We start from the raw sequence: 919357 nt of genomic DNA on the forward strand, positions 1-919357 counted from the left end.
TCTTGCCCTTATCCATCAGAGGAATCACTATTTGGCAGGTATAGTCCTACAAAATGTATTTCTTAATAAGAGATGAAAATAAAAATTATTATTTGATCTATAAACTGCAGAATGGATGATGTGTTATCAGGCATGAAAACATTAACCTCCTTCTAGATCTCCATCAGAGCCTTAGATGTCTAGAGGTCTAGGTGCATTGTCAATGACCAGTAATATTTTGAAAGGACTCTCTCTCTTTTTTTTTTTTTTTTTTTTCTGAGCAACTGATTTAAACAGTGGGCTTAAAAATATTCAGTAAAGGCTGGGTGCGGTGGTTCATGCCTGTAATCCCAGTACTTTGGGAGGCTGAAGCAAGAGGATTGCTTGACCCCGTGAGTTCAAGACCAGCCCAGGCAACATAGCAAGATCTTGTTTCCGCTAAAAATAAAAATAAATCAACCAGGCATGGTGGCATGAGCCCATAGTCCCAGCTACTCAGAAGGCTTGTGTGGGAGGATTGCTTGAGAGTGGGACGTCAAGGCTGCAATGAGATGTGATAGGGCCACTGCATGCCAGCCTGGGTAACAGAGCGAGACCTTGTCTCAAAAATAATTCAGTAAAGCATGCTGTAAACAGATGTACTGTCATCCAGGCTTTGTTGTTCCATTTAAAGAACACAGGCAGAGTTGATTTAGCATCATTCTTAGGGGCTGTAGGATTTTCGGCATAGTAAATATCCATTAGCTTCAACTTAAAGTCACCAACTGCATTATTCCCTAACAAGACAATCAGCCTGTCCTCAGCAGCTTTGAAGCCAGGCACTGACTTCTTCTCTCAAACAGACAAGGATTTTGGGTGCTACATCCTAGACGGCATCTTTTCCCAACAGAAGGCTGTTTTGTCTACACTGAAAAATCTGTTCAGTGTAGCCACTAAATGGGACAGCTTTGAAGCCAGACATTGACTTCTTCTCTCAGACAGACAAGGATTTTGGGTGCTATGTCCTAGACGGCATCTTTTTCCAATAGAAGGCTGTTTTGTCTACATTGAAAAATCTGTTGTTTAGTGTAGCCACTAAATATTAGCTAATCATTGATCATCATCAATGATATTAGCTACATTTTCTGGATAACTTGCTGCAGCTTCTCTATCAGCACTTGCTGCTTCACCTTGCACTTTTATGTTATATGTTACGGAGATGGATTCTTTCTTAAACCTCCTGAACCACCCTCTACTAGCTTCCCACTTCTGAAGCTTACTAACCTTCCTCAGCCTTCATAGAATTGAAGGGAGTTAGGGCCTTGCTCGGATTAGGCTTCAGGTTAAAGGAATGTTGTGGCTGGTTGGATCTTCTGTCCAAACACCTAAAACTTTCTCCATATCAGCAATAAGGTTTTGCTTTCTGATCATTTGTGTGTTTATTGAAGTAATTTCCTTTTAATTCCTTCAATAATTTTGTCTTTGTATTTACAACTTGGCTGTTAGGTGCCAAGAGGCCTAGCTTTCAGCCTATCTTGGCTTACACATGCCTTCCTCACTAAGCTTAATCGTTTCCATCTTTTGACTGACAGTGAGACATGTGACTCTTCCTTTCACTTTAACACTTAGAGGCCATTGTAGGGTTATTAATTGGCCTAATTTCAACATTGTTGTGTCTCAGGGAATAGGGACTGCAGGAGAGGGAGAGAGATGGGAAATGGCCAGTTGGTCGAAATAAAACAAAGACAACGTTCATCCATTAAGTTCCCCCATCTTATCTGGGCATGGTTCATGGTGCCCCAAAACTTATTATTATTATTTTTTGAGACAGAGTCCTGCACTGTCGCCAGGCTGGAGTGCAGTGGCGCGATCTTGGCTTACCGCAACCTCCACCTCCAGGGTTCAAGCGATTCCCCTGCCTCCCAAGTAGCTGGGACTACAGGCCTGTGCCACCATGCCCGGCTTATTTTTTGTATTTTAGTAGAGATGGGGTTTCACCATGTTAGCCAAGAAGGTGTCTATCTCCTGACTTCGTGATCACCTGCCTTAGCCTCCCAAAATGCTGGGATTACAGGCGTGAGCTACCGCACCCGGCCTTAAAACTATTATAATAGTAACAGCAAACACCACTGATTACCGATCACCGTAACAGAAATAATGAAAAGGTTTGAAATATTCCAAGAATTACCATATGTGACACAAAGCGTATGCTGCTGGAAAAAATGGCACCAAGAGACTTCCTCGGGCAGATTTGCCAAAAACCTTCCATTTGTAAAAAGGCAGTATCTACTCGTGGCAGCAGAGCGAAGTGCAATAATGAAGTATGCCTGTAGTGATGGCACATAGTATCCTTCAGAAGTTTTAAAAGGTGAACAGTTTTGTTTTGTTTTTCCGAGACGGAGTCTTGCTCTGTTACCCAGGCTGGAGTGCAGTGGTGTGATCTCAGCTCACTGTAACCTCCAACTCCCGGGTTCAAGTGATTCTCCCGACTCAGCCTCCCTAGTAGCTGGGATTACAGGTGTGCCACCACACTCCGCTAATTTTTGTATTTTTAGTAGAGACGGGGTTTCACCACGTTGGCCAGGCTGCTCTCGAACTCCTGACCTTATGATCCGCCTGCCTCAGTCTCCCAAAGTGCTGGGATTACAGGCGTGAGCCACCGCACCCGGCCTAACACACAGCTCACTTAAGTTTCTAACACACAGCACACTGAAACACAAAGTCTATAACTTTGCTAGTTCTACCACTATAAAAATCCATTTTGCCAAATTGAAAGCAAGCTCTAGGGCCCAGGAACGGATAAAAATTAAACATAACGAGTATTTCCTCGCCTGCTCTAACATCCTGAACCACACAGATTCCCCTCGTTGCACAGTCTTCGCCCCTTAACAGAGGGTAGCTAGTATCACCCATACTCGCTGAAAAACTGGAAAGGAGGGAGGGTCGAAGTTAAACCCATTTCAGTGGCCGTGCATGCGCCCCACCTCGTCTTCCCAGCGAGATTTGGGAAAGGAATGAGAAGCTTTTATGATCCTCTCGCGAGAGGGGAAGTCTTCGCGCTACGTCAGAGACTAGAGATCTTGGCGCCGAGCGACAGGTGCCGGAACAAACAGGCGGTGAGAAATCGCGGACGTGGAACGATTTGGTGGGCAGGACTTCCGGCGGAAAAGCGGGCTGTCTCGGAAACTCGGAGGTGGGTTCTTCCCGGGTTTCTAACTACGGCTGCTGGGCTGTTGTTTAGACTCTTGTGAAGATGGCTTGCGCTGCGGCGCGGTCCCCGGCGGACCAGGACAGGTGGGTTCTGGGGAGGTGGGTCCTCAGAAAGGAAGGGGCTTGCTGTGGTGCCGCGAGTGCTACACCGCCTTCTCCCCTCCGCGGCCTCTAGAATGGCCTAGCTGATCCAGCTCGCCCTGGACGGGCTCCGCGCCTCTCCTTGGCGGCTGGTTTTTCTGAGAATCCTGCAGCAGCCACCAGGCTCTTCGCAGGGCTCCTGAAATTCCGACCGTAGGTAGCCTAGTGTTTACCTGTACGCGAGACAAGGATTTTGGGTGCTACGTGGACATAATATTAAGTAACATAATCACAGTGTGAGAGATGTGTTCTTTTTAATTATTGTTGCGTTCAGAAAGGCTCATTTGTGAAATTTTGGAAGTTTTTAATACCTCGGACACTTTTTATATAAGAAGGCGGACCCATTCTCAGGAACTTTTAACAGGCTGCCGTGTCTAATGTAACATTTATCCAGGTGGTTTTGTTTCTTTTCGTGTTTTTTTTTTCCTTCCAAGGTAGTGGATAAAGTTTATTTTTAATTAAGTAAAAGGGAGGTAATTTAAAGAAAAAACATTAAGCAAATAATAGCATAGGTGTACCAGCAGTGATGATGACCACGCCTACCACGGACGGAAAGAATGTATTTTTGAAAATACTTGTTATCCTTTGAATGTAGTTGTCCAGGTTCTTGACGTTTTGAATAAGGAATTGAACAAAACACACAAAGCAAGGCAGCGAAAGCAGATTTATTTTAAACAAAAGTACACTCCACAGGGTGGAAGCAGGCTCTAGCAAGCCGCCCAAGAGCTGTTGGTTACGGAATTTTCTGGGGTTTAAATACTCTGTAGAGGTTTCCTGTTGACCAGTGCCAGTCTGATTGGTTGAGGGAGGGGGATCACTCAGAATGAGGAGTAGGCCTACGGCCAGTCTGATTGGTTGCTGGAGGGGACCTTTCCAAGGTAGTTTGATTTTTCAGCTGCCACGCAGAAAAAGGAGGGGTTGAAAAGGGAGTAGCCGTCTGGTATCTACTCAGCATGAATTGGCCTTCGGTTCCCTGCCACCCGACCCTCTTCTCCTGACTCTTACTGCTCTAGTGATACCACTTATGCTATTGTCTGTGGCAGGTTTATTTGTATCTATCCTGCTTATTTAAATAATAAGAAGACCATCGCAGAGGGAAGGCGAATCCCCATAAGTAAGGTAAGCAGATGGCTGGCTCTTTGGTCCACGAGGGATTGGGGTGTCATCCTGGTCGGGCCACGTCATCTTGTTAGAGCCACAGGGGGTTCTCTTCACTGCATTTATTTCGGGCTTGAGGAGAACGACAGCCAAGAATTGGGGTGCGTTCCTTAGTGTTGGTGAAACCAGAAAGGCATTAATTCATAGCTGAAGGGAATTTTTTTTTAATGGCTCTTAATGAGCCTGTGTTTGTAAAGAAGTGGGGGCAGAGTCTGTAGAGTTTACATGTTTTTTTAAAACGAAGTTATGACATTGTTCCCCTTGATACAGGAAATCACAATTATGACATTGTACGATATATTAACAATGTTCAGAATGTAGTTGAGATTTTTTTAAGTATGTGAAGACTTGCAAAATGTTCAGCCCTGTTGAGTTTTATTAAAGTGTAATTTGTATTTTGTAATATGACAGATTTAAGGCACCTAGGTTTGATGCAGTGAATTCTCACGTGATGAGTACATCTGGGTGGTAACAAGCACTCAAAAAAGAAAACTTTTTTTTTTTTTTTTTTTTTTTTTGAGACGGAGTCTCGCTCTGTCGCCCTGGCTGGAGTGCAGTGAACGGATCTCAGCTCACTGCAAGCTCCGCCTGCCAGGTTCGCGCCATTCTCCTGCCTCAGCCTCCCGAGTAGCTGGGACTACAGGTGCCCGCCACCTCGCCCGGCTAGGTTTTTGTATTTTTTAGTAGAGACGGAGTTTCACCGTGTTAGCCAGGATGGTCTCGATCTCCTGACCTCGTGATCCGCCCGTCTCGGCCTCCCAAAGTGCTGGGATTACAGGCTTGAGCCACCGTGCCCGGCCAAAAGAAAACATTATAAGCATCCAAGAAGATTGCGTTATGTTCCCTTCCAGTCACTGTCTCCTCCGCATATGCTCAAAAATACCAGGATGACCACTGTCATGACTTTGACACCATAGATTACTTCTGCTTATTTTTCACTTTTCTGTAAACGGAATTTCACAGTATGTACTTTTGTATCTTTTTTTTCACTGAACTTTAAGTTTACAAGATTTATCTACATATTAGAATGTAGTTGAATTTTCATTGCTCTGTAACAGGATTTGTCAATAGCAGCACCATTGCCAATTTGATTAGGTAATTGTTGTTGGGGGTTGTTATGTGCATTTTAAGATGTTCAGCAGTATCCCTGGCCTCTACCCACTATCCCCCTCCAACCCCCATTCCCTAATTGTGACAATCAAAAATGTCTCCAAGCATTGCTAGATGTCTTTTGCGTGTGGGTAGGGGTAGGGGGCCTGAGGACAGAATTTCCCTGCTCAAAACTACTGCCCTGTCTCCTCTATAGTATTGCATTGTGTGAATATACTAGAGTCTTTTCTACCTTCTTTTTTGTTTGTTTTTTTAAGAGACAGGGTCTGGCTCTGTCACCCAGGCTGGATTGCGGCGGTGTAGTCTCAGCACACTGCAGGCTCCACCTCCCGGACTCAAGCCATCCGCCAACCTCAGCCTTCTGAGTAGCTGGGACTACAGGCACATGCCACCATGTCCAGCTATTTTTGGATTTTTTTGCAGCAATGGGATTTCTCCATGTTGCCCAGGCTGGTCTCAAACTCCTGAACTGAAGTGATCTGCCTACCTTGGCCTCCCAAAGTGCTGGGATTACAGTTGTGAGCCACCACACCTGGCCCTCTCTACTCTGGATGGAAAATTGGATTATTTCTATTAATAGTTTGAGGCTATTATAAATAGTTGTCTTTTAGTGAACATATTTTGTAGAACACATCTGGGAATGGAATTGCAGGGCCATAAAGAATGCATATATTCAGCTTTAATAGATACTAGCAGTTTTCTAAAGTGTTTGTATGTGTAATTGTTTAAAAGGTCAGTAATCATTGAGCACCTACTATGTTCAGAGTACCATGCTAGGTGCTGGGGAATACACTGGTTAACAAAACAAAGCCCCTGGCCTCAGAAGTTTATATTCTGTTGGAGGGGAGATGGGCACACAGGTATGCGTTAGTGTTATTCCTAGGAATTTAAAAATTACAGTGGAAGCATCTGTACTTAATGAAAAAGGAAACCTAGGGTTTTGGTACTTGTTTGATTATAGTATTTGAAATTATTTACCCAGCATTATGGCAATGTCCACTTAAAGCAAATATATTTAGTGTTTATGTTTTTAACTGTTCAGGCTGTTGAAAATCCTACAGCTACAGAGATTCAAGATGTATGTTCAGCAGTTGGACTTAACGTATTTCTTGAGGTATGACATGGTTCTTCACTGTTTTCCATACTCATCTAATTGATGTAATAACTTTCTTAAGCCCTGTTTTCCTTTTGTTTCGTTTATGTTAGAAAAATAAAATGTACTCTAGAGAATGGAATCGTGATGTCCAATACAGAGGCAGAGTCCGGGTCCAGCTCAAACAGGAAGATGGCAGCCTCTGCCTTGTGCAGTTCCCATCACGTAAGCTTTTTAAATGAATCAGTGGGGCTCAGGGATAGGTTTCTCCTACGCAACACAGAAAAGGTTCTAAAACTGAAAGGTGAAAGTCACAGTTTGCATTCTGAAGATTAATTTAAAGACAGGACTACTCATGAAGGGAAGCAGTAGTTATAATTTCTTTGAGGTGAACGACCTCTTTGAAAATGTAATGAGACCCGCTAAACATTTTTCCAAAAAATTATTGTGTGAACATTTTATAAACCTCTGGAAGTCTGTCATTGCTCCCAGGTTAAGAATATAAAATTATGAAATTGTTGGATGTTAATTGCCATTTCAGATCCTAGAGGTCCTTGAGGTCTGTTAATATCTAATTATTATATCATTAATAAATCTAAAAAGCAACATTGACTGAAAAAAGCAAGAGATATGCATGATATGGTACCACTTAGGTAAATTTAAATACAAAATACTACTATTTATTGATAGATGCATATGTAATGTTGTTTATTGGTATTTTTTTGAAAGACTGTGTAAGGAAACACTCACTCTTAAGACAGTAGTCACCTAATGGTGAGCAGGGTAGAGAGTAGAAACACAGGAATTGATGGTCATAGAAGACTGTTGCATCATCTCTAGTGTTTTATTTCATGAAAAACAGTAACCAAACTGACATCAATATAACAGAATGTTAGTTCTGAGTATTAGGAAGATAAGTTTTTGTTTACATGTTGTTTATTTTTCTGAATTTTCATCTCTGAGAATTTTAATTTTTTAAAACAGAGCTATTACTTTTTTCTTTCAGTTTAATAATCCCCTCAGTTTAGTTGAACTCTCCCATTAAATTTACTTAAAAACAGTGAAATTGTCAGACAAACTGACATGTTTGATTTTTTTTGTTTTGTTTTTGTTTTTGAGACAGAGTCTTGCTCTGGCTGGAGTGCAGTGGTATGATCTTGGCTCACTGCAACCCCCGACTCCCTGGTTCAAGTGATTCTCCTGCCTCAGCCTCCCGAGTAGCTGGGACTACAGGCATGTGCCACCACACCCAGCTAACTTTTGTATTTTGGGTAGAGATGGGGTTTCACCATGTTGGCCAGGGTGATCTCGATATCTTGACCTCGTGATCTGCCCACCTTGGACCTCCTGGAGTCCTGGGATTACAGGCATGAGCCACTGCACCCGGCCTGATTTTATAAAAATAGAGAGACAAGGGTCTCACTGTGTTGCCCAGTCTAATTTCAAACTCCTGGCCTCAAGCAATCTTCCCATCTTGAGGAGATCCCAAAATGCTGAGATTACAGGCATTAGCCATCATACCCAGCCAGCATGTTTGAACTTTTATTTTTAAAGACAAGGACTCACTCTGTCATCCAGGTTGAGTGCAGTGGCACGATTATGGCACACTGCAGTCTTTTTCTTTTTTTTTTTGAGACAGAGTTTCGCTCTTGTTGCCCAGGCTACAGTGCAATGGTGTGATCTTGGCTCACTGCAACCTCTGCCTCCCAGGTTCAAGTGATTCTTCTGCCTCAGCCTCCCGAGTAGCTGGGATTGATTACAGGCATGAGCCACCATACCTGGCTAATTTTGTATTTTTAGTAGAGATGGAGTGTCTCTATCTTGGTCAAGCTGGTCTCGAACTCCCGACCTCAGGTGATCTGTCCGCCTCGGCCTCCCAAAGTGTTGGCGTGAGCCAGCACGCCCGGCTAACACACTGCAGTCTTGACCTCTTGGGCTCAAGCAACCCTCGCACCTCAGCCTCCCAAGTAGCTGAGAATACAGACGCATGATTTTTTGTTTTTTCTAGAGATGGGGTTTTGCTATGTTTCCTAAGCCAGTCTCAAACTCGTGGACACAAGTGATCCTCCTGCCTCAGCCTCCCAAAGAGCTGAGATGACAGACATGATACACTGGGCTCAGCCTAAAATAGATTTTTTTTATACACTAAAACTCATCAGGATTGGTAGGAATTGCTAGATGCTTCAGGTTGTGACTAAGGGGTGATAGTATATTCTGATATGTTTTTTCTCCTCCTTTTCTCTCCTGCTTTTTGAGATATATTATACAAAAAACCAAAAACAAACAAAAACTTGTAATTAACTAGTAGATAAAATAGGGGTAGAAATTGTGGTGAGAACATGTCACTTCCTATTTCCAGTAAGACCCAAGTAAAATAGAAAAGCAGAGCTGAGGAGCTTGGTCTGTTTTGGGTGAAGGTAGCTGGTTGTTGGTGTGCAGAGCAGGAACGCATGTAAGTGTAGATCATCTGATCTTACCCATCGGACCTCTTGTGGCTTGATGATACTGTTTTTTTGTTGTAAGTCTGAGAAAACCCTGTGTTTCAGTGTCTTAAGATACAATGATATTCTGACTCTGTTTCTTACCTGAGGTGTATTTGGATACTCCTTAGATCTTCAAGCTAATTGCTAGGACCAAGACCAAAATTTTTTTTTCATACTTAGTGTTTGTCTTTTGATTTGATTCATTTAAATATTTTCAGCATTATTCTCACTCTCAGTACATTTCCCCACACTTGAGCTAGTCAGTGTCTTCAGTCATTTGATTTTTGATTTTTTTAAAAAAATTATTTTCCATTTTCTTGATGTGATAGTTTCTTACGCTTTGTGATATTCAAGTTGATGACTTTTTATGTCTTATTTCTCAGATTATACACTAAGCCTAACTTCTGGTTCCTAGGTAAGTCAGTAATGTTGTATGCAGCAGAAATGATACCTAAACTAAAAACAAGGACACAAAAAGCAGGAGGTGCTGACCAAAGTCTTCAACAAGGAGAGGGAAGTAAAAAAGGGAAAGGAAAGAAAAAGAAGTAACCTAGTATCAGCATCAAGTATGTGGTACTACTGTAAGAGACATGAATGGAGACTTCTGATTTGTATCAGAGGGAAACAGAAGCTTTTTGTTTGCATCATTTAACTGAACTGTGAACGCTTGTGCCTCTCATCTTTATCATTGGAGTTGACAGTGAAACAAATTTACATCAGAAGTTTGCATCTCGCTTTTATGCCGTATAAAAGAATTTTTTTGTCTTTCAATGCAGTTTTTTTTGAAGAAAGAATATTTTTAAATGGACAATGGACTGTACAATAAGTTACTTGAAATGAGTTACTTGTTTCAGATAAATTTCAATTTGATTTAAAATAAACATTTTGTCCACCTTTTAAGTTAATAAAATAAAATTTGAAACTGACTTTTGCAACTTTTGCTTATGAAGGAATGCTAGGAGAGGAGAGGTAATTAAGAATAAAATATGAAGTGAAAGTTTCCATAGTGTGAGTCTAAAACTGGAAGAAAGTGGTAGGTCCTCTTATGGGTGGGGGGACAGGGGAGTCTGTAAAAAGCCAGTCTGTAGATCATATTTTAATCTGTTACTCTAATCAAATCATTCAATTCTTATTTTGACATGGAAAGTCCTGGATTTTGAGCTTTAAATTTGCTTATTTTGTAGGTTTAAGAACATGATTTTCATGGGAGTTCTGAAATTAACTGTACTTCAGCACCTTGAGGTACACTTTCCTTCAAGAAACTAAATTGGATTGGTGCTCCTGAATTTATTTCAGAGCAGTTTCTGAAAGTAGTGATTTTGAGCTATCCTGATTGCTGTTCTTTCTGAGGCCTGGTTTGGCTCTTCCTTGAATTCTGCAAGCTACCTCTTATTTTCAGTAAATTCCATTTTCTTTAAGTGTGGTGTTTTTTTTTTTTTTTTTTTTTTTGAGACAGAGTTTCACTCGCCCAGGCTGGAGTGCAGTGGCTCAATCTCAGCTCACCACAACCTCCGCATCCCAGGTTCAGGTTCAAGTGATTCTTCTGCCTCAGCCTCCCTAGTAGCTGGGATTACAGGCATGTGCCACCACGCCCAGCTACTTTTGTATTTTTAGTAGAGAAGGGGTTTCTCCGTGTTGGTCAGGCTGGTCTTGAACTCCTGACCTCAGTTGATCCGCCTGCCTCGGCCTCCCAAAGTGCTGGGATTACAGGCATGAGCCAGCTGGCCTGTTGACTTTTTTTTTTTTAACTCTTAACAATTTCTGTTTTATAGTGAACATAATAGTATAAGAGTTTACATATTTGACTTACAGATAAATCCTGGGGAGAGGGGAGTATGTGTAAAACATAATTCAGAGCAGCCTTCTTTGAGAAAGTGGGTGTGTTTGGCTGTGTAACACAATAAGGGAATGTGTTTGCTGTGTGACAAAACAATGAGGGACTTAAGCAGGAGATTTTTGTCTCATATGTTAAATCCAAGTAAGGTTGCTGTGGTTGTTGGTTTAGCTCTCAGTGATGCCTTTTTTGTATTTTTCCACCCCACTGTTCATGACATATTTCTAACACCTTTATGATGGTTGTTCCTGCTTGTAAAAGGGCTGGTATTTACGTGAGTGCAAGGCAGGAAGTAAAGGTAACTGTGCCAGCCACTTCTGGCAAGTAGTTCTCCCACCTCAGCCTCCCAAGTTGCTGAGACCATAGGCATGAGATTTCTCAAAATTCCTCCCAGCAGGCTTTCACTTAGTTTCGTTGTTGAGAACTGTGACATGTCCATCTCTAGCTGCAAAGGAGGCTGAGAAAGTGAACACAGCCGTCCTCCTTATCCTTGGGGGATGCATTCCAAAACTCTGAGTGGATCCCTGAAACAGCAGATAGTACTGAACCATATATATACTATGTTTTTGCCTATTCATATATACCTGATACGGTTATCTGCGGCTCCACCCAAAATCTCATCTTGAATTATAATCCCCAAATCCCTATGTGTTAAGGGTGGGACTAGGTGGAGATACTTGGATCATGGGGGCAATTTCCCCTGTGCTGTTCTTGAGATAATGAGTCTTATAAGATCTGTTGGTTTTATAAGTGCCTGGCATTTCCCCTGCTTGCAGTCACTCCATCTTGCTGCCCTGTGAAGGTACCTGCTTCTCCTTTGCCTTCTGCCACGTTTGTAAGTTTCCTGAGGCCTCCCCAGCAATGCGGAACCGTGAGTCAATTAAACCTGTTTCCTTTAAAAATTGCCCAGTTTTGGATATTTCTTCATAGCAGCGTGAGAATGGGTTAATACATACCTATGATAAAGTTTATAAATTGGACACAGTAACAGATTAACAATAAAATAGAACAATTATAACAATATACTGTAATAAAAGGTATGTGGAAATTGTCAGTCTCTCTCAAAATATTGTGCTATATTCACCTGTTTTGGGACCAAGGTAACTGAAACAACAGAAGTGAAACCACAGATGAGGGGTGACTACATAGCTTTTTCAGTCCTGACAGCCAAGGCAGCTAAGGAAGAAAGTAGTTGAGAATGCATACTGGGCCAGGTACAGTGGCTTACACCTGTAATCCTGGCACCTTGGGAGGCTGAGGCAGGAGGATCACTGGAGTCCAGGAATTTGAGACCAACCTGGGCACCATAGTGAGACTCCGTCTCTACAAAAAATAAAAGAATTAGCTGGGCATGGTGGTACTTGCCTGTAGTCTTAGCTACTTGGGAGGCTGAGGTGGGAGGATTGTTTGAGCTCTGGAGGTGAGGCTGCAGTGAGCCGTGATCATGCTGTTCCACTCAGCAGAGCTGAACCCTGTCTCAAAAAAAAAAAGTGTACTGTGGTAGCCAACTTAAAAGATTTGTCACAGAAAGATGGTTGAAATCTGGAAGTGGTTTAGTTTTGGGACAATAAGGATTGTCAGTGCTATATTTTGAATGTCCCCTCCAAAATGCATGTTGAAATTTAATTGCCATTGTGATGTTATTGAGAGGTGGAACCTTTGGGAGGTGATTGGGCCATGGGGGCTCTGCCCTCAGGAATGGATTAATGTTACAATCTCAGGAGTGGGTTTGTTATAAAATGGAGTTCAGCCAAATTTTTCTTTTGCTCTCCTGAGCACACCCTCTTTGTCCTCTCACCTTCTACCATGGGATCACGCAGCATCAAAGACCCTTGCCATATACTAGTGCCATGCTCTTGGATTTCCCAGCTCCTAATCATGAGCCAAATACACATTGCCCAGGCTGGTGTGCAGTGGCGTGGTCTCAGCTCACTGCAATCTCTGCCGCCCAGTTTCAAGCACCACCACCATGCCTGGCTAATTTTGTATTTTTGGTAGAGACAGGGTTTCACTATGTTTGCCAGGCTGTTGTGGAACTCCTGACTGCGTGTGATATGCTCGCCTCGGCCTCCCAAAGTGCTGAGATTACAGGCATGAGTCACACCACATCTGGCCTCTAAAAAAATTTTTTTAAATTACAAACTTTTATACTTAGGAGGCTGAGGTGGGAGGATCACTTGAGGCTGGGAGGTTGAGGCTGCACTGAGCCGTGATTGTGCCACTGCACTTTAGCCTGGGTGAAAAAGAGAGACCTGATTCAAAAAAAAATTTTTTTGTCTGTTTTAAAAAGATTACAGTTTTCACTTAACAACTGGCAAAAAAAAAAAAAAAAAGTTCACTGATTGCACCAATTGCAGTAATGTGAAGAAATGGCAATATATTGTTACAGCAGTAATTCTGAAATCTTAGTGTTCTATGTTGCTGTAACAGAACACCACAGACTGGGTAACTTAAAAAATGAATAGAAATTCGCCAGGCGTGGTGTATCACGAGGTCAGTAGGTCAAGACCAGCCTGGCCAACATGGTGAAACCCCATTTTTACTAAAAACTACATAAATTAGCCGGGTGCAGTGGCAGGCACCTGTAATCCCAGCTACTCTGGAGGCTGAGGCAGGAGAATCACATGAACCCTGGGAAATGGAGGTTGCAGTGAGCCGAAATCGTGCCACTGCACGATTTCACCCAGGCTGTTCTCATACTCCTGGGCTCAAGCAAGCCTCTCAAGTGGCTGGGACTAGAGGTGCATGCCACCACAGCTAGCTGAAAAAGGGAACCTTAATGTAGATGTTGAAGTGCTTTTTGTATTTATGAACTGTGTTCACATCCTGTATTCACTCCTTAAGAAATCTGTTATCAAAATTATATATAATTTTAAAAGCCAGGTAGTTTTAATAGTGTGTTTCTGTTTTAGGCATTAACTTCCATCTGTAGAAGAAGAGGATTTAGTTTTCCTTATCTACCATGTGCTTGCATAGTTCCTGTCTTCCTGTCCTACCAGTCTACCAATATATTTCATAATTTAACCACTATTCAGAGTTTTCATTATTATACATTCTGTTCACAGCTCAGCCACGTCGTACACTTGCTACTAAAAGTGTGGTTTAAGGACCAGCAGCACTGGCCTCTGGTGAAAGATTGTGATAAATGCAGTATCTCTGGCCCCAGCCCAGAATTCAAATGTGTTTAATGAGATCCCCAAATGATTCTTTTTTTTTTTTTTTTTTTTTTTTTTGAGGTGGAGTTTCACACTGTCACCCAGGTTGGAGTGCAGTGGCCCAATCTCAGTTCACCGCAACCTCTGCCTCCTGGGTTCAAGCAATTCTCCTGCCTCAGCCTCCCGAGTAGCTGGGATAACAGGCATGCACCACCATGCCTGGCTAATTTTTGTATTTTTAGTAGAGACAGGGTTTCTCCATGTTGGTCAGGCAGGTCTCGAGCTCCCAACCTCAGGTGATCTGCCTGCCTTGGCCTCCCAAAGTGCTGAGATTACAGGTGTGAGCCACCGCACCCGCCCTTCTTTTTAACTTCTTTAAGCTCTTGTAATTTGCATGTTTCCTTTTTCTAGCATTCTGTTCTCAGTTCATGGATATAATTTATTTCTCAGAAGGTGAGATTTATAGTCTTCTTGTTTCCAAGTTCCTTTTCTTTCCTTCTGTTTTTATTTTGATCCCTATCATGTTAAGTAGCTTTGTTTTGGTTGCTGGTGTTTAAGATAGAAGGACCATAAGGCTGATTATAAGTTGAGATCTGGCCTGGGTGCTGTGGCTCACACCTGTAATCTCAGCACTTTGGGAGACTGAGGCAAGAAGACCACTTGAGCCCAGGACTTCAAGACCAGCCTGGGCAACATAGGAAGGCTCCCTCTCTACAAAAAAAATAAAAAATTAGATGGGCCTGGTGGCACATACCTGTAGTTCTAGCTACTCTGGAAGCTGAGGCGGGAGAATCACTTGAGCCCAGGAGATTGAGGCTGCAGAGAGTTGTGATCATGCCACTGCACTCCAGCCTGGGTGACAGAGTGAGTCCCTGTCTCAAAAAACAAAAAAACCACAAAAGTTCAGAGTGGCTGGATGTGGTGGCTGAGCCCAGGAGTTTGAGACCAGCCTGGCCAACAAAGGAAGAGTCTTGCCCTCATTACTAGTCTCTACCAGTGGTTCTTAACCCTGGCTCCATACCAGGATCACCTACAGAGTTGTTAAAGCATACTGGCACCTGGATACTATGGTAGACTAATTAAATCAGCACTTTGTTAGAGGAGGCAGAGATCATTTTTGAAAAGGTCCTCAGATGATTCCAATGTTCAGCCAGGTCTGGAAACCTCTGTGTATTAAGATACAAAGATAGCATTTACCTAACCCAGTGGTTTTATCTTAAAGTGCAGTTCCTGGAGCCACATTGCCTGGGTTGTTTAAAAATGCAAACTTTCAGCCCCACCCCCGACTTCCTGAATGAGAATCTTAGAGGACAGTAACCTATTTTAACAACACTCCTCTCCATCCCCATCCTTCATCAGTTCTGATGCACACCAATTTTTTTTTTTTGAAATGGAGTTTCGCTCGTTTCCCAGGCTAGAGTGCAAATGGTGTGATCTTGGCTCACTGCAACCTCTGTCTTCCGGGTTCAAGCCATTCTCCTGCCTCAGCCTCCCAAGTAGCTGGGATTACAGGAATGTACCACCACACCCAGCTAATTTTTTGTGTTTAGTAGAGACAGGGTTTCACCATTTTGGCCAGGCTGGTCTCGAACTCCTGATCTCAGTTGAGCCACCCACCTTGGCCTCCCAAAGTGCTGGGATTACAGGCATGAGCCACCGCGCCTGGCCCACACCAAAGTTTTTAGGAAGCATCAATCTAACCAAGGAAACTCCTAAGTGTGTATGTTGTAAGATTTTGAGAGTTAGTTTTGTAGCAGTGAGCCAGGAAAACTTTTAATGTCATTCTCAAATATGTTTACTTTCCAGCCATGCTATATAGAACTGTAATATTTGATGGGTAAAGATCTGAATTGTACCTGTGTTATTCTAAACACCATAATTCTAGACATGTAGACATCAAAAAGCAGATGTTGGAAACCCTGTGGACCAATGCACACCTTCAGAAGTAGGTTTTGTTTTTTTGTTTTTTGTTTTTTGAGACAGGGTCTGGCCCTGTCACCCAGGCTGGAGTGCACTGGCACCATCTTGGCTCACTGCAGCCTTGACCTCCGGGCTCAAGTCCTCCGACCTCAGCCTCCTGAGTAGCTGGGACTACGGGCATGCTCCACCACCCCCAGCTAATTTTTTCGTATTTTTTGTAGAGATAGGGTCTCACTTTGTGGCCCAGGCTAGTCTTGAACTCATGCACTCAAGGAGTCCGCCCACCTCGGCCTCCCAAAGTGCTGGGATTGCAGGTCCAATCGGCCAGAAGTGGGTATTTTTATCAAAATTCTCAAGTACTCCTTTTCTTGTTCTCTTCTGAAAACAAGTACAGCATAATTTGGAGGCACATGTGAAAAGTTTACTACATCAAGGCCAGGCATGGTGGCTCACGCCTGTGATCCCAGCACTTTGGGAGGCTGAGGCAGGCGGATCACGAGGTCAGGAGATAAAGACCATCCTGGCTAACATGGTGAAACCCCGTCTCTACTAAAAAATACAAAACTAGCCGGGCGTGGCGGCGGCACCTGTAGTCCCAGCTACTTGGGAGGCTGAGGCAGGAGAATGGCGTGAACCTGGGAGGCAGAGCTTGCAGTGAGCTGAGATCGCGCCACTGCACTCCAGCCTGGGTGAAAGAGCGAGACTCCGTCTCAAAGTTGACTACATTAAGATGCCTGCAATACACTATCTTAAGTCAGAGGAGACTTCTTTGTGTGTAATGCAATACACAGGTGGAAAAAAAAAACACACACACAACAGTGGATTCAGTTTCCTTTAAATGTAGTGCTAATTATTGGTAGAAACTTTTTGAGTTGGTATATTTTCTTTAGGGCAGGTCTTTTCCTCTGGTAGGCAAGAACCATCAGGAGAAAACTACAAGCCATGTGAGGAATAGAGTTAATAAAGAACAGTGTTTATGGCTCATTTATCTGTATTTTAAAACTTTGCTTAAATAATTCTGGGTTAGGAAGAAAGCCCCACAAAATAAAATGAAATATAACAGTTAAATGAGAAGTGAATTTTATTTGTATCTATTTCCATTCAGTGTATCACATCTTAAGGGTAGGTGATAACAGGGTGAAGTGTGTGCTCATTTTCTTCAGCTGTGGGTAGAAGACTCTTCTCCAGATTAGCAGTTGTTAATCCAAAGATTGAAGCCTTCCGGTAAGGGAATAACTGCTGCAGGAATTCTTTCTTGAAGAATTTAAGCTGTTTGGTAGGAATTCTGTAACTACATACCTTTGAAACACTATTCACATTCAAATAAACTCTTGTTTTCTAGCCAGACACAGGCTCAATTAGTTTTTGCAAACTCTAGCCAAGGCAATGTTTCATTTGGGAAATCATGTGACAGAACTGCTCAATTCATAACTTCTCCTGCTGTTAACATTTACACTTAGACTGCCAAGAACAGTTAAATTCTGGTCTCAAGGGAACAAAAAAATTGCATTCAGAATATAGTATTTTTAAACTAATTTTAGCCTGTAAGTCATTGTGAGCAATAGTAACTTTTATACTCCCTCATCTTGTCTGATAATATATTCTATATGCTGTCAATCTGATTATATAGTCTATATGCTAGAAGTTGCTAATTTTCATTCTGCCACCAAGAAAAGTGCACTTTTATTTATGGGAAAGGGATTTAAATACTCCTAGGTACGTAAAAAAAATGTTTTTTAATCTAAAAGTGATTTTTCTCCCAAGAACAATTTTGTTTGCTTTCTACAAAGTTTTAAGTTTAATAAAATGCCAGTAATCACCAGTTTGCCTCCCCAAAATAAATGCTCTGATCCATATTATATTAGAGTGATACTGTCCCTTAGTATTGGTATCTTTAATGTTTTTTACATCATGAGATATCGTTATGATCTTACCTGACTGTTATCTCAAGGTGAGCTAATCATCTTTATTTGCCTTAAAAAATACTGTACTGGCTGGATATTTAATCTTGTTAAGTTTAGTTATACACTTGTTTTAGTCTAGTTTAATTTAAAAGGACTAACAGTATGGTTTAAAACTCAGATTTTCTAGTCCAGACAAATTGCTCTAACGATTTGGCAGATCAGTGGAGACATCCATTTCAACTTCATTGTTCTGTACTTACTATGTAGTCATGTGCAGTTTATCAACACAAAGAATACAGATGAAGGCATTTAAATGGACTACAAGTGACTCTGACTTGTAAACTAGGGAAGCCTCTTGTGTTTGACCTTAAAGGCCAGAGAAAAACTGAATATAGATTGCCTTAACTATTGCCAAGCAGATTATGGGTTATATATACTTCCTTCCATTCTCCCAGAATTACTCTAAGAGCTAGATGTCGTCATTAGCATGTTGTTGCTAATGATATAAACAAGAACATACATGTAATCAGAGGTGGACAAATCTTCAGAAGTTCCTTAAACTTGTTTCAAAAAGAAGATTGGGAAAGAAGACTAAATAACGTTTCTCCGCTTTGAAGATAAAACCAGAAATGGTTTCCATTGTAGCATCTTGACAATAGACAAATACGTAAAGTTTATAAGTAGATAAGACAGTATTACTAGTTCTTCAGGGAATTGAGAGTTATAGGTTACTGATGTGTGTGTGTAAATTTCCCGATTTATCACTAGAGTGACTTTAACTGCTTTACAAAGCTATCCTCGTATTCATATGCCATATACTAAGGAAACAACCAGGCCAATCTCCATTCGATTTCATTTCTCACTTTGTTCATTTGCATATTAATCACATATTTCCTAAAGTATTATTTAGTAGACCACACCAGCACAATGGTTCCTCCAGCTTTTGGCAGGTGGTCTTACCGTACAGAAGTTACAAATGGCACATACAACCTTCCCCTCCTCCCTCCCCATGAGCATGATGCATGTTGTAGTCAGACAGTAACATTTCCATATGTACATGTGCACAAATACATTAAAAACATTTCAGGATTATATAAAATTGTACATTACATGAAGTAGAACCATAAAGATTATCCTAAGTGTAACTACAGAGAAAATGCATGCAGGGAGAGCCCAGTAAAGTACACAGCCTGTGGGGTATATAATTTTATTTTAAGTTTATATTTCCTGCAGGATAGTAACATACATCTTTTCCTACCCAGAGGCAAAATACATTTTCCAAAAACTTGGATACTGCCCACTGCATTAAGTTTAAAATGCTCCCTATGTATATAGACAGTAAAAGTAAGCAAAGAAACTTACAACACATTCCAATCTTTATCAAAAATGTTTTCAAGGCAACATTATTAAAATAATTATACCACAGTCCCTAATATAACATCAAGCTCTAGTAGGAAGGTACAGAGAGGACAGGAAGTTTCCATCCAGTCTGGTTTAGGTGCTCTTCTTTTCTTCACCCAGTAAATTCACGGTGGCTTTCTTGGCTGTTAGGAGGGAAAGAAATACATATCAAAGCTCTTTGAAATGCAAGCTTTGTGCCTAATGTAGCTGCTAGATAACAAAATTTGGATGACTCATGTTCAGGTGCGATCATGTTGGGGTCTGTGGTCTGGGCTAAGAGGGTTTCCAGGAAATGGAGAGGGTACCTCTTAGAGCACAAATCCTAAATACTTGAGCAAAATACTTGAAGGTCATCTAGCCTAGCCCCTTGTTTGACAGTGTCACCTAAACTGTCTGCCCTCTGTTCTCCTTTAAGCATTAAAAGAAGCAGAAATTCCTTAAGAGTAGTATTCAGATTCTAGTTTGTATCTGTGTGCTTGCCTGTAAGATTTCACTTATCAATAAAATATTACCAATCTGATGACAACTAGGTCATCATATTTATCCCATGGTGACAAATCACAGAAGTCCTCATTCCTAGCACTAGAAATATAGTCATCCCTTGATACATGTGTTTGGGAGGGGAGGGACGGGGGGAGAGGAGATTAGTTCTAGGAACCCTCCAGATACCAAAATCTGTGAGTGCTCAAGCCCTGAAATAGAATGGCATACATAGTATTTCCATATAACCTATGTGTTTCCGTATACTTTAAATCTCAGCCAGGCATAATGACTCATGCCTGTAATCCCAGCACTTTGGAAGGCTGAAGTGCGAAGATCACTTGAGGCCAGGAATTTGAGACCAGCCTGGCCAATATGAATGGTGAGACCCCCACCCCTCACCTCTATTTTAAAAAAAATTTAAAAGCCCATCTCTAGTTAAAATACCTAATGCAACACGAATGCTATATAAATTGTTATACTAAATTGTTTTTAAAATCTGTATTTATACTCTTACTGTGCCACCATTCTCTCCTATGAAAAGAGTTTGCTCTAAGTCTTTGAGTTGGTGACAAGACACTACATTCATCAAGAAAATATTCTGTCCAGATGTGGTGGCTCACATCTATAATCCTAGAACTTTGAGAGGCTGAGGTAGGAGTATTCCTTGAAGCCAGGAGTTTGAGATCACCCTGGCCAAAACACAGTGAGAGCCCGTCTCTAGAGAAAAAAAAGAAAAATATATTTTCTTACGTCTGCAGGAGACCAAGCCTTCCGCTTTCTAATTACCAAGTGGCTGGAAATGTGCTATAAGAACCAGTGCAGTGTGTGAGATGGAGGGGAAAGGGGTTGTCTGGAAGCCTCCAGGGCCCCCTGTGAGACAATCTGCAGCTGTTCTTGATGGAGCCCAGAGTCTTAGTGATGAGAGCCAAGGAGTCGCTTCTTGTCCACCAGCTGCCTGACAGCTGCTCTCCCTTTGCTCAATTAAAATTACCGAACCAAGTTCACAGCAAAGGAGAAACTAGTCCTTCCCTTAACTAACCCTTTGTAAAAAAATTCCTAGTTAATCCAAAAGCTTTGAGAAAAGTCTAAAATGTATCAGCATATAAATTCCTCCTAACTTATTTTAATTCTCATGCTCCTATTTAGGAATGTATCATACCAAAGTAAGATTGGATTTTAAGTATTGATATCTAAGAGAACCAAGAGGCTAAGAAATGTGGGTGAAGTAGACAGAAATGACATCACCACAGGTTGCTGATTAGGCTAAGGGAAGGGAGAAGAAAAGAAAGCTCTTAAAAAGAAGCTGGCAATCCTGGCCGGGCTTGGTGGCTTACGCCTGTAATCCCAGCACCCCAGCACTTTGAGAGGCTGAGGTGGGTGGATCACTTGAGGCCAGGAGTTTGAAACCAGCCTGGCCAACATGGCATAACCGTGTCTCTACTGAAAATACAAATATCAGCTGGGTGTGGTGGCCCACGCCTGTAATTGCTGCTACTCGGGAGGCTGAGGCAGGAGACCCCTTGAACCTGGAAGGTGGAGGCTGCAGTGAGCCGAGATCATGCCACTGCACTCCAGCCTGGGCAACTGAGTGAGACTGTTCAAAAAAAAAGAAAGCTGGCAATCCTAAAGTGGGAGGTTGTTAAGGCTACAAGTTAGAAAATATCTAAAACATACTGAAGTAGACTAGATTTGTATACCCAAAAATAGGAGTTCAGAGAAGAGAGGTATGTGAGGGAGAAATGGGGAACATATCACCTCTGGGGCATCAGTGCTGCTAGAGAACTCTCTTGGGATTTTACTTCCCCATGGTCAGTCTACCTCTCAACTCCCATGTCTAACTACCACAGAGCTCTAAAAAAAAAAAAAAAACCTTTCTCCAATTTCTAAAACCCTTGAGTCCCTCTGGAACTCAAAACCCATCATCGGCAAAATCTATATCCTCACTCATTCCTCCGAATGTTTCCTTTACCTTCTTGCTCTTAGAGAAAGCTGGCTGTGCCCTGAGGACATTGCTTTCTCAAGTGGTGGTTGTCTGTTTCCTCCCATGACCCTAATACAAATGGATCTGGTAGGTATTGTTTTTGTTCTTCATTGCCACTTTCAGAATCTCATCATCAGATTATATTATCAAGTAGCCTTCCTTTTCCCTGTCATCCCTGACTCTTGGGCTACTCTTATTTCTTGAAGATTGTAGCTCCTAACTTAATGTTCCTTTCTAACACTACTCCTATTATTTATTTATTTATTTAGAGACAGGGTCTCACTCTGTCACCCAGGCTGGAGTGCGGTGATGCCATCTCAGCTCACTGCAGCCTCGACCTCCCAGGCTCAGGTGATCCTCCCACCTCAGCCTCCTGAGTAGCTGGGACACTGGTAACCATCACCACATCTGGCTAATTTTTGTGGGTTTTTTTTTTGTTTTTTGTTTTTTTTTTGTAGAGATTGGGTTTCACCATGTTGCTCAGGCTGGTCTCAAACTCCTGAGCTCAAGCAATCCACCCACCTTGGCCTCTCAAAGTGCTGGGATTACAGGTGTGACCACTGCACCTGACCTACTACTCCTATGTTAATTATTGATGATTTTAATATCCATGTAGACATACGTGATCTTCTAATATCCTGACCTCTTAGTTCCTCCCCTCCAATAACCCTTATATTCCACCCTACATGTGGCACTGACTCCCAGGATACCTGTTAGTACCAATACTGCAGTCCCTCCATAATCTTGTATTAAGCATCCCACTCACCCACCATCATCTTTGTAGTGCACTTTTATCTTTGTAGTGCGCTCCCACCCCCCTTTTTTTGCTCATTGTAAATGATGATGGAGTATTCCTGCTATTACCCTGATTCAGAGTTCTTCCACCACCACTTCCCACCTTACTCAGGTTAAATTCCATTGTCAAGCATTAACCACTCCACAGTCCCACTCTCACTTCATAGTTGCTGGAAATCACAACCTTGACACAACTCTCCACCTACTCTGCAGCTGTACCCATGTAGCTGAGTATGGCTGGAGAACAACATAAACAAGAACTGGTTTCACTATAAATTCATGAACACAAATCTCAAGCATGCCTTTAACACTGCCTGGCAGTCACAGGACATTGTTCCAGTCCATTTACTCTCCGACTGTCCTAGAGGGGCCGGCACACTGCAGCCACACTCACTTATGTAGTGTCCATGGCTGCTTTCACACTACAATGGCAGAGGAGAGTAGCTGCAACAGAGACCTGATAGCCATGAAAACATTTGTTATCCCGTGAAACCCCCTCTCTACTAAAAAATACAAAGAACTAGCTGGGTGAGGTGGCCGGCGTCTGTAGTCCCAGCTACTTGGGAGGCTGAGGCAGGAGAATGGCATAAACCCAGGAGGCGGAGCTTGCAGTGAGCTGAGATCCGGCCACTGCACACCAGCCTGGGCGACAGAGCGAGACTCCGTCTCAAAAAAAAAAAAAAAATTTGTTATCTGGCCCTTTACAGAAAAAGTTGAGCAGTCCCTCTCCTTCCCAACTATTTCATACATTCTCTTTCCATTGTCTTTTTCCCTATCCTCTCTCAATTGGCCTTCTTTCTTCCTACCTTACTGAGATATTTGAAACAATTAGAAAGTCACTTCTGTAGGCTCCCATAGTCCCATGTGCTCACAGCATACCATAAACCCTGATTTCCCTGCTGTTATCATAAACTTCCAGCTCTTCTGACCAGTCCCTCTACTGTATACTGGATCCTTCTCTGGTCAAGGACAGAGCTCCAGCAATTCACCCTCTCACTCCTGTCATCATTTTTTGTTCTGTTGAATTATTCCCATTAATTTTCAAACAGGCTTTGTTTCTCCTACCTTAAGAAAAAAACTTTTAAATAAATTTCAGGACCCTAATTCCTTCTTCCAGTTATAGTCCCATTCTTCTGCTCCCCTTTCCAGGAAATTTCTCAAAAGAAAGATCTATATTCTCTCATTCCTTTTCTCTCATTCTCTCAAATCCATTCCAATCAGGAGTTTGATACCACTCCACAAAATCTGTTATCAAAATCACTAGTACCTTCCTCATTGCTAAATCTGCTCATTTCTCAGTCCTTATCTTACTTGACCTGTCGACAGCATGTAACATGATAGATCACTTCTCTTTGAAACACTTTCTGTTCTTGGACCCAAAGATACCACACGCTTGTGGTTTTCTTGCTACCTCAACTGGCCACTCCTTATCAGTCTGCTTTGCTGGTTGCTTCTCATCTCTCCAGTCTCTAAACCTTAGACTCCCCAGCGTTAAGTCTTTGGACCTCCTCTTTCCTAACTACACTACCTTCGTGATCTCATCCAGTCTCATGTTTAATATGTATAAGCTTGTGGCCCCCAAATTTATATCTCCAGTCCAGACCTGTTTCTTGAACTCTTGACACCTGTATCCAACTAGCTATTTGATCCTTGTAGGTATCGAACAGACACCTCAAACAAATGTCCAGGACTGAATTCCATATCCCCCCAACCCGCCACAACCTCCCACCCCAACAAAACCTACCCAGTCATCTCCAGCTCAGTGGCAATTTTATCCTTCCATTTGTTCAGGCTAAAAAGCTTGTCCTTGTCCTTAACCCTTCTGACCCATGCCCAATCCATAAGCAAATCCCATTACTTCTACCTTTGAAATATATCAAGAATCTGATACTTCTTACCCCCTACTGCTACACAAAGAACCAAGCCACCATCGTCATCTTCAGTCTGCAAAAACCTTTTAACTATTCTCCCAGTTTCCTCCCTTACCCCCCTTCAGTCTGTTCCTAATACAGTGGCCACAGGCATCTTGTTAAAACACAGGACAGATCATTTTGCTCCTCTGGTTAAAATTCCCCAATACCTCCACATCTTACACAGAGTAGAAGCCAAAACCTTTCCAATGGCCTATCACCCGCAACCTCTCCCACCTCATCTCCTGCACCTCTCTAGATCACTTCTTCCGTTGCTCCCACCTCAGGACTTCTGCATATGCAGCTCATTCTGGAGTATGATTCCCCATGGTTCTTTCCTTTACCATTTTTTTTCTCTCTTTTTATTTTTTTTTAGGGGGACAGGGTTTTGCTTTGTTACGCAGGCTAGAGTGGCACAGCTCACTTGCAGCCTTGACGTTGGCCCAAGTGATCCTCCTACTTCAGCCTCCTGAGTAGCTGGGACTACAGGCTTGCGTCACAATGTCCGGCTAATTTTTTAACTTTTGTAGAGAGCGGGTCTCCATAGGAGACCCCGTCACAAACAAGCTGGTCTCAAACTCCTGGCCTCAAGTGATCCTCCTACCTTGGCCTCCCAAAGTGTTGGGATTACAGGCTGAGTCACTGTTCCTGATTCCTTTACTGCTATCGAGTCTGATTCAGTAGAGCCTTCTCGTATAGGTTTCCTAAATGTCTCTATTTAAAATCATAAGCATCCCTCCAGTCCTTGGCCCCCCCATCTTTCTACTTATTTTTTCCCCATATTATCTGCTAAATATACCATCTAATTTTCAATTTTACTGCCTATCTCTCAGCTAGACTATAAACTTCATTAATTCAAGGAGTATGGTCTCTGGTTTGCTGGTTCACTGCCAGTGTTATAAACATGCTTGGCACATATTAAACACCTCAATAAATAAATATTTATTGAGTGAATTAATCAGAGCTGCGAGTGGACATTCTTTTGTACCCATAACAAAAATTGAACAGCATACTGAACCGATCAACCTGAACTGAATTAGGCTGGCCGTCAGGGCCTCCAAAGTACTGCTTCTGTCTGGTCACCCTGCTGCTACAGCCCTGGCCAGCTAGGCCCTGCTGCTCATTGTGCCAGCCCAGAGAGGAGCCAGCCAGGAGATGCTGAGTGCTGTGTGGGGGTGGGGAACCCCAAGGAGAAGGTGCTGAGGAGGACACTGATAAACAGGGTTAGCAGCTCAAACTGCCAGAGACAGAAGGCAAGCTCAAATGAGTGACCTGAAACAGCAAGTGGTAGATTTAGAACAGAACCAAAAACTTTTGCTAGACAATCAGCTTTTACACGAGAAAATGCATGGACTCATAGTTGAGAACCGTGAGTGAAGGCAGCACTTGGGGATGGAGGCCCTGGTTACTGAAGAGGAGGCGAAAGCCAAGTTAATTCCATCTATTTGATGCTTGACATCCCTAACTAGGCAGATGAGGGTAGAAGTTAGTTGTGGTGGGGTTGGAAGTAAACATCAACTACCTTCCCAGTATGATATCCTGTTGGGCATTCTGGACAACTTACACCCAGTAGTGTTCTTCAAATGTCCTTCCCCAGAGTCTGCCAGCCTGCAGCAGCTCCCAGGGGTCTACTCAGAAGGACCCAATTCCTAACCAGCCTCCCTTTCTCTGTCAGTGGGGACATTATCACCCAAGCTTGAAGCTATTAATGAACTAATTAATTTTGACTACATATATGCCAAGCCTGTAGTCTGAGACAGAGAGTCAAGCTAATGTGGTAGTGAAAATCAAGGAAGCACCTCTCAGCCTCTCAGAAAGATCACCCGGAATTCGTGGTATCAGTGAAGGAAGACCCTGTGGAAGATGACTTCATTCCACAGGGTATTCGACCAGGGTATCTCCAGTCTACTTTCATCCAGCCACTGCCCAAAGCCATCTTCCTGTCTACTGGATGTTTACAGTGACTGTGGGTATGAGGGCTCCCCTTTCCCCTTCAGAAACATGGCCTCTCCACTTGGTGCAAACCATTCTAAGGAGGAGACTGGCCAATGAACTCTTTCCTCAGCTGGTTAGTGTCTAAGGGGTGATCTAATACTGTTGCCCTTTTCCTGACTATTACACTGCTTGAAGGATAGCAGAGAAGCCTGCATGTGCTTCATTCCAAAGGCTAGAGAATCTACAATCCTGGAGAATTCCCTTAACATATTTATCTGTTCAAATGTCATAGAGAACCCCAAGTATTGTCTTTTGGCATGCAGCAGTCCAAGGTATTCGATATGTTACTATAATTCAGAACTACAGCTTTTGAGGTTGTACTTTTTCTAAAGAGTGGTAGTTTGCCCTAAATATTTATTATGTGAGGGTGATTAGAGAAGTGTTTTAGAGTAGACATAGAATTCATGAATGGCTGTTTATCATTTCTCCTCCCCCTTTTTGGCATCCCAGGCTTGCCTCTAGTTTTAGGTCCTTTAGTTTGCTTCTGCAAGTGGAGAGAACACCTACCTGAGAGGGATCTTTTCCCCTCATGTACAGTTCAAGTAAAGATCAAGAATTTTTTGTAAAATTATAGAAATTGACTGTGTAAATGCTTGATGGAATTGTTTCCTGCTAGTATAGCTTTTGAAAGGTGCTTTCTCCATTTATTTAAAACTACCTATGTAATTAAAAAGTACAATGCAAAAAAATTAAATAAACAATTAGAAGAGATGTACTTACATATCAATATAGGTGATTCTCTAAAATCACTGCCTACCATGGAAAGTCATTTTCCCTAATGTTCTGACTCAATGCTACATTAAATGTGGCATGGAGGAAGAGTCTTGGGAAACGTTGAGAACTGTAAGTGTTCTCAATAGGCAGACTTTGTAAAGAAATCCCAGAGTAATGGTGGCATTTGGCTGAGGGGTGCTGATAAGACAAGAAGGCCAGGAAGCCTGTTATTTGAGCCCAGTGTGTCACATCTCCTCTCACATGTGGGACCATGTTGTTCCTGAGTCTTACCTTCTTTAGTGATGGCATCTGCAGTCTCTTTGGCCTTGTCTTTAAGGTCCTTGACCACACTGTCCATCTGGGACTCGTGCTTCAGGAAGAAAGGACGGATGATGCGCTTGTAGAGCAGTTCAGCCCCATTAGAAGGGCTCGGGGCCATGCACCACAACAGGAAGCCACACTGCAGAATAAGAGCCAGCATGGGTAACAGGAGGGTGGAGGGGCACATTCTGAGAATACACAGTCTTTTACTATGGGGATGGGAAATGCCTCTGGTATTTTCTCCAAAGGCATTACCAGTGTTTTCTGCAGGTTAAAGGTGGGCTTTCTTTAGATGAAAAAAACATGATGAGTAATGAGCTGGTAAGGAAAAGCTGAGACTAAAAAACAAAGGGTAAAACACACCACGTCCAGGAGCTTAACTATCTTCCTAACTTGGACCACTTTTTAGTATATAGTTGTAAGAGGCTTTTATTAATCATAACTCTTAGAAATCAATTTAAGAAAATATAGTGCTTATCTGCATGCATAAAGCGCTATCCAGATAAGCCTAATATCTAGGAGGCTTGTGCTTGGTAGGCTTACCTTGGTAAATTTATCAAATTTGTTCATCCTATTATAGAAAAAATACCTTGTCCATTCTTGAATTCTTCCTTTGGTGGAACCTCAGTTTTTGGGTAGATCTTTAGCCTTCAAGAAATCTTTATAGCTGTTCTTCATCTTTCATCTTAAATGTAGTTATTATTCCTAACTCCTTCTTTACAGCTCTACTTTGCCATTGAGATTTTTTTTTTAAATTGACAAATTTCTGCCCTAATTACTTAAATAAGGATTTTTACACTATTTGTGTCCAAAAATTTTCTACTGTTTATTCAAATAATACCAGCTTGCCACTTCAAGTCATCCATGCAATTTACTCCTTTTTAAGATAAAAAGGAAAAAAAAAAAAAGAAGGAAAGGAAATATTCAGAGTAATCTGCCCATTTCCCTAGAAAGTTTAATAAACAACATGCTGAGTTATTTTAGTTTAAAAGATTTTAACCACATTTTATTCCGCACAGCCTAGGTGACTCTACAAAAAAAACCAGAAGTCACTTACAGAGAGATTCCAAATCAGTATTTTTTACATCTTCTCCTTAAACTAAAAACATCTTAATTTATCATGCTTTAAATTTAAAAGGCTTAGTCCTTATGATTCCAAACCAAGGGATGTAATCTGATAATCAACAAGCTATGATGCCTTTCTAAGACAGTCTTTCAAGTGTTTTAGAGATACAAAGCTGATAAAAGGCTAACAGTAACGACAGAGTTTTAGTTTAAAATGCACAAATAGCTCACTCCAACAGCACCATGTTGGCTCTGAGAAATTTATACTACACTTTGAACTTGTACTGCACTCTGAACTTGTACTACACTCAAAATAAAAAACAAAGCCCAAGTTCTCAACAAATTAATATCTCCAGATTATTATTTTTGAGAGTCTTGCTCTGTCACCCAGGCTGGAGTGCCGTGGCATGAACATGGCTTACTGCAGCCTTGAACTCCTGGGTTCAAACAGTTTTCCCACCTCAGCCTCCCAAGTAGCTAGGACTAACTGCAGGCATGAACCACCAGGCCTGGCTAAATTTTTATAACTTTTTCTTTTGTAGAGACCAAGTCTCACAATGTTGCCCAGGCTCCCCTTATCTCAACTACAGTAAAAAGTAACTCTTGAAATATAACCTTTGTGAATTAAAATTTGTCACAGATGCACAAGTGTTTTTAGGACAGAGACTTGCTGGGCATGTTGGCATGCACCTGTAGTTCCAGTGACTTGGGAGACCAAGGTGCAAGGATTGTTTGAGCCTAGGAGTTGGAGACTGACATGGTTTGGTTGTGTCTCCACCCAAATCTCATCTTGTACTGTAGCTCCCATAATTCCCATGTGTCGTGGAAAGGATGAGGTGAGAGATAACTGAATCACGGGGGTGGTTTCCTGCCATGCTGTTCTCGTGGTAGTGAATAAGTCTCACGAGATCTGATAGTTTTACAAGGAGTTTCCCCTTTCACTTGGCTCTCATTCTCTCTTGCCTGCCACTGCCATGTAAGACATCCCTTTGCTTTTCCATCATCTTCCACCATGATTGTGAGGCCTCCACAGCCAAGTGGAACTGTGAGTCAATTAAACCTCTTTCCTTCATAAATTGCCCATTCTCGGGTATGTCTTTATTAGCAGTATGAAAGCAGACTAATGCAGAGATCATCCTGGGCAACACAGCAAGAGCTCATCTCAAAAACAAAACAAAACCCAGAGACTATAGGACTAAATTTTTTATAAAACCCCAAAACTATAGCTGTATGCTTAAGAAACATACCTACAACAAAACCAAACAGGAACACTGAAAATAAAGTTATGGGAAAGATATATCAGACAAACACCAACTCCCAGAATAGCTCATTAGTAATATTAATACATAAAAATTGCTTAAGGTAAAATAAGTAAATAGAATGATAATGAAGGAAAGCAATTCAGCAAGAATATTAAAATTCCTGAACTTGTATATACCTTTGAAATATGTAAATTATATATAGCTTTGTATGTTTGTAATATAATATTTTTTATAATTATGTATTTTATATATAGCTATAGATAGCTTTCAAATATGGCTTTAAAATATGTAAATGTAAGTCAGAATTATATAGACAAATGGACACAATCTGCAATCATAGATTTTAACATTTCCATCAGAAATTGATATACTAGCCAGGCTCACAGCTGTAATCCCAGCATTTTGGGAGACTGAGGTTGGAGGATCACTTGAGCCCAGGAGTTTTGAGACTAGCCTGTGTAACATAGGGAGACCCCATCTCTATGGGAAAAAAAAAAATTTTTTTTTTTTTTTTTTTTTTGAGACAGAGTCTTGCTCTCTCTCACCCAGGCTGAAGTTCCGTGGCACAATCTCAGCTCACTGCAATCTCCGCCTCCCAGATTCAAGTGATTCTCCTGTCTCAGCCTCCCAAGTAGCTGGGACTACAGACATACACCCACCATGCCTGGCTAATTTTTCTATTTTTAGTAGAGACAAGGTTTCACTATGTTGGTCAGGCTGGTCTTGAACTCCTGACCTCAAATGATCCACCCCCATTGGCCTCCCAAAGTCCTGGGATTACAGGTGTAAGGCACTGCTCCTGGCCACAAAAAAAAAATAATAATTTTAAATTAGCCAGGCTTGGTAGCGTGTGCCTGTGGTCCTCCTGGGAGGCTGAGGCGGGAGGGTGGATTGAGCTTGGGAGGTCGAGACTGCTGTGAGCTGTGATACCACCACTGCAATCCAGACTTGGTGAGAGAGCAAGACCCTGTCTCAAAAAAAAAAAAAAAAAAAAAATATATATATATATATATATATAAAACAACCTAGAAATCAGTAAGAATACAGAATAAAGAACACAAAATTTAACTTTTTTTTTTTTTTTTTTAAAAGACAGGATCTCATTTTGTCACCCAGGCAGGAGTGCAGAGGCACAAATACAGAACACTATAGCCTCATCTTCCTGGGCTCAAGTGATTCTCCCGCCTCAGCCCCCCAAGTAGCTGACACCACAGGCATGCAGGCATGCACCATCACGTCTGGCTAACTGTTGTACTTTTTGTAGAGACGGGGTTTCGCCATGTTGGCCAGGCTGGTCTCAAACTCCTGACCTCAAGTGATCCACCTGCCTTGGCCTCCTAAAGTGCTGGGATTACAGGTGTGAGCCACTGCACCCGGCCTAAAATCTCACTCTAAAGATATATACAGATCTCTCAGCCCAACAAACGGATTCAAAGAGTTAGTATAGTATATAGAGAGTAACAGCATGGGCTCAAAGAAACTAACTTCCAATCCCGGTTCTGCCATTTACTAGCTAAGCAAACCTTGTGCAAATTACTTAATCACTTAAGTCTGTTTTTTCCTCTATAAAATAGGTATTAATTGAGAATTTAAAAATCTACCCCTATAATTTTGTAAGAAAAGAAAATTACTGAGCAAGGACTTTCTCTGACCCAAGAATACTGTGTTTTCTAACAGCATCTATGAAACATTACTAACAGGAGAGCATATTAGCTTTCAGTGGGGGAAAGCAAATCCTAGAACCAAAAACGTTTTGTTTCAGCAAATCTTTATTTTTATTTTTTATTTTTGAGACAAAGTCTCTCTGTCACCCAGGCTGGACTCCAGTGGCGTAATCTTGGCTCACTGCAACCTCCGCCTCCTGGGTTCAAGCAATTCTCCTGCCTCAGCCTCCCAAGTAGCTGGGATTACAGGCACGTGCCACCATGCCTGGCTAATTTTTTTAATTTTTAGTAGAGATGAGTTTTTGCCATGTTGGTCAGGCTGGTCTCGAACTCCTGGCCTCAGGAGATCCGCCTGCTTCAGCCTCCCAAAGTGCTGGGATTACAGGAGTGAGCCACCGCACCTGGCCATAAGTAAATATTTTAGAAACTCTCCTTTTAGTACATGAAATGAAATTCAAATTTATGATATACTTAATTACAAAAAATATATAGTCTAACTGCAACATAAAGGAGAAACAAAATGAAAGCAATTTGTAATATATATAAGTATGCAAACAAAACAATGCTAGAAAACATCATAAAATACTTGTAAGTAGAATCACTGACAGTGGCAGCTATGAACAGAATCTTCCATATATTCCCATAGGTTAAGAATGTCTGAGGGGCCAGGCGGTGCCGGCAAGATGGCTGCGCTTGAGAATATGACGTTTCCAGAGAAACCAAGCCACAGAAAGTACAAGGCTGCCCTGAAGAAGGAGAAACGAAAGAAATGTCGGCAAGAACTTGCTCGACTGAGAGACTCAGGACTCTCACAGAAGGAGGAGGAGGAGGAGGACACTTTATTGAAGAACAACAACTAGAAGAAGAGAAGCTATTGGAAAGAGAGAGGCAAAGATTACATGAGGAGTGGTTGCTGAGAGAGCAGAAGGCACAAGAAGAATTCAGAATAAAGAAGGAAAAGGAAGAGGCAGCTAAAAAATGGCAAGAAGAACAAGAGAGAAAGTTAAAGGAACAATGGAAAGAACAGCAGAGGAAAGATAGAGAAGAGGAGGACCAGAAACGACAGAAGAAAGAAAAAGAAGAAGCTATGCAGAAGATGCTGGATCAGGCTGAAAATGAGTTAGAAAATGGTACCATATGGCAAAACCCTGAACCACCTGTGGATTTCAGAGTAATGGAGAAGGATCGAGCTAATTGTCCCTTCTACAGTAAAACAGGAGCTTGCAGATTTGGAGACAGATGTTCACGTACACATAATTTCCCAACATCCAGTCCTACCCTTCTTATTAGGAGTATGTTTACAACGTTTGGAATGGAGCAGTGCAGGAGGGATGACTATGACCCTGATGCAAGCCTGGAGTATAGCAAGGAAGAAATCTACCAACAGTTCCTAGATTTCTATGAGGATGTGTTGCCCAAGTTCAAGAACGTGGGGAAGGTGATTCAGTTCAAGGTCAGCTGCAATTTAGAACCTCACCTGAGGGGCAATGTATATGTTCAGTACCAGTCAGAAGAAGAATGCCAAGCAGCCCTTTCTTTGTTTAATGGACGATGGTATGCAGGACGACAGCTGCAATGTGAATTCTGCCCAGTGACCCGGTGGAAAATGGCGATTTGTGGTTTATTTGAAATACAACAGTGTCCAAGAGGAAAACACTGCAACTTTCTTCATGTGTTCAGAAATCCCAACAATGAATTCTGGGAAGCTAACAGAGACATCCACTTGTCTCCAGATCAGACTGGCTCCTCCTTTGGCAAGAACTCCGAGAGAAGGGAGAGGATGGGCCACCACAACCACTACTCCAGCAGGCTGCGGGGAAGTAGAAACCCTAGTCCAGACCACTCCTACAAAAGAAATGGGGAATCTGAGAGGAAAAGGAATAGTCACAGGGGGAAGAAATCTCACAAACGCACATCAAAGAGTCGGGAGAAGCACAATTCACCAAGCAGCGGAAGAAACAGGCACCGCAGCCAGGGCCAGGGCAGCCGGAGCCAGAGCCGCAGGAGCCACCACAGCTGGAGCCAAAGTTCCTCTAGGTCCTGAAGTGGTGGCAGGAGGAGGTCGGGTAATAGAGGCAGAACTGTTCAGAGCCCCAAATCCAAATAAACTAGTTTTGTTCTAAAAAAAAAAAAAAAGAAAGAAAGAAGAAGAAGAAGAAAAAGACTAGGCAAGGCACGGTGATCCTGTAATCCTGTAATCACCTGTAATCCTGGCACTTTAGGAGGCTGAAGTGGGTGGATCACTTGAGGTCAGGAGTTTGAGACCAGCCTGGCCAACATGGCGAAACCCTGTTTCTACTAAAAATATAAAAATTCGCCAGGTATGGTGGCAGGCGTCTGTAATGCAAGCTACTTGGGAGGCTGAGGCAGGAGAATCACTTGAATCTGGAAGGTGGAGGTTGCAGTGAGTCAACATTATGCCACTTCACTGCAGCCTGGGTGACAGAGTGAGACTGTCTCAAAAAATAGAATTTCTGAACTAGAGGAACTACACAGCCTGCTTTCCATATCAGAGCATTCAACCCAATGTGATTCACTGCCATAATCTCCATGTTATGATTTTAAGCCAGGCCTCTCCTCACCTTTCCTATTCCTTTCATTTAAAGACTCCAAAGCTTGTTTGCTGAGCACAGATCTTGGAAAACAGGATCTTCAGACTTGGGAAAGCATGACAGTAGGTGATGGAAGGGTAAAGACTCAGACTAGCATCTAGTAGTCTCACTACACATGGATAGTAATGCTATGTGCATGAATGTGCAATCATGCAAAAACTCAAATCAGCCTCCTGCACACACACAATGGTAGACTGAGACCTTCTGTTAAAGGTCCAAGCACTCCAAGGAAGTCAGTGCCTTGAGGTACCCTCAGTATGTGCAAGTAGTTACATGTTACTCTTAGTTTTCCCAGCAACTCGGCTCTAGCATGCCCTAGGCTTAGCCAGCAGCAGATCTTACTGAATTGTAAGATGTTGCCAGAGGTTCAGAACCTTGGTTTTTTGAGATACGCATTTGCATTGACCCAAAATGGAGAATTAAATAACTGTTTTTCACTGGCATTAGCTTTGTTTCCTTGGCTTAGTGCCAGTTAATTACAGCAGACCCTGCAAAACCACCTCTCTAGTTATTTCCCTGTGGAAGCCTTTTGGTTGTTTTGTTTTTTGTTTTGTTATTGTTTTTTTTTTTTTGAGACGGAGTCTTGCTCCGTTGCCAGGCGGGAGTACAGTGGCGCAATCAGCTCACTGCAACCTCCGCCTCCTGGGTTCCAGCAATTCCCCTGCCTCAATCTCTCGAGTAGCTGGGACTACAGGTGCGTGCCACCACGCCCAGCTAATTTTTTGTATTTTAGTAGAGATAGCGTTTCACCATGTTGGCCAGGATGGTCTTGATCTCCTGACCTTGTGATCCACCCGCCTTGGCCTCCCAAAGTGCTTAGGATTACAGGCGTGAACCACTGCACCCAGCTGCCTTTTGGTTTTTAATATCCAAAATTCATATAATGTTTTACTGTAGTTGCTTATATAGGAAAAGCTATACATCCCCAAAATGCAATACAAGATGATGTACACGGAATGTCTTAAGTAACATTTTTGACAATATCAGAATCCCTGGTGGACATTTTGAAGAATATGCAGAGCATCACAGAGGATGTGCTATGTATTCCTCCACACAAAGCAATTGTTTCTTACTATATTAACTATTTGGAGAGCAGCAAGTGTTTTTAGCATCTAACATCCTAACATGATATTTGTTATTTATATATAGGTATTTTGCTGTATTTTATTAATGCTTAGGGAATTCGTTGGGGAGTTTTACATTGACATGTAATATATTAAAATTTTTCCCACTTAAAATAGTGGAAAATAAGCTCCTGCATAGAATGTACTCCTACATAGAATATCTGATTTTCAGAAATGGGATTATCAAGAGAGAGACAGATGTCCATCTTAAAACCAGAAGCATTAAGGTGAAGTGAAAATGACTCACTGGATTAAGACTCAGGAGAGGTGGGGCTGGGTGCAGTGGCTTATGCCTGTAATCCCAGCACTTTGGGAGGCCAACGTAGGTGGATCACGAGGTCAAGAGATCGAGACCATCCTGGCCAACATGGTGAAACCCTGTCTCTACTAAAATTAGAAAAAAATTAGCCGAGCGTGGTGGTGGGCATCTGTAGTCCCAGCCACTCGGGAGGCTGAGGCAGGAGAATCACTGGAACCTGGGAGGCGGAGGTTGCAGTGAGCCGAGATTGCACCACTGCGCTCCAACCTGGTGACACAGCGAGACTCTGTCTCAAAAAAGAAAAAGAAAAAAAGAAAAAGGAGAGGTGGGGTGTGTTTTATGACTTTAGGCAAATCAACCTAAGAGACAGTTTTCTCTTCTGCAGGGTTTTAGGAAAGTCACAAATTAATGTACTTGAAGAAAGTATACAATAGAATAGTAGTATTACCAAATCCTAAAGTTCTTATTGTGGGAAATCTCTGAAATATCACCTGCCTACATAGATACTAACTCTTCAGCAATCCAAACAAGCTGATTATCTTTTCTGGATGAATTAAGTCAAGTGTCCACAGTTTTGTACCTCTTCAATGTGATTATTTTGTAGGCTAGACTGCAGACTGTTAATTTACTACTTTCTGGTACTGGTACCTTCTAGCTATTATCTTGAGACAGTAAAATAATTACTGCTGTCTAGGTACATCTTTAGCATATTCCAGTTCTGAAATGAAATCATTTTCTTATATTAAAAATAAAGTTAATTACTGTTCAACTCCCAAGGTGATATTCAGCTGCCACCTCTTAAACAACCCTCTCTTCTTAATCTATGTAACTATTCTACAGCCCAGGAATAGCCTAAGTTTATTAAAAATCACCCACAGAGATCTGGCTGTCTTTTCAGTCAAGCTGCCCTCAAAATGCCAGCTGATGATACTCCCAAGGAGACCCACAAGCCTACTGCTGCCTCCAGTTCAGACAGAGTCCATGCTATTTTAACTGGACTCTTGGCACTATTAGCACTGACACAGTGACTCCTTAAATTACAAATTACAACAGGCCATTCTATTCCGTCTGTGCTTCTCATGCTGTCACCATCTGATTTTCCCCCAGAAAAGATATTTCCCAGGTAGGGGCATGCTTAACATGCAGTTAGGGAATGGAAAGTTAATGTCAGAAGAAAATGTACTTCAACACTGACTTCCTGATAGGCTACAATGACTTGATCAGAAACATAAGTCTAAGAAGCCTTTGCAGTGTAGCCACAGAACAGTTACGGGCTACATTTAAAACGCTGCTCAGCATGCACAAATAAAAGCTTAAAAAGGACGTGTTAAAGGAAAAGATTTCCCTGTCTTTTTGGCCTCCTATGAAGATTAAGAAGAAAAATTTTGCTGAGCATGGTGGCTCACACCTGAAATCCTAGCACTTTGGGAGGCCGAGGTGGGTGGATCACCTGAGGTCAGGAGTTCGAGACCAGCCTGGCCAACGTGGTGAAACCCCGACTCTATTAAAAATACAAAAATTAGCTGGGTGCGGTGGTGGGTGCCTGTAATCCCAGCTACTTGGGAGGCTGAAGCAGGAGAATGGCTTGAACCCAGGAGGCAGAGGTTGCAGTGAGCTGAGATCACGCCATTTCACTCCAGCCTAGGCAATATAGCAAAACTCCATCTCAAAAAAAAAGAAAAGAAAAAATGTCGTATTCTCTGTCAATGGGTGAAATAGCACAGGTGACAATTCAGGTCAGGACCTAATCCTGCCAGAGTTTACTCAACCTTGTTCTAAAAATAAATCTCGTCGGGCCTGGTGGCTCACACCTATAATCTCAACACTTTAGGAGGCTGAGGCAGGGAGATCACGAGGTCACGAGTTTGAGAGCAGCCTGGCCAATACGGTGAACCCCGTCTCTACTAAAAATACAAAAATTAGCCGGGTGTGGTTGTGCACACCTGTAGTCCTAGCTACTCGGGAGGCAGAGACAGGAGAATTGCCTGAACCTGGGAAACAGAGGTTGCAGTGAGCCGAGATCACGCCACTGCACTCTGGCCTGGTCGACAAAGCAAGACTGCATCTCAAAAAATATATATAAAAAAATACATGTAGAAAATGATTTAAATGAAGGTAAACATAGAATACAAAGGTATTAATTGCAGCATTATGTATAATCACATGACAAATGTCCTAAATGTCTTTCAATTGGGAATGGGGAAATTATCAATAATAGATTAAACAGCTTGTCAAAGAATACTGAGTAACATGAGAAAATACTCATAATACTGTGTTAATTGAAAAAAGCAAGACAATTATATATCAAATGTGATCTCAACCACACATATGTTTAAGACAGCAATACATATATACACACACACATATATACACACAGAGTTCTGTTTGTATTTATACACATAGACCGATATATTTGCACATTTTAAAAAATGGGAAGACTAAGATGTAGGATTACAAATGTTATTTTCATCCCTACATAAAACACATCCCAACACACACACACACACACACTCTCTCTCTCACACAAAAATGTAAACAGTAGGACAACAAGGACTTTGTTTTATTCACCAAAGTATCTCCCAGATGTAGAACAGAATCTGACACATGGAGGTTCTAAATAAATATCTGCTGAATAAAGGAATGAGCATATATAAATTTCATAATCAAGAAAAAACAGCTTTTAAATTTATTTTTAAATCCTCTTGCTCAAGGCCAGATGTCAAAGCAAAGCTCAGAACATGCATGATCCAATTTCTACCTAAGTACATCATTATCTTCTCAACTAAGCTTTGCTGCCTAGCCATTGGCTTTTTTTTTTTTTTCCTCCAATCTTATAAGCTGCTTTAGAAAAATAAAAATAAAGCCAACAATATTAACTCTGCAAAAAATAAAATACTAAATATGTCCTTGGGCCGGGAGCAGTGGATCATGCCTGTAATCCCAGCATTTTGGGATTACAAAGTCGGGCAGATCACTTGAAGTCAGGAGTTTGAGACCAGCCTGGCAAACATGGTGAAACCCCACCTCTACTAAAAATACAAACATTAGCTGTGTGTGGTGGTGTGCACCTGTAATCCCAGCTACTTGGGAGGCTGTGGCAGGAGTATCGCTAGAACTGAAGAGGCAGTGGTTGCAGTGAGCCAAGATGGCGCCACTGCACTCCAGCCTGGGTGACAGAGTGAGACTCCATCTCAGAAAACAAAAACAAATCCCATGTCCTTACTTCTAAGTCTCTTTTCCACATTTCCAGTCAGCATGCGATTGCAACAGCATAGGTAAGATGGATTCTAGTCCTTAAAATTCAATACTCTCCCGAACCTTCTCCTACAGACTCTGCAATTCAGAGGCCTCTTCTCAGTCTGTTTACTAAGTCATTCAGAATATGCCACTAATGTAGGAAGAAAGCATTTTGATTGACAGCATCATGAATTTTTAATCCTTTCAAGTATATTATCTATTTGGAATGTATGTAATAAATTCACTTTCATGAACACTATGATGCCATGCAGCTGGAGACTACTAATGGATACACATTCATTTTACCATTAGGGAAGAAAATTTGCTGCAAAGCAGTATTTTAAATGAACTTCAAAACCAAATATAAATGATTCAGTGACTACCATTTATTTTGGATCTTCTCTCTACCTCTCTGTGGACTCCATTAGCAGAGGTGATTAGGAGTAGGCTAGAAGTCAAGCTTACTCACATTTTGGAAATTTGAAGTCAGGTAATACTGCAAGTAGTTCTGCTGACAAGATATTGTTCACTTCTACAAACAAGTGGGCCCAAAGCAAAAGCCAATTTATTTCCACTAGACTGAACTGTGAAGTCCCTACCATTAGATGGATCTTATTAAGGGCTTTAAAATTATCTGAAGTTTAAATTATGTCATGTCCAAATTAAAGATTACAAGAATATTTTTATGAATGTTAAATGACTTCGAATAATAAAAAAACCCAAAACAATCCAATCTTTGAAATCAGCTCTTTCCACAGACCAATTTCTATTTTCTTCCATCAGTTTTGAAAGGAAAATTCTTAATTGCCTTACAAGGCATTCTGTGGTGAAGTCATTCAAAAATATAACAGAATCTATACTGAGCATGTTTTTATTTAATTTTTTAAACTTTAAAAGACATGACACTCTATATAGTGTCTTGTCTTCTTTCTTTTTTAAGCATAAATGGTGTGTACTACTGTATTTAACGTTCTATTACTTTTTTCTTTTTCGGGACAGGGTCTCTGTCACCCAGGCTAGAGTGCAGTGGTGTCATCATAGCTTACTGTGGCCTTGAACTCCTGGGCTCAAACCATCCTCTCACCTCAGCCTCCTGAGTAGATGGGACCACAGGCATGCACCACCATGCCTGGCTTTTTTTTTTTTTTTTTTGTCAACATGCTGTGATCTGGGAGCCTGACTAGTTTTTAAATTTGTTGTGTGGAGACAGGGTCTCACCATGTTGCCCAGGCTGGTGTCAAACTCCTGGCCTCAAGCAGTCCTTCTGCCTTGGCCTCTGAGTATGCTGGGATTACAGGCAAAAGCTAGCACACCTGTCCTCTATAACTTTTCATAATTGCTAAATTAGCAAAAATTTCTGGGTCTATACATACGGATCTATTTCATTCCATTTAACTATATTGATATACCATTAATTCAATTAACCATTTACCTGCTGATGAACATTTCAGTTTATAATGTTTACATTATGCAGTTCATATTATATACAGTTTACAACAAAAAATGCTGCCATGAATATCTTTGTGCAGCTCTTTAATGCACAGTGACTATTTCCTTAGAATTGTTAAGAATATCATTTTTCAATTCAACAAGAAATTGTTAAAAGATCCCTTAAAAAGATTATTCCAATTTATACCACTACCCTATTAGGTATCCCTTATCTGAAATGCTTGGGACTAAAAGTGTTTCGGGTTTCACATTTATTCAGATTTTGGAATATGTATATTATACCAACTGAGCATACCAAATCAGAAACTCTAAAATCTAAATGCTCCCATGAGTATTTTCTTTATCATCATGTGAGCACTCAAAAAGTTTGGGGTTTTAAAGCATTTAGAATTTCAGATTTCAGATGTTCAGCCTGTACCACTACCTGTCTGTTTCCCTATACATTCACCAATCCTAGATATCTTCAATCTTTAAAATATCTGCCAGTTTAATGAACAAAATATGAGATTTTACTATTTTAATTCATACTTCCCAGATCACTGCTGAGCTGTTTACTGGCCATTCATATTTTTTCTCTTCCATGAAATACTTTCTTTTCCCATTTTTCTTTTTTTTTCTTTTTACTTATAGAAATTGTTATGTATTCTGGATATTCCTTATTTGGTGTAAATGTTGTAAATCTATCTTCCTAGTCCGTCATTATTTTAACTTTGTTTATGCTGCCCACTGTCATAGAAATTTAATTTTTAGAAATTTTATTTAGTTGAATTTATCAAATCTTTTTCTTTGAAACGTTTGTATTTTGTCTTGCTTCTATATCTCAAAGTTAAAAAATATTGTCCTCTACTTTTTTCTAAAACAGACGTTTCAACATAAAAGTCCTGTCTTTGCAAGTCACTCAGGAAAACAGGTGGACACTAATTAAGGGCAGTTACTTCCCTACCCCTCCTGCTCCAACCCCTAAAGCTGTGAACTATAACCCAGGATCACTTCCTTTTGATGCTGCTTTGCTGGGGTAGAGGAGGGCGGTATGGTGAAGCTTTGACCTCAGGGGCTTTTCTGTGGGTGAGGAGTGGTTAACTATGGTTCCTGTGTGCCTGAAGCCCCCCACTGCTGGGACTCATCCACCCCCTACCCAGAACTTACTAGTACTAGCACAGACTGGGGCCCCCTCCATTCCAGTGCCTGATGGGATAGCTGATACTCAGATGAAAAGGAGTTTGTAGGCCAAAATAAAAAGATATTTTAAGAGTATATTTCTTTTTTTTTTTTTTTCAGAGATGGAGTCTGGCTCTGTCGCCCAGGCTGGAGTGCAGTAGCGTGATCTCATCTCACTGCAACCTCTGCATCGCAGATTCAAGCAGTTCTCCTGCCTCAGCCTCCTGAGTAGCTGGGACTACAGGTGCACTCTACCACACCCAGCTAATTTCGTTCGTATTTTAGTAGAGACAGGGTTTCACTGTGTTGCCCAGGCTGGTCTTGAACTCCTGAGCTCTGGCAATCTGCCTGCCTCAGTCTCCCAAAGTGCTAGGATTGCAGGCATGAGCTGCTACACTCTGCTAAGAGTATGTTTCAAAAGAAAAACAACACAATCAACTACAGGTTTTGATCAGGAGCAAAAATATTAGAACTGCTGACCAAGAGTTTTAAACTGGGGAGCGTTAACCATACTAAAAGAAATGAGAAAATATTAGCAATATGAAACAAGAACAAGAAAACAGAAAAGAGCCAAGCAAAAACATTAGGTGTGAACAATACAACAGATGAAATGAAGAACACAATATATGGCAGGAATAACAGAATGGTTATGATATAATCATGGAATACAGTTGAAAACTAGATGGTCAGATTGAATCCGGGCACAATGGCTCACACCTATAATCCCAGCACATTGGGAGGCCGAGGTGGGTGGATTGCTTAAGGTCAGGAGTTCGAGAGCACCCTGGCCAACATGGTGAAACTCTATCTTTACCAAAAAAAATACAAAAATTGGCCAGGCATGGTGGCACATGCCTGTAATCCCAGCTACTCGGGAGGCTGAGGCAGGACAATCACTTGAACCCAGGAGGCAGAGGTTGCAGTGAGCAGAGATTGCACCAATGCACTCCAGCCTGGGCAACAGAGCAAGACTCCATCTCAGGAAAAAAAAAAAAAAAAAAGGAGGTCAGATTGAGAAATTTCCCAGGAAGAAGTACAAATAAATAGATTTAAAAAAAAAAAAAAAAACTCTACTAAAAATACAAAAATTAGCTAAGCATGGTGGTGGGCACCTGTAATCCCTGCTACTCAGGAGACTGAGGCAGGAGAATTGCTTGAACCCAGGAGGTGGAGGTTGCAGTAAGCCAAGATCGTGCCACTGCACTCTAGCCTGGGCAACTGAGCAAGACTCCATCTCAAAAAAAGAAAAAAGAAAAAAAAAAAAGCTAAGACCAAAGAAAAAGAAATATATATCCATAATTACCCAGAACTAAAACTCAAGATACTACCATTTGTGATGGTGGTTGGGGTGATGGAGCTTCCTAAACTTAATTTCCTATATCTAAATTTCTTTAGATAAAATTGTTTAAAAGAGTAGCCAGGTGCAGTGGCACGTGCCTATAGTCCCAGCTACTCGGGAGGCTGAGACAAGTGGCTTGCTTGAGCATTTTTTTTTTTTTTTGGAGACAGGGTCTCGCTCTGTTGCCCAGGCCTGTCTTCTTGTTTATAATCTAAGACAGAGCCACAGATGTACAACATTCAAGCATTTATTCCTACTTCTTCTATACAGGTCCTGAGATGGAATTTTAGTGGTAGGGAGAACCAACATACCTTCAGCATGTAGTAGAAGGGGAACCATGACAGGAAGATATCAGAGAAGAATTCAGCAATGCTGAACACACCATATACTACCCAGTAGGTCAGCCACTGGGTATCATCTTCTTTGTTGGGACTCTCTATAGCTTTAATTCTGAAAGGCAGTACAAAAGAAAGTATATCATCATTTGTTAAGATAGCAATGAAACATTTTCAAACACACTTTGATAACCTCTCCTCCGATACCACTGAGGAACTTAGGCACATGTAGGCACTGTGTCACTAGATGCAAGAGTATAGCTTAAAGACTGGAAGCAATGTAGATATCAGGACAAGCCATTATAACCATTTGTTTCTAGTCTCCTGGTCACCAGAGAAACCAGCACCAGCTGTCACTGCCCTGGATCTCCACCCTGCTAAAGACTCCCCGCAAATCCTAGAATATACCACTAGTGACTGGGAGCTAGAGCAATTTCCACTCCCAAGCTGGGTCCTGCCACCAGGGATACATCAGGAAGAATTCCCTCATGATAACCATGTTCTTATGTACTTTTAATAATTGAAATATATCATGGGTGAACAGGAATTTCCCATAAAGCAACATTTGGAGCATAGGTTAGGCATGCCCAAAATCCACAGCATATTTTATAGTAAATGGGTGAAAACAAACATCATAGTGTCTGTTTAGTTCAGAATGTCTTTATCTGATCCACAGGCTATGGACTTTCCTCCTCTCCTCAGTTAATAACAGGACTTTCCCAACCCTAACTATTGCTTAAAATTCATTCTGCAAATGGATGGAAATAAATTTAAAATAATTTTCTCTTCTAAATCACAGAAATTTCCTTCAGTCCTAGGAATCTCATTATTCTAAACCTGAAGCTCCACAATTTCTTATCCTAACAGATCTGTATTTATCATAACTGAGCTGGACTGAAACAGTAAAATAAAAGAACTCTGAATCTTGTTTAGCCTATGAAACAGGTTAACTACTGAAAATACATTGGCAGGGAGCTAAGCTATGAGGATGCAAAGGCATAAGAATGATACAACGGACTTTGGGGACTCATGGGAAAGGGTGGGGGCAGTGAGGGAGAAAAGACTACACATTGGGTACAGTATACCCTGCTCGGTTGATGGGTGCACCGAAATCTCAGAAATTGACACTAAAAGACTTATCCATGTAACCAAATGCCACCTGTTACCCAAAAACCTATTGAAATAAGAAAATTTCAAAAAACAAATACATTGGCTACTCCATAAAATCAGCTCCGCAAAGAGACAGGCTGCTAAACCATGCTCAGCCACTCACTAAGAAAGCCCTTATACAGTTAATTAGAAGCAGCTATGTGTGTGAGTTTTAGAAAATAACCAAAAGGGGAAAAAATATAGCTCAATGAGATTATTACTAATGAGGAAGACATAGAGAGGCACAAGTAATAAGGTGAATGTTGCTTTGAACTTCAAGACTAGGCAAAATTTTTATTTTTTTGAGACAGGGTCTCTTTGCACAGGCTGGAGTGCAGTTACACAATCATAGCTCACTGCAACCTCAAACTTCTGGGCTTATGTAATTCCCCTCACTTCAACCTCCCAAGCAGCTTGGACTACAGGTGCACACCACCACACATGGCTGCTTTCTAAATTTTTAGTAGAGACAAGGTCTCACTGTGTTGCCCAGGCTGGTCTTGAACTTCTGGACTCAAGCAGTCCTCCTGCCTCGGCCTCCCAAAGTGCAGTTTGGTGGCTCCCACACCCAGCCTCAAATTTTTCAAAGAATCATATAAAATGAATTTAAGAGATCTGATTATTAAAAAATGGCTTGTAATGTATGCACAAAGTCTACATTTTTTTAGCTTCCTTCAGATAGAAGCTGGCTAATGTAATAGAAGGCCAAAGGAAAAGTGTAGGCAAGCATGTTAACCAAAGAACACAGTATATCCTTTATATGTAAGATTTCTTCCCCCACTGTGTTTCATTTGGTATAGTATGGCTTATCCAAATTTAATTGGATTTATTTAGTTATTAGTATAAATAAAAATTTGTTTCCCATAACTTCATTCTGGGCAGAGGAGATACACAGTTACATTTCACTTAAGATCTTAGTTTTGTGAACCAAAGCATTCTACAACTAAAATACCTAACTCTGAACTTCCAAAAGAAGCAACTCTCGGGATATACATGGGAATTAAACAGTCTTTTCTAGAATATGACGTGAAAACCTCAAAATGTGATTGGACTGTCGTTATTAATCCAGTGGCTTTTAAATTCTTTTGGCCACAACCCTCGGTAAGCATACATTTTACATCATGATCCAGTAAACACACATCTTCACATAAAAATATAAACTGAAATAGATGTTTCCTGAAACCATTCTGATATTTTAAATTCCATTCTATTTCATTAGTTTTCAAATGTTAGTCAAGTTGCACAGACTGAAAAACAGGAAGCCTAACGGTTCAGCTCTTTTAGGAAAAAAATTTTTTTTAAATTCATATCTACAATATGAATTCTAAAGTCCCCATATTAATATAGTAGAATACTATATAGTAACATTGAAAAGTAGAAATAAAAGAACTCCAAATTGAATACATACATTGATCCCAACTTTGCAGAAAACCAAGTCATATGAAAGAAGCCAGGAAAAGACCACCGAGTCTATTAAGACCACTGAGTCTATTAAGCTAAAGAGATTTTAAAAATAGATCTTCTCATATTATTGAAGCATTTAATTATTGTTTTAATTTAAAATAGCACAGTGTTCAATTTTAAAAATGTCTTTATGTGTCGCAACAATCACAAACTACTCAAAACAAGAAAAAAGGGAAGAGATGGTCAAGCTCACTCAAGAACCTGAGGTTCAAAAAAGTGAAGTGCCCCATGCAATCATGGTGAGAGAAGAAAAAAGCTTAAAACTGAGGTTTTTGGATGGGCATGATGGCTCAAGCCTGTAGTACCAGCACTTTGGGAGGCCGAGGTAGGTGGATCACCTGAGGTCAGGAGTTCAAGACCAGCCTGGCCAACATGGTGAAACCCCATCTCTACTAAAAATACAAAAATTAGCCGGGCGTGGTTGCACACGCCTATAATCCCAGCTGCTTGGGAGTCAGAGGCAAGAGACTCGCTTGAATCTGGGAGGTGGAGGTTGCAGTGAGCTGAGATTCTACCACTGCACTCCAGCCTGGGCGACAGAGCAAGACTCGGTCTCAAAAAAAAAAAAAACAAAAACAAAAACAAAAAAAACTGAGGTTTTCTGAATGCTAGTTATATATCTTCTTCTTTAAAATATTGATTGATTGAAGACAGGGTCTTGCTCTGTCATGCAGGCTGGAGTGTAGTGGCATGATCACAGCTCACTGTGGCCTCAACCTCCTGGACTCAAGTGATCCTCCCACCTCAGCCTCTCCAGTAGCTGGGACTACAGGTGCACACCATCATGCCTGGCTAACTTTTGTACTTTTTTATAGAGACAGGGTTTTGCCTTGTTGCCCAGGCTGGTCTCAAACTCATGGGCTCAAGTGATCCTCCTGCCTCAGCCTCCCAAAGTACTAGGATTACAGGCATGAGCCACCATGCCCAGGCTACTTATATACCTTCTGAATAGACTTCCTTGTCCAAGTTCAGTAGACAAAAGTGATTCTCCAACAAAACACTCTACTGCCTTGTACAAATATGAATCATATTCCAACTTGGTATAGTAGAATCAAGAGGTAGCAATTTAGGCAACATAGAGGATTCATGAAACCATAAGATATGGTCTATGCTATTAAATCCCTTGCAGTCTAGCCAAAATGGCCAAGCCATAGAATGGAGGGGTAGAAACCTAATAATTATTGAATTTAACCTTCATAATAGCCATGTAGGATAGGTATTGTTCCTGTATTTGAGCGGAAGAAACCGAGGCTTAGTGAAGAGAAATAATACGTGCAGGGCACCCAGATACAAATAGCAAGGATTGGTCTTACACCTAAAACTAACTCCAAAGCCTGTGCTTTGTTCACTATCCTATGCTGTCTTACTAATTAAGAGAACAATTCAGTGGCAAGCTGGATAGCGCTTAGCAAAATGTCTGGTACAAAGTAGGCATTTAGTATTTATTGAATTAATATACATACAATAGGAGTTCATAATCTTACTTTTGGAGGGGACCCCAGAGAAAGGTTAAATTGGTCACAGAGCAGAAAAAAAGGAGGAATGGTCATAGTCTCAATATCCAGATCCCTGGAGGTCCATTCTACCCTCCACCCTACTCACCTAGGTTTGCGATGGGGAACTATCAAAAGTGAACAGGATAGTGTTCTGAGTTGGAGTCCTAGTCCACTGGTCCCCAAACTTAGATGATCATCCACATCTATCTACAGAACTTATTAAAAATATACATGCCTGGGTCCTTCTTCAGACCTAGTGATTCAGCTGCTCTTACAAGGCTGTGCAGGTGATCGTAATGCAGAACTGTGTTTGGAAACCAGCTCAAAGTTCCAGTCTTCTCAGCACCTGCCCTACTTGTTCTAAGAAAGGAAATCCAAATGGCCAGTTTGGGTATAATCAGTTGTAGCTAGAGGGCAGGTTGTCTCTTTCCAGTAATGAGTGAGAGGCCAAAAGAGAAGAAAAGTTGGACATAGAAGGCAAACTGAATAATGTCTCTACTAAAATTAGAGTAAGTCAACTCTAATATGATCTAGAACCCTCATCTGAATATTCTGAAATCTGTAAAAGGATTCAAGATAACAACACTGAAATAAAACTGTTCACTAAGATTTCAAGAACTGCATCTAAAAGCCCTGTATCTGTCTAGCTGGAACTTCAGCCTGCACAGTTCCTTTCACCTCTAGCTAACCCCTAGAGGAGTTCTGGAATGACCCCATGGCAACAGGCAACAATTCCTACCACTCTCTCCACAGGCCTGGTCCACTCTTTTACAGGCTCCTCCTCTCTCTCTAGTACTGCCTCATCCTCTGGCAGTCACACTGATCCTGGGCTCAGAACTAACTCCCAGAAGATACACCCACATACAGCTTCTGTGGACAGACACCACAGTCTTACTGCTCTCTGCACACCTTACTGTCATATCCTCACCACTGTTCTAAAGCCTGGCCACCTAGGCCCGGTGTTGTGGCTTCCTTATTCTCTCTCCTGAGCCATGTTCTGGGGCAGCATTTTGCTTCCCCAAAGCAGATATCAAGAGAAGCCAGGGCTGGGTGAGCAGCAGAGGCACGACTACAGTGCAGAGGATGGTTGGCAAAACTGTGAGAGCAGCTGGCAGCTCTAAAATTAATTGAGCAGAATTAGGAATCACCATGTGTGGAGCTGGAAGACATCTCAGAGATGAACTAGTTCAGATTCTACATTTTATATAGATAAAATGAAATTTAAAGAGAAAGGAGGTATATTCAAATGAATTTTAACTTATTAAACTAAAAGGTTACAGAGCATGTGTATGTAAAGGGCAATAGACGGTTTACATTCTGGCATATCCATACAGTGAAATATTCTGAAGCCTTTAGAAAGGGTATTGACAGGGAAAGATGTCCAAGATACAGTGTTGAGTGTAAAAAGTGAATTCTAATTTTTTGGTTAATAAAAGATATGTTTTTGTATGTTTACAGACCAAGAATGATATCCAGAAAGATATGCAATACATTTCAAATTGTGTAAAGTTAGTCCTGATTAACAGATTTTTACTTAAAGTCTTTGCAATGAGTATGTACTAATAATATTGATGAAAAAAAGAAGGGGACGGGGGAGATTTCCATTTGGAAAAGAATGAGCATTGACTTTTGTTTTGTTTTGTTGTGTTTTGATGGAGTCTCGCTCTTGTGGCCCAGGCTGGAGTGCAGTGGCACGATCTCAGCTCACTGCAACCTTGGCCTCCCCGGTTCAAGCAACTGTCCTGCCTCAGCCTCCTGAGTAGCTGGGATTACAGGCACCTGCCACCACGCCCAGTTAATTTTTTTGTATTTTCAGTAGAGACCGGGTTTCACCATATTGGCCAGGTTGGTCTCGAACTCCTGACCTCAGGTGATCCACCCACCTTGGCCTCCCAAAATGCTAAGATTGCAAGCGTGAGCCTCTGCACCCGGCTGAGCATCAGACTTTCTATAATGATTTTCTCCTATGAGACTAGTTCTCTCTGTAAGGCTTTGTTAAAAATAAACACTAAAGTGAACACCAGATATAGTCATTTAATTTATCTTTGAGAAAACAGCTAATATTTTTTTTTTTTTAGACAGAGTCTCACTCTGTTGCCCAGGCTGGAGTGCAGTGGTGCAATCTCGACTCACTGCAAGCTCTGCCTCCTGGGTTCATGCTATTCTCCTGCCTCAGCCTCCCAAGTAGCTGGGACTACAGGTGCCTGCCACCAGTCCCAGCTAATTTTTTGTATTTTTTAGTAGAGACGGGGTTTCACCGTGTTAGCCAGGATGGTCTCGATCTCCTGACCTCGTGATCCGCCCACCTCAGCCTCCCAAAGTGCTGGGATTACAGGGAGATGAGATTAAAAAGAAAAGAGAGAGATAAGAAGACTCTAGTTTCTTTGGCTAAGTAGCTGTTAGAGGGTTTATATTGTTAATAAGGCTAAAAGGAGATTAGAGTTACCCATCAATTTTAATTATACCCTACTGCAAATCCCATATGCTACAGGTAGTAAGAAGTTAGCTGAAATCCCCAAATTCATGTTTGCAGGTAGTGGGAAGAAATTTGAATATGGCTGAAAACATTTTTCAGGCCCACTCTGCAATGGTAGAATGGCAGAAATTCTTTACATTGGCATTGGACTGGTACATATATGAACACAACTCACTGGCCATCCCTCATCCAGTCCACTGGGCCCCAGTAACTGGTACCAGTTCACTCTACCCTTGCTGGCCCATCTACTTGTTCACACCTTGGCTGCTATTTTCTGAAAGCAAAGGCAAGAACCAAGGATGGCCAAAGAATAGCATTAAGATGTGAAGAAAACAGGGTTGAGCAGAGATGATTCTGGGCTGGTTACCAATATTCTCTCCTTCCCAAATTAAGTGTCATCATTCAGAAAACCTTAGATATTCCCTGACCCATGACACAAGTAAACTGTACATCCTCTAAGGACTTTAGTGACAATGATGTGTCAATGGATGTTCACCAATTATAAAAACCACCACTCTAACCAGGCATGATGGCTCACACCTGTAATCCCAGCCAAGGCATAATGGCTCATGCCTATAATCCCAACCCAATCCCACTTTGGTAGGCCAAGGTGGGTGGATCACTTGAGGTCAGGAGTTCAAGACCAGACTGGCCAATATGGTGAAACCCCCCTCTACTAAAAATACAAAAATTAGCCAGGCATAGTGGTGCACGCCTGTAGTCCCAGCTACTCAGGAGGCTGAGGCAGGAGAATTGCTTGAACTCGGGAGGTGGAGGTTGCAGTAAGCGGAGATCGCATCACTGCACTCCAGCCTAGGTGACAGAACAAGACTCCATCTCAAATAAACAAAGACAAAAACATAGCCCTCTGGTAGAGGATGCTGATGATAGAGGAGGCTGTGTATGTGTAGGTGTAGTGGGTACATGGGAAATCTTTGTATCTTCTGCTCAATTTCAATGTAAACCTAAAACTGCTCTAAAAAATAAAATTCATTTAAAAAGAAAGAGAAAAAAAAAAAAACCTCCACTTACCACCTAGGCATTCTATAACACCAGATTTTTAAAGCTATTTTATTACCATCATGCCATTTTGGTTGTTTTGATCTGGAGAGAGTATCTGTCCCCATAAATCTAGATACCATATATATGCTAATAACTTCCAAATTTGTATCTGCTGCTCAATCTCTCCATTGTACACTGCCTGGCAGTTAAGTATTCACTGCTGAATGATGGTCACCAGCATCATCAGATTGTCACAGTAACACTGCTGCTTCAAAAATCCTATTATAGCAACTGGTCACTACCATTGCTCAAGGAAATAGCAGACACTGTTCCCTGCCTATCAATTAGCCAGTCCTTCCTCTTCCTACTCACCCACAGAGCCCTGATTTTATGTACATGTACCTGGCAGATCTGCCTTGACTTAGGGAAGCTAGGCTCCTCCCCCAGGTCTAGGGGATAAATCAAAGTTAGTACAAATCCACCATGGTAATCCTATTGCTTTTTGCTAGATACTAACTTTCATAGTCCCCTTGGAGTTAAGGGTATCCATGTGACACAGTTCTGACCAATGAAACAGAAAAAGAAATACAGGAGAAGGCTTTGGGACAAAATTTTCCTCTGCTGATAAAATAAGAGGCTCACAAATAAAAGGTCTTCCAGCTTTCTGCTCTTGAAAGCCTTAGCATTATATAGCAACAACCTTGCTATATATTGAGGAAACAGGCATGGGCAAGGAAGATTATACACCAAGGTCGCTGGAAAAAGAGCATGGATTTCTGCTGTAGCGCATTGAAATTTCAACCTCCAGACTTCTTACATGAGGTAATTCAAGGTCATTATGTTTAGGCCACTGTAAATGGCTGCGGCTCACTGAACTGACATAAAAGGTATACAGAATCACTGAAAGCTTTCTAAGCCAAGCTTAAGTTAGTTATCTCGGCATTGGTCAAAATGTGCTCTTCTTCTTTTGCTGAGGTTTCATCTATCAATTAATATTTCAAAATACTTACAGCTAATGCTTACTTGGAGGGAGACAGAAAAGAGACAACTTTCCATCCTATTTTTCAAATTATTTCAGACACAATGAATTCATCTGGAAAAATATCCACTTTCACATGTTCTTAATTCAGATCTATTTTGTTCTTACTATGCAAAATAGATAAAATGCTTTTTTATATGTGAACTGTACAACTTTTTTATATTTCTGTTTTGAGTTCTTGCTTTTAGGACCAAGTTCATATTTCTTATGCATAAGATTTAATATTAAAAAATTGTTAGTCCAAATTATACTCAATGCTTAGGAACATATATACCATTGTACCAATACAGAAGAAAACCACTAACCATATCAATATTTTTAATTTGGAAGGACAAAACTTTATTGTGTTTTATTCTTTGAATAATGATGCCTTAAGCTGATTTAAGTACAGGAAAAAAATAATAAGTCAAGGAACAAAAAATGAAAGTGAAAAAATAAATGAAAGAAAATACTCTTTGGAAGGTTTTTCCTTAAATCAATTAAAAGCTTAATAACACAAAGTTAAAGAACTATGACTTTGATTAAGTCAGTTTTCCTCTTTATATGTTAATGAAACTAACTGCCCTTAATTGAGCACTTACAGAATGCCTGATTTGTCCTAAACATTTGACATATATTATCCCAACTCCCCCCAACCCTATCCCCACCTTTTACATATGAGAAAACTGAATTTTATAAAAGTTAAGCTGTTTGCTCAAGAGGTAATAATCAGCTCCATATATACATGCTTCTGGCTACTCACAACTAAGACACATAGGTACATACTATGTGTACTTGCATGGTTCATAAGTAACTCAGTTGCTACAATTCAAACTAGCCAAATGACATAAAATTAAGTAATAGTATGTCTTCACAGCATTGGCTTTATTATTCAAACCAGTTGTGCCAATATCAACTATTTACCAGAGACTGACAGTGTGAAAAAACAGCAGTTCATGAAAATATATCTATATATCCATTTATATCATATATATTTTAATTTTATCCACATATATGGATAAAAAGCTTTAAGATGTCCTATTGGTAAAGAACAAAAAGGAATCATCTTCTGATCCATCTGCTTTATATTTTATTTCTAATGTGGTAACTTATGTTTAATAGTAAATATTCCAGAGGTTAAGATAGGTTCTTTGAAAACTGAATATGAAGAACATGGACCATAATGTTTACAATCCTTTTTGTTATAGCAGACACATAACTTGACCATCCTCCATGCCCACCATGCATGGGATTGCTTTTGGCTGTATTTATCAGAGAGTATGATGTAGGAATTCCTAATAATTCAAAATGGTTTTCCTATTATCAGTACCTCAAATAAGAAAGAAAAAAGAATCAGACATTTTAAGACATAAACACTAGTTTGTTTCCATGCCAATAAGGAAAAGATTTTTCTCCTTCATAGAAAAAAAGAAGGTAGGAAACTATGTGTGATCAGAAAGTTACATATCTTTTTCACTGCAGAGTATATGTGCTTTTAAAGCAAGAAAGACAACCAACAAACAGAACGAGAAAGACTAATGAAAGACTGACTGGGCGCAGTGGCTCACGCCGGTAATCCCAATACTTTGGGAGGTCAAGGCGGGTGGATCATCTGAGGTCAGGAGTTCAAGACCAGCCTGGCCAACATGGTGAAATCCCATCTCTACTAAAAAATACAAAAATTGGTGGCAGAGGCCTGAAATCCCAACTACTTGGGAAGCTGAGGCAGAAGAATTGCTTGAACCCAGGAGGCGGAAGTTGCAATAAGTCGAGATTGCGCCAGTGCACTCCAGCCTGGGCAAGAAGGAAACCCCCCCCAAAAAAAAGAAAGAAAGAAAAAAAAAAAAAAGACTACAGAGGCTGTGGAGTGAGGAAAGCTAGAGCCTGGGAGGTCAAGGCTGCAGTGAGTCATGATTACACCACTGCACTGCAGCCCGGGTGACAGAGTATGACCCTGGCTCAAAAAAAAACATTAAGATGAGTCAATAGAATACCTATAATGAAGTCTAAAGAAAAAAATGCAGTCATTCAGTGGTCAAATCTTTTGGTGTTTAATTACAGTGATCTCATTTACCACTGTCCACCATTTTGTTTTTAAATGCATAATGGAAGAGTTGGTCACAGTCAAATATAACAACATGGAATGTTGACAGGACACAGGCCGGGGAGTCAGACATCCTTATGCTTAAGACTGAATTGGTCCCAACACACCTGTGACTTATGTCAATTAACTTTAGTTTGTGGCCTTGATTTCCACATCTGTTAAAGGTGGCTATCACCCTCGCAGCTTAGTCTCTAAGACCCCTTTTAGCTAACATTTTATAACTCAAAACTGAATGCAAACAACTCTTTGATTTTTTAAAAAAACCGTGTGTGTGTGTGTGCGCGCGCACACGCACGTGCACACCCAGGAGTTTGAGAGCAGCCTGGGCAACATGGCAAAACCCCATCTCTAGAAAAAATACAAAAAACTAGTACACGTCTGTAGTGCCAGCTACTTGAGAAGCTGAAGTGGGAAAACCACCTACGCTTGAGAAAGTCAAGGCTGCAGTGAGCTGTGTTCATGCCACTGCACTCTGCCTGGGTGACAGACTGAGACCTGTCTCAAAAAAACACACTCAAAAAAAACCAGGCTGGAGTGCAGTGTCACAATCTTAGCTCACTGCAACCTCCACCTCCCAGGTTCAAGCGATTCTCCTGCCTCAACCTCCCAAGTGTGTGTGTGTTTTTGAGACAGGGTCTCACTCTGTCACCCAGGCTGAGTGCAGTGGCATGAACACAGCTCACTGCAGCCTTGACTTTCTCAAGCTGAGGTGATTCCCCCACTTCAGCTTCTCGAGTAGCTGGGACTACAGGCGTGTACTAATTTCTTGTATTTTTTGTAGAGATGGGGTTTTGCCATGTTGCCCAGGCTGGTCTCAAACTCAAGCAATCCACCCATCTCAGCCTCCCCGCCTGGCCCCCCAAAAATACTGTTTGAATGATTGATGGTAAAAAAGATTAATGCCAGGAGCAATGAAAGAGCAGATGCAAATCCTACTGGGACAACCCTCTGTCAATAAAACTAGTGGTTTTTTTTTTTTTTTTTTTTTTTTTTTTTTTTTTTTGAGACGGAGTCTGGCTCTGTCTCCCAGGCTGGAGTGCAGTGGCCGGATCTCAGCTCACTGCAAGCTCCGCCTCCCGGGTTTACACCATTCTCCTGCCTCAGCCTCCGGAGTAGCTGGGACTACAGGCACCCGCCACCTCGCCTGGCTAAAAACTAGTGGTTTTTGAAGTATCTGTGTCAGATCAGTATCATAAAGTTTAACTTAATCTCAAGTACCCTCACAACGTAGATGGGGAACAACCTAAGCTGCCTTTTCCTAGGTAAAGGAGGGCCACCTTAGATGTGGACAGCAGTCTAGACATGTAAGTGATCCCTTAACTAGACCACCTGGTCTATCAGAGGCTGCAGGATATATATAGCAGCCACATGACTCAGAGTGACTGATAAGCTCTACTCCCTGGAATCAGGAAAGTGTGCAAGTGACAGAATGAAGTCAGGGTACGTTTCTACAGCCCCCACTTATATTTCAGCTGCTACAAAAAGTAATTTCATTCACAATTTTGAAATTGTTTTAAAGCTTCTGCCATATTAATTCATATTTCCCCAAAATTAATTTTTAATGTTATGAATCACCACTAAATACCTTAACATGTTACATTTGTATTTATACTTGTTTTAAATGCCATGTGAAAAAATTAAGCTGAAAACTGAGTCCTCATTCAAAGTCAGTCCTGAAAAAGAGAAGTCCAGGTCAGAAGGAGATGAGGGAGGCTATGACAGAAAGAAGGACAAATAGACTAAATCTCCAGGGCCTTCATAAAGAGAAAAAAAAAGTTCATAAGGAACGTTCCAGAACAGAGTATTAGAAGTGACAGCCTCCTCCACAACTGCTTTAGAGCCCAGAAACTCTGATCATGCATAAATAATTTAAATCATTCATCTTATTTGCTTTTCAAAACTTTATTTTCTTTATGACACAGGCAAGGGGGGAACCTTAACTGAAACGCTGGCTGTCATTATTCTACAAAACAGTCACAAGTTGTTATAAGGATATTTTTATTACTTTTTCATTTATCCACAACACTTTCATCTTAAAAGAGTTCAGCACACTTAGCAGTAACGTTAAGTGAAACAAGGACAGTAAAAAAGTTGATGAAGGTTAAATGTTTAAATGCTTAAGATTCCAGATTTAAATTAAGTAAATCAAAGATTTAAATGTTTAAGTAAATTGCTTAAGGCACAATTTGCAGAATGCCAGTTATATTTTTTATCCAAGTGCACATTGGCCAGAAGGCCACATTAGCTTGGGCTTCATACTATCCCAGAAGGCAAAGCGCAGGCATGCATTGCTCTGCTCTTCAATGCTTTAACTAAGCATATATAGATCCAGAGAGAAAAGCTAGTGTAATGGGAACATAGGCAGCTTAATAGGAAATACATCTGCTCTGAAGTTCTCATGAGTAAAGAAGAACAAAACATAATTACGAAATTAAAAAAAAAAAAAAAAGAAACCCACCAGAAAACAAATACACCCCCTACTAATGAGTCTAAGAAGAGAACTACAAATACACATCCTCCAGTACTGTTAAGGAAACAGCTCAGCTTTCAATGACTGGCTGCAAAACAGTGTCTATTCACAACTGTCATTCACACCACGGTAACTTTCTCAAAGTCTCCTCTGGGTAATAAACCTCTTTAGGAGTCTGTCACTGCACATCTCAAGCAAGTAGACTGCAACTCTTTTTAACCTCTGTTCCCCAGAATGTGTCCTCCCTTTGTGTGCTGAGCATCATTTAGCTAAGAGGATGCTGTTGCTTTTACTTGTGGTTAACTGTGTTACAACTCTTGTAGATATTTTCATTGTTTTTTTTTCCTTCAAATTTACTTTCTCGCCATCCCTTTCTGATCTGACCTCAATAGGGGTCATCCCCAAACATCTCCCCTTGAGATACATTATCTCTTGAAACAGAACTAAAGGCAACGCTGCATTCCAGTGGGGATGGGATGGGAAATCCAGTTCAGTGTGCCATTTTCAGGTGGCCTTGCGCTAGTAAAACAGAGCAAGCCTCTGCTGTCATAAGTCAAAGCTACATAACAGATAATAAGAAAAAGAAATTGTTAGTAACATATTCTAACTAATGTCTACAAAACACAGTCAATGCCTATGTGTGCAGATAGATGATTTGGGATGGCAGTACCTTATTTGAGAGAGGAAAAATACACTGCAGAAAGGTAATGTACTGACTGGGTCAACTGATTTTTTTAAAAAGCCTACATTTTTCAATTTTCGTCTCTACACAAGGTTATGTTGTGTTTGTGGGACATTCAAAGAGCCACAAGGGAGGTAGTATAACATAATCATTAAAAGCATGAACTTTGGAGCCAGATTCTTTGGATTTAAATACCAGTTTCATCACCTGCTAGTTGTGAGACCTTGATCAAGTTATTCAAATTCTCTTTCTGTGTTTCCTCATCTGTAAAAATGGGAATAATCATAGCACTTACATAATAGGGTTGTTCTGAGGATTAAATGAGCTATATTTGCAAAGCACTTAGACAGAGATATGTACGTATCTGTTAAATAAAATACTACACAGACTTCAGGAGCCATGCAAAGAGCTAAATGCAATATAACTCTTTACACCAGCAGCAAGTTTAAAATGGGCTGGTGAGGACACACAGAAACTAAAATGACACATCGCTGAATTGGGTATGAGATTTTGAAAGTGTTGTTAAAGATTAAATATATAGTGCTGGACTCTCGTCTTGAACTCCTGGCCTCAAGCAATCCCTCTGCCTCAGTACCCCAAAGTGCTGAGATTACAGATGTGGGCCATCATGCCCAGCCCCCTAAACATATTTAATCTTTATAACATTGGCACTAAAATATGCCTAAATGTGCTTTACATTCCTGTGTAGTAACAGGATTCCAGAACAAGCCTGGCCTCTGTGTGACCTTGGGAAACACACTCCACCTTTCTCTGTCCCTGAATTGTCATTTTAAAACTAAAGGAACTGGACTACCTGTTTGATCTTTAAGGCCCAACTCTGATAGTCCCGGGAAGGTGGCAGCCTGAATCTTAAGGAAAATATGAAATAAAAAGAGGAAAAGTAATAGACATTTTTATAGAATTTTAAACAAAAAGGTTGCTGGGGAGGACAGAAAGCAAACCTTCCCCTTTCCTTAAATAGAAGATAAAGTCATTAGAGTTTGCCTCACAATTCCATTTGTACAAAGAAGCAAGTACAGGACTAGGGCCCTGGCTCACTAGCGCCCACAGTGGAGGGACTATACCAGGAGGACTTACTCACATATGAGGGTAAAGCACAGCATACCCCCTCCAGAGGGCTCTTATTTGTGCAATCCCATTAAAAGCAGGGCTGCACCAGACATTAAAGGCCATAGATTGTATGATTCCATCTACATGAAATGCTCAGAATAGGCAAACTCATAGAAACAGAATGCAGAGTAGTGGTTTCCAGGAGCTGGGTAGGAGGAATAGGGAGTAATTGGTAATGGTTTCCCTTTGGGGTGATAAAAATGTTTTGGAATTAGACAGTGGTGATGGTTACACAACTCTGTGAACATACTAGCCACTGAACTGCATACTTTAAAAGTGTTTTTACGATTTATAAGTATCTAAATTATATCTTAGCAGTGGTGGGAGGTCTATATAATACAGACTTCCAGTAGTCTGCCTCCTGTTATCAGTAAAAGAGGGAAGTAAGGAGATTAAGGTAATTATGTCAACAGTTCTTGATGAAAGGAAGGCTGGAATTAGATTCTGAATTGCCTATATAGGATGGCCAAAAATTCTGGAAACTAGAAGTCAGAGATGAAAGGCCCTGTTCTCAAAGAGCTCAAAGGGAAATTATGCACATGGAAAGAACAACCAGTAGGAAGAGGGGTATACAATAAGGTACTGGTTGCTCCCCAGTGAGCACTCGCCAAGTCTTCAACCATCTACATGCTCCAACGTGCAGCAGACCCTGACCAGGAGCCAGGTGCACCTGAGCTCCACTCACAGACTTCCAAAGGGAGTGAGCCATAAGAAAAGCTAGGAAGTCAAGTGAGCTTCTCCCAATTTCATCTTTGCATCCTGCAGTCTCTTGACCCAATACTGACACTACTCCCCTTCCTGTGATGGCCCAAGGAGAGAAAACAGCAAGAGAAAAGCTGAAAGGTGAGAAAGGAAGGAAATAAATTTCTGGCAATAGTTTGGCAAGATCGTGAACTCCTTACAGAGGTCACAGTAACCAAAGTGACCTTAAAACATAAATCGTATCGTGTCACCCCCTATTTAAAGCCCATCCAAGGCAATCAAAAAATGCAAACTCCCCACAACCATCTGTAATGAAATGCACATTTCCACCACTGACCCTGCCTGCTGGCACCTGCACCTCTCTGGTGCCTCCCCCACCACTCTTTGCTCACACAGATCTAAGCTGTGTGCTGCCTCAGCCTGACACACTCTTCTCCCTCTGCCTGGCTCTGCTCTTAGCTGGCCCTTTCTCATTCCTCAGGTCTTAACTCAGATAGTATCTCAGATAAATAGCTAAAGAGGGTCTTTCCTGTTATTCTCTACCAGAGCTGTTTATTTACTTTAGAGGGCTTACCACACAGTCACTAATTTGCCTATTTCTTGCCTGGGTAGACTGCTTATTCAACAAGGACAGAGAGCATGACTACCTTATTTCTTGCCATATCTAAAGTGCTACCACAGTGCCACACATGTGATTGGCATTTGATTTTTGCTAAACTTGTATTTTAAAAAATAACTCTGGCTAGGGAGCATAAGAGTTACAAGAGGTATGGAGAACAGTTAAAACGAAAGTGACTGCTATGGTCTGAATGTTGTGTTCCCCCAACATCCATATGGTGGGACCTAATACCCAATGTATTAGTATTAAATAGTGGGGCCTTTAAGAGGCAATTAAGACATAGGGGCTTGGCTGGGTGCGGTGGCTCACGCCTGTAATCCCAGTACTTTGGGAGGCTGAGCTGGGCGGATCACTTGAGGTCAGGAGTTCAAGATCAGCCTGGCCAACATGGCAAAACCCCATCTCTACTAAAAATACAAAAATTACCTGGGTGTGGTAGTACACCCCCGTAATCCCAGCTACTAAGGAGGCTGAAGCAGGAGAATTGCTTGAACTCGGAGCAGGGAGGGGCGGTGGTGGGGGCTGTGGGGGATGGGGGTTGCAGTGAACTGAGATTGCGACACTGTACTCCAGCCTGGGCAATATAGAGCGAAACTCTGTCTCAAAAGAAAAAAAAAAATAGGAAAAGGACATGAGAGTTCTGACCTGATGAATAGGATTAGTGACCTTATAAAAGAGGCTTGAAGGAGCCAGGTGGCCCCTTCCACCATGTGAGGAAGCAGTAAGATGATGCCATCTTTGAAGCAGGGAGCAAGCCCTCACCCGACATCAAATCTGCTGGTAACTTGGTCTTAAGATTTCCCAGCCTCCAGAACTGGGAGCAATAAATTTCTATTGTTTATAAATGACCCAGTCTAAGGTATTTTGTTATAGCAGCCCAAGCAGACTAAGAAAATAATCATAGGTCACACTATAAGCAACATGGATTTTGATGCTACTAAAGACCACCATTTTCAAAGACTTTTTTTCTTTCTTTTGGACAATTATACAATCATATTGGTTAAGCAATGAACAGACTTGATTAGACTAATGTAACACTGACCACTTGAATATTTGCTAACGGGGGTGTGTATGCTTCATTCTGTGCACACGATCCCGTTTTTCCTTGAGTCTCCTCCATAAAGCAGAGCCTGGGGTAGGCCTCAGGGCTATATGTAGCTAGACTTTCTGGAGTATGACTAAGTGTCTGAATCAGACTAACACAGTAACAACTACTAAGTAACTGCAATTTAATTGTTCAAATTAGAACTAACTTCTAAAACATGTTTCTTCCCTTATAGGCTAAATTCTAGCATAACTAGTGACAGACACAAGCTGTAATAATGTGTTATCTGTGTCTTAGCCTCCTAGTTGAAAATTTTTTCTTCCTTTGTTTTTATCCCTTGGTTGAAGAAAGCAGCAGAGACCAATTTAATGAAGGTAAAAACCACTGGCTTTCTTGGGAAGAACTGTAGAGCAAAACAAAATTCATTTCTGGAGAGGAATAGTTCCTACCTGAACGAATGGAAAAAATAAAATTGTAGAATTAAAAAAAACACACACACACTGTAGAATAAAAACAACTTTGGTAATAAATTCAGATCCTAATCATAAAAATTCATTTTTAATTAGCTCAATTATATAAATGAATCACTTATATAACCAAGGAGCTATATTATGGAGCATTTTTAAAGGTTTTTGTTTTTATACGAGGGTATTTCCCAAGTTTGCCTGTAATATGTGGCTTTTTCAAAATGAAAAATAAAAAAAGACAAAATTCTCCCCACTATCTGAATTAACATAATTATGAATTAAGGAAGACCTAATTGTTGGGGTTTTACTCTCTAGGTGCATAAATATATGGGTGAAATACCCATTAAAATAATTACTAGACAGAAAGCCCTGTACTTTCTGAGACCCTCCCAAAGTAAAGGCAGAACGACACAGTGGTAGCGCTTTCCTGTTAGTGTGCCAAAGAGAGGAGACACTGGTCACCAGGATAATCTAATGAAAATACCTTTACGCTAATCCTCAAGAGACAGGGATTAAGTTAAGGTTCCAAAATGGTGAATACTATCCCCAACGTTATGTCCAACTCCATCCCTCCCCGCCGAGCTTTCACTTTTCTCCGGGGAAATGCGGATGTGCAGGCCACTGCAGCAGCCCTGGCGGGGGAGGGGAAGGGAGGAAGGGAAGGGGACGGCTGCAGGGTGTGTCACTTACGAGATGTAGGCTGGGTAGCCAAATCCTATCAGGTTGCAGAGGAGAGAGGCTCCATAACCGAACACCAGGTACAAGGCCACCAGTCCGATGACACCTGGGGACCACAAGGAGAGAAGTGAGTCGGGCAGCATGAGAAGCGTTCACGCGGGACAGCCGCCGCCCACACCGTGAGGCTGGGCCTGTTCTAGGCGTTTTCCTCCCGACTCGAATAAAGGAGAGAGAAAAACAAACCACACGAAAGCTGGACCTACGCGTCCGCGGGGCCCTGCCTTGAAGCCTGGGGATACCAGGCAGCCACCACCGTTGTGCCTCTCCTACCTCTCGCAGGGGGCCCCAAAGCAACCCCCGGCGGCCGGGACGGTTCGGAGCACCCACGTCCGCTCTCTTGCAGGGCCCGCCGGGCAGCGCTCCAGCCAGGGAAGCTGCGCTCGGCGGGGAGCTTCCCGAGAGGCCCGGACTCCCGCACCCGCTGCAGCAGCAGCCCCCGCCCACCCGAGGGGGCGCCCCTCCCCGGGCGGAGCTCCACGGAGGGTCGGGTAGGACCGGGTACCTCCGTCACCGCGCCTGTCCGCAGGGACCCCGCCGTCCGCGCCCACCGCGTAGGACCGCAGGAATAGGGCCCCGGGCCGCGGGGCGGACACGTCAGCGCCGGCCCTTCCAGCTGCCAGCGCCTGGCGCCGCCGCTGCCCTCCAGCCCCGCGACCCTCAGCCCGGCAGCCCCAGCGGGGTCCTCCGATGTCCGCGCTTCCTGGGAGGCCAGCCTGACCCCCGAGGATGCTGCTTGTCCCATCTGTCTCCAACTCCACCTTTCCCGAGTCCTCTCCCTGCTTCCTTCCCCAGCAGCAGGGGCAGCGGCGGCTCCCGTGGCCCTGCCAGCGGCGGCGACCCCCGGCCACCCACCAAGCGCAATGAAGCTCCGGTTCACGCCGGTCTTGGCCTCGAGCTTGGCCAGAAGGTCAGTCATGCAGTTCTTCTCATGCAGGAACCGGTCGAACCTCTCCCTCATGGCCGCAGACATGGCGGGGACCGTCGCGCCGCCCGGGGCTGTTCCTAGTGCCTGGTAGACTGGAGTGGGGACAGCGGCGAGTCTACGCGTCCTCCACTCGCCTCCGCTCGCCCCGCCCGGCCGCCGCGCGCCCCTCCTCCCCTGCCCCGCTCCCGGGGAACAGCGCCACACCCTGGCGGGGGCGGGCCTGCACCTCCGCGGGCGCTGCGAGGTGGCCTGGCTGTTGACAACCCATTGCGGGATAAAAAGGATGTGGCGTGGAGGCGTGCATTTTGTGTCTCTTGTGGGTCCCCTTCTCAATTCGGACTGTTGCAGAAAGCAGGTGGAAAGGAGGCAGGAGTCCTTGTTGCTCCCGCCTGCAATTTAGTGAGACGAGTTTGGCACCTACATTGCTGTGCTAAACCTGCTAAGGCATTTTTGACCTACAAAATTGAAATGTTTGAGCATCCTGAAAGAATTCTTTGGATGCAGGCCTGCTTTCTCCCTCTTTGCCTTAGCTTGTCAGTTTTTCTCACCTACAGACAATCGTTGCCTTGTAAAGACCCTTGAAGAAATCCAACACATCCTCCCTGGGGTACACCTTTTCCAAGAAAGCACTGCATTAAATCTTTTCATGGTGGGCTCGCGTTGGCTTGTTGTCTGTTATCGTGGCATGTGTCCAGATTCTCTCTGTGGAGCCAATATAGTCTGCACTTCCTACACTCAAAATACTCTGAAGAAGACGGAGATTCTAAGGTCCAAGCCGTAGGTCAGGACCGCATTTTTGCTTCCTCCAGAATGAGTTGCCCATGCTCTTCCTCCACCTAAACCTAAGCTCCTGTTATCCCACCCATATGACTGCCAGATACTCCTACAATTACTCTTGCTTACTCCTATTCTGCACACTACTGCAAAATTTTTGTCAGAAGCTCCGTATTATTATACTAACAGACTAGAGCTCCCATTCCTTAGCAGAGCATTCAATGCCCTGCCCACAACCGGCCCCCAGCATTCTGTCTTGGTCCTACACAACCCCTCTGTGCTTTCAAATCTACTTAATTACCCTACTGCCTTCCACTTCTGCAAAAAGTTATCTTGCCCACTCCTAGCTTTTTCCTTTAATGCTAATTCTGCTTCCTCTTTTCTTCCTCAGAGCTTCTTAGCTCAGCTTTCTCAGCTGCTCCTACCACCACCCAGCCAAATCAGTGAACAAATGAAACAACCTGACTGTCTATTTCTGTCTTTTCACCTACAGTTAATTCTCAATGTGGCAGCCAGTAGAATCTGTTTTAAAATGTGTGTCAAGTTGTACTTTTTGTTCTCAACCCTCCAGCAGCTTCCTATCTGCGTGAAGAATGGCATCAAGGTCACAGGTGACATGGCTCATCTCTCCCCTTTCTGATGTCTTCCCTTACTGATTGCCTCTTTGCTGTGCCTCAGACAAGGTAAGCCCATTCCTGCCTCTGGGCGTTCGTTCAATTTTCTTCTGTTTCAGTGGTTCTCAAGCAGGAGCACTTCCTCTCCCCTTCCTCCTCCTGGGAGAAGGAGTAGCAATGTCTAGAGATACTTTGGTTGTGAAACACATTGTCACACAAGGAGGGCAGGAGGTGGCAAGTGCAACTAGCATCTAGTGGGTAAAGACTAGGGGTGCTGCTAAACATACTGCAACACACAGGACAGCCCCCACAACAAAGAATTATCCAGCCCCAAATGTCAATAATGTGACAGTCCAGAAACCCTCCTCTATCTGAAAGTATCTTTCCCCAGTTAGCCATTTAACTGTCCCCTTCCATTATTCAGGTATTTGCTCAAATGGTACCCCTAATCTCAAATTGCAACCCCCAGTGATCTCTAGCCCCTGTCTTGCTTGATTTTTCTCCATAGAATTTATTACTGTCTGACATTATGTTCTACATTTTTTTTTTTTTTTTTTTTGAGACTGTCTCACTCTGTCACCCAGGCTGGAGGTCAGAGGTGTGGTCACAGCTCACCGCAGCCTCGACCTCCTGCTGTGCTCAAGCCATCCTCTCACCTCAGCCTCCCAAGTAGCTGGGACCATAGCCATGTGCCACCATGTCCGGCTAATTTTTTGTACTTTTAGTATAGATGGTGTTTCACTATGTTACCCAGGCCAGTCTTGAACTTCTGACCTCAAGTGATCTGCCCACCTTAGCCTCCCAAAGTTCTGGGATTACAGGCATGAGCCACCACCATGCCAGGCCATGTTCTAATTTTAAATTATCTTTCTTTCCTCACTAGATTATGAGCTCCATGAGGGTAGACATTTTTGCTTATTTTATTTGCTTCAATATTTCAAGCACATTGAACAGTGCCTGGCACTTAGTAGGTGTTCAATAACTATTTGTTGAATTAATGAATGAATCAATGAACCTAACATGTGTTGTATTGCCTGGTATTCCAAGCGTTACGTGGACTAGTTCATTTAATCCTCACAACTGCATGAGGAAGATGCTACCTGTTTCATCCTCATTTAAGGAAAAAAAAAAGAGATCTAGTGAGGTCTCATATCACAATAAGTGGCAGAGCTAGGATTCAGAATCAGGCTCTTACCCCTATATTATATTGCTATTATGAGTTGAATTGTATTCCACCTCCCTAAAGAAGACATGTTGGAATCCTAACCTACAGTACCTCAGAGTGTGATCTTATTTGAAGATAGGGTCTTCAAAGAGGTAGTCAAATTCAAATGAACTCATTACGGTGGACCTCAATCCAGTGTGACTGTTGTCCTTATAAAACAGGAAATTTGGCCTGGCGTAGTGGCTCATGCCTGTAATCCCAGCACTTTGGGAGGCCAAGGTGGACGGATTACGAGGTCAGGAGATCAAGACCATCCTGGCTAACACAGTGAAACCCTGTCTCTACTAAAAATACGAAAATTTAGCCGGGTGTGGTGGCAGGCACCTGTAGTCCCAGCTACTTGGGAGGCTGAGACAGGGGAATGGTGTGAACCCGGGACGCAGAGCTTGCAGTGAGCTGAGATCGTGCCAATGTACTCCGGCCTGGGCAACAGAGCGAGACTCCGTCTCGAATTAAAAAAAAAAAAAAGGGAAATTTGGACGGAGACAGATACATATAAAGGGAAGACTGTGAAGAGACATAAGGAGAAGATGGCCATCTACAAGCCAAGAAGAAAGTCCTGGAACAGATCCTTCCCTCACAGCCCTCACAAGGAACCAATCCTGCTGAGACCTTGATCTTGGACTTCCAGCCTCCAAAGCTGTGAGATAATATATTTCTGTTTTGTTTATTTGTTTAGAGACAGGGTCTCACTGGGTCACCCAGGCTGGACTGCAGTGGCACAATCTCCACTCACTGCAACCTCCACCTCCCAGGTTCAGGTGATTCTCCCACCTCAGCCTCCCAAGTAACTGAGACTACAGGTGTGTGCCACTACGCCCAGCTAATTTTTTTTTTTTTTTTTTTTTGTAGAGATGGGGTTTCACCACATTGGCCAGGCTGGTCTCAAACTCCTGACCTCAAGTGATCCCCTACCTTGGCCTTCCAAAGTGCTGGGATTACAGGCATGAGCTCCCACGCCCAGCCTCAATTTCTGTTATTTAAGCCACCCAGCTTGTGAGACTGTTACAGCAGCCCTAGGAAACTAGTACAACTGCTTAGCAGAATAACTGAACTGTAAACTTCAAACCAGTTGTAAGTTTGTATAATTTCCTACTGAGTACAGTATGTATATTAAGTTGGGGTTGTTTTTGAGTACTTAAAGTGATTCACAATTTGAATTTTTTTTTTTTTTAAATTGAGATGGAGTCTGCCTCTGTCACCCAGACTGGAGTCCAGTGGCATGATCTTGGCTCACTGCGACCTGAGTCTCCCAGGTTCAAATGATTCTCGTGCATCAGCCTCCAGTGTAACTGGAACTACAGGTGCACACCACCACACATGGCTAGTTTTTGTGTTTTTTGTAAAGATGGGGTTTCACCATGTTAGCCAGGCTGGTCTTGAACTCCTGATCTCAAGTGATCTGCCTGCCTCAGCCTCCCAAAGTGCTGGGATTACAGGTGTGAGCCACGGTGCCAGTCCTGATTTTTTTTTTTTTGAGACAAGGTTTGACTGTATCACCCAGGCTGAAGTACAGTGCACAGTGTGGGCTCACTGCAACCTCCACCTCCTGGGCTTACACCATCCTCCCACCTCAGCCTTCCAAGTAGCTAGGACTACAGGTGTGCAACACCACATGCAACTAATTCTTGTATTTTTTGTATTTTTTTGTAGACGTGGGGTTTTGCCATGTTGCCCCAGCTGGTCTCGAACTTGTGAGCTCAAGTGATCCGCTTGTCTTAGCTTCCCAAAGTGCTGGGATTACAGGCATGAGCCATTGTGCCCAGCCTCACAATTTTGATTGTTTTATTTATTTATTATTTATTTATTTTAGCAAAGGAGCAAAATCCTTTTAAGTTAGGTATCCAAATCAACCTAGGTTTTTGTCACTACATTTCATGCAGTGGCAACATTTGTACTACATTAACTATGCATGGAGTATCTAGAAATATACTATTCATTTGGATTTCTTCCTTTATTTATTTATTTATTTATTTATTTATTTATTTTTGTTTTTCACGACAGGGTCTTATTCTGTTGTCCAAGCTGGAGTGCGGTGGCACCATCATGGCTCACTGGAGCCCTGACCTCTTGGGCTCAAGCAGTGCTCCCACCTTGACCCCGCCAAGTGCTAGGATTACAGATGTGAGCCACTGTGCCCAGCCCTTGGCTTTCTTTCTGTAAATATTGCTCTCTTTTCAGTTTTCTGTTGACATAGATTCCACATTTCTTCTTTCCTCAAGCATTCAACCAATGGTGAGGCAAAGCAGTATAGTAAGACATAGTGCGTGGAGTTCCATCTCTGGATTCAGTCTGTATGAGCTAAATCCCAGCTCTACCATTTAGCTGTGCGACTTTGGGCAAGTTACATAAGCTCTCTGTGCTTCTGGTCTCTCATCTGTAAAACAGGGATAAAAATAGTACCTATTTCACAGAGTTCTCATCATGATTAGGTGAGTTACTATCTGTAATGTTTTTGGAAGAGTACTTGATGCAAAATAATTGTCTAAGTAATTTAAGAAAGAAAAAAACACACAGCTAGGTGTAATTCTTTTTTTTTTTTTTTTTTTTTGAGATGAAGTCTGGCTCTGTCACCTAAACTGGAGTGCAGTGGTGCAATCTCAGCTCACTGCAACCTTTGCCTCCTAGGCTCAAGCCGTCCTCTCACCTCAGCCCCCCACGTACCTGGGACTACACGCACATGCCTCCAAGCCTGGCTAATTTTTGTATTTTTTGTAGAGATGGCGTTTCACCTTGTTGCCCAGGCTGATCTTGAACTCCTGAGCTCAAGCAATCCTCTCCGCTCAGCCTCCCAAGGTGCTGGGATTACAGACGTGAGCCACCATGCCCAGCCTCTAAAATCGAGATAGAGAAATATTACATTATTCTTGCCTTTAGTAAATTACAATCAGATTCGGGGAGTATGGGATCCTAATTTATCCCATCAACACTATAAACCTTAGATTCTTTCATAGAAGAGGAAAGAGATGAAGAAGATAAGAACCCAGAACCCTGCCTAAGGTCTCAGACGATTCACTTACTCATATTTACTAAATATATCCTGTGTGCCAGATGCTGTTAGATCTGGGAACCAGATAGATGAGATCTGTTTTGGAGGCTGTGAAGAAGGTTGGCCTGGAACCGGTTGACTTGGGCAATTTCTTTTTCTTTTTCTTTTTTTTTTTTTTATCCCCCTGGCTGGAGTGCAGTGGTAGGATCTTGGCTCACTGAAAGCTCCGCCTCCCAAGTTCACACTATTCTCCTGCCTCAGCCTCCCAAGTAGGCGGGACTACAGATACCCACCACCATGCCCGGCTAATTTTCTTTTTTTTTGTATTTTTAGTAGAGACGGGGTTTCACCGTGTTAGCCAGGATGGTCTGTATCTCCTGACCTCGTGACCCATCCGCCTCGGTCTCCCAAAGTGCTGGGATTACAGGCGTGAGCCACCACGCCCGGCCAACGTTGGCCATTTCTAAGGAGGAAATTGAACTGACTTGGGATGAGGCAAATACTATTATTATACCCTCTATGAGCTAGAGAAGAAATTTCTGCTGGATAACTCAGATCAGGCCACTTTTGTTCTACACAAACTGTTTCTTCAGGGTAAGAAAACAAGTTGATGTCATCAAACACTTTCGTTCTCACTCATTTATGTTAGAAAGAAGAGGTACAGCATAATTTGCCAGGTCATCTCTTCCTTCCTTTCCCCCACCCCTGCATTTGTAGGGTACCTTGGCATGGCACCAATGAGACAGGCAGGAGACCCTCAGCCCCTGCAGACATAGTCCTGTTGGCACATACACCCTACCTCTGCTGTAGGAGGCTTATGATGACATGTCATCAGAATAAAAAGGGAAAAACACAGAGTAAACAAAACCTGAGACATGGACTTGCCAGACGATGGGAGGAAAATGTAGAGGCTGAATGTAATTTAAGAAAGAGCACTGAAGGAAATAAAATGTGAAAATCACCATGTTTCATTAAATATATTTGAATTACATTTTGTTTACCTCATTTGTCCTATTCTTAAACATTTTCTGCTGAAAATATGGACAAAGCATTTTATTGTATTTCTCCCCTTATCAAACAGGAAGTTGATTTTTAGAAAATTAGTGCTCACAGTTGAGAATAAACCAATGTGGAAATATCCTTTAGTTTAGCAAAGTATTTTTAATAGAGAAATTAACTACTAATATGTCATTGCTCTTGCACACAAATCTAGAGATTTTTCGTCAGGTTTAAAAGTGTCCTTTATTTCCCCTTGACGTTTCTCTAATGGTACCTGCACAGTGGACTAACAGGAGAAAACAAGTCACTAACAGGTTGTTTCTCTATGTTCAAGACCAGTTAGTCCAGTTCCAGATAAAGCCTGGGGTTTGGATTGCATACCAGGATGGTACGGTGTTCACTCACTCTGGGGTATGTGTCCAACCACAGAGAACAATCCACCTTTGCCTCATAGCCTACAAGGTGGCATGAAGTTTTGCTTTTCTTTTCATGTAAGAGAAGGACCAGAAGGAATCAGACGATTTTGCCCACTTCCTTTCATGATGAAACATCAGGTAAATATAATTAACATGAATAAAGAAACTGACCAGGCCAGGTGCTGTGGCTCATGCCTATAATCCCAGTACTTTGGGAAACCAAGGCAGGAGGATCTCTTAAGCCCAGGAGTTTGTGATCTCGTCTCTATAAGAAAAATTTTAAACATTAGCCAGGCATGATGGCTTGCTCCTGTAGTTTCAGCTACTGAGGAGACTAAGGCAGGAGAATGGCTTAAGCCAGCAAGGTCCAGAGTGCGGTGAGCTATGATCACACCAGAGTGAGACCCTGTTTCAAAAATAAATAAATAAAAATAAGAAAAGAAAAAGAAACTAAGCAGTTGTATTAAGTTTACATTGCTACTGTAACAAATTATCCCAAACTTAATGGCTTTAAAACAACACAATTTTTTTATGTTACAGTACTCTGTGTCAATCTTACTAGGTTAAAATCAAGGTACTGTCAGCAGCACTTTGTTCCTTTTTGGAGGCTTATAGAAAGATTCATGTTTTTTTGCTTTGGGTTGTTGCAGAATTCAGTTCGTGGTTGTAGGACTCAAGTCCCCATTTCCTTCCTCATTTTCAAAGCCACTGCCAGCAGCAGTCAAATCCCTCTCATACTTCAAATCTCTCTTCCTTTTCTTTCATCTCATCTCTCTCACCCATCTGCCTTCTACTTCCACTTTTAAGAACTCATGTGATCTGTAATCCCAGCGCTTTGGGAGGCCGAGGCAGGTGGATCACGAGGTCAGGAGATCGAGACCATCCTGGCTCACACGGTGAAACCCCGTTTCTACTTAAAATACAAAAAATTAGCCGGGTGTGGTGGCGGGCTCCTGTAGTCCCAGCTACTCAGGAGGCTGAGGTAGGAGAACAGCGTGAATACAGGAAGTAGAGCTTATAATGAGCAGAGATCGCACCACAACACTCCATCCTGGGTGACAGAGCAAGACTCCGTCTCAAAAAAAGAACTCGTGTGATTAGATTGGGCTCACCCAGGTAATCCAGGATAATCTCCCAGATGTTTTTTTTTGTTTGTGTTTTTTTTTTTTTTTTTTTTTTTGAGACAGAGTCTCACTCTGTTGCCCAGGCTGGAGTGGAGTGGCGCAATCTCGGCTTACTGCAACCTCCACCTCTCGGGTTCAAGCAATTCTCCTGCCTCAGCCTCCTGAGTAGCTGGAATTACAGGCCTGCGCCACCCCACCCTGCTACATTGGGTTTTTTTGTATTTTTAGTAGAGACGGGGTTTCACCATGTTGGTCAGGCTGGTCTTGAACTCCTGACCTCATGATCTGCCCACCTCAGCCTCCCAAAGTGCTGGGATTTCAGGTGTGAGTCACTGCGCCCAGCCAATCTTGCTGATCTTAAAGTCTACATAACCTTAATCCCATCTGCAAAGTCCCTTTTGCCATGCAAAGTAACATCTTTTCAGGCATGGATATCAGGCCATGGACATCTTTGGGTGGGGGTGGAAGTCATTATTCTGCCTACTACACTAGCCTTACATGGGGGACACATAACCAGCATCAAGTTCCCCGGAAAGAAGGAACATGTTGAGATCAGACAGCTGGTGTAAGTCCTTTCGCTCACATCAAGCGCTATCCCAGGACATGGCACAGGGTCAAAGCACAGGCCCTGGAGCAGATACCTCGGCTCCCTTACTTACTAGCTGTGCACTCTTGGGAAAGTTCTCAACCTCCAAAAGCCCCACTGTTCTCAGCCTATAAAACAAAGATAATGCCAGGATCTACCTCATATGATTGTTGGAATAAATGAGATACTCCACGTAAAGCACTTCACAGAGTGCCAATCTGAAGGACACATACATCAATGAAGTAGACACTAAGAAGAGTTTATACCCAACATTATACTATCTTATCTTGTTCCTTTGATTCAAGGATTTGGTATCTATGAAAATCAAAATACTCTGGCAAAAATAAGAGCACATTTTCATCAATAATTTGACTGTGGGAAAGAAGGAGGAAAAGAAAATATATACTGAGCACTTATTTTGTGTTAGACAATTTGTGTGTATGAAGATGCTGACAGCATATTTTGATGGAGTCAGGGTTCACTAAGTACCTGAGGATTAAAGGAGTAGTCTTTTCCAAGGTACAAAGTAGTGAAACAAAATTGCTTATTTTTCAGTTTTGTCTAGGATCCTTGGACTAACCCTTGGCCAAGTGAAAGGGACCCTCCAGGCCTACACAGATGTGGGCAAGGAATTGACCTACAAACACACGTCAGGTCAAAGTCAAGCTGTTCTCTGACAGGCAGCAAGCTGATTTATGCAGCTCTTTATCACTTCGCAGTCTCTTCATGCTTCCTGTCTCTCCTCAGTCTCTGACTTTCAGCCTTTTTCGGATGAGTTTTGGCTCACGTTCCTCTAGCTCTTGGACATCAATCATGCTGTGACCACACTGGTTGACTCAAGGACGTGTGTCTTCCTTTCACGACATAAATAACTTTTGCTTTATGATGAGTTCTGCCATGCAGTTAGGAGAGAATTACTTGACCACATAGCCTTTTGCATTTTGCCCAGGATAGTCTCCCTAAAGTCCATGCTGAGGGAGATTTATAAATAGTGTTGGGGGATTTGGAATAAGGTTTTGGGAGGACAGGCTTGTTTTTGTTTTTTTCACACCATTGTTCCTAACATCTTTATCTGTTCACAGCCATAACAAAAACACCCTACTAAAAGTGAGAATTCATTAGTCTAAAAAATTACAATGTATACTCTCTCCAAACAGCACCAACTATTATATGCATCATCTTAACCACCTTTATAGAATTTACTGAAAGTCATTACTTCTCCACCTTTTGACTAAGATCAAGGGTAGAATTTACTGAAAGTCACAAGTAAGACTCTAATTTTATACTTTTTTTTTTTTTTTTTTTCACATAGAGTCTTACTCTGTTGCCCAGGCTGGAGTGCAATGGCACAATCGCAGTTCACTGCAACCTCTAATCTCCCGGGTTCAAGCAGTTCTTCTACCTCAGCCTCCTGAGTAGCTGGGATTACAGGCACATGCCACCACGCCCAGCTAAATTTTGTGATTTTAGTAGAGATGGAGTTTCACCTTGTTAGCTAGACTGGTCTCGAACTCCTGACCTCATGTGATCCAGTTGCCTCGGCCTCCCAAAGTGGTGGGATTATAGACGTGAGCCACTGCATCTGGCCTGATAGTCATTCTTATGCAAATAGTTTGGAATTGGAGACATCAATAGTGATAACTGTAACTTCTAATTTTGTACAATAGTAACTGAGTTAGTATTTAATGCAGTATACCCAGTCTATATCAAATGCGTATTTGCTATGTTTATAACCCAACACACTGGCATATGAAATGGTTTAAAGGAAAAGTCTCCATTTCTGGATTCTTTGTGATTACTTACAACCTGTAACATGTAACATGTAACATTTAGGAAAACCATTTTACTTCGATTATTTCATCTCAAGTTCACAACTTGCAAAATTAAGTGGAGGATAGGCAGTTATCTTAATAAACTAATACAGAAAACAACATTGGCTTACTTTCAGAGTAATCTTTTTAAATAAATTATTTTTGTTGTTAACTGAAACCACTTTTCCAATTTGTATTTATTCAGAGGAAAAATTTTTACAAGTCACCTCGTAATGAAGACCAGCATCAGTTTATATGGTGTGAGTTATTTTCATTTCTCTTAGATTGCATCTACACTGACAGAAGAAAGTAGAAAGGTAAGCAATTATCTTAGGATTGTACTAGTAAAAATTACATCAATTATATCTACTTGGTATAGACAGCCCAGGCTGTCTTTCAGCATAGGAAAATTGGTCGTGGGTAGATTTTTCAGGGTGACTTAGTTTGAGACCAAGAAATAGTCGTTGCTGTTTTTGTCAAGTATAAAATAGATTCCAGAATGCATTCCTTCATCAACTATTCACTGAGCACCTACTCTCTGCTAGGCGCTGAAGATACACCAGGAACCAATATAGATTAGTTCCAAGCTTTATGGATCTCACAGATAACAACATTTGCTATCTGTCATTAAGAGTTTGAAACTTTAATATCTTAACCTAATATTTATATTTTTCTTATCACTAAAGAAAAACTACTATCAATATATTTGACAACTGATAAACTCAGTGTGACTATGTTTTATCATATATCCTTTGTTCTCTCTTTACCAGTGACTTTGCTAGCGGTAAATTCTTTTTAACTTCATTAGGCTTTCTTTTCCCTTTCCCCATAGATCCAGTAGTTGAGGGAGCACTGGCTTCATGGTTGAGTCATCATTTTGCTAAATTACATAATAAATTCATAAATACTAACAGTGGAAAAACTAAGCAGTGGAGGGAAAATCCACTGTTTATCTTCATCTCCCAGTCTCCCAGTATTTTCCCAGTGGTGTCAATTGTGAAATGTTGGACTCGTAGGAAATGGGAGATAGAGCTAGTCAATGACCTGACCAAGCATCTGATGATGATAATGTTTTTATTCTATAAGGAGACACTTAAAACTGTATAAATAGATATTTTATTGTTTTCCTCTAAATGTGTTTAACTCTAAAAATGTTTTAGTGCAAAATGTGTTAGCAGTTAGCAATTGTTTGTTATACTAGTGATCCAACATCTGTTAACAATAAGGTTCTGGCATACCATCTGTATTAGTCCATTCTCATGCTGCTATAAAGAACTGCCCAAGACTGGGTAATTTATAAAGAAAGGAGGTTTAATTGACTCACAGTTCTGTGGGGCTGGGGACACCTCAGAAAACTTACAAGTATGGCGGAAGGGGAAGCAAACACATCCTTCTTCACATGGTGGCAGGAGAGAGAATGAGAACCAGGTGAAGTGGGGAGCCCCTTATGAAACCATCAGATCTTGTGAAAACTTACTCATTATCATGAGAATAGCATGAGGGTAACCACCCCCATGATTCAATTATCTCCCACTGGGTCCCACCCATGACACGTGGGGATTATGGAAACTACAATTCAAGATGAGATTTGGGTGGGGACACAGCCAGAGCATATCACTATCCCATATGAGTAATTCTGAAGAAAAGGAAGCCAGAGTAGCAGGGTAGCAGTCACCCCAAAATAACCCTGGGACTACAGCTTTGGGCAGAGCAACCCCTAGGCGAAAGCTATGAAGCGAACAGAGCTGTTTGTCCATTAACTCATCTGTTCTATACCCGTCTATACTGACTATGATGTTCCAACATTATGCACAAGGATGAATAATATTTACTTCCTGCCCAAAAAAATTTACACATTTTAGCTTCCTTCCTAAAGTCAGCTTCCTGAATTTTCTACACTTACATACACATACGGCCAGTATCCTACTGTTCTTTGGCCTCTTGATTTCCTCCTGTTATCAGAAACTCTTCTTAATTAGCTACAAGTTGGGAAGAAACTGATAGTTAATTCATACTAAGGTGTAAAAGACTATATGACTGAACACATTGTATTCTACTATCTTTCTCAGAGGTGTTTGCATTTTTAGAGAAGGGAAGCCTTTGATTTGAAGCAATGAAACTAATGGTAGGACTCCAGGTATTAGTGAAGCAATAGCAGAGGCTTCTTTTTTTTTTTTTTTTGAGACACAGTCTCACTCTGTCATCCAGGCTGGAGCACAGTGGCGTGATCTTGGCTCACTGCAACCTCCACCTCCTAGGTTCAAGTGATTCTCCTGCCTCAGCCTCCCAAGTAGCTAGGATTACAGGTGCATGCCACCACACCTGGCTAATTTTTGTATTTTTAGTAGAGGCAGGGTGTCACCATGTTGGTCAGGCTAGTCTCGAACTCCTGACCTAGTGGTCTGCCCACCTTGGCCTCCCAAAGTTCTGGTATTACAGATGTGAGCCACTGCACCCAGCCAATAGCAGAGACTTTTTCCCCCTGAGTGTATATAATTTCCCAAGATCCACCATTCATGGATAAGGCCAGGCTTGATTTTGAGTCTTGAATGCTCAGTTGACTTTTAGATATGAACCCTAGATAGGAAACCAAGCTGACTACCTTTTTTTTTTTTTTTTTTTTTTTCCGGTCTTAGCATAATTAGACTAAAATCTTTTAGGCATAAGGGCACATTTCCTTTTTAGTCTCCAACTAAAGAAAAGTTTTCATGGCTTTTTAAAGTTTATTATCCACTTATTTGTCCAACAAATACTTGTTGAGTGCCTATAAAATGCCAGTCATATTGTTAAGCAAAAATAAACTTTTTTTTTTTTCCATTCACTCTGTTGCCCAGGCTGGAGTACAGTGGCTCAATCTTAGCTCACTACAACTTCTGCCTCCTGGGTTCATGCGATTCTCGTATCTCAGCCTCCTGAGTAGCTGGGAATACAGGTGTGAGCCACCATGCCTGGCTAATTTTTGTGCTTTTAGTAGAGTCTGGTTTTCACCATATTGGCCAGGCTGGTCTTGACCTCAAGTGATCTGCCTGCCTTGGCCTTCCAAGGTGCTGGGATTACAGACATGAGTCACCACACCCAGCCAAAAAACTAAACATTTCTAATTGGCATTAGTAACACAAAACATAAAATGAATAAGTATAAATTTGACATGAATATGTGATTTATTTATTTATTTATTTATTTATTTATTTATTTTGAGACAGAGTCTCACTCTGTCTGTCACCTGGGCTGCAGTGCAGTGGCATGATCTTGGCTCACTGCAACCTCTGCCTCCTGGGTTCAAGTTATTCTCCTGCCTCAGTCTCCCAAGTAGCTGGGATTATAGGCACGTGCCACCACACTGGGCTAATTTTTTGTATTTTTAGTAGAGATGGGGTTTCACTATGTTAGCCAGGCTGGTCTTAAACTCCTGGCCTCAAGTGATCCTCCCATCTCAGCCTCCCAAAGTGCAGGGATTACAGGCATCAGCCACCACACCCGGCCTGTGATGTACATATTTAAAGAAAACTATATAACCTGACTGGGGAACATAATAGTCTAAGGACATATTCATATTATAAGTAATTTTCCTCAAATGTATATGTAAGTTTAACATAATCTCAGCATTTGGGGTTTGACAGAATGATTCTAATTACCAGTAAGAATAAACAAACATGTGAAAGGAACTAGTAACATTTCAAAATAGAAAAGTTTGAGCAAAGAGTATCTTACCACATATATAGCTACAGTAATTAAAACTATGGGTCCTGGTGCAGGGATGGACAAACCACAGAAATAAAATATCATATGGAAAGTCCAATATATACATGAAATTAGCATGTGATATGGTTTGAATTTTCCCCTCCACAATTCAGGTGTTGCCAATGTGACAGTATTAAAAGGTGGGGTCAGCCGGGCATGGTGGCTCATGCCTGTAATCCCAGCACTTTTGGAAGGCCGAGGCAGGCAAATCACCTGAGGTCGCGAGTTTGAGACCAGCCTGACCAACATGGAGAAACCCCATCTGTACTAAAAGTACAAAATTAGCTGGGCGTGGTGGCACATACCTGTAATTCCAGCTGCTCAGGAGGCTGAGGCAGAAGAATTGCTTGAACCTGGGGGGCGGAGGTTGTGGTGAACCAAGATCACACCACTGCACTCTAGCCTGGACGACAAGAGTGAAACTCCATCACCAAAAAAAAAAGTGGGGCCTTTAAGAGGTGATGAGGCCATGATGAAGGCTCTTCCCTTGTGAATAGGATTAAGTACCCTTATAAAGCGGCTTGATGAGGGAGTCAGACCTGTTTTTTGCCTTCCCACCTTCTGCCATGTGGGGACACAGCATTCCTCCCCTCTGGAGCATGCAGTTTTCAAGGAATCATCTTGGAAGCAGAGACTGGACCCTCAGGAGACAACAAAACTGTCAGCACCTTGATCTTGAACTTCCCAGCCATCAGGACTGTGAGAAAATAAATTTCTGTGTTTTATAAATTACCCAGTATCCAGTATTTTGTTATAGCAGCACAAATAGACTAGGACAGCATGTGAAAAAAGTGGAGGAGAATGGCAAAAAAAAAAAAAAAAAAAAAAAAAAAGCAAAAGAAACATGAATCTAAAAATCAAAAAGCAAACCTGAAAAAATACTTTATATATGTGTACTGCGGATGGGATTAATAACTTTATATATAAGCAGTTATCTAAGAAAAACATAAAAATTCCAAGAACAGTGGACAAAATGTATGAATAGGAAAATCCACAAAATAAACAAAAATAAGAAGAAATAAATAGATAACATGCATGGGAAATATGTTCAATCTCACTTGTTATCAAAAACTGGATTAAAATAAGAACTTATTTTTGGCTGATAGGTGAAAACATAGGAAAATTGGTAATACTCAGGGCTGATGAGAGAGTACAGAAAACATATGGAAAGCTATCCTATCAACATTGTTTATAATATCAAAAGATTGGAAACATCCTAAAAGCCATTAAGTAGACAATTCATTAAACACTATACTATAGCCAAACAAGATAGTAGAGAACCATTAAAAATGATAAAAAATAATGTTGATATAAAGAGCTGTTTTTTTGTGTGTACTGTAATTACTTTCTGAAATAGTATGTGTAGTTTTTTAGAATAGATAACACAGATATATATAAAGTAAAAATTTGAAGTGTCCTCTACTTACCTGTCCTTCCCTTCCATCTCATTCCCTGTTGTTAAAAATCTGAGCCTGGGCAACATGGCAAAACCCTGTGTCTACAAAAAGATTCAAACATTAGCCAGGCATGGTAGCATGCACCTGTAGTCCCACCTACTCAGGAGGCTGAGGTGGCCAGGTCACTTGAGCCTGGGAGGTCTAGGCTGCAGTGAGCAGTGTTTGCACCATTGCACTCCAGCGTGGAAGGCAGACCGAGACCCTGTCTCAAAAAAAAAAAAAAAAAAAAAAATTGGTTTGTATCCTGTCAGATAATTTTTTTTTTTAGATGGAGTTTCACTCGTTGCCCAGACTGGAGTGCAATGGCGCAATCTCTGGCGCAATCTCGGATTACCGCAACCTCTGCCTCCCAGATTCAAGTGATTCTCCTGTTCAGCCTCCCAACTAGCTGGGATTACAGGCATGTTCCACCATGCTTGGCTAATTTTGTATTTTTAGTAGAGACGGGGTTTCTCCATGTTGGTCAGGCTGGTCTTGAACTCCTGACCTCAGGGGATCCACCCACCTTAGCCTCCCAAAGTGCCGGGATTACAGGTGTGAGCCACTGTGCACGGCCCCTTTTAGATAATTTTCTGTACAAATAAAATCATATATCCATGTGTCTACATAGGGATTTGTATTTGTATCTACATATCAACATACAGGATTTTGTTGTTGTTGTTGTTGAGACAGAGTCTTGCTCTGTCACCCAGGCTGGAGTGCAGTGGCGCGATTTCGGCTCACTGCAACCTCTGTCCTCTGGGTTCAAGCAATTCTCTGCCTCAGCCTCCCAAGTAGCTGGAATTACAGACACCCACAACCATGCCCAGCTAATTTTTGTAATTTTAGTTAGCCTCCCAAAGTGCTGGGATTACAGGCATGAGCCACTACGCCCGGCCAACATACAGGAATTTTAAATGAAATACGGGTCATACCGTGTGTGTGTGTGTGTGTGTGTGTGTGTGTGTGTGTGTGTGTGTGTGTATAAATAACTTGCTTTTTATCTACAATATATCAGGAATATCTGTGATATATTAAATTAAAATAATAAGTGAGGCTGAGGCAGGTGGATCACGAGGTCAGGAGATCAAGACCATCCTGGCTAACACAGTGAAACCCTGTCTCTACTAAAAATACAAAAACTTAGCCAGGCATGGTGGCAGGCACCTGTATTCCCAGCTACTCAGGAGGCTGAGGCAGGAGAATGGCGTGAACCTGGGAGGCGGAGCTTGCGGTGAGCTGAGATCGTGCCACTGCACTCCAGCCTGGGCAATGGAACAAGACTCCAACTCAAAAAACAAACGAACAAACAAAAAAACACACATAAGTGGGGGAAGAGGGAGGGGCGTGTGTGTGTATATATGTATGTGTGTGTATGTGTGTGTGTGTGCGCGCGCACCTGCCGACAAAAAAGTCTGGGCAAATAGATTCCTTAGTCGAGAGAGTACTGATGTTTTTTTTTGTTTTTTTGTTTTTTTGAGTCAGAGTCTCACTCTGTCGCCCAGGCTGGAGTACAGTGACATGATTGAGGCTCACTACAGCCTCAACCTCCCAGGCTCAGGTGAGTTTCCTACGTCAGCCTCCCCAGTAGCTGGGACTACAGGCACATAATACCACGCCTGGCTAATTTTTGTATTTTTTGTAGGGATGGAGTTTCACCATGTTGCCCAGGCTGGTATTGAACTCCTGAGCTCAAGTGATCTTCCTGCCTCAGCCTCCCAAAGTGTTGGGATTACAGGCATGAACCACTGCACCTGGCCAACTTTTATTTTTTTGATATATATTAATATATTCCTGTTGTTTAACTTTTGCAAATAATGAATATGTATTACTTTTTAATATTACTTTTACAACCAGAATGAAATCTGTTTTCATTACAAAGGGAAAACAACCCCACAGTTCTACTGGGAAACTTGTAAGCCAGCATTTGGTTGAGGTCTCACTGATAAATGGTGAGTTATTACCCTTATGACCTCCTGCCTCCTCATAGTCTGCAAGTTAATATTAATATTCTATATTGTAAATAAAAATGTGAACTACATAAACTATATATATTTAAAGTGAATTGTGACTACATTTAGGATTTCTAGATGAGATGGAGCTTGCATTTGTCTGGTTTATCGACTTGGATAGTTATTTCTATAATTACTATAATCCAGCAATAACAGGACAAATGAAAGCTACCACAACAGGAAGGAATTAAAAACCGCAATCATTTTGTTGCCATTTTTGTTATTGCCATAGGTGGTAAGATTGATTTCCTTTTTGAATCCAAGGAACTGAGCTATAAATGACCCTTCCAAGGTGAACAGAGGGAGAACGCCTTCTATGCAGTCAGCATTCTCTACCATCCATTCTGTTAGACTGCAGGTCTGCAAGGAAAAGGGCCTACCTGGTATGTAGATTGAGTCGTGGCTAAACTGGGGCATCTACTTGGGCACCTCTACAGCCCCTTCAGTATCCTTTTTCCTCTGAGGATGAATACTCTTCTATTCCCACCCTCATTTTCTTTATAATATCTGCTTTCAGAAAAAGTCTGAAATGTGCTTATAATGTGCCACCACCTAAATAGGGAACAAACCTAGGGCAGTGTTGGGGCTGGAATGATCAAATCTGGCACAGTCTCTAGACCTTGACTAAATATCTGAAGATGAGAGCTCCAAGACAACCTGCCCCTAGCCCCTATATCTATATAGAGTCATGAATTTGTAGCTATAATAAAATATTTTACCCATAAAGTTCTGGCCGTATGGATGTGGGTGTTTTTATGACTTTGTGGGTGTCTTCTCTTCCATGTTTGGCCTTGCTTTTTATGCCCCTATTTCTTTTTCTCTCTTCATTTCTTTTCTATTCTCTTTACTTTTTCCTCTTAACTGGCCATAATATATTGCAAAAGCTGATTTCTTATTGACCTTATCAAGTAATTATTTTTTCTATATACTTTAAGAATGAAACTTGGCTGGCACTTATTTGGAGGCTAGGGGTCAACTATGTTTTGTATTCCATTATCACGAATTGATATTGCATTATTCATTTATAGGATTATTTCTCCCAATAGGGTGTAAACACCCTGAGAGCTGGGCCTTGGTCTCATTCTCTGCTGTATTCCAATGGGGTCCACTCTGCAGCAACAGCAGAGGTCCTTCATTTACCCTTTCCCAATCCCAATCCTTTCCTTTTCCCCTGAAAGTAACTACATCTTGAGTTTTATGTTCATTGCTTTCTTGCTTTCTTTATAGTTCTGTTACCCATGATGCACCTCTAAACTCTTGACGCTTAATTTACCTTCTAACTATATACATCTTTTAGGTCTCTTCTACTCTACCCCTTCCATCCCCTTTGCTCCATCTTTTTCTACTTACTTCTGAAAGAAACTGGGTTGTTTTATTTGACTTGTAGAGTTTCCCACATCTGTATTTTGCTGATTGCATTCCCATGTAATTTACACTTGTCTGTCTTCTGTATTTTCTATAAATTGGTAGTGAGACTATGGGCTTGATCAGATTCAGGTACAATTTTCAGGCTAGACTCCTTTGTAGGTGACTTGTAGAAAATATGCAATAACTGTCTCTCTGTGTGTGATGTTGGCAACCATTGATCCGTTAATTCATCAGGAATTGAAAACTTCTCTACTTCTACTTGCTTACTTTGTATAGAAAAGATAATAAATGCTTAATGAAAGTGCATCTTTAGGTATACAAAATATATAAAACAAATATATACAAATAAGAGCACTTACTAACCATAGACCTACAGCGAAAGATCTACTAAAAGACACACTTCAGTTAGAAGAACAGTAAACCCAGGGAGAAAAAATTAAATGTGAGCAAAGAAATCGATAAATTAAGTTGGTAAGTACAATTAACTATCAATATAAAAAATAATTTGAGGGTTAAAAATAATGTGGGGGCCAGGCACGGTGGCTTACGCCTGTAATTGCAGCACTTAGGGAGGCTAAGATGGGCAGATCACCTGAGGACAGGAGTTTGAGACTAGCCTGGCCAACATGGCAAAAACCCATCTCTACTAAAAATACAAAAATTAGCTGGGCATGATGACATATACTTGTAATTCCAGATACTCGGGAGGCTGAGGCAGGAGAATTGCTTGAACCGGGAGGTGGAGGTTGCAGTGAGCTGAGATTGCACCATCGCACTCCAGCCTGAGCGACAAGAGTAAAACTCCATCTAAAAAAATAAATAAATAAATAGAAACAATAATGTAAGAGTACTTACTAGGTAATTAAAGCTTATTTAGCTTTGTGTCTTGTTCAGGAGAATCAAAAAATACTGTGTATGTAACTGGAGACTTTATAGGAAAAATGTAGAGATAAATATTCATGGTAAAAAAAAATAGAAATGCTATGATAGCTTTAAAACCAACAAAGAAGGAAAGAAGAATATAGAAAACTTAATCAGTCCCAAAGAAGTGAGAGGAATAAAAAGAGAAAAAGAGAAAAAGAAAAAGGATAGTAAAGCAAAGACCTAAATAAGATGGTAAAAATAAATTTAAATATACCAGGATGACTAACTATATAAGTTAATTAAGTAGAATTCATTTACTAATAGATAAAAATCATCTCATTTGATTAACAAGCAAGCAAACAATAGTGTAAGTAGTTCAAGGAGCCCATTTAAAACCATCCAGAAATTTCAAAATAAAAGTAAAGAAAAAATAACAATCAAATACAAATTTAAAAAAAAAGAGAATGCAGAAATGCTAATAACATATAGTGGAATTAACAGCAAACACATAGAATTATTTTTCTTTTCTTTTCTTTTTTTTTTGAGACAGAGTCTCACTCTGTCACCCAGGCTGGGGTGCAGTGGCACGATCTCGGCTCACTGCAACGTCCGCCTCCCAGGCTCAAGCGATTCTCATGCCTCAGCCTCCCAAGTAGCTAGGATTACAGGCACCTGCCACCACGTCTGGCTAATTTTTGTATTTTTAGTAGAGATGGGTTTTTGCCATGTTGGCCAGGATGGTCTCAAACTCATGACCTCAAGTGATCCCCCCCAATTCAGCCTCCCAAAGCGCTGGGATTATAGGCATGAGTCACAAATAAAATTTAAGATGAAAAGCATCATTTGAGGTAAAAATGAAAACTTTTTAAATGATAGAATAATTTAAGTCAGGCGTGGTGGCTCATGCCTGTAATCCCAGCACTTTGGGAGGCTGAGGTGTTCGGATTTCTAGAGTTCAGCAGTTCGAGACCAGCCTGGGCAATGTGACAAAACCCCATCTCTACAAAAAGTACAAAAATTAGCCAGGCTTGGTGGCGGGTGCCTGTAATCCCAGCTACTTTAGAGGCTGAGGTGGGAGGATTGTTTGAGCCCAGGATGCAGAGGTTGCAGTGAGCTGTGATCAAGCCACTTCACTCCAGCCTGGAGGACAAAGTGAGACTTTGTCTCAAAAAAAAAAAAAAAAAAGAAAGAAAGAAAGAAAGAAAGAAGGAAAGGAAAGGAAAGGGGAAAGGAAAAGGGAAAGGAAAGGTGAAAGGAAAGGCAAAAGGAAAGGCGAAAGGAAAGGCAGGGCAGGGCAGGGCAGGGAAGGGAAGGGAAGGGAAACTTAGTATGAACCAGCACATCCCTAGCTGTGGTGGCTACAGGAAGAAACTCCTGTTTGAGAAAAGCAGAGGGAAAAGTAAAGGGGACTTTGTCTTGCACCTTAGGTAACATCTTGGCCACAGTGGGTGTATAGCAAATAAGAAGGCTCTTAGAGTCCCTGAGTCCAGACCTAGGCTCTTGGACAGCATTTCTGGACCCACCCTGGGCCAGAGGGGAGCCTACTGCCCTGAAGGCTGTTTTTGTTTGTCTGTTTGTTTTGTTTGTTTGTTTGTTTTGAGATGGAGTCTCACTCTGTCGCCCAGGCTAGAGTGCAGTGGCGCAATCCCTGTTCACCGCAACCTCCACCTCCTGGGTTTAAGCCATTCCCCTGCCTCAGCCTCCTGAGTAGCTTGGATTACAGGTGCCCAACACCACAGCCAGCTAATTTTTGTATTTTTAGCAGAGATGGGGTTTCATCATGTTGGCCAGACTGGTCTCGAACTCCTGACCTCAAGTGATTCTCCCACATTGGCCTCCTAAAGTGCTGGGATTATAGGCATCAGCCACCACGCCCAGCCTGAAGTCTGTGTTTTTTAGTAGAGTCAGGGTTTCACCATGTTGGCCAGGCTGGTTTTGAGCTCCTGGCCTCAAATGATCCACCTGCCTCAGCCTCCCAAAGTGCTGCGATTATAGGCATGAGCCACCATGCCTGGCCTAATCATTTCAATTGATTCTGAGAAAGTATTTGATAAAATTCAACATCCCTTCCTGATAAAACCCTCAAAAAACTCTGTATAGAAAGAGCATACTTCAACACAATAAAAGCCATGTATGATGGACCCACAGCTAGTATCATACTGAACAGGGAAAAATGAAAAGCCTTTCCTCTAATATCTGGAAAAAGACAAGGATCCCCGCTTTCACAATTGTTATTCAGCATAATACTAGAAGTTCTAGCTAGAGCAGAACTTCTAGTAGTTCTAGCTAGAGCAGAACTTCTAGTAGTTCTGCTCCTACAAGAGTTCTGCTCAAAACAAGAGAAAGAAAGGTCATCCAAACTGGAAAGGAAGAAGTCAAATTATACTTATTTCCAGATAATCTGATCTTATATTTGTAAAAAACCTTTAAAAATGCACCAAAAAAGTATTAACAATTGACAGACCAGTAAAGTTGCAGAACAAAAAATCAATATACAACAATCAGTAGCATTTCTATATGCCAACAATGAACAGTCTGAAAAATAAATAAAAAAGTAATCCCATGTACAATGGCCATAAACAAAATTAAATACCAAAGAATTAACCAAAGAAGTGAAAGATCTCCATAATGAAAACTATAAAATACTCAAGAAAGAAATTGAAGAGGATACCAAAAAATGAAAAGATATTTCATGTTCATGGATTGGGAGAGTGAGTAGTGTTAAAATGTTCACACTACTCAAAGCAATCTAGTTTCAATGCGATCCCCATCAAAATACCAGTGACATTTTTCACAGAAACAGAAAAAGGAATCCTAAAATGTGTATGAAACCACAAAAGACCCAGAATAGCCAAAGCAATCCTGAGCAAAAAGAATAAAACTGGAGGAATCACATTATTTGGCTTCAAATTATACTGGATAGTAACCAAAACAGCATGGTATCGGCATAAAAACAGACCACTCAAACAAAGTAAAAAACCCCGAAGCAAATCCACACACCTACAGTGAACTCATTTTTGACAAAGGTGCCAAGAACATACACTGGAGTAAAGGCAGTCTCTTCAATAAATGGTGCTGGGGAAACTGGATGTCTATGCATGGAAGAATGAAACTAAACCCCCATCTTTTGCCATATATAAAAATCAAATAAAAATGGATTAAAGACAAATCTGAGACCTCAAACTATGAAACTACTACAAGAAAACGTTGGGGAAACTCTCCAGGACATTGGTATGGGCAAAAATTTCTCGAGTAAATATCCTACAACCACAGGCAACCAAAGCAAAAATGGACAAATGGGATCACATCAAGTTAAAACGCTTCTGCACAGCAAAGGAAACAATCAGCAAAGTGAAGAGCCAACCTGCAAAATGGGAGAAAATATTTGCCAACTACACATGTGACATGGGATTAATAACCAGAATATGGAAGGAGCTCAAACAACTCTGTAGGGAAAAATCTAATAATTCCATTTAAAAATGGGTTAAATATTTGAATAGATATTTCTCCTAAGAAGACATACAAATGACAAGTATGTGAAAAGGTGCTCAACATCATTGATCATCAGAGAAATACCAATCAAAACTACAATGAGATATCATCTCACCTATGTTAAAATGGCTTTTATTCAAAAGAGAGGCAATAACCAAATGCGGGAGAGGATGTAAACAAAAGGAAACCTTTGTACACTGTTAGTGGGAATGTAAATTAGCACACCCGCTATAGAGGTCCCTCAAAAAACCAAAAGTAGAGCTACCATATGATCTAGCAATCCCACTGCTGGGTATATAACCGAAGGAAAGGAAATCAGTATATCAAAGAAATATTTGCATTCCCATGTTTGTTGCAGCTCTGTTCACAATAGCCAAGATTTGGAAGCGATCTAAGTGTCCATCAACAGATGAATGGATAAAGAAAATGTGGTACTTATACACAATAGAGTACTATTCAGCCATAAAAAGGAATGAGATCCTGTATTTGCAACAACGTAGATGGAACTGGAGGACGTTATGTTAAGAGAAATAAGCCAGGCACAGAAAGACAAATGTCACGGATTCTCACTTATTTGTGGGATCTAAAAATTACAACAATTGGACCAAGCGCAGTAGTTCACACCTGTAATCCCAGCACCTTGGGAGGCTGAGGTGGATGGGTCACTTGAGGTCAGGAGTTCAAGACCAGCCTGGCCAACATGGTGAAGCCCCATCTCTATTAAAAATACAAAAATTAGCCAATCATGGTGGCAGGTGCCTGTAGTCCCAGTTGTTCAGGAGGCTGAGGCAGGAGAATCACTTGAACCTGGGAGGCAGAAGTTGCAGTGAGCCGAGATTGTGCCACTGCACTCCAGCCTGGGTGACAATGAGACTCCGTCACACACACACACACACACACAAAATACGTACATAAAAATAAAAATAAAAACAATTGAACTCATGGAGAAAGATAGTAGAAGGATGGTTACCATAGGCTGGGAAGGGTAGTTGGTTGGGAGGAGGTGGAGATAGTTAATGGGTCAAAAAAATAGAAAGAATGAATAAGACTTAGTATTTGAAAGCACAACAGGGTGACTATAGTCAATAATAAATTAATTGTACATTTTAAAAATTAATAACTAAAAGTATAACTGGATTGTTTATAACACAAAGGATAAATACTTGAGGGGATGGATACCCCGTTCTCTATGATGTGATGATTACACATTGCATGCTTGTATTGAAATATCTCATGTACACCATAAATATATACATCTACTATATAACCACAAAAATTAAATATAAAAAATTTTAAAAGAATTTATCAGAAGAGATAGGAATAAAGAACTATAGTTTTAAAATAAATAGAAGGGAAAATGATAGAATTAGAAGGATGATGAACCAAATCTCAATCAAGGAAGAAGATGTTAACCCTCCTCTAACGAATAGATCAAGCTGGCTGAAAGAAATAAAATTAATAAGCTTGATTGAATTGATATAAAAGAAATAGAACAGAGCCTGCCACCTGATGGGCCACAAGATATCGATTCCCATAAGCCATATAGTGGGCAGGGCAGAATCTGGGTTGCTGAAGCCTCTGAACTGTGACAGACTGTATTAACATTAATCAAGCAAGGACATGGGGAGATGGAACTCTCATGTATTACTTGTGGAAGTCTAAATTGTTATAACCATTTTGGAGAGCTCTTTGGCATTATCAAAGTTGGAGATATGCATTCTCAGCTATTCTACTTGTAAGTCTATACCCTAGAGAAACTCCCATGTGTGTGCGTAAGTAGATAGGAACGAGAACATTCCTTGCAGCATTATTTTCAAACCTGGGAAAAAACTGGAACTAACTAAAATGTCCATAAACAGGAAAATGGATTTACTAAAATGAAATTCTAAATAGCAGTTAATTGATATAATGTATAAATATGAGCTAAACTACAAATATATACTGTGATGAGAAAAGAGAGACTGCAGAATGTAGAGTAATGATAACACTAAAAATGTTTTAAATGTACTGTATTATATTACATAAAATTAGTCAGTAAAATAATATACTAATTTAATTTAACTAAAATTAAAAATGGTTTTCTTTTATGATAATGCGGAAAATTACTCTGAACACCTAACTCATGCGTCACTCAATGTTATAAGTTAAACACTTATAAACATTATGCATCTTACATTTTAACGTCCTTACTCTTCTAAAGGTCAAAATAATGCTGACCTAATAAAATATTTCGTATCTCTGATGTAGCAACAATTGATTACATGTGAATACAATAGAAATGAAAAAAACAGCATGAAGTAATTTGTGAGTTCAATTACATTATTTGCTTTTCAAAAAAATCTGTTATTTTTTTCAAGAAAAAAAGTATACTTTGAATGTCATTCTAACTCTCCAAACAACCTTCTACTCCTTTCAAAGTTATATACAAATAGGCCAGGCATGGTGGCTCCTGCCTGTAAACCCAGCAGTTTGGGAGGCTGAGGCAGGCGGACCACCTGAGGTTGGGAGTTCGAGACCAGCCTGGTCAATATGGCAAAACCCTGTCTCTACTAAAAATACAAAAATTAGCTGGGCATGGTGGCATGTGCCTATAATCCCAGCTATTTGAGAGGCTGAGACAAGAGAATTGCTTGAACCCAGGAGGCTGAGGTTGCATTGAGCTGAGATTGTGCCACCGCACTACAGCCTGGGTGACAGAGCAAGACTCTGTCTCAAAATAAATACATAAATAAATAAATATATAAATAAATAAATAAAGTTATATACAAATAATTGATGTAACAACTTTAGATTTGGATTATTTTCTATACTGAACACTCTCATTTAGTGTAATAGCTGAAGTGTCAGGACCACATGTTGATTTTAGCTGAATTGTCCTTCACTTTATTTTCATTTATAAATACACTCAAGTAAAGTCAGGTTTGCATGACTTAGGCAGAATTAATTAGTCAACAATTGCACCTTTATTGAATGTTATCTCTGCAAGGTACTGTAGGAAATTCAAAATAAATGTAAGATATTTTCCTTATTCTCAAAGAATTTAAAATCTAATCCTAGGCTGGGCATGGTGGCTCATGCCTACAATTCCAGCACTTTGGGAGGCTGAGGCAGGAGAATTGCTTGAGCTTAGGAGTTTGAGATCAGCCTGGGCAACATGGTGAAACCTCATCTCTATAAAAAATACAAAAATTAGCTGGACATGGTGACACATACCTGCAATCCCAGCTACTCAGGAGGCTAGGGTGGGAGGATTGCTTGAGGCTGCAGTGAGCCGTGATTGTGCCACAGAACTGCAATCATAGAGGTAAAACCAACAGAGAACAATAAAACCACATGTGGTCTACCTTGTATGTTATGTGTTATGAGAATTTAGAGAAGTGAGAGATCAGGGTGGGCTCTGGTAGCAGTTGATAAAGGATCATGAAATGAGTGAAATCCAAGCTGGGTTTTTAAAAATAAGAATTTACTCCAGTGCAGAGATGGAATTTAAAAGTAAGACTTTCCTTACGTTATGTTCTTGTTCCATATCTGAGGAATATGAACTTCCATCAACCATTGTACTGGATTTAAAAGCAACTCAACCCATTAAATATTGGACCAGCGGGGAACCTTGGGGTTGGATAACTCGGTGCTTGGTTCTTTCTCTGCCCCAACTCTTTACTAGGCTGGAAACCTAAATTGGAGTAAAGATCATGCCATCCTTCTTTCTCTCCCCTCAGAATCTGATATAACCTATGGCAAGGAGATATACCCATTCAGATGTGCAAAAGTGAAAACAAGAATTTACTAAACACGTATTGAGGTTTAGTAGACATGGACAGTCAGGATTCAGAGGGTCTGTGAAATGGAATGTCAGGCTTGAAATCTGTTCTCTCTGGCTCTGCCATGCCTTTCCTCCCTTTCTTTTTCTGTCTCAGTTCCTTGTCTTTGTTGTGTGGCTTCCTCTGCTCACTTGAAGATAACCCAAAATGTCAGCCTTGATCTATCTAAACTTTGTTGATTGGTTGTTTTTTTTTTTTTTTTTTATAGAGACAGGGTCTCCTTATGTTGCCCAGGCTGGTCTCAAACTCCTGGGCTCAAGGGAGCCTTCAGTCTTGGCCTCCCAAAGTGCTAGGATTACAGGTATGAGCCACCACACCCAGCCAGATCTATTTAAAGTTTAAATGCACATTTCCTTTGCTTTTGTGAGTTCATTCCTTGGAATTTGTACTGTAGATACTCATACAAATGTGCAAAAATTAATTGTATCAATATCTTTGGGAAAAAAACCGAAAGCAACCTAAATGTCCATTACCAAAGGACTATGTAAATAAATTATGGTATACACATTCCATTTTTTGGTGGGGGGTGGGGGGAAGGAATCTCGTTCTGTCACCCAGGCTGGAGTGCAGTGACACGATTTCAGCTCACTGCAACCTCCATCTCCTGGGTTCAAACGATCCTCAAGCTACAGCCTCCCAAGTAGCTGTAGCCGAGATTATAAGCATGTGCCACCACGCCAGCTGATTTTTTTTTTTTTTTTTTTTTTTTTTTAAGTAGAGATGGGGTTTCACCATGTTGGCCAGGCTGGTCTCAAACTCCTGACCTCAAGTGATCCGCCCACCTCAGCCTCCCAAAGTGCTGGGATTACAGGCGTGAGCCACTGCGCCCAGTCAAATTATGGTATAGTCATTCAATACATTTCTAGTGGTCACCAATATTTCTTTTCTTTTTCTTTCTTCTTTCTTTTCTTTGTATTTTGAGACAGGATCTTGCTCCTTCACCCAGACTGGAGTACAGTGGTGCGATCACGGCTCATTGTAGCCTCCGCCTCCCAGGCTCAAATGATCCTCCCACCTCAGCCTTCTGAGTAGCCGGGACTACAGGCATGAGCCACCACACCCGGCTAATTTTTTTTGTATTTTTTGTAGAGATGGGGTTTTGCCATGTCGCCCAGGAGGTTCTTGAACTTCCAGATTGAAGCAATCCGCCTGTCTTGGCCTCCCAAGGTGCTGGGATTATAGGCGACAGCCACTGCACCAGGGCACTGGTCACCAATATTTCTCTATTACTTCTTCTGAGTACATGGAATATACATGTCTTCCCCTTTGAGGTTTAGCTTACCAATGTGATTTGCTTTGGCCCCTGAAATTTGAGGAACATTTTAGCAGCCCATTGAGACTCTCCATGCTTTCTTCTGCTGCAGCAATTGTAGAAACACATATTGGGATGGAGGCCCATGAAATGCTAAGCATTCCAGACCACTGATAGAGGACAGCAGATTTCATATGCACAAGAGGTAAACTTGTGTTCTGTTAAGCCACTGAGGTTTTGGTGGTGTTTATCACGGCATAACCTACATCATTTTGATTGACACTGTATACTGTGCAGTCAGTAAAATAAGTGTATGATATATATATATATGTAATGAAATGGAAAATGTCTAAGGTATATTAATAATAAGGGGCATGGCTATATAGAATTATTCTATTTGAAATTTTTTTTCAAAAAAGTTATCTATAGAAAAATAAAGACTGAGGAACTCTTCCAAATTAAAGGGACTTAAAGAGGCTGACAAATAAATGGAGTATAAATCTTGGATTGGATCTCGGACTAAAAAAAGTTTTTTCTCTTTTGCTGTAAAATATGCGAGTAGAGGCTAGGTGAGGTGGCTCACGCCTGTAATCCCAGCACTTTGGGAGGCCGAGGTGGGTGGATCACAAGGTCAAGAGATGGAGACCATCTTGGCCAACATGGTGAAACCCCATCTCTACTAAAACTACAAAAATTAGCTGGCTGTAGTGGCATGCACCTGTAATCCCAGCTACTTGGAAGGCTGAGACAGGGGAATTGCTTGAACCCGGAAGGTGGAGGTTGCAGTGAGCTGAGATTGCACCGCTGCACTCCAGTCTGGTGACAGAGTGAGACTCCATCTCAAAAAAATAAATAAATAAAATAAATTTAAAAATGCTAGTAGAGTAACTAGTGAAATTTTAATAAGGTCTGTAGATTAGGTAATATTACATTGATGTTAATTTCTTGATTTTTATACTTGTGCTTTGCTTATATAGGAAAATGTCTTTGTTTTTAGGAAACACACTGATGTATTTAGTGGTCAAGTGGCATCATATTTGCAATTCAATCTCAAATTGTTCAGAAAAAAATATATAGAGAGAGGATAGTAAAACTAAAATAGTAAAATGCTAATTTGAGGAGTCTGGGTGAAGGGTATGTTTTTTGTGCTATTTTTGTCATTTTTCTGTAAGTCTGAAATTATTTAAAAAAAAACCCAAAAAATCTTTCTACATACATATATGTGCTTATGTATGCTTAGAATTTTTTTTAAACTATAGGATATGGTTATCTTTGGGTAGGTAAATGGGTAGATGAAACTGAAGTCATGGGGCTGAAAGTAGACTTTTACTTTTCTTTGGGTACTCTTGTATTCCACTTGAATTCCCTAGAGATAATAAACGTTTGTTGTGTTCAGGCACAAAGTTTTGAGGTGATTTGTTTTGTAGTAGTAGATAATAGATATAGTAGTAGATATAGATAATATACCAGATGACTCCCCGCAAAATAGAAACTGTTGTCGGAGAAAGACAACAACCTAAACCACAGCCAAAAGAGTAAGAAAATTTATCAAGATTCAATTTATAGCAAGAAATAGAATTCCTGGAAACATTAAGCATACGTTTCTAATTTTATAATTTAGTAGATAAATTTTAAATAAAGGGTGGCAATGGTGAAAACTGAATTGGTGGTCTAGAAAATTAAGTGGAAGTAAGATTTCAAAACACAGGGAAAAATAGTAGAAGAAAGATTTAAAAATACAGAGAGGAAATAAGCAATAGAAGTGGTGAAAAAATACAAAAGACTTGGAAGATAGGTAGTGAAGATGCAACATGTAAATATGGTTATCAGAGGCAGAAAAGAAACAAATGGAGGAGAGCAATAATTATACAAAAAAGAAGAAGAAAATGTGTCTGAGTTAAATAACAATTTGAATTAAAAGATTAAAGGTTTAACTGAGTTTCAGTTAGTTGTTTTTGTTTGTTTGTTTGTTTGTTTGTAGACAAGCTCTCACTCTATCATCCAGGCTGGAGTGCAGTGGCTCGAATATGGATCACTGCAGCCTCAACCTTCTGGTCTCAAGGGATCCTCCTGCCTCAGCCTCCTCTACAGCTGGGACCATAGGTGCATGCTACCACCCTGGCTAATCTTTTTTATTTTCTGCAGAGATGGAGTCTCATTATGTTACCCAGGCTGGTCTCAAACCCCTGGGCTCAAGTGATCCTCCCACCTCAGCCTCACAAAGTGCTGGGATTACAGGCATGAGCCACTGTGCCCAGCTTTCAGTCAGAGTGATAAAAAATAATGGCAACAATGATAACAATGTATACCTCCATAGAGGCATATTCTGGTAAAAATCTAGAACTCCAAGAATCAAAAGTAATAATCTTAGAATCTGTTGGATATAGAGATAACATTAGTCTAAAAGGAAAAATATCACCCCGGCTTCACTTTTCTCATCAAAAACCTGAAGCTAGAGAAACTGAAGTAAAATTCACGGACTACGGAAAGAACAAACAACGCTACCCAAGTATCTTTACCCAGTTGATCTATTGTTTGTCTATCAGGGTAAAAGAAGGGTCTATTTGGGAGGCCGAGGCAGGTGGATCATGAGGTCAGGAGATCGAGACCATCCTGGCTACCATGTGAAACCCCATCTCTACTAAACATACAAAAAAAAAAAAATCAGCCAGGCATGGTGGCGGGTGCCTGTAGTTCCAGCTACTCGGGAGGCTGAGGCAGGAGAATGGCGTGAACCCAGGAGGCGGAGCTTGCAGTGAGCCAAGATCGTGCCACTGCACTCCAGCCTGGGTGACGGAGCGAGATTCTGTCTCAAAAAAAAAAGAAAAGAAAGAAAGAAAAGAAAGGTCTATGAGGATCTACAAAGATTCAGAGATCACAGAAGTGCCCCCTTTATGATACAGACAACTGAATCAGAACTACAGTAAGGAGGGACAGTACACTTATTTACTGTCAGGTAAAAATGAATCTGACTGTGATCCAGAACCCTTTGTGTGTGCATTCAAGATAAAATTAATAAAGATGAATACATAAAAATGAATTAATAAAGATTAATACCATGAATAGAAATAAAACCCAACAATCACTTTTACCAAGATGTAATAATTGAAAAGTAACTCCTATGACTAGGGGCAATAGAGGTAGCTACAAGAATGGACATGCTCATCTGTTAAGTTTGGATCTAGAAGTTCAATACAGTCCCTTGGGAACACAATCTGGCAGTACCTATTAAAATGTATTTATTTGTTTCCATTTTCTTTTATTTTTGAGGTAGGGTCTTGCTCTGTCACCCAGACTGGAGTGCAGTGGCATGTTCTCAGCTCACTGAAACCTCCACCTCCCAGGTTCAAGAAATTCTCATGCTTCAGCCTCCCACGTAGCTGGGGTTACAGGTACGCACCACCATGCCCAGCTAATTTTTGTATTTTTATTAGAGTTGGGGTTTTGCCGTGTTGACCAGGCTGGTCTTGAACTCCTGGCCAGAAGTGATCCACCCACCTCAGCCTCCCAAAGTGCTGAGATTACAGGCCTGAGCCGTGGCATCCAGCCTAAAATTTTAAATCTGCATTCCTTTGCTCCTCTAATCTCACTGCTGCTAGTTCTTAGAAATAAAAGCACCAGTACATAAGAACTTGCATACAAGTTTTTACTGCAGCACTTTTGGTAGAGACCAAAAACTAAAAGTATATACCCTTCAAGAAGAAACTATTGACTAAGTTGTGATATATCCACCTCATTGAATATTAAGCAACACAGAATATTAGCTACTTAAACGAATGAATGAACTCTCTATCAATTGACTTGGAGAGATGTCCACTATGTGTTTTTACTAAGAAAGGGAAATGCAGATAAATTTATAGTATTTTATTGTGTAAAACAGTGAGGAGAAAATCCCCAAGTATATATGTTTGTTTAGAGAGTAGGGAGAAGGTATGTGAAGATACACACTGGGTTGTTAACATTTCTAGGAGTAGGGGAATGGGGTTAGAAGGAAGAGGAGAGGAGAGGTAAGTAAGATTGGGGACATAAGTAGGGCAGGGGAAATGAGCAATAATCCAGTATTCATCATAAGCATAGCACCTGCTAGAGTGGGCTGATGCTTTGCAAATAAAACTTTAAATTTGTGAAAACTAGCATTTTTTAATAGATTTTATGGTTGTTTTCTAATTATAGAGCTCTGGCAGAATGGATGTTTTACCTAAATTAGGGTTGCATGCTGTATTATTCAAGTTTAGCAATGCAAATTTTCTTCTGTAGGAAATTTAATGAACAGAAAATTTTAATGTAGTACTGAAACAATGCCAAACCAGCAGTTCGTTTGAAACCTGGCAGTCTGCCTGTTGGTCGTTATTTGCCATTCTTTCCCAAACAAATATCTCCGAAGAAATGACATTCCAAAGCCAGAAGTAGATAATCTTTAAGATTTATATACTTTTGGTTCACATAAGCTCACTGTCATGAAAATAATGGTATATATGGGCAAATGCATGGAAATTCACAGTCCACTTTTACATATTAATAATATAATGGCTTGGACTTTTTAAGCATAAAAATTGCCTACATTTCAGAGCTTGCAGTGAGTTGAGATCGTGCCACTGCACTCCAGCCTGGGAGACAGAGCGAGACTCCACCTCAAAAAAAAATATATATATATATATGTGTGTGTGTGTGTTTGTGTGTGTGTGTGTGTATTCTTTATTCCCGGAGTGAGTTCTTTCATTGATTTGTATTAATTTTTCATATTCAAATTAGGAAAAATAACTTTTAGAAAGTCATTTACTACTAAAAATAATGAAACTCTTTTAAGTAGTAAAATAGAGTATACTGGTTTTTGCTTAAAAAAGAAATTTCTTGACTGAGTGCAGTGGCTTACGCCTATAATCACAGCACTTTGGGAGGCTGACGTGGGCAGATCACGAGGTCAAGAGATCGAGACCATCCTAGCCAACACGGTGAAACTCTGTCTTTACTAAAAATACAAAAATTAGCCAGGCATAGTGGTGCGCATCTGTAGTCCCAGCTACCTGGGAGGCTGAGGCAGGAGAATCGCTTGAACTCGGGAGGTGGAGGTTTCAGTGAGCCAAGATTGCGCCACTGCACTCCAGCCTATCGATAGAGTGAGGCTCCATCTCAAAAAATATAAAAGAAAGAAATTTCGTGATAAGAATGTCTCTGTGATGAAGATTAATGTATTAACCCCCTTCATGGACATTTGCATTTATAAAGGAAAAAAAGTTTTAGGACAAAGGGATAAAATGCTATTTTCAACATTAATGAAAACAAGGATATGGCCCCTAAAAGTCAGGGAGCCGTCTACCATGCAAATAACTAGAAGCAAGAGAAGGGGGCCCTGTTGCTGGCCACCTGGCTCCCTGTCCTTAAACCAAATCCATCCCTCAGAGGCCACTAGCCAGCAAAGGCCAGAAGCAGACTCTCCCAGTTTAATCAGAGCAGTTACCAAAATCTTATTCATTTCCAACCTGATCTTTTATTACTCTGTCTCTGACTTGGACAGTGTGGTCTCCTTACCCAACACTTCCATTCCAATTCCGCATCCCTTCCCAAAATTCTGATTCTGCTTAAGACCATCTGCATGTGCTATTTGTACTTGGCTTCCAGGGTGCAGTTTGACTTTCCAGTCTCTCAGATGGTTTTGATCTGGACTGTCTCCATCTCTTTTGCAGGGCCCTTAGTCGTGCTGACAGAAAGTCACATGGGATGTGAAAATGTAATCTCAGGGTTGCTTGAAGAGTGTTGAATCGAAATGAAGCCTAAGTTGAGTGATTTTCAAGGTTAAAGGTCCTATTAGAGCCATTATATGGAAGTACTGCCAAACAGATGGTTAAATTCATTACTCAGTGTTTCTTTAGTCTGTGGGGCTTGAGGTGCAGTGCCAAACCCTGCAGCTCAGATATCTTTCAGGCTTTCCCCTCTGTACCCTGTTGACTCATTGTTTTTTTAAAGATGCAAATAATGTTAGCAAACAATTCAGCTCTCCCACTTGGACCCATGAGACAGTTTTCTGCAGATTGCATATTTCACTCATGATGTATCGATTTTATTATTGTAAATCAGAGTGTTCTCAACTTCTCCAAGTGTTGGTGGTCATTCTTGTTTGTGCCAAATTAGCAGGGTCTAAGTTTCTGTCTCTATTTCCAAGGTTACCCTCTTGCTTTGGACAGCTGATCTACTCCTGCTAATCATCTTTTGCTCTCTTATCACTTTTTTTTAATGCTTCTTTGCTTTCCTAATAACCATGTATTCCAAATGTAGGTACAGACCTCTCCCTTGATTCCCCAAAGCATAGTGAGAGCAGACTTAGTGTGTTAGTCGGGACTCTTGGTTACAAGAGACAAAAATTCTATTCAAATTGGTTTTAAAGAACAACAACAATTATGAAAAAGAAAATATGTTGGCTAAGGTATGAAAGATCCAGGGAATATATGTAGTTTGAGGCTCAGTTGGATTCTAGGGCTCAAACAATAAGATAAGAAATTGGTTACTCGGAGTAATGGAGTTTGAAAAAGAAAATAGAAAAGAAACAGGAATTGGATTCTCTTCATCTCTTTCTCCTGCTTTCTTCTGTTTTGGCTTCATTCTCATGCAGGCTTTCCTGAGTGGTAGCAGAGAAAGCACTAGAATCCCCAGGCTTATGTTCCTAGCACTTTAGCAAGCCCAGCAGAAAGAAGAAGCATTTCTTTTCCAATAATTTCAGAAAACATCCCCATGTTGGATCTTTGGCAGCTTGGCTTGGGTTCCTTGCTTTTTTTTTTTCTTTTGAGATGGAGTCTCACTCTGTCACCCAGGCTAGAGTGCAGTGGTACGATCTCTGTAGAATGAATAAGACTTAGTAATTGTTTTTTGTTTTTATTTTGTTTTGTTTTGTTTTTTTGAGACGGAGTCTCACTCTAGTTGCCCAGGCTGGAGTGCAACAGCACGATCTCAGCTTACTGCAACCTCCGCCTCCTGGGTTCAAGTGATTCTCCAGCCTCAGCCTCCTGAGTAGCTGGGATTAGAGGCGTGTGCCACCACACCCAGCTAATTTTTCTATTTTTTTAATAGAGACGGGGTTTCTCCACGTTGGCCAGGCTGGTCTCAAACTCCTGACCTCAGGTGATTCACCTGCCCTGGCCTCCCAAAGTGCTAGGTTTACAGGTGTGAGCCACCGCACCTGGCCTCCTGGCTTATTTCTTAAATAGTCATGGTGACAAGTGCTCTTGGAGGTTAGAGTGAGGGTGGAGGGGTTGGAGATGAGGAATCAAACCCACTCAGAATACATGAATGAGAGTAGGGGAGGAGTTGCTCCTGAAGGAAAATCAGCTTTATGTTTCCAGAGAGAAAACGAATGCTGAGAAGTTTGTTTGTTTGTTTTTCTTAAAAAGGCAGATGCTCACTACACTTGGACATTAGCAAAGAAAATTACCTTGCAGAAAAGGACAAAGAATCCCCCTTAAAATGAAAGCATATTGATATTCTGGCTTCTAGATCCATCTGTGCAGCGCGCTGCTCTTCCGGCTGTCACCCTTCTTAGGCCTCTGGTGCCAGGAGCATCTTTGAAATTGTAGGTGATAGATAGGGATTCTATGACCTGGAGCCCTACCCTGGATGCAGGCCCTCAACTATAGCCTTTTTTTTTTTTTTTTTTTTTTCCTAAAAAGAGGAAATCCTTTCTGCCTGCTTCTTCTCTCTTCTTCCAACCTCATAATCCTCTTTCTGCAGAGCCTCGACTCTGCTCAGAGGAAGATAAAGTTTCGCATCATTCCTCAGAGCTGTTTTTTACCTTCAATTGTCTCAAACTCTTCTGTCTGTAATAGTTTTGGGGCTTTAATTTTGTATGATCAAAGGGCCTATTAAAATGTTTTTGTCTCAAGCAAAAGTGTACTCTCAAAGCTTAACTGAGAACTGCCTTTGCCTCTCCATAAGGAGAGGATGCTTATGTCAGTTTGGACTACTGTCTACATATAACAGAAAAAAGCCAGTATCATGGCTTAAACAAGGTAGAAATTTCTTTCTCTCTCTCGCTCACTCAGTAAAAGAATTCTAGAAATAGGCACTCCAGAGCTGGTTTAGTGGCTCCAAGGTCATTGGGGACCAGAGAGTCTTCTATTTTGCTACTCTGACAGGTTACCGATTGCTGGCCATAGGAAGGGACAAAGAGGAAGGGGTAGCAAAGAGACTTCTGCTTTCTTTTAAAAACTTCTAAAGGGTTCTAGACTACCATTATGCTTGTATCTCCTTGGCCAAATGCAGTTCCACATCTAGCAACATATAGCTGTGAGACAGACAAGGACATATAGGCTTTTAAATGAGGCCTTTAACTGAGAGGAGGGAGGAGAATGGACATTGGAGAGGGCAGCTCCCAGTGATGGTGTCTGTCACATTGTTGACTTCCTGGTCAAGGACTCTGTAATACTGACTGCCCTGGAACCCACTGTGCTGCTTTGATCTCTGGAGGACCAGGATGCCTCTTCACTACCCTCTTTGCTGCTCTCAAGCCCTTATTTCAGCCGATATTTGGTAGTCTATCTATGGCTCCTAAGATTTAGTCAATATAATTTTAGGATCATACCAGAAAATAGATTCAGGCAGTATGTTTGAGAGCTCTGAAAAAATAGGTTTCAGTAATTTTAAGCAGTTGCTTACAGTTCCTATGTAAAGCTAAGAGGAAGACATGTAAAAGTCATAGAAAAGTTTTCATTTGGAATATACTATAAACATTCAACACCCAGACGGAAAATGGTTATAAAAGGGCAACGTGAGGGAACCTTTGGTAATGAAATGTTCTGTGTCTTGACTGCATTGATTTCAATATCCTGGTTGTGATACGGTTTTGCAAGATGTTACCATTGTGGAAAACTGGATAAAATATATACCAAGTTTCCATTTTGAGAAAATTGTAGATTCACATCCAGTTGTAGAAAGATCTCTCTTCTACAAGTTTCTCAAAATAGAAAGTTTAATTTTGCAAAAAGTCAACAGCATATATATTTTAAATAGATGAGGTCTTGCTGTGTTGCCAGGCTGGAACGCAGTGGCTATTCATAGGCTAGACCATAGCTCACTGAAGCCTTGGACTCCTGGGCTCAAGTGATTCCCCTGAGTAGCTGGGACAGGAGTGTGCCACTCCATCAGCTAACAGCATTTTATTGTATTTAAATTATATCTCGATGAAGTTTTTTTTATTTTAATTTTTTTAAAGATGAAATCTTGGCCAGGTACGGTAGCCCACATCTGTAATCCCAGCACTTTGGGAGGCCAAGGCGGGCGGATCACCTGAGGTCAGGAGTTTGAGACCAGCCTGGCCAACATGGTGAAACCCTGTTTCTACTAAAACTACAAAAATTAGCTGGGCATGGTGGTGGGCGCCTATAAGCCTGTAATCCCAGCCACTCGGGAGGCGGAAGCATGAGAAATGCTTGAACCCAAGAGGTGGAGGTTTCAGTGAGCTGAGATCATGCCCACTGCATTCTAGCCTGGGCGACAGAGTGAGACTGTCTCAAAAAAAAAAAAAAAAAAAAGATGAAATTTTGCTGTCCCCCAGGCTAAAGTGCAGGGGTACAGTCATAGCGTGAGTGCTTGGTCTCAGACTACAATCATGTGCCATCACTCCCAGCTCATCAAGTTTTTTAAAAAGTCAATTGCATTTTGAATTGGGGCATTTAATAGTGGCGTTTTGGTATGCAGTTTCAACTGTTGTCATCAATCGTTTTTCTCTCAACTACTCAAGAAACAAGAAGAGGAAAAGTCCATTGACTTCTCAGTAAGGTCTACATTTTTTTAAAAAACTTTTTATTATAACCACTTGAAACTTCACCCAACTTCAACAATTACCATCCTTTTGCCTTAATTTATCTATTTGCCCTGTCATTCCCCCTGACTAACAAATCATTTTAAAGCAAATCCCAGATATCCTATTATTTTACCAACAAACAAGGATAATTTTAAAACTGGGTAATCCCATGCAAGAGGAACAAAGGAGAAACAATTCCATAAATTCAACCTAATGAAACTAGCAATTACCAAATGATAAAAATTGATGTCAGTGATTCCTGGAGACAGGGAAGTCAGGAGATGGGCAGACATTTAGGGGCTGCTAAACAAGGACACAGAGAGTATGGCAGGCAGAATAATGTCCTCCAAAGACTTCCATGTCCTAATCCCTGGCATCTCTGAATGTGTCAATAGCAAAGGAGAGTTAAGATCGTAGATGGAATTAAAGTTGCTAATCAGCTGATTTTAAGATAGGGAGAGGATCATGGGAGCATGGATTATCCAGGTGGGCCCAATGTAATCATAGAGGTTCTTAAAAGTGAAAGAAGACCAGAAGGAGTGAGTCAGAGGGAGGTGGAACAATGGAAAAGCTCAGAGATGCAACATAAGAAAGAATCACTTGTCATTGCTGCTGGGAAGGTGGGGGAAGGGGAGCATGAGCTGAGGAAGTAGGTGGCGTCTGAAAGCTAGAATAAACAAGGACACTGATTGTTCCTTACACCCTTCACTAGGGAGCACAGCCTTGCCAACACCTTGATTTTAGCCCAGTGAGATCTGTGTTGGGCTACTAACCTACAGAACTGTGAGAACTTGTTTGTTTTTTTTTGAGACAGAGTCTCACTCTGTTGCCCAGGGTGGAGTACAGTGGCACAATCTTGGCTCACTGCAACCTCTGCCTCCCAGGTTCAAGTGATTCTCCTACCTCAGCCTCCCAAGTAGTAGGGATTAAAGGCATATGCCACCATGCCCAGCTAATTTTTTATGTTTTTAGTAGAGATGGGATTTTGCCATGTTGGCCAGGCTGGTCTCGAACTCCTGACCTCAAGTGATCTGCCCGCCTCGGCCTCCCAAAGTGCTGGGATTACAGGCATGAGCCACTGCACTTGGACATACATTTGTACTGTTTGAGCCACCACCTATGGTAACTTGTTATAACAGCAATAGAAAACTAATTACAGAGTGAGATTGTATCACTATTTGTCAGTGCTGTGATGACTAAAAAAAGGGTAACCTAAGGGGGAGGTTTCATTGTGTAAAAAAGGGTTTCTTCAGAGATCTGAGTCATTTAACCAGAAAATACTGCCATTTCCCTAACTCCTAAGAAGTGGAGTCCTATGTATGTCAAAAGCTGCAGTTTTATAGTCGTGTTCTTGTACTAAAAATGTTACTCAGCAGTATGATGCAAAATTTAAAAATGGAAAAAGGAATGAACACCCTCTGCTGGTAGCAGATAAAACAGACTTGGCTTCCTTGTGTATTCTGGAAATAGTTAGGTCTACCCAAGTGGGGCCTCTGGAGAGTGCCACACGACTGGGGACTTAGGAGGTACATGAAGACCATGCAGCGTACAGTTATGGGGCCAAATTTAGCCAGTGAGTTTAGCAGTGAGTGATTGGAGAAGTGCTTCTTTGTATTTTTTGGGGTTGGTTTGTTCATCATGGTTTTTAACAGAACTTCTTCTTTTAAAGAATTCAATGTAAGAGACACTATAAGACAAACTCCTTTTTCCAGTTAAGATGCTTACAAGGTCGTTAAGAAAAGAAGCACCAGCCTTGGCCGGCTGTAGTAGCTCATGTCTGTAATCCCAGTACTTTGAGAGGCTGAGGTGGGTGGATCACCCGAGGTCAGGAGTTTGAGGCCAGCCTGACCAATATGGTGAAACCCCGTCTCTACTAAAAATACAAAAATTAGCCGGGCATGGCGACGTGCATCTGTAGTCCTAGCTATTCAGGAGGCTGAGACAGGAGAATCACTTGAACCCGGGAGGAGGAGGTTGCAGTGAGCCGAGATCGCACCACCACACTCCAGCCTAGGTGACAATGAGACACTATCTGAAAGAAGGAGAGAGAGAGAGAGAGAGAAAGAGAGAAATAAAGAAAGGCCAGCCTTTAGGATACTTAGCAACAAAATTTATTCAAAGATTCAGCATAATAATTAGTGTGTATTAATAACTTAGTTTTTGAAATTTTAGTCAGTGACAGGAAATTAATAAGCAGATTCTTAAGAATTATTATAGAAATTGTATTTCTGATTTTTAAAGTCAAGATATTATTTTTTTTAAAGTTCAAAAATAATTTTACTTTTTCTGATTTGTTCCTCAAGGCAAAGAAAGTTGTTAATCGCTAGCTTAGAGGTTTTTTTTTTTTTTTGAGACAGTCTTGCTCTGTCACCCAGGCTGGAGTGCAGTGGCGCAATCTCAGCTCACTGCAACCTCCGCCTCCCAGGTTCAGGCTATTCTCCAGCCTCAGCCTCCTGAGTAGCTGGGATTACAGGCACGTGCCACCACACCTGGCCAATTTTTATATTTTTAGTAGTGTTGGGGTTTCACCATGTTGGTAAGGCTGGTCTCAAACTCCTGACCTCGTGACCCGCCTACCTCAGCCTCCTGAAGTGCTGGGATTACAGCTGTGAGCCACCACGCCCAGCTTCTTGGAGCTTTTTTACTTGGGTCTGACAATTCCATTTGTCCCCTTTCAACTGCCTCCTTCCATTCTGGGCAAATACATCAGTGCATGGAAGTTAGACGTGACAGGGAACAGGAAGGAGAGGGCAAAAGAAGGGAAGCATAGTCTAGAGTTCAAGAGTTGTTTTATGTGCAGTGTACAATACATTTATACTTATTATGTTTATATTTCACATACATTTATATATTATTATACACTTATATTACTTATATTTATATTTGTTATAATATTATATATCACATATATTTATTTAATATATACACACAGAGCAAGTGAGCTCTGTATTAGGACTCTGGTGAAAGTAACAAAAACCTAACTGAGCTAGAATGAGTTCATCTTTTCTGACACGTTAGAAAGATGAGATTCACTCAGAAAGCAGAGATTCACTCTGCTTTCATTTTGTTTTGAGCCAGGGTCTTGCTTTGTTGCCCAGGCTGGAGTACAGTGGCACTATCATGGCCCCCTGCATCCTTGATCTCCCAGGTTCAAGCAATCCTCTCTCCTCAGCCTTTCAAGTACCTGGGACTACAGGCGCCACTACGCCCAGCTAACCTTTTTGGTCTTTTGTAGAGATGGGGTCTCCCTATGTTGCTCACACTGGTCTTGAATTCATAGGTACAAGCAGTCTTCCTGCCTCGTCCTCCCAAAGAGCAGGGATTACAGGCGTGAGCCACCATGTCTGGCCTCTTTCTGTTTTTTAAAAAGAGATTCTCTCTTACTCATTTTGAGATTTTGCATCTCGTCACCTCCTTCCTAGTAACCTCAGCACATATTTGGTGATAACTCATTCATTTTCCTGTTCTTTGGTTAACAAATGTTTATAGAGGTCATAGATATGACTGGGGTATTCTAAGCACTGGGGAATCAGTGGATAAATTATAGAAAAGATCCCTGCTTTCTTTTCACATATAGTATAATGGGGGAGAGGCACTGAAAATGTTTCAAATTGAAGAAGCATAGTATGAAGGAAACAAAGACATGTGATAGGTAATGACAGTAGAGACTATTTATTTATTTAGAGACCAAATCTCATTCTGTCACTCAGGCTGGAGTGCAGTGATGCAATCTCAGCTCACTGCAACCTCTACCTCCTGGGTTCAAGTGATTGTCCTGCCTCAGCCTCCTGAGTATCTGGGACTATACACATGTGCCACCACACCTGGCTAATTTTTGGGGGTTTTTTTGTTGTTGTTGTTGTTTGTTTTGTTTTGTTTTGTTTTTTTAGTAGACACAGGGTGTCACCATGTTGGCCATGAACTCCTGACCTCAGGTGATCCACCTGCCTCAGTCTCCTAAAGTGCTGGGATTACAGGTGTGAGCCACCACACCCAGTCGAGACTATTTAAATAGAGTGGCCAGGGAAGGTTTTTTGAAGAGGTGACATTTAACCTATACATAAAGATGAAAACGAGGGAATCACTGAAGGTGGGTGCAGCATTCCAGGCAGAGGGAATGGTATTTGGAAAGAGCTTGGGGTATTTGTTGAATTTCAAAAAGACTCATATGGCTAGAGTGTAGCAGAGACAGATGAAGATGGGACATAGGATGAAACTACAGTGACATTTAGTGCTCCATTGTGTAAGGTCTCTTAGGTAGCAAACTGGAGTTTACTCTGAGGGTCATGAAAATTTTTAGGCAGGAGAGTGATGTGATTAAATTTATGTCATTTTTTCCCTTGTTTTTATAGAGACAGGGTCTTATAGAGATGAGGTCTTGCTATGTTGCTCAGGCTGGACTGGGCTCAAGGGACTTCCTGAGTAGCTGGGACTAGAGGCACATGCCACCATGCCCAACATTCAAATTTGTGTTTTAAGATGATCACAGGTCAGCTGCAGTGGCTCATGTCTGTAATCCCAGCACTTTGGGAGGCTGAGGCAGGAGGATTGCTTGAGCGCAGGAGTTTGAGACAAGCCTAGGCAACATAGTAAGACCGTCTCTACAAAAAATACAAAAATTGGGATGGGCATGGTGGCTCATGTCTATAATCCCAGCACTTTGGGAGGCCAAGGCAGGCAGATCACCTGAGTTCAGGAGTTCAAGACCAGCCTGGCTAACATGGTGAAAACCCATTTCTACTAAAATATAAATTATTGATTTTAATACAGATTAAAATTAGCTGGGCATGGTGATGCATGCCTGTAATCCCAGCTACTTGGGAGGCTGAAATAGGACAACTGCTTGAACCTGGGAGGCGGGGGTTGCAGTGAGCGGAGATCAGGCCATTGCACTCCAGCTTGGGCAACAAGAACGAAATTCCATCTCAAAACAAAACAAACAAACAAAAACAAAAATTAGCAAGGCATGGTGGCACATGCCTGTAGTCCAAACTACGTGGGAGGCTGAGGCAGGAGGATCACTTGAGCTCAAAGGTGTGAGGCTGCTGTGAGCTATGATCAAGCCACTGCACTTTAACCTGGGCAAGAGAGTGGGACCTTGACTCTAAAAAAGTTAAAATAAATAAATAAAAGATTATTACTCTTTTTTGCTCAGGCTGGAGTGCAGTAGTGCAATCATAGCTCACTGTAACCTTGAACTCCTGGGCTCAAGGGATCCTCCTGCCTCAGCCTCTAGAGTAGCTGGGAGTATGAGTGTACACCACCACACATGGCTTTTTTTTTTTTTTTTTTAACTTTTGTAGATATGGGATCTTACTATATTGCTCAGGCTGGTCTCTAACTCTTTCCTGGACAGGAGCGATCCCCAACCTCAGCTTCCTTAAATGTGGGATTATAGGAGTAAGCCACCATGCCCAGCCTGATCACTCTTGCTGCTATGTGGAGGACAGATTAAAATGAAGCATGGGTGCAAGACAGGAAACCAGTTAGAAGCCAATTGAAGTAGTCTAAGTGAGAAGTGCTGTGGCCTGGACTAAGGTGGGGAAAGTTGAGGTGGAGGAAACGGGGATGGATCTTAGATATGTTCTGGTGGTAGACTAGATAGGAATTGCTCATGTATTGGGCATAGTGACGTATAAGAAAAACAGGAATCAAGATTCACTCTTAGGTTTTCTGATTTGAGTTACTGGATGGATACAGGAACATATAAATTAAAATGATTTAGGGTCAAATAACAGATAGCTTCGGAAGAAATATTTGGTTCATGTAAGTTCAGAGGTAGGATAGGCTTTGGGTTTCACTTAGTTCTTGAGGAGTCCAGCTCCTGGTTAGAAAGCTGTGTGTGATTTTTCAGGTCTGTCAGCTCCTGGTTAAAAACCTATGTGTGGTTTTTCAGGTCTGTCTGACTGCAGGTGATTACAAAGCCTCTACCTGGCAGCCCTCATGGAGGAAAGCTGCCCTCCCTTCCACAGACTTGGTGCACAGCTAGTGTGCTGCAGGCTCTGATACAGTCACAGGCCACATAACAGCATTTCAGCCAACAACATATTCGAAGGTGTTGGTTCCATAAGATTATTATACCATATTTTGACTGTGCCTTTTTTGTGTTTAGGTATTTTTAGATATATAAAGCCTTACCACTGTGTTATAATTGCCTACAGTATTCAGTATGGTAACATATTGTACAAGTTGGTAGCCTGGGAGCAATAAGCCGTACTATATAGCCTAGGTAGGTTATGCCATCTATGTTTGTGCCAGTATACTCTATAATGTTCACACAATGAACCCAAAATCACCCAACAATGCATTTCTCAGAACTTATCCTGTTCTGAAGCAACTTATGACTGTAAATATTTGCATTCCTATCCCTGGTGCCTCCTTCATTCCTAGGTTTCTTTATGTGAGGCCTTGTGCAGAGGCTTTTTTTTTTTTTCTCTCTCTCTCTTTTGAGAGAGAGTCTGGCTCTGTCACCCAGGCTGGAATGCAGTGTTACAATCTCAGCTCACTGCAGCCTTGACTTCCTGGACTCAAGCACTCCTCCCACCTCAGCCTCCTGAATAGCTGGGACTAAGGTGGATGCCACCATGCCAGGCTAATTTTTTGAAGTTTTTGTAGAGACAGAGTTTTGCCATGTTGCCTAGGCTGCTCTTGAACTCAGTAGCTCAAGCAGTCTGCCAGCCTTGGCCTCCCAAAGTGTTGGGATTACAGGCGTGAGCCACTGTGCCTGGCTGGGTAGAGGGTTCTTTAGGCTTCTCTGCTGAGGCCTCCTTATGGGAAGGGGAGGGGAAACCTTGACATTCTTTTCCAGGTTGCCTAGGTACTCAGTACTTTTCCACTCCCAGCCATTCCCCCTTGCCTTCCCCTACTCCACCTCAGAGTCCATAAAACTTCTGGAGCTTTTTCTTCAGGGATCCCTTAACAGCGACATGACTCCATGACCCCCTGCATGCGTGCTGACCCATGTGACCCGAGGCTAGTGCGCAGTTCCATGGGGGAAATGGAACAGAAACAGTAGGCACTTTCTCTGGTTTTAGACTCTTGTTTATATCCTTGCAGTAAATGCTACTCTTTCATTTTTGGTTTGTTGGTCTAATTGACTACTCTGATACCTGTTAGCTCAGCTAGTGCTCTCTCTCTCCCCCAGCCCATTTCCTGACAGTTCTAGGTCCATTTTCCCACAGATCTTTCAGCTTTGCCCCATTCCACACGTTAGCTTCAACCTCAAGGTAATAGTGGGTAGTAGTATATCAGTCACTGAGTACTGGCTGTAGAAGTTCCAGACATCATATCCTGACCTGATGACATCCAATGAAAGAAGAGAGACTTTTTCATCTTGAGGTTTTAAGCAAGAGTTGTATGATATACACTGACTGGACTATGGAGGTATGTACCTGTCCAGAGAATGGGTACATTTCCAGGGAATGGAGTGTGGTGTTTGACTTACCAACCAGATCTTGGCCTTTGAGCCAAAAGTGTTTCTGGCTTCCCCAGAGTCACATGTGCTGTGTGAGGGAAGCTAAGGGATACATGTCTTAATCAGGGTTCTGTTAGGAAAGAGTAAGGGGTGAATTCAGGGTCTGCTATTAACACATAATTTGCAGAGCCTGTTCCCCTCATCAAAGTATGGAGCTCCTTATTCAAAAGGCAGGAAAAAAGTGTCACTAAAGGTACTAGAAAGCCAGGTGAGGTGGCATACATCTATAGTCGCAGTTACACAGGAGGATTGTTGAGCCCAGGAATTTAAGTCTGGCCTGGGCAACAAACCAAGACCCCATCTCTTAACCACAACAACAACAAAAATACTGGAATATAAAGGCTTTTCCTTTCTTTCACAGTTTCTCTCTTGACTTATGGTGTGTTTGATATTTAATGTCATTCTAAGTAAAGATTAAAGTTAAAATTAAGTATAAGTAAAATTAAAATCATTACAAAGACTTTTCACCATCTTTACATTATGCAATGCTGGTTTTTTTTGTTTTGTTTTGTTTTTAAATGGAGTCTCGCTGTGTTGCCAGGCTGGAGTGCAGTGGCACGATCTCGGCTTACTGCAACCTCCTCCTCCCAGGTTCAAGTGATTCTCCTGCCTCAGCCTTCTGAGTAGCTGGGATTAAAGGTATGCGCCACCACACCCAGCTAATTTTTGTATTTTTAGTAGAGACGGAGTTTCACCATGTTGGCCAGGATGGTCTCGATCTCCTGACCTCATGATCTGCCCACCTCAGCCTCCCAAAGTGCTGGGATTACAGGCATGAGCCCCTGTGCCCGGCTGCAATGCTGGTTTTAAATGCAAATATAAGAACATTTAACTTGTATGTGAAATCACTGAAATTACACAATTCTTATTTCATACTTTGTACATGTATGATGTATTTGTTACCACAACAGTCAAAATGCTGTACAAAAGTCAACTGTTTTTATATCACTTCTTGGTATACACATACATATTCTACCACACTACCTTCTTATTGATGAGGAAAAAACTGAAAAGGAAAAGATGGGTTGCTCTTTCTTCCTCTTTCCTTCTGTGTCATCATTTTCAGCATAAGGGGTTAGCTAAATCAGGAAAGCGATAGGAAAGGATAAGATAGAGTTTCTTGGTGCTTTGTGTTTTTTAGACTGCCATTGTCTTCTTCCTGCATTAGAACAAGTTCTGATACACAGGAAGCTTGACCTTTTAGGGCTGACAGTGACCCCACCTACTGAGTTGTAATGTGCCTATGTTGTTCTTACTCTGAATCTTGCTGAACTTTCATGCATTGTGACTTCAGTGAAATTCTATTTAAATAGGACAATGCAAATGCTATATGCAAATGGCATGGCAAGGAGTGAGTGGACATGCATATTGCATGTCTCAGCTCTGCTCATGCTCTATCGTCCCTCCAATTTCACTTACAAAATACAAGTTCAAAAACAAAACTGAGAATTTCAAGATGGTAACATCAGACCATTAACAAACATGGGGCCTTTCTGAGTGCAGGGTTCTGTGCAACTATATGGTTTATACATACACGCATGCAGCTGGCCCTGGGTAAATGAGAGTTGGGTATGCAAACAAGAATGACCACTACAACCTGCATTTACTGATTATGGAAAAGAGTTTGTGTGAAAAAAGAAAAAACACAACAACAAAAAAAACAAGATATTTTATGCACCAAAAGTTTATTTTTTGCTCAAGCAGAATCTGCAGCAAATGCTCCAGGGTAGCTCTCCTCCAAGCAGTACACTCAAGGGTCTGTGCTTTTTCCAGTGAGACTCCACTATCTAAAGAGTTCTTTGCTTTCAGCTGGGAAGAGAAAAGAGAGAACATAAAAATTACGTGAAAATTACATAGAGCATTTCGGGAGCTGTGCTTTGAAGTTGGGTATATCACGTTTATCTTCATTCCACTGGCCAGAACTCAATTGCCTTTTTCCATCTAAATGCAAGGAGGCCTGTGAATCCAGGAAAAGGAAACGGGATTGGTGAGTGACATGGTTTGTCTGTGTCCCCACCTAAATCTCATCTTGAATTGTAGCTTCCATAATTCCCAGGTGTCATGGGAGGCACCTGGTGGGAAGTAATTGAATCATTGGGATGGGTCTTTCCTGTGCTGTTCTTGTGACAGTGAATAAATCTCACAAGATCTGATGGTTTTATATAGAGAAGTTCCCCTGCACATGCTCTTTTTGCCTGCTGCCATGTAAAATGTGACTTTCCTCCTCCTTTGCCTTCTGCCATGATTGTGAGGCCTCCCCAGCCGTGTGGAACTGTGAGTCAATTAAACCTCTTTACTTTATAGGCTGGGTGTGGTGGCTCACGCCTGTAATCCCAGCACTTTGGGTGTGGTGGCTCACGCCTATAATCCCAGCACTTTGGGAGGCCGAAGCAGGCAGATCACAAGGTCAGGAGATCAAGACCATCCTGGCGAATACGGTGAAACCCCGTCTCTACTAAAAATACAAAAAAATTAGCTGGCCATGGTGGTGGGTGCCTGTAGTCCCAGCTACTCGGGAGACTGAGGCAGGAGAATGGCATGAACCCCAGGGGTGGAGCTTGCAGTGAGCGGAGATCATGCCACTGCACTCCAGCCTGGGCGACAGAGCGAGACTCCATCTCAAAAAAACAGAAACAAAAAAACAAAACCCTCTTTCCTTTATAAATTACCCAGTCTTGGGTATGTCTTTATTAGGAGTGTGAGAACAGACTAATACAGTCAGCATCTAGTAAGACTCTGCCATAGAGATGAAGGCAGGTTTTGTTTCTTGGTAAATGTTACTAAAACATTTTATATGCTGTAGGAGATGGTGTACTAGAAAGAGAGTGGGGCTAACAGAAGGGGCAATTATGTGTAACTCCATAACATTGAGTTGAACCATAAGAACTCTGTAGGGATGTGAAGAAGCTTTGACAGACTTAATTTAACCTTACTCTATTATTTATTTATTTTTTGAGTCGGAGTCTCTCTCTGTCACCCAGGCTGGAGTGCAGTGGCACAATCTCTGCTCACTGCAAGCTCCGCCTCCTGGGTTTACGCCATTCTCCTGCCTCAGCCTCCCAAGTAGCTGGGACCACAGGTACCCGCCACCATGCCCGGCTAATTTTTTCTATTTTTAGTAGAGACGGGGTTTCACCATGTTAGCCAAGATGGTCTCAATCTCCTGACCTCGTGATCCACCTGCCTCGGCCTCCCAAAATGCTGGGATTACAGGCTACCTCACTCAATTTAAAAGGCCAGTAAGTAAGTTAATACTTTTACGATTCAATGATAGCTTGTTTTGTTGTGAGATTATATTTGAATTTTATACTATAATATGCTGTATAGACATAAATAATTTTTTGTGTCATTCTCCCTAAGGCAGAATTCCTGCTGAGTTTAAAACTGAATTCTAGTCCTGACTCTATTACATACTGTCGCTTAATCATTAAACTTTGAGTCATTTAATCTTTATAAGCCTCATTAATCTTTGTCTATTTCATGTAGTAATAAAGACTAAATGAGACCAGGCACGGTGGCTCATGCCTGTAATCCCAGAGCTTCGGGAAGCTAAGGCAGGAGGATTGCTTGAGGCCAGGAGTTTAGGACTAGCATAGGCAACCTAGTGAGACCCCTGTCTCTACAAAGTTTTTAAAAAAATAATTAGCCAGGCCTGGTGGTGTGCACTTGTATTCCTAGCTACTTGCGAGGGTGAGGTGGGAGATTGAGCCTAGGAGTTGGTGGTTACAGTGAGCTATGATAGTGCCACTGCACTCCAGCCTGGGCAACAGAGTAGGATCTTGTTCCAAAAAAAAAAAAAAAGACTAAATGAAATAGCATTATTTTAAAACTATAAAGGTTTTAATCAACCCAATTTAAAAGTCAAATCAGTATTATAATTTAAGAACCCTAGCATCTCCTGTTCTCCTGTTCCCTTAACTCTAAGCTCCACGTTGTCATTCTCAGCTGGGTCTTGTGAACAATTGGATGGAATTGAGGCCTTAGTGTCCCTATCCACTTTAACAGGGATGGCATTAAGTTTAAGAAGCTGAAGAAGAGACCCAGAGCCAGCAAATGAGGCATATGGCTTCTTGAGGGGGAACTTACATACACAGTGGTCCACTGGAGGTGAGCTGGACACAAGAACACCACCTGCAAAAAGCATGCAGTTTATATAGCATTTTCATTTAGCACTCTCTCCCTAACAGCTTCCACCCAGCAACCTTCATTTAGCGCAAAACAAAGGGCCTAGCCCTCCTGTATGGCCTGCATTCCACAGGGCTCAGGAATGAATCTTGGTTGGCTCCGCTTGGAACTGCAAACTCATTCAGGTTGTCTGCCATACAGGGTCATTCCCCTGGGTATGCTTACGTTACTGCTGTCAGGTGCGTCTACCATAAACTTGGGTTCTTTGGAAGTCATGGCTTGGGGGGCTGCTATAAGGGTTGCACTAGTCCAGCTCCTGGAAATCTGTGTGTGAGGAGGCAGTGGAGGGATGGGGCTTGGGCAAGATAATATCTTGGACCACAGACATCTCAGAAACTCTTAATAAGGCAGATTGGTTTAACACTGTGTGAGAGTTTGGGGACTTCCCAGCTTCTAAGATCCCAAAGGGAGTTGTATAGCTGCCCCTAAACTGGGAGACTAGAAAGGTAGTAAGAATTCCTCCAGGTGCTTCAGCAAGTGCCCGGTAACCTGCTTGTTTCTATTAATATACTATTGGCCCATGTGGGTAAGCACCACTTTGCCTTGAACTATTGTTTCACTGCCATCATTTAGAGTACTCTAAAAACTCGACTTGAGCTCTAAGTGAGACAACTTAAGAAAACCATTTCGGTGCCCCCCAGTCAGAGAAAAGACATTCAGTCAGAACAAGTAGAATGCACAGTCGGCAAAATAGAACTGAAGGGGCTCACTCTTACCCTTACCAATCCATCCACTACATTGGCTGGAGGTCCAACTGCTAGTATCTGCATTTCTTTGCCCTTCTTGCCACCAGAGCCCATCTTGCTGCCCATGTAGCAGGCTAGAGTGCAGACCCCAGGAGCTACCCTCAACCAATGAAGGAAGTTGGTATATAAATCCCCATCTCCCTCACCCCTTGAGTGGTATAACTCTGAGGTATATGTTTCATACTGGCCTCCAGAGTTCTCCAGTGACAGTAAACTCCAGTTAGCCACAGTGCTAATTTCCTTGATAATAAACTCTTTGGCTTTCTTCCCTTCCTTGACTCACTTTCCTGCTCTGCTACCAGTGTTTCCCTGGATCACCTCCCTCACAGGCTTTCTGCACTCAAAACCTTGTCTCAGTGCCTGCTTCTTAGGAAATCTAAAATAAGACTTGGACTGTGCCAGGAGTACTGAATAAAGCAAATGGAATACTGCAGCCTGTGCTTCTGTACTGGACTCCCAGAATACATGAAGCTGTGCCTGGAAGCATTTTCTCTTTAGGGAATTTGATCAGCAGAAAGAATTACGTACAGATACTGATGCCATGTGTTTCCAACCAACAGCTCAGCCAGGTCATCCTACAGCGAAGCTCTCAGGAAACAAGTCCCATCTACAAGGTTAGAGCTTCCAATTAGCTTTCAAGGCACTTGACTCCAGGTGAAGGCTTTACTCTTAAGTGTAAGTGAATAGTCAAGGACTACAGATGCTTCTAATAGGATAGATGAGACCAATATAATAGCAAAAAGCAGCTGAGAGGAATAAGACTACTCAGGGAGAAGAAAACGTCAAAATCTATTAAAATCCTCAGAAGGATAAAATAAAATATATAAAGCAAGAATATGACACCACAATAAGGGGGCATTTGAAGAACAAAATAGAACTCCAAAGAAGTAAAACCTCTGTAGTTGTTGGGAAGATAAATTTGAGGAATTCTCCAAGACAGGGGAAAAAAAAAGATGGAAAACAGGGGAGCAAAATAGATGGTGACGGGCCTCTTATGCCAAGGGACCTTGGTCTTGATCATACAGCAGAAGCTGAAAAGATAACTTGTTCATAGGCAGTTGCACAGGCCACGAATGGAGGCAGGGGTCACTGGTTAGGCAACTCTCACTGTAGTATGGAGAAATGATGCAAAACTGAAGTACACAATGGCATTTGACAAATTTAGACAAAAGATGGGAGATTAAATGGTAGAACAGACTAAACTTGTGACGGAGCAGGTGTGTGTGGGCCTGTGGGTCTGATGTAAGAGGAAGAAGAACAGATGGATCTAGTTTCTCCAAAGATCCCAAATGGATTGGACTCCATTAAGGAAGATGAGGAATGAATAAGGACGAGCAGGTTGGGGTTGCTTTGTGCAGAGGGTGGAATACAGATCAGAGTTCAGCTTAAATCAGTATTTTCTAAGATTTTGCTAGGTGCCAGATACTGAGATAAAGTCCTTGTCTTCATACTTGGAACGAGGTGCCTAAGGCAGGACAGAGGTGAGCCACCTCCAAAATGGATACCGTCTCCAAGGGTTTGTAGTGAAAGAGGCACAGCTCTTGGCCTGGAGTTGCTGGGGGCAGCGATAAGTGCATGATACTTGGTGACAGGAATCGCAAGTATACTCTTGTGTTGAACTGAACCTCAGGGTCGGCCCTGCAGAGGAAAGAGCTCAGTCACCGCGATGTCCTGCACAACAGGCCGAAGTCCCGGACGTGGGTCTCGGCGTCTACACGGTAAGCCCCGACCCCTCTAAACTTCCTAGAAGCGCGCAGGAGGCATGCTGCGCCTGCGTGTAGCCACCCCAAAGGCGGCGGGAAGTTGGTTTTCTGAGTAGCAACTGAGCAGCTTGAAGACGGATTGGAAGTAGCGGACCAATAAACAAACGTCTCATTGGCTTAGCGTGTTTAGGTTCCCAATTCTTCAGCTTCCCATTGGGCCTTTTAAGCGAGCAGGGGCGTGACTCCAGGGGCTCCGCCCCGAGCCTTGGCCCAGTCTCGGGGTCCAAGGCTGAGGGAGTGGGACGGAAGTGAGCGGGTCCCGCCCCTTCCCCTTCTCGTCTCTGTTGGAGTCGTCTCTGTCGCGGCTGCCTCGGCTGTCCGCTCTCCGGCGAGCCGGAGTCCTCGTGCAGTACCGTCAGTTCCCGGCCGCGCGGAGCCGGGATGCACTGTTCCTGCTGTGGGTCCTCATCATGGAGACCAAACGGGTGGAGATTCCCGGCAGCGTCCTGGACGATCTCTGCAGGTACTGCGCTGCCCGACCCCTTTTTGCCCCCGTCGGGTTTTCTCAGTTTCGCCGACCCCCAGAGGCCTCCGGGTCTTCTCCCCCGCCCACGTCCAGGTCCTCGCTTTCCGCTCCCGCCGCTGCTCGTTTTCCATCGTCGACCCTGCTCTCCGACGACACCGCCCCTCTTTCCGCCGCAGCCTCCCTGTTTCTCACGGCCCTCCGTCCTTCCCCTCAGAGAACCCGGAATTTCCTTATTTTTTAAGTTACTCAACTATTTTGATTTCCCGCAGGCGCAGCCGCTTCGCCGGAGCCTGGTCTTAGTGTTTTGCCGCCGCCGCCTCCCTCTCCCATTGTTTTTTCTGCCTCTGTGACTTTTCCACGCCGTGCACCCCCTCCTCCCTCTGTCTCATTCCCCGATTCTGAAGGAAGACCCCAGGGTAGTGATTTAATTTAGGATCCCAGGTACGCGGACCTGCGCAAGGAGGAATTTTTCGGACTTACTCTGACGCCTGCGTGTTATTTGTCCGTGGCGTTCTCTGTAAATTCCTGTAAGGAATTACTTTTTTTCCATCCCTAGACTTGTGTTTTGGGGAGAGAGGGAAAAATGTAGAGCTGCTTTTCTTTTCATCCTTAATTACCCTGTTTTAAAGGAAATTCTCAGCCGCGGGGTTTTAACTCAGGGTGTATACTTCACATGAGAAATTTTTTGCATTTTTCCGCATTGTCAACTCTGATTTCAGATAGCCAAACACGTGTAGGATACTTAAAAATACTTCCTTTCCGAAGGTAAAATTTGAGGTGCAGTGATACCCGGAGTTGTCGCCAAGTGTGTGTGGATTGTGATTACAAGTGATAACACCTTTTCGCTTACAGTTACTGTATTTATGTTTTAAAAGGCAGGCTTTTAGTAGTTGTATCTCCTTCACGCTGTTTTTTTAGTGGAAAGTAAAGAACTGGTATTTGTGGAGGTTTTTTTTTTTTTTTTCTTTCGCCCAGCCTGGAATGCAGTGGCGCGATCTCGGCTCACTGCAACCTCTGCCTCCCGGGTTCAAGCGAGTTTCTGCCTCAGCCTCCCGAGCAGCTGGGATTTCAGGCTCCCGCCACCACAACTCGGCTAATTTTTGTATTTTTGGTAGAGACGGGGTTTCACCATCTTGGCCGTGCTGATCTCGAACTTCTGACCTTGTGATTCACCTGCCTCGGCCTCCCAAAGTGCTGACCTCGTGATCCACCCGCCTCGGCCTCCCAAAGTGCTGGAATTACAGGCGTGAGTCACCACGTCCGTCCTGGAGTTTCTACTGTGGGCCAGGCACTACCTTTACATGTATTGTTTTATTTAATCCTCAATTAGCCCTGTTTGGTAGGTGCAGTTAGTATATTTTCATTTTCATCTGCGCAAACAGGTTCAGGAACTTTGTAATTTACATAAGGTCACATTCATCCTAATTGACAAAATCAAGATTTGAAATCTATTCCTTTTTCTTTACAGTGCCTGTGCTTTTTCTCTCACACCAGGAAGAAGTAATAAGCCTAACGTTTTAAACCTCACGAAAATACATACAGAAAAGTAGTCTAATTTTGCAACTAATAAAAATGGCGTTGTACTTCTTTGGTGATGGTAGATGTTTAATTTTTGAAGTGTGGTAGATTCAAATGAACCACTGAAAAGGCACTTAGTTTCTTGTCCCAAATAACAAAAAAAAAGGAAAAAACTGAATTTGATATGTGTATTTGGATAAATGACTAGAAGCACGTGAACCAATAGTGGGATTATGAGATTGTGATCTTTGTTTCCAAGATTTTTTAACGGGTATACATTTTATAGTTAGAAAAAAATTGAAGATAGGTATTTAGAAAGGTGATCAGTAATTGGCTCTGGGTTAATGGGGTAAGAGTTGATTTACAAAAATATGTGGTAATCTTACACATTTTACAGACATCAGAGCTAGTCTTCCTACTAGTATTGGGGTTAATTTGCATATTTAGGATTACATCGTTTAAAGTAGTGATGTCAGCTATTACGATTTTATGTATGGAACCTATTCACAAAATAATTACGTTGTGTTGTAAACAATATATTAAGCACCTGTCAAGTGTTAAAGATACTTGGTTTTCCAGTGAGTGTATTTAAGCTGTTATACAAATATTTTTGAATGGAGTAACTTTTTTCCTTTCGAGAAATTTCTTTTTGCAGTTACTTTTTTTGGCTGTATAAACAAGGATATGATATATTTAAAAATTAGGGCTAGCTATAATAATGAAACCAAGTAAACATTGCTCAAAACTTCAGGTTTTAAAATAAATGCCATTTTCAAGTTAATATTTATAGCTTTGATTAATTGAAAGATTTTTAATGTTACTGATTCAAGCTTTTCATTGTGGATTAAAACTTTTTTTTTACACTTAGAATTTGGTAAACTTCTGTAAAAATAAAGCTTAATTTGAGTTGATTTTTCTGAACTTCTTTGTTCTCTTTTACATACCTCTTGATTTATGAATTGGATCTAGATGCTTGTTTTTACTCCCTTCATTTTTTTGCCCCAGTTCTGTTGCTTATTATTAGTGTATTTAGGAAGTTTTTTTGAGTGTTACTTTGTTTTTTGATAAGTTACATGTTTCTGTTAAATCTTGCCTTTTGATGTGAGAAATGAGAGCAGGAGACTTAAATTTTCAAAATGTGACTTTGTAACCGTTAGACTGCTCATAACCTAAGACAGATGCTTTAGTATGGAATATTCCATTTGTTGGAATATTGTGCAGCCATTGTAAGTTCCTCAGGCAATTAGCATGCAGTAAACTGAGGGAAAATATTTGTGTGTTGAAAAGATGTACACAGTATACTGAGTGAAATACTTATTTAGTCACTTGGTGCCTTTTGTGAAAACAAATTTTTAAGTGTGTGTGTGTGTGTGAGAGGGGGAGGTGTATGTATTTGTGTGCCGAAAGAATATGCACCGAACTAATAATACTGTTTACTTTCTGAGTGGAATAGAATTAGAGGAGAGGAAGGGAAGAGTTTTGTCTTAAAATATTCTAGTGAACAAAAACTGCTTTATAATTTAAAAAGTATGTGTAAAGGTAAATCTGTAGCATTTTATGATACTTGTTTTTAATACACCATGATTTTTGGCATTAAAACTCAAATACAGATTTTTTCAATACTGTTTAAACTAGCTTATTAAAGAATTGAAAAGCATGTTTTTAAAGCAGAAACTGAAAAGTTGGTTGGTTCAAATAAATGCTTGGAATTTTTTTAAAGCCCTTTTAAGAGTTGGGTATAGTAAGGCCACACTAGTGTTAAAAGGAGAAAGGTATTTTCTGGCAACTAGTGTCACTGCTATTTTGGTGATAGCATAGATTAATTAAATAATTTGTGCTCATCTTCAGCTAGCCATTTTAGTGTTGAATTCAACTGGAACATTTTTCTAATTGCAATCCTTGTGCTAATGTCCTGTTTGTAGGAACATTGAGAAAATAATATTTTGTGTGATACAGTTTTTCCCGTAACAAATTGTAGTGGAAGGCATTTTATTTCAGCTATTACTATATACACATATATACACATACTTTTAAACTTTTTTTTTTTTTTTTTTTTTTGAGATGGAGTCTCGCTCTGTCGCCCAGGCTGGAGTGCAGTGGCCGGATCTCAGCTCACTGCAAGCTCCGCCTCCCGGGTTTACGCCATTCTCCTGCCTCAGCCTCCCGAGTAGCTGGGACTACAGGCGCCACCACCTCGCCTGGCTAGTTTTTGTATTTTTTAGTAGAGACGAGGTTTCACCGTGTTTGCCAGGATGGTCTCGAACTCCTGACCTCATGATCCGCCCGTCTCGGCCTCCCAAAGTGCTGGGATTACAGGCTTGAGCCACCGCGCCCGGCCCTTTTAAACTTTTAAAACAGATCAAAAGCATTCACAGAATGAAAGCATTAAATGTTTAATTTTCATACATCAGCTCTTATAAACTTAAGAACTTTTTCCTATTAAAAATATGTAATTATGTACATGGTTTTGAAAATTAGAGTACAGACAGATTTCTAAATGACAGGCAACAGTCTTAGTTTCTTACCCTACCCTTTTCTATTCCTGTTGAGGCATTGACTTTTACTTGTTTTAAGTTCTGGTGGATACCTCAGTATTTTAAAATATACTTGTGCCACTTTCTCGTTTTGTCAACTTTCTATATTGAATTGGGGATTTGGTTCAACTTGGTAGATACTAGGTGAGAGTTCAGTTTACCACACCCACTATTGCCCCATCCTACTTCCAATATGTCTCTGTCAGTATTTTAAATTGTTCCATTGTTTGCCTTTGTGACTTTGACTTTTTTTTAGAGACAGGGTTCTTGCTCCATTGCCCAGGCATGATCATAGCTCACTGTAACTTCCAACTCCTGGACTCAAGCTATCCACTTGGCTCAGCCTCCTGAGTAGCCAGGACTATAGGCATGTACCACCATGCCCAGGTATTAAATACATTTTTTTTTTTTTTGGTAGAGATGGGATCTTTTCCCAGCCTGGTCTCGAACTTACTTGTAGCCTCAAGCAATCCTCCTGCCTCCACCTCCCAAAGTGTTGAGATTACAGGTGTGAACTACCATGCTGGCCCCTTTGTGACTTTAATATACTTAAAATTATATTTGTTTTACGAACTTACAGTATTTCTTGAGTCTCCGATCTGGTGAGATGTTGAGTGCCTCATTTTTTCTTGCCCATTCCCTCGGCTTCCATCCAGATTAACTTTTTAAAAATTAGGATTGATAATATTTGTATTCCATTTTGTAAAGTTAAGTCTGTTATATTTTGTACTATTTGTTGATTGTAAAAGCTGAACAATAAAAATACAGTGTAAATAGCTATATAGTTTTTACAGTAGAGGCAAGTCTTCGGTGGCTAGTTTCTTTTCCATCAGGGCATAGTCAGGATCCCTTTGTAAGTGTCTTGCAGAATATCTAAATGAATTCTCCTTTCTTATATCCTACAAATTGGTCAAAATGATGGTACAATTAAGTTTTTTCTTCAGGGAAATAAATATATGCTTTCGTTATTATTGCCTGATTCCTTCTAGCCTTTTTTTTTTTTTTTTTTGAGACAGAGTCTGTCTCAGTTGCCCAGGCCGGAGGCAATGACGTGGTCTCAGCTCACTGCAACCCCTGTCTCCCGGGTTCTAGCGATTCTCCTGCCTCATCCTCCCGAGTAGCTGGGATTACAGGTGCCTGCCACCACATCATTTTTTATATTGTTAGTGGAGACAGGGTTTCACCATGTGTTAGCCAGGCTGGTCTTGAACTCCTGACCTCAGGTGATCTGCCTGCCTTGGCCTCCCAAGGTGCTGGGATTACAGGTGGGAGCCACCATGCCAGGCCCCTTCTGGCTATTCTTGAAATCCATTTTTTTGAGGGGAGGGGACAGTTGGCTTTCTGTTCTAACTTTGGTGTTTTTGCTTCACATTTGGACTGTAATTCTGTTGTACATGTACTCCTCTCTTAATATGTCCAAAGTTTCTAGCTGCTTTTTTCACCCCTTCTCATCTGCTTCCGTATTTTATCCTCAGTCACACTTTCTACAGAATCCTTTTTTCCCTTTTGATTCTGCTCTTGGGGACCTCCATCCTCCTAATCCAGTCTGGGCTAGTTGCTCCCCAGACTTGCTTAGCAACTAGAATACTAGAATTCACTTTCACAGCTCTCTAAGGTGGTACTTATTCTTTCTTGGATATCATGTTTTATCCTTTCTTGATTTTCATTCTTGTTTTGCTTGTGAGCATTTTAAGTTAATTTCTTTGAGGGGGGTCATTAGGAAGTAGACTGAGACCTTTAATGTCTAAAATACCTGTTTCTCTTTTCACACTTAGTTCCCACGTGGTCTAGGGTCCACATTTTGAGTATCAGTGTCTAGGTGATATCCTTAATACTACCTTCCACTGCTTCTGTTGGTTATAGTAATCATAGTTTTTTGTTTTTTGTTTTTTTACCCCCCCAGGGGTCTTACTTAGTTATTGTACATTTTAAAAAAGAAAAATACAGTTGCTCTGAAAAAGGAATACCCATTTAAATTTCTTTTAGGATAATAATTCCATCTTTCAACCCCCCTGTTTTCTTCTGGTTCCTCAATTATGTTTTCTTCAGGGTCAGTTAAACTTTTTCTTGTCATGCTTCACATTTTCCTTGATGGTAGGTGATTTTGGGATGCCTTTTTATATTAATGATGAGACATTTGAGGGGGTTTATTCATTAATAGGCTTCTCCTTTATGTGAGTAGACAGGGAGCTGGCTCTTACACTTGAGGGTTTTTCATTTTTTAAAATAAAGATAAAACAGACTTTAAAAGATAAAGGTGGTGGTTATCAGTTTTGGTTAATCAAGTTGGGCTCAAGAATTTCACAGGTTTTAAATGCCATCACACAGACTGCCATGCCAAGGGCATTCTGAATGCCAATTACAGATTGAAGTTCTTTCAAAAACCAAGATGTTAACAAAACTGATGATGTTTGGGTTTCTCTTAAAGTAAGATGAACACGTTTCTTAAATAGAGAAAATAGATCACTTGGTTCTGAAAAACATTACACTGAGTAATTCCCCTCCCCTTCCCCACAGGTCCCTAAGGCAATGTTACATTTGCCTCTGACAGTTAAAATTTCAGCATTTCAACAGAGGGGAGCTGAGGAGAACTAGGAAAAATGAAAAGCAAAATTAATGTAATTGATATAGGGAGCTAGTTTAAAAAAAAAAAAAAAAAATTGAGACGGGGTCTGGTATTGTTGACCAGACTGGATTTGAACTCCTTGGCTTGAGTAGCTGGAATTTGAGGCATGTACTGCCATGCCTGGTAAGGCAATATAGAAACATAAAGACTCATAGTAGGATTGACTTACGAGACCTTTCGGCACTGAAGGATATGAGTTTCCAAGTACATATGCTCTATGGAATGACAGTGCAGTGGATTAAAAATAGACACTGCAAAATTTCACAACACTGGGGGCAGAAGGAAGATGTCAGAAGCATCCAGACTAGAAAAAAAAAAGTCATATACAAAACATTAAGAATCTGAATGGCTTTTGTCCTTGGCACAAGTTAGAAGTAAAAAGAAAAAGAATGGCTTCAATTTTCTCAATATCAAAATTGGAAGTTGGAATGAGAGAGCACTGTTGAAAATTCTGAAAGAAAATCGTTTCCAACTTAGAATTCTTTACCCAAATTATCAAGTATGAGGATAAAGACATTTTCAGATGTATAGTATCTCAATATTTACCTCCCCTTTGCATCCTTCCTCCATAAGATATGTGAAGATGTACTTCGTGGAAACAAGGAAGTGAATTAAGGAGGATGAAGACAAAAATACAAGAAACATGACCTCTGTGGGATAAAGGCACAGGGAACTATAAGATGCTAGTGAAACGGCAGTGTAGAGGTGACAGATGTGTACCAGGTGTAGAGGACAGCTGATTCAGACTGGAACAGATCAGAAGACTAAAAGTCTTAAAGATGAAACTGATGAATCTGAATTGTGGGGGAAAAAATTCCAGAATGAAACTGATGGATCTGAATTGTGAAAAGAAAATCCACAATGGAGATGATTATATCAGAATATCCAAAAAGGAACCAGGAGGGCATAAGGAGTTGGATCCCAATCACATACACATTTAGATGGAGTTTCACCTGCTGAACTGGGCCAAAGTGTAAAACTAGCTGCATTTGGCTTGAGGTGTATATACTGGGCCTGATCAACCTCCTGGGGAGAGAACCATGCTCAACTATATTGATCACTGACTAGAGACATCCTGAGCTGACAACCAGCCATCATTAATCATGGACTGTGCTAAAACCTTCCAGATACGTAAATTTACAGTAGCCCTTACAAGCTCCGCCTAACCTTACCTGAATGGAACATGATTTAGCTGCTTACTAGACTTGTGTCTCCCAAATTGCAATTCCTAAAAACCTGATTAAAATGCCTTTTGCCACTCCAGCATTGTTTTTATTTCTTTATATATATATATGTTTTTGAGACAGTGTCTCATCACCCAGGCTGGAGTGTAGTGACATGATCATTAGCCCACTGCAGCCTTGAACACCTGGGCTCAAGTGATCCTCCTGCCTTAGCCTCCCGAGTAGCTAGGACTACAGATGCATGCCACCATGCCTGGCTAATTTTTAATTCCTTTGTTGAGAAGGTCCTCTTATAATTGGAGAAGAGTATTCTTATTTGAAGTTTGGAAACAGCCAAGAATTATTTACTATGATAGTGATTAAACAAGTAATCAAACTGGGTGGTACTATTTTAAATTTAAAAAATGACTTTAAAAACCAATGGACTTGAATCTGTCTCTAATGGTTACTGGGAAAAAGGATTACCAAAAATGCTTAACATTGGAAAAAGTAATTGATAGCTGCTTAATGACTGCTGTAAGTTACAACATTCACTTAGATTGATGAATTTTAACTTGTATGTTTCATAATAAAGAGGTTCATTATCCTAATTACATATGTGTGCAAGCAATATACTTTATATTATATGTAAAAGAAATATGTCTTTCCCTCCTTTCCTCAATGTACATGGAAAAGATAATTTAGGGTTTTGAAAAGTGAGTATATTTGAAAGTTTGAACCGAGACTGCAGGTGAGGCTCTTTGAGAAGTCTAGTGTATTAATGAGCCACAGAATATTGGTTTATTTTCCAGTATTTCTTGGTAATATTTTATATGTGAAGATAATGTAATAGCATACATTTTAAAATGTAATTGTATGAATATATTTACCTGTATTCTTGGAAATGTTGCCAGACGTGGGAGGAAGTGGAGGTTTTCTTGCTCACTTTTGTTGTTAGTGAGCTCTTAAGCTGATCTCTGTACTTGTGAACAGAGGGTGCACAGGCTCGGAACAAATTGTATTAAAAGTGAGATACGTGTGGTGTCTTCTCCCTCTCTCTTTAAGACTCATCTTCCCTATAGTAATTTCCTTCAAATATTAATTGCTTCCTTGGACAGCAGTACTGCTCTTCGTCCCTTTTCTAAGTTGGTGGGTCAGGTATGAAGCACTTAAATAGCCTAAGATAAATCGTTATCGTTTGTAAATTTAATTTTTATATGCGTTTTGTTTTTGACAGCCGATTTATTTTGCATATTCCCAGCGAGGAAAGAGACAATGCAATCCGAGTGTGTTTTCAGATTGAACTTGCCCATTGGTTTTACTTGGATTTCTACATGCAGAACACACCAGGATTACCTCAGTGTGGGATAAGAGACTTTGCTAAAGCTGATATCCTTTTTATTACTATAATGACTATCTTTCTTGTTAGCAATATATTTTAGCACAAATTTCTTTTTGCTTGTCTTTTCAGATTTTAAAACTATTAGAGAAAAACATACTTGATTACTAAAAATTGTCAAACATAAATAGTAGACAATTTAATAATAATCATTTTTTTCCCATGAATAGCTAGCCTGTTTGTAGAACTTTACTCTTGCTGCTCCATGTAACCAGATGATCTTTAATCTCACAGAGCGAGACCCTGTCTCAAACAAACAAACAAAAACGGTATCCAAGATTTATTGGTTGGTATGTTACATCACTTGAGATTCAGGGCAATAAGTCCCTGAGCCATAGTTGTGGGACTACAAAGAAAACACTGATGGGAGACAGATTTCAAAGAAAGAAATGATCAAACCATTTGATTAAATGTGTAGAAGTTAATGAGAAATCAAAGGGGAATAGAAATATATTGAGCACTATCTTTGTTAAAGGCCTTGGTGATAGGTTCTCTGGAGAAATCTTAGTAGACTGGTTTTCAGGAGTTACAATCTAGTTATGGAAACATTGAAATAACCAAGTCCCCTTTTGCTTTGGTTATTTTGTATGGACTTACAACTCTACTAGAGCAACTTTATGGTTTTGGGTAACACTTTGTGTGTGATTGCACCTGAGTTGTATACTTTCCCTGCTTTTAAAAAACACCAAGAACCTTTGTTTTAGGTATGTTTCTTTTAGTTAGAATAGTTACATGGAGAAGGAATGTTTAATGTGGTACACTTCATTAAGTAACTGCATGGTTACTCTGTGCCAGGCCTTATGCAGTGAACAGAGTGGACTCAGTATCTTCAAGAAGATGAGAAAAGAAAGGAAATGATTACAGTGCAGTGTGGTAGGATGTGATATGGAAGCACAGTGTTCAGTGGGAACGGAAGAGGGATACCTACTTACGATTTGGAGGCTGTGAGTTTGATTCCCATCTTGGCCACTTGAAAATATTGGGTAGGTTATTTAATTTCTCTTAGATGACGATCCCAGTTTCTTCCTGAAAAATAAGGTTATTAATAGTGCCTAATTCAAAGGATAAGTTTGAGACACATATATTTGTACATGTAAATCGTTTACCTGGCACAGAGATCAATAAATGTTAATAAGTAATAAATGTTAACTATTACTCCAAAAAAAAATTTTGGAAGCTAAATAGAAGCCTTCTTTGAGATAGTGATTTATGTGAGGAAAATTGGAGGAAGTGAAAAAAATTACTGTATTTTAGACTAAATGGGAAAGATAAGAGATGATGCTACAGAGTAATTCAGGGGCTAAAACGTGTAGGGGTCTTGTAGGCCATATTTAAAAAACATTTTAAAAAACCTTTTATTTTGGAAAAAAATGTAACTTTTGGAGATGACTAAAGAACATGACAACTGCCATCATACCCTTCATCTGTATTCATTTATTATTAACATTTTCACACATTTGCTTATTTCTTCCCATGGGGGTGTTTCTCAAGACTACTGTGGAATAGTGTGAATAGTGAATTGAAGGAAGGCAAGATTGGATTCTGAGAATCTAGTTAACATGCTATTTTATTAATTTACTAGAGAGAGAAAGCCTGTGGTAGTAGAAATGAATAGAAGAGATCAAATTTGAAAGTTATTTAGGAGGTAAGATTGGTGATGACTTGGATATCTGAGGAGAAGTAGAAGAAAGGATGGTACCCAGGTTTGTAATATGAGCAGTTGAGTATATGAGACTGCCATCCCATTGACAGGAAAATGAGAAATGTTGTAGGGGATTGACGGGTTCAGTTATGGGCAAGTTGAGTTGATGGTACATGTGGGATATTGCAGTAGAGAAGACTGCCTACTTTGTTAAGAGCATAAGTTCTGGAGCCACATCCTTTGAGTTAGCATCCTTTCCCTACCACTTACTAGCTATGTATCTTCGGGTAAATTGTGGAACTTGTCTATGCTTCTGTTTTCTCTTTTGTAAATTATGCATAGTCTTGTGACTTTTTTTTTTTTCTTCAGTAAGCACTCAGCAATGTGGATACAGACAAAAGTATCCCAGATTTGCACCTTGGCTGAAGTTCTGCTAGGGATTTTACTAAATGTGTAAAGCCAGACTTGTAATACCTTTTAGAATCTTAACAGGCCCTTATAGAACCGTAGAGCTTCGTGGAATGGTTAATGTTGTATCCAAGCTTGTATCTTTTTTCCCCCTCCCAAAATGAAGGCATGGACTAATTATATTGAGATTAACTTTGTACTTGTCTTAAAAAAAAATTGTAGGTACAAGGTCTTATTATGTTGCCCAGGCTGGTTTTGAACTCCTGGGCTCAAACATTCCTCCTGCTTTGACCTCCCAAAGTGCTAGAATTACAGGTATCAGCCACCACACCCGGCCAGTTTACAGTGTTGTCATAGATGACTGACTGACTTGGGCTCTGAGGACCTATTTCATTTGTACTACAACTATGAAACAAATTTTAAATTACAGAATTGTAGAACACGTAAAATTGAAATTAATAAAATGAATTTGATGCAATGTTTTTTTTTTTAAACCAGACTTTTCATCACAATGTGAATGAATATAATGCCGACTTCTTTGAGGGTGTTTTGAGTTTGGTGTACCTGTACTAACACCACCTTTCCCTGCCGTTACGAATCATTACTTTCTATATTATGTCATATGTCATTTGATCGTAATGCATCACTTGTAGATTAGCTTTATTTCTGTTTTTAGTAGCCGGTAGCAATTAAAGTAGTACTAGTACCAGTATGGTCTGTGAAATCAAGTGGTAGTATTTGATACATATGGTCATTTAGATAATTGAAAATATGCTCAGATTGCATGTTAGAGTAATATCAAAATGAAAACACAGAGTATACAAGTTTTTATTGAGGAATTGAGAACCCTTAAAAGACCTCATTTTGAGAGAGAATATCATAGATTATCATTTTCTCCACTTTTTTTTTTTTATAATTAACGGTATTATAGTGAAGAGGCATTTGATAGCATGGAGTGTTGGAAGTCTGAGCATATAATTTCAGGGTTTGGATTTTACTTACTTTACTATTAATATTTTACACTGCCCAGTTTCTTTGAAACTGGCTATGTTTTCCTTAATACCTGGATTTGCCTTTCTCTGTAATCCTTAAAGTAAAACTTCATAAAAGTGTTCTTCATTATGGAAACAATATATATGTGGTAAACAGTATAGAATGGCATACCTCATTCATACTTCTTCTTCCCAGATTTAGCCACTTTGTTTTTCTGATGTGATAGTTTCTTTCTCTTAGCAATATATTTTTTTCTGTTTCTTGCTATCATTTTATATATGTAATTCTATTTCTTGTTATTACGCTAATATCTGTAATTACCTGGTATTATGAATTTGACTCACTTAACGAGAAGTGTTCTAGGTGTTTACATGGTCTAGAATTAGTTTGTGTTAACTCAGGGATCCAGGACTATGAGTACTCAAGACTTACTTGATTTGTGTGTAGGCTATAAATGCAAAAGTTAACAATGACATTTTAAGAGAAAACAAATGTGGAAAAAACAAAAACACCACCTGCGTCGGCCTTCCATAGTGCTGGGATTACAGATGTGAGCCATCATGCCCGGCCAAAATGCTACACTTAAATGAGGGAAGATTTGAATAATTTCACATAAAATACACTGTTGATTTAAATGGGTCTCTTTCTGCATATAATTTCTCAAGCCACATTAAAGAAGAAAGTAACTTCCTTGACACTATTTATACTCTTCAGTCATTGTCCGTTTTTGCTGCCTCAAGGTGAAGATGTGGAAAAAGTTTTGGACGAATGGAAGGAATATAAAATGGGAGTACCAACATATGGTGCAATTATTCTTGATGAGACACTTGAAAATGTGAGTGTAATAAAGATTTTTAGTTAAATGGCGATCGTTAGTCTATTAACAAAATTTGTTATTGATGTAGTGTTTCTAAATTGAGGTTTTAAAATATACTTAGATTTTTAGTGCTAAAAGGCCAAGTTTTGTATATTTTATCTGCATGCTAGGTCTGCAGATTTTTTACTTGTTGCAGTTATGGCGTGGTACAAAAAAGTGTCGCTTAATTGTTGAAGACTTTTTTTTTTTTAATGGGCAGAATGCTTTCACATTGGTGGCGGTGTATTCAGGCTCATGGAAGATAAACAGTTACCTCAAGCGTGGAGAAAAATGCCTTTGATTTTTAGAAAGGAGCATGGAAAAGGAGGGCAAGTTTGATTTTTACCTCTGCTTGTTTTATAGGTACTACTGGTTCAGGGGTACCTAGCAAAATCAGGCTGGGGATTTCCAAAAGGAAAAGTAAATAAAGAAGAAGCTCCTCATGATTGTGCTGCTAGAGAGGTAAGTTATTCCAGTTTGATACACAGTAAATTTGGCTGTTAGGGTCTGAATGTATTTTTTTTTTAGCCATATAGACTTCTTTGGACTGTCTTAACCCTTTCCAGAACTTGAGTGCTGGAAAGTGCTTGAAGTAACTTAAATTTTTCTAACATCACTGTTGATTCTTTTATCTACATCTCTTTTCATTTATTCTCTTATCTGTTCCCATTTTTTTTAATGGTCCATTTTGTTTTATCTCTTGTTCCTTTCTTTATGATGACGTTTTTCCCTCCTTTCCCTTTAGAATTAGATTTGCTATAGGTTAAACATTTTGGCTGTTGTAATCCTTATTTTATGTTTATAGTCTTGGCTTCCTGACAAGTGCACAATTTGGAATTTTCTTTTTTTTTTTTTTTTTTGAAACGGAGTCTCACTCTGTCACCCAGGCTGGAGTGCAGTGGTGTGATCTCAGCTCACTGCAAGCTCTGCCTCCCGGGTTCATGCCATTCTCCTGCCTCAGCCTCCCGAGTACCTGGGACTACAGGAGCCCACCACTGCGCCCGGCTCATTTTTTGTATTTTTAGTAGAGATGGGGTTTCACTGTGGTCTTGATCTCCTGACCTCGTGATCCACCTGCCTCAGCCTCCCAAAGTGCTGGGATTACAGGCATGAGCCACCGCACCCGGCCGCAATTTGGACTTTTCTGAGAAGTTGACGTTTGTTGCTGAAAACCCACTCAGGCTTTCCACTGCCTATAGGATAAAGTTTAATTCTTTAAGTTTTTAAACTCTGTCCCCTCTCCCCAACACAAATCTTAACCTTTTCTGAATTTATTGTATTTTCAGTCAAAACAGTTTATTCTCTCTCTCTTGAACTTGATTGATTTGTTTCAGCCTTTAAATTTTTGCTGTTATGGCTGGGCATGGTGGTTCACTCCTGTAATCCCAGCACTTTGGGAGGCTGAGTCGGGCGGATCACCTGAGGTCGGGAGTTTGAGACCAGCCTGACCAACATGGAGAAACCCCGTCTCTACTAAAAATACAAAAAATTAGCTGGACATGGTGGCACATTCCTGTAATCCCAGCTACTTGGGAGGCTGAGGCAGGAGAATCTCTTGAACCCAGGAGGCAGAGGTTGCAGTGAGCTGAGGTCACCATTGCACTCCAGCCTGGGCTACAAAAGTGAAACTCTGTCTCAAAAAAAAAAAAAATTTTTTTGCTGTTATTTCCCTACCTGGAATGTCCTCTCGTTCCTTCTGTTCAGCTCCTATCTAGATACGTTTCTGAACCCAACTCAAATCCCTTTTCCCTGAAGGACTGCCACTACCACCCACTAACTGTGTATAGGGCTTAAGTTTCTTTTCTCTCATATATGTGTGTGTGTATCTATATGTGTGTGTGTGTATAAATATACACATATAGATACACACATACACATATAATTATTTTTGGTGTAGGATCTCCCTTTGTCGTCCAGTGGTACCATCATAGTTCACCGCAGCCTCAACTTCCTGGGCTCAAGCCATCCTCCTGCCTCAGCCTCCAGAGTAGCTGGGACTACAGGTGTGCACTACCATGCCTAGCTAATTTTTTTGATTTTTTTTTTTTTTTTTTTTGTAGAGGCAAAGTCTGTGTTGTCCAGGCTGGTTTTGAACTTCTGAGGTCAAATTATCTGTCCTCCTCGGCCTCCCAAAGTGCTCGGATTACAGACATGAGCCACCATGCTTGACTGGGCCTTAGTTTCTTAAAATGAAGTTTATAATGGATGTTCTTTGAAGTTCATTCCTTTTTTTTTTTTCTCTTTTTTTTTTTTTTTTTTGAGACAAGGTCTTGCTGTGTTACTGAGGTTGGAGTGCAATGACATGATCATAGTGCACTGCAGCCTTGACTGCCTGGGCTCAAGCAATCATCCTGCCTCTTAGCCTCCCAAGTAGTTGGGACCACAGTTGCATGCCACCATGCCTGGCTAATTTTTTTTTTTTTTTTTTAAATGATGTGGGTCTTACCATGTTGCCCAGGCTGGTCTTGAACTTCTGGGCTTAAGTGATCTTCCTGCCTCAGCCTCCCAAAGTGCTGGGATTACAGGCGTGAGCCACCATGCCCAGCCTTCATTCTTACTTAAAATTCTATTTTAAAATCTTACCAGTTAACTCTAGCAAATAGTAGTCTCTGAACTTCAATAGCAATTATTGTCTTTACAATTCACTATTATATAATACCTTGTGATGGATTGTTGGCCATATTCTTAGTTCTTACCATTTATCACACAATTTATTATGTATCACACAATTATTCTTGAGATTTGAGAAGTTGAACTAACAGGAAGTATGATATAAGGGAAAGCAGATTGGCCTAGGACTTGAAAGATTTCTGTTCTAGCATAGATTTTGTTACCCAGTACCCTAGAGACTTGAGGCTAGTCACTTAACCTCTGTAAGCCATAAAGACTTTTAAGGAGATTTACTCAAGTCCTTTAGAAGTAATATCTTTAAGGAAAAAATTCTAAGGTGATAGTGATTTGATTAATTTAAGACTTTTTGAAATGGTAATATGGATTTTGTGGCATATTTCATTAGAATTCATTGCCTTGTATATGTTTGACTTGATTTCCTGCAACAGTGTTTACTGCCTACTTTAAGTTTGGGTGTAACTATTAATGAGGGATAATAGTGAAAATTTTTACAAACTACTGGTGGTTGTTTATTATAGAAAAACCATTAGTGGTTATTCACTTTGTAATAGGATTAAAAAATGATTGAAAATGCTGTATTTTAAATTTGATATGAAGCAGCTTGCCCAAGCTATTATTTACAACAGCGTATAGACAAAGCTGTTGTGTATGAGTAAATGAAGGTTAATGCACAACTCTTAAAATTGAAAGCAGTTTGGTAAGAATGTGAGGAATTGCCACATCCCCTAAGAGCTTAGCTTTTCTTTCTGTAGAGGGTAGGAAATGAGACGGAGTATCTGTAAAAGTGCTCCCTTTTATTTCCTCAAACTTTGTAGTTCTCTTGCTCATAAGGAAGGACAAAATAGAAATCAATAGTATCCTACTTAGAGGAATTGATTGTAGCTCTGTACATGGAATTAGACTGGTCTTACGGCAGTAAGGTGGTTGTCCAGGTCAGGAAGAGGATATTACATTAGTTGGAATAACAAAACTAGTTCCATAGGGAAGCACAGACATTCTGAGGAGCCATAGTCTCTTAATTTCAGGGATAATTTTTTCATTTTCATGATAAAAATTCTAACCTCTAAACATTCTTTTTGATCTCCATGACATCCTTTTATAGCTGACTAAGGAAATAAATTTTTGGAATAGGAGTTTTAAAGGCAAGGTTGACTTTTGATTTTTAAATGACCGACTTTGTCATAAAGTTTGGGATTAGAGTGAAGTGTTGCTGTTTTAGTCTGTTGGGGCTACTATAACAAAATACCACAGATGGAGTGGCTTAAACAACAGAAATTTATTTTGCAACGGTTTTGGATGCTGGGAAGTCCAAGAGCAAGGTGACTTATAGATTAACACCTTGCTGAGCAAACTCGTGGCCTTCTTGGTTATATGCAGGGAGAGCTCTGGTGTCTCTTCCTCTTGTAAAAATGGCACCAGCCCTGTCAGATTAGGGCCCTGCCCTTATGGATCTCATTTGACCTTTATTACTTCCTCAAAGCCCTGTCTCCAAATACAGTTACATTGGGGGTTAGGGCTTCAACATACGAATTTTTCGGTGGAGGGACATAATTTAGTCCGTAGCAGTGGCCTGTTTTGAAAGATGAAAATATTCAGCTAGAATTGCAGTTTGTCCTTCTGCCACTTGGTGGTGCTGCGGCATAAAAGAAGCTGCAGGGCTTGACTGAGTGACATTACCAGTTGTAAACCAGTTGGTTATTCCATTCTTGTAGTTTATTAATGCCTCGTTTTTCTTTTTCATTTCAACTTGTATTAACAGATGAGGAAAGATTTTGTTCTAATTTTCTAACTACTTATTAGACTTAGGCTGATATTTTAAGCACTTTTTTCTTGCGTTTAAGTTACGCACTTCTACCATGGGTGCTTACAATTTTAAGTTGCTAATAGCATTTTTATTTAGCTTATTATAGCATTCATACAGTATATTAATGTTGTTATTTTATTATATATGGCAGTCCAGAGGTGTTTTGTTACACTGTAACAGAATTTGACACATCCCCAAACAGGGAAGAGTCTGTGGGCTAAGCCTAAAGCAGCAGTGGCAGACAAGCTACTTAGGGAGAAGATGTGTAAGTAATTATCAATAGAAAGCTAAGGGCAGACCTGTCTTTTTTTTTTTTTTTTTTTAGGGCAGTCTTAATTAGTAATTTCCAATCTTCTGTTTGACCTTTTGGCTCACCTTTGTTAATTTGACTATTTCTGAATAGTTGATTTGTTGAAATAGATTTAGGACTGTCAAAAGACAAAGTCACAACAAATTTAAAGATTGTGATGGGTTTATTTGCAATTTTAGAAATAAGCAATATTTTATTCCATAAAATAGAATGAGCATTCCAATGGCTGAGCAAAGGAGGTTGGCTTTAAAGACAGAAAAGAGCTGAGGAAAGCAGAACCAAAACCCAAATGTAGTTTGGCGTTTCAAAATTAGTTTTCTTCTAAAGGTTAAAGCAGAGGGGACTTCCTTATGCTGACTGAAACTAGTCTGTTTTGGGATTTGGCTATTACCTGTTTCTCTCCAGATTTCTTGAAGGATAGGAGAACAACTTAGTTTTGGTTGGTGACATGGAATGTTAGCATGAGTAATTCCATTTTGTTTAGGTCTTTTGGGGCCTAGTGTGGGAATGCAGTCCATACCATGGCCTCCTATAAGTCTTATTTAACAGGGCAAAGATGTTTTCTAAATACTGTAGAAGGCATAATAATCTCAATTGTGTTTTTGTTGTGATTTGTGGTGAAACATCAACTTTCTTGAGAAGAAGCAAATAATACTTAGCTGTTCACTTGTGGTTTCAAGATTTAATATATCATTCCTTATTATTTGGCAAAACAATGTTTTATTGTAATGAAACTGACTTTCATATGCACTTATATAATTTAGTAGAATTAATACAAAGCAACTATTAGTCAATTTATTCTGCCTCTTCCTGTAGGCTTATAGGATGAAGATTATAGACAGGATTTCATTGTCTCGTACACTGCTGCTCTTTGGGTTACACTTTTTTTTTTTTTTTTTTTTTTTGAGACAAGAGTCTTGTTCTGTCACCCAGGCTGGAGTGCAGTGGTACGATCTCAGTTCACTGCAACCCAACATCTGCCTCCTGGGTTCAAGCGATTCTCCTGTCAGCCTCCCGAATAGCTGGGAGTACAGGTGCATGCAACCACGTTCAGCTAAATTTTGTATTTTTAGAGACGGGGTTTCACCATGTTGGCCAGGCTGCCCTTGAACTCGTGACCTCGTGATCCACCAGCCTTGGCCTCCCAAAGTGCTGGGATTACAAGTGTGAGCCACTGTGCCCGGCCCTTTGGGTAACACTTTTAAAAAAATTTTACATGTGGATTTTTATCGTTTAACATTAGAGAAGTTGATGATACTCCTTTTATCAGGAGAATTAAATGCTATATTATAATACAGTAATAGATTTGATTCACAGGAGGTGTGGTATAAAAATTTTTGTCTTTGGTGTCTGTTTATATATTTCAACTATTAAAACTTTTTCCTGGCAAATATTTAATGAGAATACTTGCCTAATTTTACAGGCAAATCTATTTTATCACTTGCAGAATTGATTGGACAGTTTGAATCTACCTCTTTTAGTGCTGATGACCCTTGCTGTTTTGTCTCATATTGTACTACTTCCTCCCATGTAATTCTTAAGCTGTAGCCATTCCTGGCTCTCTAAACAGGAGGCCTTTTTTCTCCTTGTTGGTTTGGCAAACTCCTATTTATCTTTTAGGTCCTAGCTTCCGTTTACCCAGCAGAATAGACTCCTGTCCATAACCAAAGGTGACCATCCCCCAGCTCTCAAAGATGTCTACTAAAGACTGAGTTAGGCACCCTCCTCCTACCTCATAATACTTACATTAAAATTTTTTCTGTTGTAGACTGAACTGCTTAAAGGGTGCTGCTTGCGTCATTCATTACTAAATTCACTGCCTAGAGCAGTGCCTGTCACTTATTAAGCACAAAGTACATAGTTGAGTGAAAGCAATAAGAAGAACTAAACATTCTAGCTGCGTGACCCCATGAAAATTACATTCAGGATGAGATAGTGTCATATGTAGAGAAGAATAGATTAATTCAAAGAATAGACTTTAATGTTATACCATATTTGCTGTATTACTTTTGATAAATGTGTGTGCAGAGTTTTTTTTTTATTATTGCTGAATTATTTGTGAGTAAATTACAGACATAATGCCCCTTTGTCCTTAATTGCTTCTGCATGTATGTTTTAAGAACGAGGAATTCTTTTAGGGTAATCACAGTGAAATTCTCAAATTCAGGAATGTAACATTGATATGGTGCTGTTTGTTATCTAATGGGCAGTTCATATTCACATTCACTAATTGCCCATTATGATTCAGCAGTTCCCACTGGTTTGCCCATCCAGGATCCAATCCATGCTCATTTGTTGCATTTGCATTTAATTGACACATCTCTTCAGTCTCCTTTAATCTGAAACTGTCACTTTTTCTTCAGTACCTTTTTTTATTAAGCATATAGTTAGATAGTATTTGTAACACAAAGATAACAGCCTCAGCCCATAAGGATTTTAGATTATACAATTTCCTTTCAGCATAATATCCAATTATGCAGATTCACATGACTAGCTATGTGTACTTATTTCTGATTTTTGAGGCATTATTCAAAGAACAGAGCTAAGGAGCTAAGGAGAAGAACTCTAAAACTAGAATTTAAGAAACATATAAAATTTTTAAACCTTTTTCTGTTTTTTTGTTTGTTTGTTTTTTAAGATGGAGTTTTGCTCTTGTTGCCCAGGCTGGAGTGCAATAGCATGATCTCAGGGGGTTCAAGCGATTCTTCTGCCTCAGCCTCCCGAGTAGCTGGGATTACAGGCATGCGCCACCCCACCCAGCTAATTTTGTATTTTTAGTAGAGATGGAATTTCTTCATGTTGGTCAGGCTGGTCTCGAACTCCCGACCTCTGGTGATTCACCCGCCTTGGCCTCCCCTTAGTGCTAGGACTACAGGCGTGAGCCACCGCACCCAGTCTATGTTTTTTTTTTTTCTTTTTTTTTTTTTGGACAGGGTCTTGCTCTGTTACCTAGACTGGAGTGCAGTGGGGCGGTGATCACGGCTCACTGTAGCCTGGAACTCCTCGGATCAAGTGATCCTCTCACCCCAGCCTACGGAGTAACTAGAAAAACAGGCATGCGGTTGGGTGTGGTGGCTCATACCTATAATCCAGCACTTTGGGAGGCTGAGGCGGGTGGATCACCTGAGGTCAGGAGTTTGACACCAGCCTGGCCAACATGGTGAAACCCTGTCTCTACTAAAAATACAAAACTTAACTGGGCGTGGTGGCAGGCACGTGTAATCCCAGCTGCTCAGGAGGCTGAGGCAGAATTGCAAGCAAGACCTGGGAGGCAGAGGTTGCACTGAGCCAAGAGCCCACCATTGCACTCCAGCCCGGGCAACAAGAGCGAAACTCTATCTCAAAAAAAAAAAAAAAAGAAGAAGAAGAAAAACAGGTGTGCACCACCATGCCAGGCTAATTTTTACTTATATTTTTTTGTATAGATGGAGTCTCACTATGTTGCCTAGGCTGGTCTTGAACAACTGAGCTCAAGTGATCCTCCCTCTTTGGCTTCCCAAAGTGCTGAGATTGCAAGTGTGAGTCACTGTGCCCAGTCCCATTTTTCTGAAGTGCAGTTACTTGTCTAATACACACACACACACACACACCCCTGAGTTTTTAATATATTCTTGATATGAATGTATTGTCTCTTCTGGTTTATCTTTAGACTCTCTTAATGGTGTCTTTGAAGACAGTTGCACATATTGATAGGTAAACTTTTAAGTCAACCAGCCTTAATTGTTAAAATTATAAATCTAAGCCAATAAGATTGATTTATTAATCGAAAACATTATTAAGCTCTGTCTCAAGCAGTAGATTAGACCTTAGTTTCAAAGAAAAGGAAAACCAAAGCATCTGGACTTTTCCTCTGATGGGAATGCTCAGACAGCTTGCATGGGTCAGTTCCACATGATTGATGATTTAATTACCTTACCTTCTGTATGTAAGTGTTAAGATTTGAGGAGTGGGAAATCTTGAAACCTCTATCACGAGCCTTCAGGATTTTATTTTGCATAAGGTGTATAGTTTTGGTGTGTTTGAATGTCAGCTATCAGGTCTACAGAGGACTGGTTCTCTATATACCTGCTATACCACCTGTGGATACAGTATTAGAAACAATAGGGCACAAGAACTTTTTTTACATCTCATATGCACTTCTGTACCAGCCTGTCATTTCTAGAAGCAGTGAATACAACTAATGTCCCCTTTTTCTGAGTTTTGTCTTTAGAATAAATTTTAATGAACTAGAGGCCTAACAACTAAAATGAAAGTTTCATCCAAATTTTTTGTTTCCAGGTCTTTGAAGAAACTGGTTTTGATATCAAAGACTATATTTGTAAGGATGATTACATTGAACTTCGAATCAATGACCAGCTTGCTCGTTTGTACATCATTCCAGGAATTCCAAAAGACACAAAATTTAACCCAAAAACTAGAAGAGAAATTCGGGTATGTAACAAGCATATTTTCAGGTTACTGGTATCCCAAATGAATAGGTAGGGAATTCTTTTTATAAACTCCTTGATAAAAATTAACTAAATGAATTATTTTCTTCTGTATTTCAGAACATTGAGTGGTTCTCTATTGAGAAGTTGCCTTGTCATAGAAATGATATGACCCCCAAATCCAAACTTGGTTTGGCACCTAACAAATTTTTTATGGCCATTCCCTTTATCAGGTGTGTTCATATTTCTTGAAATGAAACTTTCATGATTGTGATAGTCATCTTCTGTCTTTAGCCATATTTTGAAAGTGAATTCTTAATGTTTCTGCAGACCATTAAGGGACTGGCTTTCTCGAAGATTTGGCGATTCCTCAGACAGTGACAATGGATTTTCCTCAACTGGTAGCACGCCGGCTAAACCCACTGTGGAAAAATTGAGGTAAAGAAATATATTCATGGAATCCTGATTTTCTGATAGTTTTTAAAAGTAGAATAATAGTATTTTGCTTCTAAAATTTGCAGAGGGTGTAAGATTTCTTTTTATAGATACTCTTTGTTACTGGTCTCACAGATAATAGAATATTTTTTTAAAGGGTTTCTGATGAGATGAAAAAGGTTAATTGGAGTTGGAAAGGAGCTTCAGGCACCTTTTCAAATAGTATACTCAAGAGGATACCAACTTTTTAGATAGAACACTAGGAAAAGAAAATCTTGTGTGTTCTTAGTGTTACTTCTCTGTTCTCTTATCCTACTTTTAAGATAATTGAGTTTCTAAAGACATTTGGATGGAGGATATATTAAGTTTTGTTTTCTTGTAGGGGAGAGGAAGGATGCTAATACAACTTGTTAAATTGGAGATAGAACAGTGAAGACTTGGGCTTTTAAAAAACATTTCCCAGCTGGGCGCAGTGGCTCACGCCTGTAATCCCAGCACTTTGGGAGGCCGAGGCAGGTGGATCACCTGAGGTCAGGAGTTCGAGATGAGCCTGGCCAGCATGGTGAAACCCCATCTGTACTATAAAAATACAAAAATTAGCTGGGTGTGGTGGCAGGCACCTGTAATCCCAGCTACTCAGGAGGCTGAGGCAGGAGAATCTCTTGAACCTGGGAGGCGGAGGTTACAGTGAGCCAAGATAGTGGCGCTGTACTCCAGCCTGGGTGACAGAGCGAGACTCGTCTCAAAAAATAAAAAATAAAAAATTTGTATCAGAGACTGTGTATTATCAGAAGTGACTACTACCTGGACATGAACCATGAAGAACATTTTCTTGCTTGGAACTTTTTGTTTTCGTTGCCCAGGCTGGAGTACAGTGGCATGATCACAGTTCACTGCAGCCTTGACCTCCTGGACTCAAGTAATTGTCCCACTTAGTCCCCTGAGTCGCTGGGAACACGGGCAGATGCCACTAAGCCTGGCAAATTTTTAAAAATTTTTTGTAAAGATGGGACTCTCCCTATGTTGCCCAGGTTGCTGTTAAACTCTTGGGCTCCAGTGATCCTCCTGCCTCAGCTTCCCAAAGTTTTGAGATTATAGGCATGAGCCACGCTGCCTGGCCTCTGGCTTACAACTTAATTGCATCCAAGTCAGTTACAGAGTAGGCTGGGGAAGTAACTTTGTTAAGTAAGCCTGTGTTTTTAAACATATATATATATATATATATATATATATTAAGCATAATCACCTTGTTAGAAAGTTGCCTATGTTAGATTCGGAAAGAGGTGATTTTTACATTTTCTGTAATTTGGATTTGCTTTTATGACAGAGCTTCAGAAATAGGAGTAAACCACTTCTATAGTAAGTGTTTCTTAAATAGGTAGCATTCCATTTTAGATGAATATTCTGAGGACAGGAGCTTGGACTAAATGGCCTGATGTCTTTCAGAATCTATGGTTATTGTAATATTAGTTGAAAGATGGTCTCGAACTCCTGACCTCGAGTGATCTACCCTTCTCAGCCTTCTAAAGTGCTGGGAGTATAGGTGTGAGCTACCGCGCTCAGCATGCATGAGTACAACATTTTAAAATTAGATTCTTTTGCAGAAGAATTCGAGACTGGGTCTTTACTTAATTTGCTCATTCATTATATTGTGCCCTTTAGTTTTATATTTTAGAGGGTAACTTACTTTCTCAGATCCTCTTCCAGCTAGGATGTGGTCTGTAACTGACTTGTACAGTTTCAAAAAATTAGCAGGGCAAGGTGGCATGTGCCTGTAGTCTCAGCAACTTCGGAGACTGAGGTGAGAGAATGGCTTGAGCCTGAGAGGTTGAGGCCACGGTGAGCTGTGATCATGTCCTGCACTCCAGCCTGGATGACAGAGGGAAACCCAGTCTCAAAAAAAAGGAAAATACATTCATTTGTTTCATCTAAATTTAGATTTATATTCTCCATATTTTTTAATGTACACTATAATCACTTATAGGGAGGAGATGGCCTGGATAATTTTTTAAAGTCTAGGATGAAAAATAGTAATAGCTTATTAATTCATTCAGGAAATACTTATTGAATACCAGGCACTTACCTGGGTGATGGGGATAAAGCAGTACAGATTAAAATCTCTGCCCTCATAGAACTTATATTCCAGTGGGGGAGATAGACAGTAAATAAGAAAATAAAACATGTAGTCTATAAATTTAACTATTAAGGTGTTAAAAGAACTATAAGTGAACATTTTCTGATTTGATTATTTTTTAAATCTTGGTATAGTCGAACCAAATTCCGCCACAGTCAGCAGTTATTTCCTGACGGTTCTCCTGGTGACCAGTGGGTAAAGCACAGGCAATCACTGCAGCAAAAGCCATATAATAATCATTCTGAAATGTCTGACCTTTTAAAAGGAAAGGTGAGTGATACACAAGTACAGTCTTTTCAGAAATTTAGATCTTTGGCTTTGAAATCATTCTCAATTGAGGAATTACATCTTAATAGTTACAGAGAGCTCTGAGTTACTGATCAAAGCCTTGTATGTTCCTTACTTGTGATTTGAAGTAGGGCTGAGGCTTCTTAACGTTTACAGTTCTGGTGTAAATCCAGTACAGTGAATAATAAGAATTAACATCTGACTTTTGTGTATATGCTGCCAATGAAAAGTTCATTTAAAAATAAGTCATAAGGAAAATATTTTCCAAATTAACGTAAGTGGGATCTATTGGCTTTTGTTCAGGAAGAAAAAGTAACAGCGTATTGTAAACTTTGATTTTCATTGTTGTATTTGAGTGTATAATTACACTGCTATTAATACTTGTTTTCCTTTTTCCACATGTTCTAAGCACCACAATTTATTTATTCATAACACTGTTAATGCACATTTTGCTTGTTTCCAGTTTGGGGCTTTAACAGTGCTACTATGAACATTCCTATACCTGTCTTTTGATGAATATACACAGTTCTGTGTAACTAAAAGGAAAGAAAAGTAGAATTGTTGGATCACTGGATATGCCTGTGTTACGGAGTTCTAATTGTTCCACATCTTTACTAATACTTGATATTATCTGTCTTTTCAATTTCAGGTTTCAATGTTACTTTTTTTTTTTTTTTAATTTAAAAAATATACTAGGCTTGGTTGGGCATGGTGGCTCATGGCTATAATCCCAGCACTTTGGGAGTCCGAGGCGATGGATCACCTGAGGTCAGGAGTTCGAGACCAGCCTGACCACATGGTGAAACCCTGTCTTTACTAAAAATACAAAAAATTAGCCGGGCGTAGTGGCAGACTCTTGTAATCCCAGTTACTTTGGAGCCCGAGGCAGGAGAATTGCTTGAATCCGGGAAGCAGAGGCTGCAGTGAGCCGAGATTGTGCCATTGCACTCCAGCCTGGGCAATAAGAGCGAAACTCTGTCTCAAAGAAACAAAACAAAACAAAAAATTGTGTGTGTGTGTGTGTATATACAGGGCTTGTCAAAATTAAACTTTTATGCTTCAGAAGACATTTTCAAAATAGTGAAAAGATAGCCCACAAAATAGGAGAAAATATTTGCAAATTATATATGATAAGAGGTTAATATCCAGAATATGTAAAGAATTCTTAGAACTCAACAACAACAAAACAACCTAATTTAAAACTGGTCAGAAGACTTGAATAGACAGTTCTCCAAAGAAGATGTGCAAATGGCCAATAAGTACACAAAATAAGTGGTATCTCCACAGTGAGATACCACTTCTTACCCATTAGGATGGCTATAATAAAAACAAAAATAACAAAACAGAAAGCAAGTATTGGTGAGGATGTGGAGAAATTGGAGACCTTGTGCATTGCTGATGGGAGTGTAAAATGGTGCAGATGCTGTGGAAAACAGTTTGGCAATTTCTCAAACAGTTAAACATAGAGTTACCATATGATTCAGCAATTCCATTCCTAGGTAATACCCAAAAGAATTGAAAGCAGGAACTTAAACAGCAAACTTGTATACCAATGTTCATATCAGCATTATTCACAATAGCCAAAAGGTGGAAACAACTCATATGCCTGTCAACAGATGAATGGATACAGAATGTGGTGTGTACCCATAATGGAATATCATTCAGCCTTAAAGAAATTAAGAAATGAAATTCCGCCCAGGCATGGTGGCTCATGCCTGTAATCCCAACTCTTTGGTACTTGAGCCCAGTAGTTGGAGACCCACATGGGCAGCATGTCTCTACTACTAAAAATAGAAAAAATTAGTCAGGCATGGTAGTGCATGCGTGTAGTTCCAGCTGTTCAGGAGGCTGAGGTGGGACAATCAACTGAGCCTGGGAAGTCAAGGCTGTAGTGGTGCCACTGCACTCCAGCCTGGGCAATGGGAGTGAGACCCAGTCTCCCAAAAAAAAAAATAAATAAAATTCTGAAGCATGCTACAATATGGGTGAACCTCGAGGACATTATGCTAAGTGAAATAAGCCAGACACAAAAGGATAAATATTGTATTAATGTTATTCCATTCCTAAATAGGCAAATTCATAGAGACACAAAGTCAATTAGAGATTACCAAGGCTAGAGGGAGGGGAGAATAGGGAGTTACTGTTTATTGGTTGCAAGGTTTTTGTTTGGGATGATAAAAGTTGGGGAAGTAGGTAGTGCTGACTATACTTAATGCCACTGAATTATACAATCACAAGTGGTTGATGTGGTAAATTGTATGTATATTGTACCACAATTAAAAAACATGCTGGAAGAAGTGGAATGAAACTAAATTAAAAGTGTGCAGTAACATGAGTCATTCAATGCCGTATTTTCTTCACATCACTTAGGTTATTATTTTCCAGCAATCTTAGCAACTGGTTTTTTCCTATAGGTTGGAATGTAAATAAACATTCTTATTTTATATATGTATATTTTAGAAGTTCCTCCTATACTATTTAGCCAGTCCTGAAATTGCTATCATTTCAATATCTCAAATGACAAAGTAATGTTTAAAATGTTCGTTTTAATTTAAACTTAAGAATTTTTTGGTAGGAAAATTATCTTAAAGCAATTTAATAGTAAGATTTAAACTGTTGCATGTCTAAGTTTAGGAATAATGGCCCACATTTTAAAAACATCAATCTTAGACAGGCACAGTGGCTCACGCCTGTAATTCTAGCACTTTGGGAGGCCAACGTGGGTGGATCACTTGAGGTCAGGAGTTTGAGACCAGCCTGGCCAACATGGTGAAAACCTTCACCGTCTCTATTAAAAATACAAAAATTAGCCAGGTGTGGTGGCATGTGCTTGTAATCCCAGCTACACCAGGCTGAGGCAGGAGAATCGCTTGAACCTGGGAGGCGAGGTTGCAGTGAGCCAAGTACTGCGCTCCAGCCTGGGCAACACATTGAGACTATTTAAAAAATAGTAATCTTTGTTGTTTTGTAAAAATATAGTAAACATTTCATAAAAATTAAGTGCTTATTAATAATTTAAAGCAGATTTCTAGGGTAATGATTACTACATCTACCCATTTTCTGCTTTAAGAACTGTAGCCAATGTCCCTCAGCATTCCTTTACAGAGAGGTTCCATTTATGCATTAGAAACGAGATCTATAAGCAGACATGGGATAAGGCAAGAGGTGTGGAAAGATGTCTGTTTTTTTCTTTATTCTTTTTTTTTTTTTTTTTTTTTTTTTAAGAGACGGAGTCTCCCTCTGTCACCTACACTGTAGTGCAGTGGTGCCATCTCGGCTCACTGCAACCTCCACCTCCTGGGTTCGGGCGATTCTCCTGCCTCAAGCCTCCTGAGTAGCTGGGACTATAGGCGTGTGCCATCACGCCCAGATAATTTTTTGTATTTTTAGTAGAGATGGGGTTTTCCTGTGTTAGCCAGGATGGTCTCATCTCCTGATCTCATAATCCATGCGCCTCGGCCTCCCAAGGTGCTGGGATTACAGGCATAAGCCACTGTGCCCAGCCGAGGTCTGGAAAGATTTCTAGGGGCAAGTGTATTTGCTATTTCATACCTTTAGAGAACTCTTGCTTTGGTTGGGAAGCACTGACTAATATAAGAAAATACATTGATAGAATTCATGAAAATTTGGGTAGGAGAAGCTTTGCTAAAAATTTGATTCAACCAGCTAAACATATTCATGGGGTGCTTTTTTTGTGCTATTACATTATACTATAGATTCATATTTTATTTTTTATTGGAAAAACAGAATCAAAGTGTGAGGGGAAATGGCAGAAAACAGTATCAAGATTCACCTAATCAAAAGAAAAGAACAAATGGGCTTCAGCCAGCAAAGCAGCAGAATTCTTTGATGGTAAGAGTTATAGCTCTCACACTAAGTAGGTAATTCATCCTCTGAAGAGTGAAACAAGGGCATTGCCAAAGAACAGGAATGTTACTTGCTTTGTTCTTATTTTAATTGATATGCTAGTAGGATTTTTATGTAGCTGAATTGTGCATATTCACACTAAAATTCTCTGGCTGCTCTTAATTACAAATTTATCATGTTGATTCAACTGTACATCTAATTTTTTATGTGGCTGTATACATTTATTATAATATCGTTGTGTACTCAAACCTGTTCTCAAGAGCAATTATTTGGCTGTTGCTCCTTGTTTTTCTAAATACTCTGTATTATTTCAGTGAAGGTAAAAGTTTAGGGGAATTTATGTATTTTTTTCTCGAGGTTGATAGAGTTTAGAAAATTAAGAAAACAAAAACACACAACACTCACAGCCAGTGCTATTGTCATTAGGCCTAATGACAAATAACTGAATAATTTAAAGCATTTTCTTTCATTCTTTTGTTTAGTCCTCCAAAAGTTAATTCATAACTAACAGTCTCCTGCGTTATCTTTTCTGTAAGTCCTGATATTTGTATATTGGGTTTTCTTATTGTAGCTTCACTTGTTTTTCATTTATTGGTGAGTAATAATAGCAATTTCAAATTTTTAGCAAAAATATTTTACCTGAATTCCCTGGGTGTTTACTTAATTTGGGTTCTAATGACTCATTTCACTACTTTACCTTTATTATTATTTCTCTTCTGTCTGATAAAAGTGGTGACAAGGTGACAAAAACAGAGAAGACAATCTTAGTAGATGATTAACAGGTTTTTAATAAAATTCAACAGCTGTTTTTAACAAAAACTAGACAGATACTTTTTTTTATTTGAGACGGACTCTCGCTCTGTTGCCAAGCTGGAGTACAGTGGCGTGATCTCGGCTCACTGCAACCTCCACCTCCCGGGTTCAGGTGATTCCCTTGTCTCAGCCTCCTGAGTAGCTGGGACTACGGGCATGCGCCACCACCCCGGCTAGGTTTTTTGTATTTTAGTATGAGACAGTGTTTGACCATGTTGGCCAGGATGGTCTCGATCTCCTGACCTCGTGATCCACCTGCCTTGGCCTCCCAAAGTGCTGAGATTACAGGTGTGAGCCACCACTCCCGGCTGACAATAACTTATTGATAATATTGTACAAGTGTTAATTGTCCTCAAATTAATGTATAAGTTTAATATGATACCAGTAAAATTCCTTGTAGATTTTTTGGGAGAACTTCACAAATTACTCTCAAATTTGTCTAGAAGAACTTGAATAGATTTTTAAAAGTTGTTTAAGAAGAAAGTTAATGATGGAGAGCAAGTTATAAGCAGTTTTTAAGAGAAGAAATAAAAGGGACTGATAAACATATAAAAGTATTAAACTGTATGTGTGGTCAAAGAATGTAAATTGAAATGGGATACATTTCTCCCATCAGATTGGCAAAGATGAAATAACCCAGTTGTGTATTGAATGTGTTGGTAACACATAAAAATTACTAATTGGTACAACCTTCTAGAGAGGAGTTTTGCTATATCAAAACCCTAAAAAAGTGTTCACCTTTTCCCTAGAAGAGGAATCTAAAGAATGTTTACCCCCTTTATGATGAAAACCTGGAAAACAACCTAAATATCCAAGAAAATGATGTTAAATACAGTATAGTAGGTCTGTGCACTAGATTACCATGAAGTTGCTAAAAATGACGATGTACATTTATTGAAAAAGGAATTTGTTCACAATATATTTTTAAAATTATCGTACTAGTGTGTATCATATAATTCCATTTAAAGTTTGCACTTTTATGAAAAGATGTTAACACACATCTTCATAGGAAAAAGCTAGAAAGATATAATACTAATTAGCTCTCGGTTGAGAAATATAATGAGTAATCTTTTTGTTTTTTTATATTTTTTGAGACAGGGACTTGCTCTGTCGTCTAGAGTGCAGTGGCATATACATTGCTTACTCTAGCCTTGAACTTCTGGGCTCAAGCCATTTTCCTGCCTCAGCTCTTTTGTCTTTTTGAGACAGGGTTTTGCTCTGTCACCCAGGCTGAAATGCAGTGGTGCGATCTTGGCTCATTGCAACCTCCACTTCCTTGGTTCAAGCAATCCTCCCACCTCAGCCTCCAGAGCAGCTGGGACTATAGGTGTGTGGCACCGCACCCTACTACTTCTTGTGTGTGTGTGTGTGTGTGTATATATATATATATATATATTTTATTTTTTTGGTAGAAATAGGTCTCACCATGTTGCCCAGACTGGTCTTGAACTCCTGGGCTCAAGCGGTCCTCATGCTTTGACTTCCCAAAGTGCTGGGATTACAGGTGTGAGCCACTGTGCCTGGCCACCTCAGCTAAATTAGTTAGCTCTGGCTGATTTTTATGTTTTAGAAATAAAGTATGTTGGGAGGTGACCTTGCTGGTCTCAAACTCCTGGCCTCAAGTGATCCTTTTGCTTCAGCCTCTCAAAGTGCTGGGATTACAGGCATGAGCCACCACACCTAGCCAATACTTGTCTGTTTTTTTGATGTCTTTATAATGTATGTATATATGTAATCAAGAACTAAAAAAAATTTTAGGTGTGAGAAGTAAATACAAAAATAATGGTGAGAGAATGGGATGATTATATTCCTGGTTCAGTTTTCTCCCTGAGAAATTTGATAATACATCTTTTGATTTTTAGTAAGTGAAGTAACTGGTGACTGTGTTGTATGTGTGTTTGTGTGTTTTTTTTTTTTTTTAAATAGAAGTGCGAAAAGAAACTTCATCCACGGAAACTTCAGGATAATTTTGAAACAGGCAAGTCATTTCCTATCTTTTTATAATCTCTGCCTTGTGGGATTTGGTTTCGTTTACCTAACTTTTATTTTAGTGGGAGTATGCGATCTGTGATAGTTAGGCAAGAAGAGTTGCATATGTTCTGTAGAAAGAGTTCATATATGTAGAGTTCTCTAAGAAACTGGCTGAAACAAATTCATTTAGATGAATTACTTCAGACTGTGCTGTTTCTTTTATGAATGTTAAGCCTTAGTGCTATGCATGAATATTTTAAATACGTAAATAATTGTGTAAGGATTTGGGGAGAGTAGAAAGAATCCAGTATTGTAAAGGCTAGAAAACCTCATTCTCAGATCTATATAAGGGGTGCACTGACTAGAAGGGGAACATTTTGGGGGGGTAATCACTGTGGTTCTTCCCATATACACATTAGTAAATTTGTATGCCTTTTTTCCAATTAAAAGGAACATTTTTCCCTCTTTTGGAGGCAATGTTCAACTTTTTAAGGTGATACTAAGTATAGGTTTTATTAAAGATACTTGGAATTTCTCCTTCCTTGGTTATGAAAAGTAGGTGTGTTGTCTGATTTGGAAAGTAATCCTAGTGAATGTAGAAAGCTCTTTGTTAAATACTAATTTAGTAGATGCTACTTGGAAGTGCTGTAGACTTTTTTCTTAGGTGCTATTTTTGAATTGTATGAAATTTCCTGTGCAGTAGATACTCATTTATTCACCATCTAAATTTAAGGCTTTCATATAGAAAAGTCTAAGAAATGAAAAGCATTATTGTATTCTTTTTCTGTAATACTGTCTGTGATTTAAGCAAGATAATGCTATTTTAAAAGACATGCCTTAACTATATTATGGAAAGTTACTGTTAACTGTGAAGAAAGGAATTATCATTACAATTTAGTTTGATACAGTCCCACTTGTTTATTTTTGTTTTTGTTACCTATGCTTTTGGGGTCATATACAAAAAAAATCATTGCGAAGATCAGCGTCAGAGGGGTTTTTTTCCCTATTTTCTTCTAGGAATGCTACAGTTTCGGGTCTTGCATTTAAGTCTTTTATCCATTTCAAGTTCATTTTTATGTGTGTTGTATGATAAGGATCTAGTTCTTTTGCATGTGGATATCCAGTTTTCCCAGCATCATTTATTGAAGAGTCTATTATTTCACCTCATCGTATAGAGAAGTTATGGGAGTATGTCTTCTTAATAGGATTTTTTTCTGGCCACCTTGGGTGGTGGGGACATGTTAGTCATATAGTGAAATATAATTAACATATATTCAGAAATCAGTTATTTTACAGAATCTTTTAAAAGTCGTATATTCAGGGACATTAAAAAGAGTACACCATGCCGGCCTGGGCAACATAGCAAGACTTTTGTCTCTACAAAAGTTAAAAATGAGCCAGTTGTGGTGGCACATACCTGTAGTCCCAGCTACTTAAGAGGCTGAGGCAAAAGATCACTTGAGCCCAGGAAGTTGAGGCTGAGTGAGCTGTGATTATCACTGTGCTCCAGCCTGGGCAACAGAATGAGACTCTGTCTCAAAAGAAAAAAAAAGGGTGCAGCACACTGCAACTCGGTATATTGATCTTAGTTGGGCATTATATGGATATATAAAATTCTGAGTTGTGTTGAGAAGTATAAAAGGATTCATGTCCTAGGAAGCCTCATCCTCATTTCAGACTTTCTTTCTGCCAGAGTTTCTTGATGTCCATTCCAAACCTATTTTCTGGTTAAGTGCCTGGTCTATTTAAAAGGTGGGGAAAAAAAGCCCAGATAAATTGGAATTTTGTTCTACTATGATTTTGAAAATTTGGATTTTTTTTTTTTCTTATTTTTTTCTTTTGCTTTTTGAGATGGAGTCGCTGTGTCACCCAGGCTGGAATGTAATGGCGCCATCTCAGCTCACTTCAACCTCCGCCTCCCAGGTTCAAGCCATTCTCCTGCCTCAGCCTCCTGAGTAGCTGGGATTACAGTCATGTGCCACCATGCCTGGCTAATTTTTGCATTTTTAGTACAGACGGGGTTTCACCATCTTGTGCAGGCTGGTCTTGAACTCCTGACCTTGTGATCTGCCCTCGTTGACCTCCCAAAGTGCTGGGATTACAGGCGTGAGCTACTATGCCTAGCTGGATTTTTCTTTATGGTGATAAGTTCCTGGAAATCTTGGTAAACCCCAGCTTTATTTTTCTGTAACAAAATGCACATATAGGAGGTGAAGCACATGTAGGAGGTAAAGTTATGCTCATTTTGAAAGCAAAGGAATGTCAAGGGTCTTAATGACTGAGATTAAGATTTTGAATATGTGGAAATAATAATAGATTGAAAATGCAGTTGACCACCAGTTTAGGGAAAGGAAAATACATATTTTAGTGGTTCTATTTAGGGTTAGAGTCTGGGAAGATAAACATATACTCAAAACTAATTCTTTTGTAACAAAAGGCAAAGGGCAGTATTTGATTTCTTACTAAGGTTACTGAGCTTATTTATTTTGTTTTTGTTTTTTTTTTTAAACAGATGCTGTATATGACTTACCTAGCTCCAATGAAGACCAGTTGCTAGAGCATGCCGAGGGACAGCCCGTGGCGTGTAATGGACATTGCAAGTTCCCCTTTTCATCCAGAGCCTTTTTGAGTTTCAAGTTTGACCATAATGCTATAATGAAAATCTTGGACCTTTGATAGGAGCAAATGTATTGTAAATATCCCAGGATCAGAGACCTGTTGGGTTTGAGTGGGTGTCTCCTCAAGCCTTACCTTTCTCAGGTGTTTTAAAGAAATGCAGGGAGGCAATGTTTCTGAAGACATTTTCTGTTTATAAGAGAGAGTAGAAAGAAACACGAGTTTGCACTGTAAATGCAGTTATAACCTTTTATACAGATTTACCTTTTCAGTGTTTAGTACAAGATTAAGTTGCTTTCTTTGAGGGCATTTATTCTGTGTGACTGTGGGTTTTATTTTGTATTCTGGTTGAGAACATAATGTATTGAGTTACTGTCAAGTAGCCAAGTTAATGGGAATGCTCCATCTACCTGTTACAGTGATTGCAATAATAGTATATTGGAGTTTTTCAAAGAAACTTAAAATAATGCCCAATTATTAAATGAACACAAGAGCTGAAATGTCGCATTTGTCGGGATTACAGGTGATCTACTTTGGTGGCATTTTGTACTTCTCTCTGCTTCTAACCACTGAGGCTTTCTAATCTTCCTCTGGAATTTTAGTGAAAGGATTTATTGAGAGCAGCTTCTGGAATATAATGTGCATGTCCAAAATGAACTCTTAGCACTTCATAAGGACAAAGTCTGTAGCCTGGAGGGGCTTGAGTGGATGGGAGTTGATGTTGTGATTTTGAGCTGTGGTTACATGCAGTCAGTAAACCTGTGAGACTGCTGGAGGAAGTGTAGCAGAGAGCATGGAGGCTGAGACCCAGCAGCTACTTTGGGTCATGTCTTTACCATCCTGCCTCCAACCCTTTAGTCTTGTAGACTTTTGTTCTTGTGAAAATTTCTTCTGTATTTCTAGTTGTATAAATATGTATGAAAAACTGACATTACTGGGTTTTACATTGCATCTCCAGTATTGATCTTTGGATCAATACTGTTATATTTGTTTTATTAGATTCCAATTTGCAATAGTAGCAGTGACTGACATGCTTTTATTGGCCTGCTAAGCCCCTGGATGATGGAGTGAGAAGAAGGGAAGGGGTATGCAGTTTACCCAAGTCCAAATAAAGCATTTCACTAGGTTACACGTTATGTATATGTGTTACACAATAGTAACATACGTAACTCACTCCTAGGAATGTATTTTGCTTCAGAATTTTTAAATTCACATAAGGATGGCAGTGCCCATTTTAAGGAGGATTTCAGCTATAATTGAGGACAATCACCAGGGTGTTAAGGGAGCTTTAGTGTTTTGGCTGCATCTGACCTCATTGAAGGAATTTCTTGGGAATGGGGGGTGTTCGAGTATATGTGTGTGTGTGTGTATCATGTGGGTTTTAAAAATCCTTTTTTACAGTGGTATCCACAAAATACTTCTCTGCTTATAAATGTTATTGTAGAAATCTTTATTCTTTGTAGGTAGCCTATTTAATCGGGTTCCACTGAACCTCATGGGACTTTTAAAAGAAGGGCTATTTAAGGAATTCGCTTAGTAGTACTTTGCTTTAGCTTTTAAATGGCTTGATTTTAAAGGATAAATTCTATTTATTAAGGAAGGTGTCACCCTTTTGGTGCTAAGCAGGAGAATTCACAATTAAAGCAGTGTGTATAGAATTATGATATTCAGAATCCTGCATCTTGTAATGTGACAAATGTTTGAACCCTGTGACCTTTGCCTTTTAATGCATTATATGATTGTGTTTGGAAGCTTTTACTGTCCTTTTCAGAAATACGGCTGCTTTGCTTGGGTCTCTTTGAGCCATATTTATAGTTGGTCCCAGCATTCCAGACTTCTGTTGTTAAAGGAGTGAAAATGTAGTTTGCCTGGCAGATGAATAATTTTCACTCATTTACTGTCTTCTGGAAACCATTTAACTTTTACTGTGTTTTTTTTTGTATGTGTGTTTTTTTTTTTCTTTTCAAGTGCATACTTTGGCCAGTCTTCCTGGTGCCTGTGGAGTTGGATTTGTCAGCTCTCAATACTGAAGCAAAAGAGATTAGAGTTAGTTACCGGACGTATGGCCTCTAATGGTGTTGAGCCTTTTCAAGAACCAACAAATTATCTTTGTGATTACAGTAGTTTAACTATGGTTAAATGTTATTGCTGTTGCGCTGCTTTATTTAATGCACTGTGGAACAAAATATAAGGGTATTGTTGGGATGTGATTATGGTAACTTCAGGCTTTTAGCTCTCCTCAAAGTTTGAGGTTAAAAAAATGTTAAAAGATGTGAGTTAAAGTTTATGTGTGTGATGTGACTTAACTATGCAGAAAATATTTAAGTTGGATGTACCTGTTTTAGGTACATCTACTATACTTATTCCCTCAAACCTGGGTAGTAGTTTCTCAGTGTTCAGGTTACCTTGAGAAAGGCCATGCTTAGTGAACTGGATTTCTCCTTTGAGAAATTTTAGTATGGTTTGAGGAAATCAAGTGATAAAGGAGTATGCTGAATATGCAATAATTTACTTCTACTGAGTGCTGCATTTTAAGAAGCTAGATGAGAAGAGTAGTTGGTTTGCTTCATTATGTTTTGTCTTTGAGAGAGATACCGGTCTTGGAATTCACTTTTTAAATGTTATGTTCCAACCTTATATGTTCCAAGGTGCAGTGCACTGTGAATCTTTTATTTTAAAACAATTTGTGGGTGCTTTTATGTATAACTTTAATGATTTATAAGATGCTAAATGAATTGTTTTTGTACCTAACCATTGTAATCCAAAAGATAAGGATGTGGTTTACATGCTTTTCAAAAATTTGTGTTAAGAAGTAGCAAATGAATGGTTTAGGATTTCAAATAGTGATACCCTCCTGAGACATGAGCATTTGGAGAGGCCTAATAGAACTCATATAGTGTGGGTGAAATTTGATTAAAGATGTTGGAAAATTAAGTTGGATTTTTGTATTCATATATAAAGGGAAGTCTCCCAATGCTGTCAGAGGAATTTTGGTCACTACTTGCTATTCTGAGCTTTGAATATCCTTATTTTTCTATTAAATATCAGTTAGTAAGTATAGCTAATGAAGACATATAATGAAAGTAATTTTATGCTGTAAGATTGAGTTGGTACTTTTCCTTTTGAAGGCTTTAGTAATTTGTATGTAATGTCAAATAAAGGAATTCAAATCTGAGTAAATAACAGCCTTCTACTATAGGAATTAGATTCTTCTATAAAATTCACCATATTGTGTCCTATAGAGAAGTTAAGGTCTGAGTGCATGTGTGCGTTAAAAACGCTACCTATTCTCTCACAGACCTGTTTCTCATCCTTTCTCTTTTCATCTCCAACAGTTAAACGGTAAGGAAAGCAAAGTTAATTATAAAAATTAGACATTTTGCCGAGTTACTTTTCTTACCACAGTACCCTCTCTTGGCTTTTTTTTTTTAGACGGAGTTTCACTCTTGTTGCCTAGGCTGGAGTGCAATGGTGCAATCTCAGCTCACCGCAACCTCCGCCTCCCGGGTTCAAGCGATTCTGTAGCTGGGATTACAGGCATGCGCCACCGCGCCTAGCTAATTTTGTATTTTTAGTAGAGATGGGGTTTTTCCATGTTGGTCGAGCTGGTCTCTTTTGGCTTTTTATCTGTATTTTTGTACCAGTGGACCTCCCTGCCTCCTGAGACTGTTTTGATTGACATCTTTTGTGTTTCTATGTTTTCTGAGGCAGTACTTTCTTTGTATGTTAATCATAGTAATAAAGTCAGATTCATTAACTTTTCTTCCTAGTAATTTTGACTTGGATTATTTTCTAGCCTGGGGGGATGGGGTTCATATGTGTTGCTGTAACTTTAGATTAATAAGCAAGACAAACTATTTTTTTTGTTTGAAGGTATCCTTTACATACCTTGTCTAGGTAAACAAGTGTTAGTAAAAACAATTTTGTCAAACGATATTCCTGACAGCTTGGTAAAGTCTAGGTAGTTTCTCATTTTGTATTATGTCCTAAGACTTTAAAGTGCATTTGTCTAGTTGCCAAAAATTCTAAATATGAGATTATGATGGGCTTTCTCAGCATCTTTTTGCTTCCTAGAATTGAGTTACTCTTGAAGTCTGTACTCCTGTGTCAGAAAGATGGCAGATTGCAAATGGGCGGTACAGGCTTTGCCCCATGCTTTCAAAGTAGGATTCTGGATTGCAGTTTCAAAAAAATATGATAGATTATTGTTATAGAATCAAAGTGTCTTGAAGGGAGAAGAATAGCTATAGGTGCTGGGCAAAGAGTATAAGAAAGAAACTTTAGAGTATTTATCAATATTTGAGTGCTATATTATGTTCCAGGCTAGAAATGTGACCATTGCATGGCCTAAGTGTAGTCATTCATATATATATGAATATCTGTCTATCTGTATATATATGAATATCTGTATATGCGCATGTATCGCCATTGTCGAGTGTTTTCTAGCCCTGGATAAAGTTAATTTTTTCGAAGTATGATTGCCAAGCAATCCAGTTAATTTAAAGTAATTTTTCTCACTTTAAAGACTGGTGGTGAGGAGTGGTGAGTAGTCTGGTCCTTCCTGTACTGATAATGTAGAACTCCAGTCAAACTCGAGCGCCCTGCTTTCTTACAGGAAGACAACTCAGAACACAGCCATAATCTGCTGTGGTGTCGGTCACATCACAGTGGTTATACATTTGTCCTAAATGGTGATTCATTCTTTTCCATCTAACTTCCTTGTGACAAACAGCATTTACTATGGAAATAGTAGTCTGTAAATAGGGAAAAGAGTGAAAGTTACTCTCATGCATGGGAGTGGACTTAAAGGGTTGACTTCCACCAGCTGAGTACAAACAAGTGTAAAGAAAAACTATGATAAAGTATGGGGGTCTTATCTTGAGAATGGGTCATAATGAAATCTTTAATCTGGGTTATCAGAGTAATGAAATCACCAATAAAAACATTCCATTTATCTTGGATCTTCTGTGGTTAGCAGAGGAGTATGGTCTAGCTATGTTAGCAGCTTGAAGGCACAACCTAAAAGGAATGAGCTTTCACAGGGTGCTTACGTTAGTTGGGTAGCATTGGTCAAAGGTACTCTGAAGAGTGAATGCAGAAATCAATTGCCTGTGTTTGTAACCTTGTCCCACATGGACCCTAATGTTTAGTAGACTTCAGTCTTTTAGTCCAGTAGAAGACTGCAGCCCTGAATATATGTTTTCTGCTTTTTGGGGGAAGGTTTCCTGTAGGTGGTTTTTGGGTTATTGGCCACTGTTCATTAAGTGCCATTTGAAGACCTGTTGTTTCTTAATCCTTTTTCTTGGTGTGACTGGCCAGGAAAAAGTCCATTGAGTCCTTTTTTCCCCCTGGTGTCTTATTTCTGTAGAATAATCCATCTTTTTAAATTTGTATTACATCTCTATAGCAAACCTGCCACAGACTTGCAAGTAGTGATTTTATCTTTCCTTCCTGAGAAGGTGATCTCGCTTTTGATGTTTGGGTCACCTGTGGACACTTGTGCTCTTTTGAGTCTCAATGCTTGTAGCTTTCACATTGGCTTGGGAACAACAGACTTCTGTGTGGTTCTAGAGTGAAATGGGCAGTGTTCTGCTGGTCTTCAGTCTTTGAGAGGTCTTAGGCAACATCCTTAGTATAGTGGAATTTCTGAGGTCAAATTTAACATTTTAATGTATTCTCCTTTTAGTTCATTGAATCTGAGGTTCTAAATCTGTAGCTTCATTTTGAGCACAAGTCTGCATTGTCATTTTTTAAGTTTTAAGAGATTAGCAGGCATATGCTTTTGTGATATTTAGGAATAGACTGGCAGCAAATGAAAGTAAAGGTTATCAGCTGTGAATGAAATTTAGATAATTCTTCAACGATTGGTTAATTAGATGGGTTAGTACTTTTGGAACATATAACAGTGGACTTGTATTCTTCATGCACTATACATATGATACGCACTGACAGAAAAGCACAGAAGACATACTGCTAAGAGTTTCTTTGTGCATTTCACTACTGTTCTAGGGGACTGCTGTCTCTTTGGTTCCTTTTAGGTTTGTGTTAGGATGTTGCACAAGTAATCATTTAATGTTAAATGCAAGTGTCCAAAGAAATGAGTCTTAAAAGTTCTTTGGTCATATTTCACTTAGAAGTTAGGACAGGCCGGGCGCGGTGGCTCAAGCCTGTAATCCCAGCACTTTGGGAGGCCGAGACGGGCGGATCACGAGGTCAGGAGATCGAGACCATCCTGGCTAACACGGTGAAACCCCGTCTCTACTAAAAACACAAAAACTAGCCGGGCGAGGTGGCGGGCGCCTGTAGTCCCAGCTACTCGGGAGGCTGAGGCAGGAGAATGGCGTAAACCCGGGAGGCGGAGCTTGCAGTGAGCTGAGATCCGGCCACTGCACTCCAGCCTGGGCGACAGAGCCAGACTCCGCCTCAAAAAAAAAAAAAAAAAAAAAAAAAAGAAGTTAGGACAGGAGACAGCTAACCTGACTTCCATTTTACAAATATTAGAAACTTTCTTCAATAACAAAAATAGCGAAAGACAATAAAACCATGAACTATTTTGCTTTATGTCTATTTTTTTTAAAAAAATTGAAGTTTGCTTATTAGCTTAATACCTTATAGTACTTTTAAAAAATCATCCTTGGTAATTATTCACTTATCCTATATCCATGTACAATTCAGTTTTATCTGTTAGCTTTAATAAAAATTGAAAACAATCTAATTCAGAATAAAATAAACGGAATTATAATTCATGTATTAGCATTTTTAAGTGATGTTCTCTTAATAAGATTGTCTTTTGTCTAACCAAAATAGAGCATACAAATTAGTTTGGATGGGAAAGGGGATAAGACTTGACTTTTTAATACTGTGCCTATTTCCAAAACAAGATTTGATGTGGCTTTTTATGTTATGCTTTAAAGATGTTACTGGAAGATACATAGTCTTTAAACAATTTGTTTGGGAGTAAGTTTTAGTCAGAAAAAGGTGAAGATATTTATGCTGAGTCATGTTAAATTATTTTGAGACCTTTTGCTGGTAGACAAAAACTGAGGAAATGTTTCACTAAATATATTATGGTCAATGAAAAAACCGGACTTTAGAGTAAATGTGATAACCAAGTAGATTTGTGAACTTTATTTCCTTAGTAATTATTTTTGTCTTATGTGAAATGATTTAAGCTTTAATTTTTGCCTAGATTATAGCAGTGTTTTATTTTACCTTATAGGGCATTTTAATGCTTGGAGAAAGACTGTATAAGTAAACCTACTTCAAGTGATTCTGTTCATGGTATTAGAGTTCTTGGTGCTCTTTTGGAAATTGTCAAACATTTACCTATATAGGAGAAAAGGAACCCCAAAACACCTGTAGTGTTCACCTTGTTATTAAGAACTGAAACATTTAGAACAGGTTTTACTTTGTTTCTAGATTTATGTTGTTGTAGGTGAACAGCAACTTTGTCTTTTTCCCTCAGTGTTAACGAAAGGATAAAGACTGACTTTTACCTCTATTGCTGGGTATGACTATCAAAGGATTTCCAGCGATTCATGTTTGTGAATTGGAGTTTAAATGTTTTCAGGATTACTGTAATTCCAAAGACCCACTAGAATGTCAGCCGTACTCTGTACTCTCCACTGAGAAAATGAACAGAATCCTATGTCTTAACAGTTAATGCTCTAATTTTTTGAAAGTTTTTTGATGTAAATGATAGGTTAGAAACTAAAAGCCTTTTAATCTTACAAAATGCAATTTGAATGATGGAAGGTTGTTCAGATACTGGCTTTCTGTAAAAACATCATTGTGTTAGATTGTTTGTAATGTCAATAAAATTGGCTGCTTGGGCAGTTTGTGATTACCTTAGCTTGGTTTCTGCTACTGTTACTTGTTATCTAGGTTCTGAGCTGCTCATTGTGGTTGCTGTCTCTTTGGACCAATACAAATGGCAAGTATGAGATTAACATGATAAAAGTATGTTTATGTAACAGGAAGAAGCTGGGCACGGTGGCTCATACCTATAATCCCAGCACTGTGGGTGGATCATGAGGTCAGAAGTTCAAGACCAGCCTGACCAACATGGTGAAACTAAAAATACAAAAATTAGCCAGGTGTGGTGGTGTGCATCTGTAGTCCCAGCTACTTGGGAGGCTGAGGCAGGGGAATCCCTTGACCCCAGGAGGCGGAGGTTGCAGTGAGCCGAGATCGTGCCGCTGCACTCCAGCCTGGGCGAACAGAGCAAGACTCCATCTGGGGGGAAAAAGAAAAGCCAGGAAGAAATATTGTAGAGTCTCTGCAAAAATGAAAATATCTCAATTAAGTTTGTTGCTTTAAAGCAAGATTATAGTTTAAGGCTTGAGATGTGAATTCATTAGGTATTTAAAATCCAGCAATTCTTAAGTTTGTGCTAGAATCAGGTTTTGCAATAGGAATACTTAACCTTGGATCTCGGGGGAAAAGAAATACATTCTTTTCCATTAGAGACCTTAGCTATATGATAGTAACTTTTATCTAAAATTTTCAAAAGGAGAGTGATCAGTGTGTTATACTTAGCGTCAAAGTTACTTTCCTTCCATAGTGAAAACTTGAGAACATTGTAATCTTTCTCTAACAGACGTGTTGCAAAGCTGCTTGCCATCTTGTTGTCCTATATGACTTCCTTGCATTTCCAGTCCTTGATTATGTTCCCTGTTTTAATGATCTTTAAGAGGGGAAAAGACTCTTCAACAGATAGCTTCTGATTTATGCCAGATTTTAAAAAGCCAAATAGAAATGGGCTCTAAAGGAGGGTTCTTTGGCCATTTTGATCTAATAATAGTCTTATTTCCAGTCCCCCTGCTTTGATTAGACACTTGATTTCATGTGAGCATCATGGATTTGATACTTGCCTGTCTGACAAACAGTTCTACAGAAGGATAGCCTTACCCTTTAAATAACACAGTTAAGGTACACTGTGGAATTAGAAATATTTATTCAGAATATAAGAATGTTTGTAAAATATTATAAATGTCTCTGTATAAATAAATGGAGTTTTTAAAAAACAATTCTATATCAAATAACACAAAGTAGCTATTTTACAGCAGCTAAAACTAAAGGCATCTGGAAACATTTAAAGAATACAAGTGAAGAACCTAAAAAATTACAAGGTATAGTACAGTGTTAAGTAGCAATTTTAAAATGAGACTTTCAGTACAAACAGTAGAACAATACTGACAAATGCAAACTTAGTCACATGTGCTTTAACAACTGACAATACATTCAAGCAGGTTTTTCTAATTCAAGTGTACAGCACATTTTCAAATAATAGGAAACAAATCTCATGCAAAGTAAGTCTTGACAAGATGTCTAAAAACTGATTAGAACTAGAAAAGAAGTGGACATGTTTTATTATCTTTGCATTAGGTTCAAACAGAAGCAGATTATCAGGGGCTGTTACTCACTTGCCATTCCTGACATGAGCACTATAAGTGAATACTATGAGTTCTACAAACAGAACATTTTTCCACATGAATTTGATTTGCAAAAAGTGCAAAAGCGAATGGTAGAGCCAGAATTACTAAGTATGGCATCAGTGTGAATGTGGGGGAAATTTGTATATAACTTGCCTTGTTCTGCTGCGCTGATACTTCACCTGATTAGCAGATGAATGACTGTGGAAAGATTAAGTACTAGTGAAGGATGTGGTTTTTCACAGCAGTTGATGTTTCCGGGACTGAATGATTTCTTCATCTTGGTCACATGCAAAAATCTCACCCAGATGTAATGTGATAAAGAATTTACCCAATGTAACCTTTAAGCAAAAATGTATGGTGGTCTGCATGTGAAACTGTCTATCTCTACACAGGTATTAGCAAAACAAGAATACATGAACAGCTGCTATCAACTTGTGTACTTTTTTCCCACTTGTTTATATTTTATCAGCCACTGAGAGATGAGTGATGCTGTGGTGATAGCAGTCAGCATTATTTCTTAGAGACTACAAATGTATTAAGTTAGAGTAATTTCAGGTGTGCAAAACAGGAGCTACTTCTGAAGGCCACAGGTTGGAGCTTACTTTAACGTGACCTATATAAACATAAGATTTGTAGGATGTGGATAAACTTTAAGTGAATTTTTGTTTTGTAACCAGTTATGCCACTTCTATAAACTCTGTAAGAGTGCTCAAAGGTGAATCAAACTTGTATCATTCCTTGTCAAATAGGCTGTTCCCATTGGATAAGAAAAACTGCTGTATGTTTTCCTGAAAAATCTTATAGTGTTCTATAAAGCCATCACCTTCTGCAGAAAAAAAAATGTTACTTATGCTCTACCTCCCCAGCCCTCACTGAAAACTTTGGTAGCCCTATGGCTGCATCCTAATCAGGGTCAGTGCAGAAATCTCAGCCATTACAGGAGTCTCTTACTATTTTGGCTCTACAAATATTCTAAGTAGTAGTTCTGTTTGCTGAGTCTAGAAGTAGGTGAAGCTGTAAATAGTTTAATAGAATGATTGGGACATACTACCAATGAAGAATTTGCAAATGGTTTAAAGCCTTATGGAGGAAAAGACACTTTCAGAAATGTTTATTTTTTTTAATAGTCTTGATATCTTATCACTTTATTTAAAGCTTGATAATCCAAACTAACTCTTGAGAGCTATTAAGGTTGATTGATAGACTTAAGGTGATTGCTGGATAATTCTTGTGGGCCATAGGAACACCTTCAGAAGGGAACAGGCAACTATGGAGGTTCTTTAATTCATGCCAGTGACATGGGCAGTCCAATCTCGATCAGGGAACTATGGGTCACTTTTTTTTTTTCATTTAAAATAATCTAAACTCTATCCAGTTAGGAACCAGAAGACTTTCAGATAGTTTCATGTTTTCCTTAGAGTGGTAAATTTCTTACTACTTCCTAACAGCTTTTAAGAAAAAGCCTGTGGGCTCTAATTTGGACTGCCTTTTGGAGTAGAATGTCAAGGCTGTGACTTATAGAATTCTCTGAGGTCCCTCTTAAAATACTGCTGCAAGCTCAGAGAAGACTTAGTGCATGCATCTGAAAGGAGACTTAAGCAGTTAATTTTAAAAGTGCTAAACATAACATTTGTTTCAGGCAGCATGGATATTAACTAACTTCAGAAAACTAAGTTTCAATAAGGAATCATACTGTTCCCCAGTCTATGACAGGTTTTGTAGCTGGTAAGCTCATACTGATGGCACTCCAACTATGGACAGAAGTCTCTTTTGCTTGTGATTTGCACAGTTGGTTTTGTTTGCCTCAGTCCAACAATGGGAAATATATTCCAAGGGAACTGTGAAATGGGTCCTTTTGCCCCGTGCCCATTTCTTCAAAAGCCAAAGACTGAATTCTGAACAGAGATGGTTACTGACTAAAAAGGGGGGTAACCATTGAGAAAACTAGGGAGAACAATTCAAAATACGAAATCCAAAGGTTTTTAAACTCATATAAATTAGAATCAAGATCATTGTTTACCCTCAACGGAGATATTAGAGAAAAATTCAGGTAAAGCCAGGTTATACACAAAGGAAAATTACCCAGGCACCTGCAAGCATTTAACTTAATCAGTAGAGTTCAGTAGCTCCCACAATTAGCATAATCAAGTGCCAGCCAGTTCACCTTCAAGGATTGTGTCTTGGGGAGTATTTGAAAAATACAAGGAAAGGAAGAACTTTTATAGCTTTTTTATTATACATATTTATAAAAGTAACACTTTTGCCTGCAAAATAGTTTTTACCCAAATCATCACATATTTGAAAGTATTAAACTCAAACTAAGGTCAGGTAGAATGAATAAAACTGGGGCCTTTCACAGGAGCTGAAGCTGCCTCTGCCTGGGTGAATGAAAGGGCCAAGAAGGGGAGGTTCTCTGACTTTACCTGGGGCAAGAATGGAGACAGATGTCAGTAGGCAGGATTTTATTCCTGCTTCAGCCCCATGTTTCTGTGTCAGTGAAAATGAAAACTGTCCGTCTGATGCCTGCTTAATCACAAAAGAGCCATGCACATCCCACTTTGCTCAAGGGAGGACGTTTCCCTAGGCAAGCTGGAAAAAGGGTGAAAACTGATTTTTTTTTTTTTTTTTTTTTTGGCTTTAGCCAAAACATTTTCCTCATGACAAAATGCAACTTTATATGAAAAGTAAAAATTAATTTTTTAAAAAATCACAGGAATGGCCAGGCACAGTGGCTCATGCCTGTAATCCCAGCACTTTGGGAGGCGGAGGCGGGTGGATCACTGGCGGTTAGTTCGAGACCAGCCTCACCAACGTGGTGAAACGGTCTCTGTTAAAAATACCAAAAATTAGCTGGGTGTGGTGGTGGGCACCTGTAATTACAGCTACTCAGGAGGCTGAGGCAGGAGAATCGCTTGAACCCGGGAGGCAGAGGTTGCAGTGAGCCAAGATCACACCATTGCACTCCAGCCTGGGTAACGAGTGAAACTCCATCTCAAAAAAATAAAAAATAAAAAATAAATAAAAAAAAAAAAATCACAGGACCTAACTGACCAAATGATGGATAGAAACCAGTGGGCATTTTCATAGTGATCAAAGCACCCCAAAGCCGGTCCTTCTAGACTGAAACCAATTGATTTTTTGTTTTGTTTTGGAGATGGGCAGCCCCACTGCTGGCCTCTCAGTGGTTGCTTTTCGGATAGAACTGTCTACCCTCCAAATTGGTGGCTGGAATATCCTCCATTGAACAGAAGGCTGTGGAATTTGTATCATGCTCTGAAAATAGACCCACCCATAGCTCATGGACACAGAGACTCTACTGCAGAAACCTCATCAAGTTTAATTTGTAGTCAGCTGTGGCACTGGAACATGTTTTCCATAGGGAACTTTGGATGGATTCTCTGGTGCTACAGAAAAAAAAAGTAAATGGTCCTTCAAGTGTATCAGTGTAGAACAGAGGTGGGGTAAAACTGAAAAAGAATAATGAATTTGTTTTAAGATGGAAGACCTTCCTGAAAGAATTCAGGTACTTTGGTCCTGCCTAGCCCTGTGTGCGCTTTGCTTGAACTTTAACCTTTAAGCACCATATGCTAACCATCACCATGTATCTGGGGGCAGAAAAGAAGCCTTAACAACCATTCCTTCACCCTGTCCCCATCATGACAACAGGAGCTAAGTCTTGAACTGGGGGTTATGCACACTCTTAAGTAGGCGTGATCAGTTTTGCAAAATGTTCAGTATCTCCTCAATGTCTTGCCCTTAGGTAGAGACAGGTCCAGAGCTACAAATGTACCCATGTGGAAGAGATCTGATTCAGCAGAACAGCAATTATGTAGTGCCCTGGGGCAGGACGTGCTAATAATGTTTCTCTGCTCTTGAAGAAACCCCTGATAAAATTTTAGTTCCACTATAGGTATCAAAAAGATTCTCAACTCTAAGTCTTGGATATTAATAAGGCTCCACTGAGAGGGAGAAATCCCAGAATCAAGAGAATGCTCCCTTCCTGGCCCTGCCTCCAAAATGAAGGTTGAAGGAAGTTTTTATTCTCTCAATACAAAATTGTTCAGGCACAGTCCTGGTGGTGGTCTGTAACTTTAGTGTATCTGGGACTGTAAGTAACACCTGTCTACCCTCTTCCCATGACCTGTAACTCCCAGAGAACACCTCTTATGACCGTCTCTATCTTAAAGTTGAGACCTGGGACTTGAAAACCAAAGCCTTGCTGCAGTAAACAAATCAGCAGTCCTTTTAAATGCTGGAGGCACACACACGTCTGTTTTCCCATGAAGCAGGAGGAAAGAGGAGAAACTGGAGATCCTAGAAGAGCCCACCATCTACCAAAAAGAGGATACAATGGAAAATCTTACAGAAACAAATGCCTAGGATCCCACTGATGCACAGCCGCCAGACCAGAAGAGGAAAGAGAGTGAATGCTGAAAGCAGAAACAAGGTTCTGCTGAGCAGGCACAGAACATGTGTTTACATGCTGTTGTGGGCCAGGGAGGCAAGAGTGGGCACCTCTGGATACAGTCCACTGTGTCACCATGGTCAGTCCACCCCAAGGGCTGAGTTGGGGCACTCCATTGTCCAAGTGCCGACCTACCTGCCAGCCTTCCCTTTCCTCCTCCTCCCAACAAGAACATGGGCCCTTCTGTCCTCAGTGGCCTGCTGCAGTTTACTTCCCACGGCAGAGGTCGGGTGCGTGAGTGCTGATTAAAGCGAAGTTTCATTGGTGTGTGGCCTGGAGTTCTCTTCCTCCAGCAGAGCTATTCTTTGCTTGAGCATCCTCACTTGGGTCTCATGTCTCTCCACCATGGCCATCATCTGCGACTCTAACTTCTTCAGTTTGTTTTGATGCTTCTTCTTCGCTTTCTCATAGGCAGCCACCAGGTTGCTAGGTGGGAATGAAGGGAAATTAGTATGAAGATTCATAGAAAGATCACTCAGCCTCTTCGGTAAGAATCTGAAATCTAGTGGTGAGAGGAGGGACAGCACCAGGATGTCAACACTCAATGGCCAGTCACCTACTGGCTTAACCCTGATGAAACCAGCCGGATTGCTAGATGCTGGTCACTCTCACATATTAGAAGGGGTTCTAAGAGTCAAACCAACAATCCAAATTGGCCAAGTCCAAAATGGATAAATACAAATAGTGGGCCTGTTTGTTCCTCCATGGTTGCTTGCAACATATACCCTTACAGGAGTGTATTCCTGAGGCACTGCAATCAGTGACCATACCTGGGATGAGAGCAGAGAGATTGTTCTTGTTCTAGCTTCCCTTTATGCTTTGGGCTGGTGGGACTCAGAGTATTAAATTAGACCATAAGCCAATGCTGCAAAGCCAAACATGGAATATATAGGCTTTTGAACTGCCCCCACCAGTTCACGCCTGGTGGGTGAGGGTATACAGTGAGCCCAGGTAAGTCCAGTCCATGTATAGTCATTACCCTTACAGCTGTTCTCCCAGTTTGAGGACTCACCCCAGGGATTTGTAAAACCCATTCAGGAGGTCTGTGAGATCTTGAGCTTTTATTTCCAACTATAGAGCTGGATGATGCCAGGTGTTCTCAATAGATATCCACATACTATTGACTGCAGAAGCAACCGTCAGAACCCAGCTGTCTTCTATTAAGCCAGATATTAAAGATTTGCAGAATTCTAAGACCAGTGCCACTTTCTAATTATTTCTTGGAAAATAGTTTTTCATAAAAATGCCATTTTTTTTTGTAAATGAAATAAAAACTTTAAAGAATTTATCTTGGTTTTAGTTTCTAACACGAGAAGTATTAATAACTACAACTTACAGGAACAAAAGCTCTTTGAGGTCCTCCGTTTTTTATAGAGAAGAGTCCTGAGCCGAGTCTTAGAGCAGTATTTCCTCTTTTTTTTTTTTTTTTTTGAGACGGAGTCTCGCTCTGTTGCCCAGGCTGGAGTGCAGTGGCGTGATCTCGGCTCACTGCAAGCTCCGCCTCCCGGGTTCACGCCATTCTCCTGCCTCAGCCTCTGGAGTAGCTGGGATTACAGGCGCCTGCCACCTTGCCCGGCTAGTTTTTTGTATTTTTTTGTATTTTTTTTTTTTAGTAGAGACGGGGTTTCGCTGTGTTAGCCAAGATGATCTTGATCTCCTGACCTCGTAATCCGCCCGTCTCAGCCTCCCAAAGTGCTGGGATTACAGGCTTGAGCCACCGCACCCGGCCAGAGCAGTATTTCCTAAAGTATTCCAGTGGAGATTGTGTTGCTCAAATAAATTCCATAGCCAATTTTGTTTGGAAAATACTGCTTAAACAGATTTTTTATTGTATGACTTCTCAGAACCCTTAAGATACATAATATCAGGAGGCACATACCACAGTATGCTACATTTGGCCAGAGGATGTTGTTACTGAGCATTTCTTAGTTTCAGTGGAATATCTTGCGAGAGGTCGCTGTAAGGAAGACCAGGTTTTTAGAGCGCCAGGTAGGGACTCACCCACTCTCTAGAGTTAGTTCTCAAGAGTTAGGGAAATGTCCATCCCTGGTGCTGTGTCTACATGCGGGGTGTCAGTCCAAGTACCACCTGGGGGAGGGCGGTGGGGGCTGGGTATAGGGAGATTTTTACCTGTTGGCCCGCTTTAGATCATTCACGAACTCTGCGGATTGCTGATGTCGGATTTCACTGCTCTTGGTGAGTCTCTCCAAGGCACTCACCAGCTCTTGAACTCTGGCCTTCAACTTCTTTTCTCTGTATCAAGGAGAGACAAAATATGCCAGGAATAGTTTGAGATGATGCTGGAGTTGCCCACTACCTGGGAAGTGGTGGCAGGAAGAGGAAGGTTTAGCTTGCAAAGCCTAAAGGCAAGGGAGAGAAAAGATACTAAAGGGCCCAACAGTGCTGCTGTCGCCTGAATGAATTCATTCTCAAATGCAGATTTAACCCATTTCTTCAATGGCAAGGGCTTTTTTTTTTTTTTTTTTTTTTTTTTTTTTTTTTTTTTTTTTGAGACAGAGTCTCGCTCTGTCGCCCAGGCTGGTGTGCAGTGGCCGGATCTCAGCTCACTGCAAGCTGCAAGCTCCACCTCCGGGGTTTACGCCATTCTCCTGCCTCAGCCTCCCGAGTAGCTGGGACTACAGGCGCCCGCCACCTCGCCCGGCTAGTTTTTTGTATTTTTTTTAGTAGAGACGGGGTTTCACCGTGTTAGCCAGGATAGTCTCGACCTCCTGACCTCGTGATCCGCCCGTCTGGGCCTCCCAAAGTGCTGGGGTTACAGGCTTCAGCCACCGCGCCCGGCCGGCAAAGGCTTTTTAAAGATCTTCATGTGTCAAAGAAACAAGACAGGAATTTGTTTCTAGTCTTCTAGCTAATCTAGAAGTTCCTTTCTACTGCTGGCATACCAGATCCTCAGCAATGAGTGCAGCCTGACCACAAACCCCCATCTCAGTCTCCATCCCTTTCTTTTTCAAGTGTCCTAAGTATCTCCTGAACCACTCAGATTCAGCAACCTACCTTGAACAGGTCCCTACTCATTGAGACCAACATGATCACACCTTGCCAAAAACAAAAAAAATGGTAGAGGGAATAGATATGATACTCTTCTCATTGTAAGGGTCCTTATTTCCCATGAAATTACATTTGCACTTTTGACTACCTGCCCTCCATAGGCAAAGCAGCTTCAAGTTCTGTGGACTCTCTACTACTTTGGTAAGGTAACCCAAGCCAATTGACTTAGAGTCAGTTCAGGGAGGTTTCCAGTGTCCAGTCAGCTCATTGCCTTCCTCTTATTCCCACAAGACCCAGCAGGGAAACACTAATCATGCCTTCCTGATGACTATGATTCCAAGATCCCTCTATCACATGCACAGTGTTCCTCCACTTAATATCACACTCAGCACTATGTCAGTGTATTATGTGCTGGAGCCATCAGGCTCCCCCGCGGTCGTGTCTGGTTCTAAAGTGGCAAGGACCTTACTTGGTTTGCTTCCCCAATGCACCCCCAACGCTGAGCACCGTGCCTGGGTGACAGCTTCTAGTGACTGTTAAAACAGCTTTAGAACAACTCACTGAAGGTAATGTATTTGATTCTTTGGGACATATTAAGAAACCAGGATTTAGGGAAGGAATTCCTCTGAAAAGGACTCACTGTATGTAGAATGTAAATTTGCATGATTAATTTATAAGACAGTTGGGTAGGATCTAGCAAAATAATAAATGAACATGCCCCTTGACTAAGCAACTTGACTTCTAGGAATTGATTTTACAGTGATATCAGGAGCACAGTTCCTAAAGACACATCACTTATAGTTGGATTCACTTAGGCACTGGTTACAATAATGCCTAATAAAGGGAGACAACCAGGGAACTGGTTAATCACAGCCTACCCATGCTACTGAAATGCTCTGCTTGAAAAATATTTAAAATGCAGATGGAGGGCCCCGGGCAGTGACTCATACCTGTAATCTCAGCACTTTGGGAGGCCGAGGAGTGTGGATTACTTGAGCTCAGAAATTCAAGACCAGCCTGGGCAACATGGTGAAACCCCACCTCTACAAAAAATATAAAACTAGCCAGATATGGTGGGTCATGCCTATAGTCCAAGCTACTCAGGAGGCCAAGGTGGAAGGATCGCTTGAGCCCAGAAGGTCAAGACTGCAGGGAGCCATGATCCTGCCACTGCACTCCAGCCTGGGCGACAGAGTGAGACCATCTCAAAACAAACAAAACCAGATGGTCATGCACTGCCTTGGAAGGATATCTGATACATTAAGCAAAAAGGGTGAGTTGTAAAGATGCCATTTTTGTAAAAACTGAAAAGCTGAGTGTGAATATCTGACACTGTAGTAAGAGACTAGAAGGTGAAACACAAACTCAACAATGCTTAACTCATGAAGGGGGTTGATGGGAGGCTTTCATTTTCTACTTCACTCACTTTTGCATTGCCAGATATTTTTACAGTTTTCTATGTTTTGTGTAAAGTGCAAGTTAGAGTCATATAAGAACGGCATGGGAATGTGACCTCGGGTGAGAAGGCTCCTTTCTGGTGCCCGAATGGTTCAGACCCTGGTTCTCATTTCCTGGCTCTTCATATATCTAATCTTGTACATTTCTGTCTTTAGCTACTACAAAGGTAAGTCAAGGTCTCCAAACTCATCAATGAAGAAAGGAATTACAACACAAAATCCAGGCCTGCTTTTGGGAGAAAGGATGGAAGGGGCAGGATCTTTAACGGAAGTCTAGCAACCAGCTGTCAGCCCAGAACTCATTTTTCATTAAGTCCTCCTACCCGCCTCTGCTAAGCCGGAAGGAGCTTGTGTTTCTCCTGGGGCCTAGCAGCCTCCAGGACATCTCAGATCTGGCTGCATTTCCTCCCGGCTTTGGAGAGTGGCAGCATTTCCTACCAGCAGTGAGGATATTGTTGCAGGAGGGGAGCTCCCTTCCTCCCCACCTGCCCCCGCAGCACCTCCTCAGCCTTCTCAGCAGCCCTCCTCCAGCAGAGGCAGGGAAGGGTTTTTTGCCCTATATTTTATTACCATTTAGAACCCTTTATCTTTCATTCTAATGTTGATTAATAGTGTAAAAGGAAAAAAAACTGAAGAGAGTTAAAAATGTAACCACAAACTCAGTAAGAAATTCACAACAAAAAACTGGGATGCTACCTAGAGCAGTCAAATCCCCAGCCTCCCCCAATCCTATCCACACTCAGCAAACAGGGAGACTGTGGAAATCCCAGCCCTTCCACAAGACAAAAGGCTTCCTTCCCCAGCACGCAGGCCCTCAGGGGACCAGAGGGAGCTTTCCGGATCTGGCAGGCTCCGAAGGAGGACAGAACCCCAGAAGGGAAGGAGAGGCTCTCTCAGACCCAGGCCAACCCCAGCTTAGGGTTGTGGCAGGGGTGGGGAGTAGCCATTGCTGGGAGCTCAGAACTGCCTGGCCTTCAGAAGGGAATGGAAGTGAACCGCTGGGAGAAACCCCAGGAAAGAACTATGATGCTCATTTATTTAAAGATGCAAAGACAAGGCCAAACTGCAGACTTAAGCCTAAAATTTGGGTTAGTTTTATCTGTTTTCATTTGAGTGAGGCAGACACCTGCAGTATAAGAGCCATGACTTCAGCATCACTCATCAGGACCCAAAGAAACGCTAAGTCACTGCCAAGTAACAGCTGCTCTAGACCTGTGTCCAGCATAGGAGCCACTAGCTATGCAGGTGGCTGGCTGAGCTCTTGAAATGTGTCTGGTCCAAACTGAGATGTGCTGTAGGTGTAAAATGCACAATGGAATTTGAAGACAACACAAAAAAAATGTAAAATATCTGTTTAGTTTAAAAAATACTGATTACAGGGGCCAGGCACGGTGGCTCACACCTGTAATCCCAGCACTTTGGGAGGCCGGGGCTGGCAGATCACCTAATGTCGGGAGTTCAAGACCAGCCTGACGAACATGGAGAAACCCCCGTCTCTACTAAATACAAAATTAACCGGGTGTGGTGGTGCATGCCTGTAATCCCAGATACTCGGGAGACTGAGGCAGGAGAATCGCTTGAACCTGGGAGCCGGAGGTTGTGGTGAGCCGAGATCGCACCATTGCACTCCAGCCTGGGTGACAAGAGCGAAACTTTGTCTTGAAAAAAATAAAAATAAAAAAATACCGATTACATGTTGAGATATTTTGGACATACTGGGTTATGTGTTATTAAAATTAATTTCGTGTGTGTCTCTTTACTTTTTTCATGGGGCTACTAGAAAATTTAAAATTACATACATGCCTTGCATTTGTGGCTCATATTACATCACTAGTGGACAGTGCTGCTCCAGAGCAATTGTTTAATGTTGTCAGTGGCATGTGAACCAGAGCAACTCCATCTTAAATAGGAGCTGGGTAAAAATGAGGCTGAGACCTACTGGGCTGCATTCCCAGGTGGTGAAGGCATTCTAAGTCACAGGATGAGATAGGAGGTCAGCACAAAATACAGGTCATAAAGACCTTGCTGATAAAAACAGATTGCAGTAAAGAAGCCAGCCAAAACAGCAAACCCAAGATGGTCAAGAGAGTAACCTCTGGTCTTCCTCACTGCTACGCTCTCACCAGCACCACAACAGTTTACAAATGCCATGGCAACGTCTAAAAAGGTTTAAAAAGGGGGCGGTATGAATAGCCCACCCCTTGTTTAGCATATCATCAAAAAATAACCATAAAAACGGGCAACCAGCAGCCCCCGAGGCTGCTCTATGGAGTAGCCATTCTTTTATTCCTTTACTTTCCTAATAAACTTGCTTTCATTTTACTCGATGGACATGCCCTGAATTCTTTCTTGCACAAGATCCAAGAACCCTTTCTTGGGGTCTGAATTGATAAATTTTCTAGTAACAATATTACCAGATATTTTCCCTGGCTTCTGACTCAGTAGGTTTGGGTTGAGACCCAGGAATTGCAGTTTAACAAGTGCCCCAGCTGACTCTTGTTATCAGGCAAACTTGAGGGACGGGCGTAAGGCAGAAGAGTTCCTCACCTGGACCTGAGGATGAGCTTCAGTTACTCCTGGAACTGACTTTCTCAATTTATGTGCAAAATTGCAAGCATGGGGCTCACCTGATAAAGTTTACAGTTTTCCTCAGAGTTTTCAAAGGATGACTTGGAAAATGCAAAGAAACACAGCTTACTAATTCAAGTCACATTGAAACCTCAACCATTCTTGTTCCTTTCTACTTCTAATTTAAATTTGGCCTTTAGTAAAGATTTTACATGGTTTAGGTATATGAGATAGGCCAAAACAAGCTCGCTCTTGGCTTCACAGATGAGAAAGCAAAAATTAAACACTACACATTCCATATGCATCTTCAATAGTAATGTATTCAATGTTTCCTGGAATGGCCAGAAATGCATAATCCATTCCTTTTTTATTCCCAGTAGTATCAGCACTCACAAATATACCCCATACCATCAAGCAAGAACAATGGTGGATTGTAATGACTGTGACAACCCAAGTCCCTCAGTACACACATGGATCTCAATTCCATGTCTTCCCACTTCAGTTTTTGGGCTTCTTATTCCTGGTCACAAAAGGTTATATGAATCTAATGACAGAGCCAGGGCGGGACTTTTTATTTTTATTTATTTTTAAGAGACAGGTTCTTGATCTGTCATCCAGGCTGGAGTGCAGTGGCACAAATCACAGCTCACTGCAGCCTTGACCTCCCGGGCTCAAGCAATCCCCTCACCTCAGCCTCCTGAGTGGCTGGGACTACAGGTGTGTGCCACCAGGCTGGGCTAATTTTTAAAACTTTTTTTTTATAGAGATAGGGTCTTACTATGTTGCCCAGGCTGGTTGCAAACTACTGGGCTCTAGTGGTCCTACCACCTTGTCCTCCCAAAATGCTGAGATTACAGGCCCAAGTAACCCCACCTGGTGGATTTTTAATTGAAACATAATGGGATACGTTTCAAGGTAGTGGAATATACACAGGGAATTAAGAGGCAGACTCCTGGTGGGAATTTAAAGGTAATACGAAAACCAAGGTGGCTTGCCAGTAAGCTGGGCAGAGCGAAGCAAGCCTCGGAAGTGGTGCTTGCTGGTGTACCTGGGTAACCTGGCAGTACAGCTTCATGAGCAAATCAGTAAGGAGGTTGTATTCTCCTTAAAATAAAAAGGCCAGCAGCAGTACTCTGTGATTCGAGTCCAAATGAGGAGCTGCAGGAGTCATCGGGCAAGAGCCCAGTCCCAATGAGGCTGTGAGTGGCTTCGCAGCCGGCCAGGAAACCTGTCAGAGGAGCTGTAATCAGACCAAACCGCAGGGAGTCACAGCCATGCAGCCACAAGGCCTGGCATTTCTTAGTAATTGCTGATTACATGGAATTAGTCACTAAGAGAATTGTCTGCATACGTGATTTCTCTCGTCCTCACCTTCCACTTACTTTTAACCCGTCAGGCTCTATCTCCACTGACGTGCATCACTGAGCTCACCAGTGATCTCCACGTTGCTGCATCCAGCGGTCCGGTCCCTTCTGTCCTTTTCTTACCTGCTTGCATCACCTGCAGGGCTGACCGCCTCTTTGCTCATGGCTTGCACAAGGCCTCCAGAGCCTGGATTTCATTCTGCTTCATTGGCTGCTCCCTTTCTATACTCCACTCCAAAATACTAGGTATTGTTTAGGACTTGGACCTGGCCTGTATTTTATCTTACCCTTTTCTCTAATGGACACCCTCCATTCCGTTTTCCTAAAAACTTCCACACTTATCTTCAGGCCTTTCCTTGGATCTCTGGACTTGTCTATTGGTGGCCTCTTAACTGGCATCTGTGATTTCACATGTCCAGAGGATTACTTCCCAAATGACCTCCAACAGCCACTCTCTCTCCTGTGTGGGCTAATGGCACCACCATTCACCTGGTTACTCATTGGGCTCAGATCTCCCTGTCAAGAGTTTTCTCACTGATAAAATTCTTGCAAAGGCGGTTTAAGTTACTTGGAGTCAGGCTTAACTCCTCCTCCCCTCATTCTCCACATCTGTTCAACAACAAACCCTATCTACCAAGTCTCATCCTGTCATTTATCACTACACCTAGCCAAGTGGTCATCACTTCTCACCTGGACAACCACGACAGCCTGCTAACCGGTTTCTCTGTCTCCGCCCCTGCATCCCTCTGCCCTGGTTTTCACACAGCATCCGGGTAACATTTCACATGACAGATCTGATCATGTTACTGCCCTTCAGTGCCTTTCACCTACACTTACAATAAACCCTGTGGTCTTGCCCGGACCTAAGGCCCTGCTTGACCTGAGCGCTGCTTGCTGGCCCTTTGGGCTGCTGGAATCACCCTTGCCCTGCTGGAATCCTGTAGGTCCTCAGCACACCCCTGCACAGCCAGGGCCTCTTCCGGATGTGCTTCTGCCTCTCTCCTCCTCATCTCAGCTTCAGTGTCACCTCCCAGAGAGGTGCAGCCTGACCACCTATCTAAACTCATGTCCCAGAGCTATGACATTCCCACACCTCGCCATTTCCTTCATATTGTTCATTGCGAACTACAGTTACTTTATTGGGAAAAAAAAAAAAAAAAGTCTTCACAGTGACTGTATCACATCATCCCCTTTCCTTCATGGTAATCACCACAATGTTTACTTATTTTTTAGAAAATCCAGGCAGCAGATAACAGCTGTCTCTAAGTCCTTTATAAGGATAGTCATTTAATTCCCACATAACGTTTGAAGTCAGTACTATAATGATTCTCATTTTTAAGGGTGAGGAATTTTTTTTTTTTTTGAGATGGAGTCTTGCTCTTTCGCCCTGTCTGGAGTGCAGTGGTGCGATCTTGGGCTCACCACAAACTCCAACCCCCAGGGTTCAAGTGATTCTCCTGCCTCAGCCTCCTGAGTAGCTGGGATTACAGGCGCCTGCCACCACGCCCAGCTAATTTTCGTATTTTTAGTAGAGACGGGGTTTCACCATGTTGGCCAGGCCGGTCTTGAATTCCTGATTTCAGGTGATCCACCTGCCTCGGCCTCCCAAAGTACTAGGATTACAGGCGTGAGCCACCGCACCTGGCCTACAGATGAGGAACTTAAGGTTAGTTAAGAGACCTGCCCCCAGCCAGTCACTTGCAGAACTGGGACTCCCACCTGGGATTCTGTCTGCAGAGCCTGTGCCCTTACACATCTCACTGAAGGAGCCTGCGATTCATAAAGGGAATACAGCAGAGTGCAAGATAAACAAGACCTCTGCTTAACAGCACAGCCCTGCAGAGCTAAGTCTCAAGTGTCCCCAGATAATGAGGTTCCGTAGGTATGTCTGTGGCTGTGTTTTGCCAGGAGGAGCAGCACAAGGACAACAGCAGTCTAATTTTTTTTTGCCCAGACTTTGCTACGAACATGTTTCTTGTCTAGGAAATCCATCTGGAGTTTTCACAGGCCTTGCCAGTGGCTGCTGTGTGTTCCAGAGCCCTCCACCACTCTCCCTTTATGAGGTCCCAGGTGAGGCCTACTTCTCTTTGAGCTTTCGGGATGTTGGGGGGATGACAGAAAAGTAAAATAAATCTCAATTACTCAAGCAACAACCCTCTCAATCCCTTGAGTGAGCCTCAGTCTTCACCCTCTGTGCTTCTAGGCACTTGGCTCTGGGGTTCAGCAGTTTATTTGCATGCTAATGAAGCCTTTGTATTCCATTAATGTCCTGCAGACCCATGTGCTTTTATGGAATTCTAAGCACAACTTCCATTGCTTGATTGCTTTTATAAATCAACCAAATATGAAGAATCAGCAAGTGCAAGTTTAAATAAAACAGCACCTTTTACAATAATGATCCTCCTAATGAACCAGTCAAGATTGTGCTGCTTGTTTGTTCAGTGGGGGCTCCCTTTTAAAAAGCACCCCACCCAGTTCCCTTTTCATTTTATCCCACTTTTTATGTGGCTCAAAAACAGTATTCATCCACAGTTGCTGAAACAGGGGTCAACTAGTGTCATCCTTTTTCCATTCATGGACAAATGTTGGTTCCTGCAAGTCTGGAAGTTTTCTACAGTTGGGTGGATGGTTTTGAACTTGGACATGGATTTGAACTTTGAGGAGTCTTGCTGGCTTTTTCTAAGGCGCTGCTAACAGTCAAGGGCTCTGTGGGCCACTGACGGGTAGAGCGGTTAGGGCCCAGCACAGTGGCTCACGCCTGTAATCCCAGCATTCTGCGAGGCTGAGGTGGGTGGATCACTTGAGCCTAGGAGTTTGAGACCAGCCTGGGCAACATGGTGAAATCCTGTCTCTACTAAAAATACAAAAATTAGCCAGGCGTGGTGGTGTGCGCCTGTAGTCCTAGCTACTTGGGAGGCTGAGGTAGGAGGACCACTTGAGCCTGGGGAGGTTGAGACTACAGAGAGCTGTGATTGTGCCACTATACTCCAGCCTGGATGACAGAGTGAGACCCTGTCTCAAAAAAGTACCACAGAAGTCTCAGAGAATAGAAGGAAGATGCATGGTGGAGGTGACTGAAGGAAGCTTCAGGAAAGTGAGCATTCTGATTGGAAAGGATGAGGGAGAATCAAGGATAAAGCAAAGGGTGTGCTCTTGGAAAAGATGAATTGTCCAGAGGGGCTGGACTACAGATCAAGCATGGGGAAACATTTGAAATATGGGCTAGGAAGTTAAGTTAGGGACCTACGGACAATCTTGAGTGCCAAGGCACTGAAGGTGTTTATGCAGAGCATCGTAATCTGAAGTATGTTTTAAGGTGTTCTGGCAGCAGAATGGAACTGCAGAATGGCCCATCAGGACACTACTCTGGAGCTCTGAGGGTCAGGGCCATGGAAAGGAATGCAAGGGATTTTAAGGAAATATGACCTGCTGACGAGAGGTAGGGAGGGGAGACTTACAAGTTATAATCCTGGATCATTAGGAGAAGGGGATTTTTAACATAAATAGGAATTCTTCAAAGGGCAGGAAGAAACAGAATCGTTTTGGATGTGCTGTTTTGAGGCTCTAGCATATTTGGGTGGAGATGTCTAGTGGGCGTGAGGCTGAGATAAGTTAGGGACCATTTAGAAGGAACAGCTGAAGACATCAGAGTTGGAGTCATATACTTGGCTGAGTAAGCCATGACCCCTGGCCTTAAAAGGACTCTCTTTCTGTGGGGGGACTGAGAGGCAAGGAGGGAGTTGGGGGTAGAACCAGGCACATTAAGAAACGAGCAATGAAGTGTTCTATGAGAGAAGGAAATTCATGGTGCATAGGAACCAAAAAATAAGTGGGAGACGGTGTCATTTCTGCTGGGAGGTGGAGGAAGGGACCATCCGGATCCATTTTACAGATAGGTTGAAGTCACACTGATGTGAATGTTTGGGGAATGCGGTTGGGTGGGGCCGGGGTAAAAGCAGCTGCAAAAGTGAAGCCCCAGAGGCGCAGAAGAGGAAGAGCAGTCGTGCGGCAGTGTGGGTAGGCGGGTGTGGGTAGGCGGAGGCATGGGTAAGGGGTGAGCATGGAAAACAGCCCAGGCGAGATCACACAACTGACCAAGGAGCTTGGACACACTCAGAGCCACGGGAGGTTGTCAGTGATGGGTACCATCGGCAGAATACTAAAATGGCCCCAAGATGTTTGCCTTCTAGTGTACACACACTTCCCCTAGTTATTTCATCAAACCCTAAGCTAGTTGCTGCTGTGAAGGAATTTTCCAGATGTAATTAAGGTCCCCCAGCTAACCTTAAGATAAGGAGATGTTTTTCTGAGTGGACCTGACCTGATTAGGTGAGCCTATAACAGGGTCTGGGCTCTTTCTGGAAAGCGAGTCAGAGCATGGGAGGGATTTGTCCGAGGGAGGTTCTCACTGCTGGCTTTGCAGATGGAGGGGCCACGCCAAAGGAGTGTGAGGGCTCTAGGAGCTGACAGTCCCCACACCAACAGAATTGTTTGGAGAGAACACAGCCCCACATGACACTTCAACTGCAGCCCTGCAAGACGCCAGGTGGAGAAGCCAGTCACGCTGTGCCCAGACTGCTGACGCACAGAATCTGCAAGCTAATAACGGGTGCTGTTTTAAGCCACATTTATGATGATTTGTTGCACAACGACAGAAAACTATTACAGGGTAACCATCAGATTCACATCCTGTAAGGTTACTCTTGGACCCTGAAAGATTTCTCTCCTTGTATTGGATTATTCTTAGGAGCACACGAGCCTGCTCTGGTGACTCCTCCTCCTCCTCCTTTTCAGAAGATGCAGGGTCTCACTGTGCTGCCCAGGCTGGAGCAATCCTCCTGCCTTAGTCTCCCAAATGGCGGGACTATAGGCATGCGTCACTGCGCCAAGCTGTGCCTTCTTAAAAAAGCTCCTTGATAGTTCTGCTGCTTGCACAGCGAAGGTCCTCAAACCACTTGTCTTCACTTCCTGCCTCTCCTCTTCTTAACCCGCCCCCATCTTGATGTGCTTGGCCTTCTTTCTTTTCTCACTTCTGAGCCTCCCTTGCTGGTAGATGTTTCAAGTCTCCCACCAGGAGTTTCCCCATCCGAGTGACCTGCACAGTGGCTGTCCATGGCCAAGCACGATGGGGGAAATTCCCACTCTGTCTCTGTGAACCCTGGGACTCTGCCTCCTGTGTCCGCCCCTTCCTCTGTGGTGACTTCCACAGATCTGGTCTCTTGTGATCACACTGACCAGACAGGGCCCTCCTGCCACTGGATGTATCCTGACAGGGCTCTGGCACACAGCTCTGTTTTCCAGCAGCGGCAGCTTGCCTGCTTGTTATTCAGCAGAGAGGAAAGGAAGCCCTCCTCTGGTGGATGGGTCAGGGACATCCTGTCCCTGGACAGAACGGCCACTATGATTTGTCGATTGTCTTAACGTGGCATTTTACAGAACCATCTGGCAAACATGCAGACACAGGTGGCATATCCCAGTTCCCTGGAGGGCTGGGCGCAGCCCCTGGAGGGTCTGTGACTAAATGACTGCAGCTCCTGGAGGGCAGGGCACGGACTCCTGCAGGCAGTGTGTGGGGCTCGCCCCACCCTGCTCCCGGGTAGAGTGAAAGGCGAATGCCTGTGAGGCAGCACCAGGCGCTGCTCCTCGCCATGGCACAGGCGATGTACCATGGTGAGGAGCAGCACACCTACTTCCTGCCTCCTAGCAATGAGGAAGCACTGATCCTTACTTTAAAAATATATTTTACTTATTTATTTTTTAAAGACGGGGTCTCACTATGTTGCCCAGGCTGGATTTGAACTGGCCTCAAGGGATGCTCCTGCCTCGGCCTTGCCAGTCGCTGGAACTCCAGGTGTATGCCACAGCACCTGGCTCAGATCCTTACCTTTTTATCCGCTGACTTAGGCTAACATATGCCATTGCTTCCCAGCTCTGTGTGTTGAAGGAAGTCCGCCTCCTGCCATGGTACCTCATTTGCCTTCTGCACTGACAGACTAAGACGTGGCTCTTTACTGGCGGCACAGAGGTTTCTCACTGCCCAGATCAGCCACACAGCAGGTAGAGTCTTCGGACAAATGAGTGGGTTCAGCTCTCTTATCTGCAAGCAAGCCCAATGCTGCCAGCACATGTGGGGTGCAAGGGGTCCCCACAGAGAATGTAGAAACATGCAGACTTCCCTACCGCCTCACTGTGTGACCTTGAGTGTGACCCTGAGAGATCCCTCAACCTTGCTGTCCCAGTCCCCACCCCGGGATCACATGAAGAGCAGCACCTGCTCCCGGCTGCCTCCCAAGAATATGACAGAGATGAACTAGTCTGCTCCTCTTAGCTGTGCTCGGGTCCCGAGGGCAGGCTGCACAAGCACCATGTGAGTACAAAAAAGTCATTTCTGAAGATTCCCTTATTTAGCTGCCTTTTTATAGATCACTTCCTTGGTGGAAAGATCAGTCAAATTTTACTAGGACCAAGGCTGAGAGGCAGATGTGAGGAGGAGAAGGCTTTTACAGCACACAGGCTGAATGGACAAGAGTGAAAACAAGATACCCTGGTAAGAAAACATCTCGTGTGCCAGACTGGAAACCTGGTCATCCAGATGGGGTTTTATGGCAATACCAGAGCCAACAAACTGCAATCAGTGTTCACCGAAGTCGGGGGAACGAAATCAGACCAGATGGAAGTTATACATACAGTAAAGGTGGGGTGGCATGGAGCCCTGGTTTTGTTCCAAACAGAAGAAAGTTAGGAGAAGACACACTGAAAGAGCTAGAGTTGGGTGACAAGGGCCGGCCAGGTAAGGGGAGGTTGGGTTGGGGACAATATCATGACCCAGAACCAGTGACTGAAGTGTCACAGGGCACATTCCCCGGGATGGCTGCTTCTCCTTAAGGACAGCCCATGGCTTAGCCTCTTCCTCCTCCCTTAGCGACACCTGATCTTTTCAGTCTGGATGCCTGCGCCCACAGGTTTGGTGTCTGGCAGCATCCTTTTTTCAAGGGAGAAATACTGCTGAAAATGCTAGTAAGACTCCCCCAGCTGACCTCAACCATGAGCTCGGCTGTGATTTAATACCTTCAAAAAAGGTGTTCGTTTCCATTTGATTTTTTAAAATAAAAACCTCAGGAATCATTTCATCAAAGTATATAATGGAAATCCAAACTGCAGCCCTGAGGTGTGTATATTGTAACCCCTCATGAAGTGATGACCCTAGTTTCTAAGCTATATTTACAGTATCATTATGTTATTTCCCTTTTTCCTTTACCTCTGTAAGTTTGTTCTTGGCTCCATTCATCTGGGTCTTGATTAGAAATCCATGCTAACCAACTTAAGGCGGGTTATTGGAAATCCATCGTGACTGACAGAATAAATGAAGTCTCTTTATGTTTAGTCAGCACAACCTGCATCTTCTTTGTGCCAGCAAAGGCCTCTGAGGTTTGGGGAATTTGAAAAACTTAGGGGCTTAGCTTACAGATACAACATCCAAATGGCTCCCATTGGAAACAGGGAGTGGATTTCCATCCCCTGTTTCTGGCACAGTTAAGTCACTAGGATTTGTTGAGGGCATTTTTCTAAGCAGCTTTTCTCTTCCTGCCCCAAGCAGAGCAATTACCATTTAACTACACGTCCAGAGGCTCTGGCAGAGTAAAAACTGAGCTATTACAACTTGGAAGGAAAGACAAAAAGTGACAGTCAATCAGGAAGGTAGTGAAGTTCAGTGAAGTTCCCCACAAGGCAACCTTCCATCCACCATCAGCTTGGAGGCCATTCTATAAACAGGCCCGCTGGATCAAGTTAGCTGACTGAAAATACACAGTAGCCTTCCCCTCCCACCCTAAATACCCAGAAATGACAGGAAAGACATTTTTTAAAACCTCTGAGCATCTTAGAAAGGAGTGCTCTTTGTATGTCAGAAATCATGCGCAATCAAAAAAAATGGAAGGCAGATGTTTTCTTCTTCCTGAAAAGAAAACCACAACTCAAAATGCATGCAGAAAAATACTCTGCAAAAGAAAGAAGGGGATTCAGAGGTGCTCCAACCAGAGGTGTTGGCTACCAGAACAGGAGCGGACCAGATGCTTGGGTCAGATACGCAGACTAGAGGGGCTGTTATTAGCCAGGAGACACAGAAAGCCCAGGAGACAGCTTCTGATACGACCCAGCTGACAGCACTTTGAAGGACCTGGCTACATTTTCTGGGTGGCAGGCTGTAATAAGTAGAAGCAGAACTCTCAAACAGGACGGCTGGGCATGGTGGCTCATGCCTGTAATCATAGCACATTGTGAGGCTGAGGCAAGTGGATCACCTGAGGTCAGGAGCTCAAGACCAGCCTGGCCAACATGGTGAAACTCCGTCTCTACTAAAAATACAAAAAATTAGCCAGGCGTGGTGGCGCATGCCTGTAGTCCCAGCTAACTAGGGAGGCTGAGGCAGGAGAATTGCTTGAACCTGGGAGACAGAGGTTGCAGTGAGCCGAGATCACACCACTGCACTCCAGCCTGGGCGACAGAGGGAGACTCTGTCTCAAAAAACAAACAACAACAAAAAACAAAAACAAATCTCAAACAGGTGACCTAGGAATTTAAAATACGAGAATGAACACACAAAGAAGAACCACTAAATATTTAAAGAAGCAAACACCAAGAAAGAGTCACAAAACTCAACTATGAAAAGAATTACATGTGAAGTAACAGAATTAATACAGCAGACAAAAAAGATGAAGGAATTTAAGGGCCGGGCATGGTAGTGCATGCCTTTAATCCCAACATTTTGGGAGGCCAAGACGGGAAGATCACTTGAGCCCAGGAGTTTGAGACCAGCCTGGGCAACATAAGGAGACCCTGTCTCAAAAAAAAAAAAAAAAAAAAATTAGCCAGGTGTGGGGGCATGCACCTGTGGTCCTAGCAATACTTGGGAGGCTGGGGTGGGAGGATCACTTGAGCCTGGGAGATTGAGGCTGCAGTGAGCTGTGATTGCATCACTGCACTCCAGCCTGGGCAACAGAGAAAGACCCTCTCCCAAAAAAAAAAATAAAATAAAAAAAATTTAAGCATTATAAAAATCCTCAAAGAGATGGCATATCACTAAAAAAGAGATGACAGATTTAATCACCAAAATAAAAAACTCAACATATAGCTCAACATATAGGTCAAACATCACAAGGAACCTAACTAAAGAATAAATTAGTGAACTGGAAAATTGAGCCAAAAAAATCTCTCTCTCCAGAACTGCAACTATGCGACAGGGCAGCCACTAGCCACATGTGGCTCTTGAGTACTTGAAATGTCTGAAGTTGAGATATGCTGAGGTGTAAAATACATACCAGGTTTTGAAAACTTAGTTAAAAAAAGATAAAAGATTTCATTAGTAGTTTTAGAAAATATTGACTATATGTTAAAATAATTTAGACATACTGTGTTAAATAAAACGTTACTAAAATGAATTTCAGCTGTCTTTGTTCCTTTTAATGTGGCTACTGGAAAATTTAAAATTACATATGTGGTTCACATTACATTTCTACTGGACAATGCTGCTCTAGAACCCAGAGCCAAAGGAGTGATGGAAAGTAGGTATGAAAAGTGAAGATGCGGAAGACAGAGCTGGATGAATCAGCATCTGTTTCTCCTTGTAGAAGGAGATAAAGAATTGCGGGGCGGTGACGGGAAAGAAACACTGAAATAATAGAGGAAAATTTCCCAGAACTAAAGAAATACCCAAGGCTTTTTCCTGCTACCAATGCTGAAGGAGAGTATTCCTGCTGAAGTTGGAAACAAGGTAAGAGTGCTGTTTTCACTTCACTAGTTAACACTGTCCCGAAGTTTCTAGCCAATGCAACAATATAGCAGAAAAGGAAAGGAAGAGGCATTTTCTTATTCACAGCGATGACTGCCTAAGTGCTGTCTCTTAAGTGCTCTCTCTTCTCACTGTTTTGAAAGGCCTGGCACCAACAGGCCTTCTCCATTTCTGGCTTCCAAAACATGGGTAAAGCGGAACACATCAGCACCTTCTCCTTTCAGGAGCTGCCAAGAGAACTCAGAACAAAGCCTCCATGCCAAGGATAAACACAGGTTGGGGTGGGGAAAGTGCTTACCGACGGATGGCGTTGGTGAACTCCGCAGCCAGCTCACTCTCGCTGCATGTTGTCCTGAGTTCAGCTAGGGACAGAGCTGGGGAGGCAGCATCGGCACACTCCTGATAACAGCAAACACATTCCAGTTAGACTCCAATCCAAGCCGGACAGCAAGCACATTCCTGTCAAGCTCGAATCCAAGCTGGCAGCACCCTGGAAATCTGTGGCAGAGCGCGGTAGGTGGCTTGTGCAGTGATGGCAGCAGGGTGGGTGCCGGGTGGCACCCTCAGATCATGCTAAAGGGGAAAATGTGGCAGCAAGCCAAACAGCCCCTTCTGCTCCCAGACCGCTGGTTCCTTTTGCAGGCTGGCCAGCATGGTGGGGATGACACCCAGCATGCTCTGAGCGCACACCGATGCCAGGCACTGGTCTACGCACGCCACAGGCATTCAATCATTTAATCACCACAAATACTCTCTGAGGCAGGAACTGTCATTATCTCCATTTTACCAAGGAGGAAATGAAGGCACAGGGGAGTTATGCTGCCCAGACACCAGCGAGGAAATGGGGGAACCAGGAGTCAAACCCAAGCTGTGTGGCCCCAGATCAATCTCTTGACCACTAGGTAAAGCCTCTCGTAATCATGTAAGACAAGTGAGAAACAGCCGTGAATATCCCTGGTGCCCCATCCCACGTCTCCCTGGGAGAAAAGCAATCTCTTTTAGATTTAGGAGCTTTACTGGGTTCAGTGTAATCATCAAGAAAACCCAGCAAAGGAGGAGGAAAACAGAAGTGCACCCCACCCCATGGATGAGCATTAGACAGGGACCTTGACATCATCTAAAGCAAACCCTCCCGCCCTGCAGATGAGGAAACTCAAGAGCCAGAGCTCCAAATCCTAGAGCTAAGACTATTCAAAGCAGTGACTGTGCCTGAGTGCTCTACAGTCCATGCACACAGAGGGCAGCAGCCTCCCTACATAGTAACGTGGCCGGGGGAAGGCATTCAGCGGACGATCTCTCAACGGACACGAGGAGCTGGCGAGCTACAGGCCTGAGAATAAACAGCTTGCGATCTGTTGCAGGAGATGGAATGTAAACAGAATTTTTTATTTTTTTTTAAATGTGAGATGGAGTTTTGCTCGTTGCCCAGGCTGGAGTGCAATGGCGCGATCTCAGCTCACTGCAACCTCCACCTTCCAGGTTCAAGCAATTCTCCTGCCTGAGCCTCCCAAGTAGCTGGGATTACAGGCACATGCCATCATGCCTGGCTAATTTTGTATTTTTAGTAGAGACGGAGTTTCTCCATGTTGGTCAGGCTGGTCTCGAACTCCCAACCTCAGGTGATCCAGCCACCTCAGTCTTCCAAAGTGCTGGATCATACCGCACCTGGCCGTAAACAGGAAATGTTATAAGATGTGAGCTACAGAGAGGCACGGATTCAGTGCTGGAAGTCCAGGCACATGGTCTCCCCAGGCAGTTCCTTGGCAGTGGCACTGCCAACACCTGAGTGCTCTTCCCTCTGCCATGCCCTCTGCCTGGGCCGTCTTCCACCTCCTGTCCACCTACCTGTGCTCAGAGACCCAAGTCCCCTGTCTACCCTTGGAATATGTTGATATTCCCACAATATCCTCACTGTTTGTATATCCATTCCCATTTGATGTTAACATTTCATGAGACTCCTTCAAGACAGGGACTGCTCTGTCTCATCCATGGTGCCTCTCTCTGAATATACTTGGCAGTATCTAGTGTACACAGACAAGAATTTCAAAAACCTAATACAACTTGGATAAGATTTGGAATCCAGCTGTGCTAGCTGGAGGGAAGTTTTTTAAAGAAGCATAAGCACCCACCCGGTGGAGCAAGAAAAAATGTTCGAGACCCAAATGTGGCCCACCAGCTGCTTTTGATGACCCACAGGATAAGAATGGTTTTCCTATTTTTAAACTCATTTAAAAAAGTCAAAAGAAGAGTATTTTGTGACAGGTAGAAATTACATGAAATTCAAATGTCAGCATCCATACATAAAGTGTTCCTAGAGGCCAGGCATGGTGGCTCACGCCTGTAATCCCAGCATTTTGGGAGGCTGAGGCAGATGGATCACTTGAGGTCTCGAGTTTGAGACCAGCCTGACCAACATGGTGAAACCCTATCTCTACTAAAAATACAAAATTACCCAGGCATGGTGGCGCACACCAGTAGTCCTGGATACTTGGGAGGCTGAGGCAGGAGAGTCACTTGAACCCGGTAGGTGGAGGCTGTAGTGAGCCAAGATCGCACCATTGCACTCCAGCCTGGGCAACAAGAGTGAGACTCCACCTCAAAAAAAATAAAAATAAAATAAAATAAAAATAAATAAATAAATAATTAAAGTGTTACTAGAACACAGCCATGGCCACTGGTCTCCCTGTTGCCTCTGCTTTTGCGCTAGCATTGGACAGTAGCAAAGCTGAGTGGCTGCAGCCACACCCAAGCGACCCACAAGCCCTGCAACATTTACTGTGTGACCCTCCACAGAAAAGTGCTGACCCCTCCTTGAGACGCTCGCCTCATCCAGCAACAGGTAAGCCCAGAGGAACAGCCCAGATGGGAGATTTTATTCAAACAGTAAATGGATCTAGTATTTGAAAGGCAAGATAATCAGCTCACTCTTACTTCTTTACCTGAAAAACAGAATGTACTCTTATAAAGGTTCTTACTGTAGTGTTAAAAAAAAAATCATCTGGCCTTTTCCATCAGAGAAATTTTCTTTCTTGCTTTCTTTTTTTTTTTTTTTTTGAGCCAGGCTGCGGTGCAGTGGCGCAATCTTGGGTCATTGCAACCTCCACCTCCCAGGTTCAAGCAGTTCTTGTGCCTCAGTCTCCCAAGTAGCTGGGATTACAGGTGCCCACCACCATGCCCAGCTAATTTTTGTATTTTTAGTAGAGATGGGGTTTCACCATGTTGGTCATGCTGGGCTTGAACTCCTGACCTCAAGTGATCCACCCGCCTAGGGCTCCCAAAGTACTGGAATTATAGGCATGAGCCACCGCGTCCGGCCAAATTTCCTTACTTTGAAGCCACTCCACATAACAGTGTTTCACCCAGTCAAAATAAATATGAGGAACTAGGGGAAAATGCTCAGTTCATGGGCCTTCTGGCAAGAACCTGGTAACTCCATTTCCACCACACCCTAAGAACACACACAAACACTAATGTTCTGTCTCTTCGGCTCTGTCCCTAACTGACTGCTAGCAAACTCAAAAGGCAAAAAAAAAAAAAAAAAAAAAAAAAAAAGAGATTTTGAAGGTGTTTGTATGGAACAGAAAACCTCATCTTCCCGAGCCCCAGATACTTCCATGTGAACCCAGATACAGCACTGCGTGGCTGCACAGTCTGACTCACCTCCCCCAGCCTTGGGCAGATGGCTTCATAGTGCACTTGGCATAGTGACTTCTCTAAAGCCCAAACTGTATCACATCACCCCTTGCTGAGGACCCTTCCATGATTCCGCACGGTCCTCAAGATAACTGCAGCCAGTGCATCAACTCCACTCCCCTCCAGGCCGTTGCACATGCTGTCCCATCAGCCTAAGGGCACCTCTTCTCTCCCCTGGCCCTCCACCTGCCCCTCTTCAACAGGCTACCTCCCACTCTCCACTGGGGTTCAGCTCAGAAGTTCGTTTCTTCCAGAAAACCTGTCCTGAATCTCCAAAGTGGACATTTGTGTCTGGCTTGTGTCCTCCCATGATGCCAATAATTGATCCTTGCACTGGGGACATTCTCTCATTGCTCTGTGATCATCTGTTTGCCCACCAGTCTCCCCCTAAGAATGTTAATTCCTGGAGGAGAGACTTTGCCTGTCTACCACAGAGCTGCCTCTAGCACCCTGCCTTGGTCTTGGCATGCTGTGAGTGCCAAATCACATTTATCAACTAAATGGATAAATAAAAAACAGCCAGGGTCTTGGGAGGGCTGGCCTGGCCGGGTGCCACAGCTGTGTCCTGCCTTGGCTCCTCAGCAAGTGGGAGGTAGGGAAAGGTGTAGCTGTGGTCATTTGTGAATCATACTTCAGAGTTCTCAACTACATAGGGAGTGACAATTCACTGTCACATGACATCAGCACTGTTCCTTCTTTCCCAGGTACATGGCTCTCCTGGAGACGATCCTGCACTTGTGCTATGAGAAGCCGCTTATTAGATTAGCAAGTTGGCATATGTCTGCGAGTCCTGGGTCTGAAACAAATGGGGGTCAAGAGAAGCTTGCATTTATTAGGAATAGAAAAATATGATGCACAGAATATAGAGGACCCTTGGACAAGGGATATAATTCTTTAGAGTCCACAGTTATTTTTTTCCAATGCAGTATTTGGAAAATTCTGAGATACAGGATAATGGAATGAACTTGGATTCCAGAAAAAAACACCTAGGGGCTGATAAGAGAGTGAGTTTGCAAAATTCTATCACCAGACAGCCCACTTTCAGATGATGGAGACTTCGTAACCCAAAGCTTCCTTCCTCCTCCTCTGCCGGCAGGCTGCTTCCTGCTTACCACCCTGTGACAGCAGCAATGCCAGCAGGAAGGAGTCAAGGAGGAAATGCAGTGGAAGGAAGAGAGCCCGTTAGTGCATCTGGGCTAAGTCCCAACTCTGCCATTTCTCAGCTGTGAGACTCCTGACTTCTGTGAGCCTGATTTCTCTCATGTAAATGGGGATAACGTTCTTTCCTCAGACCTGTGAGACTTAAGGGTGACAATAAATGCAACCATTGGTACAGAAGTACTGCAGCTCCCCCTTCACTGTGGTTTTGCTTTCTGAGGTTTCAGTTACTCAGGGTCAACTATGGTCTGAAAATATTAAATGGGAAATTCTAGAAATAATAAGTTTTAAATTGTGCACCATTCTGAGCAGCGTGATGAAACTTGGCACTATCCTGCGCCATCCCACCTGAGCTACAAATCATTCCTTAGTCCAGCATAGCCACAGTGCAGACACTCCCCACCCATCTGTCATTTAGTAGCTGTCTCGGTTATCAGATCGACTGTCAGTGTCACACTGCTTGTGTTCAAGTAACCCTTATGTCATATAATAATAGCCCCAAAGTGCAACAGTAATGATGCTGACATATTGTTATAATTATTCTATTAATATTTTATTAGTTGTTATTAATCTCTTACTGTGCCTAATTTATAAATTAAACTTCATCACAGGTATGTATATATAGGGGAAAACGCAGAATATATAAGGGTTCAGTATTATCTGTGGTTTCAGGCATCCATGGGGGATTTTGGATCGCATCCCCTGTGGATAAAGGGGGCATTATTGTACCAATAAACCAACAAATGAGGGCTGCCGTGTGACAGAGGATTACATGAAGGAGGTGAGACCAATATCAGTGGACGGCTGCAGAGATCACCCCTCTGATGTGACTGTGATATGTGAAAAGGTTTCAGCTACTATATAAAGTGAGATTTGGTATTTCTAAAATATAGATTGGTTTCGTTACACTCAAAATGTCACCTTCTTAGATACCTACGAATGGCCTGCAGTTCCTATGCAAATACAAGAACTGAGGCAGCAGGGTGGTGAGGTGTGGCCAGTGGTCACTGGGCAGTCAGGGAGGCCTGAGCCTAAGGATGTCCCCAAGCCACTCCGGCCCTACCTTGCTGGGTTTGTCTTTGCCACCACTGCTAGTGGAGCTAAGGGACCGCATCCGCTGCTCCTTCTGCTCCTCCACCTCGGACTTCAGGTGCTCAATGTGCACCAGGTAGGCCTGCTCCTGGGCCTCCCGCGTGCTCAGCTTCAGCTCCAGGGCCTTCTTCTCTTTCTCCAGTAGATAGAGCTGGGCCTTCAGCTCGGCCATCTCCTCCTACAGAGCAAGGAACACAGAGCACATGAGGCACCCACGATCTGAGAGCAGGGCTGGCTGCTGCCAAGTGGGTGGGTGGGGGGTCCCCGGCTATGACCCACAGGCCCGCGGTACAGTTATCACTTTGAAGTTGGCAGTAAGATGAGTGGGAGGAGACATGGCACCTGTCACCACACTTCTGAAGGAATGACGTGTGGATAAGGCCATGCACTTTGTCAGTCTATGGACTAGACCTGAGACAAAAGGGTAGAAGTTACAGGCAAGTCGATTGTGGTTCAATATAAGAAAAACCTTTCTAACAAATAGAGCCCCCACACAGGCACATGGGCCTCAATGGAAATCCATTCTCTGGTCTGCAGAGACTGAGCTGCACCTGCCAGAGGCTGTAAAGTCACCTATCCATGGAAGACCTCTTCTGGCCAAGTCCCTTCCAATTCCCATTTTGGTTTCCACAGCACCAACCACATATTTAACCATTCCCACGGCACCTTTGTTGCCCCATAGCTGGGCCAGGCAGGCAGCAAATGCCTGCAGCAGCATCAACCTCTGGCTCTTGCCTACTTCTCAGGGCCCAGATGAAATAAACAGAAACAGCATCCCTCACAGGTGACTGCGCACCAGACAACTTCTAAAAGTATCCTAAGCACTCAAATGAGAGCAACGAGTGGAGAGTAAGAAGTGAATCCAAAATAGGACAGTGCCATCCTGGGACCAGGAGCCAATAACAATGACAGCCACTAGCCTTTACTGAGCATGTGGCACCGTGCTAAGTGTTCACATGACATGGCTCATTTCATCTTCCCAACCTGGGGTAGGTATTGTGACTATCTCCATTGACAGATGGGAAACTGAGGCACACAGAGGGAAATTCCCCTGCCCATGGCTACTGGGTAAGCTGTGGAGCCAGAGATTGCAGCTGAGCTGTCTAGCTCAGAGTTATACCGCCTCCCTCCTTTTCAAGGTGAGCCCATGCATGATTCTTGTCCCTACACTTCTGATGGAGGGTGACTCCACCAGCCCACGGCCACCAGGTACAGCCTTCCCAGCCCACCTTGAGACGAACTCACCTGAGGTTAGTTCAGGTTCTGGCCACTCCTGAAGTGACCCTTCTGAGGTAATTAGTCACAGGCCTGGTGCACTCTCCTGGGTAAGTTGGACTGGTGGGTAGATGTTTTCACTCTCCAGTGTGGGGAAATAGCTAGAGGGCACCCCTCAAGAGGGACATTAGTCAATGTGCTCAGTAAACTACTCAGAACACACCAACCTTCTTTTCTCTAAATATCAGACATAAATGTCAGAATGAAAGTTATGCCATGCCCAGAACCTTCGGATCTTTTGCCATTGGAAGCAGGATTCTGAAGGTTGCGGCAACACTGCATACTGAGCTCATGCGATGGTCGCTTCCAGAACAAACATATAAGTGCATGCTTGAAAGAAGAAAAGAGAAACCCATGAGTGCCAGAAATGAAGCGGGAACTCTGCCAGAGGGAACGGCAAGGAGGGCACACGCTGGCCAGCAAGGCGCCAGACCATCCTCGGGCCCTCCACCTGGGGGCTTAGTGTTACCCAAGGCCAGGGCGTGGCCTCTGAGGCACAGAGCCACAGCTCAGACCCCTACGGGAGCAGGATTCTCAATAGGCTGCCCAGAATAAGACACTAGAAAACTTCCTTTCTGGAGATGTGGCAAGTAAACTTGTCATCTCTCAGGCTCTGGGTGGGAAAAGAAAATCTCTTTCGAGGAATTAAACCTCATGCTCGCATCATGTGTAGGTGTGGTATAGGAATCCTGAGCCAAGAACCTAACAAAAACCAGTCCTCAACCTCAGAAACTGATGAGTCCCAACAGATCTAAACATAGAACCACTCTGTAGGGACATCTGCAACCCAGGATCCACAGGGCCTCACAGAAGATGTTTCCACGGAGGATGAGCTGGTGCTTGCATTCTCTCCCCCTGCACCCACCACTGAGGAAATGAGGATGAATCAGCACAGATGCAAAAAGGAAGAATCAGCATTTACAAGAAGCAGAAATAACAACGTGGAAAAGTAGAAAACAAAGATTTAAAACAAAGAGATATAGGAGTCATAATGAAGGGATAATGCGTTCTAAAAGGAAGAGAAGGCCAGGCCTGGTGCCTCATACCTATAATCCCAGCACTTTGGGAGGCTGAGGTGCGTGGATGACTTGAGCCCAGGAGTTTGAGACTGGCCTGGGCAACAGAGTGAGACCCTGTTTCTACAAAAAAAAAAAAAAACTTAAAAAATCAGCTGGGTAGGGCAGTGCATTCCTGTAGTCCCAACTACTCGGGAGGCTGAGGCAGAAGGATCACTTCCAGCCTCAGGGTGAGGCTATAGTGAGCCATGACTGCATCACTGCACTCCAGCCTGGGCAATACAATGAGACCCTGTTTCAAAACAACAAACAAACAACAACAAAAAGAAGAATGGACTTGAAAAGGAGCCAAGCAGATCATCCAGAAACAAAAGGTATTACAAAAACAGAAACTTGAATTTCTCAGCAGTTGGATCCTAGAAAATGGTGAAAATCCAACATAACCTGCTGGATAATGGATTTGGTATGGGTGAGCACACATCCTGAAGCAGACTGGGAGGGACTCAGAGGAAAAGGAGATGACTCTGATATTTGGCCTTCAAGAAAGTCACAGGGAACCAAGCCAGAATGCTAGTAATGGCTGCCCTGGATAAAATTTCTAAGATCAGTACACATTTTATTTTCAAGTGGCAAAGGGAGTATTAGAACTTTTATTCCAACAAAAATATCTTTCTTGGCTAGAATACCAGTAAATTTATCACCCTACATATTGGCCAATTTTAAAAAGGAAATCCTTAGTCTTTGGCCAAAAGAAACACAATGTTTGGAATAAATGATGTAAGGGGTGCCTCAGCGCTTGTGCCACAGGGTGCAAGAGTCTGCAAACAGGGCTCCCAGTTGGATGATGGACCCAAGGCCGGCTCATAGGCAACGACAGGTGGAATCAGCCAAAGCAGCGTGAGGATTCTCCAGAGAGAGGCTGGGATGGGAGCTGGGTGGCTGGATGAAGATGAGCCAGTTTGGAAATCACAGGGGTGGGGGTGGGAGGTGAGATTCTTGCATCTGTTACCACTGCCTAGTGTCTTCCCAAACTTCACCCAAATTCTAGCTCAAGAAGCTCCCAAGGACAGGGCTGTGCTGAGTGAGTCACCCCTGAGGGTGTCAGGATGGCTGCTGCCGCCAGCTCCCCTCTACTCTACAGAGATGGTGTGACCAGGGGGTTGTTTTTCTCCTGCTGAAGACAGTACTGATCCCAAAAGGAGCCATTAACTCAGCACTGCCATGACCCGCTCTGGCTTGCTAGACTCCAGTTCCTGACCATGACCTGGCTTCTGCCAGAGAACAACCCCCACCCCCCCCGATCTTCACTTCTGGGAGCTACGGGCATGGCAGAATCTGAGGCCGTGCAAATTCAGGCCTTTGCTCACAGGAGAGTGGCATGTGGAAAGCAGGTTAGGGCCGGCAGCAGAGTCATGTGCTGACCCTAGATCTGCAGGAGCAGCTCCAGGCAAGTTCCCACTTGTGCTGTGGTCTGAGACGCAGGGTGCAGTGACATGGAACCATGCTCCTAGCAGGCTGTTCTTCTGTTCCCACTCCACCTGTGTGCGCTGCAGTACAGTCCTGACACTAACTACATGGAGTTCGTGCAGACCTCACAGGTCAAGGGCAGAGTCTTCCACAGGCTGCCCTCCCTTCAGATGCTGGCCCCAAGTCTCCAGCAGGATGGGCCCCTGGCCACTTACACTTCTGACTGCCTTGTCTACAAATTCGGGGGAACCCACAATCCCTCTGAGGGTCAGTAATTTGCTAAAACATCTTGCGGAACGAAGGAAAGCACTATCCTTATGATTACTGTTCTATTATAAGAGGGTACAAGCAAGGCAAAGGCTGAGAGTCCCAAACGCAGATTTTCTGGGCCCTCTCCCCGCTGAATCAGGGTGTGTCGCCCTCCTGGCACATCAGTGTGTTCACCAACCAGGAAGCTTCTCTGAGCTTCAGGTCCAGAGTTTTTATTAAGGCTCCATTACACAAGTATGACTGATGAAATCACCGGCCACAGGATGGAACTCAATCTCTGGCTCTCTTCCCCTCCCCGGAAGTCAGGTGGCTGAAAGTCCCATCCTCCATCACACACCTGGTCCTTCCGGTGACCAGCCCACATTCTGAGGCTGTCTAGGGCTCACCATAAGTCACCTCATCAGCATCACAAAGAGCCCCTAGCACAGCAAGAAACTCCAAAGTTTTCTGAAACTCTGTCGCAGAACCAAGGACAAATATCAGATATGCTCTTACTTATACCAGAGCTGCCTTCTGAAAGCAGGTACCAGGTGAAGGGCCGACGTCTGGCACTCCACACCAGAAATAGGCAAAGTGGTGTCCTGCTGTAGGGATGGCAGTTTAACCACTTCCCAGTAGGGGACACCTGAAACACTGACCTCAACAGCACTGTACACCTTCACTGGAGGGCACTATGGTCTGAGCAGGCTCAACATTGCACCAAAGGTACAGGATGTCAGGAAATCAGGGCTCTCGGCCAAACTCTACAACTGGCCTCACCCTGTTCTCCCCCTGCTGGGAGTTAACATCAGCATCAGCAATCCAAGACATACTTCCAAGCATTCTTGAGATTAGGGGTCAATTTAGATGGACAGAGGCTCCACCCTGCCGAGGTCTGACCTGGCTTCTCTTAGATGAAGGGCTCCAAAGTTGGGCTGGGACACCCTGAGAAATCCCTTAGAATTCAACTCCCCTGTCCGGAAACACCCAGCCCAAGTGATCCCCAGACATAGTGAAACCAGCTCTGTGTACAAACAAGGGTCTGGCTCTTCTCTAGGCAGAGGTGACTCAACAGAAGGGGTTGATTCCTCCTCATCTGCTGGACCTGCTTTCAGAGGTCGATTAGATTTCCTCCTGGTGGCAGCCTAGTGCACGGGACCCGCCCACCACATACCTTCATGGCCATGAGTTCCTGCATCAGCACTGCGTTTTCCAGGTCCAGCCTCTGGCTGTCTCCCCGGGGCTTGACGTCATAGCTAAGAGGATCAATGTGGATGCTTTCCAGCTCCAGCATGGTCAGCTTGACCGCAGCCCTGTCATTCTTGAGCTGCTGGATATAATCCTTCAGCCTCTGCTCGTCTTCTTTAGTGAACTCAGTGTCGCAACTACTGGCTGTGGAGCTGGTTGTGCTGAGGAAGAAGAAGAAAAAAAGACCCACCACCCTGTGTTATTCCAAGTTATGGCGAATAGATCTTTTCTCTTCACTCTTCTCCACATTCCCTCTCCCCACTGTTATTTAGATGGTAATCCAAAAATAAGTATGCTTCACAGCATAGGAAAATAACTTTTAGGAGAGAATTAAGTATGAAGAATAACAAATGTTTACACTCTTTGATGCAACACTGTGGACTCTGGAAATGAATTTCTAAGGAAGTAATTCCACAGAAGCAAAAAGACACACGTAACAAAGGAATATAATCTAAAATACAGTTTAGTGAATTATCACACCTATCAAAAGGAGGGAAATCATGTGACATTACAGCGATCACTGTAATATGTGAAATTATAGCGACATTGACGATGGTGGTGATATTTTGAGGAAATAGGTTAAAAGATAATATATATGTAATAAAAAAGATATTCATGTGGTCAGAACTTAAAAAAGGGATATTTAAGGCAACAGAAGTTGAAGCACAAAACACCTATGGCGTGATCCACGGATGCGTGTCACACCCTCACACATGCGTGCAGGTATCCCAGGCTGTGGCAGCTGTCCCTGAGGAACAGCACCGAAGGGGGCTGTTTTGCTGTGATTACTTCTGTTGTTTGCAACATGTACCATGAAAAACACAGGGGTGCACAACACAGCAATAATCACTTTGGGAGTGGGGTACCCCTAGGCCTCCACAGCATAGTCTGAGAATAGTGTCCACTATAGGGACTCCGGCTGGCCCAAGGGCCCTTGGCAGCCCAAGGTGAATTGTGACCGGGCAGGGAGCCCCCAGTTGAACCCCAGGCCTGTGGCGGCCCGGGAAGGTTTCTAGGGGATCAAACCATCGTGAAACGGGGAGTGCCACTGGAAAACGGAGGCCACAGCTCTCAAGTGGACTCTGGCCTTTTCCAGCAGTGGGCAGGCTGCTCCCGTGCCTCTGAATAAGGCCTACTCCACTCGGTCGAGGACTCTGAGGCCAGTGTGCACCAACAGCAGCTTCTCTGCACTTGCACTGGGCCTCCCTAGGCTTGACTTGTCCCTCATGGAACTGGTCTGAAGATGGCAGAGGAACAAGCAGAGGCCTACTGACCTCGCATCAAAACAGGCCAGGCTGTGTTGTCATGCCTGTTGCTACAGATTTGGAAAGTGAAGCTCACAGACATTAGTGGTCAGCCGAATCATGCGGCTGGAAAGAGGTGCAACTAGACTTGGGCGCAGCCTCATCCCACAGCCCTGTCCTTGTCCCCAGAATCCTGTAGTTAGAAGCTATGCCAGGGGCCAGGAGTGATCTCCACAGGCTGCCAGATGCCACAAATCCAGGTCTGCACTCCTCGTCTCACACTGAAAAAGGGTAACAGCCAGGACCCCAACTCAGTAGGTGTAGTCCCCACAGCCTAGACATGAGTGAGGGCAGGCTCATTCTTGTACATGACACATTGCTACGAAAACAAGGCTTCCGGGGAGAGAAAAGCTGAATAGAGATGGTGGCCGGAGCCTTGCTGTTCATAGAAGGAACAGGCTACCCTAGGGCTTGGGGTACTCTTCAAGTCAGAGAACCCCTTCTAGGATGGGAAACCCCTGAGCAACAGAAACCCTTTGGGGCTGCATCTCACTCCCTCTGTCCCATCAGGACGGGTGGGAAGTCCCTTGGAGACAAGGCGAGCAAGATCAGCCTGACCATTAAACACCACCTCTTCAGAGGCTGTGCCCGGTAAGTTTCCGTGTCAGCTGGGCTGGGCTCTGTGCACAGCTGCTTGGTCAACCACTAGGTTAGGCATTGCTGTGAAGGTGTTTGTTACATGTGATTACCATTAAAATCAAGACACTGCAGGGTGACTGTTTCCATACGATGAGGGAACCTCATCTAATCAGAGAGGCCTCAAGGGAAGAGAAAGATCCCCCAAGAGGGAAGAAATTCTTCCTCCAGATAGCTTTCAGACTCAAGACTGCAACATCAACCCTTCCCTGGGTCTCCAGCCTGAGCTGCAGACTTCAGATTTGCCAGCTCCATTATCAAATGGGCCAATTCCTTAAAATAAATCACTGTTTGTGATTTACTAGATATCTATATCAAGAGATCAATCTTGATCTCTCTCTTTATATCTAGGTATAGATCTCTCCATATAGATCTATCTCCCATTGGTTCTGATTTACGTGCTATCTTTATGTGTGACCCAAGTGTCTTACATACTTGGAATATTCCCTGTCTTCTCATCTCTAAAATGAAGGTAATCATAGTATATGCTTCATAAAGTCAGGGTAAGGAATAAATGAGGTAAACTTAGAAGTGTTTGTAATAGCAAAGACATGGAATCAACCTAAATGCCCATCAGTGGTAGGCTGGATAAAGAAAATGTGGCACATATATACCATGAATACTATGTAGCCATAAAAAAAGAATGAGGTCATGTCATTTGCAGAAACATGAATGAAGCTGGAGGCCATTATCCTTAGTAAACTAATGTGGAAACGGAAAACCAAATACACATGTTCTTACTTATAAGTGGGAGCTAAATGATGAGAACACATGAACACATAGAGGGCAACAACAAACAATGGGCCTACTTGAGGGTACAGAATAGGAGGAGGGAGAGGACTGGAAAAAATAACTAATGTGTACTAGGCTTAATACCTGGGTGATAAAATAATCTATACAACAAACCTCCATGACATGAGTTTACTTGTGTAACAACCCTGCATATGTACCCCTGAACTTCAAAGTTAAAAAAAATTAGAAGTGTTTAGAACAGTGCCCAGTGCACAGTAAGCACTCAATAAACACAGAAGCTATCATTCATCTGTTCAAGAAATATTGGAGTGCCAACTATGGGGTCCTGGAAAAATCCCTGCCCTCAAGGAACTCATATTCTAATAGAGGAGGCCAGGAAGTGAAATACACAGTCCATGAAAGGGTGAAAAATGAAGCAGGGAAGAGGTGTGGGGAGTGCAGAGTGAGCATGGGTTATTATTTGTGATTGAGTTGCAGGGAAGGCCTGCGTGATCCAGTGACATTAGGGTGGATCTAAGGGAGGCGAGAGAGGGAGCTATGTGGATGTTTGCAGGACACAGTAAATGCAAAGGCTCTAGGTGGGGAGTGCAGCCAGCAGAACGAGATGGTGGCTGAAGCAGAGTTAGGCAGGGGAGAGAAAGGAGGCGATGTGGTCAGAGAGGGAGTGTGTGGGGGGGGCCAGGTGCCAGGCCATATAGCGTTTTATAAGGGCTGTGTCTTTTTCTCTAGGATTAGGATGGAGGCCATTGGGGGTTTTAACTGGGAGGGATGTGATCTGCCTTATTGTTATAACAGGATCCCTCTGGCCTCTAGGGTGAGGAGAGATGCAGGTAGGCCAGGACAGAGGTAGGGGTGCACCTTGGGAGCTACAGCAACAATTCCAGGGAGAGATGCTAGCAGCTTGCAGCAAGGTGGGAGCAGGAAAGGCAGGGAGAAGGATAAAAATGACTACTGATCATCAGCATTACGTTTTCTCAAGCTATATTTTAAAAAGGATGAGGGGGAGAAGCAGCAACATCCTGCAGCTGCAACATTTCACGGACTATTCCACAGTGAAACGAGGCAGCTCAAGGGAAGTGCAAAGACAGCAAACCGTGCCCACAGCAGAGGGCACTGAGGAGCTGGGCTGTGCATCGCAGGACCCATCCAAAGGACTCTCATCTCAGTGAAGGCCTGTCTGCCTGCAACTGGCTCAGCGGCAGGCACGCCTTGCACAAAACCCCCAAGCAGAGCTCGGGAGCTCACCTTCACAGATCGTCAACACTGATGTGGAGGGACAGGCATCTAATGGTCCACAGGCGAACGAGTGACAAAATTAGAGCAAACTCAAGTACTGGCACTGTTTGCAAAGCATTCCACAGACAGGGCTGAGGGTGGAGACGTGCTCACAGCCTCGGCATGTTTAGACAGCGTGGCGCTGGCAGACAGCAGCGCTTCTCTTCCAGTTACTTGGGAGGTTTCAGGAATGAAATCCTTCCTTGTAAAGCTGGGACACAGGGTGTGGGGTTTACTTATACCTCTTGTCTTTCCTTTCATTAAAAATTATTTTGAAAAATTTCAAACCTATAGAAAAACACAGAATAACTAACACCTGTGTGTTTACCACCCACGAGACATTGTGATATATTTTCTTCAGACTACTTTTTGGGAAATATAAATTTATACCCGAAACACCTTTTGTTGACTTTCATTTAAAATAAAAATCACAAAATTCAAAGAGCAGTAAAAGCCAGCATTCTCTAATTACCCTGCAGGAACTGAAGTGATAATATTTTGGCAGATTTTCCATTTAGCAGGACTGGTCTACCCCAGCAGTTCTCCAAGAGGGGTCCTGGGCTGGCCGCACCAGCAGCACCTGGGGACTTGCTAGAAATGCACATTCTGGGGCCCGCTGTCAAGACCTCCAGAGTCAATGACTCTGGAGGTGAGGCCCAGCAATCTGTGTTTTAATATATCCTCTAGGCAGCTCTGACGCACGCTCAGGTGTGAGAAGCACTGGTCTCCCCCTCAGGCTAAGGGGGCATTTGCTCAGTAGCCTGTGAGGTGACTGGATGTACCCAGGTTTTCTAGGTAGAGGCGACGATGCTCCTGGCTGCCCTGGTGGCTGTCAGGGTCTATGAGCAGGTCTCTGATGTCAGTCAGATCTGGATAAATGTTCCTCCTCTGCCACTTACTTGCTTTATGGCCCAGAGTAAATTACCCAATGTTTCTGGGCTGCAGCAAATAGGAATACTAAGGGTTCCTGCCTCACTAAGTTGTGGAAAGGATATGGCAGGCCCTGAAGCAGGCAGCTGGTGCTGCCACACAGTACCTGTCCTGTGGGAGGAGGAGGGACAGGTGGCCACTTTCCTGATGACTTTGCCAACAGTCCCACAACACCTAACACCCCCAACACCAGACTCAGAGATCCCCTAAGCTATCCGCCGTCTGCAGGTCATCCAGAATCTCTCCATCCCAGGGAGAACAAAAGCCACCAGTGGTTGATTGGACTTGAGAAATCACCTAGCCCTGTCGGGGAACACGAACACAGGCAGGCAGAGACTGCCAGGCGCTGCCACCCTTAGGGCCCGGAGCCTGGTCCGTGGCAGGCAGGGAAGGCTTTTGTTTTACCCTCTTTGCTATGAGTATAGTTTTCAAAGAGGAAGGAAATAAGAAAAAAAAAATAACAAAAGATCTCAGTCCACAGATCTTACCCTGTTGGAAACACAGAGCTTTAAAATGCTTTTAGTGGATGAAGTTTAATTTCAAGATAAACCTCACAGCCCCTCCGGCTTCCCTCTCCCGCTTCCAGGACAGCAGTGGGGAACAGATCAGGCGAGGTTAATTACAATTCTGCTTTGAGCTCTTAACGTTTCAGTGAGGAATATGATTATGACAATGGTAGGGGAGGGGAAGCCACTGGCCTTTTCTCTGGCCTCACAGACAAAGGCGCTGGCGGTCTCCCAAGGGCCTGCTGCTAGCTGCTGGGCAAGGGTTAAGTCATCCATTAACTCTCCCGGCTTGGAATGCTGGATGATCTCAGTTGTCAAGGGGGAATCAATCGCTTTCTGTGGCTGCATTATTCCTCTCCAGAATGGGAGACTGTCTGTGTTCTTTGAGAGTGACTGTGGGGGAAGGCTAATGACAAAAACCCTAGCCACACGTGTGTGTCTTGCTCTGGCTTCTTGAGGAGCTACTCTAGGATATGTGGGTTTCTCCTTTCCGTGATGCTCTGCTGGAGCTCCCGTCACGCTGGCTTTCCTCTGCATCTGTTCATTGCCAGCAGCTCTTCCAGCACACAGCATATGCAGCAGGCCTGTAGTCTGGTGGGAATGTGGGGCTGGCTGGTCTGGGACGGTTCAGGCTGACCCACTCTCCACCTACGCTGTTGACTATGGGAGATGTTGTTCAAACCAGCTACTGATGTCGAACATCCTCTCTTCTATCCCTCTCTACCATGCCCCATCTCTGTCCTCAAGACAGCTCCCCAGCCTGCTCATTAGAAGAGAAATTCATTTTTCATAGCCTCCTCAGCTTGCCTTGGCAGAAGGCTAGAAGGACATTTCATTTATTTTGCCTTAAAAATCCGTGATGGCATTTTCCTGAAGTTTTCATCAACATCTTACTTGGCCCCAGCTGAGATCTGATTTCCATCAAGGAGCTGCTTGTCTTTTTTTTTTTTTTTTGAGATGGAGTCTCACTCTGTTGCCCAGGCTGGAATGCAATAGCATGATCTTAGCTCACCACAACCTCCGCCTCCTGGGTTCAAGCAATTCTTCTGCCTCAGCCTCCTGAGTAGCTGGGACTACAGGCACACACCACCATGCCTGGCTAATTTTTGTATTTTTAGTAGAGACAGGGTTTCACTACATTGGCCAGGGTGGTCTCAAACTCCTGACCTCATGATCCGTCTGCCTTGGCATCCCAAAGTGCCCCGCCCAGCAGCTCATTTTTAGAAGGAAAGTGCCCTGGGGGTGGGCATCTGTTTTGTTGAGCATTTGAAATTTATCTGAACAAGGGGGGTCAGTCCAGGTGACATTTGGCATTTAAGTCATTGCTAAGTGGCCCCATTTCTTTAAGCAGAAGTTCAAGCCTTGGCAGCTTGCCTGTATCTTTTACTGTTGTGCTAAAAAATACAGTCTTTTTTATTTTTAATAAAATAATAAATACAATCTTTCACTGTTGTGTAAAAAAATACAAAAATTAGCAGGGTGTGGTGGTGGGTGCTTGTAATCCCAGCTACTCGGGAGACTGAGGCAGTAGAATCACTTGAACCTGGGAGACGAAGGTTGCAGTGAGCCAAGATCACGCCACTGCACTCCAGCCTGGGTGACAGAGCGAGACTCCATCTCAGAAAAGGAAAAGAAAAGAAAAAGAGATGTAGTCATGTTTTTAAAGATGTCGTGTTTTGGTACACTAAGTACCTGCCTTCCAAGCTCTTCTGCTGAGACTTATCCCTTTTCTTCTCCATCCCCAAGCTCCTGTGGAAACTGCCTTGGCCTTGTGCTGCTATGGCCACAGAGGATCAGGATAGCCATCAGAGCCCAGCTGGGCAAGATGTCACTTTCCCAGGATTTTCTAACTTGACATCAGGGAAACCAGCCAGCTTTGTGTACAAATGCAGGTGGTGAGGTGGCTGGCTGTCACCTGGGGAAGGCTGCCCCCAAGAACAGGAAAGAGAACATAGGCTGCATGCAAGGGCCACACAGGCCAGACCTGAAGCCTGGTTCTGCTGCTGCTTTGTCTTAGGCAGCCTTCTGCCCGGGTATGCAGCTCGTGGGTGTGAGTTCTGATATCCTTCCAATAAGACCCCTTTCCATTTAAGCTATTTGAGCACATTTCTGTTCTTTGCAACCATGCATCCTAACTAATAAAAAATGCAGTTAAATCTGTGGGAATATACCCCAAACTGTTCCCAATGTCCTTTCCAGTGAGAGTCCTAGAATGGAGAACTTTACTATCCCATGCATTTTGCAATGCTGGGATTTTAATTGCTTAGTTTTACAACAAGCATACAGTTCTTTTGAAATCAAGAAGTTAGAGCTCACTAGCAAAAAGCATTTCATGTCTATATCTTGTTCTCATAGAACCTAAAAGGTAAGTGATGAGGACATTTGAGCAGGAGGACTGATCATAATGCTGTCATGTCAAGAATGTGTCTGGGCTGAGTCTCTGGAGCTCACTAACACCATTAAGCATTTGTCCCAAGGACTTTGGATAGATTCTCCTGATACATGGATGGAAAAGCACCTCTCTTCAGTAAAGATGACTGTTTCAGCCGGATCTAGTCTGACTCTCATTCCTGAAGCTTACTGATGCCTGTTCTAACTAGATGGCTGTTTCAAAACATTCACCCTTTCAATGGACATTATTTCACTCTCCCCAACTATTTTTTCTGCCTCAATGAAACTTTATCTTAATCTAGACTAGTTCAAAGAGTGAGAGCTGGGCACCTCTTGAGCTCTGCTGCCATCCAGTCCAATTTGGGGATTACATTCCAGAGTGAGTAGCCACACAGGCAGCACCCTGGCTGCCTGCCAGTACCCAGAGGCTCACGGCAAGGCTGCAACCACCATTCTCACAGCTCTCCCTGATCCCCATCTGGTGCTGAGACAAGGGACTCAATTTCAGTCTCTGAGAGTGCAGACTTGCTGTGGCCGATCCCGTCTGGGCGACAGTTCCTTTGTGGACTGAGAGCGATGACTACGCTACACAGAAGGAGCTGATCCATGAGGCCTGCTGCAGAGGGTGGGCTTGTCCAAGGATTCTATTTCCACTTCCCAACGTCCTTGTGCCTCTTTGCCATGATATGTTGATAAAGCCACCCAGGCAATCAACCTAGTCACTCTGTCCATAAGACTATTATACTTTCTGATGAGGCCATGGCTATATTTTTCAAAATGAAATAGCACCGATCCTGGGCTCCTGCCAACAGTCAAGTGAGGGTTGGCTATCACTTTTATTCTCCTTGCTGGTTAACTACCCCTCTGCTGCTCCTCTCTAAAACCATTAACCCTCCTGTCGTTAGGAGCTGCCTATGGGCTGCCAGAAATGCCGCTGGAGGTGCAATACTCAGCGTTCCTTTCCTGAACCCTTGAGGAGCAACTGATGGACACTCTGATTAGACCTCTTTAAGCTGGGTGGTTACAGTGGGGGGAAAGGGAATTTGCTGGGCCACATAAAGCTCCAACTCAGAAAGATCCTTTTCTTTATTTTCATAAACTTGACATGGGGGAATGTTTGAGCCAGAATAGCAAGATTTACAAACAAAATTACTATAATTATAATTATGAAAGGGGTTTAGTGGTTTGGGACTTTATTCTAAACCCACGTTTAACATAAAGCAGTCTAATTGCATCAGGTTCTAAGAATGTGGAGTGACAAATGAATGCCCCATGTGTGGTTCTTCTGTACTCAGAGCTGCTCTGATTTGGGCAGGAGGGTAAAAGTGATTTTTAAAGGAGAACTGGGTGAAACTGGAGCTAAAGCCCTCTGTACTTTGATGGGAAGACCCACATGAGACCGAAATTAATTTAAGAACCATTCTTTGGTGAGGTTAACCTTGGAAACAATGACTCTGTGTTTTGAATTTATCTCAATCTGCAGAAACATAGGATCCCAAATTAAATTTCTCTAAGAAAATAGTCTCAAAATCAAGGCTAACCTGTAAGTTCAAGTACTTCTAACAAATATTCAAAAGCTAAATAGATGGTGATAAAACTGTTCTCACTCCTGACTGGTTCTAAATTTGTCTCTGATTTAGAATAAAACCCCAAAATTCTTTTTGGGGGTAGGGAGGTTTGAACAAATGATCTGTGGCACAAACCTCATAAGCTACTGAAACAGCACACATTTCCTGTCAAGCAAATTCCTATGTTCACTAATGAAACAACACAGCATCACTGACAACATGAGAACTACATTTCTATACTAAATACACACACAAATTATAGATTACACACATCTGGAAGAGTCATTAAGAAGAGCATCTGCTTTCTGTGTTTACACAGTAGGATCTGGTTTTATGAAAAAAATTGTAATCTGTGCTTCACTGAATGAGACAATTGTTGCTAAAGTAAAGAAGACTCAAGTCCCGGTTGTTTGTCGGCACCTGGCTGAGCGTATTCCTGGGCACGTCCCCTCCCCTGGGACACCTGGGCCAGTACAGGTAAATGGACGCACTGAGGGAGATGGTTGGTCCTACAGCGGGGAAAGAGAGAGGGAACATTCAGTTGCTTTCCAGCACCAAGAAAGCATCAGTGTTTCTCCTCTGGCTCTCAATAGTCAATGTATCTTTAAGCAGTTCTGGTCGCTTAGACTGCAAGTAGACACTGTTTTGTTATATCATGAGATCCAATGTGGGAAGGGCAATATGCTCGGTGCTGAAATCCCGGGTTCACGTCCAGGTTTCCCTCTTATCACTGGGCAGGTCACTGACATATCTCTTAGCCAAGGTTTCCTTACCTGTGAAAATGGGGTAAGTTACCCTTCCAAGTCTTTCACTATTTGGCAATTATGTAAGAATCTCTAACAAAGTGTCTTCTAGACTGAGGACTGGTAAATAAAGGGAAGGCATTCAAGTTTTTAGGGCTTTGATGGCAAGAAATGAGAAGGTAAGTAGAAAGGGTTTCATTCTGACTCTCCATTCCCATCCAAAAGAATCAAATGACTTCAGCAAATTATGCTCAACAAGGTCTTCGCTGCTCTCTTCCTCATCTTTTTCAAGCACCCACTTTAATTTCCTAGATTCACAGACAGTGAACTTGACCTTAGGTTCATGACTGAGTGCCTGTAAGCACATGCTGTGAATGCAGCATCATTCCATAAGGCAAAAGAGATGGGAGGAAAGGCTCTTGCCTGAGAAGAGCTTATAGAGGATGGAGGCACAAGAGCATGGGAGAGAGATGTCTGGAACTAGGATGGGCTGGGCTGGGCCTTGGGACCACAGGGACCATTTGCAGCAAACGGGTCTCGGCTACCCTAAGTGCTTCCTGGAAATCAAGACTTACAAAGAAATGAAGAACAGAACAATGTAGGAGAAAATGGATCTGACAGAAAGGTAGGTTTGCATTCCATCTCTACCACTTTCCACAGCAAATCTCTCCTCTCTCGACTGCAGTTTCCACATTGGCAAAGTGAGAGGGCCATTTTCTAACCCTTCTGTTCTGACCTTCTGACGCCTTTTTGAATGGAGCAGGCTGCAAGCCAGAATCTATGTCTGCCTTTTCCCAAGCCACACAGTCCTCAAGAGCTGGGTCACTGCACACCAAGTCCAGTGAACAGATGCCAGGTGGACACACGCCCACCCCGGGACAGAAGGCTGAGCATTACCTGGTGTGGCTGTTGGAGGAGAGGCTCTCCCAGGGCTGCACGCTGCAGCCGGCCATGGCAAAGGCTCCTCCACAGCTGCCATCCAGCTTCATAAGCAGGGCCTTGGCAGCGTTCTCAGCTGTCTTCCGGCAGTCATGAGCTCGCTTGAGCATTTGAGTGATGTTTTCATCCCCCGACTGGTCTCCTATGTGGCAGAGAAGCCAATGGATTAATCAACATAGGCCTGGACAAGGCACGCCTGTGAGTGACTGTGCATAATTAACTCTCAGTTACTTAGGGCAGAGGTGGCGCTGTGGAGGGGCATCAGCAGTGCCCAGCCAAAGAGAAGATCTGTGTTCTGGGCCTGGCACTGTCACTTAGAAGCTGCACATGGGAAGGTTATTTCTCTGCTCTTTCTCTGGGCTCCACTGGCCTCAGGGACAAATGTAGGAGTTGGCCAATGGGATCACCACATTTGTTTCCAGCTCTAACATGCTCTGATTTTTCTAATGATGCAGGATCCTGGCTTCTCCTCCCATTCAGCCACAAGTCTACCATTTGGCCATTCCTCTGTGCACTGGCACTTCCCTGTGAATGAGGGAGGGAGACACTGGGGCAAAACTGTGCCATCTTTCTACATGTCTACAGCTTTGATTAGAGCCCTGTGTGGGGGCAAGAGAGACAAAAATTAACGGTTCAGACGAGAGCTTTAGATTGGCTCTGTATTATATGTACCGATGCCACCCTTGACCCCTCTCTTGGCTTGGTAATCGTGGTGAACTCAAATGCCTCCAGGAGCCAGGTAACTGGGCTAGTGCAGAACATCAGGGTGTGGTGGGCACTTGCACAGACCAGGCAGTGAAGTCCCTGCCCAAAATGTTCACATTGCTATTGTGTTTTAAAACTGTGCTGGAAAAGACAAAGCTATAGAGATAGTGAAAAGATCATGGGTGCCTGAGCTGAGGTGGGAGGACTGCTTGAACCTAGGAGTTCAAATACAGCCTTGGTAACAGAGCAAGACCCTGTCTCCAAAATGACAACAAGAACAACAGCAACAACAATGGCTGCCAGGGGATGGGGGTGGGGGAGGAATGAATAGGTGGAGCCAGAGAACGTTTGGGGCAGTGAAACTACTCTGTATGATACTATAGTGGCGGACTCAAGTTATTATACATTGGCCCAAACCCAAGAATGTACAGGACCAAGAGTGAGCCCTGATGTACACTATGGGCTGTGGGTGATGATGATGTGTGACTGTAGGTTCATCACTTGTAACTAATATACTACCTTGATGGGGGATGTTGAAAATGGGGGAGGCTGTGCATGTTGAGGGTTGGAGGCATATGGGAAATCTCTGTACCTTCCTCTCAGTTTTGCTGTGAACCTAAAACTGCTCTAAGAAACAAAGTCTTAAAAACACAAAACAAAACAGAAACTGTGCTGGCTGAACAAATCACTAGTTTGCTACCTGTACAGCATGCTCTTCCAAATATTTTAAAATGAAATCTTACGCCAAAGCATACAAAATGCTATCCTAACATACAAACAAGATAAACATGGAATTCGATGAAGTGGGCAGAAGTGGGAGACGCTCAGAGTCCCACCCTCCAACCCCACTGCCGAGGCCCAGAGAAACTCCTCTAGCTTCCCAGGGCACAGTTTGAAAACCACTGGCCTAAAGCATCTGTGAATTAAAGAATGAACAAAATGAATGCCTGTGACATCAACAAGAAACAAAGAAAAGACCCACAATCACAGACCCTGTGGGTGCATGTCACAAACGAGTTCTTGCTTTGCTGTGCGGCAGCTCTACAGCATGATGGGGCCGTATGATGGGCCAGCTGCTGCTGTCAGCAGAATGCAAGGGCGAGGCTGAACGGGGAACTGCTAAAAATCAAGCCCGCCCTCAGCACTACAGAGAATGGGCAGGAAATGGGGTGGACCCATTCCACAGGCCAAAAATCCCTGGAACTCCCTCCTGTCATTTCTCTGACAACCTTCATGTCTCACTTCTCTCCATGAATAAGACATTTTACATATATCTCACCACTGACCGCTATTTGGAAGCAGGCGTGACATTACTGACTGGCTCATCTTACAAATGTATACATGAGCTTCCCAGTATTAGGTAAATACAAAGCATTTCATTATTGATTTTGAATATTTAAAAGGCAGATTTAGTTAAGCTCTTTCAGCTCCTACACCAAATAACTGCACTGAGTAGGTACATGCCTCATGAAAGGTACCTTGTGAGGCCGAAACAGGTTTAAGACACTCCTCTGATACCAACTGGAAATACAAAGATTGACTTTTTTCCTTTAATTTATCATTTTTCTTAATACGTATATTAATTTTTAAAAAACTTGACAGCTGGCCAAGATCAGTTTAGGATCTGTTTCATATGAGGAGTAAAGTTTTATGGTTCAGTTAAAAGACCCTGAAAAATGAGGTTTCTAATGGAAATGCTGGCAGAGTTTCTACTTCTGGGCTGGGCTGGTAATACTATTAAAAAAAAACCAGAGGGAGGAGCAGAGCATGGCTCTCCATACAAATGAAGGCGTGCTCCTTTGTTGGATCACTTGGATATGAAGCAGGAAATTAATACCCAGGATACTTTCCTTCCTTCAGTTTTGCTTCAGATTCCTGTGCAAATCGAAACTGAAGGAGGAAACACACGTGAGTGTGCATTGCAAAAGTGAGCCCCCAGGCAAGGGGGGTGGAGTAGGGAAGAAGGACAAGAGGGTGCATTCAGAAGGTGCCTGGATGGTGACCTCCTTGCAGGGTGTATCCTGGATGGACAAGTCCTAATGGAAGCTCACAGCAGGAAACTGGTCCATGACAGAGGCCTGGCCACACACATGGGAATGCCTGGCCTGCCCACACCACCCATCTTTGGCTCTGTAGTGACCTGGCCACCTTGGCTTTCAGTTTACTTGCTATTGCCTCTCTGAAGGCTAAGGGGGTGTCTGGGGCTTAGCTCTGCATGGAGAGATGGCCAGCTTTCTTCTTGGGTCTCTCTTTCCTCTTAGCACTGTTTCTGCTACAGTCCTCACATAACTGCAGGCTCAGAGCCACAATCACTGGCCACATTTTAGCAAATGCTGCTGCTTCCTAGAATGACACGCTTGTGTCTGTCCCAGTTAGATACTCCTTCCACCTTACTCAAAATTGAGGGATAGAAGTGAGTGGGTAGTGCAGATCTCAAGGTACAGGTCAGGCCAACAGGGCACAGGATCCCCGGGGCTGGGGGAAGGACGGTTACAGGAAAGCGAGGTGGGTGAACATTCTGTGATGCTGACACGAGCAGGGGGTGAAACTACTTCTTCTTTATTTGTAAGACACCTGGAGACCTGGCAGGGGAAACCCATGTTTCAAAACTACTCAAAAGCTGGGTGCAGTGGCTTACGCCTGTAATTCCAGTACTCTGGGAGGCTGAGGCAGGTGGATCACCTGAGGTCAGGAGTTCGAGACCAGGTTGACCATCATGGTGAAACTCTGTCTCTACTAAAAATACAAAATTAGCTGGGCATGGTGGCATATGTCTGTAATCCCGGCTACTTGGGAGGCTGAGGCAGGAGGATGCTTGAACCCAGGAGGTGAAGGTTGCAGTGAGCCAAGATTGCACCACTGCACTCCAGCCTGGACAACAAGAGCAAAATTCCACCTCAAAACCAACAAACAAAAAAAAAACTACTACTCAAAGAGATAAATTTGGAGAAGCTCAGCCAATGAAACGAGAGGAGGTGAAGGCCATGTGGCAACAGCATGCGCCTTGACAACAGGCATCAGAGAGGCAGCTGTGGACATGCCGGCCCCTTTCATCGCTGATGCGGCCCCAGCTCCATCTGGCCCCACTGTCAGCCCAGGAGAATGCAGCTCCTAAGAAGGCTTGTTTGTTTTAACTTGTCTGCTATTCTGTTTCCACTCCAGTTCTCGCTGCATTCAACATAAACAATTTACCCACTCAGTCATGAGGAAAAACGAAAAACACACTTGACAACCAAATTTTGTGTTGTCAGGAGATGATTCAATGCCAGCCACCGAGACAGGGGCAGGAGCAAAGGAGGCAGGGAGACAAGAGGAGGAAGAGGGACTCCGGAGACACTTACCAGGGGAGGACCCCACGCCTGCCGCTCGGAACTGCCCCAGGATGAGGCTCTGCTCACTCTCCGCCAGCGCCAGGAGGAGTTCATAGGCTTCAATGCACTGCTCGCTGAAACAAAGCACACGCGGCCTCAGCCCTGGCAGGGAACAGCCGACACCTTCAATGTGGCGCAGGTTCCTGCGCAGGAGGCAGCTCAGGTGCTGTCTCGGTCTCACTCTCCACACAGGCAAGGAAACCCCCCATGAATATTGCCAGGTCAAGGCCAGTGGCTTGCTCTTTCATTTGGCCTTTTTATTTTTAAACTTTTAACTTGGTTCTGGAAAAATACAACAGAAACAATAAAGGTGGGAGAGGAAAGTGTGTCATCCCTTCAGTGACCAGCTGAAAGGACCACGTGATTCCCTTGTGGTAGGCCGCTCCAGGCAGTCCCGCTGAGCCCACACCCTGGTGTCCACACCCTTGTGCTGTCCCCCATTCGCATTGTACCAGGGTTGGTCTGTGTGACCAAAGCAACAGTAGGTCACTTCCAAAATAGCTTACTAAAAACGCTGACTTCCATCTTGGTCATTCTCTCTCACTTCACTCTCTCTCGGACCATCCTCCCTGGAGCAGGCCAGCTGTCATGTCTTGAAGACTCTCAGGCAGCCCTATGGAGAGGTCCACTTGGGGAGTAATGACTAAGGCCTCCAGCCAACAGCCATGTGAGAGAGCCTTCTTAGAGCAGATCCTCCAAGCTCCCGCTGAGGTCTCAGATGGTACAGTCCTGGCTGACAGCTTGACCAGAATCTCACAAGAGACCCTAAGCCAGAACCACCTACTAAGCCACCCCAGGTTCCTGATCCTTGAAATTGTGATGCAGTAAGTGATTAGTCATACAACAATAGGTAACTAATATAACATCCCACAAGGAGATGGTTTTGACCTAGACCTGCACTATCCAATATAGTATCTACTAGCCACAAATAGCTACTTAAATTGAAAACATTTTGAGTTAAATAAAATGAAAAAGTCCATTCCTCCATTGCAGTAGCCATAGTTCATATGTTCAGTAGCCATACATGGCTAGTGGTTACCATATTGGGCAGTGCATGTAGAGAACAGTTCCATCATCACAGAAAAGTTCTATCGGATTCTCATAAAACTAGAAGTGCTTATAATGTCTCACGAAACATTCTTAGGCCTTCACAAAATCTCTGACAAGAGTTTGAGTTTGGATTTCTAGGAAGAGGAAACATAGTCACTCTTCTTTGTGCCCATCATTCATTGGGCAAACAAGGTAAAATATCAAAGAACAGTTCCTTCCCTGTACCCTGAGACGCACGTGGCCCACGTCCACACAAGAGGTGGAACATGTGCACAGCATCCTCAGGGGCCCAGATAACATGCCTACAGTAGGAACATTTCCTCTTTAAGAAAGTAACCATCTAGCTTCTTCAAGCTGAACAGGGGATGTGTTGCCTCATTTAGTCAACAATTTGTTTTGATTGCCTGTATTTTCACTGTCCTTTACTAACAGTTAAGACAAACAGCTGAAATGCTAGACCTAGGTGCTTCCAGTTCCCGGTTTCAAAGGCAGTTCATATTCCAGACATGTGAGGACACTTCCTTATCCATGAGGTTGTACTAATGTGGAGAAAGACCTTTCTGCTCAAAGGCAGATTGTGGGCGGACAGCAGCCAGCTTCAAGGGTTATCACAGATGGGTTATCTGCTTGCTTTGCTGTCTGTAAACCAGAATGACTGCTTTGTAGCTTTGGTCTCATTTATTTTGCTTTGATTATTTCCTGAATAAACAAGAATGTTTCTTAAAACAATACCAAACTTTTAGAGGATGCTAAGTGTACGATACAGTCAACTACTCTGAGGCCTTGGCAAATACACTTAAGTGGTAATGCTAATAAAAGAAACCTATGATGATAATAATAAGGGATAGTTTTGCAGCTTTAAACAAGCAGTAATTTAAAAACAGATAAATTTCAAAGTGATGAGGCAGAAAAAAAAAAGCGGTCCATTCAAATTACAACTTGCTCACCAATGAGTGAATTGTAGTTATTTAAACTGGCTTGTTCTCATGACAAAAAATCAGCAGCATGTCTGAAGAGCCAGGAAAATATTCATATCCTTTGACCTACAGTTCCTGCTGCCGGATTTTATCCAGAGGAAAATATTCAAAAGAATGAAGATCTTATCTGCATTAAATTATTCATCATAGAATTATTTTTAATATTAAAAGTCTAAATGTCCTTTAGAAAAGTGAGTAAATTAACAACATAAAAACTTGATGGAGGGGTTACAGGAATAAATAGAGGCTAATTAAAAGCAACATTTTACAACTACGGCAAAGAAATAGAATGCACTAGATTTATAGCAATGTAAATTACATATGAATATGAATAAAAATCTGCAAGAACAAATGAACATGTAACACACCAAAAAATCGATATTTTGAGTGATAGTACCCAAATGAAATAATATTTAAGATGAATATGCTAGGAGAAATATACCTGTTTACTAACATCATATTCATTACTCTTAGCTATCTGCTGGTCCAAACCGCCAGATATGCCTTCTAGAAGCCTATTTCCTGCTTTTATTCTGCAGGTTACTCTGGGTGCATTTCTACCCTGAAGTAGCTCCAAACATCCCAGTGTGTGCCTTGTGCTGTTTTCCTACCTGTACTGCAAGGCCAGCCTCAGCGCCGTGGCATTGGATTCGTATTTTCCCACCAGCATGCTCATCCTCTCGGCATTGCTTTTACATTCCTCCAGGGTTATGGTCAGGAGATCATTTTGGGATTTGAGGTGCTCAATCCGGCTACAAAGGAACAAAAATCAGTTTCACACTATGGTTACAATTAATTTGCCAATATTTCAGTTGTCTCATTTATGTTCAGGCCAGAAAAGCATGCTAGGATGTGGGCTTGTCAGATTAGCAGCTGACACAGTATTTTGTCAAAGAAGCAACTCTACATAAAAGTATCACTAAACTCTGTGTGAATTACAAATAAAAAATAAGCCCCCTGGTTAAAAATAAGACCCCTAGCCATTGCCACGCTCACTCTAGGTCTAGCATGAGCAGGGCACAATGCTAGGCTCTGGAGATATTCCAAGGAAAGAAGACAGCTGTGCAACCTCCAGGTCCCTATCATGTGGAACGCCTGGTGGGCTTAGATAAGTCACCCTCCACATGCAGGGATGAAAAGCAGCATCACAGCAGTCATGGCTATCTGTTAAGCCTTTGCTTTAGTGATTCTCCCAGCAGCCCTTTCAATTAAGTATTGTTATTCCCATTTCAGATGAGGAGATGGAGGCCCAGAACATTAAGTATCTTGCCCTGGGATTTGAACCAGATCCCATCCTCATAATCACAAACTACAGAGAGAACCAAAGGATGAATCAATAAGTGAATAGGAACTGCCCCAGCGGCCTTTAAGTGGGAAATGGACCAGGAACTGTGGATGGTACCCAAAGTTCCTTTCGGGTTACATAGTCTAGCAGCTCTAACTAGTGGTAGGATAAGCATTGGGAACTTGAAGTTTTACAAGATTCAGAACTGTAGATTCAGGGCAAATGAGTTTGTGGCAAAGTCAGCAAACAAATGAATAATATAATCCTTCAGCTTCTCCATTTTCCATCTCAGGGCACAGATGCTCTTGATGCCACAATTCATTTTCCATGGGACACATCTATTTGTAGTACTCTGATCACTAAGTCTTAAAGAGAAAGAGCTTCACACACACAAACTGCAAGTGACTTGAAATGTTAAGGGGTTTGGAAGCCATTAGCTTCAAGGAAAAATCTTAGACTCATGCCTTAGAGCAGAATATGGAGACACTTGCCAACACAGGAGACACCTGGTGAGTGTAGAAGAACTAAGATCACTGCCAGGCTCTGGCCACTCCGAGGTCATTTGAAGGTAAGGTGCTATAAGAATGCTTTTCTGCCCTGTTCACATTAAGACTTCTTGAAAAGAGTCCCCATTTACCCCTCTCATTTACTTTTCTTATTTTTTTGAGACGGAGTCTCGCTCTGTCGCCCAGGCTGGAGTGCAGTGGCCGGATCTCAGCTCACTGCAAGCTCCACCTCCTGGGTTTATGCCGTTCTCCTGCCTCAGCCTCCCAGGTAGCTGGGACTACAGGCGCCCACCACCACGCCCGGCTAGTTTTTTATTTTTTTTTAGTAGAGACGGGGTTTCACCGTGTTAGCCAGGATGGTCTCGATCTCCTGACCTCATGATCCACCCGTCTCGGCCTCCCAAAGTGCTGGGATTACAGGCTTGAGCCACCGCGCTGGCCATTTACTTTTCAACTTGCTCCAGTCTATAGTCCAACCCTGCTAATTAGATAAAGCCTTTACCCAACTCATAGACCTCCATGTGGCCAAGCCCATCTCAGGGCCCTTCTCAGGCAACACCTCACTGATCTGTTACTCTTCCCTTCTTAAAGAGCTCCCCTCACTTAAGCCACGGTGGGTCTCTGCTGGTTTTCTTCCTGCCCTAGCAGCTACTTCCTCTCAGTTGCCTTTGCTAGATGCTCATTCTCTATAAAATTGGGAAGGCTTGGCATTCTCTTGGGGCTGTCCCGGGGTCCCCTCTACTATCGACACTCCCACCCTAGGGGCGATTTCTTTCCAGTCCCATGACTTTATTAGGCAGGTAAGATCCACTGGCTCCCAACTTTCTCTAGCCCAGAGCTTGCCTCTGAGGGCCAGGTTCACATATCCAGCTGCCTTCCTGACATTTCCCTTTGCTGTGACACTGCTACCTCCAATGTAACATTCCAAAGTGGGATTCTTGATTTTCCCTGTACCTCATCCTCCCTTATCTTCTCCATCTCAGTAAATGCCAACACCATCTACCCAACACTACACGCCAGACCAAGCTTGTCCAACCTGTAGGCTGCATGCGGCCAACACAAATTTGTAAACTTTCTTAAAACATTACGAGATATTTTTGCAATTTTTTTTTAGTTCATCAGCTACCATTACTGTCAGTGGATTTTATGTTTGGCCCTAGACATTCCTCTTCTTCCAATGTGGTCCAGGAAGCCAAAAGATTGGACACCCCTGCACTAGACCCCTGAGAATCTTTTTTGAGACCATCCCTTTCTCTCATCCAAGTGGAACCCGGCTGCAGTTTCCACTGCTTTCAGCACCGCACATGCCGTGCGTGAAGCCCCTGGCCCCATCCCGCCACAGCTAACCCGTGCACCGCAAAGATCATGCTGCTTCCACTCTTATCCCACCCTTCCCATTTTCCACACCCAGGTGAGCTTCCATAGTGTCAATCAGATCTTGTTCTTCCATATTCGAAAACTCTTTAATGACTTCCAATTATACTTAGAATAAAGAGTAAAATGTGTCCAAGGCATCAAAATCCACATCTGAGCCAGCCCCTGCTTTGTCACCTCATCTCGTGTAGCTTCTTCCCCTTACTCCATTTCAGTTCCATTGGCCTTTGGACAGTTCCTCTTTCAGGCCTCATGGTTGTTAAGTGGCCATAAGAATATCAGTTTGCCATGTGGCTGCTTTTTTTTTTTTTTTTTTGTAATCCATCTCAATGTAAGCCTCCCCTCTTCAGACACCTTCCCTGACTACCCATCGAAAAATCAACCCTCTTTCAGCTTCTGCTGGTGTCCTATTTATTTCCTTCTTGGATCTTTCTTATCATCTTATTTGTTTTCTCCTTGGTCTATTTTCCCTAACAGAATATAAGCTCCATGAGAGCAGGGACCCTATCTGTTTTACTTTGCTTTGCATGCCATGTAGCCTAGCATGTAGTAGATATTTAACACAGATTTGTTAAAGAAGGAAAACATTTTGGTGGGTACGGATGTCACCCCTCCCCTCGCAATCATGAAGTTAAAGGCTAACATACTTTGAGAGTAATAGGCCTCCAACTTTGAGGTAGGTAGTTAAAATAGCACACATCAGGATATACTGGTAGCTTATTTCTAAGAAGCCCCAGGTTCCTGCAGCAGCTAGGATCACAGAGATGACAATGGAGGTGAGGTCAATGGGTAACGCTTGGAATTCCATCTCAGCTACTTAATAGGTCTGGATTTAAGGCAAGTCACTCAACTTGCGACTTCAAAGTCTTTGTTTTCTCATTTGCAAAACAGGACTACTCTACCCTCACAGGTTGAGGATTAAGTGGCTATCTGTGAGAGCCCTTTGTAAGCTGTTAAACACCACAATAACATGAGCTACCAGCTAAATATTTCTCCCTTCTTTGGTCTCTCCTGGGTGTATATAACTGAGTAGAAAGCAACTCCCCTATTCAAGTTCAGCCACAAATCCAACTTGTTAAATCCCAGAATCTGTAGAGAGGAGATCCTCACTAAATTGAGGTCCCCCTGAAGGCATATGACTTCATTAAATTGCAAAGGGCATATCTGATTCAATTTTTAAGCACTCCCAGGCCAGTGATAGTGAAAAGACTGCTTCTTTACCGCCACTAAGTAATCATCAGGATTATCACTCTTAAGTATTCTGGATTTAATAAGGAAACCATTTAATTTCAAGATTTAAAATGACCTAGATTGTCAATTACCTTAGTTCTCAAGAACTATATTAAACAGCTTCAAATCAGGGAGGACTAACATGATAATTCAATTTATTCTGGTTTGCCATACACAAGAGGAATGGAATTAAGCAATGGTGGATGGGGAAGGGTATCCCTATTTCTTCCTGGTTAGCTCATAAGCCTTTCAAATTCTTACAATGCTCTTCCACTAAAGATTAGTAAGTCAAGGCAGCCACACCACACTCAGATGTGACTCAACAGTTCATTCTGCCACTGCAGAACCAATTCTGAGGCCAAGTGGTTTCCATGGTTTGGCCCTGGTCCTTCTCCTTTGCTTTGTTAGCAACTCCCTCATCACTGGCATGACACATAAGACAGTCTTTGCCAACAGGCAAAAGGGCAAACTGAAACCACCTCTTTTGAAAGACTTGAAAAGAACCCATATAACGGGGTATACAGTAAAATTACTCTAGGTAGGGCAGTTAGGATAGGATGTAGGGACCCAAGACTGAGCACATCTGCAAAAAGCATAAACAAAATTAGGCAACCATCAGGAAGAGCAAGGACAGATAGACCAGCATGCCTGGTCCACGCCAGGAACGGCCCTACCAGATTGCCTTTGCTGGTTCCAGTAGCTCCAAGTGCCCCTGAGATGCTGACTCAACATTCCAGAACTTCCTTCTGTGGTTCTCTGCAGCACAGGCCTGCATGCTTGGCAGTCACCTGTGACCTACTTGCCATTCTGTAGGGGCTGCTCCCAGGACTCACTATGTAATTTGCAAGGTCCAGTGTGAAACTAAAAAAGCGGAGTCCCTTGATTAACAGTATTAAGAATTTAAAATGGGACGGGTGCGGTGGCTCAAGCCTGTAATTCCAGCACTTTGGGAGGCCGAGGCGGGTGGATCACGAGGTCAGGAGATCAAGACCATCCCGGCTAACACAGTGAAACCCCGTCTCTACTAAAAAAATACAAAAAAAAAAAAACTAGCTGGGCGAGGTGGCACCTGTAGTCCCAGCTACTCGGGAGGCTGAGGCAGGAGAATGGTGTAAACCTGGAAGGCGGAGCTTGCAGTGAGCCGAGATCTGGCCACTGCACTCCAGCCTGGGTGACAGAGCAAGACTCCGTTTCAAAAAAAAAAAAAAAAAAAAAAAAGAATTTAAAATGGTGACAGCAGAGCAGTGAAGCAAGTATGGTACCTTTCTAAGCACAAGGCCCATGTGAATGCCCAGGTCACAGCCATGATGGCAGCTCAGACTGTTGGGAGCACTCCTCTGATGACCAAGGTGGTAGGAACTTCCAACCCCACCAGCCTGACAGTATTGCTCTGTCACAATACATAAGTCACCTTGAACAGATCTTTGGAAAGAGAAGTGAGGAGTAGCAGCTCCTCCCTGCCCCAGGATCAAATCGATAGGATCTCTCCTCACCTATTTAGCCGTTCTGTTTCCACCTCAAACTCTCTAATCTTGCTTTCTGAGATGGCAGATCCGTGTGAGTAGAGTGTTTGGAAAATCTCTTGGATGTTGGAGCAGTCCTGAAGTGAGTGGGCCAGATGTTCTGCCACACTGCTGGATACCTGCAAAAAGAAGCATTAATTCCCCTTTGGAACATGTCATTTCAGAGATGCTGGTCGCCACGCATGTTTTGTATGCAAAAGAATTTAATTCTCAAGATATTCCTTGAGAATCAGGGACTGGGAGGATGGTTACCCTAATGGTTCTCAGTTTGTATGACAGAATCCTAGTATGAAAAGTTAACTAATAAATACTATAAAAGCAGTAGAAGAAAAAAGAAAACAGGATCAAAATATGACTCCTTCCCCAAGCACGTAGTGCTGGCCAGCCAGGATGGGGAGATCATGCCTTCCTGGAGTTCCTAAAATTCTGAATGTTGAACAGAATCAGGATTTCTTTGCCCTATCCTGAATTCCCTGCTACTCCAGGTCACTGTTTTTGGTTTCTGTAGCCCAGGAGAGGGGCTGACTCCTTCATTTTCACATTTTGGCTTTGGCATGGAATCTGAATACATGCAATTTTTGCTCACTGTAAAATTCTAAATTAGGGCCTTAAAATGCTATTTTAAGGCTCTCTCTGTCTCTGAGGATCAAATAGCTGGCTCTCTCAGCCTCATCCCCAATCCTAAAAGATCCCTTAAAGAAATGAAACTAATCCTTTTCACCATCCATCAGCTCTTACAGTCCCAGGGGGTTGCCTGACTCCACAAATGAAAACTCTGGGACTAAACTGAAGGTTCTGGTCTTTCCTACCACTGGGTTAGGCTTCAAAGACAACATTCCTCCTCAGTAGAGAGCACATCCCCTTTTAAGATGGATGTGCAAAAGGCAAAGGTCTTTTAGAGCTCTTCGTCTCTGGGGTAGCAGGGTGATATAAGACAGATACTTCAAGACTTTCATCTATATCACCAAGAGCTGGACCTAAATCATTTCATTCTGAATGGTTTTAAGGAAAGGAAAAAAAATCTCCCTTAAAGCTGAAGAAGTAATTCACCATATGGATAGCAATCATCATACATTGTAATTTAATCCTTTGGAAGGAAATCAGGTATGATTTACTATTATAACTAGTTTATTGGAGATAGACTTTGGAAGTTATTCTGTCATCTATAATCAATTGTCTGTGTAGCTCTACCGGGTACTTTCTTGCCTTGCTTCTCGTGAACACTCACCCCTATGCTACTGATTTCTGAGCCCAGGACTGGTCGATCAGATGATGATGATTCAGACCTTGTCTTTGATAGCTTCACCCTCTCAGCAATCTTAAAAAAGAAAACAAAGCATTATAGAAAACTACACACCACTCCCCAGATAAACTGTTGGGACTATGTTTATACAGGGCTGTTTAGCCATGTCAACTAAATGATTAAAGAACTTGTTAAGAACAGCTCATTTGTCCAATTTTTCTACCACTAGCTTAAGCTAGGGCCTTTCAACTTCAGCACTGCTGATATTTTGGCTTGGATAATTCTTTTTGTGGGGATCTGTCCTGTGCATTGTAGGATATTTAGCAGCATCTCTGGCCTCTAGCCACAAGATGCCAGTAGCACTCCAATTGTGACCATCAAAAATGTCTCTAGACATTGCCAAATGTCCCCCGGAGGAAGAGCTCACTTCTGGTTAGAAAACACTGGTTTAACCTAACTTATTAAACTTGATAGTTAAGAAACAACCTTACTGTGGTGGCTAGTAGAGCTACCAGGCAAGCCAACAGGCATAATTTTAATCATCTGAGACAGACTCAACATAGGTACTGGGGGCTGTGCCAGCGAATGAGTGGGGCTGCTTCTCACAGCTGCCACAGCCTGTTCATCATAACCTATTTTTCTTTTTTTCTGGCAGAGCTGTCAGTCTTGTGAGTGGGGAGATCACTGGTTCATTACTCAAGGTGCCTCACTGGGCTGAACCTTAGTCTTTGAGAGCAACTCTGTCCACTGTGAAGTACTGGAGCACTTGACAAAACGTCTCACTCTCCATAATGACTTGTCAGCTGTGACATTCTCCAGCTGGCTGATTAATGAGAGCTGGCGTCCAGGTTGCAGCTGAGAGAGACTTAAAACTATTAGTGGGTTATCTCTCCTTACAGCTCCTGCATAGAAGGCCTGTGTAAGGTCCCAGGGGAAGCCCCTTGGGCTGTCTCAGCTAAGGGCATGCCTGTACAGTGACTAGGATGAGCCTGGTGCTTCCAGATAACAGGAGGTGTTCCCACTCATCAAGTCCATCCCCAGGAACTCACCTTGGCAATGGGAATGTCATTGCTGCTGCTGCTCGTGCTCAGCTCTCCAGTGCTGGGGTTAATTGGGCGGTTGGTGGAAGTGAGGCGGCCAGGGCTGGAGGGACCTGTGGCCTGCACGCTCTGTAGTCGAGTTTGAAGCTCTCTCACCTGCAATCATAATGCTTAGACATAGTTGGTGGTTTCCCTGGCTAAAGAGCAAAACAGCCAGATAGGTAGGTGGTGGGGCTTTCATTTACATTGAGGGATCAGCCCATTGAAAAGCTAGGATGCTTGAGTTCACATAAAAGTCACTATATTCTTTTTTTTTGGACTAATAATTTTTTTAAATGAATCAGTTTCTTAAATCACATGTAATACAAAAAGTAGAGTTACAAACCAAAGTGATGATATTACTAGTTTTTATAATTGCCCAAGAGTCAATATATTCTTAACTCAATCTGCCACAGACCATCATCTATTCTTCACAAACATGAGGTACACATATTATGTAAGGCACTGGAAGCTTCCAGGATGGATGACCACCTTGTTTATTTTTTTGACATAGGGTCTTGCTCTGCTGTCCAGGCTGGAATGCAGTGGTGCAACCATGGCTCACTGCAGCCTTAATCTCCCGGGCTCAAGGGATCCTCCTGCCTCAGCTTCCTGAGCAGCTGGGACTAGGTGCACTCACCATACCTGGCTGATTTTTAAATTTCTTTGTAAAGACAGAGTCACGCTATGTTGCCAGGGTTGGTCTTGAACTCCTGTGCTCAAGCAATTCTACCACCTTAGCCTCCCAAAGTGCTGGGATTACCGGCATGAGCCACTGCACCCAGGGACTGGATAATTACCTTTAAGGAATGTTTATTCTTTTAGCCCCAAGTGCCTGACTGTGCTGGGGACTGCAGACAGAGGACCCAGGATGAAATCACCTCTCATGGAATCATCATCTCAGAGCCCAGAGGAGAGAGGAATGATTTCAACACAAGTGCACTTGAGTGTTATAAATTTCTATCTCAAGTGTTATGGGAAGCAGAAAAAGGGAAGAATCTAACTCCAGCTGAAGTCATCCAGACAAAGCTGAATGAAGACAGTGGTACTTGAGCAATCTTAAAGAAGAACAAGTGAGGATATGGCTTTCGTGATGATATGCTTGGGGGGTGAGAGTGTGGGGGTGCACAGGTGCTGGGATGACATGCTATGTTTGAAGAGGTGCAAGTTATTCAATATGTGTGGTTTAGAAGAGGTGTCTGCCTTGGGGAAAAGATTAGGCTAAGAGAAGAGACACTGATGGAGCCAGCACCTTTTCCCCAAGTTACCTACAGATGGATTTTCCCTGGGATAGTAGGTAGGAATGTCTAAATAGTCCTTCTACATAAAAAAAGAAACACGGGGCCCTCTAAGTTACATTTAAAATGTACATTTAACTGCACAGAAATTGAATGTCCAAATCCTGCTTCTCTATAGCTACAACTCTGTGACTTCCAAAGAGAGAAGTATTCCAAGGAGCTGAAAAGCGTTGCTAGAGATTGGTCTTTTATAACCTTGGTCACAGTTTCAGCATGAGAGTACAGTGTCTACCTGAAAGGGCAAACTAACTACAGCACCCAACGGTCCTTACGAATGGCACCAGACTTTGCCGGGCTGGGAAGAGTTAGCACTAGCAAATTTAAGACAGGGCTTTCTCAACAGAATAGTGTACTAGAATCCCCCAGAGGGCTTGTTAAAACAGACTCCAGGGCCCCACCCCAGGAATTCTGATTTAGCAGGGTCTGGATGAAGCCCAAGATCTGCAAGTCTAATAAGCTCCCAAAAGATGCTGATGCTGCCGGTCAAGGGACCGTACCTTGAGCAGCACTGACCTAAGGGACTTCCAAGGCCACAAAGCACTTTAATCCCATAGACAGGAAGAGTGGAGCCATGCCCCGGTGCCAACCCTGCTGCCAAAAGCCTTCTAGACAAGGGCAGAGAACAGGCATGTGGCCCCTTCTTTAAAAAGCACTGGAAAGCTTTTCATATTAAATGTCTGGGATGTCTCCATCCTGCTAACTTGGGAAGCAAAAGTAATTGAAATTTCAATAATTCATCAACATATTAGAAGCTAAAATAGGAAAATTCCCTCAAAGCAAATTGCATTCAATAGTGGAACAGCTCAAAAGGGCCTAATGCTCTGCCATGGATTCCAGTAACGGAGGATCGATGGAAATGTGTGCTGTCCTCAAAACAGACCAGACACAGGGCTACACTCAAAATAGCCTAAAGAATAGGAAAATACATCCCTGTAGAAGCCAAATGGCACTGCTGATGAAGGATTACAGGACTCATTCTGAAATGGTCCCTGACAAACCAAAAATGGGTATGGGGGTGGATACCTCATTATGCCACAAAGAAAAAATGGGCAAAGAGAGAGGGCTCATTCATTCCCCCAGGGACTGGGGAAAACCTCCCAGTGGAGACCCTGAATTTCAGTTTTTACTGCTGATGAATCTGATAAGGTCCTGAATAATTCACAATGTTAACACCACTCCAAAACCTAAATGGTGTCTGAATTGCACTCAAGACCATCAGTGGTCTGTTCTTAGAATCCCTACTGGCCTACTCATCTTGCTTTCTTTTTTTTTTTTTTTTTAATCTCTTTAAAAAAAATACAGAAAAAAAATGCCTGGGCAATTTATAAAGACTTTATTAAAACTATTCATGTTTTAAAAACATTTCTTCTTCTAATCACAAAAGTAAAACATGCTCACTGTGCAAAATGCAGATAACACTAAAACATAAAAACAGTCAAAGTGCTTATGTTATTTCTTACTCTACAGAGGCAATTACTTCTAGTCATTTTCCTTGCTGTACATGTGCACACATGTGCTTAAAATATTTTCTAAATCTAAATATCTACGTTCACTTTAAAAGCCTTGGACCCAGAGAATGTCTCTGAAAACTAAAGATGATAAACATGTTTATTTTGGGCTATGCTTTATTATTTAATGATAATTGCTAGCCAGTGGAAACAAATCCAGCTGAAGGGAGTGCAGTGTGCCTGTCAGGGAAAGAAAGACAGCTGGTTAAGTGGCCTCCTCCCCCTTCTTTTGATTTGCAAGTGAGAATCTTAATTTATAGGAATACATGCAAGAAACGAAGGCTAAAGTCAATATGCTGAGTCAGCTTAGGCATGGCTTGGAAGAGAGGCAGAAACATAGTTAATAGAGTTCTCACTTTTATTCTCACCCACTGTAGTGGATTGGATTATGTCTCCCTCAAAAGATATGTCCAAATTTGAATCCCCAGTACCCATGAATGTGACCTCATCTCAGAATAGGGTCTTTGTAGATATAACTAAATGAATGATCTCAAGCCAAGATAATCCGATTTAGGGCAGGCCCTATGTGCAATGACTGGTGTTCTCTCAATAGGAAAGGAAGGGATATTTACGACACAGACATAGAGACACAGGGAAGAAGGCCCTGTGAAGATGAAGGCAGAGATTGGACACAAGTCAAAGAGCACCAAGAGCTATCAGAAGCTGGAAGAGGCAAAGATGGATTCTCTTTCAAAGCCCTTTGAGGGAGTGTGGCTCTGCCAACACCTTGAGTTTGGACTCCTAGACTCCAGAACTGTGAAAGTTTGTGGCAATTAAAATATTCCTCCTTCACTGAAGATTTATTTTTTTGAGACAGGGTCTCACTATGTTGCCCAAGTTAGCCTCAATCTCCTGGGCTCAAGGGATCTTCCCGCTTTAGCCTCCCAAGTAACTGTGACTACAGGGGCATGCCACTGCACACGGCTATTTTTATTGAAGGAACTATGTTTCTCTCTACAGAATATATATTTTGGAGTTGAGAGATAGCCAAGAACCAAGGGTAACCTGAGGCAGGGACTGATACTTGTGGGAACATCATTCACCACCCTTCACAGCCTTTCTCAACTGGGGTTCCTCAACACCAGAACATGACCTGAAAGGCCATTTTTTCACTTCTCCTGAAGCTACTGCATGGCTGGTAAACATTACAACAGGAAACACACTCTGAAAGAGGGGTGCCAACAAGGAGTGTCTAAGTGCAGAAGAAGAAACCTGGCTGGCCTCTGCCTTCCTACAGCAGGCAACACTGGAACTCAATCTTGAAGGCTGAGCTGTTCAACAAGCAAATAAAGAGGAAAAGATAATGGGGGAGACTCTGGAAGTTTCAAGTAAGGAAATGACATTAAAAGGCCACAGTTGTTTCTCTCTGGTATTTCTTCAAGGGTTTTGTAAAAATCATTTGATTAGAGGAGAAAACAGACTGAAGTAAGGAAGAAAAAGTTGGTGAGCCAAGAGCTCTACTGATGGTTCAGGTGGGAAATTATTAGTGCTCAAATGCAGTCAGCGAAGTGGGAATAAGGATGGCAAGATACACTCTAGACCAGCTCCATCCAACAGAACTTCCTGTATGGACAGAAATGTTCTAGAGCGGCGCTGTCTGCTACGGTAGCCTGGTGTCACACACGGCTGTAAGCACTTGCAATGTGCCTAGTGTACCCAAGGAACTGAATTTTTAATTGTATTGTATTTTAATTTATTTAAACTCAAACCTAAATAGCTGTATGTGGCTAGTAGCTACTGTATGCATCAGTGCAGTTCTAAAAATATTCAAGGAGGTAAAAAACAAAACAAAAAAAAAAAAAACACACCCAAACTTGTGGCTGGTGACTTAGTGGATCATGAAGTTACTTAGCAATGAGAAAGAAAAACATAAAGAGAAGCTGATCTTTTCAGAAAGAAATGACCAGAGCTGACAATGTCTGGAGCTGACAATGATGTCAGCTTTGGACAGGCTGAATTTGAGAAAACAATTGGGTATGTGAGGGAGGGCTTATCAGTCAACAATTAGAAATGTAAGTCTGAAGGAAAGTGATTAGAACTGGGAAGTGATTAGAACTGGATAGATTTAGGAACGCCGGGCATGGATAAGGTTCAGGGAGGAGGTGTGGCAGTGTGGCGGGCAGGAGTGGAGGGTCAATGGAGGACAGGGAGACAGGGACACCTTTTTCTTGAGGAGAAAAGGAAAGGAGGTGAGGATGGGCAATAACAAAGGTGGTTTGCAGACTGTCAGGGGAAGATGCGAAACGGGACTCCCGTCTGATGGCTTCTGTTTTCTCTGCTAGGCATGACAGAGGAATGTCAGAAATGAAAAAGGAGGCTGACCTAGGACCAAAAAAAATAAATAAATAAATAAAAAGGAAGCTTACACAGCAGCACCGAGAGCTCAGCTGAACTCTCTCTTTGAAGACAGTAGACTGAGGAACACACTGTTTTCTTTCAACTCTGGAGACCTCATTAAAATAAAGTACAAAATAAAAAAGGATTAAAACCACAACAGAGATAAGAATGTGCTTGGGGCATTGGCCAAAACAAAATGTGGACACATACCTCAACGGCCAAGTGAAAGGAAGAGCACTGATGAAAGACACAGAATAAAAAAAATTCTATAATGTATACAAACAGAATCTACCCAGAAGGAGGACGGCAGACACTGATTCAGCTTTGGCAGAGAGCAGGACGGACAAGAATGAGAATAGAGGCTTTCAGAGGTTAACAGAGGTTACAGCTATGTAACTGTATACAACAATGGAAACTTCCTAGCGTATGACAGCCTCAGCTAAAGTCAACAGGTGCTCCTCCTATTAAAAATGCATAGAAATGCTGCATAAAAAAGGAACAATGAGAGAAATAAATTCATTGCCAAGGTCAAAAGACAGCAAAATCTCCAGGTGCCAGAAATGAGAAATAAAGGTGAAGGGGTTGCCAGGAGGTGGTACTACTGCAAGCCCAGGGGCTGTGAGCAGGGCACAGAATGTGAGTGTGGGAGGGAGGAGATGGAGGGCGCCTGCGAGTCTAGCTGCTTGAGCTGATCCCTCTGCCTCATGCCTGGAGCCTCTCTGCCTGATCCATTGGTGAAAAGCTGAAAGTGCTGTCCACAGCAGGAATCCTGAGGCTGTGCAGAGGAGTCAACCTTCAGAAACCAAAATCCCAAACCAGTGGCACCTTTGGGTGTGAGGTCCAAATTTATACTATCTGTATATTGTGGGACTCCAAACTTGACATGAACACCAGAAACAGGTTTGGATTTTGCCAGGTCACCCACTGCCTCAGAAACTTCCTAATTTGTAAATCGCCCAGTATCATGAGAGAACAGGAGACTTAAGCTTCCCATGATTGGGAGCCCAGGTCCACAAAGCTGCCAGACACAGAGCGAGGACAACTACAGAGAGCAGAAGATAAAACAAGAGAGCCAGCAATCTAAATCAGGAGCTGAATTCACCCTAGGAGAAATGAAAATAAAGCAACTGGTAAACCACATCACAACAGGCACACTGAGGATCCTTAAAGAGATAAAGGGAAAAAGATTAAGATTCCCTTTAGATTAAGAAATAATGAAACAAAAATAGATTCCAGATCTTAAAAGCCTTCTTGTAGGGCTAGGTACGGTGACTTTGGTGGTAATCCCAATACTTTGGGAAGCCAAGGTGGGAGGGTTGCTCAAGCCCAGGAATTTGAGGCCAGCCTTGGCAATATTGCAACACCTTGTCTCTACTATAACAACAACAACAACAAAAACAACAACAACAACAAAAATTAGCCAGGTGTGGTGCATGCGCCAGTAGTCCCAGCTACTCAGGAGGCTGAGGTGGGAGGATTGCTTGAGACTGGGAGGGAGGTCGAGGCTGTGATGAGCTAGGAGGATCACACCACTGGACTCCAGCCTGGGTGATGGAATGAGACTGAGACACACACACACACACTCTCTCTCTCACACACACACACTCATACTGCCTTCTCATGGGATAGAGGCACCTCAGGTTCTGTGGGTCTTGTTCTGTTTCACTCACTACTGCATTGCCAACACCTTCAACAGGGACTGATACAGTCTCAATAAAATCTATTGAATGCCACTAAAAAACCTATCACTCTAAAATCTAATGCCTACTTAGAATACCGTGGTAGGCTGAATAATGGCCCCCAAAGGCATCCACGTCCTCCTAAACCCTGAGAACTGTGAATGTAACCTTGCATGGCAAAAGGGAACTGAGATGGGTAGAGTATCATGGATCGTCTAGGTGGACTCAGGACTCACAACTTCACAACTCAGAAGTTACACCCCTCCCTGTAACAGGGAAGCAGAAATGCCAGAGTTAGAGTTCTGAAGATGCTATAGTGCTGGCTTAGAAGATGAAGGAAGGGGCACAGTCAAAGGATGCAGACTCCCTCTAGATGCTGGAAATGACAAGGAAGTATATTCTCCCCTCTGGTCTTCAGAAAGATGCAGCCTTGCCGACACTTTCATTTTAGTGAATGAGATGCATTTTGGACTTCTGACCCCCCAGGACTGTAAGATGACCAATTTGTGTTGTTTTAAGCCACTAAGTTCATCATAATTTGTTACAGCAGTCACAGGAGATTATACAGCTATTACCAAGAGTGTGGGCAAAAGATTAAGAATCTATCACCTATAGATCTTTGCTGAAAGAATTTCCTAAGAATACATGATTTTCAGTACCAAAAAAATTAAACCTGAGAAAAAGAATGGAATGAAAGAAACAATGGAAGTACAAGAGCTGACAGGGGCACAGGTGGTGAAATACTCCTTTGCTGCTGATGGGCGGACGGGCTGGCCAGCATTCCCTGAAGCTGCCCTGGAGTACTTGATCAAAGCAAGACTATACACACTCTGAATCCCAGCAGTTTCACTCCTGGACATGTGATCCTGAGAAATTCCCACCAGGCTGGAGCAGACACAGGGACTATGCCTTGGAGCATTGTTTGTGGTCATGTGAAGTGGGAAGCAATTTGATTGGCAGCGGCTGTAAATGTAAATAGGTGGGTCACTACAGAATGCTAGATGCCCTTAGACACACAGGACCAGATGTACACACAGTGATATGGACAAACCTTAAAATTAGAGTGCTGAGGAGAAAAACATAAGAGAAGGCGACAGCACAATAACATTTAAATAAATTAAAAGTAATGCAAAACACTATCTTAGGACATGCACAAAATAGGGGGGAAGGGATGGGATATTATAGGGGATAAATTATTTATAAGGAATAAATTAAAAGAGGGACCAGTGAATGTGACTGATGAATATAATTATCTTCTCTCTCTGCCCTGAGTGCCAAATTAGAACAAAAAAAGCCAGGCATGGTGGTACGCACCTGTAGTCCCAGCTACTCAGGCAGCTTGCTACGCAGGAGGATCACTTAGTCCAGAATTCAAGAGTTGAGTGCACTGTGATTACAACTGTCAATAGCCACTGCATTCCAGCCTGGGCAACATAGCCAGATCCCACAACTACCTATCTCTCTATTGATCTCTCTCTCTCTCTCTCTTTCTCAATCAATCAAAAAGAAAGTAAATGACGCAAGCCAGGAGCATGAGGGATTAGGCAGACGAGGAAAGTGAGATGTTGGAGGGATTTGGCACTAGAGCTGTCAAACACAAAGAGTGTGCACAGAAGCAGGTTTCCAAAGTGCTAGGAAATTCCTCGAAAATGTGAGGCTAGGCAAGTATGAAACAGGTCAGCTATGCGGATGCTTCAATCTCAGGACAACTGTGGGAGCACAGACAAGAGTCAGCTGATGAAGTCATCTGTGAATATGGCTCACAGATGAGTGACAAGCAGGAAGGTAAGGTGGCACCAGAGTCCTGAGCAGGATCAGAAACATGTTTATTAGCCATAAAAGAAAGAGCCTGTTCCACTGATGATATGTAGCAGTGCTCACTGGGTAGTTGTAATTTCAGGCAATTAGGCTGTAATTCATAATTTCACTGTGTAATGGAGCTGGTTGAGATGAGATGATTTCCATACTATAGAAGGGTGAGAATCACTAGGTTGGGAAAGCGCTACTTAATGAGCTTCATGCAGTTAGTCCCTGTGTAGTTTTTGGAAAGCTGCCGTCTCGAAGTCCAGGGTTTGTAGATATTTTGCCGAGAACCACACCTCTTATTGGAGATTTTATATGATTCTTCTTAGAGCCCTCAAATAATCAGAACCTATTCTTTATTTCTTCCTATAAACTGAATTTACATGGTGTTTTATTGTTAATGGCAATTTTGACTAGATGGAAACACAAGAGACCACAACATAGAAGGAAAAAAAATCCAACAGCGTTTCCATTTCTCGGTAAGTGTGATAAGTGTGCTATTTTCTCTTTTGTTCTATAACCCACTAAAGTACCTGGATATGATTATCAAAATAGTTGCATCGGAAAAGGCCAGCATTTTGGCAATCTTCATTTTCTTTTCTTCCGTTTTTGTTTTGTTTTGTTTTGTTTTGTTTTGAGACAGAGTCTCGCATATCACCCGGGCTGGTGTGCAGTGGCGTGATCTCGGCTTGCTGCAACCTCCACCTCCCGGGTTCAAGTGATTTTCCTGCCTCAGCCTCCCAAGTAGCTAGGATTACAGGCGCCTGCCACCACGCCCGGCTAATTTTTTGTATTTTTAGTAGAGATGGGGTTTCACTATGTTGGCTAGGCTGGTCTCGAACTCCTGACCTCGTGATCCACCTGCCTCGGCCTCCCAAAGTGCTGAGATTACAGGCGTGAGCCACTGTTCTAGGCCAATCTTCCTAATTTCTTACCAGCTTTTTGACAAATTGAGTCAGCTTCTTTCATGACAGCCAAGAGCTAGCCTTTAAGCAGCCTGGCTTCCTCATAGGTCCAGGGAGGCTGGGGTGAGTAAGCAAATACTGGTGCCCACAGCCAGAGTTGCCTCACAGTCTCCGTGGCTCAAGTGTGTGTAAGGCCCTCGTAAAGTAACTGGGAGCTGTGTCCATGGAAGCAGTGAAAGAACCAGGGTTCTGGGGATTCTCTGCCTTGGATTCCCCCTAAAACTCCCTCAGTCTACAGAGAGGAGGGGAACACAACACTGGACTCAGGTCAAGGTAAATGCACGCATACCACCAGCTTCCTCTTTTCTGCAACAAGCTCATTGTACCTTCACGTAGCATTAGAATGCCAGGAGAGTGGGTCTGTGGAAAGCCTAAGGAATCTGGCCCCCACGTTGCTGTAACAGAGGATGTTTTACCTACTGCTGGTTTGCATGGGAGTGGGGCTAGGCTGAGGACAAGGGTGGACAGAAGGCTACAGGAAAGTGGTCTAACCAACAGAATAATGGCAACTGCCTCCCCTAATAAAGCCACCAGATCCCAAATTTTGGTACCTAGAGTTAACATCAATGTAGACTTGGGCAAGTTTGTTAAAGCTTTTGTGGGCCTCTGTTTTCCCATCTCTAGAAAGGGTATAATAATAGTACTTACCAGCTAGGATTCTGGCAACGATTAAACAAAATGCACAAAATCATCGCCCATCACAAGTAAGTGTTTGAAATACGTTCTGGGTTGGCGGAGCGTGGTGGCTCATGCCTGTAATCCCAGCACTTTGGGAGGCTGAGGCAGGCAGATCACGAGGTCAGGAGATCAAGGCCATCCTGGCTAACACAGTGGAACCTCGTCTCTACTAAAAATACAAAAAATTAGCTGGGTGTAGTAGCAGGCAGCTGTAGTCCCAGCTAATCCGGAGGCTGAAGCAGGAGACTGGTGTGAACCCAGGAGGCACAGCTTGCAGTGAGCTGAGATTGTGCCACTGTATTTCAGCCTGGGCGATAGAGCAAGACTCCATCTCAAAAAAAAAAAAAAAAAAAAAGAAATATGTTTAGATTTTCAAAAATACTTATTTTTAGAGACAGGGTCTTGCTATTACCCAGGCTGGAGTACAATGGTGCGATCATAGCTCACCGCAGACTTGATCACCTGGGCTCAAGCCATCTTCCCACCTCAGCCCCCTGAGTAACTGGGACTATGGGTGCACACCATCACACTTGGCTAATTAAAAAAAAAAATTTTTTTTTTTTTTTGGGTAGATAAGAGGTCCTGCTATGTTATCCAGGCTGGTGGTTTAGGCTTTGAGTAAGTCCTGCTTTGCCTTTAGAAGTATCTGATTTTAGTCTGAGGAGGGGTCTAATGTGAGAGAGGTTCAGTCTGCAAATGTTCACAGAATGTCAATACTATCAATATTATTAACAGAGCCTTTCTTAAAAGTAAGCCCTACTGAGCTTGCACTGGTAAGCAGCTCCCTGTGGAAGTGATTTCCTTCACAGGGTGAGCTGGGGGACTTGGAACCGTGCCAGGCAGTGCCTCCATGCCTTGGGAGCCCCGGGGTGCCTGCACCCTGGTGGACTCCACCCTCCCTCCTCTTCTAGCTCAGATGACCCTGGTGAAGGGACAGTACAGGGCAGGCTCCACAGAGCAGGCAGCTTCCCCAGGAGATGCTGGGCTCATCACTGCTACATGGTGGGCCCAGGAGGAGCAGGCTGGGGATGAGGAGAAGGCAGAAAGCTTGCAGTTCTTTCTCTCAGTTCACCTGCAGAGAGGAAGTAGAGGACACTTGGAGAAGCTCTTGGCCCATGTCCAGTGGGTGACCAGAGGACACTGCCTCCCCCTTCCCTGTCTCCAAGTGCTGACCATGATCATGATGTGGGGGAGTGTGCCGTGGTGCTACACCCCATTCACTGACTCTGGCTCATGGAAAGGCCTGGACAGACATCCTCTGAAAGAACTTCCCAATGATTCTGACACACACGTGTGGGGTCACCACAAGATGGATGAGTGAAACTGCCTGTTTCTCTGGAACTCTGATTCATGGCCAAGCCTGGCTGGTGTCATGGTCAAAGCATGTAAATCAGCTGCATCAGAAACTTGTACTGTTGAACCAACATCCACATGCTCCTCCAAGTTCCTAAGCCCCTTTACGGTTAGGTAAAGCCATTTGCCTAGTTCTGGTCAACAGGCAGGGCGCAGAAGCATTTAAATGCTGTGGTGGGAGCTTTCGAGTGGGCTCTTAGGTGGTAGACGGCCAACAGTCTGAGTTTCTGAGTGAATGTATGGATCAGAGACGTGCACCTGTCCCCTAACCTGCATTGAACATATGGTACGGGCAAGAAACAATGTGCCATGCCACTGAGATTTGGGAAGTGAGCCTGTTATTGCTGAAAAACCTAGCCTCATACTGACTAATATATAAGTCACACAAAAGAAGAGCCACCTGAGCCTCCCATTTGGAAGGAGCACACTGAAGCCAGACCCGGCTCCTCTTGGCTCCCTCCCATGCAGCTAGATGAGAGCTGGGGAGAGCTGCGAGGAGCAGTGTTGAGACAGGGCTTGTTTTTACAGAACTTTTATGAATTTAAACTCAGCTAATATTGGCATCCTCTTCCTTATCCTGTAAAGAAATTCCTATGAAGAAATGGAACAAATAAGAAATGAACAAAGTTCAATAAAGGACAAAAAAGAAGACTCAGTTTATATGTGAATACCAAACCATTAAAAGCTGTGAGATACAGATCATTCTCTATGATCCATACTTTTTTGGTTTTGCTTAATTTGGAAATTAAAGAGGACAAAGAAGAAAAAAGCAATCACATATTTCCACTGCCCAGATTTAACCTGTTAATATTTTAGCATATTAGTGTCCTCTCTATTTCTATGTATATACTTCTGCATATGAAAAATTATACAATGATATGAATATATTCATTTAAAAAATAAATTAGAACATTATAGAGAAGTTTAAGGTCGCCTTTGAGGCCAATACAACATATTATCATTATGATGTTGGTTTACATTCTTCTGGTCTATTTTCAATATTTTTATATGCACACATATGAATATCTATGAAATGGAAATTTATACAGTTAGAAATTCATAATAAAGTACTATTTTGCAGTCTGCATTTTCTCTATATAGCCCTGTGGTCGAGAAAAGCAACACTGAGGGGAGGTAGAGTGGGACCAGCTCAGATGGGACCATGGCCAAACGAGGCTAAAAGAGATGTGAGGGAAAACACGGATGACTATTTAACCTCTATAAGATCACAACAGTTACACTTCCAGGCTAGTCTCAAACTCCTGGGCTCAAGTAATCCTCCTGCCTCGGCCTCCCAGAGTGCTAGAAATATAAACGTGAGCCACTGCACCTGGCTAAGGGTGACTTTTATTTGGTTCAAAATAGCATGTCTACTTGTCTCTTGAATTTACTGTGGCAATGAAGCCAGAAGCCAGACTCCCAGGATGACAGAAGCCCGGGAGAGACAGATGGAATTCACTCCCAGACACGCAGAAAATACCCAGGTAGAGCACAGTGTGTAAGGAAGAAATTGTTCACACCTTATGACATGAACATGCAGAAGAATTTTGTAATTCTGAAGAATTCCTACAAAATCTCAGAAGGAACTTATGTGGCCGATTTGTATTCAAGTCTATGATTCAGTGGGACACAGTTTCATGTGCCTGTGGTCACATCAAGTTTGCTTTGCCAAACGCAGTGCGGAAAGCACTGATTATTTTTGCCACACCGTGGTTGATTTAAACAAAGTAGCTAAAAAAATGGGAACAATGTGGAGAAAGTGGTTCCTGCCATCACGTGACTCTCTGGGGAGCTCTCAGGGCACTCTCTGTGTTTACCTGTCCCCACCACTTGACATATACCTTTGCAATGATCTGTTTACTTGCCTGTCTCCCCAACATCCTTGAAGCCAGGGACTGTGTCCTGTTCATCATTGTAACCCCTCTGCCTGGCACAGAGATGACCAACCATGTTTATGAAATGAATGAATGAATGAAGAATAAAGTATTTCCTTTCTAGAGTAATTCTCCCTTGCCTACTTTAAGCCCACTTCTTTATGTGTGAGGAAATACATGGCTATATTACAGAGCAAACAGAAATAAATGATTGCCTCATTCAATAATGAACTAGGACCAATAATAAAATTGCCTGTTGTTCCTTACTTACTGCTCTGCCACTAGCCCAATTTGTTAACTGACTACATTAAAGATCTAATTTAATTAAATCTTGAACAAAGCTCAGAAGATCTACAGAGAGCACTTTGCTTAATTACAGGCAGGGTTCAAGCACCAATCCTATTGATTTGGTCAGTTAAAATTCTATACAATGAATGTGGCCAAAGGAAAAAAGAAAGTGGTCCCAGTTGCTCGTCAGGGAACTTTGATGAACTGTGGATTTAGAGCTGCTCTAAAGACAGCAAAGGCAAACCAGCCTTGTACTCTGTACTGTCACAGGGATAAACAGAAAATGGCACTTCAGTTGCTCTGCAGAGCTACACATCGTGAAGAACAGAAGACAATGACAACCACAAAGGACAGATCCCTCCGGAGGGAAATAAAGCACACTAGGTGGGTGGATGGGTGACGGCTGGAAGAAGACTTTCGGCACTTAAAGTCTAGTAAACAGGCATTCAAATGCATCTAGTACACTTTTTGAGATCCATACTCATCTTGAAATAAAAAGAAATAAATCCAATTCATGGTATGTATATAAATTCCTGAGAGTATCTCTAGTTGAGGAAGAATTAAAAGTTAACATTATTTGAAGGTAACTGAAATAAAAACTATATAAAACCACACTAGTTGCACAAACTTATAAAAGGTAACAGATGTGACTGGAAGAAAGGTTTTGACTAAAATGTGTCTATGTGTACAGGCCTGTACGTGTGTGTGTGTGTGTAATTATCCAATGTCCATGTTAGAGTTCTTCAAACATCTAAGGATTCCTATTTTAAAAAATGACTGAATGCCAAAGACTCACAGGGACTTGGCAGGTCAGGCTATGCATGACCCAGGCAGTCTGGCCCCATAGCCCTGGTACCTAGTGTAGTGCCTCCGCACTGTGCTATTCTTAATACTGACCTCCAGAGTTGGAGAAAACAATGGAAAGTGGGGAAGAGGACTTTTTACTTTTTGCTAGTCAGTCAAGGGCTGGCAAATGAGAGAAGAAAATTCATTCTGAACCACAATATGTAATTACACTGAAGACCAACAATTTCCCTCACAAAACATACACCATCAGAATGCACACACTAAGAGTAAGTACATACCTAATTAGGGCATCAATCATAATCATCAGGGAGTGTGACCCAGGAAATTACAGGTGGCGTGAGCTTTAGTGCTAAGCAAATTTCGTCATGTTGCCCAGATAAAGCCTTTGCTGACTGGGATGATTTACACCTGCTGATGCAAGGATGGAGACTGGCATCCGATATAGCTGCATACTGAAAATATGCTTATGCACGTGAGTTAAGACAAAATGATGTTCAGATATGAGAGGCAGTAGTGCCAGCCTTTTAATTATGACATTAGCACAAATGAAGAAGAGTTGATAACATTTAAAAATAGTAATTTCTTCCATATTTTTCAAATGAGGAAGAGTTGATAACATTCAAAAATAGTAATTTCTTCCATATTTTTATATAATGGCAAGTAAGAATACTTACAAATGGGTTAAAAACAAAACGATGTACACATCCTGAGCTTGTTGAAGGATAGAAGAGCAAGTTATTTACAAGGTCTTTTTTATGGCTAAGGGAGCAAGAGCAATGGTGAAGGATGATGAGACCCACTAGATGTATTTTTCCTTTTTTTTTTTTTTTTTTTTTTTTTTTGAGACGGAGTCTCCCTCTGTCGCCCAGGCTGGAGTGCAGTGGCACGATCTTGGCTCACTGTGACCTCCACCTCCCGGGTTCAAGCGATTCTCCTGCCTCAGCCTCTCAAGTAGCTGGGACTACAGGCACACAGTACCACGCCCGGCTAATTTTTGCATTTCTAGTGGAGATGGGGCCAGGCTGGTCTCGAGCTCCTGACCTTGTGATCTGCTTGCCTTGGCCTCCCAAAGTGCTGGGATTACAGGTGTGAGCCACTGCACCCAGCCAGTATTTTTCCCCTTCTAAGTCAACTTTATCTGTATACAAAAGTAGCAGTCAGAGCACAACTAGAAAACAAGCTTCTAATACTGCCAAGACAGAGAAAGAGAGTCAAGTAAGTCTAGTAATTCAAAGTGAAGTTCAGAGGGAAGCGTTTGAGGAATTCATTGCTTCACCCCCACCCATCCAATCAAACTCACAGCCAAACACAGAAGTGCTTGTGGGTTCCTGGGATTAAAAACTTCATCTTGGAAAAACTAGAGGTTTTAACAATTCTGCCGAACATTTCTATCCTGAAACATCACCTCCTTCAGTAATGGATACATGTCCTAAACAAAATAGTACTCAAACTAGGTCAAGCCCTAGGGTGAATAGCAGGAGTCACACGTACACATCTGTAAACACAGAGATACACACATAATATGCACGCTTAAAGAGATGCACATACACACATACATACATGCACACAATGTATTTTAACTTCAGTAGGTCTGCACCAGGAGAGATAACATTCTACACTAGATTCAGTATAAGTAAATGAGAGCAGGTGCTATAAAGCTAAATAAAATTTTATAGAAAAAAATTAAAAGGGGCAAATTCCATATTTTTTTAAATTCTAAAGACTATTAGTTTATCTTAAAGAACATTTTAATTGAGCTTAGAAAAGACGTGTTTACCCTGGAAAGTTTAAAATCACTGCCCTGATGTAATTTTATCAACCAGTCAGATTTAAGATTCCAGAGAAAAGTGTGTTTTTTTTAAAAAAATCTTACCTCTACACCTTAGCAATTTCAAACTACTTTCAAGAATGACTTCATAACAAGAAAGACATTCCCAAGATTCCCAAGATTACAAATGCCACAAAAATTCTCACGGTGCCCTTGGTGCTACACACCAGCCTCTCTCAGCCCCATGCCTGGGAAGGGCCTGGCCATTATGGATGCAGCACGCTCACCCTCCTCCGGAGTCGGTCCCGCTCTTCCCGGATGGCATTCATGGTGGCCTTGGTCCGGTTCAGTTCTTCCTCTTTGCTGCACAGCATGGCGGTCAGGCTCTCATTCTCTTCCCTCAGCCCAGCCAGCTCCTTCTCCCACCGAGACCTCTCTTCAGCCAGGTTGGGATACAGGTCCCGGCCAAGCACCCCTTCAATCTCCTCAACTGTCTGTAAAACACAGCCCCAAAGAAAAGTCAACTAAGTTACCTTGGAGAAAGGGGATGGGAAGAAAATAGGCTGAACAGGAATAAATGTCCACAGAGGAGTGTGTTCTAGAACCACTTTGTTAAAAACAGTGATCATGACTAGGGATACCCCAAAGTTATCCTGTTCCCAATTTCAGATGAGGCTCTGTCACTTGCCTGGGGTACAGTTTGTGTTACCCAGCAACCTTCAGAGTAAGAAAAACAGTGAGTCCTCTCCTGGCAGCTGAGTCTGTCTGTGGTGCTAGCTGACACATCCACACAATGCTTATTGCCTTCACTTGAGTTCTAGAGTTGGTGGATACACACAACCAGGCAGAAGGCCATTTAGTGATCCTGGTAATGTGAGGACAAACATGAGGTTGTAAACTGCATACAAAATCTAACTTGAAGCTGCCTAAATTATAGGCCTCCCACGTGCCAACTGAGCGATAAGATAGGTCACATTACCATTTCCAGCTTTTAGTGCCACATCCAAATTCAGATGGTGCAAATGAGGTTCAGTCTCAAGATGTGAAAGGCAAAAATAAACCTCATTGACACAGAAAAGAGGAAGCTCACTGTGGAGATTTCTAAGACAGCAGGGATTAAATTAATTAATAACACAGCTTCAAAATGTAAAGAAAAATCTTAGTAGCACATACAGAGCTTTAAAAAATTCATTTAAAAACATTTAAAGGAGAAGAAACATGCATAATATTAGGAAAAAAAGGAAGAAGTCATTCTGCTTCACATTTACTGTCCTTTGAAAAAGGAAGCACAAGCCAGTGGATAATGAAACAAGAGGGAGAATTACTATGCAGAATACTATGTGAAGAGATGGGATAAGAAACAGAAGGCTGGCCGGGTGTGGTGGCTCACATCTGTAATCCCAGCACTTTGGGAGGCCCAGGCGGGTGGATCACCTGAGGTCAGGAGTTCAAGACCAGCCTGACCAACACGGTGAAACCCCGTCTCTACTAAAAATACAAAAATTAGCCGGGTGTGGTGGCATGCACCTGTAATCCCAGCTACTTGGGAGGCTGAGGCAGGGAGAATCGCTTGAACCTGGGAGGTGGAGGTTGCAGTGAGCGGAGATCATGCCACTGCACTCCAACCTGGGCGACAGAGTGAGACTCCATCTCCAAAGAAAAAAAAAAAGAAAGAGAAGAGAAGAGAAGAGAATGCCTCAAATACTAAAAAACATAAGGGCACATCACTCTTAGATGCTCACGTTGGTTCTCAAATCTTGCTGCCCCTTTCCCCATGTGCTGCTTTGTCCTTCCTTTAAGTCTGGAGACTCTCATCCTACTTGGCTCTGCTCCAGACCCTGTGGCTTTGTCCCTAGCTGGTTGGTAGAGGCCCTTGGCCTCCTCCTTCCCTCTCAACCCCGAGGCTGGGGCTAGACTCAAGTTGACATTAAAATCAAATATAGGGCCCAGGAGATTCCAGAGAAAGAAACACCAGCAATTGCTTCTCCCTGCCCTGAACCACATCAACTACATATTTGCAATTGAGATGAAGAAAGATGGAAAACCAGCAGTGTTACAAACATGCATCATGGTTTACCTTGTGACACCACAGTTCTTTTGTGCAATCCATGATTCCTACTGACAGAAACTTGGGCCTACATTTTCTCTTTATGGGCTCCTCCTAGACTTTTAAATTTGAATTGCTATGCCCAGGTAACTAACTTATGTCAAAGGAATATCAAGATACTCAAGACCTAGTATCAATAAGACTTGACTTTCCCATCATTCACAATAAGTTTGTGCAGATGCAAAAAATTCCTCTCACCATCTCAAACAGCAAGAGGAATTGATGAATGGACTCCTGAAATTGTATTCTAGAGGCCTTAGAGCTTTTCCAAAACTTACAGCTTAAGAGTGCTCTATGATGAACCACACTAAAATGACATGGTTCAATACTAGCAGTTGAATTGTTTCCAAGTAAATTGTCTTTTTTACTGCAAAGCCAGTGAACCTGACTGCTGACATCACGACTTTTTCTGAAAAAATTCAGCCCAACCAAAATTTCTAGGGTCCCCATTTCTACCCCGTGGCCCAATCTATTGTATGGCTCTCATGGAAACTTTCATACCTAGAAAGTAATTAAGAAAACTGTGCTTCAAGAGAAGGATTGGACCATTTCCCTTTCAGAACCTCAAAGGGCCTCACAGATGGCGAGGAAGGTCTACCTTAATTGCCAAGTCACAGTGCTCGCTGGCCGTGGTGAGCTGCTCAATGTGCCTGTCTACCTCGGCCACAGAGAGGCTACAGCTGCTCTTCTTTCTGCCGCAGACGACATTCTCCAGCCCCGTCAGCACCCTCTGCAGTTCTGAGTTCAGGTCACTGCAGTTGTCTGTGAGTGAATGAAGACAAAATGTGTTACACAGGGCAACAAATACTCTCTGTTTTGCTTACCATGAGGGATCCATTCAGGTAATGGGATGGCAATGGAGCTTGACATTTCAAAGCTCATGCCAGCCTGCCTAACCTCACAGGCACTGCCTCTGAGGCTTGGAGCCAGTGCAAAGCTCTTTTTATTAAGCAGTTTCAGATGATGGTCATTTTCTGAATTCTCTTGTCTTTCACTCAAAGCAGCCACATCTTGAGTTTCTTTAGTAAGAACAAAGAAACGCCCAGAAGAGGCTGTTGGCACTTCCAGAGGCTCTGGTCAACCCGTCTGCTCAGTCATTCAGACAAGCACTAACTGGGGAAAGATCCCGTAACTTTACTAAATGTAACAAAAAGTCTCAGAATGAGCAGAGATGCTATGTATTTTGAAAAATAGAAACTGTGTAAGAGATAGTCCTCGCCCTCAATGAGCCTAAAACCAAGGCTTTTCCATGACAGAACCAATCAATATGCTCTACCGCTGCAATTTAATCCATGTTCTTTCATCGGGGGAAAAATAAACTGTTCTAACAAATTCCTTATTGTTCTCCAATAAGGCAACCAATTCTAATCATTTGATTTTGACTTAAAAACTTGGGTTGCTTTGAACTGCTGGACATCCAGGGCCTGGTCAGAGAAGTAAAAAAATAATTATAATGTGACCCAGATGTATCTCAGAAGACAATTTTGTTGGGAAAAAACTCCCCTTAAAGTCAAATACAAACTTGTATTGTAACCAGCTATTCTGGATTCTGTCTATCGCCATGCTATTCAATTATTGTTGCAGGGCAGACGCTGACTGATTATATGTAATCTTTCAGAGCATATTCTTCCCCTACATCCAGCCTGACCCTGCATGAAAGTTGCTTGGTGTCTTCCATTTTCTTCTTCTCTGCTGCATGCTTCTCACCACAGGTTCCATGGACTAAAATGGTCAACTGCTTTTGGGACTTACCTTTGGAAGGCTTCAAGAAAACTCTTGGCACAACAGGAACAGGACTTCTCAGAATGTTTTAGTCAACCTCATCTGGTTGCCTCTATCTGTAAATTACCTAAATCTAGAGAGATCAGCCTAAGGCTTTCACTCCAACAAGTACACACAACTATTCCACCTACTTCTCAAACCTGTTCCTCCCTGATCTCTCCCATTTCCATGAATAGCACACCTCTATCCACCCAGTTACTCAGGTGAGCTCTGAGGCAACCTTCCATGCCTTTGCCTGACATACTAAATCCAATTCATCTTGTGACCACAACCTTCAAAACTTATCCTCAAACTGACCTCTTATTACCATCTCTACTGACACGATCCTGCTTTAAGCCATCATCATCTCTCAACTGGACCACTGTAACAATCTCCTACCTCCACTCTCCATGCGGTCACCAAAGTTAGCCTCCTAAAAGCGCAGATCAGAACAAGTTATTTTGCTAGCTCAAACTGTCTAATGGCTTCCCATCATCATTCATGTAAAGTCCCAACTCCTTACCAGAGTCTGTAAAACTCTGCATGATCAAGACTGATGTGCTCAGTTCAGGCTGCACCATGTCCTTGGGGAGCTTTTATAAACTACAGATGCCCAGGCCCCACCCCAAACCAATCACAATCACAATCTCTGGGGGTGGGGCTTGCACAATGGCAACTTTAGGTTCCTCACTCTGGCTGCACTACCGTGCAGAGTGACAACCACTGATCTGATCTTGCCTCACCCGACCACCTTCCCCTGTTCACTATGCTCCATTCACACTCCTTCCCCTCATTCACTATGCTCCATTCACACTTCTTCCTTCCCCTGGAATATGCCAAACTCCTGTCTGCTCCACGGGTTCCTTTTCCTTTGCTGTTTCCTTTGTCTAGGCTGATTTTTTAAAATTTTAATTAAAAAAAAAAACACCTCCTTTTTAGAGACAGAGTCTTGCTCTGTTGCACAGGCTGGAGTGCAGGGGTACAATCCTAGCTCGCTAAAGCTTTAAACTCTTAGGCTCAACCTATCCTCCCACCTCGGCCTCCCAAGTAGCTGGGACTACAGGTACACATCACCACAACCAGCTCGTGTTTTTATTTTTGTGCAGAGACAGGGTCTATGTTGCCCAAACTGGTCTCAAACTTTTGGCCTTAAGCGATCCTCCTGCCACAGGCTTCCAAAGTCCTGAGATTATAGGCATGAGCCACCATGCCTGGCCAACCAAATTTCTACATATTGTTCAGCTCTCAGCTCAAATGCTACCTCCCAACAAGCTCTTCCCTATCTAAAGCATGGAGTTTCACCTCCTCCCTTGCCCAGTCCCTATCTTCTTATCCTATTTTTTTCATGGCAATTATTGCTATCTGATTTGACTTATGTGTTTGTTTTCTCTCCTCTACTAAAACATGAGCTCCAGGAAAGAAGGGACTTTGATCTTCCTCACCATTGTATCTCCAACACAGAATAGGGTAGGCAGTCAAATATTATTTTTTAAATGAGCAAAGAGAAACACCACATCACCATTTATTTAATAAACAGGAAGGCTACAAACAGACTCTATAGCAGTGTGTTTTTCTTTTTCTTTTCTTTTTTATCTTTTTTTTTTTTTTTTGAGATGGAGTCTCACTCTGTCTCCCAGGCTGGAGTGCAGTGGTGCAATCTCAGCTCACTGCAAGCTCTGCCTCCTGGGTTCAAGCGATTCTCCTATCTCAGCCTCCCGAGTAGCTTGGAATACAGGTGTGTGCCACCACACCTAGCTAATTTTTATATTTTTAGTACAGATGGGGTTTCACCATGTTGGCCAGACTAGTCTCGAACTCCTGACCTCAATGGACCTGGACCTGAGCTGCTGAGAACTAGGATGCTTATCACTGCAGAGGCCCTCTGGAGATGGTGGCAGGTAGACACCACCCACTGGAGGCAGAGGACCCAAGTGAGGAGCAGAACTCCTCAGAGAACACACCAACCAGCCTCTGAATGACGATGTACCCTCTGGTGCAGGTCTGCTGGTATCCAGAGCTGGTGTGAATACGCTCTCCTGAGTTACGTGCATTAAGTGCTCATGAGCGAGATGTTCATGAAATATTCAGACATTCTGTGCTGATTTCCCTAGCACAGGTCCACCTGATGCAAGAATCACACTGGAAATGTCTGCTGAGGGGCTCTCATAGCAGGGCTGGAGGGGTGGCAACAGGCTGCTTATTGAGGGTGCTGGGTTACAGGGAGCAGGAAGAGGGGCTAGGCATGTGACCAGTATTTCTTTCTCATACTTAAATTGGGCAGTTGCCGAGCCCTGACTCAGGCCAGAAGCAGAGTGCAAAGATGGGTAAGAGATTAACCTTAACCGTGAGAGACTCCCAGATTTACAAGGCCACTGTCCCGTCTCTCTGCTGCCCACCACTACTGTAAGGAAAGTAACCACAGAGGCCAGGCGCAGTGGCTCACTCCTGTAATCCCAGTACTTTGGGAGGCCGAGGTGGGTGGATCACCTGAGATCAGAAGTTCAAGACTGGCCTGGCCAATATTGTGAAATCCCATCTCTACTAAAAATACAAAAATTAGCCAGGTATGGTAGCACACACCTGTAATCCCAGCTACTGGGAAGGTTGAGGCAGGACAGTCGCTTGAACCCAGGAGGTGGAGGTTACAGTGAGCTGAGATTGTACTCCAGCCTGGGCAACAGAGCAAGACGCAACACTGTATCTCAAAAAAAGAGAGGAGAGGGGAGGGGAGGGGAGGGGAGGGGAAAAGAAGAAAAGTGGCCAGGTGTGGTGGCTCATGCCTGTAATCCCAGCACTTTAGGAGGCCAAGGCAGGCAGATCACAAGGTCAGGAGTTCGAGACCAGCCTGACCAACATGGTGAAACCCTGTCTCTACTAAAAATACAAACATTAGCAGAGCACAGTGGTGCATGCCTGCAATCCCAGCTACTCAGGAGGCTGAGGCAGGAGAATCGCTTGAATTCGGGAGGTGGAGGTTGCAGTGAACTGAGATCGAGCCATTGCACTCCAGCCTGGGTGACAGAGGGAGACTCTGTCTTTAAAAAAAAAAAAAGAAAGAAAGAAAGGGAAGTAACCATAGGTAACACAGTGCAGACACAAGACAAGAGAGTTGGCAAGATGTGAGGTCATTTATGTTGATGCACAGACTCTAAAGAGTATCTGCCCTTCAAATCAAGGAGGGCTACACATGCTTTCTTTGGTCACAGGAAGCTGAATGTATAAAAACACAGGTGGGGTGATGAACCCTACAAACTCCAGTTTGTGCTGCAGAGCTCTGCACTGTGGTTTCACACAGGCCCATTAGTGACCAGTTAGCACTTGGCTGTCCATTGCTATTTTTCCCTGTTTGGAGCCTCATGGGAGGATGAGGAGACTGGGCCGCCTGGAGCAGGTATTCTGTGTCCCCTGTCAAGGTACTACCTCAAGGTACCAAGCACTCATCACTACTCATCCCCAGCATCCACATGGCTCCAGACAGAACTGTCTTTCAGAGTCTGTGGCATAAGGTGCCACAGTAGGTCCTAAGTACGGGAGCAGAGTTGCTGAATCATATGGCAATTCTATGTTTAACAAAAACAATGAAAAGCAGTGACTCAATTGTACCCCAACATTCATAGCGGCATTATTCACAGTAGCCAAAAGGTGGAAGTAGCCCAGGGGTACACTGACAGATGAAGGAACAAAATGTGGTCTCTCAATACAACGTAATGTTATTCAGCCTTAAAAAAGAAATAAAATTCTTTCACATGCTACAACATGAACCTTGAAAACATTATACTAATTAGAATAAATCAGACACAACATGACAAATATTTCCACTAATACGAGGTATCTAGAAGAGGCAACTGTGGAGACAGGAGATAAAGTTTACCAGGGGTGGGGGTGATGCAAGAATAGGGAGTTATTGCTTAATGGGTACAGAGTTTATGATGGCATGAAAATGTCCTGGAAATGGGTAGTGGTGATGGTCACATTAACTCTGTGAATGCCACTGAACTGTACACTTAGAAATGATTACCATGGTAAATTTCATATTTATGTTACCACAATAAATATAATAAATGTATTTCAGTGAGTAAAATGAGGAGATATAAGCAAATAGGCATATATGAAATGGAAAACAGTAATCTTCAGGAATGGCAGTACATTCAGAAAAGATTTGAGGTATTGTAATTTAATTAAAAAAATTTTTTTCCCCTGTGGGTTGGAGAGCAGGAGAAGGAAGCAAGAGATATGGGAAGTCTAAGGACAAGGGGGAGTAATGTACTCTTTAGAAAAACCCTGGCCCCCACTGCCACGTAACTCCACGAAGGGCAGCTGAGGAAGGCCCACTGGCTTTCTCCCTCAGCCTCGCTGTAGTTTATTTTTTTATTTTAAAAATTATTATTCTTATTTTTTTTCCAGAGACAGGGTCTCATTACATTGCCCAGGCTAGTATCGAACTCCTGGGATTCAATCCTCCCACCTCAGCTTCCCAAGTGGCTGAGATTACAGGCGTGAGCCACCTGTGCTATGCTTTATACATCAAAGGAAACTGCTACTATGTCCAGGAGACAGAGAGGAGGCCTTTGGTAGCAAATACACATTCCTTTAAGTGTATTTGTACTGTGCCTCTTTCCAAAGAATTTGAGGTTGCTTATCACAAGCAGCCACAAATAAGGGGAAAACACGGTGACTGGATCAGGGAAAGGCTGCGAGCAAACGGAGGCTGACCCAGCTGAGGGCTGACTCCTGCAGCTAGGCTTGAGCTTCCTGGCAGCCGGAGCAAATATGAATTATCTCCTGACAGAAAGGAGGAAGCACTCTGGTTTCACAAGGGAGGCAAGGTGTTTTTGGCAACAGAGACTAGAAGGATTTGGGTACACGGTACTTCATACGTGGTGTGAAGTGATGTGACGCCAGTCTCCTTAGCCAGTTTCACACATATGCAGATTTCATATGGTTTCTTCTTATGTTAACCTTCAGTTAAAATTAAAGTTGCAGACCATTTAAAGTACAAGGTAAAGGGAACACTGGGGAGCGCCAGGCTCACATAAACTTGGCACTCAGTCTTCAAATTGTCTGATAAGACTGAACAGGACCCAGAAGACTGGATGGAACGGACCTCTCCCTTTGTTCAGCAGATGCAAACCAGTCATCTGCAGCCAAAGATGTGCTTGCATATGGGGTGGGATTATGGTGTCTGGCATGGCCTTTTTAAAATTTTTAAAATAGTTTTTGAGTAAATTGTCAACATTTTAAAAATTGCTAAAATTTATGGCTATTCTTGTAAAATGAGAAGATCTGACAATGCTGGGCCCAGCTTCTCAACCACAGCCATCTGCGGAGGGGCCAGCCGCAGATCCCGGGACTCAGCACGCCCAACCCACGGTGCTCCTCCGCTCTGCCCGCCTCCACCCGAGTCAGTGGCTCCTCCTGCCCTTTTCCTCTTTTCTAAATGCAGTTTTCCTCAGTTGGCCTCCTGATAAGAGCTCAAGAATACACAGCTCAGGTTATATTTTTCTAATGAGAACCAGAGCCTTAGGTTTTTATGTTGCTGTTTGGGGAAAGACCCACATACGGCAGGTCCTCAAATAACATTTTGTTCAACATCGTCTCATTATAACATAGATGAGGAAGGAAACACGGATTCCCAGCTGGGGCCACTGTCTGTGTGAAGGTTGCACATTGTCCCCTCCCCATGGCTGTGTGGTTTATCTTTGGGTATTCCAGTTTCCCCTACACCCCAAAGCTCAGCACGTTCGGTTCACTGGTGTGTCTAAATAGTCCCAGTCAGAGAGAGAGAGACAGAGACAGAGAGACAGAGAGACAGAGAGAACGAATGTGTGTGTCCTGCGATGGGATGACACCTGGCCAGGGTGGGTTCCCATCCAGTACCCTGAGCTCCCGGGATAGGCCTCAGCTACCTGCGACACTGACCTGGAATAAGGGGTTAAATAATTATCTCCCTTGTTTTTATTAATCTGCCCTGAATGTACATATAGCTCAAGTTTATTCCCACGTTTAATATTAGAAGTGTTTTGGGTTTCTATTTAGAAATTCACTTATGTTTCTGCTGACCACAAATACACTACAGGAACTTAACTCTTGATTATATCAATTAACCATAAATCTGGTATCGTTACACGTCATTTCATTTAAAGTTGCATTTTCCAGGAACCTATCAATGACACTGAGGATTTACTATACTTTGGAAATCTGGAAAGGAGGTAAGAGGACATTCATGGCTATGAAAACTAAGAACGCTAATGAGCCTTCTTGCTTAAACACACACCAGTGGGCAAAGCTGGTTTTCTTCTTTCTCACTTAGGATCAGCTATGCCTATGACCAGAGTTGACACCATTAACTATGGCAGAGTTGGTTCATTTTGAATCAGGTGTTAAAAGTTGCTTTTTTAAACAAACAAGCCCTGTAAAAATCCTAACTCAAATAAAAGTGCAGCTCCAACAATGAGATGTTACAAACACTCCCCTGGTCCACCTGATTCCAACCAAGCAGTCCCCTCTTTACCAGAATGACTTTGCTCCAAAGTATAGTTCCAGCTTCCAAAAGCACATGTTCCTGGGGATGGTACTTGCTTCACACTAGTGGTTAGGTATCTGCCTAGTTTGGAAGCCTTCCATGCTGGGTCTTGATTAAGCTTTGCCTTTGATACGGCTTGGGTTTGTGCCCTTGCCCAAAAACCATCCTGAATTGTAATCGCCAGTGTTGGAGGAGGTGCTTGTTGGGAGGTTACTGGATCATGGAGGCAGACTTCTCCCTTGTTGTTCTCGTGATAGTGAGTTCTCACGAGACCTGGTTGTTTAAAAGTGTGTAGCACCTCCCCTTTCTCTCTTTTTCCTCCTTCTCTGGCCATGTAAGATGTGCTTGCTTCCCCTTCACCTTCTGCCATAATTTTAAGTTTCCTGAGGCCTCCCCAGTCATGCTTCCTGTACAGCCTGTGGAACTGTGAATCAATTAAACCTCTTTTCTTTATAAATTACCCAATCTCAGGTAGTTCTTTATAGCAGTGTGAAAATGGACTAATACAGCCTTGAAATCTCATTTTCCAGGAAGCCTTCCCAGTCCTTTGGCACTCAGTCCTAAAAGCTGATGATTTCATTCATGCAACAGTGTGTTCCCAGAGACTCGCAGTGCTGGGCATGGAACGTGTGCTCTACAGACAAGGGATGAGATTAACATGTAAAATAAATGGGAGACTTTTTATAAGCCAACTTTTTAAAGTCCCAAGTTTTTGTTAATTCACTTGTTAATCAAGTATCATCAAATTTAAAACATATCAAATGACATTATCACAGCCTGCTAATAAGGTAGACAGTTTTCAATTAAGATCCCCAAGGTAGAAAGCTTTCAGTGAAGTTAGAGACATAAGCCACAGAGAATTTTAACCAGGCTAAAAAACAGAAGCATCTGTAGGCCTGCTACGATGTGTGCTGTAGCAGGATTGGCCATTCACCGTATCCTTGCCGCCTCCCGAGGGCCAACGCATACCACCCACCCCTCTTTTCTGACTGGGCACACATCATGCCTGGTAAAGCAATTCAAGGTGGAAGAAAGACCTACAGATTCTTTCAGCATCAACACAGACTTTCTGTAAAGGCAAGATGCTATATTCCAGGGATGTAACAGTTCAGATCTTATTGTAGCTCTACAGCTGAAACCAGGAGGGCTGTTGCTTTTTTTTGAGCATTCCTCTGTACTCTGCATACAGCAAGGCCCTCTTTAATTCCACTGAGGAACAAACACAAACCGAAAATAAGTAACATAGAAAATTAGAAAACAGAATAGTCATCTTTTAGGGCCAAACACCAAAGAGAAGACTGAAAGGTCTGGGAGGAAGGGAGAAAGAGTATCCACAGAGGTTACCCCTTGCTTTGTGTCCCATGTTGCCTCTGTCTACCTAAGACAAGAGGACTTATGAGAACAATGTTGTGGTAGTTTAAAAACTCCTCAATATCACCTGTAATGGACAAACTGACATTAGGACCCTCCTGCTGCAACATGGTAATGAGGACCATAACCCACATATGTTCTTGCAAACAAACAAACAAACAAACAAACAAAAAAGTTAACCTCAAATCTTGTAAGAAAACAATCAGATCATCAGATTGAAGGACATTCTATGATACCACTAACCTGATGTCCTCAAAATGGCAATGTCACGAGAGACAAAACAGCAGGAGGGAGGATCTGTTCTAGATTAAAGGACAGTCAAAAGACATGAAAACTACATATACTGTGTGAGCCTTGACTGGATCTGGGACTAAACAAAAGCAACCAAGGACATTAATGGGACAACTGGGGAAATCTGAATATGGACTGTGGATTGTCAATGCTTCATCAGTAGTAAAATTCTCAGGTGTGATGAAGGTACTGTGTTTATTATAGGAGAAGGTTCTTTCTTGAGAGGTTTATAAATATGCCTTTAGGGGGTGAAGCATCATGATGTCTGCAACTTTCAAATGGCTCAGAAAAAAACGTATACACAAACACAAATGCGAGCAAGAGAGAGAAAAAAATCAAATGTGGCAAAATGTTAACAATTGGATGATTAAGATGAGTGGTTTATGGAGGCTTATTTTACCTTTTCTGTAAGTTTGAAGATCTTTAAAATAAAAAGTTGAGAAAACACATACCTCAACATTCTAGGCAAGAAGGTCTCACATGGTCTGGATATGCTGCAGTGGAGATTTAACACGGAGAGCACAAGATGACCAATTCTCAGTGCAGCTACCAGAACAGGAGAGCTCTCCTGCAAGTGTGCCTTCCACATCCAAATGATCACCAAGTACACAGGCACAAGTGGACAGGGACAGGAGGCAGAGAAATTCTAGGCAGAAAAGGGCAGGGTCCCTGGTGAAGCCCCACCTTGAAGCCTAGAACCATGGCCCAAAGTGAGAATATGTAACCTTTTTTCCTGGAAGGCTGCCTTTTCCAAAATCATCCATAGCCCACCCCGCCCCCCATCCTATACCCATAAAAACCCTGACCAAACTGGCAGAGAGCAGAGAAGGGAAGAAGAAGAGAAGCAGCTGGATGTCAGAGACTGTGGTTTGATGTCAGAGAGCAGCAGCTTGACTTCAGAGCAATGGCTTGACACCATTGCTTTGGAGAGGAGTCCGGTTGGGGACAGCCAGAATCCAGGGGAAGATTACCTTCCCATTCCATCCCCTTTCTAGCTCCCCTTCCTGTGGAGAGCCACTTTTATTGGCAATAAAATCCTCTGTATTCACCACCCTTCAATTCTTTGTGCGACCTGATTTTTCCTGGATGCCAAACAAGAGCTTGGGTGCCATGGGTGCAGATGCTAAAGGGTGTCACGCTGACCCGCTGCCTTCAGTGGTGGAGAGCAACTGCCTCACATGAAAAGGCAGAGGGCTCACTGAGCTGTTCAACACTTAAGCTGCCCACGAACGGCAAAGCTAAAAGAGCACTGTAACACATGCCCTCTGGAGCTTTGGGGGTCACAGGTCTTCCCCCGAGACACTGCTGTGGGGTCATCCCAGAGTTTTGCTCCTGCTGATGCTCAAAAGCACTTGCTCTGGCCCCTGCACCCACTCACCTGCGTGCTCCTCCTCCCTTGAGGGGTTGAGAGCTGCGGACTGAGTAAGCGAGGCACCCCTGTCACGAGGCCTGAGAAGGGGTCAAGGAAAATTTCCTCTTTCAAAGTCAGGGTGGGGGTCCTGAGAAGCGCAAGCTGCTACCCCATCACATTCTGACTATAGATCTCTGTTTCTTTTCTCAAAGCAATTGAGGCTGCATTTTCAGAACTTCTATTTTAGCAAAATCTCACCAGCTGGAGATTTGTTTTCATTTTCACTGTTGTCACTTTGGATTCCTGACACAGTTTGTTTCTGTGAATCAACAAACTTGGTCATAAATATGAAGGGATAAGGAAGATAACCTAACATCAACTCCAGGAAGCTGTCCTCCGGGACTGCGAGCCTCTACTGGCCTTGGTGTCCATCTAGGATCCCCTAATCTGCTCTGCCACAGCACCCCCACATAACTCCTAGCCATCTACGTCCAGCCTCAGTGGCAGAAATGTTCTGCAAGTGGTTTCTGCCAGAACTTTTCTGGCAGAAAACTTCTGTTTCACACATATGTGAAAAAAAGTTCAAATCTACATATAATCATTTTACTTATTTGACTGCTGATCACCTGAATTGGCACAGCTTTAAAAGAATAATACCCAGTTTTGCAGAGGATGGGAGGAAATCTTTGGGGTAGAGAGGGAACGGCAACTGACAATATACAAGAAAAGACTTAATCATTCAATACCTTTGAGAAGTAATCCTGAAGAAATAGAAGTATGTTAAGAGGATAAATTCCAACCCCTCCACTGTGCCTCCATGGCTCTCTATCATTACTGGCCGCAGCCCAACTCTCAGGCCTCATTTCTGCCCACTCTCCCCCAGGCTCACTAACCTCCAGTCCGAACAGCCCTTTCTTATTGCCTGGGTCACCTGCAGCAGCTCCAGATCCCCTTTAGACAGGCTGTCTCCTGCCCTTGAGAACAATCAGTGGATCCTCCATTAGCACTCATCCCAGGCCCTGTGGCCCTCATGCTAACAGGAGTGAGAGGATTTCCATGCAGCCCGGAGGAGGGGGAAGATGTGGTTCTGGCATCCAAACGTGATCTACAAAATATTTTCTCATAACAGCAATGTTCACACTGATGGCTGGGGATGCGGTAACAACCCTAGCAAGGTCCCGAAGTTATTTCCATGACAGATTACATAGGCTTTCTGAGGCTGGTTTCAGCAGCTAACACTCCTTTATTGTAATGCTGGTTTTAAGAAAAATTATGTCATGAACTTCAAATAACCAAAACAAAATCAACCTTAAAAGACACGGTCTGTTTAGAAAATAAAGACTGTTTATGTTAATAATAGGAGCTCATGAATCCCAAGAACTGTGGGAGCTCATTTTGAGAAAAGGCTGTAGATTAATGCTTTTCCATTTCCATCTTATACCCCAAGTCTCTTCTGGGGACTGAAAAGTTATGGAACAGCAGACTGTGGGGGAAATATTCCAAAGTAACACAAACTGAAGTAGAAAAATGACCTTTCCTGCTCTCAACCCTGGTTACTCTAAGGAAGATTCTGGAATGACTTTAGGGGGTTCTCCTCAGTCACTTAGCTCTGCTACCATTTGCAGACAGGTCTTATTTGACCAGGCTCAGATCCCTGGGAGAAAACACACAGTCACCCCAGACAGTGCTCCAGTCAATCAGTGTTCAAACTGTTACCTGGTTCTCAGGGATGATCCATATTGTGACCCTCTCCAGAGAAATTAAGTTGCCCAAATAAAGAAAAGAAAAAGGTAACAAAGGGCTTGGCCTGTTATATCAACTAGTTAGAGTACAACTTTCAGTCCGGTCTAACCTTTTCAGTCTGTGGACTAGAGGATCACTGACTATCTAGCTACCTCATTCCTAGCAAAAAGCGAGTATTCTCTAGACAGCCTGCTTTACCTATGTAAACAGTTCTCTCCATGTCTGCAAAAACTGTTTTTGGAAGAGGCAGGGCTGCCTTTCCCTGCCCCGACCCTCTCTCCTCACTCTGAGTGGCTGCTTGACGCTTGTAAACACTTTTTCCTGAAGCCATTAAGCCTCATGAGCCAGTAAGCCAGGAAAATCTGGCTTTAGCATCAAACACTATTTCACAGTCACAACTGCACCAAAAAGCCAGGTTTCATGTGTAAATGCTTCCTTGGTTGTCCTCCAAAACCTACTCATACAGAGGAAAAATCTAAGTGATCACACCAGAAAGCAAGGTATTCTATGTATAGAACACCTTGGGGTATGAGTAGAGTTCAACCCTAAGGGTATAAACCTCAACCCTTAGGGTATAATGGTTTCATATGTCAACCCTGAGGGTATAATAGTTTGATAGTGCTAAATTCCAGGAAAATAAAAATGTATCACCTGAAATCAGAAGAGATCTCAAAATAACAGAACGCTTCACTGGCTGTGCAAAGGCCCATACAATCAGGGATGTTGTTTTGGAAACAATTGCTCCAGAAAAGCACTGCTGTTGCATTAACAGAGGTGGGAAAATGGTCCGCAGGAAAGGACACCAAACATGCTCTAACATGCATGATGCAATGAGCCTGTGTGCACACATCTGTGCTCTGCTCTATTGCAATACCCAGAATGATTGGGTCCAAGAGTGTTGTTTCTATTTTAATATGAAGGGACGCAAAATCTGACTGCAAATGCTTCGCTATTAAGCCAGGTGCTTGTGATCACACAGCTGCTCCCTAATTCCCCCATCAGCCCTAGAGACCTCAAAGGACTGCAGTAAGCAAAGGAAATCAACCACTGGCATGTCTTCCTGTTTAAACCAAGGACTATCAAAGGAAAGCCATCTATAGAAACACAGGCGACAACAAAAACAACTTCTTGGCTTTGTGGCCTTGGACAAGTGACTTACCCTCTCTAAACTCCATTATCCTAATTTTACAGATGAGGAGCTCTCCAGGGCGTCCTTCCGGGTTGGGGATTAAACATGAGGGATGCATGTAAATGCTTGACACAGGGTAAGTGAGTAAAGCATGTTAGCTGGTATATCCACCCTCTCTTTTAACGGCAAGCCTTTGCCAGATGGAGGACATAAAAATTCTAAGCAATGACTCCTACCTTGGCTTTGTCCACTTAACTACCTTTATTTTCTGAACAACTGTGTGACCAGGTTTGAAAAGAGGGAATTTTTTTTAAAAAAACATGCAACGTGACAGTGGCTGGCATCTTTCTCCTTTATTTGACTGCTTAGGTAAGTCAAAGCACTTTTTAATTGGATCGTTTATTCCTCTGGGCTTGGAAGACAGTGCCCAGGAACTAGCCTACTAAAGGGGCAGCTGGACTCCGATGGGTGGGGTATGAAAACAAAAGAAAGTGTGTTTTGATGAAGCAAATAGGCTGAACTTAGTCCTATTATCTTTGGAGATCAGCAAATATACTGCAGCAAATTCTGCAGCTCAAGAAAACCTCTGGGTTACTAATGCAGGTTTGCAAATATAGCAGCTATAATGAAATGGCTACTTTTAAATGATTTCCTATAATGGTGCTTATATATGGAAGCTTTTTTCCCTGTTGAAGAAATTTAATTGGAAAATGGCAAAGGAATAAGAAGAGGCAGACGGGCCAGTTCCGCTGAACAAACACACGACTGCATTGTGTGAGCAGCTTTCATGAACTCCTCCTTGTTGTGCCCAAGTGTTTGTCCTCCTGGGGGATGGGGCAGACCTGCCCCTGCCCGGTGCACCCTCCTCCTCATGGGCTCCGACCCCACTCAGTCCCCGGATTCCTGCTCGGCTGTGACCTCTGGGAAGCATTCTTCCACGCTCCTCCCCAAGGTTATCACTAGGGCCACTGCAGGCCTGCTATGGAGTCTTAACTGCACTGTGAGGTCTTCCCTGTGGACCTGTCTGCATCCTCCAAAGAACTGTGAGCTTAGGGATGGGGTTCATTCACTGCTGCTCAAGTATGTGAGTATCTCCTATGTGTAGGCACTGCTATGCTGATAAATTAGGCAGGTGAAGTCCCTGCCTGCGTGGAGCCTGCACTTTGGCATGACAGCCAGATAAAACTTGGTAACACACAAGGAAGAGAGTACAAACACAATCCATCCTCAGGGAGTGCTCCATGCTCTGAAAGAAAGTGAAGCAGGGAAAGGGAGGCGAGTGGCTGCAGAAGAGTGAGGGATGAGGCATGACTCTAGAGGGGAGGGTGGGGGTCCTTTGCAGAGATAGCTGCTGAGGAAGGAGGGCTCCAGGAGGAAGGAACAGCCAGCACAGAGCCCTGGGCAGGAGAAGCAGCTCAGGCTGGAGGAACAGGAAGCCAGGAGGCCAGAGTGGCTGGAGCTGGAAGAAAAACAGGACAAATGGCCAAGGAGGAGGCCAGAAGGAAGGAGCACCCTGTTGGCTGCATGCTGGGAATCTACAAGTAACTCTAGGCTTGAAGGATTTGAGGGTGGGAGCAAAGTGACCTGACAGCAGATTCTGTCTTTCATCCCCAGTACCTAGCACAGCCCCAAGTGAGTCTGCTGACTAAATGAGAAAAAAAAACTTCTATGTGTGGACAGAGAACACGTGTCAACACTGGGCAGGGAAGGTCACTCCCCTCCAGGAACTCAGTCTTCTCAGGAAAGAGGCTACCACCAGTTATAACTAACCCATGTGTTTTTAAATGAGGGACAGAATGAAAAGAATAGTTTGGGAAAATGAGGATGCCATGGCGCAGACAGGCGGATGCTGGCTTCTGTGTGAGGACCAGTGCTACAGATACCACCTCATGTCAGGAGGTCCAAGAAGTCCCACCGGAAAGACATCCATGTAAGTGGGTTTATCCCTGCACTTCCCAAACTTATTTAATTATGGAACTTTGTTGGAGTGCAGGTCACTTATTAATTCCATAAAATACAATTGGAGAGAAGTGAATACAGGGATCAGAATAGGGTTGACACTCTACAATGATTAGCAATTTCCAGGCTGTTTAAATCTGTCTGGCTGCCTAAGGCAGAAGACAGAGTCCTGAAGCTTGGGGCCGCCAGGGTTAGAGATTTATGATGCCTGTAGGAAGTCAGGATGTGAGTATGAACTTAGCATGCTGGTATGAACTTGGCACATGCATGGTCTGGTTGCAGGGAGTTGTGTGTATTATAACATAAAGCCCAGGGTCTGGGTTCGGTTTAATTGGGGGAATTGTCTTCACTCCTCATGATACTTCTGCCTGGTTTAAGCTGCTACCAACATACAGCTGTCAATGGCTTCGATGCATTTTATTTGGCCTTAGATGCAATCCAGACTACTGATCGCTCCTTCCTTATTAGAGCCTCTTCTGCCGCACTGGCTTCCAGAATACCACTCTCCTCATTTTATTCCTTCATCTTTGGCTGGCTGACTGGTGGATTGGTTGATTACCTCATTCATTCATTCCCACTACTATCTTTAAACACATGTTATGTGCCAGGCCCTGTGATAATCTCTGAAGATATACTAGGAGATGAAACAAACATGCTTCTGCCTAGTGGAATTTAGTGGGAGAGTCAGTCAAGCAAATAAATATTATTACATAATTTAAAATGTCAATGTGATAGTAAGATACAAATAGGGCAATGACAGAGTCAACAATTATCATGTGCAAACACCCTGATGTCTCTCAGCTGCTTTTCTTCAGCCCAGGTCTCTCCTCTTGGTTTTTTTTATCAGAATACCTACCGCCTTCTGAAGCATCTCTGCTCAAATACTTCAAGACACTATAAACCCATGGACAAACAGAACACACGATCTCCACCTATCATATAGTTCCTGCCCCAAGCAAAACAAAACTCAAAGCAAAACCACGGGGTCCTATTTCCTATGTGCCCTATTGGTGAGTGGCCCTGTCGTCCATCTATTGTGCAAATAAACTCTTATGGGGCATACACACCCTTTCACCTTCAATCGCTTTCCAATCCTTCAGCAAATCTTGCCAATTTTACATCTTTATTAAATCTCAGCTGCCACCACCCTAATCTGAGCAACAATTTTGCCCATCTAGACTTCTGCAACAGTTTCCAAGCTAGCCTCCCCAACTCATTCTTCATCTATGGATTCTTTCTCCACACTACAGAGTGATTGATTCAAAACGCAAATCTGATGATCTCATTCTCTTCCCCCACTATTAAAAACTCTTTCAGTAGCTTCTTGTGGATCTTTGGGTAAAGACCAAACATGGTCTCTAGCATGGCCTGTAAGACTCTGCATGGCCTAGCTCCTGCCTACCTCTCCAGCTCCCCTCTTATACCTCTGTGTCCTCCATCCATGATGATCTTCAGTCACCTCCTTAAATGCATTTCTCTCCCTCATTGGATGCTATTCTCTTCCTTGACCTGCCTAATTCCTACTGAGCCTCCAGATCTGAGGTCAAACGCCTTCCTAGAGGAAGCCTTCTTGTAACCCTAGACTGAATCAAATTTCTTTGGATACACTCTCATACTACTGTGTTCCATAATGTTGTAGCACTTATAAGATTTTAATTAAACTCAAATATGTAATATTTGATTAAATCCCTCTCCCCAACAAAATTTTAACTTCCAAGAAAAACTCATTATAAAACTCAAGAAAACTGACTATATGCACTCTTCTTTCTCCTGGTTCTTCTTCCCTCTCACCCATACATGTAAACATGTCTGTCCTAAGATATGCTGCTCCTCCCTCTTTTGACTCCACACCCTTCGAACCACAGGGATCACCTTAGCCCAGATAACTTCAAAGCCTCTTCCCTAAACCTCAATCTCTTTCCAAATATCCAGGTAGGCAAGACCAGTGGTTTTGTAACATTTTGACTGCAACCCAGTTAGAACATTCATTTGGCAACTTACTGCCTACAAAGATGCAAGAAACAAATTTCATGAAACAATATTGTCATTTGCTTTCCTATTAGCTTTCATTTAAAAATACTTTGTCATAGAATTATAAGACCCAATGGGTCACACCCTGCAGTTTAAAATACATCGTACCAGATATTTACATATGGATATTTCTCTACAACCTCAAACATAATATGACTATTTCCCAACTCATTTCTCAACAAAACTTCCTTACTAAGGAATATATGATCCTTCTCTTAGTCACTGAGGAACAACACATTGGAGTCATTTTGGACTCCTCCTTCTTACCCAACCCAAGTAGTTGTTAAAACCTCTTGGGGTTCTTCCACTGCAATGTGTTGGCCCCCATCCCATCCCTTCTATTCCCACCATCATAGTTCAGATATTATTGTAATTTGGAATGCTGTAATAGTCTTTTAAACTGGTTCCCTACTTCCAGAATTTTCAAATAGAAGTGACTTATGTTTGAATCACAATTGTATCAGAGCAGAAAGCTTTAGTTCCATTTGACCAACAAAGTAATGTGTAAGGGACTGAAATACATGTGACTTTATCCACTCAGTAAATTCCTTGAAAAATTAAATTTTAATTGAGGCTGCCTCACATTTCTAAAATTTCTATCACAATCCAGAAACCAAACTCTGGGTTGGTGGTAACGGCAGGCAGACTCACCCATGTCAGCAGTGACCATGGTAGACTGGTTTTCAGGGATAGAGACAGAGGTCTGGTCTTGGTCCATGCTTCGAGAGTCCTCGTTGACCTCGTGTTGGCTCTGGCTGAGTTCTGATCGCAGTTCTGAGTACTCATCTTCCTCCCTGAGAAAAAAGGAGAGTTGGTCACCACTGACAGAGGATTTAAGACAACCCCCTAGAGAATATGTCTTTTAAGGACAAGAAAAAGACATTCAGAGAGAAAACAGATTTCTCCCCTGGGCCACATGGACCAGGATTCCTCCCAGCCCAAATAGATGGTCACATCTATGGTCAACGAGTGAAGCTGAAAGGTTGCTTCTGTGTCCACATAACATACCCATGTACCGAATGAGATTCATCTATCAGCCTGCAGAAACTCTTCCCCTCTAAATATTCCTGAAGAAACGAGATTTCTTCACCTCCTCAAATTCCGAGGGGAAAAAGAACTAAGACTACTAGCACTGAGGCTACTGTTGAACCAAATAGCTAAGAGTCTAGCACACAGCAACAGCATGCCCTACCACCTGGAGGGGCCCACAGGGGCTTCCTTCTTGAAAGAGGCTGGAGGTTGGAGATGGGGTTGGAGCTACTGAGAAACCAGCACCTCATCTGTGCAGATCAAACTAGACGTTTTTGAAAGATATATGGATCAGCATGCCCAAGAAAGACGAGGCTAACTTCCCAAAGAAAGGAGGTAGAATTAGGGGGTAGGAAGAGAGGATGCAATGAGGAAAAAACGGAACACCGAATGAGAGAACACCACTCAGTGGCCTATTTCCTTTAATTGGCACTTGCTAACAAGAAGACAACATTTAAACCCCACCGTGTTTTATTTGTATACACTCATCTACCTATTCTCAGCCCTTCAGGGGTCCCTCAACCTCTGGTCTCTTCATTGTACTATTAGTAAGCTGAGAAACTTAAAATTGCAGTATGTATTTCAGAGCACACGCAGTGTCCCCTTCCCACACTACCACCACCACGCATACACTGGACACAGGGATGGAGACAGCAAAATGAACCCTCTTTGAAGGATCTATTTTGCAAGTAAACCAGTAGGGGCAACTGTCAGGGGATTTAACTGGGAGTGGAATGCCCACTTAGGTCTGCTCAGCCTCAAGGGCAGATTGTCTGTGAAGAAAGCTAGGAATCGGAGAAATCTCAGCCTGGCATTCATTTTAAGTTGTCAACAACCAGAGAAGAAAGTCTACAGTGTTGGATTCTGGGTGGACCAAGATGATGAGTGGTGATCATTAGGGTTTAGGGAGGCAAGTGGGAGACACATCTATAAATCAGAGAAATGTGAAGAACAGAAATCTTGGTTCTCTCAAGATATCAAATTTCTCCCAGGAAAGGGATTCAGTTGAGCCTGTGTATTATAAGGTATTGTTAATAAAAGCTACCCAGAAATCTGGAAAAGCTTTATGTAGATATAAAGCCCCACGACATGCAAAATATGAATTAGAGAGTGGTAAAGACAAAAAAAAAAAAAATACAGACTAATGTTCTATGAATAAGTTAATTATTAGACATCTGCAAGCAAAAGTCAACAATAATTAAGTTTAGGAAAGAAAACGATTAAAAAGTACTCTTAAGTGCCTTTTTGGTCTACAGGATGATTGTGCACTGATAGATACATTAGCTCTCCTTTCAGTCAGCACTTAAAATTCTGATGTTAGTTAAGGGGAGATTTTGTGTATGATGAATAAATTACCTTGGTTGCATGGCCAACGTAATCAGCTTTGGCTCAGCCAAGACATTTTTGCAGCCAAGAAAGCAAGTGATAAATGCTACTGCTGTTTCTTTGGTATAAATGGCATTTGTAAAATCTTTAATAGCCACCTTCAACCCTCCTGGCTTGCCAGATTCAAAAACATATAGTTCCTGCCAAATCTCCTGCTTTGTACAGAATTACTTCTAGAGATTACTAGGATGAACTTCATAAAGGAGTGCATTGAGAAGGTGTGGGAAAGGGAAGCTGTTATTGTAGAAACATTCCCTACTGAGGTCAGAGCACAGTCTGAAAGAGAACCATATTACATTAGGCAGTAGGTTTTCCGTGTCACAACATGCAAACTAAAAATTCCTATTCAATGTATTTGAGCACCAAAACAAAGATAGGAACACAAACACTGCACAGATTCTGTCTTCAAGGAGACAAAGATGTTCACAACCCAAGAAGGATGCTGTGGGTGAACATAGGTGGAATATCTGGGGCTGCCAGTGGGGAGTGACCAGAGAAGACCTCCTGGGTGGAGAAGCACTCAAGATGAGTCTCAAGGCAAGTAGATTTCAGTTAGGTCACAAGTGTGGAATAGCACAGGCAAAGGCTCAGAGGAGCTGCAAATGTGCAGAACTTGGAGAGGAGCAAGTGGTTCACTATGGCTGAAACCAAAATATGGCACAGGATGGAAACATGAGGATGGAGAGGTACTCAGACTACTTGTTGACTGGGCAGTTTGAGCAAAAGGAAAACATATTGCACCAGAGGATGCAAATAATCAAGGTTAGATGGAAGAAATAAACATACAGTGTGGAAAGTCTAGGAATTCAGGGGAAGGAATAAATGTTGCCAAGATCTTGTGTGGAAACAGATAAAATGAGAAGAAGAGAAATGCATTCCAGCTATGGTAATCATTGTAAGTATTCTAGAACTAAAACGACACATGCCAACAAAGTAATAGTCATTAGAGGTGGAAAGCTACCTTGTGAGAACAGGGAAGATCTTGTGCCACAAAGAATGAGGTATAAAAAGGTTAAACTGAGTTTAAATATTACAAAGTTCATGCAGCCCTGTTGAGTCTCCCACTGACTTTCGTAAAAAATCATGGAGCTGCATATCCTTCTCTCTCATTGGCATCATTCCTGAAAGGAGGCTGGAACCTGGGACTGGGAAATGACAAATTGTAAACTAACTCAATTTGTGATTGCAGTACGCGTGACACACTGATGACCGGGGGTCTTCTCTACCATTCAGGAGCATTGTTCCATTAAGAGCAAAGGAGTAAGTAAAACACACTAAGAGTCCCTGGCAGTTTTGCAAAGACAAGGTTTTGAGTTGTGCTTCTGCAGTGGCTCTGCACAGCCTTGAGGATGCCTGGTGAGGCTGTGTGGCTAATGACACAGCACAACAGCATCTGAAGATGACTTCTGTTTGTTGTGTATACAGACATTCTTCTCAAGCAATAACTTATTTCTTTGGGGAAAAAATGCCTCCCCAAAAAAACACCAACTACTAATGCTGGTGATGAAAAGAGGAAAATGTAAAAACACGGGAAAAAAAAGTGGCCATTTAAAACCAGAAAAATAGCAGCTCTGATAAACTGATAAATGTTGAAAGTGACACTCTGTAGTAGTAGGTTTATAATAACGGACTGACAAAGTTCTCAGGTGTTTCTCCTTGGAACGTAAAGGGTCAACTCACAGGATTCCAAATGCATATTCTTTCATTCACTTAGAAGTGTCTGGGAAGTGCTTCCAAGCTGCTTTAAGAGATGCAACGATTAATGCTTGCTCCTAGTTTAAACAACATAACAAATGCTCCTAAGGAGGCAGGCATTAGATTGTACACTTGCCTATGTAATGACCAGCAGTGGCAGAAAAGTCACAGGCTGGCAGACTGGAAGGGATTTTAAAGAGTGTTTTAGCCAGGACCACTACCTTTATTTTACAAATAAGACAAACGGGGCTTCGAGAGACAACTTACCTAAGATCATGCAACTACTAGCACAGCCTAATTCCTAAATTTCACACCAATGAGACAATATGTAGTTGACTCTTCAACAACATGGATTTGAGCTGCATTAATCCATTTATATGCAAATTTTCTTTCAATAAATGTATTTGAAAATTTTTTGGAAATTTGTGACAACTTGAAAAAACTCAGATGAATCGTGTAGCCTAGAAACACACAAAAAATTTTAAGATAGGTCATAAATACATGAAATATATACATTAGGTTGATGCAAAAGTAATTGCGGTTTTGCTTTTGAAAGTAATGGAAAAAACCGCAACTGCTTTCGCACAACCTAATAGATACTAGTCTATGTGTTAACTGACTGCTTATGTTATCTGTAAGGCTTCAAGTCAACAGTAGACTTTTTTTTTTTTTTTTGAGACGGAGTCTCGCTCTGTTTCCCAGGCTGGAGTGCAGTGGCTGGATCTCAGCTCACTGCAAGCTCCGCCTCCCCGGTTTACGCCATTCTCCTGCCTCAGCCTCCCGAGTAGCTGGGACTACAGACGCCCGCCACCTCGCCCGGCTAGTTTTTTTTTTTTTTTTTTTTTTTGTATTTTTAGTAGAGACGGGGTTTCACCATGTTAGCCAGGATGGTCTCGATCTCCTGACCTCGTGATCCGCCCGTCTCGGCCTCCCAAAGTGCTGGGATTACAGGCTTGAGCCACCGCGCCCGGCTAGACTTTTATTATTATACTTTAAGTTCTAGGGTACATGTACACAACATGCAGGTGTGTTACATATGTATACATGTGCCATGTTGGTGTGCTGCACCCATTAACTCGTCATTTACATTAGGTGTATCTCCTAATGCTATCCCTCCCCCCTTCCCCCTCCCCACAATAGGATCCAGTGTGTTACCCTTCCTGTGTCCAAGTGATCTCATTGTTCAATTACCACCTATGAGTGAGAACATGCGGTATTTGGTTTTCTGTTCTTGCAATAGTTTGCTGAGAATGATGGTTTCCAGCTGCATCCATGTCCCTACAAAGGACAAGAACTCATCCCTTTTTATGACTGCATAGTATTCCCTGGTGTATATGTGCCACATTTTCTTAATCCATTCTGTCACTGATGGACATTTGGGTTGATTCCAAGTCTTTGCTATTGTTTGTGAAGTGACACAATAAACATATGTGTGCATGTGTCTTTGTAGCAGCATGACTTATAATCCTTTGGGTATATATATCCCCAGTAATGGGATGGCTGGGTCAAATGGTATTTCTAGTTCTAGATCCTTGAGGAATCGCCATACTGTTTTCCACAATGGTTGAACTAGTTTACAGTCCCACCAACAGTGTAGAAGTGTTCCTATTTCTCCACATCCTCTCCAGCACCTGTTGTTTCCTGATTTTTTAATGATTGCCATTCTAACTGGTGTGAGATGGTATCTCATTGTGGTTTTGATTTGCATTTCTCTGATGGCGAGTGATGATGAGCATTTTTTTCATGTGTCTGTTGGCTGCATAAATGTCTTCTTTTGAGAAGTGTCTGTTCATATCCTTTGCCCCTTTTTGATGGGGTTGTTTTTTTCTTGTAAATTTGATTGAGTTCTTTATAGGTTCTGGATATTAGCCCTTTGTCAGATGAGTAGATTGCAAACATTTTCTCCCATTCTGCAGGTTGCCTGTTCACTCTGATGGTAGTTTCTTTTGCTGTGCAGAAGCTCTTTAGTTTAATTAGATCCCATTTGTCAATTTTGGCTTTTGTTGCTATTGCTTGTGGTGTTTTAGACGTGAGTCCTTGCCCAATGTCCTGAATGGTATTACCTAAGTTTTCTTCTAGGGTTTTTATGGTTTTAGGTCTAACATTTAAGTCTCTAATCCATCTTGAATTAATTTTCGTATAAGGAGTAAGGAAAGGATCCAGTTTCAGCTTTCTACTTATGGCTAGCGAATTTTCCCAGCACCATTTATTAAATAGGGAATCCTTTCCCCATTTCTTGTTTTTGTCAGGTTAACAGTAGATTATTAGTAGTTAAGGTTTTGGTGAGTCATGAGGTATATCTGGATTTTTAACTCCACAGTGTAGGGGTTGGTGCCACTATCCCTCATATTGTTGGGGCTTTTTTAACTCTTACTTTAGGTTCATGAGTACACGTGAAGGTTTGTTACGCAGGTAAACTCGTGTCATGGGGGCTTGTTGTACAGATTATTTCATCACCCAGCCCAGTACCCAATGGTGATCTTTTCTGCTCCGCTCCTTCCTCCCACCCTCCACCTACAAGTAGGCCCCAATGTCTGTTGTTCCCCTCATTATGTCCATTTGTTATCATTTAGCTCCCACACATAGTACTCTGTTTTCTATTTCTGCATTAGTTTGCTAAGGTTAATAGCCTCTGGCTCCATCCATCTTCCCACAAGACATGAGCTTGTATTTTTTATGACTGCATAGTATTCCACTGTATATACGTACCACATTTTCTTTATCTAATCTGTCATTGATGGGCATTTAGGTTGATTCCATGTCTTTGCTATGGTGAAGAGTGCTGCAATGAACGTTTGTGTACATGTGTGTTTATAATAGAATGCTTTATATTCCTCTTGGTATATACCCAGTAATGTGATTGCTGGGCTGAACGGTAGTTCTGCTTTTAGCTCTTTGAGGAATCGCCATACTGTTTCCCACAATGATTGAACTCATTTACGCTCCCACCAACAGTGTATAAGTGTTCCCTTTTCTCTGGAACCTCACCAGCATCTGTTATTTTTTGACTTTTTAATAGTAGTCATTGTGAATGGTATGAGATGGTGTCTCATTGTGGTTGTCATTTGCATTTCTCTAATGAGCAGCAATATTGAGCTTTTCTTCATATGCTTTTTGGCTGCATGTATATCTTTTGATAAATGTCTCTTCTTGTCCTTTGCCTACTTTTTAATGGGGTTGTTTTTCTCTTGTAAATTTAAGTTCCTTATAGATGCTGGATAGACCTTTGTTTGATGCATAGTTTGCAAATATTTTCTCCCATTCTGTAAGTTGTGTGTTTACTCTGTTGATAGCTTCTTTTGCTATGCAGAAGCTCTTAAGCTTCATTAGATCCCATTCGTCAATTTTTGCTTTGTTGCTATTGCTTTTGCTGTCTTTGTCATAAAATCCTTGCCCTTGCCTCCATGCAGAATGATACTGCCTAGGTTGTCTCCCATAACCCTCATATTGTTAAAGGGTCAACTATAATGTCAGGACTGAAGGAAAAGATATTTCATTATTTATTAAAGATTCCTTCTCATTATTGGTTAGGGGTAAAATTATTTAATCAGAAGAGGGAAAAATCAATGGAAGTATAATTCTTACCATGCTTTCCAGACTTCAAGCTCAAAATACTATGGAATCAACAGCATTTGATAGACTGTCATGTCACTATCCACATTATCTCTCTCATTTTGGGTACACATTCATGCCTTCCACTGCATTGGAATGATTTGTGGAGAAGACCCAGATGGTCAACTGCCTGCCTTGATAGCTGTCAAGCTGTCAGTCAGCTGTGGCCAACTAATCCACCCTACTTGACCTGGTGTTTTTTTGGGTGAACTGCATTCTTTTTAAAATTAAAAGTAGACTTGCCTTTAAATGGCTGGCTTTCTTTTAAAGAACAAAGTTTCGTGGGTTTTTTTGTTTGTTTTTTTGTGTTTTTTTTTTGTTTGTTTTTTTAAAACTATTGGAAGGAAATGTATTCCTTTTAGTTCTCTGAAAGAATCTAGTACAGGAAATAAGTGATGAAAAATGTCCTCATTCTTTCTTCAATACTATCTCCCCTTATTTTTTCAGATAGCATAGAGAAGATCAGACTCATCTATGAATCTTTTGGTGAATAACTGAACAAATGGGATTTTGAAATGCTCTTCTATGAATATAACAATCCATTTTTGTCTTAACAAGAGCTCATATAAGATCCATATTCAAGAACTTCCAAATATTAAAAAAGAGATTGATATAGACCACACAGGAAAACAGGGAAAGAGAAACACATCTTCTTTATGGGCATTATACTTTTTAGACAGTAAATTAATCAGAACAATATGTTTTGCTGGCAGACAAGGAGGTTTCGGTTACAGTGTTTGAAATGCAACAACATGAAGATGAGCAGATGCCTGTGTGTTGTTGGCTGCATGTACATCAAGATGTACATGATACCAACAACACACAGGCAACTGTGTGCCCAAAGATCAGGAGAAACATCAGGCTCCTGGTGCAGGCCTGAAATCTTAGCAGTCAGATTATATTACAGTAGATAGAGACTCTGGGATGTTATCTCTCTGTCCTCAAATGAGGTGGCATTTTGCAGCCCCATTAAACCGAAGGGTTGAGTGCCAATGCTGAGATCACAGAGATAGGAGGGGTCTGTGCCTTGGGGCTGCTGCTGTATGAGGTGAAACATGTGAGAGAGTTTAGGACAGGAGCCTAGGCTGAGGACAAATTCCATGGAGGGAAGAGAAGATCTACAGTCTGCAGGGTCCTAGAGGTTTAAGAAGAGTGCCATCAGGAAGGAAAGATGGCTTAGGGTCAATGCCATAGAAAGGGACCAATGACAAGAAAAGGTCACTGGATTTTTCATTTAAGAAATCATTGGTGATTTTCAAGAAAGGTGTTTTAGTCAGCTCAGGCTGCCATAAAAAAATACCATAGACAGGGTGGCTTAAACAATAGAAATTTATTTTCTCACAGTTCTGGAGCCTAGATCCTCCAAGATCAAGGTCCAGCATGGCTGCTTTCTGGTGAGGGCTCTTCCTGGCTTCCAGATGGCTGACTTCTCCCTGTGTCCCCATATGGCTGGAAGGAAGAGAATATACATGCAAGCTGTCTTGTGTCTCTTCTTAAAAGGCAATACACCAAAAAACAACCCTATCCAAAAGTGGGCAAAGGATATGAACAGACACTTTTCTTTCTTTCTTTTTTTTTTTTTTTTTGAGACGGAGTCTTGCTCTGTCGCCCAGGCTGGAGTGCAGTGGCCGGATCTCAGCTCACTGCAAGCTCCGCCTCCCGGGTTCACGCCATTCTCCTGCCTCAGCCTCCCGAGTAGCTGGGACTACAGGCGCCCGCCAGGTCGCCTGACTAGTTTTTTGTATTTTTAGTAGAGACGGGGTTTCACCATGTTAGCCAGGATGGTCTTGATCTCCTGACCTCGTGATCCGCCCGTCTCGGCCTCCCAAAGTGCTGGGATTACAGGCTTGAGCCACCGCGCCCAGCCCCAGAACAGACACTTTTCAAAAGAAGACATTTATGTGGCCAATAAGCATATGAAACAAAGCTCATCATCACTGGTCATTAGAGAAATGCAAATCAAAACCACAATGAGATACCATCTCACACCAGTCAGAATGGCGATCATTAAAAAGTCAGGAAACAATAGATGCTGGAAAGGATGTGCAGAAATAGGAACACTTTTACACTGTTGGTGGGAGTGGAAATTAGTTCAACTATTGTGGAAGACAGTGTGGCAATTCCTCAAGGATCTAGAACTAGAAATAACATTTGACCCTGCAATCCCATTACTGGGTACATACCCAAAGGATTATAAATCATTCTACTATAAAGACACATGCACACGTATGTTTACTGCAGCACTATTCACAATAGCAAAGACTTTCAACCAACCCAAATGCCTATCAAGGATAGACTGGATTAAGAAAATGTGGCATATATATACCATGGAATACTATGTAGCCATAAAAAAGAATGAGTTCATGTCCTTTGCAGGGACATGGATGAAGCTGGAAACCATCATTCTCAGCAAACTAACACAGGAACAGAAAACCAAACACCGCATGTTCTCACTCATAAGTGGGAGTTAAACAATGAGAACATATGGGCACAAGGAGGGGAACATCACACACTGGGGCCTGTCAGGGGGTGGGGGGCAAGGTGAGGGATAGCCTTAGGAGAAATAACTAATGTAGATGATGCGTGCAGCAAACCACCATGGCACATGTATACATATGTAACAAACCTGCACGTTCTGCATGTGTATCCTAGAACTTAGGTATAATTTTGAAAAAACAATGAAAAAAAAAAACAGGCAATATACCTTCTTGAGGACCTGCTGTGGTTTGAATGATTGTCCCCTCCAACTCTCATGTAGAAATTTCATCCCCAATATTGGAGATGGAGTCTAGTGGGAGGTGTCTGGGTCGTGGGGGTGGTGGATCCCTCATGAGGAAATTGTTGCCCTTTCTTGTGGGTGAGTGAGTTTTCACTCTGTTAGTTCCCTGGAGAGCGAGCTGTTGAAAGAGCCTGGCACATCCTCCCTCTCAGGCCATGTGATCTCTGCATAGGCGGCTCCCCTTCCCCTTCTGCCATGAGTAGAAGCAGCCTGAAGCCCTCACCAGAAGCAGATGCCAGTGCCATGCTTCTTGTACAGCCTGCAGAACTGTGAGCCAAACAAACCTCTTCTCTTTATAAATTACCCAGCCTCAGATATTCCTTTCTAGCAACACAAAGGGACTAAGACAGGGCCCTACTCTTCTGACTTCATCTAACCCAGATTCTCTCCAAAAGGCCTCATCTCCAGATACCACCACAGTGTGGGCTAGGGCTTCAATATATGAATTTGGCAAAGGGGGCACCACAGCTCAGTTCACAGCAAGTGGGTTTTGGTAAACTGTTGGAGTCAGAAGCCACACAGCAGCAGTGAGCTAATGAGTAAAGGGGAGATGAAGCAGAGAATATGAACAACTCATGAGACTTGGTAGTGAGAGGCTGATGTTATGAGAGTAGCTTACAGAAAAGAAAATAACCTTCTTGGGAAAGAAAAGATCTTATGTTTAATTTGCTTAGAAATCTTTCTTTATTTTCTTTTCACATCCAGTGAGCTACTGATATATTTTGCCATTTCCCCCATCCCACTGTATAATCTCCCCAATCAGATTAACATTAAAAAAAGCCACTCATAACAGTGGCTTTTTTAAAGAGAAAGAGCACATATTATAAAACAGTGCGTGTTGTATGATCAGATTTGTTTAAAATATTCATGAATAAAATTTTTCAGAAGGCCTTATGTATAAAGTGTTTAGTGTTTAATCCTAGGAGATAGGATTTAGGATGCATTAGGCAGAGTTCAGTTAGGAAAACAAACTGCACTGCATGTTTCAAGTGGAAAGGATTTAACTTAGTTCCATGCCTGCAAAATTGTTGGAAGGGCTGCAGAAAAGCGAGGTGAGCAGAGGCCACCAAGAGCTGTCAGATTTGCCATCGTGGCTGTGATCCCCTCAGAGATCAGGAACTGCTACTGACTTTGCACCACCATGGGCTGAGGGAGAATAGCTCCCACCTCCCTCTGCCTTCCAAACCCATGTGAGTGCATTTCATCAGCACAGTTAAAACTCTATCCAGAACCTAGCTGGTAAGAGTCTGAGAGATAGTTCCCTGGCCCCTTTTGATTCTGGGGAGAATAAAGAGAGGGGTGGGAATGGTATCAAAGTGCTAGACAACAGCTATCATAGTCTCTACCCTCTTTAGTTACTCAGTGACCAACTGTATGCACCCTCTTATCCACACCACAATTTCTAAATTGCAATAGCAATGATACTAACCTTCTCTGTAGTCAACCCTCAATTCAATTTAAATAGATTCATCTTTTCAAAACGAGAGATCCAAAGTACCATCATTTACAGTGTGGGATATAAGGATTTTTAAAAAATAATTTGATTAATTTTTTATTTTTTAATTTATAATGTTTTCCTTTTTTTGAGTTTTATATTAACTGGAACTTTACAAGGATCCAATTTCCTTAAAATTTTAAACATTATTCCTAACGATAGTATTGTAAAGTGATCTTCACTCTTCTAGTTCAATGACAAACCCACCTAGATATCATGTAACCTACCTACTAAATGATGAGTTTCACCAGTACCAACTCACCCTATCTGAAATAATAGAAGAAAATAAGAGGAAAAAGAAAAGTGCATGTGTGTGTGTGTATGTGTGTTTATATATATACACACATATACATATACAAGCAAGAAAATATGCACAGCCTAGCCATCTTTTCTGCTACTGGTCATGAGGCTAGAGTTGATATTTATAACTTCCCTCTACTAGGAAATCCATATTTTATTTGTTTGGCTAGCATCTCAGCTGGTTAGAATGAGTTCTTTGCTTAATGAAGTAATCCAAAATCTTTATTCCTCAAGGGCCTAGCCCTCAGTGGACTGACTTGTATTTGGCCTGACCTGTATTGGGTTGTTCTAATCTACTAACTTTCACCACTGGATAATTACTAGAAGGTATCCTAGGTATTCAGACATAGTATTCAGTGTCCCAATTTCCTCTTGATAGTTACTCCAGCCAGTAGAGTAACTTCCTTCTTTGCTTGTTGGCTCAGTGGCATGGGGTGTCCCAAAGGGCCAAACAGGTTGCAGTCAACTGAATCATTTGTGTATTCTCTGATGGAGAACTTGCTAAGATTTCATACCAGCAATGCTCAAAGTTGCAAAAATAAGAAGCTATAACTTTTTTTTAAACTGATACAGGATAGATATATATTTTCAGGGTACCTGTGATATTTTCATACATTTTTACTGTGTAACAATCAAGTCAAGATAACTGGGATATCCATTACCTTCAACATTTATCTTTTCTTTATGCTGGGAACATTCAAATTATTCTCTACTAGCTATTTTGAAATATAAAATATTATAGTCACTCTATTGAATTATCAAACACTAGGTCTTACTTCTTCTATCTAACTTATTTTTGTACCCATTATTCAACCTCTCTTCATCCCCCTCTCCTCCCTACCCTTCCCAGCCTCTAAAAACCACCAAACTACTCTCTGTCTTCATGAGATCTACTTCCTTAGCTTCCACATGAGTAAGAACATGCGATATTTGTCTTTTTGTGCTTTCTGGCTTTTTTCATGTAACATAGCAACCTCCAGTTCCGTTCATGTTGCTGTGAGAGGATTTCATTCTTTTTTTATAGCTGTTAATATTGCACTGTATGTATCTTCATCCATTAATCTGTTGATAGGCACTGATACTGATTTCAAATTTTGGCCGTTGTGAATAGTGCTGCAATAAACAAGGGAATGCAGGTATCTCTTCAATATAATGATGTCCTTTCTTTTGGATATATACCCAGTAAGGGAATTACTGGATCATATGGTAGTTCTATTTTGAGTTTTTTGAGGAATCTTCATACCGTCTTACATAGTGGTTGTAGTAATTTATATTTCTGCCAAGAGTGTATGAGACTTCCTCTTTCTTACATATCCTGGCCAGCATCCATTATTCCTTATGCTTTTCATAGAAACCATTTTAATTGGGAAGAGAGAATATCTCACTGTGATTTTGAATACTTTTTCATTTACCTGTTGGCCATCTGTATGTCTTCTTTTGAGCAATGTCTATTCAGATCTTTTGCTCATTTTTAATCAGATTTGTTTTTTGTGCTACTGAGTTCCTTACATTCCTTGCCAGTGGACAGTGTGCAAATATTGTCTCCCATTCTGTAATTTATCTTATCACTTTCATTAGTTCCATTGCTGTGTGGAAGCTTTTTAGTTTCATGTAATCCCATTTGTCTAGTTTTGCTATCATTGCCTATGCTTTTGAGGTCTTACTAAAAAAATCTTCGCCCAAACTCAATGTCCTAGAGCATTTCCTTAATGTTTTCTCTGAGTAGTTTCATAGTTCAGGTCTTATGTTTAGGTTTTAATCTGTTCTGATTTTTGTATATGACAAGAGACCGGTGTCTGGTTTCATTCTTCTGCATATGGATATCCACTTTTGCCAGCACCATTTATTGAAGAGACCGTTCTTTCCCCACTGTATGTTCTTGGTGCCTCTGTCAAAAATGAGATGACTGTAGATGAGTGGATTTATTTCTGGATTCTCTATTATGTTTCATTGGTCTATGTGTCTGCTTTTGTGCCAGTACTATGCTGCTTTGGTTCCCATAGCTTTGTAGTAGAATTTGAACTCAAGTAGTGTGATCCTTCCAGCTTTGTTCTTTTTGCTCAGGATTGGCTTTGGCTATTTGGGTTTTTTTTTTTTTTTTTCTCTCTCTCTTTTTTTTTTTTTTTGTAGTTCCATATATATTTTAGGATTTTTTTTTTCTATTTCTGTGGGCCATGACATTGGCATTTTGATAGGGATTACACTGACTCTATAGATCACTTTGGGTAGTACTAACATTTTAACCCATTTATGCTGGAGCCTTAAATTTTTTTGTGTGTGAAAAATCAGACCTTGGCAATGACCTTGAGCAGTAGGAGATAAATAACTCCCACAAGCTTAGCGTTCCAATAATGGAACACTAGGCACAAATGGGTTAACAATATTAATTCCTCCAATCCATGAACATGGGGATCTTTCCATTTGTTTGAATCCTTTTCAGTTTCTTTAATGAGAGTTTTGTAATTTTCCTTGTAGAGATCTTTTACTTCTTCGGTTACATTTATTCTTAGGTATTTTATGATTTTTGTAGCTATTGTAAGTAGGATTGCTTTCTTGATTTTGTGTTCAGATTCTTCACTCTTGGCATATATAAATGGTATTAAAACCCACCCAGATATGTAACCTACCTACTAAATTATGAGTTTCACCAATACCAACTCATCCTATATAAAATGATAGGAGAGGCTGGATGTGGTGGCTCACACCTGTAATCCCAGCACTTTGGGAGGCCAAGGTGAGCAGATCACCTGAGGCCAGGAGTTTGAGACCATCCCGGCCAACATGGTGAAACCCCGTCTCTACTAAAAACACAAAAAATTAGCTGGGCATGGTGGTGCACACCTGTAATCCTAGCTACTCAGGAGGAGGAGGTACGAGAATCGCTTGAACCCAGGAAGCAGAGGTTGCAGTGAGCCCAGATTGCGCCACTGCATGCCAGCCCAGGCGATACAGTGAGACTCTGTCTCAAAAATAAATAAATAATAAAAAAAAATAGGAGAAAGTAAGAGGAAAAAGGGACATGCATATATACATAAAAGCAAGAAAACATTCATAGCCTAAGCATTGCTTCTGATTACAGGCTATAGCTGGTTACATGCTACAGTTGATATTTACTCCTTCCTTCTCCTACTAGGAAATCCTTATTTTCTTTAGCTAGCATCTCAGCTGGTTAGAATTCTTTATTTAATGAAGTAATCCACAATCTCTACTCCTGAAGGAGTCTGCTTTTAGACCCAGTGATGTAAACAGAGACCCGAAATAAGAAAATATAAATAAATAAATAAAAATAGACCTAGTGATGGCACAGCTCATGGGTATAAGACAACTTCTGATAAGATTCATACAGGCATTGATATTACTACAGGTAGAATTACTTGCTTGAGGACTTTGAGTAATCGTAGCTCTCCTGGTTTAGGAGCTGCTGTAAGAATTATGTAAGAATCAAATTTTATTTATTTTTTACCTGCTAGGACTGCATGCAAGGAATCAAAATTTAGATCTTTTCAGATCTAAAATTTAGATTTTTGTAGCTATTGTAAATAGAATTGACTTATTTGGTTCTCTGGCTGATTGTTATTGGTGCATAGAAATGCTAAAATGATTTTAATATGTTGATTTTACAGCCTGTAACTTTACTGAATTTATCAGTTCTGGAAGTTTTTTGTTGGAGGATTTAGGGGTTTCTATATATAAGATCATGTCATCTGTGAACAGGATAATTCTGTGAACAAGGTGAATTTGACTTCTTCCTTTCCAATTTGGATGCCCTTTATTTCTTTCTCTTTCTGAATTGCTCTAGCCAGGACTTCCTGTATTACAATGAGTAACAGTGATGAAAGTGGGCATCGTTGTCTTGTTCCATTCTTTAAAGGAAAAGCCTTCAATTTTTCCCCCTTTGCTATGATATCAGCCATGGGTTTTTCATAGGTTGCCTTTATTTGAGATATGTGTGTGAGTCTGTTCTCACACTGCCATAAAGAACTTCCCTGAGACTGGATAACTTAGAAAGGAAAGAGGTTTCATTGATTCACAGTTGGGCATGGCTGGAAAGGCATCAGAAAATTACAGTCATGGTGGAAGGGGAAGCAGGCATCTTCTCAAGGCCGCAGGAGAGAGTGTAACCATGTGAAGGAGGAACTGTCAACCACGCATAAAACCATCAGATCTTGTCAGAACTCATTCACTATCATAAGAACAGCATGGAAGAAACCAGCCCCATGATCCAGCCACCTCCCTCCCTTAACATGTGGGGATTACAATTCAAGATGAGATTTGGGTGGGACACAGAGCCAAACCATATCAATATGTTCCTTTTGTATCCATTTTGATAAGGGTTTTTATCATAAAGGGATGGTTATCAAATTCTTTTCTGTCATCTACTGAAACAATCATGCTTTTTTCCCTTGATTCTGTTAATGTAGTATATTGCGTTTATTTATTTGCATATGTTGAACAATATTTGCATCCCTGTGATGAATCCCACTTGATCACCATGAATGACCTTTTTTATTGTGCTGTTGCATTTGATTTGCTAGTATTTTGTTGAGGATTTTTACCTCTATTTTCATTAGTGATATTAGCCTGAAGTTGGTGCGTTGTTGTTGTTGTTGTTGTTGTTGTTATGCCCCTGTCTGCATTTGGTATCAGGGTAACAGAAGCAAAAACTTTTGAAGTGGATTTTTAGGTTTATGCATAAGAAGGGCCACTTCTACTCTCTCAATCCACAAAACACAGCACCATACACTGTTGCTACTTGGGAGCATTTGCCACATCTCTAGGGCGTTGAAAAAGGTTACCTCTCAGATGGTGCCATAACTAGGTCCACTATGATTTGGATTGAGTCCATAATGCTACTTATTACCTGACTTTCAGCAACCTGCAGTGTCTGATTCTTGGCTACATCAGCTCTGTAGCTATAAGGGATGGGAGAGTCTTCTAGGGTAATCACAGAAAGTCCTAGGCACTAAATTGTGTCCCAAAATTCTTTTATTTTTCTCTGTCACCCAGGCTGGAGTGCAGTGGCAAGACCTTGGTTCACTGCAACCTCTACCTCCTGGGTTCAAACAATTCTCCTTCCTCAGCCTCCTGAGTAGTTGGGACTATAGGCGCATACCACCACACCCAGCTAACTTTTGTATTTTTTGGTAGAGACAGGGGTGTGTTGACCAGGTTGATCTCAAACTCCTGTCCTCAAGTGATCTGTCTGCCTCAGCCTCCCAAAGTGCTGGGATTATAGGCATGAGCCACCACACCTGGCCCATGCCAAAATTCTTATGTTGAAGCCCTAACATCCAATGTGATGGTGTTTGGAGATAGGGCCTTTAGGAGGTAATTAGGTTTAGATGAGGTCATGAAGATGGGGTCCTCGTGATGGGATTGGTGCCCTCATATGAAGATACAGCAGAGAGCTTGCTTCCTCTTTGTCTCTTCCCTCCATGTGAGGACACAGTGAGAAGGTGGCCATCTGCAAGCCAGGAACAGAGCCTCAATGGGGAAATAAATTAGCTCGTGTCTTAATCTTAGACTTCCCAGCCTCCAGAACTGTGAGAAATACATTTCTGTTGTGTAAGCTACCTTGTCTATGATATTTTGTTATGGCAGCCCAAGCTGACTGATATACCTTCCTAAGTCCCTACTCTGACTTGTAAACCACAAATATTTTGGAGCTCCATGGGCTATCATCAGTTTAGATTCAAAGTCTAGTAATCTATCTCAGAATATGGTTCTCTTTTCCCCACTGCACACTCTTCCTATAAGTACCTGCCATTCTCTTTCTTTGAAGGGGTAAAAGGAAAGTTTACTGCACTCACTTGGGGCATGATTGTATACATTTTCCCCTTCATCCAGGGGGCTCTGGTTCTATAACTGGCCTGTTATTCAGGTAAGTGAATTGGATGAGGCCATGATTATCCATTGTGATGACAAGTAAAGTCTCTGTTCACCAGACCAGAGTTTGACTATAATGATCAGCTAAAACTTTAGTACGCTGCCCATTTCTATCAGTTCTAGAGATCTCATGCTTAATTAGCCACTACAAAAATCCCTAGCAGGTCAAACTTTTTTGACTACTATTGTGACCTTGTTGACCAATACAATAACCAAGCCCACTTTGACTGTAGTTGTTCAGTGGTACCAAGGACCCCATTTTAAGGACATTATCTCCCAGTCAACATTGCTGACTCCTCAGGCTGCTAAAATTTTTCTAGATTATACTAGGAAAGTTCTGGCATTTCAACATAATTTAATGTAGAGTCCTTTGTTGAGCCTAACATACCGAATCCAGAATCTCTCACAGGAAAAGTCCTATAAATAAAGTCATCATCAGTCCAACTGAATTCCTCCCTCCACGGTCTAGAACCCTTAGTTCCTAATCTCACACATGAATTAATATGAACATACGAAAAAAAGCTCATCACCACTGGTCATTAGAGAAATGTAAATCAAAACCACAACAAAATACCATCTCATCCCAGTTAGAATGGCGATCATTAAAAAGTCAGGAAACAACAGATGCTGGAGAGGATGTAGAGAAATAGGAATGCTTTTACACTGTTAGTGGGAGTGTAAATTAGTTCAACCATTGTGGAAGACAGTGTGGCGATTCCTCAAGGATCTAAAACTAGAAATACCATTTGACCTAGCAATCTCATTACTGGGTATATACCCAAAGGATTATAAATCATTCTACTATAAAGACACATGCAACCTTCACCTCCTGGGTTCAAGTGATTCTCCTGCCTCAGCCTCCCGAGTAGTTGGGACTATAGGCATGTACCACCACACAGAGACACAAAAAGCAACAGGAAAAAAGCAAACATTGACAAGTGGGATCTAATGAAGCTTAAGAGCTTCTGCATAGCAAAAGAAAGTATCAACAGAGTAAACAGACAACTTATAGAATGAGAGAAAATATTTGCAAACTATGCGTCAAAGGTCTATCCAGCATCTCTAAGGAACATACAACTTCCCCAAGTTTTATTAAATGTAAATTAATGGAATCTTATAAATCTTCCGGTGCTTTACTTGTATCTTTCCAAGTCGGATTTTCTACTTATCTCTTTGGGACATGATGACATTTGGCCACTTTTAGGCCTAAAGATAAAGATGAAGTAGAAATGGGACATGACTATATTTGCCACCTCCTACCTGGCATGAAATAGTTATAGAGTCTCCAAGCAAGATAGGACTTGCTTTACTGGATGAGGAAGGAGAACTGTTTCTGTAGGAAGGAGTGCTCAGTGGAATTTGTAGTTTCTAGGTATGTGAATGCATGTGAATCTACCCAAATGAACCCTACAAATTCTCACAATTTCACCTTTTCCTACCAATCCTTAATCTTCACTTAAAAGATCTGATGTGGCTATGAATTCAACTCACATTAGAATTCTGCAACCTGCAGTATCTGGTTTTTGGCTACATTAACACTGTGACTATAAGGGATGGGAGAGTGTTCTAGGGCAGTCACAGAAGGTGCCTGGTGCTTTGATTGTGACCTGAGAAAAAAATAGAAAACTATGAGATTGTCATTTTCTTTCCTTAAGCAATTCAGTATAGCTTAAGTGTGGATATATCATAGGTTATATAAACTATGCCCTTAATAAAGATTTTTAGCCTCTTCCAATAAATTCTTAACTGAGGCCTGATTTAAGTGACACCTAAGTCTATAATGGTACCACCACTGTGTCTGTCCAGTATGACAAGCAATTCTGTAGACCCTGGGTATGCTAGGGCAGTTAGAGTTCATCCACGGTGCCTAGTTCCTACTGCATTTGGCCCATCATAGCATATTAAGAGCTGAGACTGTGATGGCTAATTTTAGGTGTCAACTTGACTGGATTAAGGAATGCCTGAGAGAAATGTTAAAGCATTATTTCTAGGTGTGTGTGTGTGTGAGGGTGCTTCCAGAGGAGACTGGTGTGTGAGTTGTTGGACTAAGGGGGAAGATCCACCCTTCGTGTATGTGGGCACCATCCAACTGGCTGGGGGTCTGGATAGAACAAAAAAGGAAGAGAAAAGACAAATTCACTCTCCCTCGTCCAGGAGGTGGAATACTCTTCTCCTGCCCTTGGACATCAGAACTCCTGGCTCTCCAGCCTTTGGACTCCAGGACCTGCACTTGCATTCCTCCAGGTCTCTTGGACTAAGAATTACACCATCAGCTTCTCTGGTTCTGAGGTTTTCAAACTTGGACTGAGTCACGCTGCTAGCATCCCAGGGTCTCAAGCTTGCAGGCAGCCTGTTGTGAAACTTCTCAGACTCCGTAATTGCATGAGTCAATCTTCCTAATAAATTCCCTTTCATATCTTTATAGATATATATCTGTCTCTATGTTCTATTGGTTTCTGTCTCTCTGGAGAACCCTGAATAATTCAGAGACCAAACCAATTTGCTGGAGTGCTGAGGGCTGGGGAGATGCCTAAGCCTCAGGAGCTCAGAGGACAAGAAGAGACATGGTCTCATTGGTCAACATGTCTACGCATCTTCCAGCCTTGCAGGGAATCCCCTCAAGGAGGGGCCAGCTCATTTACACAACACAGACTGGCAGAATTTAATATGACATCTCCACAGATGTAGTCTTCCTTTAAATTAAAGGCACCAATAAATGTTTGTATTCAAAAAGTTCACTGCATTTCAAAGTGAAGCAGTTTGGTCATTATATTCAATTTAAACATCTTGAAATTGAGATTTCTACGTGCTGTATATTTTTTCACATTTTGTATTTTTCACAACTTACTGAGCCCATTTCCTTTCACTTTCTCAAGTGTTTAAAAGTGCAACATGTATTAATAAAAATCACAAATTTGCCAGTGTCCTATGTTAGTCTCCTTTAAATCTGCTACAATCATTCTTTTGGGCTAAAAATTCTTCTCTGCTCATGTACTTCTAACCTACAATCACTCTGAAGACCAATATACAATTTAAAAGCCTTGAGGTTCTAAATTAGAATATGCAGTTTATTGTGTGGCTCTAGCTCAGTGCAAATTTTTCCACAATTTTGCCCAGAAAACAGATGCCCATTAGTAGCCTCATCAAGAAGCCCTGTTATTACTGTGACTCTCGGTGTTGGAACAAAATGCATCCAAAGTTTCCTCTGACTTCTAGAAGGAGAGTTTAAAGTAGCTGTCTCTGAAACTGTTTTAAAATTGTGGCTCGTGTAAGCATTCGGTGAACAAAGCACTCTTTCTCCAAAAAGGTAGGTGCCAGCCATTTGCTGTCCTCAGGCTGTTCCCTGAGCATCGTCAGGAACATGAAAATGCTCTCATCCATGGCTCAGCAAGTCATTTAAAGCAAACCTCTCCTCTGAGAAACAGGGCAGATACAAACAACTAATACTGTGGCAGGAGACTTAGGGGCCAAGTGATTTACAAATAAGGAAGTCAGAATCCCTACCAGTTACTGTTATGAAAAGAAAATTCAGTAAAAGCAGAGATATTCTGGGTTCTGACCCACCTCTATCCTCTGCTAATTTTAACTACAAGGCAGTCACTCTCTTTAAGCCCCAGCTTTTTCACCAGTAAAATGATGGGTCAAATCTTGCCCCCTGCCTTATGAGTTCGGTAAGAGGATAAATCCATGTTGGTAGAGCAATTTGAGGTAAGCTCAAAATATAATCAGATTATCTAGAAGCCTACATAATGCTTAGTTATAAGCTACATTCATAAATCTCTCAAAATCTCCAAGGAAGGGACACAGTTTGCACATTTAGCATCCACCCAGTGAATAAAAGGAGCAGCAGGGACGCTGGTCTCTAAGATGAAAGGGGCTCCATTTAGAACTCATGACTAAAGCATTTCACTCAACTTCTGATTTCATACCCTTATCAATAAACTGAGGACCACAACCCCCACCTTGACTGCTTTCCAGGGTTATTGTAAGGACCCAAATCAGAACAGAATAAGGGAGGTGAAAGCACATGATTAACAAAGCTAAGAGCAATATACACTTCGAAAGCCTTAGATACAAAGAAAACATCATTATAATCTAGTTTATAATCTATAAACTAGAACTTCAGTCTTGGAGTTAAAATATTAATAGTTGGGGCTACTTCAGCTCCAAGATGGAAGGTCTAGCAGGAGGGGCAGAGTAAAAGCCGACTGGAGCCATGTACCTGATGGTGGTGCCTTGCAGACGGTCTATCTTCTTGTTGAGCTCCGCAATGACGCTGTGGAGCTCTGTGATGCGTTCCTCATAGCGAAGCGTCGTTCGCTCCTGGACATCCTCATGCTCTCTCATGAGGTGGGACTGCTCGCACTGGGAATAAGGGAAAAGGACAGAATGCTGATGAATTCAGGCACCTATAGGTGGGTGATTCCAAGCTTTGTGGTCTCAAACCATTACAACTGCCAACACTGAGTAAGCCCCAAATAAAATGTAGGTCAGCTCATTGGCTGGCAATCCCAGGAAACATATCAATGGCTAAACTGTATAATTCCCCTGGTGGATACCGGAGTCTTTGCCTTTCTAGCACTCCATCTCTCTTTGGGAAACAGTCCCTTTGCCACTGCACACTGTCCAAGTGGGGCTATCCAAGTCCCCCGCTTTCCCATAGTCAAGAAACAGGGGCAAGTGGTCCAAGCTAGATCCATCAGATACCTTCTGCAGGGAATTTCAATCTTGAGCAAATGGATGTAAGGTTGCATGGAGTTGATTCAGAGAGCCTTGAAGAGCATCTCTCTTAGTTCCTGCTACCTACAGCTTCCTTCCCAAGTTCCTTTATGGCTGTTTAGTTTCCTTTTTTTTTTTTTTTTTTTTTTTTTTTACCGATTCACTACTCCTTTGTTGAAGTTTATCAGAGTTTGTTTCAGCTATTTTTCAACCAAATAATCCTAAATGGTATAGTACCACTTCTTATCTGGCTAGATTATCAGCAAATTTAATGCTTTCCAATATCATCATCTCCCAGACTATAAGCTCCTGGAAGGCAGGGACTAGGTTTTTCATTATTTAGCCTAGCACCGACAAATGGCCGGGTTTACTGTGGGTGATGTAGGAGTGTTATGGAATGAATGGATGATGATATATCACCGTCATGAAAACTGCTTAGCAGAAATAGTGATAAAAGAGGCAGAGGGGGCTGGGCGCGGTGGCTCAAGCCTGTAATCCCAGCACTTTGGGAGGCCGAGACAGGCGAATCACAAAGTCAGGAGATCGAGACCATCCTGGCTAACGCGGTGAAACCCCGTCTCTACTAAAAAATACAAAAAAGTAGCCGGGCGAGGTGGCAGGCGCCTGTAGTCCCAGCTACTTGGGGGGCTAAGGCAGGAGAATAGTGTAAACCCAGAAGGTGGAGCTTGCAGTGAGCTGAGATCTGGCCACTGCACTTCAGCCTGGACGACAGAGCAAGACTCCGTCTCAAAAAAAAAAAAAAAAAAAAAAAGAAGCAGAGGAGCTTCCCTTGCTCAGCGTTTGATGGACTAAGAGGCAGCAGAGTTACAGAAACATTTCTGTAGCCAGAGTTTAAATCCTGAGGAACCTGTTCACCTCTGAAGTGGACTTTTGCTCCACTGCTCTCAATCCCTTCCAGTCACTGTGCATTTAATCTCACTTACATAATAAAAAAATATTCCTCAGTGACAGAACAAGTAGTCTAGCTTGCAACCTTGTCTACTACATTCAGCTTTGATTAACTTCCTGTCACTAGAGGAACTTTAATTTCATCCTCAACAAGGTTTTCTTAGTGCCAAGAGCCATATGTGTTTCCAGCATTGCAAGTTTGCATCTCCAGGCCTGGTGGCAGGCAGGGAAAGAGTAGGATTTCTCACCCGCTAACTCCCCCTGTCCCTCCCTAAATTGGCTAAGCTTCCAATGGCATAACCCAGGACAGGGACAAAAGGCTTTCAACGATAAACTGAACATTATACTAAGCCTAACTCAATACTGAAACAGAAGTGCTCAACGAAGAAGTTGATACAAATACTTTGGTATCAATCATGGTAGGGCTCACACCTCAACAACAGCTGGATCAGTATTTATGTAACTTCCTGGGGGTTACTTTAGAGCTCCAGAAACAAGATTGGAGGCAACAAAGTTGTTGAATGTTTTATCACAGCCTTAGAGGGATAGTTACTTTCAGGAAAATACTCCTGTGAACTACTATTCTTAGTGACAACCAGAAACATCAAATAACCTCCACTCAAGGTCAAGCACACAAAAAGATAAGTGGGAACAGAGGCAAGGATCAAGGTCGAGTGAGAGGCACATCTAGTGGAAGCTTTCCTAAACAAAGATGCCGTAACCAGCCACAGACACTCTTTCCATGAAGTTAGGCCTTTCTCACCCATGATCCTACATACTTAAGGAACAGGAGAAGTCCACAGAATGACAGGATCTCAAAGGCAATTTCTATCAATAAATGAAAGAGCTTATATTTCTCTGGAACATACCAAGAAGAGAACACTGTTCCTCTCAGACCTGCAGCACATTTTAAGCTCTTGCTATTAGCCTCTGTTCCCAACCTCAGAGTGTGTGTGTGTTTGTGTGTGTGTGTTTGTATTGTATGAACATGTGCAGATGTAGTGGACACTCTCATGCAGGTTACCAGTTCCAGATCTTAGTGTGACTGTAGGATAAAATTCTGTCTCTGACCTGGATCTCATCAATGAAGTGACTCCTACGTTCCCATGTTGCTTGTTCCTCCTCTTTGGTTTATCCATATTCAGTTCTCTAGGGCTACAAATTACCGTGAAACATTTCCACTTACACACTCAATGAGCTCTCACTTTCCCTTATTTCCCCACTAATATTTCCTTGTTTGAAGTCCTTACAGGTCAACAGGCCACTACCACCACCTGGGCTGACAAGAAACTACAAAGTCCAATGAACAATGAAGATGTTCAAGGGTCTATATAGAGAAAGGCACACCATCAATTGATAACCACCAAAAGACCACCCTTTGGCATCCCTACTGACTGATGTGAACTGCCTAAAAGATGTGATCCCGGCCAACCAGCAGCCCTTGCTGCTGCTCTGCCTATGGAGCAGCCATTCCAGCCATTCTTTTGTTTCTCTAATAAACCTGCTTTCACTTAAAAAAAAAAAAAAAGACCCTGTGAGGCTGCCCAGGATACCAGATGGAGAGGGAGAGCGTGCTGTCTGGTATTGCACCATCTTTCCTCTGCCTCTAACTGGGAAGCCTGCCTGGAGGATACCTGCAAGAACAAGAGGCAACATGAAGCCTGGTGATTCAGTCAGATGGAATAGGGCTTGTAGCTAGATAAAGAAAAAAAAGACTTGATGTATATTTGGAGCTCAAGCACTCATTTAGAAGAAGTAACAAGAATATATTGGAGGAAAAAAAAACCTCTTTTAGCTAAGGGCAAAGGTATTTAGTTACATTCTCATATTTTTCATAAGTTTTAAGAAATAGCATATAATGTAATGCTTCCTCTACACATATCAGACATTTCTTAAATGAGACTGTGCTGGGTGCTACAGGGGAGGTGATTACAATACATGTTGAAGGTAACTGTGGTCACAGCTTACAGTGGACTGAAAGAATGCCAGACTTCTCTTCTGGAGAACAAGAAACAGGGATAGAAGTGGAAGGGTGGGGAGAAGAAGAGATACTAGGATGGCATCCTGGGGATTCTTTCCCCAGTGAAAAGAGAATACCAGAAAATAATTATCAAAACAGACTCCTAGCCGGTGGGTGTATCAATGACCGAGAAGCCACTGCTCAAGGTTCATCTCTACACATCAACATCCTCTTATTAAACATACTTCACTCATTTGTGCACACTCACTGTACCCAGCCAAAGAAGCTGAACCACTGATCTCAAAGCTCAGTGAAAATCCGCTGAGCATTTCCAAGCTGTAGTGCAGGGAAAAGCGAAGCAAATCCCACAGGGCAACAGCATAGGAGGAAACAAGCCATCACCTGCAAAAGCCAAAAGAACCAACACAACACCCTTGTTCATTTTTTTTTTTTTCTTTTTTTTTTTGAGATGAAGTCTCGCACTCTCGCCCAGGCTGGAGTGCAGTGGCGCGATCTCTGCTCACTGCAAGCTCTGCCTCCTGGGTTCATGCCATTCTCCCGCCTCAGCCTCCTGAGTAGCTGGGACTACAGGCGCCCAATACCATGCCCGGCTAATTTTTTTGTATTTTTTTTTTTTTAGTAGAGACAGGGTTTCACCATGTTAGCCAGGATGGTCTCGATCTCCTGACCTTGTGATCTGCCCGCCTCAGCCTCCCAAAGTGCTGGGATTACAGACGTGAGCCACCATGCCCAGCCAACACCCTTGCTCAACAGCACCCATCTAGCTGCTCATGAGTCAACCCTGGGAATGTGGCACTTTAGTGCAAGAAAAGTGGAAGATGAGCAGGTGGCAGGCAGGGCAGATAAAGCCATTCTGTGTACCATCACTGGCCTTCCTGCCCTGGTGACCTCCCACATAGGCAGGAGTGGCCTGTTAAAGTGAGGTCCACTCCTGTCCCCACACTCTAGTTTGTTACTGACCTGTTGCCTCTCATCACCTTGAGTTTTCATGACCTGGGAGAACACTTTTTGCTTTTTTGAGATGGAGTCTTGCTCTGTCGCCCAGGCTGGAGTGTAGTGGGGTGATCTCAGCTCACTGCAACCTCCGCCTCCCGGGTTCAAGTGATTCTCATGCCTCAGCCTCCCGAGTAGCAGGGATTACAGGGGTATGCCACCATGCCCAGCTAAATTTTGTATTTTTAGTAGAGATGGGGTTTCACTATGTTGGCCGGGTCAGTCTTGAACTCCTGACCTCAAATGATTCGCCTGCCTCAGCCTCCCAAAGTGCCGGATTACAGGCATGAGGCACTGCGCCCGGCCCTGGGAGAGCACTTTTTAACCCTGGATGGTGTATGATTTCAGGTGTTCTGTTTAATAAGGAAATAGGTTAGGACAAGCTCAACACTGCACCTCTACGTAAGAGTCACCTAGGAGTACGTGTTCCCGTAAGGCCTCATTCAGGAAGGTAACACAATGACAACAACCAAATGGAAAAGAGGTTCTCTTCTATAATTACTACTTAATATGTGCATAAGTTTTCCAATTTTTAAGTTAAAAATTTAAGTACAGTATAGACTTTCAGAAAATTGATAGAAGACCCACCCATTTTTTAAATAATTTCCCTAGCACATTTTTTTTCTGAATCGTTTTCATTTCTCCCCATTATTTTCTTAGGTACATGATGCTCCATCCACCAGGACCACCACATGGTATAACAAGTACCCCTGTGGCACCAAGCCTCTGGTTTGCCTCCATCCATGCACATGGTAGGATTATGCTCCTCCTGCTTGAAGCTAAATGTGGCCAAGCCACTTATTTTGGCCAGTAAGATATGAATGAATATACCATTTTGCCTAGAAGCCTTTAAGAGTTCCTGTCGGGCTTGCCACATTCCGTTTCCCAGGCCATGGCCACTAACGACATTCCAGATGGTAGAGGCCCTCGGCTTGGAAGCCTGGGTAGGCACAATACAGCACAGAGTTCCCTGCCAGGTCTAGTGAGCTCCCAATAGAAAACAAGAAATCAATCTTTGATATCTTAGGCCACTGAACATTTGAAACTATTTGTTTTCACTGCATAGCTTGACACCATCATTTTGTAGATGAAAAAACAGACTTAATGTGAAGCAACTGATTTATTTCCTATAACCCAGGTAACAAATACCCCTCCAATTCCTGTTTTTGCCATTAAGACATTGAAGCTGTTGCAGCCGCAATCTTCTCTCCTCTATGTCTTCCTCCTCCAGCTCCCTGACCTGTGGGCTTACAACCTCTTCACCATTTACCTAAGGATCTTAGGTGGTACCTTGGTCTCAGACCCTGAAACGCCTCTGTGAACTCCAGGAATCATGAATGTTAGGTCTTATAATACCAAAGAGAGTTAGGAAAGCCCAAAGAGCTCTCTCTTCTACCCCCAGAGAGGATAAAAACAGAAAAGGAGACACAAGGGGGTATAAAACAGGGAATTCAAAGTCTCTCCAGCTTCCAACAAGCCAACTTTAGCTTCCAAAGTCAATTATTCAGTGATAATTTACTTAGCAGCCTCTGGGACCAAAGGCAGTTTCTTCTACTACAACTTATAAGTTAGAGACTATTTTCTTCTCTCTATTGGACAGAGACACCTCACATAATTTCAGCTGAACAAAATAAAAATTGGTCTCAAATAACATGCTACTGCTTTTTTTTTTTTTTTTTTTTTTTTTTTTTTTTTTTTTTTTTTCCTATCATTACAGGTAATTGCATCCAGGGTTCTTCCTCCTCCCAGCCCATATTCAATTTTTGACTGAAGGTAGAGTGCCACAAAGCCAGAAAGCCTGCAGTTGCAGTGTCTTGCCTGCCATTAATTTCTGGAGGCCATTATCATTAGGAGTCTAGATTTGTCTCACAACTACAGACTTTCAGTTTGAAAGGAAAAGAAAAAAAATGATTGACACTGGATATGATGAAATTTTGTTTTTCCCAAATTTCATCTGGCACTTAATATATACCCGGAGTTTCTTCTTGAGATCTTAGCTTTCCTATCTTGATGATGAAGCAAATTAAACATTCACATAAATACTTGTGTCTAGCCACATAAATTGGTGAAATTGCCAATATGCAAAAATGTGTAATAAAAACAAGCAACATCGTCATTTAAACCACTGAGAATAAAATCCTTTAGGCTCATCCCTGCTATGGCGCAATCCAGGGATAAAGCCCTGAGTCAGCCTTGAGACAGTCTGGCCTGAGAACTTGAGCCCCTGTTGGAAAAACCCTGTGCAATGTGGTGATGCTAAGCAGCTTTATGGTTTTGTTAATGTTCTTCACCAGGTTTTATCTTACTCCACTGAGGCCACTGATCTTTAATCATCGCATTAGTGTCAGCTGTCAAACCTAAGAGCATTATGAACTAGGTTCTGGGAAAATGCAATGCCATCATTAATTTGTTAACCCTCTCAACCATCCTGTGAAGGAGGTTAGTACCACTCCCTTTTAAAATATGCTAACAAGCAATGTTACCCTCTCAAGGTCACACAGGATTTGTTACAACTAACACTATTCGGGGTATTTCCACCCTCACGCTAAGTTCCTGCCCAGGTTCCCTCACTAAGGGGAAAGTGGGCCAGCTAAACAAAGAGGCACCAACACAAATGGAAATGCCATTAAGGAGCAAAGCAGCTGGAGTAGTTTACCAAAGAGAAGCATAAACAAATAGGAAAGGAATGGAATGAGGCGATCCTAACAAAAATACATGCCGGCTACATCTCATAAAAGTTATCTCAGAAAACAAGAGAAAAAGAGAAAACTCTCTCCATTTCACTTAAGGAAAACTGTGTGTGTTCTCTTCCTGAATGCCAAGAGGTAGAAAATTTAAGAGACTTGCTTTCCAAAGATAAAGAGCTTAGAAAGTGTTCCACATTACTGCTCACCGATTTTAAAGGGGTTCATAAGCTTATTTGACATATCTCCTTCTGAAGTACTTAAAAATGCAGTAATTTAAAATAATTGTTGGTACTAAATAAACAGCAAATATGCTGAAAGCATCAAATCAGCACTATGTATGATCTTAGCCAGTTTCCCACAGGCTCAGTCCCCACTAGGCTGTGGAATGTTGGTGCATGGCTGTGCCCCTATTCAATTTGGGAGGATAGGGGTGTGCTGTATTCAGTCAGTAAATTTATGGTAATTTATTATACAGCAATAGAAAATTAATACAGAAGCACTTCATCTTCCCCATCACATTGATATTGGGCTCTCCCCTTCATATCACTATTCTCAAAACTCTTACCTACAGGTTGATGTCATGAGCATATATAAGACTTCTTTCATTCAACCAGTTCCAGTGTCACCTTTAATAATGATTCAACAGATGTTGCAGCTCTCTTGGTAGTGTCTGTTGAACATAACCGCCATTTACATTTTACATTTTAGTTTAATCATGGCACTATAATATTTAGAGAGCTGGTAAAACTTACTAGAGCCACACAGCATAAATTTACACATGAATTTGCTCTTCCACAATCTGGTAAAGCCTCAAACATGAATCTTTTACCAAGGCATATAATACAGAAAGTGTGGCACAGTCATTTCATTGTTCATATATTTTTCTTGCGTAAATTTCATGTTTTTAAAGATCTAAGTCTGAGGTTTTTTTCCACCTTCTGTTTCCTAGGTTCCAGTACACGAACTGGGAAGAAATCTCCAGTGAGAGGAGCAGAGAGTAATTTTTAAATCTATTTCGCTTAAGAACGCAAATAAGAGAGTCAATAAATGGTTCTATGATGTGGCCATTATCATCAAGGGTAAAATCAGTCATCAAAAGCTATTACATGAGGATGGCTTGACCACAAGTAAAAAAAAGAGCTGAATCAATCCTTGACTTAGAGAAAAAATTTTCCATTATCCTCTTACCATCCTGTGTAAAAGCTGTCTTTGTAGGTTTAAATTTTAATAAATACCTTTCTGGTCACTTTTTAAAATCCAAGACTGCTATACATGCCAGCTTCTAATTAAATGCATTCACAATTTTCTTTCTTTAAACAAATTCTCATCAATAAGAATTGGTAATGATGGCTGGCTTTGGGTGGGGTGTAAATTAGAAAACAGTCACCACCATTTTGTTGTTTTTAAATACAAAAACAACTATTTTCTCTTACAAAAACACTGTAAAACAAAAAAAGCACTTAAAAAGTTTCCGTTCAGAGACCACCACTGAAATATTCTAATGCTTTCTAGTTTTTTCTATCACAATTTTATTATTTTTATAATCAGAGGGAAAATATTTTAAGTAACATTTTCATCTAAGTAAAAACTGAAAATTTTTGTCATATATAACATCCTACAGTGAGAAAAGGCACGGGTGGCCTTGCTGAGCTACTCATTTATCTTTGGGTAATCAAGTTAATCTCCTTCAGATGCCCGTCAAATGTGAAAGTGGATGATCTTAAATACAGAGAATCTTTTCCCTCTACTCAAACAGTCTTTGATTATGAGACATGAAAGTTTCCAAAAATTTTCCATAGGTCATTCTGGAAAAACGGCTATAGCAGCCTGGTATTAAAATTTCTCTGCATTCCCACATAAAAATAAACAAAGCACTTACACAGTAAAGCCCAAAGCTTGGAGACAAGGTAGGCTATTGAAAAACAAAATACAAGCAGGTAGGAATAAACCAACATCATCCATAAGATCTGAGTGGCATCAGCATGGGGAAAATCAGAGGGAAACAAGGTTGATGTATCTGAGAACTGGAAAACCCCTAAAAAACCAAAAGGAATTCACAGGAAAGTAAGGATGCCCAATTGGAGAATAGTAGCTAAAACTAGGAGGGGTTTTGCCTGACCAAAGAGTCAGTGCAAGGGGCCCACAGTAAAATTTGAAGAGGCTAACGTAGGCTAGTCCCTGTGAACTTTGGAGACTGCCCCTGCCTTCCAGGAAGAGAAACTGCTGGGAGTGGAAACAAAATTGAACAGGATGGGAATAACAGAGGCAAAGGAAAGAAAAGGGCCAGATAAAAGCAGGTAAAAGGAACAGAGTCAGATAGTGACAGAAAGCAGGCTGCCTTTTTTTTTTTTTTTTTTTTTTTTTTTTTGGAGACGTAGTCTCACTCTGTCACCCAGGCTGGAGTGCAGTGGCCGGATCTCAGCTCACTGCAAGCTCCGCCTCCCGGGTTCATGCCATTCTCCTGCCTCAGCCTCCCGAGTAGCTGGGACTACAGGCGCCCGCCAGGTCGTCAGGCTAGTTTTTTGTATTTTTAGTAGAGACGGGGTTTCACCATGTTAGCCAGGATGGTCTTGATCTCCTGACCTCGTGATCCGCCCGTCTCGGCCTCCCAAAGTGCTGGGATTACAGGCTTGAGCCACCACGCCCGGCCGCAGGCTGCCATTTTTGACAAGAAAACAACAGAAGGCTAGGTTCTAAACACTTTAGAAAGCCATTTCTAAATTTCTAAAAGCCATTTCTAAACTTTCAGAACTCCTGAAAGTTCAAGGAAATTATTTTTCACATGAAAATGAAAAACAGAAAGATACTGACGTCAAATCCCATACAAAGTTATACAAAACAAGGGCAGAACATCCTTATAAACCATAAAAGCATGCCACAACACATACCAAAAACAAAATCCCCCAAACAAAAACACTCCAGATAATAGCCTACTATTTCAAAATAAACTAAAAGACATGAGACAGAAAAGAACATTAGGAATTAGAAAAATTCAGAAGTGAGAAAAGAGTTAGAAATAAAATGAAAATGCATTTCAGAAATGATGACTACACTAGAAGTCAAAAAAGAAAGGCTAAAAACAACATATAATGCCCCAAGAGAAAAGGAAGAGAAAAAATTAAATTAAAAAAGATTTAAAATATTTAAGATAGTAACAGATAAAGATAGGCAAAGATGATGTAACATACAAATGATAGATGTCCTTAAAAAATCAAAGCAAAGGAAGAAAATTAATATTAACAAGGTAATTAAAAGGCCAGGCATGATGGCTCATGCCTGTAATCCCAGCACTTTAGAAGGCCAAGGCAAGAGGATCACTTGAGCTCCAGCAGTTCAAGACCAGCCTGGACAACATGGCGAAACCCCATCTCTACAGAAAATACAAAAAATTAGTTGGTAGACCTAGCTACTTGGGAGGCTGTGGTGTGAGGACAGATTCAGCATGGGAAGCTGAGGCTGCAGTGAGTCATGATCGTGCCACCACACTCCAGCTTGGGTGACAGAGCAAGACTCTGCCTCAAAAAAAAAAAAAAAAAAAAAAAAAGGTAGCCATCTGGAAGGGATCCCTCGGTAGGCACCTTGGACTTTGTAGCTTCTGGAACTGTGAGAAATAAATGTTGTTTAAGCCACAAATCTATGGTATTTGTTACAGCAGCCAGAGTAGACCAAGACAGAGTATTTGCTGATAAAGCGGTAATATGTTTTGTGGGAATTTCTGTACCCATGTTTCATCTTAAAATTAAATATTAAAAAGAATTTAACAAAACAAAAACAAAAACCTTTCCAGATCCCTTACCTGTGCCTTGGCCAATTTCTTTTCCAGAAGGTCCCGTTCCCTCTCTGTTTGCTGGAGACGTTTATTAAGTTCCACTATATCTCCCTTTAGTGATGCCAGGGCTGCCGAATGGAGCTGTGGTGACAGAAAGGAGGAGATTATTGTAGTAAAGATGCATTTCCTTCCCTTCATTCCCGCAACTACTAGCATAACCAAATAAAAAGCCTATCATCCAAAAAGCAACACTTTTGAGAATGAAGGTAAGTGTTACCTTACCTTCATTACCTTCTTGCAGACAACAAACATAAATCAGGTGTGCTATCAGCAAGCTGGGTTATATGGTCACCCATTAAATATTGTGTGTGGGCCATGGGACCTAATTTTGGATGGTATAATCAGGCCAGAGAACAAAACTTCTCTTTCCAATGGCTTTCCCCAAGTTACTCAGTGAGGATGAGCATGACAGCTGAAGTGGAGCTGCCTGACTCTTATCATGAGATGCAAGAAAATGCAGAACCACATTAATTTTCACCTTCAGAAAATACGAAAGCTGAATAGGGCAATTTGGTTTTTTGGAATCCAGTCATCTAAATTGCTGCATGTATGACAGCCAGACAGGGACTGAGTATTAAGGAAAAAAAAAAAAAAAAAAAAAAAAAAGCAGCAGAGCTCATTTTTTAGATGGTCTCCTTGTACAGTTGACCCATTTATTTTCTTGTTGGTTCTTCCCTCCTCTTTGCCTCCCCACTTCCCCCGAGAGGCTGTACTGGCCAGATGCTTCTTATGTGCTAGCAGGCCCTCTTTCAGGAGCATCACCAGAACTCTGACAAATGATGCTGTGAAAAGACAAATGAAGGGTCAACTGAGGTATCTTTCCCCAGCCATTTCTCTGGTTAACTTAAGTAGAAAGAATGTTCTTCAACAGATTAATAGGAGGCCCCACGTACATACAGAATCTCAATCTGTTCAACTTTCAAGTTCTAAAGACTGGACTTTGGCTGCACACATACCTACCACACGTGTGCCTTCTGTGACTTTTCAGGCTGACGGATGGAACTTTTTTTTTTTGAGACGGAGTCTCGCTCTGTCACCCAGGCTGGAGTGCAGTGGCCGGATCTCAGCTCACTGCAAGCTCCGCCTCCCGGGTTTACGCCATTCTCCTGCCTCAGCCTCCCGAGTAGCTGGGACTACAGGCGCCCGCCACCTCGCCCGGCTAGTTTTTTTTTTTTTTTTTTGTATTTTTTAGTAGAGATGGGGTTTCACCGGGTTAGCCAGGATGGTCTCGATCTCCTGACCTCGTGATCCGCCCGTCTCGGCCTCCCAAAGTGCTGGGATTACAGGCTTGAGCCACCGCGCCCCGCCGGATGGAACTATTTTTAAGACCCGTTCAACACACTGGTCCCAAAGCAACACCCTGAAACCTCCTTTGAAACCTTGAAACTTTCCATTCCAGGTGGAGCTCAGACTATCCCCTCGCTGAATTTCATACTACATTTGGGTGAACAACTGGAATCAGAACAAACCATCCCCTGGCTTTATAGGCTTTTTGTAGTCTTTGCCAAGAAGAAGTTCAAGTAAGAAGTGAGCAAATACATTTGATCTTTAAAGACGGACACAGGACAACGGTACATAACTCAACTTTGAAGATTCTCATTTGAGGCTTAGAAAAATGTGCTTTTCTGCAACCTGCACTCCACACACAGCATGTTGGCTGACAGGCTTTGGGGTGAGGGTGGGGTGGGTGGTGAGTGAGGGAGAAGCAGATACAAGGTAGAGTGTGGGGTTTCAAAGCAGTTGTTTTTGTTAGACTCTAATAGCAGTAAATGTGACTTCACTTAATTGCATTGGAGCAGCAAACCAACAGATCAATAGCTGATTTGAAACCAGGAATGCTTAAAATTAAAAAAAGAAAATGTCAAGCAATCTGGTAGTATTTGTCTTCTGATGTACGGCTAGGGCGGCTTGGAAAAGGTCACTGTGGGTTTCAGATACAACGTTTTGTGTGAAGACTTCTCAGTACAAATACCACAGTGTTCCCATTGTATAATCTCTTTGAGATTGGTTTGTTTGGTGGAGAGGGAACAAATTCACTCTCTTTGATGGTTGGTTGCCCCCTCAGCCTCTGAACTGTCAGTCTGAGGATTTTCCTTCAGCATCTGACACTGTGGCATGTTACACTATTATACCAACTCTTGAGAGAGGATTTGCCACCTCACCTCCGGTGAGAAGGATAAAATACGTGAGAGCTGACATGTTCTTTAAGAAATTGAGGAGTGGGGATAAGGATCCCAGCTCTGTGAGCCTAAACTTGCTTCCTTCCTCGTTATATCTCCCCTCCTACTTCTGGGGAAAAGGGCTGCTTGGAGGGGTTAGGGGAAGCCCGGAGGGAAAAGCAGAGAGAATGCTGCATGCTCCCCCACAGACTCGATAAGCTGGGCCAGATGGAGACACACAGAGTACTTACTTCCATCACAGACTTGGAAGAGGGGTCCAGGATGGGTCACTGTCATGGGGGAGAGCACCAGGCTTGGAGTGATAATACCTTCTGGCCTACCAGCTCTCCAGATTTCCAGGAAGAGCTGTCAGATGCCCACTGGGGGCAGGTCCCTTCACTTCTCTGGATGGAAGGTGCCTATGTATGAGGTGAGAATAGATTCCTTGAAAATCTCATGAATGCAATGGACCCTTCTACCAGGGCAGAGATGAGTTTGGGATGCATGCATATTTTCCACCCAGTTATGGTGATGACACACTCTGGAATCTATCTATGGGCCCCTCAATAAGAAACATCTGGACTCGATGTCAGCTCTGTGACCCCACATCAGTTTCAGAGACTGTCTCATGCGTCATCATCACAGATGTCTGAGTGGGGAAAAGAACCTTGGTACGATGTCCCCCACTTCACAATTGCAGGTGAGGATCTGGAATCCAGAGTCTGACTCGCTTACTCAAGGTCTCATGGTCAGCTGAGCACCAGGGCCAAGGCCACAGCACTCTTTTCTGGCTCCGTGGTGTTGTACGTGACAGAAGTCTTCAGTTTTTTACTTGGATGAAAATGTTACTTAACATATCTTCTATGATTACAAAAGTTCTAAAACTGTGACAGAAAAATAAACCAGAAAGAGCATTCTCATATTTTAGTGATGGGCTTTGGGTGGTTTTAAGCTGTTTTTTGTTTGGGTACTTTTTGTTTAATGAGCATTTTTTCCTAAAAGAAGTTATGTTTGTATTAAAGACAAGATAAAATAAAGTGACTGCTTTCTGGACATGCAAGCTGTAGCGTAAATATTGTACAGGGTTATTTTGCTTCCTTGCTGCAGTCTGTCTCTCCACCAGCTCTTCTGATAGAAGGAAAAACTGTAACAATGAGGTAGAAGAAAACATGTCTCTTACTGTTACTGACAATTACTCAGCAGAGGCTACAACTAGAGAGAGCAGAAGATGGAGTGGGAGAAGTTACCAACCAGCCACAAGCCACATTGCCTAGAATCGGCTGACAGACCACTCCCTGACCTCCTGGATTGAGTAGGAGAGGAGAGGAGTGGACTTCCCACCACAAGTTTGAGTGCTGGACACTCAATCTCTGTGTGTTTGAGTTCAGCGGCACTCCCTGTCCCACTGCATCACCAACTCAAGTCATCAAAAGCTGACGTAACCTCCCTTCTTTTGGGGTTTCACCACTCTCTGGCAGAGTGCGTGGCATCCCTGAAATTCAAAAGCTAGAGTGTTTGTGAGTGATGCTACACGAGGGAATTTGTGTAGCTGTGTGTCGGCAAGCACGAAAAACTTAGTTTAGAGGTCCTTCTAGGCAGTTAAAACTTTTTTACTGAAATATAATATTTACACATATTTATGGGGTACATGTGATATTTTGATGCATGCATACAATGTGTAATGATCAAATCAGGATATTTAAAATATTCATCACCACAAACATTTTTCATTTCTTTGTGCTAGGAACATTTCAAATTTCTTCTAGCTGTTCTGAAATAGACATTATTGCCAGCTATAGTCACCCTACTGTGCTACCAAACACCCAGAGTTATTTCTTCTAACAGCATGTTTGTACCCATTAACCAACCTCTCTCTTCCTCCCTCCCCCACTATCCTCATGTTCTTCCCCACCTCTAGTATCTATCATTCTATTCTCTATCTCTGTGAGATCAACTTTTTTAGCACCCACCTGAGTAAGAACATGTGATATTTGTCTTCCTGTGCCTGGCTTATTTCACTTAATGACCTCCAGTTCTGTCCACATTGCTGCAGATGACAGGATTTCATTCTTTATTATGGCTGAATAATATTCCACTGTGCATATGTACCACACTCTCTATACCCATTCATCTGATGATGCGCACTTAGGCCGACTCCGTATCTTGGCTATTGTAAACTGTGCTACAATAAACATGGGGATACAGGTGTTCCTGTAATAAGCTGATTTTCTTTCCTTTGAACAAATACCCAAGTAGTGGAATTGGATCATATGGTAGTTCTATTTTTAGGGTTTTTTTTAGGAACCTCCACACTGTTTTCCATAATGGTTGTCTTAATTTACATTCCCACCAACAGTATATAAGAGTGCCTCCGGGTAATTTTTAAAAGGACTGACAGCAGGTTTAAATCTTGGAAAGATAAATGTACTAAAGCAACCAAAATTGTCAAGTATGTATAAATGGGAAATTATATTTATGCCCATTTTTGGGATCCCTTTAATCACATTCTGGTTTCTCAAATGGCCTCTAACTTGAGTGAGAGATTCAGAAATACGAACTACGAAGTATGATGAAAAGAAAATGTTCCATGAACCAAAGAGAAAGAAAATACATGCTGTTTGAAGTCTGTGCTAGTGTCTTCCTCAACACATATTTCTCTTCATCCTCAGGAGTCAGATGCTGATTTTTAGCTGGCCATATTGCTAATCAGCTAAAACATCCCAGTTCCCATCCTTCAGTGCAGTTGGAGCTAGGTATAGCCATGTGACAAAGTTCTGGCCAGCGCGATGTAAGCAGAAATACTGTGCGAGAGATATGGGAAAATCTTTTTGAGAGGCCACACCCTTTTTCCTTTCGTCCATCCTTGCTGTTTCCTATCTTATGTGATGGATGGAGCTATAGCAGCCATCCTGTGCTACAAAGCTGAGATTCTAGGGAACAGAAAGGTACCTGAGTCCCTAGCAACTTTGTGGAGCCACCCTACCAGCTTTGGACTGCCTAACCCCAGACTTCTGTTACAGAGCTGCAAGAAATAAACCTCTGTTGTACAAAGTGCTGTAAGTTGAGAGTTTCTGCCAAATGAAGCTGATCTCATCCTAATTCACAGAATCAGATAAACCTGGGTTCAAATCTTATATATACCACTTGTTGGTGGACTATCCTTGCATAATTTAATCCCTTTTGTTGTAGGGCTGTGTCAAGACAAATGATGACATCCAGAAAGCTACTAGCATGGTGGTTGGAACCAGGTAAGCACTCAACAAACAGGTTTGTTTGAAGTCAACAACCTTCTCAGGCAGACCAAGCCCCATCAGAGGTGCTAGGGACACTCAGACTAGGAAAACAGTCCTGTCCTGGAGAAGCATATCGCCTGGTGGATAGCACAGGACTAAGAAGCCAATAGCTGTGTTGCCAGATTCTGCTGAAATCCTAAGGCTTAAGGAGATGACAGCCAGGGCTCTTAGTTCTCTGTGAAATTTTAACATGAGGCCTAAACGAGGTTGGATAGGACCCTGGCACTTCGTATACAAATCTGGATCTAGTGCATGAAGGATATAGATCCATACATTCCTCACATTTCTGGAGATAAAATGCCCTAATTCCCTAGGCTGTTTTGAGCCCTGCTTCACATTCATTTTACCGTGTGTATCCAAACGAAACTAAACCACCTGGACATTTGGCTGCAAGCTAACTGTCAAAATGGTTATTTTTGGATAAAACATAACTTGAGTAAAATAATTTCACTGTTCAACTGACTGTAAGGACAAGCCCTCTTAGCCTCTGAGAGGAAAGGTGTGCGGCCCCGCCGGGCCCAGGTGAGAAGTGAGCAGTGCCCTCATGACAGACTCTCCCAGGGGTTTCTTCTCTGCTAAGTGGATAGATGTCTACTCCGTTACATATCTGCTGTGTGACAAAAGGCTTCACACTTCATAAGGTGTCCTTGAACTCTGCAGTCCACTGACTCTGATGAGAGCCCCTCCAGGAGTGTCACTGTGTATTTCTGGTTATTAGGTGCATCTGCATTTTGCTACCCCTGGCAATAAACACAGCAGACAAGCCTGCACTACCCAGTGCACAACGGCACTCTCCAGGCACCATCTCTCCTGACCTTCATCACACCAGGACTCTGTGGCCTAAGGACAAGCTACGCTTCCCGATTTGCTGAGGGGCAGCTGTTTTTCCCATGAAACACAGTTGGTAAAAGGAATACAGGATTTGAATAAAATGTGGGGAGCCTAGATTCATTTTTCTGGGACTTCAGTCTGCGCTTTGAACGGCACTGTCTTCAAAGGGCCCAAAGGCTTCTGCAGCCACAGCTGAGGCAGAGGAATGAGTTCATCCCCACAGGCCCTATCTAGATACAACGCTGCTGAGGCACCTCATGCTGCTGAGGGCTGGGCCAGTTTTCCCGGCTTTGTTGGGAAATGAGTTCATCTGGGGTAAACTGTGCTTGTCCTCTCTTTCTCCTTAACTTGGTCTGGCTACTTGAGGTGCTCGTTTAACACTCACTGCCAGCGTGCCTCTATTGCCTTCCCACTGAGTAATGACAGGAGTTACAGTGGCCCCCCCACTTAATGGAGGGAGATCTGCTCCAAGACCCACAGTGGACGCCTGAAACCTCAGTTAGTACTGAACTCTATATACACTATGTTTTTTCCTATACATACAAAGCTATGATAAAGGTTAATTCATAGTCAGAGATTCACAATAATAGAACCGACCAATTATTAACAACATGCCAGCATTGCTGCTCTTATGCTTCGGGCCATTAGGATGTAAAATAAGGATGACTTGAACACAAGCACTGTGATGCCATGGCATTTGATGTGATAACCCAGCTGGCCAATGAGTGGCGAGCACAAACAGTGCAGATATGCTGGACAAAGGAAGGAGCCTTTCCCCAGGTCGAACAAAGCAGCCCAGCATGCAAATGCATCAGGCTACTCATGACAGCACGCAATTCCAAACCTGCCAATTGTTTATTTTTGGAATTTTCCACTTAATATTTTCAGACTGCAGTTGACTGCAAGTAACTGACACCATGGGTACAGGGGGACTACTGTACTATTCTGTCTTTCTGGCTGAGCCACTTGCTTTCCAGATACAAAATATGCACAATTTTTGCTTATGTTTCAGTGATGACAGTGGGTAGTGCCAACTTCTCTCATCCAGTGACCTCTTCATCAAAGGGGAAGAAATGAGAACTCAATTTCACTGAACACATATTTTTGGCAGGTTCCACACTGCATGCTTCATACACTTTACCTGTTCCATAAGCTGCAGAGGAAAGGCAGTATCAAATCCCAATGCCAAAATCTGGGAATATTGTTGAGAATTCCAGGCTACCGGGCAGTAATCATGAAAGTAATAATATTAATAGTTACTGTTTGCTGAAAACTTATGGACATCAGGGGCTTTGGCTAGGCACATTACATGCCATATCTTATGTAACCATCACCACAATGCTGTGAGATAGATGTTATTATCCCCTCCTGGCAAACAAGGAAACCAAGGCACAGAAGAGAGGTAGAGAATCAGTCCAAGAAAACTAATAAATACTAGGTTGGTGCAAAAGTAATTGCAATGGCAAAAACCGCAATTACTTTTGCACCAACCTAATAGTACAGGAGATAATAATACACGAGGACTCTATGCTCAAATCTTCTCCACTATGTGCATCGCTGGCACCTCCAACTCAACATGCCATGGCTCTCCCTTGCCCGAGGGATGCGTAAACCTGCTTGTGTCCATGTATGTGGGTGTGTGTGTTGGAGGGGGCAGCGTGGGTGTGGGACAGAGGTGAGGTGTGTGCACAGGCAGGGCTGGAGACATGGGAGAAGCAGGGTCGGGGTTTTCGTGATGGCAGCACCCATGTGATTTTCGGTGGGAGCAGGGGGGTGGCAGGGCAAATCCTCCAATGTTGTGATGAAGCTTGGGGATCAGCTTGGTATAAATTTGGGTGATTCTCTTTGTCCTTTCTGTGCTTTTTCATCCTCTGTAGAAGGGTTTGTATCGGATTATCTCTAAGATTCTTCTGGTTTTAAACTTGTAAGCGTGCATGTCTGACATGTTCACCTGTCCAGGCACCTGAGTTCTGGGCTATGGGCTTTGCATATTTTATTTGCCCACTGGTCCCAGAAAGAATCTGCTGAAGCTCAAACATTTAAGGAAGCTTCACTCCATACAGAACTGTTCAGCCAAGATTTTTTCCCTAAAAATGGAATGAGTTCTCATAATCACACATCGTCTTCCCACTGGCAAGGGAATTTGAGAACATCTAGTCCAATTCCTTCATTGTCGAGAAATGAAACTAAGACTCAGAGAGATTCAAGGTTCATCAAATTCAGATTTCCTGGTTCCCTGTCCAGAGGCTACCTCTCTCCCAATGGCAATCCAAGAGCTCGTGGGTAGTCAATAATATGTGTATGTCCCAGCTATCCTTGGAGACAGCAAGAAACATCTGCATATGAAAAAGCAGCCTCGTTCAGCTTCCCCTCCAAGACTCCACACCCAGGTGTTCTAATTTGGATAAAGAACAAAATGCGTGGCAAAAGAGTAGTGTTCCCTGCTAGATGGACACCACCAGGGCTGTTCGGTGACTTCTAGGACTGCAACATTCCTCTTTACTGCTGGAATTCCAGCTAGGGACACCTGCTATGTAATATTTCAAGAAATGCTGCTCATAGCCTTGAAAGTTAAAACTCATTAAATATAATCTACAAGAGGTCTCACTGCATGCAAATCACTTGTGTGTGCCCTAGATCAACTATCACTTGTGTGTGCCCTAGATCAACTAAGAAAGCAGCAGTTTTTCATCTTTCATTTTAGCTGACAATTTCATTGAGAGGTCAGTGACCCCTGAATTATTTCTTAAACCTCAGCCGAAATTGAGTTGCTCAAAACAGCATTCAAAGGCTCCTTCAATATGGCAGCACTGGGAGACCATTTATATGAGAAAGATTAACCCTACCCAAGGATGGCTGATATAGGGAACAGCGCCAGATCACAAAGCTGGCCCAGGTACTCACTGTGAAAGCTGTCATACTGGTCCCCAGGACCCACTTAAAGTCACACCTTCCCTTCTTCAAATAAATGGTTAGGAAATGGCTCCCAAGGCAGGGAGGTGTCTGAGACTGACAATCAGCTTTGAAGATGACCCTCAATCCCATCCCATCTGTAAACATATGCTCCTCTGAAAATAAGTCCCATCATAGTTTTTACTGGCTAACACAACTGCTTGCTATGTGCTAGATTGCTATACTCAGCACATAACATGCATTTTCTCAACTATTCTTCACATAGCTTTATGAGATGGGTACTGCTGTTATCTCCAATTTAACGAGGTAGGAATTGAGACTTAGAGGTTAAGTAACTTGTCAAGCTAGTAAGTAACAGAGCTAGAATGAAAGCCCAGGTCTTTCTAACCCCAGGGTCTTGTTCATAACTACCATGTCCCATGCTTTGCAACAGAGTATCATAGCACTTCTGAGATCCTTGCAAATACCCATGAAACTGTTGAGAAGAAAAGATCTCAGAGGGTTATTCTGTTAAGAGAGGAAAGCAGAATTAGCACAATTAGCATGGGGGATAGAGAGGTATTCATTCTTTAAAACTTTAAACATTTTGAGAAACAGAAGACCATTCAGCTGGTATCACACCCAGGAAGAAATCAGTGAAAAATCAATCTCCAGCTATTTCCACATTCTATGTGGGAAAGTTAAAGAGGACATAATTGTAATAGAGGTAAAAAAAAAAAAAGCCCTTACAGGCCAGGCACGGTGGCTCAAGCCTGTAATCCCAGCACTTTGGGAGGCCGAGACGGGTGGATCACGAGGTCAGGAGATCGAGACCATCCTGGCTAACATGGTGAAACCCCGTCTCTACTAAAAAAATACAAAAAAAAAAATTAGCCGGGCGAGGTGGCGGGCGCCTGTAGTCCCAGCTACTCGGGAGGCTGAGGCAGGGGAATGGCGTAAACCCTGGAGGCGGAGCTTGCAGTGAGCTGAGATCCGGCCACTGCACTCCAGCCTGGGCGACAGAGCGAGACTCCGTCTCAAAAAAAAAAAAAAAAGCCCTTACAAACACCTAACTTTGCTGCTTAAAGAGTACAGAGAAGGAAAGGTTATTACGTTCAACTGTTGGGATCTTTAAAAATTAAAAATCTAAATAGAAGGATATTTTATATACCTTGTAAAAATTTCCTATACAAATATTGTAAGACAATAGTAGCTATAAAAAATAAGTTAGTATTTTCCACTAAAAAATCCCAACTTGTAGTAATATTTGTTTTCAAGGGAAATGAAAATTATGTGGTTATACAAGGGTTTTTGGAAAGAAACACAGACAAAATAAAGACACTGCACTAAGCTGGCTGCACCAACTTAAATTTCAAGGTGGGTTGAATCCTAATGACACATCATAAAGGAGATGAAGATGTAACAATTAAATCCAGCTAATCAGAGGACATGAATATTTCAGTGCATGCTAAATACTGATGTGATCCCCCAGGCGGAAACTCCCACAGAGAATTCTATGAACAAGAATAAAAGGGTTTTCTGACACGGTCTGCATTGTTCATACATTTTTATATTGATCCAATTTAGCAGGTATTGAATTCCCCATTCTAGAGAAACCAAGTACCTTTAATGGTGAAACAGTCAATAAACTCCACAGATCAGGAAAGGCCAAAGTATTTTTACAGCAATGGTTGAAGTGCTTTGAAGAGACCCTAGATTTTAATGGATTAAGGACAATACTTTTTGATTGGGAAAGCAAATGGAGGTTTAGATTTATGTGTGTGTGTGTGTCTACATATACCCATACACACATATACATACAATTACCAACATATACACATACAGAGTATATATAAAACTCAAGGCACATGCTTCCAGACTTTTAAAGTATAAGAGTTAGCCAAGATGTCAGGTATTTAGATATTCAATACAATTATTTTTAAATGCATTCCCATCTTTCAAAAGATACTTTAATATGCATTATTTCATTTAAAGAAAATCAGTTTTAAAATGCTTGATGCCACGGCATGCTCCGTTTCAGGGAAGGCCTAGGCGGGCCGTGGCTTGTCTTGCCTCACCACAGGGCTGCTGACGGATGGGCCATTTACCGCTTGCTGGTACATCTAATCCAAAGCACCAGGAGAGGACAGAGGAGACACATTTCAAATCTGCTTCGTGTTCCCTCTCTGATGGGGCCCTGCTAACTGCTTCAGAGAACAGTGTGTTTAGATAGTAGGAAAGGCTTTTAGGTCTGATTCTTCTTTCCTTTCCAAATCACTCTAACCCAGCCAACAGTAGTCCCAACTCAGATCACTTTGTTCCCAGAAAATGAAGAAAATGAGAAAGAGATTAGGTAGAAAGAAAACAACATGGAAAAACAGTTTCATGGTTAAGGACACAGGCTTTGTCAAAATGCAAAAACAAAATACCCTGGACTTCAGTATTAGTTCAGCCTTGGGTAACTCATTCAACTTTTTTTTTTTTTTTTTTTTTTTTTTTTTTTTTTTTTTTTTTTTTTTTTGAGACGGAGTCTTGCTCTGTCGCCCAGGCTGGAGTGCAGTGGCCGGATCTCAGCTCACTGCAGGCTCCGCCTCCCGGGTTTACGCCATTCTCCTGCCTCAGCCTCCCAAGTAGCTGGGACTACAGGCGCCCGCCAACTCGCCCGGCTAGTTTTTTGTATTTTTTAGTAGAGACGGGGTTTCGCCGTGTTAGCTAGGTTGGTCTCGATCTCCTGTCCTCGCGATCCACCCGTCTCGGCCTCCCAAAGTGCTGGGATTACAGGCTTGAGCCACCGCGCCCGGCCTCATTCAACTTTTCTAAGCCTCAGTCTACTCATCTTTAAAATGGGAACTGGCCGGGCGCGGTGGCTCAAGCCTGTAATCCCAGCACTTTGGGAGGCCGAGATGGGCGGATCACGAGGTCAGGAGATCGAGACCATCCTGGCTAACACGGTGAAATCCCATCTCTACTAAAAAATACAAAAAAAAAACTAGCCAGGCGAGGTGGCGGGGGCCTGTAGTCCCAGCTACTCGGGAGGCTGAGGCAGGAGAATGGCGTAAACCTGGGAGGCGGAGCTTGCAGTCAGCTGAGATCTGGCCACTGCACTCCAGCTTGGGCCACAGAGCGAAACTCCGTCTCAAAAAATAAAATAAAATAAATAAAATAAAATAAAATAAAATAAAATAAAATGGGAACAACACCCACTCATTCTAGTTGAGATGATTAGATGAAATATTCCAGGCAAATCACTTAACCACAACGTCAGCTGGCAGAGTGTTAGCCACAAGGATCATTGTAATCTTTTTTTTTTTTTTCCCCTTCCCTGAGACACAGTCTGACTCTGTCACTCAGGTTAGAATGCAGTGGCAAGAACACGATTCACTGCAGCCTTGACCTCCCAGGCTCAAGTCATCTTCCCGCCTCAGCCTCTCCAGTAGTTGGGACCACAGTCGGGCACCACCATGTCCAACGAATTTTGTTGTTGTTATTGTAGAGACGGGGTATCACCATGTTGCCCGGGCTGGACTCAAACTCCTGGGCTCAAGTGATTCACCCACCTCAGCCTCCCAAAGTGCTAGGATTACAAGCTAGAGCCACTGTGCCTTGGTCCACTGCCACCTTACTGACCACAATTATCATATGCCACCATTTCTGCCCACTAAAAAGTGTCAAAATAAAATCAGGCTTTGAAAACAGTGGTACGTTACTCTCCTATCTCTTTTTCACAAGTCCTGATTAAGCAATCAGAACAATTCAACACATTGGAGCCTAGATCACATTAATCAGAGTAATCTAGACTCTGCCTTTCAACATGTGTAATTGAATCAGCTGCTCCCTGCACCCAGGCTGGGCCAGGAGGTAAGTTGGCAAACACATTCATCCTAAACAGCCTGGAAACTGGAGTAGCCTCGTGCCCACTTTGTACCCTCCGCCTCCTGTGTCCTCGTATCATTCAGGTAAGAAACAGTTGAGAACCAAGCGGGACATACATAATGACCCCAAAATCAATTTCCATAAACACACAGCTCAATAGTACAAAAGAGAGGACCAAAGAAGTTACTGTAAGCAAGGACACACACAGATGACAAAGGTCATCTATTCATGATAGAAAATCAAAAATAATAAGTTTTTGAATAAATTGTGTGGCAGGCATAGAATACTAAGTTGTCACCAAAACAGAGAAATATATAATTAACTTGGCAATCATTATTTCCCACGTGTATGACTCATTTCCTAAGCTCTTTCATGTTGGTTTCCAATTGTCCCCCACAGACCACCCATTCTCCCCCATCCACTTTCTCTTTCTTCCTTTTTTTCATAATCCTTACTATGACCTGACATCATATCCTAACATTTTTTGTTGTTGTTGACTCACTGCCTCCATAAAATTATGAGTTCCAAGAAGGCAGGGATGTCAAGAGGCTGGGGAAATAGCTCATGAACAAGATGAACTGTGCCTGGCACATGGCAGAATTTCATGCACTATTTGCTGAATGGGTAAAGTTAGCAAATTAGAAAATACAGATAAAAGAACATTATCCTTACCTCTTCCCACCACCACTATGAGATGATATCACCTGCAAATACCTGTCAGACATTTCTGTATGTGTAACACTTAAGATAGTTTATGCAAAACAATTTTTAATATAGTACTATTTTTGGCCACAATATCTAACTAGAAAGAAGTCCCAAAATACATGTACCAAAATGTTAACAGCATCCCCAGGTAATCTCTGTGTAGTGTGATTACAAATGGTTTTTTTCCTTAGGTTTATTGTATTTTTTCTATAATAAACACATATTGGTATTATACAATTTTTAAGTGTTTTCTTGACCCTATTTACAAAGTCTTATGAAGAATACAAATAGGTACTCCTTGCTCTCAACAAGCTCCCAGTGTATTCAGAGAGATAAACCAAGGATTTTCCAAATCTAGGAGTTGGAAAGATCATCAACTGTCCTCTTATCCAATAGTCTAGCCAGTGCCAGAATCCTGTCTACAGTGTTGCCTGCAGGTGCTCACTACGTCTATGTGATAAAAAGCTCGGCAACTCCTCAGACAGCCAAGCCTGCTCACTGTTGGATAGCTACTGGCATTTGCAAATTTTACCTTACATAGCAACTCTGAAATTGCCTCCTTGTAACTTGTGCCATTGGTCTAGTTCCATAAGTAGGATAAAATTAGCTCTCTTCTATACTCCAAACTCTCCAAGTAATTCACTCTATCAATAAGATCCTTCTTAAATCATCAAACCTCCAGAACAATCCTTGATCACCCAAGGGCCCCAGGATGTCAATTTTCCTTTTGGTAAATGGTAGGCAGGACCAGGCACAGTACTCCAGATGAATTCTGCCTAACACATTCTTACGGGCCGATCACGTTACAAGAGTTTTCATAGAATTCTCACAGTAAACCGAGATAGGTGCTACAATGACCTCATTTAGAAAACTGAGGCACAGTCAGTTTTTTAGTACTTGAAACCACAAACTTACAGGCTGAGCTGTCACATTTACGATGGGTATCCAGGGTCACACATTTTGAGATCACATATCTGGTGTGGGCTAAAGGAGAGAGCCTGAGGGCTCAAGACTGCAGACTTGGATGGTGCTCAGCACCAGATGGTTTATAGCAGTGCTGCTCAAATTGGAAAGGCCACTGGTACCAGAGGGAGTTTCTGTGGGATCCCCATGCTTGCTCTGACAGTGCCTGGCACCAGAGGGAGAAGAAGCTCCCCTCTATAGGTGAAGGGCAGCCTGAACTCTGTAGCCAAAAAGGCATTGTTCTATCCCAAAAGACCTTGTTCCTGCAAGTAAGTCATGAACCTACCAAAGCTGGTGCATCTCCTGCACCCCACCCCATCTGCCAGCACTAGCCTGGCCAGGGCTTGTGAGTGTTTTGCAATTCTTTGCCAAATCAAAGATGTCAGAACTGCAGACAAAAGCTACAACACAATGCAATTCATAACAGACCAGAATGAAACCTGGTGGTTTGAGTCTAGCTTGACAGCGTTCCAGCTCTTTTCCTGTAAGGAGCTGCTTCTCCCTCAAAAGCAGCCTGTTCTCCCACTTTGTCTCGAGAAACCACAACATACTAGTAATTAGGACAGGTATGGAACAACTCAGCATTATCTTAATATAAAAAGCCTCCCTGTTTCTTCCCCCTACCTACAAGAAACACTAACATTTCATCACATATTGTCTTGCCAGTTCTCTTACAAACTGACTTATTCCTTTTTTGTCCCCTTAATTTCATGGGCTAATTCTGAAATTAATAAAGTATGGCAGGGGTAGTGGCATTACTGCACATGGGATAGCTAAGGACAATGCAAGGTCTCCTACATCGGCACTCACCTCTACCCTTCTGCCATTACAGGGACTCTGTGACACCCTTGAAAGAGAAAGCAGCAGGAAAAATAAAGAGGAGGCCACTGTGATGGGCTAATAAAAGAAATGTTTCTTTGGGGTTTACATTTATTGGTTGTTTCTGACTTTCTCTAAATGGTAGGAGCCCCTAACCCAAGAGTACCGTCTTCCAACCTGTAACTGCCCAGTAAATCCATATTAGGTTCCAGATCTAATGGTAATAGAAACAGCTTGGTTGCTGAGGGAGGTAGGGAGCTTTTGGGTAATCACAAATAGCACACAGCTTCCTAGAGGTAAGGCTTCTTTCGTCATACATTTTTGGGAATGACATTGGTTTCTGCCCCCATCGCATATATTCATTTACAAACTAAATTTCTCCTGTGCTTATTAAGGGTGGGGGGAGCAGGCGGGGAGTGAGGGCTGCATATTTTCCCAAGCTCATGAAGCCCAGCCTAATCATTACTTCAAACATGCCACAGCAAAAAAAGAAGTGACATCTAATCCTTGATTTTCTTGTCATGTCTACCATTTCTCCACCTCCTTGTAGACATAGCACTAGGATGAAAACAGAAAAATTCCCTAAAGCTGCCTTATTTTGTTTCCTGAACGCAGAAAGGCAGTGAGCAAAGAAACTATGAAAGACTCCTAGGCTGTTTAGGAATGACACATTTCCAACCTAGATAAAAATATCAAAAGAAAGTCTAAGTCTGGCAGTGACTAGAAATACTGCCATTTTAACAATACAAAAACTAAAATTTACCCAAACTCTTAAAGCTAAGCCTTACTGCTAAAGAAGTTTACACTGACCATCATTAGGCATGGGACCAAGTACAGCGGTGGAGAAAGTGTTGAGTAAGCTTTTGCCTGATATTCAGATGGAGTGTCCTAAGAGTCCTGCATGAGCTACCCTGTGGGGTCAAAATTCCGAAATGCTAATCTTGGAACAGCATGGGTGATAATACAGTTTAAATGCAAGCATCACTCTGAGATGGATAAACAGGACTATAAGATCTGGAGACTCTGTGAGTCTTCCCATTATCCTCAATACAGGGCATCATCTATTTAAAAACAAAAACAAAAAAAACCCAAAGCTTAGTTTTGGGCTCTCAGAAAAGTATCACAAATTTGAAATGGGATGATTTAGCTCAGAGGTGAGGAGGACGGAGGCAAATTAGCACTAGCTGCCAAGCATGTGATGAACTCTTAGACTGCAGGGACTCACACCAGGGTATGCAGCAAGAGATAATGGGTTTACATTTCAGCATGAGAGATTCAGGCTTGCTCTAAATGTCTGTCCTGACAGTGAAGCTTGTTATGTCTTACAAGGTACAGCGATGGCTATGGAATTACTCTCCTGGAAAACCTTTCCAGACAGGGGCGAGTCTCATCTCTCTGGGATAATGTGGGTGCAGCCTGCCTGGGAGTTTGGTCGGCAGCCTCTTGAGATTCATTCCAGTCTGATGATTCTCTCATTTTACACCAATAGATGGGCTGGGGCAAAAAAGGTGAGTCAACACACACAGAACAATTATGGAGAGCATTTCTTTTCATGTGGAAAAGAAAAACAGTGGTTATTCCAAAGGAAGCACAGGAACCTCAAAGCTAGCTTTTTATTTTCTTAAATCCTGGCAATTGTGACTCATAACAGAGCAACATTTACAGAAGTGTGAAATTTGCACACTTCATTCCCTGATGTGCTTCAGCCTAAGCACTATGGCATTTACACACCTGCAGGGCAGAGGGTTACCCAGAAAAGTGACTTAAATAGAACTGGAAATTTATTTAAAGTGATTGATACATAAAGGAACAGCTTCCTCATCCCCAAAATAACAGGCTAGAGTGAAAAAGGGAAAGAGAATCACCACTTTAAATTTTAACTTCAACAGATTTAAACTCTTTAGACTTTCAAAACAATTTTTTTCTGGAGCAGAGAAACATGACCTGCAAAAACTACCTTCCCCTTTCAATAACCATCTTTATTTTATTTCTGAGACAGGGTCTCTCTGTCACCCAGGCTGGAGAGCAGTGGCGTCATCAAGGCTCACTACAGCCTTGACCTTACAGGCTCAAGTAATTCTCCCACCTCAGCTTCCCAAGTAGCAGAGAGTACAGGTGTGCGTCACTATGCCCAACTAACTTTTTGTAGAGTTAAGGTCTTGCTATGTTGCCCAGACTGGTCCTGAACTCCCAGGCTCAAGCAATCCTCCTATCACAACCTCTCAAAGTGCTGGGATTACAGGCATGACCACACCCAGTCAATAACCATTCTTAAAAGAAAACAGGCCGGGCGCGGTGGCTCAAGCCTGTAATCCCAGCACTTTGGGAGGCCGAGACGGGTGGATCACGAGGTCAGGAGATCGAGACCATCCTGGCTAACATGGTGAAACCCCGTTTCTACTAAAAAAAAAATACAAAAAACTAGCCGGGCGAGGTGGCGGGCGCCTGTAGTCCCAGCTACTCGGGAGGCTGAGGCAGGAGAATGGCATAAACCCGGGAGGCGGAGCTTGCAGTGAGCTGAGATCCGGCCACTGCACTCCAGCCTGGGTGACAGAGCGAGACTCCGTCTCAAAAAAAAAAAAAAAAAAAAGAAACCAAAAATTACTCAAAAATTGCCTGCAGTCTCAGGATTTTAAACATTAACAACGGAACCTACCTCAGTTCGGATATCACATTTTGGGAGGCAACAGTTTTATGCCCGTGAAGAAAAAGTACAAACATAGCAAATCATTTCCTAGGGAAACACACAGCCTTTGAGTATCCTTATAAAGCAACAAAGTTATGCTGGATTTTCTTATATACCTAGTGCAATATTAAACCGGGGCATGTCACAACAAGCCTATTTGGAGCTTTATATACACTGTACATGCTTGTGGAAACATGGCAACTAGAGAGCCATAAAGAATTCATAACTTACATGTGGAATATTAAAGTTTTGATGAAAATGTGCCCTTTTCCAGATAAATGCCAGATGTTAACAGTACCTTCATATCCATTCAGACTAGTGCTTTAACATGATTCAGTTCTTTGAAACCTTCTGAAAAAATATACTTGCATTTCTTTCCTCCATTACATTTATGGAGAAAGATTTTCACGTACTTTTTAGTAAAAACTTGACTAAGAAAAGATTAGCTGTGCTGCATAAGCTAAATGATTTCCATAGAAATACATTATTAGAGTATACAAAAGGATAAATCTATGCTATGAAAGAATAATACAAAGCAGGCTCTTTCTATGGTGAGTTCAAATTCCAGAATATACCACAGGCACAAAACCCTTGTGGTTTACAGAATTCTGAATCTCGAAGTTTGAATAGTGGGTGCAGGCCATAGCAACTATGCTTTTTCTCCATGTCTGTTTTTTTAATTAAGCCCTCCTAGTGGGTGGGGTTGGGGGGAAAACAGGGGCAACAGATCTGAGGCAGGCAGCAGAGAACGGGGCGGGGATAACAGACTAGTCCACAAGGCTAATTCTATTTTACCCCTAAAGTCTATAAAGCAAAGACCCTCTAAATTCAGGCTTGACCAGTAGCAAGCAATAGCTTACGCAGGCATCAGCCTCCATGATATCCACCAACTCTCTTGCAGGCATCCCACAGACACAATCAGTGGATGTAAAGATTGTGTTAGCTAAGTAAACAGCTTTAAGAAAAGCCCTCTGTGCCTCTCCATCACCAATTCCTAGCCCCAGAGCAGCCTGAATGCCTCCCTTAGAGAAATCTTGAAACTCCTACCGTACCAGACTCCCTGCCCTCTGTCGTAGGAAGAGAGAAAGAAGGGACACTGATTTGCATTCCTCTTGCTGTTTTATGGGTAAGATGGGAAGAGAAAAAGGGGAAAATAATCCAAAGAGTAGGGGGAAGAGGGAAATAGAATGGATAGGCTGTATACATGCAGATAGCCATTAATTCTAAAGGAAGTCAAGAAACCCAGAAGGAGAAAGGAAAATAAAGATAAGCAAATTAACATTATAGGTTTTTAAAAGTCTGTTTGAAAGACTTCCCTCTGCAGGACCATTCCTGCACCCAAATGTGTCAAAGCCTTAATCTTGCATAGTCTCCTGTAATGCACCCCACACCCTATAACCAACAAAGACCAGCAAGGCCAAGCACACCAAGGAATGCTGATGTTTAGATAATTGGGTGGAGATGAGGTGTAGACTGAGAAACAAGCAGAGGTTGTTCTTGAAAAATTGTTCTCGGGCCGGGCGCGGTGGCTCAAGCCTGTAATCCCAGCACTTTGGGAGGCCGAGACGGGCGGATCACGAGGTCAGGAGATCGAGACCATCCTGGCTAACACGGTGAAACCCCGTCTCTACTAAAAAATACAAAAAACTAGCCGGGCGAGGTGGCGGGCGCCTGTAGTCCCAGCTACTCGGGAGGCTGAGGCAGGAGAATGGCATGAACCCGGGAGGCGGAGCTTGCAGTGAGCTGAGAACCGGCCACTGCACTCCAGCCCGGGCGACAGAGCGAGACTCCATCTCAAAAAAAAAAAAAAAAAAAAAAAGAAAAAGTGTTCTCTCATTAAGACCCAGTCAAACTGCTCAGGTGTGGTGTCAAGGGGGTTAATGTACAAATTCAGAAGCTCTGTATGCGTCACATTCTGGCCATGGGGAGACACAAGGGTAGGTTTCTTAAAATGCATTGACTTGACCTCTTCCCCATGAGCAGTCACCTTTTGAACTGCTGTGGGATGACCTGGGAGAAGAACAGAAAGCTCTGCAACCAGGCACTCTGTGTGTGTTTGTAGGCAACAATCAGAGGGCTGTCTAGAAAACAAAATGCTTCATTTCTTTAATAGTAGCGATTCAGGCAGCAAGAGGCAATTTAAAGACTGGCCAGCAAAGTGCACTGTTTGGGAGATCGGCATAAATGATAACATTTCTATTCTACTCCAGCTTTTATGTACTGCTCTACTTCATATTGCTTAAATAAAGTGCTTCCTTCTGGGGATGGAAAGTACATGATACCTCAGCTACAGCTAGTATGATAGAATTAGATGGATATACCCCACACATCCAAGCTCCAATGCAAAATTCTTAGGGATTTTTAGTAAGATGAACAAATGAGTGTTTTTAAGCAAAAAGTCATGGGCAGGTCTGGTCTTCACAGAAAGCAGCTTGACCATTGATGGTAGTGTCTTAATCTAAATTTCTTTTTTCTTCTTTACAGCACCTATTTTTTTTAAACAAGGACAGATGGAGCCATAGGGTGTTAACTGGTCCCTTTACTCCTTTCACTTTTTTGTCCTTTTCTTCAATGGACTTCACTTCTAATCCATGGCAGAATCATCCTTTCCTTGTAGAAATGGGCAATATACCACATTCCTACCTTCTTAGGCAAGAAGGGACCTTTCCAAAATTTTCTGATAAAACCATAACTGCATGAATGGCGGGAAGCTTGGCTGCTTTTTATTTCTGTGCCTTGCCTGCCATTAAAGTACCACAGTACCCAGCCTCTGCTATGCACACCCACCCATGTCCCTATCTGCTTGGGGGAAGCTAATATTTACCCACTTCCTAGGGATACTGGGGTCTGGGGGCATTCCTATAAATGTTTTTTGTTAAAAGTACTACAAAAGTGTTACAGTTCAAGGTGGTATTTACTGACTTTTATATGTAACTCTCCTTACTGGTGTCCTTAAAATTCATCTCTAACATACTTTATTATGTTTGCCTCTGTTTATAAAATTTGACAAGAAGTTATAGACTCTTCGTGATGGGGGTGAGTAGTTATAGTACAAGCAAGCAACTCATATGCTTTGCTCCCAGAAAAGAGCCTTAGCTCTAAGGACTACTTATCTCTAAGGACAAGACTTGAAATCTGACAGATCCAAATATTGCCCGATGGCTGGCAATACCTTTAAGCTAAAGAGTGGGTGTTTGGCTCCCACACAGGGCATTCTGCATCCTGAAGTGAGACTCTGTGGAAGTACCAACTATGTGCATTCCCAAAGCTTTGGCTTCAGTGGCTCTCCTGAATCATTTCTGTTTGTCAAAGGCATTTGACCATGTCCTGGCAGTTCACTCAGATATCTGCCCTCCACACAAAACTTCTGATCACAACTGCCTACATCCACAAGGAAGCTCCTGAGTCAAGTTTAGCAGAGCATTATCACAGCATGGTGCAAGATAACTTCCCATCAGACAGGCAGCCATTCTCTTGAACCTAAAGACTAAAGGAGGAAGCGTAGAAAATAGAGCTGTTTCATCACTTGGGTACCAATGAGCTTGCATCTCTGCCCCAAAATGTATTAAGCTTCAGTCTGGCAATTACCTAACAAGGGCAAAAATGCAGAGACAAGGAGAAGGCGAAACCCTCTCGTTTATTTTTTAATATTTGAGACAGAGTGTCCTTCTATTGCCTAGGCTAGAATGCAGTGCCACGACTCGGCTCACTGCAATCTCTGCCTCCTGGGTTCAAGCAATTCTGGTGCCTCAGCTTCCCAAATAGTGCACGCGCTACTACACCTGACTCATTTTTGTATTTTTAATAGAGACAGGGCTTCATCATGTTGCCCAGGCTGGTCTTGAACTTCTGGCCTCAAGTGATCAGCCCATCTTGGCCTCCTGAAATGCTGAGATTACAGGCATGAGCCACCGCACCTGGCCCTGGAAAGCAGAAACCTCTTTAACCCAGAAAACCTAACTGGTGGCTCCGTGGCCTGTATCATTTCATAGGTGGTTACTGCGCAGTCTCCAAGAACAGAAGCAGCTGTGGCAAGGGAATTCTCCAGAATCTGTGAGGTTTCTAGCTACAAAGAGCTTCAGTGATATCTACTTGTCACACCAACAAGTCCTGGAACTCATCAGTAACTGACCCTATTACATGAGCCCCTACATAAGGAAGGCTCTCCCTTCCTGCCCTCATGATCCATCTCTCACGGTTCTTAGCAAACCATCAGTGCCATGTTTTGACCAAGAAAAAGTAAAATGGAAAGCTTTCCAAATGTTGACTGACATCAGGTACTATGGGAGCATCGAGGGGGGAAAAGAACTATTATTTAGGAGAAGGATTCTATATGAGAACAGGTAGGATCCTTTTCTCCAACTCCAGCAGTGGAAGAGAAAAGAGACACATACCAATGGACAGTTCACACCCAATAGACACGATTCAGCTCACACAATCCAGGCACCTGACTTAATATTGATCAAGTCTCACTGAATCACTTAAGACAGCATTCAGAGGTGACAGCAATGTTTTTGTCTGTCTGAACACAAAACAACTCAAAGAAGGGTCTCAGGCATCAAACTCTCACCTCTTTAAGGTTATTTAACAGCCTAGGCAAAATTTTGGAGGTTAGAACCTCTATTCAGCTGCTTTAGCAATTCATTTTGCTTAGAGAACAAGCTTCATTTTCCCTTCTCACTATACTTGGTCAGCCTCAAGTAGCTATCTCCTATAGCTTTACAGCTGAAAACTCTACTCTGCCATGCACATCTCTTCTTCTAAGAAACCTTGTTTGACTAAAAAGGCTTTGGGGAGGCGAATGTGAAATGTTCTTTCCTCACCTTTTATACACTTTGACATAACACAGAACAAACCAGGTGACAAGAAAGACTCCACCCATGGCCATCTGTCCGTCTTAACACAATTACCTATGTGCTGGGTATACCACAATTTAGCCAACAGCCAATTATTGAATGTGTAACCAATTTTCCTTGTTGTATATTACTACAATGAAGAACCTTAGAACAAACTCCTGGAAATAGAATTATCTGGCCAAGGCTTCTGACTGTGAAATTGTCCTTCTACCAAAAGCTATTGCAATATATATTTCTCCCAGCTGTATCTATTTCACTTTACTCCTAACATGCATAGATATATCATTTACATATTTTTTTTTGCCATTTTGATTCCAAAATAGTCTTCATTTTCTTGATTATTTGAGGATTAACTTTTTGTCGTAAATCTACTGGACACATGAATTTGTTTTTTAATTGCCTGTTTATGTTCTTTGCCTATTTTGATGGATGATTTTTTTAGAGTTTAATGTGTATAACAGATAGTAACCTTTTACCAAATGTATTGCAAATACTCTTTCCCAGTGAACTGTTTGTCTTTTAATTTATATAGCATTTTGTCACATCTGTATGTTTCATATTTTTATGTAGCTTCCACAAACCTTTCCCTTAACAGATTCTCTCTGCTTTTTGTTTAGAAAGACATCCTCCACACCACTCAGATTCCATAGCTACCTACATTTTCTTCAGTGTGGTTTTCTTCTATGTGGTCATTTTTTAAACCTTTTATTCATCTGGAATTTCATGGCATACATGAATTAGAAATCAACTTTGTTCTTTTCATTTATTGTTTGTCCTAGTACTACTGAAAAATTACAGCTACATCTTCTTTATGTTACTCTAAATGACAGTATTATAATGTTTAATGTTACATAGCGTAATCTCTCCCCCTTTGTTTTATTAAAAATAGCATTTTAGGTATTTGTTTATTCTTCCAAATAAACATAAGGTCACTGTAAAGATTTTTTTTTGAAATCCCATGAGGCTCTGGATCACAACACCAGTAAACTTCTATTCTCCCCCAATCAGTGTAATCATGTGCATGACTGAATCCCATTTAATAACATGAGCATTCCATTTATCAAATTGTATTTTTCTTTGCAGAGACCCTCTTTAACCTAGACATAAATTCCCTGAGGACAAACTTTATTTCTGTTTTCTCAGTGTATTCTATTCCTAGTAGCTAGTACAGTGTACTAGTAGAATGAATGAAATCAAAGTGACCTAGAACATTTGTCTTGAACATCTTATTTAGTGTTTTGAACCCCAAATAGCTAAAACAGTACAATAACCCTGAATGCACTTGGTGTAACTCAGCAAAGGTCTAAGTGCAGGGATTTACAGCACACCACACCATTCTGAATAACAGCATAACCAACTCCAAAGACAGAGACCTTTCTACATTACTGCAACAGCAAAACAAAGGGGAAATGAACATGGAGGGTAACACTGAGTAGATTAAGATGAACCAAAATCAACAGAACTGGAACTCATGCATGAGAACTACAGAAATGTGCCTAGAATCACGGCCATGGTATAGTAAAGAAGTCAGAAAACTGCTTTGAAAAGTCCTAGACCCAATGCTAAGAGAGATTTAGGAGACTGAGAGAGCAAATATCCAAGGTAGGGGTGAGTAGACAGAGAAATATCCTGTAAATAACCAGGTAAAAAAGACCTGAATCAATGTTCCCAACCTGTCTTCTTCCTGGCTCCTTGGTAAAGGGACTCAGCTAACAAAAACCAATCCACTGGTGGAGGCTGGACGGAATCATCGTGAATTGTACCTACACTGCTGGCACAGATCACCTGCACTGTTTGGCTCCTAAGGAGCACCTCTTTTTATCTAATGATTTACTAGTTTTAAGATATAGTTACAAAGATATTTATTGTAGCACTATAATAATAACAAAAACTAAACAAAACATTAATAATAACAAAAACTAAGCAAATACATTAATGCCCATCTACAGGGGAGTAAATAAATACACTGACATATCCACAATTTGCAGCTGTGAAAAAGAATGGCATATTGGAGATCTTGGAGAAGAAACCCACGACATACAGTCAAAAAACTTTTTTTTTTTGAGGGTGTTTCTCTGTCATCCAGGCTAGAGTCCGATGGTCCAATCACAGCTCACTGTGGCTTCAACCTCCCAGGCTTAAGTGATCCTCCTAACTCAACCTCCCAAGCATCTGGGACTACAGGTGTGAGTTTTGTAGTCTTTGTAGAGACGAGGGTCTCCCTATGTTGTCCATGCTGGTCTCAAACTCCTGGGCTCAAGTGATCCTCCTGCCTTGTCCTTCCAAAGTGCTGGGATTACAGGAGAGAGCCAATATGCCTGGCTGATAGATTTTTTTTTTTATTAATGTTAAGAAGAGAATGTAAATAGTGTGATCTCATTTTTATGAAAATGTTCACCACATTTATAAATATTTGTGTATTTTACATGAGCTTAGATGGGTATTGAAGAACAAACACCAAATTGTTAATGCTGGTTTAGGAGGAAGACAGAAATTTAAGAGGAGAAGGGATTGAGTTAACTCTTCCATGACATACTAACGTGTTGTTTGACTTGTTCTGGTGGGCATGTGTAGCTTTTGTGCTTTGAAAGGAGAGGCTAATAAGTTACTATTCTTGAAAATAAGACGTGTCAACAACTTTTGAAAAATGGATATTAACAATGCAAATGTAAAATTATCTCAGATGTAGAACAAACAAAATAATGAACCCCATTAGAACATACTTGAGACAGTCAAACTTTGATGACTTAAAGCTGGAAAGAGGTACTACAATTAGTTTTTCTTTGATTTCAGGGACTTATTTATTCTTCTTATCTTAAGACAGAACTAACAGACCAAATAGTTTTGAAAGGTCCTAGATGGTTCTCAACATTTGGGTATATTCCAGGAAGACTAAGTTAATTTAGCTATTCACAGAGTGGCACATTTGACAGGGAAAATGCAAATTTGATCACTGTAGTTAGTGTTCAATTAGCCACTCAAACTGGAGGGGAAATAGTGACAGATAAATATGATGCTATGGGTACCACAATGTATTTAACTATTGAAAGTCTTGTTCAACTTTCTCAGAAACCTATGTAGGAGGTTGTATGAAATTTGTATTAGATTGCAAATATTGTTTTGGTGTACTCCCAGAGGATTAATTAAAGCGTAACCACATCATATTCCTTATAATCTACTCTAAAATACATTCAACTTTAAGGAAGAGATATAGTTGTCCCCAACCATCCCTAGAGTACTTTTCATGGATACTTTTTCATCATGTGGGTCATGATCCATGAATGAGTTTTGAGACAAATTTAGTGTGTTGTGATCAGCATAGGTCTAGATTTTAAAAAAAAGTTTGAAAACTACTGCATTAAATATTCCCTTCTTTTCTGCATCCCACCCCCTATGTACTGTACCAACCAGCAGGGAAAAAACACTTTCTCTCAAGCCTGGATAGCTATATCCTGGGCTGATTTTCAAGGAGCTGATTTTGTCATTAAGAAAAACATTCAGTTTAAGTATACATTCAAAAATTCAGGAGCTAATTCTATTTTCTCTAATTCCCAGCAAGGCATTTGTTATAATGGGTAAATGGCTTTGCCTTAGGATTTCTTGCTGAGAAATAGCTCCTAAATGCCCATTTCTTGTTCTGTATATTAAAACATGACATAAGCACAAGGGGGATCACAACAATAAGGCCATAAAGCTGCAATCAGGCCATGCCCCTAAGGACTGTATTAACAGCCCAGCACTAGCAGTGCATGTACAGAGAGGAGCTGTGTGCGCCCTGAGTACAACAGCTAGTAAACCTTCAACTGAAAAGTTATCTCTTGCAGCTGTGCTGCCAACACTCAGACATCTGAAGACAACTGCCAACAGAATTCTCAGGAAAAGACATCTACTATTGAAGTTCTAGCATGTTCCTCAACACACAGAGCAAGACACTGATCTCAAAGTCCAACAGTCAGGATGACGACTCCCTTGTGCTCCAGGCTTGTACCACCAGTTGCTGACCACACTGCTGCACCCAGAGGGTTGATGTGACCCAAACTCACCTTGCCTTCTTCCCTGCAAACTAACCCACCCTGTGACTGAACTGTCACCCAGTTCAATTAAATGAACAAATATGGGCCAAGAGCCAAGTTCTACAGGCCTGTTTACCCAAACCAGAGACTTGGGTATCCTTTTTGAATTCTTCCTCCATGTCCCTCTTACCGATTTCTGTTGATCTTGCCTCACAGATCTTTCTGGAAACCATCCACTCCTCCTCAGGCCAGCATCACCATTCTAGCTCAGGGTCCACTGCTTGTCTGGATTGCAGCAACAGTGTCTTCACTGGTTCCCTACCTCCAGCCTTCTCTCTAAACTGTTCTCTAAAGGAAGCATAGACACTCTGAAGTACAATTCTGATGATATCATTTCTCTTGCTAAAAGAGAAATATAAACAGTAACAACTCTTCAGTGGCTGCCTTTCACCCTCAGGTAGGTCCAAATTCCTTTATATGGCCTGAGAACCCCAACACCATCTATCTTCAGGTGGCCTCCGGAAAGACTTCTTGAGTCCTAGTGGGCACCTCTCCTATGTACCCTCCTAGTTCCCATCAAGCTTCTAACACACTTTCTTGGTGGCCTTGTTTCTTTCGTCCCCTCTGGTAGTCTGTAAGCTCCTTGAGGACTAGGATTTTGTCTGACTGGTTTCCAACAGCCAGCACTGTGCCTGGCACAAAGGAGGCACTGAATAACTACATGTTAAAGACTAACATTGACCAGTTTCTCTGCCATGGGAACTATGATAAAAGCTAAACCAGGTGTTGGAGGTCATTGTGTGCTTTGCACAATGACACAATGTGGACTTTCAGCAATGGTTAGGAAACCATCCCACCAAATCTCTCAGGTACACAAGGATGGAAAATCTAGGACTAGACAGTCCAGTGACTTCAGCCACACAATCTGAAAACAAAAAGGAGCACTGAAATCAATAAGTCTGCCTATGATGATAAACAATGTTAACATTAAGTACATTTTGCCATTAAAGGCATTTCACATAAAGACATTATACCAAAAAAAAAAAAATTGTTACAGCAATTGGATTTCTTCATGATCCTTTCCATTATTTAAAACCCATGTTTGCATTTTTCTTTAAAAAGCTGTAATCCTAACACACATATATGGCGAATTTTGTGTTATTTTGTACAGGTTTTCTCAAGTGGGTACACAGTCTTCATATTTGTAGTTTTAAGGCCTGAGTAAATGCCATCAAGTTAATGTATCATACTTAATCATATGTAGGTCGTTTCTAATCTTTACTAATTTAAAATAATGCTGTAACAAACATCAAACAAACATCAAACGATTTCCTCCCTTTCAAATTAGGAAAGAATTTTTTCTCCTTATCTTAGAAGACTATTTCACTATGTTAAAGAACCTGCAAGAACACACCGTTGGAACATGGTCCACAAGAATAATACCCAAAACAGTGGCTAATGTAAGAATGGACCAAAACAGGGCTTGCCAATCAGAACACATGCAAGAAAGTGGGGTATGAGTGGCAACAGAGAAGACCTGAGAAGGGAAGAGAAGCTGCAGAAATGGGATTTAGAATGTGTTCCTGAATGACACGGAAGGGGCATTTCTAGAGTCACTCTTGCCACTTAGTTAACAAAGACTCTACCCTGTAGCAGTCCCTGTTATGGAACAAGACAAGACAGTGGGGAGTGGACCATCTCAGTAGCTCTGAACATGCAGCAGCTTTCCTAGCAAGGTGGCTAGGGGTCAGATTTAGACATAAAGGGTAGATGGCATCAGGGGCAGCAAAAGATTCTGGCCTGTTTCTAGTAGTTGAGGAACTAGAAAACAAGAGAAAGAGCAAACAGGTGGAGATGGGGGGTTGCCAGGGCAGAAGATTTATTTATGAAGGATATGTTGGGAAGGGTTATCCAGAGAAATAATAGAATCCCAACCCACTCTGCCTATGACAAGTGGCCACTCAACCACACTTCCTCCTCACCCCCAAGTCTGCCCTTGCAGAGACAGCTAAACTTCTGCCGACAACCGGATTCCTTTCTATAATTAAATTTAATTTAGCACTCATGTAAATATTATTTCTCACACTACTGTCTTCTATCATTGTTGTGTTAACCTCAACAATTTTCCCATTCCACTTCCACTCTCAAAGAATAATAAAATCCTCTTAGATATTCTTAATTAACATGTTGTATTTTCTTTTCCTCCTATCCTACCCTCCTGCCTTCTACCAGAAGACAAAGGGGATCTAAAGTCTTCCTGCAAACACAGAACTGTAGTCTCAAGTGATTACAGTCCCATTTATCTCTCATTTATTTTATCAAAAAAATCTTATAACAATATTTATACATACTCTAAGAAGCCAGGTAACTGTTAAGACTTAAATTCAGCAGAGCTTAAACAAAGGAAGAGGAAAAAATGGTCAAGAAGTCATAATTTACTGTTAAAATGCTACTATCTCAGGTACCATCCCCCATACCACCCTCTTCCATGCCTCATTCAATACCTTACAGAGACCCTTTAGGAACACAGGCTGTGCTTTCAGCAATAACTGACATCCCTGTAAATCCATGTAATGTTCAGAATATAAATCCAGTGCTCTCTGCTGCCCATATAGCACCATTAATCTTATGAACAGTACCACAGAACACCCTCCCCCAACCCCCTCCATCTGCTTTAAGTAGGGCAAGTGTTTTACTCATGTTAATTGTTCTGACAGATGAGGATCAACACTGCTTTAATCCATTTGCAGCCTAGCACGGGGAACATTTGTCTTCTCAAATGCTGTTAGGGGCAAGTACACTGGCTGTTAGTAACACGAGAAGTACTTCAGGCAGTGCTCAGTACTCTGAAGTGACTGGCTCTGCTTTCCTCATAGAGGGAATGCAAAGGAAATTCTTTCCAAAATGGGTTCAAGATGTTCTGGCTGCCATTGTGGTTGTGTTTTGATCCTTTAAAAACAGCAGATAGTAGAATTTTATTAAACTAAGACATACTGAATCAATTTCTATTGATTTCTTTTAAAATGCCAGTGTATCTTCTCATTTACCAATTAATAACATACAAGTTCTTGAAAAGACAAATGAATGCAGTTGAATTTTTCAGAAGGATTTTGCTGTAAAATGCAAAAACCCAATTATGAACCACACACATTTTGCAAGGATATGCCTAGCACCAATTTACAACACACACAGGAAACATCACAGCCAAGGCCTACCATGTTTACAAGAGCATAGGCCTTAGATACAGGCACACCTGTGTTCAAACCTCAGCTTCACCATCTTTCATCTTCTCAGCCAGCTGCTATGCATATTGCAGGAATCCCTGGTCAAGGCACATACATACCTAAACATATACATACCTAAATCTTGGCTCTGAATTACCTGAAGATGTAGCTTCAGATGATGTGTTAAATATTCCCTAGAGATTTCTATTCTCACCCCAGAAGTACAGTCAAAGAGGATTTCCATGGAGAATGAATACAGTGGCCCAACAGCCTCCTCCCCTGATTTTAGGAAGGGATTGTTGGCCTGGTCTCCATGAGCAGTACTTCTTTATCAGCATCTGGGCTTCACGGGCCCATCTCTACTACTTATCCTCACGTGGTTTTTTATTTGCCATTTTCTCCTTTCTACTCCCTTTGTTTTATTGCTATTTCTTCTTCAATTCCACCCTGTCTCCTGTGCTTCCAATTTATAACCTTATACATTTCAAGACTTCCATACAGTGCTTCCAGCTCAGAAATCTAGTGAAGAAAAACAAATATGGCATGACTCAGATTTATGGACATATTATATAGAGAATCCACCAGAAAAATCCACTTGTTACCCCTTATAGGCAGGATTACTGATTTCTTCCTTCTGCCCCTCCTAGGCTTTCAGTGCTGTTCAGGGTGCACTGGTGAGATGAGAGTAGATGGACAGGAGACTATTCTTCTAGTTTGGGAGCTCTTTCTTCTTCAACTTCTGGGTAAAAGCATGGTCCAAGATTGGCCACTTAATAAAAATGCCTACTGACATGGGAGAAGTTTATGTTATAATGCCAGCCATTTTCTGGCAAGCCATTTTTGCCCAAGAAGAGTATATATTCGCATATATGTTAGATCTCAACAGTGTAAAAGAGATCAATTTTTCCTCAATACAATAGAGAATATTAAAACATTAATGGTATGTCTATTTGGATGTGGGATTTAAGGTAATTTTTACTTTAATATTTTTCTGACTTGCTAAATTTTATATAATAGTTAAGAATTACATTTTAATCAGAAAAACAAAATAATTATGTAAAGTTACTTATGTCCTTCTAACTCCATTCAGCACCCTACTTTGAAAGTCATCATTTATGTGTTTACAGTTTAATCTAAAAATCATCCAGAAGCCAACTCTAATTTTGAAGAATCAAAGCTTCCAACCACCCAACTTGATTAAATTAGATCAATGGCGCAGTGCCCAAAAAACCTATATTCCTTATATTGAGACCAATACATCTGTATGTGAACTGATGACACTTATTAAAGATAACTTAGTCTAAACTCCCAGAAACAGGCAATTTAGACTACTTCTAAACATGAATTTTGATGGGAAGCTTTGATTCCCAAAAAGGAGTTTTCTTCCTTCTGCTGCTTACAGAATGCCTGGATGTGCACAGGCCTCTTTAAGACCATATCAGGCAAATTTTAGACCAGCACTATTGGTCAGAACACCATTACCAGCCTTGAAATGTACTGATTAGAATTTATAAATGGATTCTGAGGAGATTCACTTTTACTGGGACTCAAAGAAATTTGGCTGGGCAGTTTTATTGTTTATAATCATCGAGGTAAATATTTAGGAAAATAAAAGACAACATGAACTCCAAAGAGTTATCTAAACAAGTAGCATTCAACAAAACTACCTTGCCATCTATAACTATAGAATAAAATAGAAAGGAGAGATAATGCACAATAATCTTAGCTACCTTCTGACTGTGCACCTGCTGTCAGAAGAATGGGGTCAAATCTGACTCTGCTTCTCTGGGCTTGTTTTCTCAGCTACAGGATGAGGGAACTAGTCCCCAGAGAGGAAGAAGTGAGAAGATGTGTAAGAACAAATGAAAATGTAACAAAAGGCAAACCTCAAACCAAAATGATGATCACCTGCCTGGAGAGTTCCCTTCTTCACATATAAAACTCACAATTAAGGCCGGGCGCGGTGGCTCAAGCCTGTAGTCCCAGCACTTTGGGAGGCCGAGACGGGCGCATCACGAGGTCAGGAGATCGAGACCATCCTGGCTACACAGTGAAACCCCGTCTCTACAAAAAAAAAAACAAAAAACTAGCCGGGCGAGGTGGCGGGCGCCTGTAGTCCCAGCTACACCAGAGGCTGAGGCAGGAGAATGGCGTAAACCCGGGAGGCGGAGCTTGCAGTGAGCTGAGATCCGGCCACTGCACTCCAGCCTGGGCGACACAGCCAGACTCCGTCTCAAAGAAAAACAAAAACAAAAACAAAAAAACTCACAATTACAAAACCAAAAATAGAAAACAAGAAAGAAAACAAGCTCTCAGACACTGTGAAGTATGAGTGAGTCTCCTTACCTATGACCGCAGTTCACTGTAAATTCTGAGGCCCAGGGGGGTTTATAAGAGTTGCCACACAGGTATGTTGCTCTCCGAGGACCCCATCCCCTGTCAGGTGCATCATGTGCTCATCAGCATCACTTGTTCCTTCCCACAACTGAGCCAGGCCCTGATGTGCTAACATGGAGGCGAGGTGCCATGCTCCCTCTGTCATCTTGCTGGGTTCAGCTGGAAGCATCCTGTGTTCGTGTAAGGTAAAGCCACAACTCTCTTCTTTACCAGAATTGTTCCTTACCTGTCCATTTTGTTTCTATTTAAGGGTGATTTCACCCCCACCAATGAAATGTGTTTATGGGGGTTTTTATAGTAGAGAAGGGACTGAACTGCATTTACACACATTATACAGATTCTCTTCATTCAGTTAGTATTTACCGAATGGCGTCTGCAGCTTGGTATCTCTTCTTCCATTACTGCACTCAAGCAAGACCCAGTGTTCTAATGTGGTTAACTGGGCACATACCCTTTTTCCCTAGACCACACTAATGAGATGGTAAGTGACTCATTCAAAATACACATATTGGGTATCTACTATGCACCAGGCATTCTGTTAGGTATGGAAGTAAAAGATTAAGATATTCTCCTACCTTCAAAAGGCAAGACTTTCAGGAGGCTGAGGCAGGAGAACAGCTTGAACCTGGGAGGCAGAGGTTGCAGTGAGCTGATATCGCACCACTGCACTCCAGCCTGACGACAGAGCCAGACTGTCTCAAAAAAAAAAAAAAAGGTGGGGGGGGGGCGCGGGGCAAGACTTCAAAAGCTACATGAAGATACTCACATGGAAATATTAAAGCACTTGATACTTCCTTTCATATACAACATATATCACAGTGAGTTTTGCATTTACATGCCAGTCTCCACATCTGTTGGTGAACTCCTAGATTTATCTGCTTCCGGTGCCTTGCACAAGCCCTGGCACAGAGCGGCACTCAATGCATGTGCATCCAATGAGGAACTGACAATCCATATGGCGGGAAGGTATAAACACCCAATAGCCATGCTGTCACAGGAGGCTTGTGACAAGTCCACAGTGAAGGTCTCAGTAATGTGCCACAGACAGCACAGGAGAGTTCAATGCAGTTCCCATTGGAGATGATTCAGGAAGATTTTCTTGGAGAGAGGGCATTTGAGCTAAGTTTGGGAGAATTTCAACAGGCAGGAAGAATGAGAGCTGGGGAGGGTGTCCAGGTGGGCAGAGCACCTTAAATGGAAACATGATAGGCTTTATACTAGGTTCGTGGCTGCCAGATGATACGCCTTACACAGTGGGGGCTCCAGGTCTCTCAGCGGCCCCATCTGCTCCTCAATATAATTGATTTAAAAGGTCAGCTCCCTTATACTCCTGAGACAAGAGCTCTGATTCACACCAGAGAGGTCCGGAAAATTTAAGCTCTGTGTGTGTGTGTGTCTGTGTGGAGGGTGTGGGGGAGGGAAAAGGAGACAGAGAAATGTCTTTTAATACGCTTCTCTAAACTTTAGCTTTTTCAATATATGCAACTTAGTTCAAATCTATCTTTTCTTCCTTCAGGTACCAGGTCAGAGGAAATCTGTCAGACTACTCTTAAAAGCATTCTTTCCTGTCTCAGAAGAAAGGAGTGTAGATTGGTATTATGGCCTCTGATGGAAACATCGTGACAAAGTCAGCTACCTCCCTTCCCCAAACATCCCCTCCTCAGGAGGGGCCTGGCTTTACCCAAGGGTTTTGGTTCCAAATAAGCCTGGAAGGGGACACTCACTGGCTGCATCAAATTACAATCCCCCCTCAGCTGCATGAATAGAAATACTGTATCTAGCACATAGCAGGACGAAAGTCTCATACGCAGAGAGAGTCGGACATCTGGAGAAGTGTGCAGACCCAGACAGCCCATCTCAAGAGCACCAAGGGGAAATGGGACCAGTCCAGAGGGATGGGAACTAGCTGGAAAACATGACTAGTAAGGGAAAATGGTTAGAATTCTCTAGGTTCTGTCTCAAGCGAGACTTGTGGGGAGAAAGGGGGCAAAGGGAATAGAGGGCTGACACCCGTTAGCCCTTTCCACATGACTGCTGCTCTCCTCCCTCCTCTGCCTGCCCCCACCCGTCTTCACAATTCCCCATGCAATTTTTTGGTTGTGCAAACTGAAACCCAAAGAGCTTAGAGTATCCAAAATCACAATGCTGGTAAGTAGAATGAATGTATGATGCCAAAATCAATTTTTATTCCCCTCTAAAGCTCATTAGGGGAGACAGCTGGCATTTAATTTTTAGAGTGATCTCAAAAGAACTGTAATCTCTTAACATCAGAATTTGCTCTTATAAGATTGTTTTTCCACTTCTTAGTACCATGCATTTGTTGAGATGGATTTGGATAATATCAATACTCTGACAGAACATAATGAGATAATTCAGGTCCTTAACCCAAAGCTGTTTCTATTTAAGACAGTCTAAAAGAGCTATATCAGCATCTAATTCTTCACCCCCCAAGCTCCCTGCAACTCAACAGGTTTTCCATAACTGCTAAGCATAACTTATTTTTTCTGGTTTGGATGGGCTAGAAAGATGTTGGAAGAAAAATCAGACCAACTTGTAAAACTTTACTTTGCTGATCTGTGAAATAGCAGTTTTCCTCCATAGCAGTTTAGGTATTTTTTTGGTTTTTTTTTTTTCTTTTTTTTGGAGACAGGGTCTTGTTCTTGAGCTCAGTGCTGCGATCGTGGCTCACTGCAGTCGCCTGAGCTCAAGCAATCCTCCTGCCTCAGTCTCTCAAAGTGCTAGGATTATAGGTTTGTGCCACCACGCCCAGCTTACAGCAGTTTGGTTTCTATAACCCTATAGGAACAGAGGTCAATAAGGATTATTTTTATTAAAAATATCAAAAGAAGAGATGGACAGGTATAAGTAAAGTGGTTAAGTCTGAAACTGTAGAACATAGAACTTCCGGGTAAAATCCTTAGAGCCCACTGATGGAGGTTTGCTAGAAGGCTAACAGCTTCAACTTCGCATCTCCAATTCTAGAATTACCAACTGAAATAGATGGGCAGACCACCTTAACTTTGTATAAAGTACTCACGACACACACTGTACAGTGAGAGAAAGAAAGAAAACGTTACCCTGAGAGTAACTTTCCATTTGTCTACAAACCCAAATCTTATCTCCTCCACCTTTTAACCGAAAGGGACAAGAGAGAAAAGGCTGCAAAGGCACCAGGGAAGCTGGGGAAAGACCGAAGGTGCGCAACCACACCATGTTAGGCCATTCCACGTGGAGACAGCCTGTGTACGATGGTTGAAACATCAATTTCATGAAGAGATAGTGGGCATAAGGGATTGAATTCATCCGACTTTGGATCCTGACTCTCTAAGCCGTCTCTAAGATAAGGTCCCAACTCTCTAGTAATCAGGGGGGTTGAGAGGGTGAGGAAGGAGAGTTGTAAATGGGAGTCGACTTACTTTTTGCAGTCAAATCTTAACAAGACACAAGCCCTAGAGGAAACAACTCTATGGACCTGAAAACTGCAAACACACACACACACACACACACACACACACACACACCCCACAAATTGTTCTGACCAGCAAAGGAGGCATAAACACTTGACTTCCTAGCAAGGGTCCACAGGCTGAGACCAACTATCTTGTTTGAAATTCTTAAAATCCTGGTTACATGATTCTAAAATTCCTGGACACATGATGTCCCAACCCATAGGAGATTAGAAGTAGCAGATTAAAAGGCTAGAGAAAGCTACACAGATATCAGCAAGACTGACAGTTGACAAAAAGGTAAGAAAGAGAATTGCTATTCTCAAAAGTGACAATATTTTAAAACTCAGCAGTCTAGGAGCACTGAGAGGAACTAACAGCTTTACAAACTTCAATCACTCTTGAGTCACTGCCATCCCCAGGCATGTGAAAAATAATTACAAGTGTAGGAAAGAAATACAGTGTAGTAGCAGAACATATTAAAGAGATTTAGGAATTCTAGTTCACACTAAGTTCATTGTGAATGAAGCGTGCTGTAGCATGACACTCTGCAGTCTTAGGATATAGTAACAGAAGCCATATAAGGAAACGAAGGAGGAGGTCACCCCTCCTTACACTGTGTTGGCCAGTAAGTTCAATTCTTGATTCCTTAATTTGAGAAGGAAGAGCAATTAAGTGTATATTCAGATAAGAACCACCAAGACCCTAAGGAGATCCGAAAACAAGGACTGTACGATTTTTTAAGTGCAATGACAGTGGCATTGGGGGGCAACAACGCATAAACCTAGTTTGTGGGATTGAGAGCTGCTGCCGAGGCAGGACAGAGGTCTCTGGGATTTCCAAAGTATTAACACATCTGTGCTGCAATGGATCCTTGCAACTACTACAGGTGATCTGACCACACCTACACAGTATCCGTAGCTCAGTCTTTCAGCCCTGCTTCTCACACAGGGAAATCCCGACTGTGGGTGGCAGGGGACGTGCCACTAGGAACTTGAAGACACAGTAAATGCAGCTCTGGGGGCTATAGACACATTTTGTTTGATTTGCACAGTCACCCTTCCACCCCCTCATTTGGGCATGTTTTAAACACGAATGGCTTTGATATAAATATGTGTTTCTGAATTTCCCAAGGCTTGCAGCAGCCATGGAGACAATGGACTAGAAATGGGGGCAGCCTCCCTGTTTGGCTACTACCCTCCAAAATTAACATCACTTATTTTTCAACAAAAACAAATCAAACCTCCTATTCTACTTCATCTATTTAACCTGCCCTGCCTGGCACTTGAGTGTGTAAAGCCTGCCCTAGAGCAACACTTGATGTCAATGCAACTTAAAATATTTTTATGTTTAAGACCAACACACATATTAGAGAATAAAGCAAAACACATATGGTAGAGAAAACATCTACCTATTAGCCCTGGGATGTTGAAAAAGCTTCAAGCCTATGTACCTTTTCAAGGGTCACCATGGGCACTTTTCTTCCTGAGGGGCAGAAGTTTCCCATCTTGATTTATTGCAGAGCAGTGGTTCTCAACCACATGCAAGTTTGTTCCCAAAGGACATTTGGGAACAATGTCTGGAGACATTTCTGGTTTTCACAACGGGAGGAGGGTAGGAGGAGCTACTAGCATCTACTGGGTAGAGCCCAGGGATACTGCTAAACATCCTACAATACACAGGACAGCCCCCACAACAAGAATTATTTGGCAGAAACCCTATATAGGAAAGTTTTCATGAAGTGCTGGCCTATAAGATACAGGATACTTTAAGGCTTCTCAACATCTGCCCCAACCAACCATTCCAAACTCATCTCAACTTTTACCTCCTATAGTTTCTCCTCCACTTCTCATCTGCACCATCACTACTGGCAGTTGTTTTCAATCTTCACCTCATAGGTTCAAGCAATTTTTGTGCCCCTGAGCAGTTGGGATTACAGACATGCGCCACCATCCCTAGCTCATTTTTGCATTTTTCATAGAGATGGGGTTTTGCCATGTTAGCCAGACTCGTTTTGAATTCTTGGTCTCAAGCAATCTGCCTGCCTCGGCCTCCCAAAGTGCTGGGATTACAGGCATGAGCCACGGCACCTGTCCTCTTCTGTTTCTTTTTAACAAGATAAGGATAAAAGCACTGTCACTCACTGGGTTGTTGTGAGGATCAGAGGAACTCAGGATATTTCAGGGCTTAGCCAAGGGTCTTCCATGTTCTGGGGCTCCCAAACTCTCTAGAAAAGAAAGCTGTAATAAAACGTACCATCAAAAGCAAACACATGCACCTGTGACCAAAACAGGACAACAAAGACTCTCTCACATCACAAATGTGAGCCATACTTTAGACAGAACCCACGTTACAAACCAGGCCCCTTACAGTTCCTAGTGCATGCTCAGAACAAATGGAGGGGCAAAGACTTAACAACAGGGGCATCAACAAATCTGGTGTGTGGCCCTGCTCAAGCATGATCCCATTATCATCCTAGAAAGGGGAAAGCAGAAGTAAACCAAGCCATAAATGAGCCTCTCTCACTCCCAGGGTTTTTGAAAAGGGAATGTAAAAGGGGTCATGTATTATTTACAGCCGAGGAAGCAAGGACCTCAGATGGAACTGAAATAACGAATACAGCCTGTATCAATGCCAGCTTGTCCACATTACATGCAGGCCTTGTGGTTGTCTCTGGATGCCCCGTTTTCTATTACAAATTCATCACAACCATAATTGGATATTGTCAAGCTTCACAAAAAGATAAGAGCCAGCTGCCAAACTAAATTCTTCTCATTGTTTACCAAAAGGAGGCAAAGAAAGACTCTAATTATTCTAGCCCCACGAAACAGGTAAATAAGAAACACAGAGTCACATGTTCTGCCATAGAACAACTCCCAGTTAGAATTTATTCTGCTTCCAAGGACAGCCACAGCGACTGCAGGGGTGTGGCTGCAAAGTTCATATTATTTAATAAGCAAATTGGATCAAGAGGCTGAAGGCTTTATGTTTTCATATTTATTAAGTAAAGATGTATTCGAAGCACAAAAGCAGAGAGGGGGAGAGAAAATCAAGGTTGAAGGCACACACGCTTTTCAGAGGGGTATGGTATAAAGAAACCAGCCCACATCTAACCTGAATGTCACGTGTGATGTAGTGTGCACACATCATCCCGTTTAATCATGACGTAGGCCTTTAAAGTAGATGCTGTTGATTCTTCTTATCTTACAAGTGTGAAGTAACTGAGTCTCAGAGGCAGAATAATGTGCCCAGGGCCACATAGCTGGTCATTGAGAGAGCCAGGGATTGAGATGTCTACCTGACCCCATAGTTCTTTACTTAGATAAACTCTAAGCTTATCTAACTATAAAAACAAAGCAAACAGTATTGGGAGGCCAGTATTAGCTAACATAAATAAGAAATGGATACTAAGCAAGAGAAAGTAAATGTGAGAAGGGGGGCCCTTGTTACTCTGCGAGACACAGTGGAACTTGGTGCAACAAACTTTCTGAATGCAAAGCCCGGAGACAGCTTCACCTCGGAGGAGTCAGGCTGTCTACTGAGCCCTGTGAAAAGGAACACCTGAACAGAACCCAGACTACCTCAGACTTGCTTCAAGCCCGTGTTCAAAAAATAATCCAATGTCTGCACTGAGCCCAGTGACAGCTGCTGCCCTCACCTTGGCCTACATGTCCTCTTTGGAAGAGGCTGGCATCTTATATCACCACTCGACAGTCAGCTGCCCCTTAAATGCTGAGACTCTCAGTTATGGCGCTGGGGGAAGGACTTACTAGAGACCATCTCCCTGGTTTCGTAGGTCAGAAGAAAGCACCTTTGAAGTGTTAGCCCAATTTTACATTTAAACAGAAGAAATGCTGCTTGAAGGATCAGATGATCAAAGCAGAGATTGATCATGGTGGTCTGTAAAAGTCTGCCCTTTAAGTGTAAGCCCATTTTACAGGTAGCGAAACTGAGTCTGAGAATTTAACTGGATAGGCCATCCAGGTTCACTATGACTTGCTTAAAAGCAGTGTTGGACTCAGGTGACTCTAAGCCTCACAGTCTATCACTAGGCTGCACTGTCTTACCCCTTTATAGTCACACAATAGAGAATAAATAAAAGTGAATCAACTGAGCTGATCAAAATAAAAATAGAAGTCAATCACTTGAGCAAACAGGAGGCTGGCTCCAAGTGCTCAGAGTCTAGTGGAATCACTGTTTAACCTTTGAAAAAGGAAGTAGGTTAAATTTAAGGACATGGATGGGTACTACCAAATTTAAACAAATAGGCAAGTCACTCACTTTTAATTAGCCACAATCTTAATTAAGCAGCCACCCATAAAAAGCCCAGTAACCACCATTAACCAGTGAAGCTATATAACATTCCTGCAGGAGAAGATCCAGGCTTGGCTCTTGGATGCGGGTTATCCAGACAGCCTCATTAGTCCACTGAGATCCCACTGGCTAATGGACCACTCGGGCCTGTGTCTGCCTGAAGTACCCAGCCTCAGTCTCAGCCTAGCCACCTGCAGCCCATCACCCCTCAACCTACGGTCTTCTGTTAGCATCTGATCAGGTGTTAAGGTGTCTCTAAGGTCCCCTTATTTCCTGCCTGGGCAGCTACTCTAACAGTCTTGGCCAAACTGCAGTTGTAAAGTGAACTAAGTCCATAGCTAATAGGTCAGGTGATAAGATGTGAGACAATTAGCTGTCTTTTGCTTGTGTTCACAGGCTGCTCTAAGTTGGTAAGGCTCTAACAAGCCACTTGATCTATTTCCCCAAGGAACTAAAAGGTCTAAGGGGAAGGATGATAACAACAAACAGGGGTGGCAGGCAATCGTGCTTCTCTAGATCCAGGCTCTTTGGCCTACATAGCAAAGGCAAAATCACACACGGAAGGAGGGGCTATAAGGATTCTCCAGTGTTAAGAAGCTTTAAATGATGCACACCAAAGGAGGAGCTTAGAACACCAAGGAGAAAGTCTCCAGATTAAAACAAAGAAAAGCCCTAACTCTAAGGGAGAAAACTAGTTCCTGAATCACAGCTAAAGAATGTAGAGCTATTCAGTATTAGTCTCCCTTCTGCTGAAAAAACCAAACAGACAAAACAACTACAAAACTTAGAGTGGGGTGGGGTGAAGAGCAGGAGCTAGCACAACAATACAGAGATATCTGAATGGTTTCAGAATCTCAGCATCTCGAGCTGCAAAAAGGCGGTGCCAGGAAAACCCAGGGCAGGGGCAACAGGAAGTGTATGAAACATCCTTTGAGTGGATTTCCTTACTGGGTATGGGGAACAAAGGATTGTCTAAATCTGAGAGGCAGAGAAAAATAAATGTCTCTCGAGTTTACCATCTCTTGAACACAGCCCCATCGCCACGGGCATGACCATCTGCAAGACCAAGAGCAAGTACTCTAAAGGCAAGGAAGATGGAGTGGAGGGCAGAGCATGGTGCCTGGCACGAAGCAGGCATGACCCTGATAGCTGGATCTCAGTAGCAAGCCAGAAGGGCCCATCCTCTCCAGATTATACAGATGACTTAAAATGAACAGAAGTCTCACATCCAAAAATGATAATCACCTCCTTTTAGCATTCTCCATTACATTCAAGTTCTCAAGCATTACCGAGCAGAAGGTAGGAGTCTGCTTACCTGCCTTTGCTCCTGATCTCTTCCCATCCAATGTTAGAAGTGGGAAAGGCTGGTCTCCCCCACCTGCCTCCGCACCAGTGCTCCACATTTTTCTGACTCTTATTCTTCTTCTTGGGTTTGTGAGCCTGGGCTTTGCTTCTGCCATTATCTTCTTCCTTTTCTTCACAGGAATAAGAGAAGGTTCCCTGACTTTTTAATATCTCTCCTTCTGGCCACAGCCCAACCAGGAACATTGCTGGCCATTGTGGGGAAACTGGCCCTGGAGGCCCATCCTAGGCATGACCCTACCGAATCCAGAGGGCACCTAGAAGCCTTCCTGCTGGGCCATGTTCCTTTAGACACGTTGTAGCCCTCAGCTGAGCAAAAGGGAGAAACAGGAGCGCAAGGGAACTGAAGATGATAACCATGGGGCTCCCTGACCTCACAGTGATGCAGGCAGAGGTTTCCTCACCACATCTCTGTACATCAGAGAACAGAAGAAAGCAAGGTCATGGGGCTGAGGATGGGCGACTTCATTTTTAAGAGAGGAGGATGCAACAGTTTCTTTTTTCTAGGACAGTTAAAGTGATGCAGTTGATTATAGAATAGCAATGAGAAAGAGCAGCTCCCTGGTGGGCCACCGTTCCCCGTGAAGGCCAAAGGCTATAACACCTTGATTTAGGTATAGTGTCAAGTTGTTGTTTTTCTCTCTTCTGTGGGGCAATGTTGGACTTTAACTGATTCAACAGAAGTTTCTCAAGAGTGTTTGCACGTACCAAGTATTGTACAAGCCCTGGATAAGTTAGGTTACCACCATGCACACCTACCTACTGGATGCCTGGATTTTTTTATAATGTATGCAGGAAAGATTCAGTCATTTGTCAAATATGGTCATTTTTTGCTTTCCCCAAACCACAGAATGAGAAGATGATGTTTACGTCACTTTTTGAGCTTAGATCTCATTCCAGTGTGCTGGGGCCAGTGCCACATGCCCCTGCCTTCACCATGGCACCCACCCACCAGGACCTAAGGAAGCACCCACACCTGAGAGTACCAAAGACAATAAATACCTGAGACATTTTGGTAAGGCCAAGCTATTAGATCAAGGTCACCCTTTGAAAACACCTTTGAGATGTGCAGTCTAGAAGGTTTTCCCTTCAGATAAGAACATTCTCTGGACAACCTTGTTGTCAATGTTGATAAATTGTGAAACACAAGGTACCGTTCTTTCACTAAGAAATTTTTCCTCTTCTCCTCAACATGGGATTACATATTCTCTGTGGGAAATTTGTGAGTTATGAAAAAGCATTAGCAGAAAATAGCACCTATACCCCCCACCTATTTACAATTAGCATATGTCTTCATGTGTATTTATTATGTGGATTAAAGACACACATGCATGGGCTTTGGATCGTGTGTGCCAGAAAGAATCCTAGCTCTGAAACTAACAGTGTGATGTGCAATTTAACAGGTTTCACAGTTGGCTTATTATTAAAATGGGAGTTACATCTCCTTCCCCATAAGTTTGTAAGGACTAAGAGATGACATACATGCAAAGCACACAACACAGTCCAAACAAGGAAGAACCTGCTAAGCGGTTATACCTCCTTCTCCAAAGGTTTATCAACTAAGAGACGGCATATGCAAAGCATACAACACAGTTCAAAGCAGGAAGAACCTACTAAGCACTAGATGTCAGTATGAAAGGTTTTCCATTAGGCCCTGGGTTTTCTATGGCTGCTGTGACAAATACATGCACTTAGTGGCTTAAACCAACACATGTTTATTATCTACAGCTCTGAAGGTCAGAAGTCTGAAACCTTTCTGTTAGGCTTAAATCAAGGTGTTGTCAGGGCCAGGCTTCCCGGGAAGGCTCTGGGGTAGAATTTATTTCCTTAGCTCTTCCTCTTCTAGCTTCTGGTAGCTGCCGGCATTCTTTGGCTCGTGGCGCCTTCTTCATCTTCAAGGCCAGCAGTACAGAATCTTCAAGTCTCTCTCAGGCTCTGACTCTTTGCTTCCATTATGACATCTCTTTCTTCTGACTCTCATTTTCCTCCCTCCCTCTTATGAAGACCCTTTTGATTACACTGTGCCTACCTCGATAATACAGGATAACAGCCTCATCTCAAGATTCTTAATCACATATGCAAAGTCCCTTTTACCATGTAAGGTAAAATATTCACAAATTCTGGGGATTAGGACATGGACTTCTTGGGGTGGGGGTGGGCAGGCATTCAACCTACCAGATGTTCTTACTATATTAGGCTATTTGAGAATGGTAACATGGAGTTGTTGGAAATATTTTCTGTTTCTCTACATTCTTTCCATAAAAGTAATATGTTTAATGTCAAATCCTATTATCTACCCTTTTTTCATTTCTTCCACTAATTTTAAGCCTAGAAATTCCCTCCATATCTTGTCAGGATAGTGTTTGTGTATGCGCGGGTGTGGGTATATGTACTTTACTAATTGTTACAAATTTAAATGATAGAGAAATACATAAAATAGGAATAAAATTTGTTCCCCACCTCCAATTCTGTTTCACCTAGGAAACCGCTTCATAGCCTGGGATCCACTCTTCCGGAGTTTATGCTATTCATTCACACACATGCACTTCCATTTGTTTACTGGGGTCAATTTGTACACCTAAGTCTACAGTCCAGCTGGGATTTACTTTAGTGAATGCTACATATACACCTAGGAATTCCTCCTCTCATTTGTTTTTTTATTCTAAAGAATGATTAACCGAAGCACAATATGGGCAATAGTTGTTATTTTTCTATGGAAGTGTGTTTTGTGACCTACTCCTGTTTTTTTCCAGCACCGCACCTGGGGATCATCTACCTGCCATTTCTACCTCATGTTTACAGGTACCACTATTCACATGGTGGTAGCTGCACAAACTGAAGAAACAGCACTTGGGAAAAATTACACAGGCTCCAGAGGACTCCTATAGATCTAAGCTCATAAAGTGACATAAACATCATCTTCTAGCTCCGTGGTTGGCAGAAAACAAAAAATGGTCATACCTGACAAATTACTGAATCTGTCTTGGATACGTCATAAAGAAATCCAGGCATCCAGCAGGTGTGCATGGTGATAACCTAACTTATCCGGGGTTTGTACAATACTTAGTACATGCAAAACACTCTTCAGAAACTTCTGTTGAATCAGTTCAAGTCCAACACTGCCCCACAGATGAAAGAAAAACAACAACTTGACACTACTCAAAAGGTCTTCTGGTCTGTGTGGGGGCTCACACACTGAATACCGATAATTTAGGAGGCCCAGGCAGAAGGACTACCTTAAGTCATGAGTTCGATACCAGCCTGGGCAACAAAGTAAGAATCTGTCTCTACAAAAAAATAAAAACTAACCGAGCACACATGTCTGTAGTCCCAGCTATTCGGAAAGCTGATGCAAGAGGATCACTTGAGCCCAAGAGTTGGAGGCTACAGTAAACCAAGATTACACCACTGCACTTCATCCTGGGTGACAAAGGAAGACCCTGCCTCAAAAAAGAAGGAAGGGGAAGGGGAAGGGGAATAGAGGAGGCCTCCTGATGCCCTATGCTGAGTGATGAACGCTGCTCTGTAGGAAGATTTTTGGCAATCTTGAATTCCTTCATCTACGGTCATTCCTCAAGGACTCATTGTGAAAATGAATCTAGATGTAGTGTACAAAGCAAACACAATAAACCAAGGCCAAAATAGCCATAAAATCAACAAGAGAACATGGCCCTTCAGCAGGCCTCACTTCTGTTGTCAGTGACATCATCACAGCCGGGCTGGTGGTTGCACTGTTGGGAGCAGTGATGTTTAACTCTGAATAGAACCAGGTTGCCCCAGAAGCATCCACACCCATTTCAGACAGTGATTGTGCCCTAGGCTTTCCCAGTGCACAATGTGGACTAAATATACCAAAGCGTTTTTTGAAGGGAACAGCAAAGGAAGACAGCTCCAAGACCACACACAGATCACACTTGGTATGAAGACAGCAATGGATCTCGTGAGGGTGTTGATCAATATCCATGCTGCAGCAGCAGCATTCTCAACAGTGTGCTCGGAAGGGGTGAGCAGTGTTCCTTACCAGCACCCAGCACCAGGAATGTAGAACCTCTGCCAGCACATACAGGCAGAAAGCAAATTATAACAACCAGGACACACTGAGATTCACTAATAGAATTAGACCTACAATCTGGTCTCAACCAGACACAAACACTGTCTGCTTAGGCCTGGTGTAATTTACAGCAGCCTCAAACATGTTTCCCATCTCTTCGTAAGACAGGCAGGTTAAACTTTCTCAGTGTCACCACTCCCCTCTCATGCACTTCCAATTGCATGTGAAATGTATCACCCATCTGTGGGCTCTGAGCCTCCTGAGATCACCAGGACTCTGCAGACTGACACAGCTATGGGCCTAAGAAAGAAAGGCAATCTTAAGCACCCTTAGAAGAAATGGGCTGTAAGAAAAAGCCAGATGGGGGGTGCAGAGGACATCCTAGCAAACAGGTCAATAAGCCATCTCTGGCTCTGGGATGTTTGCTAACAGTTGAAGATATTTTCACTTCTCAAACTCCTTTGACCACAATATTCCCCTTCTCAAAAATCTTTGGTGGCAGTGCCCTTCTGCCTGTGTTCCAAATACCACCATCTGGCTTTCAGGGTCTCTGATCTGGTGCCTCCTCTCTCTCAGCTTCCTCTACTCTTCTACATGTGGGTCATGGTGGTCAAGTCACAGCTGGCTTCTTTTGCATCTGTCACCCCCTCAGGGAGAAGGACATTTTCTCTTCCAACTACTGAAATCCTATCATCTTTAAAGAGCTAGCGCCAAACGACCTCATGTATGAAGCCCCATAGGCAGCTTAGGCAGCAGCAGACTTCACTCTTTTCGATTATTTACTTGTACCTCAGTTGGTACGTAGTGTCTTTCATTGGAGTCATGCTGGGAGTCACTTCTATTGGTGATATACCTATGGGTGAGCTACCGTAAGTAATGGGAAATATCTTCATTCCCATCTGCCTTACTTGTCCCAACAACTAGTCCTGGGTTTTAGAAGCAGTGGTGGATGGATGAATGACCCTCCTTCCTGGCATCAGGCTCTCATGACCTGGGTCACAGGCCAGTGCCCAGGTTAGCAGGTGAGCCCTAATAGAAGTGGGTGAGGTGAGCAGGAGAGCGCAGTGGGGCCCATAGCAACCTGGAGAGGGCATGTCTCATTTACCACCAGGCATCTGCTTCTCAACTCCAGCATTTGTTGCCAGGTGCAAATATGGGCCCCATGTTGCTAGATACTATGATTTTTTTAAGAAAATCCAGAAATCGGGATTTTTAAGTGAAATATTTTCCATGTATAAGGGCTACTTACCAATGTTAATTGAAAAAAAATACTTGGTTGGGTGAGGTGGCTCACATCTGTAATCCCAGCACTTTGGGAGGCCAAGGTGACTAGATAATGAGGTCAGAAGATCGAGACCATCCTGGCTAATACCGTGAAACCCCGTCTCTATTAAAAATACAAAAGATTAGCCAAGGGTGGTGGCACACACGCTGTAACCCCAGCTACTCAGGAAGCTGAGGCAGGATAATCACTTGAACCTAGGAGGCGGAGGCTGCAGTGAGCCAAGATCACTCCAGCTTGGGCTACAGAACAAGACTCCATCTCAAAAGAAAAAAAAAAAAAAAAAATACTCTCTGCGAGCAAACAGAAGCACATCTGCGGGTTCTGGTTGAGTTTGGGCCCTGTGATCTGGAACCTGCACTGATGGTCTTTGGAACGATTAAGGGTGCCATCCTACATGTAACATTGAAAATAAAAGATGCAGTGTCTGCCCTCATGGAGCTTAAAACCTGGTTCTGGAAATGTAAGATGTATACGTGGAACTCTGAGCAAGAAATGGTGGCACATGTTGATATTGTGGAATTAGGACTTCAGACTTCTTGGAGTCAGGGAGCTGTGGTGGGCTAGGGGTCCACTCCACTGTCACGGGCTTCTTTCCTAAATAAATTCTCACATATGGGGAGATACTGGTCAAAGGAGATATAATTACAATTCAAAAGGGGTTTTTTTTTTTTCCTAAACCAGTTTTCAGACCCAGAATATTTTATTTTAAGCCGAAATAGGCAAACAAAGAGAGAGTAGATAGGTGACTGCTTGGGCTAGGGGAGAGGATAGGTAGCTAGTGGGAGAGAAGTGGAGAATGACTAATTATGGTTATGGGGTTTCTTTTTTAGGCAGCGAAAATGTTGTGGTGATGGACACACAACTCTGAACACACTAAAAACCACTGGATTGTACATTTGAAGAAGGTGAATTGTATGATATGTGAATTATATCTCAAAGTTGTTGAAATGATAAAGTAAAATAAGCTCTCTAGCACACAGGAAGCCTGATGACAGTCAGTCTCTTTAATTTTCACCTCCCACTATTTCTTGGGTCATGAGAGGCCAAAACAACAACTAATGATGGCATCAAATATTGAAAACTTACTGTGTAGGGGGCCCTATGTATTAAGCACTTTATTCCATTCCAACCTCACAGCAACCCCACAAGGGAGAATTACTATCCTCACTTTACAGAGGCAGGGCATTAAGTAACCTGCTCAAGGTCACAGGGGAACTGTGAAGCTAGAACTTGAGCCCAAGGTGGCCAACTCCAACTCCAAAGCCTGTGCTCTGTGCACCAGGCTATGCTGCATCGCATAAACCCAGGCAGGAGAGGTGGAGGAGAGTACAGAGGCACACTCTTGTCATGTGACTATAAGAGTGAAGGTATGCAGGAAGGTTGGCTTAGTAAAGGTTCATTAATGCCCAAGACAACATTCCTTTCTCCTTAAAGGGGAAAAGTCTTATTCTGCTAGAGGGATAGATTAAAATCAAGCAAGTTTTTACACTTAAGCTAATTGAGAACAGGGGAGCCAGGAATGAAGTGGTTTCCTGTCCGGCCAAGTAACAGGCTGTCAGGCAGGCTACACTCACTCCAGCCAATAAAGAGGTAACAGCAGCAAGGAACGACCCCACAACCCCGTTTTCATCGCTCCTCTTTCCCTCCTAGTTTTTACTGGCTGCCAGCACAACCCAGTCAACAGCAAGCTTTCCTTTACCACACAGGCTTTCCTCCTCCCCTGAACCTGCTCAACCCCAGCCTCCATTACTAATGTCCCCCTGTTAACCGAAGCCACCAAAATCTGCTGTCTGCCTTTCTTGCCTTAGACACTTCTGAATAAATTGTGATTAACTGATTCAATGTTCACTTTTGCAAAAGGGAAAAAACAAAAGGAAGGATAGGGGAAGAATCTCAAAACAAATAAAGCAATCCCGGGGTTCTGCTGGAGTGCACACGGAGCTTCTGTGGGAAATGACTGTTTACTAGTCCCTTAAAAAACTTGTTTAGGCCAAGCAGCCACTCTTCATCTAGATTTGCCAAAATCTGTTCTCCAGGACTGATAACCTACACTGGGGTAGCTCCGACACTGGGTTTACTTTGAAAGGTTTTCTCCAGTTACTGCCAGCTGCCAATCTGTTTTGACAATACATTGTTAGCCTACAGGCTCATCACTGTCATTCTTTTGGACATGTTCATTTATTAGCAGTCAGTCAGATATGCCGACAGTGTATTTGCAGGGGATGCAAAAACACACACGCTTATACACACAAGGTATGTTAGATGTCTAAGACTGGGGAAAAACTTAAGTCAAACAACACATAATTAGCCTCTGCTTACAGAGGTGAGACAGTTTATTAGACTTTATGACTTCTGTTCCCATTTCCCAGCCCCCATATACCTTCTACTTTCCCCTCAGCCCCAAAGCAGATGAAAGTTTGCCCTTTAAAAAAAAACAAACAACAAAAAAACACTTTTTCTAGGAGTATAGAAACTTCAGACTTTTGAACTACACGGTGTCCGTGTTACAACAGGGACTTGACATATTCTCAACCTTGTTTTTCATCAACAATGCCTGCTCATTGCCAAGTTTAGATGTGACTTTAAATTGCACCCAATCTGGCAAAATAATATTTGACTGCTGGCTACCAGTAAAACGCACACAATTTTTCCTTTCAGAACTTCTGAGCCAGCAAGCCAGGAAGTCTTTTGGTGACTACTCCCCTTCCCATTTGTAGAGAGAAGTCAATACTCAGGACCGGGGGCTGGACTTGGGGAATACAAGGGTTCCCTCATTGCAGCCAGGGCTCCCTCTTACCCCACCGAGAATCTACCCAGGGGCCTGAACCTGCAAGAGGTAGACAGGCACTGTGAGCTGGGCCAGTTCCCTGGCTTGTGCTCCTACCTCGTCACGCGCTCTGGTCCTCCTTGCCCAAGAGGTGTGGGGATGGGTGTGCTGGAGGCACAGTCCAGGGTTGGTCTTGCCTGCCGCACGCCTGTTCAGTAGCCTTTTAATGAACTCAGTGACTCAGCGCTGTCCCTCCCCCACCAGCCTCGGATCTCACTCCTCTCAATCGCACTGATGCCCATGTGACAGCACGTTGTCTCCACCGAGACTAATCCCATATCAATAAGAGCTTTCAGCACGGCCCAGACCAGATTACTCTGTCTCACAACCACTTTGCTGACCTGCCCAGGGGGCCACCGAATACTCCCGGAGCGCATACTATTTACAGAAGAGTCAAGATAAGCCGGATCACTTGGTGTGATTATTTCGCTGCCAAAGTTTGTGGCTTTAACAAAGCAAACCCACATTCAACCACTCAACCAGGCGCCGTGCAAGCCACCAGAATGAAAAAACAATGCTGGATCTTACACACATGCAGTAATCAAAATATTACAAATAAAGGCTACATGTGAAATGACAGGTTAAGATGAGCTCTGGATACCAGATGTTTGGAGTTTGCTATTAGATTTCTTTGCCATAAATCCAGGACAAGGCAACATGGCATCTCATTGTCAGATTAATGTGGACTAAGCATGATATAATTTATAAGAAGGCTTTTAAAAAGTCACCAAGATTGGTTCTTAACTTTGCCCATTCAGATTCTTAAGAGCAAGCCAAACCTGAGGAGAGATGCCAGATGCCAAACTGAGTACAGGCTCAATTTCTCCTACTTTTCCATCCTTCCTTTTCCTGCAATTTTTATCACACTGGTCTCTATCCACAGCCTTTCTGGGCAGCTGAGATGAATAAGGGGAATGAGTATAAAGCCTACAAATACGGTCAAGGAGATGAGTGGGAGTAACTAGAGAATGGTCTTGAGGGTTTGCGAAAACTATTTCATCAGCATTATGGGCAAGAACAAGAAGGCCAGGGCATACTTAAAATCATCACAAAGCCTCTTTCTAGCACTAAATGTGAAGTAATGAAGCCATCACACAGCAGATTAAGGCCTTTGCACACAAAGCTCCCTTCCTCAGAAAAGCTCTATTGATTGATCTGGAAATACAGATTTTTAGTTCCAAACCTGTGAGGATAGCTACTTAAAATTCAATCTCTTTCCATCAGAATTGCATTAAAATTCTAAAACAATATGCACCAAATAAAATTTATTTTTAATATTAAAATACCTGATGCTCATTTCACCATGTCTCTGTTCTCTCGTCTCTGTTCAACGCAGTTAGGCAGATTTGAGGGTGCTGCGGAGAATATCTGAGGTGAAATGCCAGGGAGCGAGTGAGCAGGCCCTGAGCTGCAGAGACAATGCTCCAAGCAGAAAAGCATGGCTGGCAGGAAATCAGGAGAAACTGTGCAAGGAAAGAGCCATTCCAAAGCTGTTCTCTGTCCCACAGTTATGATCACAGGGGAGGGTAATTACAAGTACTTCTGATCATAATACCTTTTGCCATTTGTCAGATAGCAGACCTCAAATTCAAGGTGGATTAGTCTGGAAAACTAAACTGAATCAGTTTTGAAGTCTTACTTTTATATCCAACAGTTGAACAATGCAAATATGAATAATACAGAAAACAGCCAAACACCTAGAATGAAAAGTGGAACCCTGCAGTAACTGCCCCGTATTCAACAGATGACAGGGCTAATGCAGGGAGTTTGGGGCTATGGGCTGGTTTTATAGCCAAAGCCACAGAGAATTCCATCACCAAAGACTGCTTCCTACTCTTGGTGAAGGAAGCAGGTAATTCACATGCCAGTCTCCATCTTTTCCTCCCTTTCCCTCTCCCTCCACCCCGCCTTACTGGTATTTTTCTCAATGAGTTCCCTTGATGTTGGAGGACCCAGCCTGCAGCTTTCACAGGAAGGGCTAACGCAGTGAGAAGAGCAGGACCTAAGAATCAGAGGAGGTGGGTTTGAGATCTAGAATAAACAGGTAAAGGTCCAGAGGCAAGGAGCTTCACTTTTGAGCCTTAATTTACTCAGCTTTAATGAGAACATTACCTGCCCTGCTTGCTTACTAAATGGGACTGACCTGGTGGTCAGGTATGGAATGTGGGCTTGTATCACAGAAAAGGTGGACAAAACAGGATGGAGAAAGCAAAGTCTGAGCCCCTGCTCTGCCATGTCCCTTGCGGGGCTTCCCTTCCTCTTCTAGGCTGCATTTGTAAAACGCAGACAGTCATACCTGCTCTGTGTATCTACCAGGGTCAACAGGAAACTTAAGCAATGCATTTGAAGACAAATATTACAAAACTGACAATGCTATCAGAGGGCATGTTCTTACCAAAGACTATGTTTTAAAAGCATGAATAGCTCCAAGGTTGAAAGAAAGTCTTAAAGAGTATTTTTATGTTACACTACAGAAAAATATATCATTTGCTTTAAATAAGGGGAGACTAAGTTTCAAGTCAGCAGATTAGAGATGAGCGGTTAGTGACACCATGAGGGGTGGCATGAGTAGACAGAGCATTCTCCCAAGAAAGATGACTGAAGCCAGAGCGAATGGGGCTAACAGTGACATTCAGTCGCCAGCAGTGCATAGACCAGCTTTGGGGGCCAGGGCATTTCTATAGAAGGCTCCTGAAGCCACGCCACAGGGATGGGTCCTTTCCTGTTGCTTCACTGCCTAGCCCTTTTGTGAGCACGGTGAGACGCCTGAAGTTGGCAGCAAGCACTGTGTGCTGGCATCTGCAGTGAGCAGTGACCGCTACACCACTGGACAACTCAATCCTGCAGGACTGCTCCAAGACTGAAGTTCAGAATGACAGGTCACTGAGGCTTGCAGTCATTGACTCCAAACACCTTATTTTACAGATAGGAAAACTGAGGCCTGGTGGCAAGGTGGAGGCACTTTCCCAAGAAACACAGCATCCAAGCTCTACTGAGTGCCCTGATCCTCGGATGCCCCACCCAGTGTATACTCACTACCTTGGGATGTTTTTCCCCCTAAACGGAATCCTATTGTTCACCAATTTACTCATATGTGTATATACACCATAGAACCTTAAACATTATCTTTGACAATTTTTTCCTCCTGGCTTTATAAAAATCTGTCCTTTCCTCATGCAAATTATTTTCCAAATATTTAAACTTTTTGGGCTGGGCCCAGTAGCTCACACCTGTAATCCCAGCACTTTGGGAGGCTGAGGCAGGCCTCCCACTTGAGGCCAGAAGTTCAAGACCAGCCTGGGCAACATAACAAAACTCAACATAACTAATCTCTACTAATACAAAAATTAGCCAGGCGTGGTGGTTCATGCCTGTAATCCCAGTTACTTGGGATGTTGAGGTACAAGAATCGCTTGAACCTGGGAGGCAGAGGTTGCAGTGAGCTAAGATTGCACCACTGCACTCCAGCCTGTGCGACACAGCGAGACTGTCTCAAAAAATAAATAAATAAAAATAAAATTTTCAGGCACTTTGAGGAACCCCAGTCTTGAATCATCTTGTACTTACAAAGTAAGTAAATTAGATAATTTATTTTATGAATCCTTCTTAATATTTGTGTAGCCCCTTACAGTTTTCATAAGCTTTCTCTCATTTGATCATGACAACAGCTCTGTGATGCACACAAGACAGGGGTCATTACCCTTAATTTCTGTGGTACTACAGAGAGATGAAATGATTCATCTAGCACCAGAACTAGAGTAGAACCCAGTTCTTCCCAACACTATCTTGGTCCTCCTTCTTACTCCATTAATTCAAATAAGAGCCTTTATATACTGGGCACTATAGTTGGAACCAAGGGGGCAAAGATATGTAAAACAGAGTTCAGTTTTTTCCAAAGAGCTAGCATCTAGGGGACACATATCCACACAAAAAGTTTACAAACACATGAATTTGGGGGTAGAAACTTTGGAATCAGACAGATTTGTATTTGAGACCAGACCTCACTGTTCACTAGTTATGCACCTGTGGGCAAATCATTCTGCCCCTTTAAACAGTGTTCTCGCCTCACAGGATTGTCAGGAGAAGTGAATGAGATGGCAGAGGAAAGATGTTTAGCACCGAGTCTGGTTCATGGTAAACATCCAGTATGTATTAGCTATTTTTATTAGCATTAATACAAGGCAATGACAGAGACACCTGAAGGCTATTATGAGAGCAAGGTCTGGGGACACCTATCCTCCACGGTGGTGGGTGGGGGGTCAGGGGGGCAGGGCAGTGTATCTGGAAGAACTGAATCTTAGAGAATGGCTTTAATGATTGTTCTTACAAAACAATACTTATTTTTGTTCTTTTGTTCTTTTCATCTGTCCATCCATGTAGTTATCCAATGCGTACAGTGAGCCCAGCACTTTACAAAATGATTCTCAGCAGGGCTCCCTTGAATAAAGGGTTTTCCTAGGGCACTTAAAATACGAGCATATTTACAAAAATTATACACCTTTTCAGAGTTATACCCACTGAGTGAAATGAGGCATATCAATGGTCCACTCTGATCCTAGCTAGAGGTAACAGCTTAAGAGAAACACACCTATAAACAGAACCTTAACACGATGTCCTTTGGTAACAAAGTGAAAAGTCCTTTCCCTAGAGGCCACGTCAAAGTGGTCTGCTGAATGGGAACTCTACTCTCATCAGCAGAGGTGGGGCCTGAGCTACTGGGGACTTCAATTCATGTCTGCCTTCACCATTCACTTAAAGGAGGAAAATTATCCAGCTAAATGCTTACTCATATGCAATATCTGCTTGCCAAAGGTAGCACAGATAATAACCCCATACTTTCCACCTTGTACGATGATTACAACTTCCTCTCCATTCATCCTCTCAACTGACCTGGTAGCCAAATGAGCCAATCTGGATAAAACAGAGATATACCCAAGGTGGGCTGTACTTTTGAAACGGGTTCTACTGCTGAAGATACGTATCTTCAATACCTATCACAGTGACATATCACAGTCACCAGATATGTATGACACTTTGTAAGCTGGATAATTAGTTCAAATCAATCCCTTACACGGCACGCTTTGTGAAAAGGAAGTTGGCACCTATCTGTTCCCCTGACGGACAAGACTGATTCCTTTCTACAGAGTGCCTTGAACTACTGCAGGAGAAAACCACCATCCTTCAAAAGCACCCAAAAGCTGTGTGCAGCTGGACTCATGGAAGGCTCTCCCTGCCTCAGGATGCTGCCTCGCATAAAAAAATGTAGGACCAGGTCCTGTGGGTAATGGTATTTGTGACTTTCTTTCTCAAAGAACTAGGTTCTTTCAGATGGGATTAGGCTTCCATTACTATCTGAAATGCGAGGTGAAGAAACTGAAAAAAAAAAAAAAAAAAAAAAGCAAGGCTTTCAATCATGAGACAATGCAGTTGCTATGATGACAAAATAGAACACTAAGTGTTTTTAAGTTTTCTAGAAACTGAGGCAAAGAGGAGTCACAGAAAATTCAGCTAGCAAGAGTATCATGAAAAAAACCAAATATCTGTTTCTTAAATGCTTTAGAGAGATACTCTTACCTGAGGAATTACAGTTCCTCACTGTATTCCTCAAAGGCAATGTCCCCAACATTGTGGCCACAAAAACGTAGATGTGGATTTCTTATGCTCCTAATATATTACAATTCGCTAAAAAATTCAGAGGCCTAACACCAAGGTTAGATCCTGAAGCCATTCTTTGAGGGGCTAAGGGTCATAGTGTATATTGCTATCCTATAGTGGTCTAATTTCATCCAAAGATTGATCCTAAAACTTCAAAAAGTAAATTGGTACAGGCTATCTCTTAAATTACCTTCTCTAAACATCATCTCTCACAAATAAAGTCTTAACAGAAGCTCTATGTCCAATAGAGTGAGATTATATTCTGTATCAATGGTCTGGGTTCTCCTGAGAGGCTCTTACATTCCAAGACTGATGCTCTAAGCAATTCATTAATTCAAGCATTAAAAAACTCATCTGATTTTAGGGAACAGTTGACATGTTTACCTAAAGTTGTAAAAAACAGACTTATTAAAATGCCTTAGAAGAAGGCTTCAAAAATTATTTCCATTCTCAAAATGTTATTGCTCCCAATTGTCATATATCAATGGCTCCCCAGTCAGTCATGCTCTGCCTAAGCAACATTACAAAACATCAGATAGTGCCAATGGCAATTCCACTGGGTTCCTCCAAACGCAGCCCATAAAGCCTACAGAGGAAATAGAAAGATGACAGAATGCATACACTTTATTTTTGACCTATCCTGATTTCCATCAGGCTTTGGATACGGGACTACTTTTATGGCTGCAATAATTTTATTGTAAAGATCCAGTACAGGAATTTCTTCTGGGAAAGTATTTTATATTCAGTTGTCAAGTGAAAAGCAAGGTATGTTTGTTCTCACTCTAAGACACCACTGAACTCAGAACAGGAACATACCTGTTTTCAAACATTAGACTGTAGCTCCTAGTGTCAGTGGGTCAGGAGCCTTCCATGGCCATTCCTACTTCCTGGGATGTCACGTTTATGGTTGGGCTCCCATTGCATTCGTCTTATTTACTGCTTTAAAAAGAAAAACACCAAGTCTGACCAAAACAAACAAACAAACAAAAGCAAAACAAAAAGGGGGGAGAGGAATAACTCTTGTTAAATTTATAAATGATGTGTCTAGAGTGCTATTTCATTTTTGCTTATAAAAATGGCATCCATGCTTAAAACCATTTATCAGAGTGATAAGATTTGTATGATATATGGTCTCCACCTGACTTAAAGGACCTATGTTTGAGTGTTGTTTTTCTCTTCTCACTGCAGCCACAATGTGATCTACCCTATGACATTCATTAGGCTCTTGTAGTACACATTTGACATTAGCACAGGGATAAAGTAGGGCAGGGAGAGTGGTGACAGAGCTGTGGGTGGGAAGAGTGAAGCTTTAAACCCTCAACAGCACGAGTGTTCCCCTCCCAGAGAAGTGACTTTAAACAGGAATTAGAGGGCCTCTAAATATACCTTCCCATAATTTGCCCCTATTCTCTCTTCCTTCCCAGTTCTCTCTCTTAAATATTTATTCTGTGCTAATACAAGTTTGGTGTTCTGCTAAACTGGGGGGTAGTTTAGAAAATGCGTATGAAGCCTGTATCTTAAACCTTCTGTTTTAGTCTAGAACATGAGGAATATAAGCCTAACAACATCTTCCCCCAACACACACATAAAACCATGATCAGTATGGGACACCTAGTGTATGAGATAAATGTGTATCCCCAGACTCGGTGCAATTGGGATTGAGAAAGGGACTGAGAATGATCAAGCACAGGTGCGATGAGAAATCTGAAGGTCGAATTCGCAGAGGTGGAAGGAAAGAGGATGTCTGGGGGAAACATGAACCCAGTACTCAGCCATACATGACATGAATGAATACAGGAAGAAGGAGAAACCAAGGTTGATGCTACCAGGGAAGCTCCCTAAAGGTAGAAAGTTAATATCCAGTAAAGATAGAATTATATGAACAATAATTTACTTTGAAAGAATGTTGCATAGGCAACAGGACATGGCTCTGTCACTTTTAACCTATTTTCCAGGAGCTAAGATCTACCCTAACCCTACCTTACCCTACTTACGTACTCCAAAGATGTTCTGCTGACATTTGAAAGATGCTCATTGAAGGCATCATCATTCTAGAGACAGCCACTTCAAGCTCTTCACCTTCCCTCAACTATAAAGGCTTTGTAAATTAACTCAGTGGAGGTTAGAAAAGACTTCTCACTGGTGAAATTAGCGGTGTTAGAGATATGTGGATTGCCTGTTAACATGATGCTATCAACCGACTGTGTCTCCTCCAAATTCATGTTAAAATCCTCATCCCCAATGTGATGATTTCAAAAGTTGATGGAACCCTCATGAATGGGATTAGTGCCCTTATAAAATAGAACCCAGAGAGCTCCCTTGTCCCTTCTAGTACGTGAGGACACAGTGAGAAGCTGGCTGTCTATAAACCAGGAAGCAGGGCCCTACCAGATGCTGAATCTGCTCTCGCCTTGATCTTGGACTTCCCAGAAATTCAGAACTGTGAGAAATTTCTGTTGTTTATAAGCCACCCAGCTTATGGCATGTTGTTATAGTAGTCCAAACAGACTAAGACAGGTAGCACTGGGCACTCCACCTGTGGATGACAGAGATATGAAAGAATCTGACAGACCCAGCCTTACTCTGTGCAATGGTGCTTGCAGCTTGATTCTAAAACCATCTTCTGCATAGCCACTGGCTTGGAGGGTTCTTGTCGCCTAATGCTGACAAAGTTAAAGGAATCCTGCTCCATGTTAATTTTTCATGTAAGGTACTGTCAGTATATCTGAAGTTCAGAAAACAGGCTCAGTGACTGCTTTTTATGTATTGATGTTTATCTAAAGAGCAGGATTTGGTAAATGTGTACTTTTGTATGTGCGAACACAATTGAAGGAGGAGACCTACAAGTCATTATCTCAACTACTGGAGGTTATCCTAAAACTCCCCTTAATTAAAAATAAACAAATTGGCTTAGAGGTTAGTTTTTAGCGCATTTGAATGAAGATGTTTATTAGAAACAAATAAAAACTCTAATATTTTTAGAAGCATGAAAAATTGTAGTTATCTGTGACACATGCCTGAGAAAAAGCAAATTTTTAATACAGTGCATTTTTATTAAATCAGAACCTAAACACACACACACACACGCAGTAAAGTACCTCTCATTTTCAAACACACACAATACATGGCTTCCCTGAGAGAATATCTCTAAGATGCAGTAAGATCCCAGACAATTATAGAAAGACTACGTATTTGCAGCATAGTCAAGTGAAATTTACTAAGGTCTGGCATTTAAAAACTAACGGCTGTTTGATAACTAACATTCCACTAGTTCTCTCAATAATAACAAATTAGTAAATAAAATTATGTTGGTACATACATTACACATCTAACCAATCTTTATCAATTCATATATAGACAATACACACCTACCTAATACTCATATCAAGGCAAGAAAAAGCCGTTCCCCTTTCTCTACACCAAGCAGCATGATACACATTTCTTTCTCACTAATCTTGAATCCCTAGATATTTTGAACATGGACATTTGTTGCTGACAGCCACCGCCAGACAAAGCTCCATGACCTGGCTCCACTGCAGGAAAGGCCATAGAGAGGGCTTCATACCATTCTTGGAAAGCATTCAACTACCACATGCAGCCTCATCTCACACCGAAAAAAAAAAAAAAAGATCTCATGTTACAGACAGCTTCACTATAATGTTAACATTCTTGGTTGTTACACACACATTTGACAAAAAATGCAAGCCTCTAGATACAGCCACATTTATTGTACAATGCCAATACTATATTCAAACACAAAATTCTCTACCACTTTAGGCAACACCACCTGCCATTTTATTCTCTCACTTCCCAACCTCTTAAGCCAAAGAGATGAGAAGGTGCTCTTCCTTCTATTCACTCCCCAACACCTACTGTACATCAAGACACTGTGCCAGCCACAGAGAACACAACACTGGGTAAGACTCAGTTCCTGCCCACAAGGAGCTCACAGGGAGGCATTCCTGTGCTTTCTAAATTGCACAAGATGTCACTCCCCCTCTAACTATGGCTAAAAGGATGAAATACAGACAAAAACAAAACCCACCTTGCTCCAGCTCTTTAAGCTGCCGTCCTGCCTACTAATATCTTTCATTCTCATCCTGATGCTTCTCTACCTGTCATTTACTTTAATCACTTCAAATGCATGTTCTCTCTGGTTCCAGTGTTCCTTCTTCTTTCCAAAGTGTACTTGGTTTTTTGTGCACGTGTTTAAATTCTATTCTGCAAGGCTTGCTTTCCCGTGAAAATGGCCCTTGACCTGTATTGTAGAAGAACCCAGACCGTTATCTACAGGATTTTGATAAGCAAAAGTGCTGCTATCACATGCAATGCCATTGCAGCTCCTATTTGCCTCTTCCTAGGGTATTTGCAACTTTCTGCGAACCCCCTACATACCTCTCTAACCTTGCACTGAAAACGTATGCTCATAGAACTAGGAGTAAACATTAAAGCAATCAGAGGCCTCGAGGAACTAAGTTTAGCAGGCTAATAAGAAATATCACAAGGTGTTAAAATATTAAGCAGAATGTGAACACTGCCCTAAGAGTTACAAGTGCCATGCAGGCTTGGAAGGGGGAGATAAAGAAATCTGTTGTATAAATGCCATGTGGAATGCAAAGGCATGATGGTCTCACAGTGTTCACGGCTTTCAGTAAAGGCTCATAATCACCATGATCCTTCAGGCAGTTCACAGTAAGCAGTGTTCTAATAAAAATATCTAGTCATAAAAGAGAACAACGACATAACCTGAAGACTGCTTGATGACCCTTAATGATGGAAGGCAGACTGGTTACACCAACAAGCGGCCCATGGCTTTGACAACCTCACGTCAAAGCATGCTAGGTAAGACAGAAAAGGCAAGCTCAGGGCTCTTTTCAGTACTGAGAGTAGTGGGCACAGTAGCTCTACTTCCCTGTTTCTGAAGCTGCCTACCTAAAAAGTAAGGTCGGTTTCTAATTCCTGACACGTGCTCTCTTTCATACCTACTCACAGTGAATGACAACTTCCCTTTGTTGCCTCTGTCACTTAGAATTCTGTAATTCACTTACCCAAAGCTACTTGGTCCGAAAGAGGACAAATCAGCTAATCCTTAAGTCCTTTTCAGCACTAAAGAATTTCCCTGCAGGGTGCATCATTTATTGTTTTTCTCCACTTCCTAAGTCCTCCTCATTCCTAATGCATAAAACACAACAGGAGGGACCCAATCAGCCAAGTCCAGAATTTGCAGGACTGATGTTTTTTGCAATAGTATTACTGTCTCTCTCATCTCCCTCCTCCTACCCGTCCGCATATTCTGGACTTAAAATACAAGGTCATGCACGGTGGTGTGAATTAACACAAATGCAAGGCCACACACTGAGCAGCTCCAACTTCAGCCATGAAAAGCATCCTGGGCTACGGCCAACGGCCTCCTCTCATTCCCTTGGGCCTGCTTTCAAAGCTACAAAGAACAACGGAGCTGAGAAATAGCCCCACTCAGCCACCAGGCCACATCCCAATGGGGAAACACTACCATATGCTCAGTCCTCTGCTCAGAGATCCCTTCTCCACCACATCCACAGTACTCTGTTTAATCAAACTCCATGAACTGAGTTGCCTTGCGTGTTCATTTGCTGCGCTCCTATACTGGGTGCTATGGATACAATGGTAGATCCTTGAGTAGCTTATAGGCAAACTTGAGAATCTAAGAGATAAATACTTAAAATGTAAAGTGACATGTACTAGACCATAGGAGGGCATGAGATCCTATAGTTTGTTTCTTGACTCCTTCAGCTTCTTCATCCAACCCCGGCCTTATCAGTTTCAGTGCCTAAAGGCTTCTGAATCTCTATACCTCTCCAACTTTACTCACTCAGTTCAAGTCAGCAGCATCCTCCTCCCAGAACACTTGGGTCTGCTAATTGTTCTTACCACTTCTAATCTCAACACCCCCCAAGCCATTTTCCACACTGTAGCCAAGCACACCTTGCTCAAGTTTAATGTGTTGGCCTGCCCATTCTCCATGTAAAAAATATCAGACAATGGCTCCTTGTTGCCATCAGGATAAAGCCCACATCGCAATGCCATTTGCAACCCCTTCTACCTTCCCCATGCTCTACTGGCACCTGGTTCAGCCTTACTGGAAAACCTGCAATAAGGCTGAACCTCCAAACCCCCATGCTCAACCCTGCCCTTGGGGTTTTGCACACAAACCATTTCCCTTACTTGGAACACAATCCCCATTTCCCTTACCTGGAACACAATCCTCATCTCTCCCACCACCCCCTTTACCCTTTACTTGGCTGGCTACTGCCAGCCCTTTAAGTTTGGGCTCAGCTATCACTTCCTCCAGAAGCCTTTGCTGACAACCCTAGGCAGAGCTGAATGCCTCCTCTTTAGGTCTCTGCTGTCAGACTTGCGTGTTCAACTACACTATATTTTAGTTGTTTGGTATAATAGTTTATTTCCTCTACTAGACTTCAGACAACTTGGTGGGCAGGGAGTCGGGGGTGGATTAGAATGGAACCTTAAGAGATGCCTCTTAATATCTGTTGAAAAAAGGATCTCAACTATGACTTGTTTACCTGTGTATCTTTGTTCTTAGCATAGTGCTGGCTATGGTTTGAATATGAGATGGTATGAAAATTGAGATGTTGAAACTTAGTGGCCAATGTGATAGTTGTTAAGGGTGGGGGTTGGTCTTTGGGAAGTGATTAGGTTATGAGGACTTCTGCCCTCATGAATGGGATTAAGGCTCTTATAAAACAGGGTTCATGGGCTGGCGGGGGCTTGGCTGACTTGTCCATCTGTCTGCTATCACGTGAGGACACAGTGTTCCTCCCCTCCGATGGATGCAGCATCCAAGCCCTCTTACAAGCAGAGATCAGAACCTCACCAGACAATGAGCTTGCTGGCGCACTGATCTTGGACGTTCCCAGCTTCCAGAAATAATAAATAACATTCTTTTCTTTATTAGTTGACTAGTTTGTGGTATCCCATTACCTCTCCCTTCACTACCAGAGAGCCTCAGTTACTATCTCCAGGCCAAGTGGAAGCCATTAGTCATTCATTCTACAAATACTTACTAAATGCCTACACTTAGTAGGGGCTGGAATGACCACACTCTGATCTCTCAAAGAAACCACCAATTGCTTTGTTGTTCGGTCAAAATTGTTGTTTCTCAGTTATATCTTGTTTGATGGCAAGTCCTTCTCCTTTCCCTGTTCCAGAGGTCAGGAAACTATGGCCTGTGAGTAAAATCTGGCCTTCTACCTGTTTTTGTGAATAAAGTTTTATTGGAACATAGGTATGCCTCCTTTATTTACATAGTGCCTATGGTTGCTTTTCCTGCAAAAATGGCAGAATTGAGACACTGCACTAGAGACCATATAGCCTACAAAACCTGGAATATTTTCTGCCTGGTCCATTACAGAAAAGGTCTGCCAACACTTGCCCTACCTATTATAACTTATGGGTTTCCTTCTTACCTTTGTGACTGTGACTGGAACGGTTCTTGTTATTCTGCTGTCCAATGAAGGTGTAAGTAGTCCTAGGAACACTAGCTCCCCAGGATTCTGTCAGTCTGCTACTTAACCTGACATATTCTTTGTCTTTCTAAGATGGTTTTCATGGCCCCTGAACATCCCTCTATCGGTGAATTATAGTATAAAGAATCTGTAAGCGTTTCTGTCTTCTCCAACAGACGGGGCTCCTTGAGGACAAGGCCCACATCTTACAGACATAACTCAGCATAGTGACAGGCACAGAGTAGCCATCAAAAATATTAACTAGGTAGATGAGTGTTTACAAGGTATTTTAAAAATAACTATATTTAAAGGCTCAGCCATAGTCCCTTGGTGAGAACATGGTCACTCAACTGATGAAATTTCTATTCTTTTGTACCAGTTTTGACTTGTCTATAGATGGGTGACAAAGTAGAAACCCTGAATAGGGGATTTCCCGCCAGGATAAGGACTGAAAGTCTGACTCCCATTCACTAGCTGTAGGATCTTAGTTAAGGTGCTCACTCTCAGTTGCCTCCTCTGCAAAATAGAGATAATGAAATAATTCCTCAATCTTACAGGGTGGCTGTGAAACCAATAATATGTGTAACATGCCCACCACCTTTGTCAAGCAATTTTGATGCTCAATAAGTAGAAACAATTATTATTATGGACAAGGTCTTCTCCTTTAAGCCTCCAAGTACACTGACAATGAACATGGCTAGGGTCGTCTTGGCTCTGTTATAGCATCACGCTTGATCCTTTCATAGCAGGAGCCCTGATTCAGGTGGTAGTTTCATATTTTAAATTATGAAAACAAGCAGCTAGGTCTTATGCTAATACTAATTTCAAGACAAAAGATCAAACTCTAAAGGAGGAGCTTCTCTCTCTCTCCCATAAAGATTCATCGGTTAAAAAGCACTAGTGGTGATACTAAATTGAAGCATCAACACACTGTTCTGTAAGTTGTCTTTTCCTGATAGAATTTACCATAATTTGTTTTTTCAGCTATAGCGCATAGCTTGGAATGTAATGCACACATTTTGAAGAGTAGACATTTTGATAATCAAAAGGACAATATTAAGTTGATTTTTTATAGCCTCATTATTGCAAAGATATTATTTTCTAAGCTAATGTACATATGAAACTTCATCTTTCTTTAAAGGTAAATACATGGGCGCTAGAACAGAGATACTTGAGTTTTGTATGCATCAAAACAAAAATAGGGAGTAATACCAACACATTTAGCAAAAAGGAAAAAACAGATTCCACTGGTACATGAAAATTTTCGGAGGAGATGGGAATCAAGGAGGAAAGTGGGGTTCCAAGCTAATCAGGAGAAACTCTGCCTTCCACCTGTGCCCCTAATCTGATGCTCCAGTTGCATGACATGACTATGACGGATGGCCGGGACACTGTTGTTTATCTTTTGGAGTGAAACCGGAGAATTCAGGCAGAGCCCAATGAGCACTGCTCATGAAAATGCTATCCTATCTAATCCCAGGAGACAAGAGAAACACTGAGGAGTCAGAAAGGACGTGAGCACATGTGTGTGTGCACACCATGCCTGTGTGTTCCTCTCCTCTTCCAACACATTTTCGGGGGCTGAGGAAGTGTGCCGCACATATCCCAAACAGAATTTCTCAGTATTTTCTGCAGTTTGATCTGTCCCATGTTGACCAGTCACCGTAAACAGTTTAGTTTAGAAAGAAGCCACAAATCCTAAGTGAGCATCTGGCTCCTAAGAAGCCAGAAGGATGGTTGCAGGGGGATGGGGGTGAGGTGGGAAACTGGGGGGGAGTACGGAGAGTGGGAGAGGTGGGGGAGCCTTTTACGCAGCTTCTCTTACTCACTAGCACAGTCGACAAGCGACATTGGCTTATCGCCTCAGCTAGGATAAATAACTCTAAATGTGTGCTGGGTAGATGCAGTCGTGCCCTAGCCTTCAATAGTTTTATTCTTTCACATCTCTAACGTCTGCAGCTTCCTGAGATTGGCTGGTATTTTTGTCACTGGGCTTGCGGGCTGGGGGCTGGGCAGAGCTGAATGTCAGCAAGGGTAAAGGGCACCGTGTGATCTCCTGAGTGCCTCCGCCTTCTCCTCCTTATTCCTGACATTACCGCCCGCTCAACCAGGAGGGCAGAAGGCAGGTCAGAATAATCAGTTAAGTGTATTAGGGTTTTCTCGTCCTGCCCTACAAATCCCACATGTGCAACTAATGAGACAATGCCCAGAGGTAGAAATGAACTTCATAACACCAAAGTACAGGTATATTTCAATTTATGCAAGTTAAAAAATGTTAAACAAGAAGAACAAATAAGTTTGAAAGCTGTTTTTTCACATTACAAATGGAACTCTATACAGATTTTAGAATATACATATTCTCTCAGGCATTTAAAATACTTTGTTCATAAGGCTTTGATTTGCACATGATGTTGGTGATATCTTTTGTGCAAGATAGACTTGGGGGAAAATCCTCAGCTTTAGATTTTTAGTTACCTTCAAAATAAAAGATGTAAATTAATAACTATTCTTCCAAACAGAAGGGGACGCATTATAGGAATAGTTTTTGAAATAATGTAGAAGTAAGAATATCCACAGAAATTCTCAACACCGTATGGACAACATGTAATCCATGTTTTGTTTTGGTTTTGAATGGGAGTAAAGGTGAAGAGTCTAAAAAAATAAATTTTTAAAATTCCTGATATAACAAAGAAATGCAGTAAAACAGCAGTTTTTAAACTGTCCTCTGGTTCTTGAGTTTCCAGGTTTCTACAAACAATAAAATATTTGCTGTCAAACCCAGAATAAAATGCCCGAGAAGATAATAACAAGTTCGCTGCTTTTCCTTTTGGGTTATTTTAAATGTTGGGGTGCTGAAGATTTTATTTGAACAACGAGTTCTGTTACCAAATAAGTCTGGAAGCTATTGTTTGGGAGGTGCCGTGCAGTCTCTGTACACAGGAAGGTTAAAGGAAACGACAGCCCTTGGCAATGAATTCTGGAGGCCTTTCCTGGGGGGCCCTTAACTCCTGCAAGGACTTCCAATAACAAGTCAGTAGCATTAAGAATCAGGAATTAAAATTCAATGATCAGCTGCTATGTTTAACCACAAATGTATCTAAAAAGTTGGGGTTAATATGTTTTTATTTTCCTAATAACTTATTTCAAAAAGGGTGATGTTAAAACAGAATCTCAAAAATAGACAATTTTGTATTATGTTAGTAATAGCATATTATTGATAGTCTGTAATCACTGCTTTAAAATTTCAATAATAGGTCTCAATTGGAGGACCGTATAATGAATTCCCTTATACTGATTTTCTCTACTTTTCTATATGGCTGAAACTTTCCATAATAAAGTGAGGTTTGTTTTCTTAAAGTCCCAGCAGGCCAGAAACTATGTTAAAGGCTAAATTTCACGTCCCTCAACCATATTGGAGAAGGTTTAGAGGAGTGTTATGAGGAGAATATTGATCCCTCTTCAACCAGTCCAACCTGCCCTTCAGAATGACTCCCACTAATGTTTTTCCTATGCCATTTTCTACTGTATACCGCACACCTGCACCATGTGGTGCAGGACCCAACCAACTTGGTACAAATAAATGTGACTTACAACATCCTCCCAGTCAGTGCCAACCCCTTATTGAAATTAGATAGTATACATCCTCCAAGTTCATTATTTTTCTAAGTTAATTTGGCTAGTAAGTCCTTTACATTTCCATATTAACTTTGGAATCAGCATGTTAATTTCTACCAAAATGTCTGCTGAGATTTTAATTGAGATCTATAGATCAATTGGGAGAATTTATATCATAGCAACATTGAGTTTTTTGATCTATGAACACAGCAGCTCGCTCCATTTATTTAGATCATTTCTTTTGTTAATGTTTGTATTTTTTAGTGTACAATCTTGCACATGTTATCAAATTTATCTCTAAGTATTTCATATTTTTGATATATTGTGATACTGTTACAGAATTTCAATTTCTGATTGTTCATTACTAGAATACAGAAATACAATGGCTTTTTCTATATTTCCTTGGTATCTGGTAACCATGTAAAATTCACTTATTAGTCCTAACAGAACAGTTTTCTTTGTAGATTCTGTAGGATTTTCTACATAGACAGTTATGTTGTCTTTGAATAAAGAAAATTTTACATTTCCCTCTTAAGATCTGGAAGCCTTTTATTGTCTTTCCTTGCCTTACTGCACTGGCTAGAATATCTAGTGCAATGTTGAATAGACGTGGTAAACACTTTTAGTTGGCACCTAATACTAAAAGAAAAGAAGCAGTGAGGCCGGGCATGGTGGCTCATGCCTATAATCCCAGCACTTTTGGAGGGCAAGACGCGTGGATTGCTTGAACCTAGGAATTCCTTGAGACTAGCCTGGGCAGCATGGCAAAACCATGTCTCTACCAAAAATACAAAAAGTTAGCCAGGTACAGTGGTGCACGCCTGTGGTCCCAGCTACTCAGGAGACTGAGGTGGGAGAATCACCTGAGCCCGGGAAGTCAAGGCTGCGGTGAGCTGTGATCGTGCCACTGCACTCCAGTCTGGGTGACACAATGAGACATTGTCATAAGAGAAAACAAGTGGTGAACACAGATGTGCTTGCATTTATCCCTGTCTGGGTGAAACCACATTTGCAAAAATTGTAACTGAGACCAGTGAAGGAACTAACCGACTCCATCTTGCTTCTAACCTCCAAGATGTCTTTGTCCATTCCTGGGCACAGGACAAACTAACTTTGGGAGGAACTTAGTTTATGGTTTAGCTTTGAAATAAAGACGATAACAGCCCTTTCCCAAAACAATCCCCCTTCCTGCCTGGGGACTGCACTGCCTTTGCAGGACTAACATATTAGTCATAAGATTAGAAATTACAGTTTAGGAGGCATGCAACTGGAGGCTATGAGACTCTAAACCTCTCCAAACTGCTCCTGGCAATAATATCACCATTGTAAAACCGAAGATCAGTGCTTGAGATATTTTGCAGACCCTGCACTCCATGGATCAGCTGGCACCACCCAGGTGGATACACTGGCTCATCTGGTCTTGCGGCCCTGATTCAGGAACTGACTCAGTGCAAGAGGTCAGCTTCAACTCCCTATGATTTCATCTCTGACCTGACCAATCAGAACTCCCGATTCACTGCCCTCCCCCCACACCGCTAAATTATCCTTTAAAACTCTGATCCCCAAATAGGTGGGGAGATTGATTTGAGTAATAATGAAACTCCAGTCTCTCAAGAGAATTTGAGAAAGTTCCCTCTATTCATGCATCATGAATGCATGTTACATTCTGTCAATTCTTTTTCTGTATCTATTAAGATTCTCATATCACTCTTCTTCTTTAGTCTGTTAATACGGTGATTTACACTGATTTTTGAACACTGAACCAGCTTTGCAGTTGCCAGGATTAACCCATGTGGTTTTGATGTATTATCATTTTTAATATATTATTGGGTTTGATTTGCTAAAATTGCCTTTTTTTACATCCATGTTCATATAGATATTGTACTGCTCTGTACTTTTCTTTCATTGTAATACATTTTCTGATTTTGGCATTAAGGTAATCCTGGCCTCATAAAGTTCATAAGCATTCCCTCTACTTCAATTTTTTTGGAAAGAATTTATGTAGAGCTGGTATTATTTCTTTCTTAAATTAATTCACCAGTAAATCGAGGTCCTATCTTTAGTAATATCCAAAGTCACAGAGCCAACTACAACTCATTTGTCAGATGTTAAAGGTATTAACGGGATAAAGATACATTTGTAATGGAATGTACAGGAAGAAGAGATTAATTCTCCCTGGGGGAGAAACAAAGATAATATTCAAATCACATTTTGAAATGGCACATATTTCTGTTGTTTGACTTATGGGTCAATGATACGGTGTCAAACACTCTGCTAGGAGCTGGGAATGCAAAGGTGACCAAGATACAACCCCTGTCCTCAAGGAGACCTCTGTACCCAGTGCACTGTCAGGGGAAGGAGATATGGGAAAAAGAACACACAACCCTGAGGTAGGATGTAGGAGTCTTCAAGGAAGGCTCTCCTGTGGGTATGATACCTGAGCCAATCAGAGAATACAAAGGTGATGAAGGCAAGTACTATTCCACCCATCACTGCAACTCCGCACCTAGGGCTCAGATATTTTTCTGCAGGTGAACTTTGCCAAACTACGTGTGAGGAAGTCAAAATGTGTATTCCAGGCAGTCAGGACTTCATCAATAGGGACAGTGACACACGTATAAAAATGATGGGACACAAACGAAGCTGTCAGGGCAGCTTCAAGTGTGATACAGGGAGTGCAAGAAGATGAGGCTGAGAGGCAGGCAGGAGACTTACCAGGCAACGTCTATGTGCCTAGGGCAGGGCACTGAGAGCAGAAGTTGCTGGTGGCCCATAAGCATGTTCTGTTTGTGAAATATTTGGATTAATTACCAAAGTTTAAAACTCTGGGACTTCACAAACAAATTTGAGTTTTTGGCTTCTCTTAAGAACATCTGGCCATGCAGAATCCATGATCCCTAGAGTTGAAAAGTACCTGCTTCCCCTTGGAGCTCTCCTAGTTCCCCAAGGTCTCAACATATTTTGACCCTGGGGATGCATTTGAATTTCTGAAACTGCTATTAGATAAAATCACTCTGGTGATAGTGCCAAGCCTGTAACAGGAAGACTGGAGGCAAAGACAGGGCAGGAGATCCAACAAGTCTATATTAAGGCAGTGGAAGCAGGAACTGGAAAGGAAGAGAGGCTACTTGAGAATTTTTTTTAAAGCAGGGATTAAATGGTAATTCGATAAAGAGTAAGGGAGAGGGAGAAGTCAAAGTTCCTAGCCTAGACCACAGAATGACCGATCTATCAAGAAGGGCAGAAACTGGTAAACTGGTCAGGGCAAGAGGGGCACAAGGGCAGAGAAAATGATGCATCATTCGTTCATAGGTTTGTTTCTATTACCTGGCTAGAGATTTGACATTTAACCAACAAATAAGTATTTCTTTACATCTAGCCTCAAAACTGGCACTCCCCACAAACCTTCTGTCCCACATGCTGGCATTTCCTCACTGCTTGCAGGTCAAGGACTCCCAGGCCCTCCCCATTGAATCACAAGTTCCTTGCTCTGCTGCTACACCAACCAGCAACACTTCCTGGAACTCACCATTTCAGATCTTTTACAAACAGTAACTCAAGGAATGCTCATAGCAATTCTTGGAGGAGTGGGTATTGCTATATAGTTTTTGTTTTGTTTCGTTTTGTTTTGAGACAGAGTCTCACTCACTCTGTCACCCAGGCTAGAGTGCAGTGGTGCGATTTCATCTCACTGCAACCTCCGCCTCTCAGGTTCAAGTGATTCTCCCGCCTCAGCCTTCCGAGTAGCTGGATCAGGCATGCGCCACCATATCCAGCTAATTTTTGTGTTTTTAGTAGGGATGGGGTTTCACCATGTTGGCCAGACTGGTCTGGAACTCCTGGCCTCAAGTGATCAGCCCGTCTTGGCCTCCCAAAGTGCTAGGATTACAGGCATAAGCCACTGCACCCGGCCAAGTATTGTTACATAGTTTTTATAGTGAATGCATGCCAACTATTTTTCTTTATTCAAAGTCTGAATTGGAGGGGCCTGAAACTGAAAACGCCTATTTTCCTCAGAGGAACTGCCCTCGTCCTTAAGCATTTTCTAATGGTGGCATAACCACTGAAATGTTTTAACAGCACTGTGGGAAGATCAGAAGACTTTAAAGGCTCCCAGACTTGGTAAACTGTATGTCTTCCTCTGTGTAAATTCCAAAAGTATCACCACTAATCCAAACAACAGCTCTTCAAGCAGGAGTAAATAAAGGAAAAACCTCAACTGAAAGGTCAGGAAAAGGACTTTCCTGAAGTACAAATAATGGCCACGTGTGGTTGCTACTAACTTCAAATCTTTTACAGATGCCACAAGATAAGTCTAAGTTCACACTCCTGTTTGCAAAAACAATCCAACCAGGGAATATGAAAATAACTCTTTAGGAAAAGATTTGCCACATGATCAATTACATAGGGCAGACAGGCTGAAAACTGAAGGTGGTATAAGGACCATGGTCTGAGAGGTACCCAGACAGGACATAAGAAATGTAGGAGTGCTGACTCTGTTCCTAGTTGATCTTATACTCAGTTAAAAATAAAAAGAAGCTGAAGAATGAAGCCACATCCAGAAGAGCCAAGCGACTGGTATGTCTGTGTAATACTTTATTTGTCATCCAAAGCCTTATATACATTGCTTTACTTGGTGATAACCTCTGAGCTGAGCATGTCCAGATTCTTACATAGCGTCAAAGATGTCAACATCACAACACCAGTTACCATCTGCATTCTGATCTGACTTCACGTACGATACTTACATGTTTTCCCCCATATTGCATTGAACTAATTTGATCGATGAATTTTCTTCTAAAATTACACTCAACGTATTCTGACAGCCACTAACCTAAAGATCTCAGTTCCAATCCACCCAGGCAGTCATCACTTGAATTCTGCCACCATTTAGAATTGCTCTACCTCTAAAAGCTCAATGTCAAGGTTCTCTTCTTCAACCAAAAGTTCACAACCACCCTTCCACTTTCCCGACCTCACTCTCACTAAACTTTATCTGGGTCTCCTGAGTTACCTTCTGGAATTTACTGAAAGCTGGTGACACTGATGATATTCTCCTAGTCGCTCCCTCTGAATACTCACACCCTCATACAGCCTGAACTTAGAGTACTTCATGAATATACGCTCTATGGAGTCCTTCACCTCCTTGATCTTCTAACACAATTACAGTAAGAGGACAGGAATCACTACCCAGGAAACCTATGTCAGGCACCTCCTCTGTTCCTGGTTCACTGACATGTGCTGCATAGTCACGAACACAGGCTCACAGGCATCCCAGGAAGCAGTGAGAACAACAGAATGCCAGAACCAGAAAGGATATTACGCGATGATATCTGATGTCTTAACTTTAGAGATGAAGAAACCAAGGTTAAAGTGAGAGAGCTGGCAGGTGGTAGAGGCAACACAAGAAACGTTCTCTTGGGCCAGGCGTGGTGGCTCATGACTGTAATCCCAGCACTTTGGAAGGCCAAGGCAGGTGGATCACTTGAGGCCAGGGGTTCCAGACCAGCCTGGCGAAACCCTGTCTCTATTAAAAATACAAAAAAAAAAAAAAAAAAAAAATTGCCAGGTGCGGTGGCAGGTGCCTGTAATTTCAGCTACTCAGGGGGCTGAGACTGGAGAACTGCTTGAACCTGGGAGGTGAAGATTGCAGTAAGCCGCAACTGTGCCACCACACTCCAGCCTGGGCTCTGTCTCAAACTAAACAAACAAACAAACAAACATTTTTTCTTCCCCCACCCCCAGAAAGGTAACACAAAAAACCTTTCTGGAGAGGAAAAAAAGTTTTATTGGGATAAATTTATTCTATTCCATGGAGTGGAACTGAAGGGCTAGGATGGGACCGAAAACAATGACTCACAAGGGATGAATGTGACTGGAAAGGTAGGAGCCATGAGGGAGAAAAATGAGATGCAAAATTTTAGTTTGCAGTCAACAGGAAACCCACAAACATATCCGCACAGGAGTGCAACAAGGTGAAAAGGTTGGAGAAGTGTTGTGGCACCCATGCACAGAACAAAATCAGGCTTTCAAATGACAGCTTTTATTTTCAAATTAAATTATGTGTGTGTTTAAATGCCACAACATTTGCAAGTAACTAACAATTTAGTTTGAGGGGCTAGGGTCATTAACTACCATTTTAGAAGAAAACATGTTACAATTTAAATGATTTCCATATGCTTTTCAGGAGCTTAAACTAAGCTAATTGAACACTTTCATAAACCAATAAGGAACAATATTTTAAAATGTTAAAAGCATTTATATCTCTAGGATATAAAATTATGGGTAATTTTAGTTTTTAAAATTCTAACTTTACAAATGTTTAATTTGTAGTATTACTTATCACTGGGTGAAGAGGCCTTATAAGACAGTCGTGACTCAGGCCTGAGTTCAAACTCTGTCTCTGCTATTAACCAGTTGAATGATTTCAACTAAGTTACTTTAATTATCTTAACAGTTTTTACATCTGAACGTGGGGATAATTATACCTGACTTGTATATTACTGTGAACAATTAAGAATGTAGATTTTGTTATTTGCTAAGGATAAGGCAATGCAGTTATGCCAGGGATATTTAACAGCAGCAGAGACACCCAGGCTCAGTTTTACTTTTTTGATGTGATATGACAACTTACTTCTAAAAGGGACTAATTAAGTGACTTTGTTTAGCATTAGAGCATTACAAAGCTTTAAATTGTTAACAAAAATTGCCTATAATATTTCTCTAGACACATTTGAGACTCTTGAAGTTATCTCTACCTATTACCCTATCTCTAGAGTAACTTCCATCAATGGTATCCCAGCACCATCTTCATTGCACCAGAAAATATAAGCCTGTTCAAGTCTGCCAAACAATCTGGTGTTAGGCACTATAAGAAGTATATAGCCATACCTTAGATAACTCAAACACCCATTTTCCAAACATTTCATTCCTGAAGTAGACCATAATTTATAATAACTCAAATTATTTACATGGTGCCTTCCAGCTAGAGAACATGGTTCCCAAATTTGAATTCAGCTCCTATCCTATAGCTGTGGTGCTTATTCATTCATGTTAACTAATATTTGTACTTTAAATAAATGATTTATAGAATAATATCCCTTCCATTTAAAAAAAAATCTTTAAAGAAAGCCAAATCATATGTTTCTGTAGATAGTAGAACATAAGCTTGTCTAGAACAAACAATATGGAGATGGCTTATAAATTTTTCATAAGCAGGATCCAAATCTTAAAACTACTGTATAATACTATAAAGTAGGAGATGGACCCCAAACACATTTCATTCCTATAATAAAAGTAAAAAGTAGTCTCTTTTCCCCACAAGATCTATCATTTTCTATTATTCTGCATTTTTTAGACCTGTCATGGAAATCCTACAGTAAAGTGAATCTGTAAAGGAAGACTGCTCATCAGATGTCAGTCTGATCTTTCATTCTTGGACCAATGCATCCTTCTAGTTAAAGGCTGGTCCAATTTAGCCAAACCCAGGTATTACAGAACAACAGATGATGCCAGGTTACTTTCAATGAAATCACAAGGTATATGCTTTAGCCCCAATGAGCCTGGGCTCAATTAAACTTAATAGATCAGAGAACTTGCCTACTGAAGTAGATGTTGAATGATCAAATTTGCTTCCAAACCTAAGACACTGAGATCACAGGAGAAAATCCTTAAATGTTCTGAATAGGCACAGGGCCTGCTATGGCTTGAATATGATTTGTTCCCACCAAAATTCATGTTGAAGCATGTTTTCCAATGTAATGGTGTTGAGTGGTGGTGGGAACTTTAAGAGGTGTTTGGGTCCTGAGGGACCCATGCTGTCTTGTGGGAATGAGTTCCTACACACACATACCTACCATACACACACACACACCCCAGAGGTGCTGGAGAATTCAGGCAATGGAGGGAGTGGTAAGGAGGGTATTGCCAGACTTACAGAAAGCTCCAAATGGCCTCAAGCATAAGGTGACATTTGAGCAGAGACCTATAGGAAGTGAGCAACAAGCCTGGGGAAAGCGTGGCTCTGAGGAGTCGTTGTTGAAATGCTAGAGGAACAGCAAGGTGATCAATGTATCTGGGGCAGCAAAAACAAGAAGGAAGGTGGAGGTGGTGGTAGGGGTAGGGTATAGATCATACAGCGTCCACTTTCAGGACTTAGAGTCTTTTATACTGGGTGCAAGGGAAAAAGGGTTTTGAGCAGAGGAATAACATGAACTGACTTATATTTTAAAAGAATCACTCAGCTGCTGTGGTGAGAACAGACTGTAGAGGGTAAGGGTGGATGCAGAGACCAGTTACAAAAACAAGAAACAAGGAGCAAATAAACCATCAAAAACAGGTCATACATGTGCTCATAGCTTAGCTGTGGGTTTGGTGACAGATTACTGTGGGGTATGAGGAAGAAGAATCAAGAAACATGTCAATGTTTTTGGCTGGCAAAAATGGAAGGATTGGGTTGCCATTTACATATGGGAAAGAATGTGGAGTTCAGAGTTTGGTTTTAGAAAGTTTAGTTTTAAATACCTATTAAACATTGAAGAAAAGATGATGAGGCGGCAGCTGAATATGAGTCTGGAATTATGGTCTGGGCTGGCAGTATGGACTTAGAGGTCAGTGTTTGGATGGTTTTTTACAGCCCTGGCACTGAGTGAGAAGAGGTGGGAGGATAGCGCTTTAGGACATCCCAACATGGCGGATGGGCAGGGGCTGAAGAACCAGTGGAGACCAAGAAGGGATAGCCAGTGAGGTGAGAAAACAGCCAAGAGACAGCTGTGTTCTGGCCACACTATTACATCTCAACTAAATGCCTATTTAAAACGCTCAGAATCTGAAAAAATACTGCTGTTTCTTTAAAGAAGTATAAGGCTAAATACCCTGTAAGTAAACACTTAATGATAACTAATAGCAACCAGAAACTGCAATCAGATGTTTTTCCAAACACCTAATATTGTGAAATATTAGTGATTTCAATTAACACACAAATGGAGGAGTTAGCTTAAAAAGAAAAGATGAGAAGTTTTCAGGGCAGCAAAAGTGATCCTCGTGAGGACTATTTTTTTCTAATGCCCTCTACATGGGTTTGGATACAATCACTCCGGCAAGTGTTTTTAGTGATCTAGAGAACTATTTTGCAATTAGAGTCATGTGCTGCATAACAACATTTTAGTCAAGGACAGGCCACATATACAACAGTGGTCCTGTAAGATTGTAATACCACATTTTTACTATACCTTTTCTATATTTAGATATGCTTAGGTACACAAATACTTATCACTGTGCTGCTACTGGCTACAGTACTCAGTATAGTAACATGCTGTACAGGTTTGTAGCATAGGAGCAATAGGCTACACCATATGGCCTAGATGTGTAGTAAGTAGGCTGTGCCGTCTAAATTTGTGTAAGGACACTATCAAGTGTGAACAACTGATCCCCTAACAACACATTTCTCAAAAGGTATCCCAGTTGTTAAGGGATGCATCACTACCATATATGCCACATTTCTGCTCCACTACAACCTTCTCTCTAGTTAATGTGTAGTCAAAGGATGAAAGCAAATTGGAGTCCTGATATGATTCTCAGTCCTCAGTCAAGAAGATATTAAATAGCGGATTCTAAAAATGGCCACTGTACAGTTAAATTGTCTAATCCTTTTTCCTACAAAATTAGGGCAGCAATAAGCTTTTTGGGTTTTTTGTTTGTTTTTTACTGTTACTGGATGTTAACAGTTGCTTTCATCATTTAAAAATATTTTCATTTAAAATTCAATTTGAAGACTCTCTTAAGAGAGCTAACATATCAATGTCCTTGAAATACGACTCTTAGGTAGTACAATTTTAGATAACAGAGAGAGAGAGGGAGAGGGAGAACTTATATCTCATACATAAACAACACAGAACATCAATGTGTTTTCAGAAACTAATCAATGTGATACCACAAATGTTAATAAGAGGGCCCTAATCAAATTCTTATATGTAACATTGCCCATCTTATCATTCCTTATAGCATAATGAGCTGAAAGCTATAATACCTTGACATTTCTTCCTTTAACAGAGAGAATTTTTCACACTGACTTTTCAATTCAGCAAAGCTATACTGATCCAACAAGAATTAAGGATCTAGTCCATCTAAAGCAGTAAAATATATTAACACAGCCTAATTTGCAAAAAGGTTTACTCTTCCTGTATTTGGAGGATACAAATTAATGTACTATTTTGCAGATATAAATATTTGGTGCAATGAGTAAAGAACCCCAGTGTCCATTTTCACCTCAGTTATCTGAACCTAGCTGCATGACTATCTTCACATACTGTGATTTCTCTAAAATGAAAACTACCATTCCACTGACTTCTCTTCAATCAGTTGAGCTGTATTACTACAGAGGATTGCAAAACAGACCATTATCTCAATTCTTATTCTCATACTCCTATGTGCTCCCCATACCTTAAAAGAATTTTCTGATTATAAAGAGATGAGCCCAACAAACACTTCCCCAGCTACAGGAATTTCTTGGATTGTAGAATTTATATATTGCAGTCAAAAATTTTAAAGACTTCATTCTGAAAAGCAAATCTTCTTCTCCAAAACTCTTAATTCCAGAAACGTTTCCTCAGGGAGAAAAAAAAAACTCAAGAGCTTGACCTTCAATCACTGGTGAGAAATGCAGAGAATAAGTCTTTTTTGTTTTGTTTTTTACTGAGGATTAAGGTACTAAAACATTTCCCTATTTCAGTGCTTCTCACTCCCTGCAAGTCTCTCCTTTTTTCCATGAGAAGAGAGTTTCCCAGTTTTAGAAATTTCTTTATGTCACACTTCCAACTCTTTAATTTAGGAGTTCAGTTTGTATTACATTCTCACACATCATCAGTAAATATATGCTCCCATCTAAAATTTGTCTTGCGACACAAATCCTTACAAAGTGGTGTCCTCTTGTTTCAGTGTTGTAAATTAGATATTCTTACCAAGTTAAAATGAAAGAGACCTACTGTTTAGCCAGATCACAACTCAGAATATTCATATGACCACAGGATATGGGTGTTGTTTCACCCATTAGTCATGGCTGTCTCCTATGTTCACTTTGTTCCCACAGCCAAATATGTTAATGATCTTTCTCATTAATCCTCTTTCCCCCATATCATCTCTAAAATGGAATTTCCTCATGGGAAGAAAATGCCAACAAATTTTCTTGACAGCTATGAAAGTTATAAGTAATGTCTCTAAGATAGTCATGATTACCAATTTGCCAAAGTGTCTGAAAGAAATAGCAAAAATATGTATTGAACTTTGAGACAAATATCATGGTATCCAGTGGGTTCTGCAAGCTGTCATATTTATTATAAGGCTATTTCACATAGTCAGTGTTGCCAATGAACATCCAAATCATTGTCTACCTTAGTACACTTCAACTCTATTAATCCACAGTAATCTCTAGTTTTTACTATATCTCTGACAATTTACTGACACTAAGTTGTACGGGACCTATATAATTTTGAATTTAAACAACCTTCTGGTTTTATACTGTAGACTCAAACTATGAAACACAATTACCTAAACAGTTTATTACCACCTCAAACACAAAGATACTATTTTGTTAACTAGCTTTCACCTTAAAGGAAACTCTAAAATAAAAGCAAAAATAAATTGTATCACTTTTAACACTGAATTTTCTAAACTCCAGGGGAGAAAAGAACAAGCATGAAAGTCACATCCATCCACATTGAAGCAGGAAAACAACATACCCAGAATAGTTTTGAGATTTGCGTTTCTGCTTAATCCAATTAATATAGTATGGCTGTATTCTATCTTCCAATGCTGGGATACTGGGTCTCAGTGGATTTCAGTGAGTGAGTGAGGAGTCCAGTTACATGACAAGTCTTCCAGAATTAGATGCCTAAACACTAGCACATAATAGCAACAGGCCATGTGAGTCAACATGTCCACACCTTGCTCAAGTCCCTCAGCTTTCAGGCATCTCCAGACACTCCCTTTGCCTCCCTATTCTGAATTCACATGCCCAAAAAGCTGAGACCAGAGACTCTGTCAGTTTACTTGGTAGTTTTTTTACATTAACTTTCAGATTCAGATTAATGCGTAATTATACACACATCAATGTACCAACACTTCAAAAAACCTTTAACGAAAAGTACTTTGAAAATTTATTAAAGGACTCATTCGAACACAAGAATATAGAATTGCAAATTAAGTATAATTAATATAATATTTATATGAGGCAGAACTTTCATACGGATCTTTAGAAAAACCCAGACTCTTCACCATGTGCAGAGTGCTTCAAGGAGGCTTGGAGCCAAACGGTCTGGGCTTAAAGCCAGGCTTTACCAATCACTATGTGACCTGGGGCAGGTTCCTTACATTCTGTCTTCTCAACTATAAAATGGAGGTGATTTAAAGTATCTACCCAGGAGCAAAACCAGGATTGGAGAAGTCTGAAGCGTATGGAGCAGGCAGTTATTTGCAAAGACTTATAATCTTGTGAGCCCACAGCTAGGTGCTTCCAGAACTTCGGAAGTGGCCGTGCAAGTGAAAAACCTTGAGTCTGAGCTTCCTTAGCAACAGTAAATCCCCCTCTGTACCTTCTGCAGAAGCTTGTTACGGGGCTAAATGAAATACCTGTAAAGCACTTAGCAAAACAGCCAGCAGGCAGGCAGTGTTCTATAAACCTGACTATCACTAATATTAGTGAAGAGAAGAAATGAGTGTTATAGGCCCATCTACTTTATCTGAGGCTATCAGAGCAGAGGAAACAGGCTTCTTTGAAACAAACTGTTTTGGAGTCATATGGAATATTTATTTACATGGCAAGTTATATTGGAAAATGTATGTAACACCTACCGTGAATTGCACAAGCTGAAAATACCCATGTTGAGGGGGGAAAGTTGCCGAAAGGTTTGATGTTTTCCTATAATTATTTTAGATAACTAAATGTGTATCTCAAATCCCCAAATGCCTCTCAATGTCTCTGACTAGAATGCACCTCAAGTCATGAATTTAAGAAAAGGTGACCAAAGTATTCATACTACCTGCTCCAAACACAAATATGAATGCAATGAAGTTTCCTTAACTTGACAGATACTCTGAAACCCTGGGTTTCTTAAGCCCTCATTCCAAGAAACAATCTAATGATTGAGAAAAGGAATAAAATGGCTATTTCTTTGTGATTAATAGTTTTGGGGTGATACTAACTGGCACATATGTGACTTCTCTCTCCTCTCTCTCACTGTCCCTTTGTCTCCCTTCATCAAAACTCCAGCCAGATGGCAACAGCATGTCAGAAACATTTATTATTAAATCAACATTTCCTTGAGAATTATTCAAATCCATCCTTAGTCACCTAAGATTTATTTGGCTGCCCCAAATCCCTAGATTACAAATAACATTTAATCCTAACTACTATGAAATTTTGTCAGTCTAACAGATGGTCTAGGATGACTCTTTCTGAAGCAACTCTGTTCATCTGATCATTCTCTGCTCTTAAATGGAAAAGAACTCATAGGATGGGGAGACACTGGAGGAAAAAGAATAGGGAGATACAGTGTATATGCAAAAGAGTAAGTCCTACCACTCTCTACTGCTAACAGGAGGGGAATGTTTTGAGTCACTTGTCATTAACAGAGTTTAAACTTAAAGCTCTATTATGACTAGCAAATAAAAGAATCACAGGTGCTCAATATTTGCTGACTAACTGAATTTGGTGGTACTTACTTTTATGAACTGATAGTTCATGAAAATGAAATGGCTTAATTGTTACTTTGATGATAAAAGACATTAAAACATATCAAGAAACCTATTTATCATATAATATACCATCAAGATACTGAAAATTACCTTTAAATGCTCCATGGTCACTTTCAACATTTAGCATATGTGAGATGAACTCTTCACATTACTATAAGTCTGAAATCATACATAAAATATAGATATACATATATTTGAATAAAATCAAGGGTCATGATCCTAGCAAGCCAAGGAAAGCTCTGAGAGAAACACTTCAAAAAGAAAATGCAATTAGCCTTACCACGTTCTTCCTTTGTGGAGTGTGACTAGAAGTGGCAACTCTGCATCAGATCATAGTAGAGGAGCACACTGTAGCATCTTCCTATGCTTCAGCATGCCAGGGAAGACCTCCTAGACAGGCTTTTTACTAAACCCAAATCCCTCAAAAAAGGTCTCTATCTCTACCCATAGTTTCCAATTTCCCTTTAAAAAGACAGAAAAACAGAGAATAGCTGCTGAGTGCAGATATTATATACAGAAAACAACTAGAGTTAAAATGGGACTCTTCTTCCTGCCCATTTCCTCAAGGAAACTCAATGCTCCACCCAGCCTTGTGCGTAATACCATACTTCTTCAAAGGCCCCGGATATGCAGATGACAAATAGAACACAAGCTACTAAAAGCAGTGGCAGGTTTCTTGTCTAATTATGAACTCTTGGGTTTTGGCAATTCAGCCCAAAGATACATGAAACACATAAATATCTTATGAAAGGAGATAAAACCAAGGCTTGATCCAATTAGGATTCTTGAGCTTGCTGCCAGAAATTCAGGTGGTAACCTCAGTCTTCTGGCAAACTTCCAAGAGCATGTGATTACCAACGATGATCCTAAAATGCTCCTTGTAAGTTCTGCTTTTCCTAGGCTGTGCCCAGTAGATTTTCTGGAATCGTTTACTGAGTGAGCCGATTCTGTTCCTAAAGCTGCCCAAGGTGAAAGGTGCCATATAAAACTTTAAACTGCTCCACAATAAAAATGGGCTTTTTAAAAAAAAATAATTTCAGAGAACACCATAAACTCTCCTCATCCTTTTTCACTTCATATTCTGGGTTCTTCAAAAGTCTGACTTCAATACACTTGAAAAATGAATCAAAGAGGAATTTTTCTCTAAATGAAAACACTAGCCTCTTTGTTACCTTAGATTCCAATAACCAAACACACATAGATTCCATATTACTTCCCAAAAGGAATTTCCAAGTAATTTTTACATCTGATTCGACTATGCAAGTGCATTAGTTTCTTCACTCCACTAAACAAGAGAACGGTAAATAATCCTCAGAGGAAAACATTAATTTAAGTGGAATTTAGTACTCGGGAATGAAAAAGATCCAACTCTTATCATGTATACAGGAACGGAGTGGGGAAACACAAATAAAATGGTGAATGTGGATTTAACAATCCCGCCATTTGAGGGCACAGTGCTGGGCAACTCTCTCCTGGCCCATGTCCCTTCATGATAAAGCTACACAAGGAGATTCAGGGCTTGGAGAAGTACTCCTTTACTTAAGGTGTAAAAAAGATTTCTGGACTGGGCACCATTTCTCCTGCGGAGAAACCATTTCAGTAAAGAGACTTTCCCCACTTTACATTCCTCCAGGAAACGAATCATTTTGAGGGGGTATTCTTTCATTTCAATGTTATGCCCAGTTCTGCAGCTCCAACTCTGGAGAACACAAAGAACTGAGTCTGAACATATATCTATTCTGCCTCCTTGATCTGATTTTGGTAGCTGTTAAAATTCAGTCAGGGTCTGCTAAAGTTTGAGAGAGTCCAGATGATTAAGGCAGCATTGGTGATGTTCCCGCTATCATTTCCTTGGTCTCCTAACCTAGGTAGGTCGGATTTCCTCATGTTCAGGTCAGGCCCCTTAGGTGCCTTTGAAGAGTAAATTCTATTACAGGTAAAAATGCTGGCTGCAAGATCCTCTTTTAAGGGTTCTCTGATCTGCATAATGAGCCACACTCCCAAGAGAGTATGAGATGGTAGCTGAGAGGTGAGGTATGCTTGAATGTAGGTTTGAAATACTATTGCTGCATTTGCTGCATAAACCAAGGACACCAAGAATGTGGAATGCAAATTTTAATAAATCCTAGAAATGCTGGTGGCAGAAAAGCTTTCTGGGCCCAGAGGGAGGCAGTACAGAGGATAAGAGCATGGGCTCTTGGAACCACACTCCATGACTAAATCTCAGTTGTATTACTTACTAGCTATTTGATTCTGGACATGTTAATTTTTTTCTGTGTCTCCACTTCCTTATCCGAAAAATGGGGATAATTATGTCTAGGGTTGTTGGGGTAGTTGAAGATTCATTAGATTATTAATTATAAAATACTTACAATGAGTCCAGGCATATAATCGAGTGCCATTATAATGTTATCTTCACTGTTAGTGTTGCCAACGATTAATATCACAATTTCCAAGTGAGTCACTCTGAGGTACAATAAATTATTAAGCTGAATACCTAGGTTAGGGGAGAGCAGATGGAAACCCAGAAGAATACACAGAGAGGAGAACTAAGGCACCTCCCTCCTCAAACTGATCGGGTGTTTATTCAGGGGGACAGGCAGTGTGGCTACACTTGGTGGGTGGCTTCGCTGGGAGACTGGGTCAGGAGTGCATTCCCACTCCTTTCTTCCTTGACTGAATTTATCATGAAGTTTTAAAAACATAAAGCTGCAATGAATATACTGAAAGAAATCAGACTCTGAACGTCAGTCGTTTTCACTCTGTCAAGTTGAAACAATTGAGAAGGAAAGCGGCAACGGGGCTCCTGATCCACTGGAAGTCCTTGGGGAATTCATTAAATACTTGCTAATTGACTGAATTTGCCTGTTCAAAGGAAACTTGGAAATGTATACGCCTTCAGGGAATAAATCATGGCATATACAGTCCACTAAGTATCTTGCTTCTTAAGAGTAACCATAGAATATGGTTTATATGTAAGTTAAATATTTAATTGGTATAAATATACTACTGAGATCACTGAGGCAAAAACGTGAACATTTTATTTCTACTTTTTAACGAGTACATTTTGGGCCATTATGCTTAACGTTAATACCACAAAAATTTCTGAGTTCGGTAGCACAAAAATATTTTAATATGACTTGGGTATTTTCATTGATATGTGGAAATAAATGTGTTCCATGAAAAGCAACTGCCAACTGCTTCCACTACTCATTTAATGTTCAAAAATATTTTCATGGAAAAACGTAAAACCAAAATGGCAAGCCAGGAGAATTGGCGCCTCTGGGATTAGAAGGTCAGAAAATTACCTAATCTTATTTCTGCCAAGAAGGGTTACTTGTATTAAAATGACAGCAGTCACCAACACACTGGGAGGAAACACAGGCCAGGGGAAAACGGGCCGGTTGTATTTCAGAGAAAGCACAAGCACACACATGGGCTACAAGAGAAATTATATCTGAAAAATAAAATAGAACTTCCTCATTCATTAGTCTCAGCTCCACAATAATTTCTAACTGATTCAGAAACTTGCAAGGCTCTCACAGAACCCAGATAGACAAGAGCTTTGATGTATGTTGACGACACACTGCTGGTGATTTAATTTTGTCTGAGGCAAGAGCACCGAAAAACAATCAGAGTCATCTCATGCCTGAAGTATCAGAATTGTATTATTTTCCAGTGACAGCAGAAAAATAATTTCCATGAATGAGTATGGTTTGGGGAGCTGGGGAGGGAAAAAACTGAAGTAGGGAAACAGAGGTGGAGGAAGTGTGCTTTGTGGATTTTCTCTCCTTCAGCAAAGAGACCTCAAAAATTTCTGGCTGCAAGACTGATATCAGACAGACATCAAGAACGCAGCTATATCTGGCTTCCCTCATGGCATAAGTAGCACTCACAGCAAAATGCATGCAACCACACAGTCACTTAAACTCAGATGCAAAAATTACCAGGCTTTGCGGGTAGAGGCACCACTGCTGAAATAGACATTAAATCAAACTGATAAGCTTCTGGCACTTTTCAGAAAGGCAGTAACATTTGGAAACTTTTTTTCCTGTTTTTTAAACAAAGCAATTATTTCACTAAAAACTGAGAAATGAAGGGAAAAAGTCACCTAAAAAAATCACTATCCACAACTAATGGTAGAATTTTGTATATTTCATTCCAGTCTTTTCTCCTATTTCCTATTTGGCAATTATACGTGACAGATAACCCAGAAGAAAGCAAGTCCTGCATTTCACTCTCTCTCCTGAAAAGACTCTTCAATGAAGCTTTTAAAACAAAAAAACAAAAAAAAAATCCTGGTGCTTTACGACACACCCAATTTTGCTTACAGATTTTCCTCAAATTTAAGGTTTTGTTGTTTGGTTGTATACAATTCAAAAATGAAGGCTATTAATACTGAGTTCATAGTATAAACAAAGAGACCAGAGATTAGAAAAAAAATGTCAGCACATTGGATTAGTTTCATCCTCCCACATGCCAATGGGTGTGGGATTGGGAAGACTGCAATTCCATTCTTATCACAGTTTGCTTCGACTATCAAGGTGATTCAATATGGCAGGAGGAAAAGACTAATGGTCTCAAATTTTTAACAAAATTGCATTTCCAATTTTTGTAAAATGGTTGTTTAGAACTTAAAACATAATTTCCAAAGAAGCAGTTACAAGGAGAGGGTACATATTTCCAACTTACTCTGCAACATCTATTTAATCCCTGGGTTTAAAGTGAGGTAACAAATGGTTTAAAAGATGAGGTAACTATGACAATTCATTGAAATGTGAAGAGAATATTCCTGTATATGTTTTTTTTCCTCTTATCCTTTAACGTCTAGTTTGTTTCTGCTTTTTAGGATATATAACATTAATACAGTACTAAAAGTATTTAATTTGTAAATATACATAAATTGGAGATACAAGCTGTTAAAGCTCAAACTTTATTTAAACAGAGAAGTTTGGACACCGTTAGCTGAAACAATAACATCAGCATTACTTTCATTTGCTGCCATATTGATAACAAGATCTCTTTAGAAAAACATGTTCCATGTTTCAGCAGGGACGGCCCCAGGAATAAATCTGCCATGCAAACATCCATTATACTGTGGGTCTCTTTCGGAGATAAATTGGGTAACAGGAGTTTGGCATCCCAAAAAGGCAGCTCTGAGAGGAAGCAGGGTACTCCCTTTCTTCAGGGGGTCCTCTCATGCAGCAGAGTTCTCAAACGCCTTCAGTTTAGCACCCTCTTAACCTGGTAAGTGGAACAGACCTTGTCCTCACACATTTTTAAGGGGTTTGAGTGAAATCCATTCGATCCACTTGCTGAAATCCATTTGTGGATTTCTGGGACCATGATCCCAGAGAAGAGGATGTGGGCTCAGCCATCACTAGGAAGGATCTTCGTAGTAATGTCTAGATGGTGAAGAGGACTCGAGTTCTGAGACTTCAAAGTGCAGCCCATTTGTGGCAAACACTTCACTGAGAAATGGCTTCTGTGGATGGAGTCTAAGCCTGGGGTGCTTATTTTAGGCAACTATGGTACATACACTCACTTTTATATACACGTTTCTCATTTGTCAGATTTCCCACGGTGAACTGGCAACTCCTCTTTGGGTGAAATCCAAATGTGGCAGAAGACAGATTCCTGGTTCTTGGCCAGGTCCTGTCAGTTTCTCATCATTACCTGGTTTTCTATTTCCAACTCAATTTAAGGTGACTGAGTCTCCACACAGATCTCAGGTTGAGCTTTAGACACAAATCTCATCTGGTCACTCATTATATGATTTGTATCCTCCAGTGGCTTCTGCCTTTTTGAAAAGTCCAAATTTCCTACTCTTTTCTGGTCTCCTATTCTGCAAATTAAATCTTCACAAGTGATTATACTTTCCACATATAGAGTGGAGGGTGATAGAAAGCTGTCATGTCAGTCTCTCCCATTCCACCACTCCTCTCCCTTCTGTGTGGCTGCATAGGGAAGGACAAGTCAGAACACCCTTCTCCCCAGCACAGTAGTTGGCTAGGGGTTGAGAACTTGACCCAATTAAAAGATGGTAAGAGAGTGAGGCCTAAATATACCCAGGCCTCAGGATCTAGCCATGGGTAAGTCACTCCTGGACTTATATGAGCTAATATTATTATTTAAACTAATTTGAAGTCCATTTCTAAACTTTCCACTGAAATAAACCTAGAACACAGACCATATTGAATTGACCTGCTTATGACAGGTGTGGAATCTGTTTTTAGGCCTTGAGACTAACTATGTTTTTACATCTTTCAACTGAACAGGACATAAGTCGATCGCATGATTCATTATATCTACTCTAGCATACGTAGCTTGACTCCACTGAACCCACTCCCCTTCCTCTGACACGTCTTCTTTAATACATCAGTGACACTATTTACAGCGAGGATGGTTTCAATGGAGGTTGCTCTAATATCACATTTCTCTTCCTCCAAGAGTCTAATGCCAACTGTAACAGGATTTCTCATCTTTTTTCCTATCCTCAAAGAGCCAACTGGGCCATTTAAATCACCCAGTTAATGTACCGTTACTGTTGAGGAGCAGATGGAGGTCTGCATTAGAGTCCACCAGAATCTGTGCTCCAGAAGGTACAGCCTCAGGACCAGAGAAGCTGAGAATACCTTGAGGACCAGACCCTTATTCACAAAATAAGGAGCTGGGTACTAGGTGAGGGGAAGTAATTTGACTCAGAGCATCACAGAGTCAGGTGAGAGGACACCCTTGCCCCATTCCACAACACTGCCCCTCCAGGACATCATGCAGCTCCCACACAAGGAACAACTGCCAGATCCTCTGGATGTCCTATAAATTAGTCGAATCAGAAACTGAGTAATGTCAGTGTGTCATTATAGGTCATTTAGAAATAGCTTTAGTTTCATAGTAATAAGCTTTCAGCTATATGACATATTGCTCTAAACTGTACAGAAACTCAACTAACTTGCAGTCTTTTCTTAGGAATATAATATAATATAGGCCTCTGGTTAAATGTAGCAGATTGACTACATATTTCTCACCTTTCCTTTCCAAGAATGACTAAAATGATAGCAAATAAAATAAAAATTAAACAGCTAAGGGCAAGAGAATAGGAGGAAAGACAGCAGAGGAGCGATTTCAACAGATTTTGGAAAGACAAAGTAGACAGAATGATGCCCAATTTAACTTCCTCAACTCTGCTATAGCCTAAAGACCCTACGGAGGAGATACCAAGAAAAATAATTTACTCTCATAGAAACCCAGAGAGGCTCAAGTTTGGAGAGACTGTGTACCACAAAAAACAGGAGTGAGACATGAGGCTGGAAACTTGAGAAACCAGTTGTAAGTTTATTTAGAGAGAGACTAGACCTCCAGGTCTCTGTCTTAACCCTTCACACGTACAGGACTACCGTCTCTCACCTTGACCACCTTCCCTAAAGAACAGAACTCTGTGGTATGAAGACCACAGACCTCAGTTATCACAGGCTTTGACTGAAAGAAAAAAAAAGGTATTACATGAAAGCACGTAATCTGAGCCACGGGCCTCCACTATTCCTTTCGCTCTCCAAAGTTTCATTCTGCCAAATGTTGGAAGCCAGGCCAACATCTCCAAAGTAGACAAGTCTTCTCTGGAGAAACTGCACAGACATTCAGGCTGACAAACACTTGGCTCCAAAGTCCACCTGTTGGCTAATCCAGTTATTCCCATAGAGCTTCAAATCAGATTTTTTACATTCTTTTAGGAAAAAAACAGATGGCCATATATTCAAGGAACTAATTCAACAGAATAGAGAATAACCAAATCAAATAGCAGTATAAAATGAAAACCCTCCTTCTCATAAACCACACTGTTTTTCATTGCTTCTAACTCCTTACTGGTGCTAACCTAATCCCACATCATAGCCATCTTTGGCAGTAGGCCAATATTGCAAGGTATACCCAGATTCATTTGAAATATTCTGGACTTAAGATACTAAATTCTTCCAGAATACCATTTGAGTTCATGTGTGTCAGGAGAGTAATAGTCAGGCTTAAAGACTAAACTTGGAGAAAAAGCCTTCAGTGATACATTACAAGGCATTCATTCTAGTATATTCACTTGATTGATAAGTATGTCAATGGTATAGTTCTCAAACTTCTAGATGACACCACTTTAGGAGGAGGAACAGCCAATATAGAAGCTGAGTGAACCAGAACCCCATCCAAATAGAATCTGAAAAGATTCACATTAAGGACAAAATTAATTGGAACAAAAATTAAGTCTTATATTCACATTTAAAAACAACTATGCAAAACAGAGATATGAATTAGTAAGAGTTAATTATTACAGTTTTTTATTTAAAAAAAAACAACTCAAGAATCTGGGTTTCCTATACGTTCCATGACTCATCAATAAAAAAAACTAATGCCTTCTTAGACAGCAGCAGGAGAGGCAGAATGCCCAGAGCATCGTACTTCAAGGGGGTAATGAACAAGGAACATGACCACACGGGGGTAACCAGATGGACACAGTTCAAGACCATGCACCACAGAGAACTGTGTTCTTCCCATCTCGGGTACTTCAGAAAGCCATTCCCTTCCTTCTCACCAAAAGGAACAGAAAACTGTGTGCTGTGGAAATCGAGAAAGCAAAGCTGTGACTTTACCAAAAGTAACAGGAGTCAGTCAGGGAAGACCAGGACAACCTGGGTTATAGGAGCCAGTGGTGGCGAGAGTTTCCTCTCCCCAGTGAGAGCGAGATCATCAGGCAAATGCAATTCACAATGAGATGCCATGGAGGGAAATTCTGTTTCTCTTGAACTACTTAGTTTAAGAAGTTTAAACCAAAATATCCAGTGTAGTGGTCAAATGAATTCTGAAACGAACAACTATGCTTTCTGCCTATTATCTTACGATCAACAGATCAACATTTTTAGCTTTTTAGCCCAGGTCTAAAAATGGCTATTAAGCATGTTTTTCTTTTTCCTTTTTTCTTTCTTTCTTTTTTTTTTTTAATGGAATGGTATCATGTACTGGCATGATCTAGAAGTAGCTACATCAGCCCTCTTCTGGTAATGAATCATCAGCACATATAAATGGAAGGTAAAGACAAGATTATTTTATTCAAAGAAACAATTACTAACTCACAGGACAACAAAGCTTCAGCAGCTATAGGATACTACTTGTGAGTATCCTATACTCCTATAACTCCAGGTCTTTGCCTAACCCTTCACACGTACAGGACTACGGTCTCTCACCTTAACCACCTTCCCTAAAGAACAGAGAACTCTATGGTATGAAGACCACAGACTTCAGTTACTATAGGCTTTGACTGAAAGAAAAAAAGGTATTAAATGAAAGCATGTAATCTGAGCCATGGGTCTCCACTGTTCCTTTCCTTCTCCAAAGTTGATCTGCCAAATGTTGGAAGCCAGGCCAAACCTTGGTTTCTGGAAAACAATTCAAAGGTGCTGGCCATGCCTAGTGTGTTTACCCTTCTTTCTATTTAAAACCTGTCATTGGCTCCCTTTGCCTCCTGAACGAAGTTAGCCAACTCCCAGCCAGGAGCTCAGGCCTTGACGACGGGCTCATGTCTCTGGGATACACCTCTCAGGACTGCCCTCCGTTTGCCCGATGCTCCAGCCAAGCGACAACATGACAGTTCTTAGCACACCTAGCATTTCCCTCTCTCTTTCCTTGCTTCAGGCTCTACTAACACCCTTCCTCTGCTTCTGCCACCCATCCAACACTCAGCTTGAGTCAGATTCAAATTTTGTTCATGGAGCCATGCAATGGATTGGAACATCAATATAGTTCGATACCCACCAACAGTAAACAGATGACAGGATCCACTTCTACACTGCAGGCAAGGTCACAACACACACAAATCTGGTTAAGATGTGTCTTTCGACAGCATACATGGAAATATCAAAATTATCTAAATCTACATAATTGATTCTAACAGATCTGGCTTCTCTAATAAACAAATTTGTAAATGGAAACATGCCTCTCTCACCCCCAAATTGCATACGTAATGTGGATGTAATTGTTGGCCTCAATTACTGATATACTTCTAACAACACAAGGAATGATCATCCATATTTTTATGAAATGTAGATCTGTAAAATAAATACAGTTAAATAACCTACAAGTAGGTTTACAAATTAAAGCCTACAGGGAAAAATATATTTTGATCTTCCAATAGCTAACACTTTGAGCAAAGGGAGAAAATACTCCAAATTATGTAATACTCTACATAATCTCTAGAGTTAGAACGAGAATGTGTTTAACACGTGTTCTGAAGTTTAGCCTATACATTATGAAACTTTAGATGTTCCAGCTCTAAAAATAAAAAATAACAGTTTTAAATAACATTTTCTAAATACAACATTTGGTTACTAGGAGTCTCTCATGATTGAAATTTACTTAGCCTGAAAGATGAAATGTCAAACTCCAAATGGAAGGAAACAAAATTAGTGCAAGTCCATATCTACGCTTCCACTAGAAAACTGGTTTCACCTAGTGAGTTTACTGATTTCAGCTCTTGGAGGCTAGAAGTAAAGATAGCTAAACAATAGGAAGAGTTGCTTCCCTAAAGTAATTAAGAAAACGTTTCACTTTACTACTATCCTCCAAGCACCAGATCTATATATTTGTATAAGCACAACACTCCCCAAATATACATAAAGTGAAAATCTACTATACCAAATTTGTCAAATAAAATCTGAGCTTCTCCATTGTTGTTCAGGCAGCAATATTGTCTGCAAGTATGAGAAAATTAATATTGATTAGCCATTGTGGGGTAAAAATTCCACAGAAGTGCCATATTACATCATTTGGGTAGCTTTTGCTTCTGGAAAGCACATCCCAGCACTTTGGGAGGCTGAGGCAGGCAGATCACCTGAAGTCGGAAGTTTGAGACCAGCCTGACCAATATGATGAAACCCCATCTCTACTAAAAATAAAAAAATTAGCTGGGCATGGTGGCATGTGACTGTAATCCCAGCTATTCGGGAGGCTGAGGCAGGAGAACGACTTGAACCCGGGAGATGGAAGTTGCAGTGAGCCGAGATCACACCACTGTACTCCAGCCTGAGCAACAAGAACGAAACTCCATCTCAAAAAAAAAAAAAAAAAAAAAAAAAGTAATACTGTTTTCCCATTAAGGTTCAATCCAACCTTGAGTGACAACCCAAAGAGATCTCTTATGTCCTCTCTGCTGTGTTCTCCAAGTCACCTGTTTTTTTTTTTTTTAACCCAAGGAAACATTTTAAATATCTCCACAAGCCATCAACAACCTAACTGGCCAGGAAAAAGGTAAGCAAAGTAGAATTCAGTCCCTGCCACAACCAAGCCTTATGTCCTTGAAGCAACCAACGACATAAGGCCAAGAAGAGGTGTGCCACCAGGATAATAGTAGGTTTGGAATCCACTGTGAGAAACAAAACTCCTGGTGATTAATTTTGAAAGTGTGCTACTACCCTGTAACCTTCCTAGAGAATATAAGGCTTCTCAGTTTCAGCTTCTCAGTTTCAGTAATAAATGTCTGACAAAGCCTCATACTTCTATTTTCTCCGTTATTCATCCCCTCCCCACAAATGATGGAAAATCCAAAGGAATCCTAGCCATAAAGAACTCATACTGTGACAATTTAAAACCCATTCAATCACAGCAACTGCCACTTTGAAAGGAAAAAAGTCACCAGGAGTAAGGGCCAACAATGTAATCAACATCTAATGGGATCAGAAAGTGTCTGGAAGTCTGGGCTTCTCATGACACCGAGGCCAAGGAGAACAGTATTACTTCAGAGGTTTCAGAAAAAGATCTTGTTATAAAGCCTTTTGAGATAAGGTCCCTCCCAAAAGTATTTCCCGAGGGGAAGACGGGGAACAAAAAAGAATAAAGTCTTAGTAGAAAAGAGAGACATTTAGATTTAGTTATAAAAGATGGCTTACTAGCAGAGAATTTGATAAACCATGGAAGGAAAAGAGCCTTTAGCCAGAATTTCAAGTCAGAATTCCAAAACAAGTCAGATTCTAGACATTTCAGGGTTCTGGAGACAGTTAAAACATGTTTCCACTTGCTTGTGGAATAATCTGTAATCACCGGTTCAATACAATCAGATCCCTACCCACTGAAATATTTACTTTTTAAACTGATAAGCTGAAAAGTTCATCTTTTTGAAAGCAATTTCTCGTGAAGTCTCATCTTGATTTAGTGGAAGAGGGAAGTAAAGGGGAAAAGCTTACCCCACAGAAAGAGGGGAAGTGATGTTACATTGTGAAACTTAAGGGAGGAAATTCAGCCACGTTTCTAGGGAGAGGAGGCGTGTAGGAGAGAAGGAATGGCTTAACTTTTAGGAAAATAGGAAGGCCAAGTGACTGCTTTGGTGAATGCTGGAGGAATGGAAAACAGCAGTGAATCCTATTTTGGATACTGACAGAGGCTGAGAGCCAAGTAAATGAATCCCAGGAGGAGATGCTGTCTTTTGTCTCCAGCTGTCGGCTTTTTTCTTGAAAGTTGTCTCATCACTTTCTGTGATTGTGGTTAGGAAAAAATCCTACTTTATCTTGTGAACTTTTTATTGTCTTCGCTAAATTATGTGTTACTTCTGTAAACCACTCTACTCTCCTTGTTTAATCATCACAACAGGGAAGGGGAGAGGACTGCAATGCACTGTTTCTGAATCCAATCACTGGAGTCATTCACATAACATTAGGTTTAGGACTGAGAAATAGATTCTGAGGTCACAGACCAGCCCCCTTTATATTTAAGCAGGAGGCAAAAACTGAGGCTGGGAGAGATCTGGAGTCTTGGCAAGGCTCTCTGCGACTTCCAGAGGCTTTCTTCACTCTGTCCACTGTTTGGTCCATTTCATATTCTGCTCTTTCACCTTTGTCCTCAAATAGTTTATGACAAAGGAAGGTGCTGGACACTGGAAAGGTAAAGTCTTAAGACATGACCCCTGCCCTGGAGCAGTTTACAAACATGGAGGAAGCTAGGGCTTATACTTGAAAACATAAGTGATAATATGATTAGCAAAAAATCCTACAGGAATCCATAAGAGGGCGTTTCATCAAGGGGCAACTGACAAAAGCTTTGTGAAGGCAGGTGCGTTCAGTGGAAAGAGTAGACCACACAGGTAAAGACCATGTTAAGAGAGGGAGGGAGATGGGAGAACAGTCGCACCCCCAGCACACAAAGGTAGACCTTGGAATGATGGCTCATGATACATTTAAGTCAACAGAAAACTAAGTGAAGAGTAATGAGAAGAAAGGAGGAAAACTACAGAATGCTTTCAATGGCAAGCTAAGGAATTGAGACTCTTTTCTAGATAGTTACTAAAGATTTCTACTGGTAGAAATTTCTTCACATAGAAGTTTTAGTAGAAATAGGCCGGGAGCGGTGGCTCAAGCCTGTAATCCCAGCACTTTGGGAGGCCGAGACGGGCGGATCACGAGGTCAGGAGATCGAGACCATCCTGGCTAACACGGTGAAACCCCGTCTCTACTAAAAATACAAAAACTAGCTGGGCGAGGTGGTGGGCGCCTGTAGTCCCAGCTACTCGGGAGGCTGAGGCAGGAGAATGGCGTAAACCTGGGAGGCGGAGCTTGCAGTGAGCTGAGATCTGGCCACTGCACTCCAGTCCAGGCGACAGAGCGAGACTCCGCCTCAAAAAAAAAAAAAAAAAAAGTTTTAGTAGAAATAAAAGTGGTATATACAAGGCAGCATCTTAAGGATCACTCTGGAAATGCAGTACAAGGTGGACTGAAGAAAGGCTGGAGGCAGGGAAACTGAGAGGAGACTCAGCAGTTCAGGAATGAGGTGATGGGGACTGGTCCACAGAGGACAAATGGATGTAAGAAAGGACATCCTAAAGGAAAGGTAAATGGGATTTGGCCATCTACTGGATGTGGAACAATCAAGGCTTTCAATCTTCAAGTAGAGATGTATGGGAGAATGGTGTCACCATAACCAGAGGGAGGGATAGTAGATGGCAGCAGGGGAGTGTACGGTCACCTATGAAGATATATCCAACAGCCATTTAGAAGTCAGATGCTGAACTAAAGCCCTGGAAAGCCATCAGGAAGCACAGTGTTGAGAGTCGCCCAAAACCAAGAGCCTAACCTTGAGGGTGAATGAGACATCCAAGCAGTCCCAGATCTCAGCCTGGGGCACACTTCATAGTTAGGGAGCTGGAAGAAGCAGAAGTCAGGGAAGGGCGCAGAGAAGGAAAAGCCTCAAAAGGAAGTTAAGAATAAAGGCAGCGTATATCCTGGTTACTCCAGGCTGAGGTGGGAGGATTACTTGAGCCCAGGAGTTCCAGGTTGGAGTGAGCTATAATTGTGCCACTGCACTCCAGCCTTGGTGTCAGAGTGAGACCGTGTATCTATTAAAAAAAAACAAAAAAAAAAACAAAAAAAACAGACCACACATAAAAGAAAGGCAGGAGGGAGCTTTACAATTTAGTACAGTATTAAATGCCCAAGGAATCAAAGTAACAGAACACAGAAAAACACACTGGATGGGGTTATTAGATCATGGGCATCAAAGCAGGTGCTATGCTCAGTTTTATGTTACTGTCACTTCATTGCCTCAGTAAATATAAAAATAAATTTCATATCTGAGTAAAGTCGATACAGGTTAAGCATTCCAGCTTTGAAAATCCAAAATGCAAAATCCAAAACACCTCTGGTCCCAAGCATTTTAGATAAGCAATTCTCAACCTGTATATGAAGAGTATATGAAATTGGTTGCTTCCCAGATTTTCTTAGTGTTGAAACCCGGTTGACCTTCTATTTTTTTTTTTTTTTTGAGACGGAGTCTCGCTCTGTTGCCCAGGCTAGAGTGCAGTGGCCGGATCTCAGCTCACTGCAAGCTCCGCCTCCCGGGTTTATGCCATTCTCCTGCCTCAGCCTCCCGAGTAGCTGGGACTACAGGCGCCCGCCACCTTGCCCAGCTAGTTTTTTTGTATTTTGTAGTAGAGACGGGGTTTCACCATGTTAGCCAAGATGGTCTCGATCTCCTGACCTCGTGATCCGCCCGTCTTGGCCTCCCAAAGTGCTGGGATTACAGGCTTGAGCTACCGTGCTTGGCCCAGGTTGACCTTCTAAATGCCAAGAGACATAGTTTAAATCTGGTTGGTCCAACACATTCACCAAGAAGGGTCTTGAGTAGCAAAGCTATTTCCACCTTCCTATCCCATGGTAACGATAGGGTTTTGATATAAAAAGATTCACGGCCGGGCGCGGTGGCTCAAGCCTGTAATCCCAGCACTTTGGGAGGCCGAGACGGGCGGATCACTGAGGTCAGGAGATCGAGACCATCCTGGCTAACATGGTGAAACCCCGTCTCTACTAAAAAAAAAAAAAAAAATACAAAAAAAAAAAAAAAAAACTAGCCGGGAGAGGTGGCGGGCGCCTGTAGTCCCACCTTACTCGGGAGGCTGAGGCAGGAGAATGGTGTGAACCCGGGAGGCAGAGCTTGCAGTGAGCTGAGATCCGGCCACTACACTCCAGCCTGGGCAACAGAGCGAGACTCCGTCTCAAAAAAAATAATAAAAAAAAATAAAAAGATTCCCCTCAGCAGAAACAGGACAGAACAATGTTCTCTGGTTCTCAGTGCACATGAGGCATGTGCTCTCATTCTCTCTTTTTTCTTTTTTTCCTTTTTGAGACGGAGTATCACTGTGTCACCTAGGCTGGAGTGCAGTGGCATGATCTCAGCTCACTGCAGCCTCCACTTACTGCTGTCTCTGCCTTCCGGGTTCAAGTAATTCTCCTGCGGGTTACAGGTGTGCACCACCACGCCTGGCTAATTTTTGTATTTTTAGTAGAGATGGGAGTTCACCATGTTGGTCAGGCTGGTCTCGAACTCCTGACCTTGTGATCTGCCCGCCTTGGCCTCCCAAAGTGCTGGGATTACAGGCATGAGCCACCGCATCCAGCCCTCTCTCTGTCTCTCTAAACAACTGATTGGACACCACACTGTTGTGGATCCGGAAACGGAAGGGTGAGCTGTTGTGGAAGAAAACGGAGTCCCTGTTGTTTACTCTATAAAAACCATTCTCCTTTAAAGATGCCAATCACAACAGTATTAAGATCCGCTCAGAACCAAATGAAACACAGAAAGCTCAGGGGGTCAGCAGAGGGATGAGGACAGTGAGACTTCCCAACTTTACTGAGATGAAGTCAGAAGAAAAACAATTCCTTATATCTCTGCATTGTGCAAGCTACATGCTACTCACTCTTTTCCTTCACAGCTTTCTGTGGAGACAAGATTTCCTTTATGTCTGCCAAACATATGCCCTCTACCTGCATCTGATCCCATTAATTCCAGCCTCTGCTCAGCTGCTGTTCCATTAGTTATTAATATTTCCTCTCCTGTGCCTCTTCTCTGCCTTCCTCTTGGCTCACCCCCAAAAATAAGCAGGTAAATCTGTCTGTCTCTGTATATCTGTGTGTTTGGGGTATATAAAACCCCATCTGCCACTGTTGGGTTTCAGGGCAGAGAGCAGAGCTAGGCAGAGCAGTGTGCTTCATCTCACTTTCAAACCTGCTCACCCAGGACAAGGGCGGGACAAATTTATCAGACAGATGAAGCTGGCCTTCAGGCCCCCTTATCCACTGCTCCTTACTCTGGTATCACCCTCTACCCTCAAGCCTTTGGTTTTACCATCTACTTAACTAATTCTCTGTGACTCTAAGATTTGCCATGGCTAATAGCCTCTTCAGACTCCCATGCACAGTTTCCAAAAAGCCAAAAAAGTGGTGGAGGGAAGGTAAAAAATATAATGCAGTATTTCAGGAACCACCACCAAATAATAAGAAACATCTGAAAGGAACAGAACTTTCATGGCATGCTGAAACCCAAATGGAAAGCCTGTCTCCCCATAAAGCCAGCTTTGCTTCCCATAGTGTCTGAGATGTACTGCAAACAACAGGAGTTGAAGATGGTCAGTGAAGACCCACCAATGACATAGGGCACACAGGGCACTCTATCATTATCTCAGGGAAGGGGAGGCCAACCATCATGTCTGAGGACAGAGTCACCAAGAAGCATCTTCCCTAGGATTCTCACTCTGTAAAGCAAAGATAATGAGAACAAATGACTGCTCAAACGTCCAACATGGGAAAACTGGAAGATTGTTTAGTCCAACCTCCTCAGTTTACACAAGAGGAAAAGGAGACGTAGGAAAAACTTGCTCGAAGGTCACGTAACATGACAGAGGCAGAGCTGGGGTTAGAACCTCTGTTTCTTGAGTCATCATCCCAGTGCAGCCTGCTCCCACAGCACACTGCCTCCCGACGACATCTGTTCTTTCACACAGACATGTGCCTTTATAAATAATTGTTTTTAAAAAGTTACTCAGGTTACCAGACCTTTTCTGTGATCCTGTGTTGTTATTGGAATCCTAACATCAATCACAAAGTTATGTCACATGCTTCCTGAGGAGTGCATGGAACTGTTTGTGTAAGTGATGTGGGGAATTTAGATCAAATATTCAGTGACTCAAAACTGAAGACAAAGACGGCCAGTGCTGGAAAACGCATGTGGCTTTTTCTAATGGGCTGAGTTCCAAGCATGTGTAATTCCACTCCCTCTACTTCCTACATTCTGATGACTGGAAATCTTGGGGTCAGTTCAAGGTCGACCTACACAAATGGAACTCCCTAGGATAGCCTTAGAAAAACACAGGTTACCCCGCAACAGGTAAATTTAGGGTACATCACTCCAATAAACTGTCTTGCCTGACAAGGTTCTCTGTAACAGCTAGGTCACATGAAGGATTTATATCTTTTCCTTACTGACTTCAGAGGTAGAGAATTTATCCAGAGGGGTTTCTAAGGTACTACTTTAATAATACAATCAAAAGTGTTCTATTTGGCCTTACTTTTCCGCACATCGTAACTGTTCACAGGAAAATAAAGTCATCCAGTCTCTTAGACTACAAACCTCAGACAAATTCTAATTGTCACAACACCACTTTTGCGAATGCCGTATATACTAACTATATTGTCAGAAATATTTATATCAGTCTGGCCAAGCCAAAAGGTATTTTCTTCCATAACTTTAATTAGCACTATCCACATTTTTTTTTAAGTTGGTATTGCCTACATTTGATTTCAACTGTTAGAATTCATGTTTCCATTTATCCTATTCATTTGTGCTTGGAAAAGGAATACCACCATAACGTGTACTATGATAAACTTTAAGATACAGACAGCTTCTCTGATAGTTGGAAATCTCCTACAGTGTGATCTCTATAGCCAGGGTGACAAACACGGGACTAAGGGACCTGGCAGGTAACTAAATGATTCAGGAGGGCAGCGGTAAGTTCATATATAGATCTGGACTGAGGGGTAGGGGCTGTGGCCTAGTGGAGAAGGTACGACCCCTCAAAGCTTCTCATACTTACCCCATTACCACAGTGAGGAAGACTGTTCTAGTTTTGCCAGATCTTCTGACTTCTCAAAAAAGGCGATAAATTCAGAGTTTTGGGGAAGTCTCAATTTTTAAAAACATTGAGTTTTGGGGAAGTCTCAATTTTTAAAAACATTAACTCAAGTTGAAAACAAAACAAAACAAAACACTGAGCCCAAACATGCCTATGGGCTGCTGTACTTGGCTGCTGAGTTTCCAATTAGATATCTCTCCTCTATAGGAAGTGGGAATGATACATATTCAACGACGCCTACAAAAATTACTTTAGATTGTTAGTCTCAGAAACCCACTGGTGGCCTGAGGGGACATGCAAAGGGAAGAGGAACGGGAGCAGAGATGGCAAATTATTAAGGTTTCAAGACCTTAAAAGAGACAATCAAAGCATTCATATTCTCTGTAAAATTACCAGATTAAATCAAATAAAACCCCACTCTTTTCCCACAAAAATCAACAGAGAGGCCTGCTTTTTTTTCACCACAACCCTATTCCTCCATTTATCCCTGACATCCTGCCAACACCTAACCAGTGACTAGGTCCTGTTTACTTCTTAGTGGAATTATCTTGATAGAGCATCTCGTCCCTTCATTCCCATCCCATTGTCTTAGTGTAGAGCCTCACCCATTGCCTAGACCACAAGGGTCCCCAAACCCCGGGCCCACAGAGCTGGTACAAGGCCGCAAAGCAGGAGGTAAGTGGTGGGTGGGCGAGTGAGAGAAGCTTCATCTGTATTTACAGCTGTTCCCCATCACTCACTGTTTGAGCTCTGCCTTCCATCAGATCAGCAGCGGCATCAGATCTTCATTAGAGCATGAACTCTATTGTAAACTGCGCATGTGAGGGATCTAGGTTGCAAGCTCCCTATGAGAATCTAATGCCTGATGATCTGTCGCTGTCTCCCATCACCCCTAGCTGGGACAGTCTAGTTGCAGGAAAACAAGCTCAGGATTCCCACTGATTCTGTATTCTAGTGAGTTGTGTCATTATTTCATTATATATTACAATGTAATAATAACAGAAATAAAGGGCACAATAAATGTAATGCACTTGAATCATCCTGAAACAATCCCCCACCCACCCCACCACCCCAGGTCCATGGAAAAACTGTCTTCCAGGAAACTGGTCCCTGGTACCAAAAGATTAGGGACTGCTGGTCTAGACCACTGTAGTTGCTATGGTACCCCCAGACTCCAGTTTTTATCTCTTCCTACCTCATTCCAAACCTAGTCCATACTACAACACAACAACCAAAATGATTTTTCTTAAATGTACATATCATAACCTCTCTGCAAATATGCAGGAAACTAAGAGCATTTGCTTCTTGCAAGGGAAATGGAGAACCTGGAGAGTGGGTTCAAGAAAGCCTTATTTTCCCCTGCATGCCCTTCTGTACTTTTTGAATTTTTATTATGTGAGAATTAATTTCTCAAAAATAAAATTTTAAAACATGTAATACCCCAGGGCTTCTAGATGAAGAAGCAAGACATCTCCCTATCCCAAACCACTGGGGCACATAAATGGACTAAGGATTTCTATAGGTCAGATGAGAGCATACTGAGAAATAAACCACAGCAGAGCTTGGGACACATGCAGGTGGAAGGCAAGAATAGAGGTGGAGGTTGGCAGCATCTGAGATTAGAAGTATAGAAACTGAAAGGAGGGTACATCTGCAAAACTGCCTGCAGGATGGTGGCTTAGCATGGCCTCCTTTTCCCCAGCCTAGGAGGGTGGTGGCAAGGCTGACCCCTAGTCTGAAGTCAAACATCTACTCTCCAAAGGGAGCAAGTGATCTGCCAGGAGGGACTGGCAGACCCTGGTGGGGATCTCCCCTTTGGCATTGTGGGAAACTCTCCCCATCTTGCTTGCTTCACCTTGACACACCCTAAAGTGAAACCTTCTCTTTGACGCACTACACCCTCAGTTTCAGAGCTCACAACCCATACTCCTAATCAAAGAAAGGCCAACGGGGGCAGCAGATGAGCACAAGCAGACGAGCACAAGCAGGAAGGAAGCTAAGTCAGCTGCTATGCATCCTTCATGCATCCACATGGATAGGTAAGCAAGGATGACTACATATGAAGAAATCAGGGGAAAAAAGACAAATACGGAAAAAATGAAAACAATCCCAGAGAAGACACAGATCACAACTCATGGAGCTAAAGCAGAAGAGAATTTTAGGGGGAAAAACATCTGAGTGTGGTCAAAGATATTAGAAAACACACAATACATACATGAACCAAAAACATCACTATGGAAAAGATTGTATATTGAAGTTAAAAATTCAATAGAAAGGATGAAATGATAAAAGAATGATGAAATCCCCAGAAAACTGGGTAAGTGGAAGGAGGAAAACAAAAAAGTTTGGTAAGACAATTTAAGAGTAAATCCAGGAAACCTAACATCCATCTACTGAACCCAAGTCTTCAGATTGGAAGAGCCCAAAGGTGCTGAGCAGAATAAAGGAAAAAAGATTCTCATAATATGTCACAATATCTTGATATTAAGAAAACATAGTCGCCAAAGAAAGGTCCTTCAAAGGTACAAAGGTCAGTAGCATTGACTGCTAGAGAAATTCTTTCAAACGCTAAGGGAAGATTATTTTGAACTCAGAATTTCATATCCAGCCAAATTACCAGTTAAGCATGAGGACAGATAAGCAGAGGCTCAAAGTATACTTGCCACGTACTCTTTCTGAAAACTTACTTTATAATATACTCCAGCAAAATTAAAAATATGTTTAAGAAAAGGGAAGATATAGAGTCCAAGGAAAAGTGGAATTAAGCCAAGAATAAAAGGAAAATAAATGTCAGGATGACAGCTGTCCAGCAAGTCCTGAAAGCACTTAGTTCATAATAACGCATTCAAAACGGTTGTATAATCAAGAAAATAAATTACAGTTTTGAGAGAATGAAGACAAATATTACTTCTGCAAATGAGAAAACAGGCAATTAGAAAGTCCAGGAAGAACAAGGCTATATATAAGAACGTCATAGCCCATACATAAAGCAAACAAAAGTATGCCATGATCCTAAGCCACTAACCAAATATAAAGAAAATTTGACCTAGATGCCCAGAACACCTCTGTTCAAGTGGCCTATGCTTGGTTAATAACCTAGGATTCCCTCTTTATGGTGCATTCATATTTTTGATACCACCTTGAGGGAGTGTTATCAGAGCCTCTGGATCCAACCAACGGAAGCAAACCATCTCCTTGGATTTTCCCAATCTAAGAGTGTGAAAGAGCCGGGTGTGGTGGCTCACACCTGTAATCCCAGCACTTTGGGAGGCCGTGGGCGGATCACCTGAGGTCAGGAGTTCAAGACCAGCCTGACCAACATGGAGAAACCCCATCTCTACTAAAAATAAAAAATTAGCCGGGTGTGGTGGCGCATACCTGTAACCCCAGCTACTTGAGAGGATGAGGTAGGAGAATCGCTTGAACCCAGGAGGCGGAGGTTGCAGTGAGTCGAGATCATGCCACTGCACTCCCGCCTAGGCAACAAGAGCAAAACTCCATCTCAAAAAAAAAAAAAGAGTGTGAAAGACACTGTTAGTTGCCTGAGTAAACCTCCATTTCCAACCCTTCTCCCTTGCCTGCCTCTAATATGTACCTTAAAAACATAAGAGCAGGCCAGGCGTGGTGGCTCACGCCCATAATCCCAACATTTTGGGAGGCTGAGGCAGGTGGATCACCTGAGGTCAGGAGTTCAAGACCAGCCTGGCCAACATGGTAAAACCCCGTATCTACTAAAAACACAAAAATTAGCCAGGCATGGTGGTGAGTATCTGTAATCGTAGTTACTCGGGAGGCTGAGGCAGAAAAATTGCTTAAACTCAGGAGGTGGAGGTTGCAGTGAGCCGAGATTGCAGCACTGCACTCCAGCCTAGGCGACAAGAGCAAAACTCTATCTCAAAACAATCAAACAAAAAAGAACATAAGAGCTGTTATTCCCCAACCCCCTTTGCAATCTGATCACAGTGAGAGCTGAGATGTGAGCCAAAGTCCTTGAGGAGGTTTCCTTTATAAATAAAAAGGCCAAGTCTTGCTAAGAAGAAAGTTTTGCAATTTTCCCTTCCTTGTTTTCCCTATGAAAGCCACATATTAAGAATGATGGGACAGAAGGGTAAAAGGTTCAAAACGAATTCCATGAGTGCCCGTAGCAGCCTTTGGGATCAGGAAACTAACCCCCATATGTACTTAAGACTTCAGTTGCATATTTTTTTGTTATTGATGGGGAACACATTCCTTAACTGAAACAAGGAATTGGTTTCCTATTCTGAATGAAGCTCAGTTTGAGTTGGGTTTCTGTCATCTGCAAGTGAGAAAGATCTAACTAATATATATCTCTTTCTTTACACTCTGCTCCAGAGGAAAACTATTAATAGCCTGTCAAAGACCGCATCTTTTACCTTCAGCCTTAGGAGGAATATTCTGGGTAGGTTTTCCACAGAGCTTTCACTTAAATATTTACTTGGCCCCAACCACAGTCTAATCCCTGTGGTTACATGGGACACTAGGCTAAACAAGCCACCACATTTGCCCTCCTGGACCCCAGTAAAACAGGGGCAGAGAGTTTACAAATGCATAAAATGCTGCTTGGAGTGTAGGACTATGTTATGCAAGCACAGCAAAGGGAGTAATTTAGATCCATCTGGTAATATTTCCAAACCTAGGAAATCCTAAAATCCAAAAATGCTCATTTGATCTGATTCAGCCACATCAACATTTTTATCCACCCACCACCAAACTCTTATTCACTGAACAATGACCCAGATGAGCCAAAACAATATTTGCTTTGAATGAATTTGTATTTTAAATTGGGTGTGTCTCTTGTTCCGGGAATTCACCACATCCCAAACAAATTAAATCCAAATGGAAGGTCCTAATTCAAAAGAAACCAGCACCATAGTTTAGCCGCACCAACTCTATCTCTTTAGTAGAATGATTCCTGGTTCTGTTTCTATCCAAGAGGAGAAGTAGGTAACACCACTACTCTAACTGAATCAAAGCCTATCCTCATCCCAGCACTGCTTATTTCATTCATTGAACAATATTAAATGAGTATCTACTATGTCAGATACTCTGCCAGGTGTTGTGGATATGCCAGAAAATAAGAAAATACCTGCCCTCAAAGGAATCATGTCTACTGGGGCCAGCAGGCATAAGTAGAGGGTTCAGACAGGAAAGCGCCACCAAGCTATTACAACATATTATACTGAGTTTTAGAAAAAATAAAATGTAGCTGGAGTGGATTCTCTAAACAGAGGGAACAGCATATGCAAAGGTCTAGAGGCAAGATAAAACATGGCATATGCAAGAAACTTGCCTACCTATATAATAGGTAGGCAGCTTGTAGCATTTACTTGAAATATGTATGTTTGATGAAGAATATAATGAGTCCACTTCTGGACATGTTGACCTTGGGAAGCCTGAGAGATATCCAAACTTAAGAGCTGTCTGGCCACTGCAGACACTGTTACCCACCTGCCAACCTGATGCAGATACCTGGCATAGCCTCAAATCTGAGAAGAGTCACTGTGGCCTTCAAATCTGGGTTAATGCCAATTTTTGCTTTATTTCCATACCATATCAGCTTTTTGCTTCCTCTACAGAAAGTGCTAGTAAAGCAAAACCCATAAACCATTCTGAGGGCCAGATTAAAACTCTACTTGAGTTCTCCAAGGTGACTAATTTCAACTCTTATCTTTACAGGAAGAGAATCTGGCAGGAGGTCTGGATGGTTACTAATCCGTTATCATCCTTCCGTTGCCTGTCTTCCTACATCTCGTTGTACCAAGTGGTCATCACAAATTTGTCTCCTTTTGTGTTTTCCCCTCTAATTTATCAGTAAAGATTAACAGAAGTTCATGGTATTGAAATTTGTAGGCAACTGAGAATTTCTGGGGCTGAGCATGTTCATTTTTAAGGTTCATGGGCTTTTGGCATATACTCTAGGTATCACTTCTGGTCATCCTGGCCCAGTCTGGTGTGTAGGTCCAGAGTTCAGGCTGGCAACAGATTTGGGCATCAGTACTAAGGCTCTCACGAAGCTGTGCAAACCTCTAGAGAGTACAAGGAATCAGGAGAGAAAGGTCAAAGGGAGAACTCCAAGGAACCCAGGAATAATGGGGCAGACAGAGCAAGAGGAGACAGGAAGGAAAAACTAAGAGGACAGAAGGACTCCAGGCAATGAAAACCAAGGTCAAGAAGAGGGAGCAATCATTCGACAGAATCGGATCAGGAGCAGAGAGTTCAAGTGAGAAAGAGAGTGAGAAGCATATTAAAGGATCTTTGTTGACCTTGGCGAGAAGTGGGTTGAGAAGGGAAAGAAAACTGAGGACTCAGACAGGAGGTACAGAAAACCCTTCAGAAAGGCTGGCAATAAATAAGCTATGGATAAGAGGAAGAAAGCAGTAGCTAGGGCCGCGAGTGCACAAATTGATATGCACGGGGGTGTGGGTGCCGGGATGTGGGTGTGTGAAAGAAGAGTTTTAAATACATTTAAAGACTGTTGGGAAAAAGTCATTAAAGAAGGAAAGCCTGGAGACTATGGAGAAGTGATCATCAATACCACATGTTCCCGAGGGAGGGGAAAGAGTTCTATCTAGAGAACAGGTATAGAAAGGAAACCTCTTCCATTCTAGGAGGGAGGACAGATGGATGGATGGTACTGGTGCAGAAACTTGCAGGTCGGGTGACAAGCTGAGGAAGCCACAACTCAATGACTCTCCATAAAGCAGGAGGCCAGAGCATCTGCTAAAATTGAGAGAAGTGAGCAGAACTGAGAGAAGTTGAATGAGGGTAGAGAAGATATCAAATAACCATTGTGAATGAGAGAGAGCTTCCCAAGGCAGTTTTTCAGTGAGCACATTGCAAGGGGTCCTGAAATCAATACTTTTTAAAGAAGGGAATTAAAAAACCAAAGTACACTGCTTATAGTAAAGGCAAACATTGTATACAACAACATTAATATAACATATGCTTATGTGTATACTGAATTGTGATGTAAAAATTTCTTTCTGTGGGTGGTACTCAACATATTTGAATGCCAACAGAGTAGAACAAATAAATCACTTATAACAGGGGGTCCCCAACCCCTAGTCTATACCCGAGACTGGTACTGGTCTATGGCCTGTTAGGAACCAGGGCGCACAGCAGGAGGTGAGCGGCAGAGAGTCAGCATTAAGGCCTGGGCTCTGCCTCCTGTCAGATTAACCACAGCATTAGATTCTCATAGGAGCAGAACCCTATTGTAAATTGCACTGCAAGGAATCTAGGTTGCATGTTCCTTCTGAGAATCTAATGCCTAATGATCTGAGGTAGAACAGTTTCATCCCAATACCACACCCCCGACCCCTGCCACAGCAAAATTGTCTTCCGTGAAAGCGGTCCCTGCCAAAAAGGTTGGGGGTCACTTACTCAGAACTGAGGTGAGGGTGGAAATGATTTTAGTTTGTGGTGGCACTAACCATCATTATGGCTTATGCTTTACACCTGCCCTAGGTTAGCAGGGGTAATTAAGTTTAAATGCTCCTGTTAAATGCTGTGACTCAAGAAGAACACAGAAAATATACAAAGTAAAATACCTTATCACTTACTTTACTTAATTATGCTAATTAAAACTTTTAAAGTAATTTTACAGTAAATTAACAGGCTATACAAGAACAAGGTCTGTACTACTCTGACCATATAATTATGCTTTTTGCTATCCATTAAAATTCTTACACCAAAAGATCTTTAAGTGATCTATTTAACTTGTGGATATATTATGTGTAAAAATGTTAAAAGGTGTTTTATTTTAAATCCACCCACATTTTTATAATTTACAATAGCAAAATGCAAGACAAAAAACACAACCCTATTATTGTTAAATACTCTCTAATAATTGAAGGCAAATCCCTTCTTTTAGAAAGGTACTCCTCCAACTTCTAAAGGAACCAAAGTGACTCCATTAGAGAGGAATGCATTTATTTGCCATTCTCAGTCATTTGCGACATGCCCCATTGTTACAGATGAATCCCAATTGAAACAGTCAAAAAATGAACACTGCCATATTCCTCATTTAGCCAAATACCAATTATTATTCAGAGACCAAGACTATCCTTCAGAATCATTCAGCCCTAAATTCTAATCCCATAAATCTACTTTGTGGGTTAGAAGAAAGCCTTTGAAAATACAGTAAGTCAGGTAATAGAGTCTACCACACCCCTAAGTCATTTAACAGACCCATTATCATTTGCTAAAGAAAAACAAAATTGCCGGGCGCGGTGGCTCAAGCCTGTAATCCCAGCACTTTGGGAGGCCGAGACGGGCGGATCACGAGGTCAGGAGATCAAGACCATCCTGGCTAACACAGTGAAACCCGGTCTCTACTAAAAAATACAAAAAACTAGCTGGGCGAGGTGGCGGGCGCCTGTAGTCCCAGCTACTCGGGAGGCTGAGGCAGGAGAATGGAGTAAACCCGGGAGGCGGAGCTTGCAGTGAGCTGAGATCCGGCCACTGCACTCCAGCCTGGGCGACAGAGCGAGACTCCGTCTCAAAAAAAAAAAGAAAAAAAAAAGAAAAAAAAATTAATTGGAAAGCATTTTGTTCTTAACATGCCTCAAAAGTTATTTGCAAATATAGTTGTGAAGTCACTTTATTTCCAGTAATTAAACTTGGTTGAATCAGAGTGGGGGCCAGGAGAAGCACGTGGCTATTATTTTTCCCTTTAGGGTAATTTGAACTCCTAGAACATGCTAATCCATTTATGTCTAGTGTTCCATTATTGGAACGCTAAGCTTGTGGGAGTTACTTATATCCTACTGCTCAAGGTCATTGCCAAGATCTGATTTATCACACACAAAAAATTTTGCAGCCTCCAGCATAAATGGGTTAATTTTCATCATAACAAAAATGAAGCTATTTTATGTGTCACACTATACTAGGTACCACAGAATACAATATTTTTTCTCAGGTAGGTATTTATTTCTTAAAAAAAAAAAAAAAAAAAAAAAAAGTCAAGTCAACCAAAATGTATAAATAAGCTCGAACTACAAAATGACTCTAGAAAAGACAGATGAACAAGTTTGTTGATTAACAAATGTTACTTTTCCATGTAGCCTGCATTCATTATAAATTCGAGAGAATCAATGGCATTCAACTCTGGGAAAAAAAAACTCTTTAAATGCAGAAGTTCACCTAACTCAGTAGTATTCAACTTTTTGTTTTCAGGTTCCCTTTACACTCTTAAATTACCAAGGACTCTAAATAGAGTTCTTGTTATGTGGGTTATATCCATTGTTATTTATCACATTCAAAATTAAGAAAGAAATTTTTAAAATACTTTTTAAAATAACCTTTAAAACCACATATTAAAGTAGATACTTTTTATGTATTTCCCAAAAGAAAATTTAGTAAGAATGGTATTGTTTTGTGCTTTTGCAAATCTCTTCAATGTCCTGCTTACTGGAAAATAGTAGAGTTTCATGCCTGCTTCTGCATGCAGTTTGTTGCAATATAGTGTTTAGGATGAAGTATATGAAGAAAAATCTGGCCTCATACAGATAAACAGTTGGAAAATGAAGGGTGTCTTGCAATCATCTTTTGAGATAGCTGTGGGTATTCTTTTGTACTTTCCCCAAATTCAACAAGTGGTGCTTTTTAGAAGTTAATTACAATATGGAATCTGAAATCTGACAAACTTTCTGTACTCTGTTACATTAAAATCCAATGGTCTATTTGCGACTTGAAAGGGTCTTTTTGCCCATGTACGATTTTGGAAAATACTGGTTCATTGAGTTATGTAGCTTTTTTTTTTTTTTTTTTTTTTATGCATGCACATTTTTTTTTAGAAAACGTTCCCCCAAAAGCACATTATTAATATTACTATCAATCTTACCAGACACAACTTAAGTACTGGGAAGCTGTCAAGCACAAGGTTGCAAATATGAGTTTTCCAAAATTTCAGTTTTCACTTTCACCTGATAGCTCTAATTTTATCATTGGCAAATACCATCAGGCGTTTTTCTTGAAGTACTAGCCTCCTCATTTCTGAGAAAATATCAAATGGTTTAAGTGTTCAAAAAAGGTTAGGATATATCTTTGTGATGAACTATGTGTCCAATATACTGTTTACAAATAATATACAGAGGGTTGTCAACTTATGATGGGGTCACATCCTGAAAAACCCATCCTAAGTTCAAAATACTGTAAATCAAATATGCATTTAATACACCTAACTTACTAAACATAATAGCTTGGCATAGCCTACTTTAAACGTGCTCAAAACACTTGCATTAGCCCACAGTTGGGAATATCATCTAACACAAAGCTTATTTTATGCTTAAGTATTGAATATCTCATGTGATTTATTGAATACTATATTAGAAGTGAAAAATAGAATAGCTAAATGGAAACTCAAAATACGATTTCTACTGTATTTGCCTTAGAACTATCCCATCATAAATTGGGGACCATCTGTAAAATGCTCATAATATAGTGTTAATTGGAAAACACAAAAAAACATTGTTTATATTACTATGGTATCAGCCATACTTCAAGCAGTTTGCCCATCTTTTCCTGAACTTCTTCTGTATTAGACAAAATAGCCATAAAACCAAACCCAAAACTCTTACCCAGAGGGCAGGTATTTATGCCTTTAGGAGAAGAATGTACAGAGTCATAAATACCAAATATTAACAGTTATGGGAAAAACTGACAAATATTATAATATTTAAGTTAGATTGACTTGTTTTAAGCATTCAACTGACACAAACAAAAACAAATTAAATACACATCCTATTTGATTACAACCAACATGGAAGAAATGAAACCCAGTCTTTTGGCAGAGAGGGTATAAAGAAGCATGAATTTACATGTTCTTCCTAAAAGCACTCTCCTTTTCAGATGTTGACAGAACAAATGGACTCTGTCCAAAATTCAAAACATTTTTGCTAATCACTTTCTTATATTGCAAAGTGCCCACATGATGCTGTATTAACTCCTAAAAGCTATTCTCATTAACATGACTGCAGCACACAAAAAACTACCTCATTATTAATAAAAAATTCCAATAGTCTATGTGTCTATCTACCCCTCTGCTAATTAAGAATTGGAGAGACTGATTAACCAGTCGCTCACCAATTCAAAAAAAGACATCAACTTTTTCATGAATGTCCTAAGAGCCTTTTTTTTTTTTTTTTTTTTTTTTAAGTACAAGGTCCATGCAAAATAAAGGGCCTATTCTCCCAAGGTTTCCCAAAACAAATGCATCCTCTAGGATGTCCTGCACTTTCAGGCTCCTCTCTTTAGCACATGCTTAAGCATACAAGCTCAACAAATTGCTATCAAAAGTAATGTCAGTCCCATGATTCTAGGCATATTACTCTGTCTGCTTTCAACTATTACATTTGCTATCAGGTTGAAATAAAAAAAAAAAAAAATCAAGAGAAACCATCCTTGGCTTGGGTTTTTTGAGAAAAGTTACCATTTTTCTGGTCTAACAATTATTTATATGTAAGCCACCTCATCTTGATTGCAAATCTGTTAGGGCTGAGCCCATCTTTTATGCCTTTATCTTCTCACTATCTACCACCATGGCTTTTAAAAGATGGTACCAAATACCAGCAGTTACTGTTCACCAAACACTTATGTGCTAATGTTTATACATATCACCTTAATTCCCCATCATGACCTTAACAGGTAGAGAGGGGTGTCCTCTTTCTATGGAAATAAAGAGACCAAAGATACAGTAACTAGTCCCCAGTTAGCTTCTAAGTAATGCAAATGGCATCCAAACACAGGTTTGGGACTAAACAAGTGATTCTCAAACTTTGGTGAGCATCAGAGTCATCTGGAGGGCCTATTAAAGCAAATTCCTGGGCCCTGCACCCTGACTTTCTGATTCAGGAGGTCTGGAAATGGGCTTGATAATTTGCATTTCTAACAAGTTCTCAGGTGATGCTGATACTGCTGGTTCAGGGACCACTGAGAACAGTTGCTCTAACCACCTTAGCCTCAGCAATGTGGAGAGTTCAATGTGTTGAAAAGACAATGATAGCTAACAAGGCCATCAAATTCACACAGAGTAAAAAGGATGGAATCCTGACACATTTTTCAAAAATCAATTTGAGAAATGTTTTTTCCTGCTTGTATATTTTTCTACCCTACCATCCTGGTGGAGAAAGGCTGGTAAGAAACCAAAAGTCCTCAGTCCTCTACCTTATAGAGGGGGAATGTTCAAGACTGGCCCTAACAAGCAGGAGTGTGCTGTTGTCTCTTCTAAGACAACAGAGTAGCATCTGCTGGAGTTAGAGAAGGCAGACAGCTTTCAGACTTGACTAGCTATTTGGAGAAGATTACAGCTAAATCTGTGCGACTATGATGGAGAGGACCCTTAATGGGAATGGCAGCTGAAGGAAGGAGGAGGAAATGGAATCTACAAGAGGAGACATCTACTCAGAACATTAACTCTGGATCAGATATTGGCTACCATGCCAAAGAATCATAGCTATGTTACTATTGATGAATCAATAGCGGCCCTGATTCACTTGGACAGCTGAAGAGTTCAATGTAACAAACCTCTGCCTAGGAAGCTGCAAAATTGGTACCACTAAAACACGGCTCTTTCAAATTGTTTAAAACTCTCCTATTGAGATGTACACATTTGCAGCAACGTTTCATTTCTCAGAGTAACATGACTTTCAAGGACAAGGTAAAAAGACTGCAATAATTTTACTGCAGGAATCTACTCTGAAAAGTAAAAGCTGTAACACAAGATTGCAATAATTTTATTGCAGGGAATCCACTCTGAAAAGTAAAAGCTGTAATACAGCTATTACCTATGGGGGTTATCTCCAGGAGCATCTTAATTTTCCTGAGACGTTTATGGCGTGGCAGAAAACAGCTGGACTCTTGCATTCCACACAGATCAAGACACAGCCTCACACTTCATCATGGCAATAGCAAAATAACTGAAGGGAATAAAAAAGGAAAGAAGGAAATAAAACCAGTGGGCTTGTATCTAAAGAGAAGAAGAAGAAGAAAAAAAAAAAAAAAAAAGACCTGGTCAGATTGGAAACCAAACCACTGACTAAGTCATGCATCTCATTTGGTTCGTTAATTCCTCGTTTTACACTAATGTTCTGGGAATGAAAAGAGGCACTAGATATTAATGCTCTTTAGAAACAAAAATTAAGTGATTCTGAAAGATACGATTTTTCAGTATGTAAGACTTTCTAAGGTAAAAATATCCACTAAAAACTGCTTCCTAAAGCCAGCACACTTCGTTGGTGCAATGCTTTGTGAATGTAGTTTGTCCCTGCCAAAACTTGCATTGACGTTTACATACAAAGCATTACACAATCTTCCAGGAGACTTGGTTTCTCTATGTAAATATGAAAATGGCATCTGCCTCGCCCTCCAGTGATACAATGAGCAGAGGGCCTTAGTTATGTGTCAAACACCTAAAGTCTGGCCCGGTAATTATTAGCTCCCAGCTTGAAAACTAGCTCATTGAACTTAAAATCTTTCCTTCCTCTCAAAGGTTAGTTAGGACGCTGACCAACTGTCTTCCAGAGATCTTGTGGGATTATGAAAAGGTTAAAATATTAAGGACTTACACTCAATGAGAGCTATTCTCACCCACCTCAGCTATTATAAAAGCAAACACTCCCCCGTACTTCCCTGTGATACTCTAGGGAGCTGCAAACCACAGCCCATGGGCCAAATTCACCTGCCACATGTTTTTGTAGCGCCTACAAGGTAAAAAGAATTTTCCCACTTTTAAATGGTTAAAAAAATCAAAAGAAGAATATCTTACGATTTAAAAATTATATGAAATTCACATTTCAGTGTCCGTAAATAAAGTTGCACTGGGTCAGGCACGGTGGCTCAGGCCTGTAATCCCAGCACTTTGAGAAGTCGAAGTGGGCAGATCACCTAAGGTCAGGAGTTGGAGACCAACCTGGTCAACATGGTGAAACCCCATCTCTACTAAAAATACAAAAATTAGCCAGGTGTGGTGGCACATGCCTGTAGTCCCAGCTACTTGGGAGGCTGAGGCTGAGGTTCCAGTGAGCCAAGATCACACCACTGCTCTCTAGCCTGGAGGGCAGAGCGAGACTCTGTCTCAAAAAAAAAAAAAAAAAAAAAAAAAAAAAAAAAAAGTTGCACTGGAACACAGCTATGTCCATTTTGTTTATATATTGTCTGTGACTTTTATCCTACCATTGGAGAGTTGAGTAGTAATGCACAGGATATAGGACCTGCAAAGCTTAAAATATTTATTACTAGTCCTTAACAGAAAAGGTTTTCCTATCCCTGTGCTCTGGGCCCAAGTCAGCTATGCCTCTGAGTATCCTGAGACCCATAGAGAATCAGCCCTGGAAACAGGTAGTTGTACTGAGAAGCAACATTCTGTTTGTTTTCTCCCACCCCAACCTGGTATCTAAGAAATGCTTCTGCTTCTAGTTCAAAGCAAGGCTATGATATCACAGAATGAACCTCAACCTCAATGTCTGCACTAAGGGAAGGGTAGAGCAGCTTTCTCTATGGAGCCACATTTTCAGTAACTTAGTCCCATACTTAGAATCCTATACTCTGCCTTCTAACAGGTCTTCACAGCAGCTCTAAAAATCTCAGGCTTCTTTTCTACCACTGTATTAGGGTACCTTTGGTTGTATATTCCCAAAACCCTTTGAGAAAATCTAAGCAAAATATGAACACACCCCCTTTTCATTTAAGTACACCAGGGTCTCTGGGAACTGGAGGGTTATGCGGAGGAACTTGAGCACATCTCTTGATTTTTTTCTCTTCTCCATGCATCTCCTTCATGCTTCCCTCACTGCAGGCCAACCCCTCTAGTTCATATGTCACCAGGATTTACATCTCCCCGGCTTCAGAGACAGACTAGGAGTAGAATCATACCCGTTTCCAAATGCCCAGGAGACAGGTCAAATTAACAGGTCTAAGAGTAACAGTGTAAATGGAATGCAGGGCAATCCCTAGAAAATGAGAAGGGAGAGATCTGAATAGACAATACCTTAAATATCCACTCTGCCTGCCATAATACAGGTAGGGAAAACAAGCCATTTAAATTTAGGAAGAGAGACAGTAAGTCTCCTTCCAAAGACAAGTCTAATAAGACCCTCACAGTATGGGGCAGTCTCAGGCATTTGAATTTCAACTTTCATTAAAATCCTAGGTCTCATGCCAAATGCTAGGAAAAACTGTTGTTCTTTTTATAGTTCCCCTGAAAAATAACTATATTATTTTGGTCCTGGCTTGAGTCAACTTCTCCCTTCAATCTACATTTCTTTTGTGCTTGCTTCCTCTTTCCCTTCTACACACACACATAAACACAACCATTATCACCAGCAATTCTGAAAAAACCTATACAGGAAAAAATTCAGACTAGATATTCACTCCCCCAAAGTGGGACTCTTGTTTACCCAGCAACGATCAACGATGCCACTTACAAATACGATACACGACCCCGCAGGGCTTCTTAAACACACAGCCAAAGTCAGTCCTTCGGAGTTGGCAGTTCTTAGGAAATTCCCAATATTTCACATCAGGCTTTATTTGTATTTATTTGGGAGGGATGGGCAGAAGATGGGATAGCACTACTCCCTTACATTTTTTCTTTTGAGATGAGGTCTCGCTCTGTCATCCAGTCTAGAATGCAGTGGTGGGGAGAACTCCTAGGCTCAACTAATCCTCCAGCCTCAGCCTCAGAGTTACTGGGATTATAGGTGTGAGCCACCACATCCCAGCCACTTCGTTACATTTGAAGGCACCTTAGCACTTACAAAGCTTTTTTGCACACCTTGTGGCATACAAAGTGATCTTCAACATCCCAGCAAGGGAACTACCTCCCTCCATACAGACAAAAAAAAAAAAAAAAACACACTAATAAAAAAACCTACAAAAGATTAGGTATCAGGCTCAAGTGAAAACAATGGGTCATAAAATCAGGGATCCAGGTCACATTTCAAGCCTAGGGTATTTATTGGTTTGTTTCATTTTCTTTTTAAAATAAGAGCCTAAGTTGCTGACCAGTTAGCATGTGGCCTCAGGCCAATAATAAATTGGGTTAGAGAATCATGCACGGACATGACTTGGCCAACAGTTGGCTAATTAGGAGAATTTAGCAATGATTGCATTATTAAACCATTTCAGCAGAACAGGTTTCACACTCCCCTGTATCCCAGAGCACGTTCTCTACAGCTCTTTCCTTCCTATCATCCCTGCAGCAGGCCCTCAGCGCTCAGCCCTCTGCTCCCTTTCTTTAAAGGCTGCCCTGGAGATCCTCATCAGCTCACAGAGGCAACCACTGGCACACCAAAAGTGACTTCCCAAGAGACTCTCGGGTCTGGCAATTCACTCCTCTGCTACTATCAACCCAAATGTAATTATGTCTAAATTTTATCCCCTCACCCCTAGAACTCATCTTCTCTTCAGTGAGGTATGTTGTAGAACCTTCACGTTTATATAAAATCCACCCATTGATGTTCATATACATTATCTCATCTCCACGGTAACTCTGGGAAGTAAAGAGGACAGCACTGTCATTGCCATTTAACAGTTGAGGCATAACACTCAAACTCTGAGCTTATTCTGTCAGGGGCAACATTTCCCAGCCACTTGATGGCCAAAACAAAATCCAGCAACATACTGAGATGTGCTACAACATCATGAGCCATGAAAACACACCAAGTGAAAGAAGCCATTCACAAAACCACATCCTGTACAATTTCCAGAACAGGCACATCCACAGTGACAGAAGCAGATAAGGGAGGCAATGGGAGGCAGGGGTGACTGCTAATGGGGTTTCTTTGGGGGGTAATGAAAATGTTTTAAACGTAGTAATGGCTGCACAGTTCTGGGAATATACTAAAAACCACGGATTGTACACCTCAAATGGGTAAGTTGTATGGTATATGAATTACATTTCAAAGCTATTAAACCTAACTTCTGTACTTATATGTCTTATAAAAAATATATGTCTGCTAAAACATGATCTTAAATTAGAATGAAATAAAGTGGAATGGAAGATGAAAAAAAAAACCCTAACCAGCTACATCTTCAACTCCTTTCTACTCCCTTCCTTCACAATGTCTCCCTCACCTAGTAAATTCTGTCACTATTGTAACCAACAAATCTTCTATCTTAATCCAGGCCTCAACTCTACAAACCTGGGTTACTGAAACAACTCCTCCCTGATTACCACATCTCTAGTCTCTTCCCTATCCAAACAATCCTAAAGATGTCCAAAATTCTTCTTCCACAAAGCACCACCTTCCTATACCACTTCCCTGCTAAAATATTAGTACCTAACTCAGCATGGAACTGAGGTCCCTCAAGGGTCCGAATGAACTCTACCTTTTCCCAGTTCATTCTGGCGGTCTCACCTAGTCCTCTGTGACTCACACACGTGCGCAGCACCACCACCACTAGAAATCCTTTCTTCTGCTTACAGAAAGGCCTTTAGGATGTACCACTGTCAATTTCCCTTGAATATTCCAGACCATAATGTTTTTCTTTGAACACCTACCATTAGTAGTCTGACTCACTCGATACTTAGATAAGAAAAATTTTGTATCCTGTCTCCCAATAAGGGCCAAAAGGTAGCTAAGGTAGTTAGAGGATACAACATTTTTTGTGCCCTGCCCCTCCATCCACTAGGCCTTGGATACTGCTATATACAAAGCATCTCACAATTTAGTGACCATTAAAGAACATGAGCTCCCAGAAATTTACTATCTAATTTAACACCGCAGAAGCTGCTGGAAAAACAAAAATTTTTAGGTTTTGGAGGTGGATTTCTTTAAAATCAGCCCTTAGTAAATCTTTGGTTACCTGGGAGCTAGTTTTAACAAGTATCTAGAATGTCCAAGCACTGAGTTTAAGGGGAAAAACAGATTAGCTAAAACACACCACCTTGGAAGACCCAACAGTTTTACTCAATGGTATCCTGACTGGTTAGTGCAGGACACAGGATGGGAATATTAACGGTGACTGATGTTATCTATAAAAGCTAGACTTTTTTTCTTAAAGGTGAGAATGCAGTAGAGAAGCAAAAGGTATCAAAGGAACAAAAGAAGAATGGCAGCAAAAATTAGAAACTGAGAAGGCAGCAGCACAAATAGATGAATATTTGACAGAGAAGACAGGGATGAAGAAACAAAAGTCAGACCAGCTTTGCAACCTGGAGGGAGACAAGGCAGAATAATTCTTTGCTTACGAAACCCATAGAACACCAGCAGGCAAGTTCCCTTCTTGGCATCAGGGCCCTGCAATCTCTCTCCAGGTGGGGACTGGGCCTTTTGACTTCAACAGGCTCTACTGCAGGGAACCAGAGGTCAATGAACTCTTTATAATAAGCTTTTTCAATGATACCTTAAATGATAAAGAATGCTTGGTTGGGCGCAGTGGCTCATGTCTGTAGTCCCAGCTACTTGGGAGGTTGAGGCAGGAGAATGGTGTGAACCCGGGAGGTGGAACTTGCAGTGAGCCAAGAACACACCACTGCACTCCAGCCTGGGTGACAGAGCAAGACTCCATCCCCCCAAAATAAATAAATAAATAAATAAATAAATAAATAATAATGCTTATGTGGCTAAATTCCTGAATTAAGCTACTGCAATGAGGACACATTAAAAAAAAAAAAAAAAGACAAAAAACACTTCCTTCATATCTCTAGAATACTGTGGGTTTTTCCCCTCCAAGATGACACTGAAACAAATGATTAAATTGTGGTAGCTTTCTAAATCTGATTAATGTTATTCAGAGACTCCCACAAACTGTTTGCCATTATTACACTTGCTAATTAGGAGCTGTAAGGTCTTTATCTTCCCCAACCTACAGTCACATGCTCAGGATGGAGCTTTGCTAAAAGCAGGACTCCTGGCTAATACTATTAATGAGTTTAGCACTGCCAAAATGTCAATAGTTTTTTATTTGGTCAGAAAGGGCCTAATTTACCTAGTTCAGCTGCCCTTGGTAATTTTCATGGAAATGTCAGAGCAGCAATCAGGGGAAACAAATGGCAATAAAGATGATTACTAGAAGGGTGGCAGCGAATACCCCACCGACAGACTGCTTTTTTCTCTCACCACTGCAAGATTTCGTTCAGAGATAAGGCAACAGAGTACACTGAGTTCAGCACCCAACATAACTACATATTTTTTCTAAAGTATAATTACATTTCTGCAATTTTGAAACAGACATAATACAAGAAGCTTAACTGTAAACTTCCCCAAAGACTGAAAAGAGCATAAGAAAATGTTTCAGGCAGAGAGGTGGGAAGAGCTGAGCTGTTTAACATTATTTACTTTCATTTACAAGAGGGTGTAGGACTCTAAAGAAAAGGGTACCTACAGAAGGTAGATCTAGATCTAACTCTTACCACTTTTGCACTAGAAAAAATGTTTATGACTTATTCAAGACAAAATAGATTCCTTCTTTAGCATTTTCAACTTATCCTTTCTTAGGTGGTTAGGAATGTAATAGTTCTAAGTCAGTAATGAATAATACGGCTGTTCATCTTTAGGTCATCAACGTCAGGGTGTCCAAACATGGGCTATATTCACTGAAGCGTGCAACAGAATGTGGGGAAATGCCCATGTACCTGTGCTGACTTGGGTGGCTGGACTAAGCCTTTCACTGATAGAATTCCAAAGTTTACTGGGACACACATCAAATTTATTCAAGTTTTCAGGAAAAAAGAGAACCATACAAAATAAAGAAAAATAAAGCACTCAGCCTAGTCCCCAAGGGCTAACGTCCTTTAGAATAAAAATCCCAGGTTCCCAAGATAACAATGTGTCGTCCCCTTTGCACCCACTGCATTCCCTAACTCCCTATATCCCCACAATGGGACACAGAAATGCTTCATGTTTTCTCATGTGAGGCCCATTTAACTTTTCAGCATACTAGATGAAGCAAAGAAAAAGATAACTTTTCCGCTTAGAAGGTTGAGAAACGAAAATTCCAATGCCAAATTCCATGTGACCTGAGCTATATCCCTACCTTCCATGCACGTTACCTTCCAGGTAATACATAGGTCAGTGTGTTTTAAATCAAAGGGTCCACACACTACCAACACTGGTGTTAAGAAAAGCCTTTGACAGAAAGATAACTGCTTCACTTTACCTCTTAAATTGCCCTGCAAAAAATAAACAAATATACAAATAAAAAGCTGGCATATATGAGCCTAATTCAATCTCTCCTTGGGGAAATTTGACATTTTGCTAAGACAAGGATAAAAATATTTGCTTCATTTTTCTATCAATTCACCTAGATTAAGACTATAACCATGTCATTCATTACAGCTGTATGACTCAGAATGGGACCCTCAGTGAGCAAGTATGTTCATGGTAAGACAATGGCAAGAAATATACTTATCTAACAGGCCTTTGTTTACATTTCTAAGCACAGAATTGCAAGGATATAATGCGGCTGACTCAGCTGCCTGTGAATTCCTATGGGCTTAAGAAATGTCTTGCTTTTCCTTGACTCAGTTTCCCATCATTAACAATGGCACAGTTATCTCTTCTACTACCTACCTAGAACACTAGATACACAAATCGTTGGGTAAGGATTAAGCACTGCGTACACAGTGAGGATCCCTTGGCTCAAGTCTGGAACCAGAAGACAAACGAAACCCATAGACAAGAGGCCTTTTTCTAATGAAGAAAAAGAAAAAGGTTTCTTATGATCAGTCATCCTTACTTTAGTAAAGAATTTCCTAGTGTAAAATTTCAAAGAAAACTTGGTATCAACATCTGAAATAAAATGAGCAACCATGCAGGATTGCTCAGGACTAGCATGGTTTTTGCACTGAAATTCCTGGGCAAACAGAAATAGTTGGTGCTATAGTTTGAACGTGTTCCTCACATTGGGAATGTGTTTTGGGGAACACTTAATCCCCAGTGTAACAGTGTTAAAGAGGTGGAAAGTTTAAGAGGTAATTAGACCATGAGAGCTCTGCTCTTACAAATGGATTAATGCCATTTATCAGGGGAGTGGGTTCCTCAGAAAAGGATGAGTTTGTCCCCATTCCCCTCTTGCCATGAGATGCTGTGCATGATGTTATGAAGCAACAAGAAGGCCCCTGACAGATGATAGCCCCTCAATCTTGAACATCCCAACTTCTACAACAGTGAGCCAAATAAACTCCTATTAATAAATTACTCAGTCTGTGGCATTCAGCTCTAGGAGCACAAAATGAACTGAGACAGTTGACTATCCTTAACAGAGACTCAATGAGTAAGAATATTTGCATAATCAAAGATAACTGATTAACTTACATTTAGTTACTTTAAACTCAATTCTCTCCATTAAAAATTGGAGATTGTTTGGCTTTAGCTTGTTTATATATTATCTTTTTCTTGATTTATTTTGCTTGCACCAAAAGGGAAATGGATATGGTTTAATTATCTGAGGTTTAGCCACTTACTGTGGGACTCCAGGCAAGTTATTTAACTTCTCTGTCTCAAGTTCCTCATCATGTCAGGCACACAGGAAGCACTCAACTATGAGCCAGAATTATTCTCTCTAATATTGTAAGTCTAGTGGAATGGCCATATTTGTTCTGCTAGTGATTTTCAAATACCACTCATCTGAATAATTACTATGAATTTTTTCTTTTAATCTCAGAGGAGCCTGCAAGTATAATCAGGTTGATAGGCTCTCCTTTAACTCTTGTCCCTTTCCCTGACAGATCTAAATAAAAAAATAAAGAAGCAATTTCCTTCTTCAATTTAAAATTGGGCTCTGCCATACTCATTTGAGCATAACCAAGTGATAGAAAATTCTTTTAATAACAAAATATCATTATTTCTTTCTCAGTAATTTCTAATTATCAGGATACACTTGTCCATGTTAGGATATGTTCCCGCTTCCAACAGCTAACCTAGAAATAGGAATAAGCTCATCAGAATTCTAGCAACACCAGTAACAAAACATAATTAGCTTCTTGGAATTTATGAGCCCATTCTTTCAACAAAATACAGTAATTATTCTTTTAAAAATGAATACGATAATGCTTGGATTGCAAGGAAACAGTTCAGTGAATGAATTATGAGACATTACTCTGCTATCATATCTGGCAAGGATCCCTTTACTTTGTTGTCCTTCAGTCATTTAAATTTTCAATCTCAAGCAAATAAAACCACTGATTATCACGTGGGTAAGCAGCACAGAATCACAAAAATACAATAATGTTGACTAAGTGACTGCTGCTTCTTGGGGCTGCCAGCAACTAGAGATTGAAGAAATGGGGCAAGAAAGAGTTTAAAGAAGTTACTGTTACTTATTACTATTTCACTAATGTGAAAACATTAATGAACTAAGGAGAGAGAACTATTAGTTCCATAATACTAGAAAGAAAAATAAAAGAATATCTTAATCTACTGTATTTATCGGAACAGTACCTGAGAGGCTGAAGGTGACAATGAACAAACTTTTGGAATAGAAAGATAAAAGCAACATTTCCTCCAAAGCAGCAAATTGATTCATTACCAGTTACAGACGGAATGCCACGAATATGTGTCCTTTCCCTTTTCTAACAAAATATTCTAAAGGGGGTCAGAGGTTTCCCACTTGGTTTTCTAAGAACTGCCTCCAGGGAATGTACTGTGTATCAGCAATGAGATCTTAGGGAAGTTCATATAAAGCTGGAAATCAGGGATTCTATACTTCATTCATGAGTTATGCCTACAGCATTGCAGGGTCTTTCTCACTTGGGTCTTTGATTTTTTGGTATTGGGTTAAGTATTACAGAGAAATCTAATAGGACATAAAGTACCAGACACTCTCAGCCATTGTAGATATATACAAACTTGTTGGGGAAGCAAAACTTAACCATGAGAAACAGGATCAGGCCACATTTTTAAAAATTTAGATTTGTGTGTAGAAACAAAATGCAATACAACTGTTAGGAAAGAGGGGTTAAAGTAGGTATGGGGTGGTGCCAAGGAGAGTCAGCTGTACTAAATAAGGGTCTTTTCCTGATTAAATTATATTAAGCAAATGAATGCAATTAACACTAGGCAAATGGTCACAATAATAAAGATCAGAAATCTTCTCATCCATATTAGACTGGGTGAGGAAAAAAAAATAGTGAGTAATATCAAGTCTGGATAGGTTAAAAAGCATTTCTGCCTTGACATATGCTCTGTTCCTATCTCCTTCCTTCACCTCCCAAGTCTGCCCACTATGTTACGCCCCTAATTGCTCTAATTATGGGCTCCTCTGAGGATTGATGTGTATGACTGACATCCAGGGGAAGGGAGGGCTTCGCCTCCGCACAGAAAAACGCTGGCTTCTCCAGCACATACTAATAGGTAAACTTTGTATGCCCAACATGCATATGAAGCAGGATAGGGGACCTCCAGAAGCTCACCAAGAGTGCCACACAGGGGATTTATTTCAGTCACGCCATCAGACAGTACCACTTCCTACGATGACTTCCTACGATAGCTTCAATGCTTGTCACAATGTGTGGTAGCAATTACAGTGAAGCATAAATCAGACCTGGGTATTAGAAACTTCTTGGTCCCTTCTACATGATATCTGTTTCAGCAAACCAACTTCCCTCTAGGAAAGGGGGGAAACCAACAGGGAAGCATTTGTACTAAGCTGAGATCATTTAATTTCGACTAAAGATACCTTTGCTTTGTTTGAGATGGAGTTTTGCTCTTGTTGCCCATGCTGGAGTGCGGTGGCACGATCTCGGCCCACTGCAACCTCTGCCTCCCAGGTTCAAATGATTCTCCTGCCACAGCCTCCCGAGTAGCTGGGATTATAGGCGCATGCCACCACTCCCGGTGAATTTTGTATTTTTTAGTGGAGACGGGGTTTCACCATGTTGGCCAGGCTGGTCTTGAACTCCTGACTTCTGGTGGTCCGACTGCCTTGGTCTCCCAAAGTGCCAGGATTACAGGCATGAGCCACCACCCCAATCCTAAAGATACTTTGAAGGTTAACAGAATTGAGGCCAGATTAGCATTTTGGAACCTATTTCCCAACATTCAAAGGGTGAAGTTTTTTTTTTTTTTGAGACAGAGTTTCGCTTTTGTAGCCCAGGCTGGAGTGCAATGGCACGATCTCAGCTCACTGCAACCTGCGCCTCCCAGGTTCAAGTGATTCTCCTGCCTCAGCCTCCTGAGCAGCTGGGATTACAGGCTTGCACCACCATACCCAGCTAATTTTTGTATTTTTAGTAGAGATGGGGTTTCACCATGTTGGCCAGGCTAGCCTCGAACTCCTGACCTCAGGCGATCCACTCGCCTCGGCCTCCCAAAGTGCTGGGATTACAGGCGTGTGCCAATGCGCCCAGCCCTCAAAGGGTCAAGTTTCTATTACAATGCTTTGATGGGTCTAATACTGGGTGGGCTATGCAATCACTAAGTATAAATGTTTTCGTCATCAAAGTTCCTGCAATCAACTCTATTTTCATAAATACTCATTTCTGAATGAATGTTATACCTTATGCTTGAGAAAATATGTTTGCACCGAATGACATTTCTGGCTAGGAAGCCAGGCTCTGACACCTTCTGCACCATGCCTAGATTCCCAGCTTGGCTTTCAGCATGCCAGAGAAGTGGGGGCAGAGAAAAACAAGGCCAGCTTGCAATTGCTTCTCTCACACAGCTTGTGGCCTTCCCTTTACTTCCTGAAAGCCACAAAAACCTAAGACCATCCTAGCAACCAAAGCCTCCAGCCAGTCCATCACGCGGGTGGGCCACTAGATTAATGAGCTCCTTAAAGGAAAAAACAAAAACACCCTGAAGCTACAAGCAGACCCTCCTCCATTGTGCTACAAAAATAGTAACTCCTACTCTAAGAGCTAAATTGATTACATGACACAGTTTGCCAAACCAGTAGGTTAAATGTTGCTCTAGATTAGCATTTTGGTCAGACACAATTTAAACAAAAATTAAACTTTTAATGGTACACTTGTAGGTAGCAACACAGTTCAATTTAGGAACTTCTCAGTAATAATTCTGTCATTATTTATAGGAAGTCACCATTAAAACAGAGAAACACTAGCAATGCATAATCGTAGCAATTTTTGGCCAAAAAATAAAATTCAGCTATCTCTGTGATTAAAAAGGACTCCACTGGGCCCCTGGGATTAAGCATCCTATATTAGATTGGTTCACAGACATTGCAAAATAGATTAATACTATGATCATGCAGAGACAGGTATAGTCCGCCCTCCATATCCGTGGATTCTACCAACCATAGATCAAAAATTTCAGAAAAAATAAAAATAAAAATATACAAACAATACATTATAACAACTATTTACACAGCATTCACACTGTATTAGCTATTATAAGTAACTAGAGATGATTTAAAGCACAGGAGGATGTGCATAGCTTATATGCAAATACTACACTGTTTTATAAAGGACTTCAGCATCTACAGATTTTGGTGTAGCAGGAGGGTCCTGGAACCAATTCCCCTTGAACACCAAGGGAGGCTGTATATGTAAGAGTCACAGGTTATGAAACGTTCAAGTGAAATACCCTTTTTACAAAACATTTTAAAATTGGTTTGACTTTTTTTTTCTTTTTTTTTTTAAAGGAGGTCAACCCCGACTCCCATCCCAAAGCCACGGATGGGATGTCAAGGGCCACAGGTGGCCAGAATCTCAAGGCCACAGTGATTCTGGCCCCAAAGGGTAACCAGTGTGGGAACTGCACAGCAGCCCATGCCGACTCCCCAAGCTGCTGCCCTCCTCCTTACCCCACCCACACTCCTGCCCCGACTACCTCCAGACACCCCGGCAGCACTCCTTCACCATTGTAAAGGCATTCTTAAATAAGCAACAGGCTGGAGACTGAGTAAGCAGGCCTGGGTGGAACAACAGATGGTCCTAATTTATGATAGCTACGCGTTTGGTTTTTTTAAACTGACCTTTATAGTCTTTGGATTATTTTACAAAGACGACCCCGGGGCATCAAGGTACCCTTGTTTTTTCTTCTTTAACATCAGACACCAATTCTGCACCATACATTGCTCAGTTTCTTCATTTACACTATTTTCCCTCTCTCCTCCCCCACCTTCTCTCCTTTGATCTGCCCTAAAGATATAAGAAAACACAAAGTTATGTAGATGTGCTTATAATGAACACAGATTGAAAACCTATATATATACACTCAGTCGTTAACTGTATATTATGATATATAAGATGGACTATCAGAGTTATTAAAAATCAAGTTGTTTTCTGAGACAGGGTCTGGCTCTGTTGTCCAGGCTGGAGTGCAGTGGCGCAATCCCGGCTCACTAGGGCCTTGACCTTCCAGACTCAAGTGATCCTCCCATTTCAACTTCCCAAGTGGCTGGGCCTACGTATACTCATCACCACACCCAACTTCTTCTTCTTATTATTATTATTTTTATTTTTGTAGAGATGGTCTCACTGTGTTACCCAGGCTGGTATACTCTCCTAGGCTCAAGGGATTCCCCCCACCTCAGGCTTCCAAATTGTTGGAATTACAGGTGTGAACCATTGCACCTGGCCAAAAAGAATCAAGTTTTTTTTTGTTTTTGTTTTTTTCTGAGACGGAGTCTCGCTCTGCCACCCAGGCTGGAGTGCAGTGGCGCAATCTCAGCTCACTGCAAGCTCCACCTCCCGGGTTCACGCCATTCTCCTGCCTCAGCCTCCCGAGTAGCTGGGACTACAGGCGCCTGCCACCTCGCCCGGCTAGTTTTTTGTATTTTTTAGTAGAGACGGGGTTTCACCGTGTTAGCCAGGATGGTCTCGATCTCCTGACCTCGTGATCCGCCCGTCTCAGCCTCCCAAAGTGCTGGGATTACAGGCATGAGCAACCGCGCCTGGCCCAAGAATCAAGTTTTTAAAAAGAAGCTATATCAAGGAAAGCTTGAAAAAAATGCAGAATATGATTCTGTAAAACTCAAGTACGATCCCTTTAAAGAACTATTTATAACTAAAAGACATACCGGCCAGGCATGGTGGCTCACGCCTGTAATCCCAGCACTATGGGAGGCCGAGGCAGGCAGATCACCTGAGGTCAGAAGTTCAAGACCAGCCTGGCCAACATGGTGAAACCCCATCTCTACTAAAAAAAAAAAAAAAACCGGCCGAACATCGTGGTGGACACTCATAATCCCAGCTACTCAGGAGGCTGAGGCAGGAGAATCGCTTGAACCTGGGAGGCAGAGGTTACAGTGAGCAGAGATCATGCCACTGCACTCCAGTATGGGTGACAGAGTGAGACTCCATCTCAAAAAAAAGAAAAAAATTTACCAAAATGTTACCTGATAGAAAAATACAAAAATTTTTGTTTACTCATTTATTTCCCAAGTTTTGTATGAACATGCATTATTTTTATGATCACATCTGCACACCCCTTACTCCTCACCCTGCCCTTTCTGTAAGGAGTCCAAGATGGAAATGCTCATGTGATGTGAACTAATTAAATCTTTTTTTTTTTTTTTTTTTTTTTTTTTTTTTTTTTTTTTTTTTGAGACAGAGTTTCGCTCTGTGGCCCAGGCTGGAGTGCAGTGGCCAGATCTCAGCTCACTGCAAGCTCCGCCTCCCAGGTTTACGCCATTCTCCTGCCTCAGCCTCCCGAGTAGCTGGGACTACAGGCGCCCGCCACCTCGCCCGGCTAGTTTTTTTTTTTTTTTTTTTTGTATTTTTTTTTTTTTAGTAGAGACGGGGTTTCACCGTGTTAGCCAGGATGGTCTCGATCTCCTGACCTCGTGATCCGCCCGTCTCGGCCTCCCAAAGTGCTGGGATTACAGGCTTGAGCCACCGTGCCCGGCCTAAATTTTTCTTAAAAACAATTTTAAAAACCATGACTTCAAAAGCACGGTCTGCTTTAGTTACAATGGCAGATTCTGAACCATACACATGTGTATTATATATACATAAAATGCTAGAAGATAGACTGTGGTCCTTTCATCTGCATTTGAGTACAAACAGTACCAAATGGTTACGTCATACTACTCTTTGTTTATGTGGTATATGCCATATTGGCATCTACGGTGGAGAGACTAGAATGAACTATACGTCTACAACAGCCATCAGCCATCTGCATTGACTGAACAGCCATGAGGACCAAAGGTGCTCAAATCCTGACCTGTCTCTGAGCCTTATTACCCAACAGTCTACTGCACATTTCCCCTTAGATGACCAGCAGGCATCTCAAACTCAGAATGCCCAAATCTAGACTCATCATTCCTCACAAACTGGATTTTACTATGAGATCTCCAATCTCGCCTATCAGCAGAATCCGCTCAGAAACCTGGGCATTATTCCCAATGCCTTTCCTTCCCTGCAACCTGCCAAGCCATCCTCCAACTCCCAGGTCTTATAGATGCCAGCTCCAACAGCCATGACTACATGGTCTAAGAAAGCAGTAGCATTATGCAAACAGCAGGGACTTCAGGAATCAGACCCTAATTGAAACCTGGCCCTGCCACCTACCAGACCTGTGATCTTGGAAAAGATCCTTAACCTGTTTGAGCTTCTATTCTCTCACATCTAATGCCCCTAAAGACAGGATCTGTCTCATGGGACCATGGCATGCCTTAAATGAAGGCCATTCACTAGAAAGTGAATGTTAAGGGTCAGGCACTATTAGGCACTATGCAGGTACAAGGATCAATGGTGAATAACAGCCATTGTGGTAGAAAATAGCAAGTCCACAGGCCTTTATGGTGTATTAACTGCTACAATGAGGAACTACCCAATGTGATGGGAAACACAGGAGAGGAGATGGAACCTAGACCAGGGTGGCAACATCAGAAACAGTTTTCCAAGGAAACTAACATTTAAACTAAGTCCTATATGATGAGCAGGAGGTAGACAAGCAAAGTTTAAGGGTATGGATAGTGTACCAGTGGAGGAATAGCAAATTTGAAGTTGTGACATCCAGAGACAACCAGGCACCTTGAAGGTGCTGAAATGAGTGCTGTTGGCTGGAGGATAGAATGTGAGAGACCTGGCCAGGGATATAGGTGGAGTGGTCAACAGGGTATATGGGGCTGGGTACCTCGAAATGAAGAGTTCTGAGTAGGGAAATGACCAAACAAATGCTTTCAAAGGGCTTAACACAGCTGAATGCTCTTCTTGAAACCTTTAATAGCTGCCTTCATTCTCACCACCATATAGTCTGGTTTACGCTGTCCAGAAATTTACAAATCAAACGCCTCTTTTTGTAAGCTGGCCTTTTCCAATTATTAACATGTTAGAGTATTTTTAAAAAGCAATTTCAAAATTTTTCTATGTTGTTGGTGTATTAAAGGCAAGAATATAAAGGGAAAAGCCCATGAGTCTTTAGCTGGGGTTTTTGATAGTCAGATATGCAATGAAAAGGTTAACTTCTTTTCTGAGTCATAAACCTCAGAACTCTCCACACAACTGATCTCAGTAACTTCCCAATTCCAATTGTTGTGTTAAGTAGCACTTATAAGACACTAAATCAGCCTCATCATTTCATGACATGGTATGCTCCAATTTCCCACCCAACCCACATAAGCACCAATGTTCAATGTTCAGAGTCACCCGAAGCATTCCAGGCTGATTGCTTTGATGAAAACTTAATTCTACCACTGAGGAATATTACAGTGTCATATTGTGAATGAAATTCACCCAGTAACCCAGGCCTCATTGGAATACCTTATTAACTCTATATAGTAATCTATGAACACTGACATTAAAAAAAAACCAAATTAGTGAAATGAATTTAGAACTCTTTCATTCCTATTGGATTAAGAATCATTCACCCCAGAAAAGCAATTAACATATTTGTCTCTTGCAAATGAATACTGGAGCTTAACTGCATGGACTTCCTACCTTTGTAAGAAAGGATGTCTTTTTGCATACAGAGCACAATTATATATAAAATTATCCTCCATGCCCCCATCTTTAAATACTACATATTCATTTTTAATTTGGAAAGAACCTTAATAAGTCCAGAAGCATTAGGTTACCAGTCTCACAAGCTCTTATGAATTTTTAGAATAATCAGACTATCAATGGATAATACATATTTAACAATACTAATTTGTAACAGGATACTTTTAATATCAGAAATATTATTGTGCATCACTAAACAGTTTTGTTGCATTAAAGGCAACATGTTTTAAAAAGTATAGATGTAGCTTTTGAAATGTATAGAGAAAGGGAATACTTGCAAAATGAAATTGAAGTAATTCGGTACCATATTACTTCACTAGAAGTATTTCAACAAAATAATATGGTATTGCCATGCTTCACATTTATCATTTCTTAACACAGTCTGCAACAATTCCAGCCCCTGGAGCTACTCCCACCATCCCAGGACTAGAACTTGCTTCCATTCAGCCTCCACACTGATCTCTTCTCTTCCTGAGAGAGGACACCCAGAGCCAAGTTCAGATACTCCCATGTGATCTGGCTGGAAACAAAGCTCTCCGACCCCAGTTGTACTGGGTGGGCCTCTGGGGCTCAGTGTTTGCCTTCAGAAGCAAATAGAGGGGAGCTGTAGCCCAGATCCTTTTTCATGGAAAGGGAACCTGGGGGTGGTGGGTTCCAGGGGCTTACACCATTGGTTGACATAAAAGTAGTTGTCCTATGTGTACCTTTTCTATCTCCTAGTATTATTTTACTTATTTTCAATATTCTTTATTATCATGTATTCTGTCAAGCACACTGCAAGAATGTAGTGTGTGCTCTGAGAAGAAGGCATTTCTCCAGTCACCGGCCACTCTCACCAGCTAAGGTTCTGAGACAGACACATAGGTGAACACATCATATTATAGAATTCTAAACTATAAGTCAGAGGTGTGAGGAGTGTTGCCAGACTTAATGGGGTACTTGGCACTCACCAGAAGTTGAGAAAGGCCTTCCAGAGAAGGTGACATGTTGAATCTAGAAGACGAGTTGGTGTCACCAGGTGGAGAAAGGTCATCACAGGAAGAAGGGGCAGTACGAGTTTTGTCTTGAGAGGGCAGGAGGGAGGAGGAGGAATACTGACTACAAGAAGATTTTGTATTGCACAAGATCTGTGCTTCTCCTTTTACCTGTTGGATATTCAGACCAACCTAGGTTGGAGGCAACGGCTTAGAGGTGGCAGTCAAAGCCATGGGAATGGAAACCACCACCGTAAGAGAGTCTGTGGAGATGAGCCAGCCATGGAAGTCCAAGGGGTCCAAAGCTCCACAACCAAGTGGGAGGTGGAAGAGCCTAGGGCTTAGGTTTAGGGCTTCTTCAGTTCCCTTCCCACTGCCCTCATGGTATATGCTGGTCAGTAAATGACCAAACTGCTTAACAACGTCAAGACACTAGCAGGAATATTCTATCAGTTCCTCCTTTTGACCATAGCTAAAACCTCAATAAAGTACCACAGGCTTTAAAAAACTTCTTGCAAATAAAAAAGTTAGCTATAAATGAAACAGGTGGCCTCTGTTGCTATGGAGGACATTCCAAATCCTCTCGAACCTCCAGCCATCACTGCTGCTTCAAAGCAATGCTCTCACCAGTGCTTCTGTAACCTTCCTCCGGTTAACTGATTGCAACTCATACAGTAATTTACAAACTGTGCATCACTGATAAAATCTTTACAGTAATTCACAAAGTGTGCATCACTGATAAAACCTTATCTCCAGGAAAGAATGGTCATGCACCACACGAACATGGTCTGTTTCTCTGCAGTACATCCTTATTCTGGACACAGGTAGTGACCGCAATGCCGCCCCTCTTCCATGACCTCAATCATGATGGTCATCCAAAGGTTACTGGGCACAAGAGGGATTGAAGACAATAAAGCTGGGACAAAATTAGGACAAAAGTGATAAAAATTTAAAAGGAATTAGTATTGCTACTTGTTAGCTCATTAACATTCTGGCTCTGTGAATCCAAAAAAGAAAATACCCAGTATTCTAAGACTTGACAATATTTGGATAAACATTTTCCCAGGCAATGAGCTTTTGGCATTAAGGTCGAGAAAGAAAAAACAACAGCAGTCAGTGAGACTCTCAGCATTCCTTCGTGTTGTTTTCATGACATATTGCTCTACACTTAAGCATTTCTTTTAAATGATTTGAGTGCTCACAAATACAGCTACTAATGCTTCTGCTTATAAAGTGCTTCTCTACTTGGCATCTTCAGCAAGTAGGCACTATAGTAGCAAAATAAAATAATAACATAACAGCAAGAACTGGCAATGACTATGTATTTACTAGGCATGTGATAATCACTATATAGGTTATGTCACTGACCTTCGCAACATTTATCTAGGGGAAATACTTTTATTATCACTACTTTATACAAGGAATGTGCAGGCCAGAAAAGCAACCTTCCCTGCATCCCCTAGCTAGGAAGTGGCAGGGCTATGATTTCAGAGTCTACAACTTTACAAATACATAGTTTTACAGACAAAGAAACTGAAGTGACTTCACCCAGTGAAGTTAGCAGAGAAGGTGCCAAAAAACAGAGGCCTTTCCTAGTCATATAACGTATTATCCTGACCCCAATATGTCATCACTGCTAGCCGGGGATGTTTTAATGCCAAATAAAGAAGATGCTCCATCTTTGACACTCAGGGAATTAAAGGGTTTGAAGGCATCTTTATCAGCATCAGACACTTTCTTCAGCAGTAATTACATGTGTGTCCAGACAGCATTTTCATAAGCAGTTCAGATGCCAAAAATGAGAAACAGTTTTGGAAGCTGCTCTATCAATACCAAAAGGCATACTGACTTCTGCTCTCAGGTTCCATCAGATTATGCCAAAAGAGAGACAGAGACAGAGAAAGGATACCAAATTTGATTTTAAATCTACCTGTTCTAAGCTGGAAGTAAAAACTCTTCCTGTCCTGGAGTCCAATGCACTCATTTTTCCCTCTCCTCAATCTTAACACCCTGTTAATAATCAGCCCAGGCACAACAACCTCTGAACGACTGCATTCCCACAGCAGTCCCGTATGGCGTGTACTCTTATTCAAATACTTCATCAAAAGTGCTCCCAATCAAGCATGAAAATAAATTAGATTTTGGTTTAACCACGATTAGAGTCACATCACCAAGAAATATAGTAACTGAGTTACCTAATCTAACAGACCAGCCTGACTTCCTGGCTACTTTCCACAAGCCCCTCTTGCTAAAGCCCTCTCTTAAAACTCCTCTTTGAAGACTGTGAAATCACATGTTGGTGGAAAACTGTAACTCTTCAAATGTCACAGACATAATTCTTAACTCTGTGCCTGCCTGACACTGCTAGTCAGGCTACAAGTAGAGTTGCTGGGTGTCAGCCTGTGAAAAGTACCCCGGCCCCACAAAGCATCAGAATGCTGCTTATTCTTGGGCACTCTGGAGGAGCCTTCCTGGGCTTTGGCAGAGCCATTTTCTGTGGAGAGACTGTTCACTCTTGGGCCATATTTTATACTCACTTTCACTCCTTCTGGAAATACCAAGGTGTGAGTACTGTGCAAAGCCCCAATATGGAGAAAATTAAAAATGGACAAAGGAGAAGACGACTAAGGGATTAATAATCCAGAATATGCAAAGAAACCCTGTAACTCAACATCAACAAAAAACAAACCAGATTTAAAAATAGGCAAAGGACTTGAACAGATATTTTTTTCCAAAGAAAATGCATAAATGACCAATAAACATGTGAAGACATGCTCAACATCACTAACCATTAGGGAAATGCAAATCAAAACCACAATGAGATACCACTTCACAGCCATTAGGACAGCTACAATCAAAAATAGAAAATTTTTTAAAAAAGAAATGGAAAAGACAAGTGTTATCAAGGATGCTGAGAAATTTTAAAGAGAGGATAGGCTTGACCAATCATGCCCTGTCAACACACAGCGGCTAGCAAACCAGCCAAAGAGTAAGCTCATCTCATTATCCTCCCCCAAAAAAGAATGGTGTATTGTATCTGCTAGGCTCCAACAATCCTTGTCAATAAAAGCCTTGTTGCGAGCAGACAATTACCACACACCCCAAAACCAGAGTTAAAAATAAATTCTTCTAATTACAGTTGATTATTGAACAACACTGGTTTGAACTGCAAATGTTTGATCCACTTACAATGTGTAAACTTAGCTTCTGCCACCTGGGACAGCAAGACCAAACCTCCCTCTTCCTCCTCCTCAGCCTACTCTACATGAAGACGATGAGGATGAAGACCTTTATGATGCTCCACTGCATAAATAATCAATATATTTTCTCTTCCTTATGATTTTCTTAATAACATTTTCTTTCCTTCAGCTTACTTTAGGACTACAGTATATAATACATATATCATATAAAATGTGTTAAAATTGACTTATCAGTAAGGCTTCTGGTCAACAGTAGGCTATCAGCAATTATGTTTTTGAGTAGTCTAAAGTTATGCACAGCCTGGGTGACATGGCGAAATCCCATCTCTACAGAAGATACAAAAATTAGCCGGATGTCTTGGCATGTGCCTCTAAGTCCCAGCTACTCGGGAGGCTGAGGTGGGAGGATCACTTGAGCCCAGCGGGTAGAGGCTGCAGACTGCACTACTGCACTCCAGTCTGCGAAACAGAATTCTTCTGCGGGGGGCGGGGGGTGGGGGCAGGTTGGCGTTTCTATGCCAGCAAGGTTTAACGGTCAACTGTATTTTGATAGTGTGATCTGTAATAATGTAATATGTAGATATGATTTACTGAAGAATTAAACTTTATCCTTTTAAAATAATTACAGAGTATTCTGAAATACATACCTTAATGTAAATATCCTGTGATATAGAAACAGAAGCTGAGGCAGAAGAGAAAAAAAAATCCCAGGGAATTAGAAAAATAAAATCTCAGTACTATATTTCCCCCTTTGCCACTAGCAAGCTTTCTTCAGGCATCAGTTTCTTTATCAGTCATGCAAATGGTTAGGACAAGATATCGCTTAAGTCAAATATATGCTTAATAGCACCACCCAATAGAAGCACTTCCTTTGTCTGATTCCGTGTTTGCCAGGCAATTTTCTGGTCATAATCTGACTGCCAAGTAGTTTTTCAATAGGAAGTAAGTGTCAGCATTCCAGTCTCCTTGTAGCTATATTTGTTATAAATCAATAAATTGATATTAAAGTTCATAAAAATAAAGTCTGATTCTAAATAGTTGAAGGAAATGGGTCCAAGTGACAGTGGAAGGTAGTTTTCAGTTTTCCGAATTCAAAACCCACCTATATTCTACATCATCAGCATCCATCAATACTGAACCATCAATCAAGGGAAAGCAATTTTCAAATCATTCTTGGCCAGAGTCCATGCCACTCCATTTTTAAAACCATTCCTTTTTAGGGGAAAATGAATTCACATACTCTGAAGATGTCAAAAAAAATAATTACAGTGTATTTTTATGGCACATAATAATTACTTCTGATTATAGAAAATGACACAATTTGAAAGTTTGGGGATATACACAGGCTTCAAAGGCGGGAAGCCAAAGGAGAGACACTGACGATGGATCACTCTGCCCTCTTCTGAAAACACCTTCTTTAACTGGCTTTTGGAATACAACTTTCCTGGCCTTTTCTTTGCTAATTCCTCCTCTTCCCTACATCTCCCCCTACCCACCCCCTCCCCCACTCCACCCCCAACAAAATATGAAAAGAATAAGAAAGCAAAACAAATTCAGGCCTGTGTTCAATACTCTCCAGGGAGATCCAGATACTCTTTCAGGGTTTATGAAGCCCTAGATGATCTGGCCAGAACTGTTTTCTTAGACCTCATCTCCTTCCCCTCTCCCCTTGCTCACTCTGCTCCCAGTCATTGCTGCCTTGCTACTCCTGAAACACAGCAAGAGTGCCCTGGGCTCTGCACCTTGGCCCTCACTCTGCCTTTCTGCCTGAAATGATTGTCCCCTATCTCCACATGGCTGTGTCCTTCATTTCACAGACTCCCACAGTGAAGTCTTCCCTGATCACTCGAATAGCATCCCTCCCCTCTTCATCCCCAAGAGTGTTTTCTTTACAGCATATATCACCACTGAACACGTGTGTATTGTCTATGCATTTGTGTAGGATGCATAGAACAGGGACTACATCAGTTTTGTTTGTTGCTGTATCCCCAGTCTTACAATAGCATCTGACATGTAGAAGGAACACAATATTTGTTGACTGAATATGTGAACGGTTACAAGATAATAAATTATAGTCAAAATGACCAAACTAAATTCCATTGAATGGGTACTTTAACCAAAATAGAAAAGGAGTTAATCCAACACATCTGTCACAGTAAAATGGCAACTGGGATTTGGTCCAAATAGCAACTTCAAAGTCTGTTGATGTCCTATCTACCACATATTGACTAGGTGCTGGCAATATAGTGATCAACTTTACTCTGTCTCTGCCTTCAAAGATCTCATGGTCTCCCCAAGGAGGCCAACTTGTAAGTATTCTGAACACAGATAAGGGAAGAAACAACTAAGCTGGAGACACTGGGGGCTGCTAGGAGAAGAGCAAGGAGAGTCTAAGAGTGCTGTGTGTTCTATGGACAAGTTCACATAACCCATAGGAAAACAGGAGCAAGGAATTACTCCCACTCTCACCATGCAACCAATCAGAGGCCTCCATTCCTTTTCTAATTGCAAGGCAATCTTCTCCCTAGTTGGCATTCTTCCTTTGACAGCTGCTTCAGTATTTCTCACAACCCCAGGTGAAGTTAATTGACACGCGCGCGCGAGCACACACACTGAGGTTTCATGAAACTTTCTGTTCTCAAATAATCACACACTACAGACTTTGGTTTAAGATGCATTTCCACCTCTGGCCCCATATGTCCTATGCACGTTCCATGTACTGATCAAATCTCATGACAAGGGATCTGCTCAAAATATTCCACCAACTAAAACATCAAGTAGCCTTCACCACACAATTTTCCCAATTCAATGGGCTTTTTTTATTGTTTATTTACAAAGTTAACAAACACAACATATGGTTTTTTGTATGGCAATTGGAATTAATAGCTGCTAATTATGGATTTTTTTCCCTAAAAGACTTTCTCAAGGTTTAAGGTCTTTGCTGAATTTAAGAAGTATCTTGAAAGATCCACACATGCAAAGTGCTTTACAACCTTATTCACTCCTGTGGCAATGAAAACCTTTGAAAAGGTTTCCTCTTTCCTCTCGTTACTGATTTTGGCTGCTTCTAGTCAACAGGAGAAAAAGGACATTCACTAGAAAGATAGGGTATCTCTGTAGTTCCAGTAAATATTTACTCTATAAATTGAACTTCTGTTTATCTGTGTAATCCACATTACTTGCTTTTTTCTTTTTTTCACCCCCAAGAGTGAAAGATACCACTGTCGGAAATCCGGGTAGATATATGGGGGAGGCAAGAGGGTTCAAAAAAATAATTACATACAATTTATCTCTGCTATGACATCCCCTCACCAATGTAAATAATCTAAGTCCTAACTAATATCTATCAATTCTTGTCTTCTTTGGCTTGTCTGATTTTATAACATTGCCAACACAAACCCCTCTCTCAGAATATAGAGATGGCTTAAAATATAATTTTTGTTTTCTGTAATTTGATTCCGTGAGTCAAAAACTAACTTTGAAATCCTCATCAACAAGTTTTTTTTTTTTGTTTTTTTGAGACAGAGTCTCGCTCTGTTGCCCAGGCTGGAGTGCAGTGGTGTGATCTTGGCTCACTGCAACCTCCGCCTCCTGGGTTCAAGCAGTTCTCTGCTCAGCCTCCCGCGTAGCTGGGATTACAGGTGCCTGCCACCATGCCCAGCTAACTTTTGTATTTTTGGTAGAGATGGAGTTTCACTATCTTGGCCAGGCTGGTCTTGAACTCCTGACCTCGTGATCCACCTGCCTCAGCCTCCCAAAGTGCTGGGATTACAGGCATGAGCCAACACACCCAGTCCATCAACAGCTTCTTAATTTTGCTGTAGATGCAGGTTTGATCTTCCAACTGCAGCCCCACCTGGGAGAAAGCCTTCCTCATGACTTGCGTTGGGCAAATCAGCTAGGCAGCTATTATAACTGCACACTTCACTTTGTTTCCTATCACCATGACATTCCCTACTCTAGATAAGTATGCCCACTCACTCAGGGTTCTGGCATCTCCAATTGGTAGCAACTACCCCTAAGGTGCTTCCCTAAGAAGTCTTGGAACTTAAAAGCTTCCCAATTGGTCAAAGCACTTCCTCAGAATCAAGGTTCTCTCCCTGCTTCCAGGTCTGTGGCCATCCCAGTTCTGATCACCTACCTGGTCTTTGAGTAACTTCTCTGTTCATAGCACATGTCCTCCTTTTTCTTGTTTGTCTTCCACCTGGTTCCAGCCACATGAAGCATCTCTGTGGCTTGATCTACTTCACCTTATCCATTGCGTTTGACTCAGGACCTCAATGTCATATTCAGCATGTGCTTCTTCAAGACCTGGCTGTCAGCCGCTGCCTTGCCATGCAGCCATGGGCACTAACTTCACTGGGTCCCCTTGGCTTTCTCCCCAAGACTCGGCACTCTGCAGCCCCACAGTGATTTGGCCAACTGTAGAAGGAACCTAAAGCCCTGCCTGCAGGGGTGGGAAAGCCGTAATTCTTAAGATATTTAAAGCTTTATTCTTCTCTTTCTGGCACCTCAAATATTGTAACATCAATCTCTGAGATGCCTCTGAATACACAGGTAGTGGGTCTCAGGTTGTAATATTCCACCTTCCTTGCAGTAAAAAGAAATAGAAACCTCCCTCCCAATCCCCACTGAATGTGGATCACAACTATTCCTTATCAACGAATCTGCTTTTAGGGCTCTGGAAAGTCAATGCTTTGAATTCCTCCACCACTTGGAGGCTATGGCAGTGACTATATCCCTTTACTCTAATCATATCCATTTCATTTTTATCAAAAACACTTATCTGGGTATTGCATAGGGATTACAATACAAATCAGGTTAAACAGGCTTATTAAATAGAACACTCCCTCCTTGGAACATGTGATAAAAAACTGAGGGCAGTAAGAGAAGCTAATGAAAGGAATTAATGTGCACATGGTGGACCTCTGGAGAAAGACTACCTGGGCACAAATCTTGACTCCACCTTTTATAGTCTGTGTAGTTTCGATATGCTTTTCCCCCTTCTTATGCCATAATTTCTAACCTGTAACATGGGCATAACAGAAGGTACCTCAGAGTTTTTGACAAGCATGTCAATATCTGGGAAGTGCTTAGAAAATGTGATTCAGAGTTACTACAAACCACAAAATGAATAGCTATAAAGCAAAACAAAACAAAAACTAAAAACCATTGGCAGACACTGGGAATTAAGCAATCACAGTTTTAAGGTCGAATGCGGTGGCTCACGCCTGTAATCCCAGCACTTTGGGAGGCTGAGGCAGGTGGATCACAAAGTCAAGGGTTCGAGACCAACCTGACCAACATGGTGAAACTGTCTCTACTAAAAATACAGAAATTAGCCAGGAGTGGTGGCACGTGCCTGTAATCCCAGCTACTCAGGAGGCTGAGGCAGGAGAACTTGAACGCAGGAGGCAGAGGTTGCAGTGAGCCAAGATTGAGCCACTGCACTCCAGCCTGGGCAACAGAGCGAGGCTCCATCTCAAAAAAAAAAAAGAAAGAAAAAAGGAAAGAAATCAGGGTTTTAGACAAGGCTCTGTCATTTTGTGGCTTCTGGGGGGGTTAAAATTGGTTGCAAATTCTTTGTGACACCCCTGTTGGAGAGGTGTTTTCTACTTACTTCTTTAACCTTAATCTGGTTGGGAGAACAGCTGTTTTGACCAACAGAACACACAGAAATGATCCTGTGCCCATTTCAGTTCCATATTTTAAGAGAAAAGGCAGCTTTACCTCCTCTTTCTTGGAACCCAGCTGCCATGCTGAGAGGAAGCCCAAGCCACATAGGGATGCCCACGTTGAAGAAAACTGAGCTGATCTCCCAGTTCACAGGCAACATTAGTTTGCCATTCATATGATTAAGCCATCTTGGAAGTAAATCCTTTTGCTCTAGTCACTGACACAAGTCTTCCCCCCGAACTCTGCCCAAACTGCAAATCCATGAGTAAATAAGATGGTTATTTTCAGTCTCTAAATTTTGGAGCAGTTTGTTGGATTCTGCACTAGGTCTTGACCCTGCTCTTCTTATGCTTATAGGGCTATGGCTAAGACAGATATTCAACAGCTCATTACAATGAAGTGTGATTTTCTAAAGACAGAGGAGTATAAAGAGGCAAAAAAGGGTATGTGAATACTAGGTGATCTTTCAGGCCCCGTCCAATGCTGATATTTTACAATTAATTTGATGAGGAAGGATAGCACAGCTGTGAGATGGCCACTTGGAGATAGTTACACAAGATAATCTAGGTAGAGAACAACTTTCTTCTATATAATTCTACTTCTAATTAGAGCATCAATGAAGAGGTGGCATTTCAGGAGTTACTCAACACACAAATGGTGAAAGCATGGAAAGTTGCCTCTATGGCCTAATTCAGAAGTGGAATGATGTGACACAAAATGCTGTGAATGAAGATCTAAGAAGAAAGTAAGGGAAATATGACTTCCATGGGCATCCAATGTTTTCAAGTAAATGGTGATGCAGAATTTTGTCTGTCCATTGTTTAAATAATGTTTAAAAGGCAAAGAGTTTAAGTTGATTGCTTTGTACAAATTCTTTGAGTAAGAATATTTTTTCATCTCCAGAGATTATGATTGCCAAGGGACAAATTTTTTAAAAATAAATTTTTATTTTTGTACATAAATAGGCAACTGTCTACCAGACAACCAGATCAAGCAGATAACTACTCTGCAAGAATGAGTAAATTCAAGTTTTACCCTAATATTGCTAAACCTTAAGATCTCTTCCTTCCAGGTACCTGGGATTATTTAACAAGAGTAAACTACATACTGGCCCCACAAATTTTACCAAGACCAATAGAGCTAACTGCTGACCTAAAACTCATGACCACAAAGAAGAATATGCCAGAGCTGTCCCTTGACAGATTTTGGGAGAATTTAATGCTGCTTAAAGTGTGGCCCTTCAGCTTCTTGACCATGGGGGAGGGAAGCTGAATGTCAAACAGTTAATTTTTGCAGTGCTTTTGATTTGCCTGATGTTGAAGTCCTTCCTTAATCTCAATTTAAAAAAAAAATCCTTCAAATCTTTATGACAGGAACAGCTATAGCCAAGAAAAAAGAACAAATCACTAGTTTATCCGTCTACATTTTCCTTTTGTATTTCTGTCGTTACTGCTATGAATTCCTTTGCTTTCAAAAAAAGTTCAGACTTGACATAAGTCATTTATGTTCAATAAATACATAAAAATATGTTTGAATGTTCATGGAGGCAATTTTACTATCTGCTGTAATCAACTCAGGATCTTAAATGACTATTGTTCAAACTAAAGACACAAAAGGAACACACTCATGAATTTCCTGTTTTCCATCTTGAAGTACTCACACATGCAAAACACCTCATGCCCAACACCCATCCCTAGGTCTCCTAATTGTGTATCCCTCACACCCAAATCCCTCCTAGTGTCCAAGCATTCCTGGAGTACTAGGCGCAGAGGCCAACACCTCAGTGGTTGACCAAAGCTTGCTGCTCTCACTAACGAGATCAGCAGATTACAACCAGAAATTGATTAAACTCACTCTCTAGTTCAGGATGTTAGAGAGTCAGCGTCAACATTACTGTCAAAGAGTCAATGACTCCTGTGTCTAGGGGACCCTTACAGAAGGAGTAAGCCCACAAGTCAACACCAATGAGAGGCATTTTGTTTATGATACCCAGGATAATGGCAGGTCTTTTCAGAGTTCTTCCTGCCCCTGAAATGCCTAGTGAACATCAGGCTGAATCTGACCCCACAGTGACCTCCAGACAGCATTGAGGCTCCTGGGCAATCAGAGAGACGGCACTAAAGGGGCCCTGAGAGGGTTTATTAGTTCTGCTTCCAGGTGAGGAGGAGGACTCAACTATCAAAAGTGAATGGCAACCTTGCCCTACAAGATACTAAGCGAAAACCGGTGTTTAAGAGAAAAATGACAGGGAAAAGAAAATTTTCACCAAAGATTTAATGTGAGAAATAAAAACGAATTGTATGTGAATCTATGGATACTGCTCTGTGGATATTAGAAAAACAGTAAATATTAAAGTTACTGCCCATGTTAAATTGAACTGAGATTTAGGGTCCACAAGGTATGAACCACACACTCCCTCTTGCCTTACAAATTATCTTTACACATATTCTAATTTAAAATACATACAAGTCGAGGTGGGCGGATCCCTTTAGGCCAGGAGTTCGAGAACAGCCTGGCCAACATAGCGAACCCTCATCTCTACTAAAAATATAAAAAAATTAGCTGGGGTGGTGGCACATGCCTGTAATCCCAGCTACTTGGGAGACTGAGGTATGAGAATCACTTGAACCCCGGAGGCAGAGGTTGCAGTGAGCTGAGATTGAGTGAGACTCTGTCTCAAAAAATAAAAAATAAAAAAAAAATACGTGCAAAAAGTAAAAATAACTACCATTCAACCTGCAGGATAACTAACATTGATTGGAAAGAGGTACAACTAAATCATGGAACCTAAAACTGGCTCGAAAGAAAGCAAAAAATGAATGAGCAGACACCGATGACAAGAAAAGAACATCTGGTAAAAGATATAGTTGAGGAAGGAACTTATTTCCTTAGGAACAATACTATGTCATAAACTGCTCAAATATTTTTCCAGCCAATGCAGGGACCACAAAGCACTCTCAATTCTTTTTTTTTTTTGAGACGGAGTTTCGCTCTGTCGCCCAGGCTGGAGTGCAGTGGCCGGATCTCAGCTCGCTGCAAGCTCCGCCTCCCAGGTTTACGCCATTCTCCTGCCTCAGCCTCCTGAGTAGCTGGGACTACAGGCGCCCGCCACCTCGCCCGGCTAGTTTTCTGTATTTTTTAGTAGAGACGGGGTTTCACCGTGTTAGCCAGGATGGTCTCGATCTCCTGACCCCGTGATGCGCCCGTCTCGGCCTCCCAAAGTGCTGGGATTACAGGCTTGAGCCACCGCGCCTGGCCGCACTCTCAATTCTTTCATTTGCCTACAAGCTTTATAGGGATTACTTAAGGAGTGGATACAACTAGGCAAAAAATGGATAATTGTATGTGGCACCTGAGGGTCATATTCTCTGCTCACCCAATGTGCTCAAGAACACGTCAATAGGACTAAAGTTGATCCACATCTCTTCCTTCACTCAGGGTTCTAGTCCCCCTCCTCCTAAGTCTATGATTCATTTAAACAAAGGTTACTGGACATCACTCTGCCACATAGAAACATTGTGAAGGGCCTGGCAAAGAGTGTCTGCAAAAGAAATGCCTTCAGTTTTGGGGTTTTCTATGACCTTAGAAGATCACCAAAGCCTTCTCCTGAAACAGGGTTAGTGATGAAGCAGGGCCCTGCGTTCTAGTTCAGATTTGAGACCGCTGTCTAAATATAAAATTGGCAAAAGTCACTTAAATACTCATGCCTCCTCCCTCACCTCCCATTTTTAAGTTCTCACTCTCAGCATTTCTTGAGCCTTCTACATCACAGGGGCAACAGCCGTAAGGATTAGGAAATGCTCTACTTCATTCAGCCAGCACCTCAAAATGCTATTTCGAACCGGAGCAGGAACAGCACAGCAGCAAGACACTTAAGAGCATCAGGCAGGGCCCAACAGCACTCACCAGCCCGAAGGCAGACCTCCTAGGTTTCCCCCAACCCCATTTAATCCCCCTCTTCCCATCACCAGGTGTTCCCTCACACACACACCCCCCAAGGGCTCCATCCCTTCACTTTGCCCTTCACCATTGGTAATCTGACATCACCATTATCTGCCTTCCGGCTGCTTTTACACTGTTTTCCTTTTCTTCCTCTTTCCTCTCTTCAGCCATACTCAAGAAACACGGACTACTTATGCTACTTTTGTCCCCATGAATGGTTCAGTGATGGTATCAAGAGGGAAACCCACAGACACCAAGCCTTTAGCTGTAGACACTAAGCACACAGACTTCCTCTTCTTTTGAGCACCCAGTTCTACCGGCTTCTCATCACCACTTTTCAGGTTTTCAAAGCTTTGGGGGATGTGTCCGAGGCATCCCTAAAGTCATGAAAAAAGATGGCTTTGGGCTTCTTACCGCTCACATATTTGCATAGTGTTTGATGTAGCTTTAATTTCAAAGCTGGTCTCAAACACTCAAGTGGATAGGTTACAGTGGGAGCCCAGGAATTGTAAATGCGCTGGCCTCAAAGACTTAGGAGTCCAGACCCGGGCAGGAAATAAAGTTCTAAAGCGGCTTTGAAGTGCTTCCTTCCCAGACTCCTCCCCAGGGCCGGGTCATTCATCTCAGCCTAGGGAAGAGACCACCTTGCTTGAACTTAGCCAAACGCATCGCACGTGGGAGCCAAGGGGGAGATGAAATAATCCAATGCGTCCTCCTCAGCACCACCACCCCCACCAAATTAGTTACCGTCGGCTTAAACTCATCTGGAATGTCCGTGTATTTTACCGATCAGGGAAATAAAATGGTGTATACAAATTAGTGGAAGCGGGTGGGAAGGAACAGGGGATGCAGACTGTCGTGAGTAAAACGCCTCGCGGCTTGGTGAGAGGTTTCTTTTTTAAGCCACTCATTTCAGACTGAAATATCAAGCCAGTTCAGGTCATTTCCTGAGTAGCACTACAAGTTAAAACAAGATCCAGAAAATCTATTAATCTTCCATTGCGCTGCCTCCAGACTGGGAGCACAGGGGGATAGGGTGTAGGGCGGTGGAGAGGTCGAGGGGAGAGGGATCTGTGGAAAAGCAAACGCCCGAGAAATTCTAGCTCCCGACCTCAGCTGTTTCTTACCTCACTCAGCTCGGCCGAGGAGTCGTTTCCATATTTCATGGCAACTCCAGAATTCATGATGCACTTTTCAGAGTTGGGCTCTCAGTCCCCCAGGTCTCGGAGCTTAAGAGTTGGACTTCACAGGTTCAATATTCACTGCTTGGTCCCTTCTGCCACATTTTACTCTAGACAGCCATTTTCACCCAGGACAGTTGCGAAGCGCAAACGAAGGATGCAGGCACTCTTAAAAGGAGCAGCCGTGGCTTGCGTTTCACGGACGAGCCATTGCTGCAGGAGGCTCGGTGGCGTGGCGCGCTCGCAGCTGCGGCAGCGGCAGAGCCGGCGAAGGGACCCGCCCGCCCGCGCGCACCCAGCGCCCCGTTCCAGGGCACTGCCACCCTGGGCGCCGCCTCGCCACTCCTACGGTGCCTCGCCGCCCCCCATTACCAGGATGGAGGGCACCTCCCAGCACGAGCCGACACCCTAGAGGGCACCGGAGAGCTCCCGAAAAAACTAGGGCGGTGGAGCAAGGAAGATCCGCGCCTCGGAATCCAGAGAAGGAAGGAAAGCTGGAGGGAGCCGGAGCGGAGCTGCACTTCACGCTGAAGTTTCCCCTTTGAATCGTCTGGAGTTGTAAGTGGTTTCTGATTGAACACAGCTGTCTAGCTGCTGGCCACGGGGTGCGCGGAGGAGGCGGGGCTAGAGGGAGAAAAGGGTGGGGGCGAGGAGCCTGGAGGCCGAGGAGAGGAGGCCGTGCTGGGAGAGCAGGCATCCTTCCAGTTCTCTGCAATAGTAATTAAGGACCCGAGTCCAGGAGGGGGAGAAGAAACAGGAAAAGCCACCTGAATAATCGTGCAGGAAATTAAAAAAAAAAAAAAAAAAAAAAAAAAAAACTTCCCTCATAGGAGCTGCTTTCCATGATTTAATAAGGTCAAGACAAACCTAAACACTGTACATCAGACAACGCGGTGCACTTCTCACGGAACATTAAGATTTTACAAGGGTGCAGGGTAGTCATTTTCCCTGATCAGTCTAAAGTCAACATTACGGGTGTAAATTCACTGTCAAACTCCCTCTGTCTGTCACTGGGGTAGAGTACATTTTCTGCATGTCCGTAATGAATATAGAGGCCCCATCCCTTGAAACATGTCAGATAGGCTCCCCAACCCCCAGACCTTCCTTAAAAATCTTCCTGCTGGTTTGAGCGCAGGTAGATTTGTATTTATGGAGTGTGAAGTATGATTCAGAAAAGATTCAAGGGGCTGTTACACCCAGTCAACCCCTGGGATCTGAGCTCCCCTTCAACTTTGAGTTCCCTAGGTAAAACATCCTGTGTCTATTGGGAGAGAGATGAGATGGGGTAAAAGGGGAACTAGGATTTTTCTCTCCACAAAGTTAAAGTTCCACTGAATTTGAGATGCACAGAAAATGTTCTGATGCTTCAAAACAGTAGCTCTGCGAGATTGCTTAAGAAACCTCATCAGTCTCTTTCTACACAATAGGGACAAAATGTCTCCATCCCCAATAACAGAACTTGGCATTTCCTGGAGCCTTCTGTGAAAAAGCCATTGTATTGTTAAGGTCCATGGTCTTTTTTAAAACTCATGTTTATTTTATTCTTTAAGAAGGGGCAGAGTGCTACTATTTGCATATAACATTTTACCCATCCCCATTCTTGTTGAGTTCATTCATTGCCTGATGGAGGCGCTGCTGGGATTAGGAAAAGTTTGCTGCTCTTTCTAGAGCACTGGGTCCCAAGTTCTTGGGCACTGCCAAACTAGAGCACATTCTGCATGGGGGAGGAGATGGGAAGCTACATTATTTAATTTATCTTTTCATTGAAATCTGTTGAAAACCACATGCTTGAAGCTGGAAATGGTGGTGTATACATAACTATGAAGAAGACTCAAGCACTGCCCCTGCCCTGAAGGTGTTTATAGTCTTGTAAAACATGAACAGAAATGACAATTTTAGATAGAAAATGAGACTTGCCATAAACACAGTACAAATGAGGAGTGACTGCAGTTCGGAGGAGGGAAACATGATTTTATCTGGACAGGGTCTGGAGAGAAGAGTCTGTGAAGGAATCTTAGAAGAGGCAGTATATGAGTTGACCTGTGAAGAATGGCTGAGCTCAGCATAGATGAGAAGTAAGGGGAAAGCATTCCAGGCCACTGTGAGAGAAAGTATGGATGGAGACTGGAATGTGCAGAGTGGGCATGGGGGATCACAGGCATTCCATTCTGGAGCATAAGCTGGGTGAGAAAGGGGGGCTGATGTCAGATAGTGAACAGTTTTAAGTGCCATGTTAAAGAAATGGGCCTTCTCAATAGGCAATGGAGAGCCACTAAAGGTTTTTGAGCATAGAAATAATGGAGATCAGAGCTGTGCTTTTAGATACTCCAGTAGATTTGAATCACACCCATGAGTAACTAATATGAACTCAAATAGGCTAGTGTTGAATGTGATTCTGGTGTTTAAAGATACATATTTTTCATACGACACCACCCCTAAAACCAAGCAGATGACTTCATCTGGTGTTCAACCAAAAGAAAAGTAATCTGTTCCAAAAGTGGAGGAAGAATTAGCAGTGCTGAACTTACTGAGAAGTAGTGTCTGTAGATTCTACTTTATAGACAATATAAGGCATTTTCAAGGGTAATGTTGATTGTATGAGATTTTCTTCATAAACAATGACTTGAATACTTCAATACGTATACTTCACATAAGATTCAACTCCACCACAATCTGGCCGCAGCAGATGTGGTAGGTTGAAAGTGGGAAATGAACATGCCAATTGTACTATCAAGGCAGTTCCGCTAGAGGTTGAAAGGGCCTGAATTAAGGAGGGACAGCCAGGCGTGGTGGCTCACACCTGTAATCCCAGCACTTTGGGAGGCTGAGGTGGGTGGAGGTCAGGAATTCAAGACCAGCCTGGCCAACATGGTGAAACCCTGTCTCTACTAGGATCATGAGGTCAAGAGTTTGAGACCAGGCTGGCCAACATGGTAAGATCCCATCTCTACTAAAAATACAAAAAATTAGCTGGGCATGGTAGCAGGTGCCTGTAATCCCAGCTACTCAGGAGGCTTAGGAGGAGAATCGCTTGAACCTGGGAGGCAGAGGTTACAGTGAGCCGAGACCGCACCACTGCACTCCAGCCTGGGCAACAGAGTGAGACACCATCTCAAAAAATAATAATAATAACAAACTTAGCTGGGCATGGTGGTGCGCACCATGTAGTCCCAGCTACTCAGGAGGCTGAGGCACGAGAATCACTTGAATCGGGAGGCACAGGTTGCAGTGAGCCGAGATTGCACCACTGCACTCCAGCCTGGGTGACAGAGTGAGACTCCATCTCCAAAAAAAAAAAAAAAAAAAAAAGAGTAGGGCTTCTTGCATTGAGGGGGAGTCTAGATTGGTTTTCTTATAATCTAAAATTCCATGAAATGATTTTTCTGGTGGTAATTTAAATGTCTTACTTTTTTATTTATTTATTTTTACCTCATTGTCTTGGATCTCTGCTATCAAGAAAGCTAAGATATTACTTTGAACAAGAATGCAACTGGGTCAATATTATAAGAATGTTAGAAACGTAAGGACTAACTCATTGTGTCATCTCAACACACCAAAGAATAAAGCCCCAAGTAGGTTTCAGGCTATAAGAAAAAGGTTTCACAATTAGAGCTTGCCAGGGTTTACCAAGAATATAAATCTACATGCCTACAAATCCTGTTATACTGTGGCTGCCTTAATATGAACGCTCCAAGAAAGCTTCTCCAAGTCCTCCTACTTCAGCAGGGATTAAGCTCCTATGGAGAGGTGTGGGCAGGAGGTGGCAGGGGAATTTATCAGGATGAGGGAGAAGGTCTGGGAGAAGGAGGAAAACCTGCTTTGCAATCAGGCAATAGCCTGGTGCTTGGGTTCCTCTCCTTCCTGAGGCCTTGTCTTCTATAAAGCCCAGTCTCTTCTCATCTGGTCCCTGGGATGAGAAGAGGCAGCAGTAGTCCTGGGAACATTTCTGGGTAAGTGGAAGCTGCCCTGGGCATGATTGGATGAGGCCGTGCACCAATACCATGCTGTGGGCACACTGGCATCACCTTTCTGCTGTTAGGGTAGTCTGGCTTCTCTGGGTATGGCTGCTGACTTCAGTGAATCTCTGCATGGCAGAAAGAATAGATTCTGGGTCTGGTCTGTACCCTCTACTGGTGATAAACATCAGGTTAATTGAAGCAATCCTGATTAAAAACCCTGAACCTCTAGCACTAAGGAAACCGAAAACCTTGGGACTAGTTGGCCTGGTCCACTGTCTCTACCCCTGGAGTGCCCCAGCCATCCTTGCCTACCCCAGCAGTCCACTGTACTGAGGAAACCTGTCCTGCAGCCCACAAGAGTGGACTCAAACTCTAAAATTGTCCCCTTCTCCATTGACTCTCTCAAGCTAAACAAAACGCTGATACCTCAGATTTTAGGTTGAAAGCAGTCTGGTTAAACTAATTCACACACACGTGAATAATCTTCTCAACCATGCCCAAAGTGTTTACATTGTAACTTTGAAATGTACAAAGTTTTTGAAATGTACAAAAGGAGAATGCTTTGAAATAATTCTTAAATTGGTGGAATTTCCTGAAGAAAGTGAATTTTGAGGGTATAGGGGGATTTCAGAACCCTATGAAGATTCAGGAAGTCCCAGTCCTTTGAGTCCTTGAGGATCATAAAAATTAGGGAGCCTTCAAAGTATATACTCCAAGAATTTCCTGCCCTAAATCTATAAGCTCACCCCACTCTCCCACCCCTGTGACTCCAGAAATGCTCTCCCTTTCCAAACTCCTGTGGCCTTCTGATCAATTATCAGACCAGCTCCTCTCTTAGGTCCTGGGTTGGGAGCTTCTCACCAGCCTCAATGGCCTGCCCTGCAACAGACATCATTTGCTCAAGGAACTACAACACAAAGAACTCAGGAAGCATTGCCATGGATGATCTGTATCCTCATCTCTATGTCCTCAGAGAAAAACATGGATATCCTGCAAGGAATTCTGTTGTTACCAAGCTCATCCCTGCATCCCATTCATATAGATGAGGATATGTAGGTTCACCAAGTTTGTGGTGTTCATTCAGAAAAAGTAAAGCACCCACTGTGTGCTAGAGATTGTCCTGCATGTGCCCTGGGATTCAGTGGTGTATGGGATGGAAAAGATCCCTGCTTTCACAGAGCTAGCACTCATGATGGGAAATGATTAATAAATACATTTTAAAAGATAGTTACAGGCCGGGCACGGTGGCTCACGCCTGCAATCCCAGTACTTTGGGAGGCCACAGAGGGTGGATCACCTGAGGTCAGGAGTTCAAGACCAGCCTGACCAACATGGAGAAACCCCATCTCTACTAAAAATACAAAATTAACCAGGTGTGGTGGCGCATGCCCGTAATCCCAGCTACTTGGGAGGCTGAGGCAGGAGAATCGCTTAAACATGGGAGGCAGAGGTTGTGGCGAGCTGACATCACGCCATTGCACCCCAGCCTGGGCAACAAGATCAAAACTCCATCTCAAAGAAAAGAAAAGAAAAAAAGATAGTTATAGGCTGGGCACGGTGGCTCAAGCCTGTAATCCCAGCACTTTGGGAGGCCGAGACGGGTGGATCACGAGGTCAGGAGATCGAGACCATCCTGGCTAACACGGTGAAGCCCCATCTCTACTAAAAAATACAAAAAACTAGCCGGGCGACGTGGCGGGCGCCTGTAGTCCCAGCTACTCGGGAGGCTGAGGCAGGAGAATGGCGTAAACCCAGGAGGCGGAGCTTGCAGTGAGCTGAGATCCGGCCACTGCACTCCAGCCTGGGCGACAGAGCGAAACTCCATCTCAAAAAAAAAAAAAAAAAAAAAAAAAGGTAGTTATAGTTTGTGTTGGATGCTATAAAGGAATTAAACAGGAGCTATGATAGGGGAGAGCAGGCCCCTTAAGTGAAGAGGTCAGAGAAGGCCTCTGCAGAGAAGACATTTCAGCATGTAGGTAAAGAAGGAGCCAATTAGGGAAAAAGTGAGGGAAGGGTGGACAGGCAGAGGGAACAGTAAAGGCAAAAAGCCTAGGGAAGAAAAGGGCTTGACCTTTTCAATACAGTTTAATAAAACTCAAGTTTTTATTTAATTGAAATTTAAGCTCATTCTAATAGTTTACTAGTAGTGACAGAACATGATGAAAAAGATCATGTCAGAGCCAAATTATGCAGGGTATGTATAGACTACACATTTCACTGTGTGCATGAAGATGCCACAGGAAGACTTTCTACAGGGCAAAGACACAATCTAGTTTACATTTTTAAAAGGTAAATCTATATCTTCACAAGCTTTACCACTAGGTAACCTAAAAAGTAAAAACCAAGGACTCATACAAGTATCACTGCTAAGAGATTAACAATTGAGAGAATATCCCTATTTTGCAATCCTTAATGAATTAATAGATTTAAGTATTTAGCATAGTGGCTACTAACATTACAAAAGGACATACAACCAGACACATGATTTCCGATGGAAGAAAACATTACCACCTACAGAGCCACCTTAGCAGTTTTTACATGAAGAAATGTTACATTAACCACAAAAAAACCCTATATAACTCTACTAGACAAAACAGTGTGGTTTCTTCATCAAATAAAATGCAAAGGGAAAAAGGCAAATGAGCAAGTGAGAAATCACCAAAAGAAAAACTCTGCATATTGAAAGAGACTTGAAGACATATTGACCAATGGCACTATGTGGACTTTATTGAGATCTTGATTCAAACAAAGTAACTATAAAAATTATGAATTATGAAAATTACATATTTATACAGTATTCAGAAATATACTTTTTGGATATTTCATGATGTTAAGAAATTATTACTTTTTTAGATGTGTTAATCGTCTTGTGGTTACATTTAAAGAAAAAGAATCCCTGTATTTTAGAGATACATTAAAATATTTAGGGGTAAAATGACATGATGTCTGGGATTCACATCAAAGTACTAGAGGAGGTGGGAAGATAGATGGGGTTATTGATGAAACAAACTCTAATGATGAATTGATAACTGTTATAGCTCAGTGATAGGTATGTGGGAAATCACGCTACTCTTTGTCCAATTGTATGTGTACAAATCTTCAAAATCAACAAGTTAAAGCAAGATAATTATTCCTCCTGTGTAAAAACTGGGTTGAAGTACCATAAAAGTAAGGCAAGGAAACCTGTTAAAGGCTATTGCAGTGGTCCAGGTAAGAGGATGTTTGTTGCTTAGAACGCGGTGAAATCAATGGAGATGGTAAGAAATGGACTTGAGATGTATTTTTTAGGTAAAACGGACCAGGATTCAGTGAATTATTGGATACAGGTAATGAGAGAAAGATAGGAATCAAGTATGACTACCAGTTTTTGGCTTGATGTAAGGAAGGACCAGGTTTGGCAGAGGAAATAAAGTGTTCCATGTTGGATGTGTTAAATCTGAGATTCCTATTTGACATCTAGGGGGATGTCAATAGCAGTTGCATATATGCATCTTAGATTCATGAGAGACTCCAGCATATGGTGATGATTTGGAACTTATTGGCACATAGATTATAGTTGATGTTGAAAGTCATGAGAACATATGAGGTCACCAAGGAAGAAAGTGAGTAAAACATAATACAGTCCCAGGACTTATCCTTGAGATCCTTAATACTTTCAGGTTGGATAGGAATTACCTTACACCAAAACCAACTTTAATTGCAGCTTACAAATTTCTGTGAATAGAAAGATCAAGAAAGAACGTCCAGAAAAGAATAGAAAAACTGAAAACTGTGTCATGTTTTAAGAAGGAGAGTTGTTGGCTGGGCGCAGTGGCTCATGCCTGTAATCCCAGCACTTTGGGAGGCCGAGGCAGGCGGATCATGAGGTCAGGAGATCGAGACCATCCTGGCTAACATGGTGAAACCCTGTCTCTACTAAAAAATACAAAAAATTAGCCGGGCGTGGTGGCAGGCGCCTGTAGTCCCAGCTATTCGGGAGGCTGAGGCAGGAGAATGGCGTAAACCTGGGAGGCGGAGCTTGCAGTGAGCCAAGGTGGTGCCACTGCACTCCAGCCTGGGTGACAGAGTGAGACTCCATCTCAAAAACAAAAACAAAAACAAAAAAAAGTAGGACAGTGGTAACCTGTGTGGGATGCTGCTGAGAGTTTAAGAAAGCTGACAATGAAGAAGTGTCATCTCGCTTTGGAGATTACTAGGGACCTTGAGAGAATCAATGTCATTAAAGGGTGGTGATAGAAATTAGATGAGTGTGGATTGAATGGTGTGTAGGAAGTAAAAACATTGAGAGAGCATATGGAGATAACTTTTTGTTTTTTGAGACAGAGTCTCACTCTGTCGCCCAGGCAATGGTGTGATCTCAGCTCATTGCAACCTCTGCCTCCCAGGTTCAAGTGATTCCCCCGCCTCAGCCTCCCAAGAAGCTAGGATTACAGGTACCAGCCACCATGCCCAACTAATTTATTTGTATTTTTAGTAGACACGGGGTTTCACCATGTTGGCCAGGCTGGTCTCAAACTCCTGACCTCAGGTGATCCACCCGCCTCATCCTCCCAAAGTGCTAGGTTTACAGGCTCAAGCCACCACGCCGGCCTGGAGGTAACTTTTGGGAAGTATGTTGCCCAAAGCCTCACTACTAGTAAACTATGAGAATGAGATCTTGAATCAAAGTCTCTACTTCTACTTCTAAGCTTTTCTTCCTTTACTATGTCCCTTCAGTCAAGTTAGCAGAAGCACCTCTGCAAGGATTAGAGAATCTGGGCTGTTAGCATGGTTGACCCCTCCTGAAACTGCTCACTGAAGTCTGTCCCATCATGGCCAGGTCTTCACCTTATTGTTCATGAAGTCAGCTACACTGCTTTAGACCCAGTGACTTACTGATAAAAAATAGTTGGGATGCAGTAGATAATTTGGTTAGTCTATGTTTAAAACTGGCTAAGAAAGAAGTACTTGAAGACTATTTCCAGATTACATCTCACATACAGAAAAAAAAACAAACAAAAACCCAACCTTCTCCAACTACAAATATAACTCAAGCAAAGAAAGCACCCCTGTGGTGTTTGTCTGTCTCATTAGTTACATTTACAGACTGCTTCACACCCAGCCTAGGCATCCTAATAACCCACAATCATTTGGTATCAACATCTATGACATTGTCAGTGGGGATTTGATAATGATTTGAGATTTACTACTTTATGCAAGCATCATGTGATGCATCAAAAACCCCTTCACTGTCTGATTAGATATTTTCAAGCCTAAAACTTAGTGTCTGTGTCATTGTCAATATTCAGAGTATCTTTCAAAAATTTTTACTCATTTGTTCTCCAAATTTCTTTTAAACTATATCACATTTTCTATGGAAAAGAAAATTAATCAGCGGAGATTAGAGATTTGGAAATCCAAGTAAAAAAAAAGTTTTAAGTCCTCCCAGGAGTACCTGCATATGGTCAATTTCCTGGAGAGGAAAACAAAAAAAAAGCATTTTAAATAGATGCATAAAAATAGATCTAGTAAAATTTGGCGAACATGCTTAAATTAAATGAATTCCAAATACCTGCCACTGTTATTTCTGGAGCCGTTTGGGCTAAAACAGCATCATTCCATTACTATCTCTTAGCTAGAATGTTACAGCACCTACCCAAAAGGGGCAAAAAAAAAAAAAATCAGTATAATATGATGCCTCATATACTTAATAATAAAGGAGTCAGTTAACCTGGTATTGTATCAAGCTGGGGGTGAAGGAAGGTCTGAGGCACAGGCTAGGAAAGCCACCTTCCTAGCCTTTGAGTTCATGAAGTACCCATGGATGGACTGCTATGGTTGGGATTTCCTATAGGGACATGCTGAGGCATGAAGAATGGGCTCCTGCCTACCTTGATAAGTCAGCTTCCCTCTCCCAGCCATCCTCAGGTGTTTTGCATGATTATCACGAGCCCAAACTTCCCGTTCTAAGCAAATCTTCTTAAATTGGCATCTCCAGCCACTCTTACCTGTGTTCCAGTTAATATTCTTTATGTGACTACCAGACACTCTTGCTAAGTCCTGTCATCACTATAAAACTGTGTTTAAAACGGAATTTGTCACCTTCCACCAAAAACCAACTTTAATTGCAGCTTACAAATTCATGTAAATGGAATCATAGTTTCCAGTCTAATAAGTTTGGAGTCATTTTCAGCTCCCCTTCCTTCATCTTCTCTTCCAGTCATTTAGCCCTTTCGTCCCCACTTGCTCTCCACTTTTACTGCTTAGCAGCACCTTTCCCAGGCCTTGTCACCTTTCATTTCAGTTACTATAACTTAATGATATGACTCCAAAGCATTCCACATACTCCAGCCCAGCGATTTTTCTCCAAAGTACAGTTTTCCATAATGTCATTCTACAAGTTATAGTTTATGTTTTATTAATGGATAATTCACATATCATAAAATTTACCTTTTAACATAATTTAGTGGTTCACAGAGTTGTGCAGCCATCACCACTATCTTATTTAGAACATTTTCATCACCCCCAAATGAAACTCATACTCATTAGCAGTCACTCTGTATGTATCCCTCCTCCAGCCCTGGCAAACACAAGTCTACTTTGTGTATCTGGATTTACCTATTCTGGACACTCCATATAAATAGAGTAAGACAATATGCGACTCTTTGTATATGGCTTCTTTCACTTAGCCTGTTTTCAAGTTTTATCCATGTTGTGTATGTATTAATGGTTCATTCCTTTTTATTGCCAAATAATATTCCATTGTATGGGTTTACCATATTTTGTTTATCCATTCATCAATTGATAGGTATTTTTGATGTTTCCATTTTTCAACTATTATAAATAATGTTGCTATGAACATTTGTGAGCAAGTTTTTAATATGGACATATGTTTTCAATTCTCTCAGGTATATACCTAAGGAATGAAATTGCTTGGTAATAGGGCAATTTTATCTTTAAGATTTTAAGGAACTACCAAATTACTATATTTTCCAAGATGGTTACACCATTTCACATTCCCACCAGCCATGCATGAGGGTTTCAATTTCTCTACATCTTTGCCAACACTCACTGTCTTTATTCTTGCTATGTGGTTTTGATTTGCATTATCCTAAAGACTGATAATGTTGAACATCTTTTCATGTGTTTGTAGACCATTTGTGTATCTTCTCTGGAGAAATGTTGATTCAAATCCTTTGCCCACTTTTAAATTGGGATGTCTTTTCATTGTTTAATTTTAAGAATTCTTCATATATTCTGTAGATTAGACCTTTAACAGATATAAATTTGCAAATATTCTCTCCCATTTTGTGAGCTGTCTTTTCCCTTTCTTGGTAGAGTACTTTGAAACATCAAAATTTTAATTTAATGAAGTCCAATTTATCTATTTTTTCTTTTATTGCTTATGCTTTTGGTGCCATATTTCATAAATGATTGCCTAATGCAAGGTCACAAAGATTTACTGCTATTGTTTTCATCTAACAATTTTTTTAGTTTTAGTCCTTATGTTGAAGTCAATGATCCATTTTTTGTTAATTTTTTTTATCTTGTGATATAAAGGTCCAACTGTGTTCTTCTCATTGTTATCCAGTTGTCCCAACACTTTTTACTGAAAAAAAAAAGTATTCTTTTCTCCCATTGAATAACTTTTGTACCCTTGTCAAAAACCAATTAGCCATAAATATAAAGATTTATTTCTGGACTCTCAATTCTATTCCATTTATTTGTATGTCCATCCTTGTGCTAATACGACACATCTTGGTTATTGGCGTTTCATACAAAGTTTTAAAATCATAACGTGTGTTGAGTCCTCCAACTTTGTTCTTCAGGGTTGCTTGGGCTCTTCTGAGTCCCTTGCATTTCAAAGAATTTTAGGATCAGCTTGTTATTGTGCAAAGTAGCCAGATAAAATTTTGATAGGCATACACTGAGTCTGTATATCAGTTTGGGAATATTAACATTTTAATAATATTAGGTCTTCCAATCCATGAACATAGGTGTCTTTTCATTTACTTAGGTTTGCTTTGATTGTTTTCAAAGGCATTTTATAGTTTTCCATGTATAAATCTTGTACTTCTCTTGTTAAATTTATTCCTAAGTATTTTATTCTTTCTTAATCTATTGTAAATGAAATGTTTTTCTTAATTACATTTTTAGATTGTTTATGAATGTACAGAATTGCAATTGATTTTTGTTTATTGATCTTGTATCTTGCAGTCTTGCTGAACTCATTTATTAGTTCTAACCTTTTGGTGTTTTCTTGGAATTTTCTATATATGAGATAATGTCATCTGCAAATAGAGATGTTTTTTACTTCTTCGTTTACAATCTGGATGACTTTTATTTCTTTTTCTTACTTAGCTGTCCTAGCTAGCATCTCTGCTATAATGTTGAATAGAAATGGAAAGAGCAGACATCTTTGTCTTGTGCTGCTCTTGGCAGGGTGGTGGGGAGGCATTCAGTCTTTTACCATTAAAAATGATGTTAGCTTTAGGTTTTTTGTAGATTCCCCTTTTTCTTCAATAAATTTTTACCCCTCACCACTTAAATGGAAAACATTTCTTCCATTTAAATGCAAGTTAAGGTGTCTTCTTACTATCTTTCCCAAGCTCGTTCCCACATTAATGTATTTTCCTGTTGCTCTTTCTCCTGCGTGGAGTGTTAGCTCCATTTGCCTATCTAAATCTTTTTATTTATTTATTTATTTTTTATTTTTTATAAAGACAGAGTCTTGCCCTGTCACCTAGGCTGGAGTGCAGTGGCACAATTATGGCTCACTGCAGCCTCAACTTCTCATGCTCAAGCAATCCTCTCACCTGAGCCTCCCCAGTAGCTGAGACTACAGATGTGCACCACCATGCCTAGCTACTTTTTTATATATATTGTAAAGACAAGGTCTTGCAATGTTGCCCAGGGTGGTACCTGTCAAAATCTTAACAACTCTTTGGTGCCTGTCTAAATCTTAACAACTTTTTTAACTCTTGTCCTGACATTAACCTTTCTGTTCTCTGAAGTCCTTCAGCACTCTTGCCTTGATAGCTCCATTAAAAGGTGAGCTGTATGATACTCAATTCGATTAATTAAAGAGAAAAACAGGTATGACTGTATCAGTATTAGAAAATATTAGGAAACAATTCTTATCCAGTTGATACATGACTACTACCCCAAACCAGAGACTGCCCACTCCCTCCTCAGGTTGCCCCATCCCCATCTCTAAAAACCTCCAGACCTTTCCACAGTTTAGCAGCCATAAGACTAACACTTTGGGCTAGGCACAGTGGCTCATGCCTATAATCCCACCACTTTGGGAGGCTAAGGCAGGAGGATTGCTTGAGCCCAGGAGTTCCAGACCAGTCTGGGCAACACAGGGAGACCTTGGTCTCTACAGAAAATTTAACAAAAACTATCCAGGCATGGTCGTGCATGCCTGTAGTCCCAGTTACTCACGAGGCTGAGGTGGGAGGATTGCCTGAGTCCAAGGCTGCCTGGAGCCATGATTTTTCCAGTGTACTCCAGCCTGCAAGACCCTAAGACTCTGCAAAGAAAGGAAGAAAGAGAGAGAGAGAGAGGAAGAGGAAGAGGAAGAAGAAGAGGAAGAGGAGGAAGGAAGGAAAGGGAAGGGAAGGGAGAGAGGGAGGGAGGCAGGAAGGAAGGAAGGAAAGAAGGAAGGGAGGGAGGGAGGGAGGAGGAAGGAAGGAGGAAGGAAGGAAGGAAGGAAGGAAGGAAGGAAGGAAGGAAGGAAGGAAGGGAGGGAGGGAAGGAAGAAAGGAAGGGAGGGAGTAACATTTTTATTTTGCACAACCAAGGTTTCTAAAATCTTCCTCCATTGCTAAGGCTAGTCCCCATTGACAAGTATTTTGAGTATTATTCCTGGAGAAAAGAGGCCATATTTTTTAAATGAAGCCAGAGTCAAATAATAAATTTCTTTATCAAAGATATTCAATTACATTGTCCAATTAAACTATCATCATGCTCTTATAGAATTTCCTAACAGAATTTGAATCAACATCCCCCAGCTCCTTTACCACTATCTGAACATGAAACACATTTACTGTTATACATTCTTTTTTCACTTCAGTAGCTTTAGAGGTACAAGTGGTTTTTGGTTACATAGATAAACTGTATAATGTAGAGTCTGGGCTTTTAGTGTAGCCATCACCCAAATAGTGTACACTATAGCCAAAAGGTAATTTTTTATCCCATGTTCCTCTCCCAGCCTCCCCCACTGAGTCTCCCATGTCCACTCTGCATGCCTCTGCATACTCGTGCATGCAGCACTTTGCTTGCATCCCCACAGCTTAGCTCCCATTTATAAGTCAGAAACATGTAGTATTTGGTTTTCTATTCCCAAGTTACTTCCCTTAGGATAATAGCCTCCAGTTCCATCCAAGTTGCTGCAAAGACAGTATTTTGTTGTTTTTTTTCCAATGGCTCAGTAGTATTCCGCTACATCTACACATATATACATACACACCATGTTTTCTTTATCCACTCATCTGTTGATGAGCACTTGGGTTTATTCTGTATCTTCATGATTATGAATTGTGCTGTGACAAACACATGAATGCAGGTGTCCTATTTATATAATGACTTCTTTTTCTTTGAGTAGACACCCAGTATCTGGGTATTGCTGGATCAGATGGTCTGTTACACATTCTTAACAATACATTTCATTTCTTTCCTTTCTTTCTTTCCTTTCTCATTCCTTCTTTCCTTCCTTCTTCCTCCCTCCCTCTTGCCCTTCCTTCCTTCCTTCCTTCTTTCCTTCCTTCCTTCCTTCCTTCCTTTCTTTCTTCCTTCCTTCCTCCCTCCCTCTCTTCCTCTCTCTCTCTTTCTTCTGTGTTTCATACCATTATCAATATTTTAGAATTTCATATTCTAGAACTAACTGGGCTCTGAAATACTTGGCTTATTTTCCCAGTTATAAGGAATACACTATTTGAAGGCACCAGCAGCCTACTCTTCACCCTTCAGAGCCTGTTATGTGGAAGACTGCTATAGTTTGAATGAGGGTGTCCCCTTCACAATTCATATTGAAACTTAATCCCCAGTGGAACAGCATTAAGAGGGGTGGCCTTTGGGAAGGCTTCACTCTCATAAATGAGATTAATACCCTTACAAAAGGGCTTGAGGTTGAATGGAGTGCTCTCTTGTTCTGCGTTTTCCACCATGTGAGAATACAGTGTTCCTCCCCTCCAGAGGAGATAGCAACAAGGGTGCCAACTTGAAAGCAGAGAGCAGCCCTTACCAGTTACCAATCCTTCTAGTGCCTTGCTTTTGAACTTCCCAGTCTCCAGAACGGTAAGAAATAAAGTTCTGTTCTTTATAAATCACCTAGTCTGTGGTATTCTGTTACAGCAGCACAAATGAATGAAGATAAAGCCTATGGCATATGAGAAAGCTTGCCCAAAACTTTGTCCAAACTAATGAAAACTACTTATTTTTTCTTCATATCCAAAATATTAAGTTTTTGTTCTGTTTCTTCACACAGTTCATGACTCACCCTTTTCATTTGAAATTATTTTTCAAACACTTTCCACTACTGTCACTAGTGATAGAGAGGGAAATGTATCACATGGGAAATAAAAGCTAACTCTGAAGTGCAAACAGCTACTATTTGGAAGAATTTGGGAATTTGAAAAAACACAAAATGGATAACAATATTGGACTAATTTATTTTATCTTTCTTAAGGTGGGAATCTCCTTCAAAAGTGAACACATTTCTCTGAATTCTTGAGACAACTGCATTAAATTAATGCCTTTTCATATTCCATCCTTCCTTCATTAAAAAAATATTTATCACCCACTATGTGCCAAGTACCTTAGAGATATAATAGCAATTAAAAAGAAGTTCACCAGCTAGGCACAGTGGCTCATGCCTGTAAATCTCAGTACTTTGAGAGGCCAAGAAGTGAGGATCACTTGGATGCAGGAGTTCATGGTTACAGTGTGCTGTGATCAAGCCACTACACTTCAGTCTGGGTGACAGAGCAAGACCTGTCTCTGAAAAATTAAAGAGGTACACCATCATTGCCTTCAGTTGAACTTAGAGTCAGTTTGTGGTAGAATGCAAAGAGGGACCCATACTTTACCCATCCCTGTAAACATGTCCTTTGCCTATAACTTTGTAGTGCCCTCCCACTCTGACTCTGGTCTTGTCCATGTGACTAACTTTGGCCAACAGAATAAGATGGAATTAATGGTATGCCTGTGTCTCCCCCAGGAGTCTGTCATGTTTCCTCTTACACATCTGCCGCTAACATAACATGAGTGCATGTCTGGGCCAGACTTCTGGAGGGTGAGAGACATGTACAGCAGTTGCTCCAGTCACCCAAACCAAGGTCTGGCCAGATCAGCCATCAAGCCAGCTTATCCTCAGATATATGAGTGAGTCCAGGCTTTACAGTCAAGAACACAGCTGCCCTGCCGACCTGCAACTGACCCCAAATACATGAGCAATAAACACTTACTGGTGAATGTCACTGATATTTTATAGTCTTTTAAAATTACACATTATTGTGGCAACAGATAACTGACACATTGCTTAATCATTAAAAAAATAATAAAAACCGGCCAAGCACAGTGGCTCACACCTGTTATCCCAGCATTTTGCGAGGCTGAGGCGGGTGGATCACCTGAGGTCAGGAGTTCAAGACCAGCCTGGGCAACATGGTGAAACCCCGTCTCTATTAAAAATACAAAAATTAGGCCGGGTGCGGTGGCTCATGCCTATAATCCCAGCACTTTGGGAGGCCGAGGAGGGCAGATCACAAGGTCAGGAGTTCGAGACCAGCCTGGCCAATATGGTGAACCCTTGTCTCTACTAAAAATACAAAAATTAGCCGGGCGTGGTGGTGGGCACCTGTAATCCCAGCTACTCGGGAGGCAAAGGCAGGAGAATCACTTGAAACCGGGTGGCAGAGGTTGCAGTAAGCTAAGGTTGTGCCACAGCACTCCAGCCTGGGCCACAGAGCAAGACTCCATCTCAAACAAACAAACAAAAAACAAATTAGCTGGGCGTGGCGGCACACACCTGTGGTCCCAGCTACTCAGGAGGCTGAGGCAGGACAATCACTTGAACCTGGGAGGCAGAGGTTGCAGTGAGCCCAGATCATACCACTGTACTCCAGCCTGGGTAACAAAGCAGAACTCTGTCTGGGAGAAAGAAAAAAAAACAAAACAAAACCAAAAAAACCACAAACCTATAAAACTGCAACGTCTTCTCTAAAGGACAGGGAATACAGAAATATGAACACATATAACAGATAGAGTTGACTAGAGTTGACATAGACTGGTGGGGAGTGAGGTTAAGGAACATTTCTTTAAGGAAGAGATGTCTGACCTGAGATCTGGAAGACATGCAGAAGTTAACCAGGTGAAGGGTAGGGAAAAAGAGGTGCTCAAGTCACAGCAACTTCAAGTACAAAGGCCCTGTAGGGAAGGAGTACAGATGCTGAGTTACTTATAAGGTCAATGCAGCTGGAGAATGGAGACAAAGAGGAGAATGCAAACAAATGAGGCTGGAATGATAGGCAGTGATTGGAACAAATGAAAGGCTTTGTAGATGATATGGAAGGTTTAAGACTTGACCCAAAGAACTATGAGAACTACTGAATGGTTTTAAGATGGATATAAGTTATTCTTCTCTCATGCTTATTTTGCTAGGAAATGGGTAAGGAGTTTCTCATATATGTACCTTGAAATTTGCCCATGAAATTCATAATCTAGTCCTGAAAAAAAGATATTTATCCATCTATTTAGTCAATGAACATTTATTGAGAGGTTCCAATTGGGAATAAATAAATGATTGAGAGATTAAATGAATGAATGAGCCTGTGTCAAGCAATCTGATTGGCACTGGAGAGACAAAGACAAGATTCCTCCTCTTAATAAGCTCACAGTCTAGTAGGGAAGATAGACACAAAAAAGAGACTTCCTTGTTAACCCAGAGAAATATGAGCAATGTGCTTTGAAAGTGTAGAGAAGGGGCTGGGCATGGTGGCTCATGCCTGTAATCCCAGCACTTTGGGTGGCCGAGGCGAGTGAATCACGAGGTCAGGAGTTCGTGACCAGCCTGGCCAACATGGTGAAACCCCATCTCTATTAAAAATACCAAAAAATTAGCTGAGCATGGTGGTGTGCACCTGTAATCCTAGCTACTCGGGAGGCTGAGGCAGGAGAATCACTTGAACCTGGGAGGCGGAGGTGGCAGTGAGCCAAGATGGTGCCACTGCACTCCAGCCTAGTGATAGAGTGAAACTCTGTCTCAAAACAAAAACAAACAAACAAAAAAACGTGTAGAGAAGGAACATCCAGTTCTGCAAGGGCCAAATAGCACTCATTGAAAGCAAAATGAGCTTGAGGAAATTATGGCTCCCATTCTGACCTGAGAGTTCCTGTCATATCTGATAGTGGTGGTTGAGGAGGAAGGAGGGTTGGAGATACAGTGGCAATGGGGAGCAAATAAGGAAAAGAGATCTGGGGCACTTTCTACTCTGGAAGTCCATCTCCTAATGCAGGAGTCACTGATCAGTATTGGCCTTCAGCTGTTTTCTTGGATTCCTATTTACTAGGGGTGTTCTTTGTGCATCATCTGGTGGAAGACTCCAGAGAGCCTGGAAAGATTCTTATATTTCTAAATAGATATTCCATATTCTCTCAAAGCTCCCAGGGAGACCTGTACAATAATCTGCCATTTTCTTTTTCTCTCTCTCTCTCTCTTTTTTTTTTTTTTTTTTTTAGACAGGGTCTTGCTCTATTGCCCAGGCTGGAGTGCAGTGGTGCGATCACAGCTTACTGCAGCCTTGGCTTCCTGGGCTCAAGTGATCCTCCCGCTTCGGCATCCCGAGAAGCTGAGACCACAGATGCAGGCCACCATGCCAGGCTAATTGCTATTTTTTGCAGAGACATGATCTCACTATGTTGCCCAGGTTGGTCTTAAACTCCTAGGCTTAATAAATCCTCCTGCGTCCGCCTCCCAAAGTGCTAGGATTACAGGTGTGAGCCACTGCACTTGGCAGATATCTATAATTCTAAACAGATATTCCAGATTCTCTCAAAACTCCCAGGGAGGCCTGTATAAAAATCTGTCATTTTCTAGTCAAAATGATAGAATACAATTTAAAAATCATGGGGATTCATTTTGCCTTTAATTGGCCTTTTAAAATGATAGAATAGGCAAATAAGAATGCATTTTTCTAATTACAGTTCGGATGGACTTGGGAGTGAAGGTTGGATGACTGTATCCTTCAGGTTTAAAGATTTTTATGGGAATTCTATTTCCCTGCAGATCCTGAGTTGTTCAAAATCAGTAAAGGGCATGTAAGTGCTGTTAGTGCCAGCAGCTTCACCTGAAAGAACTGTTTTTGCTCAACTCCACACAGCATGCAGCTGGATATTCTGAGTATTGCTAAGTGCTCATGGTGACATGGACCAAGAAAGTTTCAGGGGAACCCTGAACTCTCCACCTTTGGCCCCACTGGGTCATTTTTTTTTTTTTTTTTTTTTTGAGTTGGAGTCTTGTTCTGTCACCCAGACTGGAGTGCAGTGGCGCAATCTTGACCTACAGCAACCTCTGCCTCCTGGGTTCAAGCGATTCTTCTGCCTCAGCTTCCTGAGTAGCTGGGACTACAGGCATGCACCACCATGCCCAGCTAATTTTCGTATTTTTAGTAGAGACAGGGTTTCACCATGTTAGCCAGGCTGGTCTCGAACTCCTGACCTCAGCTGACCCACCTGCCTCGACCTGCCAAAGTGCTGGGATTACAGGTGTGAGCCACCACACCTGGCCTCCATTGGGTCATAATGTTCAGTTTGGGAAGTCAGTTCAAAAGTCCAGCAGGACTGGTCTTAGTGCTCTTCCAGGAGTTTTGCTCATTATCCTGGATTCTGGCCTTTGATTCTCATATTCTCTTGATTTGTAGAGTTAATCTGCCATTGAGCTTTGCTCTCCATCAGTAAATAAGAAACCATTTTATGATGAAACACATTATACATTCTATTCACTATTCATGTTGTTTGCAAATAAAGTTTGTGATCCTTACTATTGACTGAGGTGCTTTTAAGGTAAAGATTAGAAGATGTTAAATATAAATCCCAAATTTATTTCTGGTGCTCAATTCTTTTTATCCCTTCATGCCTGCTAGGAAACCTCCAAATTCATAACAGTGTCCATGGCAGTGAGCTTTTCTTCAACAGCAGTTCCCAAAGGTACTGCCTGTTTTATTATTAGAACTTGAATATTCCATATGTACTGAATACAGTTATGTATCTAGTGGGTGCTCAATAAATTATAGGTATTAGATTAAATCATAAAAAATTGCTTTTAATAGAACAAAAATAGAAGATATTGACGATTTTAAATAGTTCAACTTAATACTAAGTTCTGGTGCATACAGCCAATATAGAAAGTGAAGTTTGAATTACGTTAAGTAATTTCAGCAGCATCCAAAAGGGTCAAATGCCCTTTATGTGCTCCTTTTTTAAAAAAATGACAGCAGGCCAGACACAGTTGCTCATATCTGTAATCCCAGCACTTCAGGAAGCTGAAGGAGGAGGATCGCTTGAGCCCAGGAGTTCAAGATCAGCCTGGGCAAGATGGCAAAACCCCATCTCTACAAAAAAAAAAAAAAAAAAAAAATTAGCAAGGCATGGTGGTGTGCATCTGTAGTCCCAGCTACTCAAGTGGCTGAAGTGGGAGGATCACCTGAGCCTTGGGAGGTCGAGGCTGCAGTGAGCCATGATCAGCCGCGCTCCAGCCTGGCAACAGAGTGAGACCCTATCTCAAAAAAAAAAAGACAACAGAAGATTGGGCCATTTCTTCTTTCAAAGTGCCCAAAACAACTGAGTACAAAGTAGACCTTCAAGAGATACAATGTTGGCTGGGCGCAGTGGCTCACACCTGTAATCCCAGCACTCTGGGAGGCTGAGGTGGGCAGATCACGAGGTCAGGAGTTTGAGACCAGCCTGACCAACATGGTGAAACCCGGTCTCTACTGAAAATACAAAAATTACCCGAGCGTAGTGGCACGCACCTGTAATCCCAGTTATTCAGGAGGCTGAGGCAGGAGAATCGCTTGAACCCAGGAGGCAGAGGTTGCAGTGAGCCGAGATCATGCCACTGCACTCCAGCCTGGGCAACAGAGAGAGACTCCATCTCAAAAAAAAAAAAAAAAAAAAAAAAAAAAGAGAGAGATATGTTATATTAAGTAGTCTACTTATCGTAAGTCATATTCACAACTGAAAGGCTATAATTTGATAATATTGCTTAAGACCCTTTGTACTGCTAACTGAATTAAAATACCAGTAACAAATACCAAGAAAAAGGACAGAAATAAGTTTGCAGGCCTCATCTGCTAGCACAGTCACTACCCATGTCTTGACGGAAATGAATTCTCGTAAGGGTTGAATATTCTCCTAGAGCTCATTTGTATTTCTGTCATGATCCAATAAGTTCCAAGAGTGAGAGAAACTACATTTCACATAGCCCACATGAGCCCTGGCACATCTAATCTGCAATCTCTACCTTTAATTTATATCTGAAAAATGAATGAATGAACATCTACAGGGATATAAAAGTCAAGGTCACATAAACACAATGTGTGATTCTATTACACCTGATGCCCAGCTCTGAACAAATAAACTCTATTACATATGCTAGCTTTGTATCAAAGAGGGTAAACCAAACTGCTCCCCGCCGCCTGGCAAGAGACATGCAAATCTGTCAAATAACAAAGCATTCAGCCCAACCCACTGACTTGATCATATATGTTTGTGTGTGTGTGTATTTTTAAAACCAAGTTTTAATTTTAATAGCATTCCTTTTTAATTTAAGCAAAGCAAAATGGAAATGACACTGAAACAGATGCAAAAGTATGGTGAAAAATGTCTACTTGGACAAAGCTATTTTAATGAAAGCAACACTATGCAGGCTTCCTGATTCCTTTTAGTTATTCAACCACCCAAATTAGATTCGCTTCACTGGCTGTCTTCATCAGATTTCACAAAACTTGGGACTATCGAAAAGAAATAAAAGGTGAGGGTTTTCCTTAAAGCGGGATACCAGGTTTTTAACACAAATATTCAGATTAAGTGAAGGAACTTGATTAAACCCACAATTCAAAATAATGATGAACTGAATGCTGGAACTCAGCTGCCTGACACACTTTAGCATACGAATTAAATTTTCTGTTCACTAACCCACTTTAAAAAACTATATTCAAACATCTCCTTTCAGGGAATTGGCCATATGTGAAATGAACAGACTCTTGGGTCCACATGGGTCTTGGCTTGCAATTTCTGAGTTTGCTAGAAAAGTGAGGTTATTGCATTATATTACAATGGACACTAGTAGATATATTTGAGTATATGACACTATAAGAGCCATGCCTATTTAATCAAACGGGCCATCATTAAAATACATACAGGTGTACCAGCAGTTGTTTCATGAGTGATAATATCATAAAGGGATGTTTATGGCCAGGTGCTAAAGAAGGTACTTCAAACAAGGAGGTGAGTACATGTGATGATAGGGAAAGAGCTGTCATGATGTATGACATGGATCTTCCTAAGTACATTCACAATTCTGGAGCAAAATGTTTTCCATAAAACCTTCGTTCCACAAATAGAATTTAAAAATGGCATTGTAGCATATGGCCATGTAAATTGTAAATGCAATCCACATGTCTTCAACAATGCCAGTGTGGATGGGCTAATGAAGATGCAAATGGAAAAAGGTATACTACTAAGTTGGCTACTTCAGAACACCCAGATGGCCCAGAAATTCCAGACCATTTTGTGAATTCCAAAAGGAAAAATGTGATCAGGATATAATTACAGCCTTCATAATTACAGTCTTACAGATTTAAGATTTCACATAGTTTCAATATCACAAGATGCAGAGGGAGACCTAAATGCTTTATGAATCATATAAGAAGGAAAAAAGGAAGCAAATCAATTATGAAGAGGTAGAGGTCAGATGGTTTCCAGTTATTGATATTGCACTGTAGGGAGATGGATTGAGTTTTGTGGTGGAGATTAGATATAACTAAGTCTTGAAGAGTTTAGTTAGCTGGGGAGGAGCTACAGTTTGAGTACATTCATTTTTTAAAGCACTGTACTTTACACACATTACATCACTGTTATTGCCATTTTGAGATGAAGACGACTAAAGCTCAGCGAGATGAAACAATTTCCCCAAAGTCACAAAGCTGGTAAGTGCCCAAACAGAGATGCGAATTCCAAGTCTAACTAACTCCAAAGCCTACATAAGGGCTAACCAAAGCAGTCTTTCATGTATCACCTTTACAACTTTTGCCAGACTATGTACCATCTGGCTGTAATCTACTTAACATGATTCTCTAAACTGATAGATTTATACTTCAAAATGTTTATTTAAAATGGTACATATACATCATGGAATACTATGTGGCCATAAAAAAGAATGAGATTATGTCCTTTGCAGGGTCATGGTTGGAGCTGGAGGCCATTACCCTTAGCAAACTAACACAGGAACAGAAAACCAAATACCGCACTTTCTTACTTATAAGTGGGAGCTAAGTGATAAGAACATATGAATACACAGAGGGCAACAACACACACTGGGGCCTATGAAAGGGTGGAAGGTGGGAGGAGGGAGAGGATCAGGAAAAACAACTCATGGGTACTAGGCTTAATACCTGATGAAATAATCTGTACAACAAACTCCCATGACACAAGTTTGCCTATGTAACAAACCTGCATGAGTACCCTGGAACTTAAAATAAAATTTTTAAAAAATGACAATTTTATAATGCTATTTTTTACTATTTTTTGTTTTTGTTGCGGGAAGTAAGGGACCCCAAACAGAGGGACCAGCTGAGGCCATGGCAGAACATAAATTGTGAAGATTTTGTGGACATTTATTAGTTCCCCAAATTAATACTTTTATAATTTCTTATGCCTGTCTTTACTGCAATCTCTGAACATAAACTGTGAAGATTTCATGGACATTTATGACTTCCCCAATCAATACTCTTGTAATTTCCTATGCCTGTCTTTACTTTAATTTCTTAATCCTGTCATCTTTGTAAGCTGAGGATGTGTGTCGCCTCAGGACCCTGTGATGATTGCATTAACTGTACAAATTGTTCATAAAGCATGTGTGTTTAAACAATATGAAATCTGGGCACCTTGAAAAAAGAACAGGATAACAGCAATGTTCAGGGAACAAGGGAGCTAACCATTAATTCTGACTGCCAGGTAGCCAGGCAGGACAGAGCCATATTTCTCTTATTACCGAAAAGCGTAAGAGAAATATCACTGAATTCTTTCCCCACTAAGGAATATTAATAATTAACAGCCCTGGGAAAAGAATGCATTCCTGGAGGTGGGGGGCCTCTAAAATGGCCACTCTGGGGGTGTCTGCCTTATGCAGTTGCAGATAAGGGATGAAACATGCCCTGGCCTCCTGCAGTGCCCCCAGGCTTGCTAGGATTAGGAAATTCCAGCCTGGCGAATTCTAGTCAAATGGGTTCTCTGCTCTTGAACCATGTTGAGATGTTTATCAATGACAATGCATGCACAGTGGGACCTGGAACTTCATTAGTAATTCTAGTTTCACTCTGACCTTGTGATCTTACCCTGACCTTCTGCCTTGTGATCTTTTGTTGCCCTTGAAGCATGTGATCTCTATGACCCAAACCCTATTTGTACACTCTCTCCCCTTTGAAAATTGCTAATAAAAACTTGCTGGTTTTACGGCTCAGGGGCATCACGGAACCTGCTGACATGTGATGTCTCCCCTGAACACCCAGCTTTAAAATTTCTCTCTTTTGTACTCTTTCCCTTTATTTCTCAGACCAGCCGACACTTAGGGAAAATAGAAAAGAACCTACATTGAAATATCGGGGGCTGGTTCACCTGATATTTTTTGAGACAGGGTCTCATTCTGTTGCCCAGGCTGGAGTGCAGTGGTGTGATCTCAGCTTACTGCAGCCTCCACCTCCTGGGGTCAAGTGATCCTCCTACCTCAGCCTTCTGAGTAGCTGGAACTACAAGACACATGTCACCAAACCTGGCTAATTTCTTGTATATTTTATAGAGAGGGAGTTTTGCCATGTTGCCAGGCTGGTCTCAAACTCCTAGGCTCAAGCAATCCACCCACCTCAGCCACACAAAGTGCTAAGACTACAGGCGTGAACCTCTGTGACAAGACTTCTAATACTATTATTAATGGAAAATAACTGTCAGTGGCATAAGCAGAAGGCAACTGTAAAAGCAAAAGTAAATTTAGTCCAGCTAAATACTGTTGCTTATCAAAGCTCTGATCCTGGGGCCTGCCTTTTCCTTGTAAAGAGAGCTCTGAGAAGCAGGGAAGTATTGTGAACTTCTTGCACCCATATGAGGCTTTTCTCTTGATGTAAACATAAGGACTGGAAGAGAACTATAAAGGGAATTCTGTTCTTATCATGTAATACCGTTCTATTTGATGCCATGTGGTGTGCCACCCGTATTCACTGTGCCTTCCACCTGTGGCATGCTGGCCTTGTTTTGGGAAAGCATGTCCCCATTGGCTGAGCATTTTCTGTGAGCTGGATCAAGGGAAGATGGAAGGGAGTGACTGGATCTGATCATTTTTTTCAAACCAAAATTCAACTTGAAGGAAACTAGATGCCTATTTCCATGCATGGCTCAATTAAGTTTTATATATAACAAATCTGAGATCAAACTCAAAATTAAGCATAGAGCTAAAAATCTCACATGATATTGAAGTCTAACAGCGTTCAAACACGTTGGCTCTAAGAACTACTGGATATTGTTTACCAGGCTTCCTGGATAAACTATGGGATATCATTGTGCAAGCCACAGCAGGCCTCTCCTTCTTGCAAAACTTTGCCTTGGAGAAGATATGCTGGAAGTTCTTAGTGCCTCGCCTACTCCTGGGCAAACCCCAATGGCCATAAGAGGCCCCAAAGTTATTTCTTAGCATAATTTTATCATGGGCTTCTGTTTACTTCTATTTAAAAATACAGAACAACAGTATGGCTATTACAATACCAAGATGCTCATCATAAAATACTAAAACCCAACTCCATGTGTCAAACAGAATGATCAAAAGATATTTGTACATTTTTATTTCAAAGGTATTTTATTTCCTAATCTTCTACTGTTTGACTCACTGGTATGCTTAATAGTGCATATAAACTTTTGCAAAAATTCAACCAGTATCTTGGTTTTTTTTTATAGCATGTACTCTGCCCAGAAAAACCCACATTCATGCATTCAAGTCAACTATGTAGTACACACAAACACACACACACACACACACACACACACACACACACATTAGTTGTTTGTTTTTAAAAAACTGAATTTCAGTAGCAGAGAGGGTAAGGGATCCTAAATGGCAAATATATGGAAACATAGAAACTGAAAGAAATGCAAATTCAGATTCATGTCAGGAAACAGATTTTCAAATGGTGATAAAATTGTACACAAGACTGTTTAGGAAAATGCACCAGAGTCATTGCAAAAAAAAAAAAAAAAAAGTTTAAATGTCATCCTGGGAGGAACAGAATATTAACTGGCAAAGCAGGGTGATAACCTACAGGCCCTCTAATGTGCCAAATATTTAGACTTCTGAGGAAATACATGTTTATTTTAGAATTAGGAAAGCATACTACTTACCTATTAAAATTTTCAGGAACCAGCAACTGGTTTAATTATTAGCAGAGTTCCTTGGCCAAACTATTACTTCCAAAAAGGGTGATATCCATACATATTAAACATTCCTTTTTGCAATCCTAAGGCCTGGCACAGTGACTGGCACAAAAACATTGCTAAATGAAAACCATGATGGGTAAATTAGTATATAGGTGAGATCTTGCTCTTAAATACAATATAATTTGGGCAGATTTTGGAAATGTGAAGAGAGAGTTGATGTGAATGCCAATTGTTTCACCTTCCTCTAGCAGAATATCAATGTAACACTCATGACACTTTCTCAAATATTTCAAGTAGCATAGCCTACACTTTCTTAATTGACACAATTATTTGTTCTAATTTTCTAAAGGTACATTTTTATGTAAAAGGAAAAGCACAGGCATGAAACAATATTCCACCACACACTTGTGGTTCAGTAATCATTTTGCTGTTTTAGTGAAATATCCTCAGAGCAACTGAAAATGCTAAATATAAAGGAATGAAAACAGAAACAAGGATAATAAGCAATTTCTATTTCTACTGAAATCTGAAAATATAGAATTTCTATTTTTAATTTGAAGTCTAGAAATAAAACCAAAACATATCTTTTCTATAGCTGAGTCTAAAAACCAAGTTTCTTTGTAAAATAAATAAGAAAACTTTTTTTTTTTAATAAGGAAAAAGCATTATTCACCAGGTCATACCATTTTAATACATCTGACCCCAAGTTTTAAATCTTGGTTTCTGGAACCTGAAGCAACTGGTTCTCTGCTGATTGCTAATTTGAGAGAGGAAAGCCATCAGGAAGGAGGTAAACTCTAAGTCAGAGCTCGGCCTTCTGGATCTGAGAGGAACTGTATACAACAGGCAAGTGCGGAGGCCACATTAGGAAACTCCCAAGGGGAATGGTGATGTTCTGTAGTTAAAACTTAAAGTCTTCTTGATTACAGAATTGAGAGATGGCTTCTCAATCAGAAACACCTCAGTTCTAAGAAGATGCTGTCTTTTATTCCTGAACTTGACTCCATAAAAGCAAATGCTCCCTATTTCTCCAGTTCGAAAGCCTTCTTCAAATGCAAAGCCCAGGTTAAGCACCAAAGAGCAATGCTTCTCAAACTTTAGAGTGAATACAAATCCCAGAGAGCTGGCTAAAATGTAGATTTTGATTCACTAGGTCCAGGGCGATGCCCATGATTTGTATTTCTTTTTAATTTTATTTTATTTTTGAGATGGAGTCTCACTCTGTTGCCCAGGCTAGGAGTGCAATGGTGCCATATTGGCTCACTGCAACCTCCACCTCCTGGATTCAAGCAATTCTCCTGCCTCAGCCTCCCAAGTAGCTGGGATTACAGGTGCACGCCATGCCTGGCTAAGTTTTGTATTTTTAGTAGAGACGGGGGTTTCACCTTGTTGCTCAGGCTGGTCTCGAACTCCTGACCTCAGGTGATCCACCCACTTCGGGCTCCCACAGTGCTGGGATCACAGGCGTGAGCCACTGCGCCCAGCCCATGATTTGTATTTCTAACAAGCTCCAAGGTGGTGTGGATGCTATTGATTTGTGGACCACACTTAGCACATACAGAATACACACCTGTGGCTTCCTTGACTTTACCATCTGGTGGGGAAAGTCTATAAGTAAATACGTAACCATTGTGGTTTGACTTCACACTTTTCCTACCTACTGATTATCTAATATGGCTGTACTACAATTTTATTTTATTTCTGCATGAAAATTTCTTTTCATGAATATGTTGAAACATAATTGTATAAAATTATCATACAGAAAAAGAAGAAAAGATAAATCTGTCATGAAGTTTTACTTTAAAAAAGAAATCAATTATGAGAAAACAAAAATTACACATTACAATTTCTTGACTAAAATAAATGAAAGTGTTTCATTAAATAAAGAGGAAATCAACTCCCCCTACAAACATCCAATTATTCAATTAGTTTCTTGGGCAAAGTCAACATCCACCAGTAATGTTGATTTTATGCCTATTTCTACCTCCTGGTTTAAGTAATCAGTTATCAAAAGATAAGCGTTTCCTACTTATTCCATAAATATTTACCGAGCCTCAACTATACGTTAGGTACTGGGCTGGGTACAGAGGATAGCGAGGTAATGAATGAGAGGAGCCAAACAAGAAACAAGTAAGCAATGAGTTGGTAATAGTTAGAAAACTGAGTGATAGAAGGTGAAGAACCAGCTTCCAAGATAGCTTACAGTGATCTCCGTTTCCCAGTATTCATTTCCTTGTACCTCTTCCAAGCTAAATAGGACTGACCTGTGTAACCAATAGGATACTGCATAAATGACAGTGCATGACTTCTGAGGTGGCTAGGTCATAAAAGACATTGTAGCTCTGCCTTGCTCTCTTGGCTCTTTCACTCTGAGGGAAGCCAGCTGCCCTGTCATGATGGTATGCATGTGGCCCCATGGAGAGGCCCACATCATGAGGAACTAACCAAGCACTAACTTGCTTGGTGTTTGAATAGGCCACTTTGGAGGCAGATTCTCCAGCCTCGGTCAGGCCTTCAGATGACTGCAGCCCTGCCTGATGACTTGACTGCTACCTCATGAGAGACCTTGAGCCAGAACCACCCAGCCAAACCACTCCTGGATTCCCGATCCACAGAAACTATGTGAGACAATAAATGTTTATTGTTTAAAGCCACTAAGGTTTGGGGTCATTTGCTGTGCTGTAATAGATAACTAATACAGAAGAGAGGTGGGTGACAAGGTGAGAACACACCTACTTAAACAAGTGGTCAGGAAAGGCTTCTTTGAGAAAGAGACATTTAAGCTGAGAATGGATAAAATGGAGCCAGCTCTGGGGTGGAAGGTGGTGGCAGTGGTGGTAGGAAGAACAGCATTCTAAAACGAGAAAGCTGAATGGCAGAGGGAAGATCCAGAGTTGTATACAGGACAGTGTAACCAGAGCAAATTCCTACAGGGAAATGGGAAAGGTGAGGTCACAGAGGTGCTCTTAGCCATATCAGGTAGAACTTCTTGTGAAAAGTTTAAATTATATTTGTAACACATTGGGAATCCTTTCATGAATCTTTAGAAGACTGACACGATTCTCTCTGTTTTAAAAATCTCACGTGGGCCTGGAGTAGTAATGCACACCTGTGGTCTCAGCTACTCAGGAGGCTGAAGCAGGACGATCACTCAAGCCCAGGAATTCAATGTTGTAGTGCACTACGATCATGCCTGTGAAAAGCCAGTGCACTCCATCCTGGGCACCATAGCAAGACAATGTCTCTAAATAAATAATATCACTTGGGCTGTAGTGTGGGAACGACCACTAATGCCTGGCTTACTATCTACTTTTCAGTTATTTAGAGGCTCAGAGAAGAACGACCAGGAAAGATTTGAAAGTATTAGGAGTTACCTAAATATCTAGTTGTTACTAGTATTACTCTTGCTGTTATTCCAAAATCGGGCCTGGTATGGCCTCTGCGGTGTTGCAAGGGAGGAAACAAATGGATGGGAGAGAGTAAAGGGATTTTGCTGGTTTCTGTAGAACCCCAGAATCCTTTCTGAGGTAGCCTCTGAACCTCGCTAAATCCAATTCCAAATTTAGGAAGGAGTTATCTACTTGCTAGGCCTAAAATGTCGATGAACAACAAACACAAATGTATAGTACAAATATTTACTTTTTGGTGTGGGCATGATTTTTTTAAATATATAATTTTTTATTATGCAGATAATGTTCACTGTAGAAAAATCCTTGTTTATTACACACATAATATTCATTGGAAAAAAATAAGAAATGTAAACGTGCAAAAGGGAAGAAACTACCAATCACCCTAATTACACAAGATAAACACTGTTTTCATGTTGGTGAGTATCCTTCCAGTATCCCTATTCCCATATGTAAAATATACAGGCTAAACCTACAATTTTAAAGGTTTTTCCTTCTCTATTATAAAAACCATAAATTCTGATGTTAAGCAATTTGAAAGATACAGAAAATATAAAGAAGAAAATAGATGGCATGAATAACACTACCTCTATTTCTTTCTGAGAATCTAAAGGTAGCACTGGCAATCTATCCAAGCCTGCAGCTGTTACTCTGAGCTGCCATTTTCTACAAATATTAATTTCCTTAATTTCACCCTACCTTCTTACCTCATTACCTTACCTACCTTCTTACAAAAGGAAAATAAAAGTTGAAGACTGTTCACTTTGTAAGAAGTTTTGGAACTTTTTTTTTTAGAGACAGGGTCTCCCTCTGTCACCCAGGCTAGAGTGCAGTGGTGTAGTCATAGCTCACTGCAGCCTCAAACTCTTGGGCTCAAGGGATCCTCCCACCCCAGCCTCCCAAGCAGCTGGGACTACAGGCACATGTCACCATGCCCAGCTAATTAAAAAAAAAAAAAAAAAAATCTCCGTAAAGGCAGGGTCTCGCTATGTTGCCCAGGCTGGTCTCAAACTCCTGGGCTCAAGCAATTCTCCTGTCTTGGCCTCCCAAAGCATCTGTATTACAGGTATGAGCCACTGCTTCCAGCCCTGGAATCATTTTTATAACTCACAATGAGATAAATAAGTTAGAGGGGTGGGAAGGAAAGGTGTTGTGTGATAATATTGGGAAAGAATTCCCAGTGTTTCTTTCTCACCACAGACTCTAACCAATCCTAACCCTTTGAAATATATTATAGGGGCAGCGCTTGAAAAGACAAACTGAATGTTAATAATTCACACAATAAGAGTGCTCAAACTGACTTTTCAACCTCAAAACAAAACCTGTCTGGAGAAGTGTATTAAATTGTGGTTGTTTTCATTACTTGGGCTTCTCACAGTATTTTGTTACTGACTTAAATCTAACTTTGAAATAGAAATTATTCTCATGGACTGTAGCCACTCTTACTTTCATATGGCTTCCTAGACTTCCCTGCAAAGTCTTTTGCTGCTCTTAAAGCAATCACGCAGAATCACAAGTGCTGTGGGCTCAGAGAAACTTCAGTCTTGGTGGTAATCTTGACTACTTTATTGAACAACGGAACGTCATTTGCTTAATGGAAAGTATTATAGCATATGGTGCCATTCCAATCAAGGTTTAATCCATTTGACAGCAGATTTTCAAGAACATAAACCTGTATTTTCCTTCTAAAAAGAGTCACTTCACAGTTGAATTTCACAGAAATTTTAAACCCTTGATCCACAGCCAACACTGACACGGTTTTACTCCTCTAATACAACAGTTACCTTTCTGAAATCACTGGAAACATTTTTAGCCAACAAGGTCTAACAGACACATGATCTTAATGTATCTGAACTCTGAAAAACTGAAAGCAGGGAATCTGGACCATATTGTAAAAAGTAATCTGAGATACCAGTGAGTGTGGAGTAAGGGGCAGAGAGGCATTAAGCAAACACACGAATTAGGGTTTTATTTATACCTTTGAATATAAATTAGATGTTTTGTCTAGATTAAAGCCATTAATATGCACAGGTACAAAAAACATGTTTGAATGTGATATGGTCCGAATTTCTCACATTTAAGTATGAATCAAGCAACACAAGAATAATATGGGACACACAGAAGAACCGAGACAGAACCAAGGCTACCTGGTTAAAGGTTATTTCTGGTTCCATAGTAAAAGAAAAGTTAGGACACATAACAGAAATCATTACATATTATTTATGTATCGTTTGGGTGCTGTCTTAGTCCCTTTGTGCTACTATAGCAAAATACCTGCGACTGGATAATTTATAAAGAACAGAAATTTACTCTCACAGTTCTGGAGGCTGGAAAGTCCAAGATTAAAGTGCCAAGATCTTCCAGATGGTGCCCTGTTGCTGTGTACTCTGGAGAGGCCAAATGCTGTGTCTTCACATAGCGGAAGAGATGGAAGGCCAAAAGGCCTAAGCTAGTTCCCTCTAGCTCATTTATATGGAATCCTCATTACTTTATCACTTACCAAAAGGCCCTACCTCTTAATAGCACCATGATGGGGGTTAAGTTTCAATGCGAATTTTGGAGGGGACATATTCAACCCATAGCAAGTGCAATATGAAGTTATAATGAATTTTCAATAGTTCTCACTACCCTATATGGATTCAGTCATTCTTAACACTCTCTGTGTTATCTTCATAATCTTCTATGGTAATGAATCTATTCCAGTATTATGTTAAACATAAAATGTCTGAATTAAGGTAGATTATATTCAACTATTTAGAATCAAGATTCTGTAAATGATCCCTCATTTCAGATTCTGTCAATAGGGTCTTTTTCTACAATGAAATAAAAATTTTATTCCCCCAAAATATCTCTTAAAGAGAGTGAGGCATTTCCTTGCAAGGAATGCTTTTATAATTCACATAGGGTAAAAGCATAAGATGTTAATATCATGTTTAGCAACAAAAATGGTGCCTACATTTCAACATATAATATTAGGAGAGAAATTTGCATCCCTCCAACAAAAAAGAAGGAGGTAGACAAGAGTAAGTAAGCAGGAGCATTGCTTGGGAGAGGGGTGTGAAGGTATGGAGAAAAGCTTCAGATCTGGGATAAAGGAGGATCTCTAGAGGACAGAAGTATCAAATAGAAACTCTTAAGCTGTTTGCTTGAAAACAGAGGTATGTGTGTGTTGGGGGGTGGGATTTACATTTAACATAAATCTCAGCCAGGCGCGGTGGCTCACACCTGTAATCCCAGCACTTTGGGAGGCCGAGGCAGGCAGATCACCTGAGGTCAGGAGTTCGAGACCAGTCTGTCCAACACGGTGAAACCCCGTCTCTACTAAAAATAAAAAATTAGCTGAGTGTGGTGGCATCCACCTGTAGTCCCAGCTACTTGGGAGGCTGAGGCAGGACAATCACTTGAACCCGGGAGGCAGAGGTTGCAGTGAGCCGAGGTCGTGCTACTGCACTCCAGACTGGTGACAGAGTGAGACTCAGTCTCAAAAAAAAAAAAAAAAATATATATATATATATATATATATATATATACATCATCCTCTATGTACTCATTCCTTACTAAGTTATTGCCCACCAATTCTTTTGCAATCCTAGATTCATCACTAAGTTCCAAGTCTGGGTTGCAATGAGGAGAAAACAGAGCTGAAATGAACAGAAACAAAACCTGAAGGACAAAGAGTAGCTGACATTTGGGTTTTTGAAATAATAATTATTAGGTTGGTGCAAAGTAATAGCAGTTTTTGCCATTAAAAGTAATGGCAAAAAGCACAATTACTTTTGCACCAACCTAATAGTATTATACCTCAGTATGAAAAATATTAGGAATATTTAGGAATAACATTAGGAATACCTAATAGCATTATTCCTCAGTATGAAACATAAACCTGACATATATAAACATGGAATAAGATCTAACAACTAACAAATGATTATCCTTCTCAATACAAGTATAATTGACACCATAATTCATAGATCTGCTAATTCTTTTCCCTTCGTACCTGGCAACATTCACTTCTTGAGCTAATGTAAATGCCGGTCTTATAAATACGACTTACCTCTCCCCTAAGAGAAACAAATGGCACAATAAGTGTTAGATTAGGAAGGAAGGGGTAGAGAGGGTTAGGTTTGAAGAGGGACTGACCATCTGAGAATTAAATGAGATGATGCTGGCAAAGCGCTTCTACCAATGTCCTATATGTACTAAACACTTAGCAAATGTGACCAGTTATTATTAGGAATAATGGTAGGAACACATTAATTCCTTCTGCCTGCTTCTGTCTCTAGGGAAAGGTTTTGCCCTGATCCATAGCAGGGACTATTACCTAAAAGATACAAGGCAGACAGGGCTAGGGAAGAGATTATCCCTCTGCCTCAGAAGAATCTACTGAGAAGTTAATGTGGGCTCCACCTCTCTTACTACTAATGGTTTTTCTCTTCACTTTTAAATCTAGCTGAAAACAGCCTCCAGCATTCTCGGCAATTAGAATGAGGCCTCTGGGTTCCAAACGCATCTTTGATAGATGCCTCTAACTGCATCAACGTGGCAGAGGCATTTCTCTCAGCATTTAATGCTAATCCTCCCTGTTGTCTAAGGATAAATAACTGCACAATCATGTCAGAAGGCCCCAGCATAAATTCACCAGGGGTTTTAATTACTCTCCAGTAACAATGTCTCATACAAAATCAGAGAAATGAAAATCCAGTCAGTGTGTGTGCATGTGTGTTTATGTCCCAGACTATCCCCAAAACAGTCAGGGCATCATTTCTATTCCAATAGAGGAATAAGATCAGGAACCTACATCCAGTTCAGATGTGTGAGACAGCACCGCACCCCGTAGAATGGGTAGGAAGAACAAATGATTTCCCAATGACACTGCCTGCAGCATCCCTCCTTCCCTTGGGGCACATAAATGAGTAGCTACAAACTCAAGCTGTGGAGTCAAACAAACCTGGATTCACATCTCAGCCTGCTACATGTTCACTGTTTCATCCCAGGCAACCTCTGTAATCCTCAAATTTCTCACGGGTAAATGGGGGATCATACCTATATCTATATATACAGCACAAAGTTGTGAGGATTAAGCAAGATAATCTACACAAAGCAAGTGACACAATATGCCGTGTACGGTAAATCCCCAATGAATATTAGCAACACCAAGAGAAATGCACAGGGAGGTCCTGTCCCTTTGTTGCAGAGGACATGTTGCTATGAGGGTCCAGGTGTTCTTCCTCCCACCCAGGCCTCTAGTTGGGTGAATTGGAAGAAGAGCATCTTATCTCCCACCTGGGCCTAAGAGTAAACATGGTGAATAAACTATACACACACACACACACACACACACACAGAAACATATATGCACACATATATATATACACACATACATATATACATATATGTATACACACATGCATATATACGTATACACACACATATATAAACACAACTGCTATAGATCTCACAAATGAAAATGCCAGTGTCTGCAAGTTCATTCTATATATAACTTGTATAAATCCAGGAACCCATACAAACTAGTTTCAGAGGATTATCTCTTTCAAAGAAACAGTCCAACAACCAAAAGCAATTAATAGTAGATACAATTCTTTATTTAAGGTATCATATTTCATCAAAGGCACACTCATCAATAATCTATTGACATATTTTTTAATGTCCCTTTGCTTTCTCCTCTTGAAATCTATTATACTATCCAACTGCAATGGAACTTCTTTCCTCCCTACCCCATCCACTCACCTCCAGTCCATCCCTTTAGTGTATATAGATCAGCTTAGCCTCTCCTCCAGAAAGCAGGGCTCCCTTCTACTTAGGAGAGGGGCAGGAGAGGGAAAACTGAGGGAGCTAAAACATGATTGTCCTTGGTGATCATGAAGAAGGGGGCAGCAGTGCAGAGTCATCTAAGTGACCTTTGCCTCTCTCAAACTAAATTTGGCCTGAATTACATAAGGACAGTTGAGTCCTCGTGTAATTAATTGCAGCCAACTTAGTACATAAACTAACTGAAAGCCTAACTTAGGAGCATAGTTTTGTAACAAATAGCTGAGTCTCAGTCAATCACAGGCAGCCAACTGATCAGACCATATTCAAATAAGGCAAATGCCAAGCTGTAATCAGTCAAGTTTCTGTACCTGACTTTTGTCCTCTGTCCATAAATGCTGCCTGCCCATGTAGTGGAGCAGAGCTCTCTGAACCACTTCTGGTTCTGAGAGCTGAGTGATTCCTGAATCATTCTTTGCTCAGTTAAACCCTGTGAAATTTAATTTGTCTAAACTTTTTCTTTTAACACCTCTGCACATACAAAATACAAGAATACATTCCTGTACCTTTGTTCTTCCTCATTCTTAATTCATGACTTTATTTTCAAATACAAAGATGCAAAGATAGAAAACCTTACTACCCCAAAGTAGGAATGTATGTTCCCTATCTCTCCTTTGCCTTTTCTTCAAAAAAGCAAAAAGTCATTAAGATGTTAATGCTGAGATAAGTCATTGGAGGAAGGATGGAAAAGAAACTACAATAAATGATAGACAGGGTGCTGCCAAGCAGCTACTCTGTTTTTATCAAATACTTCAGACATAAATGGCATTTGTATTATGTGACAAAAACTCCTCTTCCCCTGCCCTACACAAAAGGAAAGGCAAAGAAATGCAAAGGAAGTGGTAATTGCCAGGTGTCTAGATATGGGACCACTGCCCTCTAGTGTACTTACAATTTTTCTAAATCCCTTTATCAGAGCTCTTTACCTTAAAGATAGTAGGAAACAGAATAAAAATCAAACTCTATTGAACTATCCAATAGAATCATTTTAAAAAATACTGTCAATTATTAAGAGAGTGATATGACGGCTTCCTACCACCTCACTATCTATTGGTGCCAACACTTTCTTCAGGTCCTACACATGGATTCCTTGTTTTAGTCCAACAGATTGCCAAAGGGCAGAAGAAATATTAAAGGTATTTCACAACTAGTTTGGCATAGGCACTAGCCAACCAGAACAGATGCCCGGATGATGCCAGCTGGCAGCAATTTTGCCTCTTCCCTTTGCAGGGCCAGCATTAACCCCTTAGATGCCGAACTGTGGAGAGGTTCTGGGTTCCTAGTACAAGGACTAGTTAGCCAAGAGAGTAGGGGACCTGGGACAAAAGTATGTCAATATTTCAACCATCTGTACTGTGGTATTCTGGCTGAACATTCGCTCTGCAAAGAGGATTAGAAGACATCAGAAAAATAACCCAGTACAACTGAGCAGAGCAGAGGAGTGACTCAGAGTCCACTAGCAAAGATCTGAAGTAGCTCTTTCTCCCAGCAGCTGTTCCTTCTCTTGCCAATAACCAGGGACATCCTCTAGACCAGGACAGGGGTGTAGTAGTGTTAGTAGTGAGTGTCAGGAAATCTACCCTACAGTCTTGGTTCTACTATTTTGTGTGTCCTTAGGTGGATATTTTGATCTGCGCCTCCATATCCCTGTTTTTAAAATAAAAAGGTTAGACTGAAGTTTTTTGAGGACTCTTCTCTCTGTAGGTAGAAATTATTACTTTTTCGTGATCTGTTTCTTTTGTTCTTGTTTTTATTTTGGGTTTTTGGTTTGGTTTTTTTTTTTTTTTTTTTTTTTTTTTTGAGACGGAGCTTTGCTCTGTTGCCCAGGCCGGATTACAGTGGTGCCATCTTGGCTCACTGCAACCTCTGCCTCCTGGGTTGAAATGATTCTCCTGCCTCAGCTTCCCGAGTAGCTTGGAGTACAGGCACCTGCCACCACACCTGGCTAATTTTTGTATTATTAGTAGAGACGGGGTTTCACCATGTTGACCAGGCTGGTCTTGAACTCCTGACCTCAGGTGATCTGCCCACCTCAGCCTCCCAAAGTGCTTGGATTACAGGTGTGAGCTGCTGCCTCTGGCTATGATCTGGTATTTCTAAGTGAATTCTACATACAAGATTATTCAGCATAATTTTTAATAACAATACCACCTTGAGAACTCCTGATGACAACAACATCATCTTGAGACAGCTCTTAGACTATAAAAAAGTGATCGGTAAATATCTGGAAATCTCCTTGAAAGATCTCATTTCTTTAGAATTTTTTAAGTTTCTATTTCCAAATGCTACCCTAAATGTAGCCACTTGTAAGTAACTTTCTTTTTTGATGTTTTCTTTATTTTTTGAGACAATGGCTTGCTGTGTTGCCCAGGCTAGGGTGCAGGCATGATCATAGCACACTGCAACCTCCAACTTCTGGCCTCAAGCAATCCTCCCACCTCAGCTGCCCAAGTAGTTGGAATTAGAGGTATGTGCCACCATCCCTGGCTATAAATAAGTATTTTCCTGAGATTTACTTAATTCCTTGAGGAAACTGGCAGGATAATAAAGCTGATTTAAAGAAGGATAGAAGAGGCCAGGCACAGTGACTTATACCTATAATTCCAGCACTTTGGGACTCTAAGGTGGGAAGACTGCTTGAGCCCAAGAGGTCAAGACTACAGTAAGCTAGTGCATTCCAGCCTGGGTGACAGAATGAGAACCTGTCTCAAAAAAAGAAAAAAAAAATAGAAGAAACTGGTAAATATAAATTCAGTAGAAAAAAATAATGCTGGCATAGGACTGCAAAGTTAGTAACAAAATGGTTGCCGTTTTACTAGGGCAAATAAAATATAACATTTGGGGTTACCTTCCCTGCTGGGCAAAAGTAGTTTGTATCTCTACCAGACAAAAGTCATCAGTAACTTACCAATCTTCTACAAATTAACATCCAAATGCTACAGATTCTAGACTTCAATTAATAGCAAATAGCCAAAGAAAGCTACATCTCCTGAAGTATCAGCTGATTCTTAGAGGATCTAATACGAGTTTGAACGAGCACCCAGTAATCTTTTTGCTTTATTTCAAAATTTCTGAAAATTCTTCTTAAGAATTTTCAAATCCTTTGACCCTAAAACATCAAGGTAGCAGATCTAATAAGAGGGAGAATAATAAGGACTGTGGAAATTGAAAAGTATAAAAACAAACAGAAAAACTCCTCGGTACTTTATGGTTGAAATGAAGAAAGGGGGAAACAAACCAAAAACTAATGTGAAACACAAGAAGTTGATCAAGTGGTTAAACCAAAAAGAAGACCTCTGTCTCTCTCACCACGACTACAACTCTTATTCCCACACCTTTTAAAGATGTTTCTGTATTGGCTGAAATGTGTGGATATGCAGTATTCTCCAAAGTAACCAATAGTGTTGTATCAAGGTTCAGTTAATAATGACTATATTAATAATTTTGATCATATAGCAAATGAGCATGATAATACACAGTTTTAATTCGATTTCCAATTCACAGATGTTAAACCAGCCTAAAGTAAAAAGGCTGCTTGGAGTTTTTGACTGTTGGATACACAGAGGAGCAAAACTTGCTATGTCAGTTTTCTAATTCGCATGATTTTATTTTCACAACTCATGACTTTTTTTCTCCTTTAAAAATGTAAATTACTTTTGCAAAAAAGCATTAAACACAAAATTAAATCTTAAAATGGGCAAAGTTGAAGCCAAGTCATCCAAAGGAAAAGAAGACAGCCTTGAGCAGCAGGGTGCAGAATACAGACATTACCATCTTCATCTGCATAGAAATGAGTCTGTGTTTACAACTTCATCATTTGAAATGTTACAGAAAAACTCATGAAACAGTGCACTTCCCCACAGATAGCTGGTATGTTAGATAACTAATAGCACAAAACTAAAATGTCTTTGCTTCATATATATTTATATATGTATTTATATATGTATATGTATATATACATCTATGTATATATGTATTCATATATACATGTATTTATATATTTATATAAATATATTATAAATTTATATATCTATAAATGAGGGAAGACAGGGAGACAAATGATTACTTTTACTTTTCATCAACTTTCTGTTATGCACATGACTTCTTTTATAGTATAATTTATTTTAGTGTACATCAATTAATAGTTTTATTAATAAAAATAAAGCTAATACTTTAAAAACCAAGTAGTATAGCTGACAGAATCTATCTAGACATGGCTATTTCATTCAGAAATTTATCTCTGCTGTATCTAGAAAGTGAAACTTCTGTTATGTTTTATGTTTTAGAATATTTGCATATATTAAATATATATTATATACACTTTTTTTTTTTAGATAGGGTCTAGTTCTGTTGCCCAGGCTGGAGGGCAGTGGTGTGATCTTGGTTCACTGTAACTTTCACCTCCCAAGCTCAAGCGATCCTCCCACTTCAGCCTCCCAAGTAGCCGGGACCACAGGTATGCGCCACCACACCCAGCTAATATTTGTGTTGTAGAGACATGGTTTCACCATGTTGCCCAGGCTGGTCAGACTCCTGGGTTCAAGTGATCTGCCCACCTTGGCCTCCCAAAGTGTTGGGATTACAGGCGTGAGCCACCATGCCTGGCCGTATTACATATATATTTACAATACATATTTTTTAAAAATCAGTCTCAATCACTTGGAAGTGACAATTCAAGGTTCTGATTTCTGATCTTTTTTTTTTTTTTTTTTTTTTTTTTTAAGATGGAGTCTCGCTCTGTCACCCAGGCTGGAGTGCAGTGGCATGATCTCAGCTCACTGCAACCTCCGCCTCCCGCGTTCAAGCAATTCTCTAGTCTCATCCTCCTGAGTAGCTGGGATTACAGGCACGCACCACCATGCCCAGCTAATTTTCGTATTTTTAGTAGAGATGTGGTTTCACCATGTTGGCCAGGCTGGTCTTGAACTCCTGACCTTAAGTGATCCGCCTGTCTCAGCCTCCCAAAGTGCTGGCATTACAGGTGTGAGCCACCGTGCCCAGCCAATGTTCTGAATTTTAAAAAAATCAACCCTATATTCTAGGCCATTCCTTAGCCCTTTTCTCAAAATTCCAATATTTTGTCCTATCCTAATTCCCTGAAAATCTAAAGGGTGACAAGCGTGCCCTATGCTGAAGAATTTTTTGTTCTTTGACTCTGAACAATGCCCAGAAGAGGGTGCTCATAGAACAATCAGCCTTGCTTTAACCATGAAGCTAAGACACATCCTCTAGATCAAAGTTTGGTATCCCCAAATTTGGCAAGTACCATAATGATTATAGTGTGTTAAGATTGCAGAAGGAGAAATGAAAAGTTCCCTATATTAAAAGCAATTCAAGAATACATTTTAAAAAGTTGGTGAAGACCTTTTAAATGAGGGAAGACAGAGACAAATGATTACTTCTACTTTTCATCAACTTTCTATTGTCCACATGGCTTCTTTTCTAGCATAATTTTAATGTACATCAATTAATACTTTTATTAATGAAAAATAAAGCCTATAATTAATACTTTAAAAACCAAGTAGTATAGCTGACAGAATTTATCTAGACATTGCTAGTTTATTCAGGAATGTAATCCTGCTGTATCTAGAAAATGAAACTTCTGTTATGTTTTATGTTTTAGAATACTTACATATGTTACTACTCAGAATCCATAACATTATAATTTGTACTAGCATTCTTTCCTGGTAATACAAATCTTGGTAGAAAAATATCTATCAGAAGACAGGCAATATATCTTTCCCACTGCATCCCCTCTTTACCAAACTCTTAAAATATCTCATATTGCTTTACCCATAGTTTTATGGGCTTACATTACACTGAGTTTTGCTGCTGCTTTGTGGTGACTTGGTACTAAATTCAGCTAAGCTGGAACCATATTCCCGAGTTCTCTTTCCTGTATGGTTCTGTTTGGCCATGAGAGACATTCTGTGTGAAATCCAGAAGGAAGAAGTAAGGAAGTCATACTTTTTATGCTCTGAAACTTGGTGCAGGGTACTGTCTTAGTCTGTTTTGTGCTGCTATCACAGAATATCTGAAACCAGGTAATTTATAATGAATAGAAATTATTTGGCTTATAGTTCTGGAGGCTGGGAAGCCCAATATCAAGGCACTGGCATCTGTCAGGTGACTTTTTATTGTGTTATCACATGGTGAAAGAGAGCAAGGGCAAGAAGATGGTGAGAGAAAAAGAGAGACAGAGAGAGAGAGGTAGTGGGAAAGACAGAGAGAGAGAGAGAGAGAATGGAACTGGTCCTTTTAAAATGGCACCAATCCCACCCATGAGGGTGGAGCTATCATGGCCTAATCACCTCTTAATTGTCCCACCTCTTAATACTGTTATAACGGCAACTAAATTCCCATATGAATTTTGGAGGGGAAAACAAACCATAGCAGGCACTATGCACCTTGTCCACTTGCACACATTATTGCTAATCTGCTGCTTAACTACTTGGTGTACCAGGCTTGCGGTAATTCTAATTCACTAAATCTCCTCCTTCAGCTTCTCTGAGTCCTGGGCCAAGTGTGTGTGCAGGAGACACACTGCAGGAGACAGAGTGCCAGTTTCTCCTGCAGGTCACCCACAGCATCAAGGTTAGACATGGTAAGACACAGAAGAGGTTTCCAGTTTGTCCTCAATGGTCCCATTGGTCCTCATGAGTTCTGGTTTGTCCCTACTCTCCTATACATCCAGCTTTCCCTCTTAACAGCTGATCTGACAAACCTATAGTAACTTCAAGCTCAACACTAGATACAGAACCAATAGTCTTCATAGATTGTATTACCAGCTCTCACATTTGTGTAAGGTCTAGCCCTTATGATAATAAATCTCTTATTCTGTATAATGTGTGGCCATTTTGCTTCTTCGATAAAACCATGCCTGCTGTAAGTATCTGTGTACAACACTGTCTTGTTGCCTTTGCATTGTGAACAGTATGTTAAGCCTCATGGTATCCACTGTCTTAGGTAGAATGAGAAGACTGGTGATTGGTGGTACAAGAAAAGGAAGAGATGCTTAGAAAGGTAAAAAGCTTATGTAGGAATCTCCCAGGAAATCCTCAATGCTAAAAATGTCTTTGCCTAGTTATCATTTGTTGCTTCTCATCTCCAAATCCAGCTTTCTTTGTCCTGTTTTGTGGTCTTGGAGCTGGACCATGTAAACATTTCTCCTTTGTCAAGAGAGGGTGCTGGAGAGACACTGGAGGACACTCAGCTTGACTCTTGTGGCTTGACTGTGCTGTGCTCTCCTCTGCTAGCTCTTGTGGTGGGTAGGGGCCCGCAGCATAGGACATCTAGTGACTCACTCTATTAAGTTTTAGTGGCACTATTTGGGGGACTTTTCAGTGGGTTTGCCACCACTCCAGCAGGCAGCTTCCCTGTGAATCCCTCTGGCATCTCAGTGGACAACTCAGTGATACCTGATGAGTCTTGCAGATGCCCCAGTGGGTGGTATCCCAGGAGGCTGGACCAAAGGTTCAGAAGTTTGGTGTCCTGCTTGTCAGCTCTGGCCTGCAACATCTCAGGGAAATTCTCTGCAAGTCAATGGGCTGCAGACTTCCTTTCAAAGGGGTCAGAATCATCCCTGGGTGAGGGGAGGGCCCTCTTCCAAATTTGTTCCTTCTTTGACACTCCTTCCTTGGCAACAGCCTTAGGGGTAGTGGCTATTCTTTCTATGTGCTATTCCTGTGTTCATTATGGTTTTCTTTACCCTTAGTAGGTAATCCTCTGCTACTAGTTAATAATCATTTATATTAAACTTTCCCTGTGTGAATTACTGTGTGCTTTCTGTCTCCGAACTAGACACTGATAAAATGCCTTTTGCTCTTAGTAGCTATTTAAAAGAAAAAAATAAAACTTAATTTTATTAGTTCAAGATTTTTCCTTAGAAGGGACATACATTACTTTTAGTGTGATTATATAAATAAAGGGATTGCCCAAATATGCAGTTTAGAGAGACTATTTGCTTTCTTTGTCCACCTGGGAAGGGTATTTCTCAAATCAGGCTCTACAGACTCATCTGAGAAGACCCTGAGTCACTATGGCTATGAAACAAACCACCGCAAACGCAATGGTTAAAACAACTATCATACATCACTCTCACATGTCTGAAAGAAAGACTCTAGGGTTGCATGACAAACAGTGAAGACACAGGGGAGGATGAAGAACTGAGGCCCAAAATGTACTCTACCACAGTGTCCAATGGCATTAATAATGGGTCTGTAAATTCAAATGGTATTTTTAAAGTTTTACTTTTCCATTTGGTAAGGAAATAAATAGTGTAATCACAGTCATAGGACTTCAGTGCCTGCATTTGCATTTATGGTTCAGTTCTTGCCAAGGGATCGCCTTGAGTGAGTGTGCAGAGGAAATGTTAGGCAGTGTTCCCTCATTTCTAAAGCTTAACCAGTAAACTAAAAACAGGGTATGTATATGACTGTTGGGTATGTGAGAGTTCTCTGTGCCTTGACTCCCCTGAAGAGCCAACTCAGAGAACCTGGCTATGGGAACCTCAAGGACTGAGCTGGCCTCCAATCAGGAGAGACAGGAGAACTTAGAAATCAGTCCAGGAGGTTACTGGAGAAGCTGGGAACCACAGAGTTATACAGAGACAGGAAACAGCCAACTCCCACAGTTTTCTTTTTTTTTTTTTTTTTTTTTTTGAGGCGGAGTCTGGCTCTGTCGCCGGGGCTGGAGTGCAGTGGCCGGATCTCAGCTCACTGCAAGCTCCGCCTCCCGGGTTCACGCCATTCTCCTGCCTCAGCCTCTGAGTAGCTGGGACTACAGGCGCCCGCCACCTCGCCCGGCTAGTTTTTTTTGTATTTTTAGTAGAGACGGGGTTTCACCATGTTCGCCAGGATGGTCTCGATCTCCTGACCTCGTGATCCGCCCGTCTCGGCCTCCCAAAGTGCTGGGATTACAGGCTTGAGCCACCGCACCCGGCCACAGTTTTCAATAGTAGGTTTGCTGCAGCAAACTGGTGGGCCATGAACCTGGAACCCTCCAGAGAAGGTACCATCAAATTTTGATCTCTGTGTAACACTGATTTCTGCTGTAATCCATCCTGTCATGGCAATGTCTGTCTTGAGAAAAGGCTGAGCTGATGTAGTACAGAGGAGGGTTCAACTTGCTGCAAATTATTTGAAGCAGGCACAGCCTAAGTCCAGGCCTATGCCAGAGAAAGATGACATATTCACTGATAATTGCCTAATCTCCTGAGCACATAGGAGGGCAAGATTAGGATAGTTAGAGTTCTACTCAAACTGTGCAAGAATGTTCTTGAAGTGTGGCCAAGTAACAAGCAGTGCAATAACTATGAATGTTTTTACAGATTTTTATGAGACATATCATACCCTAGCAGTGCATGTTTATATGTTTTTAATATATTTTTTATTTTATAATAGTTTTAGGCTAAGGCGGGTGGATCACTTGAGGTCAGGAGTTCGAGACCAGCCTGGCCAACATGGTGAAACCCTGTCTCTACTAAAAAAAAAAAAATACAAAAATTAGCCAGGCATGGTGGCGGGTACCTATAATCCCAACTGCTTGGGAGGCTGAGACAGGAGAATTGCTTGAACCCTGGAGGCGGAGGTTGCAGTGAGCCGAGATCGCGCCATTGCACTCCAGCCTGGGCAACAAGAGCGAAACTCTGTCTCAAAAAAAAAAAAGTTTTAGACCAAATTTGGAAAGATAGGCAAGAGAGTAATCACATACCCCACTAATAGTTTTTCCTACTTATTAACATCTTACATTATTATGGTATAATAGTCACAATTAATGAACGGATGTTGATACACTATTATTAACTAAAGTCCATACTTTAGGCTTCGTGTGTGTGTGTGTGGGTGTGGGTGTGTGTTTGCATGTGTGTTTTACTCTAATGTCCTTTTTTTCTGGTCCAGGATCCTATTGAGGGTATGCATTACATTTAGTTGTCATATTTTCTTAGGCTTCTTTTAGCTGGACAGTTTCTCTTTCTCAGACTTTCCTTGTTTTTGATAACCTTGACACTTTTGAGGAGTTTTGGTTACGTATTTTGTAGAATGTCATTTAATTGGGATTTTTCTGATGATTGTATTTTAATTATTGTTGTCATATTTACAATTGCTAGTTCCTTCAAACATCCCACCAAAAGTGTAAGAATTAGAAAATGTGCCTCAAACACAAAGAGTCTGAAAACCACTGGTCTACATCAAAGCAGGCTGTAAATATGCGTAAGTCAAAGTTATTGAGATGCTTAGTCTACCATTCGAACTTCAGTTTCAAAAAGCCAGGTAGGCTTTTAGACCTTTCCCACAGTGGTTGGATAGCAATCTCTATTTGTACTGTCTGCATGTCACCCAAAATGGCCAGGCCATCAGCCACCCACCTCGTTTGGCAGCCCTGACTTAGAAAAGAAGACAATAGCTCTTTGCCCAAAGGTCGCTTTGTAGTGACTCACCTTGAAGGAAAAAGGAAGGTAAATTACACATAATGACATAATAAGTTGTCCCACAGTTTTCGACAGAAAATACTCTTAAAGTATAACCAGAAACAAGAAACCTTCAATGCAACATTTTCCTTTTTGTTTTTCAAATGAATAAAGTCCAAATTAGGGAACAGAAGCAAGTATATACAATTAATTTGTAATGTTTAGAACCATAGAAGTAGTCTACTTATGGAAGAGCTGTGTGCATCTTCTAGTAATTAAACCTGTGCAAGTTACAGCCTTAATTAAAACACCTTTTAGGAGTCTACTCTGGTCTCAATGAAAGTAAAGTCCCTAAGTACTGGCAACTTTGGAATACTAAACATTACTGGCAATGCTGAAAATGGTACAATATTTACCGCAATAAAGAAGACAATACCCGATATGCCCCCTGGAGCACAAAATTAAAATATTTGTATTGGAATACAGACAGGCCGAAATATGTGTTCCATGAACCAAAAAGTACTCACCGTGTTGGCCAGCTCGAGATAGCTTCCTCCTACAGAGTTGCCAACGTGCGGGGACTGCGTGAGCAGTTTGTGGAGAGCAGCCTGCTGATGCAAAGAGCTTCCGCCATACTCGAGCAGCTTCTGGAGGGCTGACTGGCTCTGCACATCCGGGCTCTGGAGGTCCCTGGCACCAGAGTCGTATTCCCAGCTCTCCCTGGCTGCTGATAAGGCACCTAAGCCCGAGAGAAGCAGAGAAAATGAAAAGACATTTCCTTCATTAGCCTGTGGGTGGCCAATAGGCAATGATTTGGAACCTCCTAAGCCTTCCATGTGCCAGCATCTCGGAACACATGTGGTGCCCAGGCTGCATGCTAAGCGCTTTCCCTTTCAAACTGACACATGGGGAGCCTGGAGATAAAAGCAATTTCAGGCAAAGCATTCAAAAATAACTATCCCATGAATATGTGCCCCCTAAACAGAAATGCTTAGCAAAAAAAAAAAAAAAAAAAAAAAAAAAAAAAGCACTGGAGAGCCAAGTAAAGGGAATCCAGATCAGAGTCACATCTGTGAATTGCACAGGGCTACTATATTAGCCTTAGCACTGGTCATTCTTTCTCCAAACTGAGGAAGAAGGAAGCAAGAAAAATGACAGAAAGTTAAGATATTGCACTTTATCATGACTGTCTTTTTCTTCTCCTTTCTTTCCTTCCTCCCTCCCTCCCTCCCTCTCTTTTTCTTTCTTTCCCTTTCTCTCTCTTTCTTTCTTTCTTTCTTTCTTTCTTTTCTTTCTTTCTTTCTTTCTTTTTCTTTCTTTCTTTCTTTCTTTCTTTCTTTTTCTTTCTCTTTCTTTTCTTCTCTCTCTCTCTTTCTTTCTTTCCTTCCTTCTCTTTTTTTTTCTTTCTCTCTTTCTCTCCCTCCCCTCCCCTTCCCTTTCCTTCCCTTCCCTTTCCGAGGCAGGGTCTTGTTCTGCCACCCAGGTGGGAGTGCAGTGTCATGATCACAGCTCATTGTAGCCTCAACCTCCTGGGCTCCAGTGATCCTCCTGCCTCATTAAAAAAAAATTTTTTTTGTAGACCTCATTTCTACACTATGTTGCCTAGGCTGATCTCGAACTCCTGGGTTCAAGCAATCCTGCTGCTTTGGCCTCCCAAAATGCTGGGATTACAGGCGCGAGCCACTGCGACCGACAGTATCATGACTTTCTACTGTTGATGTACTCTTACCTAAAGGAAGCTAGGGTGTATTTTCCAGTTAGGGATAGCAATGAAGCTGAGTTCTGGGCAATAGAATATGAACAGAAATGATAAGTATCACTGCTGGGCCTTGCTTATAAAGCCCTGCAGTGTGTGATTCTCCATGCCCTTTGCCTTCTGGCCTGGTTCAGATGGGAATGGTACCCTTGGAAGCCATGTGGTACAGATGGTGGAGCCACAAGGTAGATGCAAGATGCCTGGATTCCAGAACCATCACTTGTAGAAGAGCTGTCTGCTCATCCTAAGTACCCTATTTTGACCTAATGTGATTAGAAAAGAAGGCTTTTTTTTGTATATGTTTTTTATTTCATAGATTTTTGGGGAAGAGGTGGTGTCTGGTTACATGAATAAGTTATTTAGTGGTGATTTCTAAGATTTTGGTGCACCCATCACCCGAGCAGTGTATGCTGTGCCCAATGTGTAGTCTTTTATCCCTCACCCCCCACCCACACTTCCCCCAAGTCCCCAGAGTCCACTGTGTCACTTTTATGCCTTTGTGTCCTCATAGCTTAGCTCCCACTTATGAGTGAGAACATATGATGTTTGCTTTTCCATTCCTGAGTTACTTCACTTAGAATAATGGTCTCCAATTCCATCCAGGTTGCTGTGAATGCCATTATTTTGTTCCTTTTTATGGCTGAGTAGTACTCCATGATGTATATATACCACATTTTCTTTATCCAGTCATTGATTGATGGGCATTTGGGCTGGTTCCATGTTTTTGCAGTTGCAAATTATGCTGGTATAAACATGTATGTGCAAGTATCTTTTTCATATAATGACACTTCCCTCTGGGTAGATACCCAGGAGTGGGATTGCTGGATCAAATGGTAGATCTACTTTTAGTTCTTTAAGGAACTTCTATTGTGTTTGATTCACCACATATTTTCGGTTTGTTGATTAGAGCAGCTAGTATTACTTTAACTATTACAGATGATTAGAAGGTAATAAAATATGCTAATAGTTATCATGCAAATGGGAAAGTGCAATGAAAAAGTAGAACTAAAGGAAGGATATCTAACTCAGTCCATCTGGAGATGACTGGGGAATGTTCAGGGAAAGCTTCCTGGAGGAGAAAGCCTGATGCTTCAGTTGTCACTCTTTCCAGAAAAAAAAATAGATTTGAGGTAAAGCCTGCTTCCTTGTGTTGTTCACTTCTGAATGAAGTGTCTTGTGGGTGCATCTGGTTGGTGAAGCCTAGGCTGCATGCCTCTAGCTGCAAGGAAAGCTGGGTACATGTGTTTTCTGGTTTTACTTTAGAGAGGTAGTATTGATAAGGTGAGACATTTCCTAAACAGAGAAGGGTGCTTAAAAGGCCTAGGCAGCCAGAACACAAACAATGGTCTATGCACAGGACGTGTACTAGGTCCTGGGGATATAGCCGTAAGCATGATAAATTGTAGTCCCTGCCTGCAAAGATCTCATCCTGGTAGATCTTTAATACATGGCTTTTAAAGACAAAAAAGGGATACAAAATGATCCAGTTTGTACTATGAAATGAGAACATATACAGATTACTCTATGATTCACTTGAGAATAATTACATACAGAAAACTGTTTGTAATTATTTTTGTGTACAGTGAGTTCTGATATGAATGTCCAGTCTCCTCTTATCAGGTATTGATGAATTTAATCAATGTGAATAGGAAAACTGTCTTCAGATGGTTTCCCCCTACTGTTCTGGCTCTGCTGATCCTCTCCAGTTGGTCTAACCCAACATTCTCTTTATACAGTGCCTTTATAGCTGGGACGCATCAACTGCTTTGTATCAAAGCAGGCAATTCTGTCACTATGTTTGCAATTGCTCCAAGTTTATTTTAATGTTAAAGTCTATTGATTGTATTGCAAGGGAGGTTTTGCTTTCCTTAACACAGACTGCCAAATGCCTGCTCTCCCTCCCTGTTTCTCTGAACACTGTCCGTTATCTGCCTAAATGCCTCAGGGTCTCAGTTCTGGTTCCAGCAATATGTGGCAAGAGACTAACGGAGGTCAGAGTTGAAAAGTGGAGCCCCCACATTGGACTGAGTCACAGACGGACTTATATCTCATAGTGAGACAGACAGAGGGCTGGGCCTTGACTTGTATGTTCACCACAGTACTCTCAGCACCCGTGCACATGGCCGGTGACATATCTAGCATTTAATAAACATTTAGTAAACATGGACTGCTGAATTATCCATGGTTGTAGTACCCTACGGTTTCACTTTTTAACCTGGAAATACAACATGGAAATTACTTTAAGTAAAAATTATACACTTAAATTTTTTCTTTATGCAAACATGAAGCCTCATTCTCAAATAGGAAAATATAACAGTTCTGAGGTGGAGCAAGATGGCTGAATAGAAGCCTCCACCGATCAATCCCCTGTGCAGGAACACCAAATTTTAACAACTACCTACACATAAAAAAACACCATCATAAGAACTAACAATCAGGTAAGCAATCACAGTACCTGGTTTTAACTTCCTCTCACTGAAAGAGGCACTCAAGAGGATAGAAAAGACAGTCTTGAATCACCAACACCACTCCTCCCCTACTCTCCAGCAGTGGTTATGTACCACAGAGAATCTGTGCTTATGGGAGAGGGAAAGCACAGCAAGTGGGGGACTTGGCATTGAACTCAGTGCTGCCCCACCACAGCAGGGAGCCAACCTGTGCTGGGCTCAGTCATTGCCCACCCATGGAGGGAGCATTTGGATCAGCCCTAGCCAGAGGGGAATTGCCCATTCCAGCAGTCGGAACTCGAGTTTCTCAGCAAGCCTTGCCACCATGGGCTAACATGCTCTGGAGTTCTAGGTAAACTTGAAAGGCAGTCTAGGACACAAAGACTGCAATTCTTCCTAAGCAGATCCTAGTGCTTGGCTGGGCTTAGAGCCAGTGGACTAGGGCAGCACATGACCTAGTGAGACATCACCCAGGGTGGCTAAGAGAGGGCTTGTGTTACCCCACCTCAATAACCCCAGGCATCACAGCTTGCAGCAAAGCAAGTGACTTGTTCCTTCTGCTTGAGGAGAGGAGAGAGAAGGGTAAAGAGGATTTGGTTTTGAATCTTGGAAACCAGCTCAGCCATAATAGGACAGGGTACCAGGCAGAGTCATGAGGCCCCCATTCTAAGCTCTAGCTTCCAGACTTTTCTAGACATACCCTGGACAAGAAAAGAACCTTCTGCCTTGAAGGAAAAGCCCCATTTCTGGCAGGATTCATCACCTTCTGACTGAAGCGTCATTGGGCCCCAAATAATCAGCAGTAGTAGCCAGGCTGTACTTGCCGTGGGCCTTAGGTGAGATTCAGAGCTATGCCGGTTTCGGGTGAGACCTAGCACATTCCTACCTGTGGTGTCTACAGTGAAAAGACTCCTTCTATTTGAGAAAAACAGAGGGGAAAGTAAAGAGGACTCTGTCTTGCACCTTAAGTACCAGGGCAGCCACAGCGGGGCAGAGCAACAAGCAGGCTCTTGGACAGCATTTCTGGACCTGCCCTGGGCCAGAGGGGAGACTATTGCTCTGAAAGTGAGTCCCAGGCCTCACAGCATTCACCAAAAGCTGACTGAAGAGCCTGTGCGCTTTAAGGGAACATTGACGGTGGCCTGGCAGAACTCACCATGGGTCAGTGGTGGTGACCACTGAGAGATGCTCCTCTGCCTGTGGAAAGGGGAAGAAAAAGCAGGAAGAACTTTGTCTTGTGGTTTGTGGGCCAGCAAAGCCATAGTAGAGTAGAGCACCAGGTAGATTTTAAGGTTTTTTTACTCCAATCCCTGGCTCCCAGAAGCATTTCTGACCTGCCCAGGGCCTGGGGGAACTCACTGCCCTGAAGGGAAGAACATAATCCTGGCTGGTTTCCCAAACTGCTGACTGTAAAGCCCTAGGGCCTTGAGTGAACATAGGCTGTAGCCACATAGTGGTTACGGTGGGCCTTGGGTGAGATCCGGTGCTGTGCTGACTTCAGGTCCAACTCAGTGTAGTCCTAGTGGTGGGAACCACAGGGGTGGATGCATCACCACACTCCCAGTTCCATGTGGGTCAGCACAGAGAAAGAGAGGCTTTGTATGTTTGGGAGAAAGTAAGGGAAAAGAACAAGAGTCTCTGCCTCATAATCCAGAGAATTCTTCCAGATCTTATCCAAGACCACAAAGGTGGTATCTCTAAGAGTCTGAAAAATACACAGTATTATTGGGCTTGGTGCCCAAGTCTCTTTGGGTACTAGAAGGCCTTCCTAAGAAGGACAGGCACAAACAAGCCCAGACTGTGAAGACTACAATAAATACCTAACTCTTCAATGCCCAGACACTGAATAACATCTACAAGTATTAATACCATCCAGGAAAACATGTCTTCACCCAAAGAACTAAATAAGCCATCAGGGACTAATCCTGGAGAAACAGAGATATATGACCTTCCAGACACAGAATTCAAAATAACTGTTTTGAGGAACAAAGAAATTCAAGATAACACAGAGAAGGAATTTAGAATTCTATCAGATAAAGTTAACAAAGAGACTGAAATAATTAAAAGGAATCAAGCAGAAATTCTAGAGTTAAAAAATGCAATTGACACACTGAACAATGTATCAAACAGATCTCTCTCCCTGTGCTGAACCACCTGGAGCTTGGGGAGAGGTGACACAAGCACAGTCAGAGGAGATAAAAGAGAAAAGAATAAAAAGCAATGAAGCATGCCTACAAGATCTAGAAAATAGCCTCAAAAGGGTAAATCTAAGAGGTATTGGCCTTAAAGAGGAAATAGAGACAGAGATAGGGGTAGAAAGTTTACTGAAAGGAGGTGGGGTACAGTGCCTCATGCCTGTAATCCCAGCACTTTGGGAGGCCGAGGCAGGTGGATCACCTGAGGTCAGAAGTTCAAGACCAGCCTGGCCAACATGGTGAAACTCCATCTTTACTAATAATACAAAAAAAAAATTAGCCAGGCATAGTGGTGGGCACCTGTAATCCCAGCTACTTAGGAGGCTGAGGCAGGAGAATTGCTTGAACCTGGGAGGTGGAGGTTGCAGCGAGCCAAGATCATGCCATTGTACTCCAGCCTGGGAAACAAGAGTGAAACTCTGTCTCAAAAAAAAACAAAACAAACAAACAAACAAACAAAAAAACCAACAAAAAGTTTATTGAAAAGGATAATATCAGAGAACTTCTCAAACCTAGAGAAAGATATCAACATTCAAGTATAAGAAGGTTATAGAACACCAAACAGATTTAACCCAAAGAAGACTACCTCAAGGCATCTGAAAATCAAACTCCCAAAGGTCAAGGATAAAGAAAGGATCATAAAAGAAACAAATAACATACAATGGAGTTTCAATACGTCTGGAAACAGACTTCTCAGTGTAAACCTTACAGGCCAGGAGAGAGTGGCATGACATATTTAAAGTGCTGAAGGAAAAAAAAAAAACCTTTTACACTAGAATAATACATCTGCTGAAAATATTCTTCAAACAAGAAGGAGAAATAAAGACCTTCACAGATGAACAGAATCTGAGGGATTTCATCAATATCAGACCTGTCCTATAAGAAATGCTAAAGGATATTCTTTAATCTGAAAGAAAAGGGTAACAATGAGTAACAAGAGCTCATCTGAAGATATAAAACTGACTTTTAATAGTAAGCACACAGGAAAAGAGAATATTATGATACTGTAATTGTGGTATGTAAACTACTCTTACAAGTAGAAAGACTAAATGATGAACCAATAAAAAATAATGACTACAACAACTTTTTAAGACATTGACAGTAAAATGAGACACAGAGAAAGAACAAAAAGTTAAAAACCAGGGGGAAGATGTTAAAGTGTAGAGTTTTTATTAGGTTTTTTGTGATTTTTTTTTTTTTTTGTTTATGCAATCAGTGTTAGTTTGTCATCAGTTAAAAATAATGGGTTATAAGATATTACTTACAAGCCTTGTGGTGACATCAAATCAAAAAACATACACTGAATACACAAAAAATAAAAAGCAAGAAGTTAAACCACATCACCAGAGAAAATTACCTTCACTAAAAGGAAGACAGAAAGGAAGCAAAATAGGAAAAGAAGACCACAAAACAATCAGAAAAGAAATAACAAAATGGCAAGAGTAAGTCCTTACTTACCAATAATAACATTAAATGTAAATGGACTAAACTCTGTAATAAAAAGTCAGAGTGCCTAAATGGATAAAAAAGCAAGACCAAATGACCTGTTGCCTACAAGAAACACGCTTTATCTATAAAGATACACACAGCTGAAAATAAAGGGATGAGAAAAGGTATTCCACGCCAATGGAAGCCAAATAGTAGCTATACTTGTATCAGACAAAATAGATTTCAAGAAAAAAACTATAAAAAGAGACAGTAAGCTCATTATATAATGATAAAGGGGTCAATTCAGCAAGAGGATATAACAATTGTAATTATGCACCCAACAATGAAACCCCTGGATAAATAAAGCAAATATTATTAGAGCTAAAGAGAGAGAGAGAGAGAGAGATCTCAATGCCATAATTGCTTGAGACTTTAACACCCCATTTTCAGTCGGATCTTCCAGATAGAAAATCAGCAAAGAAACGTTGGACTTAATCTGCATAATAGAGCAAATGGACCTAACAGATATTTACAGAACATTTCTTCAAGGTCTGTAGGATACACATTCTTCTCCTCAGCACATGGATCATTCTCAAGAATAGAATATATTTTAGGTCACAAAGCAAAAGTATTAAAACATTCCAAAAATTGAAATAATATCAAGCCTCTTCTCTGACCACAAAGGAATAAAACTGGAAATCAACAACAAGAAGAATTTTGAAAATCATACAAACACATGGAAATTAAACAATATGCTCCTGAATGACCAGTGGGCCAATGAAGAAAATAAGAAATGGATAAATTTCTCAAAACAAATGGTAATGGACACACTACATTCCAAAATCTATGGGATACAGTGAAAGCAGTACTGAGGGAAGTTTATACCTACCAATGCCTACATCAAAAAGTAGAAAAACAAATAAACAACCTAATGGTGTATCTCAAAGAACTAGAAAAGTAAGAGCAAATCAAACCCAAAATTTGTAGGAAAAAATAATTACAAAGATCAGGGCAGAAATAAATAAAATTGAAATAAAACAACACAAAAGATCAATAAAGCAGAAAGTTGGGTTTTTGAAAAGATAAATAAAATTGACAAACCTTTAGCCAGACTAATAAAAAAAGAGAAGACTCAAAGAAAGAAAATCAGAGGTGAAAAAGGAAACATTACAACTGATACTGCAGAAATTCAAAGGGTCATTAGGTGGCTACAATGAGCAACTATGCCAATAACTTGGAAAACATAGAGGAAATGGATAAATTCCTAGACACATACAACTTACCAAGACTGAACTATGAAGCAATCCAAAACCTGAACAGACCAATAAAAAATAATGAGATTGAAGCCATAATAAATGTCTTCCAGTAAAGAAATGCTGAGACCCAATGGTTTAACTGCTGAATTCTATGAAACATTTAAAGAACTAATGCCAATCCTACTCAAAGTGTTCAAAAAAATAGAGGACAGAACACTTCCATACTCATTCTATGAGGCCAGTATTATCCTGATACCAAACCCAGAAAAAGACACATTAAAAAAACCTACAGGCCAATATCCCTGATAAACACTGATGTAAAAATCCTCAACAAAATACTAGCAAATTGAATTCAACAACACATGATAAAGTTCATTCATCATGACAAAGTGGGATTTATCCTATGGAAGCAAGGATGGTTCAACATATACAAATCAATGTGATACTCATATCAACTGAATGAAGCACAAAAACAATATGATCACTTCAACTGATGCTGACAAAGTGTTTGGTAAAATTCAATATCCCTTCATGATAAAAATCCTTAAAAAACTGAGTATAGAAGGGATATACCTAAACATAATAAAAGCTAAATGTGGCACACCCACAGCTAGTATCATACTAAATGGGGAAAAATTGAAAGTGTTTTCTTGAAAATCTGGAACATGACAAGGATGCCCCGTTTCACCACTGTTATTCAGCATAGGTACTGGAAGTCCTAGCTATAGCAATCAGACAAGAGAAAGATATAAAGGGCATCCAACTGGAAAATAAGTCAAATTATCCTAGTTTACATAGGATATTATCTTATATTTGAAAAAACCTAGACTCCACCAAAAAGCTATTAGAACTGATAGACAAATTCAGTAAAGTTGCAGGATACAAAATCAACATACAAAAATCAGTAGCAATTTCTACATGCCAATAGTGAACAATCTGAATAAAAATTTTAAAAATAATCCCAAGTACAATAGTTATAAATAAAATTAAATATCTAGAAACAAATTTAACTGAAGAAGTAAAAGATATCTATAATGAAAATTATAAAACATTGATGAAAGAAATTGAAGAGAACCCCCCCAAAATGGAAAGATAATCCATGTTCATGAACTGGAAGAACTAATATTGTTAAAATGTCCATACTACCCAAAGCAATCTATAGATTCAATGCAATCCCTTTCAAAATACCAATGACATTCCTCACAGAAATAGAAAAGACAAACCTAAAATGTATGTGAAACCACAAAAGACCCTGAACAGCCAAAGTTATCCTGAGGAGCAAAGAGAACAAAACTGGAGGAATCACAATACCTGACTTCAAATTATACTACAGAGCTAAGTAACCAAACAGCATGCTACTAACATAAAAATAGACATATAGGCCAGTAGAACAGAATAGAGAACCCAGAAACAAGTCCACACACTTACAGTGAACTCATTTTTGACAAAGGTGTCAAGAACATACATTAAGGAAGAGAGTCTCTTCAATAAATTGTGTTGAGAAAACTGGTATCTTATTCAGAAGAATAAAACTAGACCCCTATCTCTCACCATATACAAAATCAAAATAAATTAAAGAGTTAAATCTAAGATTTCAAGCTATGAAACTACAACAAGAAAACATTGAGGAAACTCTCCAGAACATTGGTCTGGGCAAAAATTTCTTGAGTAATACCCCACAAGCACAGGCAACAAAAGCAAAATTGGACAAATGAGACTACATCAAGTTAAAGAGCTTCTGCACAGCAAACAATCAACAAAGTGAAGAGACAACACACAGAATGGAGAAAATATCTGCAAACTCCCCATTTGACAAGAGAATAGTAACCAGAATATATAAGGATCTCAAACAACTCTATAGGAAAAAAAAATCCAATAATCTGATTTTAAAATGGGCAAAGAATATGAATAGAGATTTCTTAAAAGAAGACATAAATAGCTAACAGGCATATGAAAAGGTGCTCAACATCGTTGATCATCAGAGCAATGAAGATCAAAACTACAATGAGATATCATCTCACCTCAGTTAAAGTGGATTCTATCCACAAGACAGGCAATAATAAACACTAGTGAGGATATAGAGAAAAGGGAACCCTCATATACTATTGGCGGGAATGTAAATTTGTGCAACCACTATGGAGAACCGTTTGGAGGTTTTTCAAAAACCTAAAAATAGAGTGATCATAGGATCCTGCAGTCCCACTGCTGGGTATATATCCAAAAGAAAGGAAATCAGTTTATTGAAAGGATATCTGCACTCCCATGTTTATTGCAGCACTCTTCACAATAACCAAGGTTTACAAGCAACTTATGTGTTTATCGATAGATGAATGGATGAAGAGAATGTGGTACATATATGCAGTGCAGTGCTATTCAGCCATAAAAAAGAATGAGATCCTGTTATTTGCAACAACATGGATGGAACTGGAAGTCATTATGTTAAATGAAATAAGCCAGGCACAGAAAGACAAATTTCACATGTTCTTACTTATTTGTAGGAGCTAAAAATTAAAACAATTGAACTCATGGAGATAGAGAGTAAGGATGGTTACCAGAAGCTGGAAAGGGTAGGGGGGACGTAGAGGGAAAGTGGGGATGGTTAATGCATACAAAAAATTAGAAAGAATGAATAAGACCTACTATTTTCTAGCACAATAGGGGGACTGTACTTAGTAATTTAATTGTGCATTTAAAAATGATGAAAAGAGTATAACTGGATTGTTTGTGACACAAAGGATAAATGCTTGAGGGGATGGATACCCCTTTTACCATGATGTGATTATTATGTACTGCATGCCTGTATCAAAGTATTTCATGTACTCCATAAATATATATACCTAAATGTACCCAAAATTTTTTAAAAATACAACTGTTCTGGGGTAAGACAGTCAAAGAACACTTCATGTGAAATTTATTATGCCATATTAACAGGCCTAAACCCAATTTCTGGCAGAATTTCTTAATTTGGTTAGCCAAACTCTATATTAATCAGCAAGATTAAAAGGCCTTCATATTATTACCATAACAATTTTTGCTGAAGTGATACTGAAAATCTCAGATCTTCTGCTATGGAGCCAAAATCAGTCATAATGGGATCCATATAAAGGGAAGTGGACGTTTTTAAAAACTGTAATAGACTGTTTCCATTACTCTCTTTTAATCTGTCTTCATGTTAAATTTTTTCTCAATAAAAACCAACATTCATGAGACAAAAACTGTCATTTAATTGTGATGATCTCACTGAAAAACTTTGAAAATGTAGGTCTGGTAACCTCTTCCTTTTGCTCTTTGAAGCATGATAGTACCTGATGGCTCATATGCAGCCTCTTGACAGCCTGTGTTCACCTCCTTATGAACCTCAAATTGGTTCCTGTGCTACAGGAAAAAAAAAAAAAAAAAAAAAAAAGGCTTACTATCTTCCCATATTTTTTTCTCTTCCCTCCTTCCCTCCCTTTCTCCTGTCTTCCCATCCTTTCTGCTTGCCTGCCCTCCAACAGATTTTGAGAATTCACTAAGTAATAGATTCTACAAGAAATACTAGAAATATTAATTCCAAGCTAAGACAAATCTTTGCTGTAAAGAGCTCACCATCTGGTGGAAGGGTAGAAAGTTCTATGACTTTTCTGAAGCATTCAAATTATTTCCTTTTTCTTTCCTCCTGCATCAGCACTGGGGGGCAGTGGGAGAAAGGGTTCATGAATGCACTCTCTCAAATTTCACTTTTATCAAATCTATAGTGAGAGATGAGGAAGGGGCTCCTTTTTCCTCTCGACATTTGAATCGGTATTTGTGTATTAACATGAATGTTCTTTCCTTAACGTTCAAGTTATTCTTCATCAGAAGAAACTGTGTAAATACATCATCAGGTTACAACCCTCAACTCCTGCTTAATGTTTCTCTTTTAAGAGTACTATAAGTGAAAGAAAAATTAAGAATATAATTTTAATATGATTTGGGTTTTGTCTGACATCTGCACATTAGGTCAATGGTCTCATGAGCCCTCTTGTAACATGGCTTTTCATATGCCTGTTCCCCTCAGGGATATGGCTCTGATTTCTTCTTCTGGACATGGACACCATTGTGTCAATGTCTCCTGGCTCACGAGGTTCCAGCCAGACTGACCTTCTGTATCTTCTAACATGATGGGTGCTCTCAAGGCACAGGCCTTTCACGTGCTGTTTTTGTGCTGGAAATGCTGCTCCTCACATTCTTTGCTGGGTTCAGGTATCTGACTTACTGAGTTCCCAAACAAATGACAAGGCCATTGTTAGGAGCACTCTTAGCACTCTCTCCACTCTCAAGCCAGACACAGGAGGGTCTGGGGGGTCATGAGCAATAGCTTTGGCTTTGGGCTTTCTGCATTGGAGTCCCAGCCACGCCCTTAGCCACAGTCATAAGAAGGTAATGAGGATGACAGTGTTTACCACAGAGGGTAATTGTGAAAAATGAAAAAAATAAAGATTATAGGTTTAAACATCTCTCTATATGGTCTCTCAGTACTACTTAAATGTCAGTTCCCTTTTTGTTAGCAGGCTTACACACATAAATTGCCTAATAATAAGCAAACATAAGTGGTTCCACAGATATATGTAAACATTTAAACCAATGTAGAATTGATAACCTGTGAAAGCCTCCTTAAATACTCCATCTGGCCTAGAGGGTAACCCATAGGATTCTTAACATTGATCAGTCTACACATGGTTAGGCTTCCTATACCAGTCTGTACTGGTCACTTAGCAAAGTGCATGAGGCACTTTTGACATGTTGTGGTATTTTTATTCTTAGCTGACCATATGAAGACAGATACCTATCACCTGACATAGCCACCTGCACAGGATTGTTTTCTACAATAACTAGAGTGGACAATGGAGAATTCTTTAATCATTTTTCTTTTCAGGAATGGTATGAAGACAACTGACAAAGGTCACTTCTAGGAACTAATTTCTTCATGAGCTTACCGCTGTTCCATTGTCCACTGGGAGTCAATATGAGCAATTTGCCAATATAATTCTATTGATTAGGACAAGCTAGATTATGCTGCAGTAATGAAAAGACGCCTTCCCTCCCCACCAAATCTCAGTGGCTTAAACATAAAAGACTTATTTCTCTGCACACTGCCATCCGAGGGTCAGCAAGGCCTCTGCTCATTGTAATTTCTCAGCACTATCTGTCACTACCTAGCAGAAAGAGAGTATTCTAGAGGATCTGACATTGGCAATTGAATGCTCTGTTGCACAAGTGACTCACATGGCTCATAATCCACTGGCCAGATATAGTCATATGGCCCAACCCTACCCTGAGGGGATCCCAGTCATGTACTCTTACCAAGTGTCCAGAACGGGCAAAACCGGAAACATCTAGTGAATTACAAGAACTGAGTTTACTATTGATTGGATTTTTACATTATCTAAAATACGATAACATCTGGGGGATTATTTTTTCCTTTCTTCCCTTCCCTTCCTTCTCTTCCTTCTCTTCCTTCCCTTCTTTCCCTCCCTTCCCTCCCTTCCCTCCCTTCCCTCCCTTCCCTCCCTTCCTCCCTTTCTCTCTTTCTCTCTTTCTCTCTTTCTCTCTTTCTTTCTTTCTTTCTTTCTTTCGACAGAGTCTTGCTCTGTTGGCCAGGCTGGAGTGTAGTGGCACGATCTCGGCTCACTGCAACCTCCACCTCCTGGGATCAAGCGATTCTCCTGTTTCAGCCTCCAGAGTAGCTGGGATTACAGGCATGCACCACCACACCCAGCTAATTTTTGTATTTTTAGTAGAGAAGAGGTTTCACCATGTTGGCCAGGCTGTTCTTGAACTCCTGACCTCAGGTGATCTGCCTGCCTTGGCCTCCCAAAGTGTTGGGATTACAGGCATGAGCCACTGTGCCCGGCCCCTTTTTCTTTTACACTTTTTATTGTACTATGATCAACCATATACCCTGTATTATTATTATTATTATTGTTGTCCAACATCCAGAATTAATGGCCTTATTAAGACCTTATTCTTGGCCTGTTAATGCAAGAATGTGGCAAAGGCACTTTCTTACGTAGAAAAATATTTAGAAAAAAAGACAGTCATCTTTTCTATCTGAATACAATATTTTAATTGAGAAATCCCTGTACATGTATATATGTATGTATACACACATCTATGATGTAGATGTGTGTATACAGATGCATATATTCCAGCTTTTACATTAATGACTGAAGAAGGAAATACTATGTTAAAAAACAGTGGCATAACGGGTGCGGTGGCTCATGCCTGTAATCCCAGCACTTTGGGAAGCCGAAGCGGGCAGATCACAGGGTCAGGAGATTGAGAACATCCTGGCTAACACGGTGAAACCCCATCTCTAGTAAAAAAAAATGGAAAAAATTAGCCGGGCGTGGTGATGGGTGCCTGTAGTCCCAGCTGAGGCAGGAGAATGGCGTGAACCCAGGAGGTGGAGCTTGCAGTGAGCCAAGATCGCACCACTGCACTCCAGCCTGGGCGACAGAGCGAGACTCTATCTCAAAAAAAAAAAAAAAAAAAAAAAAAAAGTAGTGGCATAAGAAAAAAATCCTAATTCGCATTTTGCCTGTATTTTGACAATCAAAAAAGAACTATAAAAATAAATGCTGACCAACCTCACCTTAGTTAAAGCACCCAGAGAAAGATCAGGTGGGTTGGTCAAAGGAAGTGCAAGACATGCCAACCTCAAAGGGCACCAACAAGGACCTTTTACCAAAGCTAGAGGATCTTCTTGTGGGTTTGGGAATTTGCCTTCTTTCAACATTATTTCTATTACCTTTTAAAACTGTAATTTCATCTCACTCCTATTATGCATTTCATAGGTCATCTTCTAAAGAGCTAAGATAAAGAGTCAAACAGAGTACTAATAGGTAGGCAGGGCTCACTCATACCAGCACTCTCTTCTTTTGCTGGTTTTTCTTAAAGGCTCCTCAATGAAGAGATAACCACTATATTAGTCTGCTTGGGCTGTCATAACAAAAATACCAAAACTTACATGGCTGATGCAACAGAAATGCATTTTCTCACAGTTCTGGAGGCTAGAAGTCCAAAATGGGGTGCTAGCATGGTCGGGTTCTGGTGGGGTTTTGGCTATATTCCTGGCTTGTAAGTAGCTACCTCTTGCTGTGTCCTCACATGGCAAGAAGACAGGGTGAGAGCAAGCTCTGCAGTGTCTCTACTTATAAGGGCCCTAATCTCATCATAAGGCCCCACCCATGATCTCATCTAACCTTAATTACCTTCCAAAGGCCCTGTCTCCAAATGCCATCACACTGGGGGTTAGGGTTTCCACATACAAATTTGGGCAGGGGGACACAAGCAGCCAGTCCGTAACAGCCATTAAGCAGTTTCTCTCCAGGCCAGTAAGAAAGCTTCATGGCATCTGGCAGCCCTGTAAGTAGACATCCAAAGCACTCCCTGTGCCCAGAGGTGGTCTCTGCACAAACAGAAGCAAAGGAGGCCATCTTATCTGCCACTGCAACATCTATCGGGTCATTTGAAGTGAGAGGCAAGGTGTATTTTTTATTTTTTTTAGAGACGGGGTCTTGTTCTGTCACCCAGACTAGAATGCAGTGGTACAATCATAGCTCACTGTAGCATCCAACTCCTGAGCTTGAGTCCAGGAGTGATCCTCCTGCCTCAGCCTCTCGAGTAGCCTGCCAATTTATTTTATAGAGACAGGATCTCACTATGTGGTCCCAGTTGGTCTCGAACTCCTGACTTCAGGTGATCCTCATGCCTCAACCTCCCAAAGTGCTAGGATATATATATGTATTTAATACATTTATATATGCATGTATATATAATATTCCAGCTAAAATATATATTCTAATATATAATACATATTTTATATAAATATATATATCAGGTTTTTAAATATATATATATTTTTAACTGGAATATTTAGTGTTTGAAGGTAGCAGACCACAAATTCTAAATGTTTCTTTCACTTATCCAAATAGCACAGGAAACTAGTGGCAATTTGACATAGTTATAAAACCTATCACTGGGAAAATCCTGCTCTCAGAGAGAATGCTAGAACAGAAAAACCTGCCAAACACTGAGATATTTGCCCTGCTGGGTATTTGGCAGCTACAGGTTAGTACTTTAATCCCATCTTCAAAGTGCCACCCAGGTTTGGCTTCAAGGCCTACAATTACAGTGCTTATTTACCAAAGGCACTATGCCACCTTCCCAGCAGGCCAAGACTCCTGTGAGAATGAGACAAGACAAATCATCTGGATAACCTAAAATTTACCTTAAGGATGGTGACAATTCTGATAGCTAACAGCTATTCAAAGCCCACCACACTAAGGACCAGGAACTGTACTAAGCATTTCACATATATCATCTTTGGTCCTACCAATAGCCTATGAACTGCCACAATTATTTTTCCCATTTTTAGAAGAGGACATTTTCTCTCTTTCAGTTTAATTTCATAGACATTGTTCATTTGCATAGAATAGTGTTTAAGAGCGAGGGTTTTGTAATCATGCTGTTTAGTATCAAGTTTAAAGACACCATAACCAGCTATGTGACATCAAGCAAGTTATTTAGCCTCAGTTTCTTAATATTTAACATAGGGATAATAACATGTACTTTCATGAGGGTGTTGTGAGAATTAAAGTTAAAATATGTATAGCATTTAAAACAATCCCTGGCATATGGTAAACTGATCAACAAATGTTAGCCATTATCTGACCACACTTCACAATTATTTGTTTGGAATCCATTTTAGATAACAGAAAGCAAATATATAGGGAAAATGTATACTCTCAGCTTCTGAAAGGTAACAATTATGATTACCAATTTAAAAATACAAAACCATTGGCGCCCAACCAGTGCCTAAAATTTTAAACAACAGTTTTGTTACAGTAGGTAGTCATGAGCAGGGCAGGAGAGGGCCCCCCACCCACCAGGAATGTCAGATGACCATCAGGTGATGGTCAGGCAGTTGTTAAAATGGTCTCTTTAAAATAATAATTGGTCACAGCCGGTACCAGGGAAAGGCAGTCTCCCAATAGACAGAAAAATCCTGAAACTGGAGATCAGCAGCTTCCCAGTAAGATCACAGGAGTTGGGGCAAGTGGGCTCAAGCATGTGCACTAAGGCAAAATGGTGGAGTTTAACTCATATATGACCTTCCAGGAACACTACTGGTAAGGGAAGAATGCCTGAAGTGAACATGTGTACAACTTCAGTAAAAACACTATGCTTGCAGCCCCTCCTAAGTGCTAGCAGGCCACTGAGCACGTGGATAGCCCAACCCAAGGGAAGACTCGGGGGAGAAGTAATGCAACCGCAGAAGCATGCCAATGTTTAAGACTCAGAGTCAGAGGTCAAACTGCACACTTGAATCTCTCAAGTTGCCCACTGCCTTCTTCCAAATGTACTTTACTTCCTTTTGTTCCTGCCCTAAAACTTTTTAATAAACTTTTATTCCTGCTCTAAAACTTGCCTCCATCTCTCACTCTGCCTTATGCCCTTTAGTCAAATTCTTTCTTCTTAGGAGGCAAGAATTGAGACTGCTGCAGACCCATATAGATTCACCCACTGCTAACAGTTTTATTCCAGCATTATTGTAAAGAAAATGAAAACAGCCAATCTTGTCAGGGCCAAAGTTACATTTCTCTGAGTATGGAATATTCCATTAGTAAGCCAGTCTTTGGTTACTGGGTTTGACAGACTTAACTTCCCTATTCTACTTGGCCAGCTCTAATCTTGAGAGGACATTGGCCTTCCCAAAACTTGTGGCCAGCACCATGAGGAAATCTGCACTTCCCGCCAGCAACGAAGACTTAAAAGCAGAGTAGGCATGATTTATTAATTAGATCTGTCCTCTGGTCACCCTTCTGTTTTCTACCTCTAACTTCTTTTCTATCCTTCATTTGAGCGTGGGACCCTTTCATCACAACACAGGCAGATGAACATACAGAGTGTTTAGGGGATCCTGAGACCTGTATTAACAGTATCTTATGATATTGTCTGTTTAGTGGCCCTATATCTTTCAGTTATGTGGGTTCTTTAGAGTACATTGCCTAATTTATTACCCTCCGTGTCAAGAAGGAAAATAATCCTTTCAATATACCAGAAGCAGCTACCTTTATGAATTTAAAGCTACCACATCGCCACAAGAAGCATGGGATAATTTTAATAAATTGGCTGCCAGGTGTCAGCTGTCCCTGTCACAGCACATTTACTATTTCTAGATAATACTGACATCAACAGAAGCAGCAGTAAATCGCTTAGTCCACAACAGAATCACCATGAGTCTGTAGACATTTGTTAATGTCAATGCTTGGTATCAAATTCAGGAACCTGAACCCCATGAGGGCCACTAGCCTCCTCTACTACAAATTACATTGCTAACACAGGCCAACTGTCTTAAAATCTGTGCCTGTGGTCGCAAGGAGAATTGGGTGGGAATGTACAGATAAATAGAGTCTATCTATCCTTCTCCTAAAGAAAAATAAAAAGCAATTCAAAGGACATGTCTACTAAGGGGCGGTAAATAATATCACCTCCCAGGTAGTTCTTTGCCCTTTGTCTGTCTTCAGGAAGTGAGCTTATTAGTGTCTTATTTAGAACATATGTATGTTACACGTATCCTAACTAGGGCCAATGCACTGAATTTCAATGTAACATTGGGAATATAGTGGAAGATATATTTTGAAATGCAACTCCCTCTCCCCTACCCCCACCCCAAGACTGTTGACAGGTGCTAAGAAAGAAAGAAATGAGGAAGTTTTTCTTACTGAAGCATGCTTATCAACACCATCACCATTAGTGGATATTTTTAATGTCCCACTGTGCCCAAGTGAGTTCAGCAGTCCTTGATGTCTTTAAGCATAGGCTTAAACACTTAATGGGAGATATTTTAGAGACAACTAACCCAAGGAGCAGCTGCAATAAACAGACTTTAAGATTCTCCTCCAGCTCTAACTTCTGTTGTTCTGTTCTTCATCAAGTTTAATATAAAAGGCAAAGTGTCTGCCCTTGGGCAGTTAATAATCTGGTTATGAAAGCACAGCTGAGGCAACCATCTTTAACCTTTTTTAAAAAACAATTAAAAATAATATTTGGCAGCTCATTATCTTGGTTTGTCTAAACTATATATTGAAGGAGATAAGCAAGAAGGTTGATTCAGGGCTGAAGAATTCAAAGGAGAATCTGAAGAAGGAGCATTAAAATGAAGAGGTATTAAAGCAAAGAAGTAGTAATTGACTTTCATTTCATAGAAGATAAATAGAAGGTTTGGTCCTTTAGGCCCCTGAAGCGGGCTGGGGAGTAGGGGGTAATATCCATGGTTCATATGAGTTTAAGATTTTTTTTTAAGATTGTCTCTCTTGGTTAGAAGGCAGAGATTGCATTTTGGATCAATTTATCTTTCTCTTACAAGGCATATTAATGGGCTATGTATTCAGCAAGCCCTTGGTAATCATTAATTTTTAAGTGGCATAAATGGCAGACTGTGAACAGGGATGATGCTAATCTGAGCCTGCTCCCTGCCATGAGAAGTATCACATACAACCTCTCGTTTGGCATGCCCATAACATTGTCATACTTCTTGGCTGAAAATCAGCCTAATCAAAATGGAAAATGCCAGGGGAAAAAATACACCAATGGGAATACAAAAAAAAAAACCATGATTTCGATTCTAGCTTCACAGAAAACAAAATATTATCCTTTATTCATGAAAAGTTGATATTTTTCATTTAAGTTTTCTTAATGTGCTGGATTACATTGATTTTCTAATGTTAACCCAAGTTTGCATTCCAGAGACAAACTCTACATACTCTAAATCTTGTTTATATATTACTGATTTTGGTTTGCTAGTATTTTGTTTAGGATTTTTGCATCTTTTTTCCAAAGTAAAATTGACCCATAATTTTTATTTCTCACATTGTCCTTGTTATGTTTCCATATTAGGTTATGTGTGAGTCTGTCTGTTTTTGAATGTTAGGTAGACCTCACCAGTTAAGCTGTCTGGGCCTGCAATTTTCTTTGTGGAAAGATTTTTTAAATTACTGTTTTAATTTCACTCATAATTATGGAACTATTCAGATTTTATATTCCTTAATGAATCAGTTTTAGTAAATTATGTTTTTCTGGAAATTAATCTATTTTATCTAAAATTTTACAAATATTGACAGAAATCTGTTCATAATCTTTTCTTTTCAAATGTGTCTGCAGTATCTGTAGCAGTCTCCTTTTTACTCCCAATATTAGTTATAATAAACCCTGACTTGGCCACTTTGCCTGCCAATGTCATTATATTGTTGGCTGGATGACCCAATCTTGACTCAGTTGCTACACGTGCAAAGCAGAGGCCCCTGGATGTCCTACTCCTGCTATGTATGTATCATACTTACATAGCACATACCCTTAGCAAGCCCAGTATGTATGGAACCAATAAACCCAGATACTGCCAGATAATTAACAATGTCTAGGGGCTTTGCATTTCTCATTTGGGACAAGACAATTTGTGGTCCTTTCTTTTCTCCTCCAAACTTCTACCAGCAGAGCCTTCCTAGACTCCATGCTTTATTGGATTGCCTAATTGGCAGTAAAATTCTTCTACTCAGCAATCAATCCTGGCTTTCTAATGGTCTTTTTTTTTTTCTTTGACAGTTATTAGTGCCTTCTCTTTTTTTTACTTTAACATTCTTGCCAGGAAGTTATCAATTTCATAAATCTTTTCAAAAAATACTATCTTCAGTCTTGTTGTACCTCTATAGTGCTTTTCTATTTTATTAATTTTTGTTCTTATCTTTATTATATTCTCTTTTCTATTTTGTTTTGCTGTTCTCTTTCAAAATTCTTAGAAGGGATGCTCAACTCAGTCTTTTTACTTTGTTTTCTAATATATGCATAAAAGCTATCAAATTTCTGTAAGTACTGCTTGAGTTGCATTTCAATTGATATTTACATAATCTTTCAATTCAAACTATTTTTGAATTTTCATAATTTCATCTTTGAGCCATGGGCTGTTTAAGAGTATATTTGTGATGGTTAATTTTAGGTGTCAGTTTGACTGGTTAAGGGATACCCAGATAGCTGGTAAAATATTATTTCCAGGTATAGCTGTGAGGGTATTTCCAGAAGAGATTGGCATTTGAATCAGTGGACTGAGTAAGGAAGATCTGCCTTCACCCAGTGTGTGCAGGCACCATCCAATCACTTGAGTGACTGGATGGAACAAAGAGGAAAGGTATATTCACTGTCTTCTGGAGCTTGTATATCCATCTTCTCCCCTGCCCTTGGACATCAAAATTCTAGGTTCTTTGGCCTTGGGACTCTTGGACTTCCACCAGCAACCTCTCTGGATCTCAGGTCTCAGGACTGACAGTTACGCCATAGGCTCCCCTGGCTCTCAGACCTTTGGACTCAGACTGAGCCACACCAGCAGCTTTCCTGGTTCCCCAGCTTGTAGATGGCATATTGTGGGGGCTTCTCAGACTCCATGATCACATGAGCCAATTCTCATATTAAATCTGCCCTCACATATCTACGTCTATATATCCTATTATTTCTGTTTCTCTGGAAAGCCCTAATACAATGTTCCTTAATTTCCTATCATATGGGGTTTATATTTTATTTATTTATTTTTGAAATGGAGTCTTGTTCTGTCACCCAGGCTGGAGTGCTATGGAGCGATCTTGACTCACTGCAACTTCCGCCTCCAGGGTTTGAATGATGTTCCTGCCTTAGCCGCCCGAGTAGTTGAGATTACAGACATGCACCACCATGCCCAGCTAATTTTTGTATTTTTAGTAGAGACAGGGTTTCACCATGTTGGCCAGGCTGGTCTCGAACTCCTGACCTCAAGTAATCTGCCTGCCTCAGATTCCCAAAGTGCTGGGATTACAGGCATGAGCATTGCACCCAGCTGTCTGTGTTACTTTACTTCTAAATTTGTCAAGACTCATCTTATGGCCTGTACGTGATAAAACTTTATGAATGTTCCATATACATTTGAAAAGAAAGCATATCTTGCAGTTGCGTGGAATGGACTTTATATGTGAATTATCTTAAGCTAATTAATTGAGTTGTTCAACTCTTGCAGATGCTCACTTTCTTTTCTTTTTTTGTTTATCCACCTTGTTCTAGTAGTTAACAAGAAACATGCTAATATCTCTCATAATGACCGTGGATTGGTATTTTTTTTATAGGTATCAATCTTTTGCTTTTGTATTTTGAGGCTACATAATTAGGCTGAGACAAATTTTAAATTATTACATCTTTCTAACAAATTTTATCCTTCGCTTTTTAAAAATTAGCCTATTTCTAATAATGCTTTTGTGGTATAGTAAAAGCCTATTTCTAATAATGCTTTTGTGGTGTATATTTAGATTTTGTTCCTGGTTACTGGCACAGAGCTTCAAAAATCTTTGAAATTTCCTGAAACATAATTGTCTTTTTTTTACACTAATGAGACGACTCCAGGGTGGAGGGAGGGAGCTTCTGCTCCATTCTTTTCTCCCCTTCTGGAAATCTAATTTTATATTATGTTAAAAACTTCCTGACTATAGCCTCTTGTGTTAGTCCATTCTTGCACTTAAAAAAAAAAAAAAAAACCTGGCCAGGTGCAGTGGCTCATGCCTGTAATCCCAGCACTTTGGGAGGTTGAGGCGGGCAGATCACAAGGTCAGGAGATCGAGACCAGCCTGGCAAAACCCCATCTCTACTAAAAATACAAAAATTAGCTGGGTGTGGTGGCACATGCCTGTAATCCCAGTTACTTGGGAGGCTAAGGCAGGAGAATCGCTTGAACCAGGGAGTTGGAGGTTGCAGTGAGCAGAGATCGTACACAGCATTCCAGTCTGGCGATAGAGACTCTGTCTGAAAAAAATAAAAACAAAAAAACAAACAAACAAAACCCTGGGAGCAGGTAATTTATACAGAAGAAATTTAATTGGCTCACAGTTCCACCGACTGTACAGGAAGCATGATGTCAATATCCACTTGGTTTCTGGGGAGGCCTCAGTAAACTTACAATTATGGCAGAAGGCAAAGGGGAAGCCAGTACTTCACACAGCCACAGCAAAAGGAAGAGAGAGAAGGGGGAGGTTCTACACACTTTGAACAAAATCTCATGAGAACTCACTCACTAAATAGTACGAAAGGCGGATGGTACTAGACCATTCATAAGAACTCTGCCCCATGATCCAGTCATCTCCCACCAGGCCCCAACTCCAACACTTGGGATTACAATTTTACATGAAATTTGGTGGGGACACAGATCCCAACCCTATCGTTCCATCTCTGGACTTTCCAAATCTCATGTCCTTCACACATTGCAAAATACAATCATGCCTTCCCAATAATCCCTGAAAGTCTTAACTCATTTCAGCATTAACTCAAAAATCCAAAGTCCAAAATCTCATCTGTGACAAGACTAGGCCCTTATGCCTATAATCCTGTAAAATTAAAACAAGTTAGTTACATCCAAGATACAATGGTAGTACAAGCACTGGGTAAATAGTCCCCTTCCAAAATGAAGAAATAGGCCAAAAGAAACTATAGCCAGGCATGGTGGCTCACGCCTGTAATCCCAGCACATTGGGAGGCCAAGGCAGGCAGATCACAAGGTCAGGAGTTCGAGACCAGCCTGGCCAATATGGTGAAACCCTGTCTCTACTAAAATGCAAAAATTAGCTGGGCGTGATGGTGGTTGCCTGTAATCCCAGCTACTTGGGAGGCTGAGGCAGGAGAATTGCTTGAACCTGGGAGGCAGAGGTTGCAGTGAGCCGAGATTGTGTCACTGCACTCCAGCCTGGGTGACAGTGTGAGACTTTGTCTCAAAAAAACAAAACAAACAAACAAACAAAAAAACCAGAAAACAAACAAAAAAAAACAGAAAAAAAAAAAAAAAAGAAAGGAACTATAGGCCCCATGCAAGTCCAAAACCCAGCAGGGCAGTTATTAAATCTTAAAGCTCCAAAATAATCTCATTTGACTCCATTTCTCATATCCAGGGTATACTCATGCAAATGGTTGGCTCCCAAGGCCTTGGGCAGCTCTGCCCCTGTCGCTATGTAGGGTTCAGCCCCCGTGGCTACTCTCATGGGCTGGCACTGAGTGCTGATGGCTTTTCCAACTACAGAGTGCAAACTGCCAGTGGCTCTACCATTTCAGGGAGGATGATGGCCCTCTTCTCCCAGCTCCACAAGGCAGTGCCCCAGTGGGTACTTGTGTGGAGGCTCCAATCCCATATTTCCCCTTCACATTGTCCTAGTACAGGTTCTCCATGAGGACTCTGCCCCAGCAGCAGTCTTCTGCCTGGACATCCAGGCTTTTCCATTCATCCTTTGAAATCTAGGTGGAGGCTCCCATGCTTCAACTCTTGCACTCTGCACACCTGCAGGCTTAACACCATGTAGAAGCCACCAAGGCATATGGCTTGCACCTTCTGGAGCAGAGGCCTGAGCTCTATCTGAGGCCCTTTGAGCCAAGGCTGGAGCTGAAGTAGTTGGGATGCAGGGAGCAGTGTCCCAAGCTCACACAGGGTGGCAGGTCTCTGGGCATGGCCATGAAACCCTCCTAGGCCTCCAGGCCTGTGATGAGAGCATCTGCTGTGCAGGTTTCTGAAATGCCTTCCAGGTCTTTCCCCCATTATCTTGGCTATTAGCACTTGGCTCCTGTACTTACACAAATTTCTGTGGCCTACTTGAATTACTCCTCTGAAAATAGGCTTTTCTTTTCTACCACATGGCCAGGCTGCAAATTTTCCAAACTTGTACACCCTCATTCCTTTTTAAATTTCAGTTTTATGTCATTTTTCTGCTCACACATACAAGCATAGGCTGTTAGAAGCAACCAGGCCACATCTTGAATGCTTTGTTGCTTAGAAATTTCTTCTACCAGATACCCTAAATCATCACTCTCAAGTTCAAAGTTCCACAGATCCCTAGAGCAGAGACACAATGCAGCCAGGGCCTTTGCTAAACCATAGCAAAAGTGACCTTTACTCTAGTTCCAAAAGTTCCTCATTTCCATCTGAGACCTTATTACCCTGGACTTGATTATCAACATCACTGTCAGTATTGTAGTCATAGACATTCAACAAGTCTCTAGGAAGTTTCAAACTTTCTCTTAACTTCCTATCTTCTTCTAAGTCCTCCACACTCTTCCAACCTCTGCCCATTACCCAGTTCCAAAGCTACTTCCACATTTTCAGGTATCTTTATAGCAATACCCCACTACTTGGTACCAATTTTCTGTATTAGTTCATTCTTGCATTGCTATAAAGAAATACCCGAGATTGGGTGATTTATAAAGAAAAGAGGTTTAACTGGCTCATGGTTCCACAAGCTGTAGAGGATTCTGGGGAGGCTTCAGGAAACTTAGAATCATGGCAGAAGACAAAGGAGGAGCCAGCACTTCACATCCAGGAAGAAGAGAGAGAGCAGGGAGGTGTTACACGGTTTTAAACAACCATATCTTGCAAGAACTCACTCACTATACAGTACCAAGTGGGCAATGGTGCTAAACCATTCATGAGAACTTGACCCCATGATCCAGTCACTTCCCACCAGGTCCCGCCTCCAACACTTAAGATTACAATTCAACAAGAGATTTGGTGGTGACACAGATCCAAACCATATCACTTCTCTTTCATATTTTACATCTCTTTCTTCCTTTGTGCTTTCAAAACTAATGTCCTCAAACCTCTCTTTCAGTTTACGAATTCTCTCATTTCCAATTTGTTAATTTTAATCAGATTTTAATTTCAATTATAACATTTCTCATTCCTAGATGTTCCTTTGGTTCCTTTTTTGAATCTGCTTGGTCTTTCTGGTTTTCCTTTTTTCTAGCTTAGATTTTCTTTCTGGACATAGTAAGTGTAGTTATATTCTGAATTTGATAATTTCCATACATAAAATCTTGGTGGGTTTGTTTTTTTATGTTAATTCTTGCTCATTGTGTAGTCTCTTTATATATTAAGTAATTGTAGAAACTGAATTGCCCATATTCTCTGGATAATTATTTGTGAATATTCTTTTAGAACTGCTTTAATCACCTCCAAGGCAATTTTCCTTTTAATATTCTGAGGGTAATATATGGGTAGAATACTTCTATTCAACCTCAGCCAGATTATATAGCTCTCTAGGCTTCTAGATTAAAAAAAAAAAAAAAAAAAAAAAAAGGATTTATCTTATTAGATTTCCTACCTGAGAAGACCCTGGAATTTGTCTTCTGTTCCTAGGGCCCAAAAGGTCATGTAATTTTTATGAGGTTCAGACAATAATCTTAAGTAAGAGTGGCTTGGTGTGCCAGGTTTCCTCATTTACTTAGATTTTAGACTCATACAGCTTTACTATTTTGCTGGATATTCAGCATGCTTAAAGGAGAAGGTTAAAAATATGTTATTTCAGCTTTAAAAAATTATTTATTTATTTATTTACTTATCTTTTGAGACAGGATCTTGCTCTATCACCCAGGCTGGTGTGCAGTGGTGCGATCACACTCATTGCGGTCTTGACCTCCTGGGCTCAAGTGATCCTACCACCTCAGCTTCCCAAGTAGCTGGGACCACAGGTATGCACCATCATGTCTGGCTAATTTTAAAATTTTTTTGTAGATACAGGGTCTCCCTATGTTGCCCAGACTGGTCTTGAAATCATGGGCTCAAGATCCTCACTCCTCAGCCTCCCAAAGTGCTGGGATTACAGGTGTGAGCTACTGTACCTAGCTTTATTTCAGCTTTTAAAGTTATTTTCAGCTGGACAATATATTCTGATATTTAATCATGCTACTTGATATGGAAATCAATATTCATTATTACATAAATTATGAACTTGAAAATCTTTATAATGAAAATACATATTTACAGATGAGCCAAGTTTTTTTCTTGAACAGTTTTTTTATTTCCTTGGGACTAACTTTTTTTTTGTATTTTCATTTGTTTAGTTTTCTATGCATCATGAGTTCAGCCTCAAATACTTAGCCAATTATCTAAGTCTCTTCTCAATAATTTAAAATGTATATATATTTCATCAAATTTAGTCTGAAGGGTTTCTCCTGGAGCTTTTTTTACTTACTCTTCTGGACTTGCTCCAATGTCCATTATGTTTCACTGCTCATCTGTTTTCATTCTCTTTCATATTTCTGTTACTGACTACAGGTTCTTGATTTCTCAATGCAGTAGAAATTGAGATGAAGCCAAAATAATTTTCCCAGACAAGGCCTCATTGAAACCTATGCTTGGGCATAAGGGAGGCAGAGAAAGAGAGAGAGAGAGAGAGAGAGAGAGAGAGAATCTCCTGACTGACTCTGAAAAGAGCCAGTAGGGCTTTTTTATTAGACTAAGCAAAGGAATTGACATCAGGGTAGGGTATGCTGGCTGAGGGGTAGGGCATGTAGGTCAGCATTATCTGGTCATTAGAGTTGTCTTGAGTGATGGGTCACCTGCTGGTCTGGCCAGTGGCAACAAGACTATAAATCAATTGTCCAACATTCCTTCCTGAGGTAGGACACTGTGGCCTTGCTTATCTCCTTAGGCCAGTTCCTAGAATTATTTAAGTAAAAGGACTACAGTAGTGAGGTAGTAGTGTGGGTTTTATGATCAGTGGGAATATATGAAAGAATGCTCTAGTGGGGGGAAGCTGAAGCCAAGCCCCATCTCTACTCAGTCTCATTTCCAGGTACAGAAAATATTTATATTCTATTCTAATACTTCATTTATAATTTGATTGGTAAGGAATTCTAGGTTGGAAATAATTTTTCTTCACAATTTTGTATTGCTCACTTAACATCCGGCATTTGTGAGATGTCTGAAGCTATTCTGATGCTAAATATTTTGAATTTGTCTTGTTTTGATTTCCTTTCTGAAAATTTGAAGAATCTTTTCTTTGTCCCTAGTGTTACAAAATTTCATAATTATGCGTGTCTTAATGTTGGTCAACATTTATCATTTATGCTAGGATACTTGCCAGGCACTTTTATCAATAAACACATACTTCCCTTTGAAGGAAAATATCATGGACCATTTTGTTGATGATGTTTTTCCCGCTATTTTCTTTGTTTCCTCTTTCTAGAATGCCTATTATTTGAATGGTGAACATCCTGCATCAGCACTCTACTTTTCTTATCTTTTCTTTCCTATGTTCTATTTCCTTGTCTTTTCCCTCCTTTCTCTGGAAGATATTCTAATCTTTATTTCTTATTTTTTCCCACTGAATTTATCATTTATGATATTCTGAGTATAGGAGAAAAAGTGTGTTTTTTTCCCCTATTCTTTCACTCAACAACAATCAACATGGAAGATTTCTGTGACCAAATGTGTGGGAATATTTCCCCACCAACAAGCACAGAATTGACTCTGCAGTGGAAGCCAACTGAGTGTCCTCTAATTCAATTCAATTCTTATACTATCTACCTAGAGATAGCATCAGCTCCCACAGGTTGAGGGTTCAGTCCCTCAAGATGCCCACTCTGCCACCCTGCCTTAGATGCCAATCACAAGTTCCAGGTTGTTTTACCTGTGCTTCTGATCAACTGGGTATACATGGGTGTTCCCACAATCTTTTCCTTGGATTTGATTAATTTGCTAGGCTCACAGAACTCAGGGAAACACGTTTACCAGTTTATTATAAAGGATATTACAAGGGAAACAGATGAAGAGATACATGGGGTAAGACATGTGGGAGGGGATGTGGAGCTTCCACGCCCTGTGTTCAGCTATCCGGAAACTCTCTGAATCCAGTCCTTTTTTTTTTAATGGACACTTCATTACATAGGCATGATTGATTATAACTGACCATTGGTGATAAACTTAACCTCGAGCCCTTCTCCCCTCCCCAGAGGTTGGGGGCCGGGGCTTAAAGTTCCAACTCTATAATCCTGCCTTCGTCTTTTCAGTGACCAGCCTCATCCTGAAGCTGCTTAGGGGCTGCCAACCATCAGTCAACTCATTAACACATAAAAATACCTCATTTTTGGAGATTTTAAGGATATGAAGTGTTTATGCCAGAAAATAAGGACAAGACCAAATATATATTTTATAATATCACAAATATACTTTTCCAGAGTTTAAAAAAATGTCCCTTTTAACCTATTCTTTTTTCATGGATACAATATTTTCTTCTCTTTTTCAGAGTATATTAATGGTAGATTTTTTGAGTGTTCTCTCTGCAGAGTCTCTGTTCCCTTTAAGTTACTTTTTCTATTGATTTTGGTCTCTATCTTTTATTTTAGAGGAATTCTTCAGATGTTTGTTGCTCTTTGGTTGTTTCCACCTTTGGGCTACACAACCTATTTCAGCTCTGAGATCTCAGCTCACTATTCTTAAAACTGTGGTAGTCTGTTGGGCCCAATTCAGGAAATGCTGATCTATGTCGTACTAAATGAACTCTATCAGACCAGGCATAGACAAAAGTGAAACAGACAAAATGTGCTTTTCATAAGCCCTACCTCCCTCTCCCTTCCTTAGGTTTCTTCCACAACTCTAATTCTCCCTCACCCTACTTCTTCCTTCAAAATCTCTCTCGTCTGTTTACCTCATTAAAGCTGGTTCATGTAAAAAAAACTAATCATTTTATTCATACACGGTGTGAACGACTGATAAGACTAAACATATTCTCTGGTATTTGGTTTTTAAAACAAGGACAAAAGTATTTCTTGGGGACAAACCAAAGGAATAAACTTTGAGGATGTAACTTAGTCAACATCAATGCAAATCAGAAGTAAGGTGTAAGAAAACAGATAACTACCTAAATAAAAGCAAACCTCTTATTCTAAACAGTTGGCAATGGAGGGAAAATCTCCACAATGGATGATGTAGCAGAACCCTCATAATCCCAACCATTGTCTTCTATGATTCACCTTCCCCTTCAGGATTTTCCTCTAATTATCTCTGTAACCATTCCCAGGCCATGAAGAGGCAAAGCTTTTTCCCTTTTGACATTGAGGCCCAAAAATGGAAGCCTGTTCTTCTTTAACATACCAAACAGGGCAAAGAGACACCATTATAAAAGATTTTATTAATGTCTAAAGAGAAATTAACAGAAACATCACAAAATTAGATAACAAGGAGTATCAGAAGTGACTGTGGGTACTAGCCCAATCCTATCCTCATATCTGTTTCCAACGTTCAGAAACATAGACTAGATAGTCTGATTCCTCTTTTTCTGAAAGCAAGAGATGAAGGCTCAGAAAGAAGCCATCTCCTCCTCTATGACTTAAGCTCTTTCTTCTGACAGAAGCTGCAGACTGGTAGAATATGGACTGATCCATAGATATATTTTGTTAGTTCTGTTCTACTTAAAAATCATTTAAAAATTTAGTCATCAGCACTGAAATTTTTGAGATTATATTTCAAAAAAACAAAACCATTTTCCAGCATTGAACATATATGCATACACAGACACCCCCTCCCCCTCAACACATAGTCTGTAGATTCTAAACATCTATACAGAAATGTCTAACAAGAAAAACCATCTTAGAGACCTAAATTCTAAGGTTTTATTAATATAGCACAAGAAAACAGGAGAAATAACAGCAGTGTGAATTAGTTGAAAGACAGTTGAAGCTGGACGTGGTGGCTCATGCTTGCAAATCCCAGCAATTTGGGAGGCAGAGACAGGTGGATCACTTGAGGTCAGGAGTTCGAGACCAACCTGGCCAACATGATGAAACCCCATCTCTACTAAAAACACAAAAAAAATTCACCGTGTGTGGTGGCACATGCCTGTAATCCCAGCTGCTTGGGTGGCTGAGACAAGAGAATCACTTGAACCTGGGAGGCGGAGGTTGCAGTGAGCCAAGGTTGTGCCACTGCACTTCAGCCTCGGTGACAGACTAAGACTCCATCTCAAAAAACAAAAAAATTTAAAAAAAGACAGTCGAATCAGAAGCCAGGAGAGCTCCATTCTAGTCCCAGCCATGACGCAATTAGTTTTGTGACCTCAGCAATATTATTTAATCCTCTAGGTCTCCATTTCCTCATCTATCCTATATAGAGGATGAAATTAAATGATGTTTAACAGACCTTCTTGGCTATAATCTTGTAATTCAAGGGCAAAATTTTATCAAAGTACTCAAGTCAGATAAATTGAAGAAAACACTATAAATATACAAAGAAATAAATCTGACATGGTAATATTTTTGTGTTAAAATTTATCTAGAACTGACAAATATGCATGCATAAAATGAGAGCTAAACAAATATACGAAGTGCCAGATTAAATTCTGCTTCAACTAGGAGAAAAATGTTTTTCTTGTAGATAGCAAACTTAAATGGATCAACGGGAAACCATACACAATTCTTCCAAAAAAACCATATAAATTTAATGGATTTAAACTTATACACAAAATATTAGTTAAAACATTAGTCATTTACTAATGCCCTCTCATTTATGTTCTCCAATGAATTTGCATTAGTCTTATAAGAGATAAAACAGGAAGCAAAATAAGCCTTCCCGAGCTTTCTGTGATTATAATGTTGAGTGACAGACTCTGTAGAATGAACAATGGACAATGGCATAGTCTGGCCAAATTAAACACTTTCTGTAAGCAGACTGAGCCTTTATCTCAGCCAAGTAATCATTTTTCTTCCATGAAAAATATCTAAAATCATGCCAAGTTGTATCACTGCCACAGAAATTGGAATGGCTTCAACATCCCATAAAAACAGTGACACTTAATGAATTGCTTCAGTTAAATCACGCTGGAGAGAGAAAATAGATGAACAATTTCATTGTGTTATGTGTGGTCCAAAAGATATGATCAACACAGGTAATCACTGACTCCCTTCATGCCAGAATTACCACCTGAGATAAACACACCTGGATTCCCATGAACTTTTTTGGTTTATGCTGACTAATATGAAGTGATTAATGCCATTAAGAAGCAAGCTAAAATAGGTTCAAAAAGAGCAGCACCAAATAGTGTGAAACCCACAGATAAAAGACAAAATCAGCAAGTAAGACTGAACCAGTTTGTACTACTTGAGACATCATTTTAAAAGAATTTAGACTACCACAAAACAACATACTGAATTACACAAGGTACTGATCTACAAAAGAAATCTAAAATATTTAATATCTCAAGAAATACTTGTGAATCCAGTGATTTTGTACATGTTTTCTTAGAAGTTTAAAAAATATATGTATCATATGTTTTCTTTTTATTGCTCTTTAGTTTTTCCTTCTGTCTGCAGTGAATACTGAATGAAGAGATAATATCCAATGTACCACAAATAGAATATAACATCATAAGTACAGAATTTCAAGTTTACACTAAGATGAATGTATTAATGTGATCACTATATTGTTCTGCATGTAAAACACTGTTAATCTTTTTCAGCAACTGAGTCTCGCTCTGTCACCCAGGCTGGAGTGCAGTGGTGTAATCATAGCTCACTGCAGGCTTTAACTCCTGGGCTCAAGCAATCCACCCACCTCGGCCTCCCAAAGTGCTGGGATTACAAACATGAGCCATTGAGCCCAGCCTAAAACACTGTTTAAAGACACATGTATAAAAGATGTTTCTAAGAGTGCAACTTGGGTGTCTGATTGAGAAGAGAGTTGTTTCAATGAATGAAGGTGTCCACAACACAATTCCGCATGTAACATACTCTGAAAAGACACATATATAAAATATGTTTCTAAAATAGTCTAAAAACTAATAACGTTTGCACTAAAAAACAATTAAATACAAAGAACTGGAGTTCACATATACCTATTACAGAAATATTTTCATTCTGATAGATAAATAACACACATCTGACTGTGGATTACTCTGTCTTAGATATCAAAGTCATTTATTACCTTTGGTTTCATTAGCTGTTTTGTACTTACATTTTAATATATGGGTTCAATTGTCTGAGAATGGAGTGGGGGAATGTTCACAGTTCCCTCTTTCATTCCCTTGTTCAGAAGAACTCTTGGTCGCTCCTCATGGCAGATGACGTGACCTCTCAAGATAAATCTAAACAGATTCTTTCTCTATTTCTTTGTTTCATATTTTCCATGGGTTGGGGAAAAAAAAGGGTTAGTTTTAAAGCTGTGAAATATATAAAGGATACTGTCATGTTATATCCTTAATTATGTTCATAATTTTAAAACAAGATTTGCCACATAAAACTACCCCTGCATAATCAAGATTTTCCTGTGTTAACACATTTTCACTGCAGGATTACTTCCCTATACATGCTAAGTTAAGAAGCTGACGTATCTTTTTTTTTTTTTTTTTTTTTTTTTTTGAGACCGGGTCTCACTCTGTCACCGAAGCTGGAATGCAGTGGTGTGATCTCAGCTCACTGCAACCTCCACCTCCCAGGTTCAAGCAATCCTCCCACTTCAGCCTCCTGAGTAGTAGCTGGGACCTCAGGCTCACAGGCGCATGCCACCACACCTGGCTAATTTTAGAGATGGGGTTTCACCATGTTGCCCAGGCTGGTCTTGAACCCCTGAGCTCAAGTAATCTGACCACCTTGGCCTCCCAAACGTTTGGGGTTATAGGCGTGAGCCATGGTGCTCAGCCTGGGGCTTCTACTTTTTCTTTTTCTTTTTTTTAAATAGCAAAGCCATTGCAATAGCCACTCCAGAAAATGTCTTTGCTATGATCTTAACAGTGTTTGACAGCCTTAAACCTTCTTTGCTCCTTGATCCTGATGGGCTCTGTAAATCATTGTCTGGTACTAAAGCAATTGTCAGCTCAAATGTCAGGAGCCCTAAACAACCCAAAGAGACAAACTAAAAGAGAAGTAAGTTCTGAGGTTTATATTTTAGAGGAATCCTTTAATGAAGCATTTCTCAGTCTCTTCCACCAGAGTATGCTGAAGGCAGAGGATAGTCGAAGGAGTCTGGGGGACAGACCAACTTACCCCTGAGCCAGAGATTTCGTTGAAGTCACATGTTTCATCTTAAAAGTTCATTTGAATGGTTAATTCCATGCCGTATTTGTATTAATACAAATTTTAAACCATTTTCCAAGTTATACAACTTTTTCTCCAAATAGTCAACTAAATTGACGCTTGCGAAGATGTACCATGTTTGCTGGGCACAGTGGCTCACACCTGTAAATCCCAGCACTTTGGGAGGCCAAGGCAGGTGGATTGCTTGAACCCAGAAGTTCAAGACTAGCCTGGGCAACATGGTGAAATCCCATCTCTACAAAAATACAAAAGTTAGCTGGGGCGTGGTGGTGCACGCCTGTGGTCTCAGCTTCTCAGAAGGCCGAGGTGGGAGGATGGCTTGAGTCCAGGATGTCAAAGCTGCAGTGAGCCGTGATTGTGCCACAGCACTCCAGCCTGGGTGACAGAGTGAGACCCTGTCTCAAAAAAAAAAAAAAAAAAAAAGATGCCCCACGTTTGTCTTGGAGCTTTGAGTACCTCCCATACCCAACCACAGCTATGTACTCCCTGGATGTTCATATAACTCAGCATGATGCACAGGGACGTTGAATTTAATTACAGGTTAAATACTTTCTTTCTGTTGATCTGTTCTCCAACTTATCATAACCTGGGTGTGTTTCCTTATTTCAACATTGTTCCTTTTTTTTTTTCCAGTTTTCCAAGATCAGCTTGGGCTTTATTTCTTCCAAGAGTTTTCTCTGGTTTCTGACAATGATTCTCCTTTCTCATCTCCTACAGCACAACTTGTTTGCTTCACACATTTTTCACTAGATCATATATGATCCTGTACTAGTTCTATTTATATGTTTTATCTTCATTCACAATAATTTCACAAATTTCTTAAGGATAATTCTCTATGTGTTTCATATTTACTGCTAGATAAAAAGCTACCACAAAACTTAGTGACTTAAAACAGCAATAATTTGCTGTTTCTCGTGATTCTGGGGGTCAACAATTCTCAGCTGAGCTGGGCTTAGCTGAGCAGTACTTTGGTTTGTTCCATCTGGGATCACTGATGTGACTATAGTCATCTAGTAGCTTGACAGGGGCTGGAGGGAGTAAGATATCCACACTTACATGTCTGGGGCTTGGTGCTGGCTGTTGGCTGGGCCTCCTTGTGTGGTCTTTCAACCTTTGTTAGTCTAGTCCAGATGTTCTTTCATGGTGGCAGGGGTGTTCCAAGACATGCAGGAAGAAGCTGCAAGTGATTTGAGGCCTTGGCTCCAGAACTTGCACAATTGCATTCTTGTGACACTTTATTGTTCAAAGCAAACCACAAGGCCACCCTAGATTTAAGGGGTGGGGAAAAAATACTCTACCTCTTGATGGGAAAAGCTGCAAAATATTGTGGCCAGGTTTTTCAATCAGCCACACCACACCTTCTCTTTCTTCTGTCAGTGTAGCAGCAAGTGTCATAGTGAAGGACTATACTACATATTAGTTGATGTGAAATCAATGTTCTGGTGTTTTCATTTCATCCAGCTTGAGACTATATCCTCAGGATAAGAGTAGATTTAAAATAAAAAATTAATCTTGGTAATATTGATCTTTAACTCATTACTTGGACTAATTTTCTCTTTAAACATTGCCCAGATCCAAGCACACATTTCCTATTTCAAAGGAATAACTGTACCTTGAACAAACAGGTTCATGCTTTGAAGACTGACAATAAATTGAAAATAGTCGTTGTCCATGGGATTGGGTGCTATGGGTATCAGAGAGTTTTGTTCACTGATATATTTGTTTATTGGTCAAACACTCACCCAATGCATGCCCTGTGTCAGTCTCTGTACTATTTGCCCAACATGCATAATCGAGTAGAGAAGATGGATATACAGTGGATGACTATAACACAATGTGGCTCATAATTGCAATGACAGATAAATACACAAGATATAATGAAAACACATTAAGAGACATAAAATCAGATGTTTACCAATTCATTTAGAAACTTACAATTAGGTTGTATATAAGACACACATGAATTTCCTAGTTGTCATATATATATATATATATATATATACACACACACACACACACACACACACACACACACACACACACACATACACACATACACACACACACCAATATTACGTAGTATTATTAAAGCCTTTTAAGGATGGTGAAAATACACATACAAAGAAAAGAAAGGAGGCAAAACTTCCATTATAAAACCATGGAATGGGCACCTGTTATTTTTGCCTGCCCAGCACCCATTCACCTTTCTGGTAGTGACAGGACCTTGATTCCCTACCTGCTCTTTCCTCAGCTCAGTCCACAAGATGGGGATAGAGCCAACTCTACCCTAATTTCACAAGCTGAGCATGTTATCCAGGTCCGGCCAATCAGATCACTGCATTCTTATAGCCTGAGTGACTTGTTCAGGAATAGATATATGGTTCAAGAAGAGCTAATGAGACCAATTCCAGGACTTTTGTGAAGCCAGCATTAGAGAAGAATCCCTCTTTTCTCTGTGGCTACCTGACAGAATGGCTGTAAGACTTGGGCTGCTGGAAGCCACGACCAGGAGCCTGAGAATAAAGCCAATCCTAAAGGAAAGGGCTGAGACACGGCGGAAGGAAAGCTGACGACATTTGAGCCTTTGAATCCATCCATGCTGGATCTAACTGCCTAGGCTTCTCCAATACGGTCACATTTGCATTCTCTCTCAACACCTTGCACTTCTTCTTCAAAGTATTAGAGTTGGGTGTTTGCTGCTTGTCACCAAAAATCCCTAATACATAGGAGAGAAGGAACAAAACTCAAGAAGTAGGTTTGAGGGGTTGTGTAGGGGTCATAAGAAGACCAGCATTATTGAAGGTAAGGGCCCATGGGGGAAGTACTGGGAAACATGATGGGATAAAGCAGGATGAGCCCACTGGATGGTTAGGAGTCTTGACATCCAAAAGTATTCAGAGATGACAGCACAGTCAATTAAGTAGATAAAACAGAGCTGTATCATGAGTACATAGCAAAAATATTAGGAAGCCATCGCAGCACTGACTGAAATCAACAGCTTGCAGGCAGAAAGAACAGCTAAGAGGAAACTCTAGTAACCAAGGAATGAGGGAGGATCCATACCTAGACCATGGTACTGCCAATCTGAGAAGTATGAACAGAAGAATCAATAGGAATTAGGGACTCCTCAAGGACAGGAAGGACAATGATTAATAAAAAGAAACAAAATTAACTGCTAATCAAAGACTTGGCTAAGTTTACCCAAACTTAATCTACAGATAATTGCTTCACAACATTCTCAGTATGCAACAATAGAATGTAAAATGGTACCCATTACTTAAAGACTTTAAAGGCCTTTATAACTCCCAACTAAATAATAGAATAAATTAAATTGTTTACCATTTGACAGAGGGCTTAGAGTATGTAAAATAAAACAAAACAACAACAAAAATAAAAAAAAAAAACCCTTATACATTCAAATGGGGCTGAAGGCTATTGTGTGTGACTTGAGTCTGGTTTTATGCTCACTGGGCAGTATTTTTAACAATGAATCACTCTCAAGAGTGATTGTATTGAAAAGGTTTTGTGTTAATTATTCGTTGTTTACCCAGAGCCCGCAGAGGACTTAAGCCACTTTTGATTTTCTCAGTTCACCAGCCAGAACCCTACATAACAGGGCCCATCTGATAGGATTGAACAATGCCTTCTTGTTTCATTTAATTTAATCTGCTTTAAGGGTTTAGAAACATACCTATATACATAGAAAAAACAATGAAATCTAACAGTAGCATTCTTTCTGGAAAATTGGGATGTGTCAGGACTGAATAGGTTTTATATATATTAATTAAAACTGTAGTTTTAATTTTTAAAACAAGATATCAAACCCAAATTCAGGAGGCTGCTTATTTGTTTCTTTAAATCTGCCAAGGAATCAGGTTATCTCCTCATACTTCCTCCTTTGGGCTTGTGGGTTTGAGGTCCTTCCTGCCTAAACCATATATTCGTTGATCTAACTTTTTACTTTGAGTTTCTATTAAGGTAAACCTTTTTTACTGTTAGTTTTGCTGAGGAACTTCAGTACTTTATTTTTTCCTTAGACCACAGGGGCACCATCAGAGCAGCAATAAAGGCTGACACATCAGGTGAGAATCTACCTCAAGGACAGGGCAATAAAGAGTCTTTGGAGATATAGGTTATTGGAAATTGTGCCTGGTGTTCTAATCTTAGTATAAATGAAAGTTAATTGTACTAATTAGCAGGTTGTAATGTGTGTTATCTTAAACAATGTTTTACAACTATGGAATTTGATTGAAATAAGTTTTGGGGCTCTCTGAGACCTGACCAAAGGAAGAAAAACAAGTGCCCCCAAAACTCTGAGAAGCACAGACAGGTGACAGCCTCATTAGGTCAGCTCGAAGGGCTGCATCAGCTCTCCTCAGGAAATCCCTGTCCCTTCAGTGGCCATCAGCCTGAAGCACTGCCTCTTTCATATAATTCACATGTTTGACACAAGTACATGGAATCCATGTGTAAGGTTTATAGCTTGGCTAAAGTAAAAAAGAAAAACTATTTATTTAAAAGGGCATGTTTAAATAAAGGCTCTGTGGGAATTGCAAACCTATGTAAATATCTAATGCTAGAATTTCTTTTTTAACTTCCCAATCACAAAGAAAAGCACACTTTTCAAAATGAAATCTACGAGTAATTATAATGAACCCGATTATTTGTTTTTCATTGGAAAATTAAGTAGCATATAGAATACCTCACAACCATTCTGATATAATGTATGCATCACTTTGCTGCCAACGATATGGGCTTTCACTAACACAAATTACCCTCAGACCCTGCCTCAAGACCCTGAGGACCATATGTCTGTCATTTCTGGGAGTGGCCTCTGGATGGCAGTGTTATTTTCAGTTTGCACTATGCTCATCACGTCAGTTTTCTTTTTTTTTTTTTTTTTTTTTTTTTTTTTTTTTTTTTTTAATTTTTAAATATTTTATTGCTAAAAATGCTAATGATCATCTGAGCCTTCACCAAGTCATAAACGTTCTGCTGGTGGAGGGTCTTGCCCTGATGTTGATGGCCACTGATTGATCAGCATGGCAGTTGCTGAAGGTTGGGGTGGCTATGACAATTTCTTTTTTTTTTTTTTTTTTTTTTTTATTATACTTTAAGTTCTAGGGTACATGTGCATAACGTGCAGGTTTGTTACATATGTATACTTATGCCATGTTGGTGTGCTGCACCCATCAACTCGTCAGCACCCATCAATTCATCATTTATATCATGTATAACTCCCCAATGCAATCCCTCCCTCCTCCCCCCTCCCCCCTCCCCATGATAGACCCCAGTGCGTGATGTTCCCCTTCCCGAGTCCAAGTGATCTCATTGTTCAGTTCCCACCTATGAGTGAGAACATGCGGTGTTTGGTTTTCTCTTCTTGTGATAGTTTGCTAAGAATGATGGTTTCCAGCTGCATCCATGTCCCTACAAAGGACGCAAACTCATCCTTTTTTATGGCTGCATAGTATTCCATGGTGTATATGTGCCACATTTTCTTAATCCAGTCTGTCACAGATGGACATTTGGGTTGATTCCAAGTCTTTGCTATTGTGAATAGTGCCGCAATAAACATACGTGTACATGTGTCTTTGTAGTAGACTAATTTATAATCCTTTGGGTATATACCCAGTAGTGGGATGGCTGGGTCATATGGTACATCTAGTTCTAGATCCTTGAGGAATTGCCATACTGTTTTCCATAATGGTTGAACTAGTTTACAATCCCACCAACAGTGTAAAAGTGTTCCTATTTCTCCACATCCTCTCCAACACCTGTTGTTTGCTGACTTCTTAATGATTGCCATTCTAACTGGTGTGAGATGGTATCTCATTGTGGTTTTGATTTGCATTTCTCTGATGGCCAGTGATGATGAGCATTTTTTCATGTGTCTGTTGGCTGTATGAATATCTTCTTTTGAGAAATGTCTGTTCATATCCTTTCCCCACTTTTTGATGGGGTTGTTTGTTTTTTTCTCGTATATTTGTTTGAGTTCTTTGTAGATTCTGGATATTAGCCCTTTGTCAGATGAGTAGGTTGCAAAAATTTTCTCCCATTCTGTAGGTTGCCTGTTCACTCTGATGGTAGTTTCTTTTGCTGTGCAAAAGCTCTTTAGTTTAATTAGATCCCATTTGTCAATTATGGCTTTTGCTGCCGTTGCTTTTGGTGTTTTAGACATGAAGTCCTTGCCCATGCCTATGTCCTGAATGGTACTACCTAGATTTTCTTCTAGGGTTTTTATGGTATTAGGTCTAACATTTAAGTCTCTAATCCATCTTGAATTAATCTTCGTATAAGGGGTAAGGAAAGGATCCAGTTTCAGCTTTCTACTTATGGCTAGCCAATTTTCCCAGCACCATTTATTAAATAGGGAATCCTTTCCCCATTTCTTGTTTCTCTCAGGTTTGTCAAAGATCAGATGGCTGTAGATGTGCGGTATTATTTCTGAGGACTCTGTTCTGTTCCATTGGTCTATATCTCTGTTTTGGTACCAGTACCATGCTGTTTTGGTTACTGTAGCCTTGTAGTATAGTTTGAAGTCAGGTAGCGTGACGCCTCCAGCTTTGTCCTTTTGACTTAGGATTGTCTTGGCAATGCGGGCTCTTTTTTGGTTCCATATGAACTTTAAAGCAGTTTTTTTCCAATTCCGTGAAGAAAGTCATTGGTAGCTTGATGGGGATGGCATTGAATCTATAAATAACCTTGGGGAGTATGGCCATTTTCACGATATTGATTCTTCCTATCCATGAGCATGGTATGTTCTTCCATTTGTTTGTGTCCTCTTTGATTTCACTGAGCAGTGGTTTGTAGTTCTCCTTGAAGAGGTCCTTTACATCCCTTGTAAGCTGGATTCCTAGGTATTTTATTCTCTTTGAAGCAATTGTGAATGGAAGTTCATTCCTGATTTGGCTCTCTGCTTGTCTGTTGCTGGTGTATAAGAATGCTTGTGATTTTTGCACATTAATTTTGTATCCTGAGACTTTGCTGAAGTTGCTTATCAGCTTAAGGAGATTTTGGGCTGAGACGATGGGGTTTTCTAAATATACAATCATGTCATCTGCAAACAGGGACAATTTAACTTCTTCTTTTCCTATCTGGATACCCTTGATTTCTTTCTCTTGCCTGATTGCCCTAGCCAGAACTTCCAACACTATGTTGAATAGGAGTGGTGAGAGAGGGCATCCCTGTCTTGTGCCAGTTTTCAAAGGGAATTTTTCCAGTTTTTGCCCATTCAGTATGATATTAGCTGTGGGTTTGTCATAAATAGCTCTTATTATTTTGAGGTACGTTCCATCAATACCGAATTTATTGAGCGTTTTTAGCATGAAGGGCTGTTGAATTTTGTCAAAAGCCTTTTCTGCATCTATTGAGACAATCATGTGGTTCTTGTCTTTGGTTCTGTTTATATGCTGGATTACGTTTATTGATTTGCGAATGTTGAACCAGCCTTGCATCCCAGGGATGAAGCCCACTTGATCATGGTGGATAAGCTTTTTGATGTGCTGCTGAATCCGGTTTGCCAGTATTTTATTGAGTATTTTTGCATCAATGTTCATCAGGGATATTGGTCTAAAATTCTCTTTTTTTGTTGTGTCTCTGCCAGGCTTTGGTATCAGGATGATGTTGGCCTCATAAAATGAGTTAGGGAGGATTCCCTCTTTTTCTATTGATTGGAATAGTTTCAGAAGGAATGGTACCAGCTCCTCCTTGTACCTCTGGTAGAATTCAGCTGTGAATCCATCTGGTCCTGGACTTTTTTTGGTGGGTAGGCTATTAATTGTTGCCTCAATTTCAGAGCCTGCTATTGGTCTATTCAGGGATTCAACTTCTTCCTGGTTTAGCCTTGGGAGAGTGTAAGTGTCCAGGAAATTATCCATTTCTTCTAGATTTTCTAGTTGATTTGCGTAGAGGCGTTTATAGTATTCTCTGATGGTAGTTTGTATTTCTGTGGGGTCAGTGGTGATATCCCCTTTATCATTTTTTATTGCATCTATTTGATTCCTCTCTCTTTTTTTCTTTATTAGCCTTGCTAGCGGTCTGTCAATTTTGTTGATCTTTTCAAAAAACCAACTCCTGGATTCATTGATTTTTTGGAGGGTTTTTTGTGTCTCTATCTCCTTCAGTTCTGCTCTGATCTTAGTTATTTCTTGCCTTCTGCTAGCTTTTGAATGTGATTGCTCTTGCCTCTCTAGTTCTTTTAATTGTGATGTTAGAGTGTCAATTTTAGATCTTTCCTGCTTTCTCTTGTGGGCATTTAGTGCTATAAATTTCCCTCTACACACTGCTTTAAATGTGTCCCAGAGATTCTGGTATGTTGTATCTTTGTTCTCATTGGTTTCAAAGAACATCTTTATTTCCGCTTTCATTTCGTTATGTACCCAGTAGTCATTCAGGAGCAGGTTGTTCAGTTTCCATGTAGTTGAGCGGTTTTGATTGAGTTTCTTAGTCCTGAGTTCTAGTTTGATTGCACTGTGGTCTGAGAGACAGTTTGTTATAATTTCTGTTCTTTTACATTTGCTGAGGAGTACTTTACTTCCAATTATGTGGTCAATTTTGGAATAAGTGCGATGTGGTGCTGAGAAGAATGTATATTCTGTTGATTTGGGGTGGAGAGTTCTATAGATGTCTATTAGGTCCGCTTGGTGCAGAGATGAGTTCAATTCCTGGATATCCTTGTTAACTTTCTGTCTCGTTGATCTGTCTAATGTTGACAGCGGAGTGTTGAAGTCCCCCATTATTATTGTATGGGAGTCTAAGTCTCTTTGTAAGTCTCTAAGGACTTGCTTTATGAATCTGGGTGCTCCTGTATTGGGTGCATATATATTTAGGAGAGTTAGCTCTTCCTGTTGAATTGATCCCTTTACCATTATGTAATGGCCTTCTTTGTCTCTTTTGATCTTTGATGGTTTAAAGTCTGTTTTATCAGAGACTAGGATTGCAACCCCTGCTTTTTTTTGTTCTCCATTTGCTTGGTAGATCTTCCTCCATCCCTTTATTTTGAGCCTATGTATGTCTCTGCATGTGAGATGGGTCTCCTGAATACAGCAGACTGATGGGTCTTGACTCTTTATCCAGTTTGCCAGTCTGTGTCTTTTAATTGGAGCATTTAGTCCATTAACATTTAAGGTTAATATTGTTATGTGTGAACTTGATCCTGCCATTATGATATTAACTGGTTATTTTGCTCGTTAGTTGATGCAGTTTCTTCCTAGCCTCGATGGTCTTTACATTTTGCCAAGTTTTTGCGATGGCTGGTACCGGTTGTTCCTTTCCATGTTTAGGGCTTCCTTCAGGGTCTCTTGTAAGGCAGGCCTGGTGGTGACAAAATCTCTAAGCATTTGCTTATCTGTAAAGGATTTTATTTCTCCTTCACTTATGAAACTTAGTTTGGCTGGATATGAAATTCTGGGTTTAAAATTCTTTTCTTTAAGAACGTTGAATATTGGCCCCCACTCTCTTCTGGCTTGTAGAGTTTCTGCCGAGAGATCTGCTGTTAGTCTGATGGGCTTCCCTTTGTGGGTGACCCGACCTTTCTCTCTGGCTGCCCTTAAGATTTTTTCCTTCATTTCAACTTTGGTGAATCTGGCAATTATGTGTCTTGGAGTTGCTCTTCTGGAGGAGTATCTTTGTGGCGTTCTCTGTATTTCCTGAATTTGAATGTTGGCCTGCCCTACTAGGTTGGGGAAGTTCTCCTGGATGATATCCTGAAGAGTGTTTTCCAACTTGGTTCCATTTTCCCCCTCACTTTCAGGCACCCCAATCAGACGTAGATTTGGTCTTTTTACGTAATCCCATACTTCTTGCAGGCTTTGCTCATTTCTTTTTCTTCTTTTTTCTTTTGGTTTCTCTTCTCGCTTCATTTCATTCATTTGATCTTCAATCGCTGATACTCTTTCTTCCAGTTGATCGAGTCGGTTACTGAAGCTTGTGCATTTGTCACGTATTTCTCGTGTCATGGTTTTCATCTCTGTCATTTCGTTTATGATCTTCTCTGCATTAATGAGTCTAGCTGTCAATTCTTCCACTCTTTTTTCAAGATTTTTAGTTTCTTTGCGCTGGGTACGTAATTCCTCCTTTAGCTCTGATAAGTTTGATGGACTGAAGCCTTCTTCTCTCCTCTCGTCCAAGTCATTCTCTGACCAGCTTTGATCCGTTGCTGGTGATGGGCTGCGCTCCTTTGCAGGGGGAGATGCGCTCTTATTTTTTGAATTTCCAGCTTTTCTGCCCTGCTTCTTCCCCATCTTTGTGGTTTTATCTGTCTCTGGTCTTTGATGGTGGTGACGAACTGATGGGGTTTTGGTATAGGTGTCCTTCCTGTTTGATAGTTTTCCTTCTGACAGTCAGAAGGACTGTCTGTTAGTCTGTTGGAGATTGCTTGAGGTCCACTCCAGACCCTGTTTGCCTGGGTATCAGCAGCAGAGGTTGCCGAAGATAGAATATTGCTGAACAGCGAGTGTACCTGTCTGATTCTTCCTTTGGAAGTGTCCTCTCAGGGGTGTACTCCACCCTGTGAGGTGTGGGGTGTCAGACTGCCCCTAGTGGGGGATTTCTCCCAGCTAGGCTACTCAGGGGTCAGGGACACACCTGAGCAGGCAGTCTGTCCGTTCTCAGATCTCAACCTCCGCGTTGGGAGATCCGCGGCTCTCCCCAAAGCTGTCAGACAGAGTCGTTCGCGTCTGCACCGGCTCCCGCTACTTCCCCTGTTGGTCTTCAACTGTGCGCTGTCCCCAGAGGTGGAGACTACAGAGACAGGCAGGCTTCCTTGAGCTGCTGTGAGCTCCACCCAGTTCGAGCTTCCCAGCGGCTTTGTTTACCTACTTAAGCCTCAGCAATGGCGGGCGCCCCTCCCCCAGCCTCGCTGCTGCCTTGCGGATAGATCGCGGCAGACTGCTGTGTTAGCAGTGAGGGAGGCTTCGTGGGCGTGGGACCCTCCCGGCCAGGTGTGGGATATATTCTCCTGGAATGCCTGTATGCTTACAGCGCAGTATTGGGGTGGGAGTTACCCGATTTTCCAGGTGTTGTGTGTCTCAGTTCCCCTGGCTAGGAAAACGGATCCCCTTCCCCCTTGCGCTTCCAGGTGAGGCGATGCCTCGCCCTGCTTCAGCTCTCGCTGGTCAGGCTGCAGCAGCTGACCAGCACCGATTGTCCGGCACTCCCTAGTGAGATGACCCCAGTACCTCAGTTGAAAATGCAGAAATCACCGGTCTTCTGTGTCGCTCGCGCTGGGAGTTGGAGACTGGAGTTGTTCCTATTCGGCCATCTTGCTCCGCCCCCCCCCACGTCAGTTTTCTAAGTTAAAGTTGCAAGAGACTCAATCATCTCTTTCAATAGACTGAGTGTTCTCTACTCCTTACTTGCTCTGTGGCTTACAGCCTCAGTTTCCTTCTGTATAGAAGGAGGATTCTATTCTAGATGAGGAAAGTAGCTGCAAGGATTAGAGATGATAATGATAACAACACTATTATATATTGAAAACTTACTGTGATATAAGCTCTGTGTAGGAACTTTACATGTAATATCTCACTAAATCTTTCCAACTTCCCTATAATGTTTGTGTTACTGTTCTATCTTTAGAGATAAAAAACTTAAAGCTCAGAATAATCAGGAACGTAGCCTAAGTTCCATGGCAACTCAGTGGTGAAATTGGGATCTATCTTTCTAGCATTATAATACAAGTAAAGTGCCTAGCAAATTGTCTCATGCTAATAAATATTAGTAATTTTAAAACATTTATATTATTATAGCTATAAATATTAAATTGTATAGCTGAAGGCTAAAACACATAAAAATTTTAAAATGTTGTTTCTGGGATGGCTTAAAGCCAGTATAAAAATCTGTTATGACCTGGTTGTTCAGGTGCCTTAATTTTCACCCAAAGAACTTTTGAGCAGAGAATGCATGGCCTAAGAGAAGCTTTGTGAGTGAAAGTGTATAGTTAATTAAGTGTGGAAAATGCTTATATTTTATTCTTCTGGAGAATCTCAAGAAACAATAGCATATTAAAGGCTCCGAGATGTCTTGCAGTAAAGAAAACTATAATCTAGTTTAACCCAAAGTTTTCACATGTACTTAACAAAGAAATTCTTTCTTCACATAATATTTATAACCATCTCTTTAAATCAGTGTTCTGCAGAAAACACTTGGGAGAAATGAATCTACCGAAATTCCTCTTCCAAGTTGAGCATGTAATGTTTTGACAAGTCTTCTTTTTCTGCCAACTCATCTCCCTGTTGTAGATGTGCTGTGAAATGTCAAGGCTGACAATAAACTTTTTCTGGCACTTAACTATTAAACCTAAGTTTTTCTTAGGCTTTTCTCACAACAGCACAACATTCTTTCTACTTCTCTCCGTCCTACAGTCACAGGTAACCATTTCCTGAAACTCCTGTTCACAGTATTTCTTAGCTCCTCTTATAGAGCAGACCATATCTTCTGTACTATTCAATGGCTTCCAAAGTTTTGTTAACTCTACTTTAAAGCTTATTGCCACTTAATTTGTCATGTGCTTATGCCTCTACAATGACATTATAAGTTATTTAGTGTCTGAAACTGTGCACTCCACTTCCCTGTGTCCCTAAAGAAGCATGACAGTGCGTTGCTCATTCATTCATTAATTCATTCATTCAACAAACATGCACTGAGCATCTTCCCTGTGCCAGGCACGGTTCTAAGTGCTGGAGTATAGCAGTAAACATGACAATCAAGATCATTAGTACTCTGGTGGAAATTTATTTGTATGGGGAAAGATAGATAAGTAAATATTCAAGTAGGTACATAACTCATGTCAGATAAGGGTAAGTGGTATGAAGCAGTAAGGGCATGTGAATGAGGAAAGGAGGAGAGGCTGCTTGAGCTTGGAAAGGCCTCTCTGAAGAGGAAATATTTAAGCCTGGTTATGTGCTTGGTAAAGGCCAGGAGACTGGCTGAGTTTGCTAAATGAGAGGAAAAGCAGGAAGGCCACTGTGACTGTGGTAAACATGCTAAGTCAGGGGAGCAAGATGAGATCAATTCAGAGTGGGTGGTATGCACTACACTGTAGTAAGGAATTTGGACTTTAAGATAATTCGGAAGCCACAGAATGTTTTAGACATGGGATTGAACTAAGCATGATTTTATAACTTTAAAAGATAATTCTGACTACAGGGTAGAAAATAAAATGTCAGGAGCCAAGGGAGGGCTCAGGCAGGCCAGTTAAAGGTTATTTTAGTAGGCAAGGCAAGATATGATGGTGATTTGGATACGTGATAGCAGGAGAGTAAAGGAAGTGGGCAGATTCTGGCTATACTTTGGCATGTGAGACAATGGGACTTGCCAGCTTGAGCAAACAGATGCACAGAAATATTTCCTAGATGTAGATATTTACTAAATGCAGATATTTCCTAGGTAAAGGTTACCTGGGAGACTAATAAGCCTGGGAGAAAAAGTAGGGGACAGAATCAGAAGTTCTTTTTCACTGCGTTAAGGGTGGAAGTCTGTAAGATATCTAGGAATACATGTCAATTTAACCTGATTCTGGAGATCACAGGAAAGGGCGGGGATATATATATATGTAATTATATTTGGGAGTTACTGGTACAAAACTAGTATTTAAAACCATAGGACCAAGCTCGGCATGGTGGCGCCTGCCTGTGATCTCAGCACTTTGGGAGGCTGAGGCAGGAAGATGGCTTGAGTCCAAGAGTTGAGACCGTCCTGGACAACACAGCGAAACTCCATCTCCACAAAAAGATACAAAATATTAGCTGGGCCTGGTGGCGTATGCCTGTAGCTCCAGCTACTTGGGAGACTGAGGCAGGAGGATCACTTGAGCCCAGGAGGTTGAGGCTGTAGTGAGCCATGATTGCACCACTGACCTCCAGCCTGGGTGACAGAGTGAGATCCTGACTCAAATAAATAAATAAATAAATAAATAAACAAACAAACAAACACATGGGACCACATGAAATCATCTAAGGACAGAATGTAACCCCAAGGCACCTCAAAATTTGGAAGTAGTATAGGCTGAGAAAGGCAAGCTAAAACGGTAAACAGGAGAACATGGTGTCAAGAAGTCGAAGAGAATAAAGTATAGCTAGCATGAAGGAGTGGTCAGCTGGGTCAGATTCCAAAGATTTAGATGTAGGCAGAAAAGGAATCTTTGGATTGGCCAACATGGAGGCAGCAAGAGTAGGGCCAGCGGAGTGGTGAGGACTGAAGATGGTAAGAGTACACTGAAGGAAGGGTCAGAGAAATAGGGCAGTACTAAGGGGAACACAAAGTCAAGAGAGGGCTTCCCTCTACTCCCAGAAGGGAGATCCTGGAGTTTACCTAAATAGAGTCAGAAGGAGAGGAGAGATTAATAGTATAGAAAAGAGTAGGACTAATTGAATATATATATCTATATGTTTGTTTAGTTACTGTCTTTTTTTTTTGGATATAGGGTCTTGCTCTATGACCCAGGCTGGAGTGCAGTGGTGTAATCATAGCTCACTGCAACCTCTAACTCTTGGGCTCAAGTAACCCCTCCATATCAGCCTTGTAAGTAGCTAGGACAACAGGCATGCATCACTGCACCTGGCTAACTTTTAAGTTTTTTGTATGTTGCCCAGGCTAGTTTCAAACTCTTGACCTCAAGTGATCCTCCCGCCTCAGCCTCCTAAAGTGCTGGGATTAAAGGTGTAAGCCATGGTGCCCGGTGTAATTAGTGTCAATTTTTAGGTGTATTTGATTTACATTAGACTGAATAGGGAGTTGTTTTCCAAATCCCCAGGACTTAAAACTGGGTGGTAATAATAATAACAATATTAGTTTAACATGCATTTACTGATTACATGCTGGGCATTGCTTTATGGACTTTACACATATATTAACTCCTTTATTCCCCCAAATAACAATAAGTGCCCCGATTTTACACTTGCGGAAACTGAGACACAGAGAGGTTAACTAATTTGTCTAGTGTCATGTAGACAGTAAGCGACGAAACAGGATTCTCAAATAGTCTGACTCTGAACTCTTAACTACCAGGAGAAAGTGGTAGGAGGTTTCATAGCCACTAGCACTTCCTCAGTTCAGGACACATTTTATGAATCACCTCCTGTCAGTTACCACTTCTTTTCCCAAGGGTATAAGGTTATCTAAAAGGATGAAAGGGTATTGTTTTTCAATTCTTTCTCTGGTCAGGACAGTCTTCCAAGCTAGTCAAACCAATTAGATGTGTGCAGCAATTCTTTCAAACCAGTTTCTTTTTTTTTTTTTTTTTTTTATTATACTTTAAGTTCTAGGATACATGTGCATAACGTGCAGGTTTGTTACATATGTATACTTATGACATGTTGGTGTGCTGCACCCATCAACTCGTCAGCACCCATCAATTCATCATTTATATAATGTATAACTCCCCAGTGCAATCCCTCCCTCCTCCCCCCTCTCCATGATAGGCTCCAGTGTGTGATGCTCCCCTTCCCGAGTCCAAGTGATCTCATTGTTCAGTTCCCACCTATGAGTGAGAACATGCGGTGTTTGGTTTTCTCTTCTTGTGATAGTTTGCTAAGAATGACGGTTTCCAGCTGCATCCATGTCCCTACAAAGGACGCAAACTCATCCTTTTTTATGGCTGCATAGTATTCCATGGTGTATATGTGCCACATTTTCTTAATCCAGTCTGTCACAGATGGACATTTGGGTTGATTCCAAGTCTTTGCTATTGTGAATAGTGCCGCAATAAACATACGTGTGCATGTGTCTTTGTAGTAGACTAATTTATAATCCTTTGGGTATATACCCAGTAGTGGGATGGCTGGGTCATATGGTACATCTAGTTCTAGATCCTTGAGGAATTGCCATACTGTTTTCCATAATGGTTGAACTAGTTTACAATCCCACCAACAGTGTAAAAGTGTTCCTATTTCTCCACATCCTCTCCAACAACTGTTATTTCCTGATTTTTTAATGATTGCCATTCTAACTGGTGTGAGATGGTATCTCATTGTGGTTTTGATTTGCATTTCTCTGATGGCCAGTGATGATGAGCATTTTTTCATGTGTCTGTTGGCTGTATGAATGTCTTCTTTTGAGAAATGTCTGTTCATATCCTTTGCCCACTTTTTGATGGGGTTGTTTTTTTTTTTCTTGTATATTTGTTTGAGTTCTTTGTAGATTCTGGATATTAGCCCTTTGTCAGATGAGTAGGTTGCAAAAATTTTCTCCCATTCTGTAGGTTGCCTGTTCACTCTGATGGTAGTTTCTTTTGCTGTGCAAAAGCTCTTTAGTTTAATGAGATCCCATTTGTCAATTTTGGCTTTTGCTGCCATTGCTTTTGGTGTTTTAGACATGAAGTCCTTGCCCATGCCTATGTCCTGAATGGTACTACCTAGATTTTCTTCTAGGGTTTTTATGGTATTAGGTCTAACATTGAAGTCTCTAATCCATCTTGAATTAATCTTCGTATAAGGGGTAAGGAAAGGATCCAGTTTCAGCTTTCTACTTATGGCTAGCCAATTTTCCCAGCACCATTTATTAAATAGGGAATCCTTTCCCCATTTCTTGTTTCTCTCAGGTTTGTCAAAGATCAGATGGTTGTAGATGTGTGGTATTATTTCTGAGGACTCTGTTCTGTTCCATTGGTCTATATCTCTGTTTTGGTACCAGTACCATGCTGTTTTGGTTACTGTAGCCTTGTAGTATAGTTTGAAGTCAGGTAGCGTGACGCCTCAAGCTTTGTCCTTTTGACTTAGGATTGTCTTGGCAATGCGGGCTCTTTTTTGGTTCCATATGAACTTTAAAGCAGTTTTTTCCAATTCTGTGAAGAAACTCATTGGTAGCTTGATGGGGATGGCATTGAATCTATAAATAACCTTGGGCAGTATGGCCATTTTCACGATATTGATTCTTCCTATCCATGAGCATGGTATGTTCTTCCATTTGTTTGTGTCCTCTTTGATTTCACTGAGCAGTGGTTTGTAGTTCTCCTTAAAGAGGTCCTTTACATCCCTTGTAAGCTGGATTCCTAGGTATTTTATTCTCTTTGAAGCAATTGTGAATGGAAGTTCATTCCTGATTTGGCTCTCTGCTTGTCTGTTGCTGGTGTATAAGAATGCTTTTGATTTTTGCACATTAATTTTGTATCCTGAAACTTTGCTGAAGTTGCTTATCAGCTTAAGGAGATTTTGGGCTGAGACAATGGGGTTTTCTAAATATACAATCATGTCATCTGCAAACAGGGACAATTTGACTTCTTCTTTTCCTAACTGGATACCCTTTATTTCTTTCTCTTGCCTGATTGCCCTAGCCAGAACTTCCAACACTATGTTGAATAGGAGTGGTGAGAGAGGGCATCCCTGTCTTGTGCCAGTTTTCAAAGGGAATTTTTCCAGTTTTTGCCCATTCAGAATGATATTAGCTGTGGGTTTGTCATAAATAGCTCTTATTATTTTGAGGTACGTTCCATCAATACCGAATTTATTGAGCGTTTTTAGCATGAAGGGCTGTTGAATTTTGTCAAAAGCCTTTTCTGCATCTATTGAGATAATCATGTGGTTCTTGTCTTTGGTTCTGTTTATATGCTGGATTACGTTTATTGATTTGCGAATGTTGAACCAGCCTTGCATCCCAGGGATGAAGCCCACTTGATCATGGTGGATAAGTTTTTGATGTGCTGCTGAATCCGGTTTGCCAGTATTTTATTGAGAATTTTTGCATCGATGTTCATCAGGGATATTGGTCTAAAATTCTCTTTTTTTGTTGTGTCTCTGCCAGGCTTTGGTATCAGGATGATGTTGGCCTCATAAAATGAGTTAGGGAGGATTCCCTCTTTTTCTATTGATTGGAATAGTTTCAGAAGGAATGGTACCAGCTCCTCCTTGTACCTCTGGTAGAATTCAGCTGTGAATCCATCTGGTTCTGGACTTTTTTTGGTGGGTAGGCTATTAATTGTTGCCTCAATTTCATAGCCTGCTATTGGTCTATTCAGGGATTCAACTTCTTCCTGATTTAGTCTTGGGAGAGTGTAAGTGTCCAGGAAATTATCCATTTCTTCTAGATTTTCTAGTTGATTTGCGTAAAGGCGTTTATAGTATTCTCTGATGGTTGTTTGTATTTCTGTGGGGTCGGTGGTGATATACCCTTTATCATTTTTTATTGCGTCTATTTGATTCCTCTCTCTTTTCTTCTTTATTAGTCTTGCTAGCGGTCTGTCAATTTTGTTGATCTTTTCAAAAAACCAACTCCTGGATTCATTGATTTTTTGGAGGGTTTTCTGTGTCTCTATCTCCTTCAGTTCTGCTCTGATCTTAGTTATTTCTTGCCTTCTGCTAGCTTTTGAATGTGTTTGCTCTTGCCTCTCTAGTTCTTTTCATTGTGATGTTAGAGTGTCAATTTTAGATCTTTCCTGCTTTCTCTTGTGGGCATTTAGTGCTATAAATTTCCCTCTACACACTGCTTTAAATGTGTCCCAGAGATTCTGGTATGTTGTATCTTTGTTCTCATTGGTTTCAAAGAACATCTTTATTTCTGCCTTCATTTCGTTATGTACCCAGTAGTCATTCAGGAGCAGGTTGTTCAGTTTCCATGTAGTTGAGCGGTTTTGATTGAGTTTCTTAGTCCTGAGTTCTAGTTTGATTGCACTGTGGTCTGAGAGACAGTTTGTTCTAATTTCTGTTCTTTTCCATTTGCTGAGGAGTGCTTTACTTCCAATTATGTGGTCAATTTTGGAATAAGTGCGATGTGGTGCTGAGAAGAATGTATATTCTGTTGATTTGGGGTGGAGAGTTCTATAGATGTCTATTAGGTCCGCTTCGTGCAGAGATGAGTTCAATTCCTGGATATCCTTGTTAACTTTCTGTCTCGTTGATCTTCAAACCAGTTTCTTTTAGGATTTTTATAAATATCTACTACACATTCACAAACAATTTTTTTTCACAAAAAAATTTCCTTCTGTATACATATTTTGATACACATTTATACATCATTTTAATACTATATAGTATGCAATTATTGGTTGGGGTGTTCCACAATGTACTTAACCCTTCAAATATGTATGTGTGTACACTTATGTGTTTATAGAAGAAATCCATGTTCTTGGCAGAAAAATCTGAAAATACAGCTTAGCAGAAAAAATTCCTTCATTTCATCATTTAATAAATATTTACTGAGTGTCTATTTTGTGTCATGCAAACTTACAAATCATGCTTTCAAATACCATTTAAAAGCTTGAAGAAAATGCAAAAGAACTGCAAGATAGAAAATATACAGAAGATACGTGAAAAAATTAGTAAAACACAAATCACACGCATGATGAGAGACAGAGGGAGAGAGAGAGGAAGAGATTCCAGAAGTAAGTATATCAAATGTGGGCAGTAGTTATTATTTCCAGGTGGTAGGATTAGGGTGACTTTTATTTTCTTCTGCTTGCCTTTTTTCCCCGTGTTTTTTCTATAATGAACATATGTTACTTGAATACTTGGAAAGTTGTTATTTAAATATTATTTCTACATATTATGTTAAGAGCATATGCATTACCAGACATCTGATTTGCTGCTAAAGTAGAATCTATGAAGGTAGTAAGGCATGGAGTATATGTGGACATTTTTATTGTTTCCATTACTCAATAACAATGGCGCAAATGATTTCACTGCCAGAAGCATTGTTTAAAGATGTGTGTGTATGTGGCACTACACAATTATTCATGCTTGTGTGTGTGTGTGTGTGTATACATATATATATATATAAAATACATATATATATAAAAAATACATAAAATAAATGATGGACAACTAGTATGATACTTTACTTCTTGCCACTAGATCTACCTAGCAGAGAAACAGAGATCAAAGACACATTTTCAAGGAAAAAAAAAAAAAAACCTGAAAATTCAGATACTATCTTCTGTCTCTTTGTTAAGGCTACCCTTTAAGATGTCTCCTTTCTTTCCTTTTTAACTTTTTATTATGTAAAATCTCGAATATACTAAAAAATATGTATAACTGAGTATTCAAAAATAAATACAAGAAACCCCATGTTCCCATCACCCAATTTCAATAATTATCAAAGTATTAAGAACTTTCTTTGTGACTGCTTATCTTGCACCAGTAACAAATATAAACTTATGAACAGAAAAACTATCTTTATAGAAAACAATTTTAACATTAAATTTAAAAAATTGCTTTTAAAAGCCTCTGCATGTAACCTTGAAACTTCTTCCCCAAAGAGTTTCTGAGGTCTGCTGATGCAGTTACTGTCTTATGCATTTGCCCTTCTTCCATAATAGCTACTTGAATGCATTATTAAACTTGGGAAATGGAAAAAGCAAAATAAAGAAAGCAGTGAGCCGGGAAGTGTGAAGCCATCAGACAGAACTGGGGGAAACAGCGAGCACTCCCCCAGGGAAAGTGTGGCCAGGAAGACAGCCTCAGTATGAGCTGGCCCCAGGTTCGGGAGGCTACTCTCATTTAGAGAGATCACAGGCAAGGCCAGTGGAGTGCCATAAAACTGCCACCTGGTTATACCTACCCAAACTGTTGTCACTGCTCGTGGGCCAGGAAGCAATTCTATCCCTCAGATTCTTTGTACAGGAGTTGTCTGACTTTGCAGAAAGATCTACTTCCTCCTTCCTAATTTCTCGAACGAGCTGCATGCGGCATCTTGTGAAATCCTGAAAGGAAATCTTCCCATTTTCATCTGCTCCCAACTGGGTCATGATCTCAGCCACAGACTCTTCCATATTCAACTGGCGACAAACCATTAGCAAGTCATTTCTGCAGAAGGGGTTGAATAGAAGAAAATGTGTTATGAGTGACATTTAAGCTAGAAAAACTGGTTAATGAAAAAAAGAGAAAAAAGGTATTTCTCGAGCCAGGCATGGTGGCTCATGCCTGTAATCCCAGCACGTTGGGAGGCCGAGGCTGGCAGATCACAAGGTCAGGAGATCGAGACCATCCTGGCTAACACAGTGAAACCCCGTCTCTACTAAAAATACAAAAAAATGAGCCGGGCGAGGTAGCAGGTGCCTGTAGTTCCAGCTACTCGGGAGGCTGAGGCAGGAGAATGGCGTGAACCCGGGAGGCGGAGCTTGCAGTGAGCCGAGATCGCGCCACTGCACTCCAGCCTGGGTGACAAAGTGAGACTCCATCTCAAAAAAAAAAAGTATTTCTTATTCACATACTAGATGTATTTTCAACTTTCTCATTGCTTCTAGAAAAGTGGTAAGTGGTAAGTGTATGAAAGAAAACATGTTTCATCTGGGTTATTCTAAACAAAAACTCTATTATTTGGAATGGTGAGGCAACTTTTAATCCTTTGTTCTCTTTTTCTTCCTGTTTCCACACCCTTCTCTCCCTTTCTTTGTTTTGAAATTGAGGATTGTAAAGTTCTTTCTTTACACCTGAAGAGTGTAGCATTGTAATCTCACTGTAAGATAAAGCTTCAGAACGTATAACAGACATTATTTCTATTCTTGGCAGAGTCCAAAATCTAGTCAAGTTATAAAAGAACCAACAGAGATTTTAACAAGCTTGATTTTCAGCTTTCTGGACCAATCTGGTAACTTTAGTACTTGTTTAAAACATCATTTAATCTTGACTTTCATGGTTCAATGCTTAGCTACCTTTGGTTTTTCCTGCTTTTGAGTGTTTTCCACCTTCCCAGAAGCAATCAGTAAGCCCTAAGACTAAGGGCAGGGATGAAAATCTCAGTGTCTTCCAGGACTAGATTTAATGTGAATGTGTGAAGTGGGTAGATCTAAGATAAGAGGGCTTGGTGGGGTCTGTGGCTGGACTAGAGAAGTGTATACAGCCTATAGAGTCTCCAATGTTAAAAAAGAAAAATAAAAAAAAATTTCAAAAAGAATAACAAGAACAATAACCCTATGCTGATCAAGAACATTTATGTGGAGGACATCAGTTTGATCCCTGACATACAAGTCTTATTCTTTTCTCTCTACCTAACCTCCTTTAGCAACTATTTTGTTCATATTCCTCCAACTGCAGGTCTCAACAAAGGTCAAAGGACTGTAGAATTTAAGTGCTGGAAGATACATTAGAAATTTGTTCATGGTCACAAACAAAGCTAATTAGTGTGCCTGTCTCAACATACTACCAAAGTTCAGTTATCTGGAGAACATAACCAGTTTGATGTTTGCTGACTTAACCATGCTAAGACCACTCTTCAAGTCACCCTTCACAAATTCTGTTTCCCGGTCAATGTCTCTATGGTCTCTCTCAAATTCCCTAGGCTCACAAAATTGTGGGCATTTTTAATATCTTCTCATTCACTCCTCCTTACCCCTAATTCTGTGCCCGGCACGCCCCTCTCCTACCTTTGCCCTTGTCCCCTTCCCCAAGTTTCCAGGGTCCGAGTTATCATCAAATTTAGGTTAGTCTTGTCCCCAAAATGCTTTTATACTTGCTCTTTATGGTGTTTTTCAATAAATGTAACAGACTCATCACCCTGCTTCCATATGCTATCCCATTTTCATGTTTTATAAAGAACTTTTACACATAGCTACATGTTTTATCTTCTGTGTACATGTGTGTCTGTGTCCATATGTATATCATATATCTATATATGCCTCTGCATCTGTGTATACACACACACACATATACACATACATATATATACACACATATATTTGTAAAGTAGATGGATGACGATAGGAATAAATATATACATGGAAGTGGGTGTGGGAGGTTAAATTATTAATATTAGTCCTAACCTTTCATTATGACACAGCAGTGTTATACATGTATATCCTTGCCTTGGTCTCAGGGCCAAGGACATTCATGGTAGGTGTGTCCTTTCCCATCCCTTAACATCAGGCTTCACATCTAACTTGCTTTGGCCCTTCGGATATTACTGGACAAGTGCCTATACTGTTGAGCTTGTCCCCTTTTGCTTTAGTCATCATTATGAGAAAAACATACATGGTAGCCATTACCCCTGTATCTAGCCTGGGCCTCAAAATAAGCCACCCCAGTCTACCTGAAGACTCATAGCTTAAGAAGTCATTCCAGCTGACCCCAAAATGTGTGATCAAGAGTAAGTTCTTATTGTTCATGCAAATTAAAGTTCATTCTTAAGCTCAGATTTTGTGATTTTTCTCCCAGCAGTAGCTAATCAATACACTGTAAAAATGTTTGTTTGGTTTTTAAAGTAATGTTTTCATATGCTTATCTTTTTGCCCTTCTCTGTATAAGACCTACCTGATGTTCAGCCAGATTCATCCAAGAGTTAGAGATGATTAGGATTGCTAAAGTAGGAATACAAACAGAAAGAAATGATCCTGCTTTTACTCTGAGTTCAGGGTTCAGATTATACTTTCTAAAATAAGAATTTCTTTCTTAGACATTTAGAAAATAGCCTTAAATTTAGGCTTAGCAAGAAATAAAGAGGTTTTCTAAATTCCAGAAGTTCATGTAATGTTAACATTAATATTCTCTGATTGGAAAAAATATGGTGTATTCATTTTTCCTGTCTGTGTATTTTCATTTTTCACAGTGTATTATACTACTTTCATAAATTGATATGTCATTGTAGGTTTTAAAATGGGGATAGTAGTGGTACCTACCTCATAGGGTTGCTCTGAAAATAAATGAGATAATACATAGAAAGCACTTAACATAGTTTCTGGCATATACTAAGTACTCAATAAACAGTAGCCATTATTATGATTGTTTTATAATTGTTGATCATAGATCTTTCATAATACCCTAGTTGCATGATTAGGGCTTTAATAATGAATTGTGATCTGCTCAGGGGAAAAGAATACTGAACGGAACTGACTACCTCACTAAGTGGTACAATCTGTCCACAGAGGCCCACCCTTCCTCCCTGCTGGCAGCCCACTTACATATATTGGGCACCCTGGTGAGAAACTCAGCTCTGTCCAGGCTTGAGAAGCCACATTCTACAAGGAACAGCTGCAAAGAAGTAACTGTGGTCTAGAAATACCAACTCAGAATAGAATGTGTAACACTGAATTTTAATTTTAAACGTGTAGGCTGTTGAGAGGCTGATATAAAAGATCAAAGCCAAAATACATTGCACTCTGCCAAATTAAGTCAAATTGTAAGTTTTAAATAGAAGTACTAGTTTTTCAAAACTAAATTCAAGCTAAATTCTTTTAGTATAGAAATACAAAATTAACAATAATAACTAACAAGCCTGCAGGGGAATTACAATTATCCCCTGATATGGTTTGGATGTTCATCCTCTCCAAATTCCATGTTGAAATGTAATCTACAATGTTGGAGGTGGGCCTGGTAGGAAGTGTTTGGGTCATGGGGGTTAATCCCTCATCAATGATTTAGCACCATCTACTTGATGATGAGTGAGTTCTCTCCCTGTTAGTTCACACATGAGCTGGTTGTTTAAAGAGGCCTGACACCTCCTCCCCGACCTTGTTCCCTCTCTTGCTATGTGACATGCTGGTTCCCCTTTGCCTTCCGCCATGATTGGAAGCTTCTTGAGGCCTTCACCAGAAGCAGATGCCAACATCACACTTCCTATACAGCTTGCAGAACAGTGAGCCAAAATAAACATTTTTTTCTTATAAATTACCCAGCCTCAGGTATTTCTTTACAGCTACACAAGAATAGACTAACATGTCCCCATTTTACAGATTACGATATGACAGCTGAAAGAGTCACAGAGACAATATGTGGCACAGCCTGGAATCTAAACCAAACTGGTCTGATTCTAGAGCTCTTACCCTTTCCATGCTATCATCTAGCATCTTGGAGGTTAATAACAGGTACATTTTGGCATGAGAAAACAATTAGGGACAGAACTAACATTAGCAGCTTGATTATTAAAGGTCATGAAGTAACAACGCTTTTATATCAAACCAGAAAATTACATTCATCTATATATGTGTTATCCTTCTATGTTACATATGAATGAGAATATAAAGTTACATTTTGTTATCAACAAGATGAGAAAACAAAGTTACAGCAGAGGAAGAAAATTATAAAAGCTCTCCTTTATATCAAGAGCTAAGTCTGGAGAACTTGAATTACACGGTATTTCCATAAGCCACCTTGCCATGTTGTTACAAATGGCCTTCAATGACATACAGTTCCATGTGACTATACCTCTTTATAGCATGCCTTTGCCATTCCTCCCATCAATAGGTGGAGGCTATTTCCCTGCCCTTGAATCTGGGCTGGCCTTGAGACTGGCTTTGACCAAAGAACATGGCAGAAATAAAATTCTAGGATTCTGAACACACAGGCCTAAAGATGCCTTCTAGCTTCCAATTTCAACTCAGTACCTTCCACTTCCATGCAGTCCTGGTAGTCTGCTCAGGCCCATGGTGGTCTCTTCCTTCTGATAACATTTAGTACCTGCACCAGTCATTTGGTGATTATTTACAGTTTTGTGACAGCTTTTGGATCGTACTTTGATTTCTTTCTCTCTCTCTTTTTAAAAATTGTTTTCACATATTCAATCCTTATCTTCCCAATATGACCATGAGCTCCTGGCAGCCAGTATTGGTGCCACATCAATCCCCTTTGAGATGTGTGCAGCACCTAGCACACCACCCCATGCACAGCAGACCCCATCACATTTGTTTTGATGGATTGATACATAAACTCTCAGAAGTTGAAAATGATCTTTCTTTTAAAGAGGGTCCTCACTTTGGATATTTTCACACATATACCTGTCTTTGTATTTTCCCACAGAATGCGGCACACGGGATGCTCAGTAAGTATGAATGACCAATGGCCTCCAAAAAACACTAATAACCCCGTAGCCTTAGTGACAGAACAGCAGGACATTTCTCTGCCCTAGGCAAGGAAAGTTTTTCAGAGGAAGAGATACTAAATTGAGACTGTCCAAAACTAAGTTAGTCCAGCATAGAACTATCTCAGTAGCAACAACATCATGTAAGTGTCCTGCCTTGAAAAAAAAAAAATAAAACTTTTGTATATTATTTCAGAAAACACACATTCATTGTAGAAAATGTAGACAAGCAGGAAGAAAATACAGATTACATGCAATCCCTTTACCTAGCAATAACCACAGTGAATATCTGGTGAATTACACAAAATTGTACTGAACATTTTTTCCTCTAAGTCATTACTGTTACAAGTGATTTAAAAGGTGTTTCATATTCATATTCATGCATATATATCTTATCTTCAGATGATATCATCATAACATGAGAAGGAAACAGACCTCAGTTTGTATCAGAGGAACTGGCCAAGTCAGGCAATATTTAGCTCTTAGAGTCTAACACCAATCACCAGACAGCAGAACTAAAATGACTTCAGTCATTTCAGAAGATTGATGCTTCTCACTCAAAACTGCATGGTTTCACAATGCACAGCTATTATTTTCTATATATAAAAGTCTTTTTTTCTCTCTCTTGGCTATTCTTCCTTTAACTTATAAAGAAATTGAGTATGAAGTGAAAATTCAATAAAACTATTTGTCATTCAAGTAAATTCACAGCCTAACCTTGGGGATGTATAATGGGAAAGATAAGCTTTGGTCTCTCAGGCTCAGGGGCAGAGAAAAACACTATTCTTCTCCACAATGATAATAAATCCCAAACCCCGTTGGAATGAGGGCTATACAGAGGCAGTTTAAGTAATAGGTTACATGCTTTTGTTCAAAATTCTCAACTAACAGAGACCCCCGGACCTAGTAGGTAGTCCAGAAATAGTTGCTCATAAAAGACTGCAAAAACATCTAAAAACTTATTTCAGTGTGTATTAGCTATTATTATAAATAATAATAATCATATAAATAACAGTATAAATAATAATATAAATATATACTATTATAAATAATAACAGCTAATTTGAGTCACACAAAAATGTAATTTAGAAGTCTCTAATTTCAGTTCTACAGATATTCAAAGTGTGAAAAATTACAATTAGGTCATAAAAAGTAACAGATGGCTGGGCTATAGCTGGTAATTTCTGTGTACAGCTGTTGAACGGAATAAATGCATTTGCCTTTCTTTCGTTATTGCTTCTTATGAAATAATTAGGGTGAAGTACAAAACAATAAGCATATAAGCAAACAAAACCATATTTAAGAAAAAAGGAGAAGAGGTTATTAAATATAGGAAATTTCAACAAATTTCAGAGAGACACAAAAGAGATGGGAGCATGATGACGGATGATACAGGCACTAGAAACCCTTGCCTAGAATATGCAGCAGGGGAGCTGCTGGGTGGTACTGAAACACTGAAGGTTCTAGGTTTATAACCAGCCAGTGTGATGAATTGTGAGAATGAGAAGTGGCTGTGCTTCCTTTTCCTAGCATGGAAAAAGAGATATTGTCCAAAGTTGGTAATCAGGGTCAGGCATAGTGGCTCATGCCTGTAATCCCGGCACTTTTGAAGGCCAAGGCAGGAGGATCACTTGAAGCTAGGAGTTCGAAACTAGCTTGGGCAACAAACCGAGACATCAATCTTTACCAAAAAAAATTGAAAAAATTAGCCAGGCATGGTGATGCACACCTGAAGTCCCAGCTACTTGGATGGCTAAGGCAGGAAGGTCACTTGAGTCCAGGAGTTTGGAGGCTGCAGTGAGCTATGATTGTACTACTGCACTTCAGCCTAGATGACACAGCGAGACCTTGTCTCTGGAAAAAAAAAAAAAGCTGGTAATCAGGATACAGAAGTATTAGCATATTTTTCCATGTTATGGAAGAAATGATCAGGAGAACTAGAAGCACAAACGGTACCAAGACTGTGCCTCTGGGGAGTGGGCATGGGTGTGGAGAGGGAGGTAGGGCAGGAGGGTTGTGTTTTGTCACAAACTCTTCTGTACCATTTTATTTTGTTGTTTCCCATATGCGTGAATAGTTTTTATTAAAGTAATGTTTTCAAATTTTAAAAAACCAAATAGATTATTAATGTAATTTGAGATATGACAAAGATTGTATTTAGATAAAGAATTCCACAATGCAATAAGGAAAAGATAACAACCCAATAGAAAAATGGGCAATGCTAGGCATTGTGGCATGTGCCTGTAATCCCAGCTACTTGGGAGAATGAGAAGGGAGGATGCCTTGAGGCCAGGAGTTCAAGGCCACAGTGAGTTACAATTGCCTGTGAATAGCAACTGCACTCCAGCCTGGGCAACAAAGTGAGACTCCGTCTTTAAAAATAAAGAAAAAGTAAGAAAAATGGGCAAATGATGTGAACAGTCAACAGAAAAGAAAACCTGAATGGCCAATGAAGATATAAAAAGATTCCTAACCTCACTAAGCATAAGGAAAACGTAAATTTTAGAAATTGGATGCCATTATAATATGTGATGGATTGCCAAAAACGTTAGTCTTACAATACCAAGTGCTGACAAGGAAACAGAAACTTTCACATGGTATCGGTGGAAGAAAAGCTGATACCACCTCTTTAAGAGAGGACTTCAGCAACATCTAAAAAAAAAAAATAGATTCAAGCATACCCTTCAACCAGAAATTCAAATTTTAGTTACATGTGCTCAAGAAATTTATGCATAAATAGAGGAGACATGCACAAAATCTGTAACAGCAAAGAATTGGGAAGAGGTTAACAATAATATTAATAGTCATATTTATAATAATAGCTAATACACACTGAATGTTTATTGTATGCCAGGGCTTGAGCTAGTGCTTTATATATATTAATTAATTTAATGCTCACCACCACCCCATGAGGTTGGTACCATTATTATCTCCACTTTATACGTGAGGAAATTGAGGAACAGAGATGTTAAATAACTAGTCCAGATGCCTATCAACAGAAAATACACACATATATAAATTGAAGTGGCATCACAAAATGAAATACAATAGAATGGAGGTTTGAAAGAAATGCATCTACAATGTATCATCATAAAAAAATCTCAAAACCAGTAGTGAGTAAAGACATAAAGTTGAAGAAGAACATAAACAATATGACAGTATTAATCTAAAGTTTAAAAATATATAAAACAATGCTATAAACTGGTATAGATTTACACATAGGCAAGTAATAAAAACAAGGTCAAGAAGCATAAATCTCAACTATAAAGAGGTGAGAAAGGGAGAAGAACAGGATTAGGGAAAGGCACAAAGGGGGCTTGACATGCATTTGTAATGTTGTTTTTAAAAGCTGTGGACAAATATAATAACTTCTCTGCAATCTGGGTATGCTACGTATGTGTTAATTACATACTCTAACTTTCAATATTTAAAATGTCTCTTAATTTAAAAATCTAACATATATATAAAGCTGTTTCAAAACAAGTTTGGTCTGAGCCTATAGTTGGAGGGGAAAATGTTTAAAATAATGTCATTCATATCAATAAGCATTTATAGGACATGACCCTTGGAGTTAATCAAATTAGATGATCCAAAATGTCATTTTGGAACTTTTGTTCATCCTTACAGACTAGACAGCATCTGATTATTTTAAACCTGGTATGATTTTCTAGGAGTGGAATTACTTATTGTTAAAAGGTCCAATCTCTCAATACAGTTTTCTGAACGTCCTTCGAGAAACATCAAATTTATAGTCCCACCAGCAGTGTCTGAGCTGCTCATGCTTTGGCTATGTTTCTAGAGAGGGTAGGTCTAATTTCCTACATAGAGAGTAGTCCCTATGTCCTCATTTTCTTTTCTGCAAAGACATTCATAACACATAATCCCAAAGACACATTTCTTGCTTTCTCTTCAGTGCTTAATGCTGACTGCTGCCTTCTTGAAACTCTTCCTTCAGTCTGTTAAACTCTGTCTTCTGGTTTCTCCCATCTCTGTAAGAAAGCTCCATATCAGAATTCTTATCCTTAAATACATGCTATCTTAGAGTCATATCCTTGGCCCTCTGTTTTTTCACTCTATAAACTCTCTGCAGATAATCTAATCTAAATCTGTGGCTTTAACCTACCACTATGTATGGCTGACTACCAAATCTCTACCTTCAATGAAGTAGCAATCCACTTTCTACTGGGTAGATACAATTGATTGTCATATATTTATCTTGAACTCAAAGTACTGTGCTTAATTCATCATCTTGTACCCTTTCCCAAATTTTCTCCATCTATCTACATAAATTACACCTTCCAGTCACCCATGCTGGAAATCTAGAAGTTATCTAGGATGTTTCCTTCTTGGTTATCCCCATACTCAGTCACCAAGAACTAGAGCTTTTATTGTCTAAATAGCTCTCACATCCATTCCATCCTGATCATCCCGACCTCTCTCATCACTTTCCACCTAGTTTATTGCATTGGTCTCCTAACTGGTCTCACTCTTTCCAATGGGCAGCCAACAAATTCTATCTGTTACTCTTTCCTGCTTAAAATCCGTTATTTGCTCCTTACAAGACTTTTAGCTTCATACCTAAGTTTCTCACTTCATAGCCAAGGCCCATCAGAATATAGCTGGGTCTGCCTCTCTAGTCTCATCTTCTTGCTGAAGTAGGTAGCCTTCATTCCAGCCCCCAAATTTCTTTTAGCTTCTATAAGAGGCACTGTTATTTTACATGCGTATGCTTTGCACATATTTGTCCCTCTGCTCAGAACATCCTTCTCTTTCCCTTTCTTCAAACTCCAGTGCATGTTTCATAAGTCACTTGAACAGCATCTCCTTCAGAAATATTCTGTATCTCACATAACTCCCAGTCTAATTTGATAGCCCTTCATTTTCTTATCAAAGTACTTGCACAAGCTTCGATCACTTACCCCACTCTATAGTAATGACTGAGTTATTTTATCTCACTTCTAGTAAACCAGAGGTTGGCAAGTAACACCTGCAGCCAAATCCAGATCATTTCCTGTTTCTGTAAATCTAGTTTATTGGAACACAGCATGCCCATTTATCTATGTAATGTCTATGACTACTTTTTTGCTATAATAGCAGAGTTGAATCACTGTAACAGAGACCATATGACCCACAAAACCAAAAATAAATACTATATGACCCTTCACAGAAAAAGCTTGCATATCTGTACTAGGCTGTAAATTCCTAGAGGACAAACTTCATTCTTTGTTCGCTATCTTTGAGTCTCTTATATCTGGTATACAGTAAGTGCTAAATATATGCATAACAAATAAATGAATATGTGGGTAAATATAATGTTAGACTTGAGGTCAAAGAGGTGAAAAGAGATCCTAAATCATGAAAAACTTTAATGCCATTTCTCCTGTACTTTTTGCACACTTGAGTTTGTAATCACAAATTAAAACAAAACAAGTTGATATCATTCAGTTTTTAAATATCTTCTAGTATATATGTATGAAAGGAAAATAAAAACTTGGGACCCTAATTTCAGTAAGCCAAAAGAAAAAAAAGTTAAGCTGAAAGCAGAGTCATGCAAGAAGCTGCCTTTCCTTTTGATCCTAAGCAGATAGCTACAGATAAAAAGTTAAATATCTCCACAGATAGCTACTCTATGTTCACCTTATCTTAAAGTGCCGATTTACTGAGCATCAGGTATATACATAATTGACTATTCCTCTACCTGCTCCTTTTCTCTTGCAATATATGGATTCAGTAAGGTGACCATACCCTCCCTCTTTCCCCCCAGGCTGCTGTTCCCCTTTAAATACTGAAGCCTTCAAAATCCATGCACCCTTAACCTTTGCAAAATAAACTTCTAAATTGATTGAGACCTGTCTCAGATACTTTGTGGTTTACGTATGCTGGGCTCCATACCCTTCAAGTCAGTAATCTAAACTTTCTATATAAATAGATATTAATTATGATGCTCAACTCATCATAATTGCCTGGGGTGATTAATTAAAACATTTTGATGCTTATGCCCCACGGCCCATGCAACTAAATCAGAATGGTGGGGGTGAGGGACTGGGAAATGGGAGAGGAGTTTGTTAAGTATTTGTTAAAAGGCTTCCTAAGTAGTTCAGAGAACTTCTGTTCTATACCAACAATCCTAAGGAATGAGGGTTTTCAGGACACTCAGGAGTCTTAGTGATCAAAAACAAACAAGGCTGGGTGCAGTGGCTCAGGCCTGTTATCCCAGCACTTTGGGAGGCCGAGGCAGGAGGATTGCTTGGGCTCAGAAGTTTGACACCTGCCTGGGCAACATAGCAAGACCCCATCTCCACAAAAAATACAAAAATTAGCTGGGTATGGTGTCACAGGCCTGTAGTCCCGGCTACTTGGGAGGCTGAGGTGAGAGGATCATTTGAGCCCGGGAGGTGGAAGCTGCAGTGAGCCATCATTGTGCCATTGCACTCCAACCTGGGCGAAAGAATGAGACTCTGTCTCAAAAACCAACCAACAACAACAAAAAAAACCGGGCCAGGCGCAGTGGCTCATGCCTATAATCGCAGCACTTTGGGAGCCCAAGGTGGGCAGATCATTTGAGGCCAGAATTCGAGACCCGCCTGGCCAACATGGTGAAACCTCATCTCTACCAATAATACAAAAAAAAAAAAAGTCAGATGTGGTGACACACACCTGCAACCCCAGCTACTCGGGAGGCTGAGGCAGTGGACTCGCTTGAACATGGGAGGCGGAGGCTGCAGTGAGTTGAGATCGTGCCTCTGCACTCCACCCTGGGTGACAAACCATATTGTGGTCATTTATGTACTTGCAAGATAAAATAAAATAGATTATTTTGAAAAAATCCTCTATAGAAGTAAGAAAACAAAAGGATTCCTCTGGAATTTAAGCTCCGCAAGGATGGAGAATTTTGTCTGTTTTCTTCACTGTTGCATTCCTAATACCAAGAATGATACCTGACATATAATAGGTACTTGGTAAACAAATAATAAATGAATAGTAATTTTTTCATTTGCTTTTGATCATCCAGAAGCCCATGATTCCAAATATTCTGCTTAATTGAAATTTTACAAAAGAAGAAGGCAACCTGGCAGATATAGTCTTCAGTGAATCAACAGATAACTTTCTTTAGGGGCATAATAATTATATTCTACAATTTAAAATGGAGTTTTAATGTTAAAAAGGGAAACCAGAGAGACACTACTATGGATAAATGCACCTCAGCTCCTTTTTAAAATTCAGTTTTTAATTTAAAAAAAGTCAGCTGTAGTCTGGAAATACATGTGATAATAACATGAAGAGCCATGAAGGAAAGGGAAAATCAATTCCAACATTACCTAAACAAACAAAATGCCCTATGATATGCATCTGAAAGAATTAACTGAATTCATCTTGGCTCCTTCCACTGTCTTAAAGCACTCACCAAGTCTGCCAAAGTAATTAACATCCTACACTGGCATAAAGTTGAGCCCATGCATTCATTCTCTGTCTCTGTCACTCTGTGTTTCTAATAAAACATTCTGCTAGAAATGATGAAACTATTGGTCTAATTCCCATATCTGAAAAAATGCTTTTGGTTGTGGTTACCAAATTGAAAAAAATACAGAAAAATAGGAAAGACAAAACAAAAATCAAGATTGAAGGAAAGAATAAACATTTTAAGTCACCTAATTTATATTATAAAGTTTCTTTTTGAAATGTCAAGCCTAATGGAATATTGAAATATAAGCTTTTTTAATGGAGAAAGGACTCCCTGTTCAATAAATGGTGTTGAGATAACTGGCTGGCTATAAGTAGAATAAAATTGGCCCCTCACTTATCACCATATGCAAAAATTAACTCAAGATGGATTAAAGACTTAAGGCCCAAAACTATACAAATCCTAGTAGAAAACCTAGGAAATACCGTTCTGCACATTGGCCTTGGAAAAGAATATATGATTAAGTCCTCAAAAGCAATTGCAACAGAAATAAAATTTGACAAATCGGACCTAATTAAACAAAAGAGCTGCTGCACAGCAAAATGAACTATCAACTGAGTAAATAGAGAGCCTACAGAATGGGAGAAAATATTCACAAACTATGCATCCACCAATGGTCTAAAATCCATTTAAGGAGCTTAAATCAGTAAGCAAAAAACAAATAACTTCATTACATAGTGGGCAAAGGACATGAACAGACACTTCTCAAAAGAAGACATGCAAGTGGCCAAAAAAACATGGAAAATGATCAACATCACTAATCATCAGAGAAATGCAAACCAAAACCACAGTGAGGTATCATCTCACATTACTCAGAATGGTTATTATTAAAAAGTCAAAAAATAACATTTGTCAGTGAAGCTGTGGAGAAAGGGGAATGCTTGTGCACTGTTGGTGGGAATGTAAATTAGTTCAGACACTGTGGAAAGCAGTTTGGAGATTTCTCAAAGAACTAAACATGGAACTATTCGACCCAGCAATCCTATTACTGGGTATATACCCAAAGGAATAGAAATCATTTTACCAAAAAGACACGTGTACTTGTATGCTAATCACAGTACTATTCACAATAGCAAAGACATAGAATCAACCTAGGTACTCATCAGTGATGGATTGGATAAAGAAAATGTACATATACACCATGGAATACCATGCAGCCATAAAACAGAATGAAATCATGTCCTTCGCAGCAACATGAATGTAGCCAGAGGCCATTAACCTAAGTGAATTAACGCAAGAACAGAAAACCAAATACTACATGTTCTCAATTATAAGTGGGAGCTAAACATTGGGTACACATGGACATAAAGATGGCAACAATAGACACTTGGGAGCTACTACATGGGAGAGGGAGGAAGGGGATCAAAGGTTCAAAAATTATTGGGTACTATGTTCACTATCTGGGTGACGGGTTCAATTGTATCCCAAAACTCAGCATCACGCAATATACCTGTGTAAACTTTTTGTAAAACTAGGATTTCCAATAAGCAACTTCCTCAATATTGTCTATTTTGAAACGTATTTCAATTTATTTTGAAATCTATTTTAACCCTGTGAATTAGTATTTGTAGTCTTGAACTGTACTGTTCAGTATGGCAGCCACTAGTCACAGATAGCTGTTTAAGTTTACATTTAAATTAATTAAAATGAAATATAATTAAAAATTCAGTTCTTCAGTTGTACCAGATCAACAGCCACATTTCAGATGCTCAGGAGCCACACTGGACAGCACAAGTATAGAATATGTTTTGCTCATCACAGAAAGTTCTAACATCGGAAAAAATAAAATAGTCTACAATATCTTCAAATAGCTTCAGGCAATAGTATCAGTTAAGGAAGGAGATTGTTAAAAATGTCAGTTATTATTCTAAGTAAATAAGGAATATAAAACTAGAAGCTTTTTTTTCCTCAGAACATAAAAATCCTATTATTTTATAAATTTGTTAGTATTTTGCAGCTGATTTTCTAATTTTGGATTCATTTCTACTTATGGAACATATAAAAAATATTCACTTTTTGATTAAGGAAATCAGATTCAAATTCATGTCCAAATCACCGCCCCCTTATGAAAACATTTTGGTTGAAAGATTTATAGGACTTCTGGGGCAAGCAGAAGGGTAAGTATGTTTCCTAGAGAAAGCACCAGCTTTGCCTTCTTAGATTTGAGTTACTGCAATACTAATTCCTTCTGATGTTTGGCCTGAACTTCCTAAGAAGTCACAGAAATAATGAATAGCTAAGATTAGTCACTGACATGATAGTTTCCCCTTTCCAGGTGAAATGTCAAGAATGACTAAAAGCCAGCATTCAAGAAGACAGCATCTGCAAACAAGTATTATATTTACATGTTTTTTTTTTTTACAACTTTTAATTCTATAGTTCTTTTACTTGTGACTGGTTCCTAATATTCTCACTCTTTATTGTTTTTGCCCTCTCCTTTATTTTATTTTATTTTATTTATTTATATTTTTGAGATGGTCTTACTCTGTCGCCCAGGCTGGAGTGCCTCCCAGGTTCAAGTGATTCTCCGGCCTCAGCCTCCCTAGTAGCTGGAATTACAGGCACCTGCCACTATGCCCTGCTAATTTTTGTATTTTTAGTAGAGACAGGGTTTCACCATAATGGCCAGGCTGGTCTCAAACTCTTGACCTCAGGTCATCCGTCTGCCTCGGCCTCCCAAAGTGCTGGGATTACAGGCGTCAGTCACCGCACCTGGTCTGTTTTGGTCCTCTCTTAATTTGATGTTTCCTGTTGACACTGCAGTGACAGAAAATACTTTAATGTATTTCCCCCTTGGATTATTTCTTTAAATCAGTAAATTAACACTTGGTATTAATCAAGACTCAGCCTATCTTCACAATGATTTGTAAAAGCTTCTCAAAAGCAGTCTCTGCCATTCTTGGGGAAAAATACTCATTCAGGTGGCTATACAAAGTATTTTAGATATATTTTTTCATTTAATTCTCACAATAGCAGATCTTATTTTCATTTTACAGGGTCTATCAGTGCCTTGTAAAAGGAAATCTGTCCCAAGTTCCTGGCACCATATTTGGTACACAGCAGGTACTTAAACAGCTTGGTAGATGAATGAATGAACAAAGAGCACCTTTTTGTTAATCTCAGTGACAGATGTAGAATTTTACAGCGAGCACTCAGTAAATCCTTACTAATTGAATATTCTAGCAATAATGGTCAGTATGACAAATGAATAAGTGGCTCTTAATGTATCAATGTCCTTCCAAAAATCCCACTAAAGCTAAGCAATGTACCCCAGATCCAAACGCTATGTAAGGTAGTCATGTCTGAAAGATATAGAAAGAGGGAATACTTGGAAAAGACCTAATACATAGGTTTTGGGGCAATAAAAGTATTTGGGAAGTGAACCCCTTTTAAAAAATTTATTTCTAAGTGTATTTGAATAATACTTCCAGAATAAAGTTATTCTTTCAGATCATTTTAGGTCACGCTTTTTTTTTTTTTTTTTTTTTTTTTTTTTTTTTTTTTTTGAGACTGAGTCTCGCTCTGTCGCCCAGGCTGGAGTGCAGTGGGGCAATCTCGGCTCACTGCAAGCTCCGCCTCCCGGGTTCACGCCATTCTCCTGCCTCAGCCTCCGGAGCAGCTGGGACCACAGGCGCCCGCCACCACGCCCGGCTAATTTTTTGTATTTTTAGTAGAGACGGAGTTTCACTGTGTTAGCCCAGATGGTCTCGATCTCCTGACCTCATGAACCGCCCACCTCGTCCTCCCAAAGTGCTGGGATTACAGGCGTGAGCCACCGCGCCCGGCCTAGGTCACACTTTTTATGGGAAAATTACACACATAACACCATTATTGTAAAAAGACAATTGCACCCAATTTTTTTCACCAGGGTAAAAAGATGTATATTACAACATGTATTTAATATATAAAAGATTCACAGTGTACTGTGAACGATAAACTTACAATTATGTTTATTTTTTCCATTGTAGAAAAGGAGTAAAGGTAGAAGATAAATCTAAATTTTTCATTAAGTACTACTCAATAGAATAACCAAGTCTAAGCAGTGTTTTAGGCTAGGCTCCAAAGGTGTACTTGACCCCTGGCTCTTTAAATTGAAGTGGCCCATCCACAGAGTCTGCTACCAGCCTTTTCAATCCTCTGTCCCTTGGTCTCATTGTCTTTCTCATTTAGCAGCCTTCTCAATATTTCTTGCTTCCCACATCATTTGAACCTGTATGTCTGACCTCTGAACCTCCCGACTCTGCTCACACAGTTAGGGACTGTTGCATTCATACTGAGAATAGATGTTCTCAATGTTTATTTTGGCTCCTTGGGTCTTATCTTGGCCTGGAGAGAAACCCAAACCTTTCCCTGAGGCTGACACTGTGACATGTGCAAATTTCCCCAGGTTTTCTTATTTATATATATATATTCTCCTCTAAAAGTTAAAAACTTTATTTTTGTATTTTTAAAATTTTACTTATTTTTAAAATTATTATTACTATTTTTTTGAGACAGGGTCTTCCTCTGTCACCCAGGTTGGAATGCAGTGGTACGATCATAGTTCACTGTAATCTCAAACTTCTCAAGCGATCCTCCTGCCTCAGCCTCCCAAGTAGGTAGGATTATGGGGGCTCACCAACACATTCAGCTAATTTTTTAAATTCTGTGTAAAGATGGGGTCTTGCTATGTTAGCCAGGCTGTTCTTGAACTCCTGGCCTCAAGTGATCCTCTCAGCCTCCCAAAGAGGTGGGAATACAGGTGTGAGGCACTGCACCTGACCTACCAAAAAATTTTTAAAACACTCAGCACATGGAGGATTTTTTTTTTAATTTCAAAGTAACTGCAATAAAATTCTCCTAAATATCTTCCAAACTACTTTAGTTTTAGAAAATGGCATAAATGCAAAAATAATATGGATGAAATGCTACTTTACACTTTTTTTAAGGGTTAAAAAATGCAATTTTTTTCATGTATAATTTTCTCTCCTATTCTACTCATTCTCTCAGATCCTAATCAAAATATTATAGCACAAGAAGCAAATGAGGGCTTGTAGTCTGATTACAGAAAGGAGAAGGAGGAGATTTAATCCAGTATAGGCAGCAGCCTCAGGCAAGAAATGTTGTCATTGTGTCTCACATCCTTAAGTATTACATGAAGATATCCCCCAGGCTGGAGGGCAGTGGTGCAATCATAGTTCACTGCAGCCTCGAACTGTAGGGCTCAAGTGATCCTTCTGCCTCAGTCTTCACACCCAGATAATTTGTTTAAAAATTTATTGTAGAGACAGGTCAGTTTTTAATATTAGATTCAATGCTGCCAAATAGCTATAAAAAATTTGAATAATTTTTTTTTTTTTTAAACTGTTAAGAAAATTTTTGTGGTTTTATTGTATCATGAGGCATTGAAACATCTGAACAAATCAATGTCTGGGCGGTGAGGCAGCTGCTTTCTCCTTCACTTCTTTGGGTTACTAGAGCAACTTGTCAGTAGATTAAAAAAAAAAAAGGACAACCTTTTGCATTACTTAAGTCTTTCCAAGGCATGCGCTGGTACAACACAAATTTCTCCCATCAGATGCAACTAGTCTAGCGTCCAAACATCATGCACAACACCTCGGTGGCAGCAGCGCACTGCGCCCACTCCTGCCGCGGCCCTGCTCATTTGTGCATGATATTTGGAGCATCTGGAGGAGTGGGAATAGTATTGGGAAGAGGAGGGAGGAGGAAACAGCATGAGTGCCTAGTTGAGAGGAGGTCAGCCGAAGTTGTGCAGGGCAAGCCTGAACATGTCATTGGTGCAAACCCAAGCATCGTTGATGTTCTTTAATAGGAACATCTGGTGGAACCCCATGATGGGGTCTTCATCCGCCTTAAGCTGGCCCACAACCATGCTGATGATGCAGCTATCTGGAGTGGGCTGATGGTCCTGTGCGGTGATGCTGTGCTGGATTTTCTGGAACGGAAGGCTAGACAACTTCTCCACAATGGCAGCTTTCCCCTGGAACTGTTGTCCTTCCCACGTAAGGCATGACGCATCAATGTAAATTGCGCCTAGTTGGGTTCTATCATTATCAAATAACTGGTAGTAATGTTGAATGAAGCTGGATCCAATCTGCTCCCAAATTGGCTTGTCTCCCATTCTGGAGCGTCACCCGGCCTCACGGAGACCCGAGGGGCTGGCACGATGGCGGCAGCGGCGGCGGCGGCAACCCAGCGCGGTCTGCGACCGACTGTCCCTTCCCCCCTGCCTTCCTTCGCCCGCCCCGCTGCACTCTCAAAAAATTTGAATACTTTTATGCTTTCAGTGTTCAAAGACTTTTATAGCAATTTGGCAGCATCCTGTACTTACCTAGCTGCAGATTGGCAAGAAAAGACTAGTCTGTGGCCCACTCTGAGTAGCACTGTTCCAGATGTCATGAATATGGCTAAAACTATCCCGTACCTTGTAGATTAGAGACCAATGTGGGAAGGAATGGCACAGAACAGCAACAATGCCAGTATTAGCCATGGGAGCTTGCCATCATTGTTTACTTTGACATACCATTCCAAGGAAAGTAAGTGCACACTGTAAGAACATTTAAGTCTATTAAACAACTCATAGTAATGCCATCAAACTTTTATATTTAAAATATACCTAAGTTAAAGTTAAATCTCAGAATAAAAAAAAATCCTTCAACTAACCACATCACATATTTAAATGAGTACTGTGAACTAGGGGTTCTACATAATTGAACAAAAGGGGCCCTTTATGTTTCACAAATCTGTAGTACAAATCATATCACAGATTATAAAGTATTCATCACAAGGAAGGAGCTTCTTCTGGTTTGGCCTGGACCTGTAGTGTTACAACAGTGGCGGAGAAAGAGGTGGTAAAATTCCAGCCGGAGTAATAAGCTGTTTGGACAAGGAGAGAAGAGGAAGGTGGGAAATGAAGGAGGAAAGGAAGCAGCAGAGAGAGGGAGCTGTAAGCCCCCAGCGGGATTGCCATCAGGGAGCCAGACCCAGGGGTGAGAATGTGAGGTCCGGTTAGTAGAGCGGCTCAGTGGTAAAGTGATAGTTACATAACACCACCAATACTTTGGTTTTAAAAATGTCAAAACTTCAGTTTGTTTCTTTTTTTCTTTTCTTTGAGACAGAGTTTCGCTGTTGTCGCCCAGGCTGGAGTGCACTGGTGTGATCTCAGCTCACCGCAACTCTGCCTCCCAGATTCAAGTGATTCTCCTGCCTCGGCCTCCTGAGTAGCTGGAATTACAGGCATGCGCCACCACACCCAGCTAATTTTTGTATTTTTAGTAGAGACGGGGTTTCACCACATTGGCCAGGCTGGTCTCGAATCCTGACCTCAGGTGATCTGCCTGCCTCAAACTCCCAAAGGGCTGGGATTACAGGCATGAGCCACTGCGCCCGGCCCAGTTTGTTTCTTTATTTGAGGGTGAGAAGATCCCCTCCTATAATTTTGACGTCAAGGAAACCTCTCTAATGTTTCTTTGCACTGCCAAAATTCACAGCTCTGAAACATCAACACTTCCCTTATTTCCCTCATCTATGAGGAAACACAGAGAAATAAGTCTGTTTTCCTAAAAGCAATGCCCTCAAATGGCTGTAAAAGAGTACAATGGCCAGGATTGTGGGAAAAGAGTCCTGGTCACAGACAGAACGTCAACAATGTAACACTGTGGCCAAGTTCAGAAAAAACGCCTACCAGTGACAAAGGTCAGGTCTAGGGTATAAAAACAAACCTCACTCTCACAGCCTGCTGCAACATGCACTGCAGTTTGGCAGTCTTTGTCAAAATAAAAATTGTACTTGCTTTTCTTTTGGTTCAGCAATTCTATTTCTAGAAATGTATCCTAGAGATATGTTGATGACTGAACAGAGTTATTCAATGCAGCACTATTTATATTAGCAAAAGATTGGAAATCATCTAAATATCCACAGATAGAGGTCTGGTAAATAAATTATGGTCCATCTATACAATGCAATGAATACTAAACAATCTTTCAAAATAACAAAGCAGCTCTGTGTAATGGTGGCACAATATCCAAAATCAATCAAGTTAAAAAAAAGGCAGGTGCAAATCAGTGCATGTCATACAATGATACATACAAAAGTAGTAGTAAAATATGTATCTGCAGGACTTGGTGTGCACAAAGTACCTCTGGAAGGAGACCTAAGGGGCTGTTACCAGGGACTGACTCTAAAAAGAGGACCATGTCCAGAGGACAGAGATGGGACAGAAACTTACTCTGCCATTAACCTTTTTGAACATATTTGAATTTTTATTCATATGTATGTTTAAGGCATTTTTTAAAAAGCTACATTCCAGCTCTACAGTGGCAGTCAGAATCCTGATATCTAAACAGCAATGTTAGAGAAAGATAAGCCAAATAACTTAGTTAGCTTTGGCATCCAGTGCCCTGCCAAGAAGAAAACCAAATGCCTCCTCACAGTGGTTCAGCTTACAGGTTATTCCAGTTATTATCCTCTCAAGATATTTTAGCATCTTGCAATTTACATTTGGCCTTGATAGTAGTTCACTTCAGTTGTCCAAAATGTATCAGTTAATCTTCTGCAGGTGACTTATGTAATAAGAGCATCAATATATAAGATATTTAAGCAGGATTTAATTACCCAGTAGTTGGAGAGAATTTGAATTCTTTTCACTCTCCAAATTTTGTAAAGATAAAAAAGTATTAAAATCTGCCAGGCAAGGTGATTTGGTAGGAAAAAACAGATAAAATATGCTGTGGGCCAGGTGTGGTGGCTTATGCCTGTAATCCCAGTACTTTGGGAGGCAGAGGCAGGAGGATTTCTTGACGCCGGGAGTTCGAGACTAGCCTGGGCAACATAGCAAGATGCCTGCTCCCCAACCCCGATCTCTACAAATTTTCTTTTTAAAAATTAACCAGGCATGGTGGCATGTGCCTGTAGTCCTAGCTACTTAGAAGGCTAAGGTGGGAAGATCCTTTGAGCTCAGGAATGCGAGGCTGCAGTGAACCATGATAGCACCACTGCACTCCAGCCTGGGTGATGAGCAAGACCCTATCTCAAAAAAAAAAAAAACGAAAAAGAAAAAGAAAAAGAAAAAGAAAAAAAAGGTGCAGTTTTCTCATATAAAAATACTTATTAATATTATTCCAAGTATTTAACATATGTTTACATGACTACATTTTCCTTTTGAGCATCACTCTTAAGATTTTCAATGCAGAGCATCATTTTTCTCCTGATGATCAGAAAATCAAAATGCTCTCTCTACTCCATCCTCCTTCTAAATAATTATGTCTCAAAAGCTAGACAATTCAAGGGCTAATTATATCCAACCAACATATAAATTAAAAGTTCACAGGTTCATCTTAGAAATAACAACTGAGAAAGAACATTTACACTTATTAAAAACCTTACTTCTTGCCTGCATTATTGAATGTGCAATTTGTTCATCCTGAGAAATTATGGTGAAGTTAAACACAAACAACACTTTCTAAGTTAATTACAAACAGATCTTCTTCTCTGCAATTTACATTTTAGAATCCAGCTTTACACCATTTTATTTCCTTCCAGCTGAAGGAAAAATGTTGCTAGCTTAAGATTGTCTTGGATGAGATCTGTGATTTTAATAAAAAATTAAGGCAGTCACAAATTCACTTATGCCATAGAATAATAATTCTAGTCCCATTAGAGAGTTATCTAAAATGACCCAAATCAGCCACATTTCTGTTGGCATATAATTAACTCCTGCCCATATAAATATAATGCAGATTCTCCTCCAGCTGAAACTGTCCTGGTCCTCTGCCCTCTCCTCTGAATCAGCAATAAAAAGAGTTCTCTAAAATCCTATTTGTAGTCTACATCTATACTCACTAGTGAAAGTATAATTAAGCCATCCTTTTTTTTTCAAATTGATCTAAATATAGCTGGCTATTCATTCAGAATAATATTTGAAAAATACTTTTTGCTTATAGAAAAGCAAATGAGGAACAAATTAAGAAGTAAAAGATCATGTTTAAGTTTGAGGCTTTAAAGTTACATGCATCTTGCAAAGAGAATTTAGAGTCACTGATAACCTACCAGCAGGTTCAAGCAGAAGTCCTGCATGCAGCGAACCTCAGTGAGGTTTGCGTGGATCTCCAAGAAGAGATTTCAAAGATGGGAGCAAGTGCCATCCTTACGCCTGCCTTACAGGTTCTACACCCCTTGAGCCTGGCTCATCTGGCTCAATATCAATTGTAGCAGAATAGATAAGTAAATAACTATTTATATACTTAGTGAGAACAGATGCAGCCCCTAAATATAAATATGGAAATCCTGGGCAACATAAGTGCTTATAATAAACTGCTTAAGACAAAAAGGCAGAAAAACATTGTTATCTACAGTGCTTATAACTCTAGAGTAAGTTAAAATAATTATTATTTATTGAGCACATACTTTGTGCTCAGCACTTGACATAATCCTCTTAATAAACATACAAAGAGGTTATTATTATTCCTTTTTTGTAGATAAGGAGACTAAAGATCCTGCAGGTTGAGTAACTTGCCAGCCATAAAGCAGCTGAGCTGAGATTTAGTCCAAAATCTACCTGATCTCAAAGGACCCAAAGGAAATATTAAAAAATGAAAACAGTTTAAAGAGAAACTGGGTGTTAAGTGTATTATGGCATTAGGCAGAGTGGAAAGCATTCTTTATGCTCAGATAGTGTGAAATCCTACCTTTGCTATATTCTAGATATATGACTTTGTTACTGAACCTCTATCAGTCTGTACAACCACATCTGCAAAAACTGGGACCATTTTCTATTCAGGATAATATCCGAGCAAGTGGTGAGCCAGTGCCTCCCCTACAGCAGGCTCCACAGTACTGCTCCTGTACTCACACCACCAAACATCACCTGCAGGTTAAAGAATTTTAGACTTGCAAGTTATCTCTGCATTCATTTGGTTAAACGCCCTCATTTTTTTTTTTTTTTAATTTTTATTTTGCTTTGAATCCTGGAATACACGTGCAGAATGCGCAAGGTTGTTACATAGGTATACGTGTTCCATGGGGGTTTGCTGCACCTATCAACCCGTCACCTAAATTTTAAGCCCTGAATACATTAGCTATTTGTCCTTATGCTCTCCCTCCCCTCGCAACTCTCCCACTCCAGGAGCCCCTGTGTGTGTTGTTCCCCTCTCTGTGTCTATGTGTTTGCATTGTTCAACTCCCACTTACATAAACGCCCTTTTTTTTTTTTTTTTTTTTTTTTTTTTTTTTTTGAGACAGAGTCTTGCTCTGTTGCCCAGGCTGGAGTGCAGTGGCAGGATCTTGGCTCACTGCAAGCTCTGCCTCCCAGGTTCGTGCCATTCTCCTGCCTCAGCCTCCCGAGTAGCTGGTACTACAGGCGCCTGCCACCACGCCTGGGTAATTTTTTGTATTTTTAGTAGAGACGGGGTTTCACTGTGTTACCCAGGATGGTCTCGATCTTCTGACTTCGTGATCCACCCGCCTTGGCCTCCCAACATGCTAGGATTACAGGCGTGAGCCACCACACCCATCCCAAACTCCCTCATTTTTAAGAGTAGGAATCTTGAAATGAAAACTTAGCCCAGACACTAAGTTACTGGTGAGTTAGTGCCAAATCTAGGACTAGAATTTAGGTCTCCTAACTTCTTTCAACCTCATCAAGAGGCCTAGTTAGAGGAAGGGAACAGAGGAAAAGCAAAGGGAGATATATTAACACAGTCTTCTAATATAACCCCAGGAAACAACCTCAAATCATCTGAAAGGCAGATATCTTTCATATGACCTGGACAGATAAGGTTCCTCATCTCACTTCAAACACTTTAATTAGTTGGTTTCTCAAAGTACAAGTTGTACCTTTGGTCTGAGATAGAGGAAGGCAAACTTCTGGAGCAACAAAAATAAACTTAACAGATACAGTTTTGCCGTGTCTCAGTTTTTCTGAATTCTATCTCTGGCCTACACACGATACTAATTTCCATGTTTGTTCTATTTTCAAAAGAAAAAAGAGGGAAGGGAAAGATGTTCTATGATCAAATACTAGATCCTTTTCTTGGAGATACAACAGGTACTGTATTATATTAAACACTACAAACTTTAAAGGAAACTTGTTAAATTCTTAGCCCAATCTTTAGCTGAAAATGAATTATCCTCACTGGCCCATTGAGTGTGAAACAAATGCTCCACAGAATAGACCTAGGGCTGAGGTTCTCAAAACGTGGTCGTGAGACCAGCAGCATCATCAGCATGACCTGGGAACTGGTTAGAAATATGAGCTCTCAGGTCCAAACCCAGACCTACTGAATGAGAAACTCTTGAAGTGTTTCCCAAGTTCTCCAGGGTCCCAGTTAGAGCTAAAGGTTGATAACCAAGAATGTAGACAACTCTTCAAGGTGGTTTTATCATGAATATTGGTTGTTTTGGGGGTTCTCCTAGGGGTAGTGCTTTCAAACTCCTCCTTAGGAGTGAGTAGAGCAAGGGAGCAGGAGAGAGATAAACATGTACCAGGCTTCAGGGCCGATCACCTAGCCTGTCCCTATCACGTTTGTCTGTTTTATATATAAGGTTACTGACTAAGGCTTTATTTAAACGAAATTTTCACAGCTTAAACAAAAATTTGAAACTTACTGTTTACAGATTTTAAGCAGCTTAGCAAGTGGATCAACTTTAGTGCCTGCTAAAGAGTCATAAATGCCAATTAATCAGTCAGATGGTCCTTTGGAGCCTGCGGGCTGGAAAAGAAGGACCAGGAGCCCTGAAGCAACACAGAGATCAAGATTCCCACTGCATTACACTATATGTATCTTTCTCCTCTGCACTGAAAAATGTAAAATGCATATTAGCACTTGTCTGGAATGTGGCTAACTAGAAAAGACATTTTGGGAAATGTGCTCTGATTTTCACTTCCAGACCTTCTTAAGATAAAGTCTTATCACAAAAGCCACATTCTTGGAAGCAACAAAAATGCAACATCCATAGATTCTACTAATAACAATGTTAAATACTTTTTTTTTTTTTGAGACAGGCTCTTGCTCTGTTGTCCAGGCTGGAGTGCATTGGTGTGATCATGGCTCACTGCAGCCTTGATCTCCTGAGATCAAGCAATCTTCCTGCCTTAACCTCCCAATTAGCTGGGACCACAGGTGTGCACTACCACACCTGGCTAATTTTTAAATTTTTTGTAAAGACAGGGTCTCACTATGTAGCCCAGGCTGCTCTTGAACTCCTGAGTTCAAGCAAACCTCCTGCCTTGGCCTCCCAAAGTGGTGGTATTGCAGGCATGAGCCAGTGTGCCTGTCTTAAATATTTGAATGTTAAATATAAACCATTAGGATAATTCTTACTAATTGAGATTTGGTAATTTTAAAGAAAAATAAGAAGATCCCAGAGCAAGAAGGCCGAATGGCAGCAGCTTCAGCCTCCAGCTCCCAGCACAAGTGACACAGAAGATGGGTGATTTCTGCATTTTCAACTGAGGTACCGGGTTCATCTCACTGGGGAGTACCGGACAATCGGTGCTGGTCAGCCGGTGCAGCCCGACCAGCGAGAGCTGAAGCAGGGCAGCCATCGCCTCACCTGGGAAGCAAAAGGGGGAAAGGAATACCTTTTCCTAGCCAAGGGAAACTGAGACACACAACACCTGGAAAATCAGGTAACTCACACCCTAATACTGCACTTTACCAAGGGTCTTAGCAAATGGCACACCAGGAGATTATATCCCACACCTGGACAGGAGGGTCTCATGCCCACGAAGCCTCCCTGGTTACTAGCACAGCAGTCTGAGATCTAACTGCAAGGCAGCAGCCAGGCTGGGGGAGGGGCGCAGGCCATTGCTGAGGCTTAAGTAGGTAAACAAAGACACCGGGAAGCTCAAACTGGGTGGAGCCCACCGCAATTCAAGGGGGACTGCCTGTCTCTGAAGACTCCATCTCTGGGGACAGGGCATAGCTCAACAAAGAGCAGAAGAAACCTCGGCAGAGGTAAATGACCCTGTCTGACAGCTTTGAAGAGAGCAGTGGATCTCCCAGCATGGAGGTTGAGATCTGAGAATGGACAGACTGCCGGCTCAAGTGGGTCCCTGACCCCTGAGTAGCCTAACTGGGAGACATCTCCTACTAGGTGCAGACCGACACCTCACACCTCACATGGTGGGGTACACCCCTGAGAGGAAGCTTCCAGAGCAAGAATCAGACAGCAGCACTCACTGTTCAGCAATATTCTATCTTCTGCAGCCTCCGCTGCTGATACCCAGGCAAACAGGGTCTGGAATGGACCTGAAGCAATCTCCAACAGACCTACAGCTGAGCGTCCTGACTGTTAGAAGGAAAACTAACAAACAGAAAGGAAAACCACACCAAAACCCCATCAGTTCGTCACAGACATCAAAGACCAAAGGCAGATATAACCACAAAGATGGGGAAAAAGCAGGGCAGAAAAGCTGGAAATTCAAAAAATCAGAGTGCATCTCCCCTTCCAAAGGAACGCAGCTCATCGCCAGCAATGGATCAAAGCTGGATGGAGAATGACTTTGACGAGTTGAGAAGAGAAGGCTTCAGTCGATCAAACTTCTCAGAGCTAAAGGAGGAACTACATAACCAGCGCAAAGAAACTAAAAATCTTGAAAAAAGAATGGAAGAATGGATAACTAGAATAACCAATGTTATTAAAAGAGAAGTCATTAAAAGAACTGAGAGAGATGAAAACCATAACACGAGAACTACGTGACAAATGCACAAGCTTCAGTGACCGACTCGATCAACTGGAAGAAAGAGTATCAATGATTGAAGATCAAATGAATGAAACGAAGCAAGAAGAGAAGTCTAGAGAAAAAAGAGGAAAAAGACATGAACAAAGCCTCCAACAAATATGGGATTATGTGAAAAGACCAAATCTATCTCTGATTGGTGTGCCTGAAAGTGACGGGGAAAATGGAACCAAGTTGGAAAACACTCTTCAGGATATCATCCAGGAGAACTTCCCCAACCTAGTAATGCAGGCCAACATTCAAATTCAGGAAATACAGAGAATGCCACAAAGATACTCCTCGAGAACAGCAACTCCAAGACACATAATTGTCAGATTCACCAAAGTTGAAATGAAGGAAAAAATGTTAAGGGCAGCCAGAGAGAAAGTTCGGGTTACCTACAAAGGGAAGCCCATTAGACTAACAGCAGATCTCTCAGCAAAAACTCTCCAAGACAGAAGAGAGTGGGGGCCAATATTCAACATTCTTAAAGAAAAGAATTTTCAACCCAGAATTTTATATCCAGCCAAACTAAGTTTCGTAAGTGAAGGAGAAATAAAATCCTTTACAGATAAGCAAATGCTTAGAGATTTTGTCACCACCAGGCCTGCCCTACAAGAGACCCTGAAGGAAGCACTAAACATGGAAAACAACAACTGGTACCAGCCATTGCAAAAACATGTCAAAATGTAAAGACCATCAATGCTAGAAAAAAACTGCATCAACTAACGAGGAAAATAACCAGCTAATATCACAATGACAGGATCAAGTTCACACATAACAATATTAACCTTAAATGTAAATGGACTAAATGCTCCAATTAAAAGACACAGACTGGCAAATTGGATAAAAATTTTATCCATCAGTTTGCTATATTCAGGAGACACATCTCACGTGCAGAGACACACATAGGCTCAAAATAAAGGGATGGAGGAAGATCTACCAAGCAAATGGAGAATAAAAAAAAAGCAGGGGTTGCAATCCTAGTCTCTGATAAAACAGACTTTAAACCATCAAAGATCAAAAGAGACAAAGAAGGCCATTACATAATGGTAAAGGGATCAATTCAACAGGAAGAGCTAACTATCCTAAATATATATGCACCCAATACAGGAGCACCCAGATTCATAAAGCAAGTCCTTAGAGACTTACAAAGAGACTTAGACTCCCATACAATAATAATGGGAGACTTCAACACCCCACTGTCAACATTAGACAGATCAATGAGACAGAAAGTTAACAAGGATATCCAGGAATTGAACTCAACTCTGCATCAAGCGGACCTAATAGACATCTACAGAACTCTCCACCCCAATCAACAGAATATACATTCTTCTCAGCACCACATCACACTTATTCCAAAACTGACCACATAGTTGGAAGTAAAGCACTCCTCAGCAAATGGAAAAGAACAGAAATTATAACAAACTGTCTCTCAGACCACAGTGCAATCAAACTAGAACTCAGGACTAAGAAACTCAATCAAAACCGCTCAACTACATGGAAACTGAACAACCTGCTCCTGAATGACTACTGGGTACATAACGAAATGAAGGCAGAAATAAAGATGTTCTTTGAAACCAATAAGAACAAAAGATACAACATACCAGAATCTCTGGGACACATTTAAAACAGTGTGTAGAGGGAAATTTATAGCACTAAATGCCCACAAGAGAAAGCAGGACAGATCTAAAATTGACACCCTAACATCACAATTAAAAGAACTAGAGAAGCAAGAGCAAACACATTCAAAAGCTAGCAGAAGGCAAGAAATAACTAAGATCAGAACAGAACTGAAGGAGATAGAGACACAAAAAACCCTCCAAAAAAATCAATGAATCCAGGAGCTGGTTTTTGGTAAAGATCAACAAAATTGATAGACCGCTAGCAAGAATAATGAAGAAGAAAAGAGAGAAGAATCAAATAGGTGCAATAAAATATGATAAAGGGGATATCACCACCGACCCCACAGAAATACAAACTACCATCAGAGAATACTATAAACACCTCTACACAAATAAGCTAGAAAACCTAGAAGAAATGGATAATTTCCTGGACACTTACACTCTCCCAAGACTAAATCAGGAAGAAGTTGAATCCCTGAATAGACCAATAGCAGGCTCTGAAATTGAGGAAATAATTAATAGCCTATCAACCAAAAAAAGTCCAGTACCAGATGATTCACAGCCGAATTCTACCAGAGGTACAAGGAGGAGTTGGTACCATTCCTTTTCAAACTCCTCCAATCAATAGAAAAAGAGGGAATCCTCCCTAACTCATTTTATGAGGCCAACATCATCCTGATACCAAAACCTAGCAGAGACAAAACAAAAAAAAGAGAATTTTAGACCAATATCCCTGATGAATATCGATGCAAAAATCCTCAATAAAATACTGGCAAACTGAATCCAGCAGCACATCAAAAAGCTTATCCACCATGATCAAGTGGGCTTCATCCCTGGGATGCAAGGCTGGTTCAACATATGCAAATCAATAAATGTAATCCAGCATATAAACAGAACCAAAGACAAAAACCACATAATTATCCAATAGACGCAGGAAAGGCCTTTGACAAAATTCAACAGCCCTTCATGCTAAATATGCTCAATAAATTCGGTATTGATGGAATGTATCTCAAAATAATAAGAGCTATTTATGACAAACCCACAGCTAATATCATACTGAATGGGCAAAAACTGGAAGCATTCCCTTTGAAAACTGGCACAAGACAGGGATGCCATCTCTCACCACTCCTGTTCAACGTAGTGTTGGAAGTTCTGGCTAGGGCAATCAGGCAAGAGAAAGAAATCAAGGGTATTCAGTTAGGAGAAGAAGAAGTCAAATTGTCCCTGTTTGCAGATGACATGATTGTATATTTAGAAAACCACATGATATCAGCCCAAAATCTCCTTAAGCTGATAAGCAACTTCAGCAATGCCTCAGGATACAAAATCAATGTGCAAAAATCACAAGCATTCTTATACACCAGTAACAGACAGAGAGCCAAATCATGAATAAAGTTCCATTCACAATTGCTTCAAAGAGAATAAAACACCGAGGAATCCAACTTACAAGGGATATAAAGGACCTCTTCAAGGAGAACTACAAACCACTGCTCAGTTAAATAAAAGAGGACACAAACAAATGGAAGAACATACCATGCTCATGGATAGGAAGAATCAGTATCGTGAAAATGGCCATACTGCCCAAGGTTATTTATAGATTCAATGCCGTCCCCATCAAGCTACCAATGAGTTTCTTCCCAGAATTGGAAAAAACTGCTTTAAAGTTCATATGGAACCAAAAAAGAGCCCGCATTGCCAAGACAATCCTAAGTCAAAAGGACAAAGCTGGAGGCGTCACGCTACCTGACTTCAAACTATACTACAAGGCTACAGTAACCAAAACAGCATGGTACTGGTACCAAAACAGAGATATAGACCAATGGAACAGAACAGAGCCCTCAGAAATAATACTACACATCTACAGCCATCTGATCTTTGACAAACCTGAGGAAAACAAGAAATGGGGAAAGGATTCCCTATTTAATAAATGGTGCTGGGAAAATTGGCTAGCCACAGGCAGAAAGCTGAAACTGGATCCTTTCCTTACCCCTTATATGAAAATTAATTCAAGATGGATTAGAGACTTAAATGTTAGACCTAATACCATAAAAACCCTAGAAGAAAACCTAGGTAATACCATTCAGGACATAGGCATGGGTAAAAATTTCATGTCTAAAACACCAAAAGCAATGGCAACAAAAGCCAAAAGTGACAAATGGGATGTAATTAAACTAAAGAGCTTCTGCACAGCAAAAGAAACCACCATCAGAGTGAACAGGCAACCTACAGAATGGGAGAAAATTTTTGCAATCTACTCATCTGACAAAGGGCTAATATCCAGAGCCTACAAAGAAATCAAACAAATTTACAAGGAAAAAACAAACAACCCCATCAAAAAGTGGGGAAGGATATGAACAGACATTTCTCAAAAGAAGACATTCATACAGCCAACAGACACATGAAAAAATGCTCGTCATCACTCACCATCAGAGAAATGCAAATCAAAACCACAATGAGATACCATCTCACACCAGTTAGAATGGCTAAAAAGTCAGGAAACAACAGGTGCTGGAGAGGATGTGGAGCAATAGGAACACTTTTACACTGTTGGTGGGATTGTAAACTAGTTCAACCATTGTGGAAAACAGTATGGCGATTCCTCAAGGATCTAGAACTAGAAATACCATATGACCCAGCCATCACATTACTGCATATATACCCAAAGGATTATAAATCATGCTGCTATAAAGACACATGCACACGTATGTTTATTGCAGCACAATTCACAATAGCAAAGACTTGGAATCAACCCAAATGTCCATCAGTGACAGACTGGATTAAGAAAATATGGCACATATACACCATGGAATACTATGCAGCCATTAAAAATGATGAGTTTGTGTCCTTTGTAGGGACATGGGTGTAGCTGGAAACCATCATTCTCAGCAAACTTTCACAAGAACAGAAAACCAAACACCGCATGTTCTCACTCACAGGTAGGAATTGAACAATGAGATCACTTGGACACGGCAAGGGGAACATCACACACCGGGGCCTATTATAGGGAGGGGGAAGCAGGGAGGGATGGCATTGGGAGTTATAACTGATGTAAATGACAAGTTGATGGGTGCTGACAAGTTGATGGGTGCAGCACACCAACATGGCACATGTATACATATGTAACAAACCTGCCCATTGTGCACATGTACCCTAGAACTTAAGGTATAATAATTTAAAAAAAAAAAGAAAAATAAGAATCCTGTACTCTCTCATTCCCACCCCACTCCAATACTAAGGGCAATTTATGTATCAGATAGTGAGGACAAGGATATTTAGTCTCTGACCCTTCCTGGACACGAGACTACAGTATCACATTTTGTGGTCAAAAATAAAACAGATACTCACTATAAAATTTTATTTTAATATGGAAAATAAGAAAAGCAAAGAAAAAGTATCTATAATCCTATTTTCCACTAAAAACCTGTATATTCTTAAAGACATTGTTCCAGGGAAATATCTATAGCTTGATATAGAAATATAGTTCTACACTTATGTGTGTGGATCTGTCTATGTAGTGGAATTTATTTCTCAAATGATATATCTATGTATCTGTCTCAGTATAACTTCCCCCTAACAGGACCTTGCTGAACATACTGTTTTATAACTAGCGTACTCTATGTAGCAAAAACTCATAAAAACCATAAGAAGTATGGTTCTGCATATGGATATGCTATATTATTATAATGGATACCTTGTGGATATCCATTATGGATTTTTATATCCATTTAACATTATATTATGTTGTATGTATACAATGGATACAATGGATATCCACAAGGTATCCACTGTATAGATATAATATGATTTTAAAATTTATTTAATTGGTAATTTCCATCATTTCTTATAAAAATGTTGTGATAAACATTGTTGAACACTTGTCTGATCAATTCCGTAGGTTAAATTCCTAGAGTTAGGGTTCACGAGTCAAAAAAATTATTCTTGGCTGGGCATGGTGGGTCATGCCTGTGATTCCAGGGCTTTGGAAGGATGAGGTTTAAATATTTGACACTGGGGGATAGCAAAATGAATTGTGCTACATCTGCATAATGAATTATTATGCAACTCTTTCTTAAAAATTATACTTTAAGTTCTAGGGTACATGTGCACAACATGCAGATTTGTTACATAGGTACACATGTGCCATGTTGGATTGCTGCACCCATTAACTCATCATTTGCATTAGGTATTTGTCCTAATGCTATCCCTCCCCCAGCCCCCAACCCTACAACAGGCCCCGGTGTGTGATGTTCCCTGCACTGTATCCATATGTTCTCGTTGTTCACTTCCCACCTATGAGTGAGAACATGTGGTGTTTGGTTTTCTGTCCGTGTGACAGTTTGCTCAGAATGATGGTTTCCAGCTTCATCCATGTCCATGCAAAGGACATGAACTCATCCTTTTTTATGGCTGCATAGTATTCCATGGTGTATATGTGCCACATTTTCTTAATACAGTCTATCACTGATGGACAAATGGGTTGGTTCCAAGTCTTTGCTATTGTGATTAGTGCCACAATAAACACATGTGTGCATGTGTCTTTATAGAAGCATGACTTGCAATCCTTTAGGTATATAACCAGTAATGGGATTGCTGGATCAAATGGTATTTCTAGTTTTAGCTCCTTGAGGAATTGCTATACTGTCTTCCACAATGGTTGAACTAGTTTGCATGCCCACCAACAGAGTAAAAGCGTTCCTATTTCTCCACATCCTCTCCAGCATCTGTTGTTTCCTGCCTTTTTAATGATAGCAATTCTAACTGGTGTGAGATGGTATCTCATTGTGGTTTTGATTTGCATTTCTCTGATGACCACTGATGATGAGTATTTTTTCATGCGTCTGTTGGCTGCATAGATGTCTTCTTTAGAGAAGTGTCTGTTCATATCCTTTGCCCACTTTTTGATGTTTTTTTTTTTCTTGTAAATTTGTTTAAGTTCTTTATAGATTCTGGGTATTAGCCCTTTGTCAGATGGGTAGATCGCAAAAATGTTCTCCATTCTGTAGGTTGCCTGTTCACGCTGATGGTAGTTTCTTTTGCTGTGCAGAAGCTCTTTAGTTTAATTAGATCCCATTTGTCTATTTGGATTTTGTTGCCATTGCTTTTGGTGTTTTCTCCTGAAGTCCTTGCCTATGCCTATGTCCTGAATGGTATTACCTAGGATTTCTTCTAGGGTTTTTATAGTTTGGGGTCTAACATTTAAGTCTTTAATCCATCTTGAATTAATTTTTGTATAAAGTGTAAGGAAGGGATCTAGTTTCAGCTTTCTACATATGGCTAGCCAGTTTATTAAATAGGGAATCCTTTCACCATTTCTTGTTTTTGTCAGGTTTTTCAAAATTCAGATGGTTGTAGATGTGTGGTGTTATTTCTGAGGCTTCTGTTCTGTTCCACTGGTCTATATCTGTGTTTTGTTACCAGTACCATGCTGTTTTGGTCACTGTAGCCTTCTAGTGTAGTTTGAAGTCAGGTAACGTGATGCCTCTAGCTTAGGTTTGTCCTGGCAATGCAGGCTCTTTTTTGGTTCCACATGAACTTTAAAGTAGTTTTTTTCCAATTCTGTGAAGAAACTCATTGGCAGCTTGAGGGGGATGGCATTGAATCTATAAATTACCTTGGGTAGTATGGTCATTTTCATGATACTGATTCTTCCTATCCATGAGCATGGAATGTTCTTCCATTTGTTTGTGTCCTCCTTTATTTCACTGAGCAGTGGTTTGTAGTTCTCCTTGAAGAGGTCCTTTACATCCCTTGTAAGCTGTATTCCTAGTTATTTTACTCTCTTAGTAGCAATTGTGAATAGGAGTTCACTTATGATTTGGCTCTCTGTTTGTCTGTTATTGGTGTATAGGAATGCTTGTGATTTTTGCACATTGATTTTGTATCCTGAGACATTGCTGAAGTTGCTTATCAGCTTAAGGAGATTTTGGGCTGAGAAGATGCAGTTTTCTAAATATGCAATCATGTCATGTGCAAACAGGGACAATTTGACTTCTTCTCTTCCTGTTTGAATACCTTTTATTTCTTTCTCTTGCCTGATTGCCCTGGCCAGAACTTCCAATACTATGTTGAATAGGAGTGGTGAGAGAGGGCATCACAGTCTTGTCTCAGTTTTCAAAGGGAATGCTTCCAGTTTTTGACTATTCAGTATGACATTGACTGTGGGTTTGTTATAAACAGCTCTTATTATTTTGAGGTGCGCCCCATCAATATCTAGTTTATTGAGAGTTTTTAGCTTGAAGAGCTGTTGAATTTTGTCAAAGGCCTTTTCTGCATCTATTGAGATAATTATGTGGTTTTTGTCATTGGTTCTGTTTATATGCTGGATTACATTTATTGATTTGCATATGTTGAACCAGCCTTGCATCCCAGGGATGAAGCCCAGCTGATTGTGCTGGATAAGTATTTTGATGTGCTGCTGGATTCGGTTTGCCAGTATTTTATTGAAGATTTTCGCATCGATGTTCATAAGGGATATTGGTCTAAAATTCTCTTTTTTTGTTGTTTCTCAGCAGGCTTTGGTATCAGAATGATGCTGGCCTCATAAAATGAGTTCAGGAGGGTTCCTTCTTTTTCTATTGATTGGAATAGTTTCAAAAGGAATGGTACCAGCTCCTCTTTGTACCTCTGGGAGAATTGTGCTGTGAATCTGTCTGGTCCTGGACTTTTTTTGGTTGGTAGGCTATTGATTATTTCCTCAATTACAGAGCCTGTTATTGGTCTATTCAGAGATTCAACTTCTTGGGAAGGTGTATGTGTCCAGGAATTTATCCATTTCTTCTAGATTTTCTAGTTTATTTGCGTAGAGGTGTTTATAGTATTCTTTGATGGTAGTTTTTATTTCCGTGGGATCGGTAGTGATATCCCCTTTATCATTTTTTGTTGCATCTATTTGATTCTTCTCTCTTTTCTTCTTAATTAGTCTTGCTAGCAGTCTATCAATTTTGTTATCTTTTCAAAAAACCAGCTCCTGGATTCACTGATTTTTTGAAGGGTATTTTGTGTCTCTATCTCCTTCAGTTCTGCTCTGATCTTAGTTATTTCTTGCCTTCTGCTAGCTTTTGAATGTGTTTGCTCTTGCTTCTCTAGTTCTTTTAATTGTGATGTTAGGGTTTCAACTTTAGATCTTTCCTGCTTTCCCTTGTGGGCATTTAGTGCTGTAAATTTCCCTCTACACACTGCTTAGATGTGTCCCAGAGATTCTGGTATGTTGTGTTCTTGTTCTCATTGGTTTCAAAGAACATCTTTATTTCTGCCTTCATTTCGTTATGTACCCAGTAGTCATTCAGGAGCAGGTTGTTCAGTTTCCAAGTAGTTGTGAGGTTTTGAGTGAGTTTCTTAATCCTGAATTCTAATTTGAATGCACTGTGGTCTAAGAGACAGTTTGTTATAATTTCTGTTCTTTTCCATTTGCTGAGGAGTGCTTTACTTCCAACTATGTGGTCAATTTTGGAATAAGTGTGATGTGGTGCTGAGAAGAATGTATATTCTGTTGATTGGGGTGGAGAGTTCTGTAGATGTCTATTAGGTCCGCTTGGTGCAGAGCTGAGTTCAAGTCCTGGATATCCTTGTTAACCTTCTGTCTCATTGATCTGTCTAATATTGACAGTGGAATGTTAAAGTCTCCCATTATTATTGTGTGGGAGTCTAAGTCTCTTTGTAAGTCTCTAAGGACTTGCTTTATGAATCTGGGTGCTCCTGTATTGGGTGCATATCTATTTAGGACAGTTAGCTCTTCTTGTTGAATTGATCCCTTTACCATTATGTAATGGCCTTCTTTGTCTCTTTTGATCTTTGCTGGTTTAAAGTCCGTCTTATCAGAGACTAGGATTCCAAGCCTGCTTTTTTTTTTGCTTTCCATTTGCTTGGTAGATCTTCGTCCATCCCTTTATTTTGAACCTCTCTGTGTCTCTGCATGTGAGATGGGTCTCCTAAATACAGCACACTGATGGGTCTTTGACTCTTTACCCAATCTGTCAGTCTGTGTCTTTTAATTGGGGCATTTAGCCCATTTACGTTGAAGGTTAATATTTTTATTTGTGAATGTGATCCTGTCATTATGATGTTAGCTGGTTATTTTGCCCATTGGTTGATGCAATTTCTTCCTAGCATTCATGGTCTTTACAATTTGGCATGTTTTTGCAGTGGTTGGTACCAGTTGTTCCTTTCCTTGTTTAGTGCTTCCTTCAGGAGCTCTTGTAAGGCAGGCCTGGAGATGACAAAATCTCTCAGCATTTGCTTGTCTGCAAAGGATTTTATTTCTCCTTCACTTATGAAGCTTAGTTTGGCTGGATATAAAATGCTGGATTGAAAATTCTTTTCTTTAAGAATGTTGAATATTGGCCCCCACTCTCTTCTGGGGCATAGAGTTTCTGCCGAGGGATCCACTGTTACTCTGATGGGCTTCCCTTTGTGGGTAACCCGACCTTTCTCTCTGGCTGCCCTTAACATTTTTTCCATCATTTCAACCTTGGTGAATCTGACAATTATGTGTCTTGGGGTTGCTCTTCTCGAAGAGTATCTTTGTGGCGTTCTCTGTATTTCCTGAATTTGAATGTTGGCCTACCTTGCTAGATTGGGGAAGCTCTGCTGGATAATATCCTGAAGAGTGTTTTCCAACTTGGTTCCATTCTCCCTGTCACTTTCAGGTACAACAATCAGAAGTAGATTTGGTCTTTTCACATAGTCCCGTATTTCTTGGAGGCTTTGTTCATTTCTTTTTACTCTTTTTTCTCTAATCTTCTCTTCTTGCTTTTTTTCATTAATTTGATCTTCAATCACTGATACCCTTTCTTCCACTTGATCGAATCAGCTATTGAAGCTTGTGCATGCATCACATAGTTCTCATGCCATGGTTTGCAGCTCCATCAGGTCATTTAAGGTCTTTTCTACACTGTTTTTCTAGTTAGCCATTATCTAATCTTTTTTCAAAGTTTTTAGCTTCCTTGCGATGGGTTTGAACATCCTCCTTTAGCTCAGAGAAGTTTCTTATTACCAACCTTCTGAAGCCTACTTCTGTCAACTCATCAAAGTCATTCTCTGTCCAGCTTTGTTCCATTGCTGGCAAGGAGCTGCGATCCTTTGGAGGAGAAGAGGTGCTGTGGTTTTCAGAATTTTCAGCTTTTCTGTTCTGGTTTCTCCCCACCTTTGTGGTTTTATCCACCTTTGGTCTCTGATATTGGTTACCTGCAGATGGAGTTTTGGTGTGGATGTCCTTTTTGTTGATGTTGATGCTATTCCTTTTTGTTTGTTAGTTTTCCTTCTAACAATCAGGTCCCTCAGCTGCAGGTCTGTTGGAGTTTGCTGGAGGTCCACTCCAGACCCTGTTTGCCTGGGTATCAAGAGTGGAGGCTCAGTTGGAAATGCAGAAATTACCCGTCTTCTGCGTTGATCATGCTGGGAGCTGCAGACTGGAGCTGTTCCTATTTGGCCATCTTGGAACGGACCTATGCAACTCTTAAAAAGAATAAGGTCCCAACTTTTCTGTATGCTTAAAAATGTTCATTGAAACAATGTTAGAGAGCTGGGTGTGCTGACACACACCTGTAGTCTCATCTACTCAGGAGACTGAAGCAAGAGGATTGCTTGAGCACAGGAGTTTGAGGTTGTAGTGTGCTGTGATCACACCTGTGTATAGCCTCTGCACTCCAGCCTGGACAACAAGAGATCCCTTCTCTTAAAAAAAAAAAAAAAAAAAAGTGGGCCGGGCGCGGTGGCTCACGCCTGTAATCTCAGCACTTTGGGAGGTCGAGGCGGGTGGATCACGAGGTCAGGAGATCGAGACCTTCCTGGCTAACATGGTGAAACCCCGTCTCTACTAAAAAAATGCAAAAACATTAGCCGGGCGTGGTGGCGGGCGCCTGTAGTCCCAGCTACTCAGGAGGCTGAGGTAGGAGGATCACTTGAGTCCAGGAAGTTAAGGCTATGTTGAGCTGCGATGGTGCCACTGCGCTCCAGTCTGGGTGACAGAGTGAGACCCTATCTCAAAAAAAAGTCATATAAAAGTGAAAATAAGAAATAATTTTTCTAGTGTCACTTATAAAGGCTATGAGACTTAAATACTACAGAATTTAGAAGGTGACTGCATACTGTTTGCAGTCATTTCCTCCCTCATGTATTTTTTGGAGATATAGCATCTAAAGCTACATGTTGGATTTGTGTAAGGCTGCCTTCTTTTTTCCCTTCTATTTGATAGAGGCTTCAGGTATGATCTCAGTTTTCAAATACAGCAGCACAGACTGAAATCTAATGAACCCCATTTAAATAGACATATGCTCATCTTTCCAAGCAGCGGGAGACCCCAACTTAGCGCACCTTCCTGCTGTGCTGCCAACCTCCAGCCATGTGAAATTTCTTTACCCAGTTCAGCCTTGGTTTGGGCAAGTGAAAAAGGGATTAAAAATATCCACCTCAGAAGTGTATTGTGAGGATTAAAGAAATAATGTGTGTTAAGCTTTTAGTGCAGTCCCTGGAACCTAGAAAGCACCTAACAAGTGGCAAAATCATCATTATCATCATCATCATCTAGAAGATGAGTACAAGAAAGTAGCCATTTAGCAAAGTGAAAGCAGGACGGAAAACGTATATGAATCTATTACCATAATTATGGGTAAAAAGGGCCTTTAATTATTTCCTGACAAATTACAGACAAAACCAATCAAAAAGCAATGAATTTCCATGCTCCATCAAGCAGCACATCACAGAGCTCCTCTTTGTGTCTCTCCCAGAACATCACAAAAGGCACAACCAACCAAAGAAGAATGTGTACTTGCAGGAGAAGTGAACAATTAAGGGTATGTGACTAACAGAAATGAATTCATTGGGAAAAAGTCTGGCAGTTCCTAAGAACGTCAAACATAGAATTACCATGTGACCTAGCAATGACACTCCTAGGTATACATATATCCAATAACACATATCTGCTAATAGGTATGAGGTTTCTTTTGAGGGTGATGGGAATATTCTTTTTTTTTTTTTTTTGACACGGTCTTGCTCTGCTGCTCAGGCTGGAATGTGGAGTGCAGTGGTGCTATCATAGCTCACTTCAGCCTTCAACTCCTGGGCTCAAGGGATCCTCCCACCTTGGCCTCCTGAGTAGCTGGAACTATAGGTGCATGACACAACACCTAGCTAATTTTTAACTTATTATTATTATTATTATTATTGGTAGAGATGGGTCTCGTTATGTGCCTAGGATGGTCTCAAACTCCTGGACTCAAGAAATCCTCCCACCTCAAGCTCCCAAAGTGCTGGGATTACAGATGTAAACCACCATACCCCTTTGTGATGGGAACAGTCTGAAATTTGATAATGGTGGTGGTTGCATAACACAGTAAATATATTAAAAACCACTGAATTGTATACTTTAAAATGGTGAAATATGTTATATGAATTATATCTCAATTGAAATAAAAAATGAATTCATTCATCTTGCCAAAGTTTACCCATATTTAAGATTAGGCAAAGTAATTTAGAAGAATGATTTTATGTTACCACAGAAGAAAAAAAGCAAGTACAACAACAACAGCACCAAAAACAAGTTAAACACAAAGTAATAACAGTTAAAAGGAAAAAAGAAATCTGACAGCATTTGTCACTTGTAAAAATTTCTGTTATATGAAGATTATACCAAACAACTCAGGACAAACATTTTTGCCTTATCCCTTGAGCAACTTTATAAAAGTTTTTTAGTTTACTTCCAGGGATAACACTTTAAGTAGGGATCATCTCTATGAAATAAATTTTAATATACAAACCTGACAGTAATTCTTCTTCTCTCAAAGACATACTACAGATTCCCAAAACTGAAGTTTGACCAAAACTAAGAATCCACGTGACAGTAGGCCCAGAGGTGTACCTTCCACTGCACACCAGTGTGTTTATAAATAGGAGGAAGTATTATTTTATTTTATAAATATAAAGGACATACGAGTTTATTTTTCCAAGGGTCTCTCAAATCGAGCCTGTCATTAAGCCTATTAACCCAGTTTTTTCATACCAATGATAGTAGCCAGGGAGGACAGCAGTACAACTATTTTCTGTTTTTCCTCCTACATTGATTTTTTTCCTGCTTAACTGCCTTTCCAGGTATATATCAGGCAGTTAGCTCTTTTTGCTACTTGGAATCAAAGGATTCTAAGCACTAATGTTAAATATTATATATTCAAGCTTCTAAAATACTCACTAACTTTACATTATAAATCAGTAATTTGAACTTTATAAAAGTTTACAATTAGTGGAAATTCTGCAAAAGAATTTTATTTATTTATTTATTTTTATTTTTTGAGATGGAGTTTCGCTCTGTTGCCCAGGCTGGAGTGCAGTGGCATGATATTGGCTCACTGCAACTTCCGTCTCCTGGGTTCAAGCAAGTCTCCTGCCTCAGCCTCCCCGAGCAGCTGGGACTACAGGTGCGTGCCACCATGACCAGCTAATTTTTGTATTTTTTAGTAGAGACAGGGTTTCGCCACGTTGGCCAGGCTGGTCCTGAACTCCTGACCTCAAGTGATCTGCCCGCCTCGGCCTCCCAAAGTGCTAGGATTACAGGCGTGAGCCACCGCACCCAGTCTCTGCAAAAGAATTTTAAATATGACTTTTATCCCCACTGGATTTTCCTGGAATTATTATTTCAGCAAACTTCCCCAGACTTACTGCTCAGAGAAAATAAAACTCTTTAATTCCACAACATTACTAACTGGTCAGAGAAATAACATATTAATGGTCCATCCTCTGTTATTCACACATATTAAGACTTTCCCAGGCAGTATGATTTTAACGAGGCGTCGACAATTTTTGTATCCCCATCTGTTAACTATAAAAGCTTCACTTTTCCAAGTTCACATTTACAAGACCCTTTCACTCATCTGGGTCAGGTTGTCTGCAACAGTAGGAAGGATCCAGATTCTTTTCCTGTGACTCTGTTCTACCAGTTCTCACTTCATTTTCCCTACTATTTCTGCTAAATAAATATCCACAGAGCTAATGTGTATCCTTGGATCTAGCTGCTGATTCCTTCCCCATTGCCTTTGTCAGTTAATTTCTATTTCCACTCAATTCCACGCTCCATGAGGCTCTGGAGTCCTTGAAATAGTCAATTTCTCAGGCTCCAGGGGTGATTTGCTGTTTTCTTCACCACTTCCCAGTCCCCTGGGGTCCTTCCTATTGCTAATGCTAGTGACAGTATAAATAAGAATATGATAGTAAGATTGCTTCATATAAATGTTTTTGCCACTTTTTCAGCTTTTACTGAGGTATTTGAAGGACAGAGAAGACAGAATATAAATTAGTGACTCCCTAACAGCAGCAACAAAATTATAGTTAATTCAGTCAGTGCTGTGTTGGTGAAGGTATAACAATGGGCTTTCTGGGGAGAAAAAGCCTTGATTTGGAGCATTTGCTGATTTCCATGGTAAATACATTCCTGCCATGGTTGATGTGAAGCTATCATTGCCACATCACTGAATATGACATCTAGTGAGGAGACTGATTAGAGATGTGTTGTACCACACCGTGATACAGTATTTCCACTATACAGACACAAGAGATAGAAATAGTCCCAAGAGCATGGATAACTGTAAATATAGTAAAATTAATAGTAAGTGATGAGTTTGAGCATTTATTACATTTGTTGTTCATGTAATTTATTTGATTACAAGCTTCTATGATTTAATTTTAAGTTAAATTATTTTTGTCTTTTAATTGACCTTATGATTTAATGATTTAATTTTTAACAATGGTTATGCTTAATAATGGCTCACAAAATTCCTGAAAATTTAGCAATTTGCTTTTACAAGCAAGTACAAGCCAGCTCCAGTGCATCATTGATTATAGGATATAGGAAAGACCTACACATAACTTTCAGGATGTTGTGGCATGATCAGGTATGGCCCAGCTTGTTGCAGCAGGCCTGGATGACTTGAAGAGCCTTGGAGTATAGACGTGGATGAGCCCAATGGAGATGCAAAAGGATGGAAGAGGCAGAGTGAGCTGGAGGAGCTAGAAGAAATCTGACATGGCATCGGAGATAAGCAGGAATTAGTGAATCCTCTAAAAAATGACTGAGATGACAGAGACTTCTAGTTATATGTGGTAGATTTAATATCCTTAGTTACTTTCCTTGTTCCCTTTCAATCCCTCCTGAAACCATCCTAAAAGGATACAAAACTACAGCAGATCCCCATGACTCATGGATTCTGTGTTTGCTAACTTGTCTACTCAGTAAAACTTTGTTGCCCCAAATCAATACTCATCGTGTTTTCCGCAATTATTTGTAAATGTGCTCAGTCAGAGTGGTGAAAAACTTGAGTCATCCAACACACAAGTTCCCAGCAGAGGTTGAACAAAGCAACACTCTGCCTTTGTTCTGGATCTCATACTGTAAATATCATCCTTTTCATGGTCTATTTAGTGTCCTGTTTTTCATACCTTCATGCTTTTTGTTGATGACTTCACTGTCTAAAGTGGCCCCCAAGCACACAGCTGAAGGGCTGTCTAGTTTCCTAAGTGCCTTGCAAAGAAAATACATGTTAGATAAGCTTTGTTCAGGCATGAGTGACAGTGCTGTTGGCCATGAGCTCAATGTTAACGAATCAACAATATATATTAAACAGGGTGTCTTTAAAAAGAAATATACATAACACAAAGCTATGTGTTGATCCTGGGCCCACAAGAATCTAATCCTGTGTTTCCACTAGAAGCAACAATTCAGTATTTACGAATTCAGTATTTGCTGCAACTTTATAGAACATAATTACTGTGAATAATGAGAATTAAGTGGTAGAGTAATGAGGAGAACAGAAGTGATGATTAGAACAACTAAATTTCAAAAGTTACAAGGCATATAGATGAGTGGAATCAGCTCACCAGAGAAAGCCAAACTGAAGCAAGTATTGGGTAGGCTCAGAAATAGGAGAGCCAGTGAATGCAGCTGAAGCTCAAAACAGGAGAATGAGTTGAAGGTGTGTGTAAGAAGCCATTAGAACTCTATTTCTAACCCCCAACCCAGCACAGTCAAGTTTTCTAAACCCAGACAGAAAATTAATTTATTTTCTACAGTGGCTGATCCCCAGTTGCTTCTGGACTCAGGGTTACCACTCATAGGATAAGGTTATCATCCTGAAATTGGGGAATTCAGGGAAAGTCCACATGGAGAATGGTAAAACTGTTGGCTCCTTTTCCTCCACTCAGCTCTGACAACCCTGGCTACCAGCTTTATACCAACCAGGTGGGAGACTGAAGGACATCCCTCTGGGGATACTGTCTGGGCCAAAAGAAAATATCTGCATAGAATTTGAGGTTAGAAATTGTTTCTAACAATTGTAAAACAATCAATCAAATGAAAGGGCAGAATCAAGACATTTCTCAAAACATTAGCTGTCACTATGCTTCCCAGGAAGCTGCTGGGAGAGGGACACCACCAAAAGGAGGGTGTTCACAAGAAAGACAGAAACACAATATATTGGGCTTGGGTGCATATAACCAATAACCAAGTAAAAGTGGCATAAACAAGAAACAATCCTATTTCTCTCCTATATGACAAGAAGTGAGACTGTTGATCTAATCAAACATTATGATTAGGAGAATAGGTAAAGGAGAAGTGGGTGCATATTTGGAGAGAGGCATTAAATCCACATATTCCTTGGTGTAAAATCAATACACAATATCTACAATTGAAGAAAACTTGAAGCAATAGTAATGTAAGCAAATTATTATAAATTATAGAGGCAAACGTGAGAAGAAACAGCTAAAAGTGTGATCAGTCTTACAAAGAATTGGAATGGGGCAGATGGACAGATGAGTGTTGTTTTTCATTAGGAATTTTGAGTATCTAGTATCTATCTGACTTCTTAAACCACGTATAGCCTTGTTCACCATGCTGGGGGTGGTGGAAGTGGATGGAGGGAAGATGGGTAGGGAGAGGTCAGGGATCTATGTCATGGGAGTTGGCAATACTCTGAAGCCATGGCAACCAGGCATCATCAAGTGAGTCTGTCAGCCAAGGGCAGAACCCAGGCAGAAGCTCAAAGAGAATTTCCCTTTCTGGAGGCAGCAGACAAGAACTAGGCAGGCCAGGTCCTCAAGGGACTGAGGGCTGGTAGGTTTCCAAGGCAGGCAGCCAGGCCCAGGAAATAAGGCAAAGTGGGGACATAGGTTTCAGAACTGAGACGCCAGGCCAGAACCTGTCTGGATGCCAATGCAAGTAGATGCTGTGCCCCACGGTGCTTGGGACTCACCTCTTACCTCCCTCTGACCTGAGATAAGGATCAGGCTCAGGTTGAGCCTGGCAGATGAGGGCCACAAGGGAAGCAAAACTAGAAACATGGGAGGCTTGACGAACAATAAGTCAACACTGGATCTGAGAGCTATAGGTCACTGTCATCCTTCAAAATGTCTATTAGTCCAAGACTGGGTGCCATAAACAGCCCCTCAAAATCCATCCCCAGGACTAGTTAGTTATGCTGTACCCACACAATGTAATAGTATGCAGCCAACGAAACAAACCCTGAAGGTTCTGGGAAAGTTTTTCTTTTTTGACTTAGGTGTCATCATTTCCTACTTCCTCTTTCTATGTTCTTCATGCCTGAAACATGGCACCTGGCAATGTAGCAGCACCTGCGTGGGGAGAATAATCTTGCAACCCTGGGGCAATAAGCATGTGAACAAGCCTATATTTTAAGGATGACAAAATGTGAAGATGAACAAAGAAAAGGGAAAGATTCACTGAAGACATCATTAAGCTGCTCACCCTAGAATTCGTGATGTCTCAAATAAAATAACTAAACACATGCCTAACCAATAGGCCTTCCTAATGTGATGGGGATGGATTTAATTGGAAACTATAACTTCTAGTCTTTTTAATATTTCAGAAACTTAAAATTCACTCCTCTATAATGCGATGGGAGTACAAAATGAGTTCAAAACTCTCCCTCAGCACTCCTGTTTGGAGTAATTACCTCTCTACAAACAAAATCCACAAAACTCATCCTCAAAATTGTCTTTGAGGACTCTAGAGAACTCAAGGTGTATGAATTTAATCATCTCTTGCCTCATCACATCCTAACTGGCATATTTTTTCTATCCCTATTTTGCAGGTAGGGACTCTGAGGGACATACTATCTTCAGGTCTAACGAATTTGTTAGGATAATAAATTACAAAACACATTTATCATCCTCAAAAGTTTGTTAAAGATAATTTTGAATGTATCACATAAAGGACATTTATACCAGCTTAAAAGCCCTTAGCCAATTTAAATGAATTGTTTACTTTTAAAAAGCTATAAGAAGAAGTTTGTGTCATTTCCCTAATACGCAATCAAAGCAATTAAAAACATTTCCCAAATGCTTATGTGGACTGCTGCTGATACAAACTGCTATTGTTTGGGAGTTGACTGGAAAGTTCCCACTGATTTCTGCACATGGAAGAAATATATTGTTGACTTGTAAGAAAATCAAGTTATTCAACTTAATGGATGAGTACAGGAAACAAAACTCTGTTTGCCAAGCAGAATATTTCGCTGTGTTTGTGTTTCCCCTGATCTAAATGTGCTAGTTTTGAATACTGCTTTTAAATTAACATACACAAGTGGCATTTGATATGGTCTACTTTATTCATTAAAACAAAGTGAAGATTATTATGGAGTCACTTTGAAAGGTAGTTTGGGCTTTCTTACTTAATTAATCCATTACACTTAACCTTCCCGTATTTTACTCCCTGCAAGTCTTGCAACCTTTATTAACACTATACGAATATGTTTTGCATTATTAAATTTAAGAATTTAGTACTCAATAAAATTCTCTGCAGGAATATTGTTATTAAATGAGTTCATTAAGCCTAACCATACTAACTAACAGCCAAGTGTTGAGGAACACTCATACAAAAGTGGACTACATTCCATCTTCATAACCTCTCTGCTAATTCTAGCAAATGAACATAAGCAATCTCAGGAAAAAAAATCCAGGAAGGTTACAGAAACCACACATACCTCAGTGGAAACCAGCTCCTCCAAAATAAATGTCCAGGCTTGTCTGAAACTTGCTCCTCATTACATCAACTATCAGTAATTTTCAATTAAGTGTACAATGGGGTCTAACTTCACCCTCCCTTATGCCTGTAATGACATGACTGGAAATGCAGGGCATTTTAATTCTACAACTAATAATCAGTCCCAACTGGCCACAACCCAGCATTTTCAGAGGGCTTCTATATATAAAATCTTCAACCTCTAGTACAAAGATGATCTCTTAACCACAAGAAAAAAAAAATGAATCCCAAGTAGAAGAATGTCAATAGATTTTAATGTATAACTAATATCTATGGACCCCTGCCCTCACCCTTATTCCCTGTAGTGGATGCTGGGATGCAGAACCACACCCCTCTTTACCGACTGAAGCATGTGTTCTCTCAGTTGCCAGCAGGGTTGGCCGCAGAAGGCTTATGACTGAGTCCCTTCCTGGGAACTGCTTTCTGTGGAAGGAAGACACTTATGCCCCTTCCCTAGAGGCAGTCCATATCCAATGACTATTTGACATGAGGCTACAAAGGCCTAGCCCTCTTGCCTCAACTCTTGGCTATGCTGAAGGACCATCTTGTTTCCAGAATATCCTGTAAGATCAGCTGAGACATCTCCTGTAAGTCTGTCGCAGTTCAACTTCTCCATGTGCCTAATCCTGTTTCCTTCACTCCCTCACAGGTGTTGATCCCAAGTGTAATCCTAGTGAACCCAACTTAAGGCCTCCCCATCTGAAGAACACAATCTCAAGGAAGAATTTAAGGGGAAACCCATCTACATAGTTTGGCTTTCTGTAAAGAAGTAAGTTAATTCCAACTAAACACAGTTGGACTTTTTAGTTTAAGGGTTTAATTCCTCACAGTCCAAAAGACATTAAATAAAATTTAGGCATTTTAATAGAACTGTCTTTGAAGCCCCTAGGTTCGCTTATCTTAAAAGAACAAGATTTACTTATCTGGCTGAATTGTTTCCCAGTCTAGCTAATAACCTAGATCTATAAAGGTAACAATGTTGGGTAAGAATTTATATCTGTAATCACACTATATCTAAGTATCCCACTATCCATTAGCTCTCCTTCACTGAAGAAATGGGACAAAAACTTTACATATACTCTTTTTGAGGGGGAGTGTTGTATATTGAATTGTGTTCCCCTTCCCAAATTCATATGCTGAAGCTCTAACCTCCAATGTGACTTTATCTGAAGACAGGGTCTTTAGGAGGTAATTAACGTGAAATATGGGTCATAAGGTGGGGTTCTAATCCAATTGGACTGTAGAACTACATGAAGAGACAGACAGAGATACCTCTCTTTCTCTCTGTGCCATGTGAGGACACAGTGAGAAGGCGGGTGTCTGCAAGCCAGGAAAAGAGCACATTAGCCATCAGCCAGCATCTTAATCTTGGATTTCCTAGCCTCCAGAACCATGAAAAAATTAATTTCTATTATTTAAACCACCTAGTCTATGGTACTTTGTTGTGGTGGCCGGGGCTGACTAATATAGGGGGTGAAGGGACATGTAATGCAAGTAAACTAAAGCACTTATTCCTCACAAATGCCTCACTTGTTTTCCTCTTCAGCTCTGCATCACTCCTTTTTCTCAACCTCTTTGCTTCAGGTCCCTTTTCCCCCTCATTCAGTGTTAGTGCCTTTGACTCAAGAGTGGTACACATATTTTCAGGCCCTGGCTAGACCAGTTGGTGGTGTTCTGTTCAGGGTTTCAGAGGCTGCTGGGTCATGGCCTAAAGTCTATTCAGAGAAATTCTGAGGACACTCCACATAGTGAGGAGAATTTGGAAATAAGGTGGCTGAGAGCTAAATAAGCAAACATATAAACAAATGAATGAACAAAGAAACCAACACAGTGAATGACATTAGCAACATATAGAAGTAAAATGTCCTGTGAGATAATCCTGTGGGTGGGAAAACACTAAAACCTAATCAAGGTCACATCTTTGTACATTCAGGCCTGAAATGCAATCACAACAGTCACTGTGATCTAAGCAACTGCCAGGAGAGCTCATGAGTTCACGGATGGAGGAAACCATTGGGATTAGCCACAGATTTCCCTTCTGGATCCAAACAACCTTCTCATTAGAACTTGGTTGCCTATTTCTCTTCCCCACTTGGGAGTGACAGAGTATGTGTGACTCTGTTAATACATGTGTTCCATTGCACTTGGTAGTTATTTTTTCAACACTAACTTGGAAAAATGGAAGCCTGGGTGCAGGGGCCATTGAAAATAATATGCTAAGAATAGATAAGGCTCAAGGACAGTATCTCTAGCTAGTTGCACTTTCAATGAACTCCAGTAGTCAAGGACAGTATCTCTAGTTGAACTTTTAATGAACTCTAGTAGGCGCCAAGAAGGCAGACAAAATAAGAATGAACTTAGAGACAAGGAACTAAGCAGAAGGTTATATCTGGGTGCAGAAAGTTTGTTTTACATTGTGTTATTTTTGCTGATGTGGGATTTATGGAGTATAAATAAAGTGAGGCGGAGGCTCTAGGCGCGGCCGCCATGTTCTCTGTTTGTCTCTTGTGTCTGTTCATTCTCCACCACCCCCGGCACGGTCCCCAATACCTGGGAGGTATATCAATCTTTCATCAGTTTTGTTAACATGAATTAGCTCCACTGAGCTAGGTCATCCCTGACGGAATGCTAAAATCTAATTTTGGACCATAAAGTTCCTAGTAGGGCAGAGCACCAGCTAAAGTTCTTCCTATGTAGATAGTTGGTCTCCCTTAGTTATTTTAGGTAAGCTGGAGCTGTATTAAAGGGGAGCCTCAAATGCTGGATTTAAGATGGGCCTCTATTCTCTATGCAACAAAGGTCCAGCCCTCTGAGGGTAGAAACATAAGTAAAATTTTATGTTGAGAAGATGACATTGGCAGTGTATGAAAGACAGGCTGGAAGCTAGTCAGAGTAAACAGGAAGGACAATTCCTCAGGACAGTTGCTCAGGGTGAGGATTTGAAGTGGTCTAGTGGGAATCAGAAAGCATGTATATAAGAGACAAAGCAAAGAAAGAATCAAGAGGTCTTGCCAACTTTGTTTGTCGGAGGGCATGGAAAAGTAAGTTCTGGGGTCTGGTTGAGTGTGAAAAGTAGTGATAAGAGAAGAAGCTGGTACAGAGATCAGAGTGTGCTAGTTGGAGGGTGGTCAGCGTGAAAAAACAGCAGATGGAACTGATCATGAGGGCCTATATTCTGAAGAGAAGCTTGGTTACAGGAATAAGCTTCAGAGTTAATAGTGCAGGGTAAACTTATGGAAATGAGTATGAACACTGAGAGGGGCACATGGAGAATGGAAAGGAGAGGGACCAAGCCTTGTTGAAAGCTAAAATGTGTATGGTAGGAAGAACAATGGTCTAAAAAGAAAAGGAGCCAGTGGCAACAGAGAAGAATGAGGGAAATTGAGAGCTCTCTGAAGAGGTAGCTATGGTCTCAGAAGAGTAGGAAGTGAGATCATCTGCTGAGGGAGAAAGGAAGGGAGGAGCTTGAGGTAGTGAAAGGATTGGAGGAGTTTTCCAGGGGATTATGGGAGAGAGTTGAGAAGAGGTGAAGAGATGGCTAACTGAACAGTGCTAAGGGCCTAACCAGATTAGTTGGGTGTGGTGGTTGTATTAGTTTGCTAGGGCTGCTATGATAAAGTACCACAAACTGAGGGGTTTAGACAACAGAAAGGTAGTGATTTACACTTCTGGAGGCCAGAAAGTCTAAGATCGAGGAGTTGGCAGGGCCTTTCTCCCTCTGAGGGCACTAGGAAAGGATCTGTTCCAGGCCCCTCTCCTGGGCACCAGTCATATTTGATTAGTATCTCACTCTGCTCCAGTATGATCTTAACTAATTATATCTGCAATGACTATTTCCAAACAAGGTCACATCTTGAGGTACAAGGGGCTAGGACATCTACATATAAATGGGGTGGGTGAAGGGCTTCCTGGGGCATTAGAAAACTAGAGGCAGAGATGCTGTTCAGGGACACCTGAGTACTGACTCTGGTTTCTTCCTGCTCCTGCAACAGGCCATGAGGCTGTTGTCTTACAAGGGTATACCTTGAGGCTGTAGTTTAAAAGCTAACAGTGTGGCCAGGCATGGTGGCTCACGCCTGTACTCCTAGCAGTTTGGGAGTCCAAGGGCAGTGGATCACGAGGTCAAGAGTTCAAGATCAGCCTAGCCAACATGGTGAAACCTCGTCTCTACTAAAAATAACCCCGTCTCTACTAAAAAATACAAAAAACTAGCCGGGCGAGGTGGCGGGCGCCTGTAGTCCCAGCTACTCGGGAAGCTGAGGCAGGAGAATGGCATGAACCCGGGAGGCGGAGCTTGCAGTGAGCTGAGATCGGCCACTGCACTCCAGCCCGGGCGACAGAGTGAGACTCCGTCTCAAAAAAAAAAAAAAAAAAAAAATTAGGGCCAGGTACAGTGGCTCTCGCCTGTAATCCCAGCACTTTGGGAGGCTAAGGTGGGTGGATCACGAGCTCAAGAGATTAAGACCACCCTAGTCAACATGGTGAAACCCCATCTCTACTAAAAATACAAAAATTAGCTGGGTGTGGTGGCGCACGCCTTTAGTCCCAGCTACTTGGGAGGCTGAGGCAGGACAATCGGTTTAACCCAGGAGGCGGAGGTTGCAGTGAGCCAAGATCGCGTCACTGCACCCCAGCCTGGAGACAGAGCGAGATTCCCTCTCAAAAAACAAACAAACAAAAACAAAAATTAGTTGGGCATGGTGGCACATGCCTGTAATCCCAGCTACTCAGGAGGCTGAGGCAGGAGAATTGCTTAACCAGGACCTGGGAGGCGGAGGTTGCAGTGAGCTGAGATCACACCACTGCCCACTCCAGCCTGGGCTACAGAGGGAGGCTCCATCTCAAAAAGAAAAAAGAAAAAAATAAAAGCTAACAGTGTTGACTCCGAGCTGGAGCGTGCCTGGGCTTTAACCTTGGCTCTGCCACGTATTTATCATGTGCCCGGAGACAAGTGATCTAAAACTGACTTTACTCAATTTCGTGTCTATAAAATGGGAATAATAATAGGACCCATCCCATAGGGTTATGAGAACCAAACACATTAATAAATAGCATGCCTAATGAAGTTGTATTATTCTCATTTTATAGATAAAGAAACTGAGACATATAGATTAACCAACTTGCCCAAGATCATCTAGTAGCAGAGTGAAAACCAGTCTATAGAAATCAAAAGTTCATGTTTTTCACTATTATGTTACATTGTTTCCAGTATTAGCTGATTCGTTTGTCCATTAATTGGATATTAGCATTTAAATAAAAAATTGATAAGGAAAAAAGAAAAATCAAACATTTTCCTTTGTCTGTAAAACTTTCTTCTGGGGGTACTGGGGAGTAAATTGGCTACAAAATCAATTACAAGGAGAAGGATTAAATATAAAGTATTAAAAACAGGAATATAATTTCCAAGTGCTCTTTTCCAAATATTACCACTACAAGGTTTGAACAGGAGAAAGCCAGTAGAAATAAGAAAAATCAAAACTGAATAAACTAGATGTTAAATCAGCTTCTATTTCTTCTTGTCTTTCCTCCCATTTTCTCCAGTTGCCATGCTACTCCTGAGGATCTAGGATAATACTGAAAGAAGCACATATGGGGCATAAGATTTCTAGCACTTTAAAGCTTAATGCTTTAAAAGTATGTTTTGAGGCTTCTTTAAAAGTTTATGGATCTTGCCCAGAGCTGGAGTCGGAGCCCTGGAGGCTGCCGCCGAGAGTGCCCGCGAGCCCGCGGCCCAGCCGAAGCTCTTTCCCGCTGCCTCTCCGACCCTCGTCCCTGTCCAGCCCCGCCCGACCCCCCACCCAGTCCGGTCCCCTGACCCTCAGTCCGGCCCGGTCTGGCCTCCCAGCAGGGTCACGCAGCCGCCCCGGGGACGATGAAAGGAGGATAAATGGCGCGCAAGGCAGACAGCAGTGCCTTCCTGCTGCTCTTCTGCTCGTGCTGTCACAGCCGCTGCGGCCAGTGGAGCCCCTCTGCTGAGACAGGCTCTGTGTCCAGCACCTGCTCCGGGTCACGCTCTGGGGAAGTAGAAGTCGCACGGCTGTCTCAGCCTTGGATTTGACTTTGGCCTCATCCACCTCGGGGCCACGCGAGAACCACGTGGGTTACCAAGTTCAAGGGGAGAGAGAGGAAACTGACGAAAATGGCGGCTCATCTGGGACTGCCTTCCTTCTCTGGCTCCACCCTTGACTTCTTCAGAGCTCGGGCTTGAAGCCTTGAGCTCCATGTTATTCCCTGGGCCGCAAGAAGCTCACTAGGCCCACTATTCAGAGTAGTGTCTCTGGAGGCTGTTGGGGGGGCCCTTCCTCTGTCTCCCTGGTCGACGGCTCGCTGGGGATACCCAGGATCTCCGACTGCCTGGACATTTGCATTTCTGCCCCCTCGGGTTTTGTCTCAGGCTGTGCCTCTCCCTCAGGCTCCAGCTTGGTGGCAGACTTCTTGTCAGAGACAGGTTCGGGGGTCCACAAGGGTTCAATTCCCCGGGAACTCTCCCCTTCCTTGCTGATGGCCACAGAGGGAGATCCCCATGCCTTGGGCTGCATCCAGCAGTGGCTGAGGATCTCGTCGATATGGAGCCGCCTGTTGACGTCGGGCTGCAGCATGCGGTAGATGAGGTCCTTGCACTCGCCTGTCAGGTGCTTGGATCGTGGAAAGTTGAGGCGGTGCTCCTTCTGGATACGCAGCATCTTCTTGATGTTGGAATCGTCGTAGGGCATGGAGCCGCAGACCATGATATAGAGGATCACGCCTAGGCTCCAGATGTCATACACCTTGGGCTGGTAGGGAATGCCCTGCAGCACTTCTGGGGCCGCATACGCTGGTGACCCGCAGAAGGTCTTGCTTAATGCCATTCGACCACTGTCATCCCGCAGGCAGCGCTTGGAGAAGCTGAAGTCAGACAGCTTGATGTTGAAGTCCTTGTCGAGGAGAAGGTTGTCACACTTGAGGTCCCGGTGGACGACATCCAGGTCGTGACAGTACTTGATGGCCAAGGAAAGCTGGTGGAACTTCTTGCGAGCTTCGTCTTCATGCAGGGCTCCCCGGGTTTTGATTAACTCAAGGAGGTCGCCCTGGACCGCAAGCTCCATGACGATGTAGACCTTGCCATGTGATGTCTCGAAGATCTCGTAGGTCTTGATGATGGAGCAGTGGTTTAACATGGCCAGAATCTCAATTTCCCGGGGAAGGAATTTCTCTAAGAAGTCTGTGGGGGCTTTCTTGCGGTCGATGATCTTGATCGCCACATTGAACTTCAGGCGCTCAGAGTAAGCAGATTTTACTTTTGCATAGGAGCCCTCTCCCAAATTTATCCCCAGGAGGTAGCCTCGTCGCTTGAGGACAGTGGCATCATCCATGGTCCCAGGAGTGCCCAGTGCCTCTGAGGCTGCTCTCTACAGCCCCGAGGGGCATGGGCCAGCAGTGTGCTCATTTACATCCTGGACAGAGAGTCCTTTGGGCTGGCCAGGCCTGCTGTTCCTGCCTCCTAGAGGCCAAGACTCTGGAGTGGAACATTTGGCACTGTCTCCCAGGTGACTTCAGTCAGTGAAGTCACAAAGGAGGAGTGCCCTGGGGGAATGAGGCTCTGGCCTGAGGCACTTGGACTTGGAATCCTGGAAGGCTGGCCAGTAGGCTGGAGCAGACAAGATGAGCAGAGAGTGGCCTCATGTCTTGCTGGGACCTGAGGTAGAAGGGGGCTGTGTGGGACACACAGGTCTGCCCACGCTTCCAAACCCAGAACCAGGCCTGCTTGTGCAGAGGTGAGGCCACTTCTTGCAAGCCAGGGCATCTGAGGAGGGTTTAATAAAGGGACGATTAATAAAGGTGGGAGTAGGGTGTAGGGAACTCTGAGGGTAACACAGGTACCCCAAGGTAGTAGCAGACCCCTGGCCTGCATGGAAAAGGCTGGGAATGGTCCCTGGAACCCAGAAAGAGTAGTGTAGACAGGACCACCTTGAGAGAAGCAGTGGCCTTCGGTGGAGAAAAAGCCAGCCTCATTGACCCTACAGGCTGGCAGGGGATGGGAGGAAGTCCCATCCCTGACCTCTTTTTCTCCCCTTCAGCCCTTGACGCTGTCCACACAGGTGACCCTCAGGGGTGCAGAGCAAGGCCAAGACGGGTGCTGTGTCAAGAAGGTAGAAAGTCTCCTGGCCCTGGAGTCATGCAGTCTGAGATGTCTGGATTCGGCCCCCTCACTATACATCTCTTACCTTGTCTGAGCCTTTGATGGCTTCTTACAGCAGCTCTGTGGGAAGACAAGCAGCAGGAGTTCTGCTCTTGGCTGCGAGCTCCCTCCTGGGGACCTGCCCAGCCACAGCCCTGGCTGGGCTCCCAGGGCAGATCTGGGGCTGGGGGCTGAAGGTGGGGCCTGGATGCCACCCTGAGCACTGGCGGCTCCTCTGAAGACATTACAAGCAGCAAGGGCAGCACTGGACAGCGACCATTGTTTCTGCTAGCAGTGGAGCCTCTGCTATGAGTGGTTCTGTGTCCAGCACCTGCTCTGGGCCACACTGTCTGGGAGAAGGAGTTGCACGACTGTCCTAGCCTTCAATTTGACTTTGGCCTCATCCACCTAGAGGGAGTGAGCACTTCTTCCTCACATAAGCCAGGTGGAACCCTGGGCCCCTCACGAGTGAGTGAGTAGGGCTGGATGTCACTCAGGCTGGGTTGGGTGCCCACCAGCTATGACCCTTCTCCCTTTTCTCTGCTCCTTCACCTTCTTCCCCAACCCTGACTGCCCACTGTCAGTCCTTTGTGTGTGGTTGGTGCTCCTTCCTCCAGACAGCCTCCTTCTCCTTCCTGCTGGGGATACCCCAAGTGCTGTCTCTTGGAAACCAAAAATAAAATTCTGATCTCCCCAGCCATCTAAAGGGACCACTCCTCTCAGCCAAGGGCATTCCAAAGTTAACCTGAAAAACTAGTTCAGGCCATGATAGGAAGTGGGAGTCTGGTAGGCCTCATCATCCCTCCTCCCTTCAGGTTTCAGGCACAGCTGAGCAGCAGTAACATCGACACAGAGACCTGAAGACTGACAACAGACTCTTGCAGTAAGATACAGCAGGCTCTGAAAGAAACTGAAGTATTTTACTATCAAACAGATTTCTTTGACATATTTTGAAATGGTTCTGCAAATCTATCTCTTGTGAGGAAAATCTACATTCTGTAAAGAATCTCCTTCCCTTTCCAGGTCTTTTCTACTAAGAGAATTAACTAATTCTGATAAGAAATATTAACAGTGTGTTCTTTCTGAAGCCTGATACCTGGAGGCTTCATCTGCCTAAGAACCTTGGTCCCCAGAGACAGTTCCTCCTATTGATTCCAGGTCTTTAGATAAACTCTTTGAGCCAATTGCCAATCAGAAAATCTTTGAATCCACATGACCCGGAAGCCCACCTCCCACTTTCAAGTTGCCCCTCCTCTTCCAACTGAACTCATGTATACCTTACATGTACTGATTGATATCTTGTGCTTCTCTAAAATGTATAAAACCAAGTTGTCCCTACCCCCTTGGGCACTTGTTGTCAGGATCTTCTGGGGCTGTCCTAGGCCATTAATCACATATTGGCTCAGAAGAAATCTCTTTTAAAAAAAAGTTTATTTATATTGCTGTCTACAATGAAAAATATCCAATGTTATGTTTACTCTTTGTAATTAAATGCTAAAAAATTTATTTTGAACCCAATGCTGTTTTATTTACTGAGTTATCCTACAAAGCCAATAGGGAAAGAAAAGCAGAGGCAAATGCCAGAGAGAGCAGGGAAGACAGCTTCTTGCAAATTGGGCTTTCTCATTTGCGTGTCCCCTGGCTGCCCTCCGCACAGAGCTTTACACACAGTCATAAACACTGGCTGAGTGACTGATCATGGCAAAGAAAAGAAGAGAAAAAAAAATTCATTTTCCTCCATTGCTCCCTTAACCCTGTTATGTGCTATGTCTTCCAAGGATAAAGACAATGAGGTATGAGGTATTCACTCAAAATGATAATTACCTTGGGATTATGTAGAAATATTGTATCTAAAATCCTAAACTGACAGGATCATTGAATATTTATTTGCATTTTACAAAAATCTGGGCAACAGATGATACACATACACTCACACATATACATAGACATGCAAAACACCTGGAGATCATAGAGGAATATTGCTGCACTTGAATTATATCTATTTTGGCTCAAAATTCTCTGAGATATATTTCTAAAATCTACTCTGCCATCTCTCCCACCCCCTTTTTGTCTTTGGTTCTTCAGATGCTTTAAATTCAAAAGGCTCCTTATCTATATCCCAGATAGAAGTTCTTCTAAATCCCTGACCAAGGCATTTTATTATTGATTTGATTGCTCTTGGGTGTAGAGTGAACAGGTAAATATATGCTGTACAGGGAATTTTGGCAGGAGTGGTAAGGGGCTCCGGCTCTCTGCTTCACACCTCAGGTCTGCTCCTTCAGTGCCATGTGGGATTCTCTTTGGATACCATCCCATAGGTTGGGAAGGCATCCTAAAATCGACGCTGAAGTTGTCAATATCACCAGTCTACGGACCTAGTGACAGAGCAAGCAGAACTCTGAGAATCTGGGAAGAAAAGCAGTTTTCTAATGCAGAATGCATGAGAGGAGAGCCAATCCTTGGCCCTAGGGTTCTGACAACTCATTTTGTGACCTTAGGCAAGTGACCTGTGTTTCTTGCCCCTAACTTTCCTTATTTTTGGGTTATGGGGGGGGATCTTTAACTAGAAATTGTTAAGGTCCTATAGAATGACACCTAACACTTTTTGATTCTATATCTAAAGACATGTTACCAAGGGTTCCATCTGCCATACGGTGAGGTGTAGGAGCTGAGGTAGTTAAGAGCATCAGACATGGAGCAGATAAATCTGGTTTTAAATCCCAGCGGCCACATCTTATTAGTACAATGTGACTCTTGGAAAGGAAGTTTTACAGATGAAGTTATCTAATTTACCTAGTTATCTTACAGAGGCAATAGGAAAAGTATATAAGGAAAAAAGGTATGCAAAATAGGTATGCACTTTACAGTGATTGTGAGGATTAGACAAGGTGATTCCTGGTATATTACCTCTTATGACATCATAATGGTCTAAAGCAGGGGCATTCTACTCCATTGGGCCCAAGTTATGTAAAAAATAATATTCAGTATAATATAGATTATACCTTAGAATATCCCAGAAGGGATCCTGTAAACAATTTTCTAGTATCTGTTAAATACTTTTCTTAACACTATTAAGCACTATAGGGAAGCTAAAAACACTATGATATGGCCTTATCTTCTAAAAATTTGTTATTTAGTTGACAAAACCACTAGAATATAGATATGAATGTCATAATATATAAAATATTAAACTTAGATAGATTTTTTAAAGTACTTATTTTGCAGTAAATTGCCTAAGCTTATGGGAGAGAAAAAAATCAGAGGGCTGGGGTTGCTCAGGAAGGTGTTAGAGCTTCCTTGGGCAGGATCCCCTGGCTGGGAGGTGACCCAGGATAGGGTGTGGAAGCAGTGTCTTCTAAAAGCACAGTTCCTAAAACCAAAGGACACCAGAAACATAACAATGCAGGGTCAAAGTCTGAGCTAAGGAAACAAAATTTGAAAACCAGGTTGAAAATTCCAAGAGATCAGACAGAAATGTTACCATGGTTTAATTTGGAAAAGGTATAAGGAGCCTAAGCTGCTGATCAGTTAGGCAGGCCAAAGCTGGAGCGTCGGGGAGCAAGCCTAGTGGTAAAAGGCAGGCTCAGAGTGAAGTGTCAGTCAAGTCCTAGACCTGGGTGTGGAGGCATGCTGAGTGCATTTCAAGTGGCTCACAAACGAAAATTGGAGGGTTTCACGGAGGTGATGAGACACACAAGGCCTTGAAACAAAGGTAGACGTACATAGGTGATATAGGAAAGGGAAATGGCATTTGAACAAAACACAGATAAATGAATAAATATGGCCAAGAACAAACCTTTATTAGATGACAAATGCCTTGGAAAGGATAGAGATGAATATAACATGGTAGGTACCCTCAGAAGATCTCTCAGTGTTCTGGTCCACCTCACAACTGGAAGCACTAGGAAGCAAAATCCAATGGCCAGTCATAAGTTTTCTGCTAGAGACTCATGTCACTGAAGATAGACGAGGAGGCAAAATCCTAGCCTGTGGCAGTTAATCTTAGGTTGTGATAGTTAATAACTGATTCAATCTCTTTGAGCCTCAGTACATACATTTGTAAAATAGGGACTATAATAGTTTCTAGCTCATGGGATTGTTGCAAGGATCCAAAACTATAATGATACATAATACTTAGCAAAAGGCTAGCACACAGTGGCTACTTAGCAAGTGTTGGCTTTTACTATTATTATTAATGGTCATTTTATTTTTACAGATAGAGTTTTGCTCTGTTGCCCACACTGGAGTGCAGTAGCACAACCATACCTCACTGTAGCCTCAACCTCCTGGCCTCAAGGGATCCTCCCACCTCAGCCTCCCAAAGTATTGGGATTACAGGCTTGAGCCACTGTGCTTGATATATTAGCGGTCATTTTATTACATCTGAGCTATCATTGCTGCCTTAGTGCATACTCTCATCTCTTCTCACACAGTTGCTATGATAGTGCCCTTACTGGTCTCTCTACTTCCAGTCTGGCATTTCTCCTCATTGCAGCCCAGTGCTCCCTATTAAAGATCAATCAGGATAGTTTATTCCCCTGCTTGAAATTCTTGAGTAGACTCTCATGGCCCTTAGAAAAAAGTAGAAGTTCCTTCAGAATCTGAGGCCCTTTATCATCTGGATCCTGCTACTGCCTCCTGGCTCCCTCAGATACTCTACTTCAGCTACACCCTCCACCCACCCCCAGGCAGATTCACAACACCTTGATTTCATTTTGTCATGGACACATCACTCTATAGTGTATTTCATTTAATTCCAAACAAATGTCTCCATGGCAAACGCTGCATCTTACTGGTCTTTGGGTTCACAATGCACAATGCTCCATAGGTACTCAATAGATACTTATTTAAAGAAAAGAAAAAAAATAAGAAAGTAAAGAAGAAATGGAAGGAGAAAGAGAGGGAGGCGGAGGAGGAGAGAAAGAAGACAGGGAAGGAATAAGGGGGGAGGGAAAAAACAAAGGGTGAGAAAGAAAAACAAAGGTAGAAAGAATGATGTCTATATCCTTTAAGGGAACAGGTAAGAAACTCATTTTCAGTAGATCTGTTGGCAAATAAAGAAAGAAGAGGAGGAAGAAGGAACAGTAAAAAGAGAAGAAAAAGAAAGAAATCAGGGATGATATCAGAAGTTTAACAATGCATATAATTACTATGGCTGATAATGAAAGATCCACCTGACTTTTTATATTACTGTTGGAATCATAGTGTGACAGGGACAACCATTAATGTGTATGTGTTCATAGCATTTTCTCCTCCTTTCTACTCCCTATACTCACTGTGTATTTGCAGATTAGGTTAATAGGGAAGATAAATAAATAGGAAAGACAGATGCAGAATTAGAAAAAAACAAGTTCTGGCAAGGTATGGTGGCTCACGCCTGTAATCCCAACACTTTGGGAGGCTGAGGCGGGCAGATCACTTGAGGTCGTGAGTTTGAGACCAGCCTGGCCAACATGGTGAAACCCTGTCTCTACTAAAAATACAAAAATTAGCCAGGTGTAGTGGCGGGTGCCTGTAATCCCAGCTACTCAGGAGGCTGAGACAGGAGAATCTCTTGAACCCAGGAGGCGGAGGTTACAGTGAGCCAAGATGGTGCCACTGCACTCTAGCCTGGGCGACTGAACAAGACTCTGTATCCAAAAGAAAGAAAAAAGAAAGAAACAAAACAAAACTAAAAAACAAGTTCTATTTATAGTAAAGAGAATGGTGTAAAACTGGGGCTGGAAAACATTTTCTATAAAGAGCTAGGAAATAAATATTCTAGGTTTTGAGGGCCTCATGTGTTCTCTATCACTTATTCTTTTTTGTTTTGTACAGCACTTTTTTTTTATTATACTTTAAATTCTGGGGTACATATGTGGAACGTGCAGTTTTGTTACATAGCTATACATGTGCCATGGTGGTTTGCTGCACCCACCAACCCGTCATCTACATTAGGTATTTCTCCTAATACTATCCCTCCCTTAACCCCCTCCCACCAACAGGCTGTGGTGTGTGATGTTCCCCTCCCTGTGTCCATGTGTTCTCAGTGTTCAACTCCCATTTATGAGTAAGAACATGTGGAGCTCGGTTTTCTGTTCTTGGGTTAGTTTGCTGAGAATGATGGTTTCCAGCTTCATCCATGTCTCTGCAAAGGACATGAACTCATCCTTTCTTATGGCTGCATAGTATTCCATGGTGCCACATTTTCTTTATTCAGTCTATCAATGATGGACATTTGGATTCGTTCCAAGTCTTTGCTATTTTGAATAGTGCTGCAATAAACATACACGTGCATGTGTCTTTACAGAATGATTTATAATCCTTTGGGTATATACCCATTAATGAAATTGCTGGGTCAAATGGTATTTCTAGTTCTAGATCCTTGAGAATCACTGCACTGTCTTCCACAATGGTTGAACTAATTTACACTCCCACCAACAGTGTAAAGGCGTTCCTATTTCTCCACATCCTCTCCAGCAGATGTGGTTTCCTGACTTTTTAATGATCCCCATTCTAACTGGTGTGAGATAGTAACTCATTGTGGTTTTGATTTGCATTTCTCTGGTGACCACTGATGATGAGCATTTTTTCATGTTTGTTGGCTGCATAAATGTCTTCTTTTGAGAAGTGTCTGTTCATATACTCCACCTACTTTTTGATGGGGTTTTTTCTTGTAAATTTGTTTAAATTCTTTGTAGATTCTGCATATTAGCCCTTTGTCAGATGGGTAGACCGCAAAAACTTTCTCCCGTTCTGCAGGTTGCCTGTTCACTCTGATGATAGTTTCTTTTGCTGTGCAGAAGCTCTTTAGTTTAACTAGATCCCACTTATCAATTCTGGCTTTTGTTGCCATTGCTTTTGGTGTTTTAGACATGAAGTCTTTGCCCATGCCTATGTCCTGAGTGGCATTGCCTAAGTTTTCTTCTAGGGTTTTTATGGTTTTAGGTCTTACATTTAGGTCTTTAATCCATCTTCAGTTAACTTTTGCATAAGGTGTAAGGAAGGGGTCCAGTTTCAATTTTCTGCATATGGCTAGCCAGTTTTCCCAGCACCATTTATCAAATAGGAATCCTTCCCCATTGCTTGTGTCAGGTTTGTCAAAGATCAGATAGTTGTAGATGTGTGATGTTATTTCTGAGGTGTCTGTTCTGTTCCATTGGTCTATATATCTGTTTTGTTACCAGTACCATGCTGTTTTTGTTACTGTAGCCTTGTAGTATAGTTTGAAGTCAGGTTGTGTGATGCCTCCAGGTTTGTTCTTTTTGCTTAGGATTGTCTTGCCTAAGAGAGGTCATTTTTGGTTCCATATGAAGTTTAGTTTTTTCCAATTCTGTGAAGAAAGTCAATGGTAGCTTGAGGGGGATGGCACTGAATCTATAAATTACTTTGGGCAGTATGGCCATTGTCATGACATTGTTTCTTCCTATCCATGAGCATGAAATGTTTTTCCATTTGTTTGTGTCCTCTCTTATTTCCTTGAGCAGCAGTTTGTAGTTCTCCTTGAAGAGGTCCTTCACATTCCTTGTAAGTTGGATTCCTAGGTATTCTATTCTCTTAGTAGCAGTTGTGAATGGGATTTCATTCTTGATTTGGCTGTTTGTCTGTTAATGGTGTATAGAAATGCGTGTGGTTTTTGCACATTGATTTTGTATCCTGAGACTTTGCTGAAGTTGCTTATCAGCTTAAGGAGATTTTTGGCTGAGATGATGGGGTTTTCTAAATATACAATCGTGTCATCTGCAAACAAAGACAATTTGACTTCTTCTTTTCCTATTTCAATACTCTTTATTTCTTTCTCTTGCTTGATTGCTCTGGCCAGAACTTCCAACAGTATGTTGAACAGGAGTAGTCAGAGAGGGCACCCTTGTCTTGTGCTGGTTTTCAAAGGCAATGCTTCCAGTTTTTGCCTATTCATTATGATATTGGCTGTGGGTTTGTCATAAATAGCTCTTATTATTTTGAGATACATTCCATTGATACCTAGTGTATTGAGAGTCTTTAGCATGAAGGGGTGTTGAATTTTATTGAAGACCTTTTCTGCATCTATTGAGATAATCATGTGGTTTTTGTCATTGGTTGTGTTTATGTAATGGATTACATTTATTGATTTGCATATTTTGAACTAGTTTTGCATCCCAGGTATTGAGACAGAGTCTTGTTCTGTCGCCCAGGCTGGAGTGCAGTGGCATGATCTCAGCTTACTGCAACCTCCACCTCCTGGGTTCAAGCAATTCTCAAGCCTCAGCCTCACAAGTAGTTGGGATTACAGGTGCCCACCACCATGCTCAGATAATGTGGGTGTGTGTGTGTGTGTGTGTGTGTGTGTGTGTGTGTGTGGTAGAAATGGGGTTTCGCCAAGTTGGCTAGGCTGGTCTCGAACTCCTGATCTCAGGTGATCTGTCCACCTCGGCCTCCCAAAATGCTGAGATTATAGGTGTGAGTTACTGTGCCCGGCCTGTACAGTATTTTTTAAATATGAAAACCATTTTTGGTGGGCGGAGCAAGATGGCCGAATAGGAACAGCTCCAGTCTCCAACTCCCAGCGCGAGCGACACAGAAGACCGGTGATTTCTGCATTTTCAACTGAGGTACTGGGGTCATCTCACTAGGGAGTGCTGGACAATCGGTGCTGGTCAGTTGCTGCAGCCCGACCAGTGAGAGCTGAAGCAGGGTGAGGCATCGCCTCACCTGGGAAGTGCAAGCGGGAAGGGAATCCCTTTTCCTAGCCAGGGGAACTGAGACACACAACACCTGGAAAATCGGGTAACTCCCACCCCAATACTGTGCTTTAAGCAAACGGGCACACCAGGAGAATATATCCCACACCTGGCCGGGAGGGTCCCACCCCCACGGAGCCTCCCTCACTGCTAACACAGCAGTCTGTGGCGATCTATCCGCAAGGCAGCAGCGAGGCTGGGGGAGGGGCGCCTGCCATTGCTGAGGCTTAAGTAGGTAAACAAAGCCGCTGGGAAGCTCGAACTGGGTGGAGCTCACAGCAGCTCAAGGAAACCTGCCTGTCTCTGTAGACTCCACCTCTGGGGACAGGGCACAGTTAAAAACAGCAACAACAAAAGCAGCAGAAACCTCTGCAGACGCAAACGACTCTGTCTGACAGCTTTGAAGAGAGCAGTGGATCTCCCAACACGGAGGTTGAGATCTGAGAAGGGACAGACTGCCTGCTCAAGTGGGTCCCTCACCCCTGAGTAGCCTAACTGGGAGACATCCCCCACTAGGGGCAGTCTGACACCCCACACCTCACAGGGTGGAGTACACCCCTGAGAGGAAGCTTCCAAAGGAAGAATCAGACAGGTACACTCGCTGTTCAGCAATATTCTATCTTCTGCAACCTCTGCTGCTGATACCCAGGCAAACAGGGTCTGGAGTGGACCTCAAGCAATCTCCAACAGACCTACAGCTGAGGGTCCTGACTGTTAGAAGGAAAACTATCAAACAGGAAGGACACCTATACCAAAACCCCATCAGTACGTCACCATCATCAAAGACCAAAGGCAGAGAAAACCACAAAGATGGGGAAAAAGCAGGGCAGAAAAGCTGGAAATTCAAAAAATAAGATCGCATCTCCCTCTGCAAAGGAGCGCAGCCCAATGCCAGCAACGGATCAAAGCTGGTCAGAGAATGACTTTGACGAGATGAGAGAAGAAGCCTTCAGTCCATCAAACTTCTCAGAGCTAAAGGAGGAATTACGTACCCAGCGCAAAGAAACTAAAAATCTTGAGAAGAGAGTGGAAGAATTGACAGCTAGACTAATTAATGCAGAGAAGGTCATAAACGAAATGACAGAGATGAAAACCATGACACAAGAAATACGTGACAAATGCACAAGCTTCAGTAACCAACTCGATCAACTGGAAGAAAGAGTATCAGCGATCGAGGATCAAATGAATGAAATGAAGTGAGAAGAGAAACCAAGAGAAAAAAGAAGAAAAAGAAATGAACCAAGCCTGCAAGAAGTATGGGATTATGTAAAAAGACCAAATCTACGTCTGATTGGGGTGCCTGAAAGTGAGGGGGAAAATGGAACCAAGTTGGAAAACACTCTTCAGGATATCATCCAGGAGAACTTCCCCAACCTAGTAGGGCAGGCCAACATTCAAATTCAGGAAATACAGAGAACGCCACAAAGATACTCCTCGACAAGAGCAACTCCAAGACACATAATTGCCAGATTCACCAAAGTTGAAATGAAGGAAAAAATCTTAAGGGCAGCCAGAGAGAAAGGTCGGGTTACTCACAAAGGGAAGCCCATCAGACTAACAGCAGATCTCTCGGCAGAAACTCTACAAGCCAGAAGAGAGTGGGGGCCAATATTCAACATTCTTAAAGAAAATAATTTTCAACCCAGAAATTCATATCCAGCCAAACTAAGTTTTATAAGTGAAGGAGAAATAAAATCCTTTACAGATAAGCAAATGCTTAGAGATTTTGTCACCACCAGGCCTGCCTTACAAGAGACCCTGAAGTGAGCCCTAAACGTGGAAAGGAACAACCGGTACCAGCCATTGCAAAAACATGCCAAAATGTAAAGACCATCAAGGCTAGGAAGAAACTGCATCAACTAATGAGCAAAATAACCAGTTAATATCATAATGGCAGGATCAAGTTCACACATAACAATATTAACCTTAAATGTAAATGGACTAAATGCTCCAATTAAAAGACACAGACTGGCAAACTGGAAAGAGTCGAGACTCAACAGTCTGCTGTATTCAGGAGACCCATCTCACATGCAGAGACATACATAGGCTCAAAATAAAGGGATGGAGGAAGATCTACCAAGCAAATGGAGGACAAAAAAAAGCAGGGGTTGCAATACTAGTCTCTGATAAAACAGACTTTAAACCATCAAAGATCAAAAGAGACAAAGAAGGCCATTACATAATGGTAAAGGGATCAATTCAACAGGAAGAGCTAACTATCCTAAATTTATATGCACCCAATACAGGAGCACCCAGATTCATAAAGCAAGTCCTTAGAGACTTACAAAGAGACTTAGACTCCCATACAATAATAATGGGAGACTTCAACACCCCACTGTCAACATTAGACAGATCAATGAGACAGAAAGTTAACAAGGATATCCAGGAATTGAACTCATCTCTGCACGAAGCGGACCTAATAGACATCTATAGAACTCTCCACCCCAAATCAACAGAATATACATTCTTCTCAGCACCACATCGCACTTATTCCAAAATTGACCACATAATTGGAAGTAAAGCACTCCTCAGCAAATGGAAAAGAACAGAAATTAGAACAAACTGTCTCTCAGACCACAGTGCAATCAAACTAGAACTCAGGACTAAGAAACTCAATCAAAACTGCTCAACTACATGGAAACTGAACAACCTGCTCCTGAATGACTACTGGGTACATAACAAAATGAAGGCAGAAATAAAGATGTTCTTTGAAACCAATGAGAACAAAGATACAACATACCAGAATCTCTGGCACACATTTAAAGCAGTGTGTAGAGGGAAATTTATAGCACTAAATGCCCACAAGAGAAAGCAGGAAAGATCTAAAATTGACACTCTAACATCACAATTAAAAGAACTAGAGAGGCAAGAGCAAACACATTCAAAAGCTAGCAGAAGGCAAGAAATAACTAAGATCAGAACAGAACTGAAGGAGATAGAGACACAAAAAACCCTCCAAAAAATCAATGAATTCAGGAGTTGGATTTTTGAAAATATCAACAAAATTGACAGACCGCTAGCAAGACTAATAAAGAAGAAAAGAGAGAGGAATCAAATAGACACAATAAAAAGTGATAAAGGGGATATCACCACCGACCCCACAGAAATACAAACTACCATCAGAGAATACTATAAACACCTCTACGCAAATCAACTAGAAAATCTAGAAGAAATTTCCTGGACACTTATCCTGTACACTTTCCAGGATAATTTCCTGGACACTTACACTCTCCCAAGACTAAACCAGGAAGAAGTTGAATCCCTGAATAGACCAATAGCAGACTCTGAAATTGAGGCAATAATTAATAGCCTACCAACCAAAAAAAGTCCAGGACCAGATGGATTCACAGCTGAATTCTACCAGAGGTACAAGGAGGAGCTGGTACCATTCCTTCTGAAACTACTCCAGTCAATAGAAAAAGAGGGAATCCTCCCTAACTCATTTTATGAGGCCAACATCATCCTGATACCAAAGCCTGGCAGAGACAAAAAAAAAAAAGAGAGAATTTTAGACCAATATCCCTGATGAACATCGATGCAAAAATCCTCAATAAAAATACTGGCAAACCGGATTCAGCAGCACATCAAAAAGCTTATCCACCATGATCAAGTGGGCTTCATCCCTAGGATGCAAGGCTGGTTCAACATTCGCAAATCAATAAACGTAATCCAGCATATAAACAGAACCAAAGACAGGAACCACGTGATTATCTCAACAGATGCAGAAAAGGCTTTTGACAAAATGCAACAGCCCTTCATGCTAAAAATGCTCAATAAATTCAGTATTGATGGAACGTACCTCAAAATAATAAGAGCTATTTATGACAAACCCACAGCTAATATCATACTGAATGGGCAAAAACTGGAAAAATTCCCTTTGAAAACTGGCACAAGACAGGGATGCCCTCTCTCACCACTCCTATTCAACATAGTGTTGGAAGTTCTGGCTAGGGCAATCAGGCAAGAGAAAGAAATCAAGGGTATTCAGTTAGGAAAAGAAGAAGTCAAATTGTCCCTGTTTGCAGATGACATGATTGTATATTTAGAAAACCACATTGTCTCAGCCCAAAATCTCCTTAAGCTGATAAGCAACTTCAGCAAAGTCTCAGGATACAAAATTAATGTGCAAAAATCACAAGCATTCTTATACACCAGTAACAGACAAACAGAGAGCCAAATCATGCATGAACTTCCATTCACAATTGCTTCAAAGAGAATAAAATACCTAGGAATGCAACTTACAAGGGATGTAAAGGACCTCTTCAAGGAGAACTACAAACCACTGCTCAGTTAAATAAAAGAGGACACAAACAAATGGAAGAACATACCATGCTCATGGATAGGAAGAATCAATATCGTGAAAATGGCCATACTGCCCCAGGTTATTTATAGATTCAATGCCATCCCCATCAAGCTACCAAGAGTTTCTTCACAGAATTGGAAAAAACTGCTTTACAGTTGATATGGAACCAAAAAAGAGCCCGCATTGCCAAGACAATCCTATGTCAAAAGGACAAAGCTGGAGGCATCACGCTACCTGACTTCAAACTATACTACAAGGCTACAGTATCCAAAACAGCATGGTACTGGTACCAAAACAGAGATATAGACCAATGGAACAGAACAGAGTCCTCAGAAATAATACTACACATCTACAGCCATCTGATCTTTGACAACCCTGAGAGAAACAAGAAATGGGGAAAGGATTCCCTATTTTATAAATGGTGCTGGGAAAATTGGCTAGCCATAGGTAGAACGCTGAAACTGGATCCTTTCCTTACTCCTTATACGAAGATTAATTCAAGATGGATTAGAGACTTAAATGTTAGACCTAATACCATAAAAACCCTAGAAGAAAATCTAGGTAGTACCATTCAGGACATAGGCATGGGCAAGGACTTCATGTCTAAAACACCAAAAGCAACGGCAGCAAAAGCAAAAATTGACAAATGGGATCTAATTAAACTAAAGAGCTTCTGCACTGCAAAAGAAACTACCATCAGAGTGAACAGGCAACCTACAGAATGGGAGAAAATTTTTGCAATCTACTTATCTGACAAAGGGCTAATATCCAGAATCTACAAAGAACTCAAACAAATATACAAGAAAAAAACAAACAACCCCATCAAAAAGTGGGCAAGGGATATGAACAGACATTTCTCAAAAGAAGACATTCATACAGCCAACAGACACATGAAAAAATGCTCATCATCACTGGCCATCAGAGAAATGCAAATCAAAACCACAATGAGATACCATCTCACACCAGTTAGAATGGCAATCATTAAAAAGTCAGGAAACAACAGGTGTTGGAGAGGATGTGGAGAAATAGGAACACTTTTACACTGTTGGTGGGATTGTAAACTAGTTCAACCATTATGGAAAACAGTATGGCAATTCCTCAAGGATCTAGAACTAGATGTACCATATGACCCAGCCATCCCACTGCTGGGTATATACCCAAAGGATTATAAATCATGCTGCTACAAAGACATGCACACGTATGTTTATTGCGGCACTAGTCACAATAGCAAAGACTTGGAATCAACCCAAATGTCCATCTGTGACAGACTGGATTAAGAAAATGTGGCACATATACACCATGGAATACTATGCAGCCATAAAAAAGGATGAGTTTGCGTCCTTTGTAGGGACATGGATGCAGCTGGAAACCATCATTCTTAGCAAACTATCACGAGAACAGAAAACCAAACACCGCATGTTCTCACCCATAGGTGGGAACTGAACAAGGAGATCACTTGGACTCGGGAAGGGGAACATCACACACCGGGGCCTATCATGGGGAGGGGGGAGGGGGGAGGGATTGCATTGGGGAGTTATACCTGATATAAATGATGAATTGATGGGTGCTGATGAGTTGATGGGTGCAGCACACCAACATGGCACAAGTATACATATGTAACAAACCTGCACATTATGCACATGTACCCTAGAACTTAAAGTATAATAAAAAAAGAAAAAAAGAATACCATTTTTACATCTGGATGGTAAAACATAGGTTACAGGTCAATTTTAACTGGCAGGTCATAGTTTGCCCATTCCTGGAAAGAAGGGGAAGAAGGAACCAGAGTCTGACAGCCTGCAAAAAGTTTTAGTTGAGAGATGAAAGTAAGGGATGAGAAGAGACAGATACTGTAGTAGCAATAGGGTGAAAGATAGAGATTGGGATTACTACATCTATAGTTGTAGGTTCTAAATGGATCCTCCTTAGATGTCCTTCAAGTTACTGGATTGAGTTTCTTTGAAGGAAAAAAAGTGTTAAATCTGGGGTCTACATGTCCTAGTCTTATTTCCTTCTAAACTATACATATCCACATGTCTAATCTTGTTTCTACATCTAAACTATATAGCCTTAAGAACAATTAAGGGAAGGGTAGATAGCCATCTACATGGTATTTGGCCTTCAAACCAATGCTTAGTTTCATTACTAGGACTCAAAGGCCATCTATTTCCTTTTCTTATCGTTGCTACTGGCTCCTGGCTCTGTTATTTATGCTAACAGAAAAGGCTTCTATTGTTCATCAATTATTATAGCTCCTTAGTTTAATGGTTCATTTAGTATTACAATTCTCTATATTGAAGGCCTTGCATCAGTTTCAGTTTCTGGGCCAATGACCTGATGACGATAACAACAACAGTAGTAATTTAAAAGTGGGCTTTACTACTGTTCCATATCATTTATTCCCACAATAACCCTATAAAGGAAGTATTCCTCTAGATGAGAAAAGTGAGGCTCAATGCATTTAAGTAACTTATCCAAGGGGAGAGCTAGTAAAGGGCGGAGCTGTATATTTAACTGACACAATGTAGTCTCTTAAAAACAATATCCATTAATGCTCACAAACCAGTAACCCAGATATAGCCCAGACACTTTAATTCTCTCCACCTTGGAGTATGGTCATGGTCTCACTTTCCATCCTCAGTTTCCAAGAAGGCTGAAGTACCCTTCTTTGTTTGATTTCTGAATTGGGTTTAGGGCACCAGGTCTAGGGATGTTTGGGAACATCATATACTTAAAATTTCAGAGGTCCTAGGGACAGCAATCACACAAGAGAAATAAGTAAAAGGAATCCAGATAGGAAAAGAAGTCAAACTATCTCTCTTTGCTGACAATATGATTCTATACATAAAGAATCCTAAAGACACCATCAAAAGGTTCCCAGAACTGATAGACAATTTCAGTAAAAGTTTCAGACTACAAAAATCAATGTATTAATACAAAAATCAGTAGCATTTTTATACACTAATAACGTTCAAGCTAAGAGTCAAATCAAGAACACAATCCCATTTATAGTAGCCACACAAAAAATAAAATAGGAATACATCTAACCAAGGAGATGAAAGATCTCAACAAGGAGCACTATAAAACACTGCTGAAAGAAATCATAGGTGACACAAAGGGAAAAATATTCCATGATCATGGATTGGAAAAATCAGTATTGTTAAAATGGCCATAAAGCCCAAAGCAGTCTACAGATTCAATGCTATTCCTATCAAACATCAAACTATCAACATCATTTTCACAGAATTAGAAAAAAACTATTCTAATACTCATATAGAATAAAAAAAGACCCCACATAGCCAAAGCATTCCTAAGCAAAAATAACACTAGAGGCATCACATTACCTGACTTCAAACTATGTTATAAGGCTACAGTAACCAAAACAGTATGGTACTGGTACAAAAACAGACACATAGACCAATAAAACATAATACAGAACCCCAAAATAAAGCTGCACATCAACAGCCATCTAATTTTTGACAAAGTTGACAAAAATAATCAAGAGGAAATGATTATTCAATAAATGGTGCTGGGATAGCTAGCTAGCCATATGCAGAAGAATTAAACTAAACTCCTACCTTTCACCATATATAAAAATTAACTCAAGATGGATTACAGATTTAAATGTAAAACCTCAAACTGTAAGAATAGAATCTTAGAAGAAAACTTAGGCAACACCATTCTGAACACTGGCCTTGGGAAATAATTTACAACTAAGTTCTCAATAGCAATTGCAACAAAAAAATTGACAAGTAGGACATCATTAAACTAAATAGCTTTTGCGCAGGAAAAGAAACTTTCAACAGAGCAAAGAGACAACCTGTAGAATGGGCAATATCTGTAAACTATGCATCTGACAACAGTCTAATACGCAGGATCTATAAGGAACTTAAATCAACAAGCAAAAAATATATAACCCTGTTAAAAAGTGAGCAAAAGACATGAACAGACTTTTCTCAAAAGAAGGCATATAAGTGGCCGATAAACATGAAAAAAATGCTCAACATCGCTAATGATCAGAGAAATGCAAATCAAAACCTCAATGAGATACCATCTCACACCAGTCAGAATGGTTATTATTAAAAAGTCAAAAAATGACAGATGCTGGTGAGGCTGTAGAGAAAAGGGGATGCTTATGCACTGTTAGTTCAGCCACTGTGGAAAGCAGTTTGGAGACTTCTGAAAGTACTAAAAATAGAACCAGCAATCCCATTACCTGTCACATGTTCTCACTTATAAGTGGAGCTAAACATAGGGTACTCACGGACATAAAGGTGGCAACAATAGACACTGGGGACTACTGGCAGGGAGGGAGGGAGAGGGCATGGGTTGAAAAACTAACTATTGAGTACTATGCTCACTACCTGGGTAACAGTATCAATCATACCCCAAACCTCAGTATCACACAATACATCCAGGTAACAAACCTGCACATGTACCCCCTGAATCTAAAATAAAAGTTAAAATTATTGAAAAAAATAAGATCATTTCTAGTAACTGGTCCAACCCTGCTCTCATCTTCCTTTCCTCATCTCTGATTGACCCTTTCTCCCTGAGGGTTCGCAGGTATCTGTGTACATGTGGGTTTGGGAGGTAGAGTTGGATGAAAAATAGGCATGAATTTATTTCTCTGGGCACCTTTGTCTAAACTGATCTTAGCGATATCTCCAAATCATGACAAACAAATAAAATGATGATTTTTAAAGTATGTGTATTGTCAGGTTAGAAACTCTTTTTCAAATTTATAGTCCTGCATGAGACAAAGAAAACACCTTTTTTTGGGTAGGAAGGGGTGGGTGGTCTCACATTTAGGTGAAGCATATGGCTCCATTTGGAGTATAAATTTTTTCAATTTTAAAATGTTTACTTTTTCCTTTATAAAAAGAACACATGCTTATTATGTACAATTTAAAAAATATGCTGCAAATAATTTATTGAATTTTTTTAAGATATAAATTTATGGATACTGGAAGAATCTCCCCCTATACAGTGATCCCACTATGCTTTTTCTACAGCTGAAATTAGAACTGGAAAAGGTCTTAGAAATCATCTAGTCTGACCACGTCCTTTGACAGATGAGGAAGAACACATGTTCCATATGATTACATTTTGATGTTCTCTTATAGCTGGCTCATTCCCTAAGGATTTTTTTAAAAAATATGTAATTTTTTTAAACTTGAGATACTAATAAATTGGCTAAAATTCAAATAAACACGTCCTCCCTACATTCTCTCTCTCCATCTCTGCTCTGATGCTCAAAGATGAAGATGCTGCCTGTTAGACTGTTCAACACATGGGGCCTCTGCATTGATGCCAAAAGTCCAGCAGTGTCTGGAACTGCCAAAGGGTGGCCCACCAAGGGAGAGCATTTTGAGACAAAGGTCCAGCTGCCTCACTCCTGGGCAGTCACTGGAAGCAAGCCAGCAAAATAGCTGTGGCTTTGCTGACCTTCTCAGGAGACCTATGGGCTTGAATCTGGCCTCTATCTGGGGAGGGATGCAAAGGGACTGGAAAAAGAGAATAGGAGAAGGGAAAGAAAAATGAGAACTACCTTGGAAACAACAGTATTGAAAAGTGGATAAACCATCACTATATATAAAAAACACAGAACGCACATTAAATCTCACAATAGCATTTTTCTGTCATATGCCTACTTTTAGATTCCAAAAGTTTTTAAGTATGACAAGATTCAAAGCTCTTTTTCAAAAGATGGAGGATCCACAGGATAGGCAGGCACCATGAGTGGGGTCAATCAGTCTTTGCCTCTCCATTCTTCTCCTTTCTGGTACATAACCTTTGAAGGAAAAACATATGTGGAAGAGCTATGAGTCTGGTTTAGCATACATAAATTCTGAAAATATCATGCTTCCAGACACAACTGGCTTCACATCAGAAAAATCTTTCCAGGGTAAACACTTTGTTTAAATATTAAACTTAAGTAAAGCCAGACACAAGAATACAGTCTAAATAGCAAAGAAAGGCCATAATGACCTTAAGTGAAAAGGAATTAATAAAAGATTCCCCGAGCTGACAAGCCTTTCTGTCATAGAATAACAGCTGCAGACACCAATGATCCCTGAAGTTTTTCGTTTTTCAGATTTGATGCACTGCCTTCAGTTGTGACAAATACACACTCCAGTTTCTTTAAACTTTAGCCTTTGCCTCGATCGTAGGAGTAAGTACTCTGTTTTTGTACCTTAAGATTTTCTTCTCTAATATTTTTTCCTGGAATTACAAAATCATCATCTTAAAACACCATTACTATGAAGTCCTTAGATTTCAAGGCTAATGGGGAAGAAGAAGGTGCCTAAAAACAAGGAGGGAAAATCTTTCAAGACGTTTCCAAGGCAGCTACATAAATAGAGGAATAACATTTGATTCTGACCTTTTCAATCTCGTATTTTATTTATTCCTCTCAGTAAAGAAGGCTTGCAATGTGGATTAAATTTTTAATCCATTTTGTGTACTATATATTGAACGAATCAGGTAAAAGTTAACATTGTTTGTCAGCTGCTCCAATTTACTGTCAACCTTCAGTCAGTCATCAGTGTTTGCCCAGTCTCTACTGGTGATTGGGAAAATCCTATAGAGGGCCAGCTTGCCTCATTACTGGGAATAGAATAGCACAAATGGCTCATGAACTAATCAATAATGCAAATACCCTTGGGTCAGGGAAGATCCTAACTGGAAGCCAATTTGATATTCTTCAGCACCAGGGATTTAAGTGAAAGAAAAACAACTAATTTAGAAAACTGGAGACCAGAACCTATGAGGAAAGCTAAAAGAAAGAAATTACCCTCGGAAAGATAAGGTTGAAGAATGGTCTAATAAAGGTCTTCTTGTATATATGAAAAGCAGAAAAGGTGGTTGGGGAAAGGAAGAAAGAACAAGAATAATATGAGACCAATATGGTGATGCAAGGAATTTAACACTATAACTGGGAGCTGAGAAATGGTGCATTCATTCACTCATTCATTCATATGACATTACCCCAAGCGTGTACTCTCAGCCAGACACTAGCTGTGTGCTGCCTCAGCGGAGGCCAGGTACCCACCTTCCTGTGATGATTTCTGTGAGGTCTTATCTAAACGCAAAGGGATTGAGAGTCAGCTTATTCAAAATTATTTACTTCTTTTTTGAGGGAAGTAGGGCAGGGTAGAGTGGAACAGGAAAAGAGCAGTCGTGGAAGAGGCTCAGAGGTAAAACTGCCCATGTGTTATAGCTGTTACGTCCCAGGACAGTCTACATGTAGGTTTGGGAAGTGGAGGAGGACAAAAAATAGGCATGAATTTATCTCTTTGGACACATTTGTCTAAACTGATCTTAGCAGTTTCTTCAAATCACGACAAATAAATGACAATTTTTAAAGTATGTGTATTGCCAGATCAGAAACTCTTTTTCAAATTTATAGTCCTATGTAGGTAAAGTACACAGCTGCATTTGGAGTATGATTTTTTCTGTTTTAAAATGTTTACTTTTTCCTTTATAAAGAGAACACATGTTCAATTATGTACAATTTGCACAATTGCACAATGTATAATTTGCAGTGTATTTTACACAGCAAATAATTCACTGAATTTTAAAGATAAGAGTTTATGGACATTGGAAGGGTCTCTCCTTATGTACAGACTCCCCTAAGTCTTTCAGAATGAAATTCTTTCATTAGACTCTCTCCTGGAGTTAGGGTAGAAGTTCACAGCTAAAATAAGAAATTGAGTTGGGGAGAAATAACATTAAATGTTACCTTGGTATTAGCACCTTACCTTGAATTAGTTTATTAATTTAAGCCTAGAGAATGGTCCTGAGGAACCTGAGAAGCCTCAGAAAGACTCAGGCTGCAGAATAATCTCTGGGGGGATAAAAGTGAACTCCATCAGCTGCTGTGGAGTTAGCTATGGGCCTCGCCTTGGTGGGGACCTGGCAGCTTGAGGTGGTTCTTTGGCAAATATAGCTGCCTTTGACTGATGTGATGCCCCCCAAACCTGGCAGCATCATGAATAGAAATGTGTGCAAGCCCCAGGAGATAAAACATTTTGGCCAGGACCATTTGCTTATCATGACCCTTATGGGACCCAGCATGCTTTTGAAGCTATGTAACAGATGTTCTCACAGCATATGCTACATGAAGAAATGCTTGTGAGGTAGTTCAGAATTTCCACTTCCCTCTTTAGAGCTGATTTTGGATTTCTTTTCATAAGCATTTTAAATCATGTTCCACGCAAACTGCCTCTTCCATGGTACACATGTACATACATGCTGAGAAAGTGTCATTCTCAAGAGGGAACAGTTCTGTTAATGCACTATCAGCATCTCCAGTCAAGTCTACAGACGGCAACTTCTTGAAATGCTATTACAAAGCATTTATACCTTTCTATTCTGGAAGAGGTCTCTTAGCCTTCATTTTATTATCAAAATGAATTAGCAGAAGAGCCTTGTAGATTGTAATTCATCCTTTCTGAAGACAGCCTCTATCCTCCTTTTCTTTTTTCCCCCTCATTCTCTCTCTGACCCACATCATTTCTGCTTCTTTTATTCTAATGCATCTTTCTTTTCCACAATTGCATATTTTTTTCTTTTCTACACTGCTCTAGGCTGTAACTCAGTTTGGTCTCTGTAAGCAGAATTCAGGAAGTAAAATAACAACCCCTAGCTGGTGGCATACTGCCAACCACACCTATGAGATACTTTATCCCAGTACACCTTTTCACTACTTCTTCACACTCCTGAGATGAAGCCCACTGCACTAGAAAGCCTTCCCTCACTCTGTACCACAACAAAAGGCTCTCAGGTAAAGCAAGGAATCTTTTAGGAGGAGATGAAGAAAGAATAACGATTTAGCAACTAGCTTTTTAAATTAAATCTACAGTTTATCCAGACCATTTGTTTTTATTATCGTACTGGTCACCATGACAACCCTGAGAGGCAAGCATCTTTTGTATCATCTCCATTTCATGGAATAAGAAAATTGAGGCTGGGCACGGTGACTCATGCCTGTAATCCTGGTACTTTGGGAGGCTGAGGTGGGCAGATCACCTGAGGTTGAGAGTTCAAGACCAGCCTGATCAACTAAAAATACAAAATTAGCCAGGCATGGTGGTGCATGCCTGTAATCCCCGATACTCAGGAGGCTGAGGCAGGAGAATCGCTTGAACCCAGGAGGTGGAGGTTGTGCCTTTGCACTCCAGCCTGGGAAACAAGAGCGAAACTCTGTGTCAAAAAAAAAAAAAGAAAAAAAGACAGAAAGAAAGAAAGAGAGAAAGAAAGAGAGAGAGAGAGAGGAAAGAAAGAGAGAGAGAGAGAGAGAGAAGAAAAGAAAAGAAGAGAAAGAAAGAAAGAAAGAAAGAAAGAAAGAAAGAAAGAAAGAAAGAAAGAAAGAAAGAAAGAAAGAAGAAAGAAAGAAAGAAAGAAAGAAAGAAAGAAAGAAGAGGAGGGAGGGAGGGAGGGAGGGAGGGAGGGAGGGAGGGAGGGAGGGAGGGAGGGAGGGAGGGAGGGAGGACTGAGGCTTGGAATAATCGCATCACTTGCCCAAGCCACACACCAAATTTTTCAACTATGTACTGCTGTGTAACCAAGCACTCTAAAATTTGGTGGCTTAAAAAAATCAATGTATTTAACTAATCATGATTCTGTGGGTTGGCTGGGTTAGCTGAGCAGTCCTTTTGCTCTACATCATGTCCGACTAGGAGCCTGCCTGAGGCTGGAATGATCAAGATGGCTTCATCCTCATGTTTGGCTGTAGGTGCTGGCTGTTGGCCAGGGCACTTCAGTTCTCCTCCACATACCCCGCCAATCCTCCAAGAGCTCTTTTCTCATGATCTCTCTAGCAGGATAGCCTAGACTTAATATGACTGGGGCTTCCAAGAGGGTACAAATGGAAACTTCCAGGCCACTGAAGCCTCAGGCCTAGAAGTCACACACCATCACTTCCACTGCCTTCTGTTGATCAAGGCAGGCCATACGGCCAACCAGATTCCAGGGAGAGGAAATAGATTTACTTTCTAGACAAGGAAACCACATGCATATATAGGAATAGGAAGAATTGTGGGCAGCTATATGCTATGGTCTGAGTGTTTGTGTCCCCCACAAATTCATATGTTAAAACTTAATCACCAATGTGATGGTATTAGAAGGTGAGACCTTTGGGAGGTGATGAGGTCACGAGGGTAGAGCCCTCACAAATGGGATTAGTGCCCTTATAAAGGAGGCCCCAGAGAGCTCCCTTGCCCTTCTACCATATGAAGAGAGTGAAAGACAGTGAGCCATCTATGAACCAGGAAGCAGGCACTTACCAGAGACTGAATCTGTCCACCTCTTGATCATGGGCTTCTTGGCAACCAGAACTGTGACAAATTTCTGTGTTTTATAAGCTACCTGGTTTATGGTATTTTGTTATAGCAGCCTGAACAGACTAAGACACTATATTTGCAGACAATCTATTAATACTACACCAGAAGGGCATAGTTGGAACTCAGAAAGATCAGTGACAAGCCACTATTCCAGTAATTCTTTAATGTTTAAGTCTAAGATTATTATTTCATTGCAGGCACATGCACAGGTGCAGGATGTTAGTTCCCCATTTGGTCTCAGTGATGTTGGCACCACTGCTACTTTGCCTTTATGTGTCCTTTATTTGAAAGGAAGAGATTAACTTAGGCTTGTATATAATTATTGTTAATTTGACTTAATAATCAGCCTTAATAATTAGCCTAATACAAATGTTCTCAATAAGAACTTTAAGAGCAGAGTATGAAGTGACAAAGTATCAACAACTGGCTGAATAATGGGTACTTGTTGATTAATGTTAATGGCAAAGAACCACTTCACAGCAGAAATCACGGGAAGAAGACTGTTTATGTGACTGTCTCGGCAGTCTTACTGAGTTTTCCAGCGTGAATGCATGTTCAGTGGTCATCCAATTAAACCCTGTCTTTAGACAGACACATTGTTACATCTGAGATTCTTCTGGGTCTGAAACTCCTCCAATGCCTAACTCACCTCACATATCCATTTGTCTGGGCCCCAGCTTGTACACACACACAATACGTACACACACACACAGGCACAAATACAGAGAGTCCTATCACCAAGAAATGTTGTAGAATAGCTTTTTTAAACAAATGAAAATTAGTTCAAGATTTTGTTTTCCAGATTCTCACAAATCTCTTGAAGTGACCAGAGCCCTCCTGGAATGTCACAGCCTAGGCTGCTGTCACTGGGGCTTCACAGGCAGTCACCACGGCACCCACAGCTTCGACTCCTCCTCCACCTCCCTCAGCAAAGGCAGGCACCATGATTCCCTTTCTGGTTTTGAAACCCCATGAAAGGTATTTCACTCCTCTGTGAAGGCATGCCTGCTTTCTAACAGACTTTACAGCTGACTCTCAGCTGTTTATGTGTCTCCTCATTAAGCTGAATGGGAAGAAGAAAGTCACAGAGGAAAAGCTCTCTGGGGTAAGGGTGCAGGGACTAGGTTCAGGGAGAGGACACTCTAAATCCTGTTTGGTATTTAGTCAGTGAGGTTTAGTTTAGTTTGGTTGTTCAAAAAATGTATTCATAGTAACTTAAAAATTAAAGTAATAAATGTATATTAAAGAATATTTGAAAAAAATCCTAAGATCGTAGCTCAATGCAGCCTTGATCTCCTGGGCTTAAATGATCCATCTCAGCCTCCTTAGTAGCTGGGACCACAGGCATGCACCACCACATCTGGCTAATTTTTATATTTTTTGTAGAGATGGGGTCTTACTTTGTTGCCCAGGCTGTTCTAGAACTCTTGGGTTCAAGTGATCCTCCCGCCTTGGCCTCCCAAAGTGCTGGAATTACAGGCTTGAGCCATGGTGCCTGGCCTGTTTTTGTTTTCATAGAATTTAGTAAGTGTGTAGCAGAATTGAGAGCCCAAGACAGATGGATGATTTCCTTGAAAAGGTGTCACTTTTCTAGTTAAATGTCAATCATAATAAAACCCTAAGTGAGGCTAATTAGGCCATTAACTTTTAAATATTTTAACAATATTAACAGACTTCAAAGGGAGAATCAACAACAAAGATTCTAAGAAGAGCGTATAAATTCAAAAGATGTTCCCACATCACCAGCATTAACTGCAAGTACTTAATATTTGTTCCATAAGGACAGATTTAAAGAAGTCCATTACCTATAAAATTTATTAGCAGAAAAATCAAATTATATATGGAGAGGAAAATCAATGAACATACATACACATCTTGGGAGTTTTAAAAATATTTTGCCTATTTTGTTAAACCTAACAGAGTACTAGAAAATGTTCATTTGGGAGAGGAAATAGTACATGCTTGCATACATAGTCATAAACTGACTAATATTAAACAAATAGTAACAGCCTGAAATGAATAATTGCAGCTGAGGATTCATGCACATGCACACTCAGAGATGTCATTTTCATTCTTTGCTATCTGACCTCAGGCTCCAGGGTAAAATCCAAGCTCTCTCCCCAGACACACCAAACATTTTATATGCACTCCCTTTCCACCTGTTTGCTCATCCTCCCACCACACCAAAGATCCAGTCCAACCTGACTTCTTGCAGTTTTTAAAAGTACTGAGATCCCACTTGGCTCAGCTGATGCCCCACTCCTGGCCATTCTCAACTTGGCAGACCCTTCTTCACACCCATCACTTGGCTCAGCTGGTGACCCATTCCTGGCCAGCTCTGGGTCCCCCAAGGCTGAAAGGCCACCTGCCTGCTAGCCCATACTTCCTCATCTTCATGTCTGTCCCTCACTAGAGTAGGGCTCCCTGAAGACAAGAGTGGCATCTTTTATCCTGCCCTCCCCCCACCATCACCACCACCACCCCACCTGCACTTGGCACATGGTAGGAATTCAATAAATATTTATTCAGTGAATAAGGTCACATCTCAGGTGTCTGTAACAACCAACAGTTTATCTGATAGGCACTTGCAAGAGATGGCCACCATGTTGATTCCTCACAGCAGCCCTCTGAGATGGGACATACAGGTCCAAAGCCCTTTTCCAAATCTCTTGGGGATATATATGTTTAGGATTTCAGAAATTTGTGTATTTTAGAAAGGCAATATGTTGTATTAAACAGTATACAATAGCCCCAGAGGAATTTGGGGCCATACCAATAATCAAACATGTATAATAAACCAAAAAATAATCAGTCCCAAATGTGAGCAATCATACTAAATAGAATAAAGACTATGAATAGACTCTGGTCAGTTCAAGTTTTATTACTGAGTTTGCAGCAAACTTATGAAAAAGCTGTCCATTTTAGACATTGTGTTTCAGAATTGCAGATAAAGAAGAAGGGTAAATAAACTGATCAAGATAATAAACTAGAATTTAATGCCTTACTCCAGGACTCTACTCTTTTAAAAAGGTTAAATTATGTAATATTTGATATACACGATATATGTGACACATATGTAGGTTAATGCATAGAAATTAAAATAAAATAAAACTGAACCTGCCACCTTACTTAGAGACATGAGCCCCTGATCTTAATTCCCAGGCACACTAGCTCAGGACAGGCTAAGCCTAACTTATTTATGGCTATGTCATATAGGCTGAATTTTAATGGCTTTGAAATGTCAGCTTCTTAGGTGGGACCCAGGAGATCACACAGCTATGACACCGGTCAGACTCTACCAGGGGAAATTAAGTCCTTTTATATGGGTTGAGTATGTTTTATCTAAACTGCTTGAGATCAGAAGTGTTTCAAATTTTGAACTTTCTCAGATTTTTGAACATTTTACATTATATATACCAGTTGAACATTCGAAATCTGAAAATCCAAAATCCAAAATGCTCTAATGAGCACTACTTTTTTTTTTTTTTTTTTTTTTGAGATGGAATCTCACTCTGTTGCCCAGGCTGGAGTGCAGTGATGTGATCTCTGCTCACTGCAAACTCTGCCTCCTGGGTTCACGCCATTCTCCTGCCTTGGCCGCCGAGTAGCTGGGACTACAGGCACCCACCACCACACCCACCTTTTTTTTTTTTTTTTTTTTTGTATTTTTAGTAGCGACGGGATTTCACTGTGTTAGCCAGGACGGTTTCGATCTCCTGACCTTGTGATCTGCCTGCCTCGGCCTCCCAAAATGCTGGTATTACAGGCATGAGCCACTGCACCTGGCCAATCAGTACTACTTTTTTTTTTTTTAAATATACTTTAAGTTCTAGGGTACATGTGCACAACGTGCATTACATTTGACCGTCATGTCAGCGCTCAAAAAGTTTTAGATTTTGGAGCATTTCAGATTTCAGATTTTCAGATTTTGGATGCCAACTGTATCTCAAGGGATCTATGAAGCAGGGAGGGGATGAAATCATAATGCTTCCCAGATGTAAAAATGATGCAATTTGTGATATAAATTAACAAGTGCTCTTTTAAAAGCACAATGGATAAAAATGTAATAGTGTGCAAGATGAAAACAGACTGGTATGTGCTGCTTGTATAGGCTAGCATAACAAGAGCACTGGGCTGCTGACCTGAGCTGCTGAGACAATTAGGCGTTGGGAAGAAGGTGTGAGGGGTTACGCACAGAAAAAGTGCTTAAGGCCCTGTGTATGGAGTGGTTATCTTCAGATAAGGACAAAACCCAAAGTGGTCTGCCTTGTTTAATAAGATCTCACTTTCAGGGGCCTCCAACTGACCAGAGGAATCTTCAACTCACCTAGAGCAAAGGTTCAGAAGATGAAAGGGTTTTCACCTCAGCAAAGTGGAACTGATATTTTGGGAGCATTATTGAGTAATGGACCCTCATCCTCACATCAAACATCCCTAACTTTCCAGACACCAGCCTCTCCCAGACAGCTCACTGAAGAAGATAAAGAGGTACAACCAAGACCATGGCTGGAACCTGGATGCTCTGAACAGATGATGGCAATGATGAGGTCTCTGGGGAGGAGTAAGGATCTATGTGTGTGTGCGTGTGAAAGAGAGGGGAAAGAGAGGTGGGGAAGAGAGAGAGAGAGAATGAGAATATGAATGAAGACTCTGGAAAAATACATTTTTTGAAAAAGACAGAATTCTGTGTTCACAGAATCTTATTCTGCCTATGAACACTGTTATTCCCTGACTGGTGGTGGAGTGGCAATCCTAGTGGAAGGACCGACAGGACCAGAAGGAGCCATATTCATATGCCACCTCAGAAACCTCTGTCGTTGCTCACCCATTCTACCTTTAGCTCTCCAAGGTGATCACTGACTTAAAAGTCAAAGGGCAGACAAATGCTTCAAATAAAACTAGATGACTCAGACATCCCTTGCAAAAAGGAGTCCTAGAATCACTATGGAAAACACACACACACACACACACACACACACACACACATACAAGCATGCATACATGTGTGCATACCTTAGTTGTATTCTGTGGATATTTAGACAGATATTTAATAAATACTTAAAGGACAAGTAAACATCCTAGGGCAAGGAATCAAGCTGGAAACTTGCTTCATCCACATGACATTCAGCGAAAGCTGAGAAAAAGGGAAAATAAACTGAAGCAACATCAAGTAAAGAGGTTGCCTAAGAAGAGTCCCTTCTATGAAAACAGATGTTTCTACCTAAACATAAACCATGTCAATACCTAAACCATAAAAAACCCAAAACCTCCTAAGTGTTTGCAGCTGAAGTCATTTCCAGCTTTTCACGATTGTCTTGGGTAGCTCTGGGGAATATCGTACATGAAGGGAACCCTCTTTCCATTGGAAATCTTGACAATGTGTGGACACAAGAAAAAGGGTGAAGCCTGAGGCATGTGACACATCTTCTGAGGCACCTTGTGGGTGGGGATTTCTCTCAGGAAGAGGCCCAGCAGCTCTCTGTTTGGATGTGACTATTTGCTCTTTTATTAAACTAATATTTGGATTAATACATCTTCTTCTGTGAGTTTCACACCAGTACTCCCTCCTCTTTACCTTGTCTTTTCCCCCAAACACACACCACACACATTCTGCATCAGTAGCTCACCCCCAGCGGGTCAGAGAACTAACTTCCAGCAATAATTTCTCCCCATTACAAGCTGTGGGGAACTGTGTGAGCCTGCAGATTGCTCAGGGCTCCCCTAACAGCCCCACGCTATACGTTGTGTGCCTTGTGCTCATAGAGCATCAAAAGATGCTCAAAGAGTTCAAAAGAGAGCATCATATTGAAGACCTGGCTCCTTATAAATGCAGTCTGTTATGTTTGAGCACAGACTCTGAGACAGTTGTAGCTTGTTGCTTTATATTTGGCTACTGCTAAAGTGTGGCCCATGGACCTGCAGCATCAGCAACACCTGACCGTTTGTCAGAAACGTAGAACCTCAGGCCCCACAAAAGAACTGCAGAATCTGAATCTGCAATTTAACAATGTCCCCAAATGATTTTAGCTGCACATCAAAGTTTGAGAAGTACTGGTTTATGGCACTTTATCACATGTATTTTATTTAGAAATATTTGCATTAATTACTATAAGCCAAGCACTCTTAAAAATGCATTTTTCAACTCAGGAGGCTGAGGCAGGAAGATGGCTTGAGGCCAGGAGTTCGAGACCAGCCTGGGCAAAATAGTGAGATCCCATCTCTAAAACAGTTTTTAAAAATCAGTCAGGCATAGTGGTGCACACCTGCAGTCTCAGCTACTCACAAGGCTGGCACAGGAGGACTGCTTGAGCTCAAGAGTTCAAGGCTGCAATGAGCCATGATCATGTCACCGTACTCAAGCCTAGGCAACAGACCAAGACCTTGACTTAAAAAACAAATAATAAAAACCATGTTTTTCAAATAACTCATTTACGCCTAAGAACAACCCCCTTTATAATTGTATGGTCAATAGATACTATTATGCTTCCATTTTACAGGTAAGGAAACCAAGGCATGAAAGTGTGAAGTTTTTGCCCAAAGTTACATGGCCAGTATGGAGTGGAGAGGAGATTAGAACTCCAGAATCCGTTGTATATGCCACAACTCTATGCTGCCTACCCCTTGGACACACACAAGAAATAATTAGAAGGTCCAGGTGTGGTGGCTCATGCCTGTAATCACAGGGCTTTGGGGAGGCCAAGTTGGGAGGCCTGCTTGAGTCCAGGAGTTTGGGACTACAGTGAGTTATGATCATGCCACTGCACTCCAGCCTGAGTGACAGAGTGGGGTCCTGTTTCTTAAAAAAACTGTTTTAGTTTTTTAAAAAAGAAATAATTATAATAGATTTTAAGGATGAACACCTTGCACCAGTAAAAGAAAAAAAAAATACTCACAGGTGTTTACAACAACAACTGTGGAAGCTACAGATTATAGTAGAGGTGCTCTACTCCAAAAGGACTATTCACTGAGGAAGGCATGCAAGAAGTTAAAGGTTTTCCCATTCCATGCCATCAAGCACCCAGGAAAAGCGGGAGTGAGGATTTACTAAATAGAGGACACACTAGGTTAAAAATTATTACATATGGGGCCGGGCGCGGTGGCTCAAGCCTGTAATCCCAGCACTTTGGGAGGCCGAGACGGGCGGATCACAAGGTCAGGAGATTGAGACCATCCTGGCTAACACGGTGAAACCCCATCTCTACTTAAAAAAAATACAAAAAACTAGCCGGGCAAGGTGGCGGGCGCCTGTAGTCCCAGCTACTCAGGAGGCTGAGGCACGAGAATGGCGTAAACCCAGGAGGCGGAGCTTGCAGTGAGCTAAGATCCGGCCACTGCACTCCAGCCTGGGCGACAGAGCAAGACTCTGTCTCCAAAAAAAAAAAAAAAAAATTATTACATATGAATACGTCTTTAGGACACTGTGAATGTAAGTCTGACTGGTAAAGTAAAAGGGTTTAACCTGCATGCCTGAGAACTTTAGCCTGTTAATGCCCACAAAACACATTAGAAACTGAGGGGAAAAGTGAGATTTTAAAAAATGGTATTTTCTTGCTTTACTTTTCAAAGTCAGGTCAAAATACTTTAAAACTAGTTGCAGACCACTGGCAGAGCTAGGCCTCTGGCCTTCTGGAACCGTCCATGTAGGGATGTGACTCTGGCTGACCCAGCCATTCACCCACTTTCTACTTTTGTTTCTGGGCCTTGCCTCCTTTTAAAACACCTCATGCAAAACTGTGATCTCCAATTTGTCCACAGACTTGGATTTTCCAGGCTGCTTGTTTCATAGTTCCCAGGGCAGCATTCAACAGAAACACTGGGAAATAGCACCTCAGGCTGCAATATTTTCCTGAAGCCTCCAGAAAGTGGATTTCATTCCAGCTGAAACAACACCTTTAACACATTTAGAAACGTCATTAACAGTATTGTATAGCTATCAGCCTAGAATCTGTGAATTTAGTCAATCTTGAGTCCAGATGGCATGCACAAAGGACAGAGGGCAGTTATATCAGATTCCAACAATATGAGAAAAACCCCAACAGCAATTTGTTCTCCAGTAACTCCAGAAAGAGCCTAGAAACCCCTCAAAAAATATACCTTTTATGTTCATGAAAATAAACTGCTTATGCAAATTTAAGGAAATGTACTAGTAAGCCAATTATGCAAAAAAGCAACATTTTGGGTTAATTTTAAGAAGCAAAAGGACTTCATTGATTCTTTCCACAGATATTTACTGAGTAGTTACAACGTGCCAGGTTACTGTGCTAGGCCTGGGGATTCAATGGTCAACAAAGAGGGACATAGTCTCTGCTCTCATGGAGCTCAAGTTTGGGTGGGCCAAAAAGATATTAACCAACAATTCCCACGAATGAACATATTATAACAAATGGAGATAAGTACTTGAACACAAGAAAGATCAGAGGGCCAGGGAAGGCTTAAAAAGTGTCCCTGGAGCTGATTTCACAGGTTGAGAATAGCTGGATATATCCAGTGCACAGGAGCTAGATAGGGAGTGAGAGCAGAACATACTGGAGAAACTGAAATTCAGAAAAGAAAAGAGTGGTTGATGCACAGAGAGCCTGGAGGAGAGTGAGCAAGATGAGGTAGGAGAGGAAGCCTTTTTGGCCCTGCATGGTTAAGAATTATGACTTAGTTGAAGGGTTGTAAGCAGGGGCAAGGTAAGCAGATTAGCACTTCAAAAGATCTCTCTAGCTACAGTGTGGAGGACTGGATTGGAGGGAGGCCAAAGGAGAGATGGGAAGGCCAGTTAGGAATATCTGAAGTGCTCCAAGTGAGAGAATTAGGGTAATCATAAGGGAGATGGAAAGAAGTAGACAGATTTGAGAGAGATTTAAAAGGTAAAATAATAGGACTTGGTGATGAAATCAACATGGGAGTTCATGGAAAAGGAGAGCTCAAGAATGCTGCCAAGTTTGTTCTGGCTTCCGTAAGTGGGTGTACATGGTCACATTCACTGAGAGAGCAAGCCTGGAAGATTAGCTTTCTGTGGGGAGAATCCTGAACCCAATGTTGGACTTGTGGAGTTTAAAATGTCTTCAGAATATCTGGCAGGAGATGATTTATAGGCAGTTTGGTCAATTAGTTATACAAGTCTGAGATACAGAAAAGAGGACTGAGCTGGACATTTACTAAGGGAGTAACTGGCATATACAAAGAGAACTGAAGTTAAAATGTAAGTAAGAGACAAAACGTAAATGCCCAGAGAGAATGTCTGAGGTTAAAAGAGAAGTGAGCAAAAATTGATGCCTTAAAATATTCTAACACTCAATAGCTAGGCAGAGGAGGATAAGCCTGCAAAGGAGACAGAAAGGAATGAGCCAGAGAGGTGGGAGAATAGCAAGAAGACTGTAGAGTCGTCGCAGCTAGGAAAAGGGATGCGTCCAGAGGCAGGCAATGGGCAACACAGTCGATGGCTGAAAGGTGATACAAGCAAGGTTTTGGAAAACACCCTTTTTATTTACTGACAAGGTCACTAGTGACCTTAGCATTGATTCAATGAAGTGACAATAGGGCACCATGAGAGTGACAAATGCCAGAACTGAGTGGGTTGAGGAGGTGGCGGGCGCCTGTAGTCCCAGCTACTCGGGAGGCTGAGGCAGGAGAATGGCGTAAACCCGGGAGGCGGAGCTTGCAGTGAGCTGAGATCCGGCCACTGCACTCCAGCCCGGGCGACAGAGCGAGACTCCACCTCAAAAAAATAAATAAATAAATAAATAAATAAATAAATAAATAAATAAATAAATGCCAAAGTCCTCACAATAATCTGCAAGGCCATAAAATCTGCCCCCTCACTACTTCACTTTCTACTACTCTTCTTTTCTCACTCCAGCCACACTGGCCTGCTTATTCTTTGAATGCATCAGCTTCCATCTCATGGCTTTTGCCTTTGCTGTTCCTTTAATCAGGAACTTTCTTCCTCCACAGAAATAAATGGCTGCTCCCTAGACCTCAGATCTTTGCCCTCGAAATTATTTTCTCATCAAGGCCTCACCTAACTACTTCGTTTAATATTAAAATTAGCCTCTCATCCCTGAACTCCCTTCACTATTCCCTTCCCTGCCTTTATTTGGTATTTCTTTTTTTTTTTTTTTTTTTTTTTTTTTTTGAGACAGTCTCGCTCTGTCGCCCGGGCTGGAGTGCAGTGGCCGGATCTCAGCTCACTGCAAGCTCCGCCTCCCGGGTTTACGCCATTCTCCTGCCTCAGCCTCCGAGTAGCTGGGACTACAGGCGCCCGCCACCTCGCCCGGCTAGTTTTTTGTATTTTTTAGTAGAGACGGGGTTTCACCGTGTTAGCCAGGATGGTCTCGATCTCCTGACCTCGTGATCCGCCCGTCTCGGCCTCCCAAAGTGCTGGGATTACAGGCTTGAGCCACCGCGCCCGGCCTGCTATTTCTTACTATCTAACATATCATGCTTTGTTTTGTGTTTATTTATCTCACCTCCTGTCCCATGTAAGTTTCTTAAGGGCAGAACACTTTGGCTATTTTGTTCACTCCTATATTCTCAATGCTTAGAAGAGTAGTACATAGTAAGCACTCAACAAATGTATGTTGAATAAAATATTTGAATAAATTAAATGACTTTAATATATACTATCAAATAGCACCAAGAAAAAAAAGGCAAAAAAAGCTCCACTCATGACAGCAACAAAATGTAGGGGGAAAAACAGAGAAACAAAATAAAATGAAAAATAAAGCATAAGTTGATTATATTAGGAAAACCACTGACTGACATACGAAAGAATAAATATAGAGACATATAATCCCTCTTAGCAAAAAGCTGGCTTGCAGAAATATCAATTCTCTTTACATCAATTTAGAAATGTATCCTATTTCCAATTAAAATTCAATGGAATTTTAAAGTCTTTTTGGGAGGAAAAATATGCCTGAAAATAGCCAAGATGGTTTTTTTTGTGGGGCGGAGGGAGACAATGAGGAAGGGAGGCCACATAAAATATTAAACCATATTATAAAGCAATAGCATTGAGCTAAGAACAGATAGATCAAAAAAAAAAAGAGTAAGATTCATAATGAGATGCAAATGTATGTTCTTCAAAGTTGTACACACATTACATTATGTATTTTCAAGTCAGTAGAGATTCATCACATAGAATTAGGAAAAATCGTTAAATATTTGGGGGAAAATATGTTTTCTATCATGTGCTAAAAATTCATATACACAAAAATTCCTGAGGCATTATTTAACTTCAAAATAAACCCATAAAATAGCTATAAGAAAATAATGTCAATATTTATCTACTGAGCTCAATAGAGAGAGTTTTAACATATGCAAAAGGAAAAATGAAGAAAAAGATTGACAGTGACAGATTTGGCTGCATAAGCATTTAAAGCTTATATTTTGCAAAAGGTATCATAAAATTTAAAAGAAGACAAACATTTTAGGAAAATATTTGCAACCTGACAAAAGATTAGTATCTCTAATATACAAAGACCTCTTAGAAATCAAAAAGAAAAACACAAATTCCTAACAGAAAAAAGTGAGCAAAAAGAAAATTCACAAATTAGAAATACAGTCAATAAGTAAATGAAAAAGATGTCCAAACTCACTAGGATTCAAAGAAATGTAAAGTTAAATAATGTTATACCATATTCAGATGTTAGATGATGGAGGTTTAGAAAGGTTGTAATAGTTAATGTTACTGAATACATAAGAAAATGGGCACTCTTCCTCAGAAATAATACCACACATCTACAGCCATCTGATCTTTGACAAACCTGAGAGAAACAAGAAATGGGGAAAGGATTCCCTATTTTATAAATGGTGCTGGGAAAATTGGCTAGCCATAAGTAGAAAGCTGAAACTGGATCCTTTCCTTACTCCTTATACGAAGATTAATTCAAGATGGATTAGAGACTTAAATGTTAGACCTAATACCATAAAAACCCTAGAAGAAAATCTAGGTAGTACCATTCAGGACATAGGCATGGGCAAGGACTTCATGTCTAAAACACCAAAAGCAACGGCAGCAAAAGCAAAAATTGACAAATGGGATCTAATTAAACTAAAGAGCTTCTGCACAGCAAAAGAAACTACCATCAGAGTGAACAGGCAACCTACAGAATGGGAGAAAATTTTTGCAATCTACTCATCTGACAAAGGGCTAATATCCAGAATCTACAAAGAACTCAAACAAATATACAAGAAAAAAAAAAACAACCCCATCAAAAAGTGGGCAAAGGATATGAACAGACATTTCTCAAAAGAAGACATTCATACAGCCAACAGACACATGAAAAAATGCTCATCATCACTGGCCATCAGAGAAATGCAAATCAAAACCACAATGAGATACCATCTCACACCAGTTAGAATGGCAATCTTTAAAAAATCAGGAAACAACAGTTGTTGGAGAGGATGTGGAGAAATAGGAACACTTTTACACTGTTGGTGGGATTGTAAACTAGTTCAACCATTATGGAAAACAGTATGGCAATTCCTCAAGGATTTAGAACTGGATGTACCATATGACCCAGCTATCCCACTACTGGGTATATACCCAAAGGATTATAAATTATTCTACTACAAAGACACATGCACACGTATGTTTATTGCAGCACTATTCACAATAGCAAAGACTTGGAATCAACCCAAATGTCCATCAGTGACAGACTGGATTAAGAAAATGTGGCACATATACACTATGGAATACTATGCAGCCATAAAAAAGGATGAGTTTGCGTCCTTTGTAGGGACATGGATGCAGATGGAAACCATCATTCTTAGCAAACTATCACAAGAAGAGAAAACCAAACACCACATGTTCTCACTCATAGGTGGGAACTGAACAATGAGATCACTTGGACTCGGGAAGGGGAACATCACACACTGGGGCCTATCATGGGGAGGGGGGAGGGGGGAGGGATTGCATTGGGGAGTTATACATGATATAAATGATGAATCGATGGGTGCTGATGAGTTGATGGGTGCAGCACACCAACATGGCACAAATATACATATGTAACAAACCTGCACGTTATGCACATGTACCCTAGAACTTGAAGTATAATAATAAAAAAAAAAAAGAAAATGGGCACTCTTATAGACTGCTGATGGTAAACTCTGAAAAGCAATTAGGAATCCATTAACCCAGAATTTTTTTTTTTTTTTTTTTGATGGAGTCTCGCTCTGTTGCCCAGGCTGGAGTGTGGTGGCACGATCTCAGCTCACTGCAACCTCTGCCTCTCACGTTCAACCTCTGCCTCTCACGTTCAAGTCTCAGCCTCCCGGGTAGCTGGGACTATAGGCACCTGCCACCACGCCTGGCTAATTTTTATATTTTTTTTAGTAGAGACAGGGTTTCACCATATTGGCCAGGCTGGTCTCCAACTTCTGACCTTGTGACCCACCCGCTTCGACTCCCGAAGTGCTAGGATTACAGGCATAAGTCACCGTGCCCAGCCCAACCCAGATATTAAGAGAAGGATGTGTTCGTTTGCTAGGGCCACCATAACAAAGTACCATAGACTGAGTGGCTTAAACAATACACATTTATTTTCTCTTGATTCTGAAGGTTACAATTCCAAGATCAAGATGTCGGCAGGGTTGGTTTCATTGTGAGGCCTCTCTCTCCTTGGTGACAGATGGCTTTCTTCTCCATTTGTTTTTCCATGGTCTTCCCTCTGTGCATGTCTGTGTTCTAATCTGTATGTGTCTGTGCCTGATCTACATGTTTCTTTGGTCTGTGGAAGGGAGTCAGAGCAGCAGGGAACAGTGTGAGCCATAGCTAGAGTCAATCTGGCTGGAAGCAAAGAAAGAGGCTGAGATCTAGGAGGGTAGGTGAAGTTGAGTGGCCATTCTGAGCACGGTACATACTTCTTGCAACAAACTTACCCCTAACTAGAATAATATTCACCAATAAAGCCTACTTGATTGTTTATTCTCTTTTTCCTGAACCTTCCTAAGCAGTTTGCATTGTTATTTGTTTATGCATGTGTATACTTATTGCCTAAGACAAAATACTCCTTAAGGTCAGAAGTTATAATATATTCATCTTTATATTCCTCCGTGCCTACAGTGTACATTGAATGAATGTTTAACAATAAAAATTAATATTCTTAAATTCGTTCTGCTCTGACAGTTATCAGATTCCATAACTATGGAAGATTTAGAAGGTAATCAACAAACTATTGATTGTGAATAGCAAATTATTCCTTTTAGAGAAGCTATAATTTATATTAACAAAATAAGGGGCTTTAACTAATTTACAACATCAGAATGCAATATTTTTTGTGATATCCTCATTCCATATTATTTCACAGATGGTAATTCTGGAAGCATGTAAGCATATGGTTAAAGACAGATTAACACGGTGCAGAGTTTTCCTCTATTTTAGGAATGAGAAAAATCAAAATACTATTTGGGAGTGTGGAGTACCATATTTTGTCTTAAGGTAATATTAATCTATTGGTTCATTCATTCAATGTTGATTTAGCATCTAATCAACGCATGATGTCAGGTGGTGTGAGAGATACAAAGACATTGTTGCATTCATGAAGCTTACAGTCTAGCAGGTGAAAGAAGCAGAATAGAAATTACCATAATACAAGTTAGTATTGGGTAAGTTCTTTATTTTTATTTTATTATTACTTCTAAATTTTAGTTTACTGTGACTACCTAGTAACTAACCATAGATGGATAGCCTATGAAAAGTAGACCACAAAATATTAATTTAAGAATCTCTTTCTAACTTTTATATACCTTGGAGTAGTCAAAATAAAACTGGCTTGTGCAGTGGCTCACACCTGTAATCCCAGCACTTTGGGAGGACAAGACAGGAGGATCACGTGAGTACAGGAGTTTGAGACCAGCCCGGGCAACACAGTGAGACCCCATCTCCAGAAAAAATTTTAAATTAGCTGGGTTTGGGGGTGCATGCCTCTAGTCCCAGCTACTTGGAAGCCTGATGCGGAAGGGTTACTTGAGCCCAGGAGTGTGAGGCTGCAGTGGGCTATAATCACACTACTATGCTCTAGCCTGGATGACAAAGCAAGACCCTGTCTCAAAAAAACAAAACAAAACAAAACAAAACCATGTGGGCAACTGTCCATCAACTTTTCAATAACAACTATAACACAAAATTATAAGTAGTTTTTAGGTTTACTCCATCTCATAACCTTCACTTAAGAATTGACAAAAAATCCTAACCAAAAGTTCAATGCTTTTGAAAATACTATTACTGCATGGAATTGAAGGAATTGGATAATAATGACTACTACTAAAGAGACACTATGGATTTATCAGGGTTAGTTCATGAACAACCAGACAGTTGCCCAATAGAGACTAACTTAAACAGCATGCCTTTCCATAAGAATATGCTACCACTAAAATCCTGAGCTGGTACCTACAATCCATAAAAATCAAAGTATTTCAGTCCTGAAAAAGCTAATCGAAAAAATCCCAGAAGAAGAAAATGATATTGATTAGAAAGTGATGTAAGACTTATCTAAAGTTACATGACCAGTTAGTAGCAGGGGCACTAAATTTTGGTCACACTGATCTTTTAGATTAGGTAAAATGCACCTAATATGTATTTTCAAAATGTAAATTCCTCGGCTAAATTGGACAAAAAGTTGATAAAGCTTTTTCTAAAAATTATGAAGCATTTGAAATGTTTCTATTAAGTGTTGGGCACTAAGGTTACAAAGGCAAAAGACAAGAAGCATGGTCTCTGCCTTGAGCATGGGGAGAAAGGAAATGAAAACTATGAGAATATCCAGTGTGAGCAGTGCTGGTGTAGGAGTACGTGCAAGGTGCTAGGGCATCAGGAAAGTGTCCAGAGAGGAGGAGCTATATGGAAACAGCCTAGAAAAAATGAGAGGGTGCTCATCAGACAGGTAAGGGGGAAAGGCACTTACGGGGAGCTGCACGTGCACAGCACCGATGCTTGGAGCAGCCTGGCACGCTGCAGTGAGACAGGAATGCAGCAAGAGATAATGCTGGAGGGGGAGTGGACTCACCGTGCCAGACGGGCAGGGCCTTAAATTAAACGCCTCTAGAAGGAGTCTGAACTTATCTGTAAGGAACAGGCAACTGTTGAAGGATTTTAGGAAGAGCTGCCTGCTCAGTTCTGTGTTATAGAAAAATGACTTCAGTGTCAGTTCCGAGAGTCCTGGAGAGGGCAAGCCAGCAGATTAGAGCCTGGTTAGAGATGAAGTAGCTTAGGAAACCAAAAAGGGAGACAGGGATAAGCCCCACTGATTTCATCCTTTGCCTCTAATAAATATAAAACTGCCAACACATTTTCAGAAGAAGAATTATATAAAAATACCTCCCCAACAATTTTCTCAGAGACTTTCATCCCATTTATTACTGTGAAGTAAAGTCAGCTTAAGACTACATCACATAAGATTGAACAAATAAAGCCCTTTCCTGAAAGCATTAACCTCTAATGTAGAATATTTTGTTAAGCTTCTCATTTCTCAGAAAGAAGTTCTGAAATTTTATTATAAATAAATGCAAAATTCTGATATTTAAAAGAAATGCAGCCACATCGTTATGAAAAAGCTTCCCTCCACCCCATCTATTTTCTCACTTCATTTATACTACAAATTTGGGCATGTGGATGTTTTAAATAATAGACAACAGGTGTACTAAACGTCACTTGCCATAATATTGAATAGATGCCCAATTAACACCAACATTAAGTCTAAATGCTCTTTCAAGTATCTTCTATATCATTGATGTGAATGTTTTAAATAATTAAACACAAAGCTCATCTATCGAGAATTTTCCAAGCAACAGTTTCACAAGTAAATATTCAACTGAGAGTTATATCAGATAAACATTTAATGCTTACTAGTTACACTTAATGCTTATTAGTCACCGTATTTAAAAGTATTATTAAAAAATAATGGTCTCCAGTAAAGGCTAACATGGGATAATTCAAAAATCTGCATTACTGTAATTTTGTATTTAACTGTACTTTTTATTCTCTATACGCTTTAAAAGACAAATGCATTAAATTGTACACTGAAAAAAAAAATAAATATATTTTGGCAAATTAAAAAAAAAAAGAAAATGCAAATAAAATTTCCTCCTGTAAAGTTCTTCCAAAAAAAAAAAATGCTTATTAGTCAATCTAGAAACTTGTTCAATTTACTTTTTCACTTTGTTAGGTGACAGGGATCCAAATGTTTGAAAAAGTAATAGGTCCAGAGAGTCCTTCTACCTACCCATCTTTTTTTCTCCCATCAGTTAGAACATCGATAATCAATGGCATAAATTTAGTAATGACTCATTTACATATTTAAACTGGCATTTTGAAATGACAATGAGAAGCTGACAATTAACTGTTCTCTAAGGAAATGCCCTTTCTTGCCATATGGTTTCCACTCTGAGACTAAGAATTAAAGAGATTTTTCAATTTATGGAACAACAGAGAGTCTCTCCAGCTGAGACTCCCATGTCATTTCATTCAGAATGCAAATCCCAACATTTTAAATGTCATTCCTACTGATGCTAAGAAGGCAGTTATAAAATGAAAAATCACCCTCACCATAGAGCTTTGGTAAATTAAAAAGTAAAGGACTTTAAGACTTTAAGGGAAAATAAGTTCTCTCATGTTAGCCAGGCCACATGTATGGTGGGAAATACCCTCAAGAAGCTATGTTACCTTAGCTCCTCACCTAAAAATGAAAATACTAATTCCTGTTGCAAAGATTACATAAAATAATGTACGGTCTGATTGTAAACTATAAAGGTTTGTGTAAACATATGCCATTATTACTTTAGACTTCCACTGATATTTGACTCAAAATAAAAAGACTGTAAAATGACCTTGTGGGCCAGAGGAAAAATCAAAAGTACCCTGAAAAACATAGTTACTAAAAATGCATGTGAACGAAGTAGTTTACAGATTCAACACAATCCTTATAAAACTCTCAGCCGTGCTTTTTGAAAAGATTGAAAACTAATCCGAAAATTCATATGAATACTCAAGGGACCAACCACAGACTAAAAATCTTGAAAAAGAAGAACAAAGTTGGACAATTCGTACTTCCCGATTTCAAAACTTAGAACACAGCAACAGTAATCAAGACAGTATGGTACTAGTATAAGGATAGGCACACAGAGCAATGGAAAGGACTTGAGAGTTCAAAAATATATTCTTACATTTATGGTCTATTGATTTTTGACAAGGGTGTCAAGAAAATGGGAAAAAGATTAGTACTTTCAACAAATGGCTGTTGACAACTGAATATCCACATTCAAAGGGATGCTTTCTTCATACCATACACAAAAATTAACTCAAGTGGATCATAGACTTAAATATAAGAGCTAAAACTATAAAACTCTTAGAAGAAAACATTTAAATTCTTTCTGACCTTTAGTTAGACAAAGCCTTTTTAGCGACAGTATCAAAACACAAGCAATAAAAGGCTACAGAATGTACAATGTCCATAGCAGGCAAGTCTAGAGAGGCAGTAGACTACTGGTTGCCTAGGGCTGAAGTGGCTGGGGGAAATGGGGTTGACTGCTAATGGGTACAGGGTTTCATTTTGAGGTGACGAAACTATTCTAAAATTGGTTGCAATGATTGTTACTCTGAATATATGAGACCATTGAATTGTATACTTTAAATGGGTTAATTGTGTAGTATGTCAATTATATCTCAATAAAGCTAGTTAAATATAACTTAAAGAAATGTATGTGAAAAGCCACATCGAGTAGTGGTCATGACTTTCATTTGTTAAACATGAGTTTGAATTCAGGTCCTACTGACTATGGAATCTTGAGCAAATAACAATAATTCTGAGCCTATTTTTCTTATCTTTAAATTCTGTAATAAAAATTCCTTTCTCAAAGGAATGAGTATTAAATGAGATCACGCAGACTAAGTGCTTACTTGGCACAGCCTAGCATACAGTGAGCACTCAATAATATTAGCTATTAAAAGAAGAGATATATGGGCCTAGACTGTAGGTAGTTGCTAAAAACAAAACAAAACAAAAACCAGTAAGTTGGTTGAGGCATTTCTGTAAATGTTATTTTTTAAATTATATATAAACTTAATAATAAACAGGGTGCTTCCAAATAGGCAGGCTCACTTTGAAACACTCAGTAAAAAGAGAAAGAAGGTCATAATCATAGGTCCTAACAGAAACACGGAGGCTAGATTTACCTTTTCACCTAAAACAGCTAGAAAACCAGACAAAATACATGAAATAATGATTTTCAGACATTATATAACAGCATAAGAATACATTCCATGAGTAAAGGGCAACAAGCAAGGTGGGCCTACACTTATATCAACTTGCTGCCTGGAGGCAGTCTATCAGCTGCAGAACAGAAGGGAAAATTCAGACTGCACCCAGTGGTCTCACTGAGTTGAGGAAAGAGAGAACAAAATTCAGGGAAGGCAAGGCAGATTAAATTTGTGGTGCAAAGGGAAGAGGAAGGAATGCTTTAGATAAAAGGAGCTCCACAGATGTGAAGAGTAGGCTAATTTAAATTAGCCCTAGTCTAAAGACTCCTCCGGTCATGTCAAACAAACTTTAAAGGCAAGCTTCCAAAAGAGCCAAACTCAACTGCAAGCCACAACAAAGTACAGAAATACAATACAAAAACCAGCATCCAACCAGTTAATATATCTGGTATCCAATTAAATGTAACTAGGCTTGCAAAGAAGCAGAAAACAGTTCCATAACCATCAGAAAAATCAATCATTAAACCCAGAAATGATAGAGATGATGGAACTGGCAGATAAGAATTTAAAAGTTATAAATATGCTCCATATGTTCAAATGGAACTTCTAGAGGTGAAAAATACAATATGAATACAATATGAAAAGTGCAGTATCACTCCACTTTTTGGTGATGACACTAAGACAGAGGCAGGGTCTGGTGCCAACTCACATAGTAGCAGAGCCTAGAGGGAACTCAACTTTCCTGGCTCTGATCCAGGGCTCTTTCCACTATGCTGCAGAGAAATAACATGATCTGACAGACACTTTAGTTGGTTACTAGCTGCTGTATGCCTGGGCCTTAGGTGGAATGTTGAGGGAGCAATGGTAGAAGTAGGAGTCTGTTATAATAGACTTGGTGATAAACAAGTGATGGTTTGGACCTCAGTGGTAGAAAGGAAGATGGTAAGAAACGGTTGAATATTAGGTATATTTTAAAGAGTTGGTAGGGTAGCTGATGGGTTGGATGTAGCACTTGAAAAGAGGAGAATGCAAGAAGACTTCAAGTATTTTAACTTGAACCTCTAGCAAGGGAGTAGCCATTTACTGTAATGGAAAAAACTGAGGGAGGAGCAGCTTGGGGAGAGGAGTCAGGAATTCGGTTCTGTACATGGTAAGCTTGGGATGCCATCAGACATGGAAGTCAAGTGTGCAGTTACTGCATATAGCTATCTGAAATTCAAGGGAGAGATTGAGGTTAGAGATATGGAAAGAGTAAAGATGGTGGACAAATGACTAAAGTTTGTAAGCTCTGGACTTTAAGGGTCTTTAGATAAGAGCAATCTGTGATCCGATAATGTGGCATAATGTTCCTCAGGCAAAGCAGTCTCTTGCCAGTCTCACAGACAGTCCTTCTTATCATTATGGCTTCTCACACTATTTGTCAGGATTATCCACTCTCTTCCCTTGTGTTTCCGCAGTATCTGTCTCGCATGGCTACTGTGAGTATTACATAAGCTATATGAATATCTGGTAAGCACTCCATACGTGTTAGCTGTATCTTATCTGAAACAGATAATCCTGTGTCTCAAAAGTAATATGGTTTCACTTGTATGTGAATGCTCATAATGCCTTTATTTACAATAACCTAAAACTAGATACAACCTAAATGTCCATCAACTACTGAATGGATAAACAAATTGTGGTACCTTAATACAATGAAATGTTAGTAATAAAAAGGAACTACTGATAATATGTAAAAGTATGCATGAATTTCACAAGTGTGACATTGTTCAAAAAAAGTCAGATGCAAAAATAATACATGCTGTATGATTCCATTTATGTGAAATACTAAAAGACAAATCTAATCTGTAGTGACAGAAAGCAGATCAGTGGTTGCAGGGGACTGGGTTTGGGGTAGCAATTGAATAGGAAGGGGCACAGGAAACTTGTGTTATGAAAATCAATTGAATTATGAAATTCAATTGTGGTGGTGGTTATAGGGGTATATACATTTGCCAAAACTCATTGAAATATATACTTTAAATGGGTTCCATTTATTGCATGTCAGTAAATCAGAGAATACTGCATATCAGTTAGTGCTTCTCAAAAGTAATATGGTTTCACTTGTATGTGAATGTTCATAATGCCAATGTGTCCTCTTCAAAATTCTCTCCCATGTTACTTTACAATCCTAAGTAGGGATCTATATTTTATCTTGAGCTACCTCAAAGGGAGTTCTGTAGGGTGTTTTTTTAACCTAATTAAAAAATGAAATAGGATCATATTTTTCTTTGACTTATCTTGGTAGGCTGCTTGCTTTATGGCTGGTCTTAGGATTTTAATAGTTTCTCTTTTTTCTTCTTTATTCTTCCACTTAGGTTCAGATTATACTTTTCTTAGTGACACTATGGCTTCATTGTAGCTTTGAGGCTTTCAGTGCTATGCACTTTCTTTGATGCTTGGCTTTGGTTATGCTGCCGTTTCAATCTCGTAAAGGCTCTCTTTTAAAAATTGTGTTCCAGAGTTACTGCTTCCAAGAAGAAAAAATATATTGCAGGTTTTATACTTATGTCACAAGAATCTACTTTGCCATGAGACAAGGAATGTAGAGGTCATAGTCTTTCTGTTCTATTTACCTTTGGTTCAAGTGACTCTTTCAACCCTTTAAAAGTCAGATGACTTCTCTCTTGCCTCCCCAAGTTCAATTTCTGCTAACACTGAATAAGGGTGAATAGTAATGTTTAAGATGTACATAAATTTGTAGTTCTTTAGTTAAGCAAACTACAATATTCTCCATTAAATCTGAAAACCTTTTGTTGTTTATCGTTGTTGTTGCTGCTGTTGTTTAAGGAGGACTGAGCAAAGCGCCTGCAAGCAATTTTAGGTCATACATTTCACTGATAACTTCAGTTTTGACTAATTCTCTAATAACACAGTATGGATCAACGTAGGTGTTTATTCTAGCGTTATAGAAAATACATTTCAAAACTTCTAAGATGCACAGTTTAACATTGTGAAATCTGAATGTTTCTTAAAATTTATTGGCTTTGTGCCAACACAGTTACCATTGTCTGTTCTGGGTGAATCAGGTTGTTATTCCTTGTAAAATGGACTAGATAATCGCAAACCTCAGGGCTTCCTCAATAATACAAGTCGTGGTTATTGTCTGAGAAACTTCCATCAACACCTTCCAGTAAGATCAGGAGTGTCAACATCAATACTTACAGAAAGTGTGTAGGCATCTTAGAAGAAAATACTATAGCAAATAGTATGCTGCATCCCTAAATATTTTAATGTCACAGAGGTTGACGTGAACACAACATCAATATCTAAATCAAAAAGTGATTTGGAAGACTTGGATTTTATTATTTTTATTTATTTTATTTTATTTCAGACAGGGTCTTGCTCTGTTGTCCAGGCTGAATGCAGTGGGTATTCACAACTCACTGCAGCCTTGACCTCCCAGGCTCAAGTGATGATCCCACCTCAGCCTCCTGAGTAGCCAGGATTACAGGTGCAGGCTACTATGCCTGGCTAATCTTTATAATTTCTTTGTAAAGACACAGTTTTTCCATGTTGCTCAGGCTCGTCTTGAACTCCTAGGTTCAAGAGATCCACCTGCCTCAGGCTCCCAAAGTGCTGGGATTACAGGCATGAGCCACTGCAGCTGGCCAAGACTTGGATTTTAAATGTGAAAAAGTTTTAGAATTATTTTAAACAATTTAATTAGCCTATTTTCCTTTTTATATATGTACAAGAGTGCAATATGATAAAAATCTGTAACTTAACAATTTTAAGGGAGTCCTTTCAGTAAGAATTTTAAAATTCTAAGTAGTAAGAATTATTTTGCCATAGTTTAATTGGTATATAAAATAATGGTTTGTCCTAGTCTTTGGCAACTTAGATTTAATGAAATTCTAAAACAAATAATTAGAAACTATCTAAATAGTGAACAGGACAATAATTAAATTAATTAAATAAATAATGAGATTACAACAAATATGAATTTTTTGGCCGAGCATGGTGGCTCACGCCTATAATCCCAGCACTTTGGGAGGCTGAGGTGGGTGGATCACGAGGTCAGGAGTTCAAGACCAGCCTGGCCAACATGGTGAAATCCAATCTCTACTAAAAATGCAAAAATATTAGCCAGGCGTGGTGGTGTGCACCTGTAGTCCCAGCTACTCAGGAGGCTGAGGCAGAGGAATTGCTTGAACCCGGGAGGCGGAAGTTGCAGTGAGCCGAGATTGTGCCACTTTACTCCAGCCTGGGTGACAGAGTGAGACTCCATCTCAAAAAAATAAAAAATAAAAAATAGGGGGGGCACAGGCGCACCCAAGATAGCCAAACAGGAACAGCTCCAGCCTCCAGCTCCCAGCATGAGCAACACAGAAGACGGGTGATTTCTGCATTTTCAACTGAGGTACTGGGTTCATCTCACAGGGGGCATGTTGGACAGTTGGTGTTGGTCTGTGGGTGCAGCCCAACCAGTGAGAGCTGAAGCAGGGCGAGGCATCGCCTCACCTGGGAAGCGCAAGGGGGAAGGGAATTCTTTTCCCTAACCAAAGGAAATTGAGACACACAACACCTGAAAAATCAGGTATCTCCCACCCTAATACTGCGCTTTACCAAGGGTCTTAGCAAATGGCACTCCAGGAGATTATATCCCACACCTGGCCCAGAGGGTCCCATGCCCACGGAGCCTCCCTCATTGCTAGCACAGCAGTCTGAGATCTAACTGCAAGGCAGCAGCGAGGCAGGGGGAAGGACGCCCGCCATTGCAGAGGCTTAAGTAGGTAAACAAAGCCGCTGGGAAGCTCGAATTGGATGGAGCCCACCATGGCTCAAGATGGCCTGCCTGCCTCTGTAGACTCCACCTCTGGGGACAGGGCATAGCTAAACAAAAAGCAGCAGAAACCTCGGCAGAGGTAAATGTCCCTATCTGACAGCTTTGAAGAGAGCAGTGGATCTCCCAGCACAGAAGTTGAGATCTGAGAACAGACAGACTGCCTGCTCAAGTGGGTCCCTGACACCTGAGTAGCCTAGCTGGGAGACATCCCCCACTAGGTGCAGATCAACACCTCACACGGCAGTGTACACCCCTGAGACGAAGCTTCCAGAGCAAGAATCAGACAGTAACACTCACTGTTCAACAATATTCTATCTTCTGCAGCCTCCGATGCTGATACCCAGGCAAACAGTCTGGAGTGGACCTCAAGCAATCTCCAACAGACCTGCAGCTGAGGGTCCTGATTGTTAGAAGGAAAACTTCTAACTAACAAACAGAAAGGACACCCACACCAAAACCCCATCAGTACGTCACCATCATCAAAGACCAAAGGCAGATAAAACCACAAAGAGGGGGAAAAAGCAGTGCAGAAAAGCTGGAAATTCAAAAAATCAGAGCGCATCTCCCTCTCCAAAGGAACACAACTCATCACCAGCAATGGAACAAAGCTGGACAGAGAATGACTTTGATGAGCTAAGAGAAGAAGACTTCAATCAATCAACTTCTCAGAGCTAAAGGAGGAACTACATAACCAGCACAAATAAACTAAAAATCTTAAAAAAAGAATGGAAGAATGTTCAACTAGAATAACCAATGTAGAGAAGTCCTTAAAACAACTGATAGAGATGAAAATCGTAACACAAGATTTACGTGACAAATGCACAAGCATCATTAACCGACTCAATCAACTGGAAGAAACAGTATCAGCGATTGAAGATCAAATGAATGAAATGAAGCGAGAAGAGAATTGTAGAGAAAAAAAGAGTAAAAAGAAATGAACAAAGCCTCCAAGAAATATGGGATTATGTGAAAAGACCAAATCTACATCTGATTGGTGTGCCTGAAAGTGACGGCGAAAATGGAACCAAGTTGGAAAACACTCTTCAGGATATCATCCAGGAGAACTTCCCCAACCTAGTAAGGCAGGCCAACTTTCAAATTCAGGAAATACAGAGAATGCCACAAAGATACTCCTCGAGAAGAGCAACTCCAAGACACATAATTGTCAGATTCACCAAAGTTCAAATGAAGGAAAAACTGTTAAGGGCAACCAGAGAGAAAGGTCGGGTTACCCACAAAGAGAAGCCAATCAGACTAACAGCAGATCTCTCAGCAGAAACTCTCCAAGCCAGAAGAGAGTGGGAGCCAATATTCAACATTCTTAAAGAAAAGAATTTTCAACCCAGAATTTCATATCCAGCCAAAATAAGTTTCATAAGTGAAGGAGAAATAAAATTCTTAGCAGACAAGCAAATGCTTAGAGATTTGGTCACCACCAGGCCTGCCCTACAAGAGATCCTGAAGGAAGCACTAAACATGGAAAGGAACAACAGGTACCAGCCATTGCAAAAACATGTCAAAATGTAAAGTTCACTGATGCTAGGAAGAAATTGCATCAACTAACGAGTAAAATAACCAGTTAATATCGTAATGACAGGATCAAGTTCACACATAACAATATTAACCTTAAATGTAAATGCACTAAATGGTCCAATTAGAAGACACAGACTGGCAAATTGGATAAAGAGTCAAAACCCACCAGTTTGCTGTATTCAGGAGACCCATCTCACATGCAGAGACACACATAGGCTCAAAATAAAGGGATGGAGGAAGATCTACCAAGAAAATTGAAAAAAAAAAAAGCAGGGATTGCAATCCTAATCTCTGATAAAATAGACTTTAAGCCATCAAAGATCAAAAGAGACAAAGAAGGCCATTACATAATGGTAAAGGGATCAATTCAACAGGAAGAGCTAACTATCCTAAATATATACGCACCCAATACAGGAGCACCCAGATTCATAAAGCAAGTCCTTAGAGACTTACAAAGAGACTTAGACTCCCATACAATAATAATGGGAGACTTTAACACCCCACTGTCAACATTAGACAGACCAACAAGACAGAAAATTAACAAGGATATCCAGGAATTGAACTCAACTCTGCACCAAGCGGACCTAATAGACATCTACAGAACTCTCCACCCCAAATCAACAGAATATACATTCTTCTCAGCACCACATCACACTTATTCCAAAACTGACCACATAGTTGGAAGTAAAGCACTCCTCAGCAAATGGAAAAGAACAGAAATTATAACAAACTGTCTCTCAGACCACAGTGCAATCAAACTAGAACTCAGGACTAAGAAACTCAATCAAAACCGCTCAACTACATGGAAACTGAACAACCTGCTCCTGAATGACTACTGGGTACATAACGAAATGAAGGCAGAAATAAAGATGTTCTTTGAAACCAATGAGAACAAAGATACAACATACCAGAAACTCTGGGACACATTTAAAGCAGTGTGTAGAGGGAAATTTATAGTACTAAATGCCCACAAGAGAAAGCAGGAAAGATCTAAAGTTGAAACCCTAACATCACAATTTAAAAAACTAGAGAAGCAAGAGCAAATACATCCAAAAGCTAGCAGAAGGCAAGAAATAACTAAGATCACAGCAGAACTGAAGGAGATAGAGACACAAAAAACCCTCCAAAAAATCAATGAATCCAGGAGCTGGTTTTTGGAATAGATCAACAAAATTGACAGACCACTAGCAAGAATAATTAAGAAGAAAAGAGAGAAGAATCAAATAGGCGCAATAAAATATGATAAAGGGGATAACACCACCGACCCCACAGAAATACAAATTACCATCAGAGAATGCTATAAACACCTCTACGCAAATAAACTAGAAAATCTAGAAGAAATGGATAATTTCCCAGACACTTAAACACTCTCCCAAGACCAAACCAGGAAGAAGCTGAATCCCTGAATAGACCAATAGCAGGTTCTGAAATTGAGGCAATAATTAACAGCCTACCAACCAAAAAAAGTTCAGGACCAGATGGATTCATAGCCAAATTCCACCAGAGGTACAAGGAGGAGTTGGTACCATTCCTTCTGAAACTATTCCAAGCAATAGAAAAAGAGGGAATCCTCCCTAACTCATTTTACGAGGCCAACATCATCCTGATACCAAAGCCTGACAGAGATACAACAAAGAGAACTGTAGACCAATATTCCTGATGAACATCGATGCAAGAATCCTCAATAAAATACTGGCAAACAGAATCCAGCAGCACATCAAAAAGCTCATCCACCATGATCAAGTGGGCTTCATCCCTGTGTTGCAAGGCTGGTTCAACATACGCAAATCAATAAACGTAATCCAGCATATAAACAGAATCAAAGACAAAAACTACATGATTATCTCAATAGATGTAGAAAAGGCCTTTGACAAAATTCAACATCCTTTCATGCTAAAAACTCTCAATAAATTCGGTATTGATGGAACGTATCTCAAAATAATAAAGAGGTTTTTATGACAAACCCACAGTCAATATCATACTGAATGGGCAAAAACTGGAAGCATTCCCTCTGAAAACTGGCACAAGACAGGAATGCCCTCTCTCACCACTCCTATTCAACATAGTGTTGGAAGTTCTGGCTAGGGCAATCAGGCAAGAGAAAGAAATCAAGGGTATTCAGTTAGGAAAAGAAGAAGTCAAATTGTCCCTGTTTGCAGATGACATGACTGTATATTTAGAAAACCCCATTGTCTCAGCCCAAAATCTCCTTAAGCTGATAAGCAACTTCAGCAAAGTCTCAGGATACAAAATCAATGTGCAAAAATCACAAGCACTCTTATACACCAGTAACAGAAAAACAGAGAGCCAAATCATGCATGAACTCCCATTCACAATAGCTTCAAAGACAATAAAATACCTAGGAATCCAGCTTACAAGGGATGTAAAGGACCTCTTCAAGGAGAACTACAAACCACTGCTCAGTGAAATAAAAGAGGACACAAACAAATGGAAGAACATTCCATGCTCATGGATAGGAAGAATCAATATTGTGAAAATGGCCATACTGCCCAAGGTAATGCACAGATTCAATGCCATCCCCATTAAGCTACCAATGAGTTTCTTCACAGAATTGGAAAAAACTGCTTTACAGTTCACATGGAACCAAAAAAGATCCCGCATTGCCAAGACAAGCCTAAGCCAAAAGAACAAAGCTGGAGGCATCACACTACCTGACTTCAAACTATACTACAAGGCTACAGTAACCAAAACAGCATGGTACTGGTACCAAAACAGAGATATAGACCAATGGAACAGAACAGAGCCCTCAGAAATAATACTACACATCTACAGCCATCTGATCTTTGATAAACCTGACAAAAACAAGAAATGGAGAAAGGATTCCCTATGTAATAAATGGTGCTGGGAAAATTGGCTAGCCACAAGTAGAAAGCTGAAACTGGATCCTTTCCTTACTCCTTACACGAAAATTAATTCAAGATGGATTAGAGTCTTAAATGTTAGACCCAAAACCATAAAAACCCTAGAAGAAAACCTAGGTAGTACCATTCAGCACATAGGCATGGGCAAGGACTTCATGTCTAAAACACCAAAAGCAATGGCAACAAAAGCCAAAATTGACAAATGGGATCTAATTAAACTAAAGAGCTTCTGCACAGCAAAAGAAACTACCATCGGAGTGAACAGGCAACCTACAGAGTGGGAGAAAATTTTTGCAATCTACTCATCTGACAAAGGGCTAATATCCAGAACCTACAAAGAACTCAAACAAATTTACAAGAAAAAACAAACAACCCCATCAAAAAGTGGGCAAAGGATATGAACAGACACTTCTCAAAAGAAGACATTTATGCAGCCAACAGACACATGAAAAAATGCTCATCATCACTCGCCATCAGAGAAATGCAAATCAAAACCACAATGAGATACCATCTCACACCAGTTATACTGGCAATCATTAAAAAATCAGGAAACGACAAGTGCTGGAGAGGATGTGGAGAAATAGGAACACTTTTACACTGTTGGTGGGACTGTAAACTGGTTCCACACTAGTGGAAAACAGCGTGGCGGTTCCTCAAGGATCTTGAACTAGAAATACCATTTGACCTAGCCATCCCATTACTGGGTATATACTCAAAGGATTATAGGTCATGCTGCTATAAAGACACATGCACACGTATGTTTATTGCGGCACTATTCACAATAGCAAAGACTTGGAATCAACCCAAATGTCCATCAGTGACAGACTGGATTAAGAAAATGTGGCACATATACACCATGCAATACTATGCAGCCATAAAAAAGGATGAGTTTGCATCCTTTGTAGGGACATGGATGCAGCTGGAAACCATCATTCTCTGCAAACTATCGCAAGAACAGAAAACTAAATACCGCATGTTCTCACTCATAGGTGGGAATTGAACAATGAGATCACTTGGACACAGGAAGGGGTACATCACACACCGGGTCCTGTTGTGGGGAGGGGGTAGGGGGGAGTGACAGCATTAGGAGATATACCTAATGTAAATGACGAGTTAATGGATGCAGCACACCAACATGGCACATGTATACATATGTAACATACCTGCACGTTGTGCACATGTACCCTAGAACTTAAAGTATAAAAAAAAAAAGAAATGAGGGCAAAAAATATAAATAAATGATAAATCTTTTTTAACAGCTTTGTTGAGTTATATAATTCCCATACCATAATGTTCACCCATTGTTTTTTACTATATTCACAGAGCTGTAAAACTATTACCAAAATCAATTTTAGAACACTTTTATCATTTCAAAACAAGAAATCCTATACTCTTTAGCTCTCATTCATCTATTCTTCCCATTACCCACAAACCTGAGTAACCACTAACCCACTTTCTATCTCTATAAAACTGTTTACTCTAGACATTTCATATAAATGAAATAATATAACATGTAGCCTTTTGTGACTGGCTTATTTCACTTAGCATTAATGTTTTCAAAGTTCATCCTTGTTGTAACATGTATTAGTACCTCATTCTTTTTGATGGCTGAAAAATATTCCATTATATGGATACATCATATCTTGTTTATTCATTCATCAGATGATGAACATTTGGGTACATCTTTTGACTATTATAAATAATATTGTTATGAACATTCATTTATGTTTTTGGGTGAACATTTATTTTCAGTTCTCTTAGTTGTACATCTAGGAGTAGCATTGCTGGGGTTATATGCCAATTCTATGTCTATGTTTTAGGGGAATTGCTAGAGTGTTTTCCAGAGTAGCTGCATCATTTCACATTGCTATCAGCAATATATAAGGGTTCTGATTTCTTTACATCCTTGTCAACACTTACTATTTTCTGACTTTTTTATTACAGTCTTCCTAGTGGGTGTAAAGTAGAATCCCATGGTAGTTTTGATTTGCATTTCCCTAGTGGTTAATGATGTTGAGCATCTATCTTTTCATGTGCACATTGGCTATGTGTATGTCTTCCTTGGAGAAATGTCTATTCAGATCCTTTGTCCATTTTTAAATTGAGTTATTTGTCTTTTTATTATTAAGTGTTCTTTATAAATTCTAAATACCAGTCCTTTATCAGATGTATAATTTGTAAATATTTTCTCCCATTCTTCAGCTTTCACTCTTTTGATAGTGTTTTTTGAAGCATAAACTTAAAAAATTTGCAGAAGACCAATTTATCAATTTTTTCTTTTGTAGCTTGTGCTTTTGGTGTCACATGTAAGAATCCATTGCCAAATTGAAGTTCACAAAGATTTAGCTCTATTTCTTTCTTCTAAGCGTTTAATAGTTTTAGTTCTTATATTTAAGTTTTTGATATATTTTGAGTTGATTTTTGTAGATGGTGTGAGGAAAGTGTCCAATTTCATTCTTTTATATATGACTATCCAGTTGTCCCAGTATCATTTCTCAAAAGACGATTTTTTCTCCCCCATTTTACCCTTGACCTTGGCATTCTTAAGTTGAAAAACAATTGACATGAATATGTAGGTTTATCCCTGGACTTTCGATTATATTCCATTGACCTATTTGTCTATCATTATGCTAGTACCATACTATCTTAATTACTGTCACTTTGGAGCAAGTTTTGAAATTAGAAAGCATGAATCCTCCAACTTTGTTCTTTTTCAAGATTGTTTTGACTCTTCTGGGTCCTTTGAGTTTCCTCATGAATTTTTAGATCAATTCATCAATTTCTGCAAAAAAAACAGCAGCTGGTATTCTGAGAAGGATTGCATTGATTCTGTAAATCAATTTGGGAAGTATTGCCATCTTAACAATCTTAAGATTTCCCATCCATGAACATGTGATTTTTTCCATTTATCCAATCATTTTTAATGTACTCATAGAGGAATGGCATGATGCAAATATTATCACTGGGAAAATAGAAATAATATCCCTTGGTTATGGGATTAGAGATAATTTTGATTTTATTTTTGTATATTTCCATGTTTTTCCAAATTTTCAACAACAAGAGTATCTTTTATGTAACCCAAAAGAAGTTATTTTTAAAGAAAAAATATCTTTAATAAAATATACACATGTCCTCAAAGACCTGAAAACAGAAATACCATTCAACCCAGCAGTCCCATTACTAGATATATACTCAATGGAACATAAATCGTTGTATTATAAAGACACATGCACCTGTATGTTCACTGCAGTACTGTTCACAATAGTAAAGACATGGACTCAACCTAAATGCGCATCGATGATAGACAAGACAAAGAAAGTGTGGTACATATACACCATGTAATACTACACAGTCATAAAAAAGAACTAGATTACGTCCTTTGCAGTGACGTGGATGGGGCTGGAGGCCATTACCCTTAGCAAATTAACACAGGAACAGAAAACCAAATATCACATGGTCTCACATATAAGTGGGAGCTAAATGGTGAGAACACATGGACACATAGAGTGGAACAACATGCACTGGGGCCTATCAGAGGGTGGAAATTGGGAGGAGGGGGAGGATCAGGAAAAATAACTAATGGGTACTAGGCTTGGTACCCATAACTAGTGGGCACTAGGCTTAGTACCCGTAACTACTGGGCACTAGGCATGGGTGATGAAATAATCTGTACAACAAACCCCCGTGACACAAGTTTACCTATGTAACAAACCTGCACATGTACCCCTGAATTTAAAATAAAAGTTAAAAATATACATATTTAAAATATTACATAGACATGGAAAATAGAAAATGCTTGAAACATTTTCCAATATACATGAACATACCACTGTTTATTCTTGGTCACATTTTCATCAGAATTTGCTGATTGTGTGCTACATGGCAGATACTGTGCTAAGTACTGAGTATACTGTTTTTAAGAAAACAGGCATGATTTCTGCCCTCAGAAAGCCTACATTTAGTGAGAGAATGACAATAAACAGGCAAAGTAGCAAACAGAAAAGGAATTATAAGTTGTAAAGGGCACTTTGAAATAAAGCAATCAGTACTATGATGGACAATAATGGCAGCATAAAGCAAACCTATTTTGATATAGTGGTCAGGGAAGCTCTCTCTAAGGCATCAACGTTTGAGCTGAGACTTGGGAACTCAAAAATGTGAAGTGCTGGCTTTCAATATTTGTCAAAGATATGTTCAACATAAGCAGTTTCTTATACTGAATGGTAAAAACAAAAAGCTTTAAAATTCCAAGGGGAAATAATTTCAACACATAGAGTAACCTCCACCACCTTCTATAATACGATATACAGGGTCCAAAAAATCCAGTACCATAAAATATGTTAAAAGTCATTGTAAGGTTAATGAAATGCACTGAAAGCGCTTACGGTGGTCTCACTGTGCTGCCCAAATTCAGCAGGGTCACAGCCACAGTTTGGAGTCACTTGATCATAGCTTTCTGTTCCACCTTAGCTATTGATGGGGATGATTCTGGGTCCCTTTTACAGGCTAAAGTTCCTTGGCAGAAGCAGCAATTCCAAGAATCTAGGTAGCTGATGCCTTTTTTGTCAGCCTGATGGGAAGACTGGGCCAAGAGAATACTGAAAGCACAAAGCATCACCCCTTACCTCCCTGACATTTCCCCTCATGGCCCAGTTTCTCTTCCACTTATCCTTCCCCAAACTTAAGATTTCCAGCCTAGTCCTGTTTAGAATGAGGGTTAGGCAGAGGACCAGAGCAAATACAGTTGAATGTGGATTATTAGGGGAGGGGGGTTTATTATAGGTATTAACTGCTACCTGCCCACCCAATATCTATTTCCTGCTCTTAGTAACAGAACCCAGATTTTGTTTAGGAGGTAATGTGCCTAGTTGAATTATATGCTTCCTCAGACTCTACTGAAGTAGACATGGTTAAGTGACGTAGTTTGACCAGTAAGATGTCAATTAAGGGATTTGGGAAAGTTCTGCTTTAATGATATAGGAACCACTTATTTCCACTTTCTTTTACATCTTCTTCCCCAGAATCTGGGAATGAGGAGGGAGACAGGGCAATCATCTTTGGACTATGAGATAACCATGAGGATGAATGCTTTATGTGAAAAACGGTGTTGGAGAAAGGTAGAACATAGCTGGGGACTGACACCACTGCAGAGCTGCTGCCCCAATCTAGATAGCCTACCTCCAGATTTCTACAAGGTGACAAAGCCAACCCTTATTTGACTGTGGTTAGGTTACTGTGATGACATACAGTCATCTGAAATCCTAACAGGTACAGTTGTCTACCATGAACATAAATTTATTGTCTTTGGATGAATCCAAAGCTTTTAAGGTTTTAATGTAAAAAGTCCAACTCTATGTCTGATAAAACAGGAAATGCACAACCCTTCAAACTATATCACCCACTACAGAGTGGTAAGTATAGGTCATTAAATGAAAGCAGCACAGAAAAGTGGCTTCAGAGAGGAGTCATTTCATGCCCCTTACCTTCATTAGCCCCACTCCCCAAGTCATACCACATAAACATAAATTCCAGGTAAAACTGTGCTTACTACGTAAACACACTTCCAGACAAGTTCCTTGTTGCTCTATACTGCCATCCCTAAACTTCTCCTACATGGCAATTCTGCCACAGCATAATTCCCAGGGCAGCTCCACCCACAGTTAAAGTTATGATTTAGGGTTCATTACTACACATACCTTGAAACTTTTAAGCAGACACGTTAAAGTAGCGCGGCTCAAGGAATGTTAACAACTTTTTCCACTTTTGCCCCAGCCAGTTTCTACTCCAATCCAAAATGGCTTCTTTATCACCACCCGCTTTACTCAAATTATGCTTACAGAATTCATTATCCTCTAGGGTAGAATCACCAAAAATAATGTGAGCATTTATACAGAAAGTGTAGTTCAGATAAAGCAATATATTAATAGGCCAAATTAGAAAAGGATAGCACGCTGCTAGTTTTCTATGTGCACTCTTGCCCGTGTGAAATTAAACTTTTTTGCATCCATGCCGGGAGCGGTGGCTCAGGCCTGTAATCTCAGCACTTCGGGAGGCCAAGGCAGGTGGATCACTTGAGGTCATAAGTTCGAGACCAGCCTGGCCAAATGGTGAAGCCCCTTCTCTACTAAAAATACAAAAAGTAGCTGGGAATGGTGGTGGCCACCTGTAATCCCAGCTACTTGGGAGGCTGAGGCAGGAGAATCTCTTGAACCAGGAGGCGGAGGTTGCAGTGAGCCAAGACCACGCCACTGCACTCCAGCCTGGGTGATAGAGCAAGATTCTGTCTAAAAATAAATAAATAATAATAATAATAATAATAATGCATCCAAAGCTGAATGGAGTTTGCTTTTATTATTGCCAATGAGATAATAACCTTTCAAGTAGGAAAACAACAAAAAGGAAAACTATGTAATGAAATTTTTTTTAAATCCCAGAACCAAAATAAGTAAAGACTTCCAGATAGAAATTTGCGTGGAGTCAGAGTTACATATTATTTTCATTTCCGAACAGAATTACTCCATCAAGTTTTCTGATATCTTTCTAATGTTTCTCAGTAAAACTTTAGGAAAGTAATAAAAATTCACCTAAGAATGATCAAAATTGCGTTGAGTCCCAAATAATTTTTTTTTTTTTTGTAATTGCAAATTCTTACATGTTAAATTACCTGTTTCGGAGAGCTTTCTAAATTTTAAGGGAAAAATTCCGTACTCTTTCCTTTTAAGGTAGGCAGGGACAATCAGGAAGCAGCCTGGATTTTCAGAAACGATCTTTAGCATCACCAAGACAAAGACTAAAGAAACATGTAATGCACAATTTGGGCTGCTCCTTCATCCGAGGCAATTCAAATTTCCACGGATACCAAGTCTTCAGTGTCCGGTGTCAACCTTTCAATAGAAGCATACCAGAAACTGTTGCGATTGCCTTCTTCACCACGAGAGTCTAAACGACACAAATCTAGGCAGAAGTAATTATCTGGCCAAGCCGGGAGGCACGAAGCTTAAATACCGCCCCTGTAGGGGGTGTGGGGGATCCGAAGCAAACACCCCAAAGTTTGTCAGTGGAGGCGCAGAGGCGCCCGGAGCCACCCCCGAGGCTCACCTGGTCAGCGCACAGAGCCGGGTAGGAGTCGGGTCTAGCCCCAGTTTGCTCCTGAGCGCTTCGCTCCCCTCAGGCTAGTGCGTTTAAATCAGTACTGGGTGGCAAACGACGCCCATTCTTTGGGCTCTGAAGTTTGGAATTCATGGGTTCTGCGGCATAAGAAAGTTCTTCGCAGGTTATTTTCATGTCCGAGGCTGTCGCTTAGCGCATCTCCTCCCGGTGCGGCCCCAGGCTGTCCACCAAGCCGCCTACCAGATCGCTGCCCTGTGCCGCAGCATCTTGATGCCCAGGACCCCGAGGCTGTTGGGCAGCCCCTCCTACTTGGGATAAAGGGCCAGAACTCCTTTCCCCACTGGGAAGAACACTCCGAGCCCCGGCAAGAGTGCGCATCCTAAGGGGATGTCTCCTAACGCCTAGACAAAGACAGCGCTGGGAAAAGTTGGACCAACTGGCACCCCTGCAAGGCGAACAGAGCAGCCCCTTGGCCTTGGTGGCCGAGCCGGCTACGCGCTCTTGGAGTCGCGGCCAACTTTTCCCGCGAGCTTCTGAGCAACTTGCCGCAAGTTGGGGCGAAGGGGCAGATCAGGGGTCAAGGGCGCGCGGACAGACTGATCTCGCCCCTGTCGTTTTCCTCGTAACTCCCCGCGTACCTGCTGATGTATCCGTCCCCGTCGCCGTCGCATGTCTGAAAGAGGCGCCGCATCCTCTCCTCCTCGCCAGTACTGGACGTGTCGCTGCTGCTGCCACCGCCGCCACCGCCGCTGCTGGCGCTCCCCGCAGCCGCTGCCGCCGCGGCCGCCATCATGCGCCCGCTCCCTGCTTGGGAGGAACAGAGCGCGCGGCCGCAGCAGGAATCCGCCGGGCGCGCAAGCTGCCTGCAGCCCTGAACCTGCCTGACAACGGAGCATGCCCAGTGGCCGCCGGGGCGCTCCGGGCGAGGGATTCCACCTCTCCGGGTTTTGCCCGGGCTGGGAAGATGGGCGCTCTGGAATCGCCCGAGTAGGCACCTCAGGGAAGAGGGAGGAGGGGAAGGTGGCTAGAGGAGTCAGAGAGCCAAGGGTGGCAACGGGAACACGAGAGGAGACATAATACACTGGAACCCCCCCCCCCCGCCCGGGAAGGGTGTCAGCATTGTGCATCCGGCCACGACGCGGGCCCGGAACACTTGGGGAAGCTTCAGGCAGAGGGCGGGTGTTCTCCGGGCAGAACTCCTCCGACCGCCCGGAGATGTGGATTCCTTTTCCAGAAAAAACATAAACACACCGTTTCTGCAAACTCAAAACGGTGCTTGTCATCCCACCCTCCAGGATTGTTCCGGGTTCTGTACCCATAACCCCCAATAAGAACCGGAATGACTGGACTTTTTATGAAATCTTGACACCTGTCAAGAAACCTGGCCCTCACAGCCCTGATCTTGGCTTCCACTCTGTACTGGGAACAGTCTACACTCATATGTGACATTGTGCACGTTGGGTCCGTATCCGGAAACGGCTCACTCTACTGGGCAGGCATCACTAGAATTTCCCCCAACAGCTTTAATAATGCCAAGAGCGAACATAATAGATGGTCTTATTTGATCCACACTACAGACCTGGAAGATGCCTCTTTGATTATCAATCCTACGACTTAGGAAGCATTAATAGATAAGTACTTCATAGGGTTACCTTGCGTATAAAAGGAGAGCAGACACAATGCAGTTAGGACAATGTCTGACACTAAGTGCTCAACAAATGTTAGCTCTCATTGTTCCCAATTTACAGGTTAAGAAAACTGAGATACCAAGAACTGCTCAAGGTTCCAGGTTTAGTAAGTGTCAGGGCAGAGGCAAGCCCAGGCAGCCTAACTCCAGAGCAGGAGCCTTTAAAAACGGCACTTTCCCCCATAGCCAAAGGGGAACCACAGTGAAGCAATTTGTGGTTTCGTGAATGACTCATTATTCTGTCCTAGATTTTCTGCCAGAGAGGCCTGTTAAGTTCTCTGGTGGTTTTAAAATATGTCCACAGATTCTTTGATGCATCCCTCATCAAGAGGTGGAGTCTGTTGCTTCCCCTAAACCTGGATTGGACTTGTGACTGCCTTGAATTCTGAGACTAGGTTAGAAAAGGCAATGCAGATTCCACCTGGCTCTCTCCCTTGGGACACTTAACCTTTGACGCCCTGAGCTGCCTGAAAAGAAGTTTCGCTTCCCCGGGAGAAACCATGCAGAAAGACCATGTAAAGAAAAAAAGAGACGACCAAAGAGCTACAGCTGTTCTAGCCCTTGGATCTTTGAATCTTCCCAGACTAGGTGCCAGACATGAGTGAAAAATGATGCTAGCTCTAGATGCTGCAAGTGCATTAGAGACCCTGAGCAAAACTAGCTAACCAACCCCCAGAACTGTGAAGATAATAATTAAAAATTGTTGTTTTAAGCCATCAAGTTTTGAGGTGATTTGTTATACAGTAATATATAACTGGAACAAGTCCATATGTCTTGGGAATATCTGCCAGGTCAGAAGGAAGGAATCTCTGCTCTCTTTCTCCTCCTCTCCACCCCATCTACCTATTCCTACTTTACTTCTTTATAATTCTCTAAGTCCCCAGTATTTCAGGGCACTGAAATCGTAGATTAATGAGTTAATGAGTTAATGGGTTATCATGGGAGTGGGACTAGTGACTTTATAAGAAGAGAAAGAGAGACCTGAGCTAGCAGGCTCAGCCCCCTTGCCATGTCATGTCCTGCACTGTTTTGGGACTCTGCACAGAGTCCCCACTAGCAAGGTGGCCCCTTGACCTTGGACTTTTCAGTCTCCAGAACTGTAAGAAATAAATTCATTTCTTTATAAATCACCCGAGTTTCAGGTGGTCTGTTCTAAGCAACAGAAAATTGACAAGACCAGAAATTAGTACTGAGAGTAGGGTGTTAACGAAAACAAATACCTGAAAATGTAGAAGCAGCTTCAAAGCTGGATAATGAGTAGAGACTACAAGAATGAAGCAGCAGTCTAGAAAAAGCCTAGGTTCTAGTGAGGGCTTAGAAGACAAGAAGAACAGGGAAAGTTTGGAACTCCTTAGAAATTGGTTAAATGGTCATGATCAGAATGCTGATGGAACTATAGACAGTAAAGGCCATTCTGACAAGGTCTCAGATGGAACTGAGGAACAAGGTACTAGAAAGTGGAGTAAAGACCGTCCTTGTTATAAATTGGCAAAGAACTTAGCTGAACTGTTCTATACCTGAGGGCTTTCTGGAAGGCTGAACTTGAGAGAGAGAAACTGGGGTATCTGGCCAAAGAAATATCTAAGCAGTAAAGCATTCAGGCTGCTGCATGGCTACTTTTAACCACTTACATCAAGCTGTGAGAGGGGGAAAAAGAAAACCTTAAAGGCGGAATTTATAATCATAAAAGAAGCAAACTGGAAAGATTTGGAAAACTCTCAGCCTGGCCATGTAAAGAGTGAAAAGGTGTGTTTGGGAGAGGAAACCAAGAGTGTAGCTCAGCAACCTTTTGCTATGGAGATTAGTAAAGGAAAAAAATCATCATGAGAAGGAAAGACCTCGATGGCATTTCAGAGAACTTTGAGTTGTTCCTCTCATCATAGACCCAGAGGCGGGAGGACAGAATGGTTTCAGGGGACAGACCTGAGGCACCTTTCATGGGCTTGCTGCCCAGGGCTCTCTCAGGTCTTTGCTTCCCAAATTCTGGTACAGTCCTTCTTGGACATGCCAGCTGTGGCTCAAGAAGCTTTAGGTGTGAATTGACCTGCCACTCAAGAAGATAAGAACCATAAGCCTTAAGGGCATCCATATGGTGCCGTTATAATTCTTCAGATTTGCAGAAAGCAAGAGCTGTGGAGGTTTGGGGGCCTCCACTAGATGTCAAAGGATTTTTGCTGAAAGCCTGGATCCAGGCAAAGACTTGTAACAAGAGCAGAGCACTACAGAGAGCTCCAGCTAGGGCAGTGTTAAGCAGAATTGTAGGGTCAGAACTGCTGCAGAAAGTTTCCAACAGAGCAATGCCTAGTGGAGCTGTGGGAACAGGGCCACTACCAGGATCCCAGAACTGTGAAGTCACCAACAGCATGCAACATCTGCTTGGGAAAGCCTCAGGGACCGGGCTCCAACCTGTATGGGCAGCTGTATGGGCTGCACTCAGCAAAGCCATAGAGGTGGGGCTGTCTAAGGCCTTGTGGGCCCAACTCTTGCTCTAGTGTATCCAAGAGGCAGCACATGGAGTCAAAAAAGATTATTCTCCAGCTTTAAGATGTAATGTCTGCCCTGCTAGGTTTTGGACTTTCTTGGGGCATGCTGCTTTTTTCTTTTTGTTTATTCCTTCCTTTTGGAATGGGAATGTCTGTTTTATGCTATACCACTGTTGTATCTTGAAAGTGGATAATTTACTTTGATTTCACGGGAAGATGAAATTCTGGACTTTGGACTTCTTAGTTGGTGCTGAAACAAGTTAAGACTTTGAGGCTATCAGAATGAAATAAATGTATTTGTATGTGAGAAGAACATAAGTTTGGCAGGGCCAGGGACAGAATGCTATGGTCAAATGTTTGTACTCACTTGAAATTCCTGTTGAAACAATCCCCAGTGTGGCAGGATTGAGAGGTAGTTGGTTCATGAAGGCTCTTCCCTCATAAATAGATTAAATCATTCGTGGATTAATGGGTTATCATGGGAATGGGACTATTGGCTTTATGACAAGAGGAAGAGAGTCCTGAGCTAGCATACTCAGCCCCTTTGCCATGTGATGCTTTGTGCTGTCTTCAGCCTGCAGAGTTCCCGCCAGCAAGAAAGCACTTACCAAATGTGGCCCCTCAACTTTGGACTTCCCAGCCTCTAGAGCTACAATAAATAAATTTCATTTCTTTGTAAATTACCCTACCTTCAGGTATTCTGTTATAAGCCACAGGAAACTGCCTAAGACACTATCTACTACCCAATAATATTTTATTGAAAGTTGCTACCAGCAGCACAAATATTCTTATCTATAATAAAACAAGAACTAAAGCCCAAGAGTTTATATATATTTAAATTTATATATATACATTTTTTAGTCCTAATTTTTCTAATTTTTATAGAATAAAAAAAACTTCTGTTGTTTGACAATACAGCCAGACAGGAGCTGTTACACTCAATTTTTTCTAGAGAAATGCCAGTTTAAGACTAAAAAAGAAATTAAAAAAGCATTTTTCTAAGTACAACATGTATGGAGAGTCTGGAAACCCAAAGGATTTTGCAAAATTTCAACACATTTCTCTATAACCACATTCCATATGTACAGAATGTGGAAGTAAACCTCAACTAATTATATTTCAAAGCAAAGAATATTTTTTCTCCTTACAGAAAGGGTACAACAGCTCTGGATGTTTAAATTCAAACACACAAAAAGTGGATCTTGATGAATTTCCTAAACAACATTTTTCTCATGCTTGGGTAACTCAGAAATGGCTGTACAGATAGGTTCCACATCCCAGAAAAGAATTTGTTTCTGAATTGGTATGAAACGTGAAATTTCAGCCTAAAGGGTTACAGGAGAGGGAGAAATTTCTAAGACATTGAAAATACAGATGCCATATAAATATAAAGATGATAAATATAAAGAAGGAGCTTTGAGTGAGAGCCACTCTCTCAAAGAGTAAGGGATGTATACCCACTGCCATAAATCTAACAGTACTAGCCATAATTTCAAGGTTTCATGTATTTATCTGAGATGAGTACACAGCTCAACCTCTTTGCCCTTATTGTTTTTTTCTTCAATTTATGTGATACATTTCAGAAAACACTGTACACATTACAAGATATTCTACCTCATATGTCTAAAATTACAAGTTAAAATAAATAACTGCAGTGCTTTGAAAACCTGATAATCTGGTGCGTGTCCTACCAAATTTGATTTACCTAAACTAGACTACATGCAACCATCCTTTTGATGGGTTGCACTATGTCCAATGAGCGCACAGTGAGGGCAGTACTGCTAACGCCTATACAACACACCCACATCAACCAGAGGTTTGCTTTTATCTTGGAGCAATTTTTGGAAAAATGAAAATCCACTTTTCCATGTGAAAAAAAGTTTAAAAAATAAATAAATAAAAAGGCAGCCAGGTGTGGTGGCTCATGCCTGTAATCCCAGCACTTTGGGAGGCCGAGGCAGGCAAATCACTTGAGGTCAGGAGTTCGAGACCAGCCTGGCCAACTTGGTGAAACCCTGTCTCTCCAAAAAAAATACAAAAATTAGCTGGGCATGGTGGTGAGTACCTGTAGTCCCAGCTACTCAGGAGGCTGAGGTAGGAGAATAGGAGAATCATTTGAACCAGGATAGTCGAGATTGTGCCACTGTACTCCAGCCCAAGAGACAGAACAAGACTCCGTCTCAAAAAAACAAACAAACAAAAAATGCTATATGCAAGAGTTGGAGTGAGGACTCCATGGTGCCACTGGCTCACCATTTTCTCTAGGATGTTTTTACTATCACTGCTAAATTCCAATATTCCTCAAGAAGCTTTTCTTCACCACTATAGGACACAGTTACCTTCCAGAGCTCTCTCAGTTGAAGCACACATTGTGAGAGAAGCGAACCATAAAACGGTGATTTGCCTCCCAATTCAATAGTATCAATTATTATTAAAAGAAGTTGCAAATTCCTGAGAGAAAATAGTGAGGTAGAGTTAAGAGAGCTTAGCTAAGTTTTATTGGGTTCTTATCACAAATCAGTCACAGGGTTTAAAATTACACCTTACTTAATGCTTTCTAGTGGGGGTAGGTATTTATTATCTCTATTTATGGGTGGATGTTGGTGAGTGAGAGTAACTAAATGCCAAAGTTAAGTAATGTCCCTGTCTTAGTCTATTTTGTGTTTCTGTAACAGAATATCACATATTGGGTAATTTATAAAGAAAAGAAATTTGTTTCTCACCATTCTGGAGGCTGTGAAGTCCAATATCAAGGTGCCAGCATCTTCCAAGGCCTTTTTGCTGTATCGTCCCATGGTGCAGAAGGTGAGAGCAAGAGAGGGTAAGAAGGTCAAATTAATCCTTTTGTTAGGAACCCATTGCAGCAATTATGACATTAATCCATGCATAAGGGATCTGCCCTCACGACCAAATCACCTCTTAAAAGTCCCCTCTCAACATTGTTGAATTGGGGATTAAGTTTCCAACACATGAACTTTGGGGGACACAAGTACAGACGCTAGAATTGAACTTGTATCTACCAGTCAAAGCCATGTTTTAACATTTACTTCATGTTGTCTTAATATCAGATCCAGTGCTATTCACATTCATAGTCATATAGGCATTACACTTTTTGATGAACAGTTTCTAACTCCTTTTAATAAATAATTATAAACTTTATGTATTTATTATATATTTATAGTTATAAGAGGACTTCATGAGGTTTTATCTGTCACAAATTGGGTTCTCTGGGAAGCAGACTCCAATATGGGGTTCACATACAGGATGCTTACTAAGGAGTGCTCCAAGCTGGGGACAAGAGAGGTGAAGGAAGCAAGATGGGACGGAGATAAGGGAGAAGCCATGCTGTGATGCAGGGCTGAGAGCAGCGTTGTCTGACCTCCAAAGTGGCCTTTATTACTTCCCCATTGCTGCTGTAACAACTTACCACAACACAAATTTATTATCTTAACATGAAACAAATTTATTATTGTACAGTTCTGGAGGGCATAAATCAAAACTGAGTCTGAGTTAAGCTGAAGGTGTTGGCAAGACCGTGTTTTTTCTGGAGGCTGTGGCAGAGAATCACCTGGCACAGCTGCTGGAGGCTGTTTGCCTTCCTTGACTCATGGTTCCTTCCTCCATCGTCAAAGCCAGCTGAATACCATTTTTAAATCTCTCTCTGACTTGATGCCCTTTTCTACCTCCCTCTTGATTATACTGGGCCCTCCTAGGTAATCCAGGATAACTTCCTTGTCTTAAATTCAGCTGATTAGCAACCATAATTCTATCAATAGCCTTAATTCTCCATTGCCACACAACATAGTCACAGGTTCCAGGGATTAGAATGTGGTTATATTTGGGAGAAGGTACTATGCTGCCTAACAATATCAGATTGTCCTTTACTGAAATGAAATGACTCGGCTTATATACCTCTACCTCAATCACCCGTTGAATATAGGACCCCATCCTACTGGATCCACAATCCAAATCTGATAGATTGACAGCTGCAGGTTATCTTCTGACAGCACTCCTAGCGCTGCGCAACAAGTCCATTTTTTAAATTAATTTGTTTATTTTACTTTTTAATTTTTTATTTGTGGGTAAATAGTAGATATAGACAGATTTATTTACTTAATTATGACGTGCATGACACATTTTGATATAGGCATACAATACATAATAACCACATCAAGGTAAATGGGGTATCCATAACCTCAAACATTTATCCTTTCTTTGTGCCACAAATGATCCAATTATGCTCTTATAGTTACTTTTAAATACACAATGAATTATCATTGATTGTAGCCACCCTGTTATGCTATCACATGCTAGATCACATTCATTTTATCTAACTATATTTTTGTACCCATTAATTATTCCCACTTACCCTACCCCCAACTATCCTTCCCACCCTCTGGTAACCATCATTCTACTCTCTATCTCCATGAGTTAAATTGTTTTGATATTTAGCTCTCAAAAAGATGTCAGAATACATGAAGTTTGTCTTTCTGTATCTGGCTTATTTCACTAAACATAATGTTAATTCATGTTCCATCCATATTATTGCATATGACAGGATCTCATTCTATTTTAGGGCTAAATAGCACTCTATTGTGTGTACAGACTGCATTTTCTTTATCCATTTATCTGTTGATGGACACTTAGATTGTTTCCAAATCTTGGCTATGTGACTACTGCCACAGTAAGCATGGGAGTGCAGATATCTCTTTGATATACTGATTTCCTTTCTTTTGGCTATGTACCCAGCAGTAGGATTGCTGGAACCTATGGTAGTTCTATTTTTATTGTTTTTGGGAACTTCCAAACTGTTCTCCATTGTAGTTTTACTAATTTACATTCCCACCAAAAGTGTATGACGGTTCCCTTTTCTCTGTATTCTCACCAGCATTCGCTATTGCCTGTCTTTTGAATACAGGTCATTTAACTGTGGTGAGATGATATCTCATCGTAGTTTTCACTTGCATTTCTCTGATGATCAGTGATGTTAAGCACCTTTTAATATACCTGTTTTCCATTTGTATGTCTTCTTTTGCAAGGTATCTATTCAGACCTTTTGCCGCCTTTTGCCGATTTTTAAATAGGATTATTAGATTTTTTTCCTGTAGAGTTGTTTGAGCTCCTTATATATTCTGGTTATTTATCTCTTGTCAGATGGCTAGTTTGCATATTTTCTCCCATTCTGTGGATTGTCTTTGCACTTTGTTGATTGTTTCCTTTGCCATGCAGAAGCCTTTTAACTTGATGTGATCCCATTTGTCCATTTTTGCTTTGGTTGCCTGTGCTTGTGGGGTATTACTCAATAAATCTTTGCCCAGATCAATGTCTTGGAGAGTTTCCCAACATTTCTTTTTAGGAGTTTCATAGTTGGAGGTCTTAGATTTAAGTTTTTAAGCCATTTTGATTTGATTTTTGTATATGGTAAAATATAAGGGTCTAGATTCATTCTTCCACATATGGATATCCAGTTTTCCCAGCACAATTTATTGAAGAGACTGTCTTTTCCCCAAAGTATATTCTTGGCATCTTTGTTGAAACTGAGTTCACTGTAGACGTATGGATTTATTTCTCACTTCTCGATTCTGTTCCATTGATCTACATTTCTCTTTTTATGTCAGTATGACATGCTATTTGATTACTACAGCTCTGTAATATACTTTGAAGTCAAGTAATGTAATTCATCCAGTTTTGCTCTTTTTGCCCAGGATAGCTTTGGCTCTTATGGATCTTTTATAGTTTCATATAAATTTTAGGATTTTTTTTCTATTTATGTGAAGAATGTCATTGGTATTGTAATAGGGATTGCATTGAATCTGTAGATTGCTTTGAGTAGTATGGACATTTTAACAATATTTATTCTTCCAGTCCATGAACATGAAATATCTTTCCATTTTTGGTGCCCTCTTCAATTTCTTGTTTCAATGTTTTACAGTTTTCATTGTAGAGATTCTTCACTTCTTTGGTTACATTTATCCCTAGTTATTTTATTTGTAGTTATTGTATATAGGATTACTTCTAAAATTTATTTTTCAGATTGTTCATTGTTGGCATATAGAAATGCTATTGATTTTTGTATGTTGATTTTGTATCCTGCAACTTTCCTGAATTTTTTTTTATCAGTTCTAATAGTTTTTTTGTGGAGTATTTAGGCTCTTCCAAATACAAGGTCATATTATCTGCAAACAAGGATAATTTGACTTCTTCCTTTCCACTTTGGATGCCCTTTATTTCTTTCTCTTGTCTGATTCCTCTAGCTAGGACTTCCAGGATTGTGTTGAATAACAGTGGTGACAATGGGCATACTTGTTTTGTTCCAGAACTTACAGGAAGGGCTTTCAGTATTCTCCATTCAGTATGATATTAGCTGTGGGTGTGTTGTATATGACTTTTATTATGTTGAAGTATGTTCCTTCTATTCTGTTTTTCAAGGTTTTTTAAATCATAAAAGGATGTTGAATTTTATCAAATACTTTTTCATCATCAGTTGAAATGATCAGATGGTTTTTGTCCTTCATACTGTTGATATGATATACTACATTGATTGACTTGCATATGTTCAACCATCCTTGCATCTTGGGATAAATCCTGCTTGATCATGATGAATGAATTTTTTAATGTGTTGTTGATTTTAATATGCTAGTATTTTGTTCAGGATTTTTGCATCAGTGTTTATCAGGTATATTGGCCTGTAGTTTTCCTTTTTTTGATGTCTTTGTCTGGTTTTGGTATTAGAGTAATACTGGCTTTGTAGAATGAGTTTGGAAGTATTCCCTCCTTTTTTTCAGAATAGTTTGTGTAGGATTGATATTAGTTCTTTAAATGTTTGGTAAAATTCTGCTCTGAACCCATTGGGTCCTGGGCTTTTCTTTAATGATAGACTTTTTAATATGGCTTAAATATTATTACCTATTGGTTATTGGTTTGCTTAGGTTTGCAGTTTCTTCATAGTTGAATCTTAGCAGGTGGCATGTGTCTAGGAATTTATCCATTTCTCCTACATTTTCCAATTTATTGACATATAGTTGCTCATGGTAGCCTCTAATGAGCCTTTGAATTTCTGCAGTGTTGGTAATAATCTCTCCTTTTTTCACATCTGATTTTATTTATTTGAGTCTTCTATCTTTTTCTTAGTCTGGCTAAAGGTTTGTTGATGTTGTTTATCTTTTCAAAAAACCAACTTTTTGTTTGTTGATCTTTTGTATTTTTTTGGTTTCAGTTTCATGTATTTCTGCTCTGATCTTTATGATTTATTTTCTTCTACTACATTAGGGTTTGGTTTACTCTTGCCTTTCTAGCTCTTTAAGACATATTGTTAGGTTGTTTATTTGAAATTTTTCTACTTTTTTGATGTAGTTGCTTATTGCTATATATTTTCCTCTTAGTACCGCTTTCCCTGTATCCCACAGGTTTCGGTATGCTGTGTTTCCATTTACATTTGTTTCAAGAAATTTTTAAAATGTCCTTTTAAAATTATTCACTGACCTTTTAAAATTATTCACTGACCCACTGATCATTCGAGAGCATATTGTTTGATTTCCAATCATATGACTGCATAAACAAACTTACAAAGAATCAAAGCAAAAACTAATAAAAACTCTATAACTTAATCCTCCACTTTTTAACTTTTTTGCTGTTTCTACTTATGTCTTATTATACTGTCTATGCCTTAAAAAGTCATAGTTTTTGTTTCTGATAGATTCATCTTTTAGTCTTTCTACTCAAAACATGAGTACTTTATACACTACAATTACAGTGTTATAATATTCTATGTTTTACTATTACCAGTTAGTTTTGTAATACTTCAGATGATTTCTCATTGTTCATTAATATCCTTTTCTTTCAGACCAAAGAACTCCCTTTACCATTTCTTATCAGACATGTTTTGTGTTTTAATGAAATCCCTCAGCTTCTGTTTGTCTCAGAAAGCCTTTATTTCTCCTTCATGTTTTACTGGATATGGTATTGTAGGATAACAATTTTTGTCCTTCAGCAGTCATGTCACTCTCTCCTGGCCTGTAAGGTGTCCACTGAGAAGTCTGCTGCCAGACATATTGGACTCCATTGTATGTTATTTGTTTCTTTTCTCTTGCTGCTTTTAGGATCCTTTCCTTATCCTTAACCTTTGGGAGTTTAATTATTAAATGCCTTCGGGTAGCATTCTTTGAGTTAAATTGGCTAGATGTTCTATAACATTCTTGTACTTGAAAGTTAGTATCTTTCTCTAGGTGTGGGAAATTCTCTGTTATTGTCCCTTTGAATAAACTTGCTACCCGAATATCTCTTTCTATACCTTCTCTTTAAGGCCAATAACTTTTAGATTTTCCCTTTTGAGGCTATTTTCTATATCCTGTAGATGTACTCCATCATTTCTTATTCTTTTTTTATTTTGTCTCCTTGGACTGTGTATTTTCAAATAGTTCTGTCTTCAAGCTCGCTAATTTTTTCTTCTACTTGATCAATTTTGCTAGTAAGAGGCTCTGATATAGTCTTCAGTATATCAATTGCTTTCTTCAACTCCAGAATGTCTGTTTTTTTTTTTCTTGTTAATGATACTTTAAGTTCTAGGGTACATGTGCACAACGTGCAGGTTTGTTACATACGTATACATGTGCCATGTTGGTGTGCTGCACCCATTAACTCATCATTTACATTAGGTATATCTCCTAATGCAATCCCTCCCCTCTCACCCCACCCCCAACAGGCCCCAGTATGTGATGTTCCCCTTCCTGTGTCCAAGTGTTCTAATTGTTCAATTCCCACCTATGAGTGAGAACATGCAGTATTTGGTTTTCTGTTCTTGTGATAGTTTGCTGAGAATGATGGTTTCCAGCTGCATCCATGTCCCTACAAAGGACACGAACTCATCCTTTTTTATGGCTGCATAGTATTGCACGGTGTATATGTGCCACATTTTCTTAATCCAGTCTGTCATTGATGGACGTTTGGGTGGGTTCCAAGTCTTTGCTATTGTGAATAGTGCCACAATAAACATACGTGTGCATGTGTCTTTATAGCAGCATGATTTATCATCCTTTGGGTATATACCCAGTCATGGGATGGCTGGATCAAATGGTATTTCTAGTTCTAGATCCTTGAGGAATCACCACACCGTCTTCTACAATGGTTGAACTAGTTTACAGTCCCACCAACAGTGTAAAAATGTTCCTATTTCTCCAAATCCTCTCCAGCACCTGTTGTTTCCTGATTTTTTAATGATCGTCATTCTAACTGGTGTGAGATGGTATCTCATTGTGGTTTTGATTTGCATTTCTCTGATGGCGAGTGATGATGAGCATTTTTTTCATGTGTCTGTTGGCTGCATGAATGTCTTCTTTTGAGAAGTGTCTGTTCATATCCTTTGCCCACTTTTTGATGGGGTTGTTTGTTTTTTTCTTGTAAATTTGTTTGAGTTCTTTGTAGGTTCTGGATATTAGCCCTTTGTCAGATGAGTAGATTGCAAAAATTTTCTCCCACTCTGTAGGCTGCCTTTTCACTCTTATGGTAGTTTCTTTTGCTGTGCAGAAACTCTTTAGTTTAATTAGATCCCATTTGTCAATTTTGGCTTTTGTTGCCATTGCTTTTGGTGTTTTAGACATGAAGTATTGTCCATGCCTATGTCCTGAATGGTATTGCCTAGGTTTTCTTTTAGGGTTTTTATAGTTTGGGGTCTAACATTAAAGATTCTAATCCATCTTGAATTAATTTTTGTATAAGGTGTAAGGAAGGGACCCAATTTCAGCTTTCCACATATGGCTAGCCAGTTTTCCCAGCACCATTTGTTAAGTAGGGAATCCTTTCCCCATTTCTTGTTTTTCTCAGGTTTGTCAAAGATCAGATGACTGTAGACATGTGGTGTTATTTCTGAAGGCTCCGTTCCATTGGTCTATATCTCTGTTTTGGTACCAGTACCACGCTGTTTTGGTTACTGTAGCCTTGTAGTATAGTTTGAAGTCAGGTAGTGTGATGCCTCCAGCTTTGTTCTTTTGGCTTAGGACCATCTTGGCAATGTGGGCTCTTTTTTGGTTCCATATGAACTTTAAAGCAGTTTTTTCCAATTCTGTGAAGAAACTCATTGGTAGCTTAATGGGGATGGCATTGAATCTATGCATTACCTTGGGCAGTATGGCCATTTTCACAATATTGATTCTTCCTATCCATGAGCATGGAATGTTCTTCCATTTGTTTGTGTCCTCTTTTATTTCATTGAGCAGTGGTTTGTAGTTCTCCTTGAAGAGGTCTTTCACATCCTTTGTAAGTTGGATTCCTAGGTATTTTATTCTCTTTGAAGCTATTGTAATGGGAGTTCACTCATGATTTGCCTCTCTGTTTGTCTGTTATTGGCGTATAAGAATGGTAGTGACTTTTGCACATTGATTTTGTATCCTGAGACTTTGCTGAAGTTGCTCATCAACTTAAAGAGATTTTGAGCTGAGAAATGGAGTTTTCTAAATATATAATCATGTCATCTGCAAACAGGGACAATTTGACTTCCTCTTTTCCTAATTGAATACACTTTATTTCTTTCTCTTGCCTGATTGCCCTAGCCAGAACTTCCAACACTATGTTGAATAGGAGTGGTGAGAGAGGGCATCCCTGTCTTGTGCCAGTTTTCAAAGGGAATGCTTCTAGTTTTTGCCCATTCAGTATGATATGATATTGGCTGTGGGTTTGTCATAAATAGCTCTTATTGTTTTGAGATATGTTCCATCAATACCGAATTTACTGAGAGTTTTTAGCATGAAGGGCTGTTGAATTTTGTGAAAGGCCTTTTCTGCATCTATTGTGGTTTTTGCCTTTGGTTCTGTTTATATGCTGGATTATGTTTATTGATTTGCGTATGTTGAACAAGCCTTGCATCCTAGGAATGAAGCCCACTTGATCATATGGATAAGTTTTTTGATGTGCTGCTGGATTCAGTTTGCCAGTATGGGGCAGCCAGAGAGAAAGGCCAGGTTACCCACAAAGGGAAGCCCATCAGACTAACAGCAGATCTCTCAGCAGAAACTCTCCAAGCCAGAAGAGAGTAGGGGCCAATATTCAACATTCTTAAAGAAAAGAATTTTCAACCCAGAATTTCATATCCAGCCAAACTAAGTTTCATAAGTGAAGGACTTCATAAGGGAAATTTACATTTACACTCTACCAGTGTGTAGAGGGAAATTTATAGTACTAAATGCCCACAAGAGAAAGCAGGAAAGATCTAAAGTTGAAACCCTAACATCACAATTAAAAGAACTAGAGAAGCAAGAGCAAACACATTCAAAAGCTAGCAGAAGGCAAGAAATAACTAAGATCAGAGCAGAACTGAAGGAGATAGAGACACAAAAAACCCTTCAAAAAATCAATGAATCCAGGAGCTGGTTTTTGGAAAAGATCAACAAAATTGATAGCCCTCTAGCAAGACTAATAAAGAAGAAAAGAGAGAAGAATCAAATAGACACAATAAAAAATGATAAAGGGGATATCACCACCAACCCCACAGAAATACAAACTACCATCAGAGAATACTATAAACACTTCTACAAAAATAAACTAGAAAACCTAGAAGAAATGGATAAATTCCTGGACACATACACTCTCTGAAGACTAAACCAGGAAGAAGTTGAATCCCTGAATAGATCAATAACAGGCTCTAAAATTGAGGCAATAATTAATAGCCTACCAACCAAAAAAAGTCCAGGACCAGATGTACTCACAACTGAATTCTACCAGAGGTAAAAGGAGGAGCTGGTACCATTCCTTCTGAAACTATTCCAATCAAAAAGAGTGAATCCTCCCTGACTTGTTTTATGAGGCCAACATCATCCTGATACCAAAGCCTGGCAGAGACACAACAAAAAAAGAGAATTTTAGGCCAATATCCCTGATGAACATCGATGCAAAAATCCTCAATGTCTGCTTGTTTTTAATTATTTTAATCTCTTTTTTAACTTATGTGATAGGATTCTAAATTCCTTCTCTGTGTTACCTTGAATTTTGTTGAGCTTCCTCAAAACAGCTAATTTGAATTCTCTTTTTGAAAGGTCACATATCCCTGTCTCTCTGGGACTGGTCCTTGGTGCCTTACTTAGTTAATTTCATGAGGTTATATTTTCCTGCATGGTCATGATGCTTGTGGTTGTTCATCAGTTTCTGAGAATCAAAGAGTTAGGTATTTATTATAGTCTTCAGAGTCTGGGCTGGTTTATACCTGTTCTTGGGAAGGTTTTCCAAGTATTCAAAAGGATTTTGGTGTTGTTATCTAAGTCGTTGGTCACTGTAGCCATATTTGCATTAGGATGCACCCCAATGCTCAGTAGCTCTGTGACTCTTGCAGACTCATCGAGGACTGCCTTGGTGGTCTTGGGTAAGATCCAGGAGAATTCTTGGATTACCAGGCAAAGATTCTTGTTTTCTTCCCTTAATTTCCCCCAAACAAATAGAGTCTGTCTCTGTGCTGAGCTGTCTGGAGCTGAGGGAGAGGTGACACAAGCACCACTGCAGCCACAACCACTGGGACTACACTGGGTCAGACCTGCAGCACAGGGTCTCACCCAAGGCCTGCAGGGACCATTGCCTGGCTACCACCCATATTCACTCAAGGCCCAAGGACTCTACAGTCAGTAGGTTGCAAATACAGTCAGGCTTGTGTCCTTCCCTTCAGTGTAGCAAGTGCCACTCAGCCCCAGGTGGGTCCAGAGATGCCATCTGTGAACCAGGGCCTGGAACCAGGAACCTTAGGAATCTACCTGGTGCTATATTCTACTGTAGCTGAGCTGGCACCCAGGTCATAAGACAAAGTCCTTCCTACTCTTCCCTCCCCTTTCCTCAAGCAGAGGAGTCTCTCCCCATGGCCACCACCACCCAGGCCCATAAGGAGTACTGCCTGGCTACCACAAGTTTTCATTCACGGCCCAAGGGCTCTTGAGTTAGCTTGTGATAAATGCTGCCAGGCCTAGGTCTCTCCCTTCAGGGAAGTGGCTTCCCTCTGGCCCAGGGCACATCCAAAAAATGCTGTCCAAGAGTCAAGACCTGGAATCAGGGACCCTGGGTATCTGCCTGCTCTTTGCCATTATGGCTGAGCTGGTACCCAAGCTATATGACAAGGTCCTCATACTATTCCCTTTTCTTTCCTCAGACAAAAGGAGTCTCTCCCTTAGCTACCACAGTGGGAAGGTGCTGGGTCACACCTGAAGCCAGCATGGTTCTGAGTCTTACCTAAGGCCCATGGCAAGTACAACCTGGCTACTACTGCTGATTTAGTCAGCAGGTGTTGAATCCTGCCAGGACTGGTATCTTCCCTTCAAGGAAGCAGTTTCCCTTCTGGCCCAGGGTATATCTAGAAATGTCATCCAGGAGCTAAGGGGCCTCACAACTCTGCCTGGTGCTCTACCCTACTGTGGTTGAGCTGGTGTTGAGGTTGCAAGACAAAGTCTTCTTTATTGTTCCCTCTCCTCTCCTCAAGAAGAAGGAAAGAGTCTCTCCTGAAGCTGTGAGCTGTGCCTGCTAGGATTGGGGAGGGGTGATGCAAGCACTCCCTTGGTCATCCCAACTGTCTCACTAGGTCATGTATACCCCAAGTCCACTGGCTCTGAGCCCAGGACAGCACCAAGATCTGCCCAGGAATTGCAACCCTTGTGGCTTACATTCCCTTTCAAATTTATTTAGGGCCCCAGAGCTGTAGCTTGCAGTGATGGGGCTAGCTGGAACTCAGGTTCCAACTGCTGGAAGAGGTAATTCTCCCCTAGCTAGGGCTGATCTAAATACTCCCTCCCAGTGTGCCAGCTGAGTTCTGCCCCATGTTTCCGCAGTGACAGGGCAGCACTGAGTTCCAAAAGGAAGTCCCACTATCACTGCACTCTCCCTTCTCCAAATACACAGATTCTCTCTCCACACCAAATTGCTGCTGCCATGGGATGAGAGAGGGGTGGTATAGGGGATTCAAGACTGTCTTTCCTACCCTCTTACAGTGCCTATTTCCTTAATTTGATGTTAAAATCGGTTACTGTGATTACTTATCTGATTTTTGGTTCTTAATGAAGTTACTTTTTTGTGTGTAGGTAGTTGTTCAATTTGATGTTTCTGTAGAGGTGACAATTGCTAAAGGCTTCTAATCAGCCATCATGCTCTACCTACCCCAAGAAGTCCATTCTTAAAGGGAGAACTCGGTGGTGCACCTTAATGTTCATCACAGTTCATCTTGAGCTATTTGAATCCACTTCTTTGTACACGTCTGGGAAGCTGCTCCTCTGCGATTCCAGTGGGCTTCTCTTTCTGGGGCACTCTTTTATTTTCATTTTTTTCTTTTATTTTTAAATAGAGACACGGTCTTGCTATGTTGCCCAGGCTGGTCTCAAACCTCTGGGCTCAAGTGATCCTTCCACCTCAGCCTCTCAATGTGCTGAGATTACAGGTGTGAGCCACTGCTCCTGGCCTCAGGGGCACTCTTAGAAGAGGAAGTTTATTGGGAAAAATAATCTCCATCACTGCTCTAGGTCTTAAGGCCCCAATTGATACTCATTGTTTCCCTCTTCCACTTGTAAAATGGGGGTAATAGTATCACTTATTACATAGAGGTATCACTAAATTCCAGGAAATAATGCAAAGCACACTGGACCCCTGGGAAGAGCCCAGTGAAACATAGCCATTATAATTTTTAGTATTATAAAACTGGATCAGGCTGTACATCATGATAGTTTTTAAGACATTTATTGCTGGATATCAGATAACATCAGTTCCTCCTTTTAAAATGTTTTCTATTTCTCATTCTAGGTTCAGATATAGGAAGTTAGCCATACAGTGTTTAGATTCAAATCTCTGGAGAGGGGGCCTGGTATTTTCTTTGCATATACAGCACCTCTTATTTTTAATGTGCTTGCATTTCTTCTTGGAACTAAAGGATGTGGCAAACACAACAGGGACTATGTGAGGCAGGCTGAGTGTGTGCAGGGATATGCATCATCATCACACTCTCCGTACCTCACATGATGACAGGCTTTCCAGCCACCTCTACCCTAGCTCTAGTAGGTGGGGCTGGCTATAAAGAGGAGTCTTATGCCTGTCAGGTGTTATATGTTGGTTGACTTTACACAATCCCTAGGTAAATATCATCTCTTGTAGTGAACATAGGTATCTTGGATTTAAACTGAGCAACCATACTTTGTGAAGAATCAAACTGGTTTCTAATGAAGGAAATGGTGAGGCCAAGAACTCCAGAGAAAAGAGCTCCTTTCCAACATCTTACGCCAAATCCTTAGGGCAGTGGTTTTCAGATTGCAGTTTGCAACCCATCAGTGGGCTGCAAAATCATTTTAGTAGGTGGTGGCCAAACTTTTAAAAATATGAACTAGAGGGGGAAAAAAAAAAACCATGAACTAGAGAAATATAAAATATCTGCATGTATTTAACTTAGTACAATAGTCCTCCCTTATCTGCAGTTTCACTTTCCATGGTCAATCATGGTCCAGAAATCTTAAATGAAAAATTACAGAAATAAACAATTCATAATTTTTAAATTGTGCACAGTTCTGGTGATGAAATCTTGCACTGCCCTGCCCTGTCCTGCCTGCAAAGTGAATCCTCCCTTTGTCAGTGTATCCGCATTGTATACACTAACCATCCATTACTCACTTAGCCGTCCAGGTTATCAGATCGAATGTTGTGGTATCACAGTGCTTGCATTCAAGTAACCCTTATTTTATTTAGTAATGGCCCCAAAATGCAAGAGGAGGGATGCTGGCAATTTGGATATGCCAAAGTGAAGTGGTAAAGTGCTTCATTTAATTGAAAAGGTGAACTTAAAGTGCTTCATTTAAGTGAAAAAGTTATCAATTTAGGGAATGAAAAAAAGATCATATGCTGAAGTTGCAAAGATCTACAGTAAAAATGAATCTTCTATCCATGAAATTATGAAGAGTATATTGTTATCACTGTTTTATTTTATTACTATTGTTTTTAATCTTTTACTGTGTCTGATTTATAAATTAAACTTTATCATAAGTATGTACGTATAGAAAAAGCAAAATGTATATGGGTTCGATACTATCCTCAGTCTTAGGCATCCACTGGGGCTCTTGGAATGTATCCCTCACAGATAAGGGGGAAGGACTTGCAGTGTCACATATTGTTTCATAAAACATTTTCATTTATGCGTGTATTTTTTTCTGGACACAATAAAAACAGTGTATATCTGGTTGTGTATCTGTCTAATATGCAGTGCTCTAGGGGGAAATACTTATAGCAAGAACAATCACCCTGACACTCTTAGCTCAGAAGCTTTATTTTTCTTTCCTTACTTTTGATCAGGAATGACTCGAGGCATTGGCCTTATTTCTCTTTATTTTATTCACCTTCTATTTAGTATACTTGGGGTGATTAGGAAGGAATGCATTTTATTTCTGTAGCTCCCATTCTCTTTCTTATTTCCAGCATGTTCCCCTGGTGGACCAAGAAGGCTAACCTGCTTCATTTATCTCCTCTACCAGGCAAAGCAGTCAAGAGTGAGTTAGGCTACTGAGTTCTGGGAGGGGATTGGAGCAGGGTTTTTTATCTTAGATGGGTGGAGCCCGTGAATAAATTATTGGAAATCTCATTTGGATTCTCAAATCTAAGAAGTCAGGCAGACAACTGGAGCCAATGTGCAGAAGCAAACAGTGTCAGAAACAAATGTCAGAGACAAATGTGGATTGATTTTCCGGTGTTGAGATGGGATGACGGGAGGCACAAAGGAAGAATTTCCCAAGTGAGGGGCACCCTCAAGAATGCCCCATGATTTGAAAACGAGAACAGCTGAAAAGTTGTAAGTAAGTTATTTCCTTTTCTACTGACTTACATATTTTAAGTATGCCCAAAAGGAGACAATAGGAGTGTCAGCTACACAGGGTGTCCAGTCCTAAATAGTATAGCCAACAATTGTGCATTTCAATGTATATACATTTTACTTTAAAATGATAATAATTGAGTAAGGGTGGGAAGCGTGTGGAGGTACACCTGGGTCAAGGATGGCAGACTGTTGAGGCTGCATGAAGGGTACATGGAGATTCATTCTTCTTCTTTTTTTTGTTTTTTTGAGATGGAGTCTAGCTTTGCTACCCAGGCTGGAGTGTAGTGGCACGATCTCGGCTCACTGTAACCTCTGCCTCCCGAGTCCAAGTGATTCTCCTGCCTCAGCCTCGTGAGTAGCTGGGATTACAGGCATGAACCACCATGCCCGACTAATTTTTGTATTTTTAGTAGAGACAGGGTTTCACCATGTTGTCCAGGCTGGTCTTGAACTCCTGACCTCAGATGATCCACCCACCTCAGCCTCCTAAAGTGCTGGGATTACAGGAGTGAGCCACTGCACCCGGCCATTATTCTCTTCATTTGAGATTTGAAATTTTCCAAAGTGCAAACTTGAAAAAAAGTCTCAAAATAGCTTTAATGCTCTTCCTTGTTATTAATCCAACCATGGGCTGATATTACCTTTTTTTCCCATAAACCTCAGACCAGCATGGAAGTAAGCTACACTGTTTCCACATTCTTGGCTCCTCTCAGCAGCCAGGTCCTGAAGTTGCAAGAACCATGATCTCCACCCTGGGCAATCAGAAGGGATCCAAGAGATAGATACAGTGACTTTGTATCTGAAGTATTTATTAAATCTAGCATTTGTCCATTGACCCCATAAATCTCTCTAATGTCAGGGACCTTCTCAAGAGTCTGTGAAGGTAAGAGACTGGTGCTTGTTTTTTCCATTGTGTGTTGATAGTTATGGAGACAGTAAGACTGAACCTACCTACAGGTTGCCTGCATTTGTGAATTATGAATACAAAAGGTAGGGTAGTAACAGTTGGCAATTCAGTATGTATGATTTACTTGAAAAGGAAGCCACAAAACAATTTTTGAGACCCAACACAACATGAAATGTGCAAAAGTGATTGCCTAAGGCTCATAAATTAAAGGGTTGCTGGTGAGGAAGTGGCTTGCTTGACCACCTCTTTGCTAACTGGTCTAGACTGAGGGTGTGCTGCCAGAAGCTGATCTTGATATCTAATGATATGGGGCAGAACTGGAGTGATGATGTGAAATGGTGTCATAAAAAGTATTCTAGTCTTGGATCCTCATGTAACTACACAATATTGGGCAATAAACCCAGCCAAGCTATACTTTCATTTCCTCATTTGTAAAATGATTCAGTTGAATTCCAAAGGTTCCTTTTATTTCTAAAATTCTATGATTTATTTGCCATAGTTAAAATTTTACTTGCTCATTACTTTGGAGAAATCCCAATTAGTCAAAACTCTCCTCTGCTCATGTGCTACCTATTTCTTGACAAGGATTAGTCTCACAAACAGAGAGTAGTGGCCACTTCCCATGCAGTGATTCAGGGCATAATGAGATGGAATCCCATTGGCAAACACCTCACTAGCTATAGCATTTCCAGAAATTACATTACAAGAGATTTATTTCTTTGCATTTTGGAGGTTCCTCTTTAAGACTCCCTTGTTAAAGTAGAAATGTCCCTGGAAGACTATTCAGTCCTTATTATTGATTGAAAACTTTGTGGGAACAGTCTGTTAGATAGGTCTTATGGGCCAGAGGAGAGGAAGGGGCTGAAGAAGAGTGTGGAGGCATCAGTGTGACTCCTGTGCACCTCTTGGGGCCCCATTACCCTGTGTGATGGACCAGTCATTACAGGAAAAGGAAGATGATGGGATCAAGTTTGGGGAATAGATTAGAGAGACTTGAGTCAGGTGGTGTCCACATGCATCTTAGCACATAACTCTGAAGTCCCTGACATCTCTGTTATGAATGTTTGTGTCCCCACCTCCCTAATTCATATATTAAAGCTCTAACCTCCAATGTGAAGGTACTTGAGGATGGGGAGGTAATTAGTGTTAGATAAGGTTATGAGAGTGGGACACTCAAGAGAGGATTGGTGCCCTTTTAAAGGAGACAGGAGAGAGCAAGCTGTCTGAGTGCAAGCACCAAGAAAAGACCCTGTAAGCACACAGCAAGTGGGCAGCCATCTGCAAGCCAGGAAAAGGGCTCTCTATAGAAACTGAACTTTCCCAGACCTTGATCTTGGACTTTTCAGCCCTCAGAACTGCTGAAAATAAATTTATGTTGTTTAAGCCACCCAGTGTATGGTATTTTGTCATGGCAGCCTGAGGTGACTAAAATAATCTTCTTTTAATCATGTGGTCCTTTTCCTTTTCAGTGTTAGTTGTGAGTCAAATTAAACATGAAAGAAATGTCCCTAAAACATCTGCCAAGGGAGTATTCCTAAATAGTATTCCTCCCTGACCAAATGCTAGGCTGGTTTTTCTTTGTTACTGTTGCTGGAGTTGACTACTTTTGGATGATCCAATCAAACCAGGTAGTTACATGTCCTGAAAGAATACTTCTTTCTTAACCTATCCCAAATGCATAAGTAGGTTTACTACTTGATACATTTTGGGGCTAGAAAGACTCTTAACGATTTTTTAAAAAAATGTCAACATTTTCAAACATATCCCAAAGTAAAAAGAATAGTATGAAGAAGACCGGTATAACCATCACCCCAATTCAGTAATTACCAGGATTTTGCTTGTGAAGATTTTGAAGAAAAATATCAGTAAGAAATAAAGTACTATATTTATCAAATACTAAGTGTGCCCTGGGGGAAAATAAAATCTTGATTTTGTGGGATATAAATACACTGTCAAGCAATGGAAAAATGTAGTCAATTCCTCTTCAGCTATCTGCATGGGCAAACTTTGCCTATGCTTTAAAAACTGAATCCTTTAATAAAATAGAAACATTAAATATTTAGCAATAACCTTTTTGTTTTCAGTGGGTTTTTGATGTTCTCTTCTCTTCAGAGGGCTCCAGGACACAGCTCCATGAATATACTCTCCCTCTTCGTCTCTGAGTTCCTCTTAAAAGTCTCCTGAAGGAGAAACTTAGGGGTCTTCATTCTCCCAGCTCTGCAGCATCCTCTAATAAATTCTCACCTGATTCTTTTTACTACCACAGTTACATTATTTAAAGTGTCATCATTTCTATACTTGATTTTTAAAATCCTACTCTTGATAAATCCCAAGAGCATGGTTTCCTTAAAATTCCATAAGGACACATGCCAACGGACAAATTTACATCCCTCCTGTCTTCCCAGTAGGTAAATTTCCTCCGGTATCCGACCATAGACTAGATCTACATTGATCATTTAGTGTCACTGCTTTCTTCTTTGGTCCCTTCAACCTGCCTTTCCATGCTCCCAATGAGGGGCTTTCAAGATTGTGACATGGTACTTTCTCTTACATACTGCTCCTTTGCTTAGAAAATTCTTTCCCGTGGGTTAGGCACGGTGGCTCATGCCTGTAATCCCAGCACTTTGAGAGGCCGAGGCGGGCGGATCAAGAGGTCAGGAGATCAAGACCATCCTGGCTAACATGGTGAAACCCCGTCTCTACTAAAAATAAAAATAAAAAAAATTAGCCGGGCGTGGTGGCTCATGCCTGTAGTACCAGCTACTCCCGAGGCTGAGGCAGGAGAATAGCATGAACCTGAGAGGCGGAGCTTGCAATGAGCCGAGATGGTACCACTGCATTCCAGCCTGGGCGACAGAGGGAGACTCCATCTCAAAAAAAAAAAAAAAAAAAAAAGTTCTTCCCTGTGACCCTGTGAGCTTTTCCAAACCTTTTCTTCCTATTTTCCTACGCAATGCTTTAAAATTGTATCTCCTTTATAAAACAAACAAGCAAGACTTCCTGGAAGAGATGGTTTTCCTCTTCTCAGTCATCCCCAACATGAGATAGCAATTGCTCAGTGAGTTACACAATGTATTTGCTGACTTACTGTGTTCACAATTTTGGACTGAGCTTTTAGTGTTTGGGAGATGGTTAAGGATGTTCTAGATGTTTTTAAGGCACATTCTGTAAAAATAGTCATTTAAATTTTAAGTTCCAAGATCTAACAGACTATGCCTATTTACATTTTTTATTTATGGATGTTGAATAAATTAGTGTTTGATACTTTTGGTAATGATTGGGATATCCTATCACATGAGAGTGGGTAAGAAGAGAAAGAATACAAACTAGTTGATAGCCTCTTCCAGAGAGTCTTATTTTTATGATTTTAAAATATGAACATTGCCTCTTATTAACCTCATTGCTGCCACCTCCCTTATTAAAATGAAATTGTCCCTGGAAGGGATTACTACTGTTATTACAATACTTCATAGAAGCCATTTATGAAAATCAATGAGTCAAGACCTAGAACCATAAGCAAAAGATAGCTTTCTAGTGTCACCTTGTGGCTAACCGTATTAATATACATTTAAGCTGATTACTACATAGATAGGTAGATACATATATGGGATATAGGAAAATACCATTTTTTCGACATATACATTTTGATATGTGTATAAAATAACACTGGAAGTAGTTTTACAATTACTTAAGTACAAATTTTATTCCATAGATTTAGATATGAAATAACTTAGTTTCCCTGTAATTAACCTCAGTTAATTCAGGGGACGCCACTTTTCTCTAGGCTTGCTTCTAAGTTCTGGGGGACTTACGGAGTATCAAGGCATTAGTAAGTGTGGGAAAGAGTTTCTGATCCTTGGTGGTCAAACAACATAGGTCACTGTTAAGTTATTTATTGCTTATTCTCAACTGTGCGATTCCTTCAGGTCTGGCATATCTCTCTGCCAATTCTGGACACCTCTTGGCACCAGGAACCCTCTGCTGCTCTATACCACACTGAACCTCACCTGCCTAGGCACACCACACCACCCTTCTTTCCTGGGCTGCCTCTCTGGGCTTCCCTTGGGAAAGCAGCACAGGCCATACTGTTCCAGGATCTCCCACACCATTCAGGGTTTTTGTTTTGTTCTCCCCAATAGAAGCAGGGCTCAGGATCCTTTTAGGCAACTTACTGGTATATTAATATGTGACTTCTTCCAGTTCTGAAAAACTGAAACCAACTTAAGACAATATTCCCCCAAACAATAAACCCCAAATGACCTGGCTGAACAAGAGAGAAAGGGATGGAGGGCTGGCAAAGTAGAGGTGATGAGGGGGCAAAGGGTGGGAGGAAATATCCCTAGCATCAATAATAAAATCATCTTGGTTATATTTTAAGACTATATTACTCTACCAGGCCAATTTTATAGATATGAAGAGAGCAGTTTCCAGACCACTGTGCTGTGGCATGCTCGTATGCCACAAGTTATTTATAGGCATATCAAGAAGTTGATGACCCCAGTTCTTAGGCAACTGAGTACAAACTGGAACTGGTGAAGCCAATTCTCTCAGCCTAGTCACTTCTGGCCAAGATCAGCCTTATCATTGTCCAAATATATTAGTCAGAATAAGCTAACTCTTTGCATCAGTTATCTACTACTGTGTAACAAACCCAACCTAAAACTTAGTGGCTTAAAGCAACATTCATTTTATTTGTTTATGTGTTCTGTAGATCAACAGTTTGGACTATGTTTAGCTAGGTCGTTCTGCTAATCTTGATTTGGGTTGCTTACAGAGTTGTAGTCATCCAGTAGCTTTTCTGAGACTAGACTTTCCATTATGCCCTTTTTTGCCTGTCTCTCCCTTGGTGCTGGTGGATGATTGGGCCATAGGTGTCAGTGGCCTAGTCTAAACTTCTTTACTTTGTGGAAGAAGAATTCTCAGCCTCAAAACAGGGTAAGCCTTAATGCACAAACACCTTTCAAGCCCCTGCTTATCTCGTATTTGCTGATGTTCCAACGACCAAAGCAAGTTACATTGCCAAGGACAGAGTCCATATGGGAAGGAAGAATACAAGGGTGTGAACACAGGAATGTGTGATTCATCAAAGGCCATACCTTTGATGAATTCAACAATTTACCATATTGTTACAAAAAAAAAAAAACTCTCCAAATCTCAGCAGTTTACCACAACTAAGGATTATTTCTTACCCATATCATATTCCAATGTGGGTTGATGAGGACACTCGATCACACTCAGGGGATCGGGAACCTGCTATCTATCTAGTGGTTCTATCGTTGTCTAAGAACTTCCAGAAGACCAGGAAAGGCAGAGAAGGGAGAATTCAAGGAAGGTGTTACAGACCAAGGGTTCCAATGGCCATGTGAACTCAGCCATGTGGCCCCCAGCTAACTGCAGGGGAGTTGGGAAATATCATAACGCCTAGGAAGAAAAGGAGAAACATTTTTTGATGAGTATTAGTATTCTTTGCACAGTTCATACTTTTTGTCACCAAATATTCCGCCCCCTTTTTACCACACACACAGAATACACGTATATCCTCCCCAGACACCTGGAGTTCTATCTAGTCACTGCATCCAGGATCTGTTGTTGATACACAGTCCTCTTTATTAGATTCAGATGTGTATCCTTATTGCCAGGTAACTCATGATCTATGTAAATATGTACTACATACCTGTCCCCACTCAGCTACCCTGTGTAGCGTGATAGAGCAAGGGTGGCATACTTGCATTAAAATCTCCCATTCAGAAAAGGGAAGAATGCAAGACACCTAACAGTCGCTCATTTTTTAGTATAAGTATTTTTTATGATATTTTTCCAAATATTGCACGGGAAATATATATACCAAAAAGTATTCGTTTATCTGAAATGCAAATTAATTAGGCATTCTGTATTTTTATTTGCTAAACCTGGCAACCCTCCTCCCACTGTAATATAAATTCCATGAAGGTAGGAACCTTCTCCAATGTATATCGAAGGCGTGGCGTAGTGCCGGGTCCACAGTAGGAGCCCACACATGTTACTGCAGGAATTAATGAAGGACGAAACGAGATAGCAAGGGAGTGAATAAGAAGACGAGTAGCGACCCTTGGTGGGCGGCGCGGGAAGAGGACCGCACCACAGCTCTGCAGAGCCTCCCTTAGGCGCGTAGCGGCGGCCGCGCTGAGGTCACGGGCGTCGGCCCTGGTGACGTCATTACGCCCGCGCTCCCCGCCTCGCCGTGATATCAACGGCGCAGGCTTCACTTCTGCTGTTGTGGTGGCTGAGGGCTTTCTGGTGACTTCAGCTCAACGCAGGCCGTCTGCGGAGCCGCCCGGTAGTGGCCCCGGAGTCCCACGGTCTCTGTCATTGGCTGTCACCCAGCAGGCCTGGCCGCTCCCGTGCGGGGAGACCATCTCTTCAGGGCAATGTCCAGGCCGAGCAGCGTCTCCCCGCGGCAACCGGCTCCTGGCGGTGGCGGAGGCGGTGGCCCCTCGCCGTGTGGCCCCGGGGGCGGCGGGCGGGCCAAGGGGCTGAAGGACATTCGCATTGATGAGGAGGTGAAGATCGCAGTCAATATCGCGCTGGAGCGCTTCCGATACGGGGACCAGAGAGGTGAGGTTCCCGACAGGGACCCTGCTGGCCGTCAGGACACTCCCTCACCCCAGCGCCCCCCAAACCTGGGCCCACCGAGTGATGGGGTTGCCTCCGAAGAGGGAGGGAAGACCCGGGCCACCGTCCGGGGCGGGCCTCAGCGGCGGCACCTGGGTGTGGAACGCGGCTGTTAGCCCTGCGGTAGAATGCGAGGTGCTCTGCGGATTAGTGGGATTATGGGCACTTTGCTCGCTAGCTGCAAGTGTTTTTTTTCCCCCGCGTCTTTCAGCAGCCTTGGGCGGTTAAGCCACCGTGTTTCAGATATTGATTAGCCCTAACCCTTAAAAAAAATTTTTTTAAGGGAGTGTCACCTTAATTGTGGCACGTTTAAGCTACAGATATAGGAGAGCAGAAAGAAATCAAACATGTAAGTAAGTGCACCGGTAATATGTTTGAACCCTGAAGCAATCACGCTACCCACTTAAACTTGTTTAAGGCACACGAAGCATCTTCCACACCTCCTGAGGTTAGAAAGCCACTTGTCTTGGGTCATGTAGTGCAGAACCAGCAACTGACCTGTGGTGACCTGTACAGTATGTTGAGAGCTCATTCGGACCTGCTGGCTTAATTAGGGGACCTCTTACTCTGGACTCTTTATACTCAAAAATGGGGAATGTTCTGGACAGAGAGATTCTGAATTCACATTAAAACAAGAGAAAGCCTCAGCAGTATATAACAAATCCCTCTGAAATAGTGAAATATGAATTCTATACAGTTTCGAAAGCAAAGACAATGGTGTTTCATGTTGAGAATTCATAATGTTTGAGCATATCTCATCATTGAAGAAAAGAAACATTTTGTTAACAAGTAGGGACCAAGTTAAATATGTTCAGTCATACCAACTCAAAATTCCAGCACAAATAAGAGGAGTCGTTATTGGTAAATATCAGAGGCCTTTGTCACATTTAGGTTTAATACATAGATGTCTTTTTATTAATATCAGAATTCTGGTAGACGTTCAGTAGTTATTAATAAAATATATTAATTTTATTAACTCAGAATATGAAATATAAAGTAAGTTAACCTCACATAAAGTATAATAAATTTGATTGTCTTATGTTTTTCATATTTTATATCTATGTGTATTACTTGAGAAAAAATTGCCTATCTACAAATTGTACTACTTTTGTTTTTTTTCCCATGTAGAGATGGAATTTCCTTCTTCTTTGACCAGTACTGAAAGAGCCTTTATTCATCGACTCAGTCAGTCTCTTGGTTTGGTCTCTAAAAGTAAAGGGTAAGCTAGTAGCTTTTATTTTTTTAAAAAAAGATTATTTGCTCAAAAAAGGGAGAATGTTTCTGAGTATGTTTAAGTAGTTATTACTGTTTTAACTTCACATTCTTAATTGTATCCTGTGTAGATAAAATGATTCAGGTCTGTACCAAATTCACCTCTTTCCTCTTCCTTCTATCTACCTCTCCCTGCCTTTTTTGTTTCATTTTCTGTTTCCCTAGGAAAATGCTTTTTCCTCTACCCAGCTTAGGTTCCTTTGCTGGGACCCTGCAAATTAGACTGATAAAAAACATATTAACAAGAGAAAAACATAAGCTTATTAAGACATGCATCATGCATACATAGGGGAAAACTCGATAGTAACTCAAACATGGGGCGTGTGTGGCATCTTAATAAAGAACAATGAATTTATTTAAAAAATGACAAGACAAAGGAAAAGGACTTTGAACTTGTAGGTGCAGTAAATTGTGGGAAGGTATATATGGGGAAACTAATATAAGGTATGTGTTGTTTTAGCAAGGTTGGTTATGTAGATTCCTCTGGTGCTGTCTCTGGGTTAAGAGTCTAGAGTGGTTTCTCTTATTAAGAATAGTCCTGCCCTTTCTGCTAAAGCAGGGGAGGTCAGAGTTCTTCTGGGTCTGCTTCTTCTCAATTGCCTTCAGCTCAAAATAATCTTTATGGCAGAGTGACATATATTTGGGTGGCATACTCTGAACTCTTTCAAAGGTAAATTTTAAGATGTAAGAAAAAAATAGTTTAAAAGTTGAAGTTGATTGCTTGAGAAAAATATTTTTATTTTTTGATAGAAATGAAATCTCATTTGAAAAATGGATGTGCAAAAGATAATAAGTACAATTATTTATGGAACTTATTTCTTTTACTGTTACTGCACTGTAATAGTAAGCTTTAGAATGTATGTTCATTGTTTTCTTTCCTACCAAGTCAAGAATCTGATGATTAGAAATAATTTTAAAAAGTGGTACAGGAGGAAGTTGTTTTGTTTTGTTTTGTTGGGAGGATCACAGAGCTACAGTGGAGAAAAGTCATTTGAGCCATCCAAATTGAAAAACTCTAAATTCTGTGGAGCTATTTCATTTTGTCAGTAAGGATGGTGGGATCAATATAAAGGAAGCTTTCTCACTGTTGGTGCTATTGATATTTTGGACTGGATACTTCTTTATTCTGTTTTGTGTACTGTAGGGTGTTTAACAGCATCCCTAGCCATTACTACTACATAGCACTAACACTCCCAACCCCAGTTGTGACAACCAAAGATGCTTCTGGAGGTTGCCAAATGTCCTCTGGAGAGCAAAATTGCTCAGATTGAGAACTACTGACATGGAAAAAAAAGATAATATTAAGTAAATATATTAATAAATAAATATTCAGACGGTCCCAAGATGAAAGTATCTCATGTAGGAATGTCTTGCATATGACTGCCTACTACAGTGATAAATTACTGAGACAGGATTTAGTTTAGGTGAGTGTGCATTTTGAACATCACTAAGGCCAGTGCTGGAACAGTGGTTAGATTCCTGAGTGTGCCCATATTATAGTCCACTAGGTAGGTAAAATACTGCACCTGAAAATAAAAATATAGTTCAGAGCCACAATACTTTATCCTGAAACACTTGGGCTAAATATATTTGAGATTCAGATTTTTTAGACTTTAGAAAGGTATTTGGGTATATTTGCATTATATTATGTAATCTACCTAATAAAATATGGCCATCACCTTTAGTCACATTTATATTTTTGCTGGAAATTTTATGAATATTCACACTGAGACTATTAATAACCTCATGTCAATGTAGTCACATGATCACATTTGATGTCAAATGAGGTTACTGCAAACTTAAAAGTTTCCAGTTTTTAGCACTGTTTGGGTTTAGTAGTTGCAAGTAAGAGGTTTTGGGTCTGTGCTGGGAAATGCATGTTATAAATGTACAATTCTGTAGCTACATCATTTCTATGGTTACATGGGTCTTGCATTCTAAACAGCTAACTTAGAAAAGCAGTCCATTAGACTTCCTGTCCTTCTCTTCAGTATCATAGTCATCTAAGAGTTGATCTGGAATGAATAAATATCTTGGGAAGGAGAAATCAAGAAGGAAGTTATGGAGACAAAAATGGGGAATGCGGAAACATTGAAGAGCCAGAGAAAGAAGAAAAAGGAAAAGAGATGCTAAGGGAAGCAAGGCAATGCTGTCTATTTATCCAGTCCCTAATACCTATAACCTTAATGCTTTCAACCTTCTTATGAAATACCCTAGCTCCTTCTCTCTCCTTTTCATCTTTGAGTAAACTTTGTACTATATTTTCTTAGTGGTCCTTGTGATTTTCTTTTTTTTTTTTTCTTTTTTTTTTTTTTTTTGAGACGGAGTCTTGCTTCTGTCGCCCAGGCTGGAGTGCAGTGGCGCGATCTCGGCTCACTGCAAGCTCCGCCTCCCGGGTTTACGCCATTCTCCTGCCTCAACCTCCCGAGTAGCTGGGACCACAGGCGCCCGCCATCTCGCCCGGCTAGTTTTTTTTTTTTTTTTTTTTTTTGTATTTTTTAGTAGAGACGGGGTTTCACCGTGTAGACCAGGATGGTCTCGATCTCCTGACCTCATGATCCACCCGTCTCGGACTCCCAAAGTGCTGGGATTAGAGGCTTGAGCCACCGCGCCCGGCCGATCCTTGTGATTTTCAAATGCCTTTTCTTCTTTTCACAAAAAGAAATAAATCTCTTGGAATCTACTTCTCAAATCTTTTCATTTGTATCAGAATTTGTACCTGACTTATATTTCATGAAATTTTCTGTTCACCGTTTGACTTTTTTTTTGTAGGGGGAGCGGGGGACAAGGTCTTGCTCTGTCACCCAGTCTGTAGTACAGTGGCATGATCACGGCTCACTTCTCACTGCAGTCTCCATCTCCCAGGCCCAATCAATCCTCTCACCTCAGCCTCCTGAGTAGCTGGGACTACAGGCATGTGCCACCACACCCAACTAATTTTTCTGCTTTTTGTAGAGGACAGCATCTCACTATGTTGCTCAGGATGGTCTTGAACTACTGGGCTCAAGCAGTCCTCCCTCCTTGGCCTCCCAAAGTACTAAGATTACAGACATGAACCACTGGGCCCAGCTGGAGTTTTGTAAAAAATCTTATTGACTTGGCAAGTTAGTTTTCCTCTGTGTGTGTGTGTCTGTAAGTGTCTGATATTATAGTTTCTTAGTACGTATTTGAGAGGACACCTGGTATAAAGGACAGAAAGCCTGGATTCTATTTCGAGTCTCTCATTGCCTCATTCTCTTATTTGGGCTTCTTATATAAGTTTTTAAAGATAGATTCCAGACTTTTTGTGATAGTTCTTAATTTTTTTCTGGTCAGTTTTTTCTTTTTGATATTCTTTCTTTCAAAATTAAGCCATTTGTGATGGATTTTGTTTTTCATCTTCCAAATAATTGACTTTTACCTGCTTTGATTTTATTTATTTATCTATTTATTTATTTATTTATTTATTTATTTATTTATTTTTTGCTTAGTCACCCAGGCTGGAGTGCAGTGGCATGATCTCGGCTCACTGCAAGCTCTGCCTCCTGGGTTCACGCCATTCTCTTACTTCAGCTTCCCAAGTAGCTGGGACTACAGGCACCCACCACCATGCCCGGCTACTTTTTTTGTATTTTTAGTAGAGACGGGGTTTCACCATGTTAGCCAGGATGGTCTTGATCTCCTGACCCTGTGATCCACCTGCCTCGGCCTCCCAAAGTGCTGGGATTACAGGCATGAGCCACTGCTCCTGGCTTTATTTTTATTTTTTAGGAGTCTTCCTCTGTTGCCCAGGCTGGAGTACAGTGACACAATCATAGCTCACTATAGCCTCAAACGCCTAGGCTCAGGCTATCCTCCCAAGTAGCTAGGACCACAGGCATGCACCACCATGCCTGGCTAATTTAAAATTTTTATTTGTAGAGATGGGGTCTTGCTATGTTGCCCAGCCTGGTCTCAAACTCCTGGGCTCAAGTGATCTCCTGCCTAGGCCTCCCAAAGTATTGGGATTATAGGCCTGAGCTAGTGTGCCTTGGCCCTGTTTTGGTTATTTTTTGTAATTGCTCATCTTTTAGTGAAAACATTCTTGGAGTAAAAGGCCCATTTTGTGATTTTTAGTATATCCTAAAGTTTTCTTTGAAATTCTAGTCAGGTTTCACATACCAAAAATTTCACATCATTATTTACTTCTTTTCCTCAACTTCAAAGGTTGTGTTTAAAGTCACACTGAGAGAGATCACTGTGTTTTAGTCCTAAAGGCTCACTTTTCTAAGTCTTTGCCTCGTTTATAACGAAAACAAAATCCCGTCTCGATTTTTCTCAGTCCAAGTTAGACAAAAATGGATTTTACAAAATGAACTTTGTTAAAAATCTGTAGAATGGGAAAATATGAAGTATATGAAAGTAGATTTTCGAAGTACAAGTTTCTTATTCTGTGACTGCTAAGGTCACTGCCTAATAGGTACCAAATAGAGTACCAAAGTACTCTACTCACCCTGACCAGAAGGCTCCAACCTACAAGGACACTCCCCTTTTCAAATTTAGATTACTGCCCATCTTGCCTCCTGTCTTGGAAAGTTGCATACTACATTCTTCCTCTCTCCTCCCAGCTAAAGTAAGAAAAATGGTTTTCAGGTAGTGAGTTTTTGGATATCCACTAAAAAGAAAACCTGCTATATTCAATAACAATAGGAGTTAACTCTTTTTTTTAGTGGCTAAAATTATCCTACAGTTCTGGAGGTCAGAAGTCCAACAACACAGGTCCCACGGACTTAAAATCAAGGTATCGGCAGGGCTGCATTCCTTGAGGAGGCAAGAGCAAACATTTATTAAGTGTTGTTGTGTACTTGTGCTAGGTACTTTAAATGGATTATCATTTAATTCTAACAACAGTTTTTTTAAAAAAAAAAATCATTATATAAATTTAATCAAGATTAGAAATTTACTCACACAAATGCCTATTCAGAGGTAATTTAAATGAAAGAGTCAATAAACATAATTTCTTTTCTTTTTACTTTTATTTTACTTTAAGTTCTGGGATACATGTGCTGAATGTGCAAGTTTGTTACATAGGTGTACATGTGCCCTGGTGGTTTTCTGCACCTATCAACCCATCAGCTAGGTTTTAAGCCCTGCATGCATTAGATAATAGTCCTAATGCTCTCCCTTTCCTTTCCCCCTAACCCCTGACAGGCCCCAGTGTGTGATGTTCCCCCCATGTCCATGTGTTCTCATTGTTCAACTCCCACTTGTGAGTGAGAACATGCAGTGTTTGGTTTTCTGTTCCTGTGTTAGTTAGCTGAGGATGATGATTTCCACCTTCATCCATGTCCCTGCAAAGGACATGAACTTATTCTTTTTTATGGCTGCACAATAAACATAATGTTATTTTTACTTCAGTTTTTCCTGGAGAATCAAAGAGAAGGACACCTCCTGTTTTTTATGAAACTAGTGTAACTTTGCTACCTAACTCAGATAAAGAAAATATTAGAAATAAAAATTATGGGCTTATCTTACTTAATGATGATAGGTGTAATATGCTAAATAAAATATTATTAAATAAAATTAAAAATTAGATCACGTTTAAACTGGGGTTTCCCAAGAATAAAAGGATTACTGAAAATAAAATAATCTCTTAGTTTTTTTTTTCTTTTTAATGAGAAGGAGTCAGCATTCTCATATTTGGATGAGAGCCTTTGGTTTGGGGCTGATTCATCTCTGGCCTGGTGTTTACCAGAGGGGAAAGGATAGACCTTGACCTGAAAGTGGGTGACTCCCATGGCCTTAGTGCACTTTGTGTTCACAGAAGTGAGTGACAAGGACCAGTGGTTCCTTCTTATACATTAAATGCAGCAGGATGTATGTCAGAGCATGCCTTCATTTGTGTACTAGTGTGGATATAGTTTATTTTTCAACTTTTAAGTTCAGGGGTACACGTGCAGGTTCGTTACATAGATAAACGTGTGTCAAGGGGATTTGTTGTACAGATTATTTCATCACCCAGGATTAATCCTAGTACCCATTAGTTATTTTTCTTAATCCTCTCCCTCCTCCCATCCTTTACCCTCTGGTAGACCCCCAGTGCCTGTTGTTCCCCTCTGTGTGTCCATGTGTTCTCATCATTTAGTTCCCACTTACAAATGAGAACATGCAATATTTGGATTTCTGTTCTTGGGTTAGTTTGCCAAGGATAATGGCCTTCAGCTCCATCTGTGTTCCTGCAAAGGAGATGGTCTCGTTCTTTTTTATGGCTGCCTAGTATTCCATGGTGTATATGTACCACATTTTGTTTATCCAGTCTACCATGGATCTTAACAACAGTTTTATAAGGCAGAGTCTATTTTAACACCTGGCACCTGTGTAACACATGAGGCAATTAAAGCCTAGAGATGTTAAGTAATTTTCCTGAGATCACACAGCTAGCAAGTGGCAGAGCCAGGATTTGAACACAGTTAATGCTTAACTAATTATTTTTTGATGTTCACATGAAGTTCATAGCAATGTAGTAGGTGCTTTGAGGAGTTAGAACAGAAATATTGGGTAGATCTCATCTTCAATTTAGCTTATAGTTCATTAAGACCAGAAAAATAGGCCGGGCGCAGTGGCTCATGCCAGTAATCCCAGCACTTTGGGAGGCTGAGGTGGATGGATCACCTGAGGTCAGGAGTTCGAGACCAGCCTGACCAATATGGTGAAACCCCGTCTCTACTAAAAATACAAAAATTAGCCGGGCATAGTGGGGGGGCGGGGCGCCTATAGTCCCAGCTACTTGGGAGGCTGAGATAGGAGAATTGCTTGAACCCAGGAGGCGGAGGTTGCAGTGAGCTGAGATTGTGCCACTGCACTTCAGCCTGGGTAGCAAAGCAAGACTCTGTCTCAAAAAAAAACACCCAGAAAAATAATTTTACTATAGGCATAGTGACCATGCCTTGAAAGCAACTGTGCTCAGTTTGGCGACAACATGAAGTGAACTGGTTGGTTTATTAGTTTTTAGGTAGTCTTTAAAAAGTACAAATTAGTGTGATGCAAACTTTAATACATTTCCAGTTCTGTATTACAGTATTGGGGAGAAAGTGGTTTGGAGCTAGATTTTCGCATCTGTCTGCCTAATGGAAATATAAATTAAGGGAATATGAAATTAAGTATTTAGTAGGCATCAAATGAATGCCTGTTTTGTTGTTGTTGTTGTTGTTTGTTTTTAAGAGACTCCTGTGTCTGTGAGCTTTTTAAGTAGTCATTTCAGGTGTTGGCTCTTCAGCTGATCTTTTAAACTGTTCTTAGATTTAGAAGTAGGGAATATTGAGGCATATGTTTATATTTGATTTAAATGTTTAGTAACATCCTTTGTAAATTAATAAATTGATTATTATTAACATTGTGTCAAATTTGATTACTTATAGCATCATTTTTCTTTCAAAGGAAGAAGCCATTGAAATGCCAAAATGCATTGGTTACTTTTATTTTTCGAAAGTTAGATGTTATGATACTCTCATCTGTAATTTTATTACATTTACTTTTATATTTTGAAATTGCATATGGGGTTTACATTTTATTTAAAAAACTCTTGTGAATTTCACTTAGCTAGCATATTTTCCACATGTGCAGCAATTTTTAGTTAATTTTGCTTTGTATAAAGGATTCCTGTGTTTATCATCAAACCATACTTTCAGTTATGAAATGAAAGAATAATGAGGAGAGCCGTTTGTTAGTTTACATAGTACAACAAATTTCTACTGTATTTAATGTTTCCATCCTCACAACAATGAGGTGAATATTTTACCAAAAATTTCATTAATCCTTTTATGATATATTAGTGTCACTGTGGTGCTGACTGTGGTAGGAATAATCAGTTAAAGCACAAGTAGAATCCTTTACTAAAACATAAAAACTATCAAGTTGATATTATCTTTCTATTCTACCATATGTATTCAAACTGAATTCAGTCAATTTTAGATGGTAATGGCTAAGTAGTCTCACCTGCTTGTTATGAGTTTTTTTAAAATACCTAAATGCTATATTAGGTGACCTATGTTAGGAAGGTTTCAATCTGACTTATTATTTCAGTTGTGATCTTGTTGAGAAAGGGTATATTTTACTCAATTTTGTATTCCTGGCTTCTACCATAGTGCCTGGCATGAAGTCAGTGTTTAGTTTATATATGATAAATGACTAAGTGAATGAATAAAATAAAATTAAAGGTGAAATATAGCAAAACCTTTCTGAGATGATTTTTAAGAAAATTAAAGCATCTTTAAGTTCTTAAAAACGTGAAGTTTTAAAAATTAACCAATATACAGTGTCAGAAAAGTAAAATGATTTGCTGTTGATCATATAACTAGTTGAAAGTTTATTACTAGCTGAATATTAGCCTCCTACCATTTGCTCTGGTGCTCATTTCAGCTCACTTCCTGCCTTTTGTAGTTAAAATTTTATGAAATGAACATCACAGAAGGGAAATGAATTATTGAGTCTATAATGACTGTCCTGAAGTTTCAAAAAGGTCCATGGGAAAATAACCTACTACAGAGAACATTTCTAGAATTCAATAGTTTGAATTTATCATGGAAATAACTAAAACTTCTAGATCAGGTTAAATTTTATTTCATCTTTATAGCATCATTTTAAGCACCACCAAATACTTGTTAAGGAGTAAATAACAACATAGAAAGCTTATAATTCATTGAAACATTCAATTAGGAGTTTCCAGAAATTAAAAACCTCGGTAAATTGGAAGCCTCACTTAGAACACTTACATGCTAAAACTGTATAGGTTAATCCCCAATTTGATATCAGTCTTATGGTGAAGATACTGTTGACAAAATTTACATCTAATGAAAATTGAAAAATTATAAAATTTGCTTTGTAAATTATAAATTTTTCATTGTAATTAGGCTCTGTTGATTATTTCTATAGTATAATAGTGACATAAGAAATGGCAAAACATTTTATGAAATATTTTGGGTAACTTAAAATTTAAGAAATAGTATTGTTTCTGACTATAATAATAGTTTTCATTTATTTAGAGTCTACTCTGCAACAGATGCTGCACTTCGCTCGTATTATCTTAATCGTATGAATAATCCTTTGAGGTATATATTATTACTGTGTCAGGCTCAGGGCCATTAAGTAGTTACCTGTAGTGCCACAACTAGTAAGTGGTAGAGGTGGGATTCAAGCTCAGGTCTGTGTGCCTTTGGAGCCTGAGCTCTTAATCAGTATTACACTGCTACGTTATAGGCATGTATTATGAAATCATTCAAAACACATTTGGGAACTTCCTGGTATATAACACTCTACTACTCTTAGAGCTACAGAAGTCAGAAAAGATATGCTTAGTCCTGGACCAGCTGAGGAAACACTACACCTACAGTAAATAACTTTTTAACAGTTACAAATCATCATTACCTTGTAATTGAAGAGTAGAACCAGAAGCTCTGAAAAATATTTTATTAAAAATGCATCTGAAATTATTTATCAGTAATGCTGATTTATGCTTTTTTGGTCCAACCACTAAACTTGGCTCTCATAACAGGTTTTCATGGGAGTGTCTCATTACCAACTTACTGTGGAAACATTCACTGGGACATATCAGTCTGAACTATGGACCATAACTTTTTCATTATCATTTTTAGGTTCTATTGTTTAGATTGATTTTTCCCCCTCTGTATGCTTCCCAGCATGTATTATATTAACTGGTGATGTTTCATCTACCATGAAGTCTGCTAAAGACAAATTTAACACTTAAGGGTAAGTAAGCCTTTTTAGTGGACTTAAACTTGGATTTGCAGCACTTGAAATTTTAACTGAAAATAGTTTTATGGCCACTTTAGCCCAAATCTTTCTTTACTGAATTTTTTTGGACTTTCAGCATCTTCTCCCAAAGCATTTTGATTTTTTTCAATGTTTTGCTTGAGACATATTTTCTGAGTAGGCATACATCATATGTGAACAAGTTGACTATATATAGTAAATAAATGATTTTTATTAATATTCAGAAAGGGAGCAAATAGATACCTAACTGTGAAGAAGAAAGATGGATCAGAAACAGCTCATGCAATGATGACCTGTAATTTGACTCATAATACAAAACATGCTGTTAGGAGCCTAATTCAAAGATTTCCTGTCACCAATAAAGAGCGTACAGAACTTCTGCCTAAAACAGAAAGAGGAAATGTGTTTGCAGTTGAAGCTGGTATGTATTTTCTGGGGAGCTTCCTCATTTACCCTATTATTTGATGACTGTTCCTTTTCCATTTTAGATTTATTTTAGAAAACTAAGATGAAATAAATTTCTCCATTGGAATAGTTTGTTAGAAATGATTAAGAGTTGTAAAAATTTGAAACAAAGTGTAGTGTTAAAGCATGTAATTAAGTTGAACCAAGTTTTTTTTTTTTGAGTGTTATAATATCAATAGCCACCATTTATTGAGCATTAACTGGGTGCGAGGCGGTATACTAAACCCTTTATATGGGGCCTCATAGCAAGCAACCCTTGCAAGGTAAGAATTTCCCCTATTTCACAGGTGAAGAAACTGAGGCTTAGGATAATTAAATAGTTTGTTCAAGGACACCAAACCAGCCAGTAAACTGCAGAGCGGGTATTTGACTCCAGGGACTAGGCTTTCCTATATTATCCTGCCATGACACACTAATAAGTGAGATTTTGAATTGGGGCTTTAGCTCTGGTAAGAGATTGGACAGAGTCTTCAGTACATTAAGTTGCTCAAAGGTAGATAAATAATGTATTTGGGTTACAAAATAAAGATGTAATTTCACTGTTTGGAAAGATCACTTCCCTAGTAAGAAAACTATTTATTGCCTATGATGATAAAATTTACATAGTTATTACTGTCTATTGGAATAGATCAGCAGAATATAGAAAATATGTGGTCCTAGATATCAAAGAACTTGCACTTTAAACATAGGCACACAAACATATTTTGAGCTACATGGATATAAGACATTTCATACCTCTTCTTTATTCCTATCTGTTTAGTTAAATGTGGATGTTGGGCTAAAATACTCCATTAGGAAATTTGTTAACATTAGGACCCTTATATTTAACACATAATTATTCTATTTGATCACTTAGTCTTACATGTATAACATTAAACATATATGGGATATTTTCTTTTTTTGTAATATGTTTTCCTGATGTAGTGACAGATCTTATAAGTATGCACATTATTTCCTACTATAAAAATTTAATTTTCCATGAAATTATTGATAGAAATTTATAACAAGCCTAAAAATCATTTAGATTATCAAGATTGTTTTATTTTTAATGGTTATTGAATGATTTATTTTTATCAGTTTTTAAACATTTTGTACCAGAAATATGTCTGAGAGGTTTGCTTTCTAATTGATACTGAAACTTGTAACGTGTTCAATGAGAATAGTATGTGTAAGAGTACGATTGAGATACAGCTTGACAACTTTATATAGACTGAGTAGAGAAGAAAACATTTGAAAGGAATTATGTTAGAAATTACCTCTTTTGGCATGTTTTTCTAGGTTTGGCAAAAAAAAATACTTATTTTTAACACTTCTTTTTCAGTGTTGATCATACATTTTTTGTTCTTTTATTCATTTTCAAAGAAAACCGGGAAATGAGCAAGACAAGTGGGCGACTCAACAATGGCATACCTCAGATTCCAGTGAAAAGAGGAGAATCCGAATTTGATTCTTTTAGGCAGTCTTTACCAGTGTTTGAGAAACAGGAAGAAATTGTTAAAATAATTAAGGAAAATAAAGTAGTTTTGATTGTAGGAGAAACTGGGTCTGGAAAGACCACACAGGTTTGTTTCTTTTTTGTTGTTTATAGAAAAAATATATATATATATAGTCCCATATTATAATTTTATATCAAATTTACACTGCATATGTTTTAAAAAACAGAAAAAGAAAACTTGTGGATATTATAGTAATGGTTATTTCAGAAATAAATTACTGCTGGAATATATTTGGAGAATTTGTAGAAAGAAAATGTTTTAAATAATTTACTTATTTTTAAACTAGTGCATTAGGCCTTTATTTAAACAGAGGTGGGAAAGCAATTTGGTATCATGGAAGGAAGATGGGCTTTGGCCTTGAGTTTAGATTCCAGTTCCCTCACTTATTGAAGTTCTAGGCTCTTTTTGTAACCTCTGTGAGTCAGAGTTCTCATTTATAAAATGAGACTAATAATTGCTACCTTTCATAGTGAGGTGTAAAGATTATCTCTGTAAAGTGCCTAGCATAGTGTTTTGCATGTAGGAACAAAAGTAAAAGCAGTAATAACAAATATTAAGTCGACTGTAGAATGGAATTAATATGATAGTTTTGACTTGGATTTTTAGAATCAAAGTAACTCCTTATGAAGTTTCAGTCATAGGATAACAGATTGGAAGTAGTAAGTATGACATCATGACTCTTTCTTGTGTACATTCTTGCAGCATTTCAGCTTAAAATTACTAAAATTACTTTGGTTTTAATAGAGGTTCAGATAAAATAATATATTTGTAGGTTTTCTTCTTTTAGGGACATAATTTTGTTTTTGACAGTTGCCTAAGATTTGATTATATTGGTTGGTTTAATAGGCTTAGTAGCTAAGACAAGGTGGGAGGAGAAGTTGATTATAAAGTTTACCAGTTTTTTACTTGAAGGACTTAAACATTTTTACAGAATTATATCTCTGTCCTTAAAACTTGATCCTGTAAAACTGAATAATTAACAACACGATGAAAATTTTTTCTGAAGACAATATACAAGATCTTTCTTTAGCATGAGTTCTTTTTTTTGAGACCAAGTCTCTGTCTCTCACCCAGGCTGGAGTGCAGTGGTGCGATCTTAGCTCACTGCAACCCCTCCTGCCAGATTCAAGCGATTCTCCTGTCTCAGCCTCCTGAGTAACTGGGATTACAGGCACACGCCACCACGCCTGACTCAGCATGAGTGCTTTTATGATTAAGTGAAATTCCATGGAGTTACTCCAGAGAATTTGTTTAGCTGTCTTAGATTGTTATAATTTTTTTTCAGGTTGAATACTTTTGCCATTAAGTATTAATTGTAGCAGTTCTAATTATGTAGAATAGCGATTAAGGAAGTTTCGATAAAATGTAATAAATAGGTCTTTGTTTAAATTATTTGAATGTCCTTGCTAATGATATCTATATATTGGAATTATGGATGCCTATTTTCACAATTATGTGTATCATTTTACTAGGTATGAAAGGATACTTGAGAATTTAATTCATAGTTAAATATTATACTCTGCTTTTTAAGAAGAAACTATTAATTTAATGAGTTCAAACCTGAGAAATAGTTTTGTCCTATTTAAAGAGTTAATTAAAATACTAATATTTTTATTCTTTGAAATATAAAACAGAATGTAAGTGGTATTTTGTCTTGCCTTTAATGGTATTAGGAAGTTAAGTGCTTTTTGAATTTTTTTCTTATTTGTGTTCATTGTGTGAAACTTGAACATTATGGAAAATATTTTATAGAGAGTAGAAGATTTTTTTTTTTCTCTTGAGACAAGGTCTCACTCTGTTACCCAGGCTGTAGTGCAGTGGCGTGCAGCCTTCACCTCCCGAGCTTCGTCAATTCTCCTCTCTCAGCCTCCCAAGTAGCTGGGACTATAGGTGCATGCCACCATGCCTGGCTAATTTTTAAATTTTTTGTAGAGATGAGGTTTCAACGTGTTGCCCAGGCTGATGTCAGACTCCTGGGCTCAAGCGATCCACCTGCCTTGGCCTCCCAAAGTACCAGGATTACAGGCATGAGCCTCCATGCCTGGCCAGAAAATGAAAGATTTTAAATTCTCCTGCCACCCTGTATCACTGCATTACTGTCAGAATATCCAAATATGTGCTGGTGGATTTTTGTTTGTTTTGTTTCTCTGTTTTTGGTGGTGGTGGGGGGGTAGGTTTGTATGTTTTGTTTTGGTTCTCTTTACAGCATTGTTATATATTGGTTTTTTAACATAGGCTAAGAACATATAATTTTGCATCTTGATTTTTTTTCACAACAGATTTGGATATTTTTCCAAGTCAGTGCCTGTAGATATGCCTCATTGTCTAAACAACTACACAGTATTCCTGAACATTTTTGTAATGATAATAAACAATGGTGAAAAATGACACTTTACTGTTTGTTGGGTTATATAAGAGTTGTCTCATTTCATCTTCTCAATAACTCAAAGACATGTAGGTTTTATCTTTTTACAGATGAGGAATAAAAATTAAAACTTAGGGATGTTAATCTACTCTAGTTAACATAGCTAAGAAGTGATAGAGTAGGAATCTTTCTCTTATATTATACTTACTTGTATCCTAATTTTTTGCTTATTTGTAGGAATGTTTCAATAGGATAAGTTTCCTAGAAGTGGAAATGCCAGATCAAGGATATGGCAGTTAAAAATTTTAATAGCTAGATTCACTAGTTATTGTTCCATAACTCTAAAAAAGAGTTAACATGTTACCGTATTGAAAGTATTGAAAGTTCTTGTTTCTCTAAAGCTTGGGCAAGAATGGATATAATTTTTTAAACCTTTATCAAGCTGATCAGCAAAAAATAATATTTTAACTTGCATTTTGTTGATTCTTAGTTATCTTTTATTTGCCTCTTATCTGTTTATCTTTTATGAGTTCCTTTTTTTAATTTTTGGCTTAATAATTTTGGATTTATTTTTTAGAGTGTTTATATATTGTAGATGCATGCCTGTTGACCGTTAAACATCTTAAAAATAATTTCTCCCAATTTTTTGTTTACTTTTTACTTTCGTTTATGGTATCTTGTTTAGTAGTTTTACATTTTTATTTAGTCAAATCTGTCAATATTTTTCTAGGGCTTTGGAGCACGTTAAGAGTGGATTAATGGACATTTTCTGTATTTATTTATTTATAGGTGGGATATCACTATGTTTCCCAGGCTGGAGTGCAGTGGCTATTCACAGAGTTGATTATAGCTCACTATAGCCTTGAACTCTTGGCCTCAAGGGATCTTCCTGCTTCTGCCTCCTAAGTAGCTGGAACTATAGGTGCATACCACCACACCTGGCTCTTTCTATAAATATTTTATTCTAGTACTTTTATATTGTTTAAAAAATTCATCTGAAATTTATTTTATTGTATTATATCAGGTAGGAATTTTACTTTTTCTTCATGTTATTTCCAGTTCAGATATAACTTTTATTTAACAATCTGTCCTTCCCTCCAAACTCCCCAACCCGATTTAAGATGCTATTTTTGACCAAATACTAACTTTCTATAGTACCAGGGTCTATTTCTAAAATTTTTTTTCTGTATCTTTAATCTCATTATCTATTCCTGCATCAGGATTCTGTTTTTTGTTGTTTACAGTGTGAGCCAAATATTCTTCTTCATTATCTTTTACCTTTTTTAGTGGTTGCTCTAGAGTTTGCAATATACATTTGCAACTAAACCAAGTCCACTTTCAAATAACACTATACCACCTTACGGGTAGTGTGTGTACCTTAAATAACAAAATAACCCTAATTCCTCCCTTCTGTCCCTTGTATCATTGCTGTCATTTTACTTATATGTAACCATACATCAACATACATGTACACACATAAGATATATACATACATAATCAACTACATTGTTGCTATTATTATTTTGATCCCTTTGTTAAGTGTTAGATCACTTAAGAATACAAAAAATAAAAGTTAAAAAAATTTGGTTTTTTACCTCTATTTATTCCTTCCTTAGTGTTCTTTCTTTCATTATGAAGATTCAAGTTTCTGGCCTATGTTATTTTTCTTTCTCTGTGAAGAACTTAAAAAAACCATTTCTTGCAAGGCTGTGGTCTACTGACAACAAATTTCCTCAATTTGTATTAATCTGATAAAGTCTTCATTTCTCCTTCATTTTTGAAGGATAATTTTGCAAGGTACAGAATTCTAGGATGGTGTTTTTGTTTTTGTTTTTTCTCCTCTCATCTCTTCTCTCCACTCTTTTCTTGCATAATGTCTGAGGAAAACCTGGATGTAATTCTTACCTTTGCTCTTTGTAGGTAAGGGTTTTCTCGTGCTCTGGCTTCTTTTAGGATTTTTTAGAAGATATCATTGATTTTCTGTAGTTTGAAAATGATACACTTATCTTCTCTTTTCAAATATTTCTTGGTGGTACTTATGCATTTATGCTTGTGGATGTGGGGTTCCGACCTGCAGACCCTGAACCAGTGATGGATGAGAGACATACACTGACACAGATGTTTTGCCTGTCAGTTAGGCTGAGGGTCTGGGCCACTCACCGACACCAAGGAAGGTGCTGTAAAGAGCTGTAGCCTAGGCCCCATCAGCCAGCAAAGCTCACATTTATTCAGTATAGATTAAATGACAAAGGTCTTGAGTAGACACCACTAGAGGGTAATTGACATTGCCAACCTCCGGAGTAGAGAGCAAATGCACTGGGGGTTGATTAAAGGTTGGTCTTAGGACCACATGAGTAAACAAGCTATTTAGATAAGCTCCTCTGCATTCCTATGTATCTATGAGCTCAGCTTTTGAGAGAATTCAGTTGCCTTCAGCCACTTTATGCAAACCCCCAGACCTTCCAAGAGGGTTTGTGTTTATTTCCTATAATTTTACAATTTCTTTCACCATCCTGACCAAACTCCCACATCTGGATGAACTAGTCAAGTTTAAAAAAAAAAAAAAAAAATCCCAGGGGCTGACACATGTATGAAAAGATGTTTTCTTTTACTCACAGTTAAAAAAATAAAAATAAATTATATTTTTTAACTATAAGATTGGCAGAAATTAAAAATTGATGATACCAGGTATTTGTATGGGTGTTGGAAGGCAGCTCTTCTGCTTTGTTGCTTTGTTGGTAGGAGTATAAAATGTTTTGAGGAGCAATTTGATAATTTTTTCATCTAAATTAAAAATATGTGTACTCTTTGACTCAGCATTTTCACTACTAGTGATTTCATGGCTAGTACATATATCTTTCTAAAACTCTGTGGAGACAGGTGTTTACTGCAGTGTTGTTTATAATATCAAGCAACAACATCAATAACCTAAAAAACTGGAAATTACTTAAATGTTTAATCATTTGTTAAATTATAGCATATCCACAAGATAGAATATGTAGCCGTTAAAATGGGCTAGGTAGATCTGGTATGTTATGTGAAAACTGCAAATTACAGACTTCACAATCATCTCTTTGCATGGATGAAAAACATGCTTGTATACACAAATATTCTGGGTTGTGTAAACATTTTTTTTCTTGAATGATTTCATAAGTAACAGTAGTTACCTTTATGGAGAAGATATAAGGGCATTGGTGGTAGGGAGTAGGTAAGAATTTGATTTTAAATCTTTCCAACCTGTTTGAATTTTATTTACAAAAAAAATCTACAATCCTGGTTTATAGGCTATTTTTTTTTTTTTAATGCTTTTCATCATTTAAAAAATCCCAGTGGAATTTTTATTTTTATTTCATTGACTTTATGGAATACTCTGGGGAGAAGTTAACATTTTTACAGCATTGATTATCCCCATCCATGAATATGGCATAATTCTTTATATATTCAGGTCTTCTTTTATGTTTTTCCAGTAACGTTTTATAATCTTCATGTAAACCTTAAATATTCCTGGATATATTTGATTTTAGATATTTTAGCTTTAGTTTCTATTGTGAGCAAGATCTTTTCAAATTACATTTTTTAGCGATTATTACTAGTTACATGAATGTTGCTGATTTTATGATTATATTTGGACTTGTTATAGAACTTCTTGAGTTCTAACGGTTTTTCAGTTGATTCACTTAGGTTTTTTGTAGTATGTGATCATGTCATCTTATAGTATTTTAAAACTTTTGTTTCAGATTCCTCAGTTCCTTTTAGATGATTGCTTTAAAAATGGTATCCCCTGCCGTATATTTTGTACTCAACCAAGACGATTGGCAGCTATTGCTGTGGCTGAAAGAGTTGCCGCAGAGAGAAGGGAAAGGATTGGTCAAACAATTGGTTATCAGATCCGATTAGAAAGCAGGTAAAAACAGTTCTCATCTATCTTCTTTTTTATCATGCTTAAAAAAGACTATGTATATTTCACTAAAAATAGAGGATGTGTTAGTTGAAAAGTTAGATGATCATTTTGCTCCAAGTAAGTCTACATCAGGATATTGAAGTCATGTCTAAATCTAGAGAAGTTTTGAATGAAGAGTTTGAAAAAGATTTGAACCATAGATAAAAATTCCATTTCATAGTTTCATGATCATAGTTATTTTACTTATTTGAGCCTCAGTGTCCTCATCTGTAAAATGAGTCAAAGAAAAGCATCTAGAGTACAGGTTTGATGTGAGGTTTATAGTGAACGCTCAGTAACTGTTCATGAGTGAATTTATTATCAGTAGTAGTATAAATTGAGCATCTTACATCCAAAAATCTGAAATCCAAGATGCTCAAAAATCTAAAACTTTTTGAGTCCCAACATGACATTCAAAGGAAATGCTCACTGGAGCATTTTGGATTTTTTAATTTCAGATTTGGGATGCTCAACTGGAGGTATTCTAAAATGTGGAAAAATCTGAAAGCTAAAACCCTTTCTGTCTCAAGCATTTTGAATAAGGGATACTCCGCCTGTAGTATTAGTAATGCCTTCTTGACAAGTAGTACTTTTTTTTTGTTCTCAGTAATTATACAAAATCTGATTCCATTTGTAACATACTTTATTCGCAAGCAAAAAGTACTTAAAGTTTTGTTTGTTTTTGGAGCAGCTTAGGTTCTTTAACAAAATACATCACTTAATATAAAAGGCTATTGTCAGGCAGTCTCACATAACTGCAAAACCATATAGCTTTACTAATAAACTGTACATACCAGTACAGTATTATATTAGTAATATTTATTAAAATGTGTACCAGGCCAGCATTTAATGTGATTGTTTTAGTTACATGAAAGACTTGCAATTGTGCACTTTATTTTGCTTTTTTTAAAAAGGGTTTCTCCAAAGACACTTCTGACATTTTGTACTAATGGGGTATTGCTTCGTACATTGATGGCAGGAGATAGTACGTTGTCGACTGTGACACATGTTATCGTGGTAAGAATATTGCTGAATTTGTCATATGTAACTCAGATTGCTTAAAATTTAAATACATATGCCATTTCAGGGTAGTCTCAAAAAATTTGAATACATAATTACGTTTTTGGAATAGGGTGGAAAAGAGAACTAACTTATTCTTTTGAACAGGCTATGATGATCAAGTTATTTTTTGTCTATAATTATTAGAAATATTTTGTATTGCCGGGCGCGGTGGCTCAAGCCTGTAATCCCAGCACTTTGGGAGGCCGAGACGGGCGGATCACAAGGTCAGGAGATCGAGACCATCCTGGCTAATACGGTGAAACCCCGTCTCTACTAAAGAATACAAAAAACTAGCCGGGCGACGAGGCGGGCGCCTGTAGTCCCAGCTACTTGGGAGGCGGAGGCAGGAGAATGGCGTGAACCTGGGAGGCGGAGCTTGCAGTGAGCTGAGATCCGGCCACCGCACTCCAGCCTGGGCGACAGAGCCAGACTCCGTCTCAAAAAAAAAAAAAAGAAATATTTTGTATTACAAAAATAATAAAACCATCTGGCTTTATTGGGGGAAAAATAAAATAAGCAGGTAGTTTTAAAAAATGTGCTTTTCATATATGAAAATGATGCGTGTACTTAGAGTTCTCAAAAAAGGAGGAGTTTTCTTTTTTCTCTTTACGTGGTCATTTGATCCCTTCATTAATGTCATGTATTTCCCAATGATAGGGGTATACTTATAAACTCCATGGTTAAGCTGCTAAATTAACTAACTGCTGATGAGCTAAGTTGATGAGTTTACCCCTTTATTAAGGAATTCTAAACTTTTATCAAGTTTGTGTCGGAAAACAATTAGATTAAGTTTTATAAGCTTGGAATAAGCAGCTTTTAGAAACTTACCCAAACCAAAGGATGCACTTCATAAGCTCTGATGCTAAAAGAAACATATTTAAATAGATTTTTTATGTATTAAAAGCACCTTAAATTGGACTTATAATTTTTTGTAGTTTTATATTCTGTGGGAAAAAAGGGCAATATAGACAGCCCTCTGTATCTGTGGATTCCATGACTATGGATTCAAACAACTGCAGGTTGAAAATATTTGAAAAAATATTGTGTCTGTATTGAGCATGTACAGACTTTCCTTGTCGTTATTCTCTGAAGAATGTAGTGTAACTATTTACCTAGCATTACACTGTACTAGGTAATATAAGTAGTCTAGAGATGATTTAAAGTATATGGAAGGATTTGCATAAGTTACGTGCAAATACTATGCCATTTTTTTTTTTTATCAGGGACTTGAGCATCCATGAATTTTGGCATGGGGGAAGGCCCTGGAACCATTCACCCACAGATGCCAAGGGACAACTTTACTTTGTCATCTGCATTTCATTGTTGATGTCTAATTATTTCTGAAATTCCTGTAATACAAAATTTTCATGAATATTGATTGACCTTGTCCACATTTAATTTGAATTAGTGTGAAACCCAGTAGTGCCATTGTTTTAAAGACTTAGTGATCAATAATGTTTTAACTGTTCCATGGTTTTATTTCTGTTTACTACAGGATGAAGTGCATGAAAGGGATCGATTTAGTGATTTTTTACTTACAAAGTTAAGAGATTTGTTGCAAAAGCACCCAACTTTGAAACTAATTCTTTCTAGTGCTGCCTTGGATGTGAATCTCTTTATAAGATATTTTGGAAGTTGTCCAGTGATATATAGTAAGTTAAATTGTCAGATTTCTTCTCTAATTTTTATGAAAGAACACTTTTGGACATTATTTATCCTAACAGAAACTGGGGAATGTTCTGAAGTAGAGGCTATCTATTACTGTTCCCCCTGAGATAGGCTTAATAGTACTTCTTTCTGATTTCAACTTCTCCTTTTCTATCAACAGCTCTTTGGTATTGTGTAGTGAGCCTAATTCTCTTATCTTAAAAGGAAATATGCTTTATTTTCACTTTGTGTTCCGTCTTAAATTGCCCTATAACTATTTCCCTTTATTGGTAGATATCTTTAAAAAGTAGTCTGTACTCCCATGTTTTACTTCACATTCACTTCTGAAAATGCTAAAACAACTTTTGCCCTTGTGCTTTATTAAAAACTGATTTTGCCACCAGTCTTTAAAAAAATGATAAATTCCTCTTCAAAAAATACAACAATTAGGCCAGGCGCTGTGGCTCATGCCTGTAATCCCAGTACTTTGGGAGGCCGAGGCAGGTGGATCACAGGGTCAGGAAGATCAAGACCATCCTGGCTAACATGGTGAAACCCCATCTCTACTAAAAATACGAAAATTAGCCAGGCGTGGTGGCGGGCGCCTGTAGTCCCAGCTATTCGGGAGGCAGAGGCAGGAGAATGGTGTGAACCCAGGAGGTGGAGCTTGCAGTAAGCCGAGATTGTGCCACTGCACTCCAGCCTGGGCGACAGAGCGAGACCCTGTCTCAAAAAAAAAAAAAAAATACAAAAGTTGTGTTTACTACAATGAAATAATACGAAAATATATAGAGAAAAAGTTCAGTTGCCCCTATCCTTGTGTCATGTCCTAGTTTTCTGATTTATGAATGTTAACAGTTTTATATATATTCATTCTTACTTAATCCTTGCTCATACAAATGTATGCAAATATATACATATTTATAATGTTTACAAAAATCGGTTTTATGAATTTATGATTTATGGATGTTAACAGTGTTATATATATTCGTTCTTCATGCTCACAAAAATGTATGCAAATATATACACATTTATAACATTTACAAAAATTGGTTTTATAAAAATGAGCACATGGCTAATACATTATTTTCAATTTGCTTTATCATGAACAGTTTTCCAGTTTAGTAACTCTGTATCTAGTTCTTTATTTTAAGCAGCCACATAATAAAGTATTTCATAATATTGATGTGCTATGACTTATTTAACCATATCTTTATTTTTGGACATTCAAGTTTGTTCTAGATCCCCCACCTTGCCCCTGCCAACAATGTTACAATGAACATCCTTCTACGTATATCCTGATATACTGGATTTCTAGGGATAGATTTCTGAAAGTGAATTTGCTAAATAAGAGTGTATCTATTTTTAATTTTAACAGCTTTTACCATTTTACTTTTCAAAAGGCTGAAATGATTTACATTTCTGAAGTGTGTAGGGTTATTTATTTGAATTTTTACCAGTGTTGTTTGACATTAACCTAATTGCCTATCTAATATTCAAATTTTAGGCAAAAATCTTACTTAGCTTTTCTGTGGTATCTTTTATGGTTGGCTCTCTTTTTTTTTTTTTTTTTTTTGAAATGCTCAGATGCTGTAATTTGTTTGATAGCATTGCTGCTTCCTGAACTTCATTCTTCATTATATCCCATACTTTCTCAGTCTGGCCTGTGGGCTTCTCTTCTTTTACATGGGGCTTAAATAGTGGTATTCTCTAGAATTATTCCCTTGATCTGTTTCCTTTTTTTCCTGTTCGCTCCATCTTCCTTCCTTCCTTTCTTTCCCACTATTCCCACCGTCTTGTTTCCTGCCCTATGCTGTACTGTACTAGGTATTGGAGATGCATAGTTTCCCTGGAAGCTTTCATTCATGCCCTGGGCTTCTGGTTTTTCTTTTATACTGATGACTTCTGAATCTTTATTTTCAATTGTTCTCTAGAACTCTGGGTTTCGATATTTCTAATATGATCCAAACTGAATACTTCATCTCTTCTGTGAAACCTATTTCTCTTCTTGTGTTACCTGTCTTAATCATACTACCATTGACCTAATCACCTGAATCACAAACCTATAAGTTCTTAACTCCTCATAATAATCTTAGGTGATCAGGCACATCAGATCTGTACATATGCTAATTGAAAGCTCATTTCTCATTTTACATGCTTAAAACCAAACCCCATTTCAGCAAACCTGTTCTTTTCAGCTTTCTTTCTTACCTCAGAGAATGACATTATCATTCAGATTTGCAAGCCAGACATCCAAGGACTATATTTGACACTTTCTTATTTTATTTTTTTCCATATCCAATATAATGCTGAGTTCTATGGATTTTACCTCCTGACTAGCTCTAGAAATTGTCTGCTTCTTTTTGGTTTTCACTATTATTAATCTCATTCAGGTTAACCTGAACTGTTGCAGTAACTGCTACTCGGTTTGATGTAGCCATTCTGCTGTCTTTTAAATCCATTCTCCATATTGCAGTCAGAGTGGTCTTCTCTGAAATAGAATTCTGATGATGTCGAGCACCTTCCTGAGCTTAAATCTTTGAATGACCTTTATCTCACGATAAAAACATAAACCCTTAGTAAAACTTATCTTTTCCTCTTACCTCATCTTGAACGATAAGGTAATCTACTCCCACCATTTTTCAAGTAAGTTGGCCTTTTAGTTCCTTGAAACACCTTTAGGTCCTTGAAACTCTTTTCCAGCACAGGGATTTTGCACATGTTGTTTTTCATCATCATTATACACTTTTTTCTTTTTTCATATGGCTTTGTTGTTTTGTTTATCTTCTTGCTTCTCATTTTCTTAGGATACTTTTCTTGATGCAGTCAAATCCCCCCTGTTATATACTGTCATGGTGTCTTGTACTTGCATCTCATAGGACTCTTCACAACTCTGTATTTACATTTATATTCTGGATTTTTGGATTAATTTCTGTCTCTTCTGCTAGCTTGCCTCCAGGAACAGGAAATAGCTCTATTTTGTCTTACCATTTCTGTTTATAATACAGATGATATCAATGCCAGACACATGATAAGTAGACAGTAAACACTAGAGGAAAAGACCCAAGCACATGAACAGTTGTCTAATAGTTGTTTGTAAGTCAAACTTATAGTTAAAGGACAATATTATAGGAGTCACTTGAACTATGAAATCGCTTTTGGATATTATACTCAGGTTCATTAACTTGGTATTCTCATGTTTTTATGTGAATTTTCTGTAAGATGCAAGTTGAATATTTAATTTTTTTAAAATTATTTAGTACAGGGAAGACCATTTGAAGTAAAAGAAATGTTTCTGGAAGATATTTTAAGAACAACTGGATATACAAACAAAGAAATGTTAAAATACAAAAAGGAAAAACAGCAAGGTAAATTTTTTAATAAAAGAAATTACTATTGATAATGACTTTGGAGTACTCCATCCTTACATTGTGGAGGTACAAGGACACTTGAAAGTGTTTTTCTCTTGTGTATAATTGTTTAACATTGTATTAGAATATTGTCCCAAATATACCTTTGCTTTCCGATTTGTGTCCAGAAGTTATAATCTATGGAGAGGAACTGAAAGTGGATGCCAGAGTTGAGGAGGTGTCTGTATCCAAAGATTCAGCCACCTTTTAAGGAGGTGGAAGAGTATATGCTGGCTGCCCACAGCATATCTCATAGTGAAGGACTGGAAAGTGAATGGGAGGGAGTGAAAAAAGTAGTATGTGAGTAATTAACTCAACTTTGATAAGATGTTGAGTTTTCCAAATCTTGATGATGTTATGGGATTTCATTGATACTTTGAATTTAGCATTATTTGCCTGTTAATACATCTCTTGTAATGACTTATATTTCAGCTGTTGAATTAGGGTTCAGATTTCTTTTTCTTAATTTTAACTTCATTATTCATCATAGAAGACTTGACTTCACACTTTGATACCTTGTTTAATTCTATATGCCTTTGGACAAAAATCTGAACTTTGGATTCTCCCCTTGAAAAATGTAATCAGCAATGCTGATTTCACTGGGCAGCACTGAATTACTGATATGTAAGTTGTAAAACTCCTAGATCTTGAAACTTAAAAAATTAAAAAAAATTTTTTTTAGAGACAGGGTCTTGTTCTATCACTCAGGCTAGAGTGCAGTGGTGCAATCAAGGCTCACTGCAACCTCGACCTCCTGGTCTCAAGGGATCCTCCGATCTCAGCCTCTTGAGATGTAGACCACTGTGCCCAGCTAATTTTTTAGGTATTTTGTAGAGACGCAGTCTTGTTATATCACCCAGGCTGGTCTTGAACTCCTGGCCTCAAGCATCCTCTTGCCTCAGCCTCCTAAAGTGGAATTACAGGCATGAGCCACCATGTCCAGCTGAAACATTTGAAGGTGAAAATTATATATAATTGTATCTCAAAAAGCTGGCACGGTGGTAGAAGTTCAACAAATGGTTTTCTACAAACTGCTGTATGAATTTTGGTCATTGATTTAAACAATAGTTATAACATGGATAAAAATACTCTTAATTCTGGACTTACTTAGAAGTAAACTTATTAGTAGGATTTGGAACAATAGATGAATACATGAATGTATTAGCCCGTTTTCACAATGGTGTAAAGATACTACCCGAGACTGGGTAATTTATAAAGAAAAGAGGTTTAATTGACTCGCAGTTCTGCATGGCTGGGGAGGCCTCAGGAAACTTACAGTCATGATGGAAGGCAAAGGGAAAGCAAAGACCTTCTTTACATGGCAGCAAAAGAGAGAAGTGCAAGCAGGGGAAATACCAGATGCTTATAAAACCATCAGATCTCATGAGAACTCACTCACTATCATGAGATCAGCATGGGGGAAACCGCCCCCATGATCCAGTCACCTCCCACCAGGTCTTTCCCTCAACACCTGGGGATTATAATTCAAGATGAGATTTGGTTGGAGACACAAAGCCTAACCATATCAATGAAGTTTTCAAGCAGTTTCATGTATCTTTGTGTTTCAGCATAACACATTTTTTATTGAATATTCTTAATATGTTTTTTAAAAGTAACTACAGAATATGGCCAACTTTTAAGAGCTACCAGATTCACATAATTTATTTAAACAAAGGAATACATTTCAAAAAGGAAAAGATTTGTCTACATATTCTTTCTTTGATAATTAATTTAGAAGAGAAACAACAAACCACACTTACAGAATGGTACTCAGCTCAAGAAAATACTTTCAAGCCTGAATCTCAGAGGCAGAGAACTGTTCCAAATGTGACTGACGAGTATGACTTATTGGATGATGGTGGTGATGCTGTCTTCAGTCAGCTGGTATGATCTCCCTGGTTTCCCACTGATATTTTGTGTGAAAATTGTGTAGGTTAAAGATCATTTTATGAGATTATACCTTTTTTTTTTTTTTTTTGAGACAGAGTCTCACTCTGTCGCCCAGGCTGGAGTGCAGTGGCGTGATCTCTGCTCATTGCAAGCTCCGCCTCCCGGGTTCACGCCGTTCTTCTGCCTCAACCTCCCGAGTTGCTGGGACTATAGGCGCCCGCCACCATGCCTGACTAATTTTTTGTATTTTTAGTAGAGACGGGATTTCACCTTGTTAGCCAGGATGGTCTCGTGATCCTGACCTCATGATCCACCTGCTTTGGCCTCCCAAAGTTCTGGGATTATAGGCATGAGCCACCGTGCCCGGCCAAGAGATTATAATTTTTTACTGCATAATTGAATGGTAATTCTCTTAGTTTATTTTAGACTACAACCAATTTTCCAGAGCAACTTCCTACTCTTTAAAGAAAAATTTACCCTTTTTTTGAGCATGTGACTGTATATAATGCAGATATGCTTGCAGTTTTCTGCCAGTGTTTAAAGTTGTAATGTATCCAAATGAACTATACATGAATTTTTAAAAGTACTTTTAAGGAATATTTTAAAATTGATAATAAAAATTGTTATTTAACATCTTTATGGATATGCACACTAAATATACTATATATATTATGATATATATCCTATATGTTTATAGGATTATAACATGCTATATGTAAAAACATATAGTGTAGACTTATTTGGGTCATGAAACAGCATTTTGACCTTGTGTGTTGTGGTTCTTAAGACTGGCTGTACATTCTATCGCCTGAGGAGCTTTTAAAGCCCTGTGGAATCTGACACCCTGCCAACAAGAGATTCTGATGCACTTGCTCTGGGGTGGGACCTGGCATCAGTATTAAAAAGCTCCAGGTGATACTTCCCTTGATGTGCAGTTGGGAAAGAGAACTACTGAGGTGTATGTGCATTTAACAGTATCATATTGGAAGCACGATTAACATTGTGACTGGATCATAGTCCTTTGTTGACAAACTCATTCTCAGATAAAAGCTGAGTATAAGGACAAGATACCGTGTTGTGAGTGATAATGTTTGTGATGAAATGAGAAATTTTTTTATGTGAAAGCCTTTGCTATATAGTATCATAGGATTAGTAGTCCTTATGGCTGTTGTGGTCATCTTATGTTCTTTGCAAGCAAATGTTCATAAATTGTTAGGTAATTTATGATAATTTATGATTTTTACTGTTTTTTTGTAGACTGAAAAAGATGTGAATTGCCTTGAACCATGGTTAATAAAGGAAATGGATGCTTGTCTTTCTGATATATGGCTACATAAAGATATTGATGCCTTTGCTCAGGTCTTTCATCTCATTTTAACTGAAAATGTTAGTGGTAAGTTTATTTTAATTTTAAAAATTTACCCTTGCAGTTATTTATGGTGGAAGTATAGTTTAATTCAAAATGTATGTACTACCAATAATTGCACAACCAAAAATTTTATTTTTTAGGAGTATTTATTTTATTTCAAATGCACAAATCAGGATCTTCTTACTAGCATAGCATAGTAGAAATAAATACTGTGTTAAATCAGAGATTCTTAAGCTCATGTCTCCATTGTAGTTTGAAGAGCTATTTGATTACATGACAATTACGTGCAAAAATGCTTTTATGTGTATGTGTTATGCATATACTCTTGTCTTTCCCTTCCTTGGAAAGAATTTAGATGTCAAGTATTTATTCTCTCACCTAAACCCCTCAGCATTATTATTGTAATTATTATTGATTACTTTCTTCTTGAAATATTTTATTCAGTTAACTTCTGGTATTTCATACTTGGCTTATTTTCTTCTTATTTCCCTGGCTCTGACTTCTTGGTTTTCTTGGCAAGATCTTTTTCTTTTTTTCTGACCTGTAAATATGAAATTTCCTAGGTCTCAATCCTTAAGACCTTAATTCTATTTATACTTACTCCTTAAGGGGATCTCAAATTGTCATTGCTTTAAATATCTATTTTAAATGACCCCTAAATTTACATTTCCAGACCTTACCTACCCCCTGACTTAAATATACCCGATCACTTGTTATCTCCAATTGGATGTCTGTTAGGTGAATAAAATTAAATATGCCTCAAACAACTTCTGATCCCCTCCCTACATATCTTCCTCTCAACCTGCACTTTTTATGTGTTTCCCTTTTCAGTAAATGATAACTATCATTCACCTAGTTGCTAAGGCAGCAAAGCATACAGAAAGTCTACTGTCACATTGCACATATAATTCATTAGCAAATCCTGTTTACTTTGCATTCGAAAATAAATCTGGAATATGACCACATTTCATTTCCCCTACTGTACATTTCACTCCTCTAGTCCAAGCCAGCCTCTCTTCTGGACTATTACAGTAGCCCGTTAACCATTTCTGTTTTTATGTTACTGCAGTCTGTACTCCACAGAAAAGTAAGATTGATCCTTTCATAAAGGAAATTGGATCATTCCACTTACCTGTTCTCAACTCTCCCAGGCTTCCAGTTACACTGTGGATGAAAGTCAGAGTCCTTTCCATGATTAGGCCTCTGGCTGCTTTCTTGATCTTATCTTCTGCCACTCTCCTCCTTGTTCACTGTGCCTAGACACACTTGTCTTCTTGATATTCTTCATGTTTGCCAACACATTCCCTTCTGTGAGATTTTGTTTTGTTGTTTCCTATGCCTAGAAAACTACCTCCACTGGTAATCACACGGCCCAATGCCTACTTATTTAGGTCTCTGCTTACATACTGCCTTCTCAGAGAGGCCTTTTCTGATCACCTTACTAAAATTGTACCCCTTTCTCACTATATCTCCTTACCCTGCTTTATTAATCTTTATTGTACTTTCATTACCTGTCATGTATTTTTTATTTTTCATTACCTATTTCATCTATAGAATGAAAACTACATGAGGGCAGAAACTTTGTCAGTTTTACTTATCTCTGTATCACCAGAGGTTCATCGTTTATTAAGTGCTGAAAAATCGTTGTTGAATAATGATATTATTATTATTATCGTTATTTTTGAGACAAGAGTCTCACTCTATACCAGGCTGGAGTGCAGTGGTGCAATCTTGACTCACTGTAACCTCTGCCTCCCAGGTTCAAGTGATTCTCCTGGCTCAGCCTCCTGAGTAGCTGGGACTACAGGTGTGCGTCACCTCGCCCAGCTAATTTTTTTGTATTTTTAGTAGAGATGGGGTTTCACCATGTTGGCCAGGATGGTCTTGATCTCTTGACCTTTTGATCTGCCTGCCTCGGCCTCCCAAAGTGCTGGAATTACAGGCATGAGCCACCGCACCCAGCCAAATAATGATATTACTTTTAAGCATCTTTACCACATGATAATCTGTTGGAACATGTTTAGTGACAGGAAGTTCACTACCTTTCTTTTGAATTGTTTCAGTAGTTAACTTTTTAGTATGTTGATGTGAAATCTAACTACATGGCATTTGCCTTTTTTCTGCTTCTGGAGTGGTCACATGTATTTATACTTGACAGACTTCCAGGTATATGAATATGGTTATTCTTTTTCCTTTAAATTTTTTGTTTTTTGGGCTGACTATACCTATTACTTCAACTATTCTTTACTGTAACATGATATCTGGTTCTCTCCTTCCCTGGTCCATCTTCTCTGGATATGTTCTGTTTTATCCCTTTTAAAAAGCATAGTACCCAGTTCTTAGTAACCATCTTAGCCTAAAACCTTCTACTCTTTACTTACATTAATCCAGCCAACCCCATTGTCTTATTGATTCATGTTGTTTTTGAAATTTTTAGTTCTTTTTTTAAACCTATGATTTTATTAAATTTTTTAATCATCATGTACTTGTTTTGACTTTTTTTGAGCTTGAGACATTCTGTTTATTCATTATAAATTTTATCTTAAAGTTAGATTTGGCCCATTTTTTCTGTTTAACAATTTAAAAAAATTCTAATTGTTATCTATTACATTAATAAGCTTTCTCTGTTTATTAATTTGAGGTGCCTGAGTCAATTATCAAGCATGTGGTATGCTACAAGGGACTTTAGGTCAATATTTGGGTGTGGTTGTTCAAGCAGTTATAATCCTACACATCTTCTAGTCTAACTTCTTAAAAAATAAATGAGGAGTTTTTGACTTTCTTTATTCTCTTTGTAAATGTGTGTTGGCTCCTAGTGATTTGCTTTTCAAAGTTCATTGTTTTGTTTTGTTTTGAAACGGTCTCATTCTGTCACCCAGGGTGGAGTGCAGTGGTGCGATTGTGGCTCACTGCAGCCTTGACTTCTGGGCCCAGGTGATTCTCCCACCTCAGCTTCCAGAGCTTTGGATTTAGATATTTCTAATATGCCCCAAACTGAATACTTCATTTCATCTGCAAAACCTGTATCTCTTTTGTTGAAGAGCTGGCCAGGCTGGTTTTGAACTTCTGGGCTCAAGCGACCTGCCCAACTTTGCCTCCCAAAATGCTGGGATTACAGACCTGAGCCACTGTGTCTTATTGATTTTTTGAAAAATAATTGATGTCCATTTTTAAAAGTAACTTTTTGGATTTGAAAGTGTAGATATTTGTTCGTCTCCAGTTTTCTGGCATTCTTTCTTTTTCCATTATTTAAAAAATATATACTCTGAAGAGTTTAGCAATCTTACTTGAAAGTTAAGGAATTTAAATTCTGAAAACAGTGGCTTTAAAATATTTATGATGCATTTTAAGTACTTAAGTATTATCCTTAGCTTTCTTCCTGATATTTCTTTAGTGAATACTAGACTATTAATTTGATAATGGTCATCCTATGTAGGCTCAGGTCTCTCTTCTGCTCTTATGTACAGTTTGTACATTTCCCAGAGTCCCATATTCTAATGTCTTAAGCCATGTGAGGAAAACTAAAATGTTATAGTAGCTCAATCATTCACTCCTCATCTTTTTATTTCATTTCTAAAATCTCAACCCTTGATTTGAACCAGAACTGAAAATATGTCATATGATTTAGGAAACTCTGGGCTTCATAGATTTCTTTTTAGTACCATCATTTTCCCCATGATCGTGTAGAAGCAGATAATAATCAGTTAAGACTTGACATTCTCTGTCATACTTACTGTACTAGTCATCTATTGCTACATTACAAATGATTCTAACACTTAGAAGCCTGAAACATTTATTACCTCACATAGTTTCTGAGAGTCGAGAATCTGGGAGTGGTTTAGCTAAGTGGTCTGGCTCCAAAGTCTCTCAAGAGGTTGCTGTTAAACTGTTGGTAGGGGCTGCATTAATCTGAAGGTTTGTTGGGGCTGGAGGGTCTGCTTTTGAGAAGCCTCACTTACATAGCTTTTGGCAAGGGGCCCCAGTTTGTTGCTGGCTGTTGGCAGAATAGCCGTGAGTTCTTGTCAACTGTCCTTCTCAGTAGGGCTGCCTTATTCTTCCTGTGTGGCTTCTCTGAGAGTGATTCAAGAGAGAAAGAAAAAGAGCAGGCAGGAAGTTGTAGTTACTTTTTATGACCTAGTCTCCAGAGTTGCACACCACCTCTTTCACATTATTCTGTTTGTTAGAATGAGTCACTTAGTCCAATTTATGGTCAGGGAGAAGGCAATTAGGCTCCACCTCTTGAAGAGAGGAGTGTTAAAAATGTTTTAAATGTTTCACATTTATTCATACCCTTGTGCTCAAAATACACACAGTTTGATACTATTCTCCAAGGCCATGGATTGAATATTCAGTTGAAGAAGTAATTTTCATACAATGAGTACAGATAAAAATAAATTAATCTTTTAAAATGCCTGACCATCCCCGACTTATTGAATCTGAGTCCTGGAGTAAGGTATGGCTATCTGTGCTTTTAAAAATACAAAGCGGAAACCACGATAACAACAAACCCACCCTAAATAACAAACCCCAAAGCAAAATAAAAATACATGCCATTATATATTTGTTCAAATCCATAGAATGCACAAAACCAAGAGTGAATCCTAATGTAAACTATGGACTTTGGTTGATGTGTTCAGTGTAGGTTCATCAGTTGTAACAAATGTTCCACTCTGGTGGGGGATGTTGATAATGGGGGAGGCTATGCATGTGTGAAGGCAAGGGACATATGGGGTATACTTGTATTTTCCTCTCAGTTTTGCTGTGAACATAAAACTTGTTCTAAAAAAAAGGTCTTGAAAAAAAAGCTGAGGCAATTTTCTTATCTCTGCCCCACTTTAAAAGAACACTGATTTGTATTGATAATGGGTACATGTTTCAGAGTGTTTATTGAATAGAAGATAATTGGGTATACATACTGTGTATCCAAGATTAAAAATTTCCTTTTGTAGTTATCTTAAATTTTACTATGGAGGGTTTTTTTCATGAAATCTTTCTGAAATTACCAATTTTGTAATTTAAGCAAATTAGTGCTAAGCAATTATATTGAATTGCTTGAGAAATATATTCTAGGAAGAAACTTCAATAGAACTTTAATTATTTTTCTAATGTAAGGGTTTTATGGGAAATAAACTTTCTGTCAGTGTTAATCCCATTAAGCATCTTACAAAATAGCCTGGAATGGGGGATTAAAAGCAAAGTAAAATAACAACAAAACATTGTCTCAAACTTTGCATTTGAAGCTTTTAAGTGTTCATTACTAGTTACTGATGAAAATTAACTTTTAAATTATTTAATTATATCTTGTCATTTGGTAAACAAATAGCTTTCCTTTTCTGTTGAAATCATGTAGATGAGCGTAAAACAGTTTAACCATGATCTTTCTTTCTCCTACCTTCCAACCGACAGTCTTTATTCTATGTACACTAGACGTATCATAACAGATTGCTGTAGATCATCTAAGTTAAGTGTTACATAGTGCTGTCATTATGTAGTTAAGGAGCAAGTCTCAGGCTAATTATCCTGACACTCAATTCTGCTATTTCAAATTTTTTAAAACAGTGAAAATGGTTTTAAGTAGTTTGGAAATTTAAGTTGTATTTATCTTTTCCTTTTTTTAGTTGATTACAGACATAGTGAAACCAGTGCAACAGCTCTGATGGTTGCTGCAGGACGTGGCTTTGCAAGTCAAGTAGAACAGTTAATTAGTATGGGAGCCAATGTCCATAGTAAAGCATCAAATGGCTGGTAATTTTAAACTACATTGATTCTTCATATATCTTTGTATAGCTACACATATCTTTTTTGATTTCTTATGTTTGTCTTTATATTAAAAACTATTGTGTAATAATTGCTGGTGAATTTCTGTTTTAATGAGTTAATAATTTTGAATGACTTGTTTTTTAACTATAATTTATCTTATTTTTTATTTAACAAGTTTTTTGAAAAGACAGGGTCTTGATGTTGCCCAGGCTGGTCATGAACCAGTTTTACAATTTTGATGACATCTTTTTTATATATCTTTTGAATTTTGGCAGGATGGCATTGGATTGGGCTAAACACTTTGGGCAGACTGAAATTGTGGATCTTCTGGAATCTTACAGGTAAAACTTGATACTATTTTAAATTAATTCTACCTTCTTTAAAAGAGCTTCACCATACAAATTATGGACTATGCAAATATAGACCATTTATAGTCTTTTATCCAGAGATTTTTTTTGTAATTCTAAGGAAATTTTCTGTCTGATCTACCATGGTATATTAAATTTTATTTTAAGAAATCAGAAGAGGGATTTCCAATTAAACATGGTAGATACGACATAAGTATTTATCTCTGCATTTTCTCAAACCTTTTACATTTCCCAAAACCTCACTAAAATGACAATGAAGCAATATAAAGGAATTTAAAAGGTGTAAACCAAATTCAAAGAGAATGGAAGAGGACAGGGCAACTGATAGAAGATGTTAATTTTGGGATGATAGATAGCTAATTGATTGACTTAGCAGAACTAGGAAAACTCACAGTGCCGTAGAGAAACAACTCATTTTAGCTTTGGAACTCAGAGGCACATTCAGTGGCCTTTGAGTGAAGCAGTAAAAGAAAATCCATTATCAAAGAGAAAACTTATAATACAAACCTATAGTAAAAGATACTGCATTCATGAAATAAAAACTGTGTGCTATCAAAAAGGAACAGAACACAAATCTTTGTTCAGATTTTGTCTTCATGAGACCTACCCAAATTTGCCCTATTATATTACAGTCTAACCCCCGCCCGCACTGTCCATCCTCTTTAACCTATTCTATGATTCTCTTTTCTCCACAAGCCCTACCACCCTCTAATACCCTATATAATTTACTTGTTCACTGTTTTATTGATTTATTATCTGTCTCTTCTCCCTACTAGAATGTAGTAAGCTTATCGTCTGCTTGTTCAAGAACAGCATCTAGATGTAGTAGATGTGCAGTGAATATTTGTGAATGAATGAATAAATAAGAAATAATTCTTATAAATTAAAAATATGATAGCAGAAAAAAGAGTTACAAGATAAAGTTTAGAAAATTGCTTACAGAGTAGGAAAATTGTAGAAAAAAGATAAGAAAATTTGCTTCCTATCTACTCCTTTATTAGGAAACTGTTACAGAATGTGCTTCACAAAAAAGAAGTGAAAACAAAAACAAAAAATGGGGGGAAAAAAACAGGTAGGTACAGCACAGGGGATAGGTGAAAGGAATGCTCAGGATGCTGGTAGAGAGGATTGTTTTGATGACACCAGTGTCTAGTAAGCCTGATCGCATAGGAACAGAAGATGTGGGGCTCTAGAGGGAGGTCTCTGTGGGGTAAAAATTTACCTGGCATTTTCAATCATATTAAAAAGCTTTATGAATCTGTTAGATAATTTGGGAAGAATTACTATCAGATCACAGAAAACTAAGCAAATAAAAATTAGACAGTTGTTACTCTAGGAAAAACAAAAAGTTAAGAAAGGAGGTATAATCATAGTATATTATTAGGCTAAACAGTGAATGTTTACCCAGTCATAGTAAAGTAAAGACTGAATGAAGATTTTACAAAAATTGTAGGAACTGGTGTGGGTGGAAAGTGTAGGGAAGTGGAAGTGGTAACCTCATTTTTCATTAGTTGGAGGTTCACAGATAATGACTACGTTGTTAAAACAATAAATAGCAGAAAATGCGTGTTGCTTAGAAATATGACAGCAAGTGCTAAAATGGCTAAAACAGTAGAATAGTTCTAAGCAGTGTGACTAGGAATTTTTGTTATAACTTCTATAAAACCATTTATTAACACTATGTATATGTATTGCTTTGATTTAACAAAAAAAAAATCACAAGGGAATCCTGTAAAACCAATCAATTAACTGTCTTTTAGATAGAGATTTTAGGTAAATTTAGATTAGATATTTAAACAATTTATGAAGCATTCAGATATTTAAAGAAAATTTTGAATATATAATATATTGTATAATACATTGATAGCTTCTGTTTTCAACCTTTAGAGACTCAAAAAAGAAAACAGTGGAGCCTGAAGTTAAAATATATTAAAATATCTGTTATTCAAGAACATATAAAATGTTTTATTTTACCTGGGTTTTTGTACTTAATTTTATAGATGTGGAACTGGAAATGTAGTCTCAGACATTAGAAGAAATAAATGTTTGAAATTAATTGTGACATTGAGTCTCAAAATTCTTGATAGGTTTAAATGCTATTTCTGATATAGTAGGTTTAGATGTCATTTCAATAATAGCATCCAGAACTTGCAGTCCTTTTATTGTTAACACTTTGAATGTTCCAGACATTCTTATGGTGTTAAGTAAAACTCACTAGATACTACAGGTTACCAGGTGAAGCATTTATCTGGATAATATTTTAATTGTCCTGGCTAACTGGGCTTTCTTTTTATTTGATAGATCATGATATTATCAATTATAAATTTCAGGTATTTAAAATTAAATATATTATTATGTTTACTGGATTATTGATAATTTATATCCAAAGGTTATAGCTTTAAACAGAATATAATGTCTTCTTCATTTATGTGTTAAAAATTAAAAAACAATAAACTTAAAGTGTTTTAAAGTAGATCTTAAAATTTACAAGAACTGAGAACACATGGACACGGGGAGGGGAACATCACACACCAGGGCCTCTTGGGGGATTGGAGATAGGGGAGGGATAGCATTAGGAGAAATACTTAATGTAGATGACGGGTTGATGGGTGCAGCAAACCACCATGGCACATGTATACCTATGTAACAAACCTGCACGTTCTGCACATGTATCCCAGAGCTTAAAGTATAATAAAAAATTTACAAGAGCCAATTATTAAGTTGTAGAAGTTTAATACTTTTCCCATTGAAAACAGTCTTATATTATTTTTCTGCTAAATTCTTTAAGAGAGATTGGATTTAGTTGAACTTCCTAGAACTTTTGTTGATAATTACTAGTGATAGCAATAGTTTACATTTTTACCTATAAGATGAAGAAGCAAGGCATTTATTTCAGTAATTTATATTGATTCTTGCTTTTGGAAAATAGCATAATCAACCTGCTGTTAGTATAGAATTTTCTAACAGTCATGTTAAGTTGGTGCCTATTGAGTTTTTTAAAAATGTGAACTATACATCAAAATATTGTTTATAATAGTAAACAATTAGACACAGCCTATTAAGAAAATATAAATGATAGCTGAAAGTTTGTGGTTTTTAACAGTTTTATTGAGATATAATTAATATACCATGTAATTCACCCATTTGGGTGCACAATTTGATGGTTTTTCTTATATTCACAGACTTATGCAATCATCACCACAATCAATTTTAGAACAGTTTCATCACCACAAAAAGAAACTTGTACCCATTAAGTATCTCTCCCTGTTCCCACCTCAACTCTCTTAAGCCTCCTCCAGCTCTAGACCAACCACTAATATACTTCTAGTTTCTACAGATTTGTCTGTTTTGGACATTTTATATAAATGGAATCGTGATATGAGGTTTTTGTGATTGGCTTTTTTCAGTTAGCATAAAATACCCATGTTGTAGCGTTCTTTTTATGACTAATACATATTCTATGGATATACCAAAGTTTGTTTGTATATTTGTCAATTGATGAACACTCAGGTTGTTTCTACTTTGTGACTATGAATAATACTGGTATGAATATTTGTGTACAAATTTTTATGTGGATATTTTTTTTCATTTCTCTTATATATACACCTAGGAGTGGAATTGCTGGGGCATATGGTAACTCTATGTTTAACCTTTTGAAGAACTGCCAATTGTTTTCCAAAGCAGCTTTACCATTTTACATTTCCACCAGCAATGCATGAGGGTGTAAATTTCTCCACACCCTCTCTAACACGTTATCGTCTGTCTTTTTGATTGTAGTCATCCTAGTGGGTGTGAAGTGGTATTTCATTGTGGTTTTGATTCGCATTTCCCTGACAGCTAATGATGTTGAACGTCTTTTCATGTGCTTATAGGCCATTTATATATTTACTTTGGAGAAATGCCTTCAGATTGTGTTTTTCTAAAAGCATTCATTGCCAAATTTTACTTTGAATAATGTGCTTGAAATCAAGATCATATTATAGCTAGGACATTAAGTGTCACTTACCTTAGCTTCCTTAGGGAATATTGGAAATTTGAAGGACCTAAGGATTACTCTTTTTAATAGAAATTGACTTCGTCTTTTTTTTTTTTTTTTTTTTTAGTGCTTCACTGGAATTTGGAAATCTGGATGAAAGTTCTCTGGTTCAAACAAATGGAAGTGACCTCAGTGCTGAAGACAGAGAGCTCCTGAAAGCTTATCATCATAGTTTCGATGATGAAAAAGTAGACTTGGATTTGATTATGCATCTTCTATACAATATCTGCCATAGTTGTGATGCTGGTAAATAAGTGTTGTCTAAAAGAACTGGAGCAAAATATATACTTCAAGAATTAATATTTTAAGTATACAAATTTTTATATAATTGCATTGATAGTAATAAGCAAATAATCTCATGTCATCTTGTAGTTTACCAGTACATGAAAACGTGATACAGATTTTTATAATTCTGTTGATTGCATCTGATTTCATAGTGAGATTTAATATTAAAAAGTCATTCTTCCCCAAGGTGCAGTACTAATTTTTCTGCCTGGATATGATGAAATTGTTGGACTGAGAGATCGCATCCTGTTTGATGACAAGCGGTTTGCTGACAGTACACATAGGTAAGGGCTAAAGCCTTATGTCTGTTGCTTAAAATAACAGACAGGTCCTAGGGTATATTTTCTCTTTTCATTGTCAACAGATATCAAGTTTTTATGCTTCATTCAAACATGCAAACATCTGATCAAAAGAAAGTATTAAAAAACCCACCTGCAGGTGTTCGAAAAATAGTAAGCTTCATAAAATCTCCTTTTTAACATTTTTATTAGTTATTTTTTCTGTTTTTATATTAACTTTAAAGTAATATCTTGTTGCAGATCCTTTCCACCAATATTGCTGAAACCAGCATCACAGTCAATGATGTTGTCTTTGTTATTGATTCTGGTAAGGTGAAAGAGGTATGTATGCGTAAGTTGTAGTTTTACTTAAATGGAGAAGATTAAGTTCTACTTCAACAAATGCTTTTATTTATTATTTAGTTATTTTTCTTTTAATTTTACCACTACTCAAGACAGCTTGGACCAGCATGTGCTTTTATAAGCAGAATTTAAGAAAAATGTCTGGTTCTAGATAAATTTAACATACTAAATATTGATTTTACTAAATATTCTGCCTTAAATAATTCAGTATATAGAATCAATTTTTGTTATTTTAACTAAGCATACAAAAATGTTTCTCTGCCTACCAAATACTTGGAAGAAAATAAAGGGTTTGGTTAGATACAGTGAAAATGTTGTCACACAATATGGGAATTTGATTACATATTTTTTATGTTTTCCTTCTGCATATGGACATGGATTATGTCCTTGTTCACTATTAAATCTTTAGTGCCTCACCTATAGCAGGTGTTCAAAAGATACTCAGCTCAAGTGAACCATGCTGAAAGAAAGCAAAGAAATAGATAAACCATGGGATAACCAGCAGCTAAATTGGACTTAACACTTGCGTTCGTAAAAAAAGTTTCACTGGAACTTAGCTACGTCTGCTTTTACCTTTTCTCTATGGCTGCTGCTTTCACACTGCAAGGCAGATTGGAGTATTTGTAACAGAGACCCTCTCAAAGCCTAAAATATTTACTATTTGGCCCTTTTCAAAAAGTTTGCCAACCTTTGATATAAAAAAAAAAGCATTTATTTCCTTTTAGTACGGGAATGCCCAGCAATTGTCCATGTTCCTAACTTTTGGTAGATAACATTCGCTGAAAAAATGAAAGTGGGAAAGATAATTGATTTTTCAAGGGAAGAGATATTATTCATGTGTGGAAAGCAAATTATGTCTAAATTTAGTGAATATAAATCATCATTTTTAATGTGAAAAAATTAATTGCCTTATAATGTTTTCAATGTAATTTGAAGGAATATTTTATAGAAAATCAAATTTTATTATAAAAATTGGCCATATGCATTATAATTGAATGCTCTAAAGATGGGATAAATTTTATTTTTATATAATCGTACATTTTACTTAAAAATCTTAATGGTGAGCCAACGAAAATTCAGATTTTATTGCCCTAAAATTACCTAAAGTGGATAAAGTGGGTTTTGAATATTTTAGAAAGTTCCTTTAGGTGTTATTTATTTATTAAATAACTGAAATTTGAACATGGGTAGTGTCAAAAGTTATTTAACATACAAAATTGATAAATGTAATGTTATATTAAAAACTAAATAAGAAGCTTGTTTCCTAAAAATTTTATAAACTATTATGCAAACATTTTTATTTGCTCTATGCAGTTATTTTATGAAAGGGAAAGTATAAGTACCGAGTGACTGAAATATATGTTCTAGTTAGGCTTGTATTTCTTTTTAAAGTATTTCTCTACAATAAATTTTCACTATAGGTTATTTGAAGAAGTATGTGGGTAATAATGGTTCTTTTTTACTTTCTTCATTGTAAAATTCAGGAAAGGCTAACTTTGTTAGTAGCTCAGCAGGAGGTAAAGTGGAAGTGTTTAAAAATATTTCTCTTTGGGATAAGGTTATTGATTGTTATTCTTACTCCGCAAGGTTAGGTCCCTGAAAAGTATTTCAGAAAATGTCTTTCCTTGATCTTCTTATTCTCCACAATGATGCAAATCTGTTAGAAAATGACCTCAAGGGAATAGATCAGTTCTCTCCAATCTTGATGTCTTATGAGAGCTGGCTGCCATTATCCAGCTGTGGCAGAGAGCAACAGATAGCAGAGCACAGAATGGGAAAGTTATTACAGCTCTTCTGAGTTTAGTTTTTAAATCTTTTTTCTTAGTGTATTTGTAATCAGAAAATCAGGGTTTATTAAAAATCAGTATTGCTGTTTTAATTATTTAATCAAGAGAGGACTTTGAATTAAACTTGGCGCGTTAAAATATGTTGATAACATTTCTTGCTATTACCTTTTAAATACCTTTTATATTCTAACATAAAGATGGTTTAAATATTACAGAAATCCTTTGATGCTCTGAATTTTGTTACAATGTTAAAAATGGTATGGATTTCCAAAGCTAGTGCCATACAGCGGAAAGGCAGGTAATGTATATTTAATGTATATTCATTCAATTGCCTGTAAAATGGAAACATTTTTATATGTATTACACATTTATCACATATTCCACTTTTGATAAAATAATAGTTTTCATGTTAAAATTTTTATATTATTTTTGCAAAGCAAGCCATTTTAATACTTCTTTAAAAGTTGAATTTAGGTTATGTTAAAATTAAAAACTTTTGCCTAGTTAAATGTACATTCAGATGTAAGAAACTTAAAAAACAAAACCAAAAAGTCTAAACATATGCAATATAGGACAAAGAGCTAATTTTCTTATCATATAAAAAAGCTCTTTGAAATCAACTAAAGACCAGTTATCCAGTTAAAATGGATAAAGGGCACAAATAGGCAATTTACCAAAATAAAAAATATGCATGTCCTACTAATACATTAACCTCACATATACTACCTAATATGTATCAAAATAAATGCAAATTAATGAGGTTTTTTTGACTCTCAGATGGGCATTGATGAAAATGTTTAACAGTATGTACAACATAGAGGAAAAACATGGGACAATAGACTTTCATATTTTACTGATGGGAGTATAGATTGGTGTGACTTCTCCAGAGTGTAATTTGAAACTATCCAAATCTACTCTTTCACCGTAGATTCCACTTCTCATAATTTATCCTGAGTATGTTTGCGCATGTGTGCAAACATGTATGTTTAAGACTGCTCTTTGAAGCATTGTTTATAATAATGAAAAGTCTGGGAACAGTGTGGTGTCCATCAATACTGAAGTGATTAAATAAATTGTAGCCACACAGTGGCTTTCTAAGTAGCTGTTAAAAGGAAAAATGTAGATCTATGTGTTCTTATGTGGAATGAGTTTTCGGGATGCATTGTTAATTAAAAGGATATAGAACATGCATCTAGTAATCTTTTGTGGTAAGAAAAATATATGTATGTTTGTGTATGTATTTCGACACAAATGCATCGAGAAGTCTGGGAGAAACATTAAAAAACAATGAATGGTTATTAACTCTGAGAAGGAGGATTTATGGGGCTCTTGGAGCAAGGAGACAATTTTTTTTTTTGTAATTTGGTTATTTTGCTATGTGTTTGGGTTACTTTTTAATTTTCAAAAGATAACATTAATATCATTTTTCAGTAATTATCTTGCATTTTATTATAATTAGCAAGAAAACATGAAATGCTGACTTTAAAAGAATGCTTCATATACTGAAGACTCATATGCATTATTTCTTTACCTTGTAACTTCATAGAATGCCCATGAGGGCTTTGTTGTTGTTATGTCAATTGTTTTCTTATGACCAATAGTGGCTTGATACATTAAGCTGGACTTATATGCTATTAATAGTATATTATTGTAGGTAAGGCTGGGTGTGGTGGCTCATGCTTGTAATCTCAGCACTTTGGGAGCCTGAGGTGGAAGGATCACTTGAATCTAAGAGTCTGAGACTAGCCTGGGCATCATAGTGAGACCTTGTCTCTACAAAAAATTTAAAAATTAGCTAGGTGTGGTGGCACAGGCCTGTGGGCCTACCTACTTGGGAGGCTGAGGTGGGAGGATAATTTGATCCTAGGAGGTCGAGGCTGCAGCTGCTGTGAGCTGTGATCATACTACTCCACTCCAGCCTGAGCAACAGAGCCAGACCCTGTCTCAAAAACAAATAAAATAACAAATAATATATTATTGGAGATGAAGGCCAGAACTGTAAAAATTTTCATTGCCATTTTTCCACAAATGTTTATCAAGAGCTTTCCCTGTGCACGTGTTATGGATACAGTGATCAATAAACCATAGCCTGATAGGTAAAGCTGGAGGTAGGGCAAATGTTGCAGTCCATATGGGAGTCAAGTAAATTAAGCAATTTTAATACAGTGTTATCTGTGGTACAACTGGATGTTTCCCGAATTGTTAAGATTGAATCTGAGACAATTGTGAATGAAGGGGGAGCTGTGGAAAGGCATTTCCAAAAGGCAGAGGGAAAGTATAACCAAGTATACTTATTTGCCTAAAGGCAAGAGTGAATAGGAAGGATGTTTGGATGGAATTTAGTTTAGAGAATAGTGAAAAATGACCTGAAAGTTGGGGACAACTTCTTAAGGACCATTTTGAGTTTTCTCTCTTTTTAAAAAAAATAAACAATGGAATAACATGATTATAGTATCCGTTCAGCTCTCTGAAGAATGGATTGGCAGAGACAAAAATGATGGTAGGAAGACCCAGTAGGAGGCTTCTTCATTAGTACTTTCCTATAATAAGGTAGAGATGAAATAAAAATAAATAGATAATTAATTCAAGAGATACTAAAGAAAGTAATGTTGGTGATTGATTGTGTATGTAGCGGGTGAGGGGTAAGGAAGAGAGTGGAGTTAAGGATGTCATCCAGGTTTCTATCTTAGAAAATTGAACAGTAGTGCCATAGTCAGATAGGGAAAATGGGAAGAGTGTTTTTACTGGGGAGATAATTAATTTTTGGTTATTTTGAGTTTGAGTTGCCTGTAGAAAATCTAAGTGGATTGGGAGGCTGAGGCGGGCAGATCACAAGGTCAGCAGTTCGAGACCAGCCTGGCCAACATTGTGAAACCCTGTCTCTAATAAAAATACAAAAGTTAGCCCTGCATGGGGGTGGGTGCGGGAAGAGTGTTTTTACTGGGGAGAATAATTAATTTTTGGTTATTTTGAGTTTGAGTTGCCTGTAGAAAATCTAAGTGGATTGGGAGGCTGAGGCAGGCAGATCACAAGGTCAGCAGTTCGAGACCAGCCTGGCCAACACTGTGAAACCCTGTTGCTAATAAGAATACAAAAATTAGCCCTGCGTTGGGGTGGGCGCCTGTAATCCCAGCTACTCGGGAGGCTGAAGCAGGAGAATTGCTTGAACCTGGGAGGCGGAGGCTGCAGTGAGCCGAGACCATGCCATTGCACTCTAGCCTGGGTGACAGAGCAAGACTCCGTCTCAAAAAAAAAAAAAAAAAAAATCTAAGTGGAGCTGTCTAAGAAGTTTCTGAAGTATAGGCCTAGAATTAGGATAAGAAGCTATAATACAGATAGAAATTGAAGTTATGAATATAATTAAAGTTACTTCAGGGGAGAGGGTAGTATCAGAAGAACAGATGGCTGAGGGTTCAATTTCAGAGGACCCATAAACGTTTAAGGACTGGGCAAATGTAGAAATCTCTCAGAGGAGCCTGGATAAGTCAGAGGCTGAAGGGAATAGTGTAGGGAAGTATAAGGGGCCTTCAAAAACTTTATGGAAAATACATCTTATATAAAAATTATGCATGGAGTTCAACATTTTTTTGCACCAAAATAAACTCATATTAACTTGTTATAACATATCTGAACAGGATCTCATTTAAAGCACTAAGAAAGACAAGACATCAGTTTGAAAAAAGCCCCATAATAGCAACATGAATTCTTCTAAAGTTGAAGTAAGAGCAAATAGCACATTTATGGTGACAGTGCCCTGAAGAAATCAGCAGTTTACAAATGGATAACTCATTTTAAGAAGGGACAAGATGATATTAAAGATAAAGCCCATAGCAGCAGACCATCCATGTCAATTTACGAGGAAAAAAAAATCTCATTTGTGCCCTAGTTGAAGAGGACCAACAATTAACAGCACAAAAATAGCCAACACTATAGACATCACAGTTGGTTCAGGTTACCCAATGTTGACTGAAAAATTAAAAGTTGAGCAGACTTTCCACTTGATAGGTGCCAAAACCATCGCTTCTAGATCAGCTGCAGACAAGAGCAGAGCTTTCAATGGAAATTTTAAACAATTGGAAGCAAGATCGTGAAGCATTTCATGGAAGAATTGTAACAGAAGATGAATTATGGCTTTACTAGTATGATCCTGAAGACAAAGCACAATCAAAGTAGTGTCTACCAACAGGTAGAAGTGGTCCAGTCAAAGCAAAAGCAGACTGGAGGTCATGGCAACAGTTTTTTGGGATGCGCAAGGCATTTTGCTTATTGTCTTTCTGGAAGGCCAAAGAACAGTAACTTCTGCTTATTATGACAGTGTTTTGAGAGAGTTAGCCAAAGCTTTAGCAGAAAAACCCATAGGAAAGCTTCATTAGAAAGTCCTTCTCCACCACAGCACTGCTCCTGCTCATTCCTCTCAAGGGCAGTTTTATGAGAGTTTTGGTGGGAAATCATTAGGCATTCTACCTTATAGTCCTGGCTTGGCTTCTTCTGAATTCTTTTTATTTTCTAATCTTAAAATACCTATAAAGGACTCCCATTTTTCTTAGGGTAATAATGTAAAACTTCATTGACATAATTACATTCCCTGGACCTTCAGTTCTTTAGGGAGGACTAAATGGCTGCTGTCATTAGTTACAAAAGTGTCTTGAACTTAATCATTGCGAAATTTTATTTTTTTTCTCTTTTAATTCCATTTTTCCACAAACTTTTTGAAGTCCTTTTGTATTTGATGAAGGAAAGAGTTGATCAATAATGTCAGATTTTATAGCACTTATAATGTGGTATAGTGATGATTGCCTATCTGGGTTGTGAGCTCCATGAAGGCAAGAATATTTCTATATCTCTATCCTTTAGCATGGCTAGCCCTGCCATTAGCTGATGTAGTGACTTTGGGTGATTTTAGGAGACTGCTTTTCTTCCAGGTATTTTCCTGCTGCTTCATAGAATATTATACAAGTCTTTATGATGACAGGATAAATGGCATTCCCCTGGAGCTGTGTAATGCATAGTTTGTACAACTCTAATCACTGGGCCTGAACACAGTGGTTGATATAAGCTCAGTAAAATTGATTGAATTTAAATTACCAGTATTCATTCATGCTTGGTTTTTTGCTCACTTTCATATGTATGCTATTTCTTTTGATTTTTACCATAGCCCTACAAGATATATCAGGTAGGTGTCATTCGTGAATCTCACTGTCTACGAAATAATTGAGTCCCAGATTAGTGAAGTGCTTTCCAAAATGATTCATAGAGGATAAGAAAGAGAATAAGGATTTAAACTCAGGTGTCCTGATCCTGGATCATTTTTCTCTTTCCTAAATCACATTGTGTTTACAGTTTATTGTAGCCTTTATTCCTTGTTTGAGTCATAATCTTGTATTTTATTTTTAAGGGCAGGGCGATGTAGACCTGGAATTTGTTTTCGTCTGTTCAGTAGACTCCGATTCCAGAATATGTTGGAATTTCAGACTCCAGAACTTTTGAGAATGCCATTACAGGTAAAAATTTATTTAAATATAAAAGGCATTTTTGTGGGTAAGGGAAGAGAGGAGCCATTTCAACTTCTATGGATTAGGCCTTTAAAAAATCAATTTGTAAAAATTATTCAATATATATTATGGAGGGTGGCTATGTGTATAACAGAAATATTTTTTCCATATAAGAAAATTTAATTCATAAACCTTCAAAATTTTAAAGAATCACTTGAATGTATTTAAATTATGGTACAGTTTTAAAGTTTAAATTTTGTTTTTTTTTTTTTTGAGACAGAGTCTTGCTTTGTTGCCCAAGCTAGAGTGCAGTGGCGCAATCTCAGCTCACTACAACCTCCACCTCCCAGGTTCAAGCGATTCTCCTGCCTCAGACTCCCAAGTAGCTGGGATTACAGGCACCCACCACCGTGCCTGGCTAATTTTTGTATTTTTAGTAGAAACGGGGTTTCACCATCGTGACCAGGCTGGTCTTGAACTCCTGACCTCATGATCCACCCACCTCAGCCTCCCAAAGTGCTGGGATTACAGGTGTGAGCCACTGTGCCCGGCCATATTTTTTTAATGCAGCATTTTATGAGTTTCAATTATATAGTGTTCACCTTTTAAATTCTCAGAGGGATTAGAAAACAAATTACTTAAGGTCCAAAAGATAATACCCAAATCTCAGTATAAGATGCTGAGATTATCTAGTAGTTTTAGAACTGAGTTCACTGAGATTTTCTGACCTCTGTTAATTGTGTTGTGTGTGTGTGTTTTAAGTTTTCTAACTTGATGGAACAGCCAGACCCTGTAACTTCTAGGTAAGATTAGCAGAATGCATTCATTTGATTCTTTAGTGTGTTTGGCTAATGCTGGCTTCCAGACCCTTAAAGAGAGGCAGGATAATGTGTTAAACATCCATATACCTAAGATGATTTCTTACTTCCCAATGCTTATGTGTGATTTTCCGTTCCTCCTGGGATAAAATTCAGAATTCTTAACAAGAGCGTGAATTACTTGTTCCTGTCTGTGTCTCTAGTCACAGGCAGAAATAGGTGATTTCTTGTTATTTATCCTCTCTTACACCATTGGTTTTAGTTTCTCAAGCACATCTTTTTTCCTTCTGCCTTAAGGCTTTCACATGTATCTGCTCTCTCCTTAGATTCCTTCCCCTTATTCCTTTTATGGTTACTCCTACTCAATCTTTGCATCTTAATTTTAAGTGTCTTTCTTCAGGAAAACTATCTGTGACTTCGCATGGTCTGCCTCTCCCACCCTTTTCTGAACTTGATTAAGTCATATTTACTTTGGCTCCCTATAGCCTTCATAGCACTGATGATAGTTGTAATTAAGTACTTAATTATATAATTAATTCTTTAAGGTCTGCTATTCACATTACAGTGTAAACTCAATGAGAATGGACACTTCCTTTTGTCCCCTTCTTTTTCTCCAATTTGCATATTTAAGTGCTTGCACCTAGCAAGCACTTAAATATTTGCTGAGTAGATAAAATATTCTAGAATGTAGTAAGTATAAAGGGGGAAAATTTTTTTTTTTTTTGGACAGTGACTATGAATGTTATGTATAAGAACAGTGTGAGGAGATGTTGCCAATGGGAGCAATGGCAATCTTTGTATAAGTTGATTGAGGAAAGTATTAAGGTTCTGGCATCTAGGGCAAAGTATGAGCTCATCTTTTACAGAAAGACATTGTTCCTTCTACTGTTCATTCTAGTCAGAGACTCTGTTAGTCTGTGTTTGGGAACTATAGTTCCCATGATTTCTTTAAATGTTTAGGTTAGTATTCTTTTTAATTTTTAAAAATTATTTACTATTTTGGTTTATAGGAACTTTGCTTACATACCAAGCTGTTAGCCCCAGTTAATTGTCCCATTGCTGATTTTCTTATGAAAGCTCCTGAACCTCCACCAGCTTTAATTGTAAGGAATGCTGTACAAATGCTTAAGGTTGGTGTCTTCATAGTTTTATTTTACTTGACGTTTTTACTTGAAATTTTAAACTAAATGAAAATATGTCTTAACTAATTTTGTATAATTATTTTTTTGTCCTACTATGTGTGTCCAGATAAACTGATTTTGTACTTTTAAACAATTATCTTAAATGATCATGTACTTTAATACCGTCATGTGTAAAACATTAGGTATAGTTCTTTTATATAGTATATTAGAAACAAAATATATTTTTATGAGATGTAGCAAAATCTGTATTCTTATCTCTTATTTAGGGGTTTTTAATTATGTGGTTTGATTAAACATAGTGTTTGCTCGTGTCAAAATCTGTTCTGTCTCCTTTTACTTAGACAATAGATGCAATGGATACATGGGAAGATCTGACTGAACTTGGGTATCATTTGGCTGACTTGCCAGTAGAACCACATCTTGGTAAAATGGTCCTGTGTGCTGTTGTTTTAAAGTGTCTGGACCCCATCCTTACAATTGCTTGCACACTAGCTTATCGAGATCCTTTTGTGCTACCTACTCAGGCCTCTCAAAAACGTGCAGCTATGCTTTGTAGGAAACGTTTTACTGCAGGAGCTTTCAGTGACCATATGGCACTTCTCAGAGCATTCCAGGTACTATTACTGTCATTTTATTTCTGAAAATGCTGCTGGTTAAACACATTTCTGGGGCAAATGTAGGAATTTTAAAAATAATTTATAAATTTTAAAATTGCATTAATTTTGTTTCATTGTGAAGTCACATTAATAGTCCTGAAAAATACCTTCTTGCTGTTACTATGTTAAAAGAGTTTTGCTCTTTTTTTCTCATTTTCTCCTTATAGGAATATATGTGTGTATTTGTATATATATTTATTTATATTTATGCTTCCATTACCAGGTTTCTTTAAATCATGTCTTGGGCAAACAATGTTCTAAAATTTTAGTTAAGAAATACTGTATACTATTTAAAGTACATAGAACAAAGCTTATAAGAAAATTATATTGAATTTAATGTCTACCAATTTTTCTTAGAGTTCTTTCTTGTGTGCTCAAGACACTATGCTGAGAACTTAATTTTGTAAAGCAAAATACAAAAGTCACTTAAAAACCTTTAAGATGATGGTAATGGGAAGTTGAGGAAGGAGGCAAATGGAAAAGAAAAGATAGGGAAAATAGGGTCCTGGGGAAGATAAATGTAATTTAGAATTTCAGATATGTGGGGAAGAATATGTTATTTCTTGAAAACATAGGCATTGTATTTATCCTTAAATCTTGAATGTAGGCTGTGTCTATGCTTTTTTTTTTTTTGAGACAGAATCTCGCTCTGTCACCCAGGCTGGAGTGCAGTGGCACAGTCTCGGCTCACTGCAACCTCAGCCTCCCATGTTCAAGCAATTCTCCTGCCTCAGCTTCCCAAGTAGCTCGGATTACAGGAACCCACCACTATGCCTAGCTAATTTTTCTTTTGTTTTGTTTTGTTTTGTTTTTGAGACAGAATCTCGCTCTGTCGCCCAGGCTGGAGTGTAGTGGCCAGATCTCAGCTTACTGCAAGCTCCGCCTCCCGGGTTCACACCATTCTCCTGCCTCAGCCTCCCAAGTAGCTGGGACTACAGGCGCCCGCCATCTCGCCCGGCTAGTTTTTTGTATTTTCTTAGTAGAGACGAGGTTTCATCGTGTTAGCCAGGATGGTCTCGATCTCCTGACATCGTGATCCGCCTGTCTCAGCCTCCCAAAGTGCTGGGATTACAGGCTTGAGCCACCGCGCCTGGCCATTAATTTTTGTATTTTTAGTAGAGAGAGGATTTCACCATGTTGGCCAGGCTGGTCTCAAACTCCTGACCTCAAGTGATCTGCCAGCCTTTGCCTCCCAAAGTGCTGGGATTACAGGTGTGAGCCACCATGCCTGGCCATATCTTTTAAAAATCTAACTTTGTTTATGCAGAAGTACTCTTTTTCAGACATAAAAGATTTTTTCAACACAGATATGATTTTCAAAAATAATTACAAGCTCTTTTGTATTATTGATCAGTGTATGACTCATTGTTATTAATTTAGTATATTAAATACCGTATATTATAGTAGATTAGTTGAGTGAGAAGTAGAGAGAGATTTAGAATAGAATTTCTGTCTGTTCTTTGCTTTTCTCCCAGCTCCTTCAAAAGCAGAGAGAATAAATTATTGCTTCAGTCTTTTAGTTATATATATTCCAAAGCAAGAACCTATTCACAAAGGAAAGCTTTTTATACTGCATATAGATGATTTATAGAAATCCTACTTTCCATTCTTAGGTAGATTCCAAGGTTGACATAGAGATTATTTTTTGGAGGACAAGAGTGGCACGATTCTTAGATATAAGTGTTACGAAGCCTTAGTTGAAAACCTCCTACACTTTTGTAGAATAAAATTAGCAGATGCATCTGAGAAGGCAAATATTTTTACATTGTTCGTCATTTAGGCTACTTGACACTTAATTCTCATTGAGATTTTATAAACTCAATGGCTTTTGTAGCATTTAAGTGTAAATTAATGATAAATATTATTTGTTCATAAAGTCTTAGATTTTATAGAATAATTAGAATAAGGCAAATTGACCTTGAGGAAGTCGTATAGTGATTTGTAGTAACTTTGTTGCCTCACTAAGAAGTGGTTAGTAAATGTGTCTTGTTATGCAATTATTCTCTTTTTGTAGGCCTGGCAAAAAGCACGAAGTGATGGGTGGGAGCGAGCCTTTTGTGAAAAGAATTTTCTTTCACAGGCTACTATGGAAATAATCATAGGCATGAGAACGCAGTTGCTTGGTCAACTTAGAGCATCAGGTAAAGTTTTCCCTCAAAGAGCCTATTTAAGTTACTGAGAGTACCCTGCCCATATTTTATAGTATTTCTTATGTTAACAGATGCCATCTATTATTTTTATGACATTATCATGTACATCTTATATTCATGCATCATATGTAGACTTCTATATGTCTTCAACTTTTGCTTGTTGATGAAAAAAAGGCTATTGCAGGAGGTGTATTTGAGAAACCTAGGGACGACATCTATGCCCTTTTGATACTGTTGGCAATGAACAATTTATATTTCTTGGCAGAGATCAATTTCGATCTTATAGTTATTTTCTTTTATCACCATTAATGAATACTTATTTAGTTCTGTGAAATATATATTTTAAAAAATTGATATGAATGCTGCTCTTCGTATTTTTGGAACACAAAAATGACTGGTAATACTTGAAGTTGCTGTTTTTTTTTTGTTTTTGTTTTTGTTTTTTTTTTAAGAGGATGCTAGTATTGCTGTTACCTTTTAGAACTGCTTTTTTGAGTAGCAAAAAAAAAATTGATGTGATAATCAGAAGAAAAGTACCGGAGCCTGGATTCATGGGTTAGCTGAAGTGCCAAAGTAATATAAGGAATGAACCAGAGGATTCAAGAGTTGACTTGAACATGAGGAAATATGAAGGACTTTTGAAACTCAAGCAAAAATTACCATATATTTACTTGACTTCATCTACAGAATTAGTATCTATCGTAACCAAAATGTAGTTAATAACAATCAGAAGAATGGTTTGGGTTTGCAGCTATGAATTTAGTTTGTTCTGGCAACAGATTATGAAGAACTGTATTGCAAGAATGTGCATTTAAAAAAATTTAAGCCCCCAATGATTCTTATACTTACTCTAACCTGAGCAGATCTACACTTCCCTAGAATGTTGGTTCTGTATCTATTTTGGTGGGACCAGGGGTAGTGGTTCATATTTTAAACAATTTCCAGAGGAGATTCTATTAATTATTGTGAAATTTGAATATCACAACATTTACATGAGTTGTACAAGCTTTTGGAAAAAATACACAAAAATATCTTTTGCAAATAGAAAAAGTTGGTGTGTTTTTTTTTTTTCCTCTCTCTAGGTTTTGTTAGAGCACGAGGTGGTGGTGACATTCGAGATGTTAACACAAACTCTGAGAATTGGGCTGTCGTTAAAGCTGCATTGGTGGCAGGCATGTATCCTAATTTAGTCCATGTGGACAGAGAGAATCTAGTGTTGACAGGGCCAAAGGAGAAAAAAGTACGATTTCATCCTGCTTCAGTTCTCAGTCAGCCTCAATATAAAAAGGTAAAATATTTTGAATGCTCTTGGGTTTTGAGGTGAAACTAATTTAGATAGTTGACTGTCAATGGAAAATGCTCCAAATACCTGCCTGCTTTAAGAAATTAGTAAGTTTTGGCCAGGCACGGTGGCTCAAAGTGCCTGTAATCCCAGCACTTTGGGAGGCCGAGACGGGCAGATCACGAGGTCAGGAGTTCGAGACCATCCTGGCTAACACGGTGAAACCCCGTCTCTACTAAAAAATACAAAAAGCTATTCGGGCGAGGTGGCTGGCGCCTGTAGTCCCAGCTACTCGGGAGGCTGAGGCAGGAGAATGGCGTACACCCGGGAGGCGGAGCTTGCAGTGAGCTGAGATCCAGCCACTGCACTCCAGCCCGGGTGACAGAGCGAGACTCCGTCTCAAACAAAAAAAAAAAAAGAAAAGAAAAGAAATTAGTAAGTTTTATATATATGTATGTGTGCGTGTATATATATATGTGTGTGTGTATATATATGTGTGTGTATATATATAATATTGGAACAAAACTTATAAATCTTAGAGTTGGAAAAGGTAATGTGTTAAGTAATGAGTATTTTTGTACAAACTACATGAGCAATGACTTGTTTTAATTTTTGCTTAGGTACTAATATACATCATCTATTTCACTGAGAGACTTTTTACATTTTAAAAGTATTTCCAGTAAACTAGGTGATAAACACAATTAACAATTTTTTAAATTTTATTTTCTTAATAGATTCCTCCAGCCAATGGCCAAGCTGCAGCAATTAAGGCACTGCCCACAGATTGGCTTATTTATGATGAAATGACCAGAGCCCATAGAATAGCTAATATTAGATGTTGTTCAGCAGTGACACCTGTCACTATATTGGTATTCTGTGGACCAGCTAGATTGGCAAGTAATGCTCTTCAGGAACCTTCGTCCTTTAGAGGTAAATGTATTACGAAGGAAATAAAAATCTATTTGAAATGAATTTTTTTTTTTTTTTTACTAAACCAAATGATGAAATTATAAAAATTTATATAGCAGCAACTCTATTTTGATATACTAAGACTAATTAGGAAATACTAAGTTATACTACTGTTTTTGAAATTTATAAGGTAACTCGATGTTGATTTGTGCATTTTTTATTAATCTTGCTGTTGGGAAGAAATTTTTCTTTTCCACTTGAATTTAAATGATAGTTTAACATAAATAAAGGTAATTGTAAAAGAAATAATGATAGCCACCTGTAATCTCACTTTTCTCATGCTAACACTTTTTAATGTTATATTTTTTCTACATGTTTATGTATTTTAAATTATGTCACCCAAACTGTTATTTTATATTTTGTTATTTTCATTACAGAGATATCAAAAATATTTTTAGTATTTTATATTAATGACTGCAAAATAGTGTATCACACAAGTGGCATAATGCAGTTTTTTCCTTCAACTTTTATTTTAAGTTCAGGGATACATGTGCAAGATGTGCAGGTTTGTTGCATAGGTAAACATGTGCCATGGTGGTTTGCTGCACAGATCATGCCATCATGTATCTATCAAGGCCAGTGTCCATTAGCTATTCTTCCTGATGTTCTCCCTCCCCACTACCACACACCCCCAGCAGGCCCCAGTGTGTGGTGTTCCCCTCTCTGTGTCCATATGTTCTCATCATTCAGCTCCCACTTATAAGTAAGAACATGCAGTGTTTGGTTTTTTGTTCCTGCATTAGTTTGCTGAGGATAATGGCTTCCAACTCCATCCATGTCCCTGCAAAGGACATGATCTAATTCCTTTTTATGGCTGCATAGTATCCCATGGTGTATATGTACCATATTTTCTTTATCTAGCCTATCATTGATGGGCATGTCTTTGCTATTGTGAATGCACTGAACATACAAGTGTACGTGTCTTTATAATATAATGATTTATATTCCTTTGGGTATTTACCCAGAAATGATGTTTTTGCCTCTCGATCTTTGAGGAATCACCCTGCTGTCTCCCACAGTGGTTGAATTAATTTACACTCCCACCAGTAGTGTAAAAGTGTTCCTTTTTCTCCGCAACTGCACCAGCATGTTGTTTTTTGAATTTTTAATAATAACCATTCTGACTGGCATGAGATGGTATCTCATTGTGGTTTTGAATTGCATTTCAGTAATGATCAGTGATGTTGAGCTTTTTTTCATGTTTGTTGGCCACATGTACGTCTTCTTTTGAGAAGTGTCTGTTCATGTCCTTTGCCCACTTTTTAATGGGCTGTTTTTTCTTATAAATTTGCTTAAGTTCCTTGTGGACTCTGGATATTAGACCTTTGTCAGATGGATAGATTGCAAAAATTTTCTCCCATTCTGTTTCCTATGGTGATAGTTGTTTCTTTTGCTGTGCAGAAACTCTTTAGTTTATTAGATCCCATTTGTCAATTTTTGCTTTTGTTGCAATTGCTTTTGGTGTTTTTGTCTGTGCCTATGCCCTGAATGGTATTGCCTAAATTTTCTTCTGGGTTTTTATGGTTTAGGGTTTTACATTTAAATCTTTAATCCATCGTGAGTTAATTTTTGTAGAAGGTGTTAGGAAGGGCCCCAGTTTCAATTTTCTGCATATAGCTAGCTGGTTCTTCCAGCACCATTTGTTAAATAAGGAGTCTTTTCCTCATTGCTTGTTTTTGTCAGGTTTGTCGAAGATTAGATGGTTGTAGGTGTGTGGTCTTATTTCTCAGTTCTCTATTCTGTTCCACTGTTCTCTGTGTGTGTTCTTGTACCAGTACCATGCTGTCTTGGCTAATGTAGCCCTGTAGTATAGTTTGAAGTCAGGTAGTGTGATGCCTCAACTTTGTTCTTTTTGCTTAGGATTGTCTTGGCTATATGGTCTCTTTTTTTGGTTCCATATGAATTTTGAAATCATTTCTTGTAAGTGTGTGAAGAATGTCAGTGGTAGTATAATGGGAGTAGCATTGAATCTGTAACTTTCTCTGGGCAGTATGGCCATTTTCATGATATTGATTGTTCCTATCCATGAGCATGGAATGTTTTTCCATTTATTTATGTCCTCTCTGATTTCTTTGAGCAGTGATATGTAGCTCTCTTTGAATAGGTCCTTCACTTCCCTTATTAGCTATATTCCTAGGTATTTTTTTTATTTTATATTATTTCATGTTTTTGAGATGGAGTCTTGCTCTGTCACCCAGGCCGGAGTGCAGTGGCACAATTTCAGCTCACTGCAACCTCTGCCTCCTGGGTTCAAGCAGTTCTCCTGCCTGAGACTCCTGAGTAGCTGGAATTATAGGCACGTGCCACAATGCCTGGCTAATTTTTGTATTTTTACTAGAGACAGGGTTTCACCATGTTGGGCAGGGTGATCTTGAACGCCAGACCTCAAGGTGATCCATCTGCCTGCCTCAGCCTCCCAAAGTGCTGCAAATACAGGCATGAGCTACTATGCTTGGCCTTTTCCTAGGTATTTTATTCTTTTTGTACCAATTGTGAATGTGAGTTCATTCATGATTGGGCTCTCTGCTTTCCTGTTGTTGGTATATAGGAATGCTAGCAATTTTTGCACATTGATTTTATATCCTGATACTTTACTGAAGCTGCTTATCAGTTTAAGAAGCTTTTGGACTGAGATAGTGGGTTTTCTAGATGTATGATCATGTCAACTACAAACAAAGATAATTTGACTTCCTCTTTTCCTATTTGAATATGCTTTATTTATTTTTTTTGAGATGGAGGCTCACTCTGCCACCCAGGTTGGAGTGCAGCGGCATGATCTCAGCTCACTGCAACCTCTGCCTTCTGGGTTCAAGTGATTCTCCTGCCTCAGCCTCCGGAGTAGCTGGGATTACAGATGCCTGCCACCACACTCCGCTAATGTTTTTTGTATTTTTAGTAGAGATAACATTTCACAGTGTTGGCCAGGCAGGTCTCAAACTACTGACTTCAAGTGATCTGCCACCTTGGCCTCCCAAAGCGCTGGATTATAGGCACGAGCCACTGCACCCACCCAGCCTGAATACTCTTCATTTTTTTCTCTGGCCTGATTTCCTGGGCCTGAACTTCCAATCCTGTGTCGAATAAGAGTGGTGAGAGAGAATATCCTTGTCTTGTGACAGTTTTCAAGGGGAATGCTTCCTGCTTTTGCCCATTCAGTATGATATTGGCTGTGGGTTTGTCATAAATAGCTCTTATTATTTTGAGATATGTTCCTTTACCACCTAGTTTATTGGGAGTTTATAACACGAAGAGATGTTGAACTTTATTGAAGGCCTTTTCTGCGTCTATTGAGATAATCATGTGATTTTTGTCTTTAGATTTGTTTATGTGATGAATTACATTTATTGATTTGCATATGTTGAACCATCCTTGCATCCCAGGGATGAAGCCAACTTGATTGTGGTGGACAAGCCTTTAGATGTGCTGCTGTATTTGGTTTGCCCGTATTTTATTGAGAATTTTTGCATTGATATTCATCAGGGATATTGGCCTGAAGTTTTCTTTTTTTGTTGTATCTCTGTCAGGCTTTGGTATCAGGATGATGCTGATCTTACAGAATGAGTTATGGAGGAGTCCCTCCTTTTCAGTTGTTTGCAATAGTTTCAAAAGAAAGGGTATCAACTCCTCTTTGTACTTCTGGTAGAATTCAGCTGTAAATCCATCTGGTTGGGCTTTTTTTGGTTGGTAGGCTCTTTATTACTGCCTCAATTTCAGAACTTGTTATTGGTCTATTCAGGGATTCAGCTTCTTTCTGGTTCAGTCTCGGGAGTATGTATGTGTCCAGGAATTTGTCTCTTTCTTCTAGATTTTCCAGTTTATTGGCATAGAGGCGTTTATAGTATTCTATGATGGTAGTTTGTATTCCCGTGGGGTCAGTGGTGAGCTCCCTTGTATCATTTTTTATTGTATTTATTTTATTCTTGTCTCTTTTCTTCTTTATTAATCTAGCTAGCAGTCTGTTTTATTGATTTTTAGAAAGAACCAGCTTTTTGATTTGCTGATTTTTTGGAGGGTTTTTCCTGTCTCTATCTGCTTCACTTCTGCTCTGATATTAATTATTTCATGTCTTCTGCTAGCTTGGGTTTGTTTGCTCTTGGTTCTCTAATTTTTTAAATTGAGATGTTAGGTTGTTAACTTGAAATCTTTCTAACTTTTTGATGTGTTCATTTAGTGCTGTGAAGTTCCCTCTTAACACTGTTTTAACTGTGTCCCAGAGATTGTGGTACATTGTCTCTTTGTTCTCATTAGTTTCAAAGAACTTCTTGATTTCTGCCTTAATTTCATTATTTACCCAAGAGTCATTCAAGAGCAGGTTGTTCAGTTTCCATGTAGTTGTGTGGTTCTGAGTGAATGTCTTAGTCTTGTGTTCTAATTTGATTGTGCTGTGGTCTGATAGACTGTTATGATTTTACTTCTTTTACATTTGCTTAAGAGTGTTTTACTTCCAATTATGTGGTCAATTTTAGAGTAAATGCCATGTAGTGATGAGAAGAATGTATATTCTCTTCTTGTTTTTGGGTAGAGAGTTCTGTAGATATCCATCAGGTCCACTTGATCCAGAGCTGAGTTCAGGTCCTGAATATCTTTATTAATTTTCTGTCTTGATAATCTGTCTAATGTTGTCTGTGGGATGTTAAGTCTCCCACTATTATTGTATGGGAGTTTAAGTCTCTTTGTAGGTCTCTAAGAACTTGTTTTATGAATCTGGGTGCTCCTGTATTAGGTGCATATATATTTAGGATCATTAGTTCTCTTTGTTGAATTGAACCCTTTACCACTGTGTAATGCCCTTCTTTGATCTTTATTGGTTTAAAGTGTGTTTCATCAGAAACTAGGATTGCAACCACTGCCTTTTTCTGTTTTCCATTTGCTTGGTAAATTTTCCTCCTTCCCTTTCTTTTGAGCCTATGTGTGACTTTGCATGTGAGATGGGTCTCTTGAAGACAGCATACCCATGGGTCTTGGCTCTTTATCCAGTTTGCCATTCTGTGCCTTTTAATTGGAGCATTTACCCCATTTACGTTTAAGGTTACTTTTAAGGTTAGGTATTTTTATGTGTGAATTTGATTCTGTCATCATGATGCTACCTGATTATTTTGCAGACTTGTTTATGTGGTTGCTTCATAGTGTTACTGGTCTGTGTACTTCCGTGTGTTTTTGTAGTGGCTGGTAATGGTTTTTCCCTTTCATATTTAGTGTTTCCTTCAGGAGCTCTTGCAAGGCAGGTCTGGTGGTGACACATATCCTCAGCATTTGATTGTCTGAAAGGGATCTTATTTGTCCTTCACTTATAAAGCTTAGTTTGACTGGATATGAAATTCTGGGTTGGAATTCTTTTCTTTAAGAGTGTTGAATATCAGCCCCCAAACTCTTCTGGCTTGTAGGGTTTCCTCTGAGACTACTGTTAGTCTGTTGGGCTTCCCTTTGTATGTGACCTGGCCTTTCTCTCTGGCTGCCCTTAACATTTTTTCTTTAATTTAGACCTTGGAGAATCTGATGATTTTTTGTCTTGGGGTTGATCTTCTCATGGAGTATTATACTAGGGTTCTCTGGATTTCCTGAACTTAAATGTTGGCCTGTCTTGCTAGGTTAGGGAAGTTCTCCTGGATGATATCCTGAAGTATGTTTTCCAACTTGGTTCTATTCTCTGGTATTTTTCGGCTATCCCAGTCAGTTCTAGGTTCAGTCTCTTTAAATAATCCCATATTTCTCAGAGGTTTTGTTCATTTGTTTTTTGTTCTTTTTTCTCTATTCTTGTCTGCCTGTCTTATGTCAGAAAGATAGTCTTCAAGCTCTGAGGTTCTTTCCTCTGCTTGGTCGGTGCTGCTATTGATACTTTTGATTGCATTGTGAAGTTCTCATGTTGTGTTTTTCAGCTCCATCAGGTTGGTTATGTTCTTCTCTAAACTGGCTGTTAGCTCCTGTATTGTTTTATCATGATTCTTAGCTTCTTTACATTGGGTTACAACATGTTTCTTTAGCTCAGCGAAGTTTGTAATTACCCACCTTCTGAAGCCTACTTCTGTCATTTCAGCCATCTCAGCCTCAGCCCAGTTCTGTGCCCTTGCTAGAGAGGTATCACAATCATTTGGAGGAGAAGAGGCATTCTGGCTTTTTGAGTTTTCAACATTTTTGCATTATTTCTCACTTTTGTGGTCTTATCTACCTTTGATCTTTGAGGATGCTGACCTTTGAATGAGGTTTTTGTGGAGTCTTTTCTGTTGATGTTGTTTTTGTTGTTTTCTGTTTGTTTTCTTTTAGAGTTAGGCCACTCTACCATGGGGCTGGTGTGGTTTGCTGGGGCTCCCCTCCGGACCCCAGTTGCCTCAGTTTTTCCCATACATGGAGGTATCACCAGTGAAGTCTGCAAAACAGCAAAGATGGAAGCCAGCTCCTTCTTCTGGAAGTTCTGTCCCAGGGGGTTATTGACCTATTGCTGGCCCACATGCACCTGTAGGAGGTGACTGGAGGCCCCCATTCTGAGGTCTTACCCAGTCAGGAGGAATGAGATCAGGGACCTGTACAAAGAAGCAGTCTGGCTGCTTTTTGATACAGCAGGTGTGCTGCATTGGTGGGAACCCTTCCTGATCCAGACTGCCTGTATAGCCATCAGGCTGGAGTGGCTGAGTTGACCAAACCACAAAGATGGCAGCCACCCCTCCCCCGGGAACTCTGCCCCATCTCAGACTGACCAACCCACTGCTGTTGGCTGGTGGGGATTCCAAGCCAGTTGGTTGTAATTGGTGAGGTGCCATGGAAGTGGATCCCACGAAATGATGCTGCTTGGCTTCCTGGATTCAGCCCCCTTTCTAGGGATATGTACAAACAGATTTCCTGCCTTGGTAGGGATCCCAGGGCCAGAGTATGTAAAACTCCTGGGTTTCTGTGTGTGCCTTGAGTGGCTGCTCTGCCGAGACTCCATACAGATCTGTGGCATGGGCTCACGAAGGGATCCCCTGATTCACAGGTTGCAAAGATCCATGGGAGAACATGGTTTCCCGGGAGGGGTCATGTAATCACTCACTGCTTCCCTTGGCTGGGTGTGGGGGTTCCTTTGGCTCTGTGCTGCTCCTGGGTGAGCCGTCGCCTTCACCTACTTTTCTTCATTCTCTATGGGTTGATTTGTATGCCTAGTCAGTCCGAATATGAGAACCTGGATATTTCAGTTGAAGGTGCTGAATTCATTGTGCCTTTTCATTCCTCTTTGTGAGTGCTGCAGACTGCAGCTGCTTCTAATAAGCCATCTTTGATTGATCCCTTGGCATAACACATTTAAAATGTTCCTTCATAGTTGGACATCTTGATGATTTCAAATTATTTGCTATTTAGTGATTCAGCAAATATTTAGTACCTACTATATGTCAGGTACTATGCTAGGCATTGAAGGTATAATAGAGTGTGTCTGTCCTTAGGAATTTACACAGTAGTGAGGTTAGACAGTAAAAAATAAATTATCTGCGTGATACTATTAAGAAAACACAAAGAAGACTGCCTTAGAGGTAACCTACTTGAAAGAAAGCCTAAACAAGTTTTTCTGAGAAGACTTAAATTGAGACCTACAATATGAGAAGAGCCAGCCACATGAAAGAAGCAGAAATGGGCTGCAGGTAGAGAAAGAGGGAAAGCCCCAAGAGTCTGTGCTAGGAAATGATCTAGGAATTGACAGAAAGGCTGTGTGATTGGAGTGTGTTGGTCAATGGAGGAGGGCAACGATAAGGTTGAAAGGAATGCATGGACTTGTAGGCCATAGAAATGCAAAGAAAAGGAAGCCATTAAAAGTTGAAGGAATGACATGATGTGGTATGTTCCAAAAGGTCATTTTGGCTAAGGGGATGAATTACAGGAGTAATTACAATAATAGAAGAGTGGAGGCAGGTAGGAGGCTTTTGCAGTGGTCTTCTAACAGAAGATGATGGCTCAGAGATAGGATAGTGATTGTGGATATGAAGAGAAGTAGATATAAAATTATTTTGAAGGTACTAGTAACTGCTAGATTGAATGTGGGTAGTAAGGGAAAGGGAGGAGTCAATTCTCAGATTTTGGTTATAGTAGCTTGTCACTCATTTGAGATTCAGAAAACTGCAAAGAGCAAGTTGTGTAGGGGAGAAATTAAGGGTTCTTTTTAGACATGTTAAGTTTGAGATGGCTAAGACATTCTAAGTAAATTTTTTTTTCAGGAAGCAGTTGGATATGCATTTCTGGAGCTCAGGGAAGATGTCTGGGCTAGCAATACAAATTTGGAAGTCATCAGCTTGTAAATGATATTTATAGACATGAGAATGGGTTTCCTAAAGAGAATGTATACATTTGAGTAGCGGAAGAAAGAGTGGTTCAGTGTTGGAGGTAAATCTGTTTCAAGGAAGGGAGTGATTAGCTCTATTGAATGTGCTTTGAGAGACTGAGGGCATTAAGTTTGTATGAAGAGAGTAGAAATAGTATGATTGATAATTTATGAGATTATGGGGCATTGCTACATGGACATCTTCATCTGTGTGTCCTTTTGCTTTAATGCATTTAATATTTTCTTTGTGATAAAACTTTTTGAAGTGGGAATTTATAAAAATGTATAGATATTATTTATGGTTCTTCCTCCATACTCAACCATATTAGCACCATTGAGAGTGAATTTCATGGCAACTATGCCATCATTTGGTGTTGGTTTTAAAGATAAAATATTTAAAGATTCCTTAATTTGCTCTTTTTATTTCTGTCAGAAATAACTCTCCATGCATTTCTTTATATTTCCCTTTAGTTGAGTTTTTTTTTTCATCTTCTACCCATTTATTTGGTTGATTTGTATGCCTAGTCAGTCTGAATCAGTAAAAACTGGTATTTTACTCAAAAATTTGAATAATAGCTTTATAATTTAAAGATATCATTAATATTTTTTCTATCATGTTCAGTTCAATCTGTTATTCATTTTAGTGTTACGTATTTTGAGTTCTGAGTTTTGATTGCTGTGTATTTAAACTGAATAATCTTTTCCTATACTATTCACTTTCAAAACTGAGAAAATTTCATCCTTCCACTGATATGATAATTATTGTTTTTGTTTTCTATAATTTGATTTTTAAGATTTTTTAAACCATGTTGTGTTGATTCTGACTTAAAACAAAGATCTAAGTTTTTCCAAGTGCTTTCCCCTCATCTGTACAATTTATTAGGTAGTTCTTATATATCCTCCTTTAGAAAGCTTGCATGATTGCATATTAAATTTGATATCTTTAACCTTTTTGTGTACTCTGTTCCTTTACATTTCTGCCTTTATATTGCGCCTTCTTGTTTAGTATTTTTGTTTAATAAATTCTTATATCTGGTAGTAGAAACTCTAGCTGTGACTCTTTACTGCCTTTCTGTTACTGAACTATTGTTTGATAATCTTACCTATTTTTTAAATAATGAATATTCATTAGTCATCTTCTTGTAATCCTTTTGCAAACAACAATTCTTTTGTGTTTGTTTGTTTGTTTGTTTGTTTGAGACAGGGTCTTGGTCTGTCCCTCCGGCTGAAGTACAGTGGTGTAGTTACAGCCTATTGCAACCTCTGTCTCCCAGGCTCAAGTGGTTCTCCCACCTCAGTCTCCCTAGTAGCTGGGACTAAAGGCACACATCACCATGCCTGGCTAATGTTCATATTTTTTGTAGAGATGGGTTTCGCCATGTTGCCCAGGCTGATCTTGAGCTCCTGCGCTCAAACAATCTGCTCACCCCGGCCTTCCAAAATGTTGGGATTATAGGCGTGAGCCACCACACCTAGGCCTCTTTTTGTATGTTAATTTAATGTTTCCATCCAGGAAATTTAGTATCTTTTATTTAGCCATGCCTTATTTTAAATTTATCTTAAAAAAATATATATTTTTTGGTAACTTTTATAAAGGTTGGGGATATTTCCTAAGGTGATTCTTAAGATTCTTTTGTTACTGTTTTCAGTTGTCATGGTGAATGGATTCTCTTTGTGTAATTTTCTTGCTGAACTTTACAAACATTATTGCAGACATATTTTATGTACCTTGTTACTTTACTAAACTCATTAATCCTTTGGATTTTGTATTTATTTAATTATATTACCTTCAGGTGCTAATACTTTCATTTATTACCAAAATGTATTCCTTTAATTTCTTTTTGAAGATATTAGAAAACTGAATTAATGGTCCATTTTGTCTTACTGAATTTTAAAGTTTCAGATTCTAAAGTTATACTATTGATTATAATGTTAATTTTAACAAAAGGTTCCTTTTAAATAACGGAATAGTGTTTTGTGTGTGTGTGTCTGTGCGTGTGTTTGTGTGTTTTTTAAGAGAGAGGGTTTCACCCTGTCACTCAGGATGGAGTGCAGTGGTGCAGTAGTCATAGCTCACTGTAACCCTGAACTCCAGGGCTCAAGTGATCCTCCCACCTTAGCCTCCTGAGTAGCTGGGACTATAGGCATGAGTCACCAAACCTGGCATAGAAGGTTTTTTGTTTGTTTGTTTTGTTTTTGTATGTGTGTTAAAAATTTGTTGAATTTACTAAATAGCATTTGAGCATTTGTTCATATAATCAGAAATTATTTAGTCTATTGATGTGGTATATAGATTTTCTTACAGAACTGTTATTTTATTCTAAAAATAAACCTTCTTTGGACTAAGTGTGATTTATTACATTGCTGGATATTTTTCTAACATTTTATTTAAAACTTATATTTCTCTTCATTGGTGAGGCTCACCTGTAGGGGTTTGTGTGGTGTGTGTTCATACATGTTCTGGTATGTAGCTTTCAGGTGTTAATCAGGTTTTGGTTTAGGTTTAGATTTGTCTCATTAAAGGAATGGTCATTATTTGATTCCATGCAAAATTGAGAGACTTGGTGTTCTGGATTTCTTTGTTGATGTTCTTTAAGGATATCTCTGATTTCTTCCTTAAATGTATTTGGGTTCTTCTAATTCCTCTACTTTCAGTTTTAGTAATTTTTGTGTAGAAAATAATAAATTTCTTTGAAGATTTCAAATTTATTATTTATACATGCTGTATATTTTAGCCTATATCAATTTCATATTAATTTTATAATACGTTCTGTATTAATTTTTATAATCTCATTTTCACCTGATCTTGCAGATAGATTTTTGCTTTCTTCTTTATTAAATTTACATAGGGTTATCTATTAATCTTTACAAAGAACTGGCTTATAGTTTTAATTATCATTTTGTCTTTCTAATTCATCTTTTTTTATTTTCTATTTTCTTCTACTATTCTTTGGGTTTTATGCTATTTTTCTTAGATATATTTAGCTGTGACTTTATAAGAGTATTACTTTGGGCACCTTTCATAGTTCTTGATATGTAGTGTAGTCATTCCTTCCTTGAATTATGTTCTTTTTCATCCAGTTATTAAAGATTGTGCTTCAAATTTTATATTCTTTTCTTTTTTGTTTTGTTGCATCATGATGAGAGATTATAGTCTTCAAATTGTCCCTTTTTTTTTCCTTTTAAATAAATATTGAGATTTAATATGTGATCTTTTGGCTTTGAAGAACTTCCCACACAAATTGTTGTATGTCAGGAAGGTTTGTGTATATGAAGCGTATTTATTCTTCTAAGTTTTTTGCCATAATGTAAGAAGGTAAAAGTGATTTTTTTTTTTCATTATGTACTTGGACAGTGGATGGCATTCCCAATGACAGTAGTGATAGTGAAATGGAGGACAAAACTACAGCTAATTTGGCAGCCTTGAAACTTGATGAGTGGCTCAATTTCAAACTAGAGCCAGAGGTAAGTTGCTTTCAAGTAGTGTAATACATTTCTTTCATTCAGTTAGTGTGAATTGATATATAGTATGATAAAAATTTTTCCTTTACTATTGAGCCCTTAGTATCAGAGAATACAGCTGTTTTTCAGTTTTCATAGGGACCTCATTAATTCTTTTCTGTATTGGGGTTTATTCCAACAGAGGACTTGGAAAACCTAGTTGTGGCTCATTATTTAAGCAAGGTAATTGTCTTAGTCTGTTGTTGCTGCTATAGTAATTTATAAAGAACAGAAATTTATTTCTCACAGTTCTGAAGGATGTTAAGTCTGAGATCAAGGTGCTGACATCAGGCGAGGGCTGCTGAACCCTGCCTCCTCTAGAGTGGAGGAATACTGTGTCCTCACACTGCAAAAGGCAGAAGGGCAAGAGGGGATAAATTCCCTCCATCAAGCTCTTTTATAAGGATACTTAGTCCCATTTGTGAAGCCAGAGCCCTCATGACTCAGTCACCCCTCAAAGGCCAACACCTCCCATTACTATTGCATTGGAGGTTAAGTTTCAACATGAAGTTTTGGAGGGGACAAAAACTTCTAACTATAGCAGTAATCCTTGAATATTTCTGGATATATAAGAAAGTATTGAGTATCGGGTACACAGGAACTCCCTTTATTTTGTATAACTATGTTTCTGAGAGAAAGATATGATTTCATACTATTTTCTCTTTTTCATATACTTCTGAATTGGGGGTTTGAGGGAGGAGGAATGTTTCTTTTCAAATTACAAATTTTTGTGACAGAGCCTCCCCTTGATTCTATCTCTACTGTTCAAGATCATTCTCTATACATTTTTGGGAGGTGCCAAGCTGTCAGTAGTTAACACTGGCTAGGTTTACTATTTTAGCATCCATTCATTCATCACTTCAACCTACTACACTCTCACTTCCATTCCCACCAATCCATCACTTCACTGAAACTGTACTTGCCAGGGTCAACTGTGTCCTTCATATTATCAAAGTCAGTCTGCTGTCCTGGATAAATGTGACCTCTCTATATTATTTATCACTATTGTCCATATCCTCCTTTTTGTACTCCTGCCCTTCACCAATTTTCTTCCTTACTCCTGCCCCAAATTCTTTGTCACTAGTTACTGTAACATTAATCTTTCTTAATTCTTTCTGTGTAGTCAGTCCTTCTTAGTTGTTTCACAGACCCTGCTGTATGTGTTTGTGCCTTAAATTTTAAGTTGTCTAGCACTTTGTGTCTTACTCTTATCTTCTTACTCCCTCTGTACGGTCCCCGGAGACTTTACCTCTATGTGTATATTTTGCAATAATTTACGAACTGGTGACTTTCAAGTTTAGAGCTGTATCTTAGACCTTTCTATGAATCCAGCTGCCTTCAGGACATGATCATTTGGATGTTCTACAGGCACTAAAATAACACTATGAACTACACATATTTTTATTTACCCTGCTGCTACTTTTCCAGTATTAATCACACTCTACCACAACTATTGTTTACTGTCTTTCTTATTAGACTATTTAATTTGATTTTGTGTCTTAGTGCCTAAAATATAATAAATAAATTTTATTTCATTCACCCATTAAAAATAATGAAATTGGTAGTAAATTATATGAAATGTGAAATATGTTTATTGGAAACAGTTGCAAACTAATGGAAACTAATCAAACAAGTGTTTTGCATATGTGATATTCATTTGCTTGTATCTATTTGAACTGTTACAGGCAGCTAGTTTATTGCTGCAGCTCAGACAGAAGTGGCATAGCTTATTTTTACGCCGAATGAGAGCTCCATCTAAACCTTGGTCTCAAGTTGATGAAGCTACCATAAGAGCAATTATAGCTGTTTTAAGCACTGAAGAACAGTCTGCAGGTTTACAACAACCATCTGGGATTGGTCAAAGGCCAAGGCCTATGTCTTCAGAAGAGCTTCCTTTGGCCTCTTCTTGGAGGTCAAATAATAGTAGGAAAAGTTCAGCAGATACTGAATTTTCTGATGAGTGTACTACTGCAGAAAGGTAAATTTATGACATTTTACCAAAGTGGGTCACTTTTTCTTCAGGAAAATGAATTATTTATCTTATAATCATGTGCTTTTATAATATTTAAAAATTACTTTTTTATAATCTAAGATTCATGAAAAGGTAGCAATAACGTGCAAAGAGTTTTCTACTTGTCCAACTTAATTCTTCTAAGTATTGTTAAAATGAATTTTAAACTATTGGTATCTGTCAGTTATTTAATAAGGCAACTCTTTGTCAGGAAAAGGTCAAAATATCTAATTTCTAGAATTGGATCTCTCAAAAATATATAGGTATTTTAAGAAAGATTATATATTTTACTTGATATATGTGAAGTAACATTTTACCTAGATACCCTGAGCTGTACTGGCTATGGCCGTTTAGAAGAACAACCTCCTTATAAGCCTTATCTAGATATCGGTACTGCTGACTAGCATTCCTACAGAAAAGTACTTCAGTCAGTGACACATGCAATGCCAGTTCTTGGTGTGAGGGATCTAGAAGTGTACAAAACAGATAAGATCTCCTCCAGAGGATTTACATTTGATTGAGGGGAGGCATATAATAAACAAATTTACTGTCATATGACAACATTTCTGTTATAATTTAGCCAAATTCTTCTTTTGTTCTTTTGCAATTAAATGTGTTGTTTTTGTTTATGAATATTAATGAGACACTTCATACTGAATTATTTATGTAAAAAATATATTCCAGTAATATGATAGTGGTTACAGTAAATCATTGGCCATGATTCAGAAGTGTTTCTGGTTATAAAAACGTTTGTTAGAATCAAATTTAAGTTATTTTATATCAGGTTTTCACCTTGTTAAAATTCATAACAAAAAACATTCTTGGCTATGAGGCTAGTTTTGGCAATACTGTAGAAAAGTCTCTATAATAAGAATTTGATTTTATAGTTAAACTGAAAATAGAAACAATGGAAACATAAAAAATACATAATGCTTACTGTTTTTCAAGGATCAGGTGGGGTTTTTAGTGCCTTTTTTTGATCAGATTTTTGCATATTTGAATGAAATATAAAGGCTTAATATCATTTAAGACTTTAATTAAAGAGGAATAAAACATTGGTTTCCATGTTCTTCAGATACTACATTTTAGTAGTAATTTAACCAGTTTCCAAGGAAAGCTTATAAAATGCGTGCCTGAACCTTTCTTTCTGGTCTAGACTCTGCTGAGAAAAAGGGAGACTAAAAAGTACATTTTTTACTTAGATACTCCCCACTTTTTGAAAATATTGTTCTAGAATTTTCTTGAGCATTAGTTATTTAGAATGTGGGAATATATTTCCATAGGAATTATTCTGTAGCAGAGTTATTCCTAAACCAGCCTATGAAAAATTCTGTTAGATTCAAGAAACATGACATACTAATATATAATGCATGAGTGTTCCTTGTATGCTGATGCAAATGAATCAATAATTTGAGACAATTGAGGAAATTATAATTTTATTGGGATTGGTTATGTAGGGACAATGCACCCATTTTAACAGATGCATATTTAAATATGGAAGGATAAAATGACATGATGTGTGGGATTTACTTTTAAATATGTAAGCCAAAACAGAAAAGAAGCAAGAAAGAAAAAACAAAATAATGTTAGATAAATCAAGTCGGTGAAATGTTCAAGAAACTAGGTCAGTGGTACTGTGAGATGTCCTACATTCTGGATTTGTCTCTGCTTTTTCCTGGCACTATTTATTTCTATACCCTATGTATCTTTTATTTTTTATTTATTTTTATGTTTTATTTTTTGAGACAGTCTCGCTTTGTCGCCCAGGCTGGAGTGCAGTGGCGCAATCTCAGCTCACTGTAACCTCCGCTTCCTGGGTTCAAGCAATTCTCCTGCCTCAGTCTTCTGAGTAGCTGGACTTGCAGATGCACGCCACCACGCCCGGCTAATTTTTGTATTTTTAGTAGAGGTGGGGTTTCACCATGTTAGTCAGACTGGTCTCGAACTCCTGACCTCATGATCTGCCCACCTCAGCCTCCTAAAGTGCTGGGATTACAGGCGTGAGCCACTGCGCCCGGACTCCATACCCTATGTATCTTATGTAAGCTGGTGGTTAGCTCTCAGGGCTTGATTGGATCCAATGTTTTAACAATAATATTTTATAGGTGGTGTTGTGAACTTTATATTGCAATATATCAGGAAGCACTTAATGTCTGATTGTCCCAAAAAGACCCGTACTTTAAGAAAAATTATGAAATTCCTGACTGCCATGTTTGTGGCATTTATTCATAGAATTTTAGAATAGAAAAATCTTGGAGTTTAGATATAATCCTTTTATTTAACAGATAAGGATATTAAAGCTCCAATAAGTTAAGAGGCTTGCCCAGGATCTCATACCCAGTTAGGTGTAAATTTAGAACTGTCATAGACATCTATATTTCCTGACCTTAGTATTTTTAAGTAATATTCCATAAATCATAAGATCATTGGGACTTTGGATTAAAATGGCATCTGCTTTGTATTATAAACTTATATATAACCGATCTTTGTATTACGAACTTATATATAACTGATCTTTGCTTCCTCCTTCTTGCTCAAGAATACTGATGAAATCTCCATCTCCAGCATTATACCCACCTCAGAAGTACAAAGATAGAGGAATTTTACATCCTAAACGAGGCACCGAGGACCAATCAGATCAGTCTTCTGTGAAATCTACAGACAGCAGTAGTTACCCAAGTCCTTGTGCTAGTCCTTCTCCTCCATCCTCAGGAAAGGTAGAGTATCTGAAAGAAAATGTAGTAAGGAACAGATTTGTAGCACATGTAATGCTAGGTAAATAAAATTGTAAAACAATTAGAGTACTTTTCTAATTGTGGCCTCTTTTCTAGATGTAAGTTGAAGCTAGCAAACTTGATACACTTTGAGTAAATGTAAAATTTTTCCTGTGTGCCAAATATATCTAGTTATTACCATCTTGGGGGTATTTTAGAATGTTTTAAAACTATAGATCATTCACTACTGGCACATAGTTAGGCTGTTTATTATTTGTTTGCTATTTGTTTCAAACCTTTTTTTTTTGAGATGGGGTTTCACTCTTTTACCCAGGCTGGAGTGTTGTGGTACAATCATATCTACTGCAGCCTTGAACTCCTGGGCTCAAGTGATCTTCACACCTCAGCTTTTGAGTAACTGGGACCACAGGTGCATGCCACCATGCCAAGCTGATTAAAGAAAAATTCTTTTTCTGTAGATGGGGATCTCCCTTTGTTGCCTAGGTTGGCCTCAAACTCCTGGGCTCAAGTGATCCTCCCATCTCAGCCTCCAAGTGGCAGGCATTACAGGTGTGAGCCACCATGCCCAGCCCTTTAGAAACTTTTTTGCTAAAATAAATAACAAAAAGATTAATTTAACTTTGGTTTATAATTTCAGAATTGAAAACAGTGGTTTCTGTCTGTTGTTAATTGATTTCTACAGTGGTTATATTTAAAAAACAAAATGTAGGATAGGGTTAGGAAGGTAGGAAATGTTGATATGGAATTGAAAACTGTACCTTTAAAAAAACTTGTAATAAGAATAATTTCAAATGTTCATGATGTGATTACTGTTACTTTCCTGTTTTAGTAGCTGAGTAGGTATTTGATTAGAGGTTATTTAGCTGAATATTGTATTTTGGTGAATGTGTCTATTGAAATACTCTTTGTTAAATAAGAGGAAAATAAATGTTTTTGTAGATTTGCATTCTTAGGTTCTGAAGTTTTTTGGTTTATTTATACACCTTTATTCAGGTGTAATTTACAATAAAGTTCACCAGTTTAAACTGTATAATTTAATGAATTTTGACAAATGTAAACAATCATGTAACTATACCACAGTCATCTACATATTTCCATCACCCCTACTCCCTGGTAACCCACTGTTCTGCTCTTTGTCCCTTGAGTTTTGCCTTTTCTGGAATTTCCTGTAAATGGAATCATATATATGTAACGTTTTGTGTCTGGCTTATTTCACTTAATAGAATCCTTTTGAAATTATATTAAGTGAAATAAACCAGACACAAAATGCTACATACATAAGATTGAATGTATCAACAATCTATCCATATTGTTGAGTATATTATTAGTTTATCTTATTGCTGAGTAGTATTCCATTTCTAGATAGACTGGTTTGTTTTTCCATTCATCAGTTGATGGACATTTGGGTTGTTTGCACTTTTTGGCTGTTATGAATAAAGTTGCTAACATTGTACTAACTGGTACTAACATTCAAGTTAAATCTTTGTGTCTAAATATGTCTTCTATTCTTTGGCAAATCCCTAGGATTAGTATTGTTTGAGGTGTTTGATAAATGTATATTTAGCTTTACAAGAAACTGTCCAACTGTTTTCCAAAATGACAGTACTATGTTGCATTTCTTTTAACAATCTTTAAGAGTTCCATTTGTTCCATATTCTTGACAGTATTTGGCATTATTAGCCTTTGTAATTTTAGCCATTCCAGTTGGGTATGTAGTAATAGGCCATTATAGTTTTAATTTGTATTTTCCCAGTTACTAATGATGTTGAGCATCTTTTCATGTGCTTATTAGCCATTGTGTATCATCTTTGTGAAATGTTCAAATTTTAGTTCATTTTTTGTTGTTAGTTTTTGGTGATTTGTCATCTTTCACTGAGTTGTAAGAGTTTTCTGTATATTCTGGGTACAAGGCTTAATTATTATATGTTTTGCATATGTTTTCTAACAATATGTGTTAGATAATGTTGTTTTTCCATTTCCTTAACAGTATCTTTTGAAGAGCAAATGTTTTTCATTTTGATGGAGTCCATTTCATCAACTTTTTCTATTATGATTTGTATTTTTTCTGTACTAAGAAATTTTGTGTACCAAACCCAAGATCATAATTTTCTCCTGTGTTTTCTTTTAGAAATTTTATAGTTGGCAATCTTTTGCTTATACAATTGTTCAAGTACCATTTGTTAAAAACCATTTTTTTTTCCATTGAGTTACTTTGACACCTTTGTTAAAAATCAACTGGCCGTAAATATGTGGTCTACTTATTGGACTCTTTAGTTTCATTAATCTGTCTCTCTCTCTCTTTCTCCCCCTCTCTCTCTCAATATATGATATATATTAATATATTTATATACTATGCATTTATATATTATTAATATATATAATATATAGTATATTTATATATGGTATTTTATATATATATTTGCCGGTGGTACACTGACATTATTTTAGTAGCTTTATAGTAAGTCTTGAAATCAGTTAATCCTTCACCTTCAATCAGTTGTCCTTCAACTTTGTTTATCTTCTTCAATATTGTTTTGGCTGTTCCAGGTCCTTTGTACTTTCGTATAAACTTTAAAGTCAGCTCATCAGTTTCTACAGTTGGTATTTTGAGTGGAATTGCATTGAATCTATAGATCAATTTGAAAAAAATCAACAATCAACACTTTTTAGTCTTCTAATCCATAAGCATAGTATATCTGTTCATTATTTGGATAGTCTTTAATTTCCCTCAACAATGTTTTATAAATTTCAGAGTACAAGTATTACACATTTTTTGTTAAATTTATCCCTAAGTATTTAATGTTTTTGATACTGTTTTTTAGAATTTTAATTGCAGGTGTTCATTGCTAGTATGTACAAATACATTTGATATTTGTATATTTGCCCTGAGTCTTATGACCTTACTTCATTTATTAATTCCATTAGCTTTTTATGCCCTCTGATAATAAAGATAGTTTTACTTTTTTTCCTTTTCAATCTGATTGCTATTTCTTTTTTACCTTATCTCTCTGGCCAGAGCCTCCAGTAAAATGTTGTTCAGTGTTGAGAGCCACATATCTTTGCCTTGATCTTAGGAGGAAAGCATTTTTTGTCTATTAGTATGGTGAATTCCTTGCTTGATTTTCTTATGTTTATACCTCACTTGGTCGTGGTGTTATTTTTATATATTGCTGGATTTGATTTTGTTAAATGAGGGATCTTTGTTCATGAGGGGCATTATGCTGTAGTTCTTTTTCGTTATGTATCTTTGTATGGTTTTGATGTCAGAGTAATGCTGGCCTCATAAGATTAGTTGGGAAGTGTTTGTCCCACTTCAGTATTTTAGAAGAGATGTGTAGAATTGGTATTATTTCTTCCTTGAATATTTGATAGAATTCACTAATGAAGCCATTTATTTATTTATTTTTATTTTTTATTTTTTGAGACAGTCTCACTCTGTCACCCAGGCTGGAGTGCAGTGGTGTGATCTCAGCTCACTGCAAGCTCCACCTCCTGGGTTCACGCCATTCTCCTGCCTCAGCCTCCTGAGTAACTGGGATTACAGGCATGTGCCACCACGCCTGGCTAATTTGTTGTATTTTTTAGTAGAGACAGGGTTTCACCATGTTGGTCAGGCTGGTCTCGAACTCTTGATCTCAAGTGATCCGCCCACCTCAGCCTCCCAAAGTGCTGGGATTGCAAGCGTGAGCCACCGCGCCTGGCCAACAGTGTTCTTTTATTTTACACTTTACTCCTTTGTGTTACTGTTTTCATACATTTTGTTTTTATATAAATGCTATAATGTATTATTTTTATTTTACATAGTCAATTACCTTGTACAAAGATTTCAAAGCCAGAAAAATATATTTTTATATTTATTATTTACTAATCTTGTGCTCATTATTCTTTTGTGTTAATACGAATGTGCACTTTGTATTATTTACTTCTGCCTGAAGAACCTCCTTTCTGGGACTCTGGATACACAGATACAAGACCATTTCATATGGTTCCACAGGTCACTGATGTTCTCTTCATTTTTTTCAGTCATTTTTGGTGTCTAATCTGGTGTTCTTTCCTTCTCATGTGTTTTCAAATGCTGTATTTTCATCTCTAGAAGTTCCTTTCGGGTCTTTTAAAAATTTTAAAAATATATATATACACACACACATATATATATGTATATATATCTTCTGGCTGGGCTTGGTTTATGTCTGTAATCCCAATGGTTTGGGAGGCCAGGTTGTGATGATAGCTTGAGGCCAGGAGTTTGAGAACAACCTGGGCAACGTAGGAAGACCCCATCATCTCTACAAAAGAATAAAAAAACTAGTTGGGCATGGTGATGGGCCACCTGTATTGCTAGCTTCGGGGGAGGCTGAGGCAGGAGGATCACGTGAACCCAGGAATTTGAAGTTATAGTGAGCTATGATTGTGCCATTCCAGCCTGGATGACAGAGTGAGACTCTGTCTCCCTAAAAAAAATTAAGTAAATAATATCTTCCATTTCTCCTCTCATTATGTTCAAGTTTTCCTCTACTTTTTTGAACATAATGAATGTTTTTATAACAGATGCTTTAACATTCTTGTCTCCTAACTACATGAACTCAGTCATCTCTGAGACTGTTTCTGTGTATTACTTTTGGCATTTTTTTCTTTCACTTTTGTTTCTGTTTTGTCTTCTTGTTATCCAGTGCTTTGTGGAGAAAATGTAAGAGTACAAATTTTATATTCCATATGCACATGGGAAATGGGTTCAGATTTGTAAAGAGCTAGTAAAAATCTACTTGTAAATGTGTCTGATTGCTCATTGCAATCAGAGTCTCAAGATGACAACAATATTTAACTTCTCTTTGGCCTTCATTATGTAAATAACAACCTTTGTATATTCTCCTGTTTTGTGTTTCTTGTAATTTTGTTGGGCAGCTCGGTTTTTGTATATCCCTTTCAATAGGGTTAGACTTTGTTCTGATTCAGTTTAGTTGCAATCAGTTGAATCCTTTTGAAGTTTGCTTTTAAGCAATGTTAGGGTCGGGCTAGAGCAGTCTTTATACTGTTATTAATTTAGTTCCAATACTAAGGTATGGCCCTTCTGTGGGCCAGTACCATATGTATTACAGGTTCTATCTGTTCTGGCTGAAGATAACATGAAATATTCCCAGCCATGTGTGAGCTCTAGGAATTGTTTGGTCTACTTGTTTTCCTTTGGATCTTTCCCTAGCCTTGGGTTATTTATCTTTTTTCTCACTCATGTTCAGGTCAGTACTTAGCCAAAAACTTGTGGGAACCCCTCTGCATTTTCTTTGGAGCTCTCTTTATGTGCAGCTCCTTTCTATCTAACATAGTACATTGCCATGCACAGTAGCCACTTCGGTCTCTGAACTCCAGTTTCTTTCTGCACAACTTAATGAGACCACTGGACTGTTTTTCTTTGTCCTCTGAAAACTGCCTCCAGGCAGTAAGCTGGAGAAATATATGTTTTGTTTTCCGATTTTGAAAGTGTATTAAAACATTTTCTGAAAGTATATTTGAGGTATAAACCAAAGTTGGTACTCCAGGATCCTTTGTTGATAAGGGATTTTGAATGCTCTGAAAATGAGTACTTGTTTTTAGCTAACTTTATTTTGGTTGAGTCTTGTATAGGTTTCAGACATGATAGAGCTATTTGCATTTGTTGAATATATGGTAAAATATTTTGGCTTATATGTTTATGAAGATGTTATTTAATGGAGCCTATTGGTTTTGAAAGGTCAGATTACCTTTCAAGAACTTATGTATTCTTTTATAGGGATCAAAATCTCCTTCACCAAGACCAAACATGCCTGTTCGATACTTCATAATGAAGAGTAGCAATTTGAGAAACCTTGAAATTTCTCAACAGAAGGGTATCTGGTCTACAACTCCTAGTAATGAACGGAAGCTAAATCGAGCCTTTTGGGAAAGCGGCATGGTTTACTTGGTATTTTCTGTTCAAGGATCTGGACATTTCCAGGTGAGCCACCCTGAATCAGTAAAATGGGGTTGTTCTGGCTATAGGTTAAATCATAGAGATTTTTAGAAAAACAGCTGGCTTTTCATTGCATCAGAATGCAAGAATGTCTTTTGCTTGATTGAGAATGAGGGATATATTGCATCTCTTTAGAGGATGATAGGACTGAAGTCCTCTTTGTTTTTGCCTTGCCTTACCAGAGTCTTTCCAGATAAACTATGTTTCCTTCTGAAGACAACTTTAGATTTACTAATTCTCAGGTGGATTCAAAGTAATGAGAAGCTTGACCTTTTGGTAAAATATTTATTTAAATAGGCCAAGGAAGTTAGTATTGACAATCAATAAACTAAGTATGTTTCTTAACCATCACCCATCTTGACTTAATGCATACCTGAATTTATAAAATAATACATTTATTATTTGATGTTTGTTACAATTTTTGGAAATGAAAGCCTAGAAGTTAACTTGTATCCATTTATTATGGAATAAATATGGACTTAGAACTATTGCTGTTTTATTTAGAAATTACTATTGATATTTGAAATTGTTAGGAGGCTAGAACTGTTTTTTTCCTAAAATTTGCTAACAGAGCTTTTAATGAAAAATTTAATAAGTAGCCTGTTTTTTGTTTTCGTTAGGTTTCTGTTATTTTAATATTATATCTTTATCTTAAAATTTTAAAAACTCAGCCTTCTCAGATAAATTTAGACATGTTAATCTCCTCCTCACCTCTATTCCTTCCTCCCATTTTACCTACAGGGATTTTCTAGGATGTCTTCTGAGATTGGAAGGGAAAAGAGTCAAGACTGGGGCTCTGCGGGACTAGGAGGAGTATTTAAAGTGGAGTGGATACGAAAAGAAAGCCTTCCCTTTCAATTTGCACACCATTTACTCAATCCATGGAATGACAACAAGAAAGTGCAGATAAGCAGGGATGGGCAGGTATACAATGGCATTTTTTTTTAACTTTTATTTCTCTTTGTTTTCTTGTTATCCAGTGCTTTAATTGAGAATAAAATGTAAGAGTACAAATTTTACATTCCATATGCACATGGGAAACGGGTTCAGGTTTGTAAAAAGCTAGTAAAAACCTACTTGTAAATGTGTCTGATTGTTCGTTGCAATCAGAGTCTCAAGATGACAATAGTATTTAACTTCTCTTTGGCTTTAATTATGTAAAGTAAATAACCTTTTATATTCTAGTGGCTTGTTTATTTCTGTTATGTTTTGCTTTGTCTTCATGATGCTACTCACATGCATTTTAAGCTAGTTAAGATGATGCAAATTAATATATATTGACCAAATACTATGCTAGCTGCTTTATAAGATATAATTTATTTCTTATGATTAAATTATTAGTCCAATTTTATATAGGAGAAAATAGACTCAAAGATTAGTTTTGCCTAAGGCTACACAGCTAGTTATGTATCTGAACCAGTATGACTCGTTTCAAATCACTGTGTAAAAAGTGTTTAGGTTCCTCTTAAGTGCTTATCATAGGTAGCATTCCACAGGAGGACTATAAAGTGGCATTCTTTTCAGTTGTGTGAGAATAATTTCATTTTTATTCTGTAATGATTTTGAAGAAATATCTGTTAGTTAGAAATAATTCTTAGAAGAAAAACTATTTTAATAATTTTCAAGATAAGAAGATGTAGTTGCTTAACAGAGTTTTGTGGGAAAAACCCAACATCAAATATGCTAGGTTTCACAGTAAACCTTTGGAAGTTCCAGCTGAGTGCTTTTGCTAAATCTCTATTAAAAACAAAATCCATTATTTTTAAGTAGAAACAGTTCCAGAAGGACTCCATGGGAATCTGTTGCCATTTTGTCACAAAAGTTGAGAGATTTTGCAGATTAACTGTAATCTTAAATCTGGAAGTCAACTCCATAAACCTTAAAGCAAAGAATTAGAACAATTCATACCATATGATTTTAGCATACTGTGGTAGGAAAATGAAATTTAAAGTGTTTTTGTTACATTTTTATCAGTATAGGTTTTGGTCATTAAAAATTTTCAATCCAGTTCTTTTTATGTTTATTTTGACTTCTGATTTATCTAGGAACTAGAACCTCAGGTTGGTGAACAGTTGCTCCAGTTATGGGAACGTCTTCCCTTGGGAGAAAAAAACACAACTGATTGACACTCAGGTTATACCATCTTGACTTTGAGTATTGGCAGTATTTGTGATCATTAGGAACTTTTCAGATTATTTATCTTTTTTTTTTCCCCTTTCTTCTAGAACTCTTAGCTGTGGAAGAACATCATACCTATTTATAACCACTGAATGCACTGACTTTCAAAAACTGAGATGGAGTGTGTGCTACGAATGGGCTTTTTAACACTTTTTTTTTTTTTAGAGTGTAGCTTTAGAACTACCATCTTCATATACAAGAGAAAGGAATCATTTAAATTTTTATAGTGATCATAGAGAATGATTATATGATGTTTGTAATGAATAAAATAGTTTCATCATTTGGCACAATAGCAGTTATTTTAAACAAACTTAATTTGAAGTTAAACATTTCATTTTTAAAAACACCGAATTACAGTTCTTATTGATGACTTTTTAATGCAGAGTAAGTTGTTTAAGAAAGACCTGAATATGTCAGAACATCTGAACACCATTTTAGAAGAGTCAACTCTTAAGATTATCATTAGAAAGCAAATACATCAACACCTATGAAAAGAAGCGGGGAAAACAACAAGGACAACAACAAAAGCACTGAAATTCTACAAATGTCCCTTTTAAAAATCTTATGTGCTAACTAAGGGCTATTCATTCTGCCATTTTTAACTTGAGACACATTAAGAAATAAGATGGATGTTCTTTTTTTGTGATTATGAAATGCAATAAAAACTGAATATGGGGCAAAGTTTCTTCCTGATCAGATTAGATTAAGTGCTTAATTTTATTCCTAATCCTGCCCTTTTAACCTGATGTGTACCTTACTCTTTCCTCCCTCTCCCTCCCTTCGTCCTCTCCCCCCTCCTTCCCTGCATTTCTCCCTTCCTCCCTCCTCACATCTCTTATATGAGCACAGCAATTATGACCTTTTTGTTTTGGCTACAACTTGACTGAAACAAGTTCAAAATTTAAACAACTTCATACAAGTTTTTAAAAATTCTCAACTGGTAGCTTGCTTGCTGTGTGTCTTCCAAAGTAAAACCTGCAAGCCCCACAATTCTAAGTGCCGCCTTCCATTTTTTTTCAGTATGTTTTCACTGGCTTATGTTTTCAGATATGATTTTCCTTTTTCACATATATGGTTTAATAAATGGGGGATTTTTTTTTTGTAAACGTGTGCTAGTGCCAAGTCTCATATTTCTTTGCCATCTCAGAATTATTTATCTTTTTACCACCACTGTTTATAAAATTTCCTTAGAGACTTTTTGAAGGGAAAATAGAGCAACAGGGAAAAATGAAAGAAATGTCTGAGCTCTAAATAGACAGGTTTGATAGCACTTCTCATGACACATTTTAGTTATTCTTATAAAAGCAAACAAACAGTGTAAATTAAAGACAAAAAGAAAACTCTGGTTTTATATTTGAGAACAAGTGAAAAATCATGGGTCAACATAAAATCTTGAGAACCCTTTTACTTTCTCTAGGAAAGCATTATATAGTGGTGCATTAGTTTAGAAAGTCAGCTATAATTTTGCCTATATTTCTAGTTATTAGCTTTTGGGGGTTTTTTGTACTCTAAGACATACCTGTAAATTGAACCTATGTGAATTGTATTCCAGTGTATGTGTATTATAGTTCTTTTCCTATTAGAGCAACTTGTGTTTCCCTGATAATGTGTAAATTTTTTAGGTATATACTTCATAGTTTACAATGTTCTAAATTTGGAAGGACTTCAAAAAAAAACTTGTTTTAATTTCCATCTGTTTTGTAATATCTAGCTCTATATGTAAATGATGGGTTTGTTGGTATTTAAAATGAATACAACTTGAATGTAATTAAAATGCTGTTTTTTGGAAGTGATAAACTTTAAATATACTTATTAAAATGAAATTCTATTAAGTTATTCAGATCTTATTTCTTATACTTTATAATAAGACTAAGTTGGCCGGGCGCGGTGGCTCAAGCCTGTAATCCCAGCACTTTGGGAGGCCGAGACGGGCGGATCACGAGGTCAGGAGATCGAGACCATCCTGGCTAACACAGTGAAACCCCGTCTCTACTAAAAAATACAAAAACTAGCCGGGCGAGGTGGCGGGCGCCTGTAGTCCCAGCTACTCGGGAGGCTGAGGCAGGAGAATGGCGTGAACCCGGGAGGCGGAGCTTGCAGTGAGCTGAGATCCGGCCACTGCACTCCAGTCCGGGCGACAGAGCGAGACTCCGCCTCAAAAAAAAAAAAAAAAAAAAAAAAAAAAGACTAAGTTAACAATGATCAACAATATCCCCTGAGATAATAACGAATTTCAAACACCTTGAAGAATACTAAATTGATATAGAAGGTGATGGTTTGTATTGAAACTCCCTTCCCTGTAAATTGTCTTATTTCAATAGGAGATGGCAAAAATCTCACATGTGTTTAGTATAAAATATGCAAAAATAGGAAACTTAAACTATATGGAAACATTTCTAAGTATTATGAATAGTACCTTGTACTTAAATGTTAGTATTTTTCTAACTTTATTTGCAAAGTTCTTGTCTAAACATCCAGGAGAAAGTTAGTTATAGTACAATATCTTTTTTTTTTAATAGTATAATATCTTGGTAGCTAACACTACTTTTTCTGAATAATTTAGTTCTTTTCTGTCAGCTAGTTAACGTTTCGTTTCTTTCAGCTTTCACTAATTCTCTGGAAGCAGTTTGTTGTCTTTTTTTTTTTTTTTTTTTTTTTTTTTTTTAAAGCAAGGTCTTGCTCTGTCACTGAGGCTGGAGTGCTGTGGTGAGATCACAGCTCACTACAGCCTCGGTCTCCTGGGCTCAACCAATCCTCCCACCTCAGCCTCCCACGTAGCTGGGACATGCCACCAAACCATGCCTGGCTAATTTTTTTTTAGAGACAAAGTCTCACTGTATTACCCAGACTGGTCTCAAACTCCTGGGCTCGAGTGATTCTCTGGCCTCAGCTTCCCAAAGTGCTGGATTTACAGGCGTGAGTCACTGTGCTCGGCCATATTGTCCTTTATAATAAATACTTAATATCACATATAGTGACATACTAAGATATAACAGGTACAATTCTTGCTGTCCAGGAGGAGTTTATCTTATTTTGGGTAACAATTTTACTTAAAGTTGTGAGTAACAATTTTATTTAAAATTGTAACAATTGTGCACTTTTATATCACAATTGTTATAGACAAGGGTTAAGGTATTTAAGAGGAGGATAATCATTGAGGTCTTCATGGTAGAGCTGCATCTGAGCATGCCTTTAAGAAGAGAGAGAATTTGTAAATGGATTGCAACAAAGTTAAAACTAGTGAAGAGCTGGAAAAAGACAAGGTGTATTTGGGAATATATAATTCACAGTAGCTACCTGGTAAGATTTTGTGTAAGAGTTTTACAATGTGAAATATACAGTGTTTAAGAAAAGCTAAGAAGTGATCATTGAATCAAGTGGAACTTGAGCTTTAATATGCAGATGAGGTGGCTGTTAAAAATACTTCCTTGGCTTATACACAGGGTCTGATGAGTAGGTCATTAGTTTTGTAATAGGCCTCAAGAATCTTCATGTTTAGTACATACTTCAAGTACTGTCATTTCAAATGGACAATAATACTGAAACAGATTGATAAAGAAACTGTTTTAAAGTTCATGTGGCATCAACACAAAATATTCACATTTTGTATTTTATGCAATAAAACAGAGGTGATTGGAGTACTAAAAGAGATATGTAATAAAATATTTACCTTGTTGCAAGATATTATGATGTGTTATATCAAGAAATAGCTTTATATTTAAGGTTACAATACCTGCATTTGAGGCCAAGCTCCAACGCTAGATGTGAAAACAGTAAATCACTTAACTTTTCTGAGTTCTGATTTCCATGGTTGAAAAGTGAAAATGGTATTTATCTATCTTATAAGACAATTAGAAGGGTCAAATGAGAGTGCTTGGAAAAGTATGAACACTATACAAATATAAATAGTATTATCTGTCTAATAGTGTCCAGCACAGAGAGGGCACTCAAGTGTGGTAGATCCCTAATGTATATTTATTCACACCTTTTTCTCTACTAAGTTCAAAGCCCGTTGAGAAATAAAGTAGGAAAAGACTGAAATATTAGTTTTCTTGCTAATGAAGTTGAAGTGAAGATCATGGCTCAGATTCATGGCCACACAAAATTTCTAAATGAAACTATTCCTCATTCATTAAACTTAATCCTATGGTCATAAGCCTCACCTACAGGGACAGGCCACATATCCTGTTGTTGAGGAAGAGAACATGTGCATCTTGAGACCATGAGACCCAAAAAGGAAAATGCAGGAAGGAAGAACTTGAGAATACTCAGTCCCTTCAGAAATCAGTAAGACGATGTCACTTCTGCTGGAGGGAAGGAAACAAGGGCATAAGTGCTTTTCTCATTACTTCTCTATGGGCAAGTGTTACTTTATAGTGCAAGCAGGAACTCTGTAGAAGGAGAGCATGTATTTTTCCTCAGGAGACACAAGGCAAAGAAAGGCAGAAAGAATCATCCATGAAGTAGAAGAGTACCAGAGTAACGAACTCTGAGGATAAGGGAGCAGACTGGTGGAGTTGATCTGTCAAGCTGCAGCACTGGTTTTGCAAAGATGTTTTATCTGAGAAGAGATGTTGGTAGATTCAGTAATTTTGGATGTTAAGCTGAAGTGTCTTATGATGAAACTGCTAAATATGCCTATTAACCCATTTATGCTGGAGGTTGGAATATTTTGTGAAAAATCAGACCTTGGCGATGATCTTGAGCAGTAGTATATAAATAACTCCCACATGCTTAGCGTTCCAATAATGGAACACTAGGTATAAAGGGATTAAGAAGTTTGGCTTAATCTGAGTTACTTGTGTATTTAATGAATACTCAAAGACCATGTATGTTCCTTCAGTTTCTAAGAAAGGAAGAAAGAATGACTTAATGGGTTGTTTTTTGGGGGAGAATGGACTGCGTGTGCTCAGTTTAACTCTTCCTGAATTCTCCATCTGTGTACTTTTTCTTTAGGCAACTGACAATTTCTTTAGGGGAAATGCATATTCTAAACTTAAAATGAAAGAGGGAAATAATTTATATGCTAATATCCTCATCTCACAACTTTTTTGCATGATACTCAAGCCATTTGAGCATAGTATGCTAATAGAGATAAGCTCTTGCAGATATATTCTTCAGTTTTTCCTCCCTCTATATCATATACATATCCTAATCTACTTATATAAATTAAATCAAGACAGCACTTTAACATGCACATTGAAATTCAGTGAATGTTTGATAAATATTTTCAAATCTGCTATGAAGTTGAAAGTCAAGAGTTTATAATATAGATTATCAATGTATTTGACACAAATTCAGAGAGTTCTCATTTAGCCAATTGGAAAAACCCTTTAATTTTATTAATCAAAATGAGAGATCAAGCCTAGAATAATACAAATATATACTCACATAGCTGTGCATATATTGTATGCACATGTAGTGGGAACAGGCTTTTGGGTTTATGTTCATAGTAACAAAAAAGCTAATGCCATTTATTCCATTCTATTGCAGTTAGTCAGTATTGGAAATTAGCTTTCAATTTAGTATACTGTAAGTTTTCCTAAGTTAGTTGTGCAGAATCTTTTTGTTATTATATGAAACAGTTTCTTCATATTTTTAATTAGCTTTGAGACACAAAAATTCACTGTGCACTTACAAGAAAATACTGATATTTAGGAAATTAAAATGTATTCTCTTAAGAGATTATATAAGTGAATGGATGAACAGAGAAAATGTTTATTTGATCAAAACTTTCTGTGAGGTGGATTATTTTAAACTAGGCTAATTTTGGCAGCTTAACAATTAATGGTAAGAATGAAAAACACAAAATAGTGCAAAAATTGCTGTTCTTAGCAATTTCTCAAGATAATATTTCCTAACTTCCTGTCGTTCTCAAAGAATATATAGTGGCAAAATAATTACTCTGTGATTATATAACGAAATCACAGAGGCTTCAAAAAAGCGTTGCTCATGCCTCACTGCCTGCCCACTCCCTCACCCCTCAATACATGGCCAACTAACGATGATATATATTTAAATTATTTCTATGTCTACTGCACACAGTTATGAATCTAAGATTTGACTAATTCTTCAATTGTGAATTTTTTTTTAATGGGATCTCACTCTGTCACCCAGGCTGGAGTGCAATGGCACGATCACGGCTCATTGTAGCCTTGACCTCCTGGACTTAAGTGATCCTCCCACCTCAGCCTCCCAGGTAGCTGAGACTTCAGGCATGTGCACCATACCCATCTAATTTTTGTATTTTTTGTAGAGACAGGGTTTTGTCATGTTGCCCAAGCTGGTCTCAAACACCTAGGCCCAATCAATCTTCCTTCACTGGCCTCCCAAAGTGCTGCAATTACAGGCTTGAACCACCATGCCCAGCTAATTTGTGATTTTTTTTTTTTAAATTGTGATTTTTAACATCAAACGTCAATGCACGAAAAGAGAAAGTAGTCAAATCTCATTTTCATGATTGATATCTTTGTCATAATTTTTCCAAATACTGTATAGTTTTTAGCATATTGAATATACCTTCTCAAAGCTGCTGTGGACTAAATACAAGGCTACTTGGGAAACGCAGATGAGGCTGGGTGTGGTGGCTCACACCTGTAATCCCAGCACTTTGGGAGGCCAAGGCGGGCAGATCACGAGGTCAGGAGTTCAAGACCAGCCTGGCCAATATGGTGAAACCCCGTCTCTACTAAAAATACAAAAATTAGCTGGGCATGTTGGCTCATGCCTGTAGTCCCAGCTACTTGGGAGGCTGAGGCAGAAGACTTGCTTGAACCTGGGAGGCGGAGGTTGCAGTGAGTCGAGATTGCGTGACTGCATTCCAGCCTGGGCGACAGAGCGAGACTCCATCTCAAAAAAAAAAAATGAAAATGGCAGATGAATGTAATATGAAGGAATGTTGGAAGCTTTCATTTCTAGACATTCCCTTGTTTACTTATTCTGATGCCTACAGATTCATTATGAAAAATCTATTCCCTTGGATCTAGTATTGAGCCATTGTATTTTGATCTCTTGAGAAGGGTTGTATATGGATTTATTAGTTAACCTAGTTGGAAGATATTTGGGTTTGGGATTTGGGATGGAAATAGGCTGTGAAACAGAGCTATACATATATACATGTGTTTATGTATAAACCTGGAATCCAAAATAGTACTATTGATAATTTCTATTTGAGGGAATGGGAAGGGCCAGAAGGAGACATCTTGTGATGTTTTTATTTCATAATGTGCACGTAAAGATTTGCAGCTGGAGCTGATGTCAGATTTCACTGCTATTTCCACTCTGCCCTCTTAAATCAAGAACTTAATTTTCATGATTAATCTGTCAGTTGCCATTATTTTTCATTTTATCTGGTACTTTGTCTAAAACTGTTCTTCAGTGAGTTTGTATATTTCCCACCCCTATCCACAATTCATATTTGTTCCTTCTGATTCTCTGGGCAGCTTAGATTACAGCAGCCATCCACCTTGTATCTACTGACACCTTGTATTCACTGAATGACTCAGCCTGGCTCTAAAAACTACAGCAAAGATAAACAATGAGAAAAGAATAATCTTGAATGAGTACTATAAGAAAAGACATATTCATTTAAGAATTTGTTCTTGGCCGGGCGCGGTGGCTCAAGCCTGTAATCCCAGCACTTTGGGAGGCCGAGACGGGCGGATCACAAGGTCAGGAGATCGAGACCATCCTGGCTAACCCGGTGAAACCCCATCTCTACTACAAAATATAAAAAACTAGCCGGGCGAGATGGCAGGCGCCTGTAGTCCCAGCTACTCGGGAGGCTGAGGCAGGAGAATGGCGTAAACCCGGGAGGCGGAGCTTGCAGTGAGCTGAGATCCGGCCACTGCACTCCAGCCTGGGTGACAGAGCGAGACTCCATCTCAAAAAAAAAAAAAAAAAAAAAAAAAAAAAAAAAAAAAGAATTTGTTCTTAGAGATGCATTCTTCACCATTTAAAATGTTATATCCTGAGACAGAGAAAGAGAAAGTCTTGATGAATAAATCAAATAAACTTCACTCCTGAATAAAAGACCACAACTGAACAGGTAAACTACAAGTGACTACAACCTTTTAGTTCTGGTGTGGAATGAGCTTCCCAGAACACAGATTTCCCCACTCTGCTCCAGAACTCTCCACAGTTCACGAAAAGGACCACACAGCGCAGTCAGTATGCCTAAGGCCACTGGATGCACCTTGATCTTTCCAGCCAAATGTAAAATCTTCATTTGGCTGTTAGAATCTCAAACAGCATATTCACAATTGAACTATTCTTTCCCTCATCCTGATTTATCCAAAGCTGTCCTCCCTTTAACTGATGGCTGGGTTAAGTCTTTTGGTTGCTTAGGCCAGAAAACTTGAAGTCGTCCTGGACTCCTTTTCAATTCATTTTTCAATTCAATCCGTCAGAAAATTATCTTGAGTCTACCTTCTAAATTATATCTCAACTCCAGCTGTTTCTCACCACAGCTGTCACAGCCACTCTGTACTGAGCCACAATCAGTCATTCTCACCTGGGTTATCGAAGTAGCTTCCTAAGATATCTTCCCTCTTCTACCTCCTCTTCTCTTCCCCCTACACAAATCTATTTTCAACACAGCAGTCACAGTGATCTTTTTAAAACATTAAATCTGTTCATCTCCTATTTTTTGCTCAACACCCTGCAGTTGCTCTCTATTTAATTCAAAAGGCAAAGTGCTTACATAATCTGGTCTCCCATTATCTCTGACCTTCTGTCCTCTACTGTCCTTTTCTACTGCTCCTACTGTAGCCACATTGACCTCCTTACTATTCCTTGAATACACCAGGCATGTTTCAGACTCAGAGACCCACTAAAGCTCTTCAATTTGCTCTTCTCAGAATATCTGGACAACTAGATGTCACCATTTAGTATTAGTTTACTATCAAGTTTTCTTTTAAATGTCTTTAACTTTTAAAATGAAAAGAGTAAAATGAAATTTTTAAAGACGTACAGTTCTTTGAATTTTAACACATATACAAATTTAGGTAACCTTCACCACAATCAGGATATTTCATCATCCTAAAAAATTTCCTTGTGCTACCCCTTTGTAGTTACATCATCCCCCCGCCCAACCCCTGCCAACCACCATTCTAGATTTGTCTTCTTGAGAATGTCCTACAGATAGAATCATACAGTATGTAACCTTTTGAGACTGGCGTCTTTCACTAAGCATAATGTCTTTGACATTCATCCAAATTACTGTTTTTATCTACAATTCATATTATTTTATTTTATTGCTGAATAGTATTCACTATTTTTGAGAATGACTGTATCATTTTGCATTCCTCCCAGTAATGTCAGAGAGGTCCAGTCGCTTCACATTGTTGAGAGCTGTTACTATTGTCAGTATTCTTTATTTTCACCATTCTATTAGATGTGCAATAGTATCTGATCATGGGTTCAAGTGGTATCTCTCTAATAGCCACTAATGTTGAACATCTTTCCATGTGCTTATTTGTCACCCATATATCCCCTTTGGGTAAGTCACCCATATTTCCTCTCCAAGTCTTTAGGCCATTTCAAAATTGTTTTCTTACTGTTAGTTTGAGAGTTCATTATAGATTCTGTCCTTTGTCAGATATGTGATTTGAAAATACTTTATTTATAGCTTGTCTTTTCATTCCCTTAACAATATTTTTTATAATTTTTAATTTTGAAAAACTATATCTTTTTTATGGATAGTGATGTTGGTGTCATGCTAAGATCTCTTTACCTAACCTCCAGTTATGAAGGTTTTCTATTTTTTTCTATGAGTTGTATAGTTTTATATTTAGATTCATGATCCATTTTGAGTTAATTTTTGGATAAAGTATGAGATAGGTTGGGGTTCATTTTTATGTACATGAATGTCCAATTGTTCATCACTATTATTTAAAAGACTACCCTTTCTCTATTGAATTGCCTTTGCACCTTTGTCAAAAAATCATTTGGCCGTATTTGTTTGGTTCTTGAGTTCTTGAGTTGAGGAGACGAAGTTGAGAGTGGGAAAACCAAAGCACCTAGAGCTCACAGAACAGACAGAAGACCGGAGATGAGAACTGCATGGAGAGTAAACTGCAACACTCTGTAGAGGATCCCTCTGGAGTATCCAGCAAGCTGCTGATCAGTGCATGCATGCAAAACCTACCTGAAGTCAGGAAAAGAACCATCTGAAAGGATTAAAGAAAACAGTGCCTGGTGCTTATAAATGGCAAAAAATAGTGCCTGTTCCCAGACTTGCAAAACTTCAAAAAAGGGCAAAAAAGGGAAAATGGTACAAAAAACAAATGGAAATAGCAAATAGAAACAAACACAACAACAAAAATAGAAAACAGATAATAGACTCAAACTGAAAGAATTAGTAATCTAATGATACAGCTTGGCTGGGTGCCCACCTAAATCTCATCTTGAATTGGAGCTTCCATAATCCTCATGTGTCATGGCAGGGACCTGATGGGAGGTAAGTGAATCATGCGGGTGGGTTTTCCTTGCTGTTCTCATGATATTGAATAAGCCACACAAGATCTGATGGTTTTATAAAGGGCAGTTCCCTGCACAGGCACTCTTGCCTGCTGCCATGTTAAGACTTGCCTTTGCCTTCACCTTCCACCATGATTGTGAGGCCTCCCCAGCCATGTGGAACTGTGAATCCATTAAGCCTCTTTTTCTTTATAAATTACGCAGTCTTGGGTATGTCTTTATTAGCAGCGTGAGAACAGACTAATGCATCATATTAAATGGAATGGTCCAAAAATTCCAAATAAAAGGGAGAGCTTGTCAGATTGGATAAAAAAAACCAAGATCCATGTACATGATGCCTACAAGAAATGAATCATAAATGTAAAGACACACGTTAAATGTTTAAAAAATGAAAGAAGTTATGCCATGCTAATATCAACTATTAAAGAGCTAGAATGGTTATATTAATATCAGACAAAGGAGAATTCAGAACAAAGAATATAATTGGGATAAAGACAGTAATTTAGTAATAATAAAGGATTAATGGATATAATCCTAAAAGCTTATGTTCTTAATAAAAGAGCTTCAAAATGACTTAAGTAAAAATTGATAGAACTGCAAGGAAAAATAGGTAAGTTGACAATTATAGTCAGATTTCAATGTCTCTCAATAATTGATAGAAAAAGCATAAAATCAGCCAAAAATAGCAGGATTGAAAAACACAATCGACTTAATTAACATTTATAGAACTTAACACATAACAGGAGCAGAATACACATTCTTTTCAAGTGCACATATGATACTTACCATGATAGACCAATTGTGGGCCACAAAGCAAATCCCAATAAATTTAAAAGCATTCAAGTCATATAAAGTGTGTTCTCTGACCACAATGGACTTAAATTTGAAATCAGTAACATTCTACTTTGAACTAGCTAGAAAAAGCAATGTTCTCCCACTGATTTCCTCATAACTTCCAGTATTGACTTTTATTGGATCAATTGGTCATGTACTTGTCTCTACACCAATCATTGTGCTAATTAGTCTCTGTCAAATTTCTTCCCAAACACATGGACCAAGAGTAGAAGAGAAATGGTTCCCCAAAGGAATAGCAAAACCATATTAGCACAACAAGGATTCTGGGGCAGGCAGAATTATTAGTTTCCCACTACCAAAAGCTACTTGAACTAACTAATGAGTTTAACAAAGTTCCAGGATACAAAATCAACATACAAGAACCCAACTGTATTTCTATATATTGGCAACAAACAATTGTAAGTTAAAATAAGAAAAAAATGCCATTTACAAAGCATCAAAAAAGATCAAATATCTAGGAATAACTGACAAAAGATGTGAAAGACCTATACACTGAAATGTACAAAATGTTGCTGAGAGAAATTAAAGATGACATAAAAAACAAAGATTTACTTTTTCATGGTTTGGAAGACTCAATATTGCTAGGAAGCCAGTTCTCTGCAAAATCTATAGATTCATCAGAATCACAATCAAAAGTTGGCTTTTTTGTAGACATGGGCAAGCTGATTTCAAAATTTATATGGAAATGTAAAGGACCTTAGCATAGCCAAAACAACTGAAAAAGAACAACTTTAGAGGGCCCATACTTATTTTTTATCTAATTCAAGACTTAAAGCTTTATGCTACAGTTTGGATATGGCTTGTTTGACCCCCTCCAAATCTGATGTTAAAATCTGGTTTCCAGTGTTGGAGATGTGTCCTAATGGGAGGTGTTTGGGTCATGAGGGTAGATCCTACGTGAATAGGTTAATCCCCCTCTCTCTTGCTTTCTTGCTTGCCATGTGATCTCTGCACAGCTGGCTCCCCTTTGCCTTCTGCCATGAGTGGAAGCAGCCTGAAGCTCTCACCAGAAGCAAATACTGACACCATGCTTCTTGTATAGCCTGCAGAACCATGAGCCAAATAAACCTTTTTTTTAAATTAATTACCATCTCTGATATTCCTTTATAGCAACACAAACTAAGACACTTTAGTATACCAAACAACTTGGTTTTTACATAAATGTGAACACATAGAGCAATAGAAAGTAATGGAAAGTCCAGAAATACACTCAACATCTATGGGCAACTGATGTTTTTCACAAGGACACAAAGACAATGTGGTAGAAAAAGTACAGTCCTTTCAATACAGGAGTTGGAAATTATTTGGGCAGATAGGGTAAGAAAGTCCTCAGTAAGCTTTCCTTTTTGTAAAAGCAGCCCCCAAATCATTTCTTTTCTAACAAAAAGCAGCCTGAAAAATCAAGCTGCAAGCATAAATAAGCAAGCTAAAAACTTTCATAGGTTAATACCGGCAGCTGTGCCAATAGAGAAAAGCTACCTGGGGGCCATGATGTTCAGCATGGTGGCTCCATCTTCACTTTTCTTTGTGAACCACGTGTACAGTAAGGAACAGACAACGTGGCGATGGCCAGGTAGAAAGCCCATCTGCATAATAAAAGATTAGGGTGGGATGAGCAGCTTCCTTGAACCCCATGCAAACATCACAACTGGTTCGACCAATCTCTTGGACCCTATGTAAATCAGACACCACCTCCTCAAGCTCATCTATAAAACCCCCTGCATTTCATCACAAAACTAGAAGACCCACTCAGGTGCCCCTCTCTCTCTGCAGAAGAGAAAACTATTCTTTTTCTTTGATGTATTAAACCTCTGCTCTTAAACTCACTACTTGTGTGTCCGTGTCCTTGAATCCCTTGGCGTGAAACAACGAACCTGAGGTATTTACCCCAGACAATGTCGCTGCTTCATTTTGGGGCCCCATCTGGGACATCGGAAGGGTGAGTATAGGAGCAGACCCCCAACTCTGTTCTTTCATTTCGAGGCTGGCGGCCTCCATTCTGGGCATTTTGGCTATGTTTTGAACTGATTTCCCTTCATGGAAACCTAGCCATTGCATGGGGCTGGAAGAGGTCCTGGAGCAAATGAGGATTTCTGGCCAGGTCTACACCCTGGTGTTATCTGAAGTCTTCTGGACCGGCCGCTTGCAACTGCCCAATCAGGCATGGGCAACAGGAGCTCCAGCTTTACTTACCGTAATTTCCTCCTTTCCTGTCTGCGAGTGTCATGTCTCCTATGCAATGTGGTGGGAATTTTTACAGTTGAGGGAAGTAATTCTATTAGGCAAGATCAGGAAATGCTATAGGATGCTGCAGTAACCAGGAATATAGCTCAAGGGAATGTCATTTTTGTGATTTTTCCAGGAACAGAGGGTCTCCCCCACTCCCTCTGCCCCACCACTGTGAGCATTTCTCTGCCCTTGGGCTGGAGGGCACATGGCATTTCAAGGTCAACAGCACCACCTAGTGGAATAGAAATCTCCATGAGGCCCGTTGTCGGCCCTTTGCCAAAACGCTTTAGCTTCCCGAATTCTCCTCCCTTTTGGCACCCTTCTACTAGAGACCAGGCTTTATGCTGCTTCTGTAAATGGAAAAACTGTCCCTTCAGCAATGAGGAGGAAAAAATCCTCCAAAACCAAATTTTAGTCTCAATACTGTCCCATCAGCAGGAAAATGGCCATTCGGTCCCCACGTTCTTTTAAGGCACATATTCTGCCTCCCAGTAAAACGATACTTAAATAGTAAGAAGATTTTATGTCTGGAAGTTCACCGGAACCATTCTCTAGGGGTAAATGCTTTAGCATGGGCCATAATAGCAGGATATAGAGTTTAATCTAGTACACCCCCTCCATTAAATGGGTCTTGCCCAAATGAAACTATTATGTAGTTTTTCCTGAGATCCATCTTTCTGGGAGCCGCACAGACCAGATGAGTCTAGGAAATCAAAGGAATATCACAAGGGGAGGACGAAAGTCACATGAGTGAACATAATCCCAATTGCTTAGTTCCCTTGGTTCCATGCTGAGGATCATGCCTGCAACCATGGGTAGCACATTTAATGGATGCCAGGGCTCAGGGAACTAGGGAGGGGAAACAGTTGAAGGGATGCTCCCACTGTCTTTACCTCTATCTTGGGCCATTTCAAAGGAAAGTAAGGAGACTAAAGGGATACCTTTTTGTTGCTTCTCTTTCTAGATAGGTAACAGACCATCTTCAGCTTGAATTCCTCTGGAAAGCATTCTGAAGCACTGGGACTCCTTTGACCCTAGATTTTAAAGAAAAAGTGGCTCACTTTCCTGTGCACAAGGGCATGGCCTTCTTACTAGACCTTTGCAAGCGTTGCACAATCAACTAAGCTTTTTTACCAGTCATATCAGGGGGGCCCAAAAGGAATGATTCCCCAAAATTAGAGAAACAAACCCCCGGGAAACTGTTGAATGCAATCCTCGAATGCAACTTCCAGATGCTCTGGCCCTTCCTGCCCCCATCCACATGTCCTCCAGTTCTACCAGTTCTACCAGCTCCTCCAGTTCTACCACCCAAACCCCTAGACTTTTCTATGGTATTTCTCCTTCCTTCTTTCACAGTTTAAAATGGCTCCTATTCGTTCTTTTATAATGTTCCTTCAAACAGAGAAATGTCAATTTCCCCAAACCTTAAAGTGCTTGGCTTAGAGTTGAACTCGGAAGAAGGGAACCCAGAAGCCTGACATGCCAGCAAAAGGCTAAAAGTTTTCTTTTAACCATATGGGTTTTGGCCTCTCTCTCTCTGGGCAAACTGGTAAAAGGGATAATAAGGATCACTGATTACATTCTCTGTGAAGTTTTAATTAATGAAAAAGGATTTGTGTGGTTGGTCTTAAGCTGTCGTCAATCTGGTGTGTTTTGCATGTCTTTCTGCATGGTTCTGTCAAAAGAAAGGGTGCCTTGGGATAGAATGCAAGTGTAGGACCCCATAAACCTGCTGTTCAAGCCAGCCCTACAAAATGATCAGTGCTAAACTTTGCTGCAGGCCTCCATCTTGTTTTATGTCCTTGGGAACATGACCGGTAATCACCTGGTAATACTTTGTTTTAGTCTCTGCCATTTTACAGTGGTGGCTGTCTTCTTGTGCTGAGTCAGTTCCTGAGTAGGGGCTACAAAATCAGATGAGCCAGTCTGTCAATCTGGGTGCTGCCAGCTGATCCATCAAGGGCAGGGTGTGCAAAGTATCTTGAGCACTGATCTTGGGAGCAGTTTAGGGAGGGTCAGAATCTTGCAGCCTCCAGCTGGATGACTCCAAGCCATGGTTTCTAATCTTGTGGCTAGTTTCTTGGTCTAGTCCCCAGACAGGAGGGAGGCTATTTTTGGGAAGGAGTTGCTATCATCTTTGTTTTGGGCTATAAACTGTAAACCAGGCTCCTCCCAGAATTGGTTTGGCCTATGCCTAGGTATGGGCAAGGACAGCTTGGGTGTTGGAAGCAACATGGAGTTGGTTGGGTTGGATCTCTTTTACTGTCTCAGTCATTTTGCAATGACAGTTTCAAAAGTTGCTTACCACCCCTTTGAGAATACCTCATACACTCGTGGTTAAGTCATAACCTAATTGAGGCTTATTGGTTTCACCTGTGAGGTAACTTTTGTTAAAGTTCAAAAGCCAAAAATCTTAACCACTTGGTGTGGCTACTGTTGAGTAACAAGAGATCTTAAAGGAGTTTCTTAAAGAGAGCTCAGCTTCATTGAAACTGGATATCCAAGCTACAGGTATATTTAAAAGGCCTATACGTTTTTCTCTTCTTGGGTCTTGTTTTTCTGGAAAAAGGTTTTTATTCTCAGTTGACTGAATTATTTTTCTCCATTTTTTTGTCTTGCCACTCTTTTTTTCTTTTTTGTTTCTTTTTTGAGACAGAGTCTCACTCTGTCGCCCAGCTTGGAGTGCAGTGGCACGATCTTGGCTCACTGCAACCTCTGCTTCCCAGGTTCTAGCAATTCTTCTCTCTCAGCCTCCCAAGTAGCTGGGACTACAGGCACATGCCATGATGCCCAGCTAATTTTTTGTATTTTAGTAGAGACGGGGTTCACCGTGTTGCCCAGGCTGATCTCAAACCCCTGAGCTCAGGCAATCCACCCACCTTGGCCTGCGAAAGTGCTAGGATTACAGGCATGAGCCACTGCACCCGGCCTGTCTTGCCGCTCTTAATGCAGACATGAGATGCCCTAAGATAACTTTTGGTAGCCTGGAATTCCTTGGGAAAAACAGAGGAGATGCCACAAACCCTGTTTTGGGGAAAAAAAACAAAACAAAACAAAAAACCCCTCTGTTTTCCTCATGAAATCCCAGGAATTAAAAGTGGATAAATCCCTCTCAAAAATCAAAGGCTCTGTTCTATTTTACGTTGTATTATCTGACGGTTTAGAGTTATGAGGAGTATCAGAAATTGCTTCACATTAAAGAGAGCTTTGGTGTGTAATACCTAGGTAGGAAATACACTTTAAGGAATGGCCAGTAGTAGTTACAGAGGGATACTTGACTCTTTGTACATTTGGATCAGAGAAGCATGCTCTTGACCACCAGGAAGATATGGAAACATCCCCACCCCCACTGAGAGAGGAGACTCCCGTGGGGGTTGGGCTGATTGCAAAATAGGCTTATTGGCTTTGTCTTGCCTTGCAATAAAATGCATGGTAGAAGCACTGCACTGTCTTCTCCTGTAGTATTTCTCTTCTTTTGAGGATCCAGGATCCAGTATAAAATGGCACCCTTAATTTTGGGGATCTGTCTTTGCCTTCAGCTGTGGCTGCTTATTAGACCCTAGAAATGAATGCTTTCCTGGCCCTGTTCCTCCAAGGGCTCCACCCTGAAGCCAGTAATTCAGTTAAGAAACTGGCAAATGAAAAATCTTACAAGTACTGAATCTTCTGTGTAGCTATATATGTAATGTCTATAAAAGAGCTCTAATTGATTGGCTTAAAGAAAAATATGCATTTAAATCAAATATTTTTAAAAGCAAAGATAAAAGCTATAAAGCCTTTCAGTGCAAGTGACTTTAATCTTTAAGAAATAAAAATAGTCTTAGGGATGATTGGTAAAATACAAGTATCATCACAATGCAAACAGGTGGTCTACATCATATAAATCTGATACTGGGTTTGCTAAATGTTTCAAGATTATAAGCTGCCTGCTTTACAATTTGGTAAGGCCTGGGGACATACAAAATTAACCACGCCCCTAACTATGCTGGAGAAAGTGACTTTATCTGTGTCTAGAACATAAAACAACTTACTAGGTTTCACATCAAAGTTAAAAACTGCTAAAAGTTACCATGATAACATGTAACTTAAACCACTAAAAATAGATTTACATATGAGGTGTGTAAAAGCAGTAAAATGTATTTTTAGTAGAAGATTATAAGAAGGCAGGGAAATGTAAATTTCACCTAGGAATAAAGGATTGTCTTAAATTAGATAAGATAAATCTGAAGGCTTAAGCAACTTGTGGTGGAAATATTGTAAAATTAATCTTGCAAAAAAATCCTGTGTAAACATTAACTAAATTCAAAAGGGTAATACAAAAGGGTATTATATGGTCTTTTCATAAATTGAGCATTGAAATAAAAGTACAGTAAGGTTGTCTTAATACACTAGTCTGTCTTTTAGCAAAAGGGTTATAAAAGGTTTGTAAAAATTTCACCTCATGGTCAAAATGGTTAAGATTAGATGGAATTGTCTATGAGATTTCATTAAAAAATTGGGGTTAACATTAATAAACTAATGCAAGGGTAAAATTTGGCTTTGAACAGGATTTTCATATACTAGTAAAGCCTAATGAAAGGTTTTTGCCTTTTAAAAATTTTTGAGTCATCATTTTGGCAAAATAAATAATTTATGGTAATCTAGAATTCTATTTCATAACATCAATATTTTAAACCTCTAACGTATTTACCAGGTTTTCCAAAATCAAACCTCAGTTTCAAAATTGTCTTTCCTGATACTTCGCTTTTCAGAGGCTCCAGAAGGGACTCTGGAGTGTCCAGAAAAGAGAGATAAACAGGATTATTTAACAGGTTTAGGTATATAAGATTGCCAAAAATGATGTTTAATCTTCTTCAAGTTATATTTTAGTGAATAATATTAATATATGTTCCAAAATTGTGTGGGATATCAAAAAATTCTAATGATAAAATATGTTATATTTAATGGCAGTTATCTTTCTGGTCATCTTTAAGAATTTGGTATGTGTATCAATCAAAAAGTTCATTGTAAATTAATTCTGAGCTAAGCAGTGAAGGGACTTATTGGAAGGATGTCAAGCCATTCACAGAATTAATGAGATTGAAGAACTAGATATTGAAATGGGCAGGGGTGTGGGTAGATGGAATTTTAGCCAAGGAAGGGTCAGGCCAGGACCTCTCCCTGGCTTTGCTGCCACTAGACACTGCAGAGCTGGATTTTTACATCTTTCTTCGAACACTTTTCAGTCTTCCCTCTATCTTTGCACGTTTTCAAGAATCAAAGTCTGATTGGAGCAAATGACCAGACAAGTGGGTGCTTTTCTGGCCAAAGAGAATCAGGCAGGCCTCTTTTGCCATGTCAGGTAGAACCCCACTTCTCACCAACCCTAATACAATGCAGTAACCTCCACAATAGGAAAGGCGTTTGAATTATGGTTAGATTTTTTTTTTAAAAGACAATAGATGTGCTACAGCATTTACTGATTCCCATTGATTATAGGATCCTTTGTCATTTGCCTAGTGATTGAAATAATGTATAAAGTGGAGTTTCTTAAACCGTGGCCTATGCATATGATTCAAGGGTCATATGTTGTCTAAAATTGTGTGTAGAAATTTGATGTATATGCCTTTCGCATTTTTGGAGGTGGGAGGGTCCATAACTTCTCCAAGAGGTCTACAATCTACAAAAAATTGAGAAATACTGTCTGGAAACTTACATATAATTGCATTCTTTCGAAAGTTGACTCATTTGTCTGCATTGTCACTAGTATTACTGTCTTTTATCCGCTAGATGGTGACATTGTACATGTTTTCATACACCAATCATCCGCTTCATTGATACAAATTGAAAAAGCTCAGTGGTTTAAATGGAACCTCTTCAAAACCATTTTAGGGAAGGAAGGAATTTGAGAAATTGCATATTCCTTTTCCTTGTCTTACAGATGAGGAACTGCGTTCCCAAAAGTTTAAGAGAGAGCCTTGACTGAAAAAAAGCCCTTTGAAAAAATGGAAAGGACGCCCTGAGGGGAAGAATCACATGGAGTCTGGGCTCTCCTCTTTCAACTCCAACTCACTTTAGGATGCACCTCTGGCTGGCTGAGGGACGGGTTGGGGGGTGGTGCTGGTTGTGAACTTTAGATGCCTTTGGCTCTGAGACACATGTATTTCAGTTATGACCATGACTGAAAATCCGATCCTTCTCTTGGGCAGTAGGGATCCTGATAACGCTAAAGAGGGCTTTACTTAGGGAAGAGTTTGCAAAGAAAGTTGCTTTTCTGTGACATAAGCCTCCCCTCTCCCCTTTCCTGGTTAGCTTTAGACATTTCTTATGTTCAGTATGTTATTTTCAGAGCCAAAGGTAACCCTATAGATGTATGTATTATGATAACAGGAATGAGTGACTGAGGCAAAAATCTTGTTGTCAGTGGTGAATATCCAAGTTACTGTTGGAGAATCTGTATGGGTCTGCAGCAACCTCAGTTCTTGACTCCTCAGAAGAAAGAATTCAACTGAGGAGCATAAGGCAGAAGAAGAGACCAAGGCAAGTTTCAGAGCAGGAATGAAAAGAAAGTAAAGTACACTTGGAGGAGGGTCAAGTGGGAATCTTGGAGGTAAAGTGCTCTGTTTGACGCTGGACTTAGGGTTTTATATGCTGCCAGTGTCTTGCATCCCTGTTCCCTTTATTCTTCCCTTGGGGTGAGCTGCCCACATGTGTGGTGCTGCTAGTACTTGGGAGGTGAGTATGTGCAGTATGTTTACTGGAGCTGTATGCATGCTCACCTGAGGCGGTCTTCCCTTTTCCAGTGGAATGCCCCCAGAAGGTCATATACCAGTTAATTTCCACCATTTTGCCTCTCAATGCATATGCTTGAGCCCACTCACCCAGTTCCTGAGATCTTATTGGGAAACTGCCGATCACCAGTTTCAGTTGTTTTCATCTAATGGGAAACTGCCTTTCTCTGGCAGAGGCTGTGACCAATTATCATCTTAGAGAGGCCATGTGACAAACTGCTTGACATCACCTGATGGTTGCCTGGCATTCCTGGTGGTGGTTGGGGGAGCCCTCTCCTGCCCGGCTCATGCCTGATGATATGGTTTGGCTGTGTCCTCACCTAAATTTCATCTTGAATTCCCACTTGTTGTGAGAGAGACCTGGTGGGAGGTAATTGAATCATGGGGACAAGTCTTTCCCATGCTGTTTTTATGATAGTGAATAAGTCTCACGAGATCTGATGGTTTTAAAAAGAGGCGTTCTCCTGCACAAGCGCTCTCATTTTTTGCCTGCTGCAATCCACGTAAGATGTGACTTGCTCCTTCTTGCCTTCTGTCATGATGTGAGGCTTCCCCAGCCACACGGAACTGTAAGTCCAATTAAACCTTTTTCTTTTGTAAATTGCTCAGTCTCAGGTTTGTCTTTACCAGCATCATGAAAACGAACTAATACACCTGACTGGCTACCTACCGAAACAGTCTCAACTATCTAGGTTTATTAAGCCAGCTTTAGGGTATGTCTGGGAAAAAATAAGCCATAGACACATTTGTGATTGTTTTTCAGAGAGGTTTTCAGGAGGTTTAGTATTTAGACATTTCCTTAAAGCAGGGGAAGACATTTGGAAGAGGGACAGGTAGGCAGTTAGGCGAATGGTTACATTCTTATGAGACTTTAGTTAGTGGCCAGTGAATCTACATTTTACATAGGATAAGGTGAAGCCCTGAAAAGAAAAAAAGGAGTAAAGAAGAATCAGTAATGCAGACATTTCTGGGTAGATGGAGGAAGTGACTGACCTCATCTTGTCTTTGTTCTGTGCCTGGTAAGATAAGCTTATAACCAGTGTATAACAGACTTTAGTCTTAGGAACCAGACTTAGATTGCAGACTTACAGTTACAATTGGCACATGCTTGTTTGTGGGAAGCCAGCAAATAATTTACTTATGAGTGACCTGTGAGGACAGCCCTCCCTAGATGCCTGAGGGCTTTCACTTCTCCACCTCTCCTTGACAATCTGGCTGATGCATAATGCTAGTAACAGCTATTCATTTGCAAGAGGATGTTGCATGACTCAGCCTTTGGGCTTAACCTTCCTTTCGCACAAGGAGTTTGGGGTCCTGAGATTCTTTAAAATTTTCCTTTACAATAAGGAGTTTTGACAAAACTTAAGAGATGTGCTGTAAATATTAGTGTTTGGAGTTCCCAGACATGAAGATAGAGAAAGCCTCAAGTCACATGGGCTGCGAGAGGGGAGCACTGTGGAAAAGTGTCTGGACAGATTCTCACGAGCAGTGAGTCTTCCTCAATGAGTTCTGTGGCATCCTTCATGTTCAGACCATTAAACCAAGGCACCAAATGGAGCTACAGCATGTGCTCAGGACCTACCTTTCTGGAGGATAATCCTTCCAAATGTATCCTCCAAAAGAGTCTTTAAGCAGTATCCAAAGATACTGCTATGTCTTTTCCCCTCCACTTCCCTATTCTCTTTGCTCCTCAGTCCTCAGCCACACCCTCGAGAAGACAGGAATCAAAGTACCCTTCCTTCACACCTCTTTCCACCAAAGCTAACAATATTAAATTAACAAAGCACCTTTTAAAAACCAACCTTTCCATTTGCACTAATAGACAAGCCTGGCTATATCTAAAACTCAAGATTGTGTCTGTTAAATTTCAGTAAACGTTTGTGAAAGCCATGATGATGGATAGTCACTGTTGTCTCCACAGGTCCACTATCCTATGCCTCAAAATGCTGACCTTTATGTTCTTTGATTTCCTGTTAGGCTTGGCCAATGGGAAGCCACAGCAAGAGATGGATAGATGGAAGGAGAGAGAGTTGGAGAATTTCTTTCCCTGCATCTGTTGGGTAGCTGGGCAGATTGGCTGGGTCTGAAACCAAACACAGGTTTAGCTACTTACCACTTGCAAGGTCAAAAATCAAGGACAAGGTGTGGTGGAAGGAAGGAAAGGAATGGCCAACGTTTTGTGCCTGAAAGGAACCATTTCAAACTCTGGATAGAATGCAAGGGCTTAAAAAGGGAGATTGATGGCAGGGGGGCATGCAAGAGGGTCAAGGAGGTGCCAGTCAGTCTGTGTAAGTTGCTCTGATGACTTACCTTGAGTTGTTGCCCCATCTGTTGAATGGGCTGGCACCATCCCAGGCACAATCAGGGTGGAAGCTAACTGCAGCTTTGAGTAGTCTCCTGGTGGAGGAGAATTCCATAGGTACCTAGATTGTTTCAAGACTCAGTCCATGGAACTTCCAAGAAAACATACAATTAGATGAGGGGGATATTGTGCAAGGGAGTGCCTGGTGGAAGGAAAGAGAGCAAAGGTTACCATCTAATCTTCAAGCAGCTAAACAAAGTAAGCAAGGAGGAAAAGGGAAAAAAGGTTAAAAAAAATTAAAAATAGAGTATTTGGTTACATGTCCTTGACCTTCTGCTGAAGGCCACAGCTTGTGACCACCTTCTCCTAAAGCTATCGGAGTCTCTGGTTTCCAGTAACTCCTTGTTCCTCCCTTTGGCTCATCAGGCCCAGGAATGATAGCAGCTTCCTGTTATTGTTTGTCATGGGGTGTTTCATTCTCTCTTGTCATTTTTCCTTAACCCTACTTGCTCCTTTGTAAACAGAGCTTTCACTAATAACTCTTCACTCTTTCCATCTGCTTTCAGCCAGAACCCTGACCTGCTCAGCCAGAAACTTCACTGAAGTTTCTATAGTCCTCAATTTACATTAGATCTCCATACTTATTCATTCTACATATCTGCAACTTTGTGTCCTTTGACCTGTATCTCCTACTTCCTCCCTCCTTCCCCCACCCCACCTCTGGTAACCATCATTTTGTTCTTTATCTTTGTGTCTTTGACTTTTTTTCTTTTTTAAAGATTACACATATAAGTGAGACCATGCAATATTTTTCTTCCCGTGTTTGGCGTTTCAGGTCTTACATTTAAGCCTTTAATCCATTCTGAGCTGATTTTGTGTGTGGCATAAGAAAAGAATCCTATTTTATATTTTATTATATTTCATTTGGTTTTTAATTTTTAATTTCATCAACTGTGACTTTGTTGTATGAAAAGAGTGTGGATAGCAAATCTCTTGCTCCACTTTGGAAATGCCCTCACCACCCACTAAAGTGGAGACCTCTACCTAATCTAACTCCTGGAGGGTTGTTAACAAAGATTAAAAAAGAAAGTGAAGTGGACATGCTTTAAAAAAAAATGTGTTTTATAAGAGAGGCAGCATAATCTGGAGACTCAGAACACAGACACCAGAGGCAACACTGGGTTTGAAGCTCCAGCTCTGCCTCTGATAAACTTATAATTTAAATCTGTGCCTCAGTTTCCTCATATGTAAAATGAGAATAATAACAGATGTACCTCTTAGGGTTGTTGTGGGAGTTAGATGAAATATAATATTGCCTGATATATAATAAGTTCTCAATGAGTGTTACTTTTTTTTTTTTTTTTGAGACGGAGACTTGCTCTGTTGCCCAGGCTAGAGTGCAGTGGCATAATCTCGGCTGACTGCAAGCTCTGACTCCCAGGTTCATGCCATTCTCCTGCCTCAGCCTCCCGAGTAGCTGGGACTACAGGCGCCAGCCACCACGCCCAGTTAACTTTTTTTGTATTTTTAGTAGAGACGAGGTTTCACCGTGTTAGCCAGGATGGCCTTGATCTCCTGACCTCATGATCCACCCACCTTGGCCTCCCAAAGTGTTGGGATTACAGGCATGAGTCACCGCACCTGGCCCCAATGAGTGGTACTTTTTATTGCATCCCTTGATATTGTAATCTGTATAAAAGGAAGAATCCAATTTTATTTATTTATATTTTCCATGTGAATATCTAGTTTCCACAACATCATTTACTTATTGAAGAGGCTGATCTTGCCCATTGTGGATTATTGGTGCCTTTATCTAAGATTACTTGGTCAGCTGTGGTGGCTCATGCCTGTAATCCCAGCACTTTGGGAGGCTAAGGCAGGCAGATCACAAGGTCAGGAGTTCGAGCCAGCCTGGCCAATATGGCGAAACCCCGTCTCTACTAAAAAAACAAAAAAAGTTAGCCAAGTGTGGTGGCATGCACCTGTAGTCCCAGCTACCCAGGAGGCTGAGGCAGGAGAATTGCTTGAACTGAAGAGACGGAGGTTGCAGTGAGCTGGGATGGTGCCACTGCACTCCAGTCTGGGTGACAGAGTGAGACTCACTCTCAAAAAAAAAAAAAAAGATTACTCGACTGTATATGCATGGGTTTCTTTCTGGACTTTCTATTCTGTTTTACTGGCAGATATGTCTATTTTTATGCCAGGAAAGCAGTAATATACCTTTTGATTCTTTTAGCTTTGTAATGTAATTTGAGATCAGGAAGTATGTTGCATCTAGCATTGTTCTTCTTGCTCAGGATTAAGCATTCTGAATCTTTTATGGTTCCATATGAATCTTGGGATTTCTTTTTTATTTCTGTGAAAAATGCCCTTAGAACTTTGATAGAGATTGCATTGAATCTGTAGATTGCTTTGGTAGTGTGAAATTTCAACAATATTAATTATTTCAGTCCATCAACATGGGATATCTTTCCATTTATTTGTATCTTACTCAATTTATTTAATTAGTATTTTGTAATTTTCATGTACAGATCTTTCACCTCCTTTGATTAAATTTATTTCTAAGTATTTTATTATTTTGGATAGTATTATAAATTGGATTACTTTCTTAATTTTTTCAGATAGTTCAATGTTAATGTTCAGAAAAACAACTGATTTTTTTGTACGTTAATTTTGTATCCTAATTTGTTTATTAGTTCTAACTGTTTTTGGTGTTCTTTAGGAGATATGTGTGTATATATATATAAAACATCTGCAAATAGAGACATTTTTACCTCTTTCTGATTTGGATGCATTTTAATTCTTTGTATTGTCTAGTTGCTCTAGCTAGAACTTCCAGTACTATGTTGAATAGAGAGGGTATCTTTGTCTTGTTCTTGATCTTAGAGGAAAAGCTTTCAAGTCTTCACCATTAAGTATGATATTAGCTAAGGGTTTGTCATATCTTTGTTGTGTTGAGGTATATTCATTTTAATTTGTTGAGCATTTTAATTATGAAAACATATTCTATTTTGTGAAATGCTTTTTCTGCATATATTGAGATGATCGTATGAATTAATCCTTTATTCTGTTTATGTAGTGTAACCATATCATATATTTAGATTCTCCAATGTTTGATGCATATATATTTAATATTTTTATATCTTCTTGAATTGACCACTTTAAAGTCTATTTTGTCTAATGTAAGTATTACCCATACTTTCTTTTGGTTTTCATTTGCATGGAATACCCTTTTCCATTCCATCACTTTCAGTTTTTGTGTAACCTTAAAGATGAAGTTAGTCTCTTGTAGGCAGCATACAGTTAGATTGTTTAAAAAATCCATTCAACTATTCTGTGTGAGGGATTCTTAAGATTGTGTGTCTTCTCTTCATCCTGAAGAGTCCAGCCAAATGCTGAGAGCCTCCCATTTGTTTTCTCTGGTATGGTTCTCTAAAATGCTCAAGTTTGTGTGCCTTTTCCCAGTTCAGCAGTGTTGGGCTGGTTGTCAACGGAAGACACTTGCATTCTCACAAGGGCATACTCGAGGAGCCAGCCTGGGAAGGAGGTGAGGTGAACAGAGTATTTGAAATGCCTAAGGGCCAGCTGGTGGAGGTAGGAGTGTCCATTGGCAAGGTATCCCTAGCAGCTTGTGGGCAGGCTTTCTGATGGAGAGTATGGAGCAGTTAGTAGATTCTGTGGCCTTTCTTCTCTGCCCTTAGTCTCTTCTAACAACTCAGCCATGGTGATTACCTCAGTATTCCGGGTGGCCCAAGAATGAAGTGGGCTTCTTGAGTAGCTTTCTAAATGACTGAGGGAGTTGGGCACTCACCCACTATGCATTCACTTTCCCTCATAGAATACATTATGGCCTGGGATTGGTGGGGGGTACTCTTTGGCACTGAGCTGTGCTGCTCTGAGAGAGGGATGACATGCATAAAGTGAAAATTCTATTTACTTTCTTCAGTACACATATTCTTGGATGTGTGCTAAGCTCCACCAGGTTCCCTGACTCCCACAAATATACTCTCTTCTGTGGATAGTTGTCTAAATCAGTGCCTCTGTGGAGAAAATAATGATAGAAAGCTCTTTATTCCACCATCTTGCTGACATCACTCCCATGGGATAGAAATTTGAATCTAGATTATACACCACCTTGTTGACAATGAGGGCTCCCATCACCAGGAACAAGTGGAGTGCAGCTAGCCCCGGATACAAGGTAGCAATGCAATTGTTTAAACTTTTGACCCTACTTGAATCACATCATCACCTACTCACTGTGGACTGAATGATAGGGGCAATGACAGGGGACCTGACTTGGGCCATATACCTTGTAGTTGGGAACAGGGAGGACACTGTGATGGAGGTTCAATAAAACCACATGAGGAGGGTTAGAGTTTACCAAATAAAGGGATGATGTGGCGTCCAGTCCAGTTCTAGATGTAGTTCTAGTTACAAAAGTTCTTCACATGGCCTTCAAGGCTCTAGTTGACCTGGCCCCTGTCTTTCTACCTTCATCTCCTTCTCCTCTTCCCCAAGCATTCTAGGCAGCACTCGCCCTTTTTGCTATTCCTTAAATATGCTGAGGATTTAATTCCTGCCTTAGGGCCTTTGCACCTATTCTCTTTGTTTGGAAAGTGATCCTCTTCATGTTACCACGACCACTCCCTCACTACATTTGGGTCTGTGTTCAAATGTCACTTTTTCAGACAGTTCTTCCCTGATCCCTTCCAGAATCACTTTATTCATCTTCTTAGTCTTTACCTAACTTTATTTTTCTCGAGAGTGCCAAATTGCACTTGAAATTAAATTATTTTTGTTTGTAACATTGTTTCTCATTCATATGAATATGAGCTCCATAGAGAAAGAATTGTGCCTTTTTCAGCACTGAATCCATTGCTTTCAGAGTAGTACTTAGCGTATAATAGATTTTGGATAATAACTATGAAATGAAGATAAAAGTCAGACTAAAATTGAGATGTCAACTAGGGTGGTTTAATTTTCACTGGAGAAAACAATGATAAAGGTTTCATGGAGGGGTACCACTATCACTTTCTCATCCAAGCTAGACTGTAACGGCATGATCAGGACTCACTGCAGCCTCAAACTCTTGGACTCAAGAGATCCTCCTGGCTCAGTCTCCCAAGTTGCTAGGACTACGGGTGTGCACCATCATCATGTCCAGCAAATATAAAAAATTAACAATTTTTTTTTTTTTTTTTAGAAAAAGGGTCTTGCTATGTTTGCTATGTTGCCTAGAGTGGTCTCAAACTCCTGGGCTCAAGTGATCATCCTGCCTTGGCCTCCCAAAGGGCAGGGATTACAGTTGTGAGCCACCACATCCTGCCCAATGAGATGGCATTTGAATTGGACCTCAAGGGATTGGCAAAATTGGTAGGCAGAAATGGAAAAGTCCAGGTAGAGAAACTTGTGTGGGGAAAGGCACTTTGGGGTACATATACAGGAGTGAGTAGTCTATATGGAGTAGTTTGGTAACACAGGCCAAGTCATCTGGCGTCTGGTTCATACTGTGATCCAAGTTCAGTTGATAAGTAATGTCTAGCTATGGGATTCATATTCTCAAAAGGTATTGCTATTATGCTTTAAGTTAACTAATTTGTGGTTCCTGCTCATAGTTCAAATGAATTTACCTACTTAGTAACACAGCAGCTAGTTAATACTTACCTATAGTATGTGTAGTTAAAATAGTTACCCTCTTTGTTATTCCTGTGGAGGATTCTAGGATAATGTAGAGAAGACCAAGGTTCTAATAAAGTCAGTAGATGATATGGGAGAGAGTGATGTTGATTTCTAAGCCTGTGTCAAAGGTCTACGTTTTGATAAAAGCTTAGGTAAGGCTGGGTGTGGTGGGTCATGCCTATAATCCCAGCACTTTGGAAGGCCGCAGTGGGCAGGTCACCTGAGGCCAGGAGTTGGAGACCAGCCTGGTCAACATGGTGAAACCCTATCTCTACTAAAAAACACAAAAAGAAAATTAGCCAGACATGGTGGCAGGTTCCTGTAATCCCAGTTACTCAGGAGGCTGGGGCAGGAGATCACCTGAACCCAGGAGGGTGGAGGTTGCAGTGAGCTGAGATTGCACCACTGCACTCCAGCCTGGGTGACAGAGCAAGACTCCATCTCAAAAAAAAAAAAAAAAAAAAAAAAAAAAAGAAGCTTAGGTAAGTGCTCTTACAAAGGATAGCAGAGAGGTTATTGATGTTTGCATTTTTTTGTCTTGTTTTTGACACTCAATAGTGTATAGCTCTATTTAGATTCCTAATATTTAATCAATATTTGAGAAATACTTAATATTTAACAAATATTAAATCGATAATTTAAATATTCAGATTATAGAAATTTCTGGAAACATGATTGAATGAGAGTAAGTTTGCCTTATTCTTCCCTGAAACCTACAGATATGAGCAAAAAGAGTCAAATAGAAAGGAAAAAATATATCTACAACAAAACCAGCAGACAGTTAAATTCCACATCACAGACTACTAAAGAATATCTCCTAGAAGCAAGATCATTTGAACCAAATTAATTGAAGATGGACGTTCAGAACTTTCTCCTATATCCTCTGATATTGGGAAAGAATCAAATTTCAAATCAGTGGACTAAAAAGAGCCTTACGGCCTGGCGCGGTGGCTCAAGCCTGTAATCCCAGCACTTTGGGAGGCTGAGACGGGCAGATCACGAGGTCAGGAAATCGAGACCATCCTGGCTAACACGGTGAAACCCCGTCTCTACTAAAAAATACAAAAAACTAGCTGGGCGAGGTGGCGGGCGCCTGTAGTCCCAGCTACTCGGGAGGCTGAGGCAGGAGAATGGCATAAACCCGGGAGGCGGAGCTTGCAGTGAGCTGAGAACCGGCCACTGCACTCCAGCCTGGGCGACAGAGCGAGACTCCGTCTCAAAAAAAAAAAAAAAAAAAGAGCCTTACTAGTAACCTTTAACCTGACACAGTAAGGATTAACTCTATGGATGGATCGAGGAGAAATAAAGAGAACCTTGACTGGGGCACCATTCTGTTCCAAAGAATGGCAAGAAAGGTGATGTTAAAAGGAGATCATGTGTTCCCACAGTCTTTGACCTGTTCCCTGACCAGGATAACTTTTAGAATGGCAAGGATCCTAAGAGAGTACACTCAGAACCAATATATTTACACAACAAAGGATTAATCAGTTTGGTAGAAAAATATTTAATATTAAGGATGCTTGCTGGCTGTTTCTTGGCTGGCTCCACATTCCTACAGCTGAAAGATCAGCCAGAGACCAAGAGACAAATATTGATGTAAAAATCCAAAATAATATATTAAAAAAATAGAATCCCTGAAGGATATTAAAAAAGAATACCTTCTGTTCAAGTGGGGTTTATCTAATAATACAAGGATGATTCAACATTAGGAAATAAAGGAATAGCAGAAGTTAAATGATACCACAAGAAAATAATAGACATTCTGTAAGATAACTGGTCATTTTTCTTCAAAAGTCAGTGCCATGGGACAAAAAATAGAAACTTTTCTAGATAAAAGAGACTGGAAAAATGTGACTACCAAATGTAATGCGTGGCACTTGATTAAATCCTGGTTTGAGAAAAGCAAATATGAGACAGTTTTTTTAGATAATTGTAAATATGTGACTATAAATGGGCCTTATATAATAGTAGAAAATTATTATTTATTTTAAGATATGGTAATGGTATTGTGGTTATGTAAAGAGAATGTCATTTTTCTTAGAAGTTGCTGGCATATTTAGGGTTGAAGTGTTATGATGTCTGCATCTTATTTGCAAATGATTCACTATACATAAGTAAAGAAAGTAGAACGAACATGGCAAAATGCGAATAATTTTTGAATTTAGGTAATGGATATGGGTGTTTATTGTACTATTTTTTGTATTGTTTGTATGCTAGCCATAATTTTAAACATTGGGGGTGAAAGAATACACTTAGATATATGAAACAATTGAAGAAGTTACAAAAAGTCAAATGAGTGATGCTCAGACAACAGAAAGAAATAGAAAGGGAGCAGAAGTAATGTAAAAAAAATGAGGAACAGGCCAGGCACGGTGGCTCATACCTGTAATCCCAGCACTTTGGGAAGCTGAGGGGGGGCAGATTGCCTGAGGTCAGGAGTTGGTGACCAGCCTGGCCAACATGGTAAAACCCCATCTCTACTAAAAATACAAAAATTAGCCAGGTGTGGTGGTGCACACCTGTAATCCCAGCTACTCGGGTAGCTGAGTCAGGAGCGAACCTGAGAGGCAGAGGTTGCGGTGAGCCGAGATTGTGCCACTGTACTCCAGCCTGGATGACAAGAGTGAGACTTCATCTCAAAAAAAAAAAAAAAAAAGGAAGAAATGAATAAAAACTGAATCAGCAGTAGCACAAAAATTTAAAATCAATACAGTTGAAAACAGAGAACATGACATGAAATAGAATTGAAAAAAATCACAGAGGATAAAGTAAAAAATAAAAAGATGAGAGCAATTAGAGAAATGATAGATATGGCTACAAAGATCGGTTACAAAGATCCAACATATATGATTAGTATTCCTAAAGAGCATAAAATATATTCTGGGGTTTCCTACCTAATTGAATTCTTTCAGGACTCACCATGTTTAATTCTACAGTTAATATCTCAAGGTATTCAAATTTATGTAATAGACAGGGGAGCTTAGGTTTCTGTGGAAAATTAAAAAAAAAATTTAAAAGCCAAAAACTTTAAGGAGGGCAAAATGGAGATTGTGGCAGAGGTATTTTAAAGCAAGTAGTCTTGACAATAAAATGATCAAAAAAGAAAGTATTAATAATTATGAAAATGTGGTACTATTCAATGCTATCATGCTTTGTGGAAATGTCTGATCCCTAGTTTGGACATAAAGAAAGAGGAAGAAAGGAAAAATTCTGAAGTCATTCTCTCACATGCAAGTTTCTCCAACTCTGTTTGATTATTGTTTCCCTATAGTTAATGTGAGATCTTTGCAGCATTAGTTCTTGCAAGCTAAACAATTTTTATACTAAGTAGGAAAAGGAACTGGTGAAACAAGGCAACTTCTGTTTTCTGAATCCTGACAGGATGAAGAATTGGCTGGAGGTAAAAATCTCACTGAAAATCTTTGTCAGAGGGTGAGTTCTCTTTTCTTGCTTCTAGGATTTCTGTATCCTCTTAGGATACAGAAAACAAAATTACCTAAATTTCATAAAACTTTCCTGATCACACTTAGGAGTTTAGTAGGAAAAAGGAAAGAAAGGGCTGAAAAACTACATTCTCTTCATATATACCTTTCTTATTTCTTTCTTAGGTTACCAGCTATTCTTACTTTTTACACAGGTTACCAGCTATTCCTTACCATTATTTCTATAGAAGTTCTATAGACCAAATACAGGGTTCTAACTTATGCTTCTGCTATTTATTTATCTGTGTGACTTGGGAAAGTTTTGAAATATATTCTAGTTTTGCCTTTGCAAAATGCAGATAATATGCACTTCATAAGGTTGTCGTAAGGACTAAACAAGATATCATGGAAAATATCTGGTTCAGAGTCTGGGGCAGAGAATGCCCGCAGTAATATCCTGATGTTTTTTATTCAATGAAAAGAGCTCATAAGCAAGGAAATAGGATATGCCAAAAAGAATACCTCCTTCATTGAAGGATTTTATCCATGACATCTGTTATATTACTCTATAATCTTAAAATTAGCACAGCATAGAATTCTGCAGGACATTTTGATGAATGAAAATAATTAGAAATTTTATTTTTGGTTCAAATAATGGTCTCTGAGCATATGAAAGTCTCCCTGATTCATTGGTAATGGATTTTTAAACTCCATTGTATCTATGGCTATGAACCTACTGTATACATCCTCTGGGCATTCTTAACAGGTTTTAACTTGATGATAATTAATAAATTGATAATTGGTGCTAAGAGAATTTAATGTGTCATGAAAGGAGAAACAGAACAAGTAAGAAATATGTATTTCTATAAGTGACATGCTGCTAGAACAAAAGAAAAGCTTGAAGGCTGACTTGAGCTTGGCTAACACACTAGAACATTAGGTAGCTTACTCCCACCCCCTCAAGAGGACCCTTCATTTAAACACCAATGGTTGATGCTATGAAAGTTATGCTTTATTATACAGTGATCTGACAGAAACTCTTGAATTATTAATAATTAGTGTTTAAATGTGAAATTCACACAGAATTATATCTGCAGCCTTTAAAGGAAAAGTGATGCACATATTACCTTTGAAAAACTTGTAGTAGAAAATCATATTCAATATTCCAGTAATTACTCTCCTTTAGTAAGAAAGATCTCTGTGTACACTGTCTTCATCATTCTCAATAAGTTACCTAATGTTCAGTACAGTTGTAGTTACCCAATAATAAAAGTTAAGAATCCATACAATGCTTTTTAAAGGGCTCCTGCAAGTTGTTTTTCATTAAATCTACTATTACTTTTAATGTCCAGAGATTGGAAATGTTTACTTATCAGAGATTATAGGTTATGTGCTTCAGACTGGAGTCATGGCCTCAGAATAGTGCTGTCCAGTGAGAATAGTGCCTCTGGCGTCATTACCTCCCTTGAAAAATGGAGAAAGAAGTAAGAAAGCTATATATGAAGAGAATATTGTTTTTCAGCCTTTTCTTTCCTTTTTTTCCCTAGTAAGTTCCTAAGTGTGATCAGGAATGTTTTGTGAAATTTAGCTAATTTTTGTTTTCTGTATCCTAAGAGGATGTAGAGTTGGCTGGAGGTAAAAATCTCATTGAAAATCTTTGTCAGTGGGTGATTTCTCTTTCTATTTCTATGATTTCTAATGTACACAGATTACCAGCTGTGTCTACTCTCTCACCTACTGACTGATCATGTGAAAGGTTTGAGGTCCACACTGTCTACTCAGTATCTCAAAGCAGGTGTCTCAAAGGAAACTTAAATTGCCATGTCTAAAACAGAATTGAGCTCATTGTTTGGACCTCCCACCCCTATGTGTTCTCCTTTTGTGTTTCCCAACTTAGCAAATGGCACCACTAATCGCTCAGGCGACTAAGCCAGGAACTGGAGGATTATTCTTGCTCTGAATGTATCCTTGTACTTCAAGTCCCATTACCACAACTGACTATTTTACTTCTTAATATCTTTCAAATTGATCTGTTTCTCTTCATCTTAACTGCCATTGCTTTAAACAAGTCATCAGCATCTCTCACTTGGATGACTTCAGTAGCCATTTAATTGGTGTCTGTATTTCCCTTCTCCCTTTCCAATCGATTCTCTGTTACGCTAGTGATAGTTTAAAACCAAATTGGATCAACAGACCTAGTTAAAATCATTGCTGTTGGGATAAAGCCTGTTTGAGCTGGCCCCGGCTTATTCCTCCGGGTTGATCTGTCATCTTCTCTTCATTGGTCACATATGTCCTCTTAGAATTCTTCAGCTGTAATGTGCTCTGTCTCACAACAGGGCTCACTTCAGTTCACTCCTATTCATCTTTCAGGCCTCAGAGCAAAAGTTACCCTGGGAAGCTTTCTTAGACACTTCAGGCTCAGTGAAATACTCATTCTGTGCTTTTATTGCACTGGGTTCCTTTTCCTTCAACATTTATCACACATATACATTGTGTGATCATTTGTTCGATATCTGTGCAGGAACCCTGTCTATTAGGCTCACCATTGTAGCTTGATGTCTGTCATATTGTAGCTTCCCCCTCCCCTTGTTAATATTCATTCCCTAGTTTCATTTTATGGCTCTTTTCTATGTTTCATCTTCAGGGTTGGGTTGGGAAGGAAGTCAGAATCTATTATAATTAGCCATCGTGTCAGGAACAGAGAACTCCCTATTTCCATTTCCTGTAATTTTCATAGTTAAAATTGTAATGACTTCAGTATGTTCCACCATGATGGTTAATATTAGGTGTCAGCTTGACTGGATTGTGGGATGCCCAGATCCTGATACAGGATTGTTTCTGGGTGTGTCTGTAAGGGTGTTGCCAGAGGAGAGTGATATGTGAGTCAGTGGACTGGGAGAGGAAGACCTACCCTCAGTGTGGGTAGACACCATCCAATTGTCTGCCAGTGCAGCTAGAACAAAGCAGGCAGAAGAAGGTGGCTAAGTTTGCTTGCTGAGTCTTCTGGCTCTTTTTATTCTTCCTGTGCCAGATGCTTGCTTCCGCTTCTCTTGCCCTTGTACATCAGACTCCAGGTTCTTTGTGCTTCGGACCCTGGGACTTTCACCAGCAGCTTCCCAGGGGCTCGTGGGCCTTCAGCAGCAAACTGAAGGCTGCATTGTTAGCTTTGCTGTTTTTAGGCTTTTGGACTTAGAGTGAGCCACTACTGGCTTCTCTTGTCCCTAGCTTGCAGACGGCCTTTTGTTGGACTTTGCCTTATAATTGTGTGAGGCAGTTCTTCCTAATAAACTCGCTTTTATTTATACATATATCCTATTGGTTCTGTCCCTCTGGAGCACCTTAATACATCCACCTTATTAATGTGCTACAATGTGAGATATTTCCTAAGGCAGGGAAAATGAAACAGTAGCATTTAGGATCATATACATGTTTTAAAAATATAAAAAGCAATGAGATGGCTACTATAAAAGTCAGGATAGATATTACTTCTGTGGGAGGAAAGAGATTGTAATTAGTAAGGAAAATGTCAGGAGCATCCAAAGGGTGGCAAACTTTTTGTTTCTTCACATGAGTGGTGATTAGGATGGGCGACATAATTTGTGGCCTGTGCAAAATAAAATAGTAGGGCCTCTGGCTTAAAAATTACTTAAAAATCTCAACACAGAGACAGCAGAGGAGTAAACCAAGCATGAGGCTCTTCAAAATGTGGGTTCCTATGTGACTGCATGCCCATGAAGTCAGCCCTGATGGTGATTGTATTAGTATTCACTCTAAAATACTTTGTTCAGCTAGATATTTATATTTTACACATTTTCTCCATGTTTGTTGTATTTTACAACAAAAAATATTAGAAATAATTGAATAAAAAGAAATATCAAATAAAAAGAATGAACTAGAACTCTAAATGATTACCATGAGGTGTTCTTACTGATTAGGAGGAGAAAAATAGGATAGAAATATAAACAAATAAGGCTGGGAGTGGTGGCTCATGCCTGTAATCCCAGCACTTTGGGAGGCTGAGGTGGGTGGATCACGAGGTCAGGAGTTCAAGACCAGCCTGGCCAAGATGGTGAAACCCCATCTCTACTAAAAATAAAAAAAATTAGCCAGGTGTGGTGGCGAGCACCTGTAATCCCAGCTACTCAGGAGGCTGGGGCAGAGAATTGCTTGAACCCGGGAGGCAGAGGTTGCAGTGAGCCGAGACTGTGCCACTGCACTCCAGCCTGGGAGACAGAGAGAGATTCCATCTAAAAAAAACAACAAAAAAAAGAAATATAAACAAATATATAGAAATATGGAGAGTAGGAATAGTCTTAACATCTGTACAATAGAAGACTCCAAAGGAGAGGAAAAAATAAGCAAAGAAGTATAAATATTTTAAGAAATAATAATGGAGAAATTTACAGAAGAAGAAGAAGTAGAAGCAACTTAAATATTACAAAATAGTATAGTTAAAAATAAACTTACACTTAGATATACTGTAATAAAATGTAGAAACAACTAAGAACCAAAGAAAACTCTAAAAGCTTCTGAGGGAAGGAGCAGATCACCAATAAAGGATCAAGAATAAAATTAATGTCAAACTTCTCTTTAATGACATGAGATGCAAGATCACAATAAAGTAGTATCTTCAAAGTGTTAGAGAAAAAAATCCTTAGACCTTAAAATAAACCAGTAGTCTTCTAACTTTTTGATCTAAGAACTCCTTTACACTCATAAAAATCATTGAGGATCCTAAAGAGATTTGGCTTATGTGTATTATGTCTATCAGTATTTAATGTATTAGAGATTAAAACTGAGAAAACATAAAAATAATGTTATTATTTCATACTTCATTTAAAAATTACTAATTTTATTTTAACACAAATAATATACTTTTATGAAAAATAACTATATGTTTCAAAGCAAAACACAATTAGTGAGAGGACTGGCATCGTCACTGTCTAATCTGATTCAGAACTTGATCTCTGGGGAAAGATCTATCCCCAAGGCATTTGTCAAGAGCGATCTATGGAAATTCTTTAATATTTCAGCTTCCTGAAGCTGGGCTACCAGTTAGGGCAAACAAACCCGGCCAGATAAGTAATAGGAAAGTCTGGGAAATAAGAGGTACATAAGAGACTTTGAAAATTTTTGACATATTTTTTAGAATCTAGAAGGCCATGCGGATGTGCAATGCTTTGTAAATACCCAGGAAACACCAGAGCAACAGAGAGGGCCTTAGTCTGGTTGACCTAGAGGCACCATATAAGCAGGAAGTGAAGACTAAGGCAGAGTTGTAACTACCTAAGTGTTGAATGCATAGCCCAACACACACCCAGAGTCCCCAGACAAATCTAATTGCTTCTTAAAATGCTTCTGAGAAGGGGAGAACACAATTTTAGGATAAACAAAGATACTTTACATCTAGAAAATGAGTGTTCTTTTGGTGAGCAAGAGAGAAGATTTGAACACAGTCAAATGTCTCTCTCTCTCTTCTCTATAGGTGCTGTACAAGTGATGACTTCATTGCAGTTTACCTCTTCTCTGCCTGTACACTCTCTAGGGTAATTATGAAGGCTTCTGAAGTAAGAATGTGGATAATGAGAAGACCCCAGGTTATCTCATAAAGCATACCCTAATGTTGGACCTTATTTTCACTAAACTTAAAATCAGTAAACAAAAGCAAGCAAATGAAATAAACCATCTAATCACTTTTAAAGCATAAAAATGGACTCCAGGTTGCAGTAAAATCTAGGACAACGGTGTTTTAGAATATAATATTAAGAAAAATAACGCTGAAAGCACAGTGTAAATAAAACCTGTTTTGAAGCAAAAGGGCTAAGACTAAATAAAAAATAAAAACTTAGGCAGTCTGGGGAACACAAGAAATATAAAATTAAGCTGAGTGAGTTATGAATAAGGAGAAATTCAATATCTGCTTGGGAAGTTTTTTCAATTTAGGACTGATAAAACTAAGCCCTGCCGTTTAAGGGTTAATTCTTGGAAAAAACAAACCTTTATCAATATAGCTGTCTTGCTCTGTCAATTCTCTTTCAAAGGGTGGCACTGAGAGTGTGAATGCTGTGAAAAGAGGTCACAGGTATCTCCCGATATGAGTTGGCTGTGCCCTAACCCAAATCTCATCTTGAATTGTAATCCCCATAATCCCCATGTATCATGGGAGGGACCTGGTGGGAGGTAATTGAATCATGGGGTGGTTCCTCCATGCTGTTCTCATGATAGTGAATGAGTTCTCATGAGATCTGATGGTTTTATAAGTGTCTGGCATTTCCTCTGCTGGTTCTCATTCTCTTCCCTGTGAAAAGGTGCTTTCCACCATTATTGTAAGTTTCCTGAGGCCTCCCCAGCCATGCAGAACTGTGAGTTAATTAAACCTCTTTTGTTTATAAATTACCCAGTGTCAGGTATTTCTTCATAGCAGTGCGAGAATGGACTGATACACTCCCTAAATTAGTAATGTAAGTATTTCATGTTTTTATGGGGCCTACTGTGTTTTAATCATTTTTAATCTTATTATGAATAGGACCAGGGGAGGAAGCCCTATAGGAGAAAGAGTAGATTCATATAATTTTTTCATCCTGTTGCCTAATCTTAGACTTGCTCTATTTGTGAAACATTACCATTTTTGGAGTTTAAAAGAGAATTGTGGTAAATCCCTTAAGTTCACTTCCTGCTGGTTAGGTATAGGAACCCATGTATGCCTTCCCTTGCTCAAGTAGGAGTTAGGTATATTTGAGCCTGATCCATTCTTATAAACTGGGCACCCAGAAGCAGATGAAGCAATAAACAGACAACCAAATTAACATCCCCAGGTAACATCACTATCAAATATAGAAAAATGGTTTATAACTGGTTTAGTAAAAGAAGTTATTACTATTTTTCAAATTCAACTAAGCACCAACATTGTACCAGGCACTGATCTAGGCACTTGCACATATATTACTTAATTTCATTCTTAGTGTTTTTATCCCCTCAAAGTTCCAATGGGAAATTAAATGATAGTGTAAACCATTTGTGGCTAATATTGCTGCCAAATGCTTAGAGAAAATGCAGGCTTTTCTGAATGATTTATTTCAAGATTGAGCTGAACCAATCTCAAATGGTTTTCTTTTCCAATTTAGATTTTTTGTTTGTTTGTTTATTTGTTTTTGTTTTATCTCTTTCCTTGGATCTCCACAAAATGTCACACATCTGAGAATTTGTCATCCCAAGCATTGGAAAAATGCAGATACTTTTGAAAAGGACAAATTCTGCAAAGACACCAGGACTCATCTACCCTTGTCAAAAAGTCTTTTTAATACATTGATTCAGCTAAAAAGTTTGCAGCTCTTAACTCCTCTTTGAAATTTACAAGCTGCATTAAAATCCCTAAGGAAAAAAAACAGCTTAGTGTGTGGATGCATATAATAAGATTTTATGACATCCCCAAAGGGAAATTCTAAGTCACCCATCCAGATGTTAACAGAGGGGGCGAGGTCAAGATTAGGCATGTGAATCCAGATGACTGGACCACAACATACATTTGTAGACCCATCCCAACTCCAGACAGAAAGCTTTTCTTAACAGCTGCCAAGTGAGATGACTTATTGTCTCAGTTTTTAACCCTTACTTCAGATGATTATACAAAAAGGCATATAAGAAGCATGGTTGTGATGGTTAATTTTAGGTGTGAAGTTGATTTAGCTGTGACTGGATTAAGGAATACCTAGAGAACTTGTAAAGCATTATTTTTGGGTGTGTCTGTCATTGTATTTCCAGAGAAGACTGATGTGTGAGTTTGATTGGATTAAGTGGGGGAAGATCTGCTCTTAATGTGGGCCGAGATAGAACAAAAACAGAGGACGGGCAAATTGGTCCCTCTCCTGGAGCTGGGATACACATTTCTTATTCTGCCTTGGGGCATCAGAACTCCAGGCTCTCTGGCCTTTGCAGTCCAGGGCTTGGGTAACCTCCTGGATTCTCAGGTGTTTGGGCTTGGACTGAACCATGCTACCAGCATCTCATGGTCTCCTGCTTGCAGACCGCTGTCATGGGACTTTTCAGCCTCCATAATTGTATGAGCCAATTCCCCTAATAAATACCTTCTCACCTCTCTCTCTCTCCTTCTTCAATTGGTTCTGCCTCTCTAAAGAACTGTAAGACAAAAAATTGGCATGGAGAAGTGGGGCTGTTGCTATAACAAATACCTGAAAATATATAATGAACTTCGGAACTGTGTAATGAGTAGAGGCTGGAAGAATTTGGAGGAGCAGGCTGGAAAAAAAACCTAGATTGTCATGAATGAAGCGTTAGTGTTCAGGGCAATTCTGGTGAGGGAGTAGAGGACCTCAGAACTAAAGACAGTCTACATTTTCTTAGGAATCACTCATGTGGTCCTGGTCAGAATGTTGGTACAAATATAGACAGTAAAGGCCATCCTGATGAGGTCTTAGAAAAAAATGAGAAAAACGGTATTGGAAACTGGAGTAAAGGCCATCCTTGTTATATAGTTGCAAATAACTTGGCTGAATTGTATCCATGCCTTTAGGGCTTTATGGAATGCAGACCTTAAGAGCAATGAACTAGGATATCTGGCATAAGAAATTCTAAACAGCGAAGCATTCAGGCTGTTGTGTGGCTACTTTTAACCACACACAGTGAGATGTGAGAGGACATAAATAACTTAAAGATGGAATTTATAATTAGAATAAAAGCAGATCAGAAAAATACGGAAAATTCACAGTCTGGCCATGTAAAGAGTAGAAAAGCATGTTCAGGAGAGAATACTAAGGGTGTGGCCAAGCAACCATTTGCTAAAGAGATTAGCACAGACAGAAGGAAGCCAGGTGTCATTCAGCAAGACAATGGGAGAAACACCCCAAAGTTATTTCAGAGATCTTTGAGGCTGCTCCTCCCATCAAAGGCCCCGAGCCCTAGGAGGGCAAGGTTGGTTTCAAGGAATGAGCCTGGAGCATCCATGGGCTCACTGCCCAGGGCCTCCTTGGGACTGTGATTCTGCATATCAGCACAGCACCCTTCAGCCACCCCAGCCACAACTCAAATGGGCCCAGGTGTGGCTTAGGCTGCCATTCTGGATGGCACTAGTGGTGAGTCTTGGTGGTATCCACATGGTGTTAAATCTGAAAGGTCTCAAGATGTAAGAGCCATAAGGGGATGGCTATCTCCACCCAGATTGTAGAAGATGTCACAGATAGTGCAGGGGTCTGTGCAGAAACTTGCCCAGGGATGGAGCTGCCACAGAGCATCCCTAATAGGGTAATACCTAGTGGAACCATGGGAATGGGACTGCCACTGAGACCTCAGAGCTCTAGGGCCATGAGTGTGCAACTCCAGCCTGGGACAGCCACAGGCACAAGACTCCAACCTTAGAGAGCTGAAGTGTGGACTGAGACCAGCAAAACCATAGGAGCAGGGGCGCCCAGGCTGCCCAAGGCTCTGGGAGTCCAACTACTCCCTAGGATGCCTAGGATGTGGAATATGCAGTCAAAGGACATTATTCTGGAGCTTTAAAACTTAACGTTGATTTTCTTGTTGGGTTTTGGACTCATTTGGGACCTGTTACTCCTATCATCTTGCATCTTTCTCCCTTTTGGAATGGGAATGTTTATCCCATGCCTGTCCCATTCTTGTATTTTGGAAGTAGATAACTTGTTTTGATTTCACAGATGAAGGAGATTTGCTTCAATATGAATCATACCTTGAGTCTCACCCCTATCTGATTTAGATGAGACTTTAGACTTTTGAGTTGATGCTGAAACAAGACTTTTGGAATGATTGCGATGGAATGAATATATTTTGTATGTGAGAAGGACATAACTTTTTTTTGGGGGGGCGGGGTGGATTGTTATGGTTTAAATGTTTCCTCCAAACCATTTGAAATTTGATTGCCATTGTGACAGTATTAAGAGTGGGACCTTTAAGAGGTGATCAGGTCGCCTAATGAGGCAAAGCCCTCATGAATGGATTAATGCCATTGTTTGCAGGGGGGGGGGTTAGTTATTGTGGAGGTTTGGACCCCTTTTTCTCTTGTTCTCATGTGCTCACTTGCCATTCCACTGCCACCATCAGATGACTCTTGGCAGATGCCAGTGCCATGCTCTTGGACTTCCCAGTCTTCAGAGCTACAAGCCAAAGAAATTTCTATTCATTATAAAGTATCCAGTGGCATTCTGTGATAGCAGCAGAAAACAGACTAAGACAGTGATACTTCAAAGACAGGGTCAGGTTCAAAACCTGAGGGCATTTGTGGAATCCAGTGTGAGGACAGGAGTAAAAGGGACAACAGGAGATTCTCTCCCTTCAACATTGGGACCTTTCACTTCCCATCTTCAGTCAGCATTGAAGGCAGGGGTTGGGAGGCCCTTACTCACCTTCCTCCCCACTTCATATGATACAGTTTCAGCTAGTTCTGGATCTTTGATGGATGCTCTCAGTGAAACCATCTGACTGTCAAAATGTTTTCTTGGGGAGCAAAGTGCCCTTTGAATTCAACTGGCACCAATGGGGTAGCTGATAGCTGGGGGGAAACAGGAAGCACACTTTGCAGAGATTGATGGGTGGCAGCACAGGCACAGATAGGTGCTTGAGCAGGACAGGATGAAGGCGTTGGGGTCCACTGCTGCCTCCTTTCCAGGATGAGAACACTGCTTCCCACTACGTGCAATTGAGAAGCACAACTCCAAGGCAGAGGAAGAGGATTTACAGCTGGTGAAAGTATGCCTCATAGGATTGGTACACTAAAATAAAAATGGGATTCTCAGCAGTACATAAGCAAGTACGGGAGCATAGAACTGAGGAACTTTTTATTTTGAGAACAAGAACACAGTTTTTGGTGTGTGTATGTGTTTTATTTTTTACTTGTTTGAAACAGAGTCTTGCTCTGTCACACAGGCTGGAGTTCAGTGGCATAATCATGGCTCACTGTAGTCTTGACCTCCTGGGCTCAAACAATCCTCCCACTTCATCCTCCTGAGTACCTGGGACTATAGGCATGTGCTACCATGCCTTGCTAATTTTTTTTTTATTTATTTTTTTGGTAGAGATGAGGGCTTGCTGTGTTACCCAGGCTGATCTTAAACTCCTGGCCTCAAGTGATCCTCCTGCATTGGCCTCCCAAAGTGCTGGGATTATAGGCATGAGCCACTGCACTGTGGCCTATATGTGTTTTACCATGGTAAAATATATATAGCATAACAATTTCCACCTCAGCAATTTTTAAGTGTACAGTTAAATAGTATTAAGCACATTTACATTCTTGTGCAACCGTTACCACCACACATCTTGAGAACATTTTTATCGTCTTGAACTCCATACTCATTAGACAATAACTCCCCACTCTTTCCTCTCCCCAGTAATATATAATAACAGATATTTTTCTTTGTCTTTATGAATTTGACTATTCCAAGTATGTCATATAAGTGGAATCGTGCAATATTTGTCATGTATATATATATATATTTTTTGAGACAGGGTCTCACTCCTGTTGCCCAGGCTGGAGTGCAGTGGCACGATCTTGGCTTACTGCAGCCTTGAACTCCTGGGCTCAGGTGATTCTGCCACCTAAGCCTTGCAAGTAGCTGGTTATTACAGGCACGTGCCACCACACCCCACTAATTTGTTGTATTTTTTAGTAGAGATGAGATTTTGCCACATTTCCCAGGCTGGTCTCCAACCTTGGGCTGAAGCCATCCACCCACCTTGGTCTCCCAAAGTGCTGGGATTATAGGCATGAACCACTGTGCTTGGCCAATGTATGTCCTTTTATGTCTGACTTATTTCACTTAACATAGTGTCTTCAAGGTTCATTCATGTCGCCACATGTATCAGAATTTTCTTCCTTTTTAAGGCTGAATAATATTCCATTGTATGTGTGTACCATATTTTGTTCATCTATTCATCCACTGATACACATTTTGGTTGTTTCCACCTTTTGGCTATTGTGAATAACAACACTGCTATGAAGATCGGTATGCAAGTATCTGTTTGAGAGCCTTGTATTTTCATCTTAAAAAATTACCTGTTATCTACAGTTTGTTTAGGGTTAAAACATTATTTATTCTTAATAGGTTAGTGTTTTCATCCTTGAGCATTGTACCAGCCTGAGAGAAAGGAAGATCTTTTCAAACGTTTCACTAGAAAAAGTGGACATGACCTGGCAGCCTGAAGCATAGCATCTGTAACTTAATGGTAGTTTTAAAAAAATCTTCTGATGGAAAAAATCTTTCTTAAATGATTATGCTGCCAAACTTTAGAAAGTGTTGGTTGGTTTGACTTTCTAAATCCTAACTAATTTCTTGACTTTACTTTCCAGTGTTTCAGGAGGCAGCCAGGATTCCTGTGCCCAGGTATAAGTGCCCAGCAGTTCTTGCTTTGGGCCTGTCTACAACCTTTGTTAGAAAGTAAGAAGTCTGCTTGTTTTACTCACCCATACTTTGCAGAGAGGAGAATTGAGGTGGCAGTGATGGAAGGAAACAATTACAGTGACTTTTGTACGTGGTTAGAAGAGTGAAGCTGAAACTTAGGAAAGTGCTAATTCTGAGTGAAAGCCTGGCGGGGAAGTGGAAGTGAGAAAGCTGCATCTCCCAGTTCTCCCTGTGGGTTATTTTCTTTAGGCTACAAAGCTAACATGATGGAGAGCTCCCTGTGAATTTAGGGATTTCTGTACATTTTCTAACTGTAGCTAGAGTAACTAGTTCCTTTTCTCTTTGGTGTATGTATTCATTTCACTATTTTAAAGGGAGTTAAGGTTTTGGGCATTTGCTTCTGGCTTGCTATTGTTGATATGGGGAGAAACTGTCAAGATAGTTTTTCACCCATGAAAATCCACACAATTGAATATGTTGTAAAGTAGGTCATGAGAATCACAGAAACCATGGGAAAAATGTTTTAGAAATAAAAAGCTCTAGCCGAGTGCAGTGGCTCACGCCTGTAATCACAGCTCTTTGGGAGGCTGAGGCAGGAGGATTGCTTCAGCCCAGGAGATCAAGACCAACCTGGGAAACATGGTGAGACTCTGCCTCTACAAAAAAAATAAGAAATTAGCCAGGTGTGGTGGTGCATGCCTATAGTCCCAGCTACATGGGAGGCTGAAGTGGAAGGATATTTTGAGCCCCCAAATTCAAGGTGGCTGTGCCTGTATTAGGGTTCTCTAGAGGGACAGAACTAATGGAAGAGATGCATATATAAAGGGGAGTTTATTAAGTATTAACTCGCACCATCACAAAGTCCCACAACAGACTGTCTGCAGGCTGAGGAGAAAGGAGAGCCAGTCCAAGTTCCCAAACTGAAGAACTAGAAGTCCGATGTTTGAGGGCAGGAAGCATCCAGCACAGGAGAAAGATGTAGGCTGGGAGGTTAGGCCAGTCTCTCTTTTCACATTTTTCTGCCTGCTTATGTTCTAGCTGTGCTGGCAGCTGATTAGATTTTGCCCACCCAGATTAAGGGTGGGTCTGCCTTTCCCAGCCCACTGATTTAAATGTCAATCTCCTTTGGCAACACCCTCACAGACACACCCAGGATCAATACTTTGTATCCTTCAATCCAATCAAGTTGACACTCAGTATTAACCATCACAGTGCCACTGCACCCAAGCCTGGGCAACAGAGTGAGACCCTTCCTGTTTCAAAAAAAGAAAAGGGGCAACGGAACAAAGCTGGATGGAGAATGACTTTGATGAGTTGACAGAAGCAGGCTTCAGAATGTTGGTAATAAAAAAATTCTCTGAGCTAAAGGAGCATGTTCTAACCCATTGCAAGGAAGCTAAAACCTTGAAAAAAGATTAGATGAATGGCTAACTAGAATAAATAACCTGATGGAGCTGAAAACCATGGCATGAGAACTACATGACATATGCACGTCCCAGTCTTCAAAGCTTCAGTAGCCGATTTGATCAAGTGGAAGAAAGGGTATCAGTGATTGAAGATCAAATTAATGAAATAAAGCGAGAAGACAAGTTTAGAGAAAAAAGAGTAAAAGAAATGAACAAAGCCTCCAAGAAATATGGGACTATGTGAAAAGACTAAATCTATCTTTGATTGGGGTGCCTGAAAGTGATGGGGAGAATGGAACCAAGTTGGAAAACACTCTTCAGGATATTATCCGGGAGAACTTCCCCAACCAAACAAGGCAGGCCAACATTCAAATTCAGGAAATACAGAGAATACCACAAAGATACTCCTCCAGGAGAGCAACCCCAAGACACATAATTGTCAGATTCACCAAGGTTGAAATGAAGGAAAAAGTGTTAAGAGCAGCCAGAGAGAAAGGTCGGGTTACCCACAAAGGAAAGCCCATCAGAGTAACAGCAGATCTCTCAGCAGAACCTCTACAAGCCAGAAGAGAGTTGGGGCCAATATTCAACATTCTTAAAGAAAAGAATTTTCAACCCAGAATTTCCTATCCAGTCAAACTAAGTTTCATAAGAGAAGGAGAAATAAAATTCTTTACAGACAAGCAAATGCTAAGAGATTTTGTCACCACCAGGCCTGCCTTACAAGAGACCCTGAAGGAAGCACTAAATATGGGAAGGAACAACTAGTACCAGCCACTGCAAAACATGCCAAATGGTAAAGGCCATCAATACTATGAAGAAACTGCATCAATTAATGGGCAAAATAACCAGCTAACATCATAATGACAGGATCACATTCACACAAAACAATATTAACTTTAAATGTAAATGGGCTAAATGCCCCAATTAAAAGACACAGACAGGCAAATTAGATAGAGTCAAGACATCTCAGTGTGCTGTATTCAGGAGACCCATCTCATGTGCCCAGACATACATAGGATCAAAATAAAGGGATGGAGGAAGATCTAACCAGCAAAAGAAAAAAGCAGGGGTTTCGATCCCCGTCTCTGATTAAACAGATTTTAAACCAACAAACATCAAAAGAGGCAAAGAAGGCCATTTCATAATGGTAAAGGGATCAACTCAACAAGAAGAGCTAACTATCCTAAATATATATGCACCCAATACAGGAGCACCCAGATTCATAAAGCAAGTCCTTAGAGACCTACAAAGAGACTTAGACCCCCACACAATAATAATGGGAGACTTTCAAACCCCACTGTCAATATAGACAAATCAACGAGACAGAAGGTTAACAAGGATATCCAGAACTTGAACTCAGCTCAGCACCCAGCTGACCTAATAGACATCTATAGAACTCTCCACCCCAAATCAACAGAATGTACATTCTTCTCAGCACCACATTGCGCTTATTCTAAAATTGACCACATAATTGGAAGTAAATCACTCCACAGCAAATACAGAAGAACAGAAATTATAAGAAACTGCCTCTCAGACCACAGTGCAATCAAATTAGAACTCAGGATTAAGAAATTCACTCAAAACCACACAACTACATGGAAACTGAACAACCTGCTCCTGAATGACTACTGGGTAAATAATGAAATTAAGGCAGAAATAAAGATGTTCTTTGAAACCAATGAGAACAAAGACACAGTATACTTGAATCTCTGGGACACATTTAAAGCAATGTGTAGAGGGAAATTCATAGCACTAAATGCCCACAAGAGAAAGCAGGAAAGATCTAAAATCGACACCCTAATATAACAATTAAAACAACTGGAGAAGCAAGAGCAAACATTCAAAAGCTAGCAGAAGGCAAGAAATAACTAAGATCAGAGCAGAACTGAAGGCGATAGAGACATAAAAAACCCTTCAAAAAATCAATGAATCCAGAGCTGTTTTTTTGAAAAGATTAACAAAATTGATAGACTGCTGGCAAGACTGCTAAAGAAGAAAAGAAAGAGGAAACAAATAGATGCAATAAAAAATGATAAAGGGGATATCACCATCGATCCCACAGAAATACAAACTACCATCAGAGAATACTATAAACAGCTCTACAAAAATAAACTAGAAAATCTAGAGGAAGTGGATACATGCCTGGACACATACACCCTCCCAAGACTAAACCAGGAAGAAGTTGAATCTCTGAGTAGACCAATAATAGGTTCTGAAATTGAGGCAATAATTAATAGCCTACCAACCAAAAAAAGTCCAGGACCAAACAGATTCACAGCCGAATTCTACCAGAGGTACAAGGAGGAGCTGGTACCATTCCTTCTGAAACTATTCCAATCAATAGAAAAAGAGGGAATCCTCCCTAACTCATTTTATGAGGTCAGCATCACCCTGATACCAAAGCCTGGCAGAGACACAACAAAAAAAGAGAATTTTAGACCAATATTCCTGATGAGCATTGATGCAAAAATCCTCAATAAAATACTGGCAAACCAAATCCAGCAGCACATCAAAAAGCTTATGTACCACGATCAAGTTGGCTTCATCCCTGGGATGCAAGGCTGGTTCAACATACACAAATCAATAAACGTAAACCATCACATAAGCAGAACCAACGACAGAAACCACATGATTATCTCAATAGATGCAGAAAAGGCCTTTGACAAAATTCAACAGCTCTTCATGCTAAAACCTCTCAATAAACTAGGTATTGATGGAACGTATCTCAAAATAATAAGAGCTATTTATGACAAACCCACAGCCAATATCATACTGAATGGGCAAAAACTGGAAGCATTCCCTTTGAAAACTGGCACAAAACTGTGATGCCCTCTTTCACCACTCCTATTCAACATAGTGTTGGAAGTTCTGGCCAGGGCAATCAGGCAAGAGAAAGAAATAAAGGGTATTCAATTAGGAAAAGAGGAAGTCAAATTGTCCCTGTTTGCAGATGACATGATTGTATATTTAGAAAACCCACTGTCTCAGCCCTAAATCTGCTTAAGCCGATAAGCAACTTCAGGAAAGTCTCAAGATACAAAATCAATGTGCAAAAAATCACAAGCATTCCTATACACCAATAACAGACAGAGAGCCAAATCATGAGTGGACTTCCATTCACAATTACTTCAAAGAGCATAAAATACCTAGGAATACAACTTACAAGGGAGGTGAAGGACCTCTTCAAGGAGAACTACAAACCACTGCTCAATGAAATAAAAGAGGACACAAACAAATGGAAGAACATTCCATGCTCATGGATAGGAAGAATCAACATTGTGAAAATGGTCATACTGCCCAATGTAATTTATAGATTCAGTGCCATCCCTATCAAGCTACCAATGACTTTCTTCATAGTATTGGAAAAAACTACTTTGAAGTTCATATGGAACCAAAAAAGAGCCCGCATTGCCAAGACTAATCCTAAGCAAAAAGAACAAAGCTGGAGGCATCACCCTACCTGACTTCAAACTATATTACAAGGCTACAGTAACCAAAACAGCATGGTACTGGTATTAAAACAGATATATAGACCAATGGAACAGAACAGACACCTCAGAAATAACACCAGACGTCTACAACCATCTGATCTTTGACAAACCTGACAAAAACAAGAAATGGGGAAAAGATTCCCTATTTAATAAATGGTGCTGGGAAAACTGGCTAGCCATATGTAGAAAGCTGAAACTGGATCCCTTCCTTATATCTCATACAAAAATTAATTCAAGATGGATCAAAGACTTAAATGTTAGACCTAAAACCATAAAAACCCTAGAAGAAAAGCTAGGCAATACCATTCAGGACATAGGCATGGGCAAGGACTTCATGACTAAAACACCAAAAGCAATGCAACAAAAGCCAAAATTGACAAATGGAATCTAATTAAGCTAAAGAGCTTCTGCACAGCAAAGGAAACTACCATCAGAGTGAACAGGCAAACTACAGAATGGGAGAAATTTTTTTCAATCTACCCATCTGACCAATGGCTAATATCCAGACTCTACAAAGAACTTAAACAAATTTACAAGAAAAAAACAACCCCATCAAAAAGTGGGCAAAGGATATGAACAGACTCTTCTCAAAAGAAGGCATTTATGCAGCCAACATACACAAGAGAAAATGTTCATCATCCCTAGTCATCAGAGAAATGCAAATCAAAACCATAATGAGATACCATCTCACGCCAGTTAGAATGGCAATCATTAAAAAGTCAGGAAACAACAGATGCTGAAGAGGATTTGGAGAAATAGGGGTGCTTTTACACTGTTGGTGGGAGTGTAAATTAGTTCAATCATTGTGGAAGACAGTGTGGCGATTCCTCAAGGATCTAGAACTAGAAATACCATTTGACTTGGCCATCCCATTACTGGGTATATACCCAAGGATTATAAATCATGCTGCTATAAAGACACATGCACATGTGTTTTTTGTTTATTGCAGTACTAGTCACGATTGCAAAGACTTGGAACCAACCCAAATGTCCATCAATGACAGAGTGGATTAAGAAAATGTCACACATATATACCATGGAATACTATGGAACCATAAAAAAGGATGAATTCATGCCCTTTGCAGGGACATGAATGAAACTGCAAACCATCATTCTGAGCAAACTATCGCAAGGACAGAAAACCAAACACCGCATGTTCTCACTCATAGGTGGGAACTGGACAATGAGAACAGTTGGACACAGGTCGGGGAACATTACACACCAGGCCTGTTGCGGGGTAGGGGGCTAGGGGAGGGATAGCATTAGGAGAAATACCTAATGTAAATGACGAGTTGATGAGCAAACCACCATGGCACATGTATACCTATGTAACAAACTTGCATGTTGTGCACATGTACCCTAGAACTTAAAGTATAATAAAACAAAACAAATAAACACAAAAACCCACACAAATCTAAAAAGAAAAAGAAAAGTGACCTAAGAAGCAAACTGTTTCTAAGTGATGGAAATAATATGAAGAGCCATACTATTTTCTGGCATTAATCTAATTGTTCTTTGTAGTTTTATCTCCATAGTAAAGGCTTATTGTAACCAAAAGTTGGTCCGGCTGTTCTCCACTTGTAGAAAAAAAGGCCAAAATGACAAGATCGAGGGGTGATAAAAAGAGTGAATTTTATTATCTGTTGCCAGAAGTGGGGAAGAGGCCAGAATCCTTTCTGAAAATTGCTACCTTTTCAATTTCTGAAGAGAGGGCAAGGGTTTTAAGAAGGGGACTTGGAATACAGGGGAGGGAAGGAGGGGTGGGACTTGGAATACAGGGGAGGGAAGGAGGGGCTAGGAGGTGCCAGTTGGCATGACTCACTCCAACAGCTTATCTTGAATTATTGATCCGTCTGGTGAAGGGGCCGGCTCCGTCGTGGGCCTAAATAGGTTACAAATGAATTGCTGTCAAACTTGCCGTTAATTTCTAGCTGGGAGTGAACTCTGGCCTCGAAGTATCTTCAGCTGGGGAGAGAGTTTTGGCGGTGCCTAGGTTGTGTCAGAATTTGGCCCTTGAAGCTTCTAAGGAAATACATGACCAGCTAAGTGGTGGGCGTGGTGTGAGCGTAACAAACATCGAGGTAAATAAATGTGCATATGGCATGAGAGCATAACGTGGGTTGAAAGGGAAGGGAGTGGAGTTTAAAACACATTCCAAGGCTGTATTTCCAGACAAAAGAAAACACATCCATAGTCTGTCTCAAAGCTGTATTGAGACTAAGGAAAAAGGAGGAAAGAAAAATTTTCAAATGCAGTTTGAAGCTAAGCTGCTCGGTTACATTAGGTGTACCTGTTACTAAGTGAGTGAGTGTCCAAGTTAACAGCTCATGCATTGCATAAGTGATAAAAGAAAGTCTCTAAGGTTGAATAGGAAAAACTTTTAAAGAAAAAAGGTATTCTTACATTTGCATGTAAGAATCAGAAAATGTACGTACTCACAGCTGCTAAGTGACTACAACTGAGATGTTACTGGAAAGGGGTCTTGATCCAGACCCCAAGAGAGGGTTCTTGTACCTTAACCAAGAAAGAATTTGGGGTGAGTTCAGAGTAATTTGAAAGCAAGTTTATTAGATAAATAAAGAAGCAAAAGAATGGCTATTCTATAAACAGAGAAGTGGAATGGGCTGTTCGACTGAGTATACTTGCAGTAATTTCTTGATTATATACTGAAAGTGGGGTAGATTATTCATGAGTGTTCTAGGAAGGGGGCAGGCAATTCCTGGAACTTAGGGCTCCTCACAGTTTTAGATCATATAGGGTCACTTTTGGACATTGCCATGACATTTGTGAACTGTCATAGTACTGATTGGGGGTATTTCTTTTTTTAGCATGCTAATGCATTATAATTAGTATGTAATGAGCAGTGAGGATGACCAGAATTCACTTTCATCTTGGTTTTGGTGGGTTTTCGCTGGTTTGCTTACCACATCTTGTTTTATCAGCAGGGCCTTTATGACCTGTATCTTGTCATACCAATGCTGCCAACCTCCTGTCTCATCCTGAGACTAAGCATGCCTAAACTCCCGGGAATGCAGTTCAGCAGGTCTCACCTTATTTTACCTAGCCCTTATTCAGGGTGGAGTTGCTCTGGTTCAAATGCCTCTGACAGAGGTAATATTCATTTTCAAAAGCCATGCTTTTCTTTTCTGCCTTTCCATGTATTTTTTCTTCTACATCCTGAGGGATTCATAGGGCTGGGGATAGAGGTAAAGTTAAAGGATTGTTACAGTGGAAATAGAAAGAGAAAGAAAGAATTAGTGTTCAGTTTCTGGTATTTCAAACAGGATTTTGCATTAAGGCAATAAGCTTGCAAGACAGACTTTATTGAGGAAGGACCATTTTTCTCAGTCTCCTCAAATTTTATACATTTCAAGAACCAAACAGGGAGGACTTTGATCAGTATCATTTCTTCCACAAAGGTAAAAAAAAAGATACCCCCTTTGATATTGTGAAATAAATCTGTGGTCTCTCTCATTTCCTGACATACAACTCCTAAAATCCTTGAAATCCCTAGAGTAGTAGGTGTGTTTATGTATGCCAATGGGTTGGCTGATGGCTGGGGGCTCCTGGGTGACCTCAGGATGGGGGCTGATTGCCACGGGAACCAACCATGTGATGAGAGGTTGGAACTTTCAGTCATACCTACAAGTGACACCCGAAGAGGGGATTGTGGGAACCCTGGTATATAGCTGATAGGTTAGAAGCACAGGTAAAACAACATGAGTCTTGTGTCATCTGAAGTCGGGGGCAGTCTTGTGAGGGCTGAGCCCTCAACCTGTGGGATTCTATGCTATCTCCAGGTAGACAGCGTCAGAATCTAATTGAATTAGAGAAGACCCAGGTGGTGTCCACTGCAGAACCGATTGGTCGGTTGGTGTGGGGGGAACAATCCCCATACATTTGGTCATAGAAGCATTCTCTGTTGTGAGAGTAAAGAGTATTGTAGGAGAAAAAAACAGTTTGCTTTTCTGCACATCCTTATACACAAAGAATAGGTGAAATGAAATCCTCTTGTCCTGAAAAATTGTAGGATAAGGAAAGAGAGGAAAGGCAGAGTAGATGCGAGTGAGAGATATCCCCAACCCCTCCTCTCTGGGCTAAAAGATATGAGGATCAGCTGAGGTAAAGGCCAAAGGCCAGGAGCAGCCCTGTCCTCGATTGGCATTTTGGTGTTGGGGCTAGGGGATTATTTATAAATTTCTCCTGATTTGTGGTGGCAGCCACATCAAATTAAATGGTTGGCTGAGTGGTTTTAGGCACAGAAGGAGTGCCTAAGCTTAGCTGTCCCACTCCCCTTTGTTTAAGGGGTAGCATAGACAAAATCCAGAAGATTTCAGTGTCCTCCAGGAAGGACATGAAATTTAGCCAAGGCAGTCACTCTAGGCTGTGCAGGTGGAAAGGGTGTCTTTGCAGTGTAGTTGAAGGATCATACAGGCCATGCAACCAGACTTCCAGTGGCCAAGTAAACCAGTGAGCACTGTCAGGCCTGGATCAACCAAAGAGACCATTAATGGAAAGAGCAAACTATGTACAATGTTTTAAAGAAGTTTTTGCTGAGCCAGTATGAATGACCATGACTTGGCGAAGAGTCTCAAGAGGTCCTGAGGTGCTTGGGTTACAGCTTGGTTTTACACATTTTAGGGAGACATGAGTTACATGCAAAGACATAAGTCGATACATGGCAGGTACACATTTAGCCTAAAATGGGAGGACATCTCCAAGTGTGGAACATTTCCGTGCAGGGGCGTACAAGTCATAGGTGGGTTTTGGGGATTCTTCAGTTAATTGGTTGAGAGAGTTAAAGTATCATCTGGAAACCGCAAGTCAGTAGTACGGCATGCTTGAGTTAAGCGGTTTATGGGGGGTCAAGGCCCTTGTTATGTAGATAAAGCCTCATAGGTATCAGCCCTCGGAGAGAATAGATGGTAAATGTCACTTTTCAGATCTTAAAAGGTGTCAGAGTCTTAAGTAATCTCTTGTACATTCAGGACAGGCCTAAAACAGGAAGCCCAGGCTGTATTAATGGAGATTCTCTACAGGTACAAATTTTCCCTACAAAAAATGACTTTCCAGGCCCATTTCAAAATACATCAATAAAATGTATTTTGGGGTAAACTATTTTGATTTGCTTCAGAGTCTGCTATCTGTCAGGTGATGCTATTTTAGAGTCAGACTGAAAAGTAAGCCATGTTATACTGGATTAATAAAAAACCCATTTACTGGTCAGGCACGGCGTGTCACGCCTGTAATCCCAGCACTTTGGGAGGCCAAGGCAGGCAGATCACTTGAGGTCAGGAGTTCGAGACCAGTCTGGCCAACATGGTGAAACCCCGTCTCTACTAAAAATACAAAAATTAGCCAGGTGTGGTGATGCATGCTTGTAATCCCAGCTACTTGGGAGGCTGAGGCAGGAGAATTGCTGTAACCCGTGAGGCACAGGTTGCAGTGAGCTGAGATTGTGCCATTGAACTCCAGCCTGGGTGACAAGAGCAAAACTCCGTCTCAAAACAAACAAACAACAACAACAAAAACCTTTTACTAAGATGTTATGGTTTGTAGGGTGTGACTTCACCCTGACCTTGCATGGCCTTAGATCTTATTTATAATTTGGTATCTTATTGCTACAAAGAGTCTGTTCTATCAGCCTTTTGAGTGCTATTTTAACCTGAATGCTGGTCACTTGTGCATAAACTCCAAAAGGGAAAGGGTATAACGAGGCACTTTCTCAACTTCCTTTCTTGTCATGGCTGGAAATTCAGTTTTTCAAGTTTCTCGGGGTCTCCTTGGCCAAGAGGAGATCCATGCAGTAGGTTGGGGGCTTAGGATTTTACTTGTTGGTTTATAAGACCAAATCACAAATTACACCAGGCACTGACTGGTACTATAAGTACTGGCCAAGGAAGAAGGGACCAGGCTGACTAGGGAGGTTGATGTAGAGGTCAGAGAAGCCAGAGGTTACCACCCAATCCCAGATCCCAGATCCCCTTGTCCACTGCCATGAGCATGCAGTACACTCCCATCACACAACTGCATGCCATCTTAGGGCAGGGGTGGTGGGTGGGAGAAGCTTGGAAAGCCTGGGCATGGTCCTAACCTGGCAAGTCCCAGGAGAAGTCTGGCTATATCTGTCTCCTGCATGATGCAAGCCAGGGACTCTGCCTTGCAGCCTTCAAAAGAGAAAAGTCAATTCAAGAGAGTTCAGAGTATGGTCTCAGACAGAAAATTACTAGATTGAATTAAAGGGTAAATGTTTTCCCTCTGCTACTAACTGGTGGGTAGTTGTGCAAATGATCAGAAAGTTCTAATAAAAAGGTACGTTTTCTCTGCCCGTCTGACTGAAGAGTGAGAAACTTACATCCATGCAAGGGCACAGCAAGAAGGCAGCCATCTGCAAGCCAGGAAGAGGACCTCACTGGTTCCTGGCCATGCCAGCATCCTGATCTTGGACCTCCAGCTTCCAGAACTGTGAGAAACAAATGTCTGTTATCTAAGTGACCCAATCTATGGTATTTTGTTGTAACAGCCTGAACTAAGACCCATTTCTTACTCATGAATTTTTCTAAATCTTTGAAAAAATTCACTGGCATGATCACTTAAAGGTAATGGGTTTCCTTAGTTTGTTGCCTACATTGTTAAGTAGAAATTTCTTTGTAATAAATTCACCTCTCTCAAACATGTTACCCTTTGTTACTTTATCAGACAAAAGAAACAAGGAAAATAGGTTTTTATTTTTATGATGCATGCTCCTCTTTAAAATGAGATGGTTTGAAAGGAACCTGGCAAATGAAATAGATTATTTACAAAAAGGAAGAAGTCACTGTTCTTTCTGCCTCAGTAAAGAAATGATGTTTTCTGGAAATGGCTGCATACTCTCTCTCACTGAAATCCAAAACCCTCTCTCAAGAGTTGAAGTCTGGGGATTGTTGTATCTGTCAAAATTTCTTAGCAAGGATTTTATGCTTTCCTGAGGCATGGGTAGGTGCAGCTCCTAATGTAGTTCTTCTGGTCCTTGCTTTTCACTGGGGGAATTAAGGTAGTAAGCTCCTTGTCTTTCATGTCTGCCATATGACTAACAGCTTTTAATTGAGTGGCTGTATATTCAGTGTTATACTTCGTGAAGAAGAGTGAACTGGAAAACCAAAATGTAGGCATTGGCAGACATTTCTCCATGAGTCTCTTGACTTTCTGCACATCTTGTGAGCAAAAGCACTGAGTGACTTTGTTTTAGGCTATCTTTTCAATGACATTTTATGGCAAACATCCTTGGAAGACAGAGACAGTATCTCCTTCTGGAACAAAGGCAGCCATGCTTACTGTTCATTGTAAAATATTGGTTTCCTATAACACCCTACTGAGTGTGCAGGTAGCACTTGGCTCTCATTGCTTTGCTTTTTGGTAACTGGGGCTTGGAACTGACTTAAGAAAAGGTGAATACTCTGGCAACTGCTATTGCTGTGAGTAACCAAGTGTTTTGATTCTGGTCCAGGAGTTTCATGTTTTCTGTTAGGATCCATAAGCTGTGGCAAGCTGAGAGTGAAAGAAGAATAGATCGTCAGAGAAAGTCAGCTTGCAGTTATTGCAAACAACAGCCAGGTATCTGCCACCATGGCTTACTTTCATCTCTATTCTCCTTTCATCATACTGATTTCCTTGGGTAGCATGCTCTCCTTGTTCAAGTCCTGGTCTTCACTCAAGGCCCAGGAAATCTCTCCAGCCCATGAATGGCATGAAACGTTTTGTTATCTCATTTTTAAAAAAAATGCATTGCATAAAGTAGGCAATAAATATTTGTTGATTTTGATGGCATTAGGCCTTCTCTGTCCTCTGGCCATGAGCACTTGGAAGACAGGAAGTATGATATCCGGAACTTATTAAAGGGTTTAGCAAATATTAAAATATAATGTAAAAAGTTACATTACCTAGAAAAATATATGTTAATATGAACTATGTTTTAAAATACTCATGACTGATTTCAAATTTATGTTGTGGGGAAAAATCACTCTCAGTAATATAAAACAGGTATAAAACCCTTCTTTAGGTAAGGACATGCTATCGTCTATTCTTTTCTGGTCTTTGGGATCATGCAATAACTTTTGGCTACATCTAAGAACTTAAAGAATCAGTGTGAGAAGAGATGCATACTGAGAAATATTTTTACCTCATATATTTCATTGGAATGATGGTACGTTTGATAAAAAATTAATAAGGAGAATGGTCAGAGGTTGTGGTTTCAATATCTAGAGCTAATTTAACTACATGTATGACTCAAGCTGAACTTATTTCTTTGCAAAAAGAAACTAGGCGTGTTCTTGAGTACACAATGTCATAGGACCAATGCTCTGCACTGAGACTGTCTCTACAGCTATTGACCTCATTTGAAAGCACTCCAAACCATCTCTTGAAATACAAGAAATTTAAACACTTCTTTTCCATATCCATTACCAAGATTCCTTCAAAACTCCATCTCTTCCTTTTCTTCTCTGGGGTTACTTTATAGACCTGAAAGCTTTTAAAGTTTAATCATTCCTTTTAAAGTAATTCTTTGAAAATGGCATGCAATCCAGTGGGTACAAAACTTTACTCAAAGGAATTAAATCCAAGGCAGCTGGCTTTGTCATTGGCAGAGATGTGTACACTGGGGAAGGACTGGCAAATTGGATCTCTAGGGTGAGAGCAGTTCCTAAGTTCTCATAAGCGTGATCAAGGTTTTGGAAAACATAAGCAAATATCCAGTAAGTTTTTTTAATAAATGACTTTATTTTAATAAAGAAACCACAAGGGAAACATTTAAGAGTTTTAATAAACAGGAAAAGTAAATCAAAGAGTTTTGAACTTGAAGATAAGTGAAAAGATACATAAAGAACTGCTATGAAAGCTGTGGTTCCCAAAACGTTGTTGGAATCACCTGGGGGAATCCTTAAAAATGACTGAGGCCTGGTTCTCACTCCCATACATTGTAATTTAGTTGGCATGGGGTGCCACCTGGACACTGTGAGTTTTCCAGGTGTTTCTAGTGTGTGAGCAGTTTGGGAACAAATATGCCACAGAGTATTACCTCAGCAAGATGCTTCACGCTCTGCAATGAGTTTGTAAGGACATTAATTACCTGTAGTGGGCTGAATCATGGCCCCCAGAAGGATATGTTCACGTTCCATGTTACCTTATCTGGGAAAAGTGCCTTTGCAGAGGAATTTAAATAAAGGATCTTGAGATGAGGTGATAATCCTGGGTTGTCTGGGTGGGTCCTAAATCCAATGACAAACATTCTTTTTAGAGGGAGGCAGAGGGAGATTAGAGAGAAGAGGAGAAGGCAACAAGAGCTATAGGACCAAGAAGACAGAGATTGGAGTGATGCACCCACAAGCCGAGCAATCACCATAGCCATTCGAAGCTGGAAGAGGCAAGGAGTGGAATCTTTCCTAGAGGCTCTGGAGGGAGTACAGCCCTGCTGACACCTTGATTTAGGGCTTCTGGCCTCCAAAACTGTGAAAGAATACATTTCCTTTGTTTTAAGCCACCTAGTTTGTGGTGATTTCTTATGACAGCCCTGGGAAACTAATATTTTACCTAATGCTGCTAAGCAGCAGGGCAGATGCTGATATGAAGGGCAAAGTTGATAAACGCTAGCTTCCTGCCTCAAATGCATCACAGCCATGAAAGAGCTTGGTGATTCAGGTCTAATTGTCTCCACTGTGAGCAGCTGGGCTGGGGCAGGCCATGATTTGCTAAAGTGAAACCTCTGTCTGCTATATCCTTTATCTTTATATCATTTAGGATTTCTTCAGTTGCCACAAGGAAAAATCCAACTCATCTCTCTCATACTGGTAAACAGATGATTGACAGAGACGTCCTAATGGAGTGCTCAAAAGCTTAATTACGGGATCAAACAATGTAAGTGGGTTTGCATTTCTTTCCATCTGTCAGCTCTGCTCCCTTGGCTTGGGCCCCATTCTCAGGCAAGCTCGGTCCTTTGTGGGAGAGACAGCAGCAGCTCCAGATCTTATGTCCTTGAAACTTCAACTGCTCCATCCCAGAAGTATCAGCAAACTTCTCCCGGTACTTCATTGGCAGTGACAGGGCTAATTGCTAATTCCTGAACCCATGGCTATGGTCAGGAGAATACCATATATTGACTGCTGTGGGCTAGTATAAAGAGTGCCCATATATAGATATGTGCTGAGATCTCCGAATGTTTGATTCTGTCTCAAAGCTAAATTTTATTGATTAGGGGTTTTGATTTATTGTAATTTATTCTTACAGATAGAATACTTGTATTTTAGTCTTGCTGGTTTTAATTAGTATTCAGAAACTGTCTTTTGGGCATTTTTCCTCTTTGTTGTGGAATTTTCCTTGGCCACAGGCCCTGCATGGAATGAAATCTGTCCCTGTGTGATTAGTTAGATGACAAGCACTGTGTAGTGCCTCAACAAGGCAGAATGGATGCATCTGAAGGACCATATTGGGGACCACATGGTTTGGCTTCTAGGTACACATATGTGGGCATTTCCTGTAGAAGCTGCTTTTCCTGAATAATGAGCTATTTAAAACTGAAATATGCTTACCTCTTGTCATCACTGAGATGTTGACATAAGGGTGTCTTTTATTCCAAGTAGTTATACGGAAATAAACCCTCCCTTTCTTTTGAGTATTTGGCCTGAAAGTCCAGTTTAACAGCCCATTCCTAGACACTAGGGATATATAAGGGATTTCTTAAGTTGCTTTTTTTCCTCCTCCTGCTCTCCCATTCCCTTTTAAGTTAAAGAAATTGAATTGCTTGTTCTGTAGAGTTTTCATAGTCTGGATTTTACTGATTATATTCCTGTGGTGCTGTTTAACATCCTTTGTATCTCCTGTAAATTGGTAATGGGTTCTAGAGTCTTCATCAGATTCAAATTCAGATTTGGTTTGGGGCTTGGGGGAGGTCTCCTTCACAGGTGGTATTGTGTTTGTCCTTTGGGAAACACCCACCGTCTTGTTGTCTCCCTCTTTTTTAACATTAGCAGTCTTTGATGATCAATGCCTACATTTATTAATTCATTAGTAATTGCAAAATGACATTCCAATTTTATCATAACCCTGTATTTTTAATCTATTAAAGTAATGCATGCTTAGAGTAATACTGTCTAAAAAGTTAAATAGTATAATAGAATATACCAAAAAGCAACATTTCCTACAACAAACAATTTAGTGAAAAGAGTAGCATTATTTTACATTTTTACAAATCTTTTAAATGTCTAACTTAATAGAAGACAGCTGGATTCTCATAGCTTCTCTGCATGTATCCTCTGGAAAACTCCCCTATACACTAATGAGAATGAAAAATACATATAATATTCTGGTATTATTACAAAAATAGTTTTGATCATGTAAACCCCCAGAAGTGTCCTGGGGACTCTATACTTTTAAGAACTGCTGCTCTGGAGAACACATTCTGCTCCTCTTGCTGGGGTGAGACTGTGTTGGTGGTCTGTCTGTGCAAGTTGGGGAAAGGATCTGGGAGTCAAAGTGCTCCTTATGTAGAGTTTCACCCAGTTTTGTTTCAACCTTCACCCCTCTTTGCTGTACCCTATCCCTTCACCTTGGTATCTGATGTATTCAATTCCCAAGATGTACTAGAGTTCTACAGCATGAATTGCCTTGTTTTTGTTTGTATCCTCCTTTATAAATTCTAAAATTCCAGCTTTTCCCACTCTGCTATGTAGATGTAGTGATTTTGATGGACTGATCGATTGATTCTTGATTCAGAAAGGGTCTCACTCTGTCACCCAGGCTGGAGTGCAGTGGCATAAAGAAGACTCTCTAGAGCCTCAAACTCCTGGGCACAAGCAATCCTCCCACCTCATCCTTGTGAGTAGCTGGGACCACAGGCATGTGCTACCATGACCAGCTAATTTTTAATTTTTTTGTAGAGATGGGGTTTCACCATGTTTCCTAGACTGGTCTCGATCTCCTGGCTTCAAGCTATCGTCCCATCTCACCCTCCCAAAAGATATAGTGGTTTTAAAACATGTCTGCAAATACTTTGACTCTTCTTCCAATGAAAGGTGGGGTCTATGTTCTCTCTTCTTGAATATGGGCTGACCTCAGTGAGTGACTGACCAACAGAATACAGTGAAACAATAATAAGTGGTGTCCAAGGCTAGATCAGAAAAGAGGATGCACTTTCTGACTGGTTCTCTTGGGACACTCGTTGTCTGATACCCGAGGTGCTATGTAAGAAGTCCTAGGCTGCCATACCCTGACAAGGCCCAGACTACATAAAAAGATCACATGCAGGTATTTCAGGAGACAGACCAAGCTGAGGTTCCACCCAATAGCTAGCTAGCATCAACTGCCAGACGTACGAGTGACAGAGCTACCAGGAGTTGTTGAATCACCCCAGTTTTTGAGTCTTCCCAGCTGAAACCACAACATTGTGAAGTGAAAAGATGTTCCTGCCATGTCCTTTTCAAAGTCCTGACTTCCAGAATCTATGAATATAAAAAATAGTTGTTTTAAGTTGCTAAGCTCTATGGTAGTTTGTCATACAACCACAGATCACCAGGACAGTCAGTGGTCACTCATTCTTCTGTTCTCCATCTTCTAGAATGCTCTTGTCATCATTGGTCCATTGTCTTCTAGTTTCTTGCTCTTTTATCTTAATTTGTTTATACCCTTTATTCCTTTATTTTAGGGATTTTGGCAGGTAGTAGAGAGAATACATGCTCACTTTACAGTGTTTCAAAGGGCTACTTTTCTACATGTCTTATATCCCACTGAAGTTCATTTGAAGATTGTCTTCATTTTTAATGTAGTGTGGCTTTAAATTGGCAACTCTGTGAGTGGGTATGCCTATGTACATGTGAAACATATTTATTTGACCTTTCTGAGAAGTTAGAAGAATGGCTACTCCATAAAAACAACAGTGTGGGTATTGTCAGCAATGCCCATGGTATTCCTCTAAAGCTGAGGTGCTCTAGGTAAAAACACATGATTTTCCACATCCTTGGTACTTGGGAAATGGCATATTTTTGAGTTATTGTAGAAACAGTTATAGTGCTCAGAATCTCCAATGGGAAGTAATTGCTCAATAATGTTAAGTACTTTTGCTTTCTCCATGGATCCCCACACTGGTCCGATAACAAAGGATCAAATCAAACCCAGTAGGGTTTGGTGAGCTCTTTCAGAAGGGTGATGTGTGAGAACATCTCCTAAGCAGTGCCTGAAGAAGATTAGTCTGGAACTGCCTGCTGTCCATCCAAGTGAGATTAGGCTGGTGGGGCTAATGCATTCTGTTTGATCATATTTCTTTTTTGAAGTTTAGGAAGAGGTAACACCCAAATGGACCCCACACACAGAATATTTAACTTGTTCTAGACAGTATCCAAGGCACTTCTTTGTTTAAAAATTCCATCAAGATTTTGTTTTTCTCTAGAACCATTGAGTATACTAGTAAGGAACTAGCACTTCTGTATTAAATGAATAATAATGAGATCCTTTGGAAGGAGCTGCAGGCTGCTACACATTCCACCAGACACGTGAAAAACTGGTGTTCTCTCAAAAGCGCCATCTTCTGGCTGGAGGCCAACCAACTCAGGACATTACAACAACTCATGACAGAACAAGCTGGGTCCAAGGAAGGAGAAAACAACAGCTAATTCCACTGCCTACAACATCCTGGCTAACCAGTGGTCCTGAGTCTGTCCATGTGACAACTTCACTGCTAGCATAACCAGCATTCAAGAAAGCCAGCACACTAACATATCTACAACCAAGGACTCTCACGGAGTGTTATTTAACTTCCCTGCCACCTCCACCAGAGCAGAAGCTAATATCCACACCTGGGAGACCTGAAGACAGATCACATCACGGGACTCTTTGGAGACACTTCCCAGCACCAGCCCGGAACCTGACAGCCCCAGTGGGTGGCTAGATTCAGAAGAGCAATAACAATCACTGCAGTCCACCTTCCAGGAAGCCCCATCCCTAGGGGAAGGAGGAGTTCATCACATCAAGGGATCACCGTGTGGGACAAAAGAATCTGAACAGCAGCCTTTGAGTTCCATATTTTTCCACTGAAATAGTCTACCCAAATAAGAAGGAACCAGAAAAGTAATTCTGGTAGTATGACAAAATGAGGTACTATAACACTCCAAAAAGACCACACTAGCTCCCCAGCAATGGATCCAAACCAAGGAGAAACTCTGAATTGCCAAATAAAAAAATTCAGGATCTTGATTATTAAGCTACTCAAGGAGATACCAGAGAAAGGTGACAACCAACTTAAAGAAATTTTTGTAAAAATTCAGGATATGGATGAAAAATGCTCCAGAGTAATAGATATAATAATGAAAAAACAATCACAACTTCTGGAAATGAAAGACACCCATAGAGAAATACAAAATGCCCTTAAAAGTTTCAACAACAGAATAAAACAAGTAGAAGAAAGAACTTCAGAGCTCAAAGACAAGGCCTTTGACTTAACCCAATCAGATAAAGACAAAGAGAAAAGAATAAAAAAATGAACAAAGCCTCTAAGAAATTTGAGATTATGTTAAATGATCAAACCTAAGAATAATTGGTATTCCTGAAGAAGAAGAGAAATCTAGAAGTTTGGAAAATGTATTTGAGGGAATAAGTAAGGAAAACTTCCCCAGCCTAGAGAGCTGGACATCCAAATACAAGAAGCTCAAAGAACACCTGGGAAATTTATTGCAAAAAGGTCATTACCCAGGCATATAGTCATCAGGTTATCTAAAGTCAAGACAAAAGACTCTTAAGAGCTGTGAGGCAAAAGCATCTGGTAACCTATAAAGGAAAACCTATCAGATTAACAGCAGATTTCTCAGCAGAAACCCTATAATCCAGAAGGGTTTGGGGTCCTATCTTAACCTCAAACAAAATAATTGCCACCAAAAATTTTGTGTCCAGGAGAACTAAGCTTCTTAAATGAAAGAGAGATGAATCCTTTTTCAGATAAACAAATGCTGAGAGAATTTGGCACTACCAAGCCAACACTACAAGAAATACTAAAAGGATTTCAAATCTGGAAACAAAACTTCAAAATACACCAAAATGGAACCTCCTTAAAGTATAAATCTCACAGGGCCTAAAAAACAACAACACAATGAAAAACCCAAGGTATTCAGGCAACAACTAGCACAACTAGCACTAAAAGCAAGTAGGAATAGTTATTCTTATATCAGACAAAAGACTTTAAAGCAACAGCAATTAAAAAAGACCAAGAGGGACATGATGTATTGAAAAAAGGACTAGTCCAACAGGAAAATACCACAATCCTAATATTATGTATTATGTACCTAACATGGGCACTCCCAAATTTATAAAACAATTATTACTAGACATAAGAAATGAGATAGACAGCAACACAATAATAATGAGGGACTTCGCATGCCTGTAATCCCAGCATTTTGGGAGGCTGAGGTGGGCAGATAACCTGAGAGTAGGAGTTCAAGACCAACCTGACTAACATGGTGAAACCCCATTTCTACTAAAAATACAAAAAATTAGCAAGATGTGGTACGTGCCTATAATCCCAGCTACTCAGGAGGCTGAGGCAGAAGAATTGGTTGAACCCAGGAGGCAGAGGTTGCAGTGAGCTGAGACCACACCATTGCACTCCAGCTTGGGCAACAAGAGTGAAAAGCAGTCTCAAAATAAATAAATAAAATAATGAGGGACTTCAATACTCCACTAACAGCACTAGACAGGTCATCAAAACAAAGTCAACAAAGAAATAGTGGACTTAAACTATACCCTAGAAGAAATGGACTTAACAAATAATTACAGAACATTCTACTCAACAGCTGCAGAATATACATTCTTTTCATCAGCACATGGAACTCTTCAAGATAGACAATATGATATGCCACCAAACGAGTCTCAATAAACTTAAGAAAATTGAAATTATGTCAAGTACCCTTCCAGACCACAGTGGAATAAAACTGTGGGTTTTATTTTCTGCAAAAGGAACCCTCACAACTGTACAAATACATGGAAATTAAATAATCTGCTCCTGAATGATCTTTGGGTCAACAGTGAAATCAGGATGGAAATTTAAAAATTCTTTGAACTGAAAGATAATAGTGACGCAACTCATCAAAACTTCTGGGATACAGCAAAGGCAGTGCTAAGAGGAAAGTTCATAGCCTTAAATGCCTGCATCAAAAAGTCTGAAAGAACACAAATAGACAATCTAAGGTTACACCTCAAGGAACTAGAGAAACAAGAACAAACCAAACTGAAACCCAGCAGAAGAAAATAAATAACAAAGATCAGAGCAGAACTCAATTAAATTGAAACAAACAAAAAATAATGCAAAAGATAAATGAAACAAAATGCTGATTCTTTGAAAAGATAAACAAAATTGATAGACCATTAGCCAGATTAACCAAGAAAAGAAGAGAGAAGATCCAAATAAGCTCAATTAAAAACAAAATGGGAGATATTACAACTGCTACCACAGAAATACAAAAGATCATTCAGGGCTACTGTGAACACCTTTATGCACACAAACTAGAAAATCTAGAGGAGATGGATAAACTATTGGAAATATACAATCATCTTAGATTAAATCAGGGAGAAATAGAAACTCTGAACAGACGAGCAGTAAGTAACGAGGTTGAAACAGTAATTAAAAATTGCTAACAAAAAAAGTTCAGGACCAGATGAATTCACAACTTAATTCTGCCAGATATCCAAAGAAGAATTAGTACCATTATTTCTGAAACTATTGCAAAAGATAGAGAAAGAGGGAATCCTACTGAAATCATTCTATGAAGCCAGTATCACCCTAATACCAAAACCAGTAAAGAACATAACAACAAAAAAAAGAAAACTATAGACCAATATCCCTAATGAACGTAGATGCAAAAATCCTCAACAAAATACTAGCTAGCTGAATCCAACAGTATACCAAAAAGATAATCCACCATGATCAAGTGGGTTTCATACCAGGGATGCAAGGATAGTCTAACATACACAAGTCAATAAATGTGATACTTCACATAAACAGAATTAAAAACAAAAATCATATGATTATCTCAATAGTTGCAGAAAAAGCATTTGACAAAATTCAGCATCCCTTTATGAATAAAACCCTCAGCAAAATTGGCATAAAAGGGACATACCTCAAGGTAATAAAAACCATCTATGAAAAACCCACAACCAACATTATACTGAATGGGCAAAAGTTGAAAGCATTCACCCTGAGAACTGGAACAAGACAAGGATGCCCACTTTCACCACTTCTATTCAACATAGTACTGCAAGTCCTAGCCAGAGCAATCAAGACAAGAGATAGAAATAAACGGTATCCAAACTGGTAAAGAGGAAGTCAAACTGTTGCTCTTTGCTGATGATATGGTTGTATACCTACAAGACCCTAAAGACTTATCCAAAAACCTTCTAGATTTGATAAATGAATTCAGTAATGTTTCAGGATACAAAATCAATGTTCACAAATCAGTAGCACTGCTATGCACCAACAGCGACAAGGCTGAGATTCAAATCAAGAACTCAACCTCTTTTACAATAGCTGCAAAAAAATAAAATAATTAGAAATATACCTAACTAAGGAGGTGAAAGATCTCTATAAGGAAAATTATGAACCAGTGCTGAAAGAAATCATAGACAACACAAACAAATGGAAACACATCACATGCTCATGGATGGGTAGAATCAATATTGTGAAAAGGACTATACTGCCAAAAGCAATGTACAAATTCATTGCAATTGCTATCAAAATACCATCATCATTCTTCACAGAACTAGAAAAAACAATCCTAAAATTCATATGGAACCAGAAAAAAGCCTGCATGGCCAAAGCAAGACTAAGCAAAAAGAACAAGTCTGGAGGCATCACATTAACTAACTTCAAACTATACTACAAGGGTATAGTTACCAAAACAGCATGGTACTGGTGTAAATATAGGGACATAGACCAATGGAACAGAATGGAGAACCCAGAAATAAAGCCATACGCTTAAAGCCAATTGATCTTTGACAAAGCAAACAATAACATAAACTGGGGAAAGGACACCCTAGTCGACAAATGGTGCTGGGATAATTGGCAAGCCACATGTAAAAGAATAAAGCTGGACGCTCATCTCTCACATTATATAAAAATCAATTCAAGATGGATAAAAATCTTAAATCTAAAATCTGAAACCATAAAAAGTGTAGAAGATGACTTTAGAAAAACCCTTCTAGACATTGGCTTAGGCAAAGAGTTTATGACCAAGAACCCAAAGCAAATGCAACAAAAACAAAGATAAATAGATGGGACCTAATTAAACTAAAAAGCTTCTACAATGGAAAAGAAATAATCAGCAGAGTAAACAGACAGCCCACTGAGTGGGAGAAAATCTTCACAGATTGTGCATCCAACAAAGGACTAATATCCAGATTCTACAAGGAACTCAAATTAATCAGCAAGGAAAAACAAATAATCCCATCAAAAAGGGGCAAAGGACACAAATAGACAATTCTCAAAGGAAGATATAAAAAAGGCCAACAAACGTATGAAAAAATGCTCAATATCATTAATTTTTATGGAAATGTACATCAAAACCATGGGATAGCACCCTCTCTGGCAAGAATGGCCATAATTTAATCATCTAAAATAACAAATGTTGGTGTGGATATAGTGAAAAGGGAACACATTTACACTGCTGGTGGGAATGTAAACTAGTACAACTACTATAGAAAATGGTATAGAGCTTCCTCAAAGAACTAAAAGTAGAACTGTCATTTGATCCAGCAATCCCACTACTGGGTATCTACCCAGAGGAAAATAAGTCATTCTATGAAAATGACACTTCCATGTGCATATTTATAGCAGCACAATTTGCAATTGCAAAAATATGGAACCAGCCTAAATGTCCATCAACTAAAATGTGGATAAAGAAAATGTAGTGTGTTCACACACACACACACACGCACACACACACACACCATGGAATACTACTCAGCCATAAAAAGGAATGAAGTAATGTCATTCATGCCAACCTGGATGGAACTGGAGACCATTATTCTAAGTGAAGTAACTCAGGAATGGAAAACCAAACATCTTATGTTCTCATTTATAAGCGATAGGTAACCTATGAGAATGCTAAGCTATAAGCATAATATAATGGACTTTGGGGACTCGAGGGGAAAGGGTGGGAGGTGAGTGAGGGATAAAAGACCACACATTGGGTACAGTGTACACTGCTTGTGTGATGGGTGCACAAAAATCTCAGAAATCACTGCTAAAGAACTCTTCCATGCAACCAAACACCACTCGTTTTCCCAAAACTATTTAAATACAAATTAAAATTAAAATTAAAGAAAAAACACAATGATATAACATGAACCAATCCGAAGTGTGATTAGAGAAAACCCACAAAAAAGAAGAGTGGGAATTATCTAAGTCGACCACATTCTTTCTCTTAGAGGGCTCTTTTACTTTTGAGATGCCATGATTTCTATGTACAAAGGCCCTCTGCCAGGAATGTCTTCCCTTGACCTCCACTTATAAGCAGAGTAAATGCTTAGTTCTCATAACTCAGATCTAACAGCTCTTTTTGAAGGCTTCCCAGTTCAGCCACACTATTACCTTATTATCCTCTCTTTTGGAAGAACTTGTCAGTTACTTTCATTGTTGATGATATGGGTATGGTTTTTAAAGATCCTCTATATGAAAAATTATAACTTTATTTTTTAAAAATGGAATTTAATGCTTGGGCCCCATTCAGTTAATTCTGATTTGCCCTACTTTTTTTTTTTTTTCCCCCAGGGAGGTTTCATATAAATTCTAAGGAATAGGCCAGGTGCAGTGGCTCACACTTGTAATCTCAACTCTTTGGGAAGCCAAATCAGGAGGATTGCTCAAGATCAGGAGTTCAAGACTAGTCTGGGAAATATAGTAAGATCTTATCTCTACACTAAAAATAAGAAACTAGCCGGGTATGGTGGTGTGTGCCTGTAGTCCCAGCTACTTGGGAGGCTGAAGTAGAAGGATTACTTGAGCTCGGGAGGTCGAGGCTGCAGTGAGCTGTGATTGTACCATTGCACTCCAGCCTGCGTGACAGAGCAAGACCTGCCTCAAAAAACAAATAAAGTAATTAAATAAATTCTGAGGAATCTCCCAGCACCCATGAAAAAGGAACATCTTATCTTTGGTTGTCATTGGTCCCTGTTGGCATCTGCTTCTGTCAGTCATACCAGCTCATTCCTGCTAGACCCAGTTATTGGCTTTTATCCTTGCCAGCATCCAAGAAACATGGACTTTCCCAAATGGATTCAAATGCAAATCCTAGAAGAATATTCTCTGTTCTTGATTTGACTGACATTGAGGCTTTTTCAGGTCCTTGGGCTTTTTCTGCTATACTGAGCCTCTGTAGGTACAGTCAGGTCAAAGAAAGGTTTTGATGCTTTTTCAAGTGACATTGGGGTCATGAGCACTCAGTGAGGGTGTCTAAAGCTTCTCTTTCTTGGTCACCATATGTCCTCTGCCACTGTGGGGTGTGGGTGAACTCTGGGACCTCACATAGGAAACAAAGTTCATGTTTCCTCTGTGCCTACATCCCACACTTGCGGTGGCTTCCTCGTGCTGGGAGAGGCCAAGGACAAAGTTTCCAGGGGCACCTCCCAGGCTCTGGTTCTCTTGTCTGTTTCTGACTCCTCATGCAGCTCAGAAAACCTCCTGTGTGGGGGAAGAATGCTTGCTGCAAGTGGTCTGCTATTTGTTTTATATCTGACTTGAGAAGTACCAAAACCAGTAATTTGAATCCTTTGTTCTCTAGGCTGCCTCTGACACTTCCCCTTCTGTCCCTTCACCCTTGAAACAATGGTGCCAATTTATGATTCTCTGTCAGGTATAGTGTGACTGCATGCGTGTGTGCGTGTGTGTGTGTTGAAGTAAAACAAAACATTTCTCCCTAAAATATTGAGGATTGTTAAGTTAAAAACACTGAAAACCCAGGGGAACACTCTGCCTCAGCCTCTATTTGCCTGATGGTGGAGGTAAATCCTTCCCTACTGGAGACAGCACCTGCTTTTCAGCCCAGAGAAGGCACCAGCAAGCACCAGAGAACCCCAGGAATAGATTTTACTGTCTTCCCACGTTTTCCCACCTTTTAAAAGACTGTAACTGCTCTCCCCTTTTTCTTATCACTTATCACTTATCACTTTTTCTTATCACTGCTAAAAACAAACAAGCAAACAAACAAAAACAATAACTTACCTGATCGTAAGGGTCCACATCAGCTGAGATGGGAGGATCACGTAAGCCCGGGATTTTGAGGCTACATGAAGCCGTGATCATGCCACTGCACTGCAGCCCAAGCAACAGAGTGAGACCCTGTCTCAAAAAACATATATATATTTATTATCATACACAGTTCAAGCTGGTCAGGAATCTGCGGATACTTAACTAGGTGATTCCAATACTTAACTAAGTGATAGCTTAACTAGGTGATGCTGGCTTCATTTCTTATGGGATTGTAGCCACAATGTCAGAGGGGTGTGCCATCCTCTGAAGGCAGGACTGGAGCTGAAATATACATTACCAAGGTAGCTCCCTCAAATGGCTGACAAATTGTTGCTGGATGTTGGCAGGAGGCCTCGGTTGCTCATGACATGAACGTCTCCACAGGGCTGATTAAGTGTCCTCATCACATGGCAGCAGGCTTTCCACAGAAAGAGTAGTCCAAGAGGGAAAGACAGATAGAAACCATAATGTCTTTTATGACCTAGTTTTACAAGTCACATTCCATCACTTTCACAATATACTATTGGTTACACAGGTCAACTCTATACAATGTGGAAGAGGGACACACAATAGTACGGATACCGGGAGGCAGAAATTATTGGGGGCCATCTTGGAGGCCAGTGATACAGTTTGGATTTGTGTCCTCACCCAAATCTCATGTCGAATTGTAATCCCCAGTGTTGAAGGAGGGGCCTGGTGGGAGGTGATTGGATCATGAGGGTGGATTTCCTCCTTGCTGTTCTTGTGATAGTGAGTTCTCATGAGATCTGGTTGTTTAGAAGTGTGTAGCACCTCCCGCTTCACTCTCTCTTCCCCCGTTTCATGAAAGATGTGCCTGCTTCTCCTTAACTTTCTATGATTGTATGTTTCCTGAGGCCTCCCTAGCCGTGCTTCCTGAACAGCCTGCAGAACTGTGAGTCAACTAAATCTCTTTTCTTTATAAATTACCCAGTCCGAGGTGCTTCTTTACAGCTATGTGAGAACAACTGGCTACCACAGATTATCCATAAATTTTTAGGGAAACCTACGCCATAAAAGAGAGAGTGTCAGCAGTGAAATGCAGAGAAATAGAGGCCAGGATATAGCCTCATGAAGAAGAAGGGAGGATTGTAAAGGAAAGAAACTCTAAGATAGTGATCCTTAAACAATATCCAACCTTTGATAGACAGTGATCCATCAAACTCAATAATGTGTTTTGAAAGTAAATATTTTGTAACACCCTTTTGTTATCCTGAAGTGAAATCTGTGGATAAATAACCTACTTATCCACATAATTAGAAAAGATGAATACTTGAGCGACAGTGAGGAGGCCAGTGTGGCCAGAGAGAACTGAACAAGAAAAGACGAGTAATGGAAAAAGTAAGGCTAACAATGGAAATCAGCAGGTAGAGGAGCACCAGATCAGTGAGGGTCACCAGATCAGTGAGGATCTTCGGAACCAGAGTTAGCACTTCAACTTTTCTAATAAATGAAACAGGAAACCATCAGAGGGTTGTGAGTGGAGGAGTGATGTGACTTGTCAACTTACATGACATATGCTTTAAAAGGAACATTCTGGCTGCTCTATGGAGAGACACACTAAAAGGAGTCAAGGGTGGAACAAGGAGTCCAGCTGGCAGGCTCTTGCAATCATCCAGTTAAAGGTGATTCATGGTGGCTTGCAGCAGAGCAATGGCCATGGGCATGGTCAAAGTGGGTTGATTCTGGATAAATATTTCGAAGGCAGAACATTAGGACTCGCTGACAGACCAGATATAGAGTGTGAAGGAGAGAGCACGTACTTACAAATATATGGCCTCTTCTATAAGTTCATGAAATCCCAGGTCTATGTCCCTTTACATGCCCTGATAGCACTATGCATGTGACATATTTTAGTGGTAGGATTAAGGCAACCATCATGCAGTAAGCCTCTGAACACTGGACTGCTTGGGAAACTTAAACCAAGAGGAATCCATCTAGTAGGCTGGTTAAATTCTTGTAGTCTATGCATACACATGTGTAGTGTCTGTATAATATTTCTAACCAGTCCACATGTCTTGAACATCATCAGTTGAGCGTAATTCATTTCACCAAGGAAAAGTCACTTGTGATTTTCCTTATGCTATTTCACAGCCTCTGGTGTTGGTGGCAGCCCACTCAAGTATGTGCTTCTTCAAAGAAATAACACATGAAGTGTGTATTCCTAATTAAGATATTTTGGATGTTAACCAGATATCTGGTTATTGTTAACATCCTAGAGGCCTTGGATAACAAGGCTTAGGTACAACAAGGATATAAATGTAACTGGTTAGTGTATATATAATATATATCATGTATAATATATCCTATTATATATTATAGATATCCTATATTATGAAATTAATATTATATAATTAATATATTATAATATGCATATATTATATATTATAAATAATATAAGCTATCATATATTATACTATATTATTAATTTAATATGTTATAATATTTATATATAATATAATTTTCCAATCTAATTATATATCACATATAATACATTATAATATCATACTATAATATTTATACATTACATTATATATTATATAATATATATTATCATCTTAATATATTAAATACTAAATAATAATATAATCTTTATATATATATAATATAAAGAATGTGTGTGTGTGCATCCCACTAAATTCTCTTTCTTGAAGTATTTACAAGCAAGTTTCTGTAAAATATAACTCCATTTGGTCTCACCTCTATGGTTCAGAAGCTCTCCATTTCTATAGATCTTGACGCTGTCACAAGTTTGGCTCTGAGAACTTACGTTCTTGTTGGGAGGGTGTGGGCTCGTTGACGGAACAAGCCTGCAATCACTTCCCACTTTGTGTTAGTCTAAGGTCCAAGAGTTCTCAGAAAAAACTTTCCAGTGGTGTTTTCCTGCACCACTATCCCACCTCTGCTCCATGCCCATCTCCATCAGGGCTTGTTTTTCCACTTCCTTTGCAAGAGCCAGGATGAACTCTGCAATGCATCTGAGGGGCAGCTGGCTGCCATTCCTCACTCCTCTCTGCTCACCTCCCTCTGGTGCCCTGCAGCTCCACCTCTCTGGGTGGGAGGGAATGTGAAGGATGGGATGGATTTGCTTAGGTAAAGAGGAGGGGAAATAGCAATTTAAGCTGGGGAAGAGCACAATCAAAGGCACAGAAGTGAAACTGTGAATGGGCCAGGAGACTAAAGGATTCCACAGGATTGGAGCTGAAAGCCCCAACAAAGAAGTGGGAGATAAGGCTGAAACAGAGGGAACGGCCATGTAATGGAGGGACGTGAAAGCTTAGCTAACGTATATGGCCTTCCTTTCAGTGATAATAGTGGTAATCTGCTTGTTGAATGTCTCCAGTATGCCAATCTCTGTCCTGGGTACTTTTCCTGCCCTTTCTCATGTAATCTCCATATTAAGGTAGAGATTATCTTCCCAGTTTTACATTTTGAGGAGACTGAGGTCCAGAGAAGTTAAAACCCCTTGCTCAAGGTTACCTAGCTAGTGAGCGGTACAGACCAGACTTGAACCTACGCTCTCTGGTTCTTGTCACAATTTAAACAAGTCACTCTCCTGGATTAGAGCCTTTGAGACTTTGGAAAGCTGAGGCCAAGACTTGAATTGAATCTGAAGATTCAATGGGATTGTAGGTTGATGATCTCCCTCATCTTTAACAGCCACCTGCATCTCTTCCTTCCCCTCCAGAAACTCTGGTCCATCCTGAGGAGCTACCCCAGTCCTAGCATTATTCCTGCACAACTGGGAGCCCTGAGACCTGCTGTCTCACCTGAACAACCTCATCTCACCTACCAGGGAGAGGCATTCCTGCCCAGGCAGGGTGGCAAGTACTATCCATATTCCTAGGTCCACTTTACTTCAGTAGCAGGGATGAGAACAAGGAGCCCTTCCTGATGGACCAGCAGCGATACAATGCATCAATCACTGCACTGATTACCTCCATCCCATTCTACCTCTCAAGGGTATGGCCACAAAGTGTTGGTCACTCAAGATTGGCCTACATGCTGTAGTACAGTCGGACATCTTTGAGGTCAGGACTAAGAGGAGTTCCTTGTGTCTTTCTCATCTCCCTCTTTAGACTTCTGCATAGGACACCCAATCATTTGGGGGCTTTCCATCTGGCCATGTAATCAAGCTCATGGCCTGGAGGCAGAGAGTAGCCCGACTGGATCACACACCCTTCCTGCACTGTGAGCCCCCAGCAGGAGAACTAAAAGATGTCCAGATGCTCACATGCCAGCATCCAGGCCCACCAACTGGGGCTGGCCTATGGATCCCCTTCTCAAGACCTCTCCCTCAGGAATCCAATCTATGATGTCCTGAAAGCCCAACATTGTCTCGTCTGCCTATGTAGAGTCTCAAGTCCAGAGGGAACAAGGCTAAGGAGAGAGATGAGGATGAAGAGAGGCAGGAGGCCTGTCCCAGAGGAAGACAGCAGTTCTCACCTGCATCCCCACTCCTAGGACAGCAGAGCACAGCTGGGAGCTGAAAGCTACATTCTCTGGGAGTGGCCTATAAGACTGTGACTCCACATGGCACTTCCTGTTGTCCCATGTCAAGAAAATGGACATACCCTATCCTTTTCTCCAGGATATGAAGGGCATGGGGTAGGCAAAGTGAAGGGGAAAATGGCTGTTTAATAGCAGATAGTAGCAGGTAGATTCTGTAGATCAGGTAGATGCTGTTGCTGATGGAAGAGGACAGTTAAGTTCTTCCTGACTCTCAGCTTGAGACTTGTGCAGCCCATTGTGTTTGTATCTGTTATGCTTGATTATTTATATTAAATCAATATGTAAGGCTGCTAAAAAGATTTTGTTGGTGGTGATCTCTTTTTTTTTTTTTTTTGGAGATAAGGTCTGGCTTTGTAACACAGACTGGAGTGCAGTGGCACGATCTCAGCTCACTACAACCTATGCCTCCAGGGCTCAAGTCGTCCTCCCATCTCAGCCTCCTTAGTAGCTGGGACTAAGGGTGCACACCTCCATGCCCAGCTAAATTTCGTATGTCTTGTGAGATGGGGCTTTCCATGTGGCCCAGGCTGCTCTTGAACTTGTGACCTCAAGCAATCCACCGGCCTCGGCCTCCCAAAGTACTGAGATTTAAAGCGTGAAACGCCGCATACACCCTAAAAAGACTTTTTGTCATCCCTTACCTCTTTCTTCTTACTTCAGTCGTTCCTAGTCAAACTGACACTGGCCTCTGGTTGTAACCATTCACATTGGCTTCATTTCTTCTGCAGTTCTCTCCAGACCCCAGGTATCAACTTGCTACAAAGACCTAGTCTTTTGCCTTGGTTTTTCCACTCAATATTCCAGCAACATGCTGGAACTGGGACCCTCTTGCAATCTTATTCTGGCCTCTGAGTTGATCCCTTATCCTCTGCCTGGCTCTCACCAAATTCTTCCCAAGTGGGAAGAATGCTGCTTCTATTTTTCCAAGGCTCTCCTGTGAGTGGGCCAATCATTAAAAACTCCAAGAATACCACCTACTTACCTTAGAAAGGAGATGGAATGAATATCAGGATAGTTGTTTAATGGAATTTCCATGTAAGAAAACCATGGTAAGAGGCATCTTAGACAAGAAGAGTGAGAAAATGGTTGATGACTTGGGCTAAAGTCCTCAGGCCATACTCCAGTGATAGAAAGTCCCTCTGACATTCGTCATGGAGGTGAGGATTAAGTTTCCTGAGATTTTTTTTTTTTTTTTTTTTTTTTTTTTGAGACAGAGTCTCACTCTGTTGCCTAGGCTGGAGTGCAGTGGCATGATCTCGGCTCACTGCAACCTCTGCCTCCCGGGTTCAAACAATTCTCCTGCCTCAGCCTCCCAAGTAGCTGGGATTACAGGCGCCCACCACCATGCCCATCTAATTTTTGTATTTTTAGTAGAGACGGGGTTTCACCATGTTGCCCAGGCTGGTCTCCATCTCCTGACCTCAGGTGATCCGCCCGCCTCAGCCTCCCAAAGTGCTGGGATTACAGGCGTGAGCCACTGCATCTGGCCTTCCCTCAGATTTTATGTAAAGTAACTGACAGTCCCAGGTGCCTAACAAATGCTAGTTTCTTTCCTTCTACCTGCCCTATGCCTTCAGGTCAGGCCCACTATTTCCACCGTCTATCCAAGCCTCAGCCTTGCTCTGCACAGTAGGGCACTGTGTCTCAAAATGCCCAACCAGCCTCCAGCCTGATAAATCTAGACCCAGTCCTGCCCATTCCAAAAGCTCACTGGTTACCATCCTCAGTCCTCTTTGGCCTAGCTAAATTCAAAGAATCTGAACCTAATTATCATTATCTTCTCCATTTCTATATGCTTTCAGTTCTGCAAAATATTTTGCCATCCAGCATTTCATCACTTGGTCTGAGGAATCCTGTGAAATACAAGCTGAGGCTTTCCCGTGCTTCAGTCTAAGAGGTATAGTCACTGGTCTACGCTGCAGTTGTGCTGACAGGCACCTTATAGGGCTTTTGGGAGGATTATATGATATAATACTGAAAAGCACTTAGAAGAATGCCTGACCCACAGTAAAAGTGCAACAAATGTTAGACATTATTATCATTGTTATTATTATTATTTTGTATTGAAGCTCTTTTTTTTTGAGAAAGGTCTTGTCACCCAGGCTGGAGTGCAGTGGTGCAATCTTGGCTCACTGCAGCCTGAACCTCCCGGCTCAGGTGATCCTCCCACCTCAGACTTCTAAGTAGCTGGGACTACAGGCAAGTGCCACTGTGCCTGACTCAGTTTTGCATTTATATAGATGGGGTTTTACCATGTTGCCTAGGCTGGTGTTGATCTCCTGATTTCAAGCGATCCACCTGTCTTGGCCTCCCAAAGTGCTGTGATTACAGGTCTGAGCCACCATGCCCAACCACATTGAAGTTTTAGTGGGCACATTTAGGTATATTTTAAAACATAATTGCCTCTTTTGATGTACATAACAGTTCTAAAGAGGTAGGTATAAAAGACTATTGGTTAGAATCCCAATTTTTGAGGTAAGAAAACTAAGACTCGGCTATATGAAGTGAGATGGCCATGGTTAATGAGAAGTTTTATGATTTCCCATGTAATGTTATTGTTCTCCACCAGAAGACACTGAACTAGATGGATTGTTACTTATTCAATAAACATTTATTGAATGACTACTGTGTGCCAGGCATTGTGCTGGGCACTGAGGGTACAGTGGTGAGCAAGACAGACAGGTCCCTGTGCTCCTGAAGTTACCATTTTAGTGGAAGGGGACAATCAATAAGCAAGTAAATAACAATAAAAGGTATATATCAGTTAGTGCAATAAAAATTAAACAGGGCAGTGGGATACAAAGTAATTATGGGTGATAAGGTAGTGAATAAAGGAGGGTTTTTCTGGGGAGGTGACTTTCATGATAAGCAGGAGATGAGCTGGAGACCTTCTCACTTTGGATATGTAGCTAGGTTCTGGGAGAGAAGTCCTCGTGAGGAGGGGATTTCCAGGGTCCTACTCGGGGCCACCACAGACAAGTGAATGTAGCAGGAAGGAGGATTGCAAGGTAAGGGTTGCTCAGAGCCCAAAGTCAGAAAGACTTGCTAAATTTGAGATTTTTCTGGAAAGAGGCAGGAGAGCAAAGAAACTTTTAGCAGTGGAAAGGGAATTTTTTTCCTTATAGGTACTTATTAAGTTTAAACATTTTAAAATTAACTTTACTGAGATATAATTTAGATAGAATAAAGTTCACTGATTCTAAGCATACAGGTTAATGAGTCTTAAGAAACATAGACCCCTGTGTTAAACATTGCCTTTCTCAAGATATATAGAACATTTCCATCACCCTAAAGTGTTCTCTTGAGACCTTCACAGTCACTTCTGGCTAGGTATTATGTAGAATGTCCCTCAATTTGGGTTTGTCTGATGGCTTCTCATTATTAGACTATGGTTATGTGTTTTTTGCAAGAATACCACAGAAGCGATATGCCCTTCTTATCACATTATATTGGGAGATACATGATATCATTATGTCATTCCTGGTTATACCGGTCTTGATCATCTAATTAAGATGTGACTAATAGATTTCTCCATTGCAAAGTTACTACTTTTCCCTTTGCAATTAATAAGTATCTTGGGAGACACACTGAAACTACCCCATAAATATTTGATTTAGCACTATATAAGACCATATATTGAATTAGAGAATGTTGTTTTGTTGAATTTAGTTTTACCAGTCAAGAGCATGGTCTATTTTTACTATTCGCCTGTTTTTATTTTTCTCATTCTTGTTTTATAGTTTGTTCTTTAATAAACATGGATCTGGATTAATGGGAAGACAGTGTGATAGAATGGAAAGAGCATAGTATTCGACTATTCGCTGGGCAAACCTGGATTTGAATCCCAACTTTCCCACTCACTGGTTAGATGACCTTGCAAAAGGCCTGACTCGCTAATTTCTCATCCATAAAAAGCGGCTGGTAAGAAACCGTCTCACAAGGTTTTTGAAAACATTAAAGCACTGAGTAGTATCTGGCACTCAATAAGTGCTGTGTAAATGTCATTTCTTGCCTCCTTAATACTCAGTGTTTAATATTGTTGTCACAATTGTAAGTAGACTCCTCTTTCTGCAGGGTGGCCTTAGGATATAGTTCAGATTTTCTTTTAGATTTATTTTATGTTCTGACACCACAGAGGCTTTGGCTCAGGAAAGCAGCGAACTTTTTAATGTCTCTGAGTCACTGGGGAGAAAGCACTGGACCTGTTTTAATTGACGACAATTATTGAGAGCTCACCAGTATCTCCTTATTCTAATACCTTGCAAAACTCCTTCTTTACCTTTGGTATTTGGAGATTTGATTTTCACTGATGTAACAATATATTATTTGCAAAAGTGGCATTTTTTTCTCTCTCTCCTGTATTTCTACTTTTTGTTTATTTTTCTTCTTTCATTATAATGTTTTAAGGTAGAATTAACACGGGTAATCTAGTGTGGTTCCTGTTTTTTACCCAGAATAAATCTGAGTTTTTATTTTTTTTTTTTGGGGAGCGGAAGCCTGTACTCCTATGTTAAAAGAGAAAAACACTGAAACAACAACACCCCCTCCCCACTCCATCTCTGATTTCTGATTTCTTAAGACTTAACAAAACTGCCTTCCTTGTTTGGTCTTTTTTCCTTGTTCCAAATTTTATTTCCCCTTTCTAAACTTTTCATTGTTATTTGACATGAGGCAAACCTGGATTTGAGTTTACACTGGATTTTAAACCTGGATTTTATTTTTTTCTTTAAGATTTTAAGTTCTTTAGGCAGGATGTCACTGTTTCTTTTTTATTCTGTATAGGCTTTAAGGGCAACATATTCTCTAAATGCTGCCTTGGCATCCCCAGAAAGTATTACTGTTGTCAGAAAAGGGGTCCTGATCCAGACCCAAGAGAGGGTTCTTGGATCAAGCAAGGAGAATTCAAGGCAAGCGTGAGCGCATGAGAGAAGAGCAGTTTATTGAACGCTGCTACTCAGTTACAGAGTAAAGCCTCTCAGCTGCTACTCTCAGAGTAGGGCTCCTCAGGAAGCAAGAGGAGGAGACTTGTCTTTAAGTTTTCTTATATAGTGGTCTTATTTTCTATGTAAAACTAAGTTACTTCTACATGCTGGTGGGCTGACAGCATGACAATTTATTATTTTGCTGATATAAAGAAAACTTTCTTGCATTTTAGCGTGTAAGCACATCAAAGCATGACTATAATCAACTTAGAAGCATATATTGTTATCGATATTGGGACATCGACATTCTCTGTCGTGGGGCATTTATCCTTACAGGTATTATTAACTGTTTTCTCAGCCATAATATCTTATGACCACGGGCCTGACTGGCAAGAATGTGCCTTGCTAGTTTTAACATGGAATTGATTTTAAATGTGTCACCCTGGCTCTCCTAGCTCCTTTTTCTCTAACTTACTCCCATGAAATAGTCTTACAAATAATTTTTCCTTTTGCCTCAGGCTCCATTATGGCTTGCATGGCACTGTTACTGATCCTGTGTACAAAAATTTTTGATATTTTGTTCATCATGTTTTTTGGCATAATTTTGATTTATTAAAATATTATTTGATTATGGAGTTTTTGATCCCTGAGGCAAGTACCTCTCTCACCTCATTCCAGTCTAGTTCTGGCCTTGTAATAACCTCCCAGACAAGTTTTGCTTATAATTTTGAGATGGAAGCCTGATATCAGAGAGACTGAAACTGTTAATAAGCCAATTGTACCACCTGCCAGGAGAAATCGTGTTTTCCTTTTCTGCTCCTTTCCCTTTCTTACTATATTGCCAGACCTCAGCTCAGCAGAAGTCCTTGTCCTTTCCAGCTGCTGGTTGAGCACGGCCACATTGCTATTGGGATGCCTGGGTTACTTCTTCATTTAGAGAGGTCAAAGGCCAGGGTCTTATTTTCCAGAAATAAACCCCAAGGGCTATTGAGCTCCTTCAGACCCTTGTCAGGGTCCTTGTGGCCCAAAGCATTCCTTTCTCTGCTGGAATCTGTCAGTTAGCTCTGGCAAAAATCAATTTCCTCACCCTGAGCTTATTCCACCTACACAGTTCCTCTTTAGAAATTATGGAAAAGAACTTGTTCGTAAAATTCTCAAATGTCAGAACTGGAAAGGCCCTGAGAGACCATCTTGCCCCAACCCCTTTCATTTAACAGAACATGTAACTTCCTTTGCTCTATTTCCATGTTTCAAGGAATCCCCAAGGCTGCCTCATAATAAAAATCAGGAGCAAAGTAAGAGCCAAGTTAATCAAGGAAGTAAACTGCTATGTAACCCACTGTGCTCAGGGAGGACTGATCATTAGAAATGTAGCCCTGGCCTCGAGATTGTTTATTAAGGATTTTCTTCAAGGGCAAAGAAAAGGATCTGTGATGGCTCACTCCAAAGATTTAATGGTGTGGGGTGAGACTGAAAAAATTCGATGAGCTTCAGCCGGGCTGAGAGTTTTAAACATCCTGCTTTCTTCTTCTTTATCGACTGGGTCAGGCATTGTGGAGAAGTTGGCAAGTTTGTCTGTGTGCTTAACTTCTCCCAAAAAGTGTCTCTCTGGGTCCCATACTCAGAGGATATGTTTTCGCTTAGTTCTGAATGTATCAAGAGGCACTCTGTGTTAGGACTGGCATTGAAAGTCACATATCATTCACATTCTACATTTGCAACAAAATCCACCCTGTGCAAAACACCATCACATCCGTTCCTCTAGTTTAACTATAACAACGTAAGGTAATTTTTAGCTACATTTTGCAGTGAACAGGCTCAGTCTGCAGGATTGCCTAAGGCCATGTGACTAGTAAGAGGCAAAGCTTTGATGTTGATCCAGAAGGACACCCCATCCTGTGCTTGGTTCTACTAAGCCGCAATGCTTCAAGGGTGCCAAAACGTGCCATGAGAGACACACCAAACTAGCTAACAAGGTCTCAGGGTTGAAACCACTGTCTTGATCTGATTTGCAGTGAATGCATCACTATGATTGACTTAAAGGACCTAGAACAACTCGGGAACTTACTGTTATTCCAGAGAAGACACTGGGACATTGGCCCCAAAGGAATTTACCCATCTTGAGGTTTATTGTTCTTGGAAATTTTTCTTTCAGACTGGAAGAAGACAAGGAAATCTCATCAATTGAAGGAAATTCCTATAAGAAGCTTTATTCACACACGGGAGAGGATCAGATCCCATTGTAGTTCTGGGTAGTATTTAGCTATGTGCGGTGAACACTTTTGAGGCGAGTGTGTGTAGCAAGGCAGGGTATAGGTTATACACTTTCTTCAACTAAACCAAGAAAGCTTATCCTTGGGATTAGAAGGGGATTACAGTTAGATGTGCAGTTCAGGGAGAAATAGGAAGGCCAGGTGGGAAAACTCTAAATAGACTTGAATTGAGATTATTGTACAAACAGATTACTTAGGGACCTTGAATGGATTATATCCCTGTGTCTTTGGTGCTCAGAAAATAATCCAGGGTGAGATCTGAATACAACTCCACACCTGTGTCACCATTCCTGAAAATGGACCAATTCCATTCCCTTGTCTTGGAAAAGCTGATCAAAAAAGACACATTTTTAAAATTTTTTTTAATTCATTTTCTTTCCAGTTTGTTGACACCTCTTACATTCACGGGCAACTGCTCAAGTGTATTGGGAAACACAGTTGTGTATTGTGTCAGTTGACTGGCCTGATGGTGGTGGTGCTCTGGCTGGGATGGAATGCTGCTAGGGGCGCTAAGATGAAGACGAGTCAAAAGAATTGTCAGCTCACAGGTTAGGAGCAGCCAGTCCAGCAACTGTTTCCTGGCCACCTTTCCCACGGCTTCATCCAGTTGCCGTTCCTTGGCAAACTTCATGACCCTTGAAGAAGACCTCCTACACTGTACCCCTTCTCTGCTGCTTTAGCTGAAACCTGAGGAAGCTGTGGGGAAAACGAGCTAGTGTGAGCTGCGTGATGCTTTTAGAGGAAGACCTGCTGGACAAAGTGAACTAACACCCTTCTACCAGCCAACCCCCTCACCCCTACCCTCCTCACCACACCCACCCCCTTCCCGCTCATGATTCTAGGTTAGGGTACAGCATGTCATAGATCCATGACTAGAGGCTGCTGACACATCTTTCCTTTTTCCTTGAACCTTCTCTAATGTCATAAGATCTTATTTTCACCAGATGCTGGACCCTTCAGTTAGTCTGTGCTGATTGCTAGTCAAGGTTTGGGGTTGCCATTCCCCCACCTCCCTAAAGTGTGAGACTTGGAGTACGGAGGATTGTCTGGCCTTGGCTCCTGGACTGAAATAAGTTGGTTGTATTTGATGTTTCTGGAATCCATCTAATGCAGAAACCCCAGCTGTCAGGTAGGGGTGTGTGTTGTGAGAGAGAGACAGAGACAAGAGAATGTGATGTGTATGTGTATGAATGTATGAATGCTGGCCTCCATGGAATCTGAGGAGCAGGGCCAGGACGAGGTCAGGCAAGTGAGGCAACTAGGGCATAAAATTAAGGAGACAGGACTCTCAGGGCACTTGCAGGACCCATGATTTGGGGAGGAGCATAGGAGAATAGTAAGAGACAAGTTTCAAACTGTTTCTGGTAGGCAAACACAAAATTAGTCCATGATACTTCCAACACTCAAGAGGGAGGGAGGAACTCCATTTTCCTTTTTTTTCCCTCCTCTCTAGAGTACTTTGGCGGATCTTAAAACTGAAAACATGAGACTTAATCATTCCCCAATGTTTTACCAGATAGTTGGTCAAAAGGGTCACTGATGAAATGCGTTAATCTCATCTCCTCCTCTTGGTGGAAATGACCAGGCCTTGAGGTGTCCACTTAGCTAGTGGTTCACCATTTTTGTGTCTTTTTATGAGGTGAAAGTAATTCATGAGCACACGGTAAAGATAGACTTGAAACTAGAATGATCTTGGGCTAAGTACAATGCTGCCTCCCTGCCTCTGCCCATTCCAACTTTCTTTTTGTGCCTTAATGCATTACTTACCTTTTCCAGTTGTCCATCCTTATCCCCCATGAAGTAGAGCATGGGCACTTAAACTGGGAGGCTGCAATCCACTGCAGGACAGCCTGGAGCTGCTTCTGCAAGCTATTGTAGAGCACTGATTATTGACAATTACTTCATCGAGAGTCTTGATAGTTCTGTGGCATTGCACCGCTGTAATGCACCTGGTGCCCCTGAAATTGGGCTTATCTGCCGAGGCTGCTTGTTCTTCCAACTCAGCAAGGGCTGCCCCATCGTTCATATCTTAGCCATAATAAGGCGAGCTTCATCACAGATTCTACCAGTTTTCTATAAATTGCCAGTTCACTTGCTTCATCCCACTGATAAAGTCAAGTTCTTGATGGCCTGGCATGTTCTTCCCCTTTGTCAGATCTCTTGGACATGTAAGTTGCTTTGCTTGCCCTGGGTCAGAATGCTTGTTCCACCTTCGCATGGATCCTCACATTTGAAGGGGTTCTCATTAAGCAGTTTCTGAATGTGCTATTTTGACATATCCTTTTCTGGGAGTCCAGGGGTTGTTCTCTCTTTGACAGGTGGATGGTCCAGGGGCTCTGTGAATTCTAGGTGTTTCACTGAAAGTGCTTTGGCACTTTGGCACCCCTCCCACTTTTCATATTGAGTACTCTGAGCCATAAGCCCATGTGGAACCAGACAGTCTTCTTCAATGTATCTTTGCCCTTAGTCTGCTGGGTCAGATGGTACTGGATCAGCTAAGGGCAGAGACAATCAGGTCCTTGGCCAGTGAATCTGTGGGAGCTGATCTTTTCTCTTTTTCATCTTTATTGCTGCATGCTTTGGTAGCCACCTTGCATGGGTGTCCTTGCTTTTGGTTCCAGATGGTCAGCCCTCCTTGAGAATGTGTTCACCAACTTTCTCAGCACTAGTCAGCGACTTGCATGGATCTGATTTCATTTTGCCTTTGTCCCCCCTTTCATTTCAGCTTTCATGGGGGAGAATTCAAGACTCTGGTTCCTGCATTTGGGATCATGGGACCCAGCTTTTAAAGATGCATATGACAGACTCTGAAACTTGTCTCCTTCTCCTCACCAATAGTCACTGACAAGCGCTTCAGCATGGCCTCCATGATGTCTGCGCATTTTGTCTCTTGACAGCTGAGACAAAGTCTGAGTCAGTCATCAGGACCCCAGTAATATTATGCAGGTTCTTCATGCAGGAATCAATCAAATCGGAACACATCTCCTTGGTTGCCTTAGCAACACCCTCTCAGGACCACACACGCTGGAACTGGCTTCCCAGAGCTGTGCACATTGCAAGGTCTTCATGACAGAGACCATCATGTCAGATGCCACCTGATTTGCATGAACCATGAGCCCCTTGCTGATGGAATCTGCAAATTCTTTGCTCTCTCTCTGGGACATCTGTTTGTCTCCACTTTTGCTCTTGTTGGATAATTCCACTATATAGAAAGCTTTTCTGGCCACCTTCCCTGGACTCCTCCTCAGTGCACACATTTCTGCAGCGGTCAGTTCCACAGCTTCATGGGCCATTTCAGAAGCAATCTTGCTCACAGCAGTTGGGGACTGATTCTCTCTTTTTCCCAGGGGATGGATAGATTGACTGATGAAGGCATTTGCTTCCACCTTCCAACTTCTCCTTGATTTCCTTATGGGCCATCTGGATTACCAGAGAAGATAGTCGTTGAAGTAGAAGGAAAGGTCATCTATAGAACATTCTCCATCAGGGGAATGACTGCTCTCTGAGTCTAGGAGGTTTGGCTGGAGAGCTGAAGGACTTTGATTATTGTTGGTGTTTTAGCTGCTGCTATTCTAGGCAGAGGTTTTGAGGTCTGTTCATCAAATAATCTATTTTCACTTGATCAGCATAGACGCTGTAGCAGTTCTCAGAGGATTCTGTGTGGATATCGCCCTCTGTGTCTTCTACTTTATGTTTCAGGTAGAGGTTGAGGGGCTCATGCTGTGGAAACCCAAGCATACTTCTGGAGATCACTGAAAGCCAGTTGAGGACACTTACGGGATCAGAGGGAGTTGTTTTGAAAAGGCACACAGATCCTCCCTCTAAAAAAAGAAGACCTATCCATAAGAGTTTGGGTAGGCTATTTCTTTCCCTTATTTTACTTAGAAGTGTATCAGATTAGGGATTTGACCTTTAGAGTTTGTATGGGAACATAACATCCAGTTATATCCATTAGTACACATTCAAGCAGAAGTGCAGCACAAAAGTTCAAAGTATATACATGTGTAACTTAACTATACACAAGTGTTATCAATATATGTCTGCCAACTCATATGAATATGTTTATCTCAATGGTCAAAAATGTGTCAGTGGTCTGTTGTGTAGTATTATGCATGGAAATAGCAGTTAACATGTGTGAACATCTCAATAGATGTGAGAATGTGCCATTCTGTTTTGTTAGTGTGAAAATGCACCTCTGTGGCCGGGCGCGGTGGCTCAAGCCTGTAATCCCACACTTTGGGAGGCCGAGACGGGTGGATCACGAGGTCAGGAGATCGTAGACCATCCTGGCTAACATCGTGAAACCCGCCCTCTACTAAAAAATACAAAAACTAGCCGGGCGAGTGGCGGGCGGCGTTGTAGTCCCAGCTACTCGGGAGGCTGAGGCAAGGAAATGGCGTAAAACCGGGAGGCGGAGCTTGCAGTGAGCTGAGATCCGCCACTGCACTCAGCCCGGGCTACAGAGCGAGACTCCGTCTCAAAACAAAACAAAAACAAAAACAAAAACAAAAACAAAAAAAAAAAAAGAAAATGCACCTCTGTGTGTGTGTGCATATGTGTGACTGTGTCTAAGCATGTGTAATAATGTGTTGACATCATTACCTATTGTATATGTCTACTGTATAGGCTGATATGTGCATGTTATATGCATATTTGTACATGTGTGAATGTCAAAATATTAGTGTCTATGTCTGTGTCTCTGAATATGTAAATGAGTCATTTGAGTAATCTGCATATATGTGTGTATATAAATTCACTAGTAGTATCATGCATATAAATGCATTTATATATGTTAAGCATAAATTCATATATTAACACACACTCATTAATATAGATACAATTTAATATATTAATGTATATGTATGTTAAAATATGAGTATGTGTAAACAGGTGATTGTATAATGACTAGTTAATTCATAAATTGGGTATCAATTTATGCTATATTTATATGTTTATCAATGCTTGACCATGTGTATGTCAATGTTGTACATACCCTGGTATTTGAGTATGTGTGTGAGTAGGTGTTTATGCATCTGTGTCAACAGTGTATTATCAATGCATACAAACAAGTGCATTGTAAATATGTGTCGCTTAGCGTAAGTTTTGTGTGTTGTCACATGACTGTGTATACCATATATTTCTTTGCATAGATATGTATATTTATAAGCGTGTATACCAATAACTGAGTCTGTGTGGTCACTATGTTTTGATCAAGTCTTATGCATGTAATGTGTGTGAATGTATGTTCATGCATTGTATAATATGGGTGTTTATGTGTGTTGTGTGTGGGCATGTCACTGCATCTGATGCTGTATGACTTTGTATATATTTGTATATGTGTGTCATTATTTATGATCAGATTAAGTTTGCTACATCAATGCTTGTGTGTGTCAATATCAAATGTAGCCAAGCACGTATTTATCATTGCTTGTATAAATTTTTTGTAAATGTATATAAATGTATATGTTGATGTGTGTATCATTTTGTATAAATTTATATGTGTATATCTATGCCTGTAACTGTGTATGCCCATGTCCAGATATGTGTATATGTACTATATACACATATTCCACCCAACACTAACTGCCGAGCCCTCTGCTCCTTCTATTGCTTCATCTCCTCTCTTTTCACTGAATTTCTAGAAATGTGAGGTCACGATAAAGTCAACTTTTTGCAAACGGGCTTAAGTTACAATCAAGCAGATCTGCATTGTATATAGGAAAATGGGCTGCTTTTCCAAAAATCAATGCGGAGGTATAATTTATCCCTTTCTTAAGACTCCAAAATTGAGTTGGCTATACCCAATAAACTGAAACTCTTTGGATACTGTAATGTAAACTTTTTTTTTCTTCCTTAGGGACCACTCCTTTCACTCCAAAGGAGTCTGGGGTCAGAAATAATGTTTTGGTTATAATATGAGCCTAGAGACACAGAACAAGAAACATTTGATTCCTGTGCATTAAGTCAATATCCTGGTCCCATTACCAGCCACTCCAGGCTTGTAGCATGAGAGGGGGACTTGTTGTATGCTCCAGTGTCCTCCCAAAGCCAGAACCCTAACAGATATAATTTGGATACTTAAACAAAACCAAAAGGAGTTTGTATGTCACAGTGGCATGCACATCTAATTGCTTCTAACTTTAAGCTACTCAACAGCCTAGGTAATCTCTTAGACAACAGGGTAAGGACGAGGCACTCAATTCTTGCTGGTTACGGATGTCTCTGCTCCATACCCCTCTTTCTTCCTTGCTGATGCTGGGTAATGTGGGGCACACAGGTCCATTACCAACCAGCAAAGAACATTACAAATAATCTTGCGTGACTCTGATTGGACGGTAGCTGGAAATCAGGAGAGGCATTCCGAGCCTCTGTGATTAGTGCCATTATTAAGTACCTGGGTGTTGAACTTACTGTGGTCTTGAACTTAGGCCTGTGTTCTCTAGAATGTCATAGTATTCAAATTGATGAGCCTGTTTGACAGTAGTTGTCTTACCATGTCTGATCCAGAGTCTGCAGACTCATCATTGAGCTCTGAGAATAGAAGTGGTGGAATCTCAGAGGCTAATTGTACCTTAGACTGGTCTTTCTTCTCAGTATCCTTGATCACGATAATCTCTTTTTTCTTCCAGATTTCCCAGGTTTAAGTTGCCTTCTGAGCTGGAACCAGCAGCATCCTACGAATTAAATGGTAGATTCTTAGACAGTTGCTTTTGGAGATTTTCTCCAAGCTGCCCCGCCTAGGCTATTACTTCAAATTGTGATGTTATGACTTCTTTATCCTTTTTTCTTTCAGGAGAGGTAGGCTTCTGAGCTAACTAGTCTTTGAAGAATGAGATGACATTCCCTCCACAAATTACTACTCCCCACTCTGAAGATGCTCACAAAGCCATCAGTCTCAATAACCATATCATCACCCTTTGGATGGGTTTTTTTTTAATAAAAAATAAAACAACTTTTCTGACATGCTGTCTTCCATGTTTTATCTCTATCAGCCCTACCAGCAACTTAAGTGGCTTCTAAAATGAGACTTGATATCAAAGTGATAGTAAATTCAGAACCAGGGATCTTGGGCTTGGAATGCTGGCTTTCCCCGAGTCCCTCCACCTTTCCCCTCTCTCCTCCTCCCCAACATTTTCCATTCTTCATATTTCACCTGATAACCCTTCTCAGGCAGCTTCTGACCGATTCCGACTCTGAGCAAGAATACGCACCTTGTAATCTTTATCTTCTACATTCAGGTGGACACATCGACAAAACATATCTGCATCAAATTAGAAGGGTGAATTTAGAAAAACTCTAGAGAAAGGGGCATAATTTCTCTTTCTTGAAGATGATATAGCACCTACCTCAGAGGGTTCTTGTGAGGATTAACTGAGACACTATATGGAAAGCATGTAAAAGCAGATTTCCTGGCACATAGCAAGTACCCAAAAATGTTAATACTGTGATTATTGTTAGGCAGACAGATCTTAGCATTAGTACATTCTTAAAGGAGAATACCACCTCCTGTCAGAGAGAGCCCAAGGTACAATATCCACATGTATTAATTGAGAAAACTGAGAAGAGAAATGGCTGCCCAACTGACAAAACTTAAATGTGGAGCTTATTTTGAACAATTTTCCTGGCTTCCAGTTTAGGGCACTTGCTACTACCCTAGTGTTTCTCAAAATTTATTTTATTATCATTAATATAGCATATTTTAAGTAGTATATGGTATAACATTTCTGCATTTAATATGCGATTTTATTGTGCATTAGGGAGAATATATACTAGAACATCAAACCTGGGATATTATGGATAATATTTCTTAGCATGATTGCAATTTTTAAAATGTAAGTCAATTTTTAAAACATTGTAAAAAAAACAATTATTAAATAATAATATGTGTGGCATTTGAACATGATTGAAGACTGTGAAGCCCTATGAAATTTCGAATTTTTGGGAAACAGCCCATGAAGCATTTGCCCTCCTGAGGGGTCCTAGGGTAACATTGTTAGCTAGTCTATATTATGACTTAAGAGGTCTTAACTAATAGGGGCTGGTTGCTAGGCACCCACCACTCCTCCCTCCCCTCAGGCTCCTCCCCACGCCTCCCCTCCCTAGGTCCTTTACATCACACCACACCCTGCCCCTCCCTTGATTTTATCTCTGTGTGATGTATGAGCACGCTGGCCCCTGACGACCTTGTTGAGCTTGTTGCTTGGAGAAGTCATGGTATCATCTCGTCCATAGTTTTATCTTGGGTCCCAGGGATATCTATACCCTATGCCAATTTTCCTACTCCTCAGCATGAGTCATTTTTTATTCTTACCACTTTCCGGTCCTGATCTGCTGTCCTGCTGGGTTGTAGAATCTACCTTGCACACACCCCTGTGGCTGCGTAACCAGTCAATACATCAGACATCTGGAAAGAGAAAGAAAAGAAAGCGGAAATGCTTATATATGGTTTTTGGAAACCAGATCATTTGGATAGAATCTCTGGAGGGGTTCTGAAATCCATTTTTGTGTTTCATACATAGGTTTAGGCTAGGGACTGGTGGGGCGAGCAGTGGGTACACATTAAGATGTTTGAACTTGATGCTCAGGATCATTATCTTTGCAACATCCATAGTCTCCTTTAATTTAGACTCCCCATATCAAGTATTTGGAATCATGAGAGTATGATGACCTGGGAATCAAATTTAAAAGGAAATCTAGTGACTTTGGGGATTACATTTAGTGATTTACTTCTACCCAACTCTACTAACTAAATCTCTCTGATCTCCACATTTCTTTACCCCCTCGAGTACCTTCAAAAAACTCATCTCACGTTACCACCCCTCTAACTTAATTCTAGCTAACTCCAGTTCAACCAGTCTTTCCCATTACACTAAGAAAGTGAAATTAGATAAACAGCTATAACACATCACTCAAAGCCACTGGAAAAGACTAAGTCAATAGCAGTAAATAAATAGCCCTTTTATTAAACAACATATACTATTTCAATATATAGAACAAGATTCTGAATGGTGAGAAAACCCAGTCTAATAACCATAAATAACACAAAGAGACAAGAAATCTGAGAGAAGACCAGACCCTGATCCAATAGGATCAGTTTAATTTATTTTGTAAGAAAAATAAATCTCTGCCAACTCCTTCCACCATTACCCGCCTCGGCCACCACTTCCCAACCCAGTCTGGAACTAAAAGTGAAGGAAATGACAGAAGCCAGTGACTGATTTTTGCTACGTAAGACCTAGATTTATACTCAGAACACACAGTTAAGAGCTCGTAGACTGTTTTGGTATCTGGGGCTTGAATTTGATTTCTTTTCAAATTTAACCAGAGAAATCCTTTTTGCCAGTATTAGAGGGCTATTGAATTCCCTTCCCATCCTCCCCCATCCCACTCTCCCTTCTGCCCCTCCCCTCCCCTCTCTCCCCACTCCTCTCCTTCCCTCCCCTTCCCATCCCCCTTTCTGTCCTTCCCTTTTCTCCCCGTTCCCTCCCCCCCTCCCCCTCCCTCCCCTTCTCTTTCTGCCTTCCTCCTTCTTTCCTTCTGCCTCTTCTCTATTCCCCCACAGCATGTTAATAATAGCTATTCTCTATGGCTATCCTTTCACATGATAATACTACTTTCCTGCTCTTTACCATCCCTGCCCACACCAAGATCTTTCTGAACTCTTCCTTCAGGAATCTCTGTAAACCTTGAAAAAGTTACAGGAAAAGACTCCTACACACTCTGAAGAGGGAGCTTCTTTTTTTCCAAGAGCTAGATAGAGAACACGAGCCTAGTAAAAAAAAAAAAGGTGGAGGCAGAGTCCCTCATGTGATTCAGAAACAGCGTAAGTCCAAGTCCAAAAACCGTGAAAAACAAAATTTATGAACTCATTACCTTGATGATGAAGTTCTTTTAGATGTTTGGCTGAAAACGTGACACCTAGAAGGGAGATGTGCCCCTTTAGATGGAACTGAGAAGTGCCAAGTTCTTGGGCACCTGCAGTTGGCTGCCACCCCTGCCAGCTGTTGGACCAGACTGAGGGGCCAGGCTTTCCCCTGTTGCCTCTGACCCTGGGGTGTGACAACAGAGTTTGTTGGGTCACAATGCCTAAACTGTCACAACCTAAGCAAAGGTGGGCATGTTGGCAAACTCAGTAAACTATCCCATCAAAAGCACATCAGGCTGCCTGCTGTGGGACAAACTTTTTCTGGTATCTTTATGAGGGTACACACCATTTTGCTCACATTTTCTCGGGCTCACAGTCCATCAAGATAGCCCTTCTCTTTTCATTTCCTGCTAGACCTCCAGAACAATCTAATCATATCCCTACTAGAGAATCAGAGTTATGTTGCAAGAGATCTTTAGATTTACACAGAAACAGAGAAATGTTAATCAAAATCTTTTCTGGGTATCCCAAATAAAAGTATGAAAACAGAAACTTGGAGGCTGCCTTAGCAGCTTCTGTAGTTTCACGTCACCATTAAGATGCCCCCCCTAGCTAGTCAAAAAGAAGTTAGATGTCCATACCATTGTAGTATCAGAGTAGGCCATCATGTAGGACCCTGGAATGATGTTTTCTTGTCGATTTGGATGCTGTGATGACTCTTCCAGTCTGCCTCAAGATACTGCTCTTGTCTTCAACTCTCCATGCCCTCCTACAGCCTTGACTGCCAGCTGGTACTAGAGTTACTTCTTCATGACATCACTGTTTCTATAGAGAATAGTGACAGCACAAAGTTGGAGGGCTCTAAGGATTCTGTGTGCTCTAAGTGGTCTAGCAGGCTCTAACCTTCCCTATGAGAAATAAGTTGTCCAGAGAAAGGCTGATCTAGTTGAGACAGGGTCTCTTTTACAGACTCCTTAGGCCATGAAAAGACTTAAGCTCCACTTAATCTTTTCAATTTGGTCAGTGCTGGTTTGTTGGCTACAGTATGTATTAGAGGTTTATCCATCACACTTTGAGATGCCTTCATCTCATCTTACTGAGTTTAGCCCAGTTTGGAAATATATCCCACAACCAAATGGCTCTCCCTGTGCCCAAGTCTCGTCTTTCCTTGTCTTTCTCCTCCACTTCTCCACTTTCATACTGCATGCATGTAAATAAATGTATCGGAATTAATCAGTTGAGATGATCTCCTAAAAGAGTTCCATATCTTTGGTTCTACCTCCATTTATTCCTTTCCTGTTGCCCCTGAGATTGCATCTTCTAACTCTGCTATATGATTTGATCCTGTTAGCTCATGGTGTCAAAGAGAAACAGAGCCTGGAATTTGTTAGAGGTGGCAAGACAGATTTTATTCAGGCCACTGCGGTGAAGGAGAGAGACTTCTGATGACAGATGTCAACTCCACTGAAACAAAAGGCAGGGTGTGCTAAGGAAAATTACCGAAGGACATTGAGTGGGGGTGAGCGTGGTCAATGTATGGGGCATCTGTGTTTGCTAATGGGTGCTTATTAAAGTTAGGTTCTCTACGTTCACAATGTCAGGTTTTGAAAGAAAACATAATTAAGAACTATAAAAAAAGAAATGAAATAAACAAAGTAAAATCAAAAAAAGAAAAGAAGAGAAAAGAAAGCTAAGCTCCTGCCTTCCCATAGAAACAGGGAGACATGGACCTTGTTTTTCTTGATAATTACGTTACAAAGGGATGGCTTCCAGGTTGTTGAGAAAGACAGTCCTGGGTTGTAGAAGATACATCTTAAAAGAAGAGAGAAAGAATTTACAATTGCAAGTTTTCTAAAGTACATGCTGTAAGGAAAGGGAGTCAGGGGCTGTAGTCAGGTTTTGGTCTGAACAAACAGTAAATTCTTTTGGCAGCAATGAACTGTCTCAGGAAGGCATTTTAAGGGGGGCTAGGATTGTCATCCTAGGGAAATGGCCTTTTGGCAGCATTGAATAGTCTCAGGAAGGCATTTTAAAGGGGCTGAGGTTGTCATCCTAGGGAAATGGCCTTGAGCTGATAGAAACTATGCTAGTGTTTGTTCAAGTCTCTTAGTGTGTATGTGTTGGGGGCAGGTGGATGAATTGTGCTGAAAGTTGCAGTTCTTACAGGCCAAAGCTGAGCCTAGTTGAGAAATGGGCTCAGGGGAGCCTGACTAAAGTTTGGTCATGAAGAGGGTCTTTGTTGCTTTTTCCTATACCATCTTTTTGTCAAGGGGCAACTTTTGATGATTAAAGACAAAGTTGGAGCTCCTGTGTCTGGCTCATCCCTGTGGAATATGAAGCAAAGGAAGAAAATGTTTACATATTCTCCAAACACAAGAAATCATATCTCTAAGAGATTAAAAACAAAACAAAACAAAAACAAAAATTCTGTGTCTCGCAGCCCAGAAAGGAACAACCATGATTCATGCCTAGAAAATGTCTTAGTAATCCCCAAATGACAAAGAGAGAACTACTATGGATGATTAGAGCACTCTCCCAGAGCACCTGAATCCTGTCATCCTGGAGGCTAACCAGGAGCAGGTAAGAGCAGCATTTGGATGTGAAACCAATGAGCAAAATGTAAGGGAAGAATCAAGGCAGACCTGGCTCAGTCATAGGTCACAGTACATTTACTGCCTCTTCTTTCTCTTCATGAGGCTCTCAAATTGGTCTGTACTGACTAGAGGGGTGGAGGGCAGGTGAAGGATAAGGGATGTTCAAACAGTCAAAGTAAGGAATATATTGTATTAGTGTGTGAATACATGTGAATAGTCTGCACTTAGGTTTGCCTTTAAGAGCCAAATATAGAGATATTAAACACAAAAGCCTTGGTCATCATTTTTTTTTCTAAGCACCATCATCTATTTTGTAACCTTGTTTATTCTACCCAAACATCTTCTCTTTCACACAAACTTGTAAATAATTGTGCAAATCAACACTTTAAATACACTCTCAGTTTGCATTTGGCTAGAAAAAACTATGAAGATAATAAAAATGGGACCTGTGTTTATAACATAATTATCATGAATAACGGCAAAAGGAAATTGAATGAAGTGAACCATCAGCCTTCATGAAATCACTGTCTGGTAGTCTTGCTGGGTATCTTCCAGTCTCAGATTTACCCTACCTTTTATGTGATGACACAATGATCATTTAGAAAATGGGCAGTGATGCCAATGATTATCAGACATCATTTACTGTGGACCAATATAATTGGGAACACCACTTCTTTTTCTCCTGATTTGTTTTCCTGCCATGAGAGTGCACACTGACATTCAGAGCAGCTTCATGCAACCAAAGTGAAAAATTAGTCATTTTGAACATCTTGGCAATGGTACTGTATAATTACTTCTGTCAAGTATTTGTGTTTTGTCTGCATTGTACATATTTGTTCTTTCCTATGAGTGATTGGAGGAGTGGGGGGAAAAATAAGGACTTTTAAAGGCTATAAACATTATCATAAAAAAAAATTCAGGGGGCAACTGCTAAAGATAAGTGGAGTCTTAGGTATGTTAGGGGTTCTTTTATAGGCAGGGGCTTAATTAGGCAGCTAAAGTTCTGTTCCATAACCTTGTGGTAGAAAATGACTTATGGCTAATTTTGAGGGGTGGGCTTGGCTTGGCAGTGGCTATTTCTGGTCAGGCTCTTCCCCTTTATAATTATGAAATTTCCTTCCCCTGATTTCCTAAAACATTTGCTTATTGTCAGGATTAATTCATCTGACATTTACTAAATCTGACCTTGTAGAGTTAATTACCTTTTCCTATTCCTAGATTACTTACATTACAAGCCTAGAAGGTTATCTATCTCTTTTGCATTGCATCCACCACAATACTGGGCACACAGGTGGGCTCAAGACACAAGGTTCTGGAATTTTTAGGGCAGGAAACATAATTTGGAAATCACAGCATCATGAGAGCTGTAAAAATGACCAAAAAATTTGGTTAGCTATCTGAGTGGGCAGGCTTCTTTCCCAGAGCAATTAATTGTCACACTTTGGTGTGCATCAGAATCACCTGGAGGGCTTCAGTTTCTCATTCTGCGGGTTTGGAGTGGGGGCTGAGAATTTACCTGGTACTGTGTATTACATGCATTATCTCATTTAATTCACGCACAGCCTTATGAAATGCCTACCACTTTAAATTATAAACGACTAGCTCGCGCGCAGAGGCCACGTGACTGGTGGGGTGCGTGGCAGCACTGGCCACTTCCATCGTCTTGGGGGTTGGGGGGGCGTGTGTCTGTGTGTGTGTGTGTGTGTGTGTGTGTGTGTGTGTGTGTGTGGTGATTAATATGCCTTTTATTTCATTCAGGGTCTGGAGATAGAAGAGAAATTCCCTGAGAAAAAGAAAAGTAGAAAGGTACCTACTCTGATCTTCTGGCCCCATCTGGTGGTTTCAAGTCAGACTTAAAAAAAAAAAAAAAAGCGCTGATTCGTGATCTCCCCCTGCTGGTGAGAATGGTGGGGTCAGTCCGGCCGACTCTCGTACCGGTTAGGCTGCGGTGCGTTTCTGTGGAAGCTTTTCCGTTATTCTGAGGCAGTTGGGCTGAGGCGGTTGGTCCCCTCTCCCTCCGTCCCTCATCTACATTTTGATTGGCTTATTTTTGTATTGTTTTCTTTCAGTTTCCGATTGGTGGAGAACTTTCTGCTAAAGCTTTTGTTCCAGTCCGTCTGTGGCGTGTTAAAGGTACAACGTGTATTGTCAGTCGTGACGAGAGCTTTTTGTCTTGTATATTGATTATGTATTATAAATATAGATATATATCCTGTGTCAGGCTAGAGATGTGGGAGGAAAACTGGCTGAGGGAACTAGCCTTTAATTAGTTTATTTCCTCCCTGTCAAACCGATAAACTTGTCTGGAACATCTGACAGAATAACCTTTAAAAAGTACTTCAGGCCGACCGTGGTGGCTCGCGCCTGTAATCCCAGCACTTTGGGAGGCCGGGGCGGGTGGATCACCTGAACTCAGGAATTCGAGACCAGCTTGGTCACTATGGCGAAACCCCGTCTCTACTAAAAAGACAAAAATTAGCTGGGCGTGGTGGCACGCGCCTTTAGTCCCAGCTACTCTGGAGGCTGAGGTGGAAGAATCGCTTGAAACTGGGAGGCGGGGGTTGCAGTGAGCCAAGATGGCGACACTGTCCTCCAGCCTGGATGACAGAGCAAGACTGTCTCAAAAGAAAAATAAAAAACTTAAATATACTATTACTAGGTGACAAAATCTTTATCCTGCCCTGCAGATAGTATATCAGTGAATGAATGTTTTAAACATTACAGTTGGGCGCCGTGGCTGCGGCAGGGGGATGGCTTGAACTGGGAGGTGAAGGTTGCAGCGAGCTAAGATGGCGCCACTGCACTCCAGCCTGGGCGACAGAGTGAGACTTTTGTCTCAAAAGAAAAAAAAAAAAAATTAAATAGCCGGGCGCGGTGGCTCACGCCTGTAGTCCCAGCACTTTGGGAGGCTGAGGCGGGCGGATCATGAGGTCAAGAGATCGAGACCATCCTGGCCAATGTGGTGAAACCCCGTCTCTATTAAAAATACAAAAATTAACTGGGCATGGTGGCATGTGTCTGTAGCTACTTGGGAGGCTGAGGCAGGAGAATCACTTGAGTCCAGGAGGCAGAGGTTGCAGTGAACCGAGATCGTGCCTCTGCACTCCAGCCTGGGCGACAGAATGAGACTCTTGTCTCAAAAGAAAAAAAAAAAATTAAATAGTCGGGCACGGTGGCTCACTCCTGTAGTCCCAGTACTTTGGGAGGCTGAGGCGGGCGAATCACGAGGAAAAAAGGTCGAGACCATCCTGGCCAACGTGGTGAAACCCCGTTTCTACTAAAAATACAAAAATTAGCTGGGCATAGTGGTACGTGTCTGCAGCTACTTGGGAGGCCGAGGCAGGAGAATCACTTGAGTCGGGGAGGCAGAGGTTGCAGTGAGCCGAGATCGCGCCACTGCACTCCAGCCTGGTGACAAAGCGAGACTCTATCTCAAAAAAAAAAAAAAAAAAGTAAATAAAAAATAAAAATATTAAATATACTATTACTTGGTGACAGCTGGGCGCAGCGGCTCACTCCTGTAACCACAGCACCTTCGGAGGCTGAGGCAGGAAGATAGCTTGAGGGCAGGACTTTGAGTTTGAGACAAGCCTGGGCAACATAGCAAAACTTACGTCTCTACCAAAAAAATAAATGAAATAAAATAAAATTAGCAGTGTGTTGTGGTGCATGCCTGTAGTCCCAGTTACTGGGGAGGCTGAGGTGGGAATATCACTTAAGCCTGGGAGGGGGAGGCTGTAGTTAGCCGAGATCATGCCACTGCACTCCAGCCAGGACGACAGAGCAAGACTGTCTCAAAAGAAAAAAAAATAATAAATATAGTATTACTTGGTGACAGCTGGGCACGGTGGCTCACTCTTGTAATTCCAGTACTTTGAGAGGCTGAGTCGGGAGTATTACTTGAGGGCAAGAGTCTGAGTTTGAGACCAGCCTGGGCAGCACAGCAAAACCTCTGCCTCCTGGGTGAAGAGATTCTCCTGCCTCAGCCTCCTGAGTAGCTGGGATTACAGGTGCCCGCCACTACGCCTGGCTAATTTTTGTATTTTTAGCAGAGATGGGGTTTCACCATGTTGGCCGGGCTGGTCTTAAACTCCTGACCTTAAGTGATCCACCCACCTTGGTCTCCCAACATGTTGGAATTACAGGCATGAGCCACTGAGCCTGGCCCAATACTATATTGTTAACTATAGGTGCTGTGTTGTACAGCAGATCTCTAAAATTTATTCATCTGTGTCATTTCTGATATTGCTAATTTGTGTCTTCTTTTTCTTTGTCAATCTTGCTGAGGTTTGTTAGGTTTTTGATCTTTTCAGAGAACCAGACTTTGTTTCATTGATTTTTACTCTTGGTTTTTCTGTTTTTAATTTCATTGATTTCTGCTTTTGTTGTTATTATTTCCTACCTTATGCTTGCATTGGATTTACTTTTCTCTTCTTTTTCTAGTAGTGAGGTGGGTGCTTAGAGTATTGATTTTTGCCAAACAGAGATTTAAAAATTTTTAGCTACTAAAAAATTTCTCATCCTGTTTTGAAAGTTTTTCTTCCTTTTGCAAGATTATGGAAATATTCTTTTATAGCTTGCCTGGTATTTTCATGGTTTCATTTTTACATTCAAATCTTGGATCCATCAGTAATCTATTTTCATGTAAAAGTAAGGTAGATAATAACAGATCTTTTCTCTTAGGCTTTAATGCAGAGGTATAGGGAGGAGAAGAAAGGAGAGTTTATGAGAATGTTGTATACCTGGGAGGAGGGAAATATTGACAAATTGTGGAGTCGAAGGGCTGTCTTCTCTTTCCTCAGTATCATCTCAGAATGGTACCCAAAGAAAAGTTTAAGTCAACTGGAGGTATGCCAGCTAAGGGAAAAATACGTTTAAAAAATTTTGGAAAAATCACAACGTTTACTGAATAAGCTTTTTTGTTGTTGTTGATGTGAAAAGCTAGAAAAAAATAGAATGAAATTGCTTGTTTTGTGATTTTTGTATTGCTGTTGTTTTGGTGGATAGACCTTTTCCTCTCATGACTAAAAACTTAGGGTGACTTGTGTTAATGCTACGTTTCCTTTATGTGCATCCCAGTGGGATACTTGTCTACAATGATGACCTTTACAAGAAGATACTCATTTACTTAGCGAACAGATATTTTTTCGGTTATCTATCAAGGAGGCAGATATGGGATACTGGTCGTGTTTTTACTCTGGACTCAGACTGCTTGTGTTTAAATTCTGGCTGTAATATTTAAAACATTCATTCACTGATATACTATCTGCAGGGAATGATGAAGATTTTGTTTTGTTAGCTATGACAAGAGCTTTTTGCCTTACATATTGATTATATATTATAAATATAGAAATATAAGGTATCAAGCTGGAGATGTGGGTGGAAAACTGACTGAGGGAATGTAGCCTTTAATCAGATTTTTCTCCTCCCTGTCAAACCAACGAACTTGTCTGGAACATCTGACAAAATAACCTTTTAAAAAGTACTTGAGGCCTGGCATGGTGGCTCACACCTGTAATCCTAGCTGTGGGAGGCCAAGGCAGGTGGATTGTTTTGAGCTCAGGAATTCAAGACAAGCCTGGCCAACATGGCAATATCTTGTCTCTACTAAAAATACAAAAATTAGCCGGGCGTAGTGGCAGGCACCTGTAATCCCAGCTACTCTGGAGGCTGAAGCAGGAGAATCACTTGAAACCCAGAGGCGAAGGCTACAGTGAGCCTAGATTGCACCACTGCACTCCAGCCTGGGTGAAAGAGCAAGACTGTGTCTCAAAAGAATAAACAAAACAAAACAAAACAAAACAAAACACAAAAACCTTAACTATAGTATTAGTTGGTGAAAAAATCTTTATCCTGCCCTGCGCATAGTATATCAGTGAATACATGTTTTAAACATTACAGCCAGGTGCAGTGGCTCACACTTGTAATCCCAGCACTTTGAGAGGCTGAGGCAGGAGGATTGCTTGAGGACAGGAGTTTGAGTTTGAGACCAGCCTGGGCAACATAGCAAAACCTCGGTCTCTACCAAAGAAACAAACAAAAAAGTAGCTTGGTGTTGTGGCACGTGCCTGTAGTACCGGTTACTCAGGAGGCTGAGGTGGGAGGATCGCTTGAGCGTGGGAGGTTGATGCTGCAGTGAGCCGTGGTCTCACCAACTGCCCTCCAGCCTCCTGTGCCTCTTGCTCTCAAGTCAGGATGATGAATCGGGGTAATGACTTCATGTGGCCACTAGGAGGTCGCAGCTGTTGGAAAACGTATTCCCATGCAGTAGAAGAACACCCTGTACAAAAGCCGTCTTGAGAAGGCATTCCTCCAATTAAAAGGGAAATTGGTGATTTCTCTTGACAGAAGCACTCCCCATCCTAAAAACTGCATTTTTGTGTATGTCGTATTTATTGATACATTTCCTTAATATTTCCATCATGAAGATGTGTATAGGTTCAAGGAAGGCAGTAACTGTCTCTTTGTACAACCTAGCAGTGGCTCATGTGTTTACACACTCAGTAACTTTTGGTGATGTTGAGATGATTATGACAATAGTGATGGTGTTGATAATAAGAGTGGACTCAATCATTCGTGTCTTCTGAAATTCTCAACAGTTTTACATTCACCTAGTGAGTTTATAATTCACATATCACATTCTGCCTTGTGGTGTATTTGTTTCATTGTGAGCTTTATCTTTCCAAAAACAGAACTTCTTGAAGAGAATTACTGTGTTTTACCCATTTTCACTTACCCTGCTAAGGGTAGCACAGGTTCATATATATTAGTAAATGCCTCTTCAAATCCAAGTTCCCAGATGCTAGCCAAGGGCCAACCTTTGTAAGCAGGATTTTCAAATGACAATATTCTTAGGTCTGATGTATTATCTCTGTTCCACACAGATTTTGATAGGGATTGTCTTGAATCTGTAGATCAATCTGGGCAGTATTGCCATCTTAATATTGAGTAAGCTGATCAATGAACATGGGACATCTTTCCATTTATTTAGGGGTCTTTCTCTTAATGATGTTTTGTAGTTCTCAGTGTACAAGACAATGTCTATGTTGGATTACATGGATTGATTTTTCAAACTAGCCTTGCATCCCTGGGACAAATCCCACTTGGTCATGGTATATGTTAAATAATACTTTTAATATGTTGCTCAAATTTGTTTGCTAATATCTTGCTAAGAATTTTGTTTCTATATTCACAAGGGATATTGGCCATGGAGTTTTCCTGTTTTGTATTATCTTTGGATGTTTTTGGCAACACTGTAAAAGTGTTCTCATATAAGAAGTTGAGAATTGTTCCGTTTTCTATTTTATGGAAGAGACATATGTAGAATTGCTATTAATTGTTCTTTAAATATTTTGTTTAATTCGCCAGTGAAATCATCTGGGCATGGATATTTTTCTTTTGGGAAATTTTAAAATTAATAATTGAATTTATTTAAAACTGGGGCTATTCAAATGATGTATTTCCTACTGGGTGTGTTGTGGCAGTGTGCTTTCGAAGGAATTCATCCATTTGTTTTAAGTTGTCAAATTGATGTGTGTAGTGTTGTTTAAAGTATTCCTTTATCCTTTTTATGTCAGTAGGGTCTGTAGCAGAATCCCCTGTTTTATTCCTTTTAAAAAAACTTTTATTGAGGTATGATTAATATATTAATACAAAGAACTGCATATATTTAAGGTGTACAATTTCACGAGCTTGTTCATATGTAAACACTCATAATACCATTACCATAATCAAGGTAGTAGACATATCCAACATCAGCCAAAGTTTCTTTGTGTTCCTTTGTTGTTGTTGTTGTTGGGTGTTTTCTTGGTAAAAACACTTAACATGATATCTACCCTCTTAACAAATTTTGAAGCGCCCAATACTGTTAACTATAGGCACTCTGTTGTATAGCAGATCTGTAAAATTTATTAATCTATGTCATTTCTGATATTGCTAATTTGTGTCTTCTTTTTCTTTGTCAATCTTGGTAGAGGTTTGCCAGGTTTTTAATCTTTTCAAAGAACCAGACTTTGCCTCATTGATTTTTACTATTGGTTTTTCTATTTTTAATTTCATTGATTTCTGCTTTTATCATTATTTTTTCCTAAGTTATGCTTGCATTGGATTTATTTTTCTCTTATTTTTCTAGTATTGAGGTGGATGCCTAGAGTATTGACTTTTAAACTTTTCCTCTTTTCTAATATTAAATAGTGTTATAAATTTTCCTTTCAGATTTAGCTGTGGCCCATATATATATGTATATATTTTAGCTGTGACCCCTGTATGTATGTATATATGGGTATCATCTGTTCTATATATATCATCGGTTTCTCTCCCTATGTATATGTACAATATATATTGTATTACATATAGTAGATAGTATATAATATGATATTATATTTTATGTATAATAAAATATATAATGAAATATAATATAATACTATATATATTTATGTATATAACATGTATATTTCATATATACAATTTAAAAATGAATATATATATTTTAGATAGAGGCAGAATGTCCCTATATTGCTCAGGGTGGTCTTGAACTCCTGGCCTCATGTGATTGTCCCCATATTTGCCTCTCAAATTGCTGGTATTACAGGTGTGAGCCACCACACCTGACCCACAAATTTTGATGTGTTGTATTTTCGTTTTCATTTAGTTCAGTGTTTTTTTTTATTTTGATTAAAACTTCATCTTTGATCAATGAGGTATGCCGTTTCATTTCCAAGTGTTTGGAGATTGTTCTGTTATTATTTATTTATTTTGAGATGGAGACTTGCTCTGTTGTCCAGGCTGGAGTGCAGTGGCACAATCTCAGCTCACTGCAAACTCTGCCTCCTGGGTTCAAGCCATTCTCCTGACTCAGGCTCCCGAGTAACTGGGACTACAGGCGTCCGCCACCATGCCGGGCTAATGTTTTGTATTTTTAGTAGAGATGGGGTTTCACCGTGTTAGCCAGGATGGTCTTGATCTCCTGACCTCGTGATCCACCCGCCTCAGCCTCCCAAATTGCTGGGATTACAGGCATGAGCCATGGCGCCTGGCCTGATTGTTCTGTTATTCTTGTCACTGATTTCTAGTTTGATCCCATCGTGGTCAGAGAACATACTGTGTTATGAGTTCAATCTTTTTTATTTGCTGAGATTTGTTTTACAATTGAGGGTATCATCTATTTTGGTGAAAGTTCCATGGGCACTCGAAATGAATGTGTATTTTGTTTTTTCTTGGGAGCGGGGAGGTGTTCTATAAATGTCAGTTAGATTCTGTTTGTTGCTGTTGTGGTTGAATTCTTCTATACCCTTGATGATTTCTTTATCTAGCTGGTTTTTAAAAATCAATTATTGAGATAGGGATGTTGAAGTCTGCAACTGCAAATGTGGATTTGTCTATTTCTCCTTTCAGTTCTGTCAGTCTTTGCTTCATGTATTTTGCAGATCTGTTGGTTGGTACATACACGTTTGAGATTGCTGTATCTTCTCGGTCGATAATATCTTTTATTATTATGTAATTTTTCTGCCTGACCCTGTTAATTTACTTTGCTCTGATATTACTTTAACTGATATTAATATAGCCACTCCTGTTTGTTTAAAATTAATGTATGCATGATATATCTTTTTCCACTTTTTAATTTCTACCTGCTTATATCATTGTATTTGAAGGGGGTTTTCTTGTTGACAGCGTGTCACTGGGGTGTGCTTTTTTTTTTCTTTTCTTTCTTTCTTTTCTCTCTCTCTCTTTTTTTTTTTTTTTTTTTTGAGATGGAGTCTCCCTCTGTCACCCGGGCCGGAGTACAATGCAATCTCGGCTCACTGCAACCTCCACCTCCCGGGTTCAAGTGATTCTCCTGCCTCAGCCTCCTGAGTAGCTGGGAATACAGGCACGCACCACCATGTCTGGCTAATTTTTGTATTTTCAGTAGAGACGGGGTTTCACCATGTTGATGTTGGTCAGGGTGGTCTCGAATTCCTGACCTCGTGATCCACCTGCCTCAGCCTCCCAAAATGCTGGGATTACAGACATGAACCACCACACCAGGCCTTGTGTGTGTGTGTGTGTGTGTGTGTGTGTGTGTGTGTATGTGTGTCAGAGTCTCACTCTGTCGCCCAGGCTGGAGTGCAGTGGTGCAATCTCGGCTCAGTGCAACCTCTGCCTCCCAGGTTCAAGCAATTCTCGTGCCTCAGCCTCCCGAGTAACTGGGACTACAGGGGCAGGCCACCATGCCCAGCTAATTTTTTGTATTTTTAGTAGAGATGGGGTTTCACAGTGTTAGCCAGGATGGTCTCGATCTCCTGACCTCATGATCTGCTCACCTCGGCCACCCAAAGTGCTGGGATTACAAGCATGAACCACTGTGCCCAGCCTGGGGTGTGCTTTTTAAAATTCACTTTCCCAATATCAGTCTTTTAATTGCTTTACTTAATTTATTTACATTTAATATGATTATTTATATGTCATACCTTAAGTTTGCCATTTTTATTTTTTGTTCTCTGGTTATTCCTTCTAGTTTTCATTTATATATATATATATATTTTTTCTGCCTTCCGATCAGTTACATGAACATCCACTATAATTCCATTTGGATGCATCTGTAGTGGTTTTGAGTGTCTCTCTTCATATGGCTTTCATAGTGGTTGCTCTGGGTATTACTCTGTGTGTGTGTGTGGGTGTGTGTGTGTGCGTGTGTGTGTATTTTTTGTGTATATTCAGATTCTACTGGAGTTATCATTTCCCAGTTTGCAAGAGGTATAGAAACATTTCCTTCCTTTACATCTCTTTATCCTCCTTTATTTTTTGATATTATTGTTTTTAATATTTCCTCTACCTACATTGAGAACCACATCAGACAATGTTCTAATTTTTGCCCTAACTGTCAAACATATTTGAGAAAACTCAGGATCAGAAGGAAAGTCTGTTGAATTGACCCATACTTTGCTCTTTCTATTGTTCTTTCTTCCTGATGTTTTAAGATTCCTTCTTTTATACCTTTTATTTTTTTTTTAAATTTGTGAATTTTCTATTCTATTGGGGTAGATTTACTGGCAACAAATTCTCTTAATTTTCCTTCATCTGAGAATGTCTTGATTTTCCCTTTACTCTTGAAGGATATTTTCCCTGGATATAGAATTCTGAGTTTAGAGCTGTTTTCTTTTAGTTTTTGGAAAATATTGTGTCACCTCCTTCTGGGCTGCACAGTTTCTAATAAGAAATCTACTGTTACTCAGAAATTTTTACTTCTATTAGAAATATTTCATTCCCCTCTTTCTGCCTTCAAAGTTTTTTCTGTGTTGTTAAGTTTCAGAAGTTTTATGATATGTTTGTTGTGTTAATTACTTTGGGTTTATCCTGTTTAGGATTTGCTTAGCATCTTCAGTCTAGATTTATATCTCTCCCAGATTTGGGAAATTTTCAGTCTTATTTCTGAGACTTAAGTATTTTTGTGGTAAAGATTAATAGAAGTAGAATCTCTGGGTAAAAGGGTTCAAACATTTGAAATCCAATAGATATTTTCAAATAATCCTCCCAAAGTTTATGGTAGTTTTTATTTCCATTGACAGTGAATACAAATGACTGTTTACCGACCCCCTCACCAACAGAAGTTATTATCAATATATTAAAGCTTTGTCAGTGTCCTAAACAAAAATAATCTATTGTTGTTTTAATCTGCATTTGTTTTTAGTGAAATTGAACATATTTTCATGGTTATTGGTTGTTTGTATTTCTTTTTTAATTTTTCATCTTCTTGCCAACTTTTTTGATGGGAAGTTCATCTATTTTATTGATCACAGAGTTCTCGTTGTACATTTTTTCTTATACTTTAAGTTCTAGGATACATGTGCAGATGGTGCAGGCTTGTTACATGGGTATACACGTGCCATGGTGGTTTGCTGCACCCATCAACCCATCATGTACATTAGATATTTCTCCTAATGCTATCCCTCCCCTAGGCCCCCACCCCCTGACTGGCCCCAGTGTGTGATGTTCCCCTCACTGTGTCCATGTATTCTCATTTTTCAACTCCCAGTTATGAGTGAGAACATGTGGTGTTTGGTTTTCTGTTCCTGTGTTAGTTTGCCTAGAATGATGGTTTCCAGCTTCATCCATGTCCCTGCAAAGGACATGAACTCATCTGTTTTTATGGCTGTATAGTATTCCATGGTATACTATATGTGCCACAGTTTCTTTATCCAGTCTATCATTGATGGGCATTTGGCTTGGTTCCAAGTCTTTGTTATTGTGAATACTGCTGCAATAAACATACATGTGCATGTGTCTTTATAGTAGAATGATTTATAATCCTTTGGGTATACACCCAGTGATGGGATTGTTGGATCAAATGGTATTTCTGGTTCTAGGTCCTTGAGGAATTGCCATACTGTCTTCCACAATGGTTGAACAAATTTATACTCCCACCAAGTGTAAAAGTGTTCTTATTTCTCCACATCCTCTGCAGCATCTGTTTCCTGACTTTTTAATGATTGCCATTCTAACTGGCATGAGATGGTATCTCATTGTGATTTTGATTTGCATTTCTCTGATGACAAGTGATGATGAGCTTTTTTTCATATGTTTGTTGGCCACATAAATGTCTTCTTTTGAGAAGTGTCTGTTCATATCCTTTGCTCATTTTTTGATGGGGTTGTTTTTTTCTTGTAAATTTGTTTAAATTCTTTGTAGATTCTGTGTATTAGCCCTTTGTCAGATGGATAGATTGCAAAAATTTTCTCCCATTCTGTAGGTTGCCTTTTCACTCTTACGATAGTTTATTTTGCTGTGCAGAAGTTCTTTAGTTTAGTTAGATCAATTTGTCAATTTTGGCTTTTGTTGCCATTGCTTTTGGTGTTTTAGTCATGAAGTCTTTGCCCATGGCTATATCCTGAATGGTATTGCCTAGGTTTTCTTCTAGGGTTTTTATGGTTTTAGGTCTTACATTTAAGTCTTTAATTCAGCTTAATTTTTGTATAAGGTGTAAGGAAGGGGTCCAGTTTCAGTTTTCTGCATATGGCTAGCCAGTTTTCTCAACACCAGTTATTAAATGGGGAATCCTTTCCTCATTGCTTGTTTTCATCAGGTTTGTCAAAGATCAGATGGTTGTAGATGTGTGGCATTATTTCTGAGGACTCTGTTCTGTTTTATTGGTCTATGTGTCTGTTTTGGTACCAGTACCATGGTGTTGTGGTTACTGTAGCCTTGTAGTATAGTTTGAAGTCAGGTAGCGTGATGCCTCCAGCTTTGTTCTTTTTGCTTAGGATTGTCTTGGCTATCCGGGCTCTTTTTTGGGTCCATATGAAATTTAAAGTAGTTTTTTCTAATTCTGTGAAGAAAGTCAATGGTAGCTTGATGAGGATAGCACTGAATCTATAAATTACTTTGGGCAGTATGGCCATTTTTACAATATTGATTCTTCTATCCTTGAGCATGGAATGTTTTACCATTTGTTTGTGTCCTCTCTTATTTCCTTAAACAGTGGTTTGTAGTTCTCCTTGAAGAGGTCCTTCAAATCCCTTGTAAGTTGTATTCCTAGGGATTTTATTCTCTTTGTAGCCATTGTGAATAGGAGCTCATTCATGATTTGGCTCTCTGTTTGTCTCTTATTGGTGTATAGGAATGCTTGTGATTTTTGTACATTGATTCTGTATCCTCAGACTTTGCTGAAGTTGCTTATCAGCATAAGGAGATTTTGGGCTGAGACGATGGGGTTTTCTAAAGATACAGTCATGTCATCTGCAAACAGAGATAATTTTATTTCCTCTCTTCCTATTTGAATACCCTTTATTTCTTTCTCTTGCCTGATTGCCCTGGCCAGAACTTCCAATACTATGCTGAATAGGAGTGGTGAGAGAGGGCATCCTTTTCTTTTGCTGGTTTTCAAAGGGAATGTTTTCAGCGTTTGCCCATTCAGTATGATATTGGCTGTGGGTTTGTCATAAGTAGCTCTTATTATTTTGAGATACATTCCATCAATACTTAGTTTATTGAGAGTTTTTAGCACGAAGTTGTGTTAAATTTTATCGAAGACCTTTTCTGCGTAATCATGTGGTTTTTGTCATTGGTTCTGTTTATGTAATGGATTACGTTTATTGATTTACCTGTGTTGAGGTGAACCATCCTTGCATCCCAGGGATGAAGCTGACTTGATCGTGGTGGATACACTTTTTGATGTGCTGCTGCATTTGGTTTGCCAGTATTTTATTGAAGATTTTTGCATCAATGTTCATCAGGGATATTGGCCTGAAATTTTCTTTTCTTGTTCTGTCTCTGCCAGGTTTTGTTATCAGGATGATGCTGATAACTCACAAAATGAGTTATGGAGGAGTACCTCTTTTTCTATTGTTTGGAATAGTTTCAGAAGGAATGGTATCAGCTCCTCTTTGCACCTCTGGTAGAATTCGGCTGTGAATCCATCTGGTTCTGGGCTTTTTTTGGTTGGTTGTCTATTAGTTACTGCCTCAATTTCAGAACTTGTTGTTGGTCAATTCAGGGATTCCATTTCTTCCTGGTTTAGTCTTGGGAGGGTGTATGTGTCCAGGAATGTATCCATTTATTCTAGATTTTCTAGTTTATTTGCATAGAGGTGTTTATAGTATTCTCTGATGGTAGTTTCTACTTCTGTGGGATCAGTGGTGATATCCCCTTTATTGTTTTTTATTGTGTATATTTGCTTCTTCTATCTTTTCTTCTTTATTAGTCTGGCTAGCGGTTTATCTATTTTGTTAATGTTTTCAAAAAACCAGTTCCTGTATTCTTCGATTTTTTGAAGGGGTTTTCATGTGTCTATCTCCTTCAGTTCTGCTCTGTTCTTAGTTATTTCTTGTCTTCTGCTAGCTTTTGAAGTTGTTTGCTCTTGCTTCTCTAGTTCTTGTTGTTGTTGTTGTTGTTGTTGTTGTTTTTCTTTTAATTTTTTTTTATTATACTTTAAGTTCCAGGGTACATGTGCACAACGTGCAGGTTTGTTACATATGTATACATGAGCCATGTTGGTGTGCTGCACCCATTAACTCGTCATTTACATTAGGTATATCTCCTAATGCTATCCCTTCCCCCTTCCCCCTCCCCACAATAGGACCCGGTGTGTGATGTTCCCCTTCCTGTGTCCAAGTGATCTCATTGTTCAATTCCCACCTATGAGTGAGAACATGCGGTATTTGGTTTTCTGTTCTTTTAATTGTGATGTTAGGGTGTTGATTTTAGATATTTCCTACTTTCTTCTGTGGGCATTTTAGTGCTATAAATTTCCCTCTAAACACTGCTTTAGCTATGTCCCAGAGATTCTGGTACATTGTGTCTTTGTTCTCATTGGTTTCAAAGAACTTATTTATTTCTGCTTTAATTTTGTTATTTACCCAGTAGTCATTCAGGAGCAGGGTGTTCAGTTTCCATGTGGTTGTGTGGTTTTGAGTGAGTTTCTTAATCTGGAGTACTAATTTGATTGCACTGTGGTCTGAGAGACTGTTTGTTATGATATCTGTTCTTTTGCATTTGCTGAAGAGTGTTTTACTTCCAATTATGTGGCTGATTTTATAATAAGTGTGATGTGGTACTGAGAAGAATGTATATTCTGTTGATTTGGGGTGGAGAGTTCTGTAGATGTCTATTAGGTCTGCTTGGTCCAGAGCTGAGTTCAAGTCCTGAATATCCTTGTTAATTTTCTGTCTCATTGATTTGCCTAATATTGACAGTGGGGTGTTAAAGTCTCCCACTATTCTTGTGTGGGAGTCTAATTCTCTTTGTAGGTTTCTAAGAACTTGCTTTATGAATCTGGGTGCTCCTGTATTGGATGCTTATATATTTAGGATAGTTAGCTCCGCTTGTTGCATCGATCCCTTTACCATTATGTAATGCCCTTCTTTGTCTTTTTTTATCTCTGTTAGTTTAAAATCTGTTTTATCAGAGACTAGGTTTGCAACCTCTGCTTTTTTTTTTTTTTGCATTTAATTTTCTTGGTTAATATTCCTTCATCCCTTTGTTTTGAGCCTATGTGTGTCTTTGCACGTGTGATGGGTTTCCTGAATACAGCACACCGATGGGTCTTGACTCTTTATCCAATTTGCCAATCTGTGTCTTTTAATTGGGGCATTGAGCCCATTCACATTTAAAGTTAATATTGTTATGTGTGAATTTGATCCTGTCATTATGATGCTAGCTGGTTATTTTGCCTGTTAGTTGATGCAGTTTCTTCATAGTGTCAATGTTCTTTACAATTTGGTGTATTTTTGCAGTGGCTGGTACCGGTTTTTCCTTTCCATATTTAGTGCTTCCTTCAGGAGCTCTTGTAAGGCAGGCCTGGTGGTGACAAAAATCTCTTAGCATTTACTTATCTGTAAAGGATTTTATTTCTCCTTCACTTATGAAGCTTAGTTTGGCTGTACATGAAATTCTGGGCTGAAAATTCTTGTCTTCAAGAATGTTGAATATTGGCCCTCACTCTCTTCTGGCCTATAGGGTTTCTGCAGAGAGATCCGCTGTTAGTCTGATGGGCTTCTCTTTGTGGGCAACCCGACCTTTCTCTGGCTGCCCTTAACATTTTTTTCCTTCATCTCAACCTTGGTGAATCTGACGATTATGTGTCTTGGGGTTGCTCTTCTCAAGGAGTATCTTTGTGGTGTTCTCTATATTTCCTGAATTTTAATGTTGGCCTCTCTTGCTAGGTTGCAGAAGTTCTCTTGGATAATATCCTGAAGAGTGTTTTCCATCTTGGTTCCATTCTCCCTGTCACTTTCAGGTACACAAATCAAACATAGGTTTCATCTTTTCACATAGTCCCATATTTCCTGGAGGCTTTGTTTGTTCCTTTTCTTTCTTTTTTCTCTAATCTTGTCTTCACGCTTCATTTCATTAAGTTGATCTTCAGTCTCTGATATCCTTTCTTCCTCATGATCGATATGGCTATTGATACTTGTGTATGCTTCACGAAATTCTCGTGCTGTATTTTTCAGCTCCATCAGGTCATTTATGTTCTTCTCTAAACTGGTTATTCTAGTTAGCAGTTCCTGTAACCTTTTGTCTAGGTTCTTAGCTTCCTTGCATTGGGTTAGAACGTGTTTGTTTAGTTCGGAGGAGTTTGTTATTACCCACTTTCTGAAGCCTACTTCTGTCAAATCATCAAACTCATTCTCCATCCAGTTTGTTCCCTTGCTGGCGAGGAGCTGTGATCCTTTGGAGGAGAAGAGACATTCTGGGTTTGAAATTTTCAGCCTTTTTGCACTGGTTTTTCCTCATCTTTGTGGATTTATCTACTTTTGGTCTTTGATGTTGGTGACCTTCGGATGGAGTTTCTGTGTGGACATCCTTTTTGTTGATGTTGACACTATTCCTTTCTGTTTGTTAGTTTTCCTTCTAACAGTCAGGCCTTTCTGCTGCAGGTCTGCTGGAGTTTGTTGCAGGTCCACTCCAGACCCTGTTTGCTTGGGTATCACCAGCGGAGGCTGCAGAAAAGCAGATTGCTGCTTGTTTCTTCCTCTGGAAGCTTCATCCCAGAGGGGCACCCACCAGATGCCAGCTAGAGCTCTCCTGTATGAGGTGTCTGTCGACCCCTGCTGGGAGGTGTCTCCCAGTCAGGGGGCACGGGGGTCAGGGACCCATTTGAGGAGGCAGTCTATCCCTTATCAGAGCTCAAGTGCTGTGCTGGGAGATCTGCTGCTCACTTCAGAGCCAGCAGGCAGGAACGTTTAAGTCTGCTGAAGCTGTGCCCACAGCTGTCACTTCCCCCAGGTGCTCTGTCCCAGGAAGATGGGAGTTTTATATTTAAGTCCATGACTGGGGCTGCTGCCTTTTTGTCAATTTTTTTTTTGCCCATTTGTTGTTAGGTTTTTTTTTAACCTTGCTTTGCTGTTTGTTGTGCCAAACATAAATTTTTAAATTTTTAGCTACTAACAATTTATCATCCTGTTTTGAAAGTTTTTTTCCTTCTGCACAATTATAAAAATGTTCTTTTATAGTTTGTCTGGTATTTTCATGGTTCCATTTTACATTCAAATCTTGGATCCATCTGTAATATATTTTCATGTAAAAGTAAGGTACATTATAATAGATCTTTTCTATTACAGTTTAATACAGAGGTATAGGGAGGAGAAAGGAGAGTTTATGAGAATGTTGTACACCTGGGACGAGTGAAATATTGACAACTTGTGGAGTCGAAGGGCTGTCTTCTCTTTTCTCAGTGTCTTCTCAAGATGGTACCCAAAGAAAAGTTTAAGTCAACTGGAGGTATGCCAGCTAAGGGAAAAATACGTTTAAAAATTTTTGGAAAAATCACAACTTTTACTCAATAAGTTTTTGTTGTTGATGTGAAAAGCTGGGAAAAAATAGCATAAATGAAATTGCTTGTTTTGTGATTTTTGTGTTGCTGTTGTTTTGGTGGATATACCTTTTCCTCTCATGACTAAAGTCTTACGGTGACTTGTGTCAATGCTACATTTCCTTTATGTGCATCCCAGTGAGATACTTGTCTACAATGATGACCTTTACAAGAAGATACTCATTTACTTAGTGAACAAATATTTTTCAGTTATCTATCAAGGAGGCAAATATGGGGTGGTGGTTATGTTTGTTCTCTGGAATCAGACTGCCTGTGTTTAAATTCCAATCTGATCACTTACTAGCTGTGTGATCTTGGGAAAGTTACTAAACTTTACCATGTCTCAGGATCCTCATCTGCAAATGGGGATATTAATAGCTTATAGGATTTTTGTGAATGTTAGAACAGTTTCTAACATATAGTAAATAATTTATAAATGTGAGCTTTTGTTAATGCTCATTACTGAAGATAGAGCACAACATGTATGGTCCTACTCTTTATGAACTTTGCATTCTTGAGAAATTAAAAATTACAAATAGCAGTATTACTCTTTAAAAAGTTAAGGGGCTGAGTATAATGGAGTGGGAGAAGAATCTTCCTTTAAATAACATGGGCAGGGAAGGCCTCTCTGAAGAGGGGACATTTAAGCTGAGACTTGATCCTTGAGAAAAAACTTGCAATTTTAAAAATAGAGGGAAGAATGTTCCAGGCTGGGGGAACATCTTGTACAAAAATACCAGGTAGAGAGAGTTTGGTAAGTTCAAATATTTGAAAGAAGACTATTATGGTTGGAGAGCAGAGAATGGGAAATGCAGTCTATGAAATAAGGTTGATGAGGTAGGCAGGACCTTGTAGACCAGGGTAGGTAGTTAGGATTTTTACTTTAAATTCTGTGGGAAATTACTGAAGAAGGGAGGGACACAATACCATTTTTCTTTTTTTAAAAGATCACTCTTGTTGTTGTGTTATATTTGTATCAGAGAAAGGTAAATTTTGGAAATGGGAAAAACAGCTTTGAGGCTCTTGACAGTGAGCCAAATGAGAGCCTAGGTGGCAGTGGAGATGGAGAGATGTTGATGGATATAGATATATTTTGAGGTCAAATCAACAAAGGTGATGGAAAAAAGTTAGAATCATAGATGATACCCAGCTTTCTGGCTTGAATAACAGGTTTGATGTGGTATCAATTTCTGAAATGGGGGATACTGAGAAAAGGATCAGGTTTGGGGAGGGGCTTGACAATTCAGAGTTCTATTGTGAATATATTGAATTTGAGTTGTCTATTAGACATCTAAGTGGAGATGTGGAGTAGTAATTTGGATTCATGAACGTGGAGTTTAGGGCCAGCTTTTAGATAATATTTAAAGTCATGTATCTGGATGAGATAACCCAGGGAGATTAAAAAGAGAAGAGGGCCTGGGATCATACATATAGAATATATATATATATTCTAGTTCCTGGCACAAAGCAGGTGATCAATAAATATTTGTTAAACAATTGAACTAATGTATGAATGAAATGAATGAGATATTGAGCTATTAGCAAACTACAATTTTGTCATCTGTAAAGTGGCAATAATACGAGTATCTGGTGTTTGGACAGGATTTAAAGCAATAAAAAATTTTATAGCAGGTAGCACGTGCTGAATTAACTTAACTACTATTAGCTCTCTGCACTTGGGGTGCTCATTCATAAAATAGGGGCAGTAACTTCTGCCTTGCTTCCTTCACAAGGCTATTTGTGAAGCCTGCAGGAGTTAAGGCTTGACTCTATAAGTGGTTATTAATATTAATGTTTTAATAGGCCTGTGCCTGCATTATACACCTGCTCTGCTCTTCCCATCCTCTGGCAAGATTATTTAAATGAAAACACGTCTTTTATTTTATTTTATTTTTTATTTATTTTTTTTTTGAGACGGAGTCTCGCTCTGTCGCCCAGGCTGGAGTGCAGTGGCCGGATCTCGGCTCACTGCAAACTCTGCCTCCCGGGTTTACGCCATTCTCCTGCCTCAGCCTCCCGAGTAGCTGGGACTACAGGCGCCCGCCACCTCGCCCGGCTAGTTTTTTTTGTATTTTTTTTAGTAGAGACGGGGTTTCACCTTGTTCACCAGGATGGTCTTGTTCTCCTGACCTCGTGATCCGCCCGTCTCGGCCTCCCAAAGTGCTGGGATTACAGGCTTGAGCCACCGCGCCCGGCCTATTTTATTTTATTTTTTTGAGACAGGGTCTTAGTCTGTCACCCAGGCTGGAGTGCAGTGGCACAATCATTGCTCACTGCAGCCTCTGCCTCCCGGGCTCAAGTGATCCTACCACCTCAGCCTTCCAAGTGGCTGGGACTATAGGCACGCGCCACTATGCCCTTACTAATTTTTGTATCTTTCGTAGAGACGGGGTTTTTCCATGTTGCCCAGGCTTATCTCCAACTCCTGTGCTCAAGCGATCCGCCCCAACTCGCTCTCCCAAAGAGCTGGGAGTACAGGAGTAGGCCACCGCTCCTGGCCAAAAACGCCTCTTTAAAGAAACCCGATACTCCCTGCGTGTCAGCCCAGCCTGGTCCAACCAATTATACTAGAAACAACACCCTACTGCGAGGTCCCCAGAGACAGAGTTCGATATTTTTTTTTTTTTTTTTTAAATACCCAGCTCCACCCCTTCCTGTTAGGCTTTCGCGTGTCGCAGCTGTGCACGCTGATTGGTCCTCTGCTGGCCAATCACCACTGCACTTCATGACGGCGGTAGTTTTCAAAATCCCAACTGGGCTGGTGGAGGGGCGCAGGAGCCAGGTTGAGAGGAACTCGAGTCGCTATAGTAAGGAGCTCCGTTCATTTCCCTGGCCTCTCCTGGTCTAGGGGTGCGTCCATGGTCTTTGCTGTCTGTCCTCAATCTCAGTGTGAGGTAGGCGCCTTTGGGCAAGTACTGCTGGCTCCAGTGTCCGGCTCTGTCGCCTGCCAGTGGGTCCTTGGGCGTCACTCCAGCCCCTTGCTGAATTCTGTTGCTGGGATGCGCAGCGTTCCTGCAAGGAAACTTTTCAATCTCCTGTCGATCAGCAGCCTGTGGAGTGAGCCCTGTACAAGGTTGGGCAGGGGGAGTGTTTGTTAAGGAGTGAGATGGCAAAGCAAACAAGGCTGGGTCCCAGCTTTTAGATGGAGCAATTAGTACACGTGCCTGAATCAGAGTACTTTTACAAAACGTCTTTTCACAAGTGAAAGTGTGCAGGATTAATTTCATCTACAAGTGTAGAGGGATCAGACATATTTAAGTCATAGAATGCTCCTTGCAGGATGTCTTTTGAGCTACAGGTTGAAGGACATGAAGGGAGGATGGACACATGTGTCCTCACTCTATTGTTAACCCTTTATCTTCACTGGCTCTTTTCTGTTCCCACCTGCAACCCCCTTCAGCTTTGGCTTTCTCACCACCCTCTGCTACGGCCCACTTAGAATCATAGAAGATCAGAGGTAGAAGGGACCCTAGAACAGCGGCGCTTAAATCTTAACGTGCATAGAAATCACCTGGGGACACTGTTAATTTGCAGATTTTTATTTGATAGGTCTAGTTTGGGCCCTGAGGTTTTAAATTGCTAACAAATTTCCAGGTGATGCTAATGTTGCTTGTCCATTGACCACACTGAATAGCGAGGAGGCTCTAGTTCCACTGCTTCGTTTTATTGGGTGGGAAAAACTAGGGCCCAGAGAGGGAAAGGGACTTGCCTCTTTGCCACTTGCCACTTGCCTCAGTGTCACCCAGCCAACTAAGAGCAGGGCCAGAACTAGACCTTAGGCATCCTTCCCAGCCCAGTGCTGCTTTATTGACACAGTGCTGTGTTCTCTCCCCAGAGCCTTGCTGTCTGTAACCTGTCTTTATATAAAAATTGAAGTTGCTACTACTTCCTGTAGACTGTTTTGATCAGCTTAGCCCTGCTGCCCCTGTGTTGGTTTCAGCACCAGCCCTGGGAGGTCCAATGGAGTCTGCAACACTTGCCAGTGTGTATATAGGGGACATGGAAAGTCTGAAAAGGGGAAAGGATTCTAATTTTCTTGCCCAAGGCTCAGGGTTCTGTAGGTGGCAGAAGTTGAGAGTGTTCTGCAGAGAGGATCTTTTTGATGATGTCAGTCCCTTCTCCTCCCCTTCCCCCTGGGAAAATTAGTTTACCCAAGTCAGTGCATCTTTTCCTCAATGCAAATGATTAGTGTTCAGGATAATAAATGGGGTATATGACCATCATTTAAGTAACCTTATTTTCTTTGAGGTTTAGTTAACCTGTATGTTATCAGTTGAGAGTTTTCTAGCCTGTGGACTCCATATTTCTTTTTCCTTTTAAAAGGTAAAGGTTTCAGAGTGTGAGTCTTTGGTTGTCCATTAAAAAAAAAATTATGAGGTGTAAATAATAGTAGTGGAGTAAGTGATTTTCATACAGTGCAGTTAAGGGTGGGTGCACCCAATTTAACTTTATTGCTGCTTGGCTGAGGTTTGAGGAATGAGATGGAATATAGGTTTGGATTTGATAGAAGAGGGGAGTAAGACAGCATTTATTAAATGCCTGCCATGTGTCAGGTTTCGTACATGTAAATTTGCATTTGAGCCACACAAGTCCTCTGCAAGTAAGTGGTGTTATAGCTGTTTTGAAAATGAGGAAACTGAGGCTCAGAAATGCTAACTTGTTTGGCTTAGAAGTCCAGTTATTCAGACTCCAAGACCTGTTCTCATTCTACCTCCTCACACTATGGCCTTTCACTGTTTTGGAATGTTTTTGAGTGTGATCAAAGAGACTTCATGGTATTTTAGAAATTGCCCTGGAAAAAGCTGGGCAGTCTATGCCCCTTAATAGTTTGTCCTGGGTAGTAAGTTACTTAATTCATCTGAGACTGTAAAATAGAATTGTACCTGCCTTGCTTAGCCTCATGGTTTTGTTGTGAGAATCAACTGAGGTAATATATGTGAATGCATATACTTATACTGGCTTTTCCTCACCTACAAAATGTTTCATCCTTCTCCATCCAAAGCGAAACCCAAGTCAGCCTTTCCCCTTTCTTAAACTTTCCTCTCAAGCTGCAGAATTTTCTGTTTCCTTTTCTTACCAACCTGGCCCCAGCCTAGCTTTTCAGCCTCATTCTAACCCCTCCCCAACATGTTATTTATGCTCCCTACTCCAGACAGCTAGGACATCCCTGAACTCTATATGTTCATGCCTTTGCCTGGTCTCAGGCTTTCTTTGCCTGGAAACCTCCCAGTCAACTTGGGAACCTGTTTGTCATTTTAAGTCCTGATCACACGTTACTTCCTTTGTGAAGCCTTCCTCCAGCCCCTGTCCCCAACAAGATTACTGACTTTCCATTATGTTTCTATAGCACTTAGTTTGTGCTACTATAATAAGTGCCATGGACTGGGTGGCATTTAGTTCTCACAGTTCTGGAGACTGGGAAATCCAAGATCAAGTTCTTATGTCAAGTGATTTTTTAGTAAGTTAGTTTATTTTGCTATAATCTCATCTTTTGAATTTTTTGTTCCTTCCAGGTGTCTGGAACTGGATTACAGTTTCTTCTGATGAACGCCGTCTTTGAATGCTGCCTGGCCTATCGCAAATACATGTGTGTGCAGTTATTGTTTTCTCTGTAGGGTCATAATTGCTTTGTCAGGACCCCATGCCTTTTAAAGAACATTAGCTCTACCAGCTTGCCTCCATACTATATGAGCTGTCATGTTCTTCATTGTTTTCAATGCAAAACTCCTATGTAATTTGTTCCCAGTGCTGCTAGACCTAAACTAGGGGCTAGACAACATCCCAGCGTTCACAGAGGATGGTAGGCACAGTGCTCGACTTTTTACATAAAGTATCTCATTTAATTTGAACAACACCCTGCAGAGGTAGGTATACTTATCTCCATTTTACAGTTGAGGTAACTGAAGTCCAGAGATTTTAAGTCAGTCACTTGCCTGAGGTTAATTGTGATAAAACCAAGATTTTAATCCAGATCTGCCCAACATCAAAGTCTGTTTTCTCCTAGGGATGCTATAGATAGACTGGGTTTTCTCAAGAATTTTCAGAGAATTTATGGTGTTTTTGGTGAATGGTGTTTCTGGTGAATGGTGTTAAAGAGCCTCTTTCTGATTGCAGCCCTGCCTTGGACAAGACACAGCTGAATCTGTAAGAGATGCTACTGCCACTACCACCCCAGAGCTCCAAACCTGAGCCTACGAAATCTCAGTCCAGCAAAATTGTGCCCAGTCATCATGACCAGTCTGAAAAGGTTAGAGCAAACTGTCTTCCCTGACAATATCTTTGGTAGTCTCTTCCTGTGTTGGCTCAGTACCTATCCTCACCTGTGAGTCTTTTCAAATATGTCTGGTTTAACCTGAGAAAATGGGGAGGGGTGGCAGCCCTTGTAGTTGGAGAATGCCAGCAAATTAGAACTTTGGACTCTTCTTTCCCATAAATGCAGGGCTCGAATGAAGGCCACCCTCCATAACCCTCAAAACTGAACAACACTCAGTCCTCATTAATGATCATGTCTGTATCCTTACTTTCTCTGAGAAGCTCCAAGCACCTTGCTGAAAGACTGGTACATTCTGGGGAGAGTGTGAAGATTATATCAGCACATTTATTATTATGCTTTTTATAGCTATTAAATTTGAAGAATGGGTATATTTTGACTCTGCTGTTTTGACTTTATTGATAGTTTGATGTTGTTCTAACCTTAGGATATTCTGTGTTCATCATCATACATATTTTAATCAGAATTATACTAGCACTGATGAATTGGCATCAGGAGAGTATTTCCTGGAGCAAAACATCATTAGGTGAATTTAATTTCCTTGATTGGTTTTCTCTGAGCACAGATAAACATTTTCTAATCTTGTTTATTTTACTAAAATGATTTTCACGGAGGTGCCAAATTTTTTCCTATGTAAATTTTTCAAGAAAGATTTGATATATTGATCAGATTTTTGCTGACATCAAATTTTCGGATTAGTGTTCTGCCATTGTAACTTTCCTTTAGTGGCAATTATTTTTCCAAAACCAACTTTCTTGGAGTACATTTTGCAAATCTAAGTTTTATTGAGTTCAGTTTCAGCTGTAATTTTATTTTGGGTCAATTATTTCTGCCAGTAATATTAAATAGGAGTTGGATAACAGCTTATTTCTTAGCTAATTTCCGAGAAAATAATGTTTCATTTTTGGCTAATTTCTAGTAGGATTATTTATCATCAACTAGATGAAAGTCTAATAGCTTACTTATGTCTTGGCTTAATCAATTAGAAAATGGAAGTAATTTTTCTCAGCTTTTTTTGTTTTGTTTTGAGATGGAGTCTCGCTCAGTCGCCCAGGCTGGAGTGCAGTGGCACGATCTCGGCTCACTGCAACTGCCACCTCCCGGGTTTAAGCAATTCCCTGCCTCAGTGTCCTGAGTAGCTGGGATTATAGGTGCCTGCCACCATGCCTGGCTTATTTTTGTATTTTTAGTAGAGACGGGGTTTCACCATCTTGGCCAGGCTGGTCTTGAACTCCTGACCTCATGATCCACCCTCCTTGGCCTCCCAAAGTGCTAGGATTGGGATTACAGGCCTGAGCCACTGTGCCTGGCCCTCAGCTCGTATTTTTTTGGTTTTGTTTTTGTTTTTGAGTTGGAGTCTTGCTCTGTCACTAGGCTGGAGTGCAGTGACACGGTCTCGGCTCACTGCAACCTCTGCCTCCTGGGTTCAAGCAATTCTCCTGCCTCAGCCTCCCAAGTAGCTGGGACTACAGGCATGCGCCACCACGCCCAGCTAATTTTTGTATTTTTAGTAGAGACGGGGTTTCCCCATGTTGGCCAGAATGGCCTCAATCTCTTGACCTCATGTTCCACCTGCCTCAGCCTCCCAAAGTGCTGGGATTACAGGTGTGAGCCATCGCGTCCAGCCTCAGCTCTTTTAAGATTGCTCTCTGTGCTGGATTGGTTTATTGTGTCATGAATCCAATTCTGATAACTCACTGTGCCATGTATTAACTGTTAATGGTACAGCTGGAGAACACAGCAAATGGTCTGATCCCAGTGTCCTGCTTCACATTACAACAACTCTCTGATATAAGTAGGGAAGGTTTGTTCTCAGAATTTCATAAGGGCAGTCTGAGACTTAGGAGATTTTTTACCACATAAAGCTCTTAGAGGGTAGAAGACTCCTATAGTGTGATTTGACCTAACCTCTAACCCTATAGAGATGGTCTTACTCATTTGGGAATGGGTTAAGGCAAGCACAGATACAGAATATGTGGAAAGAAAGCCCTTCTGCTTCAAAATATTCTTCCCCCTTCCCTTCCCCAGCCCCTCCTTTATGTATACTAATAATCAGAGATTAATCTGGATTACTAAACTTTTTTTCTTAATATAAAATTTTCCTTTGAGGTTTACAATCATATCAGACTTCATTATTTTAAATACTATTTCTGCCCATTTACAGTTCATACAAACTTTTAAAAAACATGTATTATCTTATTTAATCTTCAAGGACTGTAAGGCAAGTTATCCAGTTTTACCGATAAGAAAATTGAGGCTCAGAGATTAAGTGACTGGTCCAAGGTCAACAGTTAGTAAAGAACTGATCCTGGAGCAGTATATAGATGTGTGTGCTATTATCCTTACTGGTAATGTCTTTTAAAATGTGTCCCCAACCCCTGGGCCATGGACCAGTGCTAGTCTGTGGCCTGCTAGGAACCCAACCATACAGCAGGAGGTGAGCAGTGAGTGAGCAAAGCTTCATCTGTATTTCTAGCCATTCCCCATCGCTCATATTACTTCCTGAGCTCCACCTCCTGTCAGATCAGCAGTGGCATTAGATTCTCATAGAAGCATGAACCCTATTGTGAACTGCGCATGCGAGGGATCTAGGTTGTGCGCTCCTTATGAGAATCTAATGCCTGATGATCTGTCACTGTCTCCCATTTCCCCCAGATGGGACTATCTAGTTGCAGGAAAACAAGCTCAGGGCTCCCACTGATTCTACATTATGGCGAGTTGTATAATTATTTCATTATATATTACAATGTAATAATAAATATGCACCATAAATGTAATGTGCTTGAATCATCCCAAAACCAGCCCACCCCAGTGTCCGTGGAAAATTTGTCTTCCATGAAACCGGTCCCTGGTGCCAAAAAGGTTGGGGACTGCTGTTTTAAAAGCTACTTAACATAAGAGACACGTAGATATTTGTTAAATTATTAAAGTGATCTACCTGAAAGCATCTATAGTAAAGGAATGACTAGGAATGGCAGGGGTGGTAGTGGCCCGCCTTGGATAGGATAACCATAAGTATGAGAGAAGTAAGAGGAAAAATGAGCTTTACTGAGCTACATTTTGCTCATTTTGTGAGTTACACTGAAGGTCATCTTGCCTCCTCATAGACTTACCCATTATCAATGTCTACCACCTTTAGGGACTTAATAAACAGCACTGAGTGCCAGAATTTCCTTTTGTTACAGTTTATTGGGGGTTATTATATGCATCCCCAGTTACTTTGAGATTCTGGAGTTCCCCTGAGCCCTAAAGAGTCCCTGAAGAGACTATTCACAATTGGATATACTCATTTTCCTCTTGTACTTTTTTAGACAGGGGAGAATTGCCAAACAAAGAAATCTCCGTCTTCACTTCAGGAGTCTCCATCTTCACTTCAGGGAGCACTCAAAAAGAGATCAGCTTTTGAAGATCTCACTAATGTGAGTATGCTAGTCCAATCCTTTGCTATGGTTTTGCATAAGGCTTAGACACCCTCTTTCTTGAGGGACCTTTCCACTTTACCAGACCCTCTCGGGAATGTCGACAGCAAATTTTATTTGGGATCAATGACCCAGTTTCAGAAACTGCAGGGGCTCTGCTCCTGGCACATACCATCTGGAGCAATTGGTGGAGTTCTCGGGAAGCAGCAGACAGTGATTATCAGATATGAAATTGCAGATAACTATGAGAACTATGGAATTGCATTTAGATGAAGTCCAGAGGTGACTGTCCAGGCCCTCGAGGTAAGTATTTTGGTGGAATCATTGTAGTCTAGTGTAGTGTTTATCAATTCACACAGGACAATTTTTCTGTTGTGCAGGACTGATCTCAACTAGCATCCCTGGTCCTCAGGCATTAAATTCCACCAGCAGCCCAGTCATAGTGATAATCAAAAATGCCTCCAGATATACAGAACTGTTGAGAACCACAGTTCCATGATCCAGTCTTTAACTATAAGGATCTAGAAATTCAATTTTGGCTAGAATTCTTTCAAGTAACCTCCCTTCTGGTGTTACTAAGGTGCCAGTAAAAATCAGAATTAATAGAATGTTGTTAAATGAATATAGAATCAAGCCAAAGGCAATCTTTGTCTTAAAAAATAATAATAACTGATATACCTACTGGGTGCTTACCATATGTCAGGCACTATGCTAAGCATGTTATCCTGTATCAGCTCACTTAATCCTCATGTAATCCTATGAGGTAGATACTATAATCTCTTCTTGATAGATGAGGACTTCGCCAATGTTGGTTTTGAAGTCTGTGTTATCTAGGCTATAGATAATCCTGGTGAACTATTCTTGCCCTGCATTATATAGTGTACTTATGTAGCTACCAGAATACTTATATCTACTAAATAGTGTTTTACTCCCTTGGGCATAATTGGATAGGCATTGGCAAAGTTCTTTCCTTTAGATCCCTGCCCTTTAGATTCTGTATGACCACCTTTCTGCAAATACAATCTCTTCCCTATACAGATTACAACATAGTTTTTTTAAGTTATAGCTTTCTGCATAATTTCAGACCTACTATCAATTGGTAGAAAGAGCCCCTTCCCACACACACACACTTGTAAGGTTAGATTCATCTCCTGACTTATTTAACCATGGATGCAGAATTTGGCTGAAATAAGGTAGCCATAAATCAGGAGCAGATGCAGCCTATCTTAGTGTAACTTCCCTTGGTCCCTCCAAGTCCCTGACGGGAGTACAGTGACAATATGCAAGGAAAGTGTCTTAGTCCATATGGGCAATTATCACAAAACACCTTAGACTGGGTAACTTATAAACAACAAAAAGTTATTGCTCACAGTTCTGGAGGCCGAAAAGTCCAAGATCAAGGTGCTGGCAGATTTGCTATCTGGTGAGGGCCCATTCCTCATGGATGACATCTTTTGCCTGTGCCCTCACATGGTGGAAGAGGCAAACAAGCTTCCTCGGGCCTCTTTTATAAGGGCACTAATCCCATTCACAAGGGCTGTGCTCTCAAGACTTAATCACCTCTCAAAAGGCCTGTCTCTTAATAGCATCACATTGGAGATTAGGTTTCAACATAATGAATTTCAAAGGGACCCAAATATTCAGATCACAGCAGTAAAGTATCACAGCATATGAGAAACTTTCTTGTGACATCTGAGTCCCTTTTTTCATGAGTTTATCTTACCATTCAGAAAGAACAGACATACATGAACTGTATCAATAATAGGAAATCCATGCAGATATCTAGGACCCTCCTGATTCTCCAACTGAATTGAGCATCCGTTTGGCCCTATTTCCATGGGGTTAGGGGGCAGGGGAGCAAGGCATCATTAGCAGAGTTTCTGCCTCTAGCTCTCTAGCTGCTCAGAAGGCCCATTTCCCTTTTGCACTCAAGTTCTGAAGATTTACCTTGGTTACCTTGAATGGTCTTCGGTGCCTTCCAGAGACAGTTCCATCATTACAATGTACCTAAGCCATTCCTGAGGTTGGGCATTACTGCAGATATCCGAACTCATCTATTTGACAGTTGAGGGCTCCTTTCGCTCTGGGTTTTGGAGGTTCCCTATATGATAATTTGCTTCTTAACAGTCAGTATTATTAGGTCTCCATGTCTTCATCCCTGTGTTCTTCTCAACATTTACCACAGTGAGATCCTGGCCTGCCAAAAAGAGTTAATCTGCTTTAATTAGTTAATCTGCTGTGAGTTTTTCTTTTCCTCTCCCTTATCATTTCTAGCATGGGAAGGACTTGTGATATTTAAGAGCTGGTGCTAAGCCAGTAGACAGGGAGATAGGGCCAGATCCATGTTTGCCTAAATGGTTTTGTGTAAGTAGGACTTTCGTTTATTTATATATGTTATTTTATTTTATTTTATTTTATTTTATGTTTTATTTTATTTTATTTTTGAGATAAAGTCTTGCTCTGTTGTCCAAGCTGGTGTGAACACGGCTCAATGCAGCCTTAGCCTCCTAAATAGCTGGGACTACAGGTGCTCACCACCATGCCCAGCTAATTTGTGTATTCTTTCTGTAGAGATGGGATTTTGCCATATTGCCCAGGCTGGTCTTGAACTCCTGGGCTCAAGCAATCCTCCTGCCTCGACCTCCCAAAGTGCTGCGATTATAGGCGTGAGCCACCACACCCAACCTTCACTTCTATTTTCCTATTTTATGGTGAAAGAATTATGGGGAAGTACAAGTAAAGGTCCCCTTGAGCTTAAACTTGAAAATATCAGTACTTTGTACCTGCATGTATGGCAAGTAGAGAGTTTCATCTTGGGAGTTATGATCTCCACCTCTTTCTTGCCATGAACGCACTTCTTTTCCCATTCTGAATCTTGATTGCACATATAAGGAGTTTGCAAAACTTTAGGTGAAGTTGAAATGGCGACTGTGGCAAGCTCTTTGAAAAGCAGAGGTAGATGACTTGAGGTCCTAAGAAAGAATTTCCTATTGGACTGTAGTTGTTTATTATGATCTGATGATACAAAGACATACTTTTTTTCTACATTTCATTTGGAAATAACTTCAAATTTATGAAATGTTGCAAAAATAAAAATTGTACAAAGAACACCAGTATACCCTTTACTAGAGTACTTATTGTTGACATTTTGTCCCACGTGCTTTCTCATTTGCTTGTATATATCGTGGTCCCTTTACCCCTAAGTACAGTGTGTATTTCCTAAGAATAGGGAAATTGTCTTATATAACCACAATACACTTATCAATTTTCTAAATTTGCATTAATATAGCAGTTTTGTGTAAGTAGCAGTTTTGTGTAATCAATCATCCATATTCCAGTTTTGTCAGCTGACCTTATAACAACCTTTATAGCATGTTTTCCCCTCCAGTAAAGATCCAGGCTAGGATCATGTATTGTATTTACTTGTCTTTTACTTATCTTTTTAGCCTCTTAATCTGGAACATTTCCATAGCCTTTTTTTTTTTTTTTAATGACGTTGCCATTTTTGAGGATACAGTCCCACCCAACTCCCCACTTTGTAAAATAGAAAAATCCTCATTTTGTTTTTGTCTAATGTTTGCTTGTGACTAGATTGATACATTCTTGGCTAGGATACTGTGTAGGTGATGTTCTTGCTATCCTTCTCAAAGTATCATATCTGGAGGCACAGGATGTCTGTCTTTCATTGATAATGTTAATTTTGATCACCTGGTCAAGATGTTGCCTGATTTTTGTACTGTATCATTATCATTTATCTTTTTCTCTTGCAGTAAGGAATCTGTAGGGCATACTCTACAAGCATGAGCCTTCTCTTCTCCACTGTTTATTATCAGTATGGACTCATGAATTCATATTTTTCCGGTGGTTTACTGTTCATTATTGTACTTTATTCTGGTGTTCAAATTGCCCCATCTTTGGCCAGTTAGGAGTGCCTTCGATCTGACTACCGTGTCCTTGTGACATGCTCTCATAATTTTTTGAGCATTTTATTTCCAGCTTAAAAAGATGGTCCAAATTCATCTTATGCCTCCTTTGTCCAACCCCTGGAGTCAATCATTTCTCCAGAGTTCTGGTTCCCTTTAGTAGGGAGTGATATTAGATACCAAGATCTTGATGCTAGATGTGCTATTAGGGTGTCTGCCTTTTCTGCCCAGTCTGCAGACAGAGCTAAGAAATATCTGTATTTTTATATACACAAATGTGTACTTATACATATGTCTATATTTGTGTATGTATTTATATACACAAATATATATGTATAACTGGTTCAGTCTTAGGGTGTATGTGTCCAGGAATTTATTCCTTTCTTCTAGATTTTCTAGTTTATGTGCATAGAGGTGTTTATAGTATTCTCTGATGGTTGGTTGTATTTCTGTGGGGTCAGTGGTGATATCTCCCTTATTTCTGACTGTGTCTATTTTATTCTTCTCTCTTTTCTTATTAGTCTAGCTAACAGTCTGTTTTATTAATTTTTTTCAAAAAGCCAGCTCCTGGATTCATTGATTTTTTTGAAGGGTTTTTTGTGTCTCTCTTTCCTTCACTTCCACTTGAATTTTGATTACTTCTTGTCTTTTGCTAGCTTTGGGGTTTGTTTGCTCTTGGTTCTCTAGTTCTTTTAGTCGTGATGTTAGGTTGTTTATTTGAGATCTTTCTAGCTTTTTGATGTGGGCATTTAGTATTTGTACACACATATACCTATTTAGGAAATCATGAATTCATGCAGCTTCAATTTCAATACATAAAATTCTTTCTTGGGTTCACTAATTCTTATTTGTATGTTCTATAATGAGAACCCTGGCTCCTAAAAACATCAACACATTTACTTAATACTGTAATACAGCTAAAAGAGTTTCAGAATGGCTTCATCCAAACCACTGTAATAAACAAACCTACTAAAAAGAGTTCCAGATTTATTAGCAATATCTACACCCCCCTGCGGAGCTATCCTAATTGAGGATGTATACTTTGAAGGTGGCAGTCAAATACTATTTATAAGTGACTTGGATTGGTTATTTCTGATCTTTTCTTCTGCTTTCCTAAAAGAAAGGAAAAATCATTTAACATAGTTATGGTACTTATTTGAAATATAATTAGGTTCATTTATGTCATTTAATTTTTTAATTTAAAAAATTTTTTTGAGACAAGGTCTTGCTCTGTTGCCCAATCTGGAGTACAGTAGCGTGATCGAAGCTCACTGCAGTTTCAACCTCCCAGACTCAAGCAGTCTTCTTACCTTATTCCCCACAAGTGGCTGGGACCATAGGCATGTGCCCCCACACCGAGCTATATTTTTTTTATTATTATTTTGTGGTGACAGGGTCTCCCTATGTTGCCCAGGTTGGTCTTGAACTACCAGGCTCAAGTAATCCTCCCACCGTGGCCTCTCAAAATGCTGGGGCTACAGGCAAGAGCCACCATGACTAGCCTGTTTGTTTCATTTTAAAGACATAACTTTAAGTGTATTTTTACTGACATTATTAACAGTCCCATGATCTTTCCTACTGTTAAAAGTGTTAGTCAGGATTAGAGTCTGCGTGGAACTCCCCAAAGCCATGCGTTAAATAAATGCCACTTAGTGAGATGGGATAGATATATCACAGGTAGTATTGTGTTAGAGGTGTATCCTGAAGAGGCACACCCAGACAGCAAAGTCAATCATACTGCCTTTTTTCCCCTATGAAAATCTTATGAGGTCAAAGTGGAGTATGATGTTAACACAGCATCTTTTCAGTTGTGGGCCAGCTAGTAGGCCTGGCATAGAGCACAGAACTACATCCTGTATCTCTTGGAAACACGTAGGGCTGCTAGTTAACCAACACATACCAGTACTGCTGCACTGGTTGTTTGATGCTAGCTTCCACTGTGATTGATTGGCCCAGTGCCATACTGGTTGTGAGATGTTTGGATTATCACTCCTGGGAACACCCAACCAACTTATGTGGATCAGGACTTTCCTATGAGAGCCACCTATTAGGTAATTTGTGGTTTTCTTCATTTTCCTGCCTCCTCCTTCCCCCGTCCCGCACCCATTTTTTTTTTTTTTTTTTTTTTTTTTTTTTGCAGGCTTCTCAATGTCAACCTGTCCAGCCCAAGAAAGAAGCCAATAAAGAGTTTGTAAAAGATGTTTCTAAGAAGATAAACAGGAGCACACGTGCTCTTGGATTGGCCAAAAAGAATAAGCAGAATCTAAAATGGTGAGTGAGAGGGGACTCAGATGGCATTATTTTAGATGGTAGAGTATGTGACATCCTTTTGTCCCCATTGAGAACATATTTAGCAAGCCACAATGATGACTACCACATTAACCCTGGGTGCTGAGGTGGGCTCAGCTGTGGTTGCTGAAGAGTTATAGGCCTCTTCTGTCTCTCCTCTTTCATTATGTGTGTGCATAATGAAAGAGCTGTTGTCATTGGAAAATTTGCCAAAAGACCTTGTGCTCATCTTTTCCTGTCTTCTAGTAATTCAGTACCTGTTTGAGCTAGTCTGTGCTTTATAGTGTGGAGACAACTTAACTTTTCAGGGATTCTCAGCAGCTGACTGGTAGCTTGCCAGTCTGCTTATTCCATTAGAAGCTTTAGGGGAGGTTTGTACCTTATTACTGGAGATAAATTACTGTCTCCCTAGAGCAAAAACATGTGTTTTTCAGCTGTTACAGGTACCGTTCACAGGTTCTACAAGTACAGATGCACATTCCCATTTAGGTCTGAAAAAAGAATTTACCTCTAGGAAGACTTTTATTGAAAGATGACTTAGATAGTGGAATGAGACCTTTCTATATCCCCTCCTCATTCCAGTGAGAATTATTCTTCAGGGACTGACTAATCTACATCTGAATAGATTAGATAGATGCCTATTACCGGGCTAAAGTCAATTATACTGCCTTTTTTCCCCTCTGAAAATCTTATGAGGTCAAGGTGGAGTGATGTTAACACAACATCTTTTCAGTTATTTGCTAGCCAGAAGGCCTGGCATAGAGCACAGAACTACATCCTGTGTCTCTTGGAAACGTGTAGGGCTGCTATTTAGCCAACACATACCAGTACTATTGTACTGGTTGTTTGATGCTAGCTTCCACTGTGATTGGCTGGCGCAGTGCCATACTGGTTGTGAGATGTTTGGATTATCACTCCTGGGAACACCAAAGGGTAAGCTAAAAAGACTGAGTCACTCTAGAAAATAACGTGCACAGTCCGCAGGATATTTTGCTAATTACCCAGCAGAAAGAAGATTAGCATTTAGCCTTACTTGGTTTCCTGCTAAAATGGAATTCTGGAGTTTGCATGCATATTTTGACCTTAATTCTCTGCATTATTTTGAGTTGCTTTTATCGTTCTGACTTTAGCAGGGTAATCCTCACAAATGCCGTAAACATTCTTCTCTTCACTCAGGGTTCCGTGGAAAGGACCCTAATAATAGCCGGGAAACGAGTGATAGCTGCCATTATTGAGAGCTCACTGTGATCGCACAGTATAGTCATTAAGTCTTTTTTTTTAGTAACAGCTTTATTGAGATATAATTTGCATACCATACAGTTCACCCATTTAAAGTATACAATTCCATGGTATTTAGTATATTCACAGTTATACAGCCATCACAATCAATTTTTGGACATTTTCATTAACTCCAAAGAAACCCTGTACCTTTGGTTATCATCTCTCAATACCCCCAACCTGCCCAGCTTTGGGCAACCGCCGATCTACTTTCTGTCTCTATATAGATTTCCCTTTTCTGGATGTTTCATATAAATGGAATTAGACAATGTGTGGTCTTTTGTGTCTAGCTTCTTTCACTTAGCATGTTTTTGAGGTTATCCATGTCATAGCAGGTTATTAGTACTTCATTTCTTTTTATTGCCAAGTAATATTTCATTGCATATATACAACACATTTGGTTTACCCATCCATCAGTTGATAGATATTTGTATTGGTTCTACCTTTTGGTTATTGTAAATAGTGCTGCTATGAACATTTGTGTATACCTTTTTGTTTGAACACTTGTTTTCAATTCTTTTATGTATATACTTAGGAGTGTGGTTGCTGGGTCATACGGTAATTCTGTGTTCCATGTATCGAGGAACTGCCAAGCTGTATTCCATAGTGGCTACACCATTTTACATTTCCTCCAGTAGCGTATTTACTCGAGGAAATGTAAAATGGTATAACCACTGTGCAATGGTGGCAGTGTTTTGTTTTTGTTTTTCCTTGAGACAGAGTCTCACTCGTGTCACCCAGGCTGGAGTGCAATGGCGTGATCTCAGCTCACTGCAAACTCTGCCTCCCAGGTTCAAGCAATTCTCGTACCTCAGCCTCCCAAGTAGCTGGGATTACAGGCGCCCACCACCACACCTGGCTAATTTTTGTATTTTTAGTAGAGATGGGGTTTCACCATGTTGGCCAGGCTGGTCTCAAACTCCTGACCTCAGATATTCCACCTGCCTCGGCCTCCCAGAGTGCTGGGATTACAGGAGTGAGCCACCATGCCCAGCTGGCAGTGTTTTTTTTTTTTTTTAATATGTATATGGCCATCGTGGTGGGTGTGAAGTGGTATCTCCTTGTGGTTTTTAGGTTTGCATTTCTCTGACTAATGATGTTGAGCATCTTTTATGTGCTTATTGGCTATTTGATACTTCTTTGGAGGAATGTCTGTTTGGATCCTTTGCCCAGTTTTTATGCTTTTATTTCTTAATTTTTAAAATTTTATTTTTAATTGACATATAATAATTGTAAATAGTTATTGGTGTTTGTATTGTTGAGTTGTAAGAGTTCTTTATATATTTTAGATACAAGTCCCTGATCAGATATGAGTTGCAAATATTTTCATCCATTTTTTGCGTTATCTTTTCCACTTTGTTGATGATGTCCTTTGAAGTACACAAATTTTTAATTCTGAAGAAGTCTACTTTATTTTTTCTTTTGTTTATGATTTTGATGTCATACCTAAGAAACCACTGCCAAATCCCAGGTTAAGAAAATTTATACCTGTTTACTTCTAAGAGTTTTAAAGTTTTAGCTCTTAACTTAGGGTTTTGATCTATTTTCAGTTAATTTTTGTTGGTGGTGTGTATTAGGAGCCTTAACTTCATTGTTTTGAGTGTGGATATCCAGTTTTTCCAGCACTATTTGTTGAGAAAACTAACCTTTCTTAATTGTCTTGGCACCCTTGTGGGAAATCAATTGACCATAAATGTGTTTATATATGGACTCTTAATTTTATTTCATCAATCTATATGCCTCTCATTAACTATCATAATGCCAGTACCATATTGTCTTGATTATTGCAGCTTCATGTTGTGTTTTGAAATTGGGAAGTGTATTTTGGGAGGCCGAGGAGGGCGGATCACGAGGTCAGGAGATCGAGACTATCCTGGCTAACACGATGAAACCCCGTCTCTACTAAAAAATACAAAAAAATTAGCCGGTGGTGGTGGTAGGCGCCTGTAGTCCCAGCTACTCGGGAGGCTGAGGCAGGAGAATGGCGTGAACCCGGGAGGCGGAGCTTGCAGTGAGCTGAGATCTGGCTACTGCACTCCAGCCTGGGTGACAGAGCGAGACTCCGTCTCAAAAAAAAAAAAAAAAGGAAATTGGGAAGTGTGACTCCTCCAAACTTTGTTCTTGTTTTTCAAGATTGTTTTGACTATTTTGGGCTCATTGCAATTCTATATAAATTTTAGAATCAGCTTGTCAATTTCTACAAACAAGCTAGCTGGGATTCTTGCACAAATTGCCTTGGATCTGTGGATCAACTTGGGAAGTATTGATATGTTTTTTTTTTCTTTTTATTTATTTATTTATTTATGTATTTATTTATTTATTTATTTTTGAGACAGAGTCTTGCTCTGCCGCCCAGGCTGGAGTGCAGTGGTGCAATCTTGGCTCACTGTAACCTCCACCTCCCAGGTTCACGCGATTCTCATGCCTCAGCCTGCCCAAGTAGCTGGGATTACAGGTGTGTGGCCACCACACCTGGCTTTTTTTTTTTTTTTTTTTTGTATTTTTGTAGAGACAGGGTTTCACTATGTTGGGCAGGATGGTCTCAAACTCCCGACCTGAAGTGATCTGCCCACCTCAACTTCCCAAAGTGCTGGGATTATAGGCATGAGCTACTGTGCCCAGCCTGACATCTTAACAATATTAAGTTTTCTAATTCATGAATATGGATATCTATCTATTTAGATATTTAGTTTTTTCAATGGTTTTTACAGTTTCCAGAGTATAAGTTTTATGTTTATTTTGTTAAATTTATTTCTAAGCATTTTCTTCTTGACACTATTGTAAATGGAATTGTTTACTTAATTTCATTTTTAGATTATTCATTGCAAGTATATAGAAACACATTTGGTTTTTGTATATTGATTTTGTGTCCTGGAATCTTGATGAAGATGTTCATTCTAATAGTTTCTGTGTGTATTCCTTAGGATTTTCTCTATATAAGATCATGTCATCTGTGAATACAGATAGTTTTACTTTTCCAAACTGGATGCCTTTTATTTAGTTTTCTTGCCTAGTTTCCCTGGCTACAACCTCTAGTACAATGTTGAATAGAAGTATCAAGAGTTGGACATTCTTGTTTTCTCCCTGATCTTAGGCGGAAAGTATCAGTCTTTCACCATCACGTACGATGTTAGCTTTGGGTTTTTTGTAGATGCCCTTTATCAGGTTGAGGAACCTCCCTTCTATTCCTTGTTTGTTAAGTGCTTTTTATCATGAAAGAGGGTTAGATTTTGTCAAATGATTTTCCTGGATCTTTTGAGATGATCATGTAGTTTTTGTTTTCTATTCCATTAATATGATGTAGTACACAAATTGAGTTTTGGGTGTTAAATTAATCTTGCATTCCTGGGATAAATCCCACTTGGTTGTGGTGTATAATCCTTTTGTATGTTGCTGGATTTGGTTTGCAGTATTTGGCTGAGGATTTTTGTATTTATATTCATAAGAGGTATCGGTCTGTAGTTTTCTAGTGGTGTCTGTCTGTTTTTGGTATCAGAGTAATACCGACCTCATAGAATGAGTTAGAAACTTCCCACTTTTTGTATTTCTTGGAAGAGTTCATGAAGAACTGGTATTAATTGTTTAAATGCTTGGATAGAACTGAAGCCATTTGGGCCTGGACTTTATGAGTAGTTTTTGATTATTGATTTGATATCTTGTTATAGGTCTATTCAGATTTTCTGTTTTCTTCTTGAGTCAGTTTTGGTAGTTTGTGTCTTCCTAGGAATTTGTCCATTTCATCTCAATTATCTAATTTATTGACATTCAGTTGTTTATAACGTTCCTTTAAGTGTTTTTGAGCATATTAATTTGTTGAATCTTCACAATAAGCCTACGAAGGAGACAGTATGATCCCCATTTTATAGGTGGAAAAAACTGAAGCACAGAGAGTTAACTTGCCCAAGGTCACCCAGTCAGTAAGTGGAGGAGCCAGGATTTGAATCCAGGCAGTCTAGCTCCAGAGTACATGTTCTTACCATAGCTAGACTATCTAAAGATCTTCTCTAAAAGTTATCAGGAGGGACCTGGACTCTATCTGGTGAAGCAGAACCTTTTGAAGCACTTTTTTTTCCTTAACAAATCAGTTGGTTTTCATTCTGTTCCTAGATTTGTACAACTATCACCACTATCTAATTTTAGAACTTTTTCAACACCCCCCGTCCACTAAATCCATACCTATTAGGAGTTCCTTTCCCTTCCCAATCCCCCTTTCTACTCCTACCACTGTCCCAACTTCAGGAAACCACTAGTCTACTTTCTGCTATGGATATACCTCTATGGATATGTCCATTCTGCATATTTCGTATTGAACTAAGTCATATCATATCTGGTCTTTTGAAGGTATTTACTCCTGCTGAGACTGGTGATTATATCTGCCTGAAATTCTCTCTCTTCTTATTCTGATCTTTAGTCTTCCTGTGATTTGGTTTCACTAGATTCATCACTCTAATTGAATATACAATCCTATTCAAAACAAAGCTTTGCATCTGACACATGTGACAAGTTTCTATTTTGAGCTTTTTATTACCTCCATTGGGAAAGCATCTCCTTAATAGCCCAGAGTGAGGGGAATGGAGTTAGATACTACCAATGTTAATTATCAGCCCACCTCTCTCATTAGCCTTCAAACAATATGAATTTCAACCTGAAGTTTACCAGATGCGTTGGGTTGATAGACAAAGACAAATGCAGCTAGTGAAGGAGACTGATGTATGAACAGATAACTCATACAATGTGATAAGTATTATAATAAAAGCCTTTGTGTGTAAGGTAATGAAGCATATATAAGAAAGCGTAACATGAATTTCAATGGGAAAATTATAGAAAAGTGTAGGGATCTAGGCCATAGAAACTATACAGTGTACTACTTAAGTTGATTCACCATGGTACCTATTGATTTTGTCCCTCTCATCTGTCTTATGGGGTTGAAACCTCTTCCCCTTTCATACCTTTAGTAAATGTAGCAACAAAAGGAAATGGTAGGTGAGGATTCTAGGAACTACATTTTTCTTACCCAGACATTGTTTCCTTCACAGGCATGAGCTGGAAGTCACACCAGTAGTAGCCTCTACTACCGTGGTACCAAACATTATGGAGAAAGCACTCATTCCAGACATATCCAACACCTCCAAAACACCCAACACTGAGGAGGCATCTCTCTTCAGAAAGCCATTAGTTTTAAAAGAGGAACCCACTATTGAGGATAAAGCCCTTATCAATAAGTCATTATCTTTAAAGAAGTGCTCAAATCATGGGGAGTTGTCCCTATTGGAAAAGCCACAGCCCCTGCAGGAGGAGAGTGGCAGTGATGATGAGTTTGTTGTAGAGCCAATGACTTTTAAGAAGACACATAAAACTGAGGAGGCAGCCATCACCAAGAAGACATTATCCTTAAAGAAGAAGATGTGTGCAAGTCAGGGGAAGCAGTCCTGCCAGGAAGAGTTGTTGGCTTTGCAGGATGTCAATACTGAAGAGGATTTCTTCCTTATGGAGTCAATGAGTTTTAAGAAGAAGTCTAAAACTGAGGAGTCAATCCCAATCCATAAGCTATCATCTTTAAAGAAGAAATGTACCATTTATGGGAAGATGTGCCACTTTAAGAAGCCACCAGTATTGCAGACAACCATCTCCGGAGCGATGTCCTCCATTAAGAAGCCATTGTCCTTTAAGAAGAAGCCTACCACTGAGAAGGCGACCCTTTTCCAAGAGCTATCTGTATTTCAAGAGAAGCACACCACTGAGCATGAGATATCCATCTTGAAGAAATCATTGACCTTGCAGAAGACCAACTTTAAAGAGGATTCCCTTGTTAAGGAGCCATTAGCCTTTAAGAAGAAGCCTAGCACTGAGGAGGCAATCATGATGCCATTAATATTAAAGGAGCAGCGCATGACTGAGGGGAAGAGGTCCTGCCTAAAGCCATTAATATTGCAGGTGATCACCTCTGGAGAGAAGTCGCTCATTACAAAGCCATTGTCCATTAAAGAAAAGCCATCTACTGAGAAGGAGTCCTTTTCCGAGGAACCATCTGCAATGCAAGAGAAGCATATCACTCAGGAGGAAGTTTCCATCTTAAAGGAGTCCTCATCCTTGCTAAAGTCTCCAACCGAAGAGTCACTTTTTGATGAGACTTTGACTTTTACAAAGAAGTGTACCATTGAGGAGGCACCCTCCACCAAGAAGCCTTTAATTTTAAAGAGGAAGCACACCACTCAGGGGACAATGTCCCACTTGAAGAAACCACTAGTATTACAGACCACCTCTGGAGAGAAGTCACTTATTAAGGAGCCACTGTCCTTTAAAGAAGAAAAAGTGTCTTTAAAGAAAAAGTGTACCATACAAGCGATGATGTCCATCTGTCCAGAACTGTTGGACTTTCAGGATATGATTGGTGAAGATAAGAATTCTTTCTTTATGGAGCCAGTGTCATTTAGGAAGAACCCTACAACTGAGGAGACAGTACTTACCAAGACATCATTGTCTGTACGGAAAAAGAAAATTACTCAGGGGAAGATGTCCCACTTAAAGAAGCCACTGGTCTTACAGAAGATCATTTCCAAGGAGGAGTCACTCTATAAGAAGCTGTTGCCCTTTACGATGAAATCTACAACTGAAGAAAAGTTCCTCGTCCAGGAACCATCTGCATTGAAAGAGAAGCACACCACCTTGCAGGAAGTGTCCCTCTCAAAAGAGTCATTGGCCATCCAGGAGAAGACTACCACTGAGGAGGAATTCTCTCAGGAACTATTTTCATTGCATGTTAAGCATACCGACAAAAGTGAGTCCCTCTTCCAGAAGGCTTTGGTCTTGCAAGAGAAGACTGATACCAAAGAGGATTCCTTGAAGAAGCTGTTGGCCTTGCAGGAGAAAAGCGCCATGGAAGAAGAGTCCTTTATCAATAAGCTATTGGTTCTGAAGAAGGAGCTTTCTGCTGAGGCAGCCACAAACATAGAGATGCAATTGTCTTTAAAGAAGCAGTCCACTGCTCAGGGAGAAGTGTTCCTCCTGAAGAAGCAGTTGGCTTTGAATGAGAACATCAGTGAAGAGGAGTTCCTTATTAAGCAGCCACTGGCCTTGGAGGGATATCCCAGCATTGAGGAGGGGGAGACCCTCTTCAAGAAGCTTTTGGCCATGCAAGAGGAGCCCAGCATTGAGAAGGAGGCTGTCCTCAAGGAGCCCACTGTTGACAAAGAAGCTCACTTTAAGGAAACTTTGACCTTGCAGGAGAAGCCCAGCATTGAGCAGGAGACCCGCCTCAAAAAGCCATTAGCCTTGCAGATGTCTGCCATCAATGAGGCATTCCTCTTAGAAGATATGATAGCTCTGAATGAGAAACCCACCACTAGGAAGGAGTTGTCCTTCAAGGAGCCATTAGCCTTACAAGAGAGTCCCACCTACAAGGAAGACACCTTTCTCAAAACATTCTTGATTCCCCAAGTTGGAACCAGCCCAAATGTGTCTGGCACTGCCCCTGAATCCATAACAGGCAAGTCCAGCATTGCTACCGTGACCAGCGTGGGCAAATCTGGTACCATCAACGAGGCATTCCTCTTCGAAGATATGATAACTCTGAATGAAAAACCCACCACTGAGAAGGAATTGTCCTTCAAGGAGCCATTGGCCTTACAAAAGAGTCCCACCTGCAAGGAAGACACCTTTCTGGAAACATTCTTGATCCCCCAAGTTGGAACCAGCCCATATGTGTCTAGCACCACCCCTGAATCCATAACAGGCAAGTCCAGCATTGCTACCATGACCAGCGTGGGCAAGTCCAGTACCACCACCGAGTCCAGTGCATGTGAATTTGCTTCTGATAAACCTTTCTCACCACAGGCCAAGGGACCACCAAAGGAAGTATTCATCTCTCTTTCTTCTTAAATTAGATAAAGTGTTCTTTGATATCCTGGACGTGGCTGCTAGCAAAGTGGTTTTTTTTTTTTTTCCTTCCTAAGCAGTTGAGCCATATACAGTAAGTTATTGAGAGTATCCCTCTACCTAGTGAGAGGGTGATACTTCTTGGGTTTACTTCTGGTTTTATTTAATGATAGGTGATGCAGAATCATCTCTTCTCACCGTTTATAGCCTGAGGTTACCCATGATATGGAATACATTTCCCAGGTTCTTTGGCATTTTTCTCTTAAATCAAGTTGGTGTTGTAGAATCTCTTGACTTCCTGATTGGCACAGTGATAGATCTAAGCAATCAGAAAGTATTTATTCCAGTAATACCACAAGGGTCTGGACTACTGTGCTGTATACTTGGGCTTTGCAGTAGTGGCCAGGTAATTTCATTCAGGAAATTGCCTTTCTTAGTAATTGTAATTTGCATCACAATGGGCTTTGGTAAAAAAAATGGGCAAAGTTCATAGGAGCATCTCCCAAGAAATGTGGTCTTTACATTGTAAATTTGAATAATGAAGGGATGATATTTAGCAAGCAGGAGGAGAAATGTCCTTTTTGTAGTAAAACAACCTGGGTAAAGGTATAGAAGGGAGGAAAAGACTACCAAGATGAATTGGGCCAGATCAAAGCATTGACATAATTAGGGACCTAAGAAGACCGGTAACACAGCTGAAATAATAAAATAAGAATGTCCATCTTGGAGAATCTTGAGCTTACCTATAAAAAGGGTCCCTTGTTCCTAGGGCAGCGAAGGTAATATACAACAAAGACTAGGCATTTCTTGATCACTGGACCATATGAGGATTGCACGGCCAAGGAGTACTGTGTTGTGGCCTAACATATACAAGGCTTGAGACACCTTAGCAGAAGAAGACAGTGGAGAGAAAGGAGTAATCCTTGATATGTATGTGCTAAGTCTTCCTTGGAATAATTCTCCTCGTAATATATCTTTTTGGTGATTTCTAAGCAGATAACGTCATGGGAAGATATTGACGAGGACAGCAGTGATCCAAGTTTCAACCCAATATATGCCAGGGAAATCTTCAGTTACATGAAAGAGAGAGAGGTATGTAGGTTTCTTGGGTTTGGGGGTGGGCAATGATTTCTAGTTTTCATTTCCTCATCATTCCATCCTTCAGTATGCAAGTTGAAAGGGTTGGTAATAATGATGATAAAAATAATAATAGCAACAACTAACATATTAGTAGCTTTCTGTGAGTTGGATATTGTACTAACAGATTTGTAGATATTATCTTAATTCTCTCAGTGACTTCATGACGGTAGGCATTATTATCTCCCTCTTACAGATAGAGGAAACTGCCCAGAGTCATGTAAGTGGTATATGGTAGAGCTGGGATATGAGCTAAAGTCTGATTACCTTGAAGACCATAATCCTGTACATCTAATTGCTAAGAAGACAGTCTTAGACACAAAAATGGTCAAGTAGTCTCTGAGTGGCTGTTCTTAGAGATCTTTTTCCTTCCCTATGCATGTTTCTGGCATTGTATGCAAAATCATATTCTTTGTTTCATCTCTCCAAACTGGTGAAATTTTCTTTCTCCTTTGAAATCTGCCAGTCTCCTTTACCACTAATATTCATCAATTCCAAAGTTTCTTCTATCTCAACAGAATAGATGGGACCAGGATTATCTACCAAGTAGAATTTTTAGCAGGTCATGTATAAGAGGGTGCGTGGATGGAAACCCACCTACAGATCCACCTACAGATCCACCTATCCTCTTTATAGAGAGAGTGCAATTGATTAACTGACTCCAAAGCCCACACTTTTTCTGGCATACCTAAGTAAGGGACATCTTTGTTATAATAAAAGTGTGAGCCTTGGTTCAGCAGTATCAGTTTCACTTGAGATCTTGTTAGAAATGCAGATACCTAGCCCCATCCCAGACCTTCTAAATCAGAATCTGAAGTTTTACATGATCCCCAAGTAGTGCATATGTATGTTAAAGTTTGAGAAGTACTGTTCTACATAGCATGGTATTGTACTTTAGACTGAATTGCAAAGAAGGGGCAGAACCTTTTTGGCATTTGTCTACAGCTATAGGTATGTTTCTGCCCTTATTCCCCCTGGATTCTTCAATGTCCACTCTGACACTTGAATATCACATGTGTCTATTTCCTAAAGGATAACTGCAACTTGCCTGGAAAAGGATACTTTGATCTGCCCCTATCTAATACCAGTTGAAAATAAGGAGTTAGAACTATGAGGGAGAAGTTAATTGTTAAGTTACAATTTTGAACTACAAGAAGAGTTTATTTATTAACATTTCTTTCTCATCGATGCCAGGAACAGTTTATACTTACAGATTACACGAACGAGCAGATTGAAATCACCAGTGACATGAGGGCCATTCTTGTGGACTGGTTGGTGGAGGTGCAGGTAAGCCTGACAACTCCTGCTTTAAGGAGCTGCTGTTCTCTTTCTCATTCAGGGCTGCCAGGCCAAAAGCATGGTAAAAATGTACGGGGTCTACAGAGTTGAATAAGCCGTGGTTCCTGCCCTCAAGGAGCTCATGATTTAAGAGGCAAGATACTGTGAGAACTAATTGTAAGGAGAGACTGTTTCTAGAAAAGGCAGTGATGGTATGGTCGTTTTATCATTCTTAAAGTCTTGTAAAAGTATATCTAGTGATTTGGATTGGAGTCGATGACAAAGTCTTTCAAGCTTTGGGTGGAATGAATAATAGGAAGTACAGTGTGGCACAGGACATCACAGGTAGCTCTTTGCCCAAGGTTAGACATTGAGGGAATACTGCTATGAATACTTAGTTATTATTTTATACTAAGGAAGGAGAGCCCAGAGTAGTACATAGCATATAGTGGGGGTTCAGTAAGTGTTTGTTGAATGAATGGAATTGAAAGAATTGCTATGTAGTTTGCAAGGAAACATACAGCATGGTCAGTCTATGCCCAGCAGTCTTAGTATGTAATTAGGAAGAAAAGACAATATAGTTTTATATCCTTTGTTAAGTATCAGAGGAGTGGTTCAGGCTCATTTTAGAGTGACAGACCAAGGAATTGCGGTGGACACAGTGTGTCTGAACATCAGAAAAGCATGAAAATGTCTCTCGTCTTATGAAAATGGTAGAGAACAGTAAATCAGATAAGAGTAAAATTTGGGTAGATCTTAAATAAGTGAAATAGAACCCAAAGATTGCTTATCACTGCCAAGCTGGAAAGAAATTTCTAGTGACTGCCATTGGACTTTGTTCTGCTTAACATTCTCATTAGTGATGTAAATGAGAACAGAGAAGATGTATTCATTAAATTCCTAGATGGCATGAAACTAGGAGTAGGGATAGGAAATAAATGGCTTACAGAGAAAAAATATCTCTGCCAGCTGGAATGATGAACTAAATATTTTTTATTTAAAGTTTTTGTTATTGCATAAAAATGTAGCAAAAAGAAATTATAATTACCTGTGATCCCACAACCCTAAACCGCTGTTCTCATTTGTTTGCATATATTATCTCCCCATGTACTCATTTGGGGGTGTGTATAGTCTATTTGATCACATGTGTAAATAAATATTTAGTCTATTTTCTTCACGTGTTAATTTTGTAATCACTACCATAGTTAAGGTACAGAATTGTTCCATCGCCATAAGGATCCCTCATGCCACTTTTTGTTAGCCACAACTATCTCCCTTCCCTCTCCTTCCTGTCCCTGACAAATTATTTGTTTTCCATCTCTATAATTTTGTCATTTCATGAATGTTATATAAGTGGAATCATACAGTGTATAGCCTTTTGAGCTTGATGTTTACTACTCACCATAATTCCCTTGAGATCCATACAAGTTGTGTGTATGAATAGTTCATTCCTTTTTGTTGCTAAGTAGTATTCCATGGTACAGATGTACCACGGTAATATAGTTTGGCTGTGTCTGCACCCAAACCTTATCTTGGATTATAGCTCCCATAATCCCCACGTGTTGTGGGAGGGACCCAGTGGGAGGTAAGTGCATCATGGGGGTGGGTTTTTCCCATGTTGTTCTTGTGATAGTGGATATGTCTCACGAGATCAGATGGTTTTATAAAAGGCAGTTCTCCTGCACACACTCTCTTGCCTGCCACCATGTAAGATGTGCCTTTGCTGCTCCGTCACCTTTCGCCATGATTGTGAGGCCTCCACAGCCATGTGGAGCTGTGAGTCCATTAAACCTCTTTTTCTTTATAAATTACCCAGTCTCAGGTATTTCTTCATAGAGGTATGAAAATGGACTAATACACATGGTATGTTTAACCATTCACCTACGGAAGGACTTTTGGGTTGTTACTAGTTTTTAACTATTAAGAATAAACTTACTATGAATATTTGAATACAGGTTTTTTGTGAATATAGTTTTTATTTCTCTGGGATTAATACTGAAGAGTGTGACAGTTCTATTAATTTTTAGCATATGTATAGATTTGCATAACCACCACTAGGATTAGGAAATAGAACAGTTTGATCATGCCATAAAAACTTCCTTATGTTATCTGTTTAGAGTCACACCTACCTCCCTAACTTCTGGAAACCACTGATCTATTCTCTATCGTTGCCTTTTCAAGAATATTGTATAAATGATTTGCATTATATGTAACCTTATGAGACTGGCTTCTTTCATTCAGTATGATGCCTTTAAGATTTATTCAAGTTGTTGCAGATATCATAATTCATTCTTTTTATTGCTGAGTGGTATTCTATGGTTCGGATATATCACTGTTTATCCATTCTCCTGTGGAAGCATATTTAGTTTGTTTCCAGATTTTGATGACTGTGAAAAAAACTGTACATTAATGTACAGGTTTTTATGTGAAGATATGTTTTAATTTCTAATGTCAGCACACAGGAGTGGGATCGTTGGGACATATGATAAGTGTATGTTTAACTTAATTAGAAATTGCCACAGAGTGGCTGTGCATCTTGTATTCTCACCTCCAGTGCATGAGAGTTCTGGTTGCTCTGCAACCAGTTTTGTCATTTATTGCTTTGTGTTTTTTGAAGTTCTGTTGTTAGAGGAACATACACATTTAGGATTATTATATTTTCTTTATATTTATTTCTGACTTTTTCTTCATATAACAATGGTTATATGATTGCAAACATCTTTCCTGTCAAACTGACATATTTCTATATCCATTTTGTTTGCAGTATGGTATTGCTCTTCTGTCATACCCATCCTGCTATTAATGGACATTTAGGTTATTTTCAAATATTGCTCTTTGAAATAACCCTGTAGTGAATATACATATATGTGCATTTTTTATAATTTTACTATTGTTTCTTTGGACCAAATGACTAGGAATAGCGTTATTAGATCAAAACATGCACATGAAAAATTTTTGTACATGTTGACAACTGTCCTGAAATGTCATGACCATTTATGCTTTTACCATTACTGAATGAAAATGCTTATTTTCCCATAATCTTATCAACACAAGAACTTATATTTTTTACCATCCGATAAGTGAAACATTTTAATGTGTTATTTTAGTTAGATGTACAGAAGCATTGGCATTTTAAGTAGTCAGGTTTATCAGTTCTTTCCCTTATAGCTTTAAGATTTGTTTCTTGCTTAGGAAAGTCATTAGCCCAGAATTATATAAATATTTCTCCAAATTTTTTTCTAGAATATTTATAGTTTCATTTCTACTTGTAAATCCTTAGTCTGTTTGGTGTCAGAATCTAAACACCTTTCTCCAATGATTATCCAGTTATTCTAACACCATTTATTTTCATTATACACTGGTTTGAAATGACACCTTTATCATATATACTTCAGTTTGTTTGTAGTCTTTCCAGTTCTCCCATTGATCTATTTGTCCACTCTAACATCAGTAGTATGCTGTTTTTATTATTATGGCTTTGTAATATAGTTATTGCCTCTTTGCTCATCTTTTATAAAATATTCCTGGTTGTTCTTGCATATTAATTCTTCCAGGTGAGCTGTAGAATAATTTTGTCAAGTTTTCAAAAATAGCCCGTTAGGATTAATTCAGGAAAAATTCACAGACTTTATAATATCGAACTTACCAAGCCAGTTATGTTGTGTCTATTTACTTCCCAGTTATTTTACAATTTCAAGTTTGAAAAAATTGTCTTCATGTTGGTCCCACTAACTTAAAAATGTTTTTCTTGAGTATTGAGAATTTTTTAAATGTTATAAGTGTTATCCTTTTTCCAAGATTTATTGTGAGTTTATTGGGAAACAGTTGATTTCTTAATGTATTTTATGTTCATGTACTTTGCTGAAATTAGTCATGATTTGTTTAATTTACTCTTGGACTTGATATGCTTATAGGTTATTTAGAATTTTTGCATCTTTGCTCATAAATCAGATTCCTTTTTAAGTTTCTGTTGAAGGATGCTGTCATTATTAAGTGTGGTTTAATAAAGATTTAATAAAGGTCTTTATAAAGGATTACTCTAGCTTTTTAATGTAATTCGGGAAATGTTCTGGCAGTACTAAATTTAACACAGGAATTGTATTTTCCTTGAGGAACTTTTCCATGAACCCATCAATGTCTATAGTGCCATTTTTGTGTGTGATTCTTTGAGAAATTTTTCTAATAACAATGGCTATTGGCCTCGTAAGGTTTTCTTGCCCTTCTTGAGTCGTTTTTGTAGTTTATATTTTCCTGTTTTGTTTTGTTCTGTTTTGAGATAGGGTCTCACTCTGTCACCCAGACTGGAGTGCAGTGGCGCAATCTTGGCTCACTGCAATCTCCGCCTCCCAGGCTGAAGCTATTCTCCTGCCTCAGCCTCCAGAGTAGCTGGGATTACAGGCGTGTGCCACTACTGCCCAGCTAATTTTTGCACTTTTGGTACAGGGGGGGTTTCACCATGTTGGCCAGGCTTGTCTCAAACTTCTGACCTCAAATGATCCACCCACTTTGACCTCCCAAAGTGCCGGGATTACAGGTGTGAGCCACCGCGCCCGGCCTTGTAGTTTGTATTTTCCTAAAAATGTATCCATTTCTTGGATATATTGTTATTATCATAGATTATACATAATATTTTATAACCCTTTATAATGATTTCTTTTCTCATTGTATGATGCGTTATCTTCCTCACATGTGCTTGCATTCATATCTACATGATCTTTTTCTCAATTTTCCTCACAAGTAGTTTTTTAAAAATCCTCTAGTCTTTTCAAAGAACCAGCTCATGGGTAAATAGATACCTTTTCTGTTTTAAAAATTCATTTAACATCTGCTTTTATTTTTATTTTATTCTTGTTTTACTAAGGTTTATTTTGTTGTTTTCGCTAGCTTCTTGAAATGAATGCTAAGTCTGTTTTAATTATTCTTGACTTCATAACAAAAGATCCAAAGCTATACATTTTCTTCTAAGTATAGTTCTGAGTATATCCCATTAATTTTGAAAAATAGTTTTGTAGCTATCTTGATTTTTCTCAATAATCTGCAGTCGCAATTTTTATTTCCTCTTTGACCCTATTTTTTGGTGTTTTCAGTGCTTAACATTTTAAAAATATGTTCCTTTTCTTTATTTGATTTATCCTTTTATTATAAATTTCTAGATTTATTTCATTGTGTATTGAAAATATGACCTGAATAATTTCTTTCTTAAAGTTAATAAGGTTTTCTTCCTGGTTTCAGGTATAATAATTTTGCATAAATGATTCACTGAAGAACTGTATTCTCTATAGGGTACAATGATCATTATATCAATTTTGGCTTAATAATTATATAATTCATATGCTAATTTATTTTTTCTAATTTATCAAAGCCTAAGAGCAGTATGGTAACTACCTACAAATACTATTGCTTAGTTAATTTCTCCTGGCATTTCTTCACCTCTGCCATCCTACCTTAACCTCCTTGATTTATACAATATTTTAACTGAAAAATTCTGAAAAGGAATTTTGAGGAAAGAGACTTTATTCCAGTGAACAGTTTGCAAGCCAGGAGATACAGCCTTCAGTGTAAAATAAAGGTGTGCTCCTGAGAAAAAAATTAAGGGTTTAGGTTTTCCAGCAAAAGTTCCCACCCAGATTGCCAATCAGGTCTATTTATGCAAATGAAAAATTCACACTTGCTTAGTTCTGATTGGTATATGGTATACACAGCTGAGTTCTGATTGGTTGTTACAGTGGAACTTTCATTGGCTGGTAACTCTGATTGGCCAAGGCAAGTGAACTCCAAAAGTCTCAAAATTAAAAATGTGTGAGTTTTACACAGACCTCTGAGCACCTATGTGACCTCTAGTCAGCAAATGGTCACTTGGCTGTATTTCAAATTTTGGCCCAGGTAGTTACTGAGGATCCATCCTGAAAGATTGGCTGTTTCAGGTTTGCATTTGTTCACAGTGTATATGTGTAAGTGTTCATATATGTATATATGTGTGTGTGTGTGTTTGTGTGTGTGTACATAATAACCCTTTTCTCCTAACTCTGTGGGGTAACAACTATAAATTGTTTGGGTGTATCCTTACAGATCCTTTATTGTATGTCTTATCACTTTTTTTAAAGTTTTTTTTAATTATCCTTTTAAAATCCTAAGTTATATGAGCAATACATGAAATATAGCTTTTAATTGTGTGGGTTACATATTTTTGTTGTATGAATAATATGAATAGGTTATGCTGTACGCATTGCTCTGCACCTTGCTTTTTTAGGAATAAGTCTTAGTCATCTTTCCATATAAGTATAGATCTACAACATTCTTTTAAACTGTGGCATGATATCTTTTTATGTGAATATAGTCTGTATTTAGTTAATGAACTCTTTTGATAGACCTGGTCTGTTAATTTCCCCTCAAGTAAGCTGAGATAATTTGCATATTTTAGTTCATTCCTTCTTCTGATTTTAATTAAAATAGTCTAGGCTTTTAGATCCAGATTATATGTAATATATTATCTTCCCTATGGATAATCATTTTTGACATTTCTGGATGTGAGCCTGTTTTCCTTAATTTTGTCTGGTATATTGTGAGTCCTTTCAATCTAAAAGTTCATTATTTCTTTGACTCAGATAAATTTTTATCTTTTATTTTTTGACATTATTACCCTTCTTCCTTTTCTCTTCGTATGTGTGTGTGTCTCCAGAATTTATTCCCTCAAGTTTTTATTCATTATCTTCAATATTCTTTTATCTCTTAATTCTGGGAGAATTTCTTAAGGTAGCCATTGGAATAACTGATTTGGTTTTGGCAGTATCTAACATGCTGTTCATTGCCTCCATTACATTGTTTAAATTAGTTCCTGTTTTCATCAGAAATCAGTCTTTCTGGATCCCAGAATGTCCTCTTTTCATAGATTCAGTGTCCTCTCAGACCTTGTTGAGAGTGTACTCTTTAAAAGTATATTTCAGTTCTTTGGAATAAAAAGATTGCGTAGATAGACACTCTGATTCTTCAGGATTTTTCTCCTTTAAAAATTACTTGTTCTTTTTTTTATACATCTGGTTGATTTTCTCTGTATTTGTAGAAGGTGATCTTTGAGTTTTGGAATTTGAGGCGGATTTTATCAGATTTGTCTCCTGGTTCAAGACTAAGAGTATTCTTTATATGTTCTATAGTTTTATTTGTTACTTCCCTTTTGTTTCTTCTTACCCACCTCTAGATAGGGAGAGCAGTTGTTTCTGAAGAATTGGGAGAGTGTTATAACCAGAGGCACTTGTGAGGAAAGGAGAGAATCTTGCTAATGTACTGAAGGGCTTCTTGTCCATATTTGTTGTAGCTGCTTGAAGTTACCTGCAGCACTGCCCCTGTTTTCTGACCAGCACAGAGACGCTTGTTTGGAGCCTGATGCTGAGAGGGCCGAAAACCATATCATGTGAAGAATAGTTAGAGAAAGTCAAGTTATTTGTTCTAGAATAGGAAAGGTTTATAGGAGACATAATAACTATCTTCAGTAGTTAAAGGGTTGCCAGAACAAGGATTAGACTTGTTTTATGTGGTTCCAAGTCGTAGAATTATGTTAGAAGGGTGTCATCTTATATTCAAGGAAGGAGAATTGCTATAACTGACACAGCTGGTGTTTTAAATATTTATTGACTCTAGATTTCAAACATTCATTCAGATATAACCCACACACTTTGATGTTACCACTTGATACCAACATGCATGAATGCATGTATAAGTGGCCAAGTGCCTATGTGAGGTAGTAGGAGGCTGTGCAAGCACTGGCTGTGCCATTTGCTCATAGAGGCATTATCCTTAGAGAACTGCTGCTTTCCATTCCTATGCTCTTTTTATTTTTCATAATCACCTTACTGTAATTTCTTGATACTTAACATGGTAGTCATTACTTTTCACATCCATCCCTTTCTCCTGACATTCCTTTAGACAATGTGGTAGGCAGAATAAAATGTCCATTTTCTAATCCATAGAACCTGTACATATGTTACCTTACCTAGTAAAGGGGAATTAAGGTAGCAGATGGAATTAAGGTTGCCTATCAGCTTAATTTAAGATAGTGCAATTATCCTCGATTACCCAAGTGAGCCCAATGTAATCACAAGGATTCTTAAATATAGAAAAGGGAGGCAGAGAGTGATATAATGTGAGAACAACTTGGCTGGCTATTGCTGGCTTTGAAGGTGGAAGGGCCCACAGAACAAGGAATGCAGGCTGCCTCTAGAAGCTAGAAAAAAAAAACAAGAAAATGGATTCTCTACTAGAACCTCCAGAAAGCAACACAGCCTTGATGACACCTTGATTTTTAACCCCGCGAGACTCATTTTGGTCTTCTGGCCTCTAGATCTGTAATATAAAGAATTGGTGGTGTTGTAAGGCATTACATTTGTGGTAATTTATTATAGCACTGTGTTACATCATTCTCACATTGCTATAAAGAAATACTTGGGACTGGGTAATGTATTTAAACAAAAAAGGTTTAATTGGCTCACAGTTCTGCAGGCTGTATAAGCATGATGCTGGCGTCTGCTCAGCTTCTAGGGAGGCCTCATGGAGCCCTCATGGAGCTTTTTACTCTTCGCAGAAGGTGAAGCAGGAGCAAGCACACCACATGGCAAAAGCAGGAGCAAGTGGGGGAAGTGCCATGCACTTTTAAACAACCAGATTTTGCAAGAACTCACTATGATGAGGATAGCATCAAGCCATGAGGGATCTGTCCCCATGACCCAAACACCTCCTACAAGGCCCCACCTCCAACACTGGGGATTACAATTCATCATGAAATTTAGAGGGGACAACATCCAAACTATATCATTTCACCCCAGCCCCTCAAGTTTCACATGCTTCTCACATTGTAAAATACAATAATCCCCTACCAATAGTCCCCCCAAATCTTAACTCATTCTAGCCTCAAGTCCAAAGTCTCATCTGAGACAAGGCAAGTTCCTTTTACCTATGAACCTATAAAATCAAAACAAGTTATTTACTTCCAAGATACAATGGAGGTACAGGTATTGGGTAAATACTCCTATTCCAAAAGGGAGAATGAACAAAAGGGGCTATAGGCCCCACACAAGTCTGAAACCCAGTAGGGTTTAAATCTTAAGCCCTGTCATTTAATCTTAAATGTAATAAAATCATTACATCGTAAAGTTCCAAAATAATCTCCTTTGACTCCATGTCCCACATGCAGGGCACACTGCTGCAAGGGGTGGGCTCCTAAGGCTTTGGGCAGCTCTGCCCCTGTGACTTTATGGGGTTCAGCCCTGGTAACTTCTCTCATGGGCTGGAGTTGAGTTCCTGTGGCTTTTCTAGGCTCAGGATGCAAGCTGCCCATGGCTCTACAATTCTGGGGTCTGGAGGATGGTGGCCCCCTTCCCACAGCTCCACTAGGCAGTGTCCCAGTGGGGACTCTGGTGAGGGGGTTCATCCCCATATTTCCCCTTCTAACTGCCCTCATAGAGGTTCTCTAGGGGGGTTCCACCCCTGCAGCAGGATTCAGTCTGGACATCCAGGTTTTTCCATACATCCTCTGAAATCTAGGTGGAGGGGGCCAAGCCTCCTTCACTCTTGCATTCTGTGTGCCTACAGACTTAACACCACATGGAAGCTGCCAGGGCTTATGGCTTGCACCCACTGGAGCAGTGGGCCCAAGTACCTGGGCCCCGTTGGGCCCCTTTGAGCTGCAGCTGGGGCTTCAGGGATGCAGGGAGCAGTGTCCTGAGGCTGCACATGGAAGCAGCCCCCCACTCACCCTCCTAGGCCTCTGGGTCTGTGATGGAAGGGCTACCTTGAATACATCTGAAAAGCTTTAAATGCCTTTTTCTCATTGTCTTGTCTATCAGCACTTGGCTCCTTTTTAGTTATGTAAATCTCTCTAGCCAGTGGTTGTTCCCAAGCCTGCTTGGATTCTTCCCCTGAAAACAGTATTTTCTTTTCTACTACATGGCCAGGCTGTAAATTTTCCAAACTTCTGCACTCTGCTTCCTCTTTAAATATAAACTTCCAACTTTAAGTAATTTATTTGCTTCTGCATCTGAGTGTAGGCTTTGAGAAGCAGGCAGACCCCATCTTGAACACTTTTCTGCTTAGAAATTTATTCTGCCAGATACCCTAGGTTGTTACTTTAAGTTCAAACTTCCACAGATCCCTAGAGCATGGACACAATGTAGCAGGACAAGCCACAGACAAGAACCCCTCAGACAGGGAGTTGTGGAAGGAAAGGACTTTATTCAGCTGGAAGCATTGGTGGATTCACGTCTCCAAAATCTGAGCTCCCGGAGTGAGCAATTCCTGTCCTTTTTAAGGGCAAGGGCTTACAACTCTGAGGGGGTCTGCATGAGAGGGTCATGATCGATTGAGCAAGCAGTGAGTACATGACTAGGGGCTGCATGCACCAGTAATCAGAACGGAACAGAACAGGACAGGGGTTTTCACAGTGCTTTTCCATACAATGTCTGGAATCTATAGATAACATAACCAGTTAAGTCAGGGGTCAATTTTTAACTACCAGGCCTGGAATGCAGTGCCGGGCTGTCTGACTACTGATTCACTTCTGTCTTTTCTTGAACTCCTACTTTTTCTTTGAGGCAGAAATTGGTCATAAGACAATATGAGGGGTGGTCTCCTCCCTTATTTCCCCGCTTTGAGAACCTCACTCATTAGTGGGAGTTCTCACTTTCATCCTCACTACCTGTGTCTTTTTGCAAGACACATCGATAGTGATTCATATAGTACACTTGTGCTGAAGCATTTTGGTGAACTAAGGTAGCGATGAAACTTTTTATCGTTTGAAGAAGTACAGGTAGCAAACAAGGGAGTAGTAAGCAGGTTCCTATTACTATTATAACTCCTGTTATAAGAGTTTTAAATCCTCCTAGCGCTGGGAACCATTTTCCAAACATGACCCCAAGATCAAACCCATGCCACACTTGCATGGGCATATGTGCCAGTTTTGTTATATCTCTGTGTCTTCAACTACTTGCCCTTGATCATCTGTTTGTAGACAGCAATTAGTAAGGTTAAATTGCCTATAGACCTCTCCTTCAGCTGCTAGCAAGTAGTTGAGAGCCAGTCTATTTTGATAGATAGCATTTCTCATCTGAGTTTCTTGCCAGGCCAGAATACTCAAGGCTCTGCCAGTTTTATTAATGATGATTTCTAAGACAGCTTGTAACTGTATGATTCGGTTGAGCATGTAAATGGGGGGTCCGGTATCCCCACAAGCTGTCTTGTGCCCAAGTAGCAGGCCCATAATATTGTATGATTCTCTTGGGACCATTCATCATCTTTCTAATTTCCTATAGCTATGCTTCTCTTTTTGCAGGAAGCATGGACACGGCAGCCCTGGAGTTTGCCTGTTTTTATAGGCAGTAGGAAGAAAGATGATTTAATAGTGCCAATAACACAACTACCTGCCCACTGGTTGGGTAATTTGGTGTAAGCTCTATGCCCAAATATCCAGTATAATTCAGTGGGGGCTGTCCAGTCCTGGTGGGACTCTGGGTGGGTCCACACGGTTTGCAGCTTTGGGAATTTACTAAATGGATTCCTTTCTGTGTGATTTGAACTCCACCAAGTGACTGTTTTTGTGGTACCATTATACAGTTTCTGTCCCAGACAACTAAGTCGTCCTGCGGGGTGAGTGAATTCTTTTCCTTCCCTAGCTATGCAATATTGTCCAATAATTGAAGCTTTTAGGATGCAGAAATTATCAGGGTGATTCTTTTGAGCCGGGAATTCATCAGGAACTGGGTCTGTAGGTACTAATTCTCAGGCTTCCCATGGCCATTGATCTCCCATTACAGTTCCTCCACATACATAACATGAAGTGACATTGAGAGACTGGGTTACATGCTTGGCTAATTGCAAAAACAAATTTCTTGTTTTTCCTGGAATTACTGGCACATGTAGTTCATCATAGAAAGTTTGAAACACTGACTCAGGAGAGCATTTGTAAACTTCTCTTTGAACTAAGATATTTACTCAAGGATCCAGTCTGGCCCCACTGATTCCTAAGGCCACATGCTCCCCTTTTTTCCAGCAAGGATCAAGGGGATTGGTTATTACCAGCTCTAAGGGGTTACATTGTCCCTTAGTATAGGAAGGGCCACTTTTTCCTTTCTGAAGGTAGACTGGATCCTTTTCATTTTTTATCCAAGTGGCGCAAATGACACAAGACCAGTATCTAAATTCATTTCCACACAGTCCTAATTCATGAAAAATGTACTTATTTTCAGTCATATAGCCTTTTTCCCAATCAAAAGAGCCACATCCCCTTCCTAACTCTATTATTAATGACAGCACAGGCATCAAATTTCAAGATTATGCATTTGGGCACTCCTTTTTCTTCTGTTTTGGCTTTTACTTGTATCATTTACGAGTCCCCACCAGGCTTCAGTCCTTAATCTTATTTCAAAAACTCTGGATATGAGAGGCTCAGAGGGGTCATAACACACATCTAGGTGGTCGTTTCCTGAGCTACGTACCTTGTACTGGGTGTCATTTTATAAACATGTTCCTTTTAAAGTTCCTAGGTATTCATAGTAACTATAGAACAGAAAGATTGTTTTAACTTGTTGCACTACCTCAGTAACCTGATGTATATACACTGAGAGCAGTACTCCATGCAGGGAAAATTGGTGGAAGTTTTTACTATACAAGTCCAAATTATAAGGAAAATGAGTCCCACGATGATTCCCCTCATGCTTTGGCCGTGTGTAGACCAGTCAGCTTCTGGGTGTGACTAGAGCAGGGCTTGTTGTCCTCCTCAGAGTCACTTTGCAGGGGTTGTCTGGGCTTGGTTTTGCCTCCCAGGTTTCAGTGGCTCCAGGTTTCACACAGCTGTGGTGGATCCAGGCTGGGATTCCTTCTACCTTTACAGCCGTGGGGGTGGTCAGGATTATGGTCTGAGGTCCTTTCCACTGTGGCCACAAAAGGGCTACGTTCCAGTCCTTGATCTACAGGTGATCACCTGGAGAGAAAGGGTGAACTGGGGAGAATAAGCTGACGGGACACCTCTAACTTACTCAAGTTGAGATTGTCTGTGTAATTTTTCCCAAAGCCTGTAGCTGTTGCTGTAACTCAATTTCACCTGGAAGCTCCCATAGTATAGGAAGAGGCCTATGATACAGTATTTCATAAGGGGATCATCCTGTTTTCTTAGAAGGAGTGCATCTAATTTTAAACAATACCATAGGAAGGGCCTGTATCCATTTTAATCCTGTTTCCTGACATACTTTCCCTAAACTGTTTTTGATGGTCCGATTCATTCGCTCCACCTTTCCAGAACTCTGAGGTCGGTAGGTGGCATGTAGCTTCCAAGTGATTCCTAATGCCTTTGCTGTCTTCTGTACCAAGTCAGCCACAAACACCAGCCCCTATCTGAGCCAATTCGTAAGGGCAGTCCAAACCTAGGAATAAGATCTCAGAGAAGCACACGGGGTTACTTTGTAGGCCTTTTCAGTTCATGTTGGATAAGCCTCCACCCACCCAGAGTAAGTACACACAAGAACCAGCAAATACTTGTTACCTCCACATTTCAGCATTTCTGTGAAATCTACCTGAAGATCCTCAAGAGGAGCCGCTCCATAAGCTTGTGTGCCAGGTGGAACAGTGGGGCCTTGCCTCGCATTGTGCTGTCGGCAAGTAATGCACCGTTGTACTACTGCTTCGGCAAGGGCTGGCAAGTGTGAGATGTAGTGGCCTACATCTCACTGTACTGGCCTAACAACTTTTCAAGTGACTCTTGACCTAGATGAGTGGTTTCGTACACAGCCAGTACGACTGTGGCTCCCAGCAACTGCGGCACAGCTACCCTCCTATCTGGCAGTCTGATCCATACTTCTTTTATTACTTGCCCCCCTTCTGTGTGGAAAAAGTCTTTTTCTTTCTTAGAATAGGTAGGTACCAGGTCAGGTGTTTGAGGGAGTAAGGGGGCTGCTACTGATGCCTGATAAGGGGTAGATGCTGCTTTTAGAGCTGCTGAGTCAGCTTGGGAATTTCCTAAGGCCACTGAGGTGGAGGCTCGCTGGTGTCCCCTGCAGTGCATGACTGTCACCTTCTAAGGTTTCCACACTGCCTCTAATAATTGTAGAATTTTTTATTGATATTTTATGTCCTTTCCCCCAGAGTTTAAAAGGCCCTTTTCCTTATATAATGCTCCATGCACTTGGAGGGTTAGCAAGGCATATCAAGAGTCAGTGTAGATGTTTACAGTCTTACCTTCACTGAATTCTAGAGCCCGAGTTAAAGCAATGAGCTCAGGCTTCTGGGCTGAAGTGCTCTGTGGCAACGGTTTGGCTTCAATGACAGCATCCAAAGTTACCACCGCATATCCTGCACCTCTTTCTCCTTGTGGGTTGATGAAGCTGCTCCCATCCATGAATAACTCCCAGTCTACTGATGCCCATGGCTGGTCCCGAAGGTCAGGTCTGCTAGAATAAACTGAGTCCAACACTTCTACACAGTTAATGCTCGACCGGGCTCTCTGATACTGGGAGCAGGGTGGCAGGATTTAGGGTGTTACAGACTTCAATGGTTATGCGGGGATTTTCACATAGCAACCTTTGGTACTTGGTTAATCTAGCATTTGTTAGCCAATGATATCCTTTGGTATTCATCAAAGTTACCACAACATGGGGGGGCCTTTATGTTGAGGTTTTGCCTAAGGGTTAGTTTATCTGCTTCTTGTGGTAACAGGGCCGTCGCTGTCAGGGCCCTTAGACATGGGGTCTAGACTTTGGGAACCCCGTCTAGTTGTTTTGAGAGATAGGCCACTGGCCTTGGCCAGGGCTCCACAGTCTGGGTTAAAACTCCAACTGCCATTTTTTCTCTTTCTGACACATAGAATGTAAAGGGCTTTGTCAAATCTGGTAGTCCTAGGGCTGGGGCCGACATAAGTTTTTCCTTTAACTCACAAAAGGCTTGCTGTTGTGGAGGCCTCCATTCAAAAAGCTCCTGGTTGCCCCCCTTTGTAACCCCGTACAAAGGCTTGGCTAGTACTGCAAAGTTTGGAATCCATAATCTGCAAAACCCCACAGCTTCTAGGAATTTCCTTACTTGCCTTCTGGTTTTAGGTTCCGGTGGGCTGCAGACGACCTGCTTTCTTTCTGACCCCAGGCTGCGCTCCCCTTTCCGAATAGTGAATCCCAGATAGTGTACCTGCTGTCTGCAGATCTGAACTTTCTTCTTAGGCACCTTATACCCACAGTCCTCCAGGTGCAGAAGCAGGGCATCTGTCCCTTTTGTGCACCCAACTGCTATGGAGCGTCCCAGCAGAAGGTTGTCCACGTACTGGAGTAAGCCTAGGTCTTTAGCAGGAAACTTTTGCAGGTCTCGAGCCAGGGCCTTCCCGAAGATAGTAGGGTAGTTCTTGAACCCTTAGGGAAGCTGGGCCCAAGTGTACTGAGTAGTGACACCTGACTCCGGATCTTCCCACTGACAGGCAAACAGCTTCTGGCTCTCAGGAGCTAGTCTGATGCTAAAGAAGGCATCTTTTAAGTCCAGACAGGTAAACCAGCTGTCCTCAGCTGGCAGAAGCCCTAACAATGTGTAAAGGTTAGGAACTGTAGGGTGCAGAGTCACTGTAGCTTGGTTGAGCAAGCACAAGTCCTGTACTGGCCGGTAGTCCTTGGTCCCTGGCTTAGGGACAGGGAGGAGGGGGATGTTCCGTGGAGACTGGCAAGGAACTATAATTCCAAAGGCTTTCGAGTGCTTGAGATGAACCTGGATTCCTTTGAGAGATTCTCTGGGAACCGGATACTGCTTTTGTCTAATTGACTGGGCCCCAGGCTTAACTTCTATGAGTACAGGGGCTTGTTTGAACTTCTGTGAGTACAGGGGCTTGTTTGACCGCCAGTCCCAGAGGATTATCCCCCGCCCATACTTGGGGCCATTGCTTAACTAGAGCTGGTTTAATCTCTTGGCCTGGCTCGGTCAGAAAAAGTTTCCATTATTCTTCTCTGGGGACCGTAAGGGTCATAATAACTCCTGTTCCTGGTAACTTTAGCTGTAAAAAGCCCTGTTTTGTAAAGGAGATGGTGGCTCTCAGCTTGCTAAGCAAGTTTCTTCCCAGCAAAGGCAAGGGACAGTCAGGCATATACAAGAACTGGTGAACTATTTCATGTCCCCCCAGTGAGCAGGACTGCAGTAGACAGAAAGCCTGCTTAGTGGAAACTCCTGTTGCTCTGATTATATCAATGGTTTTCTTGGATAAGGGGACAACCAGGGTGGTCACTACTGAATGCTCAGCACCAGTATCAACCAAAATCTTAATGTCCTTGCCCCTAATTGTAATCCTGACTGTGGGCTCCTTGAGGGCACTTGATCCCGGCCCCCTTCAGTCTAATAGCCCTTCAGCCAGATTGAACAAAGCACCCTCGTCTTTATCTTAGGTCTTTTGCTCTGAATCACCTTGCTTTTCCTTCAGTTGGGGACACTTATCTTTCCAATGTCCTATTTCCTTACAATAGGTGCATTGGTTATGTTGCAAGCGTGGGCAATTAGATTGGGTATTCTTCCCAGAACCCCCGTTTCCCTGTCCTTTCAGGGGAAATCCCGTAATGGCCGTGGCCAGTAACTCAATGTTTCACCTGGCCTGGCGTTCGCCTTCTTTATGGCTTTCTGTGGGACTTGTTGCATCTCTATTCACAAACACTTGATTGGCTTTTTCCAGTAACTGTGAGATATTCATACCTGCAAACCCAGCCTGTTTCTGCAACTTTCTCCTGATACCTTCCGTGCTTTGACTAACTAAGGCCGTATTAATCATGCGCTGATTTTCAGGGCTATCTGGATCAAAAGGAGTGTACATACAGTAAGCCTCACACAGTTGTTCATAGAATTGCGCTGTACTCTCTTTTCCTTGGATGACCTCAGAGACCATATTTACATTTGTAGCCTTTTGAGCCTCTTTCTTTAGACCTTATATCAATGCCTCACGGTACTGTCTTAGCCTCTCCATGTCTGGCCCCTCGTTCAGTTCCCATTGAGGGTCTGTTCCTGGCAGCTGAATTCTTCTATATTCTTGGGGGTTTTGGTAATCGATTGGGATGTGCTCCTCTAGCCACTTAGTTGCCGCCTGGAGCACCCTTTGCCTTTCATCTGTATTAAAGAGGTACATGAGCAACTGGTGGCAATCATCCCAAGAAGGATTATGAGTCTGTATAATAGTTTGGAGCAAGTCAATTAAAGTTTGAGGCTTTTTGGTGTAAGATGCAGTATTATTTTTCCAATTGAGGAGGTCAGCAGAGGTGAAAGGTTGATACACAAAGGCTGCCTTTTCACCGTGTGTCCATCCTCATCTACCCCAGTATATTGCTGTTCTCTCAGGGGCATTTGGATTTCAGTTTTGGGCCGTAAGTGAGCTGCCAAAGGAGGAGTTTCTCCCACAGCTTCACTTTTTCTTTTGTCTACTCTGGGTGGTCTGGGAGTATGGATATCTTGTGGAGGTGGAGGTGCTGTGGGCTCAGGAGTGGGGAGCCCTTCCTCTCAATAAGGAGGAGGCACTGCTGATACCAATTCCTGCCATGATTCTTCTGGTGTTGGCTCAGACAGGACTTTTGGTGCCAACTTCCCTCGGTGGGTGGACTGACAACCTTCCTTAACTAACTGTCCCTTTGCTACTAGTACTGCTGCTCCCTGTCCTCTTAACCACTATGGGGGATCTAAAACTAGCTATAACCAAGACTCTATATACGGGAACTGATCTGGGTGCCCTGGCTTACAGGTTACCCTGTGCTATACCTTCGAGACAAAGGACCTGTCCAGGCTTCCTTCTGATGGCCAGCCCACCTCTAATGCTGGCCAGTCTATCTCACACAAAGTTCTAAGTTTTCCTGGTGTCATAGTAACTCCATAGTCTCCCTTAAATCCCTTTTTGAAATTTTTCAACATAGTTCCTAGTGGGATAGGCTTACTTTGTGCCTGAACCATGTTTCCTTGAGATAAAACACCACACTCACACCACATGCACACCACAAAACAAAGAACGAGTAAAGAGGGCACACACACACTTTTACAGTTTACACCAAACCAGAATCAAAACCAAAATCAGAGTATCAAGAAATCCAAGCCAGGTCAAAACCAAAACCAAAGTATCAAGCAATCCAAGTCAAGTCAAAAACAAAAACGAAAGTGCCAGTACAGACACGTCATGGGTGATCAGGCCATGCTTCCACTCAAATGGAGTGGCTAAGTTCCAAAGACCAGTCTTACCAAATTTCAGATTTCCAGACTCCAAGTGCCAGTTCCTTCCTGGTATTCAGCCACTGCATTGATCCTCCACAGGGGCCTGCCATGCACTGCTCTGGTGAGGCGTTCCACTGGGGCAATTGCCTACCCGGGAGCACTCTCAGGATCCACGTCACTCAAGCTGACTGGAGTCCCCCACAGGGATGTTCCACAGGGCAGGCCTAAGCCACCTAACGGGCTGCCTCGACCATCCATTAATCACCTTGCTTCCCGGTCAGGGAACCAAGAAATGTAGCAGGACGAGCCGCACACAAGAACCCCTCAGACACCGAGTTGTGGAAGGGCTTTATTTAGCTGGGAGCGTTGGTGGACTCATGTCTCCAAAAACCGAGCTCCCTGAGTGAGCAATTCCTGTTCCTTTTAAGGCTTACAATTCTAAGGGGGTCCGTGTGAGAGGGTCATGATCGATTGAGCAAGCAGTGGGTACGTGACGAGGCTGCATGCACCGGTAATCAGAATGGAACAGAACAGGACAAGGATTTTCACAGTGCTTTTCCAGATGATGTCTGGTATCTATAGATAACATAACCGGCTAGGTCAGGGGTCAATTTTTAACTACCAGGCCTGAAATGCAATACCGGGCTGTTTGACTACTGATTTCACTTCTGTCTTTTCTTGAACTCCTACTTTTTCTTTGAGGCAGAAATTGGTCATAAGACAATATGAGAGGTGGTCTCTTCCCTTAACAATATAGCCAAGTTCTTTGCTAAGGCATATAACAAGGGTGACTTTTGCTGTAGTTCCTAATAAATTTCTCATTTCCATCTGAGGCCTCTTTAGCCTGGACTTCACTGTCCATGTCAGTATCAGCATTTAGGTCAGCATTTGGCCATTTAACCAGTCTCTAAGAAGTTTCAAACTTCCCCTCATCTTCCTCTCTTCTTCTGAGCCCTCCAAATGTTTCTATCCTCTGCCCATTTCCCAGTTCCAAATTTGCTTCCATATTTTCAGGTATCTTTATCACAATGCCCCATTCTTTGGTACCCATTTTCTGTGTTAGGCAATTTTTGCACTGTTACAAAGAAATACCTGAGACTGGGTAATTTATTCTAAAGAGAGGTGTTAATCCAAAATATCTGAGACAGGTCTCAGTCAATTTAGAAAGTTTATTTTGCTTCCATGACACAGCCTCAGGAGGTCCTGATGACATGTGCCCAAGGTAGTCAGGGCACAGCTTGGTTTTATACATTTTAGGGAGAAATGAGACATGAGTCAATATATGTAAGATGTACACTGGTTCACTCTGGAAAGGTGGGACAACTCGAAGTGGGGAGGGGGCTTCCAGGTCATATGTAGATAAGAGACAAATGGTTTGCATTCTTTTGAGTTTCTGATTAGCCTTACCAAAGGAACCAATCAGATACTCATTTATCTCATTAAGCAGAGGGATGACTGAATAGAATAGAAGACAGACTTGCCTTAAGCAGTTCCCAGCTTGACTTTTCTCTTTAGCTTAGTGATTTTGGGGTCCCAAGATTTATTTTTCTTTTGCAGAGGCTTGGCTGGGCATGGTGGCTCATGCCTGTAATCCCAGCACTTTGGGAGGATTGCTTGAGGCCAGGAGTTTGAGATCAACCTGGGCAATGTAGTGAGACCCTGTCTCTCAAAAAAAAAAAAAAATAGAAGTTTAATTGATTCACAGATCTGTAGGGTGTATAAGCATGGCACTGCTATCTGCTTGGCTTCTGAGGGGCCCCCTTCAGGGAGCTTGTACTTTTGGCAGAAGGCAAAGCAGGAGCAGGCTGTCACATGGCAAAAGCAGGAGCAAGAGGGTGGGGTAAGGTGCCACACACTTTTAGACAGCCAGATCTCACAAGAACTCATTATTGCCAGAACAGCACCAAGCTGTGCAGGCTCCATTCCCATAACCCAAACACATCTCACCAGGCCCCACCTCCCACATTGGGGATTACAATTCAACATGAGATCTAGAGGGGACAACATCCAAACTATATCAGGCACCAATAGGAAACTAACATAGAACAGGTTTCTGAGTAGATCCAAGGCCGTATTCCAGAAACAATAAGAACTGTTTCTTGGTATTTCTGTTATTCAGAAATATAATGTGTGTATTGCTGAACCATTATATTTGACCATCTTCAGACAATCATTCATCCATGAAAATATATGTCAATTTCAAGTGCTTCTCATTGACTATTTTTTGGATCATCTAGGTACCAGTCATTAAGAGTAACCTATACAAGGAGAGGTCCAATTAAGTGAAACTTACAGGGAGGGTAATGTCACTCAATATAAGGGAGAATTTTCTGTTAAAGCCATTCAAAAAGACATTGGGCTATATTTGGAGGTTTGTATGGCAGGATCTAAACAACTACTTGGTGGAGATGTTAAAGAGAATATTCATGCATTGGTTGAGTTGTTGGATGAGGACAGATTTTATTCTTGAATCCTAAGAACCCAAGGGGTTGTGAGGAAGAAGCATCACTGAAGATTGGGTGGGACTCTTGTGTATAGATGTGCAAATTATTCCTGTACAGGGTCTCTAGCCAAGACTGAAACCGCCAATAGACTCTAGCTCACACTTTGTTTGCCAAGCTGTGCATTCTGGCTATGGGGCTGCTGTGCCCTGAGGTAGCAGTAGCCTTTGGCTAATTCATATAAAGGTATTATCTACTTGATAAGATGTATGCTTGAAGGGCTGCATTCACCCAAAGAAGGCACTTTTTTTCTAATTTGCAGAAAGGTACTGCACAGGCCAGCACAAACCATGGGACTAGGGCTATAGGAGATGGTTTCTTGGAGTTGGTGAAGGCAAGACAAGGATACATAAGAAAAGAAACTAGAAATCAATAGTAAGAGGAAGTTGGGAAACTGTACAAATACATGGACATTAAACAACATGCCCCTGAATGACAAATGGGTCAATGAAATTAAGAAGGAAATCAAATTCTTGAAACAAATGAAAATAGAAATACAACATACCAAAACCTATGGGATAAAACAAAAGTGGTACTAAGAGGAAAATTTATAGCAAAATTTTATTTAAAAAGTAGACAAATATCAGCCGGGCTTGGTGGCTCACACCTGTAATCCCAGCACTTTGGGAGGCCAAGGCGGGCGGATCACGAGGTCAGGAGATCGAGACCATCCTGGCTAACACAGTGAAACCCCGTCTCTACTAAAAATACAAAAAATTAGCCAGGCGTGGTGGCAGGCGCCTGTAGTCCCGGCTACTCAGAAGGCTGAGGCAGGAGAATGGCATGAACCCAGGAGGCGGAGCTTGCAGTGAGCTAATATCATGCCACTGCACTCCAGCCTGGGGGACAGAGCCAGACTCCATCTCAAAATAAATAAATAAATAAATAAATAAATAAATAAATAAATAAATAAATAAAAATTTAAAAATAAATAAATTTTTAAAAGTGGTCAAATATCAAACAATCTAACAAGGCACCTTAAGGAACTGGAAAAGCAAGAACTGCTTTAACCCAAAATTAGTAGAAGGAAAGAAAGAATAAAGACCAGGGCAAGACTAAATGAAATAGAGACTAAAAAAAAAAAAAATGCAAAAGATCAACAAAATAAAACGTTTTTTGAAAAGATAAATACAATTGACAAACCATAAGCTAAACTAAGAAAAAAACGAGAGAGAAGCCAAATGAGTCAGAAAACGAAAAGAAGGGAAGGGGGTTATATTATTAATACTTTAATCCCAGTCTGACTTCTCCAGTCCCTTAGCTCACTTCTGAATTGTGCTACTCCCAATTGATATATTCTAATAGCATATCTAGTTGGGAAGAGAAAGTAGTACATGAATAAACTGATAAATGAGTTTCCATATTTCAGAGCTAAATAAACATCTCCTTTGGGAGGTCACTGTACAAGTTGGCAGCAAATGGAGAAAGCAAGAATCTAAGTATCAGAGATCAAAGGGAGAGGATGTGTCCACTCAAGACTTTTATAGAGAAGGTAGAGCATTTCTCTCTGATTTGTAAGGCTGGTCAACTACCCAAATGTGTAAGGATAGATAATGCCAGTGTCCTCAGAGGCACAGGAGATATACACAGGAATCTAGCTAAAGCAGTTTCTGTATTCGTAGCAGAGTCCCAGCTAGCCAGGACTGTTCTTGATGTTGCAGACCATCCAGGTAGCTAGATCTGTCTGGAGGCGACTTTGGAGCTGGACAATATGCAGATCTGTGTCGTGTGTGTATTCCTCCAGGTGTCCTTTGAGATGACCCATGAGACCCTGTACTTGGCAGTGAAGCTGGTGGATCTCTACCTAATGAAGGCAGTATGCAAGAAGGATAAGTTACAACTCCTTGGTGCCGCTGCCTTTATGATTGCAGCAAAATTTGAGGTGAGCCTGAGTCCCTATGGCCTGGAGAACTAATCAAGTTTCCGTCCAACCCAGTGAATGAATATATATTCATATATATTCATTGTTATGTGCTGCATAACAATGTTTTGGTCAATGATGGACTGCTTATACTATAGTGGTCCTGTAAGAGTATAATGGAGCTGAAAAAGTCTTATCACCTAGTGACATCTTATCTTTTGTAATGTTGTAATGTAATGCATTACTCATATGGTGATGCTGGTGTAAACAAACCTACTGCACTGCAAGTCATAAAAGTATAGCACATACAATTACGTACAGTACATAATGCTTGATAATGATATAAACTGTTACTAGTTTATGTGTTCACTATACTTTTAATTGTTTTATTATTATTTTATTAGAGACAAGGTCTCGCTCTGTTGCCTAGGCCGGAGTGCAATGATGTGATCATAGCTCACCGTAACCTCAAACTCCTGGGCTCAAGCAATCTTCCCACCACAGCCTCTCGAGTAGCTAGGACTATAGGCATGCACCACAGTGCCTGGCTAATTTTCAGAAAATTTTTTGTAGGGGTGGGGGTCTCATTTTGCCCAGGCTGGTCTTGAACTCCTGGCCTCAAGCAATCCTCCTGCCTTGGCCTCCCAAAGCACTGGGATTACAAGTGTGAGTCACTGTGCCTGATCCGGTTTACAGTATACTGTTATTTAAAAAAAAAAAAAAAGTTAACTGTAAAATAGCCTCAGGCATGTCCTTAGGGAGGTTTTCCAGAAGAAGGCATTGTTGTAGGAGATGACAGCTCCATGCATATTATGACCCCTGAAGAGCTTCCAATGGGACAAGATGTGGAGGTGGAAGACAGTGATATTAATGATCTTGACTGTTTCTAGGCCTAGGCTAATGTGTGTGTTCGTGTCTTCATTTTTAATAAAAAAGTTTAAAAAAGTAAAAAGTAAAGCTGGACATGGTATTTCAATGCCTGTAATCCCAGCACTTTGGGAGGCTAAGGCAAGAGGACTGCTTGAGCCCAAGAATTTAAGACCAGCCTAGAGAACAAAGTGACACCCCATCTCTACAAAAAAATAAAAAAGATTAGCTGGGTATTGTGGCACATACCTGTGGTCCCAGCTACATAGGAGGCTGAGGCAGGAGGATCCCTTAAGCCCAGGAGGTTGAGGCTGTAGTGA

General features: G+C 40.5%; 8 protein-coding genes, 2 long non-coding RNA genes, 1 other non-coding gene and 3 pseudogenes across 22 annotated transcripts; 9 read left to right on the forward strand and 5 right to left on the reverse strand.

Moving 5' to 3' along the window:
- The first annotated feature begins 3030 nt into the window (after positions 1–3030).
- SRP19 (signal recognition particle 19) lies at positions 3031–10080 on the forward strand. Its single transcript, XM_010375813.2, has 5 exons — positions 3031–3252; positions 4353–4428; positions 6620–6691; positions 6784–6895; positions 9569–10080. Exons 1-5 carry the CDS (start codon positions 3212–3214, stop codon positions 9700–9702), a joined length of 435 nt encoding a protein of 144 aa, XP_010374115.1. The 5' UTR covers positions 3031–3211; the 3' UTR covers positions 9703–10080.
- Positions 10081–19324: 9244 nt separating this feature from the next.
- Positions 19325–62892, reverse strand: REEP5 (receptor accessory protein 5). The gene is made up of 5 exons (XM_010375812.2): positions 62486–62892; positions 61586–61679; positions 43047–43185; positions 27537–27705; positions 19325–19510 (listed from the first exon to the last, which is right to left on the reverse strand). Exons 1-5 carry the CDS (start codon positions 62601–62603, stop codon positions 19461–19463), a joined length of 570 nt encoding a protein of 189 aa, XP_010374114.1. The 5' UTR covers positions 62604–62892; the 3' UTR covers positions 19325–19460.
- Positions 23093–26616, forward strand: LOC104672115 (annotated as a pseudogene).
- Positions 32204–33713, forward strand: LOC104672107 (annotated as a pseudogene). Its single transcript, XR_004056493.1, has one exon. The product of XR_004056493.1 is annotated as a U2 small nuclear ribonucleoprotein auxiliary factor 35 kDa subunit-related protein 2 pseudogene (transcript).
- Positions 62893–63727: 835 nt separating the features above from the next.
- LOC115896574 lies at positions 63728–77670 on the forward strand. Its single transcript, XR_004056495.1, has 3 exons — positions 63728–64015; positions 73302–73413; positions 77418–77670. It is a non-coding gene; the product is annotated as an uncharacterized LOC115896574 (long non-coding RNA).
- Positions 77671–80393: 2723 nt separating this feature from the next.
- LOC115896573 lies at positions 80394–94403 on the forward strand. Its single transcript, XR_004056494.1, has 3 exons — positions 80394–80668; positions 91195–91287; positions 94353–94403. It is a non-coding gene; the product is annotated as an uncharacterized LOC115896573 (long non-coding RNA).
- Positions 94404–115218: 20815 nt separating this feature from the next.
- Positions 115219–153121, forward strand: DCP2 (decapping mRNA 2). Of its 4 annotated transcripts, none has more exons than XM_010375819.2 (11): positions 115219–115503; positions 124585–124736; positions 128497–128624; positions 129009–129107; positions 137669–137821; positions 137938–138050; positions 138148–138255; positions 140521–140656; positions 144422–144526; positions 147281–147332; positions 149838–153121. In XM_010375819.2, exons 1-11 carry the CDS (start codon positions 115451–115453, stop codon positions 149999–150001), a joined length of 1263 nt encoding a protein of 420 aa, XP_010374121.1. In that variant the 5' UTR covers positions 115219–115450; the 3' UTR covers positions 150002–153121. The 4 variants fall into 4 exon arrangements, with proteins under 4 accessions (XP_010374121.1, XP_010374122.1, XP_030783891.1 ...); XM_030928030.1 differs by lacking the exon at positions 115219–115503 and adding an exon at positions 116717–116752; XM_010375820.2 differs by lacking the exon at positions 144422–144526.
- A 9574-nt stretch (positions 153122–162695) lies between these two features.
- Positions 162696–649226, reverse strand: MCC (MCC regulator of WNT signaling pathway). 5 transcript variants are annotated; one of them, XM_030928032.1, is made up of 19 exons: positions 648804–649226; positions 534052–534296; positions 479135–479346; positions 288506–288619; positions 277643–277785; positions 255890–256032; positions 237678–237841; positions 235260–235466; positions 218585–218731; positions 217521–217610; positions 216263–216411; positions 210986–211126; positions 208318–208421; positions 204230–204413; positions 193153–193387; positions 187943–188149; positions 182327–182427; positions 165974–166096; positions 162696–164269 (listed from the first exon to the last, which is right to left on the reverse strand). In XM_030928032.1, the coding sequence occupies exons 1-19, from the start codon at positions 648956–648958 to the stop codon at positions 164089–164091; spliced, it is 3045 nt and encodes a 1014-aa protein (XP_030783892.1). In that variant the 5' UTR covers positions 648959–649226; the 3' UTR covers positions 162696–164088. The 5 variants fall into 5 exon arrangements, with proteins under 5 accessions (XP_030783892.1, XP_030783893.1, XP_010374123.2 ...); XM_030928033.1 differs by lacking the exons at positions 479135–479346; positions 534052–534296; positions 648804–649226 and adding exons at positions 369149–369217; positions 369339–369507; XM_010375821.2 differs by lacking the exons at positions 479135–479346; positions 534052–534296; positions 648804–649226 and adding an exon at positions 432271–432882.
- Positions 552085–552993, reverse strand: LOC104672112 (nuclear transport factor 2). The gene has a single exon (XM_010375826.2). The coding sequence runs from the start codon at positions 552861–552863 to the stop codon at positions 552480–552482; it is 384 nt and encodes a 127-aa protein (XP_010374128.1). The 5' UTR covers positions 552864–552993; the 3' UTR covers positions 552085–552479.
- TSSK1B (testis specific serine kinase 1B) lies at positions 587387–588614 on the reverse strand. The gene has a single exon (XM_010375828.1). The coding sequence runs from the start codon at positions 588473–588475 to the stop codon at positions 587387–587389; it is 1089 nt and encodes a 362-aa protein (XP_010374130.1). The 5' UTR covers positions 588476–588614.
- A 4833-nt stretch (positions 649227–654059) lies between the features above and the next one.
- Positions 654060–654184, forward strand: LOC115896704. Its single transcript, XR_004056606.1, has one exon. It is a non-coding gene; the product is annotated as a U4atac minor spliceosomal RNA (small nuclear RNA).
- A 22059-nt stretch (positions 654185–676243) lies between these two features.
- On the forward strand, positions 676244–757264 carry YTHDC2 (YTH domain containing 2). 4 transcript variants are annotated; one of them, XM_010375829.2, is made up of 30 exons: positions 676244–676637; positions 677823–677913; positions 687938–688134; positions 689541–689740; positions 695777–695943; positions 696894–696996; positions 698537–698693; positions 701949–702056; positions 703834–703982; positions 705246–705381; positions 710976–711102; positions 711393–711458; positions 715589–715767; positions 715994–716090; positions 716171–716258; positions 716346–716426; positions 718450–718532; positions 723630–723735; positions 725555–725674; positions 726028–726300; positions 728357–728483; positions 729575–729780; positions 730509–730704; positions 742380–742489; positions 744211–744503; positions 747076–747253; positions 753036–753239; positions 753996–754178; positions 755300–755387; positions 755480–757264. In XM_010375829.2, the coding sequence occupies exons 1-29, from the start codon at positions 676451–676453 to the stop codon at positions 755378–755380; spliced, it is 4293 nt and encodes a 1430-aa protein (XP_010374131.1). In that variant the 5' UTR covers positions 676244–676450; the 3' UTR covers positions 755381–755387; positions 755480–757264. The 4 variants fall into 4 exon arrangements, with proteins under 4 accessions (XP_010374131.1, XP_030783375.1, XP_030783376.1 ...); XM_030927515.1 differs by lacking the exon at positions 701949–702056; XM_030927516.1 differs by lacking the exon at positions 687938–688134 and having other exon boundaries at positions 676249–676637.
- An 80698-nt stretch (positions 757265–837962) lies between these two features.
- On the reverse strand, positions 837963–847943 carry LOC115896560 (annotated as a pseudogene).
- A 23235-nt stretch (positions 847944–871178) lies between these two features.
- On the forward strand, positions 871179–918224 carry CCNB3 (cyclin B3). The gene is made up of 9 exons (XM_030926680.1): positions 871179–871231; positions 873672–873745; positions 874273–874405; positions 877741–877848; positions 883912–884042; positions 890375–893192; positions 894210–894305; positions 895545–895637; positions 918054–918224. The coding sequence occupies exons 3-9, from the start codon at positions 874310–874312 to the stop codon at positions 918222–918224; spliced, it is 3513 nt and encodes a 1170-aa protein (XP_030782540.1). The 5' UTR covers positions 871179–871231; positions 873672–873745; positions 874273–874309.
- The last annotated feature ends 1133 nt before the right edge of the window (positions 918225–919357 follow it).

The sequence above is a fragment of the Rhinopithecus roxellana genome, chromosome 3, assembly GCF_007565055.1.
Source record: "Rhinopithecus roxellana isolate Shanxi Qingling chromosome 3, ASM756505v1, whole genome shotgun sequence".
NCBI lineage: Eukaryota > Metazoa > Chordata > Mammalia > Primates > Cercopithecidae > Rhinopithecus > Rhinopithecus roxellana.

Coding starts and splice junctions, on each gene's coding strand:
- MCC (XM_030928032.1), bottom strand. CDS start 648,958: ATGATGGCGGCCGCGGCGGCAGCGGCTGCGGGGAGCGCCAGCAGCGGC. Junction 277,786..288,505: donor AGAAATTGGCCAAGGCACAG/GTAAGGGATCTG, acceptor CCTTATTCCCAG/TGCGAGCAGTCCCACCTCAT. Junction 188,150..193,152: donor AGGAACTCATGGCCATGAAG/GTATGTGGTGGG, acceptor CTTGCTCTGTAG/GAGGAGATGGCCGAGCTGAA.
- YTHDC2 (XM_010375829.2), top strand. CDS start 676,451: ATGTCCAGGCCGAGCAGCGTCTCCCCGCGGCAACCGGCTCCTGGCGGT. Junction 711,459..715,588: donor GATCTTCTGGAATCTTACAG/GTAAAACTTGAT, acceptor TTTTTTTTTTAG/TGCTTCACTGGAATTTGGAA. Junction 730,705..742,379: donor GGAACCTTCGTCCTTTAGAG/GTAAATGTATTA, acceptor GTACTTGGACAG/TGGATGGCATTCCCAATGAC.
- TSSK1B (XM_010375828.1), bottom strand. CDS start 588,475: ATGGATGATGCCACTGTCCTCAAGCGACGAGGCTACCTCCTGGGGATA.
- CCNB3 (XM_030926680.1), top strand. CDS start 874,310: ATGCTACTGCCACTACCACCCCAGAGCTCCAAACCTGAGCCTACGAAA. Junction 893,193..894,209: donor CCAAGGGACCACCAAAGGAA/GTATTCATCTCT, acceptor ATTTCTAAGCAG/ATAACGTCATGGGAAGATAT. Junction 895,638..918,053: donor ACTGGTTGGTGGAGGTGCAG/GTAAGCCTGACA, acceptor GTATTCCTCCAG/GTGTCCTTTGAGATGACCCA.
- LOC104672112 (XM_010375826.2), bottom strand. CDS start 552,863: ATGGGAGACAAGCCAATTTGGGAGCAGATTGGATCCAGCTTCATTCAA.
- DCP2 (XM_010375819.2), top strand. CDS start 115,451: ATGGAGACCAAACGGGTGGAGATTCCCGGCAGCGTCCTGGACGATCTC. Junction 115,504..124,584: donor GTCCTGGACGATCTCTGCAG/GTACTGCGCTGC, acceptor TGTTTTTGACAG/CCGATTTATTTTGCATATTC. Junction 137,822..137,937: donor AAACTAGAAGAGAAATTCGG/GTATGTAACAAG, acceptor TCTGTATTTCAG/AACATTGAGTGGTTCTCTAT.
- REEP5 (XM_010375812.2), bottom strand. CDS start 62,603: ATGTCTGCGGCCATGAGGGAGAGGTTCGACCGGTTCCTGCATGAGAAG. Junction 61,680..62,485: donor CCGGAGCTTCATTGCGCTTG/GTGGGTGGCCGG, acceptor TGTGGTCCCCAG/GTGTCATCGGACTGGTGGCC. Junction 43,186..61,585: donor GGCTACCCAGCCTACATCTC/GTAAGTGACACA, acceptor ACTGCCTTTCAG/AATTAAAGCTATAGAGAGTC.
- SRP19 (XM_010375813.2), top strand. CDS start 3,212: ATGGCTTGCGCTGCGGCGCGGTCCCCGGCGGACCAGGACAG. Junction 6,692..6,783: donor GACTTAACGTATTTCTTGAG/GTATGACATGGT, acceptor CGTTTATGTTAG/AAAAATAAAATGTACTCTAG. Junction 6,896..9,568: donor CCTTGTGCAGTTCCCATCAC/GTAAGCTTTTTA, acceptor TCTGGTTCCTAG/GTAAGTCAGTAATGTTGTAT.